The following is a 1,120,128-nucleotide window of genomic DNA, read 5'->3' on the forward strand; positions in this document are numbered from 1 at the left end:
GATCTCCACTTCATCTTTATTGACAATATATGCATCTATTCTTTCCGGTCTAAAGCTTGTGTATTCACCGTTTTTTAAATCGATATATTCCGTAGGAAAATTCAACAATTCCTCTGACAAAAAGTTGACAGAAACCACACGAGTATTTTGCCTCAATTTTGGAAAAATCTTGCTCAAACAGAGAAGAATTTGAGTGTTGTATATAAAACCAACTCTTATTGCTAGAACCTCGGTATTCACCATTTTTCCTAACTTGAATGATGGACTGAAATATTCGAATCATTTTAGGTATACCCCATTGTGAACCATCTCATTAAAAGGAGATTTTCAGAGGTCATTATAGGGTATCAATGTATTACAGATTATAGGGATTGTGTACAGGGGTGTTACCTAGTTTGGAGGTGGATTGTATTATTGTTTAATAGGAAAAGTATGATTCCTATCATTATATGGGCTTATATACCACCAAGCTCTGAAATAGTGAAGCTTTGAAGGCTGAAATCAATTAATATGTTAATGAAATCTCCCACTGTACTGTAACTGTCGTTGATGGAAGGAATTTCGTAACTTTCAATCACCAAAGCAACAAAAAACAACAAGTTTAAACTTATTCATTTAAGGATTATTTAGCTGTGAGTTCAAAACAAAAAATGATGAAACTGATCAGCAGTCCAATGATGAGAAGACCAATAGGAAATTCAGTTTCTTCAATCTTCAATGCTGAGGCCACAAAGTCAGACTGCGTATACTTCTCCTCTTCGTCATATTTGGCGTAAACTTTAGCGATGAAACCATGAGCCCACAGCATGTACATCTTCCTATTGAGGAACTCAACCATCGGATGTCCTTTCTTGAAAATCGTGGTACCCACGTACGTCACAATTGGAGGGTCCAGTCTCAAAATGAGATCTCTTCCATTTTCGTCTAACATTCCTTTCTTCTCGTAGAGGTACATCTTGTTCAATGTGAAACTTGCCATATCCCTTTGGTAACATGTTCTTTTGATGCACTTGACGTCGAAAGAGCATACAATGAGGTGGGTTTTGAAATATTTCTGAGCCTTCACATTGCTGGCGAACCTGAAGATGGCGCTTCTCACGATACCCACGAACATCTTGGCCTCCATGATATCCTCGAAGGATTCAAGGGTATTACCTTCGGAAATGTGGCCAAAAGTGAGAAGCTGCGTGAATCTACTCTTGAAATAGAGGTTCATGAAGTAAGTGAAGAAAATCATGGTGATGGCTATCAGTTTTTGGGAAAACATTTTGGACAATAATTTTGTGGGTTGCTCGAGGAAAAACCTGATGATCAAGGCCGCACTACCGATAAATCGGGCAGTATCGATGGCCCCATCTGGTAGGCAAAGTGTGGCGCACCAAACAGTGCTGATGATTACAGGGGTGCAAATCCAAAGGGCCCAAACGTTTGGGGTGAAGATCCTGAAGACGTACTTCCATTTGTCCAGTTTTTTCGGGGTTGGTACGTACCAGTAGGCAGAATCGAAACCGTGTGGTGTTAATATGTCAACGTTTTCGATGAGGTAAGCCATGTAAGCGTCACATTTGCCATCCTTTAGTTGTACTTGGAAGTGAGTAATCCAGTTTTCAGTCACAGAAAAACTGTCGTATTTCCATTGTAATTCAATATCCGATTTTACCAAAAGGTAATTTTGTATATCAGCTCCTAATCCCTCGTTTTCTGCTATGAAATATGGTGGTGCATCGAAGTAGCAGGATTTCAAGACTGATTTCTGCCAAACTGTTGGTATTTTGTTCTCGAAGAATTTTTTTTCGTTACACATTGTTACATCACCTATTTTCACCAAAGTGAAATGATCAGCAGGGTATTTCTTCCCTTCAAATGGGAAGTAAGTGTAAATGTATCCATCGTATTCTCTTATAAAAATAACGTTTATGATGAAAAATTTATAAAAAACCTTCAAAGAATCTGCATCGATATTCGAACCTATAAAAACGAACTTTGCTCTAGGATTAAAATCCAAACGTCTTTCCAAATTGGACAAATAAGCTTCCAGAGAATAATTGGTGATGTTGGTGATGTACATATCTGGCTTCTGGTGAAACTTTTCATTTCCCATCATATTTTCTGACAGTTGCAACCTCACCAATGGATAATTTAGGTTTTTCTGGAAATTTAATACGTGCACTATTTTAACATCTTCGTAAACAGCCAAAATATTGTTCAAACAGGCTATAATTTGAGTGATTCGAATCGGTATATCATTTTTACGAATTAGAGGGTAATCTCGAAATGAAAACATCATAATATCTGTTCTATTACTTCAAATTCTAATCTCTGGAGTAAATAATTATTCAGTTCGAGTGTTGAAAAAATTATTCATGGAATTCGACTTCTTTTTCATGCAATATTTGATTGGATTGAGGATTTTTATGCAATTCAATTTATTCGAACAGAAAATAAGTAATAAGTTGCAAGAGGGAGTCCATTAAAAGATCATTAGTTAATTGTACATTGAATTCAATGCCTCTATCATGTTAATGCCTGTTACAAAAACTTTATTTATTATTTTTTCCCCCCATTAGTTTAATGCATCTGTAGTTGAATTTGAGCGATTTGAAGCCATGTCATTTTCACGAGGATGATGGAAAAAATGGCATCATATTATGTCCTATGATATCTTCATTTAATTCATCAGGGTAAAGTTGCCTGAATCAAACTAACGTCAGTAATTGAATCAAGTTATATTAAAAAGTACAAGTAGAGGGCTACAATTTTTCATTAATTTCCACACGTTATTATCTATTCAGCCTCCCCTTTTTGAAATATATTAGAAATATCAGTCAATCTCGGTTTTGTTACAAATTTATACAGGGTGAGTTTTTGCCTTGTACAAATATTTTAACAATAGATTCTTGAGGTCCAAAGAAACACTTTTTTCCTTTGAAATTTTTTGCGAATCGGCTCGGTTTAAAAGATACAGGCTGTTTAAGAACCATAAAAAATAATATTTTTAGTTTTATCTCACAAACGGTTTTATCGAATGAGATGAATTTCGGAAAATAGTTTTTAATTTGTTTGATGAATCTTTTTCGAACACAAGATATCACCCACGTCTTCCAGTTTTCTCATTATGACCATTACGTACCATAAAAGTACCAAAAATTCAAAGAACCCCATTCTTGACACTAAGTTGGAGGCTACCTAATGAATATTGGAACGTTTTGTAAAATAAAAGTATTCCTCATATTCTCTCGTATAATGCACCGTTTTCAAGTAATTAAGTTTAAAAAAAAATATCTGTGATATTCGAAAAATTGGTTACTTTTGCTGAATGTTTCTCTTTTTAAAAAATCCAGAGGTGTGTAGTATATAGCTAGTTATTCTGAAGGTAATATTGTTTTTCCAGGGGTGGCACAGCTCATGAAAACTCAAAATGGCTATATCTTTTTATCAGGGCCGAATCAGAAAAAATGGTGTAGGAAAAAAGTGTTTCTTTCGACCTCAAGAAGCTACTGTTAAAATATTTGTACGAGTCAAAGCCTCACCTGTTTATTTAAAATAATTAATCGTTTCTCAGCTCAAAATAAAAAACGATAGAACTGACCAGCAGTCCTATTATGAGTATACCCAAAGGAAATTCGATTTCTTCAATATTCAACGCTGAGGCCACAAGATCAGACTGAGCATACTTCTCCTCTTCCTCGTATTTCGCATGAACTTTAGCGATAAAACCATGAGCCCACAGCATGTACATCTTCCTGTTAAGAAAGTCGACCATTGGGTGTCCTTTCTTGAGAATCATGTTAGCCCTAAACGTGACGATTGGAGGGTACAGTTTCAAGATGAGATCCCTTCCATTCTCGTCCACCATCCCTTTCTTGTCGTAAATGTACATCTTGTTGAATGTAACAGTTGCCATATCCCTCTGGTAGCCCGTTCTTTTGATACATTTACCATCAAGATCGCATAAGTTGAGGTGAGTTTTGAAATATTTCTGTGCCTTCTTGTTATTATCATATCTGAACAATGCGCTCGATATAATACCCACAAACATCTTGGATTCCATGATATCCTCGAAGGATTCAAGGGTGTTACGTTCAGAAATGTGGCCAAAACTGAGGAGATGGGTGAATCTACTCTTGAAATGGAGGTTCATGAAGTAGGTGAAGAATATCATGGTGATGGCCACTAGTTTTTGGGAATACATGTTGGGAAATAGCTTTATGGGTTGCTCAAGGAAAAACCTGGTGATTAAAGATACACTACCGATAAATTGGGCAGTATCGATGGTCCCATCTAGTAGGCAAAGTGTGGCACACCAAACAATGCTGATGATTACAGGGGTGCAAATCCAAAGGGCCCAAACGTTTGGGGTGAAGATCCTGAAGACGTACTTCCATTTGTCCAGTTTTTTCGGGGTTGGTATGTACCAGTAGGCAGCATCAAAACCGTGTGGTGTTAACAGGTCAACGTTTTCGATGAGGTAAGTCATGTAAGAGTCACATTTGCCATTCTTGAGTTCTACCTGGAAGTGAGTAATCCAGTTTTCATCCACAGAAAAACTGTCGTTTACCCATTGTAATTCAACATCTGATTTAACCAGAAGAAAATTCAGTATTTCTGGCGATATTCCCTCGTTTTCTGTCATGAAATATGGTGGTGCAAGGAGGAAACAGGATGTGAAGACTGATTTCTGCCAAACACTTGGTATTTTGTTCTCGAAGAATTTTTTTTCGTTACACATTGTTACATCACCTATTTGAACCAAAGTGAAATGATCAGCAGGGTATTTCTTCCCTTCAAATGGGAAGTAAGTGTAAATGTATCCATCGTATTCTCTTATAAAAATAACGTTTATGATGAAAAATTTATAAAAAACCTTCAAAGAATCTTCATCGATATTCGAACCTATAAAAACGAACTTTGCTCGAGGATTGAAATCCGAACGTCTTTCCAAATTGGACAAATGAGCTTCCAGAGAATTATTGGTGATGTTGGTGATGTACATATCTGGCTTCTGGTGAAACTTTTCATTTCCCATCATATTTTCCGACAGTTGCAACCTCACCAATGGATAACTTAGTTTTTGCTGGAAATTGAAAACTTGCACTATTTTAACCTCTTGGTAAACCGACAAAATATTGCTCAAACAAACGATAATTTGGGTGATTTCAATCGATGTCATTTTCACAAACTCGTGGACGATCTCGAAATGAAAAAAACGACATTATACGCCCTATAATTTTCACATTATCTCTACTCTTCATCTTCGGAATTGGGGATGACTTATTCGATCAATTCGTTATGGTTTTATTGGGCGAATAGCATACACGGTAATTGGGAAATTATGTTCGAACTGACTAATGAAGGGTTGGGAATGTTTCATCAATTTCCGCTTGTAATTATCTCTCCAGTATCTGGGGGTGGTTTCAAAAGGGTTACGTCCTCAATCCTACAAGTTTCTCGTCTAAACATTCGGGCTTTGAAACTCTCCCTCATTCCTAAGGACTCCTCACTTAGTTTTTGCTAGACTTAATCTCAGTAAGTGCTTCCCTAAGAAAATGAAGCCTGTCAGGAGGTACATATAGTATATTTTCACTTAGATACTTTTTAGATCTACCAGAATCAAAGTTCCCAAGGACTATCATCAACTTTATTCGAACACAAAACTTCTGAGGCATTGGAGAATCATCAGAGTATTTCCATTCAATCAATTGCTTGCTAATAAATAGTAACAACACGTTTTAAGACTGTACTTTTCTTCTCGACAAATTTGAATACAGGGAAAGTCTTTGACTCGTACAAATATTTTGATAAAAAGATATAACCATTGTGATCTTCCATGAAGTAATTGTCATATGAATCAAAATAAAATTGCCTCAACTTGAAATTCTTTATCAAAATGTATTTATTGACATTCGAAGGAATTCCAACTTATATATAATACATTGTTTCCATACAAAATATTTTCAATATTTATGATTTCAACCTATCCTCTTATGATATCCACTCTCAATTCTTGAAATCACTACGATGCAGTTTGATTTGTTTCGTTCCTCAAGGAGAAAAGGATGATTACATTCAAAACGAATATTAGTCTTCCCTCAGCTCAAAATAAAAAACGATCGAACTGACCAGAAGTCCTATCGTGAGTATCCCCAGAGGAAACTCAATTTCTTCAATATCCAAAGCTGCTGCCACAAAATTAGCCTGGGCATACCTCTCATAATCCTCAACTGTCGATCTGACCTTCTCGATGAAACCATGATCCCACAAAAGATGCATCTTCCTATCCAGAAACTCCACCATTGGGTGTCCTTTCTTCAGGATCATATTAGCCCTGAAGGCAACTATTGGCGGTTGCAATCTCAAGACAAGATCTCTCCCATCTTCGTCCACCAAATTCTTCTTGTCGTAAATATACATCATATTGACCGTCACAGTTGCCATGTCCCTCTGATGAGCTGTCCTCCTCATACAGTTTCCATCTAGAAAGCACATCTTACGATACGTTTTGAAGTATTTCTGGGCCTTCTGGTCGTTATCGTACCTAAACATCGCGTTTGGTATGATCCCGACCAACATCTTGGCCTCCATGATATCCTCGAAGGATTCAAGGGTGTTGCTTTCGGAGATGTGGCCAAAGGTTAGAAGATGGGCGAATCTGCTCTTAAAGTGGAGGTTCATGAAGTAAGTGAAGAATATCATGGTGATGGCCACCAATTTCTGAGAGTAGAGTTCGGGAAATAAGCCTACAGGTTGCTCCAGGAAAAACCTGGTGATAAATGCTGCACTGCCGATGAATCGCTCTGTATCGATGGTCTCTCCTTGGAGACAAATGGTGGCGCACCAAACAGCGCTGATGAGCACAGGGGTACCAATCCAGAGGGCCCAAACGTTCACCGTGAAAATCCTAAAGACATATTTCCATTTATCCAGTTTTTCCGGGCTTGGTACATACCAGTAAGCGTCATCGAACCCATGGGTTGTTAAAGTGTCCACGTTTTCGACGAGGTAGGTCATGTAAGAGTCACATTTACCCACCTTGAGGTTTATTTGGAAATGAAGTATCCAGTCTTCGTTCATTAAGATACCATCGTCAACCCATTCCAACTCAATGTCTGATTTTACTAGGAGATATTTGAGTATTTGTGGTGATAATCCTTCGTTTTCTGTTATGAAATATGGTGGTGCAAAGAGGAAGCAGGATGTCAGGACTGATTTCTGCCAAACTGTTGGTATTTTGTTCTCGAAGAAATTTTTTTCGTTACACATTGTAACATCACCTATTTTCACCAAAGTGAAATGATCAGCAGGGTATTTCTTCCCTTCAAATGGGAAGTAAGTGTAAATGTATCCATCGTATTCTCTTATAAATATAACGTTTATGATGAAAAATTGATAAAAAACCCTCAAAGCATCTTCATCGATATTCGAACCAATAAAAACGAACTTTGCTCGAGGATTGAAATCCGAACGTCTTTCCAAATTGGACAAATGAGCTTCCAGAGAATTATTGGTGATGTTGGTGATGTACATATCTGGCTTCTGGTGAACCTTTTCATTTCCCATCATATTTTCCGACAGTTGCAACCGCACCAATGGATAATTTAGGTTCTGCTGAAAATTGAAAACGTGTACTATCTTAACCTCTTGGTAAACCGTAAAAAAATTGTTCAAACAGGCTATAATCTGAGTGATTCGAATCGATATCATTATTACGAATTAGAGGGTATCCTCGAAATGGAAACAATGACATCATGTGTCCCATAGTTTTCACATTATCTTGAATTTTCATCATCGAAGTTCACCAATTTCATTTGGTTTTGTTGGCTCTGTTGAGGCTTCGATGAATTAATGATTGTTGGGGGAATTATAGTTGGCATGGGTGAAATGAAAGGTAGAAATAATTAATGAATTTCCATATATTTTTACAAGGCAATATTAATTATCAAGAGGTACAGGATGTTCATAAATTGAAGGTACAAATGAAAAGAGGAGATTCCTTGAGTGATTTCAAGAAAAAAGTCCCATAAACATAGGACCGCAAACGATTCGTTTTCGAGATACAGGGTGATCGAAAAGAAAACGTTTGCGATTCCTTGACATTTTTCTTGAAATTACTTAAGGAATCTAGTCTCTCCTCAAAATGAGGAACACGCTGTATATACGAATGAATCAAATGAAATGCTCACTGGAATAACAATAAACAAATTTCTTATGAGTAGTGCGTAAGCTTTATGTCACAATTTGTTTGTTGTATAATTTAGGAATTTAGTTAAGGATATTTTTGTAGGAATGGGTCTAAAATTAATTAAATTGAGGTCTGTAGGGCCAGATCAATCAGATCTTACACTTGTGATTTAAATTTGGCCATATCGTGTATCTTTGACGAAAATGCGAAATTTTAAAATCCGTGCATCTGTAATGACCTTACACAAATTACGATTAAGAGATAAATTGCAACGTAGAGCCAAAAATATTTACTATTTTATGTAGTAATAATAATATATCTGATGGATAAATCCCTGATGACGCACTAGGAAGTTTATTTGTTGACTTGGATACAGATCAGATGACTATTTCGTCTGGACAATCCAATAAAAATCATTTGACATTTGACCTCTGATACTTCGGTAACAGAAGTGATTGCAAATAATATATATTTTGATATAAGTTAAAAATATTTGTTCTTGAAGTTTTATCACAGATACGCACTGGAAAAACTGCCTTTTCTTTAGTTTCACTAGGAAAGTTTAGCATCTAATATCATCAAGAATATAACCCTCACCCCCACAGGAGGTTCAAATTTCACCATTCCATATACAGTTCGTTCAAAAATATACTGCCAGAAATATTTATAGGGACGTAACGAAGCTTATTTCATTTCTGGATTGTAATTTCACAGGAAGTCACCAATATTCAATGGGAATAGGGTTGGCAGGATAAGAGGGCCAGGCCTACGTCTCCTACGCCTTTTTTTTCCTCTGACAGTAGGAATTTGAGCATTATATCCTACATAATTACAATAGCTGCCGATGAATTGATAGGTTTCATCAAAAAACCCACAATTTCTCGAGTGATTCACTTCTAAAGTAGACTCATTTCAAAATAGGATTTAAGTTCCAGTTTTCCCTATATAATCATTCCTATTGAAAAATCCTTTTACAAATAGACCACACGAAAATCTGCTTTCACTCGATCTAGATTCAGTAGCGACCTAATACGGATTGAAATGTAGATAAGTGTTTTTTATGTATTAGTATAAGAGAAAACTTGATCATGATTGAAGTGGATTCTATAATTTCAATCTCTTTACCATCAGTAACAAAGTTGCAAGGATGCTGAGGACATATGATATGAAATCAATAATTTATTCAAGAATTTTATAGTTTTTCATGCTCATTTCTCTGGCAGTTAACATTGTTGTGGGTATCTTTGCTTTCGCATCAATTTGCTTTGGTATTATCCCACTCAAGGTGCAGAGCAAGTACCTACTATCTTCACAATGACCACATAATCCAAAAAATCGATTGGAGATATCCGTTAGCTTGAGTGTACCTATTATTTCAGAGGGAACTCACTTTGAATACAATAAAATTGAATGAATAATACATAATTTACGTTATATCGATCGGTTTTCGATACTTCTTCGATACAGTAGTGTCCCAAGGCAAATTTGTTTCGTCAAACTGAAATTGATACAGTGGCAGGTATGTATTCAATTGATGTGAAAGAAACTTGGTGGAAATCCACAACTGAACTGATTCCACCAAAAATGAGATTTTCATCACTACTTGTTAAGCTATCAAATAGCTTCTACAGGTGGTAGAATTAAGGGTATTACCTTCATCCACCTAAAAATGTGTATTGCTTCATTTGGACAGAAGCACCACGTGGAACACGTCTAAAAATAAACGCCAATACCCAAATCCAGACAAACAATAAACAATAACAATATATCAACAAAACCAGAAAAATCTGACGAACAGGGCATTCAATCCACTATAGGGTCATTTGATCATGCTATCCACAATAGGCTCTCCATATTCTACGAACTTTGGAGTTGGCAAAGTTGTGGAGGGATCTCACTGAGCGGAGTTATATAAATGTGGAGTACACCTAGAAGCACTTTCAGTACTTCTTGGTAATCATGATAGTTGTGGACATGAGAAAGATACCAAGGCTTATCACGATAAATGCGAACTGTGGACACTGTTCAACGTGGTCAATCAAAGGGTGAATTTTTGAGTGGCTTATATGTGACTTTAGTGTTTTTGGAAAAAATAGTGGACAGGTGTTATTTCACAAATAAGACGTATAGGAATCTGGAAAAAGTAAGGAAAATCTTTGGGACTTGCTTCAGATCCATCAATTTTTGTAGATTTTCAAAGTATTATTAGCTTTTCACCTCTCTGAGCTGGAGGAGATTGAGAAAATGATCCAAGATTTGAATACTCTTCGGATTTTGACCAAATCAGTAACGATTATGCAAAATATTTCATTCCTCAAAGGAGACACGAAAAAGTTACATGTTCCAATTTCTCCAATTCCTTTTGAACACTGTGTTTTCGCTGAATATACTGCTTATTTGTAATTATTAGATGGTCAACTCAATCCTGGAATCCCTCAATATCCTTCAAAAGAATATTTTTCATATTTTTGCTATGATTATATTCAAAGATTAGCCAATTATTGAAGTATAATGTATAATACAAAAAACTTTGATATCGATTTTACCTCTATACTACGAATTTTTTCATCGATTCAGTAATACATAATAAGCTGTCCTCAGCATTGAGCTAAGCGAATAATAATTGTTTTCGTTCCTGATAGAAAATTTGAAAATAAACGATATTTTCCTATATAATCAGGAAATACTCTAACAAAGTAATTCGATATATATTATAGGCAGAAAATGACACCATCCAAATATCATATGCTTTTTTATAATGTTGGAATCAACAATAGAAAAATTATTGAGATTGTCAATGTATCCAATGAGTTTTTAACTCATAAATTCTCAAAAAACAAACCTGTTGGAATTAATATTGGAAAACTCCCATGCAGTGGAACTTTTCTTCTAACTTTTCCACAAATGCCTATCCTTTAAGATGAAATTCTCACGATAATTTCCGGTAACACCTATACCCAGAAAAATAAAACGATTAGGATAATCCAAAATGATTTGTTTGCATGATGTAAATAGCTACTATCATCTTGAAATAGATCAGATCTCCACTTATGCAAATTCAGTCATATAATATTGACGTTCAAGATTAATTAATCGATTAATAATGCATTGTTAGAAGATTTCTTATGAATGCACACGTGTCGACAGTGTTATGCTTTGAATGAATTGCAATTGGAAGATATTAGAGCTTGAAATTAACTATTGACTACACACAATACGTTTTTTTCATGCTTGTACCCACTCCTAGATCAACTAAATGGTGGTTCAAATCTGGGACTCCTCTGTGAGTCACTCTATTTGAGTGAGAAATTGACCATTGTTAAATTTTTGTGCATTTAAATATCAAACATATTGAATGGACTAATGGAACTAATTGATCAGTTAGCCATGATTTAAACCCCCAAAGCTAGAGTATGGACTGGGAAATAACACATCTTTATCCAACAGCCTATACATGTCTCCCACACTGTCCAATAAATGCCCCTTTTTGATATGAACAAATCCTATCAGCTTCATCTGAAAATAACTTAAAAAAAACTGCAGTGCGATTAAATAGTACAAATCAAAGAAACGCCCAGTATATACTCGGATAAAATCTGGAATTATCTCAATCAAAAGCTGGCATATAGTCGATTTATTGTTACAGACAATTATGTGAGATATCTTAATTGGTCAATTAAACATAACGATTATAAACAGAGCTAATAACAATGTTCTGCATGAAATGTTGAATGGCCATTAAGGAAGAATCATCGCCTGTTGAAATTCAAGGATGAAATATGCACAAGAAAGCGATTGTTCTTGTGGTAGACAAAATATCCAAGTGGCAAAATTCTAAACAACGAAGTTTTAGTGATCCTTATCGAAATGAACTGAAATTGAAACTTTTTACAAACGAAAAAAACACTCTTATTGGTTCACACCTGTATCTAGGTCATAGCCTGGTGCCAGATCACAAAATTGGATTATTTTTTTGCGTTGTATTCTCCAGGAGGCGTTTCTTCTTGAATTCGACTAAATGAGTTTAATTTCCAGTGAAAACCCTGGAGAGTATGGTATCCTCATACCGGATGGTGGTTCACGCGTTGAAGGTGTACTGGAAGTCCATCTTCGTGGTCGTGTACCCTTTAGTTCTACTACCAGTCTTCCTTCTGAACAACATACCAGCCTTACGTTGCCTATACGTGGTACTACTGATGGCTGGGTATTGGGTTCTCGAGGCATTACCCTTACCAGTTACATCTTTACTACCGATGGTACTGTTTCCCCTCATGGGCGTTCTGGACTCGGATAAGACGTCCCTTTGCTACCTGAAGGAGACCAACATGATGTTTGTTGGAGGTCTCATCATAGCCATAGCTGTAGAGCATTGCAATTTGCATACCAGGGTGGCTCTGCATGTTATCAAATTAGTAAGTTGTAGCTTTTCTTTTTGTTTTTATATTATAAAAAGCCCTTCTGTTTCCGATTGTAGGTTGGTTGCAGCCCTAGAAAACTGAACGTTGGGCTTATAACCGTCACCATGTTCGTCTCTATGTGGATTTCAAACACAGCAGCTACGGCTATGATGATCCCAATTATAGAAGCCACCCTCAAAGAACTGGAGTCTCAGGGTATAGGTAACATGTTCGAGGAAGACGCAGTGGAGGTGAGCGAGAACGGAAAGGAGAAGAGACAGAGAAATGGTCAAGATGTCACTGAGACTAAGAGACCAACAAGAACCACCATGTGCTACTTCATCAGCACAGCTTACGCGGCTAGCATTGGAGGAAACGGTGAGACACAAACTTTTCCAAAGACTCAATCTAATCCCACACCCTTAATTCTGTGCCTCCTCCACCAGGCTGCATAGTCGGTAGCGGCACCAACCTAACCTTCAAGGGTATCTACGAAACGTCCTTCCCCAACTCTCCGGGTGTAGAATTCGCCAAGTGGATGATGGTCAACGTGCCCCTGATGCTACTGATGATGTACCTGTCCCTTGCCTGGCTCCAGTTCTGGTTCATGGGGCTGTTCAGGCCCCATTCCAAGGACGCGAAGACCATCAGGGTGGGTACGCAGGGGGAGATCGTGGCAAGGAAGCTGATCTCGCAGAAGATCGACGAGATGGGGCCGATGTCTTTCCACGAAGGTTCTGTGGCAGCGTGTTTCGTCCTGTCGGTGCTGTTGTGGTTCTTCAGGAAACCCCAGTTCATCACTGGTTGGGCAGAGCTGATCACCGAACATAAGGTGAGGATTTCGATTTTATATTTATCTTCACAGACCTGAAGATGCTATACTGGGATAGCGAAACGTTTGTCCTGGTTCAATATTAACTCTTATGTTAGTGATAATTGAATAATTCAGTTTCAGTGTAACCAGACAAGGAGAATGATATATTTCCAGTATAACTGATAATATACAGGGTGATAAGTCTTTGACTCGTTTTGATAGTTCAACAATAGATTCTTGAGGTCAAAAGCAACACTTTTTTCCTGTGCCATTTCTTGCGATTTGGCCCTGATAAAAAGATATAGCCATTTTAAGTTTTCATAATGAGCTGTGCCACCCCTGGACCACCCAATTTAGCTTCAGAATAACTAGCTAAATCTGCGACACTACAAATCTGTGAATCTTTTAAACTGAGTTGTATTCAGTCAAATACCCAATTTATCTTCAAACCGAGCCGATTCGTAAAATATGGTAAAGGAAAAAAGTGTTTTTTATGACCTCAAGAATCTACTGTTAAAATATTTGTACGAGTCAAAGACTCACCCTGTAGAGGCGATTATCTTTACAGACTCTCTGGGAGGATTGTTATACCCTTAATCAAAATATTAGAATGCTCTTAAAAAATTATTTAAAGCTCTCTGGAACGTCAGAAACAAAAACATTAGTCAGATGTTGAAAAACCTCTCAAATTACGAATGAAGACACTCATCAGCAGCCTTGTGAATTACACGATACATCCTCAACGCCATATTTAATCGGATTACGTGTTCATTAACGTTCTTTTACGTTTTATTGAACTTCCTTATATTCATAATGTCATAATGTAATTTTGTTCGTGCTGCTCTTCATAGGGTAATTTAAATGCTGCCTCACGCACAATGGTGTGTAAATATAAGGAATTGGTATTCAGTGAGAGTTTTTAACAGGCATTATCAGATGATATTTCGAAAGGTGTACTATGCATGTCAATGCCATAGGGGCCTAGAATTATTAGGCAGTAGCACATATTGGCTTATGAAATTGAAAACATCTTTGAAATGATGACACATCTTAAGGTGTATCTTGGGATGCTAAAAGAAAAGTTCCCAAAGAATTTGAAATTACAATAATATTCATAATGCTCTCTGTTCCTCAGGTCAAAGACGCAACAGCAGCTCTAATAGTGGTGATGCTCTTCTTCATCATCCCAGCCAAACCAGATTTCATACACATCTTCAGCAATGACGAATCCAAAAGGCCAAAAACGCCATCTCCAGCTCTGCTTACGTGGAAAATAGTCCAGCAGAAACTTCCCTGGGGTCTCATATTCTTGCTTGGTGGCGGTTTTGCCCTTGCTGAAGGTTCCAAGGCCAGTGGTATGAACCATTTCATCGTCCATTACCTTGGAAGTGTTATCTCTTTGCCAAGACTGGCCATCATGGTGATAGCTTGCCTGTTGGCGTGCCTTCTGACACAGTTTTCCAGTAATATAGCTGTGTGCAACGTGATTCTACCGGTGTTAGCTGAAATATCGGAGGTAGGCCATTTTTGGATACATACACTGCTCAACAATTTGGAACATTTCAGGAATAAAAGCTCATTCTATTGAATTTTCTGGTAAACAGTGTTAAGATATCCGAAAGTTTGGTGAGCAAATATAGGTTTTCGAGCACGAGGAATCCATTGAGAGTAATTTCGAAAGCCTATCTCCCTTCGTTTAGATTTTCGTCTTGGAAATGGAATTTTTCGAAAATTGCAATTTTCAATCTGCGATATCTCCTGTTATATTCGTCTGATCCAATTGGGATTTTCGGTTATATAATCAGCGTTGCCTAGGCTTCCACCCCAGCACAAAAACTCGATTTTGAAAATTTCGAATTTTTGGGTCAAAAATGAGCAAGGGGTTAGACCCCCCTAAAATCACCTATTTGCTACTCTGCCTGAAAATCAGGAAGTTCTATTACTGTTTTAGGATACGGAGTGCATAAAACTAGTTTTGAAGATTCTAGAAAACCAAACAGTTGATGATTCAATAGAGAATTGCACTCCAGAGAGCTCTTCAAAGTCAACTCGAAAATGAAAAGTGGAAAAACAAAAAAGATAATTTTCTCCTAAACTGGGCCAGATATTTGAAATTTTGGTATGGAAATATAGGTTTTCGAACACGCTGAATCTATTGCGAGCATTTTCGAAAGCCTATCCCCCTTCGTTTAGATTTTCATCTCTGAAATGGAATTTTTTCAAAAATTGCAATTTTCAATCTGCGATATCTCCTGTTATATCCGTCTGATCCAATTGGGATTTTCGGTTATATAATCAGCGTTGCCTAGGCTTCCACCCCAGCACAAAAACTCGGTTTCGAAAATTTCGAATTTTTGGGTCAAAAATGAGCAAGGGGTTAGACCCCCCTAAAATCACCTATTTGCTACTCTGCCTGAAAATCAGGAAGTTCTATTACTGTTTTAGGATACGGAGTGCATAAAACTAGTTTTGAAGATTCTAGAAAACCAAACAGTTGATGATTCAATAGAGAATTGCACTCCAGAGAGCTCTTCAAAGTCAACTCGAAAATGAAAAGTGGAAAAACAAAAAAGATAATTTTCTCCTAAACTGGGCCAGATATTTGAAATTTTGGTATGGAAATATAGGTTTTCGAACACGCTGAATCTATTGCGAGCATTTTCGAAAGCCTATCCCCCTTCGTTTAGATTTTCATCTCTGAAATGGCATTTTTTCAAAAATTGCAATTTTCAATCTGCGATATCTCCTGTTATATTCGTCTGATCCAATTGGGATTTTCGGTTATATAATCAGCGTTGCCTAGGCTTCCACCCCAGCATAAAAACTCGATTTCGAAAATCTCGATTTTTTGGGTCAAAAATGAGCAAGGGGTTAGACCCCCCTAAAATCACCTAATTGCTACTATGTCTAAAAATCAGGGTGTTCTATTACTGTTCTCGGATATGGAGTGCATAGAATTTGTTTTGAAGATTCTAGAAAACCAAACAGTTGATGATTTAATAGAGAATTGCACTCCAGAGAGCTCTTCGAAGTCAACTCGAAAATGAAAAGTGGAAAAACAAAAAAAAATATTTTCTCCTAAACAGAGCCAGATATTTGAAATTTTGGTGAGAAAATATAGGTTTTCGAACACGCTGAATTTATTGCGAGCAATTTCGAAAGCCTATCTCGCTTCGTTTAGATTTTCGTCTAGGAAATGGCATTTTTCAAAAATTGCGAATTTCACTTGAGAATTCATCAAGACTGAACGGTTGCGCCAAAATGGATGAAATTCTCAGATTCATTACCAGAAGAGTTGCTCTTTCAGATTATGCATAACAATCGGATCTACGATCATTTTCCTAGTAGATACGACTTTTCCCTCAAACAAATTCACCCACATCCCTTAACAATTTTTTTTTACGTCTTCCAGATCGCCAACATCCACCCCATGTACCTAATGATGCCGGCGGCCCTGAGCTGCTCATTCGCCTACTGCTTACCAGTATCCACACCCCCGAACGCAATCGCAGCAGCCCCCTGCAACATGCCCTCCTCCGAGATGGCCAAAGTGGGCGCTGGCGTGGCCGTCATATCGCTTCTAGTCCTCTTTTCCGTATTTCCAGTATTGGCGCCCATAGCCTGGGACATAGACACAATACCCACCTGGTTAAACACCACAAACCTCGATGTATGATATTTTTTTTTAAATTCCAATAGGAAATCAATTCGATTTTGACGAAAGCACTGGAGAATATTGTCGATATTTATTTATGCATATGATATTGCTTAACGGCTTAGAAATGCGATTTGTAAATTATTTTACGGAGGGACATTTTCTTCCTCCAGAGCCATTTATTTATAGGTGATTACCATTTTATGTATTTATCTGCTACGAACCAATGTTTCCCAAGATTAAACGTATTAAAAGATAATTTTATGTGTTTTTTCTTCAATCTTTTGATTCAGAAATTAGTACGTAAAGTATCATTTTTTTTAATGGTATAGGTGTCTTCAAATAAAACAAAACCTTTTCAAGTATTTTATAATAATACATCAATTTGTTTTACCAATCTACACAGCATTTTACATTCATACATACAAGAAAAATGCAACTTATTCCAACGTCCAGTCTCTAAAATAACAATCTCGAACATCGACTGAGGTCGGAGTCAAAATCGAAAAAAAAAATCAAGGGCCACGTTAAGTTAATTTGGTAAGTACACAAAATCGACCTACAGCGACCAGTCGAGATCTGTTAGTGGGAGACGGGTGAAATAACAAACTGTGAAAAAGAAAACCAGTGATGTTTAGCGAAATCTATTCGAACTATAAAAAAAATGCTAGATTGTCATCATATTTTCATACATAGGTAAACAGGCTTACCTACATCCAAAATTTATTGCTTCAGAATTATCAACTAAACGTTAAAAAAAAAATGTTAAAGGAATGCTTTTGTACGAGATACATCGGCTTCCTCCAGACCTGCCGACAAATCAAGAGCAAGAGAGGTGTAGGGACCAGGTTGATGTCGAGACTGGGACTTTGGTGGTGGAAAATCGAGGTGGCAGTGTAAGAAAACTTGATCCCCCTATCAAAACGTTCGGTTGACACTGAACCTGGGAAAACTCATGGCCGTAATGGATTATTCAGTCAAACTACCTCTTGTATCCCGTCACATCAACCTGAGTGATTGAAAAACACAGCTTCAAACGGCCTGAATGTAAAATGTCTGACGATGGCTTGCGTTTTTGTAAAGCGTATCTTCAATTTCGATTAGCTTGGATGATCTAGGGCATCTTACCGTCAATCAAATTTAAAAACGAAAAAAAGAGAGGGAGGTCCATCCATCGTTCAAGTATCGAGAAAAATCATAGGCTGCCATTGTTAAAACTTACCACTGGAATATTGCTGGTAACGACTAAACGATATAAAACTCATAATTTAGAAAAACAATTACGAAGGGAATTAAATACACAAGCAAATCCTACGCGCACTTATCCATTCACACGAAATTTTGACAAAGGGGGGTTGGGGGTTAAATCGAAGTCCTAGAAACGTGGGGGGCGCTAGGTGAAGTAGGGGGGGGACAGTTACGATGATGAAAGTGACAGACGGAGAGAGAGAGAGACGAATTTCCACACTCATTCCGGTCCAGAGTCATACCAAGACAAAAAACAGAGACAGTATATTTACGGCTAAGAATAATAATAATAATACAATATGTACCGGGCCCTGTATCGGGGAGTTGTGATACGACGGCCCCGTCGATAATGTCTAGAGCATAATTTTTGAACTTTACGCCCTGCACTACACAGCACTTTTTTAGTTCGTTTTGTTTTCTCTTGTTCAACGCTTAAATTACGACACGTCCTGGTCCTCGACGTCCTGCAGCTGTTCCTTTGGTTCGTTCTCACCTGAAACAACGACAACGTTGAGGGAACGGTTTTAATAATGAATACACTGCTCGAAAATCCAAGTGGATAATTTGCCTACACATCTGATCAGAAACTATCCTATGAAGAAGGGATTTCGTCGTGAAGTTGACCTTACAAGACGATCTTGTGCGACGAATGTAGCTCTTGCTCTTCCACCCCCAAGGGTATAAGCAAATTCATATGTAGTCCACTGGGTACACAGTCAAGAGGACCATATTTTGCAAAAATACGCCTCTCCACACCGTATGTAAAAAGGTAAGTTTGCACTCGAATATCCTCTTCAATTTTTGAGCAGTGCAGTAAGAGTATGGATATACAGGGTAAGTCATTAAAGGTTTATGGAAAACTAATCGAAATTTCGCTGAAAAGTGGGAGTTTTCGACAATGAAAATTTCTGACCTCTGTAACAGCCCCACCACTCTCTTATTTCAAATGGCACACCCAGTTTATCTTAACATCGTCAGATAGCTGATTTGATGGCAATTTTCAGGAGAGTGCCGTACCTTGGGTAAAAAAGTTTACGAGTTATTGGGATTCTTATGATAAAAAATATCAAAACTAGAGGTCATATTTTTAGAAGAAAAACTGCTAAGGTATTTTTGAAAAAAATCATTACCTTTCTCAATTTTTTCATTATGTAATATTATAACACCGTTTGCTGTTTGGACCGAAAATGAACAGGCCGATTATGAGAAGATCATCAATTTGAATAAATTGATTTCATCAAAACTTGTGATTTTCAAGCAATAACTCATGATTTTATTGTTTCAGTCTATTCTACGTGAAAAAAAAGAAGGGTGGAAACCTGAAGATATCATATACCTTAAATGGAAACTTCAAATAATATAAAAAGCTTATTTATCGAAACATACTGTAGTTTCAGTAAGTCACAACATAATCTTTTTTCCTTATTTCTCACTTTTCTTCGACAACTCTGAAAGTTTCCATTTAGGTATGGAGTTCATGTGGGAAACCCCTCTTTTTTTACCTAGAATGGTAAAAACCATAAAAAATATAGGTTGCAAATTGAAAATCATCGATTTTATTGAATTCGATTTGCCCAACTTCATGATCTTCTTATAAACACCCTGTACATTTTAGGTTCAAACGAAAACAGTGTTATAATACTATACATGGTGAGTCTGACCCAGACAAATATTTTAACAGTTGATTCTACCATTTTTTTCCGAACTGGCTCGGTTTAAAAGATACAGGCTGTTGGAATACCATAAAAAATGTTATTTTGGGTTTTATCTCACAAACGGTTTCATCGAATGAAATGAAAAATGAACTGAAATTTGAAAAACTGGGTACTCTGGCTGAATACAACTCTGTTTAAAAGATTCACAGATGTATAGTGTCAGATTTTTTAGCTTGTTACTGAAGGGAATTTTGTTTCTCTAGGGCTGGCACAGCTCGTTATGAAAACTCAAAATCGGTAAAAATGGTACAGGAAAAAAGTGCTTCATTCGACCTCAATAATCTACTGTTAAAATATTTGTACGAGTCAAAGACTCACCCTGTGTATTAAGAAAATTCAGAACGGTAAAGATTTTTTGAGAAAAAATCCTCAAATTAACACTTCCACCATTTTTCTCATCTCAGTATAACCCATCAACTTTCAAGTTTAAACCAAGGTGTGGAACACTATTGAAATTACCATCAAATAAGCTGTCCAACGACGCAAAGATATACTAGGTGTGCCATTGGAAATAGGAAAATAGTAGGCTGTTTCCGGTATAACCGGAGGTTGCAGAGGTCTGAAAATGTTTTCGGAGGAAAGTCAAGTGTCGAAAAACTCATGATTGGTTCTCTATAAAGCTCAAGTAGCGGTGAATCACCCTGTCTGATCAAATAAATAGTAAAGGGACAGTCAGTCATATGATTTAAATATTGTAAGATAACCTACCGTCTCCCTGCATGTCGCTGGTCCACAAGGTAAGGTTGTCCCTGAGTAGCTGCATGATCAGCGTGCTGTCCTTGTAGCTCTCCTCGCTGAGGGTGTCCAGCTCGGCGATGGCGTCGTCGAAGGCGGCCTTGGCCAGGCGGCAGGCCCTGTCCGGACTGTTCAGTATCTCGTAGTAGAACACGGAGAAGTTGAGGGCCAGGCCGAGCCTGATCGGGTGCGTGGGCGGCAGCTCGGTCATGGCCACGTCGCTGGCCGCCTTGTACGCGACCAGCGAGTCCTCGGCCGCGTCCTTGCGGTCGGAACCGGTCGCGAACTCCGCCAGGTAGCGGTGGTAGTCGCCCTTCATTTTGTAGTAGAACACCTGGAAGAAAAAAAAATCCAGATAGAGATCCAGATCCTCTTAATGCGCCTACGGATTAATCTGACATAATGCGCATGATTCGAAAATCCAACCTAGGATTCTGCGCGGAAGCGACAATTTGAACGCTTCCGCGCAGGATCCAAGGTCAGATTTTTGAATCATGCGCATTATGACTCGGTCAGAGCCAAGAATAGCGAACGCCCTTACCTTCGACTCGCTGGTGGACGCGGAGGGGATGAGGTGCTTGTCCAGGACGGTCAGTATGTCGGAACAGATGTCGTGCAGTTCCTTCTCGACCTGCGAACGGTACTGGCGGATCATCTCCAACTTGTCGTCGGCCCCCTTGTTCTCCTCCTTCTGCTCGATGGAGGAGATTATCCTCCAGGAGGCCCTCCTGGCGCCGATGACGTTCTTGTAGGCCACCGAGAGCAGGTTGCGCTCCTCCACCGTCAGCTCGAGGTCGAGCTTGGCCACCTTCTTCATGGCCTCCACCATTTCTGAAAAAGGAAGGGTAGATCGATGAGAGATTTCGTTAGAACCACGTGGAAGATCGCCTAAGGGGAAGTTATATGCAAGGAATCTGAATAAAAGAAGCCAAATACTACAGAAACAGTCTTTGTCCAACTCTCTAGACCCTTATCACGTATCGTACAGTTGGCCAGCTTGCTGGGTTGAAGAATAATCGACAATAACGTGCACCCCTAGGTAGAATATCAGCGAAAAGCTACACCAGGGACAAATGTCTTTCGATTTCGCCATAATTCCTCGTTTATCCCAGAATTAGGAAGTTGCGTGATAACCCTTTATAAATCGCCCTTTTATTCCCCTATATATCTTTCGCAATCTTTCTCGTGTCGTGTCCCATTAAGGGTTACGCAGGGCAGAACAGTGGCACCGATCAGACCGTCATTACAGCCACGTTTTGAGCTGGGGCGACTTGAAACACTCTCAGTTTATAGGGGACACCCTGTATACCCGAAATGTCAGGGAACTGTTGTCGTAGACGCCTCTTAATGAGTTTAACACGCGTCGCCGTCGTTTTATCCCATTTGCATCGGTCGATCCCGAATTTTCGTGTCTCCCTTCCGTGGGGGTTTGGGGGTGATCCGATACCCCCAACGGCTTAATGGCTTCGCAAAGGTGGAGGAGACACTTTCGGGACAGGGAAGCGGTCGGATGTTAAGTGGATTTCGTCGGGAAATGCGCTTATACGCGGTTAAATTGTCGAGGTCGAAGTTTTTGCTCTCTTGCTTACGTCCGATTTAGCAGAAACGTTCGTAGGTTGTTTTTGTGACGTCAGGAGAGTTTCATTAAGCTGTGAAACCGCTTCGTTTTCGATTTGGGTATGAAAAATTCGCGTGAAAAACGAGCATGTTTTTTGGGATGAAATATACAGGGTGCGTCTTTGACTCGTATAACTCGTAACGATAATTTTAACAGTGGATTGGTGAGGTCGAAAGAAACACTTTTTTCCTTTACCATTTTTTGCGAATCGGCTCGGTTTAAAAGATACAGGCTGTTGAAAAACCATGAAAAAATGTTATTTTCGGTTCTATTTCACAAACGGTTTTGTCAAATGTAATGAATTTCCGAATATAGTTTTCCATTTATGTGATGAATCTTTTTCAAACACAATATGTCACCCACGTCTTCCAGTTTTCTCATTATGACCATTACGTACCATGAAAATACCCAAATTTCAAAGAATCCAACTCTTGAAACTAAGTTTCACGCTATCTAATGAATGTTTGAACGTAAAATGAAAGTATTCTTTGTATTTTCTCGTATAATGCGCCGTTTTCGGGTAATTTTATGTTCAAAAATTAAAAACTATCTGTGAAATTTGAAAAATTGGGTATTTTGGCTGAATACAACTCTGTTTAAAAGATCCACACATGCGTAGAGTCATAGATTTAGCTAGTTATCTTGAAGGTAATTCTGTTTCTCCAGGGATGGCACAGCTCATTAAGAAAACTTAAAATGGCTATAACTTTTCATCAGGGCCGAATAGAAAAAAATTATGGGGTAAAAGTGTTTCTTTTCACCTCAATAATCTGCTGTTAAAATATTTGTACGAGACAAAAACGATACTACGATATAACAGCGATGTTAAATTACAACAGCCTGTGTTTTATCGATGCAACAGCTGCAAACCTACATTTCTACAAAGAGAGGATTATCGATTTTCGATGGAAGAGATACTCAAAAATAAAAAAAATATATCTGTAGAATTCGAAAAATTGGGTATTTTGGCTGAATTCTATATTAAACGCCAACGAAATTGCTGCAACCCATTTATTGTATTATAAATACTACTTCGTTGACAAAATTGAATCTAAAAGTGAATTTATGCTTGTTTTTCCAATATAGCAACTTATTTACAGGGTTGAAATAGTATATTTAATCCTTGGAAAAACTTTAAGATGCCAAATCTTTTTGTCTGGACCGAATTGGAAAAAAAATACTCCAACCCCACTTCCACTGAACAAATTCCAACCCTAACAGAAGGTTCCCTAAGAACCCTCCGAACTTCCCCCATATTCCCTTTCGTCAGTGTGTGAAAAAACGACGCCGCGACCTTGACCCCCTTTCCCGGAAAGGACCAGGACCGAAACAGTAAATCCCCGGTTCTCGACGCCCGTCGGGACGCCGTCGTCGCCACCCCCAAGCGACTGCGATAGGACGTCGATCTACGTTCGAGAGTTCGCCGAACCGGCATATGCGGGCGTCGCGACGCCCGCTATCGATCCCAACCACGGCGTCGTCGTCGTCGTAGAGGGGTTGGAGGAGGTTACCGGTCTTCAGTTGGGGGGTGGGTGGTTATTTTGATCAAATTTCTTCATTTCTTCCATTTCGAGAAAGCGAATTGTCGATGAAAATCAATTTTTGAAAGCTCCCACTTTTTTGGGAGTGAAACATTCGGGAAAACAACCCTTAAAACAACCCCTACACCCTTGGCGTACACGGAAGAATGCGATTAAGGCGACGCAACACGAGGAAACGTTGGAAAGGCCATCCACAACTAATGAATTCTCTCATACATTCATCCGGGCTTCAGATGGGAGCGTGAAAGTTGAAATATAGCCGGGAGAGGGATGAAAAAGAGCAAAGAGGAGGGTTCATTTACGATCCAACCAGGTTACGAGCCACTTTACGACCCCTCCACCTGTTAAATGGTACCCCATCCAAGGGGAGGAAAGAACTGAATATGAAATATGCATAGATCAGTTCCCTGTTCAGTTCCTCGAAGCTCGAAGACGATCGCCAATCTTTCCAAGATAGTCGAGCTTCAGAGTAGGTCTCGATATAAACACCCTGTCATATCTGGTGAAGATGAGAAACCAATGAAAAAGTTCAACAGAACTGTACTCCTAGAACAGTGAGAACTGAACAGGACTCTTACAGTTCACACAGTTCTCATGAAACCTCCCCTCAGACCAGTTCCACACGTTAAAATACGGAACTAGGTCGAAAAAATATTCAAAGAGACCCAAAGTTCTCATGAAACAGCCTTCCAGATACGGAACTAGTTTGAAGAACTGCTCTAAGAGAACAGTACCTACAACAGTTCACACAGTTCCGGAACAGGCAGTTCCACGAGAACTGAAAGTTCTCCTTCCTCCAACCGTTCACCCCCTACGTCCCCTAGTATCGACCGTATCCAAGCAACGTGGCCCGGATTCCTGTCATCAGGCAAGGGGGTGGGCGGTTGGCAAAACGCCCGGGCGTCTGGACCCCGAATGAAAACTCGTGTTCGTAATACGGACGGTTCCCGACTGCGTAAAGATTGAACTTTTCATTTTTTTAGAACAGCACGCGCCGCCAGTATAGGTCGAGGGCTTGGAGGGGCTTCCTCTGAGTGGGCGGAAACTCGTGAGGGGATGTTAAGAGGGATTAAGACGAGATTTAAAATCGAAATCTCGAGCGTTCGTCGGGATTCATCGTCGAGTAGGCCGTGTAAACCTGGAGGATGATAAATTCTATATTTTATAGTAGTAATGCACCACTTTGTGGGTCGTTCACCGGGTTAAACAGTCAAATTCTCACTTTGTACGAATGGAATTAATAAATTATCAAGTTTTCGACCTTCAAAAAGTAGCAAAGCTTCTCTGCTCTTGGAGCAATTGATAATCCCCCATTTGAATCCCTCGGGGACATATGTGTGGAGTGTTTGGACCAGAATTGAGCTAATTTGAACCTTAAGAATGACACATTACTCCTAATTGAAATTAAAACTATTAAACTCCTTCTTTTATTTATTTCAAATGAAGATTTCTCAACAACTCTAAAGTTGATTCAATACAAGGATATTGTCATAATGGGAAAAACTCTGAAGGGGTTCTTTCTGCACTAAAACAATATTTTTTAGACTGAACAGTAAATTTGTCGAAGGATATCCCTTTATGTATCATCACAGCTCCAGAAAGTTGCTTTGAATTGTGCTCCTATGAGGGGTTGAACGACATATTGTTGCTGTTCTTGCTCCTCATCAAAATTGCCTCCATAAGCCATACTCCATCGGCATAGAGCCTTTCGGAATCCTCAAGGATCCTGCATGGCCAACTCATCGAGTCCAATCCAAAGGGCACTTCTTTTCACCCTCTACTTCTTTCTGTGTTGTTTCCAATCAAAATGTATACACACATGTACCATCACACCCCTGTATTCGACATAGCTCCAGCAGTTACAAAAAAAGCATAAGAATTTGGACGTCCTAGACAAAACAGTCTTATCACCTCAGTCAGTGTTATCAGTCAATGTCAAGTCTATTGAATGGACTAAAATAAAGGTTGAAAATCACATTGAGTTTACTCCTTATTGTTTGTCATTCACAATGAAGCTCTAGTTTTATTTACAAACCGTTGAGGAAAAGATTGAATCTTTGTATTGATGCCAATGTAGGATACTTTCATTTTTCTCATTACAAACTTGCTTTTACACAATCGGTACAATACAGAATATTATCGATTGACAAACATATCGGATAAACTAATGTTGCTTTGTTCTACGGTACCCTCTGAGTGGGTGGCTCCATCAGATTGCCTAATTTTCGATGGAAATACCTGCACATAATCAAGAAATAAAAATTTATGAACTCATGATTTGTCAGATAAAAAAAAATTCCAAATCTTCTCATATGGAAATTGCTTGAACTTATTCTGAATTTCTGACAAGTTTAAATAATGCTAAAACAGGTGTTTTCTTCTGGATTACAGGAAGTACACTGCATAGCATCATCATTAATAGTCATCCCATTTTCCTAGTGGTTATGAGAACCTCTTACATTTAACACTTACAAAATCATCATTCACTAATTGAGAACAAACCAAATCTAAAATAGATTTCTATTAATGGGCATATATGTCAGAACGAATGATAACCAATAATTGAGATGATGAATCAATTTTTTTTTCAAAAGTTCACTGTGAGTCAACAGGGTAGCAGTAGGGTTGAGGGTTAAATACACAGAATGACTGTATCCAGTCATTTGATAATCTGTTATTGATCTGGATCAACCTGGGTTAACTATTGAATTATTTATGGAATAATAAATTCCCTAGACTCTAAAAATGTAAACTATATAAATGTGGGTGGGATTTACATTCCTCAGAAAAAAAGAGCAGGCAAATATGAATTCATTTAAAATTCCAAGGATTTCTGACTGAAAGACATTCTGACAATTTCGAACAAAGCTGAAACTGAAGGAACCATGTGAATGTGAGACATCAACAGTTAGTTCTTGGAAATATATTTTTCTGATTTAGACCACATTTACAATTCTTGAAAGAAATCAAAAATGAATCACGTAGTAATTACGACGTACTACGGTCTGAATATGGAATAGATAACTGAACGTTTTCCTTAAAAGAAAGCGGAAAGAAACAGCTAGGTAACCATATCAAGAAAGACAACTAATGAATCATTATCAAAGAATTCAGCCAAATATCGAATTACCCCTCACTTCGACAAAATCAATAATTGTTGAAATGAGCGGATTGAATTCCAATGAATTAAAGCTCCTGTATACATATTGGCTTTGGGGGAAATCTTTTTCAACATCATTTTCGACAAAATAAAGATTTTTTATTTGAACTGTCAAAATTGTCAATAGCCTAGCGTCTATTTGCCGACACTTGGAAAAAAGAATCGTAACAAAAATGGGAATATTGGTATTATACAAAAATAAACGTACCATCATAACGTTCTGCTTGTTCCGCTAATTTCGCTTTGTATACATTATCCTCCCTATCAGCCATTTTCAGATGATTTTAGATGAAATTCACAGCACCACACAAACCTATCAGCTTTTTTCCGCGTACTACAAATATGGCCGCGCCCGCCACACTAAGTGGAACGATTCTTCACGAGGTATCTTCGTCGATTATCGGTCTGACGTCACCTCTTGGCGGACTATTTGAATTTGATGTTCTTGGAAAACCACTTCTTAGCTTTAATTCCTTTTATTTCACACCCAAATTCTCGAGTGAAACTTTGATTTTCGACTATTTCGCACTATTTGTTTTTCATGACATACTAGAAATGTCAGAATGCCAAACGTGACGTCTTATATTTCGTAATAAGAATAAATCTTCAATTCACACAGGTACAAAACGATGAAATCGGCTTGTCCACGATAATTACTCTTGTGGAATTTAATTTTTCAAGACCAGAACTTGCACTGTTTAATGATTTTCCGCAGTATACGTCACCACCAACAAGCACAGAGTCTGTCTGCAGGAAATAGGGAATTGAATTTTGCAACAGCAGCCTACTCAACTATCCTGCGCTTGTGCGATGACCAATTTTTCCATTTTGCGTATTATGAATCATTCTCTAATTTACAGGGTGTGTCGCTAACCATTTCCGAAAATTGTCCTTCTTTCCCCATTCGAATGAACAATAGGGAATCTTCCACTCTTCATATCGAATTTTTTCTCACCAAACAGTAATATCAACGTATTTCAATATTCCCTTAGATTGATAACCTTATCACAAGAACCAAATAAATTAATCACTACAAACCAGTATTTGTGTTCATTGGCAATATCAGATATTATGCATGTTGAATATGTACTTAGGTTGATTATTTGATTCGTACAAATATTTTAACAGTAGATTCTCTGGGTCAGAAGAAACAGTTTTTTCCTATACAATTTTATCCGATTCAGTCCTGATAAAAAGTTATAGCCGCTTCAAATTTTCATAATGAGCTGTGCCACCCATGGAAAAACAAAATTACCTTCAGAATAACAAGCTAAATCTGTGACACTATACACATCTGTGGATTTTTTGAACAGGGTTGTATTCAGCCAAAATACCCAATTTTTAGTATTTCCATGACTTTTTCCCAATTACTTTAAACTGAATTAGTTTAATTTCCGAATATATTAAAAAATCTATATGAAACTCATGAATTGAACGTAAAAAATAAATTATCAGTTTGGAAAATAGAATTTTTTCTTCCTAGACTGTTCGAGAATCATCAAATTAACAGTAATGTTCGAGATTTAATAAATATCTGAGCAAGCGTGGAACAATCAAAACGATTCTTGGGGAAATATAAAAAAATGACTTTCAAAACAAGAAAAACTTTTTTTTTTCAAATTCAACAAGGGTTAAGAAACAAGTACTTACCTTTATTTCAATCAACCCTCAAACTTCTTGAAGATTTCAAATATTTCAGATCATCTTTGTTCTTTTCGGTGGAATAAAACAGCTCATTAGAGATTCTATTTCGATACATAAACATTTTCTATTAAAGTCCCAAAAAGGATTAAGATGTGTATTTTTTTCAAGAATCATGGGTTTCTGGCAAGCTAAGTGTAATATTTTGTAATCGTCCAACAAAAAATTTGAATAATTTGGGTTATTATTTGTATTTTTTATAGGTGACAATCTTGTATGCAATGGAAATTGTCTCCGTTTCTTCCTCTTTTTTTTAGAGCTCATTTTCTGACATTTCACTCTTTAAAAAAGTGTTATATCATCGTATGCCCTGTGAAAAGACCTTGTTTCTGTTGAAAATAAAACAAAACTCATGATTTAACTGATATATTAAAAAATTATTCATTGAACCTAGCAAGAAGCTTTACATTATCTGAATCGTACAATATATACAACAACAATCGATAATTTAGAGTTTCACTGTAATAATTTACTCCGATAAGTGGTTTAAAAAGTTTCACAGCAAAGAAAAGTACGATAATAGATAGGACTCTCAATTATTTACATACTATCACAAATGTTCTCTCAAATAACACAGGTGTTCAACATCATCGTCATTCCGACCAATCCAATCGATGACAAATACAAATTACAAAAATTTCAACTGGTTATGGTGACTAATCGGTAACTTTTGAAAGCTTAAACTTATGGTTTGTATACTTTTTTTTCAAAACGGGTGACAATATGTGCAAACTGCAGATGTGGTACTCCGAAAGAGGAAAATTAACTATGATCTTCGACCCTTCCCTCGGCATCGATCTAGAAGATGTCGGGACACATGGACCAATCCTGTTTCTGCTTGCACTCCCAGTAGTTCCCCTTGTAAACGTGCATTATGGTGCCTGTATCTGGATCTTCTTTCTGCTCGAACCACAAGGGTTTGTAACCTTCCAACGAACGACCTGCAAAAGGAAATACCCAAATACAAACATCGGTTACAAAAATTGACACCAGGTGGCGCTATTTGAGCATCTTCTGAACAGAAATGAAGTAAATATCGTGACTAACCTTCGCTAGCAGCCTTCTCCACCTCGGACTCCCTCTTGCGCCTGACGGCTCGCTGTTTCTCCTCCAGCCTCAGCTTTTCCTCGTTGGCCTCGTCCCACTTGCCCATCTCCATCAATCGCTGGTCGGGCCGTAGGCGGGAATCCGTGGGGGCCACGCCCTCTTCCATCTCGTTCAGCTGACACGCGAACACGCTCAGATTGTAGTAGTTCTCCGCCTCGGGGTCGATGGGGGTGCGTTTCCACGCCAGCACCGCGGGCCCCGTCTTGTACACGGGGTTGGAGGGGGTGCCCACGTCGCTTATGACCGGCGAGACCTCCACCTGATCGTCCCAGGTGCCTGAAACGAAGAAAAATTGATCTTCGACTGCGTTTTCTTTCAATTTATCGATATGTTTGAATAAAAAAATTGAGGCAGGTTGGGGGGCAATTCAAATGCGATAATCTCGGGAAACTCACCGTCTATGGCCCATTTGACGTTGTTTTGGGCGTCCATGACGACTCCTTTGACCCTTCTCTGGGAATCTCTACCGAAGTAGGAGTACGGTATGAATTTCAGGTGGCATTTGATGCCTTCGGCATTTCCCCTTCCTATTATTTCCATATCACCTGGGAAAAAAGACAGTTTCGTTAATTGTATCATTATTGAGGCTATACAGGGTGAGTCTTTGACTTGTCCATATAGGGGGTGAGTCTTCGACTAGTACAAATATTTTAACAGTAGGTTCTTGAAGTCAAAAGAAACACTTTTTTCCTATATCATTTTTCCCGAATTGGCTCGGTTTGAAAGATACAGGCTGTTGAAAAACCATGAAAAAATGTTATTTTTATACTGAAAATCTTAGAGTACGTACCGTGCTGGTCGACCCATAATTTTCCCACGATAATGTTATGAACGGTGGTGGTGACTTTTCTCCAGGAAAATTTATTCTTGGATTCCTTAAATTCGCAAACAGCGCTCCCCAGAGGTATAATCTGTAATATGTAATAATGCAGCATCAGAGTCTGACCATGCCACGTGGCTAATCGGAATACGTTCACAGCAAATCACCAAGATCTTGTAAATTACTTTCATTAACTTTTTATGCATGAAATACTATAAAAAACGGCATTTGAAAGATCTCCAAATCGTCGAATCATCATAAGGAAAGTGATGAAAGTACGAAACAATAAACACCATAGTAATTTTCGTTGATCGGCAAGATCAACACACTCTGGAACGGTTTTCAAGCGAAGCACTCAACAAAAAAAAAGCTGAAGCAGTCCGAAGTCCCGAAAACCTCTCAATCCACACCTCCGGGACATGAAAACAACGAAACAAAAGCAAAACAGTCTTCACAGACAAACCTTCGAGTACGGTTAGGAGTTGACGTGTGCTGAGCAGCTGGCACTCTTTCGCTTAATTGTGTTAATCTGAACGAAGCGACAACTATAATAGTATATTAAAACGAACTAACATCACTTGCCTGTAGATATTTGCCCCTGAACTTCGACGTCATCGTGAATTCCTGCCAGCAGGTCCAATCTTTGCCCTCGCAGAACTGGGCCACCATCGGTGGATGATGGGACACCTTGAAAGAAGAAATCGACTCGTTAGTAACTTGTATAAATCGGGTTTTTTCGTGGTTCTGAGCCTACCTGCTCGTTTATAACTTTCCAACCTAAATCTTCCGTTCTGTCAAACTCGTACGTTTCTCCTAGTAATGGATTAAATGGCTTGGCCGCTCTGATGGCCGTTGTAGAATATGCGGAAATTGTAAAGGCAGCTACGTAGGCAAGCTGTTCGCATGGATCGGTACACCTGAAAGAAAAAAAAATTCCAAACGTCATATATCAGAAATAATGAGGTAATGATTACGACAATGATAATTTTACATGAGATGAACCTAAGTCTTCGTATTACAGTGTCTAAGATGAGCACATGTCCAATTTCATGTTGAAAAATGGATAAAAATAACTTTTCAAGTCGAATAAATGATATGACACTTTACGCTTGATATACACTAGACACTAATGACAGCATTGTCAAGTCATTACTTTTATTTCTAGCAGAAAACTACTAAAATGATTACGACAATGGTAAAGTGCATGAGAGGACCTAATTATTCTTATTTTATTGTCTATATGTCGAATTTTATGTTGAAAAATAGAAAATAATCACTTTTAAACTGGACTGAATGACATGACACTTTACGTTGATATTGCATTTGACACTAATGACAGTATTGTCGAGTAATCTCTTAAATTTCTATCAAAAAACTGTGATAACGATTACGACAATGATAATTGTACATGAGAGGAACCTAAGTCTTCGTATTTTAGTGTCTATGATGAACATACGTCAAATTTTATGTTGAAAAATGAATAATTGTCACCTTTCAACTGGACTGAATGACATGACACTTTACGTTGATATTGCACTTGACACTAATGACAGTATTGTCGAGTAATTTCTTAAATTTCTATCAAAAAACTGTGATAACGATTATGACAATGATAATTGTACATGAGAGGAACCTAAGTCTTCGTATTTTAGTGTCTATGATGAACATACGTCAAATTTTATGTTGAAAAATGAATAATTGTCACCTTTCAACTGGACTGAATGACATGACACTTTACGTTGATATTGCACTTGACACTAATGACAGTATTGTCGTGTAATCCCTTAAATTTCTATCAAAAAACTGTGATAACGATTACAACAATGATAATTGTACATGAGAGGAACCTAAGTCTTCGTATTTTAGTGTCTATGATGAACATACGTCAAATTTTATGTTGAAAAATGAATAATTGTCACTTTTCAACTGGACTGAATGACATGACACTTTACGTTGATATTGCACTTGACACTAATGACAGTATTGTAGAGTAATCTCTTAAATTTCTATCAAAACACTGTGATAACGATTACGACAATGATAATTGTACATGAGAGGAACCTAAGTCTTCGTATTTTAGTGTCTATGATGAACATACGTCAAATTTTATGTTGAAAAATGAATAATTGTCACTTTTCAACTGGACTGAATGACATGACACTTTACGTTGATATTGCACTTGACACTAATGACAGTATTGTCGAGTAATTTCTTAAATTTCTATCAAAAAACTGTGATAACGATTACGACAATGATAATTGTACATGAGAGGAACCTAGGTCTTCGTATTTTAGTGTCTATGATGAACATACATCAAATTTTTTGTTGAAAAATGAATTATTGTCACCTTTCAACTGGACTGAATGACATGACACTTTACGGTCGATATTACACTTGACACTTATGACAGTATTGTCAAGAAATTTTTCAATGTCAAGTTGAAGACTGTTATAGTGATTACGACAATGATAATCATGCATAAAGGGACCTCTAGTTTTAGTTTTATACAGGGTGTAAATGAATAGTCGAGTAGAAATGTTTTTCTCCACCCTTAATTTAATTTCTGCCAATTTTCCACTTTGTAAGGAAAAATTAAGAATTTATTTGTAGGTGCCATCTTTAGAGAGCTGTATCTCAGGAGGACTGCTCAAAAAACAAAGACCCACACTATTTTTAATGAGAAATCATCTCTTCAATTCTTTCGCAACCATTCATCTACACCCTGCATACAGGGTGAGTCTTTGACTCGTACAAATATTTGAACAGTAGATTCTTGAGGTCAAAAGCTGTCGATAATGGTAATAAAGGAAGAATACTCACTTGGCAGCTACATCTAGGATATCGGCATACTCGTAATCCTCAGTAAGCCGTTGCAGCATCGACAGCGGCTCGCTGAAATTTACCGGCATCGGTATTTTGGACAGATCTTTCCCTATGCAGTTCTTCATGATGCCCCACAGGTTCAGGGGATAGTTCGGTTTGTCCGGAATTCTGTTTCTCCTCTTTCTCGAGCTGTCCGACGTTTTGGCCAACATGCTGTTCGCCGGCTGTTCGGGATGGGTAATTTTTCTGGCTTTTTCGGTCACTACAACAACCTACAAAAAACCGCCATTGATCCAAAAGTTTCAGAAGAACTTATAGGGCATCATTCCGAACCAGGGGTGAATTCAGCAAGAATTAGGAATGTACAGTTTGGGATCCTTTGATATAATAATAAGTATAAAAAACTCTGGAGCTAGCAGTGAAATTTTGTGATAAATTGGTCCAAAAATCCAGCAAAACGTTAGAAAGATGCTCCAGATTGTTAATCGGTTGTTCTAAGAAGGAGAGTTGTCTAGAAATCTTGACAATTGACCGATTTCAGAGAGCGAGAGCTGAATATGATTGAAATATCCCAGTTTTTTCCTAAAAAAACACAATATGAATAACAGACGTTCCAGATAACAAAAGCAATGAATTTAGAGAAATTTATACTTGATCCCTATCAATTATTGAGCAGTGTATTCAAGTTACTTTCGTTATGTTTACTTTAAAGAGGTTTCCAACATTCTTTTCGCCCCTAAGTTGGCTCAAGCACCCTAGGATGGTCAAGGAAAGATAGCACACACACCAATACCTACATGTTTCGTTTCCTGCGCCTCATCAACTTCGCTGGAGCTCCCGGAACTGTGCCTCCTGTGCGTGTTACCAGTCGGTATGTTGAACGTTAAACAATTATCACCCGTGCTTCCTGGACTGCCCGGATTCTCGTTTATTGCATCGTAGAACTCGTGCTCGTCCTCTTCGTCAGCCTCGCCTGAGTTCACTGCAAACGTGGCACATGTATGATTCGACGGAAATTTGCGAAAAAAATTGTAGAAAGTCTGAATGAGAGTGCGCGAAACGTCATTACTGAAATTTTGACAAAAAAAAAACCATAGAAAAACGTGGGGACGCTGACTTTTCCGATAGGAATGATGGCGCCCGAATTTGAGGTTAGGGACGCGTCAAAAGAGCTGTCAAATGGATTCAATATGGCGTCTGGGGGGCAATCTTTGTAAACCGACACGAAAGTGTGATTTTTTTCGAATATTCTACTGTGGACAAGTGTGTTCACTCTTTTTTGACCAACTGGAATACTCTAATCCTTGCTCTGATTAGGGAAAACACCAGGAAGTCTATCAGGATATTTTCTCTTTGTACGAGGGAGTGATGATAACATTTCCCATTTCGTATTTCGCTGATAATCGGGTAAAAAGTACAACAAACTTTGTAACATTGAAATGGCGTGTCAGATAAGATCTCTATTGTTACTCGAGTATGAGGAAATGCCATCGGAATTCGTGGGAAAACGATCGATGCAAAACACACGTATTATTGATGAGCATTTGAGGTCAAGCACCGTTTTCTACTACTTTTTAAGTAGGCATAGGATGTTTTGGTTCACCGTGAAGATTGGGGGTGGAAACAAAATCTCAACGAAGTTTGTAGTTCATTTCCTCTTCAACTCTTTGGAAGACTTCAGCGATTGTAGCTTGATTCTTCGAGAACATAAATGTTAAGATGTTTTTTGTTGTTGTATAGGGGAGTACAAAAACGAATCAAAAGTAAGCTTTTATTCAGAACACCCTGTGGAGTGAATCGTAGACAGACCAGAATGTTTACGAACACCCAAACGTTGCCTCATCACTTCTGAACATTTCTTCCTTCAATTCCTTGCGATATCTCAATTTTGAGACAAATTACAACAGTACTTTGATTGGTTAATGGATAGGGCCAGCATGTCCTTCAAACCTTAATCCAATCGAGCATTCACACTCTCATGTATCAAGGAACGTTCTGAATGAAGCTCACTCTTCATCATTTTTGTTCACTCCTTTATACAGAGTGAGTCTTTGACTCGAAAAAATATTTTAAGAGTAGATTTTTGAGGTCAAAACAAACACTTTTTTCTCATACCATTTTTATCTGATTCAGCCCTGATAAAAATACAGCAATTTCAATTTTTTATAATGAGCTGTGCCACCCCTGGAAAAACAAAATCCCCTATAGAGTAACAAGCTAAATCTGTGATACTACACTCTGTGGATCTTTTAAACAGAGTGGCATTCAGCCAAAGTACTCAATCTTTCAAATTTCACAGGTACTCTTTAATTTTTGAACGTCAAATTATATGAAAACTGAGTATTATACGAGAAAATATGTAGAATACTTTTTTTTAAACGTTCAAATATTCATCAGATAGCGTCCAACTTAGTTTCAAGTGTTGGGTTCTTTGAATTTGAACGAAGTAACTGAAGACAGCACCTAGACATTCCCGAAGAATCTAGCTACCATTGAAAAAAAAAATTGTTGAAATCGGTTGAAGGGTTTAAGAGAAAATGAACTATACTAACTTCGTTGAAGTTTCGCCACTACCCTCAAGGGAAACATAGAACTTCTTGATACAACCACCGATTCACCTGACGCTTTTCTCTTTCTACTTCACTAGGCCACAACACACCGTCTCAAATCAACCGACTGGAATCGATTCCAAGTCCAACGAATGAAGCCGACACTTGTAATTCTTAATTTTTACTATTGCTATCCAAGTTGCTGATCGGAGGAAAATTTCTACGCGTAGATCTTGCCAACGCTGGCCCGTCTATTAGTACACGATGGATTTACATCGATAAAATAGAAGTGAACGTTACTTAATAAGTTTCAATGTCACACTGGTTGAGCGACCTGCATCGAACGCTGTTACGGAAAGTTATCGAACAAAGTGTTATTTCCGAGGTCCAAGACGGCTCTGATTGTTTCTTATCGTCCAGATGACGGAGCCGAAGAATGACGAACGACACCTGTACGTTGTCGATAATCAGGCTGTTAATAAATTACGTCAGCTCAATTGTGAGGCGAAGAGAAGTCTTTGTCCTTTATGCAAAGACGTATTTGGATATTTTCAGGGGGGGTATACATTTCAACCACTGAACATCACTTGACATTGACGTCAGTTACTTCAAATTTGACAGTTGACAATACTTCAACCTCTCATGCATGTTTTATTGTGTATAGAAAGTTTTAAATCGAGACTAGTACAGAAACTGGTATTATTTTGACACTGTACATGGCCTTACTACATTTCGCCATGTAAATTAACAAAAATAATCCCAATTCGAGAAGAAAAACCCTCAAATATGAAAAAAAAATTGATACTCACTCGGTTTGTGGGAATGAGCATTGGCCGCTTGTTCTAAATTAGAATGCTGCTGAGCAAGGGTCTCCACCATCTCCTGAAGCCTCATTCTCTGCTCCCTTTCGTGCTCCAGCAAACGTATCCATTTGTTACCGTGAGTCTGACAGGTTTTCAAATATTCCATACAGGCCTACGAAAAAAAAAAAGAAATTCCCATCAAGCAACCATATTTCATCCAAATTATCGCCTACAATCTGAAAATTACATTCTTACGTTTATCATGGCATTGGTGGAGATCCTGAACAAGGTGGCCCTCTCCCCCACCTCCTTGGTTTTACCCTGACACATCTCGATGTCCCCATTGTTGGACTCCAGTTCGTTGAGCGGCTTGCAGAGGGACTTCCAGTGTTTCTGGATCAGCTCGCTGCAGGTCTCCAGATCGTTCAGCTGAGCCTCCAGCTTCCGGATGACCGAAGACCATTCTTCGGGGTTACCCGAACCATCGACCTCTTGTTCTTCGTCGTCTTCGGACTCCATGTTTCTTCTGTGCAAGAGAAAAATCGTTTCATCGCTTTAGGGGACGTGTGAGAGGAAAGAAACACCGATATATTTGATGGATTGTGTGTTGGTCCCTTTTGGACGTTGCAAAAGTTGTCTTCCATCATTTAGAATGATGTTCGAGACCAAAATCAACCAGTTTTTATGGGAATGGTTCAGTGGTAATCTCAGCAGTGTTACCAATGTAAAAATAACAAAAGTTCAAAAAGGAACCAACATACATTAATTTCCAATTGTTTAGGATCAATATCGTATAAAATGATTGAGGAACAGCATGTTATTTACTATTCCTCATCATTTCTAGAGATTTGTCGAAATCAGATAAGCAATCATTCGTTTAAACTTGTTGGAGCATGCTTTAATATCTCAATTTAACAGTCAGAAAGCAGCATTTTTCCCCTTAGAAAATTTGATGGGTGATTGATGTCATTATGCTCTGATTGAACACAATACAGGGTGTTTACTGAGATGTGGAACAAATGTAGAAGGTGATTCCTTGTCCAAAAACTCTGAGATATGGAGTGTCAAAAATTGCCACTCTTCTCTTGAATATTTGGTGTAAGCACCCTCTGGCTTTTCACAAGATGCAAATTAACAGCTGAAACCTTCGAATATTTGTCGAAACAAAAGTACTTATGGTCTATTGCTCTAAACCCAACCGTATCCAAAGTTTTAACAATAAATATCTTGCCCTTTCAATTTATCAACGAAATTTCCCATTTTTAACATCCACTATCTCAGAAAAGGTGTATATTCTGTTTCTCCACAAAAGGAATCATCTACTCCATTTTTCCCAGTACGCAATCGAATGATCATGCCTATGATAGGTATATCCGGGAGTTTTTTACGTGCAATGGTGTTAATCCCAATGACTTAAGAACCCATTATCAACAACAACGACAGACCTAACATTTTTCATATTCATCAACTGGTTCCAAGATATATACGGTTTCAACCTGAAATGCAGAGTCCTGAACACAAATTCTTGCAACTGAAAACATGGAAACAAACGAAACGAAGAACTGATCAAAGTGCGATTTCCAAGTAGCGGAGTATTTCTTACATGGCTTTGGCCTTGGCCAGTTCCAGAGCTGTGACCCAGGACTGTCTCTCCACCTCAGAAGCAGCGCGTATGTGAAAGGTCTGCGTGCCCCCATTAGATATGACGAAAGTTGTGGCGTCCACCGTGTATATGAGAGCGCCATGTAGGGAGATGCTTCCACGGCAGGTGTGTGCCATTTCAGCCTGGTTCCTGTAAAGAAAGAAGAGAACGTTTCAATAACGACAGTCTTTTCGAAGTTGAAAGCGTGATGAGCAGATGCAAGATTATGGAAAAAAAATCATTATTTTTTACGTTATGAATCATAATCTTCTACTTCAGAGTAGAAAATTGATATATAGTATTACTATTTCAGTCTTTTTTGATTACTATTCATTCAAATCTGATCACAGCAGAACAGGGGGCTTCACTCTAAGTAATTCATAATATTTTTTATTCGAGGGGCCTTTTTAAATAGCAAATATTATACAGGTCTTCAAAATAAACGCCCACTGCGCTATTACAATGATTTATAAAGACCCTGGTTTCTGATTTGATGAAAAGGAATGCACAAGATTCACCTTGTACGTTACTTTCCACCCACTCTGTTTAGAAGGTAAATTTTTGAGCAGCTACTTAAAAATCTTCAAGGTGCCTTCTACTCAGATCGTTTTTCTTTTGAATCCTACAATTGTACTTTTTTTTACCAAACAATCAGAAAAGTAGAATGGATCTTTATCAAATAATTCTGAAATTATCAAATAAAGAAAGATAAGATATTTCGAGTGCCCTAACCAGAATATTATCATGCAAATTGTTTCAAAGGTGCATATTATATCGGAAGTTCATTCTTATTCACAGAGATAAAAGTTTACATACGAAATAATACCTGGAATATGAAAGAGCTCTACGATAGAATAAAAAGGCCTATAACAGAATGAAAAGATAACATTGAGAATAGGAAATATAACTTATCCTTACTGAAATTTATCAATTACAACGTTTTTACTTCAATCGACCTCATTATCCATTCACTTGATAGTAGAATCAATATTGAAACCGGAATATGAATTTTAATTATAATTTTCCCATTTCATTAAGAAACTTTGTTAGTGTTTTTTCAGCAGATCAAGACAATGCCAAAATTATGCCCTAACAGCCCATATAAAGCAGTAACTGACATCAAACCTAGCAATTAGTGCAGCTTGATCAAATAAAGCAATTAAAATAATAAAAAAATTATAAATACAAGCTATGGAGGACAGTTTTCATTTCAATACACGTTTTCAACCTAATCTTCTTATAGAAAATACAAAAAATATAGAATTAAGATGGATTTTTCTGAATGATAATGATAATTATGTTGTGCAGGGCTTTTTCTGTTAAACACTTACTCACCCAGATCTAAATTTGCGCCTTCTTCTAATAGATAGTGTGGACACAGCTCCATTGTTTTCCACCCTGCACAACAGATGTCTCTCTTATTTTCTCTAAATGTATCACACAGGGAGAATTTTCACTACTCCTAGTCAGTATCAGTCACTATATCTAATTAACATAATACAGTATGGAAAAACTTCGGTTTTGTAGCTTCAACTTCGATTTCCAAGAGATTTTTTTTGGTATCAAGCTTCCCAGATATTTGGATCATGTGTAAGAAAATTAAAACCATAATTGGTTTTTTTGGCAACAGGAAAAATTTAGGGTGAAGTTGAAGCTACACATCTTTTTTATAGTCTATATGAAATTTATCACGTTACCATAGGTAACGTGTTATTGATGACAAGTCAAAAGATTTGTCCAACACTGTATTACGCAAGAAAAAAGACTGATACTGCTAAAAATTTCAAAACAATTGTAAATTCCTTCTAATCAACTTCTTCTATTAAGTTTATCATTCAAATTGTAGAACTCAAAGAGAACAGACCTAAGAAAACTGTTCTAACATGTACTCATTCTCCCCAAAATACAGTTAAACAACTCTCTAATATTTAAATTACCCAACTAGCTGATTTGGCATGACAAAAATTTGGTGAAAATTCGATAACTAAGAAAGGGAGGATACGATATTTATCAGGATCTAAATGCAATGATGTTAGTAATAAATAACAATAAACCAATGAACATAAAGCACATTTAAAATGCACACACATTCTTCGTCAATCAACATCATGTTGAGCTTCTTCAACTCTAGTTGAAGATAAAATAGTTTCAAACTCATTTCTGACTCGAATTACTAACAATGAGTACTAAATAATGAATTCCTCCATGCAAATTCTAAACTAGTATCTAAACCTATGTACCGTTGTATTATCAATGAAGCAGTCAATCAATTAAATATATATTTCCCATGTGTAAATTTATAAGCCATTTAAAAAAAAATTCCAAGCAATTATAATGATTTCGAAAGAGCAAGTGTTATTTTTATCCCAAACTTATCACTGATTTAGATCATTGTTTATTGTTACTTCTAAATTAAATTCACCTTAACTCATCAATAATGTTTCATGTTATTTGAACTGTATTTTAACACCAAATCATTCAAACAAGGTGCTTATAGTCATGGCCTTGATTTGAAAGTGCCTCATAAAAGCAAAAACAACTGTTTAGATCTTGTTAAGTGAGTGGAAATGCTGATCAGATTTAAGGTACCAGAGTTTCAAAAACTACTGTTAACGTCCTCAGAATAGTCTAAAATTTATAGTTTTCTCTATAAATCACTATGTAATTAATTACTACTACTATGTATTTGTAGGTAGATATACTCCAATCAGACTTCAGGAAAAAAAAACTCTTGTTGATTAAGTATTTTTTGTTTCACTTGATTCTTTACATCAGAATTGAGAATTCCAAACATATGGAAAATAAACTATCATGTTATAAATCGGAGATTCTCCTTACATCATAGTTATTTATGTTTTCTTTGGCAGAGAATCATTATTTACAGAGCAGGTAATTTCCAAGACATTCTCTGATTTTCAAAACATTGTAACCAAAAGAATTTATGTCAAATTCCTAGGAGATCAAAATCTAGCTGACCTCCTGTATAATTGAATAACAATAGGTAATTAATAGAAACTCGAAGGTCAATCTAATAAACAGATAACCAAGTGTTGAATTTCCATCAAGCGTTTTGTTGAACTCTCCATATCAAACCACACAAGTGAAAAATAAGGAATAAATTTCTTTCTTGATAACACTTCAGTGACTGCTGGGGAAGATAAGGAAAATCTGAGTTTCTTCCTTGAATTGGAGTTTGAAAGACTCGGGAGGAAAAATAGTTACTGAAAAGAATTTTGTAAATTCGAAGACAGGGATTTCATATTTTACGGTTATTCTTTATTTGAGAAAAGCTTGGGAATTTTCTTTTATACATAGGTATTGAATTTGAGTGGCACTCAATACTTGACACACCATTAGACTACCCCCAAATAAAGTCCCATAGCCAACTATTCTAATCAAGCACCATCTTCACGAAAATCTCTAGCCAAAAAGCCAAAATCTATTCACCTGTAATAGGAGAGGTGCCCATTTTGCAGTACAAACCAACGTCTTTGGTAGCCTTTAAGGTAATTAGTCCATTTGAATAACCATCCTTTCATTACAGGTTCATTTTGGCCCGTTGCACTTTTAGCAGTACCGCTATCACCCATCCTAAACAAACAACTATCCTATATTCAATAAGCACTTGCCGATATTCTCATAATTTATTGCTGTTAAATCCCGGATTTTTTATTTCTGTAAAAAAGGGACGTCAGAACAAAACGACGCAAGCAGTTGATCATTTGCTAAACGTCATGATTGTACGTCAAAAGTTGTCAATTTTGACGTTTACTGTCAAAAATCATACGGTATCAAGCATAGAAATTGTACAAAGTTGCCAAGCTACGGAATCGAAAAAAAAATTGTTCTATATTTTCCAAAGATGCTTTTGGGTTTCTGAGGAAATTTTCAGGACTTCAATTGCGAGCTAAGGTAAAGATTTTCTGCAGTTATCTCGAGAGTCAACCAGTATGAAACATTTGCTTATGTTCAAAGAATATAAAAAAAAAATTATAAGAAACACATGTTTAAATACAGTCTTAAATATGTTTCTATTTCAACTGTTCATTTATTGAACATGTGTCTTTATAATTTGTTTAGCGACGAACAAAGTTTCTCAATAAATATTATGCTGGTATCACTTTTAGGGGGTTTCCTAGGGTTTGTTTTTCTTTTTCAATGGTTTCGATCAATATGTCAGTTTGACTTTTGTGACGTCACGCTGCAACAAGACAGCAGGTAGGATTAAAATAAATAAAAGGAAAAAAAAGTAAATCAGGCAGGAAACTGGTTCTAATCTCTTAAGAAATAGTTTGCATACCATGTTCGCACTAATTGACGTTCGAATTGTGTCAAATGTAGGCGAATTTTAGGAGTAGTATTGATCTTTTGTGATCTAAACACCCTTAAAAATTGAATTATTTACCATGGATCCTCAGCTATTCTGGGAACTGTCCTTGTTAGGGGTTCTCCTGGTCATTACTAGGGTCCTCTATTTGGTTTTCCAAATAACGACCGGTAATACACGATGTAGCAACATATTTGGAAGATCAAATTGTAAAACAATGATTTTTATCGGCTCTGGGGGACACACAACTGAAATGCTGAAGCTGCTTAAAGGTGTCGACTTTTCCAAGTTCAAGCCTCGATTCTACGTGATGGCAAACACCGATCAGAGGAGCTACGACAAAGTAGTGAATTTTGAGAAGGAAAAAGGAGACAGCAAAGACTTTTCAATAATCAGAGTACCGAGAAGTCGAGAAGTGCACCAATCGTATTTAACATCGATTGTTACAACTTTATACTCGATTTTATACTCGGTTCCAGTTGTCTTAAAAACGAGACCGGATATCGTCATATGTAACGGACCTGGTAGCTGTGTACCGATATGTTTCGTTTGCTTTTTACTGAAATGTTTGTTCATTAAGAACATACAAATAGTGTTTGTTGAGAGCTATTGTCGCGTGAAAACCTTTTCTTTAACTGGTAAAATCATGGCTTATATGGCCGATAATTTTCTGGTGCATTGGTTAGAGTTACGGCACAAAATGAGGAGGACTGAATATATTGGAAGACTTATGTAAACTTAATGTATAATTTTACTTTACCAAACTAGTATGTATATGTAGATGGACTGGATCTCTTTGCTGTGTAACCTTAGTTGAACTTGCTATTCTTGGAAGTTTTGTAATTTAAGGTGTTTAGGAGTTTTGAGTAAACAAGTAGCTTTATCGCTCTTTTCTTAATACCTGTATGACCCTTCATTAGTTTAGTTTATTATTCAATTCTTTCTTTAGTTCTAGAACAAGACTTTGTTTCAATATCTTTTCTCAATTTTTCTCTACTAACCTATTTCTTATTAATTCACTTTTTCATTGTTATTTTATTCTTAATTTTGAAAGTTGAAATGTTTTCCTGAGTCTACACCAAGAGATTCTTATAATTTCAGAGATCTGAAGCTAATTAAGATTCGCTTGATATATGAGGAAATGTATATTTGCAGCTCCACAATGGCAGAAACTCCACCATCTCTACAACCGGACATCAACAATGAATGGGTCCCACAAGTACCACCCCGATTAAAGAAACCAGAGGACCAAGCAGCAGAACCGACCTATCCGGACAACGACGACATGGAAGAGGAGATTTCAGCCCAGATGACCCAATCTTACAGCGAAATATCATTCAAGTCGGACCCAAGTCCCGGAGAGGAAGATATTTCCCTGCCCGGATCCTCCACTGTACCCTTAGCCGAGCAGATAATGCAGAGGCCAGCAACGTTGGCCTACGACAGGAACTTCACCCCCAACAAGCCCTCGAACCTCGAGGGGACGTTCCACAGGGAGGGCAACATGACCCACTACGTCACGGATAACCTAGAATACAAGATAAAACTCTCCAGTCCAGTTTCAAAGAAAAGTGACGGAAATTCGATGAGTTCCAAGGGTAGCACCCCTATGAGTTTGCACCGGAGGAACGTGTTTCCCCAGATGGGGCTCCCGAATGTGGGTCTGCTGCAGGATTTGGAGTACGAAGCTCAGAGCATGGCCACTTCAATTGACGCTCTAACCGAGAATTTGTGCGAGATTCTTCAGTCTATATCGTCGTTAACAGCTCAAAATGTCGATATATACAAGGATGCCGTCACGAAGATGTCTGAAGCCATGGATTCGAACATCAAGAGTATGTACACCATGATGGCTAAAGCGGAGGAAGTTTCCAAAGCCATGAAGAACGTTCAGGGGTACGCGCAAAGGATAAAAGATATAAGAAGACTGGTGGATTTGTTCGAGAGTTACCTTTAGGGAAAATCCCGAAATTCGCAAATATTATGATCTCATTCTGTTCGTTTACTCAACCGATAAATTTTATTCGTTGATGGTTGTATGGAATAATGCTGAATTCGGTTCTGTATCGAAGAGTGACTGAAGATTTTCAAAATTTTATTTGAAGTGTCGTTCAGTATGGAGGAAATTCTTTTATCTGGAATAAAATCATTTATTTCCATGAAGAATTGAAGAAGTTGGAACCGGAGATATAGTAAGTTTGAGTATTTCAAATTATTTATATTTTTAAGCAATAACGTGAATATTATTTATTATTTTCATATAATTCTGTTTTAAGAACGTTGCAAGTAAATTTCAAATGTTATTAAGTCGCAAATTTAATTTTCTGTAACCCTTCAGTATTTTAACCAATTTTTTGTTGCAATTATTCCCAAAAACTGCCCCAAAGGCATTCAGTTCCCGTATAAAAAAGATTAACAAACTGTTAAATCAAACATCTAATAATTCAAACAGATATATTATTACTCACATGTAAACTATAAAAAAAATTAAATAATCATCGAGAACGTGAAAAAATTCAATACAATGTCAAGCAGCTCGTTACACCGAGTATAAAAATGACTTAGTCTCATTTAAAGTGAATCTCAAAAAAAAAAACAAACGTGGCACATAAAATACAAATATTAATTATCTCAGGAATTCTTCAAAGTTTGAATCTTAAATAATTATCACAAATATCAGACTCCAAGCAATCTCTTTTCAATCTTTCATTTTCAAATTCGAGGATCATTGAACCTTTAGGACTTAAGTGAATTTTTTGTAGGGATACTCAACATTTTTTTAAATTATTTCCATATTACCAGAGTAACCACTATAATGAATAAAAATGAGAAGATAAATCACAAATTTCTAAAGGGACGGATGAAAAAAGTGAAAAACTGCAACGTCTAAGTTCTACAAAAAATTCACGATACCCTAAAAACCATTTTCTTACCCTACATTTTCTAATTTTGGTAAATATCAAAGCGGTGAATTCGTATTCACCCAATACTATCCTGAATAAAAAAATAATAAATATTATGTGATGTATTAAACTTTCCGATTATTATAAATATACATATGTTGAAAATCTGTCTGTGGTTCACGGAATTAAAGCTTTCCCACATCCGTTACTGCAATTGTAGCGTTTTAAACAGAACCACAATGTACAGATTTACAATCTAAAAATGAATCATAATGTTTGTATGTTCAGGTTGATGTAACAAAATTTCCTAACGACTAAAAAAGTTCCAAATCACATGGGGATTAATGTATCCATGAAAATATTAAATGCCGCCTGGAATGTGTTAATTTGAAATACTTCGAAACCTTCTCTATGTAGAAAAGTCATTCAGAATCCGTAGATCTAATTTTTTCTTGCCGAAATCAGCCTGAACACACCACAAACGAATGTAACTTAAAATTCCTCCGAAGGTAAGTTAAAACGTAGATATATACAGCTTTGGTTACATTCAAATATAGAAAAGATTCAAGTAAACAGTGGCAAATTGTGAAAGTGGTAACCTCTCCGGCCCTTAGCGGCCAAGTAGATGTAGACGACGTGGTAAGCTCCGGGTATGAAACAAATCAGCCCGGCTATGAGAAAAACGGCTCCTTGCAGGCCGGATTGTGGCGCTATGAAGGTTGCGATGGCTGTGGCCAAGAGGCCCAGTCCGATTATTAAAAGGGTGGCAGCTGCGAGTACCATCCTCCAGTTTTCCCTTACTTTGGGATGGTTGAAGCAAGAATTTCCCCAGTAGTCCTGACTAGAGCACTCGTAGTAGTCTTGTATCAAGGAATCGCTGTCTCTGGAAGTATCTCTTGCCAGTTTGTAGCCTCTGGAAGGAAAGAGTCGGTGAAGGAGCTACAATATTCAATAAAACGTAAAAATTCTTCATTCTAGGTTACAAAACTTTCCAACTCAGTAACAGATTCTATAAATGGCTATTTGGGGCACTAACCCAACGATGAGTCCACTCCCAAATAAGGAAGTTCCTTGAAAGTAGACCTTGTCCATGACTCACAAGAAAAGTAATGTTTTCAACCCTTGAACTTACCTTCCATTATCAACCCTAACACCATTCAATTCGCCCTGGGTGTTTATGCTCGAGTTCGATAACGGGGATCTGGGTATTGTTGACCCATAAACCTTTATGGCCTCGTCAGTCTCTTCCTCAAATGCATCATCAATGGAAAATCTCTTCAGTCTACCACCAGGTGAAATGAATTGATTCGCCATGGTTGCTCTCGATGAAAACGATTAATTATCTATCTAAATCAGACTTTTAAACATCCGCCGGTGTTGAGTATTCCGTACGATAATGAATTCATCGTCTTTTGAATATCCTTTTTAGGAAGCCATCGGAAGTTGACCTTAGAAGTCCCGGATATAACTTAATTCGATTGATTGTGCGGAGAATAATTTTTTAAGTAGGTTTTGATGACTCCAAAGTTCATTTCACTCTTTCCATTAAAACCACTATTAAAGTACCTGTAGCTAATTATCATCAAACAACAAAAGTGATCAACAAATTATTGAAATGTCAGAAACTTCAAACTTTGGCCGATTGTCATTAGTCACAATCAAGCAGTATCCTGTAATATTCCATATCTTTTACTTTCGCTGTGTCGTCATAGATGGCACCAGTAGTTTTACCATTGTAAATTTCTTATAAAATCGTTTCATCATACTTTATAAACTTAGGCTTGCTTGCCATGAAAAATTGCTTAATTTTTAATCCCTTCTTGATGGGAGGAATCTTTCAGAGCTCACCAGGAGTATATTAGTATATCTTTTATTAAAAAACATAGGACACAATAACGTAATGCTAACGTCACATAATAAATTAACAATTTAAAACTCTTTATACGTCATGGCAACAATTTTTATCACCCGGTTAATGGAATTCTCGAACGAGCAAAAAACAAAGTTAACGGATCTCTATTCGCATCCTCCCCAAGTGCAATAGTCTTCTCTAGTCGCTGCATTGTACTCGTCGACCAAATCTTGAATCACTTCTCTGCTATTATCCAGCTCATTCAAGTTATCCTTGAATGTATCCTCCTTCCTGAACTGATCCAAAAATGCCTCCCTCTTCCTCAATTTATCGTACTGCATGAGGGCCCTATCGAACAACTGAAAAAAACATAACGATTGATAATAAATCGAAACAAATTTTGGACTCACTTACCGAACTTATATTAGTGTGATTGGCTAACATTAAACCTGAGACTCGGTGAGCGGTTTGGATGTATGGGGATTTCCTCGACAGAGCCACGTCTATGCTAGCTGGCCCCCATGGAATGAATTGCGCAAGTTTCCTCTCTCTTATTCTTTGCAGAGACTTATGCACCTGCGTTGGGTCTACCTCGCCCTAAAATGATAACATTCTGCATCGATATTCAAGCACGAAGATATTCACATATATTACCTGGATTATATTGAGTATTGAGATGAAACAATGCTGAGAATTCTTATCCTGAGTCGTCGACACCATCATGTTCTTCGGTTGAAGCAGTCTCCTCATAACGTCCAATACCGTGGTTTTCCCAACACTCGTTTCATTTGTGTCAGTCGTCAAAGGGGTATATCCGGTCATCAAATAATGCAACCTAGGAGTTGGGATTAGCGGGGCAAGGAGCCCCATGAGATCGTTATGCATATACGATGGATACCTACAACAAACACCGATCATTCAAAATAATCACAGTTTTTTTAAATCTTACCGTAAAGTTGCAGTGGAAACCGTCATGATTGTGCTAACCAAGCTATTGATCTGGGTGAAGGTGGGATTCTGAATCCTCAGTCTTTCAGCGGCAATTCGATTCAAAGCCGTGTTATCCAGAACAACTACGGAATCTGCAGATTCTGTTAGACGTTTCAGCGTTAGTAAAGAGTTGTAAGGCTGCACGACTACATCACTGAAACATGGAAAAGATGATTTGGGAACACAACGAATATAGACTCACCTTATCTCATCGAGGTTTGGGAAAACGCTGTATGTCTGCACCAATTTTTTAGGAAACCTATCTGACAATTTTTCCAGTATATTGGAACCCATACCAGAACCCGTTCCTCCAGCTATGGAATGGCACAGCACAAACCCTTCCAAACTGTCACTTCCATCAGCCTCTCTGTCGATAATATCGAATATCTCCTCGTTGAGTTTTTCTCCTTGCGAGTACCCAGAAGCCCAATTATTACCTGCTCCTCCCCCATTTTTAGATAAGAAAACGTTTTCTTGGTTGTATAGTTTGGAGTAAGGGGAATTCAGTATTGTGTTTATGACTCTAGGTTCTAAATCTACCAGAATTGATCTGGGTTTGTAGTGTTCATCATCGGCTTGATAAAAGAACACATCCTTACGGTCTACACCTTCTGTAGCAAAGTCTTCTAAGATGCCGTCTGGATTGATACCGTGCTCTGCACAAAGACGTTTCCAGAACTCGAAACCAACTGAAATCAAGAAGGAAATTCAAGAATGTATTTTCCTAACCTAGAATTTCACAAGTAAAAATCAATACCTACTCTGATTGCCGCATTGGCCCAGTTGGAGAGTTATCATTTCACAAGGCATCTTCGAAGGTTTTATATGGCACAAAATCCTACGCAAATATTTGGTTAATTAACACATCTTTTGACGTTTAATCTGGAGTAAACATAAACAATGCAAGTCGGATTTTTAACTCAGTGCGTCTGTCCGAATTTCGAATTTTCAAATCTGTCGAATTTGATTGGTCGATCTGGTGTGTGGAAATTGCAATTGGTCAGTTTGAAATCGGAGGTTTCTGATTGGTGTCGCTGTCGAATTTTTGTATCTCGGGATACTTTAAAGTTTGATCGATTTGACATTGATATTTTCCCATAATTTCCTCCAAAAATGGCTAAAATTGCGGAAATATCTAACAGAAACAACGAACATGGTGGCTCAGTGTTGGATGATTTTTTCAAATCACCCAGGTATGATAGATATAGAACCCATGATGGTGATGTGATTATCATATGATACTGGTGTATTTTCAAAGCGTTTCTCCTTTTTTGTGTGCAGAATGACAAAGGAATTCATAAAGAAACACTGCAAAGAGCATAAACTCTATCAGACGCCCCATTTGAACGATGTCCTGTACCTTCACTTCAAAGGATTTTCTTATATAGAAAACCTAGAAGAGTACACTGGACTGAAATGTCTTTGGCTGGAAAACAACGGCATACGAGAAATAAGTGGATTGGACAACCAGGCAGGACTTCGGAGTCTATTTTTGCACTACAACCTTATCAAGAAGATCGAAAACCTAGAAAATTGCCCTATGTTGGATACTCTGAACATCTCCTACAATCAAGTTAAAAAAATCGAGAACTTGGGTAAGATAAAACATGTCTGCTGATGTTTCTGTTGCTTTGCTCGGTAAAAAATAGATACACTCACTCATCATGTTTGTGTTTTCCCATCAAAATATACCACTAGATAAAGAATCTTTGCAGCCACCATAAAGAACCTGCACACCCTGAACATGTCCAACAATTACGTCGAAACTCTGGACGACTTTGAGCACCTAGCCGAGCTTCTGGAGCTCTCGGTGCTGGACCTGTCCAATAACCACATAGAAGATCCTCTCATCGTCGAGGTCTTAAATCGGATGCCCAATCTTAGGGTTCTAAATCTCATGGGAAATCCTGTACTCAGGAGGATTCCAGCCTATAGGAAGACGTTGATTTTGTCATGTGTAAGCACACCTTTAAGCTTTTCAGTAAACATAGAGTAAATCACCAGCAAGAGCGTGGTGAACATATATCGCATCTATTCCTAAAACTTATCACAATTAAGGCTCGGATACATAGTAATTACATAACAAAGTTCTGACCTGCACTTCCCCAGGATACATCACAGAGATGAAACTGATGCCAATCTCAGACATTTGAGAACTTATAACGGGATCTCATTGACTAAATTGTAACTCTTTAGAAAAAGCATTCTGACATGTTTTTTGAGTCTCAGAAGACGTAGAACATAATGACGTCCCTACAAATGTGGGGTAGTCACATTTTTTTACGTTTCCAGAAGAATCTTCAATACCTCGATGACAGACCTGTTTTTCCAAGAGATAGGGCTTGCGCGGAAGCTTGGTGAGTACCGTCTCTACATTGGTAAAACATCATTTTAAATGCGAAACTAAAAAACATTCCACTTTCCTCGTTTTGTCGCAAACATGTCACAATTAGGGCGCAAATACGTAACAGCGACATAGCAGGGATGTCACAAATAAGTAACATGCCTTTTTCAAACGTTCTGTGTTCCAGGGAACGAGGTGGCGTTCAGGAAGAGGCTGCTGAACGACAAAGATGGATAGACAGGGAGAGACAAAGGATAATGGACAGCGTCAATGGTGAGATTTTCTTTAATCTTCCAGTCTAATCAGCGTTTTCAACCGTTAAAACGTTTCAGCACTTGTGAGACTTAGGGACGAGAGGATCAGGGAGAGGGAACAGAACAACCTGCACAGCGACAGCGGTTTTGGCACGTCCTTCGAAGGGTCGGAGAGCGAGGGGGATCGTAGTAGATCAGAGCCAGCACCGTAAGTGTACATTCAACCACAGAATATAAACCACCAGTTAATCTTCATTTTCCTAGGGTTAGCGTAGATTTGGACGACGAAAACGGAACCACCGCATCTTCAGGCTCGGAAGAAGAAGAAAACCTACCGTTCGCCTATGAGGACGCTCAGGCTGACGACCAGCAACCTTCGGGAAGTAGCAGTAGCAGCGAAGAGGACCCTGATCATCTCAAAGACTACATGGAGTTTAGGAACAGGGTCGTGGATTATCCCGTAGAGTGCAGGACCAACGGCAACGCCATAGCTACCCAGAACTCCAACGAACTGTTCAGGAGGATATCGGAGAAGGTGACGAACAGGCGAAGAACCTGGAAAAAGTTGTTCATTAAACGAAATTTCAGATGAACGAAGAGGATTTCGAACCCAATCAACCTTGTGAGACATGCCAGAACCTCTACGAGGAAAATATCGATACCATCAGCTTCGATGCGCCTGAGGATGCCAACAAAGCCGATAACGAAACACTTTCTGTTAGTGAAGATGCGGCCAATCCTCCAACAACGACCGTGGTTCAGACAGAAGAAGAAAACTTGAAAGGAGAAGATGAAACGTTGGAGGAGAACCCAAAACAGACTCCTGTGGTAATCGAGGAACTTCCAGAAGATCGCTATTTGACTCTGCCACTCTGTAATCAACCCCCAGTGGACCAAGAGAAGATTTCTTCGATTTTCTCCGCGCCAAAGAGGAGTTCGAGGTTCAGTTCCTCTTCTCCAGATTCAGACGATGAAGAGCCACTTATAAAAGAGGTTTCCAGGTCCGTGTTGACCACCAAGAAGGTCTTGATCGAAGAGATGGTCACGGATGAGGAAAACTCCAAAAGTATCGAAAAGAACGCTTGCTCGTTCATGGAGAGTATCAGGAAGAACATGTACGATTTGGAAGATGACAATGAGGGGATGAAAGAGGTTGAAAAGACCCAGAGCAAAGAAGAAGTTGAGGCTGTACGCAGACCGCTTATAGAAGACATAACTGAGAAGGGCTCTGAGGAAGAGATGGAAAGTAAAGAGAAGAAAGTTGAAGGAGAGTTGGATAATGAAGGGAAGAAAGAGGAACAAGAGAGTGAAGAGAAAAGAGTTGAGGAAACAGATGGGAGGTGGTGGAAGCTTGAGATACAGGAGAAGATCAGAAAGGAAGAAACCAACCATAGATTTGACAATGAAGATCACCCTGACAATACTCCAGAAGACATCATTGACCACCATGAAGACTCCGACGAACTGACCAAGATTCCAGAGGACGACACCAAAGACCAAGGAGATCTGAAGAACATCACCATGGACCACGATGAACTCGAAGAAGAGAAACGAAACTCGTCAATCAATGAAAGAGATGGGTTAGAGAAAGAGTCAGATTTGGTCAATCCAGAAGAACGTTTGGGGAAGATGTTGAAAGTGATGGAGGAAGCCATTGGAGTAGATTTAGATGAAGAAGAAGAAGAGGCTTACGCCACTTTGACGTCGCGGAGTCAAGATGACAACCCCACGTCACATTTCGAAGGTATGACTGGCGAAAGGGAGGAGATTAGGGTGGAGCTTTACGGGAACGAGGAGCGAAGCATGACCGTGACCGAATTCTACGGTGAGGAGAAGGCCCAGGAGGACGGGAAGAAACAGGAGTACAGCTGGAAGAGGTTCAACGATAAACTGGACGAGATAGCTGCAACCAGGAAGGAATGGCCGATATCCGACGACGAACTGGAGGAGCAGATGAAGAAATTCGACAAGGAGTGCGTGGAGATCGACAGGGAGAACCGGAGGAAGGTGGAGGAAGAACGTATACAGGGTGTCTCTCGTTACGATTCGCCGGCGAACGTCATAGATTTCGACTGCAAGCATATAAGGGAGAACGCGGAGGCCTTCTTCAGGAATATGGATGGTTCGAAGTGCACCGAAGCTACGGTTTCGCTGGACCAGCTGGACAGCGAGGAGGAGACGGAGGTGTACGAGAGGGAGATGGAGGATCGGCTGCTGGACGATACGGACGTGGACGATCGCAACTACAGGGAGCTGCTGGAGTGGGACATAAGTCTTCCGCCCCAGAACAGGGTGATGCTGCTGCCCATCCAGCGTAAGGTGGAGGAGGAGGAGGAGGAGGAAGAGGATGAGGAGGAGGAGGTGGAGGAGTGGAAGGAGTTCGAGATCACGCCGATCGTGCAGTATTGCGATGAGGAGAGTGGGGAAGAAAGGAAGAAGAAGAGTATTTTTACGGATGCCAAAAAGGAGGAGGGTACTTTGAGGTTTGGTTGGTTTGGCGTGACTCTAGTTCTTTGTTACTTTTAGGATATTGTAGTCGAAGCTGTTCTACTGAAGGGAAGAAGAAGGAAGGTGAGTAGTTGTCATGATTTTTTTTTGGTAGTTGTGAGAGAGGGTTCAACTTTGGTTGTATTCAACTCGAGGGTTGTATGGTTTCGTATACAGTGTGATGAAATGGAAATTAAAAGGACGAGGAGTATTTGGAACTTTATCGACTGAACTCTTGTCTGGGAAGTGTGCACCTATGTACAGGGTGGACAAAATTCGTCGTCTACTGAGGGGGGATCTCGAGAGTTATAAGAGCTAGAAGAAAACGGATGACACATTTCCTAGCTCTCTTTCAGAGAAACAAGGAATGGTAAAAACCGTGGTCTCCTACGATTCTTCGTATTCTTTTTGTCTTTGAAGTTACAGATCTGTAACTTGAACCGTCTACAGGCACTTTTCTACGTAGAATCCACAGACGACCTCAAAATATTTTTTCTTTTCGAATCGTTAGGCGTACTTTCGTTTATTTAAATGCGAACTTTTATTGAATTTGTTATTTTTGAATTGGAAAAATCTTTTGTCAGTAGATTCTACGTATAAAAGTGCCTAAGAAGGTTCAAGCTTCAGACCTGTAACTTCATATCAAAGACAAAAAAGTTACGAGATCTTTTCGAAATCTCAATTTTTTGCTAATAACTCAAAAACGAAGAATCGAAGGAGGCTTCAGTTTTCACCATTCTTTGTTTCTCTAAAAAATAGCTTGGAAATGTGTCATCTGAATTCTTCTAGCTCTTACAGTTCTCGAGATCCCCTCAGTGAGGTTGCATTGCACCCATCAGAGCTGTTTTTTAGAGCTCGCCATGACTGCCAGAGATCTCTGCTGACATGGGAGTGTCGTAATACCATAAAGCAACTGGCCAGAGACAACAGAGTGACTCTACTATGGGTACCAGGGCACTGTGGTGTTGAAGGAAACGAGAAAGCTGATGAACTTGCAAAAAGATCATCAAGGTTAACACCTGCTGGACCTGAGCCTTTCTGTTCTACCAATATACCAACAATGGGTGTTGAACAACAGATTAACACTCTGGAGAAACACTCCTGGACTTACTCAGTCGAAGAAATTTGTGATGATTTCATCGACTTGCACCAGAAAACTGCAAAAGCTGTCACGAGCTGAGCTTTAGGTGATGGTGGGACTGCTGACAGGACACTGTCTGTACAAATAACACTTGTACCGTATGGCAGAGTCAGCAGATGATATTTGTAGGCTCTGTGGACCAGAAGCAGAAACAGCTGAACACATGGTATGCAAGTGTCCAGAGCTGGCTGGCATAAGAACCATCCGTATAGCGAAAACTGTCCTGGATACTCACAAGGTAACGGCCAAGGTCCCTAAGGATGTTGTCAGTTTTATCAACACCATTGACGACCTCCTTGGGGTCCTATGAATGAGTAGGGTAGAGAACAAAAGATCTCCATGGTCGCATATTAACCTCTGGAACATCTGGTATTGGAAAATGTGCCTACAAGAAAGGAATACCGATAAAAATTACTCTGGAGGAATCTTATTTCGAGTGTGAGACATTCTAAAAAGGTTCCTTGGGGACTTTAACACTGCGAGATCGAAAGAATATCTGTGTCTTGGCAAGGATATGCTACACCTCCTTTCACTGGATTCCTAACATGGCATTGTTTCCTCAGGAAGCACCCAAAGAGTCAGGCAGAATCTGACGATGAGTCCAGACTCTGTGAGGAGGATGGGGTTGAAACTCCAAAACACCTGGTACCACTGCTAGCCAGTAGATTCTGAAGAGGTTTGAATTGCACTGCAACCTCAAGATCTATTGTGTTCTCCACCACAGCTGTTTTCATCTATATTCAGATCTAGCTGTATACAATCCTGTCCTTCAATATTTTCACACCAAATCTGTAAAACCCTTGATTTATCCGACCCTATCCAGGTACGTCAGTATCCTTCCTGCCAGTTTTCAAGAGACCCGACGACGTGGTCACCAAGTACGTCAACACCGATCAGCTGGAGAAGGCGGACGGTAGCAGGTTGGACAACACGGTCATCATGACCAATTCCATAGCGGAAATAAGGGCCAAGATGACGGAGTTCAGGAAGTCCCTGGAGGACTTCAACGAGAGGTCCAAGGCGGCTGCCAACGAGATATTCAAGAGCTACAACGATTCGCTGGCCAAACAGATACAGTTCGAGAAGGAACTGTTCGAAGAGATCGAGGACGATGAAAAAATCGTCGAAGAAGAGGAACAAGAACTGGAGGAGGTTATGAGTGAACGGCGGAAGGAGCACTTGGCTTATATAAATCAAGACCTGAGGGACCCCGAGGATGGGCAGAGGAGTTTGGAGCATATAAGGGAGATGTTGAAGATGATCGAGGTCAATGTTGAGGATTACGAGAGTTCTAAGTTGTTGGAAGATCGGGAAATTGTTGAGAATCGAATGGATGTAGGGCAGGATGGAAACATTGAATTGGAAGAGTCGAAAGAATCCGATGAATTGCCGAATTGTTCAGTCGACGAAGATGCCGAAGAAGTTGGTGTTGAAGAAGTTGGTGTTGAAGAAGCTGATGAAAACGACGTACAAGAAACGTTATCCAAACGTGATGTAACATGCAACTTGGAAATGCAACTAGCCAAAGAAAATGAGTAGTGTACTTGGAATTTCACTTGAATGTTGTATGTTAAGCTCTTAAATAAAGTCTATTAAATTTGAAGAGCAAGTTTCACATATCCATATACGTATCGTTTTGAAATTCGAACATAGATTCACTAGATCCTGCTCTATCAGACACTGCACTCGGTTCTTCTTTAAGTGAATTATTTTTCATTTTACACTCTTCTGAAAGTCGAGTAAAGTAGTAGGCTATAGCAACCAAAATAATTTTTTCTTGTGAAAACTGAGCTCAGATTTGGATTCAGGGACCTCGAATCATCTAGAAAAGATGTACAACACTTCAATAGGAAGAGAGGTTTTCGTATTTTGATCGAAAAACTCCAAAGCTATTGAGCGCCGTGATAGGCAACACGTAATACTTGTCCGTCTCACTAACCTTGTATGTTTAGTTGCAGGTTGGGTGGTCAGGGGCAGAAAAATTATTGTTCACAAGCAGCCACCATTAGTGTTTTTTCGTCAAAACTGAGCTTAGATTTGAAATCAGGGACCTCAAATTATCCAGAAAAACTGTACGGCACTTCAATATCAGAAACTTGGATTTTTGATTCCGATCGAAAAAAACGCAAGGCTATACATCATGAAAATTTTTGGCCTGAAATGCTTTTTTTTTCGTATCGTCTTGAAATTGAAAATGTAGTTTAATTAGGCTATTCTCTACCCGAAACTGCCTTCGGTTCTTCTTCAAGTGAGTTATTTTTCGTTTTACGCCCCTTCGGAGGGCTGAAACTTTGGTAGGCCTTAGCAGCCGAAATAAATTTTTTTCGTCAAAACTGAGGTCAGATTTGAAATCAGAGACCTCGAATTATCCAGAAAACATGTACGGCACTTCAATATCTAAAAGTTGGATTTTTGATTCCGATCGAAAAAAACGCAAGACTATACATCATGAAAAATTTTGGCCTGAAATGCTTTTTTTTTCGTATCGTCTTGAAATTGAAAATGTAGTTTAATTAGGCTATTCTCTACCCGAAACTGCCTTCGGTTCTTCTTCAAGTGAATTATTTTTCGTTTTACGCCCCTTCGAAGGGCTGAAACTTTGGTAGGCCCTAGCAGCCGAAATAAATTTTTTTCGTCAAAACTGAGGTCAGATTTGAAATCAGAGACCTCGAATTATCCAGAAAACATGTACGGCACTTCAATATCTAAAAGTTGGATTTTTGATTCCGATCGAAAAAAACGCAAGACTATACATCATGAAAAATTTTGGCCTGAAATGCTTTTTTTTTCGTATCGTCTTGAAATTGAAAATGTAGTTTAATTAGGCTATTCTCTACCCGAAACTGCCTTCGGTTCTTCTTCAAGTGAATTATTTTTCGTTTTACGCCCCTTCGAAGGGCTGAAACTTTGGTAGGCCTTAGCAGCCGAAATAAATTTTTTTCGTCAAAACTGAGGTCAGATTTGAAATCAGAGACCTCGAATTATCCAGAAAACATGTACGGCACTTCAATATCTAAAAGTTGGATTTTTGATTCCGATCGAAAAAAACGCAAGACTATACATCATGAAAAATTTTGGCCTGAAATGCTTTTTTTTTCGTATCGTCTTGAAATTGAAAATGTAGTTTAATTAGGCTATTCTCTACCCGAAACTGCCTTCGGTTCTTCTTCCAGTGAATTATTTTTCGTTTTACGCCCCTTCGAAGGGCTGAAACTTTGGTAGGCCCTAGCAGCCGAAATAAATTTTTTTCGTCAAAACTGAGGTCAGATTTGAAATCAGAGACCTCGAATTATCCAGAAAAACTGTACGGCACTCCAATATCTAAAAGTTGGATTTTTGATTCCGATCGAAAAAAAACGCAAGACTATATATACATCATGAAAAATTTTGGCCTGAAATGCTTTTTTTTTCGTATCGTCTTGAAATTGAAAATGTAGTTTAATTAGGCTATTCTCTACCCGAAACTGCCTTCGGTTCTTCTTCAAGTGAATTATTTTTCGTTTTACGCCCCTTCGAAGGGCTGAAACTTTGGTAGGCCCTAGCAGCCGAAATAAATTTTTTTCGTCAAAACTGAGGTCAGATTAGGAATCAGAGACCTCGAATTATCCAGAAAAACTGTACGGCACTCCAATATCTAAAAGTTGGATTTTTGATTCCGATCGAAAAAAAACGCAAGACTATACATCATGAAAAATTTTGGCCTGAAATGCTTTTTTTTTCGTATCGTCTTGAAATTGAAAATGTAGTTTAATTAGGCTATTCTCTACCCGAAACTGCCTTCGGTTCTTCTTCCAGTGAATTATTTTTCGTTTTACGCCCCTTCGAAGGGCTGAAACTTTGGTAGGCCCTAGCAGCCGAAATAAATTTTTTTCGTCAAAACTGAGGTCAGATTTGAAATCAGAGACCTCGAATTATCCAGAAAAACTGTACGGCACTCCAATATCTAAAAGTTGGATTTTTGATTCCGATCGAAAAAAACGCAAGACACATCATGAAAAATTTTGGCCTGAAATGCTTTTTTTTTCGTATCGTCTTGAAATTGAAAATGTAGTTTAATTAGGCTATTCTCTACCCGAAACTGCCTTCGGTTCTTCTTCAAGTGAATTATTTTTCGTTTTACGCCCCTTCGAAGGGCTGAAACTTTGGTAGGCCCTAGCAGCCGAAATAAATTTTTTTCGTCAAAACTGAGGTCAGATTTGAAATCAGAGACCTCGAATTATCCAGAAAAACTGTACGGCACTCCAATATCTAAAAGTTGGATTTTTGATTCCGATCGAAAAAAAACGCAAGACTATACATCATGAAAAATTTTGGCCTGAAATGCTTTTTTTTTCGTATCGTCTTGAAATTGAAAATGTAGTTTAATTAGGCTATTCTCTACCCGAAACTGCCTTCGGTTCTTCTTCAAGTGAATTATTTTTCGTTTTACGCCCCTTCGAAGGGCTGAAATTTTGGTAGGCCCTAGCAGCCGAAATAAATTTTTTTCGTCAAAACTGAGGTCAGATTTGAAATCAGAGACCTCGAATTATCCAGAAAAACTGTACGGCACTCCAATATCTAAAAGTTGGATTTTTGATTCCGATCGAAAAAAACGCAAGGCTATACATCATGAAAAATTTTGGCCTGAAATGCTTTTTTTTTCGTATCGTCTTGAAATTGAAAATGTAGTTTAATTAGGCTATTCTCTACCCGAAACTGCCTTCGGTTCTTCTTCCAGTGAATTATTTTTCGTTTTACGCCCCTTCGAAGGGCTGAAACTTTGGTAGGCCCTAGCAGCCGAAATAAATTTTTTTCGTCAAAACTGAGGTCAGATTTGAAATCAGAGACCTCGAATTATCCAGAAAAACTGTACGGCACTCCAATATCTAAAAGTTGGATTTTTGATTCCGATCGAAAAAAAACGCAAGACTATATATACATCATGAAAAATTTTGGCCTGAAATGCTTTTTTTTTCGTATCGTCTTGAAATTGAAAATGTAGTTTAATTAGGCTATTCTCTACCCGAAACTGCCTTCGGTTCTTCTTCCAGTGAATTATTTTTCGTTTTACGCCCCTTCGAAGGGCTGAAACTTTGGTAGGCCCTAGCAGCCGAAATAAATTTTTTTCGTCAAAACTGAGGTCAGATTTGAAATCAGAGACCTCGAATTATCCAGAAAAACTGTACGGCACTCCAATATCTAAAAGTTGGATTTTTGATTCCGATCGAAAAAAAACGCAAGACTATACATCATGAAAAATTTTGGCCTGAAATGCTTTTTTTTTCGTATCGTCTTGAAATTGAAAATGAAGTTTAATTAGGCTATTCTCTACCCGAAACTGCCTTCGGTTCTTCTTCAAGTGAATTATTTTTCGTTTTACGCCCCTTCGAAGGGCTGAAACTTTGGTAGGCCCTAGCAGCCGAAATAAATTTTTTTCGTCAAAACTGAGGTCAGATTAGGAATCAGAGACCTCGAATTATCCAGAAAAACTGTACGGCACTCCAATATCTAAAAGTTGGATTTTTGATTCCGATCGAAAAAAACGCAAGACTATACATCATGAAAAATTTTGGCCTGAAATGCTTTTTTTTTCGTATCGTCTTGAAATTGAAAATGTAGTTTAATTAGGCTATTCTCTACCCGAAACTGCCTTCGGTTCTTCTTCAAGTGAATTATTTTTCGTTTTACGCCCCTTCGAAGGGCTGAAACTTTGGTAGGCCCTAGCAGCCGAAATAAATTTTTTTCGTCAAAACTGAGGTCAGATTTGAAATCAGAGACCTCGAATTATCCAGAAAAACTGTACGGCACTCCAATATCTAAAAGTTGGATTTTTGATTCCGATCGAAAAAAAACGCAAGACTATACATCATGAAAAATTTTGGCCTGAAATGCTTTTTTTTTCGTATCGTCTTGAAATTGAAAATGTAGTTTAATTAGGCTATTCTCTACCCGAAACTGCCTTCGGTTCTTCTTCAAGTGAATTATTTTTCGTTTTACGCCCCTTCGAAGGGCTGAAACTTTGGTAGGCCCTAGCAGCCGAAATAAATTTTTTTCGTCAAAACTGAGGTCAGATTTGAAATCAGAGACCTCGAATTATCCAGAAAAACTGTACGGCACTCCAATATCTAAAAGTTGGATTTTTGATTCCGATCGAAAAAAACGCAAGACTATACATCATGAAAAATTTTGGCCTGAAATGCTTTTTTTTTCGTATCGTCTTGAAATTGAAAATGTAGTTTAATTAGGCTATTCTCTACCCGAAACTGCCTTCGGTTCTTCTTCAAGTGAATTATTTTTCGTTTTACGCCCCTTCGAAGGGCTGAAACTTTGGTAGGCCCTAGCAGCCGAAATAAATTTTTTTCGTCAAAACTGAGGTCAGATTTGAAATCAGAGACCTCGAATTATCCAGAAAAACTGTACGGCACTCCAATATCTAAAAGTTGGATTTTTGATTCCGATCGAAAAAAAACGCAAGACTATACATCATGAAAAATTTTGGCCTGAAATGCTTTTTTTTTCGTATCGTCTTGAAATTGAAAATGTAGTTTAATTAGGCTATTCTCTACCCGAAACTGCCTTCGGTTCTTCTTCAAGTGAATTATTTTTCGTTTTACGCCCCTTCGAAGGGCTGAAACTTTGGTAGGCCCTAGCAGCCGAAATAAATTTTTTTCGTCAAAACTGAGGTCAGATTTGAAATCAGAGACCTCGAATTATCCAGAAAAACTGTACGGCACTCCAATATCTAAAAGTTGGATTTTTGATTCCGATCGAAAAAAACGCAAGGCTATACATCATGAAAAATTTTGGCCTAAAATGCTTTTTTTTTCGTATCGTCTTGAAATTGAAAATATAGTTTAATTAGGCTATTCTCTACCCGAAACTGCCTTCGGTTCTTCTTCAAGTGAATTATTTTTCGTTTTACGCCCCTTCGAAGGGCTGAAACTTTGGTAGGCCCTATCAGTCGAAATAAATTGTTTTCGTTAAAACTGAGCCCAGATTTGAAATCAGAGACCTCGAATTACCCAGAAAACATGTACGGCACTTCAATATGAAAACAGGTTTTTCCATTCTAGACGAAAAATCGACAAAGATAAAAAGCGCCTTGAATATATCGGCATATGCAACACATCATATTCGATCCCCTATTGTAGCGCCACCTAGGCGGTGTTTAACGAACATAGTCCAGCTCATTACAGTTTTCTATTTCAGCTCCAGTAGAAAACTGTTCTATAGGAGAGACAGGTTTCTACTATGCGGGATAAAGAACACTGTAATTGATTAGTAGATGTTCGTTGAAATGGTACTAGATGGCGGAGCAAAAGAATTTGTGGAAATTTCATGCAGGAATGGAATGTTTTTCGATCAGATTTAGAAAACATGTCCACATATTAGAATGCCGAACATGTTTTCTGGATAATTCGTGGTCCCTGATTTCAAATCAGAGCTCAGTTTTGTCGAAAAAAAAATTATTTCGGCTGCAATGCCTACCAAAGTTGCTGCCCTTCGAAATGGCATAATTCACTTGAAGAAGAACCGATTGCAGTTTCTGATAGAGAAGAGCCTAATTAAACTATATTTTTAATCTAAAGACGACACGAAGAAAAAAGTATTTTCGGTGAAAATTTTTCAATATAACTGTGACTCTAACTCTTGTAAGTCACTTTACTGCAAATAAAAGATTATGGAGTAAGTTTAATTTATGCAGGATTATATGTCTTATTGGAGACTGAACGAGTAATATATTACAATGGCCTGCTTGCTTCCACGACCTCAACACCATGGAACAGATGAATGAGTAATGACCATACCGCCACCGGTGCCGATCTGCTGAATAATATCACAGCATACCGGTTCGGTGACGGTCTGGACTAAAACTCTCACTACAATATATGAATTCACCTAAAATTACAAGATATAGATGGAATTGTTATGTGTATACATCCTGGGTAAGTTTCACTCGTCAAGTGCATTTCATTATACTTTACCCCCTTATGACAATCGGCTAAAGTATAATGCCAGCCAAAATAAATATTTTTCAGCAAAGCAAAGTTCAATTACGCTCTTCTCTATCAGAAACTGCCTTCGGTTCTTCTTCAAGTGAATTATTTTTCGTTTTACGCCCTTTTGAAGGGCTGCATTTTTGGTAAGCCATAGCAGCCGAAATAAATTTTTTTCGTCAAAACTGAGGTCAGATTTGAAATCAGAGACCTCGAATTATCCAGAAAAACTGTACGGCACTCCAATATCTAAAAGATGGATTTTTGATTCCGATCGAAAAAAAACGCAAGACTATACATCATGAAAATTTTGGCCTGAAATGCTTTTTTTTTCGTATCGCCTTGAAATTGAAAATGTAGTTTAATTAGGCTATTCTCTACCCGAAACTGCCTTCGGTTCTTCATCAAGTGAATTATTTTTCGTTTTACGCCCTTTCGAAGGGCTGAAACTTTGGTAGGCCCTAGCAGCCGAAATAAATTTTTTTCGTCAAAACTGAGGTCAGATTTGAAATCAGAGACCTCGAATTATCCAGAAAAACTGTACGGCACTCCAATATCTAAAAGTTGGATTTTTGATTCCGATCGAAAAAAAACGCAAGACTATACATCATGAAAATTTTGGCCTGAAATGCTTTTTTTTTCGTATCGCCTTGAAATTGAAAATGTAGTTTAATTAGGCTATTCTCTACCCGAAACTGCCTTCGGTTCTTCTTCAAGTGAATTATTTTTCGTTTTACGCCCCTTCGAAGGGCTGAAACTTTGGTAGGCCCTAGCAGCCGAAATAAATTTTTTTCGTCAAAACTGAGGTCAGATTTGAAATCAGAGACCTCGAATTATCCAGAAAAACTGTACGGCACTCCAATATCTAAAAGTTGGATTTTTGATTCCGATCGAAAAAAAACGCAAGACTATACATCATGAAAAATTTTGGCCTGAAATGCTTTTTTTTTCGTATCGTCTTGAAATTGAAAATGTAGTTTAATTAGGCTATTCTCTACCCGAAACTGCCTTCGGTTCTTCTTCAAGTGAATTATTTTTCGTTTTACGCCCCTTCGAAGGGCTGAAACTTTGGTAGGCCCTAGCAGCCGAAATAATTTTTTTTCGTCAAAACTGAGGTCAGATTTGAAATCAGAGACCTCGAATTATCCAGAAAAACTGTACGGCACTCCAATATCTAAAAGTTGGATTTTTGATTCCGATCGAAAAAAAACGCAAGACTATACATCATGAAAAATTTTGGCCTGAAATGCTTTTTTTTTCGTATCGTCTTGAAATTGAAAATGTAGTTTAATTAGGCTATTCTCTACCCGAAACTGCCTTCGGTTCTTCTTCCAGTGAATTATTTTTCGTTTTACGCCCCTTCGAAGGGCTGAAACTTTGGTAGGCCCTAGCAGCCGAAATAAATTTTTTTCGTCAAAACTGAGGTCAGATTTGAAATCAGAGACCTCGAATTATCCAGAAAAACTGTACGGCACTCCAATATCTAAAAGTTGGATTTTTGATTCCGATCGAAAAAAAACGCAAGACTATACATCATGAAAAATTTTGGCCTGAAATGCTTTTTTTTTCGTATCGTCTTGAAATTGAAAATGTAGTTTAATTAGGCTATTCTCTACCCGAAACTGCCTTCGGTTCTTCTTCAAGTGAATTATTTTTCGTTTTACGCCCCTTCGAAGGGCTGAAACTTTGGTAGGCCCTAGCAGCCGAAATAAATTTTTTTCGTCAAAACTGAGGTCAGATTAGGAATCAGAGACCTCGAATTATCCAGAAAAACTGTACGGCACTCCAATATCTAAATGTTGGATTTTTGATTCCGATCGAAAAAAACGCAAGACTATACATCATGAAAAATTTTGGCCTGAAATGCTTTTTTTTTCGTATCGTCTTGAAATTGAAAATGTAGTTTAATTAGGCTATTCTCTACCCGAAACTGCCTTCGGTTCTTCTTCAAGTGAATTATTTTTCGTTTTACGCCCCTTCGAAGGGCTGAAACTTTGGTAGGCCCTAGCAGCCGAAATAAATTTTTTTCGTCAAAACTGAGGTCAGATTAGGAATCAGAGACCTCGAATTATCCAGAAAAACAGTACGGCACTCCAATATCTAAAAGTTGGATTTTTGATTCCGATCGAAAAAAACGCAAGACTATAAAATTTTGGCCTGAAATGCTTTTTTTTTCGTATCGTCTTGAAATTGAAAATGTAGTTTAATTAGGCTATTCTCTACCCGAAACTGCCTTCGGTTCTTCTTCCAGTGAATTATTTTTCGTTTTACGCCCCTTCGAAGGGCTGAAACTTTGGTAGGCCCTAGCAGCCGAAATAAATTTTTTTCGTCAAAACTGAGGTCAGATTAGGAATCAGAGACCTCGAATTATCCAGAAAAACTGTACGGCACTCCAATATCTAAAAGTTGGATTTTTGATTCCGATCGAAAAAAACGCAAGGCTATATATACATCATGAAAAATTTTGGCCTGAAATGCTTTTTTTTTCGTATCGTCTTGAAATTGAAAATGTAGTTTAATTAGGCTATTCTCTACCCGAAACTGCCTTCGGTTCTTCTTCAAGTGAATTATTTTTCGTTTTACGCCCCTTCGAAGGGCTGAAACTTTGGTAGGCCCTAGCAGCCGAAATAAATTTTTTTCGTCAAAACTGAGGTCAGATTTGAAATCAGAGACCTCGAATTATCCAGAAAAACTGTACGGCACTCCAATATCTAAAAGTTGGATTTTTGATTCCGATCGAAAAAAAACGCAAGACTATACATCATGAAAATTTTGGCCTGAAATGCTTTTTTTTTCGTATCGCCTTGAAATTGAAAATGTAGTTTAATTAGGCTATTCTCTACCCGAAACTGCCTTCGGTTCTTCTTCCAGTGAATTATTTTTCGTTTTACGCCCCTTCGAAGGGCTGAAACTTTGGTAGGCCCTAGCAGCCGAAATAAATTTTTTTCGTCAAAACTGAGGTCAGATTTGAAATCAGAGACCTCGAATTATCCAGAAAAACTGTACGGCACTCCAATATCTAAAAGTTGAATTTTTGATTCCGATCGAAAAAAAACGCAAGACTATACATCATGAAAAATTTTGGCCTGAAATGCTTTTTTTTTCGTATCGCCTTGAAATTGAAAATGTAGTTTAATTAGGCTATTCTCTACCCGAAACTGCCTTCGGTTCTTCTTCCAGTGAATTATTTTTCGTTTTACGCCCCTTCGAAGGGCTGAAACTTTGGTAGGCCCTAGCAGCCGAAATAAATTTTTTTCGTCAAAACTGAGGTCAGATTTGAAATCAGAGACCTCGAATTATCCAGAAAAACTGTACGGCACTCCAATATCTAAAAGTTGGATTTTTGATTCCGATCGAAAAAAAACGCAAGACTATACATCATGAAAAATTTTGGCCTGAAATGCTTTTTTTTTCGTATCGTCTTGAAATTGAAAATGTAGTTTAATTAGGCTATTCTCTACCCGAAACTGCCTTCGGTTCTTCTTCCAGTGAATTATTTTTCGTTTTACGCCCCTTCGAAGGGCTGAAACTTTGGTAGGCCCTAGCAGCCGAAATAAATTTTTTTCGTCAAAACTGAGGTCAGATTTGAAATCAGAGACCTCGAATTATCGAGAAAAACTGTACGGCACTCCAATATCTAAAAGTTGGATTTTTGATTCCGATCGAAAAAAAACGCAAGACTATACATCATGAAAAATTTTGGCCTGAAATGCTTTTTTTTTCGTATCGTCTTGAAATTGAAAATGTAGTTTAATTAGGCTATTCTCTACCCGAAACTGCCTTCGGTTCTTCTTCAAGTGAATTATTTTTCGTTTTACGCCCCTTCGAAGGGCTGAAACTTTGGTAGGCCCTAGCAGCCGAAATAAATTTTTTTCGTCAAAACTGAGGTCAGATTTGAAATCAGAGACCTCGAATTATCCAGAAAAACTGTACGGCACTCCAATATCTAAAAGTTGGATTTTTGATTCCGATCGAAAAAAAACGCAAGACTATACATCATGAAAAATTTTGGCCTGAAATGCTTTTTTTTTCGTATCGTCTTGAAATTGAAAATGTAGTTTAATTAGGCTATTCTCTACCCGAAACTGCCTTCGGTTCTTCTTCCAGTGAATTATTTTTCGTTTTACGCCCCTTCGAAGGGCTGAAACTTTGGTAGGCCCTAGCAGCCGAAATAAATTTTTTTCGTCAAAACTGAGGTCAGATTTGAAATCAGAGACCTCGAATTATCCAGAAAAACTGTACGGCACTCCAATATCTAAAAGTTGGATTTTTGATTCCGATCGAAAAAAAACGCAAGACTATACATCATGAAAAATTTTGGCCTGAAATGCTTTTTTTTTCGTATCGTCTTGAAATTGAAAATGTAGTTTAATTAGGCTATTCTCTACCCGAAACTGCCTTCGGTTCTTCTTCAAGTGAATTATTTTTCGTTTTACGCCCCTTCGAAGGGCTGAAACTTTGGTAGGCCCTAGCAGCCGAAATAAATTTTTTTCGTCAAAACTGAGGTCAGATTAGGAATCAGAGACCTCGAATTATCCAGAAAAACTGTACGGCACTTCAATATCTAAAAGTTGGATTTTTGATTCCGATCGAAAAAAACGCAAGGCTATACATCATGAAAAATTTTGGCCTGAAATGCTTTTTTTTTCGTATCGTCTTGAAATTGAAAATGTAGTTTAATTAGGCTATTCTCTACCCGAAACTGCCTTCGGTTCTTCTTCAAGTGAATTATTTTTCGTTTTACGCCCCTTCGAAGGGCTGAAACTTTGGTAGGCCCTAGCAGCCGAAATAAATTTTTTTCGTCAAAACTGAGGTCAGATTTGAAATCAGAGACCTCGAATTATCGAGAAAAACTGTACGGCACTCCAATATCTAAAAGTTGGATTTTTGATTCCGATCGAAAAAAACGCAAGGCTATACATCATGAAAAATTTTGGCCTAAAATGCTTTTTTTTTCGTATCGTCTTGAAATTGAAAATATAGTTTAATTAGGCTATTCTCTACCCGAAACTGCCTTCGGTTCTTCTTCAAGTGAATTATTTTTCGTTTTACGCCCCTTCGAAGGGCTGAAACTTTGGTAGGCCCTAGCAGCCGAAATTAATTTTTTTCGTCAAAACTGAGGTCAGATTTGAAATCAGAGACCTCGAATTATCCAGAAAAACTGTACGGCACTCCAATATCTAAAAGTTGGATTTTTGATTCCGATCGAAAAAAACGCAAGGCTATCATGAAAAATTTTGGCCTAAAATGCTTTTTTTTTCGTATCGTCTTGAAATTGAAAATATAGTTTAATTAGGCTATTCTCTACCCGAAACTGCCTTCGGTTCTTCTTCAAGTGAATTATTTTTCGTTTTACGCCCCTTCGAAGGGCTGAAACTTTGGTAGGCCCTAGCAGCCGAAATGAATTTTTTTCGTCAAAACTGAGGTCAGATTTGAAATCAGAGACCTCGAATTATCCAGAAAAACTGTACGGCACTCCAATATCTAAAAGTTGGATTTTTGATTCCGATCGAAAAAAACGCAAGGCTATACATCATGAAAAATTTTGGCCTAAAATGCTTTTTTTTTCGTATCGTCTTGAAATTGAAAATATAGTTTAATTAGGCTATTCTCTACCCGAAACTGCCTTCGGTTCTTCTTCAAGTGAATTATTTTTCGTTTTACGCCCCTTTGAAGGGCTGAAACTTTGGTAGGCCCTAGCAGTCGAAATAAATTGTTTTCGTTAAAACTGAGCCCAGATTTGAAATCAGAGACCTCGAATTACCCAGAAAACATGTACGGCACTTCAATATGAAAACAGGTTTTTCCATTCTAGACGAAAAATCGACAAAGATAAAAAGCGCCTTGAATATATCGGCATATGCAACACATCATATTCGATCCCCTATTGTAGCGCCACCTAGGCGGTGTTTAACGAACATAGTCCAGCTCATTACAGTTTTCTATTTCAGCTCCAGTAGAAAACTGTTCTATAGGAGAGACAGGTTTCTACTATGCGGGATAAAGAACACTGTAATTGATTAGTAGATGTTCGTTGAAATGGTACTAGATGGCGGAGCAAAAGAATTTGTGGAAATTTCATGCAGGAATGGAATGTTTCTCGATCAGATTTAGAAAACATGTCCACATATTAGAATGCCGAACATGTTTTCTGGATAATTCGTGGTCCCTGATTCCAAATCAGAGCTCAGTTTTGTCGAAAAAAAAATTATTTCGGCTGCAATGCCTACCAAAGTTGCTGCCCTTCGAAATGGCATAATTCACTTGAAGAAGAACCGATTGCAGTTTCTGATAGAGAAGAGCCTAATTAAACTATATTTTTAATCTAAAGACGACACGAAGAAAAAAGTATTTTCGGTGAAAATTTTTCAATATAACTGTGACTCTAACTCTTGTAAGTCACTTTACTGCAAATAAAAGATTATGGAGTAAGTTTAATTTATGCAGGATTATATGTCTTATTGGAGACTGAACGAGTAATATATTACAATGGCCTGCTTGCTTCCACGACCTCAACACCATGGAACAGATGAATGAGTAATGACCATACCGCCACCGGTGCCGATCTGCTGAATAATATCACAGCATACCGGTTCGGTGACGGTCTGGACTAAAACTCTCACTACAATATATGAATTCACCTAAAATTACAAGATAAAGATGGAATTGTTATGTGTATACATCCTGGGTAAGTTTCACTCGTCAAGTGCATTTCATTATACTTTACCCCCTTATGACAATCGGCTAAAGTATAATGCCAGCCAAAATAAATATTTTTCAGCAAAGCAAAGTTCAATTACGCTCTTCTCTATCAGAAACTGCCTTCGGTTCTTCTTCAAGTGAATTATTTTTCGTTTTACGCCCTTTTGAAGGGCTGCATTTTTGGTAAGCCATAGCAGCCGAAATAAATTTTTTTCGTCAAAACTGAGGTCAGATTTGAAATCAGAGACCTCGAATTATCCAGAAAAACTGTGCGGCACTTCAATATCTGAAAGTTGGATTTTTGATTCCGATCGAAAAAAACGCAAGACTATACATCATGAAAATTTTGGCCTGAAATGCTTTTTTTTTCGTATCGCCTTGAAATTGAAAATGTAGTTTAATTAGGCTATTCTCTACCCGAAACTGCCTTCGGTTCTTCTTCAAGTGAATTATTTTTCGTTTTACGCCCCTTCGAAGGGCTGAAACTTTGGTAGGCCCTAGCAGCCGAAATAAATTTTTTTCGTCAAAACTGAGGTCAGATTTGAAATCAGAGACCTCGAATTATCCAGAAAAACTGTACGGCACTTCAATATCTGAAAGTTGGATTTTTGATTCCGATCGAAAAAAAACGCAAGACTATACATCATGAAAAATTTTGGCCTGAAATGCTTTTTTTTTCGTATCGTCTTGAAATTGAAAATGTAGTTTAATTAGGCTATTCTCTACCCGAAACTGCCTTCGGTTCTTCTTCAAGTGAATTATTTTTCGTTTTACGCCCCTTCGAAGGGCTGAAACTTTGGTAGGCCCTAACAGCCGAAATAAATTTTTTTCGTCGAAACTGAGGTCAGATTAGGAATCAGAGACCTCGAATTATCCAGAAAAACCGTACGGCACTCCAATATCTAAAAGTTGGATTTTTGATTCCGATCGAAAAAAAACGCAAGACTATACATCATGAAAAATTTTGGCCTGAAATGCTTTTTTTTTCGTATCGCCTTGAAATTGAAAATGTAGTTTAATTAGGCTATTCTCTACCCGAAACTGCCTTCGGTTCTTCTTCAAGTGAATTATTTTTCGTTTTACGCCCCTTCGAAGGGCTGAAACTTTGGTAGGCCCTAGCAGCCGAAATAAATTTTTTTCGTCAAAACTGAGGTCAGATTTGAAATCAGAGACCTCGAATTATCCAGAAAAACTGTACGGCACTTCAATATCTGAAAGTTGGATTTTTGATTCCGATCGAAAAAAAACGCAAGACTATACATCATGAAAAATTTTGGCCTGAAATGCTTTTTTTTTCGTATCGCCTTGAAATTGAAAATGTAGTTTAATTAGGCTATTCTCTACCCGAAACTGCCTTCGGTTCTTCTTCAAGTGAATTATTTTTCGTTTTACGCCCCTTCGAAGGGCTGAAACTTTGGTAGGCCCTAACAGCCGAAATAAATTTTTTTCGTCGAAACTGAGGTCAGATTAGGAATCAGAGACCTCGAATTATCCAGAAAAACCGTACGGCACTCCAATATCTAAAAGTTGGATTTTTGATTCCGATCGAAAAAAAACGCAAGACTATACATCATGAAAAATTTTGGCCTGAAATGCTTTTTTTTTCGTATCGCCTTGAAATTGAAAATGTAGTTTAATTAGGCTATTCTCTACCCGAAACTGCCTTCGGTTCTTCTTCAAGTGAATTATTTTTCGTTTTACGCCCCTTCGAAGGGTTGAAATTTTGGTAGGCCCTAGCAGCCGAAATAAATTTTTTTCGTCAAAACTGAGGTCAGATTAGGAATCAGAGACCTCGAATTATCCAGAAAAACTGTACGGCACTCCAATATCTAAAAGTTGGATTTTTGATTCCGATCGAAAAAAACGCAAGGCTATCATCATGAAAAATTTTGGCCTAAAATGCTTTTTTTTTCGTATCGTCTTGAAATTGAAAATATAGTTTAATTAGGCTATTCTCTACCCGAAACTGCCTTCGGTTCTTCTTCAAGTGAATTATTTTTCGTTTTACGCCCCTTCGAAGGGCTGAAACTTTGGTAGGCCCTAGCAGCCGAAATAAATTTTTTTCGTCAAAACTGAGGTCAGATTTGAAATCAGAGACCTCGAATTATCCAGAAAAACTGTACGGCACTCCAATATCTAAAAGTTGGATTTTTGATTCCGATCGAAAAAAACGCAAGGCTATCATCATGAAAAATTTTGGCCTAAAATGCTTTTTTTTTCGTATCGTCTTGAAATTGAAAATATAGTTTAATTAGGCTATTCTCTACCCGAAACTGCCTTCGGTTCTTCTTCAAGTGAATTATTTTTCGTTTTACGCCCCTTCGAAGGGCTGAAACTTTGGTAGGCCCTAGCAGCCGAAATAAATTTTTTTCGTCAAAACTGAGGTCAGATTTGAAATCAGAGACCTCGAATTATCCAGAAAAACTGTACGGCACTTCAATATCTGAAAGTTGGATTTTTGATTCCGATCGAAAAAAAACGCAAGACTATACATCATGAAAAATTTTGGCCTGAAATGCTTTTTTTTTCGTATCGCCTTGAAATTGAAAATGTAGTTTAATTAGGCTATTCTCTACCCGAAACTGCCTTCGGTTCTTCTTCAAGTGAATTATTTTTCGTTTTACGCCCCTTCGAAGGGCTGAAACTTTGGTAGGCCCTAACAGCCGAAATAAATTTTTTTCGTCGAAACTGAGGTCAGATTAGGAATCAGAGACCTCGAATTATCCAGAAAAACTGTACGGCACTCCAATATCTAAAAGTTGGATTTTTGATTCCGATCGAAAAAAAACGCAAGACTATACATCATGAAAAATTTTGGCCTGAAATGCTTTTTTTTTCGTATCGTCTTGAAATTGAAAATGTAGTTTAATTAGGCTATTCTCTACCCGAAACTGCCTTCGGTTCTTCTTCAAGTGAATTATTTTTCGTTTTACGCCCCTTCGAAGGGTTGAAATTTTGGTAGGCCCTAGCAGCCGAAATAAATTTTTTTCGTCAAAACTGAGGTAAGATTAGGAATCAGAGACCTCGAATTATCCAGAAAAACTGTGCGGCACTTCAATATCTAAAAGTTGGATTTTTGATTCCGATCGAAAAAAACGCAAGGCTATACATCATGAAAAATTTTGGCCTGAAATGCTTTTTTTTTCGTATCGTCTTGAAATTGAAAATGTAGTTTAATTAGGCTATTCTCTACCCGAAACTGCCTTCGGTTCTTCTTCAAGTGAATTATTTTTCGTTTTACGCCCTTTTGAAGGGCTGCATTTTTGGTAAGCCATAGCAGCCGAAATAATTTTTTTTCGTCAAAACTGAGGTCAGATTTGAAATCAGAGACCTCGAATTATCCAGAAAAACTGTACGGCACTTCAATATCTAAAAGTTGGATTTTTGATTCCGATCGAAAAAAAACGCAAGACTCATCATGAAAAATTTTGGCCTGAAATGCTTTTTTTTTCGTATCGTCTTGAAATTGAAAATGTAGTTTAATTAGGCTATTCTCTACCCGAAACTGCCTTCGGTTCTTCTTCAAGTGAATTATTTTTCGTTTTACGCCCCTTCGAAGGGCTGAAACTTTGGTAGGCCCTAGCAGCCGAAATAATTTTTTTTCGTCAAAACTGAGGTCAGATTTGAAATCAGAGACCTCGAATTATCCAGAAAAACTGTACGGCACTCCAATATCTAAAAGTTGGATTTTTGATTCCGATCGAAAAAAAACGCAAGACTATACATCATGAAAAATTTTGGCCTGAAATGCTTTTTTTTTCGTATCGTCTTGAAATTGAAAATGTAGTTTAATTAGGCTATTCTCTACCCGAAACTGCCTTCGGTTCTTCTTCAAGTGAATTATTTTTCGTTTTACGCCCCTTCGAAGGGCTGAAACTTTGGTAGGCCCTAGCAGCCGAAATAAAATTTTTTCGTCAAAACTGAGGTCAGATTTGAAATCAGAGACCTCGAATTATCCAGAAAAACTGTACGGCACTCCAATATCTAAAAGTTGGATTTTTGATTCCGATCGAAAAAAAACGCAAGACTATACATCATGAAAAATTTTGGCCTGAAATGCTTTTTTTTTCGTATCGTCTTGAAATTGAAAATATAGTTTAATTAGGCTATTCTCTACCCGAAACTGCCTTCGGTTCTTCTTCAAGTGAATTATTTTTCGTTTTACGCCCCTTCGAAAGGCTGAAACTTTGGTAGGCCCTAGCAGTCGAAATAAATTTTTTTCGTCAAAACTGAGGTCAGATTTGAAATCAGAGACCTCGAATTACCCAGAAAACATGTACGGCACTTCAATATGAAGACAGGTTCACTCATTTTGAACGAAAATATAAAAGTAGTTGTAGAGCGCCTTGAAAACACTCACCCAGGCAACACATCATACTCCTATGCCATACTAACCTTGTATGTTCAGTTGCAGGTCGGGGTTGTCAGGGGCTTACAAATTATCGAGCAAAAACAGCCAAAATAAACTTTTTCCGTTGAAACTGAGCTCGGATTTGGAATCAGGGACCTCGAATTACAATGATTCTTCTGGGAGATACACAGGACGAAACTTGGCATTAGGTTTTCGATCGAAAAACAAACGTAATGTATGTTTTAAGTTTCTTGTTGCGGTCTTAGTTACGCTAGTTGAATTAATTATGGACCTCTATCCACTTCCCAGTAAATTATACAATTCATTGAAAATAGAACAATTTTTTAAATGCCCATTTATAAGGATAGGAGCCCTATTGTAGATCCTCAATGAAACACAAAGCATTTCTTCACATTTTATTATTTAAATTTCTCCTCGATTACTTCTTTCGACAATTCATCCACTGTTACTGTATACTAACATCTCTTTCATAAATAACATCAATGAATATCAAATCTCAATTCATTCTCGAACGAAAAACCACCTCGCTACCAGGCGACGTTCGTAAAAATTTCAAAAAATGTCAAACCGACTAAAGACATATACATAGAAAAACAAAATACAGTCGTTCGATCCGCCTCTAAAACAATGATAAAACAGTCTCTCCTCAATCGAATGAGATAAAATTATAATAGGCGACCCTTGCACTCGAGGGCCGCGCAGTGACAGTACAGGATCTTCCCGGGCACGCTGCCCACGTCGTAGCTGTAGTTCCAGGTCAGCTCCGTGCCTGCCCTGATGAACTGTGACGAGAAGAAGGCCACCCAGGGGAACCTGGGGTCGTGGGTGTCCACGAACACGTTCTGGACGAACACGTTGGGGGCGCAAGAATGCTGCAAAAAAAAAAAATATCAATCATAGCACTTTGTTTCAATTTCCTACAATGTTTCCACCCCTAATCTCACGATACAACGAATGGTTGTACCTCAGCTATCTTGAATATTGCATTTAGACAATTCTAGGTGAAATGACTTATTTTGATGACAATAAAAAGGCTTCTCTCTTGAAAACACTCGGTATAAGGTGTTCCATACCAATAAAAAAGTTTCAGGGTATTTCCGGTGAAACCGAAGCTACAGTATCAAGAAAAATTAGGTTTTGGATGCATTATACGGGGTGAGTCTTTGACTCGTGCCAATATTTCAACAGTAAATTCTTGAGGTCGAAAGAAACACTTTTTTCCAATTCGGCCCTGATAAAAAGATATAGAAGTTTTTATGATGAGCTGTGCCATTACTGGAAAAACAAAATTACCTTTAGAATAACTAGATGAATCTGTGACACTGCACGTCTGTGGATCTTTTAAACAGAGATATATTCAGCCAAAGTACCTAATTTTTCAAATTTCACAGATACTTTTCAATTTTTGAACGTTAAATTACTGGAAAACTGCGCATTATATGAGAAAATATTATGAAGAATACTTTTATTTTACAAAACGTTCAAATATTCAATTAGATAGTGTTTCCAGAGTTGTGTTCTTTCAATTTTTGATGGATGGCACATTTTCGAGCTCTTTTTCAGAGAAACAAAGAATGGTGAAAGCTGTAGCTTCCTACGATTCTTTGTTCTTGAGTTATTAGCAAAAATTGAGATTTTGACGATTCCGAAAAGTTCTCCTAAATTTTTTGTCTTTGAAGTTACAGATCTGAAACTTGAACCTTCTTAGAATCTACTGAGATAAGATTTTGTCCAATTCAAAGATAACAAATTCAATAGAAGTTTGCATTTAGAAAAACGAAAGTTCGCCTAATGATACAATATTTTGAGCTCATCAGTAGATTCTACGTAAAAAAGTGCCTGTAGAAGGTTCAAGTTTCAGATCTGTAACTTCGAAGACAAAAAACTAATGAGAACTTAATGAAATCGTCAATTTTTTTGCTGATAACTCAGAAACGAAGAATCAAAGGAGGCTACAGTTTTCACCATTCCTTGTTTCTCTGAAAAAAGCTAGGAAGTGTGCCATCTGTTTTCTTCTAGATCTTATAGTTCTCGAGATCCCTTCAGTGGACAACGAATCTTCCCCACCCGGTACTTAACTGAGAATTTTCAGTCTTTTTCGGTTCGGAAACTTATTTCAATGTTCAATCCCCACCCTGTATACCTCGACTAGTCACTTACGTTCAGAAACCGACCGATGTTCCCGGCATTCTTCGCATCCATGATGTAGATACTTTCATCGGCACCGTAGAGCTCCCTGACCGACAGATACTTAGATTTCTCGTCCAGCTCCGTCTCGTTCTTCGGGTTGAAACTCAGCACCTCCCTAACCTCTGCAAATAAAACCGGATCAATCAGAAAAAACGACGAGGGAACACACACCATCGAACCCACCGTCTTCGTCGTCGCTTATCGTCACCGTGTCGATGTCCGACACGATGTTCTTCAGCCTCTCCGCTATGTTCGCCTCCACGATCTCCTTCTTTATCTGCCCCGGGGTCATCAGCGGCGTCCTGATGGCCGTGAACTTCTTGGACTCCCTCTCGGGCTCGCTCTCCCTGCTGTCCGAGTCCGTGTCTTGGGGTTTCCTCTTCCGCAACCTTGTCCTGAAACGACCACCGCGAAATTCACCAACGAACCGTCAAAAATGACAAGTGACACATGACAGTTGACAAATGACAGGTGACAGATGACATGTGGCAGTTGACAGGTGACATATGACAAGTGACATGTGTATTAGTTAGTCAGTTCTACTCACTGCACTCTCGATTCGACCTGGGCAGGTGTGACGTTAACCGGCGGTACGAATTCGTTGTCGTCCTGGTACCGTGGCCTCTTACCGGACATCTGCCTAGACAGAACCTCCTGCACCTCCATCTCTTCGGACGGGGACGGACCCCTCTCGCTCAACCTGTCCACCTCGTCGAAGTTGACCTCTTTCTCGTAATCCTCCTTGAACTTTTCGACCGACTCGATGTAATCCAGTTCGGCGAAATACTCGTCTCCGTATGTTTTTCCATCCTACGGGAATATGTCACAATTGAAGATCACAGACAGTTGACAGTTTCTATGACAGTTGATATGACAGATGATATTACATATTTGGTAGTTTTTGACAGATGATATTACATATTTGGTAGTTTTTTCTGGTTTTGCGTTCACGTTTATGGTTTCGTCACAGAACACCCCAACAATTAAAGTGTTCTATGGTAGTAGCTTTATAACAACTCTATGTGAAGCTACAAAAATTTCGATAACTAACTTCGACACTTCTGTGACAAAACCATGAATATTGAGCATAAAACACAGAAAAAAATACCAAATAATGTCAAACACAATATAGATTTTCTACGATATCAGCTGAATTTGTAGCTGGCGAATTTGCAAGGATTGTTATAAAGAATTAAAAAAAAAAAACGTTCCCATTGTTTCGTAGAGTACTCACAAGGTTGGCAAGCGTTCTAAACTCGTCCACAGACAGCTGACAGTTTCTAATGTCATTGATATGATAGATGATATTACATGTTAGGTAGTTTTTTATGGTTTTGTTTTTACGTTTATGGTTTCATCACAGAACACCCCAACGGCTAAAGTGTTCTGTGGTAGTAGCTTTATAACAACTCTCTATGAAGCTACAAGAATTTCCATAACTAACATTGACACTTCTGTGACAAAACCAAGAATATTATGCATAAAAAACACCAGAAAAAAAACCCAAAGACAAAATAGATTTTCTACGATATCACCTGAATTTGTAGCTGGCGAATTTCCAAGGATTAATAAAAAATATTTCGTATTCACTGTTTGGCGAGCGTTCTAAGCTCGTCCATAGATACTTGACAGTTCGAACGTCACTGTCAAGATGACATTTCCCATTCGATCTGTGGACAAAACGTAATCGGTGCTCACCTCGTTTGCCATCTGGTCGGTATGGATGGTACCGGCATACACACAGATGAAGGCCCCCTGGGGTACGTCGTTCAGACATCTGATTCCCCAACCTCTGTTGTGAGTCCGGAAGACCTGCAATTTCAGGGACATCGGGTGCTGGGCCACCCTGTTCAAACAGGTATTATTGCACTTGCACCTGGAGTTACACTCGTAAATTCCGGTGACAACCTGATCCTGCAGCCTCCGGTATATGTAACCCACAGAGTTGGGGTCTATCGTGCTGTCGAAGAATTTGGCACCCTCCAAAGTGAGCTTCCAACAGGGACACTTCGTCTTATCCTGCAAATCGAGAGAATTCACATACACCGAAGTTTGAAAAAAATTCACGACTCACTATGCAGTCATCGTCGCAGTCGCAACAGACCAAGAAGTTGGGGTCCAGGTTCATCTTGACCCCCTCCATGGGAACGCGTTTCGTCGAGTAATTGCAGAAGTCCAACATCTCGTTGTTTATGCCGTTTATGACGGGTATGGTGACCTGTTCGAGACCTGCAATTTTGAGGGTTGAACGAAAAGGGTTTCTTGGGTTTGCGAACGGTGGGTGGTACTCACCTTTGGATAGGTCCTTGGGGTCGGGTTCGCAATCGACGCTGAATTCTGCGAGGCATCTGACCATGTGGTTGAAATCGAACAGATCGACGGTCATCTCGCTTTTCGTTATTGACAGATAGTAGTGAACCTACGAGCAGAACAATTTATCGATTGGAAACAAATCTAGAGTAGAAACTCGATTTTCAATAATCACTACGCGCGTTTCGCTTAAATAAGAGCATCTTCAGGTGGGTGAGCCACTTGGTTTAACGAACGAAAATATACAAGGTGATTCATTGGTCAATGGGCGGAAGCTAAGGGTAGATAGAGGATACCCTATATTTGAAAGGTCTATCTTTCTTTGTATTAAAGATACAGAGTGTTTTACTGATTTTGACAATTTCTTCATTTTCCCATACTTTCGAATTACCCTATATACAGGGTGAGTCTTTGACAAATATTTCAACAGTAGATTCTTGAGGTCAAGAAACACCTTTTTCCTTTCAAATTGGCTCGGTTTAAAACATAGAAGCTGTTCAAAAACCATAAAAAATGTTATCTTTAGTTCTATCTCATGAACGTTTTTATTGAATGAAAACAATTTCGGGATATAGTTTTTCATTTATTTGATGAATCTTTTTCCAACACAAGATATCATCCACGTCTTCCAGTTTTGTCATTATGACCATTACGTACCATAAAAATACCAAAAAATAAAAAAACCCAACTCTTGAAACTAAGTTGGACTATCTTATGAATGTTGAATGTTTTGTAAAATAAAAGTATTCGCAGTTTTCGAGTAATTTGATGTTCAAAAATAAAAAAGTATCTGTCAAAGTTGAACAATTTTGGCTGAATACAACTCTGTTTAAAAGATCCACAGATGTGTAGAGTCACAGATTTAGCTAGTTAATCCGAAAGTAATTTTGTTTTTCCAAGGGTGGCATTATGAAACTTAAAATGGCTTTATCTTTTTATCAGGGCCGAATAGAAAAAAATGGTATAAGAAAAAAGTGTTTCTTTTGACCTAAAAAATCTATAATACTATTAAAATATTTTTCACTCTGTATATCGATCAAGAATCTACTGTTAAATCATTTGTACGAGTACCATCGGTATTTTAAATAAAGAAGTCATTTTTTTCCCACCTTTAGTACAGGAAATAAAAAAAAAACAATATAGTGTGGGAATCCCCTAGTGAAAAAGGACCACGCCGTATTTTGATGATATTTGGTACGTTTATTTTTCGTGAAAACTTGTTTATGCTGGCACAGTAATTAATTTTTTCTCAGGCCCGGTCTAGGAAAAATCGATAAATAAGGTTGAACCGAAAAAAACTAATTGTATATCAAAATTTGTTAAATTTGATACGATATTCAAGAAAATGAGACAAAAGTAAAGGGAACCATGTATTTCTCATAGCTACCCTTAGTTTTCGCCCATTTACCAATGAATACAGGTTGAGTATTTGCCTTTACATACAGGGTGTGTCTTTAACTCATACAAATATTTAAACAGTAGATTCTTGAGGTCAAAAGAAAACTTTTTTTTATAGCATTTTTTCTGATTCGGCCCTGATAAAAAGATGTAGCCATTTTAAGTTTTCATAGCGAGCTGTGCCACCCCTCGAGAAACAGAATTCCCTTCAGAAAAACTAGCTAAATCTGTGACTCTACACATCTGTGGATATGTTAAACAGGGTTGCATTCAGCCAAAGTACCCAATTTTTCAAATTTCACAGACACTTTTGAATTTTTGAACGTCAAATTACCTGAAAACTGGGCATTATAAGAGGAAATATGAAGAAATTTTTTATTTTAAACGTTCAAATATTCATTAGATGGTATCCGGCTCAGTTTCAAGACTTGTGTTGTTTGAATTTCCGTTATTTTTATGGGACGTAATGGTCATAATGAGAAAACTGGAAGACGTGGGTGATATCTTGTGTTCGAAAAAGATTCTTCGAATAAATGAAAAACTATATTTCGAAATTCATTTCATTAGATAAAACCGTTTATGAGATAGAACTAAAAATATCTTTTTTTTATGGTTTTTCGACAGCCTGTATCTTTTAAACCCAGCCGATTCGGAAAAAATGGTAATGGAAATAAGTGTTTCTTTAGACCTCAAGAATCTACTGTTAAAATATTTGTATGAGTCAATGATTCACCCTGTAAATTTCACCACAAGATTTTTGAGGTCGAAAGAAACTTTTTTTTTCAACTGACTAACCTTCATCGATCTGAAGATGCTATTATTACAGCGAAAAACTGTAAAATTGTAACATTACGATTAAATCCAGGTGATAATTATGGATTTTCATCGATCAAGAGCGACATACCTCGGCGATGTTCCTCAACAGTCTCCCGCAGGGCGCCTTGTACGCAATATCCTTCCTCACCCTACCCTTAACGGTCATCCTGGCCCAACCGCACAACAGAGGCTTGGAAAGCGGATTCTGCCCCCTCAACTTGCTGAAATTGTGCGTCAGGAAGTCCTTGCACTTCGGCGAGCACGCGTGCGACCTGTACGGCCGCTTCATGGTGTGCTGATCGCGCGGCGTAAAGTACTAAAAAAAAAACAATGGTCAAAACCATTTTCCCCCCCACGAACCACAACGAACTCACCATAATCTTACTGGTGGGCCCCGTGGCGTTGAAAGCGTTGTTGACTGGAGGCAGGAAAGGCACCACGGCCGGGGTGACCTGATTCTGGGGCTTGGCGGTGCTCTTACGGGCCACAGCCCTCACGCTGGGCTGGCTCTGCTCCTCCTCTATCCCGGAATCCCCGGTGCTGGCAGGCTGTTCTTCCTCTGGGGCCTCGCCGGTCTCGGACAGGGTGAAATTCACGTTCGGGGTGTACTGGACTATGTTCTTCGATTCGATCTGGAAAAAAAAACAAGTATCGATGATCGAGGAACGTTCAAGTGGTCCGATTGACTTACTTGACCCTTCCTGGAGGCCCTCTGACCGGACGTTCTGTTCTGAGCAGCCAGTTCCTCCCTGTATATCTCCTTAATCCTCCTGGAGCCCCTGTAGATCCACTCGAAACGGTTCAGTTCGTCAAAGAACACCTGGACTAGGGAACAGTCAACGTTGATCACGGTACAGAGCACCCATTTGCCTAAAAAAAGGACGGGCATGAAAAAACCATCAGAAATTTCTTGTGAGCCACTCATCGCCATCAGTGCCCCCATAAGTGATCATTCTCACCGTTATACTCCGTTATTATGGACTGGTCTTTCTTCAATTTAACCATCGGCCAGTCCTGGCTTTCTATGTGCTTCTTGATGAACTGTCTACAATCTGGAGGCATGTCTTCCCAAACCTTCCTACTAACCTCATAAACCAAATTCACCATGTTATACGGAACATATTGAGAGTAACCTAAAAAAACATCGAACTCCTTAAATCCGAAAATACCAATTAAACGATGAAAAAAACTCACCAATATCGAAAAATATGAGGTATCGATACTTATTCGCTTCATAGGGGGGCTCAGCGACCACTCCCGGATAATAAGGATTGGCTTTTTTATTGGCCCCGCTGCCTTCCTTGAAACCGGCAATCACCCTGTCTCCGACCCTGAGCCTGGTAGGACAGGGATTTATATAGGCGATATTTTTTCCACCAACCACCCTTTCCCTCTGCTGCTTCAGTTCGGTCAACTTATACAGGGTGGTCATGCATTTCTGTCCATCGTGAATGCTACCCGGTAGCAGAACGTTGTTCAACCTCGCTCTAACCCAACAACCTGACGGGTTACCATCTCGGGATATGTAATAGATCTCGTCTGAAATTAAACGTCATTAAAAAACCAATAAATGACCAAAAAATCAATATCCTACTTATTTCTAACGGTGGTCTGGTGGTGGGGCCTTTTGGTGGTAAATCTGTTGGTTCCTGTGTTACTGGTATAACCTCCGTCTCCTTATTAGTGCCTGTCGGTGGTGTTGCCGGCTTAGGACTGTTTGAATTAGTGATATCCTCAATTTCCGAGTAGGACACCGGTTTAACCCTCCTGTTGCTCTTTCTGGATGGTTCTAGTGAATTATTGCCAGATGTACCAATAGAAGCTTGAATATCAAACGATTATTTAAGGGTATAAGAACAATACGAATTTCACCTACCTTGTCGAGAAATCGCATCGTTGGAAAGCATAAAATCATCTATTATGATTGTAGCCATGGGGGAATCCCTGATTTCCGGCCTAAAGTCATTATAAAAATCTATTTGTATCTTATCAACCTCTTTCCTCATCAATTGTAAATTTTCCCTCAACTGCTTACAATCCTCTGAAACCAAGATTATTTTCGGACTCGTTTAATCAAAGCCAAGAGTCTATTCCTTACCTTGAGTTTTAGCGAACCTCTTCTTAAGGGAATCTTCTTCTTTTTTTATCCTATCTTTCAGATTGAACTTGGCCATAACCCTGTGCAATACATCATCGATATTTTTTTCAATAAATTTGAAATTATCCTCATCCAAGTAATCTTCATCCTTTTTGACAGCCGTTTCCTCTTCATCGGAATCTTCGATCTCCACCATATCATTCAATATAGGTACATCAACATCGAATAACAATTTACCGGTTTTCATTTCAGTTACTAAACTATCATACATCCTCACAGCAGTCTTATAACAGTCCAAACAAACTTTTTTCTCCATTTTATTCGAGCTTTTCACTCTGTAATACGAGAGACAAAACACTGGAGCTACGATAAGCTCCTTGCCACCTTTACATGAATAATTTATACAATCACCGCCAATATTTTTAGGAACCAGATCAATTATATCTTCAACAGTCCCATTGGTATGTGTTTTATCACTATCATCCTCGTCATCATCCAGTACAACTACATCCAAGGCATTCTCGTTGGTACCTTGTGTCTGGTTAGATTTCTCAATTATTTGAGTTTCTGGAATTGTGTCATCGATTTCCATGGGATCGTCAACGTTTTCCTCAACTTCCATCTTGATATTCTGCTATTCTGTTCGAGATAAAATCACAATAACACCATTCAATCAGGATGTTTTTAAAATTATAACCTAAGCAAAACCAATTATTTTCATTGTGCAAGTATTCGATTTGAGAGCAGGTACAAAATTCGATAAATTACGAGAAAAATTGTATACAACACATTTACGATAATAAAATTGGAACATTTGTACTGAATTTACTTTAGGGGCCGGCAAAAATTCAAAATAAATTAAATAAACACTATACAGGCGTCATCTTTGACAGGACAATGTCATTGTCTATTGTCTATGGTCGTTGTGAGCAATCGTACCAACCTCAACAAAAAGACAAGAACACATACCTCTTTGCAGAGACATAGATTAGAGATCTAATCTAGACATAGATTAGAGATTAAATCTAGACATAGATTAGAGATCAAATCTAGTCATAGATTAGAAGTATAATTCACAGAACACTAACATGTCTAATCTATGAATGAATCTATGATGAACCAGAGATATCTCTGTGATGAACACACATTGAACTCTATGGGAGTTCCCATAGAGTTCAATGCGAACACAGATTGAAAACATCTGTGAACAGGCGTATGACCAACCGATAAAAACAAAAATCCTCAGGAAGAAAGGCTAACTTCAGCACATACACAAAATAATAATAATATCTTTGAACTTCAGCTGAAATTATTATTATAATTATCATTATACGCGCATTCAATAATATACTATTCACCACAATGCTTTTAACGGAGAAGAAAATATTTTTCCAAGTGCATATTTCTGTAGGGCTTAAGTTTATAGATATACAGGCTGTCTCAACTAAATACTCTTCACAACTGGTAACATTTCAAGCCTTGCATCTTTTCGTCCAAATTTAGATTAGGTAATTTTCTCGTAAATGAGCATCTTTCTCTCTACTCCTGCTGCTTTCTGCTCTCTATCAATCCACCAAAGATGTCCTCATGGTTTAGTGGAGTTTGTTGCATTTTTCCATGTGTTGTTTTGTGTTCTGCCTTGAGACAGTAAAACACCAAGCAGAGTTTATTGAAAAACAGTAAAAAGATTCATTCAATTCAGATATCAAAAGGTGCTAGTTGATGCCAATGCATGTATCTCGTAGTTCCAGGCTATCTGCAATGTTCCCTATTTTGTTCAATAGTTCGGCAGCAAATTTAGGGTATTCTTGTTTGCTAGTCTTATCTCTTCTCTATTCTGTATGCTTCAATTTTCAAATATACAATAAGGCGGAGATCCAGGAGAGTCAAATCTGGAGAATGTGCTGATTATGATTAACTCCTGATTAGGGCAGTTATCTTGCATTTATTCTGTATGCAGTTGATTGATGATCGGTCCCAACATGAACTCCTTTGAACATTTTTCTCATATTCGCCAAAGAAAAACACCTACACTACACCTGATTCACAGAAACTTAACTTATTTTGTATCTTCTTCTGGTTAGCAGTATAGCACTTCATGAGGCACAAACGGTAGACGTTTGAGTCGTTGAGTGTGACTTTTTTCTTGTACGAGTCAAAGACTCAACCTGTATCATATGGTTTAAATTTACTCCCTTTGTAATTCGGTGGACACAAAACCAATGCACTGTAAACACTTTTTTATATTTTCTCAGAGTTTGTATGTAATTCGGATTTCAATCGATTACTTCTCACACAATTTCACGAACTTAGTCGTTTAACAATTTGAAAACAGGCGAATGTTTTCCTTGAAGATGCATCAAAGCCGCACTAAGCTAAAAAGTACCTTTGGCATAATGGGTTACTCAACCACCTAGTTTCGGAAGTTTAGAGGAAGTACTTATTTGGGGAGAGAAATCTTTAGCAGAATATATCCCCCAAATTGAAACAAAAAAAACTTGAACGATTTAAAGAAATAACTTTTTTTAAAAGATTTGCTATATATAACTACATATATCAGGCATGTGACTCATCCTAGATCAATTTAAATTAAGCCTTGATGAGTTTATAAATTTCTGCATATAAAAATTGTTCGAACTATCTAAATCTGTCTGATAATTCATCATTTCTTAGCAGAATGTCTGAAGCATGGCTGAAGAACATGTGCAGCCGAACCCAAGGTCGAGAGGTTCTATAAATTTCGAGATAAAATAAACAGTAAGAACCGACAACAAAAATGCAAATCTGAAAAAACTTTCCAAAAAAACAGTTTGAATTTTTTGACACTGTTAATTGTTAGTAGGTACAGTTGTGATGCTATCGAATGTTGCCAATTAGCGCAACTAATTAGATTAATTAGTTAAACAATAATACATCAATTCACCCAATATTTATAGACACGGAAACCCACAGAAAAAAAAAGGGTGAAAAGTACCTCATTTAAACCTAAGAAAAAAATTCGAGTGTCAATGTTGTTTCCAAACTGAACAAGAGTGAGGTTATGTCCAGAAAAATCATCCGACCGTTTAAAACCGGGAATAACACGAGCTTTTATCCACCAAACCCGAAATATTTTCGCAACATCAACTATCCTCAAGTTCGAGAGTAACAACAATTAAATCCTCATCATTATAATTATACATACCATAAACAGCAGGACACCAGACTGGCTTCGGGTTGTTGAGCGCGTGCGCAGCATCTGTTGCCGCACACCTTGCACCTCTTTCAACTGTTAATTTTCTCACTGCTGACTCCTTTCTGAGCCCAATCCTGCTGTTGGAGGGTCCTCCAACTGATGCATCCCTCCCATTTAGCAACAAAGGAAAATCGATACTACTCCAAACACGTTCAGTTGATTGATTCCGGCGTTTTTGAGGTTCTGGTCGCTGCTTGAATGGTGGCTAGGTGGACAAATGGTAGCAAGGATGGCCCCTCGAGGGTTTTTGCCATTTCATACTCCAGATAATATTCAGATTGAATAAAAGTCGACGAGGAGGGAGGGTTTGGATCCTGAACCTTTTGGGGAATCTAGCAGGTTATAGGGTAACTCTGTAATCTTTGGCATGTTCCCTCTTCATTGAGGAGAGATTGGAGATGCCTTTGATCTGCTGACTCAAGGAAGAATTGTTGTTGATTGTATCTGAGAATTGATATTAAGTTGGCGTATACTAGGTGACAATAAACAACTCCCCTAGTACTATTGCTATGGAGAATAAAGATGGAGGTAGATAGCTTCTGAATAAATGAGCACTTTCATCAACTTAAACTTGTTCTCTCTCTCACTACTAAGTAAACTGACTTTTGGTGATGAGTTCTTGACTTTTATGGCCATAAATCCAATCTTGCACTATTTGCTACCTCAAAGAACTCTGCTGGAAGATTTAAACCTTCCCAAACTAGCCTGGTCGCTTTTAAGCAATCAGCTAATCAACCCAAATCTCTACCTTTCGCTGCCATTTCCCAACAATGCGACATTGACAAAAACCGTCTTTGACACATCCTTCGGGTTGCATCAAGATCCACTCTTGCAGCACCTGTCCCTGTATCTCCAGTCAAATCTGTCGGACAAGAGGGACATCTACCCAACAAAAAAAAAAAGGAAAAAAAAACAAAGAAACATGCATGGAGGTCGGCGCCTTGTCCTTCTGGCTCGGCGTAGGTGTCAACATCCCTTTTGTTCTTTTTGTCCCTGATCGCTTCTTCTCGTGAAAAAAAAAGCCGAGAACAGGTTCGCCATATAATGCGACGGTCAAGTCTTCAGGTCGTTTACATTTGTCGGCGTTTGTTTCTGCGGTGCGGGGGCGTTTCTTTCGTTTCTTTACCGACTGGGGAGTACGGGTACCTTCTGAAGATGTGCCGGTAAAACAGGGTTACCTGCCTTTTTCTATTGTACGTAGACTTTTGTTTGAAAATTGGGCTGAATAAGGGAATACGTGGAAGTATTAAGGGTTCCAATGAACCAACTAATTTAAGAATGACTTCAAATTCGGATAAACCCTTAGCTTCTTCAATATCAATATGCATTCTGCTTGTAATACCTAGTAATAAATAAATAGAACACTACTTTACATCTGAACGTGAGTTACAATCCATAACTCACTAGTGAGTTATGGATTATAACACACTAGTGTGTTATTTGGTAGTTTTCTTGTCCAAATTGACATTAATAATGGCAGTCATGACTGTCTTATGTTGGATAAAATAATAATAATTTTTCCCCTCCCTTGTGCCTAGCCATCTTGAAATCAGGTCCTGACGAGAAGTTTAAGCTCCCCTAATGAACGCACATGGAAGGAAAGAAACTCTCCAGAAACTCTGCTTGTAGAAAACGCCTTCTATTCAATAGATGAATTCATGAAACACCAATTTTCAAATATTATATCTCATAGTAGTTGCCTGTTGCCTATATGTAAATAATTTATAATTTATGTATTTGTATATGTTATTATTGTGCTTACAAGTCAGATATTTTATATTTACATTATGTTGACTCACCATGTATAAAATTTGAGGGAAATAAATGAGTATGAGTACGAGTATGAACTTTTTATTAATCAATGAACAAATTCGATTTGAGGCTCTCAAACATATTATTTTTTCCCATTGTAATGTTTGAATACAGGGTGAGTCTTTGACTGGAACATATATTTTAACAGTAGATTCTTGAGGTCAAAAGAAACACTTTTTTTATACTATTTTTTCCGATTCAGCCCTGATAAAAAGAATAGCCATTTTGAGTTTTTATATAATGAGCTGTGCCTCCTCTGGAAAAACAAAATTAACTTCAGAATAGTTTGATCTATGACACACTCCACATCTGTGGATATTTTGAACAGAGTTGCATTCAGCCAAAGTACCCAATTATTTGAATATCACTGATACTTTTTAATTTTTGAACATCAAGTTACTTGAAAACGGTGCATTATACCAGAAAATATGAAGAATACTTTTATTTTACAAAACGTTCAAATATTCATTAGCTAGCGTCCAACTTAGTTTTCAAACCGAATCGATTCTGAAAAAATGGTAAAGGAAAAAAGTGTTTCTTTCGACCTCAAGAATCTACTGTTGAAATATTTGTATGATTCAAAGACTCACCCTGTATATTTTAAACATCTCCTTGACAACCATCAGTCTTTCTCCATCAATTAAATATCAAAACCTGCTTCCAACAATCTTGAAACCCTCACCCTTTCTGTTTCTGGTCGAATTTCCCGCTCATCGAACTACTCAGGGTGTCCCAAAATCAATGCAACAAAATTTGGATTCTCGAGAGAAAAAAGTATAATATATGTAGGTACCTACACCTATTTTTATCCATTCCTTTCATCTCAGAATCCGGTCAAACGAAGATCACCAAAGTTGAAATACCTTCAGGAGTTTCATGATGGACACTTTTTACTGGACCACAATATTTTCTTTGGGATAAAATCAGTTATTTCAATTTCTTAATTGATTTTGTTACAAAGATTGGGAGTGAAAACCCTAAAAAGTTTCAGAAAATGCAGAATCCTACTAGATTGAATTTCGATCAACACTAAATATTGAATTTCTTGAAAATGATTGAATTTTTTGGAAGCCATATCAAAAAACCTTCTCGCCTCTAGGAATGTAATTCATGAAACCAGAGATTCTTGAGGAAAATCTCAAAATTGATGGAAATTACGAAATTTGGTGGGGAATGAAAGGACAGAGGGTCCCTAATTTTTTCTGTCTGTTTATTCCACTTTATACTTCGATTTTAACAGGAAAAATTACCGATATTAATGGTGGTCTGAGGGATTTTTTGTATTTTGAAATCTTTTTGTATTAATTAGTGAATATTCTGATTCTCAACCAGAGATCTCCACTTGCAGCATCCCAAGGACGCAGCGAGGGAGCTTGGGAGCTTTGGCTCAGAGTCCGAAAGCTCCTTCACCATTCCACGGCCTGCTCTTCGTGCCGTAACACCAAAAACCCGGGGAAAAACGCCAAGCGGAAAAACGCACGCGCAAAATCGGGAAAACTCACGCCACACCGGGAAATTTGCATGTTTCCGCCAGCGCTTCCGGTCTGATTCTCGCCCAAAACCGTTCCTCGAGATGTACGGGAAGTTCTTCGCGGTGTTCCCCGCGGTTCTGTTCGCGGTCCTCGGCAGTGTCTCCTGCGGAAGTTGCCGCGACTCCAAGCTCTGCTGCCCCGGCAGGGACAGTTCTTGCGTGGTGCAGAAGGCGCCCTTGAATTCCATCCTGGAGGATTTGAGTGATAAGCCTTGTTACTGTGATCACGCCTGTTTGAAGCTGGGGGATTGCTGTCATGACTTCAAGGAGGCTTGTGGAGGTGAGTGGCAAAGCGTAAATTTTTGTACCAAGGTCTTGGAGATGGTGGTAACTGTTTATGGTCAATTTTGGCAGGGTTTCCCTTGCCATTTTTCATCTAGCTGTTTTTCCTAGACCTAGAGGTCTGTAATGTTATCGAGAATTTATAGAAGACCATGAGTAATATGAAAGAAAAGTGGTTCTGTAAAGAATTTGGAGCTTATGGAATTTATTTATCCATTGAACCTTCGAAATTCAACAGGAAATGCAAGTTTTACCCTCCTCTTGACCTCTGATCTTTGCTGTTCACTTTTTAGTACGTGTAGATTTAAAATATGCAAAAAAATCCATCAAGTTCAGGCTTTGCCTTGAAAACTTCACTGATGGTGATGAAATGATGAAATTTGTTGAGAAAATCAAGGACTAAACGATGGTGGTCCTTCGGGCCTCGAGTTCCGATCGACTCATTTTGAGAGTGGAAAATTGAGGAGTGCAACCTTGAAAATCTCGTGGAAATGCAAACATATTTACAGGGAGTGAATGAGAACATTTAAGGGCTGATTTTACTTCTCAAAAACATATGGCTCCTGGAAATGAATTTTTTCTTAGAAACCAGAAAACTGATAGAAATTGAATTGAGCAGACGTTCTGTGTGGGTGATGAGGTAATCAAAACATGTTGGTAGTGTTCTTCTATGTTTGTCACCCTTAAAATTTGTTCCGCAAGAAACCTTATCCATATTAAATCATTGAGAAATTAATTTTTGATAGCTTGATGAGCAGTGGAGAGATAAGGATGGTACATACACAAGTAACAGCTTTATCTAAATAACTACATTCTTATTATCTCACCATGGAAAATGGAAAACTACTGTCGAATATAGTTTTATGTGTTATAAAACGGGGATGTAATCTACGTAGGGTAAATTTGATCAATGAATATGAAGGAAATAAGCCATCTGCAAACAGTTCCAACTGTGTTTGCCTTCAGGTTTCATACAGGTTTTTGTCTAATCTAGGCATTTTTAGAGTAAACTTCTTGTAGCTGGCACGTAGCATTGGTTTTTCAATGGGTGTTTCATGATGAGCTTTGGTTCGTCTGGAATATGATGGAGATATCAGAGTTAAGTTGTGTTTCTGTAGGAAAGAATATAATCTGATAAAGCGTGGCAGAAGTTTAATACAGAGTGTTAATGAATAGTTACATGCAAGGGGTGAATCCTTGTCAAAAATAGTGTTGGTCTTTCATATCAAGTTTTCTGCATTACATATTCGAACTCAACTACTTTGTATGTGAAATGTTTTAGGCCAACATTAGGTAGGACAGTGCAGGGTGTGGAACTTGAAAAGCTACATCTTTTTATCAGGGTCGAATTGGAAAAAATGGTATAGGAAAAAAGTGTTCATTTTAACCTCGAGAATCTACTGTTAAAATATTTGTACGAGTCAAAGACTGGGTTACCCCATAGCGTATACTTTTATATTTTCTGTAGACCGGTTCGTTTTAAAAGTTTCCCACTGGGGTGTAATCCCTGATTAAACCACATTAAGCTGGAAATATTCAACGATTGTCGGGGATGACCTAAAAAAGGATATGTAATCCTTCACCCTTGTCTAATTCCGGTGGCAAAAAGTTATAAATCCCCGATGTATACATGCGTGAAATGACCGACCTGTTAAAAGCTCGTTTGGGACAGGTAGACCCGTAAGTTTTGTGATCCATCAGAGGAATTATTGGTCAGCAGGCATAAAGTTAACTTGTTTGTCCTGTCCGATTGCCATTCACGCTAAATGGGATAACTTTTATAGACTCCCCTACACAGAACCAGGGGAGAGAGGCATCATTTAACCTATTCAAATCCAGATCGATCGAATGCTGGAGGAAATCCCACTTTTTATCATTTTTGAATGAGTAAAAACCAAGATAAAAACCATCTATATGATTCTTTCATCTCCAGAATGAAGTTACTGTGAAAAGGTCTCACGAAACTTGCAACTGAAGAACAATTCACGTTTATTTTTTACCTATTCATGGTCAGGGTAGCATTTAGAGAGTATAAACTGCTCAACTCAACTCACTTATTAATTTCATTATTTGTTGCTACAGTTTTGTTATCTCATGTCTTCTTTTGGGAAAAAGTGTGATTTTTCAAGTTGTTTTTATCATTTCTTCTTCTACTTTATCATGAATTTATGGTAAGGTATACATTTTCAGATAGGCACTTTCAATAAATACGAAAAAAGGGCTAAAGGGGTGAGTTCTGGAATATGTTTATGAGGTCAGGTTAAAAATAAGACAACCCTGTATACATCTACCGAATTTTGGTCTGTTCGGGGTAAAATTTTCACGGTGTTCCAGTCTCAAATAATGCATCCCTTGAACTTCGACGGTTTCTACCGCAAATAACAATTCACACTCCATTGACAGTCCGGAAAAACTTGATCCTGCGAACAACTGATTCCTCTGGAAACTCTATCGGAAAGCCATTTGTGGAAATAGCCCCTCGCCAACTTTCAAAACACAAACTCCCCAAGGTATACGTCAAAGTTCGAACATCCACAATTTAAGGATCTCTGACGGTTGTCGCAGAAAAGTTCTGCCGATATTAGCTGTGGCTTTTTACAGGGTAAGGGCACTATAAGAGCCATTGTTCCTGTCTGAAAGGGCCTTTTTCCAACAGTTGAACGCACCTTTTATACCGACGACAAGGGATGTGAGGCCTCATCATCATGAGTAAGGATTCTTTGGAAACCTCTTCCGGTGGTGGTGGTGGAAGCTATTCAGATTTTCGTTAATTGCTCATGGTATTTAAAAGGATAGTTTAGGACTGTGGAAAGATGAGATTCTCATCATTCGCCTAGTCTTAAGATGAAATAACTGGTTGAGAACAGAGGAAATTCATCCATCAGTAAAATTTACACAACTGGTTTTAACCTAGTTCTCTTCCAATTCCAAGAGGAGTATATTCACAAATTAGCTTCCATTTATCGATCCATCAAAGTTTCCAACAATGAAAACAAGATCTTATGAATATCTACAATGAATAATATAGTTATCCAACATGCTGAAACGTTCTATGAGAGCTCATCTGCAATGCAAATGCTGATTCTGCTGTTTGCATCACATTGACAAATGCAGGGTATCAGTACCATTAGAAAGGATCTCTTTTTTCGATGTCTACCTCTGCAAACTGTGTTAAAAAGTCAATTCAACCCTGAAAAACAACTTGGAGGTTGCAAGATCAAACAATCTGGATATAATTGAGTGTTGAACACCTGCTGCACTTCCTATCAAACGTTAAGAGGAGGGCTGGATAGAATCGATCTAAAAGCCCTGGTTTAAAACGAATTAAACAACTTTTTGATCCTTTAAATAAGCCCTCCAGATAGCCCGTCCCTCTTTGATCTGCCTGTAAGGTATTCGATGAGGCTGGAGAGTTACACTTTTAACGTTTTCTGATTTCTTTTCCCCATCTTGTGGAGGTGGATCTTTCGACTCCTACAGTTAATTAAAACATACTGGTGTTCTTGATTGCAGTCTAGCCTTTTTTGGGGTGGAAAACATCAAACGACTTGTAGGTGGTAGACGATCAGAAACGAGATTAAGAAAGTTGGGGAACCTTGTTAACTGTTGGAGACTCCAGTTATCCAATTACCACTTCCGATCTTATTCCCCAGGATTTGGAATATAAATATTGGAGTTCTGTTCGTCAGATTCGAAATGTTAAAAAGGAAAAAGAACTGGAGAGACACAAATTACTTTCGTTGGATTACAAGGAGACTGCACGAGGTTCAAATGAATCATTAGTATGTTTTCTACTGTTACTTTTATTGCTATTGGAATTTGCAAAACTGTGGAATATTATTTAGACAACGATGTAAGAAGAAAATGGTACTGGATCATGTAATGCCCAATCATATTCCAGAACTCACCCTTTAGCCTTTTTTTCGTATTTATTGAAAGTGCCTATCTTCTTTTGACCTCCAGAATCTTCTGTTGAAATATTTGTACCAGTCAAAGACTCATCCTATAAATTACGAGAGGCTCAGTGTCTCTCACACCTCATATTTCAGTGAATCTGACATCTGACCGCTGGTCTGGACCAACAAAAAAGTATATCTGCCTTCTCGTTGGTAAGAATTCCATTGTTCCTTATCTCCTACACAAGTCTTGGACAGTTCCTACTTGCCAAAATGGGAAAAAAACGCCTGGTCACTGAAAAATATCCTTGGACCCCTGTTAAAGGCATACCAATAGTGGAATCCATTATTAAAAACCTGAAAAGACGCAGATTCCCCCTGTAAAATCTCCAGGGATCGAGGATTGAGGATTATCCCAAATTCAGACGCTTCCAAGCCAACATTAATTCGAGAACAATCCCCACAATACGACGTTATCATCTTGTCAATATTGAAATTCGCTGATTCTATTCTCCACCAGCTCGGCAATCCCCCAAACCGGAAGTGTATCCGATTATACGTCGATTAATTTCGTATTCTTCCCTCTTCTCTGTCATCTCGTCATGCCGCCAGGTAACTACGGGCAAAACCAATTCGCTGAATAGCACGAAACGTCGGAAAGTGAAGGAGTCGCCTTCGCTTTTATTAAGAAGGGAGAAATTCGCTGAATTTTCCAACCCCCGTATCTCGGTTTGCTGTGCTTTGTCGGCAGAACACCCAGAAGTGGATTATGGTAATTGTCCCGGACCTCCTTTGACCTTGTTTCCCTTCCACACGATCAGCTGGGGGTGGCAAGGTCACTGGAAATGTGAGAAAACATCTCCAATGCGATGTGCGCTCCAGATTTGTAAAAAACGCTGGTTTATAATCCCAGGAGTTTTCGAAAAAGCCTTGGGCCAATAAAACGGAGAAAGTATGACATGAGCAAGGTGATATAATCGATTCAATAAAGGCAACATGACCATAATAACATGAAGCAACTGGCCAGAGGCAGTAAAGTGACTCTACTATGGGTACCAGGGCATTGTGGTGTTGAAGGAAATGAAAAAGCCGATGAACTTGCAGAAAGAGCATCAAGGTTAACACCTGCTGGACCTTAGCCTTCCTGTGGGCTTGGAAAAGACCAATATAAGACAGTGGTCTAACAAGGGGGTTGAACAACAGAATAACCCTCTGGAGTAACACTCCTGGACTTACTCAGTCAAAGAAATTCGTGATGATTCCACCAACCTACACCAGAAAACTGCTAAAGCTGTCACTAGCTGAGCTTCAGGTGATTGTGGGACTGCTGACAGGGTACTATCGTTACAAATATCATTTGTACCGTATGGGAAAGCCAGCAGATGAGATTTGTAGGCTCTGTGGATCAGAAGCAGAAACAGCTGAACACATAGTATGCAAGTGTCCAGAGCTGGCTGGCCTACGAACCATTCATATGGGGAAACCAGTCATGGATACTGAGGAGGTAATGGCCAAGGCCCCTAAGGATGTTGTCGGTTTTATCAACAACATTTTCGACCTCCTTGGTTTCCTATGAACGAGTGGGGTAGAGAACGAAAGATCTACATGGTCGCAGTTCTTGAAAGGCTTACCGAGCCACAACGACCCTGGTTAAAATAATAATAATAACAAGTCAGAGCCTTTTGGAGGTTATGCTACATGGAGAATACCCTCATTTTTTTAAAAGTAATCACCTGGTTGAAAAACGAAATTGTGAGATCTTTACAGCTTCAGATCTTCGAGAACCGGTCCTATATCTAGTGATAGATAAGGTAGCCCATGAAGCCATCCCCAGAATATCTAGGGAAGGTACCAATAATGAGAGAAATAAAAGTCAAGGAGCCTGGTACTCTCTAAACAAGTACATCTCATTGGCAAACCAACCTAGTTAACAAAGATGCTGTGTAAAAAGGAAGAATGGGAAAAATAAATAAACCACTCAAAAGTTGATACCATTAAATGGCACACAGATGGTTCAAAAACCACGAAGGAGGCTGACACTGGAATATAAGGGGGAAGCACCAAGTGTACACTATGTTAAGGCTCTTGCTCGAGGGTTTTTCAGGCAGAAATACTTGCAATCCAAAGATGCTTAGGCATAAAACTGGAAAACAACTATCAAGGATAAACAAAGTGATCCATCCTGACATTCAAGCTGCTATCGAAGCTCCAAGCTCCTATTTCATCAACCCAAAGCTGGAATGGAAGCATCAAAAGAAACTCAATGAAATAGGCAAGAGCAACAAGGTCCATTTAGTCTGGTTTCCTCGAATCAAAGGTCAACTCCCTTTCACCAGAAAGGGAACACAAAAGCCACTTACTGGCTCAGAGCCTTTATGTGATAAAGAAAAATAAACCCATAAGAAAGAGTTTCTGGAGAAGGAAGAAGTCAAAAGAGAAACACTCTGGAGGAAAAAGACCTTCGGGATTTTGAAACTTCAAGATCCAAGAAGTATTTGGATCTGAGTAAGAATTAAGTTGAGGCTCCTCACTGACTTCCTCACAGGAAGCTAATGATAAGTATGGGCTTATCAGAAACCTACAAGTGTAGATTCTGTGGCAAAGTGGAGGAATCTCTTGTTCACTTGGTCACAGAATGCCTCGCCATAGCTTGGACAAAAAAATTATAGGAGAAATGAGGACATAGCCTCCATGAAGCCCTTTCAAACAGAGTTCATTGAAACTCTGGAGCTAGGGGATGAGCTATAAATGACACAGTTGTGAAAACAGCTCTGATGGGTCACAAAAGACCCTTAGGTCACAGTGGAATATAGCCCCCTTACCAAACTAGGTTAACTGCGTGTAGACACCTGACTTTACATAAACAAAATCGTTTTTTATTTCCCTTTCATTCATAAGCATAGTCGTTTAATCCAAATCCCATTCAAAAGGCCATAAATTCCCTCAACAATTCAATTCGAACCCTCATAAGAAGCCACTCTTTATAAATATTTACCCGGGGCACTTGTTGAAGGGATACCCCTCTGAAATCTGAACCATTTAGCCAGACGTCATTAGGGGTAAACGACCCGACTAACGGAAAAGTTGGCTTGGTTCCATTTATCTTGGTGTCGACTTGATGAAAATTCTTGCAGATCATATTATACGACGTCAATATTTGAACGTGGAATGGGTAATTGAAGCTTTGTTGGATTTCATTCTTACGGAGTTGGATTCGGCGAGTTTCTAGATTAGGGTTTTGTTCTTATGTTACCTTTGAAAAGTTGTTCAACTGTTTGGTTTTCCTCCCCTAGTTGAAATTCGAACTAACGATGCTTTTAACAGAAGAATTTCATGTTAAAACGAATTGTGAGTCATTATTTCGGATTTGTAGGTACTTCAGTGGAAAAGCTCACGATGAAACATCATTTTATATAAAAATATACAGTGTGGTTCAACGAAAACTTAACACCTCGATTTCCGGCTTTAAAGTGAAAATGTGGAAAATCGCTCGGACACGTCAATTTCTGATTCGAAGGGGAACTACTTTTCCTCTCTTTGCATCCCCGTAACAGCAACCCCCTACCGGGGGTGAGTACCACCCCTTGATTTTCAATAGGGATGGGGGTGTTGCGATACCTCATGTTGAAGATCTTATCGAGTACTATCTGATCCTGAAATTTCGCTTCAAATTTTCCATCGATAACGAAATGACAGGTAAAATACTGGAAGAGTACCTACATCCTTGTTCGATGATCTTCAAAGATGATAATATACTCCTGATTTTTCCTCACGGTTACCTTGTATGACGAATATGACCCAAACTATAACGTCTCGAGGCACAAAACAATTTTTCTCCATACACACAGGTTATGGGCCCGGAACTTGCGGAATTCCTATCGACGAGCCGTCCCTGTCGGTCAAGTGGCGTCAGTTTCAAGGATCAAAGGCACAAGTGGCATTTACGACCCTTTTCATTGTACTGGTTTGGCGGCATTCATGTCATATTTGTAGTACGTGTACCGGTGTTGACGGAAGAGCAGGATGACCGCAGTCTGGGCCGATCTGGAAAGAGTCGGAGCGAATGATGGGTTAACGACCCTGGTTTCGGCATCCGGAAGCATCTTCAAAGTAGTTAAGTCGTAAATTCCAACTTTTCTCCGAGAATTGGATCGGAGAGAGAGAGAGACCCAGGAAATGAGCATAGACTAAAATAAATCGTTTTCGCATTGTAGATGTTGGATTTTAAGAGACGTGGTGGAAGATTATAATTGCATGAGGAGAAGCTACGTGACCATCCATCGATATCCAATGTTTTAAATACTAATGAACCTTGAACTGGTTCGAATAGGCCTTCCTTTTAAGGCAGTGGCTACATTTCGTTTAGCAACCAGCGCTTTTCTCTCTGATAATCGAAGATGATCGCATTCTGAATGACAAACTCGAATAAAAAAACATGCTGCTATCAACAGGAAGCATGGCGTCACGATGGAGCAGAGGCACGCCTGTACGTGTTCAAACCTGCTGAAAGATAAATCAGATGCTGCCTGCCATCACGTATTTTTCGTTACGCTGGTGGCATAACTGTTTATTTTTACGTCTGTGACTGTCCGTAGTTGGCAATATTGATCTGTGCGATTAGGAAGGATGTGGAGTGAGGAAAATTTATGTTCAGGTGTTGAGGAAACATGAAACACAGGATTCAAATCCACGGTATTCGATATTTTGTATAGGGGAGTACGTATTTTAAATTATGAAACTCTGCCCCTTCACGCAAGGTAGAGGGTAGTTGAGATATTGGGATGCTGATTATTCAGCAGATGGTTTCATAGGTATTGTAGGTTGAATTTTGGAAATTTTCAAGAATCCATCTAAACGAAGAAGGCTTGGCTCTAATTTTGATTAAAATACAGGATGAGTCTTCGATTCGTACGAATATTTCAACAGTAGATTCTTGAAGTCAAAAGACACACTTTTTTTCCTTACCATTTCTTCGGATTCGGCCCTGATAAAAAGATATAGCCTTTTTAAATTTTCATAATGAGCTGTGCCACCCCTGGGAATACAAAATTACCTTCAGAATTACTAGCTAGATCTGTGATTATACACATCTGTGGATCTTTTAAACAGGGTCGTATTCAGGCAAAGTACCCAATTTTTAAAATTTCATAGATAATTTTTAATTTTCAAACATCAAATTACTCGAAAACTGCGCATTATACGAGGAAATATGAAGATTACTTTTAGTTTACAAAACGTTCAAATATTCATTAGATAAAGTGCAACTTAGTTTGAAAAGTTGGGTTCTGTGAATTTTGGGTATTTTTGTGGTACGTAATGGTCATAATGAGAAAACTGGAAGACGTGATTGATATCTTATGTTCGAACAAGATTCATCAAATAAATGAAAAACTATATTCCGAAATTCACTTCATTTGATAGAACCGTTTGTTAGATAGAACCAAAAATAACAAGTTTTTATGGTTTTTCAACAGCCTGTATCTTTCAAACCGAGCCGATTCGCAAAAAATGGTAAAGGAAAAAAGTGTTTCTTTTGACCTCACCAATCCACTGTTAAAATGTTTGTACGAGTTGAAGACTCACCCTGTATATATTTAATTTCGTCTTCTCGAGCTCTATTCAATTGCCACTCTGTATACACATGAGTCGTATTGTATTAATGAATCATTGAAGATTTACTAGAACAATTTTTACACGAAAATTTTTACGGTAGCTTCTATAGTTTCATATATAAGGTATAGGGTCATTTTCTGGATAACACCCTGTATGTACAAGAAAGAGTTTCAGGAGAAGGAGAAAACCGAAAGAGGTTAACTCTAGAGGAATCTTCCGTGACTGGAAAATTCCAAAAATCTCCTTGCGAAATCGAACACTGCAAGATCTGAGAAGTATCTCCTCTGGGAGCATCCAATGAGGATGGGCATAGCCTAAACTGACGAGTGTAGATTCTGTGGGGAGGTGGATGAAACTCCAGATCACATGGTGATAGATAACTCGACCTTGCTAGCCAACGTAAAAAATGGTTTGGAAGAGAAAGAACTCGCAGGACCAAGGAGTTAACCTACTTGGAGCTATCACAGGTACTGGAACTTTGGAACTGGACTACGAGCTGTAGCTGTAAACAACACAGTTCTTCTGATGATCCACAATCTACAAAATTTCGAATACTATTCGCTGTTATTCTTTCGTGAGGAGTCTTCACCACAAGTCCAAGAGAGACAGTCGACTCTCATTCTCCTGTTGTTATTGGCAAAGCGTGAGTATGGTCGCTGATAGCTGCATTGCTCATGGAAGGCGTAGATGTGCAACGAAAATGGAATAACGCATGAATGATATCCCATTCGTTACATGCTACAATACACGCTGACAAAGACCCTTCCAATCCATCAAAACATCCCAGTCTCGTCCGTCAACAGCGCCCATCCAGCTGTTTATAAATGGACACAAGTCTAAGCCCTCCAAAACCCAGAATGCTACGAATTTGTGTAGCGTAATTAATGTTGCCTCTCGTAATTACAAGAATTGCCTCTATTTATCCGTTAACTTGGCCCGTTGTTCCGAGTGTTTGGCTAATCCTGCAGCTTGGTCGTTATTGTTTTTCACAGTTGGGAAGCCTGTTCGCGAAGCCATTCCAAACTGTTATCTTTTTCCCTCCGGTTAGCAGCATTGGGGTAATTTATTCGTGCGATATCGAAGCTTTTCGAATTTTTTATCGGGTCGTTACAAATTACGAGAGGCCTCTTAGGCTGTTTTCTGGAGGCTGCTACTTATACAGGGTGCACAGTTTCTGCTAGATCCAGGAGGAGATGGAGATCCAGATACTTCTTAGATCTAGGAATGTTAAAGTTCCCAAGGACCTTTTGAAACGTTTCAGTCTCCCCCAGACTGATTTTCTTCTTCGGTGTTTTCCTTCTCCTAGAACTCTTCTTGTAGGTACCATTTCCTATACCACAGAAACGTTCCAGGCCAATGAAAAGGGTTTGTGCCAGTTTCTACCAGACCACATTAGGTGCTACCTTAGACGCCAAGGAATGCAGTAAGGAAGTGCAGCATATTTTTGCTAAGATCCAGATATTTCCTAGATCTGGCAGTGTAAAAGATCACAAGGGCTGCTGAGGTGTCGAGAAAGATTCCTCCAGAGTAATTGTCTTTCGGTTTTTTGCTTCTCCTGGAACTTTTTCTTGTAGGTACATTTTCCTCTACCACAGAAATGGTCATGGCAAGTCTATTGGCCTCTTCATTTCCTGGGTGACTGCCGGGAATGGCTTTGCTATCAGACCTGTGGCAACTGGACTCAAACCTCTTTGAAAAACTATTGGATGTTATGCTAATCATCTACGATTTCGAAACGCCCTTTGAAACGGTCATAGCTAACAGTCCTATTGCAATAAGTTTCGTAAATCGTCTGGACAAAAAGTTTGTCATATGGATATGGTTCACTGATAGATCAAAATCAGAAAGGAGCACCGGCATTGGCGAATGTGGACCTCAACTGAGGATCTCTTAAGCCCTGGGAATGGAAGCTCTTTATTTTACAGACACCGGCTGTTTATGTAATGGCTCAGAAGTGTCTTAAAATGAACCCCAAAGGGGCGCATATCACCACAGACAGCCAGGCCACGCTGAGGTCCCTGCAATCACACTGCCAGGGATCTCGGTTGACATGGAAGTGTCTTAATACCATAAAGCAACTGGCCAGAGACAACAAAGTGACTCTACTATGGGTACCAGGGCATTGTGGTGTTGAAGGAAATGAAAAAGCTGATGAACTTGCAGAAAGACATCAGGATTAACACCTGCTGGACCTGAGCCTTTCTGTGGGCTTGGAAAAGAGCAATATAAGCCATCGGTCCAACAATGGGAGTTGAACAACAGAATAATCATCTGGAGAAACACTCCAGGACTCACTCAGTCAAAGAAATTCGTGATGATTTCATCAACCTACTCCAGAAAGCTGCTGAAGCTGAGCTTCGGGTCATGGTGGGACTGCTGACAGGGCACTGTCTTTAGTAATATCACTTGTACCGTATGGAAAAGCCAGCAGATGAGATTTGTAGGCTCTGTGGATCAGAAGCAGAAACAGCTGAACACATGGTATGCAAGTGTCCAGAGCTGGCTGCTCTAAGAACCATTCATATGGGGGAACCTGTCCTGGATACTCACGAGGTAACGGCCAAGGCCCCTCAGGATGTTGTAGGTTTTATCAGCACCATTTACGACCTCCTTGGGTTCCTATGAATGAGTAGGGTAGAGAACAAAAGATCTACATGGTTGCAGTTCCCGGAAAGCTAACCGAGTCACAACCACCGCGATTCAAATAATAATAATACCCTCCAAACAAGAGTTCTTCTATCGGAGTTGACCAAACTGAATCATTAACACTCAGTGTTAGTCCATTTCTGATCCTCCAGAAGAGGAGCAGTTTTTCTTACATCTAAGGCAACATTACCTTCTTCACATACTCTATGGATGACTTCATAACCTAATCCTTCAAAAATGGGGCAGTTTTCTTACATCTAAAGCACCCAAACCCCCAGTCAACTTAGACAGACATCGATAGGATTCGAAGGATAGCATTCCCTGAAACCCCTCGAGGAAAATGGATATTTCCCCATGAAAACTTCTCCGAACTGCCACCCCCGTACATTTCCACCCTCACTCCAAGGCCAAATTCCAGCACAGTTATTAATCACTACCCCGTAAACACCCCTTCCAACAATTTCGGTTTTGCAGGTTGGGTTGGCCCACTGCCTCTTTTATGATTTCTCCGATTTATCGTGATTTAGAGCAGGGACCGAGACGGGGGTGAGGGTGAAGAAACAACTGGTTTGACGTTTATATTGTTGTTGGGGGACGTAATCTGGTCCGAGCTTAATTGTTAGCAGATTAGGCCGGTTTTACGGGTAATTGCAGGCCCATCTCTGTTATTCTAAAACGTGACGTCGGTTTTCGGCCTTTGGGGGTCAGTAAGGGATGGAAAACGTTAAGGGAGGCTGTTTTGGGATAGTTCACGTTCGATTTCCTGAAACTTTGGTGGAGACACACGTTGTACCAAAGCCGGCTGTCTTATCCTGATGAAAATCTCATGACTATGAGGTTCTCTGTATAAAAAATGAATTTTTTGATAATCCGAACATTTACAACTTCATCCGGCACTTGTTTCTTGTCTTGAAAACCTTCTTAAATACCTTCTATGCCCACAAAGTCAAATTCATCCTCCCGTTCACCCCAAAAAAAGTCAGTCGTCCTAACCGAGACCAGCGCATCCCCCAATTAGCGTCCCAATCTAATTCTTCCTGTACTCCGGTCAAAAATCGCCCTTTCCAGGGGGTAGGTCGCATCGGAAAACGATTCTCTTGACACCTGACCCTCGCCCGACTAAATCTCCGGGAAGATAAGCCCGTGCGGAATTTATTTCAAAATAATCTGATTACCCCGCGCTGTATCAACGTGGAACGGGGTCGGATCGGGGGGTGGCAAATAAATTAGGGGCGGGTTTAGGGAAATTCGACGGCGGAGTCCGGTTTGGAAACGGGATGGCTGGGATAACGTGGTCCTGGATAAATGAGTCTGGATTTGAGGTTGGTTCGATCGACGGAAACGTACAGTCCGGTTATTTTGTTGTTGGTCGACGATATTTTCATCGGGATCAACTAGAAAAAGGACAGACAGACTCCCATTGTTTTCTATCTGAGCTTAACCCACCCATTTTCAATATTTTTCCCTTGAAATATCGTCTATTTCAAAGAATATCTCTGGAGTGTTCCAGTGTGGTCAAAATCATGATGAGGCTCATAGGGAGAAAGAGCTCTTTCGATGTTCTCAATGGAAAACGCTTTGACATGCCTTGTTTGAGACAAGTTTAGATGTCACATTTGTCTTTGAACCCTTACAAGTTTCTTTCCATTGCTTTCTATCTGAAGTAAACCCACCTCTTTCCAAGGGAATAAGGAATAACACCAGACTGTTCTAATTTGATCAGCATCAACTTTGATATGCCTTGTTTGACAAGTTTATATGTCACAATTGCCTTTTGACCTTTACAAGTTTCTTTCCATTGCTTTCTATCTGAAGTAAACCCTCCTCTTCCCAAGAGAACAAAAAATAACACCAGACTGTCCTTATAGTTGATCAAAATCATGATAAGGCGTCAAAGGAGAAAGAGCTTTTTCGATGTTCTCAGTGGAAAATGCTTCGATATGCCTTGTTTGCCAAGTTTACATGTCACATTCGTCTTGGAACCCTCACAAGTTTCCCCTATTATATTCCAGCAGCTTCTTTTCTAAACTAGATCGAATCAGATCAGAATACATTCGTCGGCAAAACGAAGGAGTCACGAAATATTTTTCCAGTTAGGGAATCATCCGTTCCATCAGCATCATCCCCATCTCCCCAGTATCCACGTATCCATTATGCATGGTTCACCTTCGTGCCCGTCTAAAAAATCCGGATTTCGTTATCCAATCCAATGAAAAACCCCTTTCTCTAGCTGGAAACGTAAGGATAGGACCGATCTGGCGGGATTAAATTATTCAAATCCAAACGGAGAGAGGGATCCGTATTCTGTGGGATTGACGATCCACAGTCAATATTGTTTCAGGACCGCATAAGAACCTGGATGGATATCAGTTTGCTCCGGGAAATGCATGGGTGGTCATTTCACTCAGATCCACATGACATCTCCTTTGTCTGGTGTGTCTTGTTTGCCTCATTCGTTTACAAGATGGTTCACCAACCTTATCCTTCATTCAGGCTATGATAAAGTGATCTTTTTGGAAGGCAAGTGATTTCAGAGGTGAAGCTTCACTTGTCATAATGATTTGACACCTTCGTACTCTTGGATTTAGGGTTATTTGGAGTGGCAAGCGCGTACCAACAAGAATGTAACCACCTATGCCTTGAAGACCAAAGTAAGACACTGTAACGTCAGACATGTATGCAATATTGTTATTCAAAAAGACCCCAAAAGGGTATTTGGACCGGGGTTGTTGTGGCTCGGTTAGCCTTCCGGGAACTGCGACCATGTAGATCTTTTGATCTCTACCCTACTCAGCCATAGGAACCCAAGGAGGTCGTCAATGGATACAACCGACAACATTCTTAGGTGCCTTGGTGAGTGAGTATCCAGGACAGGTTTCCCCATATGAGAGATTCTTAGACCAGCCAGCTCTGGACACTTGCATACTATGTGTTCAGCTGTTTCTGCTTCTGATCCACAGATCACACAAATTTCATCTGCTGGCTTTCTCATGCGGTACAAATGTCATTTGTACCGACAGTGCCCTGTCAGCAGTCCCACCATCACCCGAAGCTCAGCTTCAGCAGCTTTCTGGTGCAGATCGGTGAATTCATCACGAATTTCTTTGACTGGGTAAGTCCAGTATTGTTCCTCCACGGGGTTATTCTGTTGTTCTGTTGTTGGTCCAATGCCTTATATTGGTGTTCTACAAGCCCACATAAAGTCTCAGGTCCAGCAGGTGTTAACCTTGATGCTCATTTTGCAAGTTCATCGACTTTTTCATTTCCTTCAACACCACAATGCCCTGCTACCCAGAGTAGAGCCACTTTATTGCCTCTGGCCCGTTGCTTCAAGGTATTACAGCACTCCCATGTCAGTAGAGATCCCTGGCAGTGTGATTCCAGGGACCTCAGCGTGTCCTGGCTCTCTGTGGTGATATGCGCCCCTTCGAGGTTCATTTTAAGACACTTCTGAGCCATTACATAAACAGCCGGTGTCTCGGTCTGTAAAATAAAGAGCTTCCATTCCCAGGGCTTTAGAGATCCTCAGTTTAGGTCCATATAAGCCAATGCCGGTGCTCCTTTCTGATTTTGATCCATCAGTGAACCATATCCATATGAATGACCTTTTGTCCAGACGATTTACGAAACATATTGCACTAGGACTGTCAGCTATGACCGTTTCAAAGGGTGTTTCGAAATCGTAGATGATTAGCATAACATCCAATGGTTTTTCCAAGAGGTTTGAGTCTAGTTGCTAGGTTCATTTTAAGACACTTCTGAACGCATACGTAAACAGCCAATGTCTCGGTCTGTAAAATAGAGGGTTCACTTCAGAGGGTTTTAGAGTTCTCTAGACATAACTTGCATCGAGCATGTTTGAGCAGAGGAATCTAGTCAACTGTCCTCTCTAGAAAAACCGGTTAAGAATCTGGAGCATCTCTTTGACGCTTTGCTGGATATTTGGACCAGTTTGTCATGAATTGTCTCATCCAAAGTATGCCTATGAACCACCCGAGTACTAGCTTCAAATTCATTCAAACCTGGAAATTCTCATACTTCTCCATCATTTGTTGAGCAGTGTATTCAGCATCAGTTAAGAAACACCCTGTATAAGGAAGCAGTTTTCATGTTTCTCTCCTTTCATAGTACTTTTTCTCTGGAAAATAAGTCTTTTCCTTCATCCTTTCTTCTGAAAATAACAGAATGACAATATTTGCCGGACCGACATCGATTTCTCTCAGAACTTCCACATAATTTTTCATCAAGTGCCACTTTATACCACTTCGGATGACCCGCGAAGGAAATGCCCCATTTTCTCGCCCCAAACGTGCCAGATAAGTGGCGAAAATCGTAAATAAACGTTTGGAGGAAAAAATGACGCTTCTCAGTGATTTCCATTAGGGAAGTCCTCCAAAGAATGGCGAGGGATGGCTCGGGGAGATTGATAGTGGAGATGTGTGATATAAGGACTGTTTGGGTTTGAGAGATCCACTTGCGGACGTCTGCAGCTTTCATTTCAGGATTTTCCGCCCGGAAAATGCGCCACACTGGACCGGGAAACTGTTGAAAATTTGTAGCCAGTTTGTAACCTTTGTTCTTTAGAATCAGATCGATTTTTTAGACTATGGGTAGAGTGTTTTCAATTATAATGTGTGTGTACAATCTGTAAGATTTCCCAGCTTGATCCTAGACTAATTTTGAGGCATACTTTAACCAGGTGATGAGGCATTTCTTCCATATCCTCTCAGAGTCACTTTCTGCTATTCCTATCTCCAGAAGAAGCTTCTGCTGAGGCCTGTAAGCCTCAGATATAGCATATTTTGGATAGAATTCGAGTAATGCTCTACTAGTCAGATTTTTATGACATTCCCAAGACCTGCATCGAATTGTGGTTCGAAACTTTCACCCTGACAACCAAATGATTCCTTTCCACAAACATCCGGGCACACAGCAATCCAATTAATGGCCATGTGGGCTTGTTTCAGATACAGTCCGATCTTGAAGGCACTCGGTTCTATTTTACTTGGAAGTTTACAGCTTTCGGGACTTTAATGAAAGCCCGAGCGATATAATGGATCACCCCGGCTCGTTACAGACTTGAGTGTTTTATTGAATTCCAACAGGGAGGATGAGGGAGAGTTTTTAATCGGAAAGGGGAGGTTTTCGAGTCGGGGATTAGATTGGAGTATTCGCGAATTGCACAGGTGAAAGAAATTAGGTGGAATTCTTTTATCCCCCGGTAGGCAGATGAGGAAAAATTTCGTGTAATTTCCAGGGGGGATGAATTATGGTGTTAAGGTTAATTAAACAGATACAGCAGGAGTGCATGAGGAAATTTTGGGAGTGATTGTTCATTGGGGGACTGGTTTTTGAGCCATGTGACGTTGCAATATTCCTTTCAATCCATACAGCTATGGAGGGACAATGCAAGAAGAAGAATGAGGTCTAAAAGATGCAAGAAATCTAAAGATGAACACTCTGGTGAAACCATCTAGGGCTGGAAGGGTGTTACAGCTCTTATGAAGGGCACAATGTATCTTGTCATCTAGAGGTCACAGTGCAACGTAAATCCCTTTCAAATCTACAATCCACAAACTCTTGAACAATCTCTTATTTTCTAAAATGTGAAACTGCCAAAGGTGGGAATATATTCGAATTGGGGCTTCAGAAATGGGGGCTCATCTACCAGTTTCCTTAGTTTGTATTGTTTTATCTACTCGTAGAAATGAAAATTCGTGCAAAAGTTGTTGCTTTTTGGTCATACCATTTTGTTGTGGCATCTGGTTCAGCTCAAGCTCTTCTGAATCAGCTATAATGCTGCAAACTCTTGATGAAGACATTGGATGATGGTTCCATATAATCAATGAGCTTCAAAGAAGGTCTGGAACCTCCAGGACAAATAAACAGCCATGATCAGCTCTCTAGCAACAATGTCTGGCCAAATACATCCTTATGAAGAGTTCAGCTTTCGCATTTTAGGGCCTGCCAACCTAAGTATGGTATACTATACCAGATTGAAACAAAACAGGGTAAGAGTTGGTAAACCGAAATGACCTGTAGGAATCATTGGGTAAAACATTACTATATGTTTTGTGGGTCATGTTGAAGATTCAGCATTGTGTTCTTTTCCAATTTGAGTGCCAGTTTTTCTGGAAAGGCTTAAAATCTCTTCAATATTGTATTTATAGGGGCAATTCTTTGGAGGTATTGTTCCATGTATAATTTTCAAAGGTCTTCTTTGAAACGCAGTAATTATCACGACAAAAACATTCCCCATTGAACACACCAACCCTTCATACTCAGTAACTCGAAATAAATTCTCCAGATCAAAAAATCCCCCTTCCTTTGATGGCTAAAAATAGACTCCTTCCCTTAACCCTTGTATTTTTTCGTCAGCGAATGACGCTGATAATGAAAACATTTCTTGCAAGCATTTTCCCCATGACTGGATCTCCATTATGTATTCCGAAAACGTTAATGAAACCTCCCCTGCGACATTATGAATTAATCGAAAGTCAAGTTTCCTTCTTGGAAAGAAGCTTGTCGTTACGGTAAGTCTCAAAGTTAAAATGAAACTGTTGAAGGTAGGGGTTGTCCTGCCTTTGGGTGAAAATTAATCTAGAATGTTATTGTTTGCTGCGAATTGTGGGATGTCTTTGAGGGTTTTCCTTTATCGGAAATTTCTTCGTTGATTGAGATCTCTTGTTGCGGAAATTGTTGTGTCAAGAATCTGCCAGTCTTGATCATTTCGCCATTGAAGGATTCGTTGATGAGATACAATGGATAAAGGACGACCACTCCATCTGGTTTTCAATTCTCCAGTTACCAGTACCTTCCTCAGCCATCCTATGAAAGGCCTCATGGGATAACCTTCAGATGAAGTGGTCAAAATCACAAGACATAGGCTCAAAACATCAACATTAATAATCCCACAGCTGCCCAACTTCATATATTTATAAATGCTCCATACCTAGACATCTTCCCTGGCTTCAAACTTTCTGCAACCTCCTGAACAACGAACAAATCCATCATTCCGCCGAAGGAAACTTCCCTTATCTCAATTATTGATGTCCAACTTTCGGAAACAGCCAACAAGTTGTTTTTAAACTTTCGTCGATGGAGTTCTAGGCCCAAAGTGCCAAAAACATTGCAGCTTAATCAGTTTATCCAGCAGATGGCCGGCCTTTAGATCCATCACTCGGAATTGCGTGCATGGACGCGACTTATCACCCCCTCGGCTAAGTGACAGGGGGTTAATTTGTTGGGTAAGTTGGCGCGGAAATGATTTTACCGCATTCACAGGCGAACTTTCCAATTTCGAATAGTTGGGTGGAAACTATGTTAGCCCACGAGCGCTGGTGCCTAACGTAGCGGAAGAGGTTTAGTTATAAGAGCGGTGGAAATCTCAGGCTGTTAGGTAGTATACAGGGATATTGAAATTCCTTTTTTGACGTTATTAATTTTCCCGGAAGTTCAGGTAGCATGGAACCAGCTGAATTTTATGCTTGTATCCTTGGTGGCTTTCACCCTTGGCCCTTGCCAGTCAAGATTTCGAATAGGACTGGTTCACAGCCCAAACTATGTGTCCTAGATGGCACTGCTGACAAAGAATATCCTTCTTTGTAATTATAACAAGTCAATCTTCGCAGGTTTATGGGCTTTTCCATTTTTTCTGATGCCTTATCACCTTAACCTTAGCTCATTGTAGCTTCAGGAGCTTTATGATGGACTGTGCAAGTCCAAAAGTGTTACCCTGAGTGTTGCTCTCTTGTTGACCTCGCAATGTTAGACCTTATGTTGGTATTTTCAAAGCCTACAGAAGGATTCAGGTCCTGCAGATGTTAACCTTGATGCCTGCTGGTTTATTAGGTCTTTTAAATTTTGAAGAGGTAGAAAAACATGCCATGCAGCCTTGAAAGAGGTACTTTGAAGGCAAGAGGCTGTCAAAGGTATTGCTCGACGAAAAGGAGTGTTCTGATAACATCCAGCTTTAGACTGATCTTGTCCTTACTAGAACAAGTAGAAGTATATCTTCTGTTGCGATGGCAACTATACTTGAAGAGTACAATGTAGAATTTAGGCGTGAGGTGAGATGTCCCAAAAGATTCCCCATTTGATGATACTGATGAAAAACAACTTCCAAGGGCCATGTGCTCATATTTATGACAGAGAAAGAGTATTTTACCCTCCGAGGCTGAGGTAAATGCAGAGATCTACTGTTAATCTGGATAACCACTGTATAAAAATACCAGAAACAAAGACATTCATTCCCTACCTTACTAGGACCTAAATCCAAGTCATCAGAGACCTCATTTGACCGTCATCACATTCCGAATAAAGAATTCTTCAGCGCATACACGTTCCGTAAGCAATCTGCATGATTTCCCAGCTCAAGTAAACACCCACTTGTTCGAATATTCGCAAGAAGACTTCACTCTTTCACATGGAGGCAAAAACCCTAGAGCTCGAAGTTCAAGTCTAACTTCTCGACTCTCGGGGAAAGTTCGAAATATTCGTTTTCTGTTTATTCTCCCCATATTTGGATGGATTCAGGACTCGAGGCGTTAACATAGGAAGAAATGAAGGGAGGTAAATCTGAAACATCGCTTCGTGTCTACATTTAAGTTCGAGCGTTTCCAGTTGTTTCCTTAATGGGATATCTCCCCCTTTACTCTGGATAGGATTGAATATATACGGTGGAGAAATTCCAATGGAAGGATTCTGATCCTGTGCGAAACTTTGTTATGTTATCATGTGAAAGCGAACCATCAATAGGTGACGTGAGAAAAAGTTCTTCCAGGACTGCCATCACTTTGATCTTTTGTTCTGTTGCACCTCTCATTCAGTCCTGGAAAGACAGGTCAATTTCAATGAAGCCTGCTGACTTCCTATAAGGGATATATGTTCAGCAGGCCAACCATTTCCAGAAACTCAGCTCGTAGCCACTTCAGAACGTTTTGGTGTAGGACGATGAAGGCATTACTAAGCTTCTTGCCTATGAAAGTCCAAGGATGTTTCTTCAGAGAGTTGTTCACCTCCAAATGTTGGACTCTTGCCTCATATTGGTCTTTTCCAAGTCTACAAACAGGGTTGAGCTCCAGCAGTTGTTAACTTGATAACCCTTTGGTCAGTTTATTAGGTTTTTTATTCACTTGAGGACCCATAGGCTGCAGGAGAGTCCTGTTATTACCTCTGGTATGTTATCTGTTGGTACTGAGGCATCCCCAAGAGATCAGAGAACAATGGCCTTGTAAATCCAGGGTGTTTTGATGTAGATGTTGCTAGTCCTCAAGGTTCAGTTGGTGTTTCTTCATATCCTCTTGGGAAAAATGTGTCTTGTTCCTCTTCTTACCTTATGATCTCACCTGACTGAGAGAGACAACCTTTGCCTTGATGATCTTTCACGAAAAATTGCTTAAGTAGCCCTTAGCGTCTCGTGGATGATTGATTCCTATCAAACTTTATCCTCATACCCTTTAAATCCGTCTCGCAAGGACCAATTAAAGTCGATTATCGTAGGCTGGAAACACCTAAGAAATGCAAAAACGACGAGGTTTGTTCGTGCGTGAAGATCAGAGCCAGCTCTTTCGAATGCAATTAGCGAACACTTTGTCGAACAAACATAATTGAGACGCTTTGGGTTGAAAAATCGACAGCTGGTAAACCGTTATCCGGACGCTCCGGCTAATTTTTAATTGATTCGTGAGGAGCTTAAAGGTTTCCTGAGATCGGCGCCGACGTTTCGCTCGTTAGGGACAGCGAGAAGGACTTAGAGGGGTGGCAGGCTCGATTTGAGCCCGCATTTTTATGGAAGGGTGTCTTCTGCTTCGACAGATTTTAGGGAGGAATGAGATTTCGCTAATTTGTGTCGGTTTACGCATGTTTTTTCATCGGTATTGGCATTTCGTTCACTTGTCATCATCATGGTTCAGGAAAGGATGTAGTTGGATGAAAAACAGGGGGTTTATTGAAGATGCAGCAATGCAGGAGGGGAGGTCATGTCAAAAAACACTATAATTGGTTGAAGGAACAGTTTTTGTTGGACAGTAGAGCAATAAACAATGGGAATTAGTTCAAATACATAAACTTCTGATATAAAATCAACAAATCCAAAGTAGCAGACCAACATTACTCAAAATATTAACAGAAATACCATTCCGTCTGAAAAGAGTAGATGTTGACCATGGTTTCAATCTCAATTGACCTCGACAGAGCAGTACAACTCATATCTCGACGGAAATAGACTGAATTGATTGCCCCTTTATTCGATGCAAGTAGTCGGTGATGTACTCAGCTAGGGTAGGTTCCGCTAATCGTCTATGCGGTGGAGGGATGACGAATAATGTTCGGCAGACTCATCAAAGACTTTTTATTTCTTAAGACATGTTGAACGGAGCACAGACTATCGAATTGACAACTGTATGATGTAATTCAATAATGAATGAATACACACACTGAATGAAATCTTCCTTAGCCAAATGCTATATATAAATAAATAAAATAAAAATAAAATACGAGTCAAAGACACACCCTGTACAAATTGGGTGAATTTTGAGATCAGGTTTTAATTTGATTCGACCGAAATTATGAAATACACCCCGTTTCCTGGAAACCATTCATTAATTTATAATGCAGAGAAAAAAGGCCGCGGAGTCTCTAAAAGGAGTTCACTATCGGAAATTCGCTGTGCATCTCGCTTTGAACGTTAACGGAAATGCAAATAGCGAATTTTCAGTAATTAAGGCAAAAAGCTCCGTTTGAAAGTCCCCACTGGTACCGTTGAAACATAAATACAAAGCTTTCAGGACTCCGTAACAATGGTTTCTAAAATATCTAGTTACCACGGCTTAATGGTGGGGTTAATTAAAAAGCAAAAAAAGTCACTTATTATGCCACTGCCAAGGGAAGCCAGATTTTTCCCTGTTTCGCAAAGAAAACGTTATGTGGAATAGAGGAGGTGGCTTTGGGTTTCTGCCACGAAATTTCCCAGAGAAATTCAAGCTAGTAGAAAACTAATTATATAATTTTGGGGTCGCTGTAATGGACCACAGCCTGGACGTTTCTACACTCCTTGAACACATTGTAAATTTTAAGGATTGAAATAATGAAGTCCACAAGGAAATAGATAGGAATATTGTCAATTTATGTCGTCATGCTTGAAGCTTCTTAGGGTGCGAGGAAATACAGGGTGAGTCTTCAAGTTTGACTTTTCCTGGTATAGGAAAAAAGTGTTTCTTTTACCTCAAGAATCTACTGTTGCAATATTTGTACAGTCAAAGACTCATACTGTTTAGATATGTTTTCTAGAGAATCCTCTGCAGATATTTTCAAGTGTACAGGAAAGAACATCATACAGTTCATCAGCAGTTCACAGTGTTGGACTGACAATGACAATAAGTCCAGCAGAAACTGACTGAGGATATAGCCTCAACATTGCTAACCAAGACAAAGAACAGTTTGGACAAGAAAATTAATGTGTGGCAGCGAGACATGAAGTCCTGGAAAGCATACCTTAAGTTAAAGATCATTAGAGCTGTGGATCTGGAAAGGCAAGGTCTAGATGCAGTAGCAGCGAAGACAGCTTCGATGTAGGGAGTCATGGGCTTCCAGGACAAAGCCCTACAACTGACGTTACAAACATCATCGCCAGTAGATGGCTTGGAGAAAGAAACATCCGAGAATAAAAGGAGGAGTGTCCAGGGCAGTCCAGTCCTGGGATCCTACAGCCAGTACTCAATATTTACGATGTAACTTCTAAGAACTTCGTCAGATCTTTCCTAACCCTGGATGATCTCCTGAGTATTGAACGTGCAGACTATTATATAAAGATACTTTCAGTTTCCAAAGGCTGATCCTAAAACCGACAACCTAATCCAGCCCAAGTCATATTTGGCAGCCGAAAAAATATGGCACCAACCCCCATTTCTAATGGTGCAATCCGTTCAGATCGACAGCGCCCTCTAATTGCCAGCACTGGCTGCGACCTATTCCAGCTGGCCAGGTCAATTGACCGTACAAAAGATCCGTAATTTGTCCGGGCGCGAAACAATCGAGTTGGCTCTGATTAACCTCCGCGGCCGCAGATAAAGCGTCGGAAGTTATGGGAACCAATAAAGTTGGCAGCCGTGTGGTATTTACGGGACGTTTTTATCGGGAGACGCGTTCTGGAAGGGGTTGTATGGGGGTGAAAACCGGGATGTATTGCGTAGGCTGAACTGGATCCTGTTTGATCAGTTTCGTTTGGGATTACCTTGATTTTGGACAAATGTTTGTCTGAAAAGCTGATTTGGTGCTGATGGTGAAAGAACCAGGAAGTCCTGTGAGCACTTGTACGTTCTGGAGAATGAATACAGCTGAAATCACTTTCCTGGAAGATTACAACAATTTAATCTTATCTTGGGTGGAGCTATTAGTCATTAGGGGATATTTATAGTGAAGGGATGTTTTCTCAGACTTATCCTACCTCTCTTCCACTGTACAGGTAGAGAATGATTCATTCCTGGAAGATTTCTCTAAGTTCCTCCCTTCTCCAGAAACTCTTATGGGTGCATTTTTGCATACCATAGAAAGGCTCTGGATCAGTAAGTGGCGTTTGAGCTCCTATTCTGACGAGTGTATTGGACTACTTGTTTCCTTTGATTCCAGAGTGACCTGGAATCCAGACCTAAGACACCCTGTTGTTTTTGCACATTCCATAAAGTTTCCTTCATGACTCCCATATCACCTTTTAGTCGATAACATAGGAGTTTAGTGCTTTGATTATGGCTTGACTACCTAATGTATCACTACATCACATCATTGATACTCTCCTTCCAGGTTTATGTCTACACATCTTTCGATTGCTAATGTTTCTGCCTGAAAGAACCTCTAGCATTCGCCTAACAGTAGGTTGTGCTTGCTCTATGTTGTGGTTTTAAAACCATCTGTATACTATTTAATGGTATTTACTCTGAAATTTTGGATAGTGTATTCCTTTTCCTATTCAGAAAAAGAAGACTCGTTGACGCAGCGTCAATTCTTCAACAGCCAGAAGGAAAGAAACCTAACCATTAACTATTACCAAATCTAGACTTCGAAAGTAATATTGAAAGCAATATCCAGCAAAGCCTGTACTGCTCTCAAGCAACTTGAAGCTGGCATCGTTATAGGCCTTCAGCACACCAACAGGAGTCAGCCCTTTCCTTGCAGAAGGGGTTCATGAACCCTAGTAATAAAAAGAGGAAATCTTTGCATTTTACAGAATCTTCAAGTAGTTTGAGAGCCATGCAAGCTATGCAGGATGTTGCTCCCAATATTTATATGGGACCAAAGAACACATTTGAAAGCTCTTAACTTTTTAAGATTCTTGAAATATCAGAACATACTGGGAGTTTAATTGTAAGGATTGTTTCCTATTTCAAGTAGAAAACGCATAAATTCTCTTCCTATCATGTATGTTGGTAGGGAAACTCAACATAACGTCAGTCTCACGAATGAACTCATCTCGAACAAGCCAAAAACCTTCCTCGACTTCCTCGTCTGCCATCAAATAACACAATAAGCAACGAGAAATTGCCCGGCTTAATCCAGCGACAAATCCATTACAGGATAAACTTTTCGTGAAATCCGGAACGACTGGATTGAATCAAGATGGCCGACAATGTACTCTTTCCTCCGGCAACTATCAAATTAGAGACGTCCCACGCTGAAAATGGGCAGGATATATCCAGAGAGACTGCGGGCCAGGTGCATTCTCTGCACAATGTTTCTAATTTCGAAAGATTAATCTGCTGAGATGGAGCTTTCCGGTTTCTGCTCCTAACACGTTTAAGCTCTTTGCCGGTGATAATCTGTCGTCTTGCTGAAACTACACCGCTGCAGTCTGGAGAGTGATTGTGTTTTCAGACCTCTGTTTTTCGACGCTCCAGGTGCAAAGAAAGATGAAAGACTGTTGTATCAGGATCTGTTTGACGAAATGACCTCATTATATAAAGAGATATTCTGTCTGAGCACGTTGTGAAAGTTTTAATTTGCCTGCATCATTGATCTTTTTTTCTTCTGTGCGTGGACATCATGCTTATATAGTGCCACAGGAAATCCAACTCCTTAAAGAAGCACGTCATGTCTTTGGCAGAACCTGTAGCTGCTGGAGTTCACTTCCAAACTTAGTCCTTGCATGGGGCTTTACCATGGGGTCTCTTTTGCAAGCCTTGATTTCTCTGTTCTGTCAGCAGTTTTAGTAGACAGCCTTAAGAGGAGCTGTTCGTGCCATAATTTAAGTTTTCAGCATTTAAGGTGATATTTTAGAGCTAGTAGTTCTCCAGTTATCTGTTCATGTACCTATCCAAGGTTCCTTCCTTTCCTATTGGTCCATCCATTTAATATAGTAGCTGATTTTTGGAAGATGGTGTAACTACAACATGCTTCTGTGGTTACTTCAAGTGTCCTCTGGGTAATAAGGTTCCTTTAACGTTTTTGATGTGGAAGCAAGTACCTGTTCATTCAGCAGTTTTATTATACAGCCTTAGGCACATTTGTTCATGCTATAATTTGAGTTATCAGCCTTTAAGGTGATATTTTAGGGCTAGTAGTTCTCCAGTTATCTGTTCATGTATCTTTCCAAGGTTCCTTTCTTTCCTATTGGTCCAAAAATTTACTATAGTAGCTGATTTTCGGAAGATGGTGTAACAACCACATGTTTCTGTGGTCACTTCATCTGTTCCTTGGGTATTAAGGTTCCTTTAACGTTTTTGATGAGGAAGCAAGTACCTAAAATAATTTCCATTGGTGCAGTGATAGTTAGGAAGTAAGCTCCTGCTATGCCTTGCCATTTGAGCTTTCTTAGTCATCATCTAGTATCGCTGTGGACCATGTAGATTCCATGGGCTGCAGAGGCTACAAAAAGAATCAATAGAGGTGTCCCGCAAGGTAAAGTTCTTGGGCCATCAATGTTTTTAGTACATATCAACAACCTTTGGGGTGAAGTGCAAGTATTGTTAATTTTATTCAAGTATCACCTATCAGATTGAAGAGCTTTATGATAGGAATACGAGGATGTTCGGTATAGAGATCATTCGATCGATTTGTCTATGATGGATGTAATCCAGTGATCATACGCATCGAATAAAGTGGCTTATTCCTCTGGGGTCGCAATACATCAGCAGAGGCAACGATAAATTGTTTCCTGTTCATAAAACTCTTGCTCAACAGAATTCAGGGATCGCATTCGAAAACTCGGCGAAAGGAACAATTCAATTCCGAGCGTTCTTTTGTTCACAGAGGGCGCTTTGATGTAGTTATTATCCTGGCAGTAGGTTCGAAAATGACGTCGTTCTTCAATTCCTGAACAACAATGCATGGGAGTTTGCGGGCCTGTAATATGGGAAGCGTCCGCCAGTATGCATCCAAACGTCATTTATGAGGCATACCCCGAATGCTTCACGAGGAAATTTCGAAATATTATCCTTTATTTAGATGCCAGCAACGTTGGAGCCACTTATTTTGTTTGTTTTCGGATGTTTTCCTCGTTTATGAGTTTGGAGATTTGAGGATTGTTGTTTTTTCAATTCCGATAGAAGCATAACAGCTAGAAGTTTTCCTGTTAGGTGTCAGAACGATTTTTGGTAGATAAAAACTCTTGGAGTTGTTCACTGAATGGATGAACTTGATTTGCAGCTCTGATGCATCTGGCATCTTTTCTATCAATCAGACTGAAGGTGCATACAGACCACTCTGACTCTGCATTCGAGTTGAATGAACTTCGAAAATGAGTTCATCGAAGGTTTGGTACAAGGAAGTGCTGTAATTATTTCGGTGCCTATTTCAATACATTATCGTTTTTTCAATGCGTGGCTGAAATCTATACAATTCCAATATTTTTAATCGATTATTTCTACTCATAGTGACCGCAACTTGAGGTGAAAATCGATATTTTCAATTCAATATTCTTGAAGCTTCTAATATTCAAATCATTATTCTCATCATATAGGATGCTCTTAATGATGAATTTTTTCTTATGATTCAGTTTCGTCGTTAGTTTCCCCTTCAAACTTACTTCATGCTTTCAAAATCAGAGATGGAATTGAAATAACAAGAACAAATAAAGTCATCCAAGAGTATAGATATTTCCTGAAATATTAGCCCTTTGAAAAGTTATCTAGAATGTTCTCGAAGTCCTAGGTGAAACTTTATAGATAATGATTACGTTGCCACGAAATACCTCACCCCTACCATTCACTTCGATATAACGTCTACTTTCTAATTCATCTTCAGTTTTGTTTCGTGCGTTCCCCAGACGAGGTGGATATTCCCACAAATAACCATGTGCCTTTTCAATAATTATCAGTGTTTCGTGAATATTCGTGACTTTTTCATTTGAAATAAATAAGCCTTAAAAATGAGTTTATCGAATGATTGGTACAAGGATTTGATGTAAGTATTTCGATTCCTACTCTAATATATTATCATTTAATTTTGAAATCGTTAATATATTGCCAGGAAAGGGGTACAATCTCTCAGAAACTTCCTGTGGTATAGGATTATATCTACGAGAAAAAGCTTCAGGTGAAGGAATTACTCTTCCTTGGGAAAGTTAACTCTGAGAGTTCTAAGAAGTATCTGGATCTTGGCAAGAATGTGGATACCTTACAGATCGTTGTTACCTCAGGAGGATGGGTCTAGCAGAAACTGACGATTCTGTGTAGAGGGGGATGAAACTCCACATCACCAAGCAAGGAATGCCTTGGACGAGCAACTTGCAGGAGCTAGGAGGTGATCTCCTTGAAGCCATCCAAGATGCTGGAGTTCTTCAGAACTCTGGAACTGCACTGCGAGCTGACAATAGATCTTAAGGTCCCTCTAACCTCTAATTTCCTCCAAGAGACCAAAGGATTTAGGATTGACATTGGCGTTTAAGAGAAGCTTGAGCTTTCTTCATTTAAACAGCTGGTCTTCCATCATCAAGTCCCAACTAAGGGTTCCTAGGGGTCGCCCAGCATTGAAATGCACCAAATTTCTTCGGTTCCATCAATTTATCTTCTGGAGATCAATGAATCGATTTGCTGGCATCTTGTATTACTGGAGGTGATACCCAGCAGCAGTCCTCAAAGCTGAATGAGGATGTGGCACTGTTTTTTACAGCAATTCGAGCTGAATCATTCGAAACAATAAAAAACCTCCATTTCCCCCATTCCCCAACGAATGCCGCCCCCCCAAATCAACCCCGTTTATCGGGCTGACGAATTTCAAACACAAAACTCTGGCCTCGGCCAGCGCTCCATTCTACAATGGACGAAAGTCACAAAACAGCCATAAAGTTTATCGGTAACATCTAGCGGTCATTGTTATTTTGGCATGTGTTGTTGCAATACAATGGGTAAGAGAGGGAACAAATGGAGGTCTAAGAAACACAAAGGGGTCCTATACAGTCGTTTCGGGAGGAGAAAGAAGTGAAGTCGATGTATTTGCAGTTTCTTTTCGTTCGCGTCAGTTATAAATTTTGGTCGTTACTCAGGACATTTCGCTTGAGATAAGAGATAATTTTTGAAGTGAGGGAAAAGGGGAAAATTTATTGTATCACCAAATACTGGGTGTTTCTTCAAGTATATTTATTATTGTAGATATAGTTTCTAAGACATTTGATGATAATCAGTGTGTCTGCTCAGAATTGCATTCCTAATAGCACCTGTGCACATCTACTGAACACGTTCTGGTTCCATACACAACAATTTCCCACACAACCAACAAACAGGGGAATGTAAATTAGTTCCTATCTCTCGCTATCAGTAAACTGATGTTCACATGGTTGATTAAACTTGTTTACTCCTCCAACACCCATAAAGCCATAATTTCCCTAAAGGATCTCCGATAAATTTAGCTTTCTTTACACTTCACTACGTTTTCACACATTTCCCTTCGTGCAGATAGCTGGCCGAGCTATTTCCTTTCCCTTCACTGAAGCTCATTGATTTGTTCAGGTTTATTCGAGTAAAAAAGCTGTTTCTACGCCTTAATGGAACAACTACACCTTTATAGATCTAATACAACACAAGGGGAGATGCATGGGGGCCACAGACCCCCTTTGAGGAGAGATGCTATTTCGGAATATGTATCACATCGATGAGGATGAATTTTGGTATGGAAATGTAGGTTTTCGAACACGCTGAATCTATTTCGAGCATTTTCGGAAGCCTATCTCCCTTCGTTTAGATTTTCATCTTGGAAATGGCATTTTTCCAAAAATTGCAATTTTCAATCTGCGATATCTCCTGTTAGATTCGTCTGATCCAATTGGGATTTCCGGTTATATAATCAGCGTTGCCTAGGCTTCCACCCTAGCACAAAAACTCGATTTCGAAAATTTCGATTTTTTGGGTCAAAAATGAGCAAGGGGTTAGACCCCCCTAAAATGACCTATTTGCTACTCTGTCTGAAAATCAGGATGTTCCATTACTATCCTAGGATATGGAGTGCATAGAATTTGTTCTGAAGATTCTGGAAAACCAAACAGTTGATGCTTCAATAGAGAATTACACTCCAGAGAGCTCTTCAAAGTCAACTCGAAAATGAAAAGTGGAAAAACAAAAAAAATTATTTTCTCCTAAACAGGGCCAGATATTTGAAATTTTGGTATGAAAATATAGGTTTTCGAACACGCTGAATCTATTGCGAGCATTTTCGGAAGCCTATCTTCCTTCGTTGAGATTTTCATCTTAGAAATGGCATTTTTCAAAAATTGCGAATTTCACTTGAGAATTCGTCAAGACCGAACGGTGGTACCGAAATGGATGAAGTTCTCAGATTTATTACTTGAAAAGTTGCTCTTTCAGAATATGTATAACATTTAGATCTACGATGATTTTCCTGGAAGGAAAACTACTCGCACGTTGATCTGCGAAAAATTCCGAAAAAGTTGGGTTCAGTTAAAACTTCCTCAAGATCGAACGGTTGTGCCGAAATAGATGAAGTTCTCAGAATAATTACAAGAAGAGTTGTTCTTTCAGAATATGAATCACATTTAGATCTACGATGATTTTCGCGATTGATACGCGACTCGAAAGTTGACCTCTTATTTAAGTTATGAAGATATACCTATTTTACATCAACAAACACTTGAGAGAATTTCAAATATAAAATTATGCAGCCCCCAAATTCACTCCTGGAACCTCCATTGCTACAACACCATCGTTTATAAATATGATAATTGTTTCACTCTCTACTGGGTGTTTAGAGAAAGGCTCTTTTGCATTGAATAACTTTTTGAGTATCTTCAGCAGAACTAGCATGGAATATTTGGTATATTCTCGAGATTTTTCGTGGAAATACCATAATTACAACATCAATCCACTCAATTTTCCAGCAGTATACATAGAAAAAGCAGGATTCTGTGACATTAAGACATCTTTCAACTTCAATTCAAGAAAAAATCATGTCAGTTTGTGAAAAATTACAAGAGTCGAACCTGGATTAGTGAATGCAGTTCCCGAATGTAGATCTACAAGGTTTTACTTCCCCTTAATGGACTGCACGCCGCCCCCATCTACCGCCACTCAGGCGTGGATGGAAATCAGTCCATCAATCTCTTCGGCATCGGTAACTAACCGGCGCGCATCCGTCTGGCTTTATGGCCATACATCAGGACGTCACCAGCTGGCATCTATTTATACAAGACCGAATCCGGATAAATTATTTATAGAATCGCACCAGCAGCAGCGGTTTGATGAAAATAAATACTCCGCGTTGATATCCTCCCAATTTATACGCCGATAAGAAGGGGAGGCAGAAGGGTGATGGATGCTGGGACTGAGTGCTCTCGACGCCAGAGGATGCCGACGAACTCATCAGGGCTTTTTTGTGCGCCTTTACCTCGGTCTTAATCGAAATATGAGACCACCCCGTATTCTATACACAAATCGACGATAAGAAACTAATTGAATTAGAAATCGTAGATCCAAAACTTACATTTCAGTGTCAGAATATTTTATTACTCAACATATTCTCCTCTTAATTGGATACATTTATTACAGCGAACCTGCAACTCTCTCTAGACCTTTAAAAAAAAATGTTTCTTCTTGCTCTGCCACTTATTGGTCCAGAGCCTCTCTGTGGTAAAGGAAAATACACCTATAAGAAAGGAGAAGAAAGAAACCAAAAGAAACACTGTGGAGGAATCTTCCATTCCACTCTATTATTCGACTCCAGCCTTTCAATCTATGAAATTTTGTAAGAATACGAGTAGGACCAAAGGAAAACTGTTGGAAAATCATCCACACAGCTGGTACACCGAAGAAAACCGTATACTATCCGAGTGGTTCATTAAAATATAACATCGCATCAAAAAAAGTGCAAAGCGCTGTTTTCTAGTCCTCGCCCACGTTGATGTGGCCCAGAGAAAATCCCATTCCGCTGAAAGAGCTAGCATCCGTCAATTTTCTCCCCTCATTAAAGCTCAAAAACAACCCCGTACACCCTTATTTGATGCGAGACAACCAGACGCTGCAGGATATTCACCATTAGGAGGACGACGGTTGTTGCAAATCGAAAAATATGAATTATTCCGAAACTTTAAAACTGACGACCGCAATTTTAGCAGTTCGCAATTTATCGGACGGTTATTTTACTTCAGTTTGAAGGGATTGTTTGCAGCCCTTCACTATGAGTTATTACATCATAACGCCTTGTTGGAGCTGACGTTAAAACAACTTTAATGGCTGAGAGATGCTGAAATCGGTGCCTATGAAGGTAATAGAAGAAAAAGTGACTGGGACTTTTGGGATAAGTGCAGTAGTATACAGGGTGAGTCTTCAACTCGTACAAATATTTTAACAGTGGATTCGTGAGGTCAAAAGAAACACTTTTTTCCTTTACCATTTTTTGCGAATTGGCTCGGTTTAAAAGATACATGCTGTTGAAAAACCATAAAAAAGTTATTTTTAGTTCTATCTCACAAACGGTTTTATCCGTGAATTCGAAAATTTAAATGATCCCACGTAAAGCATATTCAATTTTCATACTAGTATTCCTCAATAGATACCAACAGGCCAACCCCCATGTGCAACATGCAGATCATTACACCCTCCATCCCCTTTATTTATGGATCATAATGGGCGCGTCCAAAACACGCGAATAGTCCGCAATCATGACTTTTTAATGCAGTGCAGCCCTGTATTGACGGAATTGTTTTCGGCACGAAAGACTAGCATCATTAGGTACGCAGTTTAGTAGGATGATTCATAAATGAAGGCAGAAAAGGCCTGTGTCAGATCTTTGAACACGAAACTTCCTTAGCTACACAGATACAGAGTGTCTCTGCTCCATTGATGGCTGATTCATTCCTTTGTCGTAGAAATTTACTCCAAGTCTCATCTGTACAAGGTGAGTCTTTGACCATACTTTCTGATTCGACCCTGATGAAAAGCGTTTCTTTTGGCCTCGGGAATCTACTGTTAAAATATTTGTAAGAGTCAAACACTCACCCTGTATAGTGCCAACATGTCTAAGCAGTCTGCATCGTTTTAAAACAGAGCACGAATTGAAAGTGATGCTTCTCTCTTCACAAGACATTTCTCATGACAAATATTGTAATCTTACTGTACCTGTGATTTTTAAATTCAATTTCGCATCTTTGGTTTTTCTTTTTGACGTTGACTTATCACACTTCTACCTCTAATTAAATCGGAACCTATTCAGATCAATTTAGATATCAATACACCCTTCCGCTTCCGAGGAAGCTTCCTTCCCTTAAGTAATTGCACCCCTATCGTCACTAATTCCAAGATCCCCTTGTTTGTTGACCATCTGACCACACTGAGAACACTACCCCCTCATCGTTATCACGTCAGGATAATCAAGATGCGAATCTGATTCACAGCAGCCGCAACAGAAATGGCCCTGCCATGGTCTAATCTAGACAGCAAACTGTAATTAGGAGTACGCAGTTTGCAGCCATAATAAGGTGATTAGGGTTTCAATCAGCAGTAACTGTTAGACGGTTGGAGAATCCCAAGCGAAGACGTTACAATACCCAGCCCTCTGAACACAACCCTGCATTGGCCACCCTTAAATTGACTAATGTAGATGTTTTTTCAACATACAATTTGACCTTTCAATCAAGAGAGTTGAAGAAAAGTATATTACGTAAAAATCATATCGGTCTATCGACGTATAAACTGGGGTAGGTGGTGAAAAACTTTCAATAATGGCATTTTTATGGGGTGTACAATCAGCGGTCAGTATTTTTGTTCGATGTCGTTACAAACTCGAATATGTTACGGGTTTTGTGGTTAGAGGATCGTTATTCAGGCGATCGGGATCTATTGAAACGAAATTTATGGGACAGTTCTGTATATTTCGAAAATTTCGTCGAATTGGAACCCATTCCAGTTCACTGCAGAGGGAATTAAAGGGACCAAAATCGTTTGCTTGGATTGGTAATGAACACAGTTGAAGGGATAAAATTTGAAGCCATTTTTCAAGTCATTTCATCGAGAAAACGAGGCATCTATCTTGTTTAGTCAGTGTTAATTTCTACATGGTTTCATTTTGTTTCATAAAACCTTATTTTTTCTGCTCATGACTTCGTTTCTTCTTTGACACACGAATGTCAAATGGATATACACCCTGTATGTCACATCTATGTATAATAACATAAGGTTGTGAAGGCCATTTTTTCATGTTTCTTCATTTACCAAATCAACCCTTCCAACATTAGGAGAGCCCCCAAGTTAACCATCTTTACGAATTGTATTTTAAGCATTTTTTACGCCAAAAGCCTCAATTTTCGACGTCTAATCGGTCAATTGATAATAAAATCTCAAAGCTGTGAGGATCTAGGGTCAGGTACCCAACTTTTATCATATTCCCTTAGTAATAAACTGAAATACAAGGAGAAGTCCTATTCCGAAAAGTTTCCATCGATTCCAAGTCATAACTTCGACATTATAAACAACCAGCTCATTTTCTTGCTTGCTGCTTCCACGTCTTCTAAGCCCTAAGGCCCCCCAGACTATTTTAACGAGTTCAGACGTGGTATCACTTTTATGCAGCCTCTCGTAACTCTGTTAGTGAGAAACTGTGTAATGTGATGGTAATATTTCCTAGCTTTGAGGCGGTGCTATAATGTTTCCTTCAGGTTTTCACATTATATTAAGTTGGTACACATTCATTAAGTTTCCACACACATTATGACGTCATCCCTCCCATCCAATCCTGGAAGATGGCGAAAGGGAGGGTGAACTTTCACGATACTCAGAGCCACAGGGTTTTTTATAAGATGTCCTATATCAAGGATTCAATAGTAGAGAGACGTCATTTTAAGCACTCAACTTTTGGGCAACAGGAAGTGTTTTAAACTGTATGTACCATAATGTGAAGAGAAACAGTTTCCAGGTAACACTCTCGACAAAATTTGGGATACCCTGTACCCTCTAGTCCCCAGCATTATGTGAACTTTATGAACCCTAATGAGAGATAGAGACACCTGGATAAAATAATCAAGAGATTAAACCATATGAATGTAAGTTTTGGATATACAATCTAACACCATCTTCAGTTGGATGGAGTCCAGTGGCAACTATTCTGTTGCCTCAATTGGCTGATTAGAAAAGTTAAAATTGAGGACTCAATCAATTTCTCTGTCTGCACGAAGACTGAAGAAGAAACCCTTGAAATTACCCAAGCTTGTGGGCCACACGTCCAATCCAACGAACCATTCAATCGGAAAATATGCTAAGAACATCATTTCCCGAACCCCGTCCAAGGATATCACCGACAAACATATCCTTCCGATCAACTTTATGGTCCATCATAATGGTAACGTAAGACGAGCAGACCGTAAAGAAGCCCCTTCTATACCCATAAAATCCCCGGGAAGAATAAAACGGCAGCTTTCGTGAGTTATGTCTTCTCATATTGACCACTCGGGTTCGAAGATTTTCCACCGCTTTCAGTTCGGTGGAAACTCACTAATGGGGCTATTTGTATAGCGCCTTCCATTAGGGGTTGCCGCAATGAAAAATTGCCGTTTTGAGGTCCGGAATGAGTTGGGATTTAATTGGTCATTTCACTATGGAGATGAAATATTGGGCGTTCGGTTATATTTCGCAGAAAGCTGTCTAGAGAGGATCTAGTGGAAAATTACAGTGTGGGATTAACTGATGAATTGGAGCCAAGTTTCTCAGGGTGGTTTTCGAACAATAAAAACCATTGTGTGAAGTCAACGTTGGTTGTCATTACAAGAGATAGAAGTGCTCTTGAAATCATCCTTAGTAACATAGTTCAAGTCAATTTGGACATGGGAAAAATTGCTGCAAAATGGATCCACAAAAGCGTGCAAGGGTAGAAGCATCGCGTTCGATCTGTGCTCGATTTGAAAACGATGTAGCCTTCTTGAACAGAATTGTGATTATGGATAAGACTTGGGTTTATTTCTACGATCCAGAAACAAAGCAACAATCGATGGAATGGCGACACTCTAGTTCTCCAAGACCTAAGACGTTTCGTGTCCAACAATCTGCTGGAAAAGTTCTTGCTTCAGTTTTTTGGGATTGCCATTGAGTAATCATGATTGATTTTTTGGATAAGGGTAGAACAGTAACCAGAGATTACTATTCGACATTACTGACCACTTTACGGGAAAAACTTAAAGAGAAAAGACGCGGAAAGCTATCTAAAGGTGTTTGTTGTTGCAGGACAACGCCTCTGAACACAAATCTCATGTTGCCATGCAAAAAATTCGTGATTTAGGGTTTTTAATTACTAGAATAACCCCCTTATGGACCTGATTTGGCTCCATCCGACTATCATCTCTTTCCTGAACTGAAAAAAAGTTTAGAAGGTCGTAAATTTCCTTCCAACGAGGAGGTAATAAAAGCTGCTGAGGTCTGTTTTGCAGAGCAAGAAGAAACCCTTTTTTTTAAGGTCTAGAGACGTTGCAGGTTTGCTGTAATAAATGTATTCAATTACGAGGAGAATATGTTGAGTAATTAAATATTTTGACATTTTGTTTGGTTCTATAGTAAGCTAAGAATTTCTCAATATATCCTCGTATCTCACTTGAAGAATGATTGCAGGCTTGATAAGGAGCTTCGTTTTCATCTTCTCCCCTTATTAGTCTCGAATAGCATACATTCAAAGAATACAGACAAAAGAAAACCCAGTTTTTTTATTGCCTAATAAAAAAATTCCGAGAAATAGCTTAATAATGAAGATATCCTCATCGCCAACATCCAGGGTAACTTCCATCTTTCCGAGAATACGAAAAGTATCTCTCCTTTGATCACCAGCCCTCCAGAAATTGGAAAAATTGCGAAAATGTGGTTAGAAACGAAACAAGTTTACCATCGCCGCTTGGATGCTTTATATTCAGACTTTAAAAGTTCGGGATGGATCCTTAATATTATATTCATGAAGTGAGGGTCAGGGTTTCTGGGATCTTGAGAACGTTTGCGTGGGTTACAGGGTGTTTTCAAGAATTAGGAAGATCTTGCCTCAACAACGTGTTTCTAGGCTTTGCTGCATCCCTTTTCTTGCTTCCTACAGGACACTGCTACCTCAAGAGGCACTAATTATCATTTTCAAGTTGCACAGGATCCACACGTCTTCTGGACATATTTCTTCAATTTCTTCAATTCAAATTGTACTTATGTGTTCAGACGAGAAAAAACAGGTTTATCAACAAATACCAAATGATTTTTATGCAATCATCTGTAGCCCACTTGAATCAATAGATTTTAGAGAGCAAGTTTTGAGTAGTGTATGTCTTTTGGTCATACCAGTTTGTAAACCCCTGAGCAAATTGTTTCTTTACAGTGGTTGACTGCCAGGTGACAGGCTGGGGCCCTTGGACTGCCTGCGATGTTGACTGTGGAGCTGGTACGATGTCCAGGAAGAGGTCCATCAAGGTCCAACCAGAGAATGGTGGGAAGCACTGTCCTAGCTTGGAACAGAGGAGGGGTTGCCAGGTATCTACCTGCCACCACCACCCAGACCCCGCCATAAAGGGTAAGTGTTGCAATTTTGAGTTTACCACTCGATACAGAGCCTTTTGAACCATTCTTTCGATAGAAAACTAATGTGGTGGATCTTTATTGGGATCTCTAACAGTCCTGGTACCACCCTGGATATTAAATTGGATTTATTGAGCGTTTATAACGTGAATTATCGAATTAATTTCTCATCAAACATCTGATTCGATTCTGGGACAAGACGGTTTTGGGCCCGAAACAGAGGGCGATGTTGGGAGGGTTCGTAATTGATGGATCCTCGTCTAGTTCATATCATTTCGAGGCATTGCGAAATATGCCTCCGTCAAATTATCCTGCCGCCTAATTTGGGGAATGCGTAAATTCCTGAACTGACAGATCCCCGAATAATTTGCGTGGAATATTCGCTGAATTCAGAAAGCCCTTCAGATAACGTTTCGGAGGGATGCGTTGCTGAATGGTAGGCTTTGAATGCTGCTACACGTATTCTGCTTATGGAATAGTAAAAAATAATTATTAGAGCTTGATAAAATTTCGAGATTTATCACTAGAAGAATCTAGATCTACGATGATTTTCCTGGAAGACTCGAAATATGATCTTCGAAAAATTCCCAAAAAGATGGGGTCAGTTGAAACTTTCTCAAGACCCAACGGTTGTGCCTAGATGGATGAAATTGTCAGATTTATTACTAGAAAAGTTGCTTTCTCAGATTATGTATCACGTTTGAATCTACTATGATTTTTCTGCTAGATACAAACTAACACTAAAGTTGAGTAATGGAAAAATTAAAAATTTGATTTTCTTGTAAACGGTTTTAGATATACGAGAGTTTGGCGAGCGAATGTAGGTTTTCGAATACGCTGAATCTATTGCCAGCAATTTCGAAAGCCTATCTCCTTTCATTTAGATTTTCATCTTGGAAATGGCATTTTTCAAAAATTGAAATTTTCAATCCGCGGTATCTCCTGTTATATTCGTCTGATCCAATTGGGATTTTCGGTTATATAATCAGCATTTCCAAGGCTTCCACCCTAGTACAAAAACTCGATTTTGAAAATCTCGATTTTTTGGGTCAAAAATGAGCAAGGGGTTAGACCCCCCTAAAATGACCTTTTTGCTACTCTGTCTGAAAATCAGGATGTTTTTTTACTATTCTAGGATATGGAGTGCATAGAACTTGTTCCGAAGATTGTAGAAAACCAAACAGTTGATGCTTCAATAGAGAATTGCACTCCAGAGAGCTCTTCGAAGTCAACTCGAAGATGAAAAGTGGAAAAACAAAAAAAATTATTTTCTCCTAAACAGGGCAAGATATTTGAAGTTTTGGTATGGAAATATAGGTTTTCGAACACGCTGAATCTATTGCGAGCATTTTCGAAAGCCCATCTCCCTTCGTTTAGATTTTCATCTCTGAAATAGCATTTTTCAAAAATTGCCAATTTTCAATCTGCGATATCTCCTGTTATATTCGTCTGATTCAATTGAGATTTCCGGTTATATAATCAGCGTTGCCTAGGCTTCCACCCTAGCACAAAAACTCGATTTCGAAAATCTCGATTTTTTGGGTCAAAAATGAGCAAGGGGTTAGACCCCCCTAAAATGACCTATTTGCTACTCTGTCTGAAAATCAGGATGTTTTTTTACTATCATAGGATATGGAGTGCATAGAACTTGTTCCGAAGATTGTAGAAAACCAAACAGTTGATGCTTCAATAGAGAATTGCACTCCAGAGAGCTCTTCGAAGTTAACTCGAAAATGAAAAGTGGAAAAACAAAAAATCAAAATTTCTCCTAAACACTGCCAGATATTTGAAATTTTGGTATGAAAATATAGGTTTTCGAACACGCTGAATCTATTGCGAGCAATTTCGAAAGCCTATCTTCCTTCGTTGAGAATTTCATCTCAGAAATGGCATTTTTCAAAAATTGCGAATTTCACTTGAATGTTCGTTAAGACCGAACGGTTGTACCGAAATGGATGAAGTTCTCAGATTTATTACTTGAAAAGTTGCTCTTTCAGAATACGTATCACATTCAGATCTACGATAATTTTCCTGGAAGAAAAACTACTCGAAAGATGGCCTTCGAAAAATTCCCAAGAAGTTGGGGTCAGTTAAAACTTCCTCAAGACCGAGCGGTTGTGCTGAAATGGATGATATTCTCAGATTTATCACAAGAAGAGTTGCTCTCTCAGAATATGTATCACATTTAGATCTACGATGAGATCCTTTCAAATAAGAATAAGTCACTCAAAATCACTCCTGGAACCGCTATTGCCCTAGACGTTTTCTTTCAGTCCCTTTCATGGTGTGCTTCTGACCCTCCATAAGGGATGATTCTCTTTGTCTCATGGTGGTCGAGCACCCTCAATATCTCGATCCACAAGCAAAATCAGAAAAAGTTCAAAGGGGTCCAATCAATTTAACAATTTGAATCTACCTTCCAAAAAGGCCATCGTAAAGTTCTTACACTGGTAAACGTTCATATTACGTTCACAAAATACACAACAATGATATTTTCTATAAATATTGAAGAGTCAATTATTCCCTGGCAAACCCGGAGGCAGTAAAAAGTCATATTTCCCCGAATTATAGCCCCTCATCCCTCCTCGTTTCCGAGCTAATTTAGGATATGAGCAAAAAGATCATCGTATGCTGTATCGTCTTGATGTTTTATCCACAGTAGCTGAACCTCCACTCTATACGTCCTCTTCATCATCCTTTCCCCTCCCTTCTAGCTCGTAAATTTTCGTGAAATTTGCAAGGTACCGTTTTTCATCCGGTGAATGGATGAAAATAATACGGAACGAGTGGGGGGGTGAGACAAGGATCGATTGAGGGGTGAATCCGCATACATTTTCACACAAACTCACCTCTGCCCTCATATTACTTTGAATATGAAGGAGGAAGTAACATCTATTGAGGCATTTCGATTTTTCCAGGCATGGTTAACTGCTTAATTTAGTTGACTGATAGAAATCGCCCCTCTATCTAGAGTTTGCGGACGAAAAGTGTATGCGGACGAAAAGTGTATGCGGACGAAAATTAGTACGTAAAATGTAATTTTTTTGTTCGAGACGATGAAAAAAGAGGTTTTGGTGCATTTTATTCGGGCGAATATCAAAAAATTGGGCTGGAATGAACGTAGGCCTGAATGTTGAGGGCCAGCTCTGATCGATTTTCAATCAATCCGATTAATGAGCTTTCCCGACTGTCAAACCGAGCAGTCTATTAATAATTGTATGGAAGTATTATTCAATGGCTGCACCCACATAATTTCTCCATGAAATATTGAGTCATTCTATCGCAGCGTGTGGGTGGTGGTTCGGTTTTGAATTCATACACGTGAATGGGTGGAAAGAGTGGAAATTTGAACTTCATTAGGCTTTATTAACCACCAGCTTGGCTGTTATGACTATATCAATGACGAATTATTGATCGGTGAAAGGAAACCAGAGAAAAAAATTTTGATTTTCTGCATCCGGTAAGAAGGACCAATTTTCTTTTCGATGTAATTGAAAGAAAAACCTTCGGCTTGAGCTGAAATTCATCATCTTTACAATTACCCCCTGAGAAACAGTCATGTAATGACCTCGAGGGGTAAGAATTCAATTGTTCAAGACGTAATTTTCTTCCTTTGCCAGGTTTTAATGGTAGGCAGTTGGAAAATCAGGGAATTTCAAATTCAAATAGGACCCCAGGGAGCTGAAGGAATCCACGAAGGATTGGAGTGATTCATTTGGGTTGTTGTATAAACAAGGTCGAAATTAATTGTACCACCTTCATTTTATTCATCAGATATATGGTAGATGAGTTTGATGAGTTTGAATCTCCAATTAGACGTTTTATTTTGGATTTCTCGTCATTTCAATTGAATAACAACTAAAATCTACGCCACTCATTAAAATGGACAATAATGAAAAACCTACAGCTTCATTCCCTCTGACAAACTAGCTATCATGGATATCTGAATCTTATATGTGGATGTCCATGCTTGTGAAAGTCTTAGGCGTTGAGATATGGGTAACAAAATTACGTATCTCTCTGCCTCTGGGTTATGAGACCTCTTACGAAGGCATTTGATGTCTACACTCAAGAGTGTCTCAAGAACTTCAAGAGGCACACCTCTACATAACAAAGGAAGGCCAGGCTACATTTTAGACCCTTGAATCACCCAGCCAGGTTTATCTGCTGACGTGAAAATACTACCATGTAAAAACTGGCTAGAGATTTTGAAGATAATGAAGTAACCCTTCCATGCTTGCCAGGGCAAAGTGGTATTAATGGAAATTGAAAAAGCTAATGAAAAAGTACCAAGATCCTCGCCTGGGTGGACACGAACCATTCTGTAGGCTTGGAGAAGGCTAAAATGAGGCAGGACTCCAACAACAGGAGTAGCACATGCGAAAGAATTCATGGTGCTTTCACCCTACACACCAGAATCACCCACCTGTTATGGTGGCACTGCTAATGGAAGAGTTATTACAAATATGTTTTGTACCGCATGGGGAAGACGCCAGATGTGACATACAGCTTCTGTTGTTCTGAAAAACAAACAGCTGTTCACACAGAACTAGCTGGCGTGAGAACCATATGGGAAACCAGTTTTGTATTATCACTTGGTAATAGTCAAGACTCCTAAAAACGTATTAGGTCTACCTAGAATTAAATAAGAATGATACTAGTGCCAAATATCCATGTGGTATTGTAATATAATGTAATATAAGGGTCTTAGTTGTTGAAAAGTATTTGAAAATATCCTGCAGCTTTCCACACTCATCTTGTCAACATTGGCCTACTACGCTCCATTGGCCCAGCGTACGCAACTTCGAACAAATGGTCCTTCGAGCGTGAAAAAGGAGCTCGGGAAATATTTTCGCGCCCCTTCCACCCCCAATCGCCCACCCCCATTGAACACTGTGCCGGTTCAGCGATTCCCAGCTAATTCTGCCGTTCCAATTGCTGTCGATGCTAAAACAAGCGGATGGAAATTTCGGTGCAAGATCGATGAGGGCCCACGTGCTCGGACAAAGTTGTCTAAGACGTGGATTCACGCCTGGATGGAATCAAACTCTTGACGAGGTTCATTGTCCCCCGTCGCAGATGCATTGGTCTGGATTCGTTGGGACTTTCGGGAAGTTAGATTGTTATTCGACGACTCTGATAAGATCCACGTCTTGAATGGAATCGGTTGAAGGTTTTCGACGAGTCAAGATTTTAGTAAATGAGTTGAGGGTCAAGTTAGAAAACCTAACTGAAGGAATCAAACAGAGATCATCAGTTTAGACCAGGAGGCTCATTTTTTCTTTCTGGGGAGAATCTGCTCTTTGCTGGAAGAAAGAAGTGCTATGTGAAATGGTGCTCCTTTTCTTCAAGGCTCAAACCAAACCATTGGATGCAACTTCAAAGCACAGCAGGAAGATTAACTTATTTGCAAGCTTTTTCGAATGATCTTCCTGAGCATTTGTGTGTTTTCTTCTGATTTTCTCATAGAACAACCTCCAAGCACTTGAGGGAACTCTTCCTAAGTGTAGCAAGGATCAGACACATGTGTATTCCTCAGCTATGTGACGCATGTGCGGACAAGAGCAAAATCAGAGCCCTCCATGTTGTGCTCTTCTGAATAAGCTATCTTCCACTTGTTTTGTGAGAGTCTGATCTAACCTAACCTTACTACATCAAACAGATATCATTAGTTTAGACCAGAAGAGTCATCTTATCTTTTTGGGGAGACTCTGCTCTTTGCTGGAAGAAAGAAGTGTTATGTGAAGTGTTGCTTCTTCTCTTCAAGGCTCAAACCAAACCATTGGATGCAACTTCAAAGCACAGCGGGAAGATTAACTGATTTGCAAGCTATTTCGAATGATCTTCCTGAGCATTTTTGTGTTTTCTTCTGATTTTCTCATGGAAAAACCTCCAAGCACCTGAGGGAACTCTTCCTAAGTGTAGCAAGGATCAGACACATGTGTCTTCCTCAGCTATGTGACGCATGAGTGCACAAGAGCGAAATCAGAGCCCTCCATGTTGTGCTCTTCTGAATAAGCTATCTTCTAGTGGTTAGTGGATAAACACTGGGGTTTCTTGATGCGAAATCCCTTCACATTATTTCACGAAACGCATATTGTTATACAGATCCTGTTTCAGTCTTTGAGATATTAATATTTATGAAGCAAATCCTCATATTCCTACATTGTCACTTCTAGCGAATGGAAGGTTGAAAGAGGAAAAGGAAAATACATTATTGTTGAGTGATCTATTCCATTTGAATATTCAGACTTCTTCGAGGGTAGAGGATGAAAAACTTCAACATTATTCTTCTATTACCTAGTCCCTAGAAATAATATTCCTTTCTTGTGATAATTTCAGTCGGTTTTCACGTGAAAATGACAATATTGGAGATAACTATCGCTGAATATGCGAATTCCCACGTACCAAAAAAAATCTGTAATAACATTGCGACTCCTGCTGTGCAAAATAATTGGATTTCTGGATCACGTGGCTCAACCTGTACCAAGACAGGCGTGTTATCCTGCAAATGGAGCTTTGTCACGCTAAAAACTTCTTTGTTTCGTATTTTCTTATTGGATCCAGCAAGTTTTCGAATCGTTCATACCCGATGGAAATAAAACAACTTCTTAAAACGTATTTTCGTGAATTAACCAAGGACCAGGTGGATATTTCACGGAATGAAAACTTCGACTCTACTGTCACTGAATTCACAGCGTTTTTCAATAATTCCCAAAGTTCTGAAAGTTCCAGACGATGAATTAGGTATGACTCTTCTGACTTCGCGAAGTTTGTTCGTTATTGCAGTAATACTCCACTGAGAAGTGCAGTGGTGAACTTTATAGTGTATATTTTGGGTACATTTTAATGAGAAGTTAGTTTTTAGTTGTCTTACCAGAAAGAACCTCCAGAAATGTGTGTTTAAACAAGAATTGAATTCAATAGTTTATTGTGATCCAATTTTGTACAGACATAAAACTACACTACCATCAAAACATCACACCCTTCACAGAGTAAAATTAAATTACAATTTACCAAACGCAACAGGTAAAGCAGCCCTTCAAACCGATCATTAATCCCCAATTTTCAACCCCTAAATTTTCCGAACTCTCAGAGGACCTATTCCGAGATCCCGAACGCAAATTACCCTCCAAATTCATCCATTTTTCCAACCCCCGTTGAAGGGGTGAGGTCGTAATTGTTCAGGGGTAGTGAATCTCTCGGAACCCGGCCATTTTTCAATGAAGTCAGCTGGGTGAGTTAACGTTGTAATACTCCTTCTTCTTGCTCTTTCATCTTGCAGTGACAATTTCCTTCTTGAATGGGTGAACGATGGTTGTTCCTCCCTGTGGAATGTTCCCAAAACGTGATCTCCTGAAATAAAACTGGAATCTATACGTTTTCGAGAGATTCAAGGGTTTCCTTGGTTCAGATCAGATAATTTAGGCACCTAACATCAGTTTTTTTTATTTCCCTTACTATATCATTACTTGCAGGCTAATTATCCACTGCAATTTTTAGTAGGTACTGTATTTAGTGCTGGCCAACGAAAAAATGCTTGAACAGCTAAATCTGGATCCCCAAATGTTTGAATGTTGACCAAAAGCGTGCAAGGGTAGAAGCATTGCATTCGATCTGTGCTCGATTTGAAAACGATCTAGACTTCTTATTCCGAATTGTTACTATGGATGAGACTTGGGTACATTTCTACGATCCAGAAACAAAGCAACAATCGATGGAATGCAGGCGACACTCTGGTTCTCCAAGACCTAAGAAGTTTCTTGTCCTAAAATCTGCTGGAAAAGTTCTTGCTTCAGTTTTTTGGGATTGCCATGGAGTAATCATGATTGATTTTTTGGATAAGGGTAGAAAAATAACCGTAGATTACAATTCGACATAACTGACCACTCTAGGGGAAAAAATTAAAGAGAAAAGACTCGGAAAGCTATCCAAAGGTGTTTTGTTTTTGCAGGACAACGCCCCTGCAAACAAATCTCATGTTGCCATGCAAAAAATTCGTGATTTAGGGTTTGAATGACTAGAACACCCCCCTTATTCACCTGATATGGCTCCATCTGACTATCATCTCTTTCCTGAACTGAAAATAAGTTTAGAAGGTCGTAAATTTTCTTCCAACGAGGAGGTAATAGAAGCTGTTGAGGTCTGGTTTGCAGAGCAAGAAGAAACATGTTTTTTGAAAGGTGTAGAGACGTCGCTGTAATAAATGTATCCAATTAAGAGGAGAATATGTTGAGTAATAAAATATTTTGACATTGAAATGTTGTTTATATCCTCGTATTTAGTGCTAGCCAACGTAGAAATGCTTAAAGGTGAGGCTTAGAAGGGAGAACAGCTCTGACGTATAGCAGAATAAATCTCAGGAAAGCAGTACAATGTGAACTCTTGAAAACAGTCTTCCTGAAGCTAGATAAAATTGCATTTTATGAAAACTGCTGAGTAAGAAGCATTTCGAACAAATAGAACAATGGTAAAACTCTCTCGTCCGAACAGCAATCAAGAAATTTCCCAGATAACGCAAAAAAACCAAGTGGGAAACCCACAGTTCACTGGCCACCCCGAAGGAAATTCCCACGTTCCTGACAAACATTTTTCCCATCCCAGAGAACCAGGATTACGAAACGCAAGGTGTCTGGATGAAGATATCGCCGAGGAGAAACAGGAAACATTCTCCAGATATTAGGAGAGTGTCAACAATGAGAATCGCGGAGATATATCGCCTCTACCACCACTGGATGAACCCCCGGATCAGAGGTGTCTTTTCTGTACGAGCCGTTGAAACGAGAGGAATAAGAATTCCGAGAGAATGTTCTTTGTCACGAGGAGATATCCGGGGCCACAATGCATCTACAGAAATATGTTTTATTTCCTATATTAAGGAGAGTATCGTTGAAGTGAAATATCGTGTTGGTACCGAGATTTATTGGAGCGTTTTCCTGGATTCCATTTCGTGTTCTATTCGAGATGGAATCTGGATTATTTTTATACTAGATGAAACCCCGAGATGTAGGGGCTGGGCATTGTACGAAACCGGATTCAATCTTCAATTAGGAAAACCATCCAGTTCTAGGTCTTTCTAGGAATGAGGAGTTGGATGTCTCCAATTCGACGATGGTTCATTGAAATTCATCAAGTCTGTGGGATTTTACATATGAGGCTCCTGTATTTGGACGTAATGCTCAGCTTATACAACTTTCCAGATTGATAATGTATGATTACTCTTTCATTTTTATTCCAATGCTACCTAGACCAAGGAAACGTTCAAGTTCTTAATCGAAATGAAGCAATTTCCTCAGTGAAAACTTCTCATTTTCTGCCCAATCCTTATCCAGAACTAGATTGATTTTAATGAAAGTTTCGATGCACTGTGACATCAAGATCTATTCTGCCCTCCATAAGAGCTGTTTTCACCTCTCTTCATCTTCAACTTGCCATCCAGTTCCAGGGTTCCAATGAACTCCAGTATCTGGAGTGGTGTCAAAGAGGTCAGGTGATTTTCATCCTCCTCCCCATAGAATCTGCAAAGTTTCTGCTAGATCCATAAGGAGGTGTAGCATTTTTGCTGAGATCCAGATACTTCTTAGATCTCGCAATGTTACAGTTCCCAAGGTACCTTTTGGAATGTTTTCGTACCCTCCAGAGTAATTTTCTTCTTCGGCGTTTATCTTCTCCTAGAACACTTTCTTGTAGCTACAATTTCTTTAACACAGAAAGGTTCTGGACCAATGAAAGTTGTGCTCCTTTCCTAGCAAATGTATTGGTTGACCAGGGACTAAGGCTGAAGAGATCTTCTTTGAATTATTAAGAGCAGCCATTTCTGAGTGGAAATGAGCTGTCTTATGTTTCTCAAGACTAAAACTTTTAGTTGGTCAATTTAATATCATATGAGATGTCTCACCATCTCCACTTATTGGAAGTATTGTGTAGCTATCCTCTTCAAAATCGCCATCGATATCCAAATATTCGACTCCATCCAAGAACTTATCCAGATTTGATGTCAGCAGTGAAGTGTCTATTCCCAAACTGGATAATTGTAATCCCATCTTTCTTTTCGTGGAATTAGATTCTTGTAAAACGATACTTTATTAATTTTGAAGTTTCTTTACAGTTCCAGAATTGAAATTTTTGACGTTTGGTATTAAACGATCAATGTCAATTCACAAGGATTGTTCAGGATGAGCAACAGTATCTAAGGACTGGTTTTTTTTCGCAACCAACCCACTTACCATTATGAATTTCCACATTTTGTTTGGAGAATATAATATCAGACTCTTCTATTTTCTTTGGCCACACTTGTAGGTAAACCTCTGATCTTGCAGTGTGTCATTTATTGGATATTTATTCGTAAGAAGTGGCCCATATTGGGACCACTTCCTCTATCCTAAATCTGTTTGTGATGTTTATGAACCACCCTCTACATTCGAAGCAAACAGAAATTATTCTTCCTCGGGTAACACACCCAATGTTGACCCCTGGCATCATTTTTTGCCGTTTTGCCTGCAGTGAAAAACCTCGGCCAGTTCAAAACGAAAATCTAAACGTATTAACTTCATTTTCATTCCCCTGGACTCATTTTCCGCCTACGCCTGTACCACCTGCGGCGTATTTTTCACGCCATCGACAGCTTTCACGAGTTTATCGAGATTTCGGTAAAAGCTGCCAAACGCAAAACAATGGACGTCGACCTCCTGCTCTCTGGCATTGGTGCACCAGCATACTTCAATAGATCCCACGGTATTTTCCATGACATCGCTCATGAAGGAAGCCTTTGTCCTCTGGAAAACACTGGGATGGAGAGGATTGTCCATATCATTAAGAGGAATTAATAGGCTTTTCTGGTTTTTCGAACCGATAAACGATGATTGAATGGCTGAAGAGTAAAAGGATTGGAGTTTCTCTGCCGTTCAGGAATAATTATCAGTGTCAGCATTGCGTGACAGGTGTTTTTGACCTCCGAGATACTTTGCTGTCTGTCTGACAGCCAAAATACCTGAAACTGATGAAGTGGTAAGGCTGTCTTTCTTCTTCTTCTCCTTCTACTTGTGGCTCATTGAAATTCATCTGACAGTTACTTCAGAAATTCCTAGAAACGCTACATATCTGCACCTTAACCAGTTTTCACAAGACAAGATGAGTTTCATATCTGTAATTTTGTTCGCTCCACCCTATATACCACTGGAAATCCAAGTAGGGGTCGTGTGAAATCTGACCCAGAAAAAACCCGGCTCCATAGACTACTGTATTCCGATAATATCCCCCTACGTACGGTCCCTTCCAGCTAACCGACGCCTAGCGTCGCGATAGTAGCCTCAGACGTTAGACGCTTTTGTTCCCGCGTCCCCTTTCAACGGATTCTGTTTTGTTTCGGCCCATTCAATGGGGATATCAAGAAGGCTCGGCGCCGAATGGATTTTCGATTGTTTTTTAAATTCGGGCCTTTCAAAGCCACCACGTAGAAGGGATCTATCGCCTGGGTATTTTGCGGCTTGTCGGAAACCGAACTTGGTATTCTCTTAGGGGTGCCCTAATGGAGCTGTGGAAATAAGAAGGGGGATAGAACCCTGACCTTATCTCGCTGAGTTCTATGGGATACGTGAATTGAGAGCTGATGGTTGATCTAATTGAAATAATCCAATTCGTCCTTCGATAAACATTGGAAAAGCCATGAAGAAAGTTCATAATTATAAAACCGTTAAGCAACTGGCAATGAGGTTATTTTACAATAGGTACAGGAGAATGCCTATAAGAGGTGTTGGAATAAGATTCAGATTTGATGGAGGCTTGTTTACCTGAAGCACAGTTTATTCAGACGACTGCTCACTTATCGCTAGCAGCTCAGAGGATCTATAGATAATGTTGGACACCTATAAACATATTCAGGCCTTAGACTTAATGTTGACAAAACCAGAATCCTGATAAGTCCGCCAGAAAGCCTTCAAACATATATCAGCCTGGAGTATGAAACTCTAGAACACGTCGAGCAGTTCAAATACTTGGGAAGCTTCATAAATACTAGGGCTAACCTGGACACGGAAATACACAACCGTATCAAGTCGCCATCACGGGCATTCTGGAAGCTAAAGGACAGAGTATTTCAAAATCACGACCTCAATCTGAAGACCAAGACAGCTGTTTACAAAGCAGTGGTCCTCCCAACACTTCTTTACGAAAGCAAAAGCTGGACGCCTTACAGGCGACACATTAAACAAACACAACATCGTCTAAGACAAATAATGCACATCAGATGGTTCCACAAAGTTTCAAATGCAGAAGTTTTGCAGCGCGCGAGTTGTATAACAATCAAGATTCAAGTAACGAGGGCCAGACTCAGATGGAGCGGCCACATTCTGAGGACGCAAGACACAAGACTCTCCAAAATAGCTCTGTATGGCGAATTCACAGAGGGAGCTCGGAAACCAGGAGGCCAGTATCAGAGGTTTAAGGATATACTGCATCAATCCCTAAAATCAGTTGATGCCAATCATAACTGGGAACAACTAGCGTTAGACAGATAACAGTGGAGGTCTTTGGTCTACAGTTATAATGGAGACTCGAGAAGAATGCAGCGGTGGCCAGATTTGGTTGGTGCCTATCCATGCCCGGAGTGTGGAAGGATCTGTAGGTCACGGTTGGGTCTCTTCAGTCACAGGAGGGCAATTAGCCCTAAGAAATTATAAGTTTGATCTCACCGATAGTTTTGTTCTTGGGTCTTCTTGTAGATTTATTCTCGGTAACGGGATACAGCAATGAATTAATGGATCAGGGAATTGTGGTGTTGATGTACATCTCCCTTTCACATGAAAAATTTGGTTCCACGTCACAGTCAGTATATCCTCTTTTTTCCAACCCTTCCAGGCTCCATCCTACCCCCCATCCATCGAATATGATATGAACCCCTTCCCGAACAGTCCCAACTGGAAATCCACGGAGAAACCGACTCAATAAAGTATCGGAAACTTGGCTCTAGACTTTCCACCCACCCGCCTTATTAACCGCAGCTTAGTTCTTTTCCCAAAGTTCAGTTATTAGATAAATCTTCAATATATAGCCCTCGAAGACGTGGAGTAGAGTTTTGGAAGTTTGGGAGCTCGACGCCGCGGGTATTGGCGTTTCAATGCGAGTCATTATTGACAGTGTGAAGTTAGGGGTGGATTTGAAGTCTTTATTGGGGAGGGGGAGGTGCAGTCGACGTTTTGCAGCGACATGAAATCGCTCTGGATCGTGTTTGTGCGAAGTTCGCGAGGAAAGTTTGGTTTTTAGGGGTTATTAAGCGAAAGGGGAATGCATTTTCCATTTTCATTTACTCCAGCTCTTGGGGTATGAGTCATTTCGAATCACTTTCGAGCTACCCCCAGCTTCGTGTAGTTTTAAGAACCTCGAAACTGTATAAACTGAGTTGTTAGGATTGATATGGCGTATTCCATGGAGTATATCATGAATTTCATATGGAAAATAAATACTTCCAGAGAGTATAGTTATCGTTTGGTAAGGGTGTTACATTTCACTGCTATCTTAAGGTCTATTTTGCCTCCCATCAAAGCTGTTCTCTCAACTGCGCCATCTATAGCTAACCCTCCAACTCCAGAGTTACAAGAACTCCAGGATCTGAGAGGGTTTCAAGTCTTTATTCTTCCAATAATTCTCTCGTTCAAGACATTCCTTGAGTAGGCTTGCAACGATGAGGCATTCATAACAAGGTGAACAGGAGTTTTCTTCTCTTACCCATAGAATCTACAGTAGTCAATTTCCCCTAAGCCCATTCTCATCATATGCTTCCTAAGCCGACCATATCCTGTGATGAAACCTCTGAAAAGGCGTAGCTTATTCTTAATCAGATCCAAATATTTCTTGAATCTTGAAGTTTCAAAACCCCTAAGGAACTTTTTGGAATGATCCATTCCTGGAAGATTCTTCCAGGGTGGTTCTCTTTTGGTTTCTTCCTGGTCCAGGAACTCTTTCTTATAGGTGCATTTTCCTTGACCACAAAAAAGGTCTGAGCCAGTAAATGGCGTGGTGGTATACTCCAGTACCAGCTCCTCAAGAGAGTAACAGGGCTGCTGTTCTAGAAGACAAATGGATGATTTTTCAACAGGAAGTAAAAATAGTCAGCTGAGGTGAGATGAGTGTCTCCTTCATCTGAACTAAATGAAGAAATGAAATGTTTGTATTGGTATTTTGGTGCCACCCAAAACATGTTGTCTCCCCTTCTTCTCCATCTTGCTCGGCTACAATTTATGGCTGAAGGGTGGCCATAAGACCTATTGTGTTCTTCTGCAGACAATAATACATGTCAAGAGAGAGGAGAACTCTGACCATTCTTAGTGTAAGGTGTTATAGGTTTGTTATTGCCCTTACTGAGTAGGGTTGAAACAGGATGTGCTCAGAAGGGCATAGGCGGACAACCAATAAGCATGTAGCCTACATGTATTTCCATCAGATTTTCCACAGACACCAGCGTTAAACAGGGTGTTATCCTTGTCGTTTTGCTATCGAAATCCAAAGACCATATCGTCCCTCTCGCTAATTCGATCTACCAATCTAAATATGACACGGAATGCAGACATTCCGCAAATTCCCATGGTACAAGATACGTCATGCGATTTATAATCAAATACATGATTACGACGATTGATGGGACCAAAGCTGCCGCGTGAAACTGCTGTGGAATTATCTGGAAATCTGAATTTGGACGTGTGGCTGTTCGATGCCCTGCCCCTACTGGAATGCTCTGAATCCAATGCGACAGCTTGCGTGAGCTGTAGTTCATCAGGTTAATCAATAGGCTGGTTAACATAAGGACAGGAGAGTGCTTCACCAGTCAGCGTTGTTTGGAAGATTTCCAAATGAAAATCATCATTTCATTCGATGGAAACAACAATGACTTTCATCTGAGTTGAAATTGATTTCTTTTCTATTCATCTTGGCACCCTTTGGTTTCTGAAGAGTTCCTTATAAAACAAATATTGTTTTGCTCAGATATATGGTTTCGATAAGATATTATTTTGTTCAGATATAGTTTTTCTCAGGTATGATTTTGCTCAGACATGGTTTTGCTCAGGCATGGTTTTGCTCAGATATGGTTTTGTTCAGATATGGTTTCGTTCAGATATGTTTTTTGCTCAGATATGGTCTCGATCAGATATTTTTTGTTCAGATATAGTTTTGCTCAGATATGGTTTCGCTCAGATATGGTTTCGCTCAGATATGGTTTAGTTCAGATATGGTATTTTTGCTCAGATATGGTCACGATCAGATATGGTCTGGATCAGATATTATTTTGTTCAGATATAATTTTGCTCTAATATGGTTTCGTTCAGATATGGTTTCGCCCAGATATGGTCTCGATCAGATATTATTTTGTTCAGATATAGTTTTGCTCAGATATGGTTTCGTTCAGATATGGTCTTTTTGCTCAGATATGGTTTCGTTCAGATATGGTTTTTTTGCTCAGATATGGTTTCGCTTAGATATGATCTCGATCAAATATTATTTTGTTCTGATATGGTTCTGCTCAGATATGGTTTAACCCAAACATGGTTCTGTTCAGATATGGTTTAACCCAAATATGGTTTTGCTCAGATATGATTTTGCTCAAATATGGTTTGGCTCAGATATGATTGTGTTCAAATATGATTTTGCTCAGATATGATTGTACTCATATATGACTCTGCTTAGATATATTTTTACTCAGATATAGTTTCGCTCAAATATGGTTGTGCCCAGATATATTCAGAATTCTGCTCAGAAATGCCCCACTCACAAAGGATTTGGTTCGGAAATGATTTTTCCAAGATATTCTTTCGAATACAGAAGTCAACGAGCAATAAGTATTCCTTAATTCTGTAGTATCTCAGTCAATCCTTTCATTTCAAGCTTTATTGTGGGTTTTTCTTGGATATTTCGATATATATTCCCTCCTCTTTGTCCATGTAGCATACAGCATATGTGTTGATTCACACAACAGACTCCAAATGCAGTTTCTCAATTAGAAAATCCTTGAAATTTGATAGTTCACTCGGTTTTACCAGGAATATTACTCGTCAGGTGATTCTACCTGTACCTGAATGTGTTGAACATTAAGAGCCAGACGAGAGATTAAATTCACATAAATTTCCACGAAGAATTCCGAAAAGATCCTCTCAAAGTACCCCCCTGGGAGTAATGATATGCATTCTGAATCCGGTGAAGTCGAGAATCTCCATTCTTTTCAACGTCCCAAATCGAGTTAAGTATTTTTGTTGCCCACACAAGGGAGGGAGTTTAAAGTCGTTATGACGAGATGATGACATTCCTTCAATTTGCCACATTCCCATTCTGGTCTGCGAGACTGAAAATTCGTGGAATGATTTGATTCCGATGCGTGGAAATCCGATACAGAACTTCTTCATTCGAGTATTCCAGGATGGAATCTATTTAACGTTCATTTTCACGTTTCCTCAAAATGGTTGGGGAAGAGACTTTGAAAATGAATATCTATTTATGTGAAACGATGTGCATGTATGAATTCTTCCATATGAATGCTGGATTTTCTTCATTTTTGAGACAATTAAGTTTTATGAGGGTTTCATTATAGGGGTGGGATTTTCATAGATGATTTTACCCTTGTATTTGGCGTCAGACTTGATATAATACGATATATTACTCTTTGGTAACAAGAAGCCTTTAATATGTAGACTGTTTTTTCAATAATCTGAACATTGAACTCCCCTGCCATCAATTCAGGAATTTGAGCTTTATTATATTGAAGGGATATTGAAAAAATTGTGACAGACGTAAATCAATTAACCATCCTACTATTTTCATTAACCATCGTTGTAAAATATTCCATTACAAATTCCGATAGCTTTACGCGAGTGGAATTCAACTAATCAATGTAATAATCAATGGTACCTAAATATGTACCAACATAAACCACTAATGTGAATTAATAAAACGTTTCCATTGCTATTCATGAAATCAAAGTCATAATATGCTCTGAATGTTTGAATATTATACGTTGCTTGACATAACGTTAAACAGGTATCAATTTAATATAGGGTGGCTCAGAAAAACAGCTATTTCAAAGGGTGTGTCAACAGAAGAGTACGAAGATTCGTTCAATAAAAAACATTCAGAAGATTTAGAAAGATGGGCTTTCAGGTATATGGCTATGCAGGAGACAAAGTCTTCAAACTAACACCAAAACAACTCATAAATTCCCAGCTGATGTCCCAAAATATCCTAGCCATAGTTGAATGACTCAGATTTATTACTAGAAGAATTGCTCTTTCAGAATATCTACCACATTTAGACCTACGATGATTTTACTGGAAGAAAAACTACTCGCAAGTTAACCTCCGCAAAATTTTCAAAAATATGGGGTCAGTTAAAACCTCCTCAAGACCAAACGGTTGCAGCGAAATGGATGAAAATCTCAGATTTATTAGTAGAAGAGATGCTCTTTTAGAATATGCCTCACAATTAGAGATACGATCATTTTCCGGAGAGAAAAATCACTCGCAAGTTGACCTTCGAAAAATTCCCAAAAAGATGGGGTCAGTTAAAATTTCCTCAAGACCGAACGGTTGTGCCGAAATGGATGAAATTCTCAGATTTATCACTAAAAGAGTTGCTCTTTCAGAATATCTATAACATTTAGATCTACGATAATTTTTCTGGAAGATTAATTCCTCTAAAGACGATCTGCGAAAAATTCCCAAAAATATGGGGCCAGTTAAAAATTCCTCAAGACCGAACGGTTTCGCCGAAATAGATGAAATACTCAGATTTATTACTAGAAGAGTTGCTCTTTCAGAATATGTATCGCTTTCAGATCTACGAGAATTTTCCTGGAAGAAAAATTACTCGAAAGTTGACCTTCGAAAAATTACCAAAAATATGGGGTCAGTTAAAACTTCCTCAAGACCGAACGGTTGTGCCGAAATGAATAAAATTTTCGGATTTAATAACAGAGGAGGTGCTCTTTCAGAATATGTATCACATTTAGATCTACGATCATTTCCCTGGAAGAAAAACTACTCGAAAGTTGACCTTCGAAAAATTCCCAAAAAGTTGGGGTCAGTCAAAATTTCGTCAAAGACTCACTGACTCACCCTATATGCATATTCAGCAGCTTCAGTTCGAAATGAGTAGAAATCCAAAAAGCATAAAGTTCCATGATTTCTCGTGCGAAAAAGGAAAAACTGAGAGTCAACAGGGTTGAAATATCACGAGAGTAACGAAATTAGTGACCATAAAAATCAGAACGAATTCTGAATTAAACCCAGCATAATTTTGTGTATATTCCTAACGGTTATGTAAATTGAAAATAATGCTGCCCTCGTTGAATGTGGCGGGTTATATACAGTTATACACGTGTCCTTGGACCAACGACAAAAAAAAGAAACACCTAATTTGAAATTTAGATAGGTGGAAGCGTGGCTAGGCAGACGTGTAGAATTATTGCATTAATATGGAGCTGGTGGCACAGGGTTGTATGCAGAAAATAGCCATAGCATAATGAGAGGTTCTCTGGGTGGATGAAAGTAATCAGAAAGTCATTGAGAATTAAGAAGTATCGAAGGAAATTCTCTTCAGTTTTTATTGAGAAGACTGAGGAAACAAACTGAATGCAGTTGAAATACTTGTACTCTTTGACGAGTTCGAAAGGGGTAGTTAATTGGACCAACAAATACGCCATCTGGGATCATGTCTATTCCACTTCTATCCCATTCAGGTTGACACAAACCGCCAATTTAGGGCTGGAACAGCAATCAATGAATAGAGGAGATAATATCTAGCAATTAAGGTTGATGGAAAGTACCACAAACGCAACCACTTCGTAGGAATGGATGATAGCATTCATCAAGTTATTCAGTTCATCATAGTAAAGTTCGGTCGGCTTTCTATTATAGTTGAGAAACTATCCGAATGATGAACGTTCATCGTTAATCTGTAGATTTTCGAGGAATATCTTGGTCTTGTCTGTTTAATTCTGGGAAGTCGTAATGTGGTCTTGTTGAACTGGCTGTTAGATAGACGAGATGCTCGATACTGGAGACCCAATTATGATGATTGCTGTAGAGCCAATTGAAAGGTTCGTGTTCTCAGAAGATGTTCGGATTTTTCAATTCAAGCTTGAGAAGAAACTGCAAGAACCTGGCCTCTTAAAATTTGAAAGGAAGCTGATAATCCATGAGTTCTTTCTGGATAAAATCGGTTAGTTAGGAAAAGCTGGAAGGCTAATGGCATACCAACTTTGTGTTACTTTTTTCGAGGCTTTATTGGGCATCTCTTTCCTATATTCGAGATGATTGGACAGCGAATTGATGAAGAGGCATCAGAGATAACATTCAGTGATGTTATTCTGCGATTGTATCGACGTTTTCTTGAAGTTATCACAGCTATTGCCTGGATAATATCCAATTTCCATGCCTACTCAGGCACTTCAGCGTTTCAGCATCCATATTTTCCCCACTGAACCGCGTGGGACGTCTTCATATAACAGTTTCTGACAGTGGTCTATATGCAGAAGCTCCTGAGATCGGTTTACCCTGAGACTTAATTCGATTTATTGCATCCATCTGCGGCTTTATTGGATACGAGCCGCATGGCAAATAGGATCACGTTAGATGGTTCTCCAATAATGACATCACCGAAGATTACGGAGGAGAAAGATAGGACACACTCCATATCTCTCCAGTACTAAAAACCGACTACATTTTGATCTGTGTTTGCCACATTTGACAACGAGATGGCGCTGAAAACGTCAATTTTCTGTTTCACAATTGAAGGGCGCAAAACTGGATAAAGTAAGAAAAGGGTGAGATAGAAACAACTTGAAATATCACAGTTTTTACTCAAAACGAACACAGCATAACAGAGGCTCCAGATAACTTAAGAAAAGCCACGAATGATTAGAAATTCACACGTTATCACTATCAATTGTTGAGCAGCGTGGAGGGTGGAGGGTTTGAAAGCGCTAAATATTCATAGGCAGATGACACGAACCGGGGTGTCAAATGGTGCCATACGCGCCCGAAGAAATTCGAGAACCAATGCATTTCGTATTCATTAACGTCACGGTATAATTTCGTCCTATTCCATGGCAGTTCTACCGTGATCATCGGCCCTTTGTTCTCGATAATTACAACCCTTCGGGGGCGCGTTACAATGTTCTTTTCCGCTTCCTTCCTGACGATGGAAATAATTGAGTTTTCGTCCGGAATCAATTTGGTCTTTTCGCCAGTCCTGCACGATTTAATCAGGAGTGATGTTTGGGAATGATTAACGGCCGAGATGGGATTTTTGTGCGGTCTTGGTTGATTTGGCGCCATCTGAAGATGAAATCTTCGAGGGGATGCTGTTTTGATGAGGTCGAGGAGAAGGTGTATAAGTTTTTGACAACGTGTATATGTTGTCCAGGCACTGACTGGTCGCTGGTCGACAACTGATAGGAATCACGTGCTTATTTCTCTTTATTATTAGCTTGTGTCAAGTTAACCGAAACATCTTCCAGAAAAAACTGGAATATTTTGAGTTGTTTCCTTTTCAACTGTTTACTGTTGTATTCCTATAGTCCAATTGGATTTTCGGTTTTATAATCAGCGTTGCCAAGGCTTCCACCCCAGCACAAGAAGTCGATTTCGAAAATCTCGATTTTTTGGGTCAAAAATGAGTAAGAGGTTAGACCCCCTGAAATGACTTATTTGCTACTCTGTCTGAAAATCAAGATGTTCTATTACTATCCTAGGATATGGAAGGCATAGAATTTGTTCCGAAGATTCTAGAAAGCCAAACAGTTGATGATTCAATAGAGAATTGCACTCCCGAGAGCTCTTCGAAGTCAACTCGAAAATGAAAAGTGGAAAAACAAAAAAGATTATTTTCTCCTAAACAGGGCCAGATATTTGAAATTTTGGTATGGAAATATAGGTTTTCGAACACGCTGAATCTATTGCGAGCATTTTCGAAGGCCTATCTCCGTTCGTTTAGATTTGCATCTTGAAAATGGCATTTTTCAAAAATTGCAATTTTCAATCTGCGATATCTCCTGTTATATTCGTCTGATCTAATTGGGATTTACTGTTATTTAATCAGAGTTGTCTAGGCTTCCACCCTAGCATAAAAACTCGATTTCGAAAATTTCGATTTTTTGGGTCAAAAATGAGCAAGGGGTTAGACCCCCCTAAAATGACCTATTTGCTACTCTGTCTGAAAATCAGGATGTTCTATTACTATCCTAGGATATGGAAGGCATAGAATTTGTTCCGAAGATTCTAGAAAGCCAAACAGTTGATGATTCAATAGAGAATTGCACTCCCGAGAGCTCTTCGAATTCAACTCGAAAATGAAAAGTGGAAAAACAAAAAAGATTATTTTCTCCTAAACAGGGCCAGATATTTGAAATTTTGGTATGGAAATATAGGTTTTCGAACACGCTGAATCTATTGCGAGCATTTTCGAAGGCCTATCTCCGTTCGTTTAGATTTTCATCTTGAAAATGGCATTTTTCAAAAATTGCAATTTTCAATCTGCGATATCTCCTGTTATATTCGTCTGATCCAATTGGGATTTTCGGTTATATAATCAGCGTTGCCTAGGCTTTCACCCGAGCACAGAAACTCGATTTCGAAAATCTCGATTTTTTGGGTCAAAAATGAGCAAGGGGTTAGACCCCCCTAAAATGACCTATTTGCTACTCTGTCTGAAAATCAGGATGTTCTATTACTATCCTAGGATATGGAAGGCATAGAATTTGTTCCGAAGATTCTAGAAAGCCAAACAGTTGATGATTCAATAGAGAATTGCACTCCCGAGAGCTCTTCGAAGTCAACTCGAAAATGAAAAGTGGAAAAACAAAAAAGATTATTTTCTCCTAAACAGGGCCAGATATTTGAAATTTTGGTATGGAAATATAGGTTTTCGAACACGCTGAATCTATTGCGAGCATTTTCGAAGGCCTATCTCCGTTCGTTTAGATTTTCATCTTGAAAATGGCATTTTTCAAAAATTGCAATTTTCAATCTGCGATATCTCCTGTTATATTCGTCTGATCCAATTGGGATTTCCTGTTATATAATCAGCGTTGTCTAGGCTTCCACCCTAGCATAAAAACTCGATTTCGAAAATTTCGATTTTTTTGGGTCAAAAATGAGCAAGGGGTTAGACCCCCCTAAAATGACCTATTTGCTACTCTGTCTGAAAATCAGGATGTTCTATTACTATCCTAGGATATGGAAGGCATAGAATTTGTTCCGAAGATTCTAGAAAGCCAAACAGTTGATGATTCAATAGAGAATTGCACTCCCGAGAGCTCTTCGAAGTCAACTCGAAAATGAAAAGTGGAAAAACAAAAAAGATTATTTTCTCCTAAACAGGGCCAGATATTTGAAATTTTGGTATGGAAATATAGGTTTTCGAACACGCTGAATCTATTGCGAGCATTTTCGAAGGCCTATCTCTGTTCGTTTAGATTTTCATCTTGAAAATGGCATTTTTCAAAAATTGCAATTTTCAATCTGCGATATCTCCTGTTATATTCGTCTGATCCAATTGGAATTTCCGGTTATATAATCAGCGTTGTCTAGGCTTCCACCCTAGCATAAAAACTCGATTTCGAAAATTTCGATTTTTTGGGTCAAAAATGAGCAAGGGGTTAGACCCCCCTAAAATGACCTATTTGCTACTCTGTCTGAAAATCAGGATGTTCTATTACTATCCTAGGATATGGAAGGCATAGAATTTTTTCCGAAGATTCTAGAAAGCCAAACAGTTGATGATTCAATAGAGAATTGCACTCCCGAGAGCTCTTCGAAGTCAACTCGTAAATGAAAAGTGGAAAAACAAAAAAGATTATTTTCTCCTAAACAGGGCCAGATATTTGAAATTTTGGTATGGAAATATAGGTTTTCGAACACGCTGAATCTATTGCGAGCATTTTCGAATGCCTATCTACCTTCGTTTAGATTTTCATCTTGGAAATGGAATTTTTCAAAAATTACAATTTTTAATCTGCGATATCTCCTGTTATATTCGTCTGATCCAATTGGGGTTTCCGGTTCAATAATCAGCATCGCCTAGGCGTCCACCCATACATAATGTAGCCCAGAAATATACTCTCTGGATCTAGGTAAAAATGCTGCAACTTCTCACTGGATTCTTTGGAAGCCACTGGTAGCAGATTTTAGAAATTTACAGGAATTCTAATGCAACACATTGTATATTGTGTTCAGCGTGCACGATTTCGAAAAATCATCAATCTAAAAATGAGACGAAGCCAATCAATTTCCCAGTATTACTCTATATGATGCACGTTTTTGAATGCTCTCCTCTGATTTTCCTGTACCATCTAAATTGCCAATTAGTGTCCTGGATTGGGCAGCAGAATCCTATCAATTTATTTCGGAGCCCAATTTGCGTTAGGTTTTTCCTACAATTCAAACGAAAAATGAATAAGCTGAATCGTTTTTCATCTGGCATAGATTTTGTGGATTTCATCAGATACAGGATTGGAGGATCAGTGATATCTCTTCATTCATTGGCATCCCTCACAACTGTGTACGACTTCCCATTCGACTATTCAAATATCAATACAGCGAGTCTGCAAGATGAGAATTTGGCTCGAATATTTCAGCAGAATTTTCCTCTTGAAGATGATACCCTTGCTTGGCAGTTATCAAAGGTTAAATCTATCGGTCTCATGGAAAAACGTCAAGGAAACTCGTCTTCAAATACAGCAAATTAATACGAAGAATATCCTTCTTCCAGAGCCATATCCCACTCTATCTTCATCAATTGGCTGGTATGAAAAACTTAACAAGAAAACTTCCACCTACGGACAGGACCTAATTAGGTCCAGATAGATTACCACGTTCATCATTTGTCAACAATTTTCTCGAGAAAACCTTGGGAAAACATCCCTTCTCGTTTTTTGCTGAATTATTGAATCCCTGAGAGTTTCACTGTTTAATTAAGTCTTCTGAAGTTTCTGATGGAAAAGATGGACCACCTATGACAGTTGTGTTCCAAGATTGATGTTTTCAAGAGTGTGAAGAGTTCCAGTGGTCGTAGCTCATATCTACGTATAGTAGATATCTTGTGTAATAGTTTCGATTGACATAGACGAATTTTGGGAATGATTGAACTTAACTTCTCTTTCTTCTGATTCACTGGGCTGTTTAGAGAATGTCCATGGAACTTTCGGTATCAAAAGAAGGTACTGTACCTTCAACAAGTTCATCATTAGTCCCTGATATCTCAGTCTGTGTGGAATATTGTGGCCCCTTCGAAATCATAACAAATTTCTACGCAATCCCATCCCAAACAATTTCTGGGGTAACCCAGCGCAGTATCAACAATTCAACTCCAAACAACGTACAATCTATCCCTGAGCCAGGACAATTAGCAGGTAAGGAACTCAATTAAGTTATATCTTTGTGGGGAATATACAGCTTCGCGTATTATCCCACTCTGCCGGGCCAGAATGTTCGTTTCGTGATATTCCTTTAATTGGGGAAATTAGGTTCCCACGTTCTGGAAATTACGACAGGATGAGGTCCAGGCACGTCTCCCTGATCCTTGTTCATTTTTGTTAGAAGGGGAAAAGGATATGGATAGATTGAGATTGAGGATTTCTCTTCAGGCTAGAGGAACATTTCTAGATACTGTGATTCCGTCAACACTATCTCTCTCTTTCCTCCCAATAAAGAGTTCAATTACCAGGATATATTGAAAAATTCTCAGCCTACTAAAGAACCAAACAAAATTTCAATGCCAAAATGTTTTATTACTCAACATATTCTCCTCTTATTTAGACACATTCATTACAGCGAACCTGCAACGTCTCTAGACCTTTCAAAAAAACTGTTTCTTCTTGCTCTGCAAACCAGACCTCAGCAGCTTTTATTACCTCCTCGTTGGAAGAAAATTCACGACCTTTTAAACTTTTTTTCAATTGAGGAAAGAGATGATGGTCGGATGGAGCCAAATCTGGTGAATAAGGGGGGTGTTCTAGTAATTCAAACCCTAAATCACGAATTTTCTGCATGCCATCATGAGACTTGTGTGCAGGGGCGTTGTCCTGCAAAAACAAAACACCTTTGGATAGCTTTCCGCGTCTTATCTCTTCAATTTTTTCCCGTAGAGTGGTTGGTAACGTCGAATAGTAATCTCCGGTTATTGTTCTACCCTTATTCAAAGAATCAATCATGATTACTCCATGGCAATCCCAAAAAACTGAAGCAAGAACTTTTCCAACAGATTTTTTTGGACACGAAACTTCTAAGGTCTTGGAGAACCAGAGTGTCGCCATTCCATCGATTGTTGCTTTGTTTCTGGAGGGTAGAAAGGTACCCAAGTCTCATCCATAGTAACAATTCGGTTTAAGAAGTCTACATTGTTTTCAAATCGAGCATAGATCGAACGCGATGCTTCTACCCTTGCAGGCTTTTGTGGATCCATTTTGCAGCAATTTTTCTCATGTCCAAATTGACGTGAACTATATGATGCACGCGTTCATATGAAATATTCAGTGCTTCAGATATCCTTTTGAGCTCAATTCAAAGATCTGATAAAATAATGTCATGAACTGCATCGATATTTTCGGGGACTGACACAGCAACTGGCCTTCCCGATCGGTCATCATCTTCAATGAAAAATTTACCTCTTTTGAAGCTTGCAGTCCAATTTTTCATGGTCGCATACGAAGGACATTAATCACCAAGGGTATTAAGCAAATCTTCGTAAATCTGCTCACCTCTTAACCCTTTTAAATACAGGTACTTGATGATGGCTCGATACTATGGTAACGCAATATTTTTTTTATGCATGGAACTGGTCTAGGCTAACTAGATATCAATACATCCTCGTATTATATCAACAACTCGATTACACTCGCTATAAGACTAGAAGAATAAGAATAACAAGCTTGAAATTCGAAATTACCCTTGAATGATACCCCCCGTTGACAGTCTTCATCAATCCCCTACAATGGAAACCCAACAATGGGTTCTATCAATTAAACACTGAACTAGGGAACAGCCTTCGATCATTCTCCAATTCGTAAACGCGACCGAAGAACGGATGAACGTGTGAAACAGAATCGGCTACCCCATTTCCCCTAAGCTTGCATTTTCCTGGCGAGGCGTTATCAGATTTCTCCTCTCATCTCCCGCTTGTGGCCAACTTCCCGAACTCCTGTTCAACCACGCGGAAGTAGTCTGTCCCCGACCGAGCTTCCAGACTGTCGAAGCCTTGTTTCTTTATCATCAACCCTTCAACCCCCGGGAATTCCCAGAACGCCGCTGGCCGAAATCCAGGAACAAACGGTATTGTGCGTTGGGAGAGAATAATATTGCGGTATCGACGTTACAGGTGCTGACAGGTGGAATGACAAGACAAAGAGGCCGGTCCTGAGGGGCATCTTGATATTGAAATGTTGGAAAAAACTATTGATGTGTCTTTGAACTCGCAGAAGGAGATGTGTACACTATAATTCATAAAGAAAACATATCTACTATTGTTTATCTGAAAGCCAGCTTGTAGGTATACATCAAAGGTGGTCTTGCTGCTTCACCATCTTTAAATTCCAGTTTCTGGGACATGGTACAAGTCAGACTTCTGAAAAACAAGTGGAAATTTCCAGATGCAAGTCAGAATTGTGGAATGCGAATGATAATTCTGAGTTGCAAGTCAGAATTCTGAGAAACAAACTATAATTTTTAGTTGAAGTACAAAATTCTGAGATACATGTCGAAATTCTGAGATACGAATCATAATTTTGACGAAAGTCGTCAGTATTCTGAGTTGCAAGTCAGAATTCTGGTAAACAAATAAAAATTCTCGGTTGCAAGTAGGAATTCTGAGATATTTAGGTCAGAATTCTGAGATACAAGTCATAATTCGGAGTTGAAAAACGGAATTTTGAGATAGAACTCAGACTTCTGAGTTAAAAGTCAAAATTCTGGGATACAAAGCAGAATTCCAAGATTTCTGAGATAGAAACTGAGATTTGGGTACTAATTGGATGTCGAATTGGTCTAATGACCTCTGTTTTGTTTCATTTCATTGGTGCAATTGGTGAAATTTCAAATGAATAATTCCAATTCACAGCCACATTTCTCTGAACCTAAGAAAACTACTTTAGTGGAAGTAGAATTCATCTAATGAAATGGTGAAAGTTAAAATGCAAGTCAGAATTCTGAGATGCAAACAATAATTTTGAGTTGAACGTCTTAATTCTGAGATACAAGTCAGAATTCTGAGATACAAACCATAATTTTGAGTTGAAGGTCAAAATTCTGAGATACAAGTCAGAATTCTGAGATACAAGTCGGAATTCTAAGATACAAATCATAATTTTGAGTTGCAAGTCAAGTATTCTGAGAAACAAATGAAAATTCTCGGTTGCAAGTAGGAGTTCTGAGATATAAGTCAGAATTCCGAGTTGAAAATCTAAATTCTGAGATACAAATCGGAATTATAAGCTTCAAGATTTCTGAGATAAAAAACAGGCATTTGGGGACTACTTGGATGTAGAATTGGTCTAACGACGTCTGTTTTTTCCATTTAATTGGATCAATTGATGAAAGTTTGTATGAATAATTTCTACTTACATTCTTTTTTCTCTGAATCTCAGAATACAACTTGAAAGTAGGCATTCTGAGATGAGACTCAGAATTCTGACTTGCAAGTCGGAATTCTGAGATGCAAGTCGGAATTCAGAGGGGCAAGTTAGAATGCTGAAATAGAATTGTTGCTTTCATCTCAGAATTCCAACTTGCAGCTCTGAATTCTGACTTGTATCTCAGGATGCATGCTGAAAAATCTCAGAATTTCACCTTTACTGTTAGAAATTTGCGTGTGACTCACTTGTATCTCAGAATTTTCACTTACAACTCAGAATTCTGACTTATAGCTCAGAATTTCGACTTGCAACCCAGAATTCTGACTTGTATCTCAGGATGCATGCTGAAAAATCTCAGAATTTCACCTTTACTGTTAGAAATTTGCGTGTGACTCACTTGTATCTCAGAATTTTCACTTACAACTCAGAATTCTGACTTATAGCTCAGAATTTCGACTTGCAACCCAGAATTCTGACTTGTATCTCAAGATGCATGCTGGAAAATCTCGAAATTTCACCTTTACTGTCAGAAATTTGACTTGTAACTAATTTTATCTCAGAATTCTCACTTGCAACTCAGAACTGACTTATAATTCAGAATTTCGACTTGCAACCCAGAATTCTGACATGTATCTCAAGATGCATGCTGAAAAATCTCGAAATTTCACCTTTACTGTCAGAAATTTGACTTGTAACTAATTTGTATCTCAGAATTCTCACTTGCAACTCAGAATTCTGACTTATAGCTCAGAATTTCGACTTGCAACCCAGAATTCTGACTTGTATCTCAGAATTCATCCTTGAATCTCAGAATTCCTACTTAAAACTCAGAATTCTGACTTATAGCTCAGAATACAGACTGACAACCCAGAATTCTGACTTGTTTCTCAGAATTCATGCTTGAGTCTCAGAATTTCCACTTCAGTTTCAGAATTTTGACTAGTAAATGACAATTTTTATTCGTATATATCTCGGAATTCCGACTTGCAAGTCAAAATTATACTTCTATTTTGTACTGGTGACAATTTATATCAGTCTCAATGGCTCAAGCAGATCCAAATGTCTTCGGGTATATGCATGAAGCTTCTGAGAATCTGACTTTCATGAAGCAGCATGAACAAATATCCAACAAACGCCCAAACCACCTCTTTCAACTCTTGCCTTATAATATTTCCCCCCTCATCCCCCCAAATTGAAATTACCGGCTTGTCTTCCGGCCCCAGTTTTAATCAAATATGGTAAAGAGTTCGTGCGAAATGAATTATCACCAAATATTCTCAACTTCCACCCGCAACACTCCCGTCAAGTTCGTAAGAAAGACACGAACTTCATGAATTTTGTATGGCCGCGTAAGATACACGTATAGAGATGTGGGAAGATTCGAAGTGCGCTATTTTATGGGGGAGTTGAGAAAGGGGAAAGTTTCCGGATTGTTTTTCGGAATGACTCGCGAAGTTTCGCCCATTGTTCGTTTCTGGTAGCATCAATTAGCCGGTAAGGTAAACAGGAATTCGAGTTCTGGCAGTTTGATGGAACAGGGCTTATTTCAGATGTAAATTGGGAATATTTTGAGGCTGGGGGGTTAGCCAACAAAAGAATAGGGGACAGATATCGACAAAACTGGAAGAATCTGGATGAAGATGTAGAGTTTTAAAGGGTTTGCATCTCACTGCGATCTCAAGGTCTATTGTGCCTCATATCAGAGCTATTCTAGCACCAGCTCCAGCATCTGAGAGGGCTTCAAGCAGCTAAGTTCCCATTCCTCCTATAATTTTTTCGTCCAAGACATTCTTCGCACAGGCTTGCAATGGCGAGGAATTCTGTGACCAGATGACCAGGAGTTTCTTCCTCTCTTGTCAGTTTCTGATAAGCCTATTCACATCATATTCTTCCTAAGGCAACAACGTCCTGTGAGAAAGCCAGTGAGGAGGCTCAACTTATTCTCACTCAGATCCAAATTCTTCTTGAATCTTGCAGTTTCAAAAACCTTGAGGAACTTCTTGGAATGATCCATTCCTGGAAGATTCCCTCAGGGTGGTTCTCTTTTGGTTTCACACACTATAATTCATAAAGAAAACATATCAACTATTGTTTATCTGCAAGCCAGTTTCTGGGACAAGATACAAGTCAGAATTCTGAAAAACAAGTGAAAGTTTCGAGATGCAAGTCAGAATTGTGGAATATGAATGATAATTCTGAGTTGCAAGTCAGAATTTCGTGTTACAAACCATAATTTTGAGTTGGAGGTCAAAATTCTGATATACATGTCGAAATTCAGAATCATGATTCTGAGTTGAAAGTCAGTATTCTGAGTAGCAAGTCAGAATTCTGGCAAACAAATGAGAATTCTCTGTTGCCAGTAGGAATTCTGAGATATTTAAGTCAGAATTCTGAGATACAAATCATAATTCGGAGTTGCACGACGAAATTCTGAGATACAAAGCAGAATCCAATATTTCTGAGATAAAAACAGACATTTGGGGACTAATTGGATGTAGAATTGGTCTAATGACGTCAGTTTTGTTCCATTCAATTGGTGAAATTAGTGAAAGCTTAAACGAATAATTCCAATTCACAGCCAACCTAAGAATGCTACTTCAGTGGAAGTAGAATTGATCTAATGAAATGGTGAAAGTTCAAATAGAAGTCAGAATTCTGAGATACAAACAATACTTTTGAGTTGAAGGTCAAAATTCTGAGATACCAGTCAGAATTCTGAGATACAAACCATAATTTTGAGTTGACGGTCAAAATTCTGAGATACAAGTCAGATTTCTGAGATACAAACCATAATATTGGGTTGAAAGTCAATATTCTGAGTAGCAAGTCAGAATTCTGGTAAACAAATAAGAATTCTCGGTTGCAAGTAGGAATTCTGAGATATTTATGTCAGAATTCGGAGTTGAACGACGAAATTCTGAGATACAAAGCAGAATTCCAAGATTTCTGAGATAAAAACAGACATTTGGGGACTAATCGGATGTAGAATTGGTCTTATGAAGTCAGTTTTGTTCCATTTAATTAGTGAAATTAGTGAAAGTTTAAATGAATAAATCTAATTCACAGCCAACCTAAGAATGCTACTTCAGTGGAAGTAGAATTGATCTAATGAAATGGTGAAAGTTCAAATGAAAGTCAGAATTCTGAGATACAGACAATTATTTTGAGTTGAACGTCTAAATTCTGAGATACAAGTCAGAATTCTGAGATACAAACCATAATTTTGAGTTGACGGTCAAAATTATGAGATACAAGTCAGATTTCTGAGATACAAGTCAGATTTCTGAGATACAAACGATAATTTTGAGTTGAAGGTCAAAATTCTGAGATACAATTCTAACTCAGATCAAAATACTTCGTGGAACTTGCAGTTTTGAAATTCCGTAGGAACTTTTTGCAATGATCCATTCCTGGAAGATTTCTCCCGGCAGTTCTCTTTTGGTTTCTTCTTTCTCTTTCTTATAGATGCATTTCCCTATACCACACAAAGGCTCTGGGCCAGTAAGTGGCGTTTTGGCTTCTTTTCTGCTGAGTGGTGAGGGCAGGTAGTTGCGGGAGGGCTCTTTGTGTTCCTTAGGGTGTGTAGTTTTTAGTAGGCACTACTATGCGTTCGGGGCTTTGCGTTTTACGAAAACAACCGTTGTTTTTCTCCAACTTCTACCATTTTTCACCAATCGGTTAGCCCTCTGGTTGTCTCTTGATGAAAGACCCTCGATTAAAGAATACTATTTGTCACTGACAAGAAGCTACCCCCAGGAACGCACGCACAACTCAATTAGATCCCTCGGCTAAAGCATCGCGTTAAACGGACGATTAAGAGCCACATTAAATAACCCACGTTCAGGAAGAATTTTCCGAGCTATTTCTGTAAGTGCGGCACGTCTATAAACAGCCGTAGACAGGGAGGCCTATAGGCGTTAAGACTCCCTAAACCGTGTAAGATTAGGCGCGACACGTTTGTCACGATATTTATTTTCAGACGTCGTAAATAGTTTGGAGGGTTCTTCGGCAGCACGCCCGGAGCTGGATTAAACATCCAGAGGAGGAAGAACGCAATCAGCCTGCATTACGAGGGCAGGGATGCCCGGTTTCGACGAAACGTCGACGTCGATGGAAACACAAGTGACTTTACGTGGCCCACAGTGGGGGTCTATGTATCAATTCAGGCAAATAACACTCTCGCATGTCGCGGTCATCAAGCAGGTGCGTGTGGAGGACGGTGGAAACGTTCGAATTCGCCTCTGAAATCGAAATCATGAATATATCGAATTGTGTTGCCTTGGGGGGGTCGAATGAGACCGAAACCATGGTCGGCACCTATTCTTTGTGGTATTTCTGTTGGTACTTCAAGTGGGGAGATATTATCCTGATCTCTAAATCGTTTCGAGCATTGGTATTGAAGTCCTGATGTTCGTGTATGTCAAAAAATGTAGCACGATACAACTGAAACGGTTTTACACTTCTGATGTTTCCAACATCGATGTATTGTTGTCATCCCTGGCTGTAGGGATTCGAAAGATCAGTGTGCCCATGCCTACAGCTCAACAATCCAAGTTTAGTTCTTAGTTGGAATGATTAATGGGAATATTTCAGTTGATATTGTACGAAATTTGTTGGAAGCTGTTGACTGCCTTCAAACGTAATTTATGAGGGAAGAATTTGTTAATATAGTACTTTTCTCTCACAGTCGTGTGTGGCAGATGAAATTCATTCATCTCAATTTTATTTTCGTGTACCCCTTTTATCTCGATGAGGAATTTTTAATATAATTATTTCCCTTATTGAGATGAGTAGCTTTCACTGAAAAAAATGATACTTTTTAATGTTATCCTCTTCAAACTCATACAATTTTAACTCTGGAATGTTCCTTAATGAAAAGAAGATATTAATTGTACACATTATTGAATCACTCTAGTGAATTTCCAAAGAACAAAAAAAATCTGCAAAATGACAAGAAAGAAATTTTTTATACTTCTGGAGAAGAGAATGTCTCTGTGAATTCCAATAGATCTGATTTGCAATTATCATTTGCTCATTTCGAATCGATTTCATAAAAAAGGGATTGATTGAATACACTCGACGACATTAATTACTTTTCGCATTACACTTCTCCCACGATACCTTCGATGTGCAAACTCATTTCGTGAGAAGATGAAAGAGGGATTCGGAGCTAAGAAATTGGCCCGCCATCTCGTACCGAAGAAGGATTATTCTTTTGTTGGCGTTGAAAGAAAGGGCCTCGTATAATGGCACCAAGAGGTTTTTAATTCTACTTCAGAGAAATTGAGGAACTGTCAGGGAGCAGCCATCGAATATTCCATTTCCGACGACGTTTTTATGAGCATTTTTCCGATTGCGGAGGATTCCATCGAAGAAGGACTCTGAGGAAAAGGATCCTTTCACAGTTTTTTCTCGAAAATGAAAGATTTTGATGCTTCGCTCATAAATTGTGTTTAGGAACAAAAAGGGCTAGGCAATATGGAGAAAAATTTGATTTAACGTTCCAGGGTTGGTGATCTAACTTCTCGTGGTATCTGAAAACCTCAGGGAACTCTCAGTTACCTATGAATAAAACCACATTTAGCTTTAATACGTCTAAACTACTAAATGGTTCAAATTTAAAGGTTTCAGTGGAACAAACAGGTGAAACAATTGTCCTACTATTGTTTTCCTCGTTTTCTAATAACCTCAGCAAGATAAGCTCACAAGACGTCATATTACATTGCTAATTGACCCTTCATATTGTCATGCCGTCCCTAATATCACTTCCAGAGAAAATTGTGCCAAAGTTTTCGTGAACAATCTGAGGCATCATCATGTGGTAAGTGAAACGGCTTCGAAAAGATCAATTTTATTAGAGCTGCCAAGGCAATTTCAGCTCAAACTTGACTTCAACGACTAATTTATCCAGAACTATCATGCTGCCAAGAATAACTGTCACACAAAGCTGGCACAAGTTGGCATACTTCACCAGTGTATCTTATAAATGAACAAATCATGTCTAAAAGCGCACGCAGAGCGAAAATATTTGCAAAAAACATTCCTAACCACAGTTGCACAAAGAAGTATCTTAAATCTTTAGGCTTTAAGCTGATTAGATGAATTTTCATCAACGATAACAATCAGCTATATCTCCTCTTTTTCAATTTTCTCACGGAATTGAAATTTTCTGCAAATTATCTCAGCTAGTACCTGGATAATACCTAATTTCCATGCCTGGAGACTTCCACTTCATCAAAACAGCATTTCTGCAACCACATACTTCAGACTAAAACTGTGGGACGTTTTTGTATAACAGTTTCTGACAGAGGTCCACATGCAGAACCTCCTGAGATCGGTTGACCTAACCTTAATTCGATTTACCACATCCAACTGCAGCATTATTGAGTACTAGCCACGTCTCAAATAGGATCATATTAGATGGCATCACATCTAAGGAATTCACATGTATAAAGCTGCCTCCGTTCAGGAAACACTGATGGAGGCAGCAGAATATGAGGTGCTGAACTTTAGGTTTCTCCTTTCTGCCTGCAAAAGGTTAAGGCAATGTTTTACTCCTATGGTCGAAAACCACAATCATAATAACATTTGGTCGTCCATATCTTCCCTTCATGTTAGTGAAAAGTAATAAATAAATGGTTCACTAAAATATATTTCGTTCTTTTCAGAGATGGCCATGCTTCTACCAGGTACTCTTTCCCATAGCAGAGTGGCTAATGCCACATCAGACATAAGGAAAAATTTGAGACTCAGAGACCCATCGAGATACCCTCAGTATGATCCCAAAAAAACGTGAGTATTATCCCATCATTATACTAAATCAGCTGAAATGTTTAAATGGGTACCTTATTTCCGGTAGTGAAATGAAATCCTACACTTTAGTTCAACACCATTTGAATGATGTAGAGAAAGTGATGTTAATTCACCTCTGGTTGTTTTCAATGGCCTAAGAAGTGAGTATAATTATTCCTGAAAGAAATCTAAGATCTATACCAAACAGGCTTCTTCTGCCTGAATATCATGAAAGAAAATTGAGCCTGAGTTGTAAAAGCTCCTAGCTTTAGAGAGGAAACAGCTGTACCTCGTGCCTGGCACAATGACTGGCCATCACATTTGAAGAAATAGGGCTTGCTGATTATTCCTTGTGGCATTGCTGCAGAAGCACTCGTGAAACTGTTGAACATTCCCTTCCATATCGAAATGTTGCGAATGAGGAATTCATGCCGTCGAATAAATTTCAATATGAATTCCCCTTTTCAGAATGGCCATATAAATGTTGCTCGAATAGTATCAGGAATCGACATATCGAAGCCGATATGAAACGCCGAGATGAATCTTTTATAACGCTTAAAGAGGGGCCTTCCAGTCCTCGTGGAATGCGACCGCAAAGAGGAGCCTTGCTCCAGATGTTCATCGAATCTGGAGAAACGCTTCAAAGGATGTTTTCCGCTGTGCGAACATAAAATCTAGTTCCCCACTCCAGAAATATTCGTTTAATACGAGGAATTCCAGCCGTAGATGGCAATTATTACTCCAACAACCGATAAGAAACGTTTCTTCAACGTATCTCCTCGATATGAAGTAAGAAATATCACAAGAACGTTGAAGACTAAACTATTTAACAACTCGTTACTCTAACAACCAATATGAAACGCTTCTTTAACGTATCTCCTCAACGTATATTCAATATGAAGTAAGAAACATTACAAAAACGTTGAAGACATAACCATTCAAGAACTCGTAACTCTAACAACCATTATGAAACGCTTCTTTAACGTATCTCCTCAACGTATATTAAATATGAAGTAAGAAACAATACAAAAACGTTGAAGACATAACTATTCAACAACTCGTTACTCTAACAACCAATATGAAACGCTTTTTTTAAGTATCTCCTCAACGTATATTCAATATGAAGTAATAAACATTACAAAAACGTTGAAGACATAACTATTTAACAACTCGTTACTCTAACAACCAATATGAAACGCTTCTTTAAGGTATCTCCTCAACGTATTTTCAATATGAAGTAAGAAACATTACAAAAACGTTGAAGACAAAACTATTCAACAACTCGTTACTCTACCAACCAATATGAAACGTTTCATTAACGTCTTTACTCAACGTATATTCAACTACCTTAAATCTTAAACGATTTTTCTTCTCAGAGCCTACTCGATCTGTCAAAGTTTTGAAACAACGATTGTGAGATTACCAAATCTCAGCACAGAATCGTCACTTTAATCTTGGAAGTTATACGCTGTCAAACAATATACCACTCTACCCAGGAACAAGCTTCCCGATGTTCTATATCGAAATGCAATCAGACCATGAAGAGAAATATTCCCGGCAATACCCTATTGATTCTGTTTCTATTATATTCTGATCGTGGAACTTCAAACAGAATCGGCCTGCCGGAAATTTCCCAGGAGAGCATTGTCTATACTTTATGGTCGGGTCCGCTCCGTCCTTTTTCTTATTTCATCGTGGCAATCTTTTTTGCTGGCCCTCCGATCCGTGAGATGTGATTCCATTATTTTCTTGGCGCCCAAAGATTCAGGGAGCCAATTCCTGTTTGACGTTACCCAATGAGGATACCAGTTTCAATGTCAGGCTTATTTTCCGCGAGAGGTTCTTCGATCCAATATCAATACATCGTTCCAGATGAACACACACTCACACTTATATCTTTTTATTTAGTAGGGGACGTTGAATTTTGGAACAGATACGTTGATTCAACCTATAATCAACGATTACGAAACTATTTAATAAGTCGTTACTTAAGCAACCAATATAAAACGTTCATTCAATGAGATGTAAAAAACGTTGCATCAAAGGTAAATTCCTTATTCGAACTGTATGGAGCTTCAGTGATGCTGTATAATCTACTATCCTTGACGATCCGAATATGCCCCTTTATTAGCCCTTTATTTGACGAACTATGGAAAGATTCTCACCCCCAGGTGGTTCACTAAAGACCACACATCCATAAACTCATTTTTGCGACATAATGATTGCGATAAAGTTACCAAATTGACACCCAACCACCCCTTTCAGAGTGTGAGACGTTTTGAAATGATTAATATCGACCTTGCAGGAGAGACGATTACTCACAATCACCCTCAGGCGTCGAGGCAACCGTAGCTGTGTTGTATGAAACAGGTGAAGTAGACCGGATACTCCAATTTAGCAAGGATATCAAGCTGAAACGTTTCTCGAACCTGCGTTCCATACGCGAGAATCATTTATCTGCTTTTTTCCTTGACATACGTCAAAGTTGACATCTGTCAGTTACAACGGAGTAATGTATGTGCTTCTCCTGCAATCTTTCTTAACATTGTTCTAATTACACCCCTTCTTTAATGGCCCTGAAAGTATAGGCAACTGCCTATGTATGTTTCACCTTATTCGCCTTAAAATTTCGAAATATTTCCCCATTAATTCAATTTGCATGCACTTTTTGCCCTATCTCCAATCGTCCCGAAAATACAGGCGAAATACTTTTCCACCCTATTGCTCTTCTGTAATATTTCAATAAATGGATCACACTGAAATACGTATGAACTCAGGTTCAGACTTAACAACCTATCCTCAAAAGTATAGGCAACTACACTCGTCAAAACCAAATTTCATTCTGTAGATTTCAATCTTAATTTTCCCCAAAAGTATAGGCAAGTTTACTTTTCATTGTAACATCTTAGTTTTCAGATTGCAATATTATATTTCGCAACATTTTCTTTTTTGGCTCTAATATGTATGATATCTTCTCAAATCTACTCAAATAATTATAATTTTCCACCCTATCTTCAAGTCCCCCAAAAGTATAGGCAATGCTATCTCTCAAGATAACGTCTCCGTTGATTGGCAATATTTTTTTCCTCTTTCGTGAGTTTTTGCTGAATGCTTTCTTTTCACACAAAATTTTCATTTTCCACCCTATCTTTCGTCGCCCTGAAATTATAGGCAGCTACACTTTTCAATGACACAACCATATCTGCTGATTATATTTCATTTTTCCTTGATTCCCCTTGTCTACTTTTCTCTGAATTCTTAAACGGTTTTCAATTTCCACCGCTAAGTGGAAAGTATAGGCAATTCCATCTTTCAAATTGGCATTACTGTTTGCTGATTTTGATATTTCCCAAGAAATATAGGCTACTATACTTTTCAATGTTTTTACTATTTGCTGACTTTTCTTTGAATTTGTGCAGTTTATTTTCTTTTAGCTCTCTTGGTTAGGGTTTTTCTTTTCACCCTATCTTTCTCAACTTAATTACTTATAGCTTTAACCATTTCACTCATGTTTATTGTCTGCCACGCCAGTTTTTCGTGAATGTTACACTCTCTGGCCTTTACCAGACAAAATATAGGGAACAAATCCACCAAACTTTCTGTTTTCACCCTAAAACTCAGTCTTTTAATACGATTTCATAGAGCTATATACCTCAACATCCAATTTCTAAGCGCTGCGCTGGGAAAACCTTAATGTTGAAATTCCCAGAAACAGGGAAGTCCAACAATTTGTCTTTTCAACCCCGAAATCACTGATGTACGACCAAACTTTGCATGCTACGTTCAGGGAAAGGAACAGATTTATTTCCTTAGATACCTATCTGCGTACTGGGGTTGGTTTCTGCTCCCCACGTACGAAGATAAACCACCCTGACTTGTGTTTCGAATCCTCCGGGTGATTTTTCCCTTCCAGCCACCTAGGAAAATAAGGGAATATAAGGAGGTACGAGGCGTTTTTTACTTGTCTTTTTGCGGTTTGCTTTGGGACTGCGAACATTTTGTTTACGATAAACTGGTGTTTTGCATTCGGGAACAGAAGTTTGACGTTATTTATATCTCGATAAACGGATATTTATGCGGGGTGGAATTTTTTGAAGCAGTGTTGAGGAAACGGTACGTTTTATAATCCCTACACCACTTTCTAGGTGCAACATAGGGTTTTATACAGGCCCTCATAGCCACTGTAGCTTCAGAAAGTGTTTTATCTTTATATTTTTTCTTCTAGAGGTGCAAAGTGGAAATTTCTGATGTGACCCATGGAAATACGAGATCGTCTGTCCCCCATAACATCGAGAGTGCCTATTCACGGTAATTCCGTATAAAATATCGACGGTTTGATGGGTTTCCGATCACATTTCAAACTCGCTGCTACATATCTGTCATTCGCCGATCGGGGGGTGATAAAGCTTCTCTAACAGACATCAACCCCCCAGCACTCCATTCATATTATACGGTGACAGACGAACAGATCGACGTAGAATCGAATGGAAACCTATAAATCATCCCTCGGATGGAGAGACGTCAATGACTGTCACCAGCAAGGGTGGGTGGCTTGATCATAAAGCGTTCACGAGAAATGCGCGGAATTTATGTGGTGGATTGTAAGATAAAGGATTTAAATTTCAGGTTTTTCCGAAGCCCTCTCGCGATTCTACCATAGGACATATCTCAGGTTGCTACATACCTACAGTGTGGTCCAACAAAAAATTAACACCTTGATTTTCCGGCTTTAAAAGGAAAATGTGGAAAATCACTTGGACATGTCAATTTCTGATTCGAGAGGGAACAACTTTTCCGCTCTTTGCATCCATGTAACTGCAACCCCCTAACGGGGGTGAGCACAACCCCTTGATTTTGAATAGGGATGAGGGGTGTTGCGATACCTCATGTTGAAGGTCTTATCGAGTAATATCTGACCCTGAAATTTCGCTTCAAAATTTCCATCGATAACGAAATGACAGGTAAAATAGTGGAAGAGTACTTATACTTTTGTGATTAGTTTATTAAGTTTCGTCAATAATCGTCAGTTAATTTTTGAAGGTTTCAATTATACTCCAAAATTGTTTCAAAATAATGACATTTTGAGAGACAAAGATCTGGAGAAGTGAAAAACCACTATGAGTCATGGTCAAATCGGGCACTGTTACATTAAACACAGTATTTGACAGTTTTACGCCCACTAAGTCAGTACCTAAACCTCTTTTTTCCAATGAGGGTTTTAATTTTATCCGAAAATAATTTGAAAATGATAAAATAGTGGAGAGATAAAGATAGTTCCAGATCAGTCACAGTCAAATCGGGCAATATTGAAATAAACGAAGAATTCGATAGTTTTACGCCCACTTTGTCAATAATCGTCAGTTAATTTTCGAAGGTTTCACTTATACTCCAAAATTGTTTCAAAATAATGAAATTTTGTGAGACGAAGATCTGGAGAAGTGAAAAACCACTATAAGTCATGGTCAAATCGGGCAATGTTACATTGAACACAGTATTTGACAGTTTTACGCCCACTAAATCAGTACCTAAACCTCTTTTTCCAATGTGGGTTTAAATTTTACCCGAAAATAATTTGAAAATGATAAAATAGTGGAGAGATAAAGATAGTTCCAGATCAGTCACAGTCAAATCGGGCAATATTAAAATTAACGAAGTATTCGACAGTTTTACGCCCATTTCGTCAATAATCGTCAGTTAATTTTCGAAGGTTTCAATTATACTCCAAAATTGTTTCAAAATAATGAAATTTTGAGAGACGAAGATCTGGAGAAGTGAAAAACCACTATAAGTAATGGTCAAATCGTGCAATGTTACATTAAACACAGTATTTGACAGTTTTACGCCCACTAAGTCAGTACCCAAACCTCCTTTTTCCAATGTGGGTTTTAACTTCACTCGAAAATCATTTGGAAATGATAGAATAGTAGAGAGATAAAGATAGTTCCAGATCAGTTACAGTCAAATCGGGCAATGTTAAACTTAACGAAGTATTTGACAGTTTTACGCCCACTACGTCAAAAATCCCCAGTTTTTCTTCAAACTGTGTATTAAGATTTTTAATTCTACCCAATTGCACTGTACAGAAAAGCATCAGAAGACAATGCTCTTAAACTTCAATTTTTTCGGGAAAAACCATGGGCGTAAACTTCATAACAACCAAAATTTCTCATTGTTCACTTCCAATTGAACGATACACGATATTTTATCTTAAAATACTTCCAATCGATGTGAAGACTCACCAACTAGATGGCTGGTTATCATTATTTGATGCAGAAATGCATCCTGGATTTTCAGCACAACATTATCGACTGATACTTTTTTTCGAGATGGCGTAGGTGTGTGATCCAGTGGGCGTAAACTTCCACGGTTTACTAATTGAGTAAAAACCGTTCGGAGGTGGGAAAATTGTGAATTTAAAAAACTTCCAATAACGCCTGGAGCAGCAGATTCTATCAGAGTATCTCTCTACCTTCTATCGAGGGAAAATCCTAAGAAGTTCATTATTCCTCAATGCCTCCACTGATATACCTCCAAAAAGCGTCTAGACGATCCACTGAATGCCGTATATGATCCCTTCCTCGTTGGGGAGCACGTGAAAAGCGGAAAAACCTTCGCGCGATTGAATAAAATTGAATAAAACATAAACTGTTTTTCCTTTTCGAGCATTCTATGGGTCGATCCTGCTCTCGTTCAAACCTCTCTTGGGATCCAGATGAATAGCGACGACATGAAAGGCTAATGAAAATGGCTCGGTTTTACGCGGGAAAAAGCAAAGGGTCGCTGTTCTATAAGAGGCCACCCCCCAGCCCTAGCAACATGTGCGGGAATTTACATACGGACAGATTTGTTTGGTTGGTTGCGTTTTTTCGCGAATGCTTCTGCTGTTTTACGATTTTCCGACAGAGCGAATCATTGAATCTGTTTGAGAAGAGATGAAAATTATGTTGAAATTATGTGATGCCAATTATGTGTGTTTTCCACCCTTTGAACTGGTGACCTTCTTAGTGAAAAGAACTATCTACAAGATTTCAACAATTGTTGAGCAGTTTATTGTTTACTGATTCATAAAAATCAAGAAGTCAAGGGTCAGGATTGCCGTAAATAGTATTTATACAGGGTGAGTCACTTATTTCCTTTACCATTTTTTTTCGATTCGGCCCTGATAAAAAGATATAGCCTTTTTAGGTTTTCATAATGAATCGTGCCACCCCTGGAAAAACAGAATTACCTTCAGAATAACTAGCACTACACATCTGTGGATGTTTTAAACAGAGTTGTATTCAGCCAAAGTACCCAATTTTTCAAATTTCAGAGATACTTTTTAATTTTTGACCATCAAATTACTCAAAAACGGCGCATTATACGAGAAAATATGTGGAATATTTTCACTATTTTTCAAAACGTTCAAATATTCATTAGATAACGTCCAACTTAGGTTCAAGAGTTGGGTTCTTTGAATTTTTGGTATTTTTATGGTACGTAATGGTCATAATGAGAAAACTGGAAGACGTGGGTGATATCTTGTGTTCGAAAAAGATTCATCAAATAATTGAAAAACTATATCCCAAAATTCATTTCATTAGATAAAACTGTTTATGAGATAGAACTAAAAATATCTTTTTTTATGGTTTTTCAACAGCCTGTATCTTTTAAACCGAGCCGATACGGAGAAAATGGTAAAGGGAAAAGGTGTTTCTGTTGACCTCAAGGATCTACTGTTGAAATATTTGTACGTGTCGAAGACTCACCTTATACAGGGTGTATTTGAAGCGTTTCACCAAAAATCACCAATATAAAACTTTCAAAATGACAAAGTTAAAAAAAAATTGAAAATGATTATTGAAATAGATCCTACTACGACCCTAGACCGTTTGTTAGCTGAATTATCACAAAACACTGGGAAAAACTTATCTCCTGATTCGACCATGTGGTTTCGTTTAGGATATTGGCTCGTTCGATATTTATGTGGTAATGAAAATAGAAACTTAGGATTGCCGAAGTGTTCTCATTATTTTTTAGTAACTTACACGATTTTATGAAATGTCTCATTTCGATACCAACTGAGAGAAGAGACTTAGAACACAAGTGTAGAAAATAGAATAACACTCACCAATAAAATTCGTTTGAATTATTCACAAATTTTTTCATAATGGGCATCACAATCTTGTTCGAACATTCCAAGAATCGTCGTAAAAATTGGATGAAATGGGGAAACATCATAGCACTCTTTCAACATAACTAACATAAGCACTTTTAAGAAACTGTCTCGATTTTCTACAATTTTTTTTTCACTCTAAATTGCACGATACAACAATTATGATTCTCTCGAAAGTGACCAGATGCATCTAATCCGATGAATTACGTACTGAACGATTCATTGTCCAGCCATATGTTTATGTTTTGTATCGTTTTTTCGATGCCGGAGTCACCTTCCACAGTGCCGTACTTGAAATTCAATGAAATTCTGTCGAACTTCTAGGGGTTGTATCTCAGCCATCTTGGATATTTTATACAGACAATTTTTGGTTAAACGACTTATTTTGATGAGTTCTACCTTCTGACCTTCTGACGAAACAAAATGCCTCACCTTTGAAAACACCTTGTATAAGTATACTGGCTAGAAAATATAAGTTGACCACAATGGACACAATGAAAAAGATGATGAACTAACGGAAAGGGTATCAAGGTTCAACACCCGCTGAACACGAATGGTTCGATGGGATCTGTGAGTCCAATATGAGGAGAAGGTCCAAAAATGGAAGATCAACAAACCCTTGCAACAGTTAACAAATCGTGTGGTTCTTTTACCCACCTACACCGGATCTGGGCTTCGTGTGACAGTGGAACTGCTGACAGAGCACTATTGCAACAAAAAATAAACTTATAACAGCTGATGAACACATAGTATCCAAGTGTCCAGAACTGGCAGGACAAGGTTCAAACATATTCTAACTGTAGACATCTGACATCAATACTGAACTACATCATAAACTTCCTCCCAAATAGCTTCAAAGCCCTGAATTAAGCGACTACCAGGCTGTATTTTCGAATAAGATCAAGTCCCCTCCTGCTGCAGCAAAACCAGCAGGGATCTCCACTAGTTCCAACACCTTCACCCTTAACTCTCAGCAAATTATATGACCGCAAATTGTCTTCCCTTACTCGTGCACCTTATTGCAGTGCATCCATTCTTAGCTTTGTAATTAGTGGCTGTTTTCTGGTATTTATTAGCTCGAACTCAGGGTGCTATTATTTCAACTCAACAAACGACCCTTTGGGGATAATTTTTCATAAACCCAAGTCAGTAAAGAGTGATCTAATTGGCCGAAGTTCCTAATTAACATTTGCTCTCAACAAAGATGACTAAAGCTACAAGCTACAGTAGAGATTTGATCTACAGGGTTACATGTATATTAACATTTCACCTTTCATGTTGCAAATAGTGGATATCGAGTTAGATTTCAATCTTCCAAAAAGGGTCGCCTAACCTTCCACGTCCACCCTTCTGCTGAACGACACTTTATATCTTTCTCTTCTCCAAGCGTTGGTCCTACATACGTTCATCGATCCCTTCGTTTGTAATAATTGAATTCTCCTCGGATGAATCAATCTTTTTGGTTTGGTTCGTTTACAGGACACCCGGAAGGAAGAGGTTTTCACAGGTATGAACCTGATCAGGCTGAATGAAAATGATGAAGGGGATGAAGATCAATTTGGTCGCCCAGAGTTGGAAATCATTGGAGCTTGATTAGCAAGTTGAGGAATTCTTTCTTTTTCTGTTATACTCGTGTTGTTCTGGAAAAACTGGGATATTTTGCTCATAAACCTTTTGTTTCCCTTAAGTTAGATTTGAATTGAGAAAATTGAAGGGAGTTTGGCACCTATACTACTTGACCAAGTCTTACAGTGGATACTGGAAGGGTTTTTTCAGCCAGAAATGTATTTTCGAAAATGACTTTGAGTACCAAGTCTTCATCGAACATGAGCTCATTAATTTTTCTCATTTTTCAGATACTGCCTAAGTTTCGAGGTACTGAAGGCTTCCAAGGCATGTAGGAAAGAAGCTAGCTTCCAAACGCTTGAAGAAGGTGAGCTTTCAATATCTTTATGACATTATTTCGACGAATTCACGAGGAAATGATGAACCAAATTGTCCTCGGAGTGTAAATCTCATTTTACCCTGAACAAACCATCACGAAAGGTATATGATCACAGCAGAACAATTACTTCCACTTTTGCCTCTTCTGCATTGCTCAGCACAAAGTTAAACATTCACAAAGATCAAAAGTCCCACCTAATCCCATTAGCCGATCCAGAAACCTCCAAAACACCCAAACAACTCAATTAAGTAACCTTTTATATACATATTTGTCTTTGTTTGAATGGAAAACACACTCACGAATGGAATTGCTTTTCAAATGGAATTTTCCTGAATCGAGTACACGTTCTGAATGAGCTTTTATGCAGTTCGCATCTGTCTGATTAAAATTGCTTTCAGGATTTAGTCGCAAATGGCGGAAATTGGAACGTACACTTGATGGAAAATATGATATTTCAACTTTTGCGTGTAATTTCATACGGAAAATTCGCGTATATAGTTTGTGTCCAATCGGAACAATTGGTATTTTGCGTATTGATCGGGGAATTTACAGCGTATCCCATAGATATTTCATAGATGGACGAGATTAGTTCATTAAACGCAGATAATATGTACAGGGCGTTCAAAAATGCAGCAGGTTTTGCCTTGTGCGAAGAAACAGTATCAAAATACTTTCCCTCCATCATTTATTCCAATTTATAGTATAATCTCATGAAGAATATTGAAATCCAAGCATCTCTTTCTCCCTAAATGAAGAGAAGGCCCAGGTTTTCAACCCTCTACAACTTTTGATGAATAACTGAATCAATGTTCAAGAATTTTTTTTTTTTTTTAGGGGATCAAGTTTGCGTTCGTTGCGAATCAGAGGCCTTGCACGAGAGCCTTGGATGGAGATGTCAAGGGCATGGAGTTAAGGGTAGGATCACACGTTGGTCGGCACTGTCAGCACCCCATTGTCATGGAAAATGGTTGAGATCGGTCAAGGAAGAGAGCGAAGATTGTTCCTTGGAAAAATGTTCATCGGAAAAATCGTTTATTTTCGTTTGAGTCCTCACGCGACATATTTAAGGGAACCAACAAGATTACTAGAGGGAAAAGTGGAAATATTAGCATCAAACGAAAAAACAACTAATGTTAAGGGAGAACCACACACTTCTTACAAATGACAGGGTTATTATACTTCATACTCTCCATTCAATTAATCATTTCAATCGAGAATTCAAGAACCTTAACGAATATATCATCGTATTCAAACACTGAACCCTGAGGGATTCCAATCGTATAAATATGAATTGAAAATTGTTCAATATATACGTAAAAACTTTCAAATCGATCATGTTCGAAGATCTAGTAATCTTGAAAGTTTATTTTGTGTGTAAATGATGATTTTTATACCTTTTCCCCTGTTGTTAACCTTTGTGTTCATATATTAACAAATAAGAGTTTTTATACCCTTCCATATTTACGTATTCGAGTTATTTTTCGATATATTAGATAAGCCCATCATTCGTACGCTTTGAACGTCGTTTTTTTTTCATCGTTATATTTCATCCATCATATCTGCATTCATTAGAAATATTATGGGGTCATTTGATGAAGGTACATAGTTTGAAAAACAATTACAATTTTTGGATGTACTTTTGTTCCATTATTTCGAGAAATATGTGTTTTTATTAGAATGTAAAACAAATTTCGACTAACCAATAATGTAAATATATATAACGACCTTTTTGTAGTATTATGATAACCTATATTTTGTGAAACATATCAGAAGGCAATTTCATTGTTAAGGAAAAATAAAATGATGATTTGAATTCGTAGTTCCTTAATTTCTTACATCGACCATTACCGACAATAATTCCCAATCCAAAATGTTAATGAAGTTTCAAAATACCTACGCCCCCTACCTTTAATAAAATATGGTTTTAAACAGGGTGTGAATGAATGAAAAAAAATTTTTCATTGGTATAGTATAAAGGAAAAAAGATTCTTGTAAAACGAATTGAACTGCTACTTTCTGACAAGTACTCAGCCCTCAAATTTTTTCATTTACACCCTGTCTATTATTCAACCCAGCAAATTCAGGCCAAAGATGACCATGCCATATAAAATTCGTGTGAATCTTTAGCCATATATTGGATAGGAGAAATATATACAGTGTGCGACGGTTTTAGAAGATATATTTGAAGATTATACAGGCTGGATTCATTGAGAGTTATTCGAAATATTTTAAGTTCGTAGTTTTCCACTAGATGGCACAATCTGTCACTTATACCCCATAAGGGGTTTATAGTTATTATAGCAACTATATAGTTGCGTTTTAAAGAAATATATCCTGAGTAAAGTTGGTGAAAAATAATGAAGTTAGAATCTACTCTTTATACAGCAGCATATTTATTCAGCTCATTTTTAAGTGGTGGTGTCAACTTTACTATATATAAACCCTCTTTTTTTGTCAATATTTGAATTTGAAAATTCAGTTTTGCCAGTCAAACATTCAAAAAACTTGATAACATAAAGAATGGCCCCCTTGAAATATAGAGTGGGAAAAAGGGTAAAAATAATCCAAAATATTTCTTATGTCGTTATATTTTGTCAATAAATAAAAATAATATACTTCGAGTCATATAATATATATTACAAAAATATCTTTCGATCTCAATATCAAGTATTTGGCTTCGATTGAAGGTACTTTTAAATTCGATTGAATTCTACAGATCTATCGTTTTTTTCTTTCACATCAAAATTGGTCCTACATTATCAGCATCCGATAACACTCTCGCCAATTCTTTCCTTGCCTTGTAACCCACCCAAATCATCATCAAACTGTCCATGATGAGCTGAAACAAACGAAAAAACCACTCAAAAATATCTAAATAAGTACTAACCGAATTTTTAGAGCTTGGAATACACAACAGCCAAATACCAACCTGTATTGTGATTACGACATATGCAGAAGTTGAGAAATTCTTATGTTCCCACGCGTCTTGCATAGCTCTCAGAGTGCTGCCAAGGTAAACGCCCAAAATCTGGGTTGGGAACAACCCAACCAAGGAAGCCAAATGGTATATCCTTGGATTCACGTTACTGAGCTGAAACAAGGGAAATCCAGATTCTTTTATTTCGATTTGGTGCCATATCGGGATTAATATATGTCCTGTGTACTCACAGCAAATATGGTATTCTGGAGGCCGAACGGAATTGGAGTAACCCTAGCACATAAAACAATCTTGAAACTGGAAGGTCCTGAAATAAGTCTTTTAATAGCTTGAGCTGTAGGATTCTCGGTCATTCTTAGCACGATAGGATGGTGTCCTAAATTCCTCAGTATAACATTAGCGATCAGGAGACCGAAGTTGGCTCCGAATACCACCAGTGGAAGTCCGAAACAGAATCCATACAGGTATCCCGATATGCATACCAATACTAGATACCCAATTGATATTGGAAGAGCAACAAGACAAAATAATATCACGGTAGACGTCATCTTTACAGACCCATCTTGATGTTCCAGCCATAAGAGTAGGAATCTCATGTAATATCTCAGTAAAAACACCACCGATAACAGCACAAAGGATGTAGCTATAACAGCGATGATCCTCCATAGTGAAGTGTAACATATGTTTGTCGGCTTTTTAGCCAACAGCTTCTTCGTGACATCGACTTCACCAATTTCAGCATCACTGAACTCATCAATATCAATTTTACGCATTACTTGTATTATTGCTTCTTTACACTTACGTCGACCAAGTACGTATATCCAGTTCTGAACGATTTTCTCGAGTGCTATATCATTTTCCTTTCCATTTATTGCTATTTGCGAACGACCCACTGAGTTGACAATATAATTACTAAACGCAAATTGCTTATTATTTAATATTGGTCATTGAAAGGTCTAATAAATATCAACAATGGTTATAACCTACAAATTTTTAGGTGTCAGATTTGACAAACGATGAACTGTTATGGTATCGCTGTCGCCACCTATTGTAATATATGGTAACCACAAATGAGCCCTCAGCCATTTTATACAGAGTGTCCTGGTAGTACGTGACTAGGTGTGAGTGAAATATATAAAGACGAATCAGGTATGCTTCAATTTTTTTCCTAGACGCCAAATGGTAGCTATTCACATAGGTAATTCAGTTTTTTTTGTGATATAATGAATGTATTGATTTGTTTCCAACTCCTTCCCCATAAGTCTTCAGGACCGACCAACTGACTGTGGTTAAAAACTTTTTTGGTTGAAGAAATCGTTGAAATTCCTTCCATTTATGTATACATACAGTTTTCTTTTTTATATTCTGTAAATTTTTGATTTTATAACGAAAAATAGAAATAGAAAATATTGATATTCGATTCTGAAGAATAGTTGGTATTATTTTACCTTTGTTTCCGCATAAGGCTGATAAACCAAGAGGTACAATGCCTATATATACAATGATTGCTCCAATACAAATTTTTCATCAGAATATTAGTTCAGCAAAATGTAGGTACCTAAGTTATGTATAAATGACCATACCGTGACAATACTGCCAGTAATTATTCATTCTCGATTACATCTGATAATCAATCAAATCCCACTGTTTAACAACGCATCGTAAAACAGGATATTTATCAAATATCAGTACAATTTATGAATCCTATAATCCATAATGAGGCAATAAATCTGAAGACCCACACGAAAGATGATACAACCTCTTCCACTCCTCCAACTCTGTCAAACTGTCTCTTGTATCAACGCAATCCTGAACAGTTCGACTAATCACAATTCAGTCATTTTCCAATCAGGATTAGGCCCCATCTTGGATCACCCTGTGGTTCGTATAAATCCCCTTGACATCAAAAACATATCCTATCCATCCCCCTATGATTTTTTCGTGGTAGACCTAAGAATGATGGACGCACAATCTTTCTTGGACCATTTGGTCGACAAGAATTTTTTTAATCCCAAAGCAAAGTATCTGTTTGTCTGCGTTGACCCAGAAAATTCAACCATACCGAGCCTGTTGAGGAACTACATCTTCAATTTCGCATTCCTGGATTCAGATACAAGAGAAGTGTATACTGTTTTGCCTGAGGAAACTGAGAGATACCAAGAGTATTCGACGAAACTAAACAGAGTAGCAGGATGCTCAGATGAAGACTTGATTCAGTTTTCCTTCTATCCAGACAAAAGACCCACAGCTTGGGAAGGATCTAACTTGACCTTAACCTACAGCTACGAGGCACCGTACTCTATGGACACAAAGGGGCAAAAGAGAGGTATCGAGATAGATCTGTTGGAGATCTTTTTGGAGAGGAACAATATCAAAGCTGACTACGTGGACAAAAATAATCCAACTGCTTACCAAGCATTCTTAACCACCAAGAAAGGAAGATACGATGTGAGTTTTGGTAATTTAGCAGTGGAATACACTGTAAAAGACGAATTCACAGTACCCTACAGCTGTGATTCTGCCTTCTGGTACGTACCACAACCAGACGTCATACCAAAATGGAAATTGGCATTGAGCGTCTTCTCTTTAGAGGTTAACATAGCTCTCTTAGTTTCCATGTTGACCTCATGCGTTCTATGGGCTCTTATCCACGTCCTTCTCTACCACAAGGAGTTCAGACCTTCAATTCATCAGAAGATGTGGAGTATAGCCACCATTCTGCTAGAACAAGGGGTTAAGATGGAACTGAACCACGTCACCCCCAGATTCATCGTGTTCCTCATCCTCCAAACAGTGCTGATCGTCAACTCCACCTTCAAAGCCAAATACACTTTCTTCCTGAGCGGTACGAATCACGAGAAGACCATAGAAACCCTGGAAGAAGTGATGGAGGAGGGGTTGAAGATTGGATCTACGAAATTCCTGGTGGGTGTTTATCAGACAACGCCCCAGGTTAAGGAGTACATCCAGGAGAACTTCGTGGAGTGCGATACAGGTCCAGTTTGCATGAACAGATCGGCCTTTGACAGGGATCTAGCTGTGTTGAAGCCTTACAAGAAGGTGGCTTACATTCTCGACTCTTTCATTGATCAGCATGGTCAAAATATGCATTACAGACTGGCTTCGCCGGTTCTGACTCTTTGCAATACGTTCCTTGTGCCCAAGGGACACCCTGTGTACCCCCTGCTCAATCGGTATGTTTACCTGTTGATAGAGCATGGTTTCGTGGATAAGGTGATATCTAAGTACGACCAAATCATCAGGAGCAGGAGTAGATCGACTTCTCTACGTAATCCAAAATTGAGATTTGACGCAGTCAAAGGACCAATTTTTGTCGTCATCATCGGTAGTTTGATGGGCGTTGTTGCTTTTGTTGCGGAAAAAATTATTCATACGAAAAAAGGTACGAGGCAATGAGTAGTTTGGTGGATAATGATGATGGTTCCATAATTTTTGTGTATTACACATGCAATAATAAACTTTTCAGATCGAGCATAAAATAGATTATTGTCCCATTCTTCATTTACAGTTTTAGCAACAGTTAATTAGATATTTGCCAATTTCTAGTGATAAATCTTGAAATTGAGGAAGTTTTAAATGACCCCATCTTTTTGGGAATTTTTTGAAGGTCAACTTGCGAGTAGTTTTTCTTCCAGGAAAATTATCGTATATCTAAATGTGATACATATTCTGAAAGAGCAACTCTTCTAGTAATAAATCCGAAAATTCTTTAATTCATTCTGGAGTATACAGGAAGGAGACGCGATAGTTTGAAAAAGAGACACAAATAATGCTTTCTATTTATTCAATAACGGTTCTTAACCTAAAATAACAACAAAACAATTTAAGATATCCTATATGCAATTTGGTTCTTAAACTTAAATCATAAAATCCGAATAAAATTTCACTTTGAGCATCGGTTTTTCAAGTTGAAATTGTAGATGAGAATAATAAAAAAAAATTTAAGGAAATCGCCTTTCCTACGTAAAAACGAGTAGGTTATACAAAATTTAAGTGATTCATTCGGTATGATCATCAGAAATTCATATATTTTATAGCGAATGGACAGAATTTAAATATTTCCTCATCGTTTATCCCCAGTTGATTATAAAATGAACAATTCATCATTGGTTACAACTATATATATGTAGATGAAATTTGAGTAAGATATAATATTTTCTCGTAAATATTATTGTAAAGTGGTATTTAATCCCCTGTTCATGATATAAGTCTTTCTACATAATACTCGATTATTTGGAGATAGAATATTCATATTTTCCTTATGAAACTCCTTCCTGATGGCTTCAACGTTGGTAACGCAAACTAGCGATTTTCACCAAAGCGCAGAGTGACAAGACTTGGAATACTTTTTGGAACCAGTACAACCTGAAAGTTTGAAGAATATGTAAAATTTATTCACTCGTGCCAACAGAAGAATGATTTACCTCACTAATTTGGCCCTAGCAGAAGGCAAACTGCTCATATCATCCTTCAAAACATATTGCCTAACGCCTATCATGAAATTCTTCACGTATGATTCCCAGTCAAAATCTGTAGTTTTCTTGTTTATGTCTATGTTGAAGCATTTACCATCTTCCGCGTGTTTGACAGCCTGTGACAGGCTGGCAAAGGTGTGTGTATCAAAGTCCCACTCATTGGTCGAGAAGAATTTACCAGCGTCTAAGGCGTGGTAGAATTTGTTGCTTATTCTCAACATTCTGGAATAAATGAAACGGGTTGAAAGGAGTGCCGCATGGCTCCATTATTGGTCCCATTATTTCCTATAAAGTACGTAACTGACGATTACTCACATTGGTTTCTGTCTGGTGCAGTATAAGAACACGTCCAAGAGAGCTGCTGGGACTGTATGATACAGGGTGGCGTATAGGACGTGTATGAATCTGTTGGTGCGGTATTGGAAACCAGGGTACCATTGGACGTACTTGCTTGGGTATTCCCTGACGTACTTGTGGGTCAGCTCTCCAAATTTCTTCCATGTAACTGGGTTTATACCGCCGGTTACACAGTTGTAAACCCTCATAGTGTTCGATCTGAAAGGAATTGATGATGTATAAGTCTATTTTCTTGATTGTATTGAACTTTTTTCACACTCACTTGTAGGCAGACGTATGCCATCCTGCAGAAATGATAGTATTCACCACAATATCGACAGGGATTATATCCATGACGTATTTTTCGTTGCAAATGATACTTTTGATGGTTCCCCTTCCACATTCCATGAAAATGCCAGTTATACCACTCATATTATCCACCCAACCAGGAATTGGTTCTTTCCAAGCTGCTGTGACTGTTAGGATTGAAAAAAAAATATGAATTTATATTCAAACTTGAGAAATTTCAGATAGACCACTCCGTGGAGGTAGAGTATACGCTGACGTCTTAGTTGTGACTCTGACGAGGTCGAATAAGACCGAAACTACGGTCAGCTTCCACGGATATGTCTTTCTGTTGGATAGTTCGATTTACTCACTGATGGATGGCCTGACAACTGCAGCAGGTATTGTCGATGAGTACTCCAAGACAATATACTCAGCTAAAGCCTTCGTGAAAGTGTAGGTGTTCGGATGTTTTCCCTGCAAAAACGATCAGATTTAATTTCATAGGTTTGGTTGGACAACCAAAAGTCTCACCAGTAACTTCTTGGACAGCATCTCCACGATATCCTTGGGAAGAATATCCATGCAATTTATGATCGAGTTCATGTCGAATGCTGGCTTGTATACGGTTTCTTTGATGTGGGACTTATCGGAATTGCTGAAAGCTGTAGAAACGTGGACGAAACTCTGAAATTTCGGAAAGATTAGAAGAGGTAAAGATGGAAAGAAAGGAGTAGAAAAGGGAAATCCTTAATCCAAAGATTTCGAACACAATTTTCACCTTCAAGTTCTTCATTCCTTGGCACAACTCCAGGACCCTCTTGGTGCCGAGGGTGTTCAGTAAAACCGCGTTCTTCAGGTCTTCGTTGAACCTGCGAAAATTCAATTGGAAGGTAGAGTCTACACCTGGAATCAATCAATTCTTCACTCACTTGACCGTGGCAGCTGAGTGGAAAACGACGTCTATGTTCTCCCTCAGGAAGTTTTTGTCGTTTTCTGACAGGGACAAATTGGGTAAGGAAACGTCTCCGTTTATGGCTTTCACCTTCTCGAACACCTCTGGATTCTTGTCTCTTATCTTGCCGAAGACCTGAAAACGAGATCTTTTTGGTTCTGTGCAAAATTCAACTACTCTACAGTAAAGCAGCCATCAAAGAGCTAAGCCAGTGAGGCTTTGGCGGTGTGGGAAGACACATGTACTAAGAAGACTTAAAGATGAAGGAAGCTTGAGAGATTCTCTCATCGTATCCCTCAAGTTTTGGACACCAAGAAAATCTTCAATACGAAAATCTCTCTCGAAGGGCTTCCTTACACTACATTGTTGCCTTATGAAGCACCTAGTGACAGAAGGTTTGCCAGAAGATTATCAATGTAGATACTGAGAGAGGAGAAAGAAACTCCAGAGAGAACCTAAATACAGAAAGTCCTGCTTTTGGGTGTCAATGAAGCAGTGCTAAAGCCATGACATTGTAGGGGAAGAACAAATATCCTCTCTTCACACTGTTGAGCTCTATCAGGGCTCTGCAACTAAATGCCTGGTGCAGCTCAATCAAGAAATGAAGCACGATAGATTATATATGTACAGAGCAGTTTTCTTAAGTACCTTTTGGTCTGAACCCTTGATTTTACAAAGAAAAGAACTTCTAGCACTATAGAGAATCTAAACTGGGTTCTTTAATTGCACTGGTCATAATTGATAACAACTAGAGTGTTGGTTTAACGAAGATTTAACTATCGCACTAGTCACTAGTGAAAGATAGCTGTATATACTGATGGAAATGGAAGAGCAAGAGCTATAACATTTGAAACCGGTCAACTCACTGGATTGCCATCAAAGAGCTAAGCCAGTGAGGCTTTGGTGATGTGGGTAGACACATATACTAAGAAGACTTCGAGATGAAGGAAGCCTGAGAGATACTCTGATCGAGTGCCTCAAGTTTTGGACACCTAGAAAATCTTTAGTACGAAAATCTCCCTCGAAAGGCTTCCTTACAATACATTGTTGCCTTATGAAGTACCTAGTGACAGTAGGTTTGCCAGAAGATGATTAATGTAGATACTGGGAGAGGAGAAAGAACCTAAATACAGAAAGTCCTGCTATTGGTTGACAATGAAGCAGTGCTAAGGTCATAACATTGTAGGGGAAGAAGAAATATCCTCTCTTCACATTGTTGAGCTCTATCAGGGCTTTGAAACTAAATGCCTGGTGCAGCTCAATCAAGAAATGAAGCACGATAGATTATATATGTACAGAGCAGTTTTCCTAAGTACCTTTTTGTCTGAACCCCTTGATTCTACAAAGAGAAGAACTTCTTACACTATGGAGAATCTAGAGTGGCTTGTTTAATTGCACTGGTCAAAAATTGATGACAATTAAAGTGTTGGTTAGAAGAAGATTTAACTATCGTTCTAGTCATTAGTGAAAGAGCTGTATATACTCATGGAAGTGGAAGAGCAAGAGCTATAACCACTGCACAAGTTCGGATAACTTACTTTCTAAAAGCCTAAGAGTCAACTCACTGGATTTTTGAGGAGTTCCTTCAGCCTCTGCTCAATGCACATGCCCCTCTTGTCCCTCATGAGCAGGTAAATGGTGTCGATGCCATCGCAACTCCTGAGCAGCTTCTCCACCAGTGCCTTCCCCACGAAACCAGTGGCGCCCGTGATGAAAATTTTCGTCCCAGCGTAAAAATCACCAATGTTGTTTGGCCCATCCACGTTGTTGTTATTGTTGTTGAAGAGGTAATTGCTGTTCATATCCGAGGCGTCGTGGTACTTGAGAAGGTCATCGGTGGGCTTGATGTCCAGCGGACAGATCCTTTGTTGGGTCTTCGGAATCACCATTTTTTCACCGTTTCCTGAAAGGAGATGGTTGTTTACACTGGTTCGTATTGATCGATTTCGTGTCTGAGGAGGATTTTACGGATGTCATTATCGAGCTTTGTTGGTCACGCTACGCCTGGATTAGCTATCCAGTCCGTCTTTTATTATGCATGATTGATATTATAAATGTTTGACTTGTGTTCTACAGAGATAACGTTTTAGGTATGACAAGAAGGGTGGAATATTGAAATTGCCTTTTTTCTACATAGAAAACACTTCACAGCAAGAGTTGAATATTTCCAGGATCAATTGTATGGGGTTAGTCTTTAACTGGTACAAAAATTTCAACAGTAGTTTCTTGAGGTCAAAATGAACACTTTTTTCCTTTACCATTTTTTCCGAATCGGCTCGGTTCAAAAGATACAGGCTGTTGAAAACCCACAAAAAATGTTACTTTTAGTTCTATCTCACAAACGGCTTCATCGAATGAAGTGAATTTCGGAATATAGTTTTTAATTTATTTGATGAATCTTTTTCGAACACTAGATATTACCCACGTCTTCCAGTTTTCTCATTATGACCATTACGTACCATTACAATACCAAAAATTCAAAGAACCCAGCTCTTGAAACTAAGTTGGACGCTATCTAATGAATATTTGAACGTTTTGTGGAATAAAAGTATTCTTTATATTTTCTCGTAAAATGAGCTGTTTTTGAGTAATTCGATATTCAAAAAAAATCTGTGAAATTCGAAAAATTGGCTATTTTGGCTGAATACAACTCTGTTTAAAAGTTCCACAGATGTGTAGTGTCACAGATTTAGCTAGTTATTCTGAAGGTAATTTTGTTTTTTCATGGTTGACACAGCTCATTATGAAAACTTAAAATGGCTATATCTTTTTATCAGGGCCGAATCAGAAAAAAGTATAGAAAGAAGGTGTTTCTCCTGACATGAAGAATTTACTGTTGAAATATGTTTACGAGTCGAAGACTCACCATGTATATTATCCAACAATCTGCCAACACTTCCAATCGATAAACTATTTTTGCCTTATTGTGGATAAAAGAAACAAACAATAATAATTTTGATGTCTGGTGTTTGGCGATCAACCATTATCGTTGAAACCATAAAATAAATTAAAAAATTTATTGCACGGCATATCTAACGAAATGACCTATTCTGTACAAAATTCTGATATCTCGAAAACAAATCGATTAGATGAAGGAAATTAAATATGCTGAACTAAAAAGGCCTTATATTCTCCATCTCCCCTAAGTATTCAAAATTCCTTCTGGCACTCATACCCATAGAATGTCTGCTGAATTTTATTTCTGTCAGTTTTCTGGTTCCTAAGAAAAAAATTTCATTTCAAGTGCCATCTTCAGGGGGCTGTAGCTAAGCAGGGATGAATTATTTGAAAGATCCACTCTATTTTTTGTCAATGTAGCCCTCCCTTAAACTTTATCGCTACTATTCATCTACAACTTGTGTGATAACATTAAGTACTAAACCTAGATGGTAATAATAAATCGTTAAAAGAAATATAAAATAAACAAACCTCGTCTTTACTGAAATTGCCAAGAGTTTCACACACTCTGATTAGTACCACCTACTAATCTTACTACTGTATACCTATGTAGTACCTCTTTTACTTGTTTTATCTTCAAGTCTCAGAAATAGAAATAATGGGATTTTTATCTCTTTTTGTGGATATGTTTTAGTTGTAATTTACGTATTGCAATTAGTGGATTGTGCTATCCTGTAGTGTAGCATCTAAATGAATTAATTGATGAGTGAAAGCTCGGTTTGTCTAAGCTTCTGTTCATTAAAATAGTTTTTGCGATGATAAAAACTGAATAGGGGTATTGCATGATAAAATCGTTTTTTGTTATTATCGAGTTTTGAGATGCAATTGTTCTTTGCCTATCGTTTGTACTAATTGTAAAATTCCCTGAAAAAGAATTGTTTTCAGATTACGTACTACAAATTCCACCACTAATTATTTAAACGACGTAAATCATATTTCAACAATAGATTTTGAAACGAAAACACCAGAAAATTTTGTCAGTCATCCTCCCATAAATAAATAGGAAGTTACGAAAAAATTCACATGTCTGAAAAAAAAAGATTTCATTTCTGAATGTTCCCAGTTGCACGAAATGAGTTTAATTTTTCACACTGTCAATCATAATAGAAGAAGAATAAAATGGGATTTGACGGTATTCAAACAGTGTAACATGATTCATGTAATCATTGGGATTCTCAAAATTTCCATGTGGTTAAACAGAAAAATTGGTTGTATGCTGATGTATGCATTAATTGAAAAGTCCTAACACCATGCCACTGTTAGAATAATTGGCCTATAGTGTATTGGATATTTGGATAATTATTCCGATAGAAAGAAATTCGAATGTATAATGAATCAAATTCATTTTATTATTGTTCATCGAAATCATCCTAATATTTTAGCATAAAATCATTCATACATAAGATTTTTTTTGAAAAAATGAATGCAGGTCAATAAAAATGATATGATTTTTATATTTCAAATGGTAATGCAACTACTAGGTCATTTTCTATTGAAATTTTAGATTATCCTTCATCTACCATGAGGTATCATGATGGAAATAAAACACTCTTCGAATATTACAGATTGGGCATTAAAATTAACAATCAAATCAATACGTCATCTATAGTTTTTATCGACTCCCAAGATTTCGATTAGTCTCGAATTTTGTGGTTTAATTTCTCCATTGTTCACCAATAATGAGTTGAAAGCCATGAAACAATTTATGGGTTGTTAGGGTAAAACATTTTATTTTCTGATAATTTCATTTCAATATTTTTCATCTGATATTTAAATAGATTTGCCATTTTTGAATTGGCAAGATGATAACACTTTTTAATTAAAATTTTTTTCATGCACGAAACAAACGTTTTCAGCCTCAGAAAATCTGTAGCAGTAGAAAGTGGAGAATCTATGTTCTTCAGAAAAAAATTGATGATTTCTGTAAGATGCAACATCGAATCTTAAATTCAAGGACAATTTGTGAACAAGAATTATTGACCATGATAAAATATCAACACTCGTCAATATTGAGCTACTATCTGATTAAAATCGATGTCTATCTACTGTTATTCAGGGCAAAACAAAATGATTTGACAGACCCACACAATGTTTCGACAATAAATCAACCCTTACATTTTTCCAAAAACTCATCTTTTACACCCCACAAATGGAAAATGAACATTTCGATGAATGAATCAGTCCAGAATGAATAAAAAGTAAGGACTATATTTTGTTTCACTCAATTGAATTATATAGGGTGAGTCTGACTTGTACAAGCATTTCAACAGTAGATTTTTGAGGTTGAGAGAAACACTTTTTACCATTACCATTTTTTGCGAATCGGCTCGGTTTAAAAGATACATGCTGTTGAAAAATCATAAAAAAATGTTTATTTTTAGTTCTATCTCACAAACGGTTTTATCCAATGAAATGAATTTCGGAAAATAGTTTTTGATTTATTTGATGAATCTTTTTCGAACACAAGATATCACCCACGTCTTCCAGTTTTCTCATTATGTCCATTAGGTACCATAAAAATACCAAAAATTCAAAAAAGCCAACTGTTGAAACTAAGTTGGAAACTATCTGATGAATATTTGAACGTTTTGTAAAATATTCAACATATTTTCTCGTATAATGCGCCGTTTTCGAGTAATTTGATGTTCAAAATTCAAAAAGTATCTATGAAATTCGAAAAATTGGGTATTTTCAGCGAATGCAACTCTTTTTAAAAGATCTACAGATGTGTATTGTCACAGATATAGCTAGTTATTCTGAAGGTAATTTTGTTTCCAGGGTTGGCACAGCCCATTATGGAAATTAAAATGGCTACATCTTTTATCAGGGCCGACTCGAAAAAATTGGTATAAAAAAGTGTATGTTTCGACCTCAAGAATTTACTGTTAAGATTGTACGAGTCAAACACTCACCCTGCATATTAGTCAACAATTTCATTGTTTTCAATATCAAGTTAAATTTTCCTCAGGATTTTGACTCAATTTTTGAAATCTACACGTCTCAAGAACTAAAATTTTCTGGATATGAACCTGGAGCACTTACGAATTTTTCATCATGAAGAATCAAATCGAGATGCATAAAATACTCAAACAACATGATGAGCTGTCGATGAAGAATAGAATCAATGCTTGATAATCACCTAAACTAAAACTAATGTACTGGAATCCAATTTACTAAAGATTTTCAGGAATTCTGAATATTCGCTGCCCAATTTCTCCCTTTTCTGAATGAAATAATAACCGATTAAATATAAGCACAGATAATTTTTTTGGAGTGTAGAGATGGGAGGGTTTTTATTTGAATTCAAGGCAGGGGGGTGGATATATTTTTTCGTTGCTAAGTTTTGAAAGGTTTATGAGATAATAAGGCAGTTTTTCACGACTCATTGAAAAAAATAACAGCTAATTTTTCTGAACAATTTTCCCTCTTCGATATAATATGCCATTCTTGGGTTAAAATACACTACAGATAATATTGTTAACTCACCCAGGGTTGTTCTTGATGGGAACATAATATGTGAGGTGAAACAACTCAGAACTTGGGACGAAAAGAGTTCCATAGAAAACTCTTCCCCACCTATAGATAGTTTCCTATCTACTGACAAAATATTTCCCGACTTGTGCAGTGAGTGGCTTCAGAGATGACAGGTCGGTAACCGAAATTTTTCACGGAAGAAGGAATCATGATTGGCAACTAGCGAATTAATGGAGAATAATCAATTTTGCTTTGTTCCTTTACAGGAGGTCTATAATTTGCGGAAAATTGAATATTCATATCCTGTTGTGTGAAAATTTTTGGCGTTCCTTCGTAAGATTCGCCAATTATTCTAGGCCTACCTTATGAATTTTCTATGAGCGATATGAATCTATTCCGAAGAATATTGATCGAAAAAAAATTTCAGTTTTAACGGAGAAAGATGTTGTAACAATAATTTATTGTTTGGTGCATTGGAACTAACTAAGAACTAGACAGGGTATCCCAAATTGCTTTTCCTGGCACTTCTAGACTAGATGGGTAAATATAGTATCGTATTCCCAGTGAAAAAGTGCCTGTAGGAAGTTTTTATCGTTTTCAGATAGGTATTTTCGAAAATAAAGGTAAAACATCCATTTTGCCTCAAAGTAACTGACTGAAATAGGTATACTTATTGGCCCAATCTGTTTTAGGTATTGAACTTTTTGTGTAATATGAAATGCATGAATTGGAATACACTGCTCAACAATTAATAGGGATCACCCATCATCCATCAATTCAATAAGGAATATTCGCTTTCATTCCGTCTCTTATACTTCATAATATTCCAATAATTTATTCACAACCCCTGCTGAATGTCCAATCATTAATATTTTCCAGCTTTTCTTGAATCGATAGTGGATAAACGGAAACCGAGGGTTGCTGAAGCAAATTAATAATAATGAGGATGAATTGTACACGTAATAATTATCAGTTAAGTTGGATTTATGTTGATATTAACTATAGAGTATCACGAGAAGCCTTAACAGCTGAGTCAGTGAATAATAGGAAATGTATTGTATGAATTGAGCTGATTCCGTAATTTTTGATCTCTCTATCCAACGTTTCGGCAAGCAGTTGCTAGACGTCTTCAGGTAGTGTCCCTTTTTCAAACAAAGAAGCTGTACAAGGAATAATTGATCTGATTTGGCCATACTATTCGCAAAATAGTCAATGAACTTGTTCTTTTTTGGGATGTTGGATGTGATAATTCTATTTTTAACATGTCTGGGACTAGCTGAGGTGGAAATTGAATATTCAAACTTGACATTACCTCAGCTCCTTCGAATATGTTATCGACATATGCCATTCAAAGGTATTTAATAGATAATTCTTTCATTTTTCATATTGTTATTTGTTGGGTGAATGTTCTTTCTCTCTCATGATAATTATTCTGATTTTGTATTTTTCTCTGATAAATTTCAGAGCATATTTCATTTCAAGAAACAATTTCATTCCTAAATCGAAACTCTAATGATATATCACACATTTCTATACATACTTAGGGTTAGTTTGTATACCAAAGAATGAAAAAACCATGTCATCTTTAGAAATCGTCGAAAATCAGTTGAGTATTTTCACGTTTGCTTCATGAATTTCCCTGAGAATGTATTGAACCCAATTTTTTTTTTATTTCCCTTACAGAAGAAATCTACAAACTGTATTTCTCTTATATTTCGACATCCTGTATACATGCGAATATCCATATCTATCTCCATCTCATAATACCTTAGATTGAGTAACATATTGTGCATAATTTTGATGGATATATAATCTCAAGCCATCGTTGGTCATTGCTGGCCTTATTTAACTTCTTGGAGAGCTACTTTCTCATCACGTGACTCACGTTAAATTTCGGTCCAGATCAGGCGGAGAAAGTCAAAGCCTATTATTATTTTTGCATAATCTCCATCGTGTTTCGTCATTCGACTAAATTTTCGGGATTTTAGTGTCGTATTAAGTGGTAGTTGTGCCGCTTGCTTTTCTAGGAAGTTGTACTCTTTACTTTTGTGTTGTGAAACATTTTTCGATGAATATCCGTCTGGCAGGGGACAAACTTTGGTTGTATAACGAATAAACCGGAATAGTCTGGAGGAGGTTATGTACAAATTGTCGAGAGAAATAGATTCTTAAATAAACTTGTGAAAAAAATGAGGGGATAAAAATTTTTAGGAGTATTCCACAGGCTACAATGTAACTTGAGGAAAAATAGTGTCCAGTTTTTGGATCTGAGCTTCCAATTTTTCCAAATTATTCTCCAGATCACTCAAAAACCGCTGGAGCTAAAGGATATGGAAGTTTAGATCAAAAAACCATTCCTTGGTGTTACAATTTACTTCTCCCAAATCTTGTGCTATTCTGGAATTATTTTTTAGTCAATCTATTTCCTCTACTAGTGTAAATTCAATTTCCTATTAATAACAGCTATACGATGAAGAATTATAAGAAAAATTGTTCTAGAAAAAGTATCTTTCTTGTGGGAAATACAGGTTAAAGTAAATTACAGCGAAAATACATCCCATAGAATGTCTGATCAATTTAATGAAGGAGTCCATTAAATCAACATTAATCAATAGTGCCTTGAATTTGATGTTTTCATTATTTGAATGACTGTTGCAAGAACTTAATTTTTCAATAATTTTCCTCTTTGACATAACTGTTCCATAAGTCTTTTCTGTCCGGTATATTTCTGGAAGTATTCGTTTCTCCATCGAACAGAGACAAGAGGCTAGACATACTCGACAAACTAGACATAATATGTAGCGAATAAAAGAAATTTTCAACAATTTTCACTTAAAAAAAACGTTTAATTTATGACTCACTTCAATTAAATGAATACTTGATGGGACAAAATTTGGTCGTTAAATTTTTAACGATAATGCGTCAAAAAAATCCTTCATTTGAAGCAAAAACTGTTTCCTGCAACAGGAAATATCGATAATGACATGATAATGATTGGTGTACTTTAAGTTAAACGAAAAACTGATGTTTCCGTTAAATCTGTTTACTTGCAACCGAAAATCCCGTTCAATAAAGAATTAAAATGGACGTTCCTGCAACTGAGTGTCATCTGAAAATCTACCCTGACTATATTCTGACAAGAAATTAACTATCCTTTCACACCCTGTATATTTCCACTTGGGCTGCATTTTTTTCGTGAGTAATACGGTTCAATAAGAATTACAGCGAGAATTATAGCGAGAATTAGAGTGGGTGATGAACATGGCCAGAACAGTTTTTAAATTACAATAATTCATCGAACCTTACACATCTCTCTTGACAATTTTGCGTGAATTACAGCTAAATTACAAGGAGAACTTCAAAAGGGCCCTGCTATATTGCAAGCGATTTCCAAAACATTCAGATGAATGTCATAATGGGAAGATCATTAATAAAGGTCCACGATAAGCTTTTCTTTTCATAAAAATAGAAACCTCTTAGATTCTTAACCCTGGAAATGTGTTGATCGTATCTTCCAAGATGCAACCAGTTGGTAGCTACCCTTTCCTTGATCCCAGTTTCCAAAATTTGGATAGTATCCTGATTTCCCAGAATTTTTTTCAAATTATCGACTAGCAGGGGGTAAAACGTCTTCCAACTCACCGTTACAGCACCAAGTGAACCATGAACGCGCACTAGAACAAACGAATATCGATAAAAAACTATAGAGCCGAACTATCACCTACGCATTTTCACTGTGACAGATGAACGAGATCGAAAAAAAATGAAACCTCCTATTCTCTCAAGTGTCGCGTCTTGGGAAAGATCATGGACCAGGTGGGAGAAAAGTCTACGCCGCGGAAGCTGAAGAGAAAGCAGGAAGAGACAACATTTATTATGCAATTACATGTATTACAAAATCGATGTAAACACAGACGGAATTTCCATATGTCTGGCTGCAAACTCAATCAAATCGATGTTCAAGGCAAGTAGGGATGCTCGAGATTGGTTTAATATGATTGTATTTGAAGAAAAACTTGCTTGACCCTTAACTCTTGCCTCCAAAGGATTTTCAGCTATCAGAGACCCTGGCTAATTCTAAAATATCTCATAATTATTAATTGTTTTTCACTCAATTCAATTTTGTCTGTCCCTTATTGCTTAAAAATATGTGAATTTAATGGACACTCTGCTTGAAACACCCTGTATGAATTCGCCATTGTTTTAAGTGTATTTTGCGTTTACATTGTTTCTGTAGGTGATATTGTTACAATCCATTTTGTATTTGCATAAACCATATAGGCTTGTGCAAATTAATGTATTTATTGTAATTTTTTCATGACATGCCATATAGTTTCCTCTTTGATATCGAATAAATTACCACCCATAGTACTACAAATACTACAAAAATTACTCGTATTAGCTTTCAGTTTTGATTAGAGTCGATTCAAAATGCTTTCTCCCTATTTTTTTCACACGACCCATATTCCAAAGTGTTTTCGATGAACTGATTGTCTTCAATTTCGAACACCCTGTATATTTTTCAATCTATAGCTGTGATTCCTCCTTGTTGAGTTCACCAAAACTACCTCGAGGAACAAATGATGAACATTTAACAGTGAGAGTGACAAAAAACACAAAGAAAGTTCCAAGATTTGCATTTATTCCAACATCATACAAAGGGTAAAAATATACAAAATCAAGTTTCTATATAAATAAAGCTAGAAGAATATCACACGTCAGCTTGCCTCCTGTCGAACAAAAAAAAACCGTTCCTTGAAAATTTCATGAAATTTCTCATTCCCAGGCAGGCTGAAAATTGATGCGATGAATTTTAGAACAAAAATCACGCATTTATATGAATTCTCACTACTGAATTTGAATCCTACACCTACAGTAAAAAGAATGACATTAAAAGCCCTTAATTTGGTTAGAATTGTGGTAATAATTATCACATATAGGTTAAATATTCTTGTACACAAGATAATGACTCAGATTTCGAACACTCAGTATTCGAACAAGAGGTATTTTATAAGGCTTGTTGGCAAATCCCATTTTGGGGCCTCCTCCAGTAGGTTTGGTCCAAGCAGCCTTCGTAGGTAGAGTCTAACCTAAAAGAGAAATTTCAGATGATTATGATTTCTCTTTTCTCAACAGCTAAATGATCTGCAAAGACCAAACAGAGACCTTGCTTAGTCCGACTCAAAACAAAAAGTTCCCCATGTGAGAAATTCAGACTTCGAAGACGATTAAAATTTTTTTTTTCGGAATTCTGAGGGTTTCAAAGTCGTTGATATTCACATACCTGCTTCCTCAAGCTCAATGGGAATCTGGCAAGTTCCAACAGAGCTGCCTTTTGCCTTGGTGTTAAATCTTTGTTCCTTCTTATCATGCATGGGTCGAACGCCTCACTTGCTTCCAAGAGCAAATAGAATATAGGCTCACCATTAGGAGATACCACGTGTTCTAGAGAATTTAATATGCCATCGGGATCCCTAAACTGGGTCTTCATTATCACCTGTAACAGTTTCTCAATTGAAAAAGTTTGGAGAGAAAATGATTCATGATTAAGTGAAAGTGTTGAGAATTTTCTTACTTTAGCACCATATTTCAGCAACAGATCCACTATTCTTATGTCAGGGTCATCATTCCTTGCCAAATATTCCACCAAGACTGGTCTTAACTGCGAGTTTCTAACATTGATGTCGTTGAACACCTTCAGGTTAGGGTTGGCACCAGCTTTCAGCAGCATCTACAGTACGATGATGAATATAGAATGAGTGATGCTTAAATAAAAACAACCAGTAACAACTCACCTGCAGAATTTCATATCTGTTGAGTATATGATCAGCACAAGCCACGTGCAAAGGAGAGCCAATAAGAGGAGAACTGCTATTCACATCAGCACCTGAAAAACATGCTGATAAGTCACCTCAAGTTACCAACTGAAACTTGACGAGTTTACCAGACTTTATGAGCAACTCTACAATTTTTGGATCGCCCTTTAGTATCGCCAGGTCCAAAGGGCTTGGTTTCTCAAAGTCATAGCCTTCTTCGTAATTCAATCTTGCCCCCTGTTTGATGATGAGGTTCACCATTTCGTAGTTACCAGAGGAAACTGCATAGTGAAGAACCTGTTAACGACAGATCATTCAAACCACCTTCTCCAGGTAAAGTTTCTTATTTTTACCGTTCTAAAATCATTGCGTTCATCCGTTATGGCATTCACGTCAGCGCCATACTTGAGCAGTAGAAGGGCAGTCGACATACCCTAGAAATGAACGATTTAAGATTAAAAGAGCCCAAGAATAGACCCCTGGGGTATTCCGCTGCCTACCTTCGATCCTTGTCTGACGGCCTTCATGAGGGGGGTCAGACCGCATCTGTCCCTGCTATCAGGGTTGGCGCCGAAGGTCAGCAACAGTTCCAAGAAATCCAGGTCCGTAACGAGGTTTATTTCGGCCCCGAAGAAGTATCGCTTGTTGGGATCAGCACCGTGTTCCAGTAGCAATCTGGCAATGTCCATGTGCTTGTTTCTGATGGCAAGACGAAGGGGTTCGTCACCCTGCATGGTCTTGGGAAAATCTTCACCGGTATCTGGTCGATAGTCCACTTTTGCACCGCATTTGAGTAGGAGACGTACAACTTCGGTATATCTGGAAAGAAGAAAATGCTATAGAACACGATAAATATAAGGTTTGGTCAAATATTTGGGCAATAGACACCCACTAAGTTGGTGGCCTAGCTGGAAAAACAAGAGTGTCCACTTTATCCTCTTCAATCTTCCACTCTTCAATTCTTTTCGTATGTTTCTCAGCAGTCTCAGTAAGATCTGAACCTCATCTGGCAGAAAAACTTATCTAGCTTCTCGATAAAGATCGCTTATCAGGAAGAGGTGACAAACTGAGCTTTGGGGCTATGAAAATTGCTGCATTAGTGGATCACCAACTAGGAGATTTATAGCTGCCCTTCTTCAATTATACTCACCCATATTCAGCAGACAGGTGCAAAGGGCTGTAACCACACTCGTCCACAGCGTTCACATCTCCACCCCTTGTCAGCAGCAGTTGCGTAGCCTCCAAATACCTCTGCCAAACAGCATAATGCAACGGTCTTAGGCCTTGAACAACAGGCTCATTCACCTGTGGGTTTGGAGAAATCCGAATAAAAATAGATTCTAAATCGGTAAACGATGTTTTGCGAGAATGACTTCCTTAAAGTAAATTTTGACCGAACAGATGGTTTTGTTTGGAGGTATGCTGAAATGTGGAAAACCCAATGATGAAGTTTTGTTTTATCTCTTGGTGAAGGCATGGAGGTTCTTTACTGAGGCTTTGTTTGAAGACGTAGGTGATAGTTTGGAAAGGAACCACTTGAAAACGTTACATATCCTAAGCATTTTGTAAAAGTCATGTGGATCTATAAACAAAGTCGATGTACACTTAAATCTACTCATCTAATTGAGGTTTACGAAGTTTTCCAGACAGGATTCTGTACATAATGCAAGAGTGAGCTAGTGTAGATGAGGATTTTTAAATTTCAGCTCTAAAATCACTTCACCTTTGCACCTTCGGCCAAAATGATCCTTATGTCGTCTAAAGGAACCATTTTCTTGATCGAATCAGCCAACTTCCTCTGAAGGGCCCTCCTGTGACTTTCACACTCTGGAGTTGGCATCTTCTGGAGTTCATACGTTATAGATGTGGGGTACACCATCTGTATCTGCAAATTTTTATCGTTAAAGACGCAGTATACCTGATTTTTTTCAAAATATTGAACCTTTGAACTGTTGAGTACTATTGGAAGAAAATTCTGAGACTCAAGAAGCTTTTTCTAGGTGAAAAGAAGCATAGAAACAAAAAAAAATGATTCATCACATGAAATAAAACTTTTACGTAACTTTTTAGCTCAATTATTTTTGAAGTTCTTAATTAATGTTTGTTTCTCGTTTCATTAATGCCACTTATGCTTATTGGATAATGCTTGATTCATTGCAACTTTTGAGTACCATTTTGGATAGCAAAACATGTTTTAATTTCTGTGGAAATGGAAAATAACGATAAATGAATACTGAAAGAAGCTGTATTCACATGGGGTGCGAAAAAATGTAAAAATCGAAAAAATTATAGTATAAAAAAAAGATTGAAAACATTCAGAAGGGACAACAAATAATTCTTTGATGTGAAAATATCTATACATTGTGTTTATAAACGTTACTGTTATTAATTTCGGAAACATTGTTATAAAATAGTGTGAACTTTTTCGAAACTCCAAAAACGCAGTAAAATCATTGTCCAAAAGGAAATGCGAAAATGTTTTTGTATTGAAACACAGCCAATATCATCTATCAGTCGAAGAAAACTTTGCTACAACACCCAAATTATCCTCGTACCTTTTTTTTCAACGCGATCAGGAAAATACACTAAATTTTCAACCACCTATTCACAAAACTTCAAAACAGACTGAATATCGGGCAGTAAGCGAATCGAATATATCGCTAAAATTCTATTTTTGTACCGTACACAGGCAGACTACTACGTAGTACACTGAAAACGGTGGATGTTAGACTGAATGCGAATTTTAAGTGAAGATTCTCTAAGTAAAGTCGGAGAATTTGGATACCTGACAATTTTCGACATGTTCACACTTCGAAGAAGTAGACGAAAAATCTCGGGTCTTACGTAGAAATGCTAATTTTCCGATCTATTATTCAGTGAAAATATGGTGTAAGGGAGATGACTGAAAGATTCTGAATTATTTATGGAATTTTCAAGCGTATAGGGTCATGGGTAACACTTTTATGTCTTTATTTGGAATTGGGAATATTTCCACAGGAATCAATTGCACAGGCTAGATGTAAACCAACTCTATAGATAACCTATAGGCTTCTACATTCAAAATCCTATCATTTTCATTATGCATAAAGATATTGTGAGATGGATGGACGTCATAGACCAGTAATCTTCAATCTACTACGAAATAGCAACTATGGAACACACTATATCTTAAGGTCACAGTGCAACGTAACCCCCTTTAAACACTTTTTGAGGGTCCTTACACCCTCACTAGATAACGACGACCCAAGAGCCAATTCCTTTTATCGAACGAAACATTACGGGCCCAAGATGGGAGCCATGCGTAATTCCAGACTCTGATTCACCGCGTTCTACTGTTTCCTCGAACTTTTGCGCATCTCCCTTACCCTAATAAACGACCCAGCGTTAATAAGTTTGATTTCTGGATCTGTTTCAAATTGGTCGCTTGCCAAAAGCGTATTTTGGTCTTTCTTTGTAGAAAAACAAAAGATCATATGCTCGTTTTGTCTGTAAATAAGAGGAGCCCAAGGTCAATAAACTGGAGTGTTTGTTTCGTTTTCTATATATCGAAAATCTGAGTGCGTATTTCTATTTTGAAACGTAGAGGTCATGAGAAAAATCATGAGACGTTGGGTGGTCATGTGCTGAGTGATTATTGTGTTTTTTGATCATTCTGAGATTTTATGCAGAGTTTGCGGGTATTTTTTGATTCGAATATGGGCGACATCGATAACTTGTGAAGCAAAACTGATACAGTAAAAACTCAGCCATAAAAAGATGGAAATACAAATTTTGCAGTAAGGAATATTTACTAAAATGCTGGACAAAGCATCTGCTTGGCTCTCAATTAGAATATTTTGTACATTTTGGAAACAACGAACCATTGTGTGCAATTTGTAATGAGTTTTGGTTGAGTAATGAGGTATAAATAGCTCCATATTACGTAAAACCATACATTTTTGGCTCTATAGAAATTCAGTAGAGAAATGGACTGACTACAAGAAAGCATCTTGATTTCCATCTAAATACTGAGAGGATATTTCAGTTAATAAAAAAATCACTTTTAACGAAGCATATATTTCTGTAAAATAACTTTTAACTTTAACAATATTCAGTCTTTATTCGAGACCTACTCATACTACATATAATTTCCGAAGATCATAAGCCTAACTTATAAACGTAAGAGTATTTTTCAAATTTATATACAAGTTTCATTTCAATAACAGTTTTAAAAGTATTCACTAAAACAATGTGGAATTATCATAACACACTTCATGGAACTGGGAAAATATCACAGGGTTTTCACAGAAAACATTTAAAAAATCCACGAAGAACAAACATTCCTTGATCTCTCTCTTTCTACGGACGGAAAACTCTCAAGAACAAAAACATCGCTTTGATCCCACGTTTTTTTTAGTACCATTATGTTCTTGTTTCCTCATTTGTTTGAATAATTTTGAGGAACCACGTCTTCCTCAAGCTTCAACCTCAGAATCTTGCTTACGAAGTGGTCTGGTACTGTCTCTTCTCTTATTTTTGGTCATTTTGTACCTTAAATTCGCAGCTATAGGTATCAGGGTCATGATAGCAATGACGATACTTCCATATTTCAAAAGGTTCTTTATCAGTGCTACTGTATGGGTTGTAGTTGCTATTATATCCTTTATCTCTTCTGGAAGGTACTTATCTTGCATGCTCTGGAACAAAAAACAATAATTTGACAACTTGTAAAACTCAAGAGTTGAATAAGTTAATGCATCCATATGGTATAGGAGTATCTGGACCAAAACATAGGCTGTCAGTTAAAACTCCCTCAAGACCGAACGGTTGCGCCGAAATGGATGAAATTCTCAAATTTATTACTAGAAGAGTTGCTCTTTCAGAATATGTATCACGTTCTGATCTACGATAGTTTTCCTGGAAGATTAATTCCTCTAAAGACGACCTGCGAAAATTTCCCAAAAAGTTTGGTTCAGTTAAAACTTCCTCAAGACCGAACGGTTGCGCTGAAATGGATGAAATTCTCAAATTTATTACTAGAAGAGTTGCTCTTTCAGAATATGTATCACGTTTAGATCTACGATAGTTTTCCTGGAAGATTAATTCCTCTAAAGACGACCTGCGAAAATTTCCCAAAAAGGTGGGTTCAGTTAAAACTTCCCCAAGACCGAACGGTTGTGATGAGGTGGATGGAATTCTCAAATTTATTACTAGAAGAGTTGCTCTTTCAGAACAGATCTACGATCGTTTTCCTGGAAGATTAATTCCTCTAAAGACGACCTGCGAAAATTTCCCAAAAAGGTGGGTTCAGTTAAAACTTCCCCAAGACCGAACGGTTGTGCTGAGGTGGATGGAATTCTCAAATTTATTACTAGAAGAGTTGCTCTTTCAGAATATGTATCACGTTTAGATCTACGATAGTTTTCCTGGAAGATTAATTCTTCTAAAGACGACCTGCGAAAATTTCCCAAAAAGTTGGGTTCAGTTAAAACTTCCTCAAGACCGAACGGTTGCGCCGAAATGGATGAAATTTTCAAATTTATTACTAGAAGAGTTGCTCTTTCAGAATATGTATCACGTTTAGATCTACGATAGTTTTCCTGGAAGATTAATTCCTCTAAAGACGACCTGCGAAAATTTCCCAAAAAGGTGGGTTCAGTTAAAACTTCCCCAAGACCGAACGGTTGTGCTGAGGTGGATTGAATTCTCAAATTTATTACTAGAAGAGTTGCTCTTTCAGAATATGTATTACGTTCAGATCTACGATAATTTTCCTGGAAGATAAATTACCCTAAAGATGACCTTCGAAAAATTCCCCAATAGTTGGGTTCAGTTAAAATTTCCTCAAGACCTAACGGTTGTGCCGAGATGGGTGAACTTCTCAGATTTATTACTAGAAGAAGTGCTCTATCAGAATATGTACATTTAGATCTACGATTATTTTCCTGGAAGATAAATCACTCTAAAGATGATCTTCGAAATATTGCCAAAAAGTTGAGTTCAGTTAAAACTTCCTCAAGACCGAACGTTTGTACTGAGGTGGATGAATTCAGAATATGTATCACATTTAGATCCACGATGATTTTTCTGAGAGATACTGGTGTCGAAATTTGACCTATTCGCGTCCTCTGAAAAACAACCTCTTGTAACTCACCACGTCAAACCAGGCTATAGGCAGGATCATCCCATCCTGATATTTGTACAGTTGGGAAAACTCTGATATCTTGAGTATCTGCATGTTTATCTGGAGCCTGGTGTTTCCGCTCATTGGGAAACCCATCGTAGGATGCAGTTCCATCGTTGTACCGTGCAAAGTTCCGTTTGGATTCAACCCAGTTATGCTCTCTGTCAACTTGGGATCAGCTCTGTGAAAGTGCGGGTTGGAAATGAAGGTTGGAACTCCTAAAAACAATAACAATCGTTGATTATAAGAAGAAACTGGAGGAAGGATGAAAGTCTTACCCATGGAACACAAGGTAGAATTGAACAGTCCATGAGGTGGACATGTGCCACCATCCATCTCGCAGTAGCATTGGTTGGCAGGGTAGTAATCAGGGGAATCAAAGAAGTTGTCTGGTACTTCATAGGTGTAGGAGGGAATGTCACCGTCCAATATGGTACTCTCCTTCTTGAACACCAGAGGTACGTGTCTGAACATGTCTTTTTGGAACACCTTTAAAGGTTTCTTTTGGCTCACAGCTTTAGGGGAGAAAAGAGTACCATCAGTGCTGTCGGTGAAGCTGAAAGATTGGATTAAGGGTCAACAAAACAACAGATATCTATAGTCCTAGTGAAGAAGAGTCCAAACCACCGAGAAACTTGGAAAAATCTACCAAAATCAAACCATTCACTTGAAAATCAAGTACTGCTCGAAGGATATTTCCACAAGAGAATCAGATAACGTTATCGTACCCTTAAAAATCATGGTGTACTAAAAATAAGCATCCCCCTACCTGTTACACTCTTCCGTACTCCAGAAGTTCACTTTGTCCTTCCCATTGACGCTCAGAATCTTCCCAATTTTATCTATATCACCCTGTCCAGTATGTACAGTCATGACGTCATCTGATACCCCGATATTCTGCGAAAAAAAATTACGAAACTCAACAATGAGTATTGCTTCCTTCCTTTCTTAATTCACCTTGCTGAGGAGTCCTATTTTGTCGGCCATCTTCTTGTCCTGGAACACCATTATGCTCCTGGATAAAGCGTACATGCTATCATCGTAACCCATGATTAACCTATCGGCAGCTAGGCTCAAAAACGCCTTGGAATATAAACCGTTCAAACCGCTGGAGACGGTTAACTTGGTTAAGAAGCTGGAGTATCTGTTGATAGCAGTAGCACCCTGAAAAAAGGACATTTAATAACTCAGGGGTCCAAGTAGCGAACCTTGGGGTACTCCGCCAACTTCACGGTTCTAGAGGGATACTCACCAGGAGAAACATGTTCGGTACCACTATTATGTCATTTTGCCTGCCTTTAGAGAGTTCTGGAACGAACTTGTATGATTTTTTAAGCTGGAAGGAGACTCTGTTTCCGCTGAAATTCAAGTTTACCCTCTCCATCGACTCCCTGCAAAAAACGGACGATTAAAATCCAGTCTGGATGTGGTGAAACATTCCTTTTACTCACTCATAAACATATGGTCCTTTTTCTTGCACGTTGAGTTTTGCATCCTGCCCATCTTCGAATCTGTCAACGTTCGTGTAGTTGAAAAGATAAACCTTGACCAGAATCTTTAGGGGTGGTTTTCTCCAGATCTCATATCCAGGTGCGCCTTCTCTAATTACCATATTCTGGAAAAGTGGGAGAAATAAGAATCAGAGTGTCCCTTCAAAGCTGAGATTCATCCTGAATTGAAATGAAGTATGTAACTCACTGAATAAATAATGTTGTTAAATCCATCTGTGTACCACATGAAGAATACACCAAAGAAACTGAACAGGAAAAGGACCACCAGAGCTGCAATAACTGAAAGAAGAAAAAGTATCTCAGATTGAGGTTGAAAAGGACAAAACATTGGTTTTTGAAGGGAATACATTTGAGGCCAAAAATGCAATATCAGGGGTCTAAAGGTTTTGGGCAAACACTCCTCTGGCTAGCATCAAGCTGTGTCTTATTAAGACTCAACAAAATGGTATTGGGAATTTCGTAAATCCAGCTCTTACAAGAGGCGAAAAAGAAAGAGTAACAGTTACATAAGTACCATAATTGCAATTCAAGTTCCAAAAGAGCTTTAATTAAAAGAATTTGAAAGAGTAGATAAAAGGTGCTGTTGTTATAATGAGGCGATATTTTGGCGTTGCAATATTTATCAAGTAAAAACAAATAATCGGTGAAAATAACAACACCACAGTCAAAGCCATACAAATGGAGATAACCCCGATTTTACCATGAGGTTATCTAAAAAATGATTAGCGAAAAAATTGGCTAGTTAATTTCGAAATCGATCGAAAGTGCCAAAAGGTCTTATCATGCGGCAATCTTGCATAACTTGTTTTCGGATTTAAATATAACATCCAAAGCAAAAAAACAACACCTAATCCATTTGATCTAGATCGGATGTTCATTCACATCATTTGTGACCAGTCTAGACACTACGAGGTTATCATTTTGATGCACTTACGTCTAGCGTCAAATTGCAGTTCTCGCAGTTAAGATAACCTTATCATACGGTTTATTTAAAGACTTAATCTACCTTACGAAGCTTTTTATTTCAATTCTGGTTGCATAATTTCACCCACTATAGGTTTATCTACAAACCAAGATAGTATTACAGCAATTAGAGTAAAACTACCCCTGATTTTGGGACATAATCTTATCTAGTGTAGACTTCCCATATTTCGCGATTTCAGAGCAGCAAAAACATAGTTTGGTTTTGCGATAATGAGATATTTTCAGACATATTGTCTCATATACATCAGATAGTGAGAGGTCATGGGCCCAGTTAAGAAACTATTGCTGTCATTCAAACGTTCATTGGGGAAAATGTTGGATTCTTCTTCATTCTCGAAGGAGAAATGAGTGGAGTTTAAGGTTTAATAGTAGAACTAGCATCCAAAAGATCGGTTTCAAATGTGGTGTATCTGCAAGTTAACCATCCATCTCAACAATAATGGACAAATGGTTGGAAGTTCTCCTTGCCATAGACCAAAATTGTATTTAAAGACCTTTTACACCTTTTTGTATTAGCTTTTAAGGGTTGTCATTTTTGCTGCTGGAAGGTTTGTTATCTTCTGCATGGTTATAAGGCTTCAGGCTGTAGAAGGTGGGGGTTTTCCTGGTGGAAAGTTCCCTTGTTGGGCTTTGAATCAGTTATCCAATAACAATGGATAAAGTTTGACATGGAACTACGTGAAACTTTCCTAGAAAATCCGTACACCTATCCACACACATCTCATTCGATGAATCCATTCCTTTCCTAATCTTTCCTTCATTCAACATAAATAAACAGATAGAAATCGAGAATCATACGATCGATTTCTTTTATCTCACTTGACCCATTAATTGCTTGGGGCGATTCTAGTAGTATATATATCGTTTGATGTGCATGAAAATTGCTATATTTGTAGTTTGAAAATGTATACAACAGATACGAGGTTTGGTTTTTATGGCCGGGCCTCTTGAGCAATTCTTAGACGATAACCTTTGGGTATGTCGTTCGAAAAGTTGGTGTAAATTTGGTCGTGACGCAAAGAGATGAGAAAAATATTGTAATATCGCAAATTTATATCGATGATATCTGGATTGAAGCCATCTGAGACGTTGCATAATTATTATATTTCGTAACTGCAGAGTTATTGCATATGCATATGTATTTTTGGATGATTGATGCTTGAAGATCAATCTGGCAAGGACATCGGAGTCCTTGGGAATGTGATCGAAGTATACCCTGTGACATTAAAAAAGTGATTCACGAAAAAATAGTTCCTTCAACAGTTTTTGCAATTTATGGAACAATATTCGCAAGAAATTACTTCAAAATCCTGTTCATATGGCAGAATTTTGTCGTTTTCCTCGTGGGCAATAGCGAAAAATCAGTATTATTCATTCGGAAAATTCTTTTCTCGTCTTCATTTCTGTCAGTTTTCTGTTTTCTGAGAAAAAAATTAAAAAATGCTTTTCTGGTGCCATCTTTAGGGGGCTTTATACAATGTGAATCTTTGACTCGTACAAATATTTTAACAGTAGATTTTTGAGGTCAAAAGAAACACTTTTTCCTCTACTAGTTTTCGAATAGGCTTGTTTTAAAAGATACAGGCTGTTGAAAAACCACAAGATATCACCCACGTCTTCCAGTTTTCTCATTATGACCATTACGTACCATAAAAATACCAAAAATTCAAAGAATACAACTCGTTAAACAAAAAATTATAGAGTATTTGTAAAATTTGAAAAATTGAGTTTTGGCTGAGTAGTGTCATAGATTTAGCTTGTTATTCTTTAGCCAATTTTGTTCCTTCAGGGGTGGCACAGCTCATTATGAAAATTTAAAATGGCTATATCTTTTCATCAGGGCCGAATCAGAAAAAATGGTATAGGAAAAAGTATTTCTTTTGACCTCAAGAATCTACTGTAAAAATATTTCCACGAATCAAAAAGACTCAACCTGTATATAAGTAAAAACACTATCCTTGACAAAGAATACCCTCTTAAAAACTATTCATTTATATCCTATAGTGGGTTAACAATTCCTCTGGATTATACAATGTGAAAAAACTTGAATGAGAACAAAATACAAAATAATATCGAAAAAATTATCATTTATAGAAGACAGAAGAAACAATTTCTTGGTTTTCTTCATCATCTCCACTGTTACTCCTGAAGAAACTGACTTTATATAATAATATCACCCATACTTCAAAAACATTTAGGGGAAAATCGAAAAATTTGGGCACCAACCATAGTAAATCTTCTCTACAACTTTTACCCCAATTTTTTTTTACTATGTATCACGAGCAACTCACCTGAGATTGTCCTGCATTTGGACCCATCCTCCAGGACATACGTTTCAGCCTTTGCCAGTTTTTTAACGTACATCTTATCCATGAAATCCTTGGTCATCTTCGTGGTCTTCGGAAAAAACTGCTGACAATTTATATCCTTCTTCTTCATCTGTTGCATGTTGCCTTTGATATTGCACATTTCGCCGTCAGGTAACTGCTTCGTTTCTGAATCAATCTTTGGATACATTTCGATTTGTAAATTTTTGGATTTATTTACTGTTTCACAAAATTCAACACTTCCACTTCAGGCACTTGTATTGAATGATACCGCAGTGTTTTCGGGTGCTTTATAAAAGCTCTTCCATCGGCTTATCTCCGATAGACATGAAAACATCTCAATTTTATGAATTTCTAGTACTCTCGCCTTCCAGCCGTCACTCTTTGGTGATAAGATCAGGTCTGCTTGGATTGGACGTATGAAGCACCGAGGGATTCATTCATAATTTTCGAAAACGAGAAGGAAACACACATGATCGAACTTTCGCCGCCTTTGGTTTCAAAAAGACAAGATTTGAGTGGTTGAATAAGGATTCGGTCACCCATCCAAGCAGTGACCTCGGTCATCACTGCTTGAAATAATTCCTTTCTCAATATTTCTGAAAGTACGCCTCTGATTCCATTGAAAACTTGTATTTGACTTCGAAATAAGGCTACTAAGGTTGGTGCGGAATTTGAGTCTCATCTGTTGAATAGTTCCTGAGATACAAGATTTAAAAGACTTTTTTCATTTTTATAGTCATAAAATACCCACGAAAACAGACAAGAGGATCGGTAATTTTTTCGATATTGAAAAAAAATTGGGATCCTATAGATCCAGAACCATCAAGGTGATTTTACACCCTCAACTACCCTCTGGAGTGTTTACGCAAGGACACAGAGTGGATTCAAGTAAAATCGTTTGAAATCAATTTTTTGGCAAAATGTTCCAAGGAATTTAAACTCGGTTTGAAGTTTCACGATTAAAAATTGGTAGGTACATTTCAAAACGACAATAAAAGAAAATTTTTCCCTTATCATTTCCATCTAGAAACGACCAAATCAAAACCTCTTGCAAAAGACTATTTTTTTCACCAAATTTGAAAACGCTAGATCGATGAGAGATTAGCGTAGCCATAACATCTTTATCTTCTCTCCAAACATCATGGAATATTGTTGTGTAATTATAATAGACTTCTACTAATTGGTAATTAATAATTTTTCATACAGGCTGAACATTTTATCGCTATCACATCTGTGCTGCGTGCCATATCTTTTCGTCAAAATAACTGTGAAAAGAAGGCGCTTTTAAATGTCCGCTAAAATGGTATCTGCAAAGTTTTTTCCTTGATTATTCAGTTCAGAAATCTATGTTGAACTGTCAACAACTCAATATCTTGTGAAATTAATGATTTATTTTGCCATTCATTCACGAATACACACAAATTCATTGAACTCCACGAATCCAGAAAGGATGATCATTAATTTCTTTACAGAAAATTTAATCGGTCAGAAATCGTATAGCGACAACTATCTCAGTGAGTGAAATTTGGATAATTCACATATTTTCGAAATATCATCAAAAAAGCTCCAGTATAGCTTCAGAATTTTCTGATTTTCCGTTGATTGGATCCTACAGAAAAGAGGATCATTATTGTATGGCAATTTCAAAAATTTTAATGTTAATTTTCTCGTCAAAAAAATGCTGCATCATAACAGGAAAGGAAAGTTTCTTGATAGATCGAAATTATCCATTTACAAATAAAATAATTGAATATAATTGGTGCCAAATGCAATCACAGCCTTTCGAAATCTGCATCTTCGTGATTTTGATAAGGCCAAAATATCGAAAAAGTTAAACGGTTATTACACCAATAAAGAGTTGAAATGAATTTCGAAGACAAAACACCATTATCAGTTTTATCCACTGATGGTTTCCAGAAAAAGCAGCACATTGTCGAACGTACAACATTCTTTTTAGAATATCAGATTCTCTTTCACCTTTTGCTGTAAAAATGTTTCAAATTTATTAGTATTTGTATCTGTAGCTCGCCGAAAATTCTCCTATTTCAGAGTTGGCTGCCGAGACTGATAGGATAACACTTTCTAATCAACGTAATACTCAATTTCCCAATAGTTGCGATTAGATAATTTAAAAAAATGGCGGATGCGCGATATGCAGCTCATGTTTTGGAAAAATCACATTAGAAGGGGCTTATAGACTTAGAAAGCCAGCAATAAATCACTACGATTCACGTATGTAGTGATATTGTTTACAAAAACAAATAGTCAGACACAAATAACACATAAATCAATTCAGAACAGAGCGTAAAATGCACGATACAATAGTTGATTTCACTAAATTCGCAGAGTTTTACGTCAATATATTTGCTTCCTTATCCTACGTACGTCTGTAATTGATGGTAATTCTCATTCTGTAAAAAAAGGCACGAAATACGTATAACCATAATAGGTATGTGAAAACTTTTTTTCATTTCAACACGTCAAAAGCACAATGAGGTTGTACTACGTAGATTGGTCTTAAAATGGTTTCGTATCTTGTTGGTGGTCCACGTAAAAACGACTTGATAGAAGGTGCAATCTTTACCGTAAAAAATAAAAAGAATTGTGTCTTTAAATGTCCATACTCAAAACCACATAGTTCCACAACAAAATCTTACGTTTGTTCGACCATCCCGTTATTTTAATAGGAAAACTTCCAGTGGCGTATGATAACAGACTGCTCTTTTCGACAACACAATGCCAAATTCCCATCCCCACTAATTGCTTAATTTCAATCAGAGACAAAACAACTTGTCGCTCACGTAGGACATCAGATAGTGCATGAAAAGTTCTTTGAAATGAGCTATCGCAACACCCCAATTCAAAACGAAGGGGTTTAAAGTTATTGTTGGCCCACCCTATAAAGGAATGTGGCCAATTTTTTTGTTCAAAACTGATTATCCTCTTATCGAGGTATATAAACATCCTTTTTGAGCACGTAAACAATCTACCAATCAACCTGATTGATTGCCTCAGACGTATATCCCACTGGACTTGAGCAATAAACAAAATATTATACGACGTCTAGGCGCCAAAAATTTTTCGATACACGCGTTTTCAAACCGAATTAAAGAAAAATGGGATGCAGTTCAAAATGTTATCGGTTTGTATACTGCACTAGACGATTTTTGCTAAGAATTCAAGTGCGGCATGGGTTTATTTATAATTATGTATAATTTATATTATTGATGGTACATAATAACATACATTTTATCTATATGTATTGGGTGAAATTAAAATGGCAGCTGCAATATTTTAACTGTTTTGATGTGAATTTTTTGTAGACTACCTATACTATTTGAAGAGTTCGTTGCTTTGAAGAACGCTTCCTGAAATAAATTAAGGGCAGTTCCAGAGACAAGAAGGGAAAGACTACTAGAATGTGGTGTGTTGTGACTCATTACAATAGTTTCCACTTTCGTCGAAAAGATGGCGGCACAGAACGTCTTTTTTCAATTTCAGCAAATTTCGAATTGTAGCCAATGACGAGATTTTTCGAGGAATTTTTTTATGCGGAAATTCACTGAAAAAATCATTTCACCTCGGAAAGTTGATGACATGAATGAACGTTCGTTTTTCAATGAAAAAAGTTTCACTTTTTTTTTCCATTTGACTAACTCATTGAATTGAAAAACCCTGGTTTCTGACGTAAGATAAACCTTAAAGCTTTTTGAACTGACCAAAAATGTTGTAGACCCCTCTTAATGGGGGCTTAGTGATCTCTATCACAGCCATCTATGTTGAATCTACTTTGATCCATTCCATTCTTTGGATAAAGGACCTGTATTTTTCTGATAATTTAACCGGCAATTATAACCATCAGTAAATAAAGAAAAAGTCAATTAAACTCTTTCCAGTAGGGTTGAAATAAAACTCGGAGAAGGATTACACATTCTAATCTCTAAAAGCTCTTATAAATTCTTAAAAACACACATGAGTAAAAAACTTACTTATGGAATGAGAACAGTACATTTAATCGACCGTTGTTCTAGATGTAAGTGTCGGGGCTCCATCTCCGAGCACCCGGGCAGTCATACAGGCTGTGCGATTCGTGTAATTTTGAAAAATAAAATTTCATATAAAACCGCGAGACCTCCATCGAACAGCCTGTACGTTTAAGTAAACAGTACAGAGGCCCCATGAATCATTGCACATCGTTCCTTTATTCGAAAAACTCTACATAATGAATGAGAAAAACATCCATAAAATATATCATCGTTATTATCCCAATACAGTGTAAACTATTTCTCGTTATACCAGAAAACAACAAAATGTATATCGAAGGAATAAAATCCAACTAAAAATTAATAATGATCATTTAAGCAACGTAATACCACAGAAATGTGTTTTCCTAAACACAAAATGACACCCTGTATTAATTATTCGAGAAAGGGAGCCTCCGGTCAGTTTTAAGGCCACAATAGTTATTCGAATAACAAAGCTCCCGATGCGTAACTAACAGAAGAATCATTCATGTTCCTGCATTGACTGGATTGAGCGTATTTCAAAAATTTGAAACTAGCGCTTTGACTCGGATCGTTCCTCAGTATTTCTTGGACGGCCTGTAGTAGTACCCCTATTGGATGGCGACCGCAGATCGTGTTGCCATACTTCTTCAGATAATTGGTGAATTCAGTCGGGTTCAGATTCTCTATGATGTCCATACCCTGCAACAAACAAAACAAATAACACCCGACAAAAATCGAACTCGAAAAACTCACCATCTTATCTAATCTCTCTATGGACTGATGGATGTTTCCAAAGGATCTATCATAGTAGGTGTACCTAAAACGCTGGCCCCAATGACAGAAGTCCGATGATATGATGAATAAGTTTTGTGGGTCAGCCAAGTAGGTCGACAGAATCCTACCGTAACAAGCTTCTTTATCAGGACTCAACGACCCAACTAGGATGGGAACGATGGTGAATTGACTCTGATAGCTGTAAAATAATTGGTAGAGCTCTTATCGGGAAAGAAGGACGACACTCACTCTTCCATAACTTTGGCAATATAGGGTAGGTGCATTTCGATGCTGTGTTCATTTTCGTCAGTGTCCAAGTCCATCCATTCAAACTGACCGGTCATCTCCAGTTCAGAATTAACTGAGGGCATTGATATACAATAAAATTGCTGGGATCGTACTGTATCATTCTAATGAGAGTATCAGAAATTTCACGAACCTTTACTATCGATGGTGAGATCATACAAGGGAGTTTCATATTTTTGGGCACTAGACAAGGCACAACCTGAAAGTCGGACATGGTGTGACGGTCCTAATATGAACACCCTCCTCACAACTACTGGACTTATCTGCCTATAAGCGTGACCTCCACATGCACCACAGTATTGGTAGCCGGCATGACTAAAAAAAACCTTAATTGCTTCAAACTCTCCCAGATCCAGATATGAATAGAAATACATAATTATTTGCGATAAAATTGATATCCATAATGATTTTTACTCACGGTGCTATAATAGCTCTAGCAGGTCCATGGCTTAAATCAGCTTGGTTCAGCCAAAAATCCAATTGTCGGGATAATTCAGGACCTTTAAAATAATAAACAAAGAAAATGGTGAATCATTCAATGACTTCAACTACAGCTGATATCGCTCAAATCAATTATCAAATAAAAAACTGTACAATATCGAATTTTACCTGAATCAGTGTACCAACTACCAGCATGAGCTGCTCTCCTGACAGGCATCTCAGATATTTTTTGAATTAGTTGCCTAAATTAATAAAAAATCCCCCTGTTAATAAAATATCTATTTTACTTGCATCAGAATTTCAAAGCAAATTGCAATTTCTCTTTCCAAGAATGAACAAACAATTATTTATTCCTTTTCTATGTGCAGTGAATGTCTGTCTGGAAAGAGAGGAGGAATGCCTGAATTTCTAATATAAAACAAGGATAATAAATAAGGGTCGTTGATCTCTAAATTGTTTCTTCTTTTTATGGCTCTGAGGACTTGTTACAATGTAATTTCTGCTTCGATTACCAATTTCACCTACCAATGCATTATTTTCCCTTATAGTGATCCCTTTATTCAACGAATGTTCAACAAATAGCTAATTCTTATCCCTATTCCAGCAATTTCGAGGTCAAAAATAACCTCAGTTTCACGTTCAACTTTAACCTTTCTTTCGCAAGATACCTTTCAGGTTTGAGGTGAAAAGATATCCCATTCTAAATGGAAGCCCAAGAAGAAGTTCTAAAAAGACTCATAGGCTTGGGTCTGAGTGAATCTAAAGCAAAAGAAACAATAAAAAATGCAAACGTTACCAATAATTTATTGACAATATTGAAACAGACAAATACTGATGCAATACCTCAGGCCAGTGGGATTTTATTGTACCATCTTGGAACAAAGATGAAGCCCCAGATGGCCCATCACCTACGTACCTTAGTTGAGCATATAATGCTGAATAACTTAGACTCCACTTTGAGAGTTGACAAAGCTATAGAATATGCGTTAAGTCACATTGATAACTTTTCAATCGAGGAATTCAAAAGTTATTGTGGCATTGGAGTGGTCGTAACCCCTGAACAAATTGAGAATGCTGTCGAGAAGCTGATAAAGGAAAATCAGGCAGAAATCCTTTCGAAGAGGTATCGATTCAACTCGGGTCTTTTGATGCAGAAAGTGAGGAACATTCTGCCGTGGGCTGATGGAAAGGCAGTTAAAAACGAAATTGATGTACAGTTTGTGACCCTTCTGGGACCCAAGACAGAAGCTGATTTGGCACCACCGAAGCAAGAGAAGAAGGAGAAAAAAGTTAAAGTTGACAAGGTGTGTTTTCATTACACTAGATTTATTTCATTTTATTGTGAAACATTTGCAGCCGAAAGAAGAGAAAAACACTAGTGCAGCTGAGAAGAATGTGGATGGTAGGGATGAAATCAAGAACACTTTGTCGATATTGGATGTGATGAAGAAAATTAATTTTCATAAACCAGGGGAAAATTTCAAAACTGATGGATATGTTCTTACAGAAAATACCCAAAAGTTATTAGAGGCTCATCTGAAGGTAACAGGGGGTAAGGTAAGCTATCTGGGTGATATTGATGTAAACTTTTTTACCATGATTGTTTTTTCAAAGGTGAAAACTAGATTTCCTCCCGAACCAAACGGTATTTTGCACATTGGTCATGCTAAAGCAATCAATATCAATTTTGGTTATGCTAAAGCTAACGGTGGTACATGCTACTTGAGATATGACGATACTAATCCTGAGAAAGAAGAAGAGAAGTTTTTTGTGGGCATTAAAGACATGGTTACGTGGTTGGGATATGAACCCGATAAAATAACACACTCATCAGACTACTTCGATCAACTTTATGAGTGGGCCGTGGAACTTATCAAAAAAGGGTTGGCCTATGTTTGTCATCAAAGTGCAGATGAAATGAAAGGTTCGATTATTGTTGCTCACTTTATGAATTTTTCAAACAGTAAGGTTTTTTGCAGGATTCAATCCTGAACCATCCCCTTGGAGAGACCGTCCAATTGAAGAGAACCTCCAACTATTTCAAGACATGAAAAATGGTAAAATAGACGAAGGAGCAGCGACTCTAAGAATGAAAATAACGTTGGAGGAGGGTAAACTGGATCCTGTGGCGTATAGAGTAAGGTTCGTACCCCATCATAGAACCGGAGATAAATGGTGTATCTATCCTACATATGATTTCACCCATTGTCTCTGCGATAGCATTGAAAACATCACGCACTCTCTATGCACCAAGGAATTTCAGTCAAGACGGTCAAGTTACTACTGGTTATGTAACGCCTTGGATATTTATTGCCCCGTACAGTGGGAATACGGTAGACTCAACGTTAATTATACTGTTGTGTCCAAGAGGAAAATCGCTAAGTTGATCGATTGCAGTATCGTTAAGGATTGGGATGATCCGAGGCTCTTCACGTTGACTGCCCTTCGCCGAAGGGGATTTCCACCAGAATCAATCAATAACTTCTGTGCTCAGCTCGGTGTCACCGGTGCTCAAAGTACGGTGGATCCATCGATGTTGGAGGCGTACGTGAGAGATTACTTGAATTACACAGCTCCAAGACAGATGGTAGTCCTCGAACCCCTAAAAATCACCATTGAAAATTTCCCCCATGACAAACCGCACCAGATCGATGTTCCTAAATTCCCGAACAATCCAGAATTGGGCTCGAGAAAAGCCATGCTGGACAGGGTGATCTACATCGAGAGGACCGATTTTATGGAAGAAGGAATAAAAGGTTTTAGGAGGTTGACAAAGAGCCAGAGTGTTGGTTTGCGATACGCTGGTCTGGTTTTAATTGTTCGTAAAATAGTGAAAAATCACGAAGGATTAGTATCCGAGGTTATCTGTAAATGTGTAGATGTCAAAGAGGCCCCAGAAAAACCCAAAGCGTTTATCCACTGGGTGAGTAATCCGATGGTGATCCAAGTAAATCTCTTCTCTCCATTATTCAATCATAAGAATCCCGAGGACCCCAGTGAGGTCCCTGGGGGTTACCTCAGCGACTGCAATTTAGATTCTCAAAGGATCGTGAAGGGTTTAGCGGATGTGTCCTTGAAAGGTGCCAAGGTGTACGATAAGTTCCAATTCGAAAGGATTGGATTCTTCTCTGTGGATCCAGATACGACAGATGATGTCTTGGTTTTGAACCAAACTGTCGGACTCAAGGAAGACGCTGGAAAGTGATGCTTTCATTGCCGGAGTAATTTATTGAAAATAACTATTATATTTTCATAAGAAAAATTGTTGTTTTTCTTGTGACCAATTCCATTTGTTCTTGTCAAACTAAAACTTGCCCAGTCCTCGATCTGTTCCATAAACGCTGTGAATTTTTCACAGGTTTGGTATTCCCAAAATCTCCTGAAAGTTTTCCTTAATTTTCCCATCATTCAAATCGCACTTTCAGATTATGACCTTCGAAACGATATGGTTATAGTTAATGAACAATAATTCTTAAAATCGGGAGCCAAAAGTTCTCAATATTAATTCAAAAATTTAAAAAAAAACAATTTATTCAGCGCAATTTTCAAATCTGCAGAAGAAATCATAGAACATTTATATCAAATTCTATGCTCAGTACCTGCGCAAAGCGTTCTTTGATCAACGAGTGCTTCTCCTCGTGGTTATGTTTTGAATTTCAAAACATTTCTTGTAATTAAATTATTTATAAATTTACTGGCTTGAACAATACCTTATCGTGAATTTCGCCAGTACCTCAAAGTGATTGGATTATAATTACAAATGGATTCCGTACCAAAACTGTACGAAAGGCTTGGTGAAATACCAAAACAAAATGGAGAAACTGTGCAATCGTTGAAAGAACTCGTAAAATTCCTACAATTGGGAGCTAGGAAAGACCTAAAAACTATATCTCTAGAAACAATTCTTTGTGAGTCATGAGTTTAATCCCTTGAATACTACAAAATATCTATTGCAGCACATCTAGGCTTACCGAATCAAATACTTTCCTCTATATAATTCATTCAATAACTGCATGTTAGCTTCAGATTGTGAATATTGTTCTCTTTTCAGCCATGTCTGCCGTTACCGACAATGGTACCTGGGCAATACTATCAGTCCCTGAAGTACTAGTAAGTCTTGTATTCCTCTTACAAGACAACGATGCATGTATAACAAAAGATGCTGCTTGCTGCCTAATCAATTTATCCGCTGATAAGTATGGACCTCGTGAACTGCTAAATCTAGATGAAGAATACTGCCCTCCTCTTCAAACCAAACCCAAATCAATTGTACATGAATGTTTTAAACATATATTCGACAAAAAAAGTATCATCGCCGATCACTGCTGTATGATTCTGTGCAATCTGAGCAGAGACAAGGATGCGGCTATCCAGACCTATGAATTATTGGAAGATAGTGAATTCAGAATTAACGATATACTAAGTATCTTCACTAAAGTACAATACAATGAAGTAGGGGCCAACTTGCATTATCTTGGACCGTGGTTGAGTAATATGACTCAAGATAAGAGGGTGCGAAAGTTTATTTTCGATTCGATTAACGTTGTCAATAATCTTCTGCCATATACAACTTATAAGAAGTCAACAGTTAGAAGGGGTGGTGTCGTAGGTGAGTTTTAGTATGTATTCCTTTGGATTTAAGCGTCAGGGTCTGAATTATTGAAAATATTGATCATGTATGAGGAAATTTAGATCATGAAATATATTTTCAGGTGTTTTGAGGAACTTGTGCCTCGACGTAGAGTTCAATGAGTGGTTGGTTTTTGAAGTAGATATTTTGCCGAGTCTCCTTTTACCTCTAGCAGGTAACGAAGAATTTGACGATGAAGACACTGAAACGTTACCTAGTGAATTGCAGTATTTACCTGACGACAAAGAAAGAGAAAGCGATCCAGACATCAGGTAAATGTTTAATATTGGGTATTCCTGTGGTTTATGGAAGGTTAGCGATAAATTATAGCCTAATTTTGGGGGAAAATTCCCCGCTTTATACCTAACTGAAACTATTATTACACTGAAATATCTTAATTTAGGAAAATGTTGGTAGAAGCTATCACACAATTGTGTACAGAAAAAAAAAATAGGGAATATATAAGAGATAAAGGGACTTATCTCATTATGCGAGAGTTGCATAAGTGGGAAAAAGACCCAGCTGTTTTGACAGCTGTCGGAAATCTGGTTGACATATTGATAAGGTAAGTGTCATCGAGTGTTTTTGGAAAACTTGGAGATCTAACGAATACTTTTCAGGACCGAGGAAGAGATCGGACTGGAAAACTTGAAAGATGTTGAGGTACCGGATGATTTAGCAGAAAAATTCAGTAAAATGGATAATAACGATACAGTCTGAAATAAACGATATTTCAATGAACAATTCTTTCATTTTTGTTTGTTCGAGGTTGTTTCCGAACGACTAAAAATGTCATTTTTGAGTTTTTCTCGATTAGAAGGTTAACCGTTTTATTATTTTCAATAAATTGTCTGTGATATATTTATTTTTATTTTTCACCCTAGCTGATTTCTTGTTGGATAAAAACACTGCTCAACAATTGATGGGGATTACATGACTCTCTTTATTTGTGGCTTTTGTTGAGTTATTTGGAACATCTGTTATACATGCGTTCTTTTGGGAAAATGATATTTCCTATTTATTCATTTAATTTTGAACCCCATATTTTCAATTCAAAAACTTTTCTTCATGAACCTTTTTTCTGAAAAGTGATTGCTCTAAATTGTTGAATAGTGTATTTACTTCTCGACGTGAATTCCATATTTAATCGGTAATACAGTGACCCTAACGAGTTGATAGAGTCACTCTAATCTGTAAAAATGCGCAGCGCTCTTTATCGACGAAGTTATCAAATTACTCGGTAGATGGCTCTAGTCACAGATTACAGGGAATCTGTAATCTGTGGCATTAGTTGTCTTTTAATTCTATGATATACAAATAGATGGCGGTGTCATCGCCTTTTCGCGTATTTTTGGTGTATGCTTTGAATTTTAGGGTTTTTATAAAGGTGGAGACGCTTCCTCGGTATTACTGGACATAAGGCCGTTTTTTCTGTTCATCAAATGATTTATTTTGATGAAATTCACAAAAATATCTGCTTAGATCTGCATTTGTATTTTCTATTCACATTAGTTCTTGAAGTGTTCATGACTTGAAACAACTCGAAGTAGAATTAATTATTAAGGCGCTCAAAATCTACCGCTGGTATACAGGATGGGTCTTAGACTCGTACAAATATTTTAATACTACTGTTAAAATATTTATACCAGTCAAAGACTCACCCTGCATATGTGTGTTCTACATGTATCCATTATTGCCCAGACACCCTATATATGGGGAAAATATCCCTCTTATACTTAGATTGAACTGTGCCTCTTTGAAAAAAAGCACTTCTGCACTATCATCATCCCCACGTCATATCTTCCCTAGACAAAGTGTGCCTGGCAATTTTGGGCCACCTATGTTGTGACAAATTTCCCTCTATCTTATCAATGCTCTCGTGTCTTCTCCGCTAACTTCCCAAACGATATCCCGATTTGATTTACGGGCTCACTTATCCAGCGGGCCATGTGTTGAAGTGGAAGTCTACGGACCGTTTGACAGTGTCGTAAATCAAATCCAGTTACCCAGGATTCCACATGGGGGTGGTTTGTTTACGTTGAAAATACCATATAATCTGGTTGTTATTGCCCCAGAACAAAATCGTGTTTGTATTGGCATTGTCACTCGCGTAAGTGGGTGGGTTTCTCGTATCAGGGTTGGTTGAGGCTTATGGTTTTTGTCAGTTCAAAAAGTCGTTTGTAGTGGTGTGAAAAAAAAATCAGAGGACTTACCTTATTTTTATGTCCATGGGTGGACCTAGATCACATGTATCAGTTTTTGCCTCGTCCAAAAGATATGCCACACCCTTTCTAACTTGTTGGAATTTAGGAAAATGCTGCCTCAGTATATTTTATGAAAAAGTATATTTTTTTAAGTCTGTATGTTTCAAACCGAACCGATTCGGGAAAAATGGTAAAAAAAGTGTTTCTTTTGACCTCAAGAATCTACTGTTGAAATATTTGAACGAGTCAAAGAATCATCCTGTATGATAGTCAACTCTACTTGTAGTGAAGAGAAATTTTAACATTATTTTGTATTTTGAAATGATGTGGCTGTTACTTGATGGAAATTGAAGTAGATGATTTTCTCTAAGATGAGTTATTAAACCACTTCATTATGTCCACCTGAATAGGTTACTGTGATAGCGAAACATAGTGGTTGAATAACTTATCCTAGTTTGAATTACAGTATACTTGAGTTTCTTGTTTAATCATTTTCATTTTGTCAGGAAAAGGAAGTTTTTTGGATTCAGTTTTGAGATTTCTTGTTGAATTAAACCACTCAACAATGATCAAGTATAGGGTGTTCTATATACGAGAGTTCTATATGGGATGTTTTATATTTTTTGATCATCCAAATAGTCTGAAGGGTTAGATTTCGCCCAAGAAGTTATTTCCTTCTGTCTGTGCATCGTAGAATGATGAAAATGGTCTTCGCGCACTAATGAGTACGGCACTGTCCTTTTTAGGCGCCAATTTAACTAATCATTTCACTCCTCATTTGAATACCTCTAGGAACTTTTAACCCATAACCTACAACCGTAATTGAACAAAAATATGTTTCCAATGATGGATGTTTCTCAGCTTAAGCGAGGGAGTTATGCGCCATTTGAGCTCGATATAAATCTCTCTGAAAGTGCCACGTCAAACGGTCGAAATGTTAAGTAACCAACCGAAGAATGAAAGATTGAACGCCGTATTCAACTCTGCTCAAAATCGAACCAACTGTGATATACACAGGGCGAATAGATTCAACTTTACCAGACTGCTCCAAATATAGCTCTCCATTTCTGAACAGCTGATCCGATTTCCAATCAAAACTGACAGCACTGTCACTTTGACAGTGTTAATTTCAAAAGTCTATCGAATTTCGAAGAAATATTCGTCAGCTGCTCAGCCTTCAGTTTTGTTTTTATTAATTTAAACGAACTAATACACAGGATTTAATACAACTCGAAAAATAAACTACAAATCGACGTTTTTTTAAGCTTAAGGTAAAGGTAAAACGTTCATCATCTGCGACCAATCCTCCTTCCCGTAGAAATTCGCCGATCTCCAAAATACCGACCCCTTACCCTCCGGAAAATAATAATCCCCCTTCCAATAATTCTCGTTGAGGGCTATCCAGCACTCTTCCAGGACATTCTCGGCCTTCCTCGCCTCCTCGATGGCCTCCTTCAACACCTCCATGGCCCTCCTCCCCTTTCCCCTCAACTTCTTGTAATAAGCCACGCAATGGAGGTACCTCGGCATGAACACCCTCCAGACGTCCATCTGTTTGCCGCACTCGTCTAGCAGGCGTCGTATCTTCTGCGGCACGAAGTCCGGTATGTTGGTCTTCGACCCCAAGTCCCTACATAGCAGAAGGAGCGTGTTTTCCGTATACTTCAGCCGATTCCAAAAGCCAAAGAAGCTCCTGGCGGTTTCGGTAGGGTTGCATTGAAACTGTCGCCATTTGGAAGCCTTGTTGATCTTTCCCTTCCTCAACAGCTGGGAGATGACGTACAGGGCTAGGGTGTCGTGAAGGGGGTTGTAGTAGGCGGTGGTGGTCTTGTCGGCGATGAAGATTTTGTCGGCGTAGGCCTCTAGCTCTTCCATGGGTTCCAGATGGAAGTTAGTTTCCGATATCATCATCAAGCAGATGGCGTAGTACGCGGTTTCGCCTCTCTGGTCGTATTTCTTGCCCATGTTCTTCAGGTATTTGGCCGTGAATACCACGTCGTCCAGTCTCTTCTGACATATCAGGAGGAAGCACAGGATTGGTATCATTTCTAGTTGGAAAACGTACGCGTGAAGCAGTCTGCAACCAGAATCAAGAAAACATTCACTAGATGGTAAGAAGAAGAGGAGGGAAAAGGATAACACCTCCCAAATCCTCACAAAATGCCAATACCAAATAGTACAAGAAAGAAAATTGCTCTGGATGAATCTTCCGAAACTGGAACACTACTAAAAGTTCCTTCAGCACATCAACACTGCCAGATCTAAGAAGTGTCTAGATCTTAGCGAGAATAATCTACAGCTTCTTACTGGATTCCTTACACCTTAGGCACAGATTACAGAATCATATAGATACGACACTTCCCTTATATGGTGAAAAACGCTGTTTGCCGCCGCCATCTACACGGTGCGATTTGAACTACGAATTACAGAGACCCAACTTATCGATACAAAAAATTTAGCGCGAAATGCAAATATGCGCTTTGGCGCAAATTCGAATTATTTTATTTGTTGATTTTAGGCCGTGATCACACGGAAGCAACTTATGTCGCAAATCGGTCTTCTACCTGATTGGTGACATCGCCATAAAACTCGACATTTACGCCTACATCACCAATAGGGCTATTGAAGACTGGTTTGCTACATAAGTTGCCTCCGTGAGCTCACGACCTAAAATGAAAAATTATATAGAAAATACTTTTTCAATAATAGCAGATGTATGTGAATGTTTGATACAGATTTATACAACTCCTCCATCCACTCAAAACCTTAAAAATCCAATGTTCATTAAAATCACAAGCATTGAGATAAGTTTGTAAGAAATTAGAAAAATGAATGTTTATTCAATACAGTACATTTCTGTTTACATACCCCTCATTGAAATGGTAATTATATTTCAACTCCTCACATCTATTTGAGTCAACTAAATACAATAACTTATATCTTTTATCTTTGGGTTTGGGAAAACGAACTAATTTTCGAATAGGTAAATCACATACATAATACCTGTTGTATATCTGCTCAACAGATAAATCTTGGTAATATTTTGGCTTGATGATTTCAACCCACTTTTTAAAAAGAGCTGTCTTAGTTTTGGAAACCGATGTCTCTTACGAACAACATCCTCACATCCAAATACACAATAAGTTTTCAATACCATTTTTTGGAAGATATCTTGAACTGTCCCAACACGTGTTCTTTTACTAATCACTCGATTTCTCTGAAGAAATTCTTCTTTCGAAGGTGAGATTTTCAGCTGATCTTTTGATAATTTTCCGCCCAATAAAAATATATTCGAATTTGTACATATCCATTGAAGACAACAGTGACATTGATATTTGACAAATTAATTTCATTTTTATTTATGATTCTGTTATCTGTTATTCTGTTATTAGAACATAAATATCTATGTTCCAAGGGTTTAAACGATCAACAGAGTCATCTATAGATCAAACATTGTAATATTTGCGTCTACAGAGTCATCTTATCGATGCGATTAGAACTAAATATGCGATTTGGAGTGGGGGTAAGAGAGTGTCACGACCCTGACCTTAGGATATAAGGAGAATAGGACTAGCAGAAACTGTAGATTCTGTGGGGAGGAGGATGGCAGAATGCCTGGCCTTTGCTTGCCAAAGCAAAAAATGCTTTGGAGTTATCCCAGATATTGGAGTTCATTAGAACTCTGGAACTGAAGGACTAGTTGTAGAAGGGTTGCAATAGATCTCACCCGTCTTAAAATCTACAAACTAGGACAATTGGGATCATTTCAGATCTCACATCCCTACATCTAGCGTTCCATAGGTTAGCCCATAGAAGGCCATCATCGAATATTTAAGGAAGATCTTAATAGACCTTACGCTGACAGTGCTGTCTAACCCACCAGAACAACCTACTCTTTACAACAACTGCGGAAGAGAAGATGGATGTACACTTTCACAACGAAATCTATACTTTACCTCTTACCTATTCAATTCGAAGAGCCTGAACCCCATCCTCGTAGCGACCACCAGAGCCCCAGCCTTAGCCTTCACCTGGAAAACCACGTACATAAGCTTGGCGACCGCGAAGATCTCGCTGGTCAGGTTGTTCCCGTACAGCCTGGTCAGCTCCTGGCCCAGGTTCCTGACCAACTGTTCGCACACGTGACCGTCGTCCCTGAAGCAGTGCATGTCCAACGCGTTGCTGTACACGTCGCACAGTAGCTCCACGTTGGGGTTGGAGTACTTGACCAGCTCGAGGCTCTTGTTGGCCACGCCGATGGCCAGGTTCCACCTTCCCTCGGCCGCGAAGATCCTGCTGACCACCGAGAGGCACTTGCCTATGGAGTCTTTGGAGTGCTGGTCCAGCCTCCTGTGGTCGGCGAAGAGCCTGTTGAAGATCTTGACGCGTCCGGTGAGGGAGAGGGAGGTCATAGGGACGTCGAACTGTCTCAGGGTGAGCATGCAGTAGTTTTTGGCCGCCTTCCAGTTGTTCAGGCTGAAGTGGAGCTCGGCCAGTAGGGAGCAGATCTTGGCGAAGATGTACTTGGCGAAAGACAGCTTGACCCTGCTTCTGGCGTAGATGTGACGTATGCATAGCTCACTGGCCTCTTTTAGCACCTGGGGAATCAATTGTTTACACGGATACGAAGTGATGTTGGATACTCACCTCGACAGCATCTTCCAGCTCGTCGAGAAGGGACAGGATCAATCCGTTCTGGTAGAGAAAAAACATGGTTTTGCTGGCATGACCAGCTTGTCCGCTGTGGTATACCAAATCTCCATATACCCTCGTCAGAATCTCGAGGCAGAAACACACGGTTGGGTCCCATACTTTCCTAGATGGAACAAAAACGCTAACAGCTGTAGGTTCAGAGTAGTTCATCTCTATATTTGCCCTTATAACATCTTTTATCTTTTCTGTAGTCACGTTGTTATCTTGAGAACTGAAAGAGGCCAAGAGTATAGGTCTATACTGAGCAGGAAGCAGGACACTGGCTTGGTTGTGGCTTGCAAACAGTTCTCCATATGAGCTGAATCAACCCTCTAGTCCTTCTGGGAGATGTTTAGTATGCAGAAATGGTTGAGATTTGGGAGTTTGATTGAAAGTACCAAATCAAGTCCACTGTGAAATGATATGTTTCTTACAGAGTCTCACTAGTTCCTGATTTGTCGGAGGAGTTTAGCGTCTAGTTGATATTTTAAAAGATCCTTATTCCTAATAGTGTTTTCCCCAAGAATTTACTCTATAGTTTGTTGTTGATGCGCTTCACCAAAAAACTGGATACTTTACCAACGTGAATCCTAAAGCTAGAGAATTTGAATCATTTGCGAATCCACTTTATTTTGTATTTCTTCTAATCTCAAATTTTTTTTTCAGGCAAACAATTTCGAGGAAGGAGTTGTCATCGTGGCGGGAGGGAAGATTTGATGGAAGGGTCTTAGGGAACAGTCTTGTCCCTTCCAGGGCTGGGCTGCTAAGGGATCTCCTGGAGATCGTTTCTAGCTTCAGGCGTCAATGGTCTAAGAGGTCGAAGGAAAAAAAAAAGGAATGATTCACGGGTCTTAGGCCACAGTCTTGTCCCTTTTGGGCTGGGCTGCTAAGGGATCTCCCTTGGATCATTCTTAACTTCAGCCTCGATGGACCACGTGGCCGAAGAAAAGAGATGATTGAAAGGTCTTAGAGCACAGTCTTGTCCCTTCTAGGGCTGGGCTGCTAAGGGATCTCCCGAAAATCATTTCCAACTCCTGCCAACGATGGACAAGAAGCAGATGCTGAGATGAGCTGAGATGATAACGTCAATGTGAGTCTTTTTGTTGCATTTCCTCGTAGATTCTTTTAATGTCGTTTTAAGTACTAATTTCCTAACGAAAAATTGACTATTTTGAAGTACTTTTCGTCCGCTAACTTACACAATTTTCGTCCGCAAACACTTTTCGACCGTTAGTCACTAAGCAATATTAGATTCCGGTAGTTCACTTGGTGATCTAGAGCATCAGTGAGCTATCTCTACATATAGCTGCGCACCAAGGCTGTTTCTCACCTGACTCCGAACCCGGATTTGCTGGTCCTTCCTTCGCTCTCCTGGGCCATACGGCTGAACTTGTGAAATTGAAAGATCACAGGAGAATCGTCCCTCAGACAATTCGGACAGGAGTTGTTCTGATTCTCCAGGATTTCCGTGGTCTTCAAGTGCAACTCCTTACGCTGGTTGGCCGGTATCAACTCGTAGGCAACCGACCTCAAAGTGCCGTTCTTGAAGTGTAGGTTCTTGCAGTAGGAGTACTTGGGCAGATTCTGGTCTATCGCTTCCAGCTCCAACTGATCCAGCGTCAAGTAGCAAGAGCAAGTCGTCTGTCTGCTGTACCTATAATCGATAATTAAGTCGTTGCATAAACTTACTCTGGACCAAAGCCTTTACCTCCCTCCAGAACTGATGTATTTGGTGCCGCACTCGAAAACGCCCTCCTCGAAGAGGTGCCTCATCGCGTTGTTGAAGGTCTGCATGTTCGGATACTTGAGCATGATGACCAGCAACGTCCTGGTGAACGTCACCCCTAAAACGGCCGCCGTCTTGATGATCAGCTGCTCGTAGGGGGTGAAGGAGTCGAACAGGTCCAGGGAGATGGCGGCCAACGTCAGATCCTTGACGTTCTCGTTCTTGTCCTTGGCGAAGACGACGATGGGGACGACCTGATCGAGGGTCAGCATCGACCCGAGGTATTCCTGTCCCATCCCGAGGAGTTCTAGGGCGGTCATCTCGTTCGGGGGAAAGATCACCCAGTCTTGCATGCCGCTGTCCGGGAGGACGTACTCGATCTTGATGCCTGCGAGATTGGGATGAAGCTGATGGGTCAATGATGCCTTGGAAGTTTCATGAGAGGATGTTGATCTACACTTTGAAGGATGCTGGAGCTTGGAGGGACATCCACTGGTCAAGTAGACTCCCATTGACTACACCAATCTTCAATCAGTGGAATACTCACCGCTGTTATTCACCAGTTTCAGCAGGCAACTCTGTATCCATCCTGGCCTTCCTTCGCAACTCTTCTCCACCAGATGAACCAGGCTTTTGGGCACCCCTACCACCTTGAGGAATCGGCAGATGAGAGGGGCTATCCAGCAAGATTCCAACGGAGCCAAATCCACAACTTTGACGCGATCAGACAAGGAAAATTGGAAAAGGGTATCCCACGTGGTCTCCGAGAAAGTGCCCGCGCTGATCAGCTTGAAGTTACCTGAAATAGGTCTGGATTTTACGAGGATGGATGCTACCAGTCTTCTGCATACCCGTTTTCAAGATATCGTCGATTATTTCGAAGCTTCTTAGGTCGAGAAATTGCACGTTATCGACTATTATCACCGTCTGCTTAGATCCGCATAATTGACGAAAACTGTCGGAGATCGACTTCTTTCTGTCTGTCACTTCGTTGGACAAAGGCACAAGTTTTTCCTACAATGTTCAGCAAAGAGGGGTGGTTTTGAGTACTTTATTGTTTAGCTATTACCTGCAATATTTCGTTAAAGTTCCAAATGTTCCTCTTGAAATTCTCCAAGGAGGATGTGGCGGTTTGGATGCTGCTCAAACGGTCAAACATCTGTCTGTATATCAGGGATATGCAGTGATAAGGCCTTTGGTTACCTTCGTGTAAGGCTACGAAGGCCGGTAGAAGGTCTCTTTTTAGGCATTCGTCGTAGAAGTATTCCAAAAGGGAAGTTTTACCACTCTTATCTGCTCCCTTGAAGAGGACACCTTGAAGTATACACTTACTTGGATGAAATATTCTTGATGGTTATCATAGCTCCAAACTTTCAAAGGTTTACCAGAAAAAGAGTGTTGCCCTGCCAGTATTTCCTCGACGAATCCAATCTCCTCCATTCTACCAATCAAGGAAATCGTCTGAGGCTTAGCTTGCCCTTCTTCTTCGAAGTTTTCATTGTATTCGAATATGTTCCCGGCGTTTTCGATACCTAAGAGTGGACAGGATGGTTATGGTGATCCCCAGGGTTCTAATCGAGTCCCCCTACGATTCTTTTTCGAAATCCTTTCCCCAATTTTTGCTTACCTTTCAGTTTATAGGCGGATTGTAACTGGAAATACGTGGACGAGAGTTTCGAATTGGTGTAGGTCTCATAGTCGCACGTTACTTTATGCTCGTAGGCGCACATTATTCTGGCTGCTTTGTTCACGGGTCCCCCTATAACTGTGTATTCCTTTCTCAAGGGATGACCGACAACCTGGGGACGTACAAGGGGTTTAAAAAGGACATCACAGGCTTACTGTGGATTGCTAAAGCCTGGGAATGTAACCCAAAAATACTGCTATGGATGTACGTCATGACTGCGAGGTCAGTTATGACTATGGGTCAATACCCTAGCATGCCAAAGCAAGTCGGAACAGTTCGAGAATAGCCCTATATGGAATACAAAGGCTAGCCTGTGTTTGCATCACCGGAGGTATGAAAAAGTGCCCAGCTAGGTCTTTGGAGATCATATACTACACCTCTTCATCTTGTGTTTGATTGACAAGCCCATGGGGTCATCTTAAGAATATCCAGTGAAGGTACGGGTGATGGGAGAATTAGGAATCAGAGGTCTGGGCTTCTATAAATTGAACCATACCTCCAAGTACTCTTTCCTTGGTTACTTCTATTCAAAAGAAAGAAAAGGAATCTTCCACTTACTCCACAGTATACGAGACCATGAGTGATACCAACGGAAACGCTTTTAACATCCTCCAACTCAACGATATCTTTCCTTATCTGATACGCCGATTTCAAAGCGTTCTGACTCTCCAGTTCGTGTCCAACGCCTTTCAGGCCGAAGAGCACCAACATCATTGCGTCTTTGTCGAACAGGGAGACCTGAGGGAGTTTTTTTTTGTGATAGTGACTCGAGAACAGTTCAACATCAAAGTTTTTTTTTACTTGCCTTGTTTACCACGCCCAATACGTCGGAAGCAATGTTGCAAACTATTTTGTAAGCCGAATCTACCATCACCACCAGCCTGTTTTCGTCGAAAGTGGATGGTACTATGTTGATGAACTGAATTGTCACCTCCCTCATCTCCGTGAGGTACTGCAAGGGCTGCATTTCTTCCACCTAGCAAGGACCCAAGCTCGTCAAAGGTTAATCAGTTTGATGAGCAGTTCAAGAGGTTTTTTCACCTGTTCCAAAACTGGCTTTATGATGAAAGGGCTCAGTTCTTTCATGATCCACTGTTGCACGGCCACCTTCATCGTTTTCCTCGGTGGTAAGGATTGCACGAACTTCTCGATCAAGTAGCTATCAGTTATGTTCTCGCTTAGCTTCTTGTTTTGGTGCAGCGCATTCCTGAGTTCGATGTGTTGCTGGCACAACTTGGTGATCTCTCGGAACCTCTCCTTGTACTGTTTCTCTTTCTCCTTCTGGCTGGGTTTGTACGTGCATTGCCATACCTTCGAAAAAAGTTAAGAGAGTGCTTTTGAACTGGAGGAGCACTTGGATCTACCTTGACGTTGCCACCAAGGGTGTGGGTTACATCGTAACCATCTTCAGCAAGGTGTCCCCAAGCAGCTGGCGAAACGACTATGTCCCCGGAGATGCTGACGTGTTCTGCAGCTTTGACGTCGTTCACAGCCTGCCCCAGGATGACGTAGTGCTTGAACTTGTCATCTCCGATGACAGAGATCGTCAGGTTGCCGCAGGAAATGGCCAGTTTGACCTGGAAAAGGATCATTGGGATTTGGGTATCGAGGAACGGTGGATTGTTACCTTGAGGAGGACGTTGACTTCGGTTTCAAAGAAACCCAAGGTTTTCTGTATGAAAAGGGCGCAGACTATGACCTCGTGGATGACCTCGTACAGGCATACGTCTGTTGGGGCTTTCCAGAGGGCTAGGAAGGCGTCTCCGGAGAACTTGAGGACGTCTCCGCCGAAGTAATAGATGACTTCCACTATGGCTCCTATGTAAGCGTTTAGGGTAGCTGTCAGTTTGTATATACCGCCTGGAATTGTCAGTTATCGTGAGGATCATGAGTTTAGGGTGGAGAACAGCTTCGTACCTTTTCCAGTTTTGTTGTATTTCTCCGTTAGAGGGGTGAATCCGGAAACGTCAGCGAAGAGGAGGACTCCGACGAACTTGTGGACTTTGCTTAGTTCTTCCATGGGGAGATAGAGGATCTCGTCAGGCAGGAAAGTCAGCAGGACCTCTATCTGCTTTTTTATCTGACTTATCTCGAGGACTTTCATCAGTTCCGCCTGTTTGTTGGCCAGGCCGCTGGCTGTGCTCCATTTCACTCTCATTCTTCGCGAATTTTCGCACCAGGAACTTGTACAACGACAATTATTGTTGTCACATTGACAAGTGGTGGACTGTGGGGGTTTTTCTGTGGTTTTTGTTGGACCAATATTCGTTTTATGAATTCTCGGGGTCCAAAATAGAAGAAGAAACGCCTGTCGGTGGTGGTTACACAGGCTAGCCCTTGTATTATACAGTGTGGTCCAACGAAAACTTGGACTGCAAGCTTCAAAAGAGGTAAATTTTCCATTGAAGATGATGACCGATCGGGAAGACCAGTTTCTGTGTCAGTCCCCGAAAATATCGATGCAGTTCATGACATGATTTTATCAGACCGTCGAATTGGACTAAAAAGGATATCTGAAGCACTGAATATTTCATACGAACTCGTGCATCATGTAGTTCACGTCAATTTGGACATGATGATCCCCAAATGTTTGAATGTTGACCAAAAGCGTGCAAGGGTAGAAGCATCTCGTTCGATCTGTGCTCGATTTGAAAACGATGTAGACTTCTTAAACCGAATTGTTGCTATGGATGAGACTTGGATACATTTCTACGATCCAGAAACAAAGCAACAATCGATGGAATGGCGACACTCTGGTTCTCCAAGACCTAAGAAGTTTCGTGTGTAAAAATCTGCTGGAAAAGTTCTTGCTTCAGTTTTTTGGGATTGCCATGGGTGTGATCATGATTGATTTTTTGGATAAGAGTAGAACAATAACCGGAGATTACTATTCGACATTACTGACCACTCCATGGGAAAAAATTGAAGAGAAAAGACACGGAAAGCTATCCAAAGGTGTTTTGTTTCTGCAGGACAACGCCCCTGCACACAAATCTCATGTTGCCATGCAAAAAGTTAGTGATTTAGGGTTTGAATTACTAGTACACCCTCCTTATTCACCAGATTTGACTCCATCCGACTATCATCTCTTTCCTCAACTGAAAAAAAGTTTGAAAATTGTCTTCCAACGAGGAGGCAATAAAAGCTGTGGAGGTCTTGTTTCAGAGCAAGAAGAAACTTTTTTTTGAAAGGTCTAGAGACGTTGCAGTTTCGTTGTAATAAATGTATCCAATTAAGAGGAGAATATGTTGAGTAATAAAATAGTTTGACATTGAAATTTTGTTGGGTTCTATAGTATGCTAAGAATTTTGCAATGTCTTCGTAGAGGGTTTACTTCATACTATTCTGACCTGCACTGACATGCCAGACTATGTCACAATCCTGACGTACATCCATCTTACATTTTTTGGATAACATCCCCATTTTTCACAAGCCTCGACATCGATCTCTTATCGGAAATAATAAACCAAATTTCATAGCGCCCTCTTCCATCCCGAACTTTTTTCCGCACTTCAGGGAATCCTATTTCCGTCCATATTTCCGAAGAATTTCATAGGCCGATTAAAACCTTTCAACGCCGTCTCGTTCGCGCCTCCATACCCTACCACCCCCGCCCCCCCGGTCCCCCTCATCAAACGGGCGCGTAAATAACGGGGACCTCTCTCTCTCGTGGAATTTTAAATTTTGACGCTACTCCGAAATCACGGATGCTGAGGCTATATGTCCATCGTTGCCCCTTACAAGCCGTGAACGAAATGAATTGGTTCGCTTTTACTTTAACAGATCTCGGAGGAAGAGTCGCTATAAATAAAGGGGGGCTCGTGGGACAGGACAGGACCGGAGATTTTCTTCAAATTCACCACGGAAACTATTCAAAATCAATCTTCAAATATGGGTTTTTAAAATTTAAATCGCTTCGTTTCAAGTTTACGATTTGGCAACAGCGCCTACTAGAAAATAAAAAGAACAATGTCCGATCAGCTTGTTTATAAAATAACAGCTGTTTATTTACAGCCATCATAAGACGCCTACTGACTGGCGAGCCTCAACAACAACCGGCCATAAAAATCCCATAAAATTTTACGACCTTCCTCGTTCGTCGCAGACTTCATAAACTGTCATCTTTGTCTATCTCATCAAGATAGTGTATTTGTTGTCCTTTATTATCAACACATATTTCAGTCGACGTTGCCAGCTTGTGCAATTGACACAAAACGCTTTAAATTTTAAATACCCATTTTTTCCGAATCGGCTCGGTTTAAAAGCAACAGGCTTCTAGCGGTTTCATCGAATGAAATGAATTTTCTGCTCATTTTATTCCTTAAATTATCCTTATTTCTCACCTAGCGTTTTACATTAGGGATTCGGGATAGTTAATGTTGGAATAAACCGAAGGTTTTGCAAAGAATGGAGCTCAGAGTAGAACTTCCATCTTTTCTGAAGATTTCTTTCGAATACGTCCCTGCCGGCGTTTAATATCGTAAACAGAAGGAGAGTCGGGTCTACTATATCAATTTCGAGAGAGTGCTACAAATACAGTCACCCAATATCGAATTCGTTGACGGATTTGTTCGCTTTTACTTTCCCCTTTTTTTTTGGCCTGGAAAAAATATTTTTACGGCTATGGTGGAACGTTGCTAGAGTGTAAGGAAGCAAATTGGCTGTGTGCGTCAATGTTTCGCTTGTACATTCGTAGCGAGCATTGTTTTCGACAAAATCCTGCTCAATTTGTTGGTAAAGTTAGATTAAAGTCGGGGGATCTGGATTTAGACAGGGTAGAACTGGTCAAAATACAGCTTTTCACCAAAAATCACCTAAACAAAACTTTAAAAGTGATAAAGTTGAAAAAAACTTAAAAATGATTACTGAAATAGATCCTACTACAGCCCTAGATTATTTGTTATCTGATTTATCAAAAAGCAATGGGAAAAAATTTATCTCGTGATGACTGACTCAACCACGTGTAAAAAAATAGAATATTATTTCTAAAGCTCAACAATTAAATTCGTCAATGATTTTTTCACAACGGTGATCACATTCATCTTCTTGTTCCAACCCTCCAACAATCGTCATAAAAAGGGGTTGAAATTGGGTAACAATAATAGCACTCTTTCTGTTCAATTTTCCACACCATTTTCACCTCAAATCTACGAATGCACTGGCGGGCCACACAAAAAAAATGTATAATTTCGACTTGCTAAGTCAGAATTCTGAGTTACAAGTCGGAATTCTGACTTAGCAAGTCGGAATTCTGAGATACAAGTCGGAATTCCGACTTGCAAGTCGGAATTCTGAGTTACAAGTCAGAATTCTGAGATACAAGTCAGAATTCTTAGATACAAGTCGAAATTACGACTTGCAAGTCGGAATTCTGAGATACAAGTCGGAATTCTAGTATACATCTACTACATGCAAGTCAGAATTCTTAGATACAAGTCGAAATTACGACTTGCAAGTCGGATTTCTGAGTTACAAGTCGGAATTCTGAGATACAAGTCGGAATTCGGAGTTACAAGTCGGAATTCTGAGATACAAGTCGGAATTCTGAGATACAAGTCTCAGAATTCCGACTTGCAAGTCGGAATTCTGAGTTACAAGTCAGAATTCTGAGATACAAGTCAGAATTCTTAGATACAAGTCGAAATTACGACTTGCAAGTCGGATTTCTGAGTTACAAGTCGGAATTCTGAGATACAAGTCGGAATTCGGAGTTACAAGTCGGAATTCCGACTTGCAAGTCGGAATTGTGAGTTACAAGTCAGAATTCTAAGATACAAGTCAGAATTCTTAGATACAAGTCGAAATTACGACTTGCAAGTCGGAATTCTGAGATACAAGTCGGAATTCTAGTATACATCTACTACATGCAAGTCAGAATTCTTAGATACAAGTCGAAATTACGACTTGCAAGTCGGATTTCTGAGTTACAAGTCGGAATTCTGAGATACAAGTCGGAATTCGGAGTTACAAGTCGGAATTCTGAGATACAAGTCGGAATTCTAAGTTACAAGTCAGAATTCTGAGATACAAGTCAGAATTCTTAGATACAAGTCGAAATTACGACTTGCAAGTCGGATTTCTGAGTAACAAGTCGGAATTCTGAGATACAAGTCGGAATTCGGAGTTACAAGTCGGAATTCTGACTTGGCAAGTTGGAATTCTGAGATACAAGTCGGAATTCCGACTTGCAAGTCGGAATTGTGAGTTACAAGTCAGAATTCTAAGATACAAGTCAGAATTCTTAGATACAAGTCGAAATTACGACTTGCAAGTCGGAATTCTGAGATACAAGTCGGAATTCTACTATACATCTACTACATGCAAGTCAGAATTCTTAGATACAAGTCGAAATTACGACTTGCAAGTCGGATTTCTGAGTTACAAGTCGGAATTCTGAGATACAAGTCGGAATTCGGAGTTACAAGTCGGAATTCTGAGATACAAGTCGGAATTCTGAGATACAAGTCTCAGAATTCCGACTTGCAAGTCGGAATTCTGAGTTACAAGTCAGAATTCTGAGATACAAGTCAGAATTCTTAGATACAAGTCGAAATTACGACTTGCAAGTCGGATTTCTGAGTTACAAGTCGGAATTCTGAGATACAAGTCGGAATTCGGAGTTACAAGTCGGAATTCTGAGATGCAAGTCGGAATTCTGAGATACAAGTCGGAATTCTAGTATACATCTACTACATGCGAGTCAGAATTCTTAGATACAAGTCGAAATTACGACTTGCAAGTCGGATTTCTGAGTTACAAGTCAGAATTCTGAGATACAAGTCGGAATTTGGAGTTACAAGTCGGAATTCTGAGAAACAAGTCAGAATTCTGAGATACAAGTCGGAATTCTAGTATACATATACTACATGCAAGTCAGAATTCTGACTTGCATCTCAGAATTCCGACTTGCAAGTCAGAATTCTGACATGTATCAGAATTCCGACTTGCAAGTCGTACAAATCCCACGATACAACAATTTTTTCAAGTGACCTGCTATACAACTAACCTGATGGCTCATTCTGATAACTATACACCCTGTATAATTGAAAAAAATATAAAGACGATTCGGAAAATATGCATCTCCTGAAAACATCAATATCTTCAACTCCTGACGACCAGTTTGTTTATTTAAACAAATGTCCATCCACATGGGACATTCCCACGTGGAAACTCAGCATCCGGGATGACGTTACAGCATCCGATTCGCAAGATCCGCCACCCTGAAGGAAGGTGATCAATCAATCGGATCGTCTACGGGACCCCGCGCGCATCTCCCGCCCCAGCCAGCCCTCAGCAGCACTAATTAATCACTTTTTCGGGCCCGCCAAGATAGTCTTTGTTTTTATTACAGCCTACGCTGTCACGCTCTATGATATTTACGAGTTTAACGTCGAATATCTGGCTCGGTTTTTGATATTTTCCGTCTGTCAAGTCGTAGAATGATTGATGGGAATCGTATTAGTCCTACAGGAATCGGGAATCTTCTATATGATGGATTTTGCGTATGGTCGACGTTTGTCAGGCTATTCTGGATCCACCTGTGGATGTGGAGGTGTTTTTTTCAACTTCAATACGTGGACATTTAGATGCGTATTTCCTTCCTGTGTCTGGTGAAAATTGATCGATACAGGGTGATTCAGCGCTGTTAGACGCTGTTAGTTGTTTATGGAAAACTAATCACAATTTTCTGCTTTGAATTTCCATGCTGGGGTTTTCTACAACTATCTTTTCCCCTAGAATATTTTTGGACCTCTGCAACTTCTGCTTATACCGAAAACAGCCTTCTACTTTCAAGTATTTCAAATAGCACACCCAGTATATCCTCGCATCGTGGGATAGCTGATTTAATGGCAGTTTCAAGGGTATACCATTACTAAGGTAAAAATAGGTGAAAATAGGAGGTTAGGTATACGTTTTTGGATGTTTTTGCGACAATTTTTTTACCATTTGCGATTTTTCCATTACGAATTTTTTACTTTTTTATCGTAGAGTTGGTAGAATCAAGTCAATAATATGGTAGCTATCCAAAATATCAGTTTTGAATTTTTGAATAATTGATCCTTCTTTCAACAATGTTTGTTGAATATGCTTGCATATTTTTTTACTAGATTTAATTGCAAACAGGGGAATTTTTCTCCAAAAATCATAATAAAACAACTTTTATATCTAAATATAAATATTTATTTTTCTGGAAATTTTTCTTATCAATTAGTTTTCTATACATCTTTTCACTTTGGTATTAGTTGAGTAGATAAATGTAAGGTACAATAATATCTTAAAAGTTAGGGATAAAATACAAAATAAAGTCTATAATATAATAAATATTAATCGAATATCTACATGTATTTAGTATACAGGGTGTTTGTGAATAAGGTTCCTTAAATCGGGATCTTATTCCTCAGATGATACAAATATTCTATGGATTATGGGTCTCTGATGAATATTTCCTGAGATACACCGTGTATTTTGAATGGAAATCGAAATATATCGAACAGTATAATAAAAACAAAATTTTCAATGATATTTCTCTTACATATAAGAAGAATACTTGATATTTTCGCACTCTCCTTAGCAAAGGATATATAAACTTCTGAAATTGAAGACAACTGGTCTTCGAAAGTATTCAGATCACAATTTTTTTGGAAAATCAACCTAGGCAACCTCCTATATAGGGTATAAAAAAAATTTACGAATAATACAAGGATATGTCACGAACATTCACATTCCACACAGATTTACATTTACAATATCGATCTGTTACGCCAATCCTATCTTGGCGTGAAATCGTACGTGTTGGGATGCAGGGCCGTACTCCTGAAATTCCCGTTGTTCCCGTAGAATCCCGAATAGTTCCCGTACATCCCACGTCCGAAACTGCCCGATCTGAGATTCTTGTCGTTGCCGTACATGGAATTGTAGTGTAGCAGATTGTGCGAGTGGTAGACAGGGCCGTAGTGGCCCAGTTCGCCGGAGTAGGGCTGGGCGATGGCGCTGAGTCCGGCGCTGAGCAGGTTCGATTGGAAGATGGCGGAGTTCTGCGTCTGGTTCTGGTACCTGTTCTGGAACAGACCGGGATGGGTCGGCTGGTTGTCCTGGGTCTGCAGGACCTCTTGAGTGTCGTCATCTGTGAACAGAAAGGGTGATTAGTGTTCTCGATTCTTTTGAAGGGTTTTTTGGCAGGAATTTCCAATTTATGTATTGGTTTACTGTTGGAGCTATACAGATTGTGCAACAAATCATTGGAGGATGTCTCGAGTCAATCTCTGAGACGTTGTTTATAAATTTCGGCTGCACATGGCCCCGAAATTCCAGCAAAGCTATAAATTATACCCGAGACGTAAGATGATTTAGTTTAGGCTAAGTGCCCCGGTCGTTTTATGGCAGAAAGGATTGACATAAATTCACTGCTATGTAAACAGTGGAATCTCTTATGGATGCTTTATTGGAAGGCAAATTCGATGTGATTCACTGTTTATGGGACGTCCGTATCAGTCGGAGTTCGATGATGGGAAATTGAAGACAGTTATCCGAGAGTTTGTTATGGAAATACCTAACCATCATGAAAATTTGCATGTTGAGACTTTGGCCGATGGACTTTCTTCACAGTTCATTGGGAATACGACATGGATCACCCTGTATAGATCATTGGAATGAAAATTGGAAGACTGGCTCTCTTCGTTCAGGTTTTCATGGTCCAAATGGATATTTCTTCGATTCAAATTTTTACGATCCACTTACCTTTGATCAAACAACTTGTTGGCGTCAATCTGGGTGCTTTCTGTCTGGGTTGACTAGCCTGAGATATATCGGAGGAACTGCAACAAATATAAAGATTACTTTCAATATGACAAGAGCAAGGACAATCGCACAGTATTTGGGAATATTTGGTGCAACACGTCAGTACTTCAATACTGTTGAGAATGCGATTAAAACCAGTGGAATTCCACTGAAGCATCAAGTTAGGTGTCTTCATATGGTTTACCTTCCTGTTAAAGCAGCAGTAAGCAATAATGCTTTAAAGCGACAACATAGTAGAGAAAAGAACAATTGGAAGATTCTATCTGGTGGAGTCTGCAGGCTTAAAGAAGGTTTCTCCTGTTACAAACGTCTTGAAACCAATGTTCAACATCCAGTGTGACCTTAACTAGCTCTTCGTAGTGCTCTAAACCTATTCGGAATTGTGTCAAGAAGGTATCGATGAAAGTTTGAGGAATGTTTTGCCGGATGTCCGCCAGAGCATTGCCTAACTGTTGAAACGTCTGCGGTGGGTCAGATAAGCGGTGTAACTGAGGACACTACCGTTGAACCTGTTCTCGCCACACCACATTAGCCCTTCATACTCAAAGAGACGAAATCTGGACTCATCCGTGACCAGACAGGACCTCCATCTGCGCAAGTTGGAGAACCCAACGATATCTTATATATACGCCATTGTTTCATAGTGAATCGTGAGTGCTTGTTGGATCTTGGCCTTAAATCGAAGCTATATAACCTCTCCTAGCAGTAGATGCTGCATTAAACCCTACTTGCCGATCTTTTGCGACTGTTGTTGTACTTGCTCTTCCACTTCCTCGGGTCGCTTAAACCAGTGACTAGTAGACTAGCGTTTCTACGCTCTACTGACAACGATTTCAATCGAAAGGTGCTTAGACGTAAACCACTCGGCAAGTGGCAAGAAAAAAGAGGGTCTCCTTGGTCTGGGTTCCAGGACACTCTGGATTGATGAGGGCAATACACTTGCCAGAGGCCACATGTTGGCCCAGAACCTTTATGTGGTACGGGAAAATGCATCTATAAGAAAGGGTTTCTGGAGAAGGAAGAAACCTTATCCAGGAATGGATCATTCCAAAAAGTTCCTTCAGTATTCTGAAACTGCAAGATTGAAGAAGTATTTGGATCTGAGTAGGAATGAGTCACGGTGGAAAAGTCGCTTTAGGAAGCATATGATGAGAATGGGCTCATCAGAAGCTGACAAGTGTAGATTTTGTGAGAAAAAGAAGGAGACTCCAGTTGACCTTGTTACTGAATGCCTTGCCATTGCAAGCCTGCGCAAGGAAAGTCTTGGATTAGACAATTATAAGAGGAATGAGGACTTAAGCTTCTTGAAGCTTCTATCAGATACTGGAAGTCATAGGAATTCTGAAGCTGGAGGGCTGGTGCAGTTGTGAGAACAACTCTGACGAAGGGCACAGTAGACCTTGAGGTTGTATTGGGTTGCAACCCACCCATTAAACTGTAACTATAACCAATGCAGTTTGCCAAACCTGGAGAGGGTTAGAAACTTAGTTTTTGTGGTCTCAGAGATGCACAACGTTTCTCCGCCAGTGAGGGAGATGTAGTCAGGACAAAATGCGAATCGAACTCCTCACGAATCCGAAAATAAAACAAAGTAAACTTCTTCCACGCAACGTCCAAACACACTTCAAAGTTGTCACGCGGACTTTAAACACCAATAACTCAGCCGAACGAACTGCCCGACAGTGTTTACGATCAAATTATCCGAAATTATTGGGAGTAAGGCAGAGGGTCCTTATTTATGCGGACTTTTATTATTATTTTCGACTACCTATGGCGTCTTGAAGTCATCGCGTTCCACGACTTCTGTTTGTTATTAAAGCGAAGATATGAGGACGGTTGGGGTGATTTAGAGGTTCCGTAAGTGAGGTTAATTGTTCGGCCTGCCATAAAGAAATACTCTACGTCGTTGTGGATGATGGAAAACATGTAGGTATCTTTATTTGCGTTCAGGATGAGGCAACTCGGGACATGGAAGAGGTTCTTCACTCGGATTAAAGGTGACTTTTTCTCACGTCTTCATCATTATTCTTCTGGCTGAACATTTTTCATTCGCATGTAGATGGAGAGATCCATCTCGATTTTTTGGGTCAAAAATGAGCAAGGGGTTAGACCCCCCTAAAATCACCTATTTGCTACTCTGCCTGAAAATCAGGAAGTTCTATTACTTTCTTAGGATATGGAGTGCATAGAATTTGTTCTGAAGATTCTGGAAAACCAAACAGTTGATGCTTCAATCGAGAATTGCACTCCAGAGAGCTCGTCGAAGTCAACTCGAAAATGAAAAGTGGAAAAACAAAAAAAAATTATTTTCTCCTAAACAGGGCCAGATATTCGAAATTTTGGTATGGAAATATAGGTTTTCGAACACGCTGAATCTATTGCGAGCAATTTCGAGAGCATATCTCCCTTCGTTTAGATTTTCATCTCAGAAATGGCATTTTTTCAAAAATTGCAATTTTCAATCTGCGATATCTCCTGTTATATTCGTCTGATCCAATTGGGATTTCCTGTTATATAATCAGCGTTGCCTAGGCTTCCACCCTAGCACAAAAACTCGATTTCGAAAATCTCGATTTTTTGGGTCAAAAATGAGCAAGGGGTTAGACCCCCCTAAAATGACCTATTTGCTACTCTGTCTGGAAATCAGGATATTCCATTACTATCCTAGGATATGGAGTGAATAGAATTTGTTCTGAAGATTCTAGAAAACCAAACAGTTGATGATTCAATCGAGAATTGCACTCCAGAGAGCTCTTCGAAGTCAACTCGAAAATGAAAAGTGTAAAAACAAAAAAAATGATTTTCTCCTAAATAGGGCCAGATATTTGAAAATTTGGTATGGAAATATAGGTTTTCGAACACGCTGAATTTATTGCGAGTATTTTCGGAAGCCTATCTCCCTTCGTTTAGATTTTCATCTCAGAAATGGCATTTTTTCAAAAATTGCAATTTTCAATCTGCGATATCTCCTGTTATATTCGTCTGATCCAATTGGGATTTCCTGTTATATAATCAGCGTTGCCTAGGCTTCCACCCTAGCACAAAAACTCGATTTCGAAAATCTCGATTTTTTGGGTCAAAAATGAGCAAGGGGTTAGACCCCCCTAAAATGACCTATTTGCTACTCTGTCTGGAAATCAGGATATTCCATTACTATCCTAGGATATGGAGTGAATAGAATTTGTTCTGAAGATTCTAGAAAACCAAACAGTTGATGATTCAATCGAGAATTGCACTCCAGAGAGCTCTTCGAAGTCAACTCGAAAATGAAAAGTGGAAAAACAAAAAAAATGATTTTCTCCTAAATAGGGCCAGATATTTGAAATTTTGGTATGGAAGTATAGGTTTTCGAACACGCTGAATTTATTGCGAGTATTTTCGGAAGCCTATCTCCCTTCGTTTAGATTTTCATCTCAGAAATGGCATTTTTTCAAAAATTGCAATTTTCAATCTGCGATATCTCCTGTTATATTCGTCTGATCCAATTGGGATTTCCTGTTATCTAATCAGCATTGCCTAGGCTTCCACCCTAGCACAAAAACTCGATTTCGAAAATCTCGATTTTTTGGGTCAAAAATGAGCAAGGGGTTAGACCCCCCTAAAATGACCTATTTGCTACTCTGTCTGGAAATCAGAATATTCCATTACTATCCTAGGATATGGAGTGAATAGAATTTGTTCTGAAGATTCTAGAAAACCAAACAGTTGATGATTCAATCGAGAATTGCACTCCAGAGAGCTCTTCGAAGTCAACTCGAAAATGAAAAGTGGAAAAACAAAAAAAATGATTTTCTCCTAAATAGGGCCAGATATTTGAAATTTTGGTATGGAAATATAGGTTTTCGAACACGCTGAATCTATTGCGAGCATTTTCGAAAGCCTATCTCCCTTCGTTTAGATTTTCATCTCAGAAATGGCATTTTTTCAAAAATTGCAATTTTCAATCTGCGATATCTCCTGTTATATTCGTCTGATCCAATTGGGATTTCCAGTTATATAATCAGCGTTGTCTAAGCCTCCACCCTAGCACAAAAACTCGATTTCGAAAATCTCGATTTTTTGGGTCAAAAATGAGCAAGGGGTTAGACCCCCCTAAAATGACCTATTTGCTACTCTGTCTGGAAATCAGAATATTCCATTACTATCCTAGGATATGGAGTGAATAGAATTTGTTCTGAAGATTCTAGAAAACCAAACAGTTGATGATTCAATCGAGAATTGCACTCCAGAGAGCTCTTCGAAGTCAACTCGAAAATGAAAAGTGGAAAAACAAAAAAAATGATTTTCTCCTAAATAGGGCCAGATATTTGAAATTTGGTATGGAAATATAGGTTTTCGAACACGCTGAATCTATTGCGAGCATTTTCGAAAGCCTATCTCCCTTCGTTTAGATTTTCATCTCAGAAATGGCATTTTTTCAAAAATTGCAATTTTCAATCTGCGATATCTCCTGTTATATTCGTCTGATCCAATTGGGATTTCCAGTTATATAATCAGCGTTGTCTAAGCCTCCACCCTAGCACAAAAACTCGATTTCGAAAATCTCGATTTTTTGGGTCAAAAATGAGCAAGGGGTTAGACCCCCCTAAAATGACCTATTTGCTACTCTGTCTGAGAATCAGGATGTTCTATTACTATCCTAGGATATGGAGTGCATAGAATTTGTTCTGAAGATTCTAGAAAACCAATCAGTTGATGATTCAATAGAGAATTGCACTCCAGAGAGCTCTTCGAAGTCAACTCGAAAATGAAAAGTGAAAAAACAAAAAAAATTATTTTCTCTTAAACAGGGCCAGATATTTGAAATTTTGGTATGGAAATATAGGTTTTCGAACACGCTGAATCTATTGCGAGCATTTTCGAAAGCCCATCTCCCTTCGTTTAGATTTTCATCTCTGAAATGGCATTTTTCAAAAATTGCCAATTTTCAATCTGCGATATCTCCTGTTATATTCGACAGATCCATTTAGGATTTTCAGTTATATAATCAGCGTTGCCTAGGCTTCCACCCTAGCACAAAAACTTGAATTCGAAAATCTCGATTTTTTTGGTCAAAAATGAGCAAGGGGTTAGACCCCCCTAAAATGACTTATTTGATACTCTGTCTGAAAATCAGGACGTTTCATTGCTATCCTAGGATATGGAGTGCATAGAATTTGTTTTGAGGATTCTAGAAAACCAAACAGTTGATGATTCAATAGAGAATTACACTCCAGAGAGCTCTCCAAAGTCAACTCGAAAATGAAAAGTGAAAAAACAAAAAAAATTATTTTCTCTTAAACAGGGCCAGATATTTGAAATTTTGGTATGGAAATATAGGTTTTCGAACACGCTGAATCTATCGCGAGCATTTTCGAAAGCCCATCTCCCTTCGTTTAGATTTTCATCTCTGAAATGGCATTTTTCAAAAATTGCCAATTTTCAATCTGCGATATCTCCTGTTATATTCGACAGATCCATTTAGGATTTTCAGTTATATAATCAGCGTTGCCTAGGCTTCCACCCTAGCACAAAAACTCGATTTCGAAAATCTCGATTTTTTGGGTCAAAAATGAGCAAGGGGTTAGACCCCCCTAAAATGACCTATATGCTACTCTGTCTGAAAATCAGGAAGTTCTATTGCTATCCTAGGATATGGAGTGCATAGAATATGTACTGAAGATTCTGGAAAACCAAACAGTTGATGCTTCAATAGAGAATTACACTCCAGAGAGCTCTTCGAAGTCAACTCGAAAATGAAAAGTGGAAAAACAAAAAAAATGATTTTCTCCTAAATAGGGCCAGATATTTGAAATTTTGGTATGGAAATATAGGTTTTTGAACACGCTGAATCTACTGCGAACAGTTTCGAAAGCATATCTCCCTTCGTTTAGATTTTCATCCTGGAAATGTCATTTTTCAAAAATTTCGAATTTCACTTGAGAATTCGTCAAGACCGAACGGTCATGCCGAGATGAATAAAATTGTCAGATTTATGACTAGAAGAGTTGCTCTTTCAGAATATGTATCACATTCAGATCTACGATGATTTTCCTGGAAGAAAAACTACTCGCAAGTTGACCTTGGAAAAATTGCCAAAAAATGGTGTCAGTTAAAACTTCCTCAAGACCGAACGGTTGCGCCGAGATGGATAAAATTTTCAGATTATTGACTAGAAGAGTTGCTCTTCCAGAATATGTATCACATTCAGATCTAAGATGATTTTCCTGGAAGAAAAACTACTCGCAAGTTGACCTTGGAAAAATTTCCAAAAAATGGTGTCAGTTAAAACTTCCTCAAGACCGAACGGTTGCGTCGAGATGGATAAAATTTTCAGATTATTAACTAGAAGAGTTGCTCTTTCAGTATATATATTACTTTCAGATCTACGATGATTTTCCTGGAAGAAAAACTACTCGTAAGTTGACCTTCGAAAATTTTCCAAAAAATGGTGTCAGTTAAAACTTCTTCAAGGCCGAACGGTTACGCCGAGATGGGTGAACTTCACAGATATATCACCAGAAGAGTTGCTCTCTACCAAATATTCCCAAAAAGATTTCAAACACTCTAGACAGTGAATCACGTGTTTCGCTGATCATTTTTTAATGGTACCACCGTACAGGACGACACACTCGACGCAGAGACGCGCGCTCAGCGGCAGTCATTCCAGGGCCAACTACTACTAATTGCCAGTCTGTATTTTAGATATTCCCGTTCATTTGTAAGGGGAGACAGCGACTCCGAGATGGATGTGGCCGAATATTTTCTGGCTATTAATTCAGCTCTCGGTGTCAGTTACGGAAATAGAAGCGGCCGCGGACGACTGGGGGGTAATGGCAACCTTAAGGCGCTTCTGGAATACCTTACATTCGGCTATTTTCGAGAAATTGGGGATTTTTAGAGCTTTTTCAAGTCGGAATGTCGTAACGAGACTAATTGGGGTTTTTTTTGTGTCATCTATTCGGGATATTCGAATATTTCATGGTTAATTGGGTATGTGGAGGCCGAATTGGTTGGTATCGATCTCATAAATCGAATAAGTTGCTCCAATATTGTATAATGATCGATTCCTGACGCCAAAACTCTATTCGAAGATGGATCAGTGGTCTGAAATGTCACAACAATCACACCGCTCATCTGACCCGCCGCAGACATTACAACACCGAATTACGCCAATGCTTCAACAGTCAAACGGAAAACAATCATTAACGAACCTAATAATGAACATCTCAACCGTGTTTTTTCTACAAACGCTCAACTCTTCCCTCTTGACTTATCTCAACAGGAGGATGGCCGATTGGAGCCACAAGAAGCCACGTATTTGTTTTCGCGTCTCATCGTCCGCGGTTTTGTAACATAACTCACTGCACAAATTTAAATTTAAACCAGAAGAAATAAACAAGTGTGTATCTCGTGAGCTCCGGATAAATATTTGATGGTCTCAATGTGATATCCATCCACTTTTGATATGTCCAATAAACTTGGATTTATTATTCGCGTTTTGAACGGAATGAATAACAGCTTTCGTAGTAGGTATCACTCTGAATCCGAATATTTATATTTTATTTATATATGTTCTAACTGAATTCAGGATTTCGACCAATAACTTCAGTTTGTATAAACATTGGGTTGATGAGTTGGGCGTTATGACGAAAAGTTTAAATCTTGTAGGAGTAATTGTTCGTTGGTTTCTCGAAAATTATGGAAAATAAAGGATTCTCACCTTTCTTCAGGGTCGCAATCTCTGAATCCCTTAGCGAAAGGATTACTGGCTATCTTCAACTGAGTTATCTGTAAGGAAAGAAAAATTTCAACACTCATCTTCCTGTCTTTCGTGCTCAGTTAAATCTAAAAGGGCTGTTTCCTAGTTTCGACCCATCTACCCTCAGTGAATTTCACTCACCCTGTGATTCTGATAGGCCGTCACTGCCGTGAACGTAGTCGCGGGAAAAACGAACGTCTTGAAGTTATCGCCGTTCTGTTCGCCCTGTTTACCTTTCGGGGGAAGATAGACCACGTGGAACCTCGGCTGGTACCTGTGCATCGAGTTCAGTATGATCTGAAAGGAATCGAGAATGCTAAGATGCGCATGCGTCAGCGGTGTGGATCTCCGGATGGAGCTCGAATGTAGCGCATGCCTAGAGAGTACGGTTGCAACTTACGTGTCCGTTGTCGTCCAGTTGGTTATTCGTCAATTTCAGTTTATCGAAGGATATCGTCTGTTTCATCCATTGCGCGCCAGTGGCGGGACTGTCGGGGTGGACGTGGATCCTGGGAGGGGAAACTGGGTCCGCTTTGCCAGCCACCACCCAACTGGAACTGTAACAATAAAACTGTGTGAACGTAGCGCTGGTTTATCCGTTTCTTCTATAAAGTGTTCGTTGAGTTTTGTTTGTTGAATTTGATGACCACCTGTGACTATTTTCTGTATATTTTGCTAGTTACTGAAGAGATACCGAGGAGTATATGTTTCTAAGCGATGAGATATATAAACTGGCACTTGAGGCTGTTTTTGTTGGAGTGTTTTTCACTTATCTAAGCGACCATTATTAGATTTTTTAGGGTATTATCGATCTCTTAAGGCTAGTAGGCTGAAGGTTGAAGTCCTACCTGTGAAAAGCGTATCTGTATCTTTTGTCGTCCACTGGTATGAAGTCCATCATCAGCATGTAGTCGGAGTGGAGGTCTAGTCCGCACAGTTTCACTTGGAAGGTTGGGAACATCCGGCGACCAGCTTTAGTCACAATCATCTCCGTGCCCAGACCGTGAAATTCGTCCCATAGATGTTTCATCTCGAGGATTGCTGTTGCATTGCTGAGAACTGGACTCATAGCAGATAAACTGGAAGGAGAACATCAACTTTATCGAATAGTTATTTAGCCACCAAGGATGAAAAACTGTCGTGCCTTCAAATTGGTTGCCTAGGCACAGCCAAGGCGATAGACGTTGATCTCATTTACTCATCTGTTTGCTGGCCTAGACTACGTCGCCGTAGTTGCCAATTCCCTCAGTTATTCTTCACGAAATCCGTTGGATTTTAGTGGATTAAGAACGTGATTTGTAGTTAAGTGGTCGTAATAATCAAGAATGTGTAGGGATGGGGATATGGAGTCAGTAAAATTTTTCCTGAGCTGAGGGTTTTGGCGAAAACGGCGACGTAGCAGAGGTCAGCAAACAAGTGAGTATTAACTTTCGCGAAGATTTTTTGGTGGTGTTTTTTTGTGTTGTCATGATTTATACTCACCTAAGATGCGATTTGATGTGACCACCGTTGTTGTTCTGTTCGTTTTCTTCAGTTTCTTGGGGCATTCTGTCGGCATGGTCCAACGGTGAATATGCTTTTCTGTCTTTCCCGGCAGTTTGAAGGCATGCTGGAAGAATTTATTCATAAATCGGCTAATTCTTGGTTTTTTGGTTAATTAGAGAGATACAATTCCCGAATCTTCCTGCTTTCAGCTTTCAATATTTGTCGTGTTATTTGAGAAAAGGAAATTTGAGGTTGGTATATTCTCTGACACATGTTTTGGGAGTAACCAAATTACATACAGTCAACTGTAAGCTTTTAAAAAAAATTCAATTGACGAGTGGATGATTCAACTTCATTATCGTCAATTACAAAAATCTGAACTTGTTCGTCCAAGAGTGTACAGGCTGTGTCTTTGACTCGTACAAATATAGTAACAGTAGTTTCTTGAGTTCGAAAGAAACACTCTTTTCTCACACTATTTTTTTATATTCGGTCCTGATGAAAAGATAATTTTTAACCATTTTAACTGTTCATAATGTGCTTTGCCCTTGAAAACAAAATTTCCTTCAGAATAACTAGCTTAATCTGTGACAATACACATCTGTGGTTCTTTTAAACAGGGTTGTATTCAGCCATAGTACCCAATTTTTCAAATTTCACAGATACTTTTTAATTTTTTAATATCAAATTACTCGAAAACGTTGCAGTATACGAGAAAATACACTCTTATTATACAAAACGTTAAAATATTCATTAGATAGTGTCCAACTTTGTTTCAAGAGTTGGGTTCTTTGAATTTTTGGTATTTTTATGATACGTAATGGTCATAATGAGAAATCTGGAAGACGTGGATGATATCTTCGAATGTTCGAAAAACATTCATCAAATAAATGAAAAACTATACTCCGAAATTCATTCCATTCGATAAAACAGCCTGTATCTTTCAAACCGAGCCGATTTGGAAAAAACGGTTAAGGAAAAAAGTGTTCTTTGTAACCTCAAGAATCTACTGTTAAAATATTTTTACGACTCAAAGACTCACCCTGTATTTGATATCTAGTCAACAATTGTTAACAAATGAGGCATAATTGAACATAATTTTCCACATCGATACACTCATAGGTATGGAAAATATGAAAAAAAATCAACTTTTCTGGGCGATCATTAACGTCGCGTCCGAAAAGGAAAAGAAATATACACGGGGAGCCATACACGTCGCCTTGATATTCCCATAAATATCCCGGTGCTCATTAGTTAAACACATAGGGAATTTGTAGCATCATCCACTGATTTATGTGGTGTTTGCGACGGGTGAAATAATGATGTATGTTGGCAATTTAACGCATGCCATTTCATCTCGGATAATATGTCCGACTGGGTAGACGAAAATTGGTGAATATTGTCGTTTTTATCAACTACTTTCATTAACTAAATTCGAGATCTAACCTTCGATTTGCTTCATTGGTTCAACTGCGGTTGAATACTGCCAGTTTTCTGCTCCATAACAGTATGGCGTAGAGAAGCTCATCCTTTTTGAGTGATTATGTGGTTGAATATTCTTGAAATTTACTTTCGGACGAAACCAGAGCTCATTCCAGTAAAAATTCAAATGAGGAAGATCTGAAACTAAAAAAAAAAATTATAACTACAATATTCGTTTATGTTCAAGACGTTTTGTGAGATTTGGTTTTTCAACAGCCTGTATCATTTAAACCAAGCCGTTTCGAAATAAATGGTATAGGAAAAATGTGTTTGATTTTACAGCAAGAATCAACTGTTAAAATATTTGTACGAGTCAAAGACTTGCCCTGTATTTGGATTTCCTCCATATTTACATATTATTATTCTGGTCGAAACTGTAATTACTTGAAAGCTCACATGATATGATGCATTTCAGGAAAATTAATAAACCGATTTACAACTACTCGATGATGGTTGATTTCCTTCCTTCCTGAGTGGATGACACCCTATTCTAGAAAATAATAGTTTTTCCTCATTCAATCTGAAATAACGTGAAAGCTCACATAAGTGGATTGATTTCCTGCATCTATCAAATTGAAAATTCATCACCAGATCCATAATTGTTTCATTTTCCTCCCTCTAAATCATCCAGTATAGTGACAAAAGCAATAATGTACATATCAGTCCAGAGCACACTTTTTTTCACGCAATGCTTAAATATAATTGTCGAAAAAATCATCTCACCACTGGACTATGTCAATATCGTTAATGGACAAAGTGGGTACAACTTTGTTGTTGTCCAAACCAATTACGAAAAAAATCTGGATTACATCTTCATCAATCACAAACCCAGCGTTTATATCGTCGAACAGGGAGATCAAAGTTTACACGACTTGATCAAGATTCTGGCCAACAGCACAAACCACGATTTCAACCCAAGAGCTCTATTCATTTTTCTAGCCCCCGATCTACCCCCGAAGCTCATGGAGTCTCTTTCGTTTTATTTCGTAACAAACGTGATTTTTTTGAATAGTACCAATGGTGACTTATCAACATACACCTGGAGGACGCATGATGAGTTGACGAAGATAGGTAGTTGTGCAGACATTTCTCGGAGTTCACCGATGTATTTACCATTCCAAAGGGGTTGGGGCCAAACTAATGTCACTATAGTATATCGCACCCATGAAGTGTATGCCATTTGCAACGATTGTGATCTGAAAGGGATTGAAATTGAAATGTACCAAATGCTTTTCGACCATTTGAACATCAAGCCCATTTTTAATTTGTCTGAAGAAAGAGAGGGTGATGCTGATGTCTACATTGGAGGAATCATTTACCCTCCTCGTAATTATTTCATGGATAACACAGTCTCTTACGTGCAGGACTACATAGCACTGTTTGTACCCAGAGATATCCCATTACCAAGGTGGAAGTACCTCTTGACTATATTCACTGTAAATACCTGGATTTTCTGGCTTTGCTCCATGATTTTGATGGCTGCAGTGAGCTCAGTTCCTCCATCAACCTTTTCCAAGTCTCATCGTACCTGGAGGTTTAAATCTAGTTTCTTAGGCGTCCTTAAACTGATCCTAGAGCAAGGACATAGTTTCGGATCTGAGCGAACCTACGTCAAGGTCTTAAACGTTGTCATGTTCTTCCTCGCAGTCAACTTCAACAACTTCGTCAAGTCAAGGATGACCTACATTCTAAACGGCGTCAATTACGAATCTTCGATAGACGACGTAGACGGTATCATCCAGAGCAACCTGGACATCGGGGTACCACCGGGTATAAAGAGATTGTTGGAAGACGACCAACGTCTGGAGGAATACCTGAAGAAGCACGAACACGTCTGCGACTTCGGCGTGGAGTGCTTCGTCCGCACTGCCTTCAAGAAGGACCTGATATCCTTCAAGGGCGTCAAGAAATCCAGGTTCGACGATAGCCTCAAGGACAAGACCACCGGGAAATGGTTGCTGAAACAACTGAACGAACTCACGACAGCCGTCTCCATCTTTGGTCAGTTCAGACGTGGTCATCCGATTTTTCCCGTGTTTAACCAGAAGTTGCAGGTCCTGTTGCAAGCCGGTGTTGTCACGAAGATCTCGGAGAAGTACGATAAGGTGAGGGATCCTGAGGTGTTTCTCTTGGCTGTCCACAGGCTGGATTTTGAGGATATTGTTGCCCCTGGGTTCCTGTGGCTCGTGGGGGTACTTGGAGGTTGCGTGGTTTTCGTTTGGGAGGTGTTTTTTAGTGGGAAGAAGTCTGGTAGTTTCGTGGTAGGAAACTTGTATTTCAGGGATGGTTTTTGATCCATAGTGCAGACTATCATTGAAGAAAATCATTCGAAGCTTGAGGAAACCTTGGAAGAGATGAGTGGCACTAAGATTTAGGTATCTAAATTCAAAATTGGCTCAACTGAAAAACATGGAATTCCAGTAATGTGAAACTCATGAAAAAGCTGTTAGTTAGGTTAGAAAGTCCTGAAATCCATTTCAATTAATCACCCATTGCTGGTTGACCCTTTACTTCGGAAACGAATATTATTCATTTTCTTATAGAACGAGGAAATTACAGTTTTTACCACCTAAATAGCTGGTCGTAGTGTGGCCAAAACTGTAATCAGGACAAATGGAATATCCCTGTGAAATATCACCTTGGAAATTATCAGCCAATCTATAATGACGCCCAGAGCATCGAGGAAAACAACGATGAATGTGTACAAGGCCCAAAGGGCAGTTTTTTTCACCCATTGCGTGAATTTTTTAGTCCAGGACCACCTTCTACACCAGGACTACGTGAATGTCGTAAATGGGAAAACCAGGTACAACTTTGTTAGTGTCAGGACCGATTACGAGAAACATCAGGAGTACATCGTCATGAATCGCAAACCCAGCGTTTATGTCATCGAAGAGGGACACCAAAGTTTATACGAGTTAGTCAAGATTCTAGCTAACTACACGAACTTTGATTTTAACCCAAGGGCGACGTTTATTTTTGTAGCTTCCAATTTTTCCACGGAATTCATGGAGTTGCTCTCGTTTTATTTCGTGATGAAGGCAATTTTTTTGAATAGTTTGAATGGGGATTTATCTACTTACACTTGGAGGATGCAGAATGTGGTAAATGACGAAGTGATGAAGATTGGAAGTTGTTTCAATATTTCCAGCACTGTCAGATTACCAACTAACGTCCAACGAGGTTGGACAAATACCTCAGTTGATGTAGTGTATCATTCGCACAAATTGTACACTACTGGCACTGAATGTAAACTGAAAGGATTAGAGATAGAAATAGTTGAGGTGATCCTCGACCATCTGAAGATCGAACCACGTTTTTTTTTGTCCAAAGAGAATATCCAAAAGCTAGACGCTTTTTATTCGGACTTCGACATCTATATTGGAGGAATTATACATTCACAACGTGATTTTTTCATGGATAATACAATGTCTTACGTGGATGATTATCTGGCGTTCTTCGTACCAACAGAAAGTCCGTTACCAAGGTGGAAATATATGTTGAGGATATTCACCCCAACTACTTGGTTATTTTGGATCGGCACCATCTTTCTTATGTCTCTAGTTGGTGCCATTCCATCTTCACCTTCATCCATAGCCCAACGAATTCCAGTTTTCAAATACCTCTTCCTGGGGGTTCTGAAACTGATACTGGAGCAAAACCATCGCGTCAGATCTGACCTGAACCACATCAGAGTTTTGAACGTTCTCATGTTCTTCGTGGCCTTCAACTTCAATAACCTGGCTAAATCGAGGATGACCTATATTTTGAACGGTGTCAATACCGAGTCTTGCATAGATGACATAGAGGATATAATCCAGAGTAACTTGGACATAGGGCTACCTCCAGGTATGGAGAGGTTCTTGGAGGATGATCAGCGTCTTTACGAGTACTGGAAAAACCACAAGCACAAGTGCGATTTCAACATGAACTGCTTCTTTAGGACCGCTTTCAAGAAGGACTTGATAACCTTCAAGGGAGTTAGGAAATCGAGATTCGAAGATAGTCTGATAGATAATACGACCGGGAAATGGTTGCTCAAACAATTACCCAAATTTAAGATCCCTGTTTCGGTCTTTGGTCAATTCAAGCGTGGTCATCCTATTTTTCACGTGTTCAACAAGAATTTGCGTCACTTGTTTGAATCTGGAATAGTGTCCGAGATCGTATCCAAGTATGACAAGGTGAGGGATGATGGGGATGTTGTTTTGGATGTTCATAGACTCGATGTTGAAGACATAGCTGCACCTGCTTTCCTGTGGCTTATAGGGATGGTCGCTGGTTGCACCGTTTTCATTTGGGAAGTGTTTTTTAAAGATAGAGGAGGTTAATTTAGTTTATACACTCACGAAAATATTAAAGCTGTGTGTGTAATTGATTTTATCGAAATCGTCTTTTACATATCTCAATGCTTCATGGATTTTGGACAGCACTCAAGAAATGTGTATTGAACTTCACGTTATGAGTAAAACTGTAGAAATCAGAGTATTAAGGGTCATTCTTTCTTAACCTCACCTAAAATTATACGGAGAATTACAGAAGATATTTTCATGAAATCCATTTTAAGGGTGTTACCATGGTTAACGAGAGTATTTTCAAGTTGTTTTTTAGAATTTTCTAGATACTAGAACAACATAATCCTTGGTCGTTTGTAGCGTCATTTATGCAGTACAATCGGCTCGGTTTAAAAGATACAGGCTGTTGAAAAACCATAAAAAATGTTAATTTTAGTTCTATCTCACAAACGGTTTTATCGAATGAAAATTTAAAGAACCCAACTTTGAAACTGGATGCTAATATCTAATGAATATTTGAACGTTTTGTAAAATAAAGTATTGTGAATATTTTTTGGTATAATGCCCAGTTTTCGAGTGATTTGATGTTCAAAAATAAAAAAGTAACTGTGAAATATGAAAAATTGGGTACTTTGGCTGAATACAGCTCTGTTTAAAAGATCCAGAGATATGTTGTGTCATAGATTGAGCTTGTTATTTTGAGAGGAATTTATTTTTTCAGGGGTGGCATAGATCATGATAAAAACTTAAATAGCTATATCTTATTATCAGGACCGAATAGAAACGAATTCAAATTCTTAGCAAAAAGTGTTTCTTTTGACCTGAAGAATCTACTGTTAAAATATTTGTACGAGTCCTTATATGTGACCCTTATATGCGCCATTGATTCTTGAAGAAAAATGCACTTTACAGCCATAGTTTTTTATCGAATATTTCGAGATATATGGCAGGCAAGAGATAAGATCAACGAACACTTCTCCTCCAGGAAAAGTTAAACAAGTTTCAGTAGGGATTAATGGTTGACTATTTTCCCTTTTCTCAGGTTCAGAATGGAAATTTTCCATTTTCCTAACTAAAGGAAATAATTGTTTTTTCTACTAAACCCTCATACTTAGTCCAAGTGTAATATCATTAAAGCTTAAACAAATGGATTCATTCCATAAAGCTATCGAATAGAAAACTTATCAGCATATGAGTAACAGTTTCATTTTGTCCATTTCATATTACCCAGTGATCTGACAAAAATCCTAATGTACATATCATTCACCAAAGTCCGAAGCACACTTTTGTTAACCCAATGTGTAAATATAATGGTGGAAAAAATCATTTCACCAGAAAACTACGTCAACATCGTGAATGGTAAAAGTGGGTACAACTTCGTTGTTGTCCAAACCAATTACGAAAAAAATCAGGATTACATCTTCATGAACCACAAACCCAGTGTTTATGTCGTCGAAGAGAGACAGCAAAATTTATACGAGTTGGTGGAGATTCTAGCCAATAACACCAATTACGATTTCAACCCAAAGGCAACGTTTATTTTTGTAGCTTCCAATTTTTCCTCGAAGTTCCTGGAGTTGCTATCGTTTCATTTCATATTGAACGCAATTTTTTTGAATGATACAGACGGGGAAATATCAACGTATACTTGGGGGAAACACAACAAGGTTAATAAAGAGTTGGTGAAGATTGGGAATTGTGGAAGTATATCCAAGAGTTCACCCATCAGTTTACCCTTTTACTCTGAGAGGGGTTGGAGGAAAACATCTCTGATCTTAGAGTATCATACACATAAAGTCTATACTACATGCATCGAGTGCGAACTGAAAGGCATCGAGATAGAAATATACGAGTTGCTTTTCGACCATTTGAACATCAGACCTATTTTCAAGTTAGCAGAGTGGAAATCCAACGAATTGTTTTCTCCAGATGCTGATGTCTTCTTTGGGGGTAAAACATACGCTTCTCGTAACAACTTCATGGATAATACAATCTCTTACGTCCAAGACTACGTGTCACTCTTTGCACCTAGAGACATACCATTACCGAGGTGGAAGTATCTCTTGACCATTTTCTCTGTCGAGTCCTGGATCTTCTGGATCGTCTCGATGATATTGATTGGTGTAGTGAGTTCAGTTCCTTCCTCAACATTTTCCAAGTCTCGAAGAACTCGAAGGTTCAAACGTCATTTTGTAGGCGTACTGACCATCATCGTGGAGCAAGGATATAGTTTTGGATCTGAACGAACCTACGTTAAAGTTTTGAACGTTCTTATGTTGTTCTTGGCCGTCAATTTCAACAATCTGGTCAAGACTAAGATGACCTACATTCTTAACGGTGTCAATTATGAATCTTCGATAGATGACATAGACGATATCATCAAGAGCAACTTGGATGTTGGAATACCACCAGGTTATAAGAGAATCTTGGAGGATGACGAGAGGCTGCGTGGATACCTGAAGAATCACGAACACGTATGCGATTACAACGTCGAATGCTTCTTCAGGACCGCCTTCAAGAAGGACCTGATATCCTTCAAGGGAGTCAGGAAGTCCAGGTTCGACGACAGTCTGATGGACAACGCTACCGGTAAATGGTTACTTAAGCAGTTACCCGAGCTTACAACCACCGTTTTCATCTTCGGCCAGTTCAAGCGTGGTCACCCTGTTTTTCCCAGGTTCAACGGGAAATTGCTCCAGTTGTCGCAATCCGGGATAATTTCTAAGATTGTAGCGAAGTACGATAAGGTGAGGGAGGAGAATTTTCTCCTGTCCGTCCATAGTCTGGATGTTGAGGATATAGTCGCCCCTGGTTTTCTCTGGCTGATGGGGATGCTTGCGAGTTGTTTGGTTTTCACTTGGGAAGCGTTTTTCAAGGGGAAAAACTCGTGCACCTTTGAATATTCATTGTAAGAACTTGTACAGGTAGTCGACAGGTTTTCCGTCAAATTTTGACCAATTTGGACATTCTTGTTTGGAGGAAGGTTGACGATACTCAGAACTGTTTTTGAACCATCGCACACTGTTGGTTTTTATTGCAGAACGCTAATATGACCAGCCAAAACTATCATGGTATAAAATATAATTGATCAACGATCACCATTTTCTGTAGCATAGTTTTTTGTTGAAGCTTTTTTTTGTATCAATAAGTATTTATCTTTCCAGATGTATTCTCTTTATTGTAATATAAACTATATATTTGAAGAAAAATTACTTTGAAACTTAATCTTATTTGAAGGGGGAAATAAAATCATTTCTCGATATTCAAGAAAATATCTCTATGAAGTTCTCGAAGAACAACTCTTCTAGTAATAAATCTGAGAATTTCATCCATCTCGGCGCAACCGTTCGGTCTTGAGGTAATTTTAACTGGCCCCATCTTTTTGGGAATTTTTCGCAGATCGTCTTTAGAGGAATTAATCTTCCAGAAAAATTATCGTAGATCTAAATGTTATAGATATTCTGAAAGAGCAACGCTTCTAGTCATAAATCTGAGAAGTTCATCTATTTCGGCGCAACCGTTTGGTCTTGAGGAGTTTTTAACTGACCCCAAATTTTTGGGAATTTTTCGAAGGTCGACTTGCGAGTAGTTTTTCTTCCAGGAAAATTATCGTAGATCTAAATGTGACACATGTTCTGAAAGAGCTACTCTTCTAGGGGTAAATCTGAGAATTTCATCTATTTCGGCGCAACCGTTCGGTCTTGAGGAATTTTTAGCTGACCCCATCTTTTTGGGAAATTTTCGCAGATCGTCTTTAGAGGAATTAATCTTCCAGGAAAACTATTGTAGATCTAAATGTTATAGATATTCTGAAAGAGCAACGCTTCTAGTAATAAATCTGAGAAGTTCATCCATTTCGGCGCAACCGTTTGGTTTTGAAGAATTTTTAACTGACCCCATCTTTTTGGAAATTTTTCGAAGGTCAACTTGCGAGTAGTTTTTCTTCCAGGAAAATTATCGTAGATCTAAATGTGATACATATTCTGAAAGAGCTACTCTTCTAGGGATAAATCTGAGAATTTCATCTATTTCGGCGCAACCGTTCGGTCTTGAGGAAGTTTTAACTTAACCCACCTTTTTGGGAAATTTTCGCAGATCGTATTTAGAGGAATTAATCTTCCAGGAAAACTATCGAAGATCTAAATGTGATAGATATTCTGAAAGAGCAACGCTTCTAGTAATAAATCTGAGAAGTTCATCCATTTCGGCGCAACCGTTTGGTTTTGAAGAATTTTTAACTGACCCCATCTTTTTGGGAATTTCTCGAAGGTCAACTTGCGAGTAGTTTTTCTTCCAGGAAAATTATCGTAGATCTAAATGTGACACATATTCTGAAAGAGCTACTCTTCTAGGGATAAATCTGAGAATTTCATCTATTTCGGCTCAAGCGTTCGGTCTTGAGGAAGTTTTAACTTAACCCAACTTTTTGGGAAATTTTCGCAGATCGTCTTTAGAGGAATTAATCTTCCAGAAAAATTATCGCAGATATAAATGTTATAGATATTCTGAAAGAGCAACGCTTCTAGTAATAAATCTGAGAAGTTCATCCATTTCGGCGCAACCGTTTGGTTTTGAAGAATTTTTAACTGACCCCATCTTTTTGGGAATTTTTCGAAGGTCAACTTGCGAGTAGTTTTTCTTCCAGGAAAATTATCGTAGATCTAAATGTGACATATATTCTGAAAGAGCTACTCTTCTAGGGATAAATCTGAGAATTTCATCTATTTCGGCGCAACCGTTCGGTCTTGAGGAAGTTTTAACTTAACCCAACTTTTTGGGAAATTTTCGCAGATAGTATTTAGAGGAATTAATCTTCCAGGAAAACTATCGTAGATCTAAATGTGATAGATATTCTGAAAGAGCAACGCTTCTAGTAATAAATCTGAGAAGTTCATCCATTTCGGCGCAACCGTTTGGTTTTGAGGAATTTTTAACTGACCCCATCTTTTTGGGAATTTTTCGAAGGTCAATTTGCGAGTAGTTTTTCTTCCAGGAAAATTATCGTAGATCTAAATGTGACACATTTTCTGAAAGAGCTACTCTTCTAGGGATAAATCTGAGAATTTCATCTATTTCGGCGAAACCGTTCGGTCTTGAGGAATTTTTAACTGGCCCCATCTTTTTGGGAATTTTTCGCAGATCGTCTTTAGAGGAATTAATCTTCCAGAAAAATTATCGTAGATCTAAATGTTATAGATATTCTGAAAGAGCAACTCTTCTAGTAATAAATCTGAGAATTTCATCCATTTTGGTCGAACCGTTCGGTCCTGAAGAATTTTTAACTGACCCCATCTTTTTGGCATTTTTCGAAAGACAACTTTCGAGTCGTGTATCTTCCAGGGAAATCATGATACATCTCAATGTGATACATATGCTGAAAGAGCAGCTTTTCCCTAACTGTATAAAAAATTTCCCACAATAATCAATGGAAAAAATTTCAAGATGTAATGGAAAAAGTTACCTATAAAAAAAGTTTAGGGTTTGGGAAAGAAAACATCGAAATGAAGCAGCACACTAAGATTTTATAACGATAATTTTCGACGAAACATCGCCCTTTCGACGGAAAAAACAGCAATGGCCAACATAACCCCGAAAAACCACAGGAAAAGCGGCGCGACCAGATGGTCCAACTGCAGCTTCCTCACCGGCGTCGAAAAATCCTCGACCACCGTCCTCCTTTCGTACCTCTCTATGATAACTTTCAAAATTCCGGATTCCACCAGGTTGAAAATGTGCCTGTTAAACAGTCCGAATACAGGGAGTCCCTTGCGAAAGAAAGCGGCCACTTGCTTCACGTAAATCGGCGGACGCAGCTCCTTCACCATCCATTTCCCCGTTTCGGCGTCCACGAGACTCCTCAGGTACCTCGTCCTCCTTATGGTCCTGCACACCGCCATATCCCTGACGACGGCGGCTCTAGTGAGGCACTTTGGGGTGTAATCGCAAGTGCGGAAATAGTTTTTGAGGTGCTCCGCGCGTTTTTTCGTGTTGTTAAACGTTGGCAACATTGACGAGGGGCAACCGACGAACATCTTGTGGTCGATGACGTCGTTGAGTGTTTTTATGTTGGCCTCCATGTTCCTGCCGTTCAGCAGATAGGTCAGTCTGGTTGCGAAGAAGAAGTTCATCAAGATCGACATGAAGAGGATGAGGAAAACCAGGATCCAATGGCTATTTAGGGTTGTGTGGAAGCCGAAGGCTTGTCCCAGGAAGATTTGGAAGGTTGAGACTGGAACCGTCGAGAATTCCCTTATGGATACGCCTTGGATAATCCACCTGGCTGAGCCCCAAGCGATTGACATAACGAAGATGGTGGAAAAACAGGCTATCCACACGTTTACCTCGAAAATTTCCAGGAAATACCTCCATCTGGGTATGGGGCGTGGTGCTGGTATTATCCAGACGATGGCGTCATCTGTGTAGGACATGGAGAACTCCCCGTAAGGGGTACCTGCGTATTTGGGGCCGTAGTTTCCGATGAAAATGTGAAAATTGGTGCAGAAATCCAAGTCGGTGACGTTGGGTGTCATGGAGTATTTTCCTTTGATTTTGGTGCGTTTCAGGATTATCTCGAATAGATCTATATCAATTCCTTTTTCTGGACAGGAGACGCACATGGAGTAAGCGTCGAAATGCCTGAAAGTGATCAGTAAAGTCGAGTTTTCCCAAGTGTTTGGTATTTTTGGTGGGAACAGTGGAGTCCTAGATATATCCTTGCAGTTTCCCAAACTTTCCAGCGTCGTATTAACGACATTCAGACTTTTTTGAGTGTACGGGAAGTACGTGTATATTTCCCACGTATCCACGTTCAGGAAAATAGCGTCCACTATGTAGAAAGTCGACAAATATCCTGCTAATTCCCCATCACTGAAGTTCTTGGAGATGAACAGAAATTTAGCCCTTGGATTGAAACTTGCATTGGTGACATTTCCCAGGTACTTCACCTGATTTTTCAGTTTTTCCTGGTCGTTATCGTGGATCAGGTAGAAATCAGCTTGCGACGGGAGGAAATTCGAAGAAATCTTCTTACGGTAGTCCACTCTGATGGTGGGAAAGTGGAGTTTTTCCGGAAAACCTGTGGCACTTATGCGATGTTCGGTGATGGTGTAGGTTCGCAGTATGAGATTTACGCATTGTAAAAGGGAGATCGCGTGGAGGTTTGTTGGTTTTGTTATGTTCATTATGGCGTTTTTGGTCGGTTTGTGTTTGTTTGAGAGTACGCGACGTTTTGTTTGTCTCCTAGAGTGGTTTTTTCGAATTGGTCGCAATTTTCCGTAATGCTTTGTTGGCTTACGACAACAGAGGCTGTAAGTGAGGGATTTCCGTGATTATTCATCGATTAGAGTAGGTTATACAGGGTGGAAATACGCCCTGTCCTGGAATCTCTTTTACAATGATGAAAGTTTGGAAATTTCACAAAATCTCAATGAAGTTTGTACTTTACTTGTACCCTCTGGACGATTTCAGCAAATTTTTTTCATTGGAGCTTGGATTTGTTGGAATATAAATGTTCAGATGCTGTCTTCAGTCATTTTGTAAAATAAAAGTATTCCTCATATTTTCTCGTATAATGCGCAGTTTTCGAGTAATTTGATGTTCAAAAATCAAAAAGTATCTGTAAAATTTGAAGAATTGAGTACTTTGGCTGAATACAACTCTGTTTGAAAGATCTACAGATGTGTAATGTCACATTTAGCCAGTTATTCTGAAGGAAATTTGTTTTTCTAGGAGACCCATTGGTTGAATAGACTGAATTTAGGCCGAATCGGAAAAAACAATAGAGGAAAAAGTGTTTCTTTTCACCTCAAGTATTCGCTGTTAAAATATATGTATGTACAAATCAAAGACTCGCCCTGAATTGTTTATACTTTACGTTTTGAGACTTACAGATCTAAAGAATCTAGTTACCTCCGTCGTGAAGCTCTGGCAGCTTGTTCACGATCATAACTTTTAGTTTGGTTGGTGGGTTTGATATGAGAAACTCAATTGGCGACCAAGCAGGGACACAGCCTAGAAAGATTCGGTTTGCACTAAGGTCTTTCGCGTCTTTCTGGTTGAATTGTTCTGAATTGATTCTGTTTTAGATGAAAGGAGGGAATATAAGTCTTCCACAGGTGTAGACAATAACATAAAAAAGCGACTCAATTGTGTAGGAAGGATATAGAAGTGAAAAATGGTACTCATCGGTTGAATTTTATCTACCAATCGACTATGAGCTACAGGCTGTGCAAATAATCGAATGATAACGTACCAAAACACCAATAAAACTAAAACATCTTCATTACTTACACTAAACAGCGGTGACAGATAAATCAGATCGTTCCTCGATCGACGGCACACCGTCAATTTGTCACCAAGCGCGGCCACCGACACAACCGGACCGTATATCACTCGATAATCGCGAATCGCGGGCGACTCGGATCCGTTATTAATTTTCGTCGGTTATGAGAGGATTAAACTATCGCTGACAAAAAGCTGTCGACGTTTCTTGCACCTAGGAATTTTCGCTGTTCGCAACTAACCGGTAACGAAGCACGCTGAAAGACTGACTTTGCCGTTTTTCACACGTGCTGTCAGCGGGCACCATGACAATTTCCTCGATTTTTTGGCATCCCCCCACCACTACTTTTCGAGCGACTTAAGTCGTATGGGCGGGGTCGTGGGTGGATGCTTAAGAGCGTACAGTCCAGAGATGGGATGCTGTGCGGTTTGGTAGATCACGGATCATCGCCGGAGATGCTCATCTGAATGATTTAAACGATGATGAGATGACTTACGTGATTTTTAGCATTGGGCTGAATTGCAGCTTCTTTCTGCAGGGTGAGTCTTTGGCTCGTACAAATTGTTCAACAGTAGATTCATGATGTCAAAAGAAACACTTTTTTTCCGAATCGGCTCGGTTTGAAAGGTACAGGCTGTTGAAAAACCATACAAAAAAATGTTTTTAGTTCTATCTCACAAAAGGTTTTATCGAATGAAATGAATTTTGAAATATAGTTTTCGATTTATTTGATTAATCTTTTACGAACACAAGATATCACCCACGTCTTCCAGTTTTCCCATTATGACCATTAAGTACCATAAAAATACCAAAAATTTAAAGAACCCAACTCTTGAAACTAAATTAGACGCTGTCTAATGAATATTTTAACGTTTTCGAGTAATTTGATGTTCAAAAACAAAAAATATTTGTGAAATTCGGGAAATTTCGTACTTTGGCTGACTAAAACTCTGTTTAAAAGATCCATACATGCGTAGAGTCATAGATTTAGCTAGTTCTTCTGAAGGTAATTTTGTTTTTCCAAGGGTGGCACAGCTTATTATGAACATTTAAAATGGCTATATCTTTTTATCAGTGCCGAATCGGAAAAATTGTATAGAAAAAAGTGTTTCTTTTGATCTCAAGAATCTACTGTTGAAATATTTGTACGAAGAGTCAAAGACTTACCTTGCATTGTGAAAATTTGATTGATTCACACGGCATGTTCTACGAAATGACAAATTCTGTAAAATTTTTAAATTTGAATATCTCAAAAACGAATGGATTGAATGAAAAAAAAATTTAATATGCTGAACTCAGAATAGAAAGGCCCTCCAAATGAGCTATCTTCCCTATTTGAAATATAGGGGTTGGACTTGTAACAAGGTTTGAACTGATACAGTTTTTGTTTTGTAGGTCATTTCTGCCGACCTACAGAGGCTCTGTTTCGCATTCAGTGGCCCACTCTGTATAAATAATTTCTACTATCCCAGATAGGTCTGTATACTAAAGGCTTTCTTCCAGAAAATTTCTGCAATGAAATTCTCAAAATTCTAGTTGAATTGTGAACCCTTTTTTCCTTACTCTAGTTTTCAAGATTTATTTATCTCTTCAGGGGACTGTATCTATACAGGAGCTGCTTGAAAAAATGTTATATGAAAGTTCTACACTATTTTTTGACAAGGAATCATCCCTTAATTATTAACTACTTATACATTTACCCCCAGCATGCCGAATTTAAAGAAATTGTTGTCTATTTATCATCGTTTCTTGCTTTTTATGGAATTGGAGTGCTTGAAATATTTCTTACAAATAGCATATCAGTTTTTTTTTCTGTCCCAACCGGGAAACTTTCGTCCCAGACTGTACAGGCGGTCCAAAAATAAAGCACGCCTCTCTTTCGGGCATCTTTCAACCAGTAGCGTTCAGTGTCTTCCGGCTCCAATAAATCAGTTTCTTATACAAACAGTCTCGAATTCACAACGTTGTTCCAATAAATTTTCTTCGGAGACTTGAACATCAAAAGATGTTAGGTTTATAAGGGAGCCCTTATTTATTGAATGAACTCTTTTTCCACATGTTGGCTTTTTTCTGGAACTTAATTAATGGTCTGGGATACATCAGACGTTCCTCTGTTTCTAGAGGTCAGGAAACTTCAATCTTTTCCCGTGAAAATGTTTGAATTTCACGAAAGGAAACCTGTTCCACTTGACGAATCAAGTGCATTCTGATTCATCATCATCATCAATAATTTCGCGTTATCACACATAGGTTCTTATCGTTTGGGATAAGTTCTATTTTTCCAATTTCAAAGTTCCAGTTGGTATCTAGGCATTGTATAGTGAAAGTTGTTCAAATATTGAATTCTCGTGGGCATTCGATCGTGTTCTATTGATGTTATTGTCCTGTCGTGACAAAGATATCCCACTGAATCGGTGAATCGAAAAAAGTTTTTTTTTTCTCGAGGAAAAAACGTTGACTTTTGACGAATGAGAAAAAGTACCACTTGGCTAGATTTGAGTGGATCCAAAATAGAAGAAGGAAATAAACTAATCAGGTATAGAAGTGAGAAATAAAAAAGTAAACTACTCTCAGTTTTCTTCAAACTCTTTACAACAATTTGTACAATTTCAAATTTTTTTATGAATAACTTCAGGTTCAGTCGATAGCTTAATACTTTTTTCTCTGCAAAATACACAGGAATCACTTATTTGAAACAACGCTTTTCCAAATGTTCATTATTCTAAATAATCAACAAATATCCCAGCATTTTACATTTTATTTTTCATAGTAACTTTCGCAGTCCCAAAGAATTTCACCACCATGGCTTGTGGCTACTACTGAGATAACGATCTAGTAAACCAAATAAACCCACACCCCAGAGCAAAAGCTAGATCTAAATCAGTAAACTCATTGAATTCGTTCTATTTATTTTCGGAAGATAATGGTTGAAAATTAAATCACTGATTGCTAATCGTCAGATCATCTGAAATTATTATCTTTATCCCAATTAAGATAAGACACAATTCGTCCTGATGTATTGCATCACGAATTAAGGTATTCAGCATCCTTACTATGCTCGCAAAATTGATCAGGAAAAACTGAAATGAATGACTAACTATACAAGGCAAATCTTTGACTCGTACACATATTTTAACAGAAAATAATTGTCGAGGTCAAAAGAAATACTTTTTTCCCATACCATTTTTCTCGATTCGGCCTTGATAAAAATATATAGTCATTTTAGGTTTTTATAATGAGCTGTGCCACCCCTGGAAAAACAAAATTACCTTCAGAATAACTAGCTAAATCTGTGCCACTACACATCTGTGGATCTTTTAAAGAGAGTTGTATTCAGCCAAAGTACCCAATTCTTAAAATTCCACAGATATTTTTATTTCTGAACGTCAAATTACTCGAAAACGGTGCATTATACGAGGAAATATGAACAAAACGTTCAAATATTCATCAGATAGCGTCCAACTTAGTTTAAAGAGTAGGGTTCTTTGAATTTTTGGTATTTTTATGGTACGTAGTGGTCATAATGAGAAAACTGGAAGACGTGGGTGATATCTTGTGTTCAAAAAAGATTCATCAAATAAATGAGAAACTATATTCCGAAATACATTTCATTCGATAAAACCGTTTGTGAGATTGAACTGTAAATAACATTTTTTATGGTTTTTCAACAGCCTGTACCTTTCAAACTTAGTTGTTTCGGGAAAAATAGTGAAAGAAAAAACCTCAAGAATCTGCTGTTAAAATATTTGTACGAGTCAAAGACTCACCCTGTATATCTTCGCTCAAAAAACACTTTTTTAATTGGATAGTTTCTTGAAGTTTTTTAAGCCGGATCAAATAGGATGAACTAGAGTAAAACATGAATTTTTTTTTCGCTAATTCATTCACCTATCGTAGAGTGCAAACAGAATGTGTCATTTGGAATTAAAATCGACTGCTGTTCTAAATCGTAGCTATGTCAATATAATGATAGAAGTGTGATTTTCCAATGAACGTCGGAGAGAACAAAGTTTATGTGACAATTCCCCATATTGACTTTCAATATCTAAGTTTGACGATTAAATAAGTATTAGACAAAAATAGATAGAATGACTTTTAAATATTCGAGTAGATAATTTCACTCTGATTTCGGTTTATTGGAGTGATACGCGTATTCGAATTCCTTAAGAATTTGTAAGACCGTTAGAAAGCTCATTCAAATGAAAAATTGTCTTGTGGAATTTTTAAGAGGATGTACCACTATTTGTCGACAAATAATCATATTTTTTTTTAACTATCCATTCCCCTGCATTGTACTCAAGTTTAGAATCAGTTGATTTGATATTCATTTTAAACTAACAGACGAAGTAGAAATTGGCTCATTTCAAAAGAGGTCACTGAAACTGAATTCATTTATTCTACTATATGGAAGTTGATATTCTAATTAATTAAAATGAGAGAAGCTTAATGAACATATACCTACGCACCTCAAGTCCGCTTAAACTACCAAACAGAGTGAAAATTATAGTGTAAAAAAAGTGTTACTTCGTCCAATTCTACGTAAGTGAAATTCAAAAGAATATTCGATCCAAAAGACCATGAATTTTTTCATTCCATGTAGAATAAACCGTATTTGATTAAACGTTATAAAACTTGGTTGTTCAGTAATGTACCTTTGAATTTTGTACAATCTGTGAAAACCTTTCGAAAAATTATATAATAAATATACAGGCTATGATATGAATAGTGATTTTTTTTTTCAGAATAACCGCTAGTCATGACTGATTTCCTGAGGCCTTTCCTGGCCCTACGTAACAACGTAAAGCTAAGGACCTCACCATTGATCAACCACGTACAGATCGACAACCTTGTCTTCAGGCTTCACTACAGACACACGGCCATCCTGCTCTTTTTGTGTTCGGTATTGGTCACATCCAGGCAATATATCGGGGAACATATAAAATGCATAGTTGGCGGCAGGCTCAACCCTAGGGTGGTCAGTTCCTATTGTTTCTTCACGTCGACTTTCACGATCGTAAGTAAACTTCACTTTTTTATGTCGAAAATCGAAAATAAGAGGCTTCGAATCTTCCTTCTCTCCTAGGTGGAATACGTGGATACAGATCTAGTGGAAAATGGTACGTTGCCACATCTGGGAGTCGGACCCTACGCCTTGGAATCAAAATCGCCGGTGATCCATCATGCCTACTATCAGTGGGTACCTTTTATGTTGTTCGCCCAAGCCACCATGTTCATATTGACGCATCTGTTGTGGAAGAAGTGGGAAGGCAAGTATTTAATCCAGCCTTTCTTACAAAATTGATTTCGGTCCCTGCTTCGTCGCCATTTGAGTTCCTCGAATTAAATTCTCAAATCTGAAACGATTTTCTGATCAAGATCGAGTAATGTGTCCCAAATAAACACGTAACATCTTTCAAACAGGTGGAAAATTGAAGACTGTCCTTACAAAATTGATTTCGGTCCCTGTTTCGTCGCCAATTGAGTTCCTCGAATTAAATTCTCAAATCTGAAACGATTTTCTGATCAAGATCGAGTAATATGTCCCAAATAAACACGTAACATCTTTCAAACAGGTGGAAAATTGAAGACTGTCCTTACAAAATTGATTTCGGTCCCTGTTTCGTCGCCAATTGAGTTCCTCGAATTAAATTCTCAAATCTGAAACGATTTTCTGATCAAGATCGAGTAATATGTCCCAAATAAACACGTAACATCTTTCAAACAGGTGGAAAATTGAAGACTGTCCTTACAAAATTGATTTCGGTCCCTGTTTCGTCGCCAATTGAGTTCCTCGAATTAAATTCTCAAATCTGAAACGATTTTCTGATCAAGATCGAGTAATATGTCCCAAATAAACACGTAACATTTTTCAAACAGGTGGAAAATTGAAGACTGTCCTTACAAAATTGATTTCGGTCCCTGTTTCGTCGCCAATTGAGTTCCTCGAATTAAATTCTCAAATCTGAAACGATTTTCTGATCAAGATCGAGTAATATGTCCCAAATAAACACGTAACATCTTTCAAACAGATGGAAAATTTAAGGCTCTCTTTACAAAATTGATTTCGGTCCCTGTTTGGTCGCCATTTGAGTTCCTCGAATTAAATTCTCAAATCTGAAACGATTTTCCGATCAAGATCGAGCAATGTGTCCCAAATAAACAAGTAACATCTTTCAAACAGGTGGAAAATTGAAGGCTCTCTTGGTGGGAATCCAAAACGCTTCGTACTCATTCGCCGAGACTGAGATGAGGAGTAGCTGCGGCCCCATTCCAACAGTAGAAAAAAAGTAAGGATGGAAGATCAACATTGAATCGGTCAGTCTCCTAATTTTTACCATTTCCAGGAGAGAAGGTATCGAACTGATAAAGAACAAGATAATCAAGAGCCACTACGTCAGCAGGTTCTGGCCGGTGGGCTTGGCCATATGCGAAGCCCTCAACGTGGTACACGTTTACTTCCAGATGTACCTAACCAACAAGTTCCTAGGCGGGATTTTTTGGTCCCTCGGCCCGAATCTATTGGATGGTTCCCTGGAGAGTCAAACTTTGTTGGACACCAACTTCCCCAAGGTAAGACGATGGAGGAATTATACAAGGGGCGATTCACTGAGCTGCGAGGGCTGTAGCCCCATCCTGTTGGTACCAGAGGTCACTCAGATCGGTTTCTCTAGAAATTTTTGGCAATTCAGGCTGTAGGAAGGTCTTTAAAGGAGGGTCATGGTGGTGAATCGCCCTGTTTTCATGCTACAAATCAGCGTAGGGTCTTCAGCCACTGAAACGTATCTCTTGCAGGTGACCAAATGCTCCTTCCAAATGTACGGACCCTCAGGCACCATACAGAGGCACGACGTGCTCTGCGTGATGGCCCTGAACGTGATGAACGAAAAGATCTACTCGGTGCTGTGGTTCTGGTTCGTCATCCTCCTGGTGATCTCCACCCTCAACTTGGTCTGGAGGCTGGCCACCTACCTGCTCCACGGGAGGAGCTCGAAGTTTAACAGGTACGTCTTCTCCTCGGCCACGCCGGGTAAATTGAACACCCTGACGGAGGTCACGATGACTGATCATCTGGCGTTCAAGGACTGGTTGTTCCTGAGGTATTTGGGGAGGAACGTGGACGGGTTGCTGTTCAAGGAGATCATAAACGAGCTGACCGACGGGCTGCATCAGGATATATCGGTGGATAATCCGGATGAGATGTACAAGTTGCATCAGTAGTTTTTTTTCTTAGATGTTTAGGTTATATCGACTCCTGGGGACTTATGAATCATGAGTTCGTTATTTATTCTTCACTATTTATGTACTCTCTAAACAATTTTTTGTGTAAGTGAGTGCTCTTCCAAATTGATGTGGTTGAATTGAATGGAAGAGAATTGTGTGCTTGAAGATTTTTTTATGAGTATGAATTGATTTTATTTGAATTTCCTTCTGATTCGTCCTTCATCCAGTTGATCCTCTCTTTCTCCTAAAGGGTAGGGCTCTTTGTAGCGAACATATTAGGTCTGTAGACTTACTAGAAGACTTGCTCTTTCAGAATATATAACACTCGAAAATGAAAAATGGAAGAAATTCGATTTTCTCGTGAACAGTTTCTCGAGTCTATCTTCGTTCCTTTAGATTTTCATCTTGGAAATGGCATTTTTCGAAAATTGCAATTTTCAATCCGCGATATCTCCTGTTATATTCGTCTGATCCAATTGGGATTTTCGGTTATATAATCAGCGTTGCCTAGGCTTCCACCCTAGCACAAAAACTCGATTTCGAAAATCTCGATTTTTTGGGTCAAAAATGAGCAAGGGGTTAGACCCCCCTAAAATGACCTATTTGTTACTCTGTCTAAAAATCAGGGTGTTTTATTACTGTCTTAGGATATGGAGTGCATAGAATTTGTTTTGAAGATTCTAGAAAACCAAACAATTGATGCTTCAATAGAGAATTGCACCCAGAGAGCTCTTCAAAGTCAACTCGAAAATGAAAAGTGGAAAAACAAAAAAAATTATTTTCTCCTAAACAGGGCCAGATATTCGAAATTTTGGGATGGAAATATAGGTTTTCGAACACGCTGAATCTATTGCGAGCATTTTCGAAAGCCTATCTCCCTTCGTTCAGATTTTCATCTCAGAAATGGCATTTTTTCAAAAATTGCAATTTTCATTCTGCGATATCTCCTGTTATATTCATCTTATCCAATTGGGATTTCCGGTTCTATAATCAGCGTTGCCTCGGCTTCCACCTTAGCACAAAAACTCGATTTCGAAAATCTCGATTTTTTGGGTCAAAAATGAGCAAGGGGTTAGACCCCCCTAAAATGACCTATTTGCTACTCTGTCTAAAAATCAGGACGTTCCATTGCTATATTCTAGGATATGGGGTGCATAGAATTTGTTCTGAAGATTCTGGAAAACCAAACAGTTGATGCTTCAATCAAGAATTGCACTCCAGAGAGCTCTTCGAAGTCAACTCGAAAATGAAAAGTGAAAAAACAAAAAAAATTATTTTCTCCTAAACAGGGCCAGATATTTGAAATTTTGGTATTGAAATATAGGTTTTCGAACACGCTGAATCTATTGCGAGCAATTTCGAAAGCCTATCTCCCTTCGTTGAGATTTTCATCTTGCAAATGACATTTTTCAAAAATTTCAACTTTCACTTGAGAATTCGTCAAGTCCGAACGGTTGTGCCGAGATGGATGAAATTCTCAGATTTATTACTAGAGGAGTTGATTTGTCAGAATATCTATGACATTTAGATCTACGATAATTTTCCTCAAAGAAAACTACTCGCAAGTTGACCTTCGAAAAAGTCCCAGAAAGATGGAGTCCGTTAAAAATTCGTCAAGACCAAACGGTAGCACTGAGGTCTATGAAATTTTCTGTGGATATTCTTGAATAGTTTTTCTAACTAGGAAAAAATCGAGGGTTTCCTACGAAGACCAATTTTTGCGTACTGAAATCGCAAACTCGATCTCCTCAATCTCCTCAAATCTCCAAAGGGGTGATAAAATTAATCATTGTAATTCCTGGAAAACCTTGGGAAATTCGTTGCACATCAATCAATTCCCTCAATTGACAATGCAAATGGTTCTAGGATGAATAAAACAACGGATTACTCTCGTTCGGAAATCAATAAAAAAAGACATTTATTAAAATCGTTACACAAATCTTCCAAACGTCGTCGTCAAAAACACAACACAACAAATCAATTCTTCCCGTACTCCCTCAGCACGCCGTCGATCCACTCCCTGACGTGCGATATGTTGACGTACACCCCCGGTATGCCGGCCTTGCCGCAGCCTATGCCCCAGGACACGATCCCGACCTGGTCGTAGCGTCCCGGCTGTCCCGGCACCGGGCAGATGAGCGGGTTGCCGCCGTCCCCGACGCAGGTGTCCCTGTCGCTGCCCCCGGCGCACACGAAGCTCTCGTGCAGCTCGAAGAACCGCCCCAGTCTGGTGGTGCTGAGTCGTTGCGTGCAGGTGGCCGGGTCCACGTAGGGCATGCGGATCTTCTCCATCCGGTTCAGGTCGCCGTTGAAGGTGGCGGCCACGCAGGCGGTCCCGTTGGGCACCTGGACGGTCCTGGGGATGCAGGGGTAGGTGGTGGCGGTGCCGTTGCCGTCGTACTTCCTCAGGACTATGATGGCGACGTCGTGACGCAGGGAGCCCATCTCGAACTCGGGGTGGATGACCACGCTGTACATCTTCCTGGTGGCTTCTCCTGGAAATGGGGGTGGAATATGTGAGAAATGGACGGGTTTTTGACTTTGCAGCCCTCGCGGAGCTTGTAAAGGGTGTCCCATGCAAATTGGATGCTCGCTGATTTGGAAGCATCTCGAGAAAAATCAGAAAATGTCTGCCCTAAAGTTCGTTGTCCAAGAACTTTCTTAATTTTTGATCGATTTCAATTCTTTCTACGTCAAATCGTAGATAAATTCTTTGGTATTGAAACAAACTCCACGAAAGTTATCCAAAACTGTTGATAGCTCATTTGCACAGGGTGAAAAAAAAAACATGCATTTGTAGGCCAAGTTCTAAACACCCTGTGTGACAGTTCGAGGAATTTTTAGATAGTTTAGATAGTTTATTACAAAGACCCTCCTTTTTGCTATCTTCGAGTTTTTATTTCACCTCAGTGTCTTGATTTGTTCCGAAGATACATTCATGTATTCGAAGGTGGCGTTTCGCAAAAATCACCTTTACGAAACTTTCTGTATCCGTGATGTCTTCTGTTTTAAGGATAATTCCGTGGATCCTTCAAACCGAGATACCGAAGAAGATTCTAGAAAACCAAACAGTTGCTGCTTTAATAGAGAAATGGACTACAGAGAGCTCTCTGAAGTCAACTCGAAAATGAAAAGTGGAAATACAAAAAAATTATTTTCTCCTAAACTGGGCCAGATATTGGAAATTTTGGTATGGAAATATGGGTTTTCGAACACGCTGAATCTATTGCGAGCATTTTCGAAAGCCTATCTCCCTTCGTTTAGATTTTCATCTCTGAAATGGCATTTTTTCAAAAATTGCAATTTTCAATCTGCGATATCTTCTGTTATATTCGTCTGATCCAATTGGGATTTTCGGTTATATAATCAGCGTTGCCTAGGCTTCCACCCTAGCACAAAAACTCGAATTCGAAAATCTCGATTTTTTGGGTCAAAAATGAGCAAGGGGTTAGACCCCCCTAAAATCACCTATTTGATACTCTGTCTGAAAATCAGGGTGTTCTAGTACTGTTTTAGGATATGGAGTGCATAGAATTTGTTTTAAAGATTCTAGAAAACCAAACAGTTGATGATTCAATAGAGAATTGCACTCCAGAGAGCTCTCTGAAGTCAACTCGAAAATGAAAAGTGGAAAAACAAAAAAAATTATTTTCTCCTAAACTGGGCCAGATGCCAGATATTTGAAATTTTGGTATGAAAATATAGGTTTTCGAACACGCTGAATCTATTGCGAGCATTTTCGAAAGCCTATCTCCCTTCGTTTAGATTTTCATCTCAGAAATGGCATTTTTTCAAAAATTGCAATTTTCAATCTGCGATATCTCCTGTTATATTCGACAGATCCATTTGGGATTTTCAGTTATATAATCAGCGTTGCCTAGGCTTCCACCCTAGCACAAAAACTCGAATTCGAAAATCTCGATTTTTTTGGTCAAAAATGAGCAAGGGGTTAGACCCCCCTAAAATGACCTATTTGCTACTCTGTCTCAAAATGAGGCTGTTCTATTACTGTTCTCGGATATGGAGTGCATAGAATTCGTTCAGAAGATTCTGGAAAACCAAACAGTTGATGCTTCAATAGAGAATTGCACTCCAGAGAGGTCGTCGAAGTCAACTCGAAAATGAAAAGTGGAAAAACAAAAAAAATTATTTTCCCCCAAACTGGGCCAGATATTGGAAATTTTGGTATGAAAATATAGGTTTTCGAACACGCTGAATCCATTGCGAGCAATTTCGAAAGCCTATCTCCCTTCGTTTAGATTTTCATCTTGGAAATGGCATTTTTCAAAAATTGCAATTGCAATTGCAAAGCCGAAAAACACAATTTTTCGATTCTGACAGATGTTTTTCATTTTTTAGTATCGAATTGGGGCACTCGAAAACGGTCCTATATCTCACCTGTCCTAATAAAATAATATCCTTCTTCTTCCAAGCAATGGGCAGCCGTCAGAACAACATCCCTATGGATGATGCTGGCTCCGCACTTGTAGGTCGGAGGGAACAGCTTGTCGGGTTTTTGGAAGAGCATGGTGGCTGCCCAAGAGAGGATGTTGTCATCGTAACCGCATCCTTGCGATCTCATGGGTGGTATGGGAAAAGGTGGCGCTGCCTTTCTGGGTTTCGAACCCGATTTTCTGCTGGGCTTCTTCACCTTGCAACAGACGTCGAAAGGTCCCGGGCATTTGGTGCCGTTTTCATTTTGGCCGATCCTGAAAGGAATCATTAAAATAATTAGTCATCGTTCGAGTGGTGCTATGAAAAAAAATCAGTAGGACAATGCATTGGTCCAGTTGGTGTATTTCCGTGAAATGACACAGAAATATTGATTAGGTCCAGAGATATCTCTGATTTTGTCCCAATATGACATGAACTTATGTCATTTATTTCGTTTATTTCTGTGGTCTGTAAGCGGTGGTACGCCAAGTGGACAAATGCTTTAAACGAAAATTGGTCGTCATCTGAGGCACTAGGGACATAATTTTTCGAATGAAAGGGAAAATCTTCAGATGAGTGCTATAAATATGGAATAAGAATAAATGTTTGATTTTCGGTCAGACTGGATCGAAAAATTGAAAATATCGAGAATTACGATGATTTTTAGATTCGAATTCTCAATTACCCAAGTTTTTTATACGTAGGACACGTTGTTCTAAATAACTGGTATGAAAATAATGTGTTTTTTCCATTCGCTTATCTTATCGTTTAATTCTGATATAAAAATGATTAGATAAAAACGCCAACACAATCTAATTTTCCTAAAACATTACGTGTTTTAAGAACTAGTTGAAAAAATTGAATCAAAGCTCTTGGAACAGATGAGGTAAAACTAATAAATTCATAAAATTATTTTAAATAAAACACAGAAACCGCTGATGGTTTATATACGCATAGAGTGAAAACTAGCGTAAATACATGCTTGTTAAATTTTTGTTGATTTTGAAAAATTGAATGGTTTTTGGTATTCACCTTTGGTCGAGAAGAAATTTGCCATCTGTCACAACTTCGCCGGATATGTCATTTGAGCATTGAAAGAAAGGAACGCATATACATGACTCAGTCGAATTATCTTCTGGATGAGCCAAGTCGAAAAGAAATAACACTGACAAACTAAAAAGTACAAATAATGTTGATTTTTCCATGACGATCACAAGGGTAGCAGCAATTCAAGGAAGGAAAGAAATTTGGTCGAATCTAACTTATAAACGATCACTTCGGTAGAAAAAAAGGAACATTTGTAGCATGCGTTGATAAATTTCGAAGTTTTTGTAACATTCATATCATGTGAAGTTACATACAGGAGCTAATAAGAAAACTTTCATACTTTGTATTACTTTACTGGTCAGTCGGCCGTTTGTATAAATCTGAAGAAATACGCAGGTAAAATTGAATTCTTCCTAAAATGTTTGTCTTTCACTTTTGGAGTCAATTCAAATATTTCTTCGCAATTCTTCTACTTTTCTACTCACCCTCGTACATTCAAATCTCCATAGAAATTTATCTTTGGTTGCGTTCATAAACTTACTCCGAGTAGAGATGGGGCGTTATTCTCTAACCTGTTATTTAACAACGGTTATTCAAAAAAAAGCAATAACTAACCGTTATATGTCCTGAACAATAACAGGTTGCGCAGTAACGTGTTCGCGAAATATGAAGTCTCAAATCGTTGACTGTCGAGGGTCGACCGTTGATGAAATCAAAGATATTACACAATATGTGTAATATCTTTGGATGAAATGAATAACTGTCGGCGTTGAAAAAGCCGTTTATTTAGACCGTTGCTGATATAACAGTCGGCGACATTGGACTTGATGGCGTTTAGTTAGATCGTTTGTTTGTGTTTATTAACAGTTTACACTTTCCAAACTGATAACGTTGTCCATATTCTCGACTCTCGATCTCGGTTGATGGTTCTGTTACGTTAGCGGGGAATGAAAGGAGTAAACATCCACAAAAATGATCATCAAAAAATTCCAACTCACTCGTGACTCGTTTACACCCTAAATTTGTAGAGAAAACCCCTTAATCGACAAAGCTCAAAGATGTTATCGTTCTTCAGAGCAAATAACGTATTCACCTGTTGTCAACAACCGTTATTAAAAAAAAAACCATAACGTTGATAACCGTTAGTGAGAAATAACGTTATTGCCCATCACTAACTCTGAGCAAGCTCTGAGTAAGCTTTGATTACTCTCTATGTCTATGTCTATGCTCAGAGTATGCTCTCTGAGCATACTCTACTCTCGGAGTAAGTTTGTGAACGCAACCTTTGGGTCATAGATTTTCCCGACTGTCACGTCAAAAGTCAAACAACCTGCAAAAATTTCCCATTGGCATTTAGCCAGCGGTGATTCATAACAACACCTGCAATACAACAAAATGTAATATCGATTTCTAAATTGTTGCAGTGATAATACCACAAACTCATAAACCATGACCGATCCGAAAACGGAAATCGAAAACGTCCGCGTTTTTATCAGGGTGCGTCCCCTGAGTAAGAAGGAAAAAAGTGACGATCATCAGAACATAGTGCTAGTCGATACCTCGGAAAATTTGATAGTCCTCAACAAAGATGGAAATGGGGAGAAGAGAAAGCCTTACAAGTTCGACCAGATATTCGCCGAAGACTCGACTCAGCTCGATTTGTACAGGGTTATCGCTGCACCAATTGTGGAGAAAGTATTGCAAGGTTACAATGGAACAATATTTGCCTATGGACAAACGGGCACCGGTAAGACTTACACTATGGCTGGAAACATGTCGAACACAGAGTCCAAAGGAATAATACCCAACGCCTTCTCACATATATTCACCCAAATATCCAGATCGAGCGAAGAGAAATCCTTTGTTGTTACTGTAACTTACCTTGAAATATACAATGAAGAAGTACGCGACCTCTTGTCGTCAAATCCAAATAAAAAGCTTGCCATTCGAGAAAGGACAGATGTAGGTGTTTACGTCAAGGACCTTATGGGTTTTACGGTGGATTCCGTAGATTCCATAACGGAACTGTTGAATAGAGGAAACAAAAATCGAGTGACCAGATCGACACTAATGAATGATGTCAGTAGCAGATCACATGCGATTTTTACCATAACTATTGAGTCAAGAAATAATACTGATAACAAAACGACAGTTGGAAAATTAAATTTGGTCGATTTGGCTGGGTCTGAAAGAGCGAGCAGGACTCAAGCTACTGGGGAGAGGTTGAGGGAAGCTAGTAACATCAATTTATCCCTTTCTGTGCTTGGAAACGTTATTTCAGCATTGGTAAGTGACACATTGATTTTTGAAACCTTTTTTTTATCTGGAGTTCTTTTTTAGGTCGATGGAAAAAGCACTCACATTCCTTACAGAAACTCTAAACTGACACGCCTCCTTCAAGATTCTCTTGGAGGTAATTCAAAGACTGCTATGATAGCCATGATAAGTCCTTGCGATTTGGATTTCGAGGAAAGCACTTGTACTCTTCGGTACGCAGCTAGGGTGAAGCAGATTCAGAATCATGCCTATATTAATGTGGAACAGAGAGGGCTCATTGAAGGCTTCGAGCAAGAAATTGCGGATTTGCAGGTTAGTATCACTGAAGATTTTTTATGTTGGCAACCTTGGCAAATCAAATTATTTTCTATGACTTTTTGGATGACAATTTGATTGGTTGTTGGTCAACACTATGAATTATTCTTGGTAGGTGAGGATAAAACAATGTTTTTCTATCATTTCAGCAAAAAATCATGGAGCTTTCCACCCAAGATATCCAGCCAACTAGAAAAAGACGTGAAAAGTCCGCCATCGAAGCGAGAAACGAAGAATCACAGAAATGGAAGGCCGAATTGGAGAAAACGGAGAAAGAAAAGTCTGAGCTCGAACAGAAAATATCGATGATTCAAAAGAAGATTCTTGTTGGCGGTATAAACCTCTTGGAAAAGGCCCAAGAGCAAGAGTTTGAACTCAAGAGCACAGATGCAGTCTTGGAAAGTCTAGATAAGAGTCACCAGGAACTTCAGGAGAAATTGGAGAAAACTGGCGCCGAAAAGATCGATTTCAAAGAGAAATACGCTACTTTGCAGGAGGAAGAAGCTGCTTTAACCAAAAAAATCAAGAAGATACAAGCCCTACTGAATGAATTCAAGGAAGAGTACAAAGATAAGGAGCACGAGTATCAGAGGGAAATGGAAGCTTTACTTGACAATAACCGCCTCTTGATGAGAGAGACTCAACTTGCCGCCTTGATAATTGACAGTTACATTCCAATCGAGTACACTCAGAAAATCGAGCAAAACTTGATATGGAACATGGAAAGTCAAGAGTTCCAGATGAAGGGTGTCGCTTACACTGGAAACAACATGAGGAAACACAAAATCCACAGCACGGAGTTCGATGTGGCGTACAGGCACGAGTTGAAGCCCGTCTACCATAAATACGCGGAGAAAAGGAGAGAAAAGAGAATATTAGAAAAGAAGACTTATTCGGCATTGCAGAAGTACGGAAAGTGAATTGAGGTTAAGGTACGAGTCGGGAGGAATTAAGGTTAGGGTGGTGGTGGTGGTGGTTAGTTGAATTGGTAAAAGTAAGAATGGATGACGAAGGAAATTTTTTTTGGTATATCAAATTGCTTGGGTTTGTAGATTGTCTGAAAAGGCGATAGTTGCTCGAGAAATGTAGGAAATTGTGTGCTAAGTAATTTTTTAACCCAGTTAGGTTTGATAAACAGCGGCATGTTTAAAACTAACATAGAGAGCCTCCACAAGGAGACATAGACAACTGAAATAACCTAATTTTTTTTTTAAGTTTCAATACTTTGTGTTTATTCGGTCTTAATCTTTATTTTTGATGGTTTGTCAGCATTCGATCTTCATTATTGTATTGTTTTTCAACTATACATTGTGAAGATGAGAATTTCAAGCTGACAAAACAAATTTTGCTAAAATCCAGTTACACTGAGCGGTATTGAAATTCATAGAGTGCCTACATCAGATTTAGCAGCTGATTTTTCTGTAGTTCAACATCGTTTGATGTTTTAAAATCGTAAAGCTTTTGACAGCTTCAAATTTTGACAATAGAGCACTTATCGAACTGTCAAAAAAGTTTGTTGCCGTTGGTTACTGTGGGGCAGGCAAAGCGTTTAGTGTGTGCCCTGGTTTGAAATATTTTCTTACGATTCAACTCGAAACGGATCAGGTTTAGGTAGGTTTTGTGCCCTCGATGAATATAGTATTTTTGGCAGCATTTAAAGGTCGTTCCTTGCCCAGTAAAGCGTTCTAGTCACACTTTTAGTCAAGTATTTAGGAGAATTTCCACATATATTATTAGAGGTGATAGTTTCATGTTTACCAGCTTCAAATCAACATTTTGTTCTTCTTTTATTTGGATTCGGAGGACAGAATGATTCATTTTGAGTGAAATATGAAGTTATCGCCTGTTTTTTCGAAAAATCTTTATGCATTATTAAGAAGCTATTAGTTGTTACTATTAACAAGTAATCAAAACGTATATGGACTTGCCCACTAATATTTACCAGTATTCAAAGCGTTACGTCATCTGACAATACTATAGTTTTATTAACTCAGAGATAGGTTTACAATTTATTTTTTTCAAAAGTGGTATCATTTTTGTGCAGTATTCAACATAGATGATGTAAGTATCATGTGAAAATCTATGTCATTTGCTGTGATCTCGCTTTAGGTATTTTTTTTTGCGTCATTTAGATGCACTATTTGATATATTATGAGTTGTGAGCACTTTGTCAAAGACGCAAAGTGTTGTGATTAATTTATATTATTTTTGCGATAATTTATTATACATAGTTTTTTTCGCATGTTATTGATGTTTAATATATATATTTTGAAGGTATTTTTGTGACGTTCCAACACAATAAACACATGAGAATCAAGTTTCCCTAATATTCCCTCCACGAATAAATAAACTCCTTTCAAATAAGTCCAAATTTTTATTCAATATAATAAATACGCCAAATTTAACATCTTCAATATAAATAAATTCGGAATAAATAGTTCAAACTTCCCTATACAATGGAAATAGAAATTTTTTTAATATCAACTATCACATAATGATATTTCAATTTGAAATAAACTCCTCATTAAATCCGAGTCGATTCTTCGATAACAATTAAGAACGAAGAACTCTAAAGAATAAAAACTATTGATAGAATATAGAAAAAACACATAAAAAATATACCGGAATGTATGGAAAAGTCGAGTGTAAAAATTCTCTTCAAAGTGCCGTCCATAAAAAAGCTTTGGTATCCCTTGCATCACAACCAGAAATTTGACTATCTCTATACTCAGAAATTCAAGGTACGCAGTAACTGCTGACTAGTGGCTATTATCAGTTTTCTCATTTGGTTGGCGTTCATCGTTTCCCTGCATATCACGATGTAGGGCTCGTAATCTTGGATCTCGTTCAATATATCCAATTCTCGGTCAGTGTAGACCATTCCGCTTTCGAAACTATCCACATCTTTACCAAATCTATTTGTTCCGTTCACTCCACCATCGTTACTTTCTTCGTTATTGTAATGAAGCCCGTTTGTGTTGATACGTTGGGGAAATACTTGAACCAGCTCTTCCAGGTTCATACCACGAGCAACTTGCGAAAGAACATCTGAAATAACTTTGATATTTGAAACTATTAATTCACTAAATTTGTACAATTCACCTTTCAGTGTCTTCTTGTAGAAAAAACAGATTTTATCCAGTTTCTCATCGGTGGATAATCTCAGAATTTTCTGTTGTAACGAAGCGATGAGGAATTTCCACTCGTCAGTTTTTTTCAGACGATCCTGTAAAAAAATGCGGAATTTGAGAACGTTTCCTCGTATTTGGAAACTTTGTGTACAAACCTTTCCAAACTGTGGCAAACATTGGGGACAGTTCTCGATTAAAAGTGGTACAGCATCTTTATTCGGTAATATTATCGATTGTATACTGAGTTTGCCACGTAAATTGGAATTCATGGAAAGGAAGGTTTCTACTTCGCTGTTCAAACCTTTCGGTACAACTGGGCTGCAAAGAATCGCTTGAAGTTTCACTAAAACAAAGAAAAAATTAGTGAAAAATCCGGATTCGCGATTATTGTATGTTACCTAAAATACCGTCAGCTTCATCGTTAACTGCGATCTCCTTCTCGTCGTTGTGATTTTCAAGACACATACTGTACATTTTGGAAACGATTTCCACTTGAAACGGTGGCATTTTCTGCAAGTACTCGTACCTACATCGTTCGAAAAGATAAGCGTCTTTCTTGTAGATGTTATCGTCGAAAAGTTCGTACATATTCAACGGATTTTGTATGATTTCTGCCTCCCCATTTTGGTTTTTAGCATCACCGTTACATAAGCTGCAAAAAACAATTTTTTATCCACTCTGCCCATTCCTGTTTTATTTCCTTACCTGTTTTCCTCCTTCTTCTTGTTGTTTTCTTCTTTCAGTTGTAGAATTTGCAGCTGGGAAAGATACGACCGTACAAGAAGTTTTAAAGCTTCACTGGCTCCTTTTTCGTGTGAAATCCTCGAATGGTCGATTTCTTGGGATCCCGAGAATAGTTGTTCGAAGTATTCCTCCAGTGTTAACTGAAGAAGTTGAGTGGCAGTGTTCGGTTCCGCACCAATGCTCGATGGTAAGTATTCCATGAATATCTAGAAAACAATCATTTTTTTCTTCAAGTTAAACACGAAATTTCAAAGTTTTATTACCTTAATAAGCCTACTCAAATTGATAACTTTCTGCTTCATCACTAAAGTGACCAGGAGATGAGCGAATTTCTCCGTGTAGTTTTTGATGATCAGATCTCCAACCTCCGAAAAATTCGTGATTCCCTTAGGTCCCTGCTGCTTGGAATTGTTCTCGAATAAAATTTCCCAATGATCCAGTAAGAGTTTGTGGAGGTTGTTAGAGTCGATTTGCTTCAAACAGAATTTCGCTTGGGATAAATTATTTTTCTGAATGTATAACAGGCACAGAGCCAAGTTTTTCTCATCTTGACGGGTGAAATCACTGAAAAAATGATCGAGGTTTGCAATAAAAAGGGTTAAAAATAGCACATCTACATACTCTGGAATTTTAGTGGTTGACAAGATTATTATCAGCTTGTCCGTTGAGTATTCTTGAAGTATTTTACTTTTAAGGATGATATAGGGAAGATCTTCGAAATCTGAGGTTTCCAATAACTTCAAAAGATCATCTAGGAAAGTCTGTCTCGAGTTTGGTGTGAAAAGTTTATCAGCTTCATATGCGCTTCGAATTTCCAGCATTATATGCTTCAAATAATGTACCAATCCCTTGGTGGACTAAAACAGAAGGATCGATAAGATCTTCAGAAATTTCAATACCATCAAATCTATTTACATGTACGTTCAACTGCTCTTGGATTTTTTTTATTCTTCTTATAACTTCGGCTGCTTGAGTTCCAGCCATTTTGTAGTACGGAATAGCCAGCTGATACTTTTTCTTGCTGGTCGACCTATAAATCATCATAAAACAAGATTAAAAGTAGATCTACCTTCAAAATGGATCAGAAGATGGTTAGATTTGAAAGTTCATGAAGACCTTTATTAAAACACAAAGTACTAACTGTTGTTACAAAAACTGGTACTAGGTGGCGTATCTAAATATGTACGAATAAGATGTGAAGGAACACATTACGAGTTAAAACTTCAAACTTACATGATAAAATGATCGCCTAGCAATGCGCAAGATCCCCTGAACATCTCCGAAATGTCGTCCATGTTCTCCTTGTGTATCCTCGCCAATTTTATACAATCCTCCGTTGTTGTCCACTTCTTCAGGAACAGAGCTACTCTTAGTATCACGTGTGCTTCGTTCATTAAATTTCGGTAGGTTGGTAACGATGAGAATCTGTGTTCGTTTGCCACGATTAGGAAATCGTTGAATATCGTTTTGGGGGTGGGCGATTCTAGGCAGTATAAAGTCCAGTAGACGGCGTTGGAGCTGAAATTATATGGTTGGAAAGTCGATAGAATATTTTCTGTAATCGTTAAGAAATTTACCTGCTGTTTGAACCAACTGAATGTGTTGGAGATGAGTCGGCATTGGCGAGTAAAAGTAAATGGTTATTCGAGGATAAAATCTGTTCTACCCCTAAAAAAGGTCTCAATCCTACCAGACAGATTCCGTCATCTACAGGGGGACATGCCTTTAAAAAAAATTCGAGGTTATACAGTTTTTCTTTGAACTGGAATAATATACTTGCATTATTGAAATCATCCTGTCTTTTTATAGTGTGACAAAGCTTGTGCCCATTTCTAAGCGTATAAGTTTCAAGTCCGCTAACGGTTAAAGCGTGTAAAAAATAATCCTCTATCACCAATTGAAAGACAGGAGCGGTGAATGGATAGATAGCGATACAATGGTCTGCTGAAACCTGGTTGTCTGAAAAGGGAATGTTTAGATGATCTACTTGCATATTATTGCAAAAACCCAACCTATATCTTCGAAATGGAACAGATATCCCTCTTGTTGCGTGGCAACCATGCAGGTTACACTGTTCAGATTCCTGGAAAACTCGCTCCGGAACATATTTTCGTTGTCTGCATCTTTCTTGGATTTGTTCAATACTTCGTCGATGTACAAGGGTTTCATCACGAACGTTTTGTATTCTTCTAGGACATGTGTTAGTGTATCTTCGATAAGAACAGGCAATAGTCGTAGCTGAATTAGATTTCTCACCTTGTATTGACTTATCGAATTCTGGAATGTTTCAACAATCAATCAGATGCTGCTGAAAAATCTTTGGATAATACTCACGTCCAGAGGTGAATTACTGAAAATTGTGGCTTTCATCTCCTTGTCCCAGAAGGTGAATGGATTTTGTTTGTGAATTAGACTATTTTCTCTCACTATACTCGGTAAATGGATAGTAATTTTCTCACTCCCTTCATTCATCTCCTCCCTAAGCAGTTTGGCAAAATCTATTGTGTCGTCGGGGCCTGAGGAACCAAAAGTTACAATTTTTTCACAACTCTGCGTAAACTTACCCCTCTGTGGAAACTCTGCGCTATTTTTCTTAGAATTACTGTCTTTGGAAGATTTCTTATAAATTTTAAACAGATGCATATTATCCCTATTCATTGCGGCTATATAATTTTCGCACATTTCAATTTTAGTCGGCTCGAACGTAAGTTCAATCCTGATTCCTGTGTCGTTGAAGTCTATGAATTTCATTTTGGAAATATCGTGTGTCTTCACTCTGAACTTGTAGATATTGATGATATTGTTAGAGAGAATGAGAAGGTTTCCCGAAATCTAGTAACAACAAATTGTAGGATACTTTTTTTATTTCGTTGAAATACTCACAGGACAGCATGATATGAAATGGGGATTCCTTTTTACTGGAATTTCGATCATTTCCAAGCTCCCCAGATCTGATTGATTACTGGTAGGTGTCACCCTACCGGCTATCCTAGCCCTCATTGGTTGGACCATTCCGCATTCAGACGATCCTAAACTAACACCGCTACTAGTCATTTTCGATTGTTGCAATGTGGCAATACTGTCCCAGTTGACGTAAACTCTCACGAAATTTTGTTCCCTATTCTGTCGATTGAATTTACTCTCTAGAGTCGCTACATAATCGCCTTGAAAATAATTGAAATTATAGAATAGAAACTACATCAATTTAGAGTTTACAAACCGTTGAGACTGTAGCAGATTTGTGCTACTTCGTCAATTGTTGGAAAGGTGAACAGGAGTTCTGCATTATTCTTCAAATCTCTGACTTCCACACAGTTACTCATAAGGGCAAGCAGGAAGCGATCTGGGGGCGCTGTTGTGCATGCTGTCGGTTGCTCAACAGTTTGTACGCTTTGACTGGTAAAATTATGAACAGAGATTACCCGAACCATTTTCTGAAATCAGCCAACATTAAGAAATCATGCTCTTTCATTAAATAATAGTGGTATATAATAATTTTCAATCAAAAGATACATTTTCATAATGTTAGTAATTACTTTTCTTTGACCTCCACCCTTTTGTACCACTTCCCTTGAAATAAGTAGTAGTCGTATAATTAAACCATTTTATGATTCATTTCCACTGTCCCATTCTTAAAGGGCTTGTTATTTAAAAATAGAGTCGACCTAATTCAAAATATTGATTAAATTATAACCTATAAAAAGATCATCAACCACTATTCAGGTATTGATATCAAGGAAGATATAATACCAAACAATAAATGTTCAGTGGGGGAGTTTAAATCTTTTAGAAAACTATTGATTTAGCGTCAATTTCATATAATTTTCGAAAATTTTCCTGATTATTTGGATTTTTCCCAAAGAGGTTAAGTATTTTGACGTTTTGTCATAGAGAAACAATTTCTTACTCTTTGGCAGAGACAAACCTCTGCTCTTTGGTCTCATCCATAGAGAAAACCTTGTCTCTGGTCTCATCTTTCTATGAATCTCGGCAGTTTTTCAGTTTATCATAAAATCAAAGAGGAACAAGAGATTTCACTCTACTATTATGACGCTGCGTGTTACTGTGACCTTGAGCAGAAATGGGCGGAGTCCCTTACGTCAAATTCGAAATTTTCAAACATAACCTAGCAGACGGCAGACGGAACAGATTATTATTTTCTGAATTTTAAATTATCACGAAATATCCTCTAGAAACATTGATATGTCAATATGATTGTCTGTTGAATTATGAAGAAAACGATTGAAACTCTTACGAATCGAAGCCATTCCAACCTTCTAACCTCACAAAAATTGTGGACGACAAAAAACGCGTCATTACAAGTGAAATTCCTCACTCAAAGAATTTAATGCTAATTCAATGTACGTATATTAACTAAAAGTACAATAATATTCCTAATTATATGATTTATATGTTTTATTTATGTACACAACACCTGTTAATCCTCAACAATTCTATTTTGATATCTATCTGACAGCGGGTTGGAGTGGCCTATTTATCGATATTATTCATAAATGGATGACTTATTCTTTATTCTAATGAAAAAATTGAATTACGAAAACACTTTTAACCAAGGATTATTTGCTTTCAATTTGACAATCAAAACACGAGACCAGCTGATTCTGTTCGACTGAATCTTCAATCTGATTGGCCATTCAACATTCCTGCGATCTGATTGGCTCCCTCGCAACTAGAAGACAAGTGGGAAATTGGCTCGAGGCAAAGCATTGCGAAGGTCGCCCCACCATTGACGTAGACTCGGGAACTAAATTCGAGGAGTGAAATCTCTTGTTCCTCTTTGATAAAATAGTGGTTGGCAACTAATTCGGAGACGCCGAATATTGGTTTATAACTTGTAATAAATTAAGATCTTATAATCAATATAAATCAAAAATCAGATTATTTGCGGTTGAACAAGTAATTATTGATGTATTAATTTTCTATGCATGACCTTCCACTGTCAATCAATCTGCGACCTGCGACACTTCAGATTTCGCTGACAGTTCTTTATTGATAAATTTCTGCTTCCTCCCACTCAATAATATTTTCAGGCTTCAGGGGTTCTGGAGCATCTTATTCTTGATATCAACGCTTAATACCCTCGGAATTAACAATGGCTCTAAAAGCACAAGTGGGTCAGAAGATAATGAATGAAGTGATAAAACAAAAGGCAACCAAAAAGGGTAATCAACCACCGGGTCATGGGGTTGAATGGAGGGTTCTTATCGTAGATCAACTGGCAATGAGAATGGTATCTGCATGTTGTAAGATGCACGATTTATCAGCTGAAGGAATTACTCTCGTGGAAGATATCAACAAGAAACGAGAACCGTTGACAACGATGGAAGGTGTTTATCTCATAACTCCATCGCAAAAGTCTGTTAATGCTCTTATGAGAGATTACGAAGGCCCGAGGCTCATGTACAAAGCGGCCCATGTTTACTTCACAGAAGTTTGCCCGGAGGAACTGTTCAATGAGCTGTGCAAATCTGCTGCTGCGAAAAAGATCAAAACGTTGAAAGAAATCAATATTGCCTTCCTACCGTACGAATCACAAGTGTTCTCCTTAGATTCACCAGATACCTTTCAATGCAGGTAACATTTTCAGTATTTCCGACTATTGAAGGAATTATTGAAATATTTGGTCATTTTAGTTATGATCCGACATTTGCTGCTGCTCGTAATGCCAACATGGAAAGAATGGCGGAGCAAATAGCCACCCTTTGTGCTACCTTGGGCGAATATCCTTCAGTTCGCTATCGAGCCGACTGGGAAAGGAATGTTGAGCTGGCTCAGTTGATCCAACAAAAATTGGATGCGTATAAAGCCGATGAGCCTACGATGGGGGAAGGTCCGGAGAAGGCCAGATCGCAGTTGCTTATTTTAGATAGGGGTTTCGACTGTATATCGCCACTTTTGCATGAATTAACCTTCCAAGTAAGCCAAGGGCTTTGAAATTTCTGCATGAAACAACTAATCTGTTGGAGCTCTTCCATTATGATTACAACGCTTTCTTTCAGGCCATGGCATACGATCTCCTTCCCATCGAAAACGACGTGTACAAATACGAGGCCTCTGCCGGCGTTCAGAAAGAGGTCCTGCTCGACGAGAACGACGAGCTGTGGGTCGAGCTACGCCATCAGCACATCGCAGTCGTATCGCAGAACGTCACTAAGAACCTGAAGAAATTCACCGACTCTAAACGTATGACGGCCAGCGATAAACAGTCGATGAAGGATCTTTCGCAGATGATCAAAAAGATGCCTCAGTACCAGAAGGAGCTGTCCAAGTACGCCACTCACTTGCACCTCGCCGAGGACTGCATGAAGGCCTATCAGACCTACGTCGATAAACTCTGCAAGGTCGAGCAGGATCTGGCCATGGGGACTGACGCTGAAGGTATGTCCGATAGATCCTATCCTCAGTTCAGGCATTATAGGGTAATATTTCTCTGAAGGTTGTCAATACTTATAATCCGTTCAAAATTGAATGACATCTGTCAGCTGTCAGCATTTCCATCTATGGTCTTCAGGTTTTGAGGTTAGAATCCATTCAAAAATGTCAGATGTCAGTGATCTATGATTGTTGCATATGTTCTATGGTCAACCACAATATTTTCTGCAGGTGAAAAAATCAAGGATCACATGCGCAACATCGTCCCCATCCTGCTGGATCCCAAGATCGACAACGAGTACGACAAGATGAGGATCATCGCGCTGTACGCGATGACCAAGAACGGCATAACGGAGGAGAACCTGTCCAAACTGGCGACGCACGCGCAGATCAAGGACAAGCAGACCATAGCCAATCTCCAGCTCCTGGGCGTGAACGTCCTGAGCGACGTGGGCGTCAGGAAGCCCAAACAGTACACGGTGCCGCGCAAGGAGAGGATCACCGAACAGACGTATCAGATGTCCAGGTGGACGCCCGTCATCAAGGACATCATGGAGGATTGCATCGAGGACAAGCTGGACCACAAGCATTTCCCGTTTTTGGCCGGCAGGGCGCAGACCACCGGTTACCACGCGCCCAGCAGCGCCCGATACGGACAGTGGCACAAAGACAGAGGTAGGAGTTTACATATTTGTCCTTTATTGTTTTTTGAATGGGTGAAACTAATTTTATTCCAGATATTTGTGAGTGCAAGGTTCAGGGTTTGGTGATTAACATTATACTGTAATTTTCTAGGTCAACAGACTGTCAAGAACGTCCCACGACTCATAGTATTCATAGTTGGCGGGATGAGTTTCTCAGAGGTTCGATGCGCATACGAAGTGACAGCCGCTGTCAAAAATTGGGAGGTTATCATCGGCTCCTCCCATGTCCTGACGCCGGAGGGCTTCCTCAGCGACCTGGCCACTTTGACCGGGTAGAAAACAAGTAAGAAAAACGTTACATTCACCCTCGATACAAATTGACCGAATTGTTTGTCTCCGAGTATATTCCAGGCATATCTGACCAAAGAGGAGTTACCATTTATCGTTGTTGAAATTTATGTAACTGATAATTAACCGTATCCTTGGATATTCCCGGTGTAACCCGACTAATTGTTAGAGTGTACTAAATTCCTCTTTACACTATACCTGTTATATATTCCTTGTTTGTTCTTTTATTCAAAGTATATTTTATTCGCACTTATCTATGAAAATGAGCATTTTCAACTTCCAGGAATTTTTCTTTGGCAAATATTAAAAGTGTAGCTACCTTTTCAGGAAGTTTTTAGTATCTAGTCATGCTTTTAATAAACAGCTGAAGGGATGGATTGTATCGAATAGCTTCTTCCGGATCTTTTTCTTCGCCCAAAGACTTGAATGGCCTAAGTATTTTAATTTGAACGGTTTCGCTCGAGGTAGTTTCTTTGAGAATTTTGAAATTTCTTCTCCGTTGAACGTCGCTGTGATTTTCCTTGTATACTGTCGGTTATTTCATTTTTCTTCGGTAGATTCGGGGTTTCAGAATGACGAATACATTCCAGTATTTTTATTTAGTATTGTACATAAGTATCGTTTTAGTGAACTTCTATGATTATTCGGAATTTGGAATTTTTCCTAGTCGACCACGTTTCAACTGGATTTTTATGGGGATTTTCTGGATATATCTGTCAATTAAAAGGAACTGAATTGGAATTTAACGTGGGGGACTCGTTCGTACTGTTAGAAAGAAGAACACTTGTTCACTTTGCCTGTCTGTTGAAAAATATATTTCTTCACTTGATTTTTCTCAACATTGGAATGAAATGTTGAGCAATCGTATCAGATGTCGATATAACGTTAGTGATTGTAGTCGGTGTTTTTATGAGGACTTTCTGAAGTTACAATCCATTTATGTGTGTTCATAATTATTCGATGCTTTCTACTATTATTTAATGATTTAGAGCTTTAATTAATGTTGCTGGATATATATATGATAAATTATTAAGCTGATGTAGATTAAAGAGTAGTCGATATTTAAGTGGTGCAAGTTTCTTTAGCCTTGCATTCCATCGTCCTTCCCAGTCCAGTTCCTAAAAAAAAACGCCTACTTTGTTCAAAAACTATTTAATTCCTTTCGTAACGTCCCTTCCTTCCTTAATTCGTTCATTATGGATGAACAAACACTGAATTATTTCCGTTTATGTACCTAATCACAAAATTTACATAAAAATACATATCTATATGATTCTGTACATATTTACATTTTCTCAAAGTCCAGTTCGATTATCCTATTTTTGAAGCGATATAAATTGGTAACTAATTAACTATACAATCTATATATTTACACTTATAATATGTAATTCATTTCAATATCCTACATATATAAACATACAAATTAAATAAATTAAACGGATAGGCTCAACACAAACTGAACTACAAAGGGTTTTAATGAAATATCGTTCATTGAAACTCTTTGTAGGTATGATTTAGTATACATGGGTTCAATGCATGAAAAAATCGATTTTTCATCAATTCGAATTGTGCATCAGATCGAATCGATAGCAAAAACAATCGTAAATTTTTTTTTCTAATTTTGACATATAAAGTGACACTTTATTTCATTTTTTAATTGATTTTGTTTCAGAGATTGGGAGTGAAAGCCCTAAAAAGTTTCAGGAAATTTTTTTAAACTCATTGACGTTTAGAAACGTTTTACTTCTCGTAACTAGTTCCGAAAAGTAAAATATTTCGCAACTGATGATGAAACGCTACTTGTTTCATAGCAACGGAGCGAAAAATTGAAAAATTTCCTTCACTGGACGATTTTAAGGGAATCTCTGTGAGAAGCTTTCAAAGACGCTTCTAGTACTTTTAATTTGGATTCATAGCAACATCCTATTCAAAATTAGAAAAAAAAAAATTGTGTGAAGCACTATTTTTCGTAATATGTTCATTACGAAAAATAATGCCTTTCCAACTGGTTACACAAATAACAATTAAAGCTGTTTTTCTTATGTTACAATATTCCGGGACAGAGTTGTTTGCAATTTGGCCAGTTTAACATTCTTCAAAATCGAAAGAAACAAATTCTCCATTCGGTAGTACAAAAAAAAAAGAAATACAATAGGAAGAATCGAAACATAGATATATATCGCTCTATATAGACAAAGAATAAAGAATATGTCGAAAAAAACAAACAAAACCTTATTGCGAAGTGATCTTAGCTTAAAAATAAATAACGTGTTGTGCTCCATATACAGGGTGAGTACCACAATCCCTAATACCAACCGTAGAAGGGCTGGCCGAAGTTTTTAGCGTGATTTTGAGCCTGATAACTCATCGCGCTGTTGTGGATGGCGTTCTGTCCAAAGCTGGGGAAAACGGGCTGACATAGAGACGTCGGCGTGACCAGAGACTGGTCCACGGGACTGGAGGTCCTTTTGATTTGGTTGGGAGGCATCATCCACTGGTTGGCCAGTAGCTGAGGGTTGGAGGGTTCCGAATAGGGGGTTGGAGGCATCTCGTTGGTACTACCTGGAAGAAAATCGAGGTTAAGCAAACGTCAATTGGCTATTCTACCTAAATATCACAAGATGAAGAGGTATGAGACTTGTGATGATCTCCAAATCTACACTTACTTGCGCTGTTGGTTCCTAAGATGGGCAGACTCCCGTTGGTGATGGGCATGTTGGGTATATAACCGTCGTGGTGACTGTTGGGGCTGGACGATTGTCCTATGTTGTTGCCGTTGCTGTCCTTGCATCCTCCCATGCCTGAGGTGAAGTGGGCGGAAGAGGGCGCGTCCGGTGACGGGTTGGAGGAAACGCAGGTGGTTTGTGCGGTCGTTATGTTCATGCTCTGCGATATGGGTAGGAGATGGTGGGAGGGGTAGATGGGGGAGGAGGAATAGGGGTTCTGGAGGTTCATGGGCGGGTTCTGCATGGGTAGATTCGGCGACGTGGAATGGCCGTGGCTGGGGTAGAGGTCGGACACTGTAACCAGAAAAAAATGGCGGATAGAGTGGTGTCTATGGATGGACGAATGGTTGTGCCCTAGCCGGACACTATCTCTTCAGTCTTAAGTGCCTTTACGGTAAGCTTTTTGGCAGAAAGAATCTCACCTAATGGTCGAATAGTATCTACCTAATTGATTCCTTGGTTAGGTTAGTTCTAAGTAACTCTGCGTAAACCCAATATGTCTTAAAAAGGCCAGCTATGACTAGAAATTCTATGGAATTCTTCGAAACAGCGTTTGATTTTATTGTTTGTTTGTTTTATTGAAATAAGACTACATCGTGATCATCGTATAGGCTATGAATAATTTTTTAGGCGACCTAATTCAATTATTCATCGGAATATCAATGCTGAACGAATCTGTGATGATGACGGATTGAAGGAGTAAGAAAAAAATGTGGATACGACTAGTATAATAGCAGAATTGTCGAGTTGGATTTCTTCGAAATGGAATCAAGGTTGGTGTAATCAAGAGTATATCTTTTTTGTTCTTGTTATATAATATAATAATGACATTCGAGATAGTCCATTGAGCGAAATGAATGCAAATTTGACGCGATATGGTTGGTGATTTGAATAAATGGGACGGTTTTTATTTCATCTGCCCGATATTTTAAGTTATACAAAGTCAATTATCGATTTTATAGGTAGTTAGATGCAGTCATTGCATAAGGACCGCAGTGGTCACTTTTTACCCATGAATAAGAAGAATTTATAACGCAAAGTGCTAACTATTAATCCTGAAGACTTTTTTATTCAGAAATAATAATTGAATCGCTCTGCTTCAAGAAAAAAATGACGTGCTTTGCGGTATTCATTTCAATGATAGGTTTTCTTATCGTATTTTCTCTCTTCTTTCAAAATGTTTCGAAAATCAACTCAGAATCAATGTTAATTTGATCAAATGACGCCAACATTCAAAGGTTTTTTCAACAAAAACAGGTATCAAAGATCAGAGAAGTCACGAACAAGCGTAGGGAATCCCAGAGAAGTTGAAAACATCTAAACACAACCATATACCGGTCCCTCATCAGTACAGTGTAGTGTTCTCCATTTCCACATAAAAACAGGTATGGTATTGCATGTCTTTTTGAACTCTGATTGCGAATAAGTTCAATAATCTGAAGAAATTGTTGACCAATTGAACAATTTTAGAAACAGATCTGACATTTTGAAATATTCATGATCACGTTCATCTTCAACTTATGGATCACGTGTTGCCTGATCATCTGGCGTCTAGAGAGTCGAAGATTTCATTTCTTCGTAAACTTTTCATTGAAATATATCTGCTATTCAAGAAAGATTGATTTCGTACGTCGCAAAGCGAAAGAATGGAACAAAATGCCAATCTTGAGAATGATTCAATAGAAAGCTTTGGTATTGGGGAGGCAGATGTCGCTTAGATTTATTTCTCTTGCGACGGGAAGAAGATTTCTAGTTTTTGTCACCATTTAGGGGAAGTAGCTTGGGCGCACGAAAGCCAGGTGTCGCATCGGTTCATTTAGCAATACAATTCGAGTATTGGCTTCCAATATAATATTGGAAGTGAGTCTGAGACGAATGGAGAGAGTTTTTAAGGTTTCTTATCTAGTGAAATAGTCCACAAAAGAAATTTTTTATCGGAACTCGTGTAGAACTCAAATTTTCACTCAAAACACGACACACATCAACCAAAACACATCTAACTTACCGTAAAGGGCGCGCATTGGGCCTTCAACGAAATGCACTAACAAGATAAAAAAATGATTATCCCACCGCTGTCTAAATGGTGAAACATGAACGTGCTATTTTGTATACTCACTCTGACTGGAGGCGTTTCCGTTTGAGAAGCTCCCTTCGGTCATCCCTTGTCCCAGGGAGTTGTAAGGGGTGGCTGGGGCTGGATAGGGCGCTCCAAGGACTCCTATGGAGGGGTAAGATGAAGAGGAGGAAGCCAGTTGCTTCCTGAGCCTCGCCCTTCTGTTGCTGAACCAAACCTGAAAAGGAGGAAGCTTTGATGGTCTGTGGTTCATCTATAAAGTGTTATGAGGGTATTTGAACGACGTTATGTTAATGGTGTGCCAGATAATACAGGGAAATCCTACCAGCAGAAATCTGGACGTCCGTACCTGTATTCTCGCCTCCGTGAGTTTGGTCCTCTGGGCCAGCTCCTCCCTGGTGTAGATGTCGGGATACTGGGTCCTCTCGAAGGCCTTCTCCAGCTCGTCCAGCTGGTGGGCGGTGAAGGTGGTCCTGGAACGCCTCTGCTTCCGCTTCAGAGGTATGCCGGGCTCGCTATCGCAGTCCGATCCTGCGTCGTTATCCGAAGATTTGTCTGAAAATAAGGGATGGTTCAGATAAGATGTCGAGGACGATCTATAGGGGTTATATCTGGCGATATGGGTGGCCAAGCGGCTGCTTCATGGCTTTTACAGGGATGTGGAAACTTTAGGAGGATGTCTAAGGAGACCTAAGTGATTCTGATGTATCATTGAGTTGATATTGAGGGGCTGTTGGAATGCCTTCTGTAATTGGGATATTGGCATTTTGGTGCTATAGGGTACAGGGCGTTAAGACCGAACGGTTATGCCGAGATGGATGAAATTCTCAGATTTATTACTAGAAGAGTTGCTCTTTCAGATTATGTATCACATTTAGATCAATGATGATTTTTCTAGAATATACGACTCGAAAGTTGACAAGTTCAACTGCATGGACATGGACTTGTCAAAGTTGAGCAGGGTTTAAAAGTAAAGTCTGCTTGAACTTGTACTGCCACCAGATTCTCAGTATCGCTAGAACGTTCATCAGGCTAGAAGGACCAAGTTTTCTCTCGATACCCTATCAGAGCGACATATTTCACTCTGCGTAGTCGGTAAATAACCAGATCAACCCCTCCCTGGCTGTCTGCGTTGGTGTTTGAAGTTGACGAACGATTTGTAAATATTAAAAAAAATGACTTTTTCCTCATTCGGACAGGGTATCACCTACTGGCGAGAAAAGTAACCCCAGTATCGCGTATCACCGCGTGAAAGAAGTTCCCCATGTCGGTGCGGCCTGTAACATTGAGCGGGCCGAAGATTTATGGTGGCCCCTTTCAGCGTCGGTGCGTTTGTTACAGCAGGTGGTCTTTCACCTTGGCAAATTAAACATCAACAAGTCGGTAATCTCATCGCCATTCGCAGGGCGAGAACGCTGAGATTGCATCATTAAAGTCGGATTTGTGGGATGATGGAAAGCGGGTGATTAAGTGCGGGGGGTAGAAGCGGCAACGTCGCGGCGACGTTGTCGCTCCTACGACTTTTTCCCGATTCGGAATTCAACGTTTGCCGCAATTGAATTCAACGAACAGAACCGGAATACACGTCAGTTGTTTCCGCGCGGTATTAATATCCGAAACAATCCATCATATTCCCGGTAACGTCGTTAATTATTTCAGCCATCTTCGCCTGTGTGAACAACGTTCAATTTTCGACGTAATGACCAGAGCCGTGTTTCCGTCGATGCGGAAATTGATACCCGGTGTTATTCATCAGAGATATCGAAATTAATGACTTTTCAGCTAAAGCGGCCTTCACACCATCCTATTTCCGTCTATACGTACTGCTATGATGCGGCCCCACATTTTTTGGAACTTTTCGAAGGTCAACTTTCGACCAGAAAAATCATCGTAGATCTAAATGTGGGACGTATTCTGAAAGAGCAACTCTTCTAGTAATAAATCTGAGAATTTCATCCATATCGGCGCAAACGTTCGGTCTTGAGGAAGTTTTAATTTAACCCATCTTTTTGAAAATTTTTAAAGGTCAACTCCTAAAGCTTCGCGATCATAGATATCATAAATGATTGTTTGATGTTGACAACTTGTGTCGAGGGTAAACCAAAATATAAAGTCCAAGTTTATTACCAAACTACGTTTAATTTTCAATGAAAAAAAATATATCCCTGATTTCTCTCGACAGGAAAAACCTGTTACAGAGATGTTTGCTCTATGACAGGGCAAATTTTTCATTCGGTGTCTCAAAATGTGAATTGCGCAAATGTCATGCTAGTCTATGTTCATCATAAATCGTATTATATCGAGAAGAACATAGATTATTAATCTATGGAGAAGAACCTGATTTGTGTGTGTGATAGTTACCTAGATAAGTCGTGTGAATTTACGTGAGTTTTTGAATTTTCACTTATATAATTCAACAGATTCGAGCGTTCAATATCAATGTGCATCTAATTATCTTTACTTTAAATTTCCAAGAAATCATCGCAGAACTTTCTTTCATTCCTTCGTAACCTGAACGTTTTATTTCAAAATTTTTTCTGTTGGTTTTTGATGTATAATTTCCTAGGATGAATAATGCCTACTTATATGTGAAGATACCTAATTATTATTATTATTTATTTGTCCAGAGTTTAGGAATACTCAATATTTCTACAATAGTTTTCAACACAGAGTGATGAGTAATCGAACACAGAATCCATATACCTAATTAGTCATACTATATAATTTGTCTTAAAATTGAAATCTAAAATTCATTCCCTACTACTTAGTGCCCGAAGAAAAATTTGGTCACAAATATTCATAAAAACTGTATAAGTAAAGTTCAATTTTATTTGAAAATGATAACTTCATCTGTGCCAAGAAGACATAGCATAGATGAGGCAGTATCTTCTTGATCTGTGCTACAAATCTTACATAGACATAGAGACTATATGTCTCTATGTATATGTTATAAGATCTGTGTTCTTGCCGAAGAATCCATCATAGACATAGAGACATAGACTCTATGTCTATGGAACTTATCATATTTTTAGTTCGATGATCCCATAGACATAGAGTCTCTATGTCTATGGATGATCCTCTCTGAATTCCATAGACAAACGAAGTAACCTTTCTTTTCGCTGTCACTTTTATTTGTGAGTGCTTTGGTGAATTCGAAATACCTAGATAGTTTTTAATCGGGAATTTCTCGATTTGATCGTGTAAAGTTTGTAATCAACAGGTGAGCTACTTATTAATCCTATCGAATATTAATCTCACTCATAGTGATATAGGTACTGAAACTAAACTAATTTACTTTTACCAACATGGATTTAGTACAAGTGGTTTTCGTTGAACAATGAAAATTCGAATTTTTTCATTCGATATGAGTTAGTAGTAGTATTTTTCTCCTGTGTTGTGGGTACGTTCGAACATTTTCAAATCGCCACTGTATTAAATCCAATCCAACCGGGAATAATATTATGAAATTCCAGCGATAATAACCGTTCCGACCGATGAAAAAACTACTTAACCAGGTATAACAATAATGATTATTTTACGTAGACCGCGGCTCCATAATATCCAGAGGCGTTCTGGTGGGCGGTCACAATGAAATTACCGTAATTTCGTTCTTTTCTATCCGCGTTGTTCCACAAGACCGACTTCCAATCGATATCGCATTCAAAATGGTACTTTCCCGGTTATACGGAGGCCATTTTGTTCGCGTATCGACGGCCATTTCGTCGTCGAGACAGGGGCGGTTCGTCGAGGGGCATATGGGGGATTTACAATAGAAATTGGTGATACTTCATCAGAAAATGAGAAGTGGCGTAAGGGAAGAAGTAATATTACACCCTTCGATCGTGTCGGGGTGAAAAATATTCAGTTTTGGGATGAATTTCTCCCAGATCAAGATTGGGCGTATACAGGGCGAGTCTTTGACACGTATAAATGAAGAAATGGCATAGGAAAAAAGTGTTTCTTTCGACCTCAAGTATCTACTACATATTAAAATATACGTACAAGTCGAAGACCGTTTTGGAAACGGTCAAACCCGTCCCATATCCAATCAGCACATCAAAGGCGGCTGGTCGTTTTTTCTTCTCGAAAACAACCTCGACCGATATCGCACGAAGTTAACGAGAAAAGGAAAGACAAAACCGATGGGCGTGTTCCGGTTGCGGCCCCCGGTCACCTTAGCTAGCCGCAAAAAGGGCACAATTTGTTATGTCATCCGATATCTATTAAGCCGGGAGCTTTGTGAGGTGCCGCACTCAACACCCGATACGTCTTCCCGGCCTCTTCGTTATTTTGACCCAGTGATGGGTTTCACGGTCGATATGTTACGAAAAATCGTCGATGTTCTTCGGGAGTTTCGCAGTTTTGTTCGTACGACCCGATTCCGCCCCAGTTTCGAGTTTTAAACGCGAAAAATGGCGATTTCTGTTGGCCGCCGATGTCCCCCGATTTAAGTACGTTGGAAAATTTTCTCTGGAATTATGTGGGGACGCTTGCAATGCTTTCATTTATTTTCAATTATTTCGGACGAAGAATGGTGAAAACTGTAGCCTCCTACGATTCTTCGTTTTTGAGTTATAAGCAAAAAATGAGATTATGACGAATACGAAAAGTTCTCATAATCTTTGAAGTCTTTGAAGTTACAGTTCTGAAACTTTAACCTTCTTCACTTACTTTTTTACGTAGAATCTACTGACTAGCCCAAAATATTCTTTCATTTCGAATCATTAGGCGAACTTTCTATTTTTAAAATGGAAACTTTTACTATTTGTAAGTTTTGAATTGAAAAAATAGCCTTTGGCCAGTAGATTCTACGTATAAAAGTGCTTGAGAAGGTTCAAGTTTCAGATCTGTAACTTCAAGGACAAAAAAGTTATGGGAACTTTTCGAAATCGTCAAAATCTAATTTTCTGCTAAAAACTCAAAAACGAAAAATCGTAGGAGGCTCTACAGTACGAAAATGGAAGAAATTATGGAAATTTCGAGTATGTTATAGATCAATAATGTACAGGGGTTAAGCCTTTGACTCGTACAAATATTTTAACAGTAGATTATTGAGGTCTAAAGAAACACTTTTTTCCTATACCATTTTTTTCGATTCGGCCCTGATAAAAAGATAAAGACTTTTTAGGTTTCCATAATGAGCTGTGCCAACCCTGGAAAAACAAAATTCCCTACAGAATATCTTGCAAAATCTGTGACACTACACATCTGTGGATCTTTTAAACAGAGTTGATCCAGTCAAAGTACCAAACTTTTCAAATTCCACAGAAACTTTTTAATTTTTGAACATCAAATTGCTCGAAAACGGCCCATTATACGAGAAACTGTGAAGAATACTTTTATTTTATAAAATGTTCAATAAATATTCATTAAATAGCGTCCAACTTAGTTTCAAGAGTTGGATTCTTTGAATTTTTGGTATTTTTATGGTACGTAATGGTCGTTATGAAAAAACTGGGAGACGTGGATGATATTTTGTTATCGAAAAAGATTCATCGAATAAATGAAAAACTATATTCCGAAATTCATTTCATTCGGTAAAACCGTTTGTGAAATAGAACTTAAAATAAGTCAAAGACCCACCGTGTATATCATTCTGGTTTCTAAGAAAACAAATAGAAATTGCCTTTCAGGTGCCACCTTTAGAGGCCTATAGAAAGGGCTGTTGAAAAAAATATATGAAATGCTCAGATTATTTATTGAAAAGGAATCACCCCTTAACTTTTTGCCAATTAATCATTTACACCCTCATATTTTCATTTCTGCTTTTGGTGTCCAATTAACCGAGGGACAAATAGACTATACCCGTGGGTATTAGATAACTAATAAATCAAGACTGATAAAACTTTTTTAATTTTTTATATTTTCCAACAATTCGAAGAACATCGTTGCTCAAAAACCCTCAGTATCGAAACGCCTCCCCTTCATCGATAAGGTAAACACAAAATGGAAGCCTCCTATCCCCTTCGTCTATAGGTAAGAAAACAAACCACCCCTAGCGGGTCCGAAAGGGTATAATCAATTGATTCCCACGCAACCCCCGTTCTATCGCGTATAGGTGCAACAATACAGATAGGTAGCGCGTCTAATCCGCCATTATAATCGGCCGACCGTAGGGTGCCCCTCGTCTAACGTCAAAAACGGTGGGGGCCCCCACGTTCTAACCAAACCAGGCCCGACATAATGCGAGGAAACAATCCATTTACGTCGTACTGTGGATAATTTGTAATTAATCCGATAATCAGCCAATTTTTGACGAAATTGGGATGTAATTTCCGGTCTGTACGCCGTAACGAAGCGTTTTCCTTGAAAAATTTCATTATTATAGGTACCCCCGACCTGAGGGAGTGGATGAAATGCGCGCAGAAGATATCGGTTCCAATAAGCGACCCTTGGGGCACCCCGTCGATACGGCGAGCCCGGCAAATACTCGGAAATGAGTCGAAAGCCTTGAGAAATTCGAAATTTTCGAAGTTGGCTGTTTTTTTTTTTGGTCACTCACCGTCGGATTCCACCCCTCGTCCTCTCAACAGTCTGGAGATGGCCGATATGCTCGGCGCGGTGCTCCTGTCGCAGATACCCTCCTTGACCAGCCTCTCCCTGATTTCCCAGCTGAAAATCGACGGGTTTTCCCTCTTGTATTGCTCTATTCGATTTTCCACCTCCGGCGTCGCCACCCTCGGCTTCGAACCCCCGATGACGCCCGGCCTTATGGAACCGGTTTCCTGCAAGAAGAAGAAGAACGGAAAATAGAGCGAGGCTGAAATCTCGAAAGGCTTTTAAAAACCAATAAATGAAATAAAAAAGTCGATATGATTAAAGAAAGACGATACGTATTTAAAAAAGTCACACCATACGAGTTTCAGGAAAAAAAAAGACTAAATAGCGTCGATATAATAGAAAAATCAATAAAATAAAAAAGTCAATATGATTAAAGAAAGATGATACATATTTAAAAAAGTCACACCTTACGAGTTTCCGAAAAAAGAAGACTGTTCGTGAATCTTAATCAATATATAACTAAATAGCGTCGAAATAATAAAGAAATCAATAAAATAAAAAAGTCAATGTCAATAAATTAAGACAATATGTATTTAAAAAAGTAACACCTTACGAGTTTCCGAAAAAAGAAGACTGTTCGTGAATCTTAGTCAATATATAACTAAATAGCGTCGAAATAATAAAGAAATCAATAAAATAAAAAAGTCAGTGTCATTAAATTGAGATAATATGTATTTAAAAAAGTCGCACCTTCTGAGTTTCCGAAAAAAAAGAGTGTTCGTGAATATTAGAAAGTATATCAGCTTTTCTCATAATTGGAAAGTCAATATGGTTTTAAAAAGTCAATATAAATTAAAAAACCCAATATGTATTATTCATAAAATCTACAGTGTGAATCCCTGACTCGGACAAATATTTGAACAGTAGATTCTTGAAGTCAAAAGAAACACTTTTTCCCTTCACCATTTTTTCCGAATCGGCTCGGTTTAAAAAATACAGGCTGTTGAAAAACCATATAATTTATTATTTTTTCCCACAAACTTTATCGAATGAAATGAATATAGTTTTTTATTTATGTGATGGATTTTTTTCCAACGCAAGATATCACCCACGTCTTACACTTTTCTCATTATGACCATTACGTACCATAAAAATACCAAAAATTCAAAGAACCCAACTCTTGGAAGCTATATAATGAATATTGTAAAGTTTTGAAGTATTTTTCATATTTTGTCGTATAGTGTGCCATTTTCGAATAATTTGATGTTAAAAAATTGGAAAAGTATCTGTGAAATTTGACAACTCTGTTTAAAAGATTCGCAGATGTGTAGCGTCACTGATTTAGCTAGTTATATCCCGTGAGCAATTTCATATACGGCCTTACCATTAAACACGAGTGATGTGAAAACATTCTGATGTTGAAGTTCTGATTTTATTTTGAAAAAACAATGAAAAAAATTCCGTGCAGCCTCTCAGTTTTAACTCAGAACGTTCGGAGCGAGTAAGAATGGAATAAACCCCGAAATGATTTCTCTAAATGACTTGAGAAAAAAAAATGTGGAACCTATTTGTGATCTCAAACGACACCGATGTCTAACACTTTCTGAAAAGTTAAGTGCGAAGTTTTATTATCGAATATTTCGGGAATCGACCGTCTCGTAGGGATGCGAAAAGGAAACTACCGAAAATTCGAATAGCGTGCAGTTTATCCGGATCGACATCCTTGGGATTTTTTCTCCGATCGCCACGTTCCCACAGGAAAAACAAAAATTCGATTTCCACATCTCCGAAAATACACTTTTCATTATAACCGGCTCTCCTCGATCTAAATCATACGACGCAATAAGTAAATGAGATATTTGAAGGCTCGTGTGCCTTCAATATGGATGCAGACGATTGGTCATACGAAAAATCGATTGTGACGGTTTCGCACGTGGAAATTGACACGCGAAAATTCGATTTTTCGTACGGGTTAGCTAGCCAAGTTCCGATACGCTCTGTGTGGTTCGGCGTTGGGTCATTGCCGAGTTTTTCATCTCCTAAAATACGCACAGTTAATCTAAACCAACTCTATTCCATTCAGAACAGAAAGAGACTCAATATTTAGTCGTAGGCGTCATGGTTTCTCTCCCAAGATGACCCCTTCAATCATTCCTTCGAGAAAACGCACAATTTCTGTGATATCTGGAATAGGACGGTCCTTGAACTGACCCCTGAGGAACCCCAATTTATCAATTGTCCCAAGTTCGACGCTTCTGATCGAAGGAGAATCTTTACTTGGGGTACGTGGTGCGTTCCACCATCGGATATGTAAATTACGATCCCTACCTCGAAGGACCATAAACGCGCGGGCAATGGGTCGTTTACGGGCCGTTAAGAATCGTATCGAATGTCGCGGCCGCCTCGTCTCTCCGCGATCTGCTGCCCTTCTATATTCCAGGAAGGTAGTAACGAGTTAATGGACATATGCGACGTAGAACACGAAAACTATTGTCGCGACATCTATACGGAAACCGATCGGGCGCGACGTTCCGTATCAACACCTGCCGATAATTTCGAGAGCGTGTCACGCCCCGCGATTGGAAGCCCGTTTCTAATTTCTCGCGATCGACTCTCACCTGGGGTTTTATGTTCATTTTCACGTCGGATGCGAATACGTTGGATTTTTTTCCATGTTGGACGAACGACGCGTCCGGGGTTCGCCAGCAGCTGGATCCTTTGGTTTTGTTTATAGTTTTGGTGAGGGGGTTACATTCCGCTGCGACTTTAAGGTCTGTTGTGTCTCAGCTTTCTCCAAAACTGCGCCATCTTCAGGTCGTCCTTCAGCTATACAGAGTTCCAAAGAACTCCAGTATCTGAGAGGGCTTCAAGTCATCAAGACAACAAGTCCATCTACAGCTAGTCCTCCAGATCCAGAGTTCCAAAGAACTCCAGTATCTGAGAAGGCTTCAAGACATCAAGACATTCCTTGCGCAAGCTTGCAATGGCGAGGCTTTCTGTCACCAGGTAAACTGGAGTCTTCTTCTCTTTCCCACAGATTCTACACTCGCCAGTTTCTGATGAGCCATTCTCATCATATGCTTCTTAAGACGACAATGTCCTGTGGGGAAGCCAGTGAAGAGATGTAACTAACGCAACCACACCTTGAAGTAAGAGAGAACAACACCTATCCTTATTTTTCGAACGTAGGCTTCTCCATTCTGACAATACTCCACCACCAAGAGGAAAAATGTTATGCTTCTTCCCCATCTCCCTTGCAGATCATCTGCAGGCACAGTCAGGTGTCCTGGTATCCAAATGGAGCATATTCTTTAGCTTGTGGCTATCTTTTACCGTCTGCTGGGAGAAGCAGAGTTAGCCAGAGCTTCAAGAGAAGGACAGACAGAATCCAAAAAAGCAGAAATGATAACACTCGTTCCTACCATAGACGTTTGATTATTATTTGAACCAGTCGTTGTGGCTCGATTAGCCTTTCACGAACTGAGACCAAGTAGATCTTTCGTTCTCTACTCTACTCATCCATAGGAACCCAAGGAGGTCGTCAATGACGTTGATAAAACCGACAACATCTTTAGGAGCCTTGGATGTTACCTCGTGAATTTCCAGGACAGGTTTCCCCATAGGAATGGTTCTTAGGTCATCCAGCTCTGGACACTTGCATACCATGTGTTCAGATGTTTTTGCTTCTGATCCACAGAGCCTACAAGTCTCATCTGCTGACTCTATCATATGGTACAAATGATATTTGTACCTACAGTGCCTTGTCAGCAGTCCCACCATCACGAAGCTCAGCTCGTGACAGCTTTAGCAGTTTTCTGGTGTAGTTCGGTGAAATCATCACGAATTTCTTTGACTGAGTAAGTCCAGGAATGTTTCTCCAGAGGGTTATTCTATTGTTCAACCCCCATTGTTAGACCTCTGCCTTATATTGGTATTTTCCAAGCCCTCAGAAAGGCTCAGGTCCAATAGGTGTTAACCTTGATGCTCTTTTTGCAAGTTCATCTGCTTTTTCATTTCCTTCAACATCACAATGTCCTGGTACCCATAGTAGAGTCACTTTATTGCCTCTGGCCCGTTGCTTTATGGTATTAAGACACTCCCATGTCAGCAGAGATTCCTGGTAGTGTAATTCCAGGGACCTCAGCGTGGCCTGGCTGTCCGTGGTGATCCTCCTTTGAGGATCATTTTAAGACACTCCTGAGCGCATGCGTAAACAGCCAGTGTCTCGGTCTGTAAAATAGAGGGTTCACTTCACAAGGCTTTGAAGATCCTCAATTTTGGTCCATATACGCCAATTCCAGTGCCCTTCTCTGCTTTTAACCCATCAGTAAACCATGTGGATGAATTTAAGTCCATACGATTTACGAAACTTAACTTTATCTTACTCAGATCCAAATACGTTCTGGACCTTGAAGTTTCAAAATCCCGAAGAAAGTTTTTGGAGTGGTCATTTCATGAGAGATTCTTCCTTGTCCAGACTTATGGGTGCATTTTCCTAAACCAAAGAAAGGCATTTGTGCTCTCTTTCTGTCGAGTGTGTTGGCTTCTTCGTTTACATCGATTCCAGAGTGGCCAGGAACCCCAGACTTGAGAGAACTTGTTGTTTTCTTCGTCCCATGTCAGCCATGTACAGGATGATTTCATCTGAGCCTTCCATATCCTATGATATTACACCAGTTGATTTTTTCTGCGTTTTTATGTGGGGAAAAGGTTGGGAGAGAATCGATGACGGTTTTGGACGCTAAGTAAATACCAGATTTCTTCTCGAAACAGTGAGGAACTTTTCTGAATCTCCCCTATATCAAAAAGGCTTCTACGACATGAGCTAATGCGGAAAGTGCATAAAGGCAATAATAACGACGGGTCTAGCTGTGTGGTCCAGCAATAACATAAAACGATTTCAATGCACGTGCGCTATCCGACAAACGAAACTAAAAAATCAAACTAGGGAATTGTGCATCAGTTTCACGCCATTGTTGGTCGAATCCAAGGTTTATTATGGGTGTTGCGAAGGAATATACATCTTGAACTTCCTTCCTGAATTAATTGCAAGAAGAAGCCTGCGTCCTCTAAGCGAAAAGTTTTGACATATTTGATGTTTTTCAATCTTACCTGATACCTATTGAGTATTTTGCTGACGCAACCGTGGGAGACCCTGAGCTGCCTGGATATCACACAGGGTCTAACCCCCGCAGCAGCCAGTTCGACGATCTTCAGCCTGATATGATTCGGAAGGGGCCTACCGTTGATGAAGACGCCCCCAAGTTGATTCACTCTTCCCTGACCTGGAAAATAAAAAATAATCGGTTGTGGAGGCTATAAAAAATTGCGCAAGGGTTTGGGAGGGAAGATTTTCCCTTATATAGTCGTTGTTGAAGAAAAATTAGATCTGGATATAGTACAATTTTAACGCTAATATAGTTTCTACATCAGTTGGCCTGTAAAGGTGGATTTTTCTACAAGGTTGAATCACATGAAGAATTAGTTCGTTAAGCAGAACAAATAGAAGAAATCCGTCCAAAAATTACCAAATATCTGGGTTAATTGTCTACTTTAGGTTTTAGGTCAGTAAATGTGACTATGACAGCGTATTTTTTAATAGCCCAACTTTCTCTCCAGCTTAGCCCTCTCCTTTATGCACCGAGTGTACGGAGTTACCCTCAAACCCACATTTTTGGCGGCCATAAAACCATCCCGACTTTCAACCATTAGTGGAACACCTATGATTTACGACTACCAATAAAATGAACGCGGCCTAAATCAGGTCGATTTAGGCCCTCGATTTTTTTTCACTTTTATGACAGAACGATCATAACCCCTGGCGCAGTTATGTAATTTCGAACGTTTTTTTGCTCCAATTTTATGGCGTTTGTGCGTTTGACACTTGTATCTTCGGGGGTCGGGTTTTTCCAAGAGGAAAAAGCGCAGAAATGATTGTTATTCTTTCTATTTCATGTATTTTTTATCGTTCTTATCCAATACTTTTTCTCATTTGGTCTTGACTCGTATACAGATATTTTAGCAGTAGATTCTTGAGGTCAGAAGAAACACCTTTATTTCTTTAGCATTTTTTTTTCAAATCAACTGGGTTTCAAAGATACAGGCTGTTGAAAAACCTCAAAAAACGATTTTATCGAATGAAATGAATTTCTAAATATAGTTTTTCATTTATTTGATGAATCTTTTTCGAACACAAGATATCACCCACGTCTTCCAGTTTTCTCATTAAGACTATTACGTACCATAAAATTAACAAAAATTCGAAGAACCATACTCTTGAAACTGAGTTGGACGCTATTTAATGAATACATATGTAATTGAACGTTTTGTAAAATAAAAGTATTCTTATTATTTTATCGTTTAATGATCCGTTTTCGTGTAATTTGATGGTAAAAAATAAAAAACATCTTTGAAATTTGAAAAATAGGGTAATTTGGCTGAAAACGACACTGTTTAAAAGATCCACAGATGTGTGGTGTTACAATTCTGAAGGTTATTTTGTTTTTCCAGGGGTGTCACAGCTCATACATATATATCTCTTTATCAGGGCCGAATCGGAAAAAATGGTATAGGACAAAAGTGTTTGTTTTGACTTCAGGAATCTACTGTTAAAATATTTCTACGAGTCAAAGACTCATCCTGTAGTAAGTGAACTAACTAGTAAGGATAGTGAACCAAAGACGCCTGGTAGGATCCGTCGGCACAAGAAGTCTGTGAAAAGTATCATATTTGAGGGTTTCTCCAACGAAAGAATCTGGGCGATGAAAAATCCACACATGACGAGTAAATCCGGACGTATCGCGGTCCTCGCGGCCCTAACGACGTCCCGATTTAAACCTGCTGTACCTACCGAAACCAGCTCGCTCACCTTGGAAAGGGTATCCAGAGAAACAAGGCCTGTGCATCAACCCGAAGTTTCCGGTCACTGTCATTTCGAGAAGTGGCGGTACGCGCGAGTGCAACCGTACATCAAAAGTCCGACGGACACTCGGGTAACACAAGGGTTAACTACGGATGAAATGTGTGGGTATAACTCGAAAACACTTGACGCGTCGGACGCGCGAACTACTGTACGTCGTTTAAGGCACTGACTCGACGTGCCGGTTCGGGCTTGCGGAGATCGAGCGTGGCCACGCCCACGGACACGCCCACCAGGCTAAGCGGTTATAGGTTAGGTTTCGCTCGGTACCCTACCCCGTAATTGCGTTTTTATCGCCCGTCGGGTCTATTGTTCGCGTTACTGGGATGCGTGGGTGTTGATTTGTCATTATAGCCGCTTCGGATGATTACGCCGTTTATGTTTGTTGTGAAATGGATGGCGAATCGTCGGTGGGGTTACCGTTGACATCAACCCCGTCACGGGAATGGGTTCGATTTGCGTATCTATGTTCCCGTGGATAATTTCGGCATACTATGGAATGTTGATGAATTCTCAACACGATGTTCATCAGATATAAGTGATGAAAAGTCGAGATTATTCATCGGAACATAGAATTTTATTGTTTTCTGTGGTTTTCGGAAGTCACAGAATAATCAAACCGTTGGAAATGGCTTTTCTCCCTTATTTCATGTTTTTCTTTGATAATTCTGAAGGTTTTCATTTGAAGTATAGAGTTTGTTTAAGCAACTCACCTTTTTTCACGCAGAAGCGACTGAAACAATGAAAAATATAGGTTTTGATTCGAAAATCTTCAGATTTGTCCAACTTGATGATCTTTTCATGAATACTGAGGCCATTTTAGGTACAAAATAAAAAATAAATAAAAAACCGTTTGTGAGATATAACTAAAATTAACATTTTTCATGGTTTTTGAACAGCCTGTATCTTTCAAACCAAGCCGATTTGGAAAAAATGGTATAGGAAAAAAGTGTTTCTTCTGGCCTAAAGAATCTACTGTTAAAATATTTGTACAAGTCAAAGACTCAACCTGTACAGGGTGGTAAATTCACCTAGTAGTAGGATATAATGCAACAGGAACACCACCAAAGTTGTTTTGATTGCCTGCTCTCTACATTATAATGTCTGTTCGATTTCATTTTTGTCGGTTTTCTATAGTTTCTAAAAAAAATAAAAAATTTCTCTTCAGCTGCCATCTTTATGAGTTTGTATCTAATCAGACTCAAACAAAAAAAAATTATATGAAAAACCCATACTATTTTCGACAAGCAATCATCCCTTAAATGTTTTCAACAACTCTTCATTTTCATTTGCACCCTGTATAATGAATAATTTCATTCTAATTCTCTCAAAACCTGACATTTTAGAGAATATTAGTCAATATTAGACACTGACATATGAAATTTGGGATGTGTTTGTTTCTGAATGAACCAAAATTTTGGTGACAACAGAATTTACTAATTCTACCAGTGGCGGAGATGACCGTGGGGAAATAAACAAATAAATGACCTGAGTTGGACTTTCAACATGAAATTAATTAAAACACGATTCTGAAGCAAAACAAAATCAAATTTACCGACACAGAGTACAGTTAATTAAAAAATCAAGTAATTAATACCGAATGAAAAATCTATGGACGGGTATTCGAATGAATATTGGTAGGAATCGATATTATACCGAGCCCATGCTACTTTTTCTCAGACCTATGGGTATATATACCTTGCGCCGAAATCTAGGGAGTCGTAAATTTCAGTCGTGGCCTCAAAGTCAATCTGTCGCTTTGACGACATTCCAAAAGCCATTTGGAGAAATTGTGAGTTATAATAAGCGCCGTAAAATTTCATGAATAAAAGTCAAGTCGAAGTGGTGCGCTACGGTCCTGATATTGCCGCAATAAATAACGAACGTTTGGTGAAATTCGAGAGATACTGGTCGGTTTTATGGTGCCTACGACGGTTCCTTCTTGTTGACGTACTCTCTGCTGTTGCTGCAAAAATTCAGAAAATCACGAACGCAATATTTATATAGTCAGCCTCGATCTCTGACAGTTTTCCGATTTCGAAGAAAAAAATAAAGTCATTTATACCCTGTATATATCGTTTATGTTGATGAAATATACGTATATCAGTTAATTATTCGTGAATCCACTTTATTTTGTATTTCTTCTAATCTCTTATTTTTTTTTTCAGGCTACCAATTTCGAGGGGGATGTTGTCATCTTGGCGGGAGGGAAGATTTGATGGAAGGGTCTTAGGGAACAGTCTTGTCCCCTCCAGGGCTGGGCTGCTAAGGGATCTCCCGGAAATCATTTCCAACTCCTGCCAACGATGGACAAAAAGCTGGGAGCTGAGATGATAACGTCAATGTGAGTCTTTTTGTTTTATTTCCTTGTGAATTCTTTAAAATGCTATTTTAAGTACTAATTTGCCTACGACGGTTCCTTTTGTTGGCATGCTCTGCTGATGCTGCAAAAATTCAGAAAATCACGAACGCAATTTTTATATAGTCAGCCTCCATCTATTTAATCTCTGACAGTTTTCCGATTTCTAAGAAAAAAATTCAAATTACCAACTTTAGGGGGCTTCTCAAAAAAGTATATGAAAGATCCACACTATATTTTGTTTGACAATGAAGCGCCTCTTTAGCTCTTCATTTATACCCTGAGCAACGTTTATGTTGATGAAATACGTAGATATATCAGTTAATTATTTGTGAATCTTCTTTATTTTGTATTTCTTCGAATTTCTAATTTTTTTTCAGATCAACAATTTCGAGGGGGATGGTGTCATCTTGGCGGGAGGGAAGATTTGATGGAAGGGTCTTAGGGAACAGTCTTGTCCCCTCCAGGGCTGGGCTGCTAAGGGATCTCCCGGAAATCATTTCCAACTCCTGCCAACGATGGACAAGAAGCAGATGCTGAGATGAGCTGAGATGATAACGTCAATGTGAGTCTTTTTTTTCATCGAATACCAAAGTTTTTACAATTTTATTCGAATCAACCATCTTGGATGTCGATAAACCGTTTGTTATACTATTCTGATGCCATTCAATAACTCAGGATGGATGAAAATCATAAATAAAAATGCCGAATGGTCTCTAGACTCTATCGAAACGAGAATATCAAATTGGCGCCGTGGCAGGGACTTCCGTTCACCCGTTCACGTTCCGTTATTTACCTTTTTTGAAATTTCATCCGTACAAATCGTTGGTTTATTCTTATCTCACGAAACTACGAATATATGTACGATAATTTTGAATAGATTATTCAATAATCAGAATTTATCTGCGTTCATCAGGATTCCCTTGTTTTTTGTATTCTTCTCTTCGGTGGCCAAACAGAATTTGGTTTATTTGGTATGACGATGCCTATTCAGATTAAAAATCGAATCTAGTTATTGTTGATATTGAAACAACGAAAAAAAAAACGGATTGTAGCATGTTTTTAAAAATTCCCTTTCAATTTATGTCACGTTTATTCGGTATTTTACGTCATACAATGAAAATAGATATCTTATACCTTCAATAACGAATTTTGACCGTTTGTTTCGGAAATTTTTCCAATTCAAGGCATTGATAGAGGCCAGAAAGAAGTTATCCCAATTAGAATATACAACAAACACCAAGAAAGTCCATTTTAAAGCCATTATCAAAATTATAGCAGTAAAGGAAGAAGTTTGGTCATTTACTAGGATTCTCGTAATTCTTCAGGGTTGTTGAAGGTAAAATTGACTAGTTCTGACTAAAAGGCAGAAATACGTACCTATATATAAGCACTTAACCCTATTTCTATTGAACCTTGGGGTGGGGGGCAATATTCTACACTCCTATTCTAGACGGTAGCTCTGTAGCAGGTAAAAAGTGGCTCGAAATTTGGTAACTGATCAGATTATCAAATGTATATTCATTGAATCTTCGTAGAGGTACCACCTTCATACCTGAGAATCAGGTAATAATAAGTGGATGAATAAAAGTAAATTTAAAAAGGCTTCACTTATAAGTGAAGCAAGAATTAGCACAAAAGAATCGTGTTTTGTACGAGGGCGTCAAAGGGGCACTTATAATATTTTGAAGATACTTTTTGCTAAATTCTACGAAGGCGTAGAAGGGCCACATGGTATCTTAAAAATAACTTTCGACTTTGAAAGATTCAGTTTTCAAACTTTTCGATCCTTTAATTCAATATTTTTCTTCAGGACAAACAAGCGAACTTTTTAGCAAGTGTGTGAGCCTCTGTAAATTTTTTCATGATTATTTGAATTGATGTATTTGATGTTTATAGATATTATTATACAGGGTGATCCTTTGACTCGTAAAACATATTGCAACAGTAGATTCTTAAATTCTTCTACAATTTGGCTCGATTTAAAACGTACAGGAAGTTGAAAAGTCATAAAAAACGTTATTTTTAGTTATATCTCATAAACGGTTTTATCGAATGAAATGAATTTCGTAATATAGTTTTTCGATTGTTCGCTGAATCTTTTTGGAACAGAAGATATCACCCACGTGTTCCAGTTTTTTTTTTCATTATGACCATTACGTTATAAAAATATAAAAAAATCAAAAAACCCAACTCTTGAAACTAAATTGGACTCTATCTTATGAATATTTTAAGGTTTTGTAAAACTATTCTTCATATTTTCTTGCATAATGCGCAGTTATCGAGGAATGTTCAAAAATAAAAAATATCTGTGATATTTTCAAAAGATCCACAGATGTGTAGTTTCACTGATTAGCTATTTATTCTGAAGGTAATTTTGTTTTCTCAGGGGTGGCACAGCTCATTATGAAAGTTAAAAATGGCTATATCTTTTTATCAGGCCCGAATCGGAAAAATGATATAAGAAAATAGTGTTTATTTTGACTTCAAAAGCATCTTCTGTTAAAATATTGATACGAGTCAAAGACTCGCCCTGTATAATATGTAGAATTATCAAATTTTCATTCTTCGGTTTGAATTGTATTGAATGAATGCAGAATTCTTCACGATTTAAATTGAATACTGGAGATTGGTGTACAACAAACTAAAATTGGACTGCTTATCATCAGTTATAAAGGAAGGAATCTCATCTTCGTCGTAGAAAATAACATAAATCAAAAATTCATTCATTTTTTCGTCGACCCCAACAAGAAATTACATTTTACATGAACTTCTACAATTTCCAAATTAAATTTCGTCCTCAAAGTCTTTTCGTCCGCTGTCGTCAGTCTGATACGATTGAGTCATCTTCGTAAATCCACTATTCAATAAAGACATGAGTACCTGCGATAATAACTGTCTTTGGCTGTTGTCGAATTCAATCTTTACGAAATCTGCCTTATTTTACCATCGAATCAAGAATGGTTTGACTGTTAGTGTTGCTAATAATCGAGAATGTTCAGGAACACTCTTGATCGTCTTAAATTCTAAGCTTGAATCGTTTGTCCGCGAAAAAGCATAGGAATCGAGATATCTCGTTAATTTTCGATATTGTGCAACTGTTTTTATATACTTTTCTTTCTAAATTATACGACTTTAAGTCAATAGCAGGGTCGTAAAACGATAATAATCCGTTTAGCGGTTTTAGATCGACCGAAAATCGGGGCATTAAACGGCTAATTTAAGCACCGTAACTGGGCGCCATAAAACGGTGACGTATCGCCAAAGTCGAACTTTCTGCAATCATCCATCAGAATCCGTAGCAATAAGAACCGTGAAAATCCTGAATAAAAGTCGAGTCGAACTTATATTGCCATAATAAATAAGAAATGGGAGTCTTCTATCCAAAAGGCACGACCCCAGAATCTCTCTCAGCGTGAAATATACAGTAGGGCATAAACGTTGACAGATCATCCGATGATATACGACAGTCAATTGGGTAGCCATAAAACCGGGCCTAGTTTTCGGTCCCTTCGGTATATACGTAGAGAGCGTCGGTGGTAGTACCGAGAATTTGTCAATTGACTCCGAAGATAGTTTACGAGTTACTTAGTCCAGCATTAATGGAATTATCTCCGGATGTTTTGCCTTTTCAAATTGGCTTTGGGAGGGACGTTGAGGAAACATCTATAGGTGTGCAAGAGACCGAACCGTGTTTTCGGATTCCGGACCAAAGTAATCTTGTTTAATGGATACCTTGGTTGATTTGTCTGGGACTGAAGGGATTTATCTGGAGATCTCCGCTAGAGGAATCTCAGATAGATATCACAAGGCAGTCCCGTGTCGGTTTTAGTCCTTGTCTGAATTTGTAGCTCTTCAACACGCCATATCTCGCGAAATATTCGTTGAAAAACTATACAGGATGAGTCTTTGATTCATACACTATTTTTCCTTACTATCTTTTTCGAATCGGCTTGGACACAGGCTGTGGAAAAACCATAAAAAATGTTCTTTTTCGCGACATACAAAATGATATTTTACGTACTAATTTCCAGACGAAAAGTAGACTCTTCTTGAGGGCGAGTACTTTTCGTACTGATTCACTTTTCGTCCTGATTTACTTTTCGTCCGGCTTTCGTCACTATGCAATATATTAGATCTCGAGGCGATTGAATCAATTTTGTGAATACAGAATTTGATGAAAACATAAGTGCCTGTGACAATAACTGTCATTTGATGTCGTTAAATTAATTCTTTACGAAATAGGCTAGATTTTACCGGTGGTTTAGGAACGTGGTCTGAACGTTAGAGTCCACTCTTCTTGAGGGCGAGTACTTTTCGTACTGATTCACTTTTCGTACTGATTTACTTTTCGTCCGGCTGTTCGTCAATAAGCAATATATTGGATCTCAGGGTGATTGAATCAATTTTGTGAATGCAGACTTGGATGAAAACATGAGTGCTTGTGACAATAACTGTAATTTGATGCTGTTAAATTAATTCTTTACGAAATCGGCTAGATTTGACCAGTGAATTAGGTACGTGATCTGAATGTTTGTATTTAGTATAATCAAGAATGGATAGTGATAGTGATGGATAACAGAAACACTTCAGCTCAGAGATTTGGCAATTGCGGACACCTAGATAAGGCCATAAAACGGGTAACTTCTTACTTTCATAAAGGCATGTGGGGTCGACGAAAAAATGTACCTTATATGCACCTCGGAAAAAAACTGTCTATATTATCTCGCCTGCTTGCTATCCTCGGCTGCGCCTCGGCTATCAATTTGCAAGCTCGACTGTTATACACAGTTTTTCTTTTCTATTGCATACTTTCGCTGAATACAACTCTGTTTAAGAGATCCACAGATGTGTAGTGTCACAGATTTAGCTAGTTATTCTGAAGGTAATTTTGTTTCCCCAGGGGCGGAACAGCTTATTATGAAAATTTAAAATGGCTATATCTTTTTATCAGGGCCGAATCGGAAAAAATGGTATAGGAAAAAAGTGTTCCTTTTGATTTCAAGAATCTTACTTACCCTGTATACTCTAGATCAATTTTCATCAGCAATAAATAACACAAATATGGGTAGCGTTTAATTTTATGTCAATACATTCCTTGCCTGTGAAAAACCCTCTTTAATTGGAACATTATTTTGAGGGAATTTTCTTTCACTTGCCATTCTTGAGTTAGTTTGGTGTAGATTCTAAAAAATCAAATTGGGATTTGAATCGATGGGTGTTTTGTAATAAATTTGTAATAAATTCTAGTCAAATATCATAATTACATCGAAAGTTACAAGTGGGTGGTGCAGCTTTGGATACAGAATCTACGCCAAACAGGCATAACTGGGGAATAATGGCAAGTGTAATAAAATTAGGAGTGATGTGTAATAATTTGTAATAAAAATATTACAAATTGTATTATGCTTCCGGTATTGGCAGGGTGATTTGGCTGGAGTATATTCAAGCCGCTGGCCTCTCTGTATTTATGAATTTCGGTTTTTCGAGACGACTTTGTGGATCTCCTGGCCCACTAGTATTTAACTAATATTTTCGCCACCTATTGCACAGGTTAATCAATAGAATAAATCAAAAGGGACCTGCGTGAGATCCATAAATCAAACGGAGCATTCTATGGTGTTTTTTCATGGTAAAAGAGTAATTTACTTATTGAATAATGATCGTCGAAAGTGGATAAGCCACAGAGTATTCGAACAACATTCTTTCCCATGATGATTCGGACTCCATCGACGCCTTGGTCCGTTCTTCCCACGATAACAGCCATGTTTTTGCCCGCGACCGCAACTTTTCATCTGCATAGATGGCGAAATCGACGGCGGCCTTCCCGCCGACCCGATTTATCGGAAAAAATAACCGTTATAGCCGTACTCGGTAGCGCGCGTCACGCCTCTCGCTGTATAGGTGTATTTGTTTTTGCAGTGTCCGATCTAGGCGGCGGCTTAGGCGTCGATAATTTGAATACTCGCGTGGGAACCGCTCTTTTTTTTTTCACGGAGGAAGCTGTGGGAATTCGATTTTCACTCGATCGACGGATCCCTCGCTTTCTTTTGTTTGGTTTTCAGATGTTTATCGACCAAAAAATGATCAAAATTGGATTTCGCGCTATTAGTTGTGAGGGATGCAATTTCGTCAGGGTATACAGGGCGAGTCTTTGACTCGTACAGATGTTTTAAGAGTAGATTCTGGAGGTCGAAAGAAAAACTTTTTTCCTATACCATTTTTTCCGATTCGGCTCGGTTTACAAGATACAGGCTGTTGAAAAACCACAAAAAAATGTTATTTTTAGTTCTATCTCACAAACGGTTTTATCGAATTAAATGAATTTCGGAATATAGTTTATTATTTATTTGTTGAATCTTTTTCGAACACAAGATATCACCTACGTCTTCCTGTTTCCTCAATATCACCATTAAATACCATAAACTTATCAAAAATTCAAAGAACCCAACTCTTGGAACTAAGTTGGACGCTTTCTAATGAATATTTGAACGTTTTATAAAATAAAAGTATTCCTCATGTTTTCTCATATAATGCTCTGTTTTCGCGTAATTTGATGTCCAAAAATTTAAAAGTATCTGTGAAATTTGAAAAATTGGGTACTCTGGCTGAAAACAACTCTGTTCAAATGATCCATAGATGTGTAGTATCACAGATTTAGCCGATTATTTTGAAGGTAATTTTGTTTTTCCAGGGTTGGCACAGCTCATTATGAAACCTTAAAATGGCTGTATTTTTTTATCAGGGCTGAATCGGAAAAAATGGTATAGGAAACAAGTGTTCCTTTTGACCTCAAGAATCTACTGTTGAAATATTTGTAGAGTTTTCTGTCAAAACAACCCTAACTTATCAATTGACATCTGGAAACTTTATTCTCTGAAATCTTGCAGTGCTTGTCAAAAAAAAAGATACTCTCGAACGCTCTAAACCCAGTGTATTCATTATACTCCGTCTTAATCCCACTCAACAACCCTTATGTAACGCAGGTATGCCCGAGATTGATGGAACAACATTCACACCTCGCAACCCTTATTGCGTTCCACGCCAATTTTTCCGATATGATTCTTTTATGGACGTCGCTGATAGTTTTACGATTCACCATTTTCGAAACCTTGAGCAATAAATAATCTGCTCCCGAAGAAACGTTCAGATGTTTACAACTGGAACGAAACGTAGCCAAACAATGCCCATCGGAGACAGTGCATACACTATGCACCGGTCGTAAAGCAATAAACCGGGGTATTTTCGTGGAAGACGACGGACGATGAGCTTCCGATATAGGCTGGCAAAAGGGGACGTGTTCTTTCAATTTGTCGCGTCTTCGTCGTCAGGAGCCCTCGAGAAAAATGTCGATTTTAAGGCGCGTTAAAGCGACACGCCACGCCGCTGGGCGCCTGTGAAAATAAACATGTCCCTTTCAAAACAAATCGGCGAATTAAGGGCATGAATGATCCTCTGCTCTCGTCCCCATTGTGTCCGACGGTGATGATAGATGGTGCTACTCTATTCGACGGTAGCAGGAGCTACCATTATTTACGACTGAACGCAAAATAAAGAGGTTGTACAACACAAATAACGTCGCTAGAACAATGGGTCGCCCTGTGAGATGGTAAGGACGAATTCCATCGGAAGCCATACGTTAAAATGGGGACTCCAAACATGACAATCTAGTCGTTTTTTGCCTAAATTCGTGTTTTCGAAGGTTCAGGCTTGTTTTTTGACAATATTCAAGATGGCTGAGCTACAACCCACATAGTGTTTCGGCAAAAATCATTAAATTTCAAGTAAGGGACTGTGGAAGGTGACTCCGGCATCAAAAAAATCAAACAAATCATGCTTTGCGATAATTCAGATGACATCAAATGATCTAGGGTCGTATTAGAACCTATTTCAGTGATTATTTTCAATTTTTATTTCAACTTGGTCATTTTGATAGTTCAGTATAGGGGATTTTTGGTGGAACTCTTTATTTTGACCAGTTCTACTTTCTGTTAGAAAAAAACCTCACCTTTAAATACACCCTGCATACAGGATGAAGTTATTGAGATGAAAAGAAACACTTTTTTCCTTTACCATTTTTTCAGAATCGATTCGGTTTCAAAGATACAGGCTGTTGAAAAACCATAAAAAATGTTATTTTGTATCTCGTGTATCTCGTGTATCTCATACACGGTTTTATCGAATGAAATAAATTTCGGAATATAGTTTTTCATTTATTTGACGAATTTTTTTCGAACACAAGATATCTTCCAGTTTTCTCATTTTTCGTATCATAAAAATACCAAAAATTCGAAGATCCCAACTTTCGAGACTAAGTTTTTTTCAAATTCTACTTTATTCACAGTTTTTCCAGAAAATTTTTGACATGGGGGCTTTCAAGAAACTCTTTATTTCCCGAGAATAAAATTCACAACTTCCCCCTTATCTTAAACGTAAGTGTGTTTTGGGATATTTCGCAATAAGTGTTGAGTGTGGTAGAAATGATCAATGTTTATCTAGGTATCTTATACCCTTATTCTTTAACTTACATATAAAACTTTATGATCATGGTTGATTGGTTGAAAATATTTTTAAACGGTTATATGCTCATGGATTCTGTCCAATTCTAAAATTAATATTTGCGGGACATCCTGTATGAGCAAAGCTGGTCAAATGGAGCGATATTAAAATAGGAATCCCGCAATTTCGAAAGGTTATATCTAGGTAGATAAATCTAATTCAAGTTGTAGCCAGTCTGTTTTTTTTTTTAAATCTTGGTGGAATATCGTTCGTTTATCGAGAATTTTTTTTTTGGCTGAATTATGAAATCATCCAGCATCATCTCTCATCTGGACCGGTTGCGCAATTCCACAGATCTGCATCCCATTGGGTCCAGCTGTTCGCCAATGAACTCGCTCGTTGTAGGAGGGGCCTGATATAATCATATCCGGTTTTCTGGCGTCCTCACTGGGTAGAGATGCCACATTGGATTCCCCTTTTTCAAACCACTTATCTGTATCTATAAAATACACGATTAGATCACCATATTCGATATAATTTTTTTCTTCTTCTTGGTTCAGGTTTCAATTAGATGCAATCGCAACATTGTTTCTATTCGGTATTGTCGTCCAAACAATTCCACGATCACAGAATAAAATCCCGCCTGTCGTTTCTCACGTCAGTTTGACGGAAGTCTCGCCGGAAGGATAGCGGGGGTTCTAGGGCGGTCCGTTTTTGGCGAAATAACTTCGAAATAACACCGTGTACATTCAGACAGGAGCAACAATATTCATCAGCCATTTCTTTCGTTTTGAAAATGTTAAGTTCAAGACGATTATGACCGGCCAGAGCGAGACCAATCTTCATATATCGATCGTCATCATCGATTTGACGTCCGCCGCCTTAAAAAAGGGCTTAAAATGCGGTAGCGACAGTAGCACGAACAATTTCACGGTTGTGTGTGAGCATGTCGATTCTTCTACTCTGTTCACCTTCCACCAAGTTCCCAAAATGACCCCTAACATATTATTTCGACGAGTTCGATCTTGTATCGAAAAGAAAGTCCTGCCTTTACGAAATAAAAAGTCGCTCAGTCGTAAAGACTCCCGTTCTCTCGCCGTTTATTACATAACATCCGTAATAATTTCTCCCCTTCACCGGAGATCTCTCGATTGATACTTGAGAAATCGACCGTCAGTCGACGACTTCGAAAAAAAATTAGCTATACATAGACGGTAGAAAAAATCGGCAAAATTCCGCTCTCCGTGATCGGCGGAAGGGTATAGCGGGGGTACTGTGGCGGTCGTTCGCCGGAAATTGAAAACGAATGACAATCTAGACTAGACATCGCGGTCGACCGTGACGTGTAGAATTACCTCAAAGTCCACGGTTGTTGTAGAACGCCACGCCGGCGGACGGTCGAGAGTTGAGGTGGAAAAGAAAAAAAAAACGGTTGATTAATTGTTTTAGACACGGCTGAGGCCTTGATGGAAGTTTTGGTCGTTTTGGTTTCTCGCGGAAGGCGCATCGATTAGGGGTTGCTTTTTGTCCGAGGGCGTATTTCCTAATGAATTGATATAGGATTAAGGTTATGGGGGTAAGAAACGATGTGCTACATTCTTATACATTGTGAGACATTGACTTGTACAAATATGTTAACAGTAGATTCTTAAGGTCAAAAGAAACGCTTTTTTCCTATACCATTTTTACCCGAATCGGCCCTGATAAAGAGATATAGCCAATTTGAGTTTTCTCAATGAGCTGTGCCATCCCTGAAAACCTGACACTGGATATTTTTCCAAGTATTAAATGAACCATAAGTTACTATAGTAGAAAAAACAAGCTTGAACTAACTTTTTTTTTTATTCGATTTGCTGAACGAGTGGTCTTTATAATACAATAAATGAGTTACCGCAATTTCGTTGGCGACACATATTTGATACTCTCTTGATTCCTAATTCATTTTCGGTAAAAACAACGAATTCAACTTACAACCACCCATATTAGCTCTGATATGCATCTTCAATATGTAATAATAATAATCCATTATCGTTGTTTATTTCATTTCATACAAAAGTTACCAGATTCAAACAACCTTGCCAAGAAGCTGAGTTGCCAATCACAGAACACTGTAATGACAACAGAATTACCTCCAGAATAACAAGCTAAATCTATGATGCTCCACATGTTTCAAAATAATTCTGTGGATTAAGTAAACAGAGTTGCATTCGGCAAATGTACAGAATTTTTCGAATATCTCCAATATTCGAATACATGAAATAACTCTAAAAGAACTTTTGGAGTTCACTGCGTTTCATACTGGGTGGCGCTGTGTTACTGGATAGTACTCAGTAGCGCTTGCCAGTATTGAATAAGGGTCCGTCAATTCCAAACGTTCACCATCGGAGAAAAAGCTATGTTGCTCTGACGAGGTCAAATGAGACCGAAACCATGGTCAGCATCTGCTTTTCTTCGATGGGACGTACCCCATTTTGGGGCCCTGACGATGGCAAATTGGCTATATAGTTCAATTCAGATCCTAACACTTGTTGATATTCATATTACCGGGTGGTATGCATCTGAATTAATTCTTATTATCTTGGATATTTCTTATTCTCGAATATCAAATTACATTATACAGGGTGAGACTTTGACTTTGTATAAATATTTCAACAGTAGATTCTCGTTTCTATAATGAGCTGTGCCACCCCTGGAAAAACAAAATTTCCTTCGGAAGGACTAGCTAAATCTGTGACTCTACACAATTGTGGATCTTTTAAACAGAGTCGCATTCAGCCAAAGTACCCAATTTTTGAAATTTTATAGATACTTTTTAGTTTTTGAGCATCAAATTACTCGAAAACAGCGCATTATACGAAAAAATATGAGGAATACTTTTATTTCACAAAACGTTCAACCATTCATTAGACAGAGTCCAACTTATTTTAAGAGTTGGGTTCTTTGAATTTTTGGTATTTTTATGGTATGTAATAGTCATAATGAAAAATCTGGGAGACGTGGATGATATCTTGTTATCGAAAAAGATTCATCAAATAAATGAAAAACTTTATTCCGAAATTCATTTCATTCGATAAAACCGTTTATGAGATAGAACTAAAAATAACACATAACAGAACTGAAATTTTTTTTTAATGATTTTTCAACAGCCTGTATCTTTTAAACCGAGCCGATTCGGAAAAAATGGTAAAGGAAAAAAGTGTTTCTTTTGACCTCAAGAATCTACTGTTGAAATATTTGTATGAGTCAAAGACTGACCCTGTCAGTCGTATCCGCCTAGGTAATTGCCAAAATGGCAATAAACGCATGCAGTATATGCACCCGAAAAAAAATCTTTCGCACATCAGGAAACGGGTGAAAAAACCGTCCCTAATCAATCCGATCGGTCTCAGTAGTCGTGGCACGAAATTAAAGCGTAAAACTTGCGTGAGGTCGAGCCGGGCCGGTAATTATCCACTAATTACCCACAAATGTCACTTCTTACTAATCGTTCGGGAGTTCCCGGCGCATAATAAAGTGAAAACTCTGGCACGGGCCCGTAACGTTATACCCGAACGTATCGCCCGTCCCGGGTTATTTAGGGCCGGTACCACATGTCGCACAACGTTATTTGTCAACGTTCGATACGTGTTTCGCACATGAATGCCATTAGCGCTTTCTCTATAGAGGTTTCGACGTCTTGCCCCGTCGATTCGGCGTTTTTGGAGGTTCCAGAAACGCGGAAAACTGTCTAAAGCACGGATCTTCGCGAAAATTGGAGCCCGGAAGTCCTGGTTTCGTCGCCAATTTGAGTATACATCATATTGTTCCTCCGGTAAGAGAATCGTACGGCTTAGCGTTAGGCAATTTTCACTGGCATGAATTCCTTAAATAGCGTTGTATATTTGATATAGTTCGATTGTTCTCTCTATTTTTCTGGTCGGATGGCGAGAAAGCGAACAGAGAGACAGGCGGGAATTCGTTTAAAAATTGATATCAAGCGTCCGTCGGATCTTCTCTGGCCGCTATACGGCGTGACGATTCAAATCGTCGTTATAGCTGTCATTGACGCTTCGACAGTTCCGAAACGATGTCAACCAATCCGGTCCCGTTTTGTGCCCAGTCATCGTTTAGAAGGTGATTTCTATTGATCCGGATCGGGCAATTTCGATTTCTCGCCGAGGTGGTCTCCGTGTTTACGTAAGAACCTCGGAATCCCCTGTTTGTTATCCATTCCATTTGTAGCAAGGAATAAACAAAAATGTAAAACAACCTTTGTCAAAACCAGTGAACTCTAAAAGACCTCCAAAAGTTCTTTTAGATCAACGATCAAAATGAATATTCGATCTGGTAGCCCCTGCATCAGCCTTAAAAAAGGTTCTTTCTGTTAAAAACACCTAGAAATCAAAATTTAATATCGGATAGGACCTACTTTAGCTCTTCGTAGTGCTCTTACTCTATTCAGCATTGTATCAAAGAGGTTAACAATGGAAATTTGAGTAATATTTGACGAATGTCCGTCTAAGCACCGGCGAGCTGTTGTGATGTATGCGGCGGGTCAGATAAGCGGTGTAATTGAGGACACCACCGTTGACCCCCCGTTCTCGCCACACCAACAGTCGACCATCAGACTCTCACAGACGATATCTGGATTCATCTCCATCTCCATCTATGCATGTTCAAGAACACAACGTTATCTCATACACCGCTGCTCCCTAATCAATCGCAGGTGGATTTTCTTGCTCTCAAATTAAAACTACGCGACCTATTCCGAAGATCAGAAACTATCCTATGGTCAATTCGGAATGTCCTGAAGAAGGGTTTTCTTCGTGCAGTTAACCGTATTAGCCGATCTTGTGCGAAGGTTGTAGATCTTGCTCTTACACCCCCATGGGTACGAGGGTATATTGAAAAATTCTTAGCCTACTATAGAACTCAACATATTCCCCCCTTACTTGGATAGATACATTTATTACAGCGAACCTGCAACGTCTCTAGACCTTTCAAAGAAAATGTTTCTTCTTGCTCTGCAAACCAGACCTCCACAGCTTTTATCACCTCCTCGTTGAAAGAAAATTTATGACCTTTTAAACTTTTTTCAGTTGAGGAAAGAGATGATAGTCGAATGGAGCCAAATATGGTGAATAAGTTCTAGTAATTCAAACCCTAAATCACGAATTTTTTGCATGGCAACATGAGATTTGAGTGCAGGGGCGTTGTCCTGCAAAAACAAAACACCTTTGAATAGCTTTCCGCGTCTTTCCTCTTCAATTTTTCCCGGAGAGTGTTCAGTAATCTCGAATAGTAATCTCCGGTTATTGTTCTACCCTTATCCAAAAAATCGATCATGATTACTCCATGGCAATCCCAAAAAACTGAAGCAATAACTTTTCCAACAGATTTTTGGACACGAAACTTCTTAGGTCTTGGAGAACCAGAGTGTCGCCATTCCATCGATTGTTGCTATGTTTCTGGATCGTAGAAATGTACCCCAAGTCTCATCCATAGTAACAATTCGGTTTAAGAAGTCTACATCGTTTTCAAATCGAGCACAGATCGAACGCGATGCTTCTATCCTTGCACGCTTTTCGTCAACATTCAAACATTTGGGGATCCATTTTGCAGCAATTTTTCCATGTCCATGAACTCGCTCCGAAATTAAAACGCAGTACCAGACGACGTTCGTTCTTTCAGACGTGAGAAAAACGTGTCGAAACGTAATTTCGAGATTTTTCTCCAGCAAAATTATCCGAAACGATATCTATATGGGAATACCGAGAACGGTTTTCCCTTTGCCGCCTTACCCTTTCGCTGAATCTCGAGTAATCCGATACCCCGCTCGAAAACGGCGGATCTAATGACGAAAGTTCCGCGCCATATAACTTTCCGGTACGCCCGACTTAGGCCCGGTCGCAAAGGCGGCCGCCGGATTTCGCGCGTCCGCAAGGGTCGTAGGTGAGATTCCGGGAGCGTTTTTCTCGATCTGTTCGTATCGAAGGACCACCCAAAAACCGTGGAGCTTAATTGGGTGTAGGACTCCCGTTTACACGGCTGCGTAACTTCCTTAATAGTGCTGGATGGGCTGAAATATGACTTATGGACCCATATATCTCGGTTTATTTCGGCAATAACTGGGCTTAATGTAGCAGAATGCCTTTATAAGAGCTGTGTATATGTCGATTAGAGCGTGGTAAATTAATAAGAAAGGGATGAAGGTTGTTCTTAGAACCGGGCAGCAATTATAGAGCTTGTGGTGGAATGGTGTCACCTGTCATCAACAGATGATGAAGTTGGAGATGTATTCTCTCAGAATTTCAGGGCATCCCAAATTATTATTGTTATTTTTTTAAAGGTCTAGAGATGTTGCAGGTTCGCTGTAATAAATGTATCCAATAAAGAGGAGAATATGTTGAGTAATAAAAAATTGAAATTTTGTTTGGTTCTATAGTAGGCTTAGAATTTCTCAATATTTCCTCGTATCTCACTTGAAGAATGATTGCAGACTTGGTAAGAAGCCTCTTTTTCATCTTATTCCCTTATTGGTCTCGAACAATAGACAGACAAAAGAAGACCCAATTGTGTCAACTTTGGTTGTCATTACACGAGATAGAATTGCTCTTGAAATCATCCTTAGTAATATAGTTCAAGTCAATTTGGACATGAGAAAAATTGCTGCAAAATGGATCCTCAAATGTTTGAATGTTTACCAAATGCGTGCAAGGGTAGAAGTATCGCGTTCGATCTGTGTTCGATTTGAAAACGATGTAGACTTCTTGAACCGAATTGAGACTTGGGTACATTTCTACGATCAAGAAACAAAGCAACAATCGATGGAATGGCGACACTCTGGTTCTCCAAGACCTAAGAAGTTTCGTGTCCAAAAATCTGCTGGAAAAGTTCTTGCTTCAGTTTTTTGGGATTACCATGGAGTAATCGTGATTGATTTTTTGGGCAAGGTTAGAACAATAACCGGAGATTACTATTCGACATTACTGACCACTCTACGGGAAAAAATTAAAGAGAAAAGACGCGGAAAGCTATACAAAGGTGTTTTGTTTTTGCAGGACAACGCCCCTGCACACAAATCTCATGTTGCCATACAAAAAATTCTTGATTTAGTGTTTGAATTACTAGAACACCCCCCTTATTCACCAGATTTGACTCCATCCGACTATCATCTCTTTCCTCAACTGAAAAAAGTTTAAAAGGTCTTAAATTTTCTTCCAACGAGGAGGTAATAAAAGCTGAGGAGGTCTAGTTTGCAGAGCAAGAAAAAACATTTTTTTTGAAAGGTCTAGAGACGTTGCAGGTTCGCTGTAATAAATGTATCCAATTAAGAGGAGAATATGTTGAATAATAAAAAATTGAAATTTTGTTTGGTTCTATAGTAGGCTCAGAATTTTTCAATATATCCTCGTATAATCACAAACCAATCGAGCGTTAGGTACAATTGTCCAAACTGTACATCTATGGCAGATCGGTGTTGAGTTGAGGATAATTACCAAGTGAAGTGGATCCTCCCCAAAACCACAGACCGTCCCGTAACAGGGCCTCATCTATCGATTTCGATCGATATCCGTTCCGATAGAAACACCCATTGTGCATATGCCCCGTTTTTTTTTTGTCTCCTCTCTAGCGTCCATAACAGAATAATTATTTTCGTGAATGGGCTTCCGGTCATTTTCGAGCTAGGCAGTCTAGCTCGCGCGTTTGGTTGGCGCGAAGTGAAAACTGCCGTGTTTTCGAGGTAAATTGCTTTTTATCCGAAAACGGCACAGTCATCTCCGTTCTGTGTCCATATAGAAAGCCGTCCGGAGGTTGGGGGGCCATATGGGACTAAATTGAAAGCAGTGACGGGGGAAATTACTCCGTGGGTCTTACAAGGGGCCCCTGTTCAAGCCGTCGCCGAAGATGATATTTTAATATCGGACAATATGATCCGTCTCTTAAAGATTGCTGCGTCAAAATTCGATTATTGCTCTTTGACAGACATTTTCTAGGTGGATTCTGAAGGCTCGTCCTTTTAACGATATGAAAAAGGCTACTTAACAATTTGTTGTGGTGGAAAATTATCAGAAAAGCATCGAAACACTAATAATTACAGCTATACTAACCTCATTGGTCAAAGATTTAAGTGGGTATCGAGAAAAAACTCAATATTTGCCTTGCTTCACATACCATGTGGAGAGGCAGACACAAAAAATGGTCCTTATGGATGGTCTTGTTAAAAAAATCAAAAGAAACTCCATTCTTGTAGGTGTATGGTTTTTTGTGGTCTGTATGTGCGATAATGGGCTCTTACAACTCATTAGGTTTTGTGTGTGATGAATTGTCACGAGTTTAACATGCGTTTAGAAGCCTTTCAACCTAAACAATTAGAGTGTTGCTCACACGAAGTTTCAACTCAACAAGAAGTTGCTAACCGTCTCGAGGCTTCGCAAATTGTAGAGCGTGAAAGAGCAAGAGCTACAGCCGTCGCACAAGATCGGCTAATACGATTGATCCCACGACGAAATCCCTCCTTCGCAGCGTTCATTCGTTTTTTAAGTATTTCGACGTCGTTTCGATGATGGAAATGTGCTTTAGAGAGTGATTATCTGGCCCTCCCTCGCCTACGCCGCTGTCCCCCTCCGGTTCGACTCCAAAGGCCTCGCCGCCGCTCCGAAAAGGTGGCTAAATTACATTTTTTTTTCCGCCGATGGATTTTTTTTTCTCGTCTTGTTGGTATTTTCATTCATCTCCGGAGATCATTAATTTGCCGTGTGAGATTCAGGTAGCACCTTTTCGAAATTAATTGCGTGCCGCCGCATGCTGAGATTGTCCGAACGCGCGGGATGTGTGTATTACGTCCGGGGGGAGGTAGGGGGGGTGGTTCTTTTTGTTCTTACCGCCCTTGGGTGCTGCGCTGCGCACGCTGAGCAGTCGGTGATTTACCGATTTTTTCCCGATATGGGCGAAGTAAAGATCCGATCGAAAGATGAGAAGGATTTCGAAGATGTTTAGTCATCCCCTAATCACGTTATTGGGTGGTTTTTGAGTATTGTGCCACGGGTATTTTAAAACTCGTAGGTTTTTTCCAAAAAGTGATTCATTACAGAGGAAGAGATGCGAAGGGACATCCATATAGGGTGAGTCTTCAACAAGTACAAATTATCTAACAGTAGTACCATTTTTCCGATTCGGCCCTGATAACAAGATACGACCATTTTGAGTTTTCATAATGAGCTATGCCACCCCTGGAAAAACAAAATTACCTTCAGAATAACAAGCTAAATCTGTGACTTTACACATCTGCGGATCTTTTAAACAGAGTTGTATTCAGCCAAAGTACCCAATTTTTCAAATTTCTCAGATATTTTTCGATTTTTGAACATCGAATTACTCGAAAACGGCGCATTATACGAGAAAATATAAAGAATACATTTATTTTACAAAACTTTCAAATATTCATATTTTTGGTATGATTGTTATGACAGTCTTCAGAACATCATAAAAGTATACCATAAGACCTTCCCAACAGGTTTCTCCTAACGCGACTTCCTAATTAAACCGAAAAAAGTTTTTCGGGATACGCGCATCCCTTAATTGGCGCTAGTCCAGAAGCTCCTTCCCGACGTTTAACCGAACATATCTCACCCCTCCGGTGGGGTCGACGAAATGTTAAATGACAAGCGAATCGTATCGATGTGAGTGAACGTAACCTCTGGTAATTTTGAATATGCTCAAAGACAAGCGTAACTAAACGAATTATACTCAGTAATTGCCGTGCAAGATGATCCCGTATATCTTTCTTTTTAATAATAATTCGGACTTCAAAGTGTCTGCACCACGAGAGAAGTCTACAATTTCGCATTCCTGCTTAATCATTCGCGAGAACGCAAGTTGTACATGATGAAGATAATTGTTAATGTAGATATGACGTTAATACCTCATCGAAAAGGGCTGAAAATACCAAAGTTTGTTACCTCCAAAGTTTACCAAATATTTCATTTGAGTATTGGTGACATAGTCTTGGCGAAGAACTCTTTTTTTTCTCATTAGATAAACTAGCGTTGCCTGGGCTTCTACCCTAGCACAAAAACTCGATTTCAAAAATCTCGATTTTTTGGGTCAAAAATGAGCAAGGGTTTAGACCACCCCAAAATGACCTATTTGCTACTCTGTCTGAATGTCAGGATGTTTTTTTACTATCCTAGGATATGGAGTGCATAGAATTTGTTTTGAAGATTCTAGAAAACCAAACAGTTGATGCTTCAATAGAGAATTGCACTCCACAGAGCTCTTCGAAGTCAACTAGAAAATGAAAAGTGGAAAAACAAAAAAAATTATTTTCTCCTAAACAGGGCCAGATATTTGAAATTTTGGTATGAAAATATAGGTTTTCGAACACGCTGAATCTATTGCGAGCATTTTCGAAAGCCCATCTCCCTTAGTTTAGATTTTCTTCTCTGAAATGGCATTTTTCAAAAATTGCCAATTTTCAATCTGCGATATCTCCTGTTATATTCGTCTGATCCAATTGGGATTTCCGGTTATATAATCAGCGTTGCCTAGGCTTCTACCCTAGCACAAAAACTCGATTTCGAAAATCTCGATTTTTTGGGTCAAAAATGAGCAAGGGGTTAGACCCCCCTAAAATCACCTATTTGCTACTCTGTCTGAAAATCAGGATGTTCTATCACTGTCTTAGGATATGGAGTGCATAGAATTTGTTTTGAAGATTCTAGAAAACCAAACAGTTGATGCTTCAATGGAGAATTACACTCCAGAGAGCTCTTCGAAGTCAACTCGAAAATGAAAAGTGGAAAATCAAAAAAAATTATTTTCTCCAAAACAGGGCCAGATATTTGAAATTTTGGTATGGAAATATAGGTTTTCGAACACGCTGAATCTATTGCGAGCAATTTCGAAAGCCTATCTCCCTTCGTTTAGGTTTTCATCTTGGAAATGGCATTTTTCAAAAATTGCCAATTTTCAATCTGCGATTTCTCCTGTTATATTCGACAGATCCAATTGGGATTTTCAGTTATATAATCAGCGTTGCCTAGGCTTTCACCCTAGCACAAAAACTCGATTTCGAAAATTTCGATTTTTTGGGTCAAAAATGAGCAAGGGGTTAGACCCCCCTAAAATCACCTATTTGCTACTCTGCCTGAAAATCAGGGTGTTCTAGTACTGTCTTAGGATATGGAGTGCATAGAATTTGTTTTGAAGATTCTAGAAAACCAAACAGATGATGATTCAATAGAGAATTGCACTCCAGAGAGCTCTTCGAAGTCAACTCGAAAATGAAAAGTGGAAAAACAAAAAAGATTATTTTCTTCTGAATAGGGCCAGATATTTGAAATTTTGGTATGAAAATATAGGTTTTCGAACACGCTGAATCTATAACGGGCAATTTCGAAAGCCTATCTCTCTTCGTTTAGATTTTCATCTCTGAAATGGCATTTTTCAAAAATTGCAATTTTCAATCTGCGATATCTCCTGTTATATTCGTCTGATCCAATTGGGATTTCCGGTTATATAATCAGCGTTGCCTAGGCTTCCACCCCAGCACAAAAACTCGGTTTCGAAAATTTCGATTTTTTGGGTCAAAAATGAGCAAGGGGTTAGACCCCCCTAAAATGACCTATTTGCTACTCTGTCTGAAAATGAGGGTGTCCTATTACTGTTATCGGATATGGAGTGCATAATTTTCTCCTAAACAGGGCCAGATATTTGAAATTTTGATATGGAAATATAGGTTTTCGAACACGCTGAATCTATTGAGAGCAATTTCGAAAGCCTATCTCCCTTCGTTTAGATTTTCATCTCGGAAATGGCATATTTCAAAAATTGCCAATTTCACTTGAGAATTCGTCAAGACCGAACTGTTGCGCCGAAATGAATGAAATTCTCAGATTTATTACTAGAAGAGTTGCTCTTTCAGATTATGTATCACATTTAGATCTACGATAATTTTCCTGGAAGAAAAACTACTCTAAAGTTGACCTTCGAAAAATTCCCAAAAAAATGGGGTTGAATAATTAGTCAAGACCAAACGGTTGTCCATGAAATTTTCAGAGGATATTCGGATACTATTGAACAGTTAAGAGTTATATGAAAATCACATGCGAACTCTGAAATATTGCATTAAAGCCAGGTAGAACTTCAAGATCCGAAAAATGGTGAAAAAATTCTTTTTTGTGCTAGATGAATCAAATTTGGGGATTCATTACCAGGTCCTTCCTTCTACTCCTATACATGATGAAATAGGCATCCAACGGAGTTAATAACGATCAACTCGACCATCTTTTCATCGGGCGCTATCCTCATCATCTCAAGATTCCTTCGTGGTAGATGGAGGGACAAGGTCGTTTCTCCGATGCCAGATGTAATGTATTATAAAAGATAAACTAATTCCTTCACGCTTCAATTTAAAAGTGCTACTGGGTATACCGCGCGGGACTCGGAAAAAATATCGAATTAAAATACGCTGCAGTCATGTTCTTTTGAGTAGGCGAGCCTTCTTCGCCTTGCCTAGCGGCAATGAGAATTCTGAGAGGTGGTTGTTGGTTGCCTTAGATTGGGTTCATCGAGAATAACAAGAAAAAAAATTTGTAAAAAATTTGATTCGAGAATTGGAATATAAATCACGCGATTTGACGTAAGGTTTTTCAGTATGTATTTGAAATTTTCAAAGTAGCGTAATATTTCTCGAAAGCAGTTGTCTCCGTAAAGATTTTCACTGGATTCTATACAGGGTGAGCCTTTGACTGGTACAAATTTTTCAACAGTAGATTCTTGAGGTCAAAAGAAACACTCTTTCCCTTTACCATTTTTTCCTAATCGGCTTGGTTTAGAAGATACAGGCTGATGAAAAACCATAAAAAAAATATTTTGAGTTCTATTCCACAAACGGTTTAACGAATGAATTGAATTTCGGAATATAGTTTTTCGTTTATTCGATTAATCTTTTTCGAATACAAAATATCACTCATGCCTTCCAGTTTTCTCATTATGGCTATTACGTACCATAAAAATACCAAAAATTCAAAGAACCCAACTCTTGAAAATAAATTGGACGCTATCTAATGAATATTTGAACCTTTTGTTGAAAGTATTCCTCATATTTTCTCGTATAATGTTTTTGAATAATTTGAGGTTCAAAAATTAAAAAGTATCGGTGAAATTTGAAGAATTGGGTACTTTGGCTGAATGCAACTCTGTTTGAAAGATCTACAGATCTGTAGTGTCACAGATTTAGCTAGTTATTCTGAAGGCAATTTTGTTGCTCCAGGGGTGTCACAGCTCAATGTGAAAAATTAAAATGGCCATATCCTTTTATCAGGGCCGAATAGGAAAAAATAGTATAGGAAAAAAGTGTTTCTTTGGACCACTAGAATCCACTGTAGAAATATTTGTACGAGACATTGTTGTAGGAAAATGTGCAAAAGATTCGGGATATTTTCAATACAGAATATGATATTGGCTGTCTCATTGTTCGAAAAGAATCGAGTCTAACAAAAGGAAAAATAGTCCTTGCCAACATATCATTCACTAACCAGCTGATGGTGTCTGTTTCGATCCACAATGATACAGCATTTAACATGCAACTCGGCAATTTGATAAGCTTTCAAGTGAGTGTGAAATCCCATCAAACCATAAGATCCATCCTGGTTACTTAAATATATATGTAGATTAATTATTCCTACACCGATCCTTATTAATGCGGTCATTTATCGAATGAAACGCGAGCATGATCTTGTGTAAAAATACGTTGGATATTTTGGGACAGAGGGAAAAATGGGAGGTTTCGGAGAATTGTCTATTGAAAAACCTTAAAAAAATGTTATTTTTAGTTCTATTTTACTAAGGGTTTTATCTAATGAAATGAATTTCGGAAAATAGTTTTTTATTTATTTGATGAATCTTTTTAAAACACAAGATATCACCCACCTTTTCCGATTTCTTCCTTATGACTATTACGTACCATAAAAATAAATACCAAAAATTCAAAGAACCCAACACTTGAAACTACGTTGGTCGATATCTAATGAATATTTGAACGTCCTGTGAAATGAAAGTATTCTTCATATTTTCTCGTATAATGCGCCGTTTTCGAGTAATTTGATGTTAAAAAATAAAAAAGTTCCTGTGAAATTTGAAAAATTGGGTTTAAAAGATCCACAGATTTAGCTGTGGGCACAGCTCTTATGAAAACTTAAAATGGCTACATCTTTTCAACAGGGTCAGATCGGAAAAAATGGTACAAGAAAAAAGTGTTTGTTTTGACCACAAGAATCTACTGCTGAAACATTTGTACGAGTCAAAGACTCACCCTGTATATGTTTTAGGTTTACTTCAGTTTGACAAAAGTGATGTTGACACCGACAACAGACATGAATTTCATTTAATTATGTTTGATTAAGGTGGATTTACACCAAGTTCACTATTGTGTGTGATCTAATAATTGTGGAATTCTAAAACCTGCCATATCTCGCGAAATATTCGTTGCAGAATAATGCTGTGGGTGGCATTTTTCACGAGGGATAAATGCTGAAGATAAAGTTCACATTCAATTGTATATTAGTTCATTTCATACCAGATTCATAAAAGTCTGAAAGGAGGGGGTTTACTATAAATTGACGTCTTTTCTCATCTCTTCATTGTGCAGAGATAAATTTCACACGAAAACTGTCTCGAGTATCCTTCTATGAAGCTGCTTTCATACGTATAGGTATAATGCCAGCAGAGAATTCCGAAAAGCAAGAGCGGCATAGCCACAATAAAACCCCCCATTGTCTTTTTAGATCCATCTCGGCCCCATTCTGGATTTGACTCAATGAAAAATGAAGTAGCTGGTTTTCTGAACTCAATTAATATCAGTGCCGTGGACGCAGGGCGTTAGAATTTAGAAATTTCAAAGAATCTAGAGAGATAGAGATCTAACATTTATTTATTTATTTATTTCTTTATTTATTTATTCAGCAATAGTAACAGTGCTACAAATTAAATTAAAACATTCAAATACCTTATGATAGTATATATATATACACACAAAAAATACAACAAATGTTAACAAAACAAGGAATTTAAAATTAATAACACTATCCCTACTGCTAAAAGTAGTCCCATAAAACTTCAGATCGAATAGAGTTGTACCTTGCGATCTGGGGTGAGAATAGAAAATTGTTACAGTTCATTGAGGGTGTCTATGCTGACAAAGTGCTATTATTGTTACCCAGTTACCCTATTTCATCCAATTTTTACGACAGTTGTTGGAGGGTACGAACAAGAAGAAGATTGTGATGCCCATTTTGAATAATTCAAACGAATTTTCATAAAATCGTTTACCTTACTAAATAATGAGAAAAATTTGACAATCTCAAGTTTCCATTTTCATTCTCACGTAAAAATAGAATGGGCCAATATCCTAAACGAAACCATATGGTTGAGTCAGTCATCACGAGATGAGTTTTTCCCATTGCTTTGCTATAATTGAGATGACAAATGATCTAGGGTCGTATTAGAATCTATTTCAGTAATCATTTTTGATTTCAACTTTGTCGTTTTGAAAGTTTTGTATAGGTGATTTCTGGTGAAACGCTTCATTTTGACCAGTTCTACATTCTACACTCTTAAATACACCCTGTATATACTCAGCATTGTGAACCAAAATTGTCGAACAGTACTTGTACATAGTGCTAGGGGTGATAGAATACCAAGGAATTGTTTACTTATGCTCGAAATCACATAGTTAGGGGGCTACAACACCCAGATAGTGTTTTTTGATGATAACTCGAAAGCTATTAATTTAATAATAATAATAATAATAATAATCTTTATTTGATCAAATATCAACAGATGTAGATCACGTCAATACATATGAACCTATAATGAAACAAAATCTCCCTCATTCAAAAAATCCCCAACACTATAATAACATTTTCTAGCCAAAAACATTTTTAATCTTTTTTTTGAATTGCAATAGGCAAGCATTTAAAATTTTGAGGAAATTTATTCCATACTGTGATTATAAAATATACAGCATTCCTCTGTATATAACTAAAATTTGTTTTTTCTCTACTGAGATAATTTTTTCCTCTGGTATTGTATTCATGACTTAACAGTAATTCTTTAAAATCATTGAAGTTGTTGCTTACATACATTACACATTCATAAATAAAGAGACTGTACAATGTCAATAAGTTATTACCAATTTATGGATGATACAGAGCATCTTTTGTCAAAAAAAGCTTCGAATTCCATCATTAAGTTTTTTCTAAAAAAGTAACTAAGTAGCATTATTATTATCAAGTCATACATTGACAAGCTTTGTGTTACGCCACTGGCAGGTCTCTGCTGGTTGAGCTCGGGGAACGCGTGGACCGGAATGACTGACAAATAAACTTGGAAAAAACCAATTAATTTTTTAACATCGACTTCGTATCATATAATATCATGTAGGCGTGTTCTTGGAAGATATTAATCAATCTATAATATTACAATCGGTAAGGTGTTTGGCCTCAGAAGAAGATATCTCATCAATATTTTTATCAATTATTTACCGAGACTCGTGTTTTTTTTCTCATTACCGAACTGGACGTGATTGAGCTGTAAAAACTGTATTTCAACTTTTGAAACCATCAAGGTCCATCTTCAAGTTGTAGGTATTAAATTTTTTCGACTGAATCGATGAAAACTGGTACGTAAGAGGTTATGTTTATTATATTTTGACCATGATTTTGACTGATATGAGTTCTAATAAAGTATTCCAATATATGTGTTTTTTCACAATTATCTACAGGCAAATGTGAGTATCTGATAAAACACTTCGCAAGGAATTTTTCAAATACGAAAAACAGAACAACTGAAACTCATTGTGTTGACTTTTTTGTTGTACCTACTAATTTTTCTTTTCAAAAACGAGTTCAACGAAAAATGATTAATTCCCCCTTGAAATATAAAAGATTTTTTGATGTCCTAAGCTTTGAATTATTCAATTCAGAGATCTTAGTTACCTTCTTCAAAGAACGCTAATGCGCCGGCGCATCCGCCGTGTTTCGATACGAGATTCAAAAACAGTTGCCACAAAATAGTTAGCTTTGGTCGGACATTTGCAATTTCTGGAATTCTGCAGTGATTTCCTATGATTTTTCACGATTTTCAATGAATTTCCAGCAGAATGTAAGTTAAGAACGATACATTTTCATTTTAACCTCATTATTTCAACAAAAATTACATCTTTCACAGTTGATATTTGCAGAATATCTCAAGTACAATTTTCCTTGTTCTGATTTTGATTTGGTTTTATCAATTGGTTGTTATTTTCAAAGAGAAAAGAAGTATTATACCTACTTTTAATGGAAAACAATAAATTCCAGGTTATCGGTGAAGCAAAACTTTCCACAGAATATTATTGGAGGTAGGTCATCTACAAATAGAATTCAATCTGCATTCAAACTTATTGAAACCGGCGAAAAAGTATCCCTTACCTAAAACGGAAATGAGGAGATTTTCAATCATATATTGTTTTTCATTTCCAGGGTGGCTTGCAACGAAAACATGGATGAGGATTCCTGAAACTTGCCGAGATGTTTCAGAAGACTGGGAAGGAATCAAGATGATGACGATCAGGAGGGGTAGAAAATACTTAATCAAAGAACAATTCATATGAATTACTTGAAAATTGTGACTATTCGGAAGATTAAGATGTAGATAAAGTCGATAGCGGTGAGTTGAAAATTACATTATCACTTCAAATTTAATGAAATGAATGTTTTGTATTGCTGATTCATGTTACATTCAAAAATATTTTTTCAAAAACTCATACAATGTTAGATTATTGGAGAAAAAGCGTGAATGGATCATTGGCGAATATTTGAAATTTTCAAATTTCTCTTTCTTTCCTTTTTACCTATCTCTCAGGTTATATTACAGAGTATGATACTCTTTGATCTCTCTCTTCTCTCTGGTTATAATCACAGACTACCCACCTGTTCTAGTCTGTGAATCGTTATAATTTCGATCTTAGTTACCTTCTTCAAAGAACGATAACGCGCCGGCGCCTCCGCCTCATTTTGATACGATATTCAAAAACAGTTGCCAGAAAATAGTTAGCTTTGGGCAGACATTTGCAATTTCTAGAATTCTCCGGTGGTTTCTTATGAATTTCGACGATTTCGAATGAATTTTCAACAGAATGTAAGTTGAAAACAATATATTTTCATTTTAACCTCATTATTTCAGCAAAAATTACATCTTGCAAGTTTCAAAGTTGGATTGCAAAATTTCCACGGACAATTTTCCTCATTCTGAAATCGATTTGGTTTTATTCATTGATTATTTCTTTCAGAGAGAAAAGAAGTGATTCCACTTGGACAAAATTATCTTGAAGAAAATTTTCAGCCGTTCCAATGGTAACATATAGCAAGACGACAAACAAGACTTTCTTACCAAGTAAGTTCTAATACGATCAAATATATTCTATCATATACATGTTTTTCCTTCATGTTATTCATATTATCTTAAAGCTCGCATTTTAATTTGGGTTGATACGAAGTTTACAGCCACTTACCGATTCTGAAAATATTCTTTATTTCAATCCTAAAGGAATTTTAGATACAGCGAATGAAATAAATTCGTTCTGATCAGAACAGATTGCTGATTCATATTACTTTCAGTTGATTTATTAGTTACATTTTTTCAAATGATTAAACGATGACGATGATTGAAGAAAAAGCATGAATATTGGCGAATATTTGAAATTTTCAAATTTCTCTTTCCTTTTTTAGCATTTTAGCAGGAGTATTTTACTCTCTGCTTTATTCATAGAGTATAATACTCTTTGATTATTTTATCTCTTCTGTGGTTAATAATTATCTCGATCTTAGTTACCTTTCTCGAAGAACGCTAATGCGCCTGCGCGTCTGCCTCATTGCGATACGATATTCAAAAACAGTTGCCATAAAATAGTTAGCTTTGGGCAGACATTTGCAATTTCTAGAATTCTCCGGTGATTTCTTACGATTTCCGACGATTTCCAATGAATTTTCAACAGAATGTGAGTTCAAATCAATATATTTTCATTTTAACATCATTATTTCAACAAAAATTACATCTTGGAAGTTTGAAAGTTGGTTATTGCAAAATTTTCAAGGACTATTTTCCTCATTCCGAAATCGATTCAGTTTTATTCATTGATTATTTCTTTCAGAGAGAAAAGAAGTAATTCCACCTGGACAAAATTATCTCGAAGACAATTTTCAATGGCTCCAATGGTAACAGATAGTAAGACGACAAACAAGACTTTCTTACCAAGTAAGTTCTAATACGATCAACTATATTCTATCAATATTCTATCTTATACATGTTTTTCCTTCATGTTATTCGAATTATCTTATAGCTCACATTTTAATTTGGGTCAATATTAAGTTCACCGTTGCTCACCGATTTTGAAAATATCCTTTATTTCAATCAATTATCGATACAAAGAATGGAATAAATTCATACTGATCAGAACAGATTGCCGATTCATATTATTTTCAGTTGATTCATTAGTAATATTTTCAAATAATTACACAATGTTAAATGATTGAAGAAAAATCATGTATATTCGCGAATATTCGAAATTTTCAAATTTCTCTTTCCTTTTCTAGCAGAATTATTTTACTCTCTGGTTATACCATAGAGAATAATGCTCTTTGATTATTTTATCTCTTCTGTGGTTAATAATTATAATTTGGATCTTAGTTACCTTTCTCGAAAAACGCTAATACGCCTGCGCGCCGGCCGCATTTTGATACGAGATTCAAAAACAGTTGCCACAAAATAGTTAGCTTTGGTCGGACATTTGCAATTTCTAGAATTTTCCGGTGCTTTCCTACGATTTTCGACGATTTCGAATGAATTTTCAACAGAATGTGAGTTCAAATCAATATATTTTCATTTCAACCTCATTATTTCAGCAAAAATTACATCTTGGAGGTTTGAAAATTGGTTATTGCAAAATTTCCAAGAACAATTTTCCTGATTCTGATATCGATTTGGTTTTATTCATTTTATATTTCTTTCAGAGAGAAAATAATTAATTCTAAATGAACAAAATCGACTATACCTTCTTATAATGAAAAACAATAAATTCCAGATTATCGGCATAGCAAAACTTTCCACAGAAATTCTTTGTAGGTAGAGGTCATCTACGAATAGAATTCAATCTACATTCAAACTTATTGGAACCGATAAAAAAAACCTCTTTCCCTAAACGGAAATGAGGAGATTTTCTATTATATATTGTTTTTCATTTTCAGAGTGGCTTGCAATGAAAACGGGGATGGGGATTCCTGAAACTTGTTGAGCTGTTTCAGTCGAAGAAGCCTGGGAGGAAAGAAAACCAAGATGATGACGATCAAAAGGGTAGAAAATACTTAATCAAAGGACCAGCGGTGAGTTTAAAATTACATGATCACTTTGAATTGTTATGAAATGAATATTTTGTATAAATGCTGATTCATGTTACTTCCAGAAATTCAATTGATCTTTCAGAAATATTTTTTAAATACTTATACAATGTTGAATTATTGAAGAAAAAACATGAATGGATCATTAGCGAATATTTGAAATTTTCAAATTTCTCTTTCTATCCTTTTTTATAGGAGTATTTACTCTCTGGTTATATCGCAGAGTATGATACTCTTCGATCTCTCTCTTATCTCTGGTTATAATCACAGACAACCGACCTGTTGTGATCCGTGGATATTATCGTTATAATTACGATCTTAGTTACCTTTCTCGAAGAACGCTAATGCTCCTGCGTGCCGGTCTTATTGCGATACGTTTCGATACGTTTTCGATACGATTCTAGAATTTTCCGGTGCTTTCCTATGATTTTCGACGATTTCGAATGAATTTTCAACAGAATGTGAGTTCAAACCAATATATTTTCATTTTAACATAATTATTTCAACACAATTTACATCTTGCAAATTTCAAAGTTGGTTAATGTAAAATTTCCAGGTACAATTTTCCTCATTCTGATATCGATTTTGTTTTATTCATTGATTATTTCTTTCAGAAAGAAAAGAAGTGATTCCTTTGGAATGAAATCAACTACAGCAACTTAAGATGGAAAACAATAAATTCCAGATTATCGGCAAAGCAACATTTTCCTCTGAAAATTATTTCAGGTAGGTCATCTATGAACATAATTCAATCTTCAAACTTATTGAAACGGATAAAAAAAAACCTCTTTCTTTAAACGGAAATGAGGAGATTATCAATTGTATATTGTTTTTCATTTCCAGAGTGGCTTGAAACGAAAACGGTGTTGAAGATTTCTTAAACTCATTGAACTGTTTCAATTTCAGGGGACTGGAAAGAGAGAAAATCAAGTTGATGACGATCAGAGGGGAAGGAATTACGCAATCAATGGACACTTCAGATGAATAAGATGAAAGTGGTGGTTTGTGATCATTACGAAGATAAAGCGGTGAGTTGAAAATTGCACGACCGAAATCTTATGAAAGGAATTTTTATGAATATAATGTATATGAATGCCGATTCATGTTATTTTCAGTTGATTTATCATTTATTTTGATACTTATACAATGTTGAATTATTGAAGAAAAAACATGAATATGGGCTTATATTTGAAATATTCAAATTTCTCTTTCCTTTTTTAGAAGGAGTATTCTACTCTCTGGTAATATCGCAGAGTATGATACTCTTTGATTAGAGTATCTCTTCTCTCTGGTTATAATCACAGACTACCCACCTGTTGTAATCTGTGGATATAATCGTTATAATTACGATCTTAGTTGCCTTTCTCGAAGAACGCTAATACGCCTGTGCGCCGGCCTTATTGCGATACGTTTCGATACGTTTTCGATACGATTCTAGAATTTTCCGGTGCTTTCCTATGATTTTCGACGATTTCGAATGAATTTTCAACAGAATGTGAGTTCAAACCAATATATTTTCATTTTAACCTCGTTATTTCAGCGAAAATTAGATCTTGTAAGTTTCGAAGTTGGATATTGCAGAATATCTCAAGGACAATTTTCCTTGTTCTGATTTTGATTTGGTTTTATTAATTGATTGTTGTTTTCAGAGAGAAAAGAAGTAATTCCACTTGGACAAAATCAACTACAGCAACTTATAATGGAAAACAATAAATTCCAGATAATCAGCAGAGCAAAACTTTCCATAAAAAATTATCTCGGGTAGGTCATCTACGAATAGAATTCAATCTACATTCCAATTTATTGAAACCAATAACTAAAACTGAAATTAGGAGATTTTCAATCATATATTGTTTTTTTTTTTTTTCATTTCCAGGGTGGCTTGCAACGTAAAAAAGGACTGGGAAGAAAAAATATCAAGATCATGACGATCGGAGAAGAAGGAAATACTTCAGCAATGGACCATTCGGATGAATAATTTGAAAATTGCGACGATTAGGAAGATGAAGATGTAGAGAGAAAGTGGTGAGTTGAAAATGAATAGTCACTTAGAATTCTTATGAAATGAAAATATTCATTTATTTGCTGATTCATGTACCTTTCAGTTGATTTATTAGTAATATTTTTTCAAATAATTATACGATGTTAAATGATTGAAGAATAAGCATGAATATTGGCGAATATTTGAAATTTTCAAGTTTCTCCTTCCTTTTTTAGTAGGAGTATTTTACTCTCTGGTTATATCGCAGAGTATGATACTCTTTGATTATTATTGTATCTCTTCTCCACAGATTACAGAGTAGCTCTTCTCTCTGGTTATAATCACAGACCATCCACCTGTTGTAGTCTGTGGATATAATCGTTATAATTACGATCTTAGTCACCTTTCTCGAAGAACGCTAATGCTCCTGCGCGCCGGTCTTATCGCGATACGTTTCGAGTTTCGACACGTTTTCGATACGATTCTAGAATTTTCCGATGCTTTCCTGTGATTTTCGACGATTTCGAATGAATTTTCAACAGATTGTGAGTTCAAACCAATATATTTTCATTTCAACATAATTATTTCAACAAAAATTACATCTTGCAAGTTTCACAGTTGATTATTGCTAAAAATCTCAAGGATAATTTTCCTTGTTCTGATTTAGATTAAGTTTTGCTCATTGGTTGTTCCTTCCAGGGAGAAAAGAATTAATTCCACTTGGACAAAATCAACTACAGCAACTTAAGATGGTAAACATTTAATTCCAGATTATCGGCAAAGCAAGATTTTCCTTTGAAAATTATTTCAGGTAGGTCATCTATGAATAAAATTGAGTCTGCATTCAAACTTATTGAAACTGATAAAAAAACCTCTTTCTTTAAACGGAAATGAGGAGATTATCAATTATAAATTGTTTTTCATTTCTGTGGTGGCTTGAAACAAAAACGGTGTTGAAGATTTCTAAAACTCATTGAACTGTTTCAATTTCAGGGGACTTAGAAGAAAGAAAATCAAGATGATGACGATCAGAGGGGAAGGAATTACGCCATCAATGGACACTTCAGATGAATAAGATAAAAGTGGAGGCTTGTGATCATTAGGAAGATAAAGCGGTGAGTTGAAAATTGCATGACTGAATTCTTATGAAATGAATTTTTATGAATATATATAATATATATAAATGCCGATTCATGTTATTTCCTTTTGAATTATCAATAATATTTTTTTTCAATATGTACTTATTCAATGTTAAATATTTGATTGAAGAAAAAGCATGAATATTGGCTAATATTTGAAGTGTTCAAATTTCTCTTTCCTTTTTTAGCAGGAGTATTTTACTCTCTGGTTATATCACAGATTATGATACTCTTTGATCTCTCTCTTATCTCTGGTTATAATCACAGACAACCCACCTGTTGTAATCTGTGGATATAATCGTTATAATTACGATCTTAGTCACCTTTCTCGAAGAACGCTAATGCTCCTGCGCGCCGGTCTTATTGCGAAACGTTTCGAGTTTCGACACGTTTTCTATACGATTCTAGAATTTTCGGGTGCTTTCCTATGATTTTCGACGATTTCGAATGAATTTCCAACAGATTGTGAGTTCAAATCAATATATTTTCATTTCAACATAATTATTTCAACATTATTTCACGAAAAATTACATCTTGCAAGTTTCACAATTGGTTATTGCAAAATATCCCAATCGCAATTTTCTTTATTCTGATATCAATTCGGTTTTATTCATTTATTATTTCTTTCAGAGAGAAAAGAAGTAATTCCACTCGGACAAAATTATCTGGATGAAAATTTCCAGCTCCAATGGTAACGGATAGCGAGACTACAAGACTTCCTTACTAGGTAAGTTCTAATACGATCAAGTATATTCTATCAGTATGTTGTTATACAATTTTTTATTTCATGTTATAGACATAATCTTATAGCTTTTATTTAAATTTGGGTTTATACATAGTGAACCGTCCAATATTTTTTATATTGAGTCGTATTAACATTTTTTCTTTTAGGGCTGGTCTACTATGAAGCACTGCTAATGGACAATTCTGGAAGGCGAAAGATTCAACATTTAGATGTAAGTCGATTATTTTCTCTCAAAAATTATCATTCTAGTGAACGCTGATCTGTCTTTGAGTACCTGGCTGAATATATCGATTTCTTTCTCTTCACCTCGTTTCTTATAGATTTAATTAAATGAAAAACTACCCTCATGTTACATCATCATTTATTTATAACTATAACAAATTATATAATGTATAAGAAATATTTATTTTTGAATCTTTTGTAGGTGACTAATGGGTTGGTGATCTCGTTCCTGCTATGAGGAGCATCCCAATAAACTTGTAGGAAGAACTCGAAGGAATGCAAACTGTAAGTTTCAACAAATTTATAGATCACACGGTAATTTCTCCAAATTTAACTTTTTTGCGGCTTTTTCTACTTTTGATATACTCAAGAGTGATATCGGTCATCTGAGACAGATACGTAACAATACTCTCAAGTCACTTTTAGTATAACGACAGATATTTGAATAAAATATAATTTTTATTTTCAATATTAGATATTAAATGGCTGAGGATTGTCTATTGGTCTCTGGGGACTGATATCTCATTGTGAAGCAGTCAACATGTTGATATTATATTTTTAGATAAAATAAGAAGTTCAGTTTTAGTTTTTGTCACTCTAGGGCGTTTCAGAAAAAATAACCAAAAAATGTTTCTTTTCGATTTCCCATAAGAATAACATAGGAAAAACTTTTTTTCTTCTGATTTTGATAACTAATGATTGATAAATTGCGTTGCAATAACTTTTCTATATTTTGTAGGGAATTTGAGGCTCTGCAGAAAAGGTCTGATGTCATTTTTCGATGAATGAACTCGGTCAAAAGTTATTCAGGGGCAAAGTTCAATTTACACCTAATTTAGCCTTCTTTTTATAATACTCTCAAATTAATAAGTTTACTGGTTTCAAAGCAAACTGAAAGTTTATTTCTAAATTCTCAGAATTAAAAAAAAAGATTCCAATTGAACAATCGATGCTTATTTTCAAAAGAGTTAACTGTCATTGATAATTCCTCGTAAGTACCCCGTCTATCTTCACTATATAACAGATTTATAATGGTCAACAGTCTTCAGAGGTCTAATTTATATCTGGTAAAATGTTTTGGACTCATTTTTTCTGGAAACATAATATTTTGGCGAATCATTCATAAAAATTGAGGGGTCAATTAAACATATAATAACTTTCGACTGAGTTCATTTATTGAAAATGGCATTTGAACGAAACTTTTGATAGTGATTCCGAGAAAGAATAATTTTTTTGTTTTTTTTTAAAGCCCTAATGTCACTCGTATGAAAAAAAAATTCTTAAAATAGACATCTTGACCACGTTACATAACTCGCTCATTGAGCTACAACAACTTCATGAAATATTGTACAGGGTGGGCAAAATTCGTAGTTTACTGAGAGGATCTTGAGAACTTCTACGATTCTTCGTTTTTGAGTTAACTAGCAAGAATAGATTTTGACGATTTCGGAAAGTTTTTTGTCTTTCAAGTTACAGATCTGAAATTTGAACCTTCTGCAGGCGCTCTTTTACAGTAGAATTCACTGACGACTTCAAAAGATTTTTCATTTCGAATCGTTGAGCGAACTTTCGTTTTTTTAAATGCAAACTTTCATTGAATTCGTTATTTTTGAATCGGAAAAAAATCGGAAAAAATTTTACATATAAAAGTGCCTGATCTGTAACTTCAAAGACAAAAAAGTCACGAGAACCTTTCGAAATCGTCAAAATCCAAATTCTTGCTTTAGAATTTGAAGAAAAATCCTAGGAGGCTACGATTTTCAACACTCTTTGTTTCACTGAAAAGGTGCTCGAGATTTTGTCATCCGTTTTCTTCTAGCTCTTATATTTTTCGAGATTCCCTCAGTACACAAAGAATTTTTCCATCCTGTACATATTCTAATTATTGCTTAGATAGTGTAAATCTTTTTAAATTTGATAGATTTTCATGCGAAACATTTTTCAAGAAATATCTGATTTTGATCCTTTAAAACACCATGACGTTGTAGCAAATGAGCGATTTAACTCCCTGAGTATTTTACCAATAGGTAATATTGATAAAATTGTGGTTCATTTCCTAAGAAGCGCCTGAATTTTAACTTGTGAAATTTTCTCTCGTAACTTTTTTCTTGTTGTTTTATAGAAGGAATAGGACTGTTTGGTTGTTCTGTAATAAGTCTACGTACGAAATTGATAAGAGTTTCTTATTGTGAAGAAATTACGTATGTGAACTCCCTTACAGAACAACCAAACAGCCCTATTCCTTGTATGAAATTAGTTTTGAAGAAATTTGCTCCATTAAACATTAAGAGTGTTTCAAAGTAATAAACTAACTAGATCTTGTCATGGAACCAGAAAATCTTTTTTGGTCGTATCAAGCGGGCTCTCGTACATTAGTGCCCATTTACAATGAACGTGAGCCAAAACGTTGTAAACGCAATGTAAATCGTTAAGTAACTTAACTTTTCCTTAAGAAATGTCGAAATTTCATTAATGGTCAACTCTTTATCGAAATATTCGAGGTATTTTATGATTTGTAGAAAGGAACATGCAGAGGAAAAGGGCGCTGATTACAACTAACGTTTTTAAATAAAATCTCTTGAAATCCAAATAAAAATAAATGAGTTATTTCACGTATAAATGTATATTTCGATTAAAATCGGTATTCAGATTGAGATAATTTTTGCGAATTCAAAACTGGAAGTTTGGTGAGAAGAGGAAATAACTGTTCGGCCTCAAACACCCAAAAAATACCTGTAGATTTTGATACTGCGTTCGAACAACGGCTTACGTTCTTTTTGAATGGGCCATTTGAGGCTGTGATTGAACCGTAGGAATCATAACCGACAACAACCGACAAATGCCGACAACACCCGACTACAGCCGACAACAACCGACAACAACCGACAACACCCGACAACACCCGACAATAGCCGACAACACCCGACCATACCCGAGAACACCCGACAACAACCGACAACAACCGACAACAGCCGACAACTGCCGACAACACCCGACAATAGCCGACAACACCCGACCATACCCGACCACACCCGACAATAGCCGACAACACCCGACAACACCCGACCATACCCGACAACACCCGACCATAGCCGACAACACCCGACCATACCCGACAACACCCGACCACACCCGACAATAGCCGACAACACCCGACCATACCCGACAACACCCGACGACAGCCGACCATACCCGACAACACCCGACGACAGCCGACAATAGCCGACAACACCCGACCATACCCGACAACACCCGATCATACCCGACAACACCCGACCACACACGACAATACCCGACCACACCCGACAATAGCCGACAACACCCGACCATACCCGACAACACCCGACCATACCCGACGACAGCCGACCATACCCGACGACAGCCGACAATAGCCGACAACACCCGACCATACCCGACAACACCCGAATATACCCGACGACAGCCGACAACACCCGACAACTGCCGACAACACCCGACCATACCCGAGAACACCTGACAACTGCCGACAACACCCGAGAACACCCGACAACAACCGACAATAGCCGACAACACCCGACCATACCCGACAACTGCCGACAACACCCGACAACACCCGACCATACCCGACAACACCCGACAACACCCGACCACACCCGACAAAAGCCGACCATACCCGACAACACCCGACAACACCCGACCATACCCGACAATAACCGACAACACCCGACCACACCCGACCATACCCGACAACACCCGACGATAGCCGACAACACCCGACCATACCCGACAACACCCGACAATAACCGACAACACCCGACAATAGCCGACAACACCCGACGATAGCCGACAATAGCCGACAACACCCGACCATACCCGAGAACACCCGACAACTGCCGACAACAACCGACAACTGCCGACAATAACCGACAATAGCCGACCATACCCGAGAACACCCGACAACTGCCGACAACACCCGAGCCGACAACACCCGACAATAGCCGACAACACCCAAACATACCCGACAACACCCAAACATACCCGACAACACCCGACCATACCCGACAACACCCGACGATAGCCGACAATAGCCGACAACACCCGACCACACCCGACAATAGCCGACAACACCCGACCATACCCGAGAACACCCGACAACTGCCGACAACAACCGACAACTGCCGACAATAACCGACCATACCCGACAACACCCGACGACAACCGACAATAGCCGACAACACCCGACCATACCCGAGAACACCCGACAACTGCCGACAACAACCGACAACTGCCGACAATAACCGACAATAGCCGACCATACCCGAGAACACCCGACAACTGCCGACAACACCCGAGCCGACAACACCCGACAATAGCCGACAACACCCAAACATACCCGACAACACCCAAACATACCCGACAACACCCGACCATACCCGACAACACCCGACGATAGCCGACAATAGCCGACAACACCCGACCACACCCGACAACACCCGACCACACCCGACAATAGCCGACAACACCCGACCACACCCGACAATAGCCGACAACACCCGACAACACCCGACAACACCCGACCACACCCGACAATACCCGACAACACCCGACCATACCCGACGATAGCCGACAACACACGACGATAGCCGACAATAGCCGACAACACCCGACCATACCCGACAACACCCGACCATACCCGACAACACCCGATCATACCCGACAACACCCGACCATACCCGACAACACCCGACCATACCCGACAACACCCGACGACAGCCGACGACAGCCGACAACACCCGACCATACCCGACAACACCCGAATATACCCGACGACAGCCGACAACACCCGACCATACCCGAGAACACCTGACAACTGCCGACAACACCCGAGAACACCCGACAACAACCGACAATAGCCGACAACACCCGACCATACCCGACAACTGCCGACAACACCCGACAACACCCGACCATACCCGACAACACCCGACCACACCCGACAATAGCCGACCATACCCGACAACACCCGACCATACCCGACAATAACCGACAACACCCGACCACACCCGACAATAGCCGACAACACCCGACCATACCCGACAACACCCGACGATAGCCGACAACACCCGACCATACCCGACAATAACCGACAACACCCGACCACACCCGACAATAGCCGACAACACCCGACGATAGCCGACAACACCCGACAATAACCGACAACACCCGACCATACCCGACAACACCCGACCATACCCGACAACACCCGACCATACCCGACAACACCCGACGATAGCCGACAATAACCGACAACACCCGACCATACCCGACAACACCCGACGATAGCCGACAATACCCGACAATAACCGACAACACCCGACCATACCCGACAACACCCGACCATACCCGACAACACCCGACGATAGCCGACAATAGCCGACAACACCCGACAATAACCGACAACACCCGACCATACTCGACAACACCCGACCATACCCGACGACAGCCGACAATAGCCGACAACACCCGACCACACCCGACAAAAGCCGACAACACCCGACCACACCCGACAATAGCCGACAACACCCGACCACACCCGACAATAGCCGACAACACCCGACCATACCCGACAACACCCGACCACACCCGACAATACCCGACAACACCCGACCATACCCGACGATAGCCGACAACACCCGACGATAGCCGACAATAGCCGACAACACCCGACCATACCCGACAACACCCGACCATACCCGACAACACCCGACGATAGCCGACAACACCCGACAATAGCCGACAACACCCGACAATAACCGACAACACCCGACCATACCCGACGACAGCCGACAATAGCCGACCACACCCGACAATAGCCGACAACACCCGACCATACCCGAGAACACCCGACCATACCCGAGAACACCCGACAACTGCCGACAACACACGACAACAGCCGACAACACCCGACAACTGCCGACGACAGCACCCGACAACACCCGACGATAGCACCCGACCATACCCGAGAACACCCGACCATACCCGAGAACACCCGACAACAACCGACAATAGCCGACAACACCCGACAATAACCGACAACACCCGACCATACCCGAGGGTGTTCTCGGGTATGGTCGGGTGTTGTCGGCTATTGTCGGTTGTCGTCGGGTGTTGTCGGGTATGGTCGGGTATGGTCGGCAGTTGTCGGGTGTGGTCGGCTATTGTCGGGTGTTGTCGGCTGCCGTCGGGTATGGTCGGGTGTTGTCGGGTATGGTCGGGTGTTGTCGGGTATGGTCGGCAGTTGTCGGGTGTGGTCGGCTATTGTCGGCTGCCGTCGGGTACGGTCGGGTGTTGTCGGGTATGGTCGGGTGTTGTCGGGTATGGTCGGGTGTTGTCGGTTATTGTTGGGTGTTGTCGGCTATTGTCGGGTGTTGTCGGGTATGGTCGGGTGTTGTCGGCTATCGTCGGGTGTTGTCGGGTATGGTCGGGTGTTGTCGGGTATGGTCGGGTGTGGTCGGGTGTTGTCGGGTGTGGTCGGGTGTTGTCGGGTGTTGTCGGGTATGGTCGGGTGTTGTCGGGTGTTGTCGGCAGTTGTCGGGTATGGTCGGGTGTTGTCGGCTATTGTCGGTTATTGTCGGGTGTTGTCGGCTATTGTCGGTTGTTGTCGGGTGTTCTCGGGTGTTGTCGGCAGTTGTCAGGTGTTCTCGGGTATGGTCGGGTGTTGTCGGCTATTGTCGGCAGTTGTCGGGTGTTGTCGGCTGTCGTCGGGTATATTCTGCTATTGTCGGGTGTGGTCGGGTGTTGTCGGCTATTGTCGGGTGTCCCGACAATAGCCGACAACACCCGACCATACCCGACAACACCCGACCACACCCGACCATACCCGACAACACCCGACCACACCCGACAATACCCGACAACACCCGACCATACCCGACAACACCCGACCATACCCGACAACACCCGACCACACCCGACAATACCCGACAACACCCGACCATACCCGACAACACCCGACCATACCCGACGATAGCCGACAACACCCGACGATAGCCGACAATAGCCGACAACACCCGACCACACCCGACCATAGCCGACAACACCCGACAATAGCCGACCATACCCGACAACACCCGATCATACCCGACAACACCCGACCACACACGACAATACCCGACAACACCCGACAATACCCGACAACACCTGACCATACCCGACCATACCCGACAACACCCGACAATAGCCGACCATACCCGACAACACCCGATCATACCCGACAACACCCGACCACACACGACAATACCCGACAACACCCGACCATACCCGACAACACCCGACCATACCCGACGATAGCCGACAACACCCGACGATAGCCGACAACACCCGACCACACCCGACAACACCCGACCACACCCGACAACACCCGACCATACCCGACAACACCCGATCATACCCGACAACACCCGACCACACACGACAATACCCGACAACACCCGACAATACCCGACAACACCCGACCATACCCGACCATACCCGACAACACCCGACAACACCCGACCATACCCGACAACACCCGACGATAGCCGACAATAACCGACAACACCCGACCATACCCGACAACACCCGACGATAGCCGACAATAACCGACAACACCCGACCATACCCGACAACACCCGACCATACCCGACGACAGCCGACAATAGCCGACAACACCCGACCACACCCGACAATAGCCGACAACACCCGACAATAGCCGACAACACCCGACAATAGCCGACAACACCCGACAATAGCCGACAACACCCGACCACACCCGACAATAGCCGACAACACCCGACCATACCCGACAACACCCGACCATACCCGACAACACCCGACCATACCCGACAACACCCGACGACAGCCGACAACACCCGACCACACCCGACAATAGCCGACAACACCCGACCATACCCGACAACACCCGACCATACCCGACAACACCCGACGATAGCCGACAACACCCGACAATAGCCGACCACACCCGACAATAGCCGACAACACCCGACCATACCCGACAACACCAGACGACACCCGACCATACCCGACTACTGCCGACAACACCCGACAACTGCCGACAACACCCGACAACTGCCGACAACACCCGACAATAGCCGACAACACCCGACCATACCCGAGAACACCCGACAACACCCGAAAACAGCCGACAACTGCCGACAATAGCCGACAACACCCGACCATACCCGAGAACACCCGACAACAGCCGACAACACCCGACAACGCCCCATGGAGAAACAAAATTACCTTGATAATAACTAGCTAAATCTGCCGACAACACCCGACAATATCCGACGACACCCGACAACAGCCGACAATAACCGACAACACCCGACAACTGCCGACAACACACGACAACAGCCGACAACACCCGACAACTGCCGACAACACCCGACAACTGCCGACGACAGCACCCGACAACACCCGACGATAGCACCCGACCATACCCGAGAACACCCGACAACAACCGACAATAGCCGACAATAACCGATAACACCCGAGAACACCCGACTACAGCCGACAACACCCGACCATACCCGACAACACCCGACAACACACAATAGCCGACAACACCCGACCACACCCGACAATAGCCGACAACACTTGACCATACCCGACAACACCCGACCATACCCGACGATAGCCGACAACACCCGACAATAACCGACAACACCGGACCATACCCGACGACAGCCGACAACACCCGACAATAGCCGACCACACCCGACAATAGCCGACAACTCCCGACCATACCCGACAACACCCGACGACACCCGACAATAGCCGACAACACCCGACCATACCCGAGAACACCCGACAACAACCGATAACAGCCGACAACAGCCGACAATAGCCGACAACACCCGACCATACCCGAGAACACCCGACAACACCCGACAACGCCCCCATGGAGAAACAAAATTACCTTGATAATAACTAGCTAAATCTGCCGACAATATCCGACGACACCCGACAACACCCGACAACACCCGACAACTGCCGACGACAGCACCCGACAACATTTATTAGAACCATAACAAATTATGTAATGTATAAAAAATATTTATTTTTGAATCTTTTTGTAGGTGACTAATGGTTCGGTGATCTTGTGCATCTTGTGAGGAGCATCCCGATAAACTTGTAGGAAGAACTTGAAGGAATGCATACTGTAAGTTTTAACAAATTGATAGATCGCACGGTAATTTCTCCAAATTTAACTTTTTTGCGGCTTTTTCTACTTTTGATATACTCAAGAGTGATATCGGTCATCTGAGACAGATACGTAACAATACTCTCAAGTCACTTTTAGTATAACGACAGATATTTGAACAAAATATAATTTTTATTTTCAATATTAGATAAAATGGCTGAGGATTGTCTATTGGTCCCAGGGGGCTGATATCTCATTGTGAAGCAGTCAACATGTTGATATTTTTGGATAAAATAAAAAATTCAGTTTCAGTTTATAACACTCATTAAAAAAAATTCTTTTTTTCTCAAAATAGACATTTTGACTGCTTTACATAAGTCGCTCATTGAGCTACAAGCAACGTCATGAAATATTGTACAGGGTGTCCCAAATTCGATGCCCAATGAGGGAATCTCGGAAACTAGAGCAGCTCAGAGTAGAAGAGTTGGCACGTTTTCGAACTCTTTTTCAGAGAAACAAAAAATGGTGGGAATTCCGAAAAGTTCTCGTAACTTTTTCGCCTTCGAAGTAACAGATCAGAAACTTGAACCTTCCACAGGCACTTTTTTGCGTAGAATCCACTGATAAGCTCAAAATATTTTTTCATTTCGAATCATCAGGCGAACTTTCGTTTTTTTTAAATGCTAACGTTTGTTGAATTTTTATTTTTGAATTGGAAAAAAAATCTTTCATCAATAGATAGTATAAAAGTGCCTGTAGAAGGTTCTTTTTTTTGATCTGTAACTTCAAAGACAAAAAATAACGAGAACTTTACGAAATCGTCAATTTTTTGCTGATAACTCAGAAACGAAGAATCATAGAAGTCTACGGTTTTCACCATTCTTTTTTTCTCTGAAAAAGAATTCGGAAATGTGTCATTAGTTTTCTTCTAGCTTTTCATTGTTCTCGAGATCCCCTCAGTAGACAACGAATTTTGCCCAGCCTGTAAATATTCAAAATATTGCGTAGAAAGTGTAAATCTTTTTAAAGTTGACAGATTTCATGAGAAACATTTTTTAAGAAATATCTGATTTTTGATCATGGAAAACACAATGACGTTGTAGCAAATGAGCGATTTAACTCCTTGAGTAAATTCATAAGTTGCTTTATACTGGGCGTCCCAGAATTAATGGAAATAAATTTGGATATAGGTTCATGACTTCAAAATAAGACAAAAGGTTTCTGTGGAGGTATGTCCTTATGGATTTCTTAAATTTTTTCAAAGTTGGACCAAGATGAACAAATGAAATGTTGCAGGGGTATTTTTTGAGTAGAGATGCACCAAGAACTCATTTTCTCACTTATCCTCCATAGCTAGAGGGGGGTGAAATCGACAACCCCTTTATATTTTTCACCATAACTTTTCACTTACTTCGAAATATGATTTCATTTAAAATCTTTATTAATAATTAGGTTTTTATCCTAGAAATGACAGTATCTACTTAAAAAAATTAAATAAGTCCTTTGCTCTATTTTTGAACAACATTAAATGATCTTCTCTTGTTGCTTAGGATCGACATTTTGTAATTTCGAATGTCGATTACACCATCCAAGTAATATTAACGATTTAGTTGGTTGTTTATTCTGATTTGTGGAAAAACTTTTTCAATTTAGTGTGATGTTCAAAAACAGACCGAAAAATCTATTTTTTTATATTCCGCTAAAAGACAATAAAGTTTTCAGGAAAATTTCATTCCGATGTATATTTTTCGATGAGCCTCAAAAAAATATGGTGGGTTGTCGATTTTAACCCTGTTTAGCTATGGAAGATGAGTGAAAAACTGAATTCTAGGTGCATCCCTACTTGAAAAATACCACTGCAAAATTTCAGTTGTTCATCTTGCTCCTTCTTTGAAATAATTCAATAAATCCATCAAGTCGTAATTTTTAAAGTAACGTAAATCTTCAACGGAGCGTTTCGTCTTATTTTCAGGTACTGAACCTACATCCGAACTTATACCCGTTAATCCGGAGACACTCTGTTATACCGAGTGATTCACGAGTGGTTGGCCATAGCCAAATGGTAAATGCAGGCCTTTCAGAAAAGTTGCCTCTTTTGTACTCTAAGGCCATTATAGTTTCATTGGTACCGGGTGATTTGTGGATTTTGGCCTAAATTTTTGATTTCCATAGCTTGAGAATGAGTGTTGCGATTTTGATGAAATTTTCTGGGCACGTGCATTTCCGAGATTGTCAGAACAGTGCACAGAATATTGGGATTTATCGTTCAGATATCAAAATCTCTATTTTCTTGATCAGTTGAAAATTCTTTGATTTCATAATTAAAAAAATTCAATCTTCACTTTGAAAATCACACTCTTTTTAAATAATAATAACTTTATTCAAACCATTTACATCGTATTTCAATAAATTTATATCTATAATCAGAGTAGCAAACATAAGAAATCATATTTAATTTTAATTCTCGAGATTAAGGTCCTGTCTTCAATTATTTCAATATCACCTGATGACACTCCGGATATCAAAAGCACTCTTTTCAATCATTTTTTTTAATCCTGATTCATCAACACACACCAGCACGCCTCCTGAAAAATATATTTAAAAAATGTATTATTGAAATGTGAATTCTTTGGACATTATCAATCTTAGGCAGAATGACATGTTATTTCCTTCTTCGAATTCAATTCACATAATAAAAATTCAAAGTGCAAAATAACAATATTTTCTGATTAATATCAATTTCTTACTACTTCATGTTTCAAAAAAAAAAACACATTCACGGAATAATAAATACTCATCCTTCATTCTGCTTAGGATTTGATAATTCCGAAGGAATTCCCAATTTTCAATAATACGAATTTCATCAAAAAAGAAACCACTCATTTTCAAGTTACAGAGATATCGAAAAGTCAGGTCAAAAGACCTAGATGACCTGCATTGATCACTAGTCTATGGCCAACCACCCTGTATTATACAGGGTGTTTCCATAACATGGGGAATGAACTCAGGGTATTATTCTCAGAGTGATTTGGGGTCGGAAAGGTCCCCTGCTGGTCTTTGTCCGGAAATGATTTGTTTTCAAATTACAGGGCGTTAAATTTTCACACATAAATAATAAATTGCTCTTTAATTTCGTTAGAAGGGACATCTCAAAAAGGTGCTTATTTCACGTTGAATATCTCATCTTTTAGTTTAGTAGTGTTTGTACGAGCATTGTCTTTCATATTTTCAAAAGAAAATAGTACGCCAATGATTTTTTCCAAAGTAAAATTCATTCATTCAATTTAGAATATAAAAGGACTCTTGCATCTTTTTCTCTAAGATCTACCATGTATGGAAAAAAATTGAAAACGTTTGTCATTAAAAAAAAAAAACTCGAGTAGAGCAATCGAATAATGAATTTCATTTCAATTGTTGAAATTTGTCGTTGATGAATATTTGTTATTTATTTGAAAAACATGTAACGCCCAGTACCTTAGAAACAAATCATTTCCGGACATACGCCTACAGGACTTTTCCTACTCCAAATCCGTAGATAGAGGAAGGGAAAGATAACGTAAACAACAAGAAAAAGTGTGTCCAACATATCCATGTTTATGTTTATATTTACTGTGCGTCTACTCCATCTTTGTTTATGGTTACCACAATATTCGAATGTTCATTATCGTGTTTATGAATTTGTGTTTAGTGCATAGACTTAATGTTTTAAGTCTATGGTTTGGTGTAATAGTGCTTCGTTCGGTTTGTGACTTGTGTATCGGGAAATTTGTGGTAAACAAAAACATGTTGATGTTGGTCACAGAAAGTCCTCCTTCGTAACTGCGCAATGCGGTATCTTCTCTTCCCTCTATCTACGTCCAAATCTCTCGAAGTATACCCAGAGTTTATTTTTCATGTTTAGGAAACACCATGTATATTACACACGATGACTGTTGGTTAGAATATTTCAAAGAAACACTCGAGATAAACACTTGAAATTTTATAGTTGAGCTTGAAATTCGTTCTCTTTCTCGTTTTACCGGAAATTGTATCTACTTTCGTTTGTTTAATGTAACACCCAGTTTTCTTAATCATGAATTGCTTTAATGTTGATCTTTACATAAAAATTTCTGATTTTCTAGATTGTATTAAAAGAAGATATACCAGTGCTTCTTCTCCGTTAATTAGAACATATACTTCATGACTTAAAACATTGAGAAGCTTTGGTATGTCTTCAAATGAAATCTAGAGAATTCGTAAATTTCATCTCAAAATATTGGAATATTTGAGAATTTTTATATATTTTTAGATTTCGGACAAATATAGAATTGAATGAGTGGTCTGATTATGAATAAGAAAACTTGGTGTTACATTGAAAAAAGGTCGTGTCATTTTTGGCGAAACCGGAGGTCGGACGAATCTGTAGTTTTTTCCAAGAATTCATCTCTCCCAACAAAGCTTAACTATGGAATTTCAAGTGTTTATCACGATTTTTCTTTGAAATTCACGAAACGGTCTTGGTGAATCACTCTGTATATACAGATCTGTCTGTCCCGTACATGGCCGGGGCGACGGACAAGGAGAGAATTCCGTCCCTGTCTGTCCCGTCTATGGTCGAGGCGACGGACAAGGAAGGAAACACGCATTTGTGTGCTTTCCGTCCCTGTCTGTCCCGTCTATGGCCGGGGCAACGGACAAGGAGGGAATTCCGTCCCTGTCTGTCCCGTCTATGGTCGAGGCGACGGACAAGGAAGGAAACACGCATTTGTGTGCTTTCCGTCCCTGTTCGTCCCGTCTATGACCGGGGCGACGGACAAGGAGGGAAACCACACACTTGTGTGCTTTCCGTCTTTGTTCGTCCGGTCTATGGTCGGGGCGACGAACAAGGAGGGAAACCACGCATTTGTGTGCTTTCCGTCCCTGTTCGTCCCGTCTATGACCGGGACGACGGACAAGGAGGGAAACACGCATTTGTGTGCTTTCCGTCCCTGTCTGTCCCGTCTATGACCGGGGCGACGGACAAGGAGGGAAACCACGCATTTGTGTGCTTTCCGTCCCTGTTCGTCCCGTCTATGACCGGGACGACGGACAAGGAGGGAAACACGCATTTGTGTGCTTTCCGTCCCTGTTCGTCCCGTCTATGACCGGGGCGACGGACAAGGAGGGAAACCACACACTTGTGTGCTTTCCGTCCCTGTCTGTCCCGTCTATGGCCGGGGCGACGGACAAGGAGGGAAACCACACACTTGTGTGCTTTCCGTCCCTGTTCGTCCCGTCTATGACCGGGACGACGGACAAGGAGGGAATTCCGAATTCCGTCCCTGTTCGTCCCGTCTATGACCGGGACGACGGACAAGGAGGGAATTCCGAATTCCGTCCCTGTTCGTCCCGTCTATGACCGGCCGGATCTGAACTGGGCCGAGCGGGGAACGCGGGGCCTCCTCGCCCCGGTCCGGATCCAGATCGGTCAGAGTGGGGGGAACGCGTTCACAGATCGGTCAGAGTGGGGGGAACGCGTTCACAGATCGGTCAGAGTGGGGGGAACGCGTTCACTCCTCTAACGGGAACTCTTTCGTTTCAGGAGCATAGAGGGTCCAGACTCCAGACGTCCGTGCAGGTTACCGATCTTCCAATGTATCTCATGCCTCAATAAAGTGTCCTTCTGTCTTCTCTGTTTTATTTTCCTGATCACCTGAAACATATGCCTTGTCCGTCGCCCCGGTCATAGACGGGACGAACAGGGACGGAATTCGGAATTCCCTCCTTGTCCGTCGTCCCGGTCATAGACGGGACGAACAGGGACGGAATTCGGAATTCCCTCCTTGTCCGTCGTCCCGGTCACAGACGGGACGAACAGGGACGGAATTCGGAATTCCCTCCTTGTCCGTCGTCCCGGTCATAGACGGGACGAACAGGGACGGAATTCGGAATTCCCTCCTTGTCCGTCGTCCCGGTCATAGACGGGACAGACAGGGACGGAAAGCACACAAGTGTGTGGTTTCCCTCCTTGTCCGTCGCCCCGGTCATAGACGGGACAGACAGGGACGGAAAGCACACAAATGCGTGTTTCCCTCCTTGTCCGTCGTCCCGGTCATAGACGGGACGAACAGGGACGGAAAGCACACAAATGCGTGGTTTCCCTCCTTGTTCGTCGCCCCGACCATAGACCGGACGAACAAAGACGGAAAGCACACAAGTGTGTGGTTTCCCTCCTTGTCCGTCGCCCCGGTCATAGACGGGACGAACAGGGACGGAAAGCACACAAATGCGTGTTTCCTTCCTTGTCCGTCGCCTCGACCATAGACGGGACAGACAGGGACGGAATTCCCTCCTTGTCCGTTGCCCCGGCCATAGACGGGACAGACAGGGACGGAAAACACACAAATGCGTGTTTCCTTCCTTGTCTGTCGCCTCGACCATAGACGGGACAGACAGGGACGGAATTCCCTCCTTGTCCGTCGCCCCGGCCATAGACGGGACAGACAGATCTGTATATACAGAGTGATTCACCAAGACCGTTTCGTGAATTTCAAAGAAAAATCGTGATAAACACTTGAAATTAAGTTGTTAAGCTTTGTTGGGAGAGATGAATTCTTGGAAAAAACGAACAGATTCGCTCGACCTCCGGTTTCGCCAGAAATGACACGACATTTTTTCAATGTAACACAAAGTTTTCTTATTCATTATCAAACCACTCATTGAATTCTACATTTGTCCGAAATCTTAGAACAATCTAAAAATTTTTTCAAATAGGGCATTATTCCAATATTTTGAGATGAAATTTACGAATTCTCTAGACTTCATTAGAAGACATACCAAATCTTCTCAATGTTGGAAGTTATGAAGTATATGGTTCAATTGAATTTCTAATCAACGGAGAAGAAGCACTGGCCTTCTTTTAATACAATCTAGAAAATCGGAAATTTTTATGTAAAAAGATCTCAAAGTTATCAACATTAAAGCAATTCAATGATCATGATTAAGAAAACTGGGTGTTAAATTAAACAAACGAAAGTAGATACAATTTCCGGTAAAACGAGAAAGAGAACGAATTTAAAGCTTAACTATAAAATTTCAAGTGTTTATCTCGCGTGTTTCTTTGAAACATTCCAACCAACAGTCCTCGTGTGTAATATACATGGTGTTTCCTAAACATAACAAATAAACTCTGGGTATACTTCGAGAGATTTGGACGTAGATAGAGGGAAGAGAAGATACCGCATTGCGCAGCTACGAAGGAGATCTTTTTGTGACCAACATCAACATGTTTTTGTTTACCACAAATTACACAATTTCCAGGCATGTCGACAACGATATTCCCGATACACAAGTCACAAAACGAACGAAGCACTATTAAACCAAACCATAGACTTAAAACATTAAGTCTATGCACTAAACACAAATTCACAAACACGATAATGAACATTCGAATATTGTGGTAACCATAAACAAAGATGGAGTAGACGCACAGTAAATATAAACATAAACATGGAGATGTTGGACACACTTTTTCTTGTTGTTTACGTTATCTTTCCCTTCCTCTATCTACGGATTTGGAGTAGGAAAAGTCCTGTAGGCGTATGTCCGGAAATGATTTGTTTCTAAGATACAGGGCGTTACATGTTTTCTAAATAAATAACAAATATTCATCGATATTTTCGAAACGACAAATTTCAACAATTCTCTTAATTTGAGAAGCTCTACTCTGGTTTCTTTTTTGAATAACAAACGTTTTCAAATTTTTTCCACACATGTACATCTTTTAGAGAGAAAACGCAAGAGTTCTTTTATATTCTAAATTGAATATTAATTCCAAGAATGAATTTTACTTTGGAAAAAATCACTGGCGTACTATTTTTTCTTTTGAAAATATGACAGTTCATGCCAGTACACACGCTACTAAATTGCTGATGATGAAATATTTAACCTGAAATAAGCACCTTTATGAGGTTTCCCTTCTTAAGAAATTATCGAGCAATTCATTATTTATTTGTGAAGATTTAACGCCCTGTATTTTGGAAATAAAGACCTGCAGGACCTTTCTGTCCCCAAATCACTCTGAGAATAATACCCTGAATTTATTCCTCATGTTAAGGGAACACCTTGTATAATGTAAGGTGGTTGGCCCTAGACTAGTGGTCAATGCAGGTCATCTAGGCCTTTCAAACTAGTTGGTCTTTTCGGCCTGACTTTTCGATATCCATAACTTGAAAATGAGTGGTTTCTTTTTTTTTGATGAAATTCGTATTATTGAAAATTCCTTCGGATTCGGAATTATCAAATCCTAAGCAGAATGAAGGATGAGTATTTATGATTCCGTGAATGTGTTTTTTTTTACAACATGAAGAAGTAAGAAATTGATATTAATCAGAAGATATTGTTATTTTGCACTTTCAATTTTTATTATGTGAATTGAATTCGAAAGGATATTTCTCTGTCATTCTGCCTGAGATTGGTAATGTCCGAAAGAATTTACAGTTCAATAATATATTTTTCAAATAAATTTTTTACGTGGCGTGCTTGAATACTTGGTGTGTTGATAAGGATAAGGATGCAAAAAAAAATGATTGAAAAGAGTGCTTTGATATTGAAATAATTGAAAACAGGACCTTAATCTTGAGAATTGAGATGAAATATTTCTTATGTTTGTTACTCCACTGAAAAAGTGTGATTTGCAAAGTGAAGATTGAATTTAATTAAGAAAAATAGATATTTTTTTAATTCTGAAATTAAAAAATTTCCAACTGATGCAGAAAATAGAGATTTTGATATTTTAACGATAAATCCCAATATTCTGTGCACTGTTCTGACAATCTCGGAAATGCATGTGCCCACAAAATTTCATCAAAATCACAACACTCATTCTCAAGCTATGGAAATCAAAAATTTAAGCCGAAATCCACAAATCATCAGTATCTATGAAACTAACGGCCTTAAGGTACGATAGAACGAAAGAGGAAACTGTTCTGAAAGGCCCAGATGACCTGCATTTACCATTTGGCTATGGCCAACCGCTCGTGAAACACTCTGTATAACTAATACTTCAATCAACGATTGCCTGGTTACATTTTGAGGTTTCAGATTTCAGAACGCTCAAAGTAAAAGAAACTAGCTCCATCAACATAGTAGAGTGCATCTTGTTAATCTTTGGCTGGATCAAGCGAGCTGTATGGACGCTACCGACGCCTAATGCGGCGGTGTTCAAACTGTCGATCGCGAGAGATTTTTGAGTCGATCTCATAAAAAATAAGCCGATTCTAATCTACAGGGGGAGTCTTTGACTCGTACAAATATTTTAATTAAAAAGTATCTGTGAAATTTTAAAATTTGGGTATTTTGGCTGTTAAGTATCATAGATTTAGCTGGTTATTATCAAGGTAATTTTGTTTCTCCTTGGGGGACCACAGAAAAAATGATATAGGAAAAAAGTGTTTCTTTTGACCTCAATAATCTACTGTAAAAATTTTTGTACGAGTCAAAGACTCACCCTGTATATATTATGATTCCTATGGTTCAATCACAGCCTCAAATGGCCCATTCAAAAAGAACGTAAGTCGTTGTTCGAACGCAGTATCAAAATCTACTGGTATTTTTAGGGTGTTTGAGGCCGAACAGTTATTTCCTCTCCTTACCAAACTTCTAGTTTTGAATTCGCAAAAATTATCTCAATCTGAATACCGATTTTAATCGAAATATACATTTATACGTGAAATATCTTAATTTATTTTTATTTGAATTTCAAGAGTTTTTGTCCAATAACGTTAGTTGCAATCAACGTCTTTTTTCTTTGCATGTTGTTTTTTACAAATCATAAAATACATCAAATATTTCGATAAAGAGTCGACTATTATTGCTTTAAACATGAAATGATATTTGAAAGTTCATGAAATTTCGACATTTCTTAAGGAAAAGTTACGTTCAAGTTACTCCACGAATTAAATTGCGTTTACAACTTTATGCCTTACGTTCATTGTGAATGGGCACTAATGTGCGACACCTCGCTTGATACGACCCTGGTTCCATAAATAAGATCTAGTTAGTTCATTACTTTGAAACACTCTTGATGTTCAATGGAGCAAATTTCTTCAAAAATAATTTCATAGAAGAAATAAGGCTGTTTGGTTGTTCTGTAATAGTTCTACGTACGTAATTGATAAGAAATTCTGCTTATGAAAATTCATCAATACGATAAAAATTTTCACAATAAGAAATTCTTATCAATTACGTACGTAGAACTATTACAGAACAACCAAACAGTCCTATTCCTTCTATAAAACAACAAGTTAAAATTCAAATATTATCTACTTGTAAAATACTCAAGGAGTTAAATCGCTCATTTGCTACAACGTCTTTGTGTTTTCCAGGACGATAATAAGATACAGTACAATCGCGTTAATATGAACACGCGGTCATATGAACCACTCCGTAATATGAACACAAAATTTTTTGTATGGACTACCTTGTAATATGAACAAAGTAGAATCTCACTAGTATGAACTTGTTGTAACTTGTCTATTTTATTCCAAGGAATGAATTTGTTTTCACGATTTATCGTTAGTTTAATTGAGACACTTACCCTGAAAAACATACATGAAAAAGCGGTTTTATCGAAATTTTTCGCGAAGAAGACTCAGTCTAAAATAAGATCATTTTTCTCCACAAAAGATAAGTCATTATAATTAACTTTAATTTTTTATTTTTTGAATATCTGATGGTTTTTCTTTTTCAGTAGACTTTTTATGTATAATTATCATCGATCTTACTCGGTAAGAAAAAAACCTAGAGAACCTGTAAAAAAATTATTTTTCTTGACCTTCAGAAATATGAACAGTTCCTGTAATATGAACAAGCCGGTATTTTTTGTGTTCATATTAACGCGATTGTACTGTATTTCTTCAAAAATGTTTAGCATGAAAATCTATCAAATTTAAAAAGTTTTACACCATCTATGCAATAATTTGAATATGTACAGGGTAGAAAGATTCTTTGTCTATTGAGGGGATCTCCAAAACTATAAGAGCTCGAAGAAAACCGATGACACATTTCCGAGCTCTTTCTCAGAGAAACAAATAATGGTGAAAATCGTAGCCTTCTATGATTCTTCGTTTTAGGGTTATTAGCAAAAAATGAGATTTTTGACAATTTCAAAAAGAAACTTGAACCTTCTACAGGCACTTTTTTGCGTAGAATCCACTGATAAGATCAAAATATTTTTTCATTAGGGCCTGTATAAGGTTCGAATTTCAGATCTGCAACCTCAAAGACAAAAAAATTATGAGAATTTTTCGAAATCGTCGTTTTCACCATTCGTTGTTCTTCTAAAAAAGAGCTCTGAAATGTATCATCCAATTTCTTCTAGCTCTTATAGTTCTCCAGATCCTCTCAGTAAACTACGAATTTTGCCCACCCTGTACAATATTTCATGAAGTTGCTGTAGGTCAATGAGCGAGTTATGTAACGTGGTCAAGATGTCTATTTTAAGAAAAAAATTTTTTCACATGAGTGATATTAGGGCTTTTAAAAAAAAACAAAGAAATTATTCTTTTTAGAAAGTTTAGTTTGAATGCCAAAATGTGCCTAAGAAATAATGAGCCCTTAATATTAATGTTTAGGTTGTCCTCATCCCACTTTTTGATTTCCCATAAGAATAACACAAGAAAAAAATTTTTTTTCTTCTGATTTTCATAACAAATGAACGATAAATTGCATTGCAATATCCTTTCTATATTTTGTAGGGAATTAAACGCTCTACAAAAAAGGTCTGATGTCATTTTTCAATAAATGAACTCAGTTGAAAGTTATTCAAGGGCAATGTTTAATTTACCCTCAATTTTTATGAATGATTCGCCAAAATATTATGTTTTTAGAAAAATGAGACCAAAACATTTTACAAAATATAAATCAGACCTCTGAAGACTGTTAAGCGTTATAAATCTGTTATATAGTGAAGATAGACTTAAAACAAATTATCAATGACTGTTAACAATTTTGAAAATTCTTGTTATTGAAAATTAGCATCAATTGGAATCATTTTTTTCAACTTTGAGAATTTAGAAATAAAATATCAGTTTGTTGTGAAAACTGTAAACTTATAAATTTGAGAGTATTATAAAGAAAACTCTCGATTGAGTTCATTTATCGAAAATTACATCAGACCTTTTTTGTAGAGCGTTAAATTCTCTACAAAATATAGAAAGGATATTGCAACGCAATTTATCGTTCATCAGTCTTAAAAATCAGAAGAAAAAAAAATTTTCCTGTGTTATTCTTATGGGAAATCGAAATGAAAAGTTTTTTGGTTATTTTTTTCTGAAACGCCCTGGAGTGCCATAAACTAAAACTGAAATTTGTATCTTATCACAAAATATCAACATGTTGACCGCTTCACAATGCGATATCAGTCCTCAGAGACCAGTAGACAATCCTCAGTCATTTAATATTAAATACTGAAAATAAAAATTATATTTTGTTCAAATATCTGTCGCTATAATAATGATGACTTTCGAATTTTGCTATTTATTAGTCTCCGGTGACCGATATCTATCTCCCTGAGTATAATATCAATAGTAGAAATAGCCGCATGTAAGTTAAATTTGGAGAAATTACCGAGCGTTCTATCTATCTGCTAAAACTAAAATAAATAATCTTACAGTTTGTATTCCTTCGAGTTCTCCCCACGCAGGAACGAGATCACCGAACCATTAGTCACCTACAAAAAGATTCAAAAATAAATATTTTTTATACATTACATAATTTGTTATGGTTCTAAATAAATGATGAAGTCACGTGAGGGTAGTTTTTCATGCATTAAAAATCCATAAGAAAGTAGGTGAGGAGAAAGAAATCGAAATATTCAGGTAAGCACTAAAAGATCGACCAGCATTCACTAGAATGATAAATTTTGAGAGAAAATATTGGAATTACATCTGAATATTGAATCGACTTCCAGAATTTTCCTTAGATAGCAGTGCTTCATAGTAGACCAGAATAATTCACCAGCCCTAAAGCAAGAAATGAAAATACGATTCAATTTTAAAAAACACTTTCCTTACCTTTGAATATTTTCAACAAATCGGATGTTTGAATTGTGAAGATTTCCCACTTCATAACTCGACTCTGGTTGCTCCATTCCGTTCCTTTTCTAACCTAAAAAGGCAACGATACAGTCAAATACTATCACGCAAGGAATGAGATCACTTGAAAATGTTCATAACTTTGAAATATTCCAAGTTGCATGAATTCAAACATTATGATACAAAAAAAAATATCTACATACTCGAAAATTCCTGTAAATCTTCGATAATAATGTACAATCAGCCAATATTCTTCGAAGTAATTGAAAGAAAAACTGCAATATGTATATCGAAAATTGTCAACGATTTTCAAACTGAGCTAAGAATTTAATGAATCTATTCTTTTCAGTAGTAATATTTTTTTAGGCTGCGTATTAATCCCAATACATGAAATAAAAATATGTAAAACAACATACTGATAGAATATACTTGATCTTATTGGAACTTACCTTTCAAGAAAATCTTGTCGTCTCGCTATCCGTTACCATTGGAGCAGCTGAAAATTTTCTTACGGATAATTTTGTCCAAGTGGAATCACTTCTTTTCTCTCTGAAAGAAATAATCAATGAATAAAACCAAATCGATTTCAGAATGAGGAAAATTGTCCTTGGAAATTTCGCATTAACAAACTTTGAAACTTCCAAGATGTAATTTTTGTTGAAATAATTATGTTAAAATGAAAATAAATTGGTTTGAACTCATAATCTGTTGAAAATTCATTCGAAATCGTCGAAAATCATAAGAAAGCACCGGAAAATTCTAGAATCGTATCGAAAACGTGTCGAAACTCGAAACGTATCGCAATAAGGCCGGCGCACAGGCGTATTAGCGATCTTCGAGAAAGGTAACTAAGATCGTAATTATAACGATTATATCCACAGATCACAACAGGTGGGTAGTCTGTGATTATAACCAGAGAGAAGAGAGAGATCAAAGAGTATTATACTCTGTGGTATAACCAGAGAGTAAAATACTCCTGCTAAAAAAGGAAAGAGAAATTTGAACATTTCAAATATTAGCCAATATTCATGCTTTTTCTTCAATCAATCATTTTACATTGAGTAAGTACATATTGAAAAAAAATATTATTGATAATTCAACAGAAAATAACATGAATCGGCATTTATATATATTATGTATATCCATAAAAATTCATTTCATAAGAATTCAGTCATGCAATTTTCAACTCACCGCTTTATCTCCGTAATGATCACAAGCCTCCACTTTTATCTTATTCATCTGAAGTGTCCATTGATGGCGTAATTCCTTCCCCTCTGATCGTCATCATCTTGATTTTCTTTCTTCTAAGTCCCCTGAAATTGAAACAGTTCAATGAGTTTTAGAAATCTTCAACACCGTTTTTGTTTCAAGCCACCACAGAAATGAAAAACAATATACAATTGATAATCTCCTCATTTCCGTTTAAAGAAAGAGGTTTTTTTTTTATCAGTTTCAATAAGTTTGAATGCAGATTGAATTTTATTGGTAGATGACCTACCTGAAAAAATTTTCAGAGGAAAATCTTGCTTTGCCGATAATCTGGAATTTATTGTTTTCCATCTTAAGTTGCCGTAGTTGATTTTGTCCAAGTGGAATTAATTCTTTTCTCCCTGGAAGAAACAACCAATGAGCAAAACTTAATCTAAATCAGAACAAGGAAAATTATCCTTGAGATATTTAGCAATAATCAACTGTGAAACTTGCAAGATGTAAATTGTGTTGAAATAATTATGTTGAAATGAAAATATATTGGTTTGAACTCACAATCTGTTGAAAATTCATTCGAAATCGTCGAAAATCACAGGAAAGCACCGGAAAATTCTAGAATCGTATCGAAAACGTGTCGAAACTCGAAACGTATCGCAATAAGACCGGCGCGCAGGAGCATTAGCGATCTTTGACGAAGGTAACTAAGATCGTAATTATAACGATTATATCACAAAGATTATATCCACAGATTACAACAGGTGGGTAGTCTGTGATTATAACCAGAGAGAAGAGATACAATAATCAAAGAGTATCATACTCTGCGATTTAACCAGAGAGTAAAATACTCCTGCTAAAAAAGGAAAGAGAAATTTGAAAATTTCAAATATTCGCCAATAATTCATGCTTATTCTTCAATCATTTAACATCCTATAATTATTTGAAAAAATATCACTAATAAATCAACTGAAAGTCACATGAATTAGCGAATAAATGAATATTTTCATTTCATAAGAATTCTAAGTGACTATTAATTTTCAACTCACCACTTTCTCTACATCTTCATCTTCCTAATCGTCGCAATTTTCAAATTATTCATCTGAATTGTCCATTGCTGAAGTATTTCCTTCTCCTCCGATCGTCATCATCTTGATATTTTTTCTTCCCAGTCCTTTTTTACGTTGCAAGCCACCCTGAAAATGAAAAAAAAAACAATATATGATTGAAAATCTCCTAATTTCAGTTTTAGTTATTGGTTTCAATAAATTGGAATGTAGATTGAATTCTATTCGTAGATGACCTACCTGAGATAATTTTTTATGGAAAGTTTTGCTCTGCTGATAATCTGGAATTCATTGTTTTCCATTATAAGTTGCTGTAGTTGATTTTGTCCAAGTGGAATTACTTCTTTTCTCTCTGAAAACAACAACCAATTAATAAAACCAAATCAAAATCAGAACAAGGAAAATTGTCCTTGGAAATTTTGCAATAATCAATTTTCAAACTTCCAAGATGTAATTTTTGCTGAAATAATGAGGTTAAAATGAAAATATATTGATTTGAACTCACATTCTGATGGAAATTCATTCGAAATCGTCGAAAATCATAAGAAAGCACCGGAAAATTCGAGAAATTGCAAATGGCCGCCCAAAGCTAACTATTTCATGGCAACTCTTTTTGAATCGTATCGAAAACGTGTCGAAACGTATCGCAATAAGGCCGGCGCGCAGGAGCATTAGCGTTCTTCGAGAAAGGTAACTAAGATCGGAATTATAACGATTGATTATATCCACAGATTACAACAGGTGGGTGGTCTGTGATTATAACCAGAGAGAAGAAATACAATAATAATCAAAGAGTATCATACTCTTCGATATAACTAGAGAGTAAATACTTCTGTAAAAAAGGAAAGAGAAATTTCCAATATTCGCCAATATTCATGCTTTTTCTTTCATCAATCATCTATAATGTATAAGTATTTTAAAAAATATTCCTAATAAATGAACTCAAAAAACATGAAGCAGCATTCATTCAAAATATTCATTTCATAAGTGACCAAGCAATTTTCAACTCACCGCTATCATGTGGCTGAATTGTCCATTACTTGAGTTCCTTCCCCCTCTGATCGTCATCATCTTGATTTTCTTTCTTCCCAGTCCTCTGAAATTGAAACACTTCAATGAGTTTCAGAAATCATCATCCCTGTTTTCAATGCAAGCCACACTGGAAATGAAAAAAAATATATATGATTGAAAATCTCCTCATTTTCGTTTAAGGAAAGAGGCACTATTTTGTCGGTTCCAATAAGATTGAATTCTATTCATGGATGACCTACCTGAAATAATTATCAGCGGAAAGTCTTACTCTGCTGATTATCTGGAATTTATTGTTTTCCATCATAAGTTGCTGTAGTTGATTTTGTTCCAAAGGAATTACTTATTTTCTCTCTGAAAAAAACAACTAATTAATAAAACCAAAACGAAATTAGAAGGAGGAAAATTGTTCTTGGAAATTTCGCAATAACCAACTTCCAAGATGTAATTTTTGTTGAAATAATGATGTTAAAATGAAAATATATTGGTTTGAACTCACATTCTGTTGGAAATTCATTCGAAATCGTCAAAAATCGTAGGAAAGCAGCGGAAAATTCTAGAAATTGCAAATGTCTGCCCAAAGCTAACTATTTTATGGCAACTGTTTTTGAATCTCGTATCAAAATGAGGCCGGCGCGCAGGCGTGTTAGCGTTCTTCGAGAAAGGTAACTATGATCGAAATTATAACGATTATAACCACAGACTACAACATGTGGGAAGTCTGTGATTATAACCAGAGAGAAGAGATATTATACAATAATCAAAGAGTATTATACTCTGTGATATTACCAGAGAGTAAAATACTCCTGCTAAAAAAGGAAAGAGAAATTTCAACATTTCAAATATAAGCCCATATTCATGTTTTTTCTTCAATCAATCAATTAACATTGTATAAGTATAAAAAAAATTTACTGATAAATCAACTGAAAATAGCATGAATCTGCATTTATATATTATATTTTATTCATAAAAATTCATTTCATAAGATTTCGGTCGTGCAATTTTCAACTCACCGCTTCATCTTTGTAATCGTCAAAAACCGTCACTTTTATTTTATTCATCTGAAGTGTCCATCGATCGAGTAGTTCCTTCTCCCCCTCTGATCGTCATCTTCTTGATTTTCTCTCTTTCCAGTCCCCTGAAATTGAAACAGTTCAATAAATTTAAGAAATCTTCAACACCGTTTTCGTTTCAAGCCACCCTGGAAATGAAAAACAATATATAATTGATAATCTCCTCATTTCCGTTTGAAGAAAGAGGTTTTTTTTTTTATCAATTTCAATAATAGCTATTGGTAAAACTAGTGCTGCACTGGATCACAGAACATCAAATGTGAATTAGGATAATATCCTAAGATATTATCTTGAAGTTATTGCACTGTTTTTATAATATGCTCTCAATACGCACCAGTTTTACGAATGAAATTTGCTATTATAGCGAATTGCGGTGGTAAAACTAGCTTCAGATGCATTGGAATGATTGTAGTGACATCAAAATATGCACTCGCACTGCACTAGTTTTACCAATAGAAAACGCTATTAGTTTGAATGCAGATTGAATTACGTTCATAGATGACCTACCTGAAATAATTTTCAGAGGAAAGTCTTGCTTTGCCGATAACCTGGAATTTAATGTTTTCCAACGTAAGTTGCTGTAGTTGATTTTGTCCAAGTGGAATTAATTCTTTTCTCCCTGAAAGAAACAACTAATTAATAAAACCAAAACGAAATTAGAATGAGGAAAATTGTTCTTGAAAATTTCGCAATAACCAACTTCCAAGATGTAATTTTTGCTGAAATAACGAGGTTAAAATAAAAATATATTGATTTGAACTCACATTCAGTTGGAAATTCATTCGAAATCGTCGAAATTCATAAGAAAGCAACGGAGAATTCTAGAAATTGCAAATGTCCGACCAAAGCTAACTATTTTATGGCAACTGTTTTTGAATCTCGTATCGCAATAAGGCCGGCGCGCAGGCGCATTAGCGTTCTTCGAGAAAGGCAACTAAGATCGTAATTATAACGATTAACCACAGAAGAGATAAAATAATCAAAGAGCATTATTCTCTATGGTATAACCAGAGAGTAAAATAATTCTGCTAGAAAAGGAAAGAGAAATTTGAAAATTTCGAATATTCGCGAATATACATGCTTTTTCTTCAATCATTTAACATTGTGTAATTATTTGAAAATATTACTGATGAATCAACTGAAAATAATATGAATCAGCAATCTGTTCTGATCAGTACGAATTTATTCCATTCTTTGTATCGATAATTGATTGAAATAAAGGATATTTTCAAAATCGGTGAGCAACGGTGAACTTAATATTGACCCAAATTAAAATGTGAGCTATAAGATAATGTGAATAACATGAAGGAAAAACATGTATGAGATAGAATATTGATAGAATATATTTGATCGTATTAGAACTTACCCAGTAAGAGAGTCTTGTTTGTCCTCTTACTATCTGTTACCATTGGAGCCGTTGAAAATTGTCTTCGAGATAATTTTGTCCAAGTGGAATTAATTCTTTTCTCTCTGAAAGGGAATAAATCAATGAATAAAACCAAATCGATTTCGGAATGAGGAAAATAGTCCTTGGAAATTTTGCAATAACCAACTTTCAAACTTCCAAGATGTAATTTTTGTTGAAATAATGAGGTTAAAATGAAAATATATGGATTTGAACTCACATTCTGTTGAAAATTCATTGGAAATCGTCGAAAATCGTAAGAAATCACCGGAGAATTCTAGAAATTGCAAATGTCTGCCCAAAGCTAACTATTTTGTGGCAACTGTTTTTGAATATCGTATCGCAATAAGGCCGGCGCGCAGGCGCATTAGTGTTCTTCAAGAAAGGTAACTAAGATCGAAATTATAACGATTATAACCACAGACTAGAACAGTTTGTTAGTCTGTGATTATAACCAGAGAGAAGAGATACCATAATCAAAGAGTATCATACGATATAACCAGAGAGTGAATAATCCTGTAAAAAAAGGAAAGAAGAGAAATTTGAAAATTTCATATATTTTCCAATGATCGATTCATGCTTTTTCTTCAATCATCTAACATTGTATAAGTATTTGAAAAATCAATTGAATTTCTGGAAGGAACATGAATCAGCATTTATACAAAATATTCATTTCATAAAAATTCAAAGTCATGATGCAATTTTCAACTCACCGCTTGTCCTTTGTTAAAGTATTTTCTACCCTTCTGATCGACATCATCTCAATTTCTTTCTTCCAAGGCTTCTGCAATTGAAACCGCTCAACAAGTTTTGGTAATCTTCATCTGTGTTTTCATTGCAAGCCACCCTGGAAATGAAAAACAAGATATGATAGAAAATCTCCTCATTTCCATTTAAGAGGTTTTTTTTTATCGGTTTCAATAATTTCGAATGTAGTTTGAATTCTATCCGTAGACGACCTACCTGTAATAATTTTCTGTGGAAAGTTCTGGTCTACCGATAATCTGGAATTTATTGTTTTCCATTATAATTAGGTATAGTTGAGTTTATTCATGTAGAATTAATTCTTTTCTCTCTGAAAGAAATAACCAATGAATAGAACCGAATCGATATCAAAAAGAGGAAAATTGTGTTTGGGATATTTTGCAAAAACCAACAGTGAAAATTGCAAGATGTAAAAATTTTCTTCCAGATAATTTTGTCCAAGTGGAATTACTTCTTTTCTCTGTAACCGACCTAGCACGGTTCTCTCTACTCTGCATAATTACCGAAATAATAAATGAATAAAACCCAATTGATATCCGACTAAGGAGAATTACGATTGGGATATTTTGCAATAACCAATTGTGAAACTTCCAAGATCTAATTTTCGCTGAAATAATGAGGTTAAAATGAAAATATATTGTTTTGAACTCACATTTTGTTGAATATTCATTCGAAATTGTCGAAAATCATAGTAAAGCACCGGAAAATTCTAGAAATTGCAAATGTCTGCCCAAAGCTAACTATTTTGTGGCAACTGTTTTTGAATCGTATCGAAACGTATCGCAATAAGGCGGAGGCGCAGGCGCATTAGCGATCTTTGACGAAGGTAACTAAGATCTAGGAATTGAAGTATTCAAAACTTGGGAGATCAAAGAAATCCAAAAATCTTTTATATTCCAAGGAGGAAAGAGCACCAATATGTGCCATTTATCATTGATCTTGTTTTTGAACAGAAAAATAAGTGCAACAAGAAATAAATCAGAATATGGTACAATTCACGAATTTTCTTTCGAAGAATTCAATGTTTATCCATTTGGTGATGATTTCTTACATCCCTCGACTTTTAAAGAGGCAGCTCTTGTTAGCTATGAGTTGATGCGAAAGATACAAATCGAAAAATTCAAAATTACGAGACACTTCTGTTTATGTATTCACGAAACAGATACCAAAAAACCAGAAAAGAACTAGACTGATGTTGAAACACTTACCTTAAATAAGGGGGGCCTTACCTCTTCCATATTCAATCCAATAATTAGCAAATTCAAAAATTAATGAGTTTAAAATTTGAGAAAAATTAGCACCTAGCTGAAAAGGGAAAATAAAGCACCACAGAACAGGAATAAGCACATATCATAGAGATATTTGATGTTCTGTGGTAGTCTAACCTGGTAGGGGCGTTCGTTTTTACCATGGAGGCGACCAGAGAGTCTCTGGAGTCGACTGATTTTTCCGTCACATGACCAAAGAGTAACAATGTGTTGCTTTAAACGTAATTCTAAGCTTTTGCTGGTAAACCGTCAAGTTAGAAGTTAACATTTTGGATCGATGTTGAATTTAAATTATCAGGATATTCTCGAGATAGTTTTTACGGACACTCAAGCAAAAAAAGAATAGTTGTCGACCAAAGATGGCACAAGATTTTGAATGAAAGACATCAGTTTGTTTTTATAATGATTGATATGTTATCAGAAAATTGAAAAGATTGATTTACCTATCCTTGTAGCATCAAAAAAAAATTTGGTATGCATCAGTCAATGGCAAAATGTGGGACCTATTTTCTTTTATGGATCTTTAACAGTAGAACGTTAAGCCTTTTTATAGCTAAATTGAATTTTGATAGATTATCCAATATTTATTTTCATGTAATTCAGTTCTTATGTTGCATAATTGAATTGCCCAGATTTTACTGAATGAAGGGACTTATTTCCTGCCAAGGCAAAAAATAAAGATGCTAGGTACATAATTAATAAAAGGAATCAGGTGAAAGACTACTTACCGATACGTTTATACCGTCTGTCCTCAAATCACCATGAGTCTTTGACTGCTAGCTACTTCGTGAAGTTCCAAATTCCACCTATAGGTTTTGGTGATAGACAGTTGTTACAAAAATGTTTAGTTTTTCTCAAACACCCCCCCTTTGTTTCACCTTTCGGACTATTTTCTGAATCGGATGAAACAGGCTGAAGGATTCAAGAGAGCTTGAAATCTCCAATATTTTACGTATAATTGGATCTAAATCGACTGAGACAATAATCCGAATTGAAAGGTTACTTACGATAGCATCCCAACCAACCATCACCTATCCTCACCACCACCAATAACCTTCCTTCTTTTCTCACACTCGAATGGACTTACCGCACAAAACACAGGTTTATGAATGAAAGATACAAGATTTAAAAATAAATGATTATTTTCAGATATACAATATTTTTCAAAATAAAAATATCTAATTTTAGTGATGTTCCATATCGAATTAGCCAAACTTAATGGAAAAAAATATATATAATAACTACATACATACATACTCGAATTTTCAAATCTCTCACACACACTTTTATGTACAGACATGTTATATAATTCTGAATTGCACCCAGTTGTAAATAAACGAGATTTTTTTTCCCGAGTCTATAATCCACGAATAAACGGAATCTGTTTTTTGGACAATCGAAAAAAAATAATAAATTGATTTCATTGAAATCACACAGTGTACAACTTTTAAAGTTTCATTTCTAATAAAGCATCAACTCTGAATATCCAACAGCAATATAAAATAAAATTTAATATGTCGTTTGAAGTTAGAAAACTTAAATCTAATAAGATTAATTGTAGAGTTATCTTTCGGGCTTCGAAAGGAAATTAAAGTGAAGGGATTGGCCGTTTTGATTCTGGCAAAATAACTTTGGTCTCTGGCGGAAAAAGAACGGTCTTACAGGCACATCTCTTACCAAAATATCCGGGGATCTCAATAAAAGTTCCCACCCTATCATTCGATACAGACAGACATACATACACTTTCATAATGGATATTCTATTGTTTTGTTAGTTTATTCTCTAGTTATTTGTCAAAGGCATGTTCCTCATGTAGTTTGAAAGTATCGGTTTGTAACACTACTTGGCTTTTTATCGAGAATTCCTATATTATGAAACTGATGACTAGGATGATACCAATGGACGCTGCAAGAGAAACATTCGTTGTACTAACACTGTCAAAACACTCCCCCAACAATCATAACACGAATAAATTCGAAGCAGTAAAACTGAAGAAAAAAAGTCAGGAACAGAAGGTTTTAGTGGGAATGTGGATCGTTATGTGGGAAATACAGAAAGGTAGAAAGGGCCTGACCCAATTGACAAAATAAAGTATTTTCTAAACATAATTATCATAACGAATCATGAATAAAAAATAAGGTACCCATTTGAAATAAAGAAGAAAACAAGGCTTTCTGAACCACCCTGGGGTTGTTGTGGCTTGATTAGCCTTTCGTGAACTGCGACCATGTAGATGTTTCGTTCTCTTTTCATTGATAGGAACCTAAGGAGGTCGTAAATGGTGTTGATAAAACCGACAACATCCTTAGGGGCCTTGGTCGTTACCTCTTGAGTATCCAGGACCGGTTTCACCATATGAATGGTTCTTAGGCCAGTCAGCTCAGGACACTTGCTTACCATGTGTCAGCTGTTTCTGCTTCTGATCCACAGAGCCTACAAATCTCATCTGCTGACTTTCCCATACGGTACAAGTGATATTTCTACCTACAGTGCCTCGTCAGCAGACCCACCATCACCACAGCTCGTGACAGCTTTCTGCTGTAGGTCGGTAAAATCATCACGAATTTCTTTGACTGAGTAAGTCCAGGAGTGTTTTTCCAGAGGGTTATTCTGTTGTTCAACTCCCATTGTTGGACCACTGCCTTATATTGGTATTTTCCAAGCTCAGGTCCAGCAGGTGTTAACTTTGATGCTCTTTTTGCAAATTCATCGGCTTTTTCATTTCCTTCAACACCGCAGTGCCCTGGTACCCATAGTAGAGTCACTTTGTTGTCTCTGGCCAGTTGCTTTATGGCATTACGGCACTTCAATGTCAGCAGAGATCTCTGACAGTGTGATTTCAGGGACCTCAGCGTGGCCTGGCTGTCTGATGTTCATTTTAAGACACTCCTGAGCGCATGCATAAACAGCCATTGTCTCGGTCTGTAAAATAGAGGGTTCACTTCCCAGGGCTGGATGGATGGATCACTTATCTTTTGCAAGAAATACTGTGTTTCCATTTTGACAGGGTGTTTCAGAATGCCTAAGCTTCTTTTTACGTTAAACCAAGTATACGTCTGATAAAAAGATTCGGAATTTTTAAGCGAATAAAAGAAAATAAAATAAGAACTGAAGTAAAAGTAAAATTCCAACGCAATAACCAGTAATACCGCCCCAAAATACAAAAAACCATCTGAACCACCCACCTTTCGTCCCTTTTCAAATACGCCTCGTCACCTGCCTCTTCTCGACGAGCTTGATATCTTTGACGTGCAGATCGTGGTCGCTCTTCGCCGCGAACTTGATGAGGGACTGCGTCGAAACCTGCAGCGAATGCCTGCAATCCAGCCTGGTCAAGTTCTCGCACCGCGACAGGTGCTCCAAGGAAGTCTCGGTGATCAGCTTCGAATGGCTCAGGTCCAAGGTCACCAGGTTGGTCACGGTGTTGGCGGGCTTGGTGCTAAGCTGCGCGATACCTGCGGAATTACAAAATAGGTAGATTTTGATGAAAAACGAGTTTCTACAAGTCCTACCGGCGTCGGTGATCCTCGGGCAGAAGGCCAGACTCAACTCCTTCAGATTGGGCAGGTACTGCGTGACGTAACGCATCGACACGTCGGATATGTCCGTACCGGCCAACTTGAGCACCTTCAGGTTCTTGAAGCGGTACCTGTCGTCGCCGCCCATGCCCCTACGATTGTCGTTGTTCGGCCCCAGGATGTCCCTAAGGGCGGAATCGTTAAAGTCCGATATGAAGCTGAGGTCGAGGTCGTGCAGCACGGCCGAGTGGTTGGTCTTCAGCGACACGGCCGTCTTCACGTTGACGGAGATCAGGGACAGGCTCCGCAGGCAGCTGAGTCGCTGTATCAGCCACGGCAGCTGGAACTTGTTGATGTGGCACCAGTCCAGATGGAGGGTCTCAGGCTGCCTCCTGACGATACCTAATAAAGGGATTTTAAGATTAGAATCAAGCGAAAGGGGGCGAATTTTAGTACGAACCTTTCAAGATGTCCGGCGTTATGTGTTTCCTGGAAAATTCCATCTTCTTCCACAGCGACGGGTCGACAGTGTAACTGGCCCACGTCTTGCACACCAGCGAGCACGTGAACAGCTCGCCGGGCTTCAGATACCTGAACACCTTCAGCATGCACCTCTTGTCCAGCGCCAGGTTGTTTATCGGCACCGGGTTCTGTATTATGGCCGCCGGCCTCACCACGGTCATCGGTTTCTTCAGTAACTTGGTCGAGTTGTTTATTATCTGCTGCGCGAGCTGGTTACGGAAGGCCGCCTTGCGCGGCAGGTCGGTCAGGGCCGGTTTCGGCTGAAATGCGTAATATAAACGATAAAGATCGTGCAAGTAAAACAATTTCCAAGATATGGTTAAATGCTAAGAGGTTTTGGGCGTTGAAGCGCTGAGGTAATTTATCTGTCATAATTTATGACGGATGACGTATTGTCTGTCATGCTCTGCAACGTTTTCCTTGGAGCTTTGTAATTTAAAAGGGGTTTCTATGTTGACAAACGGTATAGGCAAAGATGTTGCTTACTAGCAAAGAAACTGCTCGTTATATAAGTCACGGATATTGATGACAAATCCAGTAAAAGACTGTTTTTGACTCCTTCGATGAGAAGACAGCCTCCCAGCACTTGCAGAATGGACATGTAAATAAATCCACGTCAGCTTGAATAAAGTGAGGTTATCGCCGTTTCTGCTAAAAGCCGATTGGAAAGGTGATGACGTAGAAGGTGGAAATGTTAAGCTCACTGACAGAAGAGTTAACGGTGGCGTAAAGTTAGAAGAAAGATAATTCAAAATACCTTCAACTTTTGGGCGAAAACCTTGTTCAACTAATGAGGTAGTCATTGGAATTGCTTGAGACACTAGTGATGACGTAGAAGGTGGCAATGTCAAGCTCACTGACAGAAGAGTTAACGGTGGCGTAAAGTTAGAAGAAAGATAATTCAAAATACCTTCAACTTTGGTGCGAAAACCTTGTTCAACTAATGAGGTAGTCATTGGAATTGCTTGAGACACTAGTGATGACGTAGAAGGTGGCAATGTCAAGCTCACTGACAGAAGAGTTAACGGTGGCGTAAAGTTAGAAGAAAGATAATTCAAAATACCTTCAACTTTGGTGCGAAAACCTTGTTCAACTAATGAGGTAGTCATTGGAATTGCTTGAGACACTAGTGATGACGTAGAAGGTGGCAATGTCAAGCTCACTGACAGAAGAGTTAACGGTGGCGTAAAGTTAGAAGAAAGATAATTCAAAATACCTTCAACTTTGGTGCGAAAACCTTGTTCAACTAATGAGGTAGTCATTGGAATTGCTTGAGACACTAGTGATGACGTAGAAGGTGGCAATGTCAAGCTCACTGACAGAAGAGTTAACGGTGGCGTAAAGTTAGAAGAAAGATAATTCAAAATACCTTCAACTTTGGTGCGAAAACCTTGTTCAACTAATGAGGTAGTCATTGGAATTGCTTGAGACACTAGTGATGACGTAGAAGGTGGCAATGTCAAGCTCACTGACAGAAGAGTTAACGGTGGCGTAAAGTTAGAAGAAAGATAATTCAAAATACCTTCAACTTTGGTGCGAAAACCTTGTTCAACTAATGAGGTAGTCATTGGAATTGCTTGAGACACTAGTGATGACGTAGAAGGTGGCAATGTCAAGCTCACTGACAGAAGAGTTAACGGTGGCGTAAAGTTAGAAGAAAGATAATTCAAAATACCTTCAACTTTTGGGCGAAAACCTTGTTCAACTAATGAGGTATAGTCATTGGAATTGCTTGAGACACTAGTGATGACGTAGAAGGTGGCAATGTCAAGCTCACTGACAGAAGAGTTAACGGTGGCGTAAGGTTAGAAGAAAGATCATTCAAAATACCTTCAACTTTTGGGCGAAAACCTTGTTCAACTAATGAGGTAGTCATTGGAATTGCTTGAGACACTAGTGATGACGTAGAAGGTGGCAATGTCAAGCTCACTGACAGAAGAGTTAACGGTGGCGTAAAGTTAGAAGAAAGATAATTCAAAATACCTTCAACTTTTGGGCGAAAACCTTGTTCAACTAATGAGGTAGTCATTGGAATTGCTTGAGACACTAGTGATGACGTAGAAGGTGGCAATGTCAAGCTCACTGACAGAAGAGTTAACGGTGGCGTAAAGTTAGAAGAAAGATAATTCAAAATACCTTCAACTTTGGTGCGAAAACCTTGTTCAACTAATGAGGTAGTCATTGGAATTGCTTGAGACACTAGTGATGACGTAGAAGGTGGCAATGTCAAGCTCACTGACAGAAGAGTTAACGGTGGCGTAAAGTTAGAAGAAAGATAATTCAAAATACCTTCAACTTTGGTGCGAAAACCTTGTTCAACTAATGAGGTAGTCATTGGAATTGCTTGAGACACTAGTGATGACGTAGAAGGTGGCAATGTCAAGCTCACTGACAGAAGAGTTAACGGTGGCGTAAAGTTAGAAGAAAGATAATTCAAAATACCTTCAACTTTGGTGCGAAAACCTTGTTCAACTAATGAGGTAGTCATTGGAATTGCTTGAGACACTAGTGATGACGTAGAAGGTGGCAATGTCAAGCTCACTGACAGAAGAGTTAACGGTGGCGTAAAGTTAGAAGAAAGATAATTCAAAATACCTTCAACTTTGGTGCGAAAACCTTGTTCAACTAATGAGGTAGTCATTGGAATTGCTTGAGACACTAGTGATGACGTAGAAGGTGGCAATGTCAAGCTCACTGACAGAAGAGTTAACGGTGGCGTAAAGTTAGAAGAAAGATAATTCAAAATACCTTCAACTTTGGTGCGAAAACCTTGTTCAACTAATGAGGTAGTCATTGGAATTGCTTGAGACACTAGTGATGACGTAGAAGGTGGCAATGTCAAGCTCACTGACAGAAGAGTTAACGGTGGCGTAAAGTTAGAAGAAAGATAATTCAAAATACCTTCAACTTTGGTGCGAAAACCTTGTTCAACTAATGAGGTAGTCATTGGAATTGCTTGAGACACTAGTGATGACGTAGAAGGTGGCAATGTCAAGCTCACTGACAGAAGAGTTAACGGTGGCGTAAAGTTAGAAGAAAGATAATTCAAAATACCTTCAACTTTGGTGCGAAAACCTTGTTCAACTAATGAGGTAGTCATTGGAATTGCTTGAGACACTAGTGATGACGTAGAAGGTGGCAATGTCAAGCTCACTGACAGAAGAGTTAACGGTGGCGTAAAGTTAGAAGAAAGATAATTCAAAATACCTTCAACTTTGGTGCGAAAACCTTGTTCAACTAATGAGGTAGTCATTGGAATTGCTTGAGACACTAGTGATGACGTAGAAGGTGGCAATGTCAAGCTCACTGACAGAAGAGTTAACGGTGGCGTAAAGTTAGAAGAAAGATAATTCAAAATACCTTCAACTTTGGTGCGAAAACCTTGTTCAACTAATGAGGTAGTCATTGGAATTGCTTGAGACACTAGTGATGACGTAGAAGGTGGCAATGTCAAGCTCACTGACAGAAGAGTTAACGGTGGCGTAAAGTTAGAAGAAAGATAATTCAAAATACCTTCAACTTTGGTGCGAAAACCTTGTTCAACTAATGAGGTAGTCATTGGAATTGCTTGAGACACTAGTGATGACGTAGAAGGTGGCAATGTCAAGCTCACTGACAGAAGAGTTAACGGTGGCGTAAAGTTAGAAGAAAGATAATTCAAAATACCTTCAACTTTTGGGCGAAAACCTTGTTCAACTAATGAGGTATAGTCATTGGAATTGCTTGAGACACTAGTGATGACGTAGAAGGTGGCAATGTCAAGCTCACTGACAGAAGAGTTAACGGTGGCGTAAGGTTAGAAGAAAGATCATTCAAAATACCTTCAACTTTTGGGCGAAAACCTTGTTCAACTAATGAGGTAGTCATTGGAATTGCTTGAGACACTAGTGATGACGTAGAAGGTGGCAATGTCAAGCTCACTGACAGAAGAGTTAACGGTGGCGTAAAGTTAGAAGAAAGATAATTCAAAATACCTTCAACTTTTGGGCGAAAACCTTGTTCAACTAATGAGATAGTCATTGGAATTGCTTGAGACACTAGTGATGACGTAGAAGGTGGCAATGTCAAGCTCACTGACAGAAGAGTTAACGGTGGCGTAAAGTTAGAAGAAAGATAATTCAAAATACCTTCAACTTTGGTGCGAAAACCTTGTTCAACTAATGAGGTAGTCATTGGAATTGCTTGAGACACTAGTGATGACGTAGAAGGTGGCAATGTCAAGCTCACTGACAGAAGAGTTAACGGTGGCGTAAAGTTAGAAGAAAGATAATTCAAAATACCTTCAACTTTGGTGCGAAAACCTTGTTCAACTAATGACGTAGTCATTGGAATTGCTAAAGACACTAGAGTTAGTCGAGGCTTGGAAACACCCTGTATAGGAGATCCAACTTTACGATTCAACATTAAAAAACCAAAGAATAATGAATTTCATAAATACCCAGGCCAAAAACACTACTCTTCGACGAGTTGAATGGGAACCTACTTAAAAAACCTGCCTGTGTTTGGTCTAACCTCAATTTTGTCAAACTGACGACTGACGTAATTTGTTTACTTTGGCTGAATGCAACTCTGTACAAAAGATCCACAGTTGTGTAGTGTCACAGATTTAGCTAGTTATTCTGAAGGTATTTTTGTTTTACCTCAGAATAACTAGCAAAATCTGCGACACTACACAGCTGTGGATCTTTTGAACAGAGTTGTATTCAGCCAAAGAACCCAATATTTCAGGTATTTTAATCAGGACCGAATCGGAAAAAATGGTATGGGAAAAAAGTGTTGAAATATTCGTACTCCGGAAATGATTCATTTTTTCAGTAACGCTAAACTAACCTTAATTTCGACCTCCCCGTCGCTGCCGCGCCTCTTCTTGATCGGCAACACGTCCCTGCTGTACTTGACGTCGGCGTCGTTCTCGCTGCCCGAGTCGCTCATCTGCTCGTTGTGCGTCTTGTGCTCGAACGCGCTCGACGCGTCCGAACTGATCGACATCCTGCGCATATCGGTGGACTTCTGACGCGCCCTGAAGTGCCTCGGCCGATAGTCGGTGTTCTTGCCGAGCTTGCAGCACATCGGACACTCCCACGAGTTCGGCATGTCCTCGTTCACGTAGCCGGAGAACTCCGAGCACAGGTTCTGCACGCACTGCGGGTGGCTGATCTCGTAGCACACCTAAACAAGGGAAAATTGGGCGATCGAGGTTTTAGGTTAGGTTGTGGCACTTACCGAACATTCCATCAGGTTGCTGGCGCTCTCGCACCTCTGCGGTCCTTTTTGTAAAGGCGTGACCGGCGTCTGGTTCCAACCGTCCAGACCGCAGTGTATACAGGCGGCCGTAACCGGCAGCATCGGTTGCAGGCACTGCCTCATGTTGCACGTCTGTTTGGCCCTGCCCGGCCCGCCGAACTTGACCATGTCCAGGCAGAAACTGCACTCCCCGCAGTCGGCGCGCTGACAGGCCTCGCATTTCTTACATCTGTAAATCGACAAAACGTGAGGAGAATCCACAGAATTTCGGGTGTTACACTGACCTAGTCCTCCTCCTCCTCGGACCACCCTTGTCGCCGTTGGGAGACCTCTTCTCGGCCTTCGTGGCGGGCATCCTGGGCGGTTTTATGGGGGCCGCGCCGCCGTTTCCGCCCTTAGCGTGATTCGCGCCCCTCACGTTCGACCTCCTGTTCTCCTGGTCGTTCTCGTTCACCTGCACCCACAGGATCGGCTTCCCGGATATGGCCAGATCGGCCACGTCCAGCCTGTGTATGCTGATCAGGTTCCTGACGTCCTGTATCAGGGCCACCGGGTCCTTTATCAGTTCGGGTACGTTTTTTCTGTTGGCCGGCAGCATGTGCAGGTATAATACTATTTCCTGTTTGGTGGGGAAAAAAGACAATAAAAAAAACATAAAAATAGATCGATAACCTCACCTTAAGTCCGTGTAACTCCATATGAGTCATGTGGATGTGTGGTTTATCGGGCGGTATGGTTATATCCGTCCCCGATGATAGATGGGAATGGCCGAGAAGACAGTGGACGTACCGCTCCAGAACGTACCATAACATTTCGGTGAAGAATGGATATCTGAATTTTTGCGGAACCTGCGAATGACATCAAGTTAAACTACTGTCGAACCAAAAATCAAAGCTCACCTTAGTGTTGTCCTCCACCTGGGCGATCTTGAGCTGCTTCTCGATGCCGTACGAGTGCAGAAAGTTGCCGCCGAAGACCAGCGAGTCCTTGGGCGTGTAGACGGCGTGTATCCAGCCGGTCGGTATGAAGAACGTGTTGCCCTCCTGCAGCGTGATCCTGACGCACTTGTCCACCTTGTCGCCGAAGAAGATGTCCGACTGCTTGCCGGACAACACCCACTTCTCGTAGAGGGCCAGGTTGTGCTCGGTGGGCGGTATCAGCCAGAACACCTTGCTGCCCTTCAGTATGTGGTACCAGACGGAGGTGCCGCCGAAGTCCACGTGGAAGTCGGTGTAGCAGCCCTTGACGGACATCAGGCAGTACTTCTGCACCTTGGGGTATTTCATCTCTTCGAGCACGTTCGTGCCCTCCACCTGGCTCTCCTTCAGGTGTCTGGGCCACACGTTGTCCACCCAGTCCACTTGTCTGGAAAAATACGCGATAAAAACACGAAAACACACACACAAAACTGGCTGTAATGTTCAAATCATTACCTGACTACAGTGGGGCTCTGTACGTAATGCTCCAACTTTGTATGCGAGAATTCCAGAGAGATCACGTTCAACAGTTTGTCCTTCTCCTGGTCCTCGTAATACTTCTGCCATTCTCTCATGGTCATCTCGCTGTTTTTCTGTGTGTTCACGTCCATCACGTCCAACACTCTCCGGGAGCCCACGCACATCCTGACGTCGTTTATCGTGAAATTTGTCGTTGGCAGACCCAGGCCTGAAACGAAATCGGTCAACGTTTTTCTCGGAGAACGAAGTTCATTTCCCACTACTGGTTCATTTCCCACTACTATAAAGTTCATTTCCTACTACTTCAAAGTTCATTTCCCACTACTGGTTCATTTCCCACTACTACAAAGTTCATTTCCCACTACTTTAAAGTTCATTTCCCACTAGTGGTTCATTTCCCACTACTACAAAGTTCATTTCCCACTACTTTAAAGTTCATTTCCCACTACTGGTTCATTTCCCACTACTACAAAGTTCATTTCCCACTACTTTAATGTTCATTTCCCACTAGTATGCACATGCTCGTGCCAAAAACGAAAAATATCAAGCTCACCCAAACCGGCCTTGTCCTTGAACAGTAGCGGCGTGTGGAAGCCGTATCTCTGGAAATATTCGACGGTCAGCTCGTTGCCGTGCATCTCGCGGACGACGCTGTTGGACGCGAACGCTGGATCTTCCAGCTTCTCCTGCAGGTTGAACGCCCTACCCTCGATGTCATCGTCGGCCAGGGCCCAGTCTTCGGAGTACAATTTTTTCTGCTTGCGTTCTCTCTGCGGGGAAAAAACCGGGGGTTATTCGACGAATCGGAGAGTTCGAAAAAAAACTGATGATGATTTTTGATTCGGTTCTTCGAAATCCACACGCCCCAAAACGAAAGTTGAGGGTGAACACTCTGTATTCGTCCAAGGTTTGGAAATAATCATCCTAAATTGCACTATCGGCTCTTATTCGAAAATCACACAAGTAAACAAAGTTTCCCCAATTAGGAGAAAGTTCTCTAGGGCTCAGGAATCGTACGGCTTCGGTTCAGTTTCAAGATAGGGTGAAGAAGACCCGCACGATTCCGCGAATCATAGCGGATTTCAACCCCGTCGTGCGGTGGATCTATCCAGCAACGGGGGATGAATGACTCACTTGTCACTCATCATCCGCAGTTACGTTTCTGATTTACTGAACGACCAACAGATTTTCTATTGAATATGTCATCGCATACCGCATACTAGAGCAAATGGAAACATCGAAAAAAAACACGAAGGTGGTAAGATCGCGTAATATCGGAGGCTAATCTACGTCGAAGAAAATTGGAAAAAGGTGTGGATAATACCGTCAAATCATCAATTTGTGCGATTAAAAAAGAGTTTCAATAAAAAGGCGATGAATTTTTTAATATAAGACTGCTTCTATGTAAAACAGAATTGTTCATTAACATAAATTAGCAACGATTACGATTCATGCATTTTAAATCTTCACGTGATATCGTCTGATGGAAGGATAACAAATTTTTGCATTTGGACAGTTGGAATTCGTCGAAAATCTCAACAAAGTTTTTAGTTAATTTTCCTTTGAAACCCCTTGGTTAATTGCAACAATTTTTTTAATTGTAGCTTGATTCTTCGAATGAAATGTTCGAAGTAACCACCCATAGGGTGTTCTGTATAAAAGCTTACTTTATATTCTTTTTGTTCATCCCTTCATTTAACAAGAAACGAAGATACTGAAGACAGTTATATTTCCGAAGAATCAAGCTGCAATAAAAAAAAAACTGCTAAAATTGGCCAAAAAGTTCAAAGGAAAATGAACTACAAACTTAATTGTGATTTTGTTCGTTCCCCTAATTTTTCCGGTGTGTATCTTTCGAATTTTACGAGTCCAGAATCAACCCTTTATAAGATATGGTTTCGATGTTTCCCTACTCGATTTTCAACCATCAGTGTCAAGTGCTGAGAGGACCGTTGTCTCATGGTACTTGATTTTTCAGCGAAATTTCATCTAAAGCATTTCCAGAATTTAAAAAAATCGTCGTATTTTGGATATTTAAACGATCGGGGCGTGGTAATCCAATTTTTTTCGGTGCAGATCCACCAAGACCCAAAGTGACCTCCCTTACATCCCACGCATCGTACTATTTACCGGACCACCCCCGTACACCGCCCCACTGAACTCCGCAGTTAAAAACTCGAAAACTTTTCGGCATTTCCTCGAACCATTTCGAATCCTTTCGAAATCCAAGTCGCCCACATAGTCGTACCAGGGAAAAAACGTAACTTCTGAGATGCGACAGCGGCTATGCGAGAAGACCCCGTACCGTACGACGACGTACGCCCGTACCTGTTACACGATACAATATACGCCTCGCAGAAACCGGAAAACCGACATGCAGCGTTTTTCTCCACCGACACCGTAAAACCAAAGAGTTGGTTACTCTTTGGTAAAACTTCGCGATAATCACGAAGCGGTAAACAAAACCAACCAAGAAACGTCGAACTCAACAGGTCTCGACGTCAAATATCGATGTTTCGTAAACGCACCAGAATTGTCACCAACATATACACATATACGTAAAACAAAGGACGGCATCGGAACCAAGGGGTCCCGGTGGGGCCACGGTAGAGAGCAGAGGTCCCCGAGCTTTCTGTACGTACCATTCTGGATTTGTAGTCCCTGTCCGAGGAGTGCGAAGAGGAGGAAGGTCTGGAGGAGGACGAAGGCCTGGTTGCATCTTCACGTTTCCTCGAGTGGTGCGCCATTTTGTCGATGACGCGTGACGCTGTCGCGACGACGTAAAGGTTTACTGAACGCTGATTACACGGCGATCGTAGCTCTTCGAGAATCCGGAAGGGACGGGATCGCGCAGCGTTGCCGCCTCTACCGGACCGTTTTTCCCTTTTTTTCGACAAGTTTGAAATCGGTCGCGTAATTCAATACGACAACGATAAACTATTGCAATTCACCAGATTATAAACGAAGTATTAAAGTAGTTGATAACTGACATCTCTTTATATACAAGTTGTATTTAAAGGTTAGGAATGTTAGGCTTTTTTTTACAGAAAATAAACCTGGACAAAATTAAGCGTTTCTTCAAAAATCCCCTATAGAAAATATTTGAGAAGACAAAGTTGAAAATAAAATTAAAATGATTACTGAAATAGACCGTAACACCACCCTAGATCATTTGCTATCTGAATTATAGCAGAGCAATGAAAAAAAAAATCTCGTGATGACATATAGTTTCGTTTGAATATTGGCCCATTGGATTTTCACGTGAGGAAAAATGGAAATTTAGGATTGCCTTATTTTTCTCATTATTTAGTAGATTGAAGGATTCTATGAAATGGCCCATTTCGTTAACAGAAGAAGTCTTAGGACCAAGTGTAAAATAATAAAATATTAGTTCGAAATCTCACCAAAAAAGTTCTTCTAAATTATCCAAAAATTTGTTCACAATGGTCACCACAATCTTCTTCTTATTCGAACCCTCCAGAAATCGCTATTAAAATTGGGTGAAATAGGGTAACAATATTATCTCTTTATCAACATAAGACCTTTCAATAAACTTTCCATATTGTCTACATCGTTTTCACCCCTAATCTCAACAATTTTCCAAGTGACCTGATGCAACAACTAATCAGAAAGACTCGATTATACTGAACCATTCCTAGTCCACCCACATGTCACAGTCCCGTACTTGAAATTAAATGAAATTTTGTCGAAATTCTAGGGGTTTTAGTTCAGCCGTCTAGAATACTTTGAATAGACAATTTATGGTGAAATTACTCATTTTGAAGACTTCCATCTTCGGTCGAAAAAAAAACCCTTTGAAAACACCCTGTATATTATTGCACATACGCAATTACCCACTTGAATTTAGTGTTAAAGCACTGATACAGCATAACACACAATTAAATTTCAAGAAGTAGAAATAGAAGCTTTGCGGAATTATCCTTATTCAAACCCAGGTGAACACCCATCCAGGTATTCAACTAACCCAAAGCTGCTTTTAGCCCAGAGAACAGTTTCTTCCAATATTTCCAGAAAAACAGCTCCGATCGAATTGAAAACCAGCACTTGGCTTCAAAATAACGTTTCTAAGATCTTTGCCAAACATGAGCGTCATATGACGAATAGTTCTCGGGATATTTCCACGAAATTTCACAACTCCCAACCGAGCTTTATTTCCCCTGAATATGCATCGAAAAAAAAGTTCGAGGTACCCCTAACACCAAAACCATCGACCGTTTTTCCATCATCAATCCGAATCCAGAGCATAAAAATTCCGGAAAACGTCCCGAATCGGCTACGGACTTTCTGCCCGAAGCGGCAACGCCGCGACGCGAATCGCGTCCGCGCAAGCGCCCCTTCCCTACGCGGCTCCGATCGGGAGCGCTTCGTTCGTCCAGCGCGGCCGTCCTGCAGTTCCATTCTCCGCCGAAAGGGACACCTTCGGACCCGCTGCCTCCTTCGATTGAGCGGCATGATGCGGGTGCATCATCATGCCGACGACACACACACGACACGATCGATGCCGCGAAAGAAGGAAGATCTCTCTTGGGGGCGAGACAATGCCGTCCGAGCTATTTCGGATCGGAGTTTCTGACCGAACGACGTTCAATTATAAATAAACAAACATTACGACGTACCGATACACTACCTGGGTGGGGAAGAGACGACGACGGTTCAAATGACATACATCGGGATAAGATTGTGTACGATTCGCTATCAGGGGGTACTCGCGGAGGTGGTACAGGTGGAAATTTGGCGGAAACTTTGCCGAAATCCCTTGGTATAAGGAATACCCTTCGTGTTTCACCAAATTTCGCATTATACGAAAAGTTTCACGACCTGACAGATTGGAACACGTACCATGCGATCGAAATTCTTCACAAACAGTATTAAAGTCTTTTGAACAACGTATATACAGGAAGAGGCTTTGACTAATACAAATATTTAAACAATAGATTCTTGAGGTCAAAAGAAACACTTTTTACCTATACCATTTTTTCGAATCGGCTTGGTTTGAAAGATACAGGCTGTTGAAGAACCGTTAGAAAATGTCATATTTAGTTCTATCTCACAAATTCGAAAAATTGGGTACTTTGGCTGAATACAACTCTGTTCAAAAGATCCACAGATGTGTAGTGTCACAGATTTAGCTAGTTATTTCGAAGAGATTGTAGCGGTGTTTTCAGGCTTTCACTAAAATTTCCTCAATTTTTTATATTTGTAGATTTTGACATCCCTGGCTAAGAAACTCCATGGGCACAAAAAAATCGTATATGTTTTCGGACAAGAAATCATCTCCTGCATTTTCGACACATCTTTAATAAACACCCCGTAGAGCTGCATAATACGTATTATGTTCCACAACTTCAGAGTGGTGGTTCAACTCATAGAGGTATTAATATGTCTATGAATAGGATGTTTATGGCAAAGTCGTCTTTCCAAATCTAAGTTATCGAAACTGAATACATAAATTCAAATCAACAAAAGTGTTTGAAACCTCACAATCCACGAATTGAATCATTTAAACTAATCGAAAAAGTTCGTCAGTTTGGGAATAATAATACATAATGCTTTATGTATTTTCTTTTGAACCTTGTTCTATGCTCCCTAAGTCCCTAATTAATTCAACGTTAGAATACCTCAAGAAGTATTTGAATTGGGAATAGGAAATTCTGATACTTTCCATGTTCCTTCGAGTAGAATCTATATGATAACAAATAAATATAGGATCCCATTCGAATTAACAAAGTTTTCTAAACTGTGATTTGTCAAAATCGATGTCCTTTCCATGAACACGCTGCAGGTACAATAATGACTCATACAAAAGCAAGTGTTAATAATAAATTCATTCCATAACAAAAAAATACCAACGAATATTCAATTCAAACAAATGGAAAAGCTATTAAGAAACACAAATAAAACTAGGTGATGACTTGGTACTACGAGTTACGAAAACTAAATAAAACTTCAACCCCCGAAAACAACGAACCCATTTACCAACTTCGAAATCGAAAAAGAAAGGTAAAAATGAAATAATCTTCCCGAATTCATAGAAAAAGAATCGATGGTAACTGAACTGCCCATTTAAGAAAGGGTTCCTATGTCATGGTCGGTTATGAGCACGTACATTACGTGCAATTTAAGTTAAACGTCATGGCGACGGAAAAATCGAATAATTACCGAGAGATGATCAACTTACCAGTCGCCTTTCGGGTGGACGTTTCATTTGTGACGTTCTTTCGGACATTTCGACTCGTTTCTCATGAAACACTACGTAAATTTATTATTAACGCTTCCACAATGATCGGCACCACCTCACACCGAAACACCTACAGCGCAACTGAAATTGTTTTATGAATTCTCGGCACTCTGTGACGCCAGATGTCAAAAATGAAATTATTGCGCAGCGATGCCAGAACTACAGAATTTTACGGAAAATTATAGAATTCATAAATTCGAAACAAACACATTCGAATTTATGTTATAATATTGTATGTTAGATATGGTAAAATATTAAATAAAATGAAATTAAGGTGAAAAGGCAAAATTTGGTAATAAACGGAACCGATTCTATCATAATCAAAATCAACAGAAGAATTGTTGGATTCCCCAAACTCTGCAACTTAAGAAACCTTCAATCTTTCATTCATTTTGGGATATCTGCAATAAGAGTTACTTCTGTACTGACCAATTATTGAGGGGAATTCAAATTTTTATCGAAACATTCAATCTATCTAATTATTAAAGACGTTCACAGACTGCTAAGAAAAATAATAAAATTATGCTAATATTCCATGGTACATCTGGCATCACTGATGCCCTTCAAAATCAAAATAAACAAACCCTCAACCATAGAAAAAAATGTTTTGTTCTGTACAATTCCACGGTATAAAGAAGACACGCTCTGAAACTGTCTCCTTGGCACAGGGGCGGAGTGAAATATTTTGAATGTATTTGCGTAATGATCAATGGATTTAAACTGTCTAACTTCACACCATTCAGTAGCGCTGGAAGCTGGTGGTAAACAGGAGCTATCTTTTCATTTTAATTCGAAGTCGTTAAATACGGGATGATTATTCGATAGAAAAATGGATAATAGACTGTCCTATTGACACCCCTAAATACGTCTCTGACGCAGATAATCACGGTATAAAATAATGGAAATTTCGCACACCCTCACCTGTCAGAAGAGGTAAAATTGTTGACATTTCACATGACTGCGACAAATCTAATGAAATAAATAATGTTAATTGGGCAATTTTCTTATTCGTTAATCGAAAAAGCGATAAGCCAAATCTCTGAGGGCAAGATAAGGGAGGTAACTGAACTAAAAACCGCATTGTACATGCATCGTCAACTCCAATAAGATCTGAAATTAGACCTAAATGAATTTATTGATTTTTTCGAATAAGTGTAGGTGGTAAACGCGGAGCAAAATCCAGATTTCTGGACCGATTTATGCAATCACGATTATCAGTCGTTGAAATGGAGGATCCCACAGACGTAATCGGTTCATCTGGACCGGCCGTTGACAACCTATATCCTGCCCTAACGCAATGTTTCGCAGTTATTCTATGCGGGTGAGCAAATAAGCAACCTTTAAAAATTCAATTTCATTACAAACATATGAAAATATTGACACCGAAAGAGGATATTTCTCTCAAATGATTACTGATTGCAGGTACTTTGCGGGTCGTATGAATTGGGTTTCCGAAACCGAAGTGAAGGGCATGAACATGTTTGTTGGAACCTTTTCCTTGCCAAGTTTGATATTTATGTCTCTAGTCAAGTTAGACCTCAGTTCAGTTAACTGGACATTTCTTCTATCGATATTTGTATCGAAAAGTATTGTGTTTTTCACCGTTCTAGCCATAACTTTGTTAGTATTGAGACCGATAAATTTGGGAAGAGCTGGAATATTCGCGATTTTCTGTACTCAAAGTAATGATTTCGCTATCGGTTATCCCTTGGGTAAGTTGAAATATTCGAGATTCACCGATGGTTATCTAACAATTTCGTTTCCGTAGTTGAAGCGGTTTATAAGAGCACTCATCCAGATTACGTATCTTACCTGTATTTGGTAGCGCCGATCAATTTGGCCATATTGAACCCCATAGCTTTCATCCTGATGGAAATCGGCCAGAAGAGACAGTCGCAATCCAGACAGCCATTGTTGAGTTATGGAGAAGTTTCTGAAAATTCGACAAATGGTGAAAAATTCAAGATGGTCATAACGGTTGTAAAGAACATTTTCCTGAATCCGATAGTGTTTATGACGATTCTGGGAGTGCTCGGGAATGTAACAATGAAGAATAATGTTCCGATGTACATTGCCAACATCTTAGATGTGAGTTTTCTATTTAAGGTTTAATTTTTTGATGAATTGAAAACTGATTGTGATAGATAGATGGTTGATTAACTCGAGAATTAGATGTATCAATATATTATATTTGTAACTGAATGATAGAATTTGAGACTCACATTTTTTTCTTCGTAGACTTTGGGCTCTGCTTTTGCTGCTAGTGCATTATTCTTGTTAGGTGTAAGAATGGTAGGAAAAGTTCATACTCTCAGGGGTGCCACTCTTGTTGTACCTGGAATTTTAATAATGGTGAAATTGTAAGTTTCAAATCGTCCACTTTCATCAAACTAAATGATATTCTACATTCAAATTGTGCATGTTCAAATCACACATCTAAAAAAGTAAAGAGTAGTAAACTTTTAAATTAATTTCCAGATTGGTCATGCCGTTGGTCACTAGAGAAGTCGTCAGCATTTTGAATGCCGGTTATAACACTACGGAAACCGTGGATCTGAGCACTTTTGGATTTCTGTACGGTACTTTCCCATCTGCCCCCGCAGTATTCGTGTTCGCAACTCAATACGCTCTAGATATTGACCTTGTGAGTAGCGCAAGTAATCTTTGCATTGGACAAATAAAACATTTGAAATCTTCCAGATTGCGAGCTCTATGGTTGCCTGTACTTTCCTCAGTGCTCCCCTCATGTTCATCTCGGCCAAGATGATAACAGTAACAAGTACTGATCCCTCGGATTATATAAAACAGTTGGATTCTTTCACCTTCGATATAAGTATCATCGGAAGTGTTGCGTGTACTTGGGTGCTTGTGGTCTTTGCATTGACCAGAAAGATGAATAAGATACCGCACAAGATTACCGCCTTTCTGCTGATATCACAGGTAGGCCAAATTGTCCTTTGTTTAAATCCACTTAAAGAATGATGGTATTTCTGATATCGGGATGTTTTTTCAGCTTATCAGCTGTTTTGGGGCCTTGTTATGGAATATACTGAAGGTCACGGATGGTTGGCCTGGTTACTCCTTGTTTGCTATTTTCATAGTGGGCGTCTACAGCACCAGATTATGGACGAGCATTTTGGCCATAACCTTACTTTTCCTGCAATGTAGAAGTCTGTGTTTCGTTGTTAAACTGATACCGCTCTTTATATTTATCGGGTTTGGGTAAGTTTAAATCTTAATCGAAGAATGAAAATTGTGTAACGCTCTTTTTACATTTCACAGAATCCCAGTGATATTGGCTGGGATCATGGTTGCCCTCAACAAATATCCGGAGATTTCATTCGATAAATCTAACCCCAATTTTGTTTACGGAAGATTCGAAGCCATAGTCTCAGTGACTTTGCTGGTGTTATGCTTCATTGGTAAGTTCATCGATTTAACTGTTTTTTTAAGTCTATAACAATCTTTCCAGTTTCTAGCGGATGTCTCATCCTGCACCAGCGATATCACAGAAGATTCTTAGGGTACACCGATGTGATCAGAGACTCGTCAGACAGAGACAGCGGGAACGGCTCTGCCAATACCACTCAGCAATCTCTGGTTACCAGTGGTGACAATCACATAACCGCAGCTGGAAGCAGTTCGGAAAGTGGCAACCACTGCAACGGCCTGCCTACCATCAACGAGGGTCTTTGCGAAGAAAGCCCAGTGGAGATCGAAGATCTCTTCGAGAGGTCCTCCAGGACTTCGTACGTTATGTGTCCGTCTGGTTTCGGGTGTCAGAACAGGAAGAAGGATACCTGCCAGAACCTCCTCCAAAAATATCAAACCCAAGTGGACGAGAATTCGGAAATGATCGAGGAAGAATTCAACATTAATCACGACCCCCAAATCTTGAGACACATGGTCTTGCTGATTTTACTCCTATGTTCGATGTTTGTGGTGAGAAAAAAAACCTTTATGTTAACACAATACATTCATCCATCCTTTTTTTCTTAGGGGCTTGCACTTTGCGTTTGGACCCTGTTCATGAAACAGAGCAAAATGTCCGGAATTTACGTGGAATTGTCGTTCTTGGATGCCACCCTCAATCTGGGTCAAAGCATCATTATTTTCGGCATATTTGGTCTCAATACGAGCGAGATTGCGATCCCTTGGATAGCTAAACATTGCAGGCAAATCTGGTATGGGGCCGATACCTTGAATCTACCAGCGTGGTCGGAATTGAGCAACGACACCAAACAGATCTGCGAACAATTCGTCACTCACCATTTGCAAAATTGCAAGGCCGCTATTGCTTCAGATAAAAGGTCAGTGAATGAAATTTAAAGTTAGTTTACAATATTTCCTAATGTCAATTACAGATGGCGCATCAAAATATACAGGGATGTCTTCACCGGCCACCTATTGGTGGACTGGCTGATTAATATTGGTCTTGCGAGAGATAGAGGTGAGGCAGTGAATTATGCACGCCATCTAGTGGAAGGGAGGGTACTGAGACATATTAACAGCGTGTATCATTTCTATGATAGGAATTTGTTGTATACTTTCGTCTGAATTGCACAAAATGAGCGGGATGAGAGAATTTTTTCGGTCTGTACCTTGAATTTTACATGGCTCAGATTTTATTCGGTTGATTTATTTCGATATGGAACAGACTGAGTAAAAAACAAGCCAAACTTGCTTTTCGACTGAATCTTGTGATCTAAAGTGGAAAACAGATTATATAAAGGTGAAGGCCAAATTGAACGATAATTAAAGTCTCATAACAAGTTTCCTCATATATAATGGATGAATACATAATGTATTTTTTCATGCAATTTTTTGTTACTGCTTTGCCAAGATTTTTATCCTAAAATCGATGTAGTTACTAAATAGGTTAGAAGCTACTCTTCATTAAGCCTTGCCAGTATCTGCTGTATACTGTTGAAGTATAGAGTTTTCAAAACACAATTATTAGATGCTTCATCATGTTGCTTTCCGAAACATCTATTGTGGTCAGTGAAGAACTTTTGTTTTATTGAATAACCTTCTTATAAAAGACATTTATATAAATGGAGACAAGTATTTTTTTATGTTTCTGTTATACAGTTCTTGTTGCATGTATTAGATAGTAAGGTGTTTCAAGTATTTAATCTCTACTATTGATACCAAAGATTGCTCGGAATACGCAGATCTGTTTGAATATTCTCTTATGATCAACATTTTTTATTTCCAAAGTTTTTAATGCTTGTTAACGTTTGTAACATTTTCAAAGTATTATCACCCTTGGATCGTATGATATTTTCATCATTATCTTATTCCTTATTTATTTCATATTCTATTAGTTAGATTAAAGATCAACGATGTTATTGTTTCTTTTAGTTCAAGAATATGTTTATTAATTGAACATTCTTGTTCCTATCTCGTTAGTGTTGTTCTTATTGTTAGAAATTATCCGAAGTTTTATTGTTGATGAATCTTTTCGAATGAATAATTCTGTGATAGAATTTTTTTGTGATACAGTTGTGAAATAAAGGTATCTAAAAGGTTTCCTGGTATTACTCATATGAAAAAGAACCAAAATAGTTTTTCCAGATGATATATAGCTCAGAAGAAAATTGAGAGAAACAAATATTCGTTTTCAGCCCATCTCAATGGATGAAAACTCAAATCAACAATTATTTAATACGAACAAAAATGACAAGAGAACCTATCAGAAAACTTCCCATAACAACACTACACACGATATACTTTCTCCATTGTTTTTCAGGTTTCCTAACGGATTTGCGACATCTTCTACATTGTTCTTGAAGAGTTTCAATACATTGTTCCAGACACTTAATCGACGGTGTCAATTCAATGTCATTAACTACCACATCTTTCCTCATAACCGCACACGACAAACTAGCCAAATGCTTCTGTAAATGAGCCGATATCAAATACAGCACCAACTTAACGTACTCTTGATCGATATCAGTGCTTTTGACTTCTTCCGAAGGAATCTGAAGCGTAGCTATATTTTCGAGGAAAATATCTTGTTTGAGCTTATCAGTCAAGCCTAATACTTCGAGATCGTCACGATTCAACAGTTTTAAACTGAAGGTATCGATACCATGCTTCTCGACAACGTCGATGTATTCTTCAGCTTCTGCTATTCTGAGGCATGTAGCCAGTAAGTCTGATCTACTTGAGCTCATTCTGTTATAAACTATCTCAAAAAATTTCTATTTCCTAATAATCGATTTTATTATTGCTCATTCAAATTGAACATAGAACACAGCGAAACCTAACCTGAAAAATGACAGCTGAGCATAAAATTTAAAATATCGAAATAGTTTAATCACGAAATCAGTCTGGGCGGTTTTAAATCGACCAGCCAAAATTATGGAACACCACTAATTACGGAAATTTTCAACTAAACCGGAAAATCTTTGTTGGACAAAGACTCCTTCATAACGTATCTGATTGTATTCATCAAGGGATCAGAAATGTCGAAATGCACTGAGGATACCTAAAATCTCGAAATCCTGGTTGCATATTTGAATTAATTAGCTGGATTTTCAAGTTTCCTGATATACAGGGAGAGTCTTTAACTCGTACGAACATTTTAACAAAAGAAACAATTTTTTTTACATTTTTTTCCTGTGTCCTAAATGGGAACGCTTGTCGATGAGATAAGGTCGTAAAAATTTTTGTATAGGTTTCTACAATTTAGTTCCGTTGATCGCAAACAAGTTTACAATTTTCAGAAGCGATTTTTTCTGCTATTCCACTCGAATTATCAAAGGCAATATATATCTGATCTTTGTGCGTCAATTTCGGAATTTGTTTACGAAATATTTCACAGATCACGACAGCAATTTATTATTCAACCTCGTTTCGTACTGATAACGTGAAAAATCTGAAATCGTAAGAATTCATATGCAGTTGTTCGAAGACTATAAAGTTGGTGGATAGAGTGTTTTATGCAGATTGGATTAAAATATCATTATGTGAGTACTACTCATTAATTTCCGTGAAAAAAGTTGTCATGTTCCGATTTGGGTCAATGGTGCTTTGTTTTCAACTGTGCCAGAACTAACGCCATGATTGTGAGACCAATCACTCCATAAGTCCACTAGAATACTTCTAAAATCGTAGAAATCTGTGTGAAACCTTCTTTCAGGACAAATTTAACCCTCCTCTTCTTCATTTGCTTCATATCCACGACCCTGGCAGCAGAATTCAACAAATCCCTACCGACCCTAAGCATCGCCTATAAGAAATTCAAGGACGAGGAAATCCTGGACGTGGACCAGTACGGACACGACATCTACATCGAGAACTCCTCGGGCGTCATCCACGAGGAGACCTTCCTCGACGTGCCTAGGATACTCAGGTTCATGGTGTACAACTGCAGATTCGCCTCTTTCGACTGGACCAGCCTCTTCAGGATGTCCTACCTGGAATCCATAGACCTGTACGACGTCAGAGGTCTGCCCGTACTCACCAACAGCGTCATGCTGGGCTTCAAGAGCCTGAAATCGATGTCGATCTACGACTCGGACGTGACGTTCCAGCACGACACGTTCCGGAGGCTGAAACAGCTGGAGTATCTGTCCATCTCCAAGGTCGACGTCACTATTTTGGGTAAAGTAAGCCTTCGAAGAAGTTGAGGTAGTTTTCCAAATCTGGAAGATCGCTAAGTACCCTTTTTTCCGCAGGAAACGAGGTCTTCACCGGCTCCAGGCTGAGGGAGCTCTACTGGACCGAGTCGGGCATAACGAAGATCGACAAAAACTGCCTGTCCACCCTCAAGAACGTCCGCATAATCAACCTGAGCGGCAACAAGATCGAGTACCTCCAGCCGGAAACTTTCGTCGGACTGAAGAACCTGGAGAGGCTCTATCTGAACAGAAACAGGCTGGCGACCGTCAACTTTAGGCATTTCGCGAGCCTGTCCAGTCTGACGTATCTCGACGTCTCCAAGAACCGGATACCGACGGTGGACGTGGAGGAGGTCTGGAGGAGCGTGCCGAGCCTGACCAGGATAATCATGGACAGTAGGAGTGCTCCCACCGGGTTGAAAAAGGACGCGTTCGATAGTTTGCAAGTTATGCTGATTTAGAAAACTTTATGAAAGTTGCTTTGGGTAGGGTCAATCATTCATATTTCAGAATTTCAACTGATAATTAAGCATAATTGCCAGTTTATTCTGTCAATTATTTATGTATGATTATATAATACATCATTGCCAGTACAAACTGACAATTGAACATAACTGGTAGTTGACACTGGCTGTTTCTTATGTATAAAAGTATAATCATACATAAGTGCCAGTTTAAGCTGGCAATTACTTATGTAGACCTAATTGAACAATCATACATAACTGCCAGTTCAGACTGATAATTGTTCGTAATTGCCAGTACGAGATGACAATAATACATTATTTCCATTGCCACACGCAAGTGGCAATTATTTATGTATAACTGTCAGTTTAAATTGTCAGTTACTTATGTATAATTGAATAGTCATACATAATTTCGAGTTCAAACTGACAATTGTACATGACTGCCAGTCTACACTGGCTGTTACTTACGTATAATTGTTTGTTCATACTCAAATTGCCAGTTCGAAATGACAATTATAAATAATTGCCAATTTCCATTGGCAACTATACATAATTGCCAGTTAAGCATAATTGTCAAATATGTATAATCATACATAATTGGTAGTTCTTAATGAGAATTATCATTTCCAGTTAAAACTGACAATTATACATGATCGTAACATGCAACTGCCAATTATTTATGCATAAGTGTCAGTTCAAACTGGCAATTACTCATGCATAATTGTATAGTGATACATAACTGCCAGTCTAGACAGGATGTTACTTATGTATAATTGCCAGTTTAAACATTATAAATTATACATAAATGGCAGTTACTTATGTATAATTGTATGATCATACATAATTGGCAGTTCTTAGTGACAATTATACATGATCGTAACATGCAACTGACAATAACTTATGAATAACTGTCAGTTCAAACTGGCAATTACTCATGCATAATTGTATCGTGATACATAATAATGTTACTTATGTATAATTGCCAGTTTAAACATTACAAATGATACATAACTGGCTGTTACTTATGTATAATGGTTTAATCATACCTAATTGCCAGTTCTAACTGACAATTATACATAATTCGAAATGAGAAATATACATATAATTGCCAGTTTATACATAATCGCCATATGTAACTGGCAATTACTTATGTATAACTGTCAGTTCGAACTGGCAATTATATTTGTCCGCTCAGCGCTTTCGTGTTAAGTTGAGTATAAAAATTATTTATAAAATGAAACGAAACCGTCGAATACAAAAGTTGTTTTATTATTCAGCCTATTCAACCAATTTTCCACAGATTATACAGGGTGTAGACGTAATACTGAAATTTTTGGGCGATAAATTTCATACCTGAAAATTTGACCTACTAATAGCGATACTATTTATAGCTGAGGACTATCAGACAATAACATCAATATTAATTATGATGGGGGGGTCATTCCAAGATGCAAATTTTGCCACTTGATTAATCATTGGCGGAAATGAACTCCCATGGCATTCAACTGCAGTTCATTAACCGCATCTCCAATGTCCGTAGGAAATATTTAGACAATTTTTGCTCTTTGTCAAGAAAAATCATCCAATACTCTCGGATGATCTCCTAACCTAAATGAGATGCATCATAGGCAAGGTCGAAGCAATTTCGAAATCGATTGAATTATGCAATCCAAGAAAAAAATCAGAAATTTAGATTTACGACATGCAAATTATGAAAACGATTTGAATTTCGCATGCTGTTACGAGACCTGTGGAGGAGTAACTGTGGCCTCAAAAATCTTCCTGGCACACTTTTCCTTCGTTCTAGATTCTAGTTCGCAACTGAAAATAATAGACCAAGAAAAATCATATGGTCGGATAAGTGGTGTTTCATTGATCCCATGAAAGCTTATTATTGTTTCCTCAATTAACCATAATTAGTGTACCCTTATCGCTAAAACCAACTATGTAAGCATAGGAAAAAAATCCAACCACTTAATTTTCGAAAAAATAGATACCTACGAACAGAGGAATTCAATCAATTCTTCATTGACATTTTCGCTTCCTCAGGTGTTTGGGTGGGAAAATCCTTTAATTACATATGTTATAATGAGGAGGAAATCTATTGTAGCGTCACGTATGATATCGAATTGAACAATTCGTTGTGAAGTTAGTATCAATATTGATTTATATTGTTCAGAAACGTGCGAAAAATACCGGCCCAGAAAAGACAAAAAGTTAGCTGATGAAAATTGTTTCTGTGAGGTTTGTAACACCCTATTTAACTTTTCAATTTTTTGTTTAGTAAAGGGAACAAGTGTGACACTTTAACCTCAAGAATCTACTGATAAATATTCAAAAACAGTCAAGGACTCACCGGCTTAATATCCAATAATAATTCCTATCAGTTCTATCAAAATACTCTCATTAATTGTCCAATATATACAACATGCATATAAAAAATTTAGAATGAAATTAAGATAATTTATATTCATTCATAGGGAATATCTATTGAACTTTAAATTAAAAAAAAACTTTTCCAGCTTAATGATTTGAGTTGAGCAATTTCTCTCAATAATAATTGATTACATATGCTAATTATGAGTGGGGAGTTTTGAGCGTCCCCTCTAGCTAGATACATATCGGAATGTGCTTTGTGAATACCAGTTCATAAACGAGTTTGGTTCGGAGTGAATCCCAAAAAGATAGTTCCTTCAATTTTTTCAACAGTTATGTGAGTATTACATACCAACTAATATTAATAGAACAATAATGTTGTCAATTTAAAAAACTACCCCAATTTCTTTTCAATAATTTTTGGGGTGGTTAACACTCTTGTGAAAAGTTTTCTTCATCACAATTTACCTCTTCAAAATGAGTTTTTAGGATAATTTTTGTTTCAGTTGAAAAATGTATAAAAGGGCAGGACAGCTAAACGTCACAAATATATTGATATTTGTCTTCCTTTCCTTACTACTTTTAGTATTTATCTTGTTCGCCAAATGGTACCTAGAAGTCAGGAAGAAAAATGCGAGAATTTTTAGAATACTAAGCAATTATAGGACACCTCCCTATCTTCCTATATTAGGACATGCCTTAAGGGTCATGGGAACGGCTCAACGTAAGTAACAAGTAGTGATTTATGATAAATTAAAAGTTCTTTTGTTGGTGTTCGAGAAAATAGAATCTTATATTCGTTCTATGATGATAAGAGCCAAAATATAGTTAAATCCTAGATTGTACGAAAAATCCTGGCTGAAAATTTGACTTCTGTATAATTTTTTTTTGTCGCAGAAATACACGAAAGTATAGTTGAGATTAGCAACGAGTATGGCCCAAATTACGTGATATGGTTGGTGCACCAGGTGATGGCCGTCATTGGAAAACCGGAGGACTTGGAAAAGGTACTCCAGAGCCAATATTGCGTGGAGAAGAACGAGCTATACCGTTTCACCAACGACGTGGTTGGCACAGGTCTATTCTCTGCCCCAGGTAGGTTAAAACATAAGTTCACACTGAATATCTTCTTATTCCCTGTGTTTTTTAGAGGAAAAATGGCGCAAAAATAGGAAGATCATAAATCCCGTATTCAGAGCCAAGATACTGGAGGGATACATGCCCATTTTCCACGAGAATGCGAAGAGATTGATTGATGAAACGCTGCCAAAGTTCGCCTATAGGAAGGATGTGGACTGGCATTTAGTCTTCACAGGAGCAAACGTAGAAGTCATCATGCGTAAGTATCTCATTTGAGCTTCATTTCATGTTGTATTGAAGGACACACATAGGCGAGTATCCGCTGTTTGGTGAAGATCTGAAGTAACTCTTGAGTGGATGCCAGGACAGCATGATGAAGGGAAACGAGACGGCAGATACCTGAGCTGAACAAGGCTCACAAAGCCTCCGTTTACTAGCCCAGAACCAGTAGTTGGTATAATAGAAACCACGTCCTAGGGTACAGTAGTAGAGTGGACTAGGAAACAATGTAAAAACAATTTTTAGAATCGAACCTCAGGTTTGAGAAGCAGTAAGACGTTACTGAAGAAGAAGAATACAAACTCCCTAGCTAAAAACCTGTGAGCAGACTGCAAAATTGACCAGTCACTGATCCAATATCCAACCACTATAAACTTAAAAACACGATGGGTGTAAATTATCATGTAGAATAAGTAATAACAGAGAGAAAGATGATCTTCGAGACTTCGAAGTTATACTTGGTCTCTACACAGCGGATCCTGGCCTATATAGGGTGAAACCGTTAATTCTCCTACCTATCTTGAAGAAAGCTGTTGCTAGTTTGACACTAATCATGTTTTACAGAAACTGCTACTGGGCCTGAAATCGATATAAGAGCCAAAGGTTCGGTGTTTGGACGATGGATGGAGACGTGAGTGGTATTTTTCAGATAACAGGCTTTATACCAAAAATGAGATGGTCCTACAACTGATAAGTTCGAATAATATCAGTAATTTCTTACTGTTTAATGTTTCAATAGACCACCTAGGGGTTGTGGCTCAGCCATGAATATTTTATATGGACAATTCTAGATGAAATAACTTATTTCGATGACTTCTACCTTCTGCCAGAAAATGGCCTTACTTTTGAAAACACCCTGAAAGTTTTTTTTGCACTCCTTGCCTACAAAAAATCCTTTCAAAGATGCCACCTGATTTTCCCAAGAAATTGTTACTTTCAGCAAAAAATTACAAGAGACCTTATTGGTCCAAAATGTACCAAGCTATCGAAAATGAATTTTTCAATGGTATAATATGAATAAAGAAAAGAAATTTCCTTTAAGGTGCCCAAAAAAACATTATATGCTTTGACAAAGAATCACCCCTTACTTTTTCGTAACTATGTTCATTTATACCCTCCAGAACCAGCCCCAAAGAGCCAACTACTGGTAGACCTTGTAAAACTGCTCACTCTTCATGTAAAACATTTTGATGGAACTTTTTTCGTTTCGCAGTTCCATGAGGGCAATCATAATGCGTATGCTTCAGGTGTTATACCATCCCGACTTTATTTTCTACAGAACGAAGCTTGGAAAAGCGATGCTGGACAGTAGATACAAAATCTGGGAGTTCGCAGATGAGGTTAGTAGAATCATCGTTCATTTTGCAATATTTAGCCTTTTCTTCTTTAGTTCAATGATGAATTTCCATCAATTATCGATCACCTCAATTCGATATTCCATTTGCGTTTTTCCTCTTCAGATTATTGCCGATAAGGTAAGAAAATTCAAGGAGGAGGTAGCTGATGATTCGTACCAACCAGTTTTCGAAGACAGTTATACAGGTATGTGATATTCCGCAATTTCGAACATATTTCAAAGGGGAAATTTCAGGACCGATTGGAAAGAAAGTGTTTCTGGACTTTCTGCTAGAATTAGACCACAAAGGCCACAAATTCTCCCTCGAAGATCTAAGGGATGAAGTGACCACTTTCTTGGTTGGAGTAAGTAACTACTGATCATCTAAAAATCTGCAATTACACATCAAGATTTTCCATCCCAGTATGTTTGGAGATTCTTTTCTAAATAGCTTTGCTCGACAGGGAACTGACACGTCCAGCATCACTGCAGCTTTTTTCCTGATCATGATGGGTATGCATCAGGACATACAGGTAGGTTGCATATTGACCAATATTCTTTCATTTTTCCCAAGTCTGTTTCTTTTATAACCTAGCCATGGTATGGTAGGATGTGGTACTGTCTTAAAGTTTATTTTCATCTTCCAGGAGAAAGTTTACGAAGAAGTCATGGACGTGTTGGGACCAGACAATTTCCCAACTACGCAAGATCTAAACAAGCTGCAACTCATGGAAAGATGCCTCAAAGAAACAATGAGGCTATTTTCTCCAGCCCCTTTCATAATACGCAGGAACAAAAAAGACTTGAAGATATGTACGTATGCCTTCTGATCTTTTGATACCCTTAAGAGGTAGTTTATTGATGAATTCTTCTCTAACCCACCATTGAAAAACAGGAAGTTTTTCATGACCATATTCAGATCCATCAGAATGATGTTTCACTCGATCCACATTCACTGAAAACCACTTGGATATTCAAGGTGGATTTTTACAGCCGATGGTGTTATACCAGAGGGAGCTAATATAGGTATTAACCTATTTTACCTCCATCGAAGTGAGCTCTACTGGGAGAATCCTATGAAATTCGACCCAGATCGATTTACATCCGAGGAGATAGCTAAAAGACATCCCTACACTTACATACCTTTCTCGGCTGGTTTGAGAGGGTGTATAGGTGAGTCTTCATCATAAACCAATTCATCCATTCAGACTCCTCAGTAACATTAGATGTGCAACACCTTCTCAGCATGAAATGGTGATTGCCTTCACCATTTGTGGTTAATCCATTCATGTATTGAACGTTTCAGGTCAAAAGTACGCAATGAACAACTTGAAGATACAAATGAGCGTCACTTTACGTAAGTTCAAAGCGTTTTCCGACGCCTACAAATCCATAGAAGACATCGAGTTGGAGAACTTGATGGTTGTGAGGCCTGTTCATGGATTCAAGTTTTGGTTGGAAAATAGAGAATCCTCCTAATGTTTTTTCATATATGAAGACGTACGTGTGTATAATATACATTTGTGTTTTTTTTCGCTTGTTCTCATTTCCCCTCCTCTTTCATGTAGTACACGAAACCTGTTTTAACCCAGAGCACCAGAAACGCTTGGAGTGATAATTTAAATCGTTTTTTAAGAAAAAAAACAAATTATGCCCGTATTAATCAACACAAGTAGGTAATGACCTACCTAATTAATTAATAATACGCGGTGTCGGAATCATGCCTGATGAATTACGCACAAATAACTTAAAATACCAAGTGTTCAAAAAAAAAAACTGGCTTCTGCTTTCTTAAAATATCAAATTAATGCGGACGATACTTGATGAAAATCCATAATTAAACAAAAAAAAAAAACTGGATCACGTGATTTTCACGAACATTATTTAAACACTTCACATGTTTCGCTATTAAAGTAGCATCTTCAGGTGAGTGAAGGTAAACTTCACCAATTCCATTGGGATAATAGATAATTGTGAATGTCAAGGTGTTTGTTTAACTTTTGGTGAGTCTTGAACAAAACAGAAGATCGTTTTCATTTTTTAAACATAGGAAAAAGATGTATAAGGGCAGATTTTATACTCCCTCGTGAGAAAGGGTCATTCATAATTCATAATGAAAGGGTGTATTTCCTGGAAGAGAGGGTTCAGTCGTTAAAAAGGGGGTGCATGAAAGAGACGAAGCGAGGGACGTGGCTCTCTTAGGCCATGTAGCAATGGATCTGAACCTAAGTACTGGGAGATAGTCCGAAATATCTGGTGTTTTACGCACAACAATCGTTAAATCCTTAAACAACATAAATTCCATCCTAAAAAGATACGATTGCAAGGTTTCGAGTAAGAATTATTTGAAAACTTTGAGTTTTCGTAAACTTCGCAATCTTTAATTTTGTTCGTAGTTCCTCAATTCCACGAAAGCCTATTAGTGTCAATATTCGATTATCTAATTGTACCTTTTATCGCCAAAACCGAATATATCAGCACCGAAAAACAAGCATTTCACGCCATCGCATGCCACTTAACGATTTCCAGTCCCAAAAAATTGGTACAAACAGAGGAATTCCATCAAATTTACATGGACGTCCATAACTTGTAAGTTAACTGGGTATAATTATAATATGTTAATATCGGAATCGCTGATATACTTTATATGATTCTCCAGGCAAAAAAAGATGCAGGACTTGAGGTTTTTGGCAAATGCAGGTGGGTAAACTTTAAGAGATAGAGAAAAATGATGAATTACAATTTTGTAAAACTCAGAAAGTTATTACATAAAACTGTCTGGGATAAATCTCTGAAGTAAAACTCTCTTCTGATTAAAATTAAAACACACTTGAAGTTGCCTTTCGACTGATAATAAATGAATAAATATAGCAATGATTTAATGAATCCTAGGGGTTTAGACCTGATGAAAAACGAATATTCAAATACCTCTACAAATTTAGACAAGAATCCCAGTGACGTTTCGAAACATTCTGAGCAAAAGCGAAGGAACAAAAATATGGGTGCCAAAGTTTCCCACCACCTGATAGTTTCTCTCCCTGTGGAGTCAGAATACAGTGAAAAAAACCGAAAAAAAAATTCGTGACTAATTAAAAGTGCATTTTTGTCGATCGTTGTAATTGCATGCATTTAATTAAGTGGGGAGATTCGAACATGGGTCACCTCCTGATACATATTCGATATTATCCTTTGTCCATTTCAGTTCATTGGCGAGTTGGCTTGGCGTGATCCCCAATAACAATAAATTTCCTCAATTTTTTCTCCGAAGAAATGTAAGTATTAAATTTTCATATTACAACAATTTGGAATGATTGGGGAAAAAATCTTCCCTATTTTATTTTTTCTGGGCATATAAGTGTTTAGAAATATTTTTTTTTCAGAAAAAGTTCATAATGATGCAATTTTTCATAATTCACATTTGATATCAGAGCTACACTCATGAAGTGAAGAATTTCTTATAAGGGATAATTTAACTTATACATATTTATCTCTTCAATACTTTCTCACAAAATATCCTTTTTTCATTTCTGTCCTCAATTTATTTAACCCTAAATGAGTGAATCGAAGCGGAATACTCAATTTTCTTGTCAAATTTGACTCTTTTTAAATTAAAACGATATTTTTTTTCAGTTCCAAAATGTATAAAAGGGCAGGACAGTTAAACGTCACAAATATATTGCTACTCGTCTTCCTTTCTCTACTACTTTTAGTATTTCTCTTGTTCGTCAATTGGTACCTAGAGAACAGAAGGAAAAATGCAAGAATTTTCCGAATACTCGGCAACAATTTTAGGATCCCGCCCTATTTGCCTATATTGGGACATGCCCTAAGGTTCACAGGTACATGCCAACGTAAGTAACACAGTTTTATTCACTACGACAATGCGATCTGATAGATTTCAATCAGAGCCATCGTTTTTAATGAATAAGAAAACTCTCAGATGCTCTCGAAATAATTTCAAACGTGGTCACAAATACCACCCCCCATCTAGTTACCTTGTACGAAAAACCGTGGCTTAAAAATGTACTTCTGTATAATTTTTTTTTGTCCCAGAAATGCACGAGAGTTTGGCCGAGTGTTGCTTCGAGTATGGTCCAAATTTCGTGGTATGGTTGGTGCACCAGGTGATAGCCATCATTGGAAAACCGGAGGATGTGGAGAAGGTACTCCAGAGCCAGAACTGCGTGGAGAAGAATGAGCTATACCGTTTCACCAACGACGTGGTTGGCACAGGTCTATTCTCTGCACCAGGTAGGTTAAAACATAAGTTCACACTGAATATCTTCTTATTCCCTGTGTTTTTTAGAGCAAAAATGGCGTAAGAATAGAAAGATCATAAATCCTGTATTCAGAGCCACTATACTCGATGGTTACCTACCAACTTTCTGTGCTAACGCAAGAAGATTGGTTGAGGAATTACTGCCCCAGCACGTGAATGACAAGAATGCCGACTGGCACAAGGTTTTGACGTCAGCAAATTTAGAAGTCATTATGAGTGAGTATTGTAACGTCGGAATCCCCTGAATACGCCCCTGCCGCCACTCGAAAACATCGGGAACATTGCGTATATCGCTCTCGGTGCGTATCGATATAAAAGACGCGCGATGGGCTCAAGGGGCAGTTAGTGTTCTAAAAAGAGCTTCTCATTCTTGAGAGTTGTGGGCCTTAATAAGTAAAGATTTCGTTTTACAGCAACTGCGGCTGGACATGACATCGATGTAAGGACAAAAGGTTCGATGTTTGGACAATGGATGGAGACGTGAGTGATATTTTCAGATAAATATGAATATTCTGGAAAATGTGAGAGCTCACAGCTCAAAAAATGACCTTGTATATTATCTAATATCTAAAACGATTTCGCAAATGAGTTTTTAAACCGCGACACGTGTTTCGTTATTACATAAACATTTTCAGGTGGGTGAAGGTAAAGTTCAACCCAACCCCTTCAAAAATCTAGAATCTAGACCTTACAAGAATGAACAAAATTGTAGATTTTGCACTTTTCCTCAAGAGAATACTTTCTGATTATTTTTTTTTCTCCTTCCGCAGTTCTATGAGGCAAATTGTCATACGTATGGTACAAGTCTTGTACCATCCGGACTTCATTTTCTTCAAAACGAAATATGGAAAGACGCTACACGAAAACAAATTGAAAATCTGGGAATTTGCAGACGGGGTTAGTACCTAAAATCAGTTCATTTTATAATATTTTTAAACCTTCTTCTCCCCTCAAGATCATCGCCGATAAGAGACAAAAATTCAAGGAGGAGTTAGCCAATAACACTTACCAACCAGTTTTCGAAGACAGTTATACAGGTATGTGATATTCCGCAATTTCGAACATATTTCAAAGAGGAAATTTCAGGACCGATTGGAAAGAAAGTCTTTCTGGACTTTCTGCTTGAACTAGACCACAAAGGTCACAAATTCTCCAACGTAGATCTAAGGGACGAACTGACAACTTTCTTGGTTGGTGTAAGTAACAATCTGATAATCTAAAAATCTGCAATTGATTAGATTTGCTCCACAGGGAACCGACACGTCCAGCATCTCTGCAGCTTTTTTCCTGACCATGATGGGTATGCATCCTGACATACAGGTAGGTTCCAGATTGATCAATATTCAAGATGTAGCGATCTTTTAAAATTAATTTTCTTCCAGGAGAAAGTTTACGAAGAAGTCATGACTGTGTTGGGACCCAACGACTATCCAACCACCCAAGATCTGAACAACCTACAATACGTGGAAAGATGCCTCAAGGAGACAATGAGGCTATTTTCTCCAGCTCCTATACTATTACGCAGGAACAAAAAAGACTTGAAGATATGTATGTGTGCCTTTCTTTCTCACTTTTGAGGTAGTCCCTCGATGAATCCTTCTATAACCCATTAGTCTCTTTAATATTGAACATAGAACTATTGAAACACATGCAGGACTGCATTCAGATCCATCACAATGATGTTTCACTCGATCAACATTCACTAAAAGTTTCCTTTCTTATGCTTCGATACACGACATATTCAATGTGTATTTTTACAGCCGATGGTGTTATACCGGAGGGAGCTGATATTGGAATTAACTGCTTTTACCTCCATCGAAGTGAGCTCTACTGGAAGGATCCTCTAAAATTCGACCCTGATCGTTTTTCTTCCGAGGAGATAGCTAAGAGACACCCCTATACTTTCATACCTTTCTCCGCGGGTTTGAGAGGGTGCATAGGTGAGTCTTCATCATTAACCATCATCATCCATTCAGACTACTCAGTAACATTAGATGTGCAACACCTTCTCAACATGAAATGGTGGTTGCTATCACTATTTGTGATAAATTCATTAATGTATTGAACGTTTCAGGTCAAAAGTACGCAATGAACAACTTGAAGACACAACTGAGCGTGATTATACGTGAATATAAGGTTTACTGCGACGGCTACAAATCCGTAGAGGACATCGAGTTGGAGAACTTGATGGTATTGAGGCCTGTTCATGGATTCAAGTTCTGGATAGAAAAAAGAAAATCTTCCCAATAAATATCAAGGATATCTCTTTAGATGTAGATGCGTGAATAATAAATTTTTATGAATTTTTCCCTTATTTATTCTCCCTCCTCGATATACAGAAAGTTTGATCTGATTTGAATATTTGAAGAGGAACTTTCGTAAAGCTTTACGTAAGAGAGAGATTTGTGCAAATACGAGTTACAAAGTTATAAATTAAATTATAACACACCGAGTAGAGATCATTATTACTGCTGGTATAAAGGGTGATCCTAAATTGAGAGTACAAACGAAGAGTGGAGATTCCTTAAGTAAATTTGAGAAAAAAAGTCCCATAAATATGGGATCGCAATCGTTTCGTTTTCGAAATACAGGGTGTTAAAGTTTAAATTCTTTCTTTCTGAATTTTTTCAAATTAACTGAGGCTCACCAGATATTTCTGGAGGAAAACAGGGGACAGTGTTGCAGAAAAAATACCACTCTGTAGATTTGCTATCGAAATTGGAGTGTCACATGGTGTGAACCATCAATTATAATATTTATGCCAAATTTCAGTTGAATATCTTGTGGAGTGTAGATACTATAAGAGTTTGTACCTCCAATTTAAGAACATCCTGTATATGCCTATTATCGAAAGTTAGATACCGCGTAGCAATCATAAAAAAGAGCCTTTAGGCATTCTGAGGCTGGTCAACATTTTAGTATCTGAAGGTCCACTATATGTGAAAGTTTGGACAAATACGAATATAACGATAAATTTCGTGATAGACGTTAAACATTTTATAGTTGTCAGTTGAGAGCTGTACAGAAGTCTCGTTAATAGTTGTTAGGTTTATTTGATCCCACCATTTTCTGAAAGGACCATAGTTTATCTATATACTCGCGAACAATTTTAATTGTTTTTGTTTTTACCCGAAAAGAACAACAATTTTGTATTTTGTATCACTGAATCAGGTGCGTATGGAAGGAACATTCATTTTGTTTTTTACGTCACCCTGTATTTTACAGAATTAATTCTTAATCATTCGAAAGAAACTATATGTATTTTGCAAAAAGCAATCCTGGTGAGTCTCAGATGCATGGTTTCATTACTTTTGGGTTCTTAATTTATCAAACATAAAAATGGAATCTTTTCGATCATGTAATTAGCAGCGTGCTCAAGTCCAAAAAAACGACAAGCTTTGAGATTGTTTCGTGAGACAGGAATAAAAACACTCGCAAATACAGGAATTATTAATATTCACAATAAAACTATCACCTTTGGAAAGGAGAACAGGAAAACATACCAGATGATTGAAGATTCTGTGGGGAGAAGTATAAAACTCCAGATCACCTAATGAAAGAATGGACGAGGAACTTGCAGGACCGAGGAGGTAACAACTAACAGATTCACACGCAGAGGAGCTACACAGATTTTATATTTCAACAGACATTTTTTGAACATCAAGTCAAGTGACCCAATGACAGACGAGTAGCATATCATATAATGAACCTGGGATACAGAAATAGAACACCTCAGATAGATCAATTTTGAGGGTAGAAACCCAAAGAGGAAACCTTAAAAAATCGTATTTCAGGAAATGTTGATAGTAGACTTTTTAAATTCAGAATGTGGATTGCTGAACTGAGCCTAGCTCAAGTGGTTTCCAAGTCATGGAATTCCGAGGATAGCGTTGCGGAGATCCGACTATATAGATAGACAGATAGCAGGTTCAAATCTCCCTGGACTTGGCATTTTTTTTTTAAATTCTGATGTAAACTTTTCGTCGTATTCAGGTCAGTGACGAATTCCGAAGGTTCTTCGCTGAAATTAACAATCCTCGAAACATCAATTTGGGATCGGTTCCTTACCGTGTAAACACAACGGACAAGTACTGTGAACTTGATACCGACGTTGATCATGCATAAGAATCTGTTCCGGCCTGGTAAAAAACAACATTTTGCGTAATCCGCAAATTTTTTAATGAGCTCTAATGATTTCCACTTGTCGGGACAAATGAGAACGAGGGAAATTATGGAAAAATTTGCAATGAGTCGAAGGAGAGTTTATTGAGTCAGTTTATGTGAATCCACCGATCTCGTCACACTTTTAATTTTTTACGAGGTGAGTTTTCATTCCGATTTATCTTGCAAGGGATTAATAATGGCAGCATCTCCTAAAACCTTTTCGCTCATTTTATGTTGTGCAATTTTTTGAAATTCTCCCAGTATTTTCAGCCTTCTCTTTAAACTTGTACTATCTAATTTGCCATTCATTTTATTTCTCTGCATACTGCTGTATGAAAAGTTTTTCTTATATCTGAGATTCCTGGCACCACAAAAATATATTAGGGGTACCCTTGTACTGCACAAAAGGCACTTTACAAAACTGCGTAGAATCTGTAAAGAGCGGTCTAGCGGGACCAAATCTGGCAAATATCGTGTTTCTGGTACTTAGATAGTATCACTTGGACTCCGGCCTAGTTTAAAATACTTTTCGACTTGTTTGCATGTCGAACATACTGGACAAACTATATACTTAGGTTTTTCCAGGAACTAATCAGGTAACATATAATTATCCTTGATATTTGAACTTCTGGACATAGGTCTATCAGTGGGAGGGAAGATGTGAACCAAAATCCTGCTTTAGATCATGAAATATATTGATTTCACAGCCCATCCATCATTATAATATCAGAAAAGCCATCCAGGGAATTTTTTTCCAGGAGAAAAATGATTGGGGGACAAATTCTATCTATCGCAGTCATAGCCTTCGCCATATGGCTCTTAAAGTTTTTCTGGAGGAGGAGGCACTTCTTCAGATTGGCTGCTCGCATCCCAGCACCGGAAAATATGACTTTTCTCCGTTCCACGATGTCACTCGTCATAAAATCCACTGACGGTAGGTCCTTTGGCTGCTTGATGGGCTTATTTCAAAGAATAAAGCAACCAGATCAAACACTGAGTATATATTTCCAGAGTGTTTCCAAACGTTGGTGGGTTTCTTCGGGATCAGCCCGGAGATATTCAAAGTCTGGTTCGGACACATTCTGTTCGTGGGTATCAGCAAGCCAGAACACATGGAGGTGATTATGACCAGTCCCGATGCCCTGAATAAGAGCCCTCTGATCGACTTCACCAAGCCCTACATGGGCAACGGATTATTCTCTGCACCAGGTGAGTAGACACTTCAATTTTTGAGAAGTGTATATTCGAACAAATAACGTCTATTTGCAGCGAACATCTGGAGAAAACACCGTAAGCTGATCAACCCAGTCTTCAACCAGAGGGCGCTCGATTCGTTCATACCGATTTTTTCGGAAAAATGTGAAATATTGGTCGAGATTCTAGAGAAACTTGTCAACCATCCCGAAGTCAACATTTCCGATAAGCTTTCAGGATGCACACTAGATTCAATATGTGGTAATTATATTATATTATTACATATACTGGTTGTTTTCAAAGGCGAGGCTTTTTTTTCGACATATACCATATAAAATATTCAAGATGGCTGAGTTACAAACCCTAGAATTTTGACAAAACTTCAAGTACGGGACTGTGGAAGATGACTCCGGCATCGGAAAAACGAAACTAACCATAAACATATGATACGATTGGCCGGACAATGGTTCAGTACGAGTCTATCTGATTAGTTGCATCAGGTCACTTGAAAATTTTTCGTATAGTGCGATTTTGAGTGAAAATAGTGTAGAAAATTGAGACAGCCTATTGAAAGTTTAATTGCTATTATTGTTACTCTAGTTCTTTCCATTTTTACGACGATTGTTAGAGGTTTCGAACAAGGAAATTATAATTTTTTTTATGTTTCTCTGCCTTTTCCAGAGACGGCGATGGGGTTGAGGATTGACGCCCAAGTATCGGATAACCGTTATAAAAAATTACTGGAAAAGTGAGTAATTCAGGACCATCGACAAGTGAATACGATTCGAGCGATTTTCGATTTTTACAGGGCGATGGAATTAATCACTCTGAGAATATTCAACTTGTTCTATCATCCCCAGATTATTTTCGATATGAATCCAACAGGGAAGCTGTTCAACAAGTGTATAAAAGAGCTTAACAATTTTTCGCGAACGGTAAGTTTGAATAAGACGCAGTGAAGGGTTTATGTACCACTCCAACTTTACTTAGGGGTCCCAAAAAATTATCCAAGTATCCAATAATCATTCACTTACATAAGTGAATAAGTACCTATTTGGTCTCCATACCTCAAATAGCTTAGGGGTCTTGTAGATACTAAATACGGTCCTACATAGGTAAATGCTGTTGACTTTCAGAAGAAGGCAAATTGAAAAGAAAAAATCATGAACCCCCAGTAATTTTTGCCCTCTTCTCTCTTTCAGTACCCTTGAAAAATATAAAATTGTAAACTTTCAGGTGATTACCAAGCGAAGAGAAGTGTTTGAACAGAAGATAAGAGGGGAATATATCGAAGAAAAAGGTAAGTAGTCTTTTATATGTTCCGATAATTTTATGATTCTCACAATGTTCATAATCAAACCTTCCAAAATCTAGTACTTGAGAACTTTTATCGAATTTTCAGACGATAATCGAATGAAGACACTTCTAGAATTACTTCTGGAATTACCGCTCAATGGAAATAAATTCACGGATCAAGAAATGCAAGATGAGGTCAATACTTTCATAGCAGCTGTGAGTATCTCTCATTTATTGAACTGATTCACGAAAATTACAGACTGAATCATTCTATTCCCAACTAGGATGAACTATTCAACCACTTCGTGTGTTTCGTTATTACAATAGCATCTTCAGGTGGGTGCATACTGCAAAGTGCCCCCACCTACCTAAAGATGCTATTGTAATAGCGAAACACATGAAGTGGTCAAATAAACTCATCCTAGTGAAAATAATACGACTCTCTCTCTACTCCATCTTTACAAAAATCATTTTCTTCATCGTTAAATTTTTCAGGGATCTGACACCACAGCTGCAGCATTGTCATTCTGCTGTATGACGTTAGGCATGTTTCCAGAATACCAGGTACTGTTTGTATACAACATCATACAAGAAAAATTCATTAGAACTACCTTTCAAGTTTAACCTTTTTGCAGCAAAAGGTATTCGATGAAGCGATAGAAGTTTTGGGAGAGGACAGATATCCAACCGAAGAAGATTTGCCAAAATTGAAATTCACGGAGATGTTCATAAAAGAGACACTACGTTTATTTCCTATCGCACCTCTACTCGTTAGGATTGCTTCAGGAAATATCAAAATTGGTACGTAAGCTTTTAGTGGAATACAGAAAAAAATTCGAACCACCCTCTATACTCTGATGCAGATTGTAAGGAAAATACAAGTTATGCTTTTTCTAGATGATTTGGTGGTGCCAAAAGGCAGTATACTGCTATTGGGCATCATGCATCTGCACAGAAACCCCAAATACTGGCAGGATCCCCTAACATTCAACCCAAACAGATTTTCAACAGAAGAATGGATTAAGAAACATCCCTATTCATATTTACCCTTTTCAGGGGGACCACGAAGCTGCATTGGTAATGTATTTATATTCAAGAATCTGCTTCTTCAAAATTTTCCGTTTCGTTCAACCCTTCCAGTTGTATTTATACATAAATTAATGATAGATAATAAGATGATTTCACCTCCGTGCAATCTTTGATCACGATTGAAATAAATAAGCAATGATCGCCATGAATAAATTCAAAAATTGACTTACATGTCTGAATCCATATGATCACCACAGTCACGTAAACTTTACTAAAAATCTTTAGATAAGAAAGAAAAGACATAATATTAAACAAACAACAAGCTTAGAGAGTAACTGGTAAGAAACGTATAAGAAACGTTTAAGTAACATTGTGTATTGTTTCATAAAAAGGCATAGACAATAATATTTGATTAGAAACGAATTGATCAGTGGCCTATATTAGTGTTCTGTGGCGGCCTAGGAAATATCAAAAACTCAACTGAGATCTTAGTTTCACGGAAAGTAAATTATATAATTTAATACTTTGAATCTATTTTCGCAGGTTACAGATACGCATTGATGATGATGAAAGTGATACTGTCGAAAATTGTAAGAAAATTCAAGTTCAAGACGGGCTATAAAAGCATAGAGGAAATACAACTGAAGATCAACCTGATGATGAGACCAACATATGGGTTCAAAGTCACTTTGGAACCCAGGGAATGAAATGCACACGAAGCGAAACATTTTGCGTGAAAAACAAAACTGTATAAATTCGGATAATAAAAATAATTTTTGAAAGCACGTTATTAATTTAAGGGTTTCCGAATTACCCGCCAGGCTGCGCCCTGCTCGATCGAGAAACACCACAGAACATCACATAGACACGACAAAATGAACTAACCTAGTTCTATGGTCATAAGTCGGTAACTGTCGTGAATTTTAACCTCAAAATATTGAAGAAAAATAACTAATTTCATTTGAATATAATCAAAGATTGGGGACTTTTTACAATCTTTGAATATAGTAGGATATATTTTGAGCATATTTCTATTTATTATATATTAAATGGCACAAGAACCGGGAAGGCGAGTATGGATGATTGTCTTGAAAAATTTTATCGATTCTTTCAAGCCCAGACAACTTAGAGGCACCCTCAAAGGTACAGATTATATGGGCAATAAATATTTCGAGATCCCGAAAAGTTCCAATAAGCAAAGAAATTCCAGATGGTTCCAGCCGACAGAGAAAGACAATTTCACACAGGAGGTACCAGCAGAATGGGAAGCCTGGTTGAGGGGTAAAAAAGATATTAACACGCAAGTAACGAATAATACCTAAATGTTTCCCCAAGGGCGACGACGTGAACCTCCAACCGAAGAAGAAGTGTTGAAGAACTTGGCTGTGATGAAGTTGAAGCAGAAGAATGCCGTAGCTGTGGAAGCTAAAGCCGGAAAGAAAACGCCTATGCAGAAGGGAATAGAAACCTTCCCTTCTTACTCAGAATATGAGAGTGTACCTGGCAGAGGTCCCAAGGATCCCAAGTGAAAACTAATCGTTTGTACACAATTGCTTGAAAGTTGGCTATTATAGGGAATTTAATTATTGTAAATATATTTTAGCTGTATCAATATAGTTTATCTTCAGCTTACCCTTTTCTAACTGGCAACTTTCTTCAATGAATTGTTCAATAAAAGCATCGGTGAGCCGAAATAAACTGCGCCATCTACAGAGTAAACCGCACACTCTGAGCTAGGTTCCTGAAATTAAATAAAAACAACTTCTTAGTTCATTTTTGAACTGTAAAGATCGACGAAATATCCTTAAGGCTATGCCAATTAATTATCACAATTTCAAACGGAGTATTAAGCCTATCTAAAAATTTGATAATAGATTCGGCAAAGATTATACATGGGAAACGCAGCGACTAAAGTGATATGAGCGCCATCTCATTGTCAAGTGTGTTTTCACTGACCAAAATGTAGTCGGTTTTTAGTACTAGAGACATGAGGGCGTTTCCTATCTTTCTACTCTATAATCTTTGAGATTCGGTACGAAACAAAGCTTGACAAGTATTTCTTTTCATTTTTTCGCGATTCTTGAGAGTTATGTCACTGTATACGTCAATCACTACACAAATTTCAGTTTCTGCTTTGTATAACTCGTTTGCGACTTCAAAATGATGGGTAAATAAAGCGCAACGCAAGTGAATAGATTCGTACAACTTCTTGTTCTAGGTGCGCTCTTCGGATAAGTATACGAGAAGTTACAAAAAATAATGGTTTGAGAAAAACTGCTTTAATGCTTTACTTCATATTCAACGTTCTCGGCAGTGCCTTCATGGTATACGTCATATGGGTCAATTTGTACCTCTTCTACTGTTGGACCAGACACAATTTGATATGTAAATAAAAGATTGAAGCTGACAAACTGAGTTTTCCGACAAACGTTTTAGAAATTCAACATGCGCGTCTTGAGGAGAACTTTGACATGATTTCACTCGAGCAACAGTCCTCATTCAAAAATTTACAGGGTTTTTGTGGACTTGAAGGAAAAATGCGTACCTCTTCATAAAAAATTGAAGGGTGGATGTACTTGATTCGCCAAAGGCAGCTCGTGGCCGCTGGAAGATTTCAAGGCGCGTCCTCAGAGCTCAGTTGCCTCAAAACCCTACTCTTTTGTAAGGTCCACTCGACTGTCGTTGGCTTTAGAAGAATGTGAGTGAACTAGTGTTGCATTCATTCAACTGCAAGTCTCAAATCGAATGGCATATGATCATTTCTAAGGTCTAAATCCTCAAGCCGCGTAAAAAACTAGGTCCTAGTTCTTCTACACTAAAGTGTCCAACTGGAAACCAGCCTTGGCTTGTTTACTGATGTATTTTACATAAATATAACCTCAGAGTTTCACCGAATGACCCGCTGATAGAACTGCAATTTCACCAGTCATATTCAAACGTTTACAGCTCTAAAAACCAAATGCAGTTAGGAACCGCAGAACATAACGAACCTGCCTGCTTATGTCTATGAGTACCTCGTTATTCAGGTTATGAGGTGGCAAATCGGTTGGCATGTACTGTGGCAACAATTCATCTTCTTTGTGGGCATCTTGCTAACATGGTAACGAAAGCAATCACTTCCAAAACAGGGTATTGTGTCGTCTTTCACACACTCGGAAAGGTACACTCATGCGGTGGCTTTAATCATGTCGACCGCTGGCTCTAAATCCAAAATGCGGCCTGCAAAGCTCAATAATCAAGGGCGCTTGCGCTCCGATTGCCAAGAATGGTATTCTTAAACATCGGCACGTCTGTCAGATCTCACATCATATATACTCCAATGATGAGATTGTTGCCTGCTAGGTAGCGTTAGGGTGGCATTATTACTTCTTAGCTCCTACAGGCATTTAATCAGGGTCCTCCAATTCCCTTCCTTCTCCATGGGAATTGTTCTACTGACGAAGTTCACATCACACATTCCATATCAACAAGCGCCTTCCAGAATTTCAAATATAAAATTATGGCTCCACTACTGGAACCGTCACTGCTCCTTGATGTACCACAGGCCAACGCCATCGAACCGTTGGAAAGCGTTCGGTGAATCTTTTTCCAAATGCGAGTTCGAACTGCACTCTACCTTACATTTATATATTTCCCCCCCAAACCAAAAAGCCGTAGTCTACCATTTAACCTACGATAACCGCCCACTCCCAGAGCACCAACCGAAAAAATACCCGAATAAGCACTTGTTAAAATATAAAATAGATGAATCACCCAAAAAAATGTCCCACTAAAGTACTCGCGTTATTTATTCGTACGATTTTTTTCGACCGCAAATGAAACAAGTTTTTTTTGTCATATTTCTTTATTCAACACTTATCGATCCTTTGCTCGGTGGCTTAGTTTCGAGTCCTTTTCTTGAATCCGGGAGTTTTATCTTCCTAAAAAAAATTATGAAAATTAGACTAAATGCTCATACCTGGATTATTTAAACTCACCTTTTCACGAGGGAATAAACGATGAAAAATAATAAATCATATAATCCCAAACAGATACGACTTCTAGATATGAAAAAACGTTTCTTAAATCAGTTTTCTTTAATTTTACAGAAAAATATAAGAGAATCAGTACAATATAATTAATAGCCTTATCAACTACCGAAAAAAAACTGGGTTTTTTATGTACAATATCGGGACCTCTTATATACAAACCGATAATAAACAAAAATTGGCCTCGTTATCACATTTTCGTCCTAAGTAACCTCTAATCATCATCAGTCCCTTTCACAGAAAGTATACCATTTTTCCTATGTACATTTCACCATTGCCTTGCAATCTCCTTTAATCCTCGGTGTGAGGATCATCTATACAGTTTTCAGTCTCCTCGTTATCCTCAGACCCAAAAATGTCGAAACTGTCCACATCCTTGAGCAGGAACTCCTCTATGCAGGCATTGTCGAATATCAGAGATTCATCGTCGATATCCGAGAATTCCCTGCATCAAGAAGACACTTCATCGTCGTCGTCTATTATCAAGGTCATGCAGTCCTTCAATCGTATTACAGGATTCAAGTTGTATATCCTTCCCAGCTGATCGCAGGACATCTTCATCTGAGCGTCTGCCACCTCGAAGTTCGTGATTATCTTCCTCATATCTACGGGCTCGGATTTCTGCCCGTAGAAACTGTAATATTCCTTGCTCTCGTCCTGTTTCGTCCTGTTCGAACCGGTCGACTTCCTCGCAAAGTACCTCTTACCTTCGACCGTAGACGACTGATCGCAACCGATCTGATCCAGCGATTCTACATCAACGACGTCCTCCTCTCCAGTCTGGAGTATGACTTCGGGCTGTAGGGACAAGGTAGGGACGTCCTCTTCCAACGATTCGTCAGTTGGAGCCTTGTCGCATTCTTTCACGGTCCTCATCACCTCCTCCATCATCTGCTGTATCTTCTGGATCATGTCCTGCCTCGTGACTATGCTCTCGGGATTGTGAGGATGCTCCTTCGAGTGGTGGGACTTCGCGTCCTGCTTGGTCCTGAACTGCAACTTGCACAGCTCGCACTGGAGCGGTTTGGCGTGGGTCTTCAGGTGATGTTTGAGATTTGCGTAGTTTACGCTTTTACTGACGTACGGACAAACGGGGCATCTGAAAAAATGGTCGAGTTATAATACAAAATGATCCCTCTTTCGACTGTACTTTTGAGTAAAATAAAGGTTGGTGGTAGATGATTAAAGTTTAAATCATACCGTTTTAAGGGATGGAAACATGAAGGAAAAATTAGTTGTTAGCTTGGTTAGATCCTCGTTTAGTGACAGGTCAATGTTAATACTTTGCGTTTTCTTTTTAACCTAGAAACATTATTTAGAAGGAATATCTTGTGGAAACACATAAACGATGCAAGATTGCTAGAAATTAAATGAAATGGTCAGAGGGTTTTCTCAATCGTGAGATCATTGATGGAAAATAAATACAGGGTGAGTCCTTCCTTACGAGTAATCTGCTATTTAAAAAAATTATTTTCTCCTAAACTGAAGCAGATATTTGAAATTTTGGTATGAAAATATAGGTTTTCGAACACGCTGAATCTATTGCGAGCAATTTCGAGAACCTATCTCCCTTCGTTTAGATTTTCATCTTGGAAATGGCATTTTTCAAAAATTTGCAATTTTCAATCTGCGATATCTCCTGTTATATTCGTCTGATCCAATTGGGATTTCCGGTTTTACAATCAGCGTTTCCTAGGCTTCCACCCTAGCATAAAAACTCGATTTCAAAAATTTCGATTTTTTGGGTCAAAAATGAGCAAGGGGTTAGACCCCCCTAAAATCACCTATTTGCTACTCTGTCTAAAACTCAGGATGTTCTATTACTGTCCTCGGATATGGAGTGCAAGGATCTTGTTCTGAAGATTCTAGAAAACCAAACAGTTGATGATTCAATAGAGAATTGCACTCCAGAGAGCTCTTCGAAGTCAACTCGAAAATGAAAAGTGGATAAACAAAAAAAAATTTTTCTCCTAAACTGGGCCAGATATTTGATATTTTGGTATGAAAATATAGGTTTTCAACCACGCTGAATCTATTGCGAGCAATTTCGAAAGCCTATCTCCCTTCGTTAAGATTTTAATCTTGGAAATGGCAATTTTCAAAAATTGCCAATTTTCAATCTGCGATATCTCCTGTTATATTCGACAGATCCAATTGGGATTTTCGGTTATATAATCAGCGTTGCCTAGGCTTCCACCCTAGCACAAAAACTCGATTTCGAAAATTTCGATTTTTTGGGTCAAAAATGAGCAAGGGGTTAGACCCCCCTAAAATGACCTATTTGCTACTCTGTCTGAAAATCAGGATGTTCTTTTACTATCCTAGGATATGGAGTGCATAGAATTTGTTTTGAAGATTCTAGAAAGCCAAACAGTTGATGATTTAATAGAGAATTGCACTCCAGAGAGCTCTTCGAAGTCAACTCGAAAATGAAAAGTGGAAAAACAAAAAACATTATTTTCTCCTAAACTGGGCCAGATATTTGATATTTTGGTATGAAAATATAGGTTTTCAACCACGCTGAATCTATTGCGAGCAATTTCGAGAGCCTATCTCCCTTCGTTTAGATTTTCATCTAGGAAATGGCAATTTTCAAAAATTGCCAATTTTCAATCTGCGATATCTCCTGTTATATTCGACAGATCCAATTGGGATTTTCAGTTATATAATCAGCGTTGTCTAGGCTTCCACCTTAGTACGAAAACTCGATTTCGAAAATTTCGATTTTTTGGGTCGAAAATGAGCAAGGGGTTAGACCCCCCTAAAATGACCTATTTGCTACTCTGTCTGAAAATTAGGATGTTCTATTACTGTCTTAGCATATGGAGTGCATAGAATTTGTTTTGAAGATTCTGGAAGACCAAACAGTTGATGATTCAATAGAGAATTACACTCCAGAGAGCTCTTCGAAGTCAACTCGAAAATGAAAAGTGGAAAATCAAAAAAAAAAAATTTCTTCCAAACTGGGCCAGATATTGGAAATTTTGGTATGAAAATGTAGGTTTTCGAACACGCTGAATCCATTGAGAGCAATTTCGAAAGCCTATCTCGCTTCGTTTAGATTTTCATCTCTGAAATGGCATTTTTCAAAAATTGCCAATTTTCGATCTGCGATATCTCCTGATATATTCGACAGATCCAATTGGGATTTTCAGTTATATAATCAGCGTTGCCTAGGCTTCCACCTTAGCACGAAAACTCGATTTCGAAAATCTCGATTTTTTTGGCCAAAAATGAGCAAGGGGTTAGACCCCCCTAAAATGACCTATTTGTTACTCTGCCTGAAAATCAGGAAGTTCTATTGCTGTCTTAGGATATGGAGTGCATAGAATTTGTTTTGAAGATTCTGGAAAACCAAACAGTTGATGATTCAATTGAGAATTGCACTTCAGAGAGCTCTTCGAAGTCAACTCGAAAATGAAAAGTGGAAAAACAAAAAACATTATTTTCTCCTAAACAGGGCCAGATATTTGAAACTTTGGTATGGAAATATAGGTTTTCGAACACGCTGAATCTATTGCGAACAATTTCGAAGGCCTACCTCCCTTCGTTTAGATTTTCATCTAGGAAATGGCATTTTTTCAAAATCTCCAAATTTCACTTGAGAATTCCTCAAGATCGAACGGTTGCGCCGAGATGGAAGAAATTCTCAGAGTTACTACTAGAAGAGTTGCTCTTTCAGAATATGTATCACATTCAGATCTTCGATTATTTTCCGGGGAGAAAAATTATTCGCAAGTTGACCTTCGAAAACTTCCCAAAAAGATGGGGTCAGTTAAAACTTCCTAAAGACCGAACTGTTGCGCCGAGAGGGATAAATTCACTGTTCGAACACATGTACAAGTCAAAGACTCACCCTGTATAAAGCAAAACAACACCAAGGCAGCAAATACTCACTTGTACATCTTTTGTTTGGGGGCAGCGGGCAACGTAACAGCACCTAAATCCACCCTCCTGTCGTAGACGTCGTAATAAAACATATTGGGCAGCTCGTGGCTCTTGAAGTGTTGCCGGAAGGACTTGAGCATCTCGAACTTGGCCAAACATACGCCGCAAGAGAAGCGATACAGGTCCAGCTTCTGACCTGGGTGGTCGGTCGCTATGTGGTTCTCCAGGTTCGCCCTGGTGCCCGTGCTCGGGCAGTAACGACACCTGAGGATGTTCCTGGAAGAAAAGACACCATTTTAATGTCTGAAACATGAGACCAGCATGACCAACTTACCTCGGCGACCAGGAGCAGGTGATCGGTATGTCGGTCGTCTTGACCATGTAGCCGACATCGTCGTCGTGCTTGTCCTTGGCGTGGTACTCCATCTCGGGCACCGAATCGAACTCCGCGCCGCAGCCCTTGCACACGTACTTGTCCTTGCCCAGCATGCTCGCCTTGGGCGTCATCTTCATTTTCTTCGCGTCGCCGGCTGCGGCCGCTGCCTCGGCGCGCCTCTTCTTGTCCGCCGAGACGCTGGCCGACCGCGGCCTTGGCGGGTTGGGGGCGCGCGCGAACGCTATGTGGGGATGGTTGTACTTCATGTGCCGGTCCAGGGCGGTGGGTCCGGACACCGAGAACCCGCACTCCTTGCACTTGATCGTCTTGGTGGAGGTGATCCTGGGGAGGGTTGAGAATTAGTGATTTATTCAGTGTATATATTATACGGTAAGGAAGCCACGTATATATATGTTCGAGTACTCACTCCAGGCTTCCGAGGAAGTCCTCGACGTCTTCTGGGATCTCGTCGCAGGCGAAACCCAAGCCTTTTATTATGTTCCTTTGTTCGGTCAATAGGAGCGTCAGCCATTTGTTGATCGCCCCGTCCTTCGGGAGGTGAACCACGCTCTTCACGGAGCAATCGTGATAGTCGATGCAGTGCATCTGTATGTTTTCCAGAGTGATGAACTTATCGTCGCACAGCGTGCATAGAAACCTTCGAGAAGAAAAACGACATGTTAATTTAACTCTAGGTGCGTTTTCGGAGAATGAAATACGTTACCTGTGATATCTGAGTTCGCCAGCTACATGCTGGATGAAATCCCTCATTTTCGTAGTTCGGTACTTTTCGCATTTGGGACACTTGAAGTGTTTATTCAGCGGCATGCCGAAATCGCCGAAGGTGCAGATGAGGTCCACGTCGGTGCTCTCCTCGTTATCGACAGATTCCACCGGTTTGTCTTCGTTCTCAAGTGGTTCTTCCTTATCGTCATCCTCTATAACGATAACCTGGAAAGAAGGAATTTCAAGCATTTTTCATTGTTGAAATTGAGTCACAGCCGAAAACACCACTCTTCGCTATCGATGAGTTGAATAGAGGTACTATCACAGACATAGAGGCATGGACTGAGCATTCCCTTTCCATCTGTGCAAGAAGTACGGTCAAAAAAGTAACAGGGAGAAACTGAACCATCAGGCCAGCTAATTGTCTTTTTCTAGAATTTTCATTGGTCTACACTCACGTCTATGTCAACAGAAAAGAGACAGGTATTGGCCTGACAATCATTTCATTTCCTCCTTTCTATAAAATAGCCAATTTCATGCTGGTATTGCTCAGTCCATGTCTCTATCTCTATGGGTAATATCCACCCCGTCTATGATCGGTGCCAACCTCACTTCTGTCAAACTGGCATAGATTTATTTACATTTACGTTCGGTAAACGTCAAAAATTTCAAATGTTTGCTCTAAATCAGCTAATTTTTCTCTCGTACATCTCCCACCTCATAGGTAGAACTACCCACGTGTATTCGCCTGAAAAACCATAATGAAATGATTCTCATAAATACCGAGGCCAAAAAAAAAAAGATCTATAAGTCCAATCGTTGTTAATACCCCGCTCTGTGATCGCTGTCACCCTAACTGACGTTAACCTTCATGCCACAATCTGACATCGCCTGTCAAAATCTCGTAATTTTCTCTGGTCATCGATGTCTGTCACAGAAACTTCAAAATTTTCACCCTTTTTAGACATTTTTCGGGTATTTCTGGGCCGTTTTTGACGGCGAAAGCGTCAACTGGGCGTAATTCGGATCTTCGCGATTCGAAAAAACCTCTTACAAATTAAAAACTCACATCATTATCATCCCCGAAACCGATTCCGACGACCGGCTCCAAGACCTCCTTCTTCGGCTCCGTCTCATCGTCCTCCAACTTATTTAGCTCGCTGACAGTGCTCATGCTTCGTTTCCTCTTCTTGGACGTTGCGGTACTAGTCGAATCCTTGGCGGCCTGTTCGGCGGCAACCGCCGACTTGACAGCGGCCGATTTCTTCCTGACGCTGGGGTCCTCCTCGAACAGTATACCTCTGATGTGTCGCACCCTGGGCTTATCCCTCAGCCACAGGGGAGTGGTGTCGAACTGCTCGCCCTCCGAGACTGCGCCGCCGGTATCATCGTCCTACGAAAATCGAGGTAGACAAAGAAAGTCGCAAAGAGGTCGTTCAGCCCTTACCTTGCGATACACCGAGATTATATCGACTTCGTTATCCCCGTGATCTGCGTTGAAGTGTCCCTTGAACTCCGACACGTCGTCGGCCTTGAAGGTGCACAACGCGCACTTGTACCTGCAGTCGATGTTATGCTTGACCGTCACGTGATTCACCACCTCGTCCTCCGTCTGGCCCTTGTATTTGCACATGCAGCACCTCCAAGGCTTCGGCAACTTCTGATTTACAACAACCGGGGCGAAGAGTTGCTGCTGGTTTTCGTCGTAAGGTTCAGCGTCCATGGCCCTGATAACCACCACTGTACTCTCTGAAATCAACCCCCAAATCACCTCAAGCTCCAAACACGCCTAAAAACCACCCTACCTTTATTCTTGTGGTCCTCCCCGATGTGCCTCTCGATCTTGTGCTTCAGGTTGTGCATGTAATCGCACGCGCTGCACTTGTACAGGTGCAGATCGTGCAATTTCAGATGCTTGATGATCGTGTCCACGTCGACCGCATCCGAAAGATCCCGCTTGCAGTGCACGCACACGAAACTCAGATCTTCCATGTGCAGCGCGGTCAGGTGATGCCGTAGGTTTCCCTCCTCGAGGCACAGATAGTTGCAGCCCACTGCGCAGCACTGGTACCTCTTGTTCGACGGCACGAAGGCCGGATGGTTGGTGTCCACGACCTTGTCTGAAAAGAAGGATAAAATTAAGATTGGAGAAGAGAGAGAGAGGATGGGGGTAGTTTTTTACCTTTTTTCGCCTCCCCCTTCTGCTGGCCACCCATTCTTCCGCCCGAATGGGAGCTACTGGCCAGGTTGTACATCTTGTCGAACATCTTCTCGTTCTTTTCCAGGCATGGGACGGGATTTACTGGAGCGGTATCAGGCACGGTGAAGTCCTTGTCGTTCTGATGGAGCAGGAGGTGTCGCACTATATTTGATCGAACCTATATAGACGAAAGAATAAGAATTTTTTTCTTTCGAATCACCAACCACCAACCAACCTTATTCTTGAACTTCTTGCAATGTCCGCAAGTAATATCGTAGCCCAGTATCGATTTTTGTGGTATCTGATCGGCCTCGAAAGAATAGTAGACGGTTTTTATCTCCGTGGACTTAGGGGCGTCGCACTCGGTGGCAGTCTCTTTGATGATCTGCTTGACGCCGCCAACCACCTGCGGTTTGGCTATGAAACTGTCGTTGTTCAAATTCGACTTGTTCTGGACCAGAGGCTGCATCTGGACGTTGAGCACATTGTGCTGGGTCTTCATGTGATACCTATGAACATAAATACGAAATTTGACCAGGAAATCATTATAAAACAAGCGTTAAGATGGAAAACACACTCAAATTGTCCAAATACTGACCTGGCTTGGTTGGGGTGCGGAAACTTCTTGTTGCAGAGGGAGCAGGTGAACCTGGGATGGCCGTGGTAGCCCAGGTGGTCGAGCAGATTGGTGTAGTGCTTGAGGTACTTGCCGCAGTGGAAGCACTTGTAGGGTTTGTGCGGCGAGTTCTCGAACCTGCACTGGACGGAATTGATCAGGTGCTCCTTGAACTGCCAGTCGCCGGCGAAGAACATGTCGCATTTCGCGCATCTGAACAGCTGGTAACCGACCAGGCCGGTCTTCTGCATCAGCACCTCCTGGTGGTCGACGTCCTTCGAATCGCTGTCGTACTCGTGCGCGGGGGTGGCGCCGGGTCGCGGGGGCGATTTGGACGGCTGCACGATCGGCGGATCGTCGGTCTCGAGGCTGAGCGGGTCGACCGCCTCCTGTCGGTCTTTGTCGCCTGCGAAACACAAGAATGGGCCTGCTTAAGAATCGGACAGAAGGGATGCTTTTGCGGTAGGAGGTTATTAGCCCTCTGATTGGGAATATTTGGTAGTTTATTTCGTATTTACAGGAAGAAATTGGAACTAGAGAAAATTTTCAAGAGAAATATTTCCACATTCATTTGATAATTTTGAAATTTTTGTCATCGGCAAAATTCAAACCTTTTGAAACGTTTTACTCGAAGCCTACCCTGTGAATTTCACTCAAGAATCACCAGAAGATTACAGAAATGACAAAAATTGTAAGATTGAAAGGAAGTTACCTATAGGGAGTCCAATTCAATTGAATAGATGTAGGTTGTTTGTGGCCAATTTGTAGTCAATTAGTTCACTACCTACCTCCAAGTAATATTTAATCGAAAAATTTCCCAGAAAAATTGATAAGTCATGAGTACAAGTGCAAATACCTGTTCAACTTTAGTTCACCTGACAGAAGATCGACTTTAAGGTAAATTCCAGAAACCAACAATCCTTATTCTGAAGCGAAATGATCTAAAAGGCACATCGGGAAGCAAACATTCGAATGAACAGATGTCAAAGTGGGGTAAAATAGGGGAGGATTATCAGGAGGGTGAGGGATCGAATGCACCCTTCTATTATTTCGGATAGACCCGAACCCTCATCTTCGCAAGTAACCAGTTAATGCCAATTCACTATAAGACGATACGAAAATACTGACGAAACACAAATACAGGGCGTTTCACGCGATGGAAGTTGAACGAAACCTTTCAAATGGGTCACCCTATGGAGGGTGAGTCTTTGACAGTAGATTCTTGAGGTCGAAAGAAACACTTTTGAACAATCTTTCCCGAATCGGCTCGGTTCAAAAGATACAGGCTGTTGAAAAACCATAAAAAATGTTATTTTCTGTTCTATCTCACAAACTTTTTTATCGAATGTAATGAATTTCGGAATATAGTTTTTCAGTCATTCGATGAATCTTTTTCAAACACAAGATATCACCCACGTCTTCCAGTTTTCTCATTATGACCGTTACGTACCATAAAAATATCAAAATTTCAAAGAACCCAACTGTTGAAACTAAGTTGGAAGCTACCTAATGAATATTTGGAAGTTTTTTAAAATAAAAGTATTCTTCATATTTCCTCGTATAATGCGCCGTTTTCGAGTAATTTGATGGTCAAAAATTGAAAAAATATCCATGAAATTTAAAAAATTGGGTACTTTGGCTGAATGCAACTCTGCTTAAAAGATCCAGAATGTGTAGTGTCACAGATTTGTTGCTTGTTTTTCTGAAAGCGAGTTTATTTTTCCAGGGGTGGCAAAGCTCATATGAAAAGTTGAAATGGCTGTATCTTTTTATAAGGGCCGAATCGGAAATTATTTGTACGAGTCAGAGTTTCACCCTGTATTTTATCAGATTTTTTGCATTCATAATAGTTCTCGAGGAGTATCAAAATTGACTCTAACTACGAATAGGTAACTGTTACGAAAAAGTTAATATTTGCAAATATTCTGATGAACCCTTGGATGAGATGAAAAAAAAACTACTTTTAACGATGCTTCACACCCTGTATCTAACTCCAAGGATTCTCCAGAACTAATAGACCCTGCAGCTTCAGTGCGACTGAATGAAATGAAGACTCCCCACCACCGAGAGAATTTTCCGTTTAATCTAATGCAAATTTTCCTCAATCGTCGAGGCTAGAAGAAGGGAGCGGATGCTGGCCACGCAAAAAACGCATCAAACGGCCGAGTATTCGTGACCTCACCAAGCAAACATCAACAAACACTCACCCAAATCGTCGTCGATCACCACCATAGGTTCCTCCAAGTTGCACATTTCGGCAACGTCGCCCGCCGCGTTATCGTCCTTCGGCGACTGCGCAGCCTCCCGGTCTCCCTTCACCGCGTCCATCCTCTTGAGACCTGCGCCGCTCGCTACCTTATCGGTCGACGGCACGACCTTACCACCCACGGGCGTACCGGTCAACGGCGCCAGTTTGGGCATGTTCGAATTCAGCGGCACGATCTTGCTGACTATCTGAAACTTCCCGTCGTTGGGGGGCGTCACCAGCTGGACCTTCTGCGGCGTCTTGGCGCCCTCCTTGTTCACCACGATGGCCTTGAGGTTCTGGGGGGCGGGCGACAGGCAATAGACCAGACCGCCGCCGTTTATCACGTTGGCCTTGGACGTCGGCTTCAGCAGGGCCAGGGAGGGGGACGAGTTTTGTATTATGTTTATCGGGGATATCTTCGAATAGGTGATGGTCTTCACGGGGGTCGACTGCTGCGTCTGGAGGGCGAAATGTTCGAATGCCTTCTGCATGGTGGGCGGCGTAGGGGTGGATACGGTCTCGGTCGGCTGGGAATCCTTCTTGGCAGTCTTGGGGGCGGCGATTTTCAAAGTGGCGGACTTGAGTTCCATCACGAGCTGCTTGAAGTTGCACTGAACGCTGGAGGCCGTTTTCTGCGGGAAATTTCATAAGTTACGTCCGATTCCGGTGGAAAACCTTGTGGAAATCCCTACCTTGCTCTTGATGCTGGGCGGGTTGTATCTGTCTATTATGTCCGGGGGTAGCGTGGGGTGTTCCAGCACCAGATGGATCATCATCGAGTTCAGATCGAAGTCCCCGGCGTCGCAATAGGCGCACTTCAGGGGGTACACGCCGTGACAGGTGCCCCAGTGGGTCACCAGGTCCTTGGGGTTGTCGTGAACCGCCTGGCACACTTGGATCTCGTCCTTGTTGAAGAAACACACGAATTTCGGGTTGTTGGGGCACATCGTCACGTGTTGCAAGAACGGTATCTGATGTATGAACTCCATGTTGCAACCTTCAGGGAAAATATAACATTAGACATTTCAAATAGGGAGATTCTAGTGTCTAGTCAACACTTTAACGATCCAGAAATTAACAATATACAATTATATCCTCTTCTTTGATAATCTAAAGATGATTAAACTACTCTGTGGCATATAGTCGTTGACTGACCAATCTACGAGTGCTTTATCATGTAGTCTATCACTTCTGGGTCTTCGACGAACAGTTCCACTGGCAAAGTACCAAGGGAGTAAACGTGATATCACTTTACGGCTATATTGAATGAATTGGCAAGTTGCACCTGTGTTTAAGCAGTCCGAAGCATATCAAAGCATCTCCATCGGATAAGACTTGACTTGGCATAAAAAAAATTCGATTTTTAAATGCAAACTGAGGAGAAAATCATTAAAATGTGCACTCAACGATGAATCAAAAGACCTTTCTCAAATCGTTATTAGCTTGTGTACTTGAACAGAAGGATAATACTCAAAAGATGCACCTTCGTAAACTCAACATCTAACGAACAGCTTATATCTGTTACTTACATGCATAAGGTACTATTGTGCTGCTTTTCGTAGCCTCGCTCAATATAGAAATTGAATGTTTCTCTTCTGAATCGCGTTTGGGCAACAGCTGCATCCTTGAGGGCATATCCGGGTGTGCCAACAACTGATGTATGTCCATATAATCCTTAGCTATGCATCTATGAAACAAAAATGAAAAAAATCAGTACCTTCAATACGGTTAGATCCAAATAGTACTCACCGGTATAAACAGTACGAGCAAGAAAACCTACACATGCCATGGAACTTCTCGTAATGGTCACCGGTGAATTCGAACAGTATCAATTTGTCGCAATAGAGGCAATTCATGAGTTTCTTGTGGTTGGGGTGCATCCTCAGGTGGATGTCGAACATTTTCCTCTTGTTGGTGGTGAAGAGACAGGAAAAATCCGGACATTTGTAGAGGTCGAAGTGGTTGCCCAGGAATTTCTTCATGGCCATTGGGGACTTTCTCTGCACGATTTTCGGTTGTTTCGACCTGTATTTGACTAACAGCGGACTGACCGATTTATTCATTGACTGATTGACTGGTGGTTGTGGTGGTGTTGGAGGAGAATCCTATAAGAGAAAAATGAGAAAAATTTTGATTTTGTCATCGTCTGCTTGTATTAGTTCCTTATTTTAAGTCGAATGTCTTGAAGTTATAGTATTGAGACTTTTCGAAAAACGAATTGAGAAATTTTTTTCTGCTTCGAAGGAGGCATTTCTGTACTATATCCCTCTTATAAACAAATTTATCGAAAAAATGCGACACTGTCGCTGTATTTCCGTGAACCAATGAGAGTGGTCTATGCAGGCTGAATCTTTGACTCGAACAAATATTTTAACAGAAGATTCTTATTTCCTTTACCATTTTTTTGAGCTGGCTCTGTATAAAATAAACAGGCTGTTGAAAAATCATTGAAAAAATGTTATTTTTAGTTCTATCTCGAGGAAATGCTCCTACAAATCTTTTTGGAATACAATAATATCACCCACGTCTTCCAGTTTTCTCATTATGACCATTACGTACCATAAAAATACCAAAAATTCAAAGAACCCAACTCTTGAACCTAAGTTGGACGCTATGTTATGAATATTTGGATGTTTTGTAAAATAAAAGTGTTCCTCACATTTTTTCGCATAATGCGCAGTTTTCGAGTAATTTGATGTTCAAAAATTAAAAAGTATCTGTGAAATTTGAAAAATTGACTGAATACAACTCTGGTTGAAAGATCCACAGATTGGGCTAGTTATTCTGAAGGTAACTTTGTTTATCCAGGGGTGGCACAGCTCATCTTTTTAATGAGCCGAATCAGAAAAAATGGTATAAAAAAGATGTTTCTCTTGACCTTCCTCAAGAATCTACTGTTAAAATATTTGTACGAGTCAAGTACGCCCAGTATGCTCGACAAAAACATCTGATATCATGTCTTTTTAGCCCATTTTGATTGTAGAATAAGTGTTACACCACGGTTATCCCCCTGAGGGACAGATACTAACCTGGAGTTGACAGGGCTCAGGCTCCTTATCCAAGATCTGCCCTTCGGCATCCTGATCCGAGACGTTCAAGGGCTGCATGCTCTCATCGGCGAGCGACACCACGTCCACTATCTTAAACGAGAAGGGGTTTTCCCCGTCGTCGTTTTCCGTCACCGTCTCCGCCGCCTCCAACAAGCAGTCCACATCTTCGCCATCCTGCTCACCCTGCGGCGACGGTATGCTTATGGTAGGCGGGGTTAAAGGTGTGATTTCAGCATATTGGAAGTCGTCGTCCTTCTCCTTACTCTCCGGGAACAGATTGCTGCTTATCCTTATGCTGCCTATCTTCACACCGAGGAAATCGGAGTGTCCGCTGACCACGTGATTCAACGCCGACGAAAGAAGGTTGAAGTCCTCGCCAGCCGTGATTTCCTGCCCGCATTCCAGACAGTGCGTGGATTTGGGGCTGCTCTCGTTCCATTGGTGGTTGAACTGGCAATGATTGGCGAACGCGGTACGGTCTCTCGAGGAGTATATGCAAGGCGGCAGACAACAAACGTAGATGTACGTGGAGGTTGTCTTCATAACCTTCACGTAGCCGATGTTCAGCGTCTCGCTGTTGATTATGTTGCTCTTCTCGACAGTCTGTTCCACGTTGTCCATGTGAATCAACGGCGGGGGATAGTTGGGTTCGCTGGTTTTAAACTCCAACTTAGGGATAGGGACATCAACCCTTGGCGATACGTCTACTGGTGGCGAAGAATCTTCTGGATCTACAGCGGGCATGGAGGAATCGTCGTAGAGGTCGTTCGGAGGCGAGGCCACGTCTTCGCACGGCTTCCCCAAGATACCCTGCAGCTTTTCGATGACCCCGTTGATCGGATTCACCTTGTCGGTCTTCGGGCACGCTTCCTGACGCACCGGTTCAGCCTCTCTAGTCTGAATGCCGGATTTCTCGAACACCGGAAGATCGCCGACCGGCAATTTCTCCACGACGTTCTCCACCGTCTCCTCAGCCTCCTGCTTTATTATAACCTCCTCCTCCTGCTTCAACCGGTGACTGAGCTTCTCGACGAAATCCAGCGAGGTCCTGAGCTTGATGGTGCTGTTGATGTCCTGCATCGTCTTCAGGCGTTCCTCCTCGATCCTCTTGTTCTCCTCCTGGATGTCCGTGTTGCTGGTGAAGACCGCCTCTTCGACGTTCTTGGTCTGCTTCTCTTCCTCCTCCGGCTGTTCCTCCTTGTCGGAGATCTTCAACGTGCACCGTCTCTTCAGTCTTTTCTTGGCGGGGCTGGGGGCGCTGAAGGATTTGGCGCGTTTTCTGGTCACTCTACGGTTTTCTTGAGGGGAGCTTGGCACCTCTGCCTCATTCGTTGATTCGTCTTCGTTGTTCGAGGTTTCGTTCTTAGATTTCTTAAGGCTTTTAGGGGACTCATCAGTTGAATCCTCTTTGACTCCATCAGAATCTTTGACTGTTTCTTCGTCGGAAGCTTTAACGTCTTCGGAAACGGCTGGAATGGCCTCCTTCTCTTGGGACAGACTCAGTTTGGCCGATCTTCTTGTCGCTCTTTCACTTTGGACAGGCTTCACGTCGTTCTCCTCCTCGATCTTCTCGTCTTGATTCATCTTGATCTTGTAAATTTCGCATTTTTCGTGGTAAGTCTCCACGTGTTTCTTCACGTTCTCCAGGCTCATCTGCGTATAGTTGCACACCTCGCAGATGTACCCGTAGATGTTCCTGTTGTTGGGCGCGCGTTCCGACGTCACCGGTTTCTTCAAGACGACCTCCTCGTCGGCGTGCACCTCGTCCACGTGCGACTGCATCGTTTTTATGTGCGACCTGGAGAAGCTGCAGTAGGGACAGCTGTACCTGAATTCGCCCGTGTGGATGGAGACGTGGTCGCGGTAAAACTTCGGCAAGGTCAACTGTTTGTAGTCGCAGAAGACGCAGAGGAACTCGTGCTTGGTCAGCGACACCTTGTCGTCGTTCTCGTAGACCTCCTTGTTCTTCACGGCGTCCGCGATGACGGCCTTGGCGATGTAGGGGGCGAGACGCGAGGATAAAACCTCCTTGTCCTGATGTTCGGTCCTGTAATGGGCCGCGATCCACTTGGTGGCAACGTCGCAATATTTACACTGTAACTTCGTCTGGCCAGCCTTTAGGTAATAATCGATTTCGTGCGGATTCTCGATCTGGACCTCGATGGGTTCCTCTTCGTCTTCAGTCTTGTTTTTGCTGTTTTCTGCGGCCTTCTGTTTTCTCGATTTCGGCCCGGCTTTTTTCTTGATGACACCCGCAGCCCAGGAGTTCCTCTTCTTCTGTCTGCCTTTCCTCACCGGACTGGTCTTTTCGACTATCTCTTTGTCGGAGGTTTCAACGTCGCTGGTTGGTTCTCCCTGTTCTTCGTTACCTTCCGTTTCCGCCTCTTTATCGGATTTTTCCTTTTCAGACGCGTCCTCCGACAGTTTCATCTTGTCCAGGGACATTTTCGGTAGGACAACTGTCAGTTCTTTCATTTCTAGCTCGGACGTCTCTTTGGTTTTTCTGCCGGTTTTTCTACCCCTCTTTTTCGTTGTGGAGACTTTTTTGTCCATTTCATCGTGACTGGGTTCGTCCTCGGTTTTCTCGTTTTCCGTCGAGGGAGAAGCGGACGTGTCCTTCAATATCCTGCACATCCTTTTACCTGTGGCGGTAACGACGCCATCTCGTATGAACATCTCTCTGATATCGTCGTGTAACCTGTCCAATTCGGATTTCCCCTTCACCTTACATTTCATCTCGCTTTTTCGCCTGTTTTTCAATTTTCCACTGCTCTCATCGACGGGCGTTTCTTCTGGTTTTTGCGTGTCTATTTCCTCTTCGATTTTTTCTTCGGTGTCCCCCGCTATGCTTTCGCTACGGACCTCCGATATGCTTTCGCTATGATCCTCCGCTGTGCTCTCGCTACGGTCCTCCGTTATGCTCTCGCTACCGTCCTCCGTTATGCCTTCGCTACGGTCCTCCGCTATGCTTTCTTTCTGACTCAATTCGATTTCGCTGTTGGAGGTACTTGGCATTTCCTCTTTTTCCGTTGTTTCTTTCTTCGGTTCTTCATCCACGTCCTCCGATCTGATGATGCTGGTTATTTTCTGTAACTGCTGATCGCTGAAACTGTCCGAAAATGTAGAAATGAGAGACAAAAGGGCTCCCTTCTTTTCGTCCTTGTTGCCGCTCTTCATCAGGTTTTGGAAGAATTTGCTGAGTATATTCTCTTCTTCCTCCTTTTTCTCGGCTGGTTTACTTGGTTTAACATCTTTGTCTTCGGTTTTTGTGTCGATTATTTCTTCGCTTTTCTCGGCGGCTTCGTTCTCTTGTTTTGTCGTGATCGTTTCGACCTCCTCTTTAGATGGGGGTTCCACGTCGGATTTCTCAACATCCGTTTCTTTCTTGACCACAACGTCATCGTCTTTTTCCGATGGTTTCTTATTTTCTGCCGGTTTCTTCGAATTATTCGTTTCGCTGACATTTTTCCTATTTTTTCGGGTTTTCTTCGTTGATTTATTGTCGTCGACGGGCGGTTCGTTGTGTTTTTTGTCCTCTTGCTTGGGTTTTTCTTCCTCCTTCACCTTCTTCGGGATTTTGTACTGGGCGTTGTAGCCCTTTCCGCCGGTCGTTTTAGGGGAGAACAAGTTGTCGAGCGGCGAAGACTGGTCTTTGTCTTTCCCTCTCACCGAGTAAACCTTATCGAATTTACTTTCGCTGTAGCGGGTCTTTTCCCTACTCCGATCCCTGCGTTCATCGCGGTCCCTTCTACCTTCACGCCGATATCTTGAAGAGGAACGAGAGTACCTATCTCTACTGCGATCCCTACTCCTACTCCTGCTACTCGATCTGTCACTTTCCTCGTCTTTCTCGGGTACTTTATCCTTCTCCTTTTCCTTTTGTTCGTTTTCGGTAGCTTGATTCACCGCGACTTTCTGCGCAGCCTCCTCCCTCTCCTTCTGTTCCTTGTCCATCGCTTCTTTATCCCTGATCTCCTTCTCTCGCATCTCCCTCTCCCGATTCTCCCTCTCTTTCTGCTCTTTGTACTGTCTGTAAGTCATGTGACTCTCTCTGAACATCGGCCTGGTTTCCTGCACGGGGAATTGATGCGCCCTATTCGCGTTCATCCTAGGATCTCTCGACGGTCCGGCGTAGGGCTTGGGCCAAGCCTCCGCAACGTTGCCGCATCCCCTCTGACCGAAACGATTGAATTGGTTGTAGTTGTGCTGGCCGTATACCTTGTTGTAGGGCAATCTGTTAGGAGCCTCGCCCAGGAGACCCTTGGGACGGACAGGACCCCTTTCGCCTTCGAAGAAATGAGGGTTGGACATGTGGTAGTTCATTTCGGCGTTCCCCTCGTATAGAGGGGAGGGGGGAACGTAGCTGGGAGAGGGGGGAACGAAATTCGTCGACGGAGGCGCGTAGTTGGAGGGGGCGCCGTAGCTGGGAGACGGAGGGACGAAACCCGTGGTTCTCTCCATGTAAAAACTCTGCACCGTTCTGTCTTCGAACGGGATCAGATTCTGAGCCGACTGAGTCATCGGTAGATAATCCGTCCTTTCTACTTCGGTGTGGTCGGTTGGCGAGAACGGATTGTACAGTCTGGACTGGTTACTGGCCACTTGCTCCGCTGGATACAGCGGAGTCGAAGGAGGCTCGAATATGGGCTTAGGTACGGGTGGCGAAAAATGCAAGTTAGGGTTCTTCGCCGACTGTGTCTGTCCGATGTCGTTTTTCAAGGTGTTAACCTTGGTTCTGATATTGATCAGATTGTTCTCGTTGTTCGAACGTCTCAGAGCCGAGACCACCTCGTTGATCATCCCCGTGGTCTTGGGGTTCAGCAGTAGGTCGTTCAGCAAGGGTGGAACGGCGGCCTTGTCTATCTCGTCCGGCGATTCGGGGGAGAACAGATCGTCGGGGGGTCTTGGAGGGGCCGCCAGTACCGGAGGGGGTAGCAGCGGCATCTGCGATTCCTTCATGCTCTTCTCGATGGAATCGAGAACGTTCTTCTCAAGATCGACGACGATTTCTTGCCTCTTCGGTTTCGGGTTGTACTTGAAGGCCAATCTTTCGGGTTTCTGCGTATTGCCGGCAGAAACTTGACCGTATTTCAGACGCGGATCTCTGTTGATCGGTTTGGTTTCTTCTGCGGGTTCCTTTTTGATTTCGGCCGGAAGTATCGGTTTTTCTTTCGATTCCGGTTTAACCTGGGCAGTTAAGGATTCATCCGCCCCTTTCGGAGGTTTATCCAGCTCGCCGTCTGTAGTCTTACCTTTTATCTTATCGATCTGCGAATGGATCTTATTGAAAACTTCATCAGGTCCGGATGGGACGTTTTTCTTCGATTTATCTTCTTTGCCGATTTCCTTCTCGGGTTTATTTATTTCTTTTCCATTCGGAACAGGCCCGTTTTTATCCTTTTTCGAATCCCCATCTTTAGTCGCACTGGTATCTTTGTTTTCTGTAGGTTTCGAGCTTTTTTCTCTGCTCTTACTTTTATCCCTATTTTTTTCCTTATGCTTATCATCTTTGTCTTTTTTGTGATCGCTCTTGTGACTTTTATCATTCGAGTGTTTTCTGTGTTCACTCTTTTCCGTTTTGTCTTTTTCCTTTTTGTGTTCGCCGTGTTTCTTATCACGCTGGGAGCTATGACTACTACTGGAATGACGTTTTTCTTTGCCGGCTTTGTCTTTAGGATCATCTATAGGAACGTCTTCGGTTTTTTTCGGTTTGTTCCCATCTTTACCGGTTGCATCGGGAGTAACACATGATGCGATTTCTTTTTTTCCGTTATCCTTATTCGAATCTTCAGTTTTTGGGATGGGAATTGTATCACAGTTGGTTTTACTCTTCTCTCTCTTGGTTTTATCTTTCTCCTCTGTTTTTACGCTTGGAATGGTATCAGTGTTAGATTTATTCTTCTCTTTCTTGTTTTTATCTTTATCCTCGGTTTTAGCGATAGGAGTTGTGTCAGAGTTGGGTTTACTTTTCTCTTTCTTGGTTTTATCACTGTCGTCACATTTGGTATTGGAAATTTTGACTTCTTGAGTTTCAGAGCCAGTATCACTTTTCTCTTTTTTGGTTTCGTCGATAGGATCGTCGGTTTTAACGTCGGATATTTTGACTGGAAGCAAATCAGTCGCAGTATCAGATTTGCCCTTATCTTTCTTTGATTTATCGGAGGAATCGTCAGTTTTTGCACTAGGAGGAATTGAATCATTTACATCTTTAGATTTATTCTCGTTGTTTTTGTTTGCGGTATCATCATCGGTGTTGGTGATTGGTGTTTTTGTTGGATCCACAACAGCATCTTTTTCGGTCGACGTTGTCACCGATGAAGATTCTCTCGTTAATTCCGTATTTTCGGCGTTCACCTTGGTTCCGATATTCCTCAATAAGGCGGCTTTCTCCGATAAATGCTTCAATGACGCCCGTTCTAAACTTTCCTCGGTTTGATTGTCCTTCTTCTCTTTCCCTACCTTCTTTTCCTCCTTCTTTTTGAGGGCCATCTCGTAAGTCTTATCGATCTCCGAGAAAGCATTGCCGAAGATATCGCCCGCTTCCTTCAGGACCTTCGGCCCCGACGGTTTAGGCTCGTTTTTCTTCGGAGTCAAAGCTTCTTTTTTAGGCTCGTTTTTAGGCTGCGTTACGGTCGTTTCCTGTTTTCTCCTGTTCTTATCCGGCGAGGCCGCGTTCATCCTCGTCAGCACCGGCTTGTTCCGCACCGTGGTGTTGATGGCGTCCGTCTTCGATTCTTCCAACTCCTTGCACAGGTGGTTCTTCAACGAGTTCAGCTCGTGCAGCGACATGTTCTTCTCCAGTTCGTGTGCCACGTCCTTCTCTAGGCACTCGAGGTCCGAGTAAGATATCGGCGGTTTTCTGAACGTGAAACTCTTAGGCTTCGGCGATTTACTACCGTTACTGCCGTTGCCGCCGTACAACTGTTTGTAACTGCTCTGTCTGTTGATCGTTTCCCCGGCGATGCTGTATAAGTCGATCGGTTTCCTGAAATCAATAAATCGAATACATCGATTCGACCTCGATGAATCGCAAAGTATACTGACCTTTTCTCTTCTTTTCTCTCCCTAGGGTGAACTGGTGGAAGGGAGGCATTTTCACCTTTCTGAAAAAAAAAATGGGCATTCTCAATCGTTGGAGACAAAGAGCTTCGGGATTAGTCGATTCTAATTTACTCACCACTTTATAGAAGAGTTTTATAATGACTTCTTCGCATTTGTTTAGCGTATCAAGTTTCAACCTGCAACGGAAAATTCAATCAAATCGTCATCATTTTCAACATAATTATGTATTCATCATGTTAGACTGAAGAGAATAGTGCAGTAGGTTGGGTAAGTAGTGAATACACAGCTGAATCTTGGGTGTCATAATGACATTATTATGCTATGACATCGATAGACATGTGGAAGCTTTACATGTCTATTTGCTACCTCCCACTAAAAGGTCTCTCATTTATAACTTACAATACTATATTCAGAGTGAAAAGATTCTCCTGAAGAGAGGAAATTGAAGGATCAGAATAAGTTATTATCTAGATTGAGTACCTATCAATGATCAAATTTAAGTATGTTCATCTTAATTATAATCATTCATGTGGGTACCATGTTGTAACAATACGATTCGCAAGAATGAACAAAGTTCAGCTCAATTTTGAAATAATCGAAATCGATTCATTGAATTCCCGAAAGTAATTTTCCATTACTGAATCATACACCCACTATGTTGATCACCATGTACTTTACCGTTTAATCTTGCAATGAAATTCAACGAATCTACAGGTATACAAGAGACCGAAGAAATTCTCCGATTTGCCTGGTAAAACCATAATAAAACTAATTTCATAAATACCGAAGCCAAGAACTCCCCACCCCTGTACAAGATCGGATCTAACCTCAGTTCTGTCACAATGACGTGTATTTGTTTATATTTGAGTTTGGTAAACGTCCGATTATTCTACTTTCGTTCGGTTTCTTTCGCGGCCGGCATGACGTAGCGGTTTGGATGAATAGAGCGATCAGTGCTCACGATATTAGTGTATACCGTTAATCATAAATGTGTTTTGGGGTTTTTCGAATGGAGTTTTTAATGAGGACAGCACTTTTTACCTCATCCTTTTCAACAAATTATACTCCTCAAGAGTAGGTATGCATCACCTTTTCGCCTACTACTGATTCTTTGGGATAATAGATTAATATCTAAATGACAGTTATGTTTCTGTAGAAATCAGCTAGCCGTATACGAATTGGTTGTTTTTACGAGGAAAAGATTACTCTAGGGAAAAAGTATGGGCAGAGTTTGCCTATACGTTATCCTTATCTATAATCACCATAATATTGTTTCGGTAGAAAAATACGCACGATTAACAAAATTACAATGCAAATTCAATTGAATGAAAAGTCATAAAACATTAAAAATATAGATTAAAAGTTCGTCTACCCATTTCCTTCGATTTTATCTACATGAACGAAAAGCAAAGAGTATTCTTCAGTCTGAATCGTAGTATTCAGCCACGAATTCAACTTTTTGAATGACGATCGTCATTAAGTGGGCTTAAATCCTGACAGTTGACGTTTTGTGTCAAAATTCCATAGCTCACTCGACATCCCTGAAAAGGTCACTTCCCTCCATCACTGGATAGCACTTTCCTCAGGTTGGTAACGTTCACTTGAGTACCTGCTTGGGTTAGGTCGATAGATAATGGACAAGTTCAGAGGGGTACTGAGTGGAGAAGTGGAGTTATTACTACTTCAGCAGTAATATGTATCATCTTTAATGAACAACATATTTTCAACCATCATGTTAACGCCTTCTGAATACCTTATCGAAATACTTTATTCAACAGTTCAGGTTATGCCACGTCTCGAACAAACATCCCTTTGATGTACCGCGTCTTGTCAGAACGCAGGCCAAGACCGAACAGTTTGATGGATTTTACAATGCCGTCCACAACGAATCCAAATCTCTATTCGCATGTGCCTCATTTAGTGGTTCACACTGTACATGAATAGGTCTGCTCAATCACTTTTTCTTCTTCCCCATTTTCATACACTTTGCAGAACATCTACTTCATCAGCTGCATCTATATGTTTCATATATCTTCTTTCAGTAGACATACCACTTCATTATTCCCACTTTATTTATCACTACTAGACACATTGAAAAATCCTGAGCTTACTACACTATTGACATCAAACAATTCAACGCAAATTTCAAATTCCATTTTACACATCTCTCCCCAGAACGCCTAAATTGCTTCAATTTTCTCACACGCGTCCGGCAGAAAAAATTATTTAAACAGTGTTTGAGCTGATAAATAATATTATACAGCTGAAACCTAACAATGTCAACTAACCAAACCTAAATTTTTAGGTTAGGTTCACTTGACTCGCCTATCCTCCAACTTTTCTAACATGTGTAACAGAAATTTAAGCGAATCTATCAGCTTTACGTACAATAATGAAATAGTCCATAAACTTTTCTAATAAAAATGAACATTTAACATTTCTCATAATGGTACATAATGAATAAATTCAATATGTATGGTCTCATATGTCAAATATAGAAATAATGACTGTAGCTAAGGAATTTGATCCACTTCATCGATGAAAGTAGTATACGGCAAGAATGTACTAAATAAGGCGACGAAACGCTTCAGAAGATACTCACTTTTTGTTTTTATCCGTTATCATTTGATACAAAGACTCCATCTTTGATAGTTGCTGTTCTCTATTCTTCATTTTCGGATCCTTCAGCTGTGTGATCATGTTCTCTAGGAAAGGTATGAAACGATGAACGTTTCGTAACTTTGATTCGTATTCTTCTTGAGACATTTTGTTTGCAATATTTACAAGGGACACTTTACAACATATTCAATAAACCATTCCTTTGGGAGTCTACCACATTGTGGTTTCCATATCTAGATCCCTGCAACATCTCGATCTCAGCTCCCTCTGTTGGTGAAACAAGGAGAGGAGAAAGGAACGTGTAAAATGAAAAGAGTCGTAATTGTCTGGATAAATTTCAAATTATTTCGAGCATATGAAATATACACGGATTCCAAATAAAAATAATCAGTTTCCTGATTCCACTCTGATGTCTGTAGTATTCCACCTTTCAAACTCTTCGTCCCGTCATAGTACTTGAAGTGTACGCCAACGATGTTTCACCAAATAGCACTCACGTTCGATGACTAATAATAATCAGGGCCTTCACTTTTACTTCTTTATTCGTAAATACAACAACTACGAATCAATTCAAATGAACATTTATATCGAAATTCTTCAGGTTATTCTATAATATACAACGATATTCACTGTAACAAACGGCTCTACACCTTACGTTACTTGTCGTTTCTCTTTGTGCCATTAGGAGCTTCTACGTTTTGCCGCGTGAACGCAGGTCGGTAATACACGAATGCGCACGAAATTTAGTTCGGAGAGGTGGTTTAATTTGGTGGTGGTGGGTGAGCCAGGAGGAACTGGATACGGATAAAATCGCTGTGCTCGACATTTCGTTGAACGCATAGACAAGCTTTCATCTAGTCGTGAAACTCGTAGAAACTCTAGCTGCCATGACTTGAACGTTAAAAAGTGCTATACCTCGATATCCATTGTAATAAACCTACTTTTGATGAGTCATTTCACGAATATCGACTGTATGCAGTCCAGTTGTCGGGTCTCCGCATTTTTTTCGGTACGGTTTGGAATTCGCAAGTTCAGCTATAATATTCCAGAAGTTCGGTGACCTCATCTCCTACGTCGACGTAGTTTGTCTATGGACGTAGTTTATGTTGCGTAATTAGGATATTGCAGTGCAGAGCCACATCCGATAGACATATTAATTATATATACTGTTCGACTACGTTTCATTGTGCTTCGGAATCGATTTTCCGAAATGAAGTGAACGTGTACCGAGTGAGCTGCAAGTTCCGTGAGAAACACCGTCCACCTTCATTTTCACAAAAAATCAATATCTGGGAGAACGATTACCTAATATATCTGAAGAACGTATTCGAGCAAGTTGTATATGTACATTCATCGTGTTAAATTTTGTATCACAGTGATTTAGCACTTTCTCTGTAAAATAAAACTGTATTGAAACGATTTTCAATTAGTGTTATCGTATTGAACGCAGTGACAGACGCGTCACGTCTCCCCGAACTTAGTTGCAATTCTTGAATCACTCCAAAAGCCCTTTTTTCTTGTAGTAAACTAGATTTTATACATTGGATCAAATTTTAGGTAAATTGATGCAAGAGAAAAAAAGAATAGAACACTGACGTATAGTCCATTTTTCTCAACTTACCCCAGGGGTGTAGTTGATTTGCATACTTAAAAGTCATTGTAAAATCGTTAATGTTCTGGGGGGTCTTCCTAAAATTCCAATTCCTGATATTCTACACTGAACTGGCAACCACTCAACTACGATTGATTTGAGGTCCCAAATGGTTTAAATTCACTCTCACCCACGAAGATCCGAATTTCTGCTATCACGATTCAAAGCAAAATATCAGGTATGTATGCTGAATGTCGCATCTTTGACGTTTGTTCGAAATAAATGAACCTCAATGTCAAATTCGATAGAAATTTGCGCAATTGAAAATTCTTCCGACTAAAATCTTTCCCCGCTGGTGGCTCTAAAGGCTTCATAATCGAATTGATACGTTAAGCAAGATAATACATTTCTCCAAAGAGGAATTCCGCATTTCGGTGAGTTTTTAACATTTTCGAAAGTGGTGGCAGCGAAAACTTATCATATTAAGTATTACTATATTGTATTACGTGAAACATTCATACCTCTCCGGGTTCATGGTGCAAAAACGGCTGGAATTACTTATTTTCTTATAAACAGTGTTTGTCGACTTCTAGAGCTCACAATACGGTACTACTTTTTTTGTCGAAACAAAAGAACATCAGTATTTGACATTTACAGCGCCCTTCGGATAAGAAATCAATGAATCTTACGATATACCTAAATGTTTTTCCGTTTGTTTGGAAATATTATTTCGACTATGAAGATTTGAAATTAAAGAATAAGTCACAAAAATCGTTTCATTTCCATTTTCTTCTCATTTTCATTATGTTTCCGATGTTGTACAACGAGTAATGCTGAAAATCTATTTTGGACCAACTCTTTAGGATGCAGAAAAATAGGTAGGTATTGAAGAAATTCCAGGAAAGCTCCTCACAAGTAGGTACCTTTAGGAATGGCACATGAAGAAATGAATATTTGGAGAAGTCACTCATAAAATATAGAAATCGAAGGATTCATTCATCAGAAAAAAATTGGACCGAAACGCAGAGAATCGGCCAATTCACTGAGAAACGAGAGAGAATACTGGCAATAATATCAAGAAGTACAAATTCGAAAAGAGATAACCAGATGTGAATATGAAAATAATATTAATAATAGTCCCAGGAGTATGGACTGGATGTTGATTTCAGAAGACTGAAAACCAGTGGCGTAACCAGTAAACTGTCTGTTCTGAATAAATACATGCATGCTCTTTTTTTTACCTATTCCTGGTCTACTACAATTTCGCAAATTATTACTATATTACTCTGATGTGAATGAATATCGATGATGAAAATAAAACCTCGATAAGTCTTTCAAATATCGTTACAAATCAATATTCACTAGTTCTCGATTCTGACCCCAAAGAAGCACGTTATTGTGAGTGAAAAGTGCTTATCGTCTAGATGAAAAGATAACAAAATGATTGAAATTCTAAAACTGTGTTGCGTTGCGCTTCGATATTAATAAGCGATAAAATTGAAATAGCAAACGACTAGTTATCAACCTATATAGTTGATTTGAACTTCACAGGGCAATTGCCAAGAAATTTCTTTCGGGATATCATCATTTCAGATAAAAATTACGGTCATGTCAACGTAGGTAAAGATTATTTCTTCCGACAGTTCAATATTCCTATTGATTTTTATTAAACGAGTTACGACATGCATGAAAGTTGTGATTGTATAAAAAGTACATATTCAGTTGAGATGTAGCTGTTATAAATGTTTAGGATTTATTGGGCTATTTCCATCATTATGACATTTCGACATAGCACCAGTATTCGTACCATTTATTATAAAAACTTGAGATTACATGTAAATATCCAATTTTTTGTACACCAAGTGTCATCTACCGTTAAAACTCTGAACTAATTCGGTACATTTCATTATTCATTACTACTTTCTGTAGTAAAATAATTATAAGAATATAAATTGAATTACTGAGGATGGATTATAGGCCGCAATACTTAAATACAATTCAGTAAGGAAACAATAAATATTTCAATATCGTTATATGATATTTTCGTACCATTCATTGAAAATTCTGTAAATGTAGGCTATACAGAGACCTCTATCGTCGAAACACTGAACTAAAGAAGCAAAATGAGCACCCAATAAGGATTTCTATAAAAAGAGATAAGAAGTATTATATTATAACATAATTATTATTATAATATAATAATTTCTTACAAAAATGATAGTCATGATGCAAAGTCTCCTGAATTTCATATTAATAGCGTTTTCATGAACAATAAATTGAAAGGATAGCCAAATGAAGAAGAAGAAAACAGTTCTTTAAACATTTGGATTTCATGTTCAATGACATTGACACCCTTCGTCTCCTTTTAATTTTGGTCAACTTACAAGGTAGGTTCAGCAAATCCGTGTTTATTTATCCAATCTTTCAACTTTATTCATTGTAATTTTATTTTCCAATTGTTTGTAGTTTAAAATTCTCATTTACGCACATATGTTTCGCTAAAGACGAATATTATTTTCTTCAATTTTGTAAAACTATTTATTTTGTTTTAAGGTTAAAATGGCTATCAGACCAGTTTTCAGACCCACGATTATAAAAAAGAGGACGAAGAAGTTTATTCGTCACCAAAGTGATCGTTATGGCAAGCTGAAGGTAACTATTTTCCTACGAGAAGACGATATGATATATAATAATTTTTTTTTTAATCTAGAGAAACTGGCGTAAACCAAAGGGTATTGACAACAGAGTAAGACGTCGTTTCAAGGGACAGTATTTGATGCCAAACATCGGTTATGGATCAAACGCTAACACCAGGCATATGCTCCCCACTGGTTTCAAGAAGGTTTTAGTCCATAACGTCAAAGTAAGTAACACTTGCATATAACTAAAGTAAACCTCAAATCTTTCAATGGTTTGAAATTAATAAGTACACTAGTGTCTCACCTGATAGTATAGAATTCATCAAGGTGAGAAATCTTGGGCTTGTTTTGGATTTTTCTTGTGATGGTGCCAGATTGTTAGCAAAACAGTTTCACATTCATTTTGATTGAGCTTGTGGCTAGATTTCCATGCCACTGCTAGTTGTTCTACTTCTTTTAACTAATTTTAAGCTGTCCTGGGGCTCAAAAACTGCTCCTCCATGTGTAAGAACCAACATGATGGAATTGGTAATTTGCGACTGAAATATCATGTCGAGAATTTTAACTGATAGACCTCAACTCAACATAAATAATATATTTCATGTGGACACAAAATAATCTTTGATGGTTTTTCAGGAATTGGAAGTCCTTTTGATGCAAAACAGAAAATACTGTGCAGAGATCGCACATGGTGTCTCTTCAAAGAAGAGGAAAGATATTGTAGAAAGGGCTAAACAATTATCCATCAGACTGACTAACGGAAATGCAAGATTACGTAGCCAGGAAAGTGAATAAAATAGCAGTTTTGTTAATATATAAAAGTATAAAAATATGAACTCTTGTTTTTTTCCTCCAAACCATAGTGTGTGTTTTGCAATGTGTTGCAGAGGCCATACTTTCATCATAAAACTTGAACTTTCCTACTATAAAAGTATGATTTGCAGTACAAGATAAACTTTAAGAAGTCTTTGGAAAAAGTATTACCTTCTAAACTTTACATCAAGCATTACAGTGAAAAAAAAAGATTATATTTAGTGAAAAAAGTTGTGTCGATACTTGATCCAGTTCTTTGCTCAGATTCATTCAAGAGTATGTACAAAGGTAGGTTGGTTTTCAAACCTTTGTTCATAATTAACATGAGCGTAAAGAAGAAAGTTTTTTTATTTAGTCTGGCAAAAGAATTTCAGTAGACATAATTTTTGAATTTTTTCTTAGCCCTTTGTGGATAATTATTGCGAATAAACTCAGGGGCGTTTCCAGCTAATACGTTTAGGAGGGGTGATTCCAAAAAAAAATTCAACTTTTTCATTTCACAAATACTAAATGACAAAAATGTGAGCTAACAAAAAATTCTTATGGGGGGGAGGGGGTGTAATACCCAGATTACCCCCTCCCACTGAAACAGCAGGTGAATAAACCAAGAATCATTTCGGTCATATTTAAAAAAAAGTAGTCTAACGAAAAATTCCTTTCAGACTAACCTCTCAGCTTGGTGTGACCTCAAATATCTTGTGATTTATTGATTTTTCGTTTCAATACAAGTTAAGGCGTAAAATTTACCGGTTCCGTTAATGGTCAAATAAATTTTTTCCTTTGAGCCATTCCCTACCTGAGTTGTCCGCGGTTTAAAATAGAGAATCAAATAAAAAAAATTTATCCAAACCAAAAACCGACCGTTATGATTAGAAAAGGATGCAATTTTGTTTATTCCCGGAAATGCAAGCTTTCGATTGGTCGAATCTTTTGGCGCGAGCCTCCAGCGCCTCTATCGGAACGCCATTCAAGGTTTCCTGCACGGCGTAGAGCGGCCAACTAACATCATTTTCGTGCTTCGACGTACTGGTAAGTTGAGTTTACAATTATTCTCTTAATTTTTATAAAATACTAGGAGTTGAGTGGCTGTGTGGTGAATTTTTATAAAAATAATAGTTTTTTAGCTTGAATTTTATCGATGATTGCAAAATTTTTAGCATTTTCTGTAGGAGAGTTAAAAATTCGAGACAGTTAATAATATTGGATATTTCTGTAGATGGCCGACATCAAATTCGCAGGAGTCTAGCTGCGGATGGCGATTACCACTTTGAAAATTAATATCTGTGAAAGTACATTATTGTTGTTGTCGGCATTTTCACCCAAATTTAGCATATTTTTCGAACTTTATTTTGATACCCAACTTTTTGATGGGCATCTCTTGTTTGAAATACAATTAATTTGGGTGTGTTCTTCTGTTTTAATATATTATTATTTCAAGTATGGCGCCAGCGCGAAGAATACTTTTTGAAAATTTTCAAAAACAATCTTGGTAACATATCGGATTTTTCTAAGGAATCGAAATTTTCAACAATTCACCCTCAGGAGAAAAATGCGGGAATGTTTGTAGTATGGTCTTTGTTTGGTAGCACTAGACGCTTTTTAGCAGGCAAATGTCAGAATAATGTTTTCAAGAAATCTGTTTTCTAGCTTCGAATTGATTTCACAATTTTAGTGCGAATAATATTATAGAAATAATTCCGATATTTTTTCACGTTTTTCAGTAATTCTGAAATCGATGAACTTATTATATTTCCCTCCATAAATTGATAATTTTACTTCAGCTTCATCAATAGAGACTTTGAAATAGGAATATTAACTTTGAAAGATCGGCAAATTTATAAAAAAAAAAAAAATTAATTGGATTCCATGTGAGATTTTTCTAGTGTTCAATGAAAAATCAATATATTTGAAAGTTGATGTTTGAATTCAATCAAGCTGCGCAGTGAGCCACGTCTTGTTTTCATTGCGCGAAATGCTCAAATAAACAAATCCATCGACGCTTTCCATATATACAGGGTGTCGCAGAAATCGATGTCAAGTCGAAGTCGGTTAACAAGCTAAGGCATAGTAGTCAACAAAACAATATTCAAAAAAATAATTCAAGCTTATTGGAAGAAGTATCTCTTAAAAGTAAAGCTTACTGACTAGTTTTGAATGGCTATTGCAAAGGGTGCTTTGTGATATCAATACCCTACCTTGTCTGTGTTCTTCCACAACTAATGAATGCTTCTTCTCCAGATTTTATCACACCTAAAGATGTCTGACGACGGTACTGTTATTACCAAAAGAGGGCGGAAAGCAGCCGAAAAGACTGAAAAAGCAGAGAAGCCTGAGAAAGCTGAGAAAGTCGAGAAAGCCGAAACTAAGAAGAGGAAAGCTAAAGTAAGTGAAACACAAGAAACTCTTCATTTCTTCCAAGTCAATCTATCATACGCTCTCGTGAAGACTGCATGTGTTCTTGTCGCTCCTCATAGATTGCGTGATTAATTCATACATTTCTAATATCAAACAGTAAAATTGGTGTCAATTTATGCGTGGTTTACTACGTGTTCATAATGGATAGAATATTGAGTTTGAATATGGCTATATGCGTTGTTTGTACTAATTTTGTAAATAAGAAATCGCCGTCAGTGGAATGCAGTAAATGTAAGAGACGTTATCATGCGAACGGCAGATGCTCAGAGGTAACAAAAAGTCAATTGCAACTGATGTCAACAATGTTTGGGGGAAGCTGGATGTGTTCGAGATGTCGGGGACCTGCTGAGGATCCGGCAACCCGGTCTGGTTTTCATGTTGCTGATGATGACGCTGGTGACGACAGTGATGCCAATGACGGTGACATTTCACGGCTGCTGCGCGCGCTCAGACAGGAGGTTTTTGCTGCGAGGAGGGAGGTTGGAGAGTTGCGGACTTCAGTTGATTTCTGTTCTGCGAAGATTTCTGATTTTGAGGGGAAGCTAAGTGGGGTGGACGAAATGGTAGGGATGATTAAACGTCTGGAAATTGAGAACCATAACCTCAGGAGTGAGCTCACTAAGGCGCAAGTAAGATTGAATAACATTGAACAGAATGTTAAGCCGGAAGTTTGCCCAATTGGACACATATGGGTATTGTTAGAATTTTCTGTTTGAGACATGTTTATTTTTTAATTAGGAAATTAAGAAATTAGGTATGATGTATGAGTATATTTTTTTTCTAATTTCAATTCAGTTGGTGCTATTGTGGATTCATTATCTGTTTGTACCTTTTCTTGAATGAATAAATAAATAAATAAAAAGTCATCATCGATGATGCTTAATGGTAATTTGCGACTGAAGAAATAATGTCGACCCCTTGCACTGAGTAAATCAACATGAACTCATCTTTCATTGAACGGAAACCGAGTGAAAATTAATCCCCGTTTCTTTGTTTTACAGGACACAAAAGAAGAATCAAATGACGTATCCCCAGCGAAAAGAGGAAGGGGCAGGCCAAAGGGCAGCACCAAAAAGAAGGCAGTAGCCAAGCCAAAATCAAAAGGAACTTCAGGACCAGGAAGGAGGGGACGACCAAAGAAGGAAGCCCCAAAAGACTCAGAAGAAGATGAAGAGGACGAAGAAGAAGCGGCTGCCGAAGAGGAAGAAGATGACGAATAAATAATTTTAGTTTTACACATAAGATATCATCCATTGTTTTTCTTCCATCATTTTATTTCGTACTACAAATTCAATTTGATGTTCCGTGCCATCATCGTTTTTATTTTTCATTTCATGTGCGTGTCCCCATCGAGGTCATAGTTCGGTTCTCAAATTATTTAAAAAAAAAGGACTTCAGTTCACTCTGCGAGTTTTATATGTATTATAAATTATTCAAATATCATAGTGTGGCGTGTTGTGTCTCTATGAAACATTAACTTGAACACTGAATAAATCTTTAAATAATATTTAATCACTGGTTTTTTTTTACGAACAGTGTATTTTTAGACATATCTGAACTATAGTATCCGCTTATTTTTGCCACTTTGTTCAGATAAACATAACAAGTTTTTTCAATCTAGAAAAAAAAATTAAAAAGTTTTCCTCCTCCGCGAGGAATTGAACCTGGGGTAAAACGACATAGCGCTTGATGCGGCCGGGGATACTAACAACTATGCTACCGAGGGTGTTTAAAATTTTGTATTGAGAAACATACAGAAACAGGTTACTACCCGAGATTATGCGGGACACGCATAAAAAAAATTTCAAATGAGTAATCTGAAATATAAGTAATCCCTAGTAAGTATTTAGAATGTATAATCTTTGCCCATAATATTAAATTAAAGGATTCTTCCCTTTTCGAAAATCCTGTAGCGACATCTGTTTTCTAAAAGCATAACTTATCTTCACTCCTACAGTTTCCTATGTTCAATATAGGATATTTCATAAAATTATGAAAGACTCAAGAACTATAAGGAATAATGAATACATCTCACTAAATCATTGTTGAATATTATTTAAAACTGGCTCATATCAGAAGATTATCGCTTGCGTTAAAATTTAAATATTTCTATTCATGGTTTTCTTGCTTGGTAGTTGGTACGTCTGTGGAAAATGCGTTTGATTTTAATGGCGTTTTTTACGTCAATGAGGTGTCCTTTGATAAACAGACTATTTTGAATAAGTTGAATTTTAACAAAAGTTCATGAATAAGTCAGGAATATATTGCGTACGGACAATTTTTGAAGTTAATGTCAAGAAAACTGAGCTAGCAATTTGTCGCCATTTTTGGATAACTGTCAAATCTAAGTAAGGTTCCTGTCAAAGAAAATCATTTTCACGAGTAAACAAAAATATTTAACGAGTAAATATAATGTGTTTCAGAGGGCTGAAAGACTCAATATTCATGTGAACCTAAGTGCTACTAGTGAGTGAGGTGCTGGAGAATACTATGCTGTTTTGGGTTTGTAGGTCAGTCAGTACCAATATGGGCAAGATTTTGTGCATAAAGTTGGAATAACACTGGACATAATGTAAAGAAATCTTATCAACAAAGTGGGACGATGTATCGTGCCAAAAAGCCTCTTCTCTTTGATCTTAATGAGCATCTGATTTGTAAACTATGCAAAGGTTATTTTGTTGATGCTACAACTATTATAGAATGCCTTCACACATGTAAGTATTCAGTTGATCACAATAATTTTCACTTATTCATTAATGGATTTGCAGTTTGTCGAAGTTGTATTGTGAAGTACTTGGAAACAACAAAATATTGCCCTATTTGTGATGTTCAAGTGCATAAATCAAAACCCTTACTTAGTTTACGATCAGACAAGATTATTCAGGATGTTGTGTACAAATTGGTTCCAAGACTCTATCAAAGTAAGTCTTCCATTGCAAAATTTTATCGAGACACATGTATTAAATATTTTTTCATTCCAGATGAGTCACGGAGAAGAAAAGAATTTCACAAAAATCATCCAGATACCAAACTATCCGCTTCAGAGGAGAACTTTGAAGCTTCACATGGTTTTTTCTTGACTCCTGAAGAGGAATTGAGTGTTACTTTAACTTATTATGGCTCATTAGGCAAACCAAGGTTGGGAAAAAATTGAGGGAATATTTTCATATCCGTCTAATGCACACATTTGTCTTTTAGGTACCTAAGGTGCCCTTCGGCAGTTTCAGTGATGGTTCTACAAAAATTGATAAGGGCTAAATTCGATCTATCCGATACTCATCATGTAGATATACTTCATAATCAAGATTGTCTGAGTCCTTGTTACACGCTGATGGATATTATGTATATTTATAAACTTTCAAAGGTAAGGTCATCAATGTTTTCCTTTGGAACTCCAGTAAACCATATTTTTTTCAGCTCGAACCTTTGGATCTCACATATCGAATTTACGAATATATGGCAAAGAAACTGAAACTGGAAAATCAGGATTGTAAGAGGGAGGAACAAACGGATATCAGTAACCAACAGCCAGTGTCTAATAACAATAATTGGAAAGAAGTGCAACTAAGAATAAGTGAAAATGGGGAAATGTCCATTACAGGAATACAAGATGATATCACCTCCCAAAGTTTCAGTAAGGAGATGATCGAAGTCCTAGACTCGAAGCCAAAGTCTCCGATCATGAGCACCCCTTTGAATTCGCTCAAGAAGAAGGAATTACCAGAACTGAAAGCCATCCGAAAACCTACTCAAAATTCGAAATGCATCAATATCATTAGCGATACTATAATAAGGTCACAGTCGATCGAACCAAGGCCAAACGATTGTTTGATTCCTAATTCTGGTAACAAGGGAAACGGCAGTGCTGTGTCATCAGTGCCATCTATGAACTCAACAACCACTACAGTATTCACCACTGTTAATTCCACCAAGTGCAGCGTGGGCACAGCTGATGGTAAGGAGGGAAAAGCTACCGCTGAAGATGCGATAGAAAAAGTTGAGGAAGAACCGCTTAAGAAAAATGTGGAGGGCATGAAAGATGCGAAACAAACCAAGGAGGGGGCGAAGGGAATCAAAAGGAAATTTGATGATTCGAGTACTTCAGATACGAAGACTAAGACCAATAATCATATGAAGAAAATTCATATGGAAACCCCTATAAATGAAGTGTTAGATGAGAAGAAATCATCTATACAGGACGCAAAACAGAGACCTGAAAAGATGGACGAAAAACCCACAAGCGGAAGTGGCAAAGGAGAAACTAAAAATGAAAATAGTGAAGTTTCCGCGAGAATTAATAGTGCTGAAAGTGATGAGAAATCGAAATTTCAATTCGAAGAAACTCCCAGTAATGCTAAGAGTGATAAATACTTACAATCTGTGGGACATACACCTACTAGTAACGGCAGTAATGCCACCAAACAAACAGAAGAGGAGAAAAATTTGCCCAGCACAAATCCTACTCCTCCAAAACCCTCTACCAAATATCAGGGAGGTTCGCAACCGTGCTACATGCCTAAGACTTCTTTCAATCCGGTCTTGAACATACCTAAGCTAAACCAAAGTAACATAACTTCGAAAAATGAGACCAAGACATCGTCAAAAGTCATGACTAATGCGAGGCAGGAAATCAAGACAAACTCCAGCGCTAGCCCCATTAGCACCCCTACAATTAATTCTGTGAGTATTTGTTTTCTTTTCAGAGTTGATGGAGATGTAATTATTTTATCTTCTTCAGAATACCGTAACCAAACAAAGGCCGAGCACCAAAGTGAAATCAAACGCACCGATGGGGTACAAAACGCTGAAAGATCCACCAAAGAGTTGGAACTCTCAAATATCCAAGGCGAATTTGAACAAGGCCCAACCGGACACGAAATATTCCGATCTGAAGAACGTCAGACCTGCCAAATTCTTCAAAATGAGGAATAACATGCTTAGGTTAGTATTTTCGACCGGATCCTCATTGGTTCTGATAAAAAACGTGTAAAATTTCAACTTTTTCAAGGTTTTTGGGAAACCCGGCATCCGGAGTTAAGCCAATGTACTCAGTACACGTCAACGCTGAGCAGGATAAGCACCAGGAGAAGGTGGTGGAGAATAGGGAGATAAAAAAACACTCTATCGTTAAAATTGATCCTAAAACGCTGAAACCGATATCGGAGAAGGCCCCCGAGACATCAAGCCTGAGCAGTCAGGTTTCTGCGACTGCCGATCTGAAGATCAACACCAGCTCGGTGTCCATTTTTAACCCTTTGAAACTGCAGAGTAAGTGAAACGAATTTTTCATTTTTCCTATATTGATTTTTACGAGGGAGGTTAAAAATTTGATTTTCTACTTAGAATTGTTCGTTTATTTATCGGTTCAAAGAAATTTTAACCAACGTCGAGTCCTCTGTGTTTTTTCCCTTCTTAATCGTGAAAACCTTCTTAAATGTCTAAATTTGGATGCAGGTAATTCGCCGAAATCGGAACGGAAGTCCCCCAAGAGCCCCCAATCACCCCGACACAAATCCTCCCCCTCCCCGTCGCCGCCTGTGCCGAAACGGGACAAACCCAACCTGAACTTCACCCCTCCCAATCCCTTCGTGCCCAATCTCTCCTCGCAGACCGTCAACCCCAACCAGTTCTTGTGCGGCTCTGGGCCCCCCGGTTTCCCCTCCTACGATCCAAGGGTGATGGCGGCCTACCACAACCTGTTCTACGGTCCGGCCATGGGCTTTCCCCCGAATCCCCTGTCGTACCATCTGGGCGGCCTGGACATGGGTCAGCGGGGGAAGGGCTTCGACATATCCAAGATTGTCGGCATGCAACAGCAGGCGTCTTCCAGCAAGGTAATTTTGTTTATTTTTTAATTGAATTGACTGCCTGTGGAATTTATTGCAGTCTCTCCACGAAAAAATGATGTTTTTCATTAATACACTTAACAAATTCATCAAATACGTTACCATCTGTTAAATCATCGCTTTATAGTTTCCCTAAGACTCTTCATTTGAAGATACACTGCTCAACAATTGAATTCATGAAATTTTGGAACAATCTACTCCAGATTGTTAAATAATTTCTTTCTTTCAAGAGCCCCTCGTCCTCTCAGAGTACCTCGAAATTGGACGTACCAATCGTGCCCCCCCAAGTGCCTTATCAGCCTAGGCCGAGCCCCATGTCGTCTCGCGCGTCCAACATGACGCCCGCCCCTAAGCGGTCGCACAAAGACCTGACCAAGAACGAGAAGAGTCTTCAGAACACCGTGGAAAAGCTGACGCTGAGCAGGGCTAAGGAGATTCACAGAGCCGCTGAGGCATTGAGCAAGCTAAACTCTTCAGACGCAGCCAAGATCGAGAACGATAAGAATGATAAAGTGGAGAAAAAACTGGATAAAGAGAAGAACGAAAATGAAGGTAAGAAAACACCAAACAAATTTTCATGCAGGGATGTTCAAATTTTAATGTTTTAGCAGCAGGGTCACAAGCTACCGGAGGTGAAAGCGTAAAAAAGAGCCAAAGCGAAACTACGACATCACCTGGAGAAGAGAAGATCACAAAGAAAGAAGAAGAAACGGTCCAGCCTAAAACTAATGAACCGGAAGATCCTACCAGCAATACTAAAAGTGAAAATAGTGATAAAACAGGTGAAACGAAGGATTCAAAATCGCAACAAGGAACGAGTAGTTCAGATCCCCCCGAAGAAACATCGAAAAAAGAGGAGGAAAATACGTTGCGGAGTACCAGTACAGATTCTCAGATAGAGGAAGGTTCAAAAAAAGACAATGTCGATAATGTAAATAAAACCGAAGAGGTTGGTTCGGGCGAGATCCAGGATCAACAAAAAAGTGCAAATAACACTGATAATGTTACGGAAAAAAGTGACGATTCTAAAAAAACTGACGATAGTGTTAAGGAAGCAGATAATAAAGCGGGTAGTGAGAAAATAGATGGGTTGGCTGGGAACAAATGATCTACTGTAATGTAAGTCTATTTTTTAGGATTGCAGTTGAGATGTTCAGGTATATATTTCGGTTATTTTTTATTTTTGTACAATCGTTTATTTTATATCATCTTTGATACCAAGAGAAAATAATACAAATTAAAAATCGAAAATAATAGCAAAGAGTATTATTTTTTATTTTCAATAAAAACTTGTCAAACTCCAGGTGATTGTTAGATATATCTTATATTTTCAAAATAAGAATATATACAACATGAAAAGCATTCTGCGAGTTCGACATTTAGACCACTTTAATACAAAAACATCACAAATTTGTCATGCGGCTCTTGACTTTTGAATAATCTGAAGATTTCACAAATTAATGAATCCAGACCGACCTGAACATCTTTGACTGAGAATGCAAGAGCGGAATAACAGCTTTCTTCTTATTCAGAAATCTATATAGAACTAGAGATAGACAGAAAGGGGAAAGAGAGAGAAACCGAGAAGAACAAAATTATTTTCGGGTTAATGTAAAATTTCTTATCGAAAATTCGTACTTTGGACATATTTTTATAGAACTGGAGGAAGAAGTGGCTTGTGATAATCAGAATTTTTAAGCGAAAAATAAAATTAATTCAGATAATAGCGTGAAACCTAAAATTTTGATAGACAGTAGATTTTAATATTTTTTTTCAAAACCGGGAAAAATTGAATCAGGATCATTTGAAAATTGTCTTCCCATACTTCGTCATATAGAGAAAATACAATTTGAACTCCAATAGAAATATTTGTACAAACTAAAATTCAGACACTCTTGTTTTCGTATTTTTTTCAAACAAAATCACTATATTCCTCCTTTATTTGCACAAATCATTTCTTTATGAATATAAGTGCCTGAATTATGTATGTCAAGAGATCGAGATATCTCAGAAAGATCTTTTTATGAATTCAAAAATTCCATATATTGATTAATGTAGTAAGGGGACAGAAAATCTTCGAAAATGTAAGATTCTGAGTTTGTTCACAATAATTAAGTTGATTTTAAATTTTTAATATCTCAACTCATTTAAACTGATCATTTCAAATCACAAACATGAATATTGAGCTTTTTCACAGCAGAAAAAGCAAAGAGAGTGAACAGACCGAGGATTTACTGGCCCTTTACTATAATCCGAGTATTCATAAGCCATAATCCATCTTGATTTTGAATCCAAGCGTTCAAAATAAAAAAAAAACAGAGCTGTAGAACATAGTTTATAGGTCGAACTTTTCCGCATCCTACAATATAGCTGAATATGTGCCTTTACTTTATCATTTTTGTAGATAAGATTTTGAGGCACTTGCTCATGAGATTTTTCACCGTCACTTCAAAACATTCTTGAATATTTTCTCTATATAATAAACGATTTATTTTCGTAACCTATTTCACCGACACAGCTATGTACATTTTCAGGATGATTTGTTGAAATTTCGGAACACAAAACTGTAAAACTACGAATTCACACGTTATTTTTAATTTATATTATTTGAAATGTAAATATGTATTGTTACGATTAAACTGAAAATATGTTGAATATTTGTAGTATAAAACGCATGTTTTTTTACTAATAACTGAAAAAATCGTATTTGAAAAATGACAATTCCTTGAGTTTGTTATGACCTGGACATGTAATAAAAAAGAATCAGACGTCAACTATTCAAAGCATATGATGAGAGATTTCAAAACTACATTCAGACGGCTGTGATTCCATTTTAGCTTCAGTTTTCATCTGTTCTTTCGAATATATCACGATGTAACCGAGTAGAATTCAATGTTTGAAATAGTTGAAAAAAAAATTATTACAGTGAAAGGTATTTTGACAAAAGCAGAATTGTAGCTATAATTTTTCTGATATATAAGTTAAAATATGGAGATTTTATTGATTGATTGTATATTGTATATAGTTCCAGCACAGATGATTTAATAAAATATTTATAGTTAGTTTTTTCATTCACTGAAACAACAATTAGAACCCTTAGAGACAACTTTCAGCGTTTTCCAAGATATTCTTACTCGATTATTGAACTTAACCTACCCTGACTATTTGAAGTCGACCTTTTTTGGCTGAATATTCGACGATTGACTTTTGGGAAAAATCATAACGCTCTTGTGATGCGCTTAGGTTTCAAGAAATCAACTCATTGGTTATGCTTAGCATAAATCTTTTATTCACATAGAAATTCAATGGTTTACTTATTTGTCGTAATATGTCGAAATGCAACTCTCTCAAAATGGAAATTTGAAAGAGACACTTGTCACAAGAGTATACTTTGGGGCACATACCTTACTCTCAGCTATCAAAGATCGGTGCTCATTCTCTGACAATGTCTTACGGCATCTTTCAATTTGTAAACAAGATCTTGCATTTCTTGACTATTGCACGTGAAATTTAAATATTCTGTTTTCTTACACCCCATTCCTTCATCGAACTTTTCCATTGTGAAACCTATTCGAAAAATAGGACCTCCGCACTGATCCAGACTATTCGACTGAAACAAAAGCAGTTCTAGAAGAGAACGAAGCTATACCAAATGAAAATATACACGCCACCCTAAGAAAAATGATTTTTCTGAGTATACTACCCAAATTCAGACTTGTATGAAAGAACTGATGAGGAAATAACAGGATGGTTCACAGTTGTGAAACCATTGATGAAGTTCTATGGTTCTTGTCGAGTAGAAACTTTTTCGGAATATGGATTTCCTCAGTTCTAGAAGCTAGTCCCGGAGATATTAATTATATCTCAAAATTAAAGTACCTGAACATATGAATTTACCTTCACTACAAAATCAATTTTCCAATCAACATCGACAACATGAGGAGGGTGACTTCCAATGTTCAACAGAGTTATCTCAACGCCCAATTTATGCACGGAATAGAGCTTACTGTATAAATCTGACCTCGCCTGGCCAACATTACATTCTTCAAGTAAATATTGCCTGACATCCTCATCACTGGCACCATTTCTAACAAACTCTGCAGTGGCGATAAGCAGGTTGGCATACAGTTCTTTGACGAGGTCAGGTTTCGAACCAAACAGAGAAGCATTAGCTGGAAAAAAAATTCGCGAAATCATCTCAATCCATCCCCGATTCCATAAAACATACCATGTAATTCTTCACCGCCACCAAGAACAGAAAAACAATCGTCCAGAAGTTTTTTACAAGTTTCATCGCTTACCACCTTCGCGTTATTCAAGAGACGCAAGGATTTCTTCGTCGATTCTCGCAATTGCATCATTCAACTCAAATCTGATCGTTTCGAGGATTAAATAAATCAACTTTTTTCCATTTACGACAAATCAACTAGTTTGTCTATGGAAGATTTAGAAGGTTATGTTTATAGAAATGTAAACAATCGGCAGACTGACATAAGACTAGTTGCGCCACCAACCGGAAATGTTTGAAAGATGCTTTGAAGGGTGGAAAGCGATTTTTCCAAGTTTTCCTTCGTCCATTCGAGTTTCTGAAATATAACTTTACCTCACTGGTGCGGAAAAACATCTCATTCTGCTGATAGCAGTGGAAAAATTCACTTTTCTGCTATTAGTGTAGGAAAATGAAGTGTTAGAAAGTAGAAACAAACAATAACAATTACATAAAATTGGTAGAATTGAAGAATACTGAAAATGTAAAGGATGGTCCAAATGATAATAAAATTTGCGTTTTCACTATTTTTTTTATTATCCGAGATAGTTTGTACATAGATATCCTTAAATAATAGTATTTTAATAATAAATATTCTCACTGTTCTCTTAATTATTATACTTGCTAAAATATTGCAGTATTCCTCCTTCACATTTGTGAAATATCCTACTTGAAATTGACATCAGAACATAAACAAAAATCGAGAATAGCCAAGAATCAGAGACGTGACAATCCGAAGATGATAAAGGGGCCTTCACCTCAAATCGCCGAAACGAGACATGTCATTTGAACCCCCGACATCTTCTTCGAATTACCAGTCTTCACACAGTTCAAAACATTGAGCTTCACCATTTTGCAGTTGAATCACAAATCAAATACGTACATCACTATTTCGAGTCCATGAACACACTTTTTTCGAAGTTTCGAAAGCCAAGATCCCATCTCGTATCAATCTAGCTATCACAAAACTTTGGCTTGGCTCGCCTTCCTGTTAAAACAAATTCGAGGGGGTTGAAGATCTTGCGACCCCCTATTTAAATCGAAATACTACTGGTTTTCATCTACGTTATAGTAATCTTACGCACAACCTTTTTTTTAGAGCATGTTCAACTATTTTACTCCTCTATTTACAAACTGAAATTGACATATTTATTTTTTATATATTATATTGCTCTTTTTCTTCATACTGCAAACAAGTTAACGCTGTGAAAATACCTCAACTGGATCGTTGAAATGTTATACTGAAGATTTTCTGTGTAATTAAAAAAGATAATACACAATGTCGACTGAAAAATTAAGCTTATCTATTTATAACTTTTCTTTTCCCCCTTTTGTCAGGGAATGCATTCTGTTGATTGAAATTTCAATTAAGATTTTGTCTGAATATCGTATAAACCCATTCTTGATCTCTTGAGATATTTTCCAAAATATACATCCTTCAGCTATTCCTCTAAAATATGTATACGCTTGATTAATTGAAAATTCAGCTTCAACCTCACAAAAGTTGGCCTCTTCTTACACGAAAATACAGTGTTTGAAAACTTAACAAGTTACAAAAAATATAAAATCATTCAGTTTTAACATTTAACAATTATATACTTTATCGTAATTTACAACAAAATATTTACAGAATGTTCGCAGGTACTATTTCAAATTCATTCATGATTCATATGGTATATGTGGACAAACGGCAACGATTGAAGCTTAAGTGAATTAAATATCGCATCTTACATAATTAGTATAGAGAATTTGAGACTGTACTGACTGCAGCGGAAACTGATGGCATCTCCTTCTTCTTCGAGAACAAGGAGGTCCCAAAAGTTTCGGAAATCAGTTTTATTAAAGTGAACATGAATAAATTTCGTTCGAAGAAATACCAAATGGAAAAATGATAATGAATAGAACATATATACATAGCTAAGTGAAATAGCAAATTTATCTTGCGAAAGGGGGTAATTTTCTCGGAGAAAACTTCCCCAACTTCGCATTTTTATCACAATCGTACAAAACGAAAAAAAAAAAAAAACTTTGAGCAAGTCCTGTGTAGAACGATGATAACATTCTTCGTGAACGGAAAAATTGGCCGCATCATCTCTCAAATACAAGAAATACCTAAGTTAATGTTAAACTTACGCGCTACTATATTCTAAACCTAACTTACAACTAATCGGATTAAATATTTATATATATACTAGAGTATAGATATTTCTTTGGGAAATAAAAATTTTCTGACATCGAGAAAAATTCTCTCAATCGTTTTTAGGACCATTTGAAACTTTCATTTCTTCACGTTTATTAAACTAGTGAGCCCAAAAAAATTTCCGGAATTTGAGAACGCTACTTTTTTTTGTTTTCAGCCTTCATAACCTTGGAACCCACTGCTACGAGTGTGATGTCTTACGACGAAGATTCAATCAAGGGGGACTGTTGGATCCAAAACGAAGATTTCGTTTGGAATTGTCGGAATCGTTAATTTTTTTTAATGCTTTTGTTTAGAATCTGAAAAAACTCAGGGGGGGTGATGTGTGAATGTCGAATTTTTCCGAGTTAGATTCCAAGACATGAAACGGGGGTTGATTAAAAGAGATGTACAGTATGGCAATGTCCATAGACGTATGGAATAAATAGCTACATAAACACAGATTCTCTTCCTTAAAAAATCTACGAAATTCAACAATAAATAACTTTAATGTCACAGCCTAAAATTTAAAAATGACACAGAACGGTTCAAAATACCAGATTGCGAAAACTTCTCGGGTTGCTTCTCTTCGCATCAGTCGGATATTAGTCTAAATTTACCCCTCGACAATCTGGTACTCTAAAAAATAGTCTGAAACTGCAATTTTCGGAAAATCAAAAACATTTCTCATCCTAGATCGGAGATATCAACGGAGTTAAGTAGAAGTGAACATAGTTTTCTTAATCGTGCATGTATATAAAACAATCTATCAACGATGGCAGCCATTTTGAGCAAAAATCTCGCGTTTTTCCCAAGTCGTTCGATATACACAACAAAAAGAGGCTCCAGTGTTCGAGAGAAAAGTTCATCTGTCAATGTTAGTTTCCATCATTTCCGTTAATATGAATTTTAGTAGCACTTTTCGGAAGAGTAAAATAAAATTGTCACGATACCAACGACCCACATAGATTCTAGATTAAATTAAGGTTTTACCCAGCTTCGAGATCATGTATCGTAGGGAATTGAGGTGGTCAACACAAAAAAAATTCAATTCAAATTAAAAATCGACTGGAAAAATTCAAAAGAATTGATGATATATCACAAGAATATTCATTGACGTTGAGTGGTTATCACAGTTAAAGGTTTTGTGATTCTTTTAGACCGATCCCGGTTCCAAAAAAGTGATGTTAAATCGAGTATTCGGTTACACTGACAGACGCACTAAGCGATCAAACATTTATAATCTCAGTCAAGGAACTTTTTGTTATGCACAGAAATGGTTTTGGACATTTTCCGAACCGAATCAAAGAAAAAAAGACATCCTATCAAAACCTAACCTAACCGTCGAGTTGAGAAGAGAAAATAAGGCAGAACGGTGTTTTTCTTATCCCTTCCTTCATCAATAAATAAGTTGTGAGCGAATGTTTTCAAATCACCAAATAGAATTGACAACCGGTCGATTGCTTCCAGCGAAGAGACACCTCGAGTGTCAAATTTGAAACGAGCACAAACGGACTTGAGATACTTTTTTATCAGTAGAAAAAACAACTTCTGCTTCCTTAGACATTAAATAACAATTTAATACAGTAGTAGCGTGACTCGTCCTACAAAAAAATCTACCGTTAAAACTTTCAGCATTTATCGATTTTTATTTCTACTAGTCCAATATGGCATCTCATACTTGTATTACATGTACAATTAATATTGTCGTTTATACTCTAAATAAATATTGCATATCAACTACAGATTTTTTTCGTTTTTGTTGTATCATTATTATTATTATATACAAGGTGATGTTCTATGGTGAACAACTTGACCCTTTTAAATAATAATTTAAAATATACAAAAAAAAATAATACTTTGAATTTACAATAAATATTTACTATCCCTTCCTTAAGTAATATCAAGTTATTTTTGTTTATTTATAAAATTTACAGTCTTATTCAAAGATAATTGAATTTTTTTTTATCGCAAAAACGGCCATCTCTACCCTACTACTTCGGTTACCTTTACAATTTCAGACTGTCCAGTTTCTTGCAGGCCTCCGACACGGAGTCGGGATTCTGGGGCAGGGGGGCGTCCCCGGCTCCGATCTCGCTCAACGCAGTGCCGGTCCCGACGTTGGTCCTGCGCAGGGACCTCCTGTTCCTCCTGGTCGGCAAGGGGGCGTAGTTGTTGGTGGATGCGCCGCCGCTGCCGCCGTGTACCTGCGGTGCATTCGTATCATGAATCTTGTTCGTCTGATTCGCGTCGCCCCTATGGTTATTCGTCATTTCGTTCACGTTTTCCCTCGCGTTATTACTGGTCCTTTGAGTCGGATAATTGTTCGTTCTCGGTTTCGTCGACGTTCTGCCGTTATTATTGTTGTTGTAATAGTTGTTCCTAGCCGGACGCACGTGGTTGATGTTACCGTTGTACTGACCGCCGCCGATGGGCGGAGTCGTGACGCCGTTGAAACGCGACGTGAAACCGTGATTGGTCAGCGGCGAGTAGGGGGCGGGAGGGGGCGTGTTCACGTTCGTCCTGTGTTGCTGCTTGGTGTCCTCGACGCAGCTCGCCGCCGACGAGCTGGAATCCGTCCTCAGGCTCGACCTGTTCGAGTAGTTGTTCTGGCGATTGTTGTAGTTCCTCCTGGGGCCCTGCCTCTTCGCGTAGCCGTTCGTCTGCGCGGCCGGTCTGACGGCCGACTGCTGTTGCTGCTGCTGGTGGTGGTGATGGTGCGGCGGATGGGGGCCGTAGCCGTTGTTGAACGGCTGCGCCGCGTGCACGAACGGCGCGAACGGGGGCGGCGGCCCGTACGGCGGCGGAGGGTGGTAGTTGAGCGGGGGCGGCGGGAAGTTGATCGGCGGGAACGGCATGCCGTTCATGAGCTGCGCGGCGAAGAGGGCGTTCGGGGGCGGCGCCGACGGGGGCACGGGGAACGCTTTCTTCCTCCTGCCGCCCTGCATCGCGTTGAAGTCCTTCTCCGCACTGTGGTCGATGGCCAGCAGCGATACGACCGGGGTGTTCGACTGGCGCGCGACCGCCTCGTTATCGTTCGCGAGGGGTGGCGGCTGCGCGTATTGTTGCTGTTGTTGTGGCGGTTGTTGATCGGCGTAGGGCGTGTAGCGCGCCGGCGTCGAGCTAGGAACGTTATTTTGTTGTAAGGGGTGGTCGCCGACCGGGGTTGTACTGTCGCAAGGGGTACCTCGAGCGCTGTACCTTGCGTCTATGTCTTGTTGTACGCATTGACCCATGTAGGGTTCCTGTAGCATGAAAGATTATCCTTAGTTACAATTCTAAATGAGCCACGAGACTAACTACAAAGGTTAATTAAAAGGTTACACAATGACCGATAGTTCGATGAGTTAGTACACAACTGAAACGATGACTTATACCGTAACATTATTTCACTACACATTACATCGATTTCCATTGAATTCAACAATAATTACACCATATTTATATTATACAATATCAACCATGTGAAATTTATCAATATAATTATTAAAAATTCATAATGTTGATTGAACTGGATAAAATCCATCAGGCAATAAAATCGAAAGACTTCTGAACGATTAATAAATCTATATCAGATAAACCTTGTATCGGTTCTCCAATTTTTCCCCAAACACCGAATCAGCAGTAGGTAAAAGACCTTTCCTGCCTCATCATCTACACTCCATCCACTTTGTATAAAAGCAGTCCGTTGGCCATGGAATAATTTTCCATGTCTAAGAGGATAACCAACGTTGACTCTTCTCAAGCATCTGTGTCAATAATTAAAATTCTTTCATTGCAAAAATGAATATTTTAACAGTAGATTCTTGAGCTCAAAACGAACACAATGAGAAAACTGGAAGACGTGGGTGATATCTTGTGTTTGAAAAAGATTCATCAAATATCTGAAAAACCATATTCCGAAATTCATTTCATTCGATACAACCGTTTTTGAGATAGAACTAAAAATAACATTTTTCAACAGCCTGTATCTTTTAAAAGAAAGAATCATCAAAAATTTTTGAATTCGTACATTCCAAGTAAATTCACATTGTTTAAAAATAAGTAATAACAGGATTTTACGTAAAACAGACAACACAACGCTGATTTAAAACCAAAAATGTTTTGACAAGCATCAAAACCTCAAATTTTTTTACTATACAGTGTGGAATGTGTCAAATTTCCACGACCAGTCGACTGCTTCAATAAAAGTGAACGGATTAGAGTTACCAACACCAGCAAACAAAGCCCCAAGGCACTCACCTCTGTATAGTTGCCACTAGTTTCGATGGGTTCTGTGTAGACCGGTGGATGGTCAATGGGTCCGCTGTACATGGGCATATTATAGAAAACTGGTTCGGAGGTATAAGAGACCTGCTGGTTGTAGCAAGGGGGGCGCGGGGGGCTACCGGACGGAGGCAGCGGGGGGCCCTGTGGTCCTGGACCTCCCTGGGCCCCAACCATATATTGAGCTGGGGCTCCATTGTTTGTATAGTAGCCGTATTCGTACTGAAATTAGGGGATATATTTTAGATTTTGGACCGTCATAAGCTTCCAATTACATGCATGGATAAATTTCTATTAATAACTGTTAATGAAGCTATGAGCTGAGCATTTTGAAACATCGAAGAGCTGATTATACGGCTCATAGGAATGTGAAGTTAATTCCACACAATATTTGCAGTTTTTCCTATTTCAAATTAATCTCTAGTTTCAAGTTGCTTGAAAAGGCCTTAAATGAAAATTTACTGAAGTAGGGTGGGGTATTTTTTGAATTTCTGTGTATTGAAAGATTTTAGAAGAAAAAATCGAAATGCTTTAATTTTGTTGAACCTAGGATGTTTCAGCACTATTTCATACAATTACTAAATATATACAGGGAGTAATTTCATAGTAACTGGACTGATTAATAAACTATATCCTTAACCATTTTTTCAAGAAGTTGCAAATAAATTCGCCATCCTGTCACTAAGAATTTCAACACCCTGTAAGTGACGTCAAAATAAATTTAACAGCGAACCCATATGCATGACTACTAACATAAAATCATGCATAAAAAAAATATCAACAAGGCGTAAGTTCACAACATTGAAGTGCGACGCTTTGTAATGACAGAAGGGAAGTAGATTCATCCGATTCTTTGAAGAAACAGAAAATTATTTAATCAAAACCCATCAAGTTTTGAAAACTGACCTGAAACTATCTGTCTTTCTCCAAAGAAAAGTAAAAAAGGTAACGCGAGATCTTCAAGTAGACCACGTTGATGTTCTGTGACTCAAGGTAGCGCATAGCTTGCACTACGTCCAAACACAGAATATCAACCTCAAAAATTCCACAGCCTACTTGAGGACAAATGTTTTCATCGCCAATTCTGCATTACTTCCTTCCCTCAATCACAAGAATTAATTATTAAGTGCAACACTGCATGTAGACACCAGAGACCTTAAGAAAGGGATGATAGAGTGCGCCGGATGGCCTCAGTACTGCAGGCTGTCCAGCAACACGTAGGTGGGCTGAGTCACAGGGTAGATGCCCTCCGAAATGTAGTTGCTGGACTGATTACACACTGTTATACTCTAATATTGATACAGTAACATTTGAATAGATGATTTGTATAAAGTACAAAGTAAAAAGGTGAAAACATTTCGACCGAACATAAACAAAAGTACTCGTTCACAGATGTTGATATCCACAGAGTATACGATATCAACACCTATGTTCAATAGAACGCCCAGGAAGTAATTCTTTTAAAACTGAATTTAATTAATAAATACGACACCAGCCTTTCCAATTTCTCCTGGGTACACCACAAAATTTCACAGAGCAAACAAAAATCCTGTATTTTAGAATTAAAAAAAAGAAACAATAAATGATTTATCAAATGATTAGTCGTGATAGGACATATTATCAACCAAAATATTAGGGGGACTGACAATAATGAATGTAATGCGAAGATGAAAAGTTTCGATTCAATAAAAACTTACCGGCATTGCCATAGAGTACTGCTGTGGCATATAAATTGTTTGGGCAGGAAACATCATTGAAGGATAGCTTGCCGCTTGAGGAGGACCAGTCTGAGCCGGGTAAACAGGAGGTGCTAAAATAGAATTCACATAAATAAAAGCAGTAAAACCTAGAAAAATGAAAACTTACGTTGGTACACAGGTTGTTGAGCGTTGGGATCCCCCGGAACTGGAGCGTTTGGAGGGGGTGCGTAATACCCTACACTGCCTTGGAAGTAAGGCATGGTCGGTGGTAAGAAATATTGAGGATTTCCAACAGCTACAGTTGTAGGACTTGAACCGTCGTATGCTCTATTAAAGTTGAAGGGCTGCGGAAATGATAACTATTATCGGTTAAACGTATCCAAGTTTGAGATCACGGAAGAAAAATGCCATGAGAATGTGTCTGTTGTGTAAAAATTTAAATGAAAAAGTCAGCTGCTCAGCCTTGGTCTACTTGACCATCACTATCAGCAACCAATGGAATGTGGTGTAAATGGCGAAGAAAGTGAACCTAATGAACCATCTGCGCAGGACGGGTCATTTCGAATTCAAATTTTAGACAACTTGGCATGCGCGAAAAGATTAAGGTGATTTTATCGAGTACTAATAGCTTATATCACTCAAACGACCATTTAAATACATTTTAATTTCATTCCGTTTTAACAGAGGGAAGAGGTGATGTTGCTATGCCTGAACCTTCGAAGTTACCTATCCGTTACACCCGCAAATAGAAGGACAAAAGACACTACGGTTACGGTTATCAATTTGCCGGTATTTGTCACTGAGCAGGTAGTTTTTCTGGCAACTCGAAGGTCATATTCATTATTCTGCGAGTTTAAGGGAATAACAGCTGCTTTCATTATTGTGTACCTACCTATACTTTCTATTTGCACGTTGGCGGATAACAATGGAATAAACCAACGATTTTCGAATTCCGCAAAAGTGGAAAAAACGCCGTAGCAAGTAGAAATATAGGAGTATAGAATATAAATATATTTGAATAAAATTACGACCAGTTTCGTGAACACCTGTACCAAATTTTAACTGCAACATGTGTTATTTCTTATACACTTGGAATACACTTCCTTCGCAAAATTTTGGCAAAGCACCAAACAGCTATATGATGAAAGAATTCAGTTTTCTGCAAACCAGCAAGCAAAATCTTTGAAACAATATCAAGTGTTCCATTTTAAAATCATATGAATTGGTTTGCAAATTATGAACGTACTGAAATTCAAATCGTATAATATTTTTTTAACGTTATATCTATGTAGGTATAAAAAATAATTGATCAAAAACTGGAAATTTAAAGGGCTCTTAAATGTCTCTATAAAATCGACATAGTGAACTCAAATGACAACTCAAGGAAAATAATCGATATCTGATGGAATTTAGAAATAATGGCCTTTATTCTTCACTCACTGTTTCATTTCTCATTTGTCGAATTTCAGCATACTGCAGGTAATTCCGCAACTTTCACAAAATGGCGCTCCGATATGAGGTTATAAACGCAAACATTATTTTGCACTGTTCAATACTTCGCGACACTTGACAAGTTCAGACGCGGTTATAAACACACACGGTATATCGAACCGATTAATTTCACATACAAAACCATAACGTCCACAAGTGTATTTTGGTTTTCCAAGATAATGGCGTACTCAAATTAGGTTATGATCTCAAACACCGGTCTCGGAATGGCAGCTGACAGGATGGACCACGAAAGAGAAAGGGCTCGATGACCTGAGCACGATCATAGAGAAGCCAAATTTTTCTTTTTCTTTAATGTCAAATACCGACTGCGCATTCCCCACTTCCGGTCATAGAGAAGCCAAATTTTTCTTTTTCTTTAATGTCGAACACCGACTGCGCATACCCCACTTCCGGTCACAGAGAATACATTTTCTTTTTCTTCGTTGTGTGGAACATAGACCGCGCTCCCCCCCTAACGGTCATAGAGACCAATTTTTTTTTCTTCAATGCATTGAACATAGACTGCGCGTTCCCTACTAACGAATATAACAATAGAGAAATCAACTGCGCATTTCGAAAAATTCCACGTCCGATAAGCTATTAATTTCGCATATTAATATAATTTTAAAATAATGGTGGTATATCTAAAGATAAGGAACATCAATATTCTTCTATGTCTGAACGTGATGCGCAGCTTGTATCATTCAAAAGCGTCTATGTTCTTAACATGGTGAATGTTCGGTGGTGCGCAGCTTCTACCAAAGAGTAACAAAGAGTTACTCTTCTACCCGTTATTATCTATGGAAACAGACAACGCTCCGTGTCTATGGTATGAAAAAACCACAGAATATCATCATGAACATCAATATTCTTCTATGTCTGAACGTGATGCGCAGCTTGTATCATCCAAAAGTTCTTAACATGGTGCAAATGTTCGGTGGTGCGCAGCTTCTACCAAAGAGTAACAAAGAGTTACTCTTTTACTCGTTATTATCTATGGAAATAGATCACGCTCCGTGTCTATGGTATGAAACAAGCACAGAATATTAAATCATGAAGGATAGAAGCTGAGCGCCACATTTAAACATAGAATATCAACATGAAAAACTCCAAAGGCTACTTGACGGAAGTTTTTTGATGAATGAATTCCGAATATTTAAAGTAAAAATTGTGAATTGTGAAACAGTGAAAAATATCGAATGCCACAATGAAATCCGAATATTAATTGGCTTTCCAGACCTAAGATTAACTTTTCCTCAATCAATTTTATGAATATTATAACATCGATGTTCGGCTAATACTTATTTGACGATTTCCAAAAATAACCTGGCATATTTCATTACTTTGTGTTGTTTTTTTGTGATCATTCAAATTGATATTCTTTCAGATTCAACAGAGTGTAAATTAAGCACTTTATAATCTAAAGCAGCTTACTTGTTTTTTGACAGCTGGTGCTATATTAAGTTTACGTTCTCTCAATACTATATTATCGGCCTCTCTCAAAGGCCGTTGGGCGTCATCTTCGCTCTCAAACGTAATGAAACCGTATCCTTTAGATACGCCAGCCCTGTCTTGTATGATTTTGGCCGCTTTCACGGTACCATAGCTACTGAAAAGCTGCAGAAGTTCGCCTTCGGTCGTGTTGGCAGATATGCCACCAACAAATATCCTGTTAGGCACCAGGGTACCTGTAACAAGCATTTGTGCAGCTGTAGCGCACAATCAAATACCAAAATTAGACTCGCAAAAAGGATTGTGTAATGACCGATAGGTAACCTGTTTAACTGTCATTTGAAATCAAAACGAATTCAGAAAAGAAATTTTAAAACAAGCTCTGTCTTCAAAAATAATATTTTGATCACATTTACCAAACTGCTCAGAATTTCTCTCTCCTTATAACAACAAAGAGTGGTAAAGGAAGCCAAATATTTCACCTATCATATCGAACTAACATAATAAAAATAAAATATACACACATTGGTATGTTTCTCCTTTTTTTTTATAGCAATCTCAAAATATTACTGACCCCCCTCACCTTCTTTTGATTCAAGTCACATAAAATCATCAAAGTTTTCACACAAAAAATCCATACCATGAAGATGAGTATCATTCACCCAATAAAATTGAATGATGTTGACTAATATATGATTTCTTCATTATTTCATGATAAGAATTCTTTTGTTGATAGTGAATATTATCACATGAAAATAAACACATGGTGTATGTGTCATTTCAAGATTAATATGATAATTTAAAGTAAAATATTCAGGGTTCATAAAAATATGAATAATTCCACATATGGCCAATGAATGATACTGAAGAAGAATGGCATATGATAGAGTGAATATGGAAACACATTTCGAAGATTCAATATAGGTAGTATACTGATGAAGATCAATGAACTGTATACAAATTTACACTATGGAATAAGATCATTACATAATGTGTAAAACAGATCAATAAATAAATACTCACCATACTTCGGAGCATTGTTGTTAGGTGGTGGCGAATTGTGTATTACAGCTTGAGCATTTCCATTAGAAGATGTAACTGGCGTACTGGCTGGAGTATTAGCAATGGAGCTATTAGAACTTTTTTTACCGTTGGGTTGGTTAGGCACCGACATCTTTCAAATTTTAAATATCTCTTCCACTTTCAAAAACTACCTGCAAAGGAAATCTGAATTTGAATCCATTTTACCAATCATTACACATATAATTTATCAACAGTAGATTTATATAATCTAATATTACATGTAAGTTTTCAAATTATTATTGAAACATATAGGTTCACCATTTTTTAGCTGCTTCAAAAATAAGCATCTCTCAAAAACAATCGGTGATAATTCCAAAATAAAAACAGTAGCCAAGCAATCCAAACAAGCGGATTTAGTGGGGAAACAAAAAAATCCCCTATGGTTTGACCTACTTTTGAAACTTATTCGGCCTATTTTTCACACAACTTTCTCGCAGATACATCTTCAGAATGAATAAATCCAGGCATAAACACTTTATTCGATAAACAATGCAGTTACCTTTCTCTTTCACCTTTTATCTTGGCTAGATGATAAATAACTAAGAATAATAGTCAACTGAATTTTCACTATAAACTTTAGTGATATTGCAGAAAGAGGAAAGAATGAATTTAGTTGCACTGAATAACAAGCAGTACTTTTGAGTTTTCATTCTTTCCTCGATAGGAAAACAAAATATTCAGGGGAAGACAAAAATCACCACTGCAGTCAAAATGCAGAGGTTTGGCGAACAACGAGAACTCTGTAATTGCAATAAAAATGAACACAATGATAGTCGAGATACTTACTTCAAAAGATTTTAGCGATAGTTTATTAAGATTCATGAGTGAATTTTGGTAAAATAACACACAAAACTACCAAAAACTAACGAAGTTTGCACTACAAAACGGAACCATCGAAAATGGCGACGACCAATGAAATTATAGAACTGTATAAACAGGGTTGTCGTTTTCGCGAAATTGCTAAAAGAAGAGACGGTTAACGTGACAGTGTTGTCGAATTTCAAGAATTTGACCGGGAATTTCATACTGAAATTTTCGTCTTTTCCTGTTTTCCACAAGATACATGTATAAAGAAGGATTTGGATAAAAAAATGCATTACCAAAATGATATGAATCATCATGATTCAATGAAATGAAACAATCAGATTCAAAATTATTCATTGAGCAAGCTTGAAAAGACACTAAATTCAATTATTCTCACCTAAGTTTTAGAAGTCGGCTGAAATTCTTTTTATTTGCTCTATTTAAGTCACTGGATGGGTTTCTTAGTTAATAGTACTAATTAAAATACTTAAAAAGCATTTTAAAAATTGTAAAATTGAACAGAACTTCAACAGAAAACGTTAACTTTTTCAAAAAACAAATTCAACTGTCAAGTTATTGAATTCTACAGCACAAACTTGATTTTTCGTAGCGTAGTAAACATACAACGCAAAGGAAGCTTTGATCATTGAGACTTTTGAAGTTATCTTTTGAAATTTTCGAAAATCTATGACAAATGGCCTCCTTTTGAATTGTTATTCGACAAGACATTTTTATATTTACGTAATTTATGCAGAGAAACATTTCAAAAACGGAAATATTTGTTGCAAAAGTTTGATATTTATAAAGAAATAATTTACTCACGTACATTTTGAGTTTTTCAACGAAATTCTTCACGTACATTTGAGCTCGAAAACGCTGTGTTGAAGGGGCAATTCCTGCAAAATTTTCATGAAATGAGCAATTATGATTCCCAAGTTTCTCAAGGACTTGGAAATTTTTATTTTGTATACTTCGGAAAGTGCACAAGTCGTAATAAAACAAGTAGACCTCAAAATATTATATTTCAAAAATAGTTCTCCTTAAACACTAATTAAATATTACAGAAAATGGAATGATGAACAATTTCAACATATAAGTTACAAAAAAATACAGTGTCGAACTGACAGTACATTACAAAATGTTTATTAAAATCAGATCTAACAAATAATTTATGCGATACGAGATAAAACCTCAACAAAGTTCTATATCGGGAAAAATTTGAATTTACAGTTAACAGTCATGGCTGAAATAACATATTTCAATAAAAAAATTAATTTAAACAATCACATCAATTGCTTTTTAATACTCAAATTTTGGGAATGTTAAAAACAAACTGTCAATGATGTCTTGTAGAGTAAAAGTACATTAAAAATATTACAAAACTTACTTACATAACTCCTGAGCTGAAGGATCCTACCAGGAACAATATATTTACGTAGATTCGAAAAGATAATCGTAACAAAAAACTATTATACAATTATATTTTCCGTTAATTAATCGGAACATATTTGGAGCCTGAACAATTTTCACTTTTCGGAAAGCAAATCAAGTTAAATCTACAATATTCAGTTTCCATGTTGTGATGTATTCGATTTACATTTCACAATGTATTGGTTCAGAAACATTCATGTATCTTTTTTGGACGCAGAGTTTCTTCAGAAAAATTGGACAAAACCCATCAGATATTGATTAATTCCACATAATATCCTATTTTAACTCAGTTATAAGGACGAGTCTCCCACCCGCATGTGATGCCATCAAGATATTTGTATCGCTCATCACAACCAGAATAAAATATGGACAATTCTCCAGATATAAAGTAACCTGCACTTCTAAAGGATGTTTCACCAGCTGTACTCAAAAATCAGTCATTTTTTCAACAATCCGTGGCGATTCTTTCATTTGCAGTATTTATTTCGAGTGTGTGTTAAGTGAATTTTTTTTTTTAATATATCCGTCAACAGAAATAGGTTTTTTTTGGCTAGTAGACAACCGATAACTAGTTTTTCGTTGTTTTTAGCATTTCTAAATAGATCTTTTCATTCAATGGAATAATCTACTCAAACTGAATAAATATCGTCAATAAGGTAAAAATTATTTGCTGGGCTCTCGAATATTTGTGAATGGCGACATCAACGTGGTCTCCTTCAATTAATATCAACTACAAGGAAAAACTAGATGCACAAACCAAAACAACATGATTAAAAGAAAAATGCATAGGTTCGGATTAAGATGGAATATTATCCTTCGTCACACAGATATAAACTGATTGTTCTTCGAAGTTGAAGTCGATTCATCAGTGCGTACCTAGTTTCCCTCTTATAGCTAATCATCAACTACCAATTTTCCAAAAAACGTCCATTCCATCAACTCACAAACAAGTCGAAAACTACCTCGATAAACCAAGTCCACACAAACCAAGCATAACAAAAACAATAAATAAAAAACTGGGGTGAAGCCGTACGACTTTCGGGATAACTTAAACCTAACAGGCTATCTGGTGAGACGTTTCAAATTCCTCTTGCTCTGCTTCGAACAGGCCAAAATCCTTATTTTCGGCGGGCTGGGAGGGTCAAAGTCCTGTATCTTCTCTTTCTCCAAGGAAATGACGGGGGTTGTGAAGAGGGACACTCTCTTCTTCAGAGGGGCGGTCGGGGGTACCACGTCGTTGAACAGGTGGAATACTTGCGTTTTCGGACGAATGTTCTTGAGCTTTTGGCTCAAATTCCTCTTAACGCTACACGGCTACAAGAGAACAATGTTTAGATTATGCAAGGTGTGAACTGTGATAGGGGCTTACTTTGGGCGAATACTCATTTTCTGAAATGAAACCAGAGGATTCTTCGAAGATCCTGCTGTTCCTAGGACTCTGGAAAATCGAATAAAGGTGACTAGACGATTCTTCATTGAAACGGTTCGTTGAACGATCGCTGTTACTCATATCTGACAGACCACTTCTTGAGCTGTTTTTGACCAATGCCGATGATTGACAACTGCAATAAGAAAATTTTACAGTCAAAACTAGGCAATTTACAGAAATAAAATTTGCATGCAGCAGAAGTTGTGAATTTACCTATCATAAAAGTCCTCTGGGCCCGTCTCAGAAAAGCTAAAACACTTTTGACAATAGATATAACCACAAGACACTACATTTTGGCATTGTCCAATGGAGTTTTCAACAATACTTGGCTTCTCACATCTTGGACACTTTGTTAGACTCTGATGATAATTCAAGAGTTTACCAATCTGGAAAAATAATTGATGCATTAGGGATAAATATGTAATTACAACAAGATTAAAAGTAGATCTACCTCCTAAACTTTTACTAACCTTTACATATTCATTGAATCTACTGGGACTCCCTGGAGGACTGTCACTCTTTTCTGGTGAACTTGGAGGTGTACGTTGATAGTTCTCTTTATTTTGTTTATGAACTTCCATAAATACCTCATATCTCTTTCTTGCTTCTGCATGTGTCAAAATTGCATCTTTCAAGGAAGCAGATACATGTGATAACCTGTATATATCCCCATTTGATAAATACTTGTACATGACGGACATAATCACTGGGTTTGATACAACTTGCGAAAATAATTTTTGTGTTCTCAACTTTTCATGAGTTTCGAATAGGCACTTTTTAGCAGGGGATGCTAGTTTTTCCGAACAATCCCTAAATTTAAACGGGGAGAAGGGTTTTCTCACGTTAGGTTTCAGGTTAGCATACAGAATATCATGTGCCTCTTTCACTGGTGATTCACTAACTTTCAAGTTGAAATAATAGTCTGATTTGAATTTCTTAGCCTCCTCAATGTATCCGATTCTTTTCTCAGGTGTTGCAGGAAAGGATATTTTCTTTTTGCAATAACTATCTCTCGATTTGTCATGAATACTGCTGGTTCCCAAATCCAAAGGACAACTGGTTCTAATGTGAAAATTTTCCAAATTATCCACCAACGATTCATTGAGTGTACTGGAGAATATAGGTGATGAGGTGCAAGGAGTAGATTCAATAACATCTTGTAATTTTTTGGCGGCAAAGAAAGACTGGTTGTATTTTCTTTTTCGGGAGTTAACATGCGAAGTCGGTGTAGTGAATTCAGTACTGGGCGTCGAACCGAAAATTGCCGATGTAGAAAAGGAACCAGATATGCAACCAGAATCTTCAGATAGTTGGTGGGAGACAGGAGTTGCTTCCATTTCTGAAAAAACTTAAGCTTGTGAGTAAACGTGATTATTATGAAAATTTCTCTTCAACTTACTTGTCAATTTGAAAAAACTATTGGCACTACACACAGAAATATATAACTCCCAGTAATAATAGAAACGAATTAATTGATTACACAAAAAGAAAATCTTGACTGAGAAGGCGCCATATTTTGCATTTCATTCAGTCGTACCTTGCAATCATTAATGATCATTGAACACATCAACAATTGAAACTTCGACAACAAAAATTAAATGGAAGCATTTGAATCCATATTAATAAAAATCAACGGATATAAACACGAAAATAATCATTCCATAAACATAGCTACACTCCCGCGACTACAGAATAATTAATTAAGTCAACGAATTAAATGACAATGACAACAATCGTTAACTCTGTGGTCAAAAATTACTACCGTTAAATGTAAATGTAATCAAGAAAATTGTCAAATAAATTACGGAGGGAAAAGTGATGCCTTATCGTTGCTGATAGCTCAATTTAAACCAAATAATCACCTAGTTTACACGACACGAAACATTTTCGAACATTTTTTATAGTAGCTATTAGGTGTTGACTTTGTAACTTCATTTACAGTTTAGTACTAGATAAATCTCAGTCGAAGCTTTCAAGCTAACTTAAAATCAAATTAAAGTTGATTTTTTTTCTTGATGGACTTTTAATCACAGAAAACATTAGTGACCTAACCTTAAAAGTTTCATGTGCGAGCATAGAAGCAAATCGACAGGAAAATCAGCGAGCATAGAATCCTCTGAGATAATTTTTTTCATTGAACTCTATGGGAACCATAGAGTTCAATGTTTTTTTACTTTTATTTATGGAGAGTAGAGAGAAGGAGAACGATCGCCGTACTAAAAATGTGTCTCCAAAAACGGGGAAAATAGGTGTCGCTGCGATTACAACGGGTTTCGATAAGGAGTGGGGATTCAAGCGTCAATTTGAAATGAACAGCCTTCATTTTATTTAAGGTTATGTGTCATCGTGGTTTTTCTGATGATTTTTCAAATACCTTTCTTCAAATCTATATTGAATATGAGTTCTCTGAATTATATGCAATAAAATGCAAGTCGAAATCAATGAAATTCAAAAGAAATCACTGATCAAAAAATTGTACCTACTTTTGTTTATCATTGTTTATTGAAAGCAGCTATGTTAGTTGGTTTACTAATCTTCAAAATTATATAAATCCGTAGTGAGGAGCAGTACACATCAAGACAACAAAAGGTAGCAGTCTCAGATTTATCACTTAGGTATTAGAGTAGATTCTTTTGCCAATACTCAGCTGAGAACCGATATAAACCATATATTATGTTATGCCAACAAAATTCTTCAAGAATATTTACTTCTGAACCATGTAGTTTTATTGGTTAAATATTCTTATTCAGAAGAGTCAACTTCTCACGAGGGATGACAATTTCGATTTCGTTTATAATGAATCCATCATCTTTTTGATATCTTCATCGCAAAAGTGCTCTTGACACACAAATTGATTGGGAGTTGATTCTTGAGATAAGGTTTTTTCCAATTTTCTCTCAAAAATGCTCTCGGAAATTTTATCTCTTCTCCTTTTCTTTCCGATGCCAAAACACTCTTATACTAGCGCACGCTTCAACATTTCACCATGGTCATATGTTGTTCTCTTATCAAAAATCGACAATAATAATATTCCTATCATCTGTCACCAGGGAAACAGTTCACTCAGCCAACGAGCCAACTACAATTTGATTTGTGTAAACAAAATTTTGCACTCTCGTGATGGCCAGCGCCACTGTTGTCAAAAACATGAACTACTACTATTGGTACATATTTTAGGGGACAAAAAATCTGTGGTCTCAAAGCAGCGATCGTTCTCCTTCTCTCTACTCTCCATACTTTTATTAAACTCAATGAGAAATCTATGATCCCATAGAATTCAATCTTTTTTTTAATTTAATTAGAAAACTAAAAAAAATTATTGGTTTTAATTTTAAGGAAAATTTTTGAATAACCGTTAAAAAATTTATTCGAATAAATTCACTAGAACATTGTAAATCAGCGTACTGTTGCTAAAGAAACTTGTCAATTTTCCGGTCAATATTGACATTTTGAGTAGGGAAAAATACCGACGAGACACCCCTTATTACTCGGAAAATGTTGAATTTCCACCTTGCATTTTCCTAATTTAAGCCGATAGTATGCTACTCGAGCTTGAAATTCTTCTAGTTGTAATGTCGTTCTATTGAATTCGAGTGTATCGTGAAAATGGTTCATTCCTGCTATATTTGTAAAATCTCATCAGAGAAGGACCCTACTGTATCTTTCCACAGGTGCTTCATTAATTCAAAACCAAGATTTCATAGCTAATCATTCGATTTCTAGGTTTCCTAAGAACGTCCTACAAAGAGCAAAATGGGTTGATTCTTTAGGTTTGGATGGAATGAAAGTATCAACAAGCACAAAATTATGCTCTAAGCACTTTCCTGAGGACTCTTTTCGAGTCAGGGATGGAGGAAGAAGAGACCTCAAACCATCAGCTATACCATCGTATAAGACCAACTTGGAAAAAATGTAAGAAGTTGTAATATTAATTCACGACCCTAAATTCAGCCCACACTTCTATTTCAGGTATTCCGACGATTCTATTGTACCCGAGGAAATGCTGTCCGAGGCCCCTAATTCTGATTTGGGCAAAGATGATTGTGAGAATTTCACAATGTTCCTCACGGATAATTTAGAATTGTTTCCCGATCATATTTTGAAAACAGACTATTTGGACAATTCCGATTTGTTGTTGAATGACTCCATGGAGACTGAGATGATGGACACTGAGAGCATTAACATCGAGATGTCGAACGTGTTGAATCCCATTTTCAGGTAGATTAATTTTTGAAAATTGTCATTCTTGAATTCGGTATTGATGGATTTTTTTCAGTGAGAGGTTGTCTGATTTGAGCTCTTCACTAGAGATATCTCCTTCAGCTTCTATTTCCAGCACTCCCACACCAAGTTCTGCAAAAACAAAGTTCCAATTTTCTCCGAAAGAATGCCAGGATATCGTTAGACCGATTCAGAGTAAGTGCAAACTTTCAGTCCTTTTCAAAGTAGAATAATAAACAACCGTTTTAGCTCAAGAGTCTACTTTCGATGTCGATAGTTTAATCAGCAAAATATCGGCAGATAACAATTTCAAATGGAGGGCATACTTCAAACAGTGCACAGTTGATGATTTTTCAACCCCAGAAATGGCCAGAAGAAATATCGAGTTAGGTAAGAAAGAGATAGAGACTCACCAGAAGAAAATCAAGATACTGCAACAGCAGAACCGTAGGTTGAAATGTAGGGTAGCTAGGTTGAAACAATTGCTGAAGCAGTGCAAACAGAACAATTCTGTAGATATTGGTAATATTCTCGACGAAGACGACGAAATAGATATTTAGATTATTCCAATAATTGATCATTAACCGTCACTTTTCACTCTAGAACAGAAAGTATATAACGATTGAAGGTTGTCTTGAAATTAATCAAAATTCCCAAATTGTCTTTTTTTAGTTCTAAAGACTTTCTTGCTCAACTGTAAAGATTATCGGTATTGTTTTCCTTTTACATTTTGAACAAATGTTCTTGAATTCCTCACAACTTTTTTTTATTGGGAGACGACCTACTGAAAAAAATTCTTGGTCTAACATTCCTCTAAATCGATCTCTTTAATTGCTCAAAACTTCGTAATAGTTACCACGATAGTATTATTTTTTTGAAAATTTCTCGTTTTAAAATTTATGACTGAATGTTTATTATTTAGTTCAATTTTGTGAAATAATCGACGTAAAATTTCAATGTGCACTTTTAATTACGATGATTTTGAACTGAACTATGCTGCCACAACATATCCTCACCCAAAGATTTTTAGCATAAAGTGATTGAAATTTATTACGATTAAAAAACGGTTTTTCTAGAGGTGGAAACGATTGAGTAGTTACTGAATGTATTGAAGTTATATGTCTCAATATCCTTTGTGTATACTGTATATTATAGCACTGAGTTTTGGACAGTTTACGAAGATTTTTTGCTGAAACATCGGTAGACAAAATGGGCATTTCCTTTTTCTTAAAAAAAGTTTTTGATGGTCTGAAACTGTTTTAGGTTGACCTGTACATGAAACGGTTTGTGGAAATGTCCATTAAGTTTTTATAGTTCCTAAATTCACTAGACAATACTGATTAGACCAACAAGAAACACTTACCATGTATTCAGTTGATTTAAAGTCACGTTAACTTCCTTGACGATGATTTGATCCTCAAAATTGACCCATTTGTGGAGTATTTCAGGATTCAGTGTACAGTACAAATGTCATTTTTAATGAAGCCACTACTGTAATTTTCAACCTGTGTAAAAATTGTCTAGTTATCAGCATTTTTTGTATTGAATGATGTACGATTTCAATGGTAGCTTTTTGTGCTGTCTGAACTTTTCATGACTGATGAAATAGCTGTAGTAAATAATTTCCACCGGCTTTGTAAAATTTAGAAAGATCTCTTGAGGCACGTCCTATCGATTTCATTTCGAAAGCACTGTCCAATGAATTAGTCAATTTATGTGTTTTATTTATTTATATATTTTTAATTCGTTTTATGTATATATCTTATACTGATTTTTATATCTTCATATTTTATTTTACAATAAAAATTTTAATTGAATGAAGTGTTTTGACTTTAGTCGAGTATTTTGCTGTCTCAAAAAAATGGTAAGTAGTCGTTTTTGCAGATATGTATGTAAACCTATCTGAAGCCTGAAAAGTGGGCGAAACGTTGCTGAGGAGGTGAGAGGTTACATTGAGTCAAGTGTTTCAAGCCTATCGTACAATAAAAAAGGGGTGTTTTCAAAACAACAATTTTTTATTGCTACTAGAAATATTTTCAGATCAAAATTATAATACTCTGCACATATAAAATAAAAACACTTGACTTCTATACTCTAATCTTATTCTCAGAACCAATATACATTCGTGGAATATTACATGCTAAATTACATACATATCTCGGATATGTAAGTTCGAATGAACAATTCACATTCGTCTCCACTTGTCTTTCACGTAACATATTGTCAGTTTTTATAATCGCACAAGAGGGGATAACTCAACATAATAAAAAAAAAAAACACCGTTGAAAGGTACAAGGAGTAGAATACTTTTTTCATTTCATAAACATTTCCATCTAACAAATGAGGCTACTTCCTTCGGTTGAGGTCCTCGAGAAGGTAGAAGATAATCGTGAATAACTGGATAATATATTTTTCAAATCATCGAACAAAGGTTACAACCAAACTTCCGTGAAGTAAACAATTCACATATGAATACTGATGTTAGAGTCTGTATAAAACCCGAAAGCAAACACATTCAGTTCGAATCGACCAAATTTCAACAAACACGAGTTTAGAGCTTGCTTACGTTTAAAAAAAATTGGTTAATGACGATAAATGGGTTCAGTTTTTTTGGAAACCTAATGAAAAATAACCGAGGATTACGTTTTTTCGCAGTTAGGACGCAAATTGGATGTCGACCTATTCGCGCATGTAAGGATAAGTTATATCCTTCAGAGGCTGGAAGGTTTCTTTTATCGCCTGAGGATTGGCGAATCTCAAGACGTAGTGAGGTCCTCCGGCTTTATCGTTTGTACCTACAACCAGATTGACAGGATGAAAAATATACTTACACATATTGAAGAAATAAACTGCTCGTCAAAAGCTGAGGATTTTGAATTAATTTGGGATACTTCTTAGAACTTTTCGGAGTGTTTCAGTGTCGGAAGATTCCTCCGGAGTAATTCTCCAACAATTTTTCACTTCTCCTGAAACTCTTTCTAGTAGATACATTTTCCTATACCACAGGAATGTTTTAAGCCCATGGAAGAAGTTTGGTCTTCTATCCTGGCAGGAATATGGGCTTCTTCACTTCCTTTAGCCTCGAGGCTAACCTATCACAAGATGAAAAGGTGCGAGATCTACAGGGTGAGTCTTCGACTCATACAAATATACAGTAGATTCTTGAGGTCAGAAGAAACACCTTTTTTATACCATTTTTTCTGATTCAATCCTGATAAGAAGATATAGCCATTTTAAGTTTACATAATGAGCTGTGCCACCCCTGGACAAACAAAATTACCTCCAGAATAACTAGCTAAATCTGTGCGACACATCTGTGGATCTTTTAAACAGAGTTGTACTCAGCCAAAGTACCCAATTTTTCAAATTTTACAGATACTTTTCATTTTTGAATATAAAATTACTCGAAAATGGTGCATTGTTCGATGAAATATGAAGAATACTTGAAAAACGTTGAAATATTCATGAGATAGCGTCCAACTTAGTTTCCAGAGTTGGGTTCTTTGAATTTTTGGTGTTTTTAAGGTACGTAATGGTCATAATAGAAAACTGGAAGACATGGGTGATGTTCGAAAAAGATTCATCGAATAAATGACGAACTATATTACGAAATTCACTTCATTCGATGAAGCTGTTTGTGAGATACAAGTAAAAATAACAGTTTTTAAGGTTTTCCGACAGTCCGTATCTCTTAAACCGAGCCAATTCGGAAAAAATGGTAAAAGTAAAGAGTGTTTCTTTCGACCACAAGAATCTACTGTTTTAATATTCGTACGAGTCAAAGACTCACCCTGTATAGTGCCTCCAGTGCCTTAGTTGAGCTACAGTGATGAAAACACTGGTTAGCCTTCGTACTCTACCAAGTGTTTTCCTCGTAATGTTCTGACTCGGCTTGGCATAAGTCTTACAGTCATGACAAACATCCATCGCAGTCTAGATGTTAGACTGGCTTCTTGAAGACACCTTCTGGTCACGCTCAGGGAAACTGAACAACCTACGAGGTTGATTTATCATTCTACGTACTTTGAGAGGCAGTCATCCCACTCAAAGGGCTAAAAACTGTCCAGTGGCCTTAAAACACGTGGTCTACCATTCCTGGGTCTTCGACGACCAGTTACAGAGCCAAGGTACCTTGAGAGTTAACGTAATATCGAACTTTCGTTGATATCGAAGGAATGGGACACTTCAACTTATGTTCGGTCAGTCTACAACATCCCAAGTCCTATTAACAGCAAAGAGAATGAAGAGAAAATCGTTAAAATGTGCGTTTTTCACACATGGATATACAGGGTGTCCCCCTGCTTCGCTCAGACGTTTGGATAGACGTTAAAGCTTATGTAACTGAAAAAAAAGTATCTAGAAGGTACGAAAAACACCTCTGACGAGCAGTTCTTCGACGGACGTTCGACCTACCGGACATCCTAGCGCCCCCGAAGGGCTGCTGACCCACGACGCTACCCGTCGACTTGTCGTTTATGTAGAAGTTACCGGCGGTGATCCTCAGCGCGTCCAAGGCCTTCTTCTGGAAAGCGCTGCGGGACGAATTTTTTTTTAAATCTGTATTTCCACGAGTCCTTCGTTTCTACTTACACGTCCTTGGCGAACACGGCCCCCGTGAGGGCGAACTGGGTGGAGCTCTCGATGAGTCCCATGATCTCGTCCTCCTTGCCGTCCTTGTACACGTAGACGGCCAGCACCGGCCCGAAGATCTCCTCCGTCATGATCTTATCCCTAGGATCTGTCGATTGAACGATTGTTGGTTCGATGAAATAACCGACACTGGGCAGAGAAAAGGGTGGTCTTGTAGGAGAGACAGATCTTTAGTAATAACCCAAATTTTTTACCTGTTGTCGCATTTTCCGCCGGCTATGATCGACAGGTTCTTCGAGGTCTTCGCGTGGTTTATGTAGCCGGAGATCCTGTCGTAGGCCCGGGCGTCGATCACGGCCCCCATGAAACTGTCGGCCTCGGTGGGGTCGCCGATCTTCAGCTTGTTCCTCTCCGCGATGAGACCCTCTTTGATCTGTCGATTATTATTATTATAAGAACGTTTAAATGTTGGCGAAGATCTTAAGAACGCTTACCTTGGGCCATAGGCTCTCGGGGACGTACATGCGGGCGCACGCGCTGCATTTCTGGCCGCAGTACTCGAAGGCGCTCCTGATGGTGCCGTTCACGACCGAAACCACGTCGGCGGACGAGTGGACGAAGTGGTAGTTCTTGCCGCCGCACTCCCCGATCAGCCTCGGGAAGTTTATGTATTTGTTGAGGTTCTGACCGACCTGGTTCCACAGTCTCTGGAAAGTACTGGAAAAACGAAAAAAATTATTTTCTCCTGAACTGGGCCAGATATTGGAAATTTTGGTATGAAAATATAGGTTTTCGAACACGCTGAATCTATTGCGAGCAATTTCGAAAGCCTATCTCCTTTCGTTTAGATTTTCATCTCAGAAATGGCATTTTTTCAAAAATTGGAATTTTCAATCTGCGATATCTCCTGTTATATTCGTCTGATCCAATTGGGATTTTCAGTTATATAATCAGCGTTGCCTAGGCTTCCACCCTAGCACAAAAACTCGATTTCGAAAATCTCGATTTTTTGGGTCAAAAATGAGCAAGGGGTTAGACCCCCCTAAAATGACCTATTTGCTACTCTCCCTGAAAATCAGGAAGTTCTATTGCTGTTTTAAGATATGGAATGCATAGAATTTGTTTAGAAGATTCTAGAAAACCAAACAGTTGATAATTCAATAGAGAATTACACTCCAGAGAGCTCTTCGAAGTCAACTCGAAAATGAAAAGTGGAAAAACAAAAAAAATAATTTTCTCCTAAAGTGGGCCAGATATTTGAAATTTTGGTATGGAAATGTAGGTTTTCAAACACGCTGAATCTATTGCAAGCAATTTCGAGAGCCTATCTCGCTTCGTTTAGATTTTCATCTTCGAAATGGCATTTTTCAAAAATTGCCAATTTTCAATCTGCGATATCTCCTGTTATATTCGACAGATCCAATTAGGATTTTCAGTTATATAATCAGCGTTGCCTAGGCTTCCACCCTAGCACAAAAAATCGATTTCGAAAATCTCGATTTTTTTGGTCAAAACTGAGCAAGGGGTTAGACCCCCCTAAAATCACCTATTTGCTACTCTGTCTGAAAATCAGGCTGTTCTATTACTGTCTTAGGATATGGAGGGCATAGAATTTGTTTTGAAGATTCTAGAAAATCAAACAGTTGATGATTCGATAGAGAATTGCACTCCAGAGAGCTCTTCGAAGTCAACTCGAAAATGAAAAGTGGAAAAACAAAAAAAATTATTTTCTCCTAAACAGGGCCAGATATTTGAAATTTTGGTATGTAAATATAGGTTTTCAAACACGCTGAATCTATTGCGAGCAATTCCGAAAGCCTATCTCCCTTCGTTTAGATTTTTATCTTTGAAAATGGCATTTTTCAAAAATTTCCAATTTTCAATCTGCGATATCTCCTGTTATATTCGACAGATCCAATTGGGATTTTCAGTTATTTAATCAGCGTTGCCTAGGCTTCCACCCTAGCACAAAAACTCGATTTCGAAAATCTCGATTTTTTGGGCCAAAAATGAGCAAGGGGTTAGACCCCCCTAAAATCACTTATTTGCTACTCTGTCTGAAAATCAGGAAGTTCTATTGCTGTTTTAAGATATGGAGTGCATAGAATTTGTTTAGAAGATTCTAGAAAACCAAACAGTTGATAATTCAATAGAGAATTGCACTCCAGAGAGCTCTTCGAAGTCAACTCGAAAATGAAAAGTGGAAAAACAAAAAAAATTATTTTCTCCTAAAGTGGGCCAGATATTTGAAATTTTGGTATGGAAATGTAGGTTTTCGGACACGCTGAATCTATTGCGAGCAAATTCGAAAGCTTATCTCCCTTAGTTTAGATTTTCATCTAGGAAATGGCATTTTTCAAAAATTGCGAATTTCACTTGAGAATTCGTCAAGATCGAACGGTTGCGCCGAGATGGATGAAATTCTCAGATTTGATACTAGAAGAGTTTCCCTTTCGGAATATGTATCATATTTAAATCTACAATAATTTTTGTGGAAGAAAAACTACTCGCAAGTTGACCTTCGAAGAATTCCCAAAAAGAAGGGGTCAGTTAAAACTTCCTCAAGACCGAAGAACACAATTTTGGAGGAGTGTAATTCATAGTGGGTTTACGCAGTGTTCCCAAGAACCAAGACCTAACAAAGTAACAGTCTGATCAGACTGTTACGCCCTTTTTTGGGTCTTGGTCCTCAGCAGAGACTCTTAGGGCCCATCTGACAAAATCTCGACCAACTTACGGCACGCTTCCCGTGAAGTTCAACCCTGCGAAATACGGGGAGGCGGTGATGGTGTCCCCGAAGACGGGTCCATCGGCAGGTACAAAGTTAACGACGCCGGCCGGCACGCCGGCCTCCCTGCAGATCTTGAAGATCTGCCAGTTGGACAGGAGGGCGGTGTCGCTCGGCTTCCACAGAACGGCGTTACCCTGAAAAAAAAAAAACATCCATAGGTATATGTACAAGGGAAGACTCCGAAGGTTTCTAAGGGTCGAATTACCGCAAGGGCCGGGGTGTAGGCCAGGTTACCGCCGATGGCGGTGAAGTTGAAGGGCGCCACGGCCGCCATGAACCCGTCCACGCCCCTGTACCTCATCGAGTTGAGCGTCTCCTTCGGATTCTCCGATATCGGCTGGTACTTGATGGCCTCCTTGAAGAAGAAGCTGTTGAAGCGGAAGAAGTCGATCAGTTCGGCCGCGGAGTCGATCTCCGCCTGTACCATCGTCTTCGACTGGCCCAGCATGGTGGCCGCGTTCAGTCGCGCCCTCCACTCCTTCGACATCATGGTCGCCGCCCTGTCCCAGATCTTGATCCTGAAAATCGAGGAAAATTGATCGAATTTGCGGTTTCCCTTCAGAAAAACCCAATTTCCCTTTGAAATATCGATGCATTTTCGCCAAAACATCGATATTTGACAAAAATGCCTCGTTATCTACAGGGTGGGCAAAATTAGTTGTCCACTAAGGGGATCTCGGGAACTATAAGAGCTAGAAAAAAACGGATGACACATTTCTAAGCTATTTTTCAGAGAAACGAAGAATGGTGAAGACAGTAGCCTCCTACGATCCTTCGTTTTTGAGTTATTAGCAAAAATTTGACAATTTCGAAAAGTTCTCATAACTTTTTTGTCTTTGAAGTTACAGATCTGAAACTTGAACCTTCTACAGGCACTTTTACACGTAGAATCTACTGACAAAAGTTCTTTTTTCCAATTCAATAATAACAAATTCAATAAAAGTTTGCATTCAAAAAAACCAAAGTTCACCTAATGATTCGAAATGAAAAATATTTTGAGCTCGTCAGTGGATTCCACGTGAAAAAGTGCCTGTAGAAGATTCAAGCTTCAGATCTGTAATTTCAAAGGCGAAAAAGTTATGAGAACTTCTCGAAATCATCAAAATTTTGCTAATAATTCAAAAACGAAGGATCGTAGGAGGGTGGGGATTCCACCATTCTTTGTTCCTCTGAAAAAGAGCTAGGAAATATAGCCTCCTAGCCTAGTATTCTTTGTTGTTGAGTTATTAGCAAAAAATGAGATTTCGACGATTTTAAAAAGTTCTAATAACTTTTTTGTCTTTGAAGTTACAGATCTGAAACTTGAACCTTCTACAGGCACTTTTTTACAGCTCGAAATATTATTTCGAATCATTAGGAATCTTTTACCAGTAGATTTCACGCATAAAAGTGCCTAAGAAGGTTCAAGTCTCAAGGCTTCTTCGAAAAAATTCAATATACCCACATATATCTTCTGACGAGCAGTTTAATTTTAAAATTTGCGAAAAACGACTCAAAATCATCTCTCTCCTCCTTATTACAAAGGCTCATTATCGAGAATAACGAACCAAAACACTCATTTTGTAGCTTAAAACCCAGATCGATGGGCAGTTTGACATAGTGACAATTTCTCCAGAAAACCTTCGTAATATCGGATTGTAATGACTCAAACCACGCAATATCAACCGGAAAATCATTAACCCATTTAACCTAAAGAAATGAACTCTGAATTTCTTAAAAAAACAACAAAATTCAAACTTTATTTGTCTCCCCTCATGAAATTCAAAATATGTAAATGTCCCATTCATCAACCTCGATAATATCAAGTCTGGATAATGAAATCAATCTATTTTTATACAGGGAGCTTCAGAGTCGATTGACGAGCTTCAAAGGCTATGAAAAAACTATAAAAGTTGGGAGAAAACTGTTTCATTTATTCGAATCAGTAGGAAATACAGTTTTCATCTAGATGGTCCAAATCATGCTACAAACTAAAAATTGCAGACCCCGAGGAACACAAAGAGGTCTTCCGCACCTACCATGACCCTTCGAAACCCGTCAATCAGCTCTGTCGACTCATTTTGTTTATCGAACAACCCCCAAAGGAACTCCTGATGATTCAATTCTGAACAGAAACCCCCAATTCTTTCTTACCTTTCTGCAATAGGCACCCTATCCCACTTCTTCTGGGTTTCTGTCGCAACTTGTATCGCCTTATTTAGAAGTTCTTTGTTCGCGTAGTAAAATTTCGCAATTTTGTGCTTGTGGTTATGGGGCATCACCTGAAAAAATTCAACCGTTGGTAATGGTCGAACAGTTTTCCTTCCCTTACAAAGAAAAATCTACGCACCTGATACCTGACGTCCTCGGTCCTGTATTCCTTATCGCCGATGACCAGGGGTACGTCCTCCACCTGGGAGGACAACTGTTTGATGGCATCCTCCAGCTGTTTCCTTTCGGGGGAGTTCTTCAGGTACCCCAGAACCGGCTCGTTTTTCACCGGAAAATCGGGGATCTTGTCCAGTTGCACCACTGAGGCGTAGCATTTACACAGCGCCCTGAAACACCCCACGATTAGGTCTGTGAGAAATTGGACGAGCCTGGAGTTTTAACACATTTTTTCGGGATCGTCCATTTGTCGTCAGCGATTTTCCAAGTGTCAAAATTGATGTTTCTACGAAAGGATTGGTTCAACAACAGTTACTCGAGATAACTGGGGTGCCTATTTGAAAATAGGCTTGGTACTTTGCCCTTATCCAACATCAACAATAGGGCATTATGTAAGACAGTATTGGTTGCCAAAGAACGATCAAAACCTGCCAAAGGATCAATAGACTTACAACTTGAAGAGTAATTCGGAAAATGACTAGTATTTTCTCGCAAAAACCTCCCCTCCATGATGCACCCTTGAGTTACCCTTCGTAAGGAGTACTATAAATAGATCATCTACATGTGAACCGTAAAGAAAATCTTTTGGCAACTCTTGAGTTCACATGAATTATCCACAAACACAGAATTCCGAGTTGATAGTGTAGTCATATTTATCATCTACAGCAAGTATATTTGACAAACTATTTAAACCAATGGCGTACGCAAATAGGTAAATAAGTTATTTTCATCTCGACTACGTAATTGCATGGAAAAACATAAGATATTAGGACCGTCTATTTATGTAGCGTTTCAGCGTTTTGAACCCTCCGTTTTCCAACAACTGGAGTGGAAACTGATGAGGAAAAATCAAGTCTTAAACCTCCCAGTTGCACCCCAAGGTACTCTGGGTACTCATATAGTTTTTAATGAGTTCAAAAGTTTTATTTTCATTATCATAGCCTTCAAATGAATTAAAGGTGGTTGCCAGATGAAAATTCACAGCTTTTACGACAATATCTCCTGACATATTTGCACTTAGTATATAGTTTGTGCATACTAATGAATATTGGAGATCAGATTCAAGGTTAAACGTTTCCCAACACATCAAAACCGATGTTAAGTACATAGTTACTATTTTATTGGTGGTACAAAGGGGGAAAACTTGAATTTCCATGAATATAATCGCCTATGCCTGAAGATGGGTCTGGAAAATCTTCAAACGTTATCAAAGAACGTTAGTGGGAGAATCCTACGATAGGAATTTTCGTGTGAATGTATAAAATACTCGAGGTAGATCGTTAGTGTCACGGGATGCATGAGAATTTCCCGAAACACCATAGAAAATATCGATTTTTCATCTAGGAATTTTCCCACGTCACTGCTCGATTTCACGACATGTACATGGGGGAAACCTGCCAATATTTGTTTATAAATAAGCCCGATAACAGATTAATCACAAGGGGGGAATCCTATCACTTCGACATTTCAATAATCCACGATTATTATGATCATTATATGGGTCAGTGGGATCGTGAGATAAACATTGATATATTTTATCGCAGATAAAATGTCACTAACCTTTGAAGATTTGTCGTTGAAGCCGAGGTCTGCTTTAAAATTGATAACATCCTGGAGCGAGCCTGCCGTAGGGGTTCCGAATGATCGCGATATTTTTTAGAGATTACACAATTTTATATGAAGGCATTGGTTTGACACTTCTATTCGCGAAACGGTTCTGACGTAACAATGGAAAATTGAAAGCGATTTTCCGACCTACGAGCGGGGTCTGTGCGGCTGACAGACAGCCAGTCTGTGGTTGCCGGGACAGGGCCGCATTCAGGACTCGAAAATTTCGGCCGATATGACACAGGGTCATTTTATTCGATTTTTCCCAATATTTATCGATAAGTCTGTAGTTATTGGGCTTCCCAGTTGGCCCAACTGAGAAATGGGAGTTTCTTAGATATTTTCCAGAAGTCTTAGCAGTTATTAATTCAAGGGGAGTATCAACAAAAAATATCAACGAACCCACTATTTTGCATCATTTTATTAACACAAGTGCTTGAGGGAAACAAATCCATATACATTACATGGCAAAAAACAACAACAAACGTGCTTAAAGGCACTCCAATATATATAAACTTAATATCCTCTATACACATAAAAAATTGACTAAAAAGTGGAACATTCTCAGATTCAGTGTACATATACTTACATATAGGTAACTATAGGAAATATTACTTAGCAATAATATGAAAACTTATCTGAAACTGTTGAAATAATATTCCCGTATAAATTCAATAAACCCCAACAAAAATAATTTTATATACATATTTAAAATTTACAATAAAACTTGCAAATATATATAAAACATTCATCAAATGCAATACAATTATATACTCCCTATATACAAAAACTGGATCAATACTAGTAATCAAATTATGGTGACAAATTTCTTTGGTCGATAACTGCTGGAAAACTGATCGAGTGAATTCCTGAACAAATTTCGCTAAAAATCTGATAAATTATCTATTTTTCCCCAACAACGGGATCAAACTTTCAGGCTTTTTTCCTATTATATTCTATGTAACATGATTTTCATCTGATATTTGGAAAATAATTTCATCTTTCAATATAGTATTCCAAAAATATGAAGCAGATCTAACGATAAGGCGATTCTTTAATACTGAATCATATTCTAAGCCACATGATTTAGGTTGAACGCATTCGAGCCCCATGAAATTCAAAAAAAGAACCTCACGCTTTGGCAGAAATGTTGGAATTACTATTTTGAGATCAAAGAACAATCACTTTAGAAAATCTGATATATATCGCTCTTCAAACTGCTCAAACGATTCAGTTTTTAAATTTATTTTTCGTTATTATTTTCTTCAGTTTGATAACAATATTTACGGATTTCTTCATTAATTTTCCAGGTTCTTTTCTTGAATTTGAACGAAACCCTTTCTGAGTATATAGACGTATTGTTGAAGCTGCAGACTATTGAGTAGGCATTGATTTTGAACGTTTTGTCTATATACAACCCTGTATCGAGATGATAAAGTTTTTATCTCTAGTAAATATATATCTTTGTCTAATTTAGGTGGAAAATTCTATATGCTATTCTTGAATATATATCGTATATATTATATCCCCTCTATATTTCTTATAAAATAGTTTTTTTTCTATAAACAGGTACATTTCTTGAAAACTCTGGTGCAGATCTCTCCTCGTTAAGAGAAAATATTCACAACACTCACTAAAGGCTTGAAATTTCGCATTTGGTCCCTAAAATCTCACTCGAATCTCAATTTTTTCGCCATCGAATCGATAAACGCATACCTCTGCAACCTAACGACCGGCTGAAGGTTCAAAAAGTCCGTTTTCCTCTTGAAAATCAACTTGACACCCGATATATTCTCCCCTCCGTAAACCGAGAACTCACCGGCTGTCTCTTGCACTTCGTTCTCACTGGTTTCCGGACTCTCCGAGTACAGATTCCTGAATCTCTTCTTCTTTTTCTTAACCTTACCGTCTACCTTCTTCAATTGTAATTTCAGATCTTTGTTCGGGGAATTCTCCACGGTTTTCTTGATCTCGTAATTGTCTTCTGTCGGTTTAGTGGTCTGTTGGTTTATCTGTAACTGTTGCATCTTTTTCTTGAAGTATATTATTCTTCGTATCTGTTTGATTTCTTCCGAACTGAGTTGTTCTTTTCTCAGGAATTTATGCATCAGTATGTCGTCCTCGTTTGGTACCCTGTTCTTTGTCGTCTTTGGTATTTGGATATTTAACGAATTCAGTTTTAAATCGACTTCTTCCTTGTAGTTTTTCAACCCGTTTTCACTAGTATTGGATTTTGAACTATTCTGATACGAATTTTTCAGTTCGTTATCGATCAGACTTGTATCGAAGTCGTTTATATCTATTATTAGTTTATTCTTTGAACCTTTTAAGGTTTCCAACTTGTTTTTTTCTAAAAAACAATGGGCAAATGCGTCTGTTATACAGTCTTTGGGGGAGTTTGAATCTTCCCAGTCGTTTCGGACAACCTCCGACTTCTGTAACCTTCTAACTATACTATTTTGGTATTTAGGATTTGTACCTTCGTTCTTATCTTCACAATCATCCCTTGTCCTTTCCTCGAAGTTGTCGGAGCAGGATGAGGTAACCTCGCAACAACTAGAATTCGAATCCTGCCTGATTTTCACGGTTTTCGTTTGTGTGGTGTGCACCTCGTTTATCTGGACATTGTCATCGAAGGAAACTCTTCTCCTGACAGTTCCTGTGGATTCGTACTTGTTATCAACGGTTTTTCTCCTATTTGTCGTATTGGGTTCGTTTATTTCCAAGATCAATTGATTGGGTATTGCAGTCTTGTAGTTTTTCAATTGGTTATCGATGGAAATTCTGTTGAGCAAAGGTTCTGATTGGTCTGAGGTGTTACCAGTCGAGAGAGATCTAAACGGTGATATGTTCAACGTTCTACAAGTGGTCGCTTCCTGAAAGTGACGATGTTATTATTTTGGTACACGGTAAATAGGGGATATTTACCTCAGAGTTGCATCTCAGAAGGCCGGTGCGTTCGGAATTCATAAACTGAAGCCTCCTGGGGTCCTTGACGCAATTGGCCATCTTCTCGAACTGCTTCCCCGAGTAAATAGTGGACGGTTTGGGGCGGTTCCTCTGATCGTCGCACACCTTAGATTCCTCCACCCTGGCGACCTTGGCCGCCCTCTCGGGCACCTTGGACTCCTCCGTTTTCCTCTTGCGGCTGTTGTACTCCTGGATGCTGAGCTTCTTCTTCAAATTTGAATGGTCTTTTCTTGAGAGGTAGTGTTCGTTCGCGTGCTTGGTCAGGGAGAGGTCCCTGGGCGCGGACACCTTCGGGAATCTGGGGTGTTTCTCCAGGGCGTTGGGGGGCCTGGCCACCTCCGGTTCGTTCGGGGCCCGGACCTCCTGAAAATTTTGAGCCGTCGGAGGCGCCGGTTGGACTGCTAGCTGAGAGGTGCTGGTCGGTTTTTCGTCCGTCTTCTTCTTATCTGAAACGAGAGGGGGCGATTGAGGGAGTCTTTTTTTAAGGCGGTTTGAGTCTTTATGATCGATTGGGGAAAAGAACAAGATTGGTCAGTTTTACATGACCCTCCAGGCTCAGGATTAATGTGATCATGAAGGACCTGTAGTAGTTGGGGTGCCCTATAGGGAAATTCGGGATTTACTCGAGCGTGTCGGATTAATATAAGGGTAGATACCTTGGACCCTGTAGAGTAAGTCACGTGTACATAAAAATCATTTAAAAAAAAACACAATCTGACACTCTCAGCAAGCCGAAACAATAACAACTGGCTTTAAAGCTCAGAAAAATAGGTACTGTTGAATTATCTCCTCTCCTGGGCTTTAAATCGTTTTCGCGTTCATTATTAAAGTTTTAGAGCATAAGATTTTCTTAAAATTACGTCCGAAGTAATTTTCTCATACCCTTTCGCATGTATGGCTAGCTACTGTAACTCGAAAACGATTGAGAGTACGTAAAATTGCTTCAGACAAAAGTTTTGTAGAATTTTATTATCTACAACTTTCATAATGAATACAAATATGATTAGAGGTAAAGGAAAGGAGATATTTGAAGAAAAATCATTGTAATCATCTTCAAACTGTCAGATTAAGAAATCTCCCCTGATTAAACCTTTTTTTCTTTCTACTATCTAATCTTCTAGCCCTCCACAACGCTCGAGTAAATACCGATTTAGCATCGTGGGCTTCCCAACTATAGGGTCAAGGGCAAAAGTACAAGGTTCATCGACTGTATCAAGTCTATGTAGGGGTTCTTTGAAACCACAGCGTCCCATAAGAGATCACAAAGAGTTTAGAGTGTTTAGGTTGCCGAATGAGTTGAACACTGCTGCGCATCCCCCTTATTTGTACTCTAAAACGTGGGCTGAGTGATGCTGCCAGCTGATAATGATCTAACAGAGACTCGACTGACCGTGAGGATTTAAATAAACCTTTCAGTCCACTTTCTCTCGATCTGGCGCATTGATGAACAGCAAAAGACTCAAAAATTAGTTGAGGACTTAGGAATTAGGAGAGGACTGCGCCTCCTCAGATACTAGAACTCTGGAACTGGAGGGCAAAGCTGCAGATGGCTTAGTTGGGGGGGACAATAGACCTTAAGGTCCCTACTGAACTAAAAACCGAGTACATACCTGAATTTGCACCCGACGAAGGTTCCTTGAGGATCACAGAGGCTATAATATTAATCCTTTGCTTATTCTCGTCCACCGATCTCCTTCTAACCTTCTCCTTATCCTTCGTCTTGACCTCTGAATCCTTCTTCTTAGCACCGTCGCCACCCTTAACCTTGTGCACGGCAGAGCACACTTGGTTTTTATCCACCTTGACCATCTTGGGCACCTTCCTAACCTCACTCCTGACCTCCTTCTCCAGCGAGCCTTCGTCGACGCCCTGCGTCTTATCCGCGTCGTCCCCGAAAACGTACTGGGAATACTTCAGTCGTATCTTTTCCTTCCTCATCTTCCTCTGCTTGATCAGCTCCTGGAAGGCCACCTGGGACCCTCCCTTCGGCCTGGACGCTGCGCGCGCCGATTTCAGCGGTTTCTTATCCTTGACCTCAACGTTAACCTTCTGGGTGGGTGAGGCCGGTTCTGGTTTCGTCTTGACCTTTCTGAATTCCCGGAGGGAGCTGTGGGTTTTGGGGGGGGCTTGGGACTGCTCGTCTTCGTAAAGTTTCTTGGATGCTTTGGTGCATAAGACGGGCTTTTGGTCGACCACCAGCTCGTCGCTCTTGAGGTCGAGGTTTATCTCTTCCTCCAAACTTTCGTCGCCTATTATAATCTCGTTTTCGTTCAGTATTATATCCTCGAATATATCCATCGTTTCTGGTTGGGTACTGGTGATTTCTTCGTTCCTCAGAAGGTTCTCTTCATCCTCAGACGAGCTGATAGTTTTAGGAGGCGATTTATCCTCGTTTTCCTCAGTCTTACCCACGCAAGTTTCCTGGTACATCTCCAGCGTTTCCAACTCATTCTGGGTGGTTTCAAGGACCCCATGTTCACTTACACGATCCAAATGTTCGTAATTATCGTTTATATCCACAGTGGCGCTGCTAGAAATCGGTACAACAGTGATAACCTTCTTCCCGTTGATCTGGTTCACGCTAATCTCCACCAATTCACCGCAAATCTCCAACAGGACCACGTTCTCCTCGATCTTGAGCACGCTCCTGTATTGGAAGTCTTCCAATTGCGATTTTTCCTCGTCCTGTTCGTCTTTGACCTCTTTCTTCAGCAGAGGCTCCACGAACCTCTGCTCGAAGGTGATCTCTTCCTTCGTATGCTTCTTGTGGTCTTCCACCAAATCCTCTTTTTTCATGGGAGTATTTTTCTCTATTTCCTCCACCGTTTTTGTGCTTGGCGTTTCATTCTTCGGGGCATCTACTTCAACCGTGGCTTCTCTTTGTGAAGGTTCAGTTCTTTGAATAACCGAAAACCTGCAGGGTCTCTGCGAAGCCTCTTCCACAAAATCCATCTTGTTATCTTCGTTTTCTTGTATTGCTTCTTCGTCTTCGGTATCGAGCTTCATTCTTTTATTGCCATTTTCAGTTTTAGCTTCTTCTTTTTTGCAGGAAAAAGTTTCAGGTAGACATCTCTTGAGATTTTCTGCTTCCTCAGGTAGGTGGAGATCCTCAGATACTTCGTTCTCCTCTTTTTCCATCGGAGTTTCATCGATCTCTTCAATCTTATCCTTTTCCAAGTCTTCTTTTCCTTCAGGTACTACTGGGAGAGGAATTTCGGAATTTTGTTTGGTTTCTTCCTTCGTGGAAGAGTTTTGCGTCTTTTTCAGGTTATCGCCACCCTCTGAAAGCTCTTCCACGGTAGATGTTCCTTTGTTTTCTACAGTCTCATCACTTATTTTCACCTCAAGATAGGTAGTTTCAGATTTTTCCATGTTTTCATCTTCTTGTGTTGTATTCTCAGAGTTTTCTTCAGATGCATCGTTCGAAAAAGCCCTTTTTTCTTCTACTTCTTCCCCGGAAGGTACTTCTACTTCTGCACTGTCTTTCATGGGAGAAATGTCAGTGTTTTCCCTTTCTTCATCGATTTGAGGATTTGTATCAATTTCTTCTTCACTTCCCGATTTACAATTTATGTAACATTCTGATCCATTGAAGCTGGTTGATTCGGAAATTTGACCTATAACTTCTTGAGACTTGTCTTCGCTTGTTTCTTCATCTTGGTTTTCTTCATTCTGCTTCGTTTCAAGGTTAGAAAGCTCACTTTCCACATCAGGACAATGGACTTCTTTATCTTCACTCGAGCATTCGATTGAATTTTCTTCATTTTCTGTGTAGCTTTTTGTTTCTTCAGTCAAATCATTTTTCTTGACGGTTTCATCTGTCTCTTCATTATCTTGACTTGGAGGAGTATTTATCTGAGTAGCACTCTCTATTTCTTCACTATCTTGACCTGGATTTGTATTTATCTGTGTTTCTGTTTCTTTATTATCTTGGCTTGGAGCTGTATTTATCTGAGGAGCAGTATCAGCTTCATTCTCACTTGAAACCTTTTCTATTTCCTCGCAATTATTCAGAGTTTGATTCGAGTTAGAACCGATACGATAAATAATATCGTCCACTGAAAATATGCGTTTTCTTTTTATTCCAGTTCTGGGAATCTCGATAAACTTATCTTCCGAATACTCCAACTTGCTCTTCGTTTTATCTTCGTCACTTTCAGGAATTTCGGTGGTTTCTTCCTTCGTCACCGAAACTTCAGTGGTTTCTTCCCCTGTCACTGAAACTTCGGTGGTTTCTTCCCCAGTCACTGAAACTTCGGTGGTCTCTTCCCTTGTCACTGAAACTTCGGTGGTTTCTTCCTTTGTCACCAAAACTTCGGTGGTTTCTTTCTTTGTCAATGAAACTTCGGTGGTTTCTTCCCCTGTCACTGAAACTTCGGTGGTTTCTTCCCTTGTCACTGAAACTTCGATGGTTTTTTCCTCTGTCACTAAATCTTCAGTGGTTTCTTCCTTTGTCAGTGGAACTTCGGTGGTTTCTTCCGTTGTCACTGGAAATTCAGTGGGTTCTTCCGTTGTCTTTGAAATTTCGGTGGTTTCTTCCATTGTCGCTGAAATTTCGGTGATTTCTTCTGTTGTCACTGAAACTTCAGTGGTTTCTTCCCTTTTCACTGATTCTTCTGGGGGAAGCACGGCTTCATTTTCCGTTTCTGGCTTACTCTCATTGGCTGGACCCATTTCTTCAGTTTTCAAAACTGAAACTTCTGTTGGGGTTTCTGGAGATACAGGAGGAGCTTCAGAGTTTTCGGCTACATGTGTTATTTCCCCTTTATCGTCTTCCTTGGTTTCTTCTTTCTTCTCTTGGGAAGTTTCAACGGTATTTTCAGTATCTTGATTATCCTTCTCACTCTTCTGGTAGGTGTGTTCTTCGAAACCATCGAAAATCAAGGGCATATGCTTGATTGTTGTAGCTTCGTCTTGCAAATGGTCGTTTTTCTTCAGTTCTTCATGTGTTTCTACTGGTTTTTCTTCTTTTTTCTCGGATATTTCCTGTTCCTCGTTCTCGCTCTTACTGGTCCTCCTAGACGTGGTGCTCAAATCGATGATGGCCTCGTTCTCTTCGACCCCAGGCGAACCGGTCCTCAAGTCCTTAGGGTTGGACGTATCCAGGTCGAGGTTCAAATAGTCTGGAATCCTCGAGTTCAAACCATCGTCCATCTTCATAACCTGGTGGTTCTCCATCGGCATGTGCATGTTGGCGGAGGTCAGAGTATCCTGGACTATCTTATCCAGCTCCTCGTGCGCCTCCTTCAGGATGGCCTCCTCGTTCATCACGTTGGAGATCATCGCGTTGGCACCCTCATCCTTCTTCTGTTTCGCTTCACAAGGCACTGACGATGGGTTGGGAAGGAGGGACTCGTCGAAGTTGAGCCTGCTCTGGGCGGAGGGTATGACGATGCAGGAGTTCTGCTGAGGCACTTCGTGGTAGGTCTCCGTTGGTTTATCGGGGGTTCTCGGGCTGTCGCTATGGTGTAGACTGAGGTTCAAGGACGCGTCGCCGTTCTGGACTATCGGGGACACCTGGTGGGGGGCGTTCATCCTGTTGTACCCCGGCTGGTGGTAGGGACGTTGGGCGTTGCCGTCCATACTCTGGTGATTGGCGATCACGTTGATCGTAGCGGCCGTCTGATGTTCCTGAGTCGTTGGTCTGTTCACCAGACAGTCCCCCTTGGGGTTTTCGATGATGTGAAGGCTAACCACCCTGTCTTGACTGTCCGCAGGTAGAACCCCGGTTTCACCACTAGTTTTATCCAGTATCTTTATAGCCCCAGTGTTATCGATGGAAACGTTACTCTTGAAGATATACTGCCCGTTTTCTGACGCTATAAGAGGTACCCCATTCTCCAGGTACTGCGGTAATTCCGAGGCATTTATCACGTACACCTCGTTGGTCTCGTCCCTGTTCAGCCTGGAGATGTACTTGGGGTTCTCGATGGTGGTGGGTATCTCCGCCGTGGGTTCCTCCTCGGCCCAGTTCTCCAGGTACTGCCGTATGTTGTTGGAGGCCACGTGGTTCTCCGTCATCTCCTGCGCGTGGTGGTTGGGCATGTACTGCGCGTGCGCCCTCGGGTGCGGATGTTGCTGCGGGTGATGGTAGTAGTCCTGGGGCACGGCCGGCGGCCTGCGCTGCTGGTAGTGCTGGGCGTAGGCGGGGTAGTTGGGGTACCCCGTCTGGATCTTCTGAGGTACCGGAGGGAAGCCCATGCCGATCTCCATGTTTTCAGCGTACGTCCGTCGGGGTGACATGCTGCGTTCCATGTTCATCGCGTAACGTCCCATGGACGTGTTCATCTGGGCGGATCTGGGGTAGTTGCAGCTCGGGTAGTTGTACTGCTGCGCCGTCATGTTCCGGTGGGGGTAGTTGGGGGGGTAGGTCGTGTTTGATGGCGGTAAAGGCGTGGGGTAGTATCTGAAACGAAAGTTCAATAAATCTGGGTCTTCTCCTCAAAAAAACCTAAGTATTTGTAGAGTTCTTCCGAAGGCTCTTAGTGATTCTTACCGTTGTTTCTGGGCGTACATCCGGCTCTGCTCCATGGGGCTGTACTCGGTGGGGAACTCCCTGATGTGATGGTGTTCGGTCATGAACGACCTGGCCAGATGGGGGTCCATCCGCTGGAAGGGAGTCAGGGAGGCGTTGTCCAGGGGTCCGTAGTTTCTCGACTGGGGAATGTTGTACTTGAGGAACGGCGGTATCTGGTGGTTGAAGGCGCCCTCCTTCGGAATGTACTGAGATTCAGGCTTGTAGGGGGAATGCATCTGCGGAGAAAAATATAGGCATAGGCTTTCGGAATTGCTTGCAATAGATTCAGCGTGTTCGAAAACCTACATTTTCATACCAAAATTTCAAATATCTGGCCCTGTTTAGGAGAAAATAATTTTTTTTGTTTTTCCACTTTTCATTTTCGAGTTGACTTCGAAGAGCTCTCTGGAGTGCAATTCTCCATCGAATCATTAACTGTTTGGTTTTCTAGAATCTTCAAAACAAATTTCATGCACTCCATGTCCTAAGACAGTAATAGAACATCCTGATTTTAAGACAGAGTAGCAAATAGGTCATTTTAGGGGGGTCTAACCCCTTGCTCATTTTTGACCCAAAAAATCGAGATTTTCGAAATCGATTTTTGTGCTAGGGTGGAAGCCTAGGCAACGCTGATTATATAACTGAAAATCCCAATTGGATCAGACGAATATAACAGGAAATATCGCAGATTGAAAATTGCAATTTTTGAAAAATGCCATTTCCTAGACGAAAATCTGAACGAAGCGAGATAGGCTTTCGAAATTGCTCGCAATAGATTCAGCGTGCTTGAAAACCTATATTTTCATACCAAAATTTCAAATATCTGCCCCAGTTTAGGAGAAATTAATTTTTTGTTGTATTTCCACTTTTAATTTTCTTGTTGACTTCGAAGAGCTCTCTAGAGTGTAATTCTCTATCTACTGTTTATTTTTCTAGAATCTACAGAACAACTTCTATGCATATAAATCGTATTTTCAATTTAATGTAGTTTTGTACATAGATCGGTTGGTTTCATTCAAAAGGGAGGATTTAGAAGGGGTTGCGTTGCACTGGGACCTTAAGATCTTCAGTGTGCCCCATCAGAGCTCCTACAAGATTCTTGCCCTTAGTATTTTTTTGCTTTTCATCCTCCTCCTCCTCTCCACAGAATCTGCACTCGTCAGTTCCTGCCAGACCCACCCTCTTTAGGCCCCAAAAGCTTTTGTCTTTGTCTCATACAAATATTTCAACAATAGATTCTTGAGGTCAAAAAGAACACATTTCATTCGATAAAACCGTTTGTGAGATAGAACTAAAAAACATTTTTTTATGGTTTTTCAACAGCCTGTATCTTTTGAAACGAACCGAATCGGAAAAAAAAGTAAAGGAAGCGTTTCTTTTGACCTCAAGAATCTACTTTTGAAATATTTATACGAGTCAAAGCTCCACCTTGCATATTTCTTAGGTCCCCCCCTAAGAAACATTTTTGAGTCTTTCTAGTCTCGAGAGTAATTCTCCTTCAGTTTTTTCCTTCGACAGGGAACACAGGCCAAACAAACCTTGTTATTTTTGTCTAACTCATTGAGAATCCTTACTCGGTGCTTTGATCCTAACCTGGCTGCCAGAACGTACAGCTATATCACATTTCTGCCAGGTTTATTTCCTACTCGAAAGATTTCTCAGGAAAAACCCCTATTCGCTCAACTTACTTGTGAACCCTGCGGCTCCTTGTGCATGTACTGATGATGCATGGACATGTCCGGAGGATACCCCTGCTGCCCATTGAACTGATGTTCGGGGTACGCTTTGTTGATGTGGCTTTGCTGAGGGATGTTGCACATGTCTACGTATTCCTTCTCCTTGTGTTTAGACAGAACGGAGGGTGGTAAATGGTCTAGATGTGGAATGGGTTGTATAACTGGATCAGCGATCTCCGAATATTTGACTGTGGGTTCCTTGTACTGTGAACTGAAAGAGGATTAACGTTAACAAACAATAATCAGTAAATTTCGAGATAGACTCACCTGTATTCTTGGTATTGGGGTGGATATCTAAAGTACTCGTTCTGCTTGTGGGGGTAGTGGTTGTGGGGAGCGACACGGGCCACATGACTAGAATTCGTGGAGTCCTGATTGACTGCAGACAGTCCCCCGCCGGCCCCCGCAGCCTTATCTACATTTTCCTTCTTCCTGAACTGCCTCAGAGAACTCGTCGAGTTCGATGTGCTGTTCTGCTGTAAAACCGGTCAAAGTTTAAAATCGACACGTCGGAATCGATAATTCGATACACTTATGAAAAAAAACTAGGATAATGACGATTTCGTTCGGTGAATTGGCGGATGCGATCGGTGGGCGCATCCGCCAAAAGTTCGAATCTCACCTTCGAAGAAAAACCCGAGAAAAATTGACTGAACAAACGGCACGGGCCACATACAACGCATACATACGTATTCGAGGTATCTACGCAAATGCCACCTATTCAGAGGAAACATCGTCGAGAAATACCGAAGAAACAGTAATATCTATTAGCGCGTAGACCAACTACTGTACCCTTTTGTAAACAGTAAGTTGTTAGCACACGTAAGTTCAATTGTGTCTTATTCATCGAACTTCATCGGCCAATAATGACGATACACGATCGACAAAACTAACCAGGCGACCTGTTACGGGGGTTATCCGACAAGTTTTCCCATCCCCTAGTGAACACGAGCCTTAGGAGAATCGCGCCAGAAAAAAACAACAACTCACAAGGATTTTTCAAGGGAAGAACTGACTAATCTTTGGGAATTCTCCCTTCCCCCATTTCAATTCAGTCTTGATGCCGTGGAGATTTTCGTGCGCACCCTGTACGGACCGTCATTAAAAGTGTTTCCAGTAATGAGGCTCCGGTAAAGTTTAGGGCTGACCGATTATTTGTGCATTTTTCACCGATATATCGGATAGGGGCGAATGAAACTATATAATTGAAACGTGTAATGGATTGAGTCGAAGACTGGCTGTCGGTTTTAATTTGATTGCGTATTGTTTGTTGACCAGTATCGATACAGAGTGAAATATGAAATTTACTCACCACCGGAGCAGTAACAAAAGGTGACTCTTGTACAGGAGTAACACCTTCTCCATATTGTAGCCCTGCATTCTGCATGTGTCACTGAAACGAAAAAAAAATTGAATTAAAAGAATATATTGTATCGGTTAATAATTGATATCAAAACACCGCAAAATTTACATGTTGGTTCTACATTTCCATATCAAATTATACATTTTGGTAAAGAAGTGTAGAAACCATTTTTTTTACTGGATACATATTTGCTACTCTGTCTGAAAATCAGGATGTTATATTACTGTCTCAGGATATTGAGTGCATAGAATTTGTTTTGAAGATTCTAGAAAACCAAACAGTTGATGATTCAATAGAGAATTGCACTCCATAGAGCTCTTCGAAGTCAACTCGAAAATGAAAAGTGGAAAAACAAACAAAAATTTTTTCTCCTAAACTGGGCCAGATATTTGAAATTTTGATATGAAAATATAGGTTTTCAAGCACGCTGAATCTATTGCGAGCAATTCCCAAAGCCTATCTCCCTTCGTTTAGATTTTCATCTTGGAAATGGCATTTTTCAAAAATTTGCAATTTTCAATCTGCGATATCTCCTGTTATATTCGACAGATCCAATTGGAATTTTCGGTTATATAATCAGCGTTGCCTAGGCTTCCACCCTAGCACAAAAACTCGATTTCGAAAATTTCGATTTTTTGGGTCAAAAATGAGCAAGGGGTTAGACCCCCCTAAAATGACCTATTTGCTACTCTGTCTGAAAATCAGAATGTTCTATTACTATCCTAGGATATGGAGTGTATAGAATTAGTTTCGAAGATTCTAGAAAACCAAACAATTGATGATTCAACAGAGAATTGCACTCCAGAGAGCTCTTCGAAGTCAACTCGAAAATGAAAAGTGGAAAAACAAAAAAAATTATTTTCTCCTAAACGAGGCCAGATATTTGAAATTTTGGTATGGAAATATAGGTTTTCGAACACGCTGAATCTATTGCGAGCAATTTCGAAAGCCTATCTCCCTTCGTTTAGATTTTCATCTTGAAAATGGCATTTTTCAAAAATGGCCAATTTTCAATCTGCGATATCTCCTGTTATATTCGTCTGATCCAATTGGGATTTTCAGTTATATAATCAGCGTTGCTTAGGCTTCCACCCTAGCACAAAAACTCGATTTCGAAAATCTCGATTTTTTGGGTCAAAAATGAGCAAGGGGTTAAACCGTTACCTCCGAGAAGAAAAGGCCTAGGTGCTTGTGACGTATAGCGCTGTGACGTCAGCACTGCGAGGTCTAACGTTTAACCCTCTCACCTTACGCGGATCGCGAATCGACGAATCAAAGCTTCGAACGCGAAAATCACGTGAGAGCGTCTATGGTCTTAATTGGTCTATGCAAGAACCCGCCAAAAAATGGCCTGCCGCCTGCCGTTTATAGACAACTCAGTTTGGCGAGTCTGAATTGCGCGTGACGGTGAAAGTTTAAATCTTTTTCGAATAATTTAGTTAAAGAATAGTGAAAAGTACTTTTCAATACTATTTGTGTTGTGAGTGATATTAGGACATAATTTATAATGCCGTACTCATGTTGTTTTCCTAGTTGTAGAGGAAACTACAAAAATGGACCAAAAGTGCATGCATTCCGTTTTCCTACAGACACCAAAATGTGTAGCAAGAGGATGCTTGCTATTCCTATCCTAGAAAAAATTTCAACCCATCTGTACATAGCAGATTCTGTGAGTTGCATTTTTCAGAAGAAAACATAGTCAAGTTTTCTTCAGCAACGGACTCGAAGAGTGGTGAGACCTTATCGGTTAGATTAAATTTATAATGACGAGTTAGTTGTCGAAGATAATTACACCCTTATAAAAAGTTTGAGTCGAGGAAAATTGCTCTATCCAAAAGATTCTATTGTTCAAATAGTTTTATATGCCTATATAATATTCAACAAAATTCTTCTCGAATTTGAAGAAACATTCCTGAGCCTTCATAATAAGCATGCATGTTTAACGCAATTCATTTTGAAATTCTTTTTTGAACACGAACTTTTGCCGGATAATAAGTGTCAAATCCATACTGGTGAACGCATTGCTAATATAGTGATAACCTGAACCACCAACACACTATTAAAAAATTATTGCGGAAAGACAAACGACTCTTCAAGTAAAACCTATAACAGCAGAAAATTGAAAAAATTTGTAGCTTGATTACATTCGAATTTTTGTTTCCAATGAGTTTTGTCATTCACCTATGATTCTTTTCTCAGACTGTATGATGAAATTCTTGTCGTTTTTTTTCGCAGTATTCTTTAGACTGATAAGAAAATGGTTTTTGTTTTGAAACTTCGTTTTCCCATAATGAAATCGAATGGGAGACAAAGAACGACTGGCATCCTCTTTAATCCGAAAGCCCTTCCATTGCAGAATTATTGACAATAATTTCCGAATGATAAACATCCCAGAAAACCGAAAAAATTGGACAATAGACGTGAATGCCGCGCCAAAAACGTTCCACGTCTAGTTCTCAGAGCTTCGTAGTAGGGCTGTGTCGATCACGATCGATCGAATCGTTTGGATTCGATCGTAACCCGTGCGGGAGTGATCGAGTCACCGATCTCGAAATGACCCAATCATTTCGATCATTCGGTCATATTCGAGTTCGACCCGCCTGCGCCTTCTGGACACGAGCATTACTACAGAATTCGACTGACTGAAGTGACTATTTTCTCAATAGATTGTTTATTTGACAAAAGATGGCAACTTTCAGTTTCCCCCTATAGATGGATTGGTTGTTTTGGCATTGGTTGTAGCACAGCCCTCTGTTAAGAGGGCTGAGGTTGTAGGGTGTATCGCGTATCGCTGGTTGTCTATTCAAGAATAGGTATTGTAGCCTGATCGAGTCGAGATCGAAAGATCGAATGATTGAATTGTATCTTAAAGAACCCATAAGGATCGATTGTGAATTATGGAGTTGGAAGCGATAGATTAATTGAACAAGTACATATAAAAGTTGGGAAATTTCTCATTAAGCGGAATTGAAAAGAAACTTTTCGGAAGAAATGAAATTCTACTAATTTAATGATAACAAAAACCTCTTGATTTAGGACGACGCAATTTTTGGCCACATTCAGGCTGAAAATGCTGGACCATTTAATTATGATCTTCTATCACAAAAATACATCTTTAATTAGAAAAATTCATTTCCTGAGTCGATCTTTAAACTCGAAACTCAATAAAATTTTAACAGGCTCGAAAGTCGGTGAATGAGTCAATGCGATATAACAAAATCGGGTTTTATGATCGAATGATCGGAATGATCGAATTAGGTGTATGATAATTGATAAAATATCAATTGTAAATACATTTCATATATAAAAAACCGTTAAAATCATTTCTGACCAGAATCTAGAACCCACTCTTTTCATTTCTGAGCCCGATCACATTTGAACAGGCTTGATACACGATAAATGAGTTAATTTAGCATATTCGGGTTCTGTGATCGAAGTGATCGAAATGATCGAATCTTTTGACCCGATCCCTGAGCCGGTGGGTCGCGATCGACCCGGGTTACGAAAATACCCTGATCGACACAGCCCTACTTCGTAGTGTCGCCTCGCTATGCTGACGTCACACGAGAGCGCCCAGGCCTTTTCATATCGGAGGTAACGGTTAAACCCCCCTAAAATGACCTATATGCTACTCTGTCTGAAAATCAGGAAGTGCTATTGCTGTTTTAAGATATGGAGTGCATAGAATATGTTTTGAAGATTCTAGAAAACCAAACAGTTGATGATTCGATAGAGAATTGCACTCCCGAGAGCTCTTCGAAGTCAACTAGAAAATGAAAAGTGGAAAAACAAAAAAAATTATTTTCTCCTAAACTGGGCCAGATATTTGAAATTTTGGTATGGAAATGTAGGTTTTCGAACACGCTGAATCTATTGCAAGCAATTTCGAGAGCGTATCTCCGTTCGTTTAGATTTTCATCCTGGAAATGGCATTTTTCAAAAATTGCCAATTTTCAATCTGCGATATCTCCTGTTATATTCGTCTGATCCAATTGGGATTTTCAGTTATATAATCAGCGTTGCCTAGGCTTCCACCCTAGCACAAAAACTCGATTTCGAAAATCTCGATTTTTTGGGTCAAAAATGAGCAAGGGGTTAGACCCCCCTAAAATGACCTATTTGCTACTCTGTCTGAAAATCAGTAAGTTCTATTACTGTCTTAGGATATGGAGTGCATAGAATTTGTTTCGAAGATTCTAGAAAACCAAACAGTTGATGATTCGATAGAGAATTGCATTCCAGAGAGCTCATCAAAGTCAACTCGAAAATGAAAAGTGGAAAAACAAAAAAATTTTTTTTCTCGTAAACAGTGTCAGATATTTGAAAGTTTGGTATGGAAATATAGGTTTTCGGACACGCTGAATCTATTGCGAGCAATTTCGAAAGCCTATCTCCGTTCGTTTAGATTTTCATCTTGGAAATGGCATTTTTCAAAAATTGTCAATTTTCAATCTGCGATATCTCCTGTTATATTCGACAGATTCAATTGGGATTTTCAGTTATATAATCAGCGTTGCCTAGGCTTCCACCCTAGCACAAAAACTCGATTTCGAAAATTTCGATTTTTTGGGTCAAAAATGAGCAAGGGGTTAGACCCCCCTAAAATGACCTATTTGCTACTCTGTCTAAAAATCAGGATGTTCTATTACTGTCTTATGATATGGAATGCATAGAAGTAGTTTTGAAGATTCCAGAAAACCAAACAGTTGATGATTCGATAGAGAATTGCACTCCAGAGAACTCTTCGAAGTCAACTCGAAAATGAAAAGTGGAAACACAAAAAAAATTATTTTCTCCTAAACAGGGCCAGATATTTGAAATTTTGGTATGGAAATATAGGTTTTCGAACACGCTGAATCTATTGCAAGCAATTTCGAGAGCATATCTCCGTTCGTTTAGATTTTCATCATGAAAATGGCATTTTTCAAAAATTGCAATTTTCAATCTGCGATATCTCCTGTTATATTCGTCTGATCCAATTGGGATTTTCAGTTATATAATCAGCGTTGCCTAGGCTTCCACCCTAGCACAAAAACTCGATTTCGAAAATCTCGATTTTTTGGGTCAAAAATGAGCAAGGGGTTAGACCCCCCTAAAATGACCTATTTGCTACTCTGCCTCAAAAACAGGAAGCTCTATTACTGTCTTAGGACATGGAGTGCATAGAATTTGTTTTGAAGATTCCAGAAAACCAAACAGTTGATGATTCGATAGAGAATTGCACTCCAGAGAGCTCTTCGAAGTCAACTCGAAAATGAAAAGTGGAAAAACAAAAAAAATTATTTTCTCCTAAACTGGGCCAGATATTTGAAATTTTGGTATGGAAATGTAGGTTTTCGGACACGCTGAATCTATTGCGAGCAATTTCGAAAGCTTATCTCCCTTAGTTTAGATTTTCATCTAGGAAATTGCATTTTTCAAAAATTACGAATTTCACTTGAGAGTTCCTCAACATCGAACGGTTGCGCCGAAATGGATGAAATTCTCAGATTTATTACTAGAAGAGTTGCCCTTTCAGAATATGTATCACATTCAGATCTACGATAATTTTCTTGGAAGAAAAACGACTCCCAAAAGATGGGGGTCAGTTATCCCAGATATTCAACTTCAGACTTCCACTCTACAATGTCTCCTTTTAACATTCCCCCACGTTGCTACGCCCATGTTCATACGCATAAGGTCTGCGCCTAGGAGAAATTGAATATAAATCATAACTTTTTGCCGGAATCATTATTTACGAAAAATATGTTTATTATAACATTTCCAGCTCAATGTCAGATATTTTTACATTTTAATGACTTACGTCCGTGCTTGATGTTGTAATTCCTTCACGCATGACCTGATGCATTGAAAAAAGAGTACATTTCACCAAAAATTCACCGTCAATTGTTGGACGAATTGAACACCCAGCACGAAGTACAAGGCTAATCAGAAAAATCCTCATAATATTTCAAAGGGCGAGTAGCTTGGTCTAACGTGGTTATAAAACGGCAGAAACCCCGTTTTTTACCCTTGAATTGGAGCGAAAACCTAGAAGGTCTTTACCAAATCCATTTTCATACAAGAAACCCCCCAGTGTTAGATAAAAAAAGTGCAATTAAATCGTATCGAAATAAAAACTGACAGAACCGGTTTGGCGTGGCGTCACGATCGCGGTTGTAAAAAAAAAACGCGTATCTTCCTTCGTTCCACTGACAGACATCGTGATCTTCATAACGATTTCATGTCTCGTAACATCTATAACAGTACACGTACATGCCGGATGACTTTATTAAACGTTCCTATCCTTCCTGGCCGTCAGAATAACTGAAAAGCGTACGCCGAGGCAAAAACTGTCACACTCCGGTGACGGTGCGCCCTGTATATAGCACGACATTCCGACGGGAATTCATGGAGATGTTTCTTCAACGAATTTGACGCCACTGGTTCAGTCGGAAACAAAAAGGGGGTTCGTGAAAGTGACGAAGGGAGGGACGTGGCTGTCTTAGGTCATGTAGTAATGGAGCCGACCCTTAGTACTAGGAAATTGTCCGATTTATATGCGGAAAATCGATGGGTTTTCGTATAGACCACACTATAAACGAGTGGCCAGTGAATTTCTACAATATCAGCGTTGTTCTGATACTTTTTCTTTCCAAATCTCGACTAACGTAGTATCTTTCAAGATTTCGGAGTGAAATATATGCGGAAGGACATGATTTCGAATCTCTATAAAAAAATCACGCAATATTTATGGCAGACGATATTTTTTATTGCAGCTCAATACCGTCATGAAATGTGCGGTAGCCAAGGTTGAGTTCGTTTCGATTACAGCATTTTTGTGGAATATAATGATCGTCATTAAGCGACAATGACTGGAAAACATTACGCCGTTTAGTGGATACAACACATCGTGAAACCCTGAATTCTGGGGATATTCAGTTGGCCCGAAAAAATCCGTTGACACGCGATGATTTTTTTATTTCATCGGAAACCTTCATCGTATGCCTGCAATTCTTGAGAGATTACAGCACTAGGAACCACCAGGCCAGTGTAAGTGGGATGTATATACCATTTTTTTTATTTGATGTCGTTGCAAATACTGTGGAAATGTGTAACAATCAGAAGATATAATTTTTTTAACTCCTTTCTCCATTTTTATAGTGATAATATTTACAAACTGAAAATAGTGTTTATTCAAAATATTTTGGAAATTGGCTGGCATTCTATTGTATTCTATAACAATAGCGAAGTGTTGGCAGCTGTTTATTTATAGCTATCAATGTTATAAGGGATGTATAACGTTAAAATAAAGGATATTTTAATTTTCAAACTGTGGAAAGATGGTTCGTTTACCAGAAAACATGCTGGCAGATAGAAGGTTTCGTGTTTTTGTTGATGATAATGGTAGTAATTTCAAAACATTGAATAACAGCAGCCCTAGCTTTGGTTTTTTCAGATGCTGAATATTGTTGCCCCTTTTGTAATAATAGTGCTCATGTGCAAAAAATTTATGCACAGCTTAATCTTTCTATGAGAATTATACCTGGAACTATTAGATTTCCACCTATTAATTGTCCCATCTATAAATTTCAGGATGGTTTTAGGGCTATAAATGCAGTTTCCGAATCTTTTTTGAATTGGGTTGTGAATTTTAAGTCGATTAGACATACAGAACTCAATTTTTTTTTTAATTTCAGATAACATTTTCTGGTAAATTGAAAAGGACCTGGATTTTTGTAGTGCTAGACGCCCTTATATATTAAATATTTCAGCTTATTTTATAAATATTTCTTCCATTTCTAACAATCCATCAGAATCACTGGGAGAAAGGGTTTTTTACTGGGGTTTTTCCCTAAGCTCGTGTATCATACGCAAAATTGTATGGTACCCCATTACTATAACCTCTGCTAAAACTGTATTTCATACACATGCTATAATTATTGTTTGATGTAGAGCACCTATATAAAAAAACAAGACAAAAAAGTGGGAACAACCATGGATTCCTAAATTCTCAATTCTTCATGTAAATTACATAACCTTGACTATATTATGAGTAGTTTCCCAAATGTTGGACGTCTTATTGTATGTTTTATCTTGATGAACGATGTGATAATTAATAATATTCATTCAAAAACTTTCATTCTAACTTGTGTGGGAGGATGTCGGTACTGTTTATTCCAATGTTTAATTTCCATAACTTGAACATAATGTCTAGGTTAATTACAGGAAAAAGCTTTCACTTTTTTTCCAAAAAAAAACTGAATACTACAAAAATAATTCATTGACATAATATATTGTATGAAAACTTAGAATCTACAATTCAAATTGAGTTTTTTACGAGAAATAAAATGATGTGGAGTAGATATATCAACATCAGCCTTAATTTTACTGAAAAACACCTCGTTTTATGAAAACTCTCATGCTCTAGATTCATCACAAATTATTTAGTCCAATTATTTCCATACCAATCAACACAAGGTTTCAGTTTTTGTGCTCGCTCGCTCTAAAATAATAAAACAACTTTTTCTATCTATTTCCCGCCCTTGAGGGTAAAAAAATGCGATTTCAATTTTTCGATAACCATGAATGAACGAAAGAACACACGAGTAGGAGAGTAATCATGATCAGAGTCACCTATCGTGTTTCATTCAGCTTGTAATTTTCGTCGTTATCTGATGAAACGGCCACACGAAACGAATCCATTGAAAGTCCAGACCAGAGCTAAAAAATTAAATCGAGATAGATCATCCTGCTCAAAGCGAAATATTATTTTTTTAATTTTTCAGTGATGTGAATCTCAAAATTCGCTTCCAGCCATTCAAATTCATTATATTTTGATAGGATACTGATGAAAACCTTATTTCCCTTGTGGAGGTGAGTGTGGCAAGGAAGAAATTGCTATAATTAGGGTGTATGAGTGAAACTGATTCATGGTGTTCAATTTAATGGAGGGTTGGTTGAACAAGGCTTAACCAAGCATTTAATCGTTTTATAATTGAGTGTTTATTATGGTTATTATCCAGTTTTATAGTCTTCTCCCTGTGTTGAGTCTATATTTTCTTCATGAAAGTAAACAAGGTTATACTGAGAAGAGTACAAGAAAAGGATCATTAAAAATTTCTTCAGAGAGAGGAGGAGGTCCCACATTTTTTATATAGGCATTTTTGTGACTGACCAAACAATTCCATTCGTTGCAGAAAAACAACTACCCTAAAAACATGCAACCTACTTTTACAACTCGTCCCATTTTACCTAAATTGACCTAATGGCAACTTACATTTATTATTCATCAATGTCTTTTGCCAGGGGCCATTAGGTATTACTGGTTATCGATTGATAGTACACTAACCCATATTGCTGGAAATTCTAGTAAAGATACCCCTTCTGCAACTATCATGCTCGAAAAGCAGCATTTTGAACAAGTTCATTATCCATGTAAATTAGAAGAAAAGACATAAAAAACACTTTTAATCAGTTATTCTCAAAAACCATAAGGGGTAACCCTATAAAATTTGGCATAAAAATCTAGTACCATCCAGTATTAGTCAATTCAGCTTTTTTCTCAGATCCACTCGTTTTAAGGGAGAAAAATTGAGGAGGGAAACTCAAAAAAATCTTATCCCAAAGAGTGTTGATGCCACACCCTTGAAATTCAGGGGTATACAGGGTTTAAAATGAATTTAAGGGTCCTGTCGACAAATTATTTTTCTCAGCAAGAAACTACAACAAATTGTTTGTTCAAAACGAGTCGAACTATCAAAAGTAATTCTTCAATGGTGTAATATTCATCATCTGGCTCCAATTCCGAGATCAAATATTTCCATTTATAGATAAAATAAATCTCATAGACTACAGTGTTGTTTGTTTCGGATTTGTCCTTATAGTGGCCCTGAAAATCTACAATTTATACAAGTATCAAGTTCCTGAAGGACCATACCTTGTGAAATATAAGCTAGATTGGATCCTTCATAAAAAAAACCTCCAAATAGTCTGTGTCTCTCGATATCAACTCACCTCCCAACATTTCCTCCCATTTTCATGGTGAAAAAATTGTATCTACAGTTCCTCAAACTACTACAATTTCCTAGAACAATAATTACCGACTAACCTCATCGCCACAATTAGGAAAAAGTCTGAAATGAGCGATAACTAATCAATAACAGTAAATTGCTGTTATCGAACGAAACGTAACGATAACAGCCACAAAAGTACCAGTTTCTCGATACTTCTCCGTTAAACAAATACGAAAAGGCAAACAAATTCTTCGAAAAAATCGGAGGTATGTGCTTATGAGTTATGTTAACAGACGACCGTAACCAACAACAACAATGAGAACGTATAATCGCCAAATTAAACAGAGAGATAACTCAAATGTTAACTATCTCATTACGATACATTATTTTCTTTTCAGTGTTGTTTGTACTGAAGATAGTTCGAACGGTGGTCATTGGCTGCCTTCTATTTGATAAGGCTCGAAATGACGGCGTCAATTTCGAAAATTTATTTTAGAAGACGCAGGCACAAGGTTACAGATAAGTTTGTACAGGGTTAAGTTGTCTACGCGACTATGGACATAATTCGAACGTCGAACATGGGTTGTACACGATAAGGTACGATGATTCACTGAAAATTTCACGATATTTCCTCTATTTCTTGAAAAAATTCCGAAAATAATTCGTTCGTTAGGTGAGAAGCTCTGACCGAGCTCAGTATCTGGATGGGTGATCGTTCTGTAACGTTTCTAGACAAATCGCAACGATATAACGATCGACCCTCGTACACGACAAGCCCGGCGTACCAAAAAAAATTTATTCAGTCTCGATTCTACCAAATTAACATATTCATGATAGTGTTGACTTACTCCGACAGAATTGAATCTGAAATTTAAATTTGCGAGGTGCTGTATTATTGTAGTTCATTTTAACCTCCATTGATATGTAAACAATACGATGGGAAGTTTTTTTTTGTATAAATATATTTATTAGCACATTGCTATCCAACATTTCGAAACAGTTAGAGGTTGTGTATTTGGGGGTATATTGTCAGTGGTGATTTTTTCAATTTTTACTAGCTAATGGGAAGAGTAAATGAGTGAACGAATCTTGATATAATAATATGGACAGTCCATCTCGAACAACAATTGTGGAGAACTCCTGAAAATGGTCTTATTTGTGCCTTCGAAGAATTCTTTCTGATACTAATTGTGTACAATGAAACATTTATCGTGAAGATTACCCAACAGAATTGATTGAATTTCTCACAGAGAATATAAACTATCGAATTTGATAACATATACGATGTAAGTGCCAGTTGTGTGTCACAGGCAATAAATCATTTCAAGATAAAGAAAATACAAGAGATCTCTGGAAAATAGATTATTATACTGGGTGGTTGAGGTAAATCTTCTATTGGCCACAACATTGAGCTGACCAAAGGGCCTTTGGCACCGTTCTATTCAACAAAAATAGTTTAAATAGAAGACAGACTTCCTGTTATACCGGAAACGTCATACTACTTTCTTATTTCAAATGACACACCCAGTATTTTAAGGCACCATAAGACAATGTGCTATACTTGAGGTCCCTGTCCCAACGGTTTTCGATTTATTAGTGTTTTTGTCCTGAAAATTTAGACAAATCCCAAACCTTACATTTTATCATAATACCTTTGATATACGACGTATAAACGGACATGGCAGAACACCGACCCCTTATCGATAAGCAATATTTCATCCCATTACATCCCCCACATGCGAACATTGTGAAAATATGGAAGTTCACTCTATCCACAGGGTACAAAAAGGTTACAAGTAAAGTGACTAGTGCTGTTGACGTAGTTTTTCTCCTTTAAAGGTCCGAAATATACGCATACCAAAACGTATTTTTCATTCAATTAAAGAATTAATTTTCTCCAGCTTTATAAACCTTATCGAAATGAGCTATTTTACTTTTAATGAGACCATATCATCAAAATGGTCAATAAAATTGCTTTAATGATCGCAGTAAAGTTTTGATTGTATTTTTTTTGTAATGGGAAATATGAAAGTGCAATGTGGCTTCATGTATTTTGGAGAAAAGATACTCAGTATCCTCAGAAGGGTTTCACCTCGAGAGGAATCAGCAATTCAACCTAATTTTTGACAATGTAGTAGTCTTTTATCTGAATCGAGACATCATTCACAACTCGAAGCATCTGACTTCAGTATGATGCAAATGGACAATCCGCTTCCCATGAAATCGCAAAAATCTTCGATGAGATTCAAATCTGGTGAGTGGGTTGGCCAGGGCTGATTCTTGGAGATAGTCCAAACGTTGCCCTTGTTACCACAGCATAGCTCATTCATTTTAACAAATAAAGTACCACGAATGTCAGAGAGTATATCACTCTATTGAGAATATCGAGTCCTAACTGAGACGCCCTGTATAGTAGGGTATATTAGATGTCATCTAAAACTTTTCATGCATAAAACAATAATTGCAACAAGGATAAAGAAACAGCTTAAGAACCAGGTATATTTTGTAGGGTTGGTGATAAATTTGAAGAACTTCGAAGTTTTTAAAAAACATGTTGGTGGAAAAATGTGATGTTTTTGGCATATTGGGTCGAATTTGAAGGGAATGACTCAGATGCATTTAGCGATTTTCCCTTACGTATCTTATCAGTAGAAGACAGCCTTGCTAATACAACTATAGCTAACAGATCAAAACATTAGCAGTGGCCTTAATTTCCAATGCCACTCAGCGATGACAGCAGAGTGACATCTCGACAATCATTACACGACACAGTCGCAGCCAACTAAGCATAAATATTTCACTGGGACTAATCAATAAAACTACTTGTTTTTGTCGATAATAGACGGATATCCACTTGACAACAACACGTACGCGCTGGGGGCCCTATTCGTCGAGCCGTTCATCAGAAAACGCGAACGAATCATCGAAAATAAGCAGAATACTCACCTAATGAAACAAAACACTTTGTACACTACACGCCATTTTGGGAATAATTGTCAAATATCAAATTAAATTGTTTATTTTACGATGACACATTTGCGGCATGCGCAACAGCAGCTCGCACAGACATCGAACGTACGACGGCCGACGTTGAAATGATTACATGATGATTACGGAATTACCATTACCAAGGAAACCACGAGTTGCACGGGAATTACATTATGCGAGGTTGCCGAGTTCTAAAAAAATTTACTGAGAAATGGGAAAGCTATAACTTTTAATAAAAAAAATCGGAGTTCATACCCATAGACTAATAAATTTATAAGTCTATGTTCATACCTATTCCCCCAAGCCCCCAATTATAATGACAATATTCAAAATTCATTTCTTGGTTTTGAAAAAAATCAAAAATGGGTTTCGTTTTATTTTATATAATTTACTGGAAACTGAAAGAGAATGAAAAAGTATCAGATGGAATTGCTGGACTGAAATTGCTGAAACTTCGGTTATTGCAATGTGGTGGATGCACTAATATATCAAACACACATGTCTATGGTTGAACATAATCATTTCTAAAGCTTGAAACTTCCTATTAAACGGTGTTAAAACATGAAACTTAGAAGTGAAATTTGTTAAATAAAGGAACTCTTATTATCTAGAATATTAACTGGATATAATATATGTTTGTGGTGTTACATATAAGAAAATGGTGGTATGATGGTTTCTCAAACTACAGTTATCATGAATAGAGAGTGATTTTTTGTAGATTTTCATAAACTACTGTTTGTTTATTGAATGAAAAGTACATCTAGAATATACATCATAATCTTACATATTTTCAATCATATCATCAACCATATTTCTCCTGATCATTTTGACCTCTCAGGACTTTTCGTCGTCATTTGGCAACATCGCCTGCAGTTTAACACAGACTGTACGTCTATGAATGACAGTTTCCTACGCATGACAGGGCAGCCATCATTTGAAATTATTCAGTCGCACAAAACTTTACAGAATGGAAATCTAAAAAAGCAACTTTCGATTATCGATATCGTATACTTTGTGCACACTCTTTCGTTTTGCTACCAGGCTGCAAAAAAGTTCTTGTGTAATTGTAGGTGTAATTAACTCAACTTTCGTTTTTATCATTTCGACCGCAAACCGATCGGGGTCTAACGAAAAACATTATCAACGGTTCCTATCGCAAGGATAAGAATATAAAAAAGGGGAAATGATAGGAGCGCGATTTGGGGAATTGTTAGGGAGGTGTATCGATACCACATTCCATCGAAGCAGTACAATGAAATGCCTGGATAATAAGAAAGAAATCAAGCTTTCAGTGTTTTTGAGGATACCTGGGATCGTGAAAAATGTGGAATTTTCATGGTAGCCTTTCATATTCCCTTGTAAAAAGGAAATTTCCTTACTTTGGAGAGCACTAAACCATAGAATTCATTATTACTCCGTCGATCTGAGGATGGCTTCGAATTTAACGCGGAGCATTGAAAGGGTTGCTCTGTACCATCTATGATCGATAAAAGAACACTGAAAATTCAATGAAACTAACCTAAAAATTCTCATCATAACCTAAAATAATTTTTCTTGGAGGGAAAAGTGAAAAACGGTTTTTTTTCGAAATGATATGAGGAAGTGTTAATGGGAAAGTGATTAAATTAGATTTAAACTTCTTACCTTTTGTCAGGTAAATGGAAATGATTCAGTGCAGCAGAGCTGTGGACTTAGGGATTATTCTCTTTTCTTTCAGGAGGTTTTTCCATTGATTTTCTTCAGAATAACTCATCTCTGTTGAAACATTTTGTTCAGGTATAGGCACGTTACAATTTCCGAATTCAGTGAATGATATGCATGGGACCAATAGTTTTTTTTGCTTGATAGCATGGATACTTCTGTAGAAGGTTAGTGTTCTAAGATCTGGATTTTCCAGATCCATTTTTTTCTAGACAGGCGAGCATGTGCGTTTCATTAAAGCTTCACAGTTCTGTCTACAATTGAAATAATATTCCACATCTCTTAATAACAATTTATTGCATGCAACAAAGAAAAGATTCAAATAAATTACAAAACAAACAAATAAACAGAACATTCGATAACGAAGGACTCGAATAAAATATTAAATCTATCATTGATTAAATCAAATATACATCACTGTTCACGTAGTTTGCGGCCCGTCAGTGGGTATGACAAGACCTGCTATACAGGCTGTCATAAAACACACAATCGCACCCCCTGCTGCAGCACGAAAGACCAACCTCGTGATCACGGGCCTTTTCTCGGGCACGAGGGCACTAAGGCCTGAGATCATGATTCCAACAGATCCTGGATTGGCGAAACCACAGATAGCGAAGGTGGCTATGGTTCTTGATTTCGGCTGCGAAAAAAAATATTAAAAAAACAAGTATAGTTTCGATCTTTACCTACTCACCAGTAAAGTCATCGTTCCCATCTTCTGGAAGGCCACGAATTCGTTGATGGTCGTTTTTAGAGCTATCAGCTCGCCCACCTTGCTGCAGTCTTGCCATGGCACGCCCATCAGGAAGGCTACGGGCACGAATAGATCGCCGACGAATAGAGTTAGGGACCATTCGTCGTTGGGGTTCGTATAACCTAAAGAGAGTGGTGGCATTTTGAAACGTTACTGAATTTTGAAGGGATCTTTACCAACTAAGTTCCCCATCCAAGCCAGTACTCCGTTGAGGAAATATACGAAGGATAGACAAGCTATGATCCCGGCTATTATGCCCAGTACCATCTTCACAGCATCTGAAGCACCTGTGATGGCTGCATCTAGCACAGATGAGTAAGGCCTGAAATAGAATCAGCGATTTAGGAAGGGTTTATGAGAGATACCACGAAATTTCCTCACATTTCAGTTAGGTGGACATTCTCCTGAGTTATCTTGGGAGTTTCGGTCTCTGGATACATGAGGTTGCTGAAGACCAGTGCAGAGGGCGCTGACATAACGCTGGCAGTGATGAGAGTGGCTGCATTCGCTCCAAACGAGATATAAGCAGCCAACACAGTTCCTGCATCAGAAGACAATTTTACACTGCTTTAAAGCTTCAACAATGTTGATACTGTTGACTGATAATATCAACAACCTACCTGAGGTAGTTGCGAAGCCGCAGGTCATCACGTTATGCATCTCAGAGTCCGTCAGACTTTGAAGGAAGGGTTTGAGCAGCAACGGCGCCTCTGTCTGAAAAACGCGAACTTCGAATTGAAATTTTTCTTAAACGGGGCGCCAAACTCACCATTCCCAAGAAAATGTTGGCTGCACTGTTAACGCTCTCGCATATCGATGTCCCCAACCAGAATTTGAAGAATTTCCCTAGAGTGGACACGAATTTTTGCATCCAACCGTAGTAGTAGAGGATGTTGATGCAGAATCCCAGGAAATATATGGTGCAAAGACTCTGTAACGTACATGATCAATTGAGATTTCAATAAAGTTAGGTTAACATTGTAATGGAAGGTTTGAGGTGAGAGCGAGGTGGCTATGAAGGCCTCCAGCACCTAGAGACTCCTGCTGATGTGAAGGAGTACTCAAGCAATGAAAGCTTCTCATCAGAAGGCCACCCTCCAAGGCCTAGGTCAAGAAAATGCTGAGTATGATGGGTGGTCATCTCTTTAATAAACATTCAAATAGATCAGCTGTTGGTACAGTGGCACATATGAGACTGCTGGACACGTTTTGTCCACCTAACGCAACCTTGCATAGCTAAGGAGAATATACTTAGGAAACCCCACACCTAATCTTCCTATGGTGGGAGGTCTGAGGTTCTCTGGTTAACCCAAAACGGTCAATTCTTACCTTGAAAGCAAATATTCCTTGCTTGTACACAAGATCATCGCCATACACAAAAGCTGCGCCTTCTACCGCGTACCCTAGGAAGGTGGTAACTTTGTTTCCCAAACAGTTGAACAGTTCCTCCCCTGGTTTGAACTTGATGATCAACAGAGCCAACGAAAATTGCAACACCATGCCGTTGACGATGGTCCTCCAGTTTATCTTTAAGAAACGTTAACGTTTCATCCAGTAGCACTTTTTTCAATTCACTTACTTGAGATTTGAATGGACAGACCGCGAATCCGAAGAGCAGGAAGACAGTCAATCCCAACAGGGAGACCAGCCTGTATCTGTCGTTCTCGGTGTCTATTATCAGGAAAATTGTGAAGCCACCGAAGAATGCTATGTAGAAGACTGTCAGTGAGTATCTGGAGAAGAATCGAGATATAGTCACTAATGCATGTATGACAAAATGAATGATCAAATCTCACTTAGCACTTTGACATCCGTTTACAAGTGGTTCCCAAACATTCTCCCTTACATGGGGCAGTAGTTTTGGCCCTAACAGATAGTTATAGCTTATGCTGAAAGCTATGATACCATACAATACAATCAGGAAACCATATCCACTGCAGAAGGTTTCATCAATGTTTGTTTCTGAAAATGGTACATTAAATCCTTACTAATTGTTTAAAAAATAAAATCAGGCTGTTTATTAGGAGTTATGACAGTTAGATATGGTGTAAGCCTCTGGTTTATAGTGTTAAACATCACAAAATGACAGGGGTTGAGTTGGATAATCTATCCAAAGGATGGTTTATCCAATCTCGAAATTGGCCGCCAATGGATTGTCCTACCTCGAAATTGGCCGTCGGTCGTGTGTCCTAATCGCGAAATTGGCCGTCGGTCGTGTGTCCTAATCGTGAAATTGGCCGTCGATAGTTTGTCCTAATCGTGAAATTGGCCGTCGATAGTTTGTCCTAATCGCGAAATTGGCCGTCGATGGTTGTCCTTTCGCGAAATTGGCCGCTTCGCGGAAAATTTGGAAATTCGAATGATTTTTCAGTTTCCATGGGAGATACTCACGTAAAACGAATACTTGGTAGTAGGTGGCCCAAACAAAATAGGCGAGAAGTACAAGTAACAGCACAGATTTGAATATGGAATTGCTGTTCCTCTCGTAGAAACCCTGAGAGCCTTCATCTTTATCCAGAAGGTCTATCCTGGAATCTGAGTTGATTGAATTGTAGTTTGGTGATTTCAGGACCTGAAAATCAGTTATATGAACCGTGTGTTGATCGGAGGCATGAAAGATGACAATAAGAGCAAAATTCCTTCAAATACATTAGGTAGGTAGTAAAAACATAACCTTGAAGTCATATCGAGTTCTTATCAGCATACATATATAATTTTTCTAATTATAGGTTGAAAAAGTTTCCCTACCAGCTTATACACAGAAATTATATATATATTGACTTACATTCAAGGCTTCAGTAGAGTTTTCAGTTTTTCCAAGTTTCTCGGACTCCATCCCCACCACTCTCCTCTCGTTCAATTCCATCTCCAGATTTTTTTATGAATTCTCAGAGCACTGCCATCGCTTCAATTAAGCGGGCTCTGTGGAAAAACATTAGGAAATTCATAATCCATGGAAATATGTCGAAACAGTAATATTGACTAATACTTATCGTTATTTGAACGATAAGTTATAAATTTCCATTGTTTCTCTGGAAAAATCGCTAATATCCATGAATGAGTTTTCGTGACTGGAGATATTCGACAAATTATATACTCGCCGACATTGAAAAGTATATGTGAAGCAAATTCAGCAACAATATTAACTCTGAGTTTGAAGAATTTCTCAAGATTTTCCTTTGTCATAAAATGGCTAGGTCTTGCACACCCTGTATAAGTTTCGTTCAAGTGGCAATCAAAATCTCGTCGGAAACAATTGGAAATAAATTGAACTTTACATACAATTATAGTACTATTGGTACATTTGGCTATTGCACCATACAATTTCGACTCAGATAACAATCAATCTTATCATTTTCTAATAGTTATCCTTATTGAAATGATTGGTAGGAAGGAAAAAATCCATTGTACTGATACTAATCATTATTCGCATTCTAATTTCCTTGAAATTAGAGTAGTTATCAGGAAATTGTTCAGGGTTCAAATTTTGGAGACTCCCTTATGCCACTTGGTATTTATCTGATGAGGAAAAAACAGGGACAATTGAAACAATGAGACTGTTTTCCTGAAAATATAATCGATAAAAACGGTTGCATCTGATTAGGGGATGCTCAAAAAAAAATCAATATGAAAGATCCACTCTAACTTTTGCCAAGGACTCACCCCTAAACTATTCATTGACTCCCAGTACATTTAGAATTTCCCATTTCATTGCAGAATTCAATACGGTGGAAAAGTCACAGTAATTAGAGATCTGGCATCGTAGAAGATTGTGAAATGATTCAAAATACACTGTAAAATTCATGAAATGGCCTCCAGAGTTTTGAAATACTTTGCAGGTAAGTTAATTAAAAATATCGAACTTAGGGACATTTATTACAATTGAAGACTTTTCACCGGCTCGATGTCAATGTAAGGGACACTCTGTAGAGTCACTTTATGAAGGGAGTATGAATTTCACTCCGAAACTTGCTTGGCAAGATTTCGAATTATCGAATGACCCTATATAATCTCGTGAGGTACGACAAATGAGAGGAAAACACTGGGATAATTTACCATCAGTTAATTACAATGACATAGGTACCTACTCGTGTATAACTCACCTCAAGGATAAACAATGCGGTCTTTCGACGAATTTCACGATTTTAAAACCATCCTCGTTTTTCACTGGAGCAAAAATTTTAGTTTTTCACGTACCTACTTCCAAGCTACTTTCTCGATGATACCACGATAAGCAAGTCGATTAAACTGTCCCACTGTAGGCCAATGAACACGCGTTCAAAGATAGCCGTCAATGTTTGGTATGTATATAACGTCGATGACAAAATTTCAAACTGGTTTCATTTTTCTTGATCGCATCACCCTCTTAATTCACATGTGCTCCATATCTACAGATCCTGACGGATAAAATAATTTGTTTAATCGCACGATAACCATCTCAGATTCGCCAACAATAGTTGTTACGAAATTTGAAAACAACGTTTGTTTAGGAATCACATCGACTTTGATGGGATTTAGATAATCTGGTAGATTCCGAATTTTTTCGATCGTTATCGTCGGTAAATAAGTCTGTTGTGTTGCACTACCCAATTTTCCGCCCTTAGAATCACAGGAACCCCTCCAATAGTTATTGGGTAAAAGCTTGGACGGTTGAGAGAATTTTAAAATTGGAAAGTTTGTTTTCATTTTTTATTTTGGTGGATTCGCTATGGATGTGGTTTATGTGGAAGAAGAATTCAGTTATCAAACAACTTTAATACAATATAAGATATAGTACATTTTCAAAAAAAACTTATCTATAATAAAAAAAAGACAAAACATGGGTCTGTACGTAAAGAAAATTCGAAATATCTACAATAAAGACTTAATTTATACAAAAGTTCACTTAACTCTAATGGGCCTATCAAGAAATGCAAGAAATTATTTACAGAGTACAATTTTTACACGATGAACTAATTTTTCATATTCGCGTATATTATTGTGGTAGGTTATACCTAAATTAAGTACATAACTGGGGCTTCTGTAATATCATTGTACATAGAGGGTGAATGAATGAATTTCGAGGACTAAAATATGGTTTGAAATTAAATCTATATCTCTCCATATGACAGGTATTTATAGTCACCATATTACCTGAATTTCAGTTATTTAACACCCTGTCTATAACATCTATACACTATGGTAATACTATTTCACAAGAATATGTTCGAAATATTGAAATTCTTCAGACAGAATACGATTTCTATTGCAATGAGTATTAAAATTGTGGAAAAATTGCAGAATGGGGATGATTCTAAAAATAGAAAAGACGAAAACTATGAAAACAGAGAGAGTAATTGAAGTAAAAATTCGTTTCATTTTCTGTTAAACCCTTGAAATTGAATTATTCGAAAGATGTGGAGGTCCAGCCTTCTTCTGTTTTTAAAACCATCCTGTATATTCCTCAAATAACGAAATAAAAGTATGAGCTTCTTTTAGGCAAGATCATGAGGTCTTGTATTTTCCCCTCTCTGTTGTTGATATGTTTTGTTCAAATACTTATTTTTTATGATCTTATTATGCAGCTAGGTTATTTTCTGTGAGGGTAGAATAAGTGGTACTATAAAATAAATAGGCAGATATTAAGTAACGCTGATTCCTTCGAATTTCTAAATACCTAAAACAGTCTTACATTCCCTATTGGATACAGGAGAAATGAACAGAGATGGACAACAACAAATAATCCAAGACAAGAATCACTGTCCACCCAGAGCCTATTTAGAAGCAACTGCACACCTGTTTCGGATTAATTATTCAATCATCAGGTAATTCAGACTTATAAATGGATTTATTATGAAGTGGATAGCTAGATGGGACAGATCAAGAGTTAACCTTGGCTAGATTGGAAGAACCTAGTGAGAATTCTGTTCATCCCTCCTCAACAATTTTCCTATTCAACTAAAACATGCTCAAGTACGTATATTCGTCAGATTTAAACTTTGCAAGAGTTCAAACACTTGCTCCTTAGTCATCAATATCTTGGTGTCACTCTCGGCAAGCTTCTCCTCCAGGTAGTTCCTCTGGTGTCGAAGATGCCGATGGGTGGCGCTGGCGGTCGGCCTCAGTTCCGACGTCAGAGTGGCCAAACGTTCTAGCTTGTCTTTTTCCAGAACTTTCTGCGCCTGGTCTTGCAGCTGGCGCAAGTTGCACTCCTTGGTGCGCAGTTTGGAACCCTTCGGACCGCCTACAGGAGATCCCAGGGTGCAGACCTCAAGGGTGGGTAGCAGTAATAGAGTACCAGCAGGGGGCGATGTTGTATTTCTTCCCAGTATTCTGAGAAACTGCTCCGAAGCCTCGGCGTTGTCGAGGAGGATGTTTGGGATCGGTTTTGGTGTGGCTGCAAGGTAGGGCATGGTTATTTTGTGGTTGAAACTGTTTCAAAGGAGGACAAACATGTCTGAGACATTATCCGCATTCAGACTCTTAAGAATCAAGTCATAGGAGGGTCTAGCTCGAGGAAATCAAGAAAGATTTGCTCGAAGATTGAGTTAAAATCTTGGTTTCGTTAAGATTTACGTAGAAAAAACGTTATTTTGATCCTTGAGTCCCAGGAGTTCCTTGAAAACCTCAGAAATAAGTCTTTTCAAAGTGAATAATCAGATATTTCCGACCGAAAATACACAAACGTTATATAAACGTTTAAATAACGTAGTTTCGGTTTTTTGTGTGATTTAGAATACCTAGTGCTTTCACTCTGGGGAAACTAGATTATAAAACGTGTTTTCAACCGAGGTATTTAGCAACGTTGCCAACTGCAAACATTGTAACGTTGAAAAAACGTTTATATAACGTTATTTCTGCTTTTTTATTACAAATTCGAAGCATAACGAGCAAACAGACTCCAAAACAGAAAACATACACAATTTAAACCCGTTAACAATTCAGAAGATTAAATCATGCAATAAAACGATCAATATTAATATTGTTAATGGCAAAACACTCACAGATGCCCACCGAGCAACTAGGTCCCATGAAGTATTTCTCAGTCTTCATCGATTTCCCGTCTTGGTCTTCCACTTCCACTGCCAGACCTAGGTTCTGTTCCTTATTCCAAGCCCTGACAGCGTTCGCCATGTTGAGCTCCACGTATCTGCTGGTTTCTGCGATGACTCTGCTGTCACATAGACGTTTCTTCGCTATAAGATAGATTTGTATCATTCAATTTCTCTTCAATCTTTATATTTGAACTAATTTTACTCACTTTTCCTCTTGTTCTTCTGATTCTTGACGTAGTAATACGCAGAAATCCTGTAAACCTTCTCCTCCTCCTCCCTTCGATGGGTGCAATTGACGTTTTCAAGATGGGTGGAATTTTTCAGGATCAGCGCGTGTAATCTCAGAGTAGCCTCGGCTATCTGATTGGTTTGGTCGTCTTGCGTGTAGTTGAAGTAGAGGTTCATCATTTTTTCCTCCGCCTTGAACTCTTGGGTAACACCCTCTGGGGCAGAGCCTGCAAAAGGGCTTTGTCAATTTTTTGTCACTACAGACATCCGTATAGGAGTTTTGTATATGACTCATAGCTCAAATATACGAAAAAGCTATACAGAATGATGTAGTGTCAATCTACTACTGTTACTGGGATCAGTGCAACAAGATTTAAGGAAACCTTAGGCTTAATATACTTTCTACCCACGAAATGACTCATGAGGAACACCAAAACCTCAAAAACGAACAAAAAACATTGAATTCACGCATCGATATAAAAAGACTGGCCCACGAACCGACCCTTGGGGGATTCCTTCTCGATACTCCTCAGTCTACTCACATGAAGGATAGAAGGTCCTGATTTTTTTCGATATAAACTCCTCCAACGGGTTGGATTGCTCGTTCATCGGAAAAAATTGCGTCAGATTCAAGGGTGACGTTTTGTTGAACATCATATTTGCCCCTGATGAGTTCACCCGTCCCACCTGCTGCAGGATGTTCATCTTCAATAGCTGGATCCAATTGTCCTTGGTCCTAGAAAAATCGGCATGCTTAAATGAATTGAAGAAATGGTGCAACAGTTTTAACGTCACCGAGTATATTCCGACCGGCTATGGGGCATAAATTCACAATTCAAAATACATTCATCTAGACTTTACTGGTTTTCTGCTGTAATCTGAGGTCACACTGTCTGAGAATTTTGCATTTTTGCAGACAGGTCATACGCAACCTTATCTAGGCACACTCATGGCTGGCTAGACCCGTTTCTATTTAACCAATGGCAAGTCACCTTCCCTAGGTCTTGCTCAACCGTTCAGAAAAAAATACAGACGACCTATACTTTCCCATTTAATGTCTAGGTCTAGTACAGAACGTGACAACTAAAGGTAACCCCACATTATATGTTCTATTGTTCATTCTGACTAGAATCGTTTCGGAAAAACAATGGAAATCCAGGTTTTTTTTGAGTACAACTAAAGGTAAACCTGTGAAGTCGATACCCAATTTCGAAATTGGAAAAATGAATAATACATGAAGAAAATCAACAGTGTTGATGCTGAATTGAGCTGGACTTGTGTTTGGGTGATGAATATTTGAGTTGCATTGGAATTTATTCCTTACCATAGTGAGAATATGAAGACGTGGAAGATTGACCTGTTTATAGCTTTCTCATTTTCTGTTTAATCAGAAATGGTTCAAATTGGAACGTTTTGGAGTTTTTCTCACTTCTTCATCCAGCTCATAAGATCTTTCAACCTATAGACCTTTCATATGTGAATATGAAGGCTCATATGGCTGGAGATTTCCATCACCCTTTGACAGGGCTGCACCGCTAGTGTGGGTCCCCCTTTAGAATAGAACAACTTCCGTATGCGCTTAGGTGTGTTGTAGACTACGGAGCAGACGTGTTTTAACTTTTTCTGATTGCATATTAATGATAAATTGTAGTTTACATGGTTTTTCTTTCCCAGGATATCCAGACGTAGCTTAAGGCAGTCCATCTGCACTGTCTGCAGTGATTTGAACGGGTATAATGACCTTTTCTGTGTGCTGTATCATTGTGGCACGAACGTTTTGAGAATACGCTCGTCGGAATGTTATTTTCGCAGAAATGGAGCCAAAAAACTATTTTCTGAATCGTCCAATCTGCCAACCAGGAAGTGGATGAACAGGACTACACTAAGCTACTCGGAAACACAAAAAATGGCAAGCTTAAGGGCATCTTTTGAAGGCATCGCTGTCTTACAGCCGCAGAGCTATAAATAAAACCACTTCGCATTCCGTCAAAAAAAAAAAAATGGACAGTCAAAAACACCTCTGGTGCTACACAAGTTCATCAAAACAATTCTGATGAAATCCAAACCGATAAATAATTCATCGACCATCATAAAAATCGTAAATTATCTTTTTCCCCATGATTCTATCGTAGTAAACATGGTGGAGTATTCAAATGGGAAAAAATTTACATTTAAACGATTTCACCCATTCTTGGGATTCTTGGTTTATTCATAATCTGGCGGCCCCCTTGGTCTAGAGACGGTTCAATGGCCAATAGGTCGAGTGACCTCGATACAGACGTTTTGGGAGAGAAAAAAATCCGTGAATACTGATGAAATAGACGTACGCAATGTGTGTGTTCTTTGATCTTTCGGATCTTCGAGTTCAACGAACAAGATTGAGCCACGATTTGGACAGTGTGAGAATGTCTGCTCCTTCTAGATCGATGGGGTTTAAATCTGGTGAACGGGGTGTCCGCAGATAACATTGACGTTTGCTAGTCGACAGGAGACGTGTTTTGTCTTGTTTTTTCCCTCCCTCTAAACACAGACATCATAGTGTGGCAGTCTGACGTCGAATATCTGGGAATAAATGTGAATAACAGACTTCTGGGCAGAGGCATGGGGTTACTGTTAGCAAAGCAGCAAAGGCCTTACAAGGCGTGCAGAAATTTGGTGATGTAACCCAAAAATACTGCAATGGGTAAACATCAAGATTGTGAGACCACTTATCACTTATGGGGCAACATACTAACATGCCAAAACAAGTCAGAACAGAAAACCCCTCGATAGAATACAGAGGCTAGCCTGTGGGTGTACAGAGCTACAATTTGTAGCCTTGGCCATTTCGATGAACGGATCTTGTACCCATTGGGATTTTATGAATAGGTTTTCGAAGATTTTGGCTTATATTACTCATGGGGTGCAAAAGACAGTGGATCCAAGTCGTGGTAGAGATTCAACCTTCTTGGATCCGTGTCTGTCTCATTTGGGTTTGGCAATTACTTCAGTTTTTCAGAAATGTGAACCAAAAATTGTAAAAATATTCTCTAAACTTGGGAATCTTGATGGTTTTCGAAGATCCGAGTGGCCAACCCCAATTTATGGCGGAACACGTGGTCAAGGGCATATGGGCCAGATGTTCTCTTCGCCAGGCAGACATTTATGCAAATTTATTCAATCATGCATTCGAAATTTGGTGACTACCGATTAATGTGGGGCCATTTGTCTGTCTGGAAGTTTGTCACATAAACACATATGGTGATTATTGGCCGGCTTCATGAATGAGTTCTTGAAAAAGATCGAAGATTTCACAATGTTACGGCTAGACGGGGTGTATGGTCAAGGTGATGATGGTTATTCTTGGAATTCTTCGTAGTTGACACGATAGAGGCGGAAAATGAAAAAGTCTTTTAAAATCTACACGAATCAAAATGGGTTTATTTTTTATAATAATCCTTATGGATGCTTTTCGAGTCAAAAAAGTTGTCAACTTTGTTTATGGTCGAATTTTAACGCACCTGTATGGAATCGGACTGAAATACACCGTTATAATCCTCAATTTATATTATTTGTACTTCTTTGGACTGTTATGATGATTGCCTCTTGCTTGTCTGCTCTTCAGATTCAGATGGAGGTGATTACAAATCTGATCACTATGTTCAAGTACACCTCTTTGAGATCCCTTTGTAAAACGTAATTTCAAAGGGCAATATTGGAGAATGAGTCCAAATCTGACAATTTAAATTTGACCCCTGGCCCACCAAAATTATTTTTGATTATCTTAGAGCTGCCCAATCTCAATTCTGTCAGTTTTCTGTTTTCTAAGAAAAAATTCTTTTCAGGTGCCATCTTTAGGGAGATAAGCAGAGGGCTGCTTATGAAACAAAATATGTGAAAGATTCATACTATTTTAAGACAAGGGATGTCTTTTTCTACAATTATTCATCAACATCCTGTAGATATTGGATGAAAATTGTGTTAGATCTTCTGAATTCCATCCACAAAAGTCATAAACAGATTGTGTATGCAACTACATGGAAAAAACTGAATAAATAGCTTCAGACACAACCAAGAACGAAAATAATGTCAGGTAAGCATTAGGACCCCCCTCAGATGGCATCAAATCGTCCTTAAAACGAAATGCCGATCCTTTTCCAGTTGAATTTCCAGAGCTCGTCGATCCAGATCCCAGAGTGCCATTCTGTGGTCTCAAGGGTGTGTTCCGATACAAAGTAACGGAACTCACCTGCGTTGAAAAGAGCGCTCGTGTTTTTTTAAGCGTCTCGCTCGAGACCAGACTGTGAAAAAAGGCGAAAAAAGGAGGACTTTGGGTTAGAAAGGCGGCCCAGACGATTTTAATGAGGGTTTATAAGGTCTAAAGTGTCTATTGGAATTTTTGGGTCAGTTCTCGGATCCGCTGACGGGGATGTAGGTCAGGCTGCGTCTAGACGAAGGGTCTGTCTGCCCTTATATGTCCCGCTAGATAAAGGTGGGACGGTGCGATGTTACATTCAGAACCTTGGAATGTTTATTCTCCTTGAAGAATCCATATTCTTACGAATATTATGAATTTTTTGGTATGTTTGCCTTTTTCCATAACTCCAGAATCAGTTGCCCGATTTTTATGAGAGTTACACTATAGTGTAATCTGTAATGGCTTTGCTGGATACGAAAATTGATAATGATTGATCGAATCGCGATTTCGAAGTCCAGACAGAAGCTAGACTAATTAGCGAGTTCTTAACGTGGAATTCCAGATAAAGCCTTACTCACGAGACGCTTAATTGTTACGTTTTGATATTTTTTATAACGTAATGTTGCATTGTATTACGACATCGTCGGTGGTTTTGACAAATAATAAATAACAGATCTCCATTATAGGCTACACAGCTTAGGTGTAAAGTGCGATACAACCAGAGGGTGTGAGATCATTACTTTTGCCTATTTGATAAGCAACGGTGATCTCTTCATTTAAAATCACGTTTTCACCCTATCGGTGCAGTTTAAACGCCTCTCAACAAAAAATTGAGCACAATGTCCGCCATAACATCTTTCTCCTACCTTCTGCAACCATAAATCATTCCCAAATATAATCTGAATTAGTCGCTGGAGACCACTGGGTTCAATTCCAGGTTCCAGCGCTAAATTATATCTTCCTATTGAGGATATTGATACTCCTAACGTAATAAAACCTAAACTAATCTTAGATGACCCAACCTAGACTAGCCTACTCTCTAAGATGCAACTCTAATACCTTATTTCTTTGAAGGGAAATTTTCCTAACCTAATTTTACCTCGTCTAATTTAACCTAACCTATGTTGACCTAAACCTAGACTAACCTACTCTCTGATATACAGCCAACTGAACCTTTATTTTGAAAAATAAATTCTCCTAAGCGTCAACGTAAACTTCCCCCTAACCTAACGTAACCTAAGATAGCCTAAACCTAGAACCTAGACTTCCCTCTAAGATGAAACCCTCACCCCTGTTGCAGTTGAAGGGAAATTCTCCTAACCTAATCTAATCTAATCTGACCTAACCTATGTTGGCCCCAACGTCTTCAACCTAGACTTAAGACTAACTAATCTAACCTAGCCCAACCTAAGCTAATCTAACCTATCCTAACTTAGCCTTGTCCACTCTCTAAACTAAAGTGAGTAATATTTTTGGCATCGAATACAATCGAATAAGGGATAGTAAATAGTTAAGATATATAGTGTTAATGTTAGATTAGGTTTCTGCTCACAACCACTGCAGTTTCGTAAAAAATCACCTAAAAAGAATGTATGGAAAAATAGTTTGTACGATTCAATCGATTATTTCAATGTAGAACTGCAATTAAGCAATAGATCGCTTGTGAAAATTCCTTGGAACTTCTTGCCTAGAATCCTCAAGAAAAGAATCATCTTGTCTAATCTAACTTCGAATAAAATTCCCATCAGGTCATATTTCGCACAGGAGCGTCACTAGACGTGACTAGATATTTTCGTAAAGTACAAATAACCCATTAAATCGTCGTGATTCAACGTTTAAAAAATATCGGTTATTTTTATAACTACTTCAGCAGAATTTCGGTTTTACGAATTTGGCAATGAACCGAGCGTGGACTTTCGGCAAATCGATTTTTCTGTTTATCCGGTTTCATTCGTACGTTTCTACAGGAAAAATTAAAGGAAATCATTTAAAGACTTTTGGATAATGTTGAGGCTTAAAATTTTTAGATATAAGAGCTGTGAATTTGAGTGAATAAAAAAAGATGTGGTTAAGGGAACAAAAAATCGTGTAAAATCGAGCAATTTTGAATTAAATTCGCATCTCAAGCCAGTTGTAGAAATATCCGAAGCAATTCTCTCAGGTTAGGAAGAAATTAAAAAAAAAAAAACGCGAGATCAGTGGTTAAAAAGCAGAGATCACTCAACAAAAACATTTACCTGCTCTCCACATCAACAATCGGAAATCTTGAAAAACAGAAAATAACGTTAGACAAGAATTTCCCATATTTTTCGGAAAAACTATCGGAAATCAATTTTTTTTACTTTCGCAACTCTTACCGATTTCTGGAGGCCTGGAGTGCGTTGATATCTGTTAAATTCCCAGTCGAATTGGAGGGTTGCTGTCGGTTTTCCACGTTATTTCCATCTTCAACAGGCTGATCGCCCTGCATGACATCGTAAATATCAACCTTCTTCCTGGAGGAATCATTTCTTCCCCTGAAACTTCGATCAGTCGGCTGTGCCTGCCCTATGTGCTTCTCGTAGTATTCGTCCAGATACCTGACGATGACCTCTTCCAACTCCTTCGTCGTCAAAAACCGATTTTTCACTGGTGCACTCCGAGAAAAATCAACTAGAGCACTGGTCACAGTCATGATCAACACTAACGACTTAACCGACAGAAACATATCGATTTTCTTTTTGGAAAACTCGAAAATCGAAACTCCGAGTGTTGAAAACGCCGGAAAATTTCTGAAACGTGAAAAAAGTAGTGAAGTAGGACGTGGAAATTTTTTTGGTATAGTTGGGAGGAAATTACACTGTTATTATGCTCATTGCGGTGTTAGACAAATTGAATAGAGCGCGTTCTTCAATTTCTGTGGATGGAGTAGTTTTGTCATGGATAGAATGAGCTTGGCTTAGAACGTCATGTACAATATATATAGTAAGGTATGAATTTGATGGTGGAGTACTCGAAATGGCTAGGAGTCGAGTCTTCCAAAGATTTCCGATCCAACACTTTTATCCTGCGTCTAACACTCCTGGAAAATATTTGGAATTTCATTCTTTATAGTCATCTTGAGGGTTTTCCTTCGAAACAATCGTAGATTTGATGAAAATTCGTTGAAATTCAGACTTTCAGAATATATTGTATAAGTTTTATATTCAAAAGAACAGTTTCCATGGTTATTTCTTATACTTGAATTCATGGGAAGTACAGCTTCATTTTTTTACTCTCAAAGTTGGAATTAATTCAAAATTTCCCGCGTTCTGTTATGCCAGTTGCGTCACGCATATAAAGCTCTTTTATTCGTTCACAGAAATCCAGTGGAAGTTCCTGTCATAATGACACATGATCATTTTTTCTGTTTCTTGTAAATTTTATTAATTTTCTTCCCTTATATCTACGCAGACGAAGAGCAATTTTCAGAATATTCGTTAGCCCAAAAAAAGGTTCGGAGATTATTGAAATTCTTGTTGTAATAATAATTACCACAGATTCCTCAAGAAAAAATCGTCGAATGACCAAAACTACCTATTTTTTTGAATTTTTCTTATAAAAATTCAATTCGCATGCCTGCATGAAACTTTCCCATGCTATGTCGTTTTTTAAAACGCGAAATACCTCCTGAAATAAGTACGAATCAAGTGTCAGACATAAGATCTTTCGATTTCCTGTTCAATTCGTCAAAACAATTTGAAAATTGATGCCATCCATAACATATTACGATTATTTACAATTTGGACGAATATACTCGCAGAGAGAGGTCAAGGGGTTTTCTATTTCATCAAAAGCGCATTTATTTCAGAGAGCTGCTTTAAGCTTCAGAAACAAATCAACTACGTTGATTATTTCACTTTTTCTGGAAACTCTTCCCTTGTGGACGTTTCATAAAGGAACCCCTGTATATTCGCGATCCAAAAGAACCCTAAATTGATTGATTTAACCGTGTATCAAGTCGTGAACGTAGGTCAGGATGTTTGTTTTAGTACGAAATGAACAACACTGGACAGTTTTCGTTCTTTACCTTTAAAAAATTCCTTATCCAACAGAATGGCACAAGAAACACCACCTAACTCTCGGATCGTTTAACTGAAACCAAAACACCTTGTTGACATTTATATAGGTACATACCTTCCGTATAAAATTACCATTTTTGAATTTTATATGTAATCCAGGAACCCAGGACCATATGTAAGACAGTTCTGGGATCTCATGAGTAACGAAAAAAAATTCCCTCTAAATTTAACTTCAGTTTAACTTCATATATTCGGAATATAAGTTTTTCTCTTTTCACCTCTGGGAGAATCGATCATTTTACATATCTCCCCGCCCTATCATGGGGATCCAACAATGAAAAATCTTTTTCGATTCAAGAATAGAAAAATTGTGTTCGAATAGACACATTTGAATCAACTAATTCGAGAAAATTCGATATTATCGGAGGTGGGCAGAAATAAACAAATTAAACACCTTCCTAGGGGCATGAACGATACATTTTCTAAAAATCAGTATATATTATTATGAAAATTTGTGCAACACGTGATATATGAATTTATTTCTATGTCTGTGTGTAAATTTTGTTGGTAGATTCTTCCGCCCTCCTCCCTCATTCGAATCTGGGCCCATAACCTGTTGGCAATTTGTTGGTTTATCGCGAACCTCCCATTTGTTCAGCACTCTCGGTTCGGTTTTGTTTCTCTTCAGTCCTCAGTTATCAGTTATACCTATTTTTAAAGCTATAAAACATTTAATTTTCCTTTATTCGTCTCCTAAGACGATCTGGTTCTTCCTGGTTCCGGTGTGATCTAATCTAACCAATTTGCTATCAACTATTCATGACCCTGTGCTCCTAAAATTTCTGTATCGCCTATTTTACATGTCTAGACGAGGCACATGCTTCAGTTTCCACCCATGTGAATAATGGTGGAACAAATGCGAGGAGGGGCCTATTCGAAATCTGGAAGGGCAGAATTCACACTTCGTAGGTACAAGACTGCTTTACAATTGTAATAAATAAAACAAGGAACGCGCAATTTGTTTTACAAATGTCCCCCGATCGTAGTATACGTAAAATTGTAAATTTCCAAGTCTAGACTACGTCGTAAATATTTAAATTCGAACGAATTCGTAGTATCCGAAGATGATGGATCTCTTGTTCCTAAATCTGCCGATATACTGCTCAAAAATAAAGTTGACATATTTCCCTTTCATACGCGAATCATCCACTTCCATTTTTGAGCAGTGTATTTAACAACTGGGTGAATGTTTTCACTGTTTTGATGATGTTTTCACCCCTCAAACCTCAAACTTTTTCAAAGTTTTTGAATGGGTAGTCTGACACATCACAAAAAGGACACATGATAAAAAGGTCATATACCCCTTTTTATGAGCTTTTGCCTGAATAAATCGTTGCTAGGCTGCTTGGAACTCGACAAGTTAAGTCAATAAAGTCCTAATTCGACTGAATCTCTCACATTTTCATATACAATGTCGAAGCCTTGGAAGAATCTGGATAGCCAGGAGGAGGAATTCAACAATTTCATGCACAAAGTGTCCGAGGTCGAAAGAATTGTCCACAAGTTAGCCTCGAAAGACAGGGAGGAACAAGCCATCGGTGATGCGGAGGCTAAAAGATATCTTGGGGAGAGCGAGCAGTCAAAAGAGGAGATTATAGACGTGGAAAACATGAAATTGAGGGTAAAGAGTGATAGGACCGTCATCAATAAGAAGGCTTTTCAAGAGGCGCCTTCAGGAGATCAGTCGACCATGTCTCAAGGTAAATCTTCTCCAGTTTTTGGACTTTTAAGATGTGGAGTTCGTTTTTAGAGGCTTTTATGAGAGAAGTGGAGAGAGATGCTGATAGGAGGTATAAGGAAAGGAAGATAAGGCAGGAAAAGATGGAAACGCTGAAAAAACAGGCTACTTTAGCCTTCAACAGGGAGGATTTCATAAAGGCTCTCTCCTGTTACAACAAGGTGGATTAATTGTACCTAATTTAATTCATGCTTTATACCCAGCATGAATAGAAGAGCCTCCGCAAAGTCGAGACTTCTCTTCATCATTATTCCCCATTTTTTATATAAAATGTTTCCTAATTTTCCACTCAATTTCAGGCATTAGATCTGGTAAAAGATAATCACAATTTGTTTCTAAACAGAGGCTTGACTCATATAAAATTGAAGCTATATGATAAAGCTCTCGTGGATATTGATAGAGCAATATACCTCAATGAAAACTCCTTGAAGGGGTATTTACTGAAGGCCAAAATATTGTTCTTGACTGGAAAAAATGGGGATATGAAGAAGATTTCGGAAGAAGCGAAGGAAAAACATCCAGAGAAGGCTGATTTTATCGACGGTATGCTTAGTATACCTCTCGCAATCATAAGCTATTGATAGAAACAATTTCAGGGTACATAAAAGATTTGAATCAAACAGAAATTGGGCAGTGAGTGAAATCTGGTCGAAAACGTAATTTATTCTGGGTGTATTAGAGCTTGAATGAAGAAATATTTTATATATTTGCCATTTTTTCATTTTCCAAGCTCCATTTTCTTCTATGCATAAAATAAATCATTCTATAAAAAACGCATAGAATTCCTTTCGCCTCTTTATTCTATGTATCAAAATGAACCATAAAGATTAATAAATTTTCAGTGTTCGATGACTGAATCAGAGAATTGTTACTGTTTAATTATTTTCTCATTGTAAAACTTTGAATAAATATTGAAAATGAATGATTCTGACCAAGGTTCTCTAGAACTAACTCATTATTTGAAGAACAACGCTTCACTGTGCCAAGAAAACCATTATCAAGAGATTCTGGCGAACACCGAGAAGACAGCGAAAGATCTGGAGGTGATGTACACTTCCCTGCAAATGATGAAATACGAATTTGCGAAATTGAATGCTCAAAGCGTGAAAATTGAGACCTACTTGGCTCTAAACAAGAAAATCCTGAACGAGGCTCTCAAGGAGTTAGAAGAGGAGAAAACCTTCCAACTCGATGAGGATATGGCTTGAAATTACCTCTGTTTTCTTAAGTTCAATAAAAGAAATGCTTATTTCAATTTTTTTATTCACATAATCTGTTGCCTACATTTCAAAACATTGTTTTTTTAATAAAATTCGACATAATCTAAAACTTAACAAATCAGTCGGATATCCAAATTTCGTTCGACACTACATAGTAGTAAAAGTTATTATAAAAGGGATCATGTAAGAACTTACTAATATCCTAGGCGGATTTCAATAACTATTCGACGATTTTTACTCGAAATTTGGGATTTGGCTATAAATTAATAAGAAATGTGATAAAAGAATCAATAAAAGACCAATTAAAATAAGAAAATGCTTGAGAATGAGAAATGCACGCAAATCCTGAACAATTAAATTACTGAGATGCTCAGATCATGAATTAAAAATGTGAACTTGTCAAATTCTCGAAATTACGCAATTTTTAATCAATAACACTATAAAAATACTATTCAACAAATTTGTACATTTTAAAATACGTGAATTTATAAAACCCACACGAAATCGAAATTTTATGATATATTGGAATAAATAAATTTTCAAACGTTACTAGTACGCTAACCAAGGATGATTCTTGAGCGATTCCCTTGATCTATCACCATAATCGTACAGCAATTCTTGACCAATCGCAATATCCTCCTTAGCGATCAGGACCAATCTTGGCTTTCCATCAACGGAAACTGTTTTTGTCATTAAATTACCATTCCTTGAGTGATTCACCAATCTTCCTAACCTTGTCGATTCAGGTGTGGCATCGATGCTGAAAAAAAAAAAACAATAATTAATGAACAAAGACAAAAATATTGATTATGATAAAAGTAATTCTCAAAATATTCAAAGCTTACCAATATTTGTGATTATTGTGTTCGAAATAATACATGTAGCAACCAGCATTTTGATCTGCAGCGTACAGCTCTTCCCTCTTTTTAGCCTCCGAGATTTCTATCAGATCACCGCTGTATTCCACAACGAAATCTCCCCTTTTGAATTCTTTATCGGCCACTACACCCCTTCCCTTACCCTCGAAATAACTAATCTGAAAGTAAGACTGGGATAAGTCGAACGTTCACCAACGCAACATTCAACACTTACTTTCAAACCCTCCTCTATGTTGTTCCTCAAAGTCTTCTCCAAAATCCTCTGTTTCTCTTCGAGAACTGTCGTTTTCGTTTTCCTGATGGACTTTCTCACCGGTAAGTAATTATTAACTGTTAATTTACGATTAGTACCTGCTTTTGGGGGTTCTTCTAACACCGTGAAACGATTTGTGTTCAATCTGAAAAAAAAAGTTTAAAATTGACATATACAAGACATAAAATGCTGAGATAACTCACTTTCTTCGGGCTTTTGGTCCTGTAATGGGTTTTTGAAAACTTTTCGATTCCGTTTTGACGTCAAGTTTTTGATCTAAGGCTTCGGTGCACAACGTAATCCTGTGCGGTGTCGATGGGGGACTCCTCAGAGAACATTCCTGATCATCGGCTACGAGAAGTGAGTGTATTTCTGAAAAGAGAGAAATTCACTGAAGTTCCAATTGTGTCAGATTTTTTTTTACATAAGTTGGCTGAAGAATAGTGTCATTCTGTCGTTGAAAACAGAGTTAACGTGAAAATGTCAATCTATTGAAAGTTTCAGGGTGGAATAAAAATCAAAAGTAACAAAATTTTCCATATAAGAACGAATACCACAGGTATGATAGGCTGAAACATGTCTAACACTGGCAGAAGACTTCGGGAAAACAATGAGGAAATCCTGAAATACATCAATCAGCTCCGGGAACAAAGGAACGAACTGGGATTTCTGGTGGAGAAACAGAAGACCGAAAAGGCCAATCTTGAGGCGGAAATGGCCAGAATAACTTACAAGCTCAGCTTGGTGAGGCAAAAACTATAAAAAAGAGGTTAAAAGACTTCTTCTTGAACTCTTACAGATAAACAAGAGCTTAGGCCAAAGGGCTCGGGCCCTACACTTGTACGACACGACCATAATGGAAATAGAGGCTAAATACAAGGGCCTAGCCGATTCTACCCAAGGTCTCTTGTCTCAAGTAAGAACGGAGTCCTCAAATTTGGAAAACAGCATCGACAAACGTATCGGGACAGAGAGTGAGTGCAAGAATTGTCCCCGATGCGACCTGGACCCACAAAATCAATTGAGGACTCAAGGTTGGTACCATTTATCGATCATTAATGTGTTGTACTATCGGAATCTCCCATAATATACACTTACATACAAGCTAGGACAAGATCTCATCTGCGCATCTTCGACAACGTTTCGGAGGTGATTTTCCTCCATCTTCAGGTCTGAAATTTTCATAAACGCCACGTAAATATTGAAATTCCAGACCTGAAGCTATAAATAGTTTGACCAAGTGTTATAAAGGATACTTCTGGTTTAAAGCTTAAATTTCAGTCTCAGGTGCCTTGAGCGAGATCCCAACGAAACAACCGAACGAAGGGGAGAAGAGAAACACCAAGATTGAGTACAAGGGGCATTCCCACACGGAGGAGCAGGCTCGCAACCTATCCAACAACCCCATCTACAGCAGGGCCATGGAATACCCCATGATGCTATCGCCGATGATCAACAAGGAGCACTTGGAACAGATAAAGGAGAAGATAGCGAGCAACAGTGCCTCGAGTCAGGGACTCAAAAACCTCTCGGCTTCTGACAACAAGAGACCGTCTGAAGGTTAGTTCTACCAAAAAAGGGCTAAGGTTAAATAATGAAAAATTGGTTTAGAGGTGGATTTTACTCTGTTCCTTATGTTTAAGGGAGTTCCGTTTATCGACAAATCATTTCGCATGCGGCCAACGAATCACAGAAAGATGGCGAACTTTCTCAATCCACCGTAGCCACTGGGAACTTCATAGACGGTGATTATTCTGATATTCAACCAAGCAGGGATATATCGGGAGATGAGTGAGTTATTCCTTGTTTCTGGCTCTCCCTAGACTTCGATAACTACCTATAATAATTGCAGGTCCCCTATGTACAAGGAAATGAAACCCAAAGAAATCACACCCTTAGAATCCCCGGTCCCAAGTTCCGTAGACATGCAAGTTACAGATGCTGAAAAATCCATGATAGAAGACTATGACGATGTCATAGAAGAAGTCGAGAGCGGGTAAATTATGATATAAATGCCATATGCATCAATCGTGAAAGCTGTAGAACGGATATAAGCTGACGAACATTGAAATTCAGCAGCTTATATCTGAGAACAGGACCGTTATGCTATCTGAAGGCATCTGCACACTCACATTTTTGCATTATTCCCTCTTGTTCTTTCTAGGAACCAACAAGGCAGGAGCTCATCCAAAAACGGCAAAAAGTTTCCTAGCAGTGTAGATGTTTTCAGACAAGCCTACAAGACACAACACGAACTGAACGAAAAGCCCCCGACTTTGGCACGTTACAAAAAATCGGTCTTCAATAAAAGAGATCAATCCTTGTTTACTACCCAAGAAGAGTAGTGTTCAACAGTGTGTCTATTATTTAAATTCTGATTTGTATCATTGAATAAAATGTGATTTTCGAGCATATTCTTAAATCCTGTTTTCAAAGAAGTTGGTGCTCGTTAAATTCAGAGTTAATCCCCCATGGATATTTCGATTGTAGGTCCGATTCCATTGGATCTGGTATGTTAACGCCAGCAAGCAGTTTCCTTAAAAGGACAATGGTAAATAATAGCATCAAAGAGGCAGGAAGACGACAAAGGTAAAGGATTAAACAATCGATATGATCAAACTTCCAATATCTCATACGAAAACCTGTTTCAGTATATTGAAAACTAACAAAAGGAGATCCTACCTGAATTTCAGAAAAGATTCGTATCCTGAAGGCGATAATTGAAAAGGAAAACTTACAAGTAGAGTAAAAACCAGGTATGATCAATTCTGGGTTTTTTCAACAGAATAACTGTAAAGACTAAATACAAATACTAACCCTGTTCAATAGGTTCTTGTTCTATAACGATATCTGGCATTTCGGAGGCTGGTATTATTTCCTCCTCGTCCGGGAGGAAGTTCAATTTGTTTCGAGTGCATCTTGTGAGAACCTTTTTGGATATAACAACTCCAGGAGCTTCAACAGGCTGCAAAAAATTATTTATTTCAACAGGGCGTCTTTGAAAACCTTCCAAACACAATGCAGGAGTCTTTGAGTTACGGCTTGTTAATCATTTTACGATAAACACTTCACAGAAGTGTTAAAGAATGAATGAGCATCGGAAGCAACCAAATTTACCTGGAAAAAGTCTGTAATCCTGCGAGACTTCGCACTGGGAGAATAATTTGTGTTAAGTGCCTCGTCGTTCATCGTCCTCTCCATTTGTTTGGTTTCTGCATACAACATTTTGCTCCTGGTGCAAGATCGAACAGGGCGTCCTGTAATATTCGATTTGTTGGGGAAATTACGGATTTTCAAGAGAGCATCAACAAACCAAACGTACCGTGAAGTTAACTTGGCGTCGTTTGCAACGTTGCCGGTCTACTTATCGAAGAATGATGCTTCCTTAAGAAAAGGCATCAAAACTATTGAATTCGAAGCTGCCACATTAAAATAATTCCAGCGAAAGCAGTACAGACAATTTATCAAGTACTTATATGCTAAAAAATGTTAATTTTTCCACAAATGCATTCGAACTTGAGCACCGCAACGCAACAAACTGAAAATTTAGGACCGAACGGCCTAACATAACGGTAGAGATGACAACAAGCTAACCTCACTTTTTTGGTTTAGTGGCCTCATCATCAAACATACCTTGCACCATTTTTGCTGAGTTATTTGTGAAATTTTATCAAAATTATGCAGGTCCCCCAAACGGGCTCCAAACAGAATTACGAATATTCCACGAAAATCAATAAAAAACAATCAAATAAAACTTGACGTTTGCCATAATTCTATCATATGATTTTGATTGATTATCTAATTGACGTTTTCATGGGGCATTTGAACTACTGTGAATTTGAAAAAAAAAAATTCTGTGCTTGGCGTAATTGGGCGGGTAATTTGAAATTATTCCAAAAAAAATCTAATGAAAGAAACTCTCAAATACGCCTTTTATTGGCAATCTACTCAATATTAATTATAAAAACAGGTATGAGGGAAGTATGAAAACAATCTGATGCTTAAATATTTTTATTTTCGGTACACTTCATGAATGAATTTCATTATATATTGTCTCAAAAGGATGGATATTTTCTAAATGCTCTCGTCAATATTGCAGAAGTTATTGGGAAATTCCTATGAGTATAAATATACAAATACCCGATATAATCGATAACAATTTTAAAATTCGAACGTTAGCTATTAAGACACATTCAACCACAATATTGAAGTTTCAATGAGGAATTCTCATATTTTAAGGAACACCTGGTTCAATAAATACTGTCTTAAAATTCGACTTTGCGATTCTCATCCTCGCATAATGTTTATTTGGGAGTTACGCTAGGATGTAATTTTTTTTGGTCCCTAATTTCTGCCCTCCTTAAATCTAGAGAAGCTGCAGTTGGAACTTTCAAAGGCAGCTGAACAATTTCTGGCTCAAATTGAAGAATACGTTCTGCTTCAACTGGAAATAAATATACAACGGGTACAAGGGAATTCTGAGATCTAGGTTTGAAAATTTTCGTGCATATATACATAAATTGGGTTTATAGGGGTATATTACGATGATAAAAACAATCTATGTTATATTAATATTGCTAGGTACGAACCTATAATGCGATGTAGCTTCGTACCATAAGCTAAATCTGTTTGATAAGCCATCAAAAAACTCAATGGAATAAGCGGTGCAAAAACAGATACTTTTCTCTTATACCTGAATCTGCAAAATCAATTGAAAATGCATAGTTTGTTCGATGAAACACCTTAGTTTACCGAAGAATCATCACAACCGTTCAACCCTTTCTTACCCTAAGGCACTCCACGTAGCAGCAGTCAAATAAAAAGCGCCATACCAAAAAAATAACTCCCTCTGCTTGGCTATTTCCAATGCAACTTCTCGTTCTCTCAATTGACTCCTCATCTGAATGTCTCTTTCGATCTGAACATAACGTAAATTATGACCTAATCTTTGCACGTTCGATCTCTCACCTTTATTGCGGTTATTTCGTTTATCAAATCTTGATTTTGAAGGAGATTCTCCTCCATGTCGACGGTAAAAAAGTTACCCATTCTCAGTTATTGCAGTTTTGGCATAGGTATTGATTTCTGAGGAAAGGGACGATACAATAGCCGGTTTTAATGAATGGGAAAATCGATAACACGTTTGAAACGTTCGGCATTTTCAAATATTACCCCCTACTTGCTTCGCTACATTTTTCTGAACTACGACGCGGTTGAAATTTGAACTATCCACCTCGTTTCACTGGGAGGTGGCAAAAATTCGTGAAATATTTTTTCAGGCGACGATATTTCCCTGGGGTGTAATAATTGGTCATTCAGAATGTAATTAATGTACACAGTCACTTCAACTTTCGCACAGAACCAAAAGTTATGTAATAAATTACTCAACCACTTGTTGTTAGACATTTCCTTTTGTTACCAATTATTGATCTGTCTAGAAGCATTTAAACGCTGATGAGGAAGATAAGGGGTAGTTTATCAATTCAAAACCCCTGCTTTTTTGCTGGAATGTAAATCAACTTCTCGAGAGGGTAACCGAATGAATAAACCTTCATATTTAACCATATATTAAATACATTAATACAAGTATCATTCAAGAAAACAAAAATAAAGCTTCAACAGCCTTAAATAGAATATCTAAAAAGTGAAAGTGTTAAATGTAAATTTATCAATGAGAAAACAAGTATCGAAAGATTTAGACTATCAAGAAATGGCTACACCAGTAATTCCCTTCGTGAAATCGAAAAAATCATTGTAGCACCTTTGGGTGATCGCAAAAATTCACAACGACACAATTAATCCCATTTAACATCGAAAGGTACCAGGTAGATAAGATGGCTTGACCACCCCCCCCAATTTTACAGGAGAAAGGTTCTCGGGGTGACAGAAACACCACATACAGATATCAATTTATGCGAGCACCCGATGTCTGCTTTCAATTTAGTCCATTTAGAATAGTTATATTTTTATAATGGTTTAAATAACTCTACAATCCTTAAGAGCTTGCGTCATACTTTTTTCATTGAAAAAAGTGCACTTTCCTAAGATTTTTCAGTTTATAAAAATACAATTTCTGAACTAAATTAGATGCCCACGCGTTAGAGAACGAAATGAAGATAAACCTCCTCTGTCAGCTACCATGAGTCACAACTAAAATAAATAAAACAAGGATAAACTAATGTGAGTGTATATTCAGCACAATAATGAATAGAAATAAAAATCTACATGTTCAAGGACTATTCGTTCTTTAACACAGTTTCAATGGCCAATTCAATTCTTTTAAATGCAGGGGCAGTAAATGATCTATAATCATTTAAAAGAACTAAACCTATAAAAATGTTTGAAATGATGGTAAATACAATAACATAACTTCAAACATTCCTCGGAGATCTCACAAAATTACATATCGGAAAATGTACAGTAAAATTTCCTTACAAATAGTTCTGTGAGACTTTGAATCGAATCATATGAGAAGAATGAATATGTTTAACAATTTTAAGTACTTTTCCAGAAGACGTCTGATGATTCAACAATTCGGTGAAGAATTTTCCAGCTAACATTGATTTATAACGAATATAAAACCCATTATCGTTGAAGTGAAAATACATGTGAGGCGTCCTACAATTTGCACTAATCATCAATATCCTAACCTCGAAAAACAAAAACGCTAAGTTTGTGCGTTGGTTTCACAGATAACGGGCCTTACATTGTAATTCTCATAATTAGAAAAGAAACAAACAAGGAGAAACTTATCCGGTGCCAAAATGACATCAGGAATCTAGATTTTCACAACCTCAACTTATTTTTGTCCCGGAATCTCGAAATTAGCGAATTTGACTTCCTCGTTTGTCGAAATTGATCAGAAAAAATTAGTTACCGACGATCTTTACTCACAAAGAATTCTCAACAGTCTGTAACAGAATATTTATTCCAAAAGTATTAAAACCCTAAATTTCCAAAATGGTCATTTTCGAACTCAAGTCTCAACCGGTTCAGATAAGAATTCCATCGAAAATGAGAGCATTTTTTGCATTATAAGAAAAATATTTAAAACAATGGTATAAACAATTTTCATCAATTTTTTTTTTCAATAAAGCAATAGTAAAAAATCCGTCACGGGGTGGTGGGGGGAGACTGGAATACCGGTGGAGGGCAAGAGGGGGGGTGGTAACATGACCATTAACCACTCTTGAAGAGTAGAATCGCCACCTGGCCCAAGTAGAAATAGATGAAATGGCGTGTTTCATGGGTCACATACGACCCAAAATTTCGACCTACTATGCAATGCCACGTTGGGTTGTATTTCTTGTCAAACTCCTTCTTGATATATGCAGCAATGTCCTGGAAAAAACAACTTCTGAGAAAACAATCATTAACACCTTTAATGGCAATGAGTTGTAGATATCCAATACTCCCACACAAATATTAACATATGAATTACGCTCCAGTAGGTGGATAACACCACAAGCGAAATTAATTCAATTGAAAATCTACATAAACACCTTAATTCTTCAGCAAATTCAGTTATCAAGTGACCAAACAAACACGAATCCATCTGAAATTTTCATTTATTGCTGTGGAAAGTTAACAGATAACGAATATTATCTGGGATTCTCACCAAGTAAAAACGTAGAAGCAATGGGGGAACACTTACCTTTTCTATGTTATATTTTTCAATAGCTTGCGTTGCACAGTCTACAGCATCTTGCTGCATGTCTTCGCTCATATCAGCATTTTTAATGACAGCTTTACGGTCAGTCATCTTGGGAGTAATAGAGGACCTGAAAGAAGCAAAGGGACCCTTTTAGAAAACTCGAAAATCCGAGAAGATGAATAACAGAAATTTACACCTTTTATAGTCATTGCAATTTTTAATTCTGACAGTGGCATGAGCAATAAGATCGGCCATTCCACATGAATTGGAAAGCTGAGGAAAACTGGCACAACCATGCTCCAATTTTGTCAATAAATTTCATTTTTGTCATCACACATCATGCGATCTTTAAGAGATTGATTTACAATAACGAGGGGTAATCGGCTTTTGATAACCCAGAAAACTGTCGGGAGCATAACCCATTCTGTATATGATACTTACGTGAAATTTACAATAAATTACTATCTGCTAATCAAAAAATATTTTCACTTGTGTCTTCTGCACGTTTCTTAAATTTTTTCTGTCTTGTGAAAAGTAACGATATTCATTTATTCGAATGTCCTACACTGTCGCGGATACGGATTAATAAATGCCAGAAAATCCAGCCATCCGATTGGCTGTCGAGTAGAGGCTTCTGGCAGAGGTTTCTGACAACCGAGCAACGCGACCATGAAAGCAATTTTTGAAGTAAAACGAATACGAAATTCCTTTTTTGAAAAAAGTGTATACAATTCACTAATTCTCAATTATTACGTCGATAAATGTATACATTTAAGTTCCATTTCGCCTGCTCTAATAATTGTGAACTGTTTACTTCTCGATTTACCGAGAGAGATTTATTTCAACGTGGAAAACCCCCTTTTCCTTGGGAAATTAGCGAGAAAATAAGATAAATGAGGGATTCTTGTTTGGGGAATATTCAAAAACGTATAATTCCCATTTAAAATTTCAATGATAATGTTGGAGAGGGTAGAATTTCATGCAAAAAAACACAAACGTGAAAAAAAAGCTGAACCTGTACTTCGGGGAGTGATTTATACACTGAACATGCTAATATGTAATATCAAATTTACTGTACCGATGTCTCAATCTCAATAAGTTGAGATCATCACTGCAGGAAGCCTTAAGAACACCGCTCATTGGAACCCGAAACTAAAAAATTGAAAAACTCCATAGAACAGCCTGAACACAACTTTTTATCTTTAAAAATGCTTGATACCGGTAATTTTTGCGGCATTTCGTAAAAAGCTACAATATCCAATGCAAATATGCAGAATGTCATGCCAATTCGGTTCGTCTTATGTGCGATTATCCGAAATGTACTCACCTGAATTAGTTTTAAATCAATTTTTATGTTGAAACAGACTGACGAGTCGGCGGTGGTTATTGCTTGTATAAAAATAGGGATATCCCTGGGTGTCACTGTATTATTTTCAAAATATTTGCACCCACTATTCTGGGAAATAAGCTGGTCCGATTTTTACTTCTGTCCAGAAGAAAATCGATTCATTCGTATAGCGCACTCTCTCGCAACGTCATGGAGAATTCAAAATTTATTGACCTAACATTCAAAGGAATGCGGCATTTGAAGATAGGTACAGGTATAAAGTAATCTGTATATCTTCGATCTATTCGTCACAAATTTGAATTTTTAATACAGTTTGAACCAAGGATCTCCATAGCTTTTCATGGAAGCCCAGAGAATTACTTAATCTAGTTGCTGCAATTTCCCCTCAAAAATCAACTTGTTGATAGCACATGCACATCAATAATTCTATAAGTATTAATACATAATTATTTATTTTTTGAAATTTAAATGAGTAAAAATTGAGGAAATGCATATTGGCCCCATCTATATCTCCATGACGGAACTTTTGCATTGTAAAATTACCTGAGCATCAGAGAGATTACAGAACTCTATAATTTTGGCTGCAGCTTATCTGACATTTGGCGTATTTCTATGATTTGGCTGTCAAAAGTGTCAAAACATAAATAAACATTTTTTTTGTATTGTATTTTGTATTGTTAATTTTTTACAACATGAAAGAGTTTGCGTAATTTTCAAAATGCAGAAAGAAAATGAGGATATAATAGGTAGGTCCAAGAAGTTTTCCACAAAGGGTAGCCTGAGTATTCGAATCCTATTGATTTATATTAGATTTGTTACTAATGTTGATACTATTTTGCGTAGGTGTATGTAACAAACTCGAGAAATATGTTATATAAAATGAGATTTATCTTACTTTAATGTAAAATAAAGAATTCTGGAGTAATCTATTTCTGTTTTAATTGGTGGAAAATCTTTGGATTTGCAAAACTTTAACTCCCTTGGTATCTACAATATTTGTTTATAACTTCTCACATTCTCCTACAGATAACAATGAAAATTCCGCAAATGTGTGTTCCGGATGTTTGAATGTTATTGATGACGAAGAAATAATATGTGCTCTAGATCAAGATTGGCATTTAGAGTGTTTTCGGTGAGTGATTAATACTATACCTGTACCAATCTCATTTCCTTCAAATTTTTAGATGTTCAGCTTGTGATGCCGCTCTATCTAACTGGTATTTTGAGAAAGATGGATTATTGTTTTGTAAATTGGATTATTACACCAGATTTGGGGAGGCTTGTCAGCAATGTACACAGGTAAAAACGGTTTAAAAAAATCTGTATGAAGCCATTGACGCTGGAAAATATTTCCAGGTTATTACAGGACCTGTTATGGTTGCTGGGGAGCACAAGTTCCACCCAGAATGCTTTTGTTGTACTTCTTGTTGTTCCTTCATTGGGGATGGAGACTCTTATGCCCTTGTTGAAAGATCGAAACTTTTTTGGTGAGAATATCGGATTGTTCACTGATATTTTTCAAACAATATTTGATTTTCAGTGGACAATGTTATAAGAGGCAAATGCAACCTTTACAGAGGACGGCCAAGTTTCCATTCACTAGAAAACCACATTCAATTAGGCTGGTTGAGATACCCGGTGGTCAGAAAGGTCTGAAACTCTCTGAAGATGTACTCAATACTACGAATAGTCAATGCTTTACCATATCTGAGTGAGTAAATTATGAAAAAATACATAATGGTGCTTCTTTAAATCGAACTATTGGCAATATTCATAGATTCATAAGTTACAAAAGTAATAGAACATGGAAATTTTTGTTTTGATATTACCATGATATTCTCTAATATTTTTTGATATATAGGGTGATTTGGAGGCTACATGGAAAATTAATAAGGCTCGCTTTTGCTTTCCTAACATCTGCTTTTAATCTCTGCTGTAATTTTTTACCATCTTATACTCGGTAGGTACATATTTTTACAATCTTAGCCTTTTTTCTAATCCCGTTCTTTTAGGTTAGATGTGAATAATGACCTAATGTCCCTACATGTGGGTGATAAAATTTTGGAAATTAACGGTACTCCCGTAAGAGATACCCCATTAGAAAAGGTAGAAAATCTTCTGAAATACTCCGATTCAGTATTACAAGTAAGTTTCTTGGAACTTACCAAATCGTCCCCGTTTTGACATATTTGTTTTGAAGTTGACAATAGAGCATGATCCAGACAGTATATCGAAGAAATTCCTGAAAACGAGAACACCATTGAATTTACCTCTCACAACGACATCCAGCGATACGAATATTCCAGACAAAAAGTCCACGATTCCTTTAGATGTTAGATCTTTAGGATCGTCTGATTCAATCTGTGACGATAACTTCAATGTACAACAGGGAAATTGCACTTTGACTCCGGAATTCAACAGAGGTAATAAGGAAATAACTAATAACAAATCTCCCAATGCGAGGAACGAAACCAAGGAAAGATTGTTCAAGAAGAGGGACGAGGGTTATATGAGCGGTACAAGGTCGAGACAGTTGAAAAGGAAAACTAATCTGTGCGACAATAAACAATCGTTGGATAAGGAAAGAAGTTCGTCTATGAGCCGGCTGTTAGATGAGTATGTTGGTATTCGTCAAGGTTACGGATTGTTATTATCGTTGTCAACGATTTCAGCACCCCGAACTCCAAGAGGTGCCAAGAGCTGTCCAGGGCCTATTCGTTTTTAGAACCGAAACCCCAACAGAGAGTTTTCCGAGCTTCCGATCTAGTTAAAGGGGAATTACTGGGGCAGGGATTTTTCGGGCAGGTTTTTAAGGTTACCACCAGGGATACGGAGGAGGTTATGGTGCTGAAGGAGCTGTATAGGGTGGACGAGGAAGCGCAGAAAAATTTTTTAAAAGAGGTTTGTATTGTCAGTTGTCAAAGTGTTTTAGGTTAACTGTCACTAATTTCTGAATTCTACAGGTGGCTGTGCTTCGGAATTTGCACCACAACAACGTGTTGCGCTTCATAGGCGTCCTGTATAAGGATAGGAGGCTCCACTTGGTCACCGAGTATATTTCTGGGGGTACTCTCACCGATCTTATACACGATATCAATCAACCGTTACCGTGGGAGCAAAGGGTATCTTTCGCCAAGGACATAGCTGCCGGCATGGCTTATCTACACTCCATGAACATCATTCACAGGGATCTGAACTCCCACAATTGTCTGGTGCGTTGAATTTTTACTCTGCTACATCAGAAACGCAAAAATAACATGTTTTTTTGAAGGTGCGTGAAGATAAAACTGTGATAGTGGCTGATTTCGGACTGGCAAGGATCGTATCCCATAATACGGATAGTGTGGGTAGAAGAATGTCCCCCAAGGGTACTCCAGCATCTAGGAAACAAGAGAGGAAAAAGAGGTACACTGTTGTGGGGAATCCGTACTGGATGGCACCGGAAATGATGAAAGGGAACAAGTACGACGAGAAGGTCGATATTTTCAGTTTTGGCATCATATTATGCGAGGTAGGTGTAGATTTTGTATTGTTGAAGACGGTCCTTAACCTGTATGTCTTTTGGTAGATTATCGGGAGAGTACAAGCGGATCCAGATTTTTTACCACGTTCCAACGATTTCGGATTGAACCAAATGACATTCAAGGAGAAATTCTGCGTGTCGTGCCCTGAACCTTTCTACAAAGTGGCTTTTTTGAGTACCGATCTGAATCCGGATAAAAGGTAGCTCAGATAACCTAAAAATTATTTGTTACTGATGTAAAATCGTTACAGGCCACCGTTTGAAGTGATGGAGGTCTGGTTGGAATCCCTCCTAATGCACCTTTCCGTCGGAATGCCCCTCCCTCCGGATCTCCTCTTCGACATCTGTAATTTCAGAGGGATCAGTCCCAGTTCGTCGGGGAGCACCACACCGGAGGGTATACCATCGGGGCACAGGAGCCCAGCTTTGGAGCCCATCTGCGAGGGTAAAATGATAGATACGACCAACTCCAAGAAGTTAAACGATAAATGTAGTGAGGAGAATTTATCGGGAAAGAAGGATTACAGTTTCGTCAAACCGATCATAAAAGTTTCTAGCACTGATACGCTGGACGATAAGAATCCGTACAAAAACGACAATTTTCACACGAAAAGTTGCGAGGACATAACCTCCGATACAAGCCCTTCAGAGCTAAACTTTGACCGGAGGAAGAATACTCAAGCGGTTAAAAAAATGGAAGATTTTCAGTACACTGATTTATCCCCAACATCCGACTGCAAACCTGGGGGTTTCCCCAACTACGAAAACATCAATTTCTTGAAGAACGACACAGTTTTCAATGAGAAAATTGAAAAACCCATATGTATACAAAAAGTACAGACCGAAGTTTTACAGGAGAAAACGTCAACAGATAGACCGGACGAAATACTCAATTCCAAAGTGGATAACCAAAACAAAGACAGTATCTTCAAGGTACAACTGAGAAAAGTCCCCAAAAATTTCACCAGAAATAAATTCTCACCCGGTTCATCGGAATCCACAACTCAGGGACCAGTCAAAGACAAGATCAAATTGTTGAGCAAAAAGAGCATACCCGACATCTCCAGCCCGAAAAAAAGCAACTTAAGCTTGCAAAACATGAATTTAAACGATGATTCTGCATCTAAAGTGACTGAAAAATTTGTCAACCCTTCGGGAAGTGACAGTCTTCAACCGACAAGATCGATAAATGTGGTGGGCTTGGACATCCCGGACATAGTGTCCTCGACCATCATGAAGAGTTTCAGCCCAATCGTCAGAGACCGTAAAAACAAGTCGATGCCCGATTGTGAGGTCAAACGGTCTACCATTTTTCCCAGTAGCTTAGGCGGTACTTTCAGTATTAATCGGAATATATTCAAGAAGAACGAGCAACTGAAGAATCCTCGAGAGAGTGAGTGTAATCGGGTTGGGGGTGCGGTTAAGAGTAAGGTTAGGGAGAAAAGTGGTCCCCAGGGGAGTTCGAGTGATGTAAACGTTTGTGATATTTATGAGCCTTCGTGTAGTTTAACCGGTGGTACTAGTTTAGTGAGAAGCATCGTCGATAGTCTGAATAGGAAGGATAAGGGGTCTTTGAGTTTGGGGGAGAGACTGAGTTACGGCAGGAGTTCTTTGAAGAATCCCACGAGGGGTAAAAGTAATTTCGGTAGTTCTAAAGAGTATACGGCTTTATAAGCGGCTGACAAAACCCGAATTGATCTGTTGAGAATCTAGTGAGAATAAATAAAAAATAACAGTCTATATCTCATCAAATCAAGGAAAATTTTGAATTGAGATATGGCTTAGTATGTTAAACCGCCTAAAAATAAAAAAAATAATCAAATGTGAATAGTTCAGTATTCAATTGGTGCTCGCATTCCAAACTTTGATCAGCGTTGTTGAGAACTCTTTTTTATTCCACCTCTACGGTATTATTTTCTGTACATTGTTGAATTCTAAAATGTAGTATATAAAAGCAGAATTTTAAATTGTGTAACTTGATTTTCAAGTACGAATAACCATTCCAGAATTATTAAGTTTGAACAAATGTCGCAAGTTTGAGTAATAATTTAATGTTGAATAGTTTTGGAACTTCACTGATTGTTCTGTGATAAGTCGAATCAATTTCGGACCGCTCGATTTTTGTGGTTTGAGCGGTTGTGGAAAATGACAATTTTTATACTCGAATAATTTGTATTATACGACTCATTGTTGTGAAGTTCTGATGACATTCCAATTTTTGTATATAAGAGGATATTGATTCTTTAGGTATACATTTTTTAATAAACGGTTTATGTTAACACGGCTCATATTTATTCACCATTTTCCTTTTTTCCTATACAATTCTTACAAAATTATCCACAGTATACAGGGTGAGACTTTGACTCCTACTTATTTTCTCGTTTTCGAGTAATTTGATGTATCAAAAATTGAAAAAGTACCTGTGAAATTTGAAAAATTGGGCTCAATACAACTCTGTTTAAAAGATCCACAGATTGTGTAGTGTCACAGATTTATCTAGTTATTCTGAAGATAATTTTGTTTTTCTAGGGTTGGCACAGCTCATTATAAAAATTTAAAATGGCTATATCATTTTATCAGGACCGTATTGGAAAAAATGGTATAAATGCGAGTACTTCTCAGGGTTTTGGACCATATATTTCAAGAAACAAACATCATAGCTTCTGCCGACGTGTCGAACTACATCTTAGTTCATCATTAGGACTAAACATTGCATTACATAAAGTATTGCAAAAAACAAGTAATATTTCAAACATGATAATCATTATTTTATTGTAAGATTAAATTTCCCAGAGGTAACAGATCTATGAAAGAAACATTTGTGGCTAGATACGGTCCTGTCCCCGGCTGGTTAAAGTTCGAAAGCCGAGGATACCCGAACTGTCATTCCTGCTTGTCATTTTTCATTCGCGAAAAAGCAGTGTTGAGTCAGTGCACTTTTTATGTTTTTCCAGTTTTCCATTTTTTATAATGTAAGTTTTTTATATATAAATCGGCAAAAGGTTAAATTTTCGAGTCTTTTTTTCAATTTTACCATCGTTATACAGATATCATTTAGATTCTTGTTGTGATTAATTTGGTATGACATAATGCACACTCAGGTCGGTGTTTTAAAGTTGGGGGAATCACCGAACGGACTTTAACATCTGTTCGGCGTTGCCGCTTCTACTATTATGTAGCGGATTTAGATTTTTTTTTAAATGATTTCTACTGAATAAACACCCACAAATGAATCTGTAATCAGTAAAAACACCGGATATCCTTTCAATCAAGGCTGAAATCATGAGGATTCTTGAAATGTTCAGTTCAAAAATGGTTTGAACCCCAGTTTTGTCGTTTTATCGATGAAATTATATTAAAATTTCTAACATAACATTCTTGGCCCTCAACACTTATTGTCTCAAAGTATTAAAAACATAAACATGATTTCCAACAGAACTAATTTTAACCACCACACACGTGTTTCGCTATCGCAATAGCATCTTGGTTAAAGTTGGGTGGTTAAAGAATAAATTCTTGTGAAAATCATGCAGTTTCTATTTTAATGATGCTCTTCGGGAAATATTTGATCATAAAGGGTAAAAGTGAAAGAATAACCCCCAACAAACACTCAAGTGGTCTCTGAACTCCCCCTCAACTGTCGCGTCTAAAATTGGATACAAAAACTGCAAAATTCGCGTATACGTGGCCAGAGTTATGGACCTCGATTCTAACATATCATATGTTTGAAATAGACGGTTGTCGAGATTTTAGTCAGCAATCTAAAAATATCTTCCCATACGTACATCGCACCTAGCGCTAAATTGTTATAGTAGTGAAAACGCGTATCAGGAAAGGTGTACACGTTCTTAAGTCCTCCCTTCTGCAGTTTTTCATTATTATGAAGCATCTTTGTTGTGCGTTTTCGTGAATTTTTCCTTTTTGTTGTAGTCTTTGCTGGATATTGGTCTGATCGACGGTTATGATGGCTGAATCTGTGATAGAGCACGAAATATGTGGAAACTGGTGAGTGGAAAACGATAAAACTCCTTAAATTACACCCAGAAAGGGTTCAATGAACCTATATACGTATTTGGTTACCACAGCAACAGGAGGTTGTAATTTAAAGATTCTATACAAGAGGATGGACGAAATGTGGCATATCCACTTCAAATTCGAGCAATAACAAACAATTCAAGTCTTGGTTTATCGTTTCAGTAAAAGGGAAATACCGCAGAGCAACTATGTGATGCACACAGCCCATTGCGCCAGGAACATCACTCTGTGCAGGGTGTGCAAGGAGCCAATAGCCAAGGCCCAGTACGAGGAACACTCCAAGACCTGCGTTGAAGCTCCCCCAAGACCTTCGCCCAGGAAGAAAACCCCAGAGCTCCCCAAAACCAACCTAGAGAAGAGCCCCTACTTCCAGAGCAGCAAAGAAGTTCAGGATAAGAAGGTCGCTGAGAGGAGGGAGAAATACCTGGAGAGACACGAGAAGTTCTTGGACGATTCCACGTCTAAGAAGCTGGGTTCCCAGCCTCAAAAGGTCTCCGAATCCACCACGAAGGTCAAGAATGGCAAGACCTACCAGTCGACCTGCGTGGGCACCACCAGCAAGTTGGTCTCCAATGGAATTGGCGCTGTTAAGAAGGAATCGAATGGTGCCATCCCCAAGCCCAACAGCGGCCTTATGCCGTGCAGGTACTGCGAGCTGGAGTTACCAAAGGTGGAACTGGAGGACCATGAGAATTACTGCGGCAGCAGGACTGATAAATGTCTGGATTGCGGTGAATTGGTTATGTTCAAGTACAAGCAGATGCACCTGGACACCAACCACGGGTTCCTGAAGCTCAAAGATGGTAAGTTCGGATGGGGATTAACGATTAAATTGTATTTTTGACAACGTTATGTTCCAGAGCCCGGACCTAGACCGTCCTGGGAGTCCACGACCCAGAAATCGAGCTCTCCTCCGAGGAGGAGAAGATTCGAACCTACGATCTACACAGACTTTAGTCAGTTCGACCCCACCGATTATTTACCTTCGAACTACCAGATACCCAAGCCTAAGATAGAGAAAGGGGAGTCGTACAAGGAGATTTCGAGGAGATTGGATTGTAAGTTTAGTTTTTTTTAAAATCCGTTATTGTATCCCTTCGCTCCATTCTGTTTCCTCTCTTCTAATCAACATTACATCCGCAGGTAAAACAGAATACATAAGAAACCTACTTCATGACTCCGCTAGCATAACCGTACCTCTTAGGCACAGCGGTGCCATACCAAGAAATCATTTCAATCACAGTAAAGGTTAAGTTATGCCGTTTAACAAGTTTTTAAGTTTGCAGTTCGCCTGTCGGCTGATGAATGCGCTGATCTGCTTGTTTCTGCTTGCTTTACTGAGGGGTGATCCAATTTTAGGTTAGGTTAGGTTAGTGGGCATTTTCCCCCCCTTCTCTTGACAGTTGAGCTGTCATTTCATCACCGTGGACCGTGGAGATAGAATTGGATGACCCTTCGTTATCTAATCATCATCTTTCGCTTTGTTTTAACCTCGTCTCTAACTGTCGGAGGTTACTTTTTATGTTCTGGCTTGAAGTGGAAGGTATGAATTGATGTTGGAAGTTAATTTAGCCTTGTGAATATTTATACAGGGTGAGTCTTTGACTCGTACAAATATTTTAATAGTAGATTCTTGAGGTCGAAAGAAACACTTCTTCCTTTACAATTTTCTCCGAATCGGCTCGGTTTAAAAGGTACAGGCTGTTGAAAAACCACAAGAAATGTTATTTTCAGTTCTCTCACAAACGGTTTTATTGAATGAAAGGAATTTCGTTATATAGTTTTTTATTTATTTGATGAATCTTTTTCGAACACAAGATATCACCCACGCCTTCCAGTTTTCTCATTATGACCATTACGTACCATAAAAATACCAAAAATTCAAAGAACCCAACCCTTGAAACTAAATTTGACGCTATCTAAGAAATAGAGGGAGAGAGAGAAAAAGTTTATTTTAATGGCCATCGGCCTGAGGTCCTTCAGCCCTCTAAGAAATATTTGAACGTTTTGTAAAATAAAAGTATCTTCATATTTTCTTAAAAAAGTATCTGTGAAATTTTAAAAATTGGGTACTTTGGCTGAATACAACTCGGTTTAAAAAATCCATAGATATGTAGAGTCACAGTTATTCTGAAAGGAATTTTGTATCTCCAGGGGTGGCATCTCTTGATGAGAACTTAAAATGGCTATATCTTTTTATCAGGGCCGAATCGGAGAAAATTTTATAGTAAAAAGTGTTTCTTTTGACCTCAAGAACCAACTGTTGAAACATTTGTACGAGTCAAAGATTCACCCTGTATAAACAAGGTTTTCTTCAAAATTTTGTCTTCTGTAGTATCAGGAAAGAGCCAACAAATTGGATTGAGTTTTTTCTTCGAAAACTACGATGAATATTGAAAATTTGGTATGAAAATGAGCCCCTTGAGTAATCGTTGATCATAATCACACGAAATCATGAATTAGCCTTTCAAAGTCATTATTTTGAAGCGCAGATGACGCAGAAACTTCTGGTTATTGACAAAGTAAGGGGAAAACCACCAATAACCGCTTTTAAATCCGTTTTACCCCCAGTTCAGTCATCCGAACTACCAGCATCTGGACCTATCACCGATTCTGACCAAACATAACCAGATCTAGATTCTTTTCCTCTGCAGGTCCAGCACCGCAGCCTCCCACCCGCCGCAGGAACCCCCCGACGGAGCTGTGCATCCCCTGCGAATTCTGCGACACCCCCATCCCTCACATGGAGCTCATCGAACACCAGTCCGGCTGCAGACCGGACCTGTTCCGCAGACCCCTCCGAAGAGGCCAGGACTTGAACGATTACTTCGAGGCCGCCAGGGCCCCCTCCCCGGTCGAAGAACCCCGCAAATCCGACCTACCCCAACCGGCCAGACGTCAGAGAAAGCCGAAGGCCGAGCTGCTCATCCCCTGCGAATTCTGTGACTCCCCCATACCGGAGGACATCCTGATCCAGCACCAGACAGGGTGCAGGCCGGATCTGGCCCAATTGGGGGCGTCTGCAGAGGGGGTGTCGACTCCTGAGGTCGAGCTGCCCTGTGAGTTTTGCGCTGACATGTTTCCGGCCTCGCAGCTTTACAGACATCAAGCTACCTGCGGTTAGGGGTGGTGTGAGAGGGACGGGGGCTTGTGTTTTTTAGTTTACCTTCAGATTGTTGGCCCCGGAGGGGGTTTCGCAGTATTTTATAAGTTTTTGTTACGATTTTATTTGTTTTTCGAGTCGATATAACATTAAACTGGCTTTAGGAAGATTAACTGTTCATTATGTTACAATTCGTGACAATAAAGTTGAGTTGGAAGCTCTATTTTTATGTATGGTGCGTTTTTTTAGAATTATCCTGTATTTTTATCATCCGTTAATGGATATTGTGACCCAGGGACCTTGAGGATTAGGCTTCGTAAGGCATAACTTATTTTTACTCAGATCCAAACACTTCTTGGATCATGCAGCTTCTTCGAAATCCCGAAGAAACTTTCTGGAATGGTCCATTCCTGGAAGATTTCTCGAGTGTTTCTTGGTTTGTTCCTCCTCCAAAAACTCTTTCATATGGGTGCATTTTCCTATACTATACAAAGGTTCTGGGTTTGTAAGGGGTGTTTGTGTTCTCTTTTATGCGAGTGTGTTAGTTTCCTCGATTTCTTTGATTCCACAGAAGACAAGGTAGCCAACACTCGCCAGAAATGGAGCACCACTGCCACTTACTGGACTTAAGGACCTTAAGACTATAACTGTCCACATACATAATTTTACAGGCGATTTTGATAATGTTATAACAACAATATCGATTCTGTTACATTTTTTGCTCCTCCCCGTATAAATTACTTATTTTTCTAAAAGAATTTAGTGGTTTTGCACTCTGCATCAGCTCAACAATGACTGAATCTCGACCAAATTCCCTACAAACAACCAATTTTTCAACCACGAAGCCTTCATCAAAATTATGCACCCCAATCTGGAAAGTGAAGATATTGACCCCGACGAAACCTCCCATCTCCCCTATCCTCTTTGACGCGAGGCTTATGAACGGTACCGGCATTTCAAACATGTAAATAGCCCCCATTCATGTGTCGAGAAATCAGGGCAAAAACGAAAGTACGAAGGGTCCCAAAATGAGGGGAAAACTGAGCATGGCACGTTTTATCGATTCCGCCAGAAAACAGCTGACTTCGTGGAAAGCCTCAGTCGTAACTGAACAGGGTACCGAACTACCGTAGGACCTATAGTGAATTTGCTCATCGTTTTTAAGTGTCTTCAATTTTCCACCCCGATCTTTTGTACTTCGACGTTTTTCAACCTCGTAGTCAGTTAGCTTCTACACCTACCCCTAAGAGAGTTCATATTTCCCCGGTATATATGGAATGCGCCTATGGTGATGGATTATATAAGGGAGTTTGATATAAAACTAGATAAGGAGTATTATTATCCTGGGGAACAGGTTAATGGAACTGTTATTTTGGACACAATCGAAAATTTCAAGCTGAGAAGTGAGTCAAAAAGTTTTTTCGCTTTCGAGTTGTATTTTCAACGCATATATATGTTAAACACGTGTATGGGTGTGTCTATTTTGAAACGCTCTAAGTGGAGCAAAAAATAAAACCAACCAGATTCTTTCAATAAACTATTTTCCATTTAAAAACCTTGTTAAGGGAATGTTGTGCATCATATTCAATAGTTGCTTTCTTATTTCCAAAAATCGAATAGGAATCAACAAACCCAACAGAAATTTTTGTATTTCGGAATATACTCGTGAAAATTTTCAACAAAAATGCCAAATTGTTATTATTGATCATCCATCATTTCCAAATTCTTGGAAATCACTCAAGAATCTTACATTTTGCTACAGATTCTAAGACTTTTCTAGGAAATTACTGGAGATTTCTCGATGAAATTTCGCACAAGAACCGTTAATTTGCAGCAAATCTCCCTCTAGCTTTCTTTTTCGATCAACCCTTCTTAGGTCTAAAATTTGTGGGGTGAAATATGAAAAAAACATAAATATTATAATAGCGCATCCACCATTTTCGTATCTGTATCTGTAAGAATTTTCAATTTCATTTTCAATTAGAAAAAAGAAAGAGCAAAGGAAGGCTTTGGAAATAACTAATATATGTGAAAAGAATACTCAGTTTCTTTATCCAATTACTCTTTTCAGCAATAAGGATATTACTTAGAGGAAAAGCGCATGCAGAATGGAAAGTTCTATTATCAGGAGACAGAAGAACTGTGAGTATCTTCAATTTCAAGGTAAATTTATGTTGGTTTAGGAATTCAAATACCACACTCTTCTGTAATGATAACAGTTCATGTTTTTGGTTTATCCAAAACGTTTACAATTTTTTTCGAATTCGTTTTCAGGTGAAAGATGACCAATACTTCATCGACGAACGTCAGGTCATATGGGGCGAGAAGAACCTGGAAACCACGATACCAATTCTACCAAGAGGCCTACACAAATTCCCTTTCAAGTGAGTGCTTTCCACCCTTGAACCAGAAAGAAGGAAAACCAACCTCTTTCCCAATTTTTCTTCCAGATTCTCTCTTCCCGAATCTAGTCTACCTTGTTCTTTTGAGAGCAAACCCACGTGCATAAGGTACTACTTCAAGGTCACCATAGACATCCCCTACGCCAGTCCACCGCAAGGGATGAAGTACTTCACGGTGATTGGACCACATATCGACTGTATGGAGGAGCAATACCTTGTAGGTCTTTTACTAAAGTCCCAATGAACCCCTTTCTTCAAGAAGCCTGTTTCAGAAACCTGTAGTCCTGGAAGACAGAAAAAGTACCTGTTGTTGGTGTTGTAAAAAGGGCACCCTTATGCTGAGGGGTGTTCTAGAAAGATCGGCCTATGTGTGCAAGGAAAGCATCAAGTTGAAAGCAACGATAGACAACCAATCGGAGAACGAGGTGAGACTGGTAGTAAGACTGGAACAGTGCTGTGAATTTTTCATAGACAGGGGTGTTCTTGGTGTCAGTAAGGATTCCAAATACCTCGTCTTTGAATACAGGTGAGTGTTCACCTTATACTGCACCCTAATCATTTCGGGAAACGTTGAAACAATATTTATTTTCGATTTCCTTTTCTTCAGAGGGAGTAATGTGAAACCCCACACAAGAAGCAAATGGGATAGTGCCAATAGCTTAGTTTTACCGCCTATGCCAACAACCCTTGTCGGAATATGTCGACTGGTACAAATATACTATATTTTAACTGTGAGTGAATGCTTTTTGCTTCATCTTATTCCTAACAAACTAACGAAAGGCACAATATTTTTCACAGGTCAGCCTATCTAGTGACAAAGAGCCAGATCTTGTTCAAATACAGTTTCCGATAACGATTGGAACAGTGCCCTTCAGAATTCCAAACAGCAACCAAACACCGACAATAAAATATGGTCAGTTTTAATTTTTTTCACGTTCACAAGTAGCTTTTCGAATTGTTAAAATTTTCAGAACATGCTTGCTCTCATGTGGAAGGAGGTAGATACATTGGTCCAGAATTTCTCTTGGGACAAGTTTACGATGGGAACGAACACCATTTAAGGTACTTTACTAAAAAGAATAATTTTTTCTACCTTCATATTTAGTTTTTTCTCTGAAGAACTTTGTCGAATAATATCCTATTTTTTTCAGGGAACCTGTAGTCTTATACAAACCTCTCTACGTAACAGTAGACAAAAATTCAGAAAATTAAGGAACATGGCAATAATAAGCAGGGTTTTAATTTTTTCAGATCAATTCGTGAAGACTGAATATAGGAAAAAAAATAGTGTCAATTTTTTAATTTTTTAAACTTTTGAAAATACGCGAAATTATTTATATTCGAATCGGTCTATTTAGAACCACTTGACTAAAAGGAATTGCATTTGGGTGTGAGGACTCATATCCTCAAGGAAATTTAATTTAATTTTCAACTTATGAAGAATTTTTTTGTGGGAGCCTCAGAGGTATAGTTATAATAATAGAGGAACGTGGAAGAATAGATGTGAGTTTTTGTGATAGAAAACATTTAGTTTTTGATTCCAGAATTGTGTTTCATATAATCTTATTATTGTAAGTAAGGAGATTTTATTCTCTTTCATCATAATAATTTATATGGAAGATTCTAATAGTATTCTTTTTTACATTCTCAGTTTGATATCATTCAAGATGAGTTTTTTATAGAAATTATTCCACTTTGAAGTGGAATTTTTGAATATTATCTTCCCTCAAACATTAGGCACCAAAATGATAAACCTACCTAGGTTTAATTACATATATACAGTGGCCAAATTTATTGTAACATTCTAGTGTATGTTTTTATACTCGGAATCCTTGTACACATTCATGGATATAGTATAAAAATAGTATGATATTTGAAACGATCCATGTGTACACCGATTCACTGAATTTTTTTATGTCATTCAACACAAAAAACTAGTTGATATAAGTAATACGGTGATATTTCTTTAGATATGAATATTTTTTGTATGGATTTCAGCATTTCCGATTGTTTTACACAGTTTTGATGTTAATATATAGGAATAATAGGTTATTCCCGAGAAGAAAATTTATGAATGTTAACAATATGAATGTTGATATGTAGTTGACAGAAAAAAATCGTATATTTATATGGTTGTTGATTGTTTTGTGATAGTTAATAAATGTTTCCATATATACACCTATGAAGAGATATTTTTAAAGCAGTTTCTGAGGTAGTGTATGGGTTTTAACCTAAACGAACTGTCTGGGTGTTTTTTTGGTGGAATCACTACACTAGCCAGTATATGAGTCAAAGGATAAAAATATTAGAATGCGTCATTTGAAGTATCACACAGTTTTTATTCGTACTTTTCGAGATACATTCAATGTGTTACTGCATTTTCAACCACCCATTCCTAACCCTAGCTCCAATCCCAGACCAAGTCCTAGCCCCAACCCTTGCTGTTGCATTCTTTGATTCTGTTCTTGTTGCTGCATCCTCTGACCCTGCTGAGATTGAAAGGAACCAAAAGAACAAAGCATCTGGAACAGAGTTATTGTTGTTTTCAATCTAGGGTTCCAAAAATTACATAACACTGTCGAAATTGGTGGTATATCTTCTCAAATTTTTTTTATTCCCTTTTTCCAGAATCATTGGCTTTCGCCTTGTTTTAAAAGCTTCGTTTTAGAGTTTAAAAAAGAAGAGTAAAAGAATATTCAAACATAGACTAAGGTAGGTACTTACAGAGAAAACAAACAAAACGAGTACACTTTTCCAGAGCATATTCATCATTCTGATTGTTACTCGAAAAAAAATCATGGTTATTTTATAACATTTTCGAAGATCCTTATCTGATTTGCATGTCTGCAAATTGACACTCAAGGTACAACATATAATAGCTGCTATTTACCGTACAATTGGTGACAAGCTGGTGGAAATGTTACATTATTCAATTTTGCACTCGGAAATGGTGTTGAACAAAAAAAAATCTTAGAAAATGATAGATGATTGGTATAATTCGAAGGTTAGTTTGGAATGTGGGATTTTTCATTCTCTGCCTAGTCATTGGATCACTAGTTTTTCGAGTATATGCCATCTGGTACTACAGAAAACACTCCTGAAGAAGTTAGAGGCCAAGTCATTTATGATGAGAAATGGTGGAATCGCCTAGGCTGTATCATTCTGAAAAAACAACTTCGGAACTTCAACATTGCTGGATCTAAGAAGTATCTGGATTTTAGTGAAAATATGCTACACCTACACCTTGGTTTAGCGGAAACTGAAGAGTGCTGATTCTGTGGGAGTAGCTAGAAACTCTAGAGTACCTGGTGAAGGAATTCCTTGCTATTGCAAGCCAAAAATGCCTTGAACAAAAAACTTGTAGGTAACAAGTAACACAATCTACAACTACTCGTAACACTTGAAGATGTATCTACAATATGCAATCCAATACCTTTCTAGATTGTTCAAGAATCTAAATGTCAATGTGTGGTGTCGTTTTGGAAGCAAATCACTCATCTCCTAAATATACTGAAACATTTATTCATCACAAACAAACCAAACGAAACTGATACGATGAGAAACGTCCCTTCAGTGTCTCCTCCTTCTCCTAGACTTAGACCTCCTCCTGTGCCCCCTACGTCTCCTGCTATGGCACATGGCCTTCCCCACGCTCCTACCACGTTTCTTCAGAATGGACCCTCCGGCCAGTTTCTTCCTCTTGGCAACCTCAGCCTCCTTCACGAATCTGACCCTGTCCGTGGGACACATGGAGTGCCAGAGTCTGGCACCTTCAACAGCAATTTTGGTGACCGGCCACTCGGGGTGTCTGTTGCTGTAGGACTTGATGAAGTTGAAGAAGGGGTTGGTGGTGAGCTTCTTGGACATCTTCAACTACGGATTTTGGGGTAAGATCGGCTGGTTCAAGGTGTGGGGATTTGGAGAGAACTGACGGATTGTCAATGTGACATACGCTGTGAAAGGTCGTCAAAGGCTACTTTATGCCTTGATGGGCATACCAATTCTTCTCAATCAGCTTATAACCTTCATTCAGTCAGGAATGCAAGAAGTAACCAGTATGGACCAGTAGAAACCTTATACACTGATATAAACTGGTAGAGGATACCACCTTCATCAGTCTAGAAGGAAGAGTGAGAAAGTTAGGTAGCTTCTGGTCCAGTGGTGGGGCTAGCAAGCAAAAGGATGGTCTCCAGACTTTTGTGAACCCTAGGGAAGACGTTATCACGAGAATTGGAATGATCCAATTCTCAAGAAGTAATGGCATAACTACTGCAGAGATACACTGGTCAACTGCTGAACTATCTGAGCACCTTTGGAGAGGAACCATCGAATGCTAAGGTCAATCTTCAAAAAGAGGGTTACCTAAAGACTCTCTAGAGTAAGAATTGGGTAATTTTACTTGAAAAAATAGTTGATGGAGACACATTACTACACTCTAAAACATTGATTTAGGAATTGAGAGCTACTAAAGGAAGCCAAGTAGATCCAATAGCTGTTTATTGATAAATAGGTACATAGGTAAAGACGTACTGGTATGTCCAACTAACCATACAGATCCACGCTACTAAAATTTGAAATCCAAAGGGTCCAACGTCGGATCTACCCGCAGCGTCTCTTCGGCCTCCTGTGGGAGGCCTTCCTGCCACAAGACCCTCCCCTCTTGTGCTTCCTCCTCCTCTTCATCTTTGGCGCACACCTTGCCATATCCAGGTATTTCTTGCGATCGCAGGGGCTCATCTTACACCAGCATTTCGCACCCTCCACAGCGATCTTGGTGACCGGCCAGTCGCAGTGTTTCACCCTGAACTCCCTGAGGAAATTGAAGAAGGCGTTCCTGGTCACCTTGCCCGGTTTGCAGCTCTTCTTCCCGCAGGCGCTCTTCTTCGGTTTCGACTGTCCACAACTGGTCTTTTTGCCCGAAGAACACAGACCGAACATGTTTCAGCGCTTCGTCCAATTTAGAAGTGTAAAGAGCTTCGCATTCTTCGGAGACTAGTGTATATTCGAGAATTTGACATTGGCTCACTGACGTGAGACTTGTGTGTGACAAGATGGTGCTGCATCTTTGATCTATTGCGATCTGTTTTCGCAATTGTCTCGCTCTTGATCCAAGCGTTTTGGTGTCTACGAAACATGATGCAATTCCTCATAATCGGCTACTTGGTGATGGGGAATCGAAAGTCAGGATCAGCAGACTCATCTTCTTGCTTCTTGACTCAAATAAGTCCAAGTTTGAGTACTGTTCTCGTGTTTAGGGTTCACCACCAAAGAAGCAACCTCTGCCTCTTCATTCTGGATACTTTCCATAAGATTTCTTGCCTCTGAGGAGATTCTAAGAACCCTGCTCATCAAAAGCACAGCCTCCACATTACCCAGAACCATCTGGAGAAGAACAAGCCAACAGCTTTATTTACTAAAGCTACTGGAAGTTTTATAGGACCTGTTGTGACTGATGCAATTATTGATCCTTTGGATTGAACCAAAGAAATCTTCGAAAAGAAGAATATGGATACTGGATTCATGGAGAACTGTGAAGTGAGTCATTCTCTCCTTTTTACCAAACTATACGAAATTTATCAAATTTTTCACAGTGGATAAAGAGCCTTCTTAAATTTCTGGATAATTTTTCAATCGGGGAAACAGAGTAACAATAATATAAGCGCTAATTTACTCAGAAGAAGAAGTTTTTATTGAGGTGTGCCTAAAACTATAGTTGAAATAGTACAATCAAATTTTTATTCCAGTTTCTAGTTTATGCATTCGTCTTATTTAAAAGATGGGTATAATAATGGTCATAATAATTTTTATAATAATGTTTATAACAATGGTCATATTAATGTTTACACTAATGGTCACAACAATGGTGGTCATAATAATTATCTTCACATGATTCACTAGAACTGTCGTCATAGAACCAATAGAACCAGGGAAATGAGTGGACCATATTCTGAAAAATATCACGGGTTAACTCAATTCGAACATAAGTTATGAAAAAGGTTTGGTTGAAAGTAAAACAGGACAAGCAATTTCCTGTTCATTCTTGTTCGAAATTTGAAACTCATGATCCTTCGTGACATGTTATTTCCATCAACATATGGCCAAGAATTGTTACCCACAAAATCCATGATTTTTCGAGAATCTAAAATAATTTTTTAAGGTACCACATAACGACAATATTCGTTAGTTTCTAGATGTGGCGTAAGAGACTCACAACAAAATATTTCGTAAAATAATTTTCATATACTTACGTTCATGCAAATCATTAAGATGACTGATACCAAAAATATCCTTCCCATTGAGAGCATTGTTAAAACAGAACTTCTTGAAACTACCTTTCGTTCAAATCTTCGAACAACAAGTGAAGCAGGTTCAAATATTTCAGGGCTTGTCTAAATTCTCAATATCGAGAATAATCAGAATGATATTTATAATACTTATAACCACTACAAGTCGTTATGAATTTATAACTGTTTCAAATCCCCCATTGGACAGGGGTACTTGAACAGGCGCGTAGAAAAATTGTGAGGTATTGTTATGTTTAATAAAAAATGGACTTATAGCTCAAGATTTATTCGGGAAATTTGTTGGAAATCACATGGTATTTTTCATGCCTTCAGTAAGTTATTTTATATTTCCATCCAAATGGGTCACACATCCATCATACGTGATTTATCTGTCTTTCTGTGAAGAGAATAATTCAAATTAATGATAGAAATTGTTTGTAGACTTGGTGCTTCAGTGGTCAAATTAACAAAAACTAAAGAAGGCTGATGTGAACTGGTTCTTTTTTGATTATTTCTATATATTTTACCTATTGTCCTCTGCCACTACCACCAGCACCACCACCAGCACCACTTCCAGCTTTTCCTTTAGCTCCAGCGTTCATTCCAAGATTGAATTCACCCCCAACAGTTCCTTCTGCTCCACCACCTCCTCCTGCACCCCCTTGACCCTTACCGGGAAAATTTGGTGGAGCCATTGCCACTTGGGCAGAAACAACGCTCTGGAAAGAGAAACCAAATGAGGTACCACCAAAATTATAGAAGGAAATAGATTTCGAATAAGGGAAGAAAGTAAAAACTAAACAAACTTTGCTCAGACTCACCAAGCTCAGGAGGAAAACGAGAAAAAGAACTTGAATTCCACGTTTCATGTTGACGTTTAACGAGAAATAGGAATTTTTCGAGTTTTTATACGGAAAAGATGGTTATCAAATCAATTATTGCCATTAATTTGAACGATTTCACCTTTTAATTCGATTCGACAATGTGACAACAATTAAAGGTGTGATTATTTCGGTCTAAACCGGAAAATTAGGGCTCTTAATTTGATTTATACATACGCTATAATTATTTGAGAGCTTAAGATTGAGATGCATCTCCTCCTGAGTAAGGTTGCTCAGCAAAATAATGATTTTAATACGTGTCTAACTATTTTAAGATGAATTTTTGAAAATATTAAGTTTTAACGTTAGGGCTGCACTAAACACAGGGTGGGCAAACGAAACATGTTGATATAAAATAGGTATATATTTATAATTGTAATATAAGGTAGGTAAATGTTTAAAAGAAAACTACTTAGGGAATTTTTCAAAGGTCAAAGTTCGTGTAGTTTTTCTTCCAGGAAAATCATCGTAGATCTAAAAGTGATATATATTCTGAAAGAGTTCTAGTTAAAACCAGAAATTATAGCTCTATTATTTGTGTTAAAACTATACACTGTAGCACTGTTAAAACATTCAGTTTATTTCATTCTGAATATTGTAGAATCTGGAGCGTTTAATATATCTTCATATTTGTGCTAATTAGAGTGATTGTATAAAGGTAATGAATGATAAGACTTCAAATCATCATTTATTGAGACAGAGGTTCAATTGTACAAAAATCTCAACCATATCTTCTCCTTCTTCTTCGTCTCCTGTAACATTCAACGTAGTTTTGAGCCCAATTCCTCATATACTGGTCCTCCAAAGTTTCCTTCTCAATTGCATCAGAAGAAGTTACTTTTTGCACAAGCTGTTCGACTCCATCCTCGTCTCTCAGTGGTGAAGTATGTACCTGGTGTTTCTGTACAAAAAATATGTTAATTCTCTCTTCAATTACAAATGAGTATGCTAATTATTCCAGTTTTTTATTTTTATTCGAGTTGAAAAAGCATCAATCCATAAATCTATAAATAATGAGAGCAAAGAAACAGATATGAAAAAAAAAGGTAGGTTTGCATTTACATTTATAGTCTTTTTTATCTCATTGGCATTTTATAAGTGTATCAGTTCATGGAACTCTACTATATATGAATATCTGAGTTATGAGTGATGACTTTGTGAAAAAATACTTACATAAAAAATAAACACAACGAAAAGAGCTAAAATCAGAAGTTTCCTGCAACACAACATCGCTCAAAGATGTGTTTGTGAATGAATTTTCTGGATTTTCATTCCAGCATCATCAGAAAATTATATTTAATTTTACATTGCATGTTTTCTCATACAATTTCCTTTGCACCAGCAGGTACAATAAAAATATATGCCTGCATAGTTAAACGTAATTACTATCACATTAGTGTAGAGATACTCGCGGAAATCCACTTTAGACATGAATGAAAGAGGAAAATTCCTTAAATCATTTGAATAATCTCCAAAATGGACCCATGAAACCAAAACCTTGAAAAATCAGCCAGTTTTCCTTAATAGTTCATTATGTTTAAGACTATCGCAGATAAAACGATAAAGCGAGATCTTCATCATGATATATCAATGCATAGGCGTAGAAACCGATCGGAATCCCAACCTCCACGCCACTGGAGAAAAGGGGTTTCAGATCTCTAATCCCTCGTTGGACAATTTCCATTCAATTCTCGACAACACCATTGTGTGTGACAACGATTCCAAAAACAGGAACACACGAATTATTTATGATTAATTGCTACATTTTTACGCTTGTCGAGAAAGGAATTGAAAGGGTCCATGTGTGAAGGTCAATGTCGATGATCAAAAATTAGGATGCCCGAACAGGAAGCAATAAGTTAGAATTTCATATATTATGCGAATTAAAAAAAAAACTGCGACACTCGCCGATTACCAAAACATACACGGTATTTGACACTTGTCGGAAAGAGTAGCAAGCATTTTAAAATGGGCACATTCGCATTTTGCTTGTGCGTTTTTATTGGAAACATGCTGGTGAGTTTTTACACGACTGATGGGCTTTTGCGCATCCACCAAATTTTGGAATTTTGAAAAATCAATGGATTTGATCGATATATGTTCTTGGTCTCTTCTTCGAGATTTCCCTTATCCATTTTCAATCTACTTCCAAGAATATGGCTAATTTTTAACAGTGATTCAGGAGTGTGAGGGACCTAAAGTTATCAAATTATAATTCAGCATTTTTTTGATGGATGAAGGTTTAAATCATAGTGACATCCTCTGGTAATTTTTCGATCTCTAAACCTACTTCTTTGCCCATGGTAATAGGTCTCTATAGAAGCCCAGAATGGGACATTGCCAACGAATATCCTGAACACCATGAAAACCTCAGTGGAAGCTGCTGGTGCAGGTGGTTTGAAGCTCGGTCCCATGGGGTTATTTGGTGACATGAATGGACAATTCGGTGTTAAGGTTAATAAAGAAAGCTCGTCTGCCAACTCTGCTTCCCTCGTTAAAAAAATCAGGAGGGGAAATAGGGAATTAAAATTCAAAAACTTTGGTAAGGGAAGTTCCTTGTCCAAGAATGATCCGAAAAATTGTTATGGACGGTATGGTGGTTATGGACGTCCAATAATTATACGTAAGTATGTACTGTACTTGAATCTCCTAGAGAAAATGGGAAATATTTTTATCTAGGTAATGGTCCCATTCTTACGAAAAGTTTCAGATATAGTTTTGATTGTGGTTTTATCGATCAGTTCAAATATTGGATGAATGATGAATCATTTCATTACAGCAATTATTGTATCAACCACAGCAGCCCCAACAACAACTACTGCAGCATCTAAATGAATGGTCATGGTGGAAATTGATTGATGAAAACATGAATTAAAGAACTTTTAACAATGTAGTTTAAATTTCAACTCAGCAAACCCATCCTGTTTCTTCTTGTGGTAAAATGAATAACAACAAATATCAACTAAATATAACGAATATGAAGAATTAGAAATTATTTTTCCTCTAACTTTTGGTCATTTTTGGTAACGTATAGTCACTCGAAAGTTTTCTCATAGAAAGACCACACAGAAATTCTATAAAATATCTAACAAAAAACCCATTTCAGTTAACAGAAAACTGTTAACCATCGATAACAGAAACAAACTGAAGAGCCTTTCGCATTTTTCAAAGAAAAATCCAAATAATTCTACAGTTGAACCTTATATTGACTTTATGTTTTATATTTTATTCAATAATTTTCGACCCTTCTGCTCAGAAGTGGTAGGGTTTTGAGGGGTGGGATTTAGAACAACAAAAAGTGAGTAATTATCATTTATTAGATCTCATCAAACGATACAATCAAGCTGTTGGTACTGTAGTTGCATCTGCAGCTGTACCAGCTCCTCCACCAGAAGTTCCACCTGCTGGACCTGGTGCACTTCCCCCTGATCCAGTGGCAGGAACACCTCCACCTCCTGCACCCCCAGCTGCACCTGGTATCACCATCCCTGGAATGGCCCCATTACCTCCACCACCCCCTAAAAAACCAAGTCACTTCAAATTTAAGTGTTTTTTTAACAAGAATCGGAATTCTTGTATTCGGACCTGTGTTTCGATGAAATGAATAATTAAAAATTGTGATTGTACCTATAATTATGACTGGTGGTATACCTCCTCCACCCCCACCTGTTCTATAACCGCCACGTCTATAGCAATCCACTTTTTTTTGATTTTCTGGTACCAACTTTGAAACGCCACTTCTTGAAGTTTCTCTCTCCGATGATTTCACGTTTCTACCACGATAAGGTCTGAAGATCTCACCCAGATCATCATTTGTTTGCAAGGACAGAACTGCTGATGAAATCTGAGAAAATAGGACTCAAAAAATCGCATCTTGCTTCAGAGAGGGTTGTGTATGTCAATACAATGTTTGATAGGGAGCAGTGATTTTTTGGGAAAATAAATAGTGAAAACTTATTTTGTGACTGAAAATATGTTGAAAAAACTCACCACTGCTAATATGAGGAGTAGTCTAAGTGCAGAAAAAAATGCGGACGACATTGTCCTGCATAATATCCCCACACTCCACTGAGATGAAATGCACCATGTGTGACAATTTCAATTTTTATATTTTCATCAATTTTTGAACTTCCTCGCGAATTGATATTTTTTATTATCAAATTATGGTGTGGAATCTAGATTAGGCATTCAGAAAATCACCGGAAAATGGTGTGTTGGAGATAATTGATCACAGTTATTCTGATTCGAAATTGATTAGTGTTATAATGTGGTAAGTATAAGTATATGGAATCCCAACATGTTCTGTATGCATAAAGACTAGTGAAATGAAAGCGGAAATTTAATTTTGATGCCTTATCGATAAGGTTGTGATTTTTTAATAATAATTACTTATAGTCATATTCCTTTTCTGTTCGCAATTTTCAAGATACTTTATATTGAAGCTTTCCAGCACAGACAAACCATGGTTCAGGAACTTTTGCAATTAAAATTATGCTTTTCTCTTCTTTATTGTCTTTTCTATGGAAAATTTTTCTAAAGAAAAACTTCTCATCATTTCGACTATCAGTTCAACTTCTTCAAGTTTCGATTAGTGAGATGTTAAAATTGCATGGCATATTCTCCAGACAATAATGAGATTTTTTATAGATATTAACCAAATTAAGAACACTTTGTAACACCAAATATATTAATTTTTACTGGTGTAGCTTTAGCAATCACAAGTCACACTTGGGTATGCACAATTTATGCAGTAGCAACGTTTCGGCTATTTTATTCTGAAGAATACATGAATTACCACACGAAGTAACCCATCAATAACATCAATGAAACTAACATCTAAGCTAACCATACATAGATTTCTATATACATTTACCAAAAGGACGCGAATGTATAGCGCATCCACCAACAGGAAAATATAAAAAAAATTATTAAAATCAGACTCAAATGAAAATTATACCACCTCACCTTATGAATAATTAACAACTGTAGTTTATTATCATCATTCATGAGATGAAATGTTGTTATTTTCATTTCAGTTTGATTTTTATGATTGTTTGCTTGTTGGTGGATGCGCTATAGTGACTTTTATATTTTATTTAACTCTGGTACTCCCATTGATCGTTTGCTTCATGTGGTAGTGGATGTTTTTTAGCTTGAAGAAGGAACTGGAATTTCCAAAAGGATTGGTGAAAATTTTCTAGAGAGATTAGTTTCGTACTTTTTCGTATAGTACATTTACATATATATTAGAGCTTCCAAGGTGTACAAGGGAGTTTGTTTAGGTTGAATAAAATCCAAAACTACGATTTTTCTCTATACATTTATTAAACAGATCCAATCTGATTTTACAGCTAGTTATTTCTGTGAGGATTGTTGGTTTGACGTTGGTATCATATCCGATGCTTTAGCAGCCATTTCCTTGAAAGAATTGACCAAACCCTTAGCCATACCAGCAGCTCCGTTTGCAATATTGGTCATTTGTTGTGCACCAGGAAATTCGCCTACCAGTGGAACTTTGCCCATAGCGTTTGCTGCAGTTTTTGCCAAGTCTATTGCACTGTTTGCCATATCAGCAGCAACATTAACCCCTTGTTTGGCTGCTTCTTGAAAAGGATCAGCTGATGCTATGTTCTGCGGGAGATAATGTTGAAAAAAAAGATAAAATGAAAGAACCATGATTTGGGAACTGATGGTTGAATATGAAAGACAAAGAAATTGTGGTTATGTCATGAAAGATTGGTTCTTAATCATAAAAAATCTTCAAATACAGAATGAAATTTTGCAAAATTTGGAAGCATAAACTCCCAAACCCTCCAGAATAAATAATCCATTTCTTCAACCAGACACTTCTCACGTTTGCAGGGCAAAAAAGAATAGTTTTTCCGCATCAACTCACCACGAAAAACCCAATGGCAAAAACAACCCCGACAAACATTTTCATGAAACTTCCCATGGTGGTGTAGCTTCAAACAACAAGAACCACATCAAATATGCATCAGTTTATGAATTTCACGCATATTTATATCGCCAATAATTCGCTAACTGCAAAATAATCGATCCGAATCTATCAATGCAGATTTTCCAATTTCGCCAATCAATTTCGAATTTGCGATTTTTTCTATCGGAAATGGAAATTGATTTCACGCAAATTTCAGCTCGTATAGCGGATCAATTTTCGATCATTCAATTCAGAATAATTTTTTTCTTCACATTACTGATTCACGAGGATAATGATGAGGATGATATAAATCAGATGATTTTTCAGAAGTTGGCATTCTTCATAGATAACTTTTGGTATTAGGAGTACAGATGAACCCCCCATTCGAAAGTTAGGAAGTAAATATCTAAAACCTCATTGAAAAAAGTTCACTTGCCTTCCAAACTCGAAAACTATCGAATACCTAACCGAATAAATTCTATATCGTGAGTCTTCGACCCTGTTAATAAGATAAAGCCATTTTAAGTTATCATAACGAGCTATGCCACCCCAAAATTACCTTCAAAATATCTAAATCTCAGTGGTCTTACACACTGATAAAAGTTTGAACAGTTAAACCTGAAGTAGAAAAAAAAATCGAACTTATTTCCAGACGCTTTATTCCAATCAATCACATCTAAATAAACGAAAAATTAATATAGATCAATTGTCAAATTATTGATTCATTGATTTCATCCCCATCTCTAAGGCCTTCTCTGCCGTTTTCTGCCCTTCCTTTGCGAAATTCTTGGCCATCTGGACACCCTTCTGCATGGCATCAGAAGCTTGCTGAGCACCTGGCATTGGCATACTGCTCATAGCTCCTGCCATCTGATTCACCCCTGTTTCAGCCATTTTATCTGGGGATTGGCAAAGACCAAATTCCTGTAACATGAAATTTATAATCAGGTCATGTGAAATAAGAACACCCAGTAATAGCTGAAATATTCAAATAATTTTTTAGTAATATTGTCAAAAATGCCATGAAAATTCAACCTTACTGGGGGTTAACATTAAACACCCTTAATAAATGAATTCGATCATGGATAAGTCCATTTGATAAACACTACAAAGGTACTACTTGGTTGAAAGATTTGTGAACGGTTATATCTTTCAAGAAAATAATACTATTTTGATACACGTTAAATCTAGGAAAAAAAAACTGGTAACAAAAAAGAGATAAAGAAAAGGGCAGCTATACCCTTGAAAACTTCCCCTAATAAATCCGAAAAATCAATGAAGAGTAAAAGAATAACGTGTGTTTGAAACAAAAAATAACACCTAATGCTATTCAACCTGTATACTCACCAGAATTACTGCGAAAAGAAGAGTGAGGCAGATGATTTTGTTGCTCATTTTTAGGTCTGGTCTACACTTGAACTTGTGTCAAAAACGAATGCCTGTCTCTTCGAAGATATCTTATTTATACAAAAATTGAACATTTGTTGACATTGCTAAGCGCGAAATAATTGGATCAAATTTTTTTTCACACTTCCGTCGTCAATTTTTCAATAGATATGAAACCAACAATTCGTTTTGGTTGTTGATTTTAAACCGGTGATTATAGGTAATAATTTGGAACTGGAAAATGAAGTACCTAATGCTCAAATTTTGTGTCAAATTCCATTGGTTCTTATTTAATTCCTGGGCAACTGTATGACATCAAGATATCGATAACTTATTGGTTTTTTATTAGTTCACACAGTCAATAACCTGACGAGTTCGAATCAGACTATCTTGGAGGCCAAACGTAAGAGTCCAAGAACGAAAACTCCTTTGATTTTGATTGATAACATGGATCTCCATGCAAAAATTCAATATAGAAGAAAGTATCAGTGGAAAATCCTACTGATTTTCTCACGTTCTTTTTTTAAATCATAACATTTTCAATAGTTAATCTTGCTGAGTTATTTCATACGTTTACCATTATCTGAAAATCAAATTCAACAACTCCCATTGTACTAATTTATAAAAAATCCTCTAAGAAGACATTTTTTCAACTGTATGGCTTAGGTGCTTGTTTTTCATAACTTAGTGAAACACAAATCACAATTAATTCTTTATTTCGAACAATTCATCAAAAACAACAACAATATAAGATCAACTTTTCATCCCAGAATCCTTGCTCTCACTTATTCACAGCTGAAATAAAAATTCAGTTATCTTCATACAGATATATAAATAGTTTAGTTTATATTTTGATCAACAAAATATTGAAGTTATGAGTTTTTGAGATGAGAATGTGGGTGTAACATATCATTCAAAATAAGGTTTTTTTAACTCTTTGACATGATTATATGATTTGCCTAATATTTCATTTCTTTTTCTAGAGAAGGCTCAAACCACCAAGAACAGGAAGAACCTCTTCAAAGCCTTCCAGGGCTAAACCTCGAAATGGTGAAGGTTGTTCGAGTAGGTTAGGTAAGAATAAAGCTTTCTCAGAGTTGAAACTGTTTAAAAAATCGATAAAATAATCGTTCGAAGTACCTTTACAGACGTCCGCCAAGTTCAATTTCTTGTAGATCTCTGCTAATAGTTCTGGTGTCAAAACAGTGTTTGTGCCTGTCGTTATGGTTCTGGTTATCGTTGCACCATTGGTATTACCCTGTAACTTAGCAGAGATTCCATTGGTTTGCTTCTCGTTCTTCTCTCCAGAACTGTCTCTAGGTTCCTGATCAGAAGCCATGTTGAAGGTGAATCCTTTCAAACCTCCAGTGATTTGAGAATTGGCAGACACCTTCGGTATCCCAGAGGTCTGTCCTGTGATCAGAACTTTCGAAGTCTCGCTCGTTTTTTGGGAGTTGGAGTTTGGCAAACCTGAAACTTGACCAAATAGGCTGATTCCGGGTATACCGGAAATTTGGGTGTTGGAACCAGGTATTTCCCCGGTGAATTCGATAGAGTCTTTTTCCACAGCGTTGCCGTTAGAGCCCAAACTAGCTCCCATGTTAGAGAAGAGGTCACCGCTTCCTTTGAAAAGGTTATCCAGGGATACACCTCCGGTAGCTGAAGTTATCTGTGGAAAAATTGTGGCATTGGGTTCGATGCTACTTCTTTGGGAGTAGGAACTGAGAAAGAATTACCTGGTTACCGAGATCCTGCAAGCCGTTGGTCAGTAGGTCAGCTCCACCAGCTAATTTAGCCTGTATGGCGCTTGCAGCTCCAGTAAGACTTTCCTGTAGGGCGTTAGCCCCGTTTTTGAGGTCGTTTTCCAATGCGTTAGCTCCAGCCTCCAACTCACCCCCAATCTGCGCCAATGGACCTGTCTTCGAGAAGATATTGGTACTCAGGTCTGCGTGAAGTCCACCCAAGTTTATTCCAGCTAGCTCCTCCTGGGAACCTTGCGACTGGAAGCAAATGGAATGGGTAAAATGATCTCCAGCATCAAATAGAATAAGTCATGGCTCACCAAGAAGTTTGCAGCGTTATTAAAGTCTGCCTGTAAAGCCTGGGCCCCACTGGTCAGTTCGTTTTGGAGTTGGGCCGCTCCAGATGTTATCTCGTTTCCAAGTTGTGCCAGTGGTCCATCAGGTGAGAAAAGGTTGGTTTTGAAGTCTGCGTGAAGGCCACCCACGTTTACTCCGACAATCTCTTGCGAATCAGTAGGCTGAGAAAAAGGAACAAGCACTGTATATTGAATGGAAATGTGTCAATAATAATCTGATGAAATCTCCACGAACGAGGGTTGAGATTCTCAAAATCCATAGAGAGTTTCATCCCTTCAAGATCGATAAAAATAAGTTGGATACTTAAAATATAATGGAAAAAGAAGCTCATAAATTACTCACGAATGCTCTAGCAACATCTTGGTTTCCTGTCAATAAAAGGAAACCAATAAAATGTAGAACATGGCATTTGTTCATGGTGGAACCGTTCATCAGTGATTCATCAACTCCAAAAGTCTTCACTGTAACAGTTTCGGAATGGAATATGTACGGATAAAGAGGGAAGTTTGGATTTATAATTTCCTTGGAGGAATTGCACCGATAATCAAGATAGTATTGGAGTATTAGTTTTTCCCTATCGCAAAAAACTTCTGGTCACTTCCTCAAGGAAATGTGCTAATTTATAACTTGCATTATATGACAAAATGGAAATTTTCCTGTTGTTATGTTGCAGTTGGAAAATTTGAATTTCCAAAATACATTTTCTGTTAATATAGGGGTTTCATCATATTTCAGAACGAACGAAGGCCGGAAAGGTATCGATAATTAAATATCGAATGAAAAATATCTTCGGAAAACTGCGACATTTTTTATGATTTTCCAGTTTTCAGTTTTTCGAAAATATTTTCAAAAATATTGCTCACTCGTATGAATAATGTTCACAATAGATGTATATTCTTTCAATCTACATATTGAAAATCATACCTTTATCTAGCAGATATTTTTTACAGTTTTGAGAGGATATTCTCTAAAATATGGATGACTTACATGAATCTTTTTCAGGATTTTGAAATTCCAGGTGGAGTCAGAGTTTAGTCCAGACCGTCACCGAACCGGTATGCTGTGATTATTTTATTCAGCAGATCGGCACCGGTGGCGGTATGGATATCACTCATTCATCGCTGTTCCATGGTATTGAGGTCGAGGAAGCTAGCAGGACATTCTTATATATCACACAACAAGAATCTATCTTCTTATCTAATGAACAAAAATAATTTTTTTTTCGTAGAAACGAGGCTACAATTATACATCAACAAACTCGAATTATCCAGAAAACATGTACGGCACTTCAATATCTAAAAGTTGAATTTTTGATTCCGATCGAAAAAAACGCAAGACTATACATCATGAAAAATTTTGGCCGAAAATGCTTTTTTTTTCGTATCGTCTTGAAATTGAAAATGTAGTTTAATTAGGCTGTTCTCTACCCGAAACTGCCTTCGGTTCTTCTTCAAGTGAATTATTTTTCGTTTTACGCCCCTTCGAAGGGCTGAAACTTTGGTAGGCCCTAGCAGCCGAAATAAATTTTTTTCGTCAAAACTGAGGTCAGATTTGAAATCAGAGACCTCGAATTATCCAGAAAAACTGTAAGGCACTTCAATATCCAAAAGTTGGATTTTTGATTCCGATCGAAAAAAACGCAAGGCTATACATCATGAAAAATTTTGGCCTAAAATGCTTTTTTTTTCGTATCGTCTTGAAATTGGAAATATAGTTTAATTAGGCTCTTCTCTATCAGAAACTGCAATCGGTTCTTCTTCAAGTGAATTTTTTTTCGTTTTACGCCCCTTTAAGGGCTGAAACTTTGGTAGGCCATAGCAGCCGAAATAAATTTTTTTCGTCGAAACTGAGCTCAGATTAGGAATCAGGGACCTCTAATTTTCCAGAAAATATGTACGGAAATCCAATATGAATACAGGTTTATCCATTCTAGATTAAAAATCGACAAAATTGAAAAGCGCCTTGAAAATATCGGCATAGGCAACACATCATATTCAATCTCCCATAAATTCTATTCTGGCGCCACCTAGTAGTTGTTTACCGAACATAGTTCAACTCCTTACAGTTTTCTATTACAGCCCCAGTAGAAAACTGTTCTGTAGGAGTCACAGGTTTCTACTATAAGGGACAAAGAACACTGTAAATGATTAGTGGATGTTCATTGAAATGGTAATAGATGGCGAGGAAACAGAATTTGTGGAAATTTCATCCAAGAATGGTGAAATTGCGTCTTTAAACGGCAGAAGCATTTGTTACATAACGAACATGAGTTCAGATTTATAATCAGGTACCCCGAATTATATAGATAAACTGTACGGCACTTCAATTTACTTCTTCAAGAGAATTATTTTTCGTTTTACTCCCTTTTGAAGGGCTGCAAATTTGGTAGGCCATAGCAGCCGAAATAAATTTTTTTCGTCAAAACTGAGCTCAGATTTGGAATCAGGGACCTCGAATTATCTAGAAAAACTGTACGGCACTTCAATATCTAAAAGTTGGATTTTTGATTCCGATCGAAAAAAACGCAAGGCTATACATCATGAAAATTTTTGGCCTAAAATGATTTTTTTTTCGTATCGTCTTGAAATTGGAAATATAGTTCAATGAGGCTCTTCTCTATCAGAAACTGCAATCGGTTCCTCTTCAAGTGTATTATTGTTCGTTTTACGTCCCCTGAAGGACTTCAAATTTGGTAGGCCATAGCAGACGAAATAAATTTTTTTCGTCAAAACTGAGCTCAGATTTGAAATCAGGGACCCTCGAATTGTCCAGAAAACATGTACGGCACTTCAATATCTAAAACTTCGATTTTTGATTCCGATCGAAAAAAACGCAAAACGCAAAGATGAAAAGAGAAAGTTTTCCTTTAGACATTCTTGAAAATATTGCGCCATGACTAGAGACATATTTGACCAATTGATCTTCAATCCAACCCAATCTGGATCAAGGATTAAAAGCAAATTGTTCTTCAGACATTCTTGAAAATATTGCGCCATGACTAGAGACATATTTGACCAATTGATCTTCAATCCAACTTAATCTGGATCAAGGATGAAAAGTACATTTTTCTTCAGACATTTTTGAAAATATTCCATTATGACTAGAAACAATCTATTATTATGATCTTCAATCCATGGTGAAAAATTTTGGCCGAAAATGCTTTTTTTTTCGTATCGTCTTGAAATTCGAAATATAGTTTAATTAGGCTATTCTCTACCCGAAACTGCAATCGGTTTTTCTTCAAGTGAATTATTTTTCGTTTTACGCCCCTTTGAAGGGCCTCAACTTTGAAAGGCCCTAGCAGCCGAATAAATTTTTTTTCGTCAAAACTGAGCTCAGATTTGGAATCAGGGACCTCGAATTATCCAGAAAACATGTACGGCACTTCAATATCTAAAAGTTGGATTTTTGATTCCGATCGAAAAAAACGCAAGGCTATACATCATGAAAAATTTTGGCCGAAAATACTTTTTTTTTCGTATCGTCTTGAAATTCGAAATATAGTTAAATTAGGCTCTTATCTATCCGAAACTGCAATCGGTTCTTCTTCAAGTGAATTATTTTTCGTTTTACGCCCTTTTAAAGGACCTCAACTTTGGTGGGCCATAGCAGCCGAAATAAATTTTTTTCGTATCGTCTTGAAATTCGAAACATAGTTTGATTAGGCTTTTCTCTATCAGAAACTGCAATCGGTTCTTCTTCAAGTGAATTATTTTTCGTTTTACGCCCCTTTGAAGAGCTGAAATTTTAGTAGACCCTTGCAGCCGAAATAAATTTTTTTCGTCAAAACTGAGCTCAGATTTGAAATCAGGGACCTCGAATTATCCAGAAAAACTGTACGGCACTTCAATATCTAAAAGTTGGATTTTTGATTCCGATCGAAAAAAACGTAAGACGCAAAGATGAAAAGAGAAGGTTTTCCTTTAGACATTCTTGAAAATATTGCGCCATGACTAGAGACATATCGGACAACTTGATCTTCAATCCAACGCAATCTGGATAAAGGATTAAAAGCACATTTTTCTTCAGACATTTTTGAAAATATTCCAACATGACTAGAAACTACCTGTTATTATGATCTTCAATCCATTATGAAAATTTTTGGCCGAAAATGCTTTTTTTTCGTATCGTCTTGAAATTCGAAACATAGTTTAATTAGGCTCTTCTCTATCCGAAACTGCAATCGGTTCTTCTTCAAGTGAATTATTTTTCGTTTTACGCCCCTTTGAAGGGCCTCAAATTTGAAGGGCCATAGCAGCCGAAATAAAATTTTTTTCTTCAAAACTGAGCTCAGATTTGGAATCAGGGACCTCGAATTATCCAGAAAACATGTACGGCACTTCAATATCTAAAAGTTGGATTTTTGATTCCGATCGAAAAAAACGCAAGACGCAAAGATGAAAAGAGAAGGTTCTTCTTTAGACATTCTTGAAAATATTGCTCCATGACTAGAGACATAATGGACAACTTGATCTTCAATCCAACGCAATCTGGATCAAGGATTAAGAGCACATTTTTCTTCAGACATTTTTGAAAATATTCCAACATGACTAGAAACTACCGTTTATTATGATCTTCAATCCATTATGAAAATTTTTGGCCGAAAATGCTTTTTTTTCATATCGTCTTGAAATTCGAAACAAAGTTTAATTAGGCTCTTCTCTATCCGAAACTGCAATCGGTTCTTCTTCAAGTGAATTATTTTTCGTTTTACGCCCCTTTGAAGGGCCTCAAATTTGAAGGGCCATAGCAGCCGAAATAAATTTTTTTCTTCAAAACTGAGCTCAGATTTGGAATCAGGGACCTCGAATTATCCAGAAAACATGTACGGCACTTCAATATCTAAAAGTTGGATTTTTGATTCCGATCGAAAAAAACGCAAGGCTATACATCATGAAAATTTTTGGCCTAAAATGCTTTTTTTTTCGTATCGTCTTGAAATTCAAAATATAGTTTAATTAGGCTATTCTCTACCCGAAACTGCAATCGGTTCTTCTTCAAGTGAATTATTTTTCGTTTTACGCCCCTTCAAAGGGGCGTAAAATTTTGGCCGAAAATGCTTTTTTTTCGTATCGTCTTGAAGTTGCAAATATAGTTTAATTAGGCTTTGCTCTATCTGAAACTGCAATCGGTTCTTCTTCAAGTGCATTATTTTTCGTTTTACGCCCCTTTGAAGTGCTGAAACTTTGAAGGGCTATAGCAGCCGAAATAAAATTTTTTCTTTAAAACTGAGCTCAGATTTGGAATCAGGAACCTCGAATTATCCAGAAAACATGTACGGCACTTCAATATCTAAAAGTTGGATTTTTGATTCCGATCGAAAAAAACGCAAGACGCAAAGATGAAAAGAGAAGGTTCTTCTTTAGACATTCTTGAAAATATTGCTCCATGACTAGAGACATAATGGACAACTTGATCTTCAATCCAACGCAATCTGGATCAAGGATTAAGAGCACATTTTTCTTCAGACATTTTTGAAAATATTCCAACATGACTAGAAACTACCTGTTATTATGATCTTCAATCCATCATAAAAATTTTTGACCGAAAATGCTTTTTTTTCGTATCGTCTTGAAATTGAAAATATAGTTTAATTAGGCTCTTCTCTATCCGAAACTGCAATCGGTTCTTCTTCAAGTGAATTATTTTTCGTTTTACGCCCCTTTGAAGGGCCTCAACTTTGAAGGGCCATAGCAGCCGAAATAATTTTTTCTCGTCAAAACTGAGCTCAGATTTGGAATCAGGGACCTCTAATTTGCCAGAAAATATGTACGGAAATCCAATATGAATACAGGTTTATCCATTCTAGATTAAAAATCGACAAAATTGAAAAGCGCCTTGAAAATATCGGCATAGGCAACACATCATATTCAATCTCCCATAAATTCTTTTCTGGCGCCACCTAGTAGTTGTTTACCGAACATAGTTCAACTACTTACAGTTTTCTATTACAGCCCCAGTAGAAAACTGTTCTGCAGGAGTCACAGGTTTCTACTATAAGGGACAAAGAACACTGTAAATGATTAGTGGATGTTCATTGAAATGGTAATAGATGGCGAGGAAACAGAATTTGTGGAAATTTCATCCAAGAATGGTGAAATTGATTCTTTAAACGGCAGAAGCATTTGTTACATAACGAACATGAGTTCAGATTTATAATCAGGTACCCCGAATTATATAGATAAAATGTACGGCACTTCAATTTACTTCTTAAGAGAATTATTTTTCGTTTTACTCCCTTTTGAAGGGCTGCAAATTTGGTAGGCCATAGCAGCCGAAATAATTTTTTTTCGTCAAAACTGAGGTCAGATTTGAAATCAGAGACCTCGAATTATCCAGAAAAACTGTACGGCACTTCAATATCTAAAAATTGGATTTTTGATTCCGATCGAAAAAAACGCAAGGCTATACATCATGAAAAATTTTGGCCGAAAATACTTTTTTTTCCGAATCGTCTTGAAATTGAAAATATAGTTCAATTAGGCTATTCTCTACCCGAAACTGCAAGCGGTTCTTCTTCAAGTGAATTATTTTTCGTTTTACGCCCCTTCGAAAGGCTGAAACTTTGGTAGGCCCTAGCAGCTGAAATAAATTTTTTTCGTCAAAACTGAGGTCAGATTTGAAATCAGAGACCTCGAATCATCCAGAAAAACTGTACGGCACTTCAATATCTAAAAGTTGGATTTTTGATTCCGATCGAAAAAAACGCAAGACTTATACATCATGAAAATTTTTGGCCTAAAATGCTTTTTTTTTCGTATCGTCTTGAAATTGAAAATATAGTTCAATTAGGCTATTCTCTATCAGAAACTGAAATCGGTTCTTCTTCAAAAGAATTATTTTTCGTTTTACGCCCGTTTGAAGGGCTGCAACTTTGGTAGGTCATAGCAGCCGAAATAGATTTTAGACTTTTTTCTATCAGTAGCTGCAGTCGATTCTTCTCGATCACACTTACATGAATCTTTCCCAGGATCTCGAAATTCCAGGTTAATCTATATAGGAGTAAGAGTTTAGTCCAGACCGTCACCGAACTGGTATGCTGTGATATTATTCAGCAGATCAGCACCGGTGGCGGTATGGTCATCACTCATTCATCTGTTCCATGGTATTGAGGTCGTGTAAGCAAGCAGGCCATTCTAATATGTCACACTTTCCGTCTCCAATAAGACATTTTTGAGTACTCTTCTGATAGCCTAAAAACAAAAATAATTTTATTTCGTCCAAACTAAGCTTGGATTTGGAATCAGGAACTTCGAAATGCCCAGAAAACATGAAAGGCACTGTAATATCCGAAACTTGGAATTTGGATTTCGATCGAAAAGTACTATTTTCGTCTAATCGAAAACATTCTATTGTTACAACGAAAAATTTGTAGGAGAAAATTATTTCTGCGCCAGGCAACCATACATACAAGGACAAGTATTATGTGTTGCCTACATCCGATATTGAAATACCACCATAGAGTTAAATTCCACAGAACAATAATAAAATTTTTCTATGAACCTGTTTCAAAGTCTCTGATTCCAAATCCAGGTAACAACGAACGGCCCTATTCAATCACCTTTGACTAGTTAAATCAGTAAAGAATTTTTTCTTAACACTAATATCAAAGAATTAATCCTTAATAATATTCTTCTATACATATAAAAAAAGCTTAATTTTGTGGAATAATCATAGACTTTTTCGTTTACTCTATGGACAAATTTGGAAGTATTCTGTGGCTAAAGTTTGAAATTTTAATATTTTTAATTTCAGAAACTTTTTCAGTAGCTTTAGTCTTTATCTATAAATTATGACTGAAAAATCAATTTTGGATCTTTTGCTGGGTAATATTTCTTTTAACCGTGATAATGTCGATCCATTATTGCTCCGAAATGAAGCAACTAAAATCTCTTCTGGACTTGCTGGTAATTTGAACGAAATAGGAAGTAACCCTTCCTATCCTTCTCATCACTGGAAGGATGATTTGGTATGTCAAACCTTTGAATTGAACAGGATTCTTCAAATACCTTATTTCGTTCTTCTTCAGATGTTCATTCACAAATTATGTATGAAGGATGAGAAACATCATCATGTCGATGAAACTAACAGATCAGCAGTCTTGGATGTCCTAGGAAAAGCTTTTGAAAAAGATGAAATCTTGGAAATTTCAGAGAAATGTGTACACGAAATCAAAACGTCAGTAATTCAATTCATGAAGAACATGAGAACATACTACCATGAAAAAAATTCAGAATTTAATTCAACATGGGGTAATCTGGGTTGATGTTTTCTCTTAATTTATAATTCTTCCTTATCAATCGAAGGCTTTCAAGAACCTCGTTAATTTCAGAACCCATACGTAAGGATCTGAAAATATTGGAAGAGACAAGTAGACTTGAATTTAACCTTGTCATCTGTCCAAAAATTGAGAATATATATAACACTACTTCAATCATGTCTAGTATGGGAAATAATGAAAAAATCTTGGGTTCCAATAATGATGATTTTAGGCTGAAGCATATAAACTTTGGATATGCTGTAATTAATATAGGAAGTCAACTTGAGAGGTCAAGACATATAACAATTTTGCTCGATATGTTGTCTGAATATGAAGAGCTTTATGCCTATGAGAAAGAGTTTTGCAAATACCTATTGAACTTTATAGGTAAGAAGATATTTGTTTCAGACATTTCGTATTTTATGCTTGAATTTCGACATAACTGTTTCTCCAATGTATTATTAAGGAGTTAATAGTGAATAATTCCATGTAACAAAATGGTGCCCTTATTGATTTTCCCATTTTCAGATCAGAACAATGACCTACTAAAATATTTCTGCGATAAATTTTTTTTTATCTTGGAAATTCAAATAATAGATATATGTACAAATTTGATCAAGGGGACAAGTGATGAATTCAAGACCCAGATGGAACTGTATCTGAAAACCAAAGAGTTTAGTAACTTGATTGCTGCTTGTAAACAGAATCATTTTCTTCATCTGAACGTCAAGAGTGTATTATATACATTGTATTGCTTCAGTAGATTTGATGTTAGAATATTAAATTTCATGAAGAAAATAAACAATAATGTGCAGGGTGCAGAAGATGAAGCTTTTCAGTTTTCACTGAGTAGTATATAGATAAGAATGATATGCAAGGAAATCTAGGTTTTTCATTGATTATGAGATAAAGTTTAGAATCTTATCTGTAAATATTTTCTTCGAAAATAAACAATCTGTCTCAGTCTGGTGTGAATTTATTTGCATAGTTTAGATTAGTTGATGATAATATAATGAAAAACTACTTGATCTCTACTCTAGAGCAAGATATTTTTCTATGAACATAGAAAACCATTTTATATTTCTAGTTCAATGGTTGCAGGGAATCACAGAACACTTCTTTCTACCAAAGAGTAACCTAGATTTACTCTTTGTTTCTACACAGGTCTACCAACTCAATAACACAAACACGCAAGCAAAGATTACAGAGATCTGTATTAATTATAATAAAGAGTCTATGACAGATTACAGATTCTCTGTAATCTGTGGAGTCTATGACGTTATGTCATAACATAACCAACTCAATGATGATTATGACGTGTACAAATTGAACAATCAAAAATATTATTACTAATGGTAATCAGATTCCTCTTTGATAAAACATATTAGCAACAATGGAACCTAATACAAAACGCGAATCTATAATTTGTCTTTTCGATGTAGACGGCACTCTAACCAAACCCAGAAATAAAATTTCTGACGACATGGAGGATTTTTTACTAAACAGAGTGAAACCTCTAACCAAAATTGGATTAGTCGGTGGCTCTGATTTTCAAAAAATTTCGGAGCAAATGAATGGCGACAGTGTTCTACTTAAGTACGATTACGTCTTTCCAGAAAACGGTTTGATATCCTTCAAAAATGGAAAAGAAACATGCAGGCAAAGCATTCAAAGGTTTATGGGAGAAGAGGTGCTTCAAAAATTCATCAACTTCGTCCTCAAGTATCTTTCTACTGTAACATTACCAGTTAAAAGAGGAACATTCGTGGAGTTCAGAAATGGTATGCTCAATATATCCCCAATAGGAAGATCTTGTTCACAAGCAGAGCGAGATGCATTCGAACAATATGACAAAACTCATAATGTGAGGAAACAGATGATTGATGCTTTGAAAGCGGAATTCCCAGATATAGGCTTCACCTATAGTATCGGTGGACAAATTAGTTTCGATGTTTTTCCTGTTGGATGGGATAAAACATATTGCTTGAAGCATCTAGAGGAGGATGGATTTCAAGAAATTCATTTCTTCGGCGACAAAACGCACCAGGGAGGAAATGATTATGAAATATATTCTGATAGTAGAACTATTGGACATACAGTCAAAAATCCCGAAGATACCAAAGAAACCCTCATGAAGTTGTTTAATTTGTAAATATTTATACAAGTATGGAATATCTTTTTTAAATGAGTCATTCATTAAAGTTGTGTTCGACCAAAAGATAAATTATCATTTTATACAATGGGAAACCTTATTTAAAAAATTTAAAAAAAGTAAGGATTTTCTGTGCTGCCATCTGCATCAAGGTCAACCTATTTTGATTATTCCAATCATTTATTTGTTTTAAAATAAAATAGCTAAATTTTCATATGCTTCAATAAGTCAAATTTATCTAAACGAGCTTATTATAATTATTAAATTAAATTCCTACTCATATACGGAATTCCTTTACAAACACTTCTATGCCCTAACCAAAGAGGAACAAGAGATTTCACTCCTCGAATTTAGTTCCCGAGTCTACGTCAATGGTGGGGCGACCTTCGCAATGCTTTGCCTCGAACCAATTTCCCACTTGTCTTCTAGTTGCGAGGGAGCCAATCAGATCGCAGGAATTTCGAATGGCCAATCAGATTGAAGATTCAGTCGAACAGAATCAGCTGGTCTCGTGTTTTGATTGTCAAATTGAAAGCAAATAATCCTTGGTTAAAAGTGTTTTCGTAATCCAATTTTTTCGTTAGAATAAAGAATAAGTCATCCATTTATGAATAATATCGATAAATAGGCCACTCCAACCCGCTGTCAGATAGATATCAAAATAGAATTGTGGAGGATTAACAGGTGTTGTGTACGTAAATAAAACATATAAATCATATAATTAGGAATATTATTGTACTTTTAGTTAATATACGTACATTGAATTAGCATTAAATTCTTCGAGTGAGGAATTTGCAATGACGCGTTTTTTGTCGTCCACAATTTTTGTGAGGTTAGAAGGTTGGAATGGCTTCGATTCGTAAGAGTTTCAATCGTTTTCTTCATAATTCAACAGACAATCATATTGACAATATCAATGTTTCTAGAGGATATTTCGTGATAATTTAAAATTCAGAAAATAATAATCTGTTCCGTCTGCTAGGTTATGTTTGAAAATTTCGAATTTGACGTAAGGGACTCCGCCCATTTCTGCTCAAGGTCACAGTAACACGCAGCGCCATAATAGTAGAGTGAAATCTCTTGTTCCTCTTTGCCCTAACCCTTGGATAGATCAAAGTTTCAGTAGGTCTTTTGATTTGTTTTGTCTTCTGTCAAAAAATTTAACAACAAAGAGTTAACCTCTTTGATAACAAATTATGATATTTTGCATAGACCAAGTAACGCATATATTAAAATAATAAGAAAAAAATCGGTTTTCGACATTACATTCAAGGTATCTCTATGCTCCTAAACTGATTTTTCAGTCACGTAAATTCGAAAAAAAAAATGACGTTCCCCTATTGATATGTTTCAAGGAATTGAGGAAAGCCAACATTCCGTATTGAGCTTATTTGAAGTAAGAGGACACACAGTTCAATCGACCTCGGCAGTATTAGACCATTCAGACAGATGCGATTCCTCAAAATCTTTAACGATTTTCAGAACGTTCAGATTAAAAGAAAACCTCATTTACTAATGAAGAGCCCCGAGAGAATCGTAAAACATATAAAAATCAAAGATTCCAGCGATCTGGAACATGTTTTTCTGATGGGATCAGAGATTGGAGAGGGTGGATTTGGAAAAGTCATTGCGGTCAGGGAAAAAAATACGAATGCAAAATGGGCTATGAAAAGCATTTCAAAATCACTAGTAAGATCGATATTTTCGATGATGATATAGTTCCAATTATGATGTACCTTACATATTTTTTTAGTCTGGTCTCAAGCTTGTATTCCTTCAGAGAGAAATACAGATCTTGAAAATGGTGAACCATCCCCATATCGTGTATCTAGACAGGGTATACGAGAGCACGAAAAAGATATATCTCATAATGGAGTTGTGCAACGGCGAATTGTGGCTTTTGTTCAAAGAAAGAAAACCATTTTCTGAGAGCATATCGAAAAGAATCACCACAGATTTGGTCAGCGCTGTAGCATACTTGCACAAAAATGGTGAACTACAACTGATATCAAATTAATTAATGTCACTTGAGAGTTGGGACACCCCATCAATTAATGAATTATTATACGGTCATATAAACTTTTTTCAGACATCGTTCACAGAGACATAAAGCTGGAGAATATTCTATTGGCAAAAAATCCCAACGATCCTTCAGATGAGTATTACATAAAGTTGTCGGATTTTGGTTTGAGTGTCATCAAGACAGGAACTGGTATCGAGAGTATGCTACACGATTGCTGCGGAACAGCCCTTTACATGGGTGAAATTATTTTTTAATAATTTCTTGAGCATAAATTCATAAACATCGTTCTCAACTTGATGATTTCCAGCCCCGGAGATGCTTTCTGGCTCGTACAGCCACCAGTGCGACGTTTGGGCCATCGGCGTCATTATTTACCTGTTAATTTACGGGGTGTATCCCTTCTTTTCCTCCAACGAGAAAGAACTGGCTCGGAAAATAATGAAAGACGAGGTGACCTATCCGTTGTCGAAAATTTCCAAAGATGCTGTGGACCTCATAAAGCAAGCGCTAAAGAAAGATCCAGCCTATCGTATAACTTCGGCTGAGATGCTGGACTCAAAATGGTTGGCTGGAAGTAGCGGGAGAGAAAATAACATGATGGACATGATGAAAGAATGGAGAGACGAAATCATGGTAATGTCCATTGACTTGGACACATTTTCAGATATACTAGACTCTTTTCTTAGGCACCCATGGGTGAGGAAAGTGATTGGGTTTCTATGGCAGAGACAAGAACAATAAGAGTACACTCGTACAGCGGAGAAAAAGGAATGTCCATAAAAAGACCATCAAATCCTTTCTAATATCTAATGAAAAAAAGTGAATTTTAGCTACTCATAAAGACAGAGATGAAATACATATGTGGCTCAAAATCTATTAAAAAATTACCTAATTACAGAATTTTTTTCTCTTTATACTTATAAGAAAATAAATTTCTTGTTTATAGAAAATCAAAGAAAAAACAGAAATCGCCAAAAATTTTATTACACTGAAATATCAATTGAAAGTTACAAGTGGATGAAAACATTGATCAACATTCATGGAATGTTTGCCAAGTAATCCTTAACATGAGAAGGTTCTAACCTTCTGAAACCAGTTTGATCACATATTCCCACTTCAATATTATCAGCAGTTAACTGTCCTTCGAAGCTCTCTTTTAAAGTTAAAATAGCTGTGTGAACTGCATCATCCAACTCTAGATCCTCACTGAACCTTTTCTCTAAGAATGTTTTTCCATTAATATAATTTTTACCCATGGCTGTGGCTTTCCACGCAAAGTAAGCGCCAGATGGGTCACACTGGAATAAATATGGTCTATTGTTGTCCCATCCACAAATCAACAGGGAAACGCCAAACGGTCTGACACCTCCAGATTGAGTGTATTCCTGCATAACGGCTGCAACTCGCTGGACCAACTGAACAGTTGGGATAGGTTCTCTGTATACCAGAAAGTATTGTGTAGCCATCTTACGGGCTTCTTTCACCAACAGGCGGTAATCAGGTCCCATGCCTACAATTATTACGTGATATCCAAATGTCTTACGACGATTCTAAATGGAATGAGTCTTTTACGAGTAATTACCTGAATATACCATTCCAATGTGATCTGTTATCATCTCAACTTTGTGAACACTATGTTCCTCATAAAGTATGGATTTATGTTTGTTTTCTGTTGCGATAACTACACCATTAGAAGCTTTGATTCCTACAGAAGGTGCTCCAGCCGCAACTGCAGCTAAGGCATATTCAATTTGCACCAACTTTCCAGAAGGACTGAAAGTCGTTAGAGAAAAACTGTACCGTTCCGTAGCCATTCTTAACTTATAAGAATTGAAATACTTAAAATAACTAACAACTCTTGATGTTGCGGTTAATAATGACAAATCAAAATAATTCAATTGACAGATATTTGACAATCAGGATGAGATGCTTTTTTCAGAGATATCTTCTATATCTCTGGCTTTTTTGCATGATTGATCATAGAAAGATATGAAATTCGGAAAAGTCCAACTCAAATATTCTGAACAAATAATAATTTCATAATTTCCCATAAATTTTCAATGATTTCTGTGAGAAATGAAACAAAGTTATTCATTTATACAAATCTAACAACCACTTAACACGTTATTTTTATAATCTCAATAAATTTCATAAATAAATAACAATATTGATCCTTTCCGTAGGAATGCTCAAAATTCCCTCGCCTTTAAACAAATTTGGAATAATTATTAAATAGTTTTCGATCAGAAAATTTAAAATGAGGTGGCAGCACTAGCTCATCTCGCTGTCTCTTTTCTTCAAATCACAAATTATCAAAAAGAAAACGAAAAGGTTTATGCGTAATGGCGTTTGTTAATATTTTTGCCTTTTGAAGTTGAAAACGTTTCAATAATTGCGTTAAATATAATTAATTTAGCTTAACATCAATACATAATATTGTTGTGCGTTAAACTGAAGTTTTTCGGTATAAATAGCGCAGATTTATTTTACATAATATGTGTATGATTGAGTTTTTGTTGTCAGGAAACCTTAACAGACTGTGATATTAATATTAGTTTTATAACGAATAAGTTGCTTTATATACAAAAATTTTTGATTATTTATTGTACATCTAGAGTAGGACTATAGTAGACTTTTCCAAGTGTAACCAAAGAGAGATTCGACATGTCACAGACGGAAGACGCTGAAAATTTAGATAAAAATGAGAGCAAAACTGAACTTGTTAAGAAAGGTGAGTTAAAACATTGGTGTACATCATTTTTGTATCGAAATATTATTAATTCCACTCGGTACTAGGTTACACTGATTGTTCCACCTTTAAAAAAAGAAAGTTCCTTGTCAAAAACAGGTATTGGTCCATTTCTTTCATCTGGATCTTCGCATTTTTTGCACAATTTTTTCATTAGTCATTATTACATTCTAAAACATGCAGATTCAGCTGATTGAATGGGTGATAATGGAAAGGAACCAAAAATATTTGTAATATAGATGTTTTCTTTAACAAAAAACCAGTTTGATCTGATTTTACTTCTTCCAATATGGAGCAACAGTTAATTGTTATTTTCTTTGAAGAAATTACAAAAGTATTATTCACAGATCGATTTGGTCAATGGAAAGTTGGGTCCACCGACTTATGAATCAAAGCCTTAACTACGTTGAAAATTCACCAAACACTGTTACCAAGAAGATTCTCCCTTAAACTTGAAAATGATTGGCAGAATGCATTGAAATCTAATTGTCCTGAAAGTGAAAAGATTCCATTCCAGTCACTTGAAATTTGAATCTCCAATAGGTTTTTCAATGTATAGATTAGATTAATGAACATTTTTATTTTTGTGTTAGAACAAAGGAAATTGACATCTAGATACAACTTATCATGTTTAGACAAACATCTGTAGCACATTGTATCTGATGGTTAATGTGTAATGTTCAATTCTTCATTAATTTTGAAAAAAGGATATCGTTCTATGCGGAACGGGTGGATATGAAGATCAGTGGAAAATCATATGTCAACTTAAAATTGGAATGAATGGCGCAAATGATTTAATTTCAACAAATATCTGAAATTAAATTTCCAGAGCACAATCGTTTTCCACATACAATACTATACCAACCATCTTATTTAGAAGGGTGAAATTGTCTCGTAATTGACTTGACTAACATATCTAAAGACTGGGACAGAATTTTTGACTTGTCCGTCTTCTATTCTTGGTATATTTGAATTAGCAGCTTTTATTTGTCCTAGAATTTCAGTTTTCATTGTGGGACTTGTAGATTTTGAGAATGGAATGGAACAAACGGTCGAAATGCTTCACAAAGGTTGAATATTCTGAAATAATTTTTTTATTCAAGAGATCCTTTTAATAATGGACCCTTGAGTGAAATTTTTAGCTTGTTTTTAATGCTGCCCTTGTTTATAGCCCTAAAACACTGAAAGGCTTGTATTTTTTTAGCAATAACAATTCAAGCATAATCATTCGTGTAATATTTTATTATGATCACATCGAGTAGAATAAACGTTTTTTTGTGGATTCCACCATTATATTAAACTGGGAATATTGAAAATATCCAACGATGTCGACGTTTGAAAACATGTCCAGATAATTTTTTTTTACCCTCTCTTTTTTCTTCGCCATTCCGACATCATTTCAGTAGATAACGTGTACCGTCAGCTGCGTTATCGTCTACGAAAATTATATTATTTCTGTGTGGTGAGATCGTGCTATAAGGTTTTGTCCGATTATTATTATTAAATATTTATATTGCCCATATTATTATTATTTAACAGGTGATTGTGCCTCTAGTTCGACGATAGGAGTGTTTTTCGTATTATTATTATTATTTTTTTTTAACTGCGGTGGCGTTTTAAAGTGTACAGGCTGAACAAGAATCTGTGAAATTCGTTATCAAGATGGCGAAGACCGGGGGTTTCAGGAATCCAGAGAGGATTGGGATAGGGATTGCGGCCACGGCCGGCCTGGCTGCTTGTGCTGGTATCTTGAGCACGAGAAAGGCCCATCAGATGTGGTCAAGCATCAAGAGGGTTTCTTGGAGTGAGTTTAAAAGGATCAGGATAGAATCGGAGCCTTCTTGAAGACTCCTTATCGAAAATTGCTCGTATCTGTATTGAAAATATCTGTAATTTTTTTGCGTTGAGCGAGTCCCTACTTGTTGTCTAGAAGTAGACGGTGAAAAAGGGACTCCCTAGTAAAAATTTTCTCCAATAGCCAATTTGGTTATATCCAAAATGAACGAAATACTTTCATTTCAATAATCACAAGAGTGCAGCATCAGGAATTTCTTGAGAAATGCACACGATACTAGATTTTATGATATTTTATCACACCCAATTCACAAAGCTTCAAAATTCTGACTATTCTTCAAATTCTGGGTGTAAATGAATAGAATGTAAAGAATTACAGAGGTCACTCCTTGTCAAAAATGTTGTGTCATATGAACTAAAGAACCACTCTATTTTTTTTTTTTACAAGGAATCACCTCTTGAGTTTTTAGGCAAAAGTATTTTGAAATACACACCGTAAAATAATCATTATTTCGTGAAAAATGCAATGTTGATCCCAAATAGGCCCTTGAAGAAATATTATCCGAAAAAAATCATCCCTTCTGTCTAACACCAATAATTGTGGACTGTATCAAAGTGTGTTGTTTTATTCAGAGGATGAACATCTGATTGGTGGCATGGTGTACGAGGAGGTGATCATCGACCCCCCGGAGTTTTCCGATCCGGCAATTCTGGCAGTTAGGGACGGTCCCAAGTATCGTTACTCCAAGGATGAGCTGTTGGGTCTGAAGGAGGTGCCGCTATCTAAGAAGAAACCGGATTTTATCAACGCGGAGTGTGTGTGAGTATATATATCCCCCTCTCGTTCTCTCTCCGCCACTGTTACTCCCAGTCTTTCCCCCCTTACACTTTCCCTAACTCCTTTCTCTTCCTCTCAGTCTCTCCCTACTTTTTTCTCTCCTCTCACTCCCTTTTTACACCTTTTTTCTCTATTGCTATGTTTCTACACTCTTTTTTTCTCCTCTCACTCCCTGTAGCTTACCCTTTTTTTTATTACTCTCTGCCCCTCTATACTCCAATTTTCCCTCCTTTATCACTTTTTCTTTTATCTTCTCTCTCTGTCTCTCTACCTATTTTTCTTTCCTCCAACTCTATATTTATACCCTTTTCTCACTTCTCGCTACACCTTTTTATCCCTTATTCTCCCACTAACCGCTTTTCTCTGCTCTCACAATATCCTTACCCTCTTTTATCTAATCTAATTATCCCCCTTTTCTACCCTCTCCACTCTTTCTCTCCCTCTTCCCTTACTCTCACTCTCTCCATGTAACCCTTTTCTCTTATCTCACTGTCTCCCTACTCTTTTTCCTCTTCTTTATTAACTCTACCCCCTTTTCGCTCTCCTCCCATTCTCTATCTACCCCCTACTCTATTTCTCTTTTTCACAGTCTCTTTCTCTACCTTTTCTCTGCTCTCACCGTCTCTCTACCCCTTTTTCTCTTCCCCCACTGTTTCTGTACCCCTTCTTCTCTTCTCTCACTGTCTCTACCCCTTTTCCTCTTCTCTCACTGCCTCTCTACATCTTCTTCTCTTCTCTCCTTGTCTCTCTACACCTTTTTCTCTTCTACCACTGTCTTTCTACCCCTTTTTCTCTTCTCTCATTCTCTTAATACCTCCTTTCTCTCTTTTTACTCTCTATCTACCCCTTTTCTCTCCTGTTACTCTATCTACCTCTCTGTTTACAATCTATCTGACCCCTCTTCTCTCCTCTCATTCTTTACATACCCGTTTTCTCTCTTTTCGCCCTATGTTCTCTTATCAAATTTTCTCTAAACCCCTATTTCTCTCCTCTTACTATCTTTCACCACCTCTTTTTACTACCCTTCTTTCTCACCTCTTATTTTCTCTGTCCCTTTTCTTTCACAGTCTTTTCTCTTTCTTTTTTCTGCTCTCAATGTCTCTCTACACCTTTTTCTCTTCTCTCACTGTCTCTACACCTTTTTCTCTTCTCTCACTGTCTCTCTACCCCTTTTTCTCGTCTCTCACTGTCTCTCTACCCCTTTTTCTCGTCTCTCACTGTCTCTCTACACCTTTTTCTCCTCTCGCACTGTCTCTCTACACCTTTTTCTCTTCTCTCACTGTCTCTACACCTTTTTTCTTCTCTTACTGTCTCTCTACACCCTTTTCTCTCCTCTCCTTGTCTCTCTACACCTTTTTCCCTTCTCTCACTTTTTCCCTACACCTTTTTCTCTTCTCTCACTTTCTCTCTACACCTTTTTCTCTTCTCTCACTGTCTCTCTACACCTTTTTCTCTCCTCTCACTGTCTCTCTACACCTTTTTCTCTTATTTCCTCCGTCTCTATTGTCGACGTATTTCAGACCGCCCAGCATCTGGGACCCGGAACGTTGGGGCGACGCCAAGAAATCGGCCACGCCCACCGACGCGCCGACCGGCGGCGTAGGCGGCGGCGGCAAGGGCGACGTCTCGCTGCAGCCGGACGGTAGGCGTGGCCGGCCCGGCGACCCGAGGGAACGCCTGCGCAAGGAGAACGACGGCATCGTGCTGAGTCCGCAACGGCGCAGCTTCAACACCGGCTGCTTCGTGCCGGTGCGCGAGCAACCGAACCACAACGGTCGGCCGAGGGCCCACAGTCCGATAGGGGGCGCTGGCGGCGCCAAGGGCGACAACGCCCACATCGGCCCGCGGGAGGTGCCGTCGAACTCCGGCGGCGTCGGCAGCAGGAGGATCGGCAGCGGCAGGATACTGAGGGATTCCTGGGATTTCAACGACAAGAACGACGGTGAGTCGCGTTTTTGCGCCATCTGGCGGATGTCGCGAGGGCTTTCGCTACTCGACGATAGATGGCGTTGCCTCTGGTTAACCTGATGATTGTTCGCAGGCGGAGACAACGATTATTACCGGAACCAGGACGATCGGCGGCCCTTCAGGAGGGATTTCGACATTTCGAGGGACAAGGACAAACAGCAGAGGAACAGCATGGGGCGATACGGCAACAGGCGGATATCCGGGGGTGAGAAAGACGAGGAACCAGAGTGGTGAGTATTATCACGGGTTTTTTCCCCCTCCGACAATGTTTCGAGCCTCGCGATCCATCCTCAGGTTCTCCGGCGGTCCCATGTCTCAGAACGACACGATCGAGCTGCGCGGCTTCGACGAGAGCGATAGGGGCGGCATGGGCGGCGGCAACAAGAAGAAGCTGAACTCGTCGCAGGCCAAGAGGGTGCGCGAGTGGGCCAAGAAGAAGGGCGGCGCGTCGGAGGATAAGCCCGAAGAGGATCAGCAGCAGCAGCAGCACGCCGAGAACGGACAGAAGCCTCAGAATCAGCAGGCGGATACGAAGGGTGGCGAGTCTGAGACTAAGCAGGACGGAGGGGGTGCCGTCAACGGGCCTCGAAACGGTGAGTTTGGATTTTTTTTTGTACGAGGGTAGTTTTGACGCCGTTTACTTTCAGACAACGTTGAGAAGAATCAGGATCAGGATCAGCAGAACGACAATGACAAGGAGAACCGCCAGGGTCACAATCCGCCCTCCACCACCGGGGGGATGGAAATCATCAACGAGAATTCGTTCATCTTCGACGATATCTTTAAGTGCGACACCTTTCCCGGACTTCTATCGGTAAGTTTCGGTCCTTGGAAGGAAAGCCTTCCTTCCTGAAAAATCAAAGGTTGTTCAATAAGATGCGCCAACCAGAACTGATAAAATGGATACTAAGGATGACCTCGCGAAGTGAAATGACTTGCTATACGGTATCGGGATGTAATTAATTTTATTGCTCCAGAAATGAAAAGAAACACAACCAGGGCGGATCTATTCGAGACTTTTATTCGCTACCCCAAGGGCTTACGCTCCATGACTGATAGCGAAGAAAAGGTCTATTTTGAGCGCAACTACAGAATTTCACTGACGACGAGCGGTATTTCTTATTCTCTACCTCAAGGGCTTACGCACCATGACTGATTGAAAAGAAGAGATTTCGGTTTCAACACTTTTCAAGCGAACAGGGGGGTTGACAGGATTTTCCCTTCAATACACCAAGGGCTTACGCAACATGACCGATAGCGAAGGGAAAAGTCAGCCTCGCGAAACAGGGTAAAGTACGGCAAAAAATAACAGAAAGCGATACAGTACTGCAGTGTCAAAGAAGTAACCGGTGTAGGTCTAATTAAGAAACTGAACGGTAAAGACGGGGACCTACCTCCTCCAGAAGGGAGAGATCAATTGGAGGTCCTCTGGAGATTTCAGTGGCTTTGGAGTTATGGAAATTTGAGTTATAGGGGTCGAAATGAAGGGAAATCTTTAGAATGTGAAGGGGGGACTGAAAAAGTTCGAGCTGAAGGGTGGTTCGACTGTATTTCTTGTCGATTCAATTTTTCGTTGTGAGATTTGTTGATTTTCTTCCTGTGATATCTCAACTAGCGTGTTACTTTGAAATATTTCGCTGGCTATGCTGCGGATTCAAGAAATTAGACAAAAATTTAACAATCAACGACTGAAAGGAGCTAAAGCGGTACTAGAATCTAAACATTCAAACCCCAAACCTCTTTGACCTAAACGGCCATCTGAAATCTAACATATTTCTTCAAATTGATATTTCAACAGGCTCAGGGGCCTAGTAACACATCTGAAACACAGATGGCGCTCGCGCAACTTTCGTCGCTTAGTTCCCCTTGTCAGATGGAACTTCGTGTCCTCCCCTGATGGCTCGGTTGGTTAGAGCCCTCAATTTTCCCCGATTATCATTATTTTAATTTCAGAACGGCGTCGAAGGCACGGCGGACAACAACACCAAGTCCAAGTTCAGCCGCTGGTTCAAGCGCGAATCGCCCGACAAGACGGAGAGCCGCAGGTCGTCCATGCAGGAGGAGCACCTGCTCAAGAACCTGCTGAACGACATCAACGAGCCGAACGCGTCGGCCGCGGCCGGCGGCAACGTGGCCGTCAACATACCGCAACTCGGCAGTTCCGAGTCTTACTTCGCGCCCATATCGCCGGCGGCCGTGAACGCGGTCGCGGGCGAACCGGGCAACCCCAAACCGGCCTCGGGGCAGGTCAACATCGCCGACATGTTCCAGAGGGGCAAGCAGGCGTTCGGCGGGCCCAAGGCGGCGCAGCAGCAGAGCGACATGCTGAACAACATCAAGACTCGTGAGTAACGGAAGTTGTCAGACTGTCACCTAACTCCCTAACTCCTCCTAACGCCGAATTCCTAAAAAACCTTAAAAAAAATACATCCGGCAACGTGGCACAGTGCCTACAACATGAACCGTTGGAAATTACCCGGTTTTGTGCAGGTGGTCGCTGTTGGCACGACTTATCCGCCGTTTTCGACGTCAGCTGACTTTACAGCTGTAATTTTTCGTTTTTCAGAGTTCCCAGGTAAAGTGCTGAGTCTGAACGAGCTTGAATCGAACATCAGGAAGGGATTGGACATTTCCGCCGGTCAGAATCAGAACAAACACATGATCAAGAAGGACGACGACATGGCCGCTTTCAAGAGACTGGTGAGTGATCGAAAGGACCGAGTTTTTTCTTTTTTTTAGGGATTTTTTTTTCTTCAAACTTTTCCTTTTCAGTTGGCACAAGTTTCCGGAGGACAGGTCGTGCCTGCCAACGGCTCCAATCATCAGAAGATGCCCGCGATGAGCTTGATGGAGGTGAGTTTTTATTCTTTGTTGGTTTTCTCCCCCAGCGTCTTAAACACAAAGAATAAAAGTGGAGATTTCTGAGTTTTTCATCGTTATATACATACATCATTCCAGAATAGGTTTTGAACAACGAAAAAGTGTTTTAATTGCGTAAAATACACTGCTTGACCATTGATAGGGATCACTGACTTCTATTCAATTTATTTCAGGAATTTTTTCTTCAATATATTTATTTCGATCGAATATCAGGGGATGTTCAGTTAATATTCTTGTTTCTTCAGGAAAAAATAAGGAGTTTCGTTAAAAACAAACTTTTAATTGAAAATAGTGAAATTCAAGGTTTAAATAACAGAAACAGCCCGAAAAGGTGATTTTATAAAAAAAATGTGGATCTACGGGCTCACTAATTGGTATTCTATAATGGTAATAATAATAAAATACAGTATTTCCTCGAAGAACACGTGTATGCTCCAGGTAACTTAAAAAAAAGCCACTAATAAAGGGAAACTCCTACTTGAACCCTATAAATTGTCGGGCAGCGTACATATTTTCATTTTAACGAGTAATATATCGTGTACGTCGAGTCCCTGACTCACCTCATCCCCCAGATGCTGTCCCATTCGCAGCAGCAGGACGAGGCGCAGGCGCGGCTCAACTCGCAGAAGCCGCAGCACCTGATGGGCGGCCCAGCCAGCCCCAAGACCCCCGCCATGAACCCCCTGCACAGCGAGTTCCTGCTCAAGATGCAGCAGGCCCAGCAGGAGCAGCAGGCGCACCTACAGCGTCACCAGCAGCAGCAACAGCAGCAGCAGCAGGCCAACATGCTGAACAAGCTGATGGGTCTGCACGCCGCGGCCCCGCACCTCAGGTCGTCGCCGCTCCAGGAGCTCGCGCAGCAGCAGAGCAAGGAGCTGCTCAGCCGACCCGAGGCGCAGGCCATACTGCAAGGTGAGTTTCCTCTCCCTCTCTTCGATTTTTCAGGGATATTCTGTCGATCTTGGTGGGGAGTAGCAGATACAGGATGACCCACGATAATAACGAGTGTTTTTTCCTTTGTTAATCCTTGTTCTATACTTTTGGTAATGGGACGAGTTACTAGGTAACCAATAGACAGCATAATCCATCCATATGTTTCGCATACAGGCATGAAAAGAGGCGACATAACCCCCCAGCACATCTACCAGCAGCTGGCCAATCCGGCCCTCCAACCTAGGCACCGGGAGATGCTCAGCGCCATCCTGAGGATCCAGAGGCTGGGGCCCAGTCCCAGGGTGCTCAGCCCCGCGCCCCCCGCCCATCACATGTTCCCGCAACAGCAGCAGCAGCAGCAGTTGAGGGTGTCCCCGCTGCCCAACGGTGAGTGGACCACCCGGCCACGGTGGTCCATGTAGTAGTGCACGCTTGCCAAGGTTGCTTTCGCTTCGTTTTGGCCCCCCGGGCCCGCTTTAAGTAGTCCATCCTAACCGTTTTTCCCCCCGCCCACTAACAAAGCCTCCATATACCGCACCGTCCTTCACATCCCTTAGATCCAGCTTGATGCAGTGTGTTAGGGTTGTTTTTTATCTAACTAGACGACGTTTGTTGTTGTTTCATGCAGCCTATTGCGTGTCGCCCATAATGGCGAACAGTCCCAACACGCTAACGGTGCCTGGTGAGTGAAATTTTGGTGATGGTCGATTTTCAAACGTTTTGGGTGGGTATCCACCGTTTGGTGAACTCGATACCCCTTCCCCCACTCCGATTGGAGTTGTAAACCTTCGATTGGGCCTAAATTTCTTCAATAAGTCATTGTGGTCATTTGAACTACCCATAAAGTTTCACGAATTCTGTGGTGTTCGGTCAAAACGATTCTCTGGTCATCAGTGGGAACAAAATCGAAATAATCCAGATTTAAATGCTGCCCTGCCAAAAAAGTATCGAGTTACGCAACCTCCATCCTTAAGACGGGTGTTGTCACGCTTCTTATAGTTCGATCTCGCTACTTTTCTGGCGGTAGAGGTAAGGGATCTAATTGAGCTGGGTCTGCAGCGATGCACCAACGCATACCCTCGCCGAGGGAGCTCCAGGTGCACACGCAGACCATACTGCAGAGGGCGCTGATCAAGAAGAGGCTCGAGGAGCAGCAGGTCAACTTCCGCAAGAAGCAGGAGATGCAGCAGATGCCCAACCACGGTTCGTCCAACAAGAACGTGTCCTCGCCCACTCCGTTGGCGTTCACGCCCACCTCGGTCCTGCGCAAAATGACGGCCGACAAGGAGGACGGTAAGTTTGGTGTGAGGGTGGTTGGTGGTGATGGTGGCTTTGTTCCGGGGGTTTTTTAAATCGATTTAAGGATGTTTTATTTGAGTTTCGATGTGGATTTGGTATGTTCGTTTATTTGCTACTAATTTAATGAAGAAACGTAGAGTTTCGACGCGAGTACGAGAGTAGATACGCGATATTTTGGCGGCATCTGTTAGAGACTGAAGAAACTTGTTCCGTAGGGAATAAGGAGGGCAAGAACGTAGAGGCTAACAAGTTCCAGCAAGGCAGGGCCGTCATAGGGGCCAGGATGCAGCAGCAGCAGCCGCAACAGCAGCAGAACAATCAGTGGAACAGTCAGTATCACTCTAAACAACGTAAGTTAACGACGTGGACCTTCAGTTAGCGTAGTTCGGCAAGAATCGCGAGAATTTGAGTCGGTTATTTTCAGTTTTTAGGAGCAAGGGTCGGTTTAACCTTATGTGCATGCGATTTGTTTTGGTTATTGTCTGGAATTTAAAGGGGTTCAGGGGTTTGTGGGACTAATAATGAAAACCCACACTATTTTTTGATAAACTATCACCCCTTTGTAACTGTTTATTCATTAACACCGAGTAAAAGTAACTTCCCGTTTTATTTTACATGTTGAAAAGTTCGTTTGTCAGCCTCAGCGTTGTAAGACTGACTTGGTGGGTGGTTTTGTTTTGCACGTGTTGTTTTTTTTTTATGATATTCGATTAATAATTTTGAATCGCGCCTTTCAGCCGGCCGTCCAATAGTAAAGGCCAACGTCGGCTATCAGAGCACAGGCGCTGAACAATTCTTCAACGCCCAACAGCAACAGTTCATGTTCAATCAGCAGCAGTCGCGACAGCAACAGCAGGCCATCGCCGGCCAGCAGCAAGTCGGTGGACAGTTCGGTCAACACCAGAAGTCCTCCCAGTCGAACACTGGTAAGTCTCGAAGTAAACCGCGTCTTTGTTCAATGTCTCGGGATCAAATTCCTGTTGTAGCTAGTCTTGTGTTTGTGTGTGTGTGTGTGTGTGGGTATGTCTAACGAAGTGCTATCAATCCTTTAGGCGTCTCCTCTTTGGGCTATATCGGTCAGTATTCTAACCAGTCTAACCAGCAACCCCAACAGTTTCCACAGCTGACGCAGCAGCAGTTGCGCGCGCAGCACCAGCAGTCGCTGCCGGTGTCGACCAGCAGCGCGCAACCGGCGCAACAGCAGCAGACGCAACCGCAGCAAAACTCGCAGAGTTTCTCCCAACAGCAACAGCAGAACACGGCCTGGCAACAGTTCCTCAGCGCTGCGGCAGCTCAGCAAAGTAAGCCCCCAAATGCCCATCGCCTAGGCCCCTTCCTACCACTAACAGTATATTCTTGACGTCGAAAGAAACGCTTTTTCCTTCACCATTCACCGTTTTGAAGCAATTTTAAAGGGTTTCTCTCGATGTTAGGAATCTCCCGTTGACATATATGTATAAATGTTAGATTCACCCTTTATAGGGTCTCCCAAGTAAAACACGGCTTCCTTCATCACGAAATCATGATAATTTCTGTGCTTCACCCAAGTTCTATAGTTGTTAACCTGTATCTGTCATTAATTGTCACGTTTTTTAAAAACTGTGGTATATTCTTGTGGAAATAACGATGACAATAACCTGAATTACCTGGATGTTTACGTATTACCGATCGTAGGTGGCCGTAGCAACAACGCCCGCAAGGAAGACGACAGTTCCAGCGCCGCCGGCAACGTCGCCAGTAGCGGCGGCAACACGACCGCCAATCAGCTGTCCCGCTGGTTCTCGTCCGATCTGCTGGAGAGGGCGCGGGTGGGCGAGCTGCCCAGCACGGCGGGCCTTGCCGAGCACGCCGTCAGTCTCGAGGAGATCGAGAGACAGTCGGCGCCCGCGGTGCACAACTGAGGCGCCCGCCGCAACGCCGGTTCCGTCGACGGTAAGTTGATTGCGCGCACTGCGCGCGCGCCGATCCTCGTTTCTTCACGCCCCCCACCCCCCTTTTCTCGGTGTACTCTTTGTGTTCTTCGATTGTAATAAATGATGCGATTGTTTGTATTTTTGTGTTTTATTGTAGTTGTTGCTTTTTTTCTGTGTTTGTTTGGCGAAAAACGCGTTTTTTTTGGTTAATTGACCTGCTCAAAGATTGAATTGGATGTTCGAGAGTTAAAACAGTCGCGCAAGATCGGCTAAATGTGGTTAACGACCTCAGGAGCATTCGAACATGAAAACTGGAACAATTATAGATGGACTTTTTTCCTGTCGGAGTCCAGAGACCAGAATTGTCTAGGATGCAACGTGACAACAATTACACCGCTTATCTGACCCACCGCAGACATTACAAGAGCTCCCGATGCTTTGTTGTTGGAGTTGAAGGAGGCTCCACCCAATATTAAACCAAGTTGTTTGTTACGGAAGACACTTTTTTAAGCCTGTAGACCCTTAAGCAGTCCCGCTTACTGTTGCTACTTCAGGCAGGTTAACCATAATGAAACTCGCCCTGTATATAAAATCGTATTTTTATTTCCTTTATCTACAAGTTATCCACTTCAATTTTTGAGCAGCGTTGAGGGTGTAAGATTTTCCATTTTTTTGAGCGTAATTGAGAAAATTTAGTTATATTTCCGCCAGTTTTGAACCTCTCTCTATCGTGAACTTTGAATCACAGTGAAAACAGGTGATACAGGTCCATAAAACAGCTGCTTCTCATGTTAATCGAACCAGAAAGATCTGGATCATGGTAATCGTTCAAAGTTGTCAAAACTATTTCACTGTACTGCAAGCCGCATATGGCAAGAAACTCTTTTTTCAATATTCTTGCCAAAGGCAACATGTACCCACCGAAAACAATCAGAATTTTCTAACTATTATTGGGTATGTTGACTTGGTCCAATCGAAGAAGAATTAGTTCGTATTTTCTAATCGATATGTATTTTTCTGAGGAAATATTAAGATCTTTTTGGGTTGAGGTAAGTAAAAAAAACTCTCCTCCGTATAGTTTGGTTAAATAATCCTCAATCTCTATGAAAAACTCCTTCATTAGGGTGAAAAAAAAAAGTGTTAAATCTTTTAGGGCACAAACTAGGTGGCTAGGGATAAAATTTATATTGTATCTTCACTTTCCGGGAAAGCCTGTATATCCACCGTATAGTATAAAAATTACTAGTTTACTTTCCTGAACAGAGGAGTTCATTAAACGTCACCTCTTCTTATTTTGCAGACTGATACATTTCAACGAATTCAAAGAAGACTATTCAAATTGTCGCCTGGACGTGTTTCGTTACAGTTGTCCTCTAAAAAAGTAACTGATTGTCAATTTTTTAATGTAACTGATTCACTTGTAACGAATAAAAATGCCATTTTTACTCGTTACAAATATTCCGTAGAAAGGTGGTTTTGTTCCGAAAAAAAAAAATAGTTGGTGTCTCGTAGGGATTTTTTCGAAAAGTTGATTATTATTTTCGAGTTTTGAATGAAATAAGGATGTTCATTTCAGGTTTGATGTGTTTTGCCGGAGAATTTTTGTTTAATTTGAGTGTCGAAAAAAAACGGAACAAAACCATTTGTTTGATAGTGATAAATACGTGTTTTAATCCTGTATATGTTGAAATTGAATACATGATCGTGAAAAACGTTTTAAAATGATCCAAAAAAGTTTTATTTTTATTTGGGTGTCGGATGTGTTTGGCATCCGATTGATTTAATTTTGTATCAGATGAAATTGTTGAACATCTCTCTTCATGACAAATTGTTGTTTTTTCCTAATCATCACTGGAATCAAGGACGTATTTGAATTTTCATAAATGATCCATGTTAACGATTATTTCTGTAACTTTTGAATTTGTATCAATAATGTCATTCTACATGAGTCGAATGAACAGTCGTACTTTCTCCAAATCCAAATTATCTTTTCATCAGTACAATTTTATTGAACGAAAGAAACGTATTCTCCAAATTTCTCCATATTTGTGTTTGCCGTAATTGTCTGACAATTAAAGAACTTATTCGAATCATCCAAATTTTTATTGATCAACGAAGGTGAAAATAAGGTTTATTAGAAACAAGAATATGTGTGTTTTTATGAAGAAAGATAGTCCAAAAGAATAAGAAAACGAATTTTTGCAAGGGACAAATCAGGTTTTCATATGGATTCATGCTGTTCCAATTTTTAGCAAATTTTTTTGTTCTTTTGGGATATCTTTGGCCTGCCATGTTCACATGCTGTATGGACGCGAGTTCTATATTATGGGATGTGGACTTGGTATCTTTATATGATTTAAAACATATAACATTGACTTTAAAATGAGAAGTGTATCGATTGAAGCTGTGCTTGCTTGTCGAAACACAGGGCAGTCTTAGACCTCAAACAGAGGAAATGGTGATTGCAAAAATTTGGTAATATGACGTATTCAACCATTCCAAATGACCGTAGATCGTATTTTTAGATTCTTAAGGATCACTGGAAGCATACTACTAGATTTTTACATGTAACCCATTTATATTTCTACATATTATAATATGAAGTTAGATATTGTAGGAGCATCATTCGAATATCAGTATTTGTCAGAGTTATTTGGCAACTCTTGGTCTATTATTTTACTGTAATTCTTGATTCGCACAAATTAATGTTCGATCCTTAATTATCAAAATCAAATTGCATTGTATTCGATGTGAACAGTTACAAGTTTATAAAACCACTGTTGAAATTTTGTATTTGAATTGACTAGTTGTGAGATTTCGGTTATTTTTCAATTGGACTGCTGATCAATTTCTTTAACATTCCGTATAAACGATGAGGGTCGAAATTTTCATGAAGAATTGAATCCCACATAAGATATTTCATCGTAATGTTAGATGAGGTCTTTTCATCTGAACTCTTCACATGATTGTATATTTTTTCTGTAAATATTAGAATATCAGCGTTGTGCTAATATCGAAATTATGAATGAAATAAAAATTATCAGCATGGTTTGAATTTTTTTCTTCCGCACCTCGTATATTTGTGATCTCGCTGAGTTATCACTTTTTATTTGAATCTGTTATGTTTGATAATTTTTTGGTTTCTATATTTTAACAGCAATAAGATACGTAAATTCTTATTTTAGTTATTTTGCTGTTGTAAAAATCGGATTTAAATTTCTTTTTCTCATCTAACATTTGTCTGAGAAAAAGATAATCTATGGTGTTACCATGATGTTCCGCATCTGTGGTCTCTCCCAAAGTTAACCTAACTTATTTAACCTCTTATTTCAGCCGAAAGAAACAGTTTTTTACTCATAATTAAAAAAGTTAATAATAATTTGTAATGAGTATGGAGAAACGACTCATAGTTGTTTTAGAAAATGCAGCGTTGGAATCAGTAAAAGTAAAGTATTATTATTTATTTTCGATACATGTAATTAAAAATCATCTATTTCTTAGGTTGGTGACAAATTCGAACTTTTAAACCCTGATGATCATCCACACATCCTGAAGAAGAACGGGAGAGATTCAGATTCGTGCAGACCAGACATAACACATCTTTGCTTGCTAGCGTTATTTGACAGTCCCTTGAATCGGGCTAGTTTGTTACAGATTTATGTGCACACTACTAATAACATTCTCATTGAGTTTAATCCTGAAACCAGAATACCAAGAACATTCAAAAGATTTGCGGGATTGATGGGTGAGTACTTAATTTTAAATATTGTGGACTGTTCTGAATTTATTCTTTTCAGTTCAGCTGCTTCACAAGCTATCGGTCAAAGATGAAAGTGGCCGTAAATTAATAAAGGTGATAAAGAATCCTCTCACTGATCACCTTCCCAGTTGTGCCAAGAAAATAGCCATATCATCTTCGTTCAAAGAAAAGAAATCTTGTAAGGAGTTAGTGCCTGAAAATGAAGACCCCATAGTCATGGTCGTTGAAGCAACGCTTGAACAGGATTTAAAAGTGAAGTATGTGGATGAGAATTATTCCTTAAGTAATTATCCACTGACTTCTGCTATAACTTGTTCAATGCTTTGCTCTACATTCGAAGAAGCTTGGAATGTTTTGTAGATCTTCAGAGGAAGTATGTATTGTATTATATTGTAAATAAAGTGACATTTTTAATAAACTGTTTATCATCTTTCTACATGTGGGAAAAGTGCTCCAAGACATTAATTTTCGAATTTTCTCATGAATATACGTGATAGGTTAGTGCAAAACCAAAATAATGAAGCTCATTGGTATTATTTGTGTTCTGTGCTGGTACCTATTCAATGTAGAAGATCTTACGTGTTGGAAACTGCACGACATTTAAAAAATTGCAGATATTAATTTTCAAAAATTTTCTAGGTTACGTCAGTCGAAGCCATCGAATATAATTGTTGTTAATTTGTTTCTATGGTTAATATAAATAACCTTATCATCTTATCAATCATTTAAATTTTTTCTTTTTTTTCATCAAAGATTTTGCTCCAGTGTGCACATTGTGTGATTAAGATGTCTTAAAATATTAGTTACTATTGCTTACCAGAAAATGGAAACAGAAGAAAAATCCAAAATCTGCTCAAATGATTGGTACGTTTCATCCAACTTTCCTGTATCCATACAAATTCAATTTCTTTATTAAACTATCAGTATAATATGATATGATTCTGTCTGTTTCAGTGATAAAGTTATTATAAAGAAAGAGAACTTCAAAACTTATGAGGTCAAGATTGAAACCATCGATGTCATCGAGCAATTCATTGAAGATGATAAAGTCTTTGATCGTGAAGAATTTTCATTGAAAACTGAAAGTGATATCACCCCTTTAGGATTTATCGATGAAAAGAATATTTCCTCCCAAATAATCAATCAAGTGAAAGATCAAGATGAAAATTTCAATGAAATTAATAGGAAAAAAATTAAAAGAAATCGCTCAAGGTCTGCCAGTTCAGATGTGAAGCAATTCATTTGTCACTTGTGCGATTATTCTGCGAAGAGCAGATATATTCTCAGATATCATATAGATGCTGTCCATCTAAAACTGAAACATTATCATTGTACACTTTGTGATTATTCAGCGTCTTTTAAAGGAACCCTGGACCTCCACATAAACTCGGTACATTTGAATTTGAAGCCTCATAAATGTCCTTATTGCGATTACGCCGCTAATCAATCAGCCGACCTGAGAAGTCACGTGAATTTCGTTCATTTAAATTTGAAGAAAAAGTACCAGTGTCAGCTCTGCGATTTCGCTTCGAATCGAAGGCACCAACTCGTTATTCATACAGATTCTGTCCATCTGAACTCCAAAAAACAGAAGTGCACATTTTGCGATTACGCAGCAAACCATAGAACCCATCTTAGGAATCATATAAATACCGTTCACATCAATTTGGAGCAGAAGAAATGTCACCTGTGCGATTTTACCACAAATAGCTACGGTGGCATAAAAAGGCATATAGACGCCAACCATATAAGACCAAAGCAATTTAAGTGCGAAAAGTGTAATTACTCGGTGAACCATAAAGGGTCTCTGAAGAAACATATGGATTCTGTGCATTTCAAATTGAAACAGCATCAATGCCATTTGTGTGATTTTGCAACACACAGAAAGTGCCACCTCAGGCAACATATAGATTCTGTCCATTTGAATTTGAGGAAATATAAGTGTGATCTATGCCAACATGCTTCGAATCATCCCTCCGATCTCAGGAAACATAAAAAGAACAAGCATTTCAGTCCTAAAGTACCGAAAAAATAAGAACATACATATCGATTCTATCCGGAATAGAAGTAACGTGAGTATTTTATTACGCACTTACAGTCGATAAGTGATTAAGTATTTGAAAACATACAAATTCAAGAGGATTCAAAATAATTTGTCTGGAATATGAGATCCAAGTTTAATTTTGATTTGTTTATGGGGGGATTTTTCACAATCAATTTTGTTATTTTCCATTTCCTACTATAATTTGATCGAAATATATGGTAGGTTGATTTGATTCAGTTTTTTAGGGAAACTTTTTGAGAGAGTGATAAGTTTATTTACTTGTTTTAAAGAATAATTTAAATTATTTAAAAAAGAACTATTTATGGCAAAGATTATTTTTATTATAAATAAACTGTTTTGAAAATATTTTTTGACTGCATAATAATGAACCATCCTTCAATACCTATTTAGCAAAAAAATTAATAAGGCTTTATTATGATCAATTTACTTCATTTATCAACTTTCAAACTGTACATCCATGATTCTACATGATAAATGCGAAGTGAATATTTTTGTGTAGATTCATACATACAAAAAAAAAATAAAATATCAATATGACGGCTTTTATCATATATATTCAAGGCGATGAATTATTCTGGCATGAGAAGTCTTGATTTTTGACTGTATTCATCGCATCAACAATCCTAAGAAGTTCACTTTTATACCTTTCCAATATCTTCTCTTTTGACGAATTGGGAAATTCTTGAGATCTAGAACAGTCAGGAGTCTCCTCATTTTCAGCATGGTGAATCTTTTCGATTTCATTAGGTACTTCCGCTATTGATTCGGTCTTGGGAGCTTTTGAACTTATTTCTGGCTCACGCTGGGAGCTTGCGTCTAGAATTACATTTTCAGTCATCTCCGTATTTTCACCAAGGTCTTGTATCTCACTTTGGGTTTTATTTTGAAGCACAGGGAGGTCTGAAAAAAATAGAAAATACAGATCTTGGAAGCACCACGATCTTTGTAGAAATGTATGAATTTCGTTTAGAGTACCGTATTGCTCACCATTGTCCGAATCGTCAAATCTGACATGAATTTTTGGTTTAGCAGGAACAAAAGGAGTATTTTTAACCCAAGAAACATCTTTGAATTCTTCGTTGAAAAAAGTGTCGTTTTTCTTCTTCTTTTTGTGTCTCCTTCTCCGTTTCCTCTTCATTTCGAAGCTCTGTCCGATATCTTTAAAAAATATTAATGAATTAACAGTAATGTTTACTTGGAAACTAAAATACCTGACACTATTGAAACAGATAAAGAAGAATCTTCTTCAATAGTGGGCGAGGAAATCCCATTTGATGATGTAATTTCTACAAGTTCAGAAATATCCTGAGTTCCTAAACCTACATCTGTATTTGCCCCACTGCTGTATTCTTTTGTGGTATCTTGAGTTTTTACAGGTCTTTCATTCTGAGTATCCATAAGGGTCGAGCTATTTCCTATAGCCTCATTGAGTATAGGATTAAATTGACTTTCGTTTATGTCTAACAAAACGCCGGACTCTCCATTTTCATTCTTATTCTCAGAACTGCACCTTTTCAGGGCTGGTTCCTCGCATAATTCATTCAAATTCGATAATGTGGCCATTTTAAAACCTTGGGTTTTTTCGCAGATCTTTTTTCTCCATACTTCGAGAGCTTCATTCCTCGATCTGGTACTGTCCTGAGAATTTTCGTCCATTTCCAAATTGTTCGAATTCTGACATGCGAATGAAACCGAACTAGAATTTTGATTCTTTGCCATTTCATCTCCGTCACAGTTCTGTTTTTCGTTCTCAGAGATCGGAATAGGCTTGTTTTGGGATGATTCCAAAGAATTTGTAAATTTCGTTTGGTTAGGAGAAGTGGAAAGTGAATTTGGTTCTGAAGATTTGTCTTTATGTGCAGGTTGTTCATCACAAGGAGACGGATCAGAAGCATTCTTCTGTTCAGTCTCTTTCATGGTGTGTGTCTGTGAAATACCATCAACAGTATTACTTGTATTTATTTCTTGTGGAGTTTCATGAGGAATGCATACATTAGGCACAAACACAAATCTTGAGAGATCTATTTCTATCTTATCTATAGGAAGTTTAATTATTTTTACTATATTTGTTGTTTTAGAAAGAGGCAGTGTACTCCATGATTCTTTATCCCTAGCTTTTATGTGTGGCAACGGCCGAGGATGAAACTTGTCTGCTTCAGTATCATTTTTACTACGACTTTCCTTATCTAGATTCTGGTCCTGAAATGGCATTTTAGAATTTGAATTCTCAAGATCTTCACAACAAACGTCGCTTGACTTTTTAACTTTTTCACTATTGGTCCTTTCTCTTATAATGTCAATCTTTATGATATTAACATTATTCTTTTGATTAGAATTAGAAATTTCTTGATTGTTAGTGTTATCGGTTGTTGGATTACCAATACTTTCAGTTTTTTCCCGAGAACATTTCTTCTTCCTTTTTTTAACCTGACAAACTTCCTCATTTTCTACATTTTCTGCACAATTTCTTTTTAATATACTATCATCTCCAGTTGTACCATCATCAAGTACTTGATGTTTCCTCTTTTTGGTTTTTTTCAATTTAAGACCTGAATCATATGAATTTTTTTCCAATTTGATTTTCTTTTTTTTCTTTCTGTCTGACAGACAAAGAGGCCTTTCCACCATTTCCTCATTTTCTTGTGGATCTGCGAGTCGAAGGGATGCATTTGTATTATTTGGAGTGCTTGCATATAATGTATACTGGTTTTCTTCTAGGGTATCATTGTTTTCTTCAATGCGATGTTTCTTTTTTCTTCTCTTTGGGATAGAATCTGCCTCCTCAATATGGAGTTCTTTGTTGGACTCATCCTTGCGAATATCTTTTAGTACCACTTCAGCAGACGCTTCGTCTTTTAGTTTTAGGTTTTTTTCAATATATGAACTTTTATAAAATGATTCATCGAGTAAGTTTGATTTAGATGGGCATATAGATGGTCTCACACTGAAGAAAAGTTATTTGTTATAGACTAACATAACAACAAGAATAGTGGAATTTAAAGTACACACAAGTAATACAATTTTTGTTTTCGTGACCTTACCACACGACCTCTCCATTCTTAAGGAGAGCTATATCTTCACATGAAGGTAAGAAATGACCATCACTGAGCAAATGGAAACTAGTAATGCCAAATATTTGGGTTATCTTCTCTTCTAAATCAATTATTTTCCTACAGTTTTGATTTATCAGGATTTTGGAACGGCGTCTATCGTCTGCAAAAAATTCTTGAAGATCCAAAAATATGATGTGTTCGTTCGCCGTCATCATTTATTTATTATAAATAAATTAACTGAAATTGCAATTTGCCGACAACCAAACGAACAATTTTGTTGAGGTTAATTTTTAATCTTCTGAGATTGACAGAACACATCCTCTGCATAGAGTTAATTTTCTATCCATAGAATGAACGACTTTTTTTTGAAGTTACATGTGAAAAAATAAGGAATAGATGATAATTTTTATGATTTTCGATAACGAAGATCAAAATTTCGTAATTAGTAGAGCTAAACTTGTATAAGAAATGATTCATAAAATCATTTTGTTAAAAAAACTTTCGGAACAAATGATCCGAAGATTTTTAGGTTAAGGTCAGTGTCTGTACAGTAAATATAAAAAAGCTGTCTAGTAATTTTATTGAAATATGTACATATCCACAAAATACAGAAAATTAATCATATAATTAAAGCCATTTCTTGATGCCTCTGTCTTAACTATTATGTACCTCTATCTATTATATTTCATCATCATCTAAATGTGTAGCCAAATATTTTACGTACCAAGGTTTTTCTTTGGTACCCCTTTCTCGTTCGTATGTTCTCTTTTGCAACTTTACAATGAGCTCGTAGTAAGAAGGATCTGTCAGGAAATATTTCATAGAATCCAAACGGTACTTTGTTTCTGGAGAATCGTCAAATTTTCCTTCCAACAAGGACTTATGTAATTGCTTTGTTTGCGACCATTGTCTGAAATATAAATTTTGTATACGCCTAGATATTATCGATCAGATTATCTTACTCGAATATGTACCAGCTCAATCCAGCGCATGCAAAAACTCCAAGAGATATTCGGTTTATCAGTTTGTTCATAGGAGTTCCAGCGAATGTACGGGGCTTTCTCAAAGATTCGTCAATACTTCGTTTCGACATGATGAAGTTATATTCAATCTTTCATATTCCAGAAACGAAGGAATGATTTTTTAGGTAATTGAAGCAAAGTTAATACACAAGTAATATTTTTGTTTTGAAGTTGTACATAACCAAAACATTTGATGCACAGATAACAGAATAATTTGACATTCTGTGGTAGACATCACTATAGATAAGTATGACACTAACCCATTGGCGTACCCACAAGGGCTGGCACGGTCCCACTCCAAGCTTCTGAAAGCTAACTGATTGTGCCATGCTGAGCCAAGACCTTAAAAAGCCACCTTCGCTGATACGTTCATCAAGCATGCAGTTATGTGTGCCCCCCCAGAATATCATTCTGGGTACACCTTGTGCTTTGAATATTAGGAGCTTCAAAAAACTATGCTTGGAAGTTCTATACATATTCCTCCATAATATCTATAACACGATCATAGGAAAACGAAAGGAAAAAAAGAGCAGAATTGGAAGATTTTATTTTCAAGACAGAAAACAAATTCAGTTCAATATTATACAATTCTCTTTACATAAGATGTTTAAGTTATCACCCAAACCAACATTTATTTCACATCCATTTGTTCTACATGGACACTGTCTACATGGTTTTTCAGGAAACTTTTCCTATCTGAACTATAATCACACATATGGCAGTTGAAAGTTTTCGTATTCAAATGAACATGATTCAAATGAAATTTCAGAGTGAACTTCTGATTTGTGGAATAATCGCAAATATGACACTTGAATTGTCTGAGGTTCAAATGGATAGAATTAATATGTATTTTGAGGTTTTCTCTCCGATGTGAAGTGAAATCACATAAATGACATTCGTGATGCTTCTCTTTGAAATGAAAAGACTCTATATGTCTTTTAAGAACATTTTTCCAATTTGTCGAAAATTCACACAAGTGACACTTATGTGGATTCATATTCAAATGGGTAAATTCTATATGATGTTGAAGGTAACTATTCTGATTCGTGGAATACTCACAGAGATGGCATTTCAATTGCTTCATATTTAAATGAACAGTATCGATATGTCGTTTCAGCTTACTCTTCTTATTCACAACATAGTCACATAAGTGGCACTTGTGCCTCCTTTTATCTAAATGTACGAAATCAATATGCCTCTTAAGTTCTGCTTTTGCATTTGAAGAATACTCACATAAATGACACCGGTTCATCTTCAAATTCAAATGAAGTGAATCTATATGGTATTTGAGGTTGTCTTTACGATGAGTTGCAAAATCACATAAGTGGCACTTGTGATCTTTTGAAAGATTCAGTGCAGTTTTCTTATGCTTCGGGGCCTTTTTAGAATTAGAATGAACAGATTTCAGATGTTTTTTCAGAGTAACTTCCTTTTTTGCCCCAAAATTACATAAGTGACAAATGTGCTGCTTAGGTTCAGAATGAATTCTGTCTATATGTCTTTTAATACCAGTTTTCCTTTTTGTGGAATAATCACACAAGTGACACTTATATTCCTTCAGTTGAGTAGAAATTAATTGGGCTGATTCTTCATTAATTAGACAATTATCAACATTCACTTGTTCCTCGTTAGGCTCACTTTCCAGTTTTGGAACTAATATCTCTTCATCATCCTGTTTCATTGAGTCAATTAAATGATCACATTCATCCTTAGGGACGTATTGATTTTCACCATAAAATCCACATCCATCAACAAATTGTTCTTCGATTTCAATATCCTCGACTTTCACTTCTTTAATATCAGGTTCAGTACTGAAACAGAAACAGATGCGTGTCTAAATCTTTGTATAAGCTTGTAATGTAATGTGGAAACGGTGAATTTTACTTACTCTTCCTGATAACAATTAATCATTTCACTTTCATACAGTTCTTCGTAAGAATTTTCTTCTTTCAATTCGATGTAACACCCAACCATGATGTCTTCTTCAAATATTATTTCTGGAGATATGGGAATATCAATTTGTTGAATTGGCTCCATTATTCGATATTCTTCAGTTGCTTTACGGAATAATAATAATATTTAATCTGTTACAATTTCTTGAATTCACTCATGTGTCATGTCTAATCATAGCATAGAATATAACGTCCATAGATAAAGTAGTCTCTGTTAACATTAGAACATAGATATTAATGTTTCAAGAAGTTAACGGACATAATTCATCTATGGTTCTAAGAAAAAATGAAGATCATAGAGTGTTGTAATTTTAGACCAATCACAGCGGTCCATAGACTCCTTTAGAAGGCTGTGGACCAATCAGCGATGGCGATGGAAACTAGAAAATCACGTGACCAAGTATTTAAGCGCAGAAGACTCCTTTTTTTTCTTTGCGTCGTCAAAGACCACTAGAAAATTTGAACGATTTAGGACGAGGCGTCCTTTTGGTTGAAAAATATCAGTTAGTTGTCGATACAAAGTGAATGAGGTTGTCTTTGTTATGAGGTGTTAATGAGAAATTCTCAAGAGATAAAATGATTAGAAGTAAGTGATGTGGAGAATTCAATACTTCAAAATTACGTCCGAATATGTAAAGTCCGATTGCAACTTATCCGAATTCAGAAAATTGGGTTTTCCATAAACCAAAGAAGTACAAACAAAAAATGTGTTGAAATATCCGCCATGATGTCGACTCAAACTCGTAAATTTCATAACGCCTTTTCTTATTTCAGAGCAAATTTTGCTTTCCCGGACCAAATAGACCTCGAGGTCGAAGAAAAGGAATGATTGAAGGGTCTTAGGTAAACAGTCTTGTCCGTTTTACGGCTGGGCTGCTAAGGGATCTCCCGGAAATCATTCCCAACTTTAGCCATCGATGGACCAAGAGCGTAAAATCAAGATCAATAAATCGTCAATGTGAGTGAATTCATTTTTTCCTTCGGTTTCCCGAACCATCTGAGCTACAACATTTTTGCTGCATATTCCTTCAGTTATGAAAAAATTTCAAGTTTCAAATTACCTTCAAACTTCGAATATAATCAGGCCAGCTGAAAATCCTGTTTTGAAAAGAGGCTTTTCATTTCGTATGATCTATTCAATTCCAAAATCAGGTTTATAACGTGCGTTCAAAAAAATTCGTCGTCAAGTAGTTTTGAAGGTTGATGTTAATTTTTGCGAAAATAGATGAAGATTAGCAAAACTAGATTTTTTCTGAGTAAAAAACCTCCAATTTTTCTTCAAATCTTTCAAAAATGTTGAATATTGGACCATAAGAGAAAGAAAATAGGATTAGCGGGCTAGATCTCCAAAAATTTCGAATCTGTGTCAGATCAAATAAGAAAAATAGTGAATATATATTTTCGAGTTTTAACATTTTTGCTTTTTGCACAGATTACAAAGGGTATGTTCAAAATTTCGTATTTTCCAAATGTCACAGAGTAACAACACTTTGGTTATATCACAGAATCGAGGAAATACAGCAATCTTTTTGGATAACATAAAGTTACAGATCACAAAGCAATCGTTTCTTAGTGTAACTCATAGAGGGAGCCACATGATCAGAAACATACATTGAACTAAAGAAAGTTTTTTTAGTTCAATGGAAACATAGACGATCATAGATTTTTCTATAATATGATCAAAGATCTGCATTGAACTCTCCCATAGAGTTCAATGAAGATCTGCTCTGTAATCTGTGGTTAGAATCATAGACAAATTGAGGTTAGAATCAGAACATCGACGTCAAAAACATATGTGAAATGAACTTTTTCAAAAATGCTGTGAAGGCATTAGCATTTAAATCGGGAACCGAAACAACAGCAATAACGAAAAATTTATGCAATTCCGCACAGCCAAAAATGAGGTGAACTGCAATGCTTGATGACAGTTTATGGACACTTTTTCCAAATATGTTTCAGCTCTAAAAAAATGAACTATCCTTCAGCAGATAGAAATAAAGAACCCATTCTAGAGATACTGAAAAAGCATTTAAAAACCGAAGGTGGAGGTAAAGTCCTTGAACTTGCATCTGGCACTGGGCAACACAGTTCCTTCTTTGGAGCACATTTTCCGAACTTAGAATTTCAGCCCTCCGACGTAGAACATAGTCTTTTTGATAGCATAATAGCCTACGCTGACGACACTCCCACTAAAAACGTTAGATATCCAATAAAATTGGATGTATCAGGAAGTGACTGGAAGTTGAACGAATTGTTCGATTACATCATTTGCGTCAATTTAATTCATGTCAGTCCTATAGAGTGCTCGATAGGCTTGTTCAGAAATGGTTCACAAGTTTTGCAACCAGGGGGTCTGATCATAACTTATGGGGCATATGCGTACAAAGGTGTAATCGAACCTCAATCTAATATTGATTTTGATAAGAATATAAGAAGTCAACAGCCTAAGTGGGGATTGAGAGATATTGTGGATCTTGAAAATATTGCTAGAGAGCACAAAATTGTGTTGAAGCATAAATATGATATGCCATCTAATAATAAATGCTTAGTATGGCAAAAGCAGAATTGAAAATTTTCTTGATGCTATCCATCAATAAATAACAATACTGATCATATAAATCTTTTTCTCAGTATTCCTTTATCATATCCTAAAAGGAAGTGGTTTTGTAAACCTTAGGAATTAAAAAAGAAATTAAACAAAAAGTGATATCAATTCATCACTTTGGTCTATAAAATCTATTGATAATCCTATTAAATGCAATTTGCCTCAAGCACGCTTATCTATATAATTATTTTCCTAGGATTTAAAGTTTTTTCATTTATTTTCTCACATTCTTGTTTTACGAGTTCTAAATCTAAGTTCGCGTCTATTATTGACACAGTTGCTGGACAATGATGTGAAACTTTGTCATACAACCATTCTTCATGAAGCTGGTGTAAGCTTTGAAGAAATTCTAGTGATATAGGTTTCTCTTCTGGTCTATTTCTTTCTAGCATTCTCTGGTACACAACTTCAGGTTGTGATCTGAGATATACAATGTGATCCACCTTGACAGCTGTGTTTCTAGTGAGCCATTGAAACCATGCGTCAATAACAGCAGCCGATGGCTCACTTAGGATTCCATCTCTCATCATTTTTTCAACAAAGCAATACCTAGCGCTATATATTGACCTTTCAATCATTTTGATTGGGCAATCGGTAGGAAGAGTATGATGATTCAGCATCGTTAGTTGAACATATGACTGAAATGTTAGCGACCATTGCCTTGGATCAGCATACATATAACTCAACAAGTTGTGCCCTTTGCAATCTCGCCATAATTCAATTGGTTCAGATAACACACAAATTTCCTTGAACTTCTTGAAATAATTGAGAAATGTAGTTTTGCCTGAACCGATATTGCCTTCCACTATAACAGTGAAAGGACGACTGTCCTTGCTTCTTGTCAATATCAAATTATCGGCCAGGTTCTTGAGAAAACGTCTTAGTGAGCTCATTTTTCAAGCGACTTTATTTGTCAGAATATTAGTAACGGAATGTTCTCAAACAGAATACTTTAAGGTTTCTTTTCATCTTGATTTTCAGATTCCATTGTTTTATATTCTTAACAACATCCTCGTTTTTTTGTTCTGTTTTATACAACAATATTTTTACATTTATCTGTTGAAAAGGCAGTTTGTCTTTGCAAATTTCAAAAATTAAACAACCAACCACAGAACATCAACTACCGACCACAGAAGACCAATAATTCATAGAAGTCAAAACCAAAGAGGAAATCTTCTTCCTCTTCGTCAAAAGTACAGAACACTAATTTGGTCATTATTGCCAACATGCAAAAAAGTTTTTTTTCACACCAGAGGTGTGAATATTAAGAAAATATCTTTTCAGCTAAATGCGGAGCAATAAAAAAATTGTAGGATAAATTCTATATTTACATTGATTAACATAAATTATATTCAAATAGCTTTTTACAAAAATATGCAGTTCCCATTATTAACTGCTATCATCTATCTTACAAAAATCTTCATAAGGTATTTCCAGCTTTCTTCCCTTGAGTGGTCCTCTCTCGATTTCTAAACTTGCGGAAAATTTATCAACATTTAATGACAGAAGAGTAGCCCTTTCACCTCTGTATGCACCGTTCACAATTTCAACAGTTTTACCTATGGCAGGAATAACGGTTTGTAGGTATTCTTGATCAATCTTTATTTTCTTTCCGTTGTCTAGCACCTTCACTATAGCATGGTATTTATTCACGACTTCTCTTATAACTCCCTTTTTCTCGTAGAAGTCAGGTCCTAATGAATCTGTAACAATTTTCACTATTATTCCTTCAGTTATCCAGTAGTCTTTCCTATTTTTTTCTTCCCTCCTTTTCTCTTCCATTTCTCTTATTTCATCTAGAGCAGATTTTTTCCAATCTTCTTTTGTTTTTTTACTGCTAGAAGGTTTAGTTTCAGCTTTCCTCTTCAACGAACTCAAAGGATTGGAAATCTTTTCAGCTTCTTTTTTGGGTAATTTCAAATCTAACTTCAAAGTTTCTTCTTCATTTTCACGCAGTAACTCCGATTTTTTTTCTTCTTTAGGTCCCATGAGAGCTTCTTTTTCTTGTGCCAGCCTAGCTTGCTTTTCAATAAACTTATAATTCCTCTCTTCATCATCCTTTTCCATTTTCTGCTTCTTGAGCTTTTTCTCCTCTTTCAATATCGTCTCTGGATCTCTATCGATGTAAGTGATGAACCAACCTTGCTCTGTTTCATCAACAATGCATTTACCAGTTTTTCCCAAATATTTGACAAACCCCGTAAGGGTTACCCATCGAGTGGCATTCATATGTATGTGATTTTTATCAGAAATGTATTCTTGATATACTCGATTGGCATTCACTCGCTTTGTTCCGAACTGTCTCTTCAAAATCTGCAGGTATTCCTTTTGAAAATCGTACGAAAATTCATCCATGAATTTTTTTGAATTATCGGCAAAGAGAAGCAGTTGCCTCTGGTGGGATTCGGACATTGTGTGGCACTTGAAACCGTTCTCATCTCTGCACTGTTTCTGACACATTTGGCAGTACCATCTGAGTTTCTGCAAGCCTTTGGCCTTCATTTTGTTGGCCAAATATTTGGGTGTTCCTACTTCGGCTCGGGGCATCTTGTATGTACTTTTTGTTTATCCAATACAAATCCTACTTTCCGATCTTCGGTTGATTTCTGAACTGATTTTTATCCCAGTATACTACCTTGAATGCAGATAAGTATTATGCAGTATCAGAATACCATATATATATATTAAATTTATTAAAAATACGAAAACAACTTATTGCAAACAAAAACTTTCTTCTTTGAACCACAAGTCCACAAATGACAGATAGCCACAGAACACAAATAACCTAAATAAGCTCTTTGAAAATCTGTCATCTGTCATGAGTGTCTTCCTCTTTGGTTGTTAGAGTAACAAGAGTTACTCTCAGAGAGTTGTCTCTGGTTGCTCCACAGAACACTAATATACTCTTTAGTTCAAGTATATTAGTGTTCTGTGGTTCAACTTTTATTTGGCGGATGCGCTCGTCTTATTTTTTTATTCGATATTTTGGCGGATGCGCTCGTGTCATTTTTTATTCGATATTTTGATGGCGGGATTTTTCTTTTGTGATTACATGAACTTTTGGAGATATTTTCATCCAACGACAACAACCTATTGTCTCTGTTTTTATCTGATGAATGTATAATACTAAGTGGGGTAGATTACTCTCCATTCAAATATTGCTTTCATTCTCAAGATAAAGCATGAACATATTTTATATAAATATACTTGGTACAAAGTATTTTAATTTCCCGATAATTACTAACGTTTCACATTGAGAACTGCGAAAAAAGCGTAATTATTCCAAGTATAAGTCGAATTCCTTTTACTTGACCGTATCTGTTTTGAAATAAGGTCGTGTAGAGCTCAAGGTTGTAAGACTCAATTAAGGTGGAATAATTTAATATTTGGCTCTGATTCGATATCATCCGGATAAGAGGAAGTGCCTGGTTCCAGGTACCATATTAAATAAAAATGTCCTTAAATTTAACCCTGGAATAATGAAATTGGCGGTCAATGTTCAAAACGGGTTTTCTCGATTCGTTCAAGACATTTCGCGATACTCCTAATAATTCAACGCAACATATTCAGTTAATTTTATCGAACGGTATGAAAACGTCTCTTTAGTTAGTACGTTTTTAAGAATTTTCTTGCCATGTTTTCTTAGTAAGTCGACAATGACTGAAAGCTCAACAGGTATGACATAATTTTCAATAAATTTAAGTGCCTGTCGTCTTTCATTCTTTTCCATCGCGTTGTAAAAGCTTTGCTTGCTTTCTTCCTGATCAATTAACGCGAAATATTCATCTCTTTGATTGATTGCAGATTGTTGGTGATTCACAATAGTGGAGATAAATATTTTTCCGCCGAATACATAAACAAATACATATTTTATATATGCAGATAATTTATCTTCATTTTTTTTGAACAACGGATCCTCTAACTAATAAACCACATCTTATCGCGAATATTTAGAGCGCTCACCCTATATATGCACTAGTTCCTATGTTTACAGAGTTAATCTCGAAAGATAAGGTCTTATTGATAATCTCTCCTATCTTACCTTTTATGAAACATTCCAGTTATTTTCTCGTTATCGATATGGTCTATCACAAGCTCAATTCATGATAATTGTTTTGAAGTTGTTAAAGGTCTTCTACTCTACGTTTCTCATTTAGATAACATTCAATTTGTGCATCATCAGTTTCCGTTCAAACTCGCGGTAGTAGTGTATGTTATCTTAACGGTTTGATGTTTAAAAATAATGGAAAAACTGGTACGTTTCTTTGTGCATTGCGTATAATCAAAAGATGACGAATAATTCTCCAAGAAAAGGTATTCATAACGATACAATTTTTTTTGGCAACTTACGTCGTCATGATTGATCGGGCATGACCAAATTTTTAGATTACCGCATTTCAAAAACGCGTTTGCGTTAAAAAACATGATCATTAAATCTGAATCAGAAACTAACGTGACTGAGACTAAGTCTTACACTTACATCGGACAGAGTAAGTTACCCATACCGAATATTCACGACTTGGAAAAAATCAACGAGTTTCTCATAAGGATTAATAATCCCGTAGGACATCCAGGACGATGTCAGATAGACTTGAAACATCACACCCAAGATTTCAACTGGGACTGCGGACTATCCTGCGTCCTAATGGTGATGTCCGACGAGAACAGGGAATATTTTTTGGAAAATAGGGAGAGGATATGCAAGGAAGAAGGTTTCAACACAAGGTGAATACTTTAGAGAAGAAAATATGTCCCCAGAGCCTGTAACAAACGATTTTTTAGTACATGGACTATAGATTTGTGCTATCTACTGAAAAGATTCGGCGTACGACACATATTTTACACGATAACCCTTGGGGTGCATCCAGCTTACGAAAGGATAGATTTTTATAACCAAATATTCAACAGGGTAAATTCAGGACTTACCCATCAGGCCTACCAATAACTTATATTGTTTTAGGACGAGGAAAGAGTGAATAGACGCTTCGACGATGCAGAAAAAAACGGAATATTGATTTCTAAAGGGGCCATCTCGTGGAGGTCCATCTTGGAACATTTAACGACAGGTCCAGTTATCCTACTCACCAACGCTAAACTGCTAGGCTGTGATATTTGTAAATACAACAAAATGGGTTTCGAAATGAAGAGGATGTTTCGTTGGCCCGTACCCTATCAGGGACATTATATAGTATTATGCGGGTACAACACGATGATCAACAAAGTCTTTTACAGAAACCCCACATTAACAGACAGTAAATATTTTTAGATTGATCCGAAACTGGTTCTATTCAACGTTTTTTCAGGGATATGCGTGATGTCCATCAAAGATTTGGATGACGCTAGAAGGAGTTACGGCACAGATCAAGATGCAATTTTTATTTATCCCTCCTAGTCATTTTTCATGAGTCCGTCTGTTATTTTGGGGACTGATTTTGATGGAACAGACGATTATTTCTCGAGTGTTTTAGATTCAGTAACTGAGACACCATCAAATAATGATCTTTCTATTTATTGGAAAATTATACATTTCTCTTATAAATATAATTCTTTTTCTTGCCCAAGTGCAAAGTTATTTTGGTAACAAAGGCACAATTTCTATTACTAATCGTGATTAGCCTAAATAAGAGGTCAGTGAAAAAAAAAAAGAATAGATAGTAAAGGTGAAAAATTGGAATTCCATTCATTGCCAATTTAAAAATACATATTTTTCTCTATAAAAATAGCATATTCTTTATATCCTTATTTTCGAAAATTCCTCAACATCCCATACAGTCGACACAAAATCGTCTAAAATAAACGAAGTAGGATCTAAATCGAGCGATTTCTTTTTAAATGTCCGAAAAAATTAAATTTAAAACACCATAATACATGAAAATATACTAAAATACCACTATAGAAAAATTGGAACATCGTTAAACCAAATTTATGAATAAAAACAATAAACATGAAGAGTCCTATGTACAATCAGAGCTTCAAATTCACAACAACGAATGCATAAAATACAAGAATGAAAAGATGAAAAGTTCGAAGTCGGGAAAACATGAAAAACCCCCAAAGTCTGAGCTAAAACTTCAAATTTGACAATAACTTAGTTTACAATATCTCCAATTCCGTTTATATGGAAAAATAACTGCGAATTCACCATTTGAGAGGAATTCTTTCGAAACACAAAGTGAAAAAATATCAGTTTTGGAAACTGCAAGAATCTCGCACGAAAAGGACGAGAACTAAAATCCAAACATTCAATTCCCACACTTTTCTCACCGTGTATATATATATTCATCCAAAATTTATTTTCAGCATTGAATCATGCAAGGCGTCGATATATCTTAGGAACAGATAAATCATACAACTGAAAATCGAATTGAAATAATTTTTACTGATACGTGTATTTCTTTGGAATTTTAATTCGTTCTTGAGAGGGAGGCACCGTACAGGGGACTTACTTACTCTTGGAGAGCCTCCTGCGTAGTTTCGAGGTCTGATTCTGCGGGTTGTGCCTTAACGACACCCGTTGCGGAGTTTTCCTGCCACTCACGAGTGGAGTCTTCGAAATCTCTGAAGAAAAACCAGGTCATCTATGCTCTAACCTATAATTAAAAACTATTGCTCACCCTCTCTGTGGTATTTGTCTAACCCTCCCAGACTCTTCGTTCGTCTCTTAACCGTTTCGTTCATCCTCGGCAACGCAGTCTTTTTAGCCACGTGGCATTTTTTAACGGTGTCCACTTTCCATTCCCCGCTGGAAGATAATCTGAGACCGTCTGATTCCCTCCTCGAAGACTCTGTGTCCTCCAGGTGTTCCGACAACGACCTCTTCGTCCTTTTCGGTGCTGACTTTTGGGTTTTCTGTGTAGAACTGCCACGGATACACTTTGAAACATCACTGGGAACCACTGCGTTATTCCTCTTCGGTAACGCTCCTTTAGCGCTGATCCGCATCAAAGAACTCTTCGACGACTGTTTAACCGACTCCATCATCATCCTAAACTTCTTCCTCAGGGACGGCCTCTTCAAAATCTTCTTCTTAAGGTCGATGTTTTTCTTTTTCAATAGTTTCCTCGCCAACTTCAACTTTGAGTTTTTCTCGTTTATTTTCCTGTTCCCTTCGAGCCTGTCACTTTTCCTTCGTGCATTATCGATTCTCATACTTTTCCGCAAAGGCTCCTCCTCGTTACTTTTACGTTTCAGCTTGGGTTTCTGCTCCGTGGCCGGGAGTTCCTTGAACTTCCCCATGCTCCTCAAGTTGTGCCGTATCAAACTACCTTGGTCGTTTTCCGGTTCTTCCTCCACGCTCTCGAACAAATCCGTGGAACTCGACGAGATCTCGTTGATCTGAACGGATACCTCCAACGTATCCTTGCTCTTATCCAACTGATTCTCCTTCTCGTTCTGCAATTTGCTGGGACTGTAAGGTTCTCTCGGGTCGAAACTCATGCTGTCCCTCGCCTTAGGAACGAAATTCCGCTCTTTTAGAGGTAGTGGGTTTGAAGACACTTCGGAGAAAGGTACTTGTGATTTTGTACTACAGTTCGGACTAGCTTCGCTCTTTGGCTCTTCGCCGCTTTGTGGGTTCTCCACCTTCGAGGTCTCCTCGATGATTTCCTCTGAAACGGTCGGTGTTACGTCCTCTTTGGTGATGGGATGTTCGTTTTCTTCCAGGGCGGAACCGCTTTCACTGACATTTCCATCTTCCGAGCTCTGTTCGTCGTCTTTGAAACGTGTCACTATTTTAAAACCCGTCATTGGATATTGCTTGTGTTTTCGCTGGAGTACTTGGGCCCTCGGAGGACCAGGAGGATCCAACATCAAGGTTACCACAGATGTGTTGTCCGCCCGCATATTGGTGGTTCGCCATCTGTATAATATGATACTTAGGAACAAAATACTTCTTAATTTTATTCCCACTTACCTTTCCAAAGCTTTTTCTACCAGCAACTTGCTAGGGTTTAGCCAAGTCTTCTGTTGATCAGGGTCTACGGTGGCAACTTCATTGTTTTTCTCTGTCTGATGCACAATAGATACAGCCAATTGAGGACTCATCATATTGAATAAACCGTCAGTTCCAAATATCAAACAGCGGTGGATCGACGTATCAATAGCTATAACGCCACAATCGGGATTTGGAGATACAATAAACTGGTTCAACCGCGAGTTATACGACCACAAATCCCCCAAACTACGAGCCACTGCCAAAAATGGTATCTCATCTATTGGCGTGGATCTGCGAATAGGTCCTTGATGCCCTATTCTAGGTCTGTTCCAAACTACTCTTGGCACTCCTGAAATAATTTGTTGAAGTTACACACTGGACTGATTTACTTAGTTGAAATAGTGATGTACCTGCTTTAGCAACAACTTTGCCTCCACATTCTTTAATTCTAGTCATCTCTTCAGCATTTTCAGGCTTATGGTCTTTGGTCAAAGGCTTTGCCCTCCATTCTGTGGTGTTTGGAAGTTGATAACCTTAAACGGGATGTATGTTAAACAACAAACCTTCCTAAAGTAACTGAACTGAACCTACCCAATACTATTCCTGAATCACCCACGTGACCAACATATATTTTTCCTCGTCTAATAAAAGCTACACTGGCTGTGGTACCAGCTGTACTTGGAAGACCTGATGGTGTTTTTGGCCATTTTGCTGTAATACCATTTAGAATTCAACAAAACTGTATCGATATTGGCTGAAAATCTTACCTTGTTCTTTCCACATAGCATAGTGTGTAGCTATGTAACCATCTTTAATGGCTCGTAACACTTCAGTATCATTGTCAGACCAAAAACTTTTATGTTTGATAATAGACTCCATAAGATGCTCTTTCGCAAATGCAGCCGCTTCAGCACCCCCATGTCCGTCAAAAATTCCTATGAAGGCATATTCCAAATCTTTTTCGTCTTCAGTCTGCTGATAAGCAACAGAAAAAAAATCTTCCATATATTTACGACCACCTTGGCGACAATAGCCCGTCACTCTCAAATTAACTCCGATAGACATTGTTGTTATTGTTTGATGAAACTTTTGAATCAATGGTACTCAACACATTTCACTTTTTAATGTTTTTATTTTTCATATATGATCACAATACTGTTAGGATTTTGCTAGCATCTGTCATTGGCGCCTCTGAACTGTGTCAATTGCTACGTCCGACGCTTCGGGAAAATAGAGATGCCAAATATAAATAAAACAAGGGCGGATATATATTCGTTTGTCTGAGATTACTTCATCTTAGAACCACAGAACATTGAACAGACAGTTCACTGAATTTAGTTAGCGTGTGTTCTTCTTTTTAGAATTCTTCTTTGTTATGATCAAAGATTATAGAGTAACTCTATAATCTATGATCAATATTCGGTCTATGTTTGGAATGGAACTTCTTTTTATATTCTATGTTCTGTGTTTATCAAATTTAACCTCTTTAAATTAACATAAACTAATTACCACTTTTATATGCTTATCTTTGGCGCAATCTAAGAAACTATCTTTGGTTGATCTTTATTAGATTTACCTATTCGTCACTACTTGATACACTCTAATTTCATTAGAAACTTAAAATGTCCAAGGAGTAAGTACTTGTCGACTCCTATGACTATTCGCTATGAAGAATGATTTGCTTTCAGATATGGATTGATTAAACCTGCTAAAAACACTATGGTTGTTCAAGCACCAGGTAAAAGAGCTGCTATTTTTGATGAAGACTCAGATTCTGATGAGCCTTATGCATCAAAGCCATTATTTCGAAAACCACTCGTTAAAAAACAGGTTAAGCTTGCTCAAGAGAAAGCAATAGAAGAAGATCCCACAGTTTTTCAATACGATGAGATATATGATGATATGGAGAAACAAAGAAACGAAACAAAACTATTGAAAAAAGGTGTTGATAAGAAGCCAAAATACATTAATAATTTATTAAAAGCAGCTGAGAGAAGAAAGAGGGAAAACGAGAGAAGAATTGACCGGCAAGTTCAGAAAGAGAGAGAAGCTGAAGGTTTGTTATGTGCTATTTTGTTATCACTTTCATCTTTGAACTTAAATTTTAGGAGATGAATTCAAGGATAAAGAATCTTTTGTGACTTCATCCTATCAAAAAAAATTGGAAGAAATGAAATTACTTGAGGAACAAGAACAAAGAGAAGAATATTTAGAGTCCATTGGAGATGTTAAAAAACAAGGAAATTTGGATGGTTTCTACCGACACTTTTATGAACAAAAAGTGAATTACGAAGTTAAAAAGGAGAATGATGAGAATCAAATTGAAAATGAGAAAGATAAAACTCCCGAAAATGCAGAATCTACTAGTGATAAAACTGTCAAGAAAAATGTTAACAGGCATTATAGAAAACGAAACGAATCAAATAGTGAGGATGATGATCAGGATGTGAAAAAAGAACATTTAACATCAAACTTGGATGCAGATTCTGATTTTAGCATTGATTCATCAGACAGTGATGAAGAAGATGTTACAAAGACAAAGGTACTGGAAAACCCCAAAGATGAAAACACTGAAATTCCAAAAGATGCTGACACTAGTAAAAAAGAGGAGAAAACTAATGAACCTATTGATGTTGAAGTCGTGAAAGAAAAAAATGAGGAGACGGTTAAGAAAAAGCCAAAAATTAATGTTTATAAAAAGAGGACTGTAGATCAAGTTTTTGAAGATGCAAGGCAAAGATATCTCGAGAGATGTTCATTGAGAAATGTAGCTTAAATGGGATCAATCAGTGATTAATGCTGGTTTCCCTCTGTAAAAAAATCTGAAATTTTTAATGTTGTTTTAAGAATGATTGAATGTATATTTTTGAATGCTTGTACTGAGTACTGATGTTGCCAAGGTAAAAAAGTATATAATTATTATTGTGTAAAAAGTAGTTTGTTTCCTTCCTGTCCTAATTAACTATTTTGGTCCACAGAACACACCCATAAAGTAAGTCAAGGGTGTCTTCTGTGAACACTCCCTTGACCAAAGAATATAGAGTACTCTATAATCTTTGCCCTTGACTCTATGTTTTGGTCTATGATTTTGATTTGTCTATGGTACCAGTCATAGAACATCGACATTTTGTGGCATAGAGATAGAACACATTTTACGTTGTCTATGACAGGAACACAGATTACTCTGTAATCTCATTGAACTCTATGCGTTCTCATAGAGTTCAATGTGTAATCTGTGGACAGGAATAAGATTCTGTGTGCCCGAGGTAACCTTGCTTTTTTGCTTGTTGGTGACAGTTACTGAATATTTTGATAATTGCATATCATATGTTTTCGTTAGCTTGAAATCGGTTGAAAGAGTGCAAGACCCCCATTTGATAAAAGTTACCGCTCTATTATTCATAACTTCAAGGATGACGGAAGAACGACTCCATATCGTAAGTAACGCGCTATCAACCAAAAGCTTTAAAATCTACGTTTTTTCCACTTATTTCAGGATTGGGGCAACGATAAGCTTTATAGAACCCAGAAGCAAGTTGAAAGAAACCCTTATGACTTGGAAGCTTGGTCTATATTATTGAGGGAATGCCAAACCAAGCATGTATCGGAAGTGAGGGCTCTTTACGAGCATTTGATCACAATATTTCCCAGTGCTTCTAGATACTGGAGAATATATATTGAACATGAAGTGAGTATTGTTAAAGTTGGATAAGTATAATGAACTAAACCTTTACTTTACATACTTCTATCCCAATACACTATTTAGTCAGTATTTGGATGTGTTCTTCAATATTTTATTCTTTCTTTTTGACTGTTCTTGTTCTGAAGTGAAAATTAATTGTTTCAGATGAAATTCAGAAATTTTGAACGAGTGGAAAAGGTAGGAGGTTCAATTATTCACTATATAATACACATAATTAATATTCTGAAAGTGTTCCATAAGATATTTGAAATAGTAAATAAATACAACCTAAGAACGATAAATATTTTTTCTATATCTTCTTTGTGTTCAGAAACAAGGAGGAAAGTTTTTCAAACCATCACTTTTAAATTGTTTGGTATCTGCTTCATCGAAATCTGATGGTTTTTAAAGGATTCCTTCTTGTTTATTCAACCTTTATTCTTAAATTTCTTTCACAGAACGAAACCTTAATGCGATAAGAAGTTTTTCAGATTTCAGTATTTGAAATATGAATTTAAGAGTATTCAAATCGTTTTCTGAGTAGCTGAATCTTCATTTTGGTTCGATCGAAGTCGGGATTTTTCTGCATAAATATTTTTTCTAAGACACAATTCATCTATAAGTTATTCACTATATGGCGAATCATAAACTGATTGTTTGAGCTTAAGAGCAAGGAGTAGTAATTTTTGCAATACAAACCTGGGGTATCAATCATATTGCTTTGAGAGTAGTTCTATAAAAGAAGTCCTTCAACAAACTTTACCTCATACTTTTCTTATCCTTGTTTTGGTTTAATCCTAACTGATCCTGAAATTCTGTTGTAATGTGGCATATACAAATTATCACATAAAGTACATATTTTCTCACCTTTGCATATTGACTTCTGATATTGGTTTTAATCATTTTTTTGTGTAAAGAAGCAGTTGAACAGTTGAACTTTTACATGGGACGTTATTCTTTTCGAGAACCAACACTAAGACTGATTTATCTAACAAAGTAAAATTACACTGGTTCTACAATTTTTTTCCTCACGAAGTACAGCATCAGACTGTGCCCCTTTTATATATTTCGTATAGCTATTGTAAGAGTAAAATAAAATTTATATTTTAGCATTTGTGTTTTTATCTTCATGGTTTAGATTAATTACTTGTATTGTATTGACTAAGGAACATTTAATCAGTGTCCTTGAAATGAAATAAAGGTTTTTTCTCACAGTGTTTTTGTTAACGACATATTTTCCACAGCTTTTCCAAAGGTGCTTGATGAAGATACTAAATATAGAACTGTGGAAACTTTATTTAGCCTATGTCAAGGAAACCAAGGCTTCACTGCCAACTTACAAGTAAGTAACTAGATTAGTGAATAAGTATTAGTAGTGTTCAATTCATTTAATACTTTTTCTTTGAAAATAGAGAGAAGATGGCACAAGCGTACGATTTTGCTTTGGATAAAATAGGGATGGACATACATGCCTACTCGATATGGAACGATTACGTTAATTTTCTGAAGGGAGTCGAAGCTATCGGTTCATATGCGGAAAATCAAAAGATCTCCGCTGTGAGAAAAGTATATCAGAGGGGTATAATCAACCCCATGACCGGAATGGAGACGTTTTGGAAAGATTATATTGCCTTCGAGCAGGTATGCAAGATATTTCATTCATTTATTTTATCACATTCTGCTCCTGTTTACAGGCAATCAATCCGATCATAGCCGAAAAGATGAGTATCGAAAGAAGTAGAGATTACATGAACGCCAGACGCGTCGCAAAAGAACTGGAGGTGCAGATCAGGGGTATAAATCGTAATGCTCCAAGTGTACCCCCAAACGGTACACCGGAAGAGAAAAAACAGGTCGAACTGTGGCAAAAATACATAGCTTGGGAGAAGAGCAACCCGTTGAGGACCGAAGACACCGCCCTGTTGACCAAACGCGTGGTTTTCGCCCTGGAGCAATGCCTCCTATGTCTGGGACATCACCCGGATATTTGGTACCAAACCGCTCAGTTTTTGGAGTACAGCTGCAAAATTTTGGCGGAAAAGGGGGTAAATTGTCATGATTCCGATGTTTTATTGGTTTAAATGAATTTTTTTTAGGATGTTAATGCTTCTAAATTGTTCAGCGAGGAAGCAGCTAATATTTTTGAGAGGGCCACTAGCTCGTTACTGAGTAAAAATCAGCTTCTGTATTTTGCTTATGCGGATTATGAGGAAGGCCGGTTGAAGTATGATAAAGTGCATCAGATTTACTCTAAATATTTGGAAATTCCGGATATAGATCCGACTTTGGTTAGTAAACTTTTTTAGCTTTGTTACGTTGGGAAATCTTTTAACTTTGCAATTTTTAACAGGCATACATACAGTACATGAAATTCGCCAGGAGGGCTGAAGGTATAAAGTCCGCCAGAGCCATATTTAAGAAGGCAAGGGAAGACAACAGGGTTCGTTACCATATTTTCGTTTGTGCTGCTCTGATGGAATATTACTGCAGTAAAGACAAAAACATCGCGTTCAGGATATTCGAATTGGGCCTGAAGAAGTTCGGGGACGTTCCGGAGTATATCACGTGTTATATAGACTACTTGTCGCATCTGAACGAAGATCACAACACCAGGGTGTTGTTCGAGAGGGTATTGTCTTCGGGATCTTTGGAAAACGAGAAATCAGTGTGAGTAATCTGGGAATATTCCAGTGTTTTGAAGGGAGGTGTGTTATTTTGAACGATTTTTCAGTGATATTTGGAACCGTTTTCTGGAATTCGAGTGTAACATTGGTGATTTGCAAAGTATCGTGAAAGTGGAGAAGAGAAGATCTGAGGTGTTGTCGAAGATTAAGGAATTCGAGGGAAAGGAAACTGCCCAATTGGTGGATAGATATCGTTTCCTCGATCTGTATCCCTGTTCAGCGCAAGAACTGAAAAGTATAGGGTAAGTATACTCTACTTCCATGGAAACTCGAGGAAATTTTACGTTTTCCTTGTAGATACACTGAAGTTATCAACATAACAAGTGCCGGTAGAAATCACGTGCTTCATTCCATTATTTCTGGGGATTCGGAGTCGCCTTTACCCACTCCGGACTATGCACAGATGATACCCTACAAGCCGAAAAGTAACCCCCTTCCCGGTGAACATCCGGTACCAGGTAGGTTGATGAAAATCGTTCGGTTTCTTCAGACATTTCAATTATTTATGTTTTAGGTGGCTCTTTCCCGTTTCCCCCGGCATCAGCACACTTGTGCACGTTGCTGCCACCCCCCAGCTGTTTCAAAGGTCCATTTGTGGTCATCGATCAGCTCATGGACGTTTTCAACAGGATCCGTTTACCGGATACTGGTAAGTTGGGTGAGTTACATTTAAATTATGGATTATTCATCTGGTTTTTTTAATTTTTAGTTCCTCAACCGTCCGAACATGGTGATATCCGTCTGTTCGACCTGGCCAAGTCGGTTCATTGGATAATGGAAGAGGGTGGAGGTATTGGTATAAAGAGAAGGAGGAAGATCGGTCTGATGGACGGTTCAGATGATGAAGATGGTCCGTTGCCACCCATGAACGATATATACAGACAGAGACAGCAAAAGAGGGTGAAGGCTTGAAAACGCTGGGTGTTATCCAAGCCGGACTATCTCGGTTTAGTGTTTCGATGAAGTGAAGTTCGTATTTGTGATCCGAGTGGTTTCATTCCGACCAACGAGTTGATTTATTATTATTTAGTTCATTACGGATTCTCCCGAATGATGTCATGCAAGATAATTCGAAGATTTCATATAAAGTATGTGATGATTAGTAATTTATTACTCCTGTGTTCTTTAATTAACTTTTCACATAATACATCTATATAAATCAATCTTTTAATCGTGATTATCTCGAAACAACAGTCGACAATCCATTTTGATACATTATTTTACATAAATATTATATTCGAACTCTAACAAACAATTTTATTGAACCAACTTAAAAAAATCCAACAATTCACTTATGTTTAATCTTCAAATGTCTCAGTTTTACGTGTCTCTTCAGGTCCGACTTTTTCCAAGTGCTGTATTCGCATTCCTCGCATCTATATGTTTTTTCCGCACACTCCGAGTGTATACTCTTAATATGGAAATTCAAGTTGTTTTTTCTGCTCAGTGTCGAGCCACATATGTGGCATACGTAACTGTTTGATTTTTTGTGGACGTTCTCGATGTGACATCGTAAATACTTGTTTTTGGTGCAGCTGTAGTCGCAGAACGAACAGTGGTGGTTTTTCGCTTTCAGATGGACGTCTTGTATGTGTAATTTCAGGGATTTCTTTTTGGGTGTCGAGTAACAACAGGTATCGCATATGAACAGCATCAGTTTTAAGTGGTGGTAGTTGACGTGGTACCTTAAGTGGCTCTCGGTATCCGTGACATGATCGCAGAGGTCACATTTGTAGTTTGAATGTGCCTCTGCTTGATGTAGTTTCATTAGATTTTCTTGACCGGTGAGGTAGTTACATAGGTTACAGGTATTGCTTTTCTCTTTGGGATGCATCTTCTTGACGTGTTGTTCGAGTACGGTTTTGGTCGATTTGAAATCGCAGAAAGAGCAGTTATGGGTGGTGTATTTGGTGGATTTGAAGTAGTGTACTACATCCATGTGACGTTTGAGGTCTCTTTTACGTACAGTGACATAGTCGCATAATTCGCAAGTAAAAGCTTTGACAATCTTGCTACCATCGCATAAGCCACATTTACCTTTGTGCGATCTTACGTGTTTTATAGCTATCTCACCATTGGAGACATATTTAAATTCGAGTTTTTTTCGTGAATCATCCTGGGTAGAATCTGTTTCACTGAAAGAATGAGAATATTATAAAGTGTTTAATATTTTTCATCGATTCTTACTCTACATATTCATATTCGATATCATGCCCATCTTGTTCTTCTTTAAGTCCTTGGTTTTCCTTTTCTGAATTGGCAAAATCGGACGATTCCCGAATAGTTTCAAATTTGATGGTAGTATCTAAACTTTGGTTTTCATCCTTAACATTATCAATTATTTCAATTTCCGCTGATTTAATCGAATTTACTTCTTCGCAAATCTCGTTTCCGAGCCAATTACATTCAATTAAAGATAGCATGTTTCAGTTTTTAAGAAGATCGCCTCGTTTTTTTCAAAATGTCGAGAATTAACAAAATGGTATTTTGAAAATTTGAATGGACGTTCCATAGAATTTTCAGAACTCTATGGTTGAATGAACCAAATTATGAAGAACACTGTATCGAGAGAGTGATACCTTGCGGAAGAATAGGAAACTAGGACTATACTATATGAAGTTTTCTTCCATCATGGGACAGGACATTACAGAGAACTGACGTGTGACTGAATGTCTAGGGATCCCTAATGGAGAAAATGATCGCTAGATGTCGCCAAATTGATCGAAATTTCATTTGAATTATTTTACGTTGAATTTTCCTTTTTGTTTTGGAATTCATCTATCACAAGATTATTTTGAAATAAAATAGGTTTAACCTCTCAAAACTCGACTGATGTGAAGCCTCTACGAATGGAATGGCTTTGTACTGGGGTTACTAGTTGACCATAGCTGAAAAAAAGTTCGAAGCCTTATTAAGAACGAAGATTAGTCTTCCACGTGGAAATACCCACATAATATACCCTTCTCATCTTGTCCGGTACATATCACGAGGAGTGTTTAGACAGAAACCGAGTTGTTAAGAAGGCTTAACGGATTACGATATAATACCATATCTGTCCCTCCAGATTTCCGCAGTGTTTGTTCTCAGACCCCAAACGAGGAGTTTAAGGGCGCGTTGGGGGTGTTTTGAAGGGGTTATTTGGAAGGCAAAACTGGCAGAATCATCATCAGGCCGTGGTTTTTCATCGAAAGTTGGAAAATTTCAAATATTATCAAAAAACCGTGGGTACTTCATAAATATCTTAGCTTAAACTCTCCAATTTTTTCCGGAATCATCAAACCACCAAGTAATCACGAAAGTCGGTGGCTTTAATTTTTTTTTATTTCCCTTTCACGCCCCGGTTAACCCTGCAACGAATTTCCTCGTTTGTTTCGTTTATTTTTCCACCTTCCAGTCTCAATTACGGGACCCGTTTCACTATTTTCCTTTCTGACACCGGCCATTTCAAAGGATTTCTCCATCAGGAACATGGGAATAATGCTTTTCTTTCTCGTTTTAAGGTCTGGTAAGCGGGGGTTGGAAGTGAAATGGGACCATTCATTTGCTAATTGCTCATTCTTCGCTTTCCTGTTGCGAAAAAGGCCGACAGGAAACGATAGAAATCTGAGTCTAACGGAAAAATACGGAAAATTCGGAGTCTAAGTTGATATGCAACAATTTTCACAAATTTCACGAGTTTTTGGTCCTTTTTTGATTGAATTTAGGTTGATGAACGTTTTCACTGTATGAAAAACCCATAATACTCGCCAGCCTGATTACGAAAGTGACTGTTATCGTTTTACTGGGAAGACGTTATCCTCTTCACATAAGATTATTTACAAAATAAACCACTTCCACTTTTTAAACACTCGATCGAGAGTTTTCTCACCAAACTACCAGTGGATTTCTCTCCAATTAAGATAGTTTCAATGAGCCGAGCTGTTTCTCTGCTCATTGTTCGTTTCGCAGTCGATTTAAACTTCTATTTGACCAGTCGACGAGTCAACCGGGCTCGAAGATGATTCACGAGATAGAAACGGCGCGGGTACTTGAGGTAACTGCGCTGATGGTGACTCCTTCGGGAGTTTCCACGAATTTGAGTTATATCCAGCGAATTTTTGACCACTTTGAGGAAATATAAGGAGTATATGTAGGTTTATATCGTTTGAGGAAAAGATAGCATGTTTGAAACATTACATTGGGAATGTAAGGCGAAAAATGCAATATCTTAAGGTTGGACATCTGGTAACAACTTCGAGGTTCAACAAGATTGAGGAAACGAGAAAATTATTCCTATGTTGTGGCTTGGGTGAGAGTCTATTTGGAAAAAATTTATTGAAATGTCCCAGATGTTGCCTCTCGGGAGGTCAAAAGAAGCCCTTTCTTCCTATGTCATTTTTTCCGATTCGGCCCTGATAAAAAGATTTAGCCCTTTCAAGTTTTCATAATGAGCTATGCCACCCCTGGAGTAACAATATTCCCTTCAGAATAACTAGCTAAATCTGTGACACTTTACATCTGGGGAACTTTTAAACAGACTTGTATTCAGTTAAAAGTTTTCAAATTTCACAGATACTCTTTAATTTTTGATCAAATTACTCTAAAACGGCGCATTATACGAGGAAATATGAAGAATACTTTTATTTTACAAAACGTTCAAATATTCATTATATAGCGTCCAATTTAGTTTCAAGAGTCGGGTTCATTGAATTTTTGGTATTTTTATGGTACGTAATGGTCATAAGGAGAAAACTGGAAGACGTGGGTGATATCTTTTGTTCGAAAAAGATTCATCAAATAAATGAAAAACTATATCCCAAAATTCATTTCAATCGATAAAACTGTTTGTGAGATAGAACTAAAAATAACATTTTTTCAACAGCCTGTATCTTTCAAACCGAGCCGATTTGGAAAAAATGGTAAGGGAAAAAAGTGTTTCTTTTGACCTCAAGAATCTACTGTTAAAATATTTGTATGAGTCGAAGACTCACTCTATACAGGATGTTCCTAAATTGAACGTACAAACGAAAAGGGGAGATTCCTTAAGTGAGTTTAAGAAAAAAAAGTCCCATAAACATGGGGTCGCAAACGTTTCGTTTTCGAGATACAGAGTGTTGAAGTTTGAATTTTTTTCAAGTTTTTTTCTCATAGTATCTACACTTCACAAGATATTCAACTGAAATTTGGCATAGATATTACATTTTAGAGTTCTCACCACGTGACATGGCAATTTCGATAGAAGATCTACAGGGTGATATTTTTTCTGGTACACTGCCACCTGTTCTTCTGCAGAACTTTTTTTTGGTGAGCAACTGTTAATTTGAAAAAAAGGAAAAAGAAGCTCTGTTCTTATACTAAACTTTTCGGCCTCTTGTAGTTTTGTCGTATCCACCACCGATTTCGAGAAAAAAAATTTTGAACGATTCTCTCGAAATCCTCGTGAAAATCCAAATTATGATGGGAAGGCCACTTTGTAAGCTGTGGTGAATGAATTCAGTGTCAGTTTTTATGGAAATTTTCCTGATCTGTAGCGCGATGATTCATAAAGATTCGATAAACTCGTATAATCAACACAAACTTCAACACTCTGTATCTCGAAAACGAAACGTTTGCGACCCCATATCTATGGGACTTTTTTTTCTTAAACTCACTTAAGGAATCTCCCCTTTTCGTTTGTACGTTCAATTTAGGAACACCTTGTATACCTACTATAAGGTCGACAGATTTGGTAGAAAAAAACTTTAATGAAGTGAACTACTCTAAAATTTTGCATGAAGACCCTTCAAAACATTATTAGAAAACCAAGAGAGGTAAATCAGTTGTTTTATCGGAGAGCCAAGCAGCCAGCATTAAAGGCCAGCATTCTATTCCACAATTTGCCAAGTCAAAGATCACCACATCCCAAAATCTCAGAACGTAATAAATCCAACATCATCGAGGCGTCAGCACTCATAAACATAAACCGTACCGTTGTATAAGGACAACAAGTTGCCCGTACTTTCATCCTACGTACTCCAGGACCTGCTGGAGCGTCCCTTTGTCGTTCCAAACCAGCTAGACCCACTCGACTAGACCGCCAACTTTTCTATCCGTTCCGGTCTCCGATAAACGACGTAGCCCAGGTAACCGTAGCTTTTTCTCCCACCTCTCAGGTAGATAAATAAGACGATAATTCACAATAAACAAAACGAGCGAGCCGGGTTCGAGAACGCCCGAACACCGACGAAACGAAAAGTTCACCACGCCAGTTCCTCATCCAGTTTACGCTCAGAGTCCAGTTCGAAACCGACGCCAGTAGACGTAGTCGCCCAAATTCAAGAGCAAGCGCGTCGTCACTAGACGCGGACACAGTTACGCCGTCAGACACCTGTTCGTTGGTTTGGTAAGCGCGGTCAAGAAGTGAGTGAAAGAGTTGAGCACAACGGTTTTCGAGTTGGTGCGGCTTGGTCGTTGGATTTTGTGATTTTTTTTGAGTGTTTGAGAGGGTGGTTCGGGTTACGATGGACGAGAAGAAGAGGTCGAGCCTGCTGGTGCGGTTGCTGGTCGGATTGTCGTTGTTTCAAGGTAAGGAGGACGCTCCGGGTCTTGGTAGGAAGGAGTCAACGGACGTTGCCGATGGGCTGGTTTGAGAGAGCGGGAATCGAGTAACCTTGACGATTTTTTTCGCGTGGTTGAGACGCTGGTACCTCCTGGATCCCTTTGGACGATTCAGAATCCATAAAATTCAGAATATGCCCAAAGTTTCACAAAAATTACCGCATTCCACCACATCAACGACCTGTTTTGTTGAAAATTACACACTTACACTTGATAGTTTTCAAGAAAAACTAAATTTTTTCAGAGCGTCGACATCTTACAGTGAAAAGTCGCTGTAATTTGTTGAAAATTCATTGAGATTTAGAGTGCGTCGCTGTAATTCTGCACGGTGCGGTAAGGTCATCGCTGTAATTCCCATGGTACAAGGATATATAGCTTCAATTACTACTAAATTAAAGTTCTACCAAAAACTGAATTACACACATCAATTATTCGGGCGTGATACTATGGACGCTAAAACCCTGACAATTTTTTCGCTCAACTTTACGTTGAAACCTCCTGAATTCAAAATAATAATCCATCAACTTCAATAAGATGAATATCTCTAACGTCTCATGAAAATCACCGCATTCCATCACTTCAGTTTGATGACAGTGACCTATTTTGTTGAAAATTACACACTTTCACTTGATAGTTTTCAAGAAGAACCTAATTTCTGAGAGTGCCTACACCTTAGAGTGAAAAGTCGCTGTAATTTGTCTTAAATTCATTGAATTAAGAGCGCGTCGCTGTAATTTTTACATTTCGAGGTGAAGTCATCGCTGTAATTCCCGTGGAACACGGAAATATAACTTCAGTTACTACTAAAGTAAAGTAATACCCAAAACTGAATCACCCACCTCGATTATTCGGGCGTGGTACTATGGACGCTGTAACCCCGACAATTTTTCCGCTTAACCTTACGTTGAAACCTCCTGAATCCCTTTGGATAATTCAGAATAACAATGTATAAACTTCAATGAGATGAAATTGAGAATATTCCCAACGTTTCACGAGAATTACCGCATTTTATCACTTCAGTTTGATGAAAATGACTTATTTGGCTGGAAATTACACATTTTACACGTGATAGTTTTTAAGAAGAACTGAATTTTTGACAGTGTCTACACCTTAGAGTAGAAAGTCGCTGTAATTTGTTGAAAACTGATTGGATTAAGAGCGCTTCGCTGTAATTCTGCACGGTTCAGTAAGGTCATCGCTGTAATTCGCATGGTACACGGAAATATAGCTTGAATTACTACTAAAATAAAGTTCTACCGAAAACTTAATTACACAAATCGAATATTCGGGCGTGATACTATGTAAGCTGTAACCCTGACTTTTTTTCAGTCAACCTTATGTTGAAATCTCCAGAAACCTTTGGATGATTCAGAATAATAATCCATCAACGTCTAACGAAAATTACCGCACCTCAGTCCGATGACGACTATTTTGGTTGAAAATTACACACTTACACGTGATAGTTTTCAAGAGGAACCAAAATTTATAGAGTGCCTACACCTTAGAGTGAAAAGTCGCTGTAATTTGTTGAAAATTCTTGGAATTAATAGCTCGCCGCTGCAATTTTACATTTTCTACATCTTAAGTCATCGCTGTAATTCCCATCGTATATGGATTTTCAATTTTTTCGGGCGTGATACTATGGACTCTGTAATTTTAAGTTTTAATTTACCGATAATCGTTGGGCGAAAGTTTTTTTCTCCGAAATAAAGTTTAACGTAACGAAAATACCACTTAATTCGATCGAATAATGAAGTAATTCTAAGCAGAATCTAATTATCGCTGTAATTATTATACATTATTCATTGTAATTGTTAATTAATCGATAACTCGTCTGCCAATGAATGAAAATTTGTGTCGGTTGTCTCTAGTTTGTTCCCTATGAAATTATCGCTGTAATTTTCAATCGTTTATTGGAGTGGCCGCCCAAATTACTAATTGATCGAAAAGTTGATCACTCAGGAGTCATCATTTTTGCACCATGGTATCACCGTTCGAATCCTTCATCATTTCATTAAAAACATTTCGTGCTCGATCCAATCTTCGCTGTAATTTTATGTCGTATAGTGATATTGTCGCTGTAATTGGTCGGTAACGGAATTACAGCTACAAATCAACATTATGAAGACGAATTATCGCTCTATTCAATACGAGACTACAGGTGAGAATGATACACGTTGGAATTCTCGCTGTAATTATTCAACATATACAGGGTGACATCCTCTAGCGATCCGAGTACTATCGCGCGAAACTCCAGCGGTGACATCGTTGTTGGTAGTCTAATTCCGCGAATTTTCAACGTTTCGTGAATCCCATTAACCGCGTTTCGTCATGGTCGAGTTTATTCAACTCCGGCGTTTTATTCGGATAACTGCGAGCGAAAAGTTCATAAACCCGCTAAAATAACGCCCACCACGTGTACCACGGTACGAATTTTCTATCGATAGATCGGTCATCGTTCCGTTTGGTTGGGTTTGGACGGCGGAACATACCTGAGGTTGTCGCGGGTAATTCGGAAAAAAATTACGAGGATTCGGGTCTAGAATTTTCCCACGAGTCGCTGAATATTTGATTCGGTTCACTGGTTGGTAACTTCCGATAATGAACGTCTCAAAATTGATAAATTCTTCTAGGAAATCTTGGTCTAGTTTTCTTGTGTTGTAAAGGATATGCTGGGTGGTCCATAAGTAGCAGTCTTGTCCCAAATTCGATGTCCAGTGACGGAATCTTGGAAAGTATGAGAGTTAGAGCAAAACGATCTTTTTTCAGGCATTTTCTGGTAGACAACAGAGTCTCTGACTGCTCTCGCCGTTTCAGAATTCCGAAACCTGGCCCGATTGTGAATCCAAGTGACACGGACGAACGATCATTCTGTTATCGACTCAGAGAGGCGGTTTCTTCGTCTGTAAATCGACGGAGACGTGTCTAGAATTCTCCATTCTTCTAACGGTTATCTGACGATGCTATCTGCGAGGAAGCCGTTAAATCCGAAAGAATGCGTCCTAGATTGGGACAGTCCGGCGACATATCTGTCAACTTAACACCTCGATTTTTCGGAATTTGAAGTGAAAATGTAGAAAAAAGTAGACGGACCACGTTTTTGATTTACCTTGGTCTATCGTGATTTTTTAAGAGCGTTACAAATGTGTTAAAACGATTGTAAATTCGTAGTAGAAAGGCTGGATATTTATTTGTTGCTCAATCATTCATACTCCGGAACGATTGTCCTACCTTAATCATCGAAACGTGAGAAAATTGAACGCAATCATCAAAAGTAGACTTCAAAAAACTTCTTAGCCTTCAGAAATGAAATCCCAGTGACAAAATAGCGGATTCCTGTCATTATATAGCATTAAAACTCCTCATACTCCCCTACGGCAAAACAAAACCTTAGTCACACACTGAATCACGGTTTCCAATAATGCAATTCCAACCATTTCAACCTTTTTGCCACAAACTAGTGTGTAATTCACAAATAGCAACAACGTGCATCATATGAGTCATAAAACGAATATTAATGCAGGAAAATAACGGCCATACTTAAAGTTATCTCGCGTAAAACTCAAAACATCGAGTACAGAATGAAAAGTATCGGAGATATTTCGATAACCAGTCGATTGTTGCGGTTTTAGAATGATGCGATTGTGTTTCCAGAGTTTCGCACAAAAATGGACGATGTGGGACATTCAATGAACAAGTTCGCATTGTTACTCTCGATTCACGAATGTTACTTGCGGTTTTGCATATTCGAATAACGCAAACCGCCAATATCTCGATATAGAATTGGAATTTTTCAATTTGTGACGTATTTTATTCGTCTCATGTATATTCACGCTGAATCCGGACACCCTGTAGACTCCCCATGCTTCCAAAAGGCCCAAAAACGCCCCCCAAAGCTTTCCTCTTGAATCTCACCCCTAAAATCTGTAGAATAAAACGATGAAAACGCAGATATAAATCCAATATCGACAGGATTCATTACCCTCATCGAAGTCCGGGGCTAATCCTTTCCGGATGATTAATACCGGATTCTCCCCTGACTTCAACATCCCCCGTTGTTTGGTACCTCATGTAAGACACATGTTGTATCGGTCGATAATGGAAATCCCAACCCTCGACAGGGGGATGTAATTTAAGCGTTCGGAACCAAAGTTCCTCAATTCTCAAAAGAATCTCGCAATTGTGTTACGAGTACCCCGAAGATGACTTAACTGGACGAAATCGGTATGGACGATCAAGCGCTTCAGCCAAGCGAGGGAATGCATGCAAATATTGCTGAGATTAATAAACTAGGACAATTGTCTGAAGCTAGGGAATATTTCACATCAGATCATTAGCTTCTTCTACTTTAAGAGGATCAGATCTGAATAGGACTCAGGTTTGGTTGGACTGAACCATTCATAGCAACTCCAGAAGAGAGCAGAACGATCCAAGTTCCGTTTTCCCTGGTTACCGAGAATAAATCTACAAAAAGACTCAAAAAGAAAACTATCGGTGCCATCAAACTTATAATTTCTTAGGGCTACTTGCGACTGTGTGCCCTCCTGTGACTGAAGAGACCCAACTGTGACCTACCACACTCCGGGCATGGATAGTCACCAACCAGATCTGGCAGCCGCTGTATTCTTCTCGAGTTTCCATTATAACTGTGGACCAAAGACCTCCACTGTGATCTGTCCTACGCTACTTGTTCCCAGTTATGATTGGCATTAACTGACTTAGGGAATGATGCAAAATATCCTTGAACCGCTTATACTGGCCTCCTGGTTTCCGAGCTCCCTCTGTGAATTCGCCATACAGAGCTATTTTGGGGAGTCTTGTGTCTTGCAACCTCAGAATGTGGCCGCTCCATCTGAGTCGGGCCATCGTTACTTGAGTCTCAATTGTTATACAACACGCGCGCTGCAAGACACTGCATTTGAAGCTTTGTGGAACCATCCGATGTGCATTATCTGTCTTAGATGACGTTGTTGCGTTTGTTCGAGCTGTTTAATGTGTCGCCTGTAAGGCGTCCAGCTTTCGCTTCCGTAAAGAAGCGTTGGGAGGACCTCTGCTTTCTAAACAGCTGTCTTGGTCTTCAGATTGAGGTCGTGATCTTGAAACACTCTGTCCTTTAGCTTTCAGAATGCCCGTGATGCCGAATCGATACGGTTGTGTATTTCCGTGTCCAGGTCAGCCCTAGTATTTATGAAGCTTCCCAAGTATTTGAACTGCTCGACCTGTTCCAGAGTTTCAACCTCCAGGCTGACTTCTGTTTGAAGGCTTTCTGGCGGACTTACCAGGATTTTAGTTCATAACGTCATAACCTCCCATTTTCGTACTATACAGCGTGTAATGTGTCGAATTTCCATGGCCAACCGAGTGCTTTTATGAAAGTGACTGGATGTATGTTCAGCCTGGCTTCCGGGTCACTCAGGAAATCAACAGGCCAATACATTCGCCAGGAGAGAAGCACATACTCCTCTCTGTGGCCCGGAAACTATTTCTGTGATATACAGGGTGTTCCACGATTGTTTGGCCGTGTGGAAATCCTTTCTGGAAAGAAATCCCTTCAACAATGCTCCCTTTATCTTTTCGGTTCGATCTTAATGAATTTCTTCAGCGAACGACATCCTCCAAGTGCCTAGAGACATTGTAGAAGGTCATAAAAACTTGTTCCTACGTCCTGAATAGGACCGTTCACGGTCCGAACCCATTTCTCGTCGCTTAATCAACCAAAACACTAATTACCGAGTCTGCGAGGGCAATAAGGCACAAACCCATTCGGATGATAATGAATAGGACGATGAAATCGGGAAAATGGCCTCTGGAAGGAAGGTATAAAGTCCCGGTTTAAGGCGGCAATCAAAAAGCGATTTCCTGCAATCTAAAATCGGACTTGAGTTCGATAGGCCATGTCGTTGTTCTTGGTCTTTTTCGGGAAGGGGTTGGTGTAGCTGGCTCGGTTATTGCTGTGTCAATTGGTCCCCGAAACTCAAAGAACTACAGGGTGTGAAGGTATATATTCTGGAAGAGCAACTCTTCTAGTGATAAATCTGAGAATTTCATCTATTTCGGCGCAACCGTTCGGTCTTGGGGAAGTCTTAACTGAACCCAACTTTTTGGGAATTTTAGAAGGTCATTTTTAGAGTGATTTATCTTCCAGGAAAATTATCGTAGATCTGAATGTGATATATATTCTGAAAGAGCAACTCTTCTTGTAATAAATCTGTGAATTTTATCCATTTCGGCGCAACCTTTCGGCTTTGGGGAAGTTTTAACTGAACCCAACTTTTTGGGAAATTTTCGCAGATCGTCTTTTGAGGAATTAATCTTCCAGGAAAACTATCGTAGATCAGAATGTGATACATATTCTGAAAGAGCAACTTGTTTAGTAATAAATTTGAGAATTTCATTCATTTCGGCGCAACCGTTCGGTCTTGAGGAGTTTTTAACTGAACCAAACTTTTTGGGAAATTTTCGTAGATCGTCTTTAGAGGAATTAATCTTTCAGGAAAACTATCGTAGATCTAAATGTGATACATATTCTGAAAGAGCAACTCTTCTTGTATCAAATCTGAGAAATTAATCCATTTCGGCGCAACTGTTCGGTCTTGAGGAAGTTTTAACTGAACCCAACTTTTTGGGAAATTATCGCAGATCGTGTTTAGAGGAATTAATCTTTCAGGAAAACTATCGTAGATCTAAATGTGATACATATTCTGGAGGAGCAACTCTCATAGTCATAAATCTGAGAATTTCATCCATTTCGGCACAACTATTTGGTCTTGAGGAATTCTTAACTGACCCCATCTTTTTGGGAATTTTTCGAAGGTCAACTTGCGAGTGGTTTTTCTTCCAGGAAAATAATCGTAGATCTAAATGTGATACATATTCTGAAATAGCAACTCTTCTAGTAATAAATTTGAGAATTTTATCCATTTCGGCGCAACCGTTCGGTCTTGAGGAAGTTTTAACTGAACCCAACTTTTTGGGAAATTTTCGTAGGTCGTCTTTAGAGGAATTAATCTTCCAGGAAAGCTATCGTAGATCTAAACGTGATACATATTCTGAAAGAGCAACTCTTCTAGTGGAAAATCTGAGAATTTCAGTCATTTTGACGCAACCGTTCAGTCTTGAGAAATTTTCAACTAACCCCATCTTTTTGGGAATTTTTCGAAGGTCAACTTTACATCCAACAATGTCTGCTTTCTCCTCTACGCAGTGAATTTCCCTCACGATTTTCCCCAGTGGCGTCCGCTCCGAAACCCCACCTAGTCTTTCGCACCTGTCAAGCCCCATTCCAACCACGAGACATCCACCTAATCCCCTTCTGTTGGGGCCCCAACAAAAACCACCTGTTTCGGTCCTTTCTTCCTTGCACAACGAGCAGACCAAGTAACGTTTGACGGTCCCTCTTTGTGCCCCAAGAAAACCATTACGGTAATCTCATACTGTTATATAGATATTTAATGGCCAGGCTGGAATTAGGGGATATAAAGCTTTTCTCGTTGATGAAAGGATGGCCCACAGAGGTCATCAGAACCGATTTTATTTAGTTTTTTCATCGAGTGTAGATATAGGGAATCCGGTTGGGTTGTCTTTATATGCTTTATTCCACATACAGAATGAGTAAAAAGCAAGAAGAATCGTTAGTTTCCACTGAAATTATGAATTTTGTACTCGCTCCGCATATACAGGGTGAGTATACCAGAAATTCGAAGAACGACACTTTAAGAGGTAAGTCGAACGTTCACTAATGAATATTCAACCATTGCTCCGTTTTCTATTAATTTGTTATTAAAAACTCAGCCTGTAGGTGTCTGCAAGATATATTTATGCAAGAAGAGGGATCTGGTACAAAATTATTGGTTGAGATTTACTCTATCATCTCCCAATATTTAATAAACATTGAAAATGTAGAACTGATTTGTTGTGAAATCTTGGCAGTATTTGAGATGTAACTGTGGCCTAATTATCTTTGTTTTTACACGTTTGTCACGTAATGTTATGTGTAATTTTTGTTCGTCGTCACTTCCTACTGGATATAAACATCCAGGAATCCATTTTCGGTTCAATTTGAAGGGCCAGAAATGATTTTTCATTCATAACTCGAAAAGAAGAGAACTTTTTTTCAACTTCTGCAACTTTTACACTTTCGTTGAGCGCGTGTAATGGAAATTTCAATGTCCATTCTCAATCGAGAACAAGGTGCCTTATCGGCGATCATAAAAATTTAATGGTTCTGCTGCAATCTCGAGTTATTCCGTTATAAATTCACGGAATGACCGAGTGGTGTCCATATAAAGACAAATATGGAACGTTTTTCTATGCAGACTCGAGAAAGTGCATCTTTTATGGTTGACCCCCTTCTGAAAATGAGAATTACTGCGTTTTGGAGAAATCGATGGTTGAAATAGAAACTGTGTGTGCCACTCGATCTCTTACCGGAGTATTTCCACCTGCAGAATGCGTTCGTCAAAGATTGTACAGGTTGAGTCTTTGACTTGTACAAATATTTTACCAGTAGATTCTTGAGATCAAAAGGAACACTTTTTTCCCTTACCATTTTTTCCGAATCGGCTCGGTTTAAAAGATACAGGCTGTTGAAAAACCATAAAGGCTACGGTTTTCACCATTCTTCGTTTCCATGAAAAAGAGCTAGGAAATGTGTTGTCTGAATTCTTCTAGCTCCTATAGTTCTCAAGATCCTCTCAGTAGACAACGTATTTTGCCCACCCTGTACATCTGATTAGGGAATGCACAGTCCATTCTCTGTCTCAATGAACGCGACCCCTTTCAAAACCTAGAATCAATAGGGAATCAAGATTGTTGCTTGGCTACCATCTCCTTTAACCTTTATATCCTCCCGATGGGGCAAGATCCAAAAATTGCACCGATTAGAGATCGGGGAAAATCCCGAATGGAACTACAACGGCGCCCCGTCCCCGTCCCGGCAATTTCCACCGAGAAAATCAGGGCCACCCGCTCCCCTACCGTCGATTTGCATATTTCTTCGGGGGCCAAACCTATTTATTTCGAGATTGCATGCATAATCCGTTCGGAAAATAATGTAACTCAATTTGGAAAATGGGAAAACGGCTGTCACCGAGACGGGCCAGGCTTTAGGGGAAATTAGGAAATGTGTCTGACGACGGGGGTAAAGAAGGCGCCATCAAAAATCGTTTTCAGGTAATTTTCTAATCGACGCGGAGCGTGGTTGGCGCTACCGGAGGTTCTCTTGGTCGGGGTAATGAGGGATCTGAATGCAGCGTGCGTTGTGCTGGTCATTACAGATGAAAAATTGATTTTGGTGGTGCAGAGGCTGCACCGGAATTCATGGAGGGTGGCAGCGATCGAAGGGCTGAAATTTTCCACTCATATTTCCTACATTACGCGAAAATTTAAGGATATTTCTGAGATATTTTCCGTTGCTCAGATTTCTCTGGCGTTTCTGATCTATTTCAGTAATTTTTCCGAGACTTTCGATTCTCTTTTCATTTAATTCTTTGTCTCTGTTATTCAAACCTAGAATTTCTCATATTTTCACTTACCTTGTATCTGATCAGAATGATCATCTTGAAGCGAATATTTCTGAGATACATTTATGGAAAATCAGTGATCTCTATCAATTGTTGAGCAGTGTATTAAAAAAACTTACATTTTCAAGTGTTGATGCTTGATTAATGAAAATTGGAACTTTCCACTGACCCTATACAGGGTGAGGCTTTGACTTATACAAATCTTTTAACAGTAGATTGTTGTGGTCAAAAGAAACACTTTTTTCCTTTACCATTAATTCCTATTCGGCCCTGATAAAAAGGTATAGCCATTTTAAGTTTTCATAATGAGCTGTGCCACCCCTGGACAAACAAAATCACCTTCTAAAAATCTGTGACACCGCTCATCAATCAGTGGATCTTTTAAAAAGAGTTGTATTCAGCCAAAGTACCCTATTTTTTCAGATACGTTTTAATTACATCAAATTACTCGAAAACGGTGAATTATACGGGAAAATATTACTACTTCTCATTGTAACTTGTTCTCCCATGATACATCCTCACGTTCATTCATCTTGCTCGATAAACATGTTAGTTTTCAGCCCTCTGCACTTCTCGAAACCAACGATTAGTGGTTGTCTCTTAGTACTCTCGATTTGCACCTCTCATAATTTATCAATTGTATCTTAAGGACTTAAGGATAAGCTAGTAGCTAGTATAGTACAAAAAAATACCCTTTCAAAAATTTAGGGTGAGTCTTCGAGTCGTACAAATATTTTAACAGTAAATTCTTGATAAAAAGATATAGCCATTTTAAGTTTTCATAATGAACTGTGCCACCCCAGGAAAAACAAAATTACTTTCAGAATAACTAGCTAGATCTGTAACTCTACACATCTGTGGATCGTTTAAACAGAGTTGTATTCAGCCAAAGTACCCAATTTTTCAAATTTCACATATACTTTTAAATTTTTGAATATCAAATTACTCGAAAACGGCGCATTATACGAGAAAATATGAAGAATACTTTTATTTTATAAAACTTTCAAATATTCATTAGGTAGCTTCCAACTTTGTTTCAAGAGTTGGGTTCTTTGAATTTTTAGTTTTTTATGGTACGTACTGGTCATAATGAGAAAACTGGGTGATCTCTTGTCTTCGTAAAAGCCGATTCGGATAAAATGGTAAATAAAATAAGTGTTCTTTTCGCCCTCAAGAATCTACTGTTAAAATACCTGTACGAATCGATGACTCACCCTGTATATGTATGCAGTATTCTGCAACTGGATGATCACACAGTTACGTAACTCATAACGTGTGAACACCTATTCAGCAACAACCTTTGGATTAAAACGATTGTGAAAGTGAATTCCCTCTTGATAACTATACTCGGCTGCATAAACTGTATAAATTTAACGCATTGTAAGTCCGGCCTTACGTAAAACCCAAGTACTCGTTGCATATCGCAAAATATCTCGAATATTCACTCGGTTAGTCGATGAAATCTGGGTTCGGGTTAATTCGAGTGGTTATTTTCTGCGGAAGCTCTTTCCCCATTCATTAATGTGAAATTAGGAATTTGAATAACGAGAGAATGACGAGGTACCAATTAGCCTAAAGGAGGCTTCGACTTCCTCTTTAGGGTCTGCAAGTTGTCATGTGAGTTGTTAAGGAAACACAATGAAGAGCATTTGTGGATTTATCTGCACCATATCATAGATACCTAAAGTATTGAAGGATGATTTGATTTTTACACACGATTTCAAGAGTGAAGTGGCGTAAACCTTTATGGTCCAACTCTTTCCTTGATTCGAATGTAAAGGACAAGAACATTTGTCACTCTGAATGAAATTTCAACCAAGAATTAGTTAGTGAACCCTCGAATAGAATTTTTTCACGATGATCATCACAGTCTTCTTGTTTGGGCCCTGCAAAAATCGTCATGAAAATGGGGTGAAATAGGTTAAAAATGACAGGCACACACTTTCAATAAACTGTCTTAATTTTCTACACTGTTTTCACACCAAATCGTTTAATGAGATTTTGTCGAAATTCCAGGGGTTGTAGCTCAGCCATCTGGAATATTTCATACAGACAATCTATGATAAAATGGCTTATTTTGATGACTTCTACTTTCTGTGGAAAAGCCTCACCTTTGTAATGACCCTGTACATATGAAAAAAATTGTAACCCTCCTAGAATTTTCACAGTTTACGTTTCTGTAACGTAAAAACTTTGAAGAAGTACTCAGAAGCTCTTGATTTTTTCAATTTCATCTGGAATCTGCATATTTTTTCTCCCATTTCGAATCTGAAATCTGATTAATATCGTCTATATGTTATGATAAACGTGATATCTACCAGCATTCATATCTGACCTAATCTAATCACCTGAAATCAAACGAAAGTCGACGATCCCAAAACCGACAACAATGGACGATATAGGCAGATAAAATATAAAATTCCAAGACTCCACCACCACGACGTAGGAGAGAGATTCTTTTCCGGTTTCTCTTAATAACCATAGGCTCTCCGTTTTCGAAGAACCGTGGCACTGAAGATTAACGGGGGAGTCAACGCACTCTCCAGTTAGAGGTACCCAGACTCCGGCTGTACCGTGGCCGTATAAATGTGAACCTGACCAGTTCTTTGAATAGTCAGGTGGGTTAGGTGGGACGGCGGGTTATAAATCAGTTGGGCGTCCATTTAAACCGCGAATGAGGAAAGAAGTATCTTTCAAACCCAGCCGATTAAAAAAAAATGGCATAGGATAAAAGTGTTTCTTTTGACCTCAAGAATCTACTGTTAAAATGTTTATACGAGTCAAAGACTCACCCTGTATTTGTGAAAAAGCATTGGCCCAGATCGTCGACGCCAGTCTCCTCATTATAAAACACGGTCTTTGTGTGGGTCGCGTGGAAGAAGACCAAAAGGGGTCCACCAAGCAAGAAACCTGTGCGGGTAGATCTGTATGAGGGGGGACAAATGGCCTTGGCTGTGATGATTTAAATGGCTACAAGTTCACCCTAACCACCTCTCAGTCTGATGAAGTGGACGGTTTTCCGATCGTATAACCCTTCCTGGTGTCACCTCTCGACTGGAGGGTCCTTCACAGGTTGATATTATGTGTTTTGTGACCTCGAAGACGTTTGTTTCAACGCCAGGGTGTCAACTTATCCTTTCTGTTCGTTTTGGGGTTGATATTCTGGGTGGGTCACTAGTGAGAATTAGATATTGGAAAATTTATACAGAGTGAGTCTCTGACTGGTACAAATATTTCAACAGTAGGTTCTTGATGTCAAAAGAAACACTTTCTTCCTTTACCATTTTTTCCAAATCGGTTCGGTTTGAAAGATACAGGCTGTTGCAAATAAAAAAAAAATTGGTTCCTTCTCACAAACGGTTTTATCGATTGAAATGAATTTCGAAATATAGTTTTTCATTAATTTGATGAATCTTTTTCGAACACAAGATATCACCCACGTCTTCCAGTTTTCCTATTATGACCATAACGTACCATAAAAATACTAAAAATTCAGAGAACCCGACTCTTGAAACAAAGTTTCACGCTGTCTAATGAATATTTGAACGTTTTGTAAAATAATAGTATTCTTCATATTTTCTAGTATAATGCGTCGTTTTCGAGTAATTTAATGTTCAAAAATTAAAAAGTATCTGTGAAATTTGAAAATTTTGGTACTTTGGCTGAGTACAACTCTGTTTAAAAGATTCACAGATGTGTAGTATCATAGATTTAGCTTGTTATTCTGAAGGCAATTTAGTTTCCCAGGGGTGGCATAGCTCATTATGAAAACTTCAAAAGGCTATATCTTTTTAACAGGGCCGGGTTGGACAAAATGGTATAGGAGAAAAGTGTTTCTTTTGACTTAAAGAATCTACTGTTAAAATATTTGTACGAGTCAAAGACTCACCCCCTATACAGATTTGACATTGAATATATCGTATTTAGATCTGGGGATTGCGATGGCCTTGTCAATAATTCATTTTTTTCGTTATCCAATCAACCTGTTACAATATGAGAGAATTATAGATGACTTTTGTCGTGCATCAAATGAAATTCTTGGTGGAATTATTGAAAAAATGTTAGTAATGTATATTTTCGGATAAAAAAAAAACTATCCAAACTGCTAAAGAACGTTCACCGTTAACCAAACGGAGGAAATGAAACCCGAACGTTTCTTATTATTAAAATTGATAATGGCTTCTTAATTGACTTCTCAACTGTTATTTCCTATAGTTGATGGCACCTAATTGCATTTAAATGTTTAATCGACCAGAGCTGGAATTTGTCGTAGTTATCTTTCACCCATATACGTTGCTAATTACGGATCTCTTTCTGTTTCAGGTGAGTCATCTACAAGATATCTTACCACATAATGCAAGAACTCTTCGTCAACTTTCTAGGTAGGGTTTTGTTCTACTACTGATACTCTTCATTTCAACGCCTATTATTGTGCTTTTCTACCTATTGTGTCCTGTTCAATTTAACTTCGATTTTCGTTTATAATATTCGATATATCTACAAACTGTTTGAAGCCATGGTTGAAAAAGCTTTGATAGTTGTGCACTGTTCTTTCAATTCCATTTTATTTGTATCCGAAACGTTTTAATCGTTAATTATAGTACGTTTTCTTGCCTGAGCTGTTTCCCACACACTCTACTTATCACAATCGATTCCCATCGCTTGGCTTTTAATATTTCTGCGGTACAATCGAAAATTAACAGTTAATTGAGCAATAAAACAAGGTTTACTTTATTGTGAGACCAAGAAAATTGGATTTACATTGTTCGCGTTATGCTATTTTAGATATACCTACATGCGAAAGTTTTATGTTTACGTTCTTTTCTATATTTCTCATTTCATTCGTGAATTGAAAGAACTTAATGGATGCTTAATGAAGGGACATCAAGTCTTGGAAAGTTCAAATAATATAACTACAATCTACCTCTTTGATGGTTTGGTATCGAATAGCTTTTTGGCGAAGTTAAAACCATTTCTAATTATTACCAAACGGCTCTCCAACGTTAAAGACGATCCAGAAACTTTATAACCCGGTTTGTCGATCTCTGTTTCCTCTCTGAACTAATGGTGAAAGACTCGGAGCTGTAAAAAGCCCGTGTATGGAACGTTAATAGCGCAAATGTTGATGCTGAAATAAAGCGGTATTTGTTTGTGTTTTGGAATTGAAATGGGAAGCAATCTCGAACACATCTGATGGTGTACAATCGGAGCGGAACGCTGTCGTAAAGGGGGTCACAGATGGCCCGATTTGTACGACCGACGTAAAACCAAGTCGATATTATTATAGTTTCTGCAGTATCTTCTTCATATTATGGCTTTCGAAAGGTCAACGTTTCACACTTGTGTTTCTTTCTATTGGGGTTTAAGGCAGGTAGATAATGGCACCTGTCTAGGAGCGTCAGGTGTATAGGATCCTTTGGCAGGTATTTTTATGGTGGCGTCCTTGTAACACAATGGAGGGTCAAGTTTCTTTTGGCTTGCTGAAGTGGGGCCATAACTCGAAATTTGTGTTAACAATGAGAAATTCCTTAAGCTTGTAGGGGATACTTAGATTATTCTGCGAATATTAAAAAAGAAATCTTTGCCTCTTCAAGAAATCTTCTGACTACAATAAATTTAGGTTTCATGGTGGAATTTTTATGGTTTAATCTTCAATTGGTGGTTAAGTATTCAGAAAAAAATATCTTAGTGCGTGAGTCTTTGACTCGTAGAAATATTACAACAGTAGATTCTTTAGGTCGAATAATTTTTTTTATGGTTTTTCAACAGCTTGCATCTTTCAAACCGAGCTAATTCGGGAAAAATGGGAAAGGAAGAAAGTATTTCTTTTGACCTCAATAACATACTGTTAACATATTTGTACTAGTCCAAGACTCATCCTGTATAAATAGGTTGCTGTTCTTTTAAGAAAAACTTGGGTATTTTAAGATTTTTTTTTGGTTTATCATTCTTTTGCTTTCTTAAATGTAGTGGGGTTCAGATGGTGTGAAAAATACGTGGTATTTTGTGCTAAACCAGTTGTTTTTTCGTTGGAAAGCAGCTATTTGGATCTGCTAATTGCATTTTAACCTATTCGAATCAACAAAATGGTCATTGAAAGCAATTAAAATTTCCGAGAGAAGCATGGAGGTCCATCCACGACAAGATTTGACCGAAGAGATAAGTCCGTCTGTCTTTTCAATGAAAACATCGTTCTCTATTTGTTCAAGTCGAATTTTAGAACAATTCTGGGATAACTGAGCTACTTTACGACCACCCCTGTAAATATACGAGTCCTGAATTTTTTACCATATATAAATTCCAAGTTTATATTTTTCCGCTACGTGTGGGGACCTCCCTGTGCCTCGGAAATTTACATGAAAATGTGGATTTTCCGAGAGGGGTAAAAAGTCCGCGGAAAAACACCCATAAATAAGGAAAAAACCTGGAAACGGGGTGGTGGGGTTGGTTTTCTTCACGCACGCGATGCACGGGTGGAAATTGGATGTGGAAAACTCCCGAGTATATAAATTAAATGGCTTGTGAAATATCCAGGAGGATTTTCGGAGGTCGGGAAAGCCTCGGATGCTGAATTTTCATGAAGGGAAATCTATATGATTCCGGTGGAAGGAACATGTCTGGTCCTCGGAAATTTATTCGACTTGCGGTAGCGTTAATTTCGCCGGAGATTTTTCTGTTTCAAGCGTGGTAGGCAGACGAAATCGTTCTCTCGATTTTCCTCCGGAGGGAAAATTTGGCTGCGTTTCACGTGGAAAACTCCGCGTCAATTTGTACGTGATTTATTGCGTTATGAAACTTTTATTCCGCATGATCTTAGAATGTGAACTCCGAAATTTCAATATCATTTTGACGATTTTTACGATTGAATCAAACTGGTTTGTCAGTGGGGGATGATTTCCCTACTTTAGGGTCCTGTAGTTCAAGAAAAATCATCGATTGGATGGCCGAGCATGGTTTGATAAACCCTCCTGGTCAGAGAGCAGAAGATTTCCTATTCTAGATTCAAATATTGAAGGCATTTCGATGCAAAAATAGTATATATACTGTTCTTCGAAAGGCAGCCCTAGCTTTGGTGGTTTCGGCTGCTGAATATTGTTGCCCCGTTTGGGCTCATGAGGGTCATGTTCCAAAAATTGATACACAGCTGAATCTTTCCATGAGAACTGAAACTTCTAGATTTTCACTTATTCAATGGTTAACCGTATCAATTCGGCATCACGGGCATTCTGGAAGCTAAAGGATAGAGTGTTTCAAAATCACGACCTCAATCTGAAGACCAAGACAGCCGTTTACAAAGCAGTGGTCCTCCCAACGCTTCTTTACGGAAGCGAAAGCTGGACGCCCTACAGGCGACACATTAAACAGCTTGAACAAACGCAACAACGTCATCTAAAACAAATAATGCACATCAGATGGTTCCACAAAGTTTCAAATGCAGAAGTCTTGCAGCGCGTGAGTTGCATAACAATTGAGACTCAAGTAACGAAGGCCCGACTCAGATGGAGCGGCCACATTCTGAGGATGCAAGACACAAGACTCCCCAAAATAGTTCTGTATGGCGAATTCACAGAAGGAGCTCGGAAACCAGGAGGCCAGTATAAGCGGTTTAGGGATATACTGCATCAATCCCTAAAATCAGTCAATGCCAATCATAACTGGGAACAACTAGTGTTAGACAGATCATAGTGGAGGTCTTTGGTCTCCAGTTATAATGGAGACTCGAGAAGAATACATCTTCGGCCATATCTGGTTGGTGACTATTATTACCCTGAGTGTGGAAGGATCTGTAGATCGCGGCTGAATCTCTTCAGTCACAGGAGGGCACACAATCGCAAGTAGCCCTAAGAAATTATAAGTTTGATAGCACCAATAGTTTTGTTTTTGAATCTTTTTGTAGATTCATTCTACAATGAATGAATGACACAGTACGGACGTTTTTCTGGTGAAATTCAGTCGAAAGCCCTAGTTGTGAATGTGGGGAACCAGATAAACCATTAATCATCTGGTTAATCATTGTCCCATTCATAAATTCCAGGATGGTTTTAAGGCTATACATGCAGTTTCCGAATTTTTTTCGAATTGGGTTGTGAATTTAAGGTCAATCTGACGTATAGGACTCAATTTATTATCTCACATATTTCTGCTTTCGTTTTTTTCTATTTCAGATGAAATTTTCTGTTAGCTTGGAGAAGACTTCCTTATTTTTCTTTTTCTTCGAGGAAAGGATCAAGTTCTGCAGTGAGGGGTGCCCTACAATACCAAATATTTCAGCTTATTTCCTAAACAATTGAATCTCTTACAATCCACTAGACTCAATGGGAGAAAGGTTTTTTTACTGGGGTTTTCCCTAAGCTCTTATATCATAGGCAAAATTGTTGTTTGTTGTTCAAAATCGTAATGCTCCATATCAAAGAAATATATTATATTCCTCGTTGAAGTGGACGCTGAGGCCCCTCAGTAGAACTTCAATTAAGCTCCAACGATTTTCGTTATTGCCAAACAAATTGAAGTGAAAGGACTTTCACGGCCTATATTGATATTAACGTTCGGACCACCATACAGATACAAATCTGAGTCAGATCTAATTTAACCACAATTCGATCACGAATAATACGCGGTCGGTATCTAATTCTCTCTCTCTCTCTTTATTGGAACAGACGTCAAATTTCGATAATCATCGACGAGGTTTATTAGATTAAACGAATAGAAAAGGAACCGACAGTTCTAACTGTTAATTTAATCAAGTGACTTGGTCTGTATAAGGGCTCCATCATCCTGATGAATACACTGCTCAACAATTGATGGAGTATTCATCTCTTTTTGTTGCTTCAGTTATACGTGTGTACTTTTAGGAAAAACTGGGGTGTTTTGAGTCGTTTTTACTATATTCTTTTCTTAATTCATCAAGCTCCTACCCTCTGAGATCTACGGATTATAGTAGGGTGGTAAAAAACCATGTGATATTTGTTGGTAAATGAGCTGAAATTGATCCTTTCCTCGAAGATAAAGAAAATCCAGAGAGTCTTCTCCAAGTTACCAGAAAACTTCATCTGAAATTGAAAAAACAAAAGCTGAAAAATGTGAGATCAAAAATTAAGTTCTATATGTCAGATAGACATTAAATTCACAACCCAATTCGAAAAATATTCGGAAACTGTATGAATAGCTCTAAAACCATCCTGAAATTTATAAATGGGACAATGATTAACCAGATTAGTTATGGTTTCTTCTGGTTCTTCGCAAACACAACTAGGGCTTTCAACTGAATTCCACCTGAAAAGCATACTATTTCAATATACGTGACCTGTTCTCATACGATTCAGAATAGACTATATTTTCCTGGGAAGATCAAAACCAGGAACTCTATTCGAGGGATCAGTAACTAATTCTTTGTTGAAAATAGTATTCTACTCAGACTGCCAAATGTCCTTGTCCCTTACATTCGGATCAAGGAAAGAGTTGGACCATAAGGGTTTACGAGATTTCAGTCCTGTATTCGTATTTTGTGGAATATAGGACAGCTTTGGAAATGATTCGGGAAAGGAGTGGAATTTATTCCAAGTACTTTCAAACCTTAATTTCCTAGGGCTACTTGAGACTGTGTGCCCTCCTGTGACTGAAGAGATCCAGCCACGATCTACAGATCCTTCCACACTCATGGTAAGAATAGTCACCAACCAGATATGGCCGAAGATGTATTCTTCTCGAGTCTCCATTATAACTGGAGACCAAAGACCTCCACAGTGATCTGTCTAACGCTAGTTGTTCCCAGTTATGATTGTCATTAACTGATTTTAGGGATTGATGCAGTATATCCTTAAACCGCTTTTACTGGCCTCCTGGTTTCCGAGCTCCCTCTGCCAATTCGCCATACAGATCTATTTTGGGGAGTTGTGTCTTGCATCCTCAGAATGTGGCCTCTCCATCTGAGTCTCAATTGTTATACTACTCGCTCGCTGCAAGACTTTTGCATTTGAAACTTTGTGGAACCATCTGATGTGCATTATTTGTATTAGTTGACGTTGTTGCGTTTGTTCAAGCTGTTTAATGTGTCGCCTGTAGGGCGTCCAGCTTTCGCTTCTGTGAAGAAGCGTTGGGAGGACCACTGCTTTGTGAACAGCAGTCTTGGTCTTCAGATTGAGGTCGTGATTTTGAAACACTCTGTCCTTTAGCTTCCAGAATGCCCGTGATGCCGAATTGATACGGTTTACCATTGAATAGGTGGAAATCTAGAAGTTTCAGTTATAGTTCTCATGGAAAGATTCAGCTGTGTGTCAATTTTTGGAACATGACCTTTATTAGCTCAAACGGGGCAACAATATTGGGCAGCCGAGACCACAAAAGTTGGGGCTTTCGTTCTAAGAGTAGCTGCATCAGCACCCCATGAAGTACTAGCTAGTTTATGCAGCATATTATTCCTAATTTTCAACTTCAGTCTCAAATTTTCCAATGAAAAGTGGTATCAAAGTCGAAATGGGATTTGTCGTTTAACACTTCCATTACCAGCACTGATATTGTAGTAGTAAATGGTCTGAAGGAGTAACAGGTTAAATTTTGCTTTCTTCTGATAGGCAAATCGATCTCAACAAGACTAATACGTCATTTCCTACTCCGAGCCAATCAGAGGACAGAAAAATACATTCTCAAACATTTCACCAGAAAGAGAGTGGTAAATATTAATCTCACCTTTTATGTCAGCGGTGTAAGTGATAGTTGTTCGTCGGAAATAGAGTTAAAAAAAACCAGAACCGCCTTAAACGATCATTATTGTACGCGTGTTCTGTGAATTAACTTGATTAATCATTTCCTTTGCATCGACAACTTTTTTTTTGCGTCTGCAAAAGCAGGTCACTGGGTTATTTCACTTTTGATTGAGAGAATGTCGTAGTGATTTTTGAAGATCGTCGGAAATGGCATGAGAGGTGCGGTATTGAATGGAGAACCTGCTAATGGTGGGCTGTTCAAACCTGCTGGAATTTTATGAGATTAGTCTTCTTTTCACTTGAACGATCCTTTAATTTTGGAGGTATTTCGAAGGATATTTTTTTGAATATCTACGATTTCATATGATTTCGATTATTTCGAAAATGCTCAAGATATCTGCCCAATTACCAAGTCACTAATCTCCGATTTTATCACTTTTTTCTTGAGCAAATTGCGATGGTATGAAAACGTCACGGTTCGCGAAGAACACACTGTATCCCACGGTCCTGTACGTGCATATTAATTTGAAAAACAACAGTTTTAGAGTGCGCCGACTAGGAACAGAGCTGCAGGCCCCCCTCGGCATATCATTTCACGGTCGGGGTCCCCGTAAACAAAAGAAAACGCGGGCGTAGCAGTCGAAATTCGAATACCGTTAAACTGGTTTTTGATGCAGTATTTTATTCGATGTGGCGAGGTTTGTCGCGGCCAGTCACGGTTCTGGCGTTTTTTATTGACCTATCTTATGTGACAAAGTATGATTCGTATAGGTTTTGTTGCGGGTTGGTCGAGGGTGCTTCATTTTTGGAGAGGTCTGGTTGGGGTTTTGTTGGTGGAATTTGATTTCGTATGGTGGAATTTACGGAAATGAATTATGCCTGTTCGATTTCGGTAATTAATCGATTATTCCTGATGATGAACATCGGACGGGACACAACTTACAAAAAATAGGAAATTAATAATTTTATTTACTCGAAATTGAGGTGTTTGATATGGAAATTTGGTATGAAAATATAGGTTTTCGGACACGCTGAATCTATTGCGAGCAATTTCGAAAGCCTATCTCCCTTCGTTTAGATTTTCATCTTGAAAATGGCATTTTTCAAAAATTGCCAATTTTCAATCTGCGATATCTCCTGTTATATTTGACAGATCCAATTGGGATTTTCGGTTACATAATCAGCGTTGCCTAGGCTTTCACCCTAGCACAAAAACTCGAATTCGAAAATCTCGATTTTTTTGGTCAAAAATGAGCAAGGGGTAGACCCCCCCTAAAATGACCTATTTGCTACTCTGTCTGAAAATGAGGGCGTCCTATTACTGTCTTAGGATATGGAGTGCATAGAATTTGTTTTGAAGATTCTAAAAAACCAAACAGTTGAGGATTCAATAAAGAATTGCACTCCAGAGAGCTCTTCGAAGTCAACTCGAAAATGAAAAGTCGAAAAACAAAAATTTTTTTTTTCTCCTAAACTGGGCCAGATATTGGAAAGTTTGGTATGGAAATATAGGTTTTCGAACACGCTGAATCCATTGCAAGCAATTTCGAGAGCTTATCTCCGTTCGTTTAGATTTTCATCTTGAAAATGGCATTTTTCAAAAATTACCAATTTTCAATCTGCGATATCTCCTGTTATATTTGACAGATCCAATTGGGATTTTCGGTTACATAATCAGCGTTGCCTAGGCTTTCACCCTAGCACAAAAACTCGAATTCGGAAATTTCGATTTTTTTGGTCAAAAATGAGCAAGGGGTAGACCCCCCTAAAATGACCTATTTGCTACTCTGTCTGAAAATGAGGGCGTCCTATTACTGTCTTAGGATATGGAGTGCATAGAATTTGTTTTGAAGATTCTAGAAAACCAAACAGTTGAGGATTCAATAAAGAATTGCACTCCAGAGAGCTCTTCGAAGTCAACTCGAAAATGAAAAGTCGAAAAACAAAAAAAAATTTTTTCTCCTAAACTGGGCCAGATATTGGAAAGTTTGGTATGGAAGTATAGGTTTTCGAACACGCTGAATCTATTGCAAGCAATTTCGAGAGCCTATCTCCGTTCGTTTAGATTTTCATCTTGAAAATGGCATTTTTCAAAAATTGCCAATTTTCAATCTGCGATATCTCCTGTTATATTTGACAGATCCAATTGGGATTTTCGGTTACATAATCAGCGTTGCCTAGGCTTTCACCCTAGCACAAAAACTCGAATTCGAAAATCTCGATTTTTTTGGTCAAAAATGAGCAAGGGGTAGACCCCCCCTAAAATGACCTATTTGCTACTCTGTCTGAAAATGAGGGCGTCCTATTACTGTCTTAGGATATGGAGTCCATAGAATTTGTTTTGAAGATTCTAAAAAACCAAACAGTTGAGGATTCAATAAAGAATTGCACTCCAGAGAGCTCTTCGAAGTCAACTCGAAAATGAAAAGTCGAAAAACAAAAATTTTTTTTTTCTCCTAAACTCGGCCAGATATTGGACAGTTTGGTATGGAAGTATATGTTTTCGAACACGCTGAATCTATTGCAAGCAATTTCGAGAGCCTATCTCTGTTCGTTTAGATTTTCATCTTGAAAATGGCATTTTTCAAAAATTGCCAATTTTCAATCTGCGATATCTTCTGTTATATTTGACAGATCCAATTGGGATTTTCGGTTACATAATCAGCGTTGCCTAGGCTTTCACCCTAGCACAAAAACTCGAATTCGAAAATCTCGATTTTTTTGGTCAAAAATGAGCAAGGGGTAGACCCCCCCTAAAATGACCTATTTGCTACTCTGTCTGAAAATGAGGGCGTCCTATTACTGTCTTAGGATATGGAGTGCATAGAATTTGTTTTGAAGATTCTAGAAAACCAAACAGTTGAGGATTCAATAAAGAATTGCACTCCAGAGAGCTCTTCGAAGTCAACTCGAAAATGAAAAGTCGAAAAACAAAAAAAAATTTTTTCTCCTAAACTGGGCCAGATATTGGAAAGTTTGGTATGGAAGTATAGGTTTTCGAACACGCTGAATCTATTGCAAGCAATTTCGAGAGCCTATCTCTGTTCGTTTAGATTTTCATCTTGAAAATGGCATTTTTCAAAAATTGCCAATTTTCAATCTGCGATATCTTCTGTTATATTTGACAGATCCAATTGGGATTTTCGGTTACATAATCAGCGTTGCCTAGGCTTTCACCCTAGCACAAAAACTCGAATTCGAAAATCTCGATTTTTTTGGTCAAAAATTAGCAAGGGGTAGACCCCCCCTAAAATGACCTATTTGCTACTCTGTCTGAAAATGAGGGCGTCCTATTACTATCTTAGGATATGGAGTGCATAGAATTTGTTTTGAAGATTCTAAAAAACCAAACAGTTGAGGATTCAATAAAGAATTGCACTCCAGAGAGCTCTTCGAAGTCAACTCGAAAATGAAAAGTCGAAAAACAAAAAAAAATTTTTTCTCCTAAACTGGGCCAGATATTGGAAAGTTTGGTATGGAAGTATAGGTTTTCGAACACGCTGAATCTATTGCAAGCAATTTCGAGAGCCTATCTCCGTTCGTTTAGATTTTCATCTTGAAAATGGCATTTTTCAAAAATTGCCAATTTTCAATCTGCGATATCTCCTGTTATATTTGACAGATCCAATTGGGATTTTCGGTTACATAATCAGCGTTGCCTAGGCTTTCACCCTAGCACAAAAACTCGAATTCGGAAATTTCGATTTTTTTGGTCAAAAATGAGCAAGGGGTAGACCCCCCCTAAAATGACCTATTTGCTACTCTGTCTGAAAATGAGGGCGTCCTATTACTGTCTTAGGATATGGAGTGCATAGAATTTGTTTTGAAGATTCTAGAAAACCAAACAGTTGAGGATTCAATAAAGAATTGCACTCCAGAGAGCTCTTCGAAGTCAACTCGAAAATGAAAAGTCGAAAAACTAACAATTTTTTTTTCTCCTAAACTGGGCCAGATATTGGAAAGTTTGGTATGGAAATATAGGTTTTCGAACACGCTGAATCTATTGCAAGCAATTTCGAGAGCCTATCTCCGTTCGTTTAGATTTTCATCTTGAAAATGGCATTTTTCAAAAATTGCCAATTTTCAATCTGCGATATCTCCTGTTATATTTGACAGATCCTATTGGGATTTTCGGTTACATAATCAGCGTTGCCTAGGCTTTCACCCTAGCACAAAAACTCGAATTCGAAAATCTCGATTTTTTTGGTGAAAAATGAGCAAGGGGTAGACCCCCCCCTAAAATGACCTATTTGCTACTCTGTCTGAAAATGAGGGCGTCCTATTACTGTCTTAGGATATGGAGTGCATAGAATTCATTTTGAAGATTCTAGAAAACCAAACAGTTGAGGATTCAATAAAGAATTGCACTCCAGAGAGCTCTTCGAAGTCAACTCGAAAATGAAAAGTCGAAAAACAAAAAAAATTATTTTCTCCTAAACTGGGTCAGATATTGGAAATTTTGGTATAGAAATATAGGTTTTCGAACACGCTGAATCTATTGCAAGCAATTTCGAGAGCCTATCATTGTTCGTTTAGATTTTCATCTTGGAAATGGCATTTTTCAAAAATTGCGAATTTCACTTGACAATTCCTCAATACTGAACTGTTGCGCTGAAATGGATGAAATTCTCAGATTTAATACTAGAAGAGTTGCTCTTTCAGAATATGTATCACATTTAGATCTACGATAGTTTTCCTGGAAGATTAATTCCTCTAAAGACGATCTGCGAAAATTTCCCAAAAAGTTTGGGTCAGTTAAAACTTCCTCAAGACCGAACGGTTGAAGCAGTTTCAACACTTTATTTACCTCAGACTCATGGGTGCCACAATAACCCTCTCCATTGATCTATCTCGATATTAATCAATGTCATTACGACGGACGAAATTCAAATCTCGCGAACAGATTGCAACAACAGTATTCGAATTCCGGAAACTAAATGAGATAATTTAGATTTCTCCCTTTTCATATCCCCATCTTTAGAATACCAGATTCCAGCAGGATAATATTCCTTGTCGCTTAATTCCCCAATCCTTAAGCATTCCCTCCAACTATCACTCGGTCGCGATCTCCTTTTTCGTCCTTGTGTATCATTTCGAAGAGGTTAAATTTCAGAACTGGTTTTTGCCGAGCGACTTGTATTTCCTCTGTCTCCGCAGTCATTAACATATTCATGGTTAACGTATCTGAATATCATTCAGATTTGAACCCAATTTCGTCGTTTGACCCACAAAAATCCATCTGTAGATACCCCAGAAACTTCTGCTCGAATTGCAGTGAATTGTATGTTAACTTTCGAAAATTCCTCGGACTTTTTCACTCTCCAACGAGTTGTGATGGTGTCAGGGCATACCTGGGGCTTATTGTATGTATGGTAGGTACTAGCTGTCCACCTGTACAATCGACACCGCCTTTTGAAAACAGAAAAAGTCGAGCCTCGGAACCAGGGTGAGAATTGAAAAGGGTCCCCGAAGAAAAAAGGGGTGACAACAGGTTGAAAGAGATGAGGATGGAGCGTTTCTAATTGAAGCAGGTGCTATTGTGTTATTGTAAGGGCGGCCAATTGATTAGGAGAGTTTTATGGTGAAATAAAAGGATTTCGTGTGATAATTCATAGATTGAACTGCCATTTTCAAGATGAAAATCTAAACGAACGGAGATAGGCTCTCGAAATTGCTTGCAATGGATTCAGCGTGTTCGAAAACCTATATTTCCATACCAAACTTTCGGATATCTAACACTGTTCACGATAAAATCGAATTTTTTGTTTTTCTCCCAGTCGACGATTGGGGTCATCACTGTAATCTTGGTAATATTCCAACGGATTTTTTCGAAGCAGCTCTTCATCGACCTTGCTGTCAGACAATACGTCCAAACCTTCTCTTCTCGTTCCCATGATCATACTTCGTGTTGCAACCATCTTCAGTAATTCCATAGCCGTCACGATTCTAAGCTGGAAAATTATTATTTAGTCAGCTGGCGACTACGGCCGAATTGTGAGGATTGTTGCGTGGATGCGTCTGCGAGATGAACAGGATCGTATTAGTGAATATTGACCACAGAGCGATCAAAATATTCATGACTAGCTGTGCGAAATGACGCGCAGTTGTAAAGTGAGATGTAGTCTAAAGCTCTCCTACTATCATTCTCTTTGCAAAGGTCAAAATCAATAGATACATTTTGGAGGAAAACTAGTTGAGTTAAAGCTGTGAAAATTCCAGTTACTCTAAGAAATATACCCCTAAATCAATTGATTTCGAATTCTCGACTTCCATCCCCCTATTGGAGCTTTATCGAAATATCCACAACACCTCAAGAGACTGCTAGAGGAAAACCCATTGCAATCTTAAACTCCGACAACCTTTCCATTTGACGAACCTCAACATGAATCCTAACTTTCAAATCACCAAAAGAACAATGTCGAACACCAGAACCGAAAATCACAAGCCTGCTAAACGACAATAAGAATTTGAGAACAATGGACCCGTTGACAATAATTATTGAAAATACACGCGAGTATAATACCTGTTCTCATGCCATCCATTTCTCCGCTAGCTACTTTCACTACTAAATAATTGCTTGACTAGATAAAGCACACGTTTGTTGGTTACATCTCGAACGTGAAATCTAGATGGTTTGATGTTTGGATTCTCGCAGGCACGTATTTAGGTGAGGATAGGTTGAGCTTCTATAGAAAAAAGTCCTATTGACCACGATTGGTAGAAGGGGCTACATTATCAAAAGTACCTACTTGAAGCTTTTGACCTACAGATCCTTCCACACTCTGGGGATGGATAGTCACCAACCAGATATGGCCGAAAATGTATTCTTCTTGAGTCTCCATTATAACTGGAGACCAAAGACCTCCACTGTGATCTATCTAAGGGTAGTTGTTCCCAGTTATGATTTGCATTAACTGTTTTAAAGATTGATGAAGTATATCCTTAAACCGCTTATACTGGCCTCCTGGTTTCCGAGCTCCCTCTGTGAATTCGCCATACAGAGCTATTTTGGGCAGTCTTGTGTCTAGCATCCTCAGAATGTGGCCGCTCCATCTGAGTCGGGCCCTCGTAACTTGAGCCTCAATTGATATACAACTCGCTCTGTAACGTGGTTACCTCGGAGAAAACTTATCTCGAGCGCCAGCTATTCTTTTCACTAGAAAGAATAGCAAACCTACCAGATTAGCTGCTAGTCGGAGACAAAGTTCGCTGTTATCTAGGGTGAAATATGAGCGAATCGATCAGCAAACATACATTCTGGAAATTTGATCCGATCACGAGCACTTTATAAAGTTTATACCGGGTACAGTGAAAAATCAAAGGTTGTTCAATAAAATGCGCCAATCAGAACTGACGAAATGGATAACCTCGCGAAGTGAAATGACTTGCTATACGATATCGAGATGTAATCAATTGTATTTCTCCAGAAATGAAAGAAACACAACCAGGGCGGATCTACTCGAGACTTTTATTCGCTACCCCAAGGGCTACGCTCCATGACTGATAGCGAAGAAAAGGTCTATTTTGAGCGCAACTACGGGATTTCACTGACGACGAGCGGTATCTCTTATTCCCTACCCCAAGGGCTTACGCACCATGACTGATTATCGAGACAGCTATGGCCAAAATATTGAACAGTAAAGGCGCTAACACGCAGTCTTGTTTTATTCCAGAGTTGGTTAAGAAATTATGCTGTATTCAAGCGGTGTTGTTGGTAGGGAGGCCTTTACACGCTGCCAAGAATTTTTCGGGTACTCCAAGTTATCCCATGATTTTCCATAGCGCTCTCCTATTCACCGAGTCGAGAGCCTTACTTAAATCGATGTAAAAATCCTTGATTGTTTTGCATGGGCCTTCTTTTACAGCTGTCGCAGTGTAAAAATTAGGTTGCTACTCTCTGTTTGGACCACCAACTTTCCTTTCCCCAGCCGGAGAAACATAAAAAAACCTCATTTGTGCTTCTCATCCTTCCGAGAAAATCAGCGTTCCTTTAATTTCACATCCGCCATCATGTCGACGTCTGTAAAAATAGATTCCCCATCTTATGAAAATCTCCCGAGAGGAGACGTTTTCCCGGAAACCGGAAAAGTTGTACATTTTCGAGCCGTTTGCCGGAAATATTCAAAGCAATAAGTTCAAAGCGAAAAGGGCCGACGACGACGACGTGTGTCGGGGTTCTATACACGAGCCCCGTTCTTTTTTTTAGCCGGGACGTTTCATCGAACTCGACGGTTGCAGATGGAAGTACTCGCGGGGAGATTTGGGAGGGATTTCCTCCGTTTTCACTGTTTTTCCTGATGGCTGTCCCGAAAACGGAGTGGAATTTGTAGGACGTAGCTGCGCCTGGGGATTTTCGTCAGCGTCCCGACCAATTTGGAGGATATATTGGTCGATCTGCCAATGGAAGATTGCCGTTACACGTTTCTATCACGTCCGCCGATCTGGTCTGCGCCTAATCCGCTGGTGGGACTCCGGAAGAGGGCTTTTTAATGAAGGGACAGAAGGGATTCTGTTCGATGTTCGAATAACAGTTGTTTTTGTTAGTTTTGTCAGCTTTTAGCGAAGGATTCTCACATACTACGAGAGTTTTTTGGATGAGGTCACTCGAAAATTCGTCGAGACCGAACGGTTGCACTGAGGTCGATGAAGTTTTGAGATTTATTACTGGAAGAGCTGCTCTTCTAGAATATGTATCACATTTATACCTACGATAATCTTCCTGAAAGAAAAACTACTCGCAAGTTGATCTTCGAAAATTTCCCAAAAAGATGGGGTCAGTTAAAACTTCCCCAAGACCGAACGGTTATGCCCAGATGGATGAAATTCTCAGATTTGTTACTAGAAAAGTTGCTCTTCCAGAATACGTATCACATTTAGATCTACGATAGTTTTGCTGGAAGATTAATTCCTCTAAAGACGATCGGCGAAAATTCCCCAAAAAGTTGGGTTCAGTTAAAGATTCCTCAAGACCGAATGGTTGCGCCGAAATGGATGAAATTCTCAAATTTATTACTTGAAGAGTTGCTCTTTCAGAATATGTATCACATTTAGATCTACGATAGTTTTCTTGGAAGATTAATTCCTCTAAAGACGATCTGCGAAAATATCCCAAAAAGTTGGGTTCAGTTAAAAATTCCTCAAGACCGAACGGTTGCGCCGAAATGGATGAAATTCTCAAATTTATTACTAGAAGAGTTGCTCTTTCAGAATATGTATCACATTTAGATCTACGATAGTTTTCCTGGAAGATTAATTCCTCTAAAGACGACCTGCGAAAATTTCCCAAAAAGTTGGGTTCAGTTAAAAATTCCTCAAGACCGAACGGTTGCGCCGAAATGGATGAAATTCTCAAATTTATTACTAGAAGAGTTGCTGTTTCGTAATATGTATCACATTTAGATCTACGATAGTTTTCCTGGAAGATTAATTCCTCTAAAGACGATCTGCGAAAATTTCCCAAAAAGTTGGGTTCAGTTAAAAATTCCTCAAGACCGAACGGTTGCGCCGAAATGGATGAAATTCTCAAATTTATTACTAGAAGAGTTGCTCTTTCAGAATATGTATCACATTTAGATCTACGATAGTTTTCCTGGAAGATTAATTCCTCTAAAGACGATCTGCGAAAATTTCCCAAAAAGTTAGGTTCAGTTGAAACTTCCTCAAGACCGAACGGTTCTGCCGAAATTGAAGAAATTCTCAAATTCATTACTAGAAAAATTACTCTTTCAGAATATCTATCGTGAGGGGTTAGACCCCCTGAAATTCACGAAAAGGTGGGGTCAATTAAAAAAATTTCAGGGGATTTATGGCCATAAGATCAGCAGGACTGTTTCAGTTAAAGCTTGAATCTGCGTAAAATTCTTTGAGCTGGCCCATCTTTAAATCGTTATTTTTGTTTTCCAAATGGTATATATCTGATAACAGAGTTCAATTCGCAGTGCAAAGTAGGGACAAAGGATGGAAGGATTTCGTTTCAATTTGCACCGTTTAATGATTCCCAAATGCAGCCTATGACTGTTCCCTGAAGAATCACAAGCTTATTACCGTGAAACGGCCAAAAGCCGAACCGGAAACAGTCCCGACCATCCCTGGATCGATTCCGATAAAGGTATTGACGACCTATCTAATTTAAATCCAACTATAACGTGGACAAGCCATTATTCCCCGCTGCATCCCTGTGTACGTGCCTCCGATCCGGCATAAATAATTAGAGTGAAGTATGATACACGGGTAATTACACCTAGTCATCAATTTGTTTCATTCCCATTATCGACGCAGAAATTCAATTAGGTAACAATATAGGACTCCCCCAAACACACCAAATTAAACCGTTTGTTCGGCTTTGTGGCCTATTTGTTCCTGCATGCATCATGTTTGCGGATCTAAAAATTGATTCGTTAGAGCTGGGAAGGGTTGCGCATAATGGGGGTTCGTTATCGATGGTTGATTGGGCCATAGGAACATCTTCAAGTTGTCGTGTTTATCGCGTTTCGCCGATGAAACTTGGATTAATGAAATAAACCCCTCTTCCTGGCAATTCAGTTTGATTAACCGAGTTCCCAGTGGGCCAGATATAGTCAGAGATTTTAATTTCAATTCAAGACGATGAAGGATTACAGGACTGAAAATTACAGCTATTAAATCGATTTTTGTACTGGGAGATGTGCAGGGTATCCCAAATTGCTTGATTTTGGCTGTTTCTGGTACTTCTTTTAGACTAAATAGGGAAAAACGTTGAAAGGAAATCTGGGCTCGATTTTCGTGAAGTCTATTGCAGAAACATATACGGTGTGGTCCAACGAAAACCTGGATTGGAGTATCGAGCCATCATCAAGTACCTGCATTTAAAAGGGTTAAGAGGTAAGCAGATTTACGAAGATATGCTCAATACCCTTGGTGATCAATGTCCTTCGTATGCGACCGTGAAGAATTGGACTGCAAGCTTCGAAAGGGCAGTTTCTGTGTCAGTCCCCGAAAATATCGATGCAGTTCATGACATGATTTTATCAGACCGTCGAATTGGGCTTAAACGGATATCTGAAGCACCGAATATTTCATACGAAAGCGTTCATCATATAGTTCACGTCAATTAGGACATGGGAAAAATTGCTGCAAAATAGATCGCCAAATGTTTGAATGTTGACCAAAAGCGTGCAAGGGTAGTAGCATCGCGTTCGATCTGTGCTCGATTTGAAAACGATGTAGACTTCTTAAACCGAATTGTGGCTATGGATGAGACTTGGGTACATTTCTACGATCCAGAAACAATCGATGGAATGGCGACACTCTGGTTCTCCAAGACCTAAGAAGTTTCGTGTCCAAAAATCTGCTGGAAAAGTTCTTGCTTCAGTTTTTTGAGATTGCCATGGAGTAATCATATTGATTTTTTGGATAAGGGTAGAACAATAACCAGAGATTACTATTCGGCATTACTGAGCACTCTACGGGAAAAAATTAAAGAGAAAAGACGCGGAAAGCTATCCAAAGGTGCTTTGTTTTTGCAGGACGCCCCTGCACACAAATCTCATGTAGCCATGCAAAAAATTTATGATTTAGGGTTTGAATTACTAGAACACCCCCCTCATTCACCAGATTTGGCTCCACCCGACTATCATTTCTTTCCTCAACTGAAAAAAAGTTTAAAAGGTCTTAAATTTTCTTCCAACGAGGAGGTCTAGTTTGCAGAGCAAGAAAAACATTTTTTTTGAAAGGTCTAGACACGTTGCAGGTTCGCTGTAATAAATGTATCCAATTAAGAGGGGAATATGTTGAGTAATAAAAATTTTGACATCGAAATTTTGTTTGGTTCTATATAAGGTTAAGAATTTTTCAATATATCCTCGTATTTTCATCTGACCAATACTGACAGAAGGTGTTAAGTTTCCTTTGCACCACCCTTGTTGAGGAATAAATATAAATCTAGCCCTGGATGACAGCGACAGTAGTGAAAAATAATACATAATTGTTTTCTGTTTATGTCATTTTTCTATCTTAAAAGTTAATAATATATATTCTGACGACCAGAGGACCTCATTTTTATTTGACCGGTTCTGACGACGAACAACCCTGTATCTTCCAGGTCTTCTATGTTTCATTGCTGTATAAAAAGGCGTTTATTTCCTTCGTACGGAGTGCCTTGAGTAAACGTTCGCTGATAATCTCCTATTATATTTCTGCATTCCCACTATATAGGGCATTAACAAAGGTTAGTCGAGGTCAACTTCAATAACCAGCTGTGAACTTAATAACCGTAGAGGCTGTGGGAAGGATAATTATCATTTTATTCACTCCTAACATTCGTCCGTTTGGGATCCAAGTCGCATTTCGCATTTCGTGAAAGAATCTCAGGAAAAACATGTGTATAGACTGGAATGTTAGGCAAAAATGAAGAAACTTCGTGTTGCATTCGAAACTTTATTGATTGTAATCACAAGAACGTCACATTGCTTACGTAGGATACTTAAAAAACTTTTTTGTACTTTTCTAGTTGATTGTTTACCTTAAAATTAACTAATACTATGGTCGTTCGACTGGTTTCGCCAATTGGAGTATCCTAGGAGTGGCCTTGTACTTCAACGCAGCTGGTGATATCTTCCAGAACTCTTCTTCTGGAGCAGCGGCTGTTCCTTCCTTCCTTATCTTCACGACATACAGCTTCTCGATCTGTGGCGTTATCTTGTAGGTCAGGGCGGTCTTAGGTACTGGCCTGCTGGCCTCCAAGGGTGGTTCCAAGTATTCGAACCTCCTAGGCTGTTGGAATAGCTTCAGTATGATGTCCGTTGCCACGTAGCTCTTGGCCGCTTTGCTAACTTCGTTGCTGGTCCTAGGAGGTACAACTTCGCGTTTCACAGGTTCCGCCAGGTCCACGTACCTGCTCATCTGGTCCAGAGTCTTCCATTTACCCCTCTTCGGAGACGGCGCCACGAAGAGCTTCTTGGGGGTGGCCAAGTTCTGTATCCGGGCAGCCCGCTGTTCGTCCGTCTCTTTAACTTTCTTCCTGCTCGACTTGGCCATCAAGGCTTTACGCTGCGCCATCTTCTGGGCCTTCTGCTCCTTCATCATCTTGTGCTTCCTGTAGAAGAAGTAGATGGAATTGATGGTCTTCTCTTCCTGCTTCACCAGGTTCTTCTGTTTCTTCTGGTCCAGGATATCCTTGAAGGACCTCTTGTTGTCGGAGATGGTGCGTAGGTGGGCGTAGGCCAGCTGGTTGCAGCGCGTCAAGATCTCCGGTTCGATGACCAGGGTTTTCTGGATGAGTATCAGTGGTCCGTCGTAGGGGGGTACGAACTTGTCCTGCGGCATCTTGGGCTGCGCTAGCTGCGTCTCTCTCCATATTCCCTTGAGTTTGAATCGGTGTTTACGTGGTCTTTCCTCTTTTTCTTTTATAGCGATGGTTACGTCTTTGTTTCCGTTGTTTTTGTGCGCCGATTCCTGCTGCGTCACCATTTTTTTGGCCTAGTGATCTTTTTGCAATCTGACGTTTTTGAACTGAGAATTTTGAGTGACGGATGATTGACACGGTTTTTTTTAAGTTTGAAGACTATAGAACTGTAGCGAAAGAAGTTTTTCCTTATTAAGTCTAGCTGCTAACCATCCGAGGCAGTGGCTGTTTACGGATGGCTCAGGAGTGTCTCAAAGGGGCGCATATCTATATCACCACGCTGAGGTCCCTGCAATCACACTGCCAGGGATCTCTGCTGACATGGGAGTGCCCTAATACCATAAAGCAAGTGGACAGAGGCAATAAAGTGACTCTACTAGGGTACCAGGGCATTGTAGCGTTGAGGGAAATGAAAAAGACGATGAACTTGCAAAAAGACCATCAGGGTTAACACCTGCTGTACCTGAGCCTTTCTGTGAGCTTGGAAAAGACCAATATAAGGCAGTGGTCCAACAATGGGAGTTGAACAACTGAATAACTCTCTGGAGAAACACTCCAGGACTTACTCAGTCAAAGAAATTCGTGATGATTTCACCGACCTACACCAGAAAACTGCTGAAGCTGTCACGAGCTGAGCTTCGGGTGATGGTTGGACTGCTGACAGGGCACTGTCGGTATAAATATCACTTGTACCGTATGGGAAAGTCAGCAGATGAGATTTGTAGGCTTTGTGGATCAGAAGCAGAAACAGCTGAACACATGGTATGCAAGTGTCCAGAGCTGGCTGGCCTAAGAACCATTCATATGGGGAAACCTATCCTGGACACTCGTTGTCGGTTTTATCAACACCATTGACGACTTCCTTGGGTTCCTATGAATGAGTAGGGCAGAAGAGAAATGATCTACATGGTCATTCGAAAGGCTCGGTCATTCGAAAACACTCTGGCATCTATATATAAGAAGTATCTGCATCCTGACAAGAATATGCTACACGTCCTTACTGGACCTTGTGGAGAGAACAGCTCTGATCCAGGCCACAATGTATCTAATGGTCGCAGTGCGAAAGAACCCCCAACAACCCAACAGGCTACTGAATATAAGCTGACTTCTTGTGGTTCATGTACCTGGATGAGATCATTCACGTGGTCATGGATAGTTCTAGTTCTAATTCTACGAATTTCTACGAATTCTACTAGTAACTGTTTCATTATTGCAATAATAATCAAGGTTACGATCAATCCAAATGAAATGAACACGATACTTTCTAATAGCAACAAACACCCTAAAAACCATCGCTCGGAATTATTGCTCTCGATAAATACAGTCATCTCACGAAACCGTATAGTCGGCTTCGAAAAAAATCTCGTTCATCGATGAAGAACCGACCTGTGGATAATCACAGACGCGAGACGCAAAGCAGAGAAACGATCTGACAGAGAACGAAAAACGGCAAACACGATGAAAAATAACGAGAGATAGATCATTGTAATTTCAACTCACCAGCTAGATAAATTTAATTTGTGGATGAGAGTCGAAGTTGTGTTTCTAGCAGCGATTTTAATGGAACTTAATCATACCTGTTTTACGTCGCGTATCGTTAATTCTATGCTCTTTTTATAAGGGGGATTGGGATGTAGGAAATGAAAGCTTATATGGGTATATGTAGTGGAAGTTATTGAAACTCGGAATGTGATGGATAATATGATGTAAATACGGAATTGGATCTGCGTTGATGATGCTGAATTTTCTTTTTTTTTTCCAGGTAAGTGACGTTCTCAGTAGGAAGTTATTTGGAGAGGTTTACACTTTCAAGGTAGGTGCAGTTATAGATTCGACTGAAGAGATCTTTTTAGTCAGGGTTTCCGATCTCTCGAGAAACGAGTATTGCCTCAGTCAACACCAAATGAAAATAGCAACCACTGACGAGTGTAAATTCTCTGGGGATGAGGAAGAAGTTCTGGATACCATGATAACAGCATGCCTCGTTACTTGGTCTTCACCAAACAGACTGAAGGTACCATTTGGTTCATCGTTGGGTGTTGGGATTGTAGGACCTCATTTCAACCAGTTCATGCCTCTAGGAAAGGGTTGTTCCATAGTGCTGCCTGAACTGTATGCTGTTCTCACCTGCACGCTGGAGAATATCTGCAGTGGGTAGTCCAGGAAAACATATTTACATGCTGCAACAGTCAGGCATCACTGAAATCCTCATACTTAGTACAGAAATGCTGGAGAGCTCAGCTCTGGTAACGTTTTGAGGATTTCTTGGCATCCAGGACACGCAGAGCTTCCAGGAAACGCGAAGGCTCACCTGGAGGCTAACCAGCCTCATTCTGAAGTTCATGAAGACCCCAAGGTGCCAGTGCATTGGAAAAATCTACAATTTAGCGAATATTTCATCGAGTACCCACCGGAGAATTTGTTTGATACCTTCCTCCTTGGATTTATCCACCTGCAAACCCCTAAAAATTCCCAACATCTTCCTCGACCATACATTACCGTTTACGACTGAAGGCGTATTGAAATCCACTTATATTTCGACCTCATCAATTCTACCCCACCGGATGAGCATTACCCACTAGGTCAATACGTCCCTCCCCCACTGGCAGGGTGGATGGGTTCAATGATGGCCTCCTAATTTCGATGGAAGCATGGAAGTTTGCAGTTCTGAGGCACTGGACAGACCTGGATGATTGGATATCCCACGGGAGAACCTTATTTCATTATTCCACAGCGAGTAGACAATCGAGTTTCGACGAAACGGTCGTATGCGATACCGTAATCGATAGGGGACAGTGGCGTGGCGTGATCCCGGAGAGATTTCCTCGAATTACTCCTTGACAATCATAGATACTTTCCTCTATGACAAATAGAAATATAAAGAAGATAAAAACCAAAATTACTCGAGTTACAATAACTCGGGAACGGGCGGGAGAAAACTGACACTTCAAACGTCAAATTATGGCGGGAGATGGATAGAATCATGGCCGCCCTGGATTCTTTTCGAATGCCGGATAACCGGACCGATCTGGACCTTTAGTTCCGGTCCGTTTGTTTAGGAACTGAGTTAAGTCCGAGCCGAGCCATTATCCTAACTGTAACTAGAACGTTGTCGCTATTTTTGAACGTTACGGTTCTAGAGATAAGTCGTGACATTTCGCTGGCCGCGTAATTGTCAGTCGACCATATTTTTCGCATGATTTCGCTCTGATTTAATACAGAAATGGATTGTGCGGCGAACTGTGAAAGTTTCGACGACGTCCGTGAAAGTACCAGAGCTGTACTGGGAATATTCTGTACCGTTATGTGGCGATTCGGTTCTTCTTGAAAATTTTAGTTTAACGGAGCCTCCAATCAGTCGCTTCTTATGATTTGATGACATGACACCGCCTGACTGACCCACTGCAGACATTACAACAGATCACCAATGTTTGACAAGAGATTACTCAAACTTTCATCAATAACCCCAGTGAGTAAAAGCGCTAAGAATAGCCAGAGGACTAGAAAAGGTCCCACCCAACATTAAACATCGATTTCAATCTGTTTGTAACACCCTGTATTCACGATTCTGTATGTATTTCCGACCGGATATCACATGTGGTTAATTCTTCATCCCAGCGGAAAATCCGTGATTCCACAGATGATCGTGCAGTTTTAACCCTCTACCCACGGGGCAGATGTATATGAATAAACCGATCACAGGCACAAGCGAACTGAGGTCAACCAAACATTTCCGATATTTCCATTTCCAATATGCGAGGACCTATTGAATTGAAATATACTATATATATACACGAACACCTGTTTCGGTCGCTTGTAACCCTTTCAAGGAATCCAAGAGCCAAACACTGTGAAAGCATATCTTTCATCTAGCGATATTCGATTGATGCAGGAGGAACTCAAGCTATAACAGCTCGTAATTTTTTCTACCGATTTGTGTGTACAACAGGCTTATGTCTGATGAAAGAGAACCTTCAACTGTACAAAAAGGATGAATTGGACATTAGTATACCCTTAACAACTATCTATATAATAGTTGGTAGAGAATTCTAACTTTTGTTCGAATCATCCGTACACGATGTATGTATAATACTTTGTCTCGTTAGTAGCTCCGACGAAACAGGTCGATCAATTTCTCGTAAAGAATTCATGGAGTTCAGTTTTTAAAGTTCCAAATGAGAAGGGTCGTTACAAGGAATCTAAATGACATCCTTTAAGTTTCAAAGGAAAGTATTGAAAAGCATTGAGCTACATATTATAATAGTTTTATTTACGAGTACGAACACACCGAAAATTTTGAAAGCATCACTACTGAGGTTGCAACCCCTGTTAAAATCTGCAATATGCCAGCAAGAACAAGAAGCATAATTTGATCTTCTTCTATAAGCGTTTGGTCCTTCTATTGGCTCATTTTCCTTCCAATTAATCACCTCCCACCGAGTTGTGTATTCAAAAACGGGATACATCATATCCCCTTCGATCCTCGAAGTCCTGTTGAAGAACTGACAGCGTAATCGCATCTTGAACTCGAACAAGATTAACCGAGTAACTCTTCGCCCAATTCCATCGAAACAACCACCCGTTTCGGCCGTCTTGCGAGTCCCCAGTCCCCTCGTCATCTCGGTCACGCTTCCAAAACCACCCCCGGCAGTTTTCGGTCAAAGTATGCCCCGTCTTCGACTCTTGGTAGACTTCCGAAACGTAGCAAAACACGCTCGTTCGCAACTCCGGGCGTAAATTACGACAGAGGCGACAAAAAGCCACCGGTCTAGGTCGTCAGCTCGTCGTTGCCCCCGGTCGCTTTTTGTCGATGCAAATGGGGTTTTTGAGGGGTTTGGACGGTGTGCGGCTGACACTGTGTGTGCATGCCGCTCGGAGAGTTATTATTTTCGACGTACCGGACGTGCGGACGGCTCTGGACAGAAATTAACGCCTCTTGTTGCGTAGGACCGCGAAGGTTCCGTGTTGAGATATACAGGGCGAGTCTCGTACAAATATTTCAACACTAGATTCTTGAGGTCAAAAGGAACACTTTTTTCCTTTACCATTTTTCCCGAATCGGCTCGGTTTAAAAGATACAGGCTGTTGAAAAACGATAAAAAAATTATTTTTTTCTCATGAACGGTTTTATCGAATGAAATTAATTTCGGAATATAGTTTTTCATTTATTTGATGAATTTGTTTCGAACACAAGATATCGCCCACGTCTTCCAGTTTTCTCATTATGACCATTACGTACCATAAAATACCAAAAATTCAAAGAGCCCAACTTTTGAAACTAAGTTGGACGCTATCTAATGAATAATTGAATGTTTTGTAAATTAAAAGTATTCCCCATATTTTCTCGTATAATGTGCCGTTTTCGAGTAATTTGATGTTCAAAAATTAAAAAGTATCTCTGGAAAAATTGGCTGAATACAACTCTGATCCACAGAAGTGTAGAGTCATAGATTTAATTAATTAGTTATTCTGAAGGGAATTTTGTTTTTCCAGGGATGACACAGCTCATAATGAAAACTTAAAATGGCTTTATTTTTTTATCAGGGCCGGAAAAAATGGTACAGGATGGTTTCTTGCAATTAGTTTTATAGTGACAGATTCCCTCTTCATCTCATGTGACGGCTTGTTTCAAATTTTCTTATGCAGCAGTTGTTCTCACGTGAAAAAACGTTTCTCAACAACTGAACTTCAAGACCTACAGCATCAAGCGAAAAGAAGATGAAATTATAGAAAGGTTTACTCGAAAAAAACAATACATTTCACAAAAATGTTCGACTTATTCTTCAACCAAACTTCGATCCGTCCATGTGTCTCTTTTCACGAAGAAGACTGATAAAAGTCCATGAATATTGGACCAACCAAGTGATATCCCTAAAAAAGGCCGTAAAACAAGGACCGTCTTATCCCCACACAGCCCTAACGGCGTACCAACATTATAAAACCCATCGCACTGAAATATGTCCCGGTTAGATTTTCATAATTCATTTCTGGATATACGTATTTCACGTGATCTCATTTATGTTTCAACGGCAAAGTTTTCCTCTCCGGTCGCTTTACCCACTTTTTTGTCCGTACATCGCTCCGCTCTAAATTTATCGCCCCTTGTAAAACGGCTGTATCGCCAGAACGCCCTGGATGAAGTCTGTGGAAGATTCTGGGGGTTGGAGTGGGCCATAAAACGATGACACTGGAACTGACGAAAAGTTTTCCTCCGATTTCCACCTGCACACAATTTTACCCTTGTAGAATCGCCCAGTATCCAATTTTTTCTGTCTGTGTTGCGTAGTATCAATTGGAGAGTAATTTTAACAGTTTTAACATGCGTTTAGAAGCCTTCCAATTTGAAGAATAAGTGTTTGGTATACTCTTAAATGGTTATATTCCCTGAAAACGACCCTGGATTTACCTGGTCGTAAATTCCTCACGCCGACTGCTGGTAAGGCTAAAATGCAGATTTATTGGAACAGGTAAAATCTATGACTGGCGGTTTAGTTCTTATCTTGGTTTTTTTCGAACCGATGCGTTATGGTTGGATTGTTCCAGTTACCTCTGGCCAATAAGCACATCCAGGAGTGGTGCATTGCTCTTAGAAATAAGAGGTGTGATCCTAACGGGTTAGAGTACAAAATGGGTCGTTAATATTTCCTTTTTTTTCATTCCACACCCCGTATGTCGACCCTGGGTCCACGATTCTGAAAAAAATCGCACTACGATAGCCTACAAATGACCTACCGAAGGTAACAAAGCCGAAACGTTATACAGCGTCAGGTTGTAACTCACATCTCATAGTTATATACAGCCAATTTAGGTGAAACCTCACGTACACTTTCTATTGCAATATGATGGTGATGGTCGACGGGGGTTGGAGGTTGGACGAAATGAGGAAAGAGAATGCTCTCTCCGGGAAGATATTTTTTCGCGCCGGTATCAAATTCAACGTGTGCGCCCTTTCGTTCTTTATGTTCCAAGGCGCTAGTTGTGGCAAGATAAAATGATACTTCTGGAGGGTGCGCGCTGAATATCACATGACTATGGAAGATTTGTTGGTTTGGCGACGAAGAATACTGATGGAATTTGGGTAAAATTGAAATTTCCTGTTGGGATATTCAGCGCTACACCGTACTAGTGAGGGACAATGATCCCGAAATCGGTCTACAGTTGCATTTAGATGTTTGGACTTCTCTGGGGTTTCCTACGACCTCTCATGACTAATTTATGATTATTGGAACGACAATTCTTGTGTCAAAAAGGTACCTGGAATCACCGAATGCTTTTTTTTAACGTTTGTTTCCTTTAAAATTACCTGTGCTAAAACCTCGAATACCTCCCTGTTCGACAGGATCCCCTACCCCCATTTCGAGTGGATCTGAATCTCCCAGGATAATCGGTTATTCAATGCACACATTATAAGGATTTTCTTGTCGAACACGGTGGCAATTTATACATTCCTACGCCTTCGCTGAGGTGGCTGTGTTCTGGGGCGCCTGAAGGGGGAATAACCCCCGAAGAACAAGACAAATCTACTGTTATGATCGGTGGGAATTGATGGATGGGACGCGGGCGTTATTTTTGGTCCTGGGGGAGAGATCGTGGACATGAAGGAGCGAAGTGGGTTAATGTAGGTACATAGATGGATGGAGAAGAGTTTCTGCGTTTCTAACAGTGTCAATTATCGGAGGTTGCCCTTCGTTATTAGCTCTAGGACGTAAAATATTGATGTACGGATGGATCTTCAATGAGGAAATGTCACACGTCGAAAAGTTGATGATTCACTGACAGAATGGTGACAGCTGACGTTGACAGGACCCCCTAAGGGCACAGAAGTGATGGTTAGGTTCATACCATTGTGATTTTGAGTGGTTTTTATGAATCCTCATCATTTATCTATGAAATTGTGAATATTATTTATCTTTTAATGGTGATATGATAGAAAACTGACTATTATGGACAATATTGACAGGAACAATTATAAGTTTTGCGATCATTAACAGTCTAAGACCCGTTTGCACCAAACACACTTAGTGTTAAGTGTCCCTTAAAATGAACCCTTAACTTAAATGACGTTGCAGCAGCTGTTAACTGACATTTAAATGGCTAAAGCTTAAAGCTTAAATTTAAGGGCTCCTGGCTACTTGAATATTTGAGGGCGGAATTCTAACCTGAAATAATTTGTTGAACTGGCTGCAGAAGAAGAAAAAAATAGTATAGGAAAAAAGTGTTTCTTTCGACATCAAGAATTTACAGTTGAAATATTTGTACGAGTCAAAGACTCTCCTTGTACAGAGTCTTTAAAAAAACTTGCCTCACTCTGATGTTGGAGCATTCCAAAACAACTTTTTCCTCCCATCACCCCCTGCGACGCCACTGTTGGCGCCGCGGGGCGCCCAGGATATATGAAATACCTCGCTTGCACCTTTTCAACCTTTTCAAACCCCATTTATTCGAAATTGAAAATATATTAGGGTAGGATACGTCTGGATTGATGGAATTTTCCCCCGGTCCCGATGACGCGCGCGCAGCGAGATCGGAAATCCGTGTTGTTTTCGATGGAAATGAATGGAGCAGTAGGATGTTCTTATCGCGTCATCCGTTCGCTCGAGGGAGAGAAAGGGGATGGGTAGGTGTGGAAAATGATCGCCTTTCTCCGTGTCTGGTGGTTGTTTTCTTGGGGAAAGTATGGGGGAAGGTCAGTCAGGTCCTGAAGTGAAGTGCTCTCTTGGGAGGAATTTGCTGCCCCATAATGGCAGGGTTATGAACATTCACTTCAGATTTTGGCTATTTCAATTTTCGATAGTGTTCAATTCAAAATTGATTAAATGACAGTCTAGGGATAAATTCACCTTGGAAAACTTTGAACTTATAAAGTTGCACTGAGGTCAATGAAATTGTCAATGGATATTCTTGAATAGTTTATCTAACTAGAAAAAAATCAGGAGTTCTCCATGATGACGTATTTGCTCGTGGTGAACTCCCAAAACCTCCAAGAAGGCGATAGAGTTGATCGTAATTCAAATTTCAACTTTAATCCGGCGTTTAACTTCCTGCATCAATGAAAGTCGTTGAAAAATCTCCAACCCCAACCTAACCCTGTTTAATCACGGAGCGTACCCCAAAAAGTATCCGAGCAAACCGCGAAAATGCAGTAACAGGTGCGCGGAGCAGCGGCGTACGGGATAGGACCCAATTAATCATAATTAAAACGTTCATTCGGGGTTTTAAAGGCGGCAGAGATGATTATCAGCGCTATACCAACGGCTCCGGGCCACAGCCCAAAGTCCGGGGTATCGCTCGTGTATTTTTAGCCCGGAATTAATTGGAGGGGACATTGGGCAAGGGACTTGATTCGTTTGCTCATCGGGAAAATTGGAATGACGAGATTTTGTCCGGAATGAATAGATGGGACGGTTATTTTGGGACCTGTGCCTTTTGGTTCATCATTTGTGAGGGTAAATCCACTAAATGAGGCACGAAAATGTAATGATATAAAAAATGCGGAAGAAATTTCTCAATTAGGATCTTCCCTGTTATGTTTCATCCCACCACTAGCGAATCGACTGGAAATTCAGGAGCTAATAACTCTGTGCATACCCTAAGATCGTTTCGGAGGATCAAGAGAGTGAACTTTTGTTCCTCATCTCATCTTCTTCGTTACATCCCCCTCCTCCCGTGAAACAAACAACATCCTTCAATATCCTGTTCGACAACTCTGAGGGCGAGTGTTATTGTTTCTGCTCTCTTGAATGCAGTCTGACCATCTCTTGAAGCTCTGGCTAATTCTGCTCTTCTCAGCTGATGGAAAAAGATACTCTTTAGCTTGTAGCTAACGAGTATGCTCCATTTGGATATCAGTGAACTTGGGTGAGTCTGCAGATGATCTGTAAGGCAGATGGGGAACAAGCGTAACCTTTTTCCTAAGGTCAAAATAGAAATCATAAGGATGGGTGTTGAAAGATACCTCCTCTCTTTTACTTCAAGGTGTAGACATTGCGAAGTTAGCAATGGTGCAAGAGACTTTTATCGAGTTGCCTGGGGCGCTATTCCAATACCCCCAATTGTTGAATAATAATATAAGGCCCAGCCGCCTTCAACAATCCTCGACTCATCATCCGCTCTTTGGACGGTGATTTATTGGCGAAATTTCCATCCCGAAATACACGGCTAGTCCCGATTCATTGCGACCGTATTTAATTTGAAGTTTAATTCTATGCGAAGAACCAGACGAACGCTCAATTCGGAGCGAGGCCCTTTTACTGTGCAAATATTTGACTTGAAGACGGCACACAATCGCAGATATTTCTGGTTATGCCGAGAGATGGATGTTTGAACGTTGTCCATACCGACCAGAGTTCATTCGGAGTCAGTATACGAGCTCTACAGTGTCAGCAATGTAACGGTTGCAGTAGAGGTGCTGGAAAATTTTTGGGTTAAGGGTCTGGTGGGTTCTTCACGTACTCTACAAATTTCCACTCCCTCTGCATCTCTTTCAATTGATCCACACAAAAGACTTCCATTTCCTTTTCTACTGACCTAAGCGATACTCAAGACAGCCTAAGGGGTCTCCCTTCCGATAACAATAAAGAGGAGTGATACCCTAATTTCGAAACGATGCCGATGATGCCCAAAAACTCACGAATTCATCACCGCTTCATCCCTTTGGTAACCGACGAGATCCGATTGTTATTCTATTGTTTATCGGCAGCTGAAATCTCCACTACGCTCCATATTCAGATGCTAAAATTCGCCGAGATATCCACTAAGGGAGGTGGTCGACAAACCTCCCCCGACGCTGGCTGGGAGATAGAGCACGATCTGGTAGAAAAACAAAGCGACAAAGATGACGTTTTCAAGGAGCCGGATCGGCGTCGATGACACGTAGGGTAAATTTGCGTTGTTGCTCGAATACAGATCGTTTTCGTTTTGTGTTTCGAGATCAGGAAGGTTCAGAGTACACGGATAACCATTTGAGATGATTATTTTGAATTTGGAGAGCAATTAACGATGAGGAAAGTGTATAAAATATTTGCATCCCTCGTTTACGATGATCCTTCAGTATAGTCCTTCAGATTCACATATCTAGGAAATGTGTGGTTCATCACACGTGGTCCTAGTCTTCTACTCGAAGCAAGTATCAGTATGAGGTTCATGAAATTTGATGGTCTACTACTTGAAGAGTTAGTTTTTTCACAAGAATGAAAGAGACGAAGCTAGTGACGTGGCTTTTTTATGTCATATAGCAATGTACCCGACCATGAGTAGTTTATCCTGAACAACAATCAAGGATCTATACAGCATACATCGATTTAAGTAAGGCCTTTGACTCGGTGAATCGGAGAACGATATGGAAAATCATGGGACGCCTTGGAGTACCCGAAAGATTCTTAGCAGTGTGTAAAAGTCTCCATACCAACAACACCGCTAGAATACAGCATAATTTCTTAACCAACTCTGGAATAAAACAAGACTGCGTGTTAGCGCCTTCACTGTTCAATATTTCGGCCATAGCTGTCTCGATAATCAGTCATGGTGCGTAAGCCCTTGGGGTAGAGAATAAGAGATACCGCTCGTCGTCAGTGAAATCCCGTAGTTGCGCTCAAAATAGACCTTTTCTTCGCTACTCAGAGAGTAGCAACCTAATTTTTACACTGCGACAGCTGTAAGAGAAGGCCCATGAAAAACATTCAAGGATCTCTACATCGATTTAAGTAAGGCTTTCGACTCGGTGAATAAGAGATCGCTATGGAAAATCATGGGATAACTTGGAGTACCCGAAAAATTCTTGGCAGCGTGTAAAGGCCTCCATACCAACAACACCGCTTGAATACAGCATAATTTCTTAACCAACTCTGGAATAAAACAAGACCTCGTGTTAGCGCCTTTACTGTTCAATATTTTGGCCCTAGATGTCTCGATAATCAGTCATGGTGCGTAAGCCCTTGGGGTAGAGAATAAGAGATACCGCTCGTCGTCAGTGAAATTCCGTAGTTGCGGTCAAAATAGTCATGGAGCGTAGCCCTTGGGGTAGCGAATAAAAGTCTCGAGTAGATCCGCCCTCGTTGTGTTTCTTTAATTTCTGGAGAAATACAATTGATTATATCCCGATATCGTATAGCAAGTCATTTCACTTCGCGAGGTCATCCTTAGTATCCATTTCGTCAGTTCTGATTGGCGCATTTTATTGAACAACCTTTGATTTTTCACTGTACCCGGTATAAACTTTATAAAGTGCTCGTGATCGGATCAAATTTTTAGAATGATGCTGATCGATTCGCTCATATTTCATGCCTACACATATTTCTGTTGTTTATATAATCAGTTTTCGAAGGTGTGAATAAACTGGTACATAATTTGATTTTGACTTCTTCGTTATCGCTACCACTCTAGATAACAGCGAACTCTGTCTCCGACTAGCAGCTACTCTGGTAGGTTTGCTATTCTTTCTAGTGAAAAGAATTGCTGGCGCTCGAGATAAGTTTTCTCCGAGGTAACCACGTTACAGAGCGAGTTGTATATCAATTGAGGCTCAAGTTACGAGGGCCCGACTCAGATGGAGCGGACACATTCTGAGGATGCAAGACACAAGACTCCCCACAAAATAGCTCTGTATGGCGAATTCACAGAGGGAGCTCGGAAACCAGGAGGCCAGTATAAGCGGTTCAAGGATATACTGCATCAATCCCTAAAATCAGTTTAGGACAACCATAACTGGGAACAAGTAGCGTAGGACAGACCACAGTGGAGGTCTTTGGTCCACAGTTGCTATCTTAGGTCATGTAGCAATGGATCCGACCATCTTGTAGCCTTCTGATGGATCTGATCCACCCAGAATAATCATCCCTAGGTTTACAAGGATTTGGTGGCTCACAGATCAACCTGGAAGATAGTCGGGTATCAGATTCACGATCTATCTAAGAGGTTAAACTGTTGCCTTCTGATATCTTTGTTCTGTTGCATGTGCCAGATTCTTGAATGGAGAAAACCGATCTTCCAATCATTCTCCCGCCTATTTCAAACAGCAAAACGTAGCAGTCCAACCCTGTCCGCAATTTCCCTAACGATTTTACAGTATGGACCGTTTGAGATTAAAACAAACGAAAGGAACTCTGCAATTCAGGTTTCATTTATAACACTGAAAACTGTTTGAGCACTTGACTCAGCCGTAGACGGAGCCGAGTTGGAAAAAATGAAAATCCCCCGCTCCTTTGCGACATTCAAAGGGTGGAAAATTGTCAGGGAAATTTCCCGTTTCGGTCACACCCTCGCTATCCGATTTGGCTCATACGAAGACCGGTATGGAATCCGACGTGGCGGCTTAATTATTTTTAATGAGAACGAGACGTTGAAAGGGAACTTTTCAATGGCTTCAGAATGGCTGAAAGGGGGGATCATGGAAGGTTTTTCTCCGTGAATGTGTACCACCGAAGGGGAGATGTCATCAACACTTATCGTGCCTTTCTTATGGCTTATGTGACAGGTCTTTTGTTGGCGTTGTGAGGAATTCATTACCTGAACACCGTGTTTTTGTTTTTGGAAGAGTTTATGACAGGTGCGGTTGAAAGACAACTGTTGGTCTAGTTGGGAAATGCAACTCATGTTTAACCTTTCTCGATTCTTCGCTTCCCTGAGCCCAATGATTGACTAGATGATCCTCAGTATCGATTGAGATAGTTGCTTCAGCTCACTATCTAGCTCCAGAGTTTCAATGAACTCTGAGAGGGCTTCAAGAAGGTTAATTCCAAGACCTTCCTCGCGCAGGTTTCAATGGCGATGCATCCTGTTACCATGTGAACAGCTGTTTCCTCCTTTTGCTCACAGAATCTACACTTTCTGCTCACACCGAATGCAGCAAAGGAGCGTTTTTCATCGAACTACCGATCTATAGCAGTAAGTTTGATCCTGCAGAAGGACATGGAAGGAGTGTTAAACCCAAAAGTGTTCATATACTTTGAAGGCAATGGTTGTATCGTTATTATTGTGGAAAACATCGATCAACTCGCTACCCTGAAGCATTTTGGAAGATCTCCTTGGCAGGTCGTAGACCCATATCTTCATGTTCTTGGGGTAGCACATTGTGGACTCTCTTTTATTGAGAACCTTAAGCCTCATGAAGTCTTCCCATCTTACAATCATCCTCTGCAGCTCCTGGAATCTATCTAATTTTGAACAACGCTCGGTTGACTATCCAGTCATAACGAAGGATCTACACGGTGCTTTCATAGAGACTACTCCTAGTAGCTCAGTCTTCTAAAACGACTCCTTGAGGTCAGTTGGAAGAATGAAAGCCTCAATTATCAGCAGATACTAACGTATCCCTAGATTTGAAGCTGCTATCGAAGATAACCAATCCAAAACCGACGGTTTTCGAAGAACCGACGATATAAATCATCCCAGTTCCCGATCTCATCATCAGTTCATTCACCATCCACTCAAGAACTTCCTTGGAAAGATGAATCACCGGCTAATCGTTCTGTTACACTTGTTACTCCCCCCTCCGACCCCTAATAAAGCCATAAACCCGTTTTTATTCCTTCCTGACCTGCTTATTTATGCACCGGAGGGTCGTAGGTTATGGAGATGACTCCCTTGCATTGGAAGTTATCGCCCTACACCATGGAGAGAGGCTTACCACGTCTGGATTCTCCGAATCCGGTTTATCTGACGTCGCAGGATCTGATCTTGTTACCCCGTGTTCCGGAGGGTATTCGAACGCTTCTTTCGGGGGGGGGGGTAAATTAGAAAACTTGGGGCGTTTAAGCTTCATATCCATCATCCTCATCCAGAATTTGATTATGGTCCTCGACAGCTGAATGATCAAAGAATGAAGGGGAGGTAAAGCCAGCTCAATGAAAATTTATCACTCTTGAATATTCCCATTATCGATTCGATTCCTGACTGTCGTGTTCTATGCTCGACCACTAAATTGTCACCTAATTGAAATCCTCTCGAGATCTATCGATTGACACGTTTAATCCCGCAATTCCTATCTATGCACAACAGCGATCCGCCCACGCTGTTCGGGCTGCAGTTTCTGGCAGCATCGACAATTAACAGCTTAGAGATTCCGCTAATTTATGACCGGACACGTGTAACACCGCTGTTACCACTATACGGACATTGGAGAGGGATTACGATCTTGTTCACTCTGTGGAATTTTCTGGAAAAGGGGTACGATGTTACCTCGTGAATTCATCGTTGGAAAATTGAAGATCGAATTTGGCGTTAGACTAAGGTGAATCAAAAACATGGTCCTTCTACTTTTTCGAACTGAAAATTAGCGTTTTTCTTGCATGCCGTTGAAGATTTTGACGTTTTTCTGATGTTGATATGCGATAAACCGGAGCTGACGACGTTTTTCACTTTTGTCGCATTCTGGAATTTTCAGATTTTTAACGTGTGGGAGGATTTGCCTATAAAAGGAGGTAGGTCCCCGTTCTTACCCTTCAGTTTCTTTATTAGATCTACACAGGTTACTTCTTTGACACTGCTGTACTGTATCGCCTTCTGTTATCTTTTATCGTACTTTACCCTGTTTCGCGGGTCCGACTTTTCCCTTCGCTATCAGTCATGGTGCGTAAGCCCTTGGGGTAGTGAAGAGAAAGTCCCGTCAACCCCCCTGTTCGCATTCCGCGTCATAAGTGTTGAAATCGAAATCTCTTCTTTTCTATCAGTCATGGTGCGTAAGCCCTTGGGGTAGCGAATAAAAGTCTCGAGTAGATCCGCTCTGGTTGTGTTTCATTTCTGGAGAAATACAATTAATTACATCCCGATACCGTATAGCAAGTCATTTCACTTTGCGAGGTCATCCTTAGTATCCATTTCGTCAGTTCTGATTGGCGCATTTTATTGAACAACCTTTGATTTTTCACTGTACCCGGTATAAACTTTATAAAGTGCTCGTGATCGGATCAAATTTCCAGAATGTATGTTTGCTGATCGATTCGCTCATATTTCATGCCTACACATATTTCTGTTGTTTACATAATCAGTTCCCGAAGGTGTGAATAAACTGGTACATAATTTGATTTTGACTACTTCGTTATCGCTACCACCCTAGATAACAGCGAACTCTGTCTCCGACTAGCAGCTACTCTGGTAGGTTTGCTATTCTTTCTAGTGAAAAGAATATCTGGCGCTCGAGATAAGTTTCTCCGAGGTAACCACGTTACAACATATCTACTCAATACCTTTGAAATATGTCAAATACGAATAATACTCTCGAGATAAAATCCACATTGCCACTTTCACTATTTTCGCTGTTATTTCATTATCGATGGATATTTTGAAGCGAAATTCAAGGGTCAAAATGAAGGGGTTGTGCTCACCATCGTTAGGGGGAATGAAAGAAGCTCCGAGGCCTGTTTTCAGATATTCTATTGAGCCTTCCTCCTCTATTTTTCTTCGGTCCGAAACCTCCTTGCGAAAGAACCCGGTAGAAACCAACGAAAACAAGCGTCGTGGCCGCAGACAAATTTATACAACTGCAATTCCGTTTTTTCCTCCCCAAAACCCACGTCAGAATCCGTATCCCTTCGAATCCCCTTCCCCCGCACCGGATTATACCGGATTTCATATTTATAAAATCGTCGGTTACACGGGAACACACTACCTCCCAAGGATCTCCAACCCTCGGGCCCGAAATGAAAAGATTGGAGGAAAGGTCCTGTTGGCGAGGCGCTTAATACAACTCCTTCTCCTTTGGCGGTGGAGTTTTATTAAGTTCCAGGATAAATCCTCCTATTATTACTGGGGGGATATGGCGGGATTTGGGAATGAAAGTTTTCAGCCACTCCGTATTCCTTAATGGGGATTTTGGGTCCGTTTGGGATTGGCCGGGAATTGAATGGGTTGATAACGCTTTTGAGGGAATTTTTCGAAACGATACTGGGGCCATAAGATTTTTTTAGGATTAAGCTGGGATGGGGTAGTTCGATGGGAATCTGCAGAGGTTCAGGGCGTTTCACGAGAGATGGTGCTGGTGGTTATTCTTCCACTGTTCCCTCCAACTAATTGAAGCGAAATTGAAGTGAAAGAACTAAATTTTCTTCGGTATTTGTGGATCTTCGACACCTCGTTCTTCAAATCTTCAAATGTGAGGTTTTAAAATTTAAATCGCTTCGTTTCTGGTTTACGATATGGCAACAGCGCCTACTAGAAAATAAAAAGAACAATGGCTTGTTTATAAAATAACAGCTGCTGATTCACAGCCATCATAAGGCAAAAGCTTCTTTTTCAAGGGGTGGCACAGCTCATTATGAAAACGTGAAATGCCTATATCTTTTTATCAGGGCCGGATCGGAAAAAATGGTATAAGAAAAAAGTGTTTCTTTCGACCTCAAGAATCTACTGTTAACATATTTGTACGAGTCAAAGACTCACCCTGTAAGTGTATGTGATTTGTTTGAACCTTCGCACAGTGTTGGTGGTTCTGCAGAATGTTAGCATGACCATCCAATACATAAAAATTTCCATTTTCTACGTGTTTTTTTGGGTGTTTCGAATTAAGCACGAATTAATTGAGTTTATTACTAGTGAGGCCCTCAAAATGAACAAACAAAAACGAAACTTCCGAGGAAAGAACCTCATAAAAGACGCCCTAAACCCATCGACGGAAGAAGAAAATCCTCTTCCGTCGAAATCTCAGCACAAAGCGGGCCGGAATCAAAGGTCATCTCAATTTCGCTGTCGATATAGGACCCCTCCGGGATAAACTTCGAAAAGGCGAGTTCTCAATAACGCCAGAACTGAAAGAAGCCAGTCGACACCCTAGGAATGTTATCTTTGACAGATTATTGAAAGGTCTGAAAGTTTTAATTGATTTCTACAACGGCAGACTGCGAAAATTAATGGGGTTTTCTCGATCGGAGGCCTCTTCCGCCCCCGAGGTCCAGATTTTATTGGGATACCCTCCCGTTGTGCCGGAGGAGCCGATGCAAGTTGAACAAACAGAAGATTGAGAGGGAGTCGTCCCTTTTTCGCTGGAGATTCAGATTGAGACGGGGTGTCTAATGAAGTTTTAGGGTGGATATTGGAAAAATCTATTTGTAGAGGAATTTAAGCAGATCCTTCCAGTATCCGATGAATTCCTTCTGGATAATACCAAAGGAGGGAGGTTCTTGCACGTTTTTGACATGACTACACAAGGGTCCATTCAATGAGGTGCGATGGAAGACATCGAATAAAGACTTGAGCTGACGAGAGCATTCGTTGTGTCACTTGACATAGAAAAGTTTCCTCAATTGAGAAATGTATGTCCTATGAATCATCACCGGTGCAAACAGGTCGATACATTCGAATACCTGGCTCTGAGACAAAGTCAAATCCTCCTGAACCTAACAGAAGTGCTTTGGGTTTTTCGATCTGTCCTTACACCAATTTCAGAGTAATTTATCACTCAATTGATGGATATTTGGAAATATGTAGAATATTCAAATCTTACAAAAGGTTCAAATATTCATTAGATACCATCCAACTTATTTCTATAGCTTGAATTGACACACATTGGTGATGCCTTTCAATCCATATTATATTCTATACATAAACTTGTTATTTTAATCAACAAAATCGCAAAATGCAGGGCGAGTCTTTGACTTGTACAAATATTTTAACAGCAGATTCTTGAGGTCAAAAGAAACACTTTTTTCCTTTACCATTTTTTCCGATTCGGCCCTTGTTCTCTCATGATCCTCACATTCATTCATCTTGCTCGATATACATGTTAGTTTTCAGCCCTCTGCACTTCTCGAAACCAACGATTAGTGGTTGTCTCTTAGTACTCTCGATTTGCACCTCTCATAATTTATCAATTGTATCTTCTGTTTGTCTGATGGACGTTCTTATCGTGCTCTGTGACAATATACATTTGTGGATCTTTCAAACAGAGCTGTATTGAGCCAAAGTACTCAATTTCAAGAATTGATTCACTTCAAACCTTGTCGTGTCATAATTCATCCGACCTAGTTCTTGCTCGAGAAGCATTACAGCGCCTTGTCGAAGTGTTAGAGAGCGTTTTTCCCAAACTAAAATGGATCCGATGAATCAAATCGAATTCATGCTCCCGAAGTGCCGTTTAATACGTACGAAAACTCGATCGACGTCGAACGGGGATGGCTGTCTTGTTGTGTCTCTCCGAATCCCCATCTTCCGCTCATCCGTAGATGGGAAAATTAGTTTTGAATCAGCCCGAAGTGTAACAACAAGGAAAACTTTACCCTTTTATACAAAGTAAATTTCGTTGTCGCTCAATTTTCTAACTACGTTCAATTTGGCTTTTTTCGCCCGTTTAGTTCTGGGGCTTAATCACGAAAAGTTTATTCATAATGAGAACCCGCTCCTGACGGAGGTTTCCAGGAGATTGCCTGGTTTTTCGCGGAAAATTGGATGGGAGGAAAACTGGTTTTCGTTCGCGATACCGGAGATGACAGGAAAATTTTGTGGCAACGATCAGAGACCTCCAACAAACTGATTTCAAGACCCCTCTGGTTGGAATGTCCAGCGCTACACTGTACTGATGAGGGACACAATTCAAAATCATTTCTGAACATCCTGTGAATCCTCCGTTATTGGCGTGATTAAATTACAGACTTCCGGGACTCCCTAAGAAGCACCCAGTCAGTCTTCCTCACCAACCAAAGCCTTTCCTTAATCCGCAAACCTCCAAGTCCCATTTAGCGGGGTAAATCCTCGAAAGACACTCAAGATTAATCCTCACCCACCTAGTCCTGTTCATCTATTCAGTTTCGACCACTAATGAGCCCTAGTTAGTTACTGACACCAACATCGACTACCCAATCCTTCATCCAACCCCCCGCTTCCACCGGAAAGCTAACATATTGCGATATCTTTTCAGCGGGGAAAATGATTTAGCGAGGCGAAAATTCCGGTGGAAATATGACCCCTCTCACGCTGCCGGAAATCCTTGAGTTTCCACGGTTGAAACTGGATGGGCGGACGAGTCCGGAGAAAGAAACGGAAAGTGTGTTATCTGGCGTTTTTTGACGTTAATGCCCGGGGTGCTGTAGGACGCGAAAGTTCGAAAATGGAATCGGAAAATTATGTTTGGGGCCCGGGGCTAGATGCGGTGGCTGTATTGGTGATATCGGAGTTTTCTCCAGTCTTTGGACGTGTATCGGAAAGGAGAGTCTATCTCGTGAAAGCATTGCTCTGTCTCGGAGTTCAGATCACAAGGGGTGATTCGAACAACGGTGAACGTTTTTCCCCGAAGATACCAAAAGTTTCCATGTCTTCTCTCGGTGGCCTCTTTGTAGCCAGTTATAGATCTTCACTATTCTCTTTTGTCTTTTAATGAATAAACTGTCCATAAATTCTTTCTTATTGCGATTCAAGACCTGGCTTCAATTCAGGGCTGTTTTAAAGAAATTTGATTCATTTCTGATCATCAGGATCTCCATATAACGTGGGTTATATTCCAATGAGTGCAAATATCTAGGTGTCATCCTGGACAGCCAACCCAACTGGAGGAAACACATAGATAAGACTCTTTCCAGAGCCACTATGGCCATGTGGGCTGAACACAAGCTATACAAGTGTCCAGAGCTGGCTGGCCTAAGAACAATTTATATGGGGAAACCAGTCCTGGATACTCACGAGGTAACGGTAATCTTAGCCATCTTAGCCATCTTAGATACCATAGTTCATGAGAACTCTGAAAGTGGCTCTAGAAACAGTTCTTACTATCATTGCTGATTATCAGGATTCCCTATCTGGTAGATTATTGAGAAATTGATGATCTCACAGCGAATTTTCCTCAACATAAAGGAGATAAGAACGGAATCAGGGAAAATTGCCGTATGAAATTCGATGAAATGGCCGATTCAACGAAACAGTAAATTCGCGGAGCAATTTTCTTCTAGAATGGGGAATTTCCATTACCTTTTTCAATTAAGGAGAGATTCTTCCAACTTCCCCCAGCTAATTAACGTTAAAATAAATGCCGCTGCAATAATATGCGCAGAAGAAAATGGAGGAGCATTCACCTTTATACAAAAAAATCAAGTTATTCTGCGAATGTACTCATTTGAGATTGTGTTTTCAGCAATTGGACCTCGGAAAATAGTCCCAGTTGTTGGGATGCAAAAAAGACTGGGAAATCTTAAGAACCAAATACGAAAAAAAAAAACAAATCAGCCTCGAAGTTTCACAGTCACATTTCGACGAATATAGACGTATCATTAAAAAACGCTCGAAATTCCACGATTCATTTCCCTGACCTTGAAAACGAGTTCCCTGTTTGGTCGCCAATATGTGCGAAGTCATGTTACGAAGGATTAATCAATAATAATGAATCTAAATATCCAGGACACGCTCTAAATAGTCCCAATCGATAATGTTCCGAAGAAATCCCGGAAAATTCAATCAACCCCCCTCCTCCTTCCTGCTGATGACCAGTCTGAGATTAATAACCCTTAGTAAAAACCCCTTTCCGGATAGGGAGAACAAAAGAAAACGTCTTTCGCCGCTAGGGAAGAATGGAAGGAAACCCTGATGAAGCGTCGGACGCAATTATTCTGTCCCGATAACGGATTAATTGATTTCCACGGCGATTTTCCGGGAGGCTATCGTGATAGAAAGGCCGCGTTGCGATTCATCACAAGCCAGGGGTGCTGAGCGAAGGCTCTTTCAGAAGAATTTCAGGCTCGATTTGCCACGGTCGACAAAGGAAGAGATGGCCGGGACGCGGTTAGAATTCCGAGGATATTGTCCCTCATCAGTACAGTGTAGTGTAACACATGTCAACCGGATGGCGGGATGGATGGGTGTGGGATTCCACAGAGTAAGTGAGGCTTGGTCTTGATGGGTCTTTAAGCTTGCCATGAGGGATATTTTCAAGATTCCTCATAATAAAATTGACGGAAGATCAGTGATCCCTATCAAATGTTGAGCAGAGTATTTGTATCGACGTTTATCGTAAATCTATCGATGAAATCTTGGGCTGTTATCCATCTTTTCGACACATCAGTTATAAACCGTCACCCCCTTCTCCCGAAATCCTCCACCTCAATTCCCAGGGGTAGAATCAGAGAGCCGGGCAACAATAATTGTTTCAACCGGTTGAATAATCCCCCGAAGAGAAATGGGCCATGAAGGAGCCCTTCCCTTCCGTAGGTGGGGATGGAATAATAAGTTGTTCCTTTTCCCGGATCCAGGGGTTGGGGTAATGCGAGTTTTGTCTTTGTAAACGCGTCTCGTTTCCAAATTAAGTGTTGTAATCTGCAAACTTTAATTCACTTCGGAGGTTCCCGAAGTTCTCGATGTTGGAGTTCGAGGTCTGTCTTCGGATCTCGAATCTGGACGAGAAATCTTTATTGCGACACCGTAGAATAATGGATGTAATGAGAATTCTATCTGGTGGTGTCTTCAGGTTAGAAAAAAAGTGTTTGTGACCAATTTCAGATGGTAATTATTGTAGATATCGAGCAACTGAAATGGTGAAAATGCAATTACCTGTTGAGGCCAAAGGGCTTGAGAAAAATCTACGTGGATTTCCACTGGTCTGATAGCAGAATGGGAATTCCAATGGGAAAGCTTCGTGTACCTAGCTGATCGCGAAGACACAAGTCACATCTCTCAAAGTTGCTCAATATCACTCTGGTTCACTTAATATAGATGATTTTCCATATAGAAGTGTTTTTGAAAACTTCTGGTGAGATTTGTTTCCTGTCCGTAAAGTGTCGCTAGCAACTGGGTCGATGAACGCCTGACAAGATCAGGCAACCCGATTCACATCTGTTAAAAACACTTTGATATCAAGGTTTTAAACTCCTCCAGCTCTTCGTGATGCTCTTGCTCCATTTCTCTCAAATACGTCGAAAGAAGGAAACGGTAGAAAACGGATATGAACGTTTCACAGAAAAGGGAATCCCAAGCTTTCCTGCGAAGCAAGCTAATTAAATATTTCACGGGAACTCCAGCAAGTCGTGGAATTATTACCGGACTGAAGTAGGACGTTCACAACGTCATCCCCGACTGAAAGGCTGGCTTCATCAGACCTGACATCTGTTGAATTATCCACCTGCTCGGGTCCTGTTGATACGCCGCAGGAGCTGATGGTTTCGGGGTACGTCCAGAAATGTTCAGCGTCTAAACACGCCCGCGGACGTCTGTTGCTGGACTGAATGAGAGGATTTGTCGGAGGTAGAGATTCAGGAGAATAAAGAAGGAATTATCATCGTTATCTTTCACTAGTTTAAACCCGTGACTTCGCTCTCGTATTATTATATAGTGCAAATTTTAATATGGTGGGACCCTAGTTAGGATATAATTAGGATACCTTCTAAAAAAAATTCCTACGGTTTATCACGATCCTATAATCCGAACCGAACGAATGCTACCAATAACTTCAACCCCTCTTCGGCGGGCACTCAAATTTCGTAAGTCGAACTGAAGAACTGTTACAGTCGGAGTGTTTTCATCGAGAACAATTCCAAACTCTTGTATTCTTCGAGCAGTAGCCGGACCGGAGTTTTCTCTGAGAATTCCTCTTATTATCTTCGAGATATTCCAGACCGGCTAGAATTTATAAACACCAGTTCTTCGTGCGATTATTCATTCTGGGGTCCGAAGTTTTATTATTCCCGAAGTTTACCTTGCCGAGATGAAGAGTGCTCAGAAGGGGAGTTGTTCGGAAGTTCTTCTGAATAGGGAAAACTGATCTACCGTCGAGTTTTCACCTCGTTTCTTGATGGTTAACGTTTGTTGGGGATTTGATGTTTGTTTCTGTTGTGGAAATTCCTTTCGGTATTAAGAGATCGGTTTTTTATTGGCCATCAGTTGAAGATCCCCCTGGGGCCATGTGAGTTGAAATTGTGACGTCTGAGAAGGTGCCACACCGACTTGACTTGGCCCTCAGAACACGATAGTTATTCCAAATAAGGGTGGCCCACTGTATATATCAACGGTCAGAGTTGGTCGTAGGTCGAAACAGCACACAGAGGGAGAGAGGGCCTCATGTAAAATGCATGGAACAGATGAAGCCGTCCGACAAACAATATGCGTGGGGGAAGGAAATGTATTATCGGTATATATGTCGATTTTGGCAGGCGTATATCCTCTTTTGAAAATGAACGTTTATTAGGTATTTATGGTCCCCCGTCGTGCCTCTGGTGTGTTCAATTCGCAGCGGTTTTGTTTATCAATATTCACGTGGTTTTGTACCCTCGTCATCCGATTGGACGTTGAAGTTTTCGAATTGTTTCATCCTTTGTAGATATTTGTCTGTTGGGCACAACAGATCAACAATTTTGGATGAAACATTTAACCATTTGAGTATATTCTGATTGAAGTTGCATTTCATGGCATTATCGAACGATATCCTGGAAAAAATGTATCCTAGCTTACGTTGATCAACATCAGATGGTTCTACAAAGTTTCAAAGGCGGAAGTCTTGCAACGCGCGGGTTGTATTACACTTGAGACTCAAGTAACGAGCCCAACCAAGTTCTATTTGAGTAAAGCCTTCGACTCGGTGAATCGGAGAGCGCTATGGAAAATCATGGGACGCCTTGGAGTACCCGAAAAATTCTTGGCAGCGTGTAAAGGCCTCCACACCAACAACACCGCTAGAATACAGCATAATTTCTTAACCAACTCTGGAATAAAACAAGACTGCGTGTTAGCGCCTTTACTGTTCAATATTTTGGCCATAGCTGTCTCGAAAATCAGTCATGGTGCGTAAGCCCTTGGGGTAGCGAATAAAAGTCTCGAGTAGATCCGCCCTGGTTGTGTTTCTTTCATTTCTGGAGAAATACAACCACGAGGCCAGTATAAGAGGTTCAGGGATATACTGCATCAATCCCTGAAATCGGTTGATGCCAATCATAACTGGGAACAACTAGCGTTGGACAGGTCACAGTGAGGGTCTTTGGTCCACAGTTATAATGGAGACTCGAGAAGAATACAGCGGCGGCCAGATCTGGTTGGTGACTATCCATGCCCGGAGTGTGGAAGAATCTGTAGGTCACGGTTGGGTTTCTTCAGTCACAGGAGGGCACACAGACGCAAGTAGCCCTCAGAAATTATAAGTTTGATCGCACCAATAGTCTGGTTTTTTAGTCTTTTTGTAGATTCAGTAATGAACATGAACAGTGAGCAACTGGTTGCCAAATTTGACGCTACTGGTTCAGTCTGAAACAAAAAGGGGGTGCATGAAAGAGACGAAGCGAGGAACGTGGCTGTCTCATGTCATGTAGCAATAGATGCGACCTTTAGTACTAGGAAATTGTCCGATGTATCTGGTGTTTCACGCATAACAATCATGAGGGACCTTAAACAACATAAATTCCATTCTTACAAGATACGATTGGTTCAGGAACTGAATGACTATCGCCTTGAAATTAAAAATCCCACGAATCTCCGAAAGCGTCGACGGCTTCCAGGCTTCCAACTGACAAATGAGTCGGAAACATTGTTGAATTCTTGAGTGGGCGTCCGGAGACAGGCCGAACACAATGAGCCTTCAGCGAATTACCGCCAAGGTTGTTCGGACCTCGGCTCGGTTGTTTTGTAATTTGGGCTGTGTCCCTTCCTTTGTTTATGGACGGGGAAAATGAGTTGAACGTTCATCGGAAGTCGGGGACTTGGGATAATTGATGGTCCGTTGGGGTGGGGGTGCGTTTGTTTGTCTTGGGAGGGCGGTTGAAATCTATTTAACCGCAGTTTCGGAAGGTTCTTGCTTCGAAACAAGAGTCGGGGGATGGAAAATTAATTATGTGCGAATATGTTCTGTTTCGGATTCGTGTCTCTGGTTCGGGGTGCCGTGTCATTAACCCAGGGGCTGACTCGTGAGTGAAGTAAGTATGTCTGATGGACTGTGGTCCGGGTTTTCCATTATCCTAGGACAAGAAATTGAACTGCACTGCACAAATGTTGCGTATATGCTATAATACACAAATCATGGGATGACTTGGAGTACCCGAAAAATTCTTGGCAGCGTGTAAAGGTCTCCATACCAACAACACCGCTAGAATGCAGCATAATTTCTTAACCAACTCTGGAATAAAACAAGACTGCGTGTTAGCGCCTTTACTGTTCAATATTTTGGCCATAGCTGTCTCGATAATCAGTCATGGTGCGTAAGCCCTTGGGGTAGAGAATAAGAGATACCGCTCGTCGTCAGTGAAATCCCGTAGTTGCGCTCAAAATAGACCTTTTCTTCGCTATCAGTCATGGAGCGTAGCCCTTGGGGTAGCGAATAAAAGTCTCGAGAAGATCCGCCCTGGTTGTGTTTCTTTCATTTCTGGAGAAATACAATTGATTACATCCCGATATCGTATAGCAAGTCATTTCACTTCGCGAGGTCATCCTTAGTATACATTTCGTCAGTTCTGATTGGCGCATTTTATTGAACAACCTTTGATTTTTCACTGTACCCGGTATAAACTTTATAAAGTGCTCGTGATCGGATCAAATTTCCAGAATGTATGTTTGCTGATCGATTCGCTCATATTTCATGCCTACACATATTTCTGTTGTTTATATAATCAGTTTCCGAAGGTGTGAATAAACTGGTACATAATTTGGTTTTGACTACTTCGTTATCGCTACCACCCTAGATAATAGCGAACTCTGTCTCCGACTAGCAGCTACTCTGGTAGGTTTGCTGTTCTTCCTAGTGAAAAGAATAGCTGGCGCTCGAGATAAGTTTTCTCCGAGGTAACCACGTTACAGAGCGAGTTGTATAACAATTGAGGCTCAAGTAACGAGGGTCCGACTCAGATGGAGCGACCACATTCTGAGGATGCAAGACACAAGACTTCCCAAAATAGCTCTGTATGGCGAATTCACAGAGGGAGCTCGGAAACCAGGAGGCCAGTATAAGCGATTTTAGGACTGTGATACCAGAGAGGCTTTCCTGTGGCACTGGTCATGATGCAAACTGCGAGAAATACCAATCAAATATCCATTATTCCCCTCATCCTTTTTCGTTGGAGACACGCTGTAGAACCCAAGGCGGAACGTCTTTCGGATTGACGTTCGGCGGGATCAATCATCCCTAAATTTTGAATGAATTTTTATCGTTCCGGAAGATCTATTATATTTCGCAACGTCCCAACGGCTCGAGTAACAAAACCTTTTAAAACTTTTCATATTTCCCTCAGGCTACGACGCACTCCTTCCACGGGAACCAATGGGAGGAAATATCGTTTTATCAATCATCGAAGTGGAATTAAGCGCATAGGGTTGAAGGAGATTTTTCACAATGAAACGAACGGCGTGAACGACACAGCTCCTCGGGAATATTGAGTGAAAGGGAATAAGAGAAGGCGATTTTTCGATTGTGACTGGTAGAGGGCTTATTGCTCTTCGAGTGGCTCGGCCTTGGCTCGGAAAAGCCTCTTTCCTCTTCTGCGAATCGAGGAACGAAAGCTTCGTTCTATTCGATATTAACCTCGCTACGTCTTTCGCTCGAAATTGTTACTAATCTTTTTTTCTCTTGTTACAGGTAAGGCTCATTTTCCATCAGAGTGATTCGAAATTCAACGTTCAGGTACAGTAAAATAGTTTTATATGTACCAAGGACCAGAAACTGTCTATTATAGTCAGGGCTGCAAAGTCATAGCCGAAGCTAGCAAGCAGATTAGACAATAGTATCATAGGGGCTTGGTGTTTGAAAATTTAAGATGCGGTGGTAACAGAAAAAATGACATTTGTCAGTCGGGATTGAGGAAATGTCAGATATACAGGGTGAGTCTTTGACTCGTACAAATATTTCAACAGTTGATTCTTGAGGTCGAAAGAAACACTTTTTTCCTTTAACAATTTTTCCGATTTGGCTCGGTTCAAAAGATATAGACTGTTGAAAAACACCAAAAATTCAAAGAACCCAACTCTTGAAAATCAGTTGGACGCTATCTAATGAATATTTGAACGTTATGTCAAATAGAAACAATCTTCATATTTTCTCGTATAATGCACTGTTTTCCAGTAATTTGATGTTCAAAAATTGAAAAGTATCTGTGAAATTTGAGAAATTGAGTACTTTGGCTCAATACAGCTCTGTTTGAAAGATCCACAAATATGTATTGTCACAGAGCACGATAAGAACGTCCATCAGAAAAACAGAAGATACAATTGATAAATTATGAGAGGTGCAAATCGAGAGTACTAAGAGACAACCACTAATCGTTGGTTTCGAGAAGTGCAGAGGGCTGAAAACTAACATGTTTATCGAGCAAGATGAATGAACGTGAGGATCATGAGAGAACAAGGGCCGAATCGGAAAAAATGGTATGGGAAAGAAGTGATTCTTTTGACCTTAAGAATCTGCTGTTAAAATATTTGTCAAAGTCAAAGACTGACCCTGTATAATTAAAATTTGATGCAGAAGGTTGCTCTTGATTAAGATAACAAGTTTATGTATTAAATAAAAAAGGGCAGATCATAAGAGTAGTAACTTGCTTGCTAGCTTTGGCTACGTCGCCTTAGTTACCAGGAGGGGTGTTACTGATCCATCCATACAGCTCAAGTCACTAGTGAAAACCAGCGAATTTCGTAAAGGTTAAACTCGAAAACAGCAAATGGCATCGTGGATTCACTCTTTCATCTAAACGACAGCGGATGAAAAGTGTCTGCGGACGAAAAATACTAGCCTTCAAAATCGACGAAACCAATATTTTCTGTAGTCGCTCGTTGAAGAATTCTAAACGTTTTCGATGGTTATCTGATCGCGCTAAATTCACGCGATTCAAAATCGCAAATAACAAACGAGAAATGGAATTAATGTTCGGAATTTAACTGTCGAAAAATTCGAATAACCGAAAATTTATCAATTATCCACTCCAAAATATGCCCGGACATGTTCAATCTGCATTGAATGCGGGCGCGGTCCGCTTTTTTTCCATCGGTTTACAGCCCATCAACATCTAATAATTCCCATTTTGGACCCGCAGATAGGGGGAATTTTTTTTACGGTGGATCATTCAATTAGGGCGTCAATTGTTTATTTTCGGCCTGTGCAAATGCGATGAAATATTTAATAGGTCGTTCGTAGAACAGATGCAAACGCGAACTGGATGTTGTTTCGTATCGGTAAAATACGTTTTGGTTCAATCCCTGAATTGATTTTTAAGGGAGTTATTATTTATGTGCTTTCGAATCGGTTCGGGATTTATTGGATGATTTGGATGCTGGAAAAATTGTTGGTTTGTTGTTTTCGATAACTTCCAACTTTAAACTATTCACTAACACCCTGTACCCTGTTCTTCAGTGCTTGATTTTGGCCGTTTCTGATAGGTACTTGATGAATGGTTCAGCCCTTTCCTTCTGAGCCATTTCCAGTAGTGAAAATTTTCCTAATCTCAGTATGCCCCATATACTAATTAACAATTTCCTCTACACCCTCTCGTGAACAATAACAAGACCCTTTCGTTTTAACAATGGCTTCATTAATATCTTGTTACAAGGTACATAAGCGATCCAGTGAAAGCAGGTATGGTATTTCAACACCCCGTTTTTAATTGCCGTTTATATGATCAATTTTAAAGCGGTATTGAAGGGTTGAATGAGGTTGAGAATGGGGTCTATTCATTAGGATTCATCCTTTCATAACTGCGACCAATTCGATCTTTGTTTCCTATAACCTAAGTGGATCTTCAGGGGTGTTAACAAATCTTAGGACGTGCTCAAGGTTCTCGTCTGTCATATCCTAAAGATTGAGTGTTGGCTAGGCTTGTAGGTGGGCCAAATCTGGTCATTTGAACAGTGAACGACTGTGTTCCCCAAAGTAACGAAGAAAGAATAACCTGTCTTCTCTCGTACTGTATACAGGTTTGCGGCCGATATCACAACGCCAGTCGTAAAAGTTCGCAGAGCTGGTGACAAAGCGTCTACCACATCGAAACTCGTAGCTTTTTCACCACGATATTGGCCTCGGCTAAAGGTGATTAATAGTCGACCATACACTCCATCAGCCAAAATTCGCTATTTCAACGTCGCGCAGACCGCAAAAATGGGAAAACAGGCGTCAGGAAGACAAAGGACGGAGAGGGGAAACAGCTTTTTGAATTATCGTCAACATAAATCATCGCCGTAATCGACTGTGGGGCAGTTTGTCTCCAGTCGATGATGATGGTGAGGAATTTTTGCACTTTCAGGTGGAAATTATCGAGGTTGGCGTATGAAACATCCGCATCTGTCAAAACTATCCTACACCGAAGAGTGTAAGGAAAATCCGTCTTTTTCTCCAGTTTCAGTACATGAGTTTCTTCCTTCTCCAGCCTTGAGAGCGAACCCTGCAGTCTGCAGTTGACTGAAAGCAGTGGTTACGTCTGGGAGTCATGGATGGGTGTAGGATCCTTCAGAGTAAGTGAGGCTTGGTTCAGTCTTGGTGGGACAGATGGCGTATCGTGATGAGAATTGAAAATATACCTCACATTGACGCACTGCACCCTACTGATGAGGGACAATAATCCATGGTCTTCAGTTTTCGATTACATGCTTCAGCCTCTCTGGGTATTTCTGTAACTCTTTCTTGTAGGTACATTTTCCTTCACAGAAAGGTTCTGGGCCAATGAAACTAGTTTATTCTTACGCTTAGACGGCGGCCAAAGCATCTGATCCAGTACCAGTTGTAATTTTAGAACCATCTGTATACCATTCCATAGTATTTCTCTTGAGGATTTGTTGGCTGGGTTCCCTTTCTCAATCTTCCTTCCCATTAGGAGCCTAGTGAATGATGTATTCTCCATCGTGACGATAAAGAAATCCCTTGATTGACTTGTGGAACAATTTCTCTGCAACTTTCAGCTGCGGCAATCTAGGGCGGAGCCCCTGACGAACACAGATTGATCCAGAAACCATCAATTATCCAATAACCGAAAACACCACCCCTTCATAAATCACTATTCGTCTGCGAAGAACGAGCAACCGCTAACAATTTTTCTCGCGCCCCCAAAACCCCCTACCACCCCACGACTGATGCCCGGTTTTGCCGCACGACAAAAAACCGCACTAATGGGCCGCCCCGCCCCCGCGCTGCTTCAAAAACGTAAACAAGCTCATCAGTTCGAAAAACAAAAGACGAACAACTATCCCCGACGTCGACCGGGTTCGGGAATAACAAGGGGATAAAGCTTAACACGTAGTTCCTGCAGGAAAAAGGTAGAGATGACAGAGTGGCAGCTTTATGAGAAAAGGTAATGGTTCTCGTGCTCATTATTTTGCCGATTTAGGGCTCCGTGCGGGGTCTGGAATGACGGATGTGTATCGGAGATGGCTCTGGAGACAGGGCGGTATCGAGTGTTTGCAGACCCGGCCTCAGCCGCATCATCGATTGGATGGTGCGAAGAAGTTACTGAGCTGTTTGTTCTCCAGGGAAACCCAGTCTTAGCCCAACAATAACCCTCAGGAAGGAGGCACTTTCGTGTCAGCAAAAAGTGCCAGGATATGCTGTTATACCAAAAAGTATAGAGTAACTGACCAGAGGTACTGAGAGTTACTGAGCAGAAAAAACGCTGTTTGTTCTCCAGGAAAACCCAGTTTTAGCCCAACAATAATCCTAAGGAAGGAGGCACTTTTCTGTCAGCAAAAAGTGCCAGGATGTGCTGTTATATCATAGAGTATTGTAATGATCTCCAGTTTTCTGAGAAGAATGGCATGCATTCCTTTCATTTTACATTTCCGCTTTTGAAAATATTTAATTCTCAAATATTCGGTACATTCATTCCGATAGGCAGAGTAAATGTAAAAAACCGTTTATCTGTGTTTAACGTTGTTGTTCTTGCATGCCGTTGAAGATGACGACAGTCATGGTGCGTAAGCCCTTGGGATACTGAAGGGAAAGTCCCGTCAACCCCCCTGTTTGCGTTCCGTATCATAAGTGTTGAAACCGAAATCTCTTCTTTTCTATCAGTCATGGTGCGTAAGCCCTTGGGGTCAAATATACTTCAAAATACTTTATTGCTCAACATATTCTCCTCTTGATTGGATGGTTTAGCATCAGCGTCCCATAAAGTATCAACTATTTTATGCAGGATATTATTCCTAGTTCTTAAAACAATCCTATGATTCGTTCTCCGTTAACGTCCAATAGGCCACCCACCGTGAGATACCCTGTATATCATGTACAAACTGTAAAATGTGGATTCCTCTTCTATCCCAGTAGGGAATAGGCTCGTCTAAATGGACCCCTCATGACTCATAGACCCGGCGACCGATAAAATATCGCCGAGTGCCGATCAACAGGCGTCGGACTCCAAGTCATCCCTTAAGTCCTTAGAACCTTCATCATCCCGTTTCTTATTGTAGGGCAGACAAGGGTCCCTTTGTCGTGCCGTAATTGGTTAATATCACCATTAATTACTCGGTCGCATTGTCTTTTGTGGCCTCTGATAGCGACATCAGGATGTTCACTGTCTTATGTCGAAATTAGCCGTGCTCAAGCCGTTGTCCTTGCCGTTGCTGAGTTGGCAGCGTCGGCCGATCCATCTCTTTGATGTTGCCCTTCTTGTTTAACGATATATTGGAATACTTTGGGGTTGCCGCCACTTGAATTCCGCCTATCGATCCAGCAACCGAGGAGTTTTGGGAGAATTTAATCTCTGCTTTCTCCCTCAACGTTTTTTTGGTAAACCATCGAAGGTGAAGCGATGTAAAACACTAATTTTCCAATGAGATGCAACAGTGGAGTGGTAGTGGAGCTGCATCCATCAAAATCATCTTTTTAGGAGTTTTTAGACTGAAACTGCGTATCGAGAAAAATTTAACATGTAATTTACTGCGTCGAAAACTTCGCGAACTCATCCATCATGAAGCAAAACTGTCACCGAGAAGAATGCCCTATTTCCGTACACATCATCGTCGCGTATCGAATTAAAACGGTGGAAAATGAGAAAATACGCGATGAGGAAAATAAAAATTGTTGTCGTCTGGAAAAACAGGGTGGGTAGACTTTCATGCAAATAGACGAGCGTGGAAATATCAGATGGTATGGGATAAAGATGTTCCTTTTCACCTCAAGAATCTAGTGTTGAAATATCCGTACGAATCAAAGACTCACCCTGTATAAGGTTCTCAACCAAATTCGATAATTTGTAATTGGCTACTCGGTAACAAATATTATTGATTTCGAGAGGTTTTCCATTTTCCCATTTCAATATCCCTTAGAGAACTCCCCGATCTTCGCAAATGAGCATATCCCTCCTCTAATCCTCCCTTATTTTCGACGCTCCAACCTCCATATCAACCCCTGAGAAAATATTTGTTTCCCTTAATGCAAACCGTGATTTGGCTAATGTTAGTTTTGCGTCCGCGTAACGATTGTGGAGGCAGATAAAATGTTCGTTTAAAGCTTCTTCGCTGTTGTTTCGTTAACGACCAGATCTGTCTGATATTGGGGTTGGTCGGAATCTGGATCGGAGGAGGTTTTAAAGATGCTACTGTGATGGATGTTGAGTTCTCTATATCTTTCAGGAAAGGGTTAATGTTGTTGCCTTATTCTGACTTCTGAGCATTGGATATACTTTGTGTTTTTGACTCGTACAATACAACATTTTAACAGTAGATTCTTGAGGTCAAAAGAAACACTTTTTTCCTTTACCATTTTTCCCGAATCGGCTCGGTTCAAAAGATACAGGCTGTTGAAAAACCATAAAAAATGTTATTTAAAAAAAAATCCACAGATGTGTAGTGTCACAAATTTAGCTAGTTATTCTGAAGGTAATTTTGTTTTTCCAGTGGTGGCACAGGTCATTATGAAAACTTAAAATGGCTGTATCTTTTTATCAGGACCAAATCGAAAAAACTGGTAAAGGAAAAAATGTTTTTTTCAACCTCAAGAATCTACCTTCAAAATATTTTACGAGTCAAAGACTCACCGTGTATACAGGATATCCCTGGAGTAACTCTCATCAGAGATAGCCTTTCAGAAAGAACCTGAATCAGGCTTCAAGACGTGGTAACACTCAGAGTTGTCACATGTTTAATTGTTTTTTATGAGTTTTCGAAATTGGACAAATAATATTCTATTCTATTATTTGAATCTCGAGAGAATGTATTTCCTGAGAACCCCATCGTCTTCCACTCAGTCGTAACGAGAAAAAATAGGCATTTCCCTAGTACATTACAGTTGAAAAGACCCATCATGGGAGAGTATCCTCCGAGATTTTCTATTTTTCCGGACTGCACGGAAAAGGGTAAATTGCCGAAGATGCTTCCTATGTTGCTGCCAACGCCAAACCACAATCCCACGTCGAAGGTTATAAAAATTGCAGGAGGACATAATGGATACGTGCGGTGGTTTGACGTTTTGCGAGCCGAATGTTGTCCGAAGACTGGCAGGCTTCTGCCATGGAAATACTAGACTTTTCGACGTTCTTATTTGAAATCGAATAACTCTTCGATAAGGCTAATTATCCTTCCACTCATTAAAAACACTTTCAACTAGAAATCATAGCTGTTTACGTCTTGGAACTGTTTGACAAATTTGACGCAATTGGTTAGGTCGGAAATGAAATGAAGGTGCATGAAAAAACCGAGTTAAAACATACACGTGTATTAAACGTTTAAATATCGTTGAATAGAGGTTTTTCGTTGAACTTTCTAACGTATATTTAGAACTAGAATTCAACCTAACGTTGATTTCACCTGTAATATAATACACAAATACAATTCAACTTGTTACTGCAGTCACCAGGACTTTAACTACCAATATGCAACGTTTCTTTATCGTGTCTCCTCAACGTTTGATCAACGTGATGTAAGAAACGTTACATTTACGTTGAATTTCGTAAAAACACAACACTAACGTTATAAACGAATTCCCAATAGATCATACGAAGTATGAAAGGAAGACCTCTTTCTGCCAGTTCAAGAAACATCGTGTTGTCTTGAAATCACGAATGGAAACTATGGTTAACGTCTATAGATGAATCGAGAATATGATAAAATTGATGGTTAATAACCTTAGCTGACTAAAAGGCTTAAAAACAATGTTGTATAGCGTGTAGAATTCGTATCACAACAACGTTATTTTTAAACGAATTCGCAACGTTATTTCAACGTAGAATTTTGGTAACAAAGAGTATAAAAACAAACCTAGATGCAACGTGAGGTTGTAACGTTGCTATAAAACCAGGATGAAACGTATTTTTAACGACAATTCGCTGAAGATAAATAATAAATAATAGTAGCGCATGCGACTCTATCAATACATATACGGACTTTGAGAACTGTGAAAGCTTCAAGAAGTCCAAGTTTCCAATCTAGCTCCGTTCGCATACGTTTCTGCGAAAGTTATCCGGACAGTCGGCATAAAATGTTTCGTTTGGAGTGCCTTGCAGCCCCGTAAACCTCAACAAGTTTGCGTGCGGTCGAAGTTGGACGTTTCCCGATTCTGGAGTCTCGTTTAATTCCACGCCGCGGTTGATTGCGATATCGGGAATTGGCCGTGTATTGTTACGTTCGTCGATTTCCATGAAAACCGCAATTTGGGTTCGGTATTCTCGAGGGTTTCCACCTCGTTCTTGGTCTTCTGAGAAAAAGCCGTACCGAGTTATCGAAGATGATCCGGCTCGAAGGACCATATGTTAAATCATTTAATATCGAGTTAGTTTGTCGAATTTTATGGTATTAGAATCAAGATAGGAGTGAGGGTTTCTATAGTTGTAAAAATACTGAATAAAAAAAGTTTCTCTGAGGCAGACGTACAATTCTCTCCTCTTTAATATCAAAAATTATACAGTCCATGGAAGCCGTACCGAGTTATTGAAAACGATCCGGCTCGAAGGACCAGACGCTTCTCGGTCAGAATTCTGGAAAAAACGAATCGCGAACCCTCGAGAGCAGATCGGAGATATTCAATCGGGAGGTTTCATTTTTTGACAGGTCCATTATGGAGACAGACGGGCCTATTCCGATCCGCGAGTCGATTCTCGATCGTGCTCTAGGGGAGAGTTCGCGACCTGTTCGAACCTGCCCCGTTCGACGTGACCGAAAAATGAAAGATCGTCGTTGTCGGATCGCAAAAATTGATATTTTCGCTTTAGTCGGCCCCGAGTGTAATTGGTTTTTGCCCTGCGGAAGGACGGATCGCCTGGATTTCATCCCTAAATCAATTTTTTATTTGTTCCGGGGTGTTTGTGGTTCGTGACGAATGGCGTGGATTCGGTGACGCTGATCGTCGTGTGTTTCAGACTAGATTAAACCCGCTGTTTCGCCAGGGCTATATTCCATAGTGAATAAATGAAACTACAAGAAATTGTGTAAAAAAAAGCAATTTGAATCAAGATATGGTACCTAAAGGGTTTTATACCAGTCATCAGAATCTTCTATTTGCCTTAAGATCCAGGGCTTTTTCGACCTCAGGCTTACACCCCTATGAGATCACTATCTTCTCAGCTATCCCCATTTAATTCCTGCATTTCCCCATTAAGGAAATCCGCATATTGTCGTGGAAACTATCAAAGTTTTCAGGTGTGCCATTTAATGTACCAACAGCAGACAATGAATTCCTGCAAACTTTCGATCATATATCATCCCACACAGGACGATGCTTCATTTCACGCCCCATTGTCTACTTTACGTGGTCTTTATCACCTCATAACCAATTAATCTTACCCCTATTGTGCCGTTCTATCACGTCGCCACCAAAACTGTGTCAAAGAATTCTATGGGAAGCAATTTCGAACGTGTGTGTGTGTGTATGGATGCACAAGGTGTCAAGGATAGGTCGGGATTTGTTGGGTCATTCGGTCATAAATTGTGCAATCTATGATTCATATAAAAAACGAAGTTTTCGATTGTGTACCACACCGATCTTAGGGTTTTTCCGAATAATATCATGTTGACTGAGAGCCTGGGTATAAATGTCTCAAAATAAGGTAACAAACAACCCAATAAATCCTAATCCTCGAAACTTCCACTTTTTTCCTTCCATAAATCAGATGGAGAGCTTCGAACCCCCTAGGTTTCTATTTCCCACGGAGGAAATCATGAAAATACACATTAAACGCGGAAAATGGAAATATATCTGATGGCGAAATTCGGAGTTATCGACGAGGGGGTCAGACTCTACGTCTACGGCGGGGTGTCTGTCGGTTTTATGACAGGTATAAATTGATTTTATTGTTGTTGAACCGAAAAAATTAGCCGTGGAAGAAAATATGTTGTTTTCGAGGTCTTTGGGGAAGTTTTTGGAGATCAGATTGTATCAGCGGATTTTTAGGGATCAAATTATTGGCGGAGAAATATAAAATAATCGCGAGATGAGATAGATGAAGGTTTGTTTGGTTTCTCTGTGTGTCTTTCCTGAAACAGCCAAATCGGGCAGTCTATATTGAACATTGAAGAAGTGTCTATGCAATATGACCTTAAGATCTATTTTGACATGCATCCTTCCTTCTTTGAGTTCTTGAAGGGGAATATTCTTTCGCATATTTACTTCTAGAAGATGTTCTTTCAGGATATGTATTTAGATCTACGATAGTTTTCCTGGAAGATTAATTCCTCTAAAGACGATCTGCGAAAATATCCCAAAAAGTTGGGTTCAGTTAAAAATTCCTCAAGACCGAACGGTTGCGCCCAGATGGATGAAATTCTCAAATTTATTACTAGAATAGTTGCTCTTTCAGAATATGTATCACGTTTAGATCTACGATAGTTTTCCTGGAAGATTAATTCCTCCAAAGACGACCTGCGAAAATTTCCCAAAAAGTTGGGTTGAGTTAAAACTTCCTAAAGACCGAACGGTTGCGCCGAAATGGATGAAATTCTCAAATTTATTACTAGAAGAGTTGCTCTTTCAGCATATGTATCACGTTTAGATCTACGATAGTTTTCCTGGAAGATTAATTCCTCCAAAGACGACCTGCGAAAATTTCCCAAAAAGTTGGGTTCAGTTAAAACTTCCTCAAGACCGAACGGTTGCGCCGAAATGGATGAAATTCTCAAATTTATTACTAGAAGATTTGCTCTTTCAGAATATGTACCACGTTTAGATCTACGATAGTTTTCCTGGAAGATTAATTCCTCTAAAGACGACCTGCGAAAATTTCCCAAAATGTTGGGTTCAGTTAAAACTTCCTCAAGACCGAACGGTTGCGCCGAAATGTATGAAATTCTCAAATTTATTACTAGAAGAGTTGTTCTTTCAGAATATGTTTTACATTCGGAACTTCGATCATTTTCCTGGAAGAAAAACTACTCGCAAGTTGACCTTCGAAAATTTCCCAAAAAGATGGGATCATTAAAAGTTCCTCAAGACTGAACGGTTCTGCCGAAATGGATGAAATTCTCAGATTTATTACTAGAAGAGTTGCTCCTCCAGAATATGTATCACATTTAGATCTACGATAGTTTTCCTGAAAGATTAATTCCTCTAAAGACGATCTGCGAAAATTTCCCAAAAAGTTGGGTTCAGTTAAAACTTCCTCAAGAACGAACGGTTCTGCCGAGATGGATGAAATTCACAGATTTATTGCTAGAAGAGTTGCTCTTTCAGAATATGTTTTACATTCGGATCTTCGATCATTTTCCTGGAATAAAAACTACTCGCAAGTTGACCTTCGAAAATTTCCCAAAAAGATGGGATCATTAAAAGTTCCTCAAGACTGAACGGTTCTGCTGAAATGGATGAAATTCTCCGATTTATTACTTGAAGAGTTGCTCCTCCAGAATATGTATAAATACCTTCTATACTTTAGACGAAGCCCACTGAAGACCCTTCACCGGTGTGAACTTAGCAGCCACTTTCCAGCAGCCACTTCAGATCTAGCGGCCGTTTGACCAGTGGCGTCGGGTACTTTTTTTTCGCGTACTGTGCTTACTGAAATCGGTATTAGGTCTCGGAAATGAATGAATTCTTTCAAAACTAGAGTATTTATTCATAAGAAGATGATAAATACTATTTGAAAGATTTTTTATTCCAGGAATGTTGAAGTGTCAGTACCAGCCATAAAATGGATATTCGAAATATAATCGAAAATAGGTCTAAAAAATGAATAAAGGGTTTAAAATTCGGTGTATGTATTTATGAACCCTCAAGGAACGATATTCCAAGAGCTTTTTCATTTGCAGGACTTGGAAGGGTGAATTTCACCCCCTCTTCTCAGAGTCCACAGAATAAATCGAAAATAGGTCTTAAAAATGAATAAAGGGTTTGAAATTAGGTGTATGTATTTATGAACCCTCAAGGAACGATATTCCAAGAGCTTTTTCATTTGCAGGACTTGGAAGGGTGAATTTCACCCCCTCTCCTCAGAGTCCACAGAATAAATCGAAAATAGGTCTTAAAAATGAATAAAGGGTTTGAAATTCGGTGTATGTATTTATGAACCCTCAAGGAACGATATTCCAAGAGCTTTTTCATTTGCAGGACTTGGAAGGGTGAATTTCACCCCCTCTCCTCAGAGTCCACAAAATAATTCGAAAATAGGTCTAGAAAATGAGAAAAGGGTTTGAAATTCGGTGTATGTATTTATGAACATTCAAGGAACGATATTCCAAGAGCTTTTTCATTTGCAGGACTTGGAAGGGTGAATTTCACCCCTATTTCTAATAATAAAAAAAACATCGAAAATACGCCTCAAAAATGAATAAAGGGTTTGAAATTCGGTGTATGTATTTATAAACCCTCAAGGAACGATATTCCGAGAGCTTTTTTATTTGCAGGACTTGGAAGGGTGAATTTCACCCCCTCTCCTCAGAGTCCACAAAATAATTCGAAAATAGGTCTTAAAAATGAATAAAGGGTTTGAAATTCAGTGTATGTATTTATAAACCCTCAAGGAAAGATATTCCAAGAGCTTTTTCATTTGCAGGACTTGGAAGGGTGAATTTCAACCCCTTTCCTCAGAGTCCAAAGAATAATTCGAAAATAGGTCTTAAAAATGAATAAAGGGTTTGAAATTCGGTGTATATATTTATGAACCCTCAAGGAACGATATTCCGAGAGCTTTTTCATTTGCAGGACTTGAAAGGGTGAATTTCACCCCCTTTCCTCAGAGTCCACAGAATAAATCGAAAATAGGTCTTAAAAATGAATAAAGGGTTTGAAATTCGGTCTATGTATTTATGAACCCTCAAGGAACGATATTCCAAGAGCTTTTTCATTTGCAGGACTTGGAAGGGTGAATTTCACCCCTATTTCTAATAATAAAAAAAACATCGAAAATACGTCTCAAAAATGAATAAAGGGTTTGAAATTCGGTGTATGTATTTATAAACCCTCAAGGAACGATATTCCAAGAGCTTTTTCATTTGCAGGACTTGGAAGGGTGAATTTCACCCCTATTTCTAATAATAAAAAAAACATCGAAAATACGTCTCAAAAATGAATAAAGGGTTTGAAATTCGGTGTATGTATTTATAAACCCCCAACGAACGATATTCCGAGAGCTTTTTCATTTGCAGGACTTGGAAGGGTGAATTTCACCCCTATTTCTAATAATAAAAAAAACATCGAAAATACGTCTCAAAAATGAATAAAGGGTTTGAAATTCGGTGTATGTATTTATAAACCCTCAAGGAACGATATTCCAAGAGCTTTTTCATTTGCAGGACTTGGAAGGGTGAATTTCACCCCCTCTTCTCAGAGTCCACAGAATAAATCGAAAATAGGTCTTAAAAATGAATAAAGGGTTTGAAATTCGGTGTATGTATTTATGAACCCTCAAGGAACGATATTCCAAGAGCTTTTTCATTTGCAGGACTTGGAAGGGTGAATTTCACCCCTATTTCTAATAATAAAAAAAACATCGAAAATACGTCTCAAAAATGAATAAAGGGTTTGAAATTCGGTGTATGTATTTATAAACCCCCAACGAACGATATTCCGAGAGCTTTTTCATTTGCAGGACTTGGAAGGGTGAATTTCACCCCCTCTCCTCAGAGTCCACAGAATAAATCGAAAATAGGTCTTAAAAATGAATAAAGGGTTTGAAATTCGGTGTATGTATTTATGAACCCTCAAGGAACGATATTCCAAGAGCTTTTTCATTTGCAGGACTTGGAAGGGTGAATTTCAACCCCTTTCCTCAGAGTCCACAGAATAATTCGAAAATAGGTCTTAAAAATGAATAAAGGGTTTGAAATTCGGTGTATGTATTTATGAACATTCAAGGAACGATATTCCAAGAGCTTTTTCATTTGCAGGACTTGGAAGGGTGAATTTCACCCCCTCTCCTCAGAGTCCACAAAATAATTCGAAAATAGGTCTAGAAAATGAGAAAAGGGTTTGAAATTCGGTGTATATATTTATGAACCCTCAAGGAACGATATTCCGAGAGCTTTTTCATTTGCAGGACTTGAAAGGGTGAATTTCACCCCCTTTCCTCAGAGTCCACAGAATAAATCGAAAATAGGTCTTAAAAATGAATAAAGGGTTTGAAATTCGGTCTATGTATTTATGAACCCTCAAGGAACGATATTCCAAGAGCTTTTTCATTTGCAGGACTTGGAAGGGTGAATTTCACCCCTATTTCTAATAATAAAAAAAACATCGAAAATACGTCTCAAAAATGAATAAAGGGTTTGAAATTCGGTGTATGTATTTATAAACCCTCAAGGAACGATATTCCAAGAGCTTTTTCATTTGCAGGACTTGGAAGGGTGAATTTCACCCCTATTTCTAATAATAAAAAAAACATCGAAAATACGTCTCAAAAATGAATAAAGGGTTTGAAATTCGGTGTATGTATTTATAAACCCCCAACGAACGATATTCCGAGAGCTTTTTCATTTGCAGGACTTGGAAGGGTGAATTTCACCCCTATTTCTAATAATAAAAAAAACATCGAAAATACGTCTCAAAAATGAATAAAGGGTTTGAAATTCGGTGTATGTATTTATAAACCCTCAAGGAACGATATTCCAAGAGCTTTTTCATTTACAGGACTTGGAAGGGTGAATTTCACACCCTCTCCTCAGAGTCCACAGAATAAATCGAAAATAGGTCTTAAAAATGAATAAAGGGTTTATAAATACATACACCGAATTCCAAACCCTTTATTCATTTTTAAGACCTATTTTCGATTTATTCTGTGGACTCTGAGGAGAGGGGATGAAATTCACCCTTCCAAGTCCTGCGAATGAAAAAGCTTTCGGAATATCGTTCCTTGAGGGTTTATAAATACATACACCGAATTTCAAACCCTTTATTCATTTTTAAGACCTATTTTCGATTTATTCTGTGGACTCTGAGGAGAGGGTGTGAAATTCACCCTTCCAAGTCCTGTAAATGAAAAAGCTCTTGGAATATCGTTTCTTGAGGGTTTATAAATACATACACCGAATTTCAAACCCTTTATTCATTTTTGAGACGTATTTTCGAATTATTTTGTGGACTCTGAGGAGAGGGGGTGAAATTCACCCTTCCAAGTCCTGCAAATGAAAAAGCTCTTGGAATATCGTTCCTTGAGGGTTTATAAATACATACACCGAATTTCAAACCCTTTATTCATTTTTAAGACCTATTTTCGATTTATTCTGTGGACTCTGAGGAGAGGGTGTGAAATTCACCCTTCCAAGTCCTGTAAATGAAAAAGCTCTTGGAATATCGTTCCTTGAGGGTTTATAAATACATACACCGAATTTCAAACCCTTTATTCATTTTTGAGACGTATTTTCGATGTTTTTTTTATTATTAGAAATAGGGGTGAAATTCACCCTTCCATGTCCTGCAAATGAAAAAGCTCTCGGAATATCGTTCGTTGAGGGTTTATAAATACATACACCGAATTTCAAACCCTTTATTCATTTTTGAGACGTATTTTCGATGTTTTTTTTATTATTAGGAATAGGGGTGAAATTCACCCTTCCAAGTCCTGCAAATGAAAAAGCTCTTGGAATATCGTTCCTTGAGGGTTCATAAATACATACACCGAATTTCAAACCCTTTATTCATTTTTAAGACCTATTTTCGAATTATTCTGTGGACTCTGAGGAAAGGGGGTGAAATTCACCCTTTCAAATCCTGCAAATGAAAAAGCTCTCGGAATATCGTTCCTTGTGGGTTCATAAATACATACACCGAATTTCAAACCCTTTATTCATTTTTAAGACCTATTTTCGATTTATTCTGTGGACTCTGAGGAAAGGGGGTGAAATTCACCCTTTCAAGTCCTGCAAATGAAAAAGCTCTCGGAATATCGTTCCTTGAGGGTTCATAAATACATAAACCGAATTTCAAACCCTTTTCTCATTTTCTACACCTATTTTCGAATTATTTTGTGGACTCTGAGGAGAGGGGGTGAAATTCACCCTTCCAAGTCCTGCAAATGAAAAAGCTCTTGGAATATCTTTCCTTGAGGGTTTATAAATACATACACCGAATTTCAAACCCTTTATTCATTTTTAAGACCTATTTTCGAATTATTTTGTGGACTCTGAGGAGAGGGGGTGAAATTCACCCTTCCAAGTCCTGCAAATGAAAAAGCTCTTGGAATATCGTTCCTTGAGGGTTTATAAATACATACACCGAATTTCAAACCCTTTATTCATTTTTAAGACCTATTTTCGATTTATTCTGTGGACTCTGAGGAGAGGGTGTGAAATTCACCCTTCCAAGTCCTGTAAATGAAAAAGCTCTTGGAATATCGTTTCTTGAGGGTTTATAAATACATACACCGAATTTCAAACCCTTTATTCATTTTTGAGACGTATTTTCGAATTATTTTGTGGACTCTGAGGAGAGGGGGTGAAATTCACCCTTCCAAGTCCTGCAAATGAAAAAGCTCTTGGAATATCGTTCCTTGAGGGTTTATAAATACATACACCGAATTTCAAACCCTTTATTCATTTTTAAGACCTATTTTCGATTTATTCTGTGGACTCTGAGGAGAGGGTGTGAAATTCACCCTTCCAAGTCCTGTAAATGAAAAAGCTCTTGGAATATCGTTCCTTGAGGGTTTATAAATACATACACCGAATTTCAAACCCTTTATTCATTTTTGAGACGTATTTTCGATGTTTTTTTTATTATTAGAAATAGGGGTGAAATTCACCCTTCCATGTCCTGCAAATGAAAAAGCTCTCGGAATATCGTTCGTTGAGGGTTTATAAATACATACACCGAATTTCAAACCCTTTATTCATTTTTGAGACGTATTTTCGATGTTTTTTTTATTATTAGGAATAGGGGTGAAATTCACCCTTCCAAGTCCTGCAAATGAAAAAGCTCTTGGAATATCGTTCCTTGAGGGTTCATAAATACATACACCGAATTTCAAACCCTTTATTCATTTTTAAGACCTATTTTCGAATTATTCTGTGGACTCTGAGGAAAGGGGGTGAAATTCACCCTTTCAAATCCTGCAAATGAAAAAGCTCTCGGAATATCGTTCCTTGTGGGTTCATAAATACATACACCGAATTTCAAACCCTTTATTCATTTTTAAGACCTATTTTCGATTTATTCTGTGGACTCTGAGGAAAGGGGGTGAAATTCACCCTTTCAAGTCCTGCAAATGAAAAAGCTCTCGGAATATCGTTCCTTGAGGGTTCATAAATACATAAACCGAATTTCAAACCCTTTTCTCATTTTCTACACCTATTTTCGAATTATTTTGTGGACTCTGAGGAGAGGGGGTGAAATTCACCCTTCCAAGTCCTGCAAATGAAAAAGCTCTTGGAATATCTTTCCTTGAGGGTTTATAAATACATACACCGAATTTCAAACCCTTTATTCATTTTTAAGACCTATTTTCGAATTATTTTGTGGACTCTGAGGAGAGGGGGTGAAATTCACCCTTCCAAGTCCTGCAAATGAAAAAGCTCTTGGAATATCGTTCCTTGAGGGTTTATAAATACATACACCGAATTTCAAACCCTTTATTCATTTTTGAGACGTATTTTCGATGTTTTTTTTATTATTAGAAATAGGGGTGAAATTCACCCTTCCATGTCCTGCAAATGAAAAAGCTCTCGGAATATCGTTCGTTGAGGGTTTATAAATACATACACCGAATTTCAAACCCTTTATTCATTTTTGAGACGTATTTTCGATGTTTTTTTTATTATTAGGAATAGGGGTGAAATTCACCCTTCCAAGTCCTGCAAATGAAAAAGCTCTTGGAATATCGTTCCTTGAGGGTTCATAAATACATACACCGAATTTCAAACCCTTTATTCATTTTTAAGACCTATTTTCGAATTATTCTGTGGACTCTGAGGAAAGGGGGTGAAATTCACCCTTTCAAATCCTGCAAATGAAAAAGCTCTCGGAATATCGTTCCTTGTGGGTTCATAAATACATACACCGAATTTCAAACCCTTTATTCATTTTTAAGACCTATTTTCGATTTATTCTGTGGACTCTGAGGAAAGGGGGTGAAATTCACCCTTTCAAGTCCTGCAAATGAAAAAGCTCTCGGAATATCGTTCCTTGAGGGTTCATAAATACATACACCGAATTTCAAACCCTTTTCTCATTTTCTACACCTATTTTCGAATTATTTTGTGGACTCTGAGGAGAGGGGGTGAAATTCACCCTTCCAAGTCCTGCAAATGAAAAAGCTCTTGGAATATCTTTCCTTGAGGGTTTATAAATACATACACCGAATTTCAAACCCTTTATTCATTTTTAAGACCTATTTTCGAATTATTTTGTGGACTCTGAGGAGAGGGGGTGAAATTCACCCTTCCAAGTCCTGCAAATGAAAAAGCTCTTGGAATATCGTTCCTTGAGGGTTTATAAATACATACACCGAATTTCAAACCCTTTATTCATTTTTTAGACCTATTTTCGATTATATTTCGAATATCCATTTTATGGCTGGTACTGACACTTCAACATTCTTGGAATAAAAAATCTTTCAAATAGTATTTATCATCTTCTTATGAATAAACACTCCAGTTTTGAAAGAATTCATTCATTTCCGAGACCTAATACCGATTTCAGTAAGCACAGTACGCGAAAAAAAAAGTACCCGACGCCACTGGTCAAACGGCCGCTAGATCTGAAGTGGCTGCTGGAAAGTGGCTGCTAAGTTCACACCGGTAGACCCTTCAAACCCTTCGCATCCACCACTGTCTCAATACGAACATTTCTGTTCTATCCAATTAATCCATCATCCTATGCCTTTGTAATCCGACATGGCGACGATCCGCCCCTACGTCTTATCCACCCCATACTTACGTTATCTCTCCAAATATCCACCTACCGAAGGTGATGCAAAGCTCGAGTTATAAATATTATAACAGGGCCTTTCGCTTAATCCCCATCATAATTTATGCATTGTTTAACTGCCGGTCCGTGGAGAATAATATATTGAGCTATGCGACTAACCTCAACGAAGAGCTCGGTTTTGGAGTTTGCTCGATTAGGCATACTGACGGTGAGTTTGCAGTTCGATCTGGTTGTTGTCAACAATGCAATTGTCCTCGTGAGACTTTCCATTTAACTCAGATAACTAGAATAACTAAAAAAGGTTTTACTCGGAATGATATTCAAATAGTAAAGGGAAGGTAGGGTGAGGTAACGGTATGTCGCTCGTGTGTCGTATGGTTTGAATAACTGGAACACCCCCCTTATTCACCAGATTTAGCTCTATCCGACTATCATCACTTTCTCCAACTGAAAAAAGGTTTGAAATGTCGTAAATTTTCTTCCAACCAGGAGGTAATAAAAGCTGTGAAGGTCTGGTTTGCAGAGCAAGAAGAAACATTTTTATTGAAAGCTCTAGAGACGTTGCAGGTTCGCTGTGATAAATATATCCAATCAAGAGGAGAATATGGCTAAGAATTTTTCAATATATCTTCGTTTATTGATTGATCTTGTACATCCAGAGAGGGTTAATATATTCTAATGTTAAGACTCAATTACCAATCAAATCTTTTTCCTTAGTGCTTTAAGTCTGCTAGGATAACTTCCAGATTCTTATACGAGAAAGTATGCACTTCAATATGCTACATTTCGGTAGAGATCTCATTGCCACCACCGAAAATAGTCGACAAACCGAAGAAATTATTGAAATAAATTCCGTGTAGCATTTCCGGTGTCGCGAGAATGATGGAAATCCAATTCGCGTTAACGGCAACGTATTTTCCAACTTTCCCGAAGGCCTGGTTACAGCTGACAATATTGAAATTTAAATATCCAATAAGTCGTATATAAAAATTTATGGAAATAACCCCACCCTCGTTCGCGACATGCTCTCCACCCATAAAGATACATATATTTCAATTTGGAGCCACTATATCCGTACGTCTGTGGCTTCGTCGTTTTTCCTGTTGTTTTTTTTTCGAGATCCCTTCCAAATCCGCGGTCATGGGGTGGGGTTGCTTGAAGTGCCACTCATCACAATTTGGCGAAACACATGGCCTACCGCTAAACGATGGATTGTACAAGAGTCACGCCGTATGTGTCTGAGTTTTTCGTTCTTCTTTATCAACGCGAACCTTCGTGATTCACTGTCGTGATCCCTGGATAGGTGTCACTGGTTGGAATTGCAGATTACACTGCAGCGTTTCGTATTTTGGACTATACGAGCTTTACTTTAACCTTCAGAACCATCCTTTTTCATTATGGATACTCTTTAACCTCTAGACTCAGCTTGGGCGCCTTTTATCCATCACTTCCAACCTTGACTTCCACAAGGGAGTGACTATACTGAGTTTGTCGACTAATGCTCGAAGTCTTCAAGGCTCCATGAGAGATTTCAAAGTGGTTTGTAACAAAGCAAATTTTCAATTAGTTTTGTTTCCGAATTATTCATTTTCATATTTCCGCAACGTGAATTGATTAAGTCGACCGGTTTCAGGCCGCGCGGACCCATGTGTTCCCGGATCGCGATGTCTTCAACGTGAGGTCAAGGGGGGATATCGTATGCCGAATTTGTTTAATTGCGCATTTGACAATTGTATAAAAAAGGGCCGTGCCGGGTATAAATTCGAGCGATTTCGTAAATTCAGTCAATGAAGCCAGAGTGTTCCATCAACCGTCCGAGAAGTATACCTGATAGTAAGTACATTCAAGGGTTACACATGGGCAAGGTCTCAGGTATGATTATTTTAATTACTCTTTTGGTTAATTTGCCGGTTTATTTATTTTCCCACATACCCTTCTTTCCGCCGTGGAGTTGTGTAGTAGCTTCAAATGGCCTACACTACCCCATGGACTTTCCCAGTATGCGTAGGTGTGTACGCTAGCTTCAAATGGCGCGTACATGCTTCCGTGTCATCCTTCCACCGTACCGCCCGGGTCCTGGAGGCCATGCATTAGCTTGAAACGGCCTGCATGTCTCCTGGTATCCTAAAAGTACAGGGGTGTACGATGTTAGCTTCAAACGGCCCATCCTACACTCTTGTCAGGTACGTTCCGCCGTCTCTAGCTCAGCCCACCCTTACCGTACCGCCTGAGTTCCTAGAGGTGATGCATTAGCTTCAAACGGCCTGCATCTCTCTTGGGAGTCCGAGTGTGCGGGAGTGTACGATGTTAGCTTCAAACGGCCCATCCTACACACCTGCCAGGTATGTTCCTTTGTTACCCTTTTTTACCCCGCCTTTCCCTAACCGTACCGCCCGAGTTCTTGGAGATTATGCATTAGCTTCAAACGGCCTGCATCGCTCCTGGAATTCCGAGTGTACAGAGGTGTACGATGTTAGCTTCAAACGGCCCGTCCTACACAACTGTCCGGTATGATCCCCTTCGAACTAGACCACCCACCGGGGTTACGGGGGTGGGTACAGCCCCCGTGATTTCGGAACACCTTGGATTCCGAGGGCACCTTTGCGGGTGTGTTCGTCGTCCTTGTTCCGTGGTTTAGCTTTTCCCTCGGTTCACCAAAGTATACCGGCAAACCGCCGTCAGTCTTAACACCAGTCTCGCTTATAATAAGCGACTTTGCCCATGTTACTACCCGCCGCTTGTACGCAACGTAGAGTTAACTTGCACTGTTTTCACTTACGCTCTTGCTTCATTCTAACTCCGACCGCTTCATCCCGCATTCTTACTTTGCTCACTCATCATGTTTCGACCTTAAAAGCACGTTACATCCCGCTTCTGCTTCTGCACCGCTTATTCACCCTATACCCTGTACGACATCATTATGTATATAGAAGATATTGAATAGAAGTTTCATGGTTATTGTGTGTTTTATTTTCTCCCGAATAGAGTTTTCAAGATATTTCAGAGATAGGGGACTGTCCGAACTTCATGAACATCTGACCCCTGGACATAACTTTCTCTGACTGTAGCTCCTGGTCACCTGTGGGATACCGCCTACAGGTTCCGAGTGTCCTCAACACTTTAAACTAGAGGTGGCGCCCGAGGTTTCTATCTTCGGAGAAGAAGACGGCAACAGATGGAGACAGGAGGTCGTCACAGGTTATGGATGATATTTCAGAGTATTATGTGGAATGGTCCTCTAAGAGTCGAGCCACCTAACCAGCTATGCTGGTGCTTTCTCTCATGGTGTTCCTTTAGCAAAGATCCATGCACTTACTGACCCAGTATGGCATCTTTTTGCAATCGGTTGCAGAAACCGAAAGGCTGGCCTGTGTCGGTGTTATAAGAGCTATGCCCACAGCTACTTGATCTTGATCTGCCTCCCCTGCAGCTACAAGTGAGGAAATGCAGCTTTCTGGAAGTAATAAGAATATCTCTTAATGGGAATCTCCTACCCGGAAACTGCAAACCATCGGATGTTATGCCAATCATCTTCGATTTTGAAACGGTCATAGCTGACCGTCCTAGTGCAATAAGTTTCGTAAATCTTCTGGTCAAAAAGTCATCCACGTGGTTTACTGATGGATCAAAAGCAGAAAGAGGCAATGGCATTGGCGTATATGGACCTTAACTGAGTGTCTCTAAAGCACTGGGAAGTGGACCCTCTATTTTTCAGACCAAGACACTGACTGTTCACGTATGCGTTCAGCAGTGTCTTAAAATGAACCTCGAAGGAGCTCATGACAGCTAGGACAGCCAGGCCACGCTGAGGTCCCTGGACTCACACTGCCAGGGATCTCTGCTGACATGGGAGTGTCCTAATATTATAAAGCAACTGTCCAGAGGCAATGAAGTTACTCTAGTATGGGTACCAGGACATTATGGCGTTGAAGGAAATGAAAAACCCGATGAACTTGCAGAAAGAGCATCAAGGTTAACACCTGCTGGACCTTAGTCTTCCTGTGGGCTTGGAAAAGACCAATCAAAGGCAGCGGTTCAACAAAGGGTGTTGAACAACAGAATAACCCTCTGGAGAAACACTCCTGGACTTACTCAGTCAAAGAAATTCCTGATGATTTCACCGACCTACACTAGAAAACTGCTAAAGCTGTCACGAGAGGAGCTTCGGGTGATGGTGGAACTGCTGACAGGGCACTGTCGGTACAAATTTCATTTTAACCGTATGGGAAAGTCAGCAGATGAGATTTGTAGGCTCTGTGGATCAGAAGCAGAAACAGCTGAACACATGGTATGCAAGTATCCAGAGCTGTCTGGCCTAAAAACCATTCATATGGGGAAACCTGTCCTGGATACTCACTCACCAAGGCACCTAAGGATGTTGTCGGTTTTATCAACACCATTGACGATCTACTTGGGTTCCTACGAATGAGTAGAGTAGAGAACAAAAGATCTATTTGGTCGCAGTTCCCGGAAGACTAACCGAGCCACAAAGAGCCCAGGTCAAATAATATAATAATAATACTGGTCCAGAATCTTTCTGTGGTATAGGAAGATGAAGCCATACGAAAGAATTTCTGGAAAAGGAAGAAACCAAGAGAGAAACATTGGATGAATGATCCAGGAATGAATCACCCCAAAAAGTCACTTCAAGATTTTGAAACTGGTAAGATCAAAGAAATATCTGGACCTTACTAAGCCTTCTCACTGGCTTCCTCACAAAGCATTTAGCCTTAGGAAGCATATTTCATGAAAATGGGCCTATCACAGTAGCATCTTCAGGTGAGGTGTAGTTTGTACATGTTTCGTGAGGTTATTTATGGCCGTATCTTTCCGATACATCTCCAAACAGTAAACCCATAAGAAAAAACCCCGAGAACGACCACGTGTACATCTCCCCGTCGATCCTCCATGAATAAAAATGGCATTCTGCATGATCTACGTCGATAGCATGAAATAATTTAATATCCACTTTGAATTTATAAAGAGCCACTTTGGCGAACGTGATTCTCTCCCCGATACAGGCTCAATTTCGAGCATAATGACGAAGAGAACCCCATAATTTCGTATCTGTAAGGAGCTTAGGGTCGTCGTTTAAATGGTTAGATCGTGAATATCGCCCGTAGAGGGACGCCGCGGGGATGATGGCGCTCCTGGTGAGGGTTGTTAACGCAGGTCGGTTATGATTTTAATTATTCTCCAAAGAGATCGCGAGCATGCAAGTTTTTCTCACCGGTTACAGTCTTATTCTTTAGTGTAGCGAAAAACCTTGCAACATTTATCCTTTATATGTCATTTTCGATTTTAAGCCCAATTACAGTCGGGGTTGAAAAATAACCATTTCCAGACCATCCGAGAAGTATTTCTCGATCCTTTCCAAGAACTTAACATCGCAGCAAGACGTATCAGATCAGTATCTCATCTTTTTTGCACGAGTATATTTCTCGTTCCGGAAAAACAATTGCTGCAGGAATGACGTCGTTTTCTGAGTTCGGATTGTTAAAGAGGATTTTCCGATAGAGACGTTCTCTCCAGTTTATTCCGTCGAATCTCCCTTGGCGATCGGTGCTTTCGTTTTACGTTTCTCCAAGAAAAATCGTCTTGTCGGTGCAGTTTGTTCCGGATCAGTCTGGGATATATAGAAAGAAGATTATCTAGCTGTAGGTACTTCGATGAGGTATAACAAGGTAATACCAATTTTGCGCACTCATTCCTAGGAACTTATTGGTCTTGACGAATTTTTAACTAACGCCATCTTTTTGGGAACTTTTCTAAGGTCCAACTGTGATACATATTTCAAGATTTGGTAAGGAAATATGGGTTTTCGGACACGCTGAATCTATTGCAAGCAATTTCGAAAGCCTATCTCCTTTCGTTTAGATTTTCATCTTGAAAATGGCATTTTTCGAAAATTTGCAATTTTCAATCTGCGATATCTCCTGTTATATTCGTCTGATCCAATTGGGATTTCCGGTTATATAATCAGCGTTGCCTAGGCTTCTACCCTAGCACAAAAACTCGGTTTCGAAAATTTCGATTTTTTGGGTCAAAAATGAGCAAGGGGTTAGACCCCCCTAAAATGACCTATTTGCTACTCTGTCTGAAAATGAGGGTGTCCTATTACTGTCTTAGGATATGGAGTGCATAGAATTTGTTTTGAAGATCCTAGAAAACCAAACAGTTGATAATTCAATAGAGAATTGCACTCCAGAGAGCTCTTCGAAGTCAACTCGAAAATGAAAAGTGGAAAAACAAAAAATATTTTTTTCTCCTCAACTGTGTCAGATATTGGAAAGTTTGGTATGAAAATATAGGTTTTCGAACACGCTCCATCTATTGCGAGCAATTTCGAAAGCCTATCTCCGTTCGTTTAGATTTTCATCTTGAAAATGGCATTTTTCAAAAATTTGCAATTTTCAATCTGCGATATCTCCTGTTATATTCGTCTGATCCAATTGGGATTTCCGGTTATATAATCAGCGTTGCCTAGGCTTCTACCCTAGCACAAAAACTCGGTTTCGAAAATTTCGATTTTTTGGGTCAAAAATGAGCAAGGGGTTAGACCCCCCTAAAATGACCTATTTGCTACTCTGTCTGAAAATGAGGGTGTCCTATTACTGTCTTAGGATATGGAGTGCATAGAATTTGTTTTGAAGATCCTAGAAAACCAAACAGTTGATAATTCAATAGAGAATTGCACTCCAGAGAGCTCTTCGAAGTCAACTCGAAAATGAAAAGTGGAAAAACAAAAAATATTTTTTTCTCCTCAACAGTGTCAGATATTGGAAAGTTTGGTATGAAAATATAGGTTTTCGAACACGCTCCATCTATTGCGAGCAATTTCGAAAGCCTATCTCCGTTCGTTTAGATTTTCATCTCGAAAATGGCATTTTTCAAAAATTCGCAATTTTCAATCTTCGATATCTCCTGTTATATTCGACAGATCCAATTGGGGTTTTCGGTTTTATAATCAGCTTTGCCTAGGCTTCCACCCTAGCACAAAAACTCGATTTCGAAAATCTCGATTTTTTGGGTCAAAAATGAGCAAGGGGTTAGACCCCCCTAAAATGACCTATTTGCTACTCTGTCTGAAAATGAGGGTGTCCTATTACTGTCTTAGGATATGGAGTGCATAGAATTTGTTTTGAAGATCCTAGAAAACCAAACAGTTGATAATTCAATAGAGAATTGCACTCCAGAGAGCTCTTCGAAGTCAACTCGAAAATGAAAAGTGGAAAAACAAAAAATATTTTTTTCTCCTCAACAGTGTCAGATATTGGAAAGTTTGGTATGAAAATATAGGTTTTCGAACACGCTCCATCTATTGCGAGCAATTTCGAAAGCCTATCTCCGTTCGTTTAGATTTTCATCTTGAAAATGGCATTTTTCAAAAATTTGCAATTTTCAATCTGCGATATCTCCTGTTATATTCGTCTGATCCAATTGGGATTTCCGGTTATATAATCAGCGTTGCCTAGGCTTCTACCCTAGCACAAAAACTCGGTTTCGAAAATTTCGATTTTTTGGGTCAAAAATGAGCAAGGGGTTAGACCCCCCTAAAATGACCTATTTGCTACTCTGTCTGAAAATGAGGGTGTCCTATTACTGTCTTAGGATATGGAGTGCATAGAATTTGTTTTGAAGATCCTAGAAAACCAAACAGTTGATAATTCAATAGAGAATTGCACTCCAGAGAGCTCTTCGAAGTCAATTCGAAAATGAAAAGTGAAAAAACAAAAAATATTTTTTTCTCCTTAACAGTGTCAGATATTGGAAAGTTTGGTATGAAAATATAGGTTTTCGAACACGCTCCATCTATTGCGAGCAATTTCGAAAGCCTATCTCCGTTCGTTTAGATTTTCATCTTGAAAATGGCATTTTTCAAAAATTCGCAATTTTCAATCTTCGATATCTCCTGTTATATTCGACAGATCCAATTGGGGTTTTCGGTTTTATAATCAGCTTTGCCTAGGCTTCCACCCTAGCATAAAAACTCGATTTCGAAAATCTCGATTTTTTTGGTCAAAAATGAGCAAGGGGTTAGACCCCCCTAAATAGACCTATTTGCTACTCTGCCTGAAAATCAGGATGTTCTATTACTGTTCTCGGATATGGAGTGCATAGAATTTGTTTTGAAAATTCTAGAAAACCAAACAGTTGATGATTCAATGGAGAATTGCACTCCAGAGAGCTCTTCAAAGTCAACTCGAAAATGAAAAGTGGAAAAACAAAAAAAATTATTTTCTCCTGAACAGTGTCAGATATTGAAAAGTTTGGTATGAAAATATAGGTTTTCGAACACGCTGAATCTATTGCAAGTAATTTTGAAAGCCTATCTCCGTTCGTTTAGATTTTCATCTCGGAAATGGCATTTTTCAAAAATTTGCAGTTTTCAATCTGCGATATCTCCTGTTATATTCGTCTGATCCAATTGGGATTTCCGGTTTTATAATCAGCAGTTTTTGAGGTCGTCGGAAAAGTTCTCGTAACTGTGAATAACTCATTGGGATAGAGACCGTTATATTAGCATTGAATCCGCACAGCCTGTACGAGATGAACCCCATTTTTCACCATCAACCGCCGGCAGCGTCGAAGAAACCCGATGAAGTGTCCTTTTATCATTTCCGTAGGCAACACACTTCCACTTCTCGCACCCGCCGTATAAATTTCAATAAAAGTTCGATACTTATTCGATTCCAATAACGCAGAATGGGGACAATGCCGCATATCCGGCACCCGAATCTACATTTTATACACCGCGTAACGACAAGAAACGAAAAAAAAAAAAGAAAAATAACCAATAGCCGATATTTGACGGGGGCGAAACTTCAGCCGTTGTTTATATATTTCATCCGACATGCGGGGGCGTAGTTATGGCCTTGGGGGCTCCTCGAATCGTCTGATATCGACGGCGTAAAAAGGGGACGTGGCAAGTGGTCCTGGAGGACCTGTGGAGGTTTATGTGCAGCAGTAAAAACAATTCCGACCGGGAATACAATGCGGAGTGGATTGAATTCCATCATAGATGTCGGGGTTTCCGCGTTTTTCCTTATGGGTCCAAAATTATGGACGTTTTGTATGTGGGCCGAGGGAGTCGCGTCTGAAGACGTTTCCATAATGAGCCAAAGCTGCAGAAGGTACCACAGATCTCTTGGGAAGAAAGGAGCTTCTCACCAGACCAATGGATGCACCGGAATTGGCGTATATTAGCCTAAACAGAGTGTCTTCAAAGCCCTAGGAAGCCTCTATTCTACACACCGAGACACTGGCTGTTTACGTATGCGCTCAGGAGTGTCTTGAAATGAACCTCAAAGGGGCTCAAATGCCACCAAGGACAGCCAGGCCACGCTGAGGTCCCTGGAATCACACTGCCAGGGATCTCTGCTGACATGAGAGTGCCTTGATACCATGGAGCAACTGGCCAGAAGCCATAAAGTTACTCTACTATGGGTACCAGGGCATTGTGGTGTTGAAGGAAATGAAAAAGCCGATGAACTTGCAAAAAGAGCATCGAGGTTAACACCTGCTGGACCTGAGCCTTTCTGTGGGCTTTGAAAAGAACAATGTAAGGCAGCGTTCATCAATAAGAGTTGAACAACAGAATAACCCTCCGGAGAAACACTTCTGGACTTACTCAGTCAAAGACATTCGTGATGATTTCACCAACCTATACCAGAAAACTGCTGAAGCTTTAAAGAGCTGAGCTTCAGGTGATGGTGGGACTGCTGACCGGGCACTGTCGGTACAAATATCATTTGTATCGTATGGGAAAGTCAGCAGATGAGATTTGTAGGCTCTGTGGATCAGAAGCAGAAACAGCTGAACACATGGTATGCAAGTGTCCAGAGCTGGCTGGCCTAAGAACCATTCATATGGGGAAACTGGTCCTGGATACTCACTCACCAAGGCACCTAAGAATGTTGTCGATTTTATCAACACCATTGACGACCTCCTTGGGTTCCTATGAATCAGTAGGGTAGAAAACAAAAGATCTACATGAGGACTGTGCCTTCTTGAAGCCCTCTCAAATACTGGAGTTCATTGGAACTCTGTAGCTGGAGAGCGACCTGTAGATGGCGCATAAAAGACCTTGAGGTCGCAGTGAAATGTAATACCCGGCCGATCACTCAGCAATATAAAGACACCCATAAACGTAGTGTTTATCTTGAGTACTTGGAGCCCACACACCTCCGGAGTTTCCTCGGATCACTAAACTCCTATGAATGAGTAGGGTAGAGAACAATAGATCTACATGGTAGTAATTCACGAAAGGCTAATCGAGCCACAACTATCCCGATTCAAATAATAATAAGGATAATTGTGAAATTTTATCATGAAACTGGCACCCCTCTAGATCAATCCTCATAAATCATGAGGCTGTTGTCGCGTTTCATGAAATAAGGGTGAACGAATAGAATTTACGTCTTCGATAAAAATAAGCTCTAACTTGCACATTCTCGGGTACACAGGTAGACATATTTTACTTTATACGTGTTTACCTGCCAAGTTCGCTTGATTGCAGATAAGCGAGTTCTGGTAGGAAGCTTGTATCGATTGAGGTAGTTTGACGGTGTTTGTTCACTTGAGCACATAATAAAATGCAAATGCACAAACTCGCATCCGTTTCCTCCGCCTAACACCGAACCTCGAAATATACACGGTCGTAGGTCTCAACTGAAACATGCCTAATTTCGTTCGAAGGATGCTGCGTTGAACTGTTTTCGGCATTACGGGCGTTCTGGAAGCTAAAGGATAGAGTGTTTCAAAATCACGACCCCCAATCTGAAAACCAAGACAGCTGTTTACAAAGCAGTGGTCCTCCCAACGCTTCTTTACGGAAACAAAAGCTGGACGCACCACAGGCGACACATTAAACAGCTTGAACAAACGCAACAACGTCATCTAAGACAAATGATGCACATCAGATGGTTCCACAAAGTTTCAAATGCGGAAGTCTTGCAGCGCACGAGTTGTATATCAATTGAGACTCAAGTAACGAGGGCCCGACTCAGATGGAGCGGCCACATTCTGAGGATGCAAGACACAAGACTCCCCAAAATAGCTCTGTATGGCGAATTCACAGAAGGAGTTCGGAAACCAGGAGGCCAGTATAAGCAGTTCAAGGATATACTGCATCAATCCCTAAAATCAGTTAATGCCAATCATTACTTGAACAACTAGCGTTAGACAGATCACAGTGGAGGTCTTTGGTCCACAGATATAATGGAGACTCGAGAAGAATACAGCGGCGGCCAGATCTGGTTGGTGACTATCCATGCCCTGAGTGTGGAAGGATCTGTAGGTCACGGTTGGGTCTCTTCAGTCACAGGAGGGCACACAGTCGCAAAAAGCCCTAAGAAAATAAGTTTGATCGCACCGATAGTTTTGTTTTTGAGATTACTTTGAGAAGAAATCTTCCAGCTTTGAAATCCAGTGAGTGTGGATTTGAAACCTTCCATCTCAGATTCTTCAGTTGATTGTCAGGAGAAAAGTCAGGTTTATAGAACAAAAGCCACTCCTAAAACAATGCTGACTAGTTTTTAATGGTCTGATTCATGTTATCAGAAAATTGAAAGAAATACTCCCCACAAAACATCCGACTTCTCTTCTCTCGATGGAGTTCAGTGCTGTCATCGCAGCCTGACTTCCAGAATGTAGGTATCTCTGGCTGCTAGAAAATGTTTATACTAACCGTATACAGAGAAGGAAAGCTCGCAAAAGAAACCAGTAATAAAGTCGGTGGCTTCAGGGAAAATGTATCGTAAAATACGAGGATTGAGGTCACAATTTTCAAAGGTTACGATATGAAACTGTTACTGAAATTGAGTTGTTAAAGTTTCGGGAGCTACACGTCTCGACAGTAAATGGTTACCGTGATTTCCTGAACTACTTGAGTTTAACTTGTGCGCGATTGCTTTCACAGGATTGTCAACGTATAAATATGTTCGCCAATTTTCCAGGTTCACTCCTGAATGAATTGAAAATCAAGGGTGAGGTTGTAAATCTGACAAATATCTATCATTATTCATTGCAACAGGCTTGTACACTATCTAATTCATATTCAATATTGGTATTTTTTCATTTAGCTGATCCTAATTGATATAAACTTGAAACTCCAGAACCAGATGACCTATTTTGATGGGAAATTTGGTATAGTCAATTGATATCAATGAAATAAACTGTCGGATGTTCCAATGGACATCAACATTAGATACATGAATGATATTCTAATAAACGATTGAAAACAGCTCAATATAAATCTTTCAAACAATGACAAATCTACCTATCTAACCTGGCCTATCATACATACTCCTTTCATGAGCTTTATTTCATTGAAATCGAGCGTTCAAAGGAACAAACGAAATAAAATTTCCTACGAAACAACGATCGCTCCACTGTGCATGAAAAAGCTAGAATTTCAATGTACATTGTTCTTCTCGGACTGCCGGTTAAAACTGGAAATATAAAAAGCGAATTTGTATTTTCGAAAGGTTCAGCGCAATGAAAATACCATTTTCTGCACTGTAACCGACGCCAAAAAACATAACATGAAATTATCGTCGAACAAGCCAGGGACCATTCTGTGTCGGCTGCAATTTTGCATAAAAATTAACCGGGGAGAAGTGAAACTGCGACGGCAGTCGTAAAAACGAACCCTCGCAGTCGTTTGTATACTTTTCCGGTGGGTTTTCAGCGCCTTTTCACGGTCGATAATTGGAGGTAAAAACCGTTTTGTATGGCAATTATACGCCCTCTCACCGTGGAGATACATATAACCTTTGAAAGGGGGTTGTTTTTCTTCCGATGTTGTGCTTCGCGTCGGTGTTTTGGGGTCGGTCGCCGGTAATGGTTATTTATTTTTTAATTTTTTTTTCCCCGAACTAGACCGTCTGTAGGATTTCTGATTAGATTGGAGACTTCATCTGTATAGCTTTCTTCAAGTGGTTGCAATGAGTCAGAGTTAAGACTCTTTCATTTCTTTTCAATATTATAGTATTTTTTCAACATCGTCAGTCCCCAGAGTTCTAATGCACTCCAGTATCTGAGAATTTCATCCATCTCGGTACAACCGTTCGGTCTAGAGGAAGTTTTAAATGAACCCAACTTTTTGGGATATTTTCGCAGATCGTCTTTAGAGGAATTAATCTTCCAGGAAAGCTATCGTAGATCTAAACGTGATACATATTCTGAAAGAGCAACTCTTCTAGTGGAAAATCTGAGAATTTCATCCATTTCGGCGCAACCGTTCGGTCTTGAGGAATTTTTAACTGAACCCAACTTTTTGGGAAATTTTCGTAGGTCGTCTTTAGAGGAATTAATCTTCCAGGAAAGCTATCGTAGATCTAAACGTGATACATATTCTAAAAGAGCAACTCTTCTAGTAACAAATCTGAGAATTTCATCCATTTTGGCGCAACCGTTCGGTCTTGAGGAATTTTTAACTGAACCCAACTTTTTGGGAAATTTTCGTAGGTCGTCTTTAGAGGAATTAATCTTCCAGGAAAGCTATCGTAGATCTAAACGTGATACATATTCTGAAAGAGCAACTCTTCTAGTAACAAATCTGAGAATTTCATCCATTTTGGCGCAACCGTTCGGTCTTGAGGAATTTTTAACTGAACCCAACTTTTTGGGAAATTTTCGTAGGTCGTCTTTAGAGGAATTAATCTTCCAGGAAAGCTATCGTAGATCTAAACGTGATACATATTCTGAAAGAGCAACTCTTCTAGTAACAAATCTGAGAATTTCATCCATTTTGGCGCAACCGTTCGGTCTTGAGGAATTTTTAACTGAACCCAACTTTTTGGGAAATTTTCGTAGGTCGTCTTTAGAGGAATTAATCTTCCAGGAAAGCTATCGTAGATCTAAACGTGATACATATTCTGAAAGAGCAACTCTTCTAGTAACAAATCTGAGAATTTCATCCATTTTGGCGCAACCGTTCGGTCTTGAGGAATTTTTAACTGAACCCAACTTTTTGGGAAATTTTCGTAGGTCGTCTTTAGAGGAATTAATCTTCCAGGAAAGCTATCGTAGATCTAAACACAATACATATTCTGAAAGAGCAACTCTTCTTGTGGAAAATCTGAGAATTTCATCCATTTTAGCGCAACCGTTCGGTCTTGAGGAAGTTTTAACTGACCCCATCTTTTTGGGAATGGAAGGTCAAGCTTCGACACGCGTATCTCCCATAAAAATCATGGCAGATCTCAATGTGGTACAACTTCTGTTAGGACGTCGAATTTCATCAAATGTTGTTTACCCTTCAATTTTTCAATCGATCAACGTGTCTAACAACAATGGGGTGGAAACAGAAGAAATATGTGTACAAAATGGCGAATGCGCTAGCTTCAAATTTTCCTATGTCAAATATGCCTGTATCCTTTTTATTTTCAAAGTGTTCACTTCTCACCTGCTTTCATCTGCTTGTAGTCGCTTCTAATCATGTTATCATTCTAACAAAAACACGTGGATAATTTGTAACCATCGCATTCGCCAATTTGTTTTCCTTACACATCAACATCTCAAGTTCTACATCATATTCCAACGATTTTCTACGCTCATTCGGTATCTATCAAGTAGAACTTGACGACGTCGACACAGGAAACATAAACATAATTCCGATCCATCTGATCTGCATAATTTTCCGCGTCATCGTTCGTGAATACGACAAAGTTTACGCCTCTATCGAAGCTTGCGTTGAAAAAAAAAACGCTGCAGGCTTGGAAAACCCGCTCCGAATAAAAATTCGAATCGATTCTACGTTTCCGTTGATTATTTATGCAGGGACAAATTAATATGCCATCTGTCGTTTTCGGAAACCCATATTGGAACGGGAAAGCTGGGACTCTTTGCGAGCTGGGATCGATTGAATGTTGGGAAAACGTTTTTTCTGGTTAATTTCCCATGGTGGAAAATTCCGATGGTTCAGTTTTAATTGTGAGGTTCTTCAAGACCGAACGGTTGCACTGAACTGGATGAAATTCTCAGATTTATTACTAGAAGAGTTGCTTTTTCAGAATATGTATCACATTTAGATCTACGATAATTTTCCTGGAAGATAAATTATTCTAAAGATGACCTTCGAAAAATTCCCAAAAAGATGGGATCAGTTAAAAATTCCTCAAGACCGAACGGTTGCGCCGAAATGGATGAAATTCTCAGATTTATTACTAGAAGAGTTGCTCTTTCAGAATATGTATCACATTTAGATCTACGATAGTTTTCCTGGAAGATTAATTCCTTTAAAGACGATCTGCGAAAATTTCCCAAAAAGTTGGGTTCAGTTAAAAATTCCTCAAGACCGAACGGTTGCGCCGAAATGGATGAAATTCTCAGATTTATTACTAGAAAAGTTGCTCTTTCAGAATATGTTTCACATTTAGATCTACGATAATTTTTCTGGGAAAAAAACTACTCGAAAATCCCCTAAAATCACTATTGGAAATGCATTCTCAGATATTCTGCAACTATAAAAATATAAATGGATTATATTCCATTGAGAATTATTATAATTTTCCGTTCTCAATACCAGAAGCTCATTACGAAAACCAACAACCCACAACAAAGCGATAATCCCTCCAACATCCACTCAAATACAGGCTGAACGGCAAGATTCAACAGATTAAACAATTCCCTTCCTTCTAGAAATGCCTGCTTCACGTGATTCACTCCTCCGTCTGTCCTCCCCGCACCGCCCAGTTCAAATATTGGCGACGAGACCGGAAAAATTCCCGATGACGTCTCTATCGATCGAAACCGGGCAGGAAAAAGCCATCAGTATAATCTTTTGTTTGCATCTGAGAACGGAAAAAGTTTCGTCGGTCCCATATATTGGGGTGAGATGTAACCCTAGCGTCGGAACTTGGAAGTAAACACCTCTGTCGCCCTCAATTTAGTTCGTTGATCTCCTTCTCTGCCTCTTCTTTTCTATTTTGAGTTCTCTCACAGGTAGATGGAGATGGAGAATGTGCCTCAATTTTCATGGGAAAACCCATAGTCACAGCAGTATGAATAGTGACTGTTTTTCGAGGATATACACTTTCCTATTGGTGCATTTTCCTATACCACAGAAAAGCTCTGGGCCAGTAAGTGGCGTTTATGCTCCCTTGCTGGCCAGGGTCTTGGTTCCAGAAGGACCAGGACCAAGACTAAAGAGACCTTGTTAATTCTCTCTTATTCCTTGAGTTTCCTTCTGCAAGGTTTTTTCCACACATACGTGGATTGCAAATACTTCTGCTCGAAGACGATTAAACAGCAGTATGGAGCATCTGGTGTCTTCGAATAATCTATATACCATTAAATAGTATTTCTTATAACGCTCCCCAACAATACACCGAATTGAAATTCATACGGCTCGCACAGCAAAACTTTCCAATAATTCCCGAAACCACTCTGTAGGTTTCTTTTCCCCCTGACCCTTGGCGCTCTCGAACTTTACCCCAACATATGTACTACCAGCCGTATAAGGGGATTCCATCATCGATACGGACCAAAGTTTTCGAATCCTCCAACTTTTTCAACGCCGACATACTGCACGATACTCTAATAAAGTTGAGAAGCAGGCGATATTGAAAAAGTAAGTTAGATCGGTCCCTGGGGTCGTCATTTGATATCAATCCGCCCCCCACGGTCGGTCTCGAGGAAAAACCGTACGATTTTCGGCCGTTTTCCATGACTTTTTCCTTCGGAGGAAAAAGGGATTGGGGAGGATCACTTTGGTGCTAATTAATCCTTTGTGCGTTATTGGTTTTGATGTTTGCTCCAAAAACGCTGCAGCTTTCGCGAAAAAACTCATTGCGGAAACCACATATTCTGAAAGACCAACTCTTTTAGTAACAAATCTGAGAGTTTCATCCAGTTCGATCTTGAGGAAGTTTCAACTGACCCCATCTTTTTGGGAATTTTCCGATGGTCAACTTGAGAGTAGTTTCTCTTCCAGGAAAATCATCGTAGATCTAAATGTGATACATATTTTGAAAGAGCAACTCTTCTAGTGGAAAATCTGAGAATTTCCTCCATTTTGGCGCAACCGTTCGGTCTTGAGGAATTTTTAACTGAACCCAACTTTTTGGGGAAATTTTCGTTGGTCGTCTTTAGAGGAATTAATCTTCCAGGAAAGCTATCGTAGATCTAAACGTGATACATATTCTGAAAGAGCAACTCTTCTAGTGGAAAATCTGAGAATTTCATCCATTTTGGCGCAACCGTTCGGTCTTGGGGAATTTTTAACTGAACCCAACTTTTTGGGGAATTTTCGTAGGTCGTCTTTAGAGGAATTAATCTTCCAGGAAAGCTATCGAAGATCTAAACGTGATACATATTCTGAAAGAGAAACTCTTCTTGTGGAAAATCTGAGAATTTAATCCATTTTGGCGCAACCGTTCGGTCTTGAGGAATTTTTAACTGAACCCAACTTTTTGGGAAATTTTCGTAGGTCGTCTTTAGAGGAATTAATCTTCCAGGAAAGCTATCGTAGATCTAAACTTGATACATATTCTGAAAGAGCAACTCTTCTTGTAATAAATCTGAGAACTTCATCCATTTCGGCGCAACCTCTCGATCTTGAGGAAGTTTTAACTGACTCCGTTTTTTTGGGAATTTTTCAAAAGTCAACTTGCGTGTTGTTTTCCTCCTAGGAAAATTATTTCAACACGATGTTGGTCTAATCGTGAAAAACCTCGTTTTCCTTTGCTGTTAAGCGCTCCAGTTCGAATAAAAACTCTACGGTTAAGCAAATTCCGTTGTTTCCAACCAAAAAAAAATAATTTCATGAAATCGAAGGCGTTAAATCAACGGCAAACCAACCGAACAATGGCGTCCATCGAACGATTCGTCGATAAACCTTCATTTTCCACAAGCCCGTTCAGCCTGAACAATTATTTTCTCCATAACATCCATCGTTGCCTATCAACCAACGCGCGGCGTACGGTCGGATGGACCGCCGCTGGCTCGTCCAAATTGGAACATATATTTTTTCAAATCGTCCGAGCTATCTGCCCGTACAGGCATGCACACGGAAATGATTGATGACGCCGCCCAGACGTCAGAGTCCCGCGGGATAGATAGCAAGGGCCGAGAATCTGTTTTCTTTGAATTTTCATCAAGGGAAGAAGTTTTGACCCGTAATTGGACACCCCTAGACTGGTTCGTGACGGGTCGACGTGAAATTTCGACGTTTCCGAGTAATTCATAAATAATATATTCTAGACCAGAAATGAAATTGGAGGTCTTGCCTACAACTAAAATGATTATCAGATATGTAGGGAAGTTTAGGGGCTTGCCGCGTCACGTCAAACGGGAGAGATAACAAAGTTCGTTTAATGAAAACGAATTTCGTGATATCACGTTTATTTTCGTGAATAAACTGGGGTGGATACGGTATCGTATGATCTACGAACGCGATCTGTAAACTGCTGTATGAAACTCTGGCTTAGACGAAGAAATAACACGTTTATTTTCATAAACTATGCTGAAATTTTAACTTTTTGCTCTTGTTGGGACGTACTGTATGTTCTTGATTAAATGGCAACGAGAGAATGCCAAATTTGACGCTATTGGTTCAGCCGGAAACAAAAAGAGAGTGGATGAAAGAGACGAAGCGAGGGACGTGACAGTCTTAGGTCATGTAGTAATAGATCCGACCTTAAGTACTAGGAAATTGTCTGATGAATCATTTTTTAACAAGATGGCGCACTATCTAATTTCGTTCAAACGGTGCATCGGTTCTTAGATGAAAATTTCAATAAAGAAAGTTTTTGTTGGCGTTACCCTGTAAATGATGAGGACGTGGACTTTTTCATTCCATTATCGATAATTTAGATAATCTAATTCTATTGCCAATTAATTTTTATGCTACATTTTGGTCCTTTCATCCACGAAGAAATGTATAAATCAATCTGTTGACTTGAACTCGTCGATTTTCTTCGATAATTCGATGTCTTCCTTGCCAGAGATGGAAATTCTAAATTCAACATCCGGTTCGAAGGTTTTACTGTTTAATTTCCTCGGGGAATTAATTGAATAAATGGGGAAAATATTTTTTGCGATTGGGAGTGTCGTCTATATACATTTTTTTCTTCGAAACCAGAAAACTGACAGAAATGAAATTGAAAAAACGTTCTATGGGAGCTTTTATTCACCCTGTACCCTGGCAAAGGCAGTTTTTCTAAATAAACTCGAATACGTTATCCCAATGTTTTTTTCAAGACACTTTTATACTTCAATCTTGAACTCTGTTGGAATATTTTCTTGAGTATATATTGTGTGAACATTTCGAAGCTCCACTTTCAACTCGGAGGACGACGATCACGAAAAAACACCCCTTAACAACGCGTCCCCCAGAATCCGACACAAAATAATCCCGAAACACCTGATACAGCCAAATCCGGATTCTGCAAACCGGAAACTGAATCTAATTCATCAATATCAGATCCGATACATCCCAAAGCAGTCGTGGCAAAACTTCCTACGTACGCAAACAATAAACCCCCACGATTAATAACAGAAAACGTCACAGCGCCCCGCCCAAGTTTTTAATTAAAAAGTTCGTCAAACTTCTCAGGTCTCTCTCATGGTTTTCAATTATTAAAATCCTATTAGGGGCATCGAGAGTTCGAAAAAAATAATTGGGAGAAGAATGGTTTTTCGTCCGCGTCAGCTGAGGGATAATAAGAAATGCTCCGGAGATGAGGAAGGATTATTTTAATGCTACGTTTCCAGATCTTGGCGATGGAACTTTTCACTTAACGGAAAAAGCATCCAGTTTCTCATAGGGAAGATTCCAGCTGGGTTTTTCTTCTTTTTCGGCCTGTGCTGGTATGGATTTAAATCTGGAGTTTAGGTAGAGTTAGGATCTGGATGTTTCTCATCAAGAATCTTCGAGTTTCGTCCAATATTTTCTATTTTATACACAGCGGCCGAAGAAAATAGTCTGAATTCCCTAATTACAGTTCATCTCAAATACTTCAGAGGGTCAGTATTTGCTCCAGATTTCAGAGTTCTCGATCAATTATTCCAAAAGCTTCGCATTACACTTGTATCGGACCGAAGGGTCAAAACAGAGATCGATTAACAATGTTCATTTATCCACGTTAAAGTTGATAAATCTGGACATAAATCTTGAGAGGCATTTTTTGGATATGTTATCTGTTTGGCATCGCATGTCATCGTTGACGTTCGGGGATGAATTTCACACACATAACATGAACCCATCCATGCAGGGCTGTATCCCAGAGAAAATGTATGAAATTCGTTGGAATATTTATCGTTTTTCGAAGTAAACTTCGAGAAGAACTCAAACACGATGTTATGTTAAAGAGAAGAATGGAAAAAGGAAGAAAGACTATCTCATCGAGAAAGAGTAGATGTTGACCACGGTTTCGATCCTATTTTGATCTCGTAAGAGTAACACAACTCTCTCCTCGACGAGAACAGAAACCGAACTACCTGGACTATATTAAATGGCAGCAAGCTACGTCTAGTTTATACCAGCGTCAACCAGACCTTGCTCAGGCTGACCTGATCTATTTTAACTCAAATTATTAGTTTTATCAGAGCCTTATGTCCATTTCCGTTCATCGAGAACATGTCAAAGATGAAAAAAATCACCCTATTTATGGATTTCTTCCTAGTTTCGTATATCCCGACAAATAATCTGAATACGCGCCTGCTGGGCTATAAAATGACACTTCGTTAGCACACTGTAGCCGTCGATACGACCAATCGATCGCCCCATACCGACGTCCGACGTTTCGGGATATCACATACCGACAAATATTGGCGTTGACCGTCCAAGCTAATAACCATTAATTTGGCCCATTGAGCTCGAATATTTCTCGATGTTTACCCCGTCGCTCGCACCGGACACAGCCAATACCGTTAAAGGACGTTCAATAAAAAGATTGAAGGTCCCTGCTTGGTCGCCAACATGCGCGACCATAGAAATCAGTGGATGACGTCACTAAATCTTCGTATATACGACCTATCGGTATTTCTAAACTCCAGTCACCACCTGAAACCACTCCAAGTATGAAATCCGGAAGTTCCCACCTTAAACTCGCATCGTCGCCGTGTGAGGCCCCAAAGTGCAACGTAAATATTTAACAACCACGCTTTGTCGCCCCTAAACGATCTCCTTCTTATACGATATGCACGGCACTCCGCTGTCTATCCGTAATTAGATTTTTCAGACGGTGAAAAGCCCTTTTGTGCCAAATTCTAACAATGGATTATTCGCGTGTATAGTCTGAAACTCTCCGGGGGGGAAGAGAGGCTGAGATAGGATAGGATGAATACTGGGGAATCCACGGAGAGGCTTAATCAATGCAGGGGTTGCGCGGTTAAACTCAAAGTAACTTCTGAAGTGGGTAGTCCGTAGTGTTTGAAGTTGAAATTGCGTTGTTGAAGATTCAATCTAATCAGAAATCGAAATAATCGTGTTGCTGGAGGAAGGAGGGGGCTCCAAGTGACTCGAAAAAATATTATTCTTGTTCAACGACAGACGTCAGATAAACTCTGGAACACGGTAGTGTCTAATGAATAGGAGATGTACTAGACATTACTGGACGTCTTATATCACTACCCATATTCCTATATGTCTCAGCAAGCCAAAATCATCTTCCAATCTCTCTTGCAGTCCGGAGAGCTATGGATTGTTGTAGGAGTCTGCAGAGAAAGTGAGGTTTGGTTCAGTCTTTGCAGGACAGGTGGCGTATCGTCATAAGACTTGAAAATATATCTCGAAACGACGCTCCAGTCTCGCTTAAGATCCCATCCTCCGGTTGGAATATCTGGCGCTACACTCTACTGATGAGGGACAATGATCGCGCTCGTTCATGACCAGCTTTTATTATTGAAGCGACAGTTCTGCAAAATTTCTCTAATCTCGTTTGAAATAGAGGCCAAGAAATTGCTGATTTGACTTTCTTCTGACAAAGATCAACTTAAGGGCTTCAGATGTCTTGATACTCATCGTAGACGATTGGTAGGGACTCACTGAACTTCTTACTGAACCAAAAATGGTTTTGGATCGTAAATCTGGTACCAGAAACCTAACTGAGCTACCAACCAGTTCAGTCACTGCGTTTAATGCTGAGATTTTAGTCATTAACCCATGGGCCAGACAACTGCTGTTGGAGAACTGGACTGATAAGTCCATAGATCCCTTGAGGGTAGTCAAACAGCCATTCCATCATTGTAAGCTGTAAAATAAATCCTCATAAAAGCTTGAGGACAAATCTGGTCTTATTCCCGATTAGAAGAATAATCTGAAATATTCTTGCTCAAGAATTTGAAAGGTTATCGAACAATTCTTCTTCTACTTGGTCTACCTTCACCGGTCTTAACCAAGACCTTTTGGTCCATTGTTCATCCGCATTCAGTTGGAAAAACTCACACCATATGGCACGCTGACAAAAATTCTTTAAGTCGAGAATCACAATAATAAAAGTGGGTGTTGTGTTTCCTAGGTGTGTCATCCTCAACTCTTCAAGGTTGCTGCAGATTAACAGAATATGTTTGGGGCCCTACAGGCATAGCCACCTGGGGCTTAAAATTCTATATCAAACTACTTCAAGGCCTCTTAAAGCTACAATTGGTGGCTCGAGCACTCATACACAAACTTGCTTTCGTCGATGAGACTTCCCTAAGAGGAAGAATATTAACAGCTTCGCTGAAATAAGGATCTCAAAGGTTTCAAAGGAAGAATTTATTCCATGCCCCTTCTCATTCTCGAGTTTGAAGTACCAGGTTATCTTCCACAAGCACACTCTGTAATTTTTCCTCATTCACCATCCAACCAATTATCGAACCTGATTCTCCCGTCAGATTCTGCCAAGAAATCAATTTTCTCCCCACCCCCCACCGCGCCTCTAACTATAAAGGGAAACATGAGAATTTTTCAGAAAGACCAGGGAGCCAAGGCCTCCCTTGATTCGTTCTTTGTACGCTCCGAACGAATTGAACAAAGGCAACATCGTTTAACTCCTGTATTGTTGTCTTGCCTTTTATTCGCTAAGATTTCTCTCCCACCTCCAGAGATGCTGGGGAAATAAATTTTGCCTTATGACTTGTGGGAAGAAATTCGGTTTGAACTTTAATTGAAAATATACGAAAACTAGGTAAATTTTCTGAACAGTCTGTATATAAATGTAACTTGTCTTTACAAAACGGAAATTCGTCGATGAACAACTGGGACAATGTGCAGTAAACCGAGCGACGACTGTCTGAAGACGGAATGGAATATAAATTGTTATTCCATTTTCTCATTTCAACGTTCGCTCGTGAGAAACTCCGGTCGTGAAAAAATCTACGAATCAACGCTATTTCGCGGCGCATCGACTCGGTTATGTTCAATTTGGGACGTGAATTCCCCTGAATTAATGGTATAACACTCTTCGATATCGATCTAAAGTGCCCACTCTTTATATCCTCGCTGGTATCAAATCGAAGGATAATGAGATCACACCAAAGTGTAGATCTCTATGTGTCACTGTAAACATTGGCGCCCAAACAGGGACGTGAATTCCCCTGAATTAATGGTATAAATAAAGGAACACTCTTTGATATCGATCTAAAGTGCCCACTCTCTATATCCTCATAGGTATCGAATCAAAGATCACACCAAAGTATAGATCTCTATGTGTCACTATACACATTTGGCGCCCAAGCAGGGACTTTGAGTGAGTTATGAAAGACCTACTTAGCAAAAAGCTTAGCAATTCATCTCGTAGGGGCTTGTGAGTTACGAAAAGTAGCAGTGTTTGGAAATCAGAAATTCCTAGATAGAAAATTTTGTGTCCACGTGGAATTTTCATCGTTTCTTATAAATCTTCGAATCCACAAAAGTGACTGTGTTTGCTGTTCTTCTTGTCTTCTTTTTCTAGTCAGATAAATCAACCTCATTTTCCTGTTCTCCTGACTTGATTAATTTCAAGCAAATAATTCTTTTTTTTTGTCGGTTGAAAATTCTAGGCACACGTGGAAGTAAGTACGGAAATTCTAAAGATAAATAAGGAACGTCATAATGAAAATTAAAGAATCTCACGGCTGGAAAAGCCCGAAGAAACAATATTTTCCCAGGGCCTACTCGAGGTATAATGAAAACTCCTCGTGTTTGAATTATATTTCGTGAGACATTATAGCGGGCTGGGTGAATTCGGAGAATGAAAAAGGATCGATCCCTTTCGTGAACTGCTCGGTGTTCAGGTCACACTTTTCATTGCCGAAGAACAATTAGCGACTGGAATTTCTTGCTAATTCGCCAGATGAACCAATTGGTGAAGCGAGAAAGTTAAAAATGGGTTTTTGTCTGCCCTTTTTTATATTAGGGGAATGTCTGAATAGAATGAATTTTCTCGGGGAGATGTACAAGGGATGAGTATTAATATAGTTCTTTCTGTTTCAGGTGAGTCCCCAAATACAATATGTTCAACATAGAGGTGAGTCCCAAACACTTGCTGTGTCACAATCAGTCTCACTTAGTCTCGACGAGACTTCATTACTCAGTAACCACTAGACGATACTCTACAGTATCGATGATACTCGACATTAATTAGTCTGGACGGGATGAGACTTCATTTTGTCTCAACGACACGAGACTCTGCTTAGTCTTAGCGATACAAGACTTCACTTAGTCTCGACGAGACAAGACTTTACACGGTTTCAATAAGACGATAGTGTACCAAGTCTCGACGTTAAAAAACGAGATGAGACTCTACTTATTTCCAAAGCCTGGGTCCACGATCACTCTGGAATCAAAGGAAATCAAGAGGCCAATACACTCTACCTAGACTTAACTTAGCCTCGACGATTTAAAACTTTCCTTAGTGTCATAGATACAAGAATTAACGTAGTCTGGACGAGACGAGAGTATATTCAGTGTCGACTAAACGAGACTTGTCTCAATGAGACGAGACTCTACCTAGACTTAACTTAACCTCGACGATTTAAGACTTTTCTTAGTGTCATAGATACAAGAATTAACGTAGTCTGGACGAGACGAGAGTATATTCAGTGTCGTCTAAACGAGACTTGTCTCAATGAGACGAGACTCTACCTAGACTTAACTTAGCCTCGACGATTTAAGACTTTTCTTAGTGTCATAGATACAAGAATTAACGTAGTCTGGACGATACGAGAGTATATTCAGTGTCGTCTAAACGAGACTTGTCTCAATGAGACGAGACTCTACCTAGACTTAACTTAGCCTCGACGATTTAAGACTTTCCTTAGTGTCATAGATACAAGAATTAACGTAGTCTGGACGAGACGTGAGTATATTCAGTGTCGTCTAAACGAGACTTGTCTCAGTGAGACGAGGCTCTACCTAGACTTAGCCTCGACGAATCTAGGCTCACGTCTGCATTACTAATAGAAGGGGGATTTTTAGTCATTTCTACCTACATTTTCCAACAGAAAAGGTCGTAAATCATATCGAAACATGAGATCGGACGTCGACCAGCGCGTTCAGATTAAAAAATCCACGGGAGCAATAACTTCGAACCCATTTTTCGCGACCCTTCAACCGGCGGGCCAATAAAACGCGGAATTGATGTGTTCGTCGATATAACGGACATAAAGGATAAAACCCGCTGCAGAAAACTGCGACACTCTTCGGCTTTATCGCCTCCTGAAGAGAAACGACATAACGAACAGGTGAGCTATGACGTTAACTTAATAAGACGCTCCAGACAATGGGAACGGGCCATCGCCAGTGATTTATGGGGATCAGCGATATCGGATCCGTCCGGGATTGTTTCTGGAGATTGAAAAGAGCGTCCCGGTTTTATCCCCGGCGACCGGATGCGGCCGGATGATTGAAACTGCGTCTTTGGGTTGCCTTCGTAGCTCGAGCTGGAACTGCCAATTTCGTGCTTCTTTACGCTGGTGTTTCGCGGTGCATTTACGAGGTCGGTGAACAATTGGACTGGGGCTGGAAGTCAACGGTAGATTATCCTCAGGTTCTTACGTTTCTTTAGATGAGTCTTGGTTGAAGAAGAACAAGAGGAGTCTGCAGGCTTGAAAAAGATTCCTTGGAGCTATATCAATATGTATATCAACAAGGATAATAGGAAATAGGACAGCCTATGAAGCACAACCTCTTAACCGAGCAACGTTTCGTCTATACAGAGTCTTTTACTAGTACAAATGTATCAGCAATAGCTTCTTGAGGTCAAAGGGAACAATTTTTGCCTTTACCGTTTCTTCCGAATCGGCTCGGTTTGAAAGATGAAGCCTGGAAAAAGAATAAAAAAACTGTTATTTTTAGTTCCATTACGTTGGTCTTGAAGAATGTTGAAATGTATCAATGAATACAGCATTTACAGAGACGGATTGCTTACAAGTAACCACGATAAGAACGTCCATCAGATAAACAGAAGACACGATTGATAAAATATGAGAGGTGCAAATCGAGAGTACTAAGAGACAACCACTAATCGTTGGTTTCGAGAAGTGCAGAAGGCTGAGAACTAACATGTATATCGAGCAAGATGAATGAACGTGGGGATGTATCATGAGAGAACAAGTTACAATGAGTAGTAGTAGTATTTTCCCGTATAATCCACCGTTTTCGAGTAATTTTATGTAATTGAAACGTATCTGAAAAATTGGGTACTTTGGCTGACTACAACTCTTTTTAAAAGATCCACAGATGTGTAAAGTCACAGATTTAGCTAGTTATTCTGAAGGTGATTTTGTTTTTCCAGGGGTGGCACAGCTCATTATGAAAAATGTTATTTTTAGTTTTATCTCACAAACGGTTCTATCGAATGAAATGAATTACGGAATATGGTTTTTCATTAATTTGCTGAATCTTCTTGGAACACAAGATATTCCCCACGAAGTAAGCACGATAAGAACGTCCATCAGAAAAACAGAAGATACAATTGATAAATTATGAGAGGTGCAAATCGAGAGTACTAAGAGACCACCACTAATCGTTGGTTTCGAGAAGTGCAGAGGGCTGAAAACTTGTATATCGAGCAAGATGAATGAACGTGAGGATGAATCATGAGAGTACAAGTTGCAATGAGTAGATCATACCAATTGAGTGTGCACGATTACCAGAGCAGTCGTCTGCATATTGAAGTTCCGTGATATTTTTGTACGGGTTTCTGATCTGAGGAGCTTCAGGTTGAACATTCCTCCATCAACTAGTTAACTCCCCACCATACTAATCTCCTGGCGAAAGATCTTGATGAAAGCCTTCGATCAACATCATCATCGACAGTCACCGAAATGACATTTTTTCCTGTTCTTCGCCAACCTATACATCTTGGAAGTCTACGAGCTGAAAGCAGTACTGAACATTTTCCTCTTTGCAACTACAGACACTCTCAAATCCCTCCTCTGCCTGCTTCCTCCACACATACAATCCCATTAATCTTAGAAGCTGCATAAGAGCGCCGGCCCCCGAACGCACCCCTCCCGGACACCCCGGAATCCGGAAACCGGGCGAAGCGTATAATCGAGACCCGTCGAAAGCTATCACATTAAAGGGTGCACGTCTTGACGTGATCAGACTTCGGCCAGCCGCAGATATATGACGCTGGCTCCGGAGACGCGGAGGGCGAAGACTCCGCGTCCGGAACAGTTGCAGCGGAATCGTAACGGCCGGGGGGAAATAACGTCCCGGCAGTTTCTGCAATCTGTTCTTGAAGCGCGGGGGCGGCGGGCGGGTTAATAAATTAAATTCGCGTACTACCGCACACATCCGGGCAGATCCGCTCGCTGCTACGGACGTGATCTTCGCCCTTAATTGTTATTGTGGTTCGCCCCGCCGCCGTCGCAGTCGCTTTTACGACTCCGGGGATTCCGGGGGACGGTTTCTGCACTTCGTGATCGGTCTGATGGCTGTACGACTACGCTTGTTATGTATTTTTGCGAAGCGGTCTCATTGAACTACGAAAACTCACTCTTACGAGGTTTTGACCCAAAGCGTTCTTTCCTGTGGCTTTTGATGGAGAGTTTCCTCCTCCTCCCCACAGAATCTCCAATCGCCATCTCTCAGGCGCTTCCCGAGAAAGCCACTGAGGAAATAATGGCTCTATTGTAATGAGATACACCTTTCACAAGTTCTGCAGAACTCAGGTTGATCAGATGGTTCATTGCCTCGACTAGCTGAAAGCATCTGACACCCAAATGGGGCAAACTCTATCGCCATTGGTTATAAGGCTTAGTCTATACCAACATTCCTTCACCGAGGGCCCATAGACGCCTAGTTATTTCTTTCCATATGCTCATAATAGTTCTGAGCCCACTGGAAATATTCTTAGAGCCAGAGATAATGAGCTTGTCTGAATCTTGCATTTGCCTTCGGCTAGATGGTTCAGTTATGTGAGCCATTCTTTCACCGAGGGCCCATAGACGCCTAGTTATTTCTTTCCATATGCTCATAATAGTTCTGAGCCCGCTGGAAATATTCTAAGAGCTTCAGATAATGAGCTTGTCTGAATCTTGCATTTGCCTTCGGCTAGGTGGTTCAGTTATCTGAGCCATTCTTCCAGCGAGGGCTCATAGACAACTTAGTATTTCTCTGTATAGCTTTACATTCGGGGCCCAACAAAATTCCAGACATTCCAGATGATTAGCTTGTTTAAATATTGGTAGATGGTTTAGTCATTCGATACATTCTTCCACCGAGGCCCCTTAGACGCCTAGGTCTATCTTCAGAATGGTTCCAGGCTAGATGGTTCGGTAATCTGAACCAATCTTCCAGTGAGGGCCCATAGACGCTTAGTTATTTCTTTCCATATGCTCATAATAGTTCTGAGCCCACTGGAAATATTCTTAGAGCTCCAGATGATAAGCTTGTCTGAATCTTGCATTTGCCTTCGGCTAGGTGGTTCAGTTATCTGAGCCATTCTTCCAGCGAGGGCCCATAAACAACTTAGTATTTCTCTGTATAGCTTTACATTCGGGGCCCAACAAAATTCCAGACATTCCAGATGATTAGCTTGTTTAAATGTTGGTGGATGGTTTAGTCATTCGATACATTCTACCACTGAGTCCCCGTAGACGCCTAGGTATATCTTCAGAATGGTTCCAGGCTAGATGGTTCGGTAATCTGAACCATTCTTCCAGTGAGGTCCCATAGACGACTAGGTATTTCTCTGTATACCCAATAATGGTTCGGATCCCAAGGGAAATTTTATCAGGACCTCCAGCTTGTTTGAATCTTGTCTCTGACTTTGGCCAGATGGTTCAATCATTATAGCCATTCTGCCACCGAGGGCCCATAGACGCCTAATTATTGAAGTATTTCTCTGTATATCTCTCTGCATATCCCTATAATGGTTCAGGGCAAATGGAAATTTTCTCAAAACCTTCAGATCATAAACTTGTTTGAATGTTTCAGCTTCCCTTGGTTAGATGATTTCATCATTTGACACATTCTTTCATTGAGGGCCTATAGATGACTATGTAGGTATTCCTCTGTACATCTTTATAATGGCTCCGGGTCCAATGGAAACCTCAGAGCTTCCAAATGGTAAGCTTGTAAATCTAGAATCTTCTTTTGGTTAGATAGTTAAGATATCTGACACATTCTTTCATTGAGAGCCCATAGACAACTAGGCATTTCTCTGTATATCTTCCACCTAGGGCCCATAGACGCCTGAAGACATATCCTAATGATGGTTACGGTCTCAAGGAAAGTTTCTTGGCATGTAAGACGATGAGCTGGTTTGAATCTCATCTCTTAGCTAGATGGTTCAATCATTTGACAAAATATACCCCAGAGTGCCCACAGAAGCCTATGGGCAGGTATGCTTAGCCTACTTGTGCTTCACATCTCCTTCTGCACGTAAAATTGGATTGTTCCCTGTTCCCAATACCCGAGTGCCCCAATAAGCTCTACTGCTTTTTGGAGGAGGGATTCAAGACGCTTTCACCCTTTGATCCCCCGATACGCCTCCACCCCCTGCAACGCGCCCTGTCCCCATCGCCAACCACTAATTACGAGCATCAATAAGGACCCCGTGTATCATACGCTAGATGCCGTTGACATCCATTGAACACAACATATTCATTATGGCCCCGTGGAAGGGGACTGAACCATTGTGCCGCCTCCAATATCTGTATATACGCCGTATCGTGGCAGTGTGTCGGAATTATGAGAGCGATTGATCTGGTTCGGCTGCCGCATAACGCTCGATTTGCGGCCGGATCCGACGATACAACATGGGTCTTGTTGTCGCGTAAGGGTATTCGGACTTTTCGCCAACGGGTTGCCACCTACGGCAGCGTTCGATACGCGACAGAAGCGACCTTGTTCGACGTAATGGGTATTTGCCAGATGGAAATTAATTTCGAATAATTAAAAATCGACTGGTACAAAGCAGCGAGCGAATTGACGTATGCGTTGACAATCATTTCGATAAACTCCTGCAGGTCCATACTCTGATGAACCTCCTGTTACAGTTATGAGCATCAACAGCAGATGCTTCAGGTAACCCAAAGGCCACTACCTATATATAGAAACTATGATAGATACCTTCTCCAAGATATCTGCTAGAGGAACAATGGAAAAGGTTATCCAGACGTATTTCACCCAAGTAGTTCATCTCGAAACCAAACTCCGAACTCTCCCCTTCGTCTCCGAAACAGAAAAAACCTCATCCGTCTCTTTGACGTCGACCGAGCGTCGAATAAACCGTAATAGGAGTTCACTTAACGACTTCTATTTCATTGAATACGTGTGTAGAATTCAGCCTCCCCTTTTCTTCCGGTTCCCATGTTTGCGCGCTGTTTCTTTCGCGCTACCAGGCCGACAAGACACCAGCGGTTTTTTATTAACCGTACTGGAAGTTTGGAAATTTGCCAGGTATTGCAATGTTTCTAGGAGAGGCGGGATCCTAGCTACCCTATCCTCTTAGGTACAGTTTCTTGATGCAGTTTGACGTTTTCCTTTCGGCAGACGCCATTTCGAAGCTTTCATAGATAATTCGCGGTGTAATATTGAACAGATACGTTCAATATTCAATATCCCACCGAACGCAATAAACTCCTCAATATCTCAACCGATATAATCCCGATTCAGACGAGTATCAATCAACGTCGTCGTGGAGTCATTCATGTGAAGAATCATCAGCTATATCTCGCTTCCAATTAGTTCTGAATGTCACAATTGACGTGTCGCTACAAAGGAAATTAGCGCGTCTTGTTCGGTTTAAGTTGGGATCGATGAAGACGGTTTATTGGAGATCAAAGAGGCTGCATACTGAGGAAAGTACCTAATCATGTCGCGATAAGATCTTATACAGAGTGAGTCTTTGACTCATACAAATATTTTGACAGTAGATTCATGTGGTCGAAAGAAACACTTTTTTCCCAAACCATTCTTTCCGATTCAGCCAGATGAAAAGATACATAGCCATTCTAACTCTCAATAATAAGCTGTGCCAACCCTGGAAAAACAAAATCACCTTCAGAATAACTAGCTAAATCTGTGACGCTACACATCTGTGGATCTTTTAAAAAGAGTTGTAGTCAGCCAAAGTACCCAATTTTTCAGATACGTTTTAATTACATCAAATTACTCGAAAACGGTGGAATATACGGGAAAATACTACTACTACTACTACTCTTTGTAACTTGTTCTCTCATGATACATCCTCACGTTCATTCATCTTGCTCCGTATACATGTTAGTTTTCAGCCCTTTGCACTTCTCGAAACCAACGATTAGTGGTTTTCCCTTAGTACTCTCGATTTGCACCTCTCATAATTAATCAATTGTATCTTCTGTTTTTTTTCTGATGGACGTTCTTATCGTGCTTACTTCGTGGGGAATATCTTGTTTTTCAAGAAGATTCATCAAATTAATGAAAAACTATATTAGGAAATTTATTTCATTCGATAAAACCGTTTGTGAGATGAAACTAAAAATAACATTTTTCATAATGAGCTGTGCCACCCCTGGAAAAACAAAATCACCTTCAGAATAACTAGCTAAATCTGTGACTTTACACATCTGTGGATCTTCTAAAAAGAGTTGTTGTAGTCAGCCAAAAATTCACAGAGAGAGCTCGGAAACCAGGAGGCCAGTATAAGCGGTTCAAGGATATACTGCATTAATTCCTGAAATCAGTTAATCATAACTGGGAACAACTAGCTTTAGACAGATCACAGTGGAGATCTTTGGTCCTCAGTTATAATGGAGACGCGAGAAGAATACAGCGGCGGCCAGATCTGGTTGGTGACCTTCCATACCCGGAGTGTGGAAGGATCTGTAGGTCACGGTTGGGTCTCTTCAGTCACAGGAGGGCACATAGTCGCAAGTAGCCTTAAGAAATTATGAGTGGGTGTAGGTGCTGAAATCACATCTGCAAAAAGGGTGGATGAAACTAAACAAAGAATACCCTGGAAGAGTCTTGCGAGCTTTGAAAGCTTGCTTGGATACTCTGTGAAATCTCACACTTTCCCCTTACTCAAACAGAGAATGAGATACTATAGTACCTTGGAGAAAACGGAACACAGTTCTAGATTCTATAGGGAGAAGAAAAAACCATCTCAGCACCTTCTTATATGTCTCGTTATTGGAAGAATGCTTTATCCAGGAAATCATGAAGGATTGATCATTCGACCCCATTCCGAGTCATCTCATTTACCACTCAACAACCAGAATTAGATGAGGAGTTGTCTGCCAACCCCAAGAGAAAGAAGAGTGGCTTCAAAAAGTATCAAATCGCCATTCGATCACCCCTTCCATAAAATCCAGCCCTTTTCCAGAATCGTTCAGAGCCCCTTTATAACCTTAATTTCTCCCCGCACTCCACGGCATTCCGGCGGTCGTCGAAAAAAATTCGTTTGATGCGAGGGTAGCACGAGAACGTCCGTGAAAAAAATAAACTCCACGATCCAATCTTCGCCCCCCATTCCGAAATTCCGGGATTCCGCACGCGAAATTGGTCGATTTGCCGTATCCGAATTGTTATTGCCCTGTCACTTTCCCCGCTCGGGCACCCCATTATCGGAATGGAAATTCGAGATCGGTCCCGATACCTTTGACGCGTCGAGAATCGGGTAATTTGGGATTTTTGGTGGGGTCTAAAGGGACGTTCGAGACTCGGTTGGAGGGTGATTTTTACGCTGAATGAATTCAGGTTTTAAAAGGGGTTACGACGCACTTATTGTCACCTGATGGTTTGATGGACAAAAACCGAAGAGGTTAACACACGCAACCAGTTGCAGAAACTGCAAAGGCTGGCCTGTGTTGGTGTTAGGGGAGCTATGCGTACAACTCCTACAGTCACCTCTTGAGGCCATACTTGATCTGCCTTCCCTACACCTACATCCTACATGTGAGGAAATGCAGCTTGCTGGGAGTAATAAGAATATCTCTTAACGGGAATCTCCTACCCGGAAACTGGGTTGGACATGTGATGATATTGAATCAACTGGATGCACTGCCGGAGATCTCTGCTGACATGGGAGTTCCGTAACACCATAAAGCAACTGGCAAGAGGCAATAAAGTGATTTTACTGTGGGTACCAGGACGTTGTGGTGTTGAAGGAAATGAAAAAGCTGATGAACATGTAAAAAGAGCATCAAGGTTAACACCTGCTGGGCCTGAGCCTTTCTGTAGGTTCGGAAAATACAAATATAAGTTAGCGGTCCAACAATGGGAGTTGAACAACAGAAAAACCCTCTTGAGAAACACTCCTGGACTTACTCAATCGAAGAAAATCGTGATGATTTCACCGACCTTCACCAGAAAACTGCTAAATCTGTCACGAGTTAAGCTGGATATTCACGAGGTAACGACCAAGGCCCCTAAGGATGTTGTCGGTTTTATCAACACCATTGACGACCTCCTTGGGTTCCCATGATTGAGTAGGGTAGAGAACAAAAGATCTACATGAGGACTTGGCCTCTTGAGGCCCTCTCAAATACTTGAGTTCATTGGAACTCTGTAGCTGGACAGAGAGAGCTGTAGATGGCGCAGTAGTGAAAACAGCTCTGATGGTGGCGTAAAAGACCTTAAGATCGCATAGAAATGTAACACTAGCCCGATCAATCGGCAATATAAAGACGCCCATAAACCTAGTGTTTGTTTATCTTGAGAACTTGGAGCCCACACACCTCTGGAGTTTCGTCGGATCACTAAACTCCTTGGAGTCCTCTTAGATGCTGGAGTTCATTGGAACTCTGTAGCTGGAGAGCGAGCTGTAGATGGCGTAAAAGTGAAAACAGCTCTGATGGTTGCATAAAAGACCTTAAGGCCGCAGTGAAAGGTAACACCCGGCCGATCACTCGGCAATATAAAGACGCCCATAAACGGAGTGTTTGTTTATCTTGAGCACTTGGAGCCCACACACCTCCGGAGTTTCGTCGGATCACTAAACTCCTTAGAGTCCTCTTAGATGCTGGAGTTCATTGGAACTCTGTAGATGGAGAGCGAGCTGTAGATGGCGTAAAAGTGAAAACAGCTCTGATGGTTGCATAAAAGACCTTAAGGCCGCAGTGAAAGGTAACACCCGGCCGATCACTCGGCAATATAAAGACGCCCATAAACGGAGTGTTTGTTTATCTTGAGCACTTGGAGCCCACACACCTCCGGAGTTTCGTCGGATCACTAAACTCCTATGAATGAGTAGAATAGAGAACAAAAGATCTACATGGTCTCATTTCTCGAAAGGCTAATCGAGATCTGCTCTTGATTGTGACATGAAAGTCACAATCGAAGTGTTTTTGGGTTACATCGCCAAGTTTTACCAGTCAGATTTTTCCTCAAATTGCAAATTTCCTATACTTCCTTGACGGCATGTGTGCATAACAAGAAAATCATGCAATTCATCGATCCATAGCCCCGTATCCTCCCAGAAGGCACCATCTCCCCACGACCGCAAACCGTTGCCATCCATTAGAGGAGGAAAATAAATTTTCCCGGTTCAAAGGAAACTTCCCGGAATTCCAACGGTAATAATAGGCCGAAGAATTTAGGACAGATTTTCCCGTAGTTTATCACTTCATCGGCGGAAATCGTTCCTTAGACCTGAAGTTCGGAAGTCGAATTTGCAAACGGAAAGATATTCAGAGAGGGAGAAGGGGGGAGATGATAGAAATTGGACCAGTTTCTCGGGATCTGGAACATTTTTCATTTCGGCGTTTAGTCCTTTATTCTTTTCGTCTCGGAGGTCATCCATTTGAAGATGATTTCATTGATTCCTTCCTTCTTGATGATCCTGGCAGACACGTGGTTTTAACTCGAGGGCTTTCGGTGTGTTCGAACTGTTTTTGCCATCGGATCATGTCACGATACGTCCATTAACATCGCCCCTAAATTCGTAAGAATCGATAACCATTAATCTGGGATATCTGAACAAACAAGTTTACCTGTCTCGTGTAAAACGTGATAAAACATGCAGGACCATCGCCTAAATGCCCTGGCGTCTGGTGGGTAGGAACTAGCTACACATCAGTGTATACAGGTGTCCATTAAAATCCACACCACCAAAACTAACTGAAATTAACATTTTTTCATGGTTTTCCAACAGCCTTTATCTTTTAACTCACCCTGAGTATAGATGAAAAAAAAACTAAAAGACTCTACACTTTATAAATATAGAAAAATATAGGAGATAAATAGATAATTTACTACAATCACAGATACGTGATATAGATGGATATTGGCTATCTATTTTAGTATCAGATAATCGACAAAAAGTGAGCATTTCTCTCGTGAAGCGAACAAAAGACGAGCGGCTTTTAAAGGTACGTGAACCGAGTCCGTCTGTCTGTGCCCTTTGAATATTCCGCAAAGGTCGCGAAGAATTTAAATTATTCCGAACGTAATCGTCATCTTCCTCATTTCAAAGCGTCCACCGAGGCGTCGATGTAATTCAACGGAAAACAGCATGAATGACAACGTTTCCCTTGGAGGGGGGGCAAGAAACATCGTTTCGCCGACTCAAATGTAATAATAATCTGCAGTCGCTGGAGGAGGCTTGTCGGGATATTGAAAAATTCACGGTGGAGCTCGTTCGTAAGAATTCTCGATTGAGTTTCATCGAGCTTTTGCTCTAAACAACATTTTGGATCTGAATCTGAACACGAAAATATCGTATTATGAAGAGGAAGTGGAATTTCGTTTAGCCTGGGCCCTAGATCGTTTCCATAGATAAGGAACATACTTCGATGACATGACAACGAACAATTCACCCATTCGAAATGTCAGTGTGAAGTGACAGTGATCCGACGAAACTCCGGAGGTGTGTGGGCTCCAAGTTCTCAAGATAAACAAACACTACGTGTATGGGCGTCTTTATGTTGCCGAGTGATCGGCCGGGTGTTACACTTCACTGCGACCTTAAGGTCTTTCGTGCCACCATCAGAGCTGTTTTCACTAATGCGCCATCTACAGCTCTCTCTCCAGCTACAGAGTTCCAATAAACTCCAGCATCGGAGAGGACTCCAAGGAGTTCAGTGATCCGACGAAACTCCAGAGGTGTGTGGGCTCCAAGTTCTCAAGATAAACAAACACTACGTTTATGGGCGTCTTTATATTGCCGAGTGATCGGGCTAGTGTTACATTTCTCTGCGATCTTAAGGTCTTTTACGCCACCATCAGAGCTTTTCACTACTGCACCATCTACAGCTACAGAGTTCCAATGAACTCCAGAATTTAAGAGGGCTCAAAGTAGGCCAAGTACTCATGTAGATCTTTTGTTCTTTACCCTACTCATTCATAGGAACCCAAGGAAGTCGTCAATGGTGTTGATAAAACCGACAACACGAAAAGTGTTTCAGGACGAAAAGTGTTTCAGGACGAAAAGTACTCGCTTTCAAAAATAGTCATTTTTTGTTTAGGTCGACGAAATATTTGATTTTATAGGTTCCCATCTGACAAAGAGGGAAGAATATCGAATAAAAACATATTCAAACTGTCGATACATCCTCCCTGTACATATACAATCGATATCCCGTGCGATATGACAAACGGCTCTGCTCGTCCAACGAGCATGATGAACATTAAACCAGAACAATCACAAAATTCATAAACAATAACTGGAAGCAACACACATCCGTGTCAGGTTATAATTCAGCCTGACGAATGTCTTTTAATCCGTATCCGAACAAAATTGACCGAGCCGCTCTGCTGGCGTATCTGAAAAAGGTCGGAATTGATGTTGGCCATCCAGTTTGGCCGCAATTATTGATGGAAATTGTAATAAATTAGTATTATATCGTTGCGAACGCTACCGGCTAATGACGTTTGCGTTTCTAGTTTTCTACCAAATGGTGAGTTATGATTTTAATTGTGTCAGTATAGAAGTAGTTGCTTTCGATATTCATTACGCCATTTTCGATTCAAGTATTTATCGACAGTTTACAATTGTGTTCCAATCAATATTTCCATTATTACATACAAAGGACGTTGTAAAAGTTCGAAATATAAATTATACTGAACCCGTTGTGCATTGTGAGGAAACTGAGCAAGTTGTAACACTCTATTTCACATTATCGTCATCATCATCATTGCTGAATCTCGTTACCGAAAATAAATCTGCGAAAAGACTAAAAAGCCGGACTATCGGTGCGATCAAACTTATAATGTCTTAGGGCTAATTGCGACTGTGTGCCCTCTTGTGACTGAAGAGACCCAACCGTGACCTACAGATCCTTCCAAACTCTGGGTTTGAATAGTCACCAACCAGATCTGGCCGCCGCTGTATTCTTCTCGAGTCTCCATTATAACTGTGGACCAAAGACCTCCACTGTGGTCTGTCCTACGCTACTTGTTCACAGTTATGATTGGCATTAACTGATTTTAGGGATTGATGCAGTGTATCCTTGAACCGCTTATACTGGCCTGCTGGTTTCCGAGCTCCCTCTGTGTATTCGCCATACAGAGCTAGTTTGGGGAGTCTTGTGTCTTGCATCCTCAGAATGTGGCCGCTCCATCTGAGTCGGGTCTTCGTTACTTGAGTCTCAAGTCTTAAACAACTCGCGCGTTGCAAGACTTCCGCCTTTGATACTTTGTAGAACTATCTGATGTGCATTATTTGTCTTAGATGACGTTGTTGCGTTTGGTCAAGCTGCTTAATGTGTCGTCTGTAGGGCGTCCAGCTTTCGCTTCCGTAAAGAAGCGTTGGGTGGACCACAGCTTTGTAAACAGCTGTCTTGGTCTTCAGATTGAGGTCGTGATTTTGAAATACTATGTCCTTTAGCTTCCAGAATGCCCATGATGCCGAAGCTTCTCAAGTATTTGAACTGCTCGACCTGTACCAGACTTTCATCCTACTAGTGGACAATCATTCTTGGTTATATCTTCAAGACTAATGAAGATATCGTGAAACGGTTTCCTGTAATGGACTTTTCAGCTATCTAGTCCAGACTAGAAGTACCAGAAACAGCTAAAATCAAGCAATTTTGGATACCCTGTACAATAATTCGCCTCCAAGTTACAGCCTGTTGAAAAAGACCTAGTATTTAAAATTTTTCTGACCTCTTATTTCCACTTGGGTATATTCGATCAAATAAAGAACATCAATCCTGAAATTAGATCGGTATGGGTACTATTACAGTAGGCATCTTCGACCGTTGCAAAATGGGAAAGCGCCACCCCTTTCCGAATCTCTCGGAGTTCAAAGTTCCGTCAACTACAAGAATTAATCTGGATCATCTTCCTCCCGGCTTTCCCCCTCAGGGCACCCCTGACATATCGGTTTCGTCAAGAACCCACTATCTCCCTCCCTTAACGCGTAAAACTTTCACAATTTCGGCCCCCATTTCCGAGACCGACACACGTCACACGTTATGTAAAACCTTGCCAGCTTTTTCTGGAGGTGAGAACCGAGCCGTTATTTTTCAAAGCTCCCAACTTTCCAACTCCCCCCACCGCCCGGGCGTTAAGTGTCGACAATATGGCGGCGCACCGGCAACTTGATCATCTTTCACGTCTTGTCCTGCTAGGAAACTTGGTCGGGAGACGGGGAGCGAAGTTTTTATTAAATTTTATTAAAAAAAGTTTCGGTTAAGATACATGTTTATGTACTTTTCGTGTAATGCAGTATGGCGGGAGGGCGCGAGGGGTGAAAGCGTATTGTTTCCGGGACGCGAAGACGCAACATCCGGTGGCTGGCGTTCTGAGGTTTCCCGGGAGCCCTGAGGGAAATAATCAGGCGAGATTTAGCGGTCTCTCATGGAGACGTGATGTGGATTTGATTTTTTTCATTGCTCAAACTGAGTTGGAATAAATTGATGGGAGGTCAGGGATCTCTATCAATGGCTGAGCAGTGTATTTATCTACAAATAGAACAGGCGAGAACGCCTAAAGCAGAGTCCACTAGTATAGTGTAAAATGGACAGTGTTACATTTATTTAAACCTTCCAATCAGTTCGTTTCAACAACTCAGAATGTATAATTACTTCAGTATCACTTGTATTTTCCAGTATTCTATACAGGGTGAGCCTTTGACTATTACAAATATATCAACAGTGGATTCTTGAGGTCAAGAGAAACCCTTTTTTCCTTTACCATTTTTCCGAATCGTCTCGGTTTAAAAGATACAGGCTGTATCTGAAAAACCATATTTTTTAGTTAAATCTCACGAAAGGTTCTATCGAATGAAATGAATTACGAAATATAGTTTTCATTTATTTGATGAATCTTCTTAGAACACAAGATATCCCCCACGAAGTAAGCACAATAAGAACGTTCATCAGAAAAACAGAAGATACAATTGATAAATCATGAGAGGTGCAAATCGAGTCTACTAAGAGACAACCACTAATCGTTGGTTCGAGAAGTGCAGAGGGCTGAAAACTAACATGTATATCGAGCAAGATGAATGAACGTGAGGATGTATCATGAGAGAACAAGTTACAATGAGTAGTAGTAGTATTTTCCCGTATAATCCACTGTTTTCGAGTAATTTGATGAAACTAAAACGTATCTGGAAAATTGGGTACTTTGGCTGAATACAACTCTTTTTAAAAGATCCACAGATGTGTAAAGTCACAGATTTAGCTAGTTATTCTGAAGGTGATTTTGTTTTTCCAGGGATGGCACAGCTCATTATGAAAAATGTTATTTTCAGTTTTATCTCACAAACGGTTTTATCGAATGAAATGAATTTCCTAATATAGTTTTTCATTAATTTGATGAATCTTCTTCGAACACAAGATATCCCCCACGAAGTAAGCACAATAAGAACGTCCATCAGAAAAACAGAAGATACTATTGATAAATTATGAGAGGTGCAAATCGAGAGTACTAAGAGACAACCACTAATCGTTGGTTTCGAGAAGTGCAGAGGGCTGAAAACTAACATGTATATCGAGCAACATGAATGAACGTGAGGATGTATCATGAGAGAACGTTTCTATTCAATGGTGAAAATAGACTTAAACCTTCTCCTCGCGTTCAGTTTTGAATTGAGACCCAAATTGAAAAATTTCCAAGTCATATCTGATAGCGCTGCTAGCATTCCACCAACAGCAACACCCCCTATCATAGTTTCGAGAAAGCCACAACACTTTATCATTTCCAACCCCAGATATGATGTGCAGTCACGTTTATCTGCCCCTCTCCCGAGGGATGATTTACACGATAAACGTCTGGTATATTTCAATTTGGCAAATTAAAATGGTGTGTCAAAAGGTCGGCGACTTGGTTAGAAGCGTCGAAACGGGAAGGGTTGGGCGAGTTTTAATTAGTTTTGTACACGCTGACGCGCCATTTATAAATACGGATATCGTTACTACAGAGTTCGTTGCTAGTTGACCGCCTCGGAGTTGCTCCCTTTTCAGCGGAAAAAGTTCGGTTAACTGGCGTGAAATGTGGTCGGATGGAGTTTTGAGGGGTTGCTGGGAAAGAACTCTGTTGTTTTTTTTTTTGGTAAGGCGAAGGGTGTTTGATTTAGCGAATGAAACTGATTGACAGATTGGCATCCCTCAAAGTCACAACGATTTTGACATGTTGGATGTTCTATGATCACTCAGAGAATAATTCGACGTATCTGTCATATATTAGACGTTTGTTATTGTTGGAAATGAAGGTGGAAACTATTCGTTCATCGAAAACCTCAAGTCGCAAAGCGTCAACTGTGAAAACTATGAATATCAGTGGAATTCACGTCGAGCCATACTGAAAATTGTCGGTTTCAGTTACGATCGTTTTTACGACGCATAATTCAGAGCAATTTTCCGAGGGACTTGTAATTTCCCTGAGTCAGATTGGCGAATTCACGTCGTCGGGTCATTAGTTCTATCTTGATCCCGTCAATTTTGTTTCGATTCGGCGATAGCTGTCTTTCGAGTGGGCGTAGACACGACAACGGCTATTTTTCGCTTTGATTGACTCCATTTACGTGAAATAAGTAGGGGCGATGTTGACATGCGATTGCCAGTAGGTGGGATATTTTCATCGAAGTTTCCCCTTTCAGAATTCCGGTATTATCTCGGATTATATGCAGCCTTTAACCGTGGACGAATTTGTATAATGACTTCTTTCGATTATTACGTACTTATAAAGGAAGTTGGAATTGATTCGTAGTTTTAATGTTACTTAGTCTCGTATCTGAGTAGAAAATATTTGTCCTATTTTCATTTAAACAGCTCAAAAAGAGTTTGCAATATGCAGGGTACAAATATTTCAATAGTACTATAGATTCTCGAGGTCAAAAGAAACACTTTTTTCCTATACCATTTCTTCCGATTCGGCCCTGATAAAAAGATATAGCCATTTCAAGTTTTCATAATGAGCTTGTGCCACCCCTGGAAAAACAAAATCACCTTCAGAATAACTAGCTAAATCTGTGAGTTTACACATGTGTGGATCTTTTTAAAAGATTTGTATTCAGCCATAGTACCCAATTTTTTCAGATACGTTTTAATTACATCAAATTACTCGAAAACGGTGGATTATTCGGGAAAATACTACTATTACTACTCATTGTACCTCTCATGATACATCCTCACGTTCATTCATTTTGCTCGATATACATGTTAGTTCTCAGCCCTCTGCACTTCTCGAAACCAACGATTAGTGGTTGTCTCTTAGTACTCTCGATTTGCACCTCTCATAATTTATCAATTGTATCTTCTGTTTTTCTGATGGACGTTCTTATCGTGGGGGATATCTTGTGTTCGAAGAAGATTCATCAAATTAATGAAAAACTATATTCCGAAATTCATTTCATTCCATAAAACCGTTTGTGAGATAGAACTAAAAATAACATTTTTTATGGTTTTTCAACATTCTGTATCTTTTAAACCGAGCCGATTTGGAAAAATTGGTATAGGAAAAAAGTGTTTCTTTCGACCTCAAGAATCAACTGTTATAATATTTGTACGAGTCAAAGACTCACCCTGTATAACCTGACCAAAACGCCACGTTACTGGGCATCTAGAATAGAATTACATTTTCCACAGATTGTTATTCGAAATTTTAAGCTCATGATTATATTTCAAAATGGAAACCCATTATGTCCCGGCTGCTTGCTGAATCATTAATGTGTTTCGCTACATTTTATCCCCATATTATGTCGGCGCAACATTGAGAGCTTCATGGAAATCTATATATACCAATTAGGGTAGCCTCGTAAAGTCATTATCGTTCGTAACCAATTCCCGATACTTTCGAGCGTTTTATTCCAGGTTTCGCGGCTAGATGTCGTTCCCGAAGATAAGTGACTATCGAGGGAGTCATCGCCTACCCGGATTCCTCCACGTAAGCGTTCCCATCCCTCCCGTAGCTCATCCATCACAACCCCGAGTGTCATAACCAGCTTCCGCGGATTACTATTTATAATTATAACGCCTTACGAATTGCCTTTGCGCCTTTATCTGTTCTACGTAATTAAATCTTGTGTTTGAGCAGGAGGATAGATGAATTTCTGAGGACGCTGCGGAGGCATGACGACGCCATGTTGGGGGTTCCTGTGTTCGTGTATGGCGGTTAATTAATGGTCGGCTTATTGAGCATGCAGAACGGGGTAGTCTGCTGGCGTTTTGTTGGTCTGACGGAACTTGATCAATCAGCAGCATTCGGGACTTTAGATACGTTTATTATTCGTTTTAATCAATCATGAAATGGCGAAACTGTCTTATCTGTTGGTTATTGAACAGTGTCATCAATCTATATTTTTGACGAAGAATCACACCTCATTTTGAGAGATTTACAGAGACGCACTGCTTACAAGTAAGCACGATAAGAACGTCCATCAGAAAAACAGAAGATACAATTGATACATTATGAGAGGTGCAAATCGAGAGTACTAAGAGACAACCACTAATCGTTGGTTTCGAGAAGTGCAAAGGGCTGAAAACTAACATGTATATCGAGCAAGATGAATGAACGTGAGGATGTATCATGAGAGAACAAGTTACAATGAGTAGTAGTAGTATTTTCCCGTATAATCCACCGTTTTCGAGTAATTTGATGTAATTAAAACGTATCTGAAAAATTGGCTACTTTGGCTGAATACAACTCTTTTTAAAATATCCACAGATGTGTAAAGTCACAGATTTAACTAGTTATTCTGATGGTGATTTTGTTTTTCCAGGGGTGGCACAGCTCATTATGAAAAATGTTATTTTTAGTTTTATCTCACAAACGGTTTTATCGAATGAAATGAATTTCCTAATATAGTTTTTCATTAATTTGATGAATCTTCTTGGAACACAAGATATTCCCCACGAAGTAAGCATGATAAGAACGTCCATCAGAAAAACAGAAGATACAATTGATAAATTATGAGAGGTGCAAATCGAGAGTACTAAGAGACAACCACTAATCGTTGGTTTCGAGAAGTGCAGAAGGCTGAAAATTAACATGTATATTTCAACCGATAGTTACTCTCACCAAATGAAACGCTTGAAGAAGAAACGTCCGGAAATAAAGCAGCAAATACTCTTTAAAGCTTCCAATTGAATTCTCCATAAACACTCTTCATCCCCATCTCCCATCATGCAGATTCGATTCAAGCCACAGTGCGTCCTCTCCCTGTCGCGATTTGGGGAATCTGCGAGCGTCTAAACTATCCGACGCGACGCGCCGAGATGCCTAGCGATTTGTCATCTCTTGCAGCCCTCCCCATGGCCATGTACTAGGAGAATTTTTCACCGAAGACAATTCATCATCCGTGTAACCGTATTATATCCCCCGGGATCTGTCGTGAATTATGGTTATGATATAAATAAAAGGGGGGAAACATTAGGTGGGTCCATTGCGAGGCGCGAGCAGCCTTTGGAGAGTCAATTTTAGCGGAGTTATCTGGCTGGGTTGTGAAATGGCAAAGGAGCTGGGATAAGCGTGTATAAACCGTCTGTTAGTTGGTTATTTCTACTTGGTTTTTTGGTAACGGATTCATTATGATTTAATGAGGGTTTTGTGAATTTGGTTGGGTTAATATTCAGCCCCAACGCTCAATACCAAGACCCTTCTGCATCAAATTTCATTTATACAGGGTTAGTCTTTGACTCGTACAAATATTTTAACAGTTGATTCTTGAGGTCAAAAGAAACACTGTGCCACCCCTGGAAAATCAAAATTACCTTCAGAATAACTAGATAAATCTGTGGATCTTTAACAGAGTTGTTGTCTGCCAAAGTACACAATTTTTCAGATACGTTTTAATTATATCAAATTACTCGAAAACTGTGGATTATACGGGAAAATACTACTACTACTCATTGTAACTTGTTCTCTCATGATACATCCTCACGTTCATTTATCTTGCTCGATAAACATGTTAGTTTTCAGCCCTCTGCACTTCTCGAAACCAACGATTAGTGGTTGTCTCTCAGTACTCTTGATTTGCACCTCTCATGATTCATCAATTGTATCTTCTGTTTTTCTGATGGACGTTCTTATCGTGCTTACTCCGTGAGGGATATCTTGTGTTCCAAGAAGATTCATCAAATTAATGAAAAACTATATTAGGAAATTCATTTCATTCGATAAAAGCGTTTGTGAGATGAAACTAAAAATAAAATTTTTCATAATGAGATGTTCCACCCCTGGAAATACAAAATCACCTTCAGAATAACTAGCTAAATCTGTGACACATGTCTGCGGATCTTTTAAAAAGAGTTGTAGTCAGCCAAAGTACGCAATTTTTAGGATGTGTTTTAATTACATCAAATTACTCGAAAACTGCGGATTATACGAGAAAATACTACTACTACTCATTGTAACTTGTTCTCTCATGATACATGCTCACGTTCATTCATCTTGCTCGATATACATGTTAGTTTTCAGCCCTCTGCACTTCTCGAAATCAACGATTAGTGGTTGTCTCTCAGTACTCTCGCTTTGCACCTCTCATGATTCATCAATTGTATCTTCTGTTTTTCTGATGGACGTTCTTATCGTGGGGGATATCTTGTGTTCGAAGAAGATTCATCAAATAAATGAACTATATTGAGAAATTCATTTCATTCGATAAAACCGTTTGTGAGATAGAACTAAAAATAATTTTTTTATGGTTTTAAACAGCCTGTATCTTTTAAACCGAGCCGATTCGGAAAAAATGGTAAAGGAAAAAAGTGTTTCTCTTGACCTCAAGAATCTACTGTTGAAATATTCGTACGAGTCAAAGACTCGCCCTGTAAAAGGTGCTATCGAATTTTCTATTTCGCAGTACGGGCAATACGAATCCAAAGTCGCCTTTTATTTCATTCCAATAGCTGCTCCATTTCCACGTACGTACACGGGTATGATCGGATGAGCAGAAAAGCAATTTTCTCGTTGTTGGATGCACCGCGATCAGACCGTAGTAGTGTTTCACCGGATCGGGCGTCATCAATTAATATTGTTGCTCTTTTGTGCCATTCCCGGAACGCGGTCGATGTTTCGCTGGATTTCTCGACGATTAAGCTGGATCATATCGATTAGAGGGCCGGCTTCGCAACGAGCTCGTTCATAAACGAATAATAGGGTCGGAGGTATACGGGGTGAATCTTCCACACCCTCACTTTTGTCGTCTACCATCTCTCTTATCATCCTCATTCATTTCCTGAACCAATCGTATCTTATAAAGATGGAATTTCTGTTGTTTCCTAGTACTAAAGGTCGGATCCATTGCTACATGACCTAAGACAGCCACGTCCCTCGCTTCGTCTCTGTCATGCACCTTATTTTTGTTTCCGACTGAACTAGGTCGGTGTTAAGTTTTCGTTGGACCACCCTGTATCTTCTGCGTATGTTTTCTTACGATATACTTATCGAATATTTTCCCATCGATATCCAGATTCTTCTCCAGCATCCAGAGTCGACGTTTTAGAAAAACAATCCACCCAACGCTCAGCCAACGTTGTAGAGACCTATTTCTATCCACCCTTTGCTTTTTCGTCTTGATTGATTCGGATGTCGTCGGATCCCTTGATCTCGCACCGTACCAAAGAGCAGAATCGATCACCTGCTTTTCCGACCCAGCTCCAGGAGACGTTTTCAATATCGTCGAGTCACAAAGGCCCTTCGGATTTTTATTGAGCGAGGTTGGATGTTTGTAATATCTCAGGAGCGCCCGTCAAATTTGTCGGGCAGCCATTAATTCTTACGTTTTCGGGAAGATAAATTGGTCGTGAAAATATCACGAGCGATAGGAGATTATTGACGATAGACAATTATAATTAATATGTAAGGAGCAAGAATAGTATAATTCATATACATTACGTTGGTCTTGAAGAGTGTTAAACATTTACAGAGACGGACTGCTTACAAGAAAGTAGGATAAGACCGTCCATCAGAAAAACAGAAGATACAATTGATAAATTATGAGAGGTGCAAATCGAGAGTACTGAGAGACAACCACTAATCGTTGGTTTCGAGAAGTGCAGAGGGCTGAAAACTAACATGTTTATCGAGCAGATGAATGAACGTGAGGATGTATCATGAGAGAACAAGTTACAATGAGTAGTAGTAGTATTTTCTCGTATAATCCGCCGTTTTCAAGTAATTTGATGTAATTAAAACGTATCTGAAAAATTGGGTACTATGGCTGAATACAACTCTATTTAAAAGATCCACAGATGTGTAGAGTCACAGATTTAGCTAGTTATTTTGATTTTCCAAGAGTGGCATAGCTCATTGTGAAAACTTAAAACCCTGTAAATTGCACAGCGACCTTGACACCTATTGTGTCCCCATCCAGAGTTTAGTGAGCTCTTAAATCTCTAATAGTCAAAACATTTTCTGCATTGACTAGAAATGGCGAGGCATCGTGTCACCAGGTGTTCTAGAGATAGGCAACGGGGCCAAAATCCGGCTCGTAGGACCAACATTTGTTCGTCTATAAAAAAACAATCGAACACCTCCTCCTACTCCGGATTCCGACGCTAGCTATATTGGATTCTAAGTTTTCGTATACGCCGCGAGAACGCGTTGGAACGGGTAAATTTTAGCCCGTTTTCCGCGACGACGAACTTGTCGTCTTTAATATTCCGCCGAGGTGCGGAATACATGGAAAAGCAATATACAATCTGTCAATAGCAGGACGTGAAACGGTAGTCATGATCGGAGGGTTTGTTAAGGCTCCAGGTACCTACGAGAAGGGTTGCTTCAGGGGGTTGGCGAAGAACATGCGTAAGATGAGACGTATTGTTACTGATTTGATTATCTTTAGAATTCTGGAAATGGCGAGCTGTGACAGCGTTGTCCACGCTGATTTCCAAACAGCTCCAAAACCTCTTGTCAATTTCAGTCGACATATAATCATAAAATTAACCTTATACCCACCACAATCTCTCTCGCCCTTGCAGGGATTGAAACACGCGCCAGTTCAAACCGGAATGCACTCGTCATAGACGGATCGCTGGGCAAACAAATCCTACTGAATGCCCTTGGATGCTCGATGTTTGTATTTGTGCAGTACCTACCCCAAACAATGCCTACGTCGCTGGATAGTCCCATATGGTGCTGATTTATTCGGCAAACAAGACCATCGAAATTATATCAATTCATTTTGTATTACCTACGCCCGATCAAACTGACGCCAATCAAATATGTACCTACTGAATGTCGCGATATGGGAGAAGCAGGTTATGGCTAGTTTGTGTTTTGCATCACTGGAGCTACTAAAACGTGCCCAACTGCAGATCATTACAGATCTGACACCTCTACATCTTGTGATAGATAGATCAGCCCTTGAGGCCATCCTGAGATTATCCAGATAAGGTATGAGTCATGGGAGAATTGGGAATCAGGAAACGAGGGCCTCTTTATGGTATAGGAAAGGGAGAATTAGGAATCAGGAAACCTGGGCCTCTCTGTAATATAGGAAAGGGAGATTTAGGAATCAGGAAAGCAGGGCCTCTCTATTATATAGGAAGGGAGAATTGGAAATCGGGAAACCTGGGCCTTTCTGTAATATAGGAGAGGGAGAATTATGAATCAGGAAACCAGGGCCTCTCTATGGTATAGGAAAGGGAGAATTGGGAATCAGGAGACCAGTGCCTCTCTATGGTATAGGAAAGGGAAGTTTAGGAATCAGGAAACCAGGGCCTCTCTACGGTATAGGAAAGGGAGAATTGGGAATCAGGAGACCAGGGCCTCTCTATGGTATAGGAAAGGGAGAATTGGGAATCAGGAGACCAGGGACTCTCTATGGTATAGGAAGGGGAAGATTAGGAATCAGAGACCAGGGCCTCTCTACGGTATAGGGAAGGGGGAATTGGGAATCAGGAGACCAGGGCCTCTCTATGGTATAGGAAAGGGAGAATTAGGAATCAGGAAACCTGGGCCTCTCTGTAATATAGGAAAGGGAGATTTAGGAATCAGGAAAGCAGGGCCTCTCTATTATATAGGAAGGGAGAATTGGAAATCGGGAAACCTGGGCCTTTCTGTAATATAGGAGAGGGAGAATTATGAATCAGGAAACCAGGGCCTCTCTATGGTATAGGAAAGGGAGAATTGGGAATCAGGAGACCAGTGCCTCTCTATGGTATAGGAAAGGGAAGTTTAGGAATCAGGAAATCAGGGCCTCTCTACGGTATAGGAAAGGGAGAATTGGGAATCAGGAGACCAGGGCCTCTCTATGGTATAGGAAGGGGAAGATTAGGAATCAGAGACCAGGGCCTCTCTACGGTATAGGGAAGGGGGAATTGGGAATCAGGAGACCAGGGCCTCTCTATTATATAGGAAAGGGAGAATTGGAAATAAGGAAACCTGGGCCTCTGTAATATAGGAGAGGGAGAATTAGGAATCAGGAAACCAGGGCCTCTCTATCGTATAGGAAGGGAAGAATTATGAATCAGGAGACCAGGGCCTCTCTATGGTATAGGAAAGGGAGAATCAGGAATCAGGAAACCATGGCCTGTCTATGGTATAGGAATGGGAGAATTGGGAATCAGGAAACCAGTGCCTCTCTATGGTATAGGAAAGGGAAGATTAGGAATCAGAGACCAGGGCCTCTCTACGGTATAGGAAAGGGGGAATTGGGAATCAGGAGACCAGGGCCACTCTATGGTATAGGAAAGGGAGAATTGGGAATCAGGAGACCAGGGCCTCTCTATGGTATAGGAAAGGGAGAATTGGGAATCAGGAGACCAGTGCCTCTCTATGGTATAGGAAAGGGAAGTTTAGGAATCAGGAAACCAGGGCCTCTCTACGGTATAGGAAAGGGAGAATTGGGAATCAGGAGACCAGGGACTCTCTATGGTATAGGAAGGGGAAGATTAGGAATCAGAGACCAGGGCCTCTCTACGGTATAGGGAAGGGGGAATTGGGAATCAGGAGACCAGGGCCTCTCTATTATATAGGAAAGGGAGAATTGGAAATAAGGAAACCTGGGCCTCTGTAATATAGGAGAGGGAGAATTAGGAATCAGGAAACCAGGGCCTCTCTATCGTATAGGAAGGGAAGAATTATGAATCAGGAGACCAGGGCCTCTCTATGGTATAGGAAAGGGAGAATCAGGAATCAGGAAACCATGGCCTGTCTATGGTATAGGAATGGGAGAATTGGGAATCAGGAAACCAGTGCCTCTCTATGGTATAGGAAAGGGAAGATTAGGAATCAGAGACCAGGGCCTCTCTACGGTATAGGAAAGGGGGAATTGGGAATCAGGAGACCAGGGCCACTCTATGGTATAGGAAAGGGAGAATTGGGAATCAGGAGACCAGGGCCTCTCTATGGTATAGGAAAAGGAGAATTTGGAATCAAGAAACCAGGGCCTCTCTATGGTATAGGAAAGGGAGAATTAGGAATCAGGAAACCAAGGCATTTTTCGTTGTGTGATTCATTGACAAATTCCTGATCTACATTTTTTCGACACAGTAGTACATTCAAATCTTTCACTTGCCTCAGGACTAACTGGGTGAAACAGCTCTAGCTCCATCGACAAGGAACCTCGGATTAACATTTCTGTTACGTCTCAAATCGTACGGATTCCACCATCCCCCCATCCAAATTGAATTCGAAAATATATTCGCTCTCTCAAATATTTACCTTTGCGAGTGGAAGCTCCGAGATCTGACGTAGGTAGCGGAGGCCGAGGGGGTTGGTTGACACCGTGCCTTTAATGGAATGTGACCGCAACGGAAGGCGTATGTCTAATAGCATAACGCCCGGGACGTTATATGCACAGCACATCGGTCGGAAAGGGAAAACCAGCTTTAATTCGCCTCGTAAACAAACTGTTAATTCTATTTCATCAGAAATCCGCCACCCTGTATAACGTATCGCGTATCTTGAATCTCCACAACCTTCGATTTTGGTTTATTATTTTGAAAATTCATTCGTATTTCTGTTAAAGAGGTTAGATCTTCCCAATGTTGCATGATATAAGTAGACGGCTTATAGCTCTTACCAAAACGATTGGACTCCTTGAAATAACTCATCTTCGGCTCGGAAAAACTCACGTTCGGATGGGTTCGAGGGAAAAGATGAAAAGCGAAGCTCAAAGGAGGCCAGAGACTCTAATCCTGCGTTCGCATAGACCTGTGATCCTTTTCGGATCGTCCTCCCTTCATATTAGGGGGATTTATATCCCGACGCCTTATTGATAGGTAATTTTTCCCCTTTCTATGCCTTCGAGGACCGAAAGACTGAGATTTATGCGAAAAAAGTTAATTGTCGGGGGCGTTCTTGAAAAGAGAATATAATTTAATAACCGACTGCTCGGAGAAAAATATGATCAGGAGGGAAGAAAAAGCTTTTGTTTCGGTTCTTATTATCTCCTGTTGAGTTATTGCTTTTGTTAGATCTCGTTGCTGGGAGAAATTGAATTTGTCGTCATTTAATCTCAGGATGAACAAAGGATTAACACCCTTCTTCGTTTAATTGAGAGATTCATCTCCATACAATCATACCATCTTGTTATTCTCTTCTTTAATATCGCCGTATAGGCTTCCAGTCATTACAGAAGGAATATCCTTATAAGATTACGAAAAAAACGGCGTAAAATAAAGGGTGGTTTTATTGAGAGACCATGAACATTAGAATATGTATCACATTTAGATCTACCATGATTTTCCTCGAAAGTTGACCTTCGAAAAATTCCCAAAAATATGGGGTAAGTTAAAAATTCCTCAAGACCGAACGGTTGTGCCGAAATGGATGAAGTTCTCAGATTTATTACTAGAAGAGTTGCTCTTTAAGAATATATATCACATTTAAATCTACTATAATTTTCCTGAAAGATTAATTCCTCTAAAGACAATCTGCGAAAATTTCCCAAAAAGTTGGGTTCAGTTAAAACTTCCTCAAGACCGAACGGTTGCAGGCAGATGGATGAAATTCACAGATTTATTACTAGAAGAGTTGCTCTTTCAGAATATGTTTCACATTCGGACCTTCGATCATTTTCCTGGAAGAAAAACTACTGGCAAGTTGACCTTCGAAAATTTCCCAAAAAGATGGTATCATTAAAAGTTCCTCAAGACTGAACGGTTCTGCCGAAATGGATGAAATTCTCAGATTTATTACTAGAAGAGTTGCTCCTCCAGAATATGTATCACATTTAGATCTACGATAGTTTTCCTGAAAGATTAATTCCTCTAAAGAAGATCTGCGAAAATTTCCCAAAAAGTTGGGTTCAGTTAAAACTTCCTCAAGACCGAACGGTTCTGCCGAGATGGATGAAATTCACAGATTTATTACTAGAAGAGTTGCTCTTTCAGAATATGTTTTACATTCGGATCTTCGATCATTTTCCTGGAAGAAAAACTACTCGCAAGTTGACCTTCGATTCCAAAAAGATGGGGTCCAACATCAATATCATCGATATCATATTGATTTATAGTTGAAATCCGTTCCTAAATGTCAGATGTCATAATTCAGGAGTAGGTAACCTCATAAAATCACCCTTTGTACGACGGGTATTTGTTCTGAACATACAACCCCTTGACGGGAAAACCCTCGTGGACAAACAGGTCCCGATTTTTCCCCCAACTAGGTCCTCCTCATAAAGTCATTTCCAAAATCAACGTCGGGCTCGGATGTTCCACCATTGTAACGGCAATAAAAGCATTTCCGGGTATTACATATCTCCGCCACTTCCGGTCCACCGGACCGGAAGCGGATCCGTGGAGGAGAGAGAGGGAGAGCGGGCATAAGAACGCACGTTTTAACGTGAATTTGATTCTGTTATCCCGCTTCATTCTTGCCCATCTCTGGGGGATTGGATCAGGCAATTCAGATTCTAATTTTCTCCCTTTTCTTTCTCCCCTGGATGGCTGCGGATACCCGAACGTGGATTTGGAGGTTGAGTTTCGATCACGAGATCTAATGAAACTGCGATTTGTGAATCCTAAAACGATTTTCCTTTCAGACGCGATGTTTGGGGAAAAAAGTCCCACCGTCATGTTATATTGAACTTTTCAGGAGTAAAACGTAAGTTTGGACATCAAAGAACTGGGTTTCAGCTGAGCAAATGAATGCTTAAATTGGTCAATAATAGACCAATATTATTGGGAACAATTAACCAAAATTGGGATACAGTTGCAGCCATCTATTCTGATACAGCGTGGCATGCCTGAAAAGGATTAAATGACCAGCGAAACAATTTGCGAAACGATGTAAAAAAGCGGTCTAATCAACAGCCATGGCGGGCCGAACAATAACCTCGTTAAAAGTACTTCGTACTCGGTTAAGGGCCAATAATTTCCGTTCCTATGCGGACAATAAAGGCCTGATTCCGAAGACAAATTGGTGTTTATCGGGATTCTGGTTGGGACGGGAAATTTCCCGACGTTTGTACGCGGGTTGTCCGTGAAAATGTTTTAGAGTTCAGAGCGATAATGTTCCAGCCTAAGCTGGCTGTCCTACTCGAGAGTTCGACGAAACTCCGGAGGTGTGTGGGCTCCAAGTTCTCAAGATAAACAAACACTACGTTTATGGGCGTCTTTATGTTGTCGAGTGATCGGGCTAGTGTTACATTTCTCTGCGATCTTAAGGTCTTTTATGCCACCATCAGAGCTGTTTTCACTTCTGCGTCATCTACAACTCGCTCTCCAGCTACAGAGTTCCAATGAACTCCAGTATTTGAGAGGGCCTCAAGAGGCCAAGTCCTCATGTGGATCTTTTGTTCTCTACCCTACTCATTCATAGGAACCCAAGGAGGTCCTCAATGGTGTTGATAAAACCGACAACATCCTTAGGGGCCTTGGCCGTTACCTTGTGAGTATCCAGGACTGGTTACCCCATACGAGCCAGCTTTGGACTCCATATGAATGGTTCTTAGGCCAGCCAGCTCTGGACACTTGCATACCATGTGTTCAGCTGTTTCTGCTTCTGATCCACAGAGCCTACAAATCTCTCTGATTTCCCATACGGTACAAATGATATTTGTACTGACAGTGGCCTGTCAGCAGTCCCACCATGACCCGAAGCTCAGCTCGTGACAGCTTCAGCAGTTTTCTGATGAAGGTTGGTGAAATCATCACGAATTTCTTTGACTGAGTAAGTCCAGGAGTGTTTCTCCAGAGTTGTTCAACTTCCATTGTTGGGTAGCTGCCTTATATTGGTTTTTTGAGCCCACAGAAAGGCTCAGGTCCAGCAGGTGTTAACCTTGATGCTCTTTTTGCAAGTTCATCGGCTTTTTCATTTCCTTCAACACCACAATGCCCTGGTACCCATAGTAGAGTCGTTTCATTACCTCTGGTCAGTTGCTTTATGGTATTAAGGCACTCCCATGTCAGCAGAGATCCCTGGCAGTGTGATTCCAGGGACCTCAGCGTGGCCTGGCTGTCCTGGCTGTCATTGGCCCCTTTGGGGTTCATTTTAAGACACTCCTGAGCGCATACGTAAACAGCCAGTGTCTCGGCCTGTAAAATAGAGGGTCCACTTCCCAGGGCTTTAAAGATCTTCAGTTTAGGTCCATATACGCCAATGCCAGTGCCCGTTTCTGATTTTGATCCATCAGTAACCCTCGTGGATGACTTCTGTCCAGACGATTCACGTCCACAGGTAGACGTCATCCCTCTATCCGTCTCCCGTCCCAGGGGAAACCTTCGCCATCTCGGAATTTCCAATAATGAGAGCAATAAAAGGAGGGACAGATATAAAATGTCGCAAGGGTCGAAGTTATTTAGGAGGACCACGCGCCAGCCTCACAGGAATCCGAAATAAACGCGAAACGCCTGCGAGAAAAGGAAATTCAGGAATTTCCTCCGGGTTTTCCGCATTTTTCCCGGACGTATGTCCCATCCGGGGACGGGGATTACGACTGCGAAAATTTCGGGTATGGTCGGAACGGCATAAAGAGTTGGACGTTATTGGAAGGCGTCTCTGGTGAAGTTGCCACTTGGATTACCGAGAATACCGAGGGATATTCGAGAGATGCTAGAGTATGACGGCCCTGAAGGGGGATATCGACTATACAGGGGGAGTCTTTGACTCGTACAAATATTTTAACACTCAATTTTAGCTTCAATTTAAGAGCAAGAAGAGAAGGGAGACGTCAACAACTCTTTGGTTAGTTGAATCGCATAAAGAAGTTTATGAATCTTATATGAACATATTTATGTTCTTTCTATCCACCTGAGCAATATTTCCTGGTACACACAACGTGACAGGGAATTCCTCCAACGTCATCATACCCCGTCGAGAATGAAAGAGGTGACGAAGATATTAAAATATCGTTTCGATCACAAAACGTAATCTACAAAGCCCTCAATAAAAGCTTTTTCCGTCGGTCCCCAAACCCTCCACTATCTCCCTCCGGAGCGATTGTGTTGCTGTCTATGCTACGTCAAAGCTCTTTGTGCCATTGCCTGCCAAAATTAAAAACCCTTTGAACGTTAAAATTCGATTAGAGTCGTACATACTGCTCAGCATCTGTTAAATCAGGAATCCTTTTTAGACTTTGGCATTACGGCATTACCGTTAATTGGAGAGTCCCTCGTTGTCTACTGAATCGACGTACCGATATACCGGGTGAGTCTTCGAGGGTTTCGAGAGAAGATCAACTCGATGACACTCGCAGTGAATGAGATTCGAGTAAAGTAAACTTTATTCATGAAATAGGGAATTCTCCTTTTGACTAAAATGATGTATTTTTTATGAAATATCTTTGAAACATCACATTTTGAATAACCATTTCAAACGTTTCCCAAAAAAAAAATATTTTAAGTAGTTAAAAATGAAAAATAAAAATGGGTATTTAAGATTTAAAGCGTTTCGTTTCAATTGCACAGGTTGGCAACATCGACTGAAATATGCGTTGATAATAAAGGACAACAAATACACTAATTAGATGGGATAGACAAAGATGGCTGTCTTTGAAGTCTGCGATGAACGAGGAAGGTCGTAAAATTTTATGGGATTTTTATGGCCGTTTGCTGTTGAGGCACGCCAGTGAATACGCGCCTTATGATGGCTGTAAATCAACAGCTGTTTTTTTATAAACGAGCCATTGTTCTTCTCATTTTCTAGTAGGCGCTGTTGCCAAATCGTAAACTAGAAACGAAGCGATTTAAATTTTAAAACCTCATACTCATCTGGGCCATGAATTCCTGATAAAAATGCTCCTTACAGCATAGTTTCTCAACGAATATTACAACAACTAGATATGGCAGGTTGAAGAAACACAAATTTAGGCAAGAAATGAAATCGACACGCGACTGCCACGTGATACCTACTCATAATCAGATGATAATTGTGAAGAACTCGGCATGCTTCTTTCGTTGAAACGTTTGTGGGTTTCTAAGATTATTTTTTCTTTCCAGGATACTATTTCGCACACGTTGAAGTCACCCCTAGCGAGATATTGGTACTGCCTGGACACAACGTAACCTTCGTTTGTAGGGTTGCCGTACGCTTGCAATACTGCAGGGTGGAAATACCAGGAGAAGAAAGCAAGAATCTCAATCCCAGCCTACCATCAAACGATAACGTAAGTATTACACTTGGAGTTTAACAATTTCCCAGTTATATCCTTAAAAACCTTGTAAGAATTGATCTTATCCTTCTGAAATATCAAAAAAATGAGACCGTCATCAATGGAAAGTGAAAATTACGTCTTTTTTTTCGCTCATCAGGTGAAATACTACGGCGTGGGCTTGGACAGCGGACAATGCGGATTCACCATCAACAGCGTGTCCGAAAAGAACAACGGCATCATCAAATGCACCCTCGGAATGACCACAGAGACCAAGGAATCAGTCGGAAAGATGCATCTTATAGTTGCCAGTGAGTGCCATCGTCTTCTACCCTCCAGATCGTCGTTTTCACCCTTACCCTTACTTTCCAGAGCCTCCCCAGCCGCCCATGATGGAAGTGAGCAGGGGACCAGACAACGTCGGAGTCTACAAGATCCACGACACCATACACGCGTCCTGTGCCGTCAACGATGGCAGACCGGCCGCCAACATCTCCTGGTACTTGGGTGAGTCTTCTAGATCGTTAAAAACGTCCCAACCCCTTCCCAAATTATGCGTTAAACGACCCTATTTGAATTACAGACGATGTACCGATCTTGGAAGGTCTCAGCATGCCCACCATCGTCGAGATCGCCAAGGAAAATTTGCAATCCAAATCGCAAAATCTGACGAGGCAACTGAGGGCGTCCGACAACGGTAAAAGGTTGAGATGCGTGGCCCATCATCCCGCCTATCCGAACGGTCAACACGAGACGAGCAGACAGCTGGACGTTGTTTGTAAGTGTCTGTAACAATTGGACCAATTTTTCCTACAATTTCTCGCGTTCTAGACCCTCCGCAACCCCTGAAGAACCCCCTGGAGCAGTTCGGATACATCATCGGGCAGCAGGGTGTTATCTCCGTTGTTATCGAGGCAAACCCCAAGCCGAAGATCGAGTGGTTTGTTGCCGGTCAGAACATCAAGGAGGGAAACAGCGATAACACCGGGAGGATAGACGCCCAACCTATCGTGGAATTGGTAGGTAACAATAGTGCTTGACGGGGTGTTACAGCGTCTTCATCTCATAATGAACACTTTTAAATGAGTTATGCTGGACTCAAAGCTGTAATTCTCCTCTAGATCGACCAATTTTCGAAGAATTACAGCGATGATGGCTCTACAAAATCGAGAATTACAGCGTTTGCCAAATTTTTTCGTCGGGGAAGCCACTCTCGGGAAAATAATGTTGAGAGTTGCGTTCGCAGAGGAAAATCACAATTTTCATTTTAATTGAACGATTATTCCACCAATATAGTAGTAATACTTGTTAATTACAGCGATTATTCCACCAATAAATGGAGAATTACCCAGAATTTCTTCCTCTCCTCTTCACGAACTTCAGTTTTCAGTGAATTACAGCGATAATGGTCCTATAAGTCCGAAAATTACAGCGCTTCATTGACTAGGCGACTACGGCGACTACAGGCATTATAGCCAATCAAAATTATTATAAAAACAACCTAAAATATCCCCGTTTTTCCTAAAAGAACACATATATAACATATGTTTCAGAAAACTTAAGAGAGGGAAGAGAAAAATATACATTATCCTGTAAGAAATTCATTTCCCACGATTACTAACACCTTGTCGATGAATTACGCCAATCGTTCCACCAGCAGGTGAAGAATTACAGCGATACTTCTGTCGCGCCTCAAGAATTACCTCAAAAGCTTCGAAAAATCGCCAAATGCCTCATCTATTTTCAGGAGCAAGGGAGATACGAGGTTAACCTGAGGATGGCGGCCGTCCAGAAGGAGGACACGGAGAAAGAATACATCCTCGCCGCCCAAAATCAGATGGGACGCCAGGAGTACCACGTGAGGATTTCGACGAATCCGGAGCCAGAAGGTAGGTGTCTCGAATTTTTCGATCTTTGGTCACAGTCGATGATTGTCCTTTGTGGCTCTTACTTTATTTTAATATAAAGTTGTTAACATTCCATGCTGCCCCCCTACAGGGATACAGAAGTTTTTCAGGGAGCAACTTCACGGTGAGTTCTTGAAAAACTCTTCACAACGAAGAAGGTTTTCGATTAAACGAAGACGTCACATAACACTAATTACACCGATAATTCCCAGAATTACAGCGCTCATTCCAAGAATTACCGCGACTATCCAAGAATTACCGCGACTATCCAAGAATTACCGCGATTATTTCAAGAATTACCGCGATTATTTCAAGAATTACAGCGATAATTCCAAGAATTACATCGACTTATGTTTAATCCTTCGTACGATTGAGAATTACCCTAGATTTTTGTCGTTTTAGGTTTGGAACTAGGCCTTGGATCCTTGGTCGGCATTGTGGTGGCAATATGTATCCTCCTCATGGCTGTTTTCCTTCTGATCTTCGCAAAAACCACAGGAAGGTGGTGTTTTTCTGGTAAGTTTGACTTGGTTCTTTTCGTTTAGTATTTAGTCTTGATATAAGGTTTGACTAGGCTTAAACCCTGTACGTCTATGAAAATTGCGTCAGTTGCTCCTGAGAAGATTGCCTGCGAATAATGAAAAAGGTTCAAATATGTACAAGGGCAATTTTCTCTGGGGCGCCGTAATCTGTGTAAAGAACGCCCATGTTATTTGTGTGTTTCTTCTCTCCCTATGCATCCCAAACAAATAAAAGCTAATTAATTTTAGAGGCAAGTTGATGTGGTAAGTGTTAGATTATCGAATGTTCTCTCCTTTTTGTATTTATTTTCCATATTAGTAGGCATGATTTTGATTGAAATTCGGAATGATTAGTGGAATGCTTATTGACTAGTTGTTGTTATTGTTGTTACATTAGACCTTGTTATCTTATCGTAGGTAGTGATTTAATTTGACAGAATTCTGTATAACTGACGAAGTTCTTTTCGTTTATTTTCGATCTGGCTCAAGGGTCGGAGGTGTTTGCTGGACACGCTCCGTTTATTCGTCTCTCCTTTGACATTTTTCGCTGTTCACCAACTAAGAGTGGTTTCCTAACTCTCTGAATCAGTTGATTATCCCCTAATACCTCTCCCACTTGATGCTTATGAAATTAGTATATACCGACAACGACAAAAATTGAGAAAGAAGTTCAATATTCACTAATTTTTTGGCTCTTTGAATTGGTGCCACTATTTCGTAAAATTTCCAAATATAAATGTAACATTCTACAGACACTTTTTTGTGTAGTAAGCAGTGGCGTAGTCAAAGATTTTTTTCAGCCCTCTGCACTTCTCGAAACCAACGATTAGTGGTTGTCTCTTAGTACTCTCGATTTGCACCTCTCATAACTTATCAATTGTATCTTCTGTTTTTCTGATGGAAGTTCTTATCGTGGGGGATATTTTGTGTTCGAAGAAGATTCATCAAATAAATGGAAAACTATATTCCGAAATTCATTTCATTCGATAAAACCGTTTGTGAGATAGAACTAAAAATAATCAAGAATCAACTCTTAAAATATTTGTACGAGTCAAAGATTCACCCTGCATAGATTATCTACCAGTTGAAAAGGTTTCAGAATTCATGTTCAAAAAATTTCCTGAAAGTTATACATTCTAGACACAACATAGAAGCATGAATCATATTAGAACGGAACTAGTTTTTGGGGTTTTTTCTAATGGAAAAACAACTGAAGAAACGACGAATACATATTATATATTCTGAATCAGAAAAAATAGGGACAGGGATATGCAATAAAATCAAAGGGTTCAATTTAAGTGGCAGAGTGCAAAAAATCTTCGACTACACCACTGCATTCTGCACAAAAAGTGTCTGATGAATGTTTCTCGATATCACTGAAACTTCACGAAATAGAGGCACCAATTCAAAGAGTCGAAAAAAAAAGTTTTCACTTATAACATGAAACCAACATAAGATAACCATCCATTTTACCCTAGCTCTTACGGTTACAGAACTGCCATTCAACCCCATCGAATTTTGCCCACCCTGTACAGGGTGTCCCTCAAAAAAAACGCTTCCCTATATTACTTGTCTCAAAACACTTTTGCTTGTATGCTGGGCATCTAGCGGCCAAAGCCACCCCCATCATTGGGACGCCCTATATACCTAGCTCCATTCGGATTATCCTGTTTCGCCACTTCAGTAACAATAACAACGCTCCACTTAACCTGAAAATCTAACGCTCGTTGCCTCTGAAATTACATTAGCTTTTGTCTGTTGTAGGGGGCGCCACCGTCATCGACTATACTAGCGAAAACGGCACCCGTCAAGGTCAGGACGCGATCTCCGGCGACGGGGTGGACAACCCCCATCACCAGACGTCCCAAGAGTACATCAACGGTAACGATCTGCCGATCAAAAAGGACGAAAAGATCAACACGCAGGTTTAATGTCGCCCCCGAAGAAAGTGGAGGTTTCGTGTTGTTGGACGCCGCGAGAGACAATACGTTCAACGGCGATTTTTGTCCGAGAAATTTTCCACCTATAAACAAGGATAATTAAGAAAATAAGACACGAGACAAAAAGAAATGCTCAAACGGGTGGGTTTCAATTTGAATTTCGAAAAATTGTAACCTACGATCGTTTCTGTTTCGAGGACACTCTGTATATCCGTTCACATTCGACGTCTGACCAGGGGAATCCGTTGAAGGCTCCCTTCGTAGGTCCATGGTTGTTGCAGGTCTAAAATTGGAAAATTTCACCTGTATGAGCATTTTTCCCCATAAACTCGCACTTTACAGGATAAGAATCTCATTTTTATCACTTATTTCTGAAAATTTCTCGAACAAAAATAATCTCAAATGGTTCGTCTCGATATGAGGGCTGTTTCTGACAAACGGCCGATGTAATGCTTAAATCAAAATATATGAGAAATTTTCTTTTCTTGAGGAGAATGACTATAACTTTCGAATTTTTCGACCTTTTATTTTACTGGCGGATATTTCTCTATCTTCTGTTGAATTCGAGAGAAGACTTAACTGGGCCACATTCCTTAAAATGTTATTTTAAGTAGTCTTAAGTGTCCACTAGCTTAGAATATTTATTATCATTTTTGTGAAGTTTAGCATTAAGGATCATCAAACTTATTGTCTGAATATTTCTCTCATTTTTTTTTTGTTTTTCTCTGATGTTCTGTACATAAACACTTCTTGATATACATTCCATTTCTTTATTTTCTCTTTTGTATATCTCCCTATCTTATTAAAACTACATGACAATAATTTACGTTCTTTTCCTTTGATTCTCGAACTGAAATTTTTTGAGCTTTTTCTAAGATATCATCTACTTATGAAGATATAAAAAAAAATGACTTTAATGTGAGCTCTTTGTTGACCTGTTACTCGGAAAAAATTCAATTGAATATTCGTGATTTATCGATATTTCCAAATAGTATATTTAATGAATAGTTGAAATGATAAATGTAAAAATTTTGTATGTTGAATGTACTTTAAACGATAAGTTGAGATTGTAATTATAAAATTGTTTTATAAATAAAGATCTATTGCCGATTTTTTCGATCTTCTAACAACCACTCTTATTGATGAAGATCTGTATAGTGCCTTTGCCTTTTCGTTAAAAAAAATTTATGTTTCAGGACCAAGGGAGAGACATCTAGGAGAATCGTGAGTATCTCAAATCTATTATTTTATTTAAAAACTTTCTTCCATCAGATTTATACACCTTTTGAAGCACTTTTTCTTGTCAGAAAGCCTCAAAGTGTTTCTTCGAGCAATAAAAATCTTTGTTCGATCTCTAATTGGTGGAGACAAAAAAAAATCATTGGTTACGAAGCTTGGACTGTATAATTTACAGTAAAGTTATGTCGAGTGTACTTTACTTATACCCATGTTCATCTACAGAGGCTGCTAAAGTTATCCAGAGTACCTGGACATATACAGGGTAAGTCTTTGACTTGTGCAAATATTTTAACAGTAGATTCCTGAGGTAAAAAAAAACACTTTCTTCCGTTACTATTTCTTCTGAATCAGCTCAGTTTAAAAGATACAGGCTGTTGAAAAACCTTAAAAGAATGTTATTTTTAGTTCTATCTCACTAACGGTTTTATCGAATGAAATAAATTTCGGAATTTAGTTCTTCATTTATTCGATTAATCTTTTTCAAACACAAGACATCACCTATGTCTTCCAGTTTTCTCATCAGGACCATTACGTATCATAAAAATACCATAAATTCAAAGAACCCAACTCTTGAAACTAAATTTGACGCTATCTAATGAATATCTGAACGTTTTGTAAAATAAAAGTATTCCCCTTATTTTCTTGCATAATGCTCTGTTTTCGAGTAATTTGATGTTCAAAAATTGAAAAGCATATGTGGAATTTGAAAAATTGGGTACTTTGGCTGAATACAACTCTGTTTAAAAGATCCACCGATGTGTAGAGTCACAGATTTAGCTAGTTATCTTTAAGCATTGAACTCTAAAAGAACTCCTTTTAGAGTTCAATATCCTTAAGGCAGTGAACTTTTCTTAAGGATAACTAGCTAAATCTGTGACTCTACACATCTGTGGATCTTTTAAACAGAGTTGTATTCAGCCAAAGTACCCAATTTTTCAAATTTCACAGATACTTTTTAATTTTTGAACATCAAATTACTCGAAAACGGCGCATTATACGAGAAAATATGAGGAATACTTATATTTTACAAAAAGTTCAAATATTCATTAGATAGCGTCCAACTTAGTTTCAAGAGTTGGGTTCTTTGAATTTTTGGTATTTTTATGGTACGTAATGATCAAAATGACAAAACTGGGAGACGTGGGTAAGTGGGGGTTATTTTGTTTTTCCAGGAGTGGCACAGCTCTTTATGAAAACTTAAAATGGTTATATTTTTTTATCAGGGCCAAATCGGACAAAATGCTAGAGGAAAAAATTGTTTCTTGTGACCTCAAGAACCTACTGTTAAAATATCTGTATGAGTCAAAGACTCACCCTGCATATAGGGCGTTTAACAACGCAACACAAAGATGCACTCAAAAGGCGAGGGTTTGTACAAAACCACTCCTGTTTAATCCACTTGGAAACACCTCAAGGAGGAGTAATATCTCCCCTCCTATGGAGCCTAGAAGTGGATGAGTTGCTCCACAGGCCAAAAGATACTGGAGGCCTACCTGATGTAGACTACAGCCACAATAGACCCTAAGGCTCAGTGCAAATCTGTTTTTTCTTGCAGAAGCGACACGGAGAGCGCAGACGGTCGTCCAAAATATTCAAGACGCAATTTGGTGCCCACCAGGCTGGCCAGTTACTTCAAGAAAGACAAGGGCAAGGAACAGATGAAGGACGATGAGGAGGAAGCAAAGAAGGAGGAAGTTGAGGACACCACCACAGTCCCACTGGATACCACGCTAGCCACTGAGGATGAAACGGGTAACAAAGAAGGGGTCGTATACGCAGAGTTGGATCTGATCAGCCCCGGTGTGAAGGCGGTCGTCAAAAACGACAACGATAAAACAGAGTACGCCGAGATCCTCTACAGTCCCAAAGAAGAAGCGAATAAAGAGGAGAATAAATAGGGTATAAAATAAGAACCAGTAGAATTATCTAATTCTTCGACTTAAATAATCCTATTGGTTTCGAATCTATTATGTATTTTTAGGAAAGAAGACTGTTTTATATCGATAGAACTTCAATTATTCAAGTTATCAATTTGTGATGTGATTTTTTCTTCTCATCATTCCGAATTTGTACTTAATCGTCTTTGTAATATTTGACTCAACGATTCCATATTTTATTTAATGTTTATTGTGTGTGTAATATTATTTTATTCAATACGAAATGGTTTTTCTTCGAGAACCCTTCAGAAGAAATCCCAGTTCCCCAGGTGCTTCAGTAGAAAGGAAGAGGGACTCTTTACCCTCCATCGGTGGGTGAGTTCAATGTTGTTTCCCAGAGATGTTAGTGTTGTGTGTTCTACAATCGAAGAAGAACTTTTTCTCTTTGATTCGTGAGGTGTTTTACCCCCTAAAGCTTTGATAGGATGCCAGATGAATTGTTTCGAAGAATTTGTTGGTTCTTTTGGAGAGTGGAGTTCCGGAATGGTCCCCATTCGGCTGTGCCTAAGCTACACTCCATACATGTGCCCGAAGATTGGTGAGAATCTTCTAAGAAGGTATGAGTATGATATATTGTATATTATCATCATGTGCAAAGATTTTGATGTGTATTTTTGGATATCACCACTCTTTGTCCGGCTTAGAATCCCAAAATTTAGAAAATTAATGAAATAAAATGGATTATTTTATATCAGCGAAGAGTGACAAATTGTTACTCGTTGGTCACGTGACGATAAAATCCGTCGCCTCTCATAGTAAAAACGAACGCCCCTACCGGGTCAGGCTACCACAGAACATCATCTATGATATGTGCTTATTCGTGTTCTGTGGTGCTTTATTCTCCCTTTTCAGCTAGGTGCTAATTTTTTTCAAACTTTAAACTCACTAATTTTTGAATTTGCTAATTATTGGATTGAATGGATGGAAGAGGTAAGGCCCCCCTTATTTAAGGTAAGTGTTCCAACATCAGTCTAGTTCTTTTCTGGTTTTTTGGTATCTGTTTCGTGAATACATAAGCAGAAGTATCTCGTAATTTTGAATTTTTCGATTTGTATCTTTCCCATCAACTCATAGCTAACAAGAGCACCCTTTTTGAAAGTCGAGGGATGTAAGAAATCGTCACCAAATGGATAAACATCATTGAATTCTTCGAAAGAAAATTCGTGAATAGTACCATATTCTGATTTATTTCTTGTTGCACTTATTTTTCTGTTCAAAAACAAGTACAACGAAAAATGGCACATATTGTGGGGCTTTCCTCCTTAGAATTCAAAAGATTCTTGGATTTTTTTGATCTCTCAAGTTTTTAATACTTTGAATTCCTAGATCTTAGTTACCTTCTTCAAAGAACGCTAATGCTCCTGCGCGCCGGTCTTATTGCGATTTGCAATACGTTTCGATACGTTTTCGATACGATTCTAGAATTTTCCGGTGCTTTCCTATGATTTTCGACGATTTCGAATGAATTTTCAACAGAATGTGAGTTCAAACCAATATATTTTCATTTTAACCTCTATATTTCAGCAAAAATTACATCTTGTAAGTTTCGAAGTTGGATATTTCAGAATATCTCAAGGACAATTTTCCTTGTTCTGATTTTGATTTGGTTTTATTAATTGAAAACCAACAACTAAAACTGAAATTAGGAGATTTTCAATCATATATTTATTGTTTTTTCATTTCCAGGGTGGCTTGCAACGTAAAAAAGGACTGGGAAGAAAAAATATCAAGATGATGACGATCGGAAGAGAAGGAAATACTTCAGCAATGGACAATTCAGATGAATAATTTGAAAATTGCGACGATTAGGAAGATGAAGATGTAGAGGAAGTGGTGAGTTGAAAATTGCAGTCACTTAGAATTCTTATGAAATGAAAATATTCATTTATTTGCTGATTCATGTTACTTTCACTTGATTTATTAGTAATATTTTTTCAAATAATTATAGGATGTTGAATGATTGAAGAATAAGCATGAATATTGGCGAATATTTGAAATTTTCAAATTTCTCTTTCCTTTTTTAGCAGGAGTATTTTACTCTCTGGTTATATTGCAGAGTATGATACTCTTTGATTAGAGTATCTCTTCTCTCTGGTTTTAATCACGGACTACCCACCTGTTGTAGTCTGTGATTATAAATCGTTATAATTACGATCTTAGTCATCTTAGTTACCTTCGTCAAAGATCGCTAATGCTCCTGCGCGCCGGTCTTATCGCGATACGTTTCGATACGTTTTCGATACGATTCTAGAATTTTCCGGTGCTTTCCTATGATTTTCGACGATTTCGAATGAATTTTCAACATATTGTGAGTTCAAACCAATATATTTTCATTTTAACATAATTATTTCAGCAAAAATTACATCTTGTAAGTTTCAAAGTTGGATATTGCAGAATATCTCAAGGACAATTTTCCTTGTTCCGATTTTGATTTGGTTTTATTGATTAGTTGTTGTTTTCAGAGAGAAAATGCATAATTCTACATGAACAAAATCAACTATACCTACTCATGATGGAAAACAATAAATTCCAGATTATCGGCATAGCAAAACTTTCCACAGAAAATCATTGTAGGTAGGTCATCTACGAATAGAATTCAATCTACATTCCAACTTATTGAAACCGATAAAAAAAACCTCTTTCCTAACAGGGAAATGAGGAGGTTTTCTATCATTTCTTGTTTTTCATTTCCAGGGTGGCTTGCAACGAAAACAGGGATGAGGATTCCTGAGACTTGTTGAGCTGTTTCAATTGAAGAAGACTGGGAAGAAAGAAAACCAAGATGATGACAATGAAGGGGTAGAAAATACAATCGTAGAATGAGACGGATGAATAACTTGAAAATTGTGACTATTAGGAAGATGAAGAGGTAGATAAAATCAATAACGGTGAGTACAAAATTGCATGATCACTTTGAATTCTTATGAAATGAATATTTTGTATAAATGCTGATTCATGTTACTTCCAGAAATTCAATTGATTTTTCAAATACTTATACAATGTTAGATGATTGAAGAAAAAGCATGAATCGATCATTGGAAAATATTTGAAATTTTCAAATTTCTCTTTCTTTCCTTTTTTTACAGGATTATTCACTCTCTGGTTATATCGTAGAGTATGATACTCTTTGATTATAGTATCTCTTCTCTCTGGTTATAATCACAGACTAACAAACTGTTCTAGTCTATGGTTATAATCGTTATAATTTCGATCTTAGTTGCCTTTCTCGAAGAACGCTAATGCGCCTGCGCGCCGGCCTTATTGCGATACGAGATTCAAAAACAGTTGCCACAAAATAGTTAGCTTTGGTCGGACATTTGCAATTTCTAGAATTCTCCGGTGATTTCTTACTATTTTCGACGATTTCCAATGAATTTTCAACAGAATGTGAGTTCAAATCCATATATTTTCATTTTAACCTCATTATTTCAACAAAAATTACATCTTGGAAGTTTGAAAGTTGATAATTGCAAAATTTCCAAGGACAATTTTCCTCATTCTGAAATCGATTTGGTTTTATTCATTGATTTATTCCTTTCAGAGAGAAAAGAAGTAATTCCTTTTGGACAAAATTATCTTGAAGACAATTTTCAACGGCTCCAATGGTAACAGATAGCAAGACGACAAACAAGACTTTCTTACCAGGTAAGTTCTAATACGATCAAATATATTCAATCAATATTCTATCTTATACATGTTTTTCCTTCATTATATTCATATTATCTTATAGCTCACATTTTAATTTGGGTCAATATTAAGTTCACTGTTGCTCACCGATTTTGAAAATATCCTTTATAGGATCCAAAGAATGGAATAAATTCGTGCTGATTAGAACAGATTGCCGATTCATATTATTTTCAGTTGATTCATTAGTAATATTTTCAAATAATTACACAATGTTAAATGATTGAAGAAAAATCATATATATTCGCGAATATTCGAAATTTTCAAATTTCTCTTTCCTTTTCTAGCAGAATTATTTTACTCTCTGGTTATACCATAGAGAATAATGCTTTTTGATTATTTTATCTCTTCTGTGGTTAATAATTATAATTTGGATCTTAGTTACCTTTCTCGAAGAACGCTAATACGCCTGCGCGCCGGCCTCATTTTGATACGAGATTCAAAAACAGTTGCCACAAAATAGTTAGCTTTGGTCGGACATTTGCAATTTCTAGAATTTTCCGGTGCTTTCCTATGATTTTCGACGATTTCTAAAGAATTATCAACAGAATGTGAGTTCAAATCATTATATTTTCATTTTAACCTCATTATTTCAGCAAAAATTACATCTTTGAAGTTGGTTATTGCGAAATTTCCAAGAACAATTTTCCTTGTTCTAATTTCGTCTTGGTTTTATTAATTAGTTGTTTCTTTCAGAGAGAAAAGAATTAATTCCACTTGGACAAAATCAACTACATCCTAAGATGGAAAACATTAAATTCCAGATTATCTTCAAAGCAAGATTTTCCTCTGAAAATTTTTTCAGGTAGGTCATCTACGAATAAAATTCAATCTGCATTCAAACTAATAGCGTTTTCTATTGGTAAAACTAGTGCATTGCGAGTGCATATTTTGATGTCACTACAATCATTCCAATGCATCTGAAGCTAGTTTTACCACCGCAATTCGCTATAATAACAAATTTCATTTGTAAAACTGGTGCGTATTGAGAGCATATTATGAAAACAGTGCAATAACTTCAAGATAATATCTTAGGATATTATCCTAATTCACATTTGATGTTCTGCGATCCAGTGCAGCACTAGTTTTACCAATAGAAAACGCTATTATTGAAATTGATAAAAAAAAACCTCTTTCTTCAAAGGGAAATGAGGAGATTATCAATTATAAATTGTTTTTCATTTCCAGTGTGGCTTGAAACGAAAACGGTGTTGAAGATTTCTAAAACTTATTGAACTGTTTCAATTTCAGGGGACTGGAAAGAAAGAATATCAAGAAGATGACGATCAGAGGGGAAGGAATTACGCCATCAATGGACACTTCAGATGAATAAGATGAAAGTGGAGGCTTGTGATCATTACGAAGATAAAGCGGTGAGTTGAAAATTGCATGACCGAAATCTTATGAAATGAATTTTTATGAATAAAATATATATAAATGCAGATTCATGCTATTTTCAGTTGATTTATCAGTAAATTTTTTTATACTTATACAATGTTAATTGATTGATTGAAGAAAAAACATGAATATGGGCTTATATTTGAAATGTTGAAATTTCTCTTTCCTTTTTTAGCAGGAGTATTTTACTCTCTGGTTTTATCGCAGAGTATGATACTCTTTGATTATGATATCTCTTCTCTCTGGTTATAATCACAGACTTCCCACATGTTGTAGTCTGTGGTTATAATCGTTATAATTTCGATCATAGTTACCTTTCTCGAAGAACGCTAATACGCCTGCGCGTCTGCCTTATTGCGATACGATATTCAAAAACAGTTGCCATAAAATAGTTAGCTTTGGGCAGACATTTGCAATTTCTAGAATTTTCCGGTGCTTTCTTATGAATTTCGACGATTTCGAAAGAATTATCAACAGAATGTGAGTTCAAATCATTATATTTTCATTTTAACCTCATTATTTCAGCAAAAATTACATCTTGGAAGTTGGTTATTGCGAAATTTCCAAGAACAATTTTCCTCATTCTAATTTCGTTTTGGATTTATTAATTAGTTGTTTCTTTCAGAGAGAAAATAAGTAATTCCTTTGGAACAAAATCAACTACAGCAACTTCAGATGGAAAACGATAAATTCCATGTTATCGGCAAAGCAAGATTTTCGTCTGAAAATTATTTCAGGTAGGTCATCCATGAATAGAATTCAATCTTATTGGAACCGACAAAATAGTGCCTCTTTCCTTAAACGAAAATGAGGAGATTTTCAATCTTATACATTTTTTTTTTCATTTCCAGTGTGGCATGCATTGAAAACAAGGATGATGATTTCTGAAACTCATTGAACTGTTTCAATTTCAGGGGACTGGGAAGAAAGAAAATCAAGATGATGACGACCAGAGGTGAAGGAACTCAAGTAATGGACAGTTCAGCCACATGATAGCGGTGAGTTGAAAATTGCTTGGTCACTTATGAAATGAATATTTTGAATGAATGCTGATTCATGTTTTTTCAGTTCATTTATCAGGAATATTTTTTAAAATACTTATACATTATAGATGATTGATGAAAGAAAAAGCATGAATATTGGCGAATATTTGAAATTTCTCTTTCCTTTTTTACAGAAGTATTTACTCTTTGATTAGAGTATCTCTTCTCTCTGGTGATCTGTGGATATAATCGTTATAATCACGATCATAGTTACCTTTCTCGAAGAACGCTAATACGCCTGTGCGCCGGCCTTATTGCGATACGTTTCGATACGTTTTCGATACGATTCTAGAATTTTCCGGTGCTTTCCTATGATTTTCGACGATTTCGAATGAATTTTCAACAGATTGTGAGTTCAAACTAATATATTTTCATTTTAACCTCGTTATTTCAGCGAAAATTAGATCTTGTAAGTTTCGAAGTTGGATATTGCAGAGTATCTCAAGGACAATTTTCCTTGTTCCGATTTTGATTTGGTTTTATTAATTGGTTGTTGTTTTCAGAGAGAAAAGAAGTTATTCCACTTGGACAAAATCAACTACAGCAACTTAAGATGGAAAACAATAAATTCCAGATTATCGGCAAAGCAAGATTTTCCTCTGAAAATTTTTTCAGGTAGGTCATCTATGAACATAATTCAATCTGCATTCAAACTTATTGAAACTGATAAAAAAAACCTCTTTCTTCAAACGGAAATGAGGAGATTATCAATCATATATTGTTTCTCATTTTCAGAGTGGCTTGAAACGAAAACGGTGTTGAAGATTTCTAAAACTTATTGAATTGTTTCAATTTCAGGGGACTGGAAAGAAAGAAAATCAATATGATGACGATCAGAGGGGAAGGAATTACGCCATCAATGGACACTTCAGATGAATAAGATGAAAGTGGTGATTTGTGATCATTACGAAGATAAAGCGGTGAGTTGAAAATTGCATGACCGAATTCTTATGAAATGAATTTTTATGAATATACATAATACAGAGTGGGCCATTGAAAACGAAACAGACGAGATTACAGACGAAATAAATTTTTTCGATAGAAATGCTCGGACAGGTCGATTTCTGTTTCGAGGGGGACAACTTAAGATGTAGGTTACGGACGCATAGCGCTTCAACCCTTGCTACTACAATCCTCACCCCCAATTTTTGAATAGGGAAGATGGGGTGAGTGATACCTCATTTGAAAGGTATTTTTATACTGATTTCTTCAGCACAGTAATTGTTTTTTCATTTTATGCATTAGTTCTCGAAATATTCTTAACTAAGTATTTGAAAATGAAGTGGTGTTTTCATGGCACTTGTAGTGTTTTTTTGTGAAAAATCGACATTTTGAGCTTCAAAACAACCACGACTGTGGCTTCCTTCCTCCAATCCACTGACATAGAAATCTTCAATCAAGATGTCGAACAAACAAAGCGTATTGCGAAGGAGCTCAATCTTGCTGAAACTCAATCTAAATTATCTTCGATATAATTTGCAGTATTTCCAATAACATGCGGTAACACTTGATCGATAGAAATCTCCAAAAAGTCCAAATACGTACATATCTCTAATCAGATTACCAGGTAAGAAAATCAAATCATTAATGATGCCACAGAAATATTCCAGTCCCAATTCGTGAAACGAATTCCGACTTAATTATGAAGTGTTTTCTCAGTTAATCAACAAAATGAAAACATTATTGAAGCCAACTGAGAAATCACTTCATAATTAAGTCGGAAATCGTTTCACGAATTGGGACTGGAATATTTCTGTGGCATCATTAATGATTTGATTTTCTTACCTGGTAATCTGATTAGAGATATGTATGTATTTGGACTTTTTGGAGATTTCTATCGATCAAGTGTTACCGCATGTTATTGGAAATACTGCAAATTATATCGAAGATAATTTAGATTGAGTTTCAGCAAGATTGAGCTCCTTCGCAATACGCTTTGTTTGTTCGACATCTTGATTGAAGATTTCTATGTCAGTGGATTGGAGGAAGGAAGCCACAGTCGTGGTTGTTTTGAAGCTCAAAATGTCGATTTTTCACAAAAAAACACTACAAGTGCCATGAAAACACCACTTCATTTTCAAATACTTAGTTAAGAATATTTCGAGAACTAATGCATAAAATGAAAAAACAATTACTGTGCTGAAATCAGTATAAAAATACCTTTCAAATGAGGTATCACTCACCCCATCTTCCCTATTCAAAAATTGGGGGTGAGGGTTGTAGTAGCAAGGGTTGAAGCGCTATGCGTCCGTAACCTACATCTTAAGTTGTCCCATTGAACTAAAGTTCAATGAGTTGTCCCCCTCGAAACAGAAATCGACCTGTCCCAGCATTTCTATCGAAAAAATTTATTTCGTCTGTAATCTCGTCTGTTTCGTTTTCAAATGGCCCACTCTGTATATATATAAATGCCGATTCATGTTATTTTCTGTTGAATTATCAATAATATTTTTTTTCAATATGTACTTATTCAATGTTAAATGATTGATTGAAGAAAAAGCATGAATATTGGTTTATATTTGAAATGTTCAAATTTCTCTTTCCTTTTTTAGCAGGAGTATTTTACTCTCTGGTTATATCGCAGAGTATGATACTCTTTGATCTCTCTCTTCTTTCTGGTTTTATAACCAGAGAGATTATTCACAGACTACCCACCTGTTGTAATCTGTGGATAGAATCGTTATAATTTCGATCTTAGTTACCTTCGTCAAAGATCGCTAATGCTCCTGCGCGCCGGTCTTATCGCGATTCGTTTCGAGTTTCGACACGTTTTCGATACGATTCTAGAATTTTCCGGTGCTTTCCTATGATTTTCGACGATTTCGAATGAATTTTCAACAGATTGTCAGTTCAAATCAATATATTTTCATTTTAACATAATTGTTTCAACAAAATTACAAGTTTCAAAGTTGGTTATTGCGAAATTTTCGAGAACAATTTTCCTTATTCTGAAATCGATTGGGTTTTATTCATTTATTATTTCTTTCAGAAAGAAAAGAAGTAATTCCACTTGGACAAAATTATCTGGAAGAAAATTTCCAGCTCCATTGGTAACGGATAGCGAAACGATATTCTATCGGTATGTTGTTATACATTGTTTTATTTCATGTTATAGACATAATTTTATAGCTTTTATTTAAATTTGGGTTTATACATAGTGAACCATCCAATATTTTTTATATTGAGTCGTATTAACATTTTTTCTTTTAGGGCTGGTCTACTATGAAGCACTGCTATCTAATGGACAATTCTGGAAGGCAAAAGATTCAACATTTAGATGTAAGTCGATTATTTTCTCTCAAAAATTATCATTCTAGTGAACGCTGATCTGTCTTTGAGTACCTGGCTGAATATATCGATTTCTTTCTCTTCACGTCGTTTCTTATAGATTTAATTAAATGAAAAACTACCCTCATGTTACATCATCATTTATTTATAACTATAACAAATTATATAATGTATAAGAAATATTTATTTTTGAATCTTTTTGTAGGTGACTAATGGGTTGGTGATCTCGTTCCTGCTATGAGGAGCATCCCAATAAACTTGTAGGAAGAACTCGAAGGAATGCAAACTGTAAGTTTCAACAAATTTATAGATCACACGGTAATTTCTCCAAATTTAACTTTTTTGCGGCTTTTTCTACTTTTGATATACTCAAGAGTGATATCGGTCATCTGAGACAGATACGTAACAATACTCTCAAGTCACTTTTAGAATAACGACAGATATTTGAATAAAATATAATTTTTATTTTCAATATTAGATATTAAATGGCTGAGGATTGTCTATTGGTCTCAGGGGGCTGATATCTCATTGTGAAGCAGTCAAAATGTTGATATTATATTTTTAGATAAAATAAGAAGTTCAGTTTTAGTTTTTGTCACTCTGGGGCGTTTCAGAAAAATAACCAAAAAATTTTTCTTTTCGATTTCCCATAAGAATAACATAGGAAAAACTTTTTTCTTCTGATTTTGATAACTAATGAACGATAAATTGCGTTGCAATAACTTTTCTATATTTTGTAGGGAATTTGAGGCTCTGCAGAAAAGGTCTGATGTCATTTTTCGATGAATGAACTCGGTCAAAAGTTATTCAGGGGCAAAGTTCAATTTACACCTAATTTAGCCTTCTTTTTATAATACTCTCAAATTAATAAGTTTACTGGTTTCAAAGCAAACTGAAAGTTTATTTCTAAATTCTCAGAATTAAAAAAAAAGATTCCAATTGAACAATCGATGCTTATTTCCAAAAGAGTTAACTGTCATTGATAATTCCTCGTAAGTACCCCGTCTATCTTCACTATATAACAGATTTATAATGGTCAACAGTCTTCAGATGTCTAATTTATATCTGGTAAAATGTTTTGGACTCATTTTTTCTGGAAACATAATATTTTGGCGAATCATTCATAAAAATTGAGGGGTCAATTAAACATATAATAACTTTCGACTGAGTTCATTTATTGAAAAATGGCATTTGAACGAAACTTTTGATAGTGATTCCGATAAAGAATAATTTTTTTGTTTTTTTTAAAGCCCTAATGTCACTCGTATGAAAAAAAAATTCTTAAAATAGACATCTTGACCACGTTACATAACTCGCTCATTGAGCTACAACAACTTCATGAAATATTGTACAGGGTGGGCAAAATTCGTAGTTTACTGAGAGGATCTTGAGAACTTCTACGATTCTTCGTTTTTGAGTTAACTAGCAAGAATAGATTTTGACGATTTCGGAAAGTTTTTTGTCTTTCAAGTTACAGATCTGAAATTTGAACCTTCTGCAGGCGCTCTTTTACAGTAGAATTCACTGACGACTTCAAAAGATTTTTCATTTCGAATCGTTGAGCGAACTTTCGTTTTTTTAAATGCAAACTTTCATTGAATTCGTTATTTTTGAATCGGAAAAAAATCGGAAAAAATTTTACATATAAAAGTGCCTGATCTGTAACTTCAAAGACAAAAAAGTCACGAGAACCTTTCGAAATCGTCAAAATCCAAATTCTTGCTTTAGAATTTGAAGAAAAATCCTAGGAGGCTACGATTTTCAACACTCTTTGTTTCACTGAAAAGGTGCTCGAGATTTTGTCATCCGTTTTCTTCTAGCTCTTATATTTTTCGAGATTCCCTCAGTACACAAAGAATTTTTCCATCCTGTACATATTCTAATTATTGCTTAGATAGTGTAAATCTTTTTAAATTTGATAGATTTTCATGCGAAACATTTTTCAAGAAATATCTGATTTTGATCCTTTAAAACACCATGACGTTGTAGCAAATGAGCGATTTAACTCCCTGAGTATTTTACCAATAGGTAATATTGATAAAATTGTGGTTCATTTCCTAAGAAGCGCCTGAATTTTAACTTGTGAAATTTTCTCTCGTAACTTTTTTCTTGTTGTTTTATAGAAGGAATAGGACTGTTTGGTTGTTCTGTAATAAGTCTACGTACGAAATTGATAAGAGTTTCTTATTGTGAAGAAATTACGTATGTGAACTCCCTTACAGAACAACCAAACAGCCCTATTCCTTGTATGAAATTAGTTTTGAAGAAATTTGCTCCATTAAACATTAAGAGTGTTTCGAAGTAATAAACTAACTAGATCTTGTCATGGAACCAGAAAATCTTTTTTGGTCGTATCAAGCGGGCTCTCGTACATTAGTGCCCATTTACAATGAACGTGAGCCAAAACGTTGTAAACGCAATGTAAATCGTTAAGTAACTTAACTTTTCCTTAAGAAATGTCGAAATTTCATTAATGGTCAACTCTTTATCGAAATATTCGAGGTATTTTATGATTTGTAGAAAGGAACATGCAGAGGAAAAGGGCGCTGATTACAACTAACGTTTTTAAATAAAATCTCTTGAAATCCAAATAAAAATAAATGAGTTATTTCACGTATAAATGTATATTTCGATTAAAATCGGTATTCAGATTGAGATAATTTTTGCGAATTCAAAACTGGAAGTTTGGTGAGAAGAGGAAATAACTGTTCGGCCTCAAACACCCAAAAAATACCTGTAGATTTTGATACTGCGTTCGAACAACGGCTTACGTTCCTTTTGACACAGAACAGACCCATATAGAAGGGAAACTCCCCTACTAAGAAGTGGGGTCAAGTTTCAGCGCCCCCATGCGGTGGTTCGAGGAAATAAAAGCGCCCTCTGGCGGCCGGAATTCGAAACAAATGAGCGGGAAAATTTGAAATGCTTCCTATTTAAAATCATTTGATTTGATTTTTGAAGTTCGGGATTGAAACAACGTACTGGAATGAGTTAATATAGCATGTCAAGATGCTATATTACCATTCCAGTACGAGTTGTTTCAAATCCAATGTTCTCAGAAGCTTGATGACTTGAATAAAAAAAACACATATGTAGGCAATGATATAACTATATTTCTTCATAAATAAATCATATATACATCACAGAGTATGGCCTTATATGTAAAGAATAAAATAAAAATAATTCTAATGTCCATATAATATACATCAAAGTTTATGGGTTTATAAGTAAAAAATAAAATAGAAATAATTCTAATGTCCATATAATATACATCAAAGTGTATGGGTTTATGAGTACAAAATAAAATAGAAATAATTCTAATGTCCATATATACATCAAAGTGTATGGACTTGATAGGAAAAAAATAAAATAGAAATGATTCTAATGTCGATATATACATCAAAGTGTATGGGCATATATGTAAAATATAAAATAGAAATAATTATAATGTCCTATGGGAATAATTGGTTATAGGACTGAAGGAAAACACTGTTTTTTTTTAACTTAGTCGACGTTTCATCAGTACTTTGCTGATTTTTTCAATTCAATTCAATTTGGGAGAACCCTTCATCATAAAGCACTAATATTCATGTAACCAATAATTCCCATATATATGTAAAAAATAAATTCACACTTTCACTCAAAATAGGATTTTCGTATTTGTTCAGTACTTTTAGTAGTCAACAAGGGATTACAAACTTTTTCCATCCAAAGTTTGATAATTTCCGGTTGTTTATTATCTGCTTCAGGAAACCGATGACGTCTACTAGTCTTATCACCACAGTTCGGCACACAAAATTTATTGCTTTTGATATTTCTATTTTCCGACATCTTATTCAATTATCAGAAAAAACACTTAGGAATCACGATGCACTTCACACTGCAGACAAAGACGAAAAGAATGAGGTTATGGAAATGTTTACAAACGTGAAATCAGCGATGGAAGCGACCCCATGCGGTGGTTCAACAAACTAAATAAGGGGTCCAGTTTTTGTAGCTGAGTTTCCCCTCTATCTTGACTTACTTTATGCCTTTTGAATGGGCCATTTGAGGCTGTGATTGAACCGTAGGAATCATAACCGACAACAACCGACAAATGCCGACAACACCCGACTACAGCCGACAACAACCGACAACAACCGACAACACCCGACAATAGCCGACAACGCCCGACCATACCCGAGAACACCCGACAACTGCCGACAACACCCGACAATAGCCGACCACACCCGACAATAGCCGACAACACCCGACCATACCCGACAACACCCGACCATACCCGACGACAGCCGACAATAGCCGACAACACCCGACCATACCCGACAACACCCGACCATACCCGACAACACCCGACCACACCCGACAATAGCCGACAACACCCGACCATACCCGACAACACCCGACCATACCCGACAACACCCGACCATACCCGACAACACCCGACCATACCCGACAATAACCGACAACACCCGACCATACCCGACGACAGCCGACCATACCCGACAACACCCGACCATACCCGACAACACCCGACGACAGCCGACCATACCCGACAACACCCGACCATACCCGACAACACCCGACCATACCCGACAACACCCGACGACAGCCGACAACACCCGACAACTGCCGACAACAACCGACAATAGCCGACAACACCCGACCATACCCGAGAACACCCGACAACAACCGACAATAGCCGACAACACCCGACAATAACCGACAATAGCCGACAACACCCGACCATACCCGACAACTGCCGAAAACACCCGACAATAGCCGACAACACCCGACCATACCCGACAACACCCGACCATACCCGACAACACCCGACCACACCCGACAATAGCCGACCATACCCGACAACACCCGACCATACCCGACAATAACCGACAACACCCGACCACACCCGACAATAGCCGACAACACCCGACAATAGCCGACAACACCCGACAACTGCCGACAACGCCCATATGGAGAAACAAAATTACCTTGATAATAACTAGCTAAATCTGCTGACAATCTGCCGACAACACCCGACAATATCCGACGACACCCGACAACAGCCGACAACAACCGACAACTGCCGACAACACCCGACAATAACCGACAATAGCCGACCATACCCGAGAACACCCGACAACTGCCGACAATAGCCGACAACACCCGACCATACCCGACAACACCCGACGATAGCCGACAACACCCGACAATAGCCGACAACACCCGACCATACCCGACAATAGCCGACAACACCCGACCACACCCGACAATAGCCGACAACACCCGACCATACCCGACAACACCCGACCATACCCTACAACACCCGACCACACCCGACAACACCCGACCACACCCGACAATAGCCGACAACACCCGACCATACCCGACAACACCCGACAATAGCCGACAACACCCGACAATAACCGACAACACCCGACCATACCCGACAACACCCGACCATACCCGACAATAGCCGACCACACCCGACAATAGCCGACAACACCCGACCATACCCGAGAACACCCGACAACTGCCGACAACACACGACAACAGCCGACAACTGCCGACGACAGCACCCGACAACACCCGACGATAGCACCCGACCATACCCGAGAACACCCGACAACAACCGACCATACCCGACAACACCCGACGATAGCCGACCACACCCGACAATAGCCGACAACACCCGACCATACCCGACAACACCCGACCATACCCGACAACAGCCGACAACACCCGACCATACCCGACATCACCCGACCATACCCGACAACACCCGACGATAGCCGACCACACCCGACAATAGCCGACAACACCCGACCATACCCGACAACACCCGACCATACCCGACAACAGCCGACAACACCCGACCATACCCGACATCACCCGACCATACCCGACAACACCCGACGATAGCCGACCACACCCGACAATAGCCGACAACACCCGACCATACCCGACAACACCCGACGACACCCGACCATACCCGACTACACCCGACAACAACCGACAATAGCCGACAACACCCGACAACACCCGACCATACCCGACAACACCCGACAATAGCCGACAACACCCGACCATACCCGAGAACACCCGACCATACCCGACAACACCCGACGATAGCCGACAATAGCCGACCACACCCGACAATAGCCGACAACACCCGACCATACCCGACGACAGCCGACAACACCCGACCATACCCGACAACACCCGACGATAGCCGACAATAGCCGACCACACCCGACAATAGCCGACAACACCCGACCATACCCGACAACACCCGACCATACCCGACAACAGCCGACAACACCCGACCATACCCGAGAACACCCGACCATACCCGACAACACCCGACGATAGCCGACAATAGCCGACCACACCCGACAATAGCCGACAACACCCGACCATACCCGACGACAGCCGACAACACCCGACCATACCCGACAACACCCGACGATAGCCGACAATAGCCGACCACACCCGACAATAGCCGACAACACCCGACCATACCCGACGACAGCCGACAACACCCGACCATACCCGACAACACCCGACGATAGCCGACAATAGCCGACCACACCCGACAATAGCCGACAACACCCGACCATACCCGACGACAGCCGACAACACCCGACCATACCCGACAACACCCGACGATAGCCGACAATAGCCGACCACACCCGACAATAGCCGACAACACCCGACCATACCCGACGACAGCCGACAACACCCGACCATACCCGACAACACCCGACGATAGCCGACAATAGCCGACCACACCCGACAATAGCCGACAACACCCGACCATACCCGACAACACCCGACCATACCCGACAACAGCCGACAACACCCGACCATACCCGACGACAGCCGACAACACCCGACCATACCCGACAACACCCGACGATAGCCGACAATAGCCGACCACACCCGACAATAGCCGACAACACCCGACCATACCCGACAACACCCGACCATACCCGACAACAGCCGACAACACCCGACCATACCCGACATCACCCGACCATACCCGACAACACCCGACGATAGCCGACCACACCCGACAATAGCCGACAACACCCGACCATACCCGACAACACCCGACGACACCCGACCATACCCGACTACACCCGACAACAACCGACAATAGCCGACAACACCCGACAACACCCGACCATACCCGACAACACCCGACCACACCCGACAATAGCCGACAACACCCGACCATACCCGAGAACACCCGACCATACCCGACAACACCCGACGATAGCCGACAATAGCCGACCACACCCGACAATAGCCGACAACACCCGACCATACCCGACAACACCCGACCATACCCGACAACACCCGACCACACCCGACAATAGCCGACAACACCCGACCATACCCGAGAACACCCGACAACTGCCGACAACACACGACAACAGCCGACGACAGCACCCGACAACACCCGACGATAGCACCCGACCATACCCGAGAACACCCGACAACAACCGACAATAGCCGACAACACCCGACAATAACCGACAATAGCCGACAACACCCGACCATACCCGAGAACACCCGACAACACCCGACCATACCCGACAACTGCCGACAACACCCGACCATACCCGACAACACCCGACCATACCCGACAACACCCGACAACACCCGACCATACCCGACAACACCCGACGACAGCCGACAACGCCCCATGGAGAAACAAAATTACCTTGATAATAACTAGCTAAATCTGCCGACAACACCCGACAATATCCGACGACACCCGACAACAGCCGACAATAACTGACAACACCCGACAACTGCTGACAACACACGACAACAGCCGACAACACCCGACAACACCCGACAACTGCCGACGACAGCACCCGACAACACCCGACGATAGCACCCGACCATACCCGAGAACACCCGACAACAACCGAAAACAGCCGACAACAGCCGACAATAGCCGACAACACCCGACCATACCCGAGAACACCCGACAACACCCGACTACAGCCGACAACACCCGACCATACCCGACAACACCCGACAATAGCCGACAACACCCGACAATAGCCGACAACACCCGACAATAGCCGACAACACCCGACCACACCCGAAAATAGCCGACAACACCTGACCATACCCGACAACACCCGACCATACCCGACAACACCCGACGACAGCCGACAATAGCCGACAACACCCGACCATACCCGACAACACCCGACCATACCCGACAACACCCGACGATAGCCGACAACACCCGACAATAGCCGACAACACCCGACAATAACCGACAACACCCGACCATACCCGACGACAGCCGACCACACCCGACAATAGCCGACCACACCCGACAATAGCCGACAACACCCGACCATACCCGACAACACCCGACGACACCCGACAATAGCCGACAACACCCGACCATACCCGAGAACACCCGACAACAACCGAAAACAGCCGACAATAGCCGACAACACCCGACCATACCCGAGAACACCCGACAACACCCGACAACGCCCCCATGGAGAAACAAAATTACCTTGATAATAACTAGCTAAATCTGCCGACAACACCCGACAATATCCGACGACACCCGACAACAGCCGACAACACCCGACAACATTTATTAGAACCATAACAAATTATGTAATGTATAAAAAATATTTATTTTTGAATCTTTTTGTAGGTGACTAATGGTTCGGTGATCTTGTGCATCTTGTGAGGAGCATCCCGATAAACTTGTAGGAAGAACTTGAAGGAATGCAAACTGTAAGTTTTAACAAATTGATAGATCGCACGGTAATTTCTCCAAATTTAACTTTTTTGCGGCTTTTTCTACTTTTGATATACTCAAGAGTGATATCGGTCATCTGAGACAGATACGTAACAATACTCTCAAGTCACTTTTAGTATAACGACAGATATTTGAACAAAATATAATTTTTATTTTCAATATTAGATATTAAATGGCTGAGGATTGTCTATTGGTCCCAGGGGGCTGATATCTCATTGTGAAGCAGTCAACATGTTGATATTTTTGGATAAAATAAAAAATTCAGTTTCAGTTTATAACACTCATTAAAAAAAATTCTTTTTTTCTCAAAATAGACATTTTGACTGCTTTACATAAGTCGCTCATTGAGCTACAAGCAACGTCATGAAATATTGTACAGGGTGTCCCAAATTCGATGCCCAATGAGGGAATCTCGGAAACTAGAGCAGCTCAGAGTAGAAGAGTTGGCACGTTTTCGAACTCTTTTTCAGAGAAACAAAAAATGGTGGGAATTCCGAAAAGTTCTCGTAACTTTTTCGCCTTCGAAGTAACAGATCAGAAACTTGAACCTTCCACAGGCACTTTTTTGCGTAGAATCCACTGATAAGCTCAAAATATTTTTTCATTTCGAATCATTAGGCGAACTTTCGTTTTTTTTAAATGCTAACGTTTGTTGAATTTTTATTTTTGAATTGGAAAAAAAATCTTTCATCAATAGATAGTATAAAAGTGCCTGTAGAAGGTTCTTTTTTTTGATCTGTAACTTCAAAGACAAAAAATAACGAGAACTTTACGAAATCGTCAATTTTTTGCTGATAACTCAGAAACGAAGAATCATAGAAGTCTACGGTTTTCACCATTCTTTTTTTCTCTGAAAAAGAATTCGGAAATGTGTCATTCGTTTTCTTCTAGCTTTTCATTGTTCTCGAGATCCCCTCAGTAGACAACGAATTTTGCCCAGCCTGTAAATATTCAAAATATTGCGTAGATAGTGTAAATCTTTTTAAAGTTGACAGATTTCATGAGAAACATTTTTTAAGAAATATCTGATTTTTGATCATGGAAAACACAATGACGTTGTAGCAAATGAGCGATTTAACTCCTTGAGTAAATTCATAAGTTGCTTTATACTGGGCGTCCCAGAATTAATGGTAATAAATTTGGATATAGGTTCATGACTTCAAAATAAGACAAAAGGTTTCTGTGGAGGTATGTCCTTATGGATTTCTTAAATTTTTTCAAAGTTGGACCAAGATGAACAAATGAAATGTTGCAGGGGTATTTTTTGAGTAGAGATGCACCAAGAACTCATTTTCTCACTTATCCTCCATAGCTAGAGGGGGGTGAAATCGACAACCCCTTTATATTTTTCACCATAACTTTTCACTTACTTCGAAATATGATCATTTAAAATCTTTATTAATAATTAGGTTTTTATCCTAGAAATGACAGTATCTACTTAAAAAAATTAAATAAGTCCTTTGCTCTATTTTTGAACAACATTAAATGATCTTCTCTTGTTGCTTAGGATCGACATTTTGTAATTTCGAATGTCGATTACACCATCCAAGTAATATTAACGATTTAGTTGGTTGTTTATTCTGATTTGTGGAAAAACTTTTTCAATTTAGTGTGATGTTCAAAAACAGACCGAAAAATCTATTTTTTTATATTCCGCTAAAAGACAATAAAGTTTTCAGGAAAATTTCATTCCGATGTATATTTTTCGATGAGCCTCAAAAAAATATGGTGGGTTGTCGATTTTAACCCTGTTTAGCTATGGAAGATGAGTGAAAAACTGAATTCTAGGTGCATCCCTACTTGAAAAATACCACTGCAAAATTTCAGTTGTTCATCTTGCTCCTTCTTTGAAATAATTCAATAAATCCATCAAGTCGTAATTTTTAAAGTAACGTAAATCTTCAACGGAGCGTTTCGTCTTATTTTCAGGTACTGAACCTACATCCGAACTTATACCCGTTAATCCGGAGACACTCTGTTATACCGAGTGATTCACGAGTGGTTGGCCATAGCCAAATGGTAAATGCAGGCCTTTCAGAAAAGTTGCCTCTTTCGTACTCTAAGGCCATTATAGTTTCATTGGTACCGGGTGATTTGTGGATTTTGGCCTAAATTTTTGATTTCCATAGCTTGAGAATGAGTGTTTCGATTTTGATGAAATTTTCTGGGCACGTACATTTCCGAGATTGTCAGAACAGTGCACAGAATATTGGGATTTATCGTTCAGATATCAAAATCTCTATTTTCTTGATCAGTTGAAAATTCTTTGATTTCATAATTACAAAAATTCAATCTTCACTTTGAAAATCACACTCTTTTTAAATAATAATAACTTTATTCAAACCATTTACATCGTATTACAATAAATTTATATCTATAATCAGAGTAGCAAACATAAGAAATCATATTTAATTTTAATTCTTGAGATTAAGGTCCTGTCTTCAATTATTTCAATATCACCTGATGACACTCCGGATATCAAAAGCACTCTTTTCAATCATTTTTTTTAATCCTGATTCATCAACACACACCAGCACGCCTCCTGAAAAATATATTTAAAAAATGTATTATTGAAATGTGAATTCTTTGGACATTATCAATCTTAGGCAGAATGACATGTTATTTCCTTCTTCGAATTCAATTCACATAATAAAAATTCAAAGTGCAAAATAACAATATTTTCTGATTAATATCAATTTCTTACTACTTCATGTTTAAAAAAAAAAACACATTCACGGAATAATAAATACTCATCCTTCATTCTGCTTAGGATTTGATAATTCCGAAGGAATTCCCAATTTTCAATAATACGAATTTCATCAAAGAAAAGAAACCACTCATTTTCAAGTTACGGAGATATCGAAAAGTCAGGTCAAAAGACCTAGATGACCTGCATTGATCACTAGTCTATGGCCAACCACCCTGTATTATACAGGGTGTTTCCATAACATGGGGAATGAACTCAGGGTATTATTCTCAGAGTGATTTGGGGTCGGAAAGGTCCCCTGCTGGTCTTTGTCCGGAAATAATTTGTTTTCAAATTACAGGGCGTTAAATTTTCACACACAAATAATAAATTGCTCTTTAATTTCGTTAGAAGGGACATCTCAAAAAGGTGCTTATTTCACGTTGAATATCTCATCTTTTAGTTTAGTAGTGTTTGTACGAGCATTGTCTTTCATATTTTCAAAAGAAAATAGTACGCCAGTGATTTTTTCCAAAGTAAAATTCATTCATTCAATTTAGAATATAAAAGGACTCTTGCATCTTTTTCTCTAAGATCTACCATGTATGGAAAAAAATTGAAAACGTTTGTCATTAAAAAAAAAAAAACTCGAGTAGAGCAATCGAATAATGAATTTCATTTCAATTGTTGAAATTTGTCGTTGATGAATATTTGTTATTTATTTGAAAAACATGTAACGCCCTGTACCTTAGAAACAAATCATTTCCGGACATACGCCTACAGGACTTTTCCTCCGTAGATAGAGGAAGGGGAAGATAACAATAAGAAAAAGTGTGTCCAACATCTATGTTTATGTTTATATTTACTGTGCGTCTACTCCATCTTTGTTTATGTTTACCACAATATTCGAATGTTCATTATCGTGTTTATGAATTTGTGTTTAGTGCATAGACTTAATGTTTTAAGTCTATGGTTTGGTGTAATAGTGCTTCGTTCGGTTTGTGACTTGTGTATCGGGAAATTTGTGGTAAACAAAAACATGTTGATGTTGGTCACAGAAAGTCCTCCTTCGTAACTGCGCAATGCGGTATCTTCTCTTCCCTCTATCTACGTCCAAATCTCTCGAAGTATACCCAGAGTTTATTTTTCATGTTTAGGAAACACCATGTATATTACACACGATGACTGTTGGTTAGAATATTTCAAAGAAACACTCGAGATAAACACTTGAAATTTTATAGTTGAGCTTGAAATTCGTTCTCTTTCTCGTTTTACCGGAAATTGTATCTACTTTCGTTTGTTTAATGTAACACCCAGTTTTCTTAATCATGAATTGCTTTAATGTTGATCTTTACATAAAAATTTCTGATTTTCTAGATTGTATTAAAAGAAGATATACCAGTGCTTCTTCTCCGTTAATTAGAACATATACTTCATGACTTAAAACATTGAGAAGCTTTGGTATGTCTTCAAATGAAATCTAGAGAATTCGTAAATTTCATCTCAAAATATTGGAATATTTGAGAATTTTTATATTTTTTTAGATTTCGGACAAATATAGAATTGAATGAGTGGTCTGATTATGAATAAGAAAACTTGGTGTTACATTGAAAAAAGGTCGTGTCATTTTTGGCGAAACCGGAGGTCGGACGAATCTGTAGTTTTTTCCAAGAATTCATCTCTCCCAACTAAGCTTAACAACTTGATTGAAGCTTAACAACTTAATTTCAAGTGTTAATCACGATTTTTCTTTGAAATTCACGAAACGGTCTTGGTGAATCACTCTGTATATACAGATCTGTCTGTCCCGTCTATGGCCGGGGCGACGGACAAGGAGGGAATTCCGTCCCTGTCTGTCCCGTCTATGGTCGAGGCGACGGACAAGGAAGGAAACACGCATTTGTGTGCTTTCCGTCCCTGTCTGTCCCGTCTATGGCCGGGGCAACGGACAAGGAGGGAATTCCGTCCCTGTCTGTCCCGTCTATGGTCGAGGCGACGGACAAGGAGGGAAACACGCATTTGTGTGCTTTCCGTCCCTGTTCGTCCCGTCTATGACCGGGGCGACGGACAAGGAGTGAAACCACACACTTGTGTGCTTTCCGTCTTTGTTCGTCCCGTCTATGACCGGGACGACGGACAAGGAGGGAAACCACACACTTGTGTGCTTTCCGTCCCTGTTCGTCCCGTCTATGACCGGGGCGACGGACAAGGAGGGAATTCCGAATTCCGTCCCTGTTCGTCCCGTCTATGACCGGGGCGACGGACAAGGAGGGAAACACGCATTTGTGTGCTTTCCGTCCCTGTTCGTCCCGTCTATGACCGGGGCGACGGACAAGGAGGGAAACCACACACTTGTGTGCTTTCCGTCCCTGTTCGTCCCGTCTATGACCGGGACGACGGACAAGGAGGGAATTCCGAATTCCGTCCCTGTTCGTCCCGTCTATGACCGGGGCGACGGACAAGGAGGGAATTCCGAATTCCGTCCCTGTTCGTCCCGTCTATGACCGGGACGACGGACAAGGAGGGAATTCCGAATTCCGTCCCTGTTCGTCCCGGATCTGAACTGGGCCGAGCGGGGAACGCGGAAACGCGCCCCGGTCCGGATCCAGATCGGTCAGAGTGGGGGGAACGCGTTCACTCCTCTAACGGGAACTCCTTCGTTTCAGGTGCAGACTCCAGACGTCCGTGCAGGTTACCGATCTTCCAGTGTATCTCATGCCTCAATAAAGTGTCCTTCTGTCTTCTCTGTTTTATTTTCCTGATCACCTGAAACATATGCCTTGTCCGTCGTCCCGGTCATAGACGGGACGAACAGGGACGGAATTCGGAATTCCCTCCTTGTCCGTCGTCCCGGTCATAGACGAGACGAACAGGGACGGAATTCGGAATTCCCTCCTTGTCCGTCGTCCCGGTCATAGACGGGACGAACAGGGACGGAAAGCACACAAGTGTGTGGTTTCCCTCCTTGTCCGTCGTCCCGGTCATAGACGGGACGAACAGGGACGGAAAGCACACAAGTGTGTGGTTTCCCTCCTTGTCCGTCGTCCCGGTCATAGACGGGACGAACAGGGACGGAATTCGGAATTCCCTCCTTGTCCGTCGTCCCGGTCATAGACGGGACGAACAGGGACGGAAAGCACACAAGTGTGTGGTTTCCCTCCTTGTCCGTCGCCCCGGTCATAGACGGGACGAACAGGGACGGAAAGCACACAAGTGTGTGGTTTCCCTCCTTGTTCGTCGCCCCGACCATAGACCGGACGAACAAAGACGGAAAGCACACAAGTGTGTGGTTTCCCTCCTTGTCCGTCGCCCCGGTCATAGACGGGACGAACAGGGACGGAAAGCACACAAATGCGTGTTTCCTTCCTTGTCCGTCGCCTCGACCATAGACGGGACAGACAGGGACGGAATTCCCTCCTTGTCCGTTGCCCCGGCCATAGACGGGACAGACAGGGACGGAAAGCACACAAATGCGTGTTTCCTTCCTTGTCCGTCGCCTCGACCATAGACTGGACAGACAGGGACGGAATTCCCTCCTTGTCCGTCGCCCCGGCCATGTACGGGACAGACAGATCTGTATATACAGAGTGATTCACCAAGACCGTTTCGTGAATTTCAAAGAAAAATCGTGATAAACACTTGAAATTAAGTTGTTAAGATTTGTTGGGAGAGATGAATTCTTGGAAAAAACGAACAGATTCGCTCGACCTCCGGTTTCGCCAGAAATGACACGACATTTTTTCAATGTAACACAAAGTTTTCTTATTCATTATCAGACCACTCATTGAATTCTACATTTGTCCGAAATCTTAGAACAATCTAAAAATTTTCTCAAATAGGGCATTATTCCAATATTTTGAGATGAAATTTACGAATTCTCTAGACTTCATTAGAAGACATACCAAATCTTCTCAATGTTGTAAGTTATGAAGTATATGGTTCAATCGAATTTCTAATTAACGGAGAAGAAGCACTGGTATGTCTTCTTTTAATACAATCTAGAAAATCAGTAATTTTAATGTAAAGATCTCAAAGTTATCAACATTAAAGCAATTCAACGATCATGATTAAGAAAACTGGGTGTTACATTAAACAAACGAAAGTAGATACAATTTCCGGTGAAACGGGAAAGAGAACGAATTTAAAGCTCAACTATAAAATTTCAAGTGTTTATCTCGAGTGTTTCTTTGAAATATTCTAACCAACAGTCCTCGTGTGTAATATACATGGTGTTTCCTAAACATGAAAAATAAACTCTGGGTATACTTCGAGAGATTTGGACATAGATAGAGGGAAGAGAAGATACCGCATTGCGCAGCTACGAAGGAGATCTTTCTGTGACCAACATCAACATGTTTTTGTTTACCACAAATTACACAATTTCCAGGCATGTCGACAACGATATTCCCGATACACAAACCGAACGAAGCACTATTACACCAAACCATAGACTTAAAACATCAAGTCTATGCACCAAACACAAATTCACAAACACGATAATGAACATTCGAATATTGTGGTAAACATAAACAAAGATGGAGTAGACGCACAGTAAATATAAACATAAACATGGAGATGTTGGACACACTTTTTCTTGTTGTTTACGTTATCTTCCCCTTCCTCTATCTACGGATTTGGAGTAGGAAAAGTCCTGTGAGCGTATGTCCGGAAATGCTTTGTTTCTAAGATACAGGGCGTTACATGTTTCCCAAATAAATAACAAATATCCATCGATATTTTCGAAAAGACAAATTTCAACAATTCTTGTAATTTGAGAAGCTTTTTGATACAATAAAATTCATTATTCGATTGCTCTACTCGAGTTTTTTTTTGAGTGACAAACGTTTTCAAATTTTTTCCACACATAGCACAACCTAGAGAAAAGTACACAGAGACCTTTTATATTCTGAATTAAATATGAATTCCAAGAATGAATTTTACTTTGGAAAAAATCACTGGCGTACTATTTTTTCTTTTGAAAATATGACAGTTCATGCCAGTACACACGCTACTAAATTGCTGATGATGAGATATTTAACCTGAATGAGGTTTCCCTTCTTAAGAAATTATCGAGCAATTCATTATTTATTTGTGAAGATTTAACGCCCTGTATTTTGGAAATAAAGACCTGCAGGACCTTTCTGTCCCCAAATCACTCTGAGAATAATACCCTGAATTTATTCCTCATGTTAAGGGAACACCTTGTATAATGTAAGGTGGTTGGCCCTAGACTAGTGGTCAATGCAGGTCATCTAGACCTTTCAAAGTAGTTGGTCTTTTCGGCCTGACTTTTCGATATCCATAACTTGAAAATGAGTGGTTTCTTTTCTTTGATGAAATTCGTATTATTGAAAATTGGGAATTCCTTCCGATTCGGAATTATCAAATCCTAAGCAGAATGAAGGATGAGTATTTATGATTCCGTGAATGTGTTTTTTTTTACAATATGAAGAAGTAAGAAATTGATATTAATCAGAAAATATTGTTATTTTGCACTTTCAATTTTTATTATGTGAATTGAATTCGAAAGGATATTTCTCTGTCATTCTGCCTAAGATTGATGATGTCCAAAAGAATTTACAGTCCAATAATATATTTTTCAAATAAATTTTTTACGTGGCGTGCTTGAATACTTGGTGTGTTGATAAGGATGCAAAAAAAAATGATTGAAAAGAGTGCTTTGATATTGAAATAATTGAAAACAGGACCTTAATCTTGAGAATTGAGATGAAATATGATTTCTTATGTTTGTTACTCCACTGAAAAAGTGTGATTTGCAAAGTGAAGATTGAATTTGATTAAGAAAAATAGATATTTTTTTTAATTCTGAAATTAAAGAATTTCCAACTGATGCAGAAAATAGAGATTTTGATATTTTAACGATAAATCCCAATATTCTGTGCACTGTTCTGATATTCTCGGAAATGCATGTGCCCACAAAATTTCATCAAAATCACAACACTCATTCTCAAGCTATGGAAATCAAAAATTTAAGCCGAAATCCACAAATCATCAGTATCTATGAAACTAACGGCCTTAAGGTACGATAGAATGAAAGAGGAAACTGTTCTGAAAGGCCCAGATGACCTGCATTTACCATTTGGCTATGGCCTACCGCTCGTGAATCACCCTGTATAACTAATACGTCAATCAACTGGTTACATTTTGAGGTTTCAGATTTCAGAACGCTCAAAGTAAAAGAAACTAGCTCCATCAACATAATAGAGTGCATCTTGTTAATCTTTGGCTGGATCAAGCGAGCTGTATGGACGCTACCGACGCCTAATGCGGCGGTGTTCAAACTGTCGATCGCGAGAGATTTTTGAGTCGATCTCATAAAAAATAAGCCGATTCTAATCTACAGGGGGAGTCTTTGACTCGTACAAATATTTTAATTAAAAAATATCTGTGAAATTTTAAAATTTGGGTATTTTGGCTGTTTAGTATCATAGATTTAGCTGGTTATTATCAAGGTAATTTTGTTTCTCCTTGGGGGACCACAGAAAAAATGATATAGGAAAAAAGTGTTTCTTTTGACCTCAATAATCTACTGTAAAAATTTTTGTACGAGTCAAAGACTCACCCTGTATATATTATGATTCCTATGGTTCAATCACAGCCTCAAATGGCCCATTCAAAAAGAACGTAAGTCGTTGTTCGAACGCAGTATCAAAATCTACTGGTATTTTTAGGGTGTTTGAGGCCGAACAGTTATTTCCTCTCCTTACCAAACTTCTAGTTTTGAATTCGCAAAAATTATCTCAATCTGAATACCGATTTTAATCGAAATATACATTTATACGTGAAATATCTTAATTTATTTTTATTTGAATTTCAAGAGTTTTTGTCCAATAACGTTAGTTGCAATCAAGGTCTTTTTTCTTTGCATGTTCTTTTTTACAAATCATAAAATACATCAAATATTTCGATAAAGAGTCGACTATTATTGCTTTAAACATGAAATGATATTTGAAAGTTCATGAAATTTCGACATTTCTTAAGGAAAAGTTACGTTCAAGTTACTCCACGAATTAAATTGCGTTTACAACTTTATGCCTTACGTTCATTGTGAATGGGCACTAATGTGCGACACCTCGCTTGATACGACCCTGGTTCCATAAATAAGATCTAGTTAGTTCATTACTTTGAAACACTCTTGATGTTCAATGGAGCAAATTTCTTCAAAAATAATTTCATAGAAGGAATAAGGCTGTTTGGTTGTTCTGTAATAGTTCTACGTACGTAATTGATAAGAAATTCTGCTTATGAAAATTCATCAATACGATAAAAATTTTCACAATAAGAAATTCTTATCAATTACGTACGTAGAACTATTACAGAACAACCAAACAGTCCTATTCCTTCTATAAAACAACAAGCTAAAATTCGAATATTATCTACTTGTAAAATACTCAAGGAGTTAAATCGCTCATTTGCTACAACGTCTTTGTGTTTTCCAGGACGATAATAAGATATTTCTTCAAAAATGTTTAGCATGAAAATCTATCAAATTTAAAAAGATTTACACCATCTCTGCAATAATTTGAATATGTACAGGGTAGAAAGATTCTTTGTCTATTGAGGGGATCTCCAAAACTATAAGAGCTCGAAGAAAACCGATGACACATTTCCGAGCTCTTTCTCAGAGAAACAAATAATGGTGAAAATCGTAGCCTTCTATGATTCTTCGTTTTAGGGTTATTAGCAAAAAATGAGATTTTTGACAATTTCAAAAAGAAACTTGAACCTTCTACAGGCACTTTTTTGCGTAGAATCCACTGATAAGATCAAAATATTTTTTCATTAGGGCCTGTATAAGGTTCGAATTTCAGATCTGCAACCTCAAAGACAAAAAAATTATGAGAATTTTTCGAAATCGTCGTTTTCACCATTCGTTGTTCTTCTAAAAAAGAGCTCTGAAATGTATCATCCAATTTCTTCTAGCTCTTATAGTTCTCCAGATCCTCTCAGTAAACTACGAATTTTGCCCACCCTGTACAATATTTCATGAAGTTGCTGTAGGTCAATGAGCGAGTTATGTAACGTGGTCAAGATGTCTATTTTAAGAAAAAAATTTTTTCACATGAGTGATATTAGGGCTTTTAAAAAAAAACAAAGAAATTATTCTTTTTAGAAAGTTTAGTTTGAATGCCAAAATGTGCCCAAGAAATAATGAGCCCTTAATATTAATGTTTAGGTTGTCCTCATCCCACTTTTTGATTTCCCATAAGAATAACACAAGAAAAAAAATTTTTTTCTTCTGATTTTCATAACAAATGAACGATAAATTGCATTGCAATATCCTTTCTATATTTTGTAGGGAATTAAACGCTCTACAAAAAAGGTCTGATGTCATTTTTCAATAAATGAACTCAGTTGAAAGTTATTCAAGGGCAATGTTTAATTTACCCTCAATTTTTATGAATGATTCGCCAAAATATTATGTTTTTAGAAAAATGAGACCAAAACATTTAAAAAAATATAAATCAGACCTCTGAAGACTGTTAAGCGTTATAAATCTGTTATATAGTGAAGATAGACTTAAAACAAATTATCAATGACTGTTAACAATTTTGAAAATTCTGGTTATTGAAAATTAGCATCAATTGGAATCATTTTTTTCAACTTTGAGAATTTAGAAATAAAATATCAGTTTGTTGTGAAAACTGTAAACTTATTAATTTGAGAGTATTATAAAGAAAACTCTCGATTGAGTTCATTTATCGAAAATGACATCAGACCTTTTTTGTAGAGCGTTAAATTCTCTACAAAATATAGAAAGGATATTGCAACGCAATTTATCGTTCATCAGTCTTAAAAATCAGAAGAAAAAAAAATTTTCCTGTGTTATTCTTATGGGAAATCGAAAAGAAAAGTTTTTTGGTTATTTTTTTCTGAAACGCCCTGGAGTGCCATAAACTAAAACTGAAATTTGTATCTTATCACAAAATATCAACATGTTGACCGCTTCACAATACGATATCAGTCCCCTGAGACCAGTAGACAATCCTCAGTCATTTAATAATAAATACTGAAAATAAAAATTATATTTTGTTCAAATATCTATCGCTACAATAATGATGACTTTCGAATTTTGCTATTCATTAGTCTCTGGTGACCGATATCTCCCTGAGTATAATACCAATAGTAGAAATAGCCGCATGTATGTTAAATTTGGAGAAATTACTGAGCGTTCTATCTATCTGCTAAAACTAAAATAAATAATCTTACAGTTTGTATTCCTTTTAGTTCTCCCCACAAGGTTGTTGGGATGTTCCTCATCGCAAGAACGAGATCACCGAACCATTAGTCACCTACAAAAACATTCAAAAGTAAATATTTTTATACATTACATAATTTGTTATGGTTCTAATAAATGATGAAGTAACATGAGGGTAGTTTTTCATGCATTAAAAATCCATAAGAAAGTAGGTGAAGAGAAAGAAATCAATATATTCAGGAAAATACTAAAAGAGTTTCATAGTAGACCAGAATAATTCACCAGCCCTAAAGCAAGAAATGATGAAACGATTCAATTTTAAAAAACACTAACCTTACCCATGAATTGTGACTTCATAACTCGACTCTGGCTGCTCCATACCGTTTCTTTTCTGACCCCAATATCTAAAAAGGCATCCATACAGTCAAATACTATCACGCAATGAATGAAATTACTTAAAAACGTTCATAACTTTGAAATATTCCAAGTTGCATGAATTCAAACATTATGATACAAAAAAAAAATCTACACACTCGAAAATTCCTATAAATGTTTCATAATATAGAAACAGCCAATATTCTTCTAAGTAATTGAAAGAAAAACTGCAATATGTATATCAAAAATTGTCAACGATTTTCAAACTGAGCTAAGAATTTAATGAATCTATTCTTTTCAGTAGTAATATTTCTTTAGGCTGCGTATTAATCCCAATGCATGAAATAAAAACATGTAAAACAACATACTGATAGAATATACTTGATCTTATTGGAACTTGCCTTTCAAGAAAATCTTGTCGTCTCGCTATTCGTTACCATTGGATCAGCTGAAAATTTTCTTCGAGATAATTTTGTCCAAGTAGAATCACTTCTTTTCTCTCTGAAAGAAATAATCAATGAATAAAACCAAATCGATTTCAGAATGAGGAAAATTGTCCTTGGAAATTTCGCATTAACAAACTTTGAAACTTCTAAGATGTAATTTTCGCTGAAATAATTATGTTGAAATGAAAATATATTGGTTTGAACTCACAATCTGTTGGAAATTCATTCGAAATCGTCGAAAATCAAAGGAAAGCACCGGAAAATTTTAGAATTGTATCGAAAACGTGTCGAAACTCGAAACGAATCGCGATAAGACCGGCGCGCAGGAGCATTAGCGATCTTTGACGAAGGTAACTAAGATCGTAATTATAACGATTACTCATAGATATGAGTAATAATAATCACAGATTACAACAGGTGGGTTGTCTGTGATTATAACCAGAGAGAAGAGAGAAATCAAATAGTATTATACTCTGTGATAACCAGAGAGTAAAATACTCCTGCTAAAAAAGGAAAGAGAAATTTGAACATTTCAAATATTCGCCAATATTCATGCTTTTTCTTCAATCAATCATTTTACATTGAATAAGTACATAATGAAAAAAAAATATTATTGATAATTCAACAGAAAATAACATGAATCGGCATTTATATATATTATGTATATTCATAAAAATTCATTTCATAAGAATTCGGTCATGCAATTTTCAACTCACCGCTTTATCTTCCTAATGATCACAAGCCTCCACTTTTATCTTATTCATCTGAAGTGTCCATTGATGGCGTAATTCCTTCCCCTCTGATCGTCATCAACTTGATTTTCTTTCTTTCCAGTCCCCCTGAAATTGAAACAGTTCAATAAGTTTTAGAAATCTTCAACACCGTTTTCGTTTCAAGCCACCCTGGAAATGAAAAACAATATATAATTGATAATCTCCTCATTTCCGTTTGAAGAAAGAGGTTTTTTTATCAGTTTCAATAAGTTTGAATGCAGATTGAATTATATTCATAGAGGACCTACCTGAAAAAATTTTCAGAGGAAAATCTTGCTTTGCCGATAATATGGAATTTATTGTTTTCCATCTTAAGTTGCTGTAGTTGATTTTGTCCAAGTGGAATTAATTCTTTTCTCCCTGGAAGGAACAACCAATGAGGAAAACTTAATCTAAATCAGAACAAGAAAAATTATCCTCGAGATATTTAGCAATAATCAACTGTGAAAGATGTAATTTTTGTTGAAATAATTATGTAAAAATGAAAATACATTGGTTTGAACTCACAATCTGTTGAAAATTCATTCGAAATCGTCGAAAATCGTAAGAAAGCACCGGAAAATTCGAGAAACGTATCGAAAACGTGTCGAAACTCGAAACGTATCGCGATAAGACCGGCGCGCAGGAGCATTAGCGAGCGATCTTTGACGAAGGTGACTAAGATCGTAATTATAACGATTACTCATAGATATGAGTAATAATAATCACAGATTACAACAGGTGGGTAGTCTGTGATTATAATCAGAGAGAAGAGAGATATCAAAGAGTATCATACTCTGCGATATAACCAGAGAGTAAAATACTCCTGCTAAAAAAGGAAAGAGAAATTTGAAAATTTCAAATATTCACTAATATTCATACTTTTTCTTCAATCATCATCATCATCGTTTAATTATTTGAAAAAATATTACTAATAAATCAAGTGAAAGTCACATGAATCAGCAAATAAATGAATATTTTCATTTCATGAAGAATTCTAAGTGACTATTAATTTTCAACTCACCACTTTCTCTCTACATCTTCATCTTCCTAATCGTCGCAATTTTCAAATTATTCATCTGAATTGTCCATTGCTGAAGTATTTCCTTCTCCTCCGATCGTCATCATCTTGATATTTTTTCTTCCCAGTCCTTTTTTACGTTGCAAGCCACCCTGGAAATGAAAAAAAAAACAATATATGATTGAAAATCTCCTAATTTCAGTTTTAGTTATTGGTTTCAATAAATTGGAATGTAGATTAAAATCTATTCGTAGATGACCTACCTGAGATAATTTTTTATGGAAAGTTTTGCTCTGCTGATTATCTGGAATTTATTGTTTTCCATTATAAGTTGCTGTAGTTGATTTTGTCCAAGTGGAATAACTTCTTTTCTCTCTGAAAACAACAACCAATTAATAAAACCAAATCAAAATCGGAACAAGGAAAATTGTCCTTGAGATACTCTGCAATATCCAACTTCGAAACTTACAAGATCTAATTTTCGCTGAAATAACGAGGTTAAAATGAAAATATATTAGTTTGAACTCACAATCTGTTGAAAATTCATTCGAAATCGTCGAAAATCATAGGAAAGCACAGGAAAATTCTAGAATCGTATCGAAAACGTATCGAAACGTATCGCAATAAGGCCGGCGCACAGGCGTATAAGCGTTCTTCGAGAAAGGTAACTATGATCGTGATTATAACGATTATATCCACAGATCACCAGAGAGAAGAGATACTCTAATCAAAGAGTATCATACTCTGCGATATAATCAGAGAGTAAATACTTCTGTAAAAAAGGAAAGAGAAATTTCAAATATTCGCCAATATTCATGCTTTTTCTTTCATCAATCATCTAAAATGTATAAGTATTTTAAAAAATATTCCTGATAAATGAACTGAAAAAACATGAATCAGCATTCATTCAAAATATTCATTTCATAAGTGACCAAGCAATTTTCAACTCACCGCTATCATGTGGCTGAATTGTCCATTACTTGAGTTCCTTCCCCTCTGATCGTCATCATCTTGATTTTCTTTCTTCCCAGTCCCCTGAAATTGAAACACTTCAATGAGTTACAGAAATCATCATCCCTGTTTTCAATGCAAGTCACACTGGAAATGAAAAAAAAAATATATATGATTGAAAATCTCCTCATTTTGGTTTAAGGAAAGAGGCACTATTTTGTCGGTTTCAAACAGATTGAATTCTATTCATGGATGACCTACCTGGAATAATTTTCAGAGGATAGTCTTGCTTTGCCGATAATCTGGAATTTATTGTTTTCCATCTTAAGTTGCTGTAGTTGATTTTGTCCAAGTGGAATTAATTCTTTTCTCTCTGAAAGAAACAACTAATTAATAAAACCAAGACGAAATTAGAACAAGGAAAATTGTTCTTGAAAATTTCGCAATAACCAACTTCCAAGATGTAATTTTTGCTGAAATAATGAGGTTAAAATGAAAATATATTGATTTGAACTCACAATCTGTTGAAAATTCATTCGAAATCGTCGAAAATCATAGGAAAGCACAGGAAAATTCTAGAAATTGCAAATGTCCGACCAAAGCTAACTATTTTATGGCAATTGTTTTTGAATCTCGTATCAAAATGAGGCCGGCGCGCAGGCGTATTAGCGTTCTTCGAGAAAGGTAACTAAGATCCAAATTATAATTATTAACCACAGAAGAGATAAAATAATCAAAGAGCATTATTCTCTATGGTATAACCAGAGAGTAAAATAATTCTGCTAGAAAAGGAAAGAGAAATTTGAAAATTTCGAATATTCGCGAATATACATAATTTTTCTTCGATCATTTAACATTGTGTAATTATTTGAAAATAATACTAATGAATCAACTGAAAATAATATGAATCGGCAATCTGTTCTGATCAGCACGAATTTATTCCATTCTTTGTATCGATAATTGATTGAAATAAAGGATATTTTCAAAATCGGTGAGCAACGGTGAACTTAATATTGACCCAAATTAAAATGTGAGCTATAAGATAATATGAATATAATGAAGGAAAAACATGTAAAAGATAGAATATTGATAGAATATAGTTGATCGTATTAGAACTTACCTGGTAAGAAAGTCTTGTTTGTCGTCTTACTATCTGTTACCATTGGAGCCGTTGAAAATTGTCTTCAAGATAATTTTGTCCAAGTGGAATAACTTCTTTTCTCTCTGAAAGGAATAAATCAATGAATAAAACCAAATCGATTTCCGAATGAGGAAAATTGTTCTTGAAAATTTCGCAATAACCAACTTTCAAACATCCAAGATGTAATTTTTTTTGAAATAATGAGGTTAAAATGAAAATATATGGATTTGAACTCACATTCTGTTGAAAATTCATTGGAAATCGTCGAAAATCGTAAGAAATCACCGGAGAATTCTAGAAATTGCAAATGTCTGCCCAAAGCTAACTATTTTGTGGCAACTGTTTTTGAATCTCGTATCGCAATAAGGCCGGCGCGCAGGCGCATTAGCGTTCTTCGAGAAAGGCAACTAAGATCGAAATTATAACGATTATAACCATAGACTAGAACAGTTTGTTAGTCTGTGATTATAACCAGAGAGAAGAGATACTCTAATCAAAGAATATCATACTCTGCGATATAACCAGAGAGTGAATAATCCTGTAAAAAAAGGAAAGAAAGAGAAATTTGAAAATTTCAAATATTTTCCAATGATCGATTCATGCTTTTTCTTCAATCATCTAACATTGTATAAGTATTTGAAAAATCAATTGAATTTCTGGAAGTAACATGAATCAGCATTTATACAAAATATTCATTTCATAAGAATTCAAAGTGATCATGCAATTTTGTACTCACCGTTATTGATTTTATCTACATCTTCATCTTCCTAATAGTCACAATTTTCATGTTATTCATCCGACTCGTTCTACGATTGTATTTTTTACCATTTTCATTGTCATCATCTTGGTTTTCTTTCTTCCCAGTCTTCTGCAATTGGAACAGGTCAACAAGTTTTAGGAATCCTCATCCCTGTTTTCATTGCAAGCCACCCTGGAAATGAAAAACAAGAAATGATAGAAAACCTCCTCATTTCCGTTTTAGGAAAGAGGTTTTTTTTATCGGTTTCAATAAGTTGGAATGTAGATAGAATTCTTTTCGTAGATGACCTACCTACAATGAATTTCTGTGGAAAGTTTAGCTATGCCGATAATCTGGAATTTATTGTTTTCCATAAGAGTAGGTATAGTTGATTTTGTTCATGTAGAATTATTTATTTTCTCTCTGAAAACAACAACCAATTAATAAAACCAAATCAAAATCGGAACAAGGAAAATTGTCCTTGAGATATTCTGCAATATCCAACTTTGAAACTTACAAGATGTAATTTTTGCTGAAATATAGAGGTTAAAATGAAAATATATTGATTTGAACTCACATTCTGTTGGAAATTCATTCGAAATCGTCGAAAATCATAGGAAAGCACCGGAAAATTCTAGAATCGTATCGAAAACGTGTCGAAACTCGAAAAGTATCGCAATAAGACCGGCGCGCAGGAGCATTAGCGTTCTTCGACAAAGGTGACTAAGATCGTGATTATAACGATTGATTATATCCACAGATTACAACAGGTGGGTAGTCTGTGATTATAAACAGAGAGAAGAGCTACTCTTCTCATGTATGAGTATGATACTCAAAGAGTATCATACTCTGCGGTATAACCAGAGAGTAAAAATATTCCCGTGAATAAAGGAAAGAAAGAGAAATTTGAAAATTTCAAATATTCGCAAATGATCCATTCATGCTTTTTCTTCAATAATTTAACATTGTATAAGTAATTAAAAAAATATTTCTGAAACATCAATTGTATTCCTGGAAGTAACATGAATCAGCATTTATACAAAATATTCATTTCATAAGAATTCCAAGTGATCATGCAATTTTAAACTCACCGCTTGTCCTTTGATTGAGTATTTTCTACCCCTCTGCTCGTCATCATCTTGGTTTTCTTTCTTCCAAGGCTTCTGCAATTGGAACACTTCAATGAGTTTCAGGAATCCTCATCCCTGTTTTCGCTGCAAGCCACCCTGGAAATGAAAAACAAGAAATGATAGAAAATCTCCTAATTTCAGTTTTAGTTATTGGTTTCAATAAATTGGAATGTAAATTGAATTCTATTTGTAGATGACCTACCTGAAATAATTTTTTGTGGAAAGTTCTGGTTTGCCGATAATCTGGAATATATTGTTTTTCATTATAAGTATATATAGTTGATTTTGTTCATGTAGACTTAATTATTTTCTCTCTAAAAGAAACAATAAAATGAATAGAACCAAATTGAAATCAGAATCAGGAAAATTGTCCTTGGAAATGTTGCAATAATCAACTTTCAAACTTCCAAGTTGTAATTTTTGCTGAAATAATTACGTTAAAATGAAAATATATTGGTTTGAACTCACAATATGTTGAAAATTCATTCGAAATCGTCGAAAATCATAGGAAAGCACCGGAAAATTCTAGAATCGTATCGAAAACGTATCGAAACGTATCGTAATAAGACCGGCGCGCAGTAGCATTAGCGATCTTTGACGAAGGTAACTGAGATCGTAATTATAACGATTATATCCACAGATTACAACAGGTGGGTAGTCTGTGATTATAACCAGAGAGAAGAGATACCATAATCAAAGAGTAAAGGAAAAGAGAGAAATTCGAAATTTTCAAATATTTTCCAATGATCCATTCATGCTTTTTCTTCAATCATTTAACATTGTATAAATATTTGAAAAAATATTTCTGAAAAATAAACTGAAAGTAACATGAATTGGCATTTTTACAGAATAATCATTTCGTCTATTGATTAAGTATTTCCTACCCATCTGATCGTTATTATCTTGATTTTATTTCTTACCAGGCTTCTGCAATAAAATTAGCTCAACGAGTTTTAGAAATCCCCATCCCTGTTTTCATTGCAAGCCATCCTGAAAATGAAAAACAATATACGATAGAAAATCTCCGCATTTCCCTTTGTAGGAAAGAGATACTTTTTTGTCGGTTTCAATAAGTTGGAATGTAGATTGAATTCTATTCGTAGATGACCTACCTGAAATAATTTCCTGGGGAAAGTTCTGGTTTGCCGATAATCTGGAATTTATTTTTTTTTTGTCTGAAAGAAATAACCAATGAATAGAATCAAATCGATATCAGAAAGTGGAGAATTGTGTTTGGGATATTTTGCAATAACCAACTGTGAAACTTGCAAGATGTAATTTTTGTTGAAATAATGATGTTAAAATGAAAATATATTGTTTTCAACTTACATTTTGTTGGAAATTCATTGAAAATCGTGGAAACTCGTAGGAAATCACTGCAGAATTCGAGAAATTGCAAATGTCCGCCCAAAGCTAACTATTTTATGGCAACTGTTTTTGAATCTCGTATCGCAATAAGGTGGACGCGCAGGCGCATTAGCGTTCTTTGAAGAAGGTAACTAAGATCCAAGAATAAATTTTAATTTCGACTCTAAAAAATCGAGGAGGACCTATACAAGGAATCTACCATTTGCGTTGGTTGAAAGTTGTACCAATGGATGCAATTTTATTAATATCATTTGATTCCCTATAAAGAATTCTATTTCACGATAATTAATTATGGGCATAGATAGCACTTCCACCAAAATATTCATAAGAGAAACTCACGTTTCAATAGTGAAATAAACGCCTCTCCAGTGTCTATTGTAGAATTCTTCCACCATATAGACGATTAGCAGTTGCAACCTCATCAGAACGATTCATATGTGCTAAAATGAAAATGTTTGAATTTTACACAACATCAAAGTTCTTACTTGTCGATTCAATTACACTTCAAGCATCCCTATTCCTGTTTTTTGAATAAGACTTACTCTCTGTTACTGATGATACAGTCAGCTAAATTTGAAATTCTTTTGAATCAAAGTTTTGAATTTTTTTGCGTATCTCCTAAGACCACAGAGCAAGAAACATTCATAACATAACCTCCAACCAAAGAGCTCAAACATCACAGATTATTAAATCTAAGATTGAACGTGAAAGGAAAATAAATAAATAAAATCAAACAACCAAATCACTCATATTTCTCTTGCACAATTAACAAGACCACTGGTTTAATCAAACTTAAAAATATATACATATTGTTGAAGTTAATTTCAAATAAAGAATCCTTCACTAGTCAATGAGAGCTTGCCTACTGATCCATAGATGGCGTCACCGACAAACTTGGTGTTTAAAATTCATCCTGGAGCTTTAATCTTCATGAAATCCTAGCATATTCATCATTGGTTCAAATCTCGACATTTAAAAATCGGAAACAGGATCATTTATTGCAGTCCCTCATTAACATAATGTATAAATAAATAACTAAATGCACCTTTGAACAACGTCGAATCCACCAGTTCCAACATCACAAAGCCCTCCGGCCATCAACGAGCTGGATGGATTTTTCATGGAGTCGTTCTTCCCTGTAAAAAAATCACGATTGTTAAATAGCTCCAAGCTTCTAAAACGAAAACACAACAAACCTCCGATTATGGCATCTCGCAGAAACTTCAAGGAGGACTCGAAAGACATCTGTTGGAAGGGAGAGGAGCTACTCTGCATCCCTGACCGATTCATCGGCTCGAACATCCCCTTCGCGGTCATAAACTCGGAAATGAGCATGAGGTGCCTTGGATCGATGCTTATACCGTACACTTCGAAAACGTCCTGTATTTCCTACGAAAAAACCAAAAACTTAAGCATCGAATCAGGGAATTAAGAAAACCGACTTACTTTGACGATGGCATCCATGCCAGCTCCCAATCCGCAGTGTTCGATCATCTTGTGTATATCGTTACAATACAATTTCTTCAAGTCCAGGATGTGGTCGTATTTGGACATTTCCTGAAAAAGGACGATGTTAAAGAGACCGTTTAAGTGTTAGGTTCGATGTCTACTTACCGGTATATTTATACCATCGGTTCTCAGAGTCATAACGCCGTCTTTCATGCAAGTTATCGATTTTTTTATGTTGGGGACTTCCCATATCACAGATTTTCCGGCGACCTCCTTCAGTACCGACGTCAGATCAAAGTTTGTGTTGTTGAAAGGTAGCTGCAACGAAATGGGGATTTTTAGAGGAAAATTCCGAAGAAAAAAGGTATCCACGTTGATTGAAAATCAACGAATGAACTTACCGAAAAGGTCATTTGACACCAGAGGTATTTTTCGTGGTCGTATGTTAATCCTTCGACCATTTTGTACTTATCCATGAATTCTTGATCGTTATCGTCGATCTTCGTCTTGGTACTATTCTGTTCTTCCTCCTCTTCATCAACTGTAAATCGAGGGAATTCATGAAGTTTTAAATAATCAATTTCTCCTACAGTCTATTCAGTTCGGCAAGGTTATGAAGTGACAGGAAAATGTTCAACACGAATTAACAGGAATCTGGTTTTTGAGCAATAAGACTAGACAATATTCATTTATTATGATAAAAGTTATGGTACTTTCTTAGTGTTTATTAAAGGTTTAAGTTGAGACTTTGGTAGCTGTTAACGGTTTGTTGAAATAAAGGTGTTATCTATCTCTTGCAGAAAGGAATGGAGGAGTTTCTTCTCCATCTTCTGAAAATCACCAGAAGCTGCTTAGCTCTAGGACATATACTCAGGAAATGGAGAAGGGCAAAAGGAACCTTCATACCAAAAATAGGGAAGAAAGATGGGACTGACCAAGGGCCTTAGAATGATCGAGCATTGGTGCTTCTCAGTGGGGATACGGAGTGGAAGTTAGAAGTTGAATATCTGGGAATAACCCTAGATAGTAAACTTCTGTGGAATGGGCATATTAAGATCGTTGCTAGTAACGCAATAAAGGCTTTGATGGCGAGATGGAGGTAAATCATGAAATAGAAAATTACTCTGGAAGAATCTTCCAAGACAGCAACACTTCAATAAGACCTTTAGGAACTTTAACACTGCAAGATCTGAGAAGTATCTGGATCTTAGCCTCAGGAAGCACCAAATGGGAATCTAGCAGTCTAGCTGAAAAATGAGAAGTGCAGATTCTACGAGGAGGAAGATGAAACTCCATATCACCTGATGACAGAATGCCTCGCCATTGGTAGCCAAGGTGAAACGTGCTTTAGACGACAATCTTGCAGGAGCGAAGAGGTATTATTATTTAATATTTGAACCGGAGTCGTTGTGGCTTGGTTAGCTTTTCGGAAACTGCAACCATGTAGATCTTTTGTTCCCTACCCTACTCGTTCATAGGAACCCAAGGAGGTCGTCAATGGTGTTGATAAAACCGACAACATCCTGAGGGGCCTTGGCCGTTACCTCATGAGTATCCAGGACCGGTTTCCCCATATGAGTGGTTCTTAGGCCAGCCAGCTCTGGACACTTGCATACCATCTGTTCAGCTGTTTCTGCTTCTGATCCACAGAGCCTACAAATCTCATCTGCTGACTTTCCCATATTGTGCAAATGATATTTGTACCGACAGTGCCCTGTCAGCAGTCCCACCATCATCCGAAACTCAGCTCTTGACAGCTTCAGCAGTTTTCTGGTGTAGGTCGGTGAAATCATCACGAACTTCTTTGACTGAGTAAGTCCAGGAGTGTTTTTCCAGTGTTTCTGTTGTTCAACTCCGATTGTTGGACTGCAGCCTTATATTGGTTTTTTCGAGCCCACAGAAAGGTTCAGGTCCAGCAGGTGTTAACCTTGATGCTCTTTTTGCAAGTTCATCTGCTTCTTCATTTCCTTCAACACCACAATGCCCTGATACCCATCATAGAGTCACTTTAGTGCCTCTGGCCAGTTGCTTGATGGTGTCAGGGCACTCCCATGTCAGCAGAGATCCCTGGCAGTGTGATTCCAGGGACCTCAGCGTGTCCTAACTATTCGAGGTGATATATACCCCCTTTGAGGTTCATTTTAAGACACCCCTGAGCGCATACGTACACACCTAGTGTCTCGGTATGTAAAATAGAGGGCTCACTTCCCAGGGCTTTAGAGACACTCAGTAGTTCAGGTCCATAAACGCAAATGCCGGTGCCCCTTTCTGATTTTGATCCATCAGCAAACCACTTGAGCCAGAAGAGGTAAATACGGTCAATGATCAACGACCGAAATCCTGCAGCTTCTATTTCTCAAAACATCGATCCATAATAGAAAGAGATAAACCGACCCATTGTGGTAAAAATGCAAATACGCAATTATATATAAAAAAAATTGGGACTCACCGATACTGGCCTCTTCCATTTCCTCGTCCTCGGTCTCCTGATCGTCGTGAACCTGCGCGTACTTGTTTCTAGACTTGGCGTCGCCCTCGTCTTCCGGTTCCTCGTCCGAACTGTCCACCTCGGGATCGGGCATATCCTGCGACGCGGGCTCCGCGTCGTCGTCGTCATCGTCGTCCGCCATTCTCGCCTTCCTGTCCGTCGATCTGGACTCTTCGATGACGTTCCTGAAACACGCGAGCGAATTAAAGACACCCGTCGATTCGACTTATCTGTAGACACTTACAGGTCAGCGAATCTGTTCTGTTTCCCGATGGTCTGGAACATCAGCTTGAAGAACTTCCTGCGCATGTGTTTGATGATGTACTTCGGATTCACGCAGTAGTCCTTCGAGTACTGACGGTGGGGGAGGAACACGAACTTCAGGGTGTATCTGTGCGAACTGGAACGAGCAAGAAATGTTCAACGTTATAGAGGAAATATACTGGACAGGACGAGAATTCAACAGTGAATTCTTGAGGTCAAAAGGAGCACATTTCGTCCTAGATAAAAAGATGTGCCACACCAGGAAAAGTTAAATTCCCTTGAGACTAACAAGCTGAATCTACGAAAATACACATCTGTGGATCTTTTAAACATAGTTGCATTCAGCCAAAGTACCCAATTTTCCGAATATCAGAGATATTTTCCAAAATATCAATCAACTTATTTTCAAGAGTTGGATATTCTTCTGTAATGGAAGAAATGGAAGACGTGGGTGATATATTGTATCTAATGAATATTTGAACGTTTTGTAAAATAAAAGTATTCCTTATATTTTCTCGTATAATGCTCAGTTTTCGAGTAATTTGATGTCCAAAAATCAAAAAGTATCTATGAAATTTCAAAAATTGGGTACTTTGGCTGAAAACAACTCTGTTTAAAAGATCCACAGATGTGTATCATCACAGATTTAGCTAGTTATTCTTATTTTTTCCAGGGGTGGCAAAGCTCATTATGAAAACTTGAAATGGCTATATCTTTTTATCAGGGCCGATTAGAAAAAAATGCTAAAGGAAAAAAGTGTTTCTTTTGAGAATCTACTGTTAAATAAAATATTTACGAGTCAAAGACTCACCCTGTACACAACGACAACTCGATAAAACGTCAAAATACAAATTTCCACCTACTTGGTCCTCGAGCTGGAGGTTATCTCCACCTCGATGTCCTTAAGCACGTCGGCGACGGTCACCCTGTTGAACTTCTTCCTCAGGGCCTCCGATTCGCGTTCCAGATCCTCGATCGGTAGGAACGGTATCACCATCGACGGCGTCTTGATGTTCTTGCTGGCCATCATCAGGATCTCCCTGAGACGCGGTATACCCAGGGTGACGTTCATCTCACCCCTGCCGGCGAAATGGAACGTGTTCAGGGTCATCTGCGTCGACGGCTCCCCTATGGACTGAAAAGGGACGTTCTGTATATTCGTTTCAGTTAAAAAAAAAATTCTAGAGACTATTTTTTACCCACAAAAGTCTGTTGTGAAACTGTAAGAAGAAGTTGATTTCTGATGCAATATCCTAGCCAATGTTTTTCAGAATTTCAAAGGATGAGTCTATTATTATTATTATTTGAACCGGGGTCGTTGTGGCTGGATTATTCATCTCTTGCAGAAAGGAATGGAGGAGTTTCTTCTCCATCTTCTGAGAATCACCAGAAGCTGCTTGGCACTAGGTCATATACTCAGGAAATGGAGAAGGGCAAAAGGACCCTTCATACCAAAAATAGGGAAGAAAGATGGGACTGAGTCAGGGCCTTAGAATGATCGAGCAATGGTGCTTCTCAGTGGGGATACGGAGTGGAAGTTAGAAGTTGAATATCTGGGAATAACCCTAGATTTTTCCAACTTCTGTGGAATGGGCACATTAAGATCGTTGCTAGTAATGCAATAAAGACCTTGATGGCGAGATGGAGGTAGATCATGAAATGGAAAATTACTCTGGAAGAATCTTTTAAGACAGGAACACTTCAAGAAGACCTTTGGGAACTTTAACACTGCAAGATCTGAGAAGTATCCGGATCTTAGACTCAGGAAGCACCTAATGGGAATCTAGCAGTCTAGCTGAAAAATGAGAAGTGCAGATTCTGCGAGGAGGAAGATGAAACTCCATAACACCTGATGACAGAATGCCTCGCCATTGGTAGCCAAGGTAAAATATGCTTTAGACGACAATCTCGCAGGAGCGAGGAGGTTTTATTATTATTATTTATAATTTGAACCGGAGTCGTTGTGGCTTGGTTAGCTTTTCGGGAACTGCGAGCATATAAATCGTTTGTTCTCTACCCTACTCATTCATAGGGACCCAAGGAGGTCGTCAATGGTGTTGATAAAACCGACAACATCCTTAGGGGCCTTGGCCGTTACCTAGTGAGGATACAGGACCGGTTTCCCCATATGAATGGTTCTTAGGCCAGCCAGCTCTGGACACTTGCATACCATGTGTTCAGCTGTTTATGCTTCTGATCCACGGAGCCTACAAATCTCATCTGCTGACTTTCCCATACGGTACAGATGATATTTGTACCGACAGTGCTCTGTCAGCAGTCCCAGCATCACCAGAAGCTCAGCTCGTGACAGCTTCAGCAGTTTTCTAGTGTAGGCCGGTGAAATCATCACGAATTTTTTTGACTGAGTAAGTCCAGGAGTGTTTCTCCATAGGTTTATTCTGTTGTTCAACTCCCATTGTTAGACCGCTGCCTTATATTGGTTTTTTCGAGCCCACAGAAAGGTTCAGGACCAGCAGGTGTTAACCTTGATGTTTTTTTGGCAAGTTCATCGGCTTTCTCGTTTCCTTCAACACCACAGTGCCCTGATACCCATAGTAGAGTCACTTTATTGCCTCTGGCTAGTTGCTTTATGGTATTACGGCACTCCCATGTCAGCAGAGATCCCTGGCAGTGTGATTCAAGGGATCTCAGCGAGGCCTGGCTATAGACCCCCTTTAAGGTTCATTTCAAGACACTCTTGAGCGCATACGTAAACAGCCAGTGTCTCGGTCTTTCCAATAAAGGGTTCACTTCCCAGGACTTCAGAGACCCTCTATTTAGGTCCATATACGCCAAGACCAGTACCCTTTCCTGATTTTGATCCATCAGTAAACCACGTAGATGCATTTTGTCCAGAAGATTCACGAAACTAATTGCACTAGGACGCTCAGCTATGATCGAGAATGATTGGCATAACATCCGATGGTTTTGCCAAGGTCCAACCCACAACGATGAGTCTAAATATTTCGAAAACTTCGTTGAATCCACTGAAATTACTTTGGAAAGACTAATGACCTATGCCAACCAAAGTTACAGATTAAAAATAGGCTCGGTACCCTATATACTCGATGATCCATCAGTATTCACTAATTTTTTCGAAAGATCGATGAATTCTTGTAAAAAAATAAGACATAATGAAGTTCTGTAAGAGAAATACAAGAAAAAACGCGAAATCTATAAAAATTCTTAATCAAAAGACATACCTGAGCGGCCAACAGACCAACAGCTTCCTCGCTGTCGCACAGCGAAGTCATCGCCTTCTGCTTCATCATGTTCTCGAAGTTCCTCTTGTCCTTCTTCCCCTTGCAACCGTCGTAACCCTCGATCAGAGCCTCCAGCCTCTCGTTGATCGATCCGAAATGACTGTGGGGCAGGAAGCGTGAGTTCAGGGTGTCCGGACACGGTTGACACTTGTCGACGAAGCTCTGCCTGACCTCTTCGCCCGCCTCTTGCCACAGCTGCACCAGCTGCTCCTTGGTCACCTTCCTGTTGGAGGTCTCGTTGAAAAATTGGCTGAACAACGTGAACGGCCTGTATTTTCTCTTGGACAGGGTGCTTCCGTTCTCTTTCATCCACTCCTTCAGCTGCGAAATCGATAACGTGTGATGTTCGGGCCAAATTCGTCGATAATAATGAGAATATTTACCTTTTTGGAGTAGTCTTTCACTTCCAGGCTCCTCTTGGATTTAGCTTCGGCTTTGATGACTTTTTTGTCCAGAATGGCGCCCATATTTTCATGTAGGAAAGGCAGTTGTTTTTCTGACAGGAACTGCGCCTTGCAAACGTCCATCCCATCTTGTCCGTAGAGAAACTGAAGAAAAAAGGTTCTGATATTGATACCATAAAAGGGTTTTCGGAACAAATATGCCGAATATGCTTCAAAAACTCTTCTTTTGTATGGAATCTGATATTTGGTGTCCCAAATTCGATGTCCAATGAGGGAATCTCAAGAACTATAAGAGCTCGAAGAAAACCGATGACACATTTCGGAAAAACAAAGAGAAACTAGCTCATTGAGCTACAGCAACTTAAATATTGTACAGGGCGGGCAAAATTCGTTGTTTACTGAGGGGAGCTTGAGAACTATAAGAACTAAAAGAAATTGGTTCACACATTTCCTAGTTCTTCTTCAGAAAAACAAAGAATGGTGAAGACCTTAGCCTCCTACGTTTCTTCGTTTTTGAGTTATTAGCAAAAAATGAGATTTGGACGATTTCGAAAAGTTCTCGTAACTTTTTTGTCTTTGAAGTTACAAATCTGAAACTTGAACCTTCTACAGTATCTACAGGCACTTTTATACGTAGAATCTACTGAAAAAGATTTTTTCCAATTCAAAAATAACAAATTCAATAAAAGTTTGCATTTAAAAAACCCGAAGTTCGTCTAATGATTCGAAATAAAAAAAAAATTGAGCTCGTCAGTGGAATCATCGTGAAAAAATGCTTGTAGAAGGTCCAAGTTTCAGATCAGCTACTTCAAAGACAAAAAAGTTACGAGAACTTTTCGAAATCGTCAAAATCCCAATGTTTGCTAATAACTCAAAGACGAAGAATACTAGGAGGCTACGGTTTTCACCATTCTTCGTTTTTCTGAAGAAGAGCTATGAAATGTGGGATCCAATTTCTCCTAGTTCTTATAGTTCTCAAGATCCCCTCAGTAAACTACGAATTTTGCCCACCCTGCACAATATTTCATGAAGTTGCTGTTGCTCAATGAGCGAGTTATGTAACGTGGTCAAGATGTCTATTTTAAGAAAAATTTCTTTAGTAGATTTTACATATAAAATGCCTAAGAAGGTTGAAGCTTCAAATCTGTACCTTCAAAGACAAAAAAAATATGAGATCTCATCGAAATCGTCAAGATCTCATTTTTTGCTAATAACTCAAAAACGAAGAATCTTAGGAGGCTACGGTATTCACCATTCTTTGTTTTTCTGAAAAAAAGCTATGAAATGTGGGATCCAATTTCTTCTAGCTCTCATAGTTCTCAAGATCCTCTCAGTAAACTAGGAATTTTGCCCACTCTGTACAATATTTATTTTTATTCATTTGTTATTTAACGTGGTCAAGATGAATTTTTTTCATTTGAGTGACATTAGAGCGTTAAAAAAAACAAAAAAGGTTCGTTTGAATGCCAAAATAGGCCTATGAAAAAAGTAGCCCTTAATATTAATGTTTAGCATCCCACTTTTCGATTTTCCATAAGAATATCACAGGAAAAAAATTTGTTTCTCCTGATTTTTATAATTAATGAACGATAAATTGCGTTGCAATATCCTTTCTATATTTTGTAGCTAATTTAAGGCTCCACAAAAAAGGTCTGATGTCATTTTTCGATAAATGAACTCAGTCGAAAGTTATATCAATTGCACTGAGCCGAAGGACCTAAGGTCGATGACTCTTGGCTTATTCGTTTTATTTATTGACGTTTTCTCTCTCATTTTCTCTTTAAAAACGAAGAATCGTAGGAGGCTACGATTTTAGCCATTCTTTATTTCTCTGGATAGGAGCTATTCTAGTTTCCGAAAGCCCCTCACTGGACATCGAATTTGGACACCCTGTGCAGGTCCGGTCAAGGGTAATCCAGGCTTAGGAAATATTCCATGAGAGAAAGAGGGAGAAAAGTTAAAGGCATCTTCCCCTCTTCAACTTTCTAAGCCTATTTGTCATCTTCATCTTTATTTCACACATCTTTTATCTACTCCTTGATTTGCCACGTCTGGACAATTCTTGCCGGACCTGCATGTAGAAACCGAAGACGCACTTCGTGAAAATCTCAACAAAACTCACCTGTATCACGGTGTTGTCACTATCCCTAACCGTCAGATCCGACTTGACGTGCACCCCCTCCAGACTCTTCACCAGACATCTCTGCAGATAACCGCTCTTGCTGGTCTTGCAGGCGGTGTCGATCAACCCCTCTCTGCCGGCCATGCAATGGAAGAAGAAATCCTGCGGATCGATGCCCGTCATGAACCTGCCCGCTATAAAACCGCCGGCTCTGGGGGAAAATTCGAAGGCGGGAAAACTGGGCAGCGTCTTTCCCGATATCATCGTGGGCGGGCGCTTTCCCTCCAGCTCGATCTGGCCCAGACAGCAGGACATCTGCATGGTGTTGACGGTGGTCCCCTTGGCTCCCGAGATCACCATCAGTTGCAGGTTGTTGTCCGGGAACTTGCTCAGCAGACCGGACATGCTGACGCTGAAAACGGGGAAATTAATAGGTGAATTCTACGAGGATTTAACGATGTCTAGTTAGCCTAGACCAGTTCCATGCATAAACAAAGTATTGCGTTACTCATTAGAAGCGTCAGTGTGAAGTTTGAGGTCAAAAAAGTAAACCAGAGTTACGCAATAAATTAAAAGAAAGAAGATGTCCACCGAAATTGTGAAAATCGAAAAACTGGAGTATCGAGCCATCATCAAGTACCTGTATTTAAAAGGGTAAAGAGGTACGCAGATTTACGAAGATATGCTTAATACCCTTGGTGATCAATGTTCTTCGTATGCGACAGTGAAAAATTGGACTGCAAGCTTCAAAAGAGGTAAATTTTCTATTGAAGAAGATGACCGATCGGGAAGGCCAGTTTCTGTGTCAATCCACGAACATATCGATGCAGTTTATGACATGATTTTATCAGACCGTCAAATTGGGCTAAAACGGATATCTGAAGCACTGAATATTTCATACGAATGTGTTCATCATATAGTTCATGTCAATTTGGACGTGAGAAAAATTGATGCAAAATGGATCCCAAAATGTTTGAATGTTGATCAAAAGCGTGCAAGGGTAGAAGCATCGCGTTCGATCTGTGCTCGATTTAAAAACGATGTAGACTTCTCAAACCGAATTGTTACTGTGGATGAGACTTGGGTACATTTCTACGATCCACAAACGAAGCAACAATCGATGGAATGGCGACACTCTGGTTCTCCGAGACTTAAGAAGTTTCGTGTCCAAAAATCTGTTGGAAAAGTTCTTGCTTCAATTTTTTTAGATTGCCATGGAGTAATCATGATTGATTTTTTGGATAAGGGTAGAACAATAACCGGAGATTACTATTCGACATTACTGACAACTCTACGGGAACAAATTAAAGAGAAAAGACGCGGAAAGCTATCCAAAGGTGTTTTGTTCTTGCAGGACAACGCCCATGCAAACAAATCTCATGTTGCCATGCAAAAAATTCGTGATTTAGGGTTTGAATTACTAGAACACCCCCCTGATTCACCAGATTTGCCTACATCCGACTATCATCTCTTTCCTTGACTGAAAAAAAGTTTAAAAGGTCGTGAATTTTCTTCCAACAAGGAGGTAATAAAAGCTGTGGAGGTCTGGTTTGCAGAGAAAGAAGAAACATTTTTTTTTGAAAGGTCTAGAGACGTTGCAGGTTCGCTGTATCCAATGTATCCAATTAAGAGGAGAATATGTTGAGTAATAAAACATTTTGACATTGAAATTTTGTTTAGTAGGCTAAGAATTCTTCAAAATATCCTCGTAAATGGGAAAATTTCACCACGTACCTGTTCATTTGATTCGTGAAATTGTTCAGGTTCGACTTGTACTCCCTGTCGATCAGGGCCGTGTAATTGGGATTCTGCACGAGCTTCTTGTCGAGTATCTCGACGATCTCGTCGACGGAGACGTCGTTCTGAACGTTGAGGGCCTTCTTCATCACCTCCGGACCCACCTTCCTCTGGCTCTTGATGATCTTCCTGCGTTTCTTGTCGGCCTCGCGCAGGGTCATGATGTCCTGCACACCCAGCGTGAAGCCCTTGGTCTGCAGGTACATGGTGAACAGCCTCGTCAAGGAGCTCAACATTTCAGTCGCGCAAGCGCCCCCGTACAACTGAAACATACAGAGTTGAAAAGAAACTACTCAAAATCGTTTTTTTTTAACTTTCTCACCTCGTACATGCAGTGGATCAAACCGAACGGTGTGGCACCATAGTGGGCCTTGTCCAGGACTCCCGAAAGAAGTTCCCCCTTCCTGATTATAACCTTAGACTCGGACATCTCGAGGTCGTCGTCGAAGGGCGTTCCACCAGCTTTCCAAGGACGCGAGGGGGTGTTCAGCCAATCCTAAAAGAAGAAAAAAGGAATTCAATAGAGCTCATCGCTTGAAATTCGACCTCGATAACTCACCTTAGATTTAATTTTCGATGTAGACGTCAAGTTTATCAGTTCCTTCCCATCAGGGATGACGTTTATTATGATGGTCGATAGAACCTGCTTGCCGGACCACATTTCCACCGGTTTTATTATGGTGGGAGGAAGGAGCTTTATCGAACGGGTCTTCTGATAGAGCCCTTGGAAAACGAGGTGCTGATAATCCATCCTGTGAAAAAAAAAACGTGATAAATCATATTCACCACAACCGTAACAACAATTCAACTTACTTGTTGAAAAACTGCCCACGCATCGAAAGTTTCACCCCGGATATCACATGATCTTGAATCAGTCCACTCAAAGGGGTACCATCCTTGGGTACGAGGTACTGATTGCTAACATTCACTAAAAAAAAAACACGAAAATTAACCATCTACAAACTGCACCTCGTAAAAAACCACTCACATAACGTATAAGCTTCACTTCTAGCCCTTTCAGTCTGGGGAAAATGGGCGTTCATCTCGTCACCGTCAAAATCCGCATTGTAAGCTTTACAGTTGGCGTAATGTAGACGAAACGTCTTCTCCCCCCTGAGAATCCTGGCTTTGTGAGCCATAACGCTGGGTTTATGGAGGGACGGTTGTCTGTTCAACAGGAGAATATCGCCGTTGCACAGATGCCTATGCACCAACTTCTGCTCGCTGTAATCGTGATTCTTCACCTCGTCCGGAGTCAGTAACCGTTTGGCGATACTCTCCCTTTGAACGGGGTTCTTCGGATCCAGTCTGATCATCTTGCCGCTCTGGAACTCGACCATTGTGGCTCTGCAAAAAAAACAAGTTCAATTAATGATGAAGTTGGCAAACTTAGACATTCTTTTACCCTGGATGGACGTCCGGACCGTTCATGACCATCTTTCTCAATTCCTCGATATTGTGAGAATTGACGTAAGTGGGATAGGTGAGTTGTTTCGCAAAGGTGTCCGGAATGCCTATTTCGTCGATCTTCAGGTTAGGATCTGGGGTGATAACGGACCTAGCGGAAAAGTTTACCCTTTTCCCCATTATATGCATTCTTAGTAGACCTTCTTTCTTTTCGATAATCTGGAAGAAAATCACATCAGATAGATTCAAAATCTTAAAACAATAGATGTAATAAATGGAAATAATAAATCAAACAAAACCTACCTGTTTCAAACCTAGAAATTCATTCTGTCTACTCGTATCCTTATCCAAAATTCCATCGATGTTAGATTGAAGTTTTTCCCAAGTATCGCTCAGTTTTTCCAATGCCGTTTTACCTTTAGTTGAGAGATACACATCCTGGAAATAACAAATTTCTTAGAAGAGACTCTTTTCAACCAATCAAAGCTCAAATTACCTTTGCTTCCACGGATAATTCGCCCAAATCCTCACCCTCCTGCTTCATAACGTAAATAATCGTGTTCAAGATTATGCTATTTTGTAGGACAGCTCTATAGGCGTTCGTTTTTGGATGCTCACTCATTTTTCCTTTAACATAATTGGCCTTGAAGAAAAAAAATTATTAGGAATATCTGGTAACGTTGACATCTTCGAGAAGCTACTCTTTTAACTTTACTTACAGGTCTAGACATGGGAGGAGGTACAGGAAGAATTTCAAAATAAAAAATATCCGTTGGATATTCCATATCCTTGCCAGTGTTTAAAACAGGCGCTAAGAGAACGAGGAAATCTAATTCGTTTTTACAAATCTGCCTCAGATAACCTCTGGATTCGTTGGGAGTTACATATTTCATCAGGTTTTCTACCACAAAGTCGTCTTCCTTAGTTTTGCTACTTTTATAATTCAAAACTAATCTGTTTTTCTGATATTTGATGCGATCACATGCCTGATCACAGAATATACAATTCTTTCCCTTATTTATAAACTTTGTTATGTTTGCCAAGAATTGTCGCCTTAGTTGTTCAGTATTTTTCGTATTATTAACAACAAAACCTGGATTCCCTGTAAAACGAATTTAATGTAAAAGAAATCAGGTTGATGAAATAGACATTCAAAGAATTACAAATCCCAAGAAAACCTACCTTCTTTGTCTCTGCATAATTTATCAAAACGATCGATATTTTGTGTTGCTTGTTCTGGTATACTTTCTTTAGATTCCAACTTCTGTGCAAGACTAAACATGATATTCTCAAGTTCTAAAGCTTCAGCATTCATTCCACAATCCAGCAATCTCATCTGTATCGACATTGTAGACTTGATTAGTCCTGAAAAACAGTACGATTTCCTTCAACTGAACAAACGCATCTAAAGTAAAAATTACCTGGAATTTGAATGGTGAAACATCGTAGACAGCTCATTCTTAAAATTGTGCCAATAAGTTGGTGGAAAATTGGATTTATTACAGGCAAGGGCAGCTCAATATAGCCCATGTGGCCAGGACATTCAGTGAAAGATTTCTGACAAGTTCCACAGGGATCGCTTTTATCGTTCATAGGACCTAGAAAACTTAAATGTTCAAAAAGTTCAGTGCTTTTTCATTTAAACTTACCTAAAGCCTTATCGTATAATCCCCCAGGAATAGGGTGACCTAAAGGATCGAATGTCAATGGTGTAACAATTTTTTTTACGGCCACTTGTTTGAGTTCATCATGTGTGAATACACTGAATGATATATTCGTAATACGTTCATTGCTTGGCATAACACCATTTCTTCTTCGGTAGAGCGACATATTCGTATTTCAACTTCACAACTTCAACAGTCTTCAATGAAATTATTGTACACTATACACTTCTCTGCAAATATACAAAAACTAACACTTCGCACCAACGTATAATCGTTTCAAAACTGTTCACTGCTCGGAAACAACTTCTCTTTCAAACTGCTAGAAATTTTGAGGTTCTGTTTTATTTTTAGGTTAGACCTGAATTTGGAGCATAGAATTAGACGATTATTCTTTTTCTATCGAAATATCAGTCTAGGCCAGCAAACGTCGTTCACAAAAAATAAAACTCTATGCACTCTAATGTCAACCTAACCTAACTTTCCAACTGAAAACTTTTTGAATGCAAAATAACAATAAATAACGTATGTAAAGAAAATAATGTCGGAAACTAATGAAAATTCGAATGAAACCGATAAGAGACAGGCAGAAAATGAAGACTCGAACGATTTGGTGGGACCTTCTCTATCTGAATGTTCGCAACCCAAGAAAAGAAAAATTTTACCTTTCGAACACCTCTACATTGACAACTTGCCCACCGCTGAATCTTATGAAAAGAGCTACATGCACAGAGATACCATAACTCACTGTTTCGTTACGGCAACCGATTTCATAATCACGGCTAGTTGCGACGGGCACATAAAATTTTGGAAAAAAATGGAAACAGGAATTGAGTTCGTGAAACATTTCAGGAGCCATTTAGGTGTGAGATATCTATTTAACCAACTTGTGGATGGATTAAAAGAGGATGAATTTAAACTTCTTTTGTAGGTCCAATAACGAAAGCTGCTGTGAATGTGGAGGGTACCTTATTTTGTTCTGCGTCTTCGGATAAATCCCTCAAAATTTTCGATGTAGTGAATTTCGATATGATCAACATGATGCGCTTAGATTATTGTCCTTCTCTAGTAGAATGGATCCATTCACCAGGCGATGCCGTTCATGCTCTGGCAGTCTGTGATGTTGATAGTCCAAATATCCAAATTTACGATGGAAAAGCAGATGCTTCACCATTAATTACACTAGAAAAAATGCATAGTAAACCTGTGTGTTTGATCAAGTATAATTCTAAATTCGACGTCACAATATCGGTAGACAAAGGAGGTATATTAGGTGAATTTTTTCAAATTTCTGAAGGCTTTCTCTTTCTTGATATCAAATATTTTTATTTTATTCTCTTATAATGATTGTGCCCTTCCTAATTAATCATTTTTTTACCTTAGAATATTGGTCTGGACTTAAACAGAATTGTGAGTTACCAAAAAATGTTGCATTTGATTCTAAGCTGGATACGGATCTGTATGTGTTCGTTAAGAATAAGACTGTACCTTCAGGGCTAGCATTTTCCCCTGATGGAACCAAATTTGCCACAATAGCTTTAGATAGGAGAATAAGGATCTTCTATTTTCGAACTGGAAAATTGGTGAGTTCTATTGTGGAAATCGATATAAATACTTTGTGCATAATTATAGATTACTCTTTTCCTCAGATCAAAGTAATTGACGAGAGCCTTCCTAGATTCACAGAACTACAACAGAAGACCCAACAGCTGCCTAATATGGAGTTTGGAAGAAGAATGGCAGTAGAAAGAGATTTGGAAAAATCAGAAGCTTTCAGCTTGGCCAATATTGTTTTTGATGAAAGTGGAAACTTTTTGATGTATGCGACTTTACTGGGGATCAAATTGGTCAATATTTATTCAAACAAATGTGTTAAAATCATAGGGAAGAATGAGAACTTAAGGATATTGCACATTGCATTATATCAAGGTGAGATATAAAGTTAAAGAGGTGAACTTGTCTCGACCTGAGATGTTTTTTTTAAGGATCGGCAAAAAAATCCAAAGCAGCTGTAACATTAGAGATAGAAGCCTCCAATAACCCCACACTTGCAGCAATCAGGCCAGATCCTACTCTAGTATGTACAGCTTACAAGAAGTCCAGATTCTACCTCTTTTCTAAGCGAGAACCAGACGAAATCGGTGTGGATCAAGACAGGGATGTTTTCAATGAAAAACCATCGAAAGAAGATACTTTTGCTGCATTGGATGAACCAATTCAGCAGAGACTTTACGAAAACGCTATAATACATACAGTTTTCGGTGATATACATTGTAAACTATTCATGAAAGATACTCCCAAGACGGTGGAAAACTTCTGTGTGCACAGCAAAAACGGATACTACAATGGACACATATTTCATCGTGTAATTAAAGGTTTTATGATACAGACAGGGGATCCTACAGGTAACGGTACAGGAGGTGAAAGTATTTGGGGTGGGGAATTTGAGGATGAGATTAAGCCTCACTTAAGGCACGATAGGCCTTATACGTTATCCATGGCAAATGCAGGACCTAACACAAATGGAAGTCAGTTTTTTATTACACTCACCCCAACGCCATGGTTGGACAATAAGCATACAGTATTTGGGAGAGTCGTGAAAGGGATGGAAGTTGTTCAGAATATTAGTAATGTGAAAACGAATGCAAAAACTGATAAGCCTTTTGATGATATAAGAATTGTTTCTATAAGTGTAAAGTGAGCATGAAATAAAGAATTTTATATTATTCCTTCGCTTGATTTCGTGGTGGGTTTATATCATGTAAAAAAAAGACAAGTGAATCTCACCGTTCCTTGAAATTGCAGTGTTGTAAAACATGGCTACCCAAAACTTTTGAGACATTACGATTACCTGGAGTCATTGGACATCCAGGTGTACAGTTTTCATCCCTAAATATCTGTTCAGTCCTTCCCTCACCTGAAATAAAGAAGTATGTCTTTGGAACAAAGTGCTTATACTTATTTTTCAATAAAGACGAAATATTTACTTACCACCCTCGTATTTAAGAGATAAAATTTGTTCCTCCGTACATTGAGATTAGGCTCCTTTTCATTTGGAAGCATTACCATAATTAATATCTTCTTATTTTATAAAAGAATCATTAGAAAACTCGTGCATAAACCGTACATTTTCCAAAAATTATTTTCATTTTCTTCACCGTTGAGAAAATCACAGAATATGAATTTTCTGATCAGTCACTTTTTAGGCGGCAAATTTAAAAAGTCTCAGGTAATTTGATTAAACGTGTCGATTGATGATGAAAAGTTTTTCGTGCAATAAAGTTACAAGTACAAATTAATACAAATATATCAAAGTTTCTAACAAAAACCTCAAGAAAGTTCTTCAAATATTTTTCTGGTCAAATAAAGTGATAAAAAAGGCCCTAAACCCGGGCTGGAGGTCGCCTGCCATTTTTATTCATTTTATGGGGTGATATTTGAAACAGCATCGGCGATGAGAGAACAAGCTGAGAAGGAAATAATTCCAAACAATAGTGAGTAAAATTCGAATTGCATATTATTCGATTGTTCTCTAGAATAATTATTATTCGAAGAACAAACTATTTAATATTTTTAGATTGTTCTTTATTGCATTCGACCCTAACAGAGGCAATCATCGAATTGCTAGATGAGGAAACTCTGGAAATTTTAGAAAAAAAACTTATGCATACAATCAACATCAGATACGGCGATGCTATTGAACGAGACTTGAGAAATGACGAGAAATTTCGTCATTTATTTGAAGGTAAATTTCAGTCAATAAACTCTTCTCCTTTTTATTTTAGGAGTAGTGTAACTAACGTATTTTGTTTCATTTTAGATTTTCCCTCGGCTCCTTTTAACGATTCGAAAAAATCATCAGCAGACTCAAAAAATATTATAGTACCTTCGACAATTCCTCCCCAATGTGCTTCACCATCCGATACAGTAAAACAACCTGTGAAAAAGATGCAAACTAATGCGAAACATTCCGTAAAACCATCAAAACCAAGAAATAAAATCAATGGGTACTCCAATTTCAAAAAGTTACAACCAAAAGTGGATAAACAGAAAGTTATTGTTCAATATTCCAATAATGGAGTTTTTGTAGCACCTGTCGTGCTAAACGAGAATAATTTTTTCCCATCTATACGTGAAAATAGACAGACAAACTCGATGAAAGATAAAAACGATTTCTTTCATTCCAACCAAACGAAAAAAAAAGTGACCAATATTAAGCCAATCAAAGTATTAAATCAAGAGAGTATTATTGATAACGGGAAAATGGCAAATGTGATAAATAAGGTTCCACTAAGAAAGATACGGACAATCACACGTAAACCGTTGGCCAATAGATCTGATTATGAGATTTCAGAAGATAGCGCCATCCCAGCCAGTAGAAGTTCAATCCTTCCGGAAGTTGAATTGATCCATAAATCGCAAGAATTTACATCGAGTAGTAAAAAATCTCCAGAGCTAGTGAACAAGGCGAAATCAGAAGAAATTGTTGAAAGTAAAGCCAGCCAAGGCAAAGAAAATTTAGTTTTACTACCGATGATCAATCCTAATGTGACAATTTCCATAATAAACAAACCTCCCCTCAAAGCGTCAAACAATAAAAGAAAGATTGAATCGGCTGATAATCAAACTAAAAATATTACTCACGAGACAAGTGATAAAGTCACGCTTAACGTTTTAGGGACCGAAGCCAAGAATATTTCGACAGAAAACAACGACAAAGTGAGTTGGATCAAAGATGCATCAACAAAAAACATCACCACTTACCTCAGAAAGAACAGCAGGGCAAAAAAAAGTGTCATCGAAGAAGACATCATCAACAGGCTCAGTAGAATGCTGTTGAATGGAATTGAAGTTAAAAATGCAAAAACAACTTCAAGTTCAACCTATGGAGAAGAAAAAAAAGTTGATAGCTTACAGAAAAAAAACACAGAAATAAACACAAAATCTGAAAGTGTATCAGTTGAAAAGGATCCACAAATAATGAGCAAGAGGGAAACAGTTTCAAAAGACGATGAGAAACAGAAAAGAAATGCCATAAATATTGAAAAAGATTTTCCAATCTCGATTAGTTTGAACAAAATAATCGATGAAATGGGCGAAGAAAAACATTCATCCTTGAATTTGATGGACGTTATGGACGATGGTAAAAGGGAAGCTCAAAAAACAACCGATACTCAGGACATAAATGGAAAAAAGAATGACGAAAACAGAGAAAGTAATGCTTCTGATGATTTAATCGGAAGTAAAGAAGAGAAATCTATATCAGACATGAAAATTAATGGCTCAAATGGCGAAGAAAATAATATTAAAAAAACAGTAACTATCGATAAAAACGATAAATTATCAATTGAAGAGGACCTGAAGACAGTTGTTGAAAAAAGAGAAACAGATGAAGACATATCGCAAACTGAAAAAAAGAAAGAAAAAATAACACATAAATTAGCCAAGCACAAAAATGATATCGAATACGTGACCATACCAAGTGTGAATAAGGAAAACAAAATTGAAATAATCAACATCAATACTGAACCAACAGAAGAGACCGCAAATTCTGAAAAATTCATTTCTGTCAATTATGAATCCTCAGTTACCACAAACGATGCTGAATCAATTCAATCGAATGATGGTTCAACGAAAGACCACAGTCAAACTTTCTTGGTGAAGATCATCTACAAAAAAGACGACCCAAACATCGAAGACTTCGATGCCGGATATCCCAAACAAACCATGGACGAAGAACAAAACTTCGACGTCGAGATCACAAAAGTACCAAAGGAACAAGAAAAGGAGTCGGACGAGATAAAAGCGAGAAAAAGAACGTGGGAAGAAACAAAAGACAAAGACTCGACAACGAAGAGGTACAACTTAAGGTCTCTGTCTTCGACTGAAAAAGTACAGAAAAAAAGGATGCGTAGACTGTTCGGTCCCACCGAAATTGTGACCAGATCTCGTGTCAGTCTTTAAGTTGGGCCAATTTATCTTACAATTTATAGAATAAATTTTTATTTTTTTTATCTAGTCGTTCAGTGCAAAAATTATGTTAAGTTAATAATAGTTAAGTTCTACTTGTTATTTTTTCGTTAGTTTAAGTTCATGTTACGTTTTTCGATATGAAGTTACTGTGTTGTTTTTTCAATAAATTTTCTCTTTCTATCAATCTTTTTATTGTCTTTTTTTCGAGAACTTTCGTGAGTTACTTCGCGATATTCTGAAAATAAAATTAGCCCAAGAATTATTTAAAAATTGTCACCCATCCGATTCTGCTAAACCTCGGTACATCCCTCCATTAAGTTCGATTTCTTTCCAAAAAAAACGTGTAAGTGCTCCACCATTCAAACACGTGATCCAATTCCATTCGAAGCAATCGTCCATCGACTCACCTGGTTATATCCAAACCCGCAGCAATTCTAAAGGAAAGGAATACAAAAAAAAAACAGATCAAAACTTTCTCAATTATATAAAATTGAAAATATATCAAATATATTTAAAAACAAAACGTGTTTAGATAAAATATTCGTGTATATTTTTCACTTGTAATATGATACTTAAGTAACATGGGGTTATTTTTTACATTAGAGATTCTATAAGGGTGTTCTTTTTAGAACTGAATTCCACGTGCGTGTTATCCTCGTTATTCAGCAGGGAATCTTTGGGATTTTTTCCTCTTCCAAGTATCCTGAAAACATAGGAAATTCTGATTAATGTTTACTTTATTTTGCCTCAACTCTTCAAATAAAAAATGTTCAGGAAATCGTTTTAAATCGTGAAGATTTACAATTAATGTACACACTGATAAACTGATAAGGTTCTACTCGCTGAATCAAGTTTGATAGTTTCTTATCTATTCAGTCCAGGTATTCTTTTCAAAGGTTTCTGCTGACGACAAGTTTATAATCTCTCCATTGTGTTTCAATGAGTGGCATGAGTGGGGTTCATTCAGTTTTAAATCTCGGTAAATTCCAGTATCGCAATATGAATTAAATATGAAGTTTTTTTATTCAATAGTTTAAGATATTGAATCCTGTTTTTTCGTTGATCCTGCGTGTGAATGAATTATGTTCAAACTGAAGAAATGGTGACTATTTCAAGGAACTTTGGACGTTTCAAAGAGTGAAAAATTGAGAGGACAGATCCACTTATTCAGCAAGGTGTAATTATGATGATTTATATGATGGTTCGTTATGTATCTGTCTATGTTTGTTAATTTTATAGAAATAAATGTAGAAACAATGTGTTTTTCATTTCCTAAATTCGTCAAGGTAGGTAAACGTAGGATTGTAGAAAATAATATTGTATGACAATACAGGGTGAGTCTTTGAGTCAGTTCAACAGAAGACTGTTGAGGCCAAAAGAAACACTTTTTTCCTATACCATTTTTTTCTGATTCGGCCCTGATAAAAGGATATAGCCTTTTTTTTTAAGTTTCCATAATGAGCTATGCAACCCCTGGAGAAACTACACATCTGTGGATCTTTTGAACAGGGTTGCATTCAGCCGAAGTACCCAATTTTCCAGATATTTTTTAATTTTGAACATCAAATTACTCGAAAACGGCGCATTATACGAGAAAATATGAAGAATACTTTCAACAAAATATTCAAATATTCATTAGATAGCGTCCAACTTAGTTTCAAAAGTTGGATTCTTTGAATTTTTGGTATTTTTATGGTACCTGATGGTCATAATGAAAAAACTGGAAGACGTGGGTGATATCTTTTGTTCGAAACAGATTCATAAAATGAATGAAAAACTATGTCTGAAATTCATTTCATTCGATAAAATCGTTTGTGAGAAAGAAGTAAAAATAACTTTTTAATGGGTGTTCAACAGCCTGTATCTTTTAAACCGAGCAGATTCGGGAAAAATGGTAAAGGAAAAAAGTGCTTCTTTTGACCTCAAGATTCTACCGTTAAAATATTTGTAAGAGTCAAAGACTCAACCTGTACACGCAAAAAAAATGAAATATGTAAAGATGAAACTGAACGAACGCTATTTTCCTAGTCAACGAATTTATTAAATGTCATCTTTCAATTTCGAAAGAGAGATGGCGCTCAAAGATTCAGACAGATGTTTTCCTCGAATTAATTTTATCAGTAAGGTAGCCACAGATAAGAGGGCATTGGCCATGTTCTAAAATTCGGATGTGGCGTAGGACCACAGCGAGCGATCTACCGAATTCGGTGTATAGATGGCGCGCAAAAGTTTTAACGAAAGGGGAGGGCTCTGGGAGCTATTCAAATCACCCAAAGTTCGAATTTACACTTTATGTGTCGACCTATACGTTTTTTTTTGAGAACAATTCCACCAACTACTTCATTGACGTATCAAGGTTTGGAGTATGTGCTTGAAGTATCAAACTGAACTATTTCTTTTCAGGAAAAACATGCTTGTATTCTCTATATGGACAGCAAATTAGTATTTCTCCTGTATCTACCAAAATTGACCACGAAATATCAATCTTTCAGATTAAAAGATAAGACAACTACGATACCGCCTCAAAACGTGAAAAAATCTAATCAATAGGGGTTGAAAAAGGGAAACGCTTCAAACTGATAATTCAAGTACACTTTTTCACCGATCAAACACAAAACTAAACACTAAAAATAATAAAAAACAATTTTATTTAAAAAAAAGGCATAAAAACCTCCATCCACAACTAAAAATCAATATCTGTCGTCATAGGTCACCCCTACCCACGAAAACAGATCTCTACCCTAATATCTACTCTGTACAATTTACGGTATACCTTGAAATTCCGTTAGGGGGGCTCGTATAATTCTCTATGTCGTCCAGTCCGCGATGTATCGATATCGCGTCCATCTCTTGCCTGTCTCTCATCGCCAGGAATTCGGGCGTTTCCAGATCCGCCCTGGTGGGCTTCCTCCACAGCTTCAGCAGCAGACTGGACCCGACCACGGACACGCTGCTGAGGGCCATGGCCGCGCTCGCCATCCACGGCGCCAGCATGAGGCCGAACATGCTGAAGGCCCCCGCTGCCAGAGGGATACCTGGGAGGAGGCGACCATTCGATTTAGTTCTATGGTTAAGTCAAGGACGCGAGTGTCAGAAGGAGCACAGAAAGAGTCGAATTGGGTAGGAATCAAGGATTTATTCGTGATTTTTAAAGTTATCTGTTCTTCTGGGGAGAAACTGGGATATTTCAAGTGGAAAACTTATTGTTACTGTGCAGGAGTGAGGTGAAGGAGCAGAATTACTCACCCAAAAGGTTGTACATGCTGGCGAATAAGAAATTCAGCCTTATCCTGGATACTGTACATCTCGATAGCTCCAAACAAGCTACAACGTCCAATAAGTCGTTCCTCATCAACACCACATGCGCGGCTTCCACCGCTACATCTGTACCGGCAGCTATGGCCATGCCTACGTCGGCCTGGGCCAAGGCCGGGGAGTCGTTGATGCCGTCCCCCACCATGCACACCTTAACGCCCTTCGCTTGCAACCTAAAATTTTCGGCTGTATCGTTTAAAATCCTTCTTGGATTGTTGGATACTCACTTCTGCACCCGGGCTACCTTGTGCGACGGTAACACCTCGGCGTAGACCTTCGTGATGCCCACCTCTCTGGCTATGCTAGCCGCCGTCTTTCTGTTGTCGCCCGTCAGCAGTATGACCTCCAGTCCCATCCTCTTCAGGGAGTACACGGCCAGGCTGGCTTCCGGTTTGACGGTGTCCGCGACGCTTATCATCGATACGATTTTACCTGCGAGATTAAAAGAATCTCTAGTTAACTGCGGGCGTTTCTATACGGGGCGAGTCTTTGAGCGGTACGTATATTTCAACTGCGGATCATCGAGGTCCGATGAAACACTGAATGTGATACATATTCTGAAAGAGCAACTCTTCTAGTTATAAATCTGAGAATTTCATCCATCTCGGCACAACCGTTCGGTCTTGAGGAAGTTTTAACTGAACCCAACTTTTTGGGAAATTTTCGCAGGTCGTCTTTAGAGGAATTAATCTTCCAGGAAAACTATCGTAGATCTAAACGTGATACATATTCTGAAAGAGCAACTCTTCGAGTCATAAATCTGAGAACTTCACCCATCTCGGCGCAAGCGTTCGGTCTTGAGGAAGTCTTAACTGAACCCAACTTTTTGGGAATTTTTCGAAGGTCGTCTTTAGAGGAATTAATCTTCCAGGAGAACTATCGTAGATCTAAACGTGATACATATTCTGAAAGAGGAACTCTTCTAGTGATAAATCTGAGAATTCCATCCATCTCGGCGCAACCGTTTGGTCTTGAGGAAGTTTTAACTGAACCCAACTTTTTGGGAAATTTTCGCAGGTCGTCTTTAGAGGAATTAATCTTCTAGGAAAACTATCGTAGATCTAAACGTGATACATAATCTGAAAGAGCAACTCTTCTAGTCATAAATCTGAGAACTTCATCCATCTCGGCGCAACCGTTCGGTCTTGAGGAAGTTTTAACTGAACCCAACTTTTTGGGAAATTTTCGCGGGTCGTCTTTAGAGGAATTAATCTCCCAGGAAAACTATCGTAGATCTAAATGTGATACATATTCTGAAAGAGCAACTCTTCTAGTCATAAATCTGAGAACTTCATCCATCTCGGCGCAAGCGTTCGGTGTTGAGGAAGTTTTAACTGAACCCAACTTTTTGGGAAATTTTCGCGGGTCGTCTTTAGAGGAATTAATCTCCCAGGAAAACTATCGTAGATCTAAATGTGATACATATTCTGAAAGAGCAACTCTTCTAGTCATAAATCTGAGAACTTCATCCATCTCGGCGCAAGCGTTCGGTGTTGAGGAAGTTTTAACTGAACCCAACTTTTTGGGAAATTTTCGCGGGTCGTCTTTAGAGGAATTAATCTCCCAGGAAAACTATCGTAGATCTAAATGTGATACATATTCTGAAAGAGCAACTCTTCTAGTCATAAATCTGAGAACTTCATCCATCTCGGCGCAAGCGTTCGGTGTTGAGGAAGTTTTAACTGAACCCAACTTTTTGGGAAATTTTCGCGGGTCGTCTTTAGAGGAATTAATCTCCCAGGAAAACTATCGTAGATCTAAATGTGATACATATTCTGAAAGAGCAACTCTTCTAGTCATAAATCTGAGAACTTCATCCATCTCGGCGCAAGCGTTCGGTGTTGAGGAAGTTTTAACTGAACCCAACTTTTTGGGAAATTTTCGCGGGTCGTCTTTAGAGGAATTAATCTCCCAGGAAAACTATCGTAGATCTAAATGTGATACATATTCTGAAAGAGCAACTTTTCTAGTAACAAATCTGAGAATTTCATCCACCTCGGCGCAACCGTTCGGTCTTGAGGAATTTTTAACTGAACCCAACTTTTTGGGAATTTTCCGATGGTCAACTTGCGAGTGGTTTTTCTTGCAGGAAAATTATCGTAGCTCAAAATGTGATACATATTCTGAAAGAGCAACTCTTCTAGTAATAAATCTGTGAATTTCATCCATTTCGGCGCAACTGTTCGGTCTTGAGCAAGTCTTAACTGAACCCAACTTTTTGGGAATTTTTGGAAGGTGAACTTTGGACATGCGTATATCCCAGAAAAATCATCGTAGCTCTAAAAGTCATGCATATCTTGAAAGAGCAACCTCTCACAAGTTCAAAAGGGGTGGGGAGTATGGATTTTCAACAGCCCGCATCTTGTCAACCCAGTCGAAAGTAAAAAAAAAGGTTAAATCACAAAGTTTTTCACTTGACCTCAGAAATCTTCTGTTAAAATATACGTACTCACCCCGTACTTGAACAATGGCTTCCTGGGGTCCAAGAAAGGCCTTCTTCCCTTTATATTTTAGTGAAATCAAACAGGCATAAATGGTAAATGAAAGAAGCGTTTCACTCTAAGCGCGAAAGGCTCTCACTTACCGTTTAAGGCGCACAGAACCGCGGACCTCCCCTGCTCCTCCTCGTCCACCATCCTCCTGTTCATGTCGTCGGTGACCAACAGTCCGTTCCTGTTCATCCACTCCCTGTTCCCGACGATCACCTGATACTCCCCCCCTGATGCGTTATCGTCATCCTGCGAATTTATGCCGATCAGTCTGCCCAACATCAGATTTTGCGAATGGGTCACGTCCACCTGCACGTTCAGCAGGGAAAAGGTGCCGGAACTGCCCGCGGACACCAGCGAGGCGAACTCGGACAGTTCCTTGTTGTTCTTCGCGTTGTTCACCATGGTGGACAGCGAGGACACGGTGCATCGGAGGCCGCATCCGGGCACGCTTTGGAAGTTCGAGACGAACCCTAAAATCAACGTATATCGAGAGATGGTTGCCGAGAGAGACCCAGAAACGTCACTCACCTGTCATGTCGCAATTCAAGACGTCTTTTACGTATCTGATGATGGCTATGCCGATGGGATGTTCGGAGTTCGTCTCGGCGCATCCAAGGGCGCTGAGTATGACCGCGGGGTTGTATATGTCGCCGGTCAGCCAGATCCTGGCCACCTCGGGCACGCCCTTGGTTATCGTGCCGGTTTTGTCGAACATGATGGCCTTTACCTTGTGCGCGTTTTCTAGGGGTTCCGCCCCTTTTATCAGGATACCTTAGGGAAAAAAAAAAACGGGATCAATCGATGACGTAGAAATAGATAGACCCATTTATTCACATTGAACACTGAAGACCAGATTCCAAAAGTAATAACTAGATGGGCAACTGTGTTTATTTCAGAAAAATGCTCGGAAAATACGCAGGGTGTGTCTTTGACCCGTATATTTCAACAGTAGATTCTTGAGGTCGAAAGAAACACTTTTTTCCTTCACCATTTTTGCCGATTCGGCCCTGATATGGTCATTTTAAGTCTTCATAATGAGCTGTGCCACCCCTGGATTTAAGTATAACTAGTTAAATCTGTGACTCTACATATCTGTGGATCTTTTAAACAGAGTTTTATTCAGTCAAAGCACCCAATTTTTCGAATTTCACAGATACTTTTAAATTTTTTAACATCAAATTACTCGAAAACGGCGTATTATACGACAAAATATGAAAAATACTTGAAAAACGTTCAAATATTCATGAGATAGCGTCCAACTTAGTTTCAAGAGTTGGGTTCCTTGAATTTTTGGTATTTTTATGGTACGAAATGGTGATAATGAGAAAACTGGAAGACGTAGGTGATATCTTATGTTCGAAAAAGATTCATCAAATGAATGAAAAACTATATTCCGAACTACATTCCATTTGATAAAACTCTTTGTGAGATAGAGCTAAAAATAACATTTTTTATGGTTTTTCAACAGCCTGTATCTTTTAAACCGAGCCGATTCGGAAAAAATGGTAAAGGAAAAAAGTGTTGCTTTCGACCTCAAGAATCTACTGTTTTAATATTCGTACGAGTCAAAGACTCACCCTGTATATCATAAAGGGAGAGATAAAAGGTCCTATAATCCCACAATCTTTATTTTGTGACGACTAGTTTCAAGACTTTTATATTAGTCTCATTCTCAAGTCTTCTAAAGCTACTAAAGTTTTCAACTTAAGTTAAAAAGGTCATAAACTATAAAAAGGACAACACTCACAAACAAGCTACAACTCTAAAAAACAAATAAATCTACTACAAACCGTTTTTTTTATCATGAAACATATGAATAAGATCGCGTCATATACTAATTAGAATAGTAGAATAGTAAGTGTTGTCCTTTTTACAGTTTATGACCTTTTTACCTCATGTTGAAAACTTTTGTAGCTTTAGAAGGCTTGAGAATGAGACTAATGAAAAAGTCTCGAAACTAGTCGTCACAAAATAAAGATTGTGGGATTATAGGACCTTTTCTCTCTCCCTTTATTATGAGTCACCCACATTTGTCAATCTTCCAGTTCACCCTGTATAGTTCAATTGATTCGAAAATCCTTCATCGATAAATTTCTGTTGTGAATAAATCTTTTTCAATACCACAAAAAAGCAATTCATTTCCTCCATTGCTTGAAGTGGAGTTTTTTGAGTACCCAAAGCAGAGAGCTTAAAAAAATTAAATATAAAGTTTCTTTTCTGTTTCTAGAGCAATTGCCAAATTTTGAGCCAAGTTTAGCACCCTACTGTCAATGTTCATTCTCGATGAAATAACTGCTCAATTTGTTGCCCATACAAAATTTTTTGAATATTCCATTCATCAGTTATTTTTTACAATTTATTTTTCTATTACATTGCGCATTTTTAAATTTTCCTTTCATGAAGCTGAAAGTTTTGTAAAAAACGTTCGAATGAGTAGCAAACAACAAATAATTCTATTCAATCTACCCCATTACGTTTTCGAGCGTTTTATTATTTTAAGGCCCGATTGTTCAGTGCAGGATTAGATCCTAGATTCACGTGACAGAATTGAACGGAAATGTCAAAATTAATCCAGGATTATCTTTAATCCTACACTCAACAACCTTAAGGCCTTGAGATCCTCGATAAAATGCAGTTTTCAACAATATAGTTCACCGATTTTCGAATAATCAATTGACAAAAGTCATCAAAATAATCAGTACAAAACACCGCTAGACACTGTATGACTCAATTTACCCAGCGTTGCCAAAGCAGCAGATTTGGATCTTTAATCTTTTTATGATTTGGATCGATGCGCGAAAGGTCTACTCACCGTTCATCGCGCCCACGCCCGTGCCCACCATGACGGCGGTGGGCGTGGCCAGGCCCAACGCGCAAGGACACGCGATGGCCAATACGCTCAGCGCGCACCTGAAGACGAACTGTAACAGCACCTCGGTCTCCGTGAATCCCTCCTTCTCCGCGTTACCAACAGGCAGATAATCGATGTTGATCGATCCGATTATCGACCAGACCACCAAAGTCAACAGAGACAGGAAGACGACAGTTGGAACGAAATACCTGAAATACAATTAAAAAAAAAAAGTTAAGAGACGTTCGCAGAGAGAAAAACGCTACACACCCCGCAATCTTATCGGCGAGCTGCTGTATCGGCGCCTTGGACGTCTGCGCCTCCTCCACCAACTTGACGATCTGCGACAGCGTCGTGGCCTCGCCGGTGTGCGTCGCCTCCACAATCAGCAGACCGTGCTGATTTATCGAACCGCCGATCACGCTAGAACCGATCTTCTTCGGCACCGGCATGCTCTCGCCGGTTATGAGACTCTCGTCGCACATCGACTGACCCTGTATCACCTTACCGTCCACCGGCACCTTGGAGCCCGGGATCACCTTCAGCACGTCTCCCCTGTGCACCAGATCCACCGGCACCTGTTTCTCGCTCTCCACCTCGCCCTTCGCGCCCAACGTCACCAACAGAGCCTCCGTGGCCTTCAGAGATAACAATCTAAAAACGTCCACCAAAATATTAACCCTTTATAGCCTCCTGTGACATTTCTGTAACAAACCTTAATAATCCTTCTAAAATGTATACTCAACATTTGAGTTCATTCAAATCAGTATCACAGTATTATAACATACCACACTGAACATTTCAGTATCAAATATAAATCATAGGAGGTATAATTTGATGCATTAAGCGGGTTTGAATTTCGTGCGTTGATGAAAGTGACAAGAAAAAACATTTTAGAAGTTTGAATTTTATGAAAATACACTAAAAGTGTATAAAATTGTATTGTTTTCGTCGAAACCTATAGGAAAGTGATTGACTTTGTTCATATATTGTTACCAAAGCATATTTTTGCGTTTTTATGTGCAAAACGTAACTTTATATGTTTGTAACATTTCTGTCACATTGAGTGACGATCGAAATATTTTTTGGAACTAAAGTATGTGGATATTCATGTAAAATTGGTGATGACAGCGTTCTTGACCCAGATTTTCAGCCGTTATTAGAAGAAAAAATTTCAACTTTTATCTGATTGTGAAAAAGATACTGCAGTATCTTCCAGATTCAATTATTGAAAAATCTGAACGCAGTGAGCCTATTGCTGGCCCCTCGTCTGCATATCCTGGACAGCAAGGTAGCCATTCGAATAAAGCTTCCACTAATCAAAGGCAAAAAAGGCGGCAACTACAATGGAAGAACAAGACCTAATTCTTCACGACCAGCAGTTAGGATTTACCAGAAATACTACTTTACCGCCTACTTTACTGGAGCTTGATACACCAATTCAATTTTTCCTATATATTTTTTTTGAAGAATTGAACTTTTATTACAGAACAAACAAATTTTTGCATAATACAAAAAAAAAACCAAACCAATCCTTTCAAATTACCAATACCGATATCCAGCAGTTTATTGGTGCAACTTATATAATGTCATTGATTCAATTGCCAAGGGTAATCGGTTATCGGAACACATCTTATTCCTTCCATAACTCATAAGTGTATTTTCTTTTAGTTTCACTCAATGTTACAGTGATGTTACACTCCCTAAATTGTCAAATAAATAAATAATTATGAGTATTTTTTAATTTTTGAGAAATACGTGTTTTTTTATTTGTTAAAACCTATCATATACTAAAGTGATTTGAAATTTTATGACCTTGGGCTACAAAGGGTTAAAAAAATTTCACGTTTAAATCACTTTCGAGCTACCTGGAAAGAGCCTCTGATGTTTTTCCCTTGGCGATGTGTTCCAGCCATCTGCCCAGACTGATGAAGACCAACAGCATGGGGGGCGTGTCGAAGAACGTCTGCGGGGAGGTGTTCTGTCCGGTCGCCATGGCTGCCACGACTACGCACACGCTGTAAGTGTAGGAGATCGACGTTGCCATCGCTATAAGTACGTCCATGTTCGTCGTGCAGTGTTGCAGGGCCTTGTAGGCCTGGACGAAGAAGTGACGGCCGCCGAAGATTAGGACGGGCGTGGAGAGCGCCCACATTATGAGGTTTTCCAAGGACAGACCTGGGCGAAAGAAGAAAAATCTATTTTTGTTATACCGTTCAGTAGTGGTTGTATCACAAATAAAGAGGTTATTTTTTCCAACTTCAGGACAGTACCCTGTACAGGGTGCGCAAAATTCGTTGTCCACTGAGGGGATCTCGAAAACTATAAGAGCTAGAAGAAAACAGACGACACATTTCCTAGCTCTATTCCAGAGAAACAAAGAATGGTGAAGGCTATAGCTTCCTACGATTCTTCGTTTATGAGTTATTAGCAAGAATTCGACGATTTCGAAAAGTTCTCGTAACTTTTTTGTCTTTGAAGGTACAGATTTGAAGCTTCAACCTTCTTAGGTACTTTTATATGTGAAATCTACTGAAGAAATTTTTTTTTAATAGACATCTTGATCACGTTACATAACCCGCTCATGAGCAACAGCAACTTCATGAAATATTGTACAGGGTGGGTAAAATTCGTGGTGTACTGAGAGGATCTTGAGAACTATAAGAGCTAGAAGAAATTGGATCACGCATTTCCTAGTTCTTCTTCAGAAAAACAAAGAATGGTGAAAACCGTAGCCTCCTACGATTTTTCGCCTTCGAATTATTAGCAAAAAATGATATTTTGACGATTTCGAAAAGTCCTCGTAACTTTTTTGTCTTTGAAGTTACTGATATGGAACTTGAATCTTCTACAGGCACTTTTATACGTAGAATCAACTGACGAAAGATTTTTTCCCAATTCAAAAATAACAAATTCAATAAACGTTAGCATTTAAAAAAACCAAAGTACGCCTAATGATTCGAAATAAAAAAAATTTTGAGCTCGTCAGTGGATTCTATATATAAAAGTGCCTGTAGAAGATTCAAGTTCCATATCAGTAACTTCAAAGACAAAAAAGTTACGAGGAATTTTCGAAATCGTCAAAATCTCATTTTTTGCTAATAATTCGAAGACGAAGAATCGTAGGAGGCTACGGTTTTCACTATTCTTTGTTTTTCTGAAGAAGAACTAGGAAATGTGTGATCCAATTTCTTCTAGCTCTTATAGTTCTCAAGATCCTCTCAGTAAACTACGAATTTTGCCCAGCCTGTACAATATTTCATGAAGTTGCTGTTGCTCAATGAGCGAGTTATGTAACGTGGTCAAGATGTCTATTTTAAGAAAAATTTCTTCAGTAGATTTCACATATAAAAGTGCCTAAGAAGCTTGAAGTTTCAGATCTGTACCTTCAAAGACAAAAAAGTTACGAGAACTTTTCGAAATCGTAAAATTCTTGCTAATAACTGAAAAACGAAGAATCGTAGGAGACTACGGTTGTCACCATTCTTTGTTACTCTGAAAAAGAGCTCGGTAAGTGTCATCAGTTTTGCTCTAGCTCTTTTAATTTCCGAGATTCCCTCACTGGACATCGAATTTGGGACACCCCTTATACAGGCTCAACAATTGATAAGGACCACTGACCTTCCATCAATCTTTTTCACGAGTATTCGATACTGAAGAATTTTCATTTGAAATCCTTTTTTCCTCAGAAAAGAATGAAAAAATTAGGAGCATCAAAGAAAAAGTAATTGTATTGAAAGTATGAGAAATCTTAACACCAAAGAAATGAAATTAAATGAAGAGTTAATTGAAAGTCTCGGGTAAAGCTAGTATTTGGTCGATCCCCCAAGCATTCTACTCTTGGAGGCATGCTTTCGATGAGGCAATCTATAAAATGTATAGCCAAATTTGTCTAAATATCCAGCAAAACGTAAGAAAGATGCTCCAAAGCTGAAGATTGTTAATCGGTTGTCCCAGGGAGGTCATTCATCTAGAAATATCTGACCAGACATGCTCGATTCAAGTCATGTCTGGAAGGAGAGATGGCCAGTCTATCTTTTGAATAGCTCGAGCTTCCAGAGCTTCATTAACCAAAATCTGCAGCAAGCTGAACGATTTTTTATCTAATGATCATATTGTGATGTCTCCAACCGGTCCTACTAGCTTCCTGCGAAACAATCAAGTCTCCGTGGTTACCCTATCAATTGTCGAGCAGTGTAGGGCTGAAATATAACCATACATAGATAAAAATCTCCCTACCCTTAACGACACAGCACATATCCTTGTGGCTCATGGTGCCGGTCGACATGACAAACATGAAATACATCATAACTACCATACTGGGCGCGCCGAAGATCAGAGAAACCAAAAAGGCGTTCCTCCACCTACGTATCTCCTCCTTCTGGTGTAGATAATCCCCGCCCCTATCCTTATTCAACAGTTCGGCCGTGAAACCTGCAAAAATTCAACCAATAACTCACCCTACCCTCAATTTTTCACTCCATCCGTATTACCCAAATCTTCAATGGCCTTTATCACGTCTCTAGGACCGGTGATCTCCGAGTCGTACAGGAATTTACCCCTACGGGTCGTGAGGGCGACCTTGGCCGATACCACCCCCCGCAGCTTGACCACGTTGCTCTCGATTTTATACACGCAACTGGCGCACGTCATCCCGCCGATTTCCAGGTCTAATTCCGCCTCGCTGCCTCCGGATTGCACCAGGACCAAAGAGGGAAAACCGAGCTCCGATATGGAGCCGGCTATGTCGTTGGGCGAGGTGAAGGAAGGGTCGAAGAGTACCTCCGCCCTGGCGGCCAGGAGGGAGACCAGGATCTTGTGGCAACCTTGAAGAAAAACGTGGTAAATTCGGGATTTTCCAAATGAGTAAAACGTACCTGTTATTTTCATCACGTGTTTTTCGATAGCAGCAACGCAGGAACCGCAGGTCATCCCTTTGATCTGCAACTGGCATTTTTCCAAGTTTAATTCTTCGGTCTCCCTGTCCGCGCGACCATTAGTTGCCAGTTTGCCATTCTGCGTTTTCCTATTATCTAAAAAGAGACATTTGTTACGTTCGGTGTGAGGTTTGAAATGTTTGATTTCTGGTTTTCATCTCGTACAAGAATTTTGATGTGATTGAATGACACACGAATGACATAAATCAGTTTTATCCACAGAAAATAGTTGTTTTATCTCAACGTTCTCACCTATTTTATATTCTTTACCATTAACAGTCTTCACGTAGGCCTCAAAACCCATATCTTCTATCATTTCGGCTATTTGTTCTGCGTTCACCTCGCTGGAGAATTCTACGAAGGCCTCTTTTTTCTGCAGATCAACCGATATACTCTTCACGCCTTCCCTCGTGGATATCATTCCTGGAAAAACACAATATTTATTTACATTGAATACTGAAATCGATTGAAATTTATTCTGGGAGGATTCTGCATTTCTTAATAAACTTTTTAGGGTTTTCACTCCCAATCTCCGAAAAAAAATCAATTAAAAATGAAATAAACGATTTGCTCCTGCGTAAATTCTTGCACTAATTTGTCAGGAGCAAATCAACTAGAAAAAATTGTTGCCTGACAATGAATGAGATTGGGAGTGAAAACCCTAAAAAGTTTATTAAGGAATTGAATACTGAAGACTAGATTTCAAAAGTAATGACTAGATGGGCCAACTGTGTTTATTTCTGAAAAATGCTCGGAAAATATGCAGGCTGAGCCTTTGACTCGTGCAAATATTTCAACAGTAGATTCTTGACGTTGAAAGAAACACTTTTTTCCTCCACCATTTTTGCCGATTCGGCCCTGATAAAAATATATAGCCATTTTGAGTTTTCATAATGAGCTGTGTCACCCCTAAAAAACAAAATCACCTTCAGAATGACTAGCTTAATCTGTGACACTACACATCTGTGGATCTTTTGAACAGAGTTGTATTCACCCAAAGTACCCAAATTTCTGAATTTCACAGATACTTTTTTATTTTTGAACAACAAATTACTCGAAAATGATGCATTATTTTACAAATGGTTCAAATATTCATTATATAGCCTCCAACTTAGTTTCAAGAGTTGGGTTCTTTGAATTTTTGGTATTTTATGGTACGTAATGGTCATAATGACAAAACTGGAAGACGTGGATGATATCTTGTGTCCGGAAAAGATTCCTCAAATAAATAAAAAACTATATTCTGATATTCATTCAATTCGATAAAACCTTTTGTGAGATAGAACTAAAAATAATTTTTTATGGTTTTCAAACAGCCTGCATCTTCTAAACCGAGCCAAATCAGACAAAATGGTGAAGGAAAAAGGTGTTTCTTTTGACCTACTGTTGAAATATTTGTACCAGCCAAAGACTCACCCCGTATATACTCACCTTGGATGGATTCCACGCAGGAGTTACAGGTCATGCCATTGATGTGGATATAGCTCTGATTGACCGTTTGCTGGCCGCTCAACAGTGGTACTGCCGCTTCGAAGCCCATCTCGTCTATATAATCGCATATATCTTGTGGTGTAATCTTCCTTACATCATAACGTACCAGGGCTGACTTGTTAGCCAGGGAAACCTGAGAAAGTCTTCAATTATCATCAATCGGCTGAACAAATTCGAACGCCTAATGATAAGGGTGAGAAACAGACACAGTAACATTCAGATCATCGAAAAATTCCCGATCTAGAATCGAAATAGATGATCTGACTGCTCACACGCCTTTTGTGGGTCAAGATTGCAAAATATCTCGATAACATTGAAATAAACAGGCTATCATTCCTGATGGAAGTGCAGCCCTCTCATATGGACGTGCTGCATGTTACAGTCTTCACATTGGGATCAAATTTCCTTGCCTTTATGTTGAATATTCCCGGTTTTTGACCGACCACGTCCTCTATGCTCCTCACGCAGGAATTGCATGTCATCCCTTCGATGGTCACCTTAACCGTACCATCCTCGTCTTCTTCACCGTAATCTTTCGAATCTGCACCATCTCCGGTGTGGGACAAGACGGTGACAGCTTCTAGGTCCGCCTTGTGGTTGATCAACGGTTCGAAACCGAGCGTTTCCGAGGTCTCCCTAAAAAAAAAAAAAGATTTTAGTTGGAAAATTCATTAATTTATCAGAATTAAGAGCTTTTTGGTGGTGTGGTGGTAGCCCCACCACATTTGACACCATTCTTCGCTGGAAAACGTCGCCAATTTTATTGGGATCAAGGTCGGAAAACGCGTTCGCGGCCACCCCACCGACCCGATTCGACCCCGCTGGAAGATTTTCGAAAAAACCACCGTTTTCCACGAATCCAGGTTATTTTGCGCGACAGAACGTCGCTGTTTACATACCAGACATCTTCCCTAGATAAGAGCGGCTCTTTATCGCACATCCCGACCAGGAGAACTGCCGTGGCCGGTGTCCAAACCGCAGCCGAAGATAAACTAACACCGAAAAAGATTGTTTTTCGCCACGATGCACATAATAACGTCGAAAATTCGACGGTTATCTCCCTTTTCGACGCATATACTACAAGCCAAACGAACCGCGTAGTCGTCGTGAACGGATAGAACTGAATAAATAATTTTTTTAAGTCGATTTCGATAAGATAAGACCCTACTTTGGAGGCGCGTGTGAATGCAGGACTGCTGGAGGAGGAGATAGCGAACGTTTCGGTATTTTTGGGGATCTTTTTAGATAACTTCGATGGGGGTAGAATTTTTGCTAAAAATAATTATTTTTTATGGGGGAACATGAGGGTATAATGAGAAAAATGGTTAATTAAACACTAAAATAAGGTCTACAAACGTGAAAATGCGAACATTACAGCGTTTAGGAGCTAAACTTCCAATTTTCATCTCGATTCAACCGATGCAAGGAAAATCAACAATGATTAAATCGTGAAAGCGAGAGTTTCTCTAAGGAAAATAATATACATCTCACCTACGACGATTTCAGAGCAAAATGAACTTCGTTTCGTTAATTTCTCACGGGCTACCTGATTATCGACATTATTTATTGGAAAGTCGTTCATTACAGGCCATTTGAAATTTAATTGTATATCCAAAATGGAAGAGGTAATGACGAAATAAAAACTTGCAGTTGTTCTGTATTGAGCAACGAATAAAATACGACATTTTAGATCGCTGATTATTGTCTCGGTTTATCGTAATCACTACGTATATGGAAATTGGGGGAAAACCAGAGAGCTCTTCAAAGTGAACTCGAAAATGATAAGTGGAAAAACAAAAAACTTTTGTTTTCTCCTAAACAGAGATCAGATATTTGAAAGTTTAGTGTGAAAATATAGGTTTTCGAACACGCTGAATCTATTGCGAGCAATTTCGAAAGCCTATCTCCGTTCGTTTAGATTTTCATCTTCGAAATGGCATTTTTCAAAAATTTGCAATTTTCAATCTGCGATATCTCCTGTTATATTCTTCAGATCCAATAGGGGTTTTCGGTTTTATAATCAGCGTTGCCAAGGCTTTCACCCTAGTACAAAAACTCGATTTCGAAAATTTCGATTTTTTGGGTCAAAAATGAGCAAGGGGTTAGACCCCCCTAAAATGACCTATTTGCTACTCTGTCAAAAAATCAGGAAGTTCTATTACTATCTTAGGATATGGAGTGCATAGAATTGGTTTTGAAGATTCTAGAAAACCAAACAGTTGATGATTCGATAGAGAATTGCAGTCCAGAGAGCTCTTCGAAGTCAACTCGAAAATGAAAAGTGGAAAAACGAAAATTATTATTTTCTCCCAAACTGGGCCAGATATTGGAAATTTTGGTATGAAAATATAGGTTTTCGAACACGCTGAATCTATTGCGAGCAATTTCGAAAGCCTATCTGCCTTCGTTTAGATTTTCATCTCTGAAATGGCATTTTTCAAAAATTTGCAATTTTCAATCTGCGATATCTCCTGTTATATTCGTCTGATCCAATTGGGCTTTCCGGTTTTATAATCAGCGTGGCCAAGGCTTCCACCCTAGCACGAAAACTCGATTTCGAAAATTTCGATTTTTTGGGTAAAAAATGAGCAAGGGGTTAGACCCCCCTAAAATCACCTATTTGCTACTCTGTCTAAAAATCAGGATGTTCTATTGCTGTCCTAGGATATGGAGTGCATAGAATAAGTTTTGAAGATTCTAAAGAACCAAACAGTTGATGATTCAATAGAGAATTGCACTCCAGAGAGCTCTTCAAAGTCAACTCGAAAATGAAAAGTGGAAAAACAAAAAAAATTATTTTCTCCTAAACAGTGTCAGATATTGGAAAGTTTGGTATGAAAATATAGGTTTTCGAACACGCTGAATCTATTGCGAGCAATTTCGAAAGCCTATCTGCCTTCGTTTAGATTTTCATCTCTGAAATGGCATTTTTCAAAAATTTGCAATTTTCAATCTGCGATATCTCCTGTTATATTCGTCTGATCCAATTGGGCTTTCCGGTTTTATAATCAGCGTGGCCAAGGCTTCCACCCTAGCATAAAAACTCGATTTCGAAAATTTCGATTTTTTGGGTCAAAAATGAGCAAGGGGTTAGACCCCCCTAAAATCACCTATTTGCTACTCTGTCTAAAAATCAGGATGTTCTATTGCTGTCCTAGGATATGGAGTGCATAGAATAAGTTTTGAAGATTCTAAAGAACCAAACAGTTGATGATTCAATAGAGAATTGCACTCCAGAGAGCTCTTCAAAGTCAACTCGAAAATGAAAAGTGGAAAAACAAAAAAAATTATTTTCTCCTAAACAGTGTCAGATATTGGAAAGTTTGGTATGAAAATATAGGTTTTCGAACACGCTGAATCTATTGCGAGCAATTTCGAAAGCCTATCTGCCTTCGTTTAGATTTTCATCTCTGAAATGGAATTTTTCAAAAATTTGCAATTTTCAATCTGCGATATCTCCTGTTATATTCGTCTGATCCAATTGGGGTTTCCGGTTTTATAATCAGCGTGGCCAAGGCTTCCACCCTAGCATAAAAACTCGATTTCGAAAATTTCGATTTTTTGGGTCAAAAATGAGCAAGGGGTTAGACCCCCCTAAAATCACCTATTTGCTACTCTGTCTAAAAATCAGGATGTTCTATTGCTGTCCTAGGATATGGAGTGCATAGAATAAGTTTTGAAGATTCTAAAAAACCAAACAGTTGATGATTCAATAGAGAATTGCACTCCAGAGAGCTCTTCAAAGTCAACTCGAAAATGAAAAGTGGAAAAACAAAAAAAATTATTTTCTCCTAAACAGTGTCAGATATTGGAAAGTTTGGTATGAAAATATAGGTTTTCGAACACGCTGAATCTATTGCAAGCAATTTCGAATGCGTATCTCCGTTCGTTTAGATTTTCATTTCTGAAATGGAATTTTTCAAAAATTTGCAATTTTCAATCTGCGATATCTCCTGTTATATTCGTCTGATCCAATTGGGATTTTCAGTTATATAATCAGCGTTGCCTAGGCTTCCACCATAGCACAAAAACTCGATTTCGAAAATTTCGATTTTTTGGGTCAAAAATGAGCAAGGGGTTAGACCCCCCTAAAATGACCTATTTGCTACTCTGTCTAAAAATCAGGAGGCTCTATTGCTGTCCTAGGATATGGAGTGCATAGAAGTTGTTCTGAAGATTCGAGAAAACCAAACAGTTGATGATTCAATAGACAATTCTATTCCAGAGAGCTCTCCAAAGTCAACTCGAAAATGAAAAGTGGAAAAACAAAAAAAATTATTTTCTCCTAAACAGTGTCAGATATTGAAGAATTTGGTATGAAAATATAGGTTTTCGAACACGCTGAATCTATTGCGAGCAATTTCGAAAGCCTATCTCCCTTCGTTTAGATTTTCATCTTGGAAATGGCATTTTTCAAAAATTGCGAATTTCACTTGAGAATTCGTCAAGACCGAACGGTTGCGCCGAAATGGACGAAATTCTCAAATTTATTACTAGAAGAGTTGCTCTTTCAGAATATGTATCACGTTTGGATCTACGATAATTTTCCTGGAAGAAAAATTACTCTAAAGACGACATTCGAAAATTTCCGAAAAAGTTGGGTTCAGTTAAAACTCCCTCAAGACCTTACGGTTGCGCCCAGATGGGAGAACTTCTCAGATTTGTTACTAGAAGAGTTGCTCTTTCAGAATATGTATCCCGTTCAGATCTACGATAATTTTCCAGTTTTACTGGTCGTGTCTTATGCGCAGAACTTTCAACTTACTCAAAAAAAAAACGTCTTTTTCCGCAGATTTCGAGCTCAACTTTCAACGATTACTTCTCGACATATGTGTAACTGCACAATTTCGTATCGGACACTGAATAATTTCCCGAACAAACAATACGAAATCATTCTTGTGGTAAATTGTATCAGATTCCTCGAATTCGGCGTTTCGATAATGAAAAAGAAAACGCGTAAATAGATGACGTTCTCAGAAAACAATCCTTTGCCACGTCCAAAGGAACAACTTATTGAACTTATTCATAAAATAACGGACGAATCGAAACGGTCATTATGGTAAAATGTCCGTGTTAAATGCGTTCTTTGTTTCGTCGAAAATTATCGCCGGTTATTGTTGTTAAAAAAACGGTTTTAATTATAAATGACCAAATGAGTCTTATCTAGATATATAGACCGCTTTTCTATACATGGAAAATTCTAAATATGCATGACGATAGAATTCCCAAGAGTGTTTCTTATTGGCATTACAAAATTAAAAAAAAAATTTGACCAGAGCTATCTATTGAAGAATTTTGAGTGATCAAGTCATCAAAAACAAGGGTAGGAAAAATAGGTCAAAAGGAATGCTTTTTTCCTTTACCATTTATTTCGAATAGGCTCGGTTTAAAAGATACAGGCTGCTGAAAAACCATAAAAAAAATTATTTTTAGTTCTATCTCACCAACGGTTTTATCGAATGAAATGAATTTCGGAATATGGTTTTTAGTTTGTTTGATGAATCTTTTTCGAACACAAGATATCACCCACGCCTTCCAGTTTTCTCGTTATGACCATTACGTACCATAAAAATACCAAAAATTCAAAGAACCCAACTCTGGAAACTAAGTTGGACGTTATCCAATGAATATTTGAACGTTTTGTAAAATAAAAGTATTCTTCTTTTTTTTCTCGTATAATGCGCCGTTTTCGAGTAATTTGATGTTCAAAAATTAAAAAGTATCTGTGCAAAAATTGGCTGAATACAACTCTGTTCAAGAGTGTCACAGATTTAGCTAGTTATTCTGATGGTAATTTTGTTTTTCCAGGGGTGGTACAGCTCATTATGAAAACTTAAACTGGCCACCTCTTTTAATCAGGGCAGAATTGAAAAAAATGGTATAGGAAAAAAGTGTTTCTGTTGACCTAAAGAATCTATTGTTAAAATATTCGTACGAGTCAAAGACCCTGTATATCAGGGGGGTTGGGAGGTGATAGTTCCAAGTTTCGGAACATTTTCATTGTTCATGAACTGATACTACAAAATTCCAGCTTTCTAGGTACTTCCTGAAGTACCCTTCATCATTGACATCATATCCTGAAAAGTATCATCCAAACCCAGGTAATGATCAAAAAACGCCAGAAAACCTAGCGCCCCTCTCTTGGCAGGCGCACAACAAGGTAAAAACTCAAATAGTAGTAGCTATAAACACAGCAGGCATTGTGAACACTAGAAACTCCACCCCCTCCCAACAACTCTAAAAACCCACCCAACCCTAGGACCCCCACCGATCTTACCTCCTGAAAAACGCCCTCATCACGTCCGGTAACTCTCAAAACTTCCCGATTCCAGACCGAACATCACATCTCGCGACCAGATAAAAAAAAATCGACTGACCGACGCGACCCAAGGCACAGAATCACATCTCGACACCACTCGAATGGTCCCTGATAACCAACGAACGCTCGGCGTAAAAGTTTTTAGAAAACTCGCTCAACTATTGTCTCTCGCTCGCTATCAGATTAAACCGATGGCGGTGGTCGGATTTGGTGAAAGTGAAAAATGTAGAGCCGCTCTAGTTTCGTTAGTTTTATCCTTCGCGGAATAATTATTAATCATTATACGCTTTTCGACTTGTCTCGTACGACGTCAAGCCATTCTCTTTACGAATGAGGAAATCGAGGAATTTGAAGGCATAAGGACGAAGCTGATCAATCGTGCAAGGTTTATGGGAGATTAGCACCTCGAGGAGTACGCCTCGAGGTCAAGGTCGGTGAAAAAAACGGGGAATTTAGGAATTCAGACAGCGGTATGTCCGAGAAATCGTCATCCCACGCGCCGTCACGTTTTTAATGAAACTGGAGGCGGAAAAACTAAAACTCCCTCATCCCATGGTCATTCGAAGCTGAAACTGGGAATGAGGGTCGGTTGTCGCATCAATTCAAGAGCCTTTCTGGTCTCATTATGTACGTTTGCTAATTTTCAAGGCACGATACATCCATCTCCAGATTTTTCCTGAAAATATCTTGAAAAGATCGTTTTTCCCCGTCTTAAAACATGAAAATTTCAAGGGTATTACAGTTTAGTTCCCCTACTCGATATACTATCGGTGAGAAAATAGGGAATTCTAGAAATTACTGAAATTTCGACCACACTTTCACGTTCTCTGGGTCATCGACAGGTAGAAAGTAACGAAAATTCAAAAATGCGAAATTTCTGATAAGGAATTTCTTGAGATTCATTTCACAGCTCGATGTAGGTGCTACCAACGCCATCCCTTGTAAAATTCAAGAAACAATTTCAACTTCTGGAAGCTTAAGTAGATGTCATCAGAAAAACTTCCCAAACCTCCAAGAAAAGTTTGATTTAAATCTCTGTATAAGATCCACAATTCCCCAAGCTTCCACAAATCCTTCGAGATGCCTCACCTCAATCTCTTATTCTATCAAGGTTGAGTCTCCGTATGAAGATCTAAGCCTGAACATGATTTAAGGGACAGACTCTTCAACCTCTGCAACCCCAGCTTGACCAGAAGGATATGAAAAACTCACCAAGTTATGGACAGAAACTTCTTCCTCTTATTGGTCATGAAATAACCATGAATCCGCACCTTATCGAATATGACCGAGATGCAGTACAGGAAGAACTTTGCGTACAAGCCAGACAGCATCTTGGCACTTTGTCAGGTTGAAAACCCACCAAACTGTACAAGAAAACACCCCAGATTGAGGAGGACCTTCTGACTTGAAGATCTTCACAAGAATAAACGGGGGAAGATTGGAGTTCTTGTTTGTTATTATTCCGCAAAAACCAGAACCAAACAATCTTTTGTTGATATATTTCATACGCATTCCAGACAATGAGAGTCAGTATTCCCTATCTGGTTTGGTGAGAATGCTTTCGTTATCAACAATGCCTCGAGTTATTCGAAACAGAGACCGAAATCGATTACTAGGAACTACATGTACGCATAATAAAAACAAATGTCTACAGGGACATAATTATCAAAGTCCCAGGAGGATTGCAAAAAGTAAGGTTTGGATACTAGAAATTAGGTTGCAAGCATATTGACATTCGTTTGAAGCAAATAAAAATTACCGAAAATTCTCAGATGATCATGCATACGAATTTGCTAAAACATAATATTAGGTCGAATTTCGTTGCTAACAAATCATATAAATAAACTGCTATGAATATTATACAGTTTTTCATATCTTATCAATAGAAATTTCGCTCTTTGGAAAATCTATATATTTTAGCGCATCCACCATTTTTATAGGTTTGAAACAGCCTTCACAAATGATTGACTTAAGACTCCTCATAAAAAAAAACATAAATCAAAGCAAAAACAACTAAATTAGTGTGCCAACGATTAGGTTCTCCTGTATATGATTCCTGGCAACACTCCAATAATGATACCTTTATCTTTCCCATGAACAATACACCTGATATCATGTTTCAATCGAAGAATTTATTTATCAGAATGAATAGCTGACTGAATAAGTCGGTCGTACCTTACGAGCTGATAGTTGGCTTCTGGAATTGTTACTTCAACGCAGTGGAGAGTATTCGTTTGATCAGGCAACTTGACAACTGTACCATCGATCTTTTGAAGTGCTTTACGGAGATTTTGGTATTGGTCCTCTTTTTGATCAACTGCATCTGTAAGAAAAAACTTTATTACCTCTGGTTTTGGCTATAAGCAAGTATTCATTTCACTTAGGATGATATTCAAATATCGATATCGTTATTCACAAATTGCCCAAATTAATGATAATGGTAAACGAGACATGTTTGTACAATCAGATATGGAATTCATGAAGCAAACACACAAATTGAACATAGACAATTATTAGAAACAGTATGAAATTAAAGCCCCTACCTTTCAAAATAAAGTGCACTACACTTTTTTCCATATTGCTTCTTCTAATTCACATTATAAATAAATAATTATTGCAGATTTATAATTTGAACAACATAATGAACAAAACGATTTAATATCAATAGGAAACTATCTTATTATTCCCTGATAAAAGTTATCAAATGGATGTATTTACAATCACATCCTATGTAAGGGGTGGTAAAAAATGGAAGAAAATCCCGTGAACAAGGGTGACTGACCGGAGTATAATCAAATTCAATTAAATGATCCAGATAACATTATAAATTAATCACTTTCTAATCAGGACAAAGAATTTTCAAAAAAGTAGAATTCAGACTTTCAAAATACACCTGCTGTCAAAAACTTTGGATTCATTTGATCTAATGATCTAATTTTGCAGAACTACTAAAAGAATTCTATGTCAGAATCATTTATATCGCATATATGTACTTTTAATTATCAAAAAAATATTTCAATCCATCTGTACGATTCTCGAAGTATCTGATAATAATATTGTACTCAAAAACGGACAAATGCATTTCATTAGATCAAATAAACGTTATTTTCGAACTACAAGCAAATGTCAAAAACAATTCTAACCTCATTTTTGTTATCTCAAAAATTGAAATTATCCAAGCTCCAAAAATCTTGTTTTAAATAAAATATTTCGATATGACGAAATTAATGGAATGGTTAACAGCTATCAGTGCGTTGATATCACTTTGGGTGGCTCTTTTAACGAATAAGATAGGAAATGACTTTACCAAGCAACATCATCAATTCATTTTATATTTGCCGATCATCCTAATCATCTTGTTCGGGGTAAGACTGAAAATTTTCATCTATTTCACCTTCTAAACGTTAAATTTTTCAGCTTTACGCCTTGACTGTTGTACTTTACAGAACTTTCACATTTAATAATTGTGAGGAAGCAGCAGCTGCACTAAAAAAGGTGCATTCGCCTTGTTTTCTGTAAATTAAGATTAGTTATTCATTATTTCTTATTTGTAGGAAATTCAAGAAGCTAAGTCTTCGCTGAAAGCTATGGGATATATATTTCCTGAAAAGGCATCATGAAAAGATACAGAAACATTAAAGAATGAAACAGCTGTAAAAGCAAAGTTAGATTTAATTTGTTGATTTTACAGTAACTGAATTTTTTATAACAATATTAAAATAAAGTGTATAAATAAAAGCAGGTATAAATTTAATACTTTGTTCACTTAAATACGTAAATTTTTGGTCTCAGTTAGTATTGCATAATTCTACTTCAACATTCCTTAAGCAGATTAATTGAATTAACTTCAAAATAAATTTATGGAAGTTGTGCATTCTAAATACTACTCTTGATATCACTGAATTTGTGAAATTCTATTCACTATAATAATTATTAATATCTTCTTTGAACGAAATAAATATGTTTTAAATAAATAATTAATACTGGTTACTATTAAAGCTATGATTCCACTAACCTAGAGTTAATTTGAGATTCATCTACGATTTCATGCAGTTTATTGTGGTTTTCTTCTTCTTCCTTGATCTCATTCAACCAAAGCGTAATTTCCGAACTGTACATATGACGCTGCAGTACTTCTCTAGTTCGCCTACGTCTTCCAAGATATTGTGTTGTTCCCTACGAAAAAAATTGATGTAGAAATTTAAGATTATATGAAAAAACTTACTCTTGGCGTAAAATCGATCTGCAACGATTCCAACAATCTAACATCGTGAATTTCTCGTTGCAGAACATTCCAATCGATCAAAACCTCCTCGTGTAACATCTGTTCCTCTGTGAAATTAACATAAAGCAGGAAGTCGAATCAACAAATGAATCATCTCTCACTTACCATCTCTCTTTGAAGTCTGCTTCTTGTACTGAATCCTGAACCTGAAGGCTTCCAAAACCGAGGCTACTACAATCGTTAAGACCACCATGGTGAAAAGATAGAATAACATAAAGAACAGTCTCGAATATGGGTTCGTTACGGAAGCGTAAGCGTCCATCACTATGAACCAGTTGTTCACAACCGTGAGCTCGAACAGCGTTACTGCGGAAGACAAAAGGTCGGAGAAGTTGTTTAAGTAGTAGTACCCCAAGGGACTCGTCGAGTTCGTGCTGTACTTGTAAAAGTCTTCTACCGTCGTGTTCCTACACAGATTATCGATTCAATTCTGGGTCGAGGATATTGCAGATCTAGTTTACTCACACGCAGCAGTTCCTCAAGTCGTAAGGCGCGAAGAATTCCATACCTATGATGGAAAAGAAGTAGTACATGACCAACATCACAACTGTGGTTGACCACATCAAAGGTGAGAGTAGCACCAAGGTCCCAAATATATCTCTGTATCTTTTCTTCAACTTGAAAAGCCGTAAAAGTCTGTAAAAAACTTGGTGAAATGATCATGAATGGACATATTCAGTATCTCACCTTAGAGGTCTCAAGATGACGAAGAGTGTCAGATAGGGGTTCAAATAAAGCAAAAGTGCCCCTGTCAGAGCGGCTAACGTCACTATAAGATCAAAGACGTTCCATCCAGAAGCTACATACTCGTTCCATCCTATGGCTACAACTTTGAGGAGGGCTTCCAAGAGGAATACTAAACATGAAAATTCGATTTTTATCATACGATTCAGAAAGTTTGGCGTCTAATACTCACAAGCCAAAAAAAGAAAGGTATCCCAAGAAGCAGCAAATTCCTGTGCACTTTTCTGAAGGTTTTCTGTATGTTCCATGATTCTGACAAACATTGCGAGGCCATTACTGAGTATTAGAGTATCTGAAAGGATTAAAATCATTATTTTTTACATGTACACCAATGATTTTACCTAAAGCAATCAATATACGAATTCTAGGTTAAGAAAAACTCACAAACTATATATTCAAAGTATTGCCACATGACTATGCTCCTCGCTAATCTATAAAAAGCCCTCAAAGGAGGCCATGCAGATGAAAACCAAGGATCCAGAGGTTCCCTCAACCTCCACTTAACGCTGAGCGCATCGTAAATGTTCAAAAACTCGTCCTGGGTCAAAGATCCAGTACCGGAAACATTTAAGAGATGAAACATGAGTATTACATTTCTCTGACCTGAAAAAATATTCGGGATAGAGAAATCCTGATCACTCGTTTACGGCACTCACTAGTTCTAGGCGAGTAATATCTCATCAGTCCTTGAAATTGCTTAAATTTTATCATATTTGGAGACTGTTTACTGACCAGTAGACGGAAGGCTAACTGACATGCTTTCCTCTTATGCAACAGTAATTTTCTAAACTTATCCCTCTCAATTCCTGTGAAGGTCTCGTAAACCACGGCAAGCATCTGAAATTTTCAAATGTAGAATTTACATTGTAGCCTTACTAAAATTACATACCAAGTTCATAAGCACATACAGCACTGTCGATATATAAGATATGAAGAATAAAGCACTCCATTTAGATATTGCATAAGATGGCATCATCACATCCGGAAAACTATAAAAAATTCCATTGTAAATCTGAAGGAAAAACTCTCAAACTCAAATACTTACTTTGCTGTCGTCAACAAAACAAACATACTAACAAAACTATCTGGTAGAGTCTTGAAATAGAGATTCGTAGTATGTTGACTAAATAGGTAGTAACCTAAAAGGGCATAGCTGCATACGAAAAACAGAAGCAGAACCAACATGTCTAAAATTGGAGGTAAAGATTGTAAAATTTGTCTTATGAATCTCCTTACAGCCCCACACGCTCTAGTGTCGACCAAAAATATGGGTCGTAGAGCTCTGGTGATCCGAAAATGAGAAGATTGTCTCACTAGGACTACCAAAGCCTCCATAACCATTATGATTAGAGTAACACACTGCAGAAGACAAGTCAAGAATATTTCAGTAAAATGATGAACCCATCATGAATATTAAGATATTTCTATGCATAAATAATACCTACTTTCACCATTGTTCTCTTGTGTTTTAATATAGTTCCCCATCCTATCCATCTCAACTTCAACGCCAATTCAATTCCGATAACACCCAAAGCTAACAATTCAAGAGTTCCATGGATACCAACAGGTAATTTCAGTTTATCTATGGAAGGTTTTTCTGCCAGAGCAAGTGACAAAAGGAGTAAAGAGGATGCTAGGTCTAGCCCGTAATACCATGAATTGTGAACAAGAAGATAAGCTGGCAATGCTGAAGGATGCCTGGGATGAGAATCGAACTTTTCATTATTTTCTCCTTCCTAAAAATGATAGTTTTATACTGAACACAGGACAAGAAGAAGGGAATCATACTTCCAGAAAAATAGCTGCTTCATGATAATTCATTTCCCAGTGATCAAAGCCTGTGGTATCATCCCTAATGTCTCTAGCTAAACTAGATCTACTTCCCATTTCCTCAATTGGAGGATCTACAAAAAATATATTGATTCCTCTATCGATTAACATTATCTCACTATAACTGTTTACAATTACGTCAAATGTAATGTAAACAAGATGAGATTGTTTTATATGTCAGTAAGCTCAGGGCAATAACATCTTCGTCTACTCACATGAACTGCTTGCAGTTCCATAAGTAGGATTGTGTAGATTGTCAGAAGAGAAACTTTGATATCCAGTTTCACCGAAAGATCGTGTAGAGTCCATCTTATGAGTTTATGTGATGATATAACGAAAATTTCTTAATTAAACATCGTTTTGAGACCCAGGAAATGCCTTATTTAGTGAATCATATTAGCCAGCAAACAGAGTTTATCGAAAACTCGTGCTTTTTTTTATGACGAATCATTAAGAAGGTTCACGGTGAGAAGATAAGAAATTTATTTCAACTTCATCGTCTGTCTTTGGCGAACATTTTCGAATTTTCAACAAAAAATTCCAGTAGCTGCCTGGGATGTAAATGTCAGATGTCACGATGACATCAACGTCAGAAAAGAATTTGAACTACCAAACAAAATCTCAACAAGTTTTTGCTCTATTTAGAAATTCTTGAAACTCAGAAACACTATTCATATTCTACAGGCATATCAGTTTGAAAAATGAACAGTTTACTAATAAAATTTAATGCATACAAAATCTCTAACACAGGTACATAAAAAACAAAAATAATTTGTTTTCTAAGCTAAAAATTACATCTAATCTTTAGAACAGCCTTCAGGCAATGGTACGTCGAACACTATAGGCAAGTTCTTCGGAATATAATTAATATCACATGTAGAAGCGTTAATGAAGATTATTCTTCCATCTGAGGACACTCCATATCCCTCGTGTATATGGCCAAACACATGGTACTTTGGTTTCACCCTTTTTTGTACTGTTTGAAGTAATTCAACACATCCTGCTCTAACTCCTGAACATACCAAATCTCCGTGACCTAGAGGAGGTGTATGGGTTATCAATATATCAGTATCTTCAGGGATTTTATCCCATTTGGATAAACATTTTTCACCTGAAAAGAAGATTAGTTACTCAATTTGACTAGCATTATGAATTATATTTACTACTTACCTCTAGGTATATTAAATGCCCAACCCCCAAATTCAGGTTGCCAAGGAGAACCATATATCTTAATACCATACAATTCTATTCCCGAGTCTTCTAAATATGTACAATTAGACAAATGCTGTCTTATATTATCTTCATTTACTGCGTCCACAATGTCATCCTTGGTGTTTCCATAGTTGAGAACTTGTTCGCCATCATCTGATCCTAAATGTAATGCTATTTTCTTTCTGAATAAGTCAGAAAATGTCTCGTCAAAGCTCAATTCGTGATTGCCAGCAATTACGATCTTGTGCTTATGGGGAAGGGTGCCCAGCCATGTACTAAATTGTATCACTTCGTCTTTTTGACCGCATCTTGTGAAATCGCCGGCGTGTATATATACATCCCCATGTGGTACTTCAAAATCATTTCTCAACAAAGAATGGGTATCACTCATACAAACAAATCTTACTTTGTTAGATTCTACTGGTTTAGCCGGTAGTTTTACATTTACTTTAATTACTTTTTGAGATATTGCAAGTTCTTTCCATGCTGCTGTAGGGTTACTGGTTAAGTGATGAACTTCTATTTTTTGTGATGCCATGTCTTGGGGTAATGAATCTCTCAGCTCCAACAACTCCGTCATGGACAAAGAGGCATTATAAGTAAATTTTTGACTGATATTTCCCATTTAACGAGAAAATAATGAGCCACATTTCTGTTGTTTTCATTTGAAGCTGGTATTTTGACATGTCTATGTTGACATGACATGAGATCCCGAGATTTTTGAACTACCATCATAGAAAGCAAAGAGGATCTTTGTAGAAAGTTCCAAAAATAAACTAATTATAAGATCAGAATAATTAGACTAATTAAAGAACAATTATTTTACGTTTGAAATGAATAAACGTAAAATTCTGCCATCCTAATGAACGAAAAAATCAAAACTATCAATCAACTGTTGATTTATTCCTATGAACATGGAAAATTGGAACTTGGCTCTCGAAAGTTCTACGAAATATTTCAAGATTTGTATATTCCTGTGATAATTTTAAGATATTTCATCGGCAAGGCAAATTTATTACGAAACTGTGGTCTCGTGATTGTGATTAGTTGTCTTGTCTTGTCAGTGACTTGTCAAAACTTCTCTAAACAAAAAAGGAATGAATACCTAGAGTTTGGACAATATATTGGAAAATTCAAAGTATTAATAGAGTATTCAGTTCAAGCCTTAAAAGAAAATACTTAAAAATCTATTTTTAGATTCATTGAAATTACAATAACCAAAGAAAATTATTCGAACATCTAATTAGAAAAATGGCTGCCACACGGAGATTGCAAAAAGTGAGTTATTTATTTACAATAGATTTATTCGAAGACATTATTTATAAACAATTTTCGGTCGTGCTATAGTGCATAATTATCAAGTATCGCTTTTGAATAGAATTCATTTCTTTTTTCTGATGACAAAACGTGAAAATTGACGACTATTTTTACATTTCTGATATATTTTTTCTAGGAATTAGGCGATATAAGACAATCTGGTATGAAGTCTTTTCGTGATATACATGTAGATGAAACTAATATTCTAACTTGGCAAGGTCTTATAGTACCAGTAAGTTGAATAATTCAACAGCTCATGCTTTCATTCACCATCTTCTTTGTTGTAGGATAGCCCCCCATATAACAAAGGTGCATTTAAAATTGAAATAAATTTTCCAGCAGAATATCCCTTCAAGCCCCCCAAGATCAATTTTAAAACAAAAATTTATCATCCAAATATAGATGAAAAGGGTCAAGTTTGCTTACCGATCATAAGTGCCGAAAATTGGAAACCTGCTACAAAAACTGATCAAGGTTTTTACAGTTGAAATTATAAGAATTCATGGTATAGTAATTGTGGTTATTTTCAGTTATCCAAGCTTTGGTGGCTTTGGTCAATGAGCCTGAACCGGAGCATCCATTGAGGGCCGACTTAGCTGAAGAATTTCTGAGAGATAGAAAGAAATTTTCTAAAAATGCTGAAGAATATACCAAAAAGCATAGTGAAAAAAGGCCTGCCGATTAGGTGGTGTTTATTTTATGGTGAAACAAGTTGTGGCTTTATTTTTGTAACAGGATGTTCTATATAATTAAAAGATTTATTTCACAATTCCCAAATTCATGTCTTCTTACACTACTTCGGACATTTTGGATTTGTTCGCTACCAATGTTGAATATTATTATACTAAATAAAAAAGTGATTACACATCTATCGAGGTAATTTTTCTTGGTGTAGTATAAGAGTTCCAGTATAAGTTAATAAATGCATTATATAATTTATATCCACACACTTTTATTCTTTTATGATAAATACATGTTTTCATATACTATTTCTTAAATTTCTTTTGAGTCCTAGTAAATTATAAATAAAACAATATTTGATGCAAATAAAATAGGTAATATGTAATCCATTCTATCTATAGCTTTGTTTTTATATTACTTATATACAAATTAAAGAAAAATGATCAACCTTGATTTATACACAAGCAGCAAGTACTAAATAGATGTTTCATCAGTAATTTTAGGATTTTTTCGTAAAAACTCTTCAACATACTTCTTTATTTCTAAGTGATCTGAAAAAAATAAATTATAGTTTACAGAGGAAAGGAAATATAGAATTAAAAGATCCATTTATTTACATGAAACCCTTACCTTTATCAACTAGATTGTGAGATATATTTCTTGCTAGTTTTTTGAACAAGTCCCTAGATTCAAATCGTCTCTCAGCATAGGCTGGTGTAAGCAATTTAACAACATATTTTCCTACTTCATTCTTATTTAATTTGCTTTTAACTTTATGTTTATCTTGTGTGTTTACTTGGGTCCTGGTATTTATATCTTTGTCTGTTCTTTGAGACTTCTCCTTTGATTCTAGAGGACTTGATGATTTTTTCAAATGTTTATCATTCTTCGATACCCCATTTGAAGATTGCTTAGAGCTCACGTCATTAGAAGACTGTTTTGGCGATTTTGTCTCAAACTTAGAACTTTCAGGACTTTTTTTGATTTTATCACAGTTGTTTTCATCATCTTCTTTTTTTGAGCTTTTTGGGATACTCAAACGGTCATTTTCCATATTGTTCTTTAATGTATCGGCAAAGTCATTTTCCCAGTCATCTGAAAATTGATCAATTGTAGAAATTACACATTCTTTGTTGCATAAACATACCTTTCAACCTACAGTCTTCCATATTATTTTCAGTTTTCTGTCTTTTACACATACTTTCATCCTCAGATTCATCCCCGAAGAGATCTTTCATATCACCTTTATCATTGGTCATTTTCCTCTTTTTTATCGAAGAAGAGTCACTTTTCACACAAAAAAATTCACTTATTTTACTTTGGTTATCTTTCACTTCACTCGTTTCTTCCAGCAGTGACGAAGCCTTCTGAAAACCACTATATACCTGACTCTTCTCTAGCAAATCAGAAGCTTTACAAAACCCATTCAAAGGTGTATCTGATTCACCAACGTTCGGACTGTCCTCACCTTCTACTTGATTCGATAACAATTTCTCCAGGTCATCATATAAAATATGATCATCAGTACATTTTTTGATTTTTGCTATCTGAAAGTAGGTAAACAAATGACAATCGTCTACAGGAACATTTGACTTAATATTTCGACGACTTGTTTAATATATTCCTTCCAAATGGGATATTGTTAATAGATTCCTAATAATCTAAGGGGGTTTTTCATTGGAAACTCGCAAAATATTTCCATTTTCTTTAATGATATTTTCACTTGGTAAAAAGCACCATCTTGTTTTTATGGACTCTATGGATGGACCACACGGAGCCCATAGAAGAATCCTCTTCTTATCTGGGCGTTCGCAATTGGGAATTTTTGTATCCAAATATTGTAAATGAATAAATCGCGCAATGAATATGAATTAAATAAGTTTTTTACCTCATTCAGCTCAAAAAATCGAAAAATAAAATTGAAAAATTAGCATACCAACTTTGCCAAATTACTCCTGTACATCATCAAAGTTGTGGTTCGAGAAAAAACTGAGTATTCAACATCCACAGCACATTTTTCAAGATCTTTCTGACTCAATATATCATCTTCCATGCAGGCGTTGAAATTACTTTTTATACCTTCTGTAACTTTTGTCAAATACTGTTCTCGTGTTGCGAGAGTCAGTCCCTTAACTTTGCTAGAAGTTGAAGCTGCAGCTTTCACTCTAGCTTGATTGGAGAATAGCTTCTCAATTGTGGCAGCAGAAATTTCCTGATCGGGAAAATAAATGGGTGAATCCACATAGAAAATTGTCTTTCTTCAACATACCTTTGGATTTTTTCTCAACTCAAATTGTTTCCTGATGAAATCAGCTGTCTCTTTTTTAGCTTGCTTGTCCAATTGTTCCCTACTGCCATCTTCATCATCGTCGTCTTTCAAATAATCATTATAATCACTGCAAAAATTATTGATATCATATATTTCTGAAGATTTTTTCGAGGGAAAGCTTACTCATTTATTCCTTTCCTTCCACCACCATATAAATCACCATAGTCCCCATCATCAGCCTTTGACATAACACTGTTATATTGTATGCTTTTGATATGAAAATGTTCAGCTCTCTCGGCTACACCTTTCTTATCAACACATATGTCGCAGTTATTGAGGCACTTTTTCACTGGTTCGCCAAAATGTCGGTTGAATAAGTTATGACGGCAGTCACTTAAAGAAAAAATATAGGCATATCCCAGACGGAGGTAGATTATACTTACTCTGCATTCTCACAAAACTCGACCACCCTCTTAAAACCAGATATTGCATTCTCCGCCTTTATCCTACCAGCATCTGTGTTTTTAGCTTTTGCCAAATCTTGATTTAGATGGAACTCGATGGCTTTGGTGTCAGTTCTGCTATAATATACCCTACACTTCGAGGGTTCACCATCTCTACCAGCTCTCCCAGATTCTTGGTAATAGGACGATGGATCTCTTGGGACTCCCCAATGAATAACAAATCTGGAATATATAAGTAAATGACAATATCTACAGACATTTCTGCCAATATATTTGTTTGCAAATACCTCACTGTAGCCTTATCTACACCCATTCCAAAACTAATGGTTGCAGCTATAACAGGGCATTCTCCCCTCTGCCATTTATTCTGAACCTCTAACCTCTCAACGTTTTTCAGACCAGCATGATAAGCAAGGCACTGTATTTTCATTTTGTTCAGTTGCTCAGAAATAAACTCTGTCTGTTCTCTTGTTCTACAGTAAATAAGTCCACAAGATTTATTTTCAGGTAATACTTCTTTCTCTTTTTCAAAATTTAAACAGTCGCAAATAAATTTCTTCACATGTTTAAAAGGGTTCTCTAAAACGTTCAGGAAATAAACATCATAAAACAGATTGTTCCTATAGCAAGAGGTTTTGAATTCTTTGTACTCTTTCCCAAAATGTAAACTGTTTAAAATATCTCTGGTGACCTGAAAATTACAGTTTTAACAGTTTTTTGAGTTCAACATGTTCAGGTTTAGATATACATACATCAGCTCCTGCAGTAGCAGTCAAGGCAATATAAGGTGCTTTGCAAATCTCTCGCAAAGCCCCAAGTTTAAGGTACTCTGGCCTGAAATCATGACCCCACTGACTCACACAATGAGCTTCATCCACAACGATGTATGCCACTTTATCAAAATTTGATAAATTCCTCAAAATATCCTGAAAATGTGGAAGCAGTTATTCACAATGAATTAGGAGCTGTGTAATTCAACTTACCTTGAATGTGTTAGTTGCTGCTTGTTCGGGAGTTATGTACAATAGTTTAGTCTTGGGCGACACTAGCTTGAGATCGTTTATTATTGCTTCTCGCTCAGATTTCAAAATTTTTGAATTCAATGAAACAGCGTGAATTTTCAACGCTTTCATGTGATCGATTTGATCCTTTATAAGTGCCAATAGAGGGGAAAATACAATGGTAACCTTTTGTGGGTATAACATGGCTGGTAATTGATAACATAATGATTTTCCCGACCCTGTGGGCATTGTTACGAGTACATCATTTTTTCCTGAAAGGATATGATTTATTTTCGTCGACTATGATGAAAAACATAATATCTTGGACCCACTTTGTGCAATTTCACGTATAGCTCGTTTTTGTAACTTCGATTTGAACTTTTCGTGTTTGAAATGTGTTACCAGCGCTTCTCTAATTTTATCATCCTCCATTTTCACAAAAAAGGAATAAGTTTTTCGCTAAAATTATGATTAAATCCGAAATGAAGCACAATGTTTCTCAACATCCACTGACATTTGTCAAAATTTGAATTTACGCGCTTTGACAAAGTTGTCATACACATAGACCCCAATCAAAGAGGAATCTTTGCATCAATCAAAAATCTTTGGCCTCTATACTTGATGTATTTCTGTGACCATTGAATAACAGCGCTATAGTGGCGAATATTTCAACTACTATGCGGTAGTTTAAATATTCGCCACAATAGCGCTAGTATCGCTAGGGGAGTGCACCCATGGCCCCCCAGCTGGTTACTGGAAATGAACTGTCACATAAACACGATGTAGATATAATGAAAACTCGTTTGGTTCAGATGATGATATATATTGATTAAATAAGTTTTTCAAACATAAATTCTAAAGAATCTTAAATGAAAAAAGTCAAATCCTTCCCTTCAAAACATTTCCAGAACCACTGAACGGTTTAAAATCATCTTTTTCCTCCTTGTCCTTAGTATTATTGGTTTTAGTGCTTTTCCTCATGAAAGTGATAGTTCCAATTTGATAGTCATAATCAGGGATGCCCCTCACATAGGTCGCTTTAGGAGCTGGCATATCTGAAGATGTTGAGTCCTTGCGGACCTTACCATCCAATCGGTTACCCGTACCACCAAATGGTACAAAGCCCGAAGGTTCTGGCATGAGGTCAGCAGGGTCTACAGCCATCTCTTCATCCTCTTTTTTACGAAATTCAGGTTCTTTATATCCTATAGGGGCAGCAAATTCGACCTAAAAGAAACAAATAGATCAAAATTTATAGAGTACGGCAATACTCTCATCTACTCACGTTCATATCACATTCAATGATACTGATAGCATCACCTGGTTTTGTTTCTAACACAGACAATTCATATATTTTCTGATTGTATTTTACAGCAATAACATCTCCTTTAGTTAAACAAGCAAATGATCTCAAACAATTCTCTAAGACAGCTTTTGGATTTGTGATATCCAGAAAATCGGGAGAAACTGGTTGGAATTTTGAGAAGGTTCCAACTGGAAGATCAATGCTCTCCACTTGAATGGAGTCTCCCTCTCTAAGGTTCATATTCTGCATCATCTACAAATAAAAACATGTTGAATCATTTATAGTTCACAGATTATATAATTTCAAACAAAAAAAAGTAGTTACCCAGTGTGGTAAATACACTTTACCCTCATCAGCAACAAATTCAAGCACACCACAATGAGAAACTCTGTTAGCTTTCTTATTTGTCAATTTAAACAACATGGGATAGCTAATATTCAGTCTCGTCAACTGTTCCAACGCAGATGGTGGCATTATAACTGTAAAAACATATCATACTAATTTGACCATTACAATGACCCAACATACAATCATATCCATGTCATCTATTCAACTCACTTTTTCCTCCTCTTTCAACATCTTGTCTTTCGTTACCCGGTAGCATAGCTACCGAGTAACAGAAATAGGAAACACTAAAGTTTCGATTGATCTCGGGAAACATGAATCCAAACTGGAACTGAAAATTTGAGAACATTATAGGTTTCGATGGTAAATGAAGTTGAAGCGTTGATTATGTGTTGTCATTTATTCTCATAATTTTGAATTGAACATATTCATACACAGAAAATAAAGGAGTCATTGATTGGTCTCGACTTTATATTACCATTTTGAGGCTGTTTATCAAGAATTAGAAGAAATAGAATATGCAATATTTAATCAGAATCCACGATTTTCTATTTTCTAGCATTCTTCTGTTGAATTTGTCAGGAAAATTGTCCTTTATTTTTATTATTACTGACAAATCATTTCGTCCAAGGTTATGTTATATTTTGACAACTTTGAGAAGCTGTCAGGTGTAGATCTAGAGAAAAAAGAAGTAGGCTATTTAAACTTACCTCCATATTACGATCCCTGTACATCTTTAACCGAATTATTGTTAATTAAATGCCCAGCAAACGTATGAAATTCCTTGTAGTGTTTCCTTTTTCCATTTAATTACTTCTTCTATTTGTTCACAGAACCTCACTGACAGCACCTTCCTTCTTCTTTCTGATATGTCAATATTCGATGCGAATGCGATTTTTTTTGACTTGTCAAGAATTTATGAAAAAAACTCACAATGATTTCTGAGTATGTTTAAAAAAAATGTGAATAAAATGGATTCTAAACTTTTATTACTTTCTTTATTGTCCTTATTTCCAAGTGTATTATGTAAGTAAAGAAACTGAAATTATTCTTCGGAATTTGAAGGTTATACTCCCAAACTATTTTTGTAATGGAATTTCAGGCGATGCAAGTCTACAGATAATGAAGAAGGTGGATAAGTCCTACATCCCGTTGAGTTCAACGGATTCTCGTTTTTGTCTTGTGGAGGAGAAGGTTGGGGCACATTTTTCTCTGCTTTGTGAGTTGGTCTTTTCTCGCAATGAGACAGGATATGATGATCATATCTCATGGATTAAAAAGTCTAACAGGTAGAGAAAGTACCCTGGATATCTCTCCGAATATGAATAAACATGTCGACATTTCAGATTCAACGCCACAGTTGATTTTGATAAACTGAGCGCCAAAAATCTGGAAGATTTTTACGATTCCTTGGCTTCAAGCGAGCTTAATAAGGCAGAAAAGAAATTTGATCCATTGAAAGTCAGCGACAATGGTAGTTACATTTGTTTCACTGTAAAATACAAGAAATATATCAACATAGATATTGTGGTACGGAGCGATGAGAGGATCATAGTAGATCGACCGATGGTGTTCAGAGAACCAATGTTCTGTACAGATACCATGTTTAAATGTATGTCCAATGGTGTTTGTATCATTCGTCATTATGTATGTGATGGAAGGGCCGACTGTAAGGATGGATCTGACGAGAGTTTTGAAAATTGTAATGGAGACCCTTGCAAAGGTAAAGTTTACATCATACAAAGTAATCATTAACCGGACAGTGTGGTTTAAATTTCAGATAAGCTGAGATGTGACGATGGGAGATGCATACCAACAGCTTGGTGTTGCGATAGGAACGTCGATGCTAACTGTACAGTTACAAATAGGCCTAAGTGTTGTCAGGTATCGTCTGAAAGTGAGTTTCTTTGAATGTTGTTGGTCGTCCCTTATTCATTCAAGCGTTCTGCATTCACTTCACAATTCATGTGAGGTATCTTTTTTTCTGATACCGTCATAGTCGAATTTATTTTTTAATAGAAGCTTGATTGTATACAATACACCTTGTGAGTTGTACAGTTCACCTGACTAATTTGAAAAAGAAATTCAGGTGGTACTCTTCAGCAGATGTTTTTTTTTTTTCGTATATGAGGTATGTATGTATGATTCTAGCATTTTGTGTGTGTTTTTTGGGTTCACTAAAAGAAAGCATCACTCGAATTTGTAATTCCAGTGGTGCTTTTTGGAAAAATATTTTTGTTTATTTCCAACAATTTCAAAGTTTCAATTAAGAAATAGTATTTTGATAAGTTTCCACTTTTTCAGCTTATGAAGAATTAGAATACGGACTTCCGAATTTAACTGCGGTGCAACAGAACAATGCAAGTGCAAAATATCTGTTTATTTCAGTTTGTAAGTATCATTTGAACGAAAAGTGCCGAATTTTCCAATATCTGTAGGTACCAAGGAATTCATTGATTCTTTATTTGTAGGCATACTGAGTATACTCTTTTCTCTGGTTCTCCTGCTCCTGATCCTATCGAAAGTGATGATGTTCGCCAAAAAGACATCTTTACAACAGAGACATTGTCCTCCGGATGTAGCATACTACCATCAGGGCTCCGCCAGAACCGGCAGAGACCAAAGTATAGCCATGTGCCACATCCCGTATAACTTTTACTCCTTCAGAGACAATCTCAGGGACGACTTGAGAAACCTACCAGCGGAAGAATCGGACTTAGGGAACCCCCTTCTGGATTTACCCGGCAGAAATCTGGATGATCGACCCCCCACCTACGGGGAACTCGAACAAAGCAGATATTCTGAACCACCTCCCCCATACACCAGTCGGGAGGTTTTGAACGAAGACAGGAATTGAGTCTGAGTCCGAGCAAATTGGAGTAAATTAGAAGTTTTGTCCTTTACGTCGTTCGGAATGTTTTTGGGAGAGTTTTCTTCCGGAATATTTCGTGGAGTAAAACGGAGGATGTCTGAATGGTTTTTGTACTTCTCGGTTTTACTCTACCGCTTTTATCTCATATTTTCGTTATTAGACTGACAACCTGATTTTTCGGGAATATTTTTGTAAATATAATGATTAGGAAAAAAACTTGGGGCGTCTGAAGCTCAAAACGTTGGCTCATATCAAGTTGAAGTTTTTGACATATCAGTAGTTGCATATCTTTGTTTTTCGTAGTAAATATCGTGATTTTTGTCGCAATATGTTTGTGATTGAATTTTACCCCTTGAGATTATACAGAAAATTATCCGACATATCCTGTAACTTTGTATTACCTTTATTTTTAACGAGCGAGATTTATGTATACTATTTTAACTTTTATGTATTTTTTGTAAATAGCAGGAGTCCTTCTTGAAACTGAAGAAACAGTATTTTACCTAGTGAGTACGGATAGGTTCGAAAGCTCAAACTGCATTAAGCATGAAAATGTGAATGATCGATTTTGGATTGTTGTGCTTGATTAAATGAAATTGACAATATTTTTCGAGACTTTCTTGACCAGTACAAACATATCTAATAAAGCTTATTTTAGTAACAAGAATTTTCTTTCCCTAAGTATATCCTATCGAAAATTATTCCAATACAAGTACATGAAGCATAAGAAGGGCAACAATTGAGATATTTGGAATATTTTTTCTCATTCGAAGATTCGAAATTTCTTTGGAAATGGGGGAAAAAGAAGAATTTTTCTCGCAACATAACCTATAAAAATAGAGGAGGTTAAATTTATTAAAAACAAACAAATGTGGAAAGCTGCGTAATAAAAATGTTGAACACTTATTTAAAAGCCACACCACCTTCTAAATTCGTTTTAATAAATGGTAAACGAAGTACCAGAGCGTAAAAATTTTACTCAAAAGATACTTTACAGATTGTCTACAAGAAAAGGGTTTTCCCCTCATAAATTTTCTCAATGAACATCATCAAAAACTCAACAATGAGGTGAAATGTTTTGTATTCGAAGGAAACTTCGTCAAGGCTAGATCAGCCCTGTCTGCGCTTAAAATCACAAGCTACGATTTCACGAAAAATAGGGATGATGTTGAGGAGACATTCAGAGCGCAGTTGACTCAAAATACCGTTATCATTATAGACTCTTTGGTTCATCTGATATATTCCTGTGGTTTAGTTAGGACTTGTAACTTACTCAGTTCTTTAGCACGAGAAATGAATGGTGAAATGTTTGGCAAAACTGAATGTAAAATTGTTTACCCGTCTGATAATTCTAGATAATCAACAAATAATAGCAATATTACACTTGGACCTTTTGAGAAATAGTAAGAGGACTGTTCAATTTTTGGAGCATCTAGCAACCTTGAGTTTAACTTTCGAACCAAGCATCTCGAGGGTGAACTATACATATAAAAAAGTAGGAGGAAGAGTTTTCAAACAGGTATAGAAGAAGCTAGTCGCACCATTCAGAACCAAACTTCTAAACTGTCCTACCATTTGTAGATAGAATCGTACAAGTTTCAACAAGGTCAGTTTATCACCGAGGAGATAAAGAAACAGAACGTACAGGAATTGATACAAGAAAAAATAAACGAGGTTTGTCCAGAAAATCTGTCGACGTTCAAAATTGAACTTTCAGAAGCGGACAAAGAATCCAGGGATAATCTCACATTGCCTTATTTACCAAAGTAAGGAAATCCTAATTAAATTTTCTCGCAAAAAAAAATTGTGGTTTTAATTTTCAGAGAAGTAGATTCTACCGAAGGTATTATATATAATTTCGACGAAGAAGACGACTGGGACGAGGAGGACCCTGATGATGATTTAGACTTGTAGAATAAATTTTATTTGGACTTTTTTTCAATTAAACAGAATCGATCTGAGTTGATGTCTTTTTAATTATGGCTGAAAACGTTCAATTCAAAGAATATAAAAATACAATAATTTAAATACTCACTTAAAGAAATGAGAAGAAAACTTCATGTCTACTATTTTATCAATATAATTATCCTAATTGAATTACAATATGTAAGAAAAGCCTTTCTGGTAAAACAGTCATTTTTTTTTTTGAAAAATCTACAAAAATAATCCAGAGTTCCATTCCAATTCAAGAAAAACTCGATATTCATGCAAACCGAAACATACCAAGCTCAAAATCGGCTTGCGCTATTTTACAAGAAAAATAAAAGAATAAACAAATCAACAAAGAAAAACTTATAAGCTTCAATATATATTCAGACTAATCTCCAGCTAGTTTTATTTACAGCAAAAATACATTATGAGAAATTGGGAAAAATCATGAACGTATAACTGGATGACAACTAGGGACGTACAAAGTACACGATATGAACAAAATCCTCGGCAGGTACGATTTCAAACGCCCAAAACTTTGCACAATTCAAAACAAAATTCTTATTATTTGTCAGATTTTTCAGCCTATCTTTAAATTCTAGAAAAATGCCTTAATCATCAAAATTTTGCGAGAGCAAGAAATTGGCTGCCAAATTCTCATTTTTATCGCATGCAAAGTATGCTTGCACTACTAGATGTTCGGGGAAGCCCAAGGCTTTGAGTCGTTCGATGGCGGCTTTATCCTGTGACGTTACTTGTATTGTTCCGGCTGGTAATGCACCAGCTGGAGGAGCTAAAGGCGGAACAGCCCCTTGACCTAAAACATTTTCAATCATGAGCTACTTATTCTCAGTTTCCTACTCGACACTTACCAGTAGTCGCATTAGCAGGCGTAGTTGCCCCTCCTTGACCCGGCGCAGGTTCATTCAACATCCGAACAAACGATTCTTGATTCTGAGAAATTAGCTGAAGTAAAGCAGGATTCGTTTGCCCGATCTGCTGAAGAACGGCATTCAACAACTGCGGATTCTGTTGAATTACAATCCTCATCTGTTGGAACTGAGGTTGAGTCCTGAGGAATGCAAGAGGATCACCCGCTTCAGACTGTCTCTCATCCACTCCAGACATATCTGCACTAACCTACAAGATAAAATGTTGAATAAGGAAAAAATCTCTGCATTAAAAAAATAAGGAAACACTCGGGAAGTCCACGGATTTTAACCCAATTTCCAACTGAGCTTCCTAACCTAACCTAAACTCCAACTCACAGCTTCCTGTTCATCCAAATTTGCCGGTATTCCATTGATGAGATACTCAACAGCCCGATCAGGGTTGTTAAAACTGGCCCTAAGCGCTTGCTCAACCTGATCCCTAGGATAACCCATGTCGGTTATATTCTTGACCATCTTCTCATACTCTTCTCCCATCAACAGTGCTGATTCGGCTGTGCTGCTCAAGGCTGTGGTATCTCCCGTGATTGGGGTAATTGCTGCTGTGGAGGGTGCCTCTGTTGCTGCCACTGCAGGTGCTGGGGTGGCGGCAGGCTGAGCCTGCGGAGGCGCTGTGGTGGGAGTGGATGACTGAGAACTAATATGAAAAGACAGATTAATTTGTTAAAATTAAGTATATAGAGACGGCTAGTGTGAAAGCTTTCAATTCAATTGTTACTAGAGAAGTGGAAATCAATAAGGGACCAACAATAAGTTAAGGAAGAAAATAATGTTATAGAAAAACATTTCCATCATACAAAAACGACTTTAGGCCTTCTGAAAACTAATGATAAATAGCACAATAGCTAAGAATAAGGATTTGAATGAAATATCTACCTTTTTTGATCAGGATTTCCATCTCCACTTTTAGCTTTTTCTGGTGGTTTTGGCTTTGTGACCATAACAACGATGAACTTCTTCTCATCGATGTTATATTCAGACAAAGGACTCTCGTCGTTGAGAATCTTTCCTGAAATTCCAAGTAATGATTCATCAGTTCCTTGAACTTCTTACAAAAATAAGAACTAACCAGCATAAATCAGTTTCAGATTTTCCGAAGGATACTCGGCGCCAGCGTCTTTTTCGATCTTTTCTTTGAGTTGCTTGACCTGAAAAATTAATTTTTTTTCCAGATAAAAAGTAGAGGAAAAACGAAATACGTACCGTTATCGTTGGTTCCATTTCAATCACGAATGATTGTTGTTGTAGATTTTTCAATGTGATCTTCATGTTCGATTCAAATTAAACAACTAAACAATAATTGTCTGTGCATAAAACGAACTGGGAAAATTAATGTGAATACTTGTTTATTTTTAGCTGATTATTTTCGACCTAACGGATGATGATGCAGAACTGAAGTTGAGACTTATGGACGCCATATTATTTTTCGAAAACGCCGATGAAGTATCGTGTTCTGTGATCGCCAACATAAAAAAACAGAGCAGAAAGAGTCACTCCGTTTAATTAACTAATCCGATATTACTCTGTAATCTATGGTAACCGCAAAAACCACATACTGCCCTCCAGTAAAAACTTTTTCTTGAAAAATTTGCTGTTTTTATTTCAAGGATTCCCTAAGTAGGCGATTTCATTCGGAGTTAAGTTTCCAGGGAAACTTATTCACAAGAGAAACACATGAGAAACATTCAAAAGTTGTCAAAAAGTTCTCGCAATGAATATTCAGAAAATTTTACCAAAGACAGTGAGAGACCTTTTGAATAAGCATCAATCCAAGAAAAGGATCTTGCAATTAGCCAATAAAACAACACCAGGACCTCAAATTCCGAAAGAAAGTCGGGAGTATTCTCTTATTGCTGAACAAAAAATACTCCAGTCCGAAGAATACCGGAATATCTTGAAGAATGCTATCAGAAAATCTAGCCGAGGATCTGATGAATACCAATTGGGACATTCAGTCCCAGGATTACGTTATATGGCTGGAAATCAGTACAGGACTACATTAGTTTTCACATTATTTTTCCTTCCAGCTTGGTGGGCACCTTGGGGACTGTTTTGTTTGATGTGGATGAAGCAGATGGGCTGATCTATTTTTGCAAACAATTCGTATGGGAAATTATTTGTGTTTTTCGTTATTGTTATTTGTTAAATTGAGCTTAAATTAAGCTGTTAGTTTTTCTTGATAATAAAGTCAATGCTCTTTAAATATGTTTCTATGATAAAAAACTGTCAATTGTCAAGAGTCAAAATCAAATTTTACAAGTAATTCAACAAATTGACCGATTTGTTGATGTGATAATTTTATTTCTAATTCTCTTTCAATAGTTATTCTGATATTGGGTGATCAAAAACTTAGCCAAAATGGTAAGTGTGGTTTTTAATAATCACAAATATCGAAATATACAAGTACTGAAAGCTAAGCTTTCAGGTTAGATTAGATGACTTAGCGTAAATTTTTGTATATTCGTATATTAAATGAAACAAACTAAGAAAAGGGCGCGCACTGAAATTATCCAAAAAATGGTGAGGTTTTGCATTATGATAAACGATACTTTTCCAGAGTATTATGGCATACAACGGTGGGGCTATGCTAGCCATGAAAGGGGACGGCTGTGTGTCCATAGCTGCTGATAAGCGTTACGGTATTCAAATGCAGACAGTCAGTACAAATTTCCAAAAAATCTTCGAAATGGGACCCCACCTTTACGTAGGTTTACCTGGCTTAGCTACAGACACCCAAACGGTGATGGAAAAGCTTAGATTCAGGAAGAATATTTATGAACTGAAAGAAAACAGGAGAATATCCCCCAAAGTGATGGCTTCTATGATATCCAATATGTTGTATGAGAAGAGATTTGGTCCCTTCTTTGTTGAACCCATTGTCGCAGGTAAATAACCAGTGAAAAACACTTCAAATCTTTTCAATATCATTCTGTGTTAGGATTGGATCCAGTAACATACGATCCCTTCATATGTAACATGGACTTAATAGGCTGTATCAATAAGCCTGAAGAATTCGTAGTTGGAGGAACAGCCAGTGCACAGCTGTACGGTATGTGTGAATCTGTTTGGGAACCAAATTTAGGGCCAGACGATCTCTTTGAAACTACTGCACAAGCTTTAATGAATGCATTCGACAGGGATGCTATCTCAGGTTGGGGTGCCACTGTTTATATTATGTAAGTTACCCGTTTCTAAATACAACAAAATGACCTCTTCTTATGATATTATTTTTTTCCAGAGAAAAAGATAAGGTCACAATTAAGGAATTAAAAACACGTATGGATTGAATATTTAGACTTAAGGTTATTATTATCAATTTTTCTTACGAATAAAGAAATTTTTAACATCAAGCTATGATATTGATATTTCCTTGATGAAATGTTTGGTCATTTTGGTCTATTTAAATTGGGAAAATGAAAGATTATCCCACAGTGCTATAAAAATATATTTCAGTCAATAAATAATACATTATAAACAACCTTGTGGTTCATCACTTGAGTCTGAACAGTGTATGACACCGTCACAAAAATTATCTTGAGCGATACATTTACCATCTAAGCAGGTATACTGGCCCGAGGGACACACTGAAATAAATGAGATCGTTTATTGTGAAATCGCCGAAATTTTAGTACTTACGTTTGCGACAATCATTTTCATCTGACCTGTCCCAACAGTCTATGATTCCATCACATCTCTTATTTTTAGGAAGACATTTAGTTGAATTTGAACATTGAAAATTTTCCTCCAGCTTACAATCTGAAAAGAAACAAAAGTTTGTATTTTCCAGAGATTTAATGCTATCTAGAGTATACCGCAAAATCTTTCATCTTGCATATCCTTGCAATGAACGATTCCATCGCAAACTTTACTCCTAGCAATGCATTGATCACCACAGTTAAACGTATCACTAGGACACTTAAGTAAATTTTTCAAGGGTGAACACTCGTACACCTTGTGTAGTCTGTCTAAAATGGCACAATATTCGACGTTCAGAATGCACAGTCCCCCACAGCCAGTTGGGTCGTGCCTGTCAACGATATCTACACATTTCGGCTTCCCTATTTCTTCAGTCTTGAAACAGACGTGGTTTTCGGTGCAATTAGAACAGTATAACTTCTCTGGAGCGTTGCTTGAGCTCAAAGAATCCTGAAAAAATAGATATGTAGAATTAATGATTAAAATTTTATATGATAAAATCAAAATTTTTTTTATTTAACTGTTTTGCCACAGAATTTCTGTTAATTACATTAGAAAATTCTTAATTTCTTCACTTACGTTGGAAATTTGTACGCTATCTAAAAGAGATCCATTCTCTTCTCTCAAATTCAGTTCAGAAAATTTGAAATTTTCAAGAGCGTCTTCATTTTCTACATACGATAAGTTCTTGAGAGTTTTGTCAGTATTTCCAGCTGTGTTAGTTAAACTCTGGTCGACATCAATGTGTGGAAAATCAAAAAACTTCTTTTCTGAAAAGAAAAAAATAGTTGCGTCATTGTATTCGTTCAAAAAATAAAAATTCTTTACTTACCCAATTCGAAGGTGAAAAAAAGACCGCTCAGAACTGCAAATAGAATACAGGAGAACACAACACAATATAGGAGACATCTAACACTTTTTCTCTTCTTGAGGCTGTCGCCATCAAGTTCGTTTATTTTCAAAACCCATTTATGTCCGAACACATTTTTTTTTATTATCAAATTTTTGTTGAAAGTATTCTGGAAAACTTCCCGACTTATTGACGATATTTCCACGTTTCTGTGATGTTTTGCTGGCTCAAAATAGTGTACTTTAGTTAATTCAACGTTTTTAACCGGCAACATTTTTTTTAAATCGATTTTTACGGGGTATCAAGCATGGTTTGATCAATACAAACAAATTACTTGTGGGCAAAATCGACTATTTGAAACTTAAAATTCAGGCGGTAGAACATATTTCCACTTTTTCAGTCGTCAAATAAAAAACTTCTGAACTGAATGTATTACAGAATGTTTTTATTCGTATACGACAGCTGGTGGTAGATGAGCGCGCGTGTGTTAGTTTTTACCGAGAGTCGTAAATTGATATGGTCTGTTTGGTTTCCAAAGTATCTAAAGGGGGGAAAAGGTTAATTATAACATAAAGGTAAAGGTATCATGCTTCAACTAACACATGCCCTTCAAATTGCTGTTAAATAAGAGAGAAATAGGGTCAGATGTCCATCGACATCTGCATTTCGCCGATAGGAAATTGGAAATACGGAGTCATTTCTAGGAAAAAATTTAAATACAGATCGTTCAAGAATATTCTGGAGTTAGAAGATCTGAAATGATGTTCACTTAAGAGTTGAAATCATAATTATACTCTCAATTAAGCTGCGTTATCGCAAACCCTCAGATAAGTAGAAAAAAGTGTTAGCCCTCTCAGAAAAATTATATCTTCTAGTTCGAAATGCAGCAGGTGATTTAACGATCCTTCGGGTCAAAAAGTTCTTTCGTGACCGTAGAGAGACATAATTTTATTCCACATTAATGGAATAAACGGAAAACTGAAAATAATTCAAAATTCGCGTCTAAAAAATATTCCACAGCGCAGAGTCGGATGATTGGAAAAGTAAGAGATGAATTCTGTGATTTTTTGAAGACTGATCTATGGTTCATGAAAATGTCAATACACGTCAATTAATTGTCAATTTCACAAAGTATTTGTTTTGAGTGTTTTGACGTTTTGAAGTTTTTTATGAGTCACACCCTGTTTACCTAGAATCCGAATCTGATAGTGAGTAATATTTTAATGATATGGTGAAATCATTACCTGGGTGTAGGTGTGATTGAGTCTTTTTCGAGGTGAGCTAAAATGCCTTCACCTGGGGTTCAAAATTCAAAGAAAATGTGATCATATTTCCATATGTACAACTGTTACTTTCTTTATTTCAAATCGTAACGTGTTGTGAATTAGATCAACCTCAGAAGCCTTTGTTATATGCTCTCAAGTGAGAAAATCTTGTTTTTGTTACAGATAAGCTAACTGAGAAAACATGACCCTTACGATTGGAGACCATCTTGGTCTCAAATGGGATCCTAAAAACTTAGAGATAAGAACGATGTCCGTGGAGAAGACCTTAGAACCATTGGTGTTGCAAGTGACAACATTGGTCAATACCAAAGGACCTTCCAAGAAGAAAAAGGGTAAATCCAAACGTGCCAATGCGCTTGTGAGCACCGTGGAGAAAGCTACAGAGAATTTTATCGAAAAAGGGGAGCAGATTGCTTATGAGAATCCTGACATAACCCACGAAATGCTGGCAGCGGTGGAGGAAGTACGGAAAACAGGTAAAAGTCATTTTGTGAGCATGAATCATTTCCGTGTCACTCTAACATGATTCATGAGGATTGGATAGTAGATGTAATCAATTGAAACACTGATCAAGGAGGTTTTTGGCCTATGTTACGATGGATAGACAATTCAAACTTGATATTTCAGGAAGTACCATGAGCATAGCAGCTAGGGAATTTTCCGAAGATCCCTGTTCTTCGTTGAAGAGGGGAAACATGGTTAGAGCCGCCAGGAATCTTTTGTCCGCCGTTACTCGATTACTCATATTAGCCGACATGGTCGATGTTCACCTCCTCCTGAAAAGTTTACAGGTGGTCGAGAACGATTTGGAAAACCTGAAAAACTCCTCGAATCAAGACGAACTCATAGACAACATCAACGCCCTGCGTCGCAACGCCAACGAACTGCTGAACCAGTCGGCCAAGCGTCAGCAGGAACTGAAAGATCCCCAACTGAGGGATGACCTGGCGGCCGCCAGGGCAGTGCTCAAGAAACATTCCACCATGTTGTTGACAGCTTCAAAAGTGTACGTACGCCATCCCGAATTGGCCGCTGCCAAGGCCAACAGGGATTATGTATTGAAGCAAGTTTGCGAGGCTGTCAATACGATAAACGATGTGGCTCAGGGGAGGCCCACGATGTCTACTTCATGTCCGTATGATGGTCCAGGGGAACTGGCGGCTGCTCTTGACGAATTTGACGTGAGTTTTTCGATTGTGAGGGTGTTAGGTTTCCGACTGTTAAACTGATGATTGCAGGATCATATGGCGATGGAACCGTTGGCTTATAACGAGATTCATACGAGACCCTCTCTGGAGGAACGTTTGGAGAGTATTATCAGCGGTGCTGCATTGATGGCAGATTCCAGTTGTACCAGAGACGAAAGGAGAGAGCGTATCGTTGCGGAGTGTAATGCTGTGAGACAGGCCCTTCAAGACTTGTTGTCTGAGTACATGTCGAATGTAAGTTTATTACAGAGGTTATTTTTATCATCACAAGGGTAATTATAAATCGTATATTTACCTTTCAGATGGGAAATAAAGATAAAAGCGACAAATTATCCGGTGCAATCGAGAATATGGGCAAGAAAACCAGGGATTTGCGAAGGCAGCTCCGCAAAGCTGTTGTGGACCACGTCTCAGACAGGTAAAGATCAACCTGTGATGTTAGATAATCAAACGATCAAAACAAGTTAAATTCGCAGCTTCCTAGAGACGAACGTACCCCTTTTGCTCCTCATCAAGGCTGCGCAGAGCGGTAACGAGAAAGAAGTGGAGGAATACGCTGTGGTCTTCAACGAGCACTCCAACAAGCTGGTCGAAGTGGCCAATCTAGTTTGCAGCATGTCCAACAACGAGGACGGCGTGAAGATGGTGAGATACGCCGCCGCCCAGATAGAAAACTTGTGCCCGGAGGTGATCAACGCCGCCAGGGTGTTGGCGGCCAGGCCCAGGAGCAAGGTGGCCCAGGAGAACATGGACGCCTTCAAGCAGATATGGGAGAATCAGGTGCGTATCCTGACGGAGGCCGTGGACGACATAACGACCATCGACGACTTCTTGGCCGTCTCCGAGAACCACATCTTGGAAGACGTCAACAAGTGCGTGCTGGCGCTTCAAGAAGGGGATCCGGACACTTTGGACAGAACAGCGGCTGGAATTCAGGGTAGGTCGAACAGGGTGTGCACCGTCGTAACCGCGGAAATGGATAATTACGAACCCTGCCTGTACACCAAGCGAGTCTTGGAGGCTGTTAAAGTTTTAAACGAGCAAGTGATGCCTAAGTTCACCCAGAGGGTTCAGGTGGCGGTGCAGGCCCTGTCGAGCAACCCTACCAAAGAGGTGGACGAAAACGATTTCATAGACGCCTCCAGGTTGGTCTACGACGGCGTCAGGGAGATACGAAGGGCTGTTCTTATGAACAGGGTGAGTTTTGTCTTGTCCGGTCGATGGCATTTTATATTAATTCGAATCGTTTTAGGCTGATGAAGATTTGGACCCCGAAGACGTTGAACTGGATGAGAATTACACTTTGGAAACTAGGAGTAAATGTAAGTGGTGAGAATCCTTCGAGAATTATCGAATACAGATGTTGATTTTGCTTTAGCGAGTGCACACACTGGAGAACATGGGGTGGACGAATACCCCGAGATCAGCGGTATCACGACGGCTAGGGAGGCCATGGGCAAGATGCCCGAAGTGGACAAGCAGAAGATTCTGCAGCAGGTCGAATTCTTCAGGAGCGAGAAGTTGAAATTCGACAGGGAAGTTGCCAAATGGGACGACGCAGGCAACGATATCATCGTGTTGGCCAAACATATGTGCATGATCATGATGGAAATGACGGACTTTACGAGGTGAGAAAATTGTTGAATCCCTACGAGACTTATTTTAAAATCGATCTTTTAGAGGACGTGGACCCCTGAAGACTACGATGGATGTTATAAACGCTGCCAAGAAGATTTCGGAAGCCGGTACGAAATTGGATAAATTGACAAGACAGATTGCTGAGCAATGTCCGGAGAGTTCGACGAAGAAAGATTTGCTTGCCTATTTGCAAAGGATCGATCTGTATTGTCATCAGATGAACATTACGTCGAAAGTGAAGGCTGATGTTCAGAATATTTCGGGAGAATTGATTGTTTCAGGGGTAAGTGTTGATGTGCAACGAATGGATATAGGAAATGTTCTTGAATCTTTGAGAAAACTGGACGTACGACAACTTCATTCTTATTTTCAGTTGGATAGTGCTACATCCTTGATTCAAGCGGCGAAGAATTTGATGAACGCTGTTGTTCTCACGGTTAAAGCTTCTTATGTTGCTTCGACAAAGTATCCAAGACAAGCTGGGATGGTTGCTGTAAGTTGATCAAATATTGACACAAATCAACTGGGAATCTTATTCTGATGGTGAAGATTCGGGGTAATATTGAAATTCAATTTTTTTTTAGTTACCAATTGTTGTTTGGAGAATGAAGGCTCCCGAGAAGAAACCACTGGTGAGACCCGATAAACCGGAGGAGTTGAGGGCTAAAGTCAGGAAAGGCTCTCAGAAAAAAGTGGAGAACCCAATTCATGCGTTATCTGAATTCAGTACCACAGAATCTGTATAATAATGATAATATTCGCAACCAAAAATAAATGAAACAAACTCTATCATTTTATATAATCTTCAGGACTATAAGGTTCTAGATCAACAAGATATTTGAATAATTTTTTTCTGAAAGATTTTGTATCATGGTTAGGAGTTTAAGATTTTCAGGCATCTGCACTAGGCTTGCTGTTAAATTGTGTTTTGGGTACATGAAGTTGTTATTTCTTGTTTCCTAGTAGTTTTTCGGGTTTTCATATTTATGGAGTAGGTATGGATTCTTTTTTACTGTCCAAACAATCAAACTTTGGTCAGATCAAGAAACATTCCCGCAGCTAGTTCTCCATTTTCAAAGGCTTCAACTATTTTATTAATGAACTGGTAAACTTAGACTTCCCCTTTGTGTATTCATGTTGATTATTTCCGAGTATTTAATTTTTTACTAGGAATTCCATTAATTGTGTACAGTTTCAAAGTACCACCGAATCTGTATGATGTAGAAATTTTATTTTTTCAATCGTAAGATCGCCCCATATATTAAAGAATTGCATTTATTCTGAATACTTTTATATGTCGGTGGAAATAAGGCTCTCCTTATGGCAATAATGTAATCGACTTGGAGTATTAGAATTACTGGATGTTTTACACTAATGTATTTCAATTTTTCACCCTTCACGACTTCTTTTAGCTATAGGATAAAAGTATTTCCATGCTTTCAATATTTCGCGAGCATTTGGTGCCAAGAACTTCAGATAGGACTCAAGATGTAATCGTTTCGAATTATGAGTTGAAATTGATGTGATTTATAAATAGAAATGTATTAATTTTTTATACTTTTTTCCAGTTGTAACTGAAAAGTTTCTTTTGACTTCCGCATTTACGAGTCATGAATTTTTCGATCTTTATAAATAAAATTTATTAGTCAAGTTTGTGATTATTCCAACTAAATCCGCCAAAAATTGTAAAAAAAAGTGCAAAAAATTGTTGGACAATTTTGATCCAATATCCAACTGTTAAGATCATAGAGTAATTAAACATCACAGAACACAAATAACCAGAGACAATTGCCTCTGGGTTAATCCAAACGGTAACAGTAAGAGTTACTCTGGTTAATCTATGTCAGAGACTATTTTTCTATGGTATGGAAAGTAGAGAGTGGAGACCACAGAACACAAAAGTAACTCTAATCTATGGCGAAATGTATAGAAATCTACTCATTCCGTCCACAGAACAACGTTACGCAAAGAGTATCAACTTTACTCTTTGGTTACGTACCATAGAAAAATCCTAAAATAAAATTTCATGTTCTGCGAATTAATTTTGCTGGAACCGCAATAAAATCGGGAGAAAATGATGAAAACACGAGAAAATATCGAATCCAATCCACTCACATTGACGTTTTATTCTTGATTTTCCGCTCTTGGTCCAACGATGGCTAAAGTTGGAAATGATTTCCGGGAGATCCCTTAGCAGCCCAGCCGTAAAACGGACAAGACTGTTTACCTAAGACCCTTCAATCATTTCTTTTCTTCGACCTCGAGGTCACCTCGAACCCTGAAACTAAAATCAAAAATCTATCAACAATACGAAATATTTCAAGTCACGAATCTTCCCCAGTTTCTTCATGACTCTAGAACGCTAACATGTCTATATAAACTTTCATACGGAATCGGACGCTTAAACGTATATTTCGCCTAACATTTTCCCATAAATACTCACCTATATTTCGTTAGAATTGCACAGGAAATTCTTTCAATGATGGAAACACAACACTATACACTGCTTCGCGTTAACTGAAACAATTCCAAACGACGCGACGCTATCCATAGATCGCAAATTTTCAAATATCCTAGTAGTTTATGGAGACGCAGGGACGAAGAAATGGTTCTTTGCGCATACGAGCGAAGGAACGGCCTACTAAGTTTAAGTTTGACCCGTTTTTGTTCATGAAATGTAACTGAAAGAAATATCGAGATTTTTAATGTGATTATAATCGTTTCAATCACTTCGTGCACTTCAATAATTGATTAATTGGAAATAACTCTTTTACTCCAATATCCAATTGTTTGCGAAAAGACCTGTGAATTTTCAATTCAAATCTTTCGTTTATACAGGGCGAGTCTTTGACTCGTACAAATATTTTAACAGTAGATTCTAGAGGTCAAAAGGAACACTTGTTTTCTATACCATTTTTTCCGAATCGACTCGGTTTAAAAGATACAGGCATAAAAAAATGATATTTTTAGTTCTATTTCACCAACGGTTTTATCGAATGAAATGAAGTTCAGAATATAGTTTTGCATTTATTCGATGAATCTTTTCCGAACACAAAATATCACCCACGTCTTCCAGTTTCCTCATTTTTACCATTAAGTACCCTAAAAATACCAAAAATTCAAAGAACCCAACTCTGTGAAATTTGAAAAATTGGGTACTTTGGCTGAATACAACTCTGTTTAAACGATCCACAGATGTGTAGAGTCACAGATTTAGCTAGTTATTCTGAAGGTCTATTCGTTTTTCCAGGGGTGGCACAGCTCATTATGAAAATTTTAAATGGCTAAATCTTTTTATCAGGGCCAAATCGGAAAAAATGGTATAGAAAGAAAGTGTTTCTTTTGACCTCAAGAATCTACTCTTAAAATATTTATAGGAGTCAAAGACTCGCCCTGTATAATCTCACATGTACGCATTCCAAGTCAAATTTTCAGATACTTTCCATGAAATAAAATCATATGAATTTTTTCCACAATCCTAACAATAAATGCATCGACAATCCATGTATGTGAATTATCGCTTTTTTATGATAACTAATGAACACCATCAATTATATAATCATTTGCTTGAATGATTTTTAATGAACCAACTGATCCTTTGGCATATGGAGATGAGCCAACGTATTATCATCATTATGACACCTACCTGTACTTAGGCACACAATCATTAGAATCGCACAAAACAACAGCTCCAGAACCTTCATCAGTTCAATTCGCGAGTCTGCTGACGACAAACTTAAAAATGAGGGCCTTCTTTGTCTTAATAATGCTAAGTTCGGTTTCACTCAGTGCAAAATTGCGTAAGTAACAAAAATCATCTAGAATTAACATTTAAACGAAAAAAAAACGACTACTTCAGCTGAAGGCACCAGAACCTGCCACAAATCCGACCCCAACTTCGACGTTTGCCTAAGAGACGCGATGACAGACGGCATGAAAAGGTTCGCCAGAGGTAGGTGGGCACCCTTAGGTAGAAACCCATTTAACGTTTACAATTCCCAGGTTACAAACCATTGGGGGTTCCGGTGTTAGATCCCATAGCAATCACGGAACTGACCAGCGACAACGGCGGCTTCAAACAGACCTACAAAGACGTTAAAATATCGGCGTTGGGCGACACAAAGTGCACCAACCTGAAGTGAGTTCATCGGATAATCCCTCAACGATAACTGCATCGAAAGACTGTAATTTTCAGGATCGACTGGGACAAACTGGAGATTGATATCGAAACTTTAACAACACACTCTGTCTTGAGCGCTGATTACTCGTTCAAGGGACAACTACTGACTTTTCCCATAGACAGTGCTGGTAAATGCCAGATAGTGATGGGTAAGTCGACAACCAATTACACACACTTATTCACCACGAAATATCCCACTTGTAGACGACGTCACCAGCTTGCACCACCTCACACTGGAAAGGTTCCAGAAAAACGGCAAGAACTACCTGAGGGTCTTAACGTGGAAGCTGCAGAACAAACCCAAAGCCGTCCATTACGATTTCGAGAACCTTGTACCAGGCAACGAACAACTGTCCAAAACGATCCTCAAGACTCTCAACGATAACGCCATCGAAATTTTCGCAGAACTTGGATCCACCTTCGAAGAGGCTTACGGAGAAGTTCATAAGTCTGTGGCCAATAAAGTCTTCGAGAAGATACCGGAAAACGACATATTCTTGCCATGAACCGGGATTATGAAATAAACGGGTTGAATTTGTAGACTTCTCATCAATATATTGTTTCGGCATTATCAACATTTTTTGCTGAAAAATTGGCTTCAAACATTCTTCGAAATTCTGGGGAGGTAAAAATAAAGTACAAGAAAGAATGAGAGTGTGAATCAAATACGAAATAAGGAATTTATTTATAAAACTCACAGTTGAAGCTGCTACTTCTTAAAAATAGCAAAATAATTGTACCAAAATTTGGTACTTCTTGGTGGAAAATTAGAAAAAAATTCAACAAAGCACATGCTCTTCAGATCATTGATCAGATTCCTCGATTTCCATTTGTACATCGTCATCTGTAAAGATAATTGAAAATAAATTGGAGAAAAAGTCTCCATCTAACATATTTCCTCAACTTACCAGCGCTGTACAAAAATTCCTGTTGGTACTCTCTGAGGAACTGAACGGACCTACCGTCATCGAAGAACAAGGTATAGGCTCTTTTAATATCTTCAACGTCCACCTCCGGAGCCTTACGTTTCTTAGCAATCAGGAAGGAGGTCATTATGAGCTGCATACCGTAACGCAAAGACGTTTCTTTGGCGATTCTTGTGAGTACCGTTAAGGCGTTGTCCGTCATCTGACAGTCCTCTTCCTCACATCGTATACTAAAGTCAAAGATCGTTATGAAGATTAAGACCTGCGTTATATCATCAGTTACCTTAAAATTTCCCTTAATTCCTTCTCCTCATAAGGCTGAGTAGGCACGATTATCAACCTGTCCAAGAGATCAAGAGGTATTCCATGTGGTGACTTGTAGTTAGTACCCCTGATTTTAGTAATACCACGGTTGGTGGCCATGATCACAATTGGCGCCATCTCGTTCTCTAAAGCCCGATTCAAAAAAGAGAAACATTCAATGTCCAACATGTGTACCTCATCTATGAATAGGACACCCGGAATGATCTCAGCTTTGCCTTCTTCCCTCCATTCGGCCACCTAAAATATCCATTCGAATAGACACTATTTCTTTCATAAAATGGGTCGAATCATTCCAACTTACCTTTCCGTTAATCTGTTCTCGAACCTCGGGCTTTATCTCCCCTGTATCCCCGGAAAAGAGCGCCAAGAAACCGTGGGTCCTACTGTTTATGACGTCGATCTCGTGCAAGGTGACCGTATGAACCACTTCTTTCCGTTTCTGCAGTTCCCCCTCAGGGCACTGAACGAACCTGGTCTGGTGACCGGTAGCATCGTAGTCTCTGGCTCTGGCGAAAGAACGACCTAGACGAGTGATTTTCCCAGTGGCTTTATCGATGGTTATGACGTCTCCGGATTGCACTTTTTCCTTGAGTATGCTGTCGATCATTTTTCCACCCAAATCGTATATCGTCTCCATGTCTGTCGTTTTCAAGATGAGTTTTCCGATTTTTGAACCGACTCCGGTGGCCGGTCTGTCAACTTGGATTTCGACCACTTCTCCTTCAATTATTTCACTTTCTTCCCTGTAAATAGTTTCAATTAATAATGAATCATTATTGTGATTCTCATTTAACATACTTGATTCTAACTCCAATACTTTTTCTTATTGCTTGGGTAAGAGCTTCAGTCTTGCTCATTTCCAGCGAGTAAATTTCAGATCCTGCCATACTTGTGAATGGAGTGTCATGTCCAAGAGATGCTGCCAAGGCTGTAGCTATAGCAGTTTTTCCAGTACCTAAAATAACAATTCCTGAGTTACCAATTCTGAGCACATGACAACGTTTGATCAATACACAGAAAGTTTCGTACCAGGTTGTCCGGCCAAAAGAACCGCTCTTCCTGCAATTCTACCATCACGAACCATTTGGAGAACAATACCAGCAGCTTTTCTAGCTGTGAGTTGTCCAACCATCCCCTGAGAAACCTACGAAAAGATATGTTCAATGCTTTTGAAAAATTCGAATCAATTCGGATTTTTACATTTCTGGCTTCAAGGCTGTCATTTAATCCCAGACCTCTAATGTGGGAATGGGCCCCAATTCGTTCAACGCGAGTAGTTTCACGCACTTCTGCTATTTTCGCTGCCGCTGCTGCCTGAAATTGAATCAAACGTTTATTTCGAACAGAAAAATTGCCGGATTGTAGGTTATGTTATGGAATAACTTCGAAAACTGCATGAGATTCGAGGAATTTCAACCTGTATTTTCTATTTTGCGGTGAAATTACACTGATTATTTGTTATTTAATTTGTATTTTATACTTACAGCCATTTCACACAATTTTTTTATTTATCAAGAGGAAAATGTATCCTTGGAAACGAAAATTGAATTGAATAAGTCATAGATTAATTTAGTCATTCTTTGATCAAGGAGTAACACAAAGATTACAGAGTACTCTCTAATTTTTGGAGTAACCATAGAGAAAGGGTCTCTGGGAGTAACCAAAGAGGAACTCTTCGGAGTAACACAGGAGTAATCTTCGGAGTCAAAGATCATAGAGTTAGGTTAACTCTATAATCTTTGTTCGGAGTAAATGGAGTAAAGTCAAAGAGTTGGTACCCTTTTGTGAAGATATCTGTGACAAGTTTTTAATTGTTTTCTATGAATACTGCGGGTAGGGCGCAGCTTGAATCGATCGTCAGTGCCCGGATCAAGCTACGCCCTGCTTTCAATTCGATTATATTGAATGATGGTTGGGAATACGATAAATATTTGTATTTTTTTGTTGATTCTCTCGCTTCGGCTGCTGAACACATTAATTCCAGTTTTTGAAATGATTAATGAAACAAATATTAAGTGTCAGATCGTGTGACGAATTTCAGAAATAAAAAAATCAGTGAACATGCTTTGTTTTTTTTTCTCCCATTCCAATGAATCACTTTCTAGAGATTCGTTGCTCATTGTTAGTTTTTTGCGGAATGAACAAGGTTCAGAGCTCAGATATTTCGCTTATATATTTGAGAAAGCTATTAATCGTGCATGCGTTACCATCTACAATCAATTTACTACTTTTTTCTTCGAGTTAAATTTTTTTTCGGTCGAAATTCATCAAGTAGGTACATACGTCGGTATTATGTGTGGAACTATAGGTACATCTTGTCATCCTTGGTGTTAAGGTCACTTTGGCCATTAATTTCAATGAAATATTTTCGGAATGCTGCGTCTTTGTGACAAATTCGAATTATTTTTTCATCTCGAAAAGGGCATATAACATTGGAAGCATTTTGTAAGCCCTAAGTAGTGCAAAAATGCTTCTGGTGTCACGTAAATATGGTTTTCGACTTTTTCTGCATCTTCAATATTATCGTCTTTCATCTTTTTGTCATTGGCAGTGAAGATATAAAATTGAATTGATGCAAAATTTTTCAATAAGCATTTCAATTGAAATTAACGAAGGTGTGTAAGTGTTCATCTTAGAGATGAGCTATTGTTCGATTCTTACGCAAACTATTGGTTTGTTAAATAAATGAGAGATAAAATTATATAACGAACACCTTGAACAACGATGAAGGACTACCATTGTTCGACATGTAGACTCGTCTTGTTCGGGCTAGGAACTTTGGCGAATTTTCCACACGATAACTAGAATTTCCACTCATTTTGTTTCCTAATTGCATTGTGGATCAATGTGCATATGTAAAATATGATTTGTTCAACAGATTATTCTTTCATTAAACCCGTATTGGATAAAATATAGAACGATTTCCAATGATCTACTTCTGAAGTTGCATTGATTATGACAGTTTCAAAATCTATCCGATAACTAATGGTATTTTTATGTTTCTCCAAGACATAATTCTACACTGCTCAACATTCACATCAGGATCGGAAGTTGCACGCTTTTAATCATGTGTTGAAATAAACTGAAACTGACAGAAATTCGATTTCACTCAGCAGTAGATTTTTGAGGTCAAAAGGAACACATATTCCTTAACCATTTTTTCCTAATCGGCTCGGTTTAAAAGATACAGGCTGTTGAAAAACCATACAAAAATATTATTGAAAAATTGGGTATCTTGGCTGAATACAACTCTGTTTAAAAGGTCCATAGATGTGTAGTGGCACAGCTCATTATGGAAACTTAAAATGGCTATATTATATCTTTTTATCAGGGCCGAATCAGAAAAAATGGTAAAGGAAAAAAGTGTTTCTTTTGACCTCAATAATCTTCTGTTAAAATACTTTTACGTGTCAAAGATTCACCCTGTAGATACCAAATTTCAATTGAAAATACCAACTATTACTGAATCCCATCCTATTTCAATGTCACTATAGTATATCACATTTAATAACACGTTGTTCGATTCCAAAAAAAAAACGTTTACATAATATTTTTCTTACGATAATAACACAACAACTCCCTCATAATGTTGACAATCCAATTACTAAGTGAAAACAACGACGTACCAAATAATTACTAGATTTAAATGTCACCATCTATCAATTTTGAGTGTTTCTTAATTAATAAAACGACTAAGGCGACAATGTTGGTGTATTTTTGAGTTCTCTCCAGTCTTTCAAACCATCGCACCACAATTTCTACACAAGAGAAAAAATCATCTGGGGTGCATGGTCCAGCAAATTGCGCCTTACTATCCCGAAGCAATAATTCCTTTGCGAAACCAGAATTGCATCAGAGTCACTCCTTTCCAAACACTCCATCCATTCCGCAGACCATCTGACTCTATTGGATCCATATTAATTTATGGTAATTTAGCAAACTTGAACTTGACCGAGGTCGACGTTTGACAATCTAGACACGCACCCGTTTATATAGATCCTAATCTGAGCGCGGTACATATTTCAGAAAAAAAAATTCGGTACAATTATCCAATTTACGAATTTCTACCTGAAAGGAGCATGTAATTGGGTTGTCAGGTGAATGATATGATGGATAATCTCCGAAGGTTCTTCATTTGAATGGGATATACTGGGTCGTTTTGAAATTTAGAGAGATGTGAGATGTTCTCGTCTCAGAGGAAACCATAATAATGTTATGATTTGCGTTTGAATTGACTTGTTGTCCTCCTAGCCTTTATAGTTACTTATTTTCCTCCATTATAACAAAACATGCTGAATTATTTCGATTTATATTTCAAATCGAAACAAAATGCATAAATAAGACTCACCCTGTATACAGGGTGTGGATGAATGGTTGCGAAAAAATTGAGGGGATGATTTCTTGTTGAAAAATAGTGCAGTTCTTTCTTATTTGAGCAGCCCCTGCTGAGATTCAGCTTCCTAAAGATGGCACCTGCAAATTAATTTTTAATTTTTCCTTAGGAAAACTGTCAGAAATTGAATTCAGAGTTGAGAGGGCAATGAAGAACATTTTTACTCAACTATTCATTCACACCCTGTATAAAACGAAAACTAGAGGTCCCTTTATGCACGATAATCATTGTCGTAATCACTATAACAGTCCTTATCTTGACATTGGGCCAAAATTAATATTTTCGAAAGGTAAAAATTAATTCAATGAAACCAGAAGGGACGAACTTTATAATCTCCAAAGTTCCAATCAAGAAGCTACGTGCGTAGAAGATATCATCACACGATGCCATAAAATGAAACCGCATTTTCACGATATTATTTGAATCGACTTTTAATGGACGCAGATTTGCTCATAATTTAGGGAAAACTTACACTAAATGGTAGCTTGATGAGTTTGTGGAATCCACCACTCAATTTTATCTGCCGAATATTGAAATTTGAAACCTTATATCTTCACAAAAGAAAACTTGAAGAAAGATTTCTGTGAAGATCTTATCCTTGAATCCCTGAAGGGGGTGGCAAATGCTTGCTAAACGTTGAAGATATGAGAAAATCCCCTAATATACTAATTAAAAATACTATTATTTCATAGCAAGACACGAAGCACAAAAAATGAAGACAAAGTGTATAGTTTTCCATGAAAAAATTCCAGTTTTTCGATGAAATTATTGCGGTGCATCTGAAAATTTCACCAGCTTCTACAAACTCCTTTCCTTTACGGTTAGAACATCCTATCTAGAATGAATTTCCACATGGACGAGCACGTTGAAGAGGTTTACCTTGGAGTAAAGAAATAATTCTATTTCAAACAATTCATACGGTGTTGACAATATGAAAAGATGACTCCGTCTGCGCGCACCAATTTGAGATTATATCGGTGATGAACTCATTTCACGCCCTAATAAATCGAATTGTAAAAACTCCCAGGTAGATATGAACCTACTATGTCCAGCATCTCCATCTATTTGTGTACCAGTTCTCATGTTCGAGACCCAACGATGGAATCTAGTCCATAGTATTGTATGTCCAGGAACTACGATTAATTCGGGATTAACCGTATTGGCCGATCTTGTGTGACGATTGTAGCTCTTACTCTTCCACCCCCATGGGTATATTCAGCACTTCCACTAGTACGATAACGATTCCACGCTCTACTAACTAAACTTTGCGAAACCCAAAGACGGTTAGCAACTTCCTGTTGAGTTAAACCTTCGTATAACTGATTGTTCAGTTTGGAAGGCCTCAAATCACGTTGAACTCGTGACAATTGATCCACGATTGATAATACAAAACACCATATAAGTTGCAAAAACCCATTATCGTACATTTGGACCACACAAAAATGTCATACAGCTACAAGAAATGAGTTTTTTTCTGTAATTTCTATTAATTGATTCATATGAGGACCATATTTGAATCCCATTTTATTTGACTGACTTTCTTGAATGATTCCTCTTATTTTCCTCCTTATTTCTCTGGAATATTTGAAGTATAGTTCTGAGTAATAAATATAAAGCCTTCATATCTCCATAATTCTTTCTTGAGTTCTGTCTGCACGTTAGGAATTTAAAATTCGTAAGGAATGCTTCCACATAAACCAAGTCAACCTGTTCCTCAAGTGACCACCACACGGAGTCCTAGTATACAACGGATAATGTACCCATAATCTTTTAATTTGGTAATGGGGGGTGATAGTGGTACCAATACATATAAAATGGTTAAAAACCAGCTGATTCTCCTCAATCCAAACTCTCCAACGAACCGTGCATATATACGGGGTTGAGACTTCATGTTTTCTTGGTCTCTCCTCTCACCTAATTTTTTTTTAACACCTTTCCGATCAAATCAAACGTTCGAAAATGACGAATTTCGAAATTCTAATCGGTTGTGCTTGTGTGCTACTTCACAGCATCGTAGTACCATCTAGTGGAGCAAAATTGCGTGAGTTAACTTCTTTATACAGGGTGGGTATTTGACTCGTACAAATATTTTAACAGTAGATCCTTGAGGTCAAAAGAAACACTTTTTTCCTTTACCATTTTTTTCGAATCGGCTCGGTTTAAAAGATACTGGGTGTTGAAAAACCATAAAAAATGTTATTTTTAGTTCTATCTCACAAACGGTTTTGTGGAATGAAATAAATTTCGGAATATAGGTTTTCATTTATTTGATTAATCTTTTTCTGACACAAGATATCACCCACGTCTTCCAGTTTTCTCATTATGACCATTACGTACCATGAAAGTACCAAAAATTCAAAGAACCCAACTCTTGAAACTAAAATGGACGCTATCTAATGAATATCTGAACGTTTTGTAAAATAAAAGTATTCTTCATAATTTCTCGTATGATGCTCCGTTTTCTAGTTATTTGATGTTTAAAAATTGAAAAGTATCTATGAAATTTGAAAAATTGGGTACTTTGGCTGAATACAACTCTGTTCAAAAGATCCACAGATGTGTAGTGATACAGATTTAGCTAGTTTTTCCAGGGGTGGCACAGCTCATTATAAAAACTTGGCTATTTCTTTTTATCAGGGCCGAATTGGTATGGGAAAGAAGTGTTTCTTTTGATCTTAAGAATCTACTGTTAAAATATTTGTACAAGTCAAAGACTTAACCTGTATACAGATTAGAGAACGAATCCATATCTTCCTCATCAAAACGTGACCTCTGGAAATCACTTTTTCAATTACACGTAATCCAGATGAAGCAGAGTTGCTTCTTTTCAAATTTTGATGAGGTAGAAATAGTTCTTCTTGTGTCTAACAATGTTTTACTATTATCCGAGATCCCTTTCAGAGAAAATCACTCATACACTTCAGCTAGCTAACCAAAATCTTCCATTTCTTCTGCTAAATTCAAAAATAACAAAATCTTCTTTGACCAATTTCCAGCTGAAGACTGGACAAGGTGCAGAATCAACGAACCCGATTCCAACGAATGCCTGAAGAAGGCAGTGGAAGAAGCCATCCACAAACTGATAAACCCAGCGCCAGAGGTTGGCCTCACCTCCCTCGACCCCCTACTGATTCCGGCCCTGACCATCGGGGCAGGATCGGGCCCAGTCAACGTGGCCCAGAACTTCAAAAACATCAAGTTGCACGGTCTAACTGGCTCCATCGTACTGAATGCCACGTGAGTTTTATACAATGTAAGGTCCAACGGAGGTGTCTTAAATCGATGGTACTTCCTCAGGTTCGACCAGGAGAACACGCGACTGTTGGCGGAGTCCATAACGCCGGTCCTGAGACTCGAGGCTGACTACAGCATGAATGGTAGAATTCTTCTTCTTCCCATTCAAGGGAATGGACCTTGCAACGTCACACTCAGTGAGTATCGAAAACCGATGAGCTGAGCGGATAAAAACCGTTTCAATCTTCCAGTAAACACCCACATAAACCACACCCTCCAGGGTGAGAAGGTACAGAAGAAGGGCAAGGAGTACATCAGGATTGTGAGCTACAACGTGACCCTCTACCCCGACAAGGTGGAGTTCAAGTTCGACAACCTCTTCAATGGCGACGAGAGATTAGGCGCGGAGATCAATAGAGTGCTGAACGAGAACCAAGATGCTGTATTTGGTGATGTTAGGGGAGGTTACGAGCAGAGCTTCGGCCTCATTTTCCAAGGCTTGGCCAACAGGCTGTTCAACAGGGTGGCGTTGAAAGACGTGTTTCTTAATTTATCCTGAGTTAGAGGGGGACGAGGAAGACTGATTATTTTTAGAGTTGACGCAGTATTATGTAGATAAGATTTGTAGATTAATACAGATGAGAAATAAGTGTAGATAAAACATTCTGAGACATTGAAAATACAGAAAACTGATGTTGCTTTTTATCTTATTCACTCGCCAATTATTGAAATGATCGAGGGCATAAAAGACCTCGAGTATTTTGTGGAAGTTGTGGCTCTATTAGTCTTTCAGCAACTGCGACCGTGTAGATCTTTCGTTCTCTACCATACTCATTCATAGGAACCCAAGGAGGTCGTCAATGGTGTTGATAAAACCCACAACATCCTTAGGGGCCTTGGCTGTTACCTCGTGAGTATCCAGGATCGGTTTCTCCATATGAATGGTTCTCAGGCCAGACAGCTCTGCACACTTGCATACCATGTGCTCAGCTGTTTCTGCTTCTAATCAACAGAGCCTACAAATCTCATCTGCTGACTCTCCCATACGGTACAGTGCCTTGTCAGCAGTCCTACCATCACCCAAAGCTCAGCTCGTGACTTCTTGAGCAGTTTTCTGGTGTAGGTCGGTGAAATCATTAGGAATTTCTTTGACTCTGTAAGTCATGGAGTGTTTCTCCAGAGGGTTATTCTGTTGTTCAACTACCATCGTTGGACCGCTGCCTCATATTGGTCTTTTCCAAGCCCACAAAAAGGCTCAGGTCCAGCAGGTCTTAACCTAGATGCCCTTTTTGCAAGTTCATCGGCTTTTTCATTTCCTTCAACACCACAATGCCCTGGTACCCATAGTAGAGTCACTTTATAGCTTCTGGCCAGTTGCTTTATGGTATTAGGGCACTCCCATGTCAGCAGGAGATTTCCTATTGCTTCCGACATACTGCATATCTTATTGCCAAACCTACCCTACTCTGGGCATCAATAGTTAAATTGAACTACCCTGAGTTAAACCGAATACCTAAACTTAAGTCGTGGCCACTTTAAACTACAGATCTCACAGTTCCACATGGAGAAGATGAAAGTTAACATCTCAGAAGGCAACCGATAACCTTCAAAAGTATGCCTAGACATATCGATTGATGAAAAACATATTTTTTTTATTAATTTTGCTTTTTGACTGCCATATTATGAATCGTTAGGTACCTGGTATAGAAAACACATATACAAAAAAGGTTTCAAATATCCCAAATCTTCTTATTCCAATTATTCCATTGCTTCAGTTCCTCGAATAAGTGAAAATTTCATAGTTACCTCTCTCTATTCTGAAATAAAGAGACATCATTTTCAAGAAATCATTACTGCAATAGGCCGCACAAAATCGCAGTTCGAAAAAGATTAAGATTCTATTAGATGTGCGAATTCCACTACACCAACAACGTAGGAATGGTGAAATTGAAGAATCTCATTAGACCCAATGGCAGTATAAATGTATTTTTGAGAAAGTTATTTTATTCACTTGTTCATCATGTACTTAAGAGTGATATTCGCCGTATACTTGTGCCTTCTGGACCTCGGTCTAACTGCAAAATTACGTAAGTACATTGGTATTGTGAATTTGCTCGGATCAATTTGAACGTTATTTTAGCTTCATTTTTCAAGAGATGTAGGGCTAGCGATAAGGTCTGTCTTAAGGATGCGATAGAAGATGGTATCAGGAAGTTAGAAAAAGGTGAGTCCAAATACAAAAATTCCAATTCAATACAAAAAAACGTTGTTAACTGCGATTTTTGAACGTGCACTTGGAAATGAAAGGTGAAAAAACAAAAATTCGATTTTCTTATATACAATGTTAGATATCCAGGAGTTTGGTATGCAAAACTAGTTTTTCGAATACTTTGAATCTATTCCCAGCAAATTTGCCAGCCTACCTACTTCCATTTAGATTTTCATCGTTGAAATGGCATTTTTCAAAAATTGCAATTTTCAATCTGCGATATCTCCTGTTATATTCGTCTGATCCAATTGGGATTTTCGGTTATATAATCAGCGTTGCCTAGGCTTCCACCCTAGCACAAAAACTCGATTTCGAAAATTTCGATTTTTTGGGTCAAAAATGAGCAAGGGGTTAGACCCCCCTAAAATCACTTATTTGCTACTCTGTCTAAAAATCAGGATGTTGTATTACTGTTCTCGGATATGGAGTGCATAGAATCCGTTTTGAAGATTCTAGAAAACCAAACAGTTGATGATTCAATAGAGAATTGCACTCCAGAGAGCTCATCAAAGTCAACTCGAAAATGAAAAGTGGAAAAACAAAAAAAATTATTTTCTCCTAAACAGTGTCAGATATTGAAAAGTTTGGTATGAAAATATAGGTTTTCGAATACGCTGAATCTATTGCAAGCAATTTCGAAAGCCTATCTCCGTTCGTTTAGATTTTCATCTTCGAAATGGCATTTTTCAAAAATTTGCAATTTTCAATCTGCGATATCTCCTGTTATATTCGTCTGATCCAATTGGGATTTTCGGTTATATAATCAGCGTTGCCTAGGCTTCCACCCTAGCACAGAAACTAGATTTCGAAAATTTCGATTTTTTGGGTCAAAAATGAGCAAGGGGTTAGACCCCCCTAAAATCACCTATTTGCTACTCTGTCTAAAAATCAGGATGTTCTATTACTGTCCTAGGATATGGAGTTCATAGAATCTGTTTTGAAGATTCTAGAAAACCATACAGTTGATGATTCAATAAAGAATTGCACTTCAGAGATCTCATCAAAGTGAACTCGAAAATGAAAAGTGGAAAAACAAAAAAAATTATTTTCTCCTAAACAGTGTCAGATATTGAAAAGTTTGGTATGAAAATATAGGTTTTCGAACACGCTGAATCTATTGCAAGCAATTTCGAAAGCCTATCTCCGTTCGTTTAGATTTTCATCTTCGAAATGGCATTTTTCAAAAATTTGCAATTTTCAATCTGCGATATCTCCTGTTATATTCGTCTGATCAAATTGGGATTTTCGGTTATATAATCAGCGTTGCCTAGGCTTCCATCCTAGCAAAAAAACTCGATTTCGAAAATTTCGATTTTTTGGGTCAAAAATGAGCAAGGGGTTAGACCCCCCTAAAATCACTTATTTGCTACTCTGTCTAAAAATCAGGATGTTCTATTACTGTTCTCGGATATGGAGTGCATAGAATCCGTTTTGAAGATTCTAGAAAACCAAACAGTTGATGATTCAATAGAGAATTGCACTCCAGAGAGCCCTTCAAAGTCAACTCGAAAATGAAAAATGGAAAAACAAAAAAAATTATTTTCTCCTAAACAGTGTCAGATATTGAAAAGTTTGGTATGAAAATATAGGTTTTCGAACACGCTGAATCTATTGCAAGCAATTTCGAAAGCGTATCTCCGTTCGTTTAGATTTTCATCTTCGAAATGGCATTTTTCAAAAATTTGCAATTTTCAATCTGCGATATCTCCTGTTATATTCGTCTGATCCAATTGGGATTTTCGGTTATATAATCAGCGTTGCATAGGCTTCCACCCTAGCATAAAAACTCGATTTCGAAAATTTCGATTTTTTAGGTCAAAAATGAGCAAGGGGTTAGACCCCCCTAAAATCACTTATTTGCTACTCTGTCTAAAAATCAGGATGTTCTATTACTGTCCTAGGATATGGAGTGCATAGAATGTGTTTTGAAGATTCTAAAAAACCAAACAGTTGATGATTCAATAGAGAATTGCACTCCAGAGAGCCCATCAAAGTCAACTCGAAAATGAAAAGTGGAAAAACAAAAAAAATTATTTTCTTCTAAACAGTGTCAGATATTGAAAAGTTTGGTATGAAAATATAGGTTTTCGAACACGCTGAATCTATTGCAAGCAATTTCGAAAGCGTATCTCCGTTCGTTTAGATTTTCATCTTCGAAATGGCATTTTTCAAAAATTTGCAATTTTCAATCTGCGATATCTCCTGTTATATTCGTCTGATCCAATTGGGATTTTCGGTTATATAATCAGCGTTGCCTAGGCTTCCACCCTAGCATAAAAACTCGATTTCGAAAATTTCGATTTTTTGGGTCAAAAATGAGCAAGGGGTTAGACCCCCCTAAAATCACTTATTTGCTACTCTGTCTAAAAATCAAGATGTTCTATTACTGTCCTAGGATATGGAGTGCATAGAATGTGTTTTGAAGATTCTAAAAAACCAAACAGTTGATGATTCAATAGAGAATTGCACTCCAGAGAGCCCTTCAAAGTCAACTCGAAAATGAAAAGTGGAAAAACAAAAAAAATTATTTTCTCCTAAACAGTGTCAGATATTGAAAAGTTTGGTATGAAAATATAGGTTTTCGAACACGCTGAATCTATTGCAAGCAATTTCGAAAGCGTATCTCCGTTCGTTTAGATTTTCATCTCCGAAATGGCATTTTTCAAAAATTTGCAATTTTCAATCTGCGATATCTCCTGTTATATTCGTCTGATCTAATTGGGATTTTCGGTTATATAATCAGCGTTGCCTAGGCTTCCACCCTAGCATAAAAACTCGATTTCGAAAATTTCGATTTTTTGGGTCAAAAATGAGCAAGGGGTTAGACCCCCCTAAAATCACCTATTTGCTACTCTGTCTAAAAATCAGGATGTTCTATTACTGTCCTAGGATATGGAGTGCATAGAATGTGTTTTGAAGATTCTTAAAAACCAAACAGTTGATAATTCAATAGAGAATTGCACTCCAGAGAGCTCTTCAAAGTCAACTCGAAAATGAAAAGTGGAAAACCAAAAAAAATTATTTTCTCCTAAACAGTGTCAGATATTGAAAAGTTTGGTATGAAAATATAGGTTTTCGAATACGCTGAATCTATTGCAAGCAATTCCGAAAGCCCATGTCCCTTCGTTTAGATTTTCATCTTCGAAATGGCATTTTCCAAAAATTTCAAATTTCACTTGAGAATTAGCCAAGACCAAACGACTGCATCGAGCTCGACAAAATCTTCAGATTTTTATCTAGAAGAGTTGCTCTTTCAGAATATGTATCACATTTCCATCTTCCGTTATTTTCATTGAGAGAAAAACTACTCTAACGGTGACTATCGAAAAATTTCCAAAAACATGGAATCACTTAAATAATCGTCAAGACCGAACGGCTGCATCCAGCTCATTGAAATTTTAAGATTTTCAACTAGAAGAGTTGCTCTTTCAGAATATGTATCCCATTTTCATCTACGGCTAAATTTATCCAGAGAAAAAATGTTCTGAAATATTGAATTCCTCCAACCATAAATTTTGAAACACAATTTTATATTTAGGTTTGCCTTCATTTGGATTGGTACCACTAGATCCTTTGGTAATTCCAGAGATGGCAATACAAGCCGGATCCATTGTTAATGTACAACAACATTACAGGAATGTTACTGTAACAGGAACGAAGGATATTACATTATCTGACGCTTAGTAAGTCCACAATTTTCATTATAGAATCATAGTACAATAGTTCATAACTGAATAAATTACAACAATATAAAAAATACGTCATTTTGTGCATTGCAGCATCGATTTGAATAAAGGAGTTTTGTTCATTGCCATGTCCTACCCTGCCTTCCAATTGGACGCAGACTACAATATGACAGGCAGGGTTTTGGTACTTCCGGTGGTTGGTCAAGGAAAATGCAGGATAAATTTAGGTGAGATTGACAGCATCAGCTGTATGAAATAAGGGAACCATCTTGAAGAATCTATTATGTAGCGAAAGACATCACCTAGAACCCAATATTTTCTTACAGACAAACCAAGGCCTACCTACAAAGCCAAATTCGACATATTCCAAAGAAAGGGTAAAAGATACGGAAGAATTACCAGTCAAGAGTACCATGTAAACGCCGGTTTCGCCAGGTACTACTTCGAGAACATCTTCAAAGGCGACAAGAGGCTTGGTGAAGAGATCAACAAAGTGTTGAACGACAACTGGAAAGAAATCTACGATGAACTCGTGCCAAGCTATGAAGCAGCTATTGGTTCTTGGTTGAGCAGTATAGCCAATAGGTTCTTCGCGAGGGTACCCATCAATGAGATCTTCTTGCCTGAGGAATGAGGAACAGAGAGGGAAAATAAGATACTCGAAAAAAAGACACTTCATAGTACCTAAAATAAAGTTTTTATGAATTTTGAGAGTTTTATTATCTGTGGGGAAATAAAAATAAAATTCCAGAAGTAAAAAACCGAAAGAGAATTACTCTGGGAAGTTTTAACACTGCTAGATCCTTACATTGCTTTGTCCCTTCAGGAAGCACCTAATAGAAATGAGTCTCACCCCTGTTTCAACCCTAAAAAGATAATCAATTGACGTTCCCAATTTTTTTGCATTCTATCTTCAAAGTTATCAATTAGATCCAGAGTCCAATTCAATATCTCTTAACTGTGAAAGCCCAGAATGGGCTACGTGAACTATAATGATTCCAATCATTAATATACATTTGCATGGGTATCATTTTATCTATAGATTTCTTTGTTTTGAGAAGAGTAATGATAATTACCCAAAGATAATTTAAACATCTATCACCCCACTCAAACATCTACTCGAAGAATATAAGTACATAACCCAACAAGCTGAAATAGATCTGAAATTCACCTGTAACGTTCTTAGTAGTCGAAGATGAAATTTTTAGTAGTTATTTTTTCTTTATTGAGCATATCTTTGGCTCAGAAATTACGTGAGTATTTACTACCATTTGTATCGTGATTCAAAATAACAAAAATCACAGCATAACATTGAATTGAATATTCAATTTTTCCAGCTTTTGGTTTCAAGAGATGCAGCATCAAAGATAATGAATGTCTTGTAGAAGCTGTTCAAGAAGCCATCCCAAAATTCAAAGATGGTGAGTATATTCATAGTTTTTTGAATATCCGCTGATCTGTGGACTCATTTTCAACTAATCTAATCATCTTATTGTGTCACAGTACCTATTGTCTATTGAATTTTATTTTTTTTTTAATTCCCACATAGTAACTTCTGAATTATTCATGATCGAATCAAGTTGGGTTTAGCCAATGAATGGCGTTTTATATGTTAGCCCTTGGACTTTCGTAGGATAAGTTTTCCTCAATATATGAAGAAGTAGGGTCACAAAATATAATCAAAATGATCCCAGTTCATCAATTTTCTCCGATATTTTTTCTAGGCATCAAGGAATTCGGTATACCACCAACCGATCCCCTATTCATCCCAGAGATGAGTATAGGGGGTGGTCAACAAGTCATCCAACTAAACCAAGTGTACAAGAATGTCAGCTTGAAGGGTTTGTCGAATTCCAAAGTCACCAGTTTCAGGTAAGACGAAGCAAGGCACAAACTTCGAATACACCTTCTTTTTTTCCAGTTTTGACATGAAAGACGAAAGGATCCTTCTGTATACCACTGTTGACAAGCTGGTGATAAGCGGACATTACACTGCCAGCGGTAAGATTCTTCTTCTTCCAGTGGATGGCAGTGGACCTTTCACCATAGTTCTTGGTGAGTGAATGATGAACCTCTTAAATCGAGCAATCTACAAATATTCATTTAATCTTTCTGTGTTTCTTGCAGATCAACCCGTTGGGACTCTCCTGGTAGATTTTGCGATTCACTCAAAGAAGGGTCAGAAGCATCTCAGGGCCAACTCAGCCAAGCTTCTTTTCGACGTCTCTCACGCCTCATACAATTTTACCAACCTGCTGAAGAGGAACAGAAACATAGAACAGAGTTTGGGAAAAGTGTTGAACGAGAACTGGAAAGAAATTTTCGACGAACTGGTACCATTCTACACAGACGCCTACGCTCAAGCCCTTCTTCAAGTGGTGAACAGATTCTTCTCCAGGGTACCACTCTCAGAAGTCTTCTTGGACTACGAATATAGACAGTGATTCAGTTCCATTTGTAAAAATTGTAAATTATCTTTACTCTAAAGTGATTATTAGAGTTTATTTTTAGTTTATTTTAGTTTATCTTTCGTTTTTTCTGTTTTTGTTCTGGGAAGGGATTAAGCTCGTTACATTAGTTTATTATTTATAGTTTTATTGATTTTTTTGATTATTGTCATGTTTATATACTCATCTGAATTCAATAAACAAATTACTTTTACCTGCCTTTATTTTCCTTTTATAATCTGTATTGTCCAAGAACTTGGTGAAACAGCGAGTAATATAAACTAGTATTTTGATATTGTTTATTTCGCTAACTAAGCATCAGTCTAGGAATAATTCAGAAATGGGAACTTTGGCAAAGAATTCGTTCATCAATTTGGTCAAAGCCTTTCCGGAAACAGCGGCATATTGACCTATAACCTCCCTGTACAACGGTTCCCAATTTTCGTTCAAAACTTTCAGCATATTTTCGGAAAGTTCAGCATTGCCATCGAAAAGATTATCCAGATTGAAAATCAATCGATCTAAAACGATCTCGAAGGTGAACTCCGTAGCCCTGATGTGTTTCTGGTGGTTCCTCGTGTAGGTTTCGATTTTGAAATCGATATCGCCATGAGAGCCAACTAAAAAATAGATATCGGTGAAAATTTTAAAGAAAAAAACTGATCAAATAAGAAAAAAAGGTACAAACCTAAGGTAAAGGAACACTGTCCGTGACCAACAATTGGAAGAACAAGAATTTTTCCATTTAGTTCATACGACGCGTTAAAATACGCAACAGGTGCTGTGAAATTTAGGGCGATCTTTCCTCCATCAATATCGAAGCTAAAAAAAGAATACTTATGCACGACTCATTGATAATAGTTATGTTAAGCGACTACTTTAAATATGAACGTGAGTTATAATCCATAACTCACTAGTGAGTAATGAATTATAACACACTAGTGAGTAATGAATTATAACACACTAATGTCTTTGATAAGAGAATATCTGTCATTTTCAGAGCTTTATCTCGAGTCGATCTTTTCGTGGAGACCCTTGTCCTTTTATCCAAGAAATTTTTACCAGTTCCCATTGAAATACATGAATCTCTTCTCACATGAAATCGTCGATTATTGAGTTTGAAAGACCGTAAAACTCCGCGTCTTGGTACTTCTGCACCACTCCTACTGCCTGACCCCCAGCTCCTATCACCATGTTCCCAAGATGAAGAGGATCTAAGGAAGGTACGCCCAACTCTGGTATTCCTAAAACATGATATGGTAAAACTTGGTGCGATCGTCATTCAATCAGCTCTCACCATCCTTCAACTTTGGAAAAGCGTCTTGTATGGCGTCCTTCAAACAGGCTGCGTCCTTCCTAGAGCACTTCTTGAAGGTATCGGCTGCAATGTTTAGAGTGTTTATGGATTTTGAGTATCTATGATTGAAGCTCGAATTACAATTTTCATAAAAAACTAGTGGATACGGTATGTAAAGAGCGTAGTCTGTCACTGATTTGAAGAGACTCTGCGAAATGAACTAGGTATAGATTTCAGAGGGCACTGGGATCTATTGGGCCCCCATCAGAGCTGTTTTCACAACTGCGCCATCTACAGCTCGCCCGTCAGCTACAGAGTTCTAATGAATTCCATTATTTGGGATGGCTTCAGCTAGTTTCTCGTCTAAAGCACTGGAGAAGTCAGCCTTTCGGGAATTGTGACCATGTAGATCTTTCGTTCTTTAACCTACTCATTCATAGGAACCCAAGGAGGTCGTCAGTGGTGTTGATAAAACCAACAACATCCTTAGGGGCCTTGGCTGTTACCTCGTGAGTATCCAGGACCAGTTTCCCCATATGAATGGTTCTTAGGCCAGCCAGCTCTGGACACTTGCATACCATGTGTTCAGCTGTTTTTGCTTCTGATCCACAGAGCCCATAAATCTCATCTGCTGACTTTCCCATGCGGTACAAATGATATTTGTACCGACAGTGCCTTGTCAGCAGTCCCACCATCACCCAAAGCTCAGCTCGTGATAGCTTTAGCAGTTTTCTGATGTAGGTCGGTGAAATCATCACTAATTTCTTTGACTGAGTAAGAGTAAGTCCAGGAGGGTTTCTCCAGAGGGTTATTCTGTTGTTCAACTCCCATTGTTAGACCGCTGTCTTATATTGGTCTTTTCCAAGCCCACAGGAAGGCTCAGGTCGAGCAGGTGTTAACCTTGATGCTATTTTTGCAAGTTTATCGGCTTTTTCATTTCCTTCAACACCACAATGTCATGGTACCCATAGTAGAGTCACTGTATTGCCTCTGGCCAGTTGCTTCATGGTATTATGGCACACCCATGTCAGCAGAGATCTCTGGACTGACTAGGTATACCTCGGAAAAACTGTTTTCGAACATTTCAATGTATAACACCATAGTTTTTGACCTTTCCTCGTTTTTTGAGAGAAAATAAAAGTACCTTTTTTCAAAATGTACAACGATAATCCTAATCGATAATCCTTTCGTAGCAGTATTTTTGAGAATAGTTATTTTTATATCATAGGCAGCATACTTAACACAATATACTTACGTAGTTTCACACATGCAACAATTTTTAAAATCACGAATAGGTAGATAACTGAACACTTCGTGGCAAACATATCTGAAGAGAACTGCTGTGAATTCAATCGAATAATTTAGTAGACACACACCTCAAGAACATCTTTTATACGTTTTGGAAGCCGAATTATCAAAACAACCTCAACAAATAAATTCTGTCGATGATAACAATCAACAATTAGATTTTCGACGAATGAATCAAATTTACCCAAAGAACAAGCCTTGCCACTTTTTGTATATGGGATTCACTCTATTGAAAATTAATTCAAAGGCGGATTGTTTATAATATTACTTAATTAGTCGAAGATTTGAGAGAAATATTCATAATTGATGCCCGTTGCATCTATTAAATTAGGAAGTGTCGGCTTGATGGATGATTCTTGTGGAATATAATAGTATAAATTATATTCGTGTTCATGGAGGGGTTCTATAGAAGTCTGAAGTTGAATTGCAGTTTGATATTTCCACGAATTGTTGTTGTACATTCGATGACTGCAGGTAGTAGTTAAATTTGGGAGCCATGTGTAGGAGTCTGCAGAGAAAGTGAGGTTCAGTATTCGCGGAACAGGTGGCGCACTCCTCCTCGATTTCTTTCAAGACCCTCAGGTTGGCATATTTAACGCTACACTGTACTGATGAGGGACAATGATCCCGAAACAGTTGCGTTTAGATATCTCCAATACGTTTTAGACAATTGGTATGTTATTTTTAGTATCTGAGTCCTCCATTTGACCGATAAAATCAAGTTCTTGTGATGAAAAATCGACAAATAAATGCTGGGAGGGTTATAAGTGCAGTAAAAACCTTTTCTTCCATATTTTATTTCGATAAATCGACAATTTACGTTCTAATCAAGAAAGATATCTTTCAGTGGTACTTTCTGGAACAACTTGTTCGCAAGTCTCATCAAGTACCTCGATACAGCTTTCAAATAGTCGTTTATCACGTCATCGTATATCTCTTTCCAATTATCATTCAAGACCCTATTGATGTTGTCGCCCAGCAGTTTGTTGCCGTCGAAAAGATTGTCGAATTTGAAGTAGACGCGTTGGGGTTCAGCGTCTATCGTCAATTTTGTGACTTTGAGGTAAGTGTCGCCGTTTTTGGTGTATTTCTCTACGTCCATGTTGATTCTACCCTGGATTTTCTCTGTGAAGAAAGAGAAGAAACGACATATTTCAGATTTTATAGTCAACATTTTGAAAGTTTTATAATTCTCTATTCCTTTTTGTCCATACACTTTGATAGAATAAAATAACCATCAGACCTACCATATTTTACCGAGAATGGTCCTTTGCCATAGACTTCTAGTAGCAGCAGTCTACCTCTCAGATTATACAAGCCCTTGAACTCAGTCAGAGGCCAATAACTCTCTATGGAAATTTTCCCTTTATCCAGATCCATGCTAAAAAAATAAATCCCATAGCTAACTATACAGGTTTGAATGCCGAGTGGTACACGAACCTAAAATCTGACAGCTTCGTGTCAGACAAACCTGAAAATTCCACATTTTCATAGTTCTGAGTCAACTGCACAGCCCTGCCAGCTTTGACGCTGAAATTGGTCACCCTGATGGGATCTAAGGCAGGGACGCCAAGCTCTTTGATGCCTATCAGAAAAATTAGGTTAAATCCAGGGGAGTTATGGGAAGGGTTGCTTACCATTTGCGAGTTTTGGTAAGGAGTCATTAATGGCTTCCTTCAGACATGCTGTGTCTTTCGAGCTGCATCTCTTGAAATCTGGAGCTGAGCAAGCAGAATTTGTTGTTAGAATTTAAATAGTCACTCGAAGACAATGTAAACTTGTGGTTACTGACATGGTATCATGAAAACTAGTCAGAATGCAAGCTATATCCTTAATTTCACTTACGTAGTTGGTCTGGAGAAACTACTTGCAGAACAGAAAGCGTTAAGATACATAACTTGACCCACACCATTTTATGTACAAACTTGTCATACGGAATAAAAAGAATTCATGTTCCTTTTATTGATCAGTTGCATCAAATGAGGGGGTTAATATGCGTTGGCATAAAAACCTTTCATGAATAATTCTCCAATTAATCATCGCAGTTGGAAATTACGTTTTTTTTTAAACTGTCCACCAGCTCGAGAGCAAAACAAGCAAAAACGAAATTGAAAGGTTTTTCCATATCGTCATTGAGAGAAAGGAAAAGTTCGCTAAGGTGAATTTTATCATTTCATAAAGTACTTTTTTGCAAGATCACGGACGATCAAAACACTGACGTTACAGAAAATTAACAGGGAAAATAATTACTAGTCAAACTTTGGAACTTGTATCGATGGTAAACTTTTGATCACTTAAGGTTCCACAGCCCAAATTTGATACTTTCGACGCTGATTCATCGACCAATTCGATAGAATTTTGAACGAAAATGTTTGTGAAGTTGTGTGTTTTAACTTTTCATATCTTGCAAGTTGTTTCTTCAGATCAATAACGTAAGCTATTGAAGCATCGCTTATTTTACAATTTTTGGATAACTTCGATTTGATTCAAAGAATTTTCATTTCACACCCTCAATGCTAATGAGATTTTGAACCTTTCTAAAGCCTCACTATCAATCAGAAAATGAAGTCTAATATTTAAGGGTTGCCAAATCTTCAGCTCCAGATTTCAAGTGGTGTAATTCGAAAGATGTAGCATGTTTGAAGAAGGCCATTGAAGATTCCATACCAAAACTCGCTAATGGTAAGTAACAAGGAAGGAAACAATATACAGGGTGAGTCTTTGACTCGTACAAATATTTTAACAGTAGATTCTCGAGATCAAAAGAAACACTTTTTTTCTTCACCATTTTTTCTCGAATCGGCTCCGTTTAAAAGATACAGGATGTTGGAAAACCATAAAAAAAGTTATTTTTAGTTTTATCTGACAAACGGTTTTATCGAATGAAATGAATTTCGGAATATAGTTTTTCATTTATTCGATGAATCCTTTTCGAACACAAGATATCACCCACGTCTTCTAGTGTCCTCATTATGACCATTACGTACCATAAAAATACCAAAAATTCAAAGAACCCAACTCTTTAAACCAAGTTGGGCGCTATCTGATGAATATTTGAAAGTTTTGTAGAATAAAAGTATCGCTTAAACAGTGATATTTCCAGATTTTTTAACGCAGAATCATTAATGCCAATTGGGACTCCATTTTGAAATTATTTTTGATGAAAATTATTTCAGGATGCATGAAATATTTCAAGAAATAAACGTATATGGTATCATGATCTAACAGGTTTTTGGAAAGGTATAAATGTAGATCAGTCATGGAAAATACAGTATGTACAATGAAGGAAATCGAATTCATATATTTTATTTCTATATCACAGTATCTACGATATTAACATCTTTCAGACCGACACAGTAGCGTTACTATTCAATCCAGAAAAATAAATTTCATGGGTATCTTCTCGAACAACTTGTTGGACAATCTCATCGTATACCTGGCGATGGCATTCAAGTAGTCGTACTTCAATTCGTCATATATTTCCTTCCAGTTGTCGTTCAACACATTATTGATATTATCGCCCAACTGTTTATTACCATCGAAGAGATTGTCGAATTGGAAATGGACATTACTGGGTTCAGCGTCTAACGTGAACTTTGTGACTTTAAGATATGTCATACCATTCTTCTCCTTTTTCTGGACATCCATGTTCACTTTCCCAGTGAGATTATCTGAAAAATAATACAAATCTCACGAGTTTCCCCTAGGTTGGAATAAAAAATCACTCACCTAATCTAATGTTGCATTTCCCCTTACCAAAAACATCCAGTATCAGTATTTTACCCCTGACAACATAAAAACCGTTAAAATCCACCTTTGGACATTTCAAACTAAAGGCGATCTTTCCTTTATCCAAATCAAAACTGCAAAAAAAAAATTGGGTAACGAAAGAATTCAAATTAGAATTTAACAGACCTCAGATCGCTCAATTTCGACTGGGACAGTCCAGTTATGTCAATTTTCTCGTAATTCTGGACCAGTTTAACAATGTTACCAGCACCCACTGTCAGTTTGGACACCCTGATGGGTTCCAAGGGTGGAACACCCAACTCCTTGATGCCTTGAACAAGTCAGAATCAGCTCGTGTATACAGGAAAAAATTAACAGTAACAATAAATAAGATGCCCCACAAAAAAAATTAATAAAATTCGGAAATGTTAAGATTATTTCAAACGTTTCCAATTTTTATATGTGAGAGATCGAAACCAAAACAACAGAAGCTTTCAAAGGTCACTGTTCTTGTACTCGAAGGCTCTCACAGACAGAAGTCGATCTTGTGCAGGAGTGGTAGATCTTGGGCGTTCACATCTCGGCATTTCGTTCAGGTTTCCAGCAAATAAACTCTATAAACTTTGGTTTCCAGTTTCTAACTACGCTTTCCCAGATTTGAAAGAAATTTAGTAACATCTCGATCAACCAACAGCCATATTGGCTTCATCCTGACTGAGTATACATGTAGGCATCTAGGCAAGATTCTTAGAAAAGCAAACGACAAGAACTTGCCTGAAACCATTCAGATATAAGAGAGTAAACATTTGATTTCTAATGAATGAACATTTCTGAACTTCCTTAACTTTTGTGGGGCGAAAGAAATGTGAAATACACTCACCATCAGCGAGTTTGGGCAATGCATCCTCAATAGCTTCCTTCAGGCAAACTGTGTCTTTCGAGCTACACCTTTTAAAACCCGAAGCTGAGGAAGTAAACAGAAGAATTTCTAACTAATTTCAAATATGACATGGGTGTTCAAGAAAAAAATAATCAACTTAAAAATCTCAAGTACGAGAGGCAAATATCAATGAATAAAAAAGGAAATAGACAGTCTACTACAACAATAATAATAATAATAAAACTTGTACTTACGTAGCTCTTCTGCATACAGCACTTGCAGAAAAACGATGGCCAAAACAACCAATTTTACCCTCATTTTGAACTGTTCAACAAGTCTCACGATGAATAGAAAAGATCTATATCTACAGCTCTGACTCCCGGTATAAATATTTACAATTTCCAGCTAATGATAGGGGTCGATAACAACACAAAAAATATTTATAGCGTGACGCCTCAAACCTGTCACGATACTCCACCATTTAATAACAGATAATGATAAACTTCCGATATTTTTTCGCGGAGATTCGTCGAAGGTGAACAAGGACCAGGAAGATTTTTCCAATAGTAATGCAAGAACAGTCCTGAGTAATCCGAGCTTTCGTTCGGAATTTATACTGCAAATTTGCGCATTTTCAGAGGATACTAGATTTTTCAATGACGTTGTGAATCAATGTCCATTAACACTGAATCATATTATTGATATTTCGAATAATTGGTGTTTAAACGACAATAATAGCGTTTTGTTCCAAGTTAACCGGACAAGATAAATTTAGAAGGTGACATGTTGCAAAAAAAAGGGCAAGGCAATCTTAGAAGGATAATCGGACCAATAATTTTTTTTCGACAAACCCGATCCCAATACACGGTAATAAATTGAGAAAAGACCGCCTTGAGATGTTACAAACTTTTCCATCAGCGTAAAAAATACAGCCACGTAAAAAATTTCGTGATAGCGAAAAAAAATCAAAGTATACTGCTCAAACATTGAAGTGGAATGATTTCGTAGGGGGGTGTAGAGGACATGGAGTTTATATTTAAAAAAAAAACTGCTTAATAGCGACAACATAGTAGAGAAATGAAGAAAATAAAGATTCTGTGGGCTTAAAAGAGGTTCCATCTGTTGGAAACACCTTGAAATCATGTGGGCATTGTATCAATGAGGAAATTTGAGGAATGTTTTGTCGAGTATCCGTCAAAAAATTGTAATGTCTGCGGCGGGTCGGGTTAGCGGTGTAATTGCTGTGACATTGCAGACCTCTTTCTCGCTGTAACAATAAAATAGAGCCAGGGAATCTCATGCTGATATCTTAACGAATCCGAACATCGTGGAAAATTGTCAGATTTATATTAATTCCTTAGAAGGATGTTTCCAATGATACTCCACGCTGAAATATGGGTTCAGAGGCGAGAAGACTTTATAATGAATCCCCAGCATCTCAACACAATGCCACCTCTCCCATCCACGTTCTAAAAAACATAAAAATGACACCAAATATCACGTTTTCAAATAAAATTTCACGACTCGTACAAATTGCACCTTCTTCCCAGAAAAATCATGCCTTATCTAAATCTGGACGATATCAGAGACGTATTTAAACCTACAAATTCGTAGTTGAATCTAGTTTGTAGTTAAAGTGACCGCATCATGAAATTTTTTCTCGTTTTTTCGGCGTTTTTTGTCGCCAGTATATCAGCGACGCTTCTGTTGAAGAAGGCGGCCCTCTTAAATTTCTGTGAGGATCCTTCGATGACTTTCTTATTGGCCTTTTGAGTAAATCCTGTTATTTTTCAGCTGGTCTCGGTGATCCTTGCAAAGTTAACGATAATGATTGTTGTAAGAACAAGTTTGGACGTCTGGTCCCGCTGATCATCAATCGTAAGGACATTTTGAATCTTCCTCCTCGTGTTTTTATTCCAAATCCTGTCGTCCATGTTTCGTGAAGGGAAATATAGGACACAGGTGAAAATCTCACAACAAAATTTGTTTTCAGATCTCGGAAATCCTCTGGTTATACCAAGACTGAAAGCTGGATATGGCAAAGGTGTACTACAGTTGGATCAGACGTTGGAGAACGTGAAAATTGAAGGCTTAAATAAGGCTACAGTTAAAGATTCCAAGTGAGTACAAGAAGTTTTGATATTTTCATGATGAGAACAAGAAACGGCTCGAATATTCATCCATTTTTAACGTCGGAACTGTCAGAGTCCGCTGCAGGATTAGAGGTTTACTAAATTGATCATAATAGGTGTTTTGTGAAAAATTATATGTTATTATCGAATAAGAAAAAATATGTACAATCAAATTACCAATTGTTTACAGTATGTTTCAATTCTCTATTTGCTATAACTCCTTCAATTCGAAAAAACAAATAACTACTAACGTTGTTTGAAGTGCAATAAATTTTGACCAAAATTAAGGCCTAATAGCTTCATTAATTTTTATAGATTTTCCAAGAATTACAATCTGCAATATCTCCTGCCGCAATTGTTAGATAATTATGAAACCTTCTGATTAATAATGAGTACCCCTCAAGCTTTCATATGCCAGAATGAGGCAATATGAGGATATTGTACTCAAACCTCTTTGCAAAACCATCGTATGCCATGCCAATCATCTTTGCTTTCTAAACGCCCTTTGAAACGGTCATAGCTGACCGTCCTAGTGCAATAAGTTTCTCGAATCGTCTGGGCAAAAAGTCATCCACGTGGTTTACTAATGGATCAAAATCAGAAAGGAGCACTGGCATTGGCTCATATGGACCCAACTTGAGGATCTCTAAAGCCCTGGGAAGTGAACCCTCTATTTTACAGACCGAGACACTGGCTGTTTACGCATGCGCTCAGGAGTGTCTTAAAATGAACCTAGAGGGGCGAATATCTATATCACCACAGACAGGCAGGCCACGCTGAGGTCTCTGGAATCTGGAATCACACTGTCAGGAATGTCTGCTGACATGGGAGTGCCGTAATACCATAAAGCAACTGTCCAGAGACAACAAAGTGACTCAACTATGGGTACCAGGGCACTGAAGCCAATGAACTTGCAAAAAGAGCACCTGAGCCTTTTTGTGGGCTCGGAAAATACCAATATAAGGCAGCGGTCCAACAATGGGAGTTGAACAACAGAAAAACCCTCTGGAGAAACACTCCTGGATTTACTCAGTCAAAGAAATTAGTGATGATTTCAATGACCTACACCAGAAAACTGCCAAAGCTGTCACGAGCTGAGCTTTGGGTGATGGTGGGACTGCTGACAGGGCACTGTCGGTACAAATATCACTTGTACGGTATGGTAAAGTCAGCAGATGAGATTTGTAGGCTCTGTGAATCAGAAGCAGAAACAGCTGAACACGTGGTATGCAAGTGTCCAGAGCTGGCTGGCCTAAGAAGCATTCATATAGGGAAACCGGTCCTGGATACTCACGAGGTAACGTCCAAGGCTCCTAAGGATGTTGTCGGTTTATCAACACCATTGATGACCTCCTTGGGAGATACAAATCGTGAAACCAGTTCCGCAGAGCCTCCCAAACTCAAAATAATGAATCCATTGCAACCAATTTTTATGATAAAAATGAGCTGGGCTCTACACTCCCAAAGTTCCTCCAAGGAGCTCAAAGATCAACTTATTTCTTATGACTTTTGTAGGCTAGATCTGGTGGCAGGTAAATTAGTCTTGTTCCTCCACGCCAACGAGTTAAAACTGGTGACTAAATACAACATCAACGGAAGATGTTTAGTTGTTCCACTTTGGGGAAGAGGAGACGCAACCATCACATTGAGTAAGTAAATTAAATATCATTGAAGGTTTTGCAATGAGCTTCGAAGAAATCCCCAAATGCTTTAAATGCCTTTCCACCTTCTACGTCATCACCCTTCCAATTGGCTTTGGATCATCACCACATTTGAACTGTGGCCAATTACCAATTTGTGATTTGAAACCTCAACCATCGCCAGGCACAGTCCTAGTAGACCTATTTAGTTTATGGATTGGTAAAGGGGTTATATTCCTCTTGTCACACCTCTTTCCAGGTTTATGTCCACGCATCTTTCGGTTGCAAGTATTTCTGCCTGAAAAACACTTGAGCAAGAGCCTAACGTTGTGTACACTTAGTGACCAGGCTCTCTAACTTTTAATTCATTCTTTACCTGTACCTTCCCCCTGATATCCAGATGTAGAGGAGTGAGATCTGTGATGACCTCAAGTGCTCTAGTTGGGCACGTTATCATAGCTCAAGTGATACAGCAAAAGCAAGCCTTTTTTACTTGTGGAGTATTTTTCTCGTGGTCGTCTGCTCTGTTTTAGCAAACCCAGACTACTGCCTCATAGGTTATTATCAGTCACACAGTCATGACGTACATCTGTCGAAGTATTTTAAGGTAACAGCCTCCTGGGTAGATTTCTGCACGCCACCATGCACTACAAGCAGTATTTCTAACATGCTTAGTCCACAGAAGCTTGCTGTCTAGGGTTATTCCAACATATTTGAATTCAGACTTTCATTCCTCCAGATGGATTTCAAAGCTGGAAGGTTTCTTTTCCGAGTAAAGGTAATTCACTGTGGTCTTGGTTGGGAGAAGGTTCAGACCCACTAACAAGCACCAGTACTCAAAAATTCTTAGACTCTTTTGTGGTAAATCGCAGAGGAATTTACCTCTTACTATTAAGACTATGTTATCGATCGTCAAAGCCTACACAATTCGAAGTCAAGCTCCATTATCTCATGCAGTAGTTCACCCATACCAAGCTCCATGACCATCAGAATGGATCACTTTGCCACATCCTTGATAGTTTCTTTCCAGGTTTATGTCTAGAAGAAGTCGCTGACTAACTAGCAGTGTATTGGTGATATCATTTTATCATCCTGATTCTCCATAGGTACCGAAGTACCCCTCAGAAGCTCTGTGAGCTTGTTGAGTTCAGAGAACCAGTGTGTTCTGTGTAGGCTTTGATACTGTCTCCTTAGGCACAGCACCCTCAGGCAATTTCTCTTGTATTTTTTCAGAAAACGTCGATTTAGTGCTGGACATATCGATCGGCCTGGACAACGGCAAGATCAACATGCACGGCTTGAAAATCCCTATCAAGGCAGGCAGTATCCACTACAAGTTCAACAGTCTGTTCGGTGAGAACAGGAAGAAAATCCTGACGCCACAGTTCGAGAAAGTAATAAACGACAACGGCATATTGGTCCTGAACGAGGTATTGCCTGAGTACTCGGTACAACTCGAGAAACACTTCGGCGTGGTGTTGAAGCCTGTTTTGGCAGAGATACCACTGCAGGCCATATTGCTCCTCCCTGTATTGTCCTAGAAAACCCAGAGAAAATAGATACTTGACATGATCTGCGTTTATTTCATCCCCTTTCTCCTCCATCATCAATATTCGGTAGTCTATGTAGGTACCGATAATTTTTTTAATTCTCTGGCAATGTAGCACACCCTGTATACGATTCCCGACGTCGGCAGTCCTGGGGAAGTATCACATAAGCCCCCAGGAGGAATTCCGGGTCAGATCGATGCACCTGTGACGTAGGTGACATTGAATTTTCCGAGACACACAAGAAGAGGTAGGGGGTGGGTAAATACAATCGTTTCAATGTTATCAGTTCTTCGGTTCAACAGAATTTCTTGGTGCGAACGATAGCGAGTGCTGTAGGATTGATAGCCGGCGATAGAGAGATATGTGACGCATTTTTTTCGCTGATTTTTCTCGACGAGGATAATCTGATGTTTGTGTGGCTTCTCGTTGAAAGGTAGGTGGAGGATTTTTTGTTTCCCTCTTGGGAGAGACTGAGAAATATTTTATGCAGTGTGAGTCTTTGATTCGTACAAATATTTTAACGGTAGTTTCTTGAGGTCAAAAAAATCCTTTTATCCTATACCATTTTTTTTCTGTTTCGGCCCTGATAAAAAAATACAGCGATTCTAAGTTTTCATAATGGGCCCAACTCTGGAAAAACAAAATTCCCTTCAGGATAACTGGCTAAATCTGTGACCCTTCACATTTTTTAGAAAGAGAGTTGCATTCAAAGTAGGTACCCATTTTTTTTCAATTTTTGAGTCGAAGATTCACTCATTTTGTGTTTTTTTTTTTACTACGAAAAATGGTTCACTATTATTTTCGAATATTGAAAGTTGCAGACTGTCACTTGACTCCATGAATGAGACTTACACGTATACAGGGGGTAAATGAATAGTTGCGAAAATATTGAAGAATTCATTCCTTGTCAAAAAAAGGTGTGAATCTTTCATATATTTTATTTAGAGCAACTACCTATCAGAATGGGAATTTTTCAAATAGAAGATTCACGAAAAAAACTGGATTTCTTCAGTTTAATCTGAGTGATAACCTATTCAGCGCTCTAGGAAAATGAAAAAAAAATGCTGGACGTATTTTCAATGAAAATACAAACTAATGATGCCTGATGATTTGCTCAATCAATGCGACCAATAACAAATTTGATTTACTCCAAATTAGAGAAAATATACATTCACATACTTCCTCAATTTCTTCTTTTACATGTGTTGATGTATATCCACGTGGTTTACTCATAGTTTTAGGTCGCCTAACAATTTTAATGGTCCGAAAAATACCCTAAGCTGAACTCTAAATTGTTCAAATCTACGAAGTATATAAGTACACGTTTTAATATAGAAGATTCCATCTCATTTGGCAAGAAGAAAGTGCATGGAAATAAATGCGATAATAGTCTCAATAGTGCCCAGATGTTGAACACCCAAGTGCAGCATCTTATGGAGAGTTGTCTATCAACTATCAACAGTGAAAAAGTGAAACGAAATATCCCCAACATGGCATGCTTTCCTCTGCGATTTCATCTCAGCAGATTCCGAACCTTGATCTTCAAAGAAAAACACCGCATGTTATGAAATGTCAAAAACGCTTATTCTGTAATATGATAATGCACTTTGACTTCTCTCACACTTGAACCGATGTTTTATTCATGGCATTTGCCAATAGACACGTTCTTCATGAAGGATCACAAGGGATTCATTGAATTGAATAACACGAGTGAGAAAGTGGTTCATTTGTGGAAGAATCCAAAGAACCTTGACTATGCAGATTCATTTCTATTACGGAATTTACTCAAATGTGTGAAACTCTATGCATACATTTAAATATAACGTCACGCATCATCAGCATTTTCGCAACAAAAACATTGAAATATTAAAGTTTTCCACTGTATTCAATTATATGTTAAAAAAAAACAGACTGGTGAGAAGTAAACCGTATATAGTTCATATGATCATGGAAAATTACACCTCCCAAGTATAATGAATAGCAATCGTGATTTAGATCTGATATAACTTCATCCCAATTCGTAATCCAGAGATATGAACAGATGCGCATAAATTGGCGACCAAGCAAGGAAGTCAACAACATGTTGGCCCTACAAAAATTGCAGCCTTTTGATCAATAACCCTGGAATGATGTGACTAGATTCGTGTTTCAACATGTGAATATCGTTTCCATCTCAATCTAAAATTACAGTCTGATTTTGCTATGAATATTTTGAAATTTCTAGGGAAACTCATGAGTGCGGAAACATTTCATGAGTTCCAGCAATCAATCAAACGAGATCAAACAGATATCCATCAACGACTTCCTACAATTTTTCGAATAATGAGGATTCTATTGCTCAAAGAACAAATTATAAAATTGCGTTACAGTTAGATTCGAACAACGGATAAAATGAATTGTTACCCCATAAAACGATAAATCTAATAATCAGTCAAGGAAACCAGCGTTATGTACCTACAACCATGGTTCCATGAATTCAACAATAAACGTTTTAGCACTCAATCAGGATGCGTTTTACACGGTCAAAGGAATAATGCTTCTCGCTCGTTAATCGATTTAGGAAATCCTACAATTCTCAAGTGATTATCTCTACACATTGTTGGCCAAGATTCAAGACTTGGAAAAGAAGTTCACACCGTTGATTTTTTCTTCCTGAGTTTATTTCAAAAACTGATCAGATTTATAATTCCTACACATTCATTTCTTTTTTGTTGCAAAGGGACATGCTGAATATGCCACATTCATTTATGAAATGAGCTATAAGAAAATTTTATGCAACATTACACCACTTTTGGTTATTCTAAAATGTGTGTTCTTTGTATCAAATTGTTTTAAATAAGGTTGTTTCAGTTTCAGATTATTACTGTGCCAACATATCAAGAATGCATGTAAGTATACTGAATTAATTTCATAGAAATATAATAATTCTCCACATTTTCATTTTAAAGTCGGAAAATAGAGGTGTCAAGTTTTCTTTGGACCACCCTGTATAACCAACGCGAAATCTATGAACATGAATATTATATCAATTAGTCCATTTTGAGCTGGCTGGAGCAATTTTTATTAACGACCTTAACCCTAACATTTAGTTTGGTCCACTTTCAATTTCCTTTTTTGCCCAATAACGAAGGAAACATTATTAGTAAACTTTCAAAACACAAAATGCATAGCACAGTGACACCGATATCGTCGATTCAATCAATAATACCGATATGCCAATAATTTGGAAAAATCTTCCATAGCTTTTCGCAATATTACCTTGCACACCAAATGCCAAGCAATTTAATTGGGACCCTATGTAAGTTTAACTTTAACGCTGCAATAAAAACCGAGAACAGGTTCGTCTGTATATTTTAACTTGACCCAGTTAGGTCCACAGTAAATCTGTAAAAATTCCGATTTTGTTATTTTTTTATTGTTATATTCTTCGATGGTGAAATATTCGAATGAATTGAGGTCTCTTATTTGTTCCTAGTAAATACAGATACATATAGTTCGCAAGGCTTTTATTTGATGGGTTAGTTTTGTCGTTCACGATCAAGGTAATGAAATATTGGTTTTTCAAACGCCAACTCCAAGTTTTTTTTAGGTACCTCTAGTACTTGACAACTCATTAACCGTGTATGTAGTTCGAGAATGTAATTTTTTCGCAAGGTCTTAAGTAGCGATATAGTAATTGAGAATATGCGATTTTTAAATCGAGTTCCCCATAATGAAATCTCAGTTTACAAGCTCGGACAACTGGTAAAAAGTTGCCCGTGACAATCGTATCCACTTACTTTTGTAACGAGAGAATGATATGTCCCACAAAAACTCGGAATCTACACCATATATACACGGTGTTATTCTAGAAACAACCTAGTGAATTTGAATGTGCGATATGGGTTGAAAAGCCAAGACTGACCAATTCTCATAATCAGATTTCTTGAGTTAAAGAATTATGATTCGATACCTGAGTTTTCATCCTATATAGGAGAAGCTTTTCTTTCGATTTCAAAAGATATTTTTGTACATAATCACTGCAATAAAACATTGAAGGAAGTACCTAAGTAGCGAAGACTTCTCCAGAATGAAATAAAAAGAAAAGAACGGCTGTGTAAATACTGATCGATTTTTTCTATTAATTCATTGATCGATACTGAAAAGACAGGTAATAATTAGTTTTTTCCCTGAAGGAACTTCTAATCTGGATAAGTCTGATCGCATCATCTGCCCTAAGAGGCACAGATGGAAGTAGCGTCTTGATTGCTGATAACTCCATGTCAAACATGATTGAAATAACTTCGAGACCACCGTTTTGCCATATTCACAAAGACAGGTAATTCACACTATACAAATTTCTTTGTAATTTCATTCTTTATCCCCTCTTACACACTGCTCAAAAATTGAAGAGGAAAAAGGGATGTATTCGTGGAGTATTAGCCGATCTAGTGCGACGGTTGTAGCTCTTGCTCTTTCAAGGGCGAAAATAGGAGGCGGCCCACATATGGTGTGTACAGCAATACTAATAAAAATTCTATTCGAGTGCAAAACGCGAGTTTTTTTTCGAATATCTACTTCAATTTTTGAGCAGTGAACCTAAGTATTTAAGTAATTTGAGGCCAAGGGCATATATGCACTGATTGAGGGACAGAAATAAATCTTTCTTATTATTTTTAGTATCAGATAAACTTTTGTCTCATTCTAATTTTTATTGGGTGAAACCTAGAGGATTTTTCATCGAAATTGTCCCTCTTCTTGCAGGGGTGTGATACGTTCAAAGCTACTAGCATCAGACCCTAGACGCGTCAGGCAAATGACTGATGATTCTATCACCAAGCTGGTGGCGATTTGCAACGACAAATTTGTCCATTCAGCACACCAAGGAGGATTCATTTATCCAGGGACAAAATGGTGTGGACCTGGTAAGTTGTGAGTAAAACTTTCGAAAACATTTTCAAGCAATACTTCCGGATTTGCTCTATGAACCTGTTACGGCTCACAGCTTTTAGTGAGAGTATAATCCACCACCAGTTGAATGCTTTTTTCTTTCTCATTTCCTCTCTACTGCAGGAAATAAGGCAGACAATTATTCCGACATTGGATACCACATCAAAGAAGATAAATGCTGCAGGGAGCATGATTTCTGCGACAAATACTTGAAACCAGGAGATTGCGAAAGAGGGATCTGCAATAAGTCACCGTTTACCAGGTGACTACCTTGTTAAACTCGAAAATTCGCGTTCAATATTGAATATCCAACAGGTTATGGGCCCAGTAACCTATAACTAGCGTTATTTTTCAGATCCCACTGCGATTGCGACTCGAAGTTCAGAAGATGTCTGCAGAACGTCAACACAGAGACTGCTAACACGATTGGGGCCATATTTTTCAACGTCATCCAAATAATTTGCTTCAGGGAGAGAACGCCCTGTGCAGCAATACATGGGTGAGGACCTTTACCAATAAAAAATAATCAATCTTGTAAGATCAAGTCGTGGAGCTTTTTTGTGATATCTTTTTGTTTGTTCTTTTCAATAATTTTTGTTTCATTTCACAGCCGTTACGACCATGACAATCGTTGCCCTTTGAGGTATTCCAAATCGCCGAAATTCCCAGTTGATTTTAGGCAGTTCAAGCCTTTTTCCCTTCTGAAGCACAAAAAAGTACCTGAATTTGTCAATGTGATATTTAGAACTTTAAGGATATTTTAGTGCCATTTTTGTAATTTTTATTTTCTCCAATAAAATTTTTATTTATTATTTTTAGTTCGTTTAGTTTTCAACCCATCCTCAGTAATATATTTTTTTTGTCATTGAAAAAAGATTCATTGGTGAGTATCGTCATTTCATTTTTCTTCTTTTCTCATTGAGCTAGGATTTAATTTCTTCATTTTTGCTATGTGATATTCAATATGATTTTTTTTACAGATATGGATTAACAGACAATGAAAAAGTGGAGGTTTGCAGGTCCTGGCAATTCAGACCTTCTGAAAAATATATTCCAATGATGCCACAATCAAATTAGAAGCAGATTTCATGTCATAGAAACTATATAGGTTCAACGAAAAGCAATAAGATGTAGACTGTAGAAAATGTGTTCAAATTCTGAACAGAATTAGTATTTATGATAAAGAATTGAAATACATTTCGAAACCTTATGTGATACTAGTGGTAGTTTGGAATTCTAGTTAGAATAATTAGATATATTTGTCTCTTTTCTCTCTTTGCAAGCTGAAGATTCCATTTCCATAAAAATTCAAATAAAGTAGTTTGAAGCATAAAGAGACTTTTTTATTCTTTTCCATTGAAAAAAATCGAAGTTATACTCATACTTTTATTGAACAGTTAAAATCAACAAAAATGCATAATAACTTTCTTTATATCATAGAAAATAATTCTATGCACTAATATACTATAATAAAATAATGCAATATATAAAACAACAATAGTCTGAATCGTATCTTTTATCACCGTAAAAAATCAACATCTGGTCAAAATACTCTTCTGAATTGCTTTAGGCTATTTATATGGTGGTGTTTCGGTTCAACGGAATACACAAAGCGTCAAGATATAGCAATTTCTAAAATTAACTCATATCCAATATATCCAACCATCAGTTTTCACCCTCAACAAATCCTAACATAAATTTTCCTCGTCTTCTTCATCCACTTGACCTGAGCCTCCATTCGGCATGCTTGGACCAGTGAATTGACTTGCTTGAGCGTTTTCTTTAACCACCGGTTTGGCTAAGGTAAGACTTTGTTCAGGTAAAGGCATATCTCTAGATAGTATCGCATACTCAACGTCCATGTGCTTTATGAACGGATTGTTGAGGGCAGCTTTTGCAGCCTCTGGATCTTCTTCATCATAAGCCTGAAGCAGCATCTCCAAACACTGCACTTCTGGGCCTTCGCAATAATTACCCCATTCCTTAATAAATTAAACAAAGATAACGAAACTAGGTCACATTAAGCTCAATTTCTACTCACCTTGAAAGCTTTTTCAGCTGCTACAATATCCCCCCTGGCAATCTGAACCAAAACTAGAGCAACGGCAAGTCGCCCAGTAGCCTGATAAGCTTCACACTGCTCCCTCAACCCCAATTCCCTTCTGATGGCATCAGCAGCCGCTTCAAACTCCTTCAGTTTCACGTGAATTCTCGCGACCTTGCTCACATATTCAGCAGCCTGTCTAGAATTGTCTTGTACCAAAGCGATATCAGCTGCATGTTTGAATAACTGAAGGGCTTCCGCTGGATACTGAGCCTCTATGATTTTCGCAGCCTTGTCTAAGGAGGAAGATGCTGATTCCCCACTTCCGTGAGTTTGGAACATATTGGCAGCTTTTTCAGCAAGTGCAGGTATGTCTTTCAAGTCTCCAAGTTCCTTGGATACAAGAATCGCTTGGTCTAAGGCCTTAGCAGCGTAAAATATTGACCGGTTTTGCTTGAAGCAATCGGAAGCCTTCAGTAGAGCATTTCTACACTGATCGAAAGCCTTGGCGTTTCTGAAGCAAGTTGCAGCTTTATTGTACTCTTCTGCTGCGTTTTCGTAGTCTGGTCTCCATTTCATCAAGGAGGTTTTCAAGCTTTTCTCGGCATTCTTTATGTGCTCCAAGCCTTCCTCTATCTTTTTCTCACTGTTCATTTTCACTGAACAAAATAGTCGCTCGAGGGTTGTTTATAACAGGGAGTTTCTCACTATATTATCATTTCGTGTCAATTGGCACAATTCTTAGTCAGTTTGATATATTCAAAATGCTGGATTTAGCGATATACCTCAATACTAACGATAATAGTGGTATTTATTTTGAGAATTTATCGATTTCTGGCAATTTCAAGATGTGGAAGTGAAAATATACACCTTCGTAGAAAATTGGATCAATATTTGAAATGAAAATGATCTTGTTGTCAAAAATTTGACAGCTGACACAGATCACAGATATACATACTCAGGGGTGTACAAGACAGAAGGATGCATCGAAAACATCGAAAATTCGATCGATTTTTTAAAAGCTCGTTTTTCGAAATTACGATTTGATTTCTTCGAAATGAAGATTTCGACGTCGCATAGAGTTTTCGTCTATCTATAAGACGTTTGAAAGTTTAAAAATATGAGAAAAAAGAATTTTTTGAAAATATGCATATTGGTTTTTCTTTTCCTTGCTGGTATCATGGATTTGGGAATACTGGTGGTGATTGGCACTTATCAATCCGAGTTTTTCTGGATGTACCTATTGTTTTACAGCATATATTATACGCTAGGTCTCCTAGGTACGGTGCGAGAGAAGTTCTCTTTATTGTACATTTTTGCCGCTTACATAATCGTATATAGATGTATGGACATAGCACTGAGGACAATGGATATAATACAGACAGACATTAAGGACGAGGAAACCGAAAAATCGAATCAAAAAGTCAAAAGAGACATTCTCATCAGGAAAGATGGCAAGTGCTGTATGTTTGGTGACGATTCAGCCCATGAGTACATCATACCAAGCTGCTGCCATGATGATCCCAGGCTCGGAGATCCTATTTCTGAAGCCTGCAAGATAGCAGGATACGGGATTTTCGCCTTTAGGTAAAAAATCGATTCTGACACTAAGTACCAGTAATCAGAGAAATCTGTCATCTCTAGATGATGCGCTTTACTTTTTTGAATGTAAATTTTTCATGGAAAATTTGCAGATGCCAGAAGAGAAGTGAAAGAAAGAAGACAATTTTTAGCGATACTCCAAAGCAAGCTGATGGCTTATCTTTCTTCGCTATGTTCTACTGTGTAAGAACTATTATTGATGTTATCATTTTGTTCTTTGTTTTTTTGTTAGCTTACGTGTTGCAATATAAGAAATGATCCGCAGTGAATTTTCAATCCAAAACACTGTATGACCAAGGGCATCATCTACATGAATAGGTATATTTGAAATCAATAAGAAAAAAAATCAACTAAACTTCTATTGAAACAAGATGATTACACAGATCTAAACAAACTATGCTAGTGGACGTAGGAAAAAATAATAAACAATCTCGACAAAACTCAATATGCTCGCACCCAGAAACAACGCAGTAATGCCACCTGTAGACACTGCAAATCACAGATTTCAAAATCGAAACAACGACTCATATAGTTAATTACCAACCAACAAAATCCAACTGCCCTCTGACAACATTCCTTTTGTACCTCTCACTAGGCAATCGAAGCAAGCTTATCTCTACGACACCAAAGTCCTCCTTGATGCTGCAAACAAAACACCAGACAGTTTCAGCCAACCCACCAACGCTTTTAAATTTCTCACCCATATTTCACATCTTTGACCACTGACATTTCGAATTCGGTACAACTTGGCAGACAATCGCATACCAAACCAGTTCTGTTGGACCAATGAGCCTTCAGCACTATCAGATTGTTGTAGTGCATGTTCAAACAGTACAAACCGTTGATGTCGCAAAAGAGGTGCTTGGCTTGAAGAAGAAGAAAAGGTTTTAGTAGGTCCTTATGTATCGGCAATGTACTTTGCAATGTTTGCTTGAGTTTACAATAATTCGAAAGGGACTAGAACAGATCCCTGTGGGACACCCTTGGTCAAACTTACGGACATTCGGCATCAGATGGTGAACGCAACCGCACATTTCAAGTTGAGCCTTTTTTCTACAATCCACGCAGCATGCGCTGTAGCTGTAGTGGTCGTGGACTTCCAAAGGGCTTTCATAGGTGAATCTGCATTTTCTCTGTTCGATACTGACATCTTTCACCTGAAGACTGAAGTAGTAAAGACTGATAGGGAGACTTTATACCCTTGTTTTACCTCTGGCTGATTCTCAATCTCTCTGATTGAGATGTACCTTTTAGAATGGATGTGTGGACTTATTTGTATGACATCAGTTGTGAAGGTTGTTAGAGTAGGAACTTCTTGTTCTCCCAGAAGGTAAACCTTGATAGGAAAGAATCAACTTATGGTTCAACTAAAAAACGACTTAAACTCACGAAGGCTATCCCCTTGATCTCAAGGTGTAAAGTACAAGGTCCTGTCTTCTTGTTGGATATCATTGGAAATCTAGCAACCTTTTTATTCCTGCAATCAGATCTAGCTGGAATGATCTGTAGGGAAAGTTACTAAAAAAAAAGACCTGGTTTGTATGGAGTTTACACCGAAACACATGCCTACTTCGGTGTCCATAGGATGGAAATAATCGCAACAGTTGAATTCTTGGTCGTTCCATACGCACCTCTGGAACATTTTCGAACAAGGACTCCTAACCTATAATCGAAGAACCTTTGCAGTAAGAAGTGGGGGATGTCAGGACAAAACTATGCTGGGTATATGCCCCTTTGTTATACAGCTAGAAGAGTAGGTATTTCCAGATACTTGCTCAACAATTGATAGGACTGGCTCGAGGCCATTAGGGTCTGGAGGCGGTGATCCTCGACCCATTGTACTTAGTGCTCCCTATCAGTTGTTGAGCAGTGCATTTTCCCAGCAATATCAAGATAACAAACCTCTGCGGAAAAATCAACGAAATCCCGCTTGTCGCAATCTTCGTGCTTCACTGTAGCATTAGGTCCGCACATCTGAAGGGTGTAGAAAGCCAACCCCTTGAAATAAACCAGCTCCTTCACTATCTCGTTGAAGTTGAAATCGTGAGGATTGCCGTAGGTCCTAAAACACGGGAAAAAACCCTCGAACAAACAACGTTTCGGTACATTTAGTGTCATCTTCAGGACAACATTCGATTTTACTCGAAAAAAAGTCTTTTGACCGTTTGAAGGTGTTGTAAAACAGTTTGGTACGAATTACTTGTCAGCAAATTCGCTAATCCTCTCCTGGTTGTCGGTCTCGCACACGGCAATAGAAGGAAAATGCGTATCCCAATCCAGATAGCTAGTTTCAACCACGAAACTTATGGCATTGTTCCTAAAATCGCTCCAAGCGGACAGAATCAACAATATTGAAGCCAACCAACTCAAGACGCAGCAGACTATCCAAAAAATCCTGAAAAAATCGAACGTATTTTCAGCCCTCGAAACACACCCATCTCACCTCTCGGTCCAGTGTCTTTCCCTCTCGAAAATGAAATGTAGGCCGTGGAATGACGTGTTCAGGAAGAAATATCTCAGATACGATAGTTTTTCTTCCATTTTGACCGCTTTTCCGAGGGTTTAGGCTTGAAATGAAAATACGAAACGATGTAATTTCTATTATATAACTGATAGGAGATCTTCGTGAACAAGAATAGTGTCATTATTTGAATTTCTGTGGGGTCTATTGTGTGGGGTTCACATAATTGACAATGGAAGAAGAAAACGTATTGAAAAGTAACAATATGACTGGATTTTCCGGCAAATCATATAATGGAAATTTCCGTGGAAATCGATAATGTTTATTGTCGAACATTTATATCATAGTTGAGTCAACAGTTTTGTAGCATCATGTTCATATAGCCTTTTTATTTTCCTCCCATGTTTCCCTGAAACATCAAAGTAGTTTTCATACTAGTAATCACTTAAGTATGTAATAGCGTGTTTTCGAAAGCCAAAAGTACCTGGTCTTTTAGTTGTTGTGCTTTTCTCTTGGGTAGTTTCTTCCGATTCTGCATCGGTCACTTCAGTGGCTAGAAATCAACGAAAATTACCCAACAGACCTTTTATTTCATCGAACTACTCACGAGCCAAGGTAGTAGATGGGACGTAACTTGGTACCATAACTGGATAGCAAATAAGCTGACAGTTCATGAAGTCCTGATTGTAATTCCTATTCCTCCTATAATTCTGGTTTTTTCTATTGTCTAAAGGCGTTTTGTAATTGTAAATTGTCGGCTTTGCCTGGCCTGGATCAAGTTTGTACTTTCTCCTAAACATATTTCCTGAGAATGGTCGAAAAAATTCAAAGAAAATCTCGAGATTTTAAGCGGAAACTCACTGTAACATCCTGCTAAATACTGTCCGAAATCTCCTTGAGGATAAAACTGATTCTCGCTCAAACCTTGGTCAGCGTTTTCATACGAGGGATAAGAATTCTGATCCCAATTGCCCAGCGGGATGTTGTAACCGCTCGGTATATAGTTCTGGTCCCATCCTGGAGGGTTGTAAATACCCCCCTGGGTGGGTGGGTATTCCTCCCTGTAGTAGGGAGGGTTACAAACGTTCATGCAAACTTTTCTGGCGTTAAGAGAGGCAGTTATATCGTTTTTCTCGACTCCTTTGTGTTTTCTTGAATTTGCAGCGACAACCTCTGAGGTTTTCGCTGTAAGTATGTTTATGAATATGAGTATATTTGGTATGATATGGAAAAAAAAGTGTTTCTTTTGATCTCAAGAATCCACTGTTACAATATTTAAGTATGAGTCGAAGACTCACCCTGTATACAAGGTGAGCCAGAGGTAAGCTGAAATATTCCAAAAATAAAATAGTAGGAAAGCTTAAAGTTAACTTCATATATTATAATAATGCAAAGAAGTTATTTGAAGTCATCATTTTAGTATTCTGTTCTTTTAAAATTTAAAGCAATAATATTTTTTCTCACCGAAATTGTGTATTGAGATCAACGGGATAATGATGGAGAGAATTGTGAACTTGGCCATTGTTAAGAATTATTTGGAATGAACAAACGTATTAGACGATAAACAATGTTTTGAATATTCATCATTTCCCGGTCTAGAAATGTTAAAATCGATTTTAAAATTCGAAGGACCTTGGTTGTAACAAATACTTGGGTCTTATCAACCAAAGGAATGATGAGATATAATTACATATTTCAAACTGAATAATTCGAATTATTCAGATTGAAGAAAGCAAAAACAAATTCATGGTCTTATCTGTAGGATCAGATATCCAATAATTGGTTAATTCTTCTTCGGTCATGATAGGAATTTTTTTGGCTTTTCCTTCTGCTCAGAAAATACAGTTCCAGAGTTCTATAACGAACTCCAGTATCTGGGAGTCCAAAGAATTTTTTACGTTGGCTACTCCTCACAGATTCTGCATGCATCAGTTCTGCTAGACCCATTCTCATCAGATGAGAATGCTCAGAAGTAACATAGTCTTGCTAAAATCCAGAAACTTCTTAGATTTCGCAGTATCAAAGTAAAGTTTTCAAGAACTTTCTGGAGTGTTCCAGTCTTGGACATTCCCCTAGAGTCATTCTCCTTCGGTTCTCTTCCTTCTCCTAAAACTCTTTCTTATAGGTTAATTTTCCTATAGGACAGAAAGGTTCAGGGCCACTGGGTTTGTGCAGTTCACTCCAATCGATTTATTTTGGGGGTTGAAAATTGGATTCGTTGATTTCCCAACGTTGATGTAAATCGATTATTGGCCAGGTAGGTGAAGGAAAACCTTCACGTTATTCAGTTACTAGTTAAATAAAATCACGACCAAATTCTATGAAGAAAAACGAAGATAAAATTCTACATTTCTGTAGCGATCAACAACTATAAACCACGAAAGATATGAGTGCGTTTTTAGACTTAAAGCTGCATTCACAATCAATTCGCGGGCCGAAGTGCACTTCGGCACGAAATTTACCATTCGCAATAATCTTGGAACCAAATACTCAAATGAATCAAAAATGTAACTGATCAAAACATAAGCATCAGCATCATCTATAGCCGGCACGAAATTCCTTGCCGAAGTGATAGTTTGCGACTTGCAAGAAATTTTGTCTTGAATTTCATTGTGAATGGTAACGGAGAACGCCATCTGCTAAGCTTCCGTGCCGAAGTGCACTTCGGCCTGTGAATTGATTGTGAATGTAGCTTAAGTCACACTGTATAATCTCCGGAATCTTGAAAACTCTTATCAGTCATGGATTCCCAGCAATTCCAAATGTAAATTGGCATATTTCTTGTGTTGACGCAAGCGAAAAAATGTTGAAAATATCGGAAAAATGTTAACGACTGCTCCTATAAAAGGCCCTGCATTCGACTCTGGAATATAGGTACCGGTCAGCAGGATGTTCAAACTTGCTGCACTTCTTCTGGTGTTTTATTCCACTGCCACTCAAGGTGAGATTCTGTTTCATTCGAATTTAATTCAGTTAAATTTCATTTTTTATGTTGTCTGATTATGCTCGGTCAAAAATAAAAAGTAACTGGCCGATTTCAATGTCTACAGAGGAAAAATTCTAAAGGCGTCAAGTCTGGGGAGCGTGGTGGCCATTCAATTGGCCCCTGCCTACCAATCCATTTCTCTTGGGAATGATCTCATTGTCATGTATCAAAGTTTACCTCTTTTGACACACTGTTTGTTTATAAACTCTGACTGAAGTCCTACTAAATCGTTTGAGGCCGTTTTTCAGGTGTCCAACTCAAATGGCAACCCGCACCTCCCTCAGGACCCTATCCAGGGTGCTACCGAGTCTGTAATAACGGTAAGTCAATCAATCAATCTGGTATCGATAGCCTCCAATAAATAAAAAAAATTCGAACAGGACAAGGAACACCGACCACTCCAAAACCGATTGGACCAACTGGAGGAAGCTCAGTGACCACGGGTGCTCCAGCATCCAGCGTCAGCAGCTGGTCGACAGGCTGGACCATAACGGAAATCATCACCGGCGGAGGGTCAACTCACAAAGTAACCCTTCCCTCTGTAACCACCGAAAGTCCTTCGTCAACAGAAGGTGGTGCTTCAGGTACCCCATCTACCAGCGCAAATGAAGGTACAACCAGCGAGGAATCCTCGGAAACGGAACCTACCCCCACGACCGAAGACAACGAGGAATCCTCCTCACCTTCGGGATCCACGCCTTCTGAGGAGACAGACGAGACCTCTTCATCTGGTGGCTCTAGCACATCCTCCGGGTCAACTGGAGGAGGTAGCACGTCATCTGGTTCAACACCCGATGGTTCTTCCTCTGGATCAACTGGAGGAGGTAGCACGGCATCTGGTTCAACACCCGACGGTTCTTCATCTGGATCAACTGAAGACGGTTCCGAGACAACTGAACCGACAGAGGAAAGCTCATCGCCAGGTTCCGAAGGTACCTCTGACTCTTCTTCCGGCACTACGGGAGGAAGCGGCTTCACCGGTAGCGGAGGTACCTCCACCGAACCCTCCTCTGGATCAACTGAGGGTGGCCCCAGCTCTGAATCATCTAGCTCCACTTCAGACTCTTCCAGTCCTGGAACGACAGAAGAGGAATCGGAATCTCCCTCAGGTACCCCATGGGAAAGTTCCACCACAGAGGAAGAAGGTTCTTCATCTGGCCTTACAACACCAACAGACGAAAGTTCAGGTAATGATTTAGCTTTGATCGAAGAATTGACCAATCTCAACCTTTGTTTTTTCCAGGAGGCAGCACCAGCTCTCCAATTGGAACATCGACAGAAAGTGAGTATCTTCAGATTGTAAAAAGAAAAGGTTTGTTATGATCCAACTTTTCCGTTTTCAGGTGGTCAATGCATGTGTCCTTGCAGTTGTTCATCAACAGGTGCAGGAGGTGAGTATCAGTCATCCCTTACTACGAGAAATACAAATTGTTGATTATTTTGCCCTTAGGTGCTTTCGCTGATCGAAGAAATAACAGGTATCATCAAGTCAAAACTCACCACGGTCATGAAGGTACGTAAAAATTGAAATAACATGTTCCGGAAGTACCCTTATGAAACTATCCTGGCAGCTAAACATCATGGACACCATGAAAGTAAATCTCATCAGACCAAGCATCATGGCCACGAGGTGAAACAGCTCCAACCCAAACGACATGAAGTTAAGAATCACCATGAGGCTAAACACCACGAGGCCAAACACCACGAGGCCAAACACCACGAGGCTAAACACCACGAGGTTAAACACCACGAGGCCAAACATCATGAAGCCAAGCACCATGAAGTTAAACACCACGACGCTAAACATCATGAAGCTAAGCACCACGAAGCGAAACATCACGAGACGAAGCATAACGCTCACGAAAACAAACATCACGAGACCAAACATCACCAAGAACATCACGAGAATAAACATGCGGTTGCAGGTGATGATTGAAGTTTGACTCAGTTTATCTAATTCTCATAGCTTTTGCCTGGTCGGGCAATTCACATAAATTAATATTTTTCATTTTTCAGCTTAATGTGATACGAGAAGATGGCTTCAGTCAAAACGACCTTAGCTAGTTACTTTGGATAATGAAAGACATTGGTTATGGGACACCAAATGTGTTAGAACTAGGTTTAAGTTTTCAATAAAGATATTTTGTTGTAATAACATTTCATTTTATTGATATAACAAACGCATTGCTTGAAAAAAAACTGAAATACCGACTTTCTAGTCTTTAACATGAAAAATCGTACGACGTATTGAATATGTCGATGATTATGTGGCATCCCTACATTTGAACCACAGAGAAATCTTCGTTTGAGGGGTGCATAGAAACGACGCATGAAACCATAGAGGTAAAGGATGTTCCCAAAGATTATAGAGTACTCTATAATCTTTGGATGTTCCATACATAGAACACCTAATCTGAGACATAGAGTGATCATCCCCCATAGACATAGAGACATGTCTATTCCATTGAACTCTATGGGAACCCATAGAGTTCCCATAGAGTTCAATGGTCTATTCGCATTAAAAAAATGTGAAAGATATCACAGAACGTGATATCACGTCTACAGAAAAGAGACCGCTTCATAGCACTGTCTCTTTCCACAGAGTAGAAACTTTCATGCGGATATTGCTCAGTCCATTCTCTAGGGATTATCCGTCAAAAAAGATGACATTGACTTAACTAACATGATTAATTAATTCTTATCAATCAAATCATAAATTGCTTTCGGGAAATTACCGGCTCAAACAAACGCTGGAAAATGCACCTCTCCTCTCCTCATTCAGTTAGTATGTAAATTGTGACTCATTTGAAATGGATGTGAGAGGTTTCAGAGGAAAACACAAGTTCCTCTCCAATTTCTTCAAATGCGAAGTAGAATATGAAGGTGTAGCGTACCCAACCGCAGAGCACGCTTTTCAAGCAGCAAAGACATTCGATGAAGTAGAAAGGAAAAGAATATTATCCTCTAAGAACCCCGTGACAGCTAAAAGGTTAGGTCGCAAAGTGACCCTCCGACACGACTGGGAGGAGGTTAAGGTCGAGATAATGACGGATATTTTGAGGAGGAAATTCCAGAATCCACACATGAAGGAACAGTTGCTAGAAACTGGAAGCGGTGAAATAATTGAAGAAAACAAGTGGCATGATAAATTTTGGGGGAAATGTATATGCAAACGATGTGGAGGGGTTGGGAAGAATAATTTAGGACTCGTTATACAGAGAATAAGGAGTGAAATTTCGCAAAATGATGAATAAAATATTTTCTATTTTTAGTTGAATGTGTTTAACCTTAAAATCGGAGAACGAAACGAACGTACCTACGCTGTCAAAGAAAAACAATCTACCTCATAGACATAGAGAAAGAACCTTTTTCCATGATTTCGCCACCTGGTGGCTTGAAGACAAACTTGAATCGAAAACCATAGATTTTAAAAATTCTATGGTTACTCCACAGATAACTGTCCTCTAGGGTTACTCCGTAGAGAGTGTCTCTGGGTTACTCTTTTGAATTATCAAGTTTTTGAAATGTGTTTTTAATTCTATGATCATAATAACCTAAAAAAAATTATAAAAGCCAAAGCGATGGAAGTTTTCAAAGATCTACCCTCGAACAAAGATATCACGAACGAAAAAAAAACCCCGATTTCAACAACGACCGGTCAGGTTATCTTAGGAATAACAGGTTTTTCGATAATTAAAACAATTTCCAAAATACCTGTTCGAAATTTTCAGGAGGGATTGCCTTAGGTCTCACACTTGTATCTTCGTCTTTTGTGAGGCCTGCTTTTCGCAAGTATTGTCTCCCTTACATACCAGCGACAGATGAACAGATTAAAAATGTTTTGACAGCCTTGAAAAACAGAAGGGGGCTCTTATTGGACTTGGGTTCGGGAGATGGAAGGATTGTTATAGGTTGGATATTGCCGATTATCATTATTCATGAATTAAGCTCAGTTTTTTACTATACATGCAGAAACAGCAAAGATTGGGTTCACCTCTCATGGTGTTGAATTGAATCCATGGCTTGTTTTATACTCAAAATATGATGCTTGGAGGAAAGGACTGGGCAAAAATACTGGTTTTTACCGGAGAGATTTGTGGAAATACGATGTTTCCAAGTATAACAATATTGTTATTTTTGGGGTAGAACAAATGGTAGGAAATATTGGCCACATACATCACATTTATTCCAAATTGGAGAAAAGGATTCATCTGATTAATTCTTTGTTTCAGATGGAAAATTTAGAAAAAAAACTTATAAAAGAATGCCAGAATGGTAGTTATATAATTGCTTGCCGATTTCCATTGCCTATAAGAAAACCGATAGCTACTATAGGCTGTGGTGTGGATACAGTATGGGTATATACGATTGAAAACAACAAACCATCATGAATATAGTTGAATATTATTTAAAAATGCATTTTTAATCTTCCTTCAATTTTTTTCTTTTATAAATTCCTTATAAAGTCAATAATCTTGTGATCAAAATTGAAACATAAATCACAAGAATTCAAGAACATTACTAGATCAGTAATAAAATAAGTTTATTGCTAATAAATAGTTTTACAATAGAATAGACAAGAACCAAAAAATGACTTTGTTTAAAACATACTGAAAAGTCACCTCCATTTTCAATTTATCAGAAACTAATAAATTTCCACATGAACCCAGTATGAGAATTTGTCAACTTTGGTTTTAAAATACCACCATCTACATAAAACAAGCCTCAATTGATGTGTGTTACATCATTCAGTCTCAATGAAAGATGTATAACAAAATCAAAAAAGTACATAAGGAAACCACTAACCCTAAAATTATAGAATCCCTTCGTTTTCTCAAATTTATACGTTGAATCAGACTATTTATAAGTGGGTATTTGTTCGACATGTCATTAAATCTTGTTTGCAACCTCTTAAATGTCTGTCTTTGGCTCTGAAGATGATCTCTGGTTTCCATTGCTATCGAAATCTGGTCGTTTACTAATCTATCTGAACTAAAATCAAAGGGAAAAGTTAATTAAGTTTCAGAATAATTAATCCTTTCACTTACTTATGGATATGCTGATTCTCTTTCAAATAGATATCCCTCCTATTATTGATTCCTTCTGTTCGAAAATTATCTGAATTCCTATGCAAAAGATCTTCCCTTTCCCTACGACTTTCATGTTGAGAATTTGTTTTTCTATAGTCTTTAGATAGATCAGCCAGTATGTCTCTGTGACGCTGAATAGTGTGTAGCATAGCTGCACCTGACACTGGTTGTTCGGCCATATGTTCGTTGATTTGTGTTAACTGAAATCTCAAATTGTAAAAAGTACAGGAAGGTGAATATTACGTTTATCACCTTCTTGAGAAGCTGCTCGATTTCAAGTGACATTGTTTCAAAGGTATCTTCACCAGAAAGAAGTGGAACTGTGTCAGAAGCATGACTGCTATGTGGAGTCTTCAAACCTGCTCCTAATTTGCTGAATGCCACCAACTTCAAATCGATCTCGTTTTCTAAACTCCTAGCCTGTTTCCTCAGATCTACAAATCCAAATTAGTCATTCGAGTTACGTTATAGAAAACTGTTGGGTATCGAATAAATTCAAAGCGTATATTTACCGTCATAGGTTAGTGCATTAGCCATCTTTGAATGAATCACTACGTAATTGTTTCACCTTTAATTATCAACCATTTATCATAAAATAATGGAAATACGCCTTTGTTTTGCAACACAGATTACAGAGTAGAGTGGTTTTGCAAATATTCATAAACGTCATTTGCGTCAGCTGTATTATTTTAACCTTGAAAGAGATTCATAGAAATTTTGGCACATGGCACTCTATGGGAACCCATAGAGTTTAATGAACACCGATCTCGAAAAAGATTAATTATTTGTTTTCTATGCGACCAGAGCATTGAACTAAAGAAAGTTCTTTAGTTCGATGGACCAGAGATATATCTCTGTTCCGGACATACCCGTTCCACCACAGAACACCAATATACAGTTCCACAGTGTATATTCTTCTGTGATTTTTCTCGATTTGAATTCGTCTTCTTCGCACATCAATGAAAATTTAAATAATCGTCTAAAATAAGATGAATTCTGCTTTTTCATGTAAAAGCAAAGGTAAATCAACTAAATTAACACGAAATACTCGTTCCATCGCAACACGTAGGAATTGATTTGAAAAAGGCATTGTTTAGCAGTTTTCTCTATGAAATTACGGTTTTCGGAGGTGATAACAGGCGAACATGGTTTGAATCCGTGTGGAAATTATCGCGGAAATTCTGATATCCAACTTGAAAGGAAGCGCACGAAGTTGCGGTGATTTAGGCCGGACAATATGACTTTTCGGACTCAAAACTGAGTACACCCTTGAGGATAATATTCTACGCCTAAATCGAGATATTGCATAATAAAATAGAACTTCAAATCGAGCGATAAACCACAGAGGACATTTGTATACCGCGAAACGAACTGAATTCACTCACATTGACGATTTATTCTTGATTTTTCGCTCTTTGTCCAACGATGGCTAAAGTTGGAAATGATTTCCGGGAGATCCCTTAGCAGCCCAGCCGTAAAACGGACAAGACTGTTTACCTAAGACCCTTCAATCATTTCTTTTCTTCGACCTCGAGGTCCCCTTGGTCTCGAACATTCTTCCTAGAATAAAAACGCCATGTTATATGTTTCCCAAATCAACGAAAACAACCTTCATTAACTTTCCAAGAAGTTTCTTTGATTATTTCGGGAATCGAACATGGAGGAGAACTTACGTTTAATTCATATCTATTATGAATATTCCTCAAGGAACGTAGGCTATATATTTTCGTGGTAACCGACCGAAAATTGTTTCATTTCGGGAGGACGCCTAAATGGAAACTTTCAAAATGTCGCGTTTGTGAGAAATGAAAAGTGGGCTACATGCGCATGAGCACAAGGACTGGATTTCAAAACTGAACACAGAAATAATTATTTCTATGCTCGGTCAGAGCAAAGAATAACCTGTTGTTCCATGTTCTAGATCGGATTACTCCGATCATATCTCCAAGATCTATACCACCTTCATAGGTACAAAAAGTAGAAGGACCCCCCAGTTTTTTAAAATACCCAAATAAGCCTTTTTCCATATTTTAGTAGATCTAGTTTCAATATAAAAAGAATGAAGGGGTCTCATTACATTCGTTATGACATATGTCACAGTATGGAAGAAATTTGTACAGAAGTTTTGGAGCTTTTCTACTTACTCGTCATAATTTTTCTATCAGTTACAATATTCGGTAAGTATTTGCTCAAGAACTCCGAACAGAGATAAAATTTAGCCCTTTTCTATTCCAGTTCTTGCAGCCTATAGGTCAAGTTGCAACAGGTTTTTCTGCAAGGTTTCGCGTGGCAAAATCCACTGTTTCTCACCTAATGGGTACTTTCAAAAGGGAATATGTGGAAATTGTGGCATGTTGTGGTGTAATGGTTCATTTTGTTGTTATGAAAACCACTCGTTTTTTGTTAGAATCTTCTTGAGAACATTGAATACAGAAACGAGCAAGTGCAGAAGATAAAAGGAGATATCTTCATCATCAACTTCTTTAAAATGTAATTCTTACCTTCAGAATCAATTTCTAATTCGTAAAAACCACTAGTCACTTGAAAAAGCCTCTTATTTACTCATTTCCTTGCAACCAACTTGTACTCTCACAGAATCGTAACAACATGGCGTGGTATTCTGTGCTCTCAACATCTACCAGACGCCGATTGCGCGTGCCTTAACGAATCCGTTAATTTAAAACTGTGTCATTAACGATTTTCTCAATAAAACTAATATAGTTTTAATCAAATCTATTTCGATAATCACAATGAGGGAAATAGTTCATATTCAAGCTGGACAATGCGGAAATCAAGTAGGCGCCAAGGTGAGGTTCTATCTGATATACGCTACTCTATTCCATTCTTCAAGCAAAAATTCATTACAAGTTGTCTCAATCATTTTTATGCAATAGTTCTGGGAAGTTATATCGGACGAGCATGGTCTCGACCCGTGTGGAAATTACCACGGCGACTCAGATCTGCAACTTGAGAGGGTGAACGTATACTACCAAGAAGCATCAGGGGGAAATTTTGTGCCCAGAGCTATTCTTGTGGATTTAGAACCTGGTACTATGGATTCTATCAGGGCCAGTTGCTGGGGACCTATGTTCCGACCAGATAATATGATTTTTGGACAGAACGGAGCTGGTAATAACTGGGCTAAGGGACATTACTCCGATGGTGCAGAGATCGTGGATGCAATTTTGGATGTTGTGAGAAAAGAGGCAGAGACTTGTGACTGCTTACAAGGTAGTAAAATCATAGGTGTTATACAATAAACTTCAGAAGGATGTTGCAGGTTTTCAATTGGCTCATTCAATCGGAGGAGGTACAGGATCAGGTTTGGGAACCTTGCTCATATCCAAGATACGTGAAGAATACCCAGATAGAATCCTGAACACTTTCTCCATTTGTCCATCTCCCAAAGTATCCGATACGGTCGTGGAACCTTACAATGCCACCCTGTCAATCCACCACCTCATAGAAAACTCCGACGAGACTTTCTGCATAGATAACGAAGCCCTCTACGACATCTGTTTCCGGACACTCAGACTCACAAGTCCGACCTACGGAGATTTGAACCATCTGGTATCTTTAACGATGTCTGGAATCACCACCTGCTTGAGGTTTCCTGGACAGTTGAATGCGGATCTTCGGAAGCTTGCTGTCAATATGGTGCCCTTTCCTAGGCTGCATTTTTTCATGCCGGGTTTTGTTCCTTTGACTTCCAGGGGCTCTATTCACTATCGATCTGTTACGGTGCCAGAGTTGACCCAACAGATGTTTGATGCTAAGAACATGATGACGGCGTGTGATCCAAGATGTGGAAGGTAATTTGTTTGGACTGAAGAAAAGTTGAGACTTCAATATAAGACTGTGTAATTTGATTTTTCAGATATCTCACAGTGGCTGCAATATTCAGAGGCAGGATGTCAATGAAAGAAGTCGATGAACAAATGCTCAATATTCAGACCAAAAACAGTCCTTACTTTGTCGAGTGGGTGCCAAATAACGTCAAAACGGCAGTTTGCGATATACCCCCAAGAGGTCTCAAGATGTCTGCTACTTTTATAGGAAACTCTACAGCCATACAGATCATGTTTAAGAGAATAGGGCACAGGTTTTCTGTTATGTTTAGAAGAAAAGCTTTTTTGCATTGGTACACCGGTGAAGGCATGGATGAAATGGAGTTTACTGAAGCGGAATCAAATATGGATGATCTTATTACCGAGTATCAACAGTATCAAGATGCTTCAGTTGATGAATGTGAGTGTGAGACTGAGGACGAAGGTGAAGAAGAATAAAAACCGTGAAAAACTCTCTTGTTCGATTGTTTTAATTTACTTAGTTTTATTTTTGAAAGATTATTTTTTTATTGTAAGAAAATACTTTGTTTTACTTTTTCATCATTTTATTACTCTGTTATAGTTAAAAGTTTGTTTTACGATCCAATTTCACTTCTAAACAAGAATGTAAATAGTGTAGTGAATCTGAAATAAATATATATTTTATAACTAAAATCTAACAAAACTTATGACCTTTTTCCATCCCAAAGCTCAATACTGAGAATTTCAGCCGATAAATGATCAATAATATAAAAAATCTGCAACATCCCTTCCGGGAATCCCCAAATTAGCATGCCCATAAAGCAGAATTCTATAAACATGCACCACCCGCTCCCTCTAGCCACAGAGAGCGGAATTCCTCTCTGTTCTCGTGTTGACATTTGACGTGTCAAAACAATCTTGACACGTCAAATGATTTTTTAGGTTAAGGGAAAGTAAATATTTTCACAAATTTTCCTGGATTGAAGTTGCTGAGAAACCATTTAAAATGATACACAGCCTCTTCATTGTTAATTCCTCGGGAGACATTTTCCTTGAAAAACATTGGAAAAGTGTAATATCCCGTTCGGTATGCGATTACTTTCTGGAAGCCCAAAGAAGCAACCCCACGAACATTCAACCAGTAATAGCCACCCCGCACCACTACCTTATTTCCATACAAAGGGGAGGTGTAAGTTTCGTTGCAGTTTGCATGGAAGAGACTCCCCCATTGTTTGTGATCGAGTTCTTACACAGAATAGTGGACATCTTCCAAGATTACTTCTCAGACTGCACCGAAAGTATCATAAAGGAAAATTACGTTGTTGTATACGAATTACTCGATGAGATGTTGGATAATGGATTTCCTCTGGCCACTGAAAGTAACATACTCAAAGAATTAATCAAACCACCTAACATACTCCGGACGATAGCCAATAGTGTCACTGGAAAATCAAATGTAAGCGATATCTTGCCAAGTGGACAATTATCCAATATTCCTTGGAGGAGGACAGGTGTGAAGTACACAAACGATGAAGCATATTTCGATGTAATAGAAGAAGTAGACGCTATAATAGATAAAAGCGGTGCTACAGTTTTCGCAGAGATCCAAGGTTATATCGACTGTTGTATAAAATTGAGTGGAATGCCTGATTTGACACTGTCATTTATGAACCCAAGGATATTCGATGACGTCAGTTTTCACCCTTGTGTTAGGTTCAAACGATGGGAGACGGAACGAGTCTTATCATTTGTTCCTCCCGATGGCAACTTCAGGTTGATTTCATACCACGTCAGCAGTCAGAGCATTGTAGCCATTCCATTATATGTCCGACACAATATTTCGATAAAATCTGGGGAACAGGGAAGGTTAGATCTGACAGTGGGTCCGAAACAAACGCTAGGAAGGTCCATTGAAGCTGTGAAATTGGATATATTACTTCCAAAGTGCGTTTTGAACTGTGTTCTTGTGGTTAATCAGGGGAAATATAATTTCGACACTGTTTCCAAGATTTTACATTGGGATGTCGGCAAGATCGATCCTTCGAAACTCCCAAATATCCGTGGGAACATCTCGATAGCCACTGGTGCCAACACGTCAGATCTCAATCCTTCCATTAATGTCCACTTTATGATAAATCAATTAGCGGTGAGTGGGTTGAAGGTTAACCGTTTAGATATGTACGGTGAAAAATATAAACCTTTCAAAGGTGTTAAGTATATAACGAAGGCTGGACGATTCCAAATTAGAATGTAATATTTATATTTATGATTATTATCTTTTGTTGAATGTATTTTTTTGTGCAACTATGTATATATTTACCCAAATTTTGCGTTTTATTTCATAATACCCTTATTATACCTGCTATTATTGACTGATTTCAGTGAGTAAGTTATTATAAGGTTTATGTAAGCAAGGAAAATATTGCAGCCCTAATGGTTTTATTGCTATTAAAGATTTTGGCCAGATATGCTTTAGACTTTCTTTTCTTGGCTCTCCCCAAGCTGAATTGATTAATAACAAAATAAATACAAAAAGAACATATAGTTTAAAATTAACAACCAATTTATCACGAATTTTTTTCATTTCCTCGGCGCATTTATTAACTTAACAAGAAGGCTGTGATGGAAAATGAATCCCACCTGCGTCATACACGTCAGATACCCTGGGATTTCTCTTCTCCACGTCACTTCTCCGAGGAATTTGCTTGTTTATCCAGAAATCATTAACTCGCTCGCGCTGGCTTCGTTTCATAGACAACAAACAGATCATGAATTTACATAATTCGTTTATTTTAATTAGGGTCATTTATTAAGTAGAAATTTATGGGCCACTATATATCCAGCTGCGTGTTTATTCTTGTTGGTGTTGATAACGACTTCGTAACATCCATTGGCGATTATACACTTCCATCTCCGATCGTTTATTTGGTTTTAGTCGTGGTTTGTTTTTTTGTTTGGGAGTCTTTTTGCTCTACGGTATAAATTTATGCAATGGTCTATTTATGCAACAGACATGCGAAATATACATACTATTATATTTCCTTTACAATATTGATAATTGTTTCTCTTATATGCGTTAGTTAGAGGATATACAGGGTGAGTCTTTGACTCGTACATATATTTCAACAGTAAATTCTTGAGGTCGAAAGAAACAATTTTTTGCTCCACTATTTTTTCCGAATCGGCTCGGTTTAAAAGATACAGGGTGTTGAAAAACCATAAAAAATGTTATTTTTAGTTCAATCTCACAAACGGTTTTATCGAATGATATGAATTTTGGAGTATAGTTTTTCATTTATTTGATGAATCTTTTTAGAATTCAAGATATCAGCCACGTCTTCTAGTTTTCTCATTATGACTATTAGGTACGTACCATAAAAATACCAAAAATTCAAAGAACCCAACTCTTGAGACAAAGTTGGGCGTTATACGTAATGAACATATTTGAACGTTTTGTAAAATAAAAGTATTCTTCATATTTCCTCGTATAATACGCCGTTTTCGAGTTATTTGAGGTTCAAAAATTAAAAAGTATCTCTAAATTTTGAAAAATTGGGTACTTATTATTTGGCTGAATACAACTCTGTTCAAAAGATCCGCAGATTTAGCTAGTTTTTCCAGGGGTGGCACAGCTCATTATGATAACTTGATCAGGGCCAAATCAGAAAAATGATAAAGGAAAAAGTGTTTCTTTTGACCTCAAGAAATCTACTGTTAAAATATTTGTACGAGCCAAATACTCACCCTGTATACGATCTATAAATAGATAATAATATAGACGCCATGGTCATCTCTTATTTACATTGACTCTGAACCGATTCATGAATGATATGAATTAAAACGTATATGGATATTGATTATTTCCTGTCATATGCGGAAGTATGTTCAAGTTCATCAACGATCTGAACAATTTGGTACACAACCTTCATGGCTTCATGGTTTCAAATAAAACAGCAATATCAAATCGTTATTTTATGCGTATATTCCAGATTATTGTTGCATGTATTCATTTGGCAGCAACTTGATGAACTAATATTGTATTTATTAAACTTTTTTCAACCCACACATGAGCCACAAATAAATTTATACCTATTGTGTTGAAATTGCTAGAAGTAAAACGTAATTTGGACATCTGATAAGAATATGAAGTAGGTTTACCTAATAAGTAAAATTTTCATGATAAAATGTCCTACTAAGATAGAGTAGTAGATTAATTTAGAATCAAGAGTGAAAAGGGAGTTCATTAATTAATGAAATGTGCTTAAATTCCCTGAAGGGTGAAGTAACCACGAAACAAGGGCGTTAATATCAGACTCTACTATGTGAATATATTGTCGAGATAACATATAAATATACACGAGAAAAGAATCAACTTTTCATTATCTGTGTGTCTTGTGCTATCTAGGTTAAGGCGAGTAAGAGATGTACGTTATCAAGGTATTATACTGGAGTACCATTCTTGAAGAGCAAATATTTCAATTAATAATTTCGATTAATTAAAATGGAAGCTGACGCTGCAACAATGGATCAAAGCAGAAATTTCAATTTGGAGAAAATAACGCTGGATTGAATTTCCTATTACAAGTGAAAATAAATACATTCCTGTTTATCCAGTATTGGCAGGTAGCCTAACCAGGGGTGTAGTGGAGCATATATGGCCCCAACTTGACAAATAAATTTTCATAAAACCTTTTTATATTTCTTCAGGTCTCGAGGATATATCCCTTGACTTTAATAAAGAGTCTGGATGAAATGCAACATCTTTTATTTCTCGACCCTTACATTCACTAGTGAAAATATTGCATCCTACACCTTCCTGCCTAGATATAACAATGTAAAATATAAGAAATTACTCTGATTCCATTTTCCCCCTATTGTGGGGGTTCTATTTTTAGAGGCTGCTTCAATGGATCATTCCTTGCACATTTTTTGCCGCAGTTAATCATCGTATAGTCAACCACCCCCATCTCAAATCCCGCTCGGTGATAGGGTGGAACCACCTGTTACAATGCACGCTCAGATCGCCGTTTACAGTACACCCAATTCAATCAAAATTGTTCGTCACGAGAATTTGAATCGCGATTTGGTTGAGGTGGTTCTTGTTCAGTTTATCATGTGATATCGCTAAAATCCTTTGAGGGAAACGCGGTTCTGTGAAAATCGCGAATTTTTAATACACTGCGGGTTTTCGGAAAACTGAGTGGTACAGGAACGAGCTGTGATCATTGGGGTTTAAGAGGTTAGTCTAATTTAACAATTATTTTAAGGATAATCAGTTTGTTAAAAGGCCTATCAAGGGTAAGAAATTTTCGATAAATTTATTTAGATTTAGATCCGAATCGTTTCTATTAAAAAGTGAGGAAATTTAAGGTGGTTTCTTGTGATTAGACGCAGATTACAGCCCTTTGGGGTGATTTTCGAAATGTCGCAGATTGGGCTGGATGCGTCCCTGTGGGGGATGAATAGGTTGTCGTCCGTTTTTCCCATTTCAGGAGCGCAAAAACTGTCGTTTGCAAAAACTCGTAAGATGAGAGATAACCGATCACGAGATGAGAGATCATGTGATTTCAATTTTCGATATTGCGAACGCCCTATTTTCAGTAATTTCCGATGTGGTGGAAAAACTGGGAAATTTCCAAGTGGGCCAATGTTTATTTGGTCTTCTTTCGATGTTGCATCTGGTTTATTACGATTTTAAAGACTCTCGCTTAATTTCATCAGTAGGTGATGCTCTTTTCGATCGCTAAATACCATAAACATTCATGTCTTACCTAATTATGGGTTAGGGAAAATGCGAGAGAAAAAAATTGTGTAGGATCTTCAAGGTGTTGAAGATGCATCCAGGATTTCATTCACACATTACGCATCCTTGCATTCTTGAGTTAATGCGGTAGGTGTTTGTGTTCCAGTGGTGTAGGTGTTCGCAGTTTTGAATCATAAAATTTACAAAGAAAAACAATAGTTCGGTTAATCTTGATACAACAAAGAGAACAATAGATTATCAGACATTTCTGGAAGGGGGGTAAAATTTGAGTGAGTTTTTATGTTCTATATTTTTGTCGACATTTTTGGATTAACTTTTTTGGAGCTTTAATAGCTTATTATAGAGATTATAAATTGTTGAACGACATTCGAGAAATCTCAACTGGAAATTCAGCGTCAATATTTGGAGGTATTTCTGTATTTACTTGGGAATTCAGGTTACAAGCAAATAAACTGTCTGTGTTTATCCAGTGTGTTTGACCAAGAAAGCACTCAAAATATTTCGTGAAAATGGCTGTGGAAAGTAACGTTTAAATCATTGAAAGTCGAAAGATTTATCGAATGAGAACAGTTGCGATAAATATTAAAAGTAATGAGGTATCATTCACTTAATGAAGTATGGGTACCTTGAGTTTTTAAGCAATAAGAGTTTCGTTTTCGTGATAAAGAAGTATATTTTGGCTTCACCTAATATTTTTTTGCATGATTGGATGAAAAAAGCATTTCTTTCAAGTTCTCAGAGAGCAACTCTTCTAGTGATAAATCTCTGAATATCATCCACCTAGATGAACCTAGGAAGTTTTAACTGACCCCATCTTCTTGGGAAATTTTCAAAGGTCAACGTTCGAGTAGTTTTTCTTCCAGAAAAATCATGATAGACCCAAATGTGATACATATTCTAAAAGAGCATCCTCTTTTGACCATCTCACCCCCCCACTGGAAACGCCCTTGGATGTCCTATTCAAGTTTTGCTTTGCTGTAGTCTCGGTACTTAGGTACTTATTATTATTCTGCACATGAAATCAACAACAGATATACCTAACTTGGTAGATAATCCTTGTATTCTTACGTTGTTATACCAAGAGTACTTCAAATCTTGAAATAACTTGCCACTGGTATTTATTGCTCAATAATGATGAAAAAGTTATTGTTAGAGGAACCATGGCTTGAAGAGTTATACCTACCTGTCTATCAACAACTCAGATATTTATAAGACCTTAAAAACTTAAGCTTACATTGGAGATTCATGTTGAATAGTGAAAAATATCGAATAATAGCGTAATAATCGTCATCATAAATGTCTACAAATTTGTATACCCCTGATTCTTTGTATCTGGTTTATGTTTGTTTCATAATACAACATGAAAGACTTATTTATGGATGGATTCTTGTGGGAATGTAGAAAATATGACCGCCACTCAAACCGCAACGTTGATAAGAGATAAAAGTGTTTAGATTTGATTAAGGAAACTTTCACACGCCTGGGAAATTCGGAAAATGAAACTGCTTCAATATTTGGAAATGGCTTCAATGAATTTGGAGAAATGTTGGTTTTTCTATATTAAATCGGATCAGAATAGGTAAATGACCTCTCGAACTGTATTGATATGAACTGAATCACATGGTTTATTTATTTCATGATCCAGCAATGTTGAAAAAAGGAAAAACAATACTACAACTTTCCATGCATATCGCAAAATGCTTCTCTTATCAAAAATACACCTTTAAACGACAGGCACATAACTTTTGGAGCTTTATCTAGTTGAAATTGTTCTTCTAAATTGTGAAAATATTATGTCACTGCGTTGTCTGACCCATTTCATCGCTGAAAACAGGTTGCAAAAGTTGACCTCTTAACCTTTCTAAAGGTTAGTATCCCTCTATCTGGTTTTTATCAACCGAATAAATTGAATTGTCTGCCTAATCCTCGATTCCAGAGTGAATCTCCATAAATTTTACAGTTCGAATCTACGCCAAAGTTTCAAAAGGATAGAGTGAAAGTTTGGTTCATTTTTTTACCAGGAAATCGCAGTTTTTTCAGACTGAACCTGTGCAGGGTATCAATAATCAAAAACAACCATGGTAAATTTCAGGATCACTAGGAAAAGAAGGAATTTTTCCACTATTTTCCAATCCACCCTTGAAAATGTCCATGCTATGAATATTTACCTACCTTTAGATCAGTTTAAGAGTCAGTACCTAAACTTATCTGCTGTCTTCTTCTTTTGAGAAGATCTCAGTGGGCAAGATTTGATTCTCAAGCCTAATAAACATGTAAGGAATACGAAAAGTGCAGAAATTCGATAACCTAAGTTTTGCCTACCTGATCTAAGTTGATGTTGAATGTACATTTTATCATATATCAAAGATAAGACCCAGCAACACTTTCATGAAAGCTTACAATGTGTAATACGAAGCTTCTGTTTGGAAAGGAAGTTTAGCTTGCTTCGTCAGTGTTTCTTGACGATAAAAGAGCAGCAAATTTGTCTACATGAAGAGTCACAAACTGCACCAAGCCCATATAAAAAAAGTTGGCAACGATTGATTCATCGTATGAGTTTGAAGGCTAAGACATTGATGGGAACGATTAGACTCAATTTGTTCGAAACGTTAATTTGCAGTCAATGTATCTCATTGCCTTGGAGCAATGGAAGATGTTTTCAACGAAAAAAAAATGGATTTTCCAATTTTTTCAGCGAGAAATCATACTGGGAGAGGAGATCTGGCGAAAAAATCTGTCAGTGTTGTTTATTATTGAGAAAATAGGTTGTTATTCTCATATTTTTCCAAGAATGAACAGAGCTTACACCAAATTGTTAATATTTCAAGGAAATATTGTTCAACCGATTAATGGCATTCAATCTTCATCAGACAAATAGAACAGTTGTACACAGGCCTTACTCAATTAAAGCTGAGCAATAAATTATACGGATCCTTATAGTTTCCTTTGAAGTGTCTCGTCGGACGAATTACAATTTTTCCAGTTCATCCAACTGGTAGATTTATTAGGAACAGGTATGAACACAATATACTGGGAAAATTGGAAACTCATTATATTTTTCAAGGTCGCGGATTATATGAGTTTTTGTTGTCCAAGATTGCGTATGACCACAACGAACTTAATTGAAGTCATTGACTAATCTCGTGGTTATTGTTTATGAATATTTGACGACAAAGGAGTTGCTGAACTTGATCTTGGAATCACTGTACCTGCAAACACTCAAAGAATGAATGAGATTTCTTCCTTCTATCATAAAGTGAAAATCTTTTTTTGGAACACAGCATCCTGTAAAAGCAACAGGACCAATCATATACAATTATTCGTTGACCAATAGGCCATTTTTTATACCTCGAACTTGATAAGGAGAACACCTGAAGTATAAGTAATCACGAAACTGAGATTTAATATCGTGTAGGTCCTTTTAAAGTTATGATCCTTAAACAGGCAACAGATGTACGTCTGCGGCAAGTTCAAGAACCCTTTGGAAATGTGCTACCTTGTAAGACAGTGGCGTGCCCCACAGAATGTGTTACACAACAAACTTCGTTGTTTCAAATGGAACACCCTGGTTATTATAACTTTTTTCGCTTCTCTATCCACATCTGAGTATTTTTGAATGGTACTTCCCTATCTCTATTCCTGATACTTTCGGAGATATTATCAAAAAATTGCCAAAAACATGGACCCAATGAAATAGGCAAAGAAAGGATATTACATCGTTTTGTGCATAGTTTGATTTTCTCTGAAAATATCAGGTGAAAAGTTCTTCGAAAAAATCAACTTTACGTCGTTTTTGTATCGAGCGAAAAGACGAAGAATTTTGGAACACCTTATAAATCACAAACCTAGGTTTTACTACACGAAAATCATCCTCAGGATATCAATGACCTATTTGCGAAATTTCAGGATCCTTAATTTTATGAAATGTCCTTTCTATGCCTATTTCATTGGATCCACCTTGAGACACCTTGTATACTACTATTGTTTTTCAGATTTTTGTAAATTATACGCATTATTTGTACCATATACAACTTTATTGAACTATTTCCAATTCCAGCCTCTTGTTCCTATATGTTTTTACACATTCCTTGTTTATTTTAACATTTTTTCTTCGATAGTAAGTATATATTTTCGCACGCTTGCCATGTCGTCTGTCTTGTCACGTTGATAAGGAAATTAATTCAATTAGTTTCGCCCATTACGAATGGATTCCTTAATGAAAACCTCATATCGATTTGTTTCGCAGATAAAGTAGTGGTCATTCCAAATCAATAAATATACCTTACCCCATTCTATAAATAAAACTGCGACACTGAGGCTACAGTTTGATTTCGGCGAAAGTGGTAGTTAAATAAGGGTGCTGTTTGTTGAAAATCGAAATCATTACGTTTCTTTCTGGGTATTGTGATGGATATGAACCAAGGTGGACAAAGAAGTAAGATTTCAAAAATGTTTCTGTTCATTGGATTCAATTTCGGATAACAGGTTTGAAAGAAAAATTATATTCCCTCTTCAAATGCACCTTTAGCTCCAAACTGACCTGCACTTTTCGCTTTTTTTTCATTCTGAAGATTGTCGTCCACTATTCTGATTTTCAAGAAAAAACACAAGGGAGAAGATATCCATATGCAATCCTAACTTTTAATTAGCCTTCTTCGAATTGATAATTCGTGCAAATCAAACAAATTAACGTTATCTGAATCGTTGCAGATAAAAGTAAATCAGCGTCTGAGGAAATGGTTATTTCACCAAAAAAATAACAATGTTTTTCTTTGTTCTTCTCTCAGTTCTCACGGTTCAAGTTCAAGTTTGTTTTGCATTTAAATTCTAAGATAAGTACGCCATTATATATCCATGAAAAGGAATGGATAGGTACATAACTATCGTTAATATGCGTTGAGGGAAATCGCTTTAAATATTTCACATATTTCAAAACATTCTTACCTCGTCCACTAAGGAAAAATGGAAAACCTTAAATGAATGGTTGAATTCAACATCTCTCAACGTATGCATGAATTGAACATGGAAATTCATACAATAAACAAACTCCTACATGTCCAATTCTGAACTTGATTAATTGAATATTCCAAAACTGTGAATTCTGGAATAATAATTTTGAACCTGATCAATATGAAACGTTGTTTAGAAGTCATCCTCCAGTAGAGAATTTTTCTCCAGAGATAACTGCGCTAATTACACTAATTGTAAATATTTTGTAGCCTTCCTGACTGATATCTATTATTGTGGTGCTACCATGTAGGTGATAATTTTTTTTACTGTCACAAGGTTTTCCTCGTTTAAACGTTCGTTTATTAAGGTGAATTTCAGTGGGTTTTCGTCAATGAAGTATCCCCAATTTTCTGATCAATAATGAGGATTTTTCAAGCTGATATCCTCGTATGGTATGATTTATTTAGAAAGTAACTAATGATCATGAGGAATTAAATAAATACTCAGCTGATAACGCAACATTTGAAGGTTCATGATATGCACAAATGCATGTTTTACTTTTGTTCAGTGAAAAAAATTCCTCTTCTTCAAATGTGATATATTTTTTGCAGGTGTTGAGAAAACTTCGCCAACATGGGGTCCATGTTCAGGAGCGAGGAAATGTCCCTCGCTCAATTGTTTATACAACCGGAAGCAGCCTACTTTGTCATATCAGAACTAGGAGAAACAGGCACTGTACAATTCAGAGACGTGAGTTTTCTTTTTTGTTGGTTTATTGGCCTTTCAAAATGAAAAAGGATATATACAGAGTTGAACATGAAATGGAGTAGATTTGCAGTGTTTTTCAATACTTTTTCTTGCAGTTGAATGAGAATGTCAACGCGTTCCAAAAAAAATTCGTGACTGAAGTAAGACGATGCGACGAAATGGAAAGGAAGCTGAGATACATAGAGGCCGAGGTGAACAAAGATAAGGTCAACATCCCAGATGTTAGGGAATTGCCAAGGGCTCCAAATCCAAGAGAAATAATCGACCTAGAGGTGAGTTTCTCATGGACCTTGACCAACCTCGAAGACGGTGTGAATGTTAAATTGATGTGATGGGTTGAATAAACAATTGTGTATGTCATAAAACTCTTCATTTCAAGGCCCACCTGGAGAAAACTGAAGCGGACATCAAGGAGTTCTCCGAGTCGGCAGTCAGCCTAAAGTGCAACTTCCTAGAGCTGACGGAGCTCAAGCACGTCCTGGAGAAGACCCAGCTTTTCTTTAACGAGCAAGACGATGTCTCAGGGGGCTTGGACAACAAGGCCCTCATCACTGAAGATTCGCAGACTGCTTCCGGGAGGGGTAGGTTGGGTTTTGTAGCTGGAGTTATAAAAAGGGAGAGGGTACCTGCTTTTGAGAGGATGCTCTGGAGGATATCCAGAGGAAACATCTTCCTGAGGCAGGCAGACGTTGGTATCGCCCTAGAGGATCCTATCACAGTGAGTAGATTGTCATTCTGAAGTGAATAAAACGCCTGATTTGAATTTTTCATCTATAATCATTGTATAGCCTTCAATTTCATCAATCAATTCAAGAATCTCTTGTATAGATTGGTTTTATAGACATTTTGCTCAAAGAAAACCTGAGTATCCAAGTCTTCGTGCTCCATAAGTAACACACTAGCTTGTAATAACACTTTTCCACTTGAGTTCAGATCCTTGCACCTTGAAACTTTATGCTCTTGAGGCAGCATCAGTTCTCACAAAGTGTCTCTCCCTTACGATACTCTCAGGAACCAAAACAGCAGCTGTTTTGAACGGCCAAGCTGTAATTCGAACAACTAAGACGTTGTAAATTCCATATCCTTGCCATACAGCGTTCTTAAATGTCAAAAAAACCAGACCATCAGCGTTTCATTCAGTTCCAAGAGAAGTAAATATCTTCACTTCCTAATGAGACCCTCATTTCAGGGCAACGAAATAAACAAAACGGTTTTCGTTGCGTTCTTTCAAGGCGAGCAGCTCAAATCAAGGATCAAAAAGGTCTGTGCAGGTTTCCACGCTTCCATGTACCCATGCCCAAGCACCATCCAAGAGAGGGACGAGATGTTGAACGGGGTAAAGTTACGTTTGAAAGATTTGGAAATGGTGTTGAACCAAACCCAAGATCATCGCCAGAGGGTCTTGGTGAGCGTTGCCAAGGAACTGCAGAACTGGAGCATCATGGTCTCGAAGATGAAGGCCATATACCACACCTTGAACTTCTTCAACGTTGACGTAACTAAGAAGTGCCTTATTGGAGAGTGCTGGGTCGCCACCAAGGACATCGGCATCGTCCAGAAGGCACTAGTTGATGGTTCTGTAAGTCTTAATACTCACCACCATCTTTGTAGTTGTCAGTTTAAGTGTTAACTTCTTCCAACTCAAACGATTTGTTTCAGTCTGTCAGTGGGAGTTCGATACCTTCTTTCATGAACATCATCGAGACCATGGAGAACCCCCCAACGTTCAACAGGACCAACAAATTCACCAGGGGCTTCCAGAATTTGATTGATGCTTATGGGGTTTCTTCATATAGAGAAGTTAATCCAGGTAAGGTTGATCCAGTGAGGAATATGAGAAGAATTAGTTGAATTTGCCCCTTCTAGCTCTGTACACCATCATCACCTTCCCTTTCCTCTTCGCTATTATGTTTGGTGACGTGGGCCACGCCTTGGTGATGTTCGGCTTCGCTCTGTACATGGTGTTGGCCGAAAAGAAGCTGACAGCGATGAAGAACAAAGGGGAGATCGTCAACATTTTCTTCGCTGGACGATACATCATCCTCCTCATGAGTATATTCTCGATGTACACCGGTTTTATCTACAATGACATATTCTCCAAGTCCATGAACATCTTCGGCAGCAGATGGAAGAACCTCTACGACCATAATTCAATAGGGACTGCACAAGCCTTCGATCTAGATCCTGCAGAGGCGTATATGGGGACTCCATACTTATTTGGAGTCGATCCAATATGGCAGGTGGGTTGATCTCCATTATATTCTGGGTGTTTCTGATGTTGAACTCTTTTTAAACTTTTTCCAGATGGCGAAGAACAAGATAATCTTCCTGAATTCCTTCAAAATGAAGCTGTCGATCATATTCGGTGTGCTCCACATGATTTTTGGCGTCTGCATGAGCATACCGAATTTTATGTGAGTTGATTATCTTTATACACACGAAGACTATCTCATAACAATTTCCTTTATTCCAGCAATTTCAAGAGGAAGGCAGACATTTTTCTACAGTTCGTTCCTCAGATAGTATTCCTCTGCTGCATCTTCTTATGGATGGTCGTCATGATCTTTATCAAATGGATCAAATACGCTGCTGATCCTGGCCTACCAAGTAATTAATAATTCGTTGGTATACTTGTGAAGCTTCATTCTTAGCAATGAGAGATTTATTGTGGAGTAGCTTGTGTTGAAGAGTGGCTGGCATTCTTCAGGGAACTCAAATCAACATTTGGTCGTATATATGATTGCAAAGACATCTTGAAAAACGTTCAGAATCATGATCAAAAGGATTTATGATGAATGCCAGTTGTACTTACCAACATTCATGCATTTTATCAGAATAGAAAGTGGTTAAACATGATTCTCCCTTGAGCTATGCTTGTAGTTTCGCCTTCAATGGTCCCCATTTCTTTCTACTAACTTATCTTTGAACACAGCAAAGCTGGGCACGTCTTGTGCCCCATCCGTTCTCATCTACTTCATCAACATGATGCTGCAGAAGACTCAGGAGGCTCCAGATGCCGGACAGAGCGAGAAAAAAGCTCCAGAAGACAGATGCGACGCTTACATGTTCGATTTCCAGCACACCCTTCAGGTGGGGTTGGTAGTGGTCGCCCTCATCATGGTTCCGATCATGCTGTTCGGGAAGCCGTTACACTTCAAGCTGACCCACGGTAAAAAATCGAAGAGGAGCAGCACGGTAAGGGTTCGCCTTGAGAAATTCGTAAACTTTGAAGAATAATGGGCGTTATCTGCTTTTACAGCTCTCGAGGAACGGTGGGGTTCATCCAGCACAAGACCAGAGTCTGGAGCTCATTAAAATCACTGACCTCAACAAAGAGAATTCGGACACCAACGGCCATGGTGTGGTAGACAAGGATGGCAACCAAGAGGTAGCCTTCAGGCCTCTTCCTGCTCAGAAGAAGGAGGAGCATGGTGAGCACGAAGAAGAGGAATTTAGTGAAATTATGATACACCAAGCTATCCATACTATAGAGTACGTGCTGAGTACTGTTTCTCACACTGCTTCGTATCTTCGTCTATGGGCCTTGTCACTGGCTCACGCACGTAAGTTCATTTCTGGACAAGGTTTCTACCTTACTGGCCCTCCTCAGTGCAACGAAGCCATGATACATAGGGCAAAAATCTCTGGATCGACCAAATAATCTTAATTTTTCTTTCCAGAACTCTCTGAAGTGCTGTGGAGTATGCTGTTTAGCAAAGCATTCAAAATGGAGGGTTATATTGGGGTTGCCGCGATCTACATACTTTTTGCGGCCTGGGCCTTTTTCTCAGTAGCCATTTTGGTCCTTATGGAAGGGCTATCAGCGTTTCTGCACACCCTGAGGTTACATTGGTAAGGAGAAGTGCAAGTGTAGTTTGCTTGGCGTTTCATAAGGGTCCTTTTTTTTCAGGGTCGAGTTTATGAGCAAATTTTTCGTTGGGGAAGGACATGCTTTCCAACCATTCAGTTTCAATACGTTCCTGGAGACTGAGGGAGAAGAATAGGACGCTATATCAGTATCAGTATGATTTTATTTCACCACTAGAAACAGTTTTATTTAGAGATGTAGTTTAAAATATAAATTTTCCAGTTTTAATGTTGTATAGCTTTATTTTTCCTCAGCATCCCAATAATTCAACAGTTCTTGGCTTTTTTTGTAAATTTGGGTGAGTCTTTAACTCGTACAAAGATACAGGCTGTTGAAAACCATAAAAAAATATTATTTTAACACAACATATCACCCAGTCTTCCAGTTTTCTCATTATTACCATTACGTACCATAAAAATACCAAGAACCCAACTCTTGAAACTAAGTTAACAAACTAATGAATATTTGAAAGTTTTGTAAAATAAAAGTATTCTTCATATTTTCTCGTATAATGAGCAGTTTTCGAGTAATTTGATGTTCAAGAATTAAAAAGTATCTGTGAAATTTGAAAAATTGGGTATTTTGGCTGAACACAAATCTGTTTAAAAGATCCATGCATAGATGTGTGTAATATCTTTCAGTTATTCTGAAGGGAATTTTTTTTCTCCAGGGGTGGCATAGCTCATTATGATGAAACTTAAAATGGCTATATTTTTTTATCAGGGCCGAATCGGTAATAATGCTAAAGGAAAAAGTGTGTCCTTTGAGCTAAAGAATCTACTGTTAAAATATTTGTACGAGACAAAAACTCACCCTCAAGATATTAACCAAAAATTATTGATGATACAGCAACTTTGGTTTTTGGAAAAAAATTTCATCGAAGAACCTACTTAGTTTCAAAAGAATGACAAAGAAATTACATAGGCATACGTATAGTGAATTCGACAAACATTCTCAAGAAAAAAGTATTAATGAAAACAATAAACAAGATCCCTCTGTTTACCCAACAACTCCAGTCAATTAACGTAAAATATCTCTTCAGGAGGACTAGAATGATGGAAAAACAACAACAGTTATTACAGCGGTGAATTTTCTCGTCAAGTATTTATATTTATTATTTCCACCAACCTTGCGAATTGAACGAATGTCTTGATGAAGCCAAAACGCACCAATTCCATATTAATATTTAGACAATGAAGATATATTATTCCCGTTCTGAAATTATTGCCTTCTTAGTGTTTGTTCTGTGCGGAAATGGAGCTTTAGGGTTGAACGATTCTGTAATTCTTAGAGAGAAGCGTGGATTGGTGTTTCCCTCGGGTGGAACTTTCAAGGTATGTCGATGTTTTGTGCTGGGAATTTGTTGTTTTGATTATTTTAACACGAAGATGTTAGAAATGTTCCCTGAGAATGACTCAGTTGAAAACTGCTGTTTTTATGGAGTATTGCTTCTCCCTTTTGATAGAAGGTACATTTCAGCTTGTAATTGGTCTGGGAACCCCAATAAAGCTCAGCAAGACAAGAACTATAACAGTTGGATGGAATTTTCAGTGGCAGTATCCTCTTCCTGCTAATACTACTGCCATCCAAACCTATCCCCCTATACTGTCAAGAAAGACAAGGGATGATTTCGATGTGAGAAGAAAAGAAATATTCGAGGCAGTTGAGAATTTTTTATCAGGGTAATTTGGATATTGTCAAAAATCGAATATTTTTTACTCAATCTGAATTTTTCAATTATTGGAGACAAGAAGAAAGAATCATTTTTTCATAATGCATCATCTTCAATGCTTACAATTTCACTAGATGTTTATTTTTAGGCATAGCCTGAACTTGAAGGATTGTCTAGTCAGATACGTGTGCGAAGAAGCCTATTCCAGTTTCAAACATCCATCAAATGGACCTTATGGGTATTTACTTCATATAATTCTATCGTAAGTAGGGATTCTTCGTTGTTTTCCTTATATTTTGTCATTTACCACACAAACCTTTATCAAAGTAAGAACTCATCTGTTTGCTGGCCTCGGCTTTGCCGCCGTAGTTGCAAATTCCCTGTGTAATTGATAGGGACGAAAAGTGTCTGAGGACGAAAAATACTTACCATTAAAAATAGTCTACTTTTCCTTACGTGACGTGAAATGTCTTTTTTTGTTGAGGTAGACGAAATTTACAATCTTATTTTCGTAGCCTTGGTGATGGACAGGATGGAGAGATCCATCCGATGTATAGAGACGCAAGTGAGGCTGGAAAATTTGGAGCTGACTGCTTTGAATTGTATCCAAACTGCGAGGAGAATCTATTGATGAACAGATTATTTTCTTTGGATTTCACTTGAAATACACTGGATTGACATAGAAATGTTTGTTTTAATAACCCTATTAACAAAAACAGCTTACAAGAGTTTTGATGATAACAAAAGAATTTCTTATTTAGAAAAAAATATTTTGATTTAGATGGAGGTGTTGTACAGAGCATTGCTGGAAATGTAAAGGCTTTATACTACGAAAAAAGTTAAGTAGAGTAGAGTAGAGCTGAAGTCATTAATATATAATCGAATGATATCTACTAGAACATAACTCGATCAATAAAGAATTTTTTAATGGGATGATAAGACCTGAAATTGTAGAGATGATATTAATTATATCAATTATGAGTGTCAATATATCGATAAAATTATTCATACACCAATATGATAAGAACAATATTGCCAATGGTGTTATACCATGGTTTTAAGCTTGTATCATGGTGATACATTACCAGATTTATGTTCTTATGGTTATGATGAAATTTTGGCGAGTACAGGTTAGCTTCAACCTTAAGAAAATTATAATCACTCTTAGCAAGATCTTGCCCAAGCCTAAACCGAACAATAAGCAATCCTCAGGAATACAATAAATCCTTATTTTACCCTCCCACGTTTTCCGCTACTTTCATTCTATATTTCCACATCTGCATTTTTAATAGTGCAATAATACATTTTGAATATTTCACAATCGGGATATTCCAGGCGTGAAAATACGTTTCACTGCACACTGTTTTTCTTAACATATTGAGAAGAATAAGGGGTGAATTCATTTCCATGAAACGATAAGGAATAGGGGTTGAATTCTATATGTACGTGGATGTATTGAGAAATTCTTAGCCTACAATAGAAGCGAAAGATTTCAGTTACTTAAATATTTTTTATTCAACATACTCCCCTTTGGATTGGAGGTATTCCAGAAGTGACAGGGGCGTACTTAGGGTCGTTTTGAACAGTATATAAATTCTGGTGTATTGACACGTAAAAAAATTAATCTTGCGAATGGAAAACAAGTTGTTCGATGGATTCAGCAGATGAAACCCCTCCCACTACGCCCCTGTACGACGCTGATTGCAACACCCCCATCTGTATCGTTTCTTCATCGTATTGGAAGTCATAACTTCTAAAGCTTCCCCTAGAAAGCCACTCGAATTCATCATTATCAATTCGGGAAACTGTGGAAACTTCGGGCAGGGTAAAATTGAGGGTCAAATGAACATCGGCCACATTTTAATGAGGGAAAAATTAGGAATTCACGGTTCGTTTTCCCTTACACTCGTTAGAAATGGAAAAATAGTCCAGGATGCTGGAAAATGCTCGAGGATATTTATTGTCGTTGCTGATTGTTATCTGCAAGTTACTCGTTGCAGGGCTTCATTACCGGCTAAAATAATTTCAATCTATGATATTTGATCTTTTTTCCTGTGTAATTCGATGTTTGCAAGAAGATAATTCGCAAGAGGAATCAGTTAGATCTGTTAGGCTGAAGTACCAAAGGGTTGATATTCATATCTGCCCAATTTTCAATCAAAAAAGAGTTCAATCTATACCAGTTTTGGCATTAAGGAATCGTTTATTGGGTTACGCACATTTTAGAATAATGGAATATGGTGACTCAATGAAATATTGCATTTCAGACAACCTTCTAAACTGAACTAATGAAAAAAATTGAGAAATTCGATTTTTTCGAAATTGAGGACCTTAAATATAGAAGTTTGGTATGAAAATATAGGTTTTCCAACACGCTGAATCTATTGCAAACAATTTCGAAAGCCTATCTCCCTTCGTTTAGTTTTTCATCTTGGAAATGGAATTTTTCAATTTTCAATCTGCAATATCTCCTGTTATATTCGTCTGATCCAATTGGGATTTCCGGTTTTATAATCAGCACTGCCAAGGCTTCCACCAAAGTACAAAAACTCGATTTCGAAAATCTCGATTTTTTGGGTCAAAAATGAGCAAGGGGTTAGACCCCCCTAAAATGACCTATTTTCTACTCTGTCTGATAATCAGGATGTTTTATTACTGTCTTAGGATATGGAGTGCACGGAGTTTGTTCTGAAGTTTCTAGAAAAACAAACAGTTGATGATTCAGTCGAGAATTGCACTCCAGAGAGCTCTTCGAAGTCAACTCGAAAATGAAAAGTGGAAAAACAAAAAAATTTATTTTCTCCTAAACAGTGTCAGATATTGAAAATTTGGGTATGAAAATATAGGTTTTCGAACACGCTGAATCTATTGCAAGCAATTTCGAAAGCCTATCTCCGTTTGTTTAGATTTTCATCTTCGAAATGGCATTTTTCAAAAATTTGCAATTTTCAATCTGCGATATCTCCTGTTATATTTGTCTGATCCAATTGGGATTTTCGGTTATATAATCAGCGTTGCCTAGGCTTCCACCCTAGCACAAAAAATCGATTTCGAAAATTTCGATTTTTTGGGTCAAAAATGAGCAAGGGGTTAGACCCCCCTGAAATGGCCTATTTCCTGCTCTGTCTCAAAATCAGGGTGTTCTATTACTGTCTTAGAATATGGAGGGCATAGAAGTTGTTTTGAAGATTCGAGAAAACTAAACAGTAGATGATTCAATAGAGAATTGCACTCCAGAGAGCTCTTCGAAGTCAACTCGAAAATGAAAAGTGGAAAAACAAAAAAATTTATTTTCTCCTAAACAGTGTCAGATATTGAAAATTTTGGTATGAAAATATAGGTTTTCGAACACGATGAATCTATTGCAAGCAGTTTCGAAAGCCTATCTCCGTTCGTTTAGATTTTCATCTTCGAAATGGCATTTTTCAAAAATTTGCAATTTTCAATCTGCGATATCTCCTGTTACATTCGTCTGATCTAATTGGGATTTTCGGTTATATAATCAGCGTTGCCTAGGCTTCCACCCTAGCACAAAAACTCAATTTCGAAAATTTCGATTTTTTAGGTCAAAAATGAGCAAGGGGTTAGACCCCCCTAAAATGACCTATTTGATCCTCTGCTTGGAAATGAGGGTAATCTATCACTGTCTTAGGATATGGAGTGCATAGAAATTGTTTCGAAGATTCTAGAAAACTAAACAGTTGATTATTCCATAGAGAATTGCACTCGAGAGAGCCCTTCAAAGTGAACTCGAAAATGAAAAATGGAAAATCAAAAAAATTCATTTTCTCCTAAACTGTGTCAGATATTCGAAAGTTTGGTATGGAAATATACGTTTTCGAATATGCTGAATCTATTGCTAGCAATTTCGTGAGCCTATCTCCCTTCTTTTAGATTTTCACCTTCGAAATGGCATTTTTCAAAAATTTGCAAATTTCAATCTGCGATATCTCCTGTTATATTCGTCTGATCCAATTGGGATTTTCGGTTATATAATCAGCGTTGCCTAGGCTTCCACCCTAGCACAAAAACTCGATTTCGAAAATCTCGATTTTTTAGGTCAAAAATGAGCAAGGGGTAAGACCCCCCTAAAATGACCTATTTGCTCCTCTGCTTGGAAATGAGGGTAATCTATCACTGTCTTAGGATATGGAGTGCATAGAAATTGTTTCGAAGATTCTAGAAAACTAAACAGTTGATTATTCCATAGAGAATTGCACTCGAGAGAGCCTTTCAAAGTGAACTCGAAAATGAAAAATGGAAAATCAAAAAAATTCATTTTCTCCTAAACTGTGTCAGATATTCGAAAGTTTGGTATGGAAATATACGTTTTCGAATATGCTGAATCTATTGCTAGCAATTTCGTGAGCCTATCTCCCTTCTTTTAGATTTTCACCTTCGAAATGGCATTTTTCAAAAATTTGCAAATTTCAATCTGCGATATCTCCTGTTTCATTCGTCCCATCATCATGAAATCTTCTGATTGATTATCGTCATTTCTCAAGCTTCCATTATGTCGTATAAAAGCCGCTGATATTGACATTTAATCAAATAGCATCCGTAATCCTTTCTCTACCTACCAGTGTTCAACGTCAATCCTACTTTCACCATTGTTAGTCATAGGAAAAGACGTCAAGATGTGATTGTTAATATTTGGCATTCTGCCATGTTTGGTAATCAAACAAACGGTCCTGCAATTTGGAAATCCACCGCATCAGGAATTGACGTACTCTTTAATGCATATCAGTTTTTGTGGGCGAGTTTAAATGGTGTTGTACCTATTGGAATACTGGGAATAATCCACTAGCAATGTTGACTTTAATTTTATCGATATCTGACGTTTGATGATACTCCAAAAATTACAATGGCGCGAGTTGTAAAATCATTTCCTCCTTACACAAACACTACCAAGAGCGATGATGCATAGAAATTCAAGGCTGGGGTTTGCCCAAGTTTGAGCAACTTTCGATTCACAACTGCTGCATGACCTAGCTGCACTGGAGGTGTGTGTGCTTCTGACACACTTCTGGGGATGTTTGGAACACCTTTCATCCCTTCAGGTCAAAATTATCTACGATAACTTTCCTAGAAGAAAAACTACTCGAATTTTGACCTTCCCAAAAGGATGGGGTCACTTAAAACTACCACATTAAGATCTATGATCATTTTCCTGGAAGATTAATTCCTCTAAAACGATCTGCGAAAATTTCCCAAAATGTTGGGTTAAGTTAAAACTTCCTCAAGACCGAACGGTTGCGCCGAGATGGATGAAATTCTCAGATTTATCACTAGAAGAGTTGCTCTTTCAGAATATGTACCACATTAAGATCTATGATCATTTTCCTGGAAGAAAAACTACTCGCAAGTTGACCATCGAAAAATTTCCAAAAAGATGGGGTCAGTTAAAACTTCCTCAAGATCGAACGGTTGCACCGAGATGGATGAAATTCTCAGATTTATAACTAGAAGAGTTGCTCTTCCAGAATATGTATCACATTTTGATCTACGAAAGTTGACCTTTGAAAAATCCTGAAAAATATGGGGTCAGTTAAAAAATTCTCAAGTACGCCCTGTAAAATTCCGAGATTCATCACTAGAATCTAGCTCACTAAGAACTTGAGAGAAATAACATTTCGAATATCGAAAAATGGTTTCATTTCTCCCTTCAAATGGGAATATGGTTCATGGCAGTTTTCTCACAAACATATAGCTTATATCACAATTATAAATTCATATCAACAAACACCTTAGAGAATTTCGTATTCAATTTTATGCTTCCCACCAAAATCACAGTCGAAGTTTACCTGTGAAGGGTGTTCCCAATGAAACCAAAAGTTGCTGATTCAATTTTTATCTGTCATTCAACATATTAGATCGACAGTGTTTGAAAACACTTAAGGTGAAATGGTAGAGGCTTTTTTAGTCCCTGAGAAGAGCAGGTTTTCAATCCTGAGATTTTTCCTAGCAGTGAATAAGTATAACGAATATATTACATAATATTAATTGATATTTTCTGTGAACTGTAATTTTGGATGATTTCAAAAGCCCAGAGCAGGTTTCGAGCCAGTTAAATAAACCCTTGAGTGGGTTAAATGATCATTAGTAGATTACTCAATTTGCTTTTGCGTTTTTACTGAAAAAGGCTGATAATTTCAACATCCACTTCTCTCACAAATACTCAGAAGCTTAAAAATCCAATTATCCATAAACAAGCGAGTGAAAACCTTAATTAATGAAGACGCTAACAATGCAAATTGCCTTTATTAGAGGGGAATTTTCTCCAACATTGTGTGCATATTCGATTCCACTCGAGAATTACTTTTTTTATTTTAAAACCCATCGATTTCTTGGAAAAAGACTCCTTTAATTTGAATGTTTGGAGTCGGCCAACTTGAGTATTGCTAGATCTAGCTAACTGGCGTGCTGTAAGAAGCCAAAAAACATGATGTGGTTCTGAATTATCCGAAATTCTGCCATCATCGAGATTTCTATATCACATTTTCCTTTCGTATATATCTCAAGATGGGAAAAAAGTACCTTACACTCTTCATTGACAGATCAGAAGTGAACAGTTGCGGTTTTCCCACACCCATCCATTTTCCATCTAGAAAAATTCATTTCTCCATCCTCCTAATCAATTTCCACCTTTTCAAAGGCCTGTAAATTGACAGATTTGTCGTCGTCACTTGGAAAAACAGCCCGATCTGCCAATGATGACGTCATATCCATCATCGAACCGTCGCCTAGATAGATGGCGGCTTAATGTTTAATCTTTTACCGCCAAATTCATCAGCGTTCAGTCAGCCGATAAAATAGCAATCCTGTTTTCTTTCCCGCCCGTATTTCCGACCCCTGAGCCGGAAATAATTCCTCAATTTTCCGATATTCCTCGTAATCGCGTTAATTTTTGGCCACCCCATTGTTTCTGCTATCAGGGGGCTTAGTTACATTGATAAAAGCCCTCGCTTAAAGCACGAGATTTGAATTTGCCGCTATCTGAACGATAAAGCGTTGCCAACCTGAAAAAATGACAGTTTGACAGGTGACAGTTTAGGATAAGTGAAAATATGTGTCAAATTTGTTTTTCCCCCTTTCCGTATACAGGGAGATTCAACAGCAGATTCTTGAGGTCAAAAGAAACACTTTTTTCCTTCAGCATTTTTTTCTAATCGGCCCTGATAAAAAGATATAGCCATTTTAGGTTTCCACAATGAGCTCCGCCAACCCTGGAGAAACTAGCTAAATCTGTGACACTACACATCTGTGGATCTTTTAAACAGGGTTGTATTCAGCCAATATTCCTCAAGAATCTGTTGATGAAATATTTGTACGAGTCAAAGGATCGCCCTGTACTTTATAACACACTGAGTTACGAAATCAATTTTAAATGTTTTCATTAGCAGATCAATGGTCCTGACTGATGTAAATATTATTTCTTAACATATTAATCTCGAAATATTTGCAGATATTGGATTCTTCAAGAACCTAGTGGCCCTTGTACGTATGGTGTCATCTTTTAATCAATTTGCGATTTCTAAAATAAATATTTTTCTTATCGCATCATAGTGACGAAACACCATACTCTGTTGTATATTTCGTCGATTTTTCAGCATAACGCCATGAGTATTGTGGTTTGGTTTTTTGTATTCCAGACAACCATTGTCGAATGAAAGAAAAACCGATTTTTTAATAGGTTGACGAGGGTATTAAATTCATTATTCTAATCTGTAGATCAAACAAATCACACTCAAACGTGAAAAAATTTTACGATATGTTTGAGGATCCAAAGTTCGCAACATACGTGATTCCCTTGCCATGAAACACTCACTAGTTTCATTGTTGGGTTCACCTGACCAAACTTTATTTGCCAATGACGATAATACTCTATTAAACTTTATCTCAATGAATTTTCCCGGTATGAAAGGTAATTTTTCTACCGGAGATAAAATACCCAGTATCGGTTTTAAAGGTCGGCGCCAAAGTTTCGTTTTACAATATTTGATTTCGTGAATTGAAGAATGGAGGTACCATTGGATTCCTCGAATTGTACACGTGTGTCACATCCAAGTATTCCTGATTGAGTCATGTTTGAAATGGATAGATCCTTAAAGGAACTTGATCTCTACGTGGTCGTGACTTCAGGCAGAGTTCTTTTGTTGCAAAACTCTGAAAGATCGTTTCTTTTAGAACGATAGATCTAGATGATCTCATTTTCCATCATTTTAATGTGACAGAATAGGTAGACACTGCAATTTATGGCATGAATCCTGAATTTTCAATTATCACAACGAAATATTTTCCATGAAATATTTTCCCATAACTTTCCAGAAAAACCTCTCAAAATCGAAAGCTGAGAAAAATATTATATTCCAATAAAATGATCAACCTTTCCACTATTTATTGCCAGCAAATGTGTCGAATTAAATTCAACAATAATAACAATATCAAAACATTATACGATTAATCTAATAACATCGATTATTTGCAATAAATCGAAAAATAATTTATTTCTTCACTTTGCCTGGTGTTTTCATCATCAACAGAAGATAACACCATCTTGATGATTCAATTTATGATGCCTCAAAATACACGATTTTTATTATCTATCTATAAATGCATAAAATTTTCATTTACACCCTGTATACTAAAGTGAATTCGAGAAATCTAAACAACTTTCATACTACTAAAATATCATAGAACATGAAAGAATTGATTGATTAAGCATTCAATGCATGAGATTTCAATACAAAATAAATCATATACTTCGTAAGAAAAAAATTCAATTTATACTTTGGTTTGAAGCTAAGGATAACTCTCAGAAATAAGGCCTTATTATTTTTTATTCAGATAATAATGGACCATTTTCAACACCAAGTACTAGATTCCTGATTGAAGAATAATTCAGGATATCATTTAATTCTTTCAATTTCAAGACACATCTATATTTTTTCATTTAAATAATGTTTTATTCGTGGTGCCCTATGTTTGCTCCTTGCTCAATAAATGGATCTCCCAAAGTTTCTAACATTACAACCCTGTAGACCGATTCCTAAAATAGCCCACAAATAAAATGCATTGATAAAAATCAACACTTTGAATCCTCTCAATCAAAACAACACATTAACACAGATATATCGCAATAGCAGATAAAGGTTCGAACAAAATACACACTACATACTGAAAATGTTTTCAAAATACCCGAAGATCCTGAAACAAGTTTGGTAATCCATCAATCAGCTCCAATTTTTTTAATTTCATATTGTGTCTTGATCAAAACGTCGAATTTCATCATTTCACGCAAGGTCAAAGAACTAGATATCCGTATCGTATAGTTTTGTAGTATTTATAGACAACCTTGTACAAGGTGTCTCTGACACTGTCCACCTGACAGAGAGATTGGAAAAATTAAAGAACGGTGAATGAATGGATGATGATGAAAGAGAAATTATCTTTGCGTATTGAGGTAACTTAAAGCTGCTTAAGGACGTGACGATTTATCGTACGTATTGCATCGTAGCGTGTGTGGAGGACTTTGTGCGAATCAAAACCTTTATTTTTTTCTACAACAAAACGATAGGTCCTCATGAAAACGCTATCAAAGCGAAGGACGTTTACGTGATAGAAATTATCATGATACGTGATCTTTCAGATAGTGAAACTAGAAAAATGCTCAATCTGAAGGAATATCAGAAAAAATTCATGAATCACAACGATAGCTATTTCTATGAGAGCATCGGAAGATCATTGTTTCATCGAGTAGTTTTTTTCAAACTCAAAACACGGTATCTGATGGAATTGCACAATTTTCGACAACTTTTCGATAAACACCAAGGTGTGTTTGACAATCAGGAACAAGTTGCTATTTGAATAGATGAATTGCATATACTCACCATTCAGATTATTCACACACTACTGGTATTTCTGGGAACCTACTTTGATATCTATCCTACCAGTCATCTACAATTAGATAGTTTCGAAATTATTTTACTAAAAATGCAGTTATCCAAGCAGAGTAACTAAAATCTTATCCTGAAGATGCCACCCTGATAGCGAAACACGTGTAGTGGTTGAATAAATCATCATCCCCTAATTCAGATTGGCTTAAATATTGTCTCATTTCTGCTATAACATAGATTTATCTCCTCAATATAGAATTTTTCCACCAATATTTCTCAATAGTTGTAGGTAGAGATTGTGCGAATATGTTGAAAACATTTGGGGCAATATTTCATGACAGTTGAAAAATGCGTTCAACTATTCATGGGTATAAATTGGGGTGATTTAGAAATGATAAATATGTAGGTTTGAACTTTTCCACATACGTTTAGTCTGCTTCCAAGTTTTAATAATGATTTCTACGAGGGAGTTAAGATGCACTTAAAATAATGGATTCGGACACCATTCTGGTTAGATATAGATCGACCAGTATTCATTAATAACCTTATATCTGGTGAACTGAATAAGAAGAAACTTTCCAGTTTTACATTTCTTGTGGAAATGTTTCTGGGAACATTCTTTCATTCGATTTCGTCCAAAACACCCTGTATACCTGTTATAACAGCAAGTAGGATGAGGACATATTCGATAATATTTATCAGAAACGAACTATCAATGAATCTATCGGTTTTATTTATCTACGATGAATTATTAATGTATCTTATGTTTGGTATTTGATGGATAAAACGGAACTGTAGTAGAATTTGGTCACGACAGATGATAAAATTCGAGTGTTTTGATTAGTGTTTGTATTTGGGATTCTTTAATGCCGAATGGTGAGATAAAAAATCAAATTGCCATTAGATCTAATTGAGACCTACAACCTCAAATGACCACATGACTAGGATAACACGATAAAGTCTTCCAGTTGCATTGCTACGAACCCAAAATTTTTCCTAACAACTCTGTCAAACTAAAAGTAAAATATTCCTATGGAAAAATAAGATAATCCTATGAACATTTTTCGAAAAATATTCCCAATATCCTGAGAGCGATAAAGATAGTTCAACATTGTCTTGAACGATTGTTTTTGTTTTCAACAAGGAAATTCCCTCCTTGAAGAAAATCGATGGAAACATATCGAAATGGTTGAAAAATTCCACAACCTGATGGGAAATCTGTTAAAATATACATTTTAATAACGATCGTTATGACTTATTTAAAACAATGGGATCAAGTGATGAAAAAGTATAAAACTGCAGCAGTTTATGACGCAAAAAATAATTGAATTGCTATAAAGCAATAATCATTAACGTTCAGTATTCATTAAGTACCTGACTCAATCCAGTTATGGCTAGTAAATTTATAATTGTTTTTATATGTATAGCGACTATTTCGATCTAAAATTCATACTGGTAGAAAATTAGATAAATTTTCCTATGAGTTCGCCCTGTAAACCCTACCTATCTACGCCCATGACTGTGGAGAAATATTAGCTCTTGAAAATCCACGAAGAAATGGTTGAATTATTTTGAAATTCAATATGAAATCTTCTAATGAATTCCTGTATAAGATGTTACGTATGAAAATATGAAATTGATGTTCAAGAGGTTCAAATATTCGATCAGTAACATTTGAACTATCGAATTTGCATAATTAAACTCGAGATTTAACCCTGTAATCAGAATTCATCTCAACAAATGAATGCTTTCTTCAGCACTGCCAATTTATTGAACGTTGATTTTAATACATACTATTATCCTTAAAAGAATCAACCTTTGTAGTTAATACGTGATCTATTCTCCCATCGAACAATACTATGTCGTATATTATTGTATTTCTTAGATGAAACTTAACTGTAAGTAAATACCCCATAATCAGTATGCATGTTTAATGATCAAGATGGGGCATCCCTGACCATTCAATTTGGAAAATACCAAGTTGATTTCTCTGAACTAATTTCAAGTTGCATTAATTTCGATGCATACCTACTATTATCAAACAGGCTCAAACGTTAATTTCCCAAGGCACTTCAGCTATTTATATTCCTTATACCAACCCTGAATTTTCTCGAATTTTCCTTTATAATAGGAAAAGCTGGTGATTAAAATTTACGGTTATTCCACATTCTTATTTGCATAAAATGTTCATCGACCAAGATCGTTTTATGGTCATGTTTAAATCATCATTTAGACACCTTTTCCCAATTCAAGGGTGTTGTTAAAGAAAGTTAAAGAAAGCTGAGTTGAGATAACTGAAAGATTGTCCTGTTTTCGATGGATTGTTATCCATCCTGTATAATTGTTATCAAAGATCGAATGATTCATCTTTTCTGGCTCAGATTCGATATCCTTGAGATCTGTCACTTTAATTCTGTATTATTTAATCCTTGAAACTTCGTCTACGAACGCTGTGTTGGGATCAAATCTGAAAATAGGGAAAATCTAACATTACACACACCGTAACATTTCGCAACCATTCAGAACGTCGTTAGGATACAAAAATCGCCAGCACCTGTTGAGTTCAGGACCACCCCGCAGGAAAGAAAAGGGGTATGCAGCTTTTCCAATGGCGTAGCTTTGTGATAACCTCTCCCCTCCAATGTGCCTATAAAACAGTTGAAGGAGCGATCCTGAGCACGATATCCAGACAGCCGCGAAAGTGTAGTGTATAGTATCCGGCATAGCCTGAAGATTGACGTCCAAACGGCGCGAAACGAGTAATTTTCGGTTTGATTTGATTTTTCGGATTTGTGGAGGAGGTTAGTTTAAGGACACTGTGATCATGAGGCTGATTCTGTTTTTGTTCATCGTGATTGGATGTCAGTACGTTGTGGCCAAACCACACGGTGGAAGGTATGTCGTTTTTTTTTGGGAATTGGGTTTTTGAAGGGATTTTTTTGTGGAGTGTTACGCGGGTGGTTTTAGGGGTAGTTTCATTCAAGAAATGTTGAAAAGATGACTGGGAAGCATGGTAGTGCTCGTAAATTGTGATCAGGAGTGATGAACCCTTCGAATTATGTAACGAGATCTTACAAATGATATAAAAAATTATTTTATGTATGTTATTGTTGAATCTCAAGTTTCACATCACGTATGGTTCAGTATAAGTGATCGGTTTATGCCATTATTGTCTGAATAGAAATTTAACACCTACTCATCATTCACTTTCATACCCTGTATAGAAATTTCAACGAATATGATGCTGATGCTAGAATGGTGATTATAATTCAACTCCCAGAGGCATTTATCTTATTGGCAACTTCACCAAGGGTCTACCTGTTGAATTTATAGCTCTGAAGAAGGGTACATGACAGGAAACTTTTCAAACCCTAAAGCTCCCTTAGGAGTCGCCTGATATTTTTATTGACGTGGGCTAAGAGATATATCACTCACCCTATCGGTTGTTGATTTGAAATTCATGTTGGATATTTAAGAAAAACATCGGGGTATCACTCTTGAATTTTTATCCTATTAGCATATAAGGTGGATCAGTTCTTACACCATTTATTGAGTTAGTTCTGAATACCTAGTGCTCAAAAACTTCGAGATTTCCAGAAATATTGCATAAATACAACTTTACTCAAATAATCTGTTGAAATTATTGGTACTTATATACAAATTAATCTCTTTTGGGAAAACAATAACTCATTTTCTTGGTCTAGGACAGATTAGATGGACACATGCATAATGCTATCACAAATTATCTGAAACTGGATTAAAACAATGTTCAATAATTGAGATAAGTTGATTGTTCCCTATCGAAAATTCAAATAAAATTCGCGACCATACTCAGATTGTAAAACTTTTTAGACTAATGTTAAGACCAACACCCTGTATGCTAATTTTCGTCGAAATATTGGACCTCTGAAAGTTCTCCAATACATACCAACTAATTGTAATCGAGGAATCCAAAAAGATGTTCACCTTTCACCAGAATTCTTAAGAGTACCTATAAAATGATTTGATAATGTGCAAAAAATTATTGTAAAAAGTTTAACTAGGAGAAAGTTTTGACATTAGAGCATTTCTATGTCTTGAATTGTACCACTTCATTATATAATAACCCAATCGTGATATAACAATAATTATTCATTTTATCTTAACGAATAGCTCGGATTTTAATTCTCAGTTTTTACGATATTTCATTAAATTAATGGTTTGTTTACTATGATTCACTCATCCTGGAGTAAAGATCGATCGAATATATCCAATGCTAGTTCGATAAACAATCATCCAATTTGTTACAACATGAGATTTGTCGATTTTTCAATGAAGCAGCTGAATGACTGCAAAAAAAAACAGCTGGGTGCATTTAAAGATGCACCCAAGATTCTAAAAGCAAGTTAACCATAGGGAAAAGTCTTGAAAATCAGATACAGAAGCATCCAGAAGGTACTAGTTACTTTGTAGCTTATAGAAACGTCCATAATTCTAGGCATCAGTTAAAAAAAATATGGCGAGCATTTCGAATCCAAAATTCACTCATCTCGTTCAAAATTTATCACGTTATAACTTTCGTAGATCGTATAGTGGCCATATCAGCCTTTTGAATGACCCCTTGCTGACCGTTTAGATATCATAATATCTCAATGAACGTATAAAATACGTAAAACGTGAAATTTTCATACGACGCCATTTCCAAAACCCCTTTTAAGACCGCCATTTATGGGGTAAAAGTGAGATTTTTTTATGTGCGAAAATACGCGTTTTCAACCACTTTGATGTGGAGTTTAGCGACCGAATCAATCAAATAAGATCGATAGATCAACGTTTGAGTGTGGATAACAGCGACAACTTCAAATTAATTATTCAATCGGATTTGTAGTGTAACTGTTCAGCTTCATTCTAACTAAAGGAGGAAATTATCTTTTTTTCCATTAGAATATTGACCCGAGGTTAATTGTTCCTTGGTGGGATCTTAAAAACCCAATCAAGGCTCAATAAATGTATGTAAATATTGCAACATCGTGATTTCGAATGTTTACGTTGAACAGATGAAAATTAGAAAGGGTCAACGCTCAGAAATTTTGGGGATTTGATGTCATTATCGAATCGATTATTATTTATCTCTGAAGGTTCAGCGAAATTTGGCATTCGTACGATGAATGGTCATCTTGATATATATTCAATATTTTTTTAAATGGAACTGAATTTCTGTGTTAAACTGCAAGAAATGTTCAATATTTGACTGATGGTATGTGCAGAACGCATAACTGAACGCCATCATCTCTTGAATTGTTGCGATATGTTCAAAAATACGATTTGGGTCAAGATTTGATTTATATATAAAACCACTGTTCCAATTTTTGGACTGTGCAGAGAGAAAACGCTAAAAACAAATATTGGTTTACTGTTATACTCTATCTTTACTAGATCTCCATTACGTCAGTCATTCATTTCAAGTCCTTGAGAAGGTTTTTGAGGATTTTAAAAGCATTCTTTCGATCACTGATTAATAATTAAAATATTTCACGTGATTTTATTCCTACATCAAAATTACAGGATGAATAGGACATATCTCTTCAAATATTATCCTCTGATGTCAAATGACCTATGCCTTTTGGCAAATTTCGAACTCGCAGAAGTTTGATTCTGTTCAGTTCTTTATCATAATCTCAAGACACTCAATTATTTTCGATGAGTTCAAACTGGGTTATCGAACACAATTTTTTTTTTGCGAACGACATATTTGCATATTCTAAATCTGCAAGTTTGGGTTATAAGGTTCAAGGCTATGATTTGATCACTCTGGAATGCAGATAGGATGGAAAAATGTTTTTTTTTCGAACTATTTAATGGAAAAGAAGGGTTGTGAAGGGAACTGTATTGTATATTAACCTTATCTTTCAAGGATATTAAAAATAAGGTTGAAAGACATATAATTTGTTGTACTCTGTTGATCAGCAAAGTCTAAAATGGCCAATGTCCACTTCACAGCCTTGCTCCAATTAAAAATAATCCACAACAGCTGTTATGGAAGAGCTAGGTTAAGGAAGCACATCGATCTTGACCTCACTTGGTACTCTATCTTTTATACTGTTTGATACAAATGCCTACGTGGAGAGTATTTTGATTTGTTCTCTCCAAACCCAAATATTCGCCAAAAAGTTTGTTAAACTCTCACAATCATAGTCAGGATTTGATTCTAGTTTTCCCTATAACGCTTGAAACCAAAAAAGCAGTCGTATATCAGCAAATATCCAAACTTCTTTGTAGTTATCATCAATTACAGAAAAGCTGATGACGTCATTTCTTAATCTTTGCACTTTGAAATTGGATCATACCACTGAAAAGTGATCCTTTCATGACTGTCATGCTCCTAATTGGTGGGCAGTATTTTTGAAAGAATCGATTATGTAACAGGAAAAAACATCGGAAAATACTGGGAAATTGAAGAAAGAAACCCTTCTTCAATATTCAAATTGAGAATGAAGGGAATATAAGTTATAAAAGAGAAATGCACCTATAATAAATTTAAAAAAAATCAAATAATCCTTTCAATAATACCTTCTTTTATTCTTCAGGACCAAGAGGTTTTCAGACCAACATCTTGCAGATTTGGAAACAAGGATAGCCCTCAACACAAAGTACAATGGAATTGCAATCACCATGCCAGTTGGTGGAGGGAAATATGGTGTTGATCCATGGAAATTGTAAGTATTCATTTTCTTCCTTCTTGTTATAGAACAAATTGTATAATTGGGAAAACTGCCTTGGTTAACTTAACGAGGTTCTGCGATAGATGAAGGAAAAAATAATGAGATATTGAGTGAGATTTCTTTACCTAAAGCATCAGGGACAAACCTAATTAAACTTTCATTTTGGAAACGCAAAAGAAGGCTTTAAATTAATCATATTCTTTGATTATTTCATCATGTTAAACTCTTATTGAACAGGGTCACAGTTTGGGAAAAATATCCTTTAAAAAGAACAGAGATCCAGTCCACAAATTTGATTTGGATTGATGAATTTTCCTCCTTCGAATTCACTCAAATAAAAAAAAACTGGATGAAACATTTTTGCATTATGTACACAAAATATCCATTGGTAATTAAAGTACAATGTTCGATATTCAAACACAAGAAACGATCTTCGATATGACCATGTTGTGTGCAATAAACCAAACGTAGGATTGGTCATACACAAGTCGAAGTTTCATCAGGCAGACATAGTACAAAAAAAGTAGATACTACTAGAAGAACCCACAAAGACCATCATGCATATCATTGAGTATGAGGTTGGGAACCCACCCTTTCTAAATCCATCAGATGATGGGTTGAAAAATTATCTACTCGAAGAAATGACAAGGAAAACGCGTGGTTACATGCGCAATTTTTTTCAGACCTCGGTGAATGTCCACTCGCAACTTTTTCAATCAGCTTCTGATGCAATTGTTCTCTTACGTACGAGAGAAAACGCTCTTAAAGGTCATCAAATTCGATAATTTCAGTGTCAATCAAGCCCATACGAACATGATGCAACTGAAGGAAAGAACAAATCACGACGATTTTAATTTTTGTATGCGGGCTTTACGCGAAAATTAATTGATAAACCGTTCGATAGGTTATCGGTTTTTTCGAAAGGGTTAACAAACTACACGCTCTTGAGATTTACTACGCATTCGATTATTTCGGCTTGCGAAACTTCCATTCATGAATAGTGTAATCTGCGATTAAGAGAAAGTGGCGAGTCTTTTCGCAAACGATCAAAAGAAATAAGGGGACCATTGTTCCGCAGGTCAACTACTGATTGTCGCCTTCATTCTGCCTCTTTATGGTCTTATCTACAATTTTCCTAGATCACACAGTCTCCAAATCTGCTGTCATTGACAGCATTCACCTTATACAGGGTTAGTCTTTGACTCCTATACATATTTCAACAGTAGATGCTTGAGGTCAGAAGAAACACTTTTTTCCTATACCATCTTGTCTTATTCGGCCCTGATAAAAATATATAGCCATTTTAAATTTTCATAATGAGCTGTGCCACCCCTGGAAAAACACAACTACCTTCTTTTAAACAGAGTTGTATTCAGCCAAAGTACCCAATTTTTCAAATTCCACAGATACTTTTTAATTTTACATAACATTTCTTATGGTTTTTCCACAGCCTGTATCTTTAAAACCAAGCCGATTCGGAAAAAATCGTAAAGGAAAAAAGTGTTCCTTTAGACCTCAAGAATCAACTGTCAAAATATTTGTACGAGTCGAAGATTCAACTTGTACTGTTACTCCATTTTTTCAAGTAAGATCAACGTTCTACATCTCCTGTTACTTTTTCCTGCTGTTCCCTCTTGAACAAAGAGTTTGTTTCACAAGTCTGTTGTTGATTGTTGTCTTTATTGTGCTAGTCGACACTTTTGTCAGATGAAACCTGTCTTGCAAGACTGCTTTCCAGATTTGCAGACAGATTTGGATAGAGACTTGCAAGCAGATCTTGTAGCTTTGTCCCTCTCTTCCAATCCTTTGGATCTATGTCAACTGTGGTCTAGTCCTAAATCCATATTTCTTATGACTATTTTTGGTATGTCCAGACCACTCTTGTATCCTCAAAGTTTGAAAAACGCCATAACCAAACAAAGCCATGTAGCTTGTACCAATTTGACTGCTGGCAATCTCCTTTTCCCTATGAAGTACCACAAGAAACGCTTTAACTATTTTCTTCTTTGCAGAGGGCGCAAGAGGAGATCTGAACCAAGGAGGGTGGATCAGCTGTTCAAGACCCAAGAGGAAGACGAGGGTGATCCAAGCCAGCCAACACCCTTAAGTTACGAGGAACTTCTATTCCTGGCTAAGATCGGTCTGATGAGCTTAAAGAATAAATTCTAAGCCATTGCAATAAAGAAATATAGTCTAGTTCCTTATTAAATTATTGTGTTCTTGCTCAATTTTTTTCGGTAATCATCGGATTCGACCTAGGTTGTGAAAGATTCCTTGATAACACACGTTTTTAAAAATTGAGGTTTCTGGTGTGAAGAATCTCACTCGTTTATCGAAAGATCTGCTCATGTTTTGTTGGAGGAAGGAAGAAGAAGACTGGTAACGTGACTTCAAAAGATTTTCATCACAAGGCTGGATGTGATGGAAAGCTTTGCAACAGAAATATTGTCTATGTATAGTCAAATGTATCTAACCAGTAACTTTTTATTTATTTATTTAATTTATTATTCTTTAGTCTTAATATATTGGATCAGTATTATTTTTCTAGCCTTATTTTGACTTTTACAATTCTTGTATTCTTTGTATATATCTATGTATTTATTTTTTATAAGTGTGTATTGTTCTAATGTAAATAAACGATTTTTATAATTATTTATTCATGAAGATGCAATAAATATGTTCAATGAAAAATTAGTTTTTTATTCCATGGGAAGAAGTTTGAAACTTATCTTCAAGAATGTAAGTATGAACCAAAGTGTTAGAAATGGGTAAAAACTCGAGAAGTATAAATTTTTAATAACTCTTTGAAGAGAACAATTTTGGGTATTTCAAAACATTCATTGGTATTCATTGAGAGTAATCTTAGTGTCCTATTATGCACAATGAAAAATTAGTTTAATTGGAAAAGTTGAGTCAAAGACAAGAGTATAACAAAATTCATTAATAAAAAGTTATATACTCGGATGAAAATAGATATAAAGTTATTTTCTGATCACTGTTAGATTCTTGTATTCATAAGTTGCAGTTTGTAGTAGTCTAACATGATGAACGAATAGAAAAATGTATTCTACTGAGGATTTGATTGACTTAAACAATAATAGACATCACTATACAGGATGTATTGTTACTCGCACAAATATTTTAAGAGTAGTTTCTTGAGATTAAAGAAAACACTTTTTCCTTTACCATTTTTTTCGAATCGGCTCGGTTTAAAAGATACAGGCTGTTGGAAAACCATAAAAATGTTATTTTTTCTTCACAAACTTTTTCGAATGAAATTAATTTCAGAATATAGTATTTCACTTATTTGATGAATCTTTTTCGAACACAAGATATCACCCACGTCTTTCAGTTTTCTCAATATGACCATTACGTGCCATTAAAATGCCAAATATTCAAAGAACCCAACTCTTGAAACTAAGTTGGACGCTATCTAATGAATATTTTAACGTTTTGTAAAATAAAAGTATTCTTATTATTTTCTGCCTGTTTTTGAGTAATTTGATGTTCAAAAATTAAAAAGTATCCATGAAATATAAAAAATTGGGTACTTTGTTTAAAAGATCCACAGATGTCACAGATTTAGCTATAGTTATTCTGAAGGTAAACTTAAAATGGCTATGTCTATATTTGTACGAGCCAAAGACTCACCCTGTATACGGCTATGCTCTTGATATTTCGAGAGGAGATTAGAAGATACCAAAAGTGCAATATGAAAAAAATGAATGAACGTAATAGAGTGTCATCACGAGTTTCTTATCAAAGTTATATGAATAATTTTGTCATATGAATAATATTGATCCCAGCAAACAAATGAACGACTGTAATTCCCTATCCATGTCCAACCAATTTGCCGTACAAACAACATCTGAAGATTAACAGATGTTCAACAATTAAATTAGATAGATAAAAGTAATTAGGAGGTAAATTTAGGTCATGTGGGGAATGCGAGACTAATCTGTTGAATACCTCAAATCCAGAACTTGGAAAAGATTGAAGGGCCCACCTATGCCAACTAGGGTTAGATGTGGATACAGGGTGTTCACCTTTTCTAGATTATAGCAGCATTCAAGTGGTAGTGGAGTTCCTCAGGGCTCAGTATCTTCCAGATCTATATAAATGATCTCCTTGATGAAGAGTATGATGTCTTCCTTCATCACCAATAACCAACCATCATATGTCGATTAGATTCCATAATAAATGAAGACCTATAAAGTATGGAATACATGGGTCAACACCTCTTAGGAGAATCATAATTTCGATTTATGATATTGAATTTTACGTAGTTTCCACGCATGAGTTGTTTCTCGGTGATTCAGATAACCCAAGAGGTTCAATATAGTAGTTAAAGATCTAGCTCCATATTATCGAATTCCTGGAAATATCTTTGTATCGATTTGGGGTCTCCACCACTTGCCCTGATAGCAAACGTTGAGTCAGCTTTTATCAAAGTGCATGTCTGTAGCAAAATAGGTAGATAGATAGATTAGAATTTATCACGAATTCCATTCAAATCAAATGTTCCGAGATTTTTGAATGGCTTGTTGTCGGATCAATATTTAACAACATGGTTGGAGTAAAAGTACGTGTAGGAAGATACTTTAGATAAGAGGAGTAATTTTGAGCACGTGTTGTGTATATTCCTATACGCTCATCAATGAAATAGAACTATTGGTTTACAGAGAAGAAATATAGTATTAGAAATATGAACCGAATATGACTTGTGATATTTCAGCAGTGGCAGTTCCAGGAGTAATTTTGGGGGGGCACTATACCAACTTTTTGGGAATTCTTCAAAGGTCAACTTTCGAGTTGCGTATCTTCCAGGAAAATGATCGTAGATCTGAACGTGATACATAATCTGAAAGAGCAACTCTTCGAGAAATAAATCTGAGAATTTCATCCATTTCGGTGCAACCTTTCGGTCTTGACGAAGTTTTAACTGACCCCATCTTTTTGGAAATTTCTCGAAGGTCAACTTGCAAGTCATTTTTCTCCCAGGAAAATAATCGTAGATCTGAATGTAATACATATTCTGAAATAGCAACTCTTCTAGTAAAAAATCTGAGAATTTCATCCATTTCAGCAAAACCGTTCGGTCTTGAGGACGTTTTAACTGACCCCATCTTTTTGGGAATTTTTAAAGGGCAACTTTCGAGAAGTTTTTCTCCCAGGAAAACGATCGTAGATCTAAATGTGATACATATTCTGAAAGAGCAACTCTTCTAGTAACAAATCTGAGAATTTCATCCATTTCGGTGCAACCTTTCGGTCGAGACGAAGTTTTAACTGACCCTATCTATCTGGGGTTTTTCGAAGGCCGGCATTCAACACGCGTTACTCCTATAAAAATCATCGTAGGTTTAAATGTGCAACATATTTTAAAAGAAAATAACCTTCTAGTGATAAATTTCGAAATTTCATGGACTTCAGTGTAACCGTTTGGTCTTGACGAATTTTTATGTGATTCCATCTTTTTCGGAATTTTTCGCTAGTCAATTTTTGATTATTACAGGTTCATTATCAAATGACCACACTTTTAAATTCAAGATTATGTATTTGGGAAGAAAAAATCAAGAATCACATAAGAGATCTGAACATGAGAGATAACCATTACCAAGATAACTGCTTAGAGATGGATTGTAAATGATTCTGAATTGAGAAGTCGTATAAAGAGAATACTTTCCTTGCCCAATCATAAAAAAAAACCACTTTATTCATAGTTTTCTTCACTATAATCTCTGCCAATCAGATATTCACGGCTCGAAACTCTTCAACAGCCATCCAATTCATCTCCTTGAATTAATCATACCTTATATCACCAGAAACTACGCTCAAAACGTTTCGAAATTATAGGAGAAGAGTTAGGAAATATTTCAGAGCGCCTTCGAAACTCACAAATACTAAATAATTCACCCCAATTTTCAACCTATAAAAAAAAACGTCGGGCGTCTCTCCTCCCATTCACCCCTTCAAAAATGCAGCACGAGTCCTCCGTGGAGTTCCAGAAGATCAAGAACGCTTTCCAGAAGTTCGGAATCTGGTCGGACCAACCCTCTTCCAGATTCCGCTGGAACAGGTACGCTTTCTTCTCAATTTTCACGATTTTCAACATCAGCGGAGTCCTTGGTTTCGTAAATGAGTCCAGAACTGGCAGTCTGACGGTTGTCTGTTCAAATCTGGTCGTTTTTCTCCTTGGAGGGTACGCCAGTTGTTCTTTGATAGTCTTGAATAAGGACGATTTTGGGTGTTGGATATCAGGTAGGTGAATCAGACTCTGTAGATTGGTCTCACGTAAAAGGGTTGTCTTCAGAAGTTATAAAACCCTCCCACAATGCAATAAAACCCTAAATCTATAATCTACAACATCTCCCTCCATCTGGTAGAAACTAACAACAATCTTCCAGATATGTTCAAGAACGAAGCCTACATGAACAGCCACCCAAACCAAAAAATTCGCAGCATCCACCGAAGGAACATCAAGAAGGTCTGGCCCTACTTCTTGATCACCCTAACAGGCTGGTCCATCACCGTGGCAATCAGCGTTTTCAACGTGGTCATCTTCTACCACATCTTCTCCCTCAAGAACCACAGGGAAGAATGCTCCAGGAACCAAAACTGCAGGATGCTCTTCATGGGCTACTATTACTTCCCCTGGGACGCAGAGGAACATTACTGGGCGTCCAATATGGAGACCATAGTCTTCGCCATAGTGAACTGCATCATGAACCACAGTAAAGACCTGATCTTTTCATGTTTCATCTGTTATCTGAGATGCAAGCTGATGACTCTGTCCGATGTCATAATAAATTTCGATGATTTTCTGGATTGCGTGGACGAAAGTGTGAGATATAAGGACAAAGTTGGGTTGATCTTGAGAGAATGTGCCATTGAACATCAAGAAATCTTGTTGTGAGTTCAGATAACTTGAGAAACATCAATTCTCCACTGAATTTTTTTGCAGGAAGTTCCGAGAACTGAAGGAGTTTCTATCGGTATTATTCTTCTTCATGCTCGTTTCCCATGCCCCAGTGCTGGTGAATACTGCCCTAATTTTATGGCAGGTAACGAAATATGTAGTAGAAGACTAACCTCTAGCTTGTTTCTACCTCACTTCTTCAATTCCAGGGAGAAAGACTGACGCCATTTGCCATATGCATTTACTGTGGCACCGTCTATGGATGTGGACATCTCTTTTTGATCCTCTGGCTATCAGAACACTTATCCATCGAAGTAAAAGGCACAAATTTTGATCATCCGATGATACAAATTGAATTTTTTCAGAGCGTCCAATTGGCTGAATCGATTTATTTCTCCAAGTGGTATGAGCTGGATGTGAAGGAGCAGAAGATGCTGCTGTTGATGCTCAGCAGAGCTCAGAACCCTGTAGTACTGAGTTGTGGCGCTCTTTGCTCAGCGAGTTTGAGCACCTTCATGAAGGTGAGACTTTGGGTTTTATCTTGAGAATCATTATCAGCACAGTATAGACACCACTGTTGTCTATACTGCGTTGTCAGAGGGACTAATCTGAAGTAAATTGAGGTTATTGGCTTTAAAGATATCGTACTACTTAGTATCTGAGCCCACGTTATGTGTTTTGTGTCTTACCTGTGGAGGTACCCTAATATCCCATCTCTATTTTCCAGACCATGAAGACCATTTATACGATGTTGAACGCCATAGCAAGCATAGCAAAATGAAAGGAAAGAAGGGACTGAACAGCACCAAATTAATGACTCACGCAAATTATGTCTTTATTCTTATAGATACAACAGATCACATTCTAGTGAACAACAACCAAACACCAAGCACAAAACAATTCACTATGAGCGAATTACTGGCTGATTTCTCAGCTCTAGCCCACCCTTTCTCCGTTGGTACTGGTTCTATACGACCACAAAGAGAACCATACTCAGAGTTCTTACCATCTTTGCACTCCGACGCAATCTGGGAATGATCCCCAGCCATTTTATAGATACTTTCTCCAACAAAGTTACCAGCAGGTCCATAATTGCAGATCAGCTGACTCTCTATGTTGTTTTTACCGTATCGAACCCTGGCACAGCCTATGTATTTGGTTTTGGCCCAAACCACCTGGGTGAAATGGCCACGCATTTTCTTATCGTTGGGGTAGGCGTTGGGTTCTCCTGGTCTTGCCAGTTTGTCGATCCAGGCTGGGTTCGTCATGTACTGGATCTCTCCGTACCATGCTCTGACTGCATCCTTGGTTTCGTTGCTGTTGGAGCCCCAGTAGATGTTTTGGCCACAGGGAAATCTAGGGAGAATGTAGAATAAGTGTTTACCAGATGAAACCGTGGTAGGATTAAGGTTTTTCCAATCATTAGTGGCAGAAACTGGAGAATGTAGTTTAGGTGGAGCAGAAAATGATTCTTCTTGAAAGGTAATGTCAGGAGTAAGAAAAATCTAAACCAGAAAAGCTAGGGGATGGATAGGAAGCAGTACTGGTTACCAAATTTCAATTACCTCTTGCTATTTCTGCACTTATCGTGCTCCAGAGTATGGCAAACGTTGGCCCAACATTGAGCTATATATTCCAACTCCAGGTCATAAGAAACTGCGTTCATGTTCTTAGCACCCTTGTTACTGTATTGACTGCCATCACTGCCACTGGCTATCTTGTTCCTCAGCTCGTTGTGCTCCTTCACCATGAATTCCCTGAATTCTACTGTAGGTTCGATGGGATTGCATCCGCTGACAGGTCCGCATCTGTGTCTTCTGGCACACACTGTGTGGATATCACCGCGGCACTTCAATGAACAGTAGTTGAAGGAAGGTCCACTAGAGACCAGAGCCGAAAGGCTTAAGAGGACCAGGAGGACTATTGGTACGCTTTTAAGTTTTTGACCTTTCCATCTCTGGGATGTAAGTGACATGACTTGTCTAATGACTTATAGATTTCAATTTTTTTAATAGAAGAGGGAATCCTGAAAAGTTTTTGATTGTGAGCTGATGAGTAGGGCTATTTCATTTATCTTAAGTGTGATTGGTAAACATATTTTCTTCATAAATGCCTGGAATTTATGCATAGAAATATTTTGTGCTAGACTAGATATTTTCACCACTAGATGAACTTCGAAGATTATCTTTTCACTATTGAATCATTCAATATAGCCATGATATGACGAAAATGAAAAATCTTCCTGAGATTCTTTCCTTCTGAATAGAAGAATTTCTAAAGATACTCTCGAATTCGATATTTACAAATCTGATTCATAAAGATGCAAAGTATCGATATGACTGCGAAAAAAAAAACTATGCCATCAACGAATCATTGGTTTCCTCAAGAGAAAATGGTTCTGTTTGGTCTAAAATGAACATTTCCACATCGAAAAAACTATAAGATTTGCTGTAGAGTTTCCACAGATAATAAATGTGTTCCTTTCTGCTTTTTATGCACCAGATTTACATAAAACCTTTGCTACTCACTTATCTAGGTTCCTAGAATACTTATGTCACTAAATAATCGATAAAATAAATCGTTTTTCACTTGAGAAGTGCGAAAATTATGTGCGTGATAGAGAAGCCAAGGTATGACTATCTTATCTACACAGGAATGCATAAAAGAATTGCATAATTTTTTCAAATGATAATTGGACAGCTTATCTCCTCGGAAGCTTTTCCACAGCTTTTCCTCTTAATATAAACTTATACAATCATTTGGATATATGGATCATGTAGTTTAACAGACAACAGAGTTTTTCATGTAACAATTTATTAATAGATCTCAGTTCTGCGTCCGTTCATTTTGATCTTATTCATTTCCTCTTTGTCTTTTATAGTTAATCCTGTTACCATAATTCCTTCGTGTATCATACCTGGAAAAGATAAAATAAACAAAGTTTTCTACAATGTTTTTAGTCTCCTCAATGATAATCACAATTATATTGTAATCCTTTGGAGCCAGTACAAGCAGAGCCATCTTTCTGAGGGCAAGTATCCCTCCAAATCTCACTGTCATGCTTCCAATGGTCTCCTTCGTGGTGCTATCCAGAACAGGATACTCGATTTCACATTCGTTCTCTTCCATTTGTACCAAATTGAAGAAATCAACCTCAGAGTAACCTTGGAAAAGAAGCATGTTACATTTAAATCGAATACTGATAATTTCGCCGAGATAGAACACCTATTTCTTCGCAGGTCTGTATGGGTACTTCATAGCTAGGTATCGGTTCGCTGACAACAGAAACTTTCAAAGAGACCTTCTCCCTTATCATCTCCGAAACGAGCAGACAATTCCTCCTATTCTCCTTCAGGTCGATACCGAAACTCTTCTTGAAATCGAAGACTGCAGGCTCGTTAGGTTGAGGTTTGGGCAAGGTGACATCTGATTCCAGTTCTGGACCTTCCATGTTGAGGAAGGAGTACTCCACGTAGATTTGCTCCACTTCTTCATGCTGGTAAGGCGACGTAGATGGTGAAAAGACCACCTGAACAATGGTTATGTCCAAAATTGGGGAGTAATAAGTTGGGCTCTTGGGAAAAGAACGTAGGACAACCTGGAATCAAGGAATCAAGGATCCAGCATCATCATAACTGCCAAAATGGAAAGATGTTCGTACTTTGGAGGTGTCGCAGTCTCTCCACTGTCTCCACTTCACATCGAATGGATCTTTACCGCTAAGGATGGCGTGTTCTTGCAGCGTTCTTCTCCAGATGGCTTCTTCGTTGAGCCATTCTGCCCTGTCCTTGAGCTCCCTATCTATTTCGCCCTGCGTGGTCCCAAGGGCCTTGTTACGGTTGAGGACGAGAAAGAGGTCCTCTTGGAACTTCTTAACCTCAGCTTCAGTCACCTGCTGGTTGTTCTTGGTGAAGCTGCTAAGGGTGCAGGTGGAGACCTTTCGACTTGGAGGCTGATGATCTGGCTGGAAAATTGGGATCATTCTCCTCCAGATTGTATGACTTTTCGGCTTACCAGGTAGATACTACCAGATCGCAGAGATATGGGAGCAGTCAAAATGGAAGTGAGAGATTTTTTTAAGGATGGATTTACGTCTGCATCAGATTCTTCCTCGCTATGCAGCTGATACCATATGTTTAACGTGCCTACCAATATCGATTTATCGTCGTCTACCGTAGAATGATAAAGATCAACCTGAAAATCTTTAGTAGGATAACTTCGATATTATCATGGTATTAAAGATTAACAATTTGACTAGAATCAAATTCCGATTTAGTTTGGAAGCTTTCAATGACTCCCTCGACTAGTTAGATAAAGGTAAGGATGCTTTCTATCTTCTCGAAGAAAAAATGCGATGGTCTTGTCCTCAGAATTGAGGACAAGGCCCTAAACTGATCAGTCAAACGATTCGTTACCGGTTTGTTGACGAATTTTGGTAGGTACTTTCTCAAAATGAGCTTTACCTGATCGTACACTTTCGTTTTGGGAGATCTCAGAGCTCTGGACATGAAAATTTCACCCTTTGCCAATTTTAAAAAGTCATCTTCCTTCTCTACAATCAGGTCGAAAGTGACGATATTCATTTCTAAATATTCGGAAAACTTCTGGAAGTCCTTTATTTTGTAGAGTACGGATAATTCAAGTTCTGTTTCCTCTTTATCGATGTTAGACTTCAAGATAGATTCGGGGAAATCCATTATTTGCCAGCAGATGTTCAGGTTTTCACTGTTGGTTCTCAAAGGATCTAAAATACTCTGAAAGAGAGCGATGTGGATTTTGAAATATTTATTTTGTTTCTATAATCAGTGTTGCAATAAAAACCACAAAACATATACCTATGATTAAAAAACCTTCAACTTATGTGATAATTTAGAAAGTATAATAACTAGCCTTTGCCAATTTTATTTTGACTATTCTCAATTCGAAACGGGTCCCATCGCGAGTAGATGCAGGGGGAGGTCCTGTGGGTGTGAAAAAGGATCTTTCGATTGAATCCCTGTTGCTGGAATCTTGCAGTAAATTGCTTCTTAAAACTTTAGTTATCTTTCCTGGACAAACTTGCAGAATGGGAATGGCATTGTAATTTTTCATGCTTTTCAATTCAACCATTATGAAAAAAATTTTGATATTGAATGTTGACTTGTGTCAATTCGAAAAAAAAAAAATTTGCCGAAACCCGGGATCGAACCAGGGACCTTTAGATCTTCAGTCTAACGCTCTCCCAACTGAGCTATTTCGGCCGATGGATGATAGTGAAATCTTATCATATTAGAAGGTGGTAATTGTATTCTCACGTACATTTAATCTAAATTATTAACTCTTTCTATTCATTTAATCTTAAAATGTATTGTCTTTAATATAAAAAATACATTCAAATGACGATAAATCGAAAAGAGAAAGCGCAGTTTGTGTATGAAAGGATTTGAGTCTGAGTACAGAAATTGCTTGCATTCTATGGTTTAGTCCAAATTAGAGATGTGCAACTTGAATACTCCCGAGCAAAGATTATAATCTTTGCTCCCAGTATCCACAGTATCTGATGGAATCGGATACTGTGGAATTATATACCGGATATATTCATTGGATATTTGCATAGAAATGTTTGGTATCCAAAAATCGCAATGATTACTCAATTGACTCCAACTGGATGAACTCAATGAAGAAATTTATATAATATAAATTTCTTCATGATTTTATTATATTATATCCTTGTTAATATAAGGTCTTTAAACAAGGATTATATTTTTCACTGCTCCAATAACATCGGCATTCAGAGATATATATCTCTGTCCAGTGGCGGCGCAAGACCGTCATTTGATGTGGGCAAGATACATTTTGCGAGGCCCTCTGGTGACGCCAGAGGACGTTTTCATGAGAAAGCGACTGGTAATAAAAAATGAAATTTAAGAAATATAGAATTTTCTACTTTCAGCCTCACTCACTTAACTGAACTAATCAATTATCAAGTCATGGCCCACCTGAGATGCTAGATCATGCTTAGTTAAAAAGTTTCAAAATAACTACTGAGGACTAGTTCAAATGAACGCGCAACAACCTGTGATTGGATCCATACACAGTGCATGATTGTGTTGAACTCGGTCAACCGTTTACATGGTCGCGCGTAATTAATTACGCGTAAACGGTTGCCGGAGTCGCGCGATCCTTTGAACTAGGCCTCAGTGTATTTAGTAGGCTTAGTTCAGATGATAATGCGTAAACGCGCGATTCACAAACCGCGCGACTAAAGATTCAGAGGAGTCATATACATGGTCGCGCGACATCGCGCGTAGACTCCACTCTATCTTGAGGCATAGTTCAGATGATTCGAACCAGAAACCGGACTACTAAAGATACAGAGAGTCTACGCGCATATGAACATTTATATTTGACTCCTCTGTATCTTTAGTCGCGCGGTTTGTGGATCGCGCGTTTACGCGCTATCATCTGAACTAAGCCTTATTCAGTTATGTGCATTCAATATAGGTCCTTTTGTTTGCATAAAAAGTATAGCACTTTTCTACACTCGATTTTAGGGGGTGTATCTTATCTACACCTAGTCAAAAGGAGGTGTAGATAAACTACACCTACTCTACACTGGTGTAAATCCAATCAGCAAACGAATACTAAAATCGAGTGTAGAAAAGTGCTACACTTTTTATGCAAACGAAAGTACCTAATATAATAGTCGTATAGAATTATGAACTATATACGCCAATTTAGTGAGTCTCAATGGCTTTTTTTCAACATCTCTATTTAAGCATGAAAAAATTTCATGGTTTCATGGATTCATTCTGAAAATTGAGTTAATGTCAAATTGTTGATAACCCAATTAAAGTCTTGTGAAACCCGCTGTTGGACGTCAAGCTCAAGCGGTGTAGTGGATCCTCAACGTAAGCGTCCACAGTTAAGTCACTCGGGCGAAAATTATTCGCTTCGAGCGAATTTTCACAGTACCTAAACCAAAGCGCAATTCATGCAGAGCGAGTAGAGACCTTTGATGCGCTGATAAAAACCAACAGACCACCGACTCGCAGTGAGGGCCCTCGGTACCAAAACTTATAATCTTTGCTCGGTACCTCTACACTAGGCGCTTTTTAAAAAGTCGGTCTATTTCATAGAGTTTCTTGAGTGAATGTATATGATAATCGCTGTTTTCATGACAGAACATTCTTTTCCTTTTGGCTACTCCTTCCTTTCTGAAGTAATTTTGAAGATCATCAACTCTCCGACTCTAATCAATATTCTTTGATACTGTTTGAAAATATAGGCAAATGTTGTAAAGTAAAGGAACTTTTGAATTAACTTGTTTAGATTGCTACAGGAATATGTCTCATACCAAACATGTTGGTGGAACTTGAAAATGGCAGAACAATTTTCTGGATATACCCAAAACCCTCAGATTTAGACACGTTCACTGTTTTTTATTGCATAAACCTGATGAGAGGGGCTCCTCGGCCCGCGAGGCCCCTCAAGCCGCGAGGCCGTAGGCCGTCGCCCACGTCGCCTACGCCTTCCGCCGCCACTGTCTCTGTCGGCATTACATTGAAATCATGAATTCGAAAGCCCGATGTCACATTGCAAAAGATATCTGAATAACTGAATATGAGAAACATACATAAAATATAGAATTCATTCGAAAAATTTAATTATTATAAGCAATGTAAGTGTTTTTTTGTAAAATATAAAACGAGAAAGAATTGAATTACTTTTCTAGGAAAAAGCAGTAGTTCAACAAGAAACATCATTTTGATGCTTGAAATCAAATGAATAAAAATGAGTTTGTGTGTTTCGGAATTAGAAATTTGTGAAAGAGAATTTCAGAATTAATTTCCATTAGTTTCATTTTTAATTAAATTTTTCGTAAATTTTCAAATTTGAAATGAGATGTTCTCAAAGTTCTTTCACTGGAAACAGAAGTGGTAAATTGGTATATTGAATATTTTTGGGATTGATGCAGAGATATATCTCTGGATTGATGTGTAGACCGATAAGTTAGATAGAATTTCAGATGATTTTTCACTCTATATCAGTGTTCTGTGTTCAGATGTATCCGAGTATCCATGAACACGAAGTAACCGATTCCCAAATTTCAGAGGAGTATCCGATACTTTTTGCACATCTCTACTCCAAATTCTGTGCTCCAAATTGAGGTTAGTTTCGTTGATAGTTTATTTGACAATTATTTGTTTATTATTTTTGACTTGATTCTTATTAGGATTATTTTATTATTTATACACATCCAACATAATTCCTTGTGTTGGTTGATTAATTTTTAGTTTGGTTATTAAACGCTGAACTCAAATCTGGTCTAGCAGGTTTTGTTAATCACTTAAGCTGGAAATAAACAAGAATTGCTAATTAGAGTTCTAAATGCTTGTAAAATGGGTTCCAAGCGTAGGAGTACTACAAAAGCAGGTACTTCTTCACAAAAGAGAACATTTAAAGAGGTTGTCAAAGTGGAACAAAGGCTAGAAACCAAGAAAGTGAAGGGAAACCTATTTTTTCCTTGCAAGACTTGTAATAGACTTTTCAAAAAAGAAAATGAAGCAACGGAACATTCTCAAGCCTGCAACTTTCAAACTTCAAATGGTTCAATTTCTAGTGGGGTGAAAGCAAAGGATAAAATGAATAACAATTACATGCCAAGTAACGAAGCCAAAAAATGTTAGACTTGTTTCCTTAGCTACAAGATAGAATATTATAGGAAAATTTGATTTTTAGGTAGAAGAAACTCTGAGCGTCTCAGAAAAAATGCTACTAGATGCAATAATTACATATCAGTGCCAAAGAAGAAAACTATTAAAAACAGCAAAAGTAATGTGGAACTTAATAATCACCCAAATAAGGAAAAATCTGATTTACAACCCTGTGCCACCATTGAGAATGATAAGAAAGGTACAAGTTCAATCAATGAAAATGTTTGGTTTAATAATTTGTTCTTTTAAGCAGATGTTGCTGAAACTCCTGTGAAATCTAGAAGACGGGGCAAAAAATTGTCAGAAGAAGAAATTGCCGAGAGACTCAAAGCAATATCAGAAAAATTGAAAAAAACATCTGAGGTTAAAGTTCCTTATGATGAACAAGAGGAAGAAGAGAGACAAGAGATTGAAGATAAACTAATGGCCTTGAACAAAGACAGCGAAATTTCGTATTTGGACGACTACCCAGATTTTGATGATAGGCTGAAAGATGAAGATGAATCTCTCGTAATGAACACAGAGAGTATTGTAAATTTGGAAAAGGGACATGGAGTCGTGAATAATCCAAATATCAACAGTTCAGGTCAACCAAATAGTTCGATTGGACAGCATACAACTATTATTGTTACTCAAAAACCAGATGGTATGTTTTTTTTTAATTTGCAACTGTTCAGTCTTCAATTTGAGTTTTGCAGGTCAGTTACATGGTTGTCCTAGGTGTCCAGAAGTCTTTGTCAGTGAATTAGAGCTTTTCAGACATAAAAGGGCCAAACACACTGCTCCTAAAATAATAATGGCCCTTAGTGAAGTCAAAAAATTTTATGATGTACCTGACAGATCTCATTGCCCCATCTGCAAGAGGGTCTTTAATTCTTCCAACAAAACCATTTATATCAAGCATCTACAATCACATAGTTACATTGGAGAATACGCATGTCCTGTTTGCAAGAAGAACTTTAAGAGGAAGGACCATATGAGAATGCACCAGAAACGCCATATCGTTTAACTTTTATGTGGAATTGAGGTTTGATCTCAATGACGAAATATCAAACGATAAGCTTTGAAGGGTATCAAATTATTTAAGTTTTTCATTTTGAGTATGATGAATAATTATTCGGTTTATATCTGTTTTCATAGTTTTAATCATCGTTATGATTATAATGGAAAGATTATTTTTTAATTTCATCGAAACTGTGGAAGTGATTGAAGTATACAAGTGTCTAAATATCATATCGTGCCTTGAAAAATATTGAGCGGAAGATGGACTATTGTCCGATTATTCATGCGAGAGTGTAAATATATTATTGTTTTTTGGCAATTTCCCTTTATAATTTGATTCAATTCCTGATTTTATATTTCAATTATGTATTTACAATCATTTATCATTATATTATACTTGATAATTTAACTATGTACTCTGTATTTCTACTTTATTTGGTGTTTTATTCACTCGATGTTTTATAGGGATGTGTATTTTTATTTTAGATCTGGATTATTTGATTTATTGAAATATATATTACATTGTTATGGAGTAACGTTTCAATACGTTGTAAATTCATGAAAAGAATTCTTATTTGGGAAACTATCGTAAGTAAAGTACAATAAAATTCAAATATTTATTATTCTTTTTCCTCATTTCAGCAGAGCAAATCTAAAACCAAAGATAAATAATCTTCGACAAAAACTATTGAAATAAATAAATAAATAAATTATGGAATATTCTTTGAACAAGGTTTTTTTTAACCTTGTCAGAGACTTGTCTCTGAACCTTGTTAAGAAAATAGTTAGGTTAAGTCTAACAGAAACGGAGAAACGATTTTCGTTGATGTTCTCCGGAGTCTATGGACGGAGCAAAGGTTAGATTGATTCGGAGTAGAGTAGAGACTAATCATTCCGAAAACAGATGGCACACTGAAATATTGATAAAAGAAGATTCTATGGCTTGAACCACAGAAACATTACACTGTCTATGCTTTGAATCAGAGAACATTGTGTCTATGGTTTGCATCATAGATATAGGTCGATGGTTTGAATTTTTGAAACAATTGAACATAATTACTTTGAGTTCACTTGAGAATAGACGCTACCTATAGCGTCTTCTGATATAACAAATAATTACGCTGAGTATTCAAGAATAGCTAGTTTCATAATCCAGAAAAAAGTGGAAAACTTAATAATCCTGTTTTTGTGCCAATAATTCCCGATGGAGTCATCTTTACTAGTCAGTCTTGATCAAAGTTTGTTGAATCTACAAGCCCGCTTGCTGGAAAGGTAGGATTTCGTATTTGCTGTTATATATTGGTTAAATTTTACCTACAATATTCGTTCTTTACATTTTGCATTGAATATTTTCATATACGACTATAGTTGTGCACTCTTGCTTAGCAGGACGAATTTTCTTTGCTTTACCTGTTTTTCACAAGATGGCCGCGGAATATTCTTGATTCGAGAAATTAAATTCAGTCTAAAGCCTTCCTTAAAATCAAGATCACACCTTTTCCAATAGTCAAAGTCCGTGAAAATCGATATTTCTAATCTGAAGATCACCTCAGACAGATAGACAGACAAGACAGAGTTTATTAAGTTCAGATAACGTTCAAACATTTTCATTCGAATATAAAAAATGGCAGTAAGCTATCACCTATATGGTAATCTTTCGACTTACGAGAGAATGAGCTATTCAAAAATATCATTTATATCGAAAAGTAAGCAAGAGATCATTAGCATCACATATTTTTCAATATATGTTGATGAAATCTAAGCACCACTTTCATACGCAGAATATATTCCTTCAAAATCACATTATCATTGAACGCTTGTTGCAATAGGCTTCAAATTCATTCTTTATTGAAATTCTCCCTCAAGTTCTTCGTTATATTAATTAATCTAAAGAAGGCCTTAGATTCTATGATGACGTGTGTGAACCATAGAATCTGAGTAGTATGTCGATCATAGATAGATATCTACGATGTCTATCTATGATCGTTTTTTTTTTGAATTTCTGTGGATCGAACCATAGACATAGAGACATGTCTATATGTCTATGGATCGAACGTACCAACCACAGCATACTAATATCAGTGATACCAACATACGCTTTGACAACTGATTTTAGCGCTACCTGGCGGTGGAAAATGAAAGCTCTATAGGAAGGTGATTTTCGTTTGATTTATTTAAACGTAAACCAAAATACTTTATCATTTTTCGTTTTCAATTAAAGGAAAACAACAAATTATTATTATTGAACATTATTTCTGAAGTATATTTTCTTATCAGAGAGAATATTAACATAAATATCCTGCTAGATTTCAAATTTCCCTCGTTGTATCTTCTATTTTTTCATACCTTCTCGTTCTCCTGCACTCCTGGTAGAAAAAGACTCCAGTCTAACACCATTGGAATTTGAAACTCCTGCGGTATTTTTGCCTTCTTTTACGTAAATCCTTTGACTTCCTAATTCTCCTGAATACCTGATAAAAGGGTCCCGGTAAATCTACCTGGAACCTTTTCAGTCTTGCAAGTGGGGACCAGGAAACATTTCTCATCACATGAAATAGAAAATTCAAATTTTAAATTTTCCTCATACAGAAAAAGCTTATCCTTTGGAGGATGTTGTGTTTTAAGGGGGCATCGTGAAGTTTTTCCGTGAATATTTTCAACTAACAAGGCCCAATTTCCCAACTGGGTGCTCCCTCATTAGAATTTCGATCAGGGGGGTGTGAAATGCTGCCTGCACCTTAAAGTCCGCCCTTGTCTGGCAAACTCCGGTTCCTAATATCCAATTAATTCAATTCTCCATCATAAATTGCAGATAACAACCGCCGAAATCACAAGGTGGTTTCAATATTCCCACGCGAACTATCTTATTGAATAGATTAGTCGCTAATTATTGAACTTGCATGGAAATTATTAATTGATAGTCGGCTCGCTATAGATCTTGGCCTTGTTCAGGCAAAGTTGGTAATGTTGGTATTGGAAACTCCTAGTTTGGATCTGCACAGAGGCATAAAGTTGTAGAGCTTGGGCGAGGACGTTGATCAAAAAAATTCTATAATGTGATCAATATAAAATATTGAAAAATAATGAATTCAATTTGTCTTCTCGTATTTCCATGAAAAATGAGGGGTTCACATACATGATACACATTGTTGTATCATGTGTTGCCTATGTGACTATGCCTAATTTGTTGTCACATACTTTCGTCACGTTCTGTGTTCCTAATGCGTTTTTCGATGTTTCAGTCCAGAAGTGCGGATATGGACGACAACAAAAAATTTCAAACTAGTTGAAGTAAACAACTGAGAGTCATCGCATACAGCGTATTCGTCATTGTAAGTAAATATGACTAATTTATGGTTATTTTCGTGTTCCTGATACCGTATGAAAGAGATGTGTTTAATTGGTGGGCAACTTCATGAAATATTGTACAGGATGGGCGAAATTCGTAGTTTACTGAGGCCCGGTACTTTCACCTTCGAATAAAATTTATTCAACGAACAATGACGTACCGACATTCGATCTATGACAAATAAACTCTTCTAATTAAGTTTCAATGACAGATTTATTCGATGAATAACACTATCTGAAAGTGAAAAGACTGCATTTTCACTAATCTTACGAATAAGACTTAATAAATGCGAATAAATTTATTTATTCGCACGTGAAAGTACCGGGCCTAAGAGGATCTTGAGAACTATAAGAGCTAGAAGAAATTAGATCACACATTTTCTAGTTCTTCTTCAGAAAAACAAAGAATGGTGAAAACCGTAGCCTCCTACGATTCTTCGTCTTTGATTTATTAGCAAAAAATGAGATCTTGACGATTTCGAAAATTCCTCGTAACTTTTTTGTCTTTGAAGTAACTGATCTGAAACTTGAACCTTCTACAGGCACTTTTATCAACTGACGAAAGATTTTTTCCAATTCAAAAATAACAAATTCAATAAACGTTAGCATTTAAAAAAACCAAAGTACGTCTAATGATTCGAAATAAAAAAAATTTTGAGCTCGTCAGTGGATTCTAGGTACAAAAGTGCCTGTAGAAGGTTCAAGTTTCAGATCAGTAACTTCAAAGACAAAAAAGTTACGAGGAATTTTCGAAATCGTCAAAATCTCGTTTTTTGCTAATAACTCAAAGACGAAGAATCGTAGGAGGCTAAGGTTTTCACCATTCTTTGTTTTTCTGAAGAAGAACTAGGAAATGCGTGATCCAATTTCTTCTAGCTCTTATAGTTCTCAAGATCCTCTCAGTAAACTACGGATTTTGCCCACCCTGTACAATAACTTAAAAACGAAGAATCGTAGGAAGCTACGGTTTTCACCATTCTTTGTTTCTCTGAAAAACAGCTAGGAAATTCCATCCTGCCTTCTTAATTTTAAGATATTTCGATTTTTCTGAATTTTTGAATATTTGCGCCATCTATTGCGGAATTTTCCCTTATTCTTTGCGTTTTGAGAATATTTACAGTTTTACATTTACTTTCCCTACGTTTTTAACGCTTATTGATCAATTTTTTCCATTGCGGTTAGTTCGACAGCTAACTACTAGAGGGCAGCACGCGTCACTGTATTATGGGTTGCCTGCAGACATCTAACTAAGGGGCAATCATTCCAGATTCTCGAAACCTCTTCGATGTTGTATATTCCTAATACTTTAGATGGCATTACTCATATTTCCTCATCACCGCCCCGATAAGGATAAAAAAAAATTTTAGAGAAGTTTCAGTTATGTTGCATTGCCAATTAAACTAGTATGACGATGATATGAACACAGTACAGTGTGATATGATCATTATTAATTCATTCTTTGCTTGTTTCAATTTGATAAATCTGAATTAAAGAAAACACCAACTAATTATGAGTTTTAACTGAATTTTGTGAGAAATTGTTGTACTACAAAAAATCAGGTAGACTTTGAGTAAGATTTTAATGGTAATATAACGAAAGCTCTTAGTTTCTTTCGTTCCCTGGATGGAAAAAATGATGTTAGTAATTTTTTTTCAACGTTATTGTTCCAAGAGTTGGCTGTGATACCAATAAAAAAATTCGACGGAATTTTACAGCACTCTAGAGTGCTGGGAAGATAACAAGCCAGCATCAGGTCCTGTAGTTTTTGGACGTACGGTCCTTTTGACTGACAGGACCGTAATTCCAAAGTTCTGGGGTATAAAACTTCAGGGATTGATGAATTTTGTTGAGAAAATGTTATTTTTATCCTTGGCTCCATTATTATGGTTTCCGACTGATGAACCAGGCCCTAGTCCATCAATTTTTCCCCCTACACACCCCTATCTTTCTCTTTAATCTAGAACAGCCAAAATATAGCTTATGGCAGTTTTTAGCGGGAAGTGTTATGGCGTCGTAAAAAATTCCGAACAGTTAGAAATCGTCATTTTTTATTATGGCAGGAAACCCTTCGAGGAGTAAATGCGTTAAAGTTTTATCGGATATGGCACTGTTCAACAGTTACGGCCGCAAATAAATTGCGGTTTTCCACACTTATATGCCAGCGGGGCAGATGTACTCCCGTCAAAGTATGCCCGGCACGAGTTTACGCGTTATATCGAACCATGAATTTTTTTTTACTCCCGTCCCAGTCCAGGCTGGCTTGGGCGGTAAATATTGACACAAAACGCTCGGACGTTATTGACGTTTTGAATTATGCACAGCCGTGTCGGGTTTACGCTCCCTGTTTACCATTTTCGCTGATTGCTTCCGGTCCGTAGACGTTGTTTTTATTTCAGAAAAGAGCGGATTACGAAAATTGGGGTGTTTGACTGTTTTATCCCCCCAAAAACAGTTTTAAAGCGCGAGGGAAAGAATATCCTTTGGAGGCCTTGAATGATCTTGAAGGGTGTGCCTCAGGGTTCTATTTTAGGTCCCGTTTAATCCATAAGTTGCTCTGAGTAGTCTGCAAGCTTAAAAAAAGGTTTATTCTGCTTCAAACACAAGACTTGTCCTGTATACAGGGTGAGCCTTTGACTCTTACAAATATTTTAACAGTAGATCATTGAGGTCAAGAGAAACACTTTTTTCCTATAGCATTTTTTCCGAATCGGCTCGGTTTGAAAGATACAGGCTGTTGAAAAACCATAAAAAAATGTTATTTTTTGTTCTATCTCACAAACGGTTCTATCGAATGAAATGAATTTCGGAATATAGTTTTTCATCTATTCGATGAATCTTTTTCTAACACAAGATATCACGCACGTCTTCCAGTTTTCTCATTATGACCACTACGTAAAATAATAGAAATCAATGAACCCATTTCTTGAAACTAAGTTGGACGCTATCTAATGAATATTTGAACGTTTTGTGAAACAAAAGTATTCTTCATATTTTCTCGTATAATGCTCTGTTCTCGAGTAATTTGATGTTCAAAAATTAAAAAGTATCTGTGAAATTTGAAAAATTGGGTACTTTGCCTGAGTACAACTCTGTTTAAAAGATCCACATATGTGTAGAGTCACAGATTTAGCTAGTTATTCTGAAGGTTATTTTGATTTTCCAGAGGTGGCACAGCCCATTATGAAAAGTTAAAATGGCTATATCTTTTTATCAGGGCAGAATCGGTTAAAAAAGTATAAGAAAAATGAGTTTCTTTTGACCTCAAGCATCTACTGTTGAAATAATTGTACGAGTCAAAGACTCACCCTACAGAGAAACTTACCTAGTTCTGTGTTCATGTGTCATGTGTCATCAAGCTGTCACACCGACTATGACAAGTGACAACTGACGGAACTTCGCTGAATTTCTGTGATCTAATGGGACTTTTTCATAGAAAAAACTAAACTGTCGAATAAGAGCTCGGATAATTTTAAATTGCTGCTAAATGACTTTGTGCATCGAAGTAAAACGTTTTTTGATCCATTTAAGAACGGAAAAAAACGAATCTCAACATCGAAAACACCTATCTTACCCTACGACCGTAGAGACACCTCGAAAATCCCTCTAATCCCACCCCACCCCCTCCTGCAACCCCAGTCATCCGGTAAACTTTCCAGGTGGAAACCGCGCGGAATGGAAATAGGAAAACGCACGCGAATCTGCTCATCTCCCACCCATACGTCTCGGCATCCAATTTCCGAATTACGAATGCAGAAAGGGACATTTGTAATACTTTCTTCGGCATAAATCTCGCGGGGGATCCTACGGCGGATTTCAATTAATATTCAAATTATAAGAACTGGGAATCGAATGCTGCAGATTTGATCCATTAATTTTGGCGCGAGATGGGGTTTTTGCGAGGCGGCTGCGGCGGCGTCTGGGTGGTGGGGGTGGAGGTGGGGATAGGAAATCGCTGACTTCTTGACTCCGGGGATGATTGAGGTTATGGACCTTGGAAGGACGTGATTCGATCGCTGGGCAAGGTGGTGAAATGGTTGGGGTTTGGGGGGGTGTGGAGGATTGTCTGCATGTAGGGGATGATCGTGGGGGGTTGGAGTATCTTTTCGGTTGAATATGGATATCCAAATTTCATTCTACAGCTTCATTCTTGTAATTTGCAAGAGTGTAGGTCGGGTACAAGTCTGGAATTAGCCCTGGATGTTCTGTTGGAAGCAATGGCGGTATATTTTTAAGCTATACAAGGGGTTAGACCGGGGAGTCTAACCCCTTGCTCATTTTTGAACCAAAAAATCGAGATTTTCGAAATCGAGTTTTTGGGGTAAAATTACCTATTTGCTACTCTGTCTGAAAATCGGGATGTTCTATTACTGTCCTAGGATATGGAGTGCATAGAATGTGTTTTGAAGATTCTAAAAAACCAAACAGTCGATGATTCAATAGAGAATTGCACTCCAGAGAGCTCTTCGAAGTCAACTCGAAAATGAAAAGTGGAAAAACAAAAAAAAATTTTTTCTCCTAAACTGGACCAGATATTGGAAAGTTTGGTATGGAAATATAGGTTTTCGAACACGCTGAATCTATTGCGAGCAATTTCGAGAGCCTATCTCCGTTCGTTTAGATTTTCATCTTCGAAATGGCATTTTTCAAAAATTTGCAATTTTCAATCTGCGATATCTCCTGTTATATTCGTCTGATCTAATTGGGATTTTCGGTTATTTAATCAGCGTTGCCTAGGCTTTCACCCTAGCACAAAAACTCGGTTTCGAAAATTTCGATTTTTTGGGTCAAAAATGAGCAAGGGGTTAGACCCCCCTAAAATCACTTATTTGCTACTCTGTCTAAAAATCAGGATGTTCTATTACTGTCCTAGGATATGGAGTGCATAGAATGTGTTTTGAAGATTCTAAAAAACCAAACAGTTGATGATTCAATAGAGAATTGCACTCCAGAGAGCTCTTCAAAGTCAACTCGAAAATGAAAAGTGGAAAAACAAAAAATATTATTTTCTCCTAAACAGGGTCAGATATTTGAAATTTTGGTATGGAAATATAGGTTTTCGAACACGCTGAATCTATTTCAAGCAATTTCGAAAGCGTATCTCCGTTCGTTTAGATTTTCATCTTCGAAATGGCATTTTTCAAAAATTTGCAATTTTCAATCTGCGATATCTCCTGTTATATTCGTCTGATCCAATTGGGATTTTCGGTTATTTAATCAGCGTTGCCTAGGCTTCCACCCAAGCACAAAAACTCGATTTCGAAAATTTCGATTTTTTGGGTCAAAAATGAGCAAGGGGTTAGACCCCCCTAAAATCACCTATTTGCTACTCTGTCTAAAAATCAGGATGTTCTATTACTGTTCTAGGATATGGAGTGCATAGAATTCGTTTTGAAGATTCTAAAAAACCAAACAGTTGATGATTCAATAGAGAATTGCACTCCAGAGAGCTCTTCGAAGTCAACTCGAAAATGAAAAGTGGAAAAACAAAAAATATCATTTTCTCCTAAATAGTGTCAGATATTGAAAATTTTGGTATGAAAATATAGGTTTTCGAACGCGCTGAATCTATTGCAAGCAATTTCGAAAGCGTATCTCCCTTATTCGTTTAGATTTTCATCTCGAAAATGGCATTCTTCAAAAAGTCGCAAATTTCAATCTGCGATATCTACTGTAATATTCGTCTGATCCAATTGGGATTTCCGGTTTTATAATCAGCACTGCCAAGGCTTCCACCCAAGCACAAAAACTCAATTTCAAAATTTCGATTTTTTGATTAAAAAATGAGCAAGGGTATCTTGAGGAAATTTTAACTGACCCCATTTGTCTGCTGATATGAAATAAACAGGAACATCTTAATAACTTCACGTTACCATTGTAAACAACGAACCAATGACCGATTAAATCATTCATTTCCCCCCCCATTAAACATCCCCCAAAACCACCCCCTACCTGACGAACCGAAACCACATCCAAAACTCGATTCCTCAAACAGATTTTTCCCTAACGTCTGATGATTCCTCTTATCTTTCATCCGCAGTCGCTACCAATAGCCACTTGGAATTTTTCTCGCATTATTAACTCGCGTATTTACGAGTGGGGGAGGGGGTGGTGGTAGATTGAATTTTCAAATTCAGCAGTTTCCTCCCCCGTAGACCGGTTATTAAAACGTATTATGATCGTACCTATGCTAAAGGCCCAAGTACGTGACGAGAGGGTGAAAATTGAGATTGGGGAAGTCGTTTTTTGCTCTGAAACGGCGTAGGGGAGGTTTTGTACTTCGAGACGTTGGGAAAACCGCGTAGAAATTGATTTAAACGACGAAATATCTTAGGAGTTTGATTCGGTTGGAAGGGTCATTGATATAGGGTCTTTTTAGGTGGTAAACTGGACAAATTTTGACAAAACCACACATCTATGCACTATTTTCAGCATAAAAAAACGCCGTGCAAACTTAACGACTTTATTGACTATCAGTTATCATCAAAACAACAATTCTTCGGTTCCTCCCCTATCAATCTATTTCCAATTTCTTGAAGCTACCATCAGTGCCCATCCCTACGTCCATCGTGAACTGTGGCACCTTGAGCACCTCCTTGGCCCTCAGATTGATCAGTTGCCTGAAGACGTCAGCGTGTAATTCGATCTCCCTGGTCCACATCTCTGAAAAAAAAACGCGTTTTAGAATTCTTCTTGCCAAATTTGACGCTACTTGTTCAGTCGGAAACGAAAAGAGGGTGTACGAAAGTGACGAAGTGAGGGACGTGGCTGTCTTAGGTCATGTAGCAATGGATCCGACCTTTAGTGCTAGGAAATTGTCCGATTTTTTTGCGAAATTTCAACATCAGATAGTACTCGATGAGATCTTCAACATGAGGTATCGCAACACCCCTCATCTATTAAGGGGTTGCAGTTACTGGGATACAAAGAGCTGAAAAGTTTCCTCTCGAATCGGAAATGGACGTGTCCTAGCAAATTTCCACATTTTCATTTCAAAGCCGGAAAATCAAGGTGTTAGGTTTTTGCTGGACCAAACTTTGCATTGTATAGAATATAATACAATCGATCGATCCAAGTGCAGACCCTCTATTGTTGTTTTTTCGTAACAAAACACCTCTACGTGCCCGAACTACCTTCTATACCCTAAGCGATCCGGAGACCCGGACTAAAACCGATAAAACCATAAAGTGATGTGGATAATGGCGCAGAGAATAGACATTTTCGCAATTACCCAAACCGTAATATGACCTTTCTAATTGAAAACGGATCTCTTTCGGCGTTTATTGGCTTCGTATACTGGATTTGGACCGATACACCCCAATCGACCTGCTAATTTCTGTTTAATGTCCGCCTCTTTCCATCTCACAACGAGTAAGGGGAATAATTATCCCCTTTCGTTTTGACAGTTCGTTCGCGGCGTTTTGACACCGATTGGAAAGGGGAAATTAGACCTTTCACCGTTTTTACACAGTTTTAATCCCGCACGGATTCCGTAAACTTCACTAACCCATCGTCGTTTCTATTTCAGGAGTGACTTGGAGTCCCCGTCGACCTCGGGTGGTAGCGGAGAAACGACCAGAGGGTCTTAGAGCACAGTCTTGTCCCTTCTAGAGCTGGGCTGCTAAGGGATCTCCTGGAGATCATTTCTAGCTTCAGTCGTCAATGGTCTAAGAGGTCGAAGGAAAAAAAAAGAAATGATTCACGGGTCTTAGGCCACAGTCTTGTCCCTTTTGGGCTGGGCTGCTAAGGGATCTCCCTTGGATCATTCTTAACTTCAGCCTCGATGGACCACGTGGCCGAAGAGAAGAGATGATTGAAAGGTCTTAGAGCACAGTCTTGTCCCATCTTAGGGCTGGGCTGCTAAGGGATCTCCTTTAGATCGTTTCTTGCTTCAGTCGTCAATGGTCTAAGAGGTCGAAGGAAAATAAAAGAAATGATTCACGGGTCTTAGGCCACAGTCTTGTCCCTTTTGGGCTGGGCTGCTAAGGGATCTCCCTTGGATCATTCTTAACTTCAGCCTCGATGGACCACGTGGCCGAAGAGAAGAGATGATTGAAAGGTCTTAGAGCACAGTCTTGTCCCATCTTAGGGCTGGGCTGCTAAGGGATCTCCTTTAGATCGTTTCTTGCTTCAGTCGTCAATGGTCTAAGAGGTCGAAGGAAAATAAAAGAAATGATTCACGGGTCTTAGGCCACAGTCTTGTCCCTTTTGGGCTGGGCTGCTAAGGGATCTCCCTTGGATCATTCTTAACTTCAGCCTCGATGGACCACGTGGCCGAAGAAAAGAGATGATTGAAAGGTCTTAGAGCACAGTCTTGTCCCATCTTAGGGCTGGGCTGCTAAGGGATCTCCCAGAGGTCGTTTCCAACTTTAGCCATCGTTGGACTAAGAGCGAAAAAAGCAAGATGTTATCGTCAATGTGAGTATATGTACTTTTTAAATCGGTCGTGACTTTTGATGATGAATACTGAGCACTCAAAACACTGTTTATAACTTCATAATGGCTAATTCATCAACAAGAGACACGACCCCTGGTTCAGGGATGGCAACGTTCGGTTTCCCAGTCGTTCTAGTTATTTTTTCGATCTTGTTCTCGTCTGCGAGGAACAAACGCCCAATCAAGGCGTAAGCTTCGTGTAATGAAGTCGAGAGAATGGCCCAAAGATGCTTCGGGAGCCAGCATCAAACGTTTCTCCTGTAGAGGTTCATCTCATTTCCAATTACGTTTAGCTCGTTTCCTGGTGGATCTGATAGCGATATCGGAAGTCTAGAACGATGTCCTAGACAGAATACATTTACACAAGGTACAGGCTGTATTTGAAGGTGGGGCTCTGGTTTTAACAGAAGGTAGAACTGGACGAAGTTGAACAAAAATTGAAATGATTACTGAAATAGATCCTAATACTACCCTGGATCATTTGTAATCTGAATTATTGCAAAGCAATAGGAAATAACTTGACTCTTGATGACTGACTCAACCATATGGTTTCGTTGAAGATATTGGCCTGTTCGATTTTTGCTTGGGAAAGAAAATTAGGATTGTCGAATTTTTTTCATTAAGTTGAAGGATTTTATGATATTGCTCATTTCGATACCAACTGACAGAAAAATACTTAGGTCCAAGTGTGAAAAAATAGAAAATTAGTTCAAAATATCACCGATAAGATTCGTCTGAATTATTCACAAATTTTTTTACAATGGCCATCACAATCTTCTTTTTGTTCGAACCCTTCAACAATCATCGTTAAATTGGTGTCAAAAAGGGCAACACCCCCTATACCGGACGAGTCTTGTGTTTGAAGCAGAAGAAACATTTTTTAAGCTTTGGTACTACCACAGGTAGCACATTTTTCAATTCCTTGTCTTGCGAAGCAGACAGGCAGAGCCCCTTGTGGATTAAATGGGACCTAAAATAGAACCCTGAGGCACACCCTACCAAATTTCCAGAAGGGCGTCGATATTGCCGATCTAAACTGAAAACTAAAACTAAAAATAACTTTTTTTCATGGTTTCAGCTTGTATCTTTTGAACCAGGCTGAAAAAATTTCAAACTAAAAACATCGTTTCTTTCGACCTCAAGAAACTACTGTTAAAATATTTGTATGAGTCAGGGACTCACCCTGTATAGACAGTTTTCGGTGAAATGACTCATTTCGACGACCTCTACCTTCTGTCAAAAAAGCCTCACCTTTAATACACCCCGTATTCTTGATATTCTAGGAATTATTGATTGCTCTTCCACGAGAAAACACGTGGTACAGTATGCAGTTTTTTGACAAACCTCGTACAATTCTCTATGCATGTCAATTTCCTTCCCCAATATCTGATCTCTTGTCTGGAAACAGCGATGTAAAATTTGAACCTTCGATATGAATATCAAACGTTGTGGCTTGCAGACGATGGCTATGTTAAACCGAGGATAGTATGCAAATTTTTCTTCTATTCTTCTCGGTTTTCTACGCTGATAGTCGCGAATTCGGAAGCTCATTTGATATTGAACCATTTCGCTTTCCGATGAAGGAGAAGAATGATGCGTTGATAATATCGACAAGGGTTTGTTTTTTACGATGTGAAGGATACAACCTTCTCATAATTTCAGCGTTGAGACTTAGGGAGTCAGTGATATACATCTTAAAATTCCCTCACCTTGCAATTCTTCCAGTGATTTCTCAGTACCACCATAATCACTGGGTAGGTATTCCTTAGGGATGTGTTCGTGGAGCTCATCCAAGGAGTAGTGAACTTTGATCTGGAAACAAACAATTTAATATTGTTCTTCAGGTTTGAGTCTGTTGATCTTGATCCTCACCTTTTCGTAAACTTTGGTCGGTAGAATGGCTTTTATGAGCATATTCGCTTTATCCCAGAATGGTGGGACGTTGATGATGTGAATGGTGTCAATTCGAAGACTCAGGGATGTCTGAAAATAATACAGCATCAGTTGTCTAAAGTACTCAAGCTTCTCTTAGTTTTTCACTGACCAGCAGATGTACCAATTTATAGTTGACGGTTGGCGTGAATTTTATGAGATTCTTGAGGCCAAACGCCTCTAAATCTGCTAGTATCGAGCTGGATAGGAAGAAGTCGTTCAGCATCCTCAATTCGGCGATCATCATGGCTGTGAAATAGTAGTCCATACCGTTTTCTGCCTCAGCTTGGGTGTCTTGGATCTTGGCGATGTGCAGTCTGCTCAAATTGGGTAGCAGCTTTGGCATGATGATGCTCTTCCTGAAATCAAGATACCCTAGAACTAGGTTTCATTGGTTCCTCAACTTGAGGATGCATCTTTTCTTCTTGTGAAATGATCTGTGACATTTTTTTATATTTATGAAGTATCATAACAATCATCCAAATACTCACCCGAGTTTCACAGTTTTCTGAAATTTCTCCTCTGGAACCATATGTTGGAAAAAGTCAAAATAGAGTGTCTTGCAGGTCAAGTAGCCTTCTATGGCCTTTTTAGCCCGTTCAATGCTCATCTTGCTGTTCAGAAGAGCCATTTTCACTTGGTTATCTGTGACTGCTGAAAAACAATTTCCTTATCAATCTGTATTCACCACAGTCATTGGAATATTAAAATTTATCTCTTCCTTATTTGTCAATAATCGTTTTTTGAATACTCAAATTACCTCCCACGAAGTCAGAGGGTTGAAATTAAACAGCTGGAGACAAAACATGTTTCATTTTCTCTGTTCATCGATCAAAATGATCGTATTAAAAAAAATCGACGAGTTATCTCTTGTAAAATAAAAAAAACCTGAACTTGGGCTATAGACGAATATTTCCAATCGTTATGTTCGAATCTGTGTGTCCCAAATAGTCTGAAAGATTCAAGGGGGGTACAAATTGTTTTACTGCGTTTTTCCTAGGGTTGATTATAGAAAATAATATCGAATAATCGATTCAGTTTAGAAACTAAGCAACTCGGTACCATTCCTAACATAAGGTTGAGTTTACAACGATGTTTATTGTACTTCTCAAATCGAAAAACCGTGTTTCAGTTGGTAACAATGTCAATTTATCGTTATGTGCATGGAGGTATCATTGGATTTTTCATGTTTCATGTAATAACAGAAATGACGTCAGCGATGTAGTACCCAATTCGGCAATTAATTCTGTTACGAATACCAAATTACAGTGTTGAAAATGACAGACTCAATGCTCCTAACATAGTCCGTGAAATGTTGTACAAATGGAATTCGAAAATATCGATTTTTTGGGAATTTATAACTCACTTCACACGTATCTCCTGTGATATTATCTTCATCTTTTTGATAGAGAGGTTATATCATGAAATCATTGGTGTTAGACCCCCCTAAAACATCATATTTGGTGTTGTAAGAAAAAATTGAGACAATTTTCGACCCTACTAGGTTTTGAAAGTGTAGAACTCAATCTGCAGGTGGAGAAAAACAGTTCTCCAGTTAGGGCAAAAAAAAAATTAATGATGGAAAATTATGAAGTTGCATTTACTACAAATTCGTGGGACAGAACTTAAAGTTTGGTATTGAAATATAGGTTTTCGAATAGGCTGAATTCATTGAATATATCAAAACTAAAACTTTATATCCCCTTCTTTGGATTTTCACCCTTGTATGACATTTTTTCGAATTTCAATCTATGATATTTCTTGCTAGCTTTCCGTGTGAAATAATGAAGCCAAATTTGAAAATTTAGAATTCACACTTTTTTGTTGAAATCGTATATAATCTGCTTTACGTTTTGCATACAGAATGTTCTTTTATACAGGGTGTTTTCAAAGGTGTGGCTTTTTTTTGATAGAAGGTAGAAATCATCAAAATGCACCCAAAAAAATGTCTATAAAAATTACTCAAAATGGCTGAGCTACAACCCCTTGTTCGACAAAATTTCATCGAATTTCAAGTAAGGGACTGTGGAAGGAAAAACATTTGGATAGACAATGAATGGTACAGTTCTTCCGAGTCTATCTGATTAGTAGCATCAGATCACTTGAAAAAATTGTTGTATCGTGTGATTTAGGAGGAAAAAAGTGTAGAAAATTGAGACGGTTTACTGAAAGTGCTTCTGTTGACAAAGCACTATTATTGTTACCTATTTCACCCCATTTGATTGTTGGTGGGTTCGAACAAGAAGAAGATTGTGATGATCATTGTAAAATAATAAATGAACGCTTTATTTTGACCAGTTTTACCTTTTGTAAACAGAAAGCCACAACTTCAAATACACCCTGTATATGTTCTGCGTTTTCTCATGAGGAAGTTATAACCATAAAAAGCTTGTTTGTAATTACCTCTTCATTGAAGAAAACAAGATATCATCCAAGTACTATCCTGTACCTACATAAGGAAAACTATTTTTTTATAAAGCATCCAATACAGGGTGAGTCTTTGGCTGGTGAAAATATTTCAACAGTAGCTTTTTGAGGTGAAAAGAAACACTTTTTTCTTATACCATTTTTTCTCATTCAGCCCTGATAAAAAAATAAAGCCATTTTAAGTTTTCATAAAGAGCTGTGCCACCTCTGAAAAAACTAAGAATAATTAGCTGAATCTGTGACATCACACATCTGTGGATCTTTTGAACAAAGTTGTATTCAGTCAATTTTTCAAATACTTTTCAATTTTTGAACATCAAATTACTCGAAAACTGGACATTATACTAGGAAAAATGAGGAATAGGTACTTTTATTTTATAAAACGTTCAAATATTCATCAGATAGCGTCTAACTTAGTTTCAAGAGTTGGGTTCTTTGATTTTCTGTATTTTTATGGTGGGTAATGGTCATAATGAGAAAACTGGAAGACGTGGGTGATATCTTGTGTTCGTAAAAGATTCACCGAATAAATGAAAAACTATTATCCGAAATTCATTTCATTAGATAAAACAGTTTGTGAGATAGAACTAAAAATAATTTTTTTCATAGTTTTTCAACAGCCTGTATCTTTTAAACCGAGCCGATTCGGGAAAAATTGTAAAGGGAAAAAGTGCTTCTTTTGACCTCAAGAATCTACTGTTAAAATATTCGTACGAGTAAAAGACTCAACCTGTATATCGAGAAATGAACGAAGCCGTCATAGAACAGCCTGTATAAGATTTTCATGACGTTGTTATGATTTCATCATGGAAGGAGAGTTAAATAATATCAAAAACATCGCGTATAAATGAAAATCATTCATCGTTCAACATAAATGTGCGAACACTCAATATGAATGAATATCAGAGTATCATCTATGTCGTCGTGGAACACCTTGTACATCTACTAACCGAAGTAAATAAAATTCCCACTACTTTGAATTAGGAATTTAGCGAAAAATATATAAAATTTTTTTTGGTCCTTCTACGTCTTCGTAAAATGATAATATGTCAAACAACCCTAGAGAAATCTCACCTGGTTCTTTAGGGATATTTTCGTTCTGCTTAATCCAAGTCTTGAGCACCTCCACACTCTCCTCGAATTCCTTCTGCGTCAAGTTATGCTCTCTTAACACCTTCTCCTTCTGCTCCTCCGTGACCTGCATCAGATACGATAGCTGAGACATCGTAGACCGAAAAACTGTCTCGTAAAATCCGCACCTTGTCCGTACCGCGCGAAAAACCTGACGCGAACTGGAAAAAAACCGCCCGCGGCTGCAATTTGAACGTTTTCGCCCGCCTGCGCCAAACTCCGTTTTCGGCCACTCCGTGTGGTCCACCGTGTGGTCCGTACACCCCAATTATTGTCCTATCGAAGCAGAAACGCAAACAGCGAAGGTCTAGCTCGAATTTACGCGATTTATTCAATTATCGGGCTTTTAATTGCTATAATTTTCGATTTTCGTCGAGTGGTTCGCGTTTCGTCCATAAATATGGGGGTATGACGCTCGACGGACTTGAAGGTAATGCCAAAATCATTTTCTAGAAACAAATTACGTATATATACGTTATTAAGTGCTTCGTTACAGAAAAAACACCCTGTAGTTTTGATACACATTTTTCACAGGGTCACATAAATAAATTATGAAACATTGCCTTATGTCCATGCTCTCCTTTAAGCATATACAGGGTGTCCAATGGTGGATGGCCTAACAGACTAGTTTGTAGAGACTTAATCACAATTTTGTGCTGAAAATTCGAGTTTTGGGGGTTTTTCTGCTATGAAATCTCTCCCTGAAATGATTTCAAACTTCTGCAGATTTCAAATGGCACACCCTCTATATCTTTACATCGTTACGTAGCTTAGTTAGTGGAAATTCATGGTAGGTTCACAACTTTTCGAATATTTCTGTTGGAAAAGTTTTTTCAAAATAGTCTTCACCATTTTCGTTATGTAGTACTGCTAGAGTACTATTTGCAGTTTGGACTGGAAATGTGTAGGGTGCAGAATATACAGGGTGAGTCTTTGACTCGTACAAATATTTCTTGAGGTCAAAAGAAACACTTTTCTCCTATTAATTAATAATTTGTACTAGTCAAAGACTCGCCCTGTATATTGAAAAAAGTGTAACACATATTTTTTCATAAAAATCCCAGTAAACACAAATCGTTGAGTTTCACCAAAGTTTTTGTATACTTTTCAACAAAATTGTAGTTCTCTATAAACGTCTAAAAGGCCATGCATCTCGGGCAGACACCGTGTATACAATCAAGAAAGTACTTGGGATGGTTTTTTAAAAAGCTCGATTTGACAGATTGTCGCAATTTTTTATTACCCCCACATAAAATTTCTTCAGAATAATTGGAGCTAAATTACCCATTAAATGATTATAAAAATTGTTGGAAAAGTAACATTTACTGTTACCAGAAATGCTGAACTTATTTTCAATAGCCTTCATTCTTGATGACGAATATTTGGACATTCTAATATTGAGACAATTGAAGGAAACGAAAATTTCAGCCTTAAAATTGTATGGAGCAAAATTTTTCGGAAAAGTGTTTTCACAATTGTCAAATTTTTTCAATCAACAGTGATGGAAAAGCTAAGTCTTGGGAGTTGGAACTAAAGATGATAAATAACTTCTCACAAAGATGATAAAGACGTATTTTCTTTCATAATATCAACAAGATTGTACTGATCTAAAATTGAAGTTTGAGGAAGACAGAAGCGGGGATTTTTCCAAATTTTTTTCGAAAAAACGAATAACTTCAATGACCCCCAGGAACGTTTGTTGAACATTCACTTTCCATTGCTGTGTTTTTTTCGAGACTATGAAATAACAAATGTTCGATAGGATCACGAATTTTCTCACGTTTTGAATACGCAAATATTTCATTTAAATAGTGAGATGTTGTTGTTTTTAGTATGGATTAATAATTAGTGTTTCGTCTATTGTTCTTGCTGAAGGAAAAAAAACATAGAGCGCATATTCACGAAATGAAATTTTGAGTTTTCAAGTTCAAACTGATCATTGATCGAATCACTGAGGTCAATGAAATATATATGAGTTGGAGGTTGAGTCGTATATTACATTTTTTTTCGTTTTTCAGGGCTATAAGAACTTTTTCTTGTTGTCACGCATTTGTTTCAATTCATAAACTTTGCATGGCTACCCATATTCTGAAAACTCACATTTTCTAATATCACTCTCGAAAAAATCAATCATCAATAACTTGATTAATCAAAAGTAACAATTACAAAAGTCAATTAACATATAAATGATATTTTTTTTCATATTTCATCGAATAGTACGTCTTTGGATTGTTGAAGGTGAAGAAGGGGTCAACTTTGATTGATGACGAGCTTCATCGTTCATATCCGAGCATTTAATTCGAATTAGGGAGAGAGAGAGGGAAAAACGTTGGGTAAAACAGGATTTTCCAGGGAGAAAAATGGTGCGTCCATTAAGTAGAGACTTTATTCTGATTTATCGAACTTGAATGGGTTCAGAAACAACGGTTGTAATTGATGCAAATTATAAGTCTTTCATTTTGCTCGCGAAGTTCAATCTTTTGTTCTATTTTCTCGTTGAAATTAGTTTGTGGAATTGTGCGAAAATGTTCACGCTTTTTGTTCGATAGTTGATGATAACAAGAACAGTAAATTTAGATAGATTTTTGGTAATTTTTCGACACCAGATTCTTGCACCCAATAAAAGACAATTTTTCATTCATCTATGGAAGATACAGAAAACCATGAAAATGTTTCACTATTTCTGATATATTTCTGCTTGACAAGAGGTAAATTTTCCATTGAAGATGTTTCTGTGTCAGTCCCCGAAAATATCGATGCAGTTCATGACATGATTTTATCAGACCGTCGAATTGGGCTAAAACGGATATCTGAAGCACTGAAAATTTCATAAGAACGCGTTCATCATACAGTTCACGTCAATTTGGACATGAGAAAAATTGCTGCAAAATAGATCCCCAAATGTTTGAATGTTGACCAAAAGCGTGCAAGGGTAGAAGCATCGCGTTCGATCTGTGCTCGATTTGAAAACGATGTAGACTTCTCAAACCGAATTGTCACTATGGATGAGACTTGGGTACATTTCTACGATCCAGAAACGAAGCAAAAATCGATGGAATGGCGACACTCTGGTTCTCCTAGACCTAAGAAGTTTCGTGTCAAAAAATCTGCTGGAAAAGTTCTTGCTTCAGTTTTTTGATATTGCCATGGAGTAATCATGATTGATTTTTTAGATAAGGGTAGAACAATAACCGGAGATTACTATTCGACATTACTGACCACTCTACGGGAAAAAATTGAAGAGAAAAGACTCGGAAAGCTATCCAAAGGTGTTTTGTTTTTGCAGGTCAACGCCCCTACACAAATCTCATGTTGCCATGCAAAAAATTCGTGATTTAGGGTTTGAATTATTAGAATACCCCTCTTATTCACCAGATTTGGCTCCATCCGACTATCATCTCTTTCCTCAACTGATAAAAAGTTTAAAAGGTCGTAATTTTTCTTCTTACGAGGAAGTAATAAAAGCTGTGGAGGTCTGGTTTGCAGAGCAAGAGGAAACATTTTTTTTTAAAGGTCTAGAGACGTTGCAGGTTCGCTGTAATAAATGTATCCAATTAAGAGGAGAATATGTTGAGTAATAATATATTTTGACATTGAAATTTTGCTTGGTTCATGTGTCTCCCCTGTGATACAAATGTGCCTACTCTGAGGATCTTCTGAGACACTTTTGTCCAGTAAAGAACCCTTAGTGTCCTGCTTTAGTTTGAAATAGGACACTCAGATGCTCAACACCTTTCCTCCCATACCCCAAGTTCAACTGAGCAGAAAACCTGCTACCGATACAGGACTTCTGATGGATCATTAGCGACATCCCTAGTGGAATAAAAGCGCCATCAAGAGAATCACCCCAATGGTCCTCTCAGCACCCTTTCCGATCGGACGTCCGGAACACCCCGCATAAAATTCGAACCAAGAAACTTCCCTTGTAGTTCTCGGCTTCAATGTCCGATAAATCTTAAACTTGGACCGCTTACCGCCCCAGCCCTGCCTCCCCCTTTCATTTCTTCTCTTGCATTATGGAGTCCCCGGTCCCAGATCCGGATGAAGTATGTTGTGTATGGGTCAGAGGGGATTCGCACCGTTCCCATGCATTATATTTCCGGACGTTTCTCATTACTCATCCCTCGAAGTATAAGACGCGGTTAAGTTTTCAACTAACGAAAATATGCTCCGGAAGTTTGGGTGTTTTCGGAGGGGGTTGGAGGATTTCCGGTTGGGTTGGGGGGGTGGTGAGAAGGGGCAGCGGAATGCTTGGAATATTTTGGGATGTCGGTTTGGTAACTTTGCGAGACTGATTAGGATGGGAAGTCGAAAGAGTTTGTTCGATTGGAGCTCTGGGAGTCCAAGGAATTGAAGAGGGTTCGGTCTCAAACCAATTCATAGCTTGGGTAGATACTCAACAGAAAACTATTCGATATTAGACATAAAACCACGACATATACTACCAGAAATGTGACATAGTGGCTCTTTCTGACAGTCGCGCACTGATAAGAGCACTGAGCTTGCACATTATCGATTTTAAGATGGCATGGGAGAAAAACATGGAAGAAAAACAAGGTCTGGATCAGAGGCCAGCACACTTGAACTTCTTGGCAGTTGAGGACGAGAAGCTAGGCCCATATTGCTCATCTCCTTACAGACCTACACCCCTACACCTAATGTAGGTATGTAGGTTCAGCAGAAACTGACGAGTTCATTCATTCATTCATTGCTGAATCTGGTTCCCGAGAATAAATCTACAAAAAGACTCAGAAACCAAACTATCGGTGCTATCAAACTTATGATTTCTTAGGGCTACTTGCGACTGTGTGCCCTCCTGTGACTGAAGAGACCCAACCGTGACCTACAGATCCTTCCACACTCCGGGCATGGATAGTCACCAACCAGATCTGGCCGCCGCTGTATCCTTCTCGAGTCTCCATTATAGCTGTGGACCAAAGACCTCCACTGTGATCTGTCTAACGCTAGTTGTTCCCAGCTATGATTGGCATTAACTGATTTTAGGGATTGATGCAGAATATCCGAACTTCCCTCAGCGCCATACAGAGCTATTTTGGGCAGTCCTATGTCTTACATCCTTAGAATGTAGCAGCTCCATCTGAGTCGGACCCTCGTTACTTGAGTCTCAATTGTTGTACAACTCGCCCGTTGCAAGACTTTTGCATTTGAGACTTTGTGGAACCATCTGATGTGCATTATCTGCCTTAGATGACGTTGTTGCGTTTGTTCAAGCTGTTAAATATGTCGCCTGTAGGGCGTCCAGCTTTCGCTTCCGTAAAGAAGCGTTGGGAAGACCACCGCTTTGTGAACAGCTGTCTAGGTCTTCAGATTGAGGTCGTGATTTTGAAACACCCTGTCCTTTAGCTTCCAGAATGTACGTGATGCAGGATAGATACAGTTGTGTATTTTGGTGTCTAGGTTAGCCCTAGTATTTATGAAGCTTCCCAAGTATTTGAACTGCTCGACCTGTTCTAGAGTTTCATCCTCCAGGCTTGAAGGCTTTCTGGTAGACTTACCAGGATTTTGGTTTTGTCAATATTGAACTAACGCCTAAAGCTTTGAACTGAAAGGGGCTACAGTATATCTCAAGGTCTCAGATCTCTAAAAAATCTGTCATCTACTTTGAATCGTCTCAACAATAAGAAAAGTTCTCTACATCTTGAGCTGCTAACAATTTATATGAGAGTGTTTTCTTCCTTCACATGTTACTCACATCTAACAAAGCATAAATACTGGGTGTCTTTGATTTAATTCTGTAGGTATCAGTCTGGCATCGATGAAGTCATCTTCGAGACTTTATAAGCCAACAATGCACTTGTTGCTGAATAATAAATTTCCATCGGCCATTATACAATGTTCCCCTTTACCCAGGGAGACCCTCCAACCTTCCCCCTGCTGTTCTCACGCTCTATCTTCGCCCGTCCCCCATTCTCCGCTCGCATTATCGCGGGCGAAGTCATAAATTAGGCAACTTCCTACCCCCGATAAAATTTCCGAGTCGGACTCTTCCAAGCTCCCAGGCACCGCCATCCTCGGACCTTTTGTGGTCCCGTCCGAGACCGGAAGAGTGTTGCTGTTCCGCCAATTACGCCGCCATCCTCAGCCGCCCCCAGCCGGAGCTGTTTATATTTCCTTATCCGGAAACGTGACGTAGCTACGACGCCCCGCTAGCGTCGTCCAGGAAAATGCATTTAGCGCCTCGTAAACCTGTTTTCCCGTCGGGTTTCGGACGGTTTGGGAGGGCGGTTTCGTTGATTCGATTTTTTCAACTGGGACCAGGTGGGGAGGACTGGACTGGGTCACCTCAGGAGTCCAGGTATTTCTGAATCATCCCCCTTCTTGAAGAGATGAAAATTCAAGACGCTAGAAACTAGAAATTCATCGGATAGAACTTGCTGGCTTGACTGGAGATTTCTTCTGATAGATTAAAGAAGTAGCAGTAACTCTAGAGGCTCAAGCAGTTCAAATACTTGGGAAGCATCATAAATAGTAGGGTTAACCTGGACACGGAAATACACAACCGTGTCAATTCGGCATCACGGGCATTCTGGAAGCTAAAGGACCGAGTGTTTCAAAATCACGACCTCAATCTGAAGACCAAGACAGCTGTTTACAAGGCAGTCGTCCTCCCAACGCTTCTTTACGGAAGCGAAAAATGGACAACCTACAGGCGACACATTAAACAGCTTGAACAAACGCAACAATGTCATCTAAGACAAATAATGCACATCACATGGCTCCATAAAGTTTCAAATGCAGAAGTCTTGCAGCGAGCGAGTTGTATAACAATTGAGACTCAAGTAACGAGGGTCCGACTCAGATGGAGCGGCCACAATCTGAGGATGCAAGACACAAGACTCCCCAAAATAGATCTGTACGGCGAATTCACAGAGGGAGCTCGGAAACCAGGAGGCCAGTATGAGCGGTTTAAGGACATACTGCATCAATCCCTGAAATCAGTTTATGCCAATCATAACTGAGAACAACTAGCGTTAGACAGATCACAGTGGAGGTCTTTGGTCCACTGTTATAATGGAGACTCGAGAAGAATACAGCGGCGGCCAGATCTGGTTGGTGACTATCCATGCCCGGAGTGTGGAAGGATCTGTAGGTCACGGTTGGGTCTCTTCAGTCACAGGAGGGCACATAGTCGCTACTACACCTAAGAAATTATGAGTTTGATCGCACCGATAGTCTGGGTTTTTAGTCTTTCTGTAGATTTATTCTCGGTTACGAGATTCAGCAATGAAAAACTGAAGTAATGTAGGAGCAGAAAAATCTGTGAATCTGAAAATCACGCAGTTCTCGAAGAACTTGCTCATCCCAACACAAATCCAAGGAGATGGGGAAATCAAGGTCCTCGGACAAACTTTGTGGAACTAGAGGAGCCAATTGAGAAACTGGAATCCAAAGTTCCTTGAAAACACTAACACTGCGCGATGTAAAAAGTATCTGGATGTTAGCAAGACTATGTTATGAGAATGGGTCTAGCAGAAGAGCGAACAATTTTGGAGTGACTGTGACATGCCTTCTCCATAAAATAGACAAAAAGAACTGAATACTCAGATGAAACTGCCCTAACTGTCCAAATACAACTGGAGAGAGCTTCGGAAATATAAGCTTCTGCACTGAAGAAGTAGATCTTCGTGACTCCAAAGAAGTATTAACAGATGCATTGCCAGAAATCTCTGCTGACATGGACGTACCTTAATATCATAAAGTAACTGGCCAGAGACAACAAAATGACTCTACTATGGGTACCAGGGCATGGTGGTGTTGAAGAAAGCCGATGGACTTGCAAAAAGGGCATCAAGGTTAACACCTGCTGGACCTGAGCCTTTCTGTGGACTTGGAAAATACCAATATACATCCAACAATAGGAGTTAAACAACAGAATAATCCTCTGGAGAAACATTCCTGGACTCAGTCAAAGAAATCGTGATGATTTCACTGACCTACACCAGAAAACTGCTAAAGCTGTCATGAGCTGAGCTGGGTGGGACTGCTGACAGGCACTGTCGGTACAAATATCACTTGTACCTCATGGGAGAGTCAGCTGATGAGATTTGTAGTCTCTGTGGATCAGAAGCAGAAATAGCTGAACACATGGTATGCAAGTATCCAGAGCTGGCTGACCTAAGAACCATTGATATGGGGAAACCGGTCCTGGATACCCAGGAGGTAACGGCCAAGGCCCCTAAGGATGTTGTCGGTTTTATCAACACCATTGACGACCTCCTTGGCGTTGGGTAACATCTCCCAAAAGGCTAATCGAGCCACAACGATCACAGCTCAATTAATAATTGGTAATACTAACAGACACAGGTCAGTGGAACAGCCAATCTTAGTCTACAAACTACGTTTTTCATAGCCAATCTATCTAGACATGTGCATTAAACTGCTGAACCGTCATCTGTCAAAATGTACCCAGTTTCTAGAAGCCTCGGAGTATTTTCCTCCCATGATGATGAAAAACGTCTGTTTACGTTCGAACTTGGAATTTGCCCTTCTTGTTACGGACATTTTTATCTACATTAACGTTTTGTATTCTTCCATGATGAATAACCATGGAAACTACCAACGAAATGACGACAATAACGGATGAATAAATGAAACATATCTCATGTCTGGCGCTGAACATTTCCCAGGCGTCCGCGTCCAACGGAAACAAATAGCTCCCGTAAACTCACTCCCATGAAAAATTCAACGAACAACCCTTCAATTATACAAAGACCTGTCAGCCACCCCCTAGACGTATGAAAATTAAGATCGTGACGTAGCGCGCCACGACGAATCAAGACGCCCTAAACTGAGTATCATTATTTTAATTGTTGTACACAGTTTTTCCACGTGAAAACCCCCCAGAGGACGTCGGTTTTTCTCGGTTGGAACACGTTGTTAGTCGTGCAGGTCTAGTGTTTCGTGAAATAATTACGTTGCAGCTCCATTTAACAAGCCCCTTTTTGCGATGGATATTACCCTTTTATTAAACTATGCGTTCGTTAGGGAAATTTATGAGGTTGTTAATGAGACGTTCGTATTATGGATCTGGGTGGAGCGAAGGGGGTATTTCAATTGGGTCTGAGATATCTGACACCGTTCATCTGTTGCTAGTTGTTTTCAACCATTGACTGGATGAGTAGATATCACTGATGAAGCAGTGATTGTTTGGATAGCTTTCCTCGTCTCTTCTCTTTAATTTTTTCCCGTAGAGTGGTCAGTAATGTCGAATAGTAATCTCCGGTTATTGTTCTACCCTTATCCAAAAAATCAATCATGATTACTCCATGGCAATCCCAAAAAACTGAAGCAAGAACTTTTCCAACAGATTTTTGGACACGAATCTTCTTAGGTCTTGGAGAACCAGAGTGTCGCCATTCCATCGATTGTTGCTTTGTTTCTGGGTCGTAGAAATGTACCCAAGTCTTATCCTTAGTAACAGTTCGGTTTAAGAAGTCTACATCGTTTTCAAATCGAGCACAGATCGAACGCGATGCTTCTACCCTTGCACACTTTTGGTCAACATTCCAACATTTGGGTATCCATTTTGCAGCAAGAAACATTCAGTGCTTCAGATATCCGTTTTAGTCCAATTCGTCGGTCTGATAAAATCATGTCATGAACTGCATCGATATTGTCTGGGACTGACATTAAGACTGACATTTGTGAAGCCTTCACTGACCTAGATACTAGATACAGATACTAGAAGGCTCCTGAAGAGAGAAATCAATAATGGTGAGACTACTGACAAGACACTGTCCATCTCTTTGTACTCCATAGGGAAGTCAGCAGATGCAGGCTTTGAAGCTCTCAAAAAGAAACAGCTCAACATAACTTGCTTTCAGAAGACTTCTGGAAGGAGTTAGGATGATGTCGTTTAGTCTGAGCTGAAGCTTTTATGAGACAGTAGTTCGAATTCCTTAGAGTATTCGAAACTATTATTTATTTGTGGACCATTCTGCCCAGAAAAACATCGTTTCACTTTCTCTGGGTCCACCTAACCAAGGGTTTTATGGATGCTGTCTTCTGCTTTTGGTCCAATGGTCTCTCAGAGATACAGGTTTCGAAACTCCTTCTTTGAATTGTTCTATTAATCACCAAGGATGTCTATGAAGCCTTGTACTTCTTCAAATAACACTTGATACAAAATACTTCCCTTATATCTCGACTATATATCCACTGGCAGACAAGTACCAAACGTAAAAAAGAAATAATACCTTGGAAAAGAAGGCCGACTGCCTTTCAAAGAACCTCATCGATCAGCACAAAATTTAAATGGATAGGAGCATCTCATTGACCTTTGGCCTATTTATAAAGTCTCCCATGCACGAAAATATTTATATTTATTAAAATTCCACCATCCTCTTTCTTCACCATCTCCAGTGTTCCTTCTCGTATTGACCCCGCAGCAACCCATTTCATCAACAGTAAAAAAATAAGTGTACCGATCCAGCCTTCATTCTATCCGTCCTCCTCATGATAACCTGCCGCTTCCAGACCGACCGTACGTGATATTTTTCCCCAGGACTGTTCCTCGCTCCAGCCCGTGGTTTTTCCTCGCCCTTCATATCGGTTTTTCCCGTTCATACGTGTCTACTTACGCCTATTATGTGCGGAAAGGAAGACCGCGAGCACGTACGGCTTTTGTTTTCCTTCCTATAATAATAATAAAGATGTGTAGGATTTTTTTTTCGGGTCGGATCGATAATGTTGGCCGGCTGGGTGGAAAATCCAGCGAGATGGGGTTATCATCGCTTATTCTGGGGAAGGAGGAACGGATTGCAGTTATAAAAGCCACTGGCGTAGCCCGTTCTGCGTGAAACACTGGAATTCACAAGGTCGAGGATCACATAGAGCTTCTTTCGACTGTAAAAGTCTCTAACTAACAAATAAATCAATCATATCATTACAAATGGAGAGGCCCCATCAAGTGATATACAGACGAGTGCGCCACCTATCGCCAGGTAGCGGATGTGCTACTCTGGCCGCACTTGCCGTCCGCAGATCTCTACCAAATGTGTACGAAACCAAAAATGGTGAGTTACCATAGTTTTGCGACTCTGAAAAAGATCAATTAAGCAGTCACTCTCGACTCAAAATTGAAAATTATCGTTTCACGTCTGTGAAACTGCATAATTCGATAAGTATCTCAAGCTAATACGTAAAAACCATATAATTTTTACGACAAGAATCGATGCAATTTGCAGGTCGATATTTCCGTATTACATCGCTTTTATCGTATATTTAAAAACAATCATATTACTCATTCTGAGGATTTTACACGCGAGTTAACTGTTCGTTTGTACATGATATATTTACGAGCAGTCATTAAGGAACGTTTTATCGAACTATATCGGACGTAGTTTTTCTTGGATTCGATCTGAAACTGAATTAATTGGAAATTTATGTTGGTACTTGTTTCATATCATTGTCGAAATCACTACCAGGATGTGATGGATGCACGAGTGTTTTTATGATGAGTTTTTGCTCTACTACTTTAGTTTTATTCTTCGGTGTTATCTTTGAGTTCTGAATTCGATATGTACTGTAGTATCTTTCAATTAACAGATTTAATTATTCACGAACATATTTTTCTACTAATATATACTGATGTCAAACAGGAGATACACCTAAAAAAATATAATATAATGATTTTCATGAATACCGAGGCCATAAAAAAGTACTCTGAGAGTCAGATCGATGTAGCACACCTTGTTCTCTGATAGCTGCCAATCTAAATTATGGTTTATTTGATATAAACGATTTCACGGTAATAGCTATATACCAGAGGATTACTTCCTTTTTTAAAAAGCCTTCCGGAGAGTTCCAACGATGAAATCATTATTTTTGGCTGCCCGCAAGGCGTCGCTAGCAATCGGGACAAAAAAGTCTGACAAACTCGAGTTAGGCAACCTAACATTCATGACTGAACAACGGTTCAGTTCCCCTTCCACGGGAAGACAGCCATAAAAGAATTGTTGATTCTCTGGCAGTCCGATAAAAAGCAGTTCGAATTTTAATATCAAAGAATTGGGTGGGGAGACATTGGCGAAAGTCCAGTAACATAAATTGTAGGCCGCGGACAGGAATTTCGAATTCTAAGAAGCTTAACGTTTGGTCCGTCACGTATGCGGATCCACCTAAACATTTGGTAGCTCCTACACACTCTCGCTATCGAACGTCATGCAGCGCCAACCCTTTTCTGTCCCGGAGACACGGGGAAACGGAAACAAAAGCCTTATTGTCCCCCCTACCCGAACGTTAGGAGATGGCATTTGACGGCCAGGTCCTGTACGACATTTAAGTGAAAATGCGTGTCCGCTAAACCGATCCTAATTATGTCCGGGCCATCGCCGAAGGCCCCCTAGTTGCTGCAGTCCCCTTCCCTCCCCAACTGGAACGGAAACAGAGGCGAAGCAGGCCGTGGAAATCGGCGTTCGAATGTTTCTTCCATTTGTCCCAGTCGTCGGCGGAATGTGGGTGGACATTTCTCTTCTCGGCACCTCGACGATTGACGGGTGGTGTTTTGTTTTCTTCGACCGGATTCCCTTGATGTTTCATGCTGTGGAATGGGGAATTTGCAGGCAGAAATGGAGGAATTGGAGCTGGATTCTCCGTGGGAGTTTTGGGTTACTGGTTGGGGAAGTCTCAAAGGAGCGAAACTGCTGGTTTTCTGTCCTGGATAATGATACTGTGAAATAGTCTGCCAGAATCTGAATCATCAGCGATTATATGTGTTGTTAGATCCATGATTACTCAAATCTGTCGGGTTTGAGAGCTAAAGGTTGAAGGAAGAACATCCAGAACAATAGCAGAAAGGATATCAAAGGCTGACTGTATGGGTTACGTCTTCTTGGAAGGCTACTACTGCAGCAAATTGAGTTTGGTTCTATCTTGTTGTTCATGATTAGAAAAGACTCTATATCAGTTGGGTTCAGTATGATTTCCGCGCAAATTTAAGTGGTTGTGGATGACTTAGCCAAGGAAGCATGAAGATGCTGAGAGAAGCAAAGTGATCATCCAAGCTTGTACATTGATGGTGCCATAAGTGAAGAGGGAGTTACGTATGGTCTAAAATTAGAAAATTATAGTGTCCAAACACTTCTTTCGTGTGCTTCTAGCTGTACTTCTGGAGAAGGTTGAGTTAACTTCAAACGAAAAGAAGTTTGAACATATCAGTAAGACCAAGACCTTTGTGTGAGATGGAATCTTGCCAAGACTTCTTATGATTCATCTGACCGTTGTTGTATGCAAATGAAGAGTTTTCTGCCAGCGAGGAGCATTCATTTGGTTGCAGATGGTCTCAGTTGCAACAATTTCTGTTTCTGAAGCGAGCATCAGAGCTGTTTTCACCGCTATGTCGTCCACACCATCCAGTTCCAGAGTTCATGATGAAGTCCTGTATCTGGGATGACTTCAAGAAGATTAGGTAACTCCTTCCTTCTGCAATTCTCGTCCAGAGCTTTTTTTCTGGAGGTTCATCTCTCTCCCTACAGAACCTGCTAGATGCCTCCTGAGGCTATAAGACCCTGTAAAGAATGAGTGGCAAGAACCAGATATTTCTCAGATGTTACAGGCACATATTCCTAAGTGACAGAAAAGTTTCGGACCAATGAAAAGATTATGGAAGCTTATACCGGGTACAGTGGAAAATCAAAGGTTGTTCAATAAAATGCGCCAACCAGAACTAACGAAATGGATACTAAGGATGACCTCGCGAACTGAAATGACTTGCTATACGGTATCGGGATGTAATTAAATGTATTTCTCCAGAACTGAAAGAAACACAACCAGGGTGGATCTACTCGCTACCCAAGGGCTAACGCTCCATGACTGATAGCGAAGAAAAGGTCTATTTTGAGCGCAACTACGGGATTTCACTGATGACGAGCGGTATCACTTATTCTCTACCCCAAGGGCTTACGCACCATGACTGATAGAAAGAAGAGATTTCGATTTCAACACTTATGACGCGGAACGCGAACAGGGGGCTGACGGGACTTTCTCTTCACTACCCCAAGGGCTTACGCACCATGACTGATAGCGAAGGGAAAAGTCAGACTCGCGAAACAGGGTTAAGTACGGCAAAAGATAACAGAAAGCGATACAGTACAGCAGTGTCAAAGAAGTGACCGGTGTAGGTCTAATAAAGAAACTGAACGGTAAAGACGGGGACCTACCTCCTCTATTTCAGGCACTCGCGGAAAACAAACGAAAACTAAAAACTAATTCCTAAGAGCACTAATCCTCGCAACACAAGATTATTTCTAAATTCGTTGAACGGCTTGTCGTGCACACAATTAAAGTCGAATCGCAGAGAAAATAGAGTACAGAGCGTAAAAGTGACAAGAGAGACTAAAGAGTAAAAGAGTCAAAAGTGACCGTCGCGGGGAAAAATGCTTTTATAGGCAAATCCCCCCACACGTTAAAAATCTGAAAATTCCAGAATGCGACAAGAGTGAAAAACGTCGTCAGCTCCGGTTTATCGACATCAAAAAAACGTGAAATGAAAGGAATGCACTAAAATGAACTCCAATTTTTCTCAGAAAACTGGAGATCATTACAAGACTCCCAATTCATCGTATTTAGAGGTGCAAAACCTAGTAGTTGCATCCCAATCGATGTAGTCCTTCTCCACCTCCAACTGGACCATTTCCAATTTCCCAATTTGTGAGGATCCGACCCTGCATCCCGATGAGGGGTCACGCAAGAACAATATCCCGATATTCGAGTGGACTATCCGTGAAATTTCGACCCTTTGTAGTGGCCGACCTGATTAACCGGTCCTATCACTATTTTCAAAGCACACAGACCTTGTCGTTTTTGTCCAACATTCCTCCGTCTAATAGCGATTTGATCCGACCGAAATATGTACTTGCCCCGAGGGCACAGATGGAGTTTTAGTGTCCCACGATTTGGACATCGAAATTGATCGTATCCGACGCCCGAATTCCGGTTGAATATGATCCTGCTGGTTGTTTGGAGGCTATTATTCTGTCCCCTAACCTAATCTACGATTGTACATAAGCTGGTGCTTTCATCTCATGTGTATTTAAGGTGTTTTTTCATGAAAAACAGTAAGAAATGATGTTGGAACACTAGAAACCTCCAGAACTGACTCCTTCGCCATTCTGCAATCAGTCTCAAGCAAGGTAAATTTATACCTAACAAGGTGGCGTCTCCAGATTGACTTTCACGGGAGCAATCGCAGACTACATTGGACGCGAATAACGATCCTTCTCGCTGCGCTGTTTCCGGAATGCCAAATGAGCTAGTAGCAAATAAATACGCTCGAATTATACTGGAAAGTCATCTATCCCAGTTCCGCATCCTACGGACGTCTATTAGGAAAAATCGTGCTCCTAATGGCTAGGCGTTTCCAAGGGCGCCTGGGGCGGGGAGTCGACTTAACAGAACCAGTTGGAAGAATTGAAAACATCAGTTTATCGCTGATGAAATCACGTGTATGTTGTTTGGGCTAAACGCTCCTGTTGATGGTTGGAAGGTTGGCTTTTTTAGGGCTAGATTGAGGCCCAGAATGGTACCCTGTTCATGAAATAAGTCCTGGTGTGGAAACCTACACCTTCTGTGGTCACATTCATGGTGTGTAAGCCCTCGGTTATCTTCAATTCATTCAATCATCCATTGCTGTATCCCGTTACCGATAATAAATCTCAAAAAGTCTCAAAAAAAACCTATCGGTTCGGCTTCAAACCTCCACCCTCTTGTAATTCTGAAAATGTAACAGTCAGGAGTTCTGAATGCGTTCAATCAGAACGAGGAAAACACCGGTATGAAAAATTCAATTTCCCGATCACTTTCATTTCACGATCTCCATTCGAACGAGCTCCGACGAGAGCTCTAATAAAGTTGAAAGATCAAAATTTCGAACTTCCGACGCCAATTAAGGGCGTCCCTTCCGTATAATTCATCGTTAAACGACGCCCTCGTCTAATACCATCCGACACGTTCGAAAATTGATTTTTTTTATTTTTATCATCGGATTCCACGCTGCCGTCATAAATATTCACGAGTCGAGGACGGGGAGATTTCTCCTAATTCGCCATTTAGCATTTTTCCCAACAATATCATAACACTCCTCGCCGCGTATAAAAAAGAATTACAAACCCAAATGATCCAGTCGCCGCGCGTTCTTAACGCCTTCATTTGCATAACGGCTTAGCCGAAGGAAAACGGAACTCTACCGGCTTATCGTCCATCTGCCGCGTTGTCGACTTCAAAGGACCGTTTTTCGATCCAGGAAGCTTTCCTGGATTCAAGGAAAGTTTTGGGGTAATTTTTGGAGAGTTGGCAACGTCGCCGAAGAAGTTAGCCGGCCTTTACCTCTATCTGTAGCTAGAATGATCAGTGGACCTTGACGAAGACCTGATTCCTATAGAAGTATAAGGCGATCTCCTAGTCAATAGACAGACTATATGGAAAAAGTCGTAAATAGTAACTTGTAACAATGACAACATAGATAGATCGTCCACTAAGAACAGGTCTAAATTGAAATAGTACAAGTTAAACGAAAGATGAAAATGCAAAGGGCTACAAGGTACAAATCGATACAAAAGAATGCTTGTGGGAGCAAAGAGGTACCTCCTTGAAGTTATCCCTTTCTGTGGGCTCGGAAAGACATGGTTCATTGATGGATCAACACCAAAAAGAGGCACTGGTATTGGCGTATATGGACCTAAACTCTGGCTGTTTACGTATGCGCTCAGAAGTGTCTTGAAATGAACCTCAAAGGGGCGCATATCTTTATCACCACGTCAGGCCACGCTGAGGTCACTGTAATCACACTGCCAGGGATCTCTGCTGACATAGGAGTGCCGTAATACCATAAGGCAACTGGCCAGAGGCAATAAAGTGACTCTACTGTGGGTACCAGGGCATTGTGTTCAAGAAAAAGAAAAAGCCGATGAACTTGCACCAAGAACATCAAGGTTAACACCTGCTGGACCTACTGTGGGCTTGGAAAAGACCAATGTAAGGCAGTGGTCCAACACTGGGAGTTGAACAACAGAATAACCCTCTGGAGAAACACTCCTGGACTTACAGAGTCAAGGAAATTCCTAATGATTCCACCGACCTACACCAGAAAGCTGCTAAAGCTGTCACGAGCTGAGCTTCGGGTGATGGTGGGACTGCTGACAGGCTACAAATGTCATTTTCACCGTATGGGAGAGTCAACAGATGAGATATGTAGGCTCTGTGGATCAGAGGAAAGAACAGCTGAACACATGGTATGCAAGAGTCCAGAGCTGGCTGGCCTAAGAACCATCCATATGAGGAAACCGGTCCTGGATACTCACGAGGTAATGGCCAAGGCTCCTAAGGATGTTGTCGGTTTTATTAACACCATTGACGACCTCCTTGGGTTCCTATGAATGAGTAGGGTAGAGAACGAAAGATCTACATGGTCGCAGTTCCCGAAAGGCTAACCTGGCTACAACAATATTCTTTATTGTGAAAGAAATACGTACTTCTACTACGCCCACAGTGTTGCCTTTTTGATTAGGTACTTAATCTTGAGGTCAGGACATATCCTCAAATCCAAGAAAACCCGCCCTATCCCACAACGCTCTGCTAATCTCGAGCTACACCTCAAACTCCTCAAGTCGCCCTTCCTCCCTAAATAAAACAAACGCATTTACGTCACGTGAAAGAAGATTAGACGTAACGACGTTAAGGCTCTCTCTCATTTTCGACCTTTATGAGGAGACGCGGAATTACTCAAAGTTCAGACGCCGAAACATGTTTCCTCCAGTCCATTAGGTCGTCTTCACGGAAGTCGTTTAGTATTCATGGTCTCAGGTATGGCCGTATACAAGTGATAATTGGGGAGAATTGAAATATCTCGTTTCGGGGTTATAGCCTACACGCCGGCATGGAATTTATTGCGTTTCCACGCCCGCCGGGCGCTGAGGGCATTTATTGTCACGTGTATAGGAGGAAACACGTTGAATTATGTATCGGACGGTGGTTGAATTGCATCTAAGAGCGATAGAAGCCAGTTTGGTTGACCTAAGATCATTTTTCGTCGATCCCAACAAAAAAGAAGTTTTTCGTCCGTAGACACTTTTCGTCCGCAAATTGATATGATAAGGAACTGTAAGAGAGCGGCTATTGAGTCATTCCAAAGTTTGATCCATACAAGGATGATCAAATTTGTTTACCAACTGTCTGTGGTATATCCTCGCCAAATACCGTGGTTCTGTAGTTTCATTTCTACAACAGCCTAACAAAAAATGTAAATATCCCCGCATTTCTGCCGGCAATATAAATTCCATCGATATCGCGCGAATTCTTGCATCGGCTGGACCACGCTGAGAAATTAATAAATTTCGTAATAAAAACTAGAGACTACCCCGACCGAACTTCGAACAAGTTAAATTAAAAATTGTAGGCCCGGATAGTGCAATTTCCTCCTCTAAGCGGACACCAAACAGGAAGAAAAGGTATTGTGTTTGTTCCGAAGAGTCGACGCAGGTTCGGACTTGCAAGCTTTAGCAAGCAGCTAGAAGACCTGAAAATAGCCTGAATTTTGTTGAGAAACTTGGCGCAAACACCTCAGGCTCTTCTAGAAGACGTTAAACTGACCTCTGAAGACGTGAACTGGCAACGACGTAAAAATTATCTTACTAAAATCAATCTACCATCTTCAACTACTATAAGACATTGACAAGGGGAAATAAAAAAGATGCAGCAGAGGAATCTTGAACCAGAGAAGCAACGTCTCTCATGAAATTAGGAAAAGGAAGTACCAAGCACCAAGACCTGGAAGGTCTGCATTTTTTCCTTGATCTGAAGCAGTTAGTTCCAGGTACACTCTTTCATTCACTAGTTGGTAGCTGAAGAACTGGATTAGGAGAGAGTTTGAGAAGGAAGTGCTCCTCTATCCTCCATAGTTTTCTTCCTCCCATAAGATCTACACTAGTAAAGATCCTCTCTCAAATTACTCCAGTCTCCTGAACATCATCAATACGGAAGAAGTTTTCTGGTCCTTCATCGGAGATTTTAACACCCCTCCTTTACAACTAGTGAATTTGAAGGCAGGATCTTGTTACTTCTATAGTTGAACATCTTCTCCAGTAACCATCCAGGGAGTTACGTCATCGATCGATGAAAAACCCTGCGTAAGAGAGAGCCAAGCTCTTAAATTTTGCGCTGGGCTGGATAGAATCCTTCCCTGGCCATCCCGTTCCCAAAATGGATCTCCGCAATATAAAGAGGTGAAAGAAGTAATAAGCCATCCCACTCTCCGATAACAGTGTTTCCTAGTTTTCGAAACAAAGTCCCACATTTAATGTGCCCTGGAGGTCTTGAACCTTCTGACCGGAAGGAAGTGGATTGTAAGACCGGGGCTACAAGACGCGAGATAATATGAACAACGAGCATTGTTCGGGGGAAAAAAGTGAAGAGAATGAAGGTGAATTCTGATGGAACAAGTGGACTGGATAGGGTTTTTCGGTGCGTTGAAGAGGTGGTTTGGTCCTTCTTTATCCTCCGTTGACTTCCGGTTGGAGGAAATTATTGACGTTTCCTCCTTGTTCCACGTAATTTTGACGAATTTCGAGGGTGTTTTAGGTAAGGCGATTAAATCAGTAATAAGAACCGAAGGCAGGTGGAGTCAGGCGCGAAGAGATTCATCTCAGAGCATAATCGAATTATGCAGAATTCATGTTATGCAAAATCGAGGGAAAGATGTGAAAGCGACGGAATTGTTCGGCTGCGTTCATTGTGCTGAAGTTATTAATTGTCGGATCGGTAATTAACATCCAGCAGTGAGCTGATCGAGGCCCGTTGTGGATCCTTCGATTTTGGACTGGGCGCGATCTCATTTATCACAATCAGAATTTCATTATTGCTGGAAAACAGTGTTTTTTGATGACGGGATCGGAATTTACGAAATTGCATGATGTATGAGGACCTTTTGGGGGTTAAATTGATGGGTAAATGCAGTTTTCGTATCGTCATTTCGAAAATCAAATCGATATTTTGGTCGTACGTCTGGAAATTTAGGAGGCAGCATTCGTTTTCCACATCGATAGATGTGGGGTGTGAACTTCTTGTATCTGTTGTTGAGGGAGGTTCATCAACTTCTTCTATAACGTAGATTTTCTGCTCTTATAGTACTCTGAAAGATCTGAATACTGAGAGGCCCTTGAAACTTATCGTGGTCACAGCTATTCTCCTCGGAAATTCTTCCAGATTAATGACCTTTTCCTTAATCTTTGTTGGCAAGTGTCTGGCTTCTAAGAGGACCGGACCAAGAACACAGATATTTTTCGTCTATCAGGGCCTATTACCTTGCTATGAACCCTATTCTAGGGTCCATGGAATGATCTCTACCCAGATCTTTGTTGACCAGAGCCACTAAGACAGTTCTTGGTTCTGAGAGGTCAGTATTGAGACGACAGATCTTTTCTCCAGGTCAGGGCCTATGACACTCGCTACGAGCTCGTTTTAAGGGCCCTGAAACGATCGCTTTTCTGGCCTTGGCTGGCCAGAGCCACTCAGAGGGGTTTTGCTTTTGAGTGGTCAGGTTTAAGACCGTAGATCTTTAAACAAAGTCAAGGCCTATGAGCTCGCTATGAGCTTTATGCAAGGGCCTATGAAATGCTCTACCCAAATCTTTTTTGAGAGCCATTAGGATGGGTTTTGCTTCTGAGAGGTCAGGATTAAGATCATAGATGTTTTGTCCAAATCAGGGACTATGACACTTACTGAGCTTCATATGAGGGCCTATGAAATGGTGTGATATAATATTTGTTGACCAGAGCCAGTTCGAATGGTCTTGTTTATGAGAGGTCAGGATTAAGACCACAGATGTTTTGTCCAAATCAGGGCCTATGACACTTACTGAGCTTCATGTGAGGGCCTATGAAATGGTGTCTTCTATAATCTTTGTTGACCAGAGACAGTTCGAAAGGTCTTGTTTATGAGAGGTCAGGTTTAAGACCTGAGATGTTTTGTCCAAATCAGGGCCTATGACACTTGCTGAGCTCATATGAGGGCCTATGAAATGGTATCTTGCTAAATCTTTCATCAGGGAGGTCAGTCTTTAGATCTCAGATCTTTGAGCCTGCTATGAGCCGAATATTGTGGTGTATGTCTCTTCTAATCTTCGTTGATTAGTGCCATTGAGAGGGACTTGCTTCTGATAGGTTAGTCCCTCTTCAGGCACAAGCCTCCTACGATCTGTATGATTTTTTTTCTGACTTGAGTCGCACGTACGTCCCACACGGACGCCAGCCGTCGGTGAGGACGTCCCGGAGACGTCGTTAGACGCCGGTTTGTGCTAGGGGGAAAGAGGGAAACGTCGAAAATTAAAAACGAAATTAGATTCGGGTTTCGGTTAAGAAAATTGGATCTGGATTGAATTTGGACTACTTCATTAAGGATCGCGAAGGTTTCCGTTCGCAGATTCAGGTGCAAATTGCGCTTTAATTACTTCTAGCGTCTCTTGGCGTCGCATAATGAGGCGGATTCCGGGAAAAGGCCGGTTAGCGCCGATGCACTTCAATTTGTACTTGTGCTCGTTTTGCGTCGTCTTCAATTCGCGTTTGAGGATGCCGCTAACACCCATTTAAGCCGTGTCGCGGATTCGGCGATTCGCGTTAGATTAGAAGCTCAAAAGTTCGTGATGAAAAGCGATGTTTTCGATGGAAATTGGATGGTTATTTCGTTTTTTGACGTCTGTGAACCTCTATACGATTTTCCATCCGTTCTCTGAGCTATATTGCCATCCTTGTTCCCAAATTGCTTGATCTCTGACCACTGGCTCATCTCTGGCCGACCTCTGGCCGATCTCCGACCTCTGGCCGATCTCCGACCTCTGGCCGATCTTCGACCTCTGACCGATCTCCGACTTCTGACCTATCTCCGTCCTCTGACGGATCTCCTACCTCTGACAGATCTCCGACCTCTGACCGATCTCCGACCTCTGGCCGATCTCCGACTTCTGACCGATCTCCGATCTCCGACCTCTGGCCGATCTCCGACCTCCGGTTTTCTCATCACAGGAGCACAAAATGATGAGCCAATAGGTTTTTTAAATACAGAAGCGGTTTCGAAATTCGTATTTTATCGAGATTCTCGATCGAATAACCACGAAGTGATTTTTATGACGAAGTGTATTTCCCAGATTGAATATTCTCGGTAGATTCTATTCAAATCGACTCTTATGGGATGAACGCGTGAGCAGCATCCACCCAGGACCAAACGTCCGATACCCCCGAAACAAATTTATATGAAAACTAAATTCATACAAGCCGGTACACTTTGTTGGAGTTGGAATTAATGCTGTTGCCGCCACTAGATTCGTTAATTATGCAAGAAGTAGACATCCCTACGGAACAATGTATGATAGTGACTTATCAACAATTAATTTTAGGTCCGAAATGGAATTACGTAGTCTGTTTGTTGTTCTCTTCCATCAGGATTAACTTCAGTCGAAATGGATTGGGGTAATTTCAAAGTCCACGGAGGGAAATATGTCGACAATAAACTATCAGGCATGCGAAAGAGTTCAATTACACCAGTATACATTTAGGCATCGACAAAATGAGATTGCTGCTATGCTATACTGCGTAGTTTGGATGAAAAATTAAGTGTAGGCAACGTAGAGGAGGCAGTTAATTGGTTTGAAAAGCATCACCGACATATGACGAAGGAAGTGTACAGCTGCAATAATAAGTAGTAGCAATCTAAAGGTGCAACGTTGAATTTTCGTGGGTCTGTTGGAAATCGATCAGAGGAAAACCTATTTCCGGCCTTATACGCCATAATTTAAAAGGCCACCGCATCGGCAGATCACAAAGGGATCGGAGCATCAATATTTATAACAAAATAATCGACAAATACCTGGTTTCCTGCCCATTTTTGCTGTTTTCGTTAACAAGCATTGGATTTATTTCGCCATGGATTAATATTTTGCTATTCAGTAATACTTTTATTTATTATCGAATACTCCATGCGAACATTATCGGTGCTGCATTGTTTTTACAATTTCGACACTGCATAAATTTAAATGAATTGTTATGGCGGAGTGTAAAATTCGTTATTTGAATATATGGCTCGTTCATTTCCAGGGTCTGTTTGGATGGAGTCATCGTAAATTTTGAAGTAATTTTTCAAACACACCCAAATAATAAATCCTTGGGATATTTATTCTTGCCATTTTCTGAACCTCGTTCAATCATTCTACCTACATCTAGTCACAAAATTCACCCAAATTGTCGATACTCCAGGACTCTTTCATAAAAGCAACCCTATATAGACAAATGGAAGTGGATGAGTGAAACCTTTCGTCGTAAAACCCACAACCCCCTACCACCAGTACCCATCCCTCTCGTACCACTTCGTAAAACCAATCCCAATTCATCATTTTTTTCCATAAACATCCCTCCGATAAACTACCCGAACGGGGTCAGTTCCAAAATGATTCGATACAAGGGACGGGCGAGCTTTATTGAAATTCAAACCCAATAAATAGCCCTCAGTGCTGCTCTTTTGTCTCGCCTGCCTCCACGTACAGAAATGGATCGCATAAACCGGTCTTTTGTGAGCAGGGCAAAGGGGTTAGTTGTGCCGCGAGCAGGACCGTTTAAGATAAGGGTGGACGTCTAAATTCATCCCATTTTCCATCGTAGCTTCGGATCTGTATGGGAATTATTCGTTTTTCGCTATTTCGAAGGTCCAGGATTTTTTATAGGTTTGGCACAATATTCTGTGCCAATACAGGGTGTATTCAAAGGTGAGCTTTTTTTAACAGAAGGTAGAACTGGTCAAAATGAAGCGTTCCACCAAGAATTACCTATACAAAACTTTCAAAATGACAACATTTGCTCAAATAGATCCTAATACTACCCTAGATCACGTATTATCTGTATCTGACAGTATCTCCTGACCTGCTAGATTGACTAAAGGCCATATACCTCGATCTTCTTGGCATGCTATGAGTACCAACATATCGACTGTAATTCGTATCGTACACAGAATATATCACATAATCTATTTAATGAATCGAACCGGCCGCTACAGCACTAGATGTCTGTTTGAACGTTAAATCCAGTAATTTCCTTTTATTAGCCCACTAATTTACGAATCGGCTGATAAATATATTCATGCATAAATAAATACGATAAAATGTGAGTGCCCTGCATATTATCCCAGTATGCACTGTTTTGGCAGACGGCCGCTTCTAAATCATATTGAGTATCGAGTCTACAGTGTGTCCAGAGAAAAGTTGGTTGAAAGCATAAAGAAGTAACAATCTCCAGGATTTGAGGTTCTTATGATGCGATGTATGTTACAGAGTCCTTGACTCACTGTCTCGAAAATACTAAACGTCTATCACTGTCTCTGTTTCCTCGAATAACTCGTTTTTGATCCCTTTGTACGATTCTGCACGAACAAACGTCAAATCCCGAACCAGGACGTGAAAATCTGAAGGGCGTGGGATGCGCGATTTTTTCCCTGTGAAGTCCACCCCTCGCTGAATCCGAGAGTGAGCCAGTGGTAAAAGTTCAACAACAGCTATCAGTTACGGACGACGGTCCTAACCTCAGTACAAAGCCGGAGCGCAGGGAATAAAACCCCTCTCGAGGGAACAAGAACGTCGAAATACCTCCCTTGATGTCGCTGTTGTGTTTTCGTTCATTGCTCCCGTTTCGGAACGGGAAAAAGGGGTGGATTAATGAGGACACTGACGGTCTGTGCATTGTTCATAATTGCTGCATATTTCGAACTCCATTCCGGAGTCATTGTCGGCATTATCCGTTGTTAGTTCATACTCGATTCGTTCCTGGGTGGTCTAATTGAGAATTGAGCGATCTGCGTTTGAAGATAGTAAGAGTTTTGGTTGTTTGTTCTTGGAATATTGGTGTCTCATCCCGGAAATTGCTATAGGAATCACCTTGAAATGAAGAGGAATTTTTTCGAACAAAAATGAAACTTCATTACACCCCCCCGACCTACTAGGAAAAATTCAACTTCTGATGAAACGGACAGGTGCTCCATCTAGCGTTAGGTTGCTGAATGTCCTACCTGGCCCCTTTCGAATGGATATAAGAGACACTCTGCGAGTTTTGGAGTTCCACACGGCTCTAGCCATCTCTCCACACCTTGTTCGACCTGAAAAAAGCAATCGATAAACCACAAAACTCCAACGACCCTAGTTACAACACATATAAATCTTCCTTTTACAGGGAAACCGTCTCGGACATATTTTATTTTAACGATACCCACGTAAACAGTTAGGGAGCAAACAGGAGTATCCCCTTTCTTGTAGTGGCGAGAAAATAAATACTAGATTGCGACGTTTTTATACTTCCCGTGGATTTACATAAGACTCCGGCTAACATTATCCTACCGTTTACTCACTCTGAAATCGCGCAGTTTTAGCATTCACCCCGTCGTTCCGTTCGGAGTTGATAAATTCCCCCCCAATTGGGGTCCGACGGATGGAAGGGGACATAAGGGATTTTTTTTATTGCGGAAATGGGTTATTCAATGGTCCGCGGAAATGACTCTGTGCTTTCGCAGGATGGAAATCGTCGGTTTTTTTATTCGACTAAGGGAGGGGATCAGAGATACCGCGATCTTTAACTGCGAACATGTTGATTTCCGCACAGGGTGTCCCAACTGAAACATACTCAATTGATGTTCACTAAATTTTGTTTGAAATGAAGCGAGATGAAGTTTTTTGCAGAGGTTCATATTGCATTTATCCTCGGAGTTATAGAGTGCCAGCTATCCTTTATAGGGAAAATAGCAAACCCACTCTTGTGACTGCTAGTCGAAGTTTCTCGGCTATCTAGGGTGTTAGCGATAAATATTGAGTTATAAATGAATAATTTAAACAAAATACGGATAAAGCCGCAGACTCACCTTAAAATGAAGATGGATTTTTTCGACTAAAAATAGAACTTCGTTACATCCCCCTCCCCCAGGAAAAATTCAACTTACAATGAAATAGTGGGTTGAATTCCGCAGTTTAAAATTTGCCTGGTTAAATTAGTATCGACGCTGTCAGCGCCACCGTGCCTGGGATCGTCAACTTTTCGTACAGAAATTAGTACGTGAAATGAAGAAATTTCATTTTCTTCACTCTTAGGTATTCAAATTAATGTGATGACAAGGAGGTGTTATCTCACGAAAAATTCAAGCCTTGCGAAGGGGATAGTTTTCCCCGTATGACACCAAGAAGGTTTACTCTAATCTCACCAAAAATAACTCGGATCCCTACGTAAACATAATAGCGGGTTGAAATCCCCCTTGTATACGATTTACGTCAACAGCCGGGAAGACAGGAAAGGGGTGCGTGACATTTGCCTCTGACAAGCGGGGGTTAATTCATCCTTCAACGGGAATTTCTAATTTGAATGTGTCCGATACAGGATCGCGATGATCAAAAGGAAATGGAGAATCGTGGAGACTGTCGGGGAAAAAAGGGTTCTATCAATTTTCTTTATAATGTGGCTACGGCAAGTCGAGGAAATCTGAGAGGTCATTTTTCGATATGAATATGAAACAGAAAAAAATATCAGGAGCCGACAATTCATTCCAGTTTTACCGACAAAGGAGTTGTGTTGCTCTGACGAGGTCTAATGAAATCGAAACTATGGTCAGCATCTACTTTTGTCGATGAAATGGAATTTCTGGGATTAAGATTGTAATCTTTGTTAATTTAATTATCGGCGGATGCTGTATATGAATCAATTTCGTTTGTCATTTATAACTTCAGTCGAGGAATATGGTCGGTAATCTGTTAACCATGCAGGGGATCTATACAAGGTGAGCTATTTCGCCTAATTTAATCAGAATATTTCGAAGATTAGTAATTAACAGATTTCCGATGAGTTACAATGATTTTATTGGGCCATAGCGTCGGATGAATATAAAACAGCCGTCGATATCGATTTTCGATGAACTCCGTCCACTGTTAGAGTGAGTAAGCCTTAATTCGCAGCCTGCCGATTACAATACGAGATATGATGCCCGGTCCAAAATAGGTACCGATTATTATTCAGAGTCTCTACCCAAATATTTGCAGAGGTGAACTTGATCCCTCCGGTAAATAAAGGAGCTCAGCCCCATTGTGCGTTTAAAATTGGACAAATATTGGCGTTTCTCGCTCACCAACGCGCCTGTGCTGTAACTCGATAAATAAGAAGTTATTTGGTTCGTATTCCGCTGAACGACTGGTGTTAGGTTACGTATCTGATGTTTTCGCACTGCTGTTTTTCATCGGCTCTCTTCGAGAAAGAGGGATGGTGCAGGTGCGAGCCTAATGAAGTTACGATTTTATTTTCATCTTGACTGGGAGTTTCAGAGATGAAATTGCTACAGGACGGGATTATATTCATGTTCATTCCACTCATATTGAGATTTTCTTGACGTTGAAAATCTTGTGAATTGATGAGTATATCCATCAGGTAGATCGAGTCCCATCTTTATTGGCTCTTTCACTTGGGTGAAAGAGTGAGGTCAAATGATATAAAGGGTCTTAGAACACAGGCTTTTTCTTTTTAGGCTTGGACTGCTACAGAATCTCCCGGAGATGATGTCCAACTTGATATTTGATGTGGAAGGAAAAATAAGCGATTAAAGGTTCTTAGAGTAGTACTGTTTCTCGGCTATAAATACTGAGTTAAAAATGAATAATTTGAACGAAAAACGAAAGACTCACCTTGAAATGAAGACGGACTTATTCGAACAAAAATGAAACTTCGTTACATCCCCCCCACTCAGAAAAAATTCAACTTACGATGAAATATTCGGTTCAATTTAAATTAGTATCGACGTTTTCAGTTCATTGAAGTCTTCGTGGCCATGATCAATATTGAGTAAAACCGCTATTTTCCCTACTATTTTATACTGCCACTTTGCTATTCTTCCCTTACATAACAAAAAACCCATCTGCCATCGTTTTCCGAACGCCACAATAAAAATTCACAGGGTTAACTTTCCGCAACGTTTAGGAGAGACGATAACGTCCAAGAGAGCTCCTTGCGCACACCTGAGCCAATAATCGTAACTGCCGAAAGTTTTAAACAAAACTACGTCCCGTTCTCGAACAATCTCCCCCATTGTTCAGCGAATATCGACTGAAGTTCGAGGGGATGTTGAATTTCTTGGTTCGCCATTGAATGAGAGGCCATGCTTGCGTTGCTGCCTAATGAGGGATGTAAGACGAATGTCTTGATTGACAGATTTCGCTAGGATGGGGCCGCAGGACAGGTTTGGAGTTTAGAAGTTTGTCTATCTTCGGAAGTTGATATTGAATGGGCTTGGGGTTTGTGGGGATGAGATGCCTTTTGGTTGTCTCGATAGATTTATAGCCGTGTTGATGTGCCTTGAGCGAGAGGATGGAGCTTTCGTTGTGTCACGATTTTCTGATTTTGTATAATAGGTAAATTTTTCGAAAGTGGTTGTAAGCCTAAACAGGCACTTTGATGCAGTGCCAGAAGAGGTGGAGGTTTAATAAGTATTTTGTTATTTACAAAATTAACTTCTCATTGAACAGGGAATACAAAAAACTCCTCTAGTCTACCAAATTCTATTCCTGTGAAGTATCAACTTCACAGATCTCCATCCGAAACCTCCCCCCAAATAAAAAAAAAAATTAACTACACCAACTATCAGCCTTATCGAGCGATCTTCGAGCATCATCTCTCGGGAAACTTTTGGAATGAAGTCATAAAGGAAGACATTTCGAACACCCTTATCGTTCGGAACTTTCTCATCGTATCTTCATCCATTATGAACTCTTTGTGCCGTAACGTATTATCCGACACCGATCCACGCAAACCTACCAAATTGATGATTTCGTATGTAGTGTCAAATATTTACCGAAGTTAACCCACCCCCATCTCTCGGTTCGGAAAATTCTTATCTCGTTCGAGATAAAATTTTGGATCGACGCTTGTGTAACGAGAACCCATAACACGTTCGGCGAAGTTGAGATTGAGTTTGTCGAGTGTGTGTGTGTTGATGTAAGGCTTCGTGTTCGGAGAAATTCTGGTGGGCGTATAGAATTGTGCGTCCGAGAGGCGAGGCCTTGTTTGACTAACCTAACTTCGCGTACATAACCTAACATAACCTCTTCTGAATGGGACATTAGGCAAACTCAAGATCTGTCGGAGAAAATCAATATATGGCTTGTCAATTGATTTTATGCAGTGTGTTATGTAATTTCAACCAGTCCTGATGGCAGTTTCTAATAAAAACAACTGAAATGGAGGCCCAAAATATACAGAGTGAGACAGTAAATTTTCGAGGACAAAAGAAACACTTTTTTCCCTTACCATTTCTTCCAAATCGGCTCGGTTTGAAAGAAACGGGCTGTTGAAAAATCATAACTACTCTTATTGCTGTATAAAACTCTTTGCATCAGCTACATATAATTTCTCGAAATCTGGAGTGTTCCAGGAAAGACAGGGACGTACTTAGTGTAGTTCCTTTCCAACCATGACGTAAAAATCGATAATTTTTAACTCTTTTCCTGGTTACTTACACATAACCTAAAAAATGTCGACATTGATTGACACCTCGACAATTCATGTACTCGTTTCCCTACTGACCGCAACATTTATCCGAATAAATCAATGGAAAACAGTTGAATATGTACGTAGGAATTATCCGCTGTGAAATTTCGAAGCATTCGAGAACCGACAAGGGCGAAATATAATATATTGTCGGTTAGTTCCAGTAGGCTTAAGCCCATCGATTTTGCGTCCAGAATGACACGGCCATAAATCAGTTCAGAAGGAGGAAATGGCTGTGACGAAAACACATAATTCATATGTCCGATACAAATACCGGCAGGAATTGCGTATTGAAGGAATGAGGGCTGGGGAAAAAAGAGAAATTGTTGGTAGTTCTATAACCATTTTGTACGAGTCCATTTACTCAGGCAGTTTCACATAACTAACACTTGTGAATCATGGTAGTATAGTGGGATCATGGACTCAGGAACTCGGGCTTCGTCCTCGTTCCCTCAGAGCCCTACGGGCTCATTTAAAGCGTTTTACTACTTTACTCGCTGCGCTCGAGATCGCCCGCGCCCTGCGGGCACGTTATAACGCGAAACCTCCTACAGTAGGTAAACAAAGTAGGATCTGGACCACTTCAATTGCGATTCAAGAGTAACCGGACAAAGTATGATTCGGAGTACAACAACGATTTCTTCATCTAACTCTGAAAAATATTCATCAATCAATCTAATAACACACCAGTACAACATTCCTTAACCAACCACATAATGTTCAAGTACTCCGAATCATACTTTGTCGGATTACTGTTGAATCGCAATTGAAGTGGTCCAGATCCTACTTTGTTTACCTACTTCCTACCATTTTTTCAACTATTCTATGTTCCATTTTCTTTTAATATATGTTAACTATGATACTCCCTACCTATGATAAGGCTTCATTTAAGGAATGCCGTTGTCAAAAATCAGACTCCTAGCTAAACCCTGTTACTTTTTACGCCCTCCAGCACTACGAAGACGAGAAGCATTATGGGGTGATCAAATTATGTAGAGAGATTGAACAGGGAATACAACGTTGCCATGTGGCCGTAATGTTTTGTCGTTGCACGGGGTCTGAGACAGCACCCTCAATTATTTATGACGAAAATGGAAATTCCAAAAGTGGGACAACGTACCAGTAGGGCGAAAAGTTCGACTATGAAGTTATTGATGTTGCACCTGATGCACGAAATTTTAGCTGGAGTGTTTTAAGGGCGATGGACCGAGGTTGCTTATGGCTAAGGGTGTATTTTGTTCGACACTGTTGCCAGATGAAAATCAAGAGCACAGTTTGAATAACTTTTTTTCTCGAATTGATTTACCTATACAAAATTCGTTGTGGGGAACACCTCCTACATCGTGTGACGTCAATCCGAACAGATTTCCCTAGAAGAAAAGGAAAAAACGCCGTCGGTGATGCGTTGAAAAACCGAGATCCGAGCCAGTTGAGCTCCTTGAGCCTCAGGTTATGTGTTTTCCCCATTTGAATAATGACATGACAGTTTTCTTTCTTCTCTCCGCAACGTTCTCGCGTAGAATAGCATCTCCTAGAGGTGATGGAACGATTTTCCTTCTCGTGAGTCTATACGGGGAAAACTCCGAGAAATAATGTATTCATAACAAAGTACATAACTTTTTCAAACTGGATTTATCGCAGTGTATTCGGGAATTTGGAACAGGTTTAATTTTGTGCGGTCTGGATGTGAGATCCAGCGCCTTTTCTGGATTCTCTGGCGATAAACTTGAATAAAGCTGAAAAATAGATCAAAACATCTGTTACAATTAGAAGGTCTTATTATTACAAAAAAGGTGATTTTCCTGAGATGAAAAGTGTCACAAAGACTTTAACGGCAGTGAAAAGAAGCGCTGTTCTTTGCTGATGCAAAAGGTGCTGTACTGTGGCAAAATGCGCTGTACTGTGGCAAAATGCGATGACCTGTGGCGAAGAATGCTGTCTGTGTCAAAAATCGCTGTACCCGAATATACAAGAAAAAAATGCTATTCTGTATCAAAACATACAACGCTGGTTAAGCCTTTTTTTTGCTGTGAATGAAGCGCTGAGGCAAAACTACTATGTTAAGACTGCTGTGTTTTATTAATAAGCGCTGTACTGTGATGTGACAAGAAGACTTGCTTATAGCACATTTAAAAAGCGCTTTGCTGGTCTGAAGCAGAAAGCACTGTGCCTTAGCAATATGCGATGAAGACATGCTTGTCGCTCAGATTAAAAGCGCTGTTCAGAACAATCTGGATACAAATCAAGAAGCGCTATGCCTGGCAGAGGTAGCAAAATTCGCTGGGCTGGGTTCTGATGAGAAACGCTATCCCAAGCTGTGACAGAATGCGTGGAGAACTGTGACAAAAAGTGTTGTGATGAACTGTAGCAGGAAGCTTTAAGTTGTCCTGTGGACTGTGACAGAACGTATTGCATAGTTGCGGTCAAAAGCTGAGCGAGAAAAGCGCTGTTCTGAACTGTGACAAGAAGAGGTGTCCTAATGTGACAGAAAGCCAAGAAAAGTGTTACAAAAAGCTTGTGTTTGGATATTTCTGTATCTATAATTGGTATGGGAAACCCGAAATTGATGTTGATTTACACATTTCCGTTGTGTTAGACATGAAATACATGCGTTTGAACACTTCAGCTCTTCAGAATGTGGATTTGACATAGACGATAACGTAAATCATTGGTATGATGGATTCATTACCTAATCACATTGGATATCAACATTATTTCATCGGAAATATCCATCCATATTTTGGAGTGATGCAAATATTCCTGCGAACAAGTTTATGCGTATTTGATCGATGAATAAACGTTATAACTGGTGCATTATTGTTGAAAATGAAGGACTCTTAAGTAACACAACTGAATTTAGTGAAACGCTTCGTTATCATCAAATTTTCGAGTAGTTTGAATCCCCCAATTTCATACACTAGCAACTAAAACCACTGATTTTGGGTTTCGAAAATGGTTTGTTCTTCAAGCGACCAACTTCAGATGATTATTATTATGGATATTGAGCAACTGAACAGGTGAAAATATCACTCTGGTTTAAATGATTGATGGTTGATTTCACTAAAGATGACAATGCAGCGATATTACAGAGGATTACTTCAGTTCAACGAGAAAAACAAAGAGTCCCTTGTTCTGCCCGCACGGTGTCGCTAGCAACTGGGACAAACCCGACTCAGCGAATCCTTCACGATCGGACAGTTATATCATTTTGCAGCTAGGCACAAGTTTAAGACTCGGTTATAAACGAAGTATCCCAAATATATTCAAACATCCATTACGAAACAATCTCACCAAATTATATTTGAATAAAAACAATTATCTTTCGCTAACTAAACAAGGGTCCACTCGATGTTACCTAACCTTACCCGAAATTAAAACGAGTTGTTTAATTAATCCCCGGCTCATATTTATCCTCCCCCTCTTCCAAAAAAAATTTAATAACAAAACACTGCGCGAGTGAACGTGCCACCTACCGCCCCAGACAATCGAATAAGGGGATCTCCGCTTTTTTCGGCGGAGTTAATTAAAAAGAGGTGAAAAAAGACGTTGTAGCGAGCTACCGATAAGTTGACGAACGAATTAGCTGAAACCTAGCCGGCATTGCCTCTCAGCGAAATGCTAATTTGAAAATTCGCTAAATTCGTTTCGAGTTCTTCGCGACTGGACTTAAGGTCCTCCCTTCCGGGAGAAGAGTTGGGAGAATTCGATTGGAGAAGTGGGAGTTCGATGTCCTCGCCTGGAAAACCGAGGATTTCTACCCCTTTCCATTGGGCTTAGAGCCTTGTTCGTTCGTTAGAAAGTTTGTTGTTTTATTGTATGTAAAACTCTTCTGAGTGTCCGTCTGTTTCGATGTTATGGCGGCAGAAGGGGTCAAGAACCCGGATCCACATCCAGGATCGTCTTGTTGTGTATAGTATTAGATATACAAGGTGTTTTCTAAGGTGGGGCTTTTTTGACACATGGTAGAAGTCACGAAAATAAGTAATTTGGCCAAGAATTGTCTATGTAAAGATGGCTGAGCACCAACCCCTAGAATTTAGACGAAATTTCATTAAATTTCAACTAAGAACAAGGTTCAGTACTTCCGAGTCTATCTGATTAGTCATCACGAGATAAGTTTTTTGTTTTTCCATATTGCTTTGCCATAATTCAGATGAAAAAATGATCTTGGGTCGTTCTAGGATCTATTTCAGTAATCATTTTTTCAACTTTGTCATTTTGAAAGTTCTGTGTAGGTGATTTTTGGAGATACGCTTCATTTTGACCAGTTCTACCTTCTGTTGAAAAAAAGCTCCACCTTTAAACACACCCTGTTACTCACTGACATAAGGAGTGTTACGAATAGGACAGGGGATATGTCTAATCGGTACTACACACTCCTGTCTGTGATCGGTGCTAACCTCACTTCTGTCAAACTGATGTTAACCTATATAGGTCATTTCGTATCAGTTGACTTTGACAGGACCCCTGTGGAGCACACAAACGCCTTTGCTATCCACCCTCTAGGACTCTAGGGAGGTTGAAGTTTTGTCAGTGGTGAATGGAGGAAACATAGAACTGTCATATGTAGTTCTGATGGCAACAGATTACCTCATTATGTCTTGGTAGCTGATAAAACGAAAATTCAAGAGCATCACTCGAATACCAGCCTGTATATTTCCGCACTTCCATCCCCGAGCATTCATCCCAAAGTGAACTCTTCCTCGGTAAACAAAACCAGACGAAAAAATCTCATCTTTCATCGGGACATCCGATTCCCGGCCAGGATACAATTTTTTCTCTCCCGTCCTCCCAACGTTTTCGGTCGATTTACGGACTTCTCACTCATCGGGTCCGCGAAAAACCGCCATATCACCATCTCGCCACTCTGCATCTTAATCCTCCCTCGGGAGCCGTAAATAAAATTCCCGGACCAATTTCGCGATATCGTTTTGGTACACGGTCGCGAAACTACGGATAGCGGCGTTGTTCTGTGGAATTTCAGCCCAATTCCGAGGATGCGGCGTCTGAAATAGGAAACACGCGAGCCATAACCGTTATTTTCGAGGTGTAACAGTTATTTTTATGGATATGGACCTGGAGCGTTCGCCATATCGCCACACGACTGGGTGTTGTTGCTCAATTTTGCGATGCTGAATGCGAAAACCGACGAATTTTTATCGAATTGTTTGATATTTGAGAAAGAGGCACCTTCTTCGAAGATATTGGATCTGGGGCGTTTTTATTGTCCTTGAACAATGTTGGCAACAGTTTCCCCCGAAAGATTGATGAACTGAGAGTCTTGTCAAAGAGATACTAGACTATCTTAACCGAAGACCTGATCCTCCATCGTTCTCTAGCTAGAAAAAGGGTTTTTGAGGCCTTTGACTCACTGAATTGCACCAGAAACCCTTCTGGACCCATTTATTCAGGAAATAAAGAGGTAAACACACCTGAAAAAAGAAAAGAACAAGAAGAGGTGCTAAAACTGATCCTTGTGGAAGACCGCCATTCAAAGTTTCGAAATTACTACTGTTATCAGCAGCAAAAACACGAAACCTTCTATCTGACAGCATGTTTTCTTGTAAGGGAACCATCATTCCACACTTCAGATGAGTTTAAAGTATAAAATCAAACCATCCTTCCATACTGATGCAGATAAATCCACAAATGCAATCATCGGAACCTGCTTCAATGGAAGTGGTGAGACTCTGAACCTGACCACAACAATTTCAATTTATCCTGAGACCACAGGATCACCTGGTGACAAGGCCTGGCCATTGCTAGCCAAAGAGAAATACCCTTGTGGCAAGAAAACCTCTGATGGGGACATTCCACTGCGATGTAAGGTCTGTTGGAGTTGTTTCAATGGTGACTTTTGTGACATTTACTTGCCTGGAACAACTCACCTTGTTGACCTGGCAGATGAGTCAAGAACTTGCCTGAAATAGACGATATTTGTCAGTAAAAACAACACTTTCCCAGAGACAACAAGCTTGACAACACGTGATAGTGATTATCTTCTTCCATTCTTTGATTTGCAGCGATACTCAACAGTTGCAATGGGCACATCCCAAATTTCCCATAGATAATGTATAAAACATCGAAACCACTCCAGTCTCCACTTTCCGCCCTATTAAAACCGGACCTTGTCGACATCTCGAGGGACATCTCGGAAAATTGCGCAAACAGCGTTTCCCCGACCCTCCCAACCAACCCCTACCTTGTTCTACAACCCCAAACTACTGTAAATTGACCGCAGTGCCACCCTTCGCCACTTACCTCTCATCAACGCCCGATTCATCAATGTCCCCGCGTTGTTCTTTCCCGGACATGATGAATGGGCGTGCGGAAAATATATCACCTACGTCCCTTACTTCCTCCGCCTCGCCAGGAATCGGAATCGGGAAATCTTTGGAAATCGTTATTAAATTCGTCGGCGGGCAGATCGATGCCGGTGAAAAATCGCGAATTTATACCGGAATACGGGAAGTAGTTTTGAATTTCGAGAGGGTCGATGGACGTGATACGGTTCCTACATGGGGTGGGATTGATTTGGGGGACGCGAGGAACGCTATCCGGGTGTGAAAGTGAAATTTTGATGGAGGGTGTATCGGATTGTGTGTCAAAGGAGAAGCTGATGTACTGATGTATGGGGAACTCCTTGAATTTTTCATTTATTTGAAAGGATTCTTAGCTGTCTCATCCTTTTCATTTGGTATTTGCACCAAAAGTGCCCCATTAGCAATCCCACGATTGTCCACCAAGTAGCAGCTTGTTGGTCTTGGAAGGCCAACGCTAAAATTGCTCCTCCAGAGGGTGGTTGTCTTATTGTTCATCTTTCATTACTTGATAGCCTTGAAGTCTTCTTTTTTAAGCCCACAGAAGGGTTAGGGTTCAGGAGGTGTTGAACTCAATGCTCTTTGGTATCAAGCAAATGTTTCAGGAGAAGAAAAAATCGAAAGAGAATTACTCTGGAAAGGATCTTCGGAAACTGGAACACTCTAAAGAGTTCCCTGGGAATTTTAACACTGCGAGATCTAAGAGGTGTCTGGATCTCAGGAAGGATATGTTCTAACTCCTACAAGATTCCTTACATGGTCTTCTCAGGAAGCGCCTGATGAGAATGGGTCTGAACAGACACTGAAGAGTGTAGATTCTGTGGGATGGAAGGTGAAATTCCAGGTGACAGAATGCATGGCCATTGCTAGTTAACGTTTAAAAAGCATCAGACGAGAAACTTGAAGGTGCGAGGAGGTAACATCCTTGAAGCCATCCCAGATATTGGAGATAAGACTTCTGAAGCTGTGGACGACATATTGACGAAAACAGCTTTTAAGGGACAAGGTTTATCTTGAGAACGCACTTGAGATCGCAAATTCCTTCAAAATCAACAATCTGCAATGATTCCTTGGTCATAATCCATGATCTTGATCCATGAATGAGGCTACGTTCGAAGCACTCTTGAGCACATATACACATATGACTTTAGCCTTGCGGTTTTCACACTCCTCTTCTGACGAAAATTCACTTATCCCAGATATCAAAAGGATTGAGCTCTGTTGGAGCCCTTTCCAGGTTTTCGGGCTCGTGGTAGTGGTCGGGTTCGGGTCGCTCCTAGGCTATTCGCTGACGTTTGGATTCTTGATCCACCAGCACTTCCTGTTGGAGCAGACTGTGTTCCTCTGCATTCCCCATGTACTTGCGTACAGTTCTCGTCTTTACCAGCAGTACTGCGGACTTGTAGATCTTTTGTTCCCTCTACCCTACTCAAACATAGGAACCCAAGAAGGTCAATGGTGTTGATAAAACCCATAATATCCTTAGGGGCCTTGGCTTGGCGGTATCCAGGACCGGTTTCCCCATATGAATGGTTCTTTAGCCAGCCAGCAACCATGTGTTCAGATCTTTCTGCTCCTGATCCACAGAGCCTACAAATCTCATCTGCTGACTCTCCCATACGGTAAAAATTATATTTGTACCGACAGTGCCCTGTCAGCAGTTCCACCATCACCCGAAGCTCAGCTCGTGACAGCTTTAGCAGTTTCTGGTGTAGGTCGGTGAAATCATCAGGAACTTCTTTGACTGAGTTAGTCCAGGAGTGTTTCTCCAGAAGGTTATTCTATTGTTCAACTCCCATGCTTGGACTGCTGCCTTAAATTGGTCTTTTCGAAGCCTACAGAAAGGCTCAGTTCCAGCAGGTGTAAACCTTGATGCTTCTTTTGCAAGTTCATCGGCTTTTTCATTTCCTTCAGTACCACAATGCCCTGGTACCCATAGTAGAGTCACTTTATTGCCTCTGGCCAGTTGCTTTATGGTATTACGGCACTCCCATCTCAGCAGATATACTTGGGACCTCAGCTCATATACAAATAGCTCAAGTTGCTGTCTGCAGAGCAAAGGGTCATGTCTAACCTCTGTTAGGGCTAGCTCTAAGGGCAGTGGCTTGTTTCTGAGGCTAGGTTTTTGTCATCCAAAAAAAGTTTAATTTTTTCATGCAAATGTTGATTATTTAACACGAATCTCAAGTGATTTCACCAGGACATCGCAGAATCTGATGTTCGCATGATCCATTTTTATCGATTCACTTTTCGTTTTTTTTTGGGGTTCGCGTGCTGTCAGCAGGTCCCGAGAAAATTGAATCGTCATGCGATGTGAACTTCGAAGCTCTCTCCTAGTCCCTTCTCGATTATGTTCACAACGCGTAGGACCCCGTCTGTTTGTCCGATTTCAATATCGTCCAGATATCATGCAGCACGGATTACTCAGGACAAACAAGCCACGGAGAACGGTTGAAAATATGCGTCCTGCTGAATACCTGGATGAAGCAGGTATTTGCCGAAAGTGGGGCTGATGTTTACTGAGCTACGACGTTATTCATTTCGTTGAACAATAAAATCGTGTACAACAATAGACAGATGTTACAATTGGGTAAGACCAATCTTCAAATCCTTGAACAATAAAAGGTAATTCAGGAAGAGGAAAAGGTTGTATATTTATGTTTACTCCGGACATTGGATAAGATCCATTGCATAGTTTCGATGGAAAGAAGAAAACTTCAGAAAGTACCCTACAAATTCAGATGATCCCAACCGTCATTCGGCCACATCCCACCCTTTGGCACCAAAAAAGAGAAAGCAAGTCTCTTTGCCGCACCCTGTATCATTCATGCTTCGATACAGAACTTAAACACTCATCCGAAAGGCAAAAAACAGGGTATTACCCGAATAAAGTCACGACAGAACAAGAATCGACAAGATCTTTTCATTTCAAGTCCTCGTGCATCTTTTCCGAGGAGATATACGGCAATATAAGGAGCTGAAATCGCAAATCCCACTTGTTCGGATACCCTCACAGGCTTGTGAGCTCCAGCCATAGTAATCAACAATTGTACAAGACGACATCTGACTGGCTTTGACATGTGACGTATTAAAAGATTGAATTTTCCTCCCTGTTTTGTAGCGTCAGGAAAATTTCAGTCTTGAATGCGATAACGAATGGGTGAGATTCGTGAGATATTAGCTCAAGACGTACTTGAGGTTCCTCTTCAGGAACGTTTCAAACGTTTTTGAACTGAGGTTTTCTGCATCAGTAGTTCTCTTATTTTCTGGGGAAAGAAGCTGAGCTTCTCCTGATTACTTCTTCCTCAATTTCCAATGCAATAAAGTTTAATTGTTCTTCTTCGAATGTATCCTCGAGAGTTTGGAATGAGCATCGGTTAGTTGGAAGAAAATATCGATTTTTATGAGATTTCCACTCTCAAACCGACCCTATGTTCATTTATCCAGAAACGTTTAGAAGTTTGTCGGTTTTCTCGAAGTTTGATGGCTTTCGATAGTTATTAGATGGGATTGAAAAAGAATCATAGAGAAACAATAACGACAGAAACAGACTCCAATCCAATTTACCGGTGAATCATCAAGGACATAAGAGTGATCCGATTAAATTGATGCGGAGCAGTATTATATTGGAAATGATGATCTCCGTTGTCTATCGTTCATCTTCTGACACAAGATTTATCTCGCAGAATAGTTGGAGGAATTTTAAACTGGACACATGGAGCAGGAAAGGTTTTCTTTGCTAACCGAGGGCTTACACGCCATGTAAGACGAACGACACTATCAAGGATTTCACATGGAGATCCATTCTGATAGTCGAGCTGCTATGAAGACACCTTTGTTATTGACTCAAAGCTGACATGGAAGTGCCGAAGGAAAATCAATGAAATAGGCAAGAACTACAAGGTCTCTTAGTCTGGGTTCCTGGTCACTCTGGAACCAAAAAACCAACACCATGGCCAGAAAGGCCAAGTGCCACTTACTGGCCCAGAGTCTTTCAGTGGTATAGGAGAATGCACCTATAAGAAAGAGTTATTGGAGAAGGAAGAAACCTAAAATGAAACAATGCCTTCGGGATTTTGAAACTGAATCCTGATCCAAGAAGTATTTGGATCTGAGCCTCCTCACTGGCTCAGGAAGAGGAGAAAACTCCTGTTGCCTACGCAAGGAATGTCTTGGATGGAAAATTATAGCTTCCTTGAAGCCCTCTCAGAGTTCATTGGAGCTCTGAAGCTGGAGGGTGAGCTGTAGAAGGCGCAGAATAGCTTTGATATTTGGCACAATAGTGGCCGTGGGTAGGTAGATGCAGAAGGGCTCTTTGTGTTCCTTAGGGTCTGTAGCTCTTAGATTTGAATCGAAATACATCGAGAATTCAACCAGTGTGAATGTCGAAAGCGGAAAAACCATTTTCCCGCTCCGATCGAGAACTGAAACCCAATCTTCGTCGCTTATCTTCCGCTCGGGGAAAATTCAGATATCACCCCGAAGATAATTAACAATCTCGCAACCCCCACGCAGCAGGCTCTCCCCCCTTCGTCCTGTAGACCTCCGGGACACTTTCCGAAAATAATTACCGAAATTGTTATTGTTTCGTCGCCACAACTAGAATCGCCAACGACCGACGGCCTCTCTTGAAAACAGTTGACGATCGATTCGAGCCCCCGCCGCCTCCCTAGTCCATCCCCGCCGCCGCCTGTGTCGCCCCCACCACCCGGCGGCTCGGTTTCATCTCACACGCCCGAGTCTTGTACGGAACACCGCGTGGGGCGCTTCGTACCGGAGGCTTTTATCGAGGTTTTCGCGTAGATTTCCCGACCGGGTTTCCCAGGACGTTTGGGGGATTTTTTTCTCAGGTAGATAGTGGGTTTGTGCAGTGATCCCTGTACTCTGCAACAGTTTGTGAAGATTTGGCGGTGAATAAGGAACAGAATTTACTTTGCAAAACATTTTCCTTTTGGATAAAGTTTTTCCAACGAATATAGGTGAGTTCCATGGAAAAATTAGGTAAAATACCATGAGGAGTACTTCTGGGACATCCCAGACGAAAGAGATAAGTCCAAACCCGATAAACTCCAAGGAATCCCTGAAAAGATTGCAGAAATTGTCATCAAAAACTATTTAGGACTCTTCAGAAGAACCAGCTATGTTGAAGGCATTTCATTTCACCTAAACATAGCTATCTGTATTCTCCTTCGACCGCCTCTAGATTGAAAAACTAACTAAAAAACTGCTCTCTGAAAAAGCCATATTTGAGCAGTCGAAATTTGTATAAGGTTTCTTTCCTCAGCTCTTGGGGATCATTCTTCAATCAGTTGATGACGATTTTGACTTGTAATCCTAGGCTCAACATGCAGAACAACTCTTAAAGTGGTGCAGGTCAAGACTGTAACATTGGAACATTGGTTAGGGAATATTCGTGAAGGAGGTATGAGGGTCAGAGAAAAACATTCGAAATAGCTAAATTGAAGCTCGTGAAGGATTTGGAGAAGGTAATGTCGATGATGTCAGTTCATGTTAGGGAAATAAGGAGGCGCAGGTTACACACTCCAAAGAAGCAGCAAACTCTACAGCCATGGAGGTTTTCCTGAGAAGACAATCTACTATAAGCTATATGATATATTAAGGAAGACCATTTGATCCAGTCCTTAGTGAAATCAGAGAAAAATGCTGCCATCCAAGTTGGCATGAATCCATTCAAAAAACTTTTTTGCGACTTTTGACACTTCACGATCTGAAGAGTGTATGGTTGGTTCTTATGCTGCACCTCACTGGGTTTCTTGAAGGGTACTGCTGTCCCAGGAATGACCCAATAAGAATAAGTCTGGCAGAAACTGTAGGAGGAAGAAACCTCAGATCACCTGGTCACAAATTATCTCGCCTCTCCTGACAAGAGACCATTTCAATGGTTGAATGTTTTTTATCGTTTATCTGAGGTTCATGCATAATCAAAGGTACCTCTATTATGCGCTTGTCCAAATGTCCAATGAATTGAACTTATAATGGCGCAATAACCCATCCGATTTCAAATTTCATTTACTGCCATTATCCCATCGGAATTTAATGGCTCGTACTCAAACGCTTATAGTCCAGGGTACTCAGGAATATAATATTGAATGCGTTGAGTGGAGCATTCATTAGAACTAGTGTATAAAATATTTTCCAATATTGATGAAGCACTAATTGAAATAAAGCTTTTCCATGTTGTGTACAGCGCTGATATTTCAAAACGTTTTTAATTGAAAGGTCAACACTGGGTGCCAATGGATCATCACCATGATATCCATAGAGTCTCACAATTCCAGAGCGTGATTTGAGGAGACTGGAAGAAGTAACGTAACACATCCATCGTATTCACAGACGAGCGTAAATCTTACTTAGGGCAGAGGCTGTTCTCGGATTCTATCCGAAGAAAAAAGATTCTTATTCATGACGCTTTGGAACCCTCACATTGTCCTCCCTATGATTAAGTTGACAAGTCATGATTCACACAACAATGTCCCCGACGCTTGTAGAATAATATTAGACGATTTGGGGGGTGGATGTTGCTTGTTATTAAGGTGTAGCAGGATGATTTTGAAAAGAGGTTTCGATAACTGAAGGAAGGTATTCTTCTGTTACAAGTTCAAATCATTGACATATCAGAATGAGGCCAAGGGATCAAAGAAGCAATTGAAACAGTAACATGCATGAAGTGAACTTTCTTGCTAACCAACATAGATTCAAGTGACTCCACCGAGGTGTTTCTGGTTGTTCAAGAGATGGGCAGTAAACTTGCCCTTCCACTGTGATTGGCATGGTTTATCGAAGCTCAACCTCAACCTTGAATCTCGTCATTTAGCATGGAAGAAGATACTGGAAGATGAATACTTCAAGCATAGTCTTCTGGAAGACCCATCAACCATTCGCACAACAGGGAGCATTGCTCTACCATGTTAAGGCAGCTATAGCAAGATGGATGGAATGGCCAACAATAGACTTATGTAAGTGTCCAGGGAGTTTTAAGTTCTGACAACTGGACCAGACGTCTGATGATTGTCTAGATAACGATCATACAATTTCATTGAAACGGTTACACTCTGGATGAACGTTAATTGAATAACATTTCATCTCGAAGGCACAGTTTTGGAAAATTCACAACCTAGTGTGAAAGAATTTTTATATTCTTCTACGTCTATACATACGGGAAAAGAACAGAGCTTAGGTGATGCGTGCGTCATGAATAAAAAAGGAGTTTCGAGATGGATTGTGTTAGCCATTCTGTGGCTGCTCTATATTCCGCACTGTCTTCCACGAAAATATACGCAGACCTATTTCTCATGGAGATTGAGATGGTGTGTCAACACATGACAGGATCTGGGACGTCACAGTGGACAGAATGGAATTGGAATGCAAAACTGCGTCGATTTTTGTTGTTGGAAGGGATGTTTTTAGGAAACTTATCAAGAATCGAAAGTTTACAAGGGTTGTTGATCTGTAAACATGTGAGGTCGAGGTCATATCTTCATTTGGAGATGAAAATTGGAAAAACTGTGGCCATTATTAAAACTGGAGGGAAATACACATTCAGAGGTTCACGACTAATACTCATTTCTGCCTCGTGTCTCGATATTTCTACCATTTTCTGTCTGGGAACGTTTCTTTCATTCCAGATCGAACGCTGGTTTTCCCGAATCCCATCAAAGAAATCTTTTAAGGGTCTCCGGTAGGTTTATTTTAGGCAAATTGGTTTCATTCATCATTTTTCTGTTCCGTTATCTTCCGGGTAGTCGATCGAGCAGCTCCTTTGAGCGGATGCTGCATTCACTTGGGAATCGAGACTTGGAGAAGCACCTACGCGAAGAATTTTCCTTTCGACATTTGAATCGACGATCCCACTTAGTTTGAACTATTAATTGGGTCGTCTTGGCTTTTTTTGGGACTTTTACCAACCCTGCTTTGAGTTGTCTCCAGAGTTTGAACTGTATCGTCAAGAATCGAAGGACCAAATTGATTTTTATACACTCACTTGGTGGAAAATGAATCAGGAGCCTTCTGAAGTCGACGGACAAACGAAAATTTCCTCGCATTAACCGAAAACTCCACGAGCAGTCTCTTCTCCGTCCTGCTTAAATGGATAGGCTTCGGAATATCAAAAGTTCCGACCAAACTTTATATTGTATCCGCAATCTATTTTCACTTGAACGCTCTCGCAGCACTTTTTCATTCGGCACAGATACGATATTTTCCGACGGAACTTTTTGAATGGCTGGAAATTGAGGGGATTTTTCTTCCGACATTGTCGACTATTTCCGCCAACAGAAGTAAAAGTGACTTCTTGTTTCCCTTTGTTATAGTCTATGAAGATAGGGACAATGGAAGTGACCCTCTTATAAGCTAGTCGTTGGTAGTGGTACGGATGGATTATGTTCTCTGGGGGATACTTTTTGGGGTGGTAAATAGGCAGTTCATACCTTCTGAAGATAATTTCTATCTTATGCTTAATGGATTTTCAATTTGTCGAATTGATCAGGCCATTCGACGGACCAATATATGATCTATTGTGACACGATGCTGAGAGCTCTGTTTGAGCCCAGATTGGAGAGAAATTTAATCCACATTCTGAAACTTAGACTTCCCAGTTCGTAAGGCACTGCTATTTAAAGAGGGTTGCTGTTTGCTATGAATTGAATAGCTATCTTTGAATATTATGAGAGTGTCTTCATCTTCCTCAACAAAAGGCTGTATACCTTTTGGTTGTCAAACAGTAAAGCCTTCTACGAAAAGAACCGGAGACTACAACGCAATCCCCAATTTTTTTTCGTGAATTCACTAATTTCTACCCGGTTATTTACGGCTAGATTTGAGAGGCTTGTCCAGCTGGCTCTTGACAAAAAAACTGGGAGGTATGGAATTACAGGAGCCATTTCGTTTGAACGATAGCGCTGTAAATTCCTCCGGTAAAAAAGGGAAGTAGGTATGTCCGAGTAGAGGGCATCAATTTGATTATACATCTGTCATTTCGGTCATTCGTTTGACGGTGAACGAGGTTGTTTATGTTTTTAGGAGGGTTATAGATGTCCGGAGTGCCCGCCTTCAAGTTTCTCCGATTTATGGGGTAGACGGGTATATTTCACGGATAGGGATTTGGACAGGCTTGGGATGAACAGATGTTGCAGCTTTGGAATTAGCGAGAATCATTATATTCTCGGATTTATTCGAAAGTTCGCCTGTTTTTCAGAATTTTAGTGTGGAGTAGCATAAACGGTAAAAACTGTCCATATCGCTTGCTAGCTTGCTAGCCGAGGCAAGCGATAAGGAGAGACAATGGACAGTTTTTTGCAGAGGTGCATATAACTTTTTTCTGCACTCCAGAGAGCCCTTCGAAGTGAACTCGAAAATGAAAAATGGAAAATCAAAAAAATTAGTTTTCTCCTAAACTGTGTCAGATATTGAAAAGTTCGGTATGGAAATATAGGTTTTCGAATACGCTGAACCCATTGCTAGCAGTTTTTTGAGCCTATCTCCCTTCGTTTAGATTTTCACCTTCGAAATGGCATTTTTCAAAAATTAGCAAATTTCAATCTGCGATATCTCCTGTTATATTCGTCTGATCCAATTGGGATTTGCGGTTTCATAATCAGCGTTGCCTAGGCTTCCACCCTAGCACAAAAACTCGATTTCGAAAATTTCGATTTTTTGGATCAAAAATGAGCAAGGGGTAAGACCCCCCTAAAACGACCTATTTGCTCCTCTACCTGAAAATGAAGGTGTTCTATTACTGTCCTAGGATATGGAGTGCATAGAAATTGTTTCGAAGATTCTAGAAAACCAAACAGTTGATGATTCTATAGAGAATTGCACTCCAGAGAGACCTTGAAAGTGAACTCGAAAATGAAAAATGGAAAATCGAAAAAATTTATTTCCTCCTAAACGGTGTCAGATATTCGGAAGTTTGGTATGAAAATATAGGTTTTCGAATACGCTGAATCCATTGCTAGCAATTTCGTGAGCCTATCTCCCTTCGTTTAGATTTTCACCTTCGAAATGGCATTTTTCGAAAATTTGCAAATTTCAATCTGCGATATCTCCTGTTATATTCGTCTGATCCAATTGGGATTTGCAGTTCCATAATCAGCGTTGGGAAGGCTTTCACTGTAGCACAAAAACTCGATTTCGAAAATCTCGATTTTTTGGGTCAAAAATGAGCAAGGGGTAAGACCCCCCTTAAATGACCTATTTGCTCCTCTGCTTGGAAATGAGGGTAATCTATTGCTGTCTTAGGATATGGAGTGCATAGAAATTGTTTCGAAGATTCTATAAAACCAAAGAGTTGATGATTCCATAGAGGATTGCACTCCAGAGCTTAGAATATAGAATAACAGGAAGGAGCATATTGCTCATTTCAATTTGACCGGAATGGAGGAGAAATATGGCCGACATATATTTCCGTTTCAACAGTGACGTAGGACAATGGAGTTTCCAAAAAATTAATTTCAATAGTCAGTTGATTCTGATTAAACAAAAAAATTAGGAAAGCACTGACGTAAAGTCAGAAGCGTTTTCAAGCTCGTTCAAATTGATAATTCGGAAATTCACCCCGCCTAACACTGCTTGGCTATATACTTAATGGTATTAAGGTCTATGACTTAACATCACCTACGCCCATGGAGTGTTTTTGTCATGGGATATTACTGTGTAATATCTTTGGTTATATGTCATGAAATTCAGGAACACATAATTAATACCTGATATTCAGCTTAAAAAAATCACCTACCTATGAATTATTCACGCTACAATATCCAAAATCCTTATTTCCAGCAAATTTCAAGAATCCAAATTACCAAAATTAAGTTAAAACATCACTTTGTTCATTTGGCCACAGATAACAGAATCATTTGACTTCCAAGTCTGCCACTTTTAAAATTAAAACTTGGAAGACCAATATGGCCGTTTCCGTCGCACAATTTCCGTCACATTTATTCGAAAAAGCTCCTTCCTGATATTCTATGTTCTAAGCTCCAGAGAGCCCTTCAAAGTGAACTCGAAAATGAAAAATGGAAAATCAAAAAAAATTATTTTCTCCTAAACGGTGTCAGATATTTGAAAGTTTGGTATGGAAATATAGGTTTTCGAATACGCTGAATCCATTGCTAGCAATTTCGTGAGCCTATCTCCCTTCGTTTAGATTTTCACCTTCGAAATGGCATTTTTCAAAAATTTGCAAATTTCAATCTGCGATATCTCCTGTTATATTCGTCTGATCCAATTGGGATTTGCGGTTCCATAATCAGCGTTGGCAAAGCTTCCACCGTAGCACGAAAACTCGATTTCGAAAATCTCGATTTTTTGGGTCAAAAATGAGCAAGGGGTAAGACCCCCCCTAAAATGACCTATTTGCTCCTCTGCTTGGAAATGAGGGTAATCTATCACTGTCTTAGGATATGGAGTGCATAGAAATTGTTTTGAAGATTCTAGAAAACTAAACAGTTGATGATTCCATAGAGAATTGCACTCCAGAGTGCCCTTCAAAGTGAACTCGAAAATGAAAAATGGAAAATCAAAAAAATTTATTTTCTCTTAAACTGTGTCAGATATTCGATAGTTTGGTATGGAAATATAGGTTTTCGAATACGCTGAATCCATTGTTAGCAATTTCTTGAGCCTATCTCCCTTCGTTTAGATTTTCACCTTCGAAATGGCATTTTTCAAAAATTTGCAAATTTCAATCTGCGATATCTCCTGTTATATTCGTCTGATCCAATTGGGAATTGCGGTTCCATAATCAGCGTTGGCAAAGCTTCCACCGTAGCACGAAAACTCGATTTCGAAAATCTCGATTTTTTGGGTCAAAAATGAGCAAGGGGTAAGACCCCCCCTAAAATGACCTATTTGCTCCTCTGCTTGGAAATGAGGGCAATCTATCACTGTCTTAAGATATGGAGTGCATAGAAATTGTTTCGGAGATTCTAGAAAACCAAACAGTTTATGATTCGATAGAGAATTGCACTCCAGAGAGTCCTTCAAAGTGAACTCGAAAATGAAAAATGGAAAATCAAAAAAATTTATTTTCTCCTAAACGGTGTCAGATATTTGAAAGTTTGGTATGGAAATATAGGTTTTCGAATACGCTTAATCCATTGCTAGCAATTTCGTGAGCCTATCTCCCTTCGTTTAGATTTTCACCTTCAAAATGGCATTTTTCAAAAATTTGCAGAATTCAATCTGCGATATCTCCTGTTATATTCTTCTGATCCAATTAGGATTTGCGGTTCCATAATCAGCGTTGGCGAGGCTTTCACCGTAGCACAAAAACTCGATTTCGAAAATTTCGATTTTTTGGGTCAAAAATGAGCAAGGGGTAAGACCCCCCTAAAATGACCTATTTGCTCCTCTACCTGAAAATGAGGGTGTTCTATTACTGTCTTAGGATATGGAGTGCATAGAAATTGTTTCGAAGATTCTAGAAAACCAAACAGTTGATGATTCCATAGAGAATTGCACTCCAGAGAACCCTTCAAAGTGAACTCGAAAATGAAAAATGGAAAATCAAAAAAATTTGTTTTCTCTTAAACTGTGTCAGATATTCGAAAGTTTGGTATGGAAATATAGGTTTTCGAATACGCTGAATCCATTGCTAGCAATTTCGTGAGCCTACCTCCCTTCGTTTAGATTTTCAAAAATTGTGAAATTCAATCTGTTGTTATATTCCTCGGATCCAATTGCCCTTCATATTTCTCTTTGTACGAATGCTGCCCTCCTACCCATCAACATAAACTGTTTCGTTAAATATCATTACAGATTCATACGAAATCAATTTCCATCCAGGAAAATACGAATCAGATCTCCTTCCTCAATTCATTGTCTCATCGTTATCATGTCCTGCCTCTGACTCTTCTCCATTCCCGAGAGCCAACAGTCTCAGTCTGTAGAACTGTAATCCAAAGGACAAACCAATTATTGCAAAACTTCAAAACAGATATCCCCCGCTTTTTGCAGGTCGTGGACCCGTTACAATGGATCCAAAGAGACTAATGTTCTCCCGTTCAAACAAACTCGGAAGAAGAAACTCAGCAGACTCGGAGTCAGAGGAGAAGATATTGTTCCTATTCAATTTCGAACTCGGATTGAATTTAAAGTGAATTCGAATCGTCTCTACGTGGGGGTAGGAGGGGTTCTGGGGTGTGGGGAGGTGCGGGGTCGAGTGAGTCCTCCAATTTTCTTTCCGATGTTGATACAAAGGAAAAATGAACGTAGATTTCCATTGTGTTTAGGGTTTTATGAGGTAGAGGACGGTTTGCGAGCGGATGAAGACGTTTGATGTCGGTGCTTATATTGTAAAGATGTACTGGGTGTGATGGCGATCATCGAGTGGAAATAATTGATGATCAGCTCTCAGAAGGTAGACTAAAGGGAGATTCCAGTGGGGCGCCTTGGGGGCTATGCCCCTCACCCTTTGAGAGCTTGAGAGAAACATTTTTCGAATATTTACCTCGAGAATAGGTTGTTTTTTTGAAATATGCATCACATTTAGATCTGTGATAATTTCCTCTCGTAGGATGACCCTCGAAAAATTCCCCAAAAATGGCCCGAGATGGATGAAATTCTCAAATTTATTACTAGAAGAGTTGCTCTTTCAGAATATGTATCACGTTTAGATCTACGATAGTTTTCCTAGAAGATTAATTTCTCTAAAGACGATCTGCGAAAATTTCCCAAAAAGTTGGGTTAAGTTAAAACTTCCTCAAGACCGAACGGTGGCGCCGAGATGAATGAAATTCTCAGATTTATTACTAGAAGAGTTGCTCTTTCAGAATATGTATCACGTTTAGATCTACGATGGTTTTCCTGGAAGATTAATTCCTCTAAAGACGATCTGCGAAAATTTCCCAAAAAGTTGGGTTCAGTTGAAACTTCCTCAAGACCGAACGGTTTAGCCGAAATGGATGAAATTCTCAGATTTATAACTAGAAGAGTTGCTCTTTCAGAATATGTATCACGTTTAGATCTACGATAGTTTTCCTGGAAGATTAATTCCTCTTAAGACGATCTGTGAAAATTTCCCAAAAAGTTGGGTTAAGTTAAAACTTCCTCAAGACCGAACTATTCCGAGATGGATGACATTCTCAGATTTATAACTAGAAGAGTTGCTCTTTCAGAATATGTATCACGTTTAGATCTACGATAGTGGAAGATTAATTCCTCTAAAGACGATCTGCGAAAATTTACCAAAATGTTGGGTTCAGTTGAAACTTCCTCAAGACCGAACGGTTGTGCCGAAATGGATGAAATTCTCAGATTTGATACTAGAAGAGTTGCTCTTTCAGAATATGTATCACGTTTAGATCTACGATAGTTTTCCTGGAAGATTAATTCCTCTTAAGACGATCTGCGAAAATTTCCCAAAAAGTTGGGTTCAGTTGAAACTTCCTCAAGACCGAACGGTGGCGCCGAGATGGATGAAATTCTCAAATTTATTCCTAGAAGAGTTGCTCTTTCAGAATATGTATCACGTTTAGATCTACGATAGTTTTCCTGGAAGATTAATTCTTCTAAAGACGATCTGCGAAAAATTCCTAAAAAGGTGGGTTCAGTTAAAACTCCCTCAAAACCGAACGGTTGTGCTGAAATGGATGAAGTTCTCAGATTCGATACTAGAAGAGTTGCTCTTTCAGAATATGTATCACGTTTAGATCTACGATTGGTTTCCTGGAAGATTAATTCCTCTAAAGACGATCTGCGAAAATTTCCCAAAAAGTTGGGTTCAGTTTAAACTTCCTCAAGACCGAACGGTGGCGCCGCTCAAATTTATTACAAGAAGAGTTGCTCTTTCAGAATATGTATCACGTTTAGATCTACGATAGTTTTCCTAGAAGATTAATTCCTCTAAAGACGATCTGCGAAAATTTCCCAAAAAGTTGGGTTCAGTTAAAACTTCCTCAAGACCGAACGGTGGCGCCGAGATGGATGAAATTCTCAGATTTATTACTAGAAGAGTTGTTCTTTCAGAATATGTATCACGTTTAGATCTACGATAGTTTTCCTGGAAGATTAATTCCTCTAAAGACGATCTGCGAAAATTTCCTAAAAAGTTGGGTTCGGTTAAAACTTCCTCAAGACTCACTTACTAAACTATAATTTCCAACACTTTAAAGGATTTTGATATTAAATTTGAATAAAAAATTTTTCCTGAACGGTTTTCCCTTCAAATAGGCTTCATATTAAACCGTTTCTTTTCTTTCATCCGTCATGGCGTGTAAACTCACGATTATCGCCTCCTATACTGCATCGACTTCGCTCCTCGCAGGAGCTGCCTGCTCGAAGGACCTCTCCCGAATCCTCCCCTCCAAAGGAGCGCGGAGGCCATTCCATATTCAGCGCATGAAAACCCAGTATGAAATTCAATCAGGCGTCGCAAAGATTGCGAATAATTTTATTCGAATGTTGGCAGAATGAGCGGATTTCTATTGCGGAATGTACTCCCTTGAATATTTTGACTGGTTTGGGCCCCCGTAGGCCACGTTCCGTATGAAATTCGGGAGATTGGAGGGACGTTGGAGGCGAGGCGGAGGCAGGGGGGATGAAAGGCCTTTGTTATTAAATTGGGATAACGGTAATTTCGGGAATGAATGTCGATGAAAAGCTCTGCTTTCATCTGGATATTCTATCGAGTTAATTTGGGTGGGTTCAATTATTTTGACGGGGGTTGGAGGGGAATGGGTAATTGGGGGAACAATTTTTCTCGAAAATGATGGGATAATAACGGATTTTGACCCTAGTGAAACTATGGAAATGTCGTGAAACTCCTGGGGAATGGAGAGGGAAAACAAAGTATGGTCCTTTTAAATTTCGAGGTCCTCTAGCCTTGGAAAAATCAACTAATTTGTGCAGATTCTTCCTGAAGATTCAGTAGTGGCCATAGCTTGATAGTTTTAGGATCTAGGGAGCCTGTAGTGGTGGAAATTAAAATTCTGTGCCTGAGGTGGCGTAAGGACACAGTTTAAAAGCCTACACTGAGCACAACTGGCTATCCAAACTTGCTCAAACTCTTAGAAGATGGGATTCACTATAAAATAAATAATTTGTTCGGATCCTACTTCAAATTAGAGGAGACAGCAAAGGCTGGAACTCCCAGAAGAGCTCAAGGTTATTTTTACCATCACCATTGAGCCCAAGTAACAACGAAAGTTATGAAATATTCACTCTGCATGCAGCCTTCGAGCCTTTGTCGAACGTTCTCTAATATCCTCCTCATTATTATCTCCATTTACATGTGATTTATTCAACCGGTGTATCCCCATTTTGACGTTAAGGGCGCCATGGAAATATCTGTGCCTGTTTCGGTCTCGATAGTAACAGAGATATAGAATAACCAATTACTGGCTTGGGGGTGCCTGCCTGTGACGAAAACGAATATTGATCCATGTGGTTCCTACGATTTAGGAGGTGAAGGGAGTATTGTAGATCTACGTGTGATGGAAAAGGGTGCTTCGACAGTGTCTCGAAATGCTTTTTTCCGTTACTAGAAGAGTTCCTGTTGGAGGATATGCATCATTTTCAGCTCTAAGATTATTTATCTGGCAGAATATAAGCTTCTTTTCCATGTCGTGTCTCGTATAACTTTGCACGTTATGTTCCTAGCGCCACCGGGAGACGTTCAACTTGAATATCACAAAAGGAAACAACCTCCAAATACCTGAAATATATACGCCTGTCTTCTCCGTGTACGGGAAACTTTAAACTGTATAAGGGCTGACGTCCAGACAGCTACCCCCTTTTTCTTGACGCTAGTCGGGAGTAACAATGTGAAGATAAGCGGGAAGTTGGTCTTGTTCGGTTAAAATTCCCATGTATTCAGCAATTTCGTGAAAGGAATTCGGAATGGTTTGTCGGGGAAGTAAGTGGAATGTGAAATTCAACTGTGAAGCTGAAAGTCGTCGAGTTTTCAGTGAAAAAACTTGAGGGAATCAAGTGGAAGGAAATCTTATTTACTCATCGGTGCTTTTCCATAAGAAACTGACCAATATAAACTGTATTCTGCACTGAGAACAACAATAATCTTCTAAGTTAGGCTCTTAAAAAGAAGATTTTCGAGCAATAAACGAGTAAGACTTGGACATAGCCAGCTCAATGTCTTGGAGATGGTTTTCTTGACATAGAATCCATCTACTCACAAAACTTCCAGCCTGTATCAAACCAGCTGTTAGCTGTGTTAAAGACAACCTATCTGCCATCTTACTTTGTGCATACACACAGTGCAAAAGGCTCTTTCAACACAATACAACCATAGCACGAATATATTCCCAGCAATTACATAATGTCCCTATTCAAACATCACTTCGGATATGTTGCATCCAGTAGATAAGAGTGACCCTTCCATTCCCCCAAAGAAAACCCTATCAATTTCGTATCGACCTTGTGAATATCCCCGAATAGCCTCATATCCTTCGCGATACACTCGGCAAACAACCATACAGAGCGAACTAAAGTAAATATAAACTCCGTCCCCGGTTATAAAAAAAATGGCGCCATCATATTCAATGATTCGACGTACTATTTGCGTCCGTTCTTCTGGAACGCTGTACAAATATGAAGAAAGGAAAATATGATCTCGATATGGCGTCTGGGAGCACGCCTTCGCCTTTATCCGACCTACGGGGGTGGGAATTTTCGTGAAAATAGGGCAAGGGGTGATAAGGAAAGACGTCACATCGGTTAAGATTGGGGTTAGGAGTATAGGACAGGTCTGATGAGGGATGAAGGGGTCTTGAATTATTGGCAATGATGGGGGGACATAAATCTCAGTTGATTATATCTACAGCCATCACTTTTCTTACTTTTTCTACTTGATAAGGGTGCAATTCATTCACACATTTGTTTCAAAGCATTGTGTTCACATCGTTCAGATGCACTAAAAAGTCCTTGATGGACTTGGTGTTTCTCTTCACCATTTAAAAAACCGATAGCCCCATAATGTCCTCTCTTTAGTGATGTTCACTAAATGGAAAACAAAGGTTAGCCCCAACAAAGTCTAAAAACATGGCGAATCCAAAGGCCAGACATCACAAACACCTCAACTGGTGGTAGAGGACCAGGAGCCTACTCAGAAGACTTACAGGATCTTCTTGAGGTGAATGTCAGGTCTGTGGTATGTTGGGAGGTTCAACATTACCAAGAGAACTTGGCTACATCCTCAAGAACAGAGGTAACCTCACAACGAATAGGGTTTTGTGGAGCAAAAATCAGTTGGAGTTGGAGAACGAAGCATACCCCTGGTTCATCGACCAGAGAATGGACTAAATAAATTGGACCATAGTCCTACAGGAAGAACTTTTGATCTGGATCTGAGTAGATATATGCTACATCTACTTATTGACTCCTAAAGTAGCAGTAATGCAGAAAATGCATTCGATGAGAAGGATTGATATCCTTGAAGCAATCTCAGATCATTGACACTCTGGAACTGAAGGTTCAGGTGATAGAAACGCTTCCAAAAAAACCCTACCTATTTTTCCTGGATGATCCGTATTCCCATCATACATCCCAGTTTCGTTCACTTCTTCCTTCGAAGGACGAGGAAAGTTCGAAATTGAAAAGTTCTGACCGCTAACATAAGTAACAGTGATTAGAGTTCCTAATTCTGGAAGAGTAACGGCTTACCGTTCCGAATTATTTAGAGGGCAGTTTTCCCGGTCTCTCCCCTGTTTGCAGCGGACTTTTACGCGTCCTCAGGGAGCCTGAGGATTGTTCGCGGCTCGGTTTGATTTCTTACAGGTTTTTTATGTTCTTTCGACCGGTGGGGTCTAATTGAAAAGCCTCGTTCTGCCCTGAGGACTTGCGCTTGTTATCGAGTGCTCCTTGCGAGAAGAAGGATAACTAATCTCAAGCGTCCCTGATATTAATTTAATACGGCTACTTATCCTGCACAATACAGGAATCTCTAGGCTTGTCTTTAAGGTATACTAAGTGGTTTGAAAGCCTAATACTGTCATTTTTGTTCTAAAACTCAGAGGGTGAAGGACATCCCTCAAGTTGGTGTTGAAAAAGATCTGTTATATCCGATTTTCCCTCATTCTGAAGACTTTCACGTCTTACTCCACTGAAAACTCAATAGGAGAAGGTGTTCTTGTCTGCCAGATTGTTTTCAAACCAGAGAAAATAAGTGATTTCTCAGGTTTCTCAGTGATCTTGATCTGAAACCTGCAACGATATTTCCTAGGTTGTCTCCATGGCCAGCTATTCTTCTAAGTGCTTATTGTTTCCCCCCGGGTTTTCACACCAGCAGAGATTTATATTAACAGTAGACGGGGACACTGGCAAGTTAGAAAAAAAGGGAAAGGTAGTTCAGCACTGAGTGCGTTCTGCTCCCCCTGGGTCTTCACACCAGCTCATACCAGCAGAGGATCGTAGTAAAAGTAGTGGAAAGGAATGGGAGGTAAAGGTGGAGGCTGAGGTTCCCAGATAAAACAGGCCATGCAGAGGTTTCTGGTCTCCGATAGCCAGGGTTCACTGCAGGGTTTGGAGAAGATATACTAGAATTATTATGTGGGCTGGGAAATATCCATAAGAGCTTATGGAGTTGAAAAGTTTGGAATTACTCAATGTTGTCCTAATAACAGGTCGAAAAAAACCCAGCCGTTAGCAATATTACTGCTTCCCCATCTGAATTCACCAATCGACTCGATATTCTTTCGAGGCACCATCGACACTCATAACTCTGAACCACCGAGCACTTGGCTGAAACATGAGAGGTCATTAAGCCACCATCCGCTTTCTGAAACCTTTTTTGCCATATCAATCATGGTGTGAGGAACAAAACACGAACATCTCATAAGCCACGTCAACCGCCCCTGTCTTTGATAAATGATGTCAGGATAACGATATCCTTAGGTTCTTTTCGCCATTATATCACAATTCCATCTTGTTGTTATCTGGAGTATACGGTGCGAATGTAGTTGATATTTTTTCCGCTCTCAGGAAAAAATCGGAGTGGATGGAGATTAGGCTGCACGCACTAGATCTTTCACTGGTATAGATTTTATGCAACTCCATTTTGACGAGTGTCATGTTGATCATCTTCTCAGACAGTATCATTTTATTGTCAAAGATTCCATTGACCATTGGTCAGTCGTCAAATTATAGCGTCTTATCACTTTCTTCTTCGAACATCGTCTCACATTTAATCGAATCAAGCCTTGCCACGTTCTCCGGCAGGGTTGAAACGATGAAAGTTCCAGTCGGCGAAGGATGCTTCGATGCGATATCATCCATCACCCGAAATTTACGAACCAGGTGTCTTTTATTCGAAATTATTCCTGAGCTCGCAGGAATTAGCATCGGAAAACGCGGGGGAGGCAGAGTTTTCCGGGACGATTCTGCCTCAAGGGTACGGTTTTGATTTATGAATAAACATTTTAACGATACATTAGCAGGAGGAGAATAAGTTTCTGAACAGCCCAGGATTTCGTCGGTGATTTACCAGCAACGTTTTTGCCGCGAACACAATCGCAAAGATTTATATCTGATGGAGGAACTGGTGAAGAATTGGATTTCTCCATTACTCGTTAGGGAATACTGCGTGTTCTACACGCCGATTGGTATCCGCTTCATCTTTCACTGGAATAGTGTGTTGTTTAACGAGCACGAAACGATACTCATTTCCCATGAGTACGCCGTTTGAGGCGTGAGCGAGAGTGATCGCAATGCGATATTATGGTCCTTTGTATCCCCTTTCTTTTTGGACCTGTCTCAGGTGCTCCCAGGCTGTTGCTCCCCAAGGAGGGTACATCTCATCCTCTCGCAATTTCATAGTAGAACTGTCAGAAGTTTCTGACTCTCCCTCACATCATCTACATTCCATAAGCACTTGGTCACTGTCTAAAAACCGGGAGTCCTTTCTCTTGAAGGCCTTTCAATTGTCGTGAAGTGTATCTCACTGTTGAATCAACAAGAACTTTCGTTCATCAAGAATCTTCTTTTCGGCGATCTAGAGGAATATGGAGAAACCTCTGAAGTGACACGTTTCCCACAGAATCTAAACTCCAGCAATTCAAAATAAGCTATTCTTCAAAGTGCTCACTGTTTCCCCCCGGGTTTTCACACCAGCAGAGGATCATAGTAACAGAAGGGGTAGAACACAAATTGAAGCAAAGGATGGGTAAAGGTGGAGGCTGAGGTTTCCAGATAGAACAGATCTAGAGGAATATGGAGAAGCCTTTGAAGTTACACGTTTCCCACAGAATATAAACTCCAGCAATTTAAAATGAGAATGAATAGGCTGCGGCTTCTATTCTCCTCGGAAGGACAAACATTTAAAAGGGCGGAAAATGTCATTTCCACCCGAGCTACTCAACAACCGTGCGGATATGATAGATCCATCGTCATCTCCAGTGGAATCCCTCGAAATCTCTTCAGAAAATAACGTAACCTCACCCTCCTCCATCTACCAATTACATCCGAGTGACACTCGACAATACATCACCCCTAACCTCCGAAACCCAATTTTCCAACCCTCCAGTCCGTACCTGAATCTCGGTCCCCCAAAATTACCTTTTATCCGGCATCTACCACACACGTACACGTCGCCAATTTTTGTTGCATCATCATACGGCAATATATGAGGAGGCCTTGATTGATGACGTCGAGGAGTGCGAGAGGGGTGAGTGGATCGTTGGGGGGACTAATGGAAAATGGAATCGATGATTGATAACGTGTACAGATGGGAAAATATTGTTTTTTTGCGGGGACACCCTGCCCTCACTGCTAGGAAAAAGGAATTGTGGATCGGTGGAGATACAAGGTGTACTATGCTGGATGGAGGAGATCCTATTGGATATTGGACATTGAATAAAAATTAACTCATATGAGTCCTTCAGTTTGCTACTATCTGTCAAGCTGACGTGTTGAATTGAAGGACTTTTCTCAACCTGAACACCGAATCTATCGATCTCGCTCTATGCAAACCAGTACCGGAAATAAGAGCTCATCTGGGCTTCATGAAATATTCGCTGTGCGTCTGAACACGGCGAGTGCCCGCAAGCGAAACGTCGGGAGGTGGAGGGAGAGTGGAAAGAAGCAAAAAAGGGCACAGGTGCCCGAGAAAATGCTATACCTACTTCACATGCTGCCTCGAGATTATTTAACCTATGGCGGAACGTTACAGGGTATATGAATTTAGGATATTATTCTCCAGTTTTCTGGTTCCCCGCTCTTTATGGAATATTCAAAAGGATACGGAAACGCTTTCCAAGTGCACATTTCGTATTCGCGCTTTACGTATTGGGTAATTTGTGGGTAGGCACCGGAGTCGAGGCATTTTTAGGCGGAAATTTTGCCTCGGAAGTTCCAGTTTTGGTTAAATCTGTTAGGGATTTGTTGGGTAGACATTAAGACGGTGATAAACATCTCTTAATCACCGAAGATTATGGGTTCACACACCAGCAGAGATTCGTACATGTAGTACAGTAGATGTGGACGCTGGCAAATTAGGACAAAAAAAGACAGGCTCCCCTCGGGGTTTCACACCAGCACCACACCGGACTTATCAGAATTTGAATGACTGTAAGATAGGACTGCGGAACACTCGCAAAGCTTAATCGAAAACTAGAATGAAGGGGATATCTTGGCAGACATGAAGACGGTGATAAACATTTCTTAATCACCGAAGATCTTCTTAGATTGAGTTGGGACTCGTTATTGGCATCTTAAAAAGAAGCATCGTAAATATTCTTCAACAGAAAGGAAGGAAAATCTTTCGATCCCAAGCTATATCTCGTTGACAAACTGCTCGTAAAAACTGAAAATACTGCGACTGTCCTGGATATCTACCCAATGATGTGGAAACTGAGTTGGGTTAGGGTTTGAACAAGGCGGCACAGAAATACGGTGGTTCATCTCCGAGTGCTTTCTATTTCCTCCGGAGTTCACACACCAGCAGAGATTCGTACTGACAGTAGATGTGGACACTGGCAAGTTAGGAAAAAAAGAAAGGCAGTTCAACCGTCAGTGCGTTCTGCACCCCTCGGGTTTTCACACCAGCACCACATGGACCACTCAAAATTTGAATGACTGTTAAATAGGACTGCAAATATTTCCCAAAACACTCGAAAGATTAATTTAAAACGCCACTAGATCCGGCATCACTTTTCATTAACTGAATATGTTATTCGGGCAATTTTTGGCGGAATGACTCACTTTGATGACTTCTTACTTCTATAAAAAAAAGCCCTACCCTTGTCGTTACTACCCATAGAGTCTCTGTTTCGTTCTCAATGGACCACTATGTATATTAGTTTCCAATATCCCGAGGAAAATAGTTTTCTAAACCTCGTAAAGGCTATCTGACCTCTTCCTACCGAAAGATAACCCATGATGCCGTTTTCATCGAGAACGGATTGATATTCAAAAAGAGGAGCCATCGTAATGTCGTCGCCCGTCCGGCGAACATCTTCATGTCGAATTTATCGACACCTTCTCCGCGTCGTTATCGCAACGTTCAGAGGCCATAACTCAAGCGACGTACGGTCGGAATAGCCGCGGATATTTTTCCGTCCGCCTCTTTCCCGATAAGATTTTCGCCGCCGGATGTGAAAGGGGCATAAATCCGGCCGTATGGCCGGCCGGCAGTATATCAATTTAAATAATAATGCGGGATGTTTACGACCGCAGTCTGGCCTGCTAACAAATTTATTTATGGATAAGAGGAATTTTATTACATCCTACGGTGGGGCCTGGCAGGGCCCAGCTTTTATGATAATTGGTCCTTGATATCTGAGCCGGAAACTGCGCGATGAGATTTGTGGGCCGAGAAAGGGACGAGGGCGGAGGTACGCCCTCCGGGCTTGTTTAATGAAATCCAGAATTGCTGTATTTCCGTGCGGTTTGAAAAAATACAGGGCTCCTTTCAGGAAACACATTTGGCTGTTTGGAAACTATGACAATCAATCAGTTTCTAGTGGTTAAATCAGATTAGAAGTAAGGTTGGGACTTCTGGTACATTTTACCTCACTAAGAACTCGAAAATGTATAGGCGAACAATTTATCTGATGTCCACATGCCTTCCTTGATACCGTGAGACATGAATGACCAAGCTGAGGTGCTACAAGAGTGCCATTTGTCTACGATGAAGGTTGCAGCACCCTATCAGTGACTCTTGAGATGTTGAAGTATAGAGAATATTGGCGAAAACTCTCCAGAAAGGGAGCTTAAACGCTTATTACTAGCCCAGAGCCTTTCTGTGTTGAAGGGGAATGGACCTATAGGAAAGAGTTTCTGGAGAAGGCAAAAACCAAATAAAAGATCAACACTCTGGAGGAATCTTCAAGGATGGATCATTCTCATTTTGACACAGTAAGATCCAAGGAGTATTTGAATCTGAAGACTGAGTTAGCCTCCTCACTGGCTTCCTCCAGGACCTTGTCGCCTTAGGAAGCATATGATGGGAATGGGCTCATCAGAAACTGACGAGTGTAGATTCTGTAGAGAAGAGGATGAAACTCCTGTTCACTTGGTTACAGAACACCTTGCAAGCATGCCCAAGGAATGTCTTGGACAAGAAAATTATAGGAGGAAGCCTCTCAGAGCTGAAGGGCGAACTGTAGATGGCGCAGTTATGAAAACAGCTCTGATAGTGGTCTTAATAGACCTTAAGGTCGTAGGGGAATGTATTCCCCTCACCAAACTATGAACTATTGGATGCTCAAATGGCTTCATGGATACCAAAATAGGCAAGATCTTGAGTCTTGTGTGACCAACTAGTCTAGCTAGTTCTTTTGCCTGAACATCCCTTGAACAGTGAAGTGGTGGCCTCGGGAAATTGCCTGGTCGAAACAAAGATCAGCTTGAACAGAATTTTCAGCTTACTCTTTCCCATCAGAGATTATTGGTTTAGACCCCAAGGATCTGTATCTTTCGGATAGTCAATGTAACCTTATGAAGTCTTTACCTGGAGAAAAACCTTTGCTCAAGCTTCATCTAGAGGTGGTTCCTGCAGCAACAAGTTGGTACTGGAAGGTGACTTTTATCTAATAGCTTGTTTGTGAAATATAATAGATCGCTCTAATGAAGACTTCAACAAGTCTACAATATCTTTAAATTAATATATTCGGAGCCCAATACAGAAATTCAGCTCATCTGATGAGGAGATCTATAGGATGAAATCAACCAAGAACCCAACTATAAAAAAACTATATCTCGTTGCCAAGCTGCTCGTAAAAAACTGAAAATACTGCGACTGTCCTGGATATTCACGCAATGATGTCGGAACTCAGCAGGGTTAGGGTTTGAAAACGGCGGCACAGAAACACGGCGGTTTATCTCCGAATGCTTTCTGTTCCCTCCGGGGTTCACACACCAGATGAGATTCGTAGCGACAGTAGATGTGGACACTGGCAAGTTAGAAAAAAATGAAAGGCAGTTCAACCGTGAGTACGTTCTGCACCCCTCGGGTTTTCACACCAGCACCACACCGGACTAATCAACATTTTAATGACTATAAGATGGAACTGAAAATTTTTGACACTCGAAAAGATCAATTAAACACTAGAATGGAATTGTAGGTTTGAAACAATATCTTTAAATTCATATATTCGAAGCCCAATACAGAAATTCAGCTCATCTGATGATGAGATCCATGAGATGAAATCAACCAAGAACCCAACTATAAAAAAACAAGTCTATCATACAGGAGAAGAAATGCAAATGAGATATTTTCACAATGAAATTCGAAACCAACACATGAACAATTATAATTGTTGATCCGACCCTATATCGAATCGACAATTTCGCTTAATGACCATACCAATTGTGGCGAACGAAATTGATATTAAAATTGCAACATATAGATATCAGTCGTTCCGTTTTTAGCATTCAATTAAAATTGATGAATTGATATACCCAAACATGCGTCAGTTTTGTATATTTGTATGGATAAAAAAGTGAACTCTCTCTTTTATCTCAATTGAATCAACTCTATGAATTTCCATCAGACATCCAATGATGTAGGACCATAATAGTAGGCGTTATATCGATAAAAAGCATTATTTCTTTCCCTGATATCCATTTTTCCGTGTTTCTTCCCCTTTCCTCCATTACTGCCAGAAGAAAGTCCTGCCAGGAAACTCTTGATGGGGGGTTCAGTCCTTTCACAGCTTTCCGAGCGTCACAAAGTCCCGACAACTCCGAGTGGAGCATAGTTCAAGCCAATTCCCATACGAAATACAGCGTAAGTACGGGAATAATTGCCAAAACCGCCTTCCATCGCGGTTTGCGAACGTTAAAGGCTAAACTAATCACGAGAACCTAATTGAGCGATTGTTTTCCAGGGCCTCAGAGTAATGTGGCTCTGAGGACTGATGTAACTCCGGTCCAGGTGACGTTGGGAATGCCTTGGGAAGACTGTAATCGATCATTTGATGTCTGATAGGTGGAGAGAGGTCGAATGGAGTTTTTTGATGGATCTTGTTAGGCCTGTGGGATTTCTAGAGATGTCTGGGATTCCAATTAGGTTTTAACCACTCGCAAGGGTAGATTGAGCTGGTTTGTAGTGTACAAACATCAAATAAAACTCCAAGAGATCAAGTTAACCTGAAGAATAATCCTTCTTGCACTAGCTTGAAAGGAAAATGGTCGAAAAATGCACCCCAACGTATCGGCCACCTCTGCAGCATGCGAAGCACCCCAAAATAGTAAATAAAAGTCGCCAATCCCCGATCATTCGTCATGAATACCAACTCAACGACTCGGCTATTTCCAGCGGAATATTCAGCAACAAACATCCGAGATATTTCGGGAGGGATTTACTTCCGAGCTCCGACGACAGGTTCTGGAAAGGGGGATAACTGAAGACTTCCTCGCCAGGGCCAAGTACGTGATGAAATTCCTTTATTAAAAGTTTTTACGGGCGTCGCATAAAAGGAGCAGCCGGAGACCGTTGTTTTCGGGCACTTCTGCTAGGATATTGGCCGGTTTCGTGGAACAAACCTAATTGTTCGTCTCGCATTTTTGTTCTCGACAGTTTTCCGGTGGCAAAAACGAACAGTCGACGGGATGTTTGTTTTCAATTAGGTTTTTGGTAGGTTTCCAGATTATGGCGACTCCATTACGAGAGAGCTTCTGTCTTCCGGAATTATTATTTGGTCGATTGGAGACCTCAGTATCGTTGGGAGGTTCCTGGAGGCGGTTGTGATATGATCATTGCAACCCTAGTGCCTTCCTTCGTCTAATGTCTTTTTTTTTGTCGTCAGATTCAGTATTACATGTCTCACTTTCAATCATCTTCTTCCTGTCCTTCTTGAACGTCATCTCTTCCATTTTTTCCTCCAACTTTTCCTGCCATCATTGCCCTCTGCTGCCTATCTGAGTCATTCTCGACCTACAAGTCATTTTTCCTCTAATCATCATCCCCCTTTTCCATTCTATCCTCCTACATCTACACTTCCAACCCCCTACTCTTTCTTCTTCTCCACAACCACTTTTCTGGTCCCAGATCATCAGCTTTACACCATTGTCCTATTGCATCTCAAGATTGCAACTCTATATTATAGATTATGCAGATCTTAGAGGGAGTTGCGTTGCACTGCGACTTCAAGACCTACTATGAAATCGACTATCAGACCTGTTTATGCAGCTGTGTCTTCTTCAGCTTGCCGTAAAGTTCCTGAGTTCTAAGTATCTGGAATATTATTATTTGAACCGGGGTCGTTATGGCTCGATTAGCTTTCCAGGAACTGCGACCCTGTAGATCTTTTGTTCTCTACCATACTCATTCCTAGGAACCCAAGGAGGTCGTCAATGGTGTTGATAAAACCGACAACATCCCTAGGGGCCTTGGCCGTTACCACGTGAGAATCCAGGACCGGTTTCCCCATATGAATAGTTCATACGCCAGCCAGCTCTAAACACTTGCATACCATGTCTTCAGCTGTTTCTGCTTCTGATCCAAAGAGCCTACAAATCTCATCTGCTGACTCTCCCATACGGTACAAATGATATTTGTACCGACAGTGCCTCGTCAGCAGTTCCACCATCACCCGAAGCTCAGCTCGTTACAGCTTTAGCAGTTTTCTGGTGTAGGTCAGTGAAATCATCACGAATTTCTTTGACTGAGTGAGTCCAGGAGTGTTTCTCCAGAGATTTCCCTCACACCAAGGCATTCTTCCTACCCATGGAAATACGCACTGGTATAGCCTTCATCAAAGACGGAAAAATGATGTAGCAAACAGTGAACTTTCCTCTGGTATCAGCGGCAAGGATGATCTTCGTTGTGCAGTTATTTGGTGCACTAGGTGTCCTCAATTTCCATAATGATTATAAGGTTCTGGTCGACCCTTGCATAATCTTGCACGGTGGTAATTCCGATCGATATGCCAAGAATCATTCTACAACGTTTCGTCCAGATATCAATCATTCGAATTTCGCTGGCCATTTTTCAACCAGATGGATTTTCAGCTCTAAACATGTTTCTATCGGATTCCGATCGCCGGAATGAAAAGTTGCACCAGAAGCGTAGCGATAAAAAACAAAAGAGTCGACGTTCGCGAAAACATCCAACGAATTTGCATCCGAATATGGAAATTTTTGCGTTTCGTTCGGCTAAACGAGCGATTTTCCAATTTCCAGAAGTGTAATTTCATAGTCCCGGACCTCATTCCGCGTCTATTCTGTCTGGAAAATGAGAGCATTCCAGGTTAATGAACTGAATTTTGCCGGACCGAGCAGCTAATGGCCTCGGATGCGGTTTGCACCGAAAATACGCGTGAAAGTGTTTTTTCCGGAATTTTTTACACGGGAGCGAATTTATGGATAGTTCCGCGGAAATTCCCATTGAAATCCTAGTTGGACGAGGTGTTACAGACCGTGAAATGGCTACTCATTCAACATACACATTTCCCACACATCACTGATCAAATTTCCGATGCCTATTTGTGATCAAACGCCAAACAAACAAACTTTCTTCCAACATTATGATATAGGAGACAATTGGAAGTCAGAATCTCTTCAAAACTAATCTAAACCCCATCCCAGATGCAGTTCCCGAGCCTCAGACTCGACGAAACCTAACTCCAACCTTCTCCAGCTCCTCGGAGTTTCCAGATTAACTCGCAACCACTACACTCCTCCTAATCTTCTAGGAAACCCGAGTGGAGCAAGCGGTGTCCCGAACAATGAGAAAGAAAAGTCCCTTTCAATCATTGAACCACACTAATACTGGGTCTCACCCCTTCATTCCAGTTCCCTTCCGTCAGTCCCAACTGAACAATGCTCCGCATTCTTTTCATATTTGGCCCGGTTTTAATCTCTTGAGTGGAAATATGGAATTAGAGGTGGGGAAGATTCAATTCAGGAGTCTGTTTTCGAGGGGTTTTTTTCGGTGGGGTAGGACGGCCTTCCTTTGTGGTTTGCCGGGAGTTTCTCTCCCCAGAGGGAGTTTTATCAGGGCTTGAGGAAGAAGGGTGATGATATAAATGTGGATCTCTCAATTGGAAACGGATATGTGTCGTGGAAGGTTAATTGGTCATCGAAAATCGAGTTGTGAGTAATTGGATATTTTTTCCGACACTTGACGATCGATCAACTTGTCTTATCCTCTCAAATCGAGTTTGATCGAATGTTTTATTAGTAGATGTAAGTTGATATGACACATCAACCAGAGAAAGATGCAGATTGATTTGGAAAAGGGTTGGATACGACTAGAATTTGCCTTCTCAAGCAGACCTCAAGCCTTGAAGGGTATACCTCTTTTCTGTGGGTACGTTCACCTATACCACATACAGGTAATCAGGATCAATGAAAGGAAATTGTGTTTAATCGAGCCATAAAAGGGCTAGGTTAGCCTTCAGGGAACTGCGACCATGTAGGTCTTTTGATCTCTACCCTACTCATTCATAGGAACCCAAGAAGGTCGTCAATGTTATTGATAAAACCGACAACATCCTTGGCTGTCATCTCGTGAGCATCCAGGACCGGTTTCCCCATACGAATGGTTCTTAGGCCATCCAGCTCTAGACACTTGCATATCATGTGTTCAGCTGTTTCTGCTTCTGATCCACAGAGCCTACAAATCTCATCTACTGACTTTCCCATACAGTACAAATGATATTTGTACCGACAGTGCCCTGTCAGCAGTCCCACCATCACCTGAAGCTCAGCTCGTGACAGCTTTAGCAGTTTTCTGGTGAATGTCGAATTTCTTTGACTGAGTAACTCCAGGAGTGTTTCTCCAGAAGGTTCTGTTGTACAACTCCCATTGTTGGACTTATATTGCTATTTTCCAAGCTCACAGAAAGGCTCAGGTCCAGCAGGTCTTAACCTTGATGGTCTTTTTGCAAGTTCCTCGGCTTTTTCATTTCCTTCAACACCACAATGCCCTGGTACCCATGGTAGAGTCACTTTATTGCCTCTGGCCAGTTGGTTTATGGTATTACGACACTCCCATGACAGCAGAGATCCCTTACAGTGTGATTCCAGGGACCTCAGCACATATACTGAGGTAGCTGAGCAATTATATTGGCCTCTTCATTGCCTTCGATACTTGAGTGACCTTGTTATTCTTGCCTCACATACAGAGAGTTTGAATTTCTCGTGTCTGATGCAGAATTGATCTTTTCAAACCTAACCCAGGACAAATGAATAGCTGGGTTTAGAATCCCTACAGCCCCCTCTCATTCTGATCCATCTTACGACTATATTCATGATTTGTTATATTTCAAAACCTACCTGACGACAAATTCCTCTTCACATCGCCATGAAAAACCCACAATCAACTCGCAAACGTAGACAAATTCCAACGTAGTCGAATTATCTGGAACCTAATCGATAATCTCCGTGCCAGCGATCGTAACAAGCCCGTTTTTGGCACGAATTTTACACAGACGCCCAGTAATAACAACGTCGCCTTCGGTTATTCGCATAAAACGACATCGTTTTATGACAAATATATTCAGGAATGAGGTAGTTAATCCACCTTCCCAACAAAGGAACTGATGAATGCAGAAACGGGCCCCATTAATTTCCCGGCGAACAACTGTAGGGCCGAATTTATTTTTCCGCTCTCTCTCGTCACGAAAAAAACGGGGGGTGGTGGGGGAGGGAGGGGGAAATCCGAGTTCAGGTCACGGGACGCCTTAGGGGGATGAATTATGGGAGGCTAACCGAATTTTCGTTTTTCGCTCAAGGTACGTGGGGAGGAACGGCTGTTTTTTCGTTGGGGTTGGTCTGTGGGGTGATTTGCGTTTTTGCTCGCCAAAAATATGGTGGTGATTTTTACACTGGACACAGTACTAATCAGATCAGTAGAAAATTCCTTTACAATAATCATGAAGAGCTTATGGAGAACAAGAAACAGACAGAGAATTACTCTGGAGGTATCTTCCGGAACTGGAACACTACATACAATTCCTTGAGGACCTGAACATTGCGGGATCTTAGGAAAATCTGGATATTAGCAAGGACATGAGGCATTATCGCCTCAGGAAGCACGTGATGGGAATGGGTTTAGCAGAAACTGTCGATTGCAGATTCTATGGGGAGAAGGATGAAACTCCAGATAACCTAGTGACAGAATGCCTCGTCATTGGACGCTTGTGGGAGCAAAGAGGTACCTCCTTGAAGTTATGCCAGATACTAGCCTTTCTGTGGGCTCGGAAAGACATGGTTTACTGATGGATCAACACCAAAAAGAGGCACTGGCATTGGCATATATGGACCTAAACTGAGTGTCTCTAAAGCCCTGGGAAGTTAACCCTCTATTTTACAGACTGAGACACTGACTGTTTATGTATACGCTCAGGAGTGTCTTAAAATGAACCTCAAATGGCCCATGGACAGCCAAGCCACGCTGAGGTCACTGGAATCACACTGCCAGGGATCTCTGCTGACATAGGAGTGCCGTAATACCATAAGGCAACTGGCCAGAGGCAATAAAGTGACTCTACTTTGGGTACCGGGGCATTGTGTTGAAGAAAAAGAAAAAGCCGATGAATCTGCACCAAGAACATCAAGGTTAACACCTGCTGGACCTACTGTGGGCTTGGAAAAGACCAATATAAGGCAGTGGTCCAACACTGGGAGTTGAACAACAGAATAACCCTCTGGAGGAACACTCCTGGACTTACTCAGTCAAACAAATTTGTGATGATTTCACCGACCTACACCAGGAAACTGCTAAAGCTGTCACGATCTGAACTTCGGGTGATGGTGGGACTGCTGACAAGGCACTGTCACTATAAATATCATTTGTACCGTATGGGAAAGTCAGCAGATGAGATTTGTAGGCTCTGTGGATCAGAAGCAGAAACAGCTGAACACATGGTATGCAAGTGTCCAGAGCTGGCTTGCCTTAGAACCATTTATATAGGAAAACTAGTCTTCGACACTCACGAGGTAACGGCCAAGGCCCCTAAGGATGTTGTCGGTTTTATCAACACCATAGACGACCTCCTTGGGTTCCTATGAATGAGTAGGGTAGGCTAATCGAGCCACAACGACCCTGGTTCAAATAATAATAATACGGGTGCAGTTTCTATGGGGGAGAGGATCATCTGCTGACCAAAAACAGTTAAATAATAGAGGTCGAAGATTGGATTCCGTCCCGAAGAAAACAACTACTTCTAACCAATTTTCCGTTCGATGAAACAAAGGGCAGAACTGTCAACCTTCATCTGAATAATACAATCGTCGTAATGGGCTCCTGATGAAAATTGACGTCTCGTACGAAAGCGGGTCCCATCCAAACAAGCCCGCGATCTTTTGTGTCTCCTCTTTGACGACACTCACGTCCTCGATTGTTCGCAACCGGATGTTTTTCGAAGAAGCGATATCTGACGACCTTCTGCATCTGTTTTGCTGGGGAGACTCATTCGTATGCCCCTTTACAGTCGGCGACTGGGGGGAGAGAGGGAAGTTGCTTTGATAACTCAAGCTCGGGATTATTAGCATCCAGGATTTTCTTCGAGGCTTCTTCGACGATGAAAAAATGAATAATGGGGTGAGGGATCTAGGGAAGTTTCTGCCCATTCAGGAGACGATGAAGGCTATGAAAGTATAAAGTAAAGATTGGCATCGAATCCAGTTGTAAGGGGAGATTAATCAGTGAAAAACCCAGGAAAAGAAGTGATAGACATTGATTCATCCCTTTCTCTCTTACATGATTAACTCCATTTACAATGATGGTTACTCTAGCAGCCTAACATAGTGAAACGGGAACAATTCTACTCCCAATCGAGTTTTAGGGGTGAAATGAATTATGACGCTGGTACGGTGAGCATCTTACCCTCTAATTCCACCACTCCTAATTTACAAGGGACACCTCTTTGTTCCCGGTATCGGGAAACGACAAGATTTCATTAATAACCCCTAAATATGCGTGGGATACGGCATAACTCACGGCTATTATATTCCCCTAGATTATCGGAGTTTTGATTTATGAGGCAGATTACGCATGATTTTCGATAAGGCGGCAGCAGCGGGGATTTTCGAGTTGACCCTAGCTGTTTGTATACCGGTGCTGATCAGAGATGGAAGTTCGGTAGGAAATTGAGGTCCCCAGAGAGCGGAAAAGATGGTCTTGACCTGACGGGGTGTTAAGCCTACCCTACCGCTGTTATGGTACGATTGGGTCAGCTTGAAAGTTTTTCAACTCTTCTGGATAAGCTTAACTCTTTACTTCGAGGTCGTCGTTAGCCTTCCGGGAACTGCGACCATGTAGATCTTTTGTTCTTTACCCTACTCATTGATAGGAACCCAAGGAGGTCGTCAATGGTGTTGATAAAACCGACAACATCCTTAGGAACCTTGGCTGTTACCTCGTGAGTATCCAGGACAGGTTTCTCCATATGAGTGGTTCTTAAGCCAGCCAGCTCTGGACACTTGTTTCTGCTTCTGATCCACAGAGCCTACAAATCTCATCTGCCAACTTTCCCATACGTTATAAAGGATATTTGCACCGACAATGCCCTGTCAGCAGTGCCAACATCACCCGAAACTCAGCTCGTGACAGCTTTAGCAGTTTTCTGGTGTAGGTCGGTGAAATCATCACGAATTTCTTTGACTGAGTACGTCCAGGGATGTTTCTTCAGAGGTTTATCCTGGAAAAGCATTCCAGACTGGAAGACTGCGAAAGGTTCGTCGGGAACTTTAACACTTTGAGATCTAAGAAGTATCTGGATCTTATGAAGAAGCTACACTTCTTACTAAATTTCTCACAGTTTATTGTTGATTAATGGGAATGGGTCTAGAAGAAACTGAAGAGTGAAGGATAAAACTGTACCTATATCACCTGCTGATTGAGGTGAAACTTGCAGAAGCTAACATCCTTGAAGCAATACCAAATACTGCAGTTTATTGAAGCTTTAGTACTGAATGGTGGACTGTGATCGACATAGAGGTGAAATATCATTCACTTAAGGTGATTTTATTCCCCTCCAGCAATCATCAGAGGTAACAACAAGGAAGAACAATAGAGCGATCATCAAGGTACATTCTCAAAGCCAAATAAACTCGTCGAAAAGCGATATACCAACAAAATAATTCAAACAGAAGAGAACAAACTCCTGCAGTACTCAGCGCCTGGCTGCCGGTCATCGATAAGATAAATATAAAACCAATTCGTGACCTCCACATGTCGCACTTGCTTCTAGGAGCTCCACGTCTCAGAAAACTCACCAGATTTCTGCTTCCTTTCACTGCCTTGCCCTCGAATTCCAATTCCCCAAACCGCCACCGTAAGTAACCCCGCGCCCTCATTGCTCAATTTCCAGATTGCGCGACATATATCTCGCAGAGATAGACCCCGCATCCCCCCATCTCCAGGTAGATTATAAACAAACATCGGCTCGCATACATTTCCATAATCTTCGTTAATTACTAGAGTAAGGAAACAACGGGGTACGTGGTTGCGGGATAACCCGTCTCGTACAATCGAAGATGTACACAATAACGTACGGAACGCGCCTCCGTGCTACTCTATGGTCGCAGCATCGAGTAAACACGGATTTTCCGTTCGAGTGATGGATTTATGGAGATTGCAACGTGGGGATGAGCGAGGATGAAGGGGGGGTTTTGCTGCTACGCATTCGTTACAATGGGGGAGGTTAATATTTACTTGTGTGTAAAGATAATCTTGTGATGGAGTTACTCTCCCGGATGCAGATTGGATTTTGGGAGGTTCCTGCTGGATCTTTCAGTATTTGGGGAGATGAGGGACCTTAGAGAACTCATTGGAAGGGTAGCCAGATGACTTTAAATAGTAATTTCTTGAAAAACAATTATAGGCAATGCTGCATGTAAGATGTAGGATAAATTAATATTGCTTGTGAAAGTCAGAACAGATATATTAGTGCAATTGACTGAATATTGGTGGAGTTAGCAAAATATTAGTGAAGTTATCAAAATATTAGTCCAGTTAGCAAAATATTGGTGGAGTTGGCCAAATATTTGGTGGTGTTACCAAAATATTGGTGGAGTTACCGAAATATGGCTGAAGTTAGCAAAATATTGTTGAAATTAGGAGGATATTGGTGGAGTTTTTTTAAATAGTAATTTCTTGAAGAACAATTATAGGCGATGCTGCATGTAAGATGTAGGATAAACAAATATTGCTTGTGAAAGTCAGAACAGATATATTAGTGCAATTGATTGAATATTGGTGGAGTTAGCAAAATATTGGTGAAGTTATCAAAATATTAGTCCAGTTAGCAAAATATTGGTGGAGTTAGCAAAATATTGGTGGAGTTAGCAGAATATTGGTGGAGTTAGCAAAATATTTGGTGGTGTTACCGAAATATTGGTGGAGTTACCGAAATATTGCTGAAGTTAGCAAAATATTGTTGAAATTAGGAGGATATTGGTGGAGTTAACGTAATATTGGTGGATCAATCAAAATATTGGTAAAGTTAGCGAAATATTAGTGGAGTTAGCAAAATACTGGTGGAGTTAACTGCCTTCATCAGGAATCCGGATATCCAAAACCGAGATATCGCCGTTCCTTAGCCCTCACCCCATGCCATATTTCACGACGCTCGAATAAAACGCACCACGTAGATCTGCAATTCCACCTCCACCCCCAGCGACGCAAGGAGAATGGCAAGTGAGCCAATAGCGTAATCCCATCTACCTGTCCTAACATGCACAATTACACGGCTAACGACTGTCAAAGGTATTGGGGATCCTTGGGGAGAAGCCGTGAACGCGAAACACCTAATGTAAAATTCACCCCGAGAGTGATTTCCCTTGAAACTTTGTTGATGTCGTAGGGGCCCGTTCCGGCTGTAAAACGGAGGAAATCGTCTCATCTATGATTAAACAGAGCCGACCGATTGCGGCCTTCGTCCGATGCTGGAGCATCTGGAGTGGGGAAGTTGGCGTTTTCACTATACTCCAGACACTTGGTGCAAAAACCAAGCCTTTAAGATTTACTGGATATTGACCCTAATTCCAGCAGGTCTGGCTTTCACTGCCTGTTTCATACCTCAAATATTTGGCCCACATGAATTTGAAATGATTAGTGACAGCTTATTCGATTCATATATAAGCTTCTCCGAGTATCATACAACGGAAATTGTCTCTACCATGATTGAATCTACACAAGAACTTGTTCTAATCATTTTTCTACCATCTCTGGTTCAACAGAGCTAATTGTGAATCATAAAGAGTCGAAGATCCTTAGATTCACTTCTGCAAAGTGGTGGAGTTATATTCGACATGATTCAGATAGTTTTTCTCCTTGATGTTCCCAATCACTTCCATCATCAAATTTAGCAAGAAACTTTTTTGGGGCAACCCTTTACCCATTTTCGTATCCCCCTCCCCAAATCAATCGCACGTATTTCTCCAGACACACGTGCACGTCACAAAAGATTTCGAATCCACTGGAAACCTGAAATAATTATGTTCGACGAAACCTATATGTTTTCTCCCTCCAAATCCTCTTATCTTCTTCCACGGGAAGGTTTTCCTCTTGTATTCCCCGATAACGCGGTGGAAAAGATGCTGAAAAACAGGGCTAAATACGGATTTTTCCGCTGATGCCCGGTCCCGTCTGAAACTTTCGAGTATTTCTTCGAGATTCTGCATTGTTGGAAGTTCGACAATCTTAGATTAAGGTATACTGGGGAGACTCGAATAGCGGGATTTCAGTTCGGAAATTACAGGCACGAGTGAAAATGGGCGAGTCAAGATTTGTCTCTGCCACAGTCACGAATGCATTTTGTAATAGTTTGATTGGTAGTTTTATTTTTTTCTCTGAGCTAGGATCGCTCCATGAGAGAAACTTTTCGTGAGAATTCATATACGAACTCAATATGTATTGCATGTATCGTAATTTACTTTCTCATTGATTTCAGAATGCTAACTTCACCAATATTGCGGTAACTCTACTAATATCTCTCTAACTTCACCAATATTTCGGTAACTCCACTAATATTTTGCTGTCCCCACCAATATTTCGTTAACTCTACCAATATTTTGCTAACTTCACCAATATTTTGCTAACTGCACTAATATTTGCTAACTTCACCAATAAATTTTGGTAACTCCACCGATATTTTGCTAACTCTATTAATATTTTGCCAACTCCACCAGTATTTTGCCAACTTCACCAATATTTTGCTAACTCCCCCAATAAATTCTGGTAACTCCACCAATATTTCGCTAACTCCACCAGTATTTTGCTTACTTCACCAATATTTTGTTAACTTCACCAATATTTCGGTTCTGACTTTTAACAGACATTATTTATAGATATACGTCACATTTATTCATCAAAACTATTTTCCTGTCTTGAATTTCCGACGTTTACGAGAGTGAACTCAAAAAGGACAGTTCTGGAACGTCTCCCAACTTTCGCATTCCCCAGTTTCTCTCATCCCATCAACCTGACACGCAAATAAGTCCCAGACTATGCAGAACATTTTCCGAAACGTCCTGTTCATCCCCAACTAACACACCGTCGAGTCAATAATCGAACAGGAATTTCCCATAAAAATGTTGAAAATTTCCCGGAAAATCAGTATCCGACTGCCTAAATTGCCTCAGCTCACTAGACAAAAAAGGGAGAAGACCTTTGTTCTTTTTTCGTTTTCCGTGCGTTCTTGCATTCCTCAGGGCTAGGCAATATATAGGGATGTAGGATATTGCATTTTCGCCTGCGTGAAGGGTTTCGTTACGGATGACGTCTCCTGCGAATATCTGGATAGTCGGGAGGATCAGGATTAATGTTTTTGCTGTCGCGGAAGGCGTAAGGAATGAATGTGAGAAGGGGAAGAATTTTTTCTAGGATTTGCTTCTTGATGGGAGTCTGAGATAGAATTTCCCGAGCCAAATTCAATTTTTCAAAGAAGATAACAACAAATAATTAAAGGAGGTGGTCTATTTTTCGTTTCAACATTCCTGTTTTGCTCCTTAAGGATGCTGGGAGAAAAATTCGAAAAAAGTTCATATTTTCGTTCGAACAACGGACCAGAAGAATTTATCTCTGGTCCTTAATCAAAAAGCCGTTTTATGACGTCGTTATTGTTATCTCTTTAAAATTACCAGGATTCTCTCGAGAAGCACTTTTCGTTTTTCCTGTCGTATTTAGGGCATTTTTATAGCCAGCTCACGAAACTTATTAAGCTGAGAAGCTGCCCATTTCCATTTTATTATTATTGAAAATTTATCTCCCGGATCGATCCTGTACTAGATTAACTTCGTTCATACAATTTTTGCAATGAAACTGGCAATAGTATTTTTCGCTACAAACTCTTAATTAACCCTTTGTCAAAACCGACGAGATTCAATGGTTCTACCGACCCCTCATTGAAATGTTCTCAGTGATATAACTCTCTTGGAAAGTTCGATTGGCGAATCAATACCTTCGCTAATTCCCAGGTTGAAATTCGCTGATTAGCTTGTTAAAGTGGAGTTTGTTGAACTTCGAAGAATTTACCAACTGGAGGTATTTGTAGGAGTTTTATGTGCTTCGCAAACAGGGTCCTAAAGCCCTTCTTCGATGAAAGATGTTAATTTATGGTAATTGGCGTTAATGCGACTGTTGAATTTGATTCGGGAGCCCTTTGGTATTCCTAATGAATTGGATTAACGATGACAAAAACGTTCATATTCTAAGAACTCCTTTTCACCAGGTTACAGAATGCTTCACCATTAAAAGCCTAGGTGTGGAATGTCTTGGACGAGAAATTTATAGGAGGAATGAGGACTTAGCCTCATTGAAGCCCTCTCAGATCTCAGAAGTTCATAAGATGGAGGGTACAATAGACCTTATGGTCGCAGTTAAATGAAACCGCCTTCAAAGTCTAGAACCTTATGAGTGATAGTTTAAAGCTTGGTGAGGGGGTTACTCTTCACTACGACCTTAAGGTCTATTGTACCTTCCATCAGAGCTGTACCCACAACTGCGCCCTCTACAGCTTACCCTCAAGCTCCAGAGTTCCAATGGACTTCAGTATTTAAGGGGGCTTCAAGACCAAGACCTCATTCCTCCTATAATTTCCTCCTCCAAGACATTCCTTGCGCAGGCTTGCAATGGCGAGGGGTTCTCCAACCAGGTAAACAGGAGGTTCCTCCTCTTCACCACAGGATATACACTATCCAGTCTCTGAGAAGCCCATTTTCATCCAGAGTGTTTCTCTTTTGCTTTCTTCCTTCTCCAGAAACTCCAGGAGCATTTTCCTATACCACAGGAAGGCTCTGGGCCAGTAAGTGGCGCTTTTGCTCCCTTTCTGACCAGTGTGTTGGCTTCTTTGTTTCCAGAGTGACCTGGAGGAACCCTGACTGAAGAAACCTTGTCGTTAGTGCCTATTTCATTGAGTTTCCTCTTTTTTATGATTGCTAGGGCTTCAATCAGGAGTCGAGGCTTTCTGAAAGGCCATCAACGCTTCAATTTACCACCCCTAGTCTAGAAAAATCTCTACTGATGGTTGGGAAGCTATCAACGTCAATGACAACTGTTACAGCGTTGCCAAATCGATCGGGAAATTACCTCAAAGGCTACATTCTTCGTCAGCGGCGGTTTTGGTTGAATTCTCAGACTGAAACGTATCCGATACCTTCTCCTCTCACTCCAAACGAAGCGTAACTAACACAAGTAACGCTATACCACTGCTTGACCTCCCCAGCCGGCGTTGTATCATCTCGTTTAGCCGGAAAAGCGAGGAAATCCGAGCATAAGACGTTATCTCGGCATGCCGTGAAAGAGGGCCGGAGGAACAGGGGGTGGATAATCCCCTTTCCGAACTACCGAAAGCGACTTACTAGCGCGGTTATCGGAGTAGAACGGGAGAAAAAAGTTGGGAGTCGGAGGTGAGAGGAAAATACGGCGGGACACGTACAATCCATTAGGGAGGGGCTGGGAGTGTTGACTCAGAGGGGTCGTATAAAAATTTAACGGGGTAAGTTCTCGATAAGTAGTTAATTCAGTGGGGCTACGCAGAGGCTCGACAGAATGGGAAAAATGTACCTTCGTGGGGTGAAACTCTCGAAAACTGTGCGGGAAATGATGTAGCCTAGTTTTCTCAATAAAAACGACGCAAAATCTTCTGGTGAGATCATCCACAATCTCATGCAGAAATCGGTCAGAAAGAATATGGAGGAGTGCAATGGTTAGACCAAGAACTATAATGTGAGCATCTCAATCGATTCCAGTAAAGAACCTTGAGCTCCGAAAGAGATTATCTTCATTGTGTGAAGAAAAACTGGTGTTAATCGAAGTCCGTGGTACACCAGATTGAAGGACCATGGAGGACCATATGTTTTGGCATATCCAGACGACTGCGCACTTATCGCTAGCAGCCCAGAGAATCTACAGATGATGTTGGACACCCATAAACATATATACGAAGCTTTGAGCCTCAGACTCAACATTAACAAAACCAAAATCCTGGTAAGTCTGTCAGAAAACCTTCAAACAGATGTCAGCCTGGAGGATGAAACTCTAGAACAGGTCGAGCAGTTCAAATACTTGGGAAGCTTCATAAATACTAGGGTTAACCTAGACACGAAAATAGACAAGCGTATCAATTCAGCATCACAGGCATTCTTGAAGCTAAAGGACAGAGTGTTTCAAAATCACGACCCCAATCTGAAGACCAAGACAGCTGTTAACAAAGCAGTGGTCCTCCCAACGCTTCTTTACGGAAGTGAAATCTGGACTCCCTACAGGCGACATATTAAACAGTTTGAACAAACGCAAAAACGTCATCTAAGACAAATAATACACATCAGATGGTTCCACAAAGTTTAAAATGCAGGAGTCTTGCAGAGCGTGAGTTGTATAACAATTGAGACTCAAGTAACGAGGGCCCGACTCAGATGGAGCGGCCACATTCTGAGGATGCAACATACAAGACTCGCCAAAATAGCTCTGTACGGCGAATTCACAGAGGGAGCTCGGAAACCAGGAGGCCAGTATAAGCGGTTCAAGGATATACTGCATCAATTCCTAAAATCATTTAATGCTAATCATAACTGGAAACATCTAGCGTTAGACAGACCACAGTGGAGGTCTTTGGTCCACAGTTTTAATGGAGACTCGAGAAGAATACAGCAGCGGCCAGATCTGGTGGGTGACTATCCATGCCCAGAGTGTGGAAGGATCTGTAGGTCACGGTTGGGTCTCTTCAGTCACAGGAGGGCACACAGTCGCAAGTAGAGAAATTATAAGTTTGATCGCACCGATCAATCTTTTTGAAGATTTATTCTCTGTAAATGAAATGCAAAGATATGTTTTTCATGGAAGTCTTTAGGAATTCACAAGAGAACAGTAGGATATCCGACCTATCCATTATTCATAAAGTTGTATACAGATCTCAATGTTTTTCACGACGATAAGAATAAGAGAAACGTTTCATCCAAGGGTGAAATCATACCCCGGATGAAGATAAAAAAAGCCTACATGTATATCAACCCTTCATTCTTCTCCCTTCCCGAACGGAAACGAAAACGCTTCCACTCGTCAAAACAGCCATTGTTACCCATGAATCATGGTCCCCCCAACCCCCCTACCCCCCTTGGCACAATGGAGGCTGGTGGTGCACCTGTGGAGCAATGCTTCGAACATCCTCCTACTCCTAATCCTCTGTCACGGACCCGTAGATTAAACCGGACCTATTTTTATTTCGTGCCAGCTCTCCCTGGATTATAAACGGCGAGCGATTGAAAAAAAAGCTGCCGTTGGCGGAATAAAATATTTCGGTTGATGCTGACGTGGATACGTATAACGGTCAGATGATGGATGTGGGAGGTTGGGGGTGGGTTTTTTTTTGTTTCCCGCTGCGTCGGCTTGTTTACCTCCGGGGAGAATCAGGCTGGGGGATCCGTGAATATTGGGAGTTGTGTTTCGTTTTGGGCGAAGTTCGTTGAGGGGGGTTTAGGGGAGGATCAAGTCCTACAAGCCCAAGAAAAAAGAGTCTCCTTGTCTGTCCTGCCCTATGTGAAGAATCACTCGAAGAAGGAGCCATAGAAGTGGCTTCTCCTGGAGAAAACCATGTCTAGATTGTCTTGTTCGTCTTGTTCCTTATAGAGTTGACTTTCAGGGGTCTTCATTGGATGTGTCGACACAAGATGCAATGGTGGAGGAAGACGCGTCTGACTGCTTACTGCAGGAACTGATGCGTTGATGACCAAAAGATGGCAGTTAAAGGTTAAGAAATTCATGCATCTTTAATGTAACCAATGAACTTTGAAGGAATAGTATGTGGAGTACCACAAGGTTCAGTGTAAGGACACTTTGAATTTGGAAGAATTGTCGGATTTTCATTGGAATTTCTATCTCTGGTTTCTGATTTTGACGTGTCACATTCTCATGTGTATCTTCCCTTCATGGCCTTGAACTGCTGGTGATTTTCTGGTGAGAAATGGAAAAAAGAATCGGGGCAGATTGGACATAGAAAATCTCACGAACGTTCTTTCACGAAACTCACAATGGGTGAAATTCAAATTCTGGCCCATGGAAACAGGATTCAAAACCTCCCCCTTGGCATCAGGCACGTGCCCCTTAACGACCTCAGTAATTAGGACGAGGACCTTTCGTGAATCTGAATCGAATTCGGCGTCGCCTTCCTTGCGGTACACGTAGTGTGAATAGCTCGGTTTACAGCCGTTTTTACGGCCCATTCAATCAAACATCGCTCCCTCACCTATACCGCATCCCCCGTGTACGCTACAACCCCACATTCCGGGCTCAAATTAACCGCCCTTCCCTTGGAACGTCTTTCGGTGGCCAACCTGTCGATCGGACGAGATTTGGTGGGAGATGAGCAGTGGTCCGGACGTTACAGGGCATAAAACTTCGATGAAAAATGGTGACCTTCCTCAAGGATAGGGTAGGGTTAGAGGAAAAGGAAAACAACGAGGTAATAATGGAAGTTATGTTGATACATCGACAATTTCCTAGTACTAAAGGTCGGACCCATTGCTACATGACCTAAGACTACCACGTCCTCCGCTTCGTCTCTTTCCTTCACCCTTATTTTGTTAAATATAACCAAATATACTCTCTCCATCATAGGTGTGGATGGAATATCCAGGAAGCCATCAGAAAACACCGATGTGAAACATCCTTTTCGTTGGTTTTCATTCTGCACATTATGAACCCTTTTTTGAGAGCAGAATCATGTTCGTTTCCTCTTTTTCATACCAATTATCCCAGAGTTCTGGCTTTCATATATGCATTTTTGACGATTATTATCGAAGGCTTGAATGAATATTCGTTCTCTACGAGTTTTACAACACGAAGTAACGAATACATTGTTTTGAACTCAATATACGTCCGAGAGTATATAATTGACGGAAAATGTTCTGGCTGCGTAGCGTGAAGCTTTGTTTCGTTGTAACGAAGTGCGGATGTTTTATTTCCATGAACTCCCCTCTGTGTGGGACAGCCAGCGTTTGAATTGTTCAATAATGATTTTTTTCTGAAACGTCGACGTTCAATTAGGATTGCTACGTTAGCTGAAAATAGAAACGTTGCTTCTGGTGCGTATTCTGAACTTCCTCAGAGTTTCTCCTAACGTATCACCATCGCATATCCAATTCAACAATGAAGAATGATTTACAGATTCATAATGAAGTCGAGAGGAACATTAGAATGAGGTTCTACAACTCAATGCCAAAGTGCTGGATAGTATCAGTATTGGCGATTCAAGGTTGAACTTGGGTGTCCCACAAGGGTCAGTTTTGGTCCCCTCCTTTTTCTGTTCGTGCTGCTACTTATACGTACAGCTTGGCGAGATTGAAGTTTGAAACCTGATCACTTTATAGGCATTTTGCTTCTGAATGTGGGTCTGACTACGAGGTATAAACTTGAGAGGACGAAAATGTCATAAAGCAGGAGAATCAAAAGAGATATGGACCAAAATCTTTGACTTATCGCAAGGGGACATTGAGTTTAGTCTCGAGCTAGCCAAAAAACTCTGTTGAACCTCTGCAACAAACCTATGTTGAGAGGTTTTGACGTTACTTCATTCATTCCTTACTATTTTCAATGTCGAGTGTCATTCTGGGCCCATAACCTATTGCTTCAGGCTGTTTGTTTCATTTTGACTACCACGCTGGAAAAAGAACGAGTTTCAATAAGAGAATCATCGGAAAATCAATCTCCCTCCCACTCTGATTCTTTCCTTTTTCTATAACCCCCGTCAACAGCTGCAATTCGAATCGCACACCTCCTGTCGTTTCTCCTATCGAAACCGACTTTAACATCGAATCGATTTTCCCGGTTTACAGAGGAGAATTTCAACGGATGACATAATGAATTGGTAACCTCATAGTCGAGGCACAGGACGGCAGTTTCCGTACACACACAGATCTGTCAAAGGCAACCCCAAACGTCACCAGCCGACGCGGCAGAGGCGGCATTGTTGTCTCCCATGTGCTTTCACGCCGTTAGATGGATGTGTTAGGCTGTCAACAATGTCCCATAATATTTACCCCCTAGATATACAGAGGAACGCTTCTGCCACCAATGAGGAGCCATGAATTCGTGATTTTTGGAGAGAGAGAGAGTTGCACTGTACGTTAGTATTTCTTTGTCAGTGACATTAACATGCAATCCATCTGCTTCTGACTAGAATTTGGTAGCTGAGACAAATTTTGTGAATTTTTAATGCTCTAAAACCTCACAGGCATGGTTCAATATGCCCTGTATAATCGATCTCGAAGAATAACTTCGTATCTCTACAAATATATCATTTCCTACTCTTTTACTCTTTTCTTTCTTGTGTAAATGTTTCCTAGAGTTGGCCGTGTAACGTTGCAGTTAATGATTCTCCAACTTCAAAGCGTTGGAGAGTCTGTAGCAGATCCGAGGCTGTATAATTGAATCGGATAGGTTTGAAATTGCAGAATAAATCACTTTGCTCGGAGTGAATTGCTTTTGTATGATGTGCAACGAGAGGAGTTGAAAATAGGATGTTAATTTTGTTCGAGGTGGTTCGTTTCGTAGTTTATATATTTTGTTGAGCTCTAAATACGCGACTGGCATTGTGTTTGTGGACAGTTTAGGACCGACAGTTCACGTGGTTGTGGACTATATCCGATTTAGCAGTTTGAGTTTGAAATCGGTGTTGAAATTCTGTAAATGAAGACCAAGTAAATCAACGTATAGAAAATACAAACTGGCGACGAAACCCAGGAGTTTTATAATCAGATGGTCAGTTCGACACGAAAACTCTCAAACGCAGATAAGAGCTTTTGATCGACTGGCTCTTCAGCCATATTAGTCTCCTGTACAGTAATTGAAATATTCTTTGGAATATTTTGTAGACCGATAATTCTGCCATCAGAACCTAGAATTCTTCAAATGAAGACCCCAGAAAAAAGGAATGAGATAACAAAGCGTTATATGAATCAACTTTTAAAAGATACAACTTGGCGACGGGGACCAGGACCTTCTACCATCCCGTCTTTTTATTTCCTCTCGCAGGTATTCAATTCTGAGGTGATTAGGTTCAGAGTGACCTGAATTATCCGTGGAATCGCTTGGTCAAAGGAAAAATCGCGCAGTTTTTCATTTCGTTCAAGGGTGGATTTCAATTTTTTTCGCGTCCCATCCGGAGGCTTCATCATCGAGAATAATGAACGAAAAGGCGCCACGTATGCACAGAGGGATGGATATCCGTTTCACAATCAGCCGATGCCGTGATTGTTATTGCCTGCGCGGCCTTTGTGCTCCGATACTGATAGTCTAATGTAGTTTCCGGTGATTTTTATCCATTCATATCGGTACAAAGGGTCGCGCCTGCAATCTGTCACGGTCCGGATGGAATGGCATGACGCTGAATTTTTCCGAATCGACGTTCGATTATCCAAATTGGTCGTGCGACGGAGAATGTGTGTGGGCTTTGTTTCATCCCCCGCAGGAGGGGGATGAAAACGGCGATTGAAAACGATGAATCGGGGTTTTTGTGACTTCTAGGGGAGGATTCAGGTATATGCTTCCTATTCAGGTGGAAAATCCGGCTCGCAGGACCAATCTTCAGTTGGTGGTTTTTCTATATTACTTTGGTCTTATATACTTCCTCTAGCAGTGAAGCTTTCATTTAGATATTCTTGTCATGTAGAACTATCCTATATTTCTTTTTTTACAGTATTAATCAGGAACTTACCTCACATTACCTAACCGATTAAAATCTAACCTTAAATCTGAATCATCTGTCAATGGACGTCACGGGCAGTCCATTTGTCTAAAAAAAACATATTAGACATTTCGGATTGACGTACATTGTAGAGAACACAATCTATAAATATTTATCGCAAGACCACTCTAAATCACAATGACATGAACCTAACAAACACTTCTGTGCTCTGTGCCCCTCAGCGGTCCTGTCAAAGTCAGCCGATCCGAAATGTCCTATTAATTATTCTTTCTAACCTCTTTCGTTTGACGTTTGGATGAAAGCACGTGTTTGTCTCGCCTATCCATGATTTCCCTATGGTTTTCCCGCCATATACGGAACGGTACGAATGAGAAATTCAGCAGTGCTGACGATCTCCGTATGTCTCGATCCTCATTTGTCCCCATTTTGCGCACAATGGTGCTGCTTTCGATCCTCAGGGTGAAAGCCTGTTGTTCTCGACCTAGATTGACGTGTCCGTCTGATTCAGTCACTGTTGGATATTTTGCTTGTCAAATGGAGTTCTAGATCATGACTTCGAGTATGATTTTGAGGGTTGCTGTCCATTGTTAGTAAAGTTTCAGATGACCGTCGCATAATTCTGGTGGAAATTCAAGTTACTTCAAATCCGAGAGCAGGCAAATCTATTATCATTTCCAGTTCATATGTCTACTACTAAAAACCGTCTACATTCTGGCCTGTGTTTGCCACATTTGACAATGAGATGGCGCTGAAGGCGTACTAGCAATACAGAAAACTGTTCAATAACAGTTTTCTGTTTGTTTGTCTCAATAACACATCTGAAACACAGATGGCGCTCACATCACTTTAGTAGCTTCGTTTCCCATCTTTCTACTCTATAATCTACGTTCATAATTAAATCACCAGAAAGAATCTCTGCTTTGTCGGTTATGAAATTCCTTTCTTTATGATTTATTGTGTATAAGGCACAGTTGCTAAGATAGTATGATTTTAATATCAGTTATTAGTATTTCATATTTATTGTTTCTTCTTTCAGCTCTCAATATTATGCTGCATCGTCCTGAATATTTTGCTCATAATGAAAATGTTCATCTACGAAGTATTTGTACCGGTTGGTATTCCAGAATGTATATTTCTTATTCTCAAGTCTGAACTCTGAAAATATTGGATCACAGTCAAGAATTGGTCCCTTGTCCCACTTGCCACTATCAGAAATTTGATTAGCTATTCACCTCAAAGACAAACATCTAAAATTCCCTAGTGAATCATGCATTATTAAGTGATTTTCATCATTGTTTTAATTTCGTATCTGACCAGTTCAATCAATGAAACCATTTTTAGAACAACAAACTTAGTTACCTTCGAAGCGAGAATGAATCAACTCGTATTTCTTCGTGGATCAATGAGGCATTATTGATTCAGAACACCTTCCAGCTAATCAAGTCCGATCCATCCCAGAAAACCCCCAGAACCAACTTTTCTATACATTCCCAGGCTCTTTCCAAAAAAGGGAAGATACTTTATTACGTTTGGCAATTAGGAGAAACGCGAGGGCCAATTTTCGAACTTCGATAACCGGAGGATATGCGGCAGCTTCATATTTCATTTTCGAGAGCTTCCATCTCGTAAAAATCTCGTTAGTGCTTTTGATGATGCCGCCGGAAATGTATACGAGGTGCATGGCAGTGAATGCAGATGCAGATGCCGAAGTTTTTTGGTCTAGTATCGAGGAAACGTGGCTTTTCGGTTTGCAGTTCGCTGATTCGGTTGGTTTTTGCCTGGTGCCTAGGGTCTGTTTCAGTTACAAGAGTCAACGGCGATGGTGAGTGAGGTGAATCGGTTTTTTATCAATTCAGATGCATTGTTTCCGATGAAATAGAATATGGGAATAACGGGGAACAGAAAAAAGTCCGATTGTGACCTGTGTTCCACTTTTATGGGATAATTTTCTAACTTTTGTATCCCAAAAATGATTTGACAGGCCTCATAACGTCATATTTCGTACTACACATTGTGGACTGTGCCAAATTTCACCGTTTCGTGAGCAAAATCTCAACTCTCAGACTTGCAAGTAGGAACAATAGAGGTCCTAGGACGGATCCCTGCGGAACACCCAATTTCAAAGTCAGATGATAGAGTATCCCCGACTTTGACATTTGCTGGTGTTTTCCAGACTTCCATATTTCAATTTGTTATAATTTTTTCTTCTTCTGGACATGGTGGCTCTGGTTCTTCCATCTGCAGACTGTATTTTTGAAATGCTTCGATAATTAAGGCTGTGAGTTCTCACAATTACTCGTATTTTTTCCTTGGATCATTCAGTAATGTTGAATGGATTCGTGCTTCATAAATTCAAATACTGCATTCATAGAAATAAGGAATGTAATCCGATAAAAAACTATAGAAGAGAGGAGAAAACATTCATCCTTCACTGAAAAACTTTTTCTCTTTTTTCCAGATAAAAACATATCATACCAGCAGCTCGTAAAAGCAAAGAGGGTAAGTGGAAATATTTGTTTTCAGACTAAGACTCGCATTCTATTCATTAAATGTTCCGCTCGCTTCAATAAGAGGAAGAAAACACCGAACAGAATCGTATATTTTCCGAATTTTTCCGAGTCCAGTATTAAATTGTTTCAACCAATCATTCAAATGCAACACTTTGCCAGAAGATCAGTTTCTACTTTGGTTGATATGAATTTTTCATTTTAAGAAGAAATCAACCACAACTATCTACTCTTGTGTGAACAAACAATCCAAACAGTATTTTTCTGTTCGTGAAACGGTTTTCCTTTAATAATTTCGCTACTTCGACTAAGTTTACTAAAAAAGTGCCTTTCCGAGCTCAAAAATAAGAGATACGTTATTTACAAAGTAGTCCGTGTAGGAGAAGTGCAATAAGTATTTTTCTTTCCCGATCCAGCATCCAGAGAGCCGTAGAATATGAGAATTCTCCATTTCCATTAACTTGGCTGGATTGTTAGGAATGGAAAATATGTTTAGTCCTGTAGGAATGTCGTAAAAAAGGGTATGTTTTCGGTTCAGATGGAGCGGAACATTTCTTCGTCTACTCTTTGTGATGTCCTTGCTATATTTAGACTAGCTGAGTGGTGTATCATTAAGAATTCCAGTTAGACTAGGCTGCCTACACTCTCAGTTTACATCCAGCTTTTAATGATCCGGAAAAGCCAATATTCTGACCTTACTGCTGGATGATAGGAACCCAAGGAGATCTTTGATGATGTTGATAAAACCGACAACATTCTTAGGGGCCTTAGACGTTACCTCGTGAGTATCCAGGACCGGTTTCCCCAAGTAAATGGTTCTTAGGCCAGCCAGATCTGGACACTTGCATACCATGTGTTCAGCTGTTTCTGCTTCTGATCCACAGAGCCTACAAATGTCATCTGCTGACTCTCCCATATGGTACAAATGATATTTGCCCTGTCAGCAGTCCCACCACCAGACGAAGCTCAGCTCGTGACAGATTCAGCAGTTTTCTGGTTTAGGTTGGTGAAATCATCACGAATTTCTTTGACTGAGTAAGTCCAGGAGTGTTTCTTCTGAGGGATATTCTGTTGTTCAACTCCCATTGTTGGACCACTGTCTCATATTGGTCTTTTCCAAGCCCACAGAAAGGCTCAGTCAGAATTGTTAGTCCCAAATACCTCGCAAAATCGCGTATACACTTCATATTTCCCTATACAGAGTGTCCCCGAACGATAAGCATCTGCGTACGTTGATCGCCTCAAAAGATAACATGACCAAGCAATAAGATCAAAGGCGCCGCCTTATGCATAATCGATCCCTCCTAACGACACTACCGACCCTCTTAAGAGCCGCCACTCGAGCAATCGCGTCGGATCCATTTATAAACGAGAGGAGGATAATTTATCATCCATCCACTCCGCCAAATGAGCTTATCGAGAAATATATACCCGTATTTACTTATCTGCCGCTGCCGACGTTGTCGCGTAAGACCTGCACAACCCCCGGCGTAATATCCAATCCCGTAAAACAACGACGCTGTAGATTTCCCTACCAGGAATCTTCCCAGACACCACCGTTTTATGGGCGTATTATATGTATCGAACACCAGTTCTTGTAAGACAGGCGCAATATTGAAATTGCATAACCGATTCGGGTCACGTCTTGCACGGGATAATGTAGATGGCGCTGCGTTCCGTGTAACGTCCCCGTCTCCGCCGGAATTGCATCGTGGAGCATAAGTAGGTCTCTGGGTAGAGTGAGACTGAAAATTTCATTTTTATTCTTGGGATGTGACGGCGTTTCGAAGTGGCCCATAAAAGGAGGGGACGCTCATGTTTCAACGCTCTCAACTGGAACTTTACAGTTTAAATTAGGTGTACTTATCCAGCTCGAGCTCGAGGATCAGGAAGAGGCTGAAATACTCCTGTGAAAAGCTGGATGGAACAAACAAACGGATGCCATCGATGCATTGCATATTCATATTGGGGCAGTAGGTTAGGATAAGCCTCACAATCACAGTAAACAGCTACAGATTCTCTTACAATCCTACTCTCATGAGTCACAATGCTCGCAAATGTGTGTCCTTATGCCATAAAACAACTGACCAGAGGCAATGAAGTAACTCTACTATGGGTACCAGGTTATTGTGGTGTTGAAGGAAATGAAGAAGCCGATCAACTCGCAGAAAGAGCATCAAGGTTAACATCTGCTGGACCTGAGCCTTTCTGTGGGCTTGGAAAAGACAGTGGTCCAACACTGGGAGTTGAACCAACAGAATAACACTCCTGGACTAACTCAGTCAAAGAAATTTGTGATGATGTCACCGACCTACACCAGAAAACTGCTAAAGCTGTCACGAGCTGAGCTTCGGGTGATGGTGGGACTGCTGACAAAGCGCTGTCGGTACAAATATCATTTGTACCGTATGTGAAAGTCAGCAGATGAGATTTGTAGGCTCCGTGGATCAGAAGCAGAAACAGCTGAACACATGGTATGCAAGTGTCCAGAGATGGAGGCCTAAGAACTATTCATATGGGAAACCTGTCCTGGAAAGCCAAGGCCCCTAAGGATGTTGTCGGTTTTATCAACACCATGACGACCTCCTTGGGTTCCTATGAATGAGTAGGGTAGGGTAATTGAGTCACAACGACCCCGGTTCGAATAATAATAAGGCCTTCGCTGGTGACAGACAGCTTGGAAATTACTGCCATGGCGCTTTAATATAACTCAAATTCTTCTACCTATATGACGTTGTTGAAGGGTTCTCATGGACCCTTGCCAGTTGCAGTAAACATCTTCTGACTGAGTTATTCAACAATCCCAAAGATAGACGACCATATTCTCCTTCTGAAAACCCACTTTTCATTTCTCCCTTCTACGATCTACGATAATCGAGTCGTGGTGCAGATCAAGTCATCCGTGCATATCTCCGACGCTTTCCTGAGCACGAAACGACGCAATTCCCTGGATAAACTACGAGTGCAGGCTAGATTAGGGGTGAAAACTGGACCTGTCCCGTCCCTTATTGAAATATACATTTCAATTTATGGCTGGATGAAAGTCTTGGCGCTGTATCTTGGGGCTTTGAATAAATAAGCGATATGAAAACTGGGCGGAAGTAAACGGTGTCTGATAAGCTGGGGTGGCTGAGGAAGGTGAATATTAGGACGGAAGGAACTGAGGGAATGGCTTTGGATGTGGTTCAAGGTGGATTCTGAGTTTTCGCTTTGAATTTGATCTGTTTAAACGTGGACGTCAGCGTTTGGAGTGAGTTTTGACGTTTTCTTGGCTTTCGACTCACAGTCGAGGGTTTATAGGTGTATCAGGTGATGCTGATTGAGTGATTGAACCATCAATCAATTCCTACTTCATATACACTACAAATTCCCAAGCAATTATTCCCTCGCAATTCGTTGGAACGTCCATATAATGTAATTCGAGGGCTTCTTTCGAGGACTATGTAGGCGAGTGCGCCACCTGTCATGAGGTAGCTGGAAGCTGGACTTCTGTAGAACGCTGGAGATTTGCCACATCACCTTCAGAGGAGATAAGGCCTGAGCCTCAACAACAATGTGAGTTCAAGTAAGAGTAACATATTTGGGATGTTCAGAAGACTTTCTATGGGACATAGAAGGTTTACAGTTTCCATAAACCTCAGAAATCTGAGTGCATGTAGGTGGAAAGCCATGCCACATACTTAATTCGAATCAGCGTGGGAAAACAGCAATTTGCCACGGTAGACGTAGGAAGAAACGGCCATTGCAATGCCCCAGGAACCGGCTAATACTCGCAGTGCGAGACCGTTCCTCGGCTTGCTGAAACCGGCTATGTGATTACATTAAAATTTCAACAACGCATAACAAACGGCAGAAATAAATCATGACCGCGGACGGGACGCGGCTAAATAATGTAGTAAAAGGCGCAGTCGACTGCGAGGAATCGTGAAAAATTTGCCGGTAGGCGTTTTTCATCTCTGAATTATATATGGCATGTTTACGAGGTTTGGGAGGGTTGGGAGGAGGTGTGAATAGAGCGGGTGTTGACGGTTGTCTTTTACGCATGTTTTTTCGTGTTTGCAAGACGCTCCTCGAATCCGGATAATCCAAAAGTGGATTAGATTTTTTTCGGTCGTGCCGGAATCCTTCGATTGGTATTATTATTTGAACCGGGGTCGTTATGACTCGGTTAGCCTACCCTACTCATTCATAGGAACCCAAGGAGGTCGTCAATGGTGTTGATAAAACCGACAACATCCTTAGGGACCTTGTCCGTTACCTCGTGAGTATCCAGGACCGGTTTCCCCATATGAATTTTTACATAACACTGATAATTATTGAAAAGGCACAGGGTTATTTGTAGGAATATCCACCTCGTCTGGAGAACGCACGAAACAAAACTGAAGATGAATTAGAAGGTAGACGTTATATCGAATTGAATGGTAGGGGTGAGGTATTTCGTGGCAATACAAATTAAGGCTGTGAATTAATTTATCCGCTCACCTACCCATGTAATTGAAGCCTTTAATTTATTTCATCATATTCCTGACCGTCTATAACTATAACTGCTGAAAAACGACTTCTATTCAACCCCCAATCTAGGAGAGATTTCCCCATATGAGTGGTTCTTAGGCCAGCCAGCTCTGGACACTTGCATACCAAGTGTTCAGCTGTTTCTACTTCTGATCCACAGAGCCTAAAAATTTCATCTGCTGACTTTCCCTACGGTACAAATGATATTTGTACCGACAGTGCCCTGTCAGCAGTCCCACCATCTCCCGAAGCTCAGCTCGTGACTGCTTGAGCAGTTTTCTGGTGTAGGTCTGTTCTTAGTGAAGGATCTATCTATGGGATCTTTATAACAAGTTACAGTTTACGACTGTTTTCATATCGTCTGTCTATTGACTAGGAGATTGTCTTCTACTTCTATAGGAATCAGGTCTTGGTCTAGGTCCACTGAGCATTCAAGAATCAGACATGCCTAGTACCATTTTAGATGCAGAAAGTCGTGGGAGATATTTCGCTTAAAGCAAGTGATCTATCCCTAGCATGCAGCCCCTTCATCAAAGCAAGCCCCCATCGACCTGAAGCTGTTTCTATTCACTTGATTATCGCAGTGAATGCGAGAATTGTTTTTCTTCGTACGACGAAACGTCGGAAGCTGGCCCACACAACAGCCCTGCCTCTGTCGAAGTGGGGTTATCGAGAGGACCTTATAAATGACTGCTCGGATCCCCTGTCAGCGCCATCCACATGGGACCTCGTTAAGTCTGGCGGCCGTCCATACATCAAACTAATTTCGTTATGGCCCGATTCTTACGGCCTATTGGCCCCAGTTCGACATGCCGAGGTCGGTTTAGTAAATGGCCGGTGAAGAGGGATTGAATCTTCCGTATTTATCCTGGTCTTGCTCGGAAGTTGCGGATTGATGGTGGGTTTTCTGGAGGGGTCGGGATTTCGAGGCTTCTTCCGGGGAAGAAATGGAACAGATGATGCGTTCTGTACGAGAGACTGATGCGGGGAATGACTAGGACGAATTTCCTCCGCTATGAGGCTACAGAAATAATGAGGGGAGACTGACGGCGAGGATCAAAACCCCAAAATGACCTTGCAAAATTTTTCTATACTTCAGACAGGCGATACTTGATTCATCTGATTTTGAATATGCTCCAGGAGATTTTGAGAGAGTTCTCTACAGAATTCCTCACCCTATAAAAGGAGATTTGAGAGAATTTCGTTTCACATTGCGACCTTAAGGTCTATTGTGTTGCCAATCGGATCTGCTGACATCTGTACTGCATCAAGGCCTTTCCTGCTTTGATAACAGCCTGGTTTTTCCAAGATGATGTCTCAAGAGAGGTCTTCCCGGGTTTCGTCGCCAATTTTGCCAAACCAACACCAAGAGGGAACTGAATAGATCTCGCACCCGATTCTATCCCAGCAGTACGCCATTGGATGGGTTGAATCGAACCCTTCCGGATTGCGGCCACGTTGACGACCTATATCGGCGTTTTCCCTTCGTGCGCGTAAAAAATTGCGATCGCTTTATCCGGAAAACCCGATCGTCGTCCGATACAAACGGCCCAGGCATTTTCGAGTGACACTGGGGTCTTTTATGCTTCATTTTGTTTGGGCAGACTGGGAAGTGTAGAATGGGGTGCTTTGTAGCATAAAAAATGTAGGTATCGGGTATTTGCACGGTCCTTCTTAACCGATCGTACAAATAGACTCGGATGACTGATGAGTTTATTCACTCACATCATCGTTATCGGATGGATTTAATAGGGTAGAAAAATTCTCGCAGATGCAGCCTCTTCTGCGGATTTTATAGCTCGGAATATCGGTGAGAAATGGTGCTTAGGGAGTAGTTGAGCGAGAAGAAGAAAAATAAGACATGATCGTTAAAGCGGACTGATCGTTGGAACACGATGATTCGATAACCATCTCTCATATACTGACAGCTTCATCGATTCTGTGGTGGCAAAAGCATTTAAACATTTAAACAGAATTCCGACTTTTAACTCAGAATTCTGTCTTGTATCTCAGAATTCCGACTCTCAACTCAGAATTCCGACTCTCAACTCAGAATTATGACCGGTATCTCAGAATTATGACCTGTATCTCAGAATTCTGACTTGTATCTCAGAATTCTGACTTGTATCTCAGAATTCTGACCTGTATCTCAGAATTCTGATTGGTATATCTCAGAATAATCACCATTCTCCGAGAATTCTGCCTTGTATCTCAGAATTCTGACTAGAAGCCTTGTCTGGCTCAGGTCTATGAACCCATTGGGCAGCTATAACAAGCCAGAATCACCAGAGAATGGAGTATCAATTTGGCAAGTTACCATTTGTAACCAAAACAGGTCTCCGCAAATTGAACTATGTTTTCATCTTCGTCAACTCTTCCAATGATACCAGTGAACATAATACCCTAAAATTAGCCGCCATTTTTAGTAAAACCTAATTTCCGAAGATGTTTCAGTTTCAATTCGATTGAAAACCTTGTTTCCATTCTTTTGCATCAATAGAAGTTACTTCATTCTTCATTTAGTCTCTTTCTTCTCTCCCTACCTCCACATGTGAGGTGTTAGAGCCATCTGCTAATAAGTGAGGACTTGTCTGGTGGACCTAGATGTCTATTTTGAAGAAGAACAAGATTTCTCATGTACATCTATAAACTATTGTGATCCCCGGGCCCATAACCTGTCGACAGGCAGCCAGGCGCCCCCAAATCCAATCGAAACCCATCCGAACTCTAACAACCAGCGAACAAATCACGACTCGTTCCCGACATTATTCATGGTCCTTCATTTCCGACAAGTATTTGAACATAACGGGTCATCTATCAAAACGTGCCTGGTCGCGAAAAAAAAAACGGCGATATAGAGTATATAATAAATACCGCCGGTCGTATTCGGCATGCCATCGAGCGTTCCTGCACCAGTGTGCATTGAATTAATGGAATTTTTTACTGTGAGCACGGAGCTGGAAAATCACGACGAAAAATTACCCTGACAGCTATGCAAATGAGCTGGGATCGTTCATTTATTATTCGTTACGAGACGTGTGGGCGCGCAGTAGCTGGATAGTCGAGTCCCGCTGTGAAATGCTCCTTGAATTACGCTTTTTTTCGATTGTTTGTCTTTTATAGTTGGTGCATATGGAATTTTATGTTCGATTGTACGATTTTCAAATCATTAATTCAGCTGAAACGATATCACAAGAATAATTAGCGGGTGTAAACGAAATGGTTGATTGAATACCAAAAATTAAGGTTCCGACTCCTCTTCTTTTTCATCTTGGCTATGTCAAGAGTCAGAATTCTGAGGTGCAAGTCAAAATTATGAGTTACAAGTCAGAATTCTGAGTTCCAGTCAAAATTCTGAGATACAAGTCAGAATTATGTGTTGCAAGTCGAAATTCTGAGATACCAGTCAGAATTCTGAGACACAGGTCAGAATTCTGAGATAAAAGTCAAAATTCTGATACACAGGTCAGAATTTTGAGATACAAGTCAGAATTCTGTGTTGCAAGTCAAAATTCTGAGATACAGGTAAGAATTCTGATATACAGGTCAGAATTCTGAGATACCAGTAAGAATTCTGAGATACAGGTCAGAATTCTGAGACACAGGTCGGAATTCTGGAACGGAATTCTAAATTCCGAGGTACAAGTGAGAATTCTGAGATACAAGCCAGAATTCTGCGTCAAGAGTCGTAATTCTGAGATACAAGCCAGAATTCTGGGTTGAAAGTCGTAATTCTGAAATGGAAATCGAAGAAATTTTGCGATACATGTCGAAATTTTGAGATACAAGTCAGAATAATTCTGACGTAAAAGTAGGAATTCTAAGATACAAACCAGAATTTTCAAATACAAGTCAGAATTCTGAGTAACAAGAAATGGCATTCGAGTAATTCTGCCCCTAGTGCCCGAATTCTTATGTTGTATTCTAGAATCCCTTCTTGTATCTCAGAATTCCTACCCACAAGTGAGAATTTTGACCTGTGTCTCAGAATTCCAACATGCTACTCAGAACTCTGCCTTCAGATCACAATTTCTACTTGCAAGTCCGAATTTTACATTCAGAAGAAACATTTTTGTGTGGTGCTCAAACTCAGTCGTAGATTACGACACCAAAATAAATTATTCTGCCTTTCCTCCTAACATGAGCTGAACTAACCTAACCTAAATACTAATGATTAACATATTTGATAACAGCACCAGAATTAATGATTCTGCTTTTCTTTCTCAATTTACCTCTCACAACCTAACCCAACGGAGCCTAACCTAAACTGAACCTAACCTAACCTCAACTGAACCTAACCTAACCTGTTCCAACCTCATTTTTACCCAAATCAACAATTCTTATTACCCTATTCTCAACCTCATCTCACTAGAAATATGCATTTCTTCAAATTCAGCAAAATCAATGATTCAGCTCCTCTTTTGAACGACAAAGAATCAGATGAGGGTAAAATAAATCGTCAACACTTCTTCTATCAAATGTCAATCTCATACTTTTTGAGAAAAAAAGCTTGAGAGGTTATCATAGCAGGAAGTTGCATTGAAAAGAAGCAATACTAACAGACAGAATAATTTTGTTGATGTTGATTCAAATGCATCACCGCTGGAGGCCAACTGTCAGCGTCAACGGACTTGCACAACATAAACACATCCCAGTCCCACTTTGATTCTTGTTCGACCCCAGATGAGACATATCTCAGTCAATCCCCGCCAACACCGAGAGATATCGACGGAGAACCTTCTGGCGTAGTGTCATCCCTCCCATAATCCATATGCAATGTTGTCGGCGTCATTCCGAATTATTCAATCTGACATTTCCAGATATGCAAATGCCAGGATTTCGGTAACTCCAAATCCGGCCGAGTCAGACGACAGGTTTCGAAAGGATCGCTGGTCCTTGGAATTACCATATTATTGGCGGATTAGATCGCGAATTATGTCTCGATCCGGCTTGTCGGCAGGCGACTGGCGCTTTCTAGGTCCTGGGTTATCGAAAGTGCCATGTTTAACCACGCCGGCAGATCAGTAGACAGTGCTACTTAGGCGAGATGCTCTCTTCATCAATGTTATGTCTGTTGGATCGATCAAAAGAAGTCGATGTGATGAATTATCGTAGTAGTATATCAAGGGGAGTTCTGCCTCACTGTCAAAAAATGAGGGAGAACTCTCTTTGATATACTACTTACGTTTTGACAGTGAGGAAGAACTCTTCTTTATATACTAATCACTTTTTGACAGTGAGGCAGAACTCTCTTTTATATACTAATCACTTTTTGACAGTGAGGCAGAACTCTCCTCGATATACCACTCTTTTTTTGACAGTGAGGCAGAACTCTCTTTGATATAGGATAGGAAGGAGTAGTATATCAAAGAGAGTTCTGCCTCACTGTTAAAAAGTGAGGCAGAACTCTCTCTGATATACTACTCACTGTTTGACAGTGAGGCAGAACTCTCTTTTATATACTAATCACTTTTTGACAGTGAGGCAGAACTCTCTTTTATATACTAATCACTTTTTGACAGTGAGGCAGAACTCTCTTTGATATAGGATAGGAAGGAGTTGTATATCAACTCTCTATGATATACTACTCACTTTTTGACAGTGAGGCAGAACTCTCTTTGATATACTACTCCTTCCTATCCGTTCCTCAATATAATTCGCAACATTCTGCGATCTCCAAGCAAAACAATCCAACTACCCTCTCACCCTTTCAGGTAAGGTGCGGAGGGTTTCGAAAAAATCCGTTGGACGACTAGTTTTGAGGGGTAGATCGGGTTTACATCGTTGTGTAATGGTTACCACTGTTTGTTGACGTATTTCCTTCCGTCTCCATCCCTCATTTGTACGTGAAACGTCCGATCAATGCAGTTGCCGGATATAGCAAGTATACACCGGCGGTTTTAATGCAGATTGCCCAATTTGATCAAAGGCTTGTCTGCACCGAAGCGTAGACAGTAGAATTAATAAGCGCCCCATGTTGGGGGTAATGTTGGTATAGGGATGCAACTCCCTCATGCGGCAGTTGGAGGTGGTAATCCCTAATGGTTTGGACATTGAATCTCGGTCTTTGTATGGGGAGTCCCTGATTGATCTTGTAGTTATTAGGAATATCTGATAACTGCGGGTTTCGTGTTTGGTTCAATGAAAATTCAACAATTTGTGGTGGAAAGTTAAGAACTAAAGAAGAAATACTTTAAAGTAATAACACGAAAAATCAACAGGACAGGACAACAGAACATTGTGGTCTACCAACTGAAAAGTTTTCAGAGAAAGGTCGATGTTATGAGGGCCATTATCGGATAAAAAGAGGGTGAAAATTCGATACACGACTCCGGGAAAAATTCCGGGCCAACTCCAGAGCGAGGGAAGAGGGAGAATCTGCTCGGAATATGCTATTGCTTTTTTTACGATTAGGGACGATCTCGGTAAGGAAATATCACTGCAATCTTGCTTTATGGCCCAATAAAAATCATGACAGCGTGTTAGAATTGGCACGAATCCTGTTCCGTTTCCCGTTCGTCGAATTCACAGCTGGCGATTCTCTAATTTTATCGAATGAGGTCCGAATTTTATAATTTAAGTTACGTGTTTTATATCTGGCGTTCGTAGAAATGCCGTTGCTGGCTGGGGAGAAACGCTGAGACGTTAAATTTGCTGGGCGAGCGGGGATTCTGTCGAAGTTGCTGATTTGTGGATATCCTTCGTTCGATTTCACACTGTAACTGGTGAAAAACAACCCTTATACCCTACTGGTCGAGCAGAACTGGAAAATTCTTGTCTCCAATTATGAAACAACATAACATAGGATAGCCAAGGGTGTACACGCCATGTATAACGAAAAAGAGTCAAAAACAAAAGCTTTTTTTAGTTATTCAATGAATTTCGTTGATTCGAGAACTGTTGAATGGATTCTGAGTTTCCTCATACAAGAATAACGAATACTGATATCCGAAAATTCGACAAAAAATCAAATTTTATCCCAAATTTTCTCCAAGTGCATTCTTACTTTTTCTGCACATACAACAGATCACATTTTACGAAGCAATTCGCTGATGGCAGTCGATAAAGTTGTCGAGAATATTCCACTTCACTCAAAACCCTCTCCCAATCCCCGCAAATGCTGAAAAAAGCCGCATTGCAGAGTCATACCGCGCGAAAACCTTTTGTGGATCATTACCATAATTGAATTCTTCGAGTACCATCGAACTGAATCTGCAAATTCGAGAGATTGAACGAGATGCCGCGTAATTGCATTCTAGCCTTGGGAAAGATCCTCTTGAAAAAAATTCGCGGACGCGAATGAGCCACTCCAAATTATGATTTATCCGAAAGGGAAGGGTTGAAAGGGAGCGAGAGGGTGAGATATAATTGATAGCGGGTGTATCAGATACAATATCCGGAAAATTATGAAGCTTTAAGCCTTAGGCTCAATATTGACAAAACCTAAATCCTGGTAAGTCCGCCAGAAAGCCTTCAATCAGATATCAGCCTGGAGGTTGAAACTCTAGCACAGGTCGAGCAGTTCAAATACTTGGGAAGCTTCATAAATACTAGAGCTAACCTGGACACGGAAATACACAACCGTATCAGTTCAGCATCACGGGCATTCTGGAGGTTAAAAGACAGAGTGTTTCAAAATAAGGACCTCAATCTGAAGACCAAGACAGATGCTTACAAAGCAGTGGTCCTCCCAACGCTTCTTCACGGAAACGAAAGCTGGACTCCCTACAGGCCACACATTAAACAGCTTGAAAAAACGCAACAACGTCATCTGAGACAAAAAATGCACATCAGATGGTTCCACAAAGTTTCAAATGCAGAAGTCTTGCAGCGCGCGAGTTGTATAACAGTTGGGACTCAAGTAACGAGGGCCCGACTCAGATGGAGCGGCCACATTCTGAGGATGCAAGACACAAGACTCCCCAAAATAGCTCTGTAAGGGGAATTTACAGAGGGAGCTCGAAAACCTGGAGGCCAGTATAAGCGGTTTAAGGATATACTGCATCAATCAGTTAATGCCAATTATAACTGGGAACAACTAGCGTTAGACAGATCACAGTGGAGGTCTTTGGTTCACAGCTATAATGGAGACTCGAGAAGAATACAGCGGCGGCCAGATCTGGTTGGTGACTATCCATGAGTGTGGAACGATCTGTAGGTCACGGTTGGGTCTCTTCGGTCACAGGAGGGCACACAGTCGCAATAAGACTCCAATGCTTCGTGGCCTTCATTTTTCAATCTAAATATTCACCAAGACACCTTCGAAAATCCTTCCCATTGCTCCTAAGAAATTAGGACCAAGGTAAACTTCGAATTTATTCAGGAAAAACCGACAAATTTCCCGAAATATCCGAAGCCCCTATTCAAATCTCCCAAATCTCGTTAGTCGAATCAATGTTTCCAACATAACCAAATGGAAAAACCCCCTCCGACATTGTCAACTTTCTACGGACCTCTCTGAACCCCCAGGAGTAGAAGAGGAAAACGGAAAATCCAATTTTTAATTACGATGCAAATAATGGAAGGAAAGTTTTCGCTCAGAAACAGAACCGACTTCTTTTCCCATGCATTAAGTCCATTGTCGGCTGGCAGATGAGGAAGTTTTTAGGATACGAACCATTGTTAGCTGCAGGGGGTTGAAAATAAATCGATTTTCATTACAACGATCGGATGTAAATCGGGACAGTCATTAGGACGTGGAATTTTCCGAGAAACTTTCGCATTAGACGGCAGGAAGTTTTCTCCATCGAGGATTTTTAAGGTCAATTCAATGAAGAGACTGAAGAAGAGATTGAAGTAGTCGTGTAGCGTGCTCAAAGTGTTACTAGACATCAAAATAGGCGAGGATATTTGTTTCCAAATATCCATTTCTCTTCTTCTGGTAGCATGGCCAAGATTTCTCTTATTGAACACAATCAATGATCGCCAGTACAACATACGCCACTCAGAAAAGCGATCTTGCTCACTATGTTACAGAGAGTAAACAAAATCGGGTTCGACAACTTGGAGTCCCTCCTCCCATCTAATTGTCGTCGATAGATCAGCCGTACCGTCAGACCGGGCCGACCGAGAGCATCTATAACCCAATATCGCGAGCAGGAAATACACGCCCGGCCGGGACAGATGTAAGCGACGTTCTTATAACGCCCACGTCCGTAACCGGTAATAAATGGTGCTCCGGGCCCGGTGACATTGCTAGATTGCGATTTCGGGAAATACATGTGGCACCCGCTTATCAGAAATAATGGCAGACGGCCGAATAAGATGAATCGGTCTTATTATAAAGTCGTTCATCTCGTCGGACGTCCTAAGAGGTTATAATTAGAGTTTGCGAGGGGCGTGTGAGTTATCGGCGGTCGCCGATAGGTGGCGACGCGTGCGGGAACCGGTTCGAACTGGTTATTAAGTATTTGCACTTGGCGCGACGTGGAGTAACGCGTTTTGTAGCGAGTGTTGCTGATTCCTCCATCGATTTGGGGGATTTACGGCGTTTTGGTCGGTGCAATTTGTTATGGGGAATCTCGAAGGAACTTGTTGATTGTGGTTGATGAGACGTTGTTTGATCTGTGCTGCCTTTAATTCGAAACTCTCCAGATCCTGGGGGTTAGTCCTTCAAACTACCTCTAGATGTAGAATAAAATGCTTAGTGTTGATGATGACTTTGGTCTGGGATTTGCACCAGGGTTCTCTACTGACATGGTAGTGCCGTAATACCATAAAGCAACTGGCCAGAGGCAATAAAGTGACGCTACTATGGGTACCAGGGTATTGTGGTGTTGGAGGAAATGAAAAAGCCGATGAACTTGCAGAAAGAGCATCAAGGTTAACACCAGCTGGACCTGAGCCTTCCTTTGAGCTTGGAAAAGACCAATATAAGGCAGTTGTCCAACAATGGGAGTTGAACAACAGAATAACCCTTTGGAGAAACACTCCTGGACTTACTCAGTCAAAGAAATTCGTGATGATTTCACCGACCAACACCAGAAAACTGGTAAAGCTTTCACGAGCAGAGCTTCGGATGATGGTTGGACTGCTGACAGGGCACTTCCTTCACAAATATCATTTGTACCATATGGAAAAGTCAGCAGATGACATTTGTAGGGTCTGTGGGTCAGAAGCAGATACAGCTGAACACATGGTATGCCAGAGCTGGCTGGCCAAAGAACCATTCATATAGGCAAACCTGTCCTGGATTCATTCATTCATTGCTGTATCCCGTTATCGGGAATAAATCTACAAAAAGAAGAAAAAAAAAAATTTGAACAGACTTGTAACTTCTCAGTGCTAGTTGCGACTGTGTGCCCTCCTGTGACTAAAGAGACCCAACCGTGACCTGCAGATCCTTCCACACTCAGGGCATGGATAGTCTCCAACCAGATCTGGCCGCCGCTGTATCCTTCTCGATTCTCCATTATAACTGTGGACCAAAGACCTCCACTGTGACCTGTCTAACGCTAGTTGTTCCCAGTTATGATTAGCATTAACTGATTTTAGGGATTGATGTAGTGTATCCTTAAACCGCTTATACTGGCCTCCTGGTTTCCGGGCTCCCTCAGTGATTTCGCCGTATAGAGCTATTTTGGGGAGTCTGGGGAGTCTTGGGGAGTCTCTGTCCTGGATACTCACTCACCAAGGAACCTAAGGATGTTGTCGGTTTTATCAACACCATTGAAGACCTTCTTGGGTTTCTATGAATGGATAGGGTAGAGAACAAAAGATCTACATGGTCTGCTGGATGGAACAAATAAACGAAAGAGTTCAATGTATTCTGATGTGGTGACAGTTCTTCCACATGGATACAGGATAAGCCTAACAATCACAGTAAAAAGCTACAGCTTCTGCCACCATCCTTATCTCATGAGTCGATTAACTTGCAGAAAAAGCATCAAGGTTTACACCTGCTGGACCTGCCTTTCTATGAGCTTGGGAAAAATCAATATAAGGCAGCTGTCCAACAATGGGAGTTGAACAATAAAAAAACCTTTGGAGAAGCACTCCCGGACCTACTCAGTCAGAGAAATTAGTGATGATTTCACCGACCTACACCAGAAAACTGCTAAAGCTGCCAAGAGCTGAGCTTCGGGTGTTGGTGGGACTGCTCACAGGGCACTGTCGGTACAAATATCATTTTTACAGCATGGGAAAGTCAGCAGATGAGATTTGTAGGCTCTGTGGATAAGAAGCAGACACAGCTGAACAAATGGTATGCAAGTGTCCAGAGCTGGAAGAACCATTCACATATGGAAACTTAGAACAGAGAAGGACGTCTGTTTGACTCACCACTCTAGTCGATGATCTGTAGGCAGGTGCTTCAGCAGCGATAGGACTGGGCACAAACAACATACATTCTGAGACTTCTAAAGAAGTATTTTTCTTCACGGAACTGGCAAACTGAAGAACCCACACCAATGAGGTGATGAATTGGATACTGCCTTTTCCCCTGGAGGATCTACTTTGCAAAATATGAGATAGGTACATAGCTAAATCACTTTCAGATCCTCATCCACTTGTCAGAGATTGGCTCCTAACAACGCGGTGTTTTGTTCAATAACGAGAACCGGGGAGAGATTCAACAACATTCTCCGAGGAGTTTCGTATTTCTCAATCTCGGATATCAACACGGTCCCATTACAATCCATAATTTAACATCCCATCCTCCCGGGGGAACATCTGAGCAGCAGATTAACGAGCCATAAGTAATATATCAATTTCCAGTTCGCCACGGTCGGGATCCATAACTGCAACTGCATAAATTTCCATCGCCATCTCTAACTTTCGACCGATTTGAGGGGATTTGAAGCAATGGTCCCGGCATAATGTAATTGCGGCTAATTTCCTCGCTGCCAACGATCCGAATACGTCACTAATTGTTATCGCGAGAGCGAGTTATCTGGAGAAACAGGAACTCGATTACATCGACATCATCATCTCCCCCATTCACGGACGATCAATTTCTGAACGGCATAGATTTACGAGTAGTTTCGGCGACGGCGTCGGCTGAGCGTCTTGACGCTCAACAAGGATTGGAGGAGACTGGGCGTTCACGGTCATTATGACCGTTAACGCCGCAAAAATTGGCGTTTTATGGCCAAGTCTGGGGCGTCTGGTATCGGAACATCCTTATGGGTTTGTTATTTCCGATGATAGTCTTCGTGGAGGCTGCACCAGGAAGGATTTAAGTGCTGTCGATATTCTGGTAAAAATGACATCTATATACTCTCGAGGGCCAGTCATTCTAACAGTAACAAAGCTGATAGGGAAGGGCCGAAGGCAAGAACAACAAGGTCACTTTGCCCTGGGTTTCTGGTCTCTGAGGAATCAGAGGAATCTAAGATGCCAACACCCTTGCCAGAATGAGGCAAGGACAAACTTTACTTACTGTCACAGAAACTCCACTTACTGGCCCAGAGTGTAGTATGAAAGAAGAACCACTAAGAAAGATTTTCTGGAGAAGGAAGAAACCAACAGAGAAACCCTCTAGAGGAATCTTCCATTGCGCCAGAGGTTGCAATGGCGAGGCATTCTGTAACCAGGTGAACAGCAGTTTCCTCCTTTTTCCCTTTGGAAGAGTTTCCTTCTCGTTTCCACAGAAACAACAATCATCAGTTCCTGATGAGCCAATTCTCATCATATGCTTTCTAGGGTGACATTGTCCTGTGAGGAGAAGGCACCTTATTCTTATTGGATCTTCTTGGATCGTTTCAAAATCCGAAGGAACTTTTTGGAATGATCCATTCCTGGAAGATTTCTCCAGAGTGTCACTCTCTTTGTTTCTTACTTCTCCAGAAAATCCTTTCATAGTGGCATTTTCCTATACCACAGAAAGGTTGTAGGTCAGTAAGTGGCGTTTGTGTTCCTTTTCTGGCGAGGAGCTAGCCTTAGGTGCTCTTAGGCTACAGTTCAACCTTTCTGATGAACTTAAACAACTGTCTTAACTCTCAGGTGTTGTCATCTACTCACAAAACTTTCTGCATAACCCTTACTCTGCTTGGCTTTGAAGCTTTCGAGGTACTTCTTGGAATATCTACAGAGGACAGTCCACTGAAGTACTCTAAGTTAAGTTCTCCTTTTTCTAGATCTATTTTTCCACACCACAGAAGAGCCAACTCCATTCCTCTGCTTCACGAGTGCCCGAGAACTGAAACCAAGTAGTTGCTGATCTTCGGTATAGCTTGGGAAGTCCACCAAGGCAGTCGAATGGTATCTTTGATGGGGTAGCATTGGTGCTCGATCCTGACAGTATAACTGTCAGACTATAACGCACTGCTGAAGGCTCTGGAAGATTTTTGGAAGGATATCAGGGTTCCATCACACCATGACTCAAAATTCTTCCTAAGGTGGGCTATGTAGGTTTGGCAGTTGATGAATCGTATCTGGCGGAGAGACCAGACTCATCACAAGCTTTCTTATTTGCAATCAGGAGACCATTGTTCTTCAATCTCTCAACTAACCACTAGTATTTCGATAAAAGTCTCCATTGAACTTTGAAAGCTATGGAAATGATAATCTTTACACAGTATCTGCTGAAGATGAAAGCCTCTAAATCTGCTGTAACTATTTTCGAATTACAACTCTGAGTGGAGGAAGAACTGGCACTCCATCTACAACACAAAGCGCATTCATGAGGCGGATTCTTCGATTTACTACCCTCCGTCTCCCCTCTCGAGTAGTACAATTATTCAAAACGTACAAACGCGGCGCGAATTAGACTTTTTATGATTTCGAAGGCGTCTCACAGTGCCTCGGGTGAGACGGGGAGTTTGGCAAGCGTGCCGTGAACACCGGGAAAGAAATCAACCCCTTGTATTGCGTTATTGGATCGGCTGATGGGGTGCGTGTTCGCGGAAGATTAGGCGCGACGGTATTTAGGTTGTGATTTGGCAAATTGATTAGTTCGTCGAGGTTGAAGGGGCGGTTGTAGTTACGTGGAAAAGTTCATGACACCAGACCGTTTGTATTTGTCGTAATCGAGCAGGGTTTTTTTTTCAGTTTGGTTTCAGGATATGCGTCCCATTGAGCTACGGTGGAAGCCTTAGCAACGCTGATTTTATAACAGAAATCCCAATTGGATCAGACGAATATAACAGGAGATATCGCAGATTGAAAATTGCAATTTTTGAAAAATACCATTTCGAAGATTAAAATCTAAACGGAGGGAGATAGGCTTTCGGAATTGCCTAGACTAGAATTGGAGGCTCATCTAAACCCTGTTGATGAGCCACGAAAGACCACAGCAACAGCAAAATCATGGATTTTGGGACTCACAAAACGTAGCCACAAAAAATTTAACCTCATCACTAACAAATCTTCAATATCACCGATTCAAAACCATAGTCAGGGTCAATCATACGCGTCAATTGAACCTCGAGGCCCACGTTTTCATCATTGAGCCATAGATTCCACCCTACACCTAATCGAATCAACAAAAAACAGAAGTAACGCCCGCGCAAACTCCTCGGCTCCAATTAACTAAAGCTCCAAATCCCCTTCAGTTTCAAAATCCCTTTCGACTGGATGCCGTGTAATGCGATTTAGAAAAATAAATCCTCGAAGATAATTGACATCGTTATCTGACCCACCTAATTGGCCCCATCTCATTTTCTCCAAGGAGACGTAAAAATCAGTCCACCAGAAAATCGTCCTCAGAAATTTCTGTATCTCATCAAACGTCAGTGTTAATATTTTAAACTTTCACCCATCCATTTTATTAACCGTCAACTGCAATAGGTCCTCAAACCCTTCGGGTCGAACGTCAGGTACATTATCGAAAAAAAAATGCGCCCTTCACATCGTAAACCATTAATTTCCCCAATTTTATATCCTTCCAACTAAATTGTCCCCGTCTGAACTCCGTATAGAAATAAGAAATTTCCTCTTTTTTTGCCGTGGAAACGTGTCCAACTGCCGTAACGTCTGCCCTGAAAAATTCATCCGGGTATAAAGAATTCATCTGAGTGGATCATGTAAGAGAAGGGGGGGCAGCGATGCAGGAAGAGAGGATGAGGTCTCGAGTGACCTGAAGACTTTATGAGGTTCATGATCGTGTTATTCTGTTTTGCAACCATTTCGTGGTAGGAGACGTAGTTACAGGGATGATTCCCCTTTCGAAATGTACGAAAGGATTCTCTCCGAACAAGAAAGGATTTCAGGAGATTATTTGCATAAAAAAGGAAGAGTTGCCATGCAAAAATATCTTTATCGTAATGTAAAACTTCGACTGACAAGTCTGAATTCTAAGATACAAGTCAGAATTCTGAGTTGCAAGTCTAAAGTCTAACATACAAGTCACAATTCTGATTTGCAATTCGGAACTCTGAGATACAAGTCAGAATTCTTAGGTGCAAGTCTGAATTCTGAGATACACGTCAGAATTCTTAATTGCAAGTCGTAAATCTGAAATTCAAGTAAGAATTCTGACTTGACAGTCGAAATTCTGAGGTACAACTCAATATTCTGACTTGTGAGTAGGAATTCTGAAATGTGTGGCAAAATTCTGAGATACGACGTAGAATTCTTTGGCTACAAATCGATATTCTGACTTGCAAATGGAAATTCTGAGATACAGGGCACAATTCTGAATTGCAAGTTGGAATTCTGAGATATAAGGCAGAATTCTGAATTATTGCAAGTCGGAAATCTGAAATGCAAGTTAGAATTCTGACTTGACAGTTGAAATTCTAAGATACAAGGCAGAATTCTGGCTTGTGAGTCGGAACTCTGAAATGCGGGGCAAAATTCTGTGATACAAGGTACAATTCTCAGCTACAAATCAATATTCTGACTTGCAAATGGAAATTCTGAGATACAGGGCAGAATTCTAACTTGCAAATTGGAGTTCTGAGATATAAGACAGAATTCTGAATTATTACAAGTCGGAAATCTGAAATTCAGGTGAGAATTCTGACTTGAAAGTGGAAAATCTGACATGCAAGACAAAATTCTGAGATACAAGGTGAAATTCTCAGCTACAAATCAATATTCTGACTTGCAAATAGAAATTCTGAGATACAGGCAGAATTCTAACTTGAAAGTTAGGATTCTGAGATATAAGGCAGAATTTTGAATCATTGCAGGTCGGAAATCAGGAATTCGAATTAGAATTCTTACTTGACAGTTGAAATTCTGAGATACAAGGCAGAATTCTCACTTGTAAGTCGGAATTTTGAAATGCAAGGCAAAATTCTGAGATACAAGGTGAAATTCTCAGCTACAAATCAATATTCTGACTTCCAAATGGAAATTCTAAGATACAAGGCAGAATTCTGACTTGCAAGTTGAAATTCTGAGATATAAGACAGAATTCTGAATTGCAAGTCGAAATTCTGAGATACAAATCTGATTCTGACTTACAAGTAAATATTCTGATTGGCAAGTAGGAGTTCTGAGAAACCTCACCTTCGAATACAGCCTGTATATAAAGAAAAGAGAGCTAGAATGTTTGAGGCTTGAGAGTTAGGTCTGCAGTGGAGTGTTAGTAGACCAAATTAGTCTCTTATCTGCCCTATCTTATTAGGGTGTAAATCTTGGGAACCACAGTTATAATCGAAGGCGCTGTTGTGATATTTTTATCGTAATTGGGTCGGAATGGATAACCCGAAATGGACCACTGCCAATACCAGTTATATAGGCGCACCCACTGCTGCACATATAGATTATCTCCAATAAATGCAATAGAGCAATAATCTCCTATTTGTAGCCGTCATTGTCTATGATATCGCAGTATGGTTATATAGCCGTGTGCGAGCTTGCGTAAATTAACGGCATGTTCGTCTGCTAGATTGTTTGCGAGTTGGTTTATCACGTACAGACTATTCATTAACGAAAGATAACTGTTATAACTCACCGGTTGATATCAACCTAGCTGGTATAGGCTTCAGGACCTCATTGGAGTTTTGACGTGATTGTGTCTTCGAATTCGACTGTGAAATGGCAAAATGGCGATAACCAAATATGGTTCAGTGTTGCAGGTACATATTTATCATCAGTATCCAAAATTATCACCAGATATTTGTGTGATTTTTTGTTCCACCTGTCTTCTCCAAATAGAAGGTTCCCAAATCACTGGAGAAGAAGTGATAGCCTTTTTTTGTATGATCAAAGTTGCCAGCGTAGATCCAGTCGTGTCACTCTGAAATACGTTGGAATTCTGTCTGCTACCACCCTTATTCCTTCCGAAAACCGAACGCCATTTTGCCATTTCTATACGTCGTTTATCCTCCAACACAAGGCACCAGTCTATACGGGCAGACGTAAATCATGCCTCGTACACGGAAAATATGGGGAAATATACATGATCCCTGTTTATGGCCCCGTGTTTTCCGCGTCGGGAAATTGAAATACATATCGACGCCGACCGTATTTTTCTACGAGCCGTACGTACAACGGCTTTCGGTGTTCGAAAATGACGGATGTTAATTGACGTATCGTCATGAATTTCGAATTCAATATTTAACGGGGTCGATTCCGGATGATTGTTGACGTTTCTGGTTGGATCAGGAGGGCTGAAAGTTGGACGATATTAAAAATTGCGAATTTATGATGCAGTTATGAAATGTATGGATTCCACCTACACTGCATCACAAATGGCTCTACTGTCGACTGTGTTTTGATGCATTTTTTCAGGCACCAGCATTGCCTGGTGGTCCACAAACCCAAAACATGTACCACCAAAGAACAGCACATCTCAGGATTTCAGAGGTTTAACTCTCTACCCCAACCGCAGCTCTGGGGATGCTATCAGATCTCCCTGGTCTACCTAGGCTAGACTAGCAACTCACAGGCTCTATAACCTAACCGTGAACGATCATGACAAACTGATTTCCATGCTCAATCAGCATTCAACCCAACTGAAGGCTGGAGATCTGGTAATTAAAAAACCCAGTCCCGTTGCGAGTCTGGCAGGCTAACGACATGACAGGAGTAATTGAATGTAGAGCTAACCTCTCCAAATTAAGAAGGTGCAACAGAGGTGCTACTCATTTGGTAATCTGGACACTCAGGCTTCAAAAGTAATGAGATGCTCTGGTTAGAGAAGGTGCAACCTCAGCATTTACTGGCCTGGAAGTATTCGAATTTCCAATTCTTCAGTCAGGGAATGAAATGATATCTGGATG

The 1,120,128-nt window shown here is 38.8% G+C and overlaps 122 protein-coding genes, 4 long non-coding RNA genes and 1 other non-coding gene across 203 annotated transcripts in view; 61 read left to right on the top strand and 66 right to left on the bottom strand.

The window, feature by feature from the left end:
* The first annotated feature begins 10,080 nt into the window (after nt 1-10,080).
* Nucleotides 10,081-17,304, top strand: LOC123319894 (protein I'm not dead yet). The gene is made up of 6 exons (XM_044906951.1): nt 10,081-10,322; nt 12,215-12,591; nt 12,654-12,954; nt 13,023-13,408; nt 14,526-14,906; nt 16,803-17,304. Coding segments are annotated over exons 1-6 (1,710 nt in total). The 5' UTR covers nt 10,081-10,321; the 3' UTR covers nt 17,067-17,304.
* A 96-nt stretch (nt 17,305-17,400) lies between these two features.
* LOC123319940 (14-3-3 protein epsilon) lies at nt 17,401-27,805 on the bottom strand. Its single transcript, XM_044907032.1, has 4 exons — nt 27,271-27,805; nt 21,285-21,574; nt 20,717-21,077; nt 17,401-18,786 (listed from the first exon to the last, which is right to left on the bottom strand). The coding sequence occupies exons 1-4, from the start codon at nt 27,332-27,334 to the stop codon at nt 18,731-18,733; spliced, it is 771 nt and encodes a 256-aa protein (XP_044762967.1). The 5' UTR covers nt 27,335-27,805; the 3' UTR covers nt 17,401-18,730.
* Nucleotides 27,806-29,116: 1,311 nt separating this feature from the next.
* On the bottom strand, nt 29,117-42,238 carry LOC123319883 (oxysterol-binding protein 1). 7 transcript variants are annotated; one of them, XM_044906923.1, is made up of 14 exons: nt 41,955-42,238; nt 39,843-39,905; nt 38,469-38,657; nt 38,311-38,361; nt 37,121-37,391; nt 36,872-37,037; nt 34,311-34,495; nt 33,511-33,785; nt 31,445-31,607; nt 31,273-31,377; nt 30,661-30,781; nt 30,266-30,415; nt 29,811-30,146; nt 29,117-29,704 (listed from the first exon to the last, which is right to left on the bottom strand). In XM_044906923.1, the coding sequence occupies exons 1-14, from the start codon at nt 42,095-42,097 to the stop codon at nt 29,562-29,564; spliced, it is 2,361 nt and encodes a 786-aa protein (XP_044762858.1). In that variant the 5' UTR covers nt 42,098-42,238; the 3' UTR covers nt 29,117-29,561. The 7 variants fall into 7 exon arrangements, with proteins under 7 accessions (XP_044762858.1, XP_044762857.1, XP_044762861.1 ...); XM_044906922.1 differs by having other exon boundaries at nt 31,264-31,377; XM_044906926.1 differs by lacking the exon at nt 39,843-39,905 and having other exon boundaries at nt 31,264-31,377.
* Nucleotides 42,239-42,290: 52 nt separating this feature from the next.
* Nucleotides 42,291-45,137, top strand: LOC123319938 (BLOC-1-related complex subunit 6). 2 transcript variants are annotated; one of them, XM_044907029.1, is made up of 2 exons: nt 42,291-42,419; nt 43,990-45,137. In XM_044907029.1, the coding sequence occupies exon 2, from the start codon at nt 43,997-43,999 to the stop codon at nt 44,789-44,791; it is 795 nt and encodes a 264-aa protein (XP_044762964.1). In that variant the 5' UTR covers nt 42,291-42,419; nt 43,990-43,996; the 3' UTR covers nt 44,792-45,137. The 2 variants fall into 2 exon arrangements, with proteins under 2 accessions (XP_044762964.1, XP_044762963.1); XM_044907028.1 differs by lacking the exon at nt 42,291-42,419 and adding an exon at nt 42,715-42,725.
* LOC123319949 (UDP-N-acetylglucosamine transferase subunit ALG14 homolog) lies at nt 42,715-43,718 on the top strand. The gene has a single exon (XM_044907048.1). It carries the CDS (start codon nt 42,914-42,916, stop codon nt 43,568-43,570), a length of 657 nt encoding a protein of 218 aa, XP_044762983.1. The 5' UTR covers nt 42,715-42,913; the 3' UTR covers nt 43,571-43,718.
* Nucleotides 45,138-45,274: 137 nt separating the features above from the next.
* LOC123319954 (transmembrane protein 134) lies at nt 45,275-47,363 on the bottom strand. Its single transcript, XM_044907053.1, has 2 exons — nt 46,870-47,363; nt 45,275-46,650 (listed from the first exon to the last, which is right to left on the bottom strand). Exons 1-2 carry the CDS (start codon nt 47,049-47,051, stop codon nt 46,302-46,304), a joined length of 531 nt encoding a protein of 176 aa, XP_044762988.1. The 5' UTR covers nt 47,052-47,363; the 3' UTR covers nt 45,275-46,301.
* A 228-nt stretch (nt 47,364-47,591) lies between these two features.
* On the bottom strand, nt 47,592-49,509 carry LOC123319909 (tubulin gamma-2 chain-like). Its single transcript, XM_044906988.1, has 6 exons — nt 49,341-49,509; nt 48,782-49,268; nt 48,539-48,733; nt 48,244-48,487; nt 48,004-48,186; nt 47,592-47,948 (listed from the first exon to the last, which is right to left on the bottom strand). The coding sequence occupies exons 1-6, from the start codon at nt 49,387-49,389 to the stop codon at nt 47,754-47,756; spliced, it is 1,353 nt and encodes a 450-aa protein (XP_044762923.1). The 5' UTR covers nt 49,390-49,509; the 3' UTR covers nt 47,592-47,753.
* A 120-nt stretch (nt 49,510-49,629) lies between these two features.
* LOC123319873 (dynein axonemal assembly factor 1 homolog) lies at nt 49,630-56,408 on the top strand. 2 transcript variants are annotated; one of them, XM_044906896.1, is made up of 10 exons: nt 49,630-49,772; nt 49,861-50,174; nt 50,295-50,536; nt 50,872-50,936; nt 51,111-51,196; nt 51,256-51,385; nt 51,442-51,712; nt 51,766-53,650; nt 53,704-53,748; nt 55,629-56,408. In XM_044906896.1, the coding sequence occupies exons 1-10, from the start codon at nt 49,693-49,695 to the stop codon at nt 56,342-56,344; spliced, it is 3,834 nt and encodes a 1,277-aa protein (XP_044762831.1). In that variant the 5' UTR covers nt 49,630-49,692; the 3' UTR covers nt 56,345-56,408. The 2 variants fall into 2 exon arrangements, with proteins under 2 accessions (XP_044762831.1, XP_044762832.1); XM_044906897.1 differs by having other exon boundaries at nt 55,653-56,408.
* A 17,829-nt stretch (nt 56,409-74,237) lies between these two features.
* LOC123319875 (histone-lysine N-methyltransferase eggless) lies at nt 74,238-85,992 on the bottom strand. 3 transcript variants are annotated; one of them, XM_044906902.1, is made up of 16 exons: nt 85,852-85,992; nt 82,668-83,306; nt 82,446-82,610; nt 82,164-82,391; nt 81,764-82,108; nt 81,529-81,702; nt 81,261-81,439; nt 80,944-81,201; nt 80,658-80,885; nt 78,338-78,464; nt 78,120-78,274; nt 77,744-78,064; nt 76,593-76,855; nt 76,229-76,440; nt 76,016-76,167; nt 74,238-74,727 (listed from the first exon to the last, which is right to left on the bottom strand). In XM_044906902.1, exons 2-16 carry the CDS (start codon nt 83,287-83,289, stop codon nt 74,521-74,523), a joined length of 3,636 nt encoding a protein of 1,211 aa, XP_044762837.1. In that variant the 5' UTR covers nt 83,290-83,306; nt 85,852-85,992; the 3' UTR covers nt 74,238-74,520. The 3 variants fall into 3 exon arrangements, with proteins under 3 accessions (XP_044762837.1, XP_044762838.1, XP_044762836.1); XM_044906903.1 differs by lacking the exon at nt 85,852-85,992 and having other exon boundaries at nt 80,944-81,205; nt 81,265-81,439; nt 82,668-83,573; XM_044906901.1 differs by lacking the exon at nt 85,852-85,992 and having other exon boundaries at nt 82,668-83,573.
* Nucleotides 85,993-89,101: 3,109 nt separating this feature from the next.
* LOC123319935 (somatomedin-B and thrombospondin type-1 domain-containing protein) lies at nt 89,102-173,955 on the top strand. The gene is made up of 5 exons (XM_044907025.1): nt 89,102-89,525; nt 127,450-127,641; nt 161,919-162,042; nt 172,054-172,130; nt 172,977-173,955. The coding sequence occupies exons 1-5, from the start codon at nt 89,288-89,290 to the stop codon at nt 173,186-173,188; spliced, it is 843 nt and encodes a 280-aa protein (XP_044762960.1). The 5' UTR covers nt 89,102-89,287; the 3' UTR covers nt 173,189-173,955.
* LOC123319964 lies at nt 134,561-137,768 on the bottom strand. Its single transcript, XM_044907064.1, has 2 exons — nt 137,545-137,768; nt 134,561-135,002 (listed from the first exon to the last, which is right to left on the bottom strand). The coding sequence occupies exons 1-2, from the start codon at nt 137,687-137,689 to the stop codon at nt 134,785-134,787; spliced, it is 363 nt and encodes a 120-aa protein (XP_044762999.1). The 5' UTR covers nt 137,690-137,768; the 3' UTR covers nt 134,561-134,784.
* A 757-nt stretch (nt 173,956-174,712) lies between the features above and the next one.
* On the bottom strand, nt 174,713-176,087 carry LOC123319937 (transmembrane protein 64). Its single transcript, XM_044907027.1, has 3 exons — nt 175,311-176,087; nt 175,072-175,233; nt 174,713-174,981 (listed from the first exon to the last, which is right to left on the bottom strand). The coding sequence occupies exons 1-3, from the start codon at nt 175,851-175,853 to the stop codon at nt 174,877-174,879; spliced, it is 810 nt and encodes a 269-aa protein (XP_044762962.1). The 5' UTR covers nt 175,854-176,087; the 3' UTR covers nt 174,713-174,876.
* A 2,781-nt stretch (nt 176,088-178,868) lies between these two features.
* On the bottom strand, nt 178,869-187,805 carry LOC123319973 (fatty acyl-CoA reductase 1-like). Its single transcript, XM_044907082.1, has 10 exons — nt 187,597-187,805; nt 182,718-183,055; nt 181,130-181,287; nt 180,979-181,069; nt 180,732-180,884; nt 180,572-180,674; nt 180,196-180,388; nt 179,892-180,131; nt 179,526-179,798; nt 178,869-179,466 (listed from the first exon to the last, which is right to left on the bottom strand). Exons 1-10 carry the CDS (start codon nt 187,667-187,669, stop codon nt 179,385-179,387), a joined length of 1,704 nt encoding a protein of 567 aa, XP_044763017.1. The 5' UTR covers nt 187,670-187,805; the 3' UTR covers nt 178,869-179,384.
* A 4,400-nt stretch (nt 187,806-192,205) lies between these two features.
* On the bottom strand, nt 192,206-196,173 carry LOC123319903 (ankyrin-1-like). Of its 2 annotated transcripts, none has more exons than XM_044906971.1 (10): nt 195,957-196,173; nt 195,124-195,288; nt 194,551-194,705; nt 193,901-194,219; nt 193,754-193,834; nt 193,529-193,697; nt 193,380-193,471; nt 193,160-193,315; nt 192,869-193,081; nt 192,206-192,674 (listed from the first exon to the last, which is right to left on the bottom strand). In XM_044906971.1, the coding sequence occupies exons 2-10, from the start codon at nt 195,277-195,279 to the stop codon at nt 192,570-192,572; spliced, it is 1,446 nt and encodes a 481-aa protein (XP_044762906.1). In that variant the 5' UTR covers nt 195,280-195,288; nt 195,957-196,173; the 3' UTR covers nt 192,206-192,569. The 2 variants fall into 2 exon arrangements, with proteins under 2 accessions (XP_044762906.1, XP_044762905.1); XM_044906970.1 differs by having other exon boundaries at nt 195,124-195,285; nt 195,956-196,172.
* Nucleotides 196,174-197,436: 1,263 nt separating this feature from the next.
* On the bottom strand, nt 197,437-204,700 carry LOC123319895 (scavenger receptor class B member 1-like). The gene is made up of 9 exons (XM_044906952.1): nt 204,350-204,700; nt 201,262-201,353; nt 201,015-201,178; nt 200,816-200,954; nt 200,521-200,727; nt 200,333-200,460; nt 199,842-200,119; nt 199,534-199,781; nt 197,437-198,076 (listed from the first exon to the last, which is right to left on the bottom strand). The coding sequence occupies exons 1-9, from the start codon at nt 204,573-204,575 to the stop codon at nt 197,855-197,857; spliced, it is 1,704 nt and encodes a 567-aa protein (XP_044762887.1). The 5' UTR covers nt 204,576-204,700; the 3' UTR covers nt 197,437-197,854.
* A 3,607-nt stretch (nt 204,701-208,307) lies between these two features.
* LOC123319934 (protein MEMO1) lies at nt 208,308-210,295 on the bottom strand. The gene is made up of 6 exons (XM_044907024.1): nt 210,085-210,295; nt 209,894-209,975; nt 209,609-209,790; nt 209,419-209,530; nt 209,149-209,368; nt 208,308-209,094 (listed from the first exon to the last, which is right to left on the bottom strand). Exons 1-6 carry the CDS (start codon nt 210,131-210,133, stop codon nt 208,852-208,854), a joined length of 888 nt encoding a protein of 295 aa, XP_044762959.1. The 5' UTR covers nt 210,134-210,295; the 3' UTR covers nt 208,308-208,851.
* A 239-nt stretch (nt 210,296-210,534) lies between these two features.
* Nucleotides 210,535-213,178, top strand: LOC123319884 (probable glutamine--tRNA ligase). Its single transcript, XM_044906929.1, has 4 exons — nt 210,535-211,220; nt 211,273-211,473; nt 211,531-211,840; nt 211,896-213,178. The coding sequence occupies exons 1-4, from the start codon at nt 210,621-210,623 to the stop codon at nt 213,119-213,121; spliced, it is 2,337 nt and encodes a 778-aa protein (XP_044762864.1). The 5' UTR covers nt 210,535-210,620; the 3' UTR covers nt 213,122-213,178.
* A 348-nt stretch (nt 213,179-213,526) lies between these two features.
* LOC123319915 (protein HGH1 homolog) lies at nt 213,527-215,287 on the top strand. The gene is made up of 5 exons (XM_044906997.1): nt 213,527-213,824; nt 213,968-214,525; nt 214,629-214,818; nt 214,950-215,111; nt 215,167-215,287. Exons 1-5 carry the CDS (start codon nt 213,677-213,679, stop codon nt 215,264-215,266), a joined length of 1,158 nt encoding a protein of 385 aa, XP_044762932.1. The 5' UTR covers nt 213,527-213,676; the 3' UTR covers nt 215,267-215,287.
* A 2,636-nt stretch (nt 215,288-217,923) lies between these two features.
* Nucleotides 217,924-227,043, bottom strand: LOC123321124 (adenylate cyclase type 10-like). The gene is made up of 16 exons (XM_044908628.1): nt 226,773-227,043; nt 226,483-226,715; nt 226,220-226,432; nt 225,897-226,166; nt 225,661-225,831; nt 225,414-225,593; nt 224,796-224,967; nt 224,554-224,700; nt 224,238-224,482; nt 224,020-224,182; nt 223,716-223,967; nt 223,151-223,556; nt 222,773-223,096; nt 221,398-221,674; nt 220,714-221,348; nt 217,924-218,827 (listed from the first exon to the last, which is right to left on the bottom strand). The coding sequence occupies exons 1-16, from the start codon at nt 227,011-227,013 to the stop codon at nt 218,017-218,019; spliced, it is 4,740 nt and encodes a 1,579-aa protein (XP_044764563.1). The 5' UTR covers nt 227,014-227,043; the 3' UTR covers nt 217,924-218,016.
* LOC123319913 (innexin inx7-like) lies at nt 222,319-265,339 on the top strand. Of its 3 annotated transcripts, none has more exons than XM_044906994.1 (6): nt 222,319-222,532; nt 262,680-262,951; nt 263,021-263,204; nt 264,119-264,224; nt 264,282-264,507; nt 264,730-265,339. In XM_044906994.1, exons 2-6 carry the CDS (start codon nt 262,694-262,696, stop codon nt 265,153-265,155), a joined length of 1,200 nt encoding a protein of 399 aa, XP_044762929.1. In that variant the 5' UTR covers nt 222,319-222,532; nt 262,680-262,693; the 3' UTR covers nt 265,156-265,339. The 3 variants fall into 3 exon arrangements, with proteins under 3 accessions (XP_044762929.1, XP_044762928.1, XP_044762930.1); XM_044906993.1 differs by lacking the exon at nt 222,319-222,532 and adding an exon at nt 260,213-260,473; XM_044906995.1 differs by lacking the exon at nt 222,319-222,532 and adding an exon at nt 262,333-262,476.
* Nucleotides 233,014-245,504, bottom strand: LOC123319912 (T-box transcription factor TBX10-like). Its single transcript, XM_044906992.1, has 8 exons — nt 245,326-245,504; nt 243,877-244,003; nt 243,243-243,473; nt 242,795-242,951; nt 242,536-242,691; nt 242,356-242,423; nt 234,594-234,670; nt 233,014-233,979 (listed from the first exon to the last, which is right to left on the bottom strand). Exons 1-8 carry the CDS (start codon nt 245,405-245,407, stop codon nt 233,624-233,626), a joined length of 1,254 nt encoding a protein of 417 aa, XP_044762927.1. The 5' UTR covers nt 245,408-245,504; the 3' UTR covers nt 233,014-233,623.
* Nucleotides 265,340-267,042: 1,703 nt separating the features above from the next.
* Nucleotides 267,043-270,882, bottom strand: LOC123319931 (phenoloxidase-activating factor 2-like). Its single transcript, XM_044907020.1, has 3 exons — nt 270,625-270,882; nt 269,557-269,867; nt 267,043-267,653 (listed from the first exon to the last, which is right to left on the bottom strand). Exons 1-3 carry the CDS (start codon nt 270,795-270,797, stop codon nt 267,136-267,138), a joined length of 1,002 nt encoding a protein of 333 aa, XP_044762955.1. The 5' UTR covers nt 270,798-270,882; the 3' UTR covers nt 267,043-267,135.
* Nucleotides 270,883-271,959: 1,077 nt separating this feature from the next.
* On the top strand, nt 271,960-275,548 carry LOC123319889 (kinesin-like protein KIF3A). The gene is made up of 3 exons (XM_044906944.1): nt 271,960-272,925; nt 272,980-273,228; nt 273,381-275,548. Exons 1-3 carry the CDS (start codon nt 272,089-272,091, stop codon nt 274,149-274,151), a joined length of 1,857 nt encoding a protein of 618 aa, XP_044762879.1. The 5' UTR covers nt 271,960-272,088; the 3' UTR covers nt 274,152-275,548.
* Nucleotides 275,549-275,592: 44 nt separating this feature from the next.
* LOC123319874 lies at nt 275,593-280,984 on the bottom strand. 3 transcript variants are annotated; one of them, XM_044906900.1, is made up of 17 exons: nt 280,643-280,983; nt 280,327-280,540; nt 279,990-280,270; nt 279,671-279,938; nt 279,441-279,622; nt 279,119-279,383; nt 278,887-279,065; nt 278,684-278,829; nt 278,340-278,624; nt 278,022-278,136; nt 277,728-277,963; nt 277,370-277,670; nt 277,068-277,312; nt 276,761-277,014; nt 276,518-276,705; nt 276,334-276,457; nt 275,593-276,279 (listed from the first exon to the last, which is right to left on the bottom strand). In XM_044906900.1, the coding sequence occupies exons 2-17, from the start codon at nt 280,535-280,537 to the stop codon at nt 275,960-275,962; spliced, it is 3,600 nt and encodes a 1,199-aa protein (XP_044762835.1). In that variant the 5' UTR covers nt 280,538-280,540; nt 280,643-280,983; the 3' UTR covers nt 275,593-275,959. The 3 variants fall into 3 exon arrangements, with proteins under 3 accessions (XP_044762835.1, XP_044762834.1, XP_044762833.1); XM_044906899.1 differs by having other exon boundaries at nt 279,441-279,938; nt 280,643-280,800; nt 280,857-280,979; XM_044906898.1 differs by having other exon boundaries at nt 279,441-279,938; nt 280,643-280,984.
* A 1,097-nt stretch (nt 280,985-282,081) lies between these two features.
* Nucleotides 282,082-285,557, top strand: LOC123319891 (protein ROP). The gene is made up of 5 exons (XM_044906946.1): nt 282,082-282,701; nt 282,761-283,043; nt 283,127-283,505; nt 283,731-284,174; nt 284,295-285,557. Exons 1-5 carry the CDS (start codon nt 282,220-282,222, stop codon nt 284,477-284,479), a joined length of 1,773 nt encoding a protein of 590 aa, XP_044762881.1. The 5' UTR covers nt 282,082-282,219; the 3' UTR covers nt 284,480-285,557.
* A 729-nt stretch (nt 285,558-286,286) lies between these two features.
* LOC123319900 (protein gooseberry-like) lies at nt 286,287-302,876 on the bottom strand. Of its 3 annotated transcripts, none has more exons than XM_044906963.1 (8): nt 302,661-302,876; nt 300,905-301,077; nt 295,794-296,016; nt 289,641-289,846; nt 289,334-289,508; nt 289,223-289,258; nt 287,158-287,511; nt 286,287-287,053 (listed from the first exon to the last, which is right to left on the bottom strand). In XM_044906963.1, exons 1-8 carry the CDS (start codon nt 302,722-302,724, stop codon nt 286,797-286,799), a joined length of 1,488 nt encoding a protein of 495 aa, XP_044762898.1. In that variant the 5' UTR covers nt 302,725-302,876; the 3' UTR covers nt 286,287-286,796. The 3 variants fall into 3 exon arrangements, with proteins under 3 accessions (XP_044762898.1, XP_044762897.1, XP_044762899.1); XM_044906962.1 differs by having other exon boundaries at nt 302,643-302,876; XM_044906964.1 differs by lacking the exon at nt 289,223-289,258 and having other exon boundaries at nt 302,643-302,876.
* Nucleotides 302,877-351,933: 49,057 nt separating this feature from the next.
* Nucleotides 351,934-352,903, top strand: LOC123319961. The gene is made up of 3 exons (XM_044907062.1): nt 351,934-352,192; nt 352,594-352,698; nt 352,761-352,903. The coding sequence occupies exons 1-3, from the start codon at nt 352,034-352,036 to the stop codon at nt 352,887-352,889; spliced, it is 393 nt and encodes a 130-aa protein (XP_044762997.1). The 5' UTR covers nt 351,934-352,033; the 3' UTR covers nt 352,890-352,903.
* A 6,032-nt stretch (nt 352,904-358,935) lies between these two features.
* LOC123319966 lies at nt 358,936-810,352 on the bottom strand. 6 transcript variants are annotated; one of them, XM_044907066.1, is made up of 9 exons: nt 810,199-810,348; nt 809,940-810,051; nt 809,635-809,820; nt 809,063-809,064; nt 367,050-367,311; nt 366,800-366,933; nt 366,048-366,151; nt 365,189-365,300; nt 361,501-361,622 (listed from the first exon to the last, which is right to left on the bottom strand). In XM_044907066.1, the coding sequence occupies exons 6-9, from the start codon at nt 366,844-366,846 to the stop codon at nt 361,541-361,543; spliced, it is 345 nt and encodes a 114-aa protein (XP_044763001.1). In that variant the 5' UTR covers nt 366,847-366,933; nt 367,050-367,311; nt 809,063-809,064; nt 809,635-809,820; nt 809,940-810,051; nt 810,199-810,348; the 3' UTR covers nt 361,501-361,540. The 6 variants fall into 6 exon arrangements, 5 of the variants coding, with proteins under 5 accessions (XP_044763001.1, XP_044763003.1, XP_044763005.1 ...); XR_006538670.1 differs by lacking the exons at nt 365,189-365,300; nt 366,048-366,151; nt 366,800-366,933; ... (3 more) ...; nt 809,940-810,051; nt 810,199-810,348 and adding exons at nt 358,936-359,945; nt 360,289-360,382; nt 360,759-360,858; nt 361,808-361,919; nt 362,074-362,393; XM_044907068.1 differs by lacking the exons at nt 809,063-809,064; nt 809,635-809,820; nt 809,940-810,051; nt 810,199-810,348 and adding an exon at nt 368,060-368,192 and having other exon boundaries at nt 367,050-367,161.
* On the bottom strand, nt 369,243-387,047 carry LOC123319881 (jmjC domain-containing histone demethylation protein 1-like). Of its 3 annotated transcripts, none has more exons than XM_044906919.1 (12): nt 386,933-387,047; nt 379,415-379,631; nt 378,838-379,069; nt 378,304-378,769; nt 378,082-378,252; nt 377,689-378,023; nt 377,384-377,633; nt 376,991-377,329; nt 372,099-372,420; nt 371,633-372,040; nt 371,306-371,575; nt 369,243-370,025 (listed from the first exon to the last, which is right to left on the bottom strand). In XM_044906919.1, the coding sequence occupies exons 2-11, from the start codon at nt 379,497-379,499 to the stop codon at nt 371,319-371,321; spliced, it is 2,865 nt and encodes a 954-aa protein (XP_044762854.1). In that variant the 5' UTR covers nt 379,500-379,631; nt 386,933-387,047; the 3' UTR covers nt 369,243-370,025; nt 371,306-371,318. The 3 variants fall into 3 exon arrangements, with proteins under 3 accessions (XP_044762854.1, XP_044762853.1, XP_044762852.1); XM_044906918.1 differs by lacking the exon at nt 386,933-387,047 and adding an exon at nt 385,061-385,216; XM_044906917.1 differs by lacking the exon at nt 386,933-387,047 and adding an exon at nt 381,504-381,662.
* Nucleotides 386,046-389,880, top strand: LOC123319882 (integral membrane protein GPR155). Its single transcript, XM_044906921.1, has 11 exons — nt 386,046-386,441; nt 386,543-386,832; nt 386,889-387,208; nt 387,359-387,480; nt 387,599-387,764; nt 387,821-388,060; nt 388,134-388,342; nt 388,403-388,542; nt 388,593-389,062; nt 389,120-389,430; nt 389,485-389,880. The coding sequence occupies exons 1-11, from the start codon at nt 386,320-386,322 to the stop codon at nt 389,675-389,677; spliced, it is 2,583 nt and encodes an 860-aa protein (XP_044762856.1). The 5' UTR covers nt 386,046-386,319; the 3' UTR covers nt 389,678-389,880.
* Nucleotides 389,889-391,388, bottom strand: LOC123319955. Its single transcript, XM_044907054.1, has one exon. It carries the CDS (start codon nt 391,297-391,299, stop codon nt 390,781-390,783), a length of 519 nt encoding a protein of 172 aa, XP_044762989.1. The 5' UTR covers nt 391,300-391,388; the 3' UTR covers nt 389,889-390,780.
* On the top strand, nt 392,024-394,472 carry LOC123319839 (protein phosphatase 1 regulatory subunit SDS22-like). Its single transcript, XM_044906803.1, has 3 exons — nt 392,024-392,047; nt 392,224-392,731; nt 392,806-394,472. Exons 1-3 carry the CDS (start codon nt 392,024-392,026, stop codon nt 393,207-393,209), a joined length of 936 nt encoding a protein of 311 aa, XP_044762738.1. The 3' UTR covers nt 393,210-394,472.
* Nucleotides 395,784-411,027, top strand: LOC123320538. Its single transcript, XM_044907887.1, has 23 exons — nt 395,784-395,925; nt 396,095-396,312; nt 396,486-396,683; nt 396,739-396,927; nt 397,512-397,578; nt 398,161-398,287; nt 398,408-398,489; nt 398,539-398,648; nt 398,748-398,816; nt 398,931-399,096; nt 399,277-399,456; nt 399,590-399,758; nt 401,914-402,134; nt 402,337-402,534; nt 402,590-402,778; nt 402,976-403,042; nt 403,333-403,459; nt 403,518-403,599; nt 403,649-403,758; nt 403,814-403,882; nt 403,945-404,110; nt 404,323-404,502; nt 410,789-411,027. The coding sequence occupies exons 2-23, from the start codon at nt 396,102-396,104 to the stop codon at nt 410,950-410,952; spliced, it is 3,141 nt and encodes a 1,046-aa protein (XP_044763822.1). The 5' UTR covers nt 395,784-395,925; nt 396,095-396,101; the 3' UTR covers nt 410,953-411,027.
* On the top strand, nt 411,135-411,853 carry LOC123319959 (NADH dehydrogenase [ubiquinone] 1 alpha subcomplex assembly factor 2). The gene is made up of 2 exons (XM_044907060.1): nt 411,135-411,526; nt 411,581-411,853. Exons 1-2 carry the CDS (start codon nt 411,295-411,297, stop codon nt 411,772-411,774), a joined length of 426 nt encoding a protein of 141 aa, XP_044762995.1. The 5' UTR covers nt 411,135-411,294; the 3' UTR covers nt 411,775-411,853.
* On the bottom strand, nt 414,291-438,642 carry LOC123320539. The gene is made up of 19 exons (XM_044907888.1): nt 437,042-438,642; nt 434,555-434,615; nt 434,422-434,480; nt 427,357-434,362; nt 426,077-426,432; nt 425,857-426,014; nt 425,020-425,324; nt 424,287-424,959; nt 422,062-422,485; nt 421,699-421,972; nt 421,446-421,641; nt 421,069-421,383; nt 420,711-421,012; nt 420,333-420,656; nt 419,262-419,488; nt 418,965-419,195; nt 418,496-418,879; nt 418,171-418,437; nt 414,291-415,372 (listed from the first exon to the last, which is right to left on the bottom strand). Exons 1-19 carry the CDS (start codon nt 437,203-437,205, stop codon nt 414,724-414,726), a joined length of 12,375 nt encoding a protein of 4,124 aa, XP_044763823.1. The 5' UTR covers nt 437,206-438,642; the 3' UTR covers nt 414,291-414,723.
* LOC123319960 (60S ribosomal protein L32) lies at nt 440,975-442,121 on the top strand. The gene is made up of 4 exons (XM_044907061.1): nt 440,975-441,036; nt 441,203-441,301; nt 441,360-441,512; nt 441,925-442,121. The coding sequence occupies exons 2-4, from the start codon at nt 441,209-441,211 to the stop codon at nt 442,081-442,083; spliced, it is 405 nt and encodes a 134-aa protein (XP_044762996.1). The 5' UTR covers nt 440,975-441,036; nt 441,203-441,208; the 3' UTR covers nt 442,084-442,121.
* LOC123319965 (high mobility group protein HMG-I/HMG-Y-like) lies at nt 442,979-446,028 on the top strand. Its single transcript, XM_044907065.1, has 3 exons — nt 442,979-443,130; nt 444,340-444,483; nt 445,518-446,028. The coding sequence occupies exons 2-3, from the start codon at nt 444,358-444,360 to the stop codon at nt 445,734-445,736; spliced, it is 345 nt and encodes a 114-aa protein (XP_044763000.1). The 5' UTR covers nt 442,979-443,130; nt 444,340-444,357; the 3' UTR covers nt 445,737-446,028.
* Nucleotides 446,639-453,424, top strand: LOC123320540 (polycomb group protein Psc-like). The gene is given in 10 exon segments (XM_044907889.1): nt 446,639-446,864; nt 446,940-447,230; nt 447,285-447,437; nt 447,498-447,880; nt 447,934-449,196; nt 449,255-449,457; nt 449,525-449,784; nt 449,971-450,350; nt 450,593-450,914; nt 450,971-453,424. Coding segments are annotated over 9 exon segments (3,576 nt in total). The 5' UTR covers nt 446,639-446,864; nt 446,940-447,118; the 3' UTR covers nt 451,471-453,424.
* On the bottom strand, nt 453,629-454,824 carry LOC123319952 (COMM domain-containing protein 3). The gene is made up of 3 exons (XM_044907051.1): nt 454,591-454,824; nt 454,260-454,534; nt 453,629-453,972 (listed from the first exon to the last, which is right to left on the bottom strand). Exons 1-3 carry the CDS (start codon nt 454,721-454,723, stop codon nt 453,781-453,783), a joined length of 600 nt encoding a protein of 199 aa, XP_044762986.1. The 5' UTR covers nt 454,724-454,824; the 3' UTR covers nt 453,629-453,780.
* On the bottom strand, nt 455,142-468,193 carry LOC123319887 (basic salivary proline-rich protein 2-like). Of its 9 annotated transcripts, none has more exons than XM_044906936.1 (7): nt 468,002-468,193; nt 466,741-466,931; nt 465,700-465,974; nt 462,941-463,118; nt 462,772-462,884; nt 461,051-461,296; nt 455,142-460,053 (listed from the first exon to the last, which is right to left on the bottom strand). In XM_044906936.1, exons 2-7 carry the CDS (start codon nt 466,889-466,891, stop codon nt 458,818-458,820), a joined length of 2,199 nt encoding a protein of 732 aa, XP_044762871.1. In that variant the 5' UTR covers nt 466,892-466,931; nt 468,002-468,193; the 3' UTR covers nt 455,142-458,817. The 9 variants fall into 9 exon arrangements, with proteins under 9 accessions (XP_044762871.1, XP_044762873.1, XP_044762872.1 ...); XM_044906938.1 differs by having other exon boundaries at nt 465,700-465,953; nt 468,002-468,192; XM_044906937.1 differs by having other exon boundaries at nt 462,941-463,133; nt 465,700-465,953; nt 468,002-468,192.
* LOC123319901 lies at nt 468,611-472,503 on the bottom strand. Its single transcript, XM_044906966.1, has 5 exons — nt 471,864-472,503; nt 470,935-471,803; nt 470,678-470,850; nt 470,405-470,597; nt 468,611-470,349 (listed from the first exon to the last, which is right to left on the bottom strand). The coding sequence occupies exons 2-5, from the start codon at nt 471,799-471,801 to the stop codon at nt 470,098-470,100; spliced, it is 1,485 nt and encodes a 494-aa protein (XP_044762901.1). The 5' UTR covers nt 471,802-471,803; nt 471,864-472,503; the 3' UTR covers nt 468,611-470,097.
* LOC123319932 lies at nt 473,758-476,502 on the top strand. The gene is made up of 5 exons (XM_044907021.1): nt 473,758-474,135; nt 474,188-474,376; nt 474,434-474,682; nt 474,741-474,880; nt 474,935-476,502. The coding sequence occupies exons 1-5, from the start codon at nt 474,071-474,073 to the stop codon at nt 475,243-475,245; spliced, it is 954 nt and encodes a 317-aa protein (XP_044762956.1). The 5' UTR covers nt 473,758-474,070; the 3' UTR covers nt 475,246-476,502.
* On the bottom strand, nt 476,682-501,117 carry LOC123319893 (delta-1-pyrroline-5-carboxylate dehydrogenase, mitochondrial). 2 transcript variants are annotated; one of them, XM_044906949.1, is made up of 11 exons: nt 501,100-501,117; nt 485,994-486,133; nt 484,396-484,603; nt 484,200-484,327; nt 482,272-482,584; nt 482,013-482,200; nt 479,770-479,992; nt 479,530-479,708; nt 479,276-479,464; nt 479,099-479,217; nt 476,682-477,480 (listed from the first exon to the last, which is right to left on the bottom strand). In XM_044906949.1, exons 2-11 carry the CDS (start codon nt 486,041-486,043, stop codon nt 477,365-477,367), a joined length of 1,713 nt encoding a protein of 570 aa, XP_044762884.1. In that variant the 5' UTR covers nt 486,044-486,133; nt 501,100-501,117; the 3' UTR covers nt 476,682-477,364. The 2 variants fall into 2 exon arrangements, with proteins under 2 accessions (XP_044762884.1, XP_044762885.1); XM_044906950.1 differs by lacking the exons at nt 485,994-486,133; nt 501,100-501,117 and adding an exon at nt 484,661-484,788.
* LOC123319870 (titin-like) lies at nt 486,450-511,723 on the bottom strand. 3 transcript variants are annotated; one of them, XM_044906891.1, is made up of 8 exons: nt 511,569-511,723; nt 498,577-498,657; nt 497,532-497,737; nt 497,217-497,475; nt 495,508-495,764; nt 490,622-495,417; nt 488,970-489,457; nt 486,450-488,917 (listed from the first exon to the last, which is right to left on the bottom strand). In XM_044906891.1, exons 2-8 carry the CDS (start codon nt 498,649-498,651, stop codon nt 487,712-487,714), a joined length of 7,287 nt encoding a protein of 2,428 aa, XP_044762826.1. In that variant the 5' UTR covers nt 498,652-498,657; nt 511,569-511,723; the 3' UTR covers nt 486,450-487,711. The 3 variants fall into 3 exon arrangements, with proteins under 3 accessions (XP_044762826.1, XP_044762825.1, XP_044762827.1); XM_044906890.1 differs by having other exon boundaries at nt 497,532-497,740; XM_044906892.1 differs by lacking the exons at nt 498,577-498,657; nt 511,569-511,723 and adding an exon at nt 497,954-498,013.
* Nucleotides 513,592-517,274, bottom strand: LOC123319892 (sodium/nucleoside cotransporter 2). The gene is made up of 11 exons (XM_044906947.1): nt 516,851-517,274; nt 516,457-516,637; nt 515,862-516,027; nt 515,645-515,798; nt 515,395-515,592; nt 514,835-514,996; nt 514,686-514,779; nt 514,447-514,606; nt 514,242-514,387; nt 514,006-514,187; nt 513,592-513,951 (listed from the first exon to the last, which is right to left on the bottom strand). The coding sequence occupies exons 1-11, from the start codon at nt 516,929-516,931 to the stop codon at nt 513,733-513,735; spliced, it is 1,743 nt and encodes a 580-aa protein (XP_044762882.1). The 5' UTR covers nt 516,932-517,274; the 3' UTR covers nt 513,592-513,732.
* On the bottom strand, nt 518,801-528,585 carry LOC123319904. 3 transcript variants are annotated; one of them, XM_044906972.1, is made up of 6 exons: nt 527,862-528,584; nt 527,742-527,768; nt 521,870-522,063; nt 521,306-521,554; nt 521,049-521,240; nt 518,801-520,441 (listed from the first exon to the last, which is right to left on the bottom strand). In XM_044906972.1, exons 1-6 carry the CDS (start codon nt 528,209-528,211, stop codon nt 520,014-520,016), a joined length of 1,440 nt encoding a protein of 479 aa, XP_044762907.1. In that variant the 5' UTR covers nt 528,212-528,584; the 3' UTR covers nt 518,801-520,013. The 3 variants fall into 3 exon arrangements, with proteins under 3 accessions (XP_044762907.1, XP_044762908.1, XP_044762909.1); XM_044906974.1 differs by having other exon boundaries at nt 520,145-520,441; nt 521,059-521,240; nt 527,862-528,585; XM_044906973.1 differs by lacking the exon at nt 527,742-527,768.
* On the top strand, nt 519,887-523,789 carry LOC123319977. Its single transcript, XR_006538676.1, has 2 exons — nt 519,887-520,017; nt 523,002-523,789. It is a non-coding gene; the product is annotated as an uncharacterized LOC123319977 (long non-coding RNA).
* On the top strand, nt 530,842-532,597 carry LOC123319945. Its single transcript, XM_044907043.1, has 4 exons — nt 530,842-531,304; nt 531,355-531,503; nt 531,642-531,885; nt 531,939-532,597. Exons 1-4 carry the CDS (start codon nt 531,016-531,018, stop codon nt 531,977-531,979), a joined length of 723 nt encoding a protein of 240 aa, XP_044762978.1. The 5' UTR covers nt 530,842-531,015; the 3' UTR covers nt 531,980-532,597.
* LOC123319926 (N-lysine methyltransferase KMT5A) lies at nt 532,591-537,479 on the bottom strand. 2 transcript variants are annotated; one of them, XM_044907012.1, is made up of 7 exons: nt 537,327-537,479; nt 536,811-536,950; nt 536,511-536,658; nt 533,897-534,065; nt 533,655-533,838; nt 533,408-533,598; nt 532,591-533,322 (listed from the first exon to the last, which is right to left on the bottom strand). In XM_044907012.1, the coding sequence occupies exons 1-7, from the start codon at nt 537,334-537,336 to the stop codon at nt 533,112-533,114; spliced, it is 1,053 nt and encodes a 350-aa protein (XP_044762947.1). In that variant the 5' UTR covers nt 537,337-537,479; the 3' UTR covers nt 532,591-533,111. The 2 variants fall into 2 exon arrangements, with proteins under 2 accessions (XP_044762947.1, XP_044762948.1); XM_044907013.1 differs by lacking the exon at nt 537,327-537,479 and adding an exon at nt 537,016-537,269.
* Nucleotides 534,137-536,519, top strand: LOC123319918. 2 transcript variants are annotated; one of them, XM_044907000.1, is made up of 7 exons: nt 534,137-534,437; nt 534,493-534,727; nt 534,975-535,253; nt 535,337-535,484; nt 535,546-535,689; nt 536,184-536,282; nt 536,345-536,519. In XM_044907000.1, the coding sequence occupies exons 1-7, from the start codon at nt 534,270-534,272 to the stop codon at nt 536,415-536,417; spliced, it is 1,146 nt and encodes a 381-aa protein (XP_044762935.1). In that variant the 5' UTR covers nt 534,137-534,269; the 3' UTR covers nt 536,418-536,519. The 2 variants fall into 2 exon arrangements, with proteins under 2 accessions (XP_044762935.1, XP_044762934.1); XM_044906999.1 differs by lacking the exons at nt 536,184-536,282; nt 536,345-536,519 and adding an exon at nt 535,858-536,105 and having other exon boundaries at nt 534,141-534,437.
* Nucleotides 537,700-538,800, bottom strand: LOC123319956 (plasminogen receptor (KT)). The gene is made up of 4 exons (XM_044907056.1): nt 538,662-538,800; nt 538,481-538,611; nt 538,283-538,392; nt 537,700-538,137 (listed from the first exon to the last, which is right to left on the bottom strand). Exons 1-4 carry the CDS (start codon nt 538,740-538,742, stop codon nt 537,998-538,000), a joined length of 462 nt encoding a protein of 153 aa, XP_044762991.1. The 5' UTR covers nt 538,743-538,800; the 3' UTR covers nt 537,700-537,997.
* LOC123319969 (dynein light chain 1, cytoplasmic) lies at nt 539,244-541,948 on the bottom strand. Its single transcript, XM_044907074.1, has 3 exons — nt 541,789-541,948; nt 541,348-541,474; nt 539,244-541,034 (listed from the first exon to the last, which is right to left on the bottom strand). The coding sequence occupies exons 2-3, from the start codon at nt 541,453-541,455 to the stop codon at nt 540,873-540,875; spliced, it is 270 nt and encodes an 89-aa protein (XP_044763009.1). The 5' UTR covers nt 541,456-541,474; nt 541,789-541,948; the 3' UTR covers nt 539,244-540,872.
* Nucleotides 543,317-548,497, top strand: LOC123319878 (LIM domain kinase 1). Of its 2 annotated transcripts, XM_044906913.1 has the most exons (13): nt 543,317-543,441; nt 543,722-543,827; nt 543,880-543,994; nt 544,052-544,182; nt 544,236-544,406; nt 544,557-544,655; nt 544,708-544,840; nt 544,896-545,311; nt 545,368-545,596; nt 545,659-545,907; nt 545,967-546,206; nt 546,264-546,418; nt 546,470-548,497. In XM_044906913.1, the coding sequence occupies exons 1-13, from the start codon at nt 543,414-543,416 to the stop codon at nt 547,890-547,892; spliced, it is 3,495 nt and encodes a 1,164-aa protein (XP_044762848.1). In that variant the 5' UTR covers nt 543,317-543,413; the 3' UTR covers nt 547,893-548,497. The 2 variants fall into 2 exon arrangements, with proteins under 2 accessions (XP_044762848.1, XP_044762849.1); XM_044906914.1 differs by lacking the exon at nt 544,557-544,655.
* On the top strand, nt 549,126-553,589 carry LOC123319902 (TRAF-type zinc finger domain-containing protein 1-like). Of its 3 annotated transcripts, XM_044906968.1 has the most exons (6): nt 549,126-549,190; nt 550,149-550,223; nt 550,416-551,056; nt 551,114-551,311; nt 551,397-551,501; nt 552,908-553,589. In XM_044906968.1, exons 2-6 carry the CDS (start codon nt 550,180-550,182, stop codon nt 553,375-553,377), a joined length of 1,458 nt encoding a protein of 485 aa, XP_044762903.1. In that variant the 5' UTR covers nt 549,126-549,190; nt 550,149-550,179; the 3' UTR covers nt 553,378-553,589. The 3 variants fall into 3 exon arrangements, with proteins under 3 accessions (XP_044762903.1, XP_044762902.1, XP_044762904.1); XM_044906967.1 differs by lacking the exon at nt 549,126-549,190 and having other exon boundaries at nt 550,011-550,223; XM_044906969.1 differs by lacking the exons at nt 549,126-549,190; nt 551,397-551,501 and having other exon boundaries at nt 550,018-550,223.
* On the top strand, nt 554,452-557,034 carry LOC123319921 (arrestin domain-containing protein 3-like). Its single transcript, XM_044907007.1, has 9 exons — nt 554,452-554,759; nt 555,428-555,498; nt 555,631-555,740; nt 555,807-555,975; nt 556,031-556,284; nt 556,366-556,489; nt 556,557-556,671; nt 556,730-556,820; nt 556,910-557,034. Exons 1-9 carry the CDS (start codon nt 554,642-554,644, stop codon nt 556,968-556,970), a joined length of 1,113 nt encoding a protein of 370 aa, XP_044762942.1. The 5' UTR covers nt 554,452-554,641; the 3' UTR covers nt 556,971-557,034.
* LOC123319970 (glycine-rich cell wall structural protein-like) lies at nt 558,077-562,982 on the bottom strand. 4 transcript variants are annotated; one of them, XM_044907078.1, is made up of 3 exons: nt 562,864-562,982; nt 562,570-562,761; nt 558,077-558,280 (listed from the first exon to the last, which is right to left on the bottom strand). In XM_044907078.1, exons 1-2 carry the CDS (start codon nt 562,909-562,911, stop codon nt 562,570-562,572), a joined length of 240 nt encoding a protein of 79 aa, XP_044763013.1. In that variant the 5' UTR covers nt 562,912-562,982; the 3' UTR covers nt 558,077-558,280. The 4 variants fall into 4 exon arrangements, with proteins under 4 accessions (XP_044763013.1, XP_044763014.1, XP_044763012.1 ...); XM_044907077.1 differs by lacking the exon at nt 558,077-558,280 and adding an exon at nt 561,598-561,705; XM_044907076.1 differs by lacking the exon at nt 558,077-558,280 and adding an exon at nt 562,313-562,439.
* LOC123319967 (protamine-like) lies at nt 560,239-560,817 on the bottom strand. Its single transcript, XM_044907072.1, has one exon. It carries the CDS (start codon nt 560,694-560,696, stop codon nt 560,358-560,360), a length of 339 nt encoding a protein of 112 aa, XP_044763007.1. The 5' UTR covers nt 560,697-560,817; the 3' UTR covers nt 560,239-560,357.
* Nucleotides 566,223-566,984, bottom strand: LOC123319957 (loricrin-like). The gene is made up of 3 exons (XM_044907057.1): nt 566,914-566,984; nt 566,551-566,767; nt 566,223-566,441 (listed from the first exon to the last, which is right to left on the bottom strand). Exons 1-3 carry the CDS (start codon nt 566,962-566,964, stop codon nt 566,263-566,265), a joined length of 447 nt encoding a protein of 148 aa, XP_044762992.1. The 5' UTR covers nt 566,965-566,984; the 3' UTR covers nt 566,223-566,262.
* Nucleotides 568,225-568,971, bottom strand: LOC123319968. Its single transcript, XM_044907073.1, has 2 exons — nt 568,820-568,971; nt 568,225-568,554 (listed from the first exon to the last, which is right to left on the bottom strand). Exons 1-2 carry the CDS (start codon nt 568,874-568,876, stop codon nt 568,279-568,281), a joined length of 333 nt encoding a protein of 110 aa, XP_044763008.1. The 5' UTR covers nt 568,877-568,971; the 3' UTR covers nt 568,225-568,278.
* LOC123319923 lies at nt 570,947-572,850 on the bottom strand. Its single transcript, XM_044907010.1, has 5 exons — nt 572,689-572,850; nt 572,310-572,507; nt 571,984-572,247; nt 571,388-571,916; nt 570,947-571,042 (listed from the first exon to the last, which is right to left on the bottom strand). Exons 1-5 carry the CDS (start codon nt 572,776-572,778, stop codon nt 571,029-571,031), a joined length of 1,095 nt encoding a protein of 364 aa, XP_044762945.1. The 5' UTR covers nt 572,779-572,850; the 3' UTR covers nt 570,947-571,028.
* LOC123319928 lies at nt 580,052-581,569 on the top strand. Its single transcript, XM_044907016.1, has 4 exons — nt 580,052-580,315; nt 580,376-580,598; nt 580,679-580,993; nt 581,135-581,569. The coding sequence occupies exons 1-4, from the start codon at nt 580,139-580,141 to the stop codon at nt 581,464-581,466; spliced, it is 1,047 nt and encodes a 348-aa protein (XP_044762951.1). The 5' UTR covers nt 580,052-580,138; the 3' UTR covers nt 581,467-581,569.
* On the top strand, nt 581,888-582,824 carry LOC123319941 (phosphomannomutase). Its single transcript, XM_044907033.1, has one exon. It carries the CDS (start codon nt 582,000-582,002, stop codon nt 582,756-582,758), a length of 759 nt encoding a protein of 252 aa, XP_044762968.1. The 5' UTR covers nt 581,888-581,999; the 3' UTR covers nt 582,759-582,824.
* LOC123319922 (serine/threonine-protein kinase 33-like) lies at nt 583,924-585,674 on the top strand. Of its 2 annotated transcripts, none has more exons than XM_044907009.1 (6): nt 583,924-584,031; nt 584,114-584,447; nt 584,512-584,749; nt 584,848-585,018; nt 585,089-585,414; nt 585,468-585,674. In XM_044907009.1, the coding sequence occupies exons 2-6, from the start codon at nt 584,208-584,210 to the stop codon at nt 585,582-585,584; spliced, it is 1,092 nt and encodes a 363-aa protein (XP_044762944.1). In that variant the 5' UTR covers nt 583,924-584,031; nt 584,114-584,207; the 3' UTR covers nt 585,585-585,674. The 2 variants fall into 2 exon arrangements, with proteins under 2 accessions (XP_044762944.1, XP_044762943.1); XM_044907008.1 differs by having other exon boundaries at nt 583,939-584,154; nt 584,241-584,447.
* On the bottom strand, nt 585,746-586,684 carry LOC123319948 (proteasome subunit alpha type-2). Its single transcript, XM_044907046.1, has 2 exons — nt 586,364-586,684; nt 585,746-586,291 (listed from the first exon to the last, which is right to left on the bottom strand). Exons 1-2 carry the CDS (start codon nt 586,593-586,595, stop codon nt 585,819-585,821), a joined length of 705 nt encoding a protein of 234 aa, XP_044762981.1. The 5' UTR covers nt 586,596-586,684; the 3' UTR covers nt 585,746-585,818.
* On the top strand, nt 587,097-601,248 carry LOC123319877 (eukaryotic translation initiation factor 4E transporter-like). Of its 8 annotated transcripts, none has more exons than XM_044906907.1 (17): nt 587,097-587,512; nt 589,958-590,144; nt 591,683-592,104; nt 592,204-592,360; nt 592,425-592,723; nt 592,778-592,944; nt 594,084-594,474; nt 594,697-594,830; nt 594,903-594,983; nt 595,559-595,922; nt 596,118-596,330; nt 597,003-597,236; nt 597,458-597,592; nt 597,980-598,168; nt 598,295-598,543; nt 598,917-599,174; nt 600,456-601,248. In XM_044906907.1, exons 1-16 carry the CDS (start codon nt 587,446-587,448, stop codon nt 599,141-599,143), a joined length of 3,516 nt encoding a protein of 1,171 aa, XP_044762842.1. In that variant the 5' UTR covers nt 587,097-587,445; the 3' UTR covers nt 599,144-599,174; nt 600,456-601,248. The 8 variants fall into 8 exon arrangements, with proteins under 8 accessions (XP_044762842.1, XP_044762839.1, XP_044762840.1 ...); XM_044906904.1 differs by lacking the exon at nt 587,097-587,512 and adding an exon at nt 588,917-589,334; XM_044906905.1 differs by lacking the exon at nt 587,097-587,512 and adding an exon at nt 588,918-589,334 and having other exon boundaries at nt 595,583-595,922.
* Nucleotides 602,434-603,336, top strand: LOC123319951 (ribosomal RNA small subunit methyltransferase NEP1-like). Its single transcript, XM_044907050.1, has 3 exons — nt 602,434-602,600; nt 602,657-602,900; nt 602,953-603,336. The coding sequence occupies exons 1-3, from the start codon at nt 602,541-602,543 to the stop codon at nt 603,273-603,275; spliced, it is 627 nt and encodes a 208-aa protein (XP_044762985.1). The 5' UTR covers nt 602,434-602,540; the 3' UTR covers nt 603,276-603,336.
* LOC123319919 (zinc finger protein 711-like) lies at nt 603,615-605,124 on the top strand. The gene is made up of 2 exons (XM_044907002.1): nt 603,615-603,779; nt 603,870-605,124. Exons 1-2 carry the CDS (start codon nt 603,739-603,741, stop codon nt 604,948-604,950), a joined length of 1,122 nt encoding a protein of 373 aa, XP_044762937.1. The 5' UTR covers nt 603,615-603,738; the 3' UTR covers nt 604,951-605,124.
* LOC123320542 (general transcriptional corepressor trfA-like) lies at nt 605,537-608,310 on the bottom strand. The gene is made up of 4 exons (XM_044907890.1): nt 608,022-608,310; nt 606,192-607,924; nt 605,968-606,138; nt 605,537-605,880 (listed from the first exon to the last, which is right to left on the bottom strand). Exons 1-4 carry the CDS (start codon nt 608,246-608,248, stop codon nt 605,537-605,539), a joined length of 2,475 nt encoding a protein of 824 aa, XP_044763825.1. The 5' UTR covers nt 608,249-608,310.
* Nucleotides 608,596-609,260, bottom strand: LOC123319962. Its single transcript, XM_044907063.1, has 2 exons — nt 608,996-609,260; nt 608,596-608,943 (listed from the first exon to the last, which is right to left on the bottom strand). The coding sequence occupies exons 1-2, from the start codon at nt 609,124-609,126 to the stop codon at nt 608,712-608,714; spliced, it is 363 nt and encodes a 120-aa protein (XP_044762998.1). The 5' UTR covers nt 609,127-609,260; the 3' UTR covers nt 608,596-608,711.
* On the bottom strand, nt 609,629-611,195 carry LOC123319910 (transcriptional repressor CTCF-like). The gene is made up of 2 exons (XM_044906990.1): nt 610,944-611,195; nt 609,629-610,866 (listed from the first exon to the last, which is right to left on the bottom strand). The coding sequence occupies exons 1-2, from the start codon at nt 611,090-611,092 to the stop codon at nt 609,687-609,689; spliced, it is 1,329 nt and encodes a 442-aa protein (XP_044762925.1). The 5' UTR covers nt 611,093-611,195; the 3' UTR covers nt 609,629-609,686.
* Nucleotides 612,750-613,620, top strand: LOC123319947 (methyltransferase-like 26). Its single transcript, XM_044907045.1, has 2 exons — nt 612,750-612,911; nt 612,967-613,620. The coding sequence occupies exons 1-2, from the start codon at nt 612,808-612,810 to the stop codon at nt 613,574-613,576; spliced, it is 714 nt and encodes a 237-aa protein (XP_044762980.1). The 5' UTR covers nt 612,750-612,807; the 3' UTR covers nt 613,577-613,620.
* LOC123319946 (deoxynucleoside kinase-like) lies at nt 613,729-614,734 on the bottom strand. The gene has a single exon (XM_044907044.1). It carries the CDS (start codon nt 614,503-614,505, stop codon nt 613,789-613,791), a length of 717 nt encoding a protein of 238 aa, XP_044762979.1. The 5' UTR covers nt 614,506-614,734; the 3' UTR covers nt 613,729-613,788.
* On the bottom strand, nt 614,923-616,371 carry LOC123319917 (DNA/RNA-binding protein KIN17). The gene has a single exon (XM_044906998.1). The coding sequence runs from the start codon at nt 616,157-616,159 to the stop codon at nt 615,002-615,004; it is 1,158 nt and encodes a 385-aa protein (XP_044762933.1). The 5' UTR covers nt 616,160-616,371; the 3' UTR covers nt 614,923-615,001.
* Nucleotides 617,141-619,151, top strand: LOC123319942 (protein GUCD1). 4 transcript variants are annotated; one of them, XM_044907034.1, is made up of 6 exons: nt 617,664-617,926; nt 617,999-618,102; nt 618,178-618,337; nt 618,395-618,521; nt 618,573-618,864; nt 618,916-619,151. In XM_044907034.1, exons 2-6 carry the CDS (start codon nt 618,036-618,038, stop codon nt 619,002-619,004), a joined length of 735 nt encoding a protein of 244 aa, XP_044762969.1. In that variant the 5' UTR covers nt 617,664-617,926; nt 617,999-618,035; the 3' UTR covers nt 619,005-619,151. The 4 variants fall into 4 exon arrangements, with proteins under 4 accessions (XP_044762972.1, XP_044762969.1, XP_044762971.1 ...); XM_044907037.1 differs by lacking the exons at nt 617,664-617,926; nt 617,999-618,102 and adding an exon at nt 617,141-617,287; XM_044907036.1 differs by lacking the exon at nt 617,999-618,102.
* LOC123319886 (protein phosphatase 1D) lies at nt 619,106-622,756 on the bottom strand. Its single transcript, XM_044906932.1, has 6 exons — nt 622,313-622,756; nt 622,137-622,256; nt 621,956-622,078; nt 621,525-621,894; nt 620,227-621,470; nt 619,106-620,170 (listed from the first exon to the last, which is right to left on the bottom strand). Exons 1-6 carry the CDS (start codon nt 622,608-622,610, stop codon nt 620,055-620,057), a joined length of 2,271 nt encoding a protein of 756 aa, XP_044762867.1. The 5' UTR covers nt 622,611-622,756; the 3' UTR covers nt 619,106-620,054.
* Nucleotides 622,998-624,478, top strand: LOC123319927 (nuclear speckle splicing regulatory protein 1). The gene is made up of 3 exons (XM_044907015.1): nt 622,998-623,178; nt 623,234-623,601; nt 623,654-624,478. Exons 1-3 carry the CDS (start codon nt 623,168-623,170, stop codon nt 624,319-624,321), a joined length of 1,047 nt encoding a protein of 348 aa, XP_044762950.1. The 5' UTR covers nt 622,998-623,167; the 3' UTR covers nt 624,322-624,478.
* Nucleotides 624,822-629,024, top strand: LOC123319888 (protein suppressor of forked). Its single transcript, XM_044906943.1, has 12 exons — nt 624,822-624,982; nt 625,042-625,233; nt 625,393-625,425; nt 626,472-626,569; nt 626,640-626,868; nt 626,922-627,272; nt 627,324-627,515; nt 627,578-627,894; nt 627,959-628,153; nt 628,209-628,369; nt 628,426-628,560; nt 628,621-629,024. Exons 1-12 carry the CDS (start codon nt 624,959-624,961, stop codon nt 628,821-628,823), a joined length of 2,130 nt encoding a protein of 709 aa, XP_044762878.1. The 5' UTR covers nt 624,822-624,958; the 3' UTR covers nt 628,824-629,024.
* LOC123319925 (zinc finger Y-chromosomal protein-like) lies at nt 629,015-630,556 on the bottom strand. The gene is made up of 2 exons (XM_044907011.1): nt 630,099-630,556; nt 629,015-630,046 (listed from the first exon to the last, which is right to left on the bottom strand). The coding sequence occupies exons 1-2, from the start codon at nt 630,332-630,334 to the stop codon at nt 629,200-629,202; spliced, it is 1,083 nt and encodes a 360-aa protein (XP_044762946.1). The 5' UTR covers nt 630,335-630,556; the 3' UTR covers nt 629,015-629,199.
* Nucleotides 634,104-778,191, top strand: LOC123319899 (fasciclin-3). Of its 2 annotated transcripts, XM_044906960.1 has the most exons (10): nt 634,106-634,454; nt 770,277-770,443; nt 770,589-770,739; nt 770,801-770,935; nt 771,012-771,206; nt 771,260-771,447; nt 772,176-772,317; nt 772,738-772,851; nt 775,993-776,020; nt 777,591-778,191. In XM_044906960.1, exons 1-10 carry the CDS (start codon nt 634,391-634,393, stop codon nt 777,931-777,933), a joined length of 1,527 nt encoding a protein of 508 aa, XP_044762895.1. In that variant the 5' UTR covers nt 634,106-634,390; the 3' UTR covers nt 777,934-778,191. The 2 variants fall into 2 exon arrangements, with proteins under 2 accessions (XP_044762896.1, XP_044762895.1); XM_044906961.1 differs by lacking the exons at nt 775,993-776,020; nt 777,591-778,191 and adding an exon at nt 774,621-775,906 and having other exon boundaries at nt 634,104-634,454.
* LOC123319933 lies at nt 667,106-668,213 on the bottom strand. Its single transcript, XM_044907023.1, has one exon. The coding sequence runs from the start codon at nt 668,155-668,157 to the stop codon at nt 667,228-667,230; it is 930 nt and encodes a 309-aa protein (XP_044762958.1). The 5' UTR covers nt 668,158-668,213; the 3' UTR covers nt 667,106-667,227.
* LOC123319975 lies at nt 802,969-808,503 on the bottom strand. Of its 2 annotated transcripts, none has more exons than XR_006538672.1 (2): nt 808,436-808,503; nt 802,969-808,191 (listed from the first exon to the last, which is right to left on the bottom strand). It is a non-coding gene; the product is annotated as an uncharacterized LOC123319975 (long non-coding RNA). The 2 variants fall into 2 exon arrangements; XR_006538671.1 differs by having other exon boundaries at nt 808,431-808,503.
* A 4,364-nt stretch (nt 810,353-814,716) lies between the features above and the next one.
* On the bottom strand, nt 814,717-816,687 carry LOC123319976. 3 transcript variants are annotated; one of them, XR_006538674.1, is made up of 6 exons: nt 816,563-816,687; nt 816,360-816,460; nt 815,765-815,827; nt 815,573-815,642; nt 814,855-814,895; nt 814,717-814,748 (listed from the first exon to the last, which is right to left on the bottom strand). It is a non-coding gene; the product is annotated as an uncharacterized LOC123319976 (long non-coding RNA). The 3 variants fall into 3 exon arrangements; XR_006538673.1 differs by having other exon boundaries at nt 814,855-814,966; XR_006538675.1 differs by having other exon boundaries at nt 814,855-814,966; nt 815,765-816,279.
* Nucleotides 816,688-816,749: 62 nt separating this feature from the next.
* LOC123319849 (DNA-directed RNA polymerase I subunit RPA1) lies at nt 816,750-831,199 on the bottom strand. Its single transcript, XM_044906836.1, has 23 exons — nt 830,864-831,199; nt 830,636-830,812; nt 830,397-830,579; nt 829,934-830,316; nt 829,711-829,857; nt 829,518-829,652; nt 829,213-829,433; nt 828,796-829,154; nt 828,621-828,735; nt 828,367-828,559; nt 828,130-828,303; nt 827,745-828,070; nt 826,011-826,422; nt 823,868-824,032; nt 823,425-823,805; nt 821,085-821,356; nt 820,202-820,357; nt 819,919-820,142; nt 817,871-818,010; nt 817,635-817,787; nt 817,467-817,577; nt 817,217-817,409; nt 816,750-817,156 (listed from the first exon to the last, which is right to left on the bottom strand). The coding sequence occupies exons 1-23, from the start codon at nt 831,042-831,044 to the stop codon at nt 817,056-817,058; spliced, it is 4,902 nt and encodes a 1,633-aa protein (XP_044762771.1). The 5' UTR covers nt 831,045-831,199; the 3' UTR covers nt 816,750-817,055.
* A 127-nt stretch (nt 831,200-831,326) lies between these two features.
* On the top strand, nt 831,327-833,601 carry LOC123319850 (peptidylprolyl isomerase domain and WD repeat-containing protein 1). Its single transcript, XM_044906837.1, has 5 exons — nt 831,327-831,738; nt 831,807-832,148; nt 832,259-832,458; nt 832,525-832,804; nt 832,861-833,601. The coding sequence occupies exons 1-5, from the start codon at nt 831,417-831,419 to the stop codon at nt 833,574-833,576; spliced, it is 1,860 nt and encodes a 619-aa protein (XP_044762772.1). The 5' UTR covers nt 831,327-831,416; the 3' UTR covers nt 833,577-833,601.
* A 375-nt stretch (nt 833,602-833,976) lies between these two features.
* LOC123321125 lies at nt 833,977-836,839 on the top strand. The gene is made up of 3 exons (XM_044908629.1): nt 833,977-834,369; nt 834,453-834,620; nt 834,696-836,839. The coding sequence occupies exons 1-3, from the start codon at nt 834,330-834,332 to the stop codon at nt 836,837-836,839; spliced, it is 2,352 nt and encodes a 783-aa protein (XP_044764564.1). The 5' UTR covers nt 833,977-834,329.
* A 476-nt stretch (nt 836,840-837,315) lies between these two features.
* LOC123320051 (copper-transporting ATPase 1) lies at nt 837,316-861,155 on the bottom strand. Of its 5 annotated transcripts, XM_044907201.1 has the most exons (17): nt 860,797-861,155; nt 860,429-860,576; nt 852,345-852,570; nt 851,875-852,067; nt 850,696-850,866; nt 850,384-850,539; nt 850,000-850,332; nt 849,746-849,940; nt 847,375-847,684; nt 845,777-846,160; nt 845,468-845,715; nt 843,184-843,426; nt 842,748-843,125; nt 840,391-840,595; nt 840,095-840,336; nt 839,622-839,883; nt 837,316-837,551 (listed from the first exon to the last, which is right to left on the bottom strand). In XM_044907201.1, exons 1-17 carry the CDS (start codon nt 860,828-860,830, stop codon nt 837,443-837,445), a joined length of 3,837 nt encoding a protein of 1,278 aa, XP_044763136.1. In that variant the 5' UTR covers nt 860,831-861,155; the 3' UTR covers nt 837,316-837,442. The 5 variants fall into 5 exon arrangements, with proteins under 5 accessions (XP_044763136.1, XP_044763137.1, XP_044763139.1 ...); XM_044907202.1 differs by lacking the exons at nt 860,429-860,576; nt 860,797-861,155 and adding an exon at nt 859,466-859,599; XM_044907204.1 differs by lacking the exons at nt 860,429-860,576; nt 860,797-861,155 and adding an exon at nt 858,212-858,455.
* Nucleotides 861,156-861,372: 217 nt separating this feature from the next.
* Nucleotides 861,373-862,007, top strand: LOC123320058 (dolichol-phosphate mannosyltransferase subunit 3). The gene is made up of 3 exons (XM_044907215.1): nt 861,373-861,618; nt 861,671-861,748; nt 861,808-862,007. Exons 1-3 carry the CDS (start codon nt 861,469-861,471, stop codon nt 861,871-861,873), a joined length of 294 nt encoding a protein of 97 aa, XP_044763150.1. The 5' UTR covers nt 861,373-861,468; the 3' UTR covers nt 861,874-862,007.
* LOC123320053 (two pore calcium channel protein 1-like) lies at nt 861,908-865,686 on the bottom strand. The gene is made up of 13 exons (XM_044907208.1): nt 865,328-865,686; nt 865,071-865,186; nt 864,728-865,018; nt 864,328-864,641; nt 864,172-864,271; nt 863,939-864,119; nt 863,667-863,885; nt 863,455-863,574; nt 863,226-863,394; nt 863,004-863,174; nt 862,644-862,945; nt 862,479-862,585; nt 861,908-862,429 (listed from the first exon to the last, which is right to left on the bottom strand). The coding sequence occupies exons 1-13, from the start codon at nt 865,419-865,421 to the stop codon at nt 862,253-862,255; spliced, it is 2,361 nt and encodes a 786-aa protein (XP_044763143.1). The 5' UTR covers nt 865,422-865,686; the 3' UTR covers nt 861,908-862,252.
* A 135-nt stretch (nt 865,687-865,821) lies between these two features.
* Nucleotides 865,822-867,025, bottom strand: LOC123320055 (UPF0046 protein C25E10.12). The gene is made up of 2 exons (XM_044907210.1): nt 866,283-867,025; nt 865,822-866,223 (listed from the first exon to the last, which is right to left on the bottom strand). Exons 1-2 carry the CDS (start codon nt 866,947-866,949, stop codon nt 865,910-865,912), a joined length of 981 nt encoding a protein of 326 aa, XP_044763145.1. The 5' UTR covers nt 866,950-867,025; the 3' UTR covers nt 865,822-865,909.
* A 279-nt stretch (nt 867,026-867,304) lies between these two features.
* Nucleotides 867,305-868,512, top strand: LOC123320057 (ubiquitin-conjugating enzyme E2 L3). The gene is made up of 5 exons (XM_044907214.1): nt 867,305-867,462; nt 867,522-867,602; nt 867,778-867,873; nt 867,929-868,115; nt 868,172-868,512. Exons 2-5 carry the CDS (start codon nt 867,576-867,578, stop codon nt 868,324-868,326), a joined length of 465 nt encoding a protein of 154 aa, XP_044763149.1. The 5' UTR covers nt 867,305-867,462; nt 867,522-867,575; the 3' UTR covers nt 868,327-868,512.
* A 61-nt stretch (nt 868,513-868,573) lies between these two features.
* Nucleotides 868,574-872,576, bottom strand: LOC123320052 (ATP-dependent DNA helicase Q5). Its single transcript, XM_044907207.1, has 11 exons — nt 872,389-872,576; nt 872,039-872,328; nt 871,808-871,981; nt 871,343-871,746; nt 871,035-871,277; nt 870,775-870,984; nt 870,592-870,718; nt 870,259-870,534; nt 869,470-869,869; nt 868,953-869,417; nt 868,574-868,873 (listed from the first exon to the last, which is right to left on the bottom strand). The coding sequence occupies exons 1-11, from the start codon at nt 872,486-872,488 to the stop codon at nt 868,797-868,799; spliced, it is 2,766 nt and encodes a 921-aa protein (XP_044763142.1). The 5' UTR covers nt 872,489-872,576; the 3' UTR covers nt 868,574-868,796.
* Nucleotides 872,577-872,863: 287 nt separating this feature from the next.
* LOC123320056 (ubiquitin recognition factor in ER-associated degradation protein 1) lies at nt 872,864-874,581 on the bottom strand. Of its 2 annotated transcripts, none has more exons than XM_044907211.1 (5): nt 874,418-874,581; nt 873,921-874,038; nt 873,687-873,841; nt 873,342-873,614; nt 872,864-873,283 (listed from the first exon to the last, which is right to left on the bottom strand). In XM_044907211.1, exons 1-5 carry the CDS (start codon nt 874,439-874,441, stop codon nt 872,936-872,938), a joined length of 918 nt encoding a protein of 305 aa, XP_044763146.1. In that variant the 5' UTR covers nt 874,442-874,581; the 3' UTR covers nt 872,864-872,935. The 2 variants fall into 2 exon arrangements, with proteins under 2 accessions (XP_044763146.1, XP_044763147.1); XM_044907212.1 differs by lacking the exon at nt 874,418-874,581 and adding an exon at nt 874,186-874,242.
* A 9-nt stretch (nt 874,582-874,590) lies between these two features.
* LOC123320054 lies at nt 874,591-877,240 on the top strand. Its single transcript, XM_044907209.1, has 6 exons — nt 874,591-874,733; nt 874,810-874,996; nt 875,054-875,430; nt 875,488-875,604; nt 876,012-876,098; nt 876,179-877,240. Exons 1-6 carry the CDS (start codon nt 874,655-874,657, stop codon nt 876,562-876,564), a joined length of 1,233 nt encoding a protein of 410 aa, XP_044763144.1. The 5' UTR covers nt 874,591-874,654; the 3' UTR covers nt 876,565-877,240.
* Nucleotides 877,241-877,404: 164 nt separating this feature from the next.
* On the top strand, nt 877,405-878,540 carry LOC123320048 (elongator complex protein 5). The gene is made up of 5 exons (XM_044907198.1): nt 877,405-877,526; nt 877,577-877,879; nt 877,935-878,098; nt 878,161-878,345; nt 878,403-878,540. Exons 1-5 carry the CDS (start codon nt 877,472-877,474, stop codon nt 878,491-878,493), a joined length of 798 nt encoding a protein of 265 aa, XP_044763133.1. The 5' UTR covers nt 877,405-877,471; the 3' UTR covers nt 878,494-878,540.
* A 103-nt stretch (nt 878,541-878,643) lies between these two features.
* LOC123320047 (UV excision repair protein RAD23 homolog B) lies at nt 878,644-880,897 on the bottom strand. Its single transcript, XM_044907197.1, has 6 exons — nt 880,662-880,897; nt 880,528-880,606; nt 880,335-880,467; nt 879,777-880,095; nt 879,381-879,648; nt 878,644-879,325 (listed from the first exon to the last, which is right to left on the bottom strand). Exons 1-6 carry the CDS (start codon nt 880,725-880,727, stop codon nt 879,120-879,122), a joined length of 1,071 nt encoding a protein of 356 aa, XP_044763132.1. The 5' UTR covers nt 880,728-880,897; the 3' UTR covers nt 878,644-879,119.
* Nucleotides 880,898-881,665: 768 nt separating this feature from the next.
* On the top strand, nt 881,666-882,808 carry LOC123320049 (proteasome subunit beta type-3). The gene is made up of 4 exons (XM_044907199.1): nt 881,666-881,819; nt 882,016-882,343; nt 882,397-882,634; nt 882,697-882,808. Exons 1-4 carry the CDS (start codon nt 881,817-881,819, stop codon nt 882,743-882,745), a joined length of 618 nt encoding a protein of 205 aa, XP_044763134.1. The 5' UTR covers nt 881,666-881,816; the 3' UTR covers nt 882,746-882,808.
* Nucleotides 882,809-882,886: 78 nt separating this feature from the next.
* Nucleotides 882,887-884,496, bottom strand: LOC123321126 (vitellogenin receptor-like). Its single transcript, XM_044908630.1, has 5 exons — nt 883,987-884,496; nt 883,705-883,924; nt 883,271-883,608; nt 883,095-883,214; nt 882,887-883,042 (listed from the first exon to the last, which is right to left on the bottom strand). Exons 1-5 carry the CDS (start codon nt 884,276-884,278, stop codon nt 882,927-882,929), a joined length of 1,086 nt encoding a protein of 361 aa, XP_044764565.1. The 5' UTR covers nt 884,279-884,496; the 3' UTR covers nt 882,887-882,926.
* Nucleotides 884,497-885,126: 630 nt separating this feature from the next.
* Nucleotides 885,127-889,786, top strand: LOC123320045 (catenin alpha). Its single transcript, XM_044907195.1, has 11 exons — nt 885,127-885,280; nt 885,453-885,766; nt 885,918-886,471; nt 886,529-886,732; nt 886,801-886,916; nt 886,975-887,695; nt 887,751-887,820; nt 887,877-888,126; nt 888,179-888,419; nt 888,510-888,629; nt 888,721-889,786. The coding sequence occupies exons 2-11, from the start codon at nt 885,472-885,474 to the stop codon at nt 888,880-888,882; spliced, it is 2,733 nt and encodes a 910-aa protein (XP_044763130.1). The 5' UTR covers nt 885,127-885,280; nt 885,453-885,471; the 3' UTR covers nt 888,883-889,786.
* On the bottom strand, nt 889,506-890,725 carry LOC123320046. The gene is made up of 2 exons (XR_006538682.1): nt 890,580-890,725; nt 889,506-890,420 (listed from the first exon to the last, which is right to left on the bottom strand). It is a non-coding gene; the product is annotated as an uncharacterized LOC123320046 (long non-coding RNA).
* A 1,053-nt stretch (nt 890,726-891,778) lies between these two features.
* LOC123320347 (protein takeout-like) lies at nt 891,779-892,885 on the top strand. The gene is made up of 5 exons (XM_044907645.1): nt 891,779-891,936; nt 891,996-892,088; nt 892,139-892,274; nt 892,332-892,465; nt 892,521-892,885. The coding sequence occupies exons 1-5, from the start codon at nt 891,879-891,881 to the stop codon at nt 892,820-892,822; spliced, it is 723 nt and encodes a 240-aa protein (XP_044763580.1). The 5' UTR covers nt 891,779-891,878; the 3' UTR covers nt 892,823-892,885.
* A 212-nt stretch (nt 892,886-893,097) lies between these two features.
* LOC123320013 (ruvB-like 2) lies at nt 893,098-895,170 on the bottom strand. The gene is made up of 8 exons (XM_044907150.1): nt 895,051-895,170; nt 894,767-894,880; nt 894,596-894,710; nt 894,365-894,521; nt 893,868-894,309; nt 893,526-893,803; nt 893,225-893,472; nt 893,098-893,160 (listed from the first exon to the last, which is right to left on the bottom strand). Exons 1-8 carry the CDS (start codon nt 895,054-895,056, stop codon nt 893,120-893,122), a joined length of 1,401 nt encoding a protein of 466 aa, XP_044763085.1. The 5' UTR covers nt 895,057-895,170; the 3' UTR covers nt 893,098-893,119.
* Nucleotides 895,171-899,781: 4,611 nt separating this feature from the next.
* LOC123321127 (circadian clock-controlled protein daywake-like) lies at nt 899,782-907,782 on the top strand. Its single transcript, XM_044908631.1, has 8 exons — nt 899,782-900,000; nt 900,956-901,196; nt 901,257-901,390; nt 901,445-901,750; nt 903,334-903,417; nt 907,001-907,145; nt 907,242-907,375; nt 907,475-907,782. Exons 1-8 carry the CDS (start codon nt 899,919-899,921, stop codon nt 907,780-907,782), a joined length of 1,434 nt encoding a protein of 477 aa, XP_044764566.1. The 5' UTR covers nt 899,782-899,918.
* Nucleotides 907,783-908,343: 561 nt separating this feature from the next.
* On the top strand, nt 908,344-909,610 carry LOC123321128 (protein takeout-like). Its single transcript, XM_044908632.1, has 5 exons — nt 908,344-908,401; nt 908,486-908,569; nt 908,873-909,020; nt 909,070-909,203; nt 909,276-909,610. The coding sequence occupies exons 1-5, from the start codon at nt 908,344-908,346 to the stop codon at nt 909,590-909,592; spliced, it is 741 nt and encodes a 246-aa protein (XP_044764567.1). The 3' UTR covers nt 909,593-909,610.
* Nucleotides 909,611-909,880: 270 nt separating this feature from the next.
* On the bottom strand, nt 909,881-912,698 carry LOC123321129 (circadian clock-controlled protein daywake-like). The gene is made up of 5 exons (XM_044908633.1): nt 912,660-912,698; nt 910,893-911,100; nt 910,692-910,839; nt 910,284-910,417; nt 909,881-910,215 (listed from the first exon to the last, which is right to left on the bottom strand). The coding sequence occupies exons 1-5, from the start codon at nt 912,696-912,698 to the stop codon at nt 909,914-909,916; spliced, it is 831 nt and encodes a 276-aa protein (XP_044764568.1). The 3' UTR covers nt 909,881-909,913.
* A 283-nt stretch (nt 912,699-912,981) lies between these two features.
* LOC123321130 lies at nt 912,982-917,346 on the bottom strand. Its single transcript, XM_044908634.1, has 10 exons — nt 917,064-917,346; nt 916,810-916,893; nt 916,116-916,260; nt 915,930-916,063; nt 915,572-915,871; nt 914,046-914,138; nt 913,838-913,921; nt 913,641-913,785; nt 913,448-913,581; nt 912,982-913,325 (listed from the first exon to the last, which is right to left on the bottom strand). The coding sequence occupies exons 1-10, from the start codon at nt 917,125-917,127 to the stop codon at nt 913,024-913,026; spliced, it is 1,485 nt and encodes a 494-aa protein (XP_044764569.1). The 5' UTR covers nt 917,128-917,346; the 3' UTR covers nt 912,982-913,023.
* A 947-nt stretch (nt 917,347-918,293) lies between these two features.
* LOC123321132 (circadian clock-controlled protein daywake-like) lies at nt 918,294-922,153 on the top strand. The gene is made up of 5 exons (XM_044908635.1): nt 918,294-918,399; nt 918,550-918,687; nt 918,803-918,929; nt 920,457-920,590; nt 921,815-922,153. The coding sequence occupies exons 1-5, from the start codon at nt 918,294-918,296 to the stop codon at nt 922,120-922,122; spliced, it is 813 nt and encodes a 270-aa protein (XP_044764570.1). The 3' UTR covers nt 922,123-922,153.
* Nucleotides 922,154-922,354: 201 nt separating this feature from the next.
* Nucleotides 922,355-928,394, top strand: LOC123320039 (acidic phospholipase A2 PA4). 4 transcript variants are annotated; one of them, XM_044907186.1, is made up of 7 exons: nt 922,355-922,564; nt 924,988-925,019; nt 926,307-926,449; nt 926,875-927,035; nt 927,184-927,322; nt 927,416-927,559; nt 927,671-927,872. In XM_044907186.1, the coding sequence occupies exons 2-7, from the start codon at nt 925,014-925,016 to the stop codon at nt 927,822-927,824; spliced, it is 747 nt and encodes a 248-aa protein (XP_044763121.1). In that variant the 5' UTR covers nt 922,355-922,564; nt 924,988-925,013; the 3' UTR covers nt 927,825-927,872. The 4 variants fall into 4 exon arrangements, with proteins under 4 accessions (XP_044763121.1, XP_044763122.1, XP_044763120.1 ...); XM_044907187.1 differs by lacking the exon at nt 927,671-927,872 and adding an exon at nt 928,041-928,394 and having other exon boundaries at nt 922,356-922,564; nt 924,982-925,019; XM_044907185.1 differs by having other exon boundaries at nt 922,356-922,564; nt 924,982-925,019.
* Nucleotides 928,395-928,432: 38 nt separating this feature from the next.
* LOC123320038 (gamma-soluble NSF attachment protein-like) lies at nt 928,433-930,005 on the bottom strand. Its single transcript, XM_044907183.1, has 2 exons — nt 929,102-930,005; nt 928,433-929,042 (listed from the first exon to the last, which is right to left on the bottom strand). Exons 1-2 carry the CDS (start codon nt 929,756-929,758, stop codon nt 928,749-928,751), a joined length of 951 nt encoding a protein of 316 aa, XP_044763118.1. The 5' UTR covers nt 929,759-930,005; the 3' UTR covers nt 928,433-928,748.
* Nucleotides 930,006-930,167: 162 nt separating this feature from the next.
* On the top strand, nt 930,168-931,027 carry LOC123320042. The gene is made up of 2 exons (XM_044907193.1): nt 930,168-930,691; nt 930,799-931,027. Exons 1-2 carry the CDS (start codon nt 930,225-930,227, stop codon nt 930,962-930,964), a joined length of 633 nt encoding a protein of 210 aa, XP_044763128.1. The 5' UTR covers nt 930,168-930,224; the 3' UTR covers nt 930,965-931,027.
* Nucleotides 931,028-931,055: 28 nt separating this feature from the next.
* Nucleotides 931,056-933,285, bottom strand: LOC123320036 (sodium channel protein Nach). The gene is made up of 10 exons (XM_044907181.1): nt 933,150-933,285; nt 932,907-933,101; nt 932,609-932,768; nt 932,239-932,369; nt 932,096-932,183; nt 931,917-932,042; nt 931,704-931,863; nt 931,407-931,572; nt 931,251-931,348; nt 931,056-931,195 (listed from the first exon to the last, which is right to left on the bottom strand). Exons 1-10 carry the CDS (start codon nt 933,245-933,247, stop codon nt 931,101-931,103), a joined length of 1,317 nt encoding a protein of 438 aa, XP_044763116.1. The 5' UTR covers nt 933,248-933,285; the 3' UTR covers nt 931,056-931,100.
* An 11-nt stretch (nt 933,286-933,296) lies between these two features.
* LOC123320040 lies at nt 933,297-934,793 on the bottom strand. 2 transcript variants are annotated; one of them, XM_044907189.1, is made up of 5 exons: nt 934,632-934,793; nt 934,029-934,352; nt 933,775-933,972; nt 933,653-933,720; nt 933,297-933,580 (listed from the first exon to the last, which is right to left on the bottom strand). In XM_044907189.1, exons 1-5 carry the CDS (start codon nt 934,687-934,689, stop codon nt 933,509-933,511), a joined length of 720 nt encoding a protein of 239 aa, XP_044763124.1. In that variant the 5' UTR covers nt 934,690-934,793; the 3' UTR covers nt 933,297-933,508. The 2 variants fall into 2 exon arrangements, with proteins under 2 accessions (XP_044763124.1, XP_044763125.1); XM_044907190.1 differs by having other exon boundaries at nt 933,297-933,576; nt 933,652-933,720.
* A 1,161-nt stretch (nt 934,794-935,954) lies between these two features.
* Nucleotides 935,955-938,308, top strand: LOC123320034 (probable GH family 25 lysozyme 3). 2 transcript variants are annotated; one of them, XM_044907178.1, is made up of 9 exons: nt 935,955-936,108; nt 936,402-936,473; nt 936,534-937,340; nt 937,397-937,435; nt 937,497-937,544; nt 937,604-937,666; nt 937,725-937,783; nt 937,847-938,078; nt 938,170-938,308. In XM_044907178.1, the coding sequence occupies exons 1-9, from the start codon at nt 936,057-936,059 to the stop codon at nt 938,172-938,174; spliced, it is 1,377 nt and encodes a 458-aa protein (XP_044763113.1). In that variant the 5' UTR covers nt 935,955-936,056; the 3' UTR covers nt 938,175-938,308. The 2 variants fall into 2 exon arrangements, with proteins under 2 accessions (XP_044763113.1, XP_044763114.1); XM_044907179.1 differs by having other exon boundaries at nt 937,862-938,078.
* Nucleotides 938,309-938,963: 655 nt separating this feature from the next.
* On the top strand, nt 938,964-939,407 carry LOC123321133 (riboflavin biosynthesis protein VVA0006-like). Its single transcript, XM_044908636.1, has one exon. It carries the CDS (start codon nt 938,964-938,966, stop codon nt 939,405-939,407), a length of 444 nt encoding a protein of 147 aa, XP_044764571.1.
* Nucleotides 939,408-939,676: 269 nt separating this feature from the next.
* On the top strand, nt 939,677-940,584 carry LOC123320044 (ATP synthase subunit C lysine N-methyltransferase). Its single transcript, XM_044907194.1, has 4 exons — nt 939,677-939,834; nt 939,885-940,064; nt 940,126-940,307; nt 940,386-940,584. The coding sequence occupies exons 1-4, from the start codon at nt 939,735-939,737 to the stop codon at nt 940,542-940,544; spliced, it is 621 nt and encodes a 206-aa protein (XP_044763129.1). The 5' UTR covers nt 939,677-939,734; the 3' UTR covers nt 940,545-940,584.
* Nucleotides 940,585-940,675: 91 nt separating this feature from the next.
* LOC123320041 (Golgi SNAP receptor complex member 1) lies at nt 940,676-941,937 on the bottom strand. 2 transcript variants are annotated; one of them, XM_044907192.1, is made up of 5 exons: nt 941,888-941,937; nt 941,756-941,857; nt 941,496-941,677; nt 941,202-941,443; nt 940,676-941,145 (listed from the first exon to the last, which is right to left on the bottom strand). In XM_044907192.1, the coding sequence occupies exons 2-5, from the start codon at nt 941,778-941,780 to the stop codon at nt 940,908-940,910; spliced, it is 687 nt and encodes a 228-aa protein (XP_044763127.1). In that variant the 5' UTR covers nt 941,781-941,857; nt 941,888-941,937; the 3' UTR covers nt 940,676-940,907. The 2 variants fall into 2 exon arrangements, with proteins under 2 accessions (XP_044763127.1, XP_044763126.1); XM_044907191.1 differs by having other exon boundaries at nt 941,756-941,866; nt 941,897-941,926.
* Nucleotides 941,938-943,148: 1,211 nt separating this feature from the next.
* LOC123320035 (tubulin beta chain-like) lies at nt 943,149-945,697 on the top strand. The gene is made up of 5 exons (XM_044907180.1): nt 943,149-943,420; nt 943,479-944,050; nt 944,138-944,474; nt 944,524-945,055; nt 945,121-945,697. The coding sequence occupies exons 2-5, from the start codon at nt 943,994-943,996 to the stop codon at nt 945,527-945,529; spliced, it is 1,335 nt and encodes a 444-aa protein (XP_044763115.1). The 5' UTR covers nt 943,149-943,420; nt 943,479-943,993; the 3' UTR covers nt 945,530-945,697.
* Nucleotides 945,698-945,964: 267 nt separating this feature from the next.
* On the top strand, nt 945,965-947,377 carry LOC123320037 (AP-3 complex subunit mu-1). Its single transcript, XM_044907182.1, has one exon. The coding sequence runs from the start codon at nt 946,059-946,061 to the stop codon at nt 947,304-947,306; it is 1,248 nt and encodes a 415-aa protein (XP_044763117.1). The 5' UTR covers nt 945,965-946,058; the 3' UTR covers nt 947,307-947,377.
* A 2,748-nt stretch (nt 947,378-950,125) lies between these two features.
* Nucleotides 950,126-960,630, top strand: LOC123320033 (V-type proton ATPase 116 kDa subunit a1). Of its 2 annotated transcripts, none has more exons than XM_044907175.1 (13): nt 950,126-950,291; nt 956,378-956,516; nt 956,630-956,806; nt 956,914-957,252; nt 957,724-958,113; nt 958,194-958,344; nt 958,401-958,774; nt 958,839-958,948; nt 959,008-959,141; nt 959,467-959,729; nt 959,794-960,097; nt 960,215-960,386; nt 960,445-960,630. In XM_044907175.1, exons 2-13 carry the CDS (start codon nt 956,400-956,402, stop codon nt 960,536-960,538), a joined length of 2,625 nt encoding a protein of 874 aa, XP_044763110.1. In that variant the 5' UTR covers nt 950,126-950,291; nt 956,378-956,399; the 3' UTR covers nt 960,539-960,630. The 2 variants fall into 2 exon arrangements, with proteins under 2 accessions (XP_044763110.1, XP_044763112.1); XM_044907177.1 differs by lacking the exon at nt 950,126-950,291 and adding an exon at nt 956,197-956,218.
* Nucleotides 960,631-961,812: 1,182 nt separating this feature from the next.
* LOC123321134 lies at nt 961,813-962,737 on the top strand. The gene is made up of 3 exons (XM_044908637.1): nt 961,813-962,084; nt 962,223-962,336; nt 962,590-962,737. Exons 1-3 carry the CDS (start codon nt 961,813-961,815, stop codon nt 962,735-962,737), a joined length of 534 nt encoding a protein of 177 aa, XP_044764572.1.
* An 11,900-nt stretch (nt 962,738-974,637) lies between these two features.
* Nucleotides 974,638-981,362, top strand: LOC123320806. The gene is made up of 3 exons (XM_044908239.1): nt 974,638-974,865; nt 978,537-978,665; nt 980,684-981,362. The coding sequence occupies exons 1-3, from the start codon at nt 974,795-974,797 to the stop codon at nt 980,838-980,840; spliced, it is 357 nt and encodes a 118-aa protein (XP_044764174.1). The 5' UTR covers nt 974,638-974,794; the 3' UTR covers nt 980,841-981,362.
* Nucleotides 981,363-984,649: 3,287 nt separating this feature from the next.
* LOC123321135 (odorant receptor 67d-like) lies at nt 984,650-986,371 on the top strand. Its single transcript, XM_044908639.1, has 6 exons — nt 984,650-984,932; nt 985,058-985,583; nt 985,636-985,735; nt 985,800-985,904; nt 985,956-986,111; nt 986,318-986,371. The coding sequence occupies exons 1-6, from the start codon at nt 984,650-984,652 to the stop codon at nt 986,369-986,371; spliced, it is 1,224 nt and encodes a 407-aa protein (XP_044764574.1).
* A 33-nt stretch (nt 986,372-986,404) lies between these two features.
* On the bottom strand, nt 986,405-988,259 carry LOC123320151 (venom allergen 5-like). Of its 2 annotated transcripts, none has more exons than XM_044907352.1 (3): nt 988,119-988,259; nt 987,156-987,616; nt 986,405-986,946 (listed from the first exon to the last, which is right to left on the bottom strand). In XM_044907352.1, the coding sequence occupies exons 2-3, from the start codon at nt 987,563-987,565 to the stop codon at nt 986,448-986,450; spliced, it is 909 nt and encodes a 302-aa protein (XP_044763287.1). In that variant the 5' UTR covers nt 987,566-987,616; nt 988,119-988,259; the 3' UTR covers nt 986,405-986,447. The 2 variants fall into 2 exon arrangements, with proteins under 2 accessions (XP_044763287.1, XP_044763288.1); XM_044907353.1 differs by having other exon boundaries at nt 987,156-987,603; nt 988,118-988,252.
* A 155-nt stretch (nt 988,260-988,414) lies between these two features.
* LOC123320507 lies at nt 988,415-990,744 on the bottom strand. Its single transcript, XM_044907846.1, has 7 exons — nt 990,481-990,744; nt 990,054-990,344; nt 989,605-989,784; nt 989,252-989,554; nt 988,816-989,188; nt 988,570-988,754; nt 988,415-988,507 (listed from the first exon to the last, which is right to left on the bottom strand). Exons 1-7 carry the CDS (start codon nt 990,697-990,699, stop codon nt 988,502-988,504), a joined length of 1,557 nt encoding a protein of 518 aa, XP_044763781.1. The 5' UTR covers nt 990,700-990,744; the 3' UTR covers nt 988,415-988,501.
* Nucleotides 990,745-990,757: 13 nt separating this feature from the next.
* On the bottom strand, nt 990,758-990,830 carry Trnaf-gaa. The gene has a single exon. It is a non-coding gene; the product is annotated as a tRNA-Phe (tRNA).
* Nucleotides 990,831-993,750: 2,920 nt separating this feature from the next.
* On the top strand, nt 993,751-995,295 carry LOC123321136 (PR domain zinc finger protein 15-like). The gene is made up of 4 exons (XM_044908640.1): nt 993,751-994,254; nt 994,312-994,485; nt 994,540-994,932; nt 994,985-995,295. The coding sequence occupies exons 1-4, from the start codon at nt 993,972-993,974 to the stop codon at nt 995,293-995,295; spliced, it is 1,161 nt and encodes a 386-aa protein (XP_044764575.1). The 5' UTR covers nt 993,751-993,971.
* A 9,787-nt stretch (nt 995,296-1,005,082) lies between these two features.
* LOC123320361 (alpha-tocopherol transfer protein-like) lies at nt 1,005,083-1,012,788 on the bottom strand. 2 transcript variants are annotated; one of them, XM_044907661.1, is made up of 6 exons: nt 1,012,503-1,012,788; nt 1,009,493-1,009,652; nt 1,009,114-1,009,360; nt 1,008,942-1,009,052; nt 1,008,779-1,008,881; nt 1,005,083-1,005,296 (listed from the first exon to the last, which is right to left on the bottom strand). In XM_044907661.1, the coding sequence occupies exons 1-6, from the start codon at nt 1,012,651-1,012,653 to the stop codon at nt 1,005,148-1,005,150; spliced, it is 921 nt and encodes a 306-aa protein (XP_044763596.1). In that variant the 5' UTR covers nt 1,012,654-1,012,788; the 3' UTR covers nt 1,005,083-1,005,147. The 2 variants fall into 2 exon arrangements, with proteins under 2 accessions (XP_044763596.1, XP_044763595.1); XM_044907660.1 differs by having other exon boundaries at nt 1,009,493-1,009,655; nt 1,012,503-1,012,778.
* The window catches only part of LOC123320360 (TWiK family of potassium channels protein 7-like), a 183,588-nt gene continuing 68,805 nt past the window's right edge, over nt 1,005,346-1,120,128 (top strand). The window contains exons 1-2 of one of the 3 annotated variants that reach the window (XM_044907658.1): nt 1,005,346-1,007,051; nt 1,097,455-1,097,495. The gene's annotated coding sequence lies outside the window, so the exon portion shown is untranslated. Of the gene's footprint in view, nt 1,007,052-1,053,198; nt 1,053,417-1,097,454; nt 1,097,496-1,118,928; nt 1,118,983-1,120,128 lie in introns of those variants that run through there. The other 2 variants (XM_044907657.1, XM_044907659.1) reach the window with 2 other exon arrangements.

Source organism: Coccinella septempunctata, chromosome 9 (assembly GCF_907165205.1).
Source record: "Coccinella septempunctata chromosome 9, icCocSept1.1, whole genome shotgun sequence".
Taxonomy (NCBI): domain Eukaryota; kingdom Metazoa; phylum Arthropoda; class Insecta; order Coleoptera; family Coccinellidae; genus Coccinella; species Coccinella septempunctata.

What these genes read in the sequence shown, in the direction of transcription:
- LOC123319881 (XM_044906917.1), bottom strand. Translation starts at nt 381,608, where the DNA reads ATGGCGCACCACTCGAGGAAACGTGAAGATGCAACCAGGCCTTCGTCC. An exon ending in AGGTGGAGGACAACACTAAG is followed by an intron (nt 378,253 to 378,303) that starts GTGAGCTTTGAT and finishes TGTCATTCGCAG; the next exon opens with GTTCCGCAAAAATTCAGATA. An exon ending in AACGCCGGACATCTTGAAAG is followed by an intron (nt 372,041 to 372,098) that starts GTTCGTACTAAA and finishes TCCCTTTATTAG; the next exon opens with GTATCGTCAGGAGGCAGCCT.
- LOC123319877 (XM_044906904.1), top strand. Translation starts at nt 589,193, where the DNA reads ATGGCGAAGACCGGGGGTTTCAGGAATCCAGAGAGGATTGGGATAGGG. An exon ending in TTTATCAACGCGGAGTGTGT is followed by an intron (nt 590,145 to 591,682) that starts GTGAGTATATAT and finishes GACGTATTTCAG; the next exon opens with ACCGCCCAGCATCTGGGACC. An exon ending in CCTTTCCCGGACTTCTATCG is followed by an intron (nt 592,945 to 594,083) that starts GTAAGTTTCGGT and finishes TTTTAATTTCAG; the next exon opens with AACGGCGTCGAAGGCACGGC.
- LOC123319957 (XM_044907057.1), bottom strand. Translation starts at nt 566,964, where the DNA reads ATGTCGTCCGCATTTTTTTCTGCACTTAGACTACTCCTCATATTAGCA. An exon ending in TACTCCTCATATTAGCAGTG is followed by an intron (nt 566,768 to 566,913) that starts GTGAGTTTTTTC and finishes CTATTTTCTCAG; the next exon opens with ATTTCATCAGCAGTTCTGTC. An exon ending in ACCACCAGTCATAATTATAG is followed by an intron (nt 566,442 to 566,550) that starts GTACAATCACAA and finishes TTGGTTTTTTAG; the next exon opens with GGGGTGGTGGAGGTAATGGG.
- LOC123320044 (XM_044907194.1), top strand. Translation starts at nt 939,735, where the DNA reads ATGGAAGTTTTCAAAGATCTACCCTCGAACAAAGATATCACGAACGAA. An exon ending in GGTTATCTTAGGAATAACAG is followed by an intron (nt 939,835 to 939,884) that starts GTTTTTCGATAA and finishes CGAAATTTTCAG; the next exon opens with GAGGGATTGCCTTAGGTCTC. An exon ending in AGATGGAAGGATTGTTATAG is followed by an intron (nt 940,065 to 940,125) that starts GTTGGATATTGC and finishes CTATACATGCAG; the next exon opens with AAACAGCAAAGATTGGGTTC.
- LOC123319889 (XM_044906944.1), top strand. Translation starts at nt 272,089, where the DNA reads ATGACCGATCCGAAAACGGAAATCGAAAACGTCCGCGTTTTTATCAGG. An exon ending in GAAACGTTATTTCAGCATTG is followed by an intron (nt 272,926 to 272,979) that starts GTAAGTGACACA and finishes GTTCTTTTTTAG; the next exon opens with GTCGATGGAAAAAGCACTCA. An exon ending in AAGAAATTGCGGATTTGCAG is followed by an intron (nt 273,229 to 273,380) that starts GTTAGTATCACT and finishes CTATCATTTCAG; the next exon opens with CAAAAAATCATGGAGCTTTC.
- LOC123319947 (XM_044907045.1), top strand. Translation starts at nt 612,808, where the DNA reads ATGAACTTTTTCAAAAATGCTGTGAAGGCATTAGCATTTAAATCGGGA. An exon ending in TCCGCACAGCCAAAAATGAG is followed by an intron (nt 612,912 to 612,966) that starts GTGAACTGCAAT and finishes AATATGTTTCAG; the next exon opens with CTCTAAAAAAATGAACTATC.
- LOC123319968 (XM_044907073.1), bottom strand. Translation starts at nt 568,876, where the DNA reads ATGGGAAGTTTCATGAAAATGTTTGTCGGGGTTGTTTTTGCCATTGGG. An exon ending in TTGCCATTGGGTTTTTCGTG is followed by an intron (nt 568,555 to 568,819) that starts GTGAGTTGATGC and finishes TATCTCCCGCAG; the next exon opens with AACATAGCATCAGCTGATCC.
- LOC123319873 (XM_044906896.1), top strand. Translation starts at nt 49,693, where the DNA reads ATGGCTAAAATTGCGGAAATATCTAACAGAAACAACGAACATGGTGGC. An exon ending in AGACGTTGATTTTGTCATGT is followed by an intron (nt 50,537 to 50,871) that starts GTAAGCACACCT and finishes TTACGTTTCCAG; the next exon opens with AAGAATCTTCAATACCTCGA. An exon ending in AGTAGATCAGAGCCAGCACC is followed by an intron (nt 51,386 to 51,441) that starts GTAAGTGTACAT and finishes TCATTTTCCTAG; the next exon opens with GGTTAGCGTAGATTTGGACG.
- LOC123320055 (XM_044907210.1), bottom strand. Translation starts at nt 866,949, where the DNA reads ATGGGAAATATCAGTCAAAAATTTACTTATAATGCCTCTTTGTCCATG. An exon ending in GGCATTTAATATACCTAGAG is followed by an intron (nt 866,224 to 866,282) that starts GTAAGTAGTAAA and finishes TCTTCTTTTCAG; the next exon opens with GTGAAAAATGTTTATCCAAA.
- LOC123320542 (XM_044907890.1), bottom strand. Translation starts at nt 608,248, where the DNA reads ATGATGACGGCGAACGAACACATCATATTTTTGGATCTTCAAGAATTT. An exon ending in AAGAATGGAGAGGTCGTGTG is followed by an intron (nt 607,925 to 608,021) that starts GTAAGGTCACGA and finishes ACTTTTCTTCAG; the next exon opens with TGTGAGACCATCTATATGCC. An exon ending in ATCTGTTTCAATAGTGTCAG is followed by an intron (nt 606,139 to 606,191) that starts GTATTTTAGTTT and finishes TATTTTTTAAAG; the next exon opens with ATATCGGACAGAGCTTCGAA.
- LOC123320047 (XM_044907197.1), bottom strand. Translation starts at nt 880,727, where the DNA reads ATGAAGATCACATTGAAAAATCTACAACAACAATCATTCGTGATTGAA. An exon ending in TCTGAAACTGATTTATGCTG is followed by an intron (nt 880,468 to 880,527) that starts GTTAGTTCTTAT and finishes TTGGAATTTCAG; the next exon opens with GAAAGATTCTCAACGACGAG. An exon ending in ATTTGGATGAACAGGAAGCT is followed by an intron (nt 879,649 to 879,776) that starts GTGAGTTGGAGT and finishes TTTATCTTGTAG; the next exon opens with GTTAGTGCAGATATGTCTGG.
- LOC123320806 (XM_044908239.1), top strand. Translation starts at nt 974,795, where the DNA reads ATGAGGCTGATTCTGTTTTTGTTCATCGTGATTGGATGTCAGTACGTT. An exon ending in GCCAAACCACACGGTGGAAG is followed by an intron (nt 974,866 to 978,536) that starts GTATGTCGTTTT and finishes TTTATTCTTCAG; the next exon opens with GACCAAGAGGTTTTCAGACC. An exon ending in GGTGTTGATCCATGGAAATT is followed by an intron (nt 978,666 to 980,683) that starts GTAAGTATTCAT and finishes TCTTCTTTGCAG; the next exon opens with AGGGCGCAAGAGGAGATCTG.
- LOC123319923 (XM_044907010.1), bottom strand. Translation starts at nt 572,778, where the DNA reads ATGAACGGTTCCACCATGAACAAATGCCATGTTCTACATTTTATTGGT. An exon ending in AAGATGTTGCTAGAGCATTC is followed by an intron (nt 572,508 to 572,688) that starts GTGAGTAATTTA and finishes CCTTTTTCTCAG; the next exon opens with CCTACTGATTCGCAAGAGAT. An exon ending in TGCAGGATCTCGGTAACCAG is followed by an intron (nt 571,917 to 571,983) that starts GTAATTCTTTCT and finishes ATTTTTCCACAG; the next exon opens with ATAACTTCAGCTACCGGAGG.
- LOC123319909 (XM_044906988.1), bottom strand. Translation starts at nt 49,389, where the DNA reads ATGCCTTGTGAAATGATAACTCTCCAACTGGGCCAATGCGGCAATCAG. An exon ending in CAATACTCAATATAATCCAG is followed by an intron (nt 48,187 to 48,243) that starts GTAATATATGTG and finishes TTATCATTTTAG; the next exon opens with GGCGAGGTAGACCCAACGCA. An exon ending in ATCACACTAATATAAGTTCG is followed by an intron (nt 47,949 to 48,003) that starts GTAAGTGAGTCC and finishes TGTTTTTTTCAG; the next exon opens with TTGTTCGATAGGGCCCTCAT.
- LOC123320053 (XM_044907208.1), bottom strand. Translation starts at nt 865,421, where the DNA reads ATGGACTCTACACGATCTTTCGGTGAAACTGGATATCAAAGTTTCTCT. An exon ending in AAGCAGCTATTTTTCTGGAA is followed by an intron (nt 865,019 to 865,070) that starts GTATGATTCCCT and finishes TATCATTTTTAG; the next exon opens with GAAGGAGAAAATAATGAAAA. An exon ending in TGTATGTGCTTATGAACTTG is followed by an intron (nt 864,120 to 864,171) that starts GTATGTAATTTT and finishes TGAAAATTTCAG; the next exon opens with ATGCTTGCCGTGGTTTACGA.
- LOC123320034 (XM_044907178.1), top strand. Translation starts at nt 936,057, where the DNA reads ATGTTCAAACTTGCTGCACTTCTTCTGGTGTTTTATTCCACTGCCACT. An exon ending in TTATTCCACTGCCACTCAAG is followed by an intron (nt 936,109 to 936,401) that starts GTGAGATTCTGT and finishes GCCGTTTTTCAG; the next exon opens with GTGTCCAACTCAAATGGCAA. An exon ending in AATTGGAACATCGACAGAAA is followed by an intron (nt 937,436 to 937,496) that starts GTGAGTATCTTC and finishes TTCCGTTTTCAG; the next exon opens with GTGGTCAATGCATGTGTCCT.
- LOC123319967 (XM_044907072.1), bottom strand. Translation starts at nt 560,696, where the DNA reads ATGTTCGGTCTGTGTTCTTCGGGCAAAAAGACCAGTTGTGGACAGTCG.
- LOC123319928 (XM_044907016.1), top strand. Translation starts at nt 580,139, where the DNA reads ATGACTGAAAAATCAATTTTGGATCTTTTGCTGGGTAATATTTCTTTT. An exon ending in ATCACTGGAAGGATGATTTG is followed by an intron (nt 580,316 to 580,375) that starts GTATGTCAAACC and finishes GTTCTTCTTCAG; the next exon opens with ATGTTCATTCACAAATTATG. An exon ending in AGAATTTAATTCAACATGGG is followed by an intron (nt 580,599 to 580,678) that starts GTAATCTGGGTT and finishes CGTTAATTTCAG; the next exon opens with AACCCATACGTAAGGATCTG.
- LOC123320040 (XM_044907189.1), bottom strand. Translation starts at nt 934,689, where the DNA reads ATGGCCAAGTTCACAATTCTCTCCATCATTATCCCGTTGATCTCAATA. An exon ending in CCCATCTACTACCTTGGCTC is followed by an intron (nt 933,721 to 933,774) that starts GTGAGTAGTTCG and finishes GTTGATTTCTAG; the next exon opens with CCACTGAAGTGACCGATGCA. An exon ending in GCACAACAACTAAAAGACCA is followed by an intron (nt 933,581 to 933,652) that starts GGTACTTTTGGC and finishes TACTTTGATGTT; the next exon opens with TCAGGGAAACATGGGAGGAA.
- LOC123319973 (XM_044907082.1), bottom strand. Translation starts at nt 187,669, where the DNA reads ATGGAACTCTTTTCGTCCCAAGTTCTGAGTTGTTTCACCTCACATATT. An exon ending in AAGGAATGAAGAACTTGAAG is followed by an intron (nt 180,885 to 180,978) that starts GTGAAAATTGTG and finishes CCGAAATTTCAG; the next exon opens with AGTTTCGTCCACGTTTCTAC. An exon ending in AGTTGTCAGGCCATCCATCA is followed by an intron (nt 180,389 to 180,571) that starts GTGAGTAAATCG and finishes CAATCCTAACAG; the next exon opens with TCACAGCAGCTTGGAAAGAA.
- LOC123319926 (XM_044907012.1), bottom strand. An exon ending in ACAAGAACCTATTGAACAGG is followed by an intron (nt 534,066 to 536,510) that starts GTTAGTATTTGT and finishes CTCTCTTTTCAG; the next exon opens with AAATACACTCACTTCTCGTA. An exon ending in GGACCAAAAGCCCGAAGAAA is followed by an intron (nt 533,839 to 533,896) that starts GTGAGTTATCTC and finishes TTTTTTTTTCAG; the next exon opens with ATTGAACACAAATCGTTTCA.
- LOC123319961 (XM_044907062.1), top strand. Translation starts at nt 352,034, where the DNA reads ATGACCGGGGCGACGGACAAGGAGGGAAACCACACACTTGTGTGCTTT. An exon ending in TGACCGGGACGACGGACAAG is followed by an intron (nt 352,193 to 352,593) that starts GAGGGAAACACG and finishes ACGACGGACAAG; the next exon opens with GAGGGAATTCCGAATTCCGT. An exon ending in TCGCCCCGGTCCGGATCCAG is followed by an intron (nt 352,699 to 352,760) that starts ATCGGTCAGAGT and finishes ACGCGTTCACAG; the next exon opens with ATCGGTCAGAGTGGGGGGAA.
- LOC123321127 (XM_044908631.1), top strand. Translation starts at nt 899,919, where the DNA reads ATGACGAATTTCGAAATTCTAATCGGTTGTGCTTGTGTGCTACTTCAC. An exon ending in ATCTAGTGGAGCAAAATTGC is followed by an intron (nt 900,001 to 900,955) that starts GTGAGTTAACTT and finishes ACCAATTTCCAG; the next exon opens with CTGAAGACTGGACAAGGTGC. An exon ending in AAAATGCAGGATAAATTTAG is followed by an intron (nt 907,376 to 907,474) that starts GTGAGATTGACA and finishes ATTTTCTTACAG; the next exon opens with ACAAACCAAGGCCTACCTAC.
- LOC123321134 (XM_044908637.1), top strand. Translation starts at nt 961,813, where the DNA reads ATGACTCAGTTGAAAACTGCTGTTTTTATGGAGTATTGCTTCTCCCTT. An exon ending in GTTGAGAATTTTTTATCAGG is followed by an intron (nt 962,085 to 962,222) that starts GTAATTTGGATA and finishes GTTTATTTTTAG; the next exon opens with GCATAGCCTGAACTTGAAGG. An exon ending in TTACTTCATATAATTCTATC is followed by an intron (nt 962,337 to 962,589) that starts GTAAGTAGGGAT and finishes TTATTTTCGTAG; the next exon opens with CCTTGGTGATGGACAGGATG.
- LOC123319850 (XM_044906837.1), top strand. Translation starts at nt 831,417, where the DNA reads ATGTCGGAAACTAATGAAAATTCGAATGAAACCGATAAGAGACAGGCA. An exon ending in ACATTTCAGGAGCCATTTAG is followed by an intron (nt 831,739 to 831,806) that starts GTGTGAGATATC and finishes CTTCTTTTGTAG; the next exon opens with GTCCAATAACGAAAGCTGCT. An exon ending in AGACAAAGGAGGTATATTAG is followed by an intron (nt 832,149 to 832,258) that starts GTGAATTTTTTC and finishes TTTTTACCTTAG; the next exon opens with AATATTGGTCTGGACTTAAA.
- LOC123321126 (XM_044908630.1), bottom strand. Translation starts at nt 884,278, where the DNA reads ATGTTGCCGGTTAAAAACGTTGAATTAACTAAAGTACACTATTTTGAG. An exon ending in GCAAGATGAAAGATTTTGCG is followed by an intron (nt 883,215 to 883,270) that starts GTATACTCTAGA and finishes GTTTCTTTTCAG; the next exon opens with ATTGTAAGCTGGAGGAAAAT. An exon ending in TGAAAATGATTGTCGCAAAC is followed by an intron (nt 883,043 to 883,094) that starts GTAAGTACTAAA and finishes CATTTATTTCAG; the next exon opens with TGTGTCCCTCGGGCCAGTAT.
- LOC123319954 (XM_044907053.1), bottom strand. Translation starts at nt 47,051, where the DNA reads ATGGCGAATCAATTCATTTCACCTGGTGGTAGACTGAAGAGATTTTCC. An exon ending in GTTAGGGTTGATAATGGAAG is followed by an intron (nt 46,651 to 46,869) that starts GTAAGTTCAAGG and finishes CTTTCCTTCCAG; the next exon opens with AGGCTACAAACTGGCAAGAG.
- LOC123320347 (XM_044907645.1), top strand. Translation starts at nt 891,879, where the DNA reads ATGAGGGCCTTCTTTGTCTTAATAATGCTAAGTTCGGTTTCACTCAGT. An exon ending in TTCACTCAGTGCAAAATTGC is followed by an intron (nt 891,937 to 891,995) that starts GTAAGTAACAAA and finishes CGACTACTTCAG; the next exon opens with CTGAAGGCACCAGAACCTGC. An exon ending in ACAAAGTGCACCAACCTGAA is followed by an intron (nt 892,275 to 892,331) that starts GTGAGTTCATCG and finishes TGTAATTTTCAG; the next exon opens with GATCGACTGGGACAAACTGG.
- LOC123319948 (XM_044907046.1), bottom strand. Translation starts at nt 586,595, where the DNA reads ATGGCTACGGAACGGTACAGTTTTTCTCTAACGACTTTCAGTCCTTCT. An exon ending in CATTGGAATGGTATATTCAG is followed by an intron (nt 586,292 to 586,363) that starts GTAATTACTCGT and finishes TAATAATTGTAG; the next exon opens with GCATGGGACCTGATTACCGC.
- LOC123320037 (XM_044907182.1), top strand. Translation starts at nt 946,059, where the DNA reads ATGATACACAGCCTCTTCATTGTTAATTCCTCGGGAGACATTTTCCTT.
- LOC123319925 (XM_044907011.1), bottom strand. Translation starts at nt 630,334, where the DNA reads ATGCTATCTTTAATTGAATGTAATTGGCTCGGAAACGAGATTTGCGAA. An exon ending in ATCGAATATGAATATGTAGA is followed by an intron (nt 630,047 to 630,098) that starts GTAAGAATCGAT and finishes TCATTCTTTCAG; the next exon opens with TGAAACAGATTCTACCCAGG.
- LOC123321129 (XM_044908633.1), bottom strand. Translation starts at nt 912,698, where the DNA reads ATGGCTCCCAAATTTAACTACTACCTGCAGTCATCGAAT. An exon ending in ACTACCTGCAGTCATCGAAT is followed by an intron (nt 911,101 to 912,659) that starts GTACAACAACAA and finishes TTCATTTCGCAG; the next exon opens with AGTCTCTTCAAATCAGTGAC. An exon ending in TTTTCCAAAGTTGAAGGATG is followed by an intron (nt 910,840 to 910,892) that starts GTGAGAGCTGAT and finishes ATCATGTTTTAG; the next exon opens with GAATACCAGAGTTGGGCGTA.
- LOC123319934 (XM_044907024.1), bottom strand. Translation starts at nt 210,133, where the DNA reads ATGCCTGTCAGGAGAGCAGCTCATGCTGGTAGTTGGTACACTGATTCA. An exon ending in TCTCACCATCGATAGTAAAG is followed by an intron (nt 209,531 to 209,608) that starts GTTCGTGAAATT and finishes CAATGCCCTCAG; the next exon opens with TTAATTCTGAACTGGAGATG. An exon ending in ATTGCCAAAGTTATGGAAGA is followed by an intron (nt 209,369 to 209,418) that starts GTGAGTGTCGTC and finishes ATTATTTTACAG; the next exon opens with CTATCAGAGTCAATTCACCA.
- LOC123319941 (XM_044907033.1), top strand. Translation starts at nt 582,000, where the DNA reads ATGGAACCTAATACAAAACGCGAATCTATAATTTGTCTTTTCGATGTA.
- LOC123320033 (XM_044907175.1), top strand. Translation starts at nt 956,400, where the DNA reads ATGGGGTCCATGTTCAGGAGCGAGGAAATGTCCCTCGCTCAATTGTTT. An exon ending in GAGAAATAATCGACCTAGAG is followed by an intron (nt 956,807 to 956,913) that starts GTGAGTTTCTCA and finishes CTTCATTTCAAG; the next exon opens with GCCCACCTGGAGAAAACTGA. An exon ending in ATATAGAGAAGTTAATCCAG is followed by an intron (nt 958,345 to 958,400) that starts GTAAGGTTGATC and finishes TGCCCCTTCTAG; the next exon opens with CTCTGTACACCATCATCACC.
- LOC123319918 (XM_044906999.1), top strand. Translation starts at nt 534,270, where the DNA reads ATGTCTAACACTGGCAGAAGACTTCGGGAAAACAATGAGGAAATCCTG. An exon ending in AAATCAATTGAGGACTCAAG is followed by an intron (nt 534,728 to 534,974) that starts GTTGGTACCATT and finishes CTTAAATTTCAG; the next exon opens with TCTCAGGTGCCTTGAGCGAG. An exon ending in CAACAAGAGACCGTCTGAAG is followed by an intron (nt 535,254 to 535,336) that starts GTTAGTTCTACC and finishes CTTATGTTTAAG; the next exon opens with GGAGTTCCGTTTATCGACAA.
- LOC123319962 (XM_044907063.1), bottom strand. Translation starts at nt 609,126, where the DNA reads ATGTCGAAACGAAGTATTGACGAATCTTTGAGAAAGCCCCGTACATTC. An exon ending in TTGAGCTGGTACATATTCGA is followed by an intron (nt 608,944 to 608,995) that starts GTAAGATAATCT and finishes TTTATATTTCAG; the next exon opens with ACAATGGTCGCAAACAAAGC.
- LOC123319883 (XM_044906922.1), bottom strand. Translation starts at nt 42,097, where the DNA reads ATGGGTGATAGCGGTACTGCTAAAAGTGCAACGGGCCAAAATGAACCT. An exon ending in AGGCGCAAATTTAGATCTGG is followed by an intron (nt 38,658 to 39,842) that starts GTGAGTAAGTGT and finishes CTTTCTTTACAG; the next exon opens with GAACCAGGCTGAAATGGCAC. An exon ending in TGCTCATTCCCACAAACCGA is followed by an intron (nt 34,496 to 36,871) that starts GTGAGTATCAAT and finishes CCACGTTTGCAG; the next exon opens with TGAACTCAGGCGAGGCTGAC.
- LOC123319902 (XM_044906968.1), top strand. Translation starts at nt 550,180, where the DNA reads ATGATGGCTGAATCTGTGATAGAGCACGAAATATGTGGAAACTG. An exon ending in GTTCCTGAAGCTCAAAGATG is followed by an intron (nt 551,057 to 551,113) that starts GTAAGTTCGGAT and finishes GTTATGTTCCAG; the next exon opens with AGCCCGGACCTAGACCGTCC. An exon ending in GATTTCGAGGAGATTGGATT is followed by an intron (nt 551,312 to 551,396) that starts GTAAGTTTAGTT and finishes TTACATCCGCAG; the next exon opens with GTAAAACAGAATACATAAGA.
- LOC123319915 (XM_044906997.1), top strand. Translation starts at nt 213,677, where the DNA reads ATGGATTCCGTACCAAAACTGTACGAAAGGCTTGGTGAAATACCAAAA. An exon ending in TAGAAGGGGTGGTGTCGTAG is followed by an intron (nt 214,526 to 214,628) that starts GTGAGTTTTAGT and finishes ATATATTTTCAG; the next exon opens with GTGTTTTGAGGAACTTGTGC. An exon ending in GAAAGCGATCCAGACATCAG is followed by an intron (nt 214,819 to 214,949) that starts GTAAATGTTTAA and finishes ATCTTAATTTAG; the next exon opens with GAAAATGTTGGTAGAAGCTA.
- LOC123319942 (XM_044907034.1), top strand. Translation starts at nt 618,036, where the DNA reads ATGATCATTAAATCTGAATCAGAAACTAACGTGACTGAGACTAAGTCT. An exon ending in ATAACCAAATATTCAACAGG is followed by an intron (nt 618,522 to 618,572) that starts GTAAATTCAGGA and finishes ATATTGTTTTAG; the next exon opens with GACGAGGAAAGAGTGAATAG. An exon ending in AAACCCCACATTAACAGACA is followed by an intron (nt 618,865 to 618,915) that starts GTAAATATTTTT and finishes ACGTTTTTTCAG; the next exon opens with GGATATGCGTGATGTCCATC.
- LOC123320051 (XM_044907201.1), bottom strand. Translation starts at nt 860,830, where the DNA reads ATGGAAAAAAGTGTAGTGCACTTTATTTTGAAAG. An exon ending in CGGGAATATTCAACATAAAG is followed by an intron (nt 852,068 to 852,344) that starts GCAAGGAAATTT and finishes AGACTTTCTCAG; the next exon opens with GTTTCCCTGGCTAACAAGTC. An exon ending in AAGGTAGCCCGGGTGCAGAA is followed by an intron (nt 840,337 to 840,390) that starts GTGAGTATCCAA and finishes CGAAAATTTTAG; the next exon opens with GTTGCAAGCGAAGGGCGTTA.
- LOC123319965 (XM_044907065.1), top strand. Translation starts at nt 444,358, where the DNA reads ATGTCTGACGACGGTACTGTTATTACCAAAAGAGGGCGGAAAGCAGCC. An exon ending in CTAAGAAGAGGAAAGCTAAA is followed by an intron (nt 444,484 to 445,517) that starts GTAAGTGAAACA and finishes TTTGTTTTACAG; the next exon opens with GACACAAAAGAAGAATCAAA.
- LOC123321133 (XM_044908636.1), top strand. Translation starts at nt 938,964, where the DNA reads ATGGATGTGAGAGGTTTCAGAGGAAAACACAAGTTCCTCTCCAATTTC.
- LOC123321130 (XM_044908634.1), bottom strand. Translation starts at nt 917,127, where the DNA reads ATGAGGGTAAAATTGGTTGTTTTGGCCATCGTTTTTCTGCAAGTGCTG. An exon ending in GAAATTTATTTTTCTGGATT is followed by an intron (nt 914,139 to 915,571) that starts GAATAGTAACGC and finishes GAATTCTTTTTA; the next exon opens with TTCCGTATGACAAGTTTGTA. An exon ending in CTTACCAAAACTCGCAAATG is followed by an intron (nt 913,786 to 913,837) that starts GTAAGCAACCCT and finishes TTTTTCTGATAG; the next exon opens with GCATCAAAGAGCTTGGCGTC.
- LOC123319959 (XM_044907060.1), top strand. Translation starts at nt 411,295, where the DNA reads ATGGCACAAGAACCGGGAAGGCGAGTATGGATGATTGTCTTGAAAAAT. An exon ending in ATGGGAAGCCTGGTTGAGGG is followed by an intron (nt 411,527 to 411,580) that starts GTAAAAAAGATA and finishes TGTTTCCCCAAG; the next exon opens with GGCGACGACGTGAACCTCCA.
- LOC123319951 (XM_044907050.1), top strand. Translation starts at nt 602,541, where the DNA reads ATGAGTATGGAGAAACGACTCATAGTTGTTTTAGAAAATGCAGCGTTG. An exon ending in CAGCGTTGGAATCAGTAAAA is followed by an intron (nt 602,601 to 602,656) that starts GTAAAGTATTAT and finishes TCTATTTCTTAG; the next exon opens with GTTGGTGACAAATTCGAACT. An exon ending in AAGATTTGCGGGATTGATGG is followed by an intron (nt 602,901 to 602,952) that starts GTGAGTACTTAA and finishes TATTCTTTTCAG; the next exon opens with TTCAGCTGCTTCACAAGCTA.
- LOC123319932 (XM_044907021.1), top strand. Translation starts at nt 474,071, where the DNA reads ATGGTTCATTCCTGCTATATTTGTAAAATCTCATCAGAGAAGGACCCT. An exon ending in CCTACTGTATCTTTCCACAG is followed by an intron (nt 474,136 to 474,187) that starts GTGCTTCATTAA and finishes TTCGATTTCTAG; the next exon opens with GTTTCCTAAGAACGTCCTAC. An exon ending in AAGACCAACTTGGAAAAAAT is followed by an intron (nt 474,377 to 474,433) that starts GTAAGAAGTTGT and finishes CTTCTATTTCAG; the next exon opens with GTATTCCGACGATTCTATTG.
- LOC123319895 (XM_044906952.1), bottom strand. Translation starts at nt 204,575, where the DNA reads ATGTATCCAAAGATTGATTCAGAAACGAAGCAGTTACCTGACGGCGAA. An exon ending in TTAACAACATTATTTATTCA is followed by an intron (nt 201,179 to 201,261) that starts GTGAGTTACATA and finishes CCACTTTTCCAG; the next exon opens with AATATGGTAATTAGAGAAGG. An exon ending in CTATAGCCTGGTTTGACGTG is followed by an intron (nt 198,077 to 199,533) that starts GTGAGTTACAAG and finishes TTTTTGTTCCAG; the next exon opens with AGCATGCAAGATAAGTACCT.
- LOC123319888 (XM_044906943.1), top strand. Translation starts at nt 624,959, where the DNA reads ATGACGGAAGAACGACTCCATATC. An exon ending in ATTTTGAACGAGTGGAAAAG is followed by an intron (nt 625,426 to 626,471) that starts GTAGGAGGTTCA and finishes TATTTTCCACAG; the next exon opens with CTTTTCCAAAGGTGCTTGAT. An exon ending in ATTATATTGCCTTCGAGCAG is followed by an intron (nt 626,869 to 626,921) that starts GTATGCAAGATA and finishes TCCTGTTTACAG; the next exon opens with GCAATCAATCCGATCATAGC.
- LOC123320035 (XM_044907180.1), top strand. Translation starts at nt 943,994, where the DNA reads ATGAGGGAAATAGTTCATATTCAAGCTGGACAATGCGGAAATCAAGTA. An exon ending in GAAATCAAGTAGGCGCCAAG is followed by an intron (nt 944,051 to 944,137) that starts GTGAGGTTCTAT and finishes TTTATGCAATAG; the next exon opens with TTCTGGGAAGTTATATCGGA. An exon ending in TGTGATCCAAGATGTGGAAG is followed by an intron (nt 945,056 to 945,120) that starts GTAATTTGTTTG and finishes TTGATTTTTCAG; the next exon opens with ATATCTCACAGTGGCTGCAA.
- LOC123319870 (XM_044906890.1), bottom strand. Translation starts at nt 498,651, where the DNA reads ATGCAGAATGCAGGGCTACAATATGGAGAAGGTGTTACTCCTGTACAA. An exon ending in AGGAGCCGCAGGGTTCACAA is followed by an intron (nt 495,765 to 497,216) that starts GTAAGTTGAGCG and finishes TTTTCTCCGCAG; the next exon opens with ATGCATTCCCCCTACAAGCC. An exon ending in TTCTGAGATGCAACTCTGAG is followed by an intron (nt 488,918 to 488,969) that starts GTAAATATCCCC and finishes CGTCACTTTCAG; the next exon opens with GAAGCGACCACTTGTAGAAC.
- LOC123320013 (XM_044907150.1), bottom strand. An exon ending in GAGAACAGATTAACGGAAAG is followed by an intron (nt 893,804 to 893,867) that starts GTAAGTTGGAAT and finishes TGGATATTTTAG; the next exon opens with GTGGCCGAATGGAGGGAAGA. An exon ending in GAATTAAGGGAAATTTTAAG is followed by an intron (nt 893,473 to 893,525) that starts GTAACTGATGAT and finishes CTTTGACTTTAG; the next exon opens with TATACGATGTGAGGAAGAGG.
- LOC123319919 (XM_044907002.1), top strand. Translation starts at nt 603,739, where the DNA reads ATGGAAACAGAAGAAAAATCCAAAATCTGCTCAAATGATTG. An exon ending in AAAATCTGCTCAAATGATTG is followed by an intron (nt 603,780 to 603,869) that starts GTACGTTTCATC and finishes TGTCTGTTTCAG; the next exon opens with TGATAAAGTTATTATAAAGA.
- LOC123319931 (XM_044907020.1), bottom strand. Translation starts at nt 270,797, where the DNA reads ATGGAAAAATCAACATTATTTGTACTTTTTAGTTTGTCAGTGTTATTT. An exon ending in AAATTTCTTCTCGACCAAAG is followed by an intron (nt 269,868 to 270,624) that starts GTGAATACCAAA and finishes GATTCCTTTCAG; the next exon opens with GATCGGCCAAAATGAAAACG. An exon ending in ATATTATTTTATTAGGACAG is followed by an intron (nt 267,654 to 269,556) that starts GTGAGATATAGG and finishes CCCCATTTCCAG; the next exon opens with GAGAAGCCACCAGGAAGATG.
- LOC123319940 (XM_044907032.1), bottom strand. Translation starts at nt 27,334, where the DNA reads ATGGCTGATAGGGAGGATAATGTATACAAAGCGAAATTAGCGGAACAA. An exon ending in ACAAGCAGAACGTTATGATG is followed by an intron (nt 21,575 to 27,270) that starts GTACGTTTATTT and finishes TTCCTTTTTCAG; the next exon opens with AAATGGTGGAGGCCATGAAG. An exon ending in CGTCCACCAGCGAGTCGAAG is followed by an intron (nt 21,078 to 21,284) that starts GTAAGGGCGTTC and finishes TTTTTCTTCCAG; the next exon opens with GTGTTCTACTACAAAATGAA.
- LOC123320057 (XM_044907214.1), top strand. Translation starts at nt 867,576, where the DNA reads ATGGCTGCCACACGGAGATTGCAAAAA. An exon ending in CCACACGGAGATTGCAAAAA is followed by an intron (nt 867,603 to 867,777) that starts GTGAGTTATTTA and finishes TATTTTTTCTAG; the next exon opens with GAATTAGGCGATATAAGACA. An exon ending in TGCTACAAAAACTGATCAAG is followed by an intron (nt 868,116 to 868,171) that starts GTTTTTACAGTT and finishes GGTTATTTTCAG; the next exon opens with TTATCCAAGCTTTGGTGGCT.
- LOC123319921 (XM_044907007.1), top strand. Translation starts at nt 554,642, where the DNA reads ATGGTGATGGATTATATAAGGGAGTTTGATATAAAACTAGATAAGGAG. An exon ending in CGAAAATTTCAAGCTGAGAA is followed by an intron (nt 554,760 to 555,427) that starts GTGAGTCAAAAA and finishes TACTCTTTTCAG; the next exon opens with CAATAAGGATATTACTTAGA. An exon ending in AACACCGACAATAAAATATG is followed by an intron (nt 556,672 to 556,729) that starts GTCAGTTTTAAT and finishes TAAAATTTTCAG; the next exon opens with AACATGCTTGCTCTCATGTG.
- LOC123321124 (XM_044908628.1), bottom strand. Translation starts at nt 227,013, where the DNA reads ATGAGAGTGAAATGGAGCACAGCCAGCGGCCTGGCCAACAAACAGGCG. An exon ending in TACATCAGTTCTGGAGGGAG is followed by an intron (nt 223,097 to 223,150) that starts GTAAAGGCTTTG and finishes TATCGATTATAG; the next exon opens with GTACAGCAGACAGACGACTT. An exon ending in AGCTGGAAGATGCTGTCGAG is followed by an intron (nt 221,349 to 221,397) that starts GTGAGTATCCAA and finishes TTGATTCCCCAG; the next exon opens with GTGCTAAAAGAGGCCAGTGA.
- LOC123320036 (XM_044907181.1), bottom strand. Translation starts at nt 933,247, where the DNA reads ATGGAAGAAAAACTATCGTATCTGAGATATTTCTTCCTGAACACGTCA. An exon ending in GTAAACTCCATACAAACCAG is followed by an intron (nt 932,184 to 932,238) that starts GTCTTTTTTTTT and finishes ATCTGATTGCAG; the next exon opens with GAATAAAAAGGTTGCTAGAT. An exon ending in AGGGCAGTTGGATTTTGTTG is followed by an intron (nt 931,196 to 931,250) that starts GTTGGTAATTAA and finishes TGTGATTTGCAG; the next exon opens with TGTCTACAGGTGGCATTACT.
- LOC123319922 (XM_044907008.1), top strand. Translation starts at nt 584,104, where the DNA reads ATGTTTCAAGGAATTGAGGAAAGCCAACATTCCGTATTGAGCTTATTT. An exon ending in CCGTATTGAGCTTATTTGAA is followed by an intron (nt 584,155 to 584,240) that starts GTAAGAGGACAC and finishes AACGATTTTCAG; the next exon opens with AACGTTCAGATTAAAAGAAA. An exon ending in AATGGAGAGACGAAATCATG is followed by an intron (nt 585,415 to 585,467) that starts GTAATGTCCATT and finishes CTCTTTTCTTAG; the next exon opens with GCACCCATGGGTGAGGAAAG.
- LOC123319891 (XM_044906946.1), top strand. Translation starts at nt 282,220, where the DNA reads ATGGCTCTAAAAGCACAAGTGGGTCAGAAGATAATGAATGAAGTGATA. An exon ending in CCAGATACCTTTCAATGCAG is followed by an intron (nt 282,702 to 282,760) that starts GTAACATTTTCA and finishes TGGTCATTTTAG; the next exon opens with TTATGATCCGACATTTGCTG. An exon ending in CATGGGGACTGACGCTGAAG is followed by an intron (nt 283,506 to 283,730) that starts GTATGTCCGATA and finishes TATTTTCTGCAG; the next exon opens with GTGAAAAAATCAAGGATCAC.
- LOC123320042 (XM_044907193.1), top strand. Translation starts at nt 930,225, where the DNA reads ATGAGAAAAAAGAATTTTTTGAAAATATGCATATTGGTTTTTCTTTTC. An exon ending in TACGGGATTTTCGCCTTTAG is followed by an intron (nt 930,692 to 930,798) that starts GTAAAAAATCGA and finishes GAAAATTTGCAG; the next exon opens with ATGCCAGAAGAGAAGTGAAA.
- LOC123320058 (XM_044907215.1), top strand. Translation starts at nt 861,469, where the DNA reads ATGACGAAATTAATGGAATGGTTAACAGCTATCAGTGCGTTGATATCA. An exon ending in TCCTAATCATCTTGTTCGGG is followed by an intron (nt 861,619 to 861,670) that starts GTAAGACTGAAA and finishes TAAATTTTTCAG; the next exon opens with CTTTACGCCTTGACTGTTGT. An exon ending in CAGCAGCTGCACTAAAAAAG is followed by an intron (nt 861,749 to 861,807) that starts GTGCATTCGCCT and finishes TCTTATTTGTAG; the next exon opens with GAAATTCAAGAAGCTAAGTC.
- LOC123319899 (XM_044906960.1), top strand. Translation starts at nt 634,391, where the DNA reads ATGGACGAGAAGAAGAGGTCGAGCCTGCTGGTGCGGTTGCTGGTCGGA. An exon ending in AGGAAGGTGGTGTTTTTCTG is followed by an intron (nt 772,852 to 775,992) that starts GTAAGTTTGACT and finishes TTTATGTTTCAG; the next exon opens with GACCAAGGGAGAGACATCTA. An exon ending in GAGAGACATCTAGGAGAATC is followed by an intron (nt 776,021 to 777,590) that starts GTGAGTATCTCA and finishes TTTTTCTTGCAG; the next exon opens with AAGCGACACGGAGAGCGCAG.
- LOC123320049 (XM_044907199.1), top strand. An exon ending in TGTTGAACCCATTGTCGCAG is followed by an intron (nt 882,344 to 882,396) that starts GTAAATAACCAG and finishes ATTCTGTGTTAG; the next exon opens with GATTGGATCCAGTAACATAC. An exon ending in GGTGCCACTGTTTATATTAT is followed by an intron (nt 882,635 to 882,696) that starts GTAAGTTACCCG and finishes ATTTTTTTCCAG; the next exon opens with AGAAAAAGATAAGGTCACAA.
- LOC123319970 (XM_044907078.1), bottom strand. Translation starts at nt 562,911, where the DNA reads ATGAAACGTGGAATTCAAGTTCTTTTTCTCGTTTTCCTCCTGAGCTTG. An exon ending in TCGTTTTCCTCCTGAGCTTG is followed by an intron (nt 562,762 to 562,863) that starts GTGAGTCTGAGC and finishes TTCTCTTTCCAG; the next exon opens with AGCGTTGTTTCTGCCCAAGT.
- LOC123321128 (XM_044908632.1), top strand. Translation starts at nt 908,344, where the DNA reads ATGAAATTTTTAGTAGTTATTTTTTCTTTATTGAGCATATCTTTGGCT. An exon ending in CATCCCAAAATTCAAAGATG is followed by an intron (nt 908,570 to 908,872) that starts GTGAGTATATTC and finishes TATTTTTTCTAG; the next exon opens with GCATCAAGGAATTCGGTATA. An exon ending in ACCTTTCACCATAGTTCTTG is followed by an intron (nt 909,204 to 909,275) that starts GTGAGTGAATGA and finishes TGTTTCTTGCAG; the next exon opens with ATCAACCCGTTGGGACTCTC.
- LOC123319887 (XM_044906933.1), bottom strand. Translation starts at nt 466,891, where the DNA reads ATGTCGGTGCCTAACCAACCCAACGGTAAAAAAAGTTCTAATAGCTCC. An exon ending in CACCAGCTGTCAAAAAACAA is followed by an intron (nt 463,134 to 465,699) that starts GTAAGCTGCTTT and finishes AACCGATAATAG; the next exon opens with TTATCATTTCCGCAGCCCTT. An exon ending in TCAACAACCTGTGTACCAAC is followed by an intron (nt 462,885 to 462,940) that starts GTAAGTTTTCAT and finishes ATTCTATTTTAG; the next exon opens with CACCTCCTGTTTACCCGGCT.
- LOC123320054 (XM_044907209.1), top strand. Translation starts at nt 874,655, where the DNA reads ATGTTTAAAAAAAATGTGAATAAAATGGATTCTAAACTTTTATTACTT. An exon ending in TGGATTAAAAAGTCTAACAG is followed by an intron (nt 874,997 to 875,053) that starts GTAGAGAAAGTA and finishes TCGACATTTCAG; the next exon opens with ATTCAACGCCACAGTTGATT. An exon ending in TAATGGAGACCCTTGCAAAG is followed by an intron (nt 875,431 to 875,487) that starts GTAAAGTTTACA and finishes TTTAAATTTCAG; the next exon opens with ATAAGCTGAGATGTGACGAT.
- LOC123319964 (XM_044907064.1), bottom strand. Translation starts at nt 137,689, where the DNA reads ATGGGATTACAATTATCCAGTTTGGGAATAGACACTTCACTGCTGACA. An exon ending in ACTTCCAATAAGTGGAGATG is followed by an intron (nt 135,003 to 137,544) that starts GTGAGACATCTC and finishes GTTTTATTTCAG; the next exon opens with GAGATCACGTTTTGGGAACA.
- LOC123319960 (XM_044907061.1), top strand. Translation starts at nt 441,209, where the DNA reads ATGGCTATCAGACCAGTTTTCAGACCCACGATTATAAAAAAGAGGACG. An exon ending in ATCGTTATGGCAAGCTGAAG is followed by an intron (nt 441,302 to 441,359) that starts GTAACTATTTTC and finishes TTTTTAATCTAG; the next exon opens with AGAAACTGGCGTAAACCAAA. An exon ending in TTTTAGTCCATAACGTCAAA is followed by an intron (nt 441,513 to 441,924) that starts GTAAGTAACACT and finishes ATGGTTTTTCAG; the next exon opens with GAATTGGAAGTCCTTTTGAT.
- LOC123319892 (XM_044906947.1), bottom strand. Translation starts at nt 516,931, where the DNA reads ATGGAATTGAACGAGAGGAGAGTGGTGGGGATGGAGTCCGAGAAACTT. An exon ending in AAGGAATATTTGCTTTCAAG is followed by an intron (nt 514,997 to 515,394) that starts GTAAGAATTGAC and finishes TGTACGTTACAG; the next exon opens with AGTCTTTGCACCATATATTT. An exon ending in CGGCTTCGCAACTACCTCAG is followed by an intron (nt 514,607 to 514,685) that starts GTAGGTTGTTGA and finishes CTTCTGATGCAG; the next exon opens with GAACTGTGTTGGCTGCTTAT.
- LOC123319849 (XM_044906836.1), bottom strand. Translation starts at nt 831,044, where the DNA reads ATGTCGCTCTACCGAAGAAGAAATGGTGTTATGCCAAGCAATGAACGT. An exon ending in GTGACAACACCGTGATACAG is followed by an intron (nt 824,033 to 826,010) that starts GTGAGTTTTGTT and finishes TTTTTTCTTCAG; the next exon opens with TTTCTCTACGGACAAGATGG. An exon ending in GCGAGATGCCATAATCGGAG is followed by an intron (nt 817,157 to 817,216) that starts GTTTGTTGTGTT and finishes ATTTTTTTACAG; the next exon opens with GGAAGAACGACTCCATGAAA.
- LOC123320056 (XM_044907211.1), bottom strand. Translation starts at nt 874,441, where the DNA reads ATGTACAGGGATCGTAATATGGAG. An exon ending in TGTTGAAAGAGGAGGAAAAA is followed by an intron (nt 873,842 to 873,920) that starts GTGAGTTGAATA and finishes ATGTTTTTACAG; the next exon opens with TTATAATGCCACCATCTGCG. An exon ending in AAGTGTATTTACCACACTGG is followed by an intron (nt 873,615 to 873,686) that starts GTAACTACTTTT and finishes TTTTATTTGTAG; the next exon opens with ATGATGCAGAATATGAACCT.
- LOC123319904 (XM_044906972.1), bottom strand. Translation starts at nt 528,211, where the DNA reads ATGTTTCTGTCGGTTAAGTCGTTAGTGTTGATCATGACTGTGACCAGT. An exon ending in CAGGACCTTCTATCCTTCAT is followed by an intron (nt 521,555 to 521,869) that starts GTGAGTAGACTG and finishes GCCCTTTTGCAG; the next exon opens with GCTCTGCCCCAGAGGGTGTT. An exon ending in TCAGAAGAACAAGAGGAAAA is followed by an intron (nt 521,241 to 521,305) that starts GTGAGTAAAATT and finishes TCTATCTTATAG; the next exon opens with CGAAGAAACGTCTATGTGAC.
- LOC123319893 (XM_044906949.1), bottom strand. Translation starts at nt 486,043, where the DNA reads ATGTTATCAATTTTAAAGCAGACCTCGGCTTCAACGACAAATCTTCAA. An exon ending in CCTACACCCCGGCCCTTGCG is followed by an intron (nt 482,201 to 482,271) that starts GTAATTCGACCC and finishes TTTTTTTTTCAG; the next exon opens with GGTAACGCCGTTCTGTGGAA. An exon ending in GGCGGAAAATGCGACAACAG is followed by an intron (nt 479,465 to 479,529) that starts GTAAAAAATTTG and finishes TTCTCTGCCCAG; the next exon opens with TGTCGGTTATTTCATCGAAC.
- LOC123320041 (XM_044907192.1), bottom strand. Translation starts at nt 941,780, where the DNA reads ATGGCTAATGCACTAACCTATGACG. An exon ending in TCGAGCAGCTTCTCAAGAAG is followed by an intron (nt 941,444 to 941,495) that starts GTGATAAACGTA and finishes TTGAGATTTCAG; the next exon opens with TTAACACAAATCAACGAACA. An exon ending in GAGAATCAGCATATCCATAA is followed by an intron (nt 941,146 to 941,201) that starts GTAAGTGAAAGG and finishes CTTTGATTTTAG; the next exon opens with TTCAGATAGATTAGTAAACG.
- LOC123321136 (XM_044908640.1), top strand. Translation starts at nt 993,972, where the DNA reads ATGGGTTCCAAGCGTAGGAGTACTACAAAAGCAGGTACTTCTTCACAA. An exon ending in AAGTAACGAAGCCAAAAAAT is followed by an intron (nt 994,255 to 994,311) that starts GTTAGACTTGTT and finishes TTTGATTTTTAG; the next exon opens with GTAGAAGAAACTCTGAGCGT. An exon ending in TGTTACTCAAAAACCAGATG is followed by an intron (nt 994,933 to 994,984) that starts GTATGTTTTTTT and finishes TGAGTTTTGCAG; the next exon opens with GTCAGTTACATGGTTGTCCT.
- LOC123319945 (XM_044907043.1), top strand. Translation starts at nt 531,016, where the DNA reads ATGTCGAAGCCTTGGAAGAATCTGGATAGCCAGGAGGAGGAATTCAAC. An exon ending in TCAGTCGACCATGTCTCAAG is followed by an intron (nt 531,305 to 531,354) that starts GTAAATCTTCTC and finishes GTTCGTTTTTAG; the next exon opens with AGGCTTTTATGAGAGAAGTG. An exon ending in GAAGGCTGATTTTATCGACG is followed by an intron (nt 531,886 to 531,938) that starts GTATGCTTAGTA and finishes AAACAATTTCAG; the next exon opens with GGTACATAAAAGATTTGAAT.
- LOC123319935 (XM_044907025.1), top strand. Translation starts at nt 89,288, where the DNA reads ATGTACGGGAAGTTCTTCGCGGTGTTCCCCGCGGTTCTGTTCGCGGTC. An exon ending in CAGTATGATCCCAAAAAAAC is followed by an intron (nt 162,043 to 172,053) that starts GTGAGTATTATC and finishes CTCATTTTTCAG; the next exon opens with ATACTGCCTAAGTTTCGAGG. An exon ending in CTTCCAAACGCTTGAAGAAG is followed by an intron (nt 172,131 to 172,976) that starts GTGAGCTTTCAA and finishes TTTTTTTTTTAG; the next exon opens with GGGATCAAGTTTGCGTTCGT.
- LOC123319903 (XM_044906971.1), bottom strand. Translation starts at nt 195,279, where the DNA reads ATGGTGTACCCCACATCTATAACGTATGAACTCCAGAAGATGCCAACT. An exon ending in CACCTGTCTGCTGAATATGG is followed by an intron (nt 194,220 to 194,550) that starts GTGAGTATAATT and finishes TCTTCTTTCCAG; the next exon opens with ATATACCGAAGTTGTACGTC. An exon ending in CATTGAGCTTGAGGAAGCAG is followed by an intron (nt 192,675 to 192,868) that starts GTATGTGAATAT and finishes TTTCTCTTTTAG; the next exon opens with GTTAGACTCTACCTACGAAG.
- LOC123319886 (XM_044906932.1), bottom strand. Translation starts at nt 622,610, where the DNA reads ATGTCTATCGGAGTTAATTTGAGAGTGACGGGCTATTGTCGCCAAGGT. An exon ending in TGCTATGTGGAAAGAACAAG is followed by an intron (nt 622,257 to 622,312) that starts GTAAGATTTTCA and finishes ATGGTATTACAG; the next exon opens with CAAAATGGCCAAAAACACCA. An exon ending in AGACAAATACCACAGAGAGG is followed by an intron (nt 620,171 to 620,226) that starts GTGAGCAATAGT and finishes GTTTTTCTTCAG; the next exon opens with AGATTTCGAAGACTCCACTC.
- LOC123320039 (XM_044907186.1), top strand. An exon ending in GACAAAATGGTGTGGACCTG is followed by an intron (nt 927,036 to 927,183) that starts GTAAGTTGTGAG and finishes TCTCTACTGCAG; the next exon opens with GAAATAAGGCAGACAATTAT. An exon ending in CCCTGTGCAGCAATACATGG is followed by an intron (nt 927,560 to 927,670) that starts GTGAGGACCTTT and finishes TTCATTTCACAG; the next exon opens with CCGTTACGACCATGACAATC.
- LOC123321125 (XM_044908629.1), top strand. Translation starts at nt 834,330, where the DNA reads ATGAGAGAACAAGCTGAGAAGGAAATAATTCCAAACAATA. An exon ending in GGAAATAATTCCAAACAATA is followed by an intron (nt 834,370 to 834,452) that starts GTGAGTAAAATT and finishes TAATATTTTTAG; the next exon opens with ATTGTTCTTTATTGCATTCG. An exon ending in ATTTCGTCATTTATTTGAAG is followed by an intron (nt 834,621 to 834,695) that starts GTAAATTTCAGT and finishes GTTTCATTTTAG; the next exon opens with ATTTTCCCTCGGCTCCTTTT.
- LOC123319878 (XM_044906913.1), top strand. Translation starts at nt 543,414, where the DNA reads ATGCAGAAAGAAAATGAGGATATAATAG. An exon ending in TGGCATTTAGAGTGTTTTCG is followed by an intron (nt 543,828 to 543,879) that starts GTGAGTGATTAA and finishes TCAAATTTTTAG; the next exon opens with ATGTTCAGCTTGTGATGCCG. An exon ending in AGAAAAATTTTTTAAAAGAG is followed by an intron (nt 545,597 to 545,658) that starts GTTTGTATTGTC and finishes TGAATTCTACAG; the next exon opens with GTGGCTGTGCTTCGGAATTT.
- LOC123319969 (XM_044907074.1), bottom strand. Translation starts at nt 541,455, where the DNA reads ATGACTGACCGTAAAGCTGTCATTAAAAATGCTGATATGAGCGAAGAC. An exon ending in AAAAATATAACATAGAAAAG is followed by an intron (nt 541,035 to 541,347) that starts GTAAGTGTTCCC and finishes TGTTTTTTCCAG; the next exon opens with GACATTGCTGCATATATCAA.
- LOC123319884 (XM_044906929.1), top strand. Translation starts at nt 210,621, where the DNA reads ATGGAAGCCCAAGAAGAAGTTCTAAAAAGACTCATAGGCTTGGGTCTG. An exon ending in AAAAAGTTAAAGTTGACAAG is followed by an intron (nt 211,221 to 211,272) that starts GTGTGTTTTCAT and finishes AAACATTTGCAG; the next exon opens with CCGAAAGAAGAGAAAAACAC. An exon ending in AAGTGCAGATGAAATGAAAG is followed by an intron (nt 211,841 to 211,895) that starts GTTCGATTATTG and finishes GGTTTTTTGCAG; the next exon opens with GATTCAATCCTGAACCATCC.
- LOC123319917 (XM_044906998.1), bottom strand. Translation starts at nt 616,159, where the DNA reads ATGCCCCGAGCCGAAGTAGGAACACCCAAATATTTGGCCAACAAAATG.
- LOC123319913 (XM_044906994.1), top strand. Translation starts at nt 262,694, where the DNA reads ATGACTGATTTCCTGAGGCCTTTCCTGGCCCTACGTAACAACGTAAAG. An exon ending in TCACGTCGACTTTCACGATC is followed by an intron (nt 262,952 to 263,020) that starts GTAAGTAAACTT and finishes CTTCTCTCCTAG; the next exon opens with GTGGAATACGTGGATACAGA. An exon ending in TGGACACCAACTTCCCCAAG is followed by an intron (nt 264,508 to 264,729) that starts GTAAGACGATGG and finishes TATCTCTTGCAG; the next exon opens with GTGACCAAATGCTCCTTCCA.
- LOC123319839 (XM_044906803.1), top strand. Translation starts at nt 392,024, where the DNA reads ATGCAGTTGTTCGAAGACTATAAA. An exon ending in AGTTGTTCGAAGACTATAAA is followed by an intron (nt 392,048 to 392,223) that starts GTTGGTGGATAG and finishes TAAGTCCACTAG; the next exon opens with AATACTTCTAAAATCGTAGA. An exon ending in GGTCGACGTCACTATTTTGG is followed by an intron (nt 392,732 to 392,805) that starts GTAAAGTAAGCC and finishes TTTTTTCCGCAG; the next exon opens with GAAACGAGGTCTTCACCGGC.
- LOC123319952 (XM_044907051.1), bottom strand. Translation starts at nt 454,723, where the DNA reads ATGATGCAATTGCGAGAATCGACGAAGAAATCCTTGCGTCTCTTGAAT. An exon ending in TGGCGGTGAAGAATTACATG is followed by an intron (nt 454,535 to 454,590) that starts GTATGTTTTATG and finishes TTTTTTTTCCAG; the next exon opens with CTAATGCTTCTCTGTTTGGT. An exon ending in AAATTGATTTTGTAGTGAAG is followed by an intron (nt 453,973 to 454,259) that starts GTAAATTCATAT and finishes CTTTTGTTTCAG; the next exon opens with TCGAATAGTCTGGATCAGTG.
- LOC123320048 (XM_044907198.1), top strand. Translation starts at nt 877,472, where the DNA reads ATGTTGAACACTTATTTAAAAGCCACACCACCTTCTAAATTCGTTTTA. An exon ending in GAGGAAGAGTTTTCAAACAG is followed by an intron (nt 878,099 to 878,160) that starts GTATAGAAGAAG and finishes TACCATTTGTAG; the next exon opens with ATAGAATCGTACAAGTTTCA. An exon ending in ACATTGCCTTATTTACCAAA is followed by an intron (nt 878,346 to 878,402) that starts GTAAGGAAATCC and finishes TTTAATTTTCAG; the next exon opens with AGAAGTAGATTCTACCGAAG.
- LOC123320052 (XM_044907207.1), bottom strand. Translation starts at nt 872,488, where the DNA reads ATGGAGGATGATAAAATTAGAGAAGCGCTGGTAACACATTTCAAACAC. An exon ending in GAGTTTTGTGAGAATGCAGA is followed by an intron (nt 870,985 to 871,034) that starts GTAAGTATAATC and finishes TTTTTCTTTAAG; the next exon opens with TGACTGCCGTCATAACTTAT. An exon ending in TCACAATCTAGTTGATAAAG is followed by an intron (nt 868,874 to 868,952) that starts GTAAGGGTTTCA and finishes TATTTTTTTCAG; the next exon opens with ATCACTTAGAAATAAAGAAG.
- LOC123319937 (XM_044907027.1), bottom strand. Translation starts at nt 175,853, where the DNA reads ATGCGTAAAATTGATATTGATGAGTTCAGTGATGCTGAAATTGGTGAA. An exon ending in TCCAGAATACCATATTTGCT is followed by an intron (nt 175,234 to 175,310) that starts GTGAGTACACAG and finishes CCCTTGTTTCAG; the next exon opens with CTCAGTAACGTGAATCCAAG. An exon ending in ATGTCGTAATCACAATACAG is followed by an intron (nt 174,982 to 175,071) that starts GTTGGTATTTGG and finishes CGTTTGTTTCAG; the next exon opens with CTCATCATGGACAGTTTGAT.
- LOC123319874 (XM_044906898.1), bottom strand. Translation starts at nt 280,537, where the DNA reads ATGGTTCGGGTAATCTCTGTTCATAATTTTACCAGTCAAAGCGTACAA. An exon ending in CTAGGCGATCATTTTATCAT is followed by an intron (nt 278,137 to 278,339) that starts GTAAGTTTGAAG and finishes GATGATTTATAG; the next exon opens with GTCGACCAGCAAGAAAAAGT. An exon ending in ATTTGAGTAGGCTTATTAAG is followed by an intron (nt 277,313 to 277,369) that starts GTAATAAAACTT and finishes ATTGTTTTCTAG; the next exon opens with ATATTCATGGAATACTTACC.
- LOC123320507 (XM_044907846.1), bottom strand. Translation starts at nt 990,699, where the DNA reads ATGGTTGAATTGAAAAGCATGAAAAATTACAATGCCATTCCCATTCTG. An exon ending in TCAAAATAAAATTGGCAAAG is followed by an intron (nt 990,345 to 990,480) that starts GCTAGTTATTAT and finishes GCTCTCTTTCAG; the next exon opens with AGTATTTTAGATCCTTTGAG. An exon ending in GATCTGGTAGTATCTACCTG is followed by an intron (nt 989,555 to 989,604) that starts GTAAGCCGAAAA and finishes CCAATTTTCCAG; the next exon opens with CCAGATCATCAGCCTCCAAG.
- LOC123319938 (XM_044907029.1), top strand. Translation starts at nt 43,997, where the DNA reads ATGGCAGAAACTCCACCATCTCTACAACCGGACATCAACAATGAATGG.
- LOC123320361 (XM_044907660.1), bottom strand. Translation starts at nt 1,012,653, where the DNA reads ATGTCTCAGCTATCGTATCTGATGCAGGTCACGGAGGAGCAGAAGGAG. An exon ending in ATAAATTGGTACATCTGCTG is followed by an intron (nt 1,009,053 to 1,009,113) that starts GTCAGTGAAAAA and finishes TATTATTTTCAG; the next exon opens with ACATCCCTGAGTCTTCGAAT. An exon ending in CGACCAAAGTTTACGAAAAG is followed by an intron (nt 1,008,882 to 1,008,941) that starts GTGAGGATCAAG and finishes GTTTGTTTCCAG; the next exon opens with ATCAAAGTTCACTACTCCTT.
- LOC123321135 (XM_044908639.1), top strand. Translation starts at nt 984,650, where the DNA reads ATGCAGCACGAGTCCTCCGTGGAGTTCCAGAAGATCAAGAACGCTTTC. An exon ending in GAACATCAAGAAATCTTGTT is followed by an intron (nt 985,584 to 985,635) that starts GTGAGTTCAGAT and finishes ATTTTTTTGCAG; the next exon opens with GAAGTTCCGAGAACTGAAGG. An exon ending in CTGCCCTAATTTTATGGCAG is followed by an intron (nt 985,736 to 985,799) that starts GTAACGAAATAT and finishes CTTCAATTCCAG; the next exon opens with GGAGAAAGACTGACGCCATT.
- LOC123319910 (XM_044906990.1), bottom strand. Translation starts at nt 611,092, where the DNA reads ATGGAGCCAATTCAACAAATTGATATTCCCATATCTCCAGAAATAATA. An exon ending in ATTAATTGTTATCAGGAAGA is followed by an intron (nt 610,867 to 610,943) that starts GTAAGTAAAATT and finishes TTTCTGTTTCAG; the next exon opens with TACTGAACCTGATATTAAAG.
- LOC123319875 (XM_044906902.1), bottom strand. Translation starts at nt 83,289, where the DNA reads ATGGAAGTTGAGGAAAACGTTGACGATCCCATGGAAATCGATGACACA. An exon ending in GGCCCACCAGTAAGATTATG is followed by an intron (nt 80,886 to 80,943) that starts GTGAGTTCGTTG and finishes TTTTTTTTTTAG; the next exon opens with TACTTTACGCCGCGCGATCA. An exon ending in ACATCGGTCGGTTTCTGAAC is followed by an intron (nt 74,728 to 76,015) that starts GTAAGTGACTAG and finishes TTTTTTTTGCAG; the next exon opens with CATTCTTGCGCCCCCAACGT.
- LOC123320538 (XM_044907887.1), top strand. Translation starts at nt 396,102, where the DNA reads ATGTATAAAAGGGCAGGACAGCTAAACGTCACAAATATATTGATATTT. An exon ending in TTTCGAAGACAGTTATACAG is followed by an intron (nt 403,600 to 403,648) that starts GTATGTGATATT and finishes AGGAAATTTCAG; the next exon opens with GACCGATTGGAAAGAAAGTC. An exon ending in GTATGCATCCTGACATACAG is followed by an intron (nt 403,883 to 403,944) that starts GTAGGTTCCAGA and finishes ATTTTCTTCCAG; the next exon opens with GAGAAAGTTTACGAAGAAGT.
- LOC123319946 (XM_044907044.1), bottom strand. Translation starts at nt 614,505, where the DNA reads ATGAGCTCACTAAGACGTTTTCTCAAGAACCTGGCCGATAATTTGATA.
- LOC123319894 (XM_044906951.1), top strand. An exon ending in CTCTGCATGTTATCAAATTA is followed by an intron (nt 12,592 to 12,653) that starts GTAAGTTGTAGC and finishes TTCCGATTGTAG; the next exon opens with GTTGGTTGCAGCCCTAGAAA. An exon ending in GGCTAGCATTGGAGGAAACG is followed by an intron (nt 12,955 to 13,022) that starts GTGAGACACAAA and finishes CTCCTCCACCAG; the next exon opens with GCTGCATAGTCGGTAGCGGC.
- LOC123319955 (XM_044907054.1), bottom strand. Translation starts at nt 391,299, where the DNA reads ATGAGCTCAAGTAGATCAGACTTACTGGCTACATGCCTCAGAATAGCA.
- LOC123319966 (XM_044907066.1), bottom strand. Translation starts at nt 366,846, where the DNA reads ATGATGTCGATCAGAAGGGTAGAAAATACTTTAACAAAGGACAAGCG. An exon ending in AAACAAGACTCTCTTACTGG is followed by an intron (nt 365,301 to 366,047) that starts GTAAGTTCTAAT and finishes TGTTTCTTTCAG; the next exon opens with GGAGAAAAGAATTAATTCCA. An exon ending in TCCTCTGAAAATTATTTCAG is followed by an intron (nt 361,623 to 365,188) that starts GTAGGTCATCTA and finishes TTTCAATTTCAG; the next exon opens with GGGACTTAGAAGAAAGAAAA.
- LOC123321132 (XM_044908635.1), top strand. Translation starts at nt 918,294, where the DNA reads ATGACACCAAATATCACGTTTTCAAATAAAATTTCACGACTCGTACAA. An exon ending in ATCTGGACGATATCAGAGAC is followed by an intron (nt 918,400 to 918,549) that starts GTATTTAAACCT and finishes AATTTCTGTGAG; the next exon opens with GATCCTTCGATGACTTTCTT. An exon ending in AGACGCAACCATCACATTGA is followed by an intron (nt 920,591 to 921,814) that starts GTAAGTAAATTA and finishes GTATTTTTTCAG; the next exon opens with AAAACGTCGATTTAGTGCTG.
- LOC123320038 (XM_044907183.1), bottom strand. Translation starts at nt 929,758, where the DNA reads ATGAACAGTGAGAAAAAGATAGAGGAAGGCTTGGAGCACATAAAGAAT. An exon ending in CAGCTGAAAAAGCTTTCAAG is followed by an intron (nt 929,043 to 929,101) that starts GTGAGTAGAAAT and finishes TAATTTATTAAG; the next exon opens with GAATGGGGTAATTATTGCGA.
- LOC123320539 (XM_044907888.1), bottom strand. Translation starts at nt 437,205, where the DNA reads ATGTCTCAAGAAGAATACGAATCAAAGTTACGAAACGTTCATCGTTTC. An exon ending in TAAAACTCTTCTATAAAGTG is followed by an intron (nt 434,481 to 434,554) that starts GTGAGTAAATTA and finishes TTTTTTTTTCAG; the next exon opens with AAAGGTGAAAATGCCTCCCT. An exon ending in GACTTCCTCGGAAGCCTGGA is followed by an intron (nt 418,880 to 418,964) that starts GTGAGTACTCGA and finishes AACCCTCCCCAG; the next exon opens with GATCACCTCCACCAAGACGA.
- LOC123320151 (XM_044907352.1), bottom strand. Translation starts at nt 987,565, where the DNA reads ATGTCACTTACATCCCAGAGATGGAAAGGTCAAAAACTTAAAAGCGTA. An exon ending in AAGTGCAGAAATAGCAAGAG is followed by an intron (nt 986,947 to 987,155) that starts GTAATTGAAATT and finishes CATTCTCCCTAG; the next exon opens with ATTTCCCTGTGGCCAAAACA.
- LOC123319956 (XM_044907056.1), bottom strand. Translation starts at nt 538,742, where the DNA reads ATGGGTAACTTTTTTACCGTCGACATGGAGGAGAATCTCCTTCAAAAT. An exon ending in ACGAAATAACCGCAATAAAG is followed by an intron (nt 538,612 to 538,661) that starts GTGAGAGATCGA and finishes CGTTATGTTCAG; the next exon opens with ATCGAAAGAGACATTCAGAT. An exon ending in GCTACGTGGAGTGCCTTAGG is followed by an intron (nt 538,393 to 538,480) that starts GTAAGAAAGGGT and finishes TTGATTTTGCAG; the next exon opens with ATTCAGGTATAAGAGAAAAG.
- LOC123319949 (XM_044907048.1), top strand. Translation starts at nt 42,914, where the DNA reads ATGGATCCTCAGCTATTCTGGGAACTGTCCTTGTTAGGGGTTCTCCTG.
- LOC123319912 (XM_044906992.1), bottom strand. Translation starts at nt 245,407, where the DNA reads ATGAGCTTCTCTACGCCATACTGTTATGGAGCAGAAAACTGGCAGTAT. An exon ending in ACCAATGAAGCAAATCGAAG is followed by an intron (nt 244,004 to 245,325) that starts GTTAGATCTCGA and finishes AAATTCTTCCAG; the next exon opens with CATGCCTTCAAACTGCCGGG. An exon ending in AACAAGTTGTTTGATCAAAG is followed by an intron (nt 233,980 to 234,593) that starts GTAAGTGGATCG and finishes TTCTGTTCACAG; the next exon opens with ATGACGACACTCAAGAGGTC.
- LOC123319927 (XM_044907015.1), top strand. An exon ending in GAAAGAGAGAGAAGCTGAAG is followed by an intron (nt 623,602 to 623,653) that starts GTTTGTTATGTG and finishes CTTAAATTTTAG; the next exon opens with GAGATGAATTCAAGGATAAA.
- LOC123319901 (XM_044906966.1), bottom strand. Translation starts at nt 471,801, where the DNA reads ATGGAAGCAACTCCTGTCTCCCACCAACTATCTGAAGATTCTGGTTGC. An exon ending in GATTCAATGAATATGTAAAG is followed by an intron (nt 470,851 to 470,934) that starts GTTAGTAAAAGT and finishes TTATTTTTCCAG; the next exon opens with ATTGGTAAACTCTTGAATTA. An exon ending in CCAGAGGACTTTTATGATAG is followed by an intron (nt 470,598 to 470,677) that starts GTAAATTCACAA and finishes TTCTTATTGCAG; the next exon opens with TTGTCAATCATCGGCATTGG.
- LOC123319900 (XM_044906962.1), bottom strand. Translation starts at nt 302,724, where the DNA reads ATGACAGTGACCGGAAACTTCGGGTTGATGCACAGGCCTTGTTTCTCT. An exon ending in CCCAATGCGCGCCCTTTACG is followed by an intron (nt 287,512 to 289,222) that starts GTAAGTTAGATG and finishes TTCTGGTTACAG; the next exon opens with TGTCCGACCTCTACCCCAGC. An exon ending in CTTAGGAACCAACAGCGCAA is followed by an intron (nt 287,054 to 287,157) that starts GTAAGTGTAGAT and finishes ATTTTCTTCCAG; the next exon opens with GTAGTACCAACGAGATGCCT.
- LOC123319882 (XM_044906921.1), top strand. Translation starts at nt 386,320, where the DNA reads ATGCAATCACGATTATCAGTCGTTGAAATGGAGGATCCCACAGACGTA. An exon ending in ACATTGCCAACATCTTAGAT is followed by an intron (nt 387,209 to 387,358) that starts GTGAGTTTTCTA and finishes TTTTCTTCGTAG; the next exon opens with ACTTTGGGCTCTGCTTTTGC. An exon ending in ACGCTCTAGATATTGACCTT is followed by an intron (nt 387,765 to 387,820) that starts GTGAGTAGCGCA and finishes GAAATCTTCCAG; the next exon opens with ATTGCGAGCTCTATGGTTGC.
- LOC123320045 (XM_044907195.1), top strand. Translation starts at nt 885,472, where the DNA reads ATGACCCTTACGATTGGAGACCATCTTGGTCTCAAATGGGATCCTAAA. An exon ending in CTGCTCTTGACGAATTTGAC is followed by an intron (nt 886,472 to 886,528) that starts GTGAGTTTTTCG and finishes TGATGATTGCAG; the next exon opens with GATCATATGGCGATGGAACC. An exon ending in GAAATGACGGACTTTACGAG is followed by an intron (nt 888,127 to 888,178) that starts GTGAGAAAATTG and finishes TCGATCTTTTAG; the next exon opens with AGGACGTGGACCCCTGAAGA.
- LOC123319933 (XM_044907023.1), bottom strand. Translation starts at nt 668,157, where the DNA reads ATGGTGACGCAGCAGGAATCGGCGCACAAAAACAACGGAAACAAAGAC.